The sequence below is a fragment of the Argopecten irradians genome, chromosome 5 (assembly GCF_041381155.1).
Source record: "Argopecten irradians isolate NY chromosome 5, Ai_NY, whole genome shotgun sequence".
Classification (NCBI taxonomy): Eukaryota; Metazoa; Mollusca; class Bivalvia; order Pectinida; family Pectinidae; genus Argopecten; species Argopecten irradians.
In genome coordinates, this window is record NC_091138.1 from 39,980,397 (window position 1) to 41,133,829 (window position 1,153,433).

The 1,153,433-nt window shown below is 34.8% G+C and overlaps 36 protein-coding genes, 3 long non-coding RNA genes, 2 other non-coding genes and 2 pseudogenes across 89 annotated transcripts; 19 read left to right on the forward strand and 24 right to left on the reverse strand.

Moving 5' to 3' along the window:
* Nucleotides 1-11,046: 11,046 nt before the first annotated feature.
* Nucleotides 11,047-111,039, reverse strand: LOC138323840 (RNA binding protein fox-1 homolog 3-like). Of its 19 annotated transcripts, XM_069268719.1 has the most exons (14): nt 110,627-110,765; nt 100,392-100,443; nt 38,615-38,854; nt 35,604-35,663; nt 32,833-32,982; nt 29,286-29,339; nt 25,706-25,798; nt 22,181-22,244; nt 19,079-19,114; nt 17,857-18,016; nt 16,354-16,405; nt 15,358-15,488; nt 15,017-15,086; nt 11,047-14,012 (listed from the first exon to the last, which is right to left on the reverse strand). In XM_069268719.1, exons 3-14 carry the CDS (start codon nt 38,849-38,851, stop codon nt 13,968-13,970), a joined length of 1,152 nt encoding a protein of 383 aa, XP_069124820.1. In that variant the 5' UTR covers nt 38,852-38,854; nt 100,392-100,443; nt 110,627-110,765; the 3' UTR covers nt 11,047-13,967. The 19 variants fall into 19 exon arrangements, with proteins under 19 accessions (XP_069124820.1, XP_069124803.1, XP_069124808.1 ...); XM_069268702.1 differs by lacking the exon at nt 100,392-100,443 and having other exon boundaries at nt 15,358-15,479; nt 110,627-111,039; XM_069268707.1 differs by lacking the exon at nt 100,392-100,443 and having other exon boundaries at nt 35,622-35,663; nt 38,639-38,854; nt 110,627-111,037.
* A 33,750-nt stretch (nt 111,040-144,789) lies between these two features.
* LOC138323842 (uncharacterized) lies at nt 144,790-217,405 on the forward strand. Of its 11 annotated transcripts, none has more exons than XM_069268722.1 (25): nt 144,790-145,149; nt 147,590-147,694; nt 173,542-173,622; nt 181,746-181,811; nt 183,730-183,881; nt 184,226-184,328; nt 184,610-185,422; nt 197,937-198,041; nt 198,287-198,340; nt 199,933-200,094; nt 200,595-201,425; nt 201,861-201,974; nt 203,543-203,662; nt 205,166-205,249; nt 206,394-210,647; nt 211,052-211,168; nt 211,617-211,739; nt 212,187-212,289; nt 212,461-212,581; nt 212,965-213,108; nt 213,368-213,491; nt 213,648-213,734; nt 214,072-214,204; nt 214,614-214,721; nt 215,029-217,405. In XM_069268722.1, the coding sequence occupies exons 1-25, from the start codon at nt 145,039-145,041 to the stop codon at nt 215,154-215,156; spliced, it is 8,343 nt and encodes a 2,780-aa protein (XP_069124823.1). In that variant the 5' UTR covers nt 144,790-145,038; the 3' UTR covers nt 215,157-217,405. The 11 variants fall into 11 exon arrangements, with proteins under 11 accessions (XP_069124823.1, XP_069124829.1, XP_069124826.1 ...); XM_069268728.1 differs by having other exon boundaries at nt 184,610-184,900; XM_069268725.1 differs by lacking the exon at nt 211,617-211,739.
* Nucleotides 156,020-157,595, reverse strand: LOC138324569 (uncharacterized). Its single transcript, XR_011208644.1, has 2 exons — nt 157,520-157,595; nt 156,020-157,238 (listed from the first exon to the last, which is right to left on the reverse strand). It is a non-coding gene; the product is annotated as an uncharacterized lncRNA (long non-coding RNA).
* A 1,203-nt stretch (nt 217,406-218,608) lies between the features above and the next one.
* Nucleotides 218,609-223,393, reverse strand: LOC138323856 (mitochondrial import receptor subunit TOM22 homolog). The gene is made up of 3 exons (XM_069268755.1): nt 223,226-223,393; nt 220,652-220,891; nt 218,609-220,350 (listed from the first exon to the last, which is right to left on the reverse strand). The coding sequence occupies exons 1-3, from the start codon at nt 223,292-223,294 to the stop codon at nt 220,261-220,263; spliced, it is 399 nt and encodes a 132-aa protein (XP_069124856.1). The 5' UTR covers nt 223,295-223,393; the 3' UTR covers nt 218,609-220,260.
* A 96-nt stretch (nt 223,394-223,489) lies between these two features.
* Nucleotides 223,490-827,297, forward strand: LOC138323854 (exportin-6-like). Of its 3 annotated transcripts, XR_011208599.1 has the most exons (25): nt 223,490-223,658; nt 224,995-225,085; nt 227,062-227,174; nt 228,033-228,230; nt 228,907-229,066; nt 229,278-229,409; nt 230,670-231,108; nt 231,795-231,921; nt 232,323-232,432; nt 233,330-233,438; nt 233,750-233,842; nt 238,661-238,890; nt 239,331-239,423; nt 241,101-241,251; nt 241,449-241,595; nt 241,980-242,172; nt 242,610-242,765; nt 243,137-243,251; nt 243,444-243,503; nt 245,171-245,282; nt 246,520-246,675; nt 248,170-248,268; nt 248,769-248,999; nt 249,349-251,972; nt 826,724-827,297. XR_011208599.1 is itself a non-coding variant. In XM_069268752.1 (24 exons), exons 1-24 carry the CDS (start codon nt 223,656-223,658, stop codon nt 249,448-249,450), a joined length of 3,420 nt encoding a protein of 1,139 aa, XP_069124853.1. In that variant the 5' UTR covers nt 223,490-223,655; the 3' UTR covers nt 249,451-252,147. The 3 variants fall into 3 exon arrangements, 2 of the variants coding, with proteins under 2 accessions (XP_069124853.1, XP_069124854.1); XM_069268752.1 differs by lacking the exon at nt 826,724-827,297 and having other exon boundaries at nt 249,349-252,147; XM_069268753.1 differs by lacking the exons at nt 223,490-223,658; nt 224,995-225,085; nt 227,062-227,174; nt 826,724-827,297 and adding an exon at nt 227,532-227,587 and having other exon boundaries at nt 249,349-252,147.
* LOC138323844 (uncharacterized) lies at nt 288,915-291,870 on the reverse strand. The gene is made up of 4 exons (XR_011208597.1): nt 291,611-291,870; nt 290,395-290,461; nt 289,538-289,760; nt 288,915-289,370 (listed from the first exon to the last, which is right to left on the reverse strand). It is a non-coding gene; the product is annotated as an uncharacterized lncRNA (long non-coding RNA).
* LOC138323846 (J domain-containing protein-like) lies at nt 351,817-359,948 on the reverse strand. Its single transcript, XM_069268736.1, has 5 exons — nt 359,842-359,948; nt 358,908-358,986; nt 356,614-356,753; nt 355,537-355,651; nt 351,817-355,022 (listed from the first exon to the last, which is right to left on the reverse strand). Exons 1-5 carry the CDS (start codon nt 359,917-359,919, stop codon nt 354,940-354,942), a joined length of 495 nt encoding a protein of 164 aa, XP_069124837.1. The 5' UTR covers nt 359,920-359,948; the 3' UTR covers nt 351,817-354,939.
* LOC138323845 (NAD-dependent protein deacetylase sirtuin-1-like) lies at nt 360,162-374,329 on the forward strand. Of its 2 annotated transcripts, none has more exons than XM_069268733.1 (10): nt 360,162-360,358; nt 361,758-361,840; nt 362,290-362,389; nt 363,603-363,847; nt 364,221-364,373; nt 364,799-364,946; nt 365,918-365,997; nt 366,334-366,520; nt 367,297-368,118; nt 368,401-374,329. In XM_069268733.1, exons 1-10 carry the CDS (start codon nt 360,184-360,186, stop codon nt 368,685-368,687), a joined length of 2,280 nt encoding a protein of 759 aa, XP_069124834.1. In that variant the 5' UTR covers nt 360,162-360,183; the 3' UTR covers nt 368,688-374,329. The 2 variants fall into 2 exon arrangements, with proteins under 2 accessions (XP_069124834.1, XP_069124835.1); XM_069268734.1 differs by having other exon boundaries at nt 363,603-363,730.
* On the forward strand, nt 387,626-390,221 carry LOC138324570 (ras-related protein Rap-2c pseudogene; annotated as a pseudogene).
* LOC138324417 (uncharacterized) lies at nt 399,169-400,328 on the reverse strand. Its single transcript, XM_069269483.1, has 2 exons — nt 399,931-400,328; nt 399,169-399,742 (listed from the first exon to the last, which is right to left on the reverse strand). The coding sequence occupies exons 1-2, from the start codon at nt 400,326-400,328 to the stop codon at nt 399,169-399,171; spliced, it is 972 nt and encodes a 323-aa protein (XP_069125584.1).
* On the reverse strand, nt 420,427-422,828 carry LOC138324571 (uncharacterized). The gene is made up of 2 exons (XM_069269619.1): nt 422,693-422,828; nt 420,427-421,356 (listed from the first exon to the last, which is right to left on the reverse strand). Exons 1-2 carry the CDS (start codon nt 422,787-422,789, stop codon nt 420,632-420,634), a joined length of 822 nt encoding a protein of 273 aa, XP_069125720.1. The 5' UTR covers nt 422,790-422,828; the 3' UTR covers nt 420,427-420,631.
* On the reverse strand, nt 509,915-531,680 carry LOC138323848 (equilibrative nucleobase transporter 1-like). The gene is made up of 10 exons (XM_069268741.1): nt 531,170-531,680; nt 526,936-526,982; nt 526,369-526,445; nt 525,028-525,120; nt 523,819-524,005; nt 522,576-522,782; nt 514,413-514,514; nt 511,428-511,617; nt 510,670-510,790; nt 509,915-510,036 (listed from the first exon to the last, which is right to left on the reverse strand). The coding sequence occupies exons 1-10, from the start codon at nt 531,577-531,579 to the stop codon at nt 509,932-509,934; spliced, it is 1,539 nt and encodes a 512-aa protein (XP_069124842.1). The 5' UTR covers nt 531,580-531,680; the 3' UTR covers nt 509,915-509,931.
* LOC138323847 (equilibrative nucleobase transporter 1-like) lies at nt 533,110-551,164 on the reverse strand. Of its 4 annotated transcripts, none has more exons than XM_069268740.1 (11): nt 550,977-551,164; nt 542,856-543,350; nt 542,524-542,570; nt 541,870-541,946; nt 541,495-541,587; nt 540,986-541,193; nt 539,010-539,210; nt 538,709-538,810; nt 538,003-538,192; nt 537,228-537,348; nt 533,110-536,811 (listed from the first exon to the last, which is right to left on the reverse strand). In XM_069268740.1, exons 2-11 carry the CDS (start codon nt 543,260-543,262, stop codon nt 536,716-536,718), a joined length of 1,542 nt encoding a protein of 513 aa, XP_069124841.1. In that variant the 5' UTR covers nt 543,263-543,350; nt 550,977-551,164; the 3' UTR covers nt 533,110-536,715. The 4 variants fall into 4 exon arrangements, with proteins under 4 accessions (XP_069124841.1, XP_069124839.1, XP_069124838.1 ...); XM_069268738.1 differs by lacking the exon at nt 550,977-551,164 and adding an exon at nt 547,728-547,830; XM_069268737.1 differs by lacking the exon at nt 550,977-551,164 and adding an exon at nt 547,381-547,799.
* LOC138323849 (NAD-dependent protein deacetylase Sirt6-like) lies at nt 555,746-563,369 on the forward strand. Of its 3 annotated transcripts, none has more exons than XM_069268742.1 (7): nt 555,746-555,884; nt 557,246-557,411; nt 557,916-558,233; nt 559,594-559,674; nt 560,256-560,584; nt 562,091-562,284; nt 562,628-563,363. In XM_069268742.1, exons 1-7 carry the CDS (start codon nt 555,849-555,851, stop codon nt 562,842-562,844), a joined length of 1,341 nt encoding a protein of 446 aa, XP_069124843.1. In that variant the 5' UTR covers nt 555,746-555,848; the 3' UTR covers nt 562,845-563,363. The 3 variants fall into 3 exon arrangements, with proteins under 3 accessions (XP_069124843.1, XP_069124845.1, XP_069124844.1); XM_069268743.1 differs by having other exon boundaries at nt 555,878-556,021; nt 562,628-563,361; XM_069268744.1 differs by lacking the exon at nt 559,594-559,674 and having other exon boundaries at nt 562,628-563,369.
* On the forward strand, nt 565,195-569,056 carry LOC138324418 (microtubule-associated protein 1A-like). Its single transcript, XM_069269484.1, has 4 exons — nt 565,195-565,212; nt 565,957-566,277; nt 567,978-568,322; nt 568,412-569,056. Exons 1-4 carry the CDS (start codon nt 565,195-565,197, stop codon nt 569,054-569,056), a joined length of 1,329 nt encoding a protein of 442 aa, XP_069125585.1.
* On the reverse strand, nt 572,252-573,723 carry LOC138324572 (small ribosomal subunit protein mS34-like). The gene is made up of 2 exons (XM_069269621.1): nt 573,430-573,723; nt 572,252-572,690 (listed from the first exon to the last, which is right to left on the reverse strand). Exons 1-2 carry the CDS (start codon nt 573,607-573,609, stop codon nt 572,400-572,402), a joined length of 471 nt encoding a protein of 156 aa, XP_069125722.1. The 5' UTR covers nt 573,610-573,723; the 3' UTR covers nt 572,252-572,399.
* Trnal-aag (transfer RNA leucine (anticodon AAG)) lies at nt 579,202-579,283 on the forward strand. Its single transcript has one exon. It is a non-coding gene; the product is annotated as a tRNA-Leu (tRNA).
* On the reverse strand, nt 581,617-585,914 carry LOC138323851 (ADP-ribosylation factor-like protein 4C). The gene has a single exon (XM_069268745.1). It carries the CDS (start codon nt 585,375-585,377, stop codon nt 584,829-584,831), a length of 549 nt encoding a protein of 182 aa, XP_069124846.1. The 5' UTR covers nt 585,378-585,914; the 3' UTR covers nt 581,617-584,828.
* Trnal-aag (transfer RNA leucine (anticodon AAG)) lies at nt 586,162-586,243 on the forward strand. The gene has a single exon. It is a non-coding gene; the product is annotated as a tRNA-Leu (tRNA).
* LOC138323852 (calcium-dependent protein kinase C-like) lies at nt 588,524-744,523 on the reverse strand. 5 transcript variants are annotated; one of them, XR_011208598.1, is made up of 18 exons: nt 744,295-744,523; nt 744,083-744,114; nt 702,662-702,744; nt 700,533-700,550; nt 674,740-674,848; nt 658,435-658,563; nt 651,948-652,107; nt 647,663-647,894; nt 641,255-641,380; nt 639,083-639,256; nt 634,317-634,408; nt 632,589-632,651; nt 631,811-631,949; nt 631,515-631,595; nt 630,863-630,970; nt 630,310-630,450; nt 595,932-596,355; nt 588,524-595,751 (listed from the first exon to the last, which is right to left on the reverse strand). XR_011208598.1 is itself a non-coding variant. In XM_069268746.1 (17 exons), exons 1-17 carry the CDS (start codon nt 744,432-744,434, stop codon nt 596,203-596,205), a joined length of 1,980 nt encoding a protein of 659 aa, XP_069124847.1. In that variant the 5' UTR covers nt 744,435-744,523; the 3' UTR covers nt 588,524-596,202. The 5 variants fall into 5 exon arrangements, 4 of the variants coding, with proteins under 4 accessions (XP_069124847.1, XP_069124850.1, XP_069124849.1 ...); XM_069268746.1 differs by having other exon boundaries at nt 588,524-596,355; XM_069268748.1 differs by lacking the exons at nt 588,524-595,751; nt 595,932-596,355 and adding an exon at nt 619,156-620,070.
* On the forward strand, nt 778,694-784,846 carry LOC138324419 (methylthioribose kinase-like). Its single transcript, XM_069269485.1, has 8 exons — nt 778,694-778,699; nt 779,251-779,382; nt 779,680-779,809; nt 780,598-780,769; nt 781,428-781,665; nt 783,155-783,302; nt 783,884-783,992; nt 784,351-784,846. The coding sequence occupies exons 1-8, from the start codon at nt 778,694-778,696 to the stop codon at nt 784,496-784,498; spliced, it is 1,083 nt and encodes a 360-aa protein (XP_069125586.1). The 3' UTR covers nt 784,499-784,846.
* LOC138323853 (protein ecdysoneless homolog) lies at nt 790,437-819,809 on the reverse strand. Its single transcript, XM_069268751.1, has 14 exons — nt 819,599-819,809; nt 806,120-806,237; nt 805,298-805,385; nt 804,500-804,678; nt 803,478-803,619; nt 803,008-803,058; nt 802,599-802,727; nt 802,059-802,196; nt 794,615-794,700; nt 793,008-793,117; nt 792,659-792,839; nt 792,401-792,477; nt 791,380-791,609; nt 790,437-790,819 (listed from the first exon to the last, which is right to left on the reverse strand). The coding sequence occupies exons 1-14, from the start codon at nt 819,795-819,797 to the stop codon at nt 790,589-790,591; spliced, it is 1,959 nt and encodes a 652-aa protein (XP_069124852.1). The 5' UTR covers nt 819,798-819,809; the 3' UTR covers nt 790,437-790,588.
* Nucleotides 819,866-829,573, forward strand: LOC138323858 (ragulator complex protein LAMTOR2-like). The gene is made up of 4 exons (XM_069268756.1): nt 819,866-820,013; nt 822,050-822,212; nt 827,305-827,394; nt 828,795-829,573. The coding sequence occupies exons 1-4, from the start codon at nt 819,946-819,948 to the stop codon at nt 828,849-828,851; spliced, it is 378 nt and encodes a 125-aa protein (XP_069124857.1). The 5' UTR covers nt 819,866-819,945; the 3' UTR covers nt 828,852-829,573.
* On the forward strand, nt 824,097-826,202 carry LOC138323855 (uncharacterized). The gene has a single exon (XM_069268754.1). The coding sequence runs from the start codon at nt 824,142-824,144 to the stop codon at nt 826,041-826,043; it is 1,902 nt and encodes a 633-aa protein (XP_069124855.1). The 5' UTR covers nt 824,097-824,141; the 3' UTR covers nt 826,044-826,202.
* A 2,813-nt stretch (nt 829,574-832,386) lies between the features above and the next one.
* Nucleotides 832,387-843,623, reverse strand: LOC138324420 (NK-tumor recognition protein-like). Its single transcript, XM_069269486.1, has 9 exons — nt 843,477-843,623; nt 841,812-841,962; nt 837,757-837,804; nt 837,214-837,286; nt 836,815-836,876; nt 835,140-836,466; nt 834,817-834,924; nt 833,173-833,248; nt 832,387-832,392 (listed from the first exon to the last, which is right to left on the reverse strand). The coding sequence occupies exons 1-9, from the start codon at nt 843,483-843,485 to the stop codon at nt 832,387-832,389; spliced, it is 1,860 nt and encodes a 619-aa protein (XP_069125587.1). The 5' UTR covers nt 843,486-843,623.
* A 2,540-nt stretch (nt 843,624-846,163) lies between these two features.
* Nucleotides 846,164-855,782, forward strand: LOC138323860 (uncharacterized protein C6orf163 homolog). The gene is made up of 4 exons (XM_069268758.1): nt 846,164-846,824; nt 847,254-847,456; nt 850,889-851,091; nt 852,863-855,782. Exons 1-4 carry the CDS (start codon nt 846,662-846,664, stop codon nt 853,290-853,292), a joined length of 999 nt encoding a protein of 332 aa, XP_069124859.1. The 5' UTR covers nt 846,164-846,661; the 3' UTR covers nt 853,293-855,782.
* Nucleotides 855,783-857,032: 1,250 nt separating this feature from the next.
* Nucleotides 857,033-864,339, reverse strand: LOC138323859 (probable endonuclease 4). The gene is made up of 8 exons (XM_069268757.1): nt 864,323-864,339; nt 863,218-863,973; nt 861,793-861,929; nt 860,956-861,115; nt 860,350-860,445; nt 859,210-859,341; nt 858,510-858,614; nt 857,033-857,832 (listed from the first exon to the last, which is right to left on the reverse strand). Exons 2-8 carry the CDS (start codon nt 863,966-863,968, stop codon nt 857,642-857,644), a joined length of 1,572 nt encoding a protein of 523 aa, XP_069124858.1. The 5' UTR covers nt 863,969-863,973; nt 864,323-864,339; the 3' UTR covers nt 857,033-857,641.
* Nucleotides 864,340-869,502: 5,163 nt separating this feature from the next.
* LOC138323861 (uncharacterized) lies at nt 869,503-888,388 on the reverse strand. Its single transcript, XM_069268760.1, has 7 exons — nt 887,983-888,388; nt 882,801-883,154; nt 879,471-879,857; nt 878,849-878,980; nt 878,049-878,141; nt 877,624-877,723; nt 869,503-876,367 (listed from the first exon to the last, which is right to left on the reverse strand). The coding sequence occupies exons 1-7, from the start codon at nt 888,062-888,064 to the stop codon at nt 875,461-875,463; spliced, it is 2,055 nt and encodes a 684-aa protein (XP_069124861.1). The 5' UTR covers nt 888,065-888,388; the 3' UTR covers nt 869,503-875,460.
* A 41,263-nt stretch (nt 888,389-929,651) lies between these two features.
* Nucleotides 929,652-932,028, reverse strand: LOC138323862 (actin, plasmodial isoform-like). The gene is made up of 2 exons (XM_069268761.1): nt 931,730-932,028; nt 929,652-930,850 (listed from the first exon to the last, which is right to left on the reverse strand). Exons 1-2 carry the CDS (start codon nt 931,838-931,840, stop codon nt 929,960-929,962), a joined length of 1,002 nt encoding a protein of 333 aa, XP_069124862.1. The 5' UTR covers nt 931,841-932,028; the 3' UTR covers nt 929,652-929,959.
* Nucleotides 932,029-938,952: 6,924 nt separating this feature from the next.
* On the forward strand, nt 938,953-941,414 carry LOC138323863 (uncharacterized). The gene is made up of 2 exons (XM_069268762.1): nt 938,953-939,198; nt 940,237-941,414. The coding sequence occupies exons 1-2, from the start codon at nt 939,091-939,093 to the stop codon at nt 941,125-941,127; spliced, it is 999 nt and encodes a 332-aa protein (XP_069124863.1). The 5' UTR covers nt 938,953-939,090; the 3' UTR covers nt 941,128-941,414.
* A 1,355-nt stretch (nt 941,415-942,769) lies between these two features.
* Nucleotides 942,770-945,060, reverse strand: LOC138323864 (inositol oxygenase pseudogene; annotated as a pseudogene).
* Nucleotides 945,061-950,506: 5,446 nt separating this feature from the next.
* LOC138323865 (uncharacterized) lies at nt 950,507-971,495 on the forward strand. The gene is made up of 15 exons (XM_069268763.1): nt 950,507-950,857; nt 952,536-952,858; nt 953,310-953,464; nt 954,198-954,337; nt 955,001-955,151; nt 955,672-956,146; nt 956,933-957,161; nt 957,724-957,896; nt 959,456-959,690; nt 960,979-961,151; nt 961,515-962,199; nt 963,435-963,527; nt 964,744-964,864; nt 967,157-967,371; nt 968,358-971,495. The coding sequence occupies exons 1-15, from the start codon at nt 950,578-950,580 to the stop codon at nt 969,083-969,085; spliced, it is 4,176 nt and encodes a 1,391-aa protein (XP_069124864.1). The 5' UTR covers nt 950,507-950,577; the 3' UTR covers nt 969,086-971,495.
* A 3,202-nt stretch (nt 971,496-974,697) lies between these two features.
* LOC138323866 (uncharacterized) lies at nt 974,698-987,497 on the reverse strand. 2 transcript variants are annotated; one of them, XM_069268764.1, is made up of 8 exons: nt 987,385-987,497; nt 982,975-983,086; nt 980,680-981,583; nt 978,442-978,533; nt 977,562-977,841; nt 976,605-976,735; nt 976,083-976,188; nt 974,698-975,387 (listed from the first exon to the last, which is right to left on the reverse strand). In XM_069268764.1, exons 1-8 carry the CDS (start codon nt 987,396-987,398, stop codon nt 975,203-975,205), a joined length of 1,824 nt encoding a protein of 607 aa, XP_069124865.1. In that variant the 5' UTR covers nt 987,399-987,497; the 3' UTR covers nt 974,698-975,202. The 2 variants fall into 2 exon arrangements, with proteins under 2 accessions (XP_069124865.1, XP_069124866.1); XM_069268765.1 differs by lacking the exon at nt 987,385-987,497 and adding an exon at nt 984,284-984,530.
* On the forward strand, nt 984,525-994,227 carry LOC138323868 (kinetochore protein Spc24-like). Of its 3 annotated transcripts, none has more exons than XM_069268766.1 (5): nt 984,525-984,663; nt 989,489-989,670; nt 990,280-990,526; nt 992,371-992,447; nt 993,902-994,227. In XM_069268766.1, the coding sequence occupies exons 1-5, from the start codon at nt 984,593-984,595 to the stop codon at nt 994,006-994,008; spliced, it is 684 nt and encodes a 227-aa protein (XP_069124867.1). In that variant the 5' UTR covers nt 984,525-984,592; the 3' UTR covers nt 994,009-994,227. The 3 variants fall into 3 exon arrangements, with proteins under 3 accessions (XP_069124867.1, XP_069124869.1, XP_069124868.1); XM_069268768.1 differs by having other exon boundaries at nt 984,561-984,696; XM_069268767.1 differs by lacking the exon at nt 984,525-984,663 and adding an exon at nt 987,474-987,663.
* A 4,906-nt stretch (nt 994,228-999,133) lies between these two features.
* LOC138323869 (long-chain-fatty-acid--CoA ligase 1-like) lies at nt 999,134-1,013,071 on the forward strand. Of its 2 annotated transcripts, none has more exons than XM_069268769.1 (22): nt 999,134-999,652; nt 1,000,259-1,000,443; nt 1,001,446-1,001,554; nt 1,002,593-1,002,660; nt 1,003,183-1,003,284; nt 1,003,805-1,003,904; nt 1,004,575-1,004,747; nt 1,005,316-1,005,348; nt 1,005,600-1,005,651; nt 1,006,369-1,006,442; nt 1,007,019-1,007,096; nt 1,007,500-1,007,634; nt 1,007,999-1,008,081; nt 1,008,292-1,008,442; nt 1,008,851-1,008,923; nt 1,009,086-1,009,174; nt 1,009,282-1,009,398; nt 1,009,734-1,009,787; nt 1,009,944-1,010,033; nt 1,010,307-1,010,408; nt 1,010,756-1,010,827; nt 1,011,106-1,013,071. In XM_069268769.1, the coding sequence occupies exons 2-22, from the start codon at nt 1,000,279-1,000,281 to the stop codon at nt 1,011,250-1,011,252; spliced, it is 2,067 nt and encodes a 688-aa protein (XP_069124870.1). In that variant the 5' UTR covers nt 999,134-999,652; nt 1,000,259-1,000,278; the 3' UTR covers nt 1,011,253-1,013,071. The 2 variants fall into 2 exon arrangements, with proteins under 2 accessions (XP_069124870.1, XP_069124872.1); XM_069268771.1 differs by lacking the exon at nt 999,134-999,652 and adding an exon at nt 999,768-1,000,010.
* LOC138323870 (meiotic recombination protein DMC1/LIM15 homolog) lies at nt 1,011,955-1,019,223 on the reverse strand. The gene is made up of 13 exons (XM_069268772.1): nt 1,019,085-1,019,223; nt 1,017,429-1,017,473; nt 1,017,047-1,017,097; nt 1,016,815-1,016,910; nt 1,015,893-1,015,975; nt 1,015,233-1,015,327; nt 1,014,653-1,014,725; nt 1,013,959-1,014,050; nt 1,013,608-1,013,681; nt 1,013,152-1,013,266; nt 1,012,784-1,012,844; nt 1,012,475-1,012,591; nt 1,011,955-1,012,092 (listed from the first exon to the last, which is right to left on the reverse strand). Exons 1-13 carry the CDS (start codon nt 1,019,136-1,019,138, stop codon nt 1,012,023-1,012,025), a joined length of 1,026 nt encoding a protein of 341 aa, XP_069124873.1. The 5' UTR covers nt 1,019,139-1,019,223; the 3' UTR covers nt 1,011,955-1,012,022.
* A 212-nt stretch (nt 1,019,224-1,019,435) lies between these two features.
* Nucleotides 1,019,436-1,029,593, forward strand: LOC138323871 (NHP2-like protein 1). The gene is made up of 5 exons (XM_069268773.1): nt 1,019,436-1,019,574; nt 1,027,792-1,027,912; nt 1,028,190-1,028,293; nt 1,028,788-1,028,821; nt 1,029,369-1,029,593. The coding sequence occupies exons 1-5, from the start codon at nt 1,019,572-1,019,574 to the stop codon at nt 1,029,491-1,029,493; spliced, it is 387 nt and encodes a 128-aa protein (XP_069124874.1). The 5' UTR covers nt 1,019,436-1,019,571; the 3' UTR covers nt 1,029,494-1,029,593.
* Nucleotides 1,029,594-1,035,228: 5,635 nt separating this feature from the next.
* On the forward strand, nt 1,035,229-1,052,000 carry LOC138323872 (sodium/calcium exchanger 3-like). 2 transcript variants are annotated; one of them, XM_069268774.1, is made up of 12 exons: nt 1,035,229-1,035,375; nt 1,041,501-1,042,247; nt 1,043,102-1,043,137; nt 1,044,346-1,044,407; nt 1,044,701-1,044,865; nt 1,045,451-1,045,635; nt 1,046,352-1,046,587; nt 1,046,985-1,047,217; nt 1,047,647-1,047,752; nt 1,048,310-1,048,488; nt 1,048,887-1,049,216; nt 1,049,727-1,052,000. In XM_069268774.1, exons 2-12 carry the CDS (start codon nt 1,041,569-1,041,571, stop codon nt 1,049,964-1,049,966), a joined length of 2,451 nt encoding a protein of 816 aa, XP_069124875.1. In that variant the 5' UTR covers nt 1,035,229-1,035,375; nt 1,041,501-1,041,568; the 3' UTR covers nt 1,049,967-1,052,000. The 2 variants fall into 2 exon arrangements, with proteins under 2 accessions (XP_069124875.1, XP_069124876.1); XM_069268775.1 differs by lacking the exon at nt 1,043,102-1,043,137.
* Nucleotides 1,052,001-1,070,217: 18,217 nt separating this feature from the next.
* On the forward strand, nt 1,070,218-1,115,993 carry LOC138323873 (sodium/calcium exchanger 3-like). Of its 3 annotated transcripts, none has more exons than XM_069268777.1 (11): nt 1,070,218-1,070,664; nt 1,093,884-1,094,597; nt 1,099,987-1,100,004; nt 1,105,036-1,105,283; nt 1,105,822-1,106,027; nt 1,106,911-1,107,143; nt 1,107,842-1,108,074; nt 1,109,077-1,109,182; nt 1,110,778-1,110,956; nt 1,112,009-1,112,341; nt 1,113,310-1,115,993. In XM_069268777.1, the coding sequence occupies exons 2-11, from the start codon at nt 1,093,913-1,093,915 to the stop codon at nt 1,113,550-1,113,552; spliced, it is 2,484 nt and encodes an 827-aa protein (XP_069124878.1). In that variant the 5' UTR covers nt 1,070,218-1,070,664; nt 1,093,884-1,093,912; the 3' UTR covers nt 1,113,553-1,115,993. The 3 variants fall into 3 exon arrangements, with proteins under 3 accessions (XP_069124878.1, XP_069124877.1, XP_069124879.1); XM_069268776.1 differs by lacking the exon at nt 1,070,218-1,070,664 and adding an exon at nt 1,082,486-1,082,947; XM_069268778.1 differs by lacking the exons at nt 1,070,218-1,070,664; nt 1,099,987-1,100,004 and adding an exon at nt 1,082,486-1,082,947.
* Nucleotides 1,115,994-1,122,465: 6,472 nt separating this feature from the next.
* Nucleotides 1,122,466-1,124,349, reverse strand: LOC138323874 (uncharacterized). The gene is made up of 2 exons (XR_011208600.1): nt 1,124,275-1,124,349; nt 1,122,466-1,123,177 (listed from the first exon to the last, which is right to left on the reverse strand). It is a non-coding gene; the product is annotated as an uncharacterized lncRNA (long non-coding RNA).
* Nucleotides 1,124,350-1,124,356: 7 nt separating this feature from the next.
* Nucleotides 1,124,357-1,130,484, reverse strand: LOC138323875 (uncharacterized). 2 transcript variants are annotated; one of them, XM_069268781.1, is made up of 5 exons: nt 1,130,356-1,130,484; nt 1,127,423-1,128,109; nt 1,126,235-1,127,125; nt 1,125,295-1,125,531; nt 1,124,357-1,124,853 (listed from the first exon to the last, which is right to left on the reverse strand). In XM_069268781.1, exons 2-5 carry the CDS (start codon nt 1,127,974-1,127,976, stop codon nt 1,124,523-1,124,525), a joined length of 2,013 nt encoding a protein of 670 aa, XP_069124882.1. In that variant the 5' UTR covers nt 1,127,977-1,128,109; nt 1,130,356-1,130,484; the 3' UTR covers nt 1,124,357-1,124,522. The 2 variants fall into 2 exon arrangements, with proteins under 2 accessions (XP_069124882.1, XP_069124881.1); XM_069268780.1 differs by having other exon boundaries at nt 1,125,295-1,125,576.
* Nucleotides 1,130,485-1,131,731: 1,247 nt separating this feature from the next.
* Nucleotides 1,131,732-1,131,998, reverse strand: LOC138324421 (uncharacterized). Its single transcript, XM_069269487.1, has one exon. It carries the CDS (start codon nt 1,131,996-1,131,998, stop codon nt 1,131,732-1,131,734), a length of 267 nt encoding a protein of 88 aa, XP_069125588.1.
* LOC138324422 (golgin subfamily A member 6-like protein 2) lies at nt 1,131,995-1,132,809 on the reverse strand. Its single transcript, XM_069269488.1, has 2 exons — nt 1,132,671-1,132,809; nt 1,131,995-1,132,617 (listed from the first exon to the last, which is right to left on the reverse strand). The coding sequence occupies exons 1-2, from the start codon at nt 1,132,807-1,132,809 to the stop codon at nt 1,131,995-1,131,997; spliced, it is 762 nt and encodes a 253-aa protein (XP_069125589.1).
* Between the last annotated feature and the right edge of the window lie 20,624 nt (nt 1,132,810-1,153,433).

Consider the following 1,153,433-nt stretch of genomic DNA (forward strand, 5'->3'; position numbering starts at 1 on the left):
ATACTTATAACGATCAATACACCCGGAAAAGAAATACAACTCAATATCAATACTTCGGAAATCACTCTCGCGGCAAAGATACTATCAAACCGGAAGTCACTAGCGCGAATAGATGATGTGTTCTAATCAAGCGAAAGTCAGTAGCACCATTGATATAACCTCTCAAGGTCAATCAAACCGGAAGTCATTGGCGCAAATAGCGATATATACACCAAAATCAAAGTTAGTTCATGTGCATCCATTAAACACCCGGACAGACATCGTTGGAGACCCTCAGTTGAAGTGCAGCATATTATATAGTGTCACTAACCGTTGTTCTCCAACAATGCCGGAAGGATGATCAATGCACATGGAATCTCTAAGGTCAAGAAATATACCAATAGTATTTACGCTTGACGGAACCATTCTTTATTATAGCCTCTACAACAGCAGCAGATGATAAATCACTTATTATAATTATGATACAACCGGAAGTCGGAAGCGCCGTATCCATAACCGATATGTCGCCTACCATATATGGTATAATTTTGCTAATGTTGACAAAAGTTAACACGATCATTACGATAGCTTCATTCTGAAGTCGCTAGCGCCAATGTCACTGGAAGTACATGGTTCCATATCATTTAGTAATCAGTCAGTTACCATAAATAGTATTTTGGTTGGATTTTAAAGATAGGATAAGAGAAAATGATACAATCTGTAATGATAAGAAATCAGGTTAAAATGCCCCTGGTGATGGACTAGATGTTTCACTAACATGACATCTATCACAGTAAAATTCTTCGTGTCAAAATTTTGGAAATGACTTTACATTTATCAGGTTCATTACGGAAATAACAGCAGGTGGCTGGTATACGCCAGGTTTTCAATCTGGACAAATTATGATACATTTGAACGTCGTAATATTGATTTATTACCCAATGACCTCATGTCACTAATTTTGATCTTTATAAGATACATGCGCTTTTCGGGTCATGTAGCGGTTCCGGTCGGACAAAATGAGACGAGTTTCCGGTGTTGTATCCGCGTGTTTTAATCCGATACTCACTTTTTCTACAAGGACCAATTGACATTATCAGAAACCAGCGATTGATTTTGGTTCATGACGAGACACCAATCTCTGGCAACTTGAATCCATCGCTGAAACTTTAGAGGTCAATTTCCCGGAGACGCTCTTTGAGGAATGGTCATAGCTTCTCCAGGCTATCGGTGTATTGATTGCGTGCGAGTGCGATTGAGAGAGTACGTTTTGTAACTGCGGGGCCGGATTATAATTAGGCAAACGTCTGAACAAGAAATGTGACGGTCTTTGTCTCCCAGCCCTTCGGCACAGCTGACAGTTTTCCAAGTGGGAAATAAACTTGGCAGCCTAGTAAATGGTCAGCTCCGTAACCATGAACGAGGCATAACTTCACCGGCAGGTTCGATTGGTCGGGCACTCGTCCGAGACACGGTGGTGTCAAATGCGGAGAATCAATTGGGATTGGGTGTCTGACTAGCGAGCTAACGACGAAGATCGAATCTTTCTTTTCCTGTTAGAAAAAAACTAATTATATAAACGTGTTAGAGGCGTTTATTGTTCCCAAGGGAAGGCGTATATATATGGAAATGTCTGCATATTCCCACGAGTGGTGATGTGTTATAAATATATGTAAGCAATCAGGGAATCGCCTCGATCAATGAACACAAAATTATCTAAAAAGAGATATTATATGTTCTTCATAATTGTGTTTTGACATACACTTAAAATGATCAATACTTACAAATATGGGGTAACTTTAATGGTTTTCTCGTCTAGAATTAATTTAGCTATGTACTTTTACTGCAAGTCGAATATATCGTTACATCGTGTTTTTTGTCAACGGTTCCAAAGTGGAAATATACACAACACTGCCATTAATCTGACTTTGAATTTCTCCATGACAACGACGATAATTTGTTTCAGCGTCTTTCTTTATATATGTACCTTTGAGCATATATTATAATGGTAGCTAACGCAAGGGTTAGAACATATCATATCTTGAAGTCTCTGTTCCCAAGTAGAAACGTACTTATGTGGCAATCGTGAATTTAACAGTTGACTTTTGCGCACACTTTCGATCCTCTCTGACATTAATTGCAGTTTACATCAAGGTTACTGGTCGTACGCGAATCGCCTGGAGAAAAATATATCTGCAATATTCAATCAAGCTTTAATCTAGGGAGCCCTAACCCCAATCCTCCTTTATCCTAGCTCTCTTGTCGTTAATTGAATCAGATGTTTGGATTCCCGGTAGAATATGTACCTATAGCAAAATCTGACGATCGATTCAGTTGAAAATTTAGAGGCCCTGCATGTGCAGATTAATCTATCACCACGCATGATCAGCAAACAAAACCCCGTATGTACCCTTCTAGTAATGTGTCTGCTGACGAAAACATGGTCAGGTTATGGGTTCTAAAACGCAACATGCATTGGCAGTCTGCGAATGTCTCTATGGAAATTAACAATGTCCAGTGTTTCCAATGCTTTAAAATGTCCGACAATGCATATTTTGTAGCGTTTACCAGTAAAGCAATAAATAAGTCAGCAGCTCTTACTCTTTCTAAAGTATTCTGTCTGGTTTGAGACGTTGTTCTGCATCTATGGCTTCCTTATACATTACGAGGTCAATTATTTCCAAGAGCTTGACGAATCAAACGTCTGATGGCGGAAAATTGGGTAGTAAACAACTGTATCAAATGGTTTATGTGAAGTTTTACAACCGTAACCAATAGTTTATGTAATGTTCACATTTTGACATATGTATTCAATGGTTAATATGAGTTTACAATTGATTTTTACCAGTTATTGTGAGGTTTTATTTATGTATTCAATGGTTTATGAATATATTCAATGGCTTATGTCATGTGTTTTCAATGGTTTATTTAGGTTTAATGTGTTTTCAATGGTTTATTTATAAATTCAATGAATAATGTGAGGTTTGCACATGTATCCAATAATTTATGCGAGGTTTACAGATGTAAAAATTTATGTGAGGCTTACATATGTATATAATAATTTATGTGAGGTTTACATATGTATGCAATAATTTATGTGAGGTTTACATATGTATGTAATAATTTATGTGAGGTTTACATATGTATGTCATAATTTATGTGAGGTTTACATGCGTATGCAATAATTTATGTGAGGTTTACATATGTATGTAATAATTTATGTGAGGTTTACATATGTATGCAATAATTTATGTGAGGCTTACATATGTATATAATAATTTATGCTAGGTTTACATATGTATGTAATATTTTATGTGATGTTTATGTGAGGTTTACATATGTATGCAATATTTTATGTGATGTTTATTTGAGGTTTACATATGTATGTAATAATTTATGTGAGGTTTACATATGTATGTAATATTTTATGTGAGGTTTACATATGTATGTAATATTTTATGTGATGTTTATGTGAGGTTTACATATGTATGTAATATTTTATGTGATGTTTATGTGAGGTTTACATATGTATGTAATAATTTATGTGAGGTTTACATATGTATGTAATAATTTATGTGAGGTTTACATATGTATGTAATAATTTATGTGAGGTTTACATATGTATGTAATAATTTATGTGAGGTTTACATATGTATGTCATAATTTATGTGAGGTTTACATGTGTATGCAATAATTTATGTGAGACTTACAACTGTATCAAAGAATTTTATGATAGGCTTACAGAATTTATGATAGGCTTACAACTGTATTTCATGGTTTTTGATGTTTACATAGGTTTATGTGATATTTTCAACTGTATTCAATTGTTTATCAAAGATTCACAACTGTATTCAATTGTTTATCATAGAGATTCACAACTGTATTCAATTTTTTATGAGAGATTCACAAATTTATTCAATTGTTTATCATTGAGATTCACAACTGTATTCAAATGTATATCATAGAGATTCACATAGGTATTCAATGGTTTATACAAGGTTTAAATGTATATTCAATGGTTCATGTGATGTTTACATAATTATGTATATAATGGTTCATGGAAAGTTTACGAGTATTCAATGTATGCATTGGTTCAGGTCAATTTGCTTTTGTAAGGAAGTTAATAGGTTGTAGATTCATTTACTGCTTAAAATACCAAAGTCAAATTATAAGATAGACTGTACTATCTCATCTATAATTGAAGTTTTAATAGTACCTACATACTCATTTAATTTTTCACTTATATATATGTCTACACTTAACTGCAAGTAACCAGGATTTAGTTTGCTTGACCAAAGGGTAATATAATATTACTGTGTAATTTCTTTGTACCTTACATTTTTTGTATTTTTTGTCATTTTGTATAATGTCTAATAGATTTAGAGGAAATACTATCACAGGTCACAAATCTGAACAAATCCCTGTAACCTTGCCAGGCACTGTAATTTTACTCTGCAGGATCGATGTCAATCATAATTCATAATCGATTCCTACAGGAGTTGGCAGAGGGCTCCTCTAATTAACCAGATCTATTATTATATGAGGTGGTAATACTGATTAATGTCTGATCCCGGGATGGCAGGTGCCCCATTAAGACTGATGATCAACAGACTTAGGATTATTATCTGTATATATATATGTAAGGTCAGTCTTCTGATGATGTACAGACTTACCATTATCATATATCAGTAATATATACACTTATTGTATAAGGCCAATCCCTAGTATATACCAGTTATGAATTATTGGTATCCCTGGTTATGAATTAAACCTATACCATTACACACATAGGTATTCAGTAACGTCCCTTGTTTCTTATTACCCACATAGCTATGATTTCCTATGGGATGAAGATCAGATTCCAAACAGTCAACAGTCTCATTCGTTACAATTATCATCATTAGCATCAAATTAATGTATCGTTTCGCGTTTATGCTGAATGTCACTACAAATGCATGTAATTGTTTAGGTGTAATATTCCTGATACAAACAAGAGGCCCAGAGGGCCTGTATCGCTCACCTGGTTTGTAATGCCTAGGAATGTTCTGAATACAAGTTCATTGTTTCTTTTCTGAAGGAATTTGAATATTTACCTCTAATTCCCCTATTGGGCCCCACTCTTTCTGCTCAAGGGTGTCAAAGCCAAAATTTATACAAATTCTGTTAACCCCAAGGATATATTTCTGGGCCAAATTTGGTTAAAATCCAAGCAGAACTATATGGCTATTAGTGATTTATCGGATTTACCTCTATTTCCCCTATTGGGCCCCGCCCCTCCTGCCCCCAGGGGGTCAGAGCCAAAATTTATACAATTTTCTGTTCTCCTTAGCCCAAGGATGCATTTCTAGCCAAATTTGGTTACAATCCATGCAGAACTCTAGGACAAGTAGCGATTTATAGGATTTACCTCTATTTCCCCTATTGGGCCCCATCCCTCTTGCCCTCAGGGGATCAGAGCCAAAATTTATACAAGTTCTGTTCCCCTTCCCCCAAGGATGTTTCTGGTCAAATTTGGTTACAATCCATGCAGAACTCTAGGATAAGTAGCGATTTATAAGATTACCTCTATTTTCCCTATTGGGCCCCGCCCGTCCTGCCCCCGGGGGAGTCAGAGCCAAAATTTATACAAGTTCTGTTCCCCTTCCCCCAAGGATGTTTGTGGCCAAATTTGGTTACAATCCATGCAGAACTCTAGGACAAGTAGCGATTTATAGGATTTACCTCTATTTCCCCTATTGGGCCCCGCCCCTCCTGCCCCCAGGGGGTCAGAGCAAAAATTTATACAAGTTCTGTTCCCCTTCCCCCAAGGATGTTTGTGGCCAAATTTGGTTACAATCCATGCAGAACTCTAGGACAAGTAGCGTTTTATAGGATTTACCTCTATTTCCCCTATTGGGCCCCCCCCCTCCTGCCCCAGGGGGTCAGAGCAAAAATTTATACAAGTTCTGTTCCCCTTTCCCCAAGGATGTTTGTGGCCAAATTTGGTTAAAATCCCTGCAGAACTCTAGGTCAAGTAGCGATTCATAGGATTTACCTCTATTTCCCCTATTGGGCCCCGCCCCTCCTGCCCCCAGGGGGTCAGAACCAAAATTTATACAAGTTCTGTTCCCCTTCCCCTAAGGATGTTTGTGGCCATATTTGGTTACAATCCATGCAGAACTGTAGGACAAGTAGCGATTCATAGGATTTACCTCTATTTCCCCTATTGGGCCCCGCCCCTCTTGCCCCCAGGGGGTCAGAGCCAAAATTTATACAAGTTCTGTTCCCCTTCCCCCAAGGATGTTTGTGGCCAAATGTGGTTACAATTCATGCAGAACTCTAGGACAAGTAGCGTTTTATAGGATTTACCTTTATTTTCCCTATTGGGCCCCGTCCCTCCTGCCCCTGGGGAGTCAGAGCCAAAATTTATACAAGTTCTGTTCCCCTTTCCCCAAGGATGTTTGTGGCCAAATTTGGTTACAATCTATGCAGAACTCTATGACTAGTAGCGATTTAAAGGAAATGTTGACGGACGGACGACGGACGACGGACGGACGGACGACGGACGACGGACGACGACGGACGACGGACGCCGCGCCATGACATAAGCTCACCGGCCCTTCGGGCCAGGTGAGCTAAAAACGATATCTAACTTCAAAGACTGTAATTTTATATCCTAAATTGTTTTTAGTTTTTGTAGTGTGCTTTTTCATAATTGATATTTCTCCGACTATTACAAATTCCCCATAATACAAACACTACGATTACTGAACATGGAAATTTGAGTAATTTGTTTGTTGAAGTTACCCTCTGTATTCCCATGAAGTTTAATGTAAAGGTATAGAAACTCACATTTGTGAAAAAGCATTTAATGGTAATTGTTTTATTTCACCTGTTTGCTATTCAGGGATCTACTGCCTTATGTAGGAATTTTCTTGGCAATTAATAGCTTTATTATTGCTGCCTTTTGGTTTTCACAATCAAATATTTCACTGCCTTCAGATATTAGATATTAGCTACAAAATAATCTTTGTTTTGATTTAAATATCATTTGGAAAATGAGAAATCCATTGGTTTTGAAATGTTAAGCGAGATGATGAATTTGTGCATCCACAATGGTGTAAGTCGACCAGTTTTGTATGTGTATAACATGTAGGTAAGTACCCTTTTTCTGTGTCAGATGTCTAATGTTTGAATCGCCAGATGAGGAGTCTATTACAGTATGACTTTGTTCTTGTACATTCCCAACTGCCGATAAAGTAAAATATGTCACTCTCGACCATCACAAAGTAATGCAATGTATCCAATTCACTTTCTCTGGAAACTGATATTCCATATGAAATCCTTCGCCACTTGCTCCCTGCAGGATTGAGTTATCCCTAGTGACCACAGTCAGTGATACATTAGTTACGATACATAGATATATATATAGGATTTGGTTACCACTAGGAACAACACAAGTCTGTTAATTCGCACACGCTAATATCATGCAAAGATTCTACACTAAAACACATTGGAACATTCCTGTATGGCAATTTTGTTTAAATCTGTGATCAATCCACATATTTCAATTTGGATGAAGGAACTGATGGAAAGTAGAATATTTTCACTACATAGTAATCTTGACAGGCTCATAGAATTCATACATATTTTGTATGGTTCAGAATACCTTTTCCTCTAAAACTAGAAGTCAAAAGAATTAAATTTGAAATTAGGTTAGTGTAGAATTTAAGTCAAGGGCTGTCACAAATTTTATGAATTTGTGCATATTCTGTAAAGTTCAAAATACTAATACTCGAGAACTTGAAGTCAAAAGAATTCAATTTAAATCAAATTGTGTAGAATTAATACAAAGGACTGTCAAGATCACTATTGCAGTAAAATACCGCGTGGCTGTCTTTTTAGGAACATTATCCTGACTTCAAGTGGAAGTTTTATTTGTGTATTTGTTTTTGATCAAGCTTCATATAAAATGCTCTGTAAAAGATTTCTTTGGTGTAAACTTTAACAGCATGATAACCTTTTAAACTGCACATGAACATTTTGAATAAAACATTAATTTTCCTTTTAATCAATTTAGAAACTCTTTAAATTACAATTAAAACTTATTTAAGACCAAAAATCAATAAATTGAAATAGCCATTAAATTATTAACAAAGTAATCTTTTACAGTTAACTTGTGTGTTGATTTTAAGAACCTGTAAACTGTCTGCTTAAATGTGATTGGCTAGCGACATTTCTCGAGTTAATAAAGTAATCTTTCATGTTTACTGCAGGAAACACTAATGTCTTTCAGGGAGTCACGTAAATGCTTCACCACAGGGAAATGTCCTTTTTGGCTATCTGTAGGTCTGAGAAACAATGCCTTGAATTCAATTTTGCATTGTCGTTTGTACATGAAGCCATTAATTCTAATGCTGTAGGATATGAGGTTGGCGTTGTGTCAGTTTTCCTCGGCGACTGACATTATTTTTCATTGTTAGCCATTATAATAACAAAGCCATCACCAAATGCAATTCAAATATAGCATGTAGGCATGCAATATTGCCACACCCGGCCCAAGATTCAAGTATGTGAGGGGTCAAAGGTCATTCTCAACACAAATTCTGTCCAACCAGCATGGTCTTACTTAATTCTTCAAACATGTAATACATTGAGACTTATTTACTTTTGTTGATGATATATTGTCATGCTTTATCTCATCAAAGTCAGAATCGTGTATATAACTGAATTCTACCTTTTTGAATTCAAAAATGATTATTTTTTTTAATCCAAAAATGAATTTTTTCTTATTTTTCCTTTTTTGATTTTGATTTATTTTTGATGGATTGATTCCAGTTTTAGTCAAATTATGTCAAAATATTTTGTCGAATTTAAATAGTTCAGTGAAGACTAGAAAAAGGTACACACAGCGGAGTGGTGCGATTGATCTACCCTTGGGAGCAGTTCAGCTTTGATGGTGCGGTTCCTGTGTATTTTTGTCTCCTAAAGAGTAGCTGCAGTAGTAGCACATACATAATCCAGATAATCAGAACCATGCAGAACACAAATAAAAATTGATTGATCAAAAGCTTAGAGATGCACCCAAGAGGACCGACTAGATGCTGGTTGAACTATAGATTTGTGTTGGTTATTTTTTCACTTTCTGTTTTTCAGAGTGAGAAAACAATCATTTGCAGGATTATCGAAGGCCAATGTTTGCATGCATATTTCATGAACAGCATTCTCAGGGGTCAAAGAGGTCATATGCAAATGTTTCCATCATGATGCTGCAGAATGACCTTGGTTTAATATCTGTTGCTATAAATAGTACATGACATGTTCTACATTCTGGAATAATACAAAAATGCAAGAAAACCATGCTTTAGCATTAAGGGCTGCAGTGAGAGTAATACAACTATATGGTATACACTGAACAACAGTTTATTGTATCTATGAGTTGCACACAAGTATTCAGACACATAAACTGTTCCAAAGTGCAGTCAGGTTATTTACATACAAGACACAAAATGATGTGCACAAAAGAAGCAATATTTTCATAATTTTTTTTTTGTATTTTTTTTTCATCTGATCTAAACCATTAATACCAGTACAACAACACTGTGTGGAATATGAGAAATTGTAAGCATGTGTTGATAATATCATTGGTTATAAACATAGGGAACATTAGCCCAGCGTATATAGTACTGGGAGGGGGTGTAGTATCCTCCTTCATGCAGGACTGATGCTATTAAATTATGTGATTATAAATAACACACTAAACAATTCCCAGATCTGTGAATAAAGAGGGGGTGAGAGAGAATCTACACCTAGCAACCAACTATTGCCAAGATATACATATTTATCTTATCAAAGTGTACAATTTCTAAAGTCTAAATATCAAAGTGCTAGAATATTATCAATAAATATTTTTTTTAGTTATACATCTGTACAAACAAAGAGATGAGGGCAGGAGATTGAGGGTCAAGAGTAAATATCTACACATAAGCTGGGGATACATAGTAATTATGACAAGAAAAACAAAACAAATTATTGACATATGACATTAGATACAAACTATGAAGAGAATTCCTACATCTGTAATATCACCCAATGTGACAGACTTAAAATACCAAGACACTGCAATACAGATCCAATACACAAGTTTTTATATTAACAGTAAATGCTACCTACGATATAAACCAGATCCAGTTATGCAGATCATACCTTAATCCAACAAATTATTCCAAAGATCACTGCACTTAGCATGTATCTCAGATCTTGGCTAATTAAATTAACACAAGAATTCATACTCCAAAAGAAAATTTCAAATAATGTTAATTTACAAATTCAAACAAAAAGAAAAAAAATCTTGGCAAGACATTTCTTACTCTATCTGGAAACCCCAAAAAGTGATAAAGTATTCCATTATCTCTATTTGGCAAATGTTGTTATCTGTTACCTAGTGTGACCTGAGGGGGTTGGGATGGGACCCTCCTAACCTGTGCCCGCGGGTGCTACTGTGTCCCGGGTGGGACCAAACTACAAGTCAACTAAGTACATTATACAAGCAATAGAGATGTTATCATAAAAAGGCATGCCAGAAATGTTGCTTAATGACCAAATCAGAGATCGGGGAAAGAAGCACATTCAACTTGTCAGAGACACACATGCTGTATTAATTGATCTCACCTCAGTATCAGTAGTTCATTCAAATCATGCGTGTATGACACATCCCATCATGCCCCTGACATGCCCAATTCTCTCTCCGAGGAAGCACTCGGGAATCTGCCAACTCGACGAACAACAGCTACACAAAAACTGTCGTCATCTTCCGTCGACATATTTGTAGTATATATATATACACAAACGCACAAATGTACATTCAGGCTACCATTCTACACAAACATTAGATGATTAATATGAAAACAGAATATTAAAAAAAGAGAAAAAGATGAGAAATTCACAAACAATAAATGTACATATCAATATTATTAACATTCTCGACCAACAGCAAGTACCCGTGCATGTTGCCATGCGGTACGCTATGTCCAACATTTCCCTAAGATGCACCATAAATCTCTAAATAACAACGTACCAACACAATCATGAGTGTTTTCACTGTAGCTTCAGCAAAAGATTTTACTCTTCTGCTCTGTTATCTGTTTTATTGCACCTTGAGATAATCACGACTCAACAATCCACATCTTTTAACAAAATCTTGTTGTATTTTTGACATCTGCTGAAAACTTTTGATTATCATATCATTTAAAAAAAAGATGGGACATTCATCTTTTCTTTTTTTTTTAACTTTGCAGTTTAAGTTGTGTGCAATAAGTTTTTTTTTACATATCAACATGTATAAAAATTTGACAACAAAAGTTGGAAGAATACAATATTCATAATATATAATAAAACCTGCTCTGCCCTTCAGAAACAGAAAATGAGATTGCGTTACTGTAAAACAGAATGTGAACAAAAAAAGGAGTCGTCATTTTAAATGTTAATAACAATCTTTCTCACAATAATGCTGACAGTATTTTTTTTAACATAATTAAGTCACAGTATCAGATTCATCAAATAAAACAAAAGATTAGCAATATTACAAGGAGTTTTCATTACTCAAAAGAATGAATTTATCGACGGAATAGAAAATAATGTAGTATTTTTTTAACAAATCTCTAAAATAAGGAGTGAAAAACTAAAGAAAAATTTAGCATAAAATGATGGGCAGATCAAACTTTTAAAAAAAAATATTGCGTAGCAATTTAAGCATACCTGTAATATTAACAATAGAACTGATTAATAAATCAGCCAGATAAACCGACAAAATACACCAAGGGCAAGAAATTTTCTTTTGGCAAGAATGTTCAAGTAACGAACATCTTTCAATAATAACATGTATGAAACTTACTTCTTAAATTATGAAAAGTAACATTGTAATATTATATATAACTATTTAAGAGTCGACTAGTAATCCAATTATATTTATCAGTATCAGTTCATTCAATCATTTTCACTTCTCAAAATAATTTCACACACTCGCCCACTCCTGGTACGAACCATGCGAACATGTTCTACTTCCTCCCAGCACCATGCTCTCATGCTTTCTGTACAAGCATACTGGAAGAAACTGTGGATGAACAATGAGTTGATGAAGAACATTTAAAAAAGAAAACAAAATGTATACATTGTAAAGAAAAAAATGTACTAACCACAATCTCTTTTATCATTTCTCAAACAGAACCAAAACATTAAGACACTGCTAAAATACCTCACCAAAATCATTTCAACTTTGACCTTTGCTTATATAAGGGTTCAGCATGACCTTGACTAGCATAAGGTTGAAGTAAGATTTCTTTTTCACTTTGACCGTGACCTTTCATGCTGACTTTTATTTGATTAGGTCTTGACTAGTGTACAAGTGACCTTTGCTGCAGAAGTTTATACGGTTCAATTGCGTACTCAAATGAACTTGCAGACAAGCATCTTATATGCTAAATGTCTGTTTTAAAAATGATTTTAAATGTTGGGTGTTTTAATTGCACATAAGAGTGATGAATAGTAAAGATGGAAAGCACCTTGTTGCTGAAGTACATAGCAAATCTTGAGAATAATTCTCAGCTTGGTCTACAGGCCCTGTCCCAACTCAATTTAATATTTAATCATTTCAAATAAATTCTAATTCAAAATTTTAGATTTTGCCAGAAATTTTATGAATAAGCAAAAAATAATAATTTAAAACACTGAGTTTTAAGTGATGTGTAGCTACAGTTTCAACAAAACGGAAATTGACCAGATAATAGCCTAAACACTTTTTTTGCCTCTTCTATTCCCTCCATGAAAATCCATGTCATTTATCAATTTGCTTGCATTATAAACCGTCTATTTTGGAATTTTGAAATTAATCTTACTTCTGTAAGTTTTATTTTGAAATATTAATGAATTAGTGACACTTGATTTAATATCCAATAATATATAAAGTTTAAATAATGTCGCTTTTTATTGGGAACATGACTCATAAGTTGGGCCCGAATCAGCAGCACAAGGCGCTCGCGAGTGTGACCATTACCAGTGCTCACATCTGATGATTCACCCCTTAACTGAAGTTGGCATGAGGTAAAACATTGTGAATTTGACTAGATGCATTTGTTCAAAATAAAGCTTACTGCATTATGAGTATTTAGTATGTACATTCATCATCATTATCATCAATAATAATAAGTATATATATTTAATCAATGTGACCCAGAACGGCCCACCATTCATTCTGTCACCAATAGCCATGCTCCATGGTCATGGTGTGGATAACACAATCAGTGATGCGTAACCATGGTTCAGCCCTTGAAATGCATGAGTGGTTTTTATAATATATATACACAGATGAATAAATAGGAGTGTTTGTATATAATAAATAATGACTTTGGGATGGTAATGGACAGTTATCTGCCCCTGTTCACCCCGACAACACACATAACTGATAGTACTGTAGGTTACTACCTACACCCCACTGGGGCCTAACCTACAACACAACTACATAACGTTAATAACAAACTTACATACGCATCCAATAGTGAAAGATTTTGATTTAATACTGACAGTTGCATGTGGATGCAGTAAAATTCCCTCAATATCCTCCAAAAAACAAATCCAACAAAACTGTTTCAGCACAATGGAAGAATTGAGGTATCTTTTCTATGATCTCAAGGGCATTTGCATTTCAAGGACTGGACCAATCAGAATGGAAGAATCTTAAAAATGGCAGCAAGTATTTCATAATCTTCAATCAGTGCTGATTTAAAAATAAAAACATACAATCAAATATTACAAAATAAAGTGAAAAAGCACCAATTCAGCACTGATGAGAACATTGCACTTGACAGTCTGCTTCGAGAGTTAAATAGAGCGAATACTGTTGTCGGCAGCTCCGCCTCCGCTCCACAGATCAGCATGACAACACTGTAGAGTATATCACATGACCGCTGCTTTGTTTTCTCTCCGATCCTCTCACAATGACCTCTTACACTACATCAGTAGGGTGTGAATCTTTGATAGGCCCCACGATACACTGTCGCCTGAAACATCACATAACTCACTGTCACAATCTATTCTTCTGTACAAACTTTCCCACACCAATAATTAAAGATATAGTGGCACAGTAAAAACAATTTTAATAGCCATCTCTCTGTATTAAGGATATCTGCTTTATAAGACCACTTTTTGGGTTCCTTAATGACATAAGTTCACCTGTGTATAAAGACCTCTGGATAAAAAAAACCCCTTTTTTTTCTTCTTTGTCCCTGGAGTGATTGTTGTTGACTGGTTTGATTATTATCAATAGTTCTTTTGAAATGGACAAATTTTGAGGATAGAATGACTTTTACTGTTGGCTAACTGTTCCTGAAGAAGAAGCAGAGGTGATGTCATTTGACTAGATCAAGTTACAAGAACAATCACCCTTGTATGGCAGTAATTCTAATGTCTTCCTGTGGGGTTAGGCATGTCCAACGCTGCCAGACAGTCAAATTAAATAACTACACGGCTAATACAGACGCCACCTAAATTTGTCTCCAAGGGTCTATAATCAGACCTGGACATATCACTAATCAAGAAATTTCCCCACATTAGGGACGTTGAATGCAATTCTTGCTCTCGCCTTTCCATTCTAAAAACTAAAATGGACAGATACTTAATTCCAGTAGCGTTAAAGGAAAATGACTTCTGACCATTGATGCTTGTACAAGTTTTTATAATGTGATTAATCTGATTCTATGCAATACATGTTGGTCTAGCATTTTCAAACAATATCACTCTACATTAGATAGCAGCAGGAAGAAATAGATTTTCCTTCTAGGCAAGCTTGCACTCACAAATATTCCTAAACTTTAAGAAATTTCTTAACTTAAAACTTCCCACAAAAAAGCATAACGGAAGTTAAGGAAAAAATCTTAAGTTATGGAGACTTCCTTAAAATCTGTAATGCTTTCCTATGAATATTGTTTAAGGCATTCATTAAACTTAAGGAATGTTTGTGAAACTGGGTCCTAAAACTTGAACAATTCAAAAGACAACTACTTACTCCATAACCGGCCACTGGCCCAATACTGTGTCCAAGGTAGGGGTCTGTCGCATATTCTCTTCCAGCATACCTGTGTAACAAAGAAACCTTCATCTTAATAAAGTACAACAATTATTCATCTTTTGATTTAGGATTTCTTTACTTCACCTGTAACAGCTAATTCAAAGAAATATGGTTTACTTTCTTGCTCACAAAAAAAAAAAAAAAAAAATTAAAAAATCTGTAAGTCTGAAGTTATTCCTGACAAATTGTATGATTTTAAGTATGAAGTTATTCCTGACAAATTGTATGATTATGGAAAGAAATGTGTGGTAATTATGATTATTGCTAGGTTTACTTACGGAATCGACCCTGCGGCAGCATATGTAGCTCCTGTGGCTGCCATAGCGGCAGGGATTGCGTAGCGTGTGGCAGCGGTAGCATAGCCTGCAGCCGCTGTAGGGTAGGGCTGTGTCGTCACCAACTGGGGGAGCAAAATACGGCAGAACACGTATATATACAGTCATCAAAACACGGCAGAAAACATATATATATTGTCACATAGATAAACATTAGAATATGTATACATATACATACATTGTCATCAAAACACAGCAGAACACATACATATACATTGTCATTATATCTATACATTAACTAGTCACACAACTTTAGAACATTTATCGCATTTTGAAAGAAATTACAACATAATACAACTTTTAGATATATGGTATCTCATGCCTTTCAAGACATACAATGCTACATATCATATTAAATCATCATCAGGTACACCTTCCTCAATAAATATTCCTTCATGATAAGAATGGTCATGCAGTGTTGCTTTGTGTTTTCTGTTTCTTACTTTTGCTTTCTGACATATTTTTTTTATTAACTACTTAATTTTTTCTACTTTCCTCGCACTCCCAAGTAATTATTTGACTAGTGCAGGCATATTGCCACATATCTTTATTTATCATAGAACATTATTTCAGATTTAGTTGGCATAAATTTATTTTTTATCTTGTGGAATTCATCTTTGGGAAAATAAGTTAGAAATGGATAAAACAAGTTTTCAACGAAATAATTTTGTTCCAATGGCTGTATATAAATAAACTGTTAATTTGAAGTGTTTTGTTTATCCCTAGCAAGCTTTGGTAAACTGAACTTTAAAAAATTCCTGTCAAATTCCAGTTCAAAATGTAATGAGCTATATTAAGCTTTAATGCATGTATTTTTTGAGTACTTGTTGATGTAGCAAATTCCATGGAATCTCTCCCTTCAAAAAAATATTTGCAGAATTCTGTTTTCTACACAGCTATATAGAATACGATACAAGAAGAGCATGCGAGGATTATTACCTGGTATCTTTCAGCGGCATATGTGGCAAGGAACGGGTCCTGGTACATGCCCCTGTAACATGCAAAACATCCAAATGTCATATGCATCATGACCTGTACGACCTCTGACAGCCATACATGTTATAACACAAGTATGACCTCTGCCACTGTCCACACTGGTAAACCAGGTTCATGGCTCATACACTCAAACATTACATCATGCATTTGGCAGAATCTACAAATTTCTTCATTGACAAAGTACACAGGATTCCAAAGATTTTTTGTTTTGTTTTTCAATGTACACAATCTTCATTTCCATTTGGCTCAGAAAGTTTTTGGTTTTATTAAGCTACGTAATTGTTATACTGATCTGCCAAATGTTTGCTAAATCAAACTCTGACCATGGTACAACAAGACATACCGGTACATGTATACATACAGATGGAGACAGCAAACCAAACATTGTCAAAGTATCAAGTTATATCACAAGAAGTACTATCAAGTCAATCAGATAGATTACATAGTGTTGTGGTGTGCTTGTTGTTGGGTTATTTCAACAGATCAGACAACTATATGATTAGTTTCAATGTGAAAAGAGATTATATAAGTAGGACTAATTTAAAACTGATATTCAATGACTAAAATACTAGAATCTCGTAAATTGGTTACGAATCCTGATTTGGATAACTAGATGCAACAAGACACAAGACTCAATAACAACTTAATATTGATATGTTCATACCAAATGTATATAAGCATATAGATTTAAATAGTGTATATATTGATTCTGTGATCTTAATGAAGGAATGTAAGTAACACAATATGTGTACTAGCAATATTTGCAACTGATAGCATTAGAAATAAAGATTTTTTTCAGATTGAAATCAAAGACTTCTATTCAAATGGGCATTTAAACTTAACATGCATTTTATGTTTGCCACTATCAGCTAGTTAAGATTTTCCAAGAATATATGCCAGGGGATAACATTGTGCTTGGTTTAAGGTCATACATGACCTTTTGAAGAAGTGCATTTCTGTTTTGGGAAATGAGGAGTTTGTTTTTATGTATAGCATAACAACTTGTTCATTATGCAACCTGACTACGGTATTTGCACTATTTCACAATCCTACCAGAGGTTTCTAGATCATTCCAAAGATAACAAACAGGAGACAAAGCAGTTACTAAAAGAAAAGACAAAGGACACGACAGTAAACTTAAACAATAGTACATATAAACCTTACAGTACAAAGTCATTTGCTGACAATGAAAAATCTTATTATCGCTTAGGTTAACACTGAAGGCATTTCCTCGAATGTCCCTCTGGTAGGAATTGTGATTTATGACTTCAGGGAGGCTCTGTGATTGGTTGATTATATTCCAGAGAACACTGTAATTGGTCAATGATACTTTGAATGTCAAGGAAGGACTGCGGCGTCATGACAACAGGATAGCAACCTTTCTTATTCATCAATGTACACATAACTTATTGGATAATGCAGGTTTCAACTGCCTTGTATACTTACGCTGTGTAAGGCAGTGCTGTTGCGGTGGCCGCTAAAGGTGTTGGGTGTCTAAACGCTGCAGCTGCAGCTGCCGCCGCGGCTACATTGGCGTATGTTCCTCGTGCGGCTACGGCAGCCGCCGCTCGTCCTCTCGTCAAGGCAACACCACGTAATGCTGCAGCTGAAATAACCAGTGTGCCGACATGAAGCAGGGAAGTTCCAAACAAAACACACACAAAACACAAGTACGGGGGCATTCATGCAATTCCATCATGGTTCAATGCAAAAATCAAATTTCAATAAAAATTGTAAATAAATTCATGTAATAATAATAATATAAATGCAAGATTGATGATAATACAACTAAGCAAGAGACCATCTATGATAACCAGGCAGAGTTCACATCAGGACACAAAACAGTCAAAATAACCATGATCATGATAATGCATTTTGCATAGTTTTAGGACAATTACAGACCAATCCATCCATCAATCGATAATAATGCAGCATTACAAGTTTAGATAACGATTAAAAAAAAATCAAATTAACATAATTTTGTGATTACTACTAACATTTCCATTCAAAGTTATATCAAGTAAACAACACTTGCAAATTTAACACTACAAAAAAGGATTCCAGTTCTTTCAAAAAGTAAATAATTCTTCATAAAATGAATAGGAAATATTGTATATGTGTATACATAAGGCATATATGGGGGAAAGGGAAGCTGCAATAGGCTGTCTATATAGGTCATCATTGCATAAATTAAAATAAAAACATTGTCACTTGTAAAGGGCACACAACTCCATGTCCAGAAGTTCTTTATGCTGATACTTATGCAGGATTCAATCCCAACAATTAGTACAAGAATGTCACATACATGATGCTCATTATGCGTCATTATCATGAAAATTATCTGGTTTGAGAATAATCAATAGTGTATAGCCATAAACATAAAGATTTCTGAGCTAAGCATTCTATTTGATTATAGATCAGGAATTTATTTTGATATTATTAGACCAACAAAATCTGTGACAAAAGCTTAGAACCTGATGATAAAATTTGAGAGTATATTACATGTTTGTAGGATTCATTTTGGAATACATTTGATAGTTCATGTTTGTCACAGACTCTGTTTAGTCTCTGACAGCCTGATGACTGAGCAATTGCTTGTGAAGGACAGAATCTATAAAAAAGATATTACAAAATACAACATTGACCCCCCAACTTGGTGACAACATACCAGCGCTTGGATTGCCGGCAACTGCTTGGGGAAATCCTACAATACAGAAACTTAATTACCACTCTGCCAGAACAGGTGCTCTTTAACTGCTAAGAACTTTTAAGCTAAAATTTAATGAAAAATCAATAATGGAAATTTATACATTTGTTAGCTATTTGACTGAAGATTCTTTTGTTACTCTTGGAATATACCCAACCCTATAATAAGATATCAAATTTTGAAGCAGTTCGTGTTCAGCATCCGAATCAGACAAGGGTTTACATAATCTCTGGCAATACACTGAAGGTTTTATATGCTGTGTTACATTACACAATATATAGATTTTGTAGGGAACCTACAGCATTTTTGTATATGACAAAGCTAAATGTTCAGTCATCAAGATACTGACATGTATTTTTTCCTTCTTCCTTTCCCTTGCTGTTTATCGACCATGCAGAGTAACTTTATAGGCATGTACAAATGATAATGACTTTCAAGGCAGCCAACCCCACTCCTCATTGTTTTTATTTTCCCAAATGTATCTGTATCCCGACAATGCCTATTCCATAATGTTCCTCTAATATCCAAATTCTAGAGACAACCAATCCTCGCTATTTTCCCCAAATGTATTTATCCCTACTTTTCCTTTTCTATATATCGGTGCTCTAACATCCATATTTTTCTATAGACTACAGTCATAAATGACTACGTGTGTTTTAACAGCACCCTGTAGTCCTGACTACAGTCTATATCAGTCTTGCCTTACTCTTATCTCTAACTCTTGTATACATATTTATTCCTTTGGAAACCCAAACCCTACCTTTGCTCTGCATTCAGGCTTTGCTATCTATCCCTAAATTTTTATTTCCCCCCCCCCCCCCCCAAAAAAAAAAGCCTATAGCATTGGCCCTTATTTAAAGCCTAACTTCTACAGCATATTTTCTCAGTTGCCCCCCCCCCCCCCCCCCCCCCCACCCCCCCCCGGCCAAAAAAATGCCTATATCATTGGCCCTTATTTAAAGCCTAACTTCCACAGCATATAACCTACTATATATATATGGCCTTCTTAAATCCTGAACTATATTAACAATCCCTTCTCAATTGAATCCTGAACTCTGATAAACCTTCCATGACTTAACCAGAGTTACCTCCCCTAATACCAATCCCTGAGTTTATCATTCCCCTTTTGAATAAGATAGGACCAAAACCCACCACTTCACTAGAGTTACCTCCCCTGATGTCAAGCCTAGATTTATCTCCATCCCCAATACTACTACAGCTGGACTAATTATAAATGCGGTAGTCTAGGTACTATAAATCATTGTCTACACATGTTGTGCTGGTTCTGTGCCCAGTATATGTTGATCTAAATGTACACAGGTATGACTAGCACATTCCCAGGATTCCTATTTACAAAGCTACAATCTCACTACTACACCAGCCGTGTGATAATGATCTCTGTCCATCCACTACATCACTTTCCCTATGCAGCCAATTATGAAGAATCTGTACCCCTGGCACCATTGATTATGTCCTAAGTCATAAATACATAACTGTCCAGCAGAGCCTGCATGTGTGATGTATTATCAGACAGACATGACAAATTCTTCAAAACTTTCCCCACAAATAACAAGAGTTTATCACTAGACTAAAAGCAATCCTATAAATTAACTTGATTCCATGACTGACTGCTCAAGGACGAGATAGTCTCTACTGCTGTTCATACATCACCCATATTATATAACATTCTTGTGCTTCTTTATTTTATAGCTTTTACTCAAACATAATCATACACAAAACATGACCAAAGCCATGACTTACAGCAAAATAATATATGTCTTCTATTTGCAATCCAAAACAGTTTCAAATGCTTTTATGCTCAGGGTTTCAAAGCAATCATTATACTACCACTAAAAACGTATGGGAAGTTGTGCCTAAAGTCTATCTTTCTACTTTTATCAATACCATCTTAATATAATACATATTTCAATAATCACAAACTGTATAAATGTCCCTTTTTTCCAGGACAATAAAAACGTTTGAATTGTTCCTGATTAATTTAAACATAAACAATTAACTGGACATACAACATGCAAGTTTTGAGCAAAGTGTCTACCCTTCCAAAAATCATACAGAGGAATTATTTAAACCATTAATTTCCCATCTATTACAATTGATGCAATGTTACTGTTAATTTCCAATGGACAATTTCAGTCACAAGATTCCATCAAAATTCCCACAAATAGTTTTCTTCATTTTTTTCATCAATCACATTTATCATGATGCAAGTATTCATCCAAAACAAACTTTTTTGGGTCCAAAATTCCAAAAATGTTATTTTTTCTAAAGTCTAATGACGTAGTTATTAGAAACAAGAAAAGGACTAAAAAGCCAGATTGTTCCATCCAAGGACACACACAAAGTCTAAGACCTTGACAGGCAGGTGGAATCAACATGATACCTCGTACAAGTTATTAATCTTTATTTTCCTCATTGCAATACCTCATTATCAGTTGCATCCGATCTTGCATGCTGCATGGTACCAGATTAACATTAGAACAAGTCAACAAGACCCTGATAGATGAAAATCCCAATAGCATGATGGCTATACACTCCTCTGTCTAATATTCATTGCATGCACAATGGGAGAGGACATAAAGTTGGTCCAAGGATATGTTAGAAGTGCTGCGTATAATTTTTATAGGAAAATTCAAGTGTTGCCAATAAATATGGAGGCTTCATTAAGCACTGAATAACTGACTTTTATACATCTTTCCAGATAAATAAATGCTGCATTATATGTCAAAAAGCTGCATCATATATCCCTTCTAATTTTCCATAGCCATAAGCACACCAATGACTATGATCAAATCACCATAGCAATAAGCACACCATTGACTATGATCAGATTACCATAGTCACAAGCATGCTGATGACTACGATCAAATTATCATAGCGATATATAAGCACACCATCAACTTTGATCATTACAAATATTTTAAAGAGTGATATCTAATAGAAGGACAGATCCATTCATACTAGACTTATCATCTAGCAGGGTCTAGCTTTAATTTTCTCAATGAACTTGTATTATGACATACACAATCAACATACGGATCTTACCATTTGGGATTGTGGGAGCAGCGACAGTTTTTTTGGTCATAACTCGGGCAGTGGCATTGTTAACCTAATTTGTAAAATTGCAACACTTTAGAAAGAAGCAGGAGTGTGGTGTCAACATAGCAATCATCCAGATACAACACAAGGAATCTTCTCAACTGGCCACAATTCTAACTTTAATTAAAATGTTCAACCAAAATAAAAATGTGTTCAATTTTGTTTTTATGGAAATCTACAACAATGCAATCAATATTTTTCACACTTAAAACCACTCAGAATTTTGCTGTTTTTCTACTAAAATCTTTTTGAAAGCATAAAGATTGCTTCAAAAACCTTTTTTTTATATATATATATATATATATTTCAAATTTCAATCTTAATTTTACTAGCCAGTTGTGAAGATGGCCTTAATATCTTGTTCTCTTAAAATGCCTATTGATAAGAACTTATTCTTTATTATATTGCCATACATGTATATATTTTTAACTTTCTTTTCAACTTTTATAACTTTTAGTTAAATGATGTATGATTCTTCACATTATTTGTTTTTGATTAGAAATTCTTTTTAAAAAATCTGTATTAGGAATCATTAGAAAAATTAACTTTTATTGATTCTGAGAACAAGAATTAGACTCACCCTTGTGGACATTGATTTTGTTTAGTATGGACAGCTTCAAATAATCGTTTTGAATAAATTTTCTTTTACAAACTTTGACAGCTATTTTAATTAACACATTGCTAAACTAGAAACACTTTTATGTTCTATTTTTTTATCAAATAAGGACTACAAGAAGCTGCCATAGCAAACACTGACATACATGTATTACTATTAAGGCTACAGTGAGTACAGCATTTCCTTTTTATCATCTTCTGAAACTGTTTTCATTAATCCTCTTAAGTTCCCCATCAATTTTAATCAATACCTCTTTGTTCAGGAAAAACAATTTGTAATGGAGTTTAAAACCATGATTATTTGGCAATTTTGTCAAGTTGAAATTAAAAATATTGAATGAATTTTTTTATAATCAATGGAAATGTCTCAATATAGCCTTGCAATTAGCCGTTTCTAATCAAGCTTTGTAGAAGAGAATGTGCTTGCTGCACAGATTTACTGGAAATTTCTTCAATCAAATTTTGTGTCATTTTCAATTATTGTTGTGAAAACCATTATGTAATTCTGAATTAAGGGCCTAATAAAACATTAATTGCATTTTATAGGCATTTCAAACTGTTCACAAAGCTTAATTAAATAACAGTATATAAATATATATATATTTATCATTTTCAAAAGTAAAGAAGCAAGTTTTATTATCATAATGATTTGTCAAAATTAATATATATAAAAAATCGATAATGAATTATAGTTGAGAAAAATTTAAAGTTACATCAATTTATCAAACCATGTCTTTTGAAAATTTTTTTGGCCAAAAAAATGAAAACAAGAACATTGCACCAGAATTTTTTTTTACCAAAAACATAGTAAGACTGGTTTAAATTTCAGGATAATTTTATGATTGGGTCAAGCAAAATAAATCCTTGTTAATAATTGGCTTAATCTAAAACTTGCTTTTTCACTTTCATTAAGTTTCATCATTTGGACAATTTTCTTTGTCTAACCAAAAGGACACTAAGATTGGGGGAACACCAGCCAGAAAATATCACCAGTACGCCGAGTAAAAAAAAAAGTACCAATAGTTCTCTTTTGCTCTTCAATTTTTGTATGATTTTAACCACCTTCCCTACTTCACATTGATGATTCGTTTCCTATTAAATAAGCTTGATTAAATGAATGCTACATGAACATTTAATCATGGGATTTATAGAGTCACATTGAGAAATTGTTAAATTTTTGGGTAGCTGAGAATTAGTTTAACTTCCTCAAGCTCTTTAACTTTAGAATTTTAGTATTAAGCCTTTTAATGTCTAAGAGGAAGCTATAATGTGGGTTACAGAAGGTGCATGAATGATCCTGATCCAAGTCTTATTCATAATCTGTTTCACTTTAAATAGCCTGTTAATATGAGATCGCTGTTGCCAGGGGTATAAAATGCATTGATAGGCCTGCCAACCATAAGTTTATGTAACAGTCACCAAATTTTCCTATCATCTATGCTACATGCAAATTTTTTTTTTCTCCAATAAACATATTCTTGACAACATTTAGTCATATTTAATATTTTACATGACCTTGAACTTCGATATTTAAAATAGACTATAACAAGTTCTTCGGTTATTTAACTTAAAGCAAGCAAGTAGGTTCATGCCTAAAATAACGGAACTAAAGACAAACAAGCACATTTGCTATCATCACCAACAAGAAACCAACAAGAATAGAAATTACACTGTCTTTGTTTGCCTTGTGATCTATCCTATGAGATGTATATATGTATGATCAACAATAACTTCCAATATATCTAATTTTAAAAAAGCCAAATAAAGTTTATTATTTCAAAGTTTATTATTTCAGTTATTTTCCTTAAATAACATCAAAATTCCTGACCTTTTCTGGGGAATTTTTCTGTTGAAATAGAAGATGCATCTTGAGAGAAAATACGAGTTTACTCATCAAGGTTGACAGGCTATATTTAATATTTCTATAATAAGTTTATAAAATCAAATGTGGAAGGAAGGAAGATGGTAACATCAAATATGGGACTTTTTTTGGTGTTTTGTCTCTAAACATTCGATGTTTTGAAATGGCGGTTCTACGATAGATAGCTGAAGGCACCTACCTACTGGTACAATACCAGAGCTGGCAAGTAGCGCCTATTTCAATCACTTTGTGGGAAAGTCTTAAGCCGTAAGTATGCTTCACTATCAAGAACGAAAATTTGTGGTGTTGAACCCTAGTTTGTCCAATGGTATCAATATCAACAAATAATCTACATATATAAACAACACAGCATCAAGAAATGCCAGACACGAACAAAAACGGGCGAAAAAAAAAATCCCCAAAAATGGGAGAAAAAAGGACAAATTGATGTAGTATAGTATTATAAGCTTTGAAGATTATACAGTTTATTTTTGGCCATACAGCACGATAACAGTTTTTGCTTGCAGTGTTGAACACAAAAGACACGAAAACTTGGCCACAAGGTATGGAACTACGAGCACTGAGATATGCTGAAGGTGAATTTCATGACACGACATCAAATGTAGTAGCTATTTGTCACATTTCAAAATTACCCACAATGCACCAAATATACATCGCTAGGGTGATGATATAATATCAAGAGAATAAACAATCAGAAAAGAGATGAAATAAACCAAAAAGTATATATCATAAATAAATAAAATTAAGGAGGAAAAATACAGAAATTAATCATGACCGAATGTGGTTTGGAAATTATTTTTCAAACTCCCTGCAGTAGCTCAAGACAGTTTTGGAACAAAACACATTGTATTATTTCTATTATGATAGTCAGACAAATGGTACAGGCATTTCTTAATACTGACAACAAGAAAACGGTAAAAGACTTAGCGTTTAGTGTTGTGCTACCACAAAATGGTAAATCATTGACCATGCACCTCAATCTTTCTTCCCTCAACCACAGTGCCGTTCATTTTCTCTCGTGCTCGGTCAGCCTCCGCGCTAGTTTCGAAAGTTACAAAACCAAATCCCTGCATGCATGAGGAAAATAAGGAACATGCTTTAAAATCGTGCAAAACAACATAATGATTATGGCATCAAAATGTAATAATTATATCATCAATTATTATTACAATCAGGATAATGATACTCATCATGCACTTCGTCCTGAAATTCTCACTTTTTTGTCTATGAATTTTATCTATATCAGTTGCACTTTCCCCTACAATGTGTAATGAAGATCTAATATGAGCCGAATATGATGACCATGATTCTAAAATATCTAAGATATTCCTTTACAATTTCCTGGCTACGAGATCAGGGAGGTCATGCTCATTTCTAGGAAGCAGCATGCTTTCATGCCGCTAAGCGGACAAATGGTACCGACAGATAACGGACATGTGATCTGACACATCAGACACCACAAAACAAAGGGGCATAATTACATACAGAGTTGTCTCCCATAGTAGTAAAAGACGCTATGATGTACATACTACAAGAGTATGGGCATGAGCAACAGCTAATTAGTTCTAAGTGCACAGTAAGACAATGACAGTCAATTTGAAAGACAATGTCAGTTACAGGATTTTGTACATAAACATGGATTCATAGGTTAACAGTGAGGCTGGCAGGTGTCAAAAGAGCTTTGCTAAACTTCCCTGAATTTATTACCCCCCTTTATTTTCCCCTATAAATACTGATCTTCCATCACTAGACTTTCTCATCAAGTGAATTGAACCATATTTCTTCCAAATTAATATACCCTCTAAAGAATTACCAAATAAACGGTGCTTCCAATACTATATATCCCCATAGGACTTTTACCCATAACAAATTCTGTATTTGTTCAATGCTGCTGTGAGTCAACAACAACAACTCCATTATTTTTCCAGCTTAGGAATCAATACCACTATTTAGCCTACTTAGTACTATATGATAACCGTGGCCTGGTTTGTGTCTACAGTAAACTAGTTCTGACGTTTACTATGAGACTGTTCTCAATAGGATACAACCCCATCTCTGCCGTACATAATCAATGATAGCTAATAAAATCAAATACATTTGCATCTTTTATCATCAGATTTTGGTTTATTACCTAGCACCGAAAACTTTATCTATCATTCTCGAAGAAGTGTCAAAAAATACATCAGGGCTTGTATTTCTCATAAATTCTGGAATATTTCTATGGCATATTGATTGAAATGCCTCTCCAAGTTATAATCAAATCAATCTTTCACCTATTCTTTATCTACTCAGGATTCCAGGAAGAGCTGTAATATCCACACTGAGCGGAGACAGCTGTTATTCTCTCCAATGATTTACAACCTTTATTATCCATTTTAATCTCAAATTTTACAAGTTCACATCATCATCATTTTTTGTGAGACAACAACAAGAAATATTTTTCAAGAGCTTAAGCAATTTGTCTTCTTTTGATGTATGTTCTGTGACTTTTTACAGGAAGATCATTTCAGGAATGATCTTCCCTCATGTTTTGTATTTTTAGCATGTAGTGTATATATCTGTGTCTGGGGATGAATTGACAGATTGGCTTGGCCTTGAGCCACCAATAAACCACTATTATGTAACCCAGTCCCTGTCCCTAAGGAATTTGCCCTTATCCACCAAAACAGATCTCTTGCTCTCGATAAGTTTACTTTCTAATCTTTTCTTACATGATTTCACAGGAAACCCTCTGTATATATACAATATGCTAGGGCTTCCACCTGTCTTCAAGTTCCCCAAAGAAAACATCTGTGGATGTATGAATCTACCATCCCCATTCCTCAGTTAATATCTTCATAATTTCCCTCAAACCCCCCCTCCCTAAGGGCCTGCTTATCAAGAAGCCTGTTCAAATAAACCCTGACACCCCTCCCCCCCCCCCATCTGGCCTTCTGTTTTCCCTACCATGAAGCCTACAAGTAAACAGTCCAAGTACACATACTATCACATCCTTCTAAGTGAATGTCTGTATTTCCCCCTGTAGCCCCTAGACCTTATCCCCATCCGACTTGTATTAGTTGAGTACAAGATAAGGAAGCTAGAAGATTTGACTCCCTGCCAGCCTCCCAACTTTACATCTTGGGATAGAACTCATTTGTAATAATAATGACATGTGAAGAGGAAACACACAGGAAGCCAAGGCGATGGCTGCTGTCACAGAAAGCCTTTCAAATGGCTGATAGGTTCCACACTACAGCAAGATATCGCCATCATCTAACCGATATTCTTTTTTTTCAATAATTTTGGAAAGCACTCCCAAGAGAAGATCGCCTACAGATAATTCTGCAGTTTTTAAATAGTTTCGCCATGTTTAAATATTTTTCATAAAAATAATTTCTGCATCAATACCTGATCTTCTCTGATAGGGTCTGAAATTACCCGGCTTGCTTATGGGATAGCTTGCAGAGATAGCTCTCACATGCTCTTATCGCTACTCTCAAATGTCTTGAACATATGCCAATTTAATAGAAATAAGTTTTTTTCTTGTCTAGTGAGCTGCCTGGGAAATATGAAATTCCAAAGCCATGGTGAATCCCGTTTATAAATCTCCACAGCTGCCCTTTTAGAATTTTCCCATTAAGATATGAACAACTGCCTATATCAGTGAATCTTCTATTTACCCACTGAGGTTTCATGTGTGTTTCATCTTCCATATAAACTTGGCATGAAAATGGAAAAAACTTTCAAATCTTGAATACAAATCTTAACCAATTTTCTAGGTTAGACTTCAAGGAAAACATCCAACTTGTTTTGACTTTACAACAAATAAAAACATCTTTCGTTCCTGTACTCATTAAATTTTGATAAAAAAATGTATTTTAAAATTAATCTTTTATGAGTCTAAGTTTAATTTTTGATTTTTTTTAATTCATTTTCAAATTCCTTGAAGTCTAATTTATGACATCTTAATATTACGCAAACAATTTCCATTTCTTTCACAAAAACACACATTTGAATGAACAGAGACTAAACTTGAATTTGAAGATTTTTTTCTTCTTTTTTTTTTAAATGTAAATGATCCATCAACTCGTTGCTAATCTACCAGAAACACAGTAATGGAAATTGATTGCAAATACATGTTTACTTCATGATTTACAAGATAATGAAATGCATCCTTGAAAATCAGGTTTGTGAAACATTGAAATATAGCCATCACACTTTCACTGATTAAAACAGAAACACATAAATGCATTTAGTTATAAAAATAGAGAGAACAATTTTAAATTAATATTTTTTATTTTTTTTTATTTTAGTTTCAAAGGATGCACTTCGATGAATGTATATTATAAATGAATGTGAATCATCATATATAAGTCTCATATAAAAGAATCTATTTATCAACAAATATCTTTATAATTCAAATTTATTTTGAAAATTTTAAAAATTATTTACATCTAATAATCACTTTAAAATAATGTATCATAATAATTGAAATGGACTTCATTTAAATCAAATGTTTTCCAATTAAATATAATATGATGATTCAGATATCTTTAAGAAATTTGGACTTACCTTTGATCCCCGTTCGTTGAAGATGATTTCAACATCTATGATTTTACCAAATTGCTGAAAGTTAAAAGCAAAATATCATAATTCTATCATTAATTCAAAATTGTGAAACGAAATCCATCATCATCACACTTTGCTTTATAAAAGAGTTTCACTCTGTTTATTACATTCTAATTTTTTAACAAAAATTACCAAGAAACCGAAATGTAGTTGAAGACAACAGATTTGTCAAAATTATGTTTAATTAAGAAAAAAAGTGTCATTTCTCGCACTGCCAGTATTCTCGCTCCTCAATCACTTTACACTTCATATTCTCAAACCACTAAAGCATCTCACATTCCTCAACATTAGATATCCCACTAAGCTTTGCTGTTAAGTTCGGGTTTTTTTGTTGAATGATTGGCAATTCGGAATTAGTGAACTAATGCACAAACAACTTTTAAATTCTTGGCTTAAAGACTTGTTAAGTTTTTCACTAACATCTTGAAAGAAATAGTTATAAGGTTGAAGGGGAAGAACACAAAAAGCCTTTTTTCAGAGAAAAGACTCTACGGTAATGGTTTGAAACCAAAGAACACTTGCACAAAAAAAGTGTGAATCCGATCACTTTCTAGTTTCTACGCGCTGTAACTTGACAACTTGAATTCTTGCAATTTGAGACAAAATTTTTTCTTGTCATGAATCTCATGCATTAAGGAGACAAGACAGGGTTTTAATTACACAGGGAAGTCGTTTCAATATCACTGGTACTAAAAGGACATCATTTTGCGTTGCAATAAGAACAGTCTCGGATTATTTTCAGGAGTTTTAATCAATATTACACCCCTTTTACATCTCTTGAAATATCAATTCTTTAAGGATTCCTGTAACTAGACAGATGAATGTGATATGTTTTGTACATTGACCATCCCTGGTAAACCAGAGCCTTAGAAGGACAGGCCCAGAGAAGAGATAAACCAGTTGACTGGTAGCATTTTATCTTATTTTCACTGAAGCTTGAATAAGAAATGTGAAAGGTCAGTCTGAGTTTATCTGAAGAATAATTTGTCTTTATCATGGAGCTGACAGAGCAATGTTGGTGGCTTTCCCTGTGGTGGGTTTCTTTTTGGTCAATAAATTCTAATTTAACATGCTCAATTAAAGCCGCCAACGTAAATAGTGCAACATTTCTAGTGAACAGATTTTGAATCACTAGATCTCTATCAAGACATATACTGAATGAATTCTGCTGACAATCCATGTATGACAGGGATGATTTGAAAAGTAAATACTTCATGTTTTCAGGTTATTCATAACTTGAATCCAAAGGGTTTTGGCTAGGGCAATGATTGCTGATCAATCAGGTTAGAAAGAAATTTCAGTTTTTATTAGAAATAAAAAGTTCATTTAACATTTTCCATGTCACATGAAAACATAAGATAATGAAAGTAAGGCATTTAAAATGAGTTAGTTTATATATCATAATGAATGTAAGGTTAGAGTTTGTCTATCAAATGAAAGACAAAGAGGCAACCTATCTGAATAGATATATATACAAAATATCTGTGAAAAGACTGAAAGCCAGAAAAAGCCCTGAATATCATGTGTAGCTATGAACATCGATCATGAGTTGGACATGGTCCAGTCACTACATTGATTAGTGTAGGTGTTACTAAGGAAATCAAACACACCTTACTCAAAAACCGCATTGAACTCTGATAATCATGTAATTTTTTTTGGCCATTGGCAATGATCAACAACCCCACACACAAGGCAGTAAAAAAGCCTTGCTCAGACGAACAGTACATGTGTCTAACTCGGTGCAAACACATTACATCCTTGTTAAAAAATTGAACTTATCTGCACGCGACTTCTTCGCACATCTCCGATATTGCACTCGTTAATAAAACATCTGTTATCAGCTGATGCACTGAGCATCATTTCTATGTTTGTATCCCCTATAGTCACTCGGGTCATTTCCGTCCGGAGAACTGAACATGGATTATATTGTAAATTGAAACCTATCCTTTCTAGATTACATTTGATATTTTAGAAATGTGCCATCATGACTATAGCTATGGAGTTCATCAACTTTTCACAGTTATGTTAAATCTGGAGAAAAACATTTGCAAGAAAAAACCCGAGTAATGGAGACAAGAACTTTACTAAATCACCCAGAATGATCACTGAATGATTACACGTATCAACAAAATGCCTTCATAGACTGCATGGCTATCAACTTGATTTTGAAAACATGAAAGGCTTTAGCAACCTTGTCTGCCAATATTATCTGACAACATTCAGGACTAGGAGACAGAGCACAGCGGTCATAAAGCTCCAGCCAAAACTGCATCATCGCAATTTGTAGCTGCTTTGTATCATCACCAAAGCCAGGACTAGAGTAGGAAGCCAAACCGTCCCTGGAGCCACATCCCAAAACCAATAATGAAGCAGCCTCCAACACAATAAAACCATTAATGTTGTTTTCTTCCTCAGTCTCATGTCAAATATTGGGCATGTTTGTAGCAGATCTCGAACGAACAGTCTGACGGGAATTTCATTTCAGAGATGAAAATCTAGTCACATTAGTGTTATATAATATTATTGAGTTAATTTTGCTCCATGGATATCATGTTGTCTTGATCATTTGTCTCAGTCACCTCAATATTACTCTTTTATACACCAATTTCATTGTGATTTAACTAACCAATATTTCTCCTGTTTTGTCTTTTAGTTTTATTTGTAAAACTAAAGTTCCATTGACAACTTTAGTTTTTAATGTAATAAGATGATCATAACCAGTTCTGAATACCAGGTACATAATTCATATTACCATCAATGATTGATAAATAAATATTTTTTGAATATTTCTTTAAAAAAACGGCTGAAAAATTTAATCAAACCACAGTCCTAATTGAGAAAGTTATTTGTTTAAGGGAAACATACGTCGACTGAATCAGACTTTAATGTCAACAGTGTTGCACAAAAACTTTCATTTTGGACGAAAAAATTTTCATAGGTTAGTTGGTGTAAAACGAAAAAGCTCTGATTGGTCCATGTTATATTACTCTGTTTAATCACGGTTGATGGTCTTGCTCAATCACACACAACGTAACATGACAGAGATTCAAGGGCACGATAACTGGCACTGTAAAATTACCATTGTCTTCCTTTGCTCATCGTTAATCACATTGATATGGCAGTTGCATACATACTTTCTACTCACTCACATGCAATTTACATGCACACACATCCTGCTTATTTCATCACATGTATTATTCATCCCTTGGAGAGTTACACAATCCCAAACGACAACAAATTACCTCGTGGTCCAACCCTTTCACGTACATGTTACTACATAATGAATGACCTGCTCTCTAATTACTGATCAGGCTTTCTACTGCTACCTAGATCTCGAAACACAATTACTCCCATGTCTAAATTCACCGACAATTTATTTTAGTCCTAAGTATATATTTATATTTAGACTTATAACCAAGCATACATTGAAGACTTGGGTAACAGAATGAAGCTCTGTGAAAATCCACATAATTTCAAACCAAACACTTACCCCTAATAAGTTTTTTAAATCTGCTTCTCTGAATCTGAATGGAATATTTGACACATGAAGACGTTTTGGCCCGATAGCGAGGTTCTGTGCTGCTGCTGCTGCTACAGTAGGTGAGACCTGTACTTGTGATCCTTCCTCTAGGTCTGTTTGCTGTAAAATCAAAGAAAACATAAATCATTGTAAAACTATCCGACTGAATGTGCATAAATAAAGTCTTTTTCAATCAATAAAAATAAAATCTAAATAAATATGAAAACATAGGAAGGAACTGTTGGTCAATTCAATAGTAAAGTGATCTCCATTTGAAAATCTAGTGGCCATTTTACATATATATCAATCTCATTTACCAATACCTCTTTGTATTATCGTAATATTATAAAATTATACATAATAAAAGCCTAACTTAGACAAAAGATTCAAATATTTTCATTATTGGTCATAATTCCCTTTGTTTTGGAATATAAAGAGAAGATTTTAGATTTACCAGGCACCTGTCAGGTTCCAATTTATACTTTGTGATTATGTGAACAGGTGTTAGCAACTATGGAAGAACACCTACAAATTACAGCTTCAACAATGGATATTTCACACTTATGCTGTATATTCATAAACTAATTTTCATTACTATAAAATATATTTTACTAACACAACATAATCTATTTTAACAATATAATATTTCATCACTATAATATAATCTATTTCATTCCTATAACATAGTTTAGGTTATTCCTGATTATGTCAACTGATTTACTCCTGATAATAGCATATGATTTACTCCCTGATAATAGCATCTTATTTACTCCTGATAAAATCAACTGATTTACTCCTGATAACATCAACTGTCCCTGTCTGTGGCTGTCCGCCCACATTAGAGATGGTATTTACAGATTATTAGTCGCCCCTCCTCCCCATTCCCTTCATCCCTGACTAAGGACCATTGTCAAGAACATGAGCTGTTGGATTAGCCCAGCAGTTGGCTAAATCCAGGAGATAGGGCTGCACACTGAGACAAAGAGGGCCACAATTACTGGGATCGATAATGCCTACTGTCATTACAGACTTGGTTTAATGGTAAATGAGATTGCAAATGTGTCTAAGGAAGGCCACTGCTACTCAAAAATCAATACTTTCTTTCAGACAAATAGCTGTTTAGTTGCTCAACTAAAAACAAACTCTAGTCCCCTTAAAATAGTAAACAAATGATTACATCTGTGCTGATGCCAATCTAGACGGAAATGAGACATGGCCATTTAATGATTGGATCACAAAAGTATAATGGTAAAACGCATTAGAAATAACATGAGGATCACTTGCTACTTTCCTCAGAAAGCGACCAATTGCCTCTCTTTAATGCACATTAATGGATGCTATCACACATAAAATGTAATGAAAATTAAACAGATCTTAATCATCTCCAAAATCATTGGTAAATTATGGAGAAAATGTTTACATTAAAATCAATACCAATTAAATCACTTAATTTGTTTGAAATGATTGTTGATTTAGGCAAGCGACAAAGTACATTTTATTTGACATTTCTTCTCTGAATATAATTCATACAATTCATTTTTCTGCAAAAGTCATATACTTAAAACCATCACATATATTGCAAGAATATCAGAAAATGCACAAGGTCATCTACCTAAAAGCCAAAATCAAAAGTATTTCAAATTTGACTTTTGCAAAAGAATCACAGGTAAACAAGTGTCTGAAATTCTTATGAAATATCTAAGGTTCTTGATTAAGCTAGATGATACAAGACATTTAATTAATTTGGGAAAGGACGTCACAACTACTGAAGGTGTTTATATATAAATTACAACATTTGTGAGAAAGGGTTGCTATGGAAACTTCATACATCATTCTGTAAAGTTTCAAGATTAGTACAGATATATCCAGACACCAGGTTAAATATAGAAAACATATGTGAATCATAAAATGCATTTTTTTGTTTCTAATAACATAACTTACAAGTGAACAATATGGTAATAACAGTGCCAACACCACAATTTTCCCCAACACAAAAGACCTAGAGCAGCTCTGGTTAGAGTATGATCAACACCCTCACAGTTTTTTGTAATTACATTGTGAATTGTACCCTAATGGTGCGTCAGTGCCACTACAGAAAAGTCTATACTCTTTTTTATCATCAGCCATCAGCAGTAAACATCACAAAGACAAAATGGTGCCATTCCACCATTATATCTAGACAGCCATCATTTTCTGGTTCAAAGTATCCAAATCAGACAATTTCTGTATGAATTATTGCAAAATGCCTCATATCCTGTCTTTCTGCTTTTGAAAGTTGGCTTCTTATGATGCCTCGTTGGTCAAAATTAGGTTGAGTGACATCAATAACTAGCACTGGCAATAGAATGTAGGTATATATCCTGCACTTCTAATAAACCTTACACTTTGAAGTTGAGATGTTACAATATAAACTTCTTCTGATTCCGTGTGTACAAATCACAATGTAATTTTGAAATAACTACTTGAGTACTGAGAGATGTTCCAACAAAAATTAATACAATAACTGGAATATTAGATATTTTTTCTGTGCCTCATCTGATTCATGTTCAACTTTTCAAACTAGAATTTTTTTTCTTTTGCAATAACTCTCTTCAGAAATAACAATTAGATCTCAAATGTGTTTCATTTTAAGACTTAGACAAATAATTTGTTAAACAAACAATGGATTGTGGCACAGAAAAAATAATGCAAGTAGGATGGTCAATTAGCAAAAAATTGGCATGCAAAATAGTGATTATAACCTCATCGATCTTTAATACCATTTGCTCATAAGCTATAGGCCTGGGGTGAAATGTTTGTCCCTACAACATAAAAGAGGATCAGGTCCTTTGTTAAAGAGTTGTAATGCACAGTCATGCATGCATTTGATTGAATTTATTTCTTCCAACTTTCTCTGCCTGTTTGCAGATGACAAAAGAGAACACGTCCACTGAGCACACGTTTTCAATGGAACCGATTATATCAGTTTTGTAACATGATAAAAGCACGACTTATATAGGCCTGACAAATGACATTTCCTAAAACAGATCATATCAAGTCAGGTTTTGCATTAAACAAGATTTAATACAATTTATACAAATTTAATTTTCAAACTCAAATACAAACAAATTTGCTCAAAGTCAATCAGGATTTATTCCTCAGGGGAAAAATACTAAACATCAATATTAATATATAGGCGGTCGTTTTAAGCTCAATCAGGAACTCTTCAAGGGAAAGATACAAAATCTAAGGTCAAACATATACAGGAGACAGATTTATATTATCTTTGAGTTACATTATCTTTGAGCGCATATCATTCTCCAGACAGTAAAGAAAAACCCTATCAGGTTATGTTATTTTATTTTGACTGATAAGTAGAGCACTGACCCTTAAAGCTTCTATCAGACATTGCTGTCATTTAAACTGTAACCAAATACATTCCCTAGAACAATACATAGAACAAAGGCAGTCCAAATTACAATAAGGTTCTACAATCTGGTGTCTGCTCAATGTTGAACAAAATTCAAATCAAAACACAATTTGGTGTCTGTAGAATGTTTTAGAAAATTCAAATCAAAATATTTGATCCCATTACTAAAGGGCCCCATTTTTTTTAAAATAAGCTAGAAATCATGTTTCAAGATAAGAAATATTTGTAGATAAATCCAGATTTTCTTTTTTGGAACATTTAAATCATTCGTCTTCCCCCTCCCCTTTGATTAATTTGATGGTTAAACATAAATATACATGTAATTACCTTATGATTCAAGGGTTTCATACGATAATCACAAATTATAATGGAATTTTGCTATGAAATTCTGGGCATAGAAAATTAATTCATAACCATGTCCATCCTTGCAGAAAATATGTGTATTGTGGTTTAAAATCACACAAGAAAATCCTTTGGATTTGAAATACTATTACATATACTGTATCAGAAAAATAAGTTGTGCGTTAATTTTCAGAACAGCATCACTATATAAATGCAGATAAGGTTCATATTAAGCATATCCTGTTGATCAAAAAGAGCAAGATGCATGCGAAACATCATTTCAGCAAACGATGTAGCATGTTGTGTGTGAATTATCTCAGAGACAAAGCCACAAATTTCTGATAATGTGCAAAATGGAGCCAGGAGAAAACTCCTATCACTGTCAACTTTATCTAATTTATAATTTTATCGTGTTATCAAATCAAAATTAAGATGCAAATTTGAAACATGACAGACAACAGAATCTTTTTTATGCTGGGATACAAGATCACAAACAAAAGCTGTATCGATCGTTTTACAAGATTACGAAGGTGGATTACTATGAGTAGAACTTGTCAATAGCTAAATAACACGGAAAGTTTGACACTCGTGGAAACATTCATCAGGTTTTCATTCCCGAGAAAACATGTCAACATGCATCTTCTGTCTGATTCATCAGTTTGACATCAATTGCATTATGCATTAGTCAGAAATGTATATCATACATAGTATGGAGCTAATTATGACTATTTCTGATGCAAATAAACAGATTGAAAATTAATCAGGCAGCAATTCAGATGCAATCTTTGCAGAAAAGGGGAGATATATGATTTTCTTTTCACAGGATTGTTACTTCAGGAAGAAGCCTGTCGTTTGATTTTAAAATGCATGCCACTTGTTCGAGATTTGATCAGGATTAAACAAGCGATCCAGCTTCATCCATGCAGTTAATCAATACATCAATCAGAGCATGATCAAATATTAAACTTCATTAAGGAATATCAATTATCTGTCGATCTACATATTTCATCATGCTTTTCTAATTATAAGGTCACATCTTTAACAATGATTCCTATCATACTGTCAATATTCATCATCATATTCATATCAATGATTCATATTTTTAATACTTGTTCAGAAATAATTCAAGTGATTTTGAATATATACAGTTCTTCTTCATATTCATACTAAAGATTCAGATTTTTGATATTTGTTGAGAAATTCAAGTAATTTGAATATACAGTTCATCAACGTTTTCAAACCAATGATTCATATTTTCATTACTTATTAAGAAACAATCCATATGATTTTGAAAGAAAAAGAAATATATATTTTGATCTAATAATGCAAATTTCGAAAAACAAAAATCAGAATAAACATATATCATTGCCTATTACAACAAAACATAGTTTTTAGTAATTTACTCATTAGGTTCATCCACAAGTCTTCTAGCACACAATCTTGCTCCAACACCATCAAACCTTGGACGTCATGCGCCAACCTCCAGTTGAGTCTGTTGTGAGTATGTAAACCGCACAACCATCCGATCAACATACAGACTTTGTCATTTCAAATCACAAACTTGTGAAGAGAATGCTCAGGGGACAAAGATTTACAACTTTTCATGTCAGTAGCATTAAAGTATCACAGGCCGACATTTACTTTGTACCGTTTTTTGATCCACAGAGTTTCATAAGCAAACTGGGACATTCACTTTTTCATGTTTTTTTTCATATCTATTTGTTATAGATAGAATTTGCTTCAATCAATAATGAACATACTTGATACATCTTTTAATAGCTTTTGACAACTCAGTATAAGTCACCAAAGCTAAGCAATTAACCACATCAACAACATTATACGCCAAATTTTCAGCTTAAAAATACAAAAAGACTCCAAAATGTGTATGCTGATCAGATCGCGGTATTACCAGGGGTTAAAACTCTGCATCTACAATGCTAAAACAAAACCCAAACCAGGCACTGACAAAGGTGCCATGCTTAGAGAGAGAAGTTAACGTACATTGATCTGTCTCGGCGGCCTTACCGTCTGCTGCTCCACGCCTCCGTTTGGAGTTACCGTGGTGACGGGGTAGGGCGTGTCCTGGGGTTTGAACTGTAAGGGTGGGGCTGCCTCAGCTGATACTACTGTGGTGGGTTGGCTTACTACGACCTGGGGATGACCTGTGTACTCCTCCAGGGCGGTAGGCGTAGGCGCCGCCGCATACTGATACGTCGGCGTCATCTGGTTCTGCACCATGTGCTGAAAAATACAAATAGCAACAAAATTAAGGAATCATTCATTAACTTCAATTTGTTCTCGAATATTTACCCAAAAGTTGAGAAATAAACCACAGCAACAATCTCCAATGAATTAAGATAATACAATTCTGAAAGTTCTGTAAGTTTCAAAACTAAATTAATACTTGTATAAAAGTAAGATACATCACTAGAACACTGAGAAAGTTCCTTCTCATCAAAAGAAAAATGTTTCCTCAATTTCTGATTATATTGTTATGAAAAAGAACACCAATCAGAGAGTTTAAAAGTTTCCAAAACTTCTTAAAACTGCAACAAGTATAAAGATCATGTAGATATCTAGACATCATGTCAAATACAAGTGTTACATTAATCAAAAAATTCAAATTAGAAAATATACTGGTACGTTCCATCAATATCTTGAATGTATTACTGTTACCCACAGTAGACACAGCAGGATACAAACTCGGAAGTACTGGTATATAGAATTATGTATGCATTACATCCATATAAAATACATATTATAGAAACACACTTTATCGTCTTCACAACAAGACAGACGGACAATTTGCAATTGTCAACAGCAGTTACAGGAATCAGTTTCAGAAGTATAAACTCCAATGGTACAGAATTCACTACGAGCCAGACTGCACATATACGTACCCACATCAGGAGGCTAGAAAATGTTATTACCAAGTAAAACAAGACAAGATCATGCCAAGTTTTCAAATTCTCTGCAGCCCCCAAAACAACTGTCAACACAATTATATACAGGAGAGGCCAGGCAGCAGAGGTACCATCTACTGCTTGGAGTTATTGGGCAACAACCAGGAGAACACAGAAGCCTTTGTGAGGTGCTGGTGAAGGTTATACCCTACTATCTAGGCTAATCTGGTCCCCATCACATCCCAAAGTGGGATCATTACACAGATGGTACAGAGGCTGGCTTCACCGCCTGGCTAGCTGCATCATCAGCGACCCCTACTTGATAGCACTGACATATCATTGCCAGCTACAAAAATACCAATTTGAATATCAAAGATAATTGCAGCATACTCTTGATTATTATCTCCGCTTCATTCCCCAGGGATTACTCACCAACCCTAAATGTTCTCCGTTACATATGAGAATTTACATAAAAGACTGCTATAAAAAATATTCAGGGTTAGAACATCGTAAGATTTTATGCTAACATTCTCTGTGTTTGGGTTGAAATAACTGATGTGAAAGGAAGTTTAATCACATTCCTAGGAGGGCAGAATTGATGGTAATTGCTTGATGTAAGTAGAAAATTAGATTTGATAATCATGAAATACTTATAAGGTTATGTTGGGAATTCATATTCCCTTTCACATTTGACTACATATTGCTAATATCATAATGAATATCTGAAATGTTGTTTGAATGTCTCGCTTTTGTTCCACTCTGTGAAAAATTGTGCTATATCAAACATCGTGTCTGGGGGACAGACAGACTGCAGAGACCATGAACTGAAACTTGACTGTAAATGTCAACATGAGAGACTAAACGTTTCTATGGCAACATGATAATGCCACAAACTATAGGTCAAATGGTCCTAATTTTCTCTACCATACTTACTACCATGAACGCTAATTGTGTAGAGAATAATAAGCAGAGGGTTCGTGAGCTCAGCTGTGTTGAACAATTTAGCTGTCAAAGACCTGATAACAGGATGAATTGGTAACAGTGCTCCCCATATGGCCACTTACCCAGTAATACATTCTCTCTTATTACTAAATTCCTGAAGAATTCAGCCATTCACAGTGAAACAGCAATACAGAATCATAGATCCTGTTCATTGATTCACATAGAAAATCCCATACAAAATCAAATTTTTATGAGAGAAACTTACAAATCATTAACAGTGTAAACATGTAAACACCAAACAACATGAACAAGTCAAAATTTACATTTTTTATCAACATAATCTCATTTCTAAATGGCATCCTCATTAAATAGCCAAAATTGCCAAGGACAAAATGAAGTAAGCCATGCTATAACATATGGTGTATAAGTTTTATTTCCTTGACAATGTCTACTGGGTATATATACTTTAGTTTTTATTATCACCCTGTCCAGTGTACTTTAAAAGTATTCTCCAAGATTTATGTAGTTTAAATTGATCCCAATAGGATTGGCTGAAAATGCCAGGTGTACCTAAGGAGCTTTCATTAAAATGACTTTATGAAGACACAAAACTGATTAAAAGTGTTAATATTTGGTCCTCTAACAGCTCCATGACCGTTAATTCAGGCCTCAATTTAGATTCTGGACACATTTATGTTCCATACTCATCTGGATAATGAGTCAGGCATGACAACAGCTACCTGAAAACATACTACTAACTTTCTCAGATTGAATAGACTTTTGGTTTTATCTATACATAATGAAAAACTGTCTCATCTTATACTCGGTTTCAGGAATTTTCTGCTTAGTCCTAGACACAACTAGTCAAGCTGGCAGTCAAGCAAGTACTCTGCCTAATTTATCAATACAGAGATTTATGGTATTGTCTTCATGCATTAGAAAATTCTCTTTTAAATATACATATATATATATACCAGCAGTTCAGGAATATTCTTCCTAGTCCAAGACAAAAGAAAATTAGTCTGAAGACATATGAACATCCCCTGGCTCAGTGTGGTGTCTTGAGGAACCCATCTGCCTAACAATTCTCTCTCTGTGGGGTTTGTGCATGCATAATTCATTACCAGTTTGGTGCTTATTGATCTCTTATTATCAAAACCTGCAGCATTCGATCACTCTAACCTGGTCTTACCATTGCCTCCATAAACAACTTCAGTACTACACTGCCACACTTTTTAAGTATTTAGAGACTACTAGTCAGAAAGACCATAAACTGTCTCACCATTCACATGGAACTGAATTAACAGCCACAATTCAAGTTAAACACAGAATTATGGAAAATTCAACAATGGTTGCCTATCTAATAAGATTTAATTATCCTTGGCCTATTACTAAGATCTTCATAAAATTATTAAAACTAAATTTTAACTATAAGCACAAGTTGTTGTACAACCTTAATCTAATTACATGCTTTGAGAAACCTTGAGCATATTTTGTTTTTGTTTAATTTTGCTTATTAAATCAATGAAATGTGTTGTACGAGATAATGACTTAATGAGTCCTTTTGTCACTTAATTATTAAAATAATTTGATCTTTACACCATATGTATTGCCATGTTGCAGGCAGTTCTCACAATCTGTTGATGCAGGCATAGAAACTTGGGTCTCTAACCTGATACAATTATGTTCAATTTCAAATGCAGGTCTAAGATTAAATTTAGATATATCACTACAAAATAAAAACATTAAATACCTCCATCACTGTGACTTTAAACTGAATTACAGTTCCCTCTTCATGTATGGCGCGGAACAACACTTACGCATTTTATCACCTACTAAAATTCTCAAATTAAATTATTGTACTTAATGATGACAAACTCTAAACTGCAGATATAAAACTGAAGTCATATTGCAAATGGCCAAAGTCTCTTTTTATATGATCAGATATAGAGCGACTACTGTAAACCGTCTATAATGAATGGTTTTTATGTGTAACAAATAGTTACTAACCGGTGTCATTCTGCTTTATGCACCAACATGACTTGAGCTAGCATATGACTTGTTAGAAACTGTGACAACACCCTATAAATTCTTTGTTTGCTAACTGTATGTTAATCACACCTCCCCTCACACTGACAAACAAGCCCTAGTAACGCCCTACTATAATCACTAATGACTCCAAATCCTGGAAAATTATCTACCGGCTTTATGAAGCCAATAAACACTAATGGAGGTTGTCTGTTCCATTGTAAAGTACAGCAACAAGCATTTCACACATCATTTCAATAAACTGTTTCTGATTTTGACAGATTCAGTATCACATATAAGCCCTTGTATTGGCTACAGACAAAACACTGAGGAGGAGTCTTAAAAATTCGCACAAAATCAATACAGATAGGAATAGATCTCCATCACTGAAGTCGGATCAAACATGATGGTTTTTTCATCCTGTTTCAAGTTACAAACCTGTTTCAAAGCTAAAGGACTCCTCAACACAGCTGTTCCAAGCACCATTTCAGGATTGTTTCACTAGCAGTGGAGAAGCTGTCTTCATTAACAATGCTATATGTTTCCCAAAATTACAATCTGGTAGGCATTAGAGAAACAATGCTAAACATTTGAAGGTTAAAATCCTCTCTCTTACAATTCCTTTCACTGTGCACTATTCATTGTTCCAATGTCATACAGAGGAAGTACAGTCCATCTGCTCATAAAGCATAACATCCAAGTAATATATATGGTGACCTAATGTATATGTGGGTCTACTGTGGTCATTTCCAAAACTGCCTGTGGTCAGTTGTAACACCCTGTCAATAATAACTGCCCACCACTGGTCAAAGACAGAATAATGGATCAATGACAATGGTCATTTAACAAGTGAATGGCTGGGCAGGTCTCTCATTTATACCATACTCCCAACAAATTTACACACAATTCTGTACAAAACATAAAGGAATTGATCCCCCTACCAATACACACACACAGGGGAGATAGATGGAAAGACTCCAGTTCTCTCTACACCATGGATGACCTCACTGGCAAATCGTCTTTCCCATTCCAATATTTGGAAATTACAGCTCGCTCAGCTGGGAACAATGGAGCTGGCATCCAATTGGTTTTCAGACTAGCTACAGTAATACCATTAGTAGCAGATGACCAACAAAGACTGCCAGTTCTTTCATTCATCACCATATGACCAAGAATTTCTCTTCCTATCAAAAACTGTCTCGATCTTAACAAAAGATATTCTCTGACTTGACTTTGTATCAATTTACAAAATGGTTCCAGAAAAGAATGGTTGTATTCTGTAAAGGCTGGTTTCAGCAAGTAAAGTTATGTATAGTGATAAAGAGAATACTGACATTAAATACAAAATATATTGAGAGTATAATCAACAAATTACTTTATTTACTTTTTCACATATAAATATTCAAAATTTATTTCTGATAAATAACCGTTTGCTTTATAAAAGTTTATACAATTTAAATAGGAACATATATATTCTGATGGTTGCATTTTATTTCATTCTAATTCATTTATCCCAAATCCATGAATATGTGTTGAAAGAATTTATAAATATTTATTTCCATCTTTAATTTTAAATATAGAGTTAACTAAGAAAATTTCAGATACTTATTTGCTAGAAATAAGTATCTTCAAAACAATTATAACCCTCTTGCTTAAAGATTCATTTTTATTATATGATCATATTGCGATTATAATTAATCTAAGAAATTAATAATTAAAACAATCTCTACTTCATGAGTCTGCATGACTTTCAAAAGATTTTTTTTTTAAACAATACTTTCCCCCCCCCCCCCCCCAACATTATGTAAGAGACACATATGTAATATGATTAATAGTTATAGCTTTATAACACAGTGACAGTGTACCCCAGGGAGCGGATCTCTATCTGGCCCACTTCCTTTGTCTCCCCTGTCCCCCAGAGTCTAAATCCACACCATACTGTCTAACACTTGGCCTGACATGCCCTTTTTGTGTTGAAAATCAATAAATCTGGGGTCATGTGAATCTTTAATGATTTATCTGCCTTAGGCTCTTAAATTGTTATCATAACAAAAAGCCCATCATTGACAATAATTTACTGTGCTAATGACATTTTTTTAATAACCACATTTTATAAATTAATTTTTACTTACTGTATTAATGACAGCACTATTTTCTTTTAAAACCTTATTTAAGAAATTTATTTTATTCTAAAATAATCTTTAAAAGCTCTATATTTTTGGACTGCTTACTAATTCAATAATTAGTAGAACTTTATTGTGTAATTTATTGTACTTTTATTCTTCCTTGATATATGAGCTATATCCCTGAAATAAAACTCCCCCAAATACTTATATACAGGGTTACAACTGTGGATGTCAGTGGACTTCCCAGCATCTAGCTGCTGGGGCTATGGTTCTGACTAAGCCCTAAGTTTTTCACACAAAGGAGAACCCTGCTGGGTATGGCTAGGGCCAGACTGTGGGGCCCTAGAGGGGGGTTCCCAGTTTGTCTTGGGTCAAATAGTGTCACTCCCCTGTGTCAACAACAACCATACACTCACAGGAAGTGACTATCAACAGCAATTAGGAGATTTACAAACAGATTTCATGTTGACACTTTCACACTTAACCAACATGGGCATTAAGGCATATAGCAGTTAATACTGTAATTCATTAATTTTATCATGTGTTAAAATATAAAGCTTAACTATATAGAAGTATTATAAACCAATGAAGAGGGCAGCATAACACTATTTTTTTTTGAAGAATTATATTCATATGCTGATCACGGATTTACGATTAACACACAAACGGATTTACGATTAACACACAAACTATTATTCAACCGGTCAATTCTATTAAATATCATAAGTTTTATCATATTTCTAATTATGGTACATTCTATTGGAAATTCTAAGATGAGAGAAACAAATGTGATCAACTTTTCTAAAATCCTAATCAAAACAAGTGTAAATTAATAACAAGAAATTTGAAACTTCTCTCAGTATAATGTTAGAAAAGTTCTGCCAGAATGTGATCAAGTTACAATTCATTAAAGTTGCATTTTACCACCTACATTTATCTAAGAAATACTCTAAACTTACAGCAACATTTTACACTTTTTAAATTAATTGAAAAACATCACCCATTTGAATTCAGAATACTTACAAGTGCTGCTTGTGGCTCTTGAGGTTGGTACATCATTTGCATTTTGGTGCCTTGAAATACAGTGGTGCCTTGAAATACAGTATCAGGGGTGTTTGGTAAAATTTATACTATCTAAATGATGTTTATGGCAGAAGTCTCCTGGGATGAAATGTCTGGTATCTGAGATGTAAACTCAACCCTTCAGTAGCTTATCTTACACTGACTAAAACCAGCTGATCCCTAACTGGGGTGTGCCAAATTTGGAGCTCCCCACCTACATCCTAGGGAGATTCTGACACTTCCCCCACATCAACCAATGAGGAGCTGGAACCCAATACCCTGCCGAGCTAACACCCTCAGGGGTATCTGACCCACCCACCCGGGGTCTAACTGTGTAGTGTGTGAATGGATGGGTTGTAAAACAAAAGAAGCTTGAAGGCAGTGGATCACTCAATGATAGGTTTGATTAATTAACTCATGCAGTAGTAATTGAAATAATTGTCCCATCCACACAAATCACAACTCTGCCCTGTCATAAACTTCTGTATCTGTCAAGGATGTCCACAGCTAATTATCCAACAGGAAATTACATAACACAGCTAACTTTTCAAACAATTGAAGAACTCTTATGGATTTTTTAAGAACACAAGTACTTTAATGGAGTTTAATTTGAAAGATATAAGGAGACTTTGGTTTCTATTTAGGAATATCTCAAAATAGAGTTTGAATTACATTTTCAACAAAATATAGATTTTTATTCATATGTTTTAAATAGATTTTCTTTATCAGTTATTGGCTAAATGAATCAAAATTACTTCAGTTATTTTTATTGCCAAACAAAAAATGAATGTTTAAATTATACTATTAAAATATTTGACAAAATAAATCATATTGAGAGATTTTTTAGGGGGTTGACTGGGTGTTTGTTGCATATTTTGTTAAAATGCTAAAAGTATTTGGAACCTCCCATATCCATTTTATACAGTTTCCCCTTTGTATGTCAATGCTAGTGCATATCTTATTTCCCAATACTAAAATCTTCACTTTTCGGTGCCACAGATGCTAGAAAAGTATCTCATTTGAAAGCTCCCATTTCTTATTTTGAATACTACAGATACTGAAGTCATAAACTCTTCACTCTTGTGTGCCAAGAATGACTCATGTGGAAAGGCATGAAGATAAAATCTGTTCAGCTTTTAGAGATATAATGCTCCAGAAATGTAAACATAAATCCAAAAATGCACATATTTCGGACACTGTTTCTATGACAACTGCAAACTGTGCTTACCACTTGCAAACATATTTTGTATGTGTTAAAAGACATCAGCCATATTTTTATCTTAAAATTGTAATAAAGTGAAGAAAATAAGTTATCAAATAGTGGTATCATGGAACTTGTACACATTTTAAAGTATGCAGCTAAAATTACTTTTTCTTTTGTTTCTAATTAAAAAATAAGTAAATAAAGCAGGTTCTTAACGACAAAATCGATGGAATGAGAATCTTTCACAACAAAGACTTGACATGAAGAGCTATCTTGTTAAAAAGACTTTAAATTGCAGTGATTTTCCTCCCAAAAAATGGTAATATCATACGACCTTCCTGATAATGAACTTTCAGCAACGATTTTATACTAAAGTGATTCACCCATGCAGATTTCCCCTGGGCAATGTTAGCCTGCATTATAAGAACATCTTATTAACTCCAGGAGCATATATGATAAAGCTAACACAATACTAGGGATGGAAACTGGATGCTTGGATGCTGGTATCACAGCAATCAGAATGGTACTTAAACAATCTTCAGCAATTTATTATACATTTTTAATCTTGATAGAAAATTAAATCCAAGTTCTGAAGTGAGAAGTGTAGGAGCAGATGCCATGGGAAACTTTAATTAGCCTATAGAAGTTATTTTACAAGTCAAAATATGGGTCATCACAACCTATACTTATATGAGATAAAAACTTACTTTTCTTGAAATCTACCTAAAGCTACGGAACACAAGTAAAGAAAAAGTCTATGAATTTACAAGAAATATTTTTGTCTGAAGATCAACAAAAAACCAAGGTGAAAGGTTAAAAATTGTCACTTTTTTTTTTACAGAATTAAATAAAACATCACATATTCCAGACATTCTGATATGAACTAGTAGAGTAAATAATTGCCTTGGGATTTGCTTTTGTTTGAATAAATAGCAAATACATAACATGAATGTAGATATCAAGCCATTTAGGGTGAAAGGTGAAGATATAGGCTGCAGTGACCTATTTCTTCAACTTCAAACGTGGATAAACACTAGATGCCCCCATTTCATGGCAAAGGAATCAAAAGAAAACTTACAAAAATGTCATGGATCATATTAAACATCATGAATGAAATGTATATATTCTTTTTACAATAAATTTGTTTATATATTGTTCCTCGAGACCTTGTCTTAATGCGAATGTCAATATGTTACCGTCTGGCCAAACATTCCAATTATTTAGGGAAACCAAATTTAGCATCCTGGATACACACGTCATTTTCGAATATCTACTGTCTAGATCCCCCAAAGGTTTTCTGGTTAACTTGATTGGATTCATAATCTAATATAAAACTAAGACCATTTACAGACAGTCTGGGAATTGTTAAAAGCTATCTAATTTGTTGGCATCCAACAACAGACAGATGGCCAACCATAATACTGTTCTTCCTACTGGCACATGCAGGGGTGTGCAAATATATTTATCAATTAACTAATGTTGTTTTTATGTGTTTGCTATATATCACACAGGCCAGATGACACAGGAGACGCTATCAACCCCCACAATACCAGGAGCAGTAGGGCTGTCATCTTAGCTACCACATGTATAACACATCTTAATCCTAATTACTTCTACCACAAAATCCTAATTAATTTTCTCTATGGGAACAATAGAAAATTAATATTCATGCAATTTTTGTTTTAATTCCAATAAATGCATAAGCAAATTAATATGACTCATCAATATTTTATCACAAATCATTCAGCTCTGTAATGCTGTTTTCCTATGTAATTTTGATCACTAAAATATATATTCAGTATAATCAATAAAACAGTTATCATCTGAATTCTTTTAGTTCTTTCAGATTTAAGTAATCATAAAATGAGCTGCTTTTAAAGGGAGAGATCTAAGCTGTCATTAATATTTATCACATTGCCAAGGGAAGTAATTTGTACCATGCGTTAAGAAATGAAAACCATAATTCTAAAACTCCCCCTTTTGCAATAAAATCCTACGTGTCCTTTTAAAATTGGATAAAAAGTTTTAAGAAGGTGACAACTAAAATTTATCCAAAACAGTCATATATATAAATATCATGACAAGTTTTTCTACTTTTCTCTAAAGGGAGGTAACTCTAATTAAAATCATGTTAAGTTGGTAAACAGAACAATAAAGAACCACACTGTCAACAGCTTGTACCAGAATCTTTTGAAACAATGAAAACATATTGGATATACACTACTTATATATGTTGGAATTTTTTTTTAAAAACATTGGATATTAGTATGACTATAATTGGATCCCAAACTCTGAATGGAATTTGTAAACAAGTATGTGTGAAATTGGACTTAATTTACTTATGTACATGAGTTTTCAAAATTACAGACTTGAGCTAGGATATCAAGCAAAAATAATGACAATGATGTAAGGATGACATGACAAATGACACTGCTTTAATGAATAATTTCCACTAATATTGATTCATTAATTAAAATTTTCACTGTTTACATGGCCTACATATTCACTGTCTGTATACAGTTTTGTCCTTGATCGTCTTTACATTTACATGGAATGACAGGAATCATGTACTATTACCTGCTACCATGGTAATAATTTACACCATTTTCTAATCAGTCTGGCACATTATAATCCCCTGGGACCATACCCATGAAAACAGTGGGAGCTGTGTGATGCTGCCGATAATACATACTGATGTAAACAGCACCATCGACAGATAACTAGAAAAGCCTTAATTGTCTAAACTACCCTTACAAACATAATATACATATACGATACCTGCCATTAAAGCCATGTGCAGTGTTAGAATTATAAACAATATTTGTTAGAGACTAACAATCTGGCTGACAGGCTGCAGACTAGCGGCCATGTTTACAGAAGCTACTAACCTGTATAGGGTGATGGTGGTGCTGTACAGAACCATTGAGGTTGGACAGATGAGATGGCAAGTTTACATGCAGTTTCTTGGATTGAGATGATAGTAGAGCTACATACATGTTAATCAAGCTGGCTGCCATCACAATAAAGACATATTTCCCCTTCTCGCTCAGATGTATAGTTCTCCACACTATCCACAACACACTGATCACAGCAAAGGCTGATTTTTGTCAGTTGCCATGGTAACCATCACTCACTGTGAGAATCTGTAGGTGACTCAATTTTCTGCCTTTGCAGGCTATCTCAGTCTGGAAGTATGCTTGTTATGGAATATGTAGACTTATCTATATAGACAAAGAGATTTCTAAAGCCATATTTTTTTCACTTTGTTTCACTATAGTATGAAGCTTTCTGTACATCTACCACTGCTGAACTAACTGTTGTCATGAGGACAGTAACCTGATAGTACAGCTAATGAAAATATGACCATTAGCCTTCATCAGTAGCAGTGTGGTTCCTGTCACAGCCATTCCACCTGTCAAAGCTTAAATGTAACTTGGTTTGATTTTTTCTCAGCATGTCCCCATACTATACCAACATTCAAACCAATCATCCAATAGTCAAAATGGGAAGCTACAGCTGATAGCCATACTTCTCTCATTAAGGCTGCAAAAAGATCGGGTTGTCATAATTTACTTCTTCATATTTGAGAGATGTATTGGATTGCCTCGGAATGGAATGAGGTATATATCAAATTTATTTTCCTATTTTGTAGCTAAAGTAGTTGTGACATTTTTATGAACATCCCTTATGGCTATATTAGATAAATTTTCTCCAAATTTCATTATTATCAGCCCTGCTACTGAAGTGAACAGTCTGATCAATACATTTAGCTAACCATATAGCCAATAGATTCCCTTAGGTCTTTTTTTTTTTAACAATGTTTAAGTATTGCTAACTTTACACATAACAGTCGGGTATTTCAACAGAAATATCTGTCTCGGTGCCATTTCATTGGGGTTTTTTTGTTCACATAGTTCATTACAAAATATACAAAAAATCTTGAAAGGCACCACCAAAAAATTGTACGTTTTACCATCTCTATGTCTACAATTTAAAATTAAGCCTTTTTACCATCTCTATGTCTACAATTAAAAATTAAGCAACCTTTAAAATCATATTATCCAGATTTTAATATACCACCATAACACTGTGCTGTTTAATTGAACATTCAATGTATGTTGTTATAGTTGTACTTGAAAAGTTGAAAAGCCATTGTGAAATCAATTTCAGACATAGTTACCGTTTTCTATATTATCGATAATTGTATTTCTTTATTTCCTTGCTTCATCCATTTTAAAATTGTAAATCTCAAAAAATATTGAATTAATTTTCTAATCAATTTTCTAAATATCTTAATTTCCCTACAGTGAGTGTCATGTAATGACAATTGAATTCTGTTTCACATGACAAATAGTATTTAAACACAAAAGATAGTTTAGAGGTTAGAATGCCATGGTAAATGAATGTGTCCCACGCACAGACACATGACATTATTCATGAAACCCAATTACTAATGAGGAAGAATACTGCATAATTTCTGTTGCTATGCGGCAAACTATGGCAACTAAAAACATTGATCAAGGTCTGAAAATACAGTTCCTGAACAGTTCACAATAATTTCCACCCTGAATCTATTTGAAATGAATATAAACAATGTTTTTATGTCCTTGAAAAATAACCAGAGGTTGGGTATAAACTGGACAGTCAGACATGCTTTTGTGGGTTTTTTTTTAAGAAACTGCCAGCTGGATCCAATTACTAGATTATCTCCCCCTAGTTTTGAAACTTCAGCTTGAATTATAAAGTTTAATTTTATCTATAATTTAATAATGTAGAGATGGTAATGGCATGATTTATATTGGATAGATTACTGAAGGGTGTATTTTGATTATAAATAAGAAATGACAAATATTGATGGCAGACAGTATATTGAAGTGACCAAGTATGCTGTCTGAGATGTTGGTTGACAGGCAATCAGTCTTGGGAGGCCATTAGACTTCCCACCTTATAGGGCTCTAATTTCTTATGTCAATATCACTAAAGCAACCCCTGTATCATGATACCAAACAGCACTGCTTCAAGATATTTGTGATTTATCTTGTTATCTATAACTTATGGCTAACACTTATAGGACTTTTTAATTTCAGGGAAATACTAATCTCACAGGCAAAACATACAAATGCAAGGAATGCTTTCTTGTTTGGTGAAAATATCTGCATTAATTAAATATGGAAGCCATTAGAAATGAAATAATGTGAAGAAAATATATGATCATAATAGAGTGCAAAGCATATGCACTTAATAATGCATTATTATTTTTCTATATAAAATATCTATAGAGCTGTGATCAATTTAAAGTTTATAAAGCCATGATAAAATTGGCAAGAAAACATCATGGCAAACTTACAAACTATTTTTAATTATTTCCCTTTAACTCAATGTTTCTGTTTTTCTACAGATGTATCAACTGACTGAAACAGAAGCCATTCAGCATCAGTTCCACTCCATAAATAACATTAATCAGTCAATCCCACAGGCTTCACAATGACTACAGTACATTCCCAATAGTATATTGAAGGGCAAAACCAAATTACAGCAATAAATATCATCTACTTAGGGTTCCACAAAACTATTTTTCATCACTTCATTGATTATTTTTCTAAAATACAGACAAAGAATGTTAAAATGAATCGCTAATACACCATTACATCCCTTCCACGTGACAGCAACAACAGCTGTACCTATAAATTTTAGACGTTAAATGCTGTTTTGAAGAGCAATACAAGTATGTTCATGCAATATAAATATGACATTTGGAATATTTGTTCAAAGTTGTAAAACTTTACCAAAGGTTTCGCTGCTATAGGTGCTGCTTGCCACATCAGTGGATTCATCTCAAGAAAGCCAAAGGAAAAGAATCAAACAAAATGGCGTACTGGAGTTGCCTACACTCTGCATCTGGTCTAAATTAAGCCCATCTTGTCTTGTAATGGGTCATATGATCTGCCTTACATCCAATGGGGAGGTGCAAAATCCAACTTGGAAATGGACTGCACCCATAGGGGTAATGCTGAGCATGGAAAAGTTAAAGTCAGTTCTCAAAGTTTATAAAGTTTACATGAACTAACCAGAAGATAAAAACTTGGTTACCTCTTGCTACAGTTTGTCTAGAACAATCAACTGCTATATAAATTGTATGTAGGGGTAATATTTAGGTCAGATGGTGTAGCTGTATCACCCTGTGGTTAGATAGTGCTAGAGCATGTAGATCAGAAAATCGGTTCTGTCATGACCCCTGTTGATTTTTCACAGAAATTTGATAGCTTGGCCAGCTAATCTTTCGGTATAGGATCATATTTCTGTTTAAGGGGATTTGTTTCAAGTCATGATAAAACTTTATCCTAAATGGTATAAATAATAATTTTTCAAAATCATGTTTATATATTATTTCCACAGTGGAGTGTGTTTTTAAAAACCCAATCAAAGATCAATATCAATGAATATTGCTCTTCAGATTCAACACATACCCTTATTTCTCTGTCAAGTGCTTCCCAGTCATTACCACTATTGGTAAATACTTTCTGACCAGCTTCAAATATTGGATACATAACCTTTCATCACAATATTTTTTCTCTTCTTCTTGTTTTTGTCACCATATAAAACAGAAATACTATCTCTGAGCAGACGACATTTTCTTCAGTGTAGTCACAGTTGAAATGGACATCATGTCAATCATGTCTTCACTTGATGACAGACATGAAATGTACATTTCATTTCTTTCAGAATCAATAAAATTGAGAATCTTTCTTGTTCTCAAAACAATACTTGGTTACTTGGCTGTCTTTTTAATGATTTTTCTTTACTAAAGTGTGAAATTTTTTAATTGATAACATATACTGATAAGGAAGGAAATAAGATATTTTAACATTTAGAATTTTTTTCTCTAAAAATAAGGTCTTTCAAACAATGAATGCAACTCAAAATGATGCTTTGTCATAATATACACTAGTATGTTTGTGATAGGATTCAATTCATTTATTTGCATTTTTACATCCACAAACAAGGATCAAGAGCAAATTACAAAGATAACATTACATGTATAACACAATAATAAAACAAGAACAGCTTATGCATTCAGCAAGCCCGCTTTCCTTCGTTCAAATGCCTTTTTAATGAAGAGGCCCAAATCCTGCAGAAGTTTTGGTTCAGTACATATTGCCTTTATATTTTGTTGCAGGGGAGATAACTCTTTCAATTTAACATAATTAAAACATCACTAATGAGTTAAGAACAGGCTAAATTAATTCATTTTTAAGGAAAATATTACATTGGTAATCATAAGCATTAGCTATTTATGACTATAAGTATAAACTTGAAGTGTAATCATCTATTTTTTATTATACTAATTCCAGTAAAATATAAAATTCTACAAACCTCTTCTTTTGTGTATTTATATATGCGTATCCAACGACAATTCCAATTATTTTCTAAGTGCAGTATAAATGTCCTCACCACTACCCTTCTAAAGCAAAGGACTGTTTGAACAAAGTTAACTGTGTTGATAGTATAGTTAGTCACAAAAAGTACTGAACTGTAGACATCCATTCGGTGACAGATGGGCAGGTTAATTAAATTAGCAAAACATGCCGACAAAGGGGGTTGAATATAAGTGTTTACATTTTCCCTATCAAAAATATTTTATTGCTTAAAACTGTATGAAGAGAAAAAACTGTTGAAAGAAATGAAACACAGAACTGAGGTTGTTTAAAATTTTAACAACTTGGATGCAGTAGAAACCCTATGTAGAATAGAAGTGATGTCACTTATATGTCAATCCAGGACTCTTATTGAACCCCATTTTACTGTCCATATCCACAGCATGTCAAAGATAATTACTTCTCAGGAAAAAACAAGGTAAAACAGAAATTGCTTTCACTTGTTTTGTTACAGCTGTCATTTGTTATATTGTATGACAGCTACACTCTGTGAAGCTTCGCGTATCAAACAGAGAAAATAATCCTTGTTCAATTCCAATCTTATGGATTGAAATTGGAATTATACTCAGACTTTATCTTACTCAAGAGGATTGTCTCAGTTGACAAGCTGACAACGAAAAAGACAATGAAAACTCGAATAGTGAACAATTAGATTTGTCTCGTATAATGGACATATTATGGTATGAAATAGTAAAGGTACAAGTATTTTCATCTCTTGAGTGTTTAATATAATACCAGACTTTTTCAAGAAAGTATGGATTCAATTATCATTATTCTTTTTTAAGAAACTGAAATCAAATATTGATATTGAAACTCATCTATAAAAAAAATGTCTTTTCTTAAACCTGTCTCATAATGCTTTCTGGGAAATATTCCAAGGCCAGATTTAACATGTCGACACACACGCTTGTTACTATAACAAGCTTACGGCCAGTAAAATATTCACAAATGAGTTCTCTAATGTTGATAATCCTATTCCACATAGATTCCATGTTCAATAACAAAGAACACATGTGCACCCTCTAGGGGTATACCTCATTACTGGGGGAGCCTTTATAGCAAAAATCATGTCGGAAACTAACATATTAATGTCAAAAGAAAATTTAAAAAAATCAAAAACAAAAGTTACCTTATACCCATGGTGTCACAAGTAAAAAATGAATTTTCAAAAACGACCTTGACCTGCAGACCTGAAAAGCCATCCCACGCAAGCAGTGTTGGTATAAAATGTATGTATAATATATAACCGACCTTGACACGCACAAGAATGAAGCTACAGATATTGCCTGCATTTCACAACTTTAATAGTGACCAGTGCTGTATAATGACCATCTACTTTAAGACCATTTTAGTTGAGCCATAAATAGCCAAATTAAACACATTTTGACCTGTGTATGTATATTGGGTTATGCTATAAAGACCATTTCTCCTCATCCCATTTGTGGTCTTTATAGATAGGTTTAACTGTATCTAAGATTATTTTGCACCAGCCTAGAATCCATTCACCTGTCATGTTTATCTCGACTAAAAATCATCCGGTGATATTAAGGTGATTTATTGGACTGTATCCCTGTAGATATCTGACTGAGTATGAATATTACTACCCATATCCCTCCATTGATGTCTCCAGCCAACAAAAAAATCAATACCAATAGGAGACAGACTCAGTATATTGATCTCGCCCAGTCCAAGGGAAATATTTACCACAAATATAATGCACTTCAATATCATCGCACCAGGCATGTAATTTGAACAATTTTCGCATAGAATAAAATGAATTTACAGGAAAGACACTCCACAGAGAAACAAGGGATCAATTTGATACTCTTATTCTGACAGGAGAGAGCACAACACAACAGTTTAGATCTGAGTTTACTGGTGTGATAAATGAGTTACCCCCCTTGCATTGATTACTTTCACTGATGCCGATATATTGTAGATGTATGTAAGTACATAAGAATCCATCATTGTAGAAAATAATATGTTTAACATGACTTTATCTTAAAGTCTAAAAGTGAAATATGAGATATTTTAACATTACATCGTGTGAAATGAAAACCTGAAGCCCCTGAGAGTGAGGATATTATAGTTGTACTATTTTTTGTCTGCCATCTCCACATCTTTAGGTAAAATAACTTTAACTGTTATAGCATTCAAACTGTAAAGTTTTTTCTGGGTCCTGAAAACATTAAACCCTTGTGTATTTCTCAATTTCATTTCTTAATAAAACGTCTTTAGCTTAACGTCTCTTTACAAGGAAGAGTACTGTCCAAGATCAATATATACATGGTTATTTAGTTTAAACTTTATTTTGATATATGCATATATTATTCAACGAATATAAAATCAATTGGAAATAGGAACAAGTGTCCCAGACACTTATGTAAACCTATCACACATGGTTATTTGCTTCCTATTGGAATCTCAGGTAAGAATTAAAACGTCGGATAAAATGAAACTTTTTTTTAAAAAAATTCTGTCATACGTAGTAAAGTGACAATGTACTTACCACAACCATTGCAAGAAATTAAATTAGTTGTTATTTTTAAGATGTATTCATTTTCGAATTCCCAATTTCTATCCAGGTACAAAACTTACCACAAGTAACTACACGAGAAACTTATGCTGATATATATCTGTCACCGTCGGACTGACTCATGAGTCGCACTTCACATATGTGTACTTGTAACGTGACATCTAGATTAATACATTATAGCATTAAACCAGTATTATGCTCCTATTCACTTATTAGTGAACTCCCTGACTTTTCCCCTTGAATCAATTATAGAGAGAATATTAATGGAGTGTACGTACCTATAGATAATATTGGATGTGAAGTCGATAGGTAGTTGATTGATCTCATTAAATTATTTACCTGTCAATCAATCGTGTGTATCGGAAGATGTATGACAACCTTTACACCTACAGTAAAAAAGACTATTTAAACCCAGGGTTAACTCACTTCCTATGAATTGAAAAGGCTCAATATTTTCACACAAAAAAATGTTACTCTCGTAGTACATAACAGACTATTATGATAAACATTGATTTCCTAATGACATGAAAGGCCAGGATAGTCAAACACGCATCAATTACACTTACACAGTGACGTTAAACATTTAAAACACCATTTGAAATGAACTGTTAGTGTAATTATTACTAGTATGATTGTCTGTTGTATAGTGTTTTGTAGGGGGCTGGTAATTGGCATTAGGTCAACAGGTGCTCTCAGTGAGCTGGCAGAGTAGGCTACACAGGTCAGAAGTAAGTCAATATTTCTGCTGTGATTTTCTACAATAGTAGACAAGGAAATCAATAAACAAATACAAAAGGAGAGATGGTATCGTACAACTAGCATTGTAGTGTGTTACTAATTCTACCGGCATTGTGTAACACAACTGACATTCCTGTTACATCTGAAAGTCTGACCAATGGCACACCAAATGTCAGCCCACGGAACTAATGTCACTGAGATCAGAGTCAGGAACCAAGACCAATGGCACACTAAATGTCAGCCCACGGAACCAATGTCTCTGAGATCAGAGTCAGGAACCAAGACCAATGGCACACCAAATGTCAGCCAACAGAACCAATGTGATACCAAGGCTTCAGAACCAATTTCACACAGATAATCGATCAGCAACCAACCGACATAAAGAATTGGCGATCAGGACCAAAATTACAACTGAAAGTTTTACAATGACCTTACACAGACAGTTATCAAGACCAATGTCATCACTTATCGACAAGAACCAATGTCACTTTGGTATTTAGCCACGAAGACCAATGTCACATTTAGATTTAGTCACATCAAGAGTCAGTCACCTGAAAATGAATGCCAATTTAAGTCAGCCAAAATTAACTAAACACAAAATCTTTGTCAGCTTCACATTGCAGTCAAAAGTAAACCAATAGACTTTTGTTCTTTTCAGTCAGCCACTAGTAGAAAGATTTACTACTTGAAGGTTTTTTTCCTGACCTTGTAGAAGACAAACGACGTTGCTATCCAGAAGACAGATATACCTTGCCATGTCCTGCTATACTTCAGACAGATTTTTCATGCTGTCATCAACAGCTTCCTGTAGAGGTCTGAGAGAGCTTCCAAGTTTTTCTCTACCACAGACAAAGCCTTCCGTCATGTCATTGATAAGTTCTGAGAAATGGTCTTTACACTGGTGTGCTAAAAGGAATAGCTGACCAGGGACTCCAGAATACTAAATATTATATTGTGTTATTGGGCATGAGAGTGCTTTAATTTTATTTGTTATAGTAAACATGCACTATGCTTCCTGACATTACTCTTTACAGTCTTGGAGGTTGCTTCCTGACATTACTCTTTACGGTCTTGGAGGTAGCCATCATTGCAAGCTACAGAAACAGAGTCTCTGATGGGCCCTCCATCTCTCGGTTGTGAGTTTGATAACCAACATGGACCAGCTTTCAGGCATTGACCATAGGTCAGTGTTTTGATCCAGGTACTCTAACTTTCCCTCCATTTCCTAAACTTGAAACATCATTTAATGTTCCTGGTTGTTTTTTTACGCCATAACCAAAAATAAACCTAAACCCAATCTACAAGGCCTTACCTCAAAATCAGGGCCATTTTAGATTATCTTTATCTATTTTATTAGACAGATATTTGTTCTGACTCTGCATCGAAGACAAAGACTAACAACATCTTTTTTTACCATCTTATCTATCTAATATTGTAACAGCTTAATAGTATGGAAGTAAACCATCCTGAAATCTCCAATAAATGTTCAAATAGCATTTTTAATACCTGTAGGAATATAGAGGAATAGGCTACATCTAAGTGTATATGGTGTATGGCGTCAGTCCACTTCTTTTGATGATCTTCAATGGATTAAATTAAGATGAAGCCCTAATCAGTAGACACCAAGGAGAGATGTTATTGAGGAAGAGACTATTGATTGTACTTAAAGCCAATACATGATCCACATTGTACTGAAAGAGTAGACCGATTCCTGATAGAATCAGTATCAACAGTGACAGTTAAGCACTTTCTGTTGAATTTGTTTATACTCAAGATGAATTATAAATGAACAATTTGAACTATATTTGACAATGCCGATTTTCAATCAATTGTAAATAAATACGGTTGAATCATATTATCTCTGGAATGAAGTGTTTTGATCATTCAAAACATTTTCATTGATTTTCAAGTATAGTTAACTTGAACACTCTGTTAACTTGAGGTGTTAACATATAATTAAGTCTGAGATCTCAACACTTCTTGTTTTAAACAAGGTTTGGCTCTAAATCTTAATGTCACTGTATGTAGAGCCTTTTACAGTCGGTGTTCTACAGCAAATGTCCCAAAATCTAATCAAATATCAAATTCAGGTCCCCATTACCCAACTCCAGACTTTAATAAAAACATTTTACAAATGTGTATTAGAGGACATTAACTACACCTGACAAGTGTTAATTAGTGTACCATACCATACTAATGGCTAGGCTTTCTACTCCATCGGCCTGGAGCTGTCTAGTACACAAGGTATTGATCAGTACTGTTAGGGTACACAGATGGCACAATTCATCCACCAGGAGCACAAAAACTTTCAAAACTGAACATGTGTTACATTTTTCCACCATACATACACTGATGCAGAAATCAATATATAATGAAAGTGTGCGGGGAACGTCACTGAATGCACAACAGAGCATAGAACATGTATTAAAACATTAAACATATCCATCAGATACTCCAGTCAAATTGGAAACAAGGACAGAAAATGAATTAATCAAATCAACTTCAGACTTTTCTTTGTTTGATCTTCTTGCTTTCACTGCATTTGTGATTCCCCAAATTAAGGTTGATGCAATATGGGCTCTGAGCTTGTCTGTAGAGATCAATACAAAGTCTAGAGCTGAGGTCTATATAGTTACTGAAGCACAACAGATAAATCGCCTACAAATATGTGAGAAGGGATATACACTACTGATGACATATTTACATATTTCTTTTTAAAATGCTGTCACTAATTTTCATCAGTCAGTCATAAACACCTTTGGCTGTGAACATTTTAGTTCAGTTGTGTTCATTGTATGATTTCTTCGTTTGTATACTAAAACGATAAAGGAGTAAGGTTCTAAATGTTTCGAAATTCCTTTTATCTTTTTAAAACACTGAACAGATCCTTTTGTGATAAATGTTCCATGACCTAAGAAGTTAAAAAAATAGTACAATTTAAACACAGGCATACAAAAATGCTAATTTTCTGGTGCTAAAACCTGGGGACCCTGTACACCTGTGTAATTCTACCCACAGCCATGCCACCAGGAATTCTCAGCTGTAGTGAATCATTTACAGGATGGCTCTTTATTTGGGTCGACAAATGACACAAGACTCCAGTTTTCATGGTTCAGAGCCCCAAACAAGATAACCAAATTATTCTAAAAATGTCACCCAATACTAAGGGTATGAGAGAGGGAGCTGCGGATCTCGTGGTGTAGGGTAACGTGTAAGACAAGGCCTCACAGGTATATAGCTGTACTGAAGTGTGGTAGGCCAGAAATGAATATATACCTCAAAACACAGTACTTTGTAGGTAAAAAATTCATACACATTCACCAGGTACTTTATATATATAGTCAAAGTTCAGAGTAAACTCAAACCCATTGACACTTCGTCATCGCTGGTCAGGACAGTTTATCAATATCTGATCTCTGATCCTCTCATTTATCCTTTTGATGTACAGATCAGGAAAATGCCATCCATAATATATGTAAATCATTTTGTTAAATACGGTAACCACTGAAGGCAGACATCTTCGTCAGGTTCAATGTTAAATAGATGCCTTTCCTTCCTATAGATCACATTGATGATTAAGACATCTAATAGTGTTTGGGGTCGTACTAAAACTGTGTAGCCTTTAAAGAAAAAGTTTCTAAACAACGGATATAACGTAGACTAAATCTTGTACAGTCGATCATATCTATATACATGTTAAATGTTAAATCTGATGTCATCCCTCCTAACAGTTAGGAACAACGCTTCAGGCCACCGTATAAACACACGTTAAATTTCCTATCGTTTCACCTCGGACGAGCTATACGCAGAGAAAGTGTCTTAAGTACAAGAAAATTACACAGGTAGAAAACTGCAGGTAACTTTGTGACCTCGGGGAACATCACCTGTGTACAGGTGTGGAAGAGACTCAGGTGTTTTGAAGGCAAATATAGGTAAACAACTGGTGTGTCTGTGTCGTTTAACGGAATATGTTATTAGCATCTCCCCTGATTGAGCTATAAACCTTGTGTTTATATCACATCCTGGTGTAAAACCTAACCTAATTACCCATAATAAGCCTATCTGATTACATCCCTAATGTGTACATGACTTATAGGAAAGGTCATCTTGTGGCCAATTCTGGCTGGCTGTTGATAACACATGAAACTTGTGGAAATTTTTAATACATACAAATCTATATGTCATTATCAACCTTAGAGCCACTCACTTCGATGAGATATCAGTCTTCCATGCTTAATGAGTTGTCTTCTTAGTGACCCCCAAATGATGATACTAATTATGCATGGGGAGGAAAGTATTCACTTTCTTTGCTCAGTATTTCCTGCACCACTTCATGTTTTCACATTTCAATGAAAAAAATCTAAAAGTAAATGTATCAATAAAGCGCGGAATGACCCTGATGACCATGAACTTTATGACCTTTACAGAAAGGGTTTCTTATCTTGTTCTGTAAGATTATCACATATTTGGGTCTCAAACTACATAACCACAGCACATATGATCATATCATAAAGCCTGTAGTTGGTTCTTTGTGATTTGGCACAATGCCTTTATACACACAAACATTTCTCCTAATATATGTAGATTTATGACTTTAAACATAAACAAATATTGCTTAGTACACCCTGGTCACTATTTATGGTACAAGTTCTGGAGACACACATCATATGATACAACTTCCTCTGCTAAAGTTCAAAGCTTTCGTTTCCTAATTGGGATTATCAACCTTTTAACAGCAAAATGCCATATTTAGATTTGGGCGGAGAAGAGAGGAAGGGAGGGGGCTTAATCTTTGGTATAGCCTGCATGTGACTACCCCACTTGATAGTGCAGACTATCCTGAGCAATAATGTTCTAAGGCCTTACCAAAGAACACATTTACTTCAGCTCAGACTGGTGCATTTCTCAACCTTGATGACCTTTTCTATTTCAATCCATGTAAAGGGTAAATGTTGTGTATAATGTATGAGATTTGGACATCATTTAAATACCTGGGTCTGTGTATATAATCTATGACTTTAGCAGTAACCGGAGGCTATTTATCTACCAGTATACAGGACCATGTGGCTGAGGTCATTAATTGCTGGATCTAGTAGGACCTTTATAGATGGTCACCATCGGTGTCATTCATCTGCTGTCAGACCTATACAACGCCACAGGCAAAAAGTTTCCTGTGGTAGATGTTATACACGCCACCATGAAATATTACCTGACTAAAACAGGTCTAAAGGGATGTCACTTCCTCCTGTACAGATACATGTAATATACTCCTCTAATAACATCTATCCATCGTCACTCTCGTCTAATATCTTCTAATATCATCTAATATCATCTACAGACATTGCAACACTCGTCTGATTTTACCTCAGGTCGTCTACAGATATCGGCACATTCATCTTAAATCTTCAACATAAATTGGCTTGTTCATATAATATCCTCTACAAGCAATTTGCAAGACTCATCTAATATCGTGTAAAAATATTGTTATCTACCTCTCTTATATCTTCCATATCTACGAAAAAATGCCACAAACTCATTGAATATCGTCTACGAGCAATGCCATACTCATCTGATACTTTGCCAAATTCATCTATAATATCAATAAAATGCCACAAACTCATTGAATATCGTCTACGAGCAATGCCATACTCATCTGATACTTTGCCAAATTCATCTATAATATCAATAAACATTACCACAAATTAATTAAATATTGTCTACAAGCAATATGCCACACTCATCCAATATTCGTCTACATCTAATATATTGATGAAATCCATAATCTCGGAATACAATCTCCCCTAAAGGTTAAAACAACTGTATATCTAATTAACATTCTGATTTTCATATCGAATCTATCATTCATTAATTAAGGATTTTTAATTATTTATTCATAATGTATTTCCTGTCATTTGGATGAGTATGACGTAAATGAGATCATGAAAGGACTTAGATTATGTCAACACCTCAAGGTTACTGGAAGATGGAGGGGGAGGAGGGGGAAGGAGAGAGTTGTGGGTTTTAAGCATTGATAGAAGGCAAGGGAGCATTTGAAATATAGAATTGGAGACTTGAATATATTTAATTATATTACGACACAATGTTTTCTGGCCTATTAGGTTAAGATCCAACCACCTGGCAGTCTATGTATATATCTACCATCTACATTTAGAGATTATCGTGGATAGGGCCTGACCCGAAACTATCTTCTAATGTTATAAGTCCGATAAGGATGACAGAAAAAAGCCCTTCAATGATTTAAAGATCTGTATGTACACAAACAAACCAACGAGTCAGTGACGCATAGACGTCCATTGTTGTGTCACACGCTTGTATCAATATTCATTGTAAAGGCGGTTTTAATTAAACATCTTGGACGTATACACATATCTCCAGCATTGTTTACCAAAGTGATTACCGTGTATACCAAAATCTTCGTAACTTTACAAACAATTAATGAAAATATTTACTTTCAATTCTTTGATACCTGGCTTTGATTTTTCGTTCATAATCTATATAAGAAGCAATAGTATTTAACACATTCAAATCCTTCAGATAACCCATTCACCTAATGTTAGGTTCCTACGAAACCCTAGTGATTACACCAGGACATCATAAGGTCCTACAATGCATTAATGGGTGTTTGAATATCTGTACTTAGGATAAGTGCATCAACATTAAACTTTAACTTATCCTGGAAATCTATAGTTCTTTAGGCTGAAACTGAAGAGCAAAAACAAACCCTGACTGATATGGTAAACTTACCGTGGGGTACATCTGTGTGAGCAACATTTGTGTAGGGTAAATGAAATCTCTGTTTTTATCCACAAATTCCTGATTTCATTACTCCGTATTGTCACACTATAGCTCACAGTGAAATAACAAGGCGACTATGCCATAGATGGCGGATGGGCCAGCATGGTATAAAAAATTTCCTGATCAGCAAACCAAAGTGTCCTTTGATAGATGTGGAATGGTCTGAAGCAATAAATGTTCTAAATTACACTAAACCCTTGTACACAGTGTAGTATATCTGATAATGTCCCGACGACGCACTATAACACACACACATCCATATACAGTCCTAATATCCGTTGTACACAAAAGGTCATATCACTGCTAAGTCTTCTGTAATAGCATCCACATCTTGTGTTAAATACAGGGGAAATAATCCAAAATTGTTTCTAGTGAGAGTTGTCCCAGGTAATGTTCTGACACAATTTATTTCCAGGTGTGACACAATGGTTAGTATTCCATGGTAGAAACTAGACACCGAGGCCCAGACTCACCATCACCACAACCCCACAGGTAAGGGCTGACACACTGTCAAGGTGCTAACACACGTACACATTGCCCTGGCCTTCGTTACCACAGGTACACATATATTTATATCCTGTCAGAGAACACCGCATCACATTCGATTTGTATCCTCTTACTATGATAAGTTGTTCACTACACATTCACCGATACAATGGTCTCGTTACTCTCACAGTCAGGTAAAGCTATAAAATTAAAACGGAGGTCTCAGCCAGGTAGGCTTTGATACAGGTAAAACACAGATTGTCACTAGTACAGTTCTCAGCAGTCCGCAGTGTAGCTAAATATACACAGTACATCCACAGAAATAGCCGCAGGGCATCAGGAAAACATTACATTAATTACCTCCAATGTATGATATCATTCCTTATATGACAGTCGCACACACACGCACACATCCAATGAGGCAGCCTGTGTTTAAGGCAGATGGCTGAAAAGATAGGTGAAAAGCAAACAGCTCTTGAGCCCTTCCCAAACAAAGGCTATGTTTAACAATGGGCGAGTGTCTGTTGGGCTGGGGCTATCAGACAATACACAGGTAAACTGGTCAGATAGCTGGTCAGAAAATGTCCAGGTAACACGCACTAACCTACAGCCCTAGCGTTAAACCACTCAAATTATGGAACTGTTACAATCCAAATTACCTTTCTTACCTCCAGGTATATAGAACATTATAAAACCACTATAATTGTGTCAAATCGTGTCCTGAGAATCTGAGTAGACTTTATATGTTTCTCGATCGGAAAGTAGGAGTTAGAGAATTGATTATATTATATAAATAATGTAAGTGATTGAAGTGCAGGGGATGTTTGTTTCCGATGTGGAATATTTTATATACACAATGCATACATTATGTATTCACGACCACACCAGCATTTTAAATGTATATACATGGCCGATCACGCTAATGAAAGGACCAATGCCGCATGATTAACAATAAACAATTTAACCTTGTTTCTCCACCAACACGTTCAATCAAAGTTAATTCTGTCCGCGGACAATGGCTCGACTTTTAAAAACGGAAATAACGGAAACCCATTGATCCAATCAGTTGGTCAATTATTACTGCCCAAAAGTCGACAACGCGATAACTTAAAGGGATAAGAAGACTTACCTAGCAGTAGATCCAATTTAAAGCTTTCCTAAATCCTTACGCTTCTGTAATTTGTGAAAATATTTTCTTAACTGTAGTAATCCCTTCTCAGTTAGGCTATAGAGGATATATTATAGGATAAGTTGGGAAGTGTCGATAGCTATAGAGCCTCCATTGACCCCTAACAAATGATGTTTGATGGCGTTTTGGACACAGCACGGACTCAGCAGTCGCCTCAGTGTTTGTTTAATATGTAGAAGTGTTTGACAGTTGAGTGATAAACGTCAAACAAATCATTTTTCGCCACGTTTTCCAGCCCCTATTAAATAAACATTATTCTGATTCTAAACGGTTGACATTCATCGTCTCTCATCATGTACAAAAGTCACAGTTACATTAATAACAGCTATCTAAATATTATTTTGGTTGTTTTTTTATTGAGTTTCCTGAATAAATAAATTCAAAATGTTTCAACATTCACGTTTACTATATTTAGAATTATGTATATAATCTACATATCTTAATTTAGCAGAAATATCCATATCTCATGAGGGCAAGTACAGTTCAGGGTTATGAAAAGCTATTAATAGTTATTAATAGAAGATTTACTTTAATTCATATCTATATTTATGTAATATTGATACAATTTATGATTGAAAAGTTTCAATAGATCAGTGCCAGATGTCTGAAAATGTGTTTTTTTACTAAATTTTGAAGCATTTTCATTGGATAAGTTCACATCATGTGACCATCCAAATTTACCTCAATCTCAGCAATAGACATGTTAATTTTTTTACATGACTATATGTACTATTGAAGCACGTGCAGTTGACACATAATATAGGAGCCCTATTAGGCTATATAATATGGTTCACACTCCAGCAGTACAGAAACCTGTTAACTTATCACTCAACACAATCAGCCATTGATCACATTTATCTTTGTTGCCTACAATGTATGGCCCCTAATTCCTGTGTGAATACACAATCAGATGTAATCATCGCCTAGCCTTCATCTACTTTACACATAACAATTCAATTACACACCTACAGGTACAAGTGTGATCGACTCTATTATTGTACAATTCTATTTTGGAAACAGTACTGTTAAGTACAGATAACTTGCTTCTCATCCCAGAACATTTCTATCGTCACCTGTATACATGATACCAGATTACTAAATGCTGCAATGGGATCAGGAACTTTTCATTCTAGCCTGAAGCTTTTATTCAAAATCCATTGAAAGTTGTCTGAACAATATGTCCCTTGGGACAAACTTCTCTGCTCAGTCGATACATGTATTTTATAGTTATAATTACAGGTAAATATTGGCCACTATTATGTATCATTATATATGTTGCCAGGGATACATTAAACTGGACATTTTTATGTGTTTTGTGGTAGATTGGATGGAGTTTTATATCTCTGTAACAATGTGTCCAGCTATGATTGGGAGGGGAGGACACTGAGCGGCCATTTTAACGACATCAACAGGACAACAAGACAGTCCCTTTTACAGAAAACCACATATTGGAAACCTCTAATTGATAGTGTTGATTCCATCAAATTAATATCAACTGAATCATGTATATGGATGACTTATTGAGGGCATTTTGGTCACGATCTGAAGAAAGTTGATATATGGCTGAATGTATCGAAGCAATATAGTAAACTCTACATGTCACACAATCATACCATTACAAGTTAACTGCTACAACCAAAAGGAACCATTCATTGTTTGGCTTTAATAAGTTAGATTTATTGTCTATATTAACTAAAAGATGATGGTTTACTCGATCTCACTATATGTGGAGTATGTAGTGAAAATTGTATTATATAACCATTATATATGTACTCTTAGCTTTGCGATTTGGCACCAAATGCTGGTCCAAATATTTCAGAACATGGTGGCCTTTACAATTTAAGGTTTACACGACAGTTTAACAAGTGAGAAAAGCTCTGGAGAATATAAGAGAAATGAGCTGACGTGTTGAGTGACAATCACGTTGGTGGTAATATAACGAGTTATCGTGTGAACCGCCCAAATGAAACAAGTACACATCCATGTTTCTTCCTTAACACAAATGTTGCCCAACCTGGCACCTTAACACAGATTTAATGAAATCTCTTCAAGTCTAAATTGGGTTTAAAACGCATCTCCACACTATAGTACCACCAGCATTACTGTTATAATGAACAGGACAGCACAACTACTTGTAACAACTCTACAATTCAGATTTAATCATCTTACAAAATAGGAGAAAAAATAAGATAAGTAGATTTCAATGTAAGTACCATTTTTAGCTGAAGATGCATCAAGATACTCTGGCCCCAGGATCATAAAACAGTCTTAGATTAAGCTTTTGCTTAGCCAATTAAAAATGATGTACCTTTTTGTAAGGTCTTCTGTGATTGGCCAAGACTAAACTTAAGACTGTCTTAGACTTAAGCTTGTGTCATGATCTTGGAGCTGGGTTTAAATTCAGGAGTGAATTCTCAATTCAAGGAAAATCACCAGTCAGCAGAGCTGTTGATCCTCGCCCGAATTTAAATATCAATTATAGTATGAGGTCACTACTTTTGTAGCTGACAAACTAGAATGGTATTGCCATGACACTACTTCTAGTTTAATGATTTCTGACACAACGACATCATTTCTATTTGTATTATTTGTGACAACTGAGAACACAGTTCATTTTCTGTCCTTGGAAAGCCAAACAATAAATAACTGGAGGTGCACAACAACTTCCGTGCTCTTGATTTCCATCCTCCATTCACTATATTATTCAGTGCCGCTTCACCCTTGGGGCCTACACACAATAGATGGTTGTATTTAGGGCCGCTACAGTACAGGACCCCTATATTGGTGAGACTGTTTCCATCGTGGCCATCAAAAACAATACAAATGGTAATTTATCACTGTCATATTAGCCAGACTATCAATTATACAAGCCCATATTATGCTGTCCAACATATCTGGTAGATGTTGTTGCGGCTAATCTTCCTAATCCTCCGCGTAAAGTCATTATAAGTTTCTATTACCGTAGGTTTCCATTATTGATGTTACTGTGAGGGAGTGACCCTTATCATGCAACAGGCTCTTCTATTAACAATGTTAGTAGTTTAGACGATGGTCCTTGGTTCCAATCATTACCTCATTCTATTTTGGTCAAGTCTGTATTGTATTGTATATGTTTGAAATGCCTCCATATGAAATGGGAAAATGGTTGTGAAATGACGGTGATACTGGTGAGGCAGGACGGGACAGGACAGGAAAGAAGGAACCCACTTGGATAATACTTTATTACTCACTCCCCCATATTCCATTAGGGCGCAGAAAACAATGTCAATTTTGTGGACTCCCTACATCAATTTTTTTATACATTAATCCAGACTCTGATCTTCCTCTGACATTCAGGCCCTTGAAGCTAGACCTTCAGGAACTCCTACACCTCCTCTGACCTCCTGATCTCCAAGCCTTCTCTGACTTCTTGACCTCCAGCTTCCTCTGACAACCTTACCTCAAAGCCTCCAACCTCCTAATCCTAATCTACAGCCATCTCTGACCTCCTGACCTCTAGCTTCCTCTGACCTAGTGACCTCAAACTCTCCTCTAACCTCCTACTTCCTCGAACCTTAAGCCTTACTAAACTACCCTTCAGGACCCCAACCTCCCTGATCCAGAAATCCACATGTGTAAGACCTAATTCCATTACAGACATTGAGTGTCCTGTGTAATCAATTTGTACATCATGTGGTGCTGGCCTAACAAAGTCAGGTCTGTTTGATGGTTACATTATTAATTAGTATTCCTCACTAAGGTCTGTGTGGGTTAGGTAACCTCATAATCAATACCTCATACATATATCAAACGCATCAATCACCATTTTACTGTCACCCAAACTCATGTAATTCTATAATTAATCCACATCATAGAGTGCCTTTACTGGAACAGACCTCTACTATCAATGGCAGAAATGATCAAACTTGTAGCATACACTGTCTCTATACTTCGATCTACAAACAGCAATTTATAGGCCATCTCAAATCAATCAATTAATTAAATTTGATAATGATCGACATCCACCCACTTGTGGGTTGAACTGGAAATATTATGGGGGTTATATTTGAATGTAAAAAATACTCATGTAGATATTTATAGAATCAGACAAACTAAAGACTATTTTCTAAATGATCAAAAGGCTTTAAAGCTAGAGAACAATATCAAGCAATAGTTGCAGATCAGATACCAATAGTGTAAACAAACTGATTTATTTCACACCAAAATCATGAACAGCATTCAAAGACTTTAAAATAAATCAGTATCAGGGACGGATTTTGAATATTAATGAAGAAATTTCAGTGATGAATGGCCCAGTTTTCGCCTGTAATGGTCAAGGTGTGACCGACAATATCCCCAGCTATAGGCGGTACACAGTGATGACATCGGCTTTGTACTAAAGCCAACTGGTAAACATGGCCACATCTGGCAGTCCTGTCCAACACCAGATCGAACTGGAATAATGGTCAATCCCATCCACTTGGGATTATGGTCAATTCTAGCAACTACTTGGGCCTCATTACAAGGCCAGCAATCAATAGTCTACACCCAACAGATCGGGATGGATGCTGGCCAAACAGGCTCTCTAGTGTCCTGCTTCCTACTGCAGAATATCAAGGTGACTCCAGACACGAACAATCAATTTCCTCTTCACATTACTAATGCTGCTATTTAACAGTTAGCCCACAACCTATACTTGTCATTCAGTTAGCCCACAACCTATCCTTGTCATACAGTTAGCCCACAACCTATCCTTGTCATACAGTTAGCCCACAACCTATCCTTGTCATACAGTTAGCCCACAACCTATCCTTGTCATACAGTTAGCCCACAACCTATCCTTGTCATACAGTTAGCCCACAACCTATCCTTGTCATACAGTTAGCCCACAACCTATCCTTGTCATACAGTTAGCCCACAACCTATCCTTGTCATACAGTTAGCCCACAACCTATCCTTGTCATAGCCCACAACCTATCCTTGTCATACAGTTAGCCCACAACCTATCCTTGTCATACAGTTAGCCCACAACCTATCCTTGTCATACAGTTAGCCCACAACCTATCCTTGTCATACAGTTAGCCCACAACCTATCCTTGTCATACAGTTAGCCCACAACCTATCCTTGTCATACAGTTAGCCCACAACCTATCCTTGTCATACAGTTAGCCCACAACCTATCCTTGTCATACAGTTAGCCCACAACCTATCCTTGTCATACAGTTAGCCCACAACCTATCTTTGTCGTACAGTTAGCCCACAACCTATCCTTGTCATACAGTGAGTCCACAACCTTTCCTTGTCATATTGTTAGCCCACAACCTATCCTTGTCATACAGTTAGCCCACAACCTATCCTTGTCATACAGTTAGCCCACAACCTATCCTTGTCATACAGTTAGCCCACAACCTATCCTTGTCATACAGTTAGCCCACAACCTATCCTTGTCATACAGTTAGCCCACAACCTATCCTTGTCATACAGTTAGCCCACAACCTATCCTTGTCATACAGTTAGCCCACAACCTATCCTTGTCATACAGTTAGCCCACAACCTATCCTTGTCATACAGTTAGCCCACAACCTATCCTTGTCATACAGTTAGCCCACAACCTATCCTTGTCATACAGTTAGCCCACAACTATCTTTGTCATATCCAACATTCTATATGATGACTGTGGTATTAATATCCTTATCATACACCGATGTAAAACTTTCTACACACTTCTGATACAGCCATTCTATCATTGATGTTCAATTATTATCCCAATTTTATATGACAGAATACCCCAAACACATTTTTTAATCATATTATGTAATTTGTTTGATTGCAATATATCTTACTTAAGAGACCAATGATGTCTCACTTATTGAAATGCTAACAACATTTACTTCTGATTACCGGTATATATCATCCAAGCTTCAATTACAAAAGTTCAAATTATTGATAGCAAACATGCTGCATCACTTACAAAATTTCTATATCTAAGATTTAGGTTGATAAGAAATCTCAATTCCCTCATAAATAACTAAACATAAAAAAGCTCCAATGTGTACACTATAGACATATAAAACTTGTTATATAGAAAGTTTAAATATCTTCACATCCCACACAAAGGTTATAAGATTAACGTACATATGTAGAAACAGGAAGTTAGCTATGGCACGCATCGATATGTTAACAGGAAGTTACGACTTACCATCGTCATCCTGTAACAGCTAGCTCTGTTAATCCTGATTAATGTGTATCTTGGTTGATCTTATAACAGAAATCCTTCCTTGATTGTCTTATTAGAACATCCACAACTCATAAAACACAATAATTCAATAATACTTCTATCATCCACTGATAAAATAACTTTATAACTGTTTACTCCTGAGAATGAATTTCTTAACGTAAAAAAAGAAACTGTTCATGTATATGTATAGATACATCCACTGAATCACACGGCATATAATATGAGTTAATGATGGACAGCCCTCTTCACATGTTATGCCATCATAATCCAGCAAAATTCACAAGTGTCCAATATCACATGTCTGACGTGAGTACTCGGCCTTTGACGATGTATCAATGTATAGGAAGAGCAACACAAACACACCAGAACAAGTCACCACAGTTACCACCCTCCACTTAAAGTGATGACCTGTCACCAACAGAGCAGCCTAGACCCTTTCTTACAGAACTCCCAAACCCGGGGCCAAGCACATGCAAGTCTGACGCAAAAAATGGCTTGAGGGTTTTTGTGCCTGTCAGAGTCAAAAAGATCATGTGACAGACATCTATCTTGAGGGTGGGCAAAGGAACAGTTCGCTAGCCTCTGGTCACATGTGTAGGACCGACTTAGGGTCTGAGTAATGAGTGGACATGACACAATCCCTAAAATATGTCTTGTACAAGTGTCCCCAAATTTTGTCCAGGCCCTTCACTGGCTGGTTGTGTAAGGCCGAGGCTCCACAAAATGCATGCTGATATTGGCCACTTGTGGAGTATAATGGTCCAGTATTAATTGCCAACTATAATCCTATTTCTATGCACATATCTGATATACAGACATGAGCTCTGCTGACAGAACACTTGACTCATTGTTTTTAAGGAGAAGATGAGGAGACATACTTTCTCACAATTGAAAGCAATAAACCAAGGTTCAAGTTTTCTGTCTCAGCCCTGACAGCTGTAGTTGTGTCAGAAACTCAACAATTAGAAATGTGAATAAATTTAATCTGAAAATTACAACCAGTTTCATTCTTCAATATTAATTACTGAAGTACTTTGTATAAATTTGACCTTCAAATACTAACACTAGTAATTGCCACTGCATTGATCATATTCCTATTCACCGCCTTGCTTCCCATGACCATTTCCAACATCAGCATCATGACAAAATGTTTCTATTGTATTCAACTACTCTGATAACTTAAAGCCTTTTCATGGTCCAACTTGATTTAATGAGGTTTAACTCTTCATTTATTAGTATAAGTTTTATAGGAATAGCAGTCCCTGTATATCTATGTTTACCAGTGTTTTAAATGCATCATCGAAGATAATTGTAGAGTGTCTACATCAATTGTCTCCCTTCCTGCCAGGTAAAAACTGTACCTGTCCACATCTATTGTCTTTATTCCTGCCAGGTAAGAGTCAGGTACAATAGACAGTCTGGTAATGTATGGTGTAGAGTTCAAGGGCAGACAATCCCTGTTGACATGTGCAGCGGTTGTTTATGACCTTCACTTAGTCAATGACCTCTACACTTGGTAGTAGCTATATATTGAGATAGACATTCATCAGTAGACCATGGCAACAGTTCAAGACATCTTTAAATTGTTTTGTCAGCATAAGTATCAGTCAGGTAAAAAGTGTCCTCAAAAAGAAAATTAAAATGATAGTATTATAGGTTTTACCTGATAATATCGTACTTAAGATTTTCTTGAGAGCATCTGTTACCCAACTGAATGTTAATGTTAATTAATCAATTAAAAATGTCCTGTCAAAAGTATATTACTTTTGATATCTTCTCATATCAAACAAAACATGAACTGACAATATTCTTCAAACATAACTTCATCAATATTTTGCTGTTCTGTAACTCTGTTTAAAGCTGCATATTCTTATCATTATAGCACCGAGCTGAGACACTTCCTAGGAAATAACACTAGACACGTGTATCCCTTTGTTTAATGAAACTCAGGTGTTCCACCGAGGTATATAATATATAGCTTGTCTTCTGAGCCAGGAACAACGGTGTGTATAATTTATTTCATATCAAGTTCTAACCTCTAACCTGATACTGTAGGTGACCTTTACCCTTTGACCTGTCGTATCCAATATGTTAAGATTAATAGGTGTGGCTAAGTATCAAGTGACAACCTCTCTCTCTCATACCTGAACTGGTTACTTTCAATTTTCTCCCTCACACAGCTTAAAGGGTCACTTGTACACAACTTGTTAGATTTATCATCAACAAGTTCCAACACATTATATCCCTCCAACCCAGGTACCCAATAAACCACTCCAGAAAATTGAATTTAGACAATGACATCAAATGCATTTTGGACTTTGCAGCAGCTGTTTTTGCAATTTTTATGTTGAAAAATACTGTATTTAATCAAGTAGGGCCAGCACTCTTATGGAGGTCAATTAAGTGCTTAATTGATCAAATCAAAAGGAATAGGGGATTTATTGGGTTGGATATGCTACTGTACATTTACAGTATTCCTCAGGTATGATTTTCAACTTGTGAATAAAGTTTACTATGTTGCTCTAAACTTTACTCTGCTCATTACATTTTCCTCCTAATATATGCCCTTCAAAGATGCTTTTAGTGGGACACAAAAGTAACAGCTCAATTGATGATAATCTACCTTAAATGGATTCCCAATCAAGCAAACATTTAAATAATTCATGTCCGAGTTATTTTCGCTAGCTGTATTGATGTGTTGCACTTTGATGTATATAACTATATAAGTATATTGCTCTTTGTCAACTTTTTATTTATTTATGTCAATGCTATTATCTTTATGTATTTATGTGTCATGCGTTCATTATTCCATTAGAAAACACTCTTTCCTTTTGTAAATAAATAGTCAAAACTGAAGCTTTCCTGCCTGATGACAGAATTAACTCATACTAAATCATATCTTGGCTTTCTATAATTTTTTCATCTATATATGTTGTTATTACACTTATTTGAGTCAAAGAAATGTTCTTAATTTTCCTTAGAATTGTTTAGTGCAATAGACATAATGTTAAGAGCAATATACCAGCATGAAATCCAAATTCCAAAATTTCTTACACAGCTGTTTTTTTGTTATACAAGAGATCCTAGAGGAACCTTAGCTCAAAAATAATTATCTATGTCTGACATATGACAGAGGGATCTTTTCTCTGCTTTTCAAACTTTAACTGTCAAAATCAAAGATGGCGGCTGGTTGGCCATCTTGTTGACCAATCAGTAGCAAAATGCAATATGCACAATTAGGGTCCTTGTGGAACCTACAGATGAAATTTGAGAAAGATTCTTTCAGAACTTTCTGAGAAATAGCGGCAATTAACTTCAACAACCAAAATCCAAGATGGCTGCCACAAAAATAAGTGGCCACCAATATTTCATGTTATACAGTATCAGTACACAATCACACCCTAAAGTGGGGTTTTGTTTGCAACCACATTTGGAGAAGGAGTCATCAGGTAAAGTGTTGATTCCTTTACATCATAAAGTGTTGAACCACTCAAAAACCCTAAAACATCAGAAATTTGCATCACCTGTAAATGTTTCACCTGTATAAATGTAAAATCAAAGCGTAGCACTCAGCAATATTTTTATTAGATATATTATAGTCATATAACTCATAAAATCTTGATGCATCAGTTTATGTCAAAAATGCAAGCTAAGGATGTTAGATAAATATTTCATGTTTTCACAAAAAATCAGAAAGGCTATATGTTATGCCTATTAAAGTCTGTTACAGTCACAAAACACCATTACATTTAATGGGGAGAAAAACTCTCCAGCGCTGAAGATGAGTATCAGCTCAGCACGAGATGTTGTAGATAACCGCATCACATTAACACAACATTATATTACCGTTACCTGTACAAAAACCCATTTAAGGTATAGAATAGGTAAACATTATTATATAAGGCCTGATACAGAAATGTTCAGGTAAGTTAGGATTCTTTAATGATGTACTATACAAAGGACTGTTCCATACAAGTATTTCTGAGGTATATTGTGTTCATTTTTCATAATACGACAGTTGTTGCATCAACCCTTCATAAAATTTCAGAGAAATTTGAAACTAAAATTAATTAATAAAATGGTCAAATAGCTTTTGAGACAAAATGTTCTACAGAAATAAGATGATGATAGAGATATACCTTTAGTTACAGTGTTGTGACAAGATACGTCAATATTATAACACAACGACATTTGTTTTTACTTTTTACACCCTACATTACATTTTCCCTTTTCACTTATGTCTACTAAACTCAAGTTATTATTGTTCAGAGTTGAAGATTAGCCAAACTACCTACCATGGGGAAATACAGCAGACAATTCAAGAAAGAGCAGGGCAATGAAACAGCTGTCAATAACAATAAAACAACCACTTCTTACGATACTGTATCACCTAAAGTATTGATCGTCATCATAATGCCACTCAACGCACTCAATACTCAACATCATTTTCTCAGAAAAAACGTAGAATGTCAAAGATGAAAATCATCATACAACTGACCAATTTTGAGTTTTACATGTCATTTGATATCTTTATGAAATATCATTTAAATGACTTTATTTTTAAAACTAGGCATGTTTGATATTGCAAAGAGATTGTAAAAAAGAACATCTAGATTACATTGTAAGTGGAAGGGTTCACTGGTTCAATACGACTTATTTTTAACTACAATTGTCGACAGTGAAAGTAACAGCTGTTCCATATTGTAATAAATTTGAATATCTCATCATGCATAAACTGACAGGCTTGTTTATGTTGGTGTATAGAATTGTAGGCATGTCCTGATAGAGTTAGTACTTACACTAGCAACACACATAAACTACCATCATTACTCTGATAAATTCTATTCCGTCTTTGCATATTACAGAGTTAGCTCCCTTGCGGGTAGGCATCCATTGTTACGTTATTATTTTGTGAGCGCAATTCACGTCGTTTTCTCCAAAATGTATGACATTATGATCGCAAACACATGACGTCACAATCAATACCTACCCGCAAGTGCAGATAACTCGGTAATATGCAAATTTGGAATATCTGTTTGGCTACAACATATCTAGCACCTTTATTCCGATAAACACAACTTTAGATCAGATCCAAATTTCTAAAAACAGAAACCACAGACTGAAGTCATGATATAGTCACCTCTCTATGTAACTTAGCCAGTCAATTCTTTTACTACAATCCAATTTTATTGAAATTTTTTTTCCAGAAATAAGGGTAAAATTGGACACTGTCTAAAAATCTCATCAGCAAATATTATTAATAACACAAAATATTGATGGGGTCTTTCTTACATAGTTTGGAGTTTTCAAATCATTTTGTTGGTGAAACTGTTTATGGTTAGCCAATGTCACAATTGAATACAATGATACATGAATCGAAATTCATACTTTTAAATTTTGCTATTCTGTGGCGACCACAAAATACAAAGTTTCTAAACTACAAAAATTTCATGTTATGTAGTACAATGTCGTTGTTTAACTCTGGAAGATATGTTGTGTGTGTGTCTTAAGTAGAAAACCTCATCATGAAATAATATTATACACCTATATACACAATATTTTAGTTGAATCAATGTATAAGAGTAAATTTTATAAATATTCAATCATTGGCAAATTGTATACCAATTCCTCTGGCTGTTGAAATAATCATAACATCTTTGTTTTATGAAACCTGATATTCTACTTCACACCGGATTTAACATCACTGTTGAACTGCATACTTTGTACATTATACACAAAGATTACATTTTTCTTTTTTTTTCTATCCAGGATAGGAAATAAGAGAAATGGAAAGTATATCATTTTCAATATATACATTATTAATCCTCTGTATTGTCTAGTTATGGTAATATCTATCGACTGTGGATAGTAAATATGAATCGTCCAAATGTAACATTAACTCATTCAACCCTGAAATTTCATAATGGACTGGTCTATTTTTTTTATTCAGAAGAGTCTAAATGTGTCTTCAGGGTGGAATGAGTTAACACTGTGACAGGAAACTGGTACAAAATAATGGAATTAATTCTGATGATATTGGAATACGAACATTATATAGATAATACTGAATGCGTAGCCTTTCTCAAATCTTCTGCATCATAGTTGCCATCTTTTCTGAATTCCCATAGGGGTATTGAATTTCATGTTTTCAAACTTAGAACCTAAATATAAACTACCTATGTACTCCCCCCCTATCACCAAAATAACAGTTGATTTTGGCCTCTTTTTTGCGTTGATCTTTCTAATGGAGGAATCAGATTTAAAAATTTTGAATATTAAAGGAATCGGATATGTTGAAAAGTCCTAAAAGTGGGCACGATATTGGGAGTCTTCCTCCAAAATCGTGTATGTTGCCAAGTATGCAGCATTACATAGGAATATCAGGTTTACTCAACTATATCAGTGTAACACTATACCATAGGTATTTTCAGAATATGTTTTAAACATTTTGAATTAAATTCTCTTGATGGAAAATAAAGACAACTTTAGCATAATTGACGATACAAAAAAATTAAAAGTGTGCTTGAAACCATTTTAAGTGAACATAAAAATGATTTTAAAAATTTGTACAAATATGAGCCTGCCTCCAATTACACCATTATAATCATATCCTCACTATCACTGCCATATATCATACCTGATGTTATATTTCAACCTACTCTAAATCAGCATTCATCTCAAGTCATCAGATAACCGTTTACATTCGCCTCTCGTGTCTAGTCTTACGTATAGAGGACATGAACATATTATATACACGTTACCAGTCGATGACATAGTCAAAGTGTAAATATTATACATAGTTCTCATTCTTCTGTGGTATGCATACAAAATAAGCTTTACATCAGTGATGCATGTCAGTTTGTTTCTAAACACTGTACCCACCCTTATTGCCTCATCACCTAAATGTGCACAGTGCATATCTAATCCCATCATACATATGTAATGCTCTGGGAAAGTTTCTCTGTATCTCACGACAGAACTGATTTTTCTCATTTGAGGTCTTCTTTCCATATTGTGTCCAGACAACAACTTTGGAAGACAAAACTTGCTTTAAACTTGCATCATCTAAAGCAGATGTGCCATGCATTGCCAATGAATCACCAAGACCTAAACATCAAAGTTTGAATAAGTGTGAATGCATTCAAAAGTTCTTGCATGGTCAATAAACCATGTAAGAAAATAAAGTGATAGACTATATTGTATACCTGAACCACCCTCAGATGATGTGCAGTGCTATGGACATTTATTTGTCCTTTTAAGGCATTTACCAAATGTTTACTATGCATATTTTCAAAATTGGGAGTGGTATAGTATACATTGTATACATTATATTTTCTCCCATATCATTCTAATATCACATTGATTTCGTTTGGTTTCTTATGTAGTAAGCGGATAAGAAGACTTCTCTTCAATGACAGTCAATAAATTTTAAGGAAACTCATCATTATCCCTTTTTGCCATCCTTTTTGACAGCTCCCTAGGTATCCATCCTTCCTGACAGCCCCCTAGGTACCCAGAACTACATCTCTGTTATTCTCCTCTCCTATTCCTCCCTACACTGACCTCCCCACTGTATGAACTCCTGAAACACTCTCTCTCGGAGGTGCCCTAAGCTGTCTGGTGCCTTGTGACTGTAGCCAATAACAGTGCAGATTATTGATTGTTCTGGTTGTTTGCTTCAGAGAAAGACATCCTAACTGATATCTTCTGTTACAAAAAGAACAAATGTTGAGAAATATAAGCTTGTTACTCGTTTTCACAGAGGATATATCTCCATAGAAACTAAAATTAATCTTCTCAATCATATCTATAAAGTATAATACCTATTGCATAAACAAATTTTGCTCTTAATTGTCCATTAATTCAAATTTTAAAGATATCCAAAATTTGTATGTTGCTTAAAAAAAGGGGGTTACAGTGGTGATAAACTACGGTAAATATTATTTGCCTATTTCCTGATCGGTATAGAGATAAATAAAACCTTTCATTGTGTCTCTGATTTCTAGGCCCATACAACGCTAGGATCGTATGTCCCCAACCATCCTATAGGTAAAGAGAACATGATGTGGTCGACTGTAAGTAATTGGTTTGTTATCTGAGATGGTTTTCTAAATGTACAATGAACATTCCTTTCAGAAATAACTGAAAGTTATCATCCACACGAGTGGCTTCCGTTACATGTTATTTCTTTGTTACCCAGAATTTTGCTACATTTTCAATAACAGTCAGGTTTTGCATTGGAAAAAATACAAGTCATACAGAGTCAGCTCCCTTCCTCTTCATCAATTCCAGCATCTGGAGCAACGATGTTACTTCTTTTGTCCTGATATAGCAAATGAAAATAGATCTCATATATGGTAAAATTTTACATGGTTTGCTTCGTGTATGATTTCATTTCAATCTCTAAAGCTGAATTACTAAAACCTTAGCTTGATCAAGATTAAATTTGTAGCATTAGTAAATATTAAGTCACTATTCATTAAGATTTGTATGCTGCAACCCCACAACTTAAATGTAGTTTCTGGGATGGTTGTTTGACAACTAAAAAGATGTGCATTTGACCGAGTGACTCCAATTTGTAGTGTGTAATATTAGTCAGAGGAAGTCAACAATACCATAGCCACTTAGAAATACGAAACCTCTGGCATGAAACAACCGATCCCTAAGTGTCAAGCCAATTGTTCACATAGGAAGTTTGAAACAAACCTCTTAATAATATACTTTCGTTGTAGGAAAATATCTGTATCAAACTTCAATCCTATAATAACTCAACACAAAATATGAATTTCCTTCCACTCTTTTCATTATGAGTCATTTTAAGTAAGAAAATGTCAAAACCCTAACAGGGTGTTTCCAGGCCTTGGAAGTTAAGTCCAAGGGCCACTCAAATCCTTGTTTGATGGCGATAAGTCTGCATGTAAGTATCAGAATCCTTATCAGACAGGGTCAATCTCTTGTTCTCCCCAGAGTCCGACCAGAGCGTGTGTTGTATAAGTTTGATCCTGTTCAATATGACTTGGCTTTTAAACTGAGCCAGCCGTGCTTAACATATGTTTTATTACCCTCACATATAGAGAGTGTGTACGTCTTTTTTACGTTATAGAAAATGTCTTAAACATTGTGTTCACCTGTATCTCACAACCTGACAACCTGAAACTTCTACCTGTAATATATTTAACGAAAGTGTGATTTTCTTTTGTAGATGACTTCTGAATATTTATTCTTTTAATTCCACAAAAAGTAACATCTAGCGACAATAAACTGCCTGACCAACCGATTTCACAATCAGGTATTCTATCTGAAGTATTTGTGGCTATACACCAGCCTACAATCCACGCCTTTGTAAACAAACACTTTACCTAAAACAAATACACCATTGACTCAACACCACTGATATTAACAACTCGGGGTACATAAACAAACGAAGCCTTCACCAAACTCACTACACTAAATACCTAGCTATATCAACATATCATGGACAATGAAACAATACAACACTGTAATAACGCGACTTTCAAATGAAAACAAATCTGGACTTGAAATCACCAAGTTTGGCGTTGGTGATACTGTTGTTTAGACTAGTTCCCGTCACCTATGACTTAATATACAAATGTACAGGTCATAGGCCTAGACAACAATGCCAAGTTTAGTTTTCAGAATCAAATGGTACTTTGTCCCAAATTTCGAAATAAACAACTTTCTATTGGCTAAAAAATTGATACTTATTTCCATACCAAGATTATAAAAGCAAGCCCAAGCTTTTATTTATTGCATATGAACATGCAAATTTATTTCATCTGTAAAAAAATGTGAATAATTTTCCTTATGAAAATGAGCACCAAACAATAAAATTACCCATTTATTGTGAGTTTGAGTAAATGAATTTTGTCCCCAGGAACTTTGAATTAAACCACAGACCATTGGAGATGTTAATTACTACATTTTAATTCCAGAACAGCTTTTCCCAACTTCTCTAATGGCTACAGGCACAATGTGACGATGTCTATTGGTAGCTAATCAGGGGCTACAGTATGAGTAAACTGCTAATGTATTAAATAGTTTTTAATAGACCTAATATTGCTCCAGTTTACTGGACTGATGGTAGCTGACAGCAATAACCCCAAAGTACATGAGTCTGAAGGTAAGGGAATAATGTCATATACCATCTTTAAATCTCAAGAAAAACACCAATAACTGTCCCAGAAAGCTTTTATATGATGTTTCGTTATCACCAATAATGGTTAAATTTAAATTTCCTTTCAAATTAATGAAGCCTTTTAAAAGTTCAGCCCATCAAATTTGTACTATTTCAATTAAAGTCTCATCAGATACAAATTAACAAAGTCATCTGCAATCAATTCAGACATCAAGTTTAGTATTTTATGTCAGTTGCTAAAAACAGCAATTGCCGTAAATTTGAACTTACGAAAATATCTTTTACTTGTAATTAACTCTCCATATTAAAATTATAGTTTTATATGATTTATTTTGCATGATGATGCTAGATATACAGGTATATAAACATTATAGAAGAACTGTGTCTCGATATTTTCCATTAAAATCAATTTATTCACAATCATTATGTCATTTCTACAGTTGTCCCCAATGAAAACCACTTGCTTGTTAATTTGAGGCCTGCAATTTATTCAGTAAAAAGTTTTTAAAACGTTCAAAATTAGAAAATTCTATATTCATAACCAGCTTAGTCATCACTCATAATGAAAGACTACTTACAAAAACACATGTTTCAAAATTAAATCTTTAGATAATCAAAAGAAATTAAACTTGGTGACTGTCTGGATAAAAATCCAGAATCTTTAATATACCAGGTATGTGTGACAGATCTGATCTGAGAGAGTGCACTCATGCACTGTGGGTAGGGAGTAGATATTGTCTATGTATTATTCAATCCTTTCATACCATCCAGTGTTGTATGCACACATGGGGGGTCCTGATAACATCTGTTATGTTTCAAATGATTTGAAACTTAATCCAAGTATCCAGGGATCAAGCATATATTAAAGTTCCCAGCCGATAGAAATCTATACACTTAAGTATATTTTATTTTTTGTTTCAGAAGATATAATCATCCTACTCATACATATATCAACAATAAATCAAATTAAAAATCTGTCAGAATGCTGTGCTAGACCAGTTACACAGATGCTGAGAGAGCATCACAAGGGGAACAACTCTAATTCAAACTCTGGACTTTTCTCCTCAGCCTCTCACTTCAGCATGTATACCTAGTATCAAGATAAAACCCCCAGAAATTTGCTTTTCTGTTACAGTCTTCTGATATGAAAAAAATCACAAATAGATAAACAAGAAATATCAAACCTCCAACAAATGTTCTTAAAATAGTACGTAGCTATCAATTTGTCCAAAACTTGAAACTAGAACAGAACTTCCCCTCATTTTCTTAAATGTCCAAAACCACATATCCTAGCAAACTGTGTAAGATTAGAATCTAAATAAATTAAAAAAAAAATCATGAATTATTGAGTCTAGTAAGCTTTATAAATCAAATAGATATTGAGGAATTTAACTGTTTTCATGGCAATGAATAAATGTATATGAATTGCCGCCTAGTAAGCATCAAAACAATCACATGTTTTGTATCTTCTGTGAAATATCACATCAGTTCATCTTGAACTGTTCAACACATATGGACACATGTAATACACATGTAGTGATACTAATACATACTGAAGGCCATACACTATATGTGACCTTTCTCCACCAATACAGTCCCTACAAATCACCGTCCATGTTGATTGGCAAGTCAGGTGTATTTTTAAAATGACATGAATTCCAAATCATAATTCAAACTTGCTATTTGGTCTTTGTGATCTTTCATTTCCATACAAATCATATTTCTGTAAACAAATTTACAAACTAAGGAAGATCAAGCACTCATAATTACATATTCATCTGTAAGATAGAACTGATTGTTGCTAGGATATTAGAGGAAAAAAAGATGAAATGTAACGATAAGACATTGATGTCATGTTAATTATTGAGCGCTCATTAGATTGGCACTTCAAAATATTGATACTCGTAGATTGGCATTTTACTTGCTCTTTTCCATATTCATTATCGTTAATGAAAATTTCACTTTAAGTGAAAATTCATAAAATATGCATGGTGCAAGATTGTACCAATCATCTGTAGACATGTTAGAGCAGATAAAATAGACGACCATCCATAAGTTCTTTAAAAGTTTACACAAAATCTTATATTCATAAAGGGTGGTAATAAAACTCTTCCTGATTTCAACTCTGTTTCATATTTTTATTTTTAACTACAAATACTCCAGCTATCTACCACCTCATAAGCCTAGAACGTCCTTACATGACACCAATGATAACAAGACGTATAAACAAACCTACAAATACTGGGAAGTCTTTTAGAATCCTTTAAATGTGCAAGTCCAAGCCATTTCTTTTATCTGGAAGCAACATTGCATTTTATCCTTTTTTATTAACAACGTAATAGCTCTTAGCTTATCATATCTTGCATTTAGTAGCAACATTATTTTTTTGCGTTGGGCTTTGTTATCCATTTTTATTAACAATATAAAGGCTGTTAGATTAATGTATCTTGAACTCCACATTTTTCATACCTCACTATCTGCATTAAACCTGCATTAACGTTGGACTGAAAAACAGGTAAATATTTGAATTTAGATAGCCTTCTGATCCCCGATAAGAAAGGCAGTGTATATTGCATCTTAACCTGTGAACGTTACTTGTAGGACTCATTCTAAACAGATTTAGATAAGTTGCTCACTGTCACACTACAAGGCCAAGATAAGGCAGGAAAGTTGGTCCTTTCCTTCCAAGTACCCCAACACACCGATCAAGGCGCTCTCAAGGCGCTCGTGTACCTGTACTCCACGTAGGCTACAGTGGAAGTTAACAATCATCAGGTGTCAAATCTTCAGATTTATGGCTAACAAGAAACTCAAGTGGATCTGTCAACAAGATGAATATAAAAGATATCTTCACAGCTATTATCACACTAAAATGGACAGTAAAATATAACTTGATTTGAGGCTCATTGCAGAATTGTGCTGAAATTCAAAAGTTGAGCAACAAATTTTTTACTTCCAAGAAAAGTTTGATGCAAAATATCAGCATCCAATACAATTATATCCCTACAGTAATGGGCTTCAGGCTAACTTCATGGAACTCCAATCCTTGACCAAACTGGAATGAAGAATGGAAATGTTTCTTGACCACTTAACTGGACCGAAAGTAGAAATTAGGATGTAGCTACCAAACACTCCGATGTTATCAATGGAAACTCTCCTTCCTCCATGATCCGTTAGTCTATGAGATAATCAATACACGGGTGATCAGGCCCACAGTGATCGAGGATGATGGTGGAGACGTTTTGTTGATTGGTATATAATGAAGGTACATCACTACAAACAGGATATTATCTATCATTATAGCATTTCATCGCTAAATACAATACAATTTTACAAAATTATGCATTAGTCGCCTACACAATCAAGTCAAGCTAATTATGTACCACTGATATTCCAGCAGAAAAAGAGACTACAATTTGGTCAGTATAATTTGGAACTATGTAAACTTGGATCAAAATCAAATGAACGATCTGTCTGTTCACGGTCGTATTTGATTTTCAGACCAATGAGAAATGTACTAGTTAAAGCTGTTGTTGCTTGGTTCTCTAAAAAGCCAATGTAACCTTGACTAAACTTTATACACCTACAATTAAATGAGGTTGATAATTTTGTAGAGTCGTAGTAATTCTTCTTTAGTTTGTCACCAACCGTCAATAGTGACGATTATAGGTGAGGTGATACAGCTCAGTGGCGTGGGGAAGGGGGTTATATACAGTAAGTTATTTATCTTATGTTTAATTATACCACATTCATCATCACTTCCTGGACATTACTTTTAAAAATAAATAAAACCTTCATTTCCATTCCCAAAAAATCAGGTTGTCTTAGGTTTCCTGGTGTTGTATTAATTACCATGCAGCAGCTGACTATCACTGTGCTGCACTGTAACTCAGTCAAAGGAACCTAGATCTACACAGGGAATAATGTAATTGTTTGGTGTTGTAACTTCATCTTAGGCCATCAATATAGATTTTGTGAAGCTAACATTGTTATTAACAGGTAAGTTTAAATGTTTGAAGGTATTTCATCATCTGCCTGGCCCACAATGAACCTTTTATATTGGATTTGTTTTTAACATTCAAAAGTGTAATGTGTTCCGATTAGTGGATAATCAAATACCAACAGAAAGCACATGTACAAAACATTTATCTTTGGAGATATATAAATGTCAACAAAATGAATACTTAATGGATACCAGCAAATCGCCAAACATTTCGTAAATATAGGTCATTTATGGAAACGGGGCAGCTAAACTCTAATCTAATAACGATTAACTTGTGTATTGAAATATTCATGGGCATGCCCTTTCATGATTGACCGGTATGGGCCTGGACTTCTGGCCGCTCTACCCTGCTAGGACCGTTAGAGGCCTTCTAATATCTGTCAGGGGTTTAGGCTTTATATATTATTGATATTCTATATCGATCATATAAACAGACACAGGAACCCCAAACAATAAGGAAGTCTGTAGTACAAGATTCGACCAGGATATAAGTGTTGCCACAAGGCTTTACTACATCCAGAACTTGGGAAATGATTTTATGTTATCCACAATTCGGGCATTATTTAGATTTGACAGTAATTTGTTTTCCTATCAATATGAAGATATCTTTAAATGACCAATCATAAATATTTCTGTCATATGTCCAGCCATTTTTTGTTTTACACATACATGCTGGTACATGTGTTGAAAAGCTACACCCATTTATTATTTAATTGTTTTTAGACAAAATGTCAAGTTTATATTGCTACCTTATACAACTCATTAAAATTAATGGTTGTATTCATGCAATGTCATCTAATAGAATACTTAAATGTTACTATAACCATATTTATGTGATCATCCTTCAAACACTATGTTATGTAAAACTACCCATTTTAATAGAGAGTCATTATATTTCTTTAGTCATACATATTGCCTAATTAGAACATGTACCACTGAAACAAATATCTCCGACCAAAACCCCGAGTGGATGTACTTAAGATGACCCTCATGGCTACTTAACACAACCTAGATTCAGGGGGTTATTTCCTTAAATTGTGAGTTTTACCAGTGTCAAGTAAAAGTAGGACTTTGTAACTAATGTAATCCCCAGTCAGGAACCTTTCTACTGAAAATCCGTTTGGATTTGTTTCACATCCTAATACCTGCAACAATCAGGGTCATATAAGGGCACACCAAGTTAGGAATCGATATCTGAGCCCTGAAGGAAAAACACCTTTTTTTTTAATTCCTGACAATAATACCATATTAGGTCTTGAACTCGTCATCCAGGTGTAATGTTGATGGTCGGATACATTAATCATTCAGCAACCACAACACAAATATGACTAGTCATTGATAGAATATCAGGTACCATAACCACATTCAGCCACTGTGGAATAGAGGTGGAAGGCTAGTTGTAGAATGTTAGAATGTTAAATAAATAACAAAAGAAGCTAGGCAAAAATACAAGAATGAATCCCAGGGAGATAATCCTATCACAAGGAGACATAATACGGATGTAAAATAGACATCAGGAAAGATGAAAAAATGGCCGGACATTCCGACCGGCAAGAACTGTGAGTAAGCCGGAATGCCAGACTGAACAAAATTTTGCTGGACCAAACATTAATGTGAATTTTTGAAGTAAACATAATTTCCAGCTATTAAGACTCCAGGCAGCTATTTTCATGATTATCTAATGCAGTTTATATTTTTGCCAGGTTTGACACCTGCATAATACTTCAGACGCCATTTCTATCGACTTCTGGTACTCAATAATTGCCTGAAGGTTGGTCCGGATTGGATGTTAAAAAAGGCAGTCCAAGTCAGTCGGGCCGGCAAATTTTGTGATGTCTGGTACAACAGGGGAGATAATCCTATCACAAGGAGACATAATGAGAGTGTAAAACAGGGGAGATAATCCTATCACAAGGAGACATAATGAGAGTGTAAAACAGAGGAGATAATCCTATCACAAGGAGACATAATAAGGATGTACAACAGGGGAGATAATCCTATTAAAAGGAGACATAATGATGTACAACAGGGGAGATAATCCTACCACAAAGAGACAAAAAATGTACAACAGGGGAGATAATTCTATTACAAAAAGACAAAAGAATGTCAAACAGGGGAGATAATCTTATCACAAGGAGACGCAAGAATGTACAAGGAGACACTATACTATTATACTCTATGCAGATGACAAGCAGCTAGAAGATATCAATATGTTCAAATATTTGTTTTGTTATAAATGATGGGTGCATAGTAATACTTAAAAGGATGAAAGTTAAATATATATTATCTTTATCTTTAATGAGGCAACATTGTAGTGATGGAGCCATTGGATTTGTGACAATGTGGATGGGTTACAACCTATCTTCAACAATTAGGTGATAAAAGGTCTATAATAATTTAATGATTTGTTAATCGTAGACGATAAGATGTGATAGCGTAAACAGGATATGTTTACATCAACATGTGGTCACATGATCAGGATGTATGTACTCAGAATTCTTCACATATGTTTATATCCTACACCTGTTTTATACTCAGAACCCTACATACGTATATCCTACACCTGTTTTATACTCAGACCCCTATATACATATATCATACACTTGTTTTATACTCAGAACCCTACATACATATATCCTACACCTGTTTTATATACTCCGAACCCTACAGACATATATCCTACACCTGTTTTATACTCAGAACCCTACACCTGTTTTTATACATAACATACAGACATATATCCTACACATGTTTTATACTCAGAACCCTACATACATATATCCTACACCTGTTTTATACTACAGAACCTACATACATATACACTGAACCCTACATACATATATACATATATCCTACTACACCTGTTTTATACTCAGATAACCCTACAACATATATCCTACATACATGTTTTATACTCAGAACCCTACATAGACATATACACCATTACATGTGTTTATACTCAGAAACCCTACATACATATATATCCTACATGTTTTTATACTCAGAACCCTTACATATACATATATCCTACACCTGTTTTATACTCAGAACCCTACATAACATATATCCTAGAACCTACATACATTGTTTATATACTCAGAACCCTACATACATATATCCTACACCTGTTTTATACTCAGAACCCTACATACATATATGTTTTATACTCAGAACCCTACATATATATCCTACACTGTTTTATACTCAGAACCCTACATACATATATCCTACACCTGTTTTATACTCAGAAGAATACATATATCCTACACCTGTTTTATACTCAGAATATATCCATACACCTGTTTTATACATACATCCTACCTGTTTTATACTCAGAACCCTACATACATATATCCTACACCTGTTTTATACTCAGAACCCTACATACATATATATCCTACACCTGTTTTTTTCAGAAACCTACATACATTATCCACTCAGAACCCTACATACATATATCCTATATGTTTTATACTCAGAATCCCTATATATACATACAAATATCTACACACTGTTTTATACTCAGAACCCTACATACATATATCCTACACCTGTTTTATACTCAGAACCCTACATACATATATCCTACACATGTTTTATACTCAGAACCCTACATACATATATCCTACACCTGTTTTATACTCAGAACCCTACATACATATATCATACACCTGTTTTATACTCAGAACCCTACATACATATATCCTACACCTGTTTTATACTCAGAACCCTACATACATATATCCTACAACCTGTTTTATACTCAACATACCTACACTGTTTTATACTCAGACCCTATATACATATATCATACACCTGTTTTATACTCAGAACCCTACATACATATATCCTACACACTGTTTTATACTCAGAACCCTACATACATATATCCTACACCTGTTTTATACTCAGAACCCTACATACATTATATCCTACACTGTTTTATACTCAGAACCCTACATACATATATCCTACACCATGTTTTATACTCAGAACCCTACATACATATATCCTACACCTGTTTTATACTCAGAACCCTACATACATACATATATCCTACACTGTTTTATACTCAGAACCCTACATACATATATCCTACACCTGTTTTATACTCAGAACCCTACATACATATATCCTACACCTGTTTTATACTCAGAACCCTACAGACATATATCCCTACACCTGTTTTATACTCAGAACCCTACATACATATATCCTACACCTGTTTTATACTCAGAACCCTACATACATATATCCTACACCTGTTTTATACTCAGAACCCTACATACATATATCCTACACATGTTTTATACTCAGAACCCTACATACATATATCCTACACATGTTTTATACTCAGAACCCTACATACATATATCCTACATGTTTTATACTCAGAACCCTACATACATATATCCTACACCTGTTTTATACTCAGAACCCTACATACATATATCCTACACCTGTTTTATACTCAGAACCCTACATACATATATCCTACACTGTTTTATACTCAGAACCCTACATACATATATCCTACACCTGTTTTTATACTCAGAACCCTACATATACATATATCCTACACCTGTTTTATACTCAGAACCCTACATACATATATCCTACACCTGTTTTATACTCAGAACCCTACATACATATATCCTACACCTGTTTTATACTCAGAACCCTACATACATATATCCTACACCTGTTTTATACTCAGAACCCTACATACATATATCCTACACCTGTTTTATACTCAGAACCCTACATACATATATCCTACACCTGTTTTATACTCAGAAACCCTACATACATATATCCTACACCTGTTTTATACTCAGAACCCTACATACATATATCCTACACCTGTTTTATACTCAGAACCCTACATACATATATCCTACACCTGTTTTATACTCAGAACCCTACATACATATATCCTACACCTGTTTTATACTCAGAACCCTACATACATATATCCTACACCTGTTTTATACTCAACCCTACATATATCCTACACCTGTTTTATACTCAGAACCCTACATACATATATCCTACACCTGTTTTATACTCAGAACCCTACATACATATATCCTACACCTGTTTTATACTCAGAACCCTACATACATATATCCTACACTGTTTTATACTCAGAACCTACATACATATATCCTACACCTGTTTTATACTCAGAAACCTACATACATATATCCTACACTGTTTTATACTCAGAACCCTACATACATATATCCTACACCTGTTTTATACTCAGAACCCTACATACATATATCCTACACCTGTTTTATACTCAGAACCCTACATACATATATCCTACACCTGTTTTATACTCAGAACCCTACATACATATATCCTACACATGTTTTATACTCAGAACCCTACATACATATATCCTACACCTGTTTTATACTCAGAACCCTACATACATATATCCTACACCTGTTTTATACTCAGAACCTATACATATATCCTACACCTGTTTTATACTCAGAACCCTACATACATATATCCTACACCTGTTTTATACTCAGAACCCTACATACATATATCCTACACCTGTTTTATACTCAGAACCCTACATACATATATCCTACACCTGTTTTTATACTCAGAACCCTACATACATATATCCTACACCTGTTTTATTCAGAACCCTACATACATATATCCCTGTTTATATCAGAACCCTACATACATATATCCTACACCTGTTTTATACTCAGAACCCTACATACATATATCCTACACCTGTTTTATACTCAGAACCCTACATACATATATCCTACACCTGTTTTATACTCAGAACCCTACATACATATATCCTACACCTGTTTTATACTCAGAACCCTACATACATATATCCTACACCTGTTTTATACTCAGAACCCTACATACATATATCCTACACCTGTTTTATACTCAGAACCCTACATACATATATCCTACACCTGTTTTATACTCAGAACCCTACATACATATATCCTACACCTGTTTTATACTCAGAAACCCTACATACATATATCCTACACCTGTTTTATACTCAGAACCCTACATACATATATCCTACACCTGTTTTATACTCAGAACCCTACATACATATATCCTACACCTGTTTTATACTCAGAACCCTACATACATATATCCTACACCTGTTTTTTATACTCAGAACCCTACATACATATATCCTACACCTGTTTTATACTCAGAACCCTACATACATATATCCTACACCTGTTTTATACTCAGAACCCTACATACATATATCCTACACCTGTTTTATACTCAGAACCCTACATACATATATCCTACACCTGTTTTATACTCAGAACCCTACATACATATATCCTACACCTGTTTTATACTCAGAACCCTACATACATATATCCTACACCTGTTTTATACTCAGAACCCTACATACATATATCCTACACCTGTTTTATACTCAGAACCCTACATACATATATCCTACACCTGTTTTATACTCAGAACCCTACATACATATATCCTACACCTGTTTTATACTCAGAACCCTACATACATATATCCTACACCTGTTTTATACTCAGAACCCTACATACATATATCCTACACCTGTTTTATACTCAGAACCCTACATACATATATCCTACACCTGTTTTATACTCAGAACCCTACATACATATATCCTACACCTGTTTTATACTCAGAACCCTACATACATATATCCTACACCTGTTTTATACTCAGAACCCTACATACATATATCCTACACCTGTTTTATACTCAGAACCCTACATACATATATCCTACACATGTTTTATACTCAGAACCCTACATACATATATCCTACACCTGTTTTATACTCAGAACCCTACATACATATATCCTACACCTGTTTTATACTCAGAACCCTACATACATATATCCTACACTGTTTTATACTCAGAACCCTACATACATATATCCTACACATGTTTTATACTCAGAACCCTACATACATATATCCTACACCTGTTTTATACTCAGAACCCTACATACATATATCCTACACCTGTTTTATACTCAGAACCCTACATACATATATATCCTACACCTGTTTTATACTCAGAACCCTACATACATATATCCTACACCTGTTTTATACTCAGAACCCTACATACATATATCCTACACCTGTTTTATACTCAGAACCCTACATACATATATCCTACACCTGTTTTATACTCAGAACCCTACATACATATATCCTACACCTGTTTTATACTCAGAACCCTACATACATATATCCTACACCTGTTTTATACTCAGAACCCTACATACATATATCCTACACCTGTTTTATACTCAGAACCCTACATACATATATCCTACACATGTTTTATACTCAGAACCCTACATACATATATCCTACACCTGTTTTATACTCAGAACCCTACATACATATATCCTACACCTGTTTTATACTCAGAACCCTACATACATATATCCTACACCTGTTTTATACTCAGAACCCTACATACATATATCCTACACCTGTTTTATACTCAGAACCCTACATACATATATCCTACACATGTTTTATACTCAGAACCCTACATACATATATCCTACACCTGTTTTATACTCAGAACCCTACATACATATATCCTACACCTGTTTTATACTCAGAACCCTACATACATATATCCTACACCTGTTTTATACTCAGAACCCTACATACATATATCCTACACCTGTTTTATACTCAGAACCCTACATACATATATCCTACACCTGTTTTATACTCAGAACCCTACATACATATATCCTACACCTGTTTTATACTCAGAACCCTACATACATATATCCTACACCTGTTTTATACTCAGAACCCTACATACATATATCCTACACATGTTTTATACTCAGAACCCTACATACATATATCCTACACCTGTTTTATACTCAGAACCCTACATACATATATCCTACACATGTTTTATACTCAGAACCCTACATACATATATCCTACACCTGTTTTATACTCAGAACCCTACATACATATATCCTACACATGTTTTATACTCAGAACCCTACATACATATATCCTACACCTGTTTTATACTCAGAACCCTACATACATATATCCTACAATATGTTTTATACTCAGAACCCTACATACATATATCCTACACCTGTTTTATACTCAGAACCCTACATACATATATCCTACACCTGTTTTATACTCAGAACCCTACATACATATATCCTACACATGTTTTATACTCAGAACCCTACATACATATATCCTACACCTGTTTTATACTCAGAACCCTACATACATATATCCTACACCTGTTTTATACTCAGAACCCTACATACATATATCCTACACATGTTTTATACTCAGAACCCTACATACATATATCCTACACCTGTTTTATACTCAGAACCCTACATACATATATCCTACACCTGTTTTATACTCAGAACCCTACATACATATATCCTACACATGTTTTATACTCAGAACCCTACATACATATATCCTACACCTGTTTTATACTCAGAACCCTACATACATATATCCTACACCTGTTTTATACTCAGAACCCTACATACATATATCCTACACCTGTTTTATACTCAGAACCCTACATACATATATCCTACACCTGTTTTATACTCAGAACCCTACATACATATATCCTACACCTGTTTTATACTCAGAACCCTACATACATATATCCTACACCTGTTTTATACTCAGAACCCTACATACATATATCCTACACCTGTTTTATACTCAGAACCCTACATACATATATCCTACATGTTTTATACTCAGAACCCTACATACATACATATATCCTACACTGTTTTATCCTAAACTATCCTAAGTTTTATACTCAGAACCCTACATACATATATCCTACACCTGTTTTATACTCAGAACCCTACATACATATATCCTACACATGTTTTATACTCAGAACCCTACATACATATATCCTCCTACACCTGTTTTATACTCAGAACCCTACATACATATATCCTACATGTTCTATACTCAGAACCCTACAGACATATATCCTACACCTGTTGCTGTACACCAGTTACTCTCTATTGACCAGGTACTATCCAGTAATCAGCCAATCACATTTATACCCCTCACCTATTGCAGTAATAATATCGTCCTGTCAAGGTTTTATAGCATACTGATGATAGTAAGTTTGACAGCTGGTTAAAATGTCTAAAATGGATAGAAATTGCTTTTAATGTGTCTTTTGACAATTAAATTTCAATTTGTATAGATTAAAAAACAGGTGAATAAGTTGTTTTTTTATATTTTATTTTTTTATTGATATCTCTTTCTATGAAGCATTATTTTGGCCATACTACCAGGTATATGTAGCTACTGGACCAGCAAAATTTAAAATCAAAAAGAAATTTTGAACAATGAAGTCATTGATTTTTCAGTCTTTTGCCATCTTTGGAGTCGTCTGCCCTTACCTGAACTTTAGACAACATCAAAACAATCCCTAATGTTCGTTTACACAAATGAGGATCAGTAATTAGTTGAAATTAAATCAGTTTAAATTTCAGTCCTGTCCTCAATAGTTGAAATGTCTATCAATATAGAGTAAAAAAATCAATGAAACTCCACCAAAAGCTTGGTTTATTACATTATCGTGGGAGAATTCCGAAGGGAAGCCTCTGTCCTCAGTGAAATGGTATGGAGTAGTGTTTAGGGCCGACTTTGGATGGGTGAGGGTGATTTTGATTACATTTTAGCGGTAATGGACTAGCAAACCATCAGCTAATACCCAGAGTACTAAAGTACTGAAATATGCAGCAGGCTAATCTCATTGTAGGTATACAATGCTTGTTGTGTCTTGCCAGCTCTACCGAAGACTACCGTTGGAAGTTCACTTAATGTGAGGCTGAAGATAATCCAGCCGTATAAAAACACTAAACTGTCCGATAATACAACAGGAATAATTGAAACTAAGGTAAAATATGTTCTTATGAGTCGTATCGGTAGTCTAGTAATCATAAAAGGTTATAATGTCCTGTACATAACAATGGGCAGTAGATCAAATTTGTCACGTCTACAAGACAAATGGTGAAGTCTGATCTCGCCGACCACTATCCAATTGCTTGTTCTGTTCAGTGAGACTGTGGTTACGAACCACCATCTGTAATATAATCGCAATGAGCTACCGACAAATAAAGGTAGAAATGGCCATGAATAATAGATCTACACATTCAGAAATGCGATCTAAATCCCTAAGGATTCCAGCGTTGTCGTCCTGGCTACCGTCAAATGTTGGGAATCGTAAAGCAAAGCCATACAATAGTACAATATGAAAATGGTACTAAACGTAAACAATCGTGTTTAAATGTTCGGGGCTGGGAATGGGAACTTTTTTCCCCTCATTGATATTTTCTATACTTATCATTGGCAGGTTAAGTCTGAGAGGAAGATTGGGGTTTAATTTGTAATGCATATAAAATGTTTAACCGAAGCTCTGAATGAATTGATTTAATATCAGGCACCAATAGATCAGGATTGTATTGTTTCCATTGTAAGATGAGACAAATTCAAAGTTGCATGTCTTAGCCACTTCAACATGACTTCTACAGGACTATCAGACTTCCACGGGACAATAGGGTCGCGTAAGATGAAACCTTTGTCTGTTATGGCATTAATTAGACTATAAATCGACACAGGCGGGTGAGCATGTGCCATCTGTGTTTTAAATTCCTAGTGTGCACATATCACAGGTGTATACCTAACCTCGACTGTTAATTTAGTTTTTACCTACTGAGCCATCAAATCTAATTATTTTGTTTCCAATTATATTGGAAAAACTATAGATTTGACCGGTATTGAATTCCCATAAAATCCACTCTAACTGTTTAAAGCTAAATGTCTTCATGTTTGTATAATGAACATATTACATACATGTACAGACAGACTTTAATTTTTTCACTTTGTTTAGGATAAAAATATTTTTCAGTAACAACATTTTATGTTTTCTTAAAGTGAACAGTCGGGCAAGGATGGCTAAAGTCGGTAAAAATGGTGTGAATGTATCCAGTATAATTTCTTATGAAATAGAAAAATAAAATCTCTCGCAAAAATCTGTTTGCGTACGAAGAAATTAATTTAGAGTATGGGAATCCTAAAACGTCCTCCCGGCTCACTATGTCCGTGGTTACATTTACACGCAGCCTCGCTTTCAATGCTTTCAATTTTCCTTTACTTTAATGGTCAGAACTGGGAAACGTAAGCAGAACTTGGCCGTCGTATTAATATGTGAGAACTTTTGGAAGGCCAATGAACGCATTTAGACTGGTTTTCTTTGCCCGACTATTCACTTTAAATATTTGCCATGCGACATACCAGAATTTTTTTAAAATACATCAAAAATGTAATGGTGGTGCACTAACAGTTGATCTGGTTTGCAACATTTAAATATTAACATAATTATTCTGCGACAAATCAATGTTTCACTTAACACTGAACATGATATTCTTTATAAAAGCAGCGTTCTGAAAAATAAAAGTAATTATGCATGTCCTTATGATGAATGTACACAAGAAATTAAATCCTGTTTTTCTGTATCTATTGAACATAGGTACAACCTAGCACAACCTAAACCTGATTTATCATCACTTATGTACAAACACAGTTTTATAATTGTCATTATATAATGAGATGTTTTTTCATAGCACAACAAACTAACATATTCCTGACAAATATATGTTGACTTATGAAGCTGAAGAAATTCAAACGATTCGTTACATAATGTTACCAAATCACATGAATATCATTAATCCTATTAAAGTTATCATATACTAAAACAATTTCCATTTCCATAATCTTCAGTCCAACAGCAAAATTATAAATAAAATATGTCACAATAAATACATATCAAAAATGATTGAAACAAGAAGCATGCTTCTGAACTCTCGTAAAGTAATAAATGATAAAAATCCAAGCACATGCAGTTAAAACAGTCACTGATCTCCATCCTCTGTTAGACGTTCTACCATTCTACACCTTGTAACATACTCAGGTAATATACCTTGTACAACTAGTGGGAAATAAAATTAGAGAAAGTGCAATACAATTCACATAATCTTTTTATTCTTTTCTATCAAAGTTAAAGATAATATCTACAGTATTGATGTATGATCACTATATTTTATAATTGTCTGTTTTCAAAGCAATCACAAATGCCAAAACTGCATTTTATAGTTTTGGTCTTCTATTCCTCTCGATGTTGTTATCTAAACTAAGAGATAAATATTAATCATGAGAAATTCTATGTAAGCTAGTAATTTATCAAATGAAAGAAACCAAAAAATAGTGTAGCTATTAATATGTTCATCCTTAAATCATAATAATAAGGACAAATAAGAATCACTGATCAAGCAAAAAGTTTTATAAAAGTACTTAATAATTTACACGATAAATACTGTTGTGAAATTAATATTTTGTCAATTAGATTTCAGCTCTTTCTATATATGATAAACAATATTCTGAGTTAATTAGAAATAATTAATTTGGATTTGTTCGTTCATGCAGAGTTGATAAATATGTATATGAAAATCTAGTGCGATTCATTATAGCTCCTAGTTAATACTGGTGTTTGTTAGAAACCCAAGCATGCATGTGACAATAAAATATAACCTACACGGAAAGTTACTGCTGAGCAAAAAAAAAATCAATTAAAAAATTCATTGATACAGTTTTATCATGAGAAATTAAAACATAAATTTGATTTATATTGTCACACAGAATGGACAAAGGCTGAAACTCTGTGCATTTCCCCATGGAGATAAAAACAACAATTAATGGACCAGTGTGAGCCGATTCATGGCATCCTTTCCTATATTTGGATATAAAACAACTTTCCTTCGTGTCATAAAAATGATATCACAAAGGTAGTATACGTCCCTCCCAATCAGTCCTACGTCGATAATCAAAGAATTTTACTGTATTTTATGAAAATCCATATTCTCTTCAAATAAGTACCTTGCTACACCATCTACATAACAAGGCTATTCTACCTACAAGACTCTATCTATGTCTACTATATTTGCCATGATAAGCGCCCCTCACCCAGTAAGCACCCTTCAATCCCCTATTCTGGAGAAGAAGTTTAAGTTATGTAAACCCCCCCCCCTCCCCAAGCCATGGATTTAACAATTTCTTGGCATTGTATCCCATATACCAAGAACTTGCCAGTCTTTCCCATGTGAATCACAGCGTAATAATGCATCTCAATATCCCGGATGTATGTTTACTGTGACAGATAAACCTGCCATGAGTACAGGAAAAATTAAAATATGGCTGACTTTTCTGGGTTTTTGTTCCACAACTTACATTTTGATTCCCTAGTAAGCGCCCCTACTTTGATATAATTTTTAAGCACCCTGGGAACAAATTACGGTGACTACGGTATACCACCTATATGACTCTTAAGGCTAAGGATTGTACTTTACTCAATCTTACAGGACCCCATATAAAGGTTCCCCCAATACAAATTTAAACGTTTCCAATTTTTTTTTTTTTTTGCTTTAAGTCTAAATTTATAAATTAAAGCTTTTATTATTGCAAAAGAAGCTTAAAAGACCTAGAAATCTATATTTTCTTTATTCATTGATTTTTAGAATGTTACAGGACTTAAGAATATTTTTACTGCAGTACTGTATATGATTACACCATCTGTTGATTTCTACACTGATATATTCAAATGTATTTCAAACTGAACAATAAATTATTTGTATGCTAAAAAGACTGTGCGTTAATACTATATAATGTTGCTAACACTAGTGTTATACATGGAGACCTGTGAACCAACATTGAGACAGCATGCATGTACCACGGGCCATCAACATAGTTCACAAACGGGCGTAAACACGACTTCACCAAAATGCAGTCTCTTACCTACGATTAAACACATGTGTTCTCATCAACTATGCTGTGAGTACGAACAATCCTGAAAATTTCCACAAAACAACATTAAATGATTTATCTATAAATAAAAACACAAATATTACAAATAGGAACATAAATGAGAAGTGCCAATTAAACTTAAAATGACTACATAATTGTTTTAGAATTGTAAAATTTACATTCTCAACGGTCGCATGAACTATAAAGAAATATTCCGCCTTTGCATATTACAGAGTTAACTCCCTTGTGGGAAGGTATCCATTGTGATGTCATTATTTTGTGAGCACAATTCACGTCATTTTCTCCAGAAAATATGACGTTACGCTTGCAAACACATGATGTCGCAATCAATATCTACCCGCAAGGGCAGATAACTCTGTAATATGCAAACACAGAATAGTAATAATATAGGGGTTTTCGAACAATAAAATGACATGTTATGAGTACAAAGTCCCACCTTCTGGCGACGTAAAAATTTTGGCAGGATATTATGATGTCACAAACAAGTAGGTGGGACTTATATAATAAACAAACATCATTTTACTATCTTGAAACTTTCATATTCATACAACCATACATGCAATTTACGCCATTAGCAGAGTACTTCAAATTGAATATTAATTCATTCACCCCTGAAAAAACATTTGAACCCTTCTAATTCAAAGGCTGGGACAGTCCATTATGAATTTTCAGGGGTGAATGAGTAATAAATCTATTATCCTCAGGTTAGGATGGATTGGTTTGTTTAGTTTTACATCCTATTAACATCCACAGTCATGAAAGGATGTGCCAGATTTAACAGTTGAGGAAAAACCAGAGTACTTGGAGAAAAATATCTGACCAGCAGTCAGTACCTGGCAACTGTGCATACCCCACATGGGATTTGACCTCCCGACCCAGAGTTGGAAGGCTTAATGGGTTAATATGTTGGAACACATCTTAACCACTTTGCCACTGTGGCCCCATATCTATGTCCCTATAATCATCCTAGATTTAAGACTGAAAAACAGACAATTTGTGAAAAAGAACACCAGAAAAACTTATTGTCATAATAATGATAATTCAACCAATAATAATTAACTTCAAATTAGTGTGTGCTTCAATTTGTATTTGTGGCACAGGTCAACAGCAAAATAGGGCTTGAATAATTTGAACAACGGACCCGGGTGGAATGTCTCTGGTCGTCTTAACTAATTAATTAGTATTTCTATGATGAGCTTTACAGATACTTAACTGTAGCAAGGACATACATGTCTTTATTGGGTAAAACATAAAAAGCTCATTTCAAGGTGTCATGTACAAATAAACTGTTCCTCCGGAGGAAACTACTGAAACTGTAGTCCTGTAATTGCTGGTAATGTACCTTTTTTTGTTTAATTATAGAACAATGGGATGGTAGCTTTATAGGTTCTGACAAATGTACCGTTTAGTACTGACTACAAAACGAAGCCAATCTGGTAACAAGGCTAATCAGTATTACATTATACACAATAAGGATAGTTTTAAGGAACAATGGCAAGGTATATTGATAATGTTATTGGACTCGTGTTCTAAATGAAGACATCGCCCAAGGCCAGTATAGAATATTAGGGTCAGATGGGCCATATAATAACTAATTGATTTTTCTAGTTCTAACCATCGGCAACATCTCAAGATATTTACCTGTTTCAATCATAATTCTGACATTCTTCTTATCTAACATCAAAATAAAGGACAAACAATTTCTCCAGAACTTAAAAAGTATACCTGCAATGAGCTACAAATTGGAAGAATCTTATACTGACAATACAGAGAGAAACCTATATAGAGAGACCACAGATTACATATGACTGCGCTCTCTAGTAACAAACCAGTCAACCAAAAATTTTCTTCTTTTTTTTTTTATTTTATTTTTACATTCTTATAACAGCCAGTGTCATTTATTTAAGGATGTGCCAGGTTTGATAGTGAAGGAAAGCTGGAGTACACAGAGAAAAATCACAAACCAGCGGTCAGTACATGGCAACCAAGGGATTCAAACACGGAGCCCAGACGTAGGCTAGTGGTAATATGTCGCGACCCTATCTTCTATGTCGCGACCCTATCTTCTACACCTAACAAAACTTATTTTGGAAGGGCTACACGGTTACCAAGGTTTTGACGCTAATAATGTTTGTATGACCTCCGTTTCAAAATACAATGAAACCAAAATACGATGAAACCACTCTTGTCTATGTGTCTCCAAGTAAACTACAAGAACATTAACTCAGTGGTCTATTTATCAGACATGAAACCATCATCAACATGCAGATTTATAAAAGTAAACAAATTTGAGTCTGTAGGATCACGAAGTAATGAAATCAATTGATTCGCACTATCAAGATCACTGATAATACATTGTTTATACCTAGTTATACTGTCTGTACGTGTACATTTAGTGCACATTTTTATCTAATTTTTTTTCCAGACATGACCTATATAGAACATCAAATGTCAAAACAGACACCGACAGATTGATATCACAAACAATACCTACCAACTCTCCCATGTCCACCTGCCTATGTTTTTTTTCTATCAAACATCATTTTAAATGTCACTACTGCTTCCAATAACACTACATTTTTTATCCAGTTGCTAATTATATTATGATATTTTACGGAATACCATACTTCATATTGGTTACCTGTGCTCACTCTATGGATAGCATTTTGGGCATTTTGCTAATGGAAGACACTAATTGCTAAAATAAAAATAATCGTTTTAGCATTTATTGCTAAGCCTTTTTGTTTTGCTGAATAAGAAAATGAATTTGTAATTTCATTTCTTTTTTCATTCTAAATACCTGAGCTATCAAATCCATATGATTTAAGATGGAATTCAAGTTCCTAAACATTTTTCATTCCAAGTGTTACACTGAAAAAATAATGGCCTGGTTATGGCCTTGAAGAATAGGGAGGAATAAGTGGAACAGTATGAAAATATCATGTTCTTTTACTATTTTCTTAGTTTACTTTCAGCAATTAAAAGCATTGCAAATGTTGCCCTATGCGCTATTGTAGATATCATAATTTTTAAAAAGACAAGTTTCTTTGTTGGGCACTAAGTATGTTCTGCTTAAAAACATTTCTTTTTTGCTAAAGAAAAAAGAAAGGTTTTAGCAACTTTTGCTAAGGCATTTTTTTATCTAGAGTTACCAGAGGTTACATATAGTACTGTATTATTTATCTTGTATTTATCTTCAGTTTTTCACTTTATATATTTCACATATCTAGCTCTAGAGTCAGTCCAGAATGCTGGTCAACTGCAAAAAACCTTTTTTGCACTCTAAATTCTACATGAATTATAACCATCTGTGGAACAATTTAAGCTGAACTGTCGGAATCTACCATCAGATTCAGAATCCCTGGTAGATTCAAGTAACCCAGAGAGAACTTGCAGAACCAGACAAGACCTTGTTAACACCAAACACCACCATCTTGATCTTCTCAAGAATTGGCATTGATCTCTGCTAGAAAGACAGGGTGTCAGGAAATCAAATTAATACAAGATGCACTTTGTGAAAAGGCAAAGAGAACATAGGAACCTTACACAATCAGTCTTTGTGGTCTACAACAGGTCCGGAACCGATCCTTGTTAATAAGATAATATGTGATTACAAATTAACAACTTATGTACATGTCTTGAAGCTCCTAATGTCTCATATCCAGACTAAATGTGATATATATAAAGAACACTGTTTCATAGCCCCTTTTCTATTGAAATTCTATTTGATGTAGATAAAGAACTCTTAAATTTGATAAAAATGATAAACTTTTTAATTTGATGTAAATGAAGAACTCTTTAATTTGAGTAAACGAAGAACTCTCTAATTTGATGTAAACCATGAACTCTTAATATTTGATGTAAACGAAGAACTCTCTTAATTTGATGTAAAATAATGAACTCTTTAATTTGATTAAAAATTTTAATTTGATGTAACCAAGAACTCTTTAATTTGATGTAAACCATGAACTCTTTAAATTTGATGTAAACGAGAACTCTTTAATTTGATGTAAACAAAACTCTTTAATTTGATGTAATCAATGAACTCTTTAATTTGATGTAAAAAACTCTTTAATTTGATGTAAAAAAACTCTTTAATGATGTAAAAAACTCTTTAAATGATGTAAGATTACCTCTTAATTTGATGTAAGCAATTAACTTTAATTTGATGTAAACGATAAACTCTTTAATTTTATGTTAATGAGGAACTTTTTAATTTGATGTAAACAAAAAACTCCTTAATTTGATGTAACTCTTAAATTTCAATTATTGTTGTTTATTGTGTAGCATGATCTTTAACATACTGAAACAGACATGTTGTTGATTACAAAGAGAGTAATTACTCCAGCTGTAGTGACGACACAACAATACCTGTTATCTGTGCTCATCGTTTTCTCCTTAATAGGTTGTCAACCCCAGTCTGCATGATCATAAACTTATTTGTTTCCTTGACATGGCATTTTTTAGATCAGATTTAAATGGATTTCATGTTTTCGTACCATTACAAATTTCATGCGGTCACCATGATAACATCATATAACATTTTACCTGTGTGTCTGCTTACAGGTAGATACACGCAACAGAACAGCCAATTAGTAAAGGCCTGATTTCTATATAATTGCCTATACCATCAAATCAATACCGCCCTCCTTCTTCAGCTAGAAAAGATTAATTGGCTCAAATCATCTTTCATCATGTCCAGAATCGTTCAATCTGAACGCATGTCTCTGGGACAACCTAAGGGTTGGGCGGCTCCAAAGTCGCTTCTGCTCATATCCCAATCTTCCGTACTTTTGAATCATGGGTAATTGCAAGTAATATGAAGTCTACAAATATACACATGGGGGCATGCGAGTGACTTTATGGATTATTGTACTGAGATCAAAACGTTAGAGCTAGACAACACGAAGGAAGATATTGACAATAGGACATCATCTAAATAAATATTAGTTCATAGTAAACATGGTTCTTCTAACCTGTACTTAATGCTTATGAATAAACTATGCTTCTAGGTCACTGAGAACAAAAGGATAGTTCAAAGTCATAAAAGAATAATTGAATGTTCTTAGGAGAATTCATGAACTTCTAACCACACATATATATATATTACATAAGGGGACTCAAGGAACTCCAATATGTACCAAAAGACTTGATAGGCTACTTCTTCCTGCACGAAAAATGGCGTCACTTGGGTAATATTCCTCAAAGGTGGTTAAGGATAGATTGCTTCTTGGAGTTGCTTTGTTCTGGTGAAAAGTCATGTTGATAAGAATAAATTCAATCTCAACATTCAATATATCCCTGGAAGAATATCTGCAAGTTGATATATATGTTCAGCACAGAGAAAGAGTGACAATATACTAAAACTGTCAAAACCAAGGTTTTTTCCTCTCAGGTGCTCAATGTTTCCAGTCAAGTCTAAAAAATTGGTATGATCAAATCTTTAGCAAGGGAAACCTAAATTTCTGTATTTCTAAAGAATACTCGTAAGGAATATTAACAGATTAACAGAGGGTTGATAACAGATGACATTACTGGTTTAGCCAATTAACAAAAAGATATCGGTCAGTATAGGATGGGTGCAAATACTATAATTTAGTAAATAAACATAATGTAACAAAATGGCCCAATACAGGTCTACATATTAGGTGATCTCCCTATATCTGGTCACTATTGATACCAGTATACATACCAGTATACTTAGTGTCAGGGTTTGTATCATGGGTAAATAGGCTTAGAACACTTCCTCCTGTCAGTGGATGTTATTAGTCAGATCTACCAGTCGGACAAAGGTCTTTACAAACATCGGCAACAATGACTGGGGCCCCAACGCAATCAATAACAGACATAATCCATTAAATATTAACTTTTAATTCCCTTCTCTCAACTTTGTACTATCCACACACAAACTACTAATTTGACTGCCCAAATAACATATTCCTATATTCATGTACAGTCATAAATCTTACATTAGGAAAACACAATCTCTTTATACCAGTTTGTCGGAGTTGTATATGTAGGGTCCTACAAACTCCTATATGGTCATTTAATGCTTGTATTATCATGCTATACATGATCTACAATTGACATTTCTCTGCAATATTCAAAAGGCTGGTTGGTAGATTATACTTAATATTCTACAACAGCTACTATCCAGTTGTATACAATATGTTGCACATGGTGCTTGCTTATGTGTTTAGAGAGACTACAATAAGCTGAAAATCTCAAGCTTGCCCATTTTATGGTGATATCACACTGAAACACACTGTTAAAGACATTGAACAGCACACCCAATTTGCTTCCATATAATATACTGACAACAGTCACACCAGTCCTTGCACTGTATTTTACCATCAGTACCAATTTTTAAGACTATGGTGTACTAGTAGTTGGTTCTACAAAGACATAATTTCATAATAATACTATATAGAGGATCTTACATGTGTGGCTATGTGATATGAAATTTAACAAACGAGTTCAATAATTTGTTATGCCAATAGGCGAATGGCATATCAAATTATTTACCGAGTTTTATAAATTTCATATTACATATTCACTAGTGTGAGAATCTATCTATTACATAACTTTTATTAGAAATATAAGTGAAACTTTTTAATTTTGTCTCTTTATAAAATTACTGTAGAAATCAGGCTTAGATGTGATTTTTCCGTCTACTGAGACAATAATGCGACATCTTATCAAGATTATGATGTCAAAACTACCTGTGACGTCACAATAGTGTTATCACAAATGTTTCTTACGATATTTATGACATGGTCGTATCATATTGCTAGTCAGGCCAGTTATGTGATAAATAATGCAATTGCATACCATCTCATTGGATAACAATTGTGATGCAATTACAAAAGACCTCTTTGCTTTGATTTTCTATCAAAGCAAAGAGGTCTTTTGCTATTAAACTATTGTACTAAAAGGACAACAAACCTGTTGGATAAAACAGCACTTAAAGACACCAGCAATCCACCATTGTGAACATATATGTTATGTACAAAATATTCACTTTCTTTTTTGGCAATATCTGTGTCTAAAACATATTTTGGTCCAAATTAAATAATCTTAGCTATGTCTAGAATGGGACAGTCATCTAATTAATCATAAGCAGTGTCCAAAATCCAGCATCTCACTACCACTCGTGAAATTTCATGATTGTAAAAATCGATCATAATATATTTATATCAAGGTAAGGAAATCTTCGTAAGACAATTCTATTGCCAATGTGACACACCAGTGATAATGACATCACCTCCTGGATGAAGCATGTACATCACATGTGTCCATTAGGACACCAGAAAAAAAGTATACCAACATGTACCCAGTATATTGAATCCGAGACATTTTAGTCAGAACTTCTGGATAGGTTTCCTATCCCTTGGGAATGAACTTCTTAAATCCTGCAAAAAGCCCTATGGTCAACACTTTGGCTGGGATACCACAATCAAACCATGGGTTTTTTATGCTAAGCTCCTGGAGATGGGTTTTTCTTTGTTTGATGGGCTTCTATTTAATGGTTTGAACTGTAAATTCTATAAATGAGTCACCGCCATACTTAGTACAACTGATGTGTGAGAAGTAAGAACAGCTACTGAGGTCAAGGTTAAGGCTATATACTGTCAAAATGTCACGGTCAATTGATTAGTTGGTTCTTTGAATCAATTAAAAGTATCTAATTAGGATGATAATGTTTAGCATGGAGGATAAGGCTTCAGACCATTATTCTAAGTTATACATATAATTTTTTGTCGTTTTATTTCATTTTTGAGAAAAATTTTCTCAAAATATTAAAACTGATTACGTACACAGTTGAATGTGTAATTATTTCCCAGGACATGAAATGAAGTTATCTTATGCCGAACATGCAGTGGCTTCCCTAGCCTCTACACATGGCCACTTATTACTCTCTAGGGGGGGGGGGGGGTCTTATTTTCGGTCGAATACGGTATATTTCTACAATCTATAATACACAACAGAAAGTCTCCCGACATTTTTTGCTTGATGCAGGAAGTCCTTGATGTCCTTGCTAATCTTTCTACAACACATTTACAGCGGAAGCTGGTCATAGTTATGGTTATGTCTCTATAAGTAAAGAATAACATGTTTACATAATGAACGCTATAAAGTTATATTCACTTTTCTTCTTTCCTTTATAAGGAGAATGATATTATTTAGCCCTGCAAAATGGTGATAATTATCAAGTAATTATGAGATAAACAATGGCCAATTTAAACAAATGAATGATGAAACATTCTTGAACTTCTATTGCTTTTTCTTGATGACTAAAACACTTTTTGCCGAACATATGATCTAGCAAATATTGATAGTTCAACAAAACTGTTCAAATGAATGTTTTCAGTCCTTCTCAACAACATAAAAACCTGTATAAATTCGGGGGGGGGGGGGGGGGGTTCAGCGTGAATTGGGGCCAATGTTCAGTCCCATTCCCCATTGCAAAAGCCTTTAAATTTTTCCCAATTCAAGCCTTAAATTTCCCAAAATCAAAGTTTCTTGGTTTTGTTGATTATTTTCCCCGAATTCAAAGCCACAGAACCCATTCTGAAAGCAATGAGAAAATGTCCTGAAAATTGTGCACCAGTGTAATTTGCACAGGCACTTTTGGGGTTTGAAAAGGCTAAAAAAATCATGAACCACAAGTGGGTCACAGTGACCTACCTTTTAATCTTTAACCAACAATACATGTACCTATAGTCACTGTGTGCCATATAATGACCTTTGACCTGCATAAAGGTAGAGTTGCAATATGGCTCCATCCCTATCAGAATATTATATGTCATTTGAACCTCATACCTGTGTCATAATGATTTGACAATGTCATCATTAACGAAAGATAGGTTATGCAGGTCAAAGGTCAAGAGAAAGGTCAAAGTGATCACTTTGACCTTTATTTTGACCTTTGACATGCAAAAAAGAGAAAATCTTGTACATTCTCTTTCTTTTCTCCAAATTGTCCTTATTAGACGGTAACTATCCAAATGAACTTATTATTACAGTTCAATTTTCTTTATTATTGAATTCAAAACCATATTTTTCTAGACTCTAGCTGATGCACTGGTCCTTCCTAAGAGGTGTCTGCCAGATTTTTTTTCTAAACATGAAGGATTTACCTGTTGACTGTCCATGTGTTTGAACATTTTTATTGACAGCAGCTTCACAAGTGTTACCAAAGAATAACCTTATTTCAAATAAGTGAACCGAAGGATTATTTTATAAGCATATCATTACAAATGCTGTATGTTGCAAGCATTTTATTTTTTTAAGAGTTCTTTCAGTCAGAACCGGAAACAATTTTATACAAACCAGAAGATGCAGGGCAGCAAGCCAGCATCGTAATAAGTGTCCACGTTATGTGTGTGACATTTTGTATAAAAAATACATGTAACTTGTAGCATAGACCTTAGTAATCAGATTGCAATTGATTTGAACATAGGGGCTTATAGCTAATAGAACTGCTGGAAGTAGATGTCAGTCGAATGGACTTAAGTAGAATCCCATGCAGTCAGCCTATTAACAAAGTACAGGTTTTAGACGAGGGTGAAAAATCAATGGGACATCATTTGTTGATAAAATCCCATCTTTAAACAGGTATAACCTTGAGCATATTTGCTCTAGCCCATCTGTTCTCATGTACACATTGAGCCACCTATAAGCTCAGTTTAAAATTGACATAAATCAGTTCACCTTTGTGCATTTTATTCTCAAAAATTTGTTTTTGAAATATAACACAAATTATTTAGACATTTCATGGTAAGTGAATATTGTGAAATGCCTCATTTAGATCTACAATGTTTTAAAAAAAAACTTTTGCCAATGTTTTTTTTTAAATTTATTCTGTTAAACTTGAAAAAATAACAACAGCGACTAAGCACTGGCTATCAGATTTATCACAAGAGTTTGTGAACAAAACAAAATCTGCACACCAGTTTACTGTTACAGGTAAAATACATGCCTTTTGTACAGGCAGGTCAGAGAATGATTTGACGCAACATGGTAAATAATCCAGAAAAAATAAGAGAATCATGTGTAAACAAAAAAACTGTAAATATTGCTGTATAAAATGAAACGTTTGAGATAAATGAACAACTGTTTACATTAGAAACAGAAGACGTTTAGCCCAGTACACACGATAAGGGATGACATGTTTCACGGGTCAATCGGCACAGAAAACTTACCTCTCGACTACCTTCATTTTCTTTGTTCTCCTCGAATCTATCTCGACAGCCGTTTAAAATAGTCTGTGTCATAGCAGGCTCCATTTTTGAGTGAAAGTCACGTCTATAGTCAGTTATGAACATTTTTACTGAGCTGTCATCCGGTTTCATAGACAGTCCATTCTCGGAAACTTGTGTGGCGATTTCCGCCATGTTGCTTGAATGCTTGAATCACGCTTTATTCAAAGCGGCCCGAGTTGACACTCGTAGTAACTGGAGCTTCACTGTGTAAACTAAAGCGCATTTACGATAGAGCTCATAGTATATAAGACCTTATTTCCGGCTGACATCCGATGTAAACGTTTGAAATTCACTTGCTTGATAGACGCTTCAGCATCCAATCCTCCCGTTTAGGTTGTGAACTGTGAAACAAACCCCGGATGTCATCTGCTTGTTGCATATTGTTTCTGATACACCGATCGCAATGCCACCTTTCGGTGATGAAGTAACTTAATTACAGATTGATAAAAATCGATTCAGTTTATGGATTTTTCCGCTTCGTTCTTTCTCGTCAGGTGAATGGTGGATTATTTTTCTCCGTGGGGCACCAAGGAGTGATTGAATTAGCTCATGATGGATTTTTACTTTTCAGCCTGAAATAGATTTCGTGTAGAAATAGATCTAACTATCGAACAATGGATTGAACCCCACGTCAATTATCACACTCGGCTTTTTTTCTATTTACTTTTCCGAATCAAATTCCGCGTTCGTGTGACCTTAGTTGTATAGGTGTTAAGTTCAACTTTTAAAGTCACAGAGGATCAAATACATATATGTAAATAGGCAATTAAAATGGCAGTACTTTTACAAGTATATTTCATGTGAATGGTGGCGCGGATCTATCAATTAAACATTAATTAAACTCTTTATTGGATAGAGTTTTAATGGTCTCCTAATGTTTGTGCCCAGTATGGAGTAAATGCTACAAATAGATTCATAATTTTAAACCATGTCACAGAGCCATGAAAAAATAGGTATGGCCAAGTGACATATACGTACATGTATGTATGTACCAAGGACATGTATCATATAGACTGTCCCTTGATTAAAAAAACACGCTAGCAAAATGTTATAAAATAAGGATAAAAAAAATAAAAGAAAGACTGGAAAGGGGAATTATATTTACTACATGTCCCTGATTTTCGAATGCACGTGCGCGCGTGATGCAACATTTACAAAGTATTGCCATAAGTACTATTTGGACAGTATGGCGCGAATAAATTGGCCGTAATTAATTCTGAATTTCAATAGTTTAAAGTGTACCTCGAAAGAAACTTCCAAAATCTGTCGATCTAGTTTTTATCTAAATTCGCAAAACTCGGATTTTTTTCTCTGTAGTTTTCTCGGTCACACACGAATTTCCTATAATTTAACGCAAAAAGGATTCATATACAAATGTAGTTCCTATCCGTTAAGCAGTAACCCAGAAACTTTCAACATAGCACACTTTCCCATCATAAATCGTGGAACGTCATATTAACAGCCGGAGCCAAAAGAGGTTGTTTCATTGGTGATAAATATTTGGAGTACGAGATGAAAAGCCATCGACCTACTGTCAGTACCTTGCAAATGCAAACGTGGCTTTCTAACCCCTACGCAGAATACTAGAATTATGTTCACTGTGGTAGCATAACGGGACATCTCAACCACAGGCGTTTTGCTCTATAGACATGTTTCTCTCTATGTATATGTAATACACAGTGTTACAAAACTATTGAGTCAAACGCCTGTGTCTCATCAACTTGAGTACGTTGTCATTTTAACAAAACGAAAAATAGATTTGATTGGAAATCAATTTTTATTCCAAATGTTAAGAGAAAACATACCACGAACCACACTTCACGAGGTTTCGGGGCTCTAAGTTTCTGCTATCGTTATGATTCTATAGATATTTCCTAAGACTTGTGCTGCTGTGGGCATGTACGCTCAACATTTGGATTATGAATAATTAATTATTTTCTAGCGTCGGATCTTGGTAATTAAGTTTCCATGGTGATCCGGGGCTTACCAATCTAATTTCCGACAGTAAACTCTTATTCTTTGCCCTGCAAACACTCCACATCTCAGCTCCAGTTTATACATACGCCTATCGCATTAAAATACGACTTCCTTCCGTTTTAAACCATTTCCTGCTGAAAGGTTTTAATACATCAGGGAAATTGGCCGATTGTACTCTGAATAAAACAAAACACTTTGATTTAAATTCTCTTGTCTTTCCCGTCATAATCAGTATTGAAGACCCAAACAGTTACCATGGAATTATTTAAATATGCGTCGATTGGACTGTGTGTTTATTATTATCATTTTGTAGTAAAACATTTACAACAATATATTTTCACATGCAGCAATCTAATATGTCTATATTTTAAGATGTCACGCGTTCGCACAGACGTCTTGTTGTTAAGAGTGTGTCATTTGAAAATAAATTCTGAAGTGCTGTAATCCGTTCAAATCTTTAGTGCACGGCTTCTAACGGAAATATGTGTAATTTCCCAGCACTGGACCCAGATATCAATGGTCCTCGATAATCCCCAGAGAGAAAACTAAAGATTAGGGACAATGGTTGATGTAAGGTAAATCATTAAATAAAACAAGTTGTTTGTTTATAAATCATCGTGTCATGATTTACTTATTTTCGTTAATCTCGAATAACATGCAAAAAATGATAACTAAAACGAAACTTGTTATGAGCAAACAGCTTATTTCATCAACTTTCGCAAAAGTCCATTGTACAAAACTTGATAACGGAAGTTACCCATTATGAGAATTTTCTTTATGATGTACAAAGTATAATCACTCTCACAAAAATGGATATTGAATTACTTAAATGATGTATGAGTAATGTATAATGAGTTATATGCCAGATAGCTAATTAAAACTTTATAGGATGAGTCAAAAGTTTTCAGCATGGAAAGGGCAATAACTCAAGCAAAAATCATGTATACGGATCCGAAGTTGATTTGCCAAAGAAAGAATAAAAGTGCAGAAATAGTTAGTAATAAAGCAAAATAAAATTTTAATGAATATACTATAGTAACTCCAGAAAAAATGGAACATTAATGCATGGATTAAAGATAATTCTTATATCCATAAGATGAGATTCACTAGTAAGAAATTAATGTTCATTAATTTAATCGGCACCGGTTTAAAACTTTCCTAACATTGGAGCATGCCTCATAGCCCAAAATACCAATGCCGCAATATTTTGTTTCAAACATCTAACCTACCAGTTTTATTTTTATGTTACCATTCTCTTTGAAAATAAAAAGACTTAACACGACATTAAATTCAGTTTTAGCAAAAGCCAGGTAATTTCATATTTCTTAAGCCGAACAATACAGTCATATATAACTCGGAAAAATTAGGACGTTTTATTGGATTTCGACTGAATCGACGGTAGCAAATAACATTGACGACAAGAAGACATTTAGAGAAAATGCATTTTTGCGCAAATGGTCTCGGATTGTAAATTCGATTAAGAAAATACGGGATGACGGAACCCCCATAAAATTTTCTTCATCGACAAAAAAATAAATAAATTGGTAGCCATAATTTCCTGTTTTGTCGTTTCAACTCATCAAATTCCCTTTTACATTATACGCCAACATGTGGGTGCTGGGTGTATACTAACATACACAATGCGAAAGACAACTGCAAGACCGTTCACGTCAGTATTACCGAGCCTATGGCATAACAATGAGGGCTAAATGACTCTGTATGCTTTATTTACGGGAGTTAACCCAACTACAATGTACACGTGACTTTATTGCATGTTCAATTCTCATAAAATGTAAGTTTAAAATTACACGTAAACAAACAATTTATTGTACTGTATTTGATGTCGCCGGTAAATAATCCGTATATATGCCTTTTTATGTACATGTACATTTGTAGGTTTGTATGAAAAATAACCGATCTAAACCAATTTAATCATTTAAACGCATTTAAAAAATACAAATAAGGTTCTACCTAAGATTGCCTCCACGGTAACTGTACAGAACGGTTCGTGGATCTCGGCCCATCGACTACCAAAGTACAATATATAGAGATTATACATAACCATTTTGACATGTATATTCTGTCCTTGAGTCCAGATAGCAGCTCTCGGCTGTCATTATATTAATAAAAAAAAAAAACATAAAAAATACAGATAAGTAAGTACAATCATACTAGAATTAATATAAAATAATATGGCAGGAATTACTACCGGTAATAATTTAACTCGAAAGAGCGGAGGTTGGCAAGGTGGAGTTGTTTTCCTTTCTTAATTCTGACGTCGTTGACGTCATGGATTTTGCATTCCTTAGCAGTCAACGCCTTGTAACATCTGTTGACATTGAAATTTGTTTCTATATGTTCACTAGGAGTAGAGGAAATAATATTGGCCGAAATGTTGGAAATGTTGCAACTTTAAAGTTATACCTCTGTTATAACCAAATGCATACCTGACTGAATCCAAACTATCCTAACTCCATTCATTTAAAGGACTTTAAAGGGTTTTTTTTATCTGATAATATCACGAATTCGTGAGTCATTGATGAGTTCGGGTGATAGTGAATGACGATCTGATGAATACCCTAATAGCGATTTATACTCCCGATTACATCGATTAATCATCGATTTTTAAATATCACATAGAATTCTAATACATCCCTCTATCAGATCCGGTTTAGATTTTAAACGTTTTACCTTTGTATCATCCCCTTTGTAAGTGACTTTTTAAAATAAATCTAAAGTTTTGAAAAATGACACACATCAAAATTGCACGGAATGACTCTCGTAAAATACTCCTCTGTAAATAAGATTAATGTTACTCTTATAGCTTAGTTACACTCTACAATAAATATTTAGGCTATCGACGTGAATATGTAGTAAAACCGATGTATATGTAATTTAAGTGAATTATAATAGTACATGACATTTGTATCTGTTGTATCTGTCCCCTTCATATCTGGTTTGGTGTTATATAACTCTGGTGAATTTACTCTCACATGTAAATATGATCAACTACATTTTAAAAGCGCAGTGCTTAAAAGAAACCGTCCCAAACAGCCATACTCATATTATTATGATTGAAACTCTTTGCAAATGGCCTTGGCCTTTGGTATTTCCTTGACCTTTCCTTATGTGTCCTACTCTGCTCGCGTTTCCTTGACAACCGTCCCCGTAAACAAAAATATATCAACATACATTAAGCATGTGCTTTCAAAGGGACGCACAAACCAGGGTCATATGAGGACGGTTTTCAAGGAGACAATGACGGCTAAATGGTTCTTATGAGGACGGTTGTCAAGGACACAATAACGGTCAGGGTCATATGAGGACGGTTGTCAAGGAAACATCAACGACCAGGCTGATATAGGGACAAATGTGAAGGAGATATCAACGGCATAGTCTCTTTAATAAGTCATTAACAATGGTGATAACTCGTCCTTATTTGCCATGGGAAATAGTGAATGCTATGAGAAAGATTTAGTTGTTTGAAGAAGACGAATGGAAAATTTTATGATTGTCAACAACATTTCTCCTTTAGAAGTGTTTGTGATATGCTCCGTAGTTTTTTTATTACCACCCAAACATCATGTATACATGTTAATCTGGATTACTAGTACCGTTCATAACTGCATGTCGCGGTGGACGACGCTTTATCTTCCGGGGACATATGATACTGTCTGCCTTGTAGTTTCATTGATTACAGAGTTGATTTCCTTTTGCATTCAGATAATAACATTTTGCTCTCTCATATGTCAACATTTTGCTGTCCTTGACACGTCAACATTTATCATCTTAAAAGATATATTGAGCAAAACTTGTTGGACATTTTGGGATGCCTCTTACCTCGCTGAACAGATAGAGTATTGGATTGGACAAACGATCTACTTTTACTGGCAATTCTAAACTGTATTATTTGACTTCCTGTTGTCAGCGTCGCTGCCAAATAAGCAACCCGACGCTTGTATTCTTAATACGAGAAATGTTGTTTTCGCTTGTAGAACGTTACATATGGAGAGACACATTTAATTCATAAAACTTGGCCTCTCTTTACGTGTTTGTATGTGCCAACTAACGGATATTTGATCAACTCTTCCATGTCATTTTACGGAACTATAATTGATAAGTCTATTTCAGTAACGACGTGATACCTTTGTAGAATCTGTAGGTAGTTATAGACCCCAACAGATAGTATAGAAATATATATAAAGATCCACACACCTTCCTATCGGGGAGGTGAAAGAAAAACATGACCTCTGTGATATGGCATTTAAATTTCTGAATTACAACAATATCGGCATGTAAAGTCAAGAAAATGTGCCATGTTTGAGTACCATTCAACTCCAAAATAGATATATGTAATTGTATTGACGGTAGCCCAGAACTAGCGCCATTGAGAGTCAGGGTTTCTTCAAACGATAAGTTTAGTGTGCATATTTCGTTACAGTGTAATGACATTTCAATTTACCTATTCAGCTTAAATTCTCACTTTTTTATAAACTTTAAAATCAATATCCATTTTAATCTTGCTGAGGTTCTGATATTGTCATATAAAGTACACAATTGGTATACCTTCGTTTACATTGCTGTAATAGAAAACGCACCTGTTGAACTTTTTTTACTATTGGAAATAATTGATGAGGATAAACAGGCCTTTTTGAACGAGTGATGTGATAGTTGCTAATGCAGATGTTGTTTAAAGATTAACAGCAGCTGTGCAATTAAAGGTCCACTACCTTTCCGAAACGGCGTTTATTGTTTTATAATTGGAATTCAAAACGAAATTGAAAATTTTGAAGTGTCGCAAAATTTATAAACTTGCCGTAAATACTATCATAATATTCTGAACAATTCAATTAAAGGCCCACTACCTTTCCGAAACGGCTTTAAATTTTTAAAATGGGAAAGTTAAACAAGAACGATAATTTTGTAGAGTCGCAAATATTATTAACTACCGTTAATACTACATTTATCATCACCTTCTGAACGATTTAATTAAAATAAATAAAATGTTTATTTTCATAACGCGGTTCGTATTATGTTTCCCGCCGTCGACCTAAATACCGGGCGGTAGTTGACTATCACTGCGACAGACGGCAAAACAGCGAATTGACTCTCCACTGTTTTCATATATTACGCAGGAAATCTTGCATATGTTTGGTGTCGTAACTTTATTTTAGGTCATCGGTACGCATTTTCTGATGTTATTAATGTTTTTTTAAGAAACCTTTATATTTTGCTCCGGAAAGGTAATGGGCCTTTAAACAAATTCAATGTGAATTTTCATAACACGGGTCGCTTTATAATTCACGCCGGCCTCCTAATTACCGCACGTTATTTGACTTTAGACGGCAAATTAACGAAATGAATCTTCACTGTTAACATAGATTAATAGGCAGGGAATTTTTGCATCTGTTTGGTGTTGTTACCTCATCTAACGTCATCCATATATATTTTGTTATGCCATTTTGTTTTTAAGAAACTTTTTAAACTATTGTTTCGGAAAGGTAGTGTGCATCTAAATGGACAAGTTATTCTAAAAACGCGCAATGTGAATTTGGTTTATATTGGAAATAGGCTGCTTTTTGTATAGGTTGGAGTACTTGAAAATGAAAGTTAATGGACGTTTGTCGTTGAATGTTTAATACATGTGTATCTCCTCAGTTATGAAGATATATCAATGATTGAAATATAATTGTAGTGACATAGTAGAAACACTAGATATCTCTGTGACTTTGTTCTCTGATGAATAAGTGAAACACTTTAAACTAAATGCGTATACACTTTATTGACAAACCCAACTCCGGGGAATGCTTTTACATAAACCACAAAAAACTACGCTAATAAATTATTCACGCTGCTATAGTAACTGGTATATTTGAATATCCCAAAATAGGACAACTTCCTTACGGCAAATTGGCCTCAGCGCGCGGCGCCGAAATATTTCTTCCATCATATTTCTGAGAAAATCGAAGAAAACATTAAAAAGGTATATAGCGGTTATCAGCAATAACATCCCACACATTAGAAGGAAATCCACTGCTCGCTATAAATGTCCACAGCAATAATACACGTCTCTGATTGGGTCGTATGCTCAGCAGTGAATAGAAACAAAATGGATCGCCTTTTTGTGTGGGTAATAAGGTAGAAACGATGGCAATAAACCGATGATTGAATAATGTACATGTGTTTACAGACACATGATGATACCGAAAATAAACAGAAATCTATAAGGACTTAAACTTATCCAGGAATATATAACAAGTATATTTCTGTCTGCCGTGACGTCACAGAATATGACGTCAGGCAGGTGCTATTCAAATAACATTTATATCAATATGGACAATGGCACAAATCGATTGCATTTTAGAAACTGATAAATTGTCAACGAGTATTTTACATATGTTTGCACGATGTATGATCTCTCATAAATCATATATAGCGTTGACACAAAGCTTTGGGACTGGGGAAATGTACCATTTATAGGTACAGCATTATAAGTTAACCTGACCCGTGTGGATATTCTTGTAATTCTTGTAGCTGTCATCTTTATATTCATTGAATATATCTAAGACAAGAAAGTAAAACTGGTGTCCATAACCACGTTAGATCAAAGCTAGAACGAGTATACGTACTTGACTCACCATGCTTTCCTCTAAAGACGACACAATTGTATATCTCAGGAAGTCTTGTAAGCTACATTATTGCAGATGGATCATACTCACAATCATATAAATTGTTAGGAACATTCCTATTACCCTTAAGTTAGAATCGAACTATTTTCGAAAGAAATGACACAATTCTGTGTGTTTTATTACAGAATAATTCTAGATGTCGCCCATGTGGACTAGTTGCAAGGCCGATGACGATGCAATTGTCTTGACCCTATGTGTACAAGATCAAAATTCATTTCTACACTGCTAATTCAATACTTCACATCAAAGTTTTGAGAGTTATAAATAACCACACACACCAGTATGGGTTATACACTATCCGCCATGTACCCCGCACCAGACATTACCGGTGCCGTTGAGGACCCGGGTACCTTGTCGTAGATCTGTTGACTTTTTATGTTGACTCTGTCAACAGACGACACATTCCGGTTTTAATTAGACGTAAGACAACCTGGTGAGACTACATACAATCACTGTAAACCTCGAGAGACTTAACAAATTGTCGATGGGTATGACAACATTTGCACTTTTAAACCAACAGATCCGACAAAAAATAGTCAAATGGTAAAGTTAAAGAGTCGAAACATATCTAAGTCGTGCAAATATTTGACTGTGCACGAACTTGCATGTGAGACAGTATAGATGGCGAACCAAAAGTCATTTTATAAAATAATGGCGATACTTTCATAACCCTGCAATCTCAGTGCGTAATGTGGCAGGGCGTCGAGATAGCAATCAGCCTTAAAGATGCTCCACCGCTGACAGATGGTATTTTTCTCTTTAAAAACAGCTGTAGACGAATTAGTATTTTTACACCATTACCACCATTGAAAAGTTTGAGTTTTAGTTCAAGATAAAAATATCAAAAATAATTGTATCCCGAAAAAATTCCACGGCACTTTGTCATATATGAAATAAAGCACGGATTGTGCATGCACCAAAAGCAATATTAATTATTTCATGATATTTTTTGTGTTAATTAGACACATATATACACGATTAAACACCAATTATTGTTCAAATGATGAGTATTGTTAATGCTTTCTCGGCGGTGGAGCATCTTTGAAATAAAAAAGGAATTACAATGTGATGTTCAATTCATTCAACTTTTATTGTATATATTGTAACAACAGTTACTATACGGACACTAGAGACAGGAATTGCACCAGACGAAGAACGAGATAATGAATGTCAAAGTACACATGATGTTTCGGTCATATTGGTTCCCGATATCCTTACCCGAGAAGTTCCGAACAATCTCCATTGAATATAAAATCGTCATTTGAATGCGGGGGTAATTGTCTGTAGAAAAGCTGTATTTGATGAAGTAATTCACTTATTCAAAACCGAAACATTTATCAAATGACGTCATGGAAGTTGAGCGTGTTATTACTGGCATCTGAATGGGTATGGTTCCAATAAAATTTAGGTAATGTCATAGCAGTGAGAAAAGATCGACATACAACCAATTACAATCACTGGTACTTGTTACTTATACCTATTTTTAGGTAGAACTATTCGGATAATATATCGAGGATCATTGGACCAGATGGAGAGACTGGTCAATATTTCTAAAAATGGATGCTAGTGGACGAAATGAACCGAACCACCGCCAAGAGAATGGGAGTGGTTTGAGCTGCAATCGACCCTACGTCCAAATTACGTACAACATAAACTCCGACTAACTCCCAATTCTGTTATTTGAAATTGTAAAGTCAAAAATAGTCCTTAGTAACTACGATGAGATGAACGTAACACACAGTAGCCAGCCATACACTCATGTATATAGCAAAATGTATACAAGTCCGTCATTGAATACTAATAAAACGAAACCGAATTCAAAATTCAAAGCCATGAAATTGGAATCAAAGACATGAACATTGAATAATCGAAAAGTTTTACCAAAGCAATGATAATGCGTGTATTGCAACAGCACAGTCATGGCGTTCGCACGTGCGCTGAAGATGAGAGAAAGGGGGTAATGAATAACGCACGTCTCGCACTTTTTATCACTGAGTAATCCTAACTTCTCTTTGGTTACCTTTGCTATCTCTTTCAATACCCACAAACATATTTTCAAGAGTTCAGCACACACAGCATACGTATTCGCCCATTCCCTCTGCTAAGCCTGCAACTTTTACCTTTGTCGGAATATATTGAAATCTGCATCCGGTCGCGGTCTAAGGTTCGGTTCTTTTTCTGTATAGTGGCTGATTACAGCCATCTCGTGCTTTTGGCGTCAACACAACATGCAAAATAAGCTAATTAGCGCGTTATAACGACGTTTTGGCGCTTTGACGCCAACATGAGATGTCCACAAAAGGTCAATATACCAAAGCAACGAGACAACAGCACGCCAAAGTGACAAAGCGCCACAAAAACATGACAGTCATAGGCTACCAAGTCTTTGTTTGAGGTTGCCGCTAGTTTTATAGATGAAAATTATATTAAGACATATTACGTCAAATAGTTAATACGTCTAAATCCTACCTGAGGCATTGGACTGGACTGGGAGCACGTGCTTGTTGCTGGAGAAGACATCTTGGCCGGTGCTACCGAACGCGTGGTGAATACTAGCAAAGATCATTGCATGGTCAGCCAAAATAGGTCCTAATAAAACAGTTAATGAGTGAGGATACTGACAGGAATGAGAAAGGTAAAGTGATGAGATCTCCGGACAGCATCATAGGAAAAAATCTACAGGATGAAATATTTATAATCAAAGTGCCTGTGTATATTATAGAGGATAGCTCCAGTGATGGTTCTATTCCGGCTACAGACTAATTTCGTTACGTTTATTAGTTAAAGGTAATAATGTAATCGGTCTGGAAAATGCAATATAATTCTGTGTTTGGCGAGGATCATGTCTGTTGTAGCACTGGTCACTGTGTAGGTGTGATATAGCCAAGAACATCTGACTGGAGGTCAAACTGGTGTATATTGACGTTATCAAATACCATTACAGGATACAATCAAAGTTAGAGGCGTGTATCGATTTAGAAAGTTATCCCATCCCAGTACTTAGTAGGATATTGACCCCTGAACTGACCGGACATGATTCTATGACACCTTAATGATGCAGATATCTTTGTGATTGGATTAATATTGCATGACCTCCGTAACGTAGATCTCGTTGTAAGTGGTGAAACAAATCCCTGGAACAATTAGTGGTCATATCGACAGCTCGAGTTTCCTATTTTTTAATGGACAGTAATTACCAAATAGACCCAAAGCAGACCCACGACAACACGCGATGGAGCAGTCTCCTGGTCTCCATCTTACCGAACTAATTTTGGCATTAAGGGCCGAGAAAGATATCTAATTCCCAGCAGACCTGTATGTAGACTTGTACAATGGTTTACCATCGAGATTATCTTTTTTTATTGTTTATGAATTCCATATCACGTCAAATGAAATAACATGATTGTACATATTGGTAAATATACCATGCAATGTTGGATGCGGTATCCTAGACAGAGAAAACATTAGGTTTCAAATTGTATTCTTTGAAGACATGGCAAATGGCGTACCAAAATCGTCAAATTCCTACACAGATTTTTCGATTGTAAATGTATATCATATTTGTGATCAAATTAAATTTTTATCCAAAATTACCAAGAAGTTAGTAGGCATCGTTCGTCACTGCTACATTGTATAATTTCAGAATTAAGTACTCAGTCCTTGTATAGAAATGCCATAGAATTTCAGTAGTCCTGTCACCGACCCTGACCATCGGAGCGCGCACACGATACACACATCTCGCGCTTCATTAGAAAGACAAATCTCTCGAGATTCTTCATTTTCAAACTGATTAATTCCTGGTGCCATGTTATATACCATAAGTCGTAGATTCTAGATGAACAAAATTAAGTATTTATAATGCTGGTGGTAATGTGTACGATGACTCCCGAGGGGCATGTAACATTTGGAACACTCCTGAAATGCAGATGAGTAATGCCTACCAACGCCGTATACTACGACCAACCGTATATACTCCCGTTATGATCGATTCGCATTTCGTCATTTTATTAGAATTCTGAAATTTGATATTTTCTCATAAATATTTTATTCGTTTGGAATTTCCTAAGGGACCCCGTCTGATTACCGTTGGACACATTAAGCACCGTAATTGAACATAATCCATATGTCCATACATGGTAAGTAGGATCAGGAGATAGTCGGACACTTCTCTTTCTGATTGTGGGGACCAATGATCATGGGACGAGGTCAATAGGAGGTGACATATCACGAAACACGATATAGACACGAAAGTCACAAACACGGAACACAACTAATCAAAACTGTACAGCCAGTAATATAATAGTGTTTAGTGATTCTTTTGATGCATGTACCTCACAAGAGCAAACTACCTGTCCGTCTGTTGTTCAGGACAGGCCGTCGTTATTGCTATGACATAGTCCAGTGGTGGAGGATATCATGGCAGTGATAGTAACCCCTGGAGTATCGAGGATGTGTCTAAACACTATGGTAATACGTCATTAAAGGCCCACTACCTTTCCGGAGCAAAATTTAAAGGTTTCTTAAAAACATTAATAACAAAAGAAAATATATATCGATGGCTTAAGATGAGGTTACAACACCAAACATATGCAAGATTTCCTGTCTAATGTACGATAACAGTGAAGATTCATTTCGCTGTTTTGCCGTCTGGCGCAGTGATAGTCAACTACCGCACGGCATTTAGGACGACGGCGGGAAACATAAAACGACCCGCGTTATGAAAATTAACATTTTATTTATTCTAATTAAACAGTTCTGAAGGTGATGATAAGTGTGCTAGTAAACGTATAGTTAATAACTTCTGCGACTCTACAAAATTATTGATCTCGTTTTACATTCCTATTTTAAAAATTAAAAGCCGTTTCGGAAAGGTAGTGGCCCTTTAAAGAAAATTATTATAATACTAATATAAAATTATCAGGTTAAGAATCGTCCTCCTTCCGGTTTCCGGGACCAACATCCACTTCAATCCTCCTGCCTTGTTTGTTTCTTATTCAATTTTATTGCAATTATCATCTAAATAAAATATTTAATGTCTTGACAGAACTTAAAAGGAAATAACAAACCAACATTTAAGATACATGTGTATGTAGTTAAGAAGATTGGGTACTTTACAAGCTTTAATTCCTCCTTTCAGAAGACTATTAATAAATAAGCGTAAATCATCAAAGTAGCATTGCCGCCAAATTAGGGAGGCGAATTCAATCCGCATGCGTGCTTTAACCATGTATAATGCATAAAGTTGAGACGTTCTACATATTCTATGATAACAGCACGTAAACATAGAATTATAGTCCTAAATGATGATTGTTACTGGACACGAAACATAACAAAAAGAGTATCACCGCAATTGACAGTACATACCAGACAAAAACACCACTCAAACAATCATGGCTCTCAGAATTGCATTTTTAACAAGGTTTTGAAGTCAAGCAATTAGATGGATACGTTGTTCTCGGGAGAAAACTAAGCAATCTACTACAAATGGGAAGAGAATGTTATTCTAAACTCATTTTCACAAAACATTTTTACCTTGACTGCTAAACTAGACCTTGAAGCGATTTTCAAATAATTATTGGTTTGCTTGTTTGCTTAGCAGTTCCAACATTGTGCTTCATAATGAATTGAAGACAATTCTGAACATTTTGATTCATATACTTGCACAGTTTTTTTGCGACAATTGAGGTTCTTGCAATTAGTAATGTATTGTCAGAAATTATTTACGAATTCAAACTAATACAGGAGCATGCTAACAATGCTAAATAAACCAAATAGAAAATGAAAGTGGAAAACAAGCGTGAAATTCCTCACGGTTTGTGAACATCAGCAGCCAATTTAACATTTTGCCGACTTTGCATTATCTGAATGTTGCTTCTAATTTCCTGTGAGCTATATTGATAATAGGATGTATGAATTAGAATGATTTGGAACAATATATATATTATACATGTAACTGAATTTTCCGGTTAAATAAAATTATAAACCTTTTTGCAGATCTTGGGAATTTCTTTGTATTAGTAGTATTGAGTATTACTTTATATATATTAGTACTGGGTATTTCTTTATATTAGTAGTATTGGGTATTTCTTTATATTACATTGTAGCAGTATTGGGTATTTCTTTATATTAGTAGTATTGGGTAATTCTTTATATTAGTAGTATTGGGTATTTCTTTATTTAGTAGTACTGAGTATTTTATCACATTGTATTAGTATTGGGCATTTCTTTATTGAGTAGTATTGGGCATTTCTTTATATTGGTTGTATTGGGTATCTCTTTATATTGGTTGTTTTGGGTATTTCTTTATTTAGTAGTATTGGGTATTTTTTTTTTAAATTTTAGTAGTACTGGGTATTTTTTTTATTTTAGTAGAATTGGATATTTCTTTATTTTGTAGTACTGGGTATTTTATTTATTTTTATTTTAGTAGTATTGGATATTTCTTTTTATTTCAGTAGTACTGGGTATTTCTTTATATTATAAGTATTGGGTATTTCTTTATTTAGAAGTATTGGGTATTTTTTATTTTATTTTAGTAGTATTGAGTTGGTAAATACATAAAAAGACTAACCAAACACCAAAACCATGTTAACTAAGCACTATAAACGGAAGTAAATAAGTAAGATAAAAGTTTCGTACATATATTGGATACCTGAAAATGTTGTTATGCTGTTTGTCAGAACACAGACCACCGCTGGGGTTATCTTTTATACATAAAAAGAACAGGATGGCGAACTCGTCCTTTATTGTGCTTTGCTAAATATTATTATGGTTACCGCAATGCTGACAAAGTTAGTGAAACTCCATTTCGACAAATATAATATCAGCGATATTCTCACAGGCACAGAGGCCATAACGTCATTGGCGAAAGCATTGTCTCCATTGATATTACATTACCGGGATAAGGTGTTTTGGTGTGGTACAGAAAAGTCAGTGTTGTCTCAGAAAGGTCACGCGATGTCCTTGAAACGTCACAGTTAAAGGAAGCATTTAAATAGAAGTAATTCTGGTTGAAATGACGATTGATGATCCAGAAGACAAAATTCTGTTTAAAGTTCTGTTATTTTACCATTTGCTAAGGTCAACATTCATCAGAATTCATTTGTTTTACATTTGTATTTGTTTTCTTTTGACGTATAAAAGGAGACTCGTATTTCTTGAGTTCTGTTATAGCAATATTGATTTCAGATATAGTGTAAACCGAGAAATAGCTAAATGACGAACAAAAGAATTCAGTCGTGTAAAGATATCGTTTTTATTTTATTTTGTTTCAAGACTTTTAGGCAAGTGTATAATTAAAACAAATATATTCTTTTACAAGTATATAAAATATTGACGGTCGAAGTAGCAGTTAACTTGTGGTTTTGTCCTAATACAGTTTTACAATGGTGATCTGTGATTTATCCAATCAAACGTGATTTTTCAGAAGAGCCATCAAAGATGCATATCACTTGTAGACATCAAATGGAATATTACAAAAACAATTTTGGTGTGTTTGATATTTAGGGAAGTAATCTTGTCCAGGTGACGCCATATAATACAACTAAAGAGATTTAGTTGATTTCTGTGTCTTACAATTTCTACTGACACACGGAACAACTAGTCTAATAACATGGTCACGTGGGAATGTACGTGATTATGCATCTGATACCGAGGCTCTCTCTAATAGTATATCTGAAAGCTTTCTACCGTGATTAAATCAAACTGCATGTCGAGAGATAAGTCCCTATACAATATACATGTCATATATCAGTGATTTTAATAAATATTTAACGAGCACATCCTATCTTCTTGGGTAGTATGGTGTCAAGACAAGTGCTTGTGGCTCTGTATTAGATGTTGTTCTTGAAATCAAAGAGTTATGAAATGAGATCAACAACACTATTAAAATGTATTCTCGATCTTCTCTACAAAATGTCGACAAGGAATGCAAGAATACAGAAAACCATGGCTTTGTATAAAACAAGTTACCAATCTTATTTTTTCCCCTTGATAACATAACCAATAGACTGACCATAACCTCCACCAGCAAGAAGGATCGGCTCGAAGCTAAATACTATTTTCGTTGTCAATCTAATTGTATCAATAGTGTATTTCTTATTTCCCTTGCGATGATTTCTTTACTAGTATGTTCGAGACTTTGGTATCATAGTTAACGCCAGACGAAGGGCTGCACCTTGTTTGTTACAACCACGATGACAAGACTACATGACGTTTGTCGACGTTGCAATTGCGTCACATGCATGGTTACTGACTCCAAGATTTGTTACAGGGACGGTTCTTGGAAGTTACTTCGCTTATAATCGTGCATTTTGTAATAATACTCTATTTATGTTAAAGTGTTCCAATGGATGCATATGAAACTCAATGTCAACTTGTCGTCTTCGAAAGACGGTTTCTGCTCGTACTTTGTCGAGTTACACCAGACACAGGGATCTGGCACGAAAAATTTTAACCAATAGTATACATAATATCCCCTTGATACTATAATATATATATATATGTATACTGTTAGTTTAAAAAAATCGTGCCAGGTCCCTGTGACACCAGAGGCCCAACCCAGCCAATCTGATACTACTTTCTTGGCATCATAAAACAACATAACATTTCGCATGCCTGATACAGGCCATGATGCGACATTTCAGACGCTGCCGGAAGTGGCTATTCCCGATGGAAATCTGACGGAAGCGTGTCCTGAGTTTACACCAGTCTCTCTCGGACAGCCAAAATGTCGTCCATTATTGATGAGGAACTGTCAGGGTAACAGATGGTCCTACCACTGCCGTTTACACCAGCGCCATGTATCCACACAGATATCATGGCAACCATTTACCACATTACCGCCATCTCAAGCAATCCATTTTCATTATCCATACAGTTCAGTAATGCAACAAGCATGTGACAACACCTAAGGAATGTTCATTGCATACTATATGTATGTACATATAGTTCGTTCTGGAGCGCGTGCAAACATAGACCGTGACTTTCAAAATCACTTGTAATACTCTATCTCAGGACGTGATCATTAAAAGTAGATGTTGATATTGATGCTTGCAAATTGTTAATATTTGATCTTGAATGAATTTGAGGGATTTTGGAAATTCAATGCTACATAGTTACCCAAATCCATATTTCAATGTAGAATGTGTCAAAAGGTCGTGTGACAGTATTTGGTGTCTGTTAAATATACCTAAGTGTCAAAGAATTCTAAAGCGTTTGAATTCAGATTTGCCCCCTTAATTATATTAATCTTCATGCAGTTTTGATTAATGCTTTGTTTGTGTGGGTTAAATGGTAGCCATTGAAACGTGTCAGGTTTGGCCATGAACAGTTCAGTAACTTGACTGGTACTCAAGATGGAGCATATCTTAAAACCGCTCTGATCTATCAGAGTTACTTCCCTTTGTTTCACTCCGTCAGTACTGACGGATAGTACGTTACTCTGATAGGATCAGAATGCTAAAACCAGCCACGCTACCACTGAACTCCAGGGATTACTTTCACTGTCGTTATATCTACTCCCATCCTCGATACTCCAGGGGTTCCGATCACTTACGATCTCTACACCCCTGGACTATCTCATAGTAAAACTGGAGGCAACAGAATAGAACAGGTAATTTAGTCAGACGATGTACATCAAAAGAGCCGTATAACGGTACACTGTGGTTGACTGTGTGGCTTTGATGTTAGGCGTCGCTCTCTCTGTAGTCTTCAAAGGAAATCTTTGCTAGCCTGTGATTGGTCAAATGTTTTTTGCTGAGCTGCCTTCAATTTCACTATGATATAGTCCAGAGGTGTAGAGATCGTAAGTGAACGGAACCCCTGGAGTATCGAGGATGATCTACTCCTGGACTATCTCGTTGTAAAACCGAAGGCAGTCCAGGAGAAAACAACTGATCAATCACAGGCTAGCAGAAACTTCTAAGGTGACCCCGAACTTCAAAGTCACAAAATCACCCGCGGTGTACCTTAATAGATTCTTTAGATGTATCTCAAAGGACCAGAGCTGTCAGATATGCTATATATATTCCAGGACAGTGATAAAAACCCTTGGATGTCGAGGATGACAACGAACACCCCCAAAAAAGTGATGCTTTCATATCGGGACTATAGGTTTAGATCTAATCACAGGGATCTGAGAATAAGTTACAGTTTATATAAATATCATAGACCATTTTAGACGATTTAGGGGTAGATAAAAATTCGGTTAAAATATTAGTATTATACATGTATATCTAGAACCCTAAAACGTTTCAAAATGACCTATGGACCCTCTGATGGGTCCATATTTATATAAACTGATTTTCAGATCACTGTGATCTAATGAAGAATATTTGTTATCAAACGATGGTGGCATATTTCTGCCATCGAGTTGCCGATTTACGACTTAATGATATCGACATAATTAAGGCATTATGTTGACATGATTTAGGAAGATGTCGACATAAACAGAAGAATATGTCGACTTACCATATGTACCTGCCCACATAATGATTCCAAGATAATTATGTAGAAAGTCGGTAACTCGGCGATTGATCGTGTTTATGCTCGGGTGTGACACCGACTTGTCAGTTATTGATGTCGACATCTAAACTAAAAGATGTCGACATCTGGTCTTGAAAGTGGAAATCAAAGGCCAGCCTTTCATAAAGCACTGTGTGTATGCACCAAGGCACCATACAGCAGAGATCGACGTTGATTTTGTTAATTCAGGTTTTTATTTATTTGATTTCAAAGTTAAAAATTGTGATCCTGCACATCCCGGCCATGCAGCTGTAGCCTGCGCGTACGTAGTTGTTAGTCCGAGCTGAGGAAGTTAGACTCTGCTTTGTATCCTCTTGGCCATAATAATTTATTAATATATATAAACGGGGGGAAATTCGTTTAAAAGCTGTGTGTGTATTTTGTGGATTATCATTCGTACCAAGTCCATGTGGTACATACCGTACTATACTATATTACAATGATTTTTTCATGTTTTATTTTCTTGCGAATCATGAAAAATACCAGTTACGTAATATAAAAGCCATAAAGGTCACAGTACAAGTACACAATGCACATTGGGAAACCAGCTTTACTTGTTAGCTTGTCCTGTCCATATATACAAACATAAATATTTCCATCCCTCGATACACTTATATAAAGACACAACGAATTTTTGTTACGGTCTTAATGGCCAGATTCAACATTTGAGCTAAAAATCCTCCCGGGACGCGGTTTTAGCTCCAAACTCGTGATAAATCTGCATTTATTTTTTGTAGTAAAAACGTAGTGAAAAAAAAGTCACGTGCTTATACCTCATTCATGCCATTGGTCGGAATATACAATTGTATTATGGTTACTAGTGATCACGTGATTGTGTGTTTACTTCCAAATATGGTGATAGTTTGTTTGCCATTTCTTCGGAAAAAATTATTTATTTCAAAATATTTGAACTCCAAAATGTTATTAATATTGCATGCATATCATTTTGACTTGCACATATGTACTGTTTTACTATAAATAATGAACTGAAATGAGTTATAAAACTGCCATTTCCTCGTTTTGTAAATAAAGGATATAATGCGAATTGACCAATTCAATAGGTCTAACCGTCTAATCTAGGATCAGCGAAGATCGGCTACTCCCGGCTAAATTCGTAGAATTATTATTGATATATTTATAATTACCTGCTTTAGGTTTCAGAATAGATACATATAACACAGAGAAAATAACATCTTCGTCAAAAGGCCAAATTATATATACTAAATACCAGGTCAGAGAAATCACTCTATTTGGAAGTAAACACACACTCATGTGATCACTAGTTACCCATAATACAATTCATTTCGGCTAATGGCATGAATGAGGTATAAGCACGTGACTTGTTTTACTACGTTCGACTACAAAGAACGCGTGTTTTGTACCATTATTGGGAAAATCCCCAATCGTGGTTTCATTTCCACCATTTGAAATTGCTAAGCAATACTATCATATCATAGTTTAATTTCCAAATTCTTTCCAAACAAATGGTTAAGCTTCCGCGTAGCCCAATTAGCTTTTTGGGAACCTAATGTTATACATGTACTTGTACACATACTAAGGAAAATGATGTGCCTGTACGGGCTTATGTGCTAAATTGGGACCTACATATATATATGAAGGACCTAACTCATTATGCTTCGGTAGGTTCCGTACGAAAATGCCTAGATACTACTGGTTATTACTATATAATTCAATTTTGCTTGCTACGAGCATTTTCATTGGCTTAAAAATTTACTTTATCAGCCCATAAAGGAAAAAATGGCGTCGCCGTTTATAACGTTGCTTCTGATTGGCTGAGATGACGGCGTAATGATTTCATAGACAAAATAGTCCCAAAATGAATCTTGAATATTGAAGTGATTATCTTTAGTGAATTGAATTATAAGGATTAATTTGAATAGATTTTTTTATGTTATGGAGATATAACACAAAAATCTGAGTGTACTCTCATCACGGTTTATTTAGAGTACGCTCAGATTTTTGTGTTATATCTCCATAACATAAAAAATCTATTCAAGTTAATCCTTTAATCATTTTGTTCGCCAGAATTGCTCTTCATAGATTGAAAGGTCTCGAGGCCCTCTACCAAAATTGTGAATTTCATGACCCTGGGGTCTCGGAATTTTCCCCAGAGATAGGGTCTTTACCATAGTTTATATAGGGAAACACATTTACGAGCATTATTTGCTCAATTTTCATAGGAAATGTAACAGGTGTAATGGAATCAAAATGGTGGCAACAGAATTGTCCGCCTAACTGTGTTTTGAGCTACACAAGGGCATGGGAGCAGTAGACAGGTAAGTCTAATAGTCAGACTAAATTGAATTTTTACAGATAAACACTTTGTTGATAGATCAATAATATGAGAGCCATTAAAATTTAATCTGTTGAAAAAGATTTGGTTACATTGTAAATACTGGATCACCGATGCTAGGAGATGTGCACGTCAGTAATGAGTTTATTTTTATTTCAAATTCTTTAAAGCATTGTTGGTTTTTCCTAAGAAGGACATTGAAATGGTGGAAGAAGGTTATTTTTTCATGTCCTTGGCATTGCAGTCCTAAATTCCTATATAATCTACAAAGAAATGAGTCAACGCCCAGTTCTTCAAAGGGTATTAAGGTGATGAAATACAAGTAAAAACACATAACGTCAGCTGATGAAGCATATGTAGTATGGAAAAGAAAATATATGTTTTAACTCTTAAGGATTCAATAATTTGGGCTTTGAAGTTGCATTTTACTGTTAAATATTTTTTTTTTTAATCAAGAATCCGGAACTTTGATTAAGTACATATGAATGTTTTAAAGATGCTCCACTGCCGATAGAACATAAATGATACACATCATTTGAACAATAATTGGTGTTTAATCGTGTGTATATATGTCTTATTAACACAAAAACAAACAACAGTCTAAATTTTGGTTGAATAATGCATGGAAAGTGAATTATAATCTGAACTTTTCCACTTTGTGGAAAATCATTCAAAACGGATTATCTCCCTTGTTTGAAACGTGAAGGTTTTTTTTTTCGTTTTTTTTTTAATAAAAAAAATGAATGCAGATTAAATATATTGATCAAATATGTGTATTAATTTAGTTTGAAACATGTTTGTTTTGCTGAAAGACTTTGATTGTGAAACATTGATAAATTGAAGATCACATGTTATGCCATGGCAGATGTCATAGTTCATGTATATATACTTGACAATTACTTGAAACATCTAATTGATGTTGATTAGGAAATGTACCAGTATAAATTTTGGTTGAATAATGCATGGAAAGTGAATTATAATCTTAACTTTTCCACTTTGTGGAAAATCCTTCAAAACGGATTATCTCCCTTGATTGAAATGACAAACCATGTACATTTGCTATGATATGAAGGTTTTTTTTATTTGCTGTAAAGTGAGAAAAACCATGTTGTGGAGAAGAAGTTTGCTATAATTAGAATTGTTTACAAATGGATGAGAGTTGAGAATGAGCAGAAGGCAATAAGGATATATATGTCTATCTTCAAGTAAAATTAGAAGCTCAAACTTTTCAATGGTGGTAATGTTGTAAAATCAGTAACTTTTGTAACTGAAAAAAAATTCTAGGACGTCTGCTTTTGTTTTTGATAGAGAAAAAAAATACCATTTGTCAGCGGTGGATCATCTTTAAAGATGCTCCACCGCCGACAAATGGTATTTTTTCACTATCAAAAACAGGAGAAGACGATTCTCCAGTGTAAACAGTGCTGTGTTCCATTCTGCTCAATCCCACTGGTCAAACTTGAGAAGAAGTTCAAAATGTGTTTTCAAGATGGCGGCTGTGGCGGCCATCTTGGATTTCAGATCGACCCGAAAAATAACAACACTTTGTCGGGACCATGGCAGGATAATTTCATGCAAGTTTCAGCCAAATCGCACCGGTAGAACTTGAGACGAAGTTCAAAATGTGTTTTCAAGATGGCGGCTGTGGCGGCCATCTTGGATTTTGGATCGACCTGGGTGTGTGTTGTTGTGTTGTTGTTCCGTGTTTGTGTAATGTGTTGTTACGTGATGTTTTTGTGATGTGTTGTTGCGTTATTGTTGTGTGATGTTGTGTTGTTGTCGGGTGTTGTGTTGTTAGGTGGTGTTGTATTATTGTTGTGTTGTAGTGTGGTTTTGTTGTGTGTTGTTGAGGTGTGATGTTTTGTTGTGTGATTTTGTGATGTGTTATGTTGTGTGATGTTGTCGTGTGTTGTGATGTTGTGTGTTATTGTTTTTGGATGGTGTTGTATTGTTGTTGCGTGGTTGTGTGTTGTGGTTGTGTTGTGTGATGTTTTGTTGTTATGTTGTGTTGTGTTGTGAGGTGTGTTGTGTTGTGAGGTGTGTTGTGTTTTTGTGGTGTTGTGTGGTGTTGTTGTTGGGTGTTGTTGTGTTGTTGTTGGGTGTTTGTGTGTTGTGTATTTGTGTTATGTTGTGCGATGTGCTGTTGTGTTGTGTGATGTTGTGTTGTGTAGTGTTGTTGAGTGTTGTTGTGTTGTTGTTGGATGCTGTTGTATTGTTGTTGCGTGGTTGTGTTGTGGTGTTGTGTGATGTTTTGTTGTGATGTTGTGTCGTGTTGTGTGGTTGTGTGATGTTGTGTTTAGAGTGATACGTTGTTGTGTTGCGTGATGTTATTTTGTGTGATGTTGTGTTGTGTGATGTTGTGTTATTTTGTTGTGTTTTGTTGTGTGGTGTGATGTGTTGTTGTGTGGTGTTGTGCTGTGTAGTGTTGTTGTGTTGTTGGTGTGTCGATGTGCTGTGTTATTCCGTGTGGTTTCGTGTTGTTGTGGTGTCGTGTTGTGTTGTTGTGTAATAACGAGTTCTTATGGGGTCACTTTTCAACGGGGTCTATTTTCAACGGGTCGGTGTAAAAAGTGCGCTTAAAGTTCAGTTTTCAACGGTTTTCGGGGTCATTTTTCAACGTTGAAAAATGACCCGAGGTCAGTTGATGATTTTGCGAGCGACGAATGCGCGAGATTTTGGTGTTTTGGGGGTCCGGAGGTCTCCCCCGGGAAAAATATTACGATTTAGAATGGCCAAGATGAGTTTTGAGGATTTTAAAGCGACTTAAATTTAAATGCATTTAGAAACTATAATTGTGAATGTCGTCATATCATTATGCAACCCTGCTCGATCTGAACATACCGGCTTCACACCATCAGCACATTGTTGTTTAACTCAAAAAATAACGAATTTATTTAATTGTCTTGCTTAGACATATAAACAAATTAATATTTTAGAAACTTTTTTGAAATAGTAGAATCCCTTGATGGACATTTTTAGTCTAGTTCATGTGTATTGAATTTTTATTATTAAAGGTTTGAACATGCCCTTCAAAACGACAAAAATTTCTCAAAAGTTTCTAAAGTACGAAAATGTGCAGGAGGACCCTTTTCTTCCTACGCCCCTGCAGTTGCACATTAAAGTTTAATGAACTTGGTACCCACTACTGACTGATGTAAATCATGCCAATAAAAGATCTTTTTCTATTTCTGTAATTCTTTACCTTTTTCTTTCCTCTTGGAAATGTTTTATAACATCGGAAAACTGAAAGTGAAGTCTATTTTTTTTTTAATAGAATTAATTAAAATTTTTCCTGATTGGTCACCTGAGTTCGGATACAGAATGAAACAAAGACATACACTGTATATAAGCACCATATATTGGCCTATCAGGCCCATGAAATCAGTCAGTGATGATATCAATTTAACTTTTTAATCTATGAAGGGTATTTGATTCCATTACACCTGTTACATTTCCTATGAAAATTGAGCAAATAATGCCCATAAATGTGTTTCCCTATATAAACTATGGTAAAGACCCTATCCCTGGGGAAAATTCCGAGACCCCAGGGCCATGTATGAAGAGTATTTCTGACAAACAAAGTGATACATAATGAGTTAGGTCCTAGGTCCCAATTTACCAGGCGGGAAGCTGCCATCATGTAAGCACATAAGCCCGTGCATGCACATCATTGTCCTTAGTATGTGTACACATGTATTAGATTCCCAAAAAGCAGAGTGCACTATGCGGAAGCTTAACCATTTGTTTGGAAAGAATATGGAAAATAAACAATTATATGATAGAATTGCTTAGCAATTTCAAATGGTGGAAATGAAACCACGATCCGCGGGGGATTTTCCCAATAATAATACAAAACACGCGTTCTTTGTAGTCAAACGTAGTAAAACAGGTCACGTGCTAATACCTCATTCATAAATATGGAATTGTATTATGGGTAACTAGTGATCACATGAGTGTGTGTTTACTTCCAAATAGAGTGATTTCTCTGACCTGGTATATATTTAGTATATATGATTTGGTCTTTTGACGAAGATCTTATTTTCTCTGTGTTATATGTATCTGTTCTGAAACCTAAAGCAGGTAATTATATATATCAATAATAATTCTACGAATTTAGCCGGGAGTAGCCGATCTTCGCTGATCCTAGATTAGACGGTTAGACCTATTGAATTGGTCAATTCGCATTAAATCCTTTATTTACAAAACGAGGAAATGGCAGTTTTATAACTCATTTCAGTTCATTATTTATTGTAAAACAGTACATATATGCAAGTCAAAATGATATGCATGCAATATTAATAACATTTTGGAGTTCAAATATTTTGAAATAGATCATTTTTTCCGAAGAAATGGCAAGCAAACTATCACCATATTTGGAAGTAAACACACAATCACGTGATCACTAGTAACCATACAATTGTATATTCCGACCAATGGCATGAATGAGGTATAAGCACGTGACTTTTTTTTCACTACGTTTTTACTACAAAAAATAAATGCAGATTTATCACGAGTTTGGAGCTAAAACCGCGTCCCGGGAGGATTTTTTAGCCCATAATACAATTGAAGTATAAGCACGTGACTTTTTTACTACGCTTGACTACAAAGAACGCGTGTTTTTACTACAAAAAAATATATTCAGATGTATCCTGAGTTTGGTTTTAAATCCGCGTCCCGGGAGGATTTTGGGCTAACAAAAACTCGTTGTGCCTTTATATAAGTGTATCGAGGGATGTAAATATTTATGTATATATACATGTATATGGACAGGGCAAGCTAACAATTAAAGCCGGTTTCCCAATATGTATTGTGTACCTGTACTGTGACCTTTATAGCTTTTAAATTACGTAACTGGTATTTTTCGTGATTCGCAAGAAAATAAAACATGAAAAAATCATTGTTTTTTATTTTTATTTTTTATTTTTCATTCATTCTTTTAATATAGTAAAGTACGGTATGTACTACATGGACTTGGTACGAATGCTAATCCACAAAACACACACACAGTTTTCAAACGAATTTTCAACCCACGGTTATACCCCTATATTAATAAATGATTATGACCAAGAGGATGGAAATTCGTTGTACAAAGCAGAGTCCTTTTGCACTCTAACTTCCTCAGCTCGGACTAACAGCTACGTACACGCAGGCTACAGCTGCATGGCCGGGGATGTGTAGGATCACAATTTTAAATTTTGAAATCAAATAAATAAAAACCTGAATTAACAAAATCAACGTCGATCTCTGCTGTATGGTACCTTGCTGCATGTTGCATATACACAGTGCGTCATGAAAGAGCGGCCTTTGATTTCCACTTTCAAGACCAGATGTCGACATGTTTTAGTTTAGATGTCGACATCAATAACTGACAAGTCGGTGTAACACCCGAGCATAAACACGATTAATCGCCGAGTTACCGAATTTCTACGTAATTATCTTGGAATCATTATGTGGCCAGGTACATGTGGTAAGTCGACATACTCTTCTGTTTATGTCGACATCTTCCTTTATGATGTCGACATAATGCCTTAATTATGTCGATATCATTAAGTCGTAAGTCGGCAACTCGATGGCAGAAATATGCCAACAAACGTCACAAACAACAACTATCGGTTGTGTTTAGTATCCGTCTAGATCACCAGGACATGGCACGAATCAACGGTATATGTATTATACCCGGTAATACATTAAGTATTATAAAATATAAAATATTGACCGTTGGTTGGAAATTCGTGCCAAGTCCCTGTGGTCTAGATATCTATTTTTACCAATAAAATTGTCGCTTTTCGGTACTCTTTGTTTATTCGTTCTTTTGCTTTTTTGTTTGTTTCATTGTTTCTTTCTTTCTCTTTCTTTCTTTGTGAATGTTTATAAAAAATTACAACGTTGCCTACACCACTATACACTTACTATGTAAGGGGAGATAAATCGTAATTTACAACTTAGCAAAATCCTGTGATTGTACTAGCTCAAATTAAAAACACCTCCTCTCTAAGGTATGATTAAATGATGGTAAAGTATTATCTGAGTGGACTTGATAAATTTCTATGGTGATTATTTTTTCATAATAATGTACCGAAATGTTTCCGTTGCTGTTGGACATATCTCCATGGGAGACAGACACTGCTAGTACAAGAAATCGCGAGTGTCCCACCATAAACGTGATTTCGAGTGATCAACCGAGGTGAATAGATGTTAGTATCCCAAAATGGTGGGAAATTCGCTTATAATTAATCAGTTCTAAGTTGTTCCGGTTATGCTCGATCGGTAAAAGTGGATATCAAGGTAGATATTCAGTAGGTGATTGTAATTAAGTAGTGTCCATAATTTCTAAATCTGGTCGTTATAGAGGTTCAGACGTCCTCGATACTCAAGGGGTTACTTTCACTCTCTTGATATCCACCCTGGACTAACTCTTAGGAAAACTGAAGAAAGTTCAGGAGAAAATAATTTGACCAATCACAGTCCTCTAAAGAATCGAATAACGATACACTGTGGTGAACTGTATATTGCTTTGAAATTGAGTGTCGCTCTCCTGTAATCTTCAAAGGAAATCTCTACAGGCCAGTGATTGGTCAGTTTTTTTCTTCTGAACTATCTTCAATTTTACTATGCGATAGTCCAGAGGTGGATATAACGGCAGTGAAAGTTAACCCCTGGAGTATCGAGGATGATTCCCAGATAGATTAATGCCAACATTCTTTGAGCAAAATTGAAAGATTTTGGTATAGATGACGTGTTCTGGAATAGTGTATATATATGTGTGTCGAAATGTATGATTTATTTGCGTATAAGCAAACAACTCCTGATCAGGTGGTGTAAGGGACGCAACTCTTACAGACATTTCTGAGTACTCGCACGATAGCTATATTATGAACATGATATGTGATGTCTGCGAAAGCGATATTAGAGACAGTTAATAGCATGTATAGCAAGCACCAAATAGCTAAAAAAATTGATAATGTCCAAATTCCGAAGTGGGTATTGTTAATGTAGGAAAATATTTTTTGTGGTAAATGCATTAAAGAGGTTTATTTTGAGATAAAAATACAATGTTTAATGCAGTGTGTATCTAAAGTGTTTATGTTCGATAAATATTCCCGTTTACGTGAACGCTAGACTAACTTTTTTTCTGTCTGGAAGACAAGAATATTGATCTTCACATAGTGCCAACTTCGTCCTTCTTGTAACCATTTTTGCTCATGCGATGAAGCGATAACATGTACAAAATATATGTGTATATAAATACTCAGGAAAGATGTCTGTCTGCCACAAAGTCTGTTTCCTTGTGTTTATAGGACGGATAGTGTACTTTCCGACAAGATCATCGATTCTCACCAAAAGTTGGAGATATAAAACTGGCTACATGTATCATCGTTAATGTCTTTCCCTTGGCCCGTGTTTTATCTGTGGTAACAGACAAACAACAATAGCATCCCAACGCTGTTTCTCTTATCATTTTCATCCCTTAGCCACGTGCATTTTCCATCGTTCATCGGTCATGACCATCTCAATTTAAACTAATATCATCAGCATGCAATGTTGAAGTTTTTTGGCCTTTGTACTTGATTAAGTACTATTTCAGTTTAATAGTGTTGATTTCTGATCGGTTTCTCAATGCGACAAAACTTAAAACCAGTTTCTTGAAAAAAATTAAGATGGCAGAAAAAAAATCATTATAACAGTTGTTGTCAAAAGACAAGAAAATGAAAGATAATTAAATACGAACATTGGTACCAGTATGTAAATAATCCTTACTTGACCTGAGTTACACAGGGATTTGTAATATATATCATATACCATATATCATATATATATGGAACTTAGTTACACGGGGATTTGTTATATATATCATATACCATATATCATATATATGGACCTTAGTTACACAGGTATTTGTAATATATATCATATACCATATAACAATATATATGGACCTTAGTCACACAGGGATTTGTAATATATATCATATATCATATATATAGACCTTAGTTTTGCAGCTAATATGGTATATGATATATATTACAAATCCCTGTGTAACTCAAAAGACATTTTGACAGAAAATAGTGTCGTCTTTAGAGCTACAATAGGTGCCTATTACTGCTAATGGAGCAAAGTAATGATTATGCAAACCATTATAAAATGTTTGTTTGCATTTTTATCGTACTTGTTAGATATCGCTTACCTACTAGGCAATATAACTGAACCACATAAAATATCAAATTCTCATCGAGGCAATATTTTTTTTTTACATAATACATATGAAGGTCTTTCTGAAGGGAATTTATACGGCAAGTCCACAAATTGTGAATTTGACGTCTTGTGAGCGGTAGGGTAGATATTAAGAATTCTCAGATCCCTGTGGTCAGTTGATGAATTACGATATGACGAGTTTTACAAGAGAGACAACTCGTCCTTTCTTACTATGATAATCATATGGTATAATGTATAGGAGTTACCTCCCCTACTTCAACTCTGTACATAGTGTATGTTGAGAAATATTTCTTTCTTTTCGTTAATTTTGAAATATTAGTTTCCCTAACTTTATGCTCTTTTAGGATTGCCAGAAGTCACAACTCCTTGAGAGTTATGTATTTTTTTGTCTTTGATTAATGTCATATCTTCTCCTAAGTAATGTTTCTCTCTCCTTTTGTTAGTAATATTATGTTAGTCCCCATAATGTTGCCCCTCCATATCATCTCAAAAATCCATATGTAATATCCCATGCGGATATCAATATGTGATTTTTTAATTGTACTCTTATATTCGACATATGGTGGCCCTCCATATTGTGTTGCCGTTGGCTCTTCATATGTAATGTCTTGTGGTACCTTTATAGGTGATATCTTGATTGAACACTGATACCAGTCGGCCTTGTAAGCCATTCCCCGAATGACCCTCCGTAAGTAATTCATTAGAATTGCCTTCCATATGTAAAGCCCATGTCCCACTCCATATACCAATTTACTGTTCTGTATCTTAGGAATCACTCCATTTGTAATATCTCAGATCGTCATCTATATATGATATCTTTAGAACCCTTACATACGTAATATAACAGATCGTCATCCATATATTATATCTTGTGAATCCCTCCATATGTAATATCTCAGATCGTCATCCATATATTATATCTTAGGAATCCCTCCATATGTAATATCATAGATCGTCATCCATATATTATATCTTAGGAATCCCTCCATATGTAATATCATAGATCGCCATACATATACTTTGTATAGTATATTGGGAACCCCTCCATATGTAATATTCCAGATCGCCATCCATATTTATTTATATTGGGAATTCCTTCATATTTAATATCCCAGATCTCCATCTATATATAACAACTTGGGAACCCCCCATATGTAACATCAGATCGTCACCCATAAATATTATATTAGGAATCCCTCCATATCTCAGATCGCCATCCATTTATAATATCGGTGAACCTCTCCATATGGAATATCTCAGATCGCCATCCGTATATCATATCTTGGAAATCCCTCCATATGTAATATCCAAGATCGCCATCCATATAACATATTGGAAACCCCTCCATATACAATATCCCAGATAGCCATCCATATATATTATCTTGGGAATCCCTCCATACGTATACGTAATATCCCAGATCGCCATCCATTTATAATATCTCCAGGAACAAATCTCCATATATGTAATTTCCAAGATCGTCATTCGTATATATCTTGGGAATCCCTCCATATGTAATATCCCAGATTATCATCCATATATAATATCTTGATAATCTCTCCATGTCATCATGTAATATCTCAGATCGTCATCCATTTATTATATGTTAGGAATCCCTTTATATGTAATATCATAGATAGCCATCCATATATAACATTTTGGGAACCCATCCATATGTAATATCTCAGATCGCCATCCATATATAATATCTTGGGAACGTCTTCATATGCAATACTCCAGATCGCCATCCATATATGATATCTTGTGAATCCCTCCATATGTAATATCCCAGATCGTCATCCATATATGATATCTTGGGAATCCCTCCATATGTAATATCCCAGATCGTCATCCATATGATATATCTTGGGAACCCCTCCATATGTAATATCACAGATCGTCATCCATATATGATATCTTGTGAATCCCTCCATATGCAATATCCCAGATCGTCATCCATATATGATATCTTGTGAATCCCTCCATATGTAATATCCCAGATCGTCATCCATATATGATATCTTGGGAACCCCTCCATATGTAATATCATAGATCGTCATCCATATGATATATCTTGGGAACCCCTCCATATGTATACGTAATATCCCAGATCGCCATCCATTTATTATATTTCCAGGAACAAATCTCCATATATGTAATTTCCAAGATCGTCATTCGTATATGTCTTGGGAATCCCTCCATATGTAATATCCCAGATCATCATCCATATATAATATCTTGAGAATCTCTCCATGTCATCATGTAATATCTCAGATCGTCATCCATTTATTATATGTTAGGAATCCCTTTATATGTAATATCATAGATCGCCACCCATATATAACATTTTGGGAACCCATCCATATGTAATATCTCAGATCGCCATCCATATATAATATCTTGGGAACGTCTTCATATGCAATACTCCAGATCGCCATCCATATATTATATCTTGTGAATCCCTCCATATGTAATATCTCAGATCGTCATCCATATATTATATCTTAGGAATCCCTCCATATGTAATATCATAGATCGCCATACATGTATAGTATATTGGGAACCCCTCCATATGTAATATCCCAGATCGTCATCCATATATAACATCTTGGGAATCCCTCCATATGTAATATCCAAGATCGTCATCTATATATATCTTGGGAATCCATCCATATGTAATATCCCAGATCGTCATCTATATATATCTTGGGAATCCCTCGATATGTAATATATCAGATCGTCATCCATATATAACATCTTGGGAATCCCTCCATATGTAATATCCAAGATCGTCATCTATATATTATATCTTGGGAATCCATCCATATGTAATATCCCAGATCGTCATCTATATATATCTTGGGAATCCCTCGATATGTAATATATCAGATCGCCATCCATATATAACATCTTTGGAACCCCTCCATATGTATACGGTAATATCCCAGATCGCCATCCATTTTTTGATATCTCCGGGAACAAATCTCAATATGTAATTTCCAAGATCGTTATTCATATATATATTGGGGACCCCTTCGTATGTAATATCCTAGACAATTCTCCATATATATTATGTAATATCCCGGGCCGGTGACCCTCCATATGTAAGACTCCAGCTTGGCTTGGATGTGGCCCTCCATACCCGCCGTGATTTGGTGGGGGATATTGAAACAGGTACTTGTATTTGTTACCAGGAACATGTATTACACTATATGTATATATAGTTTCTGTTTGTTACCGCTTGCTTGTTTGTTTGTTTGATTAAATAACGTCCTATTAACAGCTATGGTCATGTAAGGACGGCCTCCCATGCATGCAGTGTGTAGCATGTTACCGATTGCATGTCTGTACAATTGTTATAGTGAATTTAGGATTTAGTTTCAGCGATGGTTTAATTATACGCTAATGATGTATGGATAAAACACGTCTGTATAAAGGTTTTTTTCGGACGTAACGTGATCTTCCCGAATCAGTGTATGTTATACTATCGATATTATCTATATTTATATATAGGTTACGTGACGTGTGTCGAAAAGTATCTCAACCAGGGTATAATGTATTAATTACATACATGTATATCGCGCTGTTTTTCTTGTTTACAAATTAACAGAGGTTTAATTAACAGAGGTTTAATTTGCTTCTTTCGGGAACGGTTTGTAAAAACAGAAACATGTATTCGACTATGACTATGTATAGATATGTTTCGTTTTAAAATAATCATAAAAATCTTTCTATCCCGATCGATATCTTATAAGAGATTTTTCCAAAAAGTTTTCTTAATGGTATTCTTCAAATTATACAGATTACATGAGGGAGTAACGAATGTCACTAACACCGAAAATACATGTATTCAGTATATAAAAAATTAAACTCAAGAACTCCTTATTTAGTCAGTTAATAAGAGATTTATGAAACTAAAAAATTTCAATGGTAGCCCGAAAGAGCTACAGTATAATTCCCATTTAGATTTAATTCTGTGAAAAAGAAGTGTCCAGTATTTCAGCTAAATAATTATTGAGGTTAAGATACGGGAAAAAACAACAGTATGGGATGGGAACTGCACACCTCATCGAGGTTAAAATCTATTTAATAAAGAAAATTTACACTCCTCAGAATGTACATTGTATATACGCCTACCTCTGTTAGAGATTTATTACTATTCAAATCTCTGCCCCTGTATACCCACGTAATCTTACATAAATCTACATAATATATGATAGCATACAGTTTACATTCATTTAATTATTCATTTGAATAGATGCTTTTTCTAAGAAATCGTAATTCAGCTGTAGGTGGCGAACCAACGAAGTGTCCTACTGTCAGCTGGACAGCCTAATTACGTATACATACTTCGTACTGCGCAGACCGTATCACAGAACTACTTATCTTCATATTCATGCGCGCGCACCTATGTGAGGGAATTGGAAACATGAACCGGTTCGTGGACGATCTTCCGATGTAAACTACGAGCTAGTGACAAAATGGACCCTTAGCAGTCATGTTTTTGTGATTTACGAACTGTGATATATCAGATCTATTAGTGTTTTGGATTTATTAGACTATTTTAAGTGTGTCTACCTGTAGAAGCAGGCAGTCCGTCCGTAAGGGACTCGCCGTTGTTTTCGTAAACAAACATGGCTTCGAAGTGTCAGAAATTTCAGCCGAACATTTTTAACAAGCTGAAATGTCAGAGCTGCTTCGGAGCAAAAGATATCCATTCTGCAGAGGCGCTGGAAAACAACAAGGTAAGTAACATGTCGTATGTTTACCTTTTTAACATGGGCGCAAAGGTCAGCCATCGTGACCCGTACCTGTAGGTTTTACCTGTGGGAGTGGTCAGTCTACTAGTTATACTCCTGTAAGTTCAGGTCAAGGTTTTGACCAGCTGGCCGAATTCAGTCCCTAAATATTGACTCCCTGGGGTTTCACCAGTTTGTAGATTTGTGGAATGTTAAGGAATACACTGATTGTAATGATACCGAAAAAGAAAAGTCCCACCTTAATTCATGCCCCTTAATCTACTGTATATTTGTAACATGTGTATTCTCATTTTATAGTATCTGTAGATCTATAGATATATGTTTAGGATTTGTCAGTTATTTTACCAAGTCAACTGAAACAAAATGACAGATTTGCAACAAAGTATAACAAGGTATAACATAGAAACATCTTTGTCAATCGTTGGTAAATATACTATACATTAAAATACAATAAAGGATTTTTTAATTAAAATTTATTAAACAGTGGCAAGTATGGAAATGACTAAGTGTGTGGTTGATAAAATGTACATTACATGAGGTAAGACTTCAACTGATAATACAATAGATGATTTTGTGTATACTATGGTAAGTTATATAAATAATATAAGTCCCTCTTGACATAGTTTTAGGATGACTGTGACACAGTCTTTTGTATATGCACAGTAAATGAATGTGTTCCTATTAATTGTTGTGGAATATACAATGATGGGAGAAATGTCAACATTCCGCGACCACCCCCATATATAGAACACCCACTGATGATTATGTCCCAGGTAAACTTTTGACAGGTAACCTTCACACCTGTCGTTGATCACCTGTAAATATTTGACCATAGGTAGCACATTCCAGGTATGTCTAATTACCAAGTATTTGTGGAAATCGTCAGTGTGCCTAGAAATAACTTTTTACCCTGCCTCGAGCAATATTACAACCGATAGGTGTTTATCTAAGCATCTGTCACCTTCTCGACTCGGTTTCATGCAGTCACCATTCCTGAAAACGATGTTACTTGACAAGACCTGGTAGCACTATAATATACACCTGACTCATACGATATGAAATTTATCATTTACATTTTGCAAACCACATTTTGCGACAATTTCAAGTAAAGAGTTTCATGTTTTAAACTCCCAATGGAAGGTTATCTTACAAGTGCTACTTTTCTTTCGTTCACTTTGCTCATAAGCGTCAATACAATAAATTTAATAATGAAGGTTATTGATACAATGTAAAACAAAAATAAACCCATATTTGTTACCAATATTAACAGAAACATATATATCGGATACATATGATAAAATATATACGGTATGTTTCTGATATTATTGTTAGATAATGCTGTACCTGATCCTGTACTTCATAATCATAGATTGATGTTATCCAGGTTTAGGTATCTCCTAAAGAGGTGTATATATTTTAACAATTACACAAGTTTTACACCCAGATGGTTTTATACCTTTCGAGGAAAGAAAATGAAAGCATATCTTTCTGAAATATATGAAGCAATTTTAGCCTATAATTTCTTTCGGACACAAACACCCTAAATATTGAATTTTAGGATGAATATATAATTGTTGTACATGTGTATAGAAGTTCAGTTTGTTAGATAGATATACAGGTATCCTAATCAGGTAACATATATATGTGTATATGATGGCCTTGTGGCCTACTCCCAGATTATTATGGCTAGAATGGACCCATCAGGATCAGGACACAGCATACCCTACATCATTAGTACCTGGACTGATAGGCCACACAGATTAATCGACATGCGGTGGATTATAATCCCTGTTCCTCATTAGTGCCATGCCTATGGGGAAACCGACATTCCAGCATTGTATAGATATCTATATAGAATAATGTATACAGGGACATCCCAGATAAAGCACATTCTGTAACTGATCGCAAGCTGGTTCTGAGCTTTGTAACAATTTGTATAGATAATAAATTGTACATGTTTTAAACTTTACCTCTATAGACCATATATGTCAGATCTCTTCAAGTTCTTACCACTGTCTGTCAAAAAAAAATAAATATGATAACCCTTTCAAATCGGTTTTGAATGACTGTATTCTGTATTTGCATATTACAGAGTTATTTGCCCTTGCGGGTAGGTATTGATTGTGATGTCATCTGTTTGCGAGCGTAACGTCATAGTTTTTGGAGAAAATGACATAAATTGTGCGCACAAAATAATGACGTAACAATCGATACCTATCCGCAAGGGAGCTAACTCTGTAATATGCAAAGACGGAATAGTGTCTTTTTTATTAAATATAAACAATAGTGACAGATGTGTTTTGCAGATATACTGAAAATGATTTCAATTTTTTTAAAATCCTTGGCATATACAAATATTTAAATGAAATTATAAGATAACTATAAACAGGAATTGTGATTTGTCAGGCTATGGTTTGGTTTTTAGGAAGTCAGTAACATGGAGGAGGGTAGTACAGGCGGCCATGTTGGTTGGGTCGACCAGATCTGCTCCCTAGTTCTGGACCCTTTCAGCAGTACCACTCAGTCGGTGGTAAGTTGGTTGCATCGGAATGAGACATGCAGCCAACACCATATCTATATATCCATCCCCAGCTGGCATTATATAGCACCCCTACCTAGCATTAGGCAGATGTGTTGGACCATATTTATTGCATTCAATGACAGTTTGGTTTATTTCATTGCATCTTTTCAGATCTTAATTGACAACATTATTGAGAATTTTTTGTTTCTTACCTTAGATTAAATCTAGTATTAAATATATATATCTGAGTTTGAATTTTGTTTTGATTTGAATATTTTACATTATACACCCTAATTGGTACTACATGCTTGCAGGTTTTTAATAAATAATAAAGATTTTTTGTATTATCCTTTTAAAAAGAGTTTTATTTACATGCATGTGTTTGAGTGTGATCCTAGAATTTGCACAAAACCAAATTTGAACTAAAGTCGTCCTTAATTTACATTTCAAAATGTTTTCATTTAAGTATATCTTATAATTGTATTGAGACAAAAAACTAATCCCATTTTATTCAACCCATATATCTATTCCCTTAATTACTTCAACACCAATAGAGTGACATACAGACTAATTAATTTTGTTACAATATTGTACGGTATATTTGTACTTGGTTCTCATCAGTTGAGACCATCCAAGGGTTTGAATTTAACATCATTGCGAGATATTTTAAGTACTAGCTGGAAAAAGCTTATTTTTGGTGTCATGATTATTTTACATCTTTTACCCTCGTTATTTGCCATAAAAGATTTTTTCTCAATTGACATTATAATACAGACATAATTGATATTTTTAGAATGCATGTTTCTTATTAGGATTAAAGAAAACAGAATGATTGGTCAGATTAGGGATTTGATGAAATTAGTGTGACATGCATTACAATTTGTGCATTTTACGCATAATAGTTGATAATTAATTTCACAGGTTTTCTCTCTCGTTATGTCGCAGCATTAAACTACAATTAAGATCATAAAGATTTTCATCAGTGTGTGATGATACATTCTAGTGATGATCATATCGTGAAGGAAAAAGAGCACCTTGCAATTGCAAATAAAGCTTAAAGTACACTGAACTTTTATAATTAGTGAATATGTAAATCAGGACCTTAGGCTTGCATGGTTTAATTGGTAGGTCTCTGATCATAGTCTCTTTGTTGATACTTTCAAAATGGCCTTTTGTCTAATTATTATGTACAATTAGTTGTCAAATAACTGTCAATCTACAGTTCACACAAGTCCACAAAGAGAGGTCAAGCGATCGTAAGCTAGTTTTTGTAGGTCATTTCAAACCCGCTTTGTGTCAATAAATGAAAGTACTCTTTGTTCTGAGTGTATATATAGAATTGTAGGAAAACAACTAGAAAGTTAATCCCTTTGCTCTGGCTTTTTACTTGTCGACCAGAACCAGATTGGATTTGTGACTGTGTACAGTTTCCTGATTGGACCATGCATTATGTTATCTGGGTGGATGTCATTACCTGGTATTGGGTATGGCTAGTGTATGTACCCCATCAGGCAGAAACATTAGTTCAATCACCAGATATAACAAAGGCTTTGGTCATACAATATGGCCCGCAGTATACCAGTAAATGGCTACATTGAACATATTACGACCATATATTACCAGTCGAAGATCTTTTTTTAAAAAACCTTCTTTTTTGTTATATTTTGCAAAAATTTCCTGTATTTTGTTATATTTTTGAAAACATATCAACAATGTGCGAAACTTTGACAGTTTCATGAAAGTAATGCATGTACATGGTATAAATACGATTCATACAATATTTACACTGTATAGAGATTTTTAGGAGTACATATTTTTGTTCATTGGTATTGTTATAAAGAAGTTGGTATAATTATTTTCGGGTTGTTTTTACATGATTAATGTAGAAGAAAAGTTTGAGTTCTGGAATGCTTGGGTGGTATTTGTTATTGAACAATTGTTGGGTTAAAATCCTCGGTTTTGTGGTAAGGAAATTTAAATGTTCTGTATAGGTTTTTCTTTTCCTCTGAGAGATCTGGCTATGAACTGAAGAAATACTACTGACACACAGATCACCTTGCAATCAGAAGCATGTTGCGCCCTTCAAAGTGTTTGACTGCGATTTTCACAAATTTTATATTCGTTACGTTTTTTTCCATCTTGTAGAAGTCTCAAGGTTAAAGACTTCAGAGTTTTAGATTTCTGAGATCTGCTTTCTGATGATTCAACCCCAAGAACTTTAGTGGAATGCTCTACAATTAGAATTTCAAATATATACATGAATATGTAGTGTAAATCTGATGCCTGGCGTTTATCTCCAGGTTAATAAGATTTGATGAGTGGATCCCCATTATCTGGTGAGCAATACATGCACATGGAGTTACTCATAACAAATTATACATATTTGTATCTATATTCAGTGAGAACACTCTATCTTTTTAATTACTATCTACCCAAAGGCTAAATAGACATTGGATCTAGGTCGGATAGATTGCATGAGTAAGAGTACAGACAGCCAGAGATATGTATCAGGACCCTGGGGCTTAGCACTTTATGGCGGACATGATGGGCCTGCGACAAGGTGTTAACAATCTAGCTTTGTGGTGCACAAGATGGTACTATCGTTACAAGGACCTGTGACAAGGTATTAACACTCTAGCTCTGGGTGCACAAATAGGTACTATTGTTACAAGGACCTGTGACAAGGTCTTAACACTCTAGCTCTGGGTGCGCAAAGAGGTACTTTTGTTACAAGGACCTGTGACAAGGTATTAACTCTCTAGTTCTGTGGTGCATTTGATGGTACTATCATAACAAGGGCCTGTGACAAGGTATTAGCACTCTAGCTCTGTGGTGTATATGATGGTACGATTGTTACAAGGACCTGTGACAAGGTATTAACACTCTAGCTCTGTGGTGCATTTGATGGTACGATTGTTACAAGGACCTGTGACAAGTTAGGCTATAGCACTTTGTGTTATACATGATGGCATCATTACAAGGGCTTGTGACAAGGTATTAGCACTCTAGCCCTGTGGTGTATATGATGCTACTATCGTTACAAGGACCTGTGACAAGTTATTAGGCTATAGCACTTTGTGTTGCACATGATGGCATCATTACAAGGGCCTGTGACAAGGTCTTAGTACATTGTACTGGTGCAGGATATTATGATGTCTAATAGTAATAAAGGCCAATGTTAGTATACACTGAGGTACAATGGTGTTTGATTTACAAGAGCCTGTGACAAAGTCTTCCAACAGAGATTAAAGTTAATCACTTAGATACATGGTTGCATATTTACAATGAAGACTCGATCTAGAGTAAAAGTTAAATCTAAATTGTTTGATTTGATCCTCAGGATCTATGGATTGTTTGATTCTTTGATTATTTGTTTCTTAAATTTATAATGTCATCTAAACTGTTTTTTGATTGGTCTGGTTTAACAAAGTCAAGACATCTGTTCTTTGATTGGTCAGATTATTCTCACAACATGACATTCTGGTTCTTCACCATCTCTGACCTTCTGGTAAAACTGATTGGATAGAAAAAGATGTTAACCTAATTCAATACAGAAATGAGATCTGATCTATAGAGCAAATTTATGTCAAGGGTAATTGGGACAGATGTCAGAAGTCTGGTGATCATGATCCCAGCTCTCAGCTTCTGTAACGCCATTTTGGTATGGAACCATGCACTATCACTGGGCACATGGAGATCAAGAGGTTTTAAAGTGCACAGAGAATTTGTGATGATTGATATATGTGTCAAATCCTTTTAAGTAAGCTTTAACTCTTAGTTTTTAGCTGTATTCTGTTCAAAACATTTTTAAATAAAGAAAATACTTTATTTAAGTTACATATGTACTGTGTACAAACTAAGATAGAGATAACATTGGAAAAAAAAACATGGTTTTAATTAATTGTTCGTCAAGTCATGAACAGTGATTTATGGGACTCACCTAGACGAGTCCTGGACTCCCGATTTTCCTGTGGGACTCACCAAAATTTTGAGAACCCTCTATATTTCTTTGTACTGGGACTCATCAAAATGTGAAAATTAGTCTTATGGACTCGCCTTAAAAAATCCTACATAAATTGCTGCATAAATTTGTCAAACTAAAATCATATAAATTTAGGTAAAAATATGAAGTGATATATGAATCAATTATTGGGTAAAAACGTATAGCGCAAATAAGAAATTCCCCAGAATAGAATCACGGGTTGGGTATGTTAATTTGAATTTCCTGACCACCGAGTGGCTGGTCATGATCAGAGTACTGGGTGTACTCGCTGATACAATATACAGTAATCAACTCGATAGATTACTACCGGCTCTATGGTACAAGTGAGTACTGTACATAATGTAAACATTCATCGATATTCGATAAAGACTTTATGGATGTTAATATCTGAGAATTTGATAGCTAAGCTGAATTTGCGCAATAAAGCAAAATTATTAAAAATAAAAAAAATAAAAATGCTACAAACTTATCTTGCACATCTTTAATATGATAAACAGATGAAACATATTTCTTAATATTTTACTTATTTGCTTGAACTTTCAAAAATGTTCAACTAAAAATGCTTTGATTTTATTTTTGATCAAAGTAAGGAAGGAAGCACATCCTCTTAAAAATCTTTTATTGAGGAAAAATGACACAATTTATGCAAAAGAACAATACAATGTCTGTTCATTACACTTCATTTCAATACGTTTTTGCCACGGTACTCGAAAATGAAAATCCGTACATGGAAGCTGAATTGTGCTACATCATGATAAGGATGTACTATTTTTATGACACACGTGAGGTAGGTGTAATATCATACCGAGGAAATGGACATGCATCATGAACTGCTGACACAAGGATAATTACAAAAACACTTGAGGTAGTTCGTAGTCATCACTGTGATGTCATTATAACGATGAATACTTGTGGTATTGGTCCAGGATGCTGGACGCTTATTAATATATCACAATTTCCCCATTTATCACCTATGTGTCACGGATTGGTATGCTTGTGATATTTACATCACCCTATTGTTTCATTTATATAATTGCCAATAGACTGTCTAAGTTTTTGAGGATTTTCTCTAAAGGGGAGTTAACCCATACATTTGGAAGATAACTCCCACTTATGACCGGATTGAAGGTTAATACAATATGATACCTGCTTTGAAAAAACACACAAATGTATACATGTTACAAATTTATAACAAGAATTGGCTATGACAAGTTTATTATATGTGTGGAATTCATAGTAAATTATATCATGAATAAGCAACTATGTTTTTGACCCCTTTCCTTATATAGTGTGCATGCTGTCATGATTGTACTTAACCTATAAAGGTATACTCTTTAAAAGTTCTAGATCTGAACATCACATTGGAATTGATTCATAATGAGTTTTCAGAATATCTTGTTGACTTTTTAATGAAATTGGCATCTGTTTTATTTGAGTCATGATTATTGTGATCATGAGATGCCTTTAATTTGAGAAGAAGCTTCCATATCAAGTGACTATTTCACCTGTATATGTGTAATTTAGATAGTACTTGATGTAGATTGTATCGAATCGTGTCTGAAGCCATAACAGCTGTGACCTGCTGTATATAGATTGACAATATTATACATTATGTACAGGTATATTCTGGACAGGTATAGAATGTTATTGTAATTAAACAAAAAAGATTTTATTGAGTAAGGCCATTAATTTCTTAGTTTGATGATTATTTTTAGCTCGCCTATTTGAAGAATAGGGGGAGCTAATGTTGTCACCCCGGCGTCGGCGTCAGCGTTGGCGTCCCATTTCACGTTAAAGTTTTTGAGCAAGTTTCTGTTTCGTCAATTGTTTAAGCTTAAGTCATCATAAATGTTTATGATTTTATTTTCCTAATGTGTATGGATGCTGAACGTGATAATACAACCAATTTGGGGCCCTTTAGGGTGTTTTTGAGTCTGTTAATTTGTCATATTTCCATGTTCAAATAGTAAATACTTGAATTCGAACATCAACTTCTTCTGAATAGGAGAGCTTTGCTGTTCTCCAACAGCTCTTGTTTGTTTTAGAGTAACACTTGCCTATCTTCGAATCTACTTAATTGATCTTGTGTAAGTGTATGAACTAACTAAGTTTGTCTAAGTTTGCCAGCTGTTACATATAGATTTAGAATTGAAGATATATAACATGACTACATCAAATCACGTTATGTCTAAGTAAATCAATAAGTTTTTCAAGCTTATGTGAGTCACATTTGATCCCATCTGACTCCCAGATGTCTGAGCTTAGGGGCAGAGACAAAGGGGTCAAAATGACTAAAATGGAGTAAATTACCAAGGTTCAAATATTCATAATTTCAGATTTTATAGTTAGATATTTCACTGAGCAGAAGTTTATATAAAATTTTAAACATGTCATAATATTCTCATTGTCAGAACCTCTTAGCTTGGATCTTGCTTTAGAAATGACCAGTTGTCAGTACAGTATGCTAGCACTTTAAAAATTTGAAATGGTTTTAAAATGGTTTGAGTAGGGTTGCTGGACAATTATCATGTCAGAGTGTTTATTATATTATTATTTTGCTAATTATTTCATTTTTTCTTTAGTGTAATTATATATTTTTTAGTCTATTATGAGATTGCCGAACCTGTAGATTGTCTCAGGTTGTTGACCTGAAATCAAGAGGTATCTTGTGTAGTACCATAAACATGTCTTGATTTACTAATTTAATTCATGCAGCATCCAATATTTGTGCCGGAGGTTTATGACAGGTGATGTGTACAGGTATGACACTCACAGTCGTACAGGTAGTCCTTTAGGGACCTATATAAGTGAAGTATCATGTCTCCTATCTAGCGCTGTTGACTGTCAGATAACCTCGAGACCTCCAAATATTGTTCTTCCTCTCATGTAGCTATTATCTTTGAATCCTGTCCAACTGTCCAAAGTCAATATCATGTAGCAATGTGAAAAACTAATTTTTAAAGCAAAATTAATTCTTATTGACTGAATTTAATAAACTCGTACAGACTCTGATGAAATGATTTTTAAGCAGATGGTTTTGTGTTAAGGAGAAAAAAAACCCAGTATTTATGCAGGTTTTGAAATATGCCTTATGAAAATATTCATTTGAAAAGCAGAGATTTGAATGGACATTTGAACGAGAGGTTCCAGGTGTAAAGGGTTCCAAATACCCATTATCTATAAAAGTGGGCCAAAATAGGGTGTCACTTACATGGTACAGAATACACTACAAAGAGATTATGTCAGCTTTTATCTCTCAGGAATATTCATTTCTCCAGGCCAGGATATTGTAAATTCAACAAGTACATGATATGTATAGTGTATCTGTGTACCATTTCAAAAAAAGAAAAGATATTTGAAATTAAGTTGTTTTGTCTGAAAATTATGAATAGTCTCATTCAATGTTTATCATTTTAAAATATGATGTAAACATGATTTTCTTAGACACTTTGGAGGAGGAAGTTCGATTATAATGGTCTTAAAAGATTTCAAGCTGATTTCAGTCGCAAATATGGGCAAATAAGAGTGCAGGTGTTTATAGGCTGGGTAAAGTCACCTTGAATATTATATAATGTTAACATAAGGACAATGTTTTGTTAAATTTTATTATTCAGAGTTGAGTTTTAGATAGGTGTTGATTTTAGATTTGGTCACCAGATATTGTATATGTTGGTCGTTAACAACATCATGCATTTCTATCAATTATGGTCTAAAAGAAATGCATTTGCTCTTCAAAACACAACCATTTCAACCTTGAAATATATAAATGCTTATATATACTAATGATGGGTTATGATGTATTCAATGCAGATAATCATCTTGAACTATATGCTACTGGGTACTTCATTTCACCAAAAAAATAACAAGTTATCTCCCTTTATCAAATAATAATTTTATAAGCTGTAGAATTTTTAGCGTGGAACTTTTAGAAAGATTTCATCATAATTTTAGATTGATGATCTATGCTTACTGTCAATATTTGTAGGCCCACATAAAAATATAAAGACACTAAATGAACGTACCAGCAGCAAACATAAATAGCAAAGGGAAGTAATCCATTATGAAAGTTTTCATTTGAAAAAGTATATTTGATTTATTTTGAAAACTGCATACAAGGGATAGGTTCATCATCCTTTTAAATTGTATCATTTTTAACATGAACTCTGCGAACTTTTATTTTATTGATGTTGAAATGCTCAAAGAATTGGAGTTCTTTAATGGCATAATCTGTCATCATAGCACCCCGGATATTAATGTCCAATTTTGCTTGACAGATGATTATAGAAAACGACTTAAACGATGTAAAAATAAAAATAAAACGTACCAATGGCCATGGTCCTACAATACAACTATTTATGATTTATTGTCGCGAGGTTTAAAAGCTCAACATGATGAGAAAATTGGGATAGAAGAACTTCCTCACCTCCTGTAAAATCCAATTTTGGCAGCCGCCATACCAAACATTATCCTGACCAAGATGCATGACAAGGACATTGTCACTAGATTTCAAGTTTATGACGAGTCATAAAAACATTGATGTGAACTGCCTCTGTGTGTCAGTCTGGTTAGCTTCCGACTTCACCTGTATGCTTGGTAATTCTTATGAGCAGGTACTCTGGGAGAAACAAAATAACTGATATATCTAAATACCTAAAAATTTAGAGGTAATAAAGTAAACAGGACTACTTATTCCAGTCGAAATTAAATTTGATGATATAAAATATTCAGATAAAATAAATTACGATTTACGAAGATTTCTGAACAAGGACAAAGAATGTTGATTTTATATAGATCACTTCAGAATTGTTACTTTTTTCATCTGTCTTTCTGTTAGCTTTGCTATTTTGATAAAACATTACTCATACATCCAAAATGTAAACTAATGCCCTTCATTGGGCCTTGAATCTAATAAATAAAGATTTGAATCATGAATAGCACTTACAAGTGGATGGGTAATGACTTTATATCATGCATGCTTTTGTTAAGTGCGTCTTTTTTACCCTATCCTATTTTCTGTTGTACAGTATCTGATCCTTTAATAGTTATGATATAATTAAGGTTACTGGTGTGTGTGAAATGTCACCTCTCTCAATTTCAACGTTTTAAATTTTTGAATGATTCTAATCAAACATTTGCAGTAAAATTGTTCAGTGTTCTATAAATATTGAATACTATTCCCCCCCATATCCCGTCAGGTTTTATAGCCTAGAAAACTTCAATATAATAGAATCCAAAAAGACTGGTTTGGCTAGTGTTGTATTGTAAGACTGCAATTAGTTTTACAATAGGAATGTTGCAGTATACAAAAAGTAGACAGACATATCACTGATTAAAATGCATGCATTCCAGGTATGGCTTAGAGTCTACCGTTTAAGATTTACATATCAGGGACATTATTGTTGAGGCCGTCCTCCACAGTGAGCCATGGGTTAGTCTCCGGGGTCCCATCTATCTTGTAGGACGAGGATGTATGCAGTGTCGCCCTAATAAGGTTTTACAGATTTGTCCTCTAGATAAATCCTATACAAACGAGAATGCACCGGAGATCCCCTGTTCACGGAGATAGGAAATGCTTATACAATATTAGCCAGTATCAAAAGGAGGTCAAATGTCTTGTCAATTTGTAAAGTTAAAATCCAAAGTTGTCCTTTTCATAGTTTTGTTGTAATTTACATTGACGTTTTGTAGTAAAATAAGATAATTTGACTTTCACATGATTGATATACCTGTAATTATCATATAATTGCTTCAGGTGTAACTAACGACTGCAGATTATAATTAAAATTTATAATACGCTGTTTTTCCCCTTATTATATGGTATATATACCTACCGCCAACCTGTTTGGAACGAGCTACCTGGGGAAGTAATAACTAGAATGTCTATAGGCCTATAACTATCAGTGGTGGAGAGCTAGGACCCCTCACACTAATTGGTAGGCTGTTTACAATCAGTACATAGCTGGCTAATAGGTACCACATGTTTCTGTGGAGTACCTAGGAGCCGTTAGTGGGGACTTGAAGTCAAAGCTCTAGATGTGCATTTCTGTCGTGTAAGAGCGATGCACTCTCCTAAGTACATTTAACAAATGGACGACACCAATATTTATATGTGTATATAAGTTCCATGAGGCTTGATTTCCAAAGACAGCTTTTGCAGTATAGTAAATAGCGATGGACAGTCACCAATTTTATATAACTCATAGGACATATCTATATGAAGGCTGAAGGGAACAGATTTGACACTGAAAAGCACCATTTCTATATAGAAATAATAATAATAAGCGTGAATAATGAGAATATCATTACATAAAAGTCAACAACATACTTGGTATTCTTGCAAAGAAGTTATCGTTACTTTGACTTAATCCATTTCAAACAACAATTACAAAGAAAGAGCCCTGTTAGGAACAAAGAGTACAATCATAATGTAAAAGATGCCTGTTTCTTTGGCCATTGACAAAACACTTTTGTGTGTTTCAATTGATGTTAAGAGATGTTCATTCAATTGAAGAGAGATGTTCTTGTTATTAAACAATGTTAATTCTGAAGTTAGGATGTTTTTCTAGTGCAACCCTGTTGAAACTATTTTTATTCTCACCCATGCATGCTGTCAATAATTCAAAATACAAAATGTATCAGATTATGCCATAAAATTATAATTTTATGGTAGTATATATATAATTTGAATGTATCAATATACATATGTACTTGGTATAGATGTAGGTTATCTGAAAACAGATGGACTTTTATAGAGAGATCTATCTTTATTACCAGGCCCAGTATATATAACTCTGTCATTCACTAAAGTACTGGAGTACAGTATTATAAATCATACCTCACCTTACTGATAATGTTATGTACATTTCAGTTTTATTGTAAGTCATCAGATTTGAACTTTTAGTTCGGGGCCTCAGGCCAATGATGACATGTGGTTACTTATCTGTGGTTTTAACACCAACCAAACTCCCGGTGTTGACAACCAAATACCGATCAACCAACCATACGAAAATGGAAATTGAAAACGGGCAGTTCTCTTTTCTCTATAAAACATTGACCTTATTTGACCTCTATGACTGTCAGGGTTTATGGATCCAGAGAGATGCTTATCTTTTGAAGATATTACTGACCCCAGGGATCCGGGCTATAGGGTCTACTTGTCTGTGTAGAGTAAATGACCCCAGTATAAGTACAGGGGATCTGACCACAGGGGCCTAATACACTATAGCTATAGTCTGTCAACAGCCATGGTCCGAGTGTTGTACTTAGTGACCTTTAGCTCCTAGTGCCACTGTTGCCCATGGGCCAGTCCATCAGCTGAGTTAATGTAGAGGTTCATCAGTACACGCACAACGGGATATAGCCAATACATTTTGTTTTAAAGTGTTTTACAATAACACTATTTAAGAAATAAGACCACATTTTGTGAGTGGAAGTTCTTGCAAAGCTATAGCTATCAAGACAGTTGAGTATGTATATATACGTATGTAACTGTAAAAACTTCAAGGGCGAAACTTCAAGGACAAGTTGAAGGCTAATATAAGTTTTAGTTTTGACATCAGTCAATGTATGTTTTCTTTATCTTGTGTAATGTTGTTATCTATGACATCTGTACCATTTCTGGTACTACCGGTGCCCTGGTATCAGAACAAGCCCCTCCCTTCTTATCTCACTCAGCCAAAACTCAGGACAGAGTCTAAACATTTCGCCAGACCTGGCTAGTCCAGCTGCTGTTGCTGATGATGACAAAACCATCTGGTCCAGGCTGCCATAGACTTTCCACTACCAGTGTCCTGATCTTTTAAGCTCTTATTCAGATGTGTTTTCTCATATATCATTGCTGTGTTCAGACACACAGACTGGCATGTAACTAGGGGGCTACGACTAAGAAGATCCATTTTGATTAATCTTGGTTTTTCATCTTCTCAAGGCAGAAATGTTCAAGTGAATTATACATACCAGTGTTTGAAATGTAAAGATAAAAACGTAGTGCTGTCTTTAATGGAATTTTGTGTGAGATTTGATGTTGATGCTTTGGTTCCTGTTGTAAATGGTTGCTACAGGATTCTGAACGTTTTTGAAGTTTATGTATGTAGAGAGTTGTTAAAACATACTGAATACTGTTTCCTGAAATCTGTTGTTCATTTAAGGCGAAATACAAGACATTGTTATGGTGGAATGGCTAAGATAAAGTTGCAAAGCAGCACTTTCTTTTGACTGGAGGAAAACAAACATGTCAAAGTTCTCCATTGTTCTTGAGAAGTTCCCCCAATGTTTATAGTAAGTGTGTGGTGTAGTACATGGGGTGTTGACATGTAACATCCCACACCCTGTCTGAGGTAGCTAGTAAGGCTTGACCTCCTCTCAACATCTGGACCATCTCAGCTCCCCCTCACTCCCTCCCTGGTGTAATGTGGGGAGGGGGTTCTCTATTTCCTGGTCCTACAGCACTCTATAAACCCAGGGCCACACATTATCAGCTATCATAACACATCATGTACCATCATGTAAGGTTACTTTCATAAACATAGCACTGCTTGGTTTTCAAAATTGTGGATTTGCCTAAATAATACATGTTTATAACACACAGTATATGTTATTAGTTACCGTAGATCCATTCTTGAGAAATTTTAGTTTTCAGTTTGAATTAAAAAAATTTCTTTCTGAAAGGTGACTTTGATCTTATAATACTGCTTTATTCACTCAGGAATTGTTTTTTAGGGTAAGAGTTTTTTGAAATTCTTAAAATTGAAATTTTCACAGTATTGAGAATATTTGAACTGTTGAAATGACAAGATAAGGAATTCTGAGGTAGATCATTCAGGTGAGTCGAGCTGTCACACCTGATTTATCCCGAGGTGTCCATCATGCTTCACTGATAATGACATAATTAGGACACGATTTGGATAACTGGGCAATGAGACTGTGAACCGAAACCTATGTGAATTGAAGTTTTACTGTTCACTTAGGACTTGCGGAGGTGAGAGGCCGTGACCCAGAGAAATCTGTGTGAGATATATGACTTGGGAGCTCTCTTTGCATACCAAGTATCTTACACATGTTTGAATTGTGGCAGATAAAGAAACAGGTGGACTTAATCTAACGGTTTTGTGTTTGTTTAACCTCGAATGTTAAGCATAGTTATCAATGGAGGCAAGTTCACATTTCTAGAGCGGTGGAAATTCTTCTGTAGATGTTGATCAACACGGTGGGGTGTTCTGCACTCTGTGTGATCAGTAAGGGTGGTCTGATTGTAGTAGCTGGTGGCTAAGTCAATTAATATAATAATGTGTTGACCAGGTTCCGTGTAATACTATATCATAAATCAGCAAAATTTATGTAGGATTTTTTAAGACAAGTCCATAATGAGTCCCATATACAAGAAATATAGAGGTTGTCAAAAGTTTGGTGAGTCTCACAAGAATATCATGAGTCCATGACTCGTCTAGGCTAGTCCTGTAAATCACTGTTACTCAATTTGTAACTGCTGGAGAGCAGTAGTATGAAACCCAACCCCAGGGAACTTGGAAGTCCAAGATACTCTAATGGTCATGGATGATAAGTCCAATCCTGATACACTCTTCCATCATTTAATCTCTCCAAGTCTATGTCTATACCACAGTGTTTGCCCTCAAAGAAACACAAGACTCTTTAGCTATACCACCACTGTGGATATTTAGTTGAGTGTTGATAATCTGTATTGGAAGAGAAAATGTAGTGGCCAAACAGGACTTGAACCTAGGACCTTCAAACACTAGCCAGATTGGTATATCCTTTACTGAATGAGCTATACGTATACCTTCTGGTCAACGTTAGTAGACCCAGTCTAATTCTGTCACAATGTCATCCTTCAACTCTTCTTATTCTAAAACTTGAGTGGAAGAGTTGTCTAGTCTGTTGAAATAATTTTGACCTCTCTAGTACTATTAGGTCTGGGATGATGTAAAAACCTTCTATGTTATGTAGCCTAGGTACGACACACAGGGGGTAGGAATATTAAAGTTGTCATTATATTATGATTACAATATTGCCAATATTACGCATATGTTAGATTCATGTAACATACAAATAAAGCTGTTTTCTCAACGGGTGGTGCTAAATGATGAAAAAGGCAAATATGTACCATCATTTATTATATTGTACTCTAGCATTTTCACCATCTGGTCAGGTCCTTCCGTGATAGTAAAACTAAATGAATTCATTTCCCTGTTCTACCAATATGATGCTCATGCCCTTCATATATCCTTTGAACTATATAATATTATTTTTTGTATTTTCATATGTTTGGCTATCAACATTCATTATACGTTAGTCACCAGGACCAGTGTGAATGTATTATAAAAATAGTAATAAAATGTTAGCCATTCTTATATCCGTATATTATTTCCAAGTTCCACTCTAGACTGGTGCTAATAGACAGATATCTTGTTCAATTAGCTGTCATACAGCAAATGATTCTGTTAACGTTTCTGACAGGGGAATGTTCTCATTAATTTTGTGAGGTATTCCTTTATGAAAGGGACGTTCAAAGACACACTGAACTGAGATTTTTGGGTTTCCTGTCCATGATGAAAATCTTAGACATTGAGCCATATTATTGATACTGTGTATGGATTCCTGTGTTGTTATGTCTCCCCCAGGGAATTGGGGGGGGGGGGAAAGGGGGGGGGGCCGGGGGGCATGTAGAGTATATATACTGTACATGTACTTCAAGTCTGTCCTGTCTTGCCTGGTATTGTCCTATATCCATCCTGTCATGTCCTGTCGGAGTTGGGGGTGGGGGGTGGGGGGTGGGGGGGGGGACATTTATGTATTAAGATCATTTCTAGTTATATTATATCAGTTTATGAAAACATAAGTCACCACACTGAAGTACCTATTCATCCAAGACAAATTTTGGCATATAAATATGGCGGAATGTCACCAATGTGTATGTCAGCCTGGGTAGATATGATCATTGGGTTCCTGCTAAGTTGTATTGATACAGTGTCTGTCATCACCTACAAAAACACCATCAACGTATGATTGTTGATATAAACAATACAAATTCCCCACACAAACATTTGGCAGGCCTATTGTTTATCTGGGTACAATGACATACAGATGCACGTTTGTTTATGTTCTTCACAGCAGTATCCACAGTCTGACATGTCATACACCTCATGATATTGAATATTTTTTATTAAAAAAACAGTGGTTTTTGAGGTTAACATGAAACCACAAAAGGGATCTTTAAGTTGAAGCATGGCTGTTTATAGCTAAGTTGCGGTTAGAGTTGGGTGCACCTATTAAGTATGTCTCCATGCAAGTGGTTACATAATATTGGATTCTGAGAAAAGGGCTGGTCTTTGTTGTTGTTGTGATTTCCTTGAGGACAATAAACAGTTAACTTTTGTTACTGTTAGGACATGAGATCTGCTCCTAACTTGATCTTGTTTGATATTCAGTGAGGCATTCATCAGAAACTATGAGAAGTAAATATGTAACATTTTAATTATAACTGGAGTATATATATATATACCAAATAACCACTTTATATATAGGCTATAGTTTAGATTCTGTTAACACTTAGGCAAAGTGTGATAAAATGTCTTTCTCCTTGATTGTGTGTGTATACCATGGGGACATGTGGTAACACTCTGGTGCTATGCACTATGTACAACTTAAATCTGCTACAGTGGCAGCAGTTGTGGTGCGGGTCCATCCATTGACAGTGGCAGGTTTGGGGTTATCATGGAGTCTTCTACGCAGGTATTGTGATCAGTAGGTCCAGACCCTGATTATCCCCCTTCCATGTTGTATGAGACCCCTTACAGTGGATAATAATTACCATGTCTGAGACCCCTGCAAGTCCCCCCCCTCCCCCAACCAAAATAGATACTGATCGTCTGAAACCCCTGCAGTGCATATGATAACCCCATTTGTCTGATCAGACCCCTGCAGACTATACCCCCTAGGCCTTTCACAACATAATGTCTGTCTGAAGCCCCTACAGTGTAATGATAACATACGACTGCCCCTATTTTCCCTTTTGACCCCCACCCTTTCTGCATGCCTTACAGAGGGATAACTCACTAGAAAGACAGTATACCTGTTAGCTGTGTTATACCTCTCTCCATCCATCCTGTACCCTGGAAATGTCCCTGACCTAAAACATTGTACCTGTCTGTTACATAACCTAACATATGTATCTGGCCTAACACTAGATCTAAAATTCACACTTGTAAAATATTGGCTCCAAGGACATTTGTCAGACTGACTGTAGGAAAAAACACCAACATCCAAACACTTGACATGTATATCTGTGCAGTGATTGCTAAAGCTGAAAAAGTTTAAATGGTGTGTGAGAAAGTTAAGTGTCCTGAAAGCCACATGTCGTAATTAAATGTTTCATTTAGGCCGTTGCTCTCCTTTTTCAGTAAAATTTCTTCTGTTTTGTACAGATCACTGTCACTTATATAAATATAAGTGCAAGATGATCTTAGTTTGTATACATTAATCAAACCATGCTGTAAGAGGATGAACCAGGCAGTTCCAAGATAATTAAAATATGTTTTCTCTCTCTTATCCTACATTATGAGTATGAAATTTGCAGTTTAAAAAAAGAAACATTCAGATGCATTACTATAGCTTTCTTTCGTGTGCAATTTATTTTTCGCAAATTTCAAGTTAAACTCACAAAAGTTTTTCTGCACATATAAATACCTCTAAAATTATGTTGAAAGGGGATTCTTTTAGATTTAATATCCGCAAAATTTACAAAACTTAGTCTACATGAATATGCTTTGAAATGGAAATCATGAAATTTAAGTAGCTGTGACAGAAATTTGGTTTATAGTGCATGCAGATATGCTTGATTTTTTTTCCATAGGATCTACATGTTACCTTGAATCTTATACATCATTTATGACAACAAATATACCTTAGAGTTGTGGAGTATATATATAAGATAAGTAAATTATATGTACCAGAATGTACACACTATTACAGTGGTCCTATAGGCTTTTATATAGTATTACCACCATTACAGTGGTCCTGTATCTAGGGTTTTATACCATAGTATTACCACCATTTCAGTGTTCCTATAGGCTTATATACCATGGTATTACCACACTTCAGATGCTTTTGATCAGGGGCATCCCGCCAGATATTTGTTAATGGTTATTGGGAGTCGGGCTTACTGCTTAATTACAGAACAACAGAGCCTCATGATCAATCTCGCACATTTTGACATGCAGAGGAGATTAAACTGACAAGTCCATAATCTGGAGATTCTTGTCCTGTGTGTGATGGATATACTGCTAACAGGTGCTCCTTATGTTATAGGATAATGTTCGCATTAACGAGTTGGCAGAATTTACATGTTACATCCTGTAGAATAAAGCAGAAAACACCAGGTTATGTTGTACAAGAGATTAACTATATCGCAGGTAAAACATTTATGAAGGCTGAAACACAGAGGATGATACAGAAGATAACAGATGGTATATGCTGATGTAATTGGTATATTACACACAGTTAGTGTTTACTCATGACCTAACACAATCTTATGTCAAACAAATATAATTCTCCCATCGGGCCTTATTGAAGTATCCTTCCTGATATTTGTCAGTTACTGCAATAACACGTCTGATTTGCCCTGTTGTTAGTATAATGTGACTTCTGCAGCATGTTTCAGTAATGTAGCACTATAAAAAAGGGCTACAGTTCCAATGTACAAGAAGACACAAAACAAATACTGTTGTATACCAATATACCATAGTCTCCCAGAACACGAACCTCGCACTTCATACATTTGTCACTACACACCACACACATGTTAGGCTGTCCTTAGATGACCCTGGCTGTTAATTAAAATAGGACTTTAGTTAATCAAACAAACTTTTAGGGGAACAATATTCACAAAAGACAATTGTAAATTTTCATAATTTGTATTGGACATACTTAGTGATTTGTTGATGAATGCATATAGATTTGGATTAAGAAAGAGTCTTTTTGAAGCTCTGCTACTATTGTCTTAGACATGTTGAAGTTTGAGTTGGGATAATTGTCATGCATGTCCATATTGCCTAAAGCTGGCCATGATCAGCTGGGCATTGGTCAGTGTAGATCTTAGAGAATTTGTTCTGTCCATATTGCCTAAAGCTGGCCATGATCAGCTGTTGGTCAGTGTGTATCTGGTTAGTGTGACATTTGATCCTGACAGCTAGCCTCTGATAGGTTTGACCAGTGTAGTAAAGTTAGAGGCTCCAGGCCATCCTACAGTAATATCTGTACTCTATAGGATAATGACCAGAATCTGCTGTCTGTCCTGTGTTATTATCTGTAATTATGATGACATAAGCAAGACTACCTGTACTGTCTATTGTACTGTTATAAACTCAGAGTACATCGTCTCCTGAGCTTAGCCCGGCCAATAGATAGGGTCTTTTTGTACAGAGTTACTCCCCTTTGTTTTCCTCCTTTAGCAATAAACTCTAGCTTTCCAGACAATAGGGCAGAAAAAACGACTTGAAAAACAATCACTTACAACATTAATTTTGACATTTGAACTATAATGAAAATCCTAACATTACATTTTCGTTTAGTTGGCTTGATCATTATGATCACTTTTGTCCATGAGGTTGACAATCGGTACAGGATTGCTTCAGATTCTATGGAATGGTTAGGCAGATGTACTTCTGAAGAGAATTGAAATATTATTGAATGCAGGGTAGTTATAGGAATTATTTCGATACTAAAATTGCTTTACTGGATTTCTTTTACCACAAATAGTAGTGGGGAAATACATGTAGATATATAGTAAAGTACAAGACACAAGACATCTGCGTGTCCTTGCCAGGAAAGTGATACCAAGAGTATGTAAAGGACAATGCTATCTTGTGAGGTACTTGCTGTAGGTATATATGGCCATATCTTTCTTCCTCATCTTAATTTAGGCAGGAAATATTAAATATGACATGAAGTTTTCTGATAAATATGAAAGATAGGTGTAGTGCAGCAATAAAAAACATGTATGTATTTGCATAATATTGTGAGGTGTTACTAAGGTATGGAGTTTGTACTTACAACTTTTCCTGTATAAGTTGTTGATTACAAAGAAAGATAAGATCAGGATCATATAAGTGCTTAAAAAAGATAGGATCAGGATCATAAAAGTGCTTGTAAATCTTGCTATTTTATCCTCCTGGTGCGGGAATATATACTACCATAAACCTTAAAATTCACTCTAAACCATAACTGATCGTACTAGAACCATTGGCTCCTTACATTTGTAATTTATCAGTAGCCATCCAATCTTGGTCTTTCTTCTTTTCAAGTCTTTCAATGTCTTTTCACACCTTTTCTAAGACAGTTGACCTTGAAAATGGTATTGGATACAAAAGTAAATGTCTCAATGTATAGATCACAATCTACTTTAGGGTGAAAGTTAAACTGCATTTATATGGAGAGTAAAACGTCTCCTAGCTATTACTGTAACTTATAAAAGCTACCATCTGAGAAGGTGTCATCTTCAGAAAGTTTCAAAAGGTTTTTCAGTCTGCACTGACGTTTAATTGGACAGGTAACCTTTGTTTGACCTCAAACTGACCGTTACCAGGTACAGTACAATTAAAGTCTTTGTGTCCAGTGGTCATCCTGACAAGGCCTGGGACTCCATTGTCAGTTTTGGCAACATATCCAGGACATACATTAGGTGACCACACATGAGGTCATAAGCTTGTTATAGTACCATGATAGTTGGAATTACTGTTTTTATGGCCGTAGAGGTCATAGGTCATCTTGCAGACGACAACTAGGCCTCAGTACATGTAGTTCAAATTGGCTTGGTGACGCTGGGTATATATTGAATAGGAAGAAATATTAAATAGTCATATAGAAGTACGTACCGGGATATTAAAAATTCTTACACTGCCGTTTGAAATATAAAAAAATGTTTGATTTTGTTCATTTTGTTTGATGCCCTATTACATAACAGCGAGTTTAGTTTAAGAACATTCTAGAATTTGAAAGTGGATGAAAATGGATTACCTATTGCAAGAAACTATAAACATGATCAGTGATAGACAACTGCTCGATCTGGATTTCAAACTTGTAATAATCCACAGATTGGAGGGCTAGTAGTAATTTGTCAGGACACTTAAATCACTCTGTCACTGTAGCCCCTGTGTCAAAACTTATTTCATATATATGAGGACACTAGAGAAAGTATATTGTACTACCATATAGACACCTGTGTGTTGTTTACAAGCGCCCAATCATCAGTGGCAGTAAGAAGGACCTGACAGGTAAAACATGACGTCTTCTTGTTACAGTCAAATATAGAAACGACTTTCTATCTCCTGTGCCTTTCAGAAAAACAGGGCCTTAGATTTACAGGTGTAAAATTTTACAGGAAACTAATGATCTTCAGTGTTAAATTTCATGTAGAGGAAATGATTTTAAACCCCTATATAAAGCTTTTTGACATCGTTTAGAGTTTACCCCACGTATTGGTGTTTATTCGTTTGTATTGACAGATGACACCCTAGCCGCAGAAATTACCCTTAGATGTGTTTCTGAATATACTCCGGCGTAATTCTATATTGGCAGAGGTAGAATTTCATCTATTGTGTCGTCTGTAATATCATCTTGTGTATCATCTGTCGGTATTAAATGATATATTAGGGTCTGTAGGACGTACAGAAAAGAGCTGTTTCACTTTGAAAGGTCACCCTGACCCAAAAATTAATTCTAAAGGACAAAATGTAAAATTCCTAAGAATTATATTCAAATTAAAGTATGTCAGATTTGTGTGAGCTGATCATAGAGAATACATTACGGATACCTGACTCTTCGCCTTTCAGGAGCCACCAGGCTAGCTATTAGTGAACCTAATACAAACGGAGATGTTGCTTAACATCCGATTATCACCTAAGGTCATTAAGTACAGACTCCACTGTTAAAATGTATGTCATTTGTTACGTGTGGTTAGTGTGTGTTTTGGGAAGCTGCAGTATGTTTGTGTTAGGCAACATCCTACAGGTACCATGGAACTCTTCTCCGTTTACAGAGAAAATCTCTTTCTGAAAAATGGTGGAAAAATAATTCAGATCCAATAAATGCTGAAACTACTTGTATTTAACATAAAATGCTCCCAGCTCTAATTTGGAGCAAATAGCTGGTGACCTCTGTTAATTGTATTCCCTGTATATTATAATATGCATGTTGAGTTTAAATGAAAGGCTTCGTTTAAATTTGCAGCTCTTGAAGTCTTCAGTACAGAATAAGTACTACATCGGATCTTGAGCAGGTTTTTTGTCTTTGACCTAAAGCAGCTGTACACATAAATTTTCTTTATCATTTATGATCCAAATTTTGATGAGAACTGTTTTAAGCATATTTCACTATAGAATTCATGATTATATAGTTGTCAAACCAACTTACTTCCTCTTCACAAGATGCATTGAGTCAATAGAGTAAGGAATGTCATTGTTTTTGCCGAGTTTGCAGATATTTTAAAAATGTTATCGTAAAAACGACGATATGTTAACCTGTTAGTGTGTATGTAGGTCTGAGGCGATGTTCCGAGCCACATGTACATACTATACAGCCTATAGGTATACAGATAGTATTATGTGGACGGTGTGTATAGGCTGGGTGGTTTACTGGGTTGCGTGACCTGATGTTGTTTTGTGGGGACAGATAGATAATCACACCATTATGTACCTGTATACCCACAATCTCCAAGGGTAATGGGGCGCAAGCTTTGTTTTTCGTTGTGTTACTTCATTTTCGTTTTGTATGGAAAAAATAAACAGCTTTGGATCAGGTGCCACTGTGTATAAGCCTGTGGCTACTGGTACCTGATCGGGGACCTTTTATAGTCACAGTTTGAGACATTGTACAAGGTCAACAAAGTTTAGGAGAGCAATCTTTGAGCTCACAGGAGATTCATGATGCTTGGACATTGCTGATGTTATAACTGCCCTTTATACCCATAGTTCTGCAAGGCAGCAAACTTGGCCTACAATAAGCCAAAAATAAGGTTTCCTAAATTGCAAGCATAATATAAGCTAGCTAGGCATGACACTCCCTTTGATTGCAATGCTAAATATAGGCGGTTACAGATGAAAGCATATATTGACTGATACAAACATTTTGACTACAATTATGTTTACCCTTCACTTTGAAATGCTTGATAACGACGATTCAATCCAGGCCAAAACCTGTACATTTTCAATGAAAAGTTGTGGTGTTTAATTAATTTGATAGATTTAATTATTGATATAAAAAAACTGGGTTTTTTTTTTTTTTAGAAAAAACTAGATTGCAGTAGTTATAGGTATATTTTAAGGTAAATGGAGAGTGACGTCCCCCACGGTGATGGGTGGCCCACACAGTATGTAAAGTGAGTGTTCCAGATGAGAGGCAGCTGACACTCTGCTGAGGTGATTGTGTTTTAGGGACGAAAATTTTATGCATTGTAGGACGGCAAATAAAGACACACATATGGCTAGTATTTGTGTTGTTGATTTCCATGAGAATGGGGTCAGGTAGATCGATCACCCAAGACGAGCTCCAAATCTGAAACTGTGAAAATTGTCCGATCATTTCCTGTAGCTATTGCTTTACCCATACGTTTGACACTAAAATGGATGGGGCACCTGTTCTAAGGGGCACCTGTTGATCAAAATAGCTTTTGTGGATATTGATACTTACTTAATTTATAGGTTCAAACTCTCATAGAAAATATAGATGTATATTCCTGTCACTTACAACCCTGATGGCGATTGATAGGGAAAAGTAGGAGGTATATATTGGTTACCGCTAAACTTACTGTTGAAAACTGAAATTGTAAAACACTTGAATATCATATCATGTCACTGCATTCTATAGGAAAGGTCTTTGGTATTCACTCTTAGTCAATCATTTTTCTTTGGCTTGTACATTAGATTGACTATAATACAAAGTTCTATATGCTGTTTTGTATGTTTAGCAAATATGCTCTTGAGTTGGCAGTTTAAATAAGCTTCAAGTTTGCACATATGCTCTAAAAATCAGCAAATAAGTTTCCAAGTCTTCACATATGCTCTAAAAATTAGCAATTGCAAATAAGCTTCAAAGTTTGCATATATGCTCTAAAAATCAGCAATTGCAAATAAGCTTTCAAGTTTGCACATATGCTGAAGTCAACATATATGAGCTCTCCCTGTTAAGTTGAGAAGTATATACTCGAGGTGCAGAAGGAAATCATGGTTTCCATGGTTACTGTGATTTGGAGTAAAAGTCACTGCAAATGTTGTTTGCTTTGCTGAAATAAGTCGTCCATGGTCGAACCAAATTTTGGTCCAAAATCCTTTAAGAGATGTGCAAATCGACAGTGATTGTCAAAATCTAGGTCAGTTTATGATATAAAAACTTCAATGGAGAGCGTTTAAATAGATGTGACATTATTAATGTACCAAAGGCTTACATACTTACATATTTGTTAAGTTTATAAATTGATCTCATAGTTAATTACATGTTGATTATAGGATTTGCTTTCAATACTTTATACCTTACATCAGAATCCATCTGTACATTGAATAGCCGAGTCTTGTTCTTATGTTAACAACATTCACTCCATTTATGCATAAAAAGATTGCGGTTAAGAAATTGGCATGTTAATAAAATTCATGGCTTGAATTTTAAGATGATAAATTATGTTTCTTTTTTATGTAAATTAGGTGTTTTAATTCTTGCTAAGTATATTCATGATATAGAAAGCCATTGCTGTCACTTTTATATGAGACCGTTTAAACAACATGCGTGTTGTGTATGTAAATATAATAACTTATCAATAAGGACCAGTTTACTACAGTTTTACTGGACGATATCCAGGGCAGACTTCTCAGTTCTGTCTTTATGAATGAATGCTGTCACAATAGTTCAACTTCACACATCGACTAGTGAATGGCGTCACTTATATTTTACAAACAGACGGTCTTTTTATCCTTTTTATTGTCGTTAATTTCTACCATTCAGATTTATACAAAGGTGTATCAAAAGCTCAGCGGTCAGCCTAACTCCTGTCTATCAGAACGTTTAATTTTGTATGCGTAATCAACATAATTAACGGGTTAGGTGAATAGAACCTGTTTTCAATCTATTAATCCGCTATTTTTGGTTCTATGTACTTTTGGAATATGGTAGTTCGGAGATACAATCTGCCTATTAGCTTAATTGAGATTTTAGATAAGGCTTTTTGTGAGACTCGTGGTGTTCAAGGTATATTGTCAGCTAACTAGTTCGGAGTTACCTATAGGTACTACAGAAATAACAACGTCTTGTGTAGTTTAATTTGAACGAAAATTGTTGGCAAAGTATATTACTTGGTCCATTTTACTTTAATTTGATGCACTCGTAGTCGAAAAAAATTGTTTTTGCAAATAATTTCAGTCAACATTAAGTAAATTTCTTTAACAAGCAAATGTGTTTTGATGGGACAGTTTTTGTACATTTCGATTTCCATATTTTATAAATTTATATCAAATAAATCGGTGTCACTTTGGGACAGGATGGGTGTATTTTGTACCACCCTGTGGTCGCTCATACTATCATCGATATTCGGAAACTGCACTCGATCATTCATTGTAATTAAAAGAAATTTTAATTAATTCATTAAAATTTAAAAAGCTGCATTTCACTATCTTTAAAGTCTTTTTTCATCATCTAAAGATATACCCTAGAACAGCTGCCCTTAAATGTCAAAAACATTTAAAAAACTTTGAAATGGACTTGTGGTATTGAGATCACTTTTAACTGCCTGCCTTTGAAGTGGTATATGTAATGTTTTGTGATCCCTCGTATAGTTTATATCAACATACATATACTGTAGCATGAATTTTAAAATCAGGGTCATGACATACATTTAGAGTTAAGATCTTTCAGCTGTTTGAGCTTTTATAACTAAGACCGGAGAAAGATATAAATATCGACAACCTATATATATGTCTGACAATAAGTTGACAACATAAGCCATTCACCGGGGCTCGGTGACAGGCGATCAGCCATTGGACAGACAGAGATTCAATATCGGGGTTCTACAAATAGTCTTTAAAACATGAATGTAGTTTAAAAACCAGATAAGGAGACAATTACACATTAAAAATGGTCAATGCCTGCCGTACAGTAACGGCCATTTGTAATATAATAATAAAGATAAATTTGTCTTTGTGTTGGAATTATGTTTACTCCTGTATTTAATGTCAGATTTGTATTTTTAAAACTTGTGATTTGACATTATAACGTTTGAATTTATTCCCATGACCTTTTGTACAAAGTTTCATTTAAAGGTCTTTGAATTGGTACATGTCTGTTAATCATTAGTGTTGTTAGCAATGTTATGTAATGTGTAAAGTGACACTGTCATAAAAATATTGGGAAGTCTTTCTCTCACACTGGTGATGCCCCCCTTCCAAATACCTCTGCCCTCATTCTACATTCCCGTTACCATGGAAATGCATGTCCTGACTGCACAGAACAGGGATGATGTTTGCTTCAGAAGTCTGAGTTTTATATTTTGTTGAAGGTTTTACTTAAAGAATATGATAATGCTTGATTAACATGAAAGAAAAAGTGATAAATTTCATTTGTATGAAGAATTGTGTACCTAGCTAGCTAGTCATGATCAATTAGAGCTTTATCATATTTGTGGAAATGGGAAATTATTTTGGGGGAAATTTCTGAAAATCATCTTGTTGTATGAGATATGATTTTGATGTAGAAATGAAATTAGGATACTAATCATTAAGATAATTAGGACAGAATGTCTGATGTTGATTACAGTGTCTCTATATAGCTATAGCTAACAATGTCTCTTTCTCCATTACAGGCGACCCGGAAAATTTCAAAGTGTGGATATTTATTTGTGTCACCAGATTTCGACTTCAGCAATCCTGTTGATAGGAGCAAGGTCAGTATTAGAAATATACCCTTGTCAAGGTCATTCGTGACCTTTCAAGGTCATTCATGACTAGATTTGCTAATGGTTTGATATTGTTCTAACTCTAAGTCAGACACCATTGTAATTAACGTTCTGGCAACCAAACCCTTGTGGGACCTCTGTTTGGTCCAAGTCTTGTAGAAATTATTCCTATACTTTGATTGGTAACAATTCTCTAGATCCATATTCTTTGGTCTGTTAGTAGAAAAGTCTGTTCTGAAAATGTTCTCTTTTCCTATTTCATCCTCAAAATAAGGAGCATGAATCATACTCTAACTTTTTGCTGTATTTCCCCCCACTTATTGAAAATACCTCTTTTTTTGGTAACACTTAAATTCTATTTCAGTGTTTGGCTACAGTTACAATTGTTTACAAATTGGAAAATTTGAAGGTTGGGATACGTCCAACCATCTTCTGACATGTTTGTAAATAATAAACCTTATCTCTGCCAATCGTAAACAATGAAAACTGAACCTTAAAGTCTGGCAAATTGTATGCTTTCACAGCTTCAAAAGCGGAACATGGTCTGATAAGCAAAAACGCTTAAAGGTTTTGTAAGAGATAACTTCAAAAAAAGGTTCATAATTTTATCTGTGTCAGGATTTAGGAACTACAAAAACAGGTGTGTGAGTTTATCCAATTTCTGAATTTCATCCCGATTTCCAATCACAAGTTTGTATTAAATGTCTGTTTTGTTGGCTGCTGTGTAATGAATGAGATAAGAAACTTTAAAAATACAGGTATATGGCCCTTCATCACACTGCTAGTCAGTTCTGGTATACAGATAGTTGTATCATCAGCATTTCAAGTGTTGACTTATCATTCCACACCACTGTGCAGGATACTAACTGCACACAATATATAATAGCTCTTACCACTGCATAGAATTGGGTCCATGGTGGTAAAAAGTCAAAACATCAGGAGTACTTGTCATCAGGGCTTTTCACACAATTACTGTATAATCATGTAGTTGTTTTATTTTGTGGAGAGAGTGTTTTGTGATTTTCTCATTGATGCTTAATATTTATGTGCATAAATGTTCGCGGGTACTGAAGTTTGATGAAATTCCCCACTAATGAAAACACCTATACAGTGACTTAAGCAATTCTGTATTTGCATATTCCGTCTTTGCATATTACAGAGTTAGCTCCCTTGCGGGTAGGTATCGATAGTTACATCATTATTTTGTGAGCGCAATTCACGTCATTTTCTCCGAAAAGTATGACGTTACGCTCACAAAAACATGACGTCACAACCAATACCTATCTGCAAGTGCAGATAACTCTGTAATATGCAAATCTGGAATAAGAGACTTGTCTACATTGAAGGTAGGTTTTGTTTGTTACATCATGTGTTTATGAGAGTGACATGATTATTTTTCTGAGAAAACATCCTAATTATTTTTCTGAGAAAACATCCTAATTCTTGCTTACAAAATAATAACATGCCAATCAATCTCTTGACACTAAGGTGGCTGATGGTTAATTATTATATAAGATGTCCCTGGCAGCTGCTAGATACTGACTGTTGGTTGGAGATTTTTCTCCGCTACTTCCACCATCTGATCATGAACACAGCATATGTGCAACATTTATATCTTTAAATGACCTTGGCTGTGAAAATAGGATGTTAAAGTAATTAAATCAAACTAAAATCAATCTCTACCCACAAGAGCAGATAACTATGTAACAAGACATTACTACAAGTTATTAGAGAATTTTGGGCCACCGCGGCCCCTGGCTGCAAGACAAGGTTATATATATCCTGTATGTGTTTGATATAATGATGTAAGAGTACATACACCCTTACATAGGAACACAGGATTATCAGGATTAGTTGTTGTAATTACACAGTGTTACATGAATCTGCCAGGGATTATCTCCATAAAGTACTCTCTAATCTCAGACAGATTGTAGAGAGCTAGGGTAGTATGTATGGATATATGTGGATCTGTGAAAGTATCGAGAGTTTCTTACGCCAAGGGACTGAACACATGCTCAAAACATATATCATTTGGTCAAGTACTCTTGTTTTAGAATGTTTATTTTATGTATCTTGCCTAACATTTAAGGAATGTGTCATTTTAGTGACTTTGAATAAACATTTGTCAGTTCACTTGGTGTATATAACATATCTCTACTGCTGTTAGTGTATATGTAGGTATCAGACATGCCCAAGTGTTATTTTAAACAGACATTTAACCAGTGCTCTGCCTTCAAGGATGGGAGCATCTTCAATGAAGAAGAAATTTCCCTAATTCTCTCTGATTATCCAGACACTGTATTGGAGGTGACTAGCCTAGAGCTGTTTGACCTACCACGTAAAACTTTCCAAAATCTTCAACCGTATTAAGAAGAGTGAGGATTTCACGCGGCGTAATGGGCACAATAGGGTGGTGATCAAAACCAACGAAAAAAAAACCTGAAAAAATAAAACAAATAGGAAATAAGATGAGTTGTAGATTTTCTCTGTCCTATAATTGTAGTGTTATTTATCAGTTTGACATGTGATCTACTTCTCTGTGCATTATATCATCTGCAGCAGTTGTTTACACCTGTTTTACCTGTAAATGTCCACACCTGTCGTCCGTTTCATCTTGAACTTGAAGTGTACCTCGTTTCAACATCAAATACCTTGAAATTTTGCCAAGACAAATGTCCAGAAACGATTGCCTCGAGACTGATCACTCGAGACTGAAACTTATGATCACGTTACTCTGTGAAATGTATAGGTTTCATATAGGTGAAGGGCACACAAGGACAAAATATGTTTTATTTCTCTTTTTTTTTCTTTTTTTTTCTCTTCACATTTTATTATGAATAATATTGAATAAAAGTGTTTTGGCTTGCACATCTAAAACCAAAATGGAAATTTATTGAAACAACATATCCATGGCAACGTTTCCATTTGTGAAGGTCGCAGAACAAGATACTATTACAATTTTATCTTCTTATTAGATATATAAGTACTGAAGTTGTTTATTTTGCTCAAATTAATATGGAAATTAAATGAATTTTATTGTGACATGATAAAAATGTGTACTAGGTAGATTTCTTTATCATGTAGACCTCTTCCCTTTTGGTGTGTATGTGTGTACCTCAAGCTCTTCTAGAAGTAAAGTTTGTTTTACTAAACCATTTTATGTCGTTTTAATTTGAAAATTTTATTGCTAGTCCATTACCATTTCAGTCTCGCTCGTAATGTACTTATTTTGATGTTATTTTTCATGTGTATGTGAAGTTTTTTTTTTTGTGTTTTTTATTATTATTTGCCAATTTACTTTAACAGTCAAACATAAGACACACCATTTTTTGAATGCTTTCTTTTATTCATGATCCGTCCTAACTTTTTACAGTCCCCCTTGCGTTCCAGGGCCACACATCAAAAACGTTTTGATGTGCCCCACCCCCCATCATTTTATGTATATAAACAACAGCTGTGTGTAATGTTAGATAATAATAGCATCAGTAGAAAGGAAAAAAATATACGAGAAAGGACTTAAAAAAGAGAAGTGCTGTAAGTCCTTTTGAAGTGCACTTGAGAGAGGTCCTACATGTTAAGGAGAGGAATGCACATCCCCACTGATGTACACAAAGTTTCTCAACACATATAAAGGGAGACGTGTAGATCTTGTGTAACAAGTGTAATTTTTCAATAAAAAGGATGATTTTTTTTTCTGTGATAAGTTTCAATTTAAATAAACAGATGAAAGTGAAATAGAGAGATGAAAGATATATAAAAACCCAACCCTACAATGACATTCACAAGAAAATAATTTTAATTTTGTTAACAGCTCATATCAAGGTCATTTTAAAGGGTGCCAAACCTTACCATGTACACAGCAAGAATGTGATAGCAGTAACTCCTGCCATATTTGTTTAAGGACCTGGTGGTGTCCCCTTGTGATAGCAATAACTCCTGCCAAGTTTGTTTAGGGATCTGATGGTGTCCCTTGTGTGATAGCAGTAACTCCTGTCATATTTGTTTAGGGACCTGGTTGTGTCCATTTGTGATAGCAATAACTCCTGCCAACTTTATGGTGCTACCACACAGAAGCATATTTCCAAAGGCACTGAACACTTTATAGACTTCTGGGTGTCTAGATAAGGGGACATAACCCAATTCCTTTCCCACTCCTTACTCATGGCCAAAAATGAGGAGGTTTTAATATAAGGGAGTCACGTTCACCAGGACCTTTTCATTATAGTAAATTACAATCATGCAGTGAGGACAGAACGACCAATTCTTTTATTAGTTTCTTGTATATGGTATTACAAGAGCAAGCAATTTTGCATACCAAAAGTCTCCAATTTAGTGCAGGTTTTCCATACCAGCTGTTCAAACTACCAATTTTAAACTTAAATACATTTGAGTTCAGGCTGATCGTGTTTAAAAGCTTGGTATATATCCTACCAGTATAAGTAGCTATAATGGTGTCCCCATTTATCTAATCTCAATCCTTATCACCAATTCTATTGTGATCCAGAAGATTGAGGTCATACCCACGATATATTATTACTACCATCAATATTAGTATTTCTCATGATGACCACATAAAGTACTCTCTGTATAAGATATCATAAGAAAGGACAGTTTTTGTAAAGAAACCTTTCAGACTAGGATTAAACCAGTCATTACCCTGATAGCTTTTTTTTTCTCAATGAACTAAAGCTTCGTATTTCTCTAATGTATATAAGTAGTACATATACTTATGACCATGATATGTATATGGCCATCATATACTAAAGGAATATGTTACATCGAGTTGTGCGTTGGCATGTAGTTGGATGTTCAGACTTTGAATTTGCAACTTTTGATTTGTAAATATGCAATTTTTGTGTTTTCTATCAGTAGTATATAAAATGTAATTAGAAGTTCAATAATTTGATGACCAACCTTGTTGCAAGTGTCCAATGAAAATAGTGTCAAAAATACTATGTTTTAAACTCAGTCTATATACCTAGACACTTTTACATATGTAGATAGATAATTTTTCAACATTATGCAGATTCATGATGGCATTTTGAAGCATTTATTACGTCATTATAGTCGTGCATGTATAATACATGACATATCATATATATGTTCTTCAAATATAGAAGACATTGCAAAACAGGTCAGTTATATACTATGTAGCAGATAAGAAATTTTCACATTGATTCAGTAAAATTGATATATCGATATAAGGCTAGTTGTAATTGTCGTAACTAAAGGCCTATGCCAGGGTACAAAATACACCCCAGGTATATAAATACATCCCTACAGGTATATATACAAAAACATCCCCTCAGGTATACAGCTATAGCCCCTGTATTTGTATTATTGCTGTATATAAATACACCCCAGGTATAAAGTTATGGCCCTTGTAATTGTAATATTGTCGTATATAAATACGTCACCCAAAGTATACAGTTATAGCCCCTGTATTTGTATTATTGTCGTATATAAATACGTCACCCAAAGTATACAGTTATAGCCCCTGTATTTGTATTATTGTCGTATATAAATACACCCCAGGTATAAAGTTATGATCCTGATGTCATTATAAACATGGAAATGCTCCTTACTGTGAGGGGAAGTCCAAATCTGAAAAGGTATAACTGTTTCGGCTGGTTCACGACATTCTTTACTATAGTAGACAACAAACACTTGTGTGTAGTAATGTGGTGTACGACTGAGGATTAGGTACGATATTGTCATCACATAAATATGTCAACTCCTCTTTGTATGTATATCACGCTGGTTCATTTTCATGTGAATGGATATTTGTGTAAAAATTAAAAAAAAAAATAAAAAATTGAGGAATTCAAAATAAAAAATATTGTGAGGAATTTAAGAAAAATCACTTAAAATATTGTGAGGAATTCTTTTAAAAAAATATAAGGAATTCATATCTGACCAAAAGTTTGTTCATTTCCTTTTCGTTTTGTACCTTAGAACCTAGTATCACCCCCATTCAGGTTTCAGGACTTTATATATAAGTTTAGTGTAATTGATATTCAATACATGATTTGCCTTCCAAATAATTTTTGTACATTCTATGTTCATGTATCTGCACCTTCTTTCAGTAGAGTAACATGTGAAGGTTGTTGATGTAAAAATTCCATATAAATTAATATTTAAAGTGAAGGTCGTTCAACAAGAAAGGAATCAGTATTCTATGATGGGATATTATCAACTGTAACATTCTTGTCTAAAAGTTCTTTTCAAATCTTTATCAAGATACTGGGTGTGTAGCCCACATTTGTAATAGGTGTCAGAAAGTTGTGTTTATTTTCTGAAAGGAAAGACCTTTTTAAGGCTATTGTACAGAGGTTTATCAAGGAGTATTTTGTTTAAATTTTTATTTATTGATTATTCTAAACAAGTTATTTTGCTTTGAGATTTAATAACGATTTATCTAAAATAATTGTTTCCGAGGACATCGCCTTGTACAAACACAATTTTATGCCATTTATCATCATCTGAAAATTCACAGGCAAGTCCAAATTCAATAATAATTAACCCAAACCCAGTATCTCACAATTTGCATTCAGTATTGTTTTTTACTTAGTGAATATACGTCATTCATGACCTTGACATTCAAGAATTATTTATGAGGTTGTATAGCATGTATGTTATATATTCAATTAAGTCTTTACCACATAAAACAGAAAAAAAGACTTAAGGTGTCCTGGTTTACTTTATTTAAATAGCCTAATGGTGATTACTGTTAAGTCTTTACTATACCTGAATAACACATGTTAAGTATTCATTGTGTAATTTACATACAGGGTTGTACTAAATATCCCCCAGGCCGGATAAAAATTAAAGAGAATGTCCTTAAACTGAAACAAGATTCTGTGATGTCATTTTATACAATTCATAAACAAATCTGATATCATTGATCCTTTCTCATTTCTTATAACACAAAGCCAGCTGGTAACAGATATTTCATGAGTCAAGTTTTTCACAATAGAAATTATTTACGTATATAGCCTGGAAGTGTTTCATTCTTTTGATGAAGCATTAGTTTAGAAGGGATAAATTTGAGACTGGGAGAGATTTATTGTTATTTACAGAGTTATTGCCCTTTGTATATTTTGGCCCATTGAATGTTGTGAACATGATGTGTTTGATTGATAGTAAACATGAAAATGTATAGCTTATATAATTATGGCGTTATATATATAAATAGGGTTGAAAGGCTGTACTGTATGATAGCTATCCTGGTTTATGTGTTGTTAATCCGATGGTCAGATTTGGATTTCTTGTCAAAATTGTACTCTCTTGGTGTCCTTATGGGTCTTAATATATTACTTAAAACTGCATATTATTCAAATATGTTGTGTTGTTGTGATTCCTTGTTTATAAGGTAATAAGAAATGGGATGGAGGGTACCAGGCGTTGAGGGAGGAGGCAGGGTTGGATGTGTTGATGTGTTGTATAGGTATTAAAGTAAGGTGTTGGTGTTGATAGTTAATAATGGTATCGGGGACATGCTGTAAACAAGCTGATGTATGAAGGTTTGTTTATAGAGAAACGTGACATCACATTCATCATAATCACCAAGCAGATTAGGAGCAGGCAGGTCAATGATCTGTACTATACTGACACATAGGAGGGTTGTCAAGTCCTCGTAACCACCTCAGAAACAGCTATATATATACACCACCAACAGTGTACACCTGTCTGTTCCACACCTGTGCAATGTTAATGATTTTTGATGTGTGCTTAATGCAGAAAAATGAATTAAATTCCTCGGTGTTAAAGTGATAAGGCAGTATGTGTATTGATCAAATCATTGATAAATATATAGGTGTCATGTACAACTATAACATACACCTTGTACAACTATAACATACACCTTACCTCCCTTTGGTATATATTGTACAGTTATCTCCCTTCATGATTCTGTGTTGAAATTGTCTCCACTTTGTGATGTCAATGTTTGATTGTCTTCTTTATCTGATGTCTGTATTGTAATTAAAACTCTTATTGATGAAATTTATGCTACAATAATTCCAACTCACTATGATGAGGAAACTTTACTGACCTTGTAACATGTTAGTTGTATTATCAATTTCTATTTTTCTTTTCTTTTACATTTATAGCGGTGGCAGAGGCGCTTCTTTCGACTGTTTGATGATGGAGAGCTTAACTTTTCCGTGGATGAAGATGTAAGTACAAATATTCCAGATGAATATTTATATAAGATATCGCATGTAAAGTTTAATGTAAAAAAGCTACATTTTATGGTAATTAAATGGTATCTTAATTAGTAAACATTAGGGTTATTGTCAAATATTGCATTAATTTTGAGGGTAACAGCATATTCATGGATTGTGAGTGCTACTAAAAATATATATATTTATATAGGAGTGAGAGCTAACGAAAACCCTTAGATTGTGCCTATGGATATTATAGGCTTCTTTAGGATTAGACTTAATGGAGAAAACAATTCTTAAAGATGCTCCACTTTTGACAGAGCATAAAGGATACTCATCATTTGAACAATGATTGGTGTTTAATCATGTATATATATGTCTAATTGCCACAAAAGTAATAATAGAAGTAATTTATCTTCCTTTTGTTTCATGCACAATCAGTACTTAATGGGACTCATTCACGTACCACGTGATACCCGATAACGTTTGTGTGGGACTATTGTTTCTATTGGTGATGGAATGACGTCAAATGACGTTATCGCGTGATAACGTCATTTCAGGGGAATATTACAAAGAAACACGTCATTCCATCACCACTGGAGATACTAGTCACGCACAAACGTTATCGGGTATCATGTGGTACGTGAATTAGTCCCATTCCATATAGGACATATATAGTGCCACATAATTTTTGCGAGATGCAAGTGATCATATTTAATATTTTTATCTTGAAGTAAGATTAAAAGCTCAAACTTTTCAATGTTGGTAATGGTGTAATTAAGTAACTTTTGTAACTGAAGAAAAAAACAAATTTGTCTGCTCTTGTTTTTTTACTGAGAAAAAAATACTATTTGTCAGCGGTGGAGCATCTTTAATGAATTAAACTCTCCATGTTTATGTGTAATAGTACAGTGTATGACCATAGAAGGGAAGTGTGGTGTGTTATTGTGATGATGGTACTGATTAGTATTGATATAAAACAGACTGATATATACACATGGAAAGGATTAAAACATCTAGATAATTGTTTACAGCTGAGGAAAAACAATAATATACAGGAAGTACATCAACTAGACACTGAAACTGTCATTGCTACAAGATGTAAATCAGTTCTGTAACCATCAATGAAACTCGTTAGGAAGTATGATTTCCTCTACAGAAGTCTGAGTTTTATTTCCCGTAAAAGTAACACTTCCTGTGAAAATTCTATTCATAAATTTACAGGAAACTTGAAAAATGACAAATCTGTCCCCAGGAATATAATTGTAATATTGACTTGGAAATGATAATCTATAGAAAATTTAATACTGTAAAAGACATTGAGAAAAAAAAATTCCCAAAAATAATCTGAAATATTTATAATTATTGTTTGAAACTGTTTTATTGTTTGAAAGTGTAAAAATATGAAATGGGATTTGAAAAATAGGAAAATTACCAAAAAAGAAATTACCATGAAAATTAAATAATCCCTTTTCAGCTTTTATGTTATATACAATTGTTATTTTTTCTTCATGTCCAATTATATTAAGGTGTTTTAAGAGATGACCAGTTACGGAAAATAGTTCTTAAAACTTTGTTTGCAATGTATAGGCTAAACATCATATAAGTGCCCAAGACCACAAGAGTTACTTCCCTTCGGTGATAAATAGAAATATCCAGAACACTCAATACTTTTTCTAATATTTTTTATTTTTAAGGTAAAATTGATCATGTTGTTTTATAGCCATAACATTTATTACCTTCTTTCAGTGCTTCGTAATTCATTCAGCCAGATGAAACAGTAAAAGCAATTTGTGTAGTCATTGTGAAATGAAGAAAACTAAATGAACACCTGACATTAGTTGGTAGGAAGGTGACATCATATATAACAACAGATTTTTCTAAAAGTAGATTTTATTCATGAATTTATTTTTCATTTCTCTGACTTCAGCCTGACACAGTTCCACAAGGTGCGGTGGACATGAATAAATGTACAGAAGTGGGGGATGCTGAGAAAAAGACGACCCACACCAACTCTCTGTATATCATCACCCCTAACAAGACGTACTACATCAAGGCTGGGTCCAAGGAGGAGATCATGTGGTAAGTCTTACTCTATAGGCTTTATAATTCTGGTCATGTGGGCCATTAAAGGGAATAAGGATAGTGACACTTGAAATTCAGAGAGAACAGTTGGATATTTGTATATAATAATAGGGGAAGGAGGAAAAAACGGAAAATTGAGAGAAAATTAATATTAATAAGTATTATACACTGTAAAACTAAAGCATTATAAAACAATATTATTTCAATCAGTTACAGGTATGTTTTAAACACGATTAATTCATAATGTCATGTTATAGTCTTTCTTCTACAGTAGATAACTTGCTTGGAGAATTTCAATTTTTTATACTTTGATTATTATCATTTTCATGTTTTTTCTCCAGGTGGCAAGAAGTACTTTCTGTGTTTCCAAGGTCATTACCGAAACCCAAAAATCGACGCTTCACCATGCCCATATTTAGCAATAAAGACAAAGAGAATGTTCAGGTTGGTAGAAAACTGATGCAAGGGAGGTAATCCTTATGAAAAAAAATAAGAAACTAAGAAAGAACTAGTGAAGAAATTAACAAGGGGAGTAACTCAGCATTGCTTGAAAATTAAGACTCATTTGATATATAAAGAAATTGTAAACATTTAGGAGGATATTGTTTATTTTATTGCTTTCTAGTTCTTTAACATTTGTATTTGTGTTGGCCAATGTTGAAACTGTTCAGACAGATGACTTTCAGTTGACTATCTTATGATAAAATGTTTGTTTGCTGTTTTAGCCATTGACAACAGACTCCCACAGAAAGTTGCCGAGTGTGAGTAGCCTCACGGACGGGGACATTCCAGCAGTCAACAATCGTTTCGAGGTTGAAAAGGTCAAGGTTAAGGAGCAGGCCTTCTCAACCTATCGAGGTGTTCGTAACATGAAACACAGAACAGACAAACACTACCAAGAAGGGTTACGTAAGAGCAGCAGTCTACATGACCTTTCTTCCGAAGATGCCAAAGATGTCGGTATGGGACTTGCATCTTCCAAGTTCCTTAGTCGTTCTGGTGATAGACTTAATTATGTAAGTTCAGGTTCACATCCCGGTATAGAGAATGCTGCCCGCGTGCTAGCAGATTCCAACTACAACAACCCTTACTGCACTGTCCCGCGCAGGACATGGCAGACGCTGGCCGCCAACACCACTTCCCCGCCATCCTCTAACACGCCTAGCTCTGCATCTGCCAACAACCCTTCCTCCTCCCCATCCTCTCATCCTTCTGTGAACGCCAACTCCAGCCACATCCCCATTATTCGTCGTAAAAGCACCGCTGATACTCAACCCTCCGCTGCCACAACCAGCACCAAACCTAAGAGTGCCAGTGAGCGGGCCCGCCTCCACAGGGAACGCTCAACAAGCATGAAGGACTTTCCGACCCAGTTCTCCTTGCCCAAGCCGGATGGTACCCGCATGTCCATGTCCAGTCTTGACCGCCTGTCTTCCTCTACCAGCCATTCGGATGGTCAGCCCTCCAATAGACCGTCTGGGCGTCGTGATTTGTATGAAGTTCCTACTAACAACTTGAATCAGACGGATGAACTCAAGGTAAGTGAAAAAAGATGTTATGACAATTTTCAACATATTTTGTAGGCTTCTGATGTTCAGAATGGCCAAAGCTTATCTGCTTGTGTGTGCTATATAAAAAATCCAGGATAGCTCTGAACGTTTGCTGGTAAGCTGCATTATCCTAGGATGGAATTTTGGAGGGCATGGATGTGGTCTAGGTTACTTGTCAAAGAACTAATCTGTTTATTGTAGGCGTACAGTCGATGATTGGAACCTATATAACTGAGAGAGCCTTGGTCCAAGCCAAACTTATGCTTAAAATTTCAACTTATATTTGATCTTGATATGATAACAGAATAGTTTAAAGTTTTCCTTGTTTTCTGATACACTCAAGGGACAAAGATGATCATTTAACCAAGTGGTCTTTATACAAAGATCAAATTGTGTTGGCCACTTGGGACACCAAGAAAGTGGTCGTTATACAGAGACGGTTGTAATACAGAGGTGGTTGTTATACAAAGGTTGTCACTGGGGCTGGTTTAAATGTGTTTTATACTTATGATAGCTATATATATCCCCTACATTGGACTGGGAAATTGATTGTTTGTAATTGGTTAGCTTAATTTACTAAAGGCCATTTGTCTTTAGACCCAAGTTTTAATGTTGATCCTATGGTCAGACCTTTTTAACTACAATATGTGTAAACTCATATACAAAGATACAGTGTTCACATTTTGAAGTTGGTGTTCAGTTTGATTTCACATTGTACAAGACTTTCCTAAGATGCATGACGAACGATATGTATGCATTCCTAGGATCAATAAATTTTCAGGAGCTTTTAATTAATTCTTGTTATGCAAACATATTCATTGCTTAATTCATGGATTTGCATTTGATTTTTTTCTTCCTACAATTAACTATTGTATGTTACTATATTTTGATAACTTGTTACTAAATATAAACTTTATTTTGACGGGACCTTTCGTTTGATGGCCTAACCTGGTAACCTTGACCTTTCTGTCTACATCGGCATCAGCACTGCCTAAAATATATCGTAGGTCAGCCCTCACCAGACACTTCAAAGGCCACCTACATAATACCGAGCACAAACGAGAATTAATTATTATCTGAGTTAATAAAGCATGTGTCACCAAACACACTTTTCATTTCCTGAGTGGTGTTCGGTGTGTAAGTATTCCTCAAGTTGTCTTATGGTTTACATTGCAACCTATCGTGATCTGGGATACTGTAGTGAAGATGGGTAACATTTGTCTCATTGTACTGTAGTTGAATTTCATTTTGGAGAAAATTTTAGCATCATTTGGTGAATTTGAAATGCTTTCTGATAGAAAAGACCAATTCTATCATAGGATAAAGTTTTTGGGCTATCTTGCTGAATTTTCAGTGTTTTCTGCAGCGTTTCATTGATGAATTGTAATTCTTTCTCTTTAATTAATTGCAGGTAAAATATGCAAGATATTATACCTTTGGGGACTTTTATTGATCAAAATGTCATGATAAAGATTTTAAGTTTTAAAACAGTTTAATTAATTGTAGACATACATAGTTTAATGTTAAGCTGATTTAAATGTTTCAAACCAAGGAGAAATAATCTAGAAATTTTCTGAAAAAATCTTGTCACAAGATGGGCGTGTGGCCACTGTGGTATTTTAGTTGGAATGTTGACAGAGGAATCTAAACATACACAGTTTTAACTAGATCTGGGAGTTTCTGGTTCGAGATATCCTCCTTACATAAAGATTTAAACAATATTATATTGTAGGACATGTATAAGTGTCGTGTTTTGATGTGTGTATTGTAAGAAATATTAAATTGATAACCTAAAAAGCCTTTTTATTACACAGAATAAAACTGTTGTCTGAAAATTCTTTATAGTTGGTTTGGAGGATTTAATACAAAATGAAATCCATAACTCATTGTGGTTTTATTGCTACGAGTTTATAGTGACAGCAATACCAGAAATTTAAAATAAGTTTAAAGATGCTCCACCGCTGACAAATGGTATTTTTTCACAATCAAAAACAGAAGCAGACGATTTAGTATTTTTCTTCAGTCGCTACTAGTCATAGAGTTCTGCATGGATTGGAACCAAATTGGCCACAAACATCCTTGGGGGAAGGGGAACAGAACTTGTATAAATTTTGGCTCTGACCCCCCCGGGGGCAGGAGGGGCGGGGCCCAATAGGGGAAATAGAGGTAAATCCTTTAAATCGCTACTAGTCATAGAGTTCTGCAGGAATTGGAACCAAATTTGGCCACAAACATCCTTGGGGGAAGGGGAACAGAACTTGTATAAACTTTGGCTCTGATCCCCCGGGGACAGGAGGGGCGGGGCCCAATAGGGGAAATAGAGGTAAATCCTTTAAATCGCTACTTGTCCTAGAGTTTTGCATGGAATGTAACCAAAATCAGCCACAAACATCCTTGGGGGAAGGGGAACAGTACTTGTATAAATTTTGGCTCTGATCACCCAGGGGCAGGAGGGGCGGGGCCCAATAGGGGAAATAGAGGTAAATCCTTTAAATCGCTACTAGTCATAGAGTTGTGAATGGAATGTACCCAAATTTGGCCACAAACATCCTTTGGGGAAGGGGAACAGAACTTGTATAAATTTTGGCTCTGGCCCCCCCGGGGGCAGGAGGGGCGGGGCCCAATAGGGGAAATAGAGGTAAATCCTTTAAATCGCTACTAGTCATAGAGTTCTGCATGGATTGGAACCAAATTTGGCCACAAACATCCTTGGGGGAAGGGGAACAGAACTTGTATAAATTTTGGCTCTGACCCCCCCGGGGGCAGGAGGGGCGGGGCCCAATAGGGGAAATAGAGGTAAATCCTTTAAAGCGCTACTAGTCATAGAGTTCTGCAGGAATTGGAACCAAATTTGGCCACAAACATCCTTGGGGGAAGGGGAACAGAACTTGTATAAATTTTGGCTCTGGCCCCCCGGGGGCTGGAGGGGCGGAGCCTAATAGGGGAAATAGAGGTAAATCCTTTAAATCGCTACTAGTCACAGAGTTCCGCATGGAATGTAACCAAATTTGGCCAGAAATATCCTTGGGAGAATAAGAACTGAGTTTGTATAAATTTTGGCTCTGGTCCCGGGGGGCAGGAGGGGCGGGGCCCAATAGGGGAAATAGAGGTAAATTCTTTAAATCGCTACTAGTCATAGAGTTCTGTATGGATTGTAACCAAATTTGGCCACAAACATCCTTGGGGGAAGGGGAACAGAACTTGTAAAAGTTTTGGCTCTGGCCCCCCAGGGGCAGGACGGGTGGGGCCCAATAGGGGAAATAGAGGTAAATCCTATAAATTGCTAAAATAAATTGTCCTAGAGTTTTGCTTGGATTGTGACCAAATTTGGCCGCAAACATCCTTGGGGAAGGGGAACAGAACTTGTATAAATTTTGGCTCTGACCCCTGGGGGCAGGAGGGGTGGGGCCTAATAGGGGATTTAGAGGTTAATATCAAAATTCCTTCAGAAAAGAAACAATGAACCTGTATTCAGAACATTACTTGGCATTACAAACCAGGTGAGCGATACAGGCCCTCTGGGCCTCTTGTTCTTCAGTTACAAAAGTTACTTACTTTACACCATTACTACCATTGAAAAGTTTGAGCTTCTAATTTTACTTCAAGTTAAAAATATGAAAAATAATTAATTGCATCCCGAAAAAATTCCGTGACACTATATCCTATATGGATTAAAGTATTGATTGCGCATTCACCATAGACGAAATAAATTATTTTATATTATTTTTTGTGTTAATTAGACATATATATGTATATACGATTAAACACCAATTATTGTTCAAATAATAAACAAACAAAATGCTCTGTCGGCGTGGAGCATCTTTAAAGTTCAGGTTATCTGTGATCCTATAGGGATATTCCATGTCCTAACCGCTATAAATCTCTACAGATAGATTTGTTACCTACTTACAATTGTCAGCCCATGCTGCAAATAAGTTAATGACACGTTAATGTGGTGTTAAAAAGCGTATTTCAGAATGTAGCTATTGTGCTTTGATTTAAGTCCTCTTTTTTAATGAATATTGTTTTTCTGTAATGCTCTTTAGGGGAGGATTCGATGCACTTTTCTAAAATCTTTTAATGAATAACGATTATGTGAATTTACATAATTATTGGTTACCTGTATAATATCAGTCTGTTTTTACAATCTAACATTGATGTTTGGGCGTAATTGGTTTTAGATTCAGCTGTATGTTGTAAACATATCATTTTAACCCCGGTGGTGAATACCTGAGGTTATCTCTTTACATTTAGTAATTTTCAAAATATTGACTTTAAATCAAACCCAGTGATTATACAGACAGGTGTATGGTTAATTACAATCACCGTGGCTGTAGGCTAGTATCAGTTACCCATTAGTGATCATCTTCTACAGTTAGCGACTGAACAGAAAAACTTCAGGGCATATCTAATTTAAATGTTGTACCTAGGCCTTTGTTTTACTGATAACTAGAACATTACAGATATCTTTACATTTACTGATGGGCAGGCATTGTATATATTGTCCGAGTGGCGCGTGGATGTTTGGCACAGTTACCTCCATGTATAATAGAAAATCCAGCCTTGTTTTGAGTCCAGGAATTCAATTTGTATGGAAACATTTCACGGGTTGGAAGCTTGACAGATCTCTGAATATACATTTAGTGTTGAAATTTCAATGATAGCAAGTCAACACTCTATCAGGCTACGGATATATGGTTACATATAGGCGTTTGTATAGATGAGAATAAAGAGCTGGTTAGTGTCATAACTGTACAAATGATACAGGCCATTCACGATCAGCGTAATTAAGTTATGTACATTACAAATTATAAGGTTAAGGTATTAGCAAATGAACCTTGTCTTAAATCAATAACGAATATTGATTGACATACGTGGAAAACATTTCAAGTAGATGCCAATGTATGCATTAGCTTCTGTTCTATGCTTTGGTCAAAATTTCGAAAGTTCTTGTTTGGAAAGTGGTGGTAATCTTTGCTTGTATATTCTAATATAATCAAATCTCGATGTGTGTACATATAGACTTTGAAAGGATTTTTGACAGCCTTGGCTTGAGGTGGTCTAGGGACGGCCAGATTAGCTGTGATGTTTGTATGACAAGTGGTACCAGTGGAAATGGTGCCCACCAATGACCAAATACAATCTGCGTAATTGGTTGATTCTGTCGATTACTACAGCCGATCTCTTACCTTGCTGTTGATACAAGCTACGGAACAAACGACAGGATCTTAAGGCCGAGCCAGTAAACTGGACATCGGGAATCAATAGATCGCTTTTCAAGTGATGTGATTTGTATAGGTATTTTACACAGGTAGATATGACTAGGCCCTCCTTATCAGTTAAAGTGCTATAGGTACAGTCTCCACCAGCGGAGTGAAAACAAGGAATTTTTACTTTTCTCCGGAGACTACATTTATGTAAATAATTTTGATATTTGAATTTTAAATTTTAATGGCTTTTAGTTAACATCAGGAGGTAATGAAAACTTTTTGAAAGGGATATAAAAATAATCCATGTACAGTAAATGGATATTTTGGAGAGGGAGTTTACCATCTCTTACCAGTTTTATAGGAGAATGGGACATTTGACAGTGTTATCATTGGAAATGGAATTTGACTTGTCCACTGAAGTCGAATACAGCCCGAGGAATAATACATTAAAGAAAACACTGGTGTATTCATATCCTGGATATAAGTATGAATAACGGGGAATGAATGATATTGTGTAACTCACTCTGATACTGTGACACGTACAAACAAATCGTAGACGCGCAAGTGTCTTATGCAAAAGGTAGAGCAGTGAAAAATTACTACCTTGCTGTCAGCAATGAATGGGCAGAAAAAGATTTTCTATTGAAATTTTTAATTTTCAATTCTGCAGTGCAATAATGCTCTATTTTCATGACAAAGACATAACGGATATTGTCTGATTTATTGACAAAATCTTTTTACCAAAGTTTGACACCGAGTACCGTGTTGACTCTGAATCGTGCACACAGCATTCATGTAGACAATTTTCAAATGACTTAAAAAGGCGAGTCAAATTTCTCTCTTAGTTCTGTGGGAATTAGTGTACCAAGTTTTTGGTGACGTTGAAAGTGAATTATTGAGAGAAAATTATCACCAGAAACAGCATGGCTTATGAATCAGAAAGTGTCGACATGAAGGACTATATGTACTTGATTAACCACCTGGAGCTCTATGTTGACTTGTACATATGGAAAAATCAGAAGCTGCGGCAGGTGAGACATATTCCAAGATGTGTTTGTAATGATGATTTATACAAGTAGGTTTCTCTCTGGCCATTCCTGACAAAGTGAGAAATGTCCAAAATGTACCTGATATGTGTGTTATAATTGCCTATTCCTACTTGCTAGTCAAATACTCTTTTGGTACAGGATATATATATATAAGTAATGCACTTATTTGTTGTATTTTTGTTCTGAAATATTTTGTATTCATATCAAATAGCCGAGGCATCATTTGATATAAAATTGGTATACTCTAGATTTCATAGTTCATTTTCGCTGATACATATAAATGTACTATATTTGTCTTCAGACAATTCGGAATATGGTTGAAAATCTTTTGAAAAGTTTTAACCTGAGCTCCATATTTTAGCCTTCTAAGTAATGCTGACATAGGTCGAATGAATCGGAACCTTTATTTTCCCGTTTAAATGATTATATTAATTTGTAGTGATAATATTGAACAAAGCCTGTATGGATATGACTCGAAGGCATGCATGTCTAATATGTAAGATTTTTAGATGAGCTGTCGACACAAAGACAAAATGTCGCGGGCGAGTCAAGATCTCACCCGTTAACATTATACACCGATTCTAACCTCAAATGTTATCAAAATGTTAGTACTACCTGATGTATGGCGATTTCAATCTGTCTATTTAACATGCTTTAGTAGGTCTTTTTTTTTTACGTCAATATCTGCCCCGGCCATATTTGTGTTAACGGTCGACTTAGCATGTCATTAGAGCACATGGTAACACAGAAAAGTTTTCCTCCTGAATATGAGACCCGTGTCTGACTTTTGAAGAATACTTAAAAAGCATTAGATTGCTTCTATTGAAAGTTGTCATTCATTATAAATTGAGCCAAGGTCGGAATCGACAAGTTGTTGACTTTTCACATTTTCTGTTCATATTTAAAGAGTCAGGTTAAATGTTTACTGTGGGAGGGTATAAGGTTACAAAATAACTTGAGCTCAATCCAGCAGAATATGATTAAAGGAATTAGAAACCATTGAAATTAAAATCGGAATATAAATATGATTAAAAATCATAAACCATTAAAATCACTTACAAATTCTGTTACTTTGGGATTGAGACCATTAAAATTGCTTCTAGAATCAGTTATTACTTTGGGATCGTCTCGGTCATGACCCATCCTAGAATTGTTTAAAAATGTTTGTGACATTAATAGCTGACATAGAATATTATGAAGTACTTTGTATATCTATAACAGACTGAGGCCGTCGGGAGCTGTGAATGGCTTTACTTATCTTGGTAAATACTGGTAACATGTCAGTGTGTGCCCAGGGCTCAAGTTTGTCGTAAGGTCCTCTATTTATTGGTGTATACTGAAAATATTGGCTGATTAAGATTCCAATTATATTAAACTAATCTGAACTTAAAGTCACTACCGATACCATACCATTTATTGAAGAAAGAAGTTTTATCTATCTCTCTCTGACATTCTCTGTTTATTTGTAAAAATTTTTAGCTATATAGCATGAAAGTAAAAGATTGTTGTAGAAGAATTAATTACAATAAACATAATAACACCATATTTGCCTTAATTAAGCAATATAGCCATTGTGCTTTGACCTCTGACTCAATACTCTCTTTGTCCTCATATTGGAGACCATATCTGTATCCATGGAGATTTGTCCCTTGTGATCAACCAATTAAAATAAAGCCCTAAGATCATGGATCATTCGAGTCTACAAACTTTTACTTCCGGAATCAAAGATGGTTGCATAAAAGATTTCGGCCTTTTTGAATAGGCTTGATTGTTTCATGACCTTTGAACCTGTAGGTAGTTTTATGTAGATGGGTGTTTTGATGCCTTTCCTCGGGTGATGGAAATCCTTGTTATACTGAGCTCTTGATGACAGGATTGTAAACTATACTTATTGAGAATGTATTAGTGTGTGTTTTGAAACTATTATGGCTTACGTATCAACTTTCACATTTTGTTGTCTTTCAAAGCATATCTCCTTTCCAATATGATAGCTTGAATACCAGAGGTAAAATAGGTGTTTCTCTAAAAGTACATGTTATTATAACATTAGTGAAGGGGAAGGTGTACTTTTTGAGATAAAATGAAACTTAATTCACACATCAGAAATGGTGCGCCGGATTTTCAAAAATTTCTGACCGTGAAAGTGCTATCTTACTGGAACTACCAAGTCATTAAGTTTTGTTGTTTTTACTGTATGAGACAAAAGAAACCAACCTTAATCATTATTTGGTATTTTGGCAAGTGTTTTGAAATAAGAACTTTTTTGCACCAATGGAAAGTAGTCTTTAGTTAAGAGATTTTGAACGTTATATGGATGTTTATGTATAAATATAAATTTATGAAACTCTTGGCATTAGAAAATTTAGGATTCAATCTCCTAAGAAATCTTTTTACAAGATAAAAGCATGACTACAGATGTTGGAAAAATACTGTATAAAGTTTGAAGTTTTCAAATGACCATTTGATGGCAGTTTTAGTCGTTATAGACAGGTAAGATCTCGTCAGTACAGGTGTGGATGACATACCTGTCGCCCTACTTCACCACAACAACACAAACTCTCTCTCCACCACAGGTCACAACACACTCGGTAAATTACCTTGCCTAACCCACTCTTTATCTTATAAACAGTCGAATTTCACTCAGTTTCCCCTAAAATTTCATCATTGACATGAAACTTTCTCCAGACTTACTGACCCATTTAGCCAGCAAAGACACTAGATGTCTTAATTATACACAGGTAATTGTATATACAGCTCACTATAGTAATGAACATCTGCAAAAAATGCTAAATCTTAAGGACAGATTAAGGATGCTGTCTTCCCTAAAGTCAATAATAGAATGTCCCATCTGTATATCTGAAGGATGAGTTCATTGCTATGGTAAGGGATGATTGGAATGACATGTGAACTGGGATATTGGTATGAGGATGAGGCACTTTGCTGATAAAGTCGGTTTAAGTGACAGACAGCTATATGTATACATGAGGTGGGGTGACCTGTGGTGTGTCACCCTAGTAGACCAGGCTACATTGCTAGGTATGTGTCGTCCTCATATAGACCTGAACTGTCCTTCTAAGTCTGAGATTAAGGATTTATAGGACCTTTAGGACCATCCTAGACCAGGCTGGAACATCAGGAATGTGTCATACTAAGATATATAGCGGTGTGTATATGGTGTATTGTCCTTCTTAGCCTGAGCTTTAGGATGTATAGGACCTTTAGGACGTTCTAGACCAGGCTACATCAGCAGGTATGTCTCATCCTGATATAGACTTTTATTGTCCATCTAAGCCTGAGATTTAAGACTTATAGGATCTTAAGGACCATCCTGTCTTATCCTGATATAGATTTGTATTGTCCTTCTAAGCTTGAGATTTAGGACTTATAGGATCTTTAAAGGACTATCCTAGACCAGGCTACAACCTACGGTATATCTCATCCTCAGTTATATATATTGGTATAGATTTGTGTTATCCTTCTCAGCCTGAGAATTAGGACTTACAGAATATTACATTGTCCTGAACACTTATAATCATACAGGACAAAAAGTGTATGTGGCATCCTAAAGTTCGCAAAAACATCAGTTATGTATAAAGGACTAAATGTGTTGTATCCTCGGGGAACTGATCGGACATCTTGGACCAAAGGAGTTGTGTCTATAGACCAAAACTGTAGCATCGTGAGAGTAGCCATTGATGTGACAAGACAGTATATATGGAAAGAAGGTGGTGTGTCAATATCAAGTGACGTTAGGTCTGAATATATATTGCATCAGTGGCCGAGTGGTTGAGAAGTCACAACATATTTCCACAAGCCCTCTACCTTAGGGTCGTGAGTTTGATTCCTGTGTAGAGAAATTTTTTTCTGGGTTCTCCGGTTTTCCTTCACCACATAAACTTGGCACCTCCTTATATAGAATTAGATATATAATTATATAAAAATGTTGCTTCCTTATAGCATTGTGTAATTGGACTAAGTGTGATATAAAATAAATACTTAGATAAATGACTAGAAGGTGGAGATTTGTACTGAAATTTGTAGTTAAGTTCTGGCATTATGCACATCTTGTGTATGCATGTGTAAGTTAACAGAAGGACGGGAACAGCTAAATGGATTATACTGCTGTACTGTATGTAAATTAATTCTGAATTATACACAAGTTTTGTAGATACTTAGAAAGCGTTTTACAGAGAATATATTCAACAAGTTGTCATTCTAGACAAATTCATTCAATATGACACAATGATTATACACAGATGTGAGAGAATATTAAAGACGGAAAAAAACTTAAATTGAAAGGAAAATAGGTGTGTTGTTTGACAGCTGCTACAGGTATCTCAATTATACTGGATTTAATGTTATATAAATGAGGCTTTTAACACAAGTTATAAAATATTTGTTGTTTGGTCTTACTATGTGTTATTTCCTATATACACATATATAGCATACATAAAATCTTTGAAAATTGAGGAGTTTGATTTAGGGCTTGTCTTATCAATCCTCCTCATAAAATTGTCTTATATTGATTTAAGAAGAAATAACATTAAAATAATGACGTAAGAAATGTTGTTATTTAGTAAGGGTCAGTGCACTATTTGTGTGCACCTGTATCTTAACGAGTTTCCGTCAATGTTGTTATAGATATGTACAGGTGTCCTTGTACCTGGGATTTGGAATATGTCACAGTGTGTGTTAAAATACACAATGGCCAGGGTGTAAATTAAAGTTACAATACTGACAGGGGTCATACCTATAGGTGTCCAAATGTTTACACAAGTGTGTATACTTTGTTTGATTTGATACATAAATCAATGAAGAAGAATGAACTATGCAAGATAGAGTTTGTTCAGTGCAGTTTTATGGCTGCAAAGTAAATATTTTACCAGAAATAAATCTGAACAGGTTCTCTAGTGCCAAATTCAAATATGAATTCAGTACAAACACAAACCACTGTTTTCATCATGAATTTTGTTAACAATAAACTGTGGATACTTTGAGCTCGCATTCTCACTGCAATTAATACTGGGTGATTGACTTTCTGGTATAGGGCTTGTTTTCTCTTTTAACTAATTTTGCATGATTTTTTCTCAAAACAGAGTACCTTAAAGATCATTAGAGCGTTGACTATGAAACTTTTGAAAAACAACTGGAATATCTGTTGAGTAGCATCCTCAAGCTTGTTGTGGAATGGGAGAAATGAACTGGTCTGTGCTGTTGGAGATGTGTTCTTAGTAAAGGCATGCAGCCTATATAGCTGCTTTATATGGTTTGGCAGCCTTACTGTACTGTATGTTGTCCAGTGTAGATGTGCTGCGAGATAACCCTTACTTGTCTAATCCTAAAGTCCTTGGCTGTAAAATCATGTGAAACATGCCTTACTTTGAGTTAACATGTTATCAGGATGACGTAGTTGATGTTGACTATGAATGGTGAATTCATGGTGATATGGCCAGTTTCCTTGTCTCTCCAGAGGTGATGAATCATGATGGCTGGTTACATACCATCACAATAGGGATTTCAGGCCACCAAATGTAACATTACACTCCATTATCTGTCCGTACCTTTATAGTCATCTCAGGTCTCTGACTTTATTATCGTACATGTATGTTAACAGTCATCCCTACACATAAAACCTTGATTACAACGAGAAATTTAATTCTCTGTTCTGAATCTAGGTGCATTTTGGAGAATTGAGGTGAAAATGATACAGATATGTATGGGATGAGTCAAAACTAGTGTGCATTCATTTGATAATCATATTCCACTAGGTACAGCTTGGCTTTGTTTGTTTTAGGCCTCCTTCTCTGCTGTAGATGTTTGTGAGTTGTGTAAATCTCCATGGATTTGGCATTTCCATGATAATCTGTTTTAAAAGACTCCTTTCGGACATATGCTATCCAGTCAGGATTAGCTTTAAAACCTAAGTCCTGTGGAACGTTAGATATCTATGTTGTTATACACCTTGTAGAAAATGATATACAACTGGATTTAATCGTCTAACTCTATATTTGGTACTTTCAAACAAGAAAGAAATCTAAGGAATTTCTAGCAGTGAGGAAAATTCAATTTTTACACCCTACTTAAACAGAGGGAGGGTATGTTTACCCATGCCTGTTGTGTGACCAATTTCATATGGAAGCAGGATCTTTTAGACTTTTTGAGTTTTATAGACATTTTTAGTTTTGCTCAATTTGATTTATTTTTGAAATATTGGCTCACAATTTCTCTGTGTTTGTGTTGTAGATGGCCAAATCCACAGAGTTCCAGGCAGCAAGTAGAAGTAGGTCACAACCGTCCATTTCTGGCAGTTCTCCACAGAGCCAGGGTTCACCTTCCAATAAGTACGAGGTAAAGACTCCACTTACAAACTTTATTGTCATTTATTTGTTTGATTACTTCATGGAAAAATCATCTTTGAAAGACCAATTTGAGTGTTAAGTTATCAAAATTTAAATATTGGTCTGTCAGTTGAATCATTTAAAAAGCAAACCAGCAATTTTGGTTAGATGAAAATTTGTTTATAAATTTTTTTCAGAAGAATTAATCTTCTTTATGTGTCATTGGTATTAAATGCAACACAATTTATTTGGTAGGATCTGATGTACATGAAGAAAGGCTGGCTAATCAAACAAGGGTCTTCTGAGAAGGTAAGGCAGTGTAGCAATACACGAACTGGTCTGGTACGACGGTCTTTGGTCATACAATAATAATACCATGGGAAGGCAGTGTAGCAATACACGAACTGGTCTGGTACGACTGTCTTTGGTCATACAGTAATAATACCATGGGAAGGCAGTGTAGCAATACACGAACTGGTCTGGTACGACTGTCTTTGGTCATACAGTAATAATACCATGGGAAGGCAGTGTAGCAATACACGAACTGGTCTGGTACGATGGTCTTTGGTCATACAATAATAATACCATGGTAAGGCAGTGTAGCAATACACGAACTGGTCTGGTACGACTGTCTTTGGTCATACAATGATAATACCATGGGAAGGCAGTGTAGCAATACACGAACTGGTCTGGTACGATGGTCTTTGGTCATACAATAATAATACCATGGGAAGGCAGTGTAGCAATACACGAACTGGTCTGGTACGACTGTCTTTGGTCATACAGTAATAATACCATGGGAAGGCAGTGTAGCAATACACGAACTGGTCTGATACGACTGTCTTTGGTCATACAATAATAATACCATGGGAAGGCAGTGTAGCAATACACGAACTGGTCTGGTACGACTGTCTTTGGTCATACAATAATAATACCATGGGAAGGCAGTGTAGCAATACACGAACTGGTCTGGTACGACTGTCTTTGGTCATACAGTAATAATACCATGGGAAGGCAGTGTAGCAATACACGAACTGGTCTGGTACGACTGTCTTTGGTCATACAATAATAATACCATGGGAAGGCAGTGTAGCAATACACGAACTGGTCTGGTACGATGGTCTTTGGTCATACAATAATAATACCATGGGAAGGCAGTGTAGCAATACACGAACTGGTCTGGTACGACTGTCTTTGGTCATACAATAATAATACCATGGGAAGGCAGTGTAGCAATACACGAACTGGTCTAGTACGACTGTCTTTGGTCATACAATAATAATACCATGGGAAGGCAGTGTAGCAATACACGAACTGGTCTGGTACGACTGTCTTTGGTCATACAGTAATAATACCATGGGAAGGCAGTGTAGCAATACACGAACTGGTCTGGTACGACTGTCTTTGGTCATACAGTAATAATACCATGGTAAGGCAGTGTAGCAATACACGAAGTGGTCTGGTAAGACTGTCTTTGGTCATACAATAATAATACCATGGTAGAACAGTGAAATATTTCTTATTTAAAGTTCTAGGTATATGAAGTAATCTGTTCTAGAGGGTAGATGTTGATTGTTTTATCATTTGTGTTAGAGAAACTTTGTAATTCCTTACAAAAGCAAATAACTTACCAAGTAACTAAATACTTAGTCCTGTGAGAAAGCTAGGAATAATTAGTCCTGAGAGAAAATGATTTTGTTTAAGATAGATTCAATACAAAATAGTCTGTGGATAGCATACTATGATCCTCCCATTGATTGTTTGATGATGTTACCATCATCTATTACATTTCTAATTAATTCAAATTAAGCTATTTAATTATTGAATTAAAATTTTTAAAAATATTGATCATTAATTGCAGACAAAATGGTGTTAATTGATATTTATTATATTTTTTTCAGGACTGGAAGAAACACTGGTTTGTACTGACAGGAAACTCCTTACGGTATTATAAAGATGCTCAGGCAGAAGAAAGCAATACTCTAGATGGTCGTATCGACCTTTCTACGTGTTTCGACATATCCGAGGTGGATATTGGTCGTAACTTTGGCTTCCGGATCAAGGTTGGTTTGGCAGAAATGTCTACTTTGATGAAAATGAAAATCTGTCTAAATCGAAGGGTATTGCTTTTCTGATAAGTAACCTCCTGCCAGTTCATTTAAGGGGCATAATTTTGCTAACAAAGTCTTGAAAGATAAAAATATAAAAAAAAACCTTAAGTTCAAACTTAATTCCTTCATACTTGGAACATGTTTATTACAATCTGCTGTAAACAAATGATACAGTACCTAATAAAAGATTTTGTTACATCAGATAATTGTAATGAAGTTTTGAAAAAGTTGGATTCAGAACTCGTCTAATTAACAGAAAGAATTAGTTTATCTAATTAACAGAAAGAATTAGTTTATCAAATTTTTTAAAGCTATATATTATTGGCAGAAAATGTATACCCAATGAAGATATTTCTCTACATGCATATCAAGGCAGAGAAGATCACTGTTTCACTCTTTTAGTTTTTCTGGCCTAATATTATTTTGATTTAATGTTTCCTTTCTTTTTTCAGTCACGCAATGGGGAATATGTCCTGGCTGCTATGACCTCTGGGATTAGAAACAATTGGTTAAAAGCAATACGTCTTGTAATGGACTTACAAACCGGCACTAAATCTACCTCTTCTCTCTTATCAAACTCTGCCGACTCCTCACCTCGTACTGTGGACGACCTTGACCTTAGTGCTTCAGCCGACAGTAGTCGATTAAGTGGGTCAATAGACAGTCGATCATCATCAGAAAGTCCCAAAGAAATTCATAAACGTGCTACGACAAAAAACATGAGGCGACATTATTCCGATGTCAGTCCTGGAAATGTGAAATTTTCTGTGAAGGATTTATCTCCCCCTTTGTCTCGTATTTCGCAACCTCCGACCATTGTAGGTGTGGTGAGTGGAGGAAACACTCCCCCGGAGAAAAACTCCCTCGTGGGTCAGGGTGATCAAGTAGATTCAGCCAATAAGAATTTACTAAGTAGTTCTAAGTTTTCACCTGAGCCATCATCATCTTTAACATCTAGTAGGACAGAACCAATGAATAGGTACGTAGAAGGCAGTGATGGTTCTCCCCTCCCCTCATCTGTACCGTCTGCCTCAGTGGCAGGGGAAGACTTTAACTCACGGCGGGCTGTCAGCAGTGAAAGTAAGAAAGAGGAAGATGAAAAATCAAGACGGGCAAAATCACCGAGTGCTCGAGTGAAAGAAAAGTCACGCAGTAGTAAAGGGGGAAAGGTTCAGACACCACCACAACAGGCGTCTGATGACGAAGGTTACGGGTTGTCTGCTGCTGCTGAGGAGGAAACAGTTAGCTTACAAGTGATGGACCTTCATCAACATTTATCAGGGGTAAATACTGAAATCCATTAGACTTTTAGGATATCATGAAAGTTCGTATACTCAGAATTATCTGAATTGATTGGTGTTACAGGCAAAGGGAAATAACTCAAGATATAGTCTAATTAAAATGTTGTTGTCAAGTTTGCTGTAATTTGTTTGACTATTTTTGAGAAACAAAGTTGTAAATGGGAGAAACATTTTATATACATAATTCATGTACATATTGGTCTGTACAATATAAAGGAGCTTATCATTTTTGGTGGAACTGAAAATCTTATAATACCTTATGCATTATACATGATACAATCAGATGTCTGGCCCTCTGTAAAAACTGGTAGGCAACAAATATAATTAAGCATGAAAATAACAATTAATGAATATTACCTATGCAACATGTTTGTTTTTGCATTCTAACATGATATTACTTATTTGATTCCCTCACAGGAAAGTTACACGGAATCAGATAATCACTTTACAATATCCGAGGATACACCTGCTTCCACTGGTGATTCTTCAGCTGGTGGCGACGGTATGCTGGTGGAACTTTTAGAAACGGAGGTACAAAAATCTCTCTACTTTATTGTTTTCAATATCACAAGAGTTCTCTTGTATCTTGGAGGTTTGCAAGTATTTCTCCTCCAACTCAAGCTTGTTGTTCAGTAGACGTTTGTGAAGAAATATGCAAACTTTATTACCAATGTTAATCTACAGTCATTTTATTTCAATGACGATTCTTTTCTGAATTAAATTATTGACGAAAAAGTATTGATAAAATATTACAAATATCGATGAAAAATAATATAAACAACAAATTGATTAAAATATTATCCGATAGATTGCTGAACTACAACAAGCTTCATTTTCTATTTTATCGTTTGAATTAGATGCATGCATTTATGTTATTATTATCTTTCTCTTTTAATTTACTTTTATTTAGTTAATCCCGCTAACCATTAATTAATTACCATTCCATTATTATGAACTTCTAGGAAGCTAATCTGTTAATTATGTTAACAAGTGAAAACAAAACTTCAAGGTAGCAAGTTTTAGTGAACTTTTAACTGATATTCTGTATTTGCATATAATAGAGTTATCTGCCCATGTGAGTAGGTTTTGATTGTGATGTCAGGTGTTTGCGAGCGTTATATACTTTTCCGAGAAAATGATGTGAATTTCCCTTGCAACATCACAACTAATACCTAACTTCAAGGGAGGTAACAAGCAAGGACAGAATGATAAAGAGAAAATCAAGAAACCATATTTTTACTAATCCTACAGAAAATGTATAATTTACTGAAATATGTTATTACTCTTACCTCCAGTCAGATCAAACACGTGACTTTTTGAAAAAGAAAAAATTCTTTCACTTACAATTAATTTTTGCATTTTTCGTGATCAAAGTACATTCGTGAAAGTTTTAAGTCTTTGAATGTGATATCTACATCATTTATATAGATTAGGGTTTGCATTCAATTTTAATTTCAATCTTTGCTGAATTGTTTTGTTATGAAAACCACAAAAGTCATGAAAGAAAGTTGCTATACTAAATCAATCAGTGTCATTGTGTTTAGCTAATGATGGAAATAAAATATCTGATTTTATTAACTAATTATGTTAATTTTACATATGCATTTAAAGATAATTTTGACAGGCCATTGGTTGTCAAAATAAGTTAGCTGTGACTTTTTTGCAATTTAAATAGCATGCAAATCACTTTGCTGTGCATATGCAGATTTTGATGTACATTTAGTCACTCTTGCACTATTTTCTAGACAATATTTGGTAAACATCACAAGTTAGAACATCGTTTTTAAAATTTTGTTTGAACTGACTTGAGGGTTTCAATAATTTCTAGTATTAAAATGTTGTAGTGCATATATTTCAGGAATTGAAAAAAAAACCCAAAAAACAGTACGAGATTTAGGAAAGTTGAGAAGTTAACATTTATAATGTAATAGGGATGAAATATTAATTTTAGAAATTACTTTTTGTTTTGGCCGATTTATTTTATCATTTTATTTTGTTGGTAGCAGATCAATTAGAAAATTTGGGGTGAAAGGTTACCGTGAATTAAATTTATCAATTAAGCCAATTAGCGTGAGGGCCTAGATGGTTTCCATCCACAGGTGGATTCACTAAAGGAACAACTAGAAAACACACAAAAAGAAATGGCGAAAATGCATGAAACCAATATAGACCTGAAAACCCGACTACAAACCATCGTCAGGGAAAAGGATGTGTCACAGGTTGGTCATGTGATTAAAATGCTGTTTTCTGATTGGATAATATGTTTAAAGGGCGATTGGAAAATACTTATAATATAACTGCTTGCTGGTTAGGATTTCAGATGTTGTTTGGCTATGAGTGCTATTAATATTAATGTATTAGAGGCTAAAGGTTAGATAGGGTCTAGTCTAAATTATGGTGATGGGAGGATTGGGGAATAACAAAATGGTATTAAGTTGAAAATTAATAAAAAGATCCTCGGGAGAGAATATGAAATGATAAGGGTAGATTATGTGGAAGATGCTGATAGATGCCTTGTTTGAATATTGTTGCAGTTTAATCTAGCATTTGTTCTCTTTTTTTTAATATTCTTTTTCATTTATTTTTGAAATATACTCCAGTAATACAAAGTTTATCAAAATTTATAGCTATATAATTCTCTGCTGAAATATATATCTACATAAAATCAATATAGCTGACCTTTGCTAAATATATCATAGATATATACCATGTCTATAGTGTAATGACATTGTATCAAAATGTAGACCTGCTTCCCTGTAAACAATGATGTATTATGATGACTTAACATGTCTTCTTTATCTTCCCATCCTTTCCCGCCCAAATGACCTTGACCTCACCCCTTGACCTCAGTGAGGTCACCAGACACCCTTGCTACCCCATGGCTTGACCCTTGTCCCCCAATTTGCCTACAGCACAAAACACGTTTTACATAAAATGTGAGGTGATAATTGCCTTTACAACTAACTTGAATTAATTAAAAGTTTTTAATTTTGATAATTAGATGGTTTTTTTCCCCACACATGTTGAATTGCTGTGGACTCACAGTAGATTGTTAATTGTAGTGATTGCTAGTTTGGTGTATAGATTTGTAGAGGGGCTAGTAATTACTGATGATTTAGGTCTCTGCAGTTCTGTCTCCATGAATTATTTAATTTACAATCAGATTCAAAATTACATAAACTAGGCTTAACTAGATATATATATAGACAGTCGAATACCGAGTGAATTTCCACTTGATACTTTGTATAGTCTGATATATAATTTTTGTTGAGTTATATAATTAGTTTGAGGGACATTCTTTACTTGTTGAACTTTTAAAGTTAATTTTGAGATAAAGTTTGTACTAAATCTGATGATGATTACTGATTTATAACACATTGACATTACTGATATATAATTTGCTTCTTTTGGCTGATATGATGAGCTTAAAAATCATTTAATTACTGAATGCATGCAAGTTTGAAAATGTCTATAACAAAAAAAAAAAAAAATGGTTCTGCATGGAGAATGAACTGTCACTAATTTTGGTGAAAGTCTGTATAGGGTCCGGCCAATCAAATCAATATCATCTTTTAATTTCAAATTACTGATAGTGATTGGCTGTCTAGCTTATACCTGTATATACTCACACATTCCGGGGCGTACCTCACTTGGAATTTGTATAATTACCTGGCTGGCTTTATTAACTCGAGCTTTAGATATATGCTTGACCTATTTTACAGCCGGGTCAACCACAGCACGGGCTAGAAAGCCCAATAATGCGTAGCTTGTGGAATCAGCAAAACCAGCCCTCAGATAACTCACAGGTCGGTATTAATATGACTGTGACCGAGGGTCACATGCATGTATAATATAGCCATGACCTAGGGTCACATGCATATATAAATAGTTGTGACCTAGGCATATATAATCCTATATCTGTATATATATAGCTAATATATTTCACCAAATTGCTACCATTATTGATGGTGATTAGTTACGTGAGAGGCGGTGGTACTATGACTTCAGGTGTTACTGAGTGGTTAATGTTTTGATTTGTTTTAACAAGTAGCTAACATTGTATTAGAACTAATAGAAACGATGTAATTTTGTGTTGATGCTCTTCCTTTCACCTAACACTTCTGCACTTTTGTCCTTAAAATTCATAATTAACAATTTTACCGACAGCTAATTTTTCATATTGTCTTGAATGTTTGAATAAGATGTTTATAAATTACATGTGATGCATCCTCAACATCGTAGCTAGAGAAGTTCAGTTCTATACAGTATAACGAGAGGACATATATCCTACAGATATTAGAAAATTTGATCTGGAGATCATCATGTTAGATTTGATTTTAATATATAATTAATAATTTAGAACTTTTCTTTCATTATTCTTTAAGATTGAAGTTGGGAGACAACTTACCTGTTATCTTATCAGTTTGAAGACATGTCTCAACAAAGAAGTTTCTTCAAATCTTATTCAAAGTTTTCAATCATTGTAATATTCCTTTTCCAGAAGCAGATTTTTAATTTCAATATCTTACGAGCACACTGAGTTTTATTTCTTGTCTCATCACTATACTTCAGAGTGTCACATTGTAGGTCACTGCATCATATGTATTACAGAGTAGTTCACTGATTTATATGTGTCATGAAGTAGGTCACTGCATCATATGTATTACAAAGTAGGTCACTGTTTTATATGTGTCATGAAGTAGGTCACTGCAAAATATGTATTACAAAGTAGGTCACTGATTTATGTGTCATGAAGTATAGGTCACTGCATCATATGTATTACAAAGTAGGTCACTGATTTATATGTGGCATGAAGTAGGTCACTGCAAAATATGCATTACAAAGTAGGTCACTAATTTATATATGTGCAATGAAGTAGGTCATTTTGTACATGACTGACTTGTTTGATTTGGTGTAACTTTGTGTAATAATTGTCGTTGTTTGTTCTAGGTGACGACAATGCGACGCCAGGTGAAGGAGGCTAGAGACACCATACAGAAAAATAAGGTGGAAATGGAGAGTCTTCGCTCAAAACTGGACATGTCAACGTCCAAACTGACAGGCACTGAACGGGCCCTCTCAGAGGCCCTCAAGGAACTTAAGAATGAGAAGGATAAACTGATGAAAATGTCTAATGACTGGAATAAAAAGATCCGCAATTTAGAAGGACAATTAAAGGATACAACTCACAAAATGGAACGGCAAAAGGACAGCTTAACTGTAAAGGAAAATGATTGTAAGAGGTTAGAATCAGATTTAAAGTCTAGTCATCAAAAAGTGCGAGAACATGAACGCGAGATATTGAAGCTAAAGGCTGTGGAGCAGGATAATCGACAAATGAAAGAGCGGATGGACGATATGGAGAGGAAGATGGCTGCACTAAGGCTAGAACTGAAGGAGAAGGATATGCACTGTAAGAAAGTGGAGGGTGAATATGAACACCACATCACTGAATTAGAGCAGGAATTTGCACAGGAGAGGGATGACATGGAGCAACACTTAGAGGACATGAAAAAGAAATTCATGGAGGCCCAGACACATTCCAATACCAACAACATGGCCGCTCTTCTGCAGGAGAAGGATATGATCATTGCCCAGCTGGAGGATAAAATGATAGAGAACGACAAGAAGATGATAGACATGGCAGACGAGCTGCAGTCAGAATTAGATGAAAGTGTGATGCTGCAAAATAATCTAGAATCTGTGCAAAAAGATCATAGCATGCTAGAGAAAAAAGTTAAGGAACAGGAAAAGCTGTACACGAAAGCCGTCTCAGAAAAGCACAAGTGTGAGGAAGAAAATAGGTCACTTTCTCGCACGATGGAAGAATACAAGAAAGAAAGTCGTGAACTTGGATCTCTTCTTGATTCTGAGAAAAATGCTGCAATGAAATGGCAAAGGGAGAAAAAAGATCTGCTTTCAAAGATTCAAAATTTAGAAGGAAACATTGACACACTACAACATAAACTAGATAACAAAGGATCAAGGATGTCACACGACAGTAGCCACTCAGAGGAAGACCGGAGTAAAGTGTCGGATATACTCGGAAACTTTGTTGTAGTAGAAGCTGAAATGTCGGAAATCACTAAAACAATGATCAACCTGCAAAAGAACTACACTGATGTCTTATCAAAGCAGACAGATAAAAGCCAACTTGGAGGTATGGGACCTCTGATGACAGACATTGTACATCGCTGTTCACACCTACAAGACCTCCTACGTGAGGGCTCATCCGACCTTGGTACACCAAGGTCAACAAATCAGATAAGTCAAGCCGAGGACTTCAATGACATGAAGATGAAGTATGAGAACTTAGTGATTGAGGCTAACAAGTTACGGAAAGACCTGGAGGATAAGTCAAGTCAGTCGAAGGATAGTAAAGAGATGGATGTGAAATTGGCAAACCTGGAAGGTGCGTATAAACAGAAGGTCGAAGAGATGGCGTCCCGTGTGGAAGACCTGGCTGGGAGGGTGAAACATGCAGGGCCTAGTAAGGCCTCCAGTCCTCAGAAGCCAAGGAGACCAGAGGAGGCATCTACAGCCCTGTCAGCTGAGATAGAAACAGAACTGGGGCGACTGGAGGACCGCATCTCTTACATAGACCAGGTACTACGAACCCCTGACATCAGTATGTCGGGCGATGAGGAGGAGGATGATGACGATGAGGAGGAATCCGATAGCTTTATGAGTTCTGATGATGAAATGACCGAAGATGAGGAGGATGAAGATGAAGAAATTCGTGGTTATGAGAATAAACATCTTCTTGGAAAATTACGTGCAATGAGAAATCAACTGCAAGCAACAAACTGTAAGATTCAGGACCTGACAGATGAAATGATTGAGAAATCATACCTCAAAAATGATTCGGCATCAGAGAAGGAAGAAGGGCTAAGACAAACCCTTGTCAAGTGTAGTGACACTGTTGATTCTCTAACTGGCCGTCTTGTCGACAAGGTCAAGGCTGCTAAGATAGGTGGCGCCAGTCTAGAGGGTAGCTCTGCAGAGAATATGATTGCATTCCAAAACTGTGTTAAGGAAATGAGAGAAAAAGTGGTAGAGGTCAATAATATGGTAGCAGAGCATGAAGCTCTGGATGCAAAGTCTCTAAAAATGGTTCACGGAAAACTGATGAATTTGTTAGAATATCTAGGCCATCTTCAGAGATTCAAAAATCGGGACTTTGACATGTTGGGTAGGATCACACATCAGGATTTACAGGCAAAGGCTGTGATAAAACGACGCGAGAGTGGCATCAGGCGGAGTCGTCTCCATTTTGAGGAGAAAGTGCATCTTTACGCAGATAGGCTGTCTGTTGAGGCTATTATACTTGGACAGATGGCTTATCTTGTACAGCGTTACCAGATGGGGGATGTCTACAGAGACCTACTGCTGAAGGAGATTCAGGACGTTAACATGGTCATCCTCGATTTGGAACGTAAAATTGATGATGCCACAAAAACACACTGTGCATCAGAAAGTGGTGTTGACATTGTGTCTTCATATGCAGCCATTTTGGCTGAGAAAATCGTTTTAGAGGGACAGTTGGCATCTTGTGCAATGGCCGCAGACAATCAGACCACTGACGATACGGCAGTGTTGTCAGCACTTCAAATCACAGAAAACCCATCTATTCTTGCCATGGAGGTGTTCCTACGGTGTCAAGTCGACACATCTGTTCATCATAACCTCCATCAGGCTTCAGAACACATGGATTCTGTCACGGGTCATATCATCACAAGGTCGCTTGTGCAAGGGGAGATAAGTCATGCTCTATCAAAGTTGAAGTCTCGCTTCTCTCTGAAAGATGGTGTGCGAGATGTTACGGACCTTCTACGCCAAGAGCGTAAATTTTCACACGAACAATTGATATCTAAGTGTGAATCTGTGTGTAACGCGGCGGAAGTGTACCAGGCAATGGTAGGGTCTACTTTGCGCTGTCAGGCCTGTCTAGCACAGACACCTAACATCAAGGATACTTTGTATACAAAAATGTCACGATCATTCCAAAAACACATAGAAGAATTCCAGGAAAAACAAAGGACATCAGAAGCTCGAGAACAGAACAGGTGTCGGCACATAATAAGTGCGCTAGAAGTAGAATTAGATTTAGGTGTTAGAAATTTACGAGAACTTTTTGAACCAGGTTTATCAGAAACTGAGGAAGTCATGTCGGACATGACACCAGTGTCAGTAGAATCAACAGTGTTACAATTAGCAGATATTCTAATGTGTAGAGCAACAATCAAAGGGACAGTAGCTTACATTTCAGACATGGTCAGCTCAGGAAACTTCCCAGAACTTCCTGACACTTCCATATTCTCATCAGAACAAGCACTTGCAGGTGATCAGGATAGCGCCATGCAGTTACTCGCACGGTCACTTTCAAATGAAGCAACAAACAAGCAGTCATTGGCAGCAGAGTTAAAGAAATTCAATCCAGAAAATCCTTCAAGTTCAGAGGAGTGTTCAAGGATAGTAGACATTTTAGGAATCGTCCCAGACAGTGAGTTAAGTGGTAACCTAGGTACATATGGTGAGAATCTGTTACGTGAAGCTCTGCACCAGGCTCAGCTAACGTACATGTCCTACAAAATGAAATTACAACACGAGAGAAATATGCGTGAAATGAAGATGAAAATTGAGGCTGGTCAGAAAGTGGACCTTCCTTCAGACTCCAGTCGGGAAGCTGAAGGGGACATTCATGCCTCATTGTCTGTGTTTGAGGAAATCTTAGAGACAAAGTTCGAGGACGAATGTGAAGTGCTAAGTATTCTTGACAAGGAGATCAAACAGTTACACTCGGTGTCGACAGACGCTGCAGAAAAGGGCTATAGTCAACAGCTCAGTAACCTCATCTCTACATTTGAAAATGAACTCGCTGTCTCACAGGAACGACATGACATACACGTGGATGTACTACGCCAGGAGGTTGGGAACATCGTGATGCGTCTGGAGAAGATGACAGACGACTATGAGAAGGAAAGGGAGGTTCTGGTATCAGACTATGAGAGCAAAATCGGCAGTCTACAGGAGGAGTTAGAAACTATCCAGGTCGACCACGAGGAGGAGCTGGAACAAGTACGTCAGGACATCATGACAGCGGTCAGTGCTATTCGTGCCAATGAGGAGGAGGTAGATGGTCAGCTGTCCGACCAGGTCAAAGGTCTCAACCGACAAATTATCTCTCAGAAGGGAACCTTTAGTGTGAGTAGTTTGGGTTTCTCAAGGTTAAATCAGTTTATAAGTATTGAGGCCACTTGTAATAAGGTTTCATGATAACAACACTTTCCACTGCCCCTTTTCTTCATGTAGTACATTGTATGTTTGTATCATAATTAAATTGTTTTATATATTCAGAAGTAAAATCTGCCTTAGCTACTTCCTCTGCAGGTCTTGATGCCCAAGTGACCAATTTTAATTCTGTATAACTTGTATAAAAGAATTAATCTAAGACCATTTCCTTTGTTCATTGAATGGTCTTTATAGAAATGTTTAAATGTATTTGCATCCAAAGTTTCTAATCTTTAAGTATCAATAACTTTTTCTATAGCTAAGCTACCATCATCAATACTTTAGATAGCCTATTAATTTATTGACTTGTATTACAGGTGTTATTAACAGAACTACAGGAGAAGCTGACCGACGCTAGCCTCAGTCCCACCCTCTCGACACAGGTGCTAGATCTGGTGAATCAACTGCAGGAGGCACTCGACAGTACCGGCCCCGTAAGTCTGAGATCATGGTGTTGGCATGAAATGTTATATAGTATGCTGGCTATTTTCACTTGGAAAATATTGAAATATATTCAATGTTTCACTGTTACCTTGGTTGCAAAAACTTTTTATTTGTAAATGGAAATTTAGATTAGATACCAATAAACTAATTTCATAATTCTCAAACTTAGACATTATCATTTATATTAAGATTGTTTTTTGACCTGCGAAAATAACCAGCTAGTATATGTGATAATTGGTCTCTTGCTCAAGGTGTGTAGTTTTCCCTCCATGAATTCTAAAACTTAAATATTGAATTCTGTCATGATATCTGTCTGATGTTAATACATATTAACACCTATCCAGACTTGTGTGTGATTTCTGAGTTTTTTTACCCTAGTTTAACATTGCCTGTTTTGACTCCCCCCTGGTTATGAATGGCCTTGTTTGTTGATTACAGGAGAATGAGGACCCTCTGTCCCCGTTGCCCGTCTCCTCACCCCCTCCAATGCCTGTCGCGCCCCGGAAGTCGGAGTCACTCAGTGACGTTCCTGCCATGGACACACTCAACATGACCGATGATGTAAGATATCCCAGCATGCCTTGTCATCATTAACTTCATCTCTTTTCACGATCTTGGAAAGTTCATGCCAGATTGGCTATTGAGTGTGACTGGAATGTTTTGAAATGATTTTGCAAAGATTCACTTTTCTAATCATAGTCTCGTTACTTTTTAATATTTTGGTCAGGGCATTTTAATGTTAGCCTGTTTGCGAACCTATTTTGATATGATTTGTTACATAATTATGCCAAAATGATTATCAAAACATTGAAGAACAAAGGTCGCTGCAGATAATTAAAACAAATTTTTACTTAGATAAAAAAAATTAAGTTTACAAGTTCTATTGCAATCAGACTTGCCACAACTTTAATCATTTCTGAAAATGTGAAATTATTGAATGGTCCTTACTGGCCAGTCTATACCATGCTGTAAACTTGATAATGAGAATCTTTTAATTGTTGTTTGCAGTCATTCCAAACTTTGGATAAATCACAACATGACTATGAATTGGAACTACTGAAGCGGGAGAAGGAAGAAGCCCTGGCAGAGGAGGTGAAAACAACCAAAGCAGGTAAAGGATATAGATCTATTGGCCAGTATGATAGAGATCTATTGGCCAGTATGATAGCTATTTTGGTAGAGGTAGAATATTGTTATAAAGACAAAGATCTATCATATCACTCTTAAGATGCTATTTGATTATGAAAATTCAGTTCACAATATGTTGCTGTTGCTATTGTAGCCTTGGATGCCATGAGGAAGGCGTACGAGGACGACCTTGAGGAGGAGAAAGAGAGATACAGAATCGCCCTCAAGACCATGTATAACGATGACTACATACAGGAAATACGCAGACAACAAGGGTATGTAAATTACTGATACACTGATATTACTGAAACTGGTAACATTTCTACTATTACCTTTACATTAGGTTGCCTGACTGCCCTGATGGCAGATTAATTTACTCCTTTCTACTTCTACAATATTATATACAATATATCTGGTAATTCAGTTTTTAGCTCTTCTGCTGCTGGAAGATCTATCACATTTTTTTTGAAAAGCTCAAAAAGCCAGGAAGACTTCCCTTTTAAATAGAGTTAAATCAAGTTTACCTGTGTGTAAATTCAAAATCTCAATGTTCAATCAATTTCATGGGAAAAAAATACAACAACAGCAAACAAACACGTTATTTTAAGTTTTTATCACTGATGAGTGTCATTTATAGGATCCTGTTTTGATTTTACAGTGAAGAGCTGGAGAGAGTGAAGGAGGAGCTGAAGTCTACCAGCATGCACTACGAAAGTAAATGTGAGGATTACAACATCATGGAGGAGAAACTCAACAATGTCAAGACAGAATACGAGTCTCATATACAGCACCTGGTCAAGAGGTTAGTAGGTCAAGGACAGTAGGTGTAGTGTCAAGGTGATAAGTCAAATGTCAATTGTACTATCTGTCAAAATACAAAAGGCAGTTGTCTTGTCAAGGTCATCAGTAAGAGGAATGTTTTAATGTCCTGGCATGTACTGTCAAGGTCAAATATCAAAGGACAGGTGTCCTGGCAAGGTCATAAGTCAAAGGGCATCATGAACTATTAAGGTAAAAAGGTCAAAGTTTAATGTACTGACTAGTTCTTTTTCCTGTTTCAGTAATCAGCACCTTAATGAACTTGTGAATGAGGAGATCGGAAAACTTAAAGACTTTGTGGAGAACAGATCGATGGGACGTATCCCAGGCAACGCCACCCTAGAGGAAGAGCTTTATGATGCCCAGGTAAGATTTCAAACCTGTCAGATATGGTCATATTTCTTATATTGTTGTACAGAACATATGACATCAGACTAGAAAACTCATATCTGGTTGTGAAATGCTCTTCTTTGACTTGCATTAAAATAGTCATTCTTCATCATTGTGTATTCGATATTTCAGATCATGGTACGAATGAAAGATGCTGAACTACAGAAACTCAGGTCACAAGTGAAGAACTTGGAGAACAATCTGGAAAGAGTGACAGAGGTTTGTTAATCATTTACCGATACTTTGTGTGAGATAATGTTAAAATAATTTACTGCTTTCAAGAAAAGTCATGTTTGTATATCAAAAACATTTAGTGTATAATGTTATGGCAGCTTTATTTAGGTATTCAGATTAACTATATTAATTGATAGAAAAATTTTAGTGTATAAGAGAGATTGTTGATTTATCTCTCCGTACAAAATCTCATAAAACTGATCTGATAAAGGAAATTGAGTTTTAATTTCAACAAATAAAACTACAAAAGTATTAATTGTCAGACAAAACTTATATTGTCTCTGAAAGTTAAATGTTATTGTTCTATATATGAAACTAACAGGAGCAGAGAAACAGCATGACTCAGTATCTACAGATGTATAAGAAGGTCCAGGAACTGGAGGCCAAAAACAAGACCAAGAAACAGGAAGAACAGGATCATGATTCCCGGTCCAGTAACCGTTCCCTCCGACGGAGTAAGTTATACAACTCAAAAGTTATAGTAGGAGGGACCACTAGAACAAGAACAAACTAAATAGCTAATAACTTGACAGTACTTTCTCCCTGCATAAGATAATCATAAATTCATAACTCACACGTCCTAAGAATTACATTTATGAAGTTTCTTTATCAAATAAAAAAAATCTGAATTTATGAAACATCAGTCTTTATCTCCAGTTTAGGATGAAAAATAAAGTGTTTAAGAAATGTAACTTGAAAATGAGTTGGAAATTTAGCTAGACTTCAATATCAAAGGCCAATCACAACTGACAGTTCATATTGGAGTCTAGTACATTTGTGGAATTTTTCACCTGGTTGAGTTTTGAACAAATTTTGAATGTCATTTATTTACATTTGTTAATGTAACATCTTTACCAATTATAGCGCCATCATTTCATCACCGTGCACGGAGCCCTAGTCCACAGACAACTGGCAAAAAGGAAGAGCATCACAGCCGTGACTCACACCGCCGGCGACACCTAGACGCTAGGGGTAGGTTTAAATATGTTCATTTCAATAGATACACCACCATAAACTGCATTCAATTTATTTACAAAAAAACATCTGATATGTTATGATACACGCTATTTAAAAATTGTACATTGTAATTGAGATGAGGTCTGATTCCACCTCTCCACTTGTAGAAGTCTTGTAATGTGAAAATTATATAAGTATTCTAGTAGTATCTATATCAATACAGCATCAAGTTCCATTGGTTTACTAGCTGCATGATCTGGATGTGCATAGAATTTTTTGTGCATTTCTAAAGTGTATTATAATCTATTTATATTTCTTTCAGATTTGAAGAGATCAAAGAGTAGTCCAACCATTCCGTTTGTGTTCGGGGGAGGAAGACTACCCTCCGCCAGTAGTCTTGGCAAGTCATCCAGCTTCAAATCGTCAAAGGCAATGAAGTCATCAAAGTAACGGAGCAGAATCTTCGACCAAGTTATTGATACAGAAGGCTGACATGCTTAAAGACTTAATCTAGAAAGCCTCAAATTGTACAAAGATCTCCGCTACGATTTACTCTTTGCATGATATTTAACTTCATCGATCCATATCTAAACTATATGTCTTTCAGTCAGGAAATGTGGTATGGATATATAAGGTGATAAGAGTTATATTTCACGAAAGAGAATTATTTTATGAATAAAATTGAAAATCTTCGTCCCAGATATTTCAAAGGATATGTCTTTCATACGACATCAGGATTGTTAAAAAGTGATGGATTATATTAAATATGTAGATATAAGGATATTTATATAACACAATGCCTCATTAAACGCAATAGGGCAGAGTAAGATACCAGGTAGATAGGGTATACAAATATAGTGTTGTCTCACTGCCCTTACAACGATGATATTATTTATGTAAGCTAAGCAGAACACATGTGTACCATATATTGCTGCTATCACATGACTAAGAAACTGCAGGTATCCTTCAAATCTTATTTCTTGAATTCTACCAATTTAAGAAATTCTATCATGACTGCTGTTAATATTTTTTCTCTGTATGTTTTCATCATTTTGTAAATGAATGACATCTAACTATCGATACAGACATGTCGTCTGCTCGTATCAATTTCATTGGTTTATTTCAAACTCAAAACCATTATAATATGTTGACAAATTCATTGGAACTATCTCAGCTGTATCACACAATTGTTCACTTTGTGTTTTATTTGCTGGTTATGACTCCTGAAAGTTTTACGGTGCCTTTTTGTTTTAATCTTTTGTTTTTTTTAGCTGTATATGTCAAACAATAGAATCTTGTGTTACTGCTGGTTCTTATGCTAAACAAAAACTGCCAAATCTGTCTGTAATGTCTTAATTTCAAAATGTTTTATTTTGTTTTAAAAGTTTAATGTTTTTAATTGCAACAAAATGCTTCCAGATGTACAATCTTAATACCTGTATAGAAATCAGTTTTATGAGTAGTGAAAATCGATGTAAATAAGATTTAAATGAAAACACATGGTGTTCCCAGCTTGAACTGTGATAAAAAACAAAGATTATGGGAATTCACACTAGTTAAGTTTGTAACTATTTATAATGCATAATTATATTCAAGTCTTGCCAGAAACAGAGTAATCTCAATATTTCGCAAATATGTGAGGCTTTGTTGTTATACTTTAAACTACACAACACTGATATTTATTTATTGTACATTCGGACATCAAAATACACACATCTCAAAACCGCTGAGTTCACAAGCATCTCAGTACAAATGTATCGGACAATATTCATACATTACCTTTAAATTACAGCCAGATTTATTTTGAAGAGCAGAATGTTTCAACTTAACATGAAGAACAGAGTTTAAAACGATTTACTGATATTATATTTCATGAAAAGGGTTTAAATTAAAACATATCTCTTGGAAATGACTACACAAATAGAATTCTTTATGTTTTTTATCTTCAACACAATTCTTATATATTAATTGATATATGTGTATGTAAAAGTACTCAACATTTTTATGGTAGTTAGAAATTACAAATAACAATTAAATGGTACAATATTTATAAAGACATATGTTTTATAACAAAAATTAACCAAAGAGATGTATAAATGTAAACACATATAGACTTGAGGAGAATCAAAATATTTATGTCAAAGTAGGTTAGATTTACATCCTGAAGTCTCAGGAATGTTTATGAATAAACTTGTAGTCTTGAATCTTGTCTGTATTTAGACAGAATGCTTTGTCAGAAATAGGTTTGGTTTAGATTATGGCAGTAATGCTTTGTTTGATTAATTAACGTCTATGAAGTAATGGAAGAATGTAGAATGTATAAGAGCTGCTTACATTCACTTATACTAGAAAGGCCATGTTAGGGGAGACAACTGTGTTACACCAATTTCTGTTTGTACAACCTTCACTACTAATTGGAAAACGAGAACACTGCTGCACATTATTGGTATTTTTTTCCTGTTAGTTAACCGATTTTAAAGTGTTTCTAGTAACTTGTTAAGTTACGTTTTATGTTCAGACATTTGTGAAATATTTTAACATTTATTACAGGGCCTTTTTATAGCTGCTATTACCGTTTGTGCTTTTTTTTTTTTTACAAAGATCACTTCCTCAATTTTGTTATTTTTTTCTTGGAAACTGCAGCTTAGAAGTGACTATTTAGTTCAGGGAACTGAGGTTAAGTATCTGAGAAACTACTCTATAATAAAAATAGGTCAAAATCAATAACGGAAAGGAAAGGATTTATGTATATTATATTTATATGTATATTATTATAGGATTACACAGCATATATAGATCTATTCATGTTTTATTGTGAGAATGACAGTATTTGTATATACTGGTGTGATTGTATGTTTTTAATTAGGGAAGAAGGTCATTAATGTATAGGTGTATTATTTTGTAAACATTCACATTTACCACTAACAGTCATGACAAGCATCAAACATTACCTAATAAACAACTAATAAAGATCAAAATTGATATATATATAAATCGCTGCGTTTCTTGTCTGTTGAAACATTATATACTTCAGGCCCCAATTTCTCGAAACCAGTCAATTCAAATTTTTTTACACAAGTTGCAAAGGAGATAAATTCAAATTTTTCCTTGAGTCAGTGCTTTTTGGTTTGAGAAGTCGGGGAGATATGTGTTCTGAAGGGCTTAAATATGAATAGCATCTATCTACAGTTCTTTGGAGATATATTAGCATTTTGATATGTTAAAGCAGAAAATGAACTGGCGACCATTTTGAATACTGATTATATCATATTTCCTTCCATAAACCAAGCCTTGATTTATTAGAGATGTGCTACATTATGAAGTCTCGAAGCAAACAAAAGCAGGTTCTTTAATTTCCTTGGAATTCAACAGATAGTCTTGAATGAAATCTACACAACAGAGAACTGCAAATATATCTACTGATTTTCCATTGTCGGTTAGTCTTTAGTTCAAAAACCTCCAAAATCGGACATTTCCTCCTGGAGTCGGCCGAATAGAAATGCATACTGTATACAAACATATTTTTGTATGCTATTAAATTTTGTGTATTTTATGGGTGACAAACTTTGCCAAAAAAGGTTCAATTACAGATAGAGAAAAAGTACAGGCAAAATTTAATCTCATAGAATGTTTTTTTTCCAAAAAGTACATGAAAATGAACAGTATTTCACAGGAAAGAAATAAAGTTTTAAAATGTTGATTTGAATTTAAAGATCAGTCAATAAACCAGAATTGTCTATATACTTGTATGCATTACTGTTTGTTTATCATTGCACACTGACTTTCTGATTCTGTGAGTCCAGTATCAAGATCAATCAACAACTTATGACTTTATCTTTTGATGCTCGATGGTCGATACTCATATATTCAACAATAATATTAAAATAAGACCAACGCAAGTATTAAGATTTAAAATTTATTAATACACTCATTGAATAAACACGCATACAAAAATCACAACACCATTCACACAGTAACATGCAAATAATGTATCGACATTCTATCTTTAACATAGGCTGGCTTAACAAGCAACAACAACAAAACAGATGTCCTTGACCTCCGGCGGTTGACATAGATAGGGTCGAGGCTGATGTACTTGACCTCTGGCACCTCAACATTTATGAGGTCAAGACTGATGTCTGTAACCTTTGGCACCTGAACTTGGATGGGTTCAAGTATAGTGGCAGTGTACTTAAATATATTGATGCGATATTACTCCAGAAGTTTTAGCCATCCATTTTCCATTTTGGTCCCAGTCTTGGAGTTAATATAATGCCAGAGTAAATATACACTTTTATAGGGCTACTCTGAAGTTTAAATCTGTTTTATAAATGATTAATTTGTAGCAAGTCTGTTTGTTAGATCCACAAGTAATCTAAACTAGTTCTAAGAATATATCTCTGTCACAAAAAAATGTTAAGGTTTTTTCCATAATATATAGAAATTACAGCAAACGATATCAACAGATATTGACCAGACAACATTAGATGGGATATAGAAAAGAGAAAAAATGTCAAATTTAGTGAAAGGTTAAATTTCAAAAATTCAATGAATAAAACACATCACATGGATATGAACAGGAAAATCTACACCAAAAATTTCATCATCATCATCTGTCTCATGAAAGAAACACTCTGACCCAGATCTGCCACATTCCATAGAACTGTTACAATTCTGTCCTACACTTCAATGTTTGCATCGAGTACGCTTTTTATAAAACACAAGATCTTGCACTGAAGGTCACATTCAGTTTGAATATTCATTACAATGGATTGTTGAATACATTCAGCATGGAGTGGTTTGCGTGACTTTGCCCCCCGTGTCGATTTGGATTTCCCTGTGCCTATCTATGTAACTGTTATATGCTGTCCACACCATTCATGTTTGTACTAAGACAAAATTTCAATTAATGTCATGAAAAATCTAATCTAATAATGAAGAAAAATCTCTCAAACAGTAAAATACATTATAAAAGATGATAACAATTCTGTTACATAATTTTTACAGCATGACTATAATGGTACAGATATTCTCTGGGCAAGCGAGAATTTAATGACTCCTACAAATTAAGACTACAATGTATTTTTTAAGTTAAATTTGATACAAGCGTAACTTCAGATGTAAAACCCCACTGTGGTTAGGGCTAATTAACATTTAGATTAAAATATTTATATTAGAATGATATAATTACTGGAGGCTAAAACACATGTGTAATACCTCACTTGTATAATTATCAACGCTAATGTTTTCCATCTCAAAAATACCTCAAAAAATACATTTCAGAATTCTACAAAAAAAAATTCAGGAAGGTCTTATGTGTGAATGTATAAAATCTATGGCATATGAATCGCATCTTGACTTCATATTTCTGAAATATCACACCACTCCCACTAGAGGTGTCTAGGTGAATATAATTTAAATTGAAGATAAGAAGAGTGAATAAGAGAAAAAATGACAAGATAATGATAAAAAAAGATGCTATTGATCATCAATCCAGCCTGTAACAAACTTGCTACTCCTTCAACTTGACTTGGTGGACAGCTGACAGAGTTATCTAGGAGGCTCCAGGAGGGGGAGACATCTGGGGTACCATCCCTGGGTAGCCACCGGAGCCGGCCATGGCAGCATTGGGTCCAAGAAGTATCTAAACACATCATTGACATTTTAAGAATACTCTATATCTCTTTATCAGTCCTGGGACTAATCAAAATTTGAAAATTAATGTTCTTGACTTGTCTTAATATACTGCTGCAATTAACATTACATAATGAAATATCCTTGGTCTAATGAGTAGCAAGGTGATTTTCAACACAATAAAGAACAAATTGTGTAATAGATTGATTTCATTATGGACTGACAAATCAAATAGAATTATTTAGTGTTGGTTTAAGAAGGAAATCTAGGAGTATCATCAAACCTTGTATAAAATTTAAAGCAATTCTTACCTGTCTCTCTTGTTCACGTTGCATCTCTTGTTGTTGAGCTCGTTCTGATTCGAACACCACTGGCAGTGTAAGGATAGTGGCTGCTGAGGCTACGACCCAGAGTGCACTGCGAGTAAAACCATAACTAGCCTTGGAGGCCGCAACAGCAAAAGTAGCGGCATTCCCACACACAGTTCGCACATTTTCAGGGAACATTTCTGTGAGTCCCACCAATCTTTCTGTTAAAGTTTCATCAATGTCCTAGAAGGCAAAGTAAACATCTTTTTTGATATATCCAAGATCAAATCATTTTCAACTATGCATGCATGTATTTGTTATTTATATTTCATTCTGACCACTGTTTTAATTTTTCTGTTCTTTATTTTACAATGTTCACAATACATGTACAATATTTTACCAAATACTAGAACTATAACTATGGTAATAACAGGCTCTGTAACGTGTGACCTGAAGTCACCTTCAGTGCTTATCTTAGAAAGCTATGTTAAGGTTAACAAGAGGCCCAGAGGGCCTTTATCGCTCACCTGGTTTGTAATGCCAAGTAATGATCTGAATACAGGTTCATTAGTTTTATTTTTTTCTGAAGGAATTTAAATATTTGCCTCTTATTTCCCTATTGGGACCCAGTCATTCTGCTCCAGGGGGGTCAGAGCCAAAATTTATACAAACTCTGTTCCCTTTCCCCAAGGATGTTTCTGGCCAAATTTGGTTACATTCCATGCAGAACTCTATGACTAGTAGTGATTTAAATAAATGTTGACAGATGGACAACAGGTGAGCTAAAATAACTGCTGGAAACGCTAGATGACATAAAATAAAAGTATCATATTAAAAATAATCGAATCGAGAGGCATGTTTCATGATACATATCGTATCAGAGCACTGGTGTATAGTTGTAGCCCTATAAGACACATTATTATTTTGTGATTCACATGTAAAAAAATCGCAAGTTTGTGTAATATGAGATACAATGTTGATGTTAGAGGGATCACATGTTGTAAAACATTGTTTAAAATCTATGGCATTGAGGCATTTATACTTCAACTTGAACTTTACTCCGCAAAAGGGGAAGAGCACTTATAGGTGGAGGGGCGCTTATTATGGTGAATACAGTATTTCGAGTAATCTTGCAGAAATAAAGTTTACTGTGATGAAGCAGGAACCATTGAAATTGGAATCTTATCTGTTTCAAAGAAATCATCCTTGGCCAGTTTAAAGATGCTCCACCGCTGACAAATGGTATTTTTTCACTATCAAAAACAGGAGCAGACGAATGAGTATTTTTCTTCAGTTACAAAAGTTACTTACTTTACACCATTACCACCATTGAAAAGTTTGAGCTTCTAATTTTACTTCAAGTTAAAAATATGAAAAATAATTAATTGCATCCCGAAAAAATTCCGTGGCACTATATCCTATATGGAATGAAGTACTGATTGCGCATGCACCAAAGGCGAAATAAATTATTTTATATTATTTTTGTGTTAATTAGGCATATGAATACACGATTAAACACCAATTATTGTTCAAATGATGAATATCATTTATGCTCTGTCGCCGGTGGAGCATCTTTAAAGGCCCACTACCTTTCCGGAGCAAATTTCATAGGTTTCTTAAAAACATTAATAACGTAAGAAAATACATATCGATGGCCTAAGATGAGGGTACAACACCAAACATATGCAAGATTTCCTGCGTAATATATGAAACTGTTGATATTCATTTCGCTGTTTTGCCGTCTGGTGAATTAGTATTCAACTACCGCGCGGTAATTAGGACGATGGCGGGAAACATAAAGACGACCCGCGTTATGAAAATTAACATTCTATTATTTTAATTATTTTGTTCAGATGATGATGATGAGTGTAGTATTAACGGTAAGTTAATAACTTTTGCGACTCTACACAATTATCGATCTCGTTTTACATTCCCATTTTAAAAGTTAAAAGCTGTTTCGGAAAGGTAATGGCCGGCCTTTAAGTCCTTTATAGTATAAATGTTAAATAATAAATATTTTGATTTGCATGACCTCGTTAGTAGGTGAAGGTGCGTTTGTGTAACAAATAATTTGCTTTTAATTGACATCCCTTCATCTGGCATATGCTACCTGATAGTCTTGAATCAGGAATGTAGGTCAAGGTCATTCATTTGAACAAACTTAAAAATTTATATGCTTCAGACCCAGTATCATAACTTGGACAGTAGTGTCAGTCGGTTGTGAAGAATGGTACTGAACATATAAATGGTCAAATTGAAGGATACTTAGCTGACTAAATGAACTATTTATAGTCTAGCTAAACTCTAAATAAAAGGGCAGGATAAATCACTGCATACAGCATAGAGTTGTAGGTAAAAAGTGGAACAGTGAATGCATGCTCTAACATCATAATCAGAAACATATTATGTACATATTTTCTGTCATAATGAACTTCGTGGTTGCAGTCATTTTAAGACGACACAGAAAAGTAATATTCATTGCTCTGGTGGTTGTTATTTCCCATGTTTTCCTGACCGTGATTTTAATCCGAGTTTAATGTGGATTTTTATCTCGATTGCAGACAAATTATTATATACCTCATCGTCGTCTTCTTCAATGGCGAGTTGTCTCGGTCCTTCATCAGGGGGTAGTTCTGAGATTGACATTTTTTTTTTAAATAAAGTAGCAGAAACAAAAATTATTACTGATGAAATCCCAACGTGCTACCTTTCTGTCGGTGGAAGTCAATGTCACAGACGCTAATTATAATTTTGCGTTCTAAAAAAACGTTCAGTTGATGTTGATTAGGTCGGAAACTCATTCGGAACGTTTCGTTATTCAGTATCGAAGTTGTACCAAGAAATACTTGTGTACCGAATACAACCCATCATGGAGGAAGCTAGAGATGACACATGTGTCGGGTGATGACATGTTTGAAGAAAATTCAAGTTGTCGTTGACAGTTGATCTCCAACGGCATCGATTTTATGTGAGGACATAAGAGAACGGAAACTCCAAGATTCCCATAATGGTAAAATTAGTTTTATTTAGCCTTGGTTGTACGATAATCGCTATCAACCAACACCTGCAACAGGATGTGGGCTCTTGGCCAAACTGCAAGATCTAGATGTTTCATTGCCAATCAAAGACCCGGAGTCATATGTATAGTTACAGACACATATGCCAACTAAAGTCAACCATCATTATCATAAGAAATCAGGGGTTTATCTATTAGTCGATGCAGTTCAAATTAATCGGACCTGGCAAAATTTTATGGAGCCCGTTTTTGAATTCAATCAAGTATTATCTTTTTTTGGATCTTATTCATTTTAAAATACCGTGAAACTGTATGCCTTATAAGTAACCTATGAACTTTTTGTTTCTGCTCCACTTCTACGTCGAACCAAGGAAAATGGTTTTTTTTTGAGGAATTGATGTTTTGAAATAACAAGCGGCCTTGTAAATATAGGCCCCTTTATATGTGAAATAGTGCTTAGCATCTACCGGTATATGAAATTTCAAGTGAATATGAAATTTTGCACCCATTTACAAAATTTCATTTTGATATTCTAAATTCTAAGAATTATATTTTAGTGGTTGAACAATCCATGGATTTTTTTAAAGAAATGTTCAATGTTCAATGTATTGTTTGTAAGGAACATGAATTCGAATAGATTATTGAAATAATAATTCACTTACAATTTATAAAGTGTTGTTTCAAAGGCTATACAATTACTGAACAAAAATATGAAAGCTCATTTTTTGTCGAAACATGAATTTGTAGACTAGAAAATGGATAAAGAAGGATTCATTACTAAAACAGTGATTAAAAACTGATAATAACTCTCTGAACACAAACTTTCCTTTATTACATGGCCAAAAATCTTACATTTTGATAGGTATCATAATTGTGTTTGAAAGAAATGACAGACAAAAGTTTAATGCTTGCTGTATAGCCGTCTTGATCAGTTCTATTTCTTACATTACATATACTATTATAATAAAAGTTCTTATCATTATGACAAGCAGCACCAGGTTTTATTACTATTGTAATGTGTGAAATATTACATGTTCAATTCTGGATAAGGACAAGGTGCGTTGGATTTTGTAACATGTATATATTGCAATTTTAAATCTTAGAAATTATGCATTCTTGATAGCTGTTCTTAGATACATTATAACTACTCTGTATATAAGTGTTTAAATGAAAGCTGCAAAATGTGCAACATCACATGCATTTGATAGTCTTTTCCAGTTCATGCATTTCTTTTGGTCTATTAACGTTTCTAGACCAAATGTTGTTTGAGTCTTAAAAAATGTAGATGTTTGTTTGTCTGTTGCACAAATATTGATATATCCTGTTTCAGGCCTCAAGCAAGGATTCCCTTGGGGCTTTGGAGAGTCTGATGAATGAGTTTTTTGGGCCTGCTACTTCAAATGAAAGAAAGAGAGAAATAGGTAAGATCAGTATAGTGTTGGTGATCCCTTAAAATCATATAAATAAATTTTAATTGAAGAAAACCATGACAACCTACTATTATATATAGTGGACCCTCGATAATCCGGACACCTTCTTTCCCAGGCTAAATCATCCGGATTAAGAGTTTTCCGGATTGCCGAATTCCATGTTCTTAGTCAATTAAATTGTCATGTACCAGTTACTCCCCTTTACCTTGTAATCGATGATAGGCTTTTATGTAATATACGTGTATTATAATAAATACTTCTTTGTTATGTGTTTTTTTTATATTACTATGTTAAGAATATTAAATAAAATTATTTCTTTTTCAAAATACAAAACCGAAAGCCTTCGTTAATTGTGTACTATGTATGCATATAGCTACGTATCCCACTCTTGATCTGTCGTACGGCAAATTATGTTTCAAATTGCCTAACCAAGGATCAATATCATCTAAGTTCTTGGCATAAAAAAATATGATAACAAATAGTTGTGAACATTTTAAGAACTAATATAATTGTTGTTTTGTGTATTTGTGTGTTTTATTGACCATTTTCACAAGTCTTTGCTTTCTGACTAACAGACTTGTGTAGCAACCACGCGCTTGTTCACGTCTAACTTTGTGCACAATGTCACACATGTGTAAATGGCATGTGTCGTAGCCTTTATATCTTATACCATAGACGATAAATTCGAATAGATTCACATAGATTTTTAACTTATTAATTTTGTGAGTATTACCTCACTTTATTGTATTCGAAACGCAGAGGGATATATTCTGCATGCAAAACCAGTAAGGTATCTACAGCATACGTACCCTTATCCAAGCTCAAACTGCATGTTTAAAAGCGTGTGGTTAAAAGATATATTGCGTATCTCTATTACAACACTGAAGTTTGACCAATGAACCGTTACATGACTGCATGTACCCGTGTGAAAGGTGTTCAGGTAAACGCCCGTGGCTATGACCTGGCAGCCGTCGTTATGACAACACACACTAGTGTCAAATGAGTGTGTATTTTACACATGACTGTAGCTGGTCTTGGATTTTATCGGCACGTGGCGTCAACAAAATGTCTGGATTATTGCGGGAATTTATTAACGAAAATTATATTCCATTCCCAAAATGGAGTTCTGGATTGGGAATCTGAATTTCCGGACTAGTTAGTATAAATAATGTTACGGAAATCCGTTCCCTGACATTTCTGTCCGGATTGTGAGTTTTCCGGACTATCGGCGTCCGGATATTCGGGGGTCCACTGTAGTTATAGTCAATGGTTACGGTTTTGCTCACATTTCTCTAAATAGGAATTTCTATATATACCTCCTACTATATTGGTAGATTTACTGCACTATATATACATTTTATGTAGCATATAATATTAATACATAAGTGATTAAGAGTTAGTTGGCATATTTTTGAAAATATCTTTAAAGGTAGCTTCAGTTATTATTTACTTGGTATACTGGTGGATTTTTGTAGAACACAGTATTTTGTAATATTAAAATGTGGTTTATTTCCTCTTCAAAATTTGGTTAACAATTGTCTTTTAGATAACGAAAAATACATTAATTAACATCCATCATAGTATAGGCTCCAGTTAAAGGATATGCATACAATGTACACATGTCTATCAGTATATCATCAATACAGCTGTACTCTGTCCCAAATTTAGAGGAGAGATGGGGAATTTTGAGGTTAAAACATTTATCAATTGAGACTCTTGGTAATTTGAAAATCATGCTCTTTTAAACATCATATTCTCGATCTTAATATTAATAAACTTACTGGATTAATTTGAAACTTGATGATTTTTTATTATTATATATCTAAAGCTATATTGTTCAAACTCAAATTCGTACACATATGTGTTGGCAATATAATATTTGCTATTAGAGGAATTGTTGTTTTAGATTTAAACTTAGAATAAACTTTGGTAAAATGGAAAATATATGTTCATTGTCTGGTTTACAGAGGAAATCCTGAACAATTTCACTCAGACAAAGGATTCCTGGCAGCATTGTCTGTACTACCTTAGTAACACCACTAATGAGTATGTGATGATGTTCTGTCTGACTGCTCTTGAGGTAAGTTATAATTGATAAACCACTCACTTTCAGTACAAAACCAAATGCTGACTATATAATCAGAGAGACATAGCATGATGTTCTGTCTGACTGCTCTTGAGGTAAGTTCTAATTGATAAACCACTCACTTTCAGTACAAAACCAAATGCTGACTATATAATCAGAGAGACAATATGTGATGATGTTCTGTCTGACTGCTCTTGAGGTAAGTTATAATTGATAAACCACTCACTTTCAGTACAAAACCAAATGCTGACTATATAATCAGAGAGACAATATGTGATGATGTTCTGTCTGACTGCTCTTGAGGTAAGTTATAATTGATAAACCACTCACTTTCAGTACAAAACCAAATGCTGACTATATAATCAGAGAGACAATATGTGATGATGTTCTGTCTGACTGCTCTTGAGGTAAGTTATAATTGATAAACCACTCACTTTCAGTACAAAACCAAATGCTGACTATATAATCAGAGATAATTGATAAACCACTCACTTTCAGTACAAAACCAAATGCTGACTATATAATCAGAGAGACATAGCATAGCAATAAGCAGAGTGATGCAGGATGCAGGTCTGTCACTAAACAAGTTCCACTATACAATATTTGGTAACGTTGAAATGAATGAAAGACAAGTTTGTTTGGTTATAAAAAATGAAGATACAAACATTTAGTTAAAGTATCCTTATTTAGATTATGGTTCAAATTGACAATTTTTTCTTTGTTCTTTGTTAAGTTTTGATGTTTCTGCTTAGACATTAGTGAAAACAAATTGTTTTGATTAATATGCTTTTACAACACATTGAAGTTGGTGTCTTATGTATTTAAGACAAAGCTATTCGTTTCCTGTTTCAGAATCTAATTCATAAGCAATGGGTTGGTTTCCCTGGACAGTCGAAGCTCGAGATACGGACACGGTTGAACCAGTTTTTACTTGACCATCACAATCATTGCCCATCCTTTATTAAGTTTAAATTAGTCAAACTTGTGGTGGACATTGGTCGTATAGATTGGCCTCACTTCTACCCAGATTTCTTCACAAGTATTTTGGAGGTAAGTCATCATAAATCTGAAGATCCCATTGTTCTGTCTTCCCATTGTTATCTGCTCATGACTATAGTTATTGATTATTACATCATAAGTTTATGGGGAAAAAAATTCTTATCATTTTTATTGAATACACATGACATTCAATCAATAACTACCCAAAAGGGCAGATACTATACAGACAGAGAAATTTCTTTACCTAGTATAATCTACACATATAAATTATAAAAAGAAAAAACCAAAGAATACACATATAAATTTAAGTGTCGTTAAGCTTAGTTTAATTAAGTAAGGACATGGTGTCAGGTGAGTGCAGTAATCATTAACAGTCACTAAAAAGATTATTTTTTATTTTTCTTGAGTTTATTTGATAGGAAAACAACATAATACAGTACTCTATACTTCATATGATACTGTGTGAAAAGCTATTAAAAAAGCATTATTGAATTAGTATAGTAACAGGATTGGGACTGGGTCAATCATCAGTGACCAGGTAGCTAAATCATAGAGCATTTGGCTAGTGTTCAGAGGTCCCGGATTCGAATCCCGGTCTGGCCTCTACATTTGCTCCTCTCCTTTTACAGTATTAACTAACTCCTTAAAATGGAATGTCAAACAAAATTCTCTCCGAGATGAAAATATATCTAAATAAGTTTTTTACATAATGTTTTTTGACCAATAGTTGGTTCAGCGACCTGACACTACCATGCTGGGTATAGTCCTACTACACACAGCCTCAGAGGAGCTGGCCTCGCCTCGTGAGGATCTCAGCATGGATAGGAAACAGGAACTACAGCGCCTCCTACTGGTTCAAGTACCAACTATTCTAAGTATCCTCAACAGTAAGTAATCATTGTATTTTATTTATTCAGAGTCTGAGGTCAATATCAAGTCACAAGAATTAAGTTTGACTGGGTTAATGGTTGTAGTAGCCAATATTCATTGAGGTAAGATCAAAAATCAATTTTTGGTTTAAATGTAAATCTCTAGTGATATATTAAACACCACATCAATAATCATTTGCTGGTTTATCTGTAAATGACTACTTCACAGCTACCCTTGAGGCCATACTAGAGAAACATCAACACCTTGTGGCTGCCACGCCTCCCCCATCACCCACACAGGGCGGGGACGAGACTCCATCTCGTAAATCATCGTGGATGCTGTTCTCTTCCTCTCCCGCAGGTAAAGGTGTAACTGACTATACATCATATAGGTCTGATTACATATGTAACTGTTAGGTTCCATTTATCTTATAGAATGTATATGAGAATGCATGTATAAGCAAAAACTTGAGGTTTCATTTATCTTATAGTATGTATATGAGAATGCATGTATAAGCAAAAACTTTAGGTTCCATTAATCTTATAGTATGTATATGAGAATGCATGTATAAGCAAAAACTTGAGGTTCCATTTATCTTATAGTATGTATATGAGAATGCATGTATAAGCAAAAACTTGAGGTTCCATTTATCTTATAGTATGTATATGAGAATGCATGTATAAGCAAAAACTTGAGGTTACCATTTATCTTATAGAATGTATATGAGAATGCATGTATAAGCAAAAACTTGAGGTTCCATTTATCTTATAGAATGTATATGAGAATGCATGTATAAGCAAAAACTTGAGGTTCCATTTATCTTATAGAATGTATATGAGAATGCATGTATAAGCAAAAACTTGAGGTTCCATTTATCTTATAGAATGTATATGAGAATGCATGTATAAGCAAAAACTTGAGGTTCCATTTATCTTATAGAATGTATATGAGAATGCATGTATAAGCAAAAACTTTAGGTTCCATTTATCTTATAGTATGTATATGAGAATGCATGTATAAGCAAAAACTTGAGGTTTCATTTATCTTATAGTATGTATATGAGAATGCATGTATAAGCAAAAACTTTAGGTTCCATTAATCTTATAGAATGTATATGAGAATGCATGTATAAGCAAAAACTTGAGGTTCCATTTATCTTATAGAATGTATATGAGAATGCATGTATAAGCAAAAACTTGATTCTATGTAAGACAGGTGAAATATGGTTTGGATTTGATACTTCCATATACTGAAGGCAGTGGTTGTGTCGTGATGCAAAATCACATTTTAATTATGAATCATGTTTTGCTGTGCTGTCACAAATATGTTATTGGTATATATCTTTCTTATGATATTCATGACATAGTCATGTTACATGTGAGAATATGCCAGTTTTTTCAAATCAACCGTGCTGAGAGATCCCATGAGAAATGACAGGCGCAGGTCATGTGATTCAGTACATGTGGATATGCTGGTCTTCTGATTCGGGGCACGTCAATTTTCTTCACGAAATTTGCCTGTTAATTTCGACGCTCAATGCTATTCAGGAAAAATAATACTGTATAACTTTATGCATCAGTCTTAAATATGAGGTGTTATTTATTTTTCTTATATTTTCAGCTGACAGTCTCCTAAGTAACATGTTTAAGTCCCCGGGTAATCGTGTTCAGTTGGAGGCCTTACCTCCCTTAGATGACTCTTCAAAGGAAGTATGTAGTCTAGCTCTGCGGTGTCTGGCAGAGTACTTCAGCTGGATTCCTTTGTCATCAACCATTACACCATCATTACTTAGTACCATATTTCATTTCGCAGGATTTGGATGCGAAGCCAAAAAACTTCCTAATTCAAATCGGACGACAAACTTTAGCTCAGACACATCCTCGTTGGGGATCTGGGCAATGAACTGTATTAATGAGCTTTTATCAAAAAACTGTGTTCCCATGGAGTTTGAAGACTTTTTACTGCAGATGTTTAGACAGACATTTTATCTGTTACAAAAGCTTACCAAAGACAGTAGTACGAATGCCACTGGGAACAGACTGTCAGAAATTGATGAGAGGTACAAAATTTTCATTATGAATCCATTTATAAAATGATTGTGTTTGTTCTTTCATCATTTAGCTGGCTGATATGTATTTACATTGCCATGTTCTGTGTGTGTCTAAGGATATTTTAATTCCTACTTTTTTTTTTTAATTTTTTTTTGGGTGGGGGGGGGGTGTGTGTTTCTTCTCACTCGCAAAATTTGTGAAATTTAATTGCAGATGAGAAAAGTAAGTTTACAATAAACTGTTATTTTTATATAGTTAATTTTCTCTTTGTTTCTGGCTTTCTGATTGGCCTATTCATTTTTTTCATTCCATGATGAAAAAAAATCAGAGAATGGCACGGAAACCTGACGTTATCGTGACGTCACAATAGAAACATTGACGTTGCGTATCGATTTGGAAAAAATAATCCTTTGGGAAAAATCAATAGAATCATACGCGTAAACGTATTTCATTTTATAAAATAGCCTGGAAAATTAATTATAAGCATTGAAGTCACAATTTTTTAATTTCATCAGGGTATGAAATTAATTTTGTTTGCAAACTTTTGTGAGAATCCGCTACGCGGATTCACACAGTTTGCAAACAAAATTTCTTTCATACCCCGATGAAATTAAAAAATAGTGACTTCAATGCTTAATTGGTAAGAAAAAAGTATGTTATGAAAAATAAACTTCATTTCATCATTCGTTTACAGTTATACAGAGAAGTTTACAGATTTTTTGAAGTTGTTTGTGAGTGTCCACCTACAGAGATTCGAAGCTAACATACAGTTTCCTGTTTTGGAATTTTTAGCATTATTACTCAAGTACACCTTTAGACAGGTAAGTCGTTAGTTTACAGGTGTGCTTAATTATGAATTACCAAAATTATATCAATGCAGTAGAAGAATTTTATTATAGATTAAACCAAATCAAGGATAGAAAACTTACTTCATAATCTGTTTCGACAATAGAAATATGCAAGTTCGATTTTTGAATTATGTTTTTTCTTTTAACATTGGATAGTTTATAGTAACGTCCAGTGTTCATTTTTATCTTTAGGAAAGTTAAACTCCTTTATGAGCTCATATTTTGATATTATAACTGATGTTTCAATACAATGGTAATAGATGAACTTTAATTTATAACAAACTGTTAACTGTAATTCAGTCGATCTGTTTGATAATGGTAATATGTCTTTAATTGATTTGGCTATCAGAACTCTCTCTCTTTCTATTCTATAGACATCCTATGAGGGATATTTTCACTGCCTTGACACCTGGAATACATTCCTCGACTACCTACATACAAAGCTAAGGGAGCGAACCACTGACAGCAACTTACTTGTAGCCAGGTATAGCTCAATATATCTGATTATCTAGCTGTTACAGAAATTTATCATAGAGATATTCACATAGAATGAAAATCTCAGAATGGGACTAATTCAGGTACTACATAATATCTGATTTGTACTGGACTATTGTTTCAATTGGTGATGGAATGACGTTAAAAGATGGTGTCCTGCGCTGATGTAATTTCAGCAGGAAGATTACAAAGAGTCACGTTCGGGTATCACATGGTTTTTGAATTAGTCACAGTTACAAATTCTGTTATTTCTCATAAATGAAATTCTCTTTTATATTGATGTTCACATACCAGGAGTCACTGGTGCAAACACTGTGTTGTATTGATATACATATACATTCACCACATGAGGATTTTAGTTAATTTCACTTGAATTTAGAGTGAAAGGTTTGACTAGGACCTTCAAGATAAAGTAAGACACATTTATAACAAACACGCTTAAAATAAATTCATTGTTATGACATAGTCGGGGCTGCGTCGGGGCTGCGATGACGGTGTACTTGGTGAAGATGTCTCGACATATTAACACAAGTCCTCCACCTCTGGGTCACAAGTTCAAATCCCATGTGGGGCAGTTGCCAGGTACTGACCGCTGGCCAGTGGTTTTTCTCTGGGTACTCCGGCTTTTTCACCAACAAACCTGGCACATCCTTACATGATCCTGGCTGTTAATAGGACCTTAAACTAAAAAAAACCTGATTTTTTCATCAAGGTTCCTGTTAGCTGTCAGTAATATTTGTATAACAAACTATACTTATAACGTAGTGATTTGGTTAGTAAACAGATTCTTGAAGTCATAAAAGTTTGAATTAATATGGTTGGATTAAGACCATATTAATAGTGAATTATTAACAATGTTCAGCTGTATATATTTCTCTTTTTCCAGATACCAGGAGGCTCTGCTCTCTTTAGTGTCTCATATCCTACAGAAGTTACAGTTCCGCTTCAACCAGTCACAGCTCGAGGAACTTGATGATGAAATCCTAGATGATGATGTCAGTAATGTCTGTGTTTCATTAAGAATTGATTGTACACATACTAAATGTGTATTTGATAATCCTTAGATTGAAACGGTCTTAGAGATTTTAGCCACATAGTTAATATGAAGCTGATTTTCATTTGTCCATGTTTTTGAGAAAAAAAACCCACAAAGATTCCATAGTTCATTGTTATTATTACATATATAAGTAAGAAAATATCTTTGCAAATATCTTTATAACACATCTAAGTTTTGTGCTTGATACAAACTTTAAGTAAGTTGTTCATTCAGGAAAAATTAGAATTACCATGTTACCTCTCGTTTCAGTCTGAAACAGAATGGCAACACTTTCTACGGCAAAGTTTGGAGGTGGTGGCAAAAGTGGCTGAAATCCTCACAGCAGACATTTTCAGATTGCTTGTAAGTGGTTAAAGACGTATTTCAGCTTTAAAGTATTTTAAAATCAGAATACATAATATTAAGTTTCAAGATTTATTATATTTAGTTATACAATCAGTATACCATTTTCTGTAGATGATATTCAAAGATATTTTGTGTATTTATTCATCTGTGAAAGAAAAAAACTTTAATAAAAAGATTCACTAGTTGAAGTGAAATATCCCTGTGCAATTTAACAAATTGAAAATTAAAATATATGGTTTTCTGTTGTAATAAATAGCAGTAGATATAATATTATAAAGATATCCAATAAATAGCAGTAGATATAATGTTATAAAGATATCCAATAAATAGCAGTAGATATAATGTTATAAAGATATCCAATAAATAGCAGTAGATATAATGTTATAAAGATATCCAATAAATAGCAGTAGATATAATGTTATAAAGATATCCAATAAATAGCTGTAGATATAATGTTATAATGATATCCAATAAATAGCAGTAGATATAATGTTATAAAGATATCCAATAAATAGCAGTAGATATAATGCTATAAAGATATCCAATAAATAGCAGTAGATATAATGCTATAGAGATATCCAATAAATAGCAGTAGATATAATGTTATAAAGATATCCAATAAATAGCAGTAGATATAATATTATAAAGATATCCAATAAATAGCAGTAGATATAATGTTATAAAGATATCCAATAAATAGCAGAAGATATAATGTTATAAAGATATCCAATAAATAGCAGTAGATATAATGTTATAAAGATATCCAATAAATAGCAGTAGATATAACCATCAATAATAGCAGTAGATATAATGTTATAAAGATATCCAATAAATAGCAGTAGATATAATGTTATAAAGATATCCAATAAATAGCAGTAGATATAATGTTATAAAGATATCCAATAAATAGCAGTAGATATAATGTTATAAAGATAATCCAATAAATAGCAGTAGATATAATGTTATAAAGATATCCAATAAATAGCAGTAGATATAATGTTATAAAGATATCCAATAAATAGCAGTAGATATAATGTTATAAAGATATCCAATAAATAGCAGTAGATATAATGTTATAAAGATATCCAATAAATAGCAGTAGATATAATGTTATAAAGATATCCAATAAATAGCAGTAGATATAATGTTATAAAGATATCCAATAAATAGCAGTAGATATAATGTTATAAAGATATCCAATAAATAGCAGTAGATATAATGTTATAAAGATATCCAATAAATAGCAGTAGATATAATGTTATAAAGATATACCAATAAATAGCAGTAGATATAATATTAAAATATATGGTTTTCTGTTGTAATAAATAGCAGTAGATATAATGTTTTAAAGATATCCAATAAATAGCAGTAGATATAATGTTATAAAGATATCCAATAAATAGCAGTAGATATAATGTTATAAAGATATCCAATAAATAGCAGTAGATATAATGTTATAAAGATATCCAATAAATAGCAGTAGATATAATGTTATAAAGATATCCAATAAATAGCAGTAGATATAATGTTATAAAGATATCCAATAAATAGCAGTAGATATAATGTTATAAAGATATCCAATAAATAGCAGTAGATATAATGTTATAAAGATATCCAATAAATAGCAGTAGATATAATGTTATAAAGATATCCAATAAATAGCAGTAGATATAATGTTATAAAGATATCCAATAAATAGCAGTAGATATAATGTTATAAAGATATCCAATAAATAGCAGTAGATATAATGTTATAAAGATATCCAATAAATAGCAGTAGATATAATGTTATAAAGATATCCAATAAATAGCAGTAGATATAATGTTATAAAGATATCCAATAAATAGCAGTAGATATAATTATAAAGATATCCAATAAATAGCAGTAGATATAATGTTATAAAGATATCCAATAAATAGCAGTAGATATAATGTTATAAAGATATCCAATAAATAGCAGTAGATATAATGTTATAAAGATATCCAATAAATAGCAGTAGATATAATGTTATAAAGATATCCAATAAATAGCAGTAGATATAATGTTATAAAGATATCCAATAAATAGCAGTAGATATAATGTTATAAAGATATCCAATAAATAGCAGTAGATATAATGTTATAAAGATATCCAATAAATAGCAGTAGATATAATGTTATAAAGATATCCAATAAAGAGCAGTAGATATAATGTTATAAAGATATCCAATAAATAGCAGTAGATATAATGTTATAAAGATATCAATAAATAGCATAGTATAGATATCAATAAATAGCAGTAGATATAATGTTATAAAGATATCCAATAAATAGCAGTAGATATAATGTTATAAAGATATCCAATAAATAGCAGTAGATATAATGTTATAAAGATATCCAATAAATAGCAGTAGATATAATGTTATAAAGATATCCAATAAATAGCAGTAGATATAATGTTATAAAGATATCCAATAAATAGCAGTAGATATAATGTTATAAAGATATCCAATAAATAGCAGTAGATATAATGTTATAAAGATATCCAATAAATAGCAGTAGATATAATGTTATAAAGATATCCAATAAATAGCAGTAGATATAATGTTATAAAGATATCCAATAAATAGCAGTAGATATAATGTTATAAAGATATCCAATAAATAGCAGTAGATATAATGTTATAAAGATATCCAATAATAGAAATAATAAGGTGAAGAAAAAACTTATAAAAGATTCACTAGTTGAAGTGAATATCCCTGTGCAATTTAACAAATTGAAAATTAAAATATATGGTTTCTGTTAATAAATAGCAGTAGATATAATGTTATAAAGATATCCAATAAAATAGATATAATGTTAAAGAGATAAAAGCTAGATTGTTATAAAGATATCCAATAAATAGCAGTAGATATAATGTTATAAAGATATCCAATAAATAGCAGTAGATATAATGTTATAAAGATATCCAATAAATAGCAGTAGATATAATATTATAAAGATATCCAATAAATAGCAGTAGATATAATGTTATAAAGATATCCAATAAATAGCAGTAGATATAATGTTATAAAGATATCCAATAAATAGCAGTAGATATAATGTTATAAAGATATCCAATAAATAGCAGTAGATATAATGTTATAAAGATATCCAATAAATAGCAGTAGATATAATGTTATAAAGATATCCAATAAATAGCAGTAGATATAATGTTATAAAGATATCCAATAAATAGCAGTAGATATAATGTTATAAAGATATCCAATAAATAGCAGTAGATATAATGTTATAAAGATATCCAATAAATAGCAGTAGATATAATGTTATAAAGATATCCAATAAATAGCAGTAGATATAATGTTATAAAGATATCCAATAAATAGCAGTAGATATAATGTTATAAAGATATCCAATAAATAGCAGTAGATATAATGTTATAAATAAAGATATCCAATAAATAGCAGTAGATATAATGTTATAAAGATATCCAATAAATAGCAGTAGATATAATGTTATAAAGATATCCAATAAATAGCAGTAGATATAATGTTATAAAGATATCCAATAAATAGCAGTAGATATAATGTTATAAAGATATAAATATAAATAAGCAGTAGATATAATGTTATAAAGATATCCAATAAATAGCAGTAGATATAATGTTATAAAGATATCCAATAAATAGCAGTAGATATAATGTTATAAAGATATCCAATAAATAGCAGTAGATATAATGTTATAAAGATATCCAATAAATAGCAGTAGATATAATGTTATAAAGATATCCAATAAATAGCAGTAGATATAATGTTATAAAGATATCCAATAAATAGCAGTAGATATAATGTTATAAAGATATCCAATAAATAGCAGTAGATATAATGTTATAAAGATATCCAATAAATAGCAGTAGATATAATGTTATAAAGATATCCAATAAATAGCAGTAGATATAATGTTATAAAGATATCCAATAAATAGCAGTAGATATAATGTTATAAAGATATCCAATAAATAGCAGTAGATATAAAGTTATAAAGATATCCAATAAATAGATATAATGTTATAAAGATATCCAATAAATAGCAGTAGATATAATGTTATAAAGATATCCAATAAATAGCAGTAGATATAATGTTATAAAGATATCCAATAAATAGCAGTAGATATAATGTTATAAAGATATCCAATAAATAGCAGTAGATATAATGTTATAAAGATATCCAATAAATAGCAGTAGATATAATGTTATAAAGATATCCAATAAATAGCAGTAGATATAATGTTATAAAGATATCCAATAAATAGCAGTAGATATAATGTTATAAAGATATCCAATAAATAGCAGTAGATATAATGTTATAAAGATATCCAATAAATAGCAGTAGATATAATGTTATAAAGATATCCAATAAATAGCAGTAGATATAATGTTATAAAGATACCAATAAATAGCAGTAGATATAATGTTATAAAGATATCCAATAAATAGCAGTAGATATAATGTTATAAGATACCAATAATGTAGATATAAAATAAAGATATCCAATAAATAGCAGTAGATATAACCAATAAATAGCAGTAGATATAATGTTATAAAGATATCCAATAAATAGCAGTAGATATAATGTTATAAAGATATCCAATAAATAGCAGTAGATATAATGTTATAAAGATATCCAATAAATAGCAGTAGATATAATGTTATAAAGATATCCAATAAATAGCAGTAGATATAATGTTATAAAGATATCCAATAAATAGCAGTAGATATAATGTTATAAAGATATCCTTATATTTATCGCTATTATGTTAATGGAATGTGACTGTTTAGTATGAGCCATTCCAAGAACACCTGGAGATTTACCAGGGACTCGAGCGCTACCTGGTGAGTAGTGTACAGGGACGTCACCTGACGATAACAGCAGAGAATGAGTGTCGACGACTCCATTGCTCGTTACGAGACTTATCCTCCCTACTCCAAGCCCTGGGTAGGCTGGCGGAGCATTTCATTGGGGAAAAGTTTCCAGACAGATTTACAGACGGAACCATGCTTATATCCAGGTGTGTATTTATCTGTAGTGTTTTGGTGCACTTGGTCGTCTATTTATTTCCCCACCATTGAATGGAGGGATCATACAGTGTAAACCATGTTGGTCCCATCCTGTCCTATTCCTATTACCATATATGTAGGTCGGGCATTTATGTCTTACAAACTCTCTAGTTTCAAGTCTCCAGTAGAACTGAACAATACTGAGCTGGAAGTTTAAATAATTATTATTTACAAAGTGGTATACTAAGGTACATTTTCTGTAAAAGGTGACAGCCAATGTTCCAAGTATTTTAGATATCCATGCAGATTTTACACCTGATTATCATTAATATTATTCTCAGTTTCACACAGCTGTATATGGTACAAAGCTCATTTCCTTGTGTTAGGGTTCAACATTCAGAATATTCTCCATGCTGACTTTATCTGTGGTTATTTATATTATTATTCATAGGTTGATTCACACAGTCATATATGGTACAAAAACTCGTCTGTTTGAGGTGACCTCCAGCGTACAGAATGTTCTACATACAGATTTCATTGGAGTGTAAGTACATATACTTTTATTAGCTCGCCTATTCAAAGAATAGGAGGAGCTAATGTTGTCACCCCGGCGTCGGCGTCCGCGTTGGCGTCCCATTTCACGTTAAAGTTTTTGAGCAAGTTTCTGTTTCGTCAACTGTTTAAGCTTAAGTCATCATAAATGTTTATGATTTTATTTTCCTAATGTGTATGGATGCTGAGCGTGATAATACAACAAATTTGGGGCCATTTAGGGGGTTTTTGAGTCTGTTAATTTGTCATATTTCCATGTTAAAGTTTTTGAGCAAGTTTCTATTTTGTCAATTGTTTAAGCATAAGTCATCATAAATGTTTATGATTTTATTTTCCTAATGTGTATGGATGCTGAACGTGATAATACAACCAATTTGGGGCCCTTTAGGGGTTTTTTGAGTCTGTTAATTTGTCATATTTCCATGTTTAATAGTAAATACTTGAACATCAACTTCTTCTGAATAGGCGAGCTTTGCTGTTCTCCAACAGCTCTTGTTTTTATTCACTGTTTGTTTTTTATGAACTACCATGCTCTTCATTCTAGGCCACAGGGTAAAATTTGTGAAAAACTACACTTTGGAATATTTATTTCTCAATAACTGAAATTTCTAAAGAAACAGGTGTAAGATATGCAAGCTCATTAGGCCACTTATTTTTTTCCCCACATCATATATTTGAAAGTGCAAATGCTTTAATTAGATGTTTGAGTCAGTGATTATACTAAAGTAATGATCTACTGCTGCTGATGTAAATCGTAACAGCGTCGAATACCTTTGCAGATTCATGCATAAATATAACAAGCCATACGATAACGTTAATCTGTCACCATGATGATTTCTAGTAAAAGCGAAGTATCTTGAAACATATATCGGCGAATTTCACTAAAAATATATTGCAAAATTGAAAAATATTCTATTTTGTTTTTAGAATTTCCTAAATATTTTATTCAAATAACCGGAGGTCATGTAAAAGTCTATTCAAATACACAGAGTTGAAAAACAAAGATAAAGAAGGAAAAAATCAGGACCGCAGAATTTTTATACAAATAACGGTTATTCGATTATGTGGAGTCCTCCGTATATAAGTATCACATAACTGGCTTGTTCAGCCATGTCATACAACCATGTTATAATTATCGTAAGATACATATGTAATAAGTACTTATAACGCTATTGTGATGTCACAGGTAATAATGATGTCACAATCAAAATATCATCTTGCACAATTGCCATGATTGATGAAAACTTCAAATCTGAACCTTATTTTGTCACTTCTTTAAAGTTATGTCTGTATTTACATATACGCTTTGTAAATACAATAAAAAAAATGATAAAAAGAATCTTAGACTCATGGCTACATAATGTGAAATTTAGTAAACAAAAAAAGTTCCATATTTTGATATGTCATGAGCCTTTAAGTTAAATAGATTTCGTATGTGTAGGTTCATAGCTACTCGTGTAAGATCATCTATGTATCACATAATGAACTTGAACAATGCATGAATTTACATGCATTGTTCAAGTGTGCATTTTGCACACATAATAAGATGAGAAATGTCAGTATTTATACAAGAGTAATAAGAACATTTCATGTGGTAAAGAAAATATGAAGAGGTGGTACAAGAATATAGAAGTCATCATTTAGTCAAAATGTTATATATATTTTGCAGTCACGCCCAGGCGATAGCGTCAGTAAAGGCGTTCGCCCATTGGTTAGGACAGTATCACAGCGAGTCCCAGCGTGTACCAGAGGAGAAAGAGAAATTTGTTACACTTATCTCTTCATTACTGGATTCTCTTATACCACTTATCACTAAAGAGGTACGTCTCAATTTCTTATACAAGTTTTCTGTTACCAGACAATTTAACCTACATGTATCAGTTTAGAGGTTGTGGTAGCACACTAGCCTTTCTTTTCAGCTCCAGTTCTGTACACCAAACAGTTGTAAACTTGCCCAAACTTGTGTATTTAGATGATATAACTGTAAAATTGATGTTCTAACCTCGTCCTTATTCAGACCCCTGAGAAGATTATCCACTCCGCTGTCCATCTGGTGTTGTCAGTGTCCACTACAGTGCGGCCACGATTCCTACTACAACTGACCAGTATCCAGTCCATGTTCCAGATGGCTAGTCAGGGAGGCTATGACCACCTATCTTATGAGGTCAGTTATCCATCATATGTAACGACCCTCAATAAGTAGGAAATTGTAATGATGTCAAACTTTTACTACATTGTAGGATATATTGACTCTGAGAGCTGTCAAATCTTACTTCAGCTAATTAAACTCATTAATGGGTTGAATTCTTGACCTTTACATTCCTATTTAATTTTGTATGGCTTAATTAACTTGACATTTTTATTTAACCTTATTTGAGTTCTTTATCTTGACATCTGTGTTTAACACTGCATGACTGTGCCCATGACATAATTGTTTAAATGAATATATGACCTTGATATTCTGTTTAAATTATCAACCCTTATATTGCTGTCTAATCTTCTTTTGACCTTGACATTCCTGTTTAACCTGTATGACCTTGACCTTCAGGTTCAACTGTTACTGTACCGAGCCCTGAGTAACTGTCTACTATTGGCCTGGCCTAATCTACCTGATGGAGAACAGGAATGGGGAAGCCGTGCAGCACATCACGTCACCTTTGTGAGTCAGCTGTCACGGAACTTCATTCAGCTCAAACCAAGGGTATCAGCTCTTGCTGCTAACAAGCCCTTACAAGAGGAAGGTTAGTAGGTGAAAAATTTCTAGTCTGACATCAAATCTTACTCATTTACCCCTGATGACACATTTAGGCTAGTCAATTATGAAATTGCAGGAGTAAATAGAGTCAAGTTTTAGTGCAGTTTGTCAAAGTTGTCTCCCCTGACCCACTGATACTAGTAACATGAAGATGTAACTATTTGGGCTGTGATTGTGATGTGATAAAATATAATGTTTGCTTAATAAAAAATGGTTAGTTCCCTGTTGATGTCATGCTATTTTCCTGTCACAACTTATTTTTGATAAAGAATTTGCAAAATTCAAAAAAAATGTTTAACAAATGTTTAAAAAACCAGCCATGGTCATCTTCATCACTATATTGTTTCTACTCATTTGTGTGTTTCTTGTGTATACTACAGTGACTTCCATTTGTAATTGTTTGTAATGTGTTTTCGGTACCAGCAAAACCAATAATCAAGAAGACGTTGCGTATATTTGAGGACTGGATTGAGACAATAGCGGGGGAGGTGGTGAGAAGTAAACAACTGTGTTACCAGTCGCTACAGGAAGTCATACAGGTGGCGCTACTGGTATTTCCTGTCTACCTTCAACAATCAGGTCAGATCATCGATAGATTTTAATATCTTGTTGGCGAGATTATAAATGCTTTAAACACTCGACAATAAAGTTAAGTGAAGTTTTCAATCTGATGTTCATGATCTAGTGCTATCAAATGCATTTTGACCCAGCCCATATTCTTTTCCTTTGTCATGGGCCTTTGTCTCATTTTATCCTGAGTGCTTCGTTATTTACATTATCATCTTCCAGATATATTCTAGTTTAAAATTGAACATTGTCCAAAAAATCCTTCAACATGCTCAGTTTGCATTCCCAACCCTTTCAAATGTCGTCAACGTATGCTAAGCATCTGAACATCTATATAATGTCTATGTACCATTTTAACAACCCCAACTCATTGCCTGTTTCAGATGTTATTGATAACTTCATGAGCTTTTTTCTGGCACTATTCCAAGGATTGAGGGTCCAGATGGGAGTCCCATTTACAGAACAAACAATCCAAACCTTTATGGGGCTCTTCACCAGGTACTGAAGCCTTACATATCAATACAGATATCACCATAGATGATAGTATTGAAATACTAGTACTGCTGATAAAGATCAATATATTGTGAAGAAATTTAAATATGCGCCAAACAGTTTATGTTAAGTTTTCTATTTATGATTATATTCAAGTCATCTTAATGAAACCTTAAAGGATTCTTTCTTTGTTTTCAGACAACAGTTGGCAGAGACAATTAGCCAGGGTAGTGGTGCTGCACAGCGAGTTATAGAAAAGTAAGTTCATTATCAGTACCAAACAGATACAAACTAGACTCAGGTTCATAAATGTTCCTTAATATTAAGAAATTCCTAAACATAAAATGCACTATTGGAGAGCATGACAGAACTTAAGATAAATATCTTAAGTAAAGTGCTTTCCTTACTATCTGTAATGGTTTTCTATGGAGAATTCTTAAGTAAAGGGCTTTCCTTACCATCTGTAATGGTTTTCTATGGAGAATTCTTAAGTAAAGGGCTTTCCTTACCATCTGTAATGGTTTTCTATGGAGAATTCTTAAGTAAAGGGCTTTCCTTACCATCTGTAATGGTTTCCTATGGAGAATTCTTAAGTAAAGGGCTTTCCTTACCATCTGTAATGGTTTTCTATGGAGAATTCTTAAGTAAAGGGCTTTCCTTACCATCTGTAATGGTTTTCTATGGAGAATTCTTAAGTAAAGGGCTTTCCTTACCATCTGTAATGGTTTTCTATGGAGAATTCTTAAGTAAAGGGCTTTCCTTACCATCTGTAATGGTTTTCTATGGAGAATTCTTAAGTAAAGGGCTTTCCTTACCATCTGTAATGGTTTTCTATGGAGAATTCTTAAGTAAAGGGCTTTCCTTACCATCTGTAATGGTTTTCTATGGAGAATTCTTAAGTAAAGGGCTTTCCTTACCATCTGTAATGGTTTTCTATGGAGAATTCTTAAGTAAAGGGCTTTCCTTACCATCTGTAATGGTTTTCTATGGGAATTCTTAAGTAAAGGGCTTTCCTTACCATCTGTAATGGTTTTCTATGGAGAATTCTTAAGTAAAGGGCTTTCCTTACCATCTGTAATGGTTTTCTATGGAGAATTCTTAAGTAAAGGGCTTTCCTTAAGTAAAGGCTTTCCTTACCATCTGTAATGGTTTCTATGGAGAGAATTCTTAAGTAAGAGGGCTTTCCTTACCATCTGTAATGTTTTTTACGGAGAATTCTTAAGTAAAGGGCTTTCCTTACCATCTGTAATGGTTTTCTATGGAGAATTCTTAAGTAAAGGGCTTTCCTTACCATCTGTAATGGTTTTCTATAGAGAATTTTAAGTTAAGGAATTCTTTAAAGTTAAGGAATGTTGACAGAACAGGTAAATGTTATCTGCTGAAGTAGCTTTGTAATAGCACTGTGTTATGTTATTGTAATAGTTGTCACATAACTGATACGATAAAATTACTTCCATATTCATTAAAGCATTGATCTGCTCTCAGTTGGCAATTATGGAGGAATGAATGCCATATGGACCACAGAATTTTTTTTATAGCACTTCATGTAGAATTTTCCATCATCCAATTGGCATTCATCTTCCTATAGTTGTCAACTGAAAGCAGTGCAATGCTTATATTGGCATCTGCTGAATATAGATCATATCAAAGAGACTTTGCTCCTATAACCAATAAACCTGTCATGACTGTCAAGGACGGAACAACAATATCAAGAACCATTTATCATGTGACACAACAATTTTGATGTTTCTATGATAATGACGGCAAAATAATCAGCTTGCAGTCATGAAGTGAAAAGTACGTACTAACTGCCTTTGGTAAGCTTACATAGTTGTGTTGCAGTGTTATTGCAAACAAATATTTACAAATGCTAGTGTGAATTATGTTGCCATCTATGATCTTCAATGCCTTGATTTGTTTTGCAGATTTTTGAAGATCCTTGAGCTGATAGTACAGGAGCCAGGGGCAGCCTTCAAAGCTTTCCTTCCCAATGTTATATCTATATGTATGGATCATGTGTATCCCATCATAGCTCAGGTAAATCTTGTATTAAAGATGCTCCACTGCTGACAAATAGTATTTTTTCACAATCAAAAACTAGAGCTAATGATTTAGTATTTTTTCTTCAGTTACAAAAGTAACTTACTTCACACCATTACCACCATTGAAAAGTTTGAGCTTCCAATTTTACTTTAATAGGTTAAAAATAAAAAAAAAATTAATTGCAAATCGAAAAAATTCTGTGTCACTATATCCTATATGGGTTTACTATATGATATACTGATTGCTCATGCACTAAAAGCAAAATAAATTATTTTTATATATTTTTTGTGTTAGTTAGACATATGCATATACGATTAAACACCAATTATTGTTCAAATGATGAATATCATTTATGCTGTCGGCGGTGGAGCATCTTTAATGTTGACAATCTATATATCATGGGCCGTCTGATTGCGGATAGTTTTAATTTGTACTGAATAGTAATAAATTCTATTGAGCTTATTATCAGGCAAAGGTTTATTGTTCCATACCTAGGAGTGATTGTTTATTTTATTCTACTTTGTTTTAAAAAAAAATAATCTATAAACTTTATTTATTTTACATCGATTGGGAAGCAAGTTATGTAACTTCTAATGGTCAGGATAAAAGCACACAGGGGTATTAGAATAAAAGGAAATTGTAGTGCCTGGAGAAAACCCATATAATCAAGCAGGTGACCCCTAGATTTATCGCGTCCATCCCAAGGATCAAACCCTGGCCGGCTAGGTGAAAGTCAAATAGCTTACCAACTACCCAACAGAACCACTTAATGTCTTATAATAAACAGCTATTTAAGAGATACATAAGGTTTCGAAGGTGGAGGAAAACTGATCACATATTGACTTAATGTCAGTACCTAACGACTGTCCCATATTGATGTCTCACTTGTAACTAGTGCTGGAATGTTAGTTACCTTCACTTTGGTCACTTCAACACAAATGTAAAATGCCTACTAAACTGTACTATACCGCAGTACTACCTATACTGCAGTACTACCGTTTAAAAACACTACTAGACATAAAGTTCTGAGTTTGCCAAAACTTCCTTGCGGGAAAGGGAACAAAGTTTGTATAAAGCTTGGTGGATGACCGTCCCGCCCCTGGGGTATTTGTTCGCTTTCTCATAAATGTCCATCATACACAATAACCCTTATGGTACCGTAGCCGTGTGCATGTACTTTGTATATATGTAAAAGCAAACTTGATTAAGCTGGTTTGTTTGGTACCTCCAGCGTCCAACCCCAGACATCAAACATGCCCTGTATGAGCTGCTTCACACATTGTTGATGAATAACTGGAGACACTTCTTTAAAGGCTCTGTGTTAACGATGCTCCAGTCTAAAACTGAGGAAGTCGTGAACGCCGGCCAGTTCACACTTATCATGCAGGTAAGATGTGCTATCATAGTTCATTTACTTTGTTTCATGTCACTGATAACATGCATAGTTGCTTTAAGGACATGAAGGAAAGCCACTAAAAATCATCCACCTACGGTCAATTTCCACCATATAGTTTCTAAACTTAACACCATAGAGCGGAGTGCAAGTGATTATCATTAGCTATGTTGAAACACTTGGCCACCATAGCCTTTAGTTATCATTGAATTATATGTTTTCATTTATAGAATTTCCAAGGAAATAAAATATGTTTATAACAAACACAATAGATTCATGATTATAGTATAGTATATTTTTATTCCCCATCAATGTTACTATAATATATCTATAATATGTGTATAATGAACTGTGTTTATATATGTAACAAAGTGAATTTTGTGATTCCTTGAGGTTCGTTATAATCATATTTTACTGTATATCTTAGAAAGCAAAATCCACGAGAATTTTACCAAATTTTGCATGTCAATTTATCTACATTTTTTGTGCTTTCTATTTTGTTTCGTAGATCGATCAGGCTATTTATATAATTACCGGTTAGCATATTTATATATAATTCAGTTTTGCTTGTTACGAGCATTTTCAGTGGCTTAAAAATTTACTTTATCAACCCATAAAGGGAAAAATGGTGTCGCCATTTGTAACATTGCTTCTGATTGGCTGAGATGAAGGCGTAATGATTTCATAGACAAAAGAGTCCCAAAATGTATTTGAATATTGAAGAGATTATCTTAAGTAAATTGAATTATAAGGATTAATTTGAATAGAAGCGGTTTATGATGTTATGGAGATATAACACAAAAATCTGAGTGTACTCTCATCATAAACCGCTTTGCGGTTTATTTAGAGTACACTCAGATTTTTGTGTTATACCTCCATAACATAAAAAATCTATTCAAGTTAATTCTTAAAGGGACAATTCAGTCTAAGAGAATGTTGAAATTTGCATATATATCGGAAAAAAAACTAGTTCTAATGGAAATTAGATCAATGGATATCGGAAAAAAACTAGTTCTAATGGAAATTATATCAGTCGATTTTACTGTGATATGCCTGAAAAGCCCATGGTAGTGACATGTGTGTAGATGTTCAAACTCGCTCGCTGTCCGCCATTACACATTGTGGTCAAACTTCTAGTATGCCGAACCCTGTCCCTTATTAGGTGAATTGTCTTGCCTAAAAATCATTTTATCTTTGTTTAACATGCTTGACTTTGGCTCGGGTATTGGTACAGCGTCCATATTGTACCTGCTTAAGCGTATTGATCAACGATTTGATATTTCAACGATATTAATTAAAATACTAAACAATGACATGGAAATTGTCAATATTTTATGTTATATGTTTCATAAGAAATGTAGAACTATACATTTATGCCAAATTTTGCTTCTTGGTTATGTAAAAGAATTAGCCTGAGTGAATTGTCCCTTTAATTAAAAAAAAAGATTAACAATTGATGAAATTCAATTTAAACTTGGTTGATTGTAGTCCTATGGCCAATCCTTCCTACAGTCGGATATAGAGGTATTCAGACTTAACCTCAACTCTCTACAGCAGCTCAACTCTAAGTGGAAACTGTACCAAAAGGTAAATTTGACATATATATCTGTTTGTGGTTCATAATAATCAGTTGTCAAGGTCTATAAAATAATGTTGTTATAACGCCATATAGACCAAATGAAAGGTTCTTAATTTTTTTTTATTGGATATGATAATTGTTTCAAAAAATGCAACTTTATTTTAGATATTGAGGAATTGCATGAAGAATGATTTATCCTGGATAACTCAAGGTTGTATTTTGACATCACAATAGCAATATTGACTTGGGAGTGACGTCACAATATTTTAGTACATTTTTTAGTGGTTATCTTATTTTAAAGGTTTTTTTGCATCAGCAAACTAGTGCTTTAAAAATATGGTTGCCCAAAGCTATATTTTCTGCTGATATAGCAAGAATTGTGCTAAATCATGTTTAAAATCATCTGTGCACTAATTTTATTGTGCTAAAATAAGTAGGTTTACAGTGGTATATGGGTTTATTTTAAGGTTTGAATATTTTATCAGTTTATTTCGATGATTTATTGCAGCCCATATTCAAGGACGTCATGTTGTTCCAGTTTATAAGCGTGCTTCTCCAAGTCCTAGTCCATAAGTCACATGACCTTCTCCAGGAGGAGATCGTCATGACAATATATAACATGGCATCTGTAGACTTTGGGAAATTCTATGGAGAATTCTTGCCCCAGTTTGTTGGAGATTATGATGGACTGGACAATAACCAGAAGACTATACTTGGCCAGAACTTCAGGCTAGACCAGGTAGGGAATATTTTCATAGCTTTAATGTTAAATTTGAATGGTTCACATCCTCTTAGCAGATTTGATAATTTTGTAACAGAAGAGTAGAAAATATATAGCGTCCAGAATGAAGTTTGAACCCTGCAAACACTAGCTATATGCTCTACCAATTGAGTTGAAAAAGCACTGATTGATAGCTTATACCTGGTACCTACAAGCAGAGGGCTAGGTGACTACTTGGTCATGACCTTGGTTATGACCTTGTATAGATTGTACTAGATCTATACATATTTGATTTAATGTATTACATATGATCATTTGATGGACAGTCATACAAGTAATAAATCCATGTATCTCTGTTCTATTTTAGGATCTGCCATCATTTACACAGAGTGTTCAGCGCCTCGTGAATGATGTACGCTTTTATAGACTTGTCAACAGCAGTTTACCAGAAGGCTCTGTCAAGTTCTGAAGTGCTTAACATTTGAAAACCATAAACTGCTTCATATACCTGATACATACATGTATACTTTATACTTGCTATATTTCATGATTGAAAAATTTTGCAATGAACTGTGTTCATTTTCACTGAACACTGTTGTAAGATTTGACATCTGTGATATATAAAGCCAGTTTTTATCAATTTTGCAAGTTTTTAAGTTTCACAAATTTGGATAAATCTCCGAATTTCGTGAAATTAAAAACCCAGTGAATGTTACCAACTAGACAGTGTACAGTATTAGTGAAGTAATGTTGTGGATAACATGTTCCTTTAGTCTACTCAAGTCTGGTGTGGTTTAAAGTTAACTACAGCATCGGATCCAGTACAGACCTACATATGTATTGGCTTATACATTAGTTTCGAGATCCCAAAACGACGTGGGTTTAGAACAATTAACTGTCAATTAGTCCAACCTTCCGGGGATTGTCACATTATCTTCTGGCTTGAATGTTGTAACATCATACTCACCAGAAGGTGGGACTAATCGTCGGTAAATTGTACTTTACCCATGCCGTTTTTGGGATCTCGACACCCCTGTATTAGGGTTGTGTATAAAGTATGTGGTCTACCGGGTAATTTAATTTAAAAAAAAAAAAAAAATATGAAGATAATTACAGTTGCCGAGAGTACTATCAATTTGTATTTTTTGATTACAGTAAAACTTCCGTAAGACAACCCTGCTTGATATTTATACTTCTTTAAGAAGCATATTACGACTTTGTTTGTTATGAATTATATATTGATACAAAGAGATTTTGTGTTCCAGTCGAGTCAATATAAGTATTATGCTTTATTCAAATTTTTCAAACTTTTTGTTTTATGAAAGTGCTGAATATAGCCTTGTTTTAAAGTGAAATTTATGGCTAAAAAGGGGAATCGATGGATAGAAAATCCAATAGATCAAACAGCTATACATACAATTAATTGTTGATAATGGAAAATCTGCCAAAGAAGACGTTGTTGATGTTGGAATTTGCGAGTAAGTTAAGTGGCTATGTTTACAGGGTGCAATCAGCCAATGACTTTAATTTATTAATAGTTTAAGAATTTAAGTTGTAACAAATTATTTCTCCTGTTCAAACTGGATTCATTATACAAGGTCTTACTAAAATGAAGTTTTCTTTATGCCAATATAACGCATGCATTTATAAGAAGAACAAGGCATATTTTGGCTGCTTTCACAAACAAGCTATGAGACTATATATTATGTATTAATTTGATCATTTTCTAGATTCTGAAAAGTTATTAGCTTATTTACCATTAATACTACCTTTGTTTTCCCACCAATTGTTTGTGTTTGCTATATTTATAATGATTTCCCATGGATGTTTTTCTGCATATCAGTCATTCACCCCTGGAAACACATTTAGGCTCTTCTAAATCAAAGACTAGACCAGTCCATTATGAAAGTTCAGGGGTGAATGAGTTAAAATAGTGATGTGCTACAGTGTATGATTACTTTGATGTACATGTACCTGGTAAGAGGAGATTAAATATTTTCTGATGTCTGTGATTTCTATGCATGACAGTGCTCCTTTGCTAAGGGATTAAAGAATTAAAACCGATGATAATCAAACTGTTGTCAAAACAACAAGGTGCTGTTTGTTTGAGATATATCTACATTATTTTAATGAACTTACTTTGTAAATGTGAAGTAGGATTTGGGAAGTACATGTAGTATCAGAAGTGCTGTGCTTTAAGTTATTGAAAACATATCGTCCTTTCTATCTCTTGCTACAAATGTATGATTTATTAATGGTGCAAAAGAATTCTGTGGCTTGATTCTGAGGTCAAAACCACCAAAGTAAGTCCTTTAGTGATGTATGCTGCATGTGATAAAATACAATGGAGTAGATATAAAGAGTAATTCTACGAAAATTAGGAATTTAAATGAAAATCCTGGAAGACTTGCTGTGAAAATCAGCATTTAAATAAAATATTGTTGGGTTTAACAAAATTCAAGTGTTTTTGTAAGGTTAAGAATTTAATTTCATTGTTAAGGCGATAAATATTATAAGACTCTTTCATATGTGGATATGAATGATAGGGATATTCTACCCGAGGGTCACAAAATGTAGTAAAACCCGAGGCTTGCCGAGGGTTTTGCAACATTTTGTGATCCCGAGGGTAGAATATCCCTATCCTTTATATCCACATATGAAAGAGTATTTTTCTTTCATACCACGACGTTTTACTGCAATTTTACAACTATAATATCCCGCCATTTTGAAATAAATTCGAAGAAATCCACGACTGGAAGTCAATTTCCATACACGAAAAATTACCTGATATTTTCAACACAAATTCCGTTGCTTGCATCTTTTATAGTAAAACCAGTCAATTTTGTGAAAAAAATGTTAAAATTTTACCGAGGAAATACAGATTTTGTTGACGCCGTAACGTCACGAGGCTTTATTGCATGGGTAGCCATGCAATACAGCCTCAGGCGACATGAGTGTATTGCCCTAGACCAGCCAGTATTGCACGTGTAGGTATGAAAGAAAATATCTCTCTAAACCCATGTCAGAATCACTATAGAAGCCATTACTGATAGTTTTGTCTATGTGATGAGCATTTGTTTAATTGTATGTAAATGTTATGTATTTGGCGGTGCCACAGTTGTATAAAAGAAAAGTTACAAAAATCAAATAAATTGTTTTTGTTATTTTTAAGCTCACCTCCTTATATCTTGTGAATAAGTCTAGCTATGATAATCCAAAATCTACGATGAACTTGTTCTTGAAGCCAACTCTCAACCCAAATGGTCAGGTCATCATTGTACCCAATGACCAAGTGAAATGATTCTGCTGTCCCTTGTCCAATAACATTTCTATAAAACACTACGTATAGTCAAGATTATAAGACTCTTTCATACCTCGACGTTTTATTGGAATTTTACAACTAAAATATATCCCGCCATTTTGAAATAAATTCGATGAAATCCACGACTTGAAGTCAATTTTTCATACATGAAAAATAACGTGATATTTTCAACACAAATTCCGTTATTTGCATCTTTTATAGTAAAACCAGTCATATTTGTGAAAAAAATGTGAAAAATTTAACGAGGAAAAAGAGATTTTGTTGACGCCGTGACGTCACGAGGCTTTATTGCATGGGTAGCCATATCCATGCAATACAGCCGCAGGTATGGCAAGCCGTTTTGATATTTAATACATAATAGTTTAAGTTAAAAAGTTATTTAGCTTAAGTTAAAAAGATTTTAGCTTAAACTAAAAAGATTTCAACTTAAGTTAAACAGATTTCAACTTAAGTTAAAAAAACTTACATAATTAAAGTTTTTTTTACTTAAGTTGAAATCTTTTTAACTTAAGTGGAAATCTTTTCAGCTTAAGCTAAAATCTTTTTAACTTAAGTTAAATAACGTGATAATGCAAAATACTCTTTTCTAACTTAAGTTGAAAAGATAGTTGCACTATGATAATGCATAACACTTATTTTAACTTAAGTGTAAAAATATATATCGATCGCACTTCCATCGAAATTGTGATCATGCAAAAAATGTGAAGTCAACCGTGAAATCGCCTTTGGACTAGTCCAATATGCTCATTCAATGAAAACACTCCATACATAACAGCCAATCACAGTCGCCGTTTCGAAACTGCTTTGAGTGCGATGACAACTGCCTAACAAGATGGCGGCTCCCAATATTTGTATGCCGAATACCCATTGCACGTTGCATTTTTCTGTTAATTGTTAAGTCAAATGTTCATTTAGCACATTCTCCTGGTGCTCATCTAAAAAATTGCATTTGTTAAAAAGTCATATTAGACCAGCTACAATTAATCACAACCAAGCTGAAAAGTTTTTAAACCTTATAAGCTGAAAAGTTTTACTTAAGTAGAAAAGTTTATTTAACTTAAGCTGAAACTTAAGCTGAAAAGTTTTTTTTTAACTTAAGCTGAAAAGTTTTTTTTAACTTAAGTTGAAAAGTTTTTTTTTAACTTAAGTAGAAACGTTTTTTAACTTAAGCTGAAAAGATTTTAACTTAAGCTGAAAAGTTTTTTTAACTTAAGTTGAAAAGTTTTTTTAACTTAAGTAGAAAAGTTTTTTAACTTAAGCTGAAAAGTTTTTTTAACTTAAGTAGAAAAGTTTTTTAACTTAAGCTGAAAAGATTTTAACTTAAGCTGAAAAGTTTTTTTAACTTAAGTTGAAAAGTTTTTTTAACTTAAGTAGAAAAGTTTTTTAACTTAAGCTGAAAAGTTTTTTTAACTTAAGTAGAAAAGTTTTTTAACTTAAGCTGAAAAGTTTTTTTTAACTTAAGTAGAAACGTTTTTTTAACTTAAGCTGAAAAGATTTTAACTTAAGCGGAAAAGGTTTTTTTTAACTTAAGTTGAAAAGTTTTTTTAACTTAAGTAGAAAAGTTTTTTTTAACTTAAGCTGAAAAGTTTTTTCAACTTAAGCAAAACAGTTTTTTAACTAAAGCTGAAAAGTTTTTTTAACTTAAGTAGAAACGTTTTTTTAACTTAAGCTGAAAAGATTTAAATATATATATTCCTCAATATTTTGGATTATAATGGGTACATATACACAAAAAAGTGAAATCGTGTGCAAAAGTGTGGTTTTGAAAGTATATTTTTGGAACTTTTATTTTCGTGAAAGGTGTTGGGATTTGATAGATGCAACTATCACTAGATTTTGAGATAATTTGACAAGGAACACGCACATCCATTCCTCTGGATCCATCATTACGTTTTATGGTTGTATCAGTGCTCAGAAGTAGGCGTAAGTTGCGATTTTAAAATCGAAGCGTAACAATCATTGTAAACATGCGATTTTCGGACGTTTTGATGCTATATACCGAATGATTCATCACGTATCTCGCAAAATGGCGTTTCTACTTAATTCTGCAAAGCACAACTTATTTGGTCAACTTATTAATGAGTTATCGATGTTTAAACAATTTCGCATTGACATGGAGTGGACCCTGAAAATTTACGATCTTTTAATCACGGAGTGGACTCGAAATTTTGAGTACGGAGTATACTTTTTGGATACGGAGTGAACACATTTGGATACGGAGTGGACTGGGCAATTGTAATCTCAAGGGGCACATGGAGAGCCACTGACAGGAAGCATTAAAGTGTCCGAACTGTGACAAACATTTTACTAGGGCCGATAGCAGAGGCGTGTCCATCACTTTGTGAAATATCCATGTCGACACTGCAACAAGCAGTACAGGTGGGCCCCTGGACTTCGAAGACACGTTGCGTGAGAACATCCTAACCCATGATTAATATCTACAGTGTACATACATGTATTTAGTTGGAACATTTGCAGAACAGATGTTTTTGCTATTGAAATATAGCTAGTCCTTTACTTTTCTTTTTGACACAAGTTCACTTTGATGACTGTCTGTGCTTAAAAGACATATTTTTTGTTTTTATTTGATTTTCAGAATTTACGTAACCAGGAGTCAGAAATAAATTCATTTTTTTTCAGTGGAGCTCTCGCCGACTTTTGGTGTTTATTCTCACATTATATCATTTTGTATTATAATCATTGTTCATAATGTCATCACAATTAATAGTGAATCATAATGATATACTTTAGCATGGCTTTGAAATATTTTATTACTTCATAGTTTTACGAAATATTTAACAGAGTTTTTAATGACTCAAGAAGAGAAAGTTCTCTGATAAGTTTTTTTTTCGGTTAGGTGCTGTTGTGCAAAAATCATAATCATTCATGTTCATGTATGTTGATTTACTTGATAAAGAAACCAAGTTGTTTTACAAGTGAAATTGTTTTATTCTTTCATAGCATCGATCAACACTGATTATTGTTTTTCACAAAAAAGTATCGCTGTCTTTGCGATTTGGACCTAAATACACTCATTCACAGTCTTAAAAATTGAGTCCACGTCTAACATGTGAAAGGATTTTGGTGTCGTGGGCTCGGTGAAATTCCCTAACTAAAAAGCGGCTTTCGTGAAGGTTCATCTGGCTTGCTCACGTTTCCTTTTCTTCGTTACCTCGCACCTCTTGCCCTTTCTACTGCATCGAACTCATGGTCCCTACAAACATCAATTATTAATTAATACAATAATTGTTAAACGAAAGTAATTTAATGCAACTCATATGAATATCATACCGTACACATAAATGGGTGTAATTATTATCATTTATAATTGTCCACTCCGTATCCAAATGCGTCCACTCTGTATCCAAAAAGTATACTCCGTACCCAAAATTTTAGTCCACTCCGTGATTAAAAGATCGTAAATTTTCAGGGTCCACTCCATGTCAATGCGAAATTGTTTAAACATCGATAACTAATTAATAAGTTGACCAAATGAGTTGTGCTTTGGCAGAATTAAGTAGAAACGCCATTTTGTGATATATAAAACGTCCAAAAATCGCATGTTTACAATGATTGTTACGCTTCGATCTTAAAATCGCAACTTACGCCTACTTCTGAGCAGTGATACAACCATAAAACGTAATGATGGAACCGGAGGAATGGATGTGCGTGTTCCTTGTCAAATCCTCTCAAAATCTAGCAGTGCTATGGAAAAATCGGAACCATATTTCTGCAGAAACCTCACTTTGTAATCGACACCTACCTTTTTCGTTCTGAACCGGCCGCCATCTTGAAGTGTTTCCTCCAGATCGGGTACACTACAGTGCTATTGTCTGTTTTCAAGAAAAAAATATCCAGTAATTATAACTGCCAGATTTCTCCCTGTTATATGATCAAGTAACACAACAAAACATTCATATTTAACTCACCTGGCCCGAAATGCTGACGGTGGCGTCCATCATCCAACAACATTGCATTTACTGTCAGTAAACCACTACTAGTCATAAATTTTGGCATAGATTATAACTAAATTTGGCCATAATCATTCTTGGAGGAAGGGGAACACAATCTAGGCTCTAATCCATCTCCCAAGATAGAATAGGCCCCGCCCAATAGGGGAAAATCACTACTTGTCATAAAGTCCTGCATGGCTGGAAAGATCGTTTGGGGAAGGCTCTCGACACCCTCCATCCCCTGGAGTCTTCTTAGATTGCAACAAAGTTTGGCCCGAAATGTCGTTTTGGTGAAGTGGAATACAGTTTGTATTAACCTTGGTTATAACCTAATAGAGGTTAATAAAGTTACTGGTAATTCCTTTAATAATTTGCCTCTCGAATCTCCCTGGCGTTGTTTTGGAAATGACCAGGCTAACGGTTTGGTGCAGGTATTGAAATACTTTCATCCATAACAGCTGATATTGGATTCTACAATAATTTTGGATTATGTTTGTTTTGAGAGGTTATTATATCATATTCCAAATTAAGGATGTACTCCTCTGGGAGGTCAAAATTTTCTTGTATTTAACTTTTTTTCTCATATAGCTTTTTGGAAATAGGAGTTCATACCATAAAAGAAAATGGAAGAAAAAACATATGTCCGTGTGCTTGTTTTTTGAGCTTTTGTCACTCAAAGATACCCAGTTGACAAAATATTGGATTTTATGGGATCATTGCCAATTTGACCACATACACCAGAGATTAAAGCCATACTTTCCTAATGAGGTGTTTGATATGTATGGATGGTTGTAGAATTTATTTTCCAGTGGTCTTCTTTAAAAATATACCAGACATGATGAATGAGACTCATATTTTTCTCAGAATAACAACATATGCTACCCATATCCCTTAAAGATGCTCCACCGCTGACAAATGGTGTTTTTTACTATCTAAAACAGGAGCAGGCGATTTAGTATTTTTCTTCGGTTACAAAAAATACTTACTTTACACCATGTGCTTTAGAGTAAAAAATAAAAGTGCTCAAATTAATATTAAATGTAAAATTAAAGTGACAAAAGTGTATCATTTCACACATTATTGCTCAATATTTTAATTACCACGAATCTAGTAAAGATTTACAGCAAAAGTTTGAATAGTATAAAAACCTGTTTAAAGATTAAAAAAAAATCCCAGCAGATACTTAGTGAACAGATGATGCCATTAATTGAACATGACCTAATTTATGCAAGTGACCTAGCCAATGTAACACGAATATATATGTTATCATCTTAAGTAGGTGATGTTAAGATCCAAATGCAGTACTAATAACCAATCTTACCTATCGAAGTTTTCAGCAAAAAAAAAAAAAAAAAAAAAAAACTTTTAAAGCTATAGCAGAACAAATGCTTTACTTTGTCACGGTGACCTACTTTTTTAATTTTTCATCAGTTTTCTGAACTGAACTTCACAAACCCAATACCGGGAGTATTTGCACACCTTAACAGCAAAAAATATTATCTACGGTGGCTGATTTGTGCCATTTCGTCTTTTTCGTCCCGTTTTCAACGAACCTTAAATCGTCTTTTTGAAGGTGCTTTAATTGTCGTGTTTTAGGGGCGAAAAGACGACAATTAAGGTTCGTTAATTTTCGTCTTTTCGCCCCTAAAACACGACAATTAAAAAACCTTAATTTTCGTCTTTATGTGGCGAAAAGACGAAAAGACGAAAATTTAAGGTTCGATGAAAACGGGTCGAAAAGACAAAATGGCACAAATCAGCCACTGTAATTATCTCCATTCTAATATTTAATTGTAAAGGACTTAAACAATGGAAAGGTCCATTTTAACCCTTTGACCTCTGAAATTACCGTCAGCGCAGAAAAAATTGGATATTCTGAATGTAGTAAAGCGGCATAGGGAAAAAAAACATGCATTTCTTATACAAGCATGAAAATTCATGAAATATGTGTTGTCTTGGCTACTAACATGCGAAGTTTCATGTTTTGAATGAGATATGCAGCATACTATTTCATTACTTTGTTAATTTTTACCCACGAAAATGGCGGCCATCTTGAAACAAAAACGGAAGAAGGTACTTTTTGCAATGGCTCCCGGTTTAAATACTACTCGCAAGCCAAATCTGACGCCATTGATATGATAGATGCTTCTAAAGCAACCGGACCCCATATGATTCGTGGTAAATCGTTAAAAGAAGGTAAACGACAGTTATTAGGACCTCTTTGTAATCTTTTTAATAAACCGGTAAGTAATCAATGTTGTCCCAATAAATGGAAAAGGGCAAACGTAATCGCTATATTTGAAAAGGACGACCCCAGTACTGCCTCCAACTATCGTCCAATCTCACTAATAAGTATAATCACAGAGTAAGTTATCGAAAGGAACATTTTAAACATGTTCATAACTTTTTACGTGATTTCACTGAGCACCAATCAGGGTTTATAAGATAGTGGTGATTCTGCTGTTAATCAACTGTTAGATATCACGATATCGGTAGAGCATTAGATCGCGAAAAGGAGGTACACTTATTTTACTAGATATAGGTCAAGTTTGATCGCGTCTGGCTCAAGGGATTACTACATAAACTATACAATGCAAGCATTACGGAAAACATTCTGTTGTGTTTTAAGAGTTTTCTCTCTAGAAGTTAATGGAAAATTTTCAGATTACAGCACGATTAAATCTGGCGTTCCTCATGGCTCCATATAGTAGCACTTTTTTGTTTTTAAAATTTATTAATAATATAGTATTGGACATAAGCAGTATCATCAAATTATTCGCCGACAATACTATTCTTTATCTAGTGATATTGAAAGCTATTTGAAAATTCCTTTTTATGCTCTTCCTAACGATGTTTTACAACTGTAAGTTTTAGAACAGTACTCTTGTATACGGTGGTAAATTATGTCATCAAAATCTCCGCAAATCTCTGGGCAATAAAAGATTTCCAGTGGAATGACAAGCACGATTATGGCGGCCATCTTGAAACAAAAACGGAAGAAGGTACATTTTGCAATGGCTACCGGTTTAAATACTACTCGCATGCTAAATCTGACGCCATTGATATGATATATATTGTAAAAACATATTGTACAATCATAATTTATATACATGTATATGTGTCTTACACAAACATCACTACATAGACACATTTGGTACTTAGAATAACTTGTTAGACTACGTCTGAGTCAGTTAACAATTTAGCATACAGGTAACTGTTACATGCATTTTCACATCCTTTTTACTGGTACAAAGAAATACTAACCAGAGATGCAGGAATTAAAAGAATCGAGGATATTGGATACTGAATGCAGTACAAAAACATAAATTTCCCCTGTGCAATTTGAAACAATACCTAGCCTGGTATCATCAAACTTGTGATGGCGATGACTGTGTTCCATGAATGTGTTCCTTTGGCTTGTATTATATAAAATTGTTAGTCCATACTCCTGACAATATAGTACATTTAGTACATGTACATACAGAATATACTGTAATACTTTAATAGTGAGTGGAGTGAAGTGTAATTTGAATATGTACCATCACAGAATGATTTTGATATATAGGGTATTGGAGTGAATTTGATGTTTATTAATAAATTTGACACTAATTTAATGTTATCTTTCGTTTTATTATTCTATTACAGGCATCCGCGAAAGAAAGTTGATTTGCAGTATTTCATTGGAGAAGAATATATCATTGCATCTTTGCCCCTAGATTGTGAGAATGGCACATCAACCTTTGTGAACTATTGGCTAATTTTCTGCGGGTTTGAATGAGAAAGTCTTAGATTATTTGTAGCTGAATGCCTGTCTGGAATGGTCTGTTTAGTTTGCCAAGTACTAGTCCTCACATCCAGTTTGTCACTCCAGTCTCTACCTTCTGCAGATGATATTGAAGAAAATGTGACTGAATCTTGACTGAAGTTGAGATCATTTAAACTGTTGAGTTTCTCATTGGTGGCAGAATGCACTATCACTGCTTCAGCATTGTGAAAAGATTTGCCAGTTTTGAATGACTGAGATGCAGTTGTATCAAGTTCAGAAGTTTGACTATTCCTCATTCCTGAAGAATTATCTTCATTTCTTCCAGTACGTTGAATATTCGCTTCGGGTAAATCAATTTTACTCAAGATTTCAGCTTTCTCTGTCCATTCATCCTTCTCTCCAATTTCACAATCCACTAGTTCCTTATAATTTCCTCCTTTTGAATTATTAACGATAAATTGACTGTCAATCCCTTCAATCCTTACTTCCAATACTTTATCCTTCTGCTGTAACTGACTGCTCTCCAAAGCTTGTTTCTGATGTGACTTACAGTCTTCTGAAACTTTGTCCTCATGTAACTGAGGACCATCAGAGTTTTGTTCCTGATGTGACTCATAGTCCTCTGAACCTTTGTCCTCATATAGCTGAGGACCATAAAAGATTTGTCCCTGATGTGACAGACAGCCCTCGGATTTCTGTTCTTGATATTTCCAACTATAACCTAAAGCTTGATTAAGCTGTAACCCACTCATTATTAAAGTCTGATTTTGTTCTCTGAAGTAAAATCATAATTGTGAAAAGTGAATTGGACACTGATCTGAAAATGTTACACTGATCATACGTTCTGTTACTTACTCTAGTACCATGGGTCAAAACCTATGCCAAATTTTTAATTTTTGTTTTGTTTCTGATGAGTATACAGTACCTGTTGTATAAAAAAAACCCACAATATTGATACATTGTATTTAAAGGGACAATTCAGTCTGAGAGTACATTAAAATTTGCATATGAGTCATTCTAAGAAAAGTTTCAAATTGCTGTCTTCTCTATATATTGTCTTTTTAGAAATATTTTAACAGGGAAAGGTTATGTTTGAGGCTTAAAACTGACTATATTGAGCAAAGAAAGAAAATTTTAATGCACTTTGTTCTGAAAATAAGAATTATGTTCATTTTTTTTTTCAATTCAAAATAGGTCAACCACAGGAAATAGGCTTGTCACAGGAGAAATGACCCAAATTCATAAAAATATCGTCTCAATGTGATAAAATGTTAAGTTAGTATTTGTTTTGTAGGTAATCATCAAATATTTGAAAGTTTTAATAGTTTTTGTAAAAAAAAAAACCTTTTATTTGAAGAAATGTCTGTGGTGTTACTACAATCATATTTTGGTTCAAATGATGCATCACTGGGAAGGATAAGTACTATTATCCATAATTTATTAACATATCATCTACTCCCTACTTATTTGGCACATGGTGATTTAAGTCCAAGGGAGGGGATTTTTTTTAATTAGAACAACTCAATGACGAGTTTAGCTATCAGTCCATCAATGAACATTTCAGTGTCCATGGTGTTACCGATTATTTTGAACCATGATATGTATTTTCAATAAAACTCTCTGTTGTATTTTAAAGGAACTACTAGTTAGTTCAAATTAAGATGTTACAGTTTGTACTATGATGAAGTATAGAAATGAAAATCTTTGAAAAATGAAGAAAACGTCTGTGGTGTTACTGTCGTTGTTGTTACCAAATAGTGATAAAATAATAACACTACTGACAATTTTTGGTAACACCACAAACAAAAAAGATCCTTACAAGAAGAAATATAATTGTTATAATATTTGATGCATACATCTTTATAGATGAAATAAATTTCAAAATAATGAATCACAAATATAATCGGCAACAGTACCACAACATTTAGTCTTGGTAACACTATGGACAAACATGGTAACACCATAGACAAGGACAAAGAAATACTGCTTTTTTACTCCGCTTGTAACATAAGATATATTTGAAACTGTTTGATATCATAGTATTATTACTACCTAGTCCATCTTTAATGAATGGCATTATGATGATCAAGAACCTTACAAAACATTTCAATCTGGTAACACCATGGACAAGTGTCTGTTGTGTGTTAACTTATATAGTTAACAAACAAAAAGTTTTCAAATTATTGAAAGACAAAAATAATATCTTTGTCTCAAAAATAATCTTTTTGAGTCATTTTATATAATAAAATGAAAAGTATCTGTATGCTATAATTGACTGGTGAGATATATTATTAGTCAGCTGATTACGGAGTATTCAAGTCATATGATTTGATGTGAACTTGTACTTTGTTTGTTTGATTAATTAACGTCTATTAACAGCTATGGTCATGTAAGGACGGCCTCTAATGTATGCGGTGTGTTGCGTGTATGTTGTGCGAGGTGCGTGTTGTGGGAGACTGCGGTATATTCATGGTGTGTCTTCTTGTATAGTGGAACTGTTGCCCTTTTTATAGTGCTATATCACTGAAGCATGCCACCGAAGACAACAAGCAACACACCCCACCCGGTCACATTATACTGACAACGGGCAAACCAGTCGTCCCTTTCCCTGTTCGCTGAGCGCTATGCAGGAGCAGAAACTACTACTTTTATAGACTTTGGTGTGTCTCGGTCAGGGGACAGAACCCAGAGCCTTCCTCACATGGGCGAACGCTAAACACAAGGCCAAAAGTGAGGCGGTGTCAAGGGAGGCATTAGAAAATATAAAGTCTGTTAGGAAGAGAAAAGATAAGATCCTAAATTTAGTCGCCTTTTACGATCATGCAATAGGGGCAGCAGGTACAATTCTAACGCCCTACCTGCAGGGCAGACTTGTACTTTGACATAGGATATTATAGTATTTAAGTATGGTAACACCATGGACATTTGACCTTGACATGTGATCTTATGGTCGTCATAATAATTAATTGGGAGCTTATCAGGAATTACCATAATTAAGTAATTGGAAGCCGATACCACTTTTCAATAATATATATAAATTAGCATCAGGTGCAATTGCAGAACGATTCAAAAAGTAATCAGTAAATTAATTAGCAATAATCAAACTGGAATTATCCCTGGAATATATATAGGCGAAAATACAAGGTTGATATATGATGATATGCAATACACAGAGGAAAATAATATACCTGGACTTCTACTCTTAATAGACCTTGAAAAAGCTTTTGACTCGGTATCCTAGAACTCCATTGATGAAACTCTCCAGTACTATAATTTCGGTCCAACAATAATCAAATGGATAAACTCTTTGGAAATAATATACAGTCAACAGTAAATATTGGGGGAAATCTATCCAACTTTTTCCATATAGAGCGTGGCTATCGTCAAGGTGAGCCCTTCTCTTCATATATCTTTATTTATGTGCAGAAATTGTATCCATACTACTAAGAAATAATGAAAATATTAAAAGTATACTTATACGTGAAGATGAAATTCTATTATCACAATTTGCGGATGACATGTCTTACTTTAGATGGCTCTGAAAAATCTTTAGATCAAACTCTCAAATCACTAAATTTCTATGCTTAAATGATTCATCTAAAATCTTTTATAACGGCTATAAAAGTTTCTTGGATTAGACGAATTCATTGTAAAGTAGGAAACTGGGATAATATTTTAAGATCTCTAATTGACAAACAAAAATTAGCAAATACTGGAATTGAATACTAGAAAAAACAGTCTAAAAATTGCAAAAAATTGATTTGGAGAGATGTTCTAGAGGCTTGGTGTATGACTTTAAGTGCAAATAATATTTACAAAACAAATATTTTAGAAAACCCTATTTGGTTTAATAGTGAAATCAAAATAAATAATAAAGTTATTTTTAAGCAGTTATGGTATGAAAAGGGTGTACTTTTTATTTATAACATGTTGAAAGCAGACAAATCCATATATAGTCTAGAAGAATTTCGTGAAAAGTTCAAAATTCAGACCAATTTTCTAGAATATCAAGGAATCAAAAACGCCATTAACATTGTCATAGGAAACAATCAACAAAATTGTAACTTTGAAAAAAAATATAGCTCTTTCCAACACACCAATAAACCTCAAATTAATTGTAAATTGTGAAAAGGGTGTTCAAAAATTACATACTGTTCTGATTAAAAACGAAGTTAGACCTATTGCACAAAATAAATGGAATCAAGATTTTGAAATTTATCGAGATGAATGGGGGAAATATTTATAAACACCCTTTTATTGCTACTACTAGCTCCAAACTTCAATGGTTGCAATTCCGAATTAATTACAGAATACTAACTACAAAATAAATCGTTTTTATTAAAAATAAACAACAATCTATGTACTTTTTTAAAAACATATCCATAAATCACATATGATTTATAAGTCAAAAGTCGGCAAAGCAAAGTGATACATACAAACATGCAAGCAGCCATGTTATTCTTTCTAACAAGGAAATCGCAATATTTCTGTTGTTATTAAATTGAAAATGATAAGCCCTGGGTGAATAATACCAAGATTAAAAATGAGACAACGCAATAGAATACATAGAAAAGCTAAAATAATTACATTGTAATACCCCCCACTACTGGGAACGATTTCGTTATCTTAGGAATGAAACAATTGGCTTGTTTCGTGTGGCCAAAAAAAACTACATCAAAAAGATTGAAAATTGTCTAAATGAAAACTCGGTCCCTCCAGACAAATGGTGGAAGATAGCAAAAGCTATTACTAACTTCACTAATAAATCCCCTTCTATTCCACCTCTTGAATCTGATAACCTAATCATTAACCATCCTATTGATAAAGCAGAAATCTTGAATCTTCACCAAACCTTGAATTTCCTCAGTTAGCACAGCCCGATATACCTTACTCACTTACAAATATTCAAATCACTCAACAAGATGTATCTGACCAAATTAGTAATCTTGATGTAAATAAACCTCCTGGTCCAGACGGTATAGTTCCTAAAATAGTAAAACAATTGTGTAACTCACTTATTCTCCCTCTCAGTCTTCTATTTAATAAAACTCTGGATTCAGGAATAATTCCAAATAGTTGGAAACAATCAAATGTAAATGCTATATATTAAGGGAATGGATCATCTAATGATGTTCAAAATTATAGACCTATCTCGATAACCTCTTGTTTCAGTAAAATAATGGAAAAAAAATTGTATTCAAATATCTCTACAACTATCTTATCAGTCTGGCTTCATAGCAGGTGATTCCACTGTAAATCAACTATTGTTTATTAGGGATTTCCGTCAGGATGGAAATCCCTATTGTTATTGTTCTGTTTTTTCTTATTATTCTTATTATTTCCACGAAACCTTCTTAACACTTTTTCTCACGAACGGAAGAGGGTACGACGCTCAAATTTGGACACGTTATGTAGGTATACGAGTGCTTGAAACGTACGTTCGATTTTGTACGATAAAGGCCAAGGTCAAGGTCACAGACGTAAAAAACTACTTTTTTCGAACGAACTTTAAAAACTCATAACTTCATAACTATACGCTGTACATCGATCATGTTTAGTTATTCAGGTAGATCGCGATATTGAACGTTTTTTTTCTCATTACATATTATCAGAGATTATGTCTAGGTCATGAGTTCGCTAGAGGGTTAAATGAGGTCAAACAAAGGTCAATTATGAACTTTACCATAGAAATGTTTCGAAGGGCGCATATGACAGAGCATGTTCTCAGGTACATAAAATGACCAATTTCAAAGTCATATGATTCAAAATGGCGGAGATATTGGACATCAAAAATCGAATTTTTAGTTTATATTTGTCCCTGCGCGAGACGTTTCAGCGCCTTTAAACCTGTATGTACAGTCTTGATTTTTCGTACCTGTGTTGTAGGAACTTTTGTTCTTAAAAGTTATGAATTTTTTGGGGTTATATAGAAAAATAGAGGAAATATAGCTCTCCAAATATGTCAATTTGTTTCAGTTTCTTATTTTTTCCGTAATTTGTGAGCTCGTAGGGCCTTTATCATTTCATGTAGGATTTTGTTTTTTTGTAATTGTAGACTTGGGCCTATTGCCTGTACAAGTGTTTAATTTCGAAAACATAAATTTGAAAATGGCGGAAATATTGCCCTCCGAATATGGCGTTTCGTTCATTTTTAACGTAAATTTTACCGTAATTCATGAAAATTTAAAGAGAAATGCTTTGAAATGAGCATATGACAGATCATGCTCTCAGGAATATAAAATGACTAATTTCAAGGTCATATGATTCAAAATGGCGGAGATATTGGACATCAAAAATCGAATTTTTAGTTTAGATTTGTCCCTGCGCGAGACGTTTCGGCGACTTTAAACCTGCATGTACAGTCTTCAATTTTCGTACTTGTGTCGTAAGAACTTTTGTCTTCAAAAGTTATGAACTTCAATGGGTTATTAAGAAAAATGGCGAAAATATAGCTCTCCAATTAGGTCAATTTGTTCCATTTCCTTATTTTTCCCCGTTATTTGTGAGCTCGTAGGGCATTTATCATTTATTGTAAGGTGTTGATTTTTTTGAAAACTTAGACATTAGCATATTTTCTGGACAGGGTTTTAATTTCGAAATCAGGAATTGGAAAATGGCAGAAATACAGCCCTCCGAATCGGGCGTTTCGTTCACTTTTTTAACGTAAATTTTACCGTAATTGATGAAATTTCAAAGAGAAAGGTTTTGAATTGGATGTGAAAGAGCATGCTCTAAGACACATAAAATGACTAATTTCAAGGTCATATGATTCAAAATGGCGGAGATATAGGACATCAAAATCGAAATTTTAGTTCATATTTGTCCTTGCGGCACGCGTTTCAGCGCCTTTAAACCTGTATGTACAAGGTTGAATTTTTATACCTATGTTGTATAAACTTTTGTCTTCAAAAGTTATAAAATTTAAAGGGGTTATATAGACAAATGGCGGAAATATAGCTCTCCAAATATGTCAATTTGTTCCATTTCCTTATTTTTTCCCCGTAATTTGTGAGCTCGTAGGGCCTTTATCATTTAATTAAGGGTGTTGATTTTATGTAAATGTAGACATTGATATATTGTCATTTCAAAATCAGGAATTAGAAAATGGCGGATATACAGCCCTCCGAATATGGCGTTTCGTTCACTTTTTTAACGTAAATTTTACCGTAATTTAAGAAATTTCCGAGAGAAAGGTTTTGAAACAAATGTGAAAAGGGCACGCTCTCAGACACATATATTGACCAATTTTCAATGTCATATGATTCAAAATGGCGGAGGTATAGAACATCAATTGTCCTTTCAGCGATTTTGTAGTTTGAGATTACATGATGTGGCCTTTGGCCAAAGGGAGGTAATCCGTATCTAATACTAAAACTCTAATTGTACGAGTTATTCCGCATTGGTCCTTGATCTTTTTTTAAAAAACCTGAAATTCTAATGTTTTTACTTATTCATTATCAAAATTGATATTTTGAACCTAAATCTCAATCTGAATTTCCAAATTCATATCATGGTTATCAAGGAATAATTACCTGTCAGAAAACATTTTTACTTTTGAAATTCAAGATTAGCCAGCCAATCAGTGGCCAGGTTAACATTTTATCCTGGACTCAATCTCCTATCCACATGGGTCGTTTCGAGGGTCTTTTTAACATAGCGCTAGCGCATTTTTAAAAAACCTGAAATTCTAATGTTTTTACTTATTCATTATCAAAATTGATATTTTGAACCTAAATTCTCAATCTGAATTTCCAAATTCATATCATGGTTATCAAAAAAAAGGAATAAATTACCTGTCAGAAAAACATTTTTACTTTTGAAATTCAAGATATTAGCCAGCCAATCAGTGGCCAGGTTAACATTTCGTATACCTGAAAATAGTTCTGGCTCATTCCAGATTACAGGGGTCGTTTCGAGGGCTGCAATTTTCCACCTTAGGGATATATCCACAGAACAACAAAAAATGTAGATGTTTGCCGTAATTATCAGCGATCAAAACATACTATGGATTATGTACTATAGGACGTACATTGCGTAAAACACGTAATTTGTAGCTACAACCGCATTACATGGTAGGGCCGTCCTTACGTTGAACTGTTAACAAAACTAGATTTTAACTAGATTTAAATAGCGATCAAAACAAGGGATTTCATGCAGCAAAATTATCATGTTATCGATCAGACGATCACTTTAATACGTTTTCTCTTCGCATCTATTCGAAATATCTGTACAGACTTGTGATCCCCTAGATGAGTATTCATAAAAGTATATTTACATTTTGAGTGGTTCGTCTCTTTATGAATCAACCAACTGACGAAAACAAACATTTGCCTATGAAAACACTATGAATACAATGAATACAACGATTCTCGTGCATCGATCAGCTGATTTCAAACAATGCGCCAGTTTTATATAAATAAAAAAATAGTCCCCTACAGTATTTTAATGCAAAATATCTTATGTGTTGTTTCTTGATACAGAATCAACTAAGGTTTACTGTAATAAGTCAATCAAATCTTATTTTAACTACATTTCTTGTTTATCGTTTGTCATTTGCAAACCAAGGTCGACCGGAAGGCTAACGCGCTCCACGGGATTTGTAGATAGCTTGGAACTGTTATTCATAGCCGATATGAAAATTAGAAAAAATACATCCAATCCCTATATATATACATGCGTCCATTCGAACTCTTTTATTCAAGACTCCAATAATATACAAAACAAATTCAAATTCCGGAACTCCGGTAAATTCGTATAAACTAAAGTTAGAACCAATATGCGGAAAGTAGTAAACGTGAATTATCTCCCTTTTGACTATACACTCTGTGGAAAGTAGGAAATGTAAATTATCTCCTCTTTGACCATACACTCTGTATCCAAGTAAATATCATAAAAAGTGTACATGTACACCACAGACTGAACGAAAGGTCGAAAGAACGAACAAACGCACGCCCGAAAGAAAAAAAAGAAATAATAAATACCGAACGAAAAGAGCACACGAACAAAAAATAGAAATAGAACGAACGAAAAAAAATAATTATATATGCAATGTATCTAGTTGTATACGGGTTTCAACGTGCCCTTCCTTTCATCCGTCTTTATATCTGTCTATACACACGTCCTTACAGACAGAACACACTGCATTTGACACGAACATCAACATGTACTTCCAGATATGATCGAATTAACTCAGACAGACAGACAAACAAACAAACACACGAACAAATGACAGACGGACAGGTGGATGGAAACGCACGATATGATGATCACAATTTGCACACATAACGGATAACGATGAAATCAATATGCACATAAATAACACATAAATAAAATGGCATATTTTTTGTTTTGCCTGCTGTATAAAGCACATTAAAGTCTTAAGTAGTCGAAGTTGGAGGGACTATCTTAAAAAGTTCTACTCATCTGTACTTCGACGCATAAACTGTAGACAATGACCGACAAACTTTCTGTCGATTTAGCTACCTACTGGGTCTAGACAGTGACCATACTTGTGGTTTAGATGATGTTGTCACTTATTTTTTTTAGTTTAAAAAGATTGTTCAAATTACATTTTAATTAAACTGATGCAATAAAATCAACTAAATGTATCACTACTTGCCGTGTCTCTTGACTTTCAAACTCTATTATTGGTCTGTTTACAAAATACACTGTGTAGAAAAACATATTTACAACATTCAACAAATGCAAGATAGATGGGGGACAAATTATATAACTTTTTTGTGGAACATTCATGTGCATTGAACGGATCACTACCTAAGATGGGATATTAAAATATACTATATCTATAAATGAAATCTCAACATTTTGTGTGGTTTATGTGAAATGAAGCCGTCACTTTTGTATAAACAAGTTCTGTATATTTTATATGTGGTTATTAATATAACGCGTTATGTACACTGCGCGTCCAAGTGGCGGCCATATCTAACAGCATTCATAGAACGATGTATATGTTAATATTATGAAAACGTGGAAGCACATCTTTATTCAATTTTTTGTCCTTTTGCAGTCTCGTAAATGCATTCTACTATAGTATATCGGTGGTTTCTTAACTAGTAAGTGAGTTAAAGGGCCACTACCTTTCCGAAACGGCTTTTAATTTTTAAAATAGGAATGTAAAACGAGATCAATAATTTTGTAGAGTTGCAGAAGTTATTTACTATACGTTTACTAGCACACTTATCATCACCTTCATAACTGTTTAATTAGAATAAATAAAATGTTAATTTTCATAACGCGGGTCGTTTTATGTTTCCCGCCGTCGTCCTAATTGCCGCGCGGTAGTTGACTTTCACTGCGTCAGACGGCAAAACAGCGAAATGAATCTCCACTGTTATCATACATTAGACAGGAAATCATGCAGATGTTTGATGTTGTAACCTCATCTTAAGCCATCGATATATATTTTCTTTTGTTATTAATATAATTAAGAAACCTTTATATTTTGCCCAGGAAAGGTAGTGGGCCTTTAAATCATGGTCAAAAAGACGCAATCGAGATGATCTCGCCGACCGGTCGCGATCGTTATTTAACTTTGATGATCAAATTGCCAATTTCATGAGACAATATCTCTGCTATTTTGTATTATATGACCTTCAAACTCAAAACTTTTATATACATCATTCCATAGTATATACCTACATAAATGTGCGAAAAATGGTCATTAAACTTCGGTGGGATCCCGTGAAAATCATTCAAAGGCACGTACAAACATGTATGAAGCTTTATAGGCTTCCACACCCGTGATAACACAGCATTTATGCACCATATCAGTTCTTGTCTTTATGATTTATGTATGTGTTTAGATGAGAGCTTATATGAAAAAGGTGTGAAATGACCGACAAAATTGTCGATTTAGCTACCTACTGGGTCTAGACAGTACCCATACTTATGGTTTAGTTGATGTTGTCACTTAAAGATTTTTAAATTGACAAAGATTGTTTAAATTGTATTTTAATAGAACTGATAAAAATAAAATCAATTGAATGGATCACTACCTGTCTTGTCTCTGGACTTTCAAACTTCAAACTGTATTACTAGTCTCTTTACAAAATACACCGTGTAGAGAAACATATTAATTAACAACATTCAACAAAATTAATGCAACATAGATGGAAGCAAATTATATATCTTTTTGTGAAATATACATGTGCATTGAACGAATCACTGCCTAAGATGGGATATTAAGATATACTTTATCTATAAATGAAATCTCAAATTTTGTGCGATTTGTATGTAAATTTGTTTAATTTTTGTCTATACACAATACATATACCTATATTCATATATCTGTAACAAGCTTTCTGTTCTTGTGATTTATATTTTATACTGAATTTACCTTATGTTGTAATCAGGGCATCAATTGCAGACACATAGGGAAGAGGAGGGGGTGTCAGGGAATAGAGTTGGATGAGGGAGTCAGATAAGGCCTTTGTTTATTTATGGGAGTTTTGCAGGTCATTTCAATTGAGGTCAAGCAGTCAGGACTATTGTCATGATTTTGTTCTGAATATCTAAGGGAGGGTGTTTATGCATAGGGATGTTATTCAGCCTTGGGCTGTGATTAATTGCTTCAGGGTCTTGATAAGGAAGGGCAGTGATGTCAGAAAGGGAGTGGGGTCTTACACGTGGTGTGGGTGTGTGTACATAATTTAGGGTATTATAGTTTAGGGGATCTAGCTTTAACCAATCAGTAGAGGACACTTGTTTCGACAGCGTCCTAGTTAGTCTTGGGCTGATTAGTCACATGACTAAGACAGTCAATTATGATTGGGCAAATCTTATGTGGCAGGAATATTAGGTACTAGATAGCTGGGCTCTGGTAAATTTCATAATTCTTGGAACAGAGTCATTTGCTTGTTATTGTCCCAGATACTCCTAAAGTTTATGTTGTTTTGTTAATTACATAACTTTAATTATATTTTATTGTAATATGCTTTCTAAAGATACTTATCAACATATGTTAATATGTTTTGGAGTTACTCAACAAATTACAAACAACTGTTTGCAAACAACAATTTTTACCCCCAATTCAGATAATTGGTAGATCAATTAAAATAATTTTCTGAAATGAATAGGTACGCAGAGGATTTAAACTTGATACCGGTTGAGGTTGTACCCCTGGTAAATAAGGTTGTCCCTGAAATAAAAGTTATACCTATATATAAGATCTATCAATTGAACCAGAGGATTTAACTTGATACCGGCTGAGGTGCTATCCCTGGTAAATAAAGTTGTCCCTGGTAGAAAAAAATTCTTAACCTGATACCGGTGGGGACGCCCCCGGTAAATAAGGTCCCCGGTAGGAAAATTGACTTCAAACCAGATGGATCCGCCCCTGGTAAATAAGGCCACCCCTAAATGCATGGTAGAAGTCTACCTGCACTATTTCTAAAGTATAACCTGATACCAGATGGGTCATTCCTGGTAAAATTAAGGGTAGAAGTCTACCTATATAACAAGTATATTTGTAGTCATACGAGTAACTCCCAAGAAGCCACATGCTAGGTTATTTAGTCACAGTTTAGATTGTAGGGTTTTATTTGTAAATTTCATAGTATGATTTAATTGCTTTTGAATTAGATAGATGTATCAGTAATAAAACAATTGGAATATAATTTTGCCTCATTGTATTGTGTGTAAAGCGAAATAGAGTCACCGCTTTTGTATAAACAAGTTCTGTATATTTTACAGTATATTTAGTGATTAACACGTAACACTGTGCGCCTCAGTGGCGGCCTAATCTAACAGTATCCAAAGAACGATTATATATTAATATTTTCAAAACGTGAAAACACATCTTTATTCAAAATTTTTGTCCTTATGCAGTCTTGTAAATGCATTCTATACCTTTAGTTTCATGGCCAAAAGGACGCAATTCGAGTTGTCTTCGTGACCGGGCGCGATCGTGTATTTAACTTTGATGACAGTATTTTGATGGCAATATTTCTGCCATTTTGTATTATATGACCTTGCAACTCAAAACTGTTTTAGACATCGTTCCATAGTGTATACCTACATGATAACTTTGATGACAGTATTTTGATGGCAATATTTCTGCCATTTTGTATGATATGACCTTGAAACTCAAAACTGTTATAGACATCGTTCCATAGAATATACCTACATGAATGTGCGACAATTGGCCATTAAACAGCAAATTGTAAATTCGCTGAGATCACGTGAAAATCATTCAAAGGCACGGACAAACATGTATGAAGCTTTATAGGCAGCCGTAACAAGACATATTTATGTACCATATTAGTTCTTGTCTTTACGCTTTATGTATGTTAAGATGAGAGCCTTTGTGAAAAATGTGTAAAATGACCGAAAAACTTGTCGATTTAGCTACCTACTTTTTTTTGTCCTTATGCAATTCTATGCCTTTGGTTTCAGTAACTAGTAAGTAAGTTAAATGATGGTCAAAAAGACACAACTCGAGATGATCTTGGCGAACGGTCGCAATCGTATTTAACTTTGATGATCAAATTGCCAATTTCATGAGCCAATATCTCTGCCAATTTGTATGATATGACATTGAAACAAAAACTGTTCTAAACATCGTTCCATAGTACAGTATATACCTACATGTATGTGCAAAAAATGACCATTATACACCAAATTGTAAATGCGCTGAGATCCCGTGAAAATCATGAAGCTTTATAGGCACTCGTTACAACACAGCATTTATGCACCATATTAGTTCTTGTCTTTATGCTTTATGTATGTTTAGATGAGAGTATACGTGAAAAGGTCACTTTATAATTACTGATACCATTGTAAAAATGTAAAATAAAATAGCAGACCACAACTTAGCTCATGGTCGGACCGTGTGTATTTATTCTTCTGCACTGAAGTGGCAAATATCATCACTTTTAGGCAGTAAATATACCGCAAAAATTAATTTTGAACACTTATTTGACTTTGCAAAATTAAATCCTATGCATTGTAAATATTGCAATTCTCAAAATGATGGTAACTATTGGTGGTGAATAACATATTAAAAGCTCTTCTTGTTTCGTGAGTATGAAATTACGACACATATAACTTGAACTATGTTGTGCTCTTGGAGCAAGATTTGACCATTGTGACCTTGAATTCATGTCAACGTAATTCGATTGTAAGCGTATACATTTATACCATACATGAGCTCAGCTGATGTTTCAAAGGAATTGTGTTAATGTAAAATGATATTTCAGCATATAATTCAACATTTTACTACCGTGACCTTCAAGAATGATTAAGGTCACACAAAAAAAACTTATTTTGACATGCGGCAATCAGTCTTTGATGTAAAGATGTTCTACAACAATTGTACTGATGTAGCATATGTGACTTGTATGACGTTGACTATAATTTTAATTTCAATCTTAATTCATGCAGGCACACATGTATGCCATAGGTGTATGAAATATGAAATATGTATAATCGAGTTTGATGACGTAACATAGTCACAAAGTTTTGGCGTAAAACTGTTGTAGATATCTGTCCATGCTATGTCTATGCAAAATTCAGGCATGTATGTTAAGTATTAAAGGCGCTGAAATCTTGTGCATTTTTGGCGGGAAAACGGCAAAATCGCAGTTTTCCAAGGTCTATATCTCCGCCATTTTGGTTCCGATGAACTTTTCTGTGGCAATTTTCGCTTTTGACATTTGTTTGACACCGTAGCGAGCTCTTGACCTTGTGACCTTGACATAATCTCTGATAACATGTGATGAACAAAAATCGCGCTATGTCACGATCTACCTTAAAGACAAAACGGGGACAACGTACAGCGTACGGTTATGAAGTAAGGAACGTTTAAAATTTGGTCGAAAAAAAGTAGTTTTTTACGTTTGTGGCCTTGACCTTGAACATTTTTTACAAAAAAATCGAACGTACGTTTCAAGATCTCATGTACCTACATAATGTGTCAAAAGTTGAGCGTCGTACTGTGTTTCGTTCGTGAGATATCCTGCTAACAAGATTTGTGGAAATAAGGAAAAAAAGCAATAATAACTCGATTTGATCGCGATCAAAACACGGGATTTCCACCTATGTAATGATATAAGTAATGTTAGCGAACAGACGATTGCTTTAATACTCTTTTCCTTCGCTTCAGGTCGAATGAATAAACGAACGAACGATCTCACTCAATATTAATCAAAAAGCGTTTCTTACGAAACTAGGCTGGTCCAACCGTAAACAGATTAAGGGGCAGAAGATTTCATAGAGAGGTGAATATATCGGAGCCTGCTGATTGGATATATTAAAGGTACATCAGTTAATGGTTAATGTGTGGGTCGGGCAATACATGTAGATGTAAAATTTGTAAAGACTTTTGATGTGAATTTGTTTGGTTCTGTGGTTTCAAAACTGCCGGGTATTTTCCCCAACATAGCACCGGTTTTGCTTAAACATCCGGTGTCACAGGTGACAGCTCTGCCACACACATAAAAGGTTTTGAACCTGTCAGTTATTGGGTTTGTGCATTACCTTTGTTTGATTAAATGTACGTCCTATTAATAGCTAGGTTCACGTAAGGACGGCCTCCCATGCATGCGGTGTAGCTACACATGTACATGTACGTGTATTAACGCAAACATGGCGATTGTGTACATTGATCGTGTAGAACTTAAAACATCTCGAAATTAAAGTATTCACGTTGGGTATAGGTAACAACCAGCCAAATGAAAAAAAGACCTTCGAAACGGCCCGTGTGTAACGAAGATTGAGCCCAGGACAGAATTTTAACCCGGCCGCTGATTGGCTGGCTAATTATGAATTTCAAAATTAAAAATGTTTTCTGTTTTCATTTTGAATCACATGACGTTGAAATTAGTCATTTTCTGTGTTTGAGATCATTGCTCTTTAACATCCAATTCAAAACATTTCTCTTTGAAATTTCATAAATTACGGTAAAATTTACGTTAAAAAGTGAACGAAATGCCATATTCAGAGGGCTATATTTCCGCCATTTTCAAATTCATTTCTTTAAAATTAAAACGTTGTTCAGAGAATATGCCAATGTCTATATTTACAAACAATCAACACCTTACAATAAATGATAAAGGCGCTACGAGCTCAGAAATTACGGAAAAAAATAAGGAAATGAAACAAATTGCCATATTTGGAGAGCTATATTTCCGCCATTTTTCTATATAACCCCTTGCAATTCATAGCCTTTGAAAACAAAAGTTCCTACAACACAGGTACGAAAAATGAAGACTGTACATACAGGTTTAAAGACTCCGAAACGTCTCGCGCAGGGACAAATCTAAACTAAAAATTCGATTTTTGATGTCCTATATCTCCGCCATTTTGAATCTTATGACCTTGAAATTGGCCATTTTATGTGTCTGAGAGCATGCTCTTTCACATCCAATTCAAAACATTTCTCTTTGAATTTTCATGAATTTCGGTAAAATTTACGTTAATAAAATGAACGAAACGCCATATTTGGAGGGCTATATTTCCGCCATTTTCGAATTCATGATTTTGAAATTATCACCCTGTACAAACAATATGTCAAAGTCTACATATGCAAAAAATCAACACCCTACATTTAATGATAAAGGCCCTACGAGCTCACAAATTTCGGAAAAAAATAAGGAAATGGAACAAATTGACATATTTGGAGAGCTATATTTCCGCCATTTTTCTATATAACCCTTTAAAATCCATAACTTTTAAAGACAATTGTTCATACAACATAGGTTTGAAAAATCAACACTGTACATACAGGTTTAAAAGCGCTGAAACGTCTCGCGCAGGGACAAATATGAACTAAAATTTCGATTTTTTATGTTCAATATCTCCGCCATTTTGAATCATATGACTTTGAAATTGGTCATTTTATGTACCTGAGAACAAGCTCTTTCATATGCGCCCTTCGAAACTTTTCTATGGTAAAGTTCATATTTGACCTTTGTTTGACCTCATTTGACCCTCTATCGAACTCATGACCTAGACATAATCTCTGATAACATGTAATGAGAAGAAAACATTCAATATCGCGATCTACCTGAATAACTAAACATGGACGATGTATAGCGTATAGTTATGAAGTTATGAGCGTTTAAAGTTCGTTCGAAATTAGTAGTTTTTTACGTCTGTGACCTTGACCTTGACCTTTATCGTACAAAATCGAACGTACGTTTCAAGCACTCATGTACCTACATCATGTACGACGCTCAACTTTGGACACGTTATGAATGTACATAAGATCTTGAAATGTACGTTCGATTTTTTACAAAAATGTTCAAGGTCAAGGTCACAGACGTAAAAAAACAATTTTTTGGAACGAAGTTTAAACGCTCATAACTTCATTACCGTACAGTGTACATCGTTCACGTTTTGTTATTTAGACAGATCGTGACATTGCGCATGCTTTTCCCATGCCATTCTATCAGAGATTATGTCAAGGTCAAGAGTTCGCTACGGGGTCAAACAAAGGTCAAAAACGAAATTCACCACAGAAAAATTTTGAAAGTTGGATATGAAAGGGCATGCCCTCAGAAATATATAATGACAAGTTTTAAGGTCATGAGATCCAAAATGGCGGAGATATAGGCCTTTGAAAAAAGGCTATTTTGGCGTTTTCCCGCCAAAAATATTAAAGGTTTCAGCGCCTTTAATACTTAACATACATGCTTGAATTTTTGTATAGACATAGCATGGAGGAATGTCTACAGAACTTATGCTGTTTTATTGACCTTGACATTCATTCAAGGTCACAGGGTTCAAAAAGCTTTAAATCTTTAAACGACATCTTCGTAATAAATAAGAGGTGTAGAGCGCTGAAATTTGGAGACGTTATGTACGTACATGAGTTCTTAAAATGTACTCTCGATTTTGGAGGATAACGTTCAAGGTCAAGGTCACAGACGTAAAAAACTGCTTTTTTCGAACGAACTTTAAACGCTCATAATTTCATAACCGTACGCTACACAACATGTACCTTTCATTCTCCATGTAGATCACGATAATTCACGTTTTTTTTTCTCATTACATGTTATCAGAAATTATGTCAAGGTCACGAGTTCACTAGGGATTAAAAGAGGTCAAACAAAGGTCAAAAATGAACTTTACCATAGAAATGTTTCGAAGGGTGCATATGAAAGAGCATGTTCTCAGGCACATAAAATGACCAAATTGAAGGTCATATGATCCAAAATGGCGGAGATATAGGACATCAAAAATCGAAATTTTAATTTATATTTGCCCCTGCCCGAGACGTTTCAGCGCCTTAATACCTGTATGTACGGTGTTGATTTTTCATACCGCTGTTGTATGAACTTTTGTCTTCAAAAGTTATGGGTTTTAAAGGGATTATATAGAAAAATGGCGGAAATATAGCTCTCCAAATATGGCAATTTGTTCCATTTCCTTATTTTTCAACGTAATTTTGTGTGCTCGTAGCGCCTTCATAATTTAATGTAGGGTGTTGATTTTTTGCAAATGTAGACTTTAACATATTATCTGTATCGGGTTTCAATTTCAAAGACAAAGCACTGAAAATGGCGGAAATGTAGCCCTCCGAATATGGCGTTTCGTTCATTTTTTAAAGTAAATTTTACCGTTATTTATGAAAATTCAAAGTTGAAATGTTTTGAATTGGATGTGAAAGAGCATGCTCTCAGACACATAAAATGACTAATTTCAAGGTCATATGATTCAAAATGGCGGAGATATAGGACATCAAAAACCGAAATTTTAGTTTATATTTGTCCTTGCGACAGGCGTTTCAGCGCCTTTAAACCTGTATGTACAGTGTTGATTTTTCGTACCTGTGTTGTAAGAACTTTTGTTTTCAAAAGTTATGAATTTCAAGGGGTGATATAGAAAAATGGCGGAAATATAGCTCTCCAAATATGGTAATTTGTTTCATTTCCTGGTTTTTTTTCCCCGTAATTTGTGAGCTCGTAGCGCCTTTATCATTTAATGTAGGGTGTTGGTTTTTTGTAAATGTTGACTTTGACCTATTGTCTGTACAGGTCTTTAATTTCAAAGACATACATTTGAAAATGGCGGAAATATAGCCCTCCGAATATGGCGTTTCGTTCATTTTTTAACGTAAATTTTACCGTAATTCATGAAAATTTAAAGAAAAATGTTTTGAATTGGATGTGGAAGAGCATTCTCCCAGATACATAAAATGACCAATTTCAAGGTCATATGATTCAAAATGGCGGAGATATAGGACATCAAAAACAGAAATTTTAGTTTATTTTTGTCCTTGCGACAGGCATTTCAGCGCCTTTAAACCTGTATGTACAGTGTTGATTTTTCATACCTACGTTGTATGAACTTTGGTCTTCAAAAGTTATGAATTTCAAGGGGTGATATAGAAAAATGGCGGAAATATATAGCTCTCCAAATATGGTAATTTGTTTCATTTCCTGGTTTTTTTACGTAATTTCTGAGCTCTTAGCGGCTTTATCATTTATTGTAAGGTGTTGATTTTTTTGTAAATGTAGACATTGGCATATTCTCTGTACAGAGTTTTAATTTCAAAGTAATGAATTTGAAAATGGCGGAAATATAGCCCTCTGAATATGGCATTTCGTTTTTTAACGTAAATTTTACCGTAATTTATGAATTTCAAAGAGAAGTGTTTTGAATTGGATGTTAAAGAGCATTATCTGAGACACAGAAAATGACTAATTTCAAGGTCATGTGATTCAAAAATTATTTAGGTTGAATGCGATGTTGAACGTTTTTTTTCTTACTACATGTTATCAGAGATTATGTCTGGGTCAAGAATTCGCTAGAGGGTTCAATGAGGTCAAACAAAGGTCAAAAATGAACTTTACCATAGAAATGTTTTGAAGAGCGCATATGAAAGAACATGCTCTAAAGCACATAAAATGACTAATTTCAAAGCCATATTATTCAAAATGGCGGATATATAGGACATCAAAAATCGAAATTTTAATATCTATTTGTCCTTGCGGCAGACGTTTCAGCGCCTTTAAACCTGTATGTACAGTGTTGATTTTTCATATCTATGTTTTATGAACTTTTGTCTGCAAAATTTATGGATTTTAAAGGGGTCATATAGAAAAATGGCGGAAATATAGCTCTCCAAATATGGCAATTTGTTCCATTTCCTGATTTTTTGTAAATGGAGATATTGGCATATTGTCTGTACAGGGTTTTAATTTTAAAGTCATGCATTAGAAAATGAAGGAAATATAGCCCTCCGAATATGTCATTTCGTTCAATTTTTAACGTAAATTTTACCATTTTATGAGATTTACGATAAAAATGTTCTGAAGATTGTACATATGTATATGAAAGAGAATGTTCTTAGACATATATAATGATTAATTTCAAGGTCATATGATTCAAAATGGCGGAGATATAACACTTCAATGGTCATAATATCAACGTTATCAACGTTATTTATCAAAAGTTAGAGTTTTTGTCACTCACACATCACCGTGACACGCCGTGTACGGATACTGAAACATGTATTGCTGTGAGAAGGCAGCAAAATCTTAAAGTTCTATTTAAAACAAGACACTTTTCTCTACCTGTTTTCTTTCTTGTTTATTCTGCATCAAAGCTCTTTCTAATCTTAATCACGCATGGATAAAATTGTGTAAGCCCAATTTTATTTTATGTGAGGGCATGTTTTGTATGTATGAATGTGATAAGATTACATAATGTGGTCAAAGGGAGATAATTTTAACTCTAATTGTACCAGTTATTCCCCTTGGTCTTCATATAAAAAAGAGAATGAAAGTAGACTTGGAACCAAATAGATGTGTTTTTTGTTGTTGGTTTTTTTTCTGTTGTGAAGATTAAAGAAATGTAGACTGAGTTCTCCAACCCAACCTCACGTCCATGACACAGCTGTAATTTGGTAAAAGATTCGGAATACATTTAGAAGTTCAAAAGGTACATATAAGGCGGAGCCAAAGAGTCAAATTAAAATTCAGATTCAAAAAATCTTCTGAAGATCCAGATAGAGCCAGAAACCTATATACATTTACTGAAACATTATAAAAATCCCAGTATAAAAAAATCAGTAGTTTCTGTATGTTTGAAATATAGGATATGACAATATGAAAATATCAATACACATTTCCAAAACTTTTCAACTCAAATTCCACTAAAATAGGGAACTTGTTTTTCTCACCAGACTCCCGCTGATTGGCTCAGCATTTACTTGTCAGCACTGTTCGTACGTCCTTGTGTGCAAATTGTGATCGTTATCGTGCGTCAACTTCGCTAGCCAAGGGTAATACACTTGGCTAGCGAAGTTGATCGTGCGTGTCTACCTGTCCATCCCTCCATCCATCATTCGTTTGTTCGTGAATCGTGTGTTTGTTTGTTTGTCTGTATGACTTAATGAAATGTATCTCAAAGTATGCGCGTTCTGTACGCAGTGTGTGTCCTGTCATTTCGTGCCGGCAGACAGATGAAAATAGACTGTCTATTGAGAGGTAAACAAAATGCCAGCCACCTGAAGTTGTTATAGTGGAATCATTGTCAACATACACGACATTTTGTCAAATATATTCAAATTGAACACGAACATCGCTGGTAGCATACACGTGGCTACCATTTTCTTTACCTCTCAACTACACGTGGCTTCAAATTTACTCAACTAAATATGTAGTCGGCGGCCATTGCAAATGTGTGAAATAGAAGGGTCCAGAAGTATTTCATTGTGCAGAGTTGTTTAATTTCACAAATGAGATATAATATGGGGACAATGGGGGTACATATGATCCCGATGAATAGGTATCTGTACGTTTTCCCGGCATTGTATGGACGATGTATTAGAAATTTGCCGCTGACGTAGCGTAGGCCAAATCTTTCCTACGATTTCACGTTTTTAAAAGGTATCGCGAGCTGACTATATATTAGCCAAAAAACATTCTAAAAGCGTACTAAGACGCGCAGTGTTTGCTTGTTAATAACCACATAAAAACAAAATTTGTTTTAAGTGGCGGCTTCATTTCACATAAATCACACAAAAAGTTGAGATTTCATTTATAGATATATTATACTCTAATATCTCATCACAGGCAGTGATTCTTTCAATACACATGTATGTTTCACACGACAGGCAGCGATCCATTCAGTTGATTTTATTGCATCGGTTCCATTAAAATGTAATTTGAAAAAGAAAATTCAAAACTTAAAAACCTTGTAAGTGATAACATCAACTAAACGACTACTTGAGATTTTACTGTATCTTTACAGTACGCAAAAAATATGCCATTTTATTTATGTGTTATTTATGTGTATATTAATTTCATCGTAATGCGTTCTTACTTTCAACTTTTTCAGCGCTGTTTGTTAGTTTCATGTGTGTTAATTGTGAACATCATATCATGCGTGTCTGTCCTTCCATCTGTTCGTCAGTCTATCCATTAATTCATGTTTTCGCGTGTTTGTTTGTTTGTTTGTCTGACTTAATAAAATCATACCTGGAAGTATGTTCATGGTATATGAACATGATGAAGTGTGTCCTGTCTATGACCGGACGTGTGCACAGGCCGACGAAAAGACGGGTGGAAGGAAGGACACGTTGATACCCGTGTTCAACCAGATACATTGTGTATATAATCATTATATTCGTTCTTTCTTTCCCTTTTTGTTTGTTTGCTCTTTTCGTTCGATAGTTATTGTTTTCTTCCTTCTTTCGGGCTTGCGTTTGTTCGTTCTTTCGACCGTTTGTTCGTTCATTACAGATAGTTAGATTTTATACGAAGAGAAAAATATTATAGCGATCGTCTTTTCGCTAACATTACTTATATCATTACATAGGTGGAAATCCCGTGTTTTGATCGCGATCAAATCTAGTTATTATTATTCTTATTATTTCCACGAAACCTTCTTAACACTTTTTCTCACGAACGGAACAAGGTACGACGCTCAAATTTGGACACGTTATGTATGTACATGAGTGCTTGAAACGTAAGTTCGAGTTTGTACGATAAGGTTCAAGGTCAAGGTCACAGACGTAAAAAACAATTTTTTTGGAACGAAGTTTAAACGCTCATAACACCATTACCGTACGCTGTACATCGTTCACGTTTTGTTATTCAGATAGATCGTGACATTGCGCGTGCTTTTCCCATGCCATGTTATCAGAGATTATGTCAAGGTCAAGAGTTCGCTACGGGGTCAAACAAAGGTCAAAAACGAAATTCACCACAGAAAAGTTTTGAAAGTTGGATATGAAAGGGCATGCCCTCAGAAATATATAATGTCAAGTTTTAAGGTCATGAGATCCAAAATGGCGGAGATATAGGCCTTTGAAAAAAGGCTATTTTGGCGTTTTCCCCGCCAAAAATGTTAAAGGTTTCAGCGCCTTTAATACTTAACACACATGCTTGATTTTTTGTATAGACATAGCATGGACGAATGTCTACAGAACTTATGCTTTTTTATTGACCTTGTGCATTCATTCAAGGTCACAGGGTTCAAAAAGCTTAAAATCTTTAAACGACTTCTTCTTTATAAATAAGAGGCGTAGAGCGCTGAAATTTGGACACGTTATGAACGTACATCAGTGCTTGAAACGTTTGTTCGATTTTGGAGGATAACGTTCAAGGTCAAGGTCACAGACGTAAAAAACTACTTTTTTCGAACGAACTTTAAACGCTCCTAATTTCATAACCGTACGCTACACAACATGTATTTTTCGTTCTCCAGGTAAATCACGACAATTCACGTTGTTTTTCTCATTACATGTTATCAGAAATTATGTCAAGGTCACGAGTTCGCAAGGGGGTCAAATGAGGTCAAACAAAGGTCAAAAATGAACTTTAACATAGAAATGATTTGAAGGGCGCATATGAAAGAGCATGCTCTCAGGCACATAAAATGACTAATTTCAAGGTAATATGATTCAAAATGGCGGATATAAAGGACATCAAAAACCGAAATTTTAGTTTATATTTGTCCTTAAGACAGGCGTTTCAGCGCCTTTAAACCTGTATGTACAGTCTTGATTTTTAGTACCTGTGTTGTATGAACTTTTGTCTTCAAAACTTATGAATTTCAAAGGGTTATATAGAAAAATGGCGGAAATATAGCTCTCTGAATATGGCGATTTGTTTCATTTTCTTATTTTTTTCCGTAATTTGTGAGCTTGTAGGGTCTTTGTCATTTAATGTAGGGTGTTGATTTTTCGTAAATGTAGACTTTGGCATATTGTCTGTACAGGCTTGTAATTTCAAAGTCATAAATTTGAAAATGGTGGAAAAATAGCTCTCCGAATATTGCGTTTCGTTCATTTTTTTAACGTAAATTTTTACCGTAATTCATGAAATTTCAAAGAGAAATGTTTTGAATTGGATATGAAAGATCATACTCTCAGACACATTAAATGACTAATTTCAAGGTCATATTATTCAAAATGGCGGAGATATAGGACATCGAAAATCGAAATTTTAGTTTATATTTGTCCTTGCGCGAGACGTTTCAGCGCCTTTCAACCTGTATGTACAGTCTTATGTTTTTGTACCTGTGTTGTATAAACTTTTGTTTTAAAAACTAATGAATTTCAATGGGTTATATAGAAAAATGGCGGAAATTTAGCTCTCTGAATATGGCGATTTGTTTCATTTTCTTATTTCTTTACGTAATTTCTGAGCTCGTAGAGGCTTTATCATTTATTGTAAGGTGTTGATTTTTTTGTAAATGTAGACATTGGCATAATCTCTGTACAGAGTTTTAATTTCAAAGTAATGAATTTGAAAATGGTGGAAATATAGCCCTCTGAATATGGCATTTCGTTCACTTTTTAACGTAAATTTTACCGTAATTTATGTATTTCAAAGAGAGGTGTTTTGAATTGGATTCAGGTTAAAGATTCGGTCTAATTTCAGGTAATTATAAATGTCATTTCCGAAAAAGTATAAGTTAGTCTCAAAGGTTAGTGTGTATAAATATATATCATATTTTTTGTGACAACATTCGTAGTCGTGAGAAAGTATCGAAAATTTGACCTTGATTACATGCATACTGTGTTTTCCAAACAAACCTCCTCTAGCTTCGGCGATCGCTATTTTCGGAATTCATACAGTGGAATTCGACCACTGTTATTAGAGTAAGGTTATTCTCTCCTTTCCTTTAAATAACACAAATAAATACCTAACTAACACTAATTAATACAGAACTACTAGCCGCTTACAGCCGGAATTGTGACTTAAAAGGGTACCAATCTATAGCTACGTCATCATTTATGGAAAGGATGCCATTTTGTATGGTATCGACTATGACTGGGACTGATTAAAACCTGACGATGACGTTGACCTATTCTAATAGCGAAGGGGGATGGTAACCATCAGTAGGCTTCTATGTTTTCATGTCCACCAACCACAGGTTTACGACGCGCAAAAAAAAAAAAATACTAAAAATACTGAAAGATTGTTTACTTAGCCCTGTATCCCATTTCCAGAAAATGGGGTAATTAATTTTAAAATGCTCTGAACACCACAAACATCATCCGATCTGAATATATTTTTAGCTTACGTTGAAGACAATACCTTACTGGTCACTATGGTATATGATATGATGGGATTATGGGCGAATTTTATTTCATATCGAAAGTTGAATTACGAAGATTCGTGTAAAAATCGTTAGTCTGAAAAGTACACGCTACATCCCCAGGTCACGATTCCCTAATGAGCACAGACCGAATAAAATCGCCATCCATTCAACGAATGCATCCCTGCAGTGCAGATCCTCAATATAAACTCACTTACTTATAAAAATTACATATTGGTATCCCTTAGCGATCCCCACGCTCCATTTATTGTCATGCAGAACAGATGATCACCGATCTCGGCCATTTTTTGTCTGTCGTCTCCGATTTGATACAAGCTGATTGGTCCACTCGCTCCTAGGAGTCAATCAGAGACACTGTTGTCTTTACTGGCCACCGTAAGAGCAGCTCGGTTTTCCTGAGCAGTAGGCCTACGTCACGGACCGCCTGAATCACCCAAGCAGACGACTGTGACTGCCTTAGCCAGGACAAAATAGGATTTACAGACGTACATGCATAAGCGGTAAGTGTTTTGAGATAAACTTCTATAACTTTCGCCGTTTTTGTAAAAGTTCATAACCGCAAAGATTCTTCTGTTGTTTAAATTTCGTGTTTTGTTAGCACATTTTCTTTTTACGACCATGGAAATCATGATGTTGAAACACAAATAAGAGAGTTATAAATGATAAAATAACAATAATAATTTCTTTATTTAAATTTTATGTCCATTTTAAAGATTTTTTTTACTAGAATTCTTTTAAAAGAACACATAAATATCGATGTAGGGTGTTTCCCAAGAGTTGAAGACCATTGTTCATTCTAAAGTGTGCATTGTGATGTTTCATTACCGTAAATATGTATCAACATATAAATATTGAAAACACCGACAGCACACCATAAGTCAACTTTGTCACGGATTTACTTATGGACACCGCCTTCAGCCTACAATAGGTAGCGATCTGATAAGCGAAGTATATGTAGTGGATGGAGTTTGACACTGTAGTTTCTCATCTCCACTGAATAAATAACGGACGTTATAACCGTCAAAGCGAGAGATTAAAAAACAGCTTAGCGGGTACTGATATTCAATGTTTGTTTTAATCATTCTAGGGACTATATCTCATCAAAATCGATTCAGCGATTATTTATATATATTTTGCAACAGGTATAATTATATATATATATTTACAGTCAGTGGTGAATTGATAGTATAAACCCCGTTGATTTCAACCAAAGGCTACTCAACTTTATTTCTCGATAAATTGAGTATGTCACGCGCAATTTGGAGCCGCGCGGATGAATTTATGATGGTCCAAATCAGAAACTTTTGGTGTTTTCAGTAACCGAACGTACGTTCGATGAACATGTACATGTATCAAAATAGGTTTGAACACATATACATGTACGTGTGTAAATACAAATGTAGAAAAGTTACATTGTTTATGTTACTACCGTACCTCTTTGAGCAATGCTTCCGTGCGTATGATAAATAAACAATGTTGTACAATGTACAGTTTTGCACATTCCGATGACGTCGCAATGTTTACATGTTGTGTGTCTGTGAGTCTGTGTTGTTCTCTACAACATGTAGCCTAGATCTACATTATATTCGTATTTTTAACATCTTTGGTTGTACGCGAATGGATAAGATATGTCAGAATACGTCAGTATTTGAGTTGGATAAGTGTAACCAAAACGACCTAGCACGACAATGCATTTTTGTTCACCTCGGCGGACAGACAAGTCCTGTACGTTATCTAACTTAGAATCTACTGTGAATCGGCGAGAGTAGGACTTACATACACAATGTACGTTTGGGTGTTTCGAAATATCAATGAAACGGAATCCTTCAATTGTAGCTTTACAATACTTGTAATAGATACCTCTAATATTTATTGAAGTGTTTAAAACAACAATATAAATATAGCTAACATTTTGAGAGCGGTACAGTAAACGTTTACAGTAGTGGGCCTAAGGTCACAGTACCCAAATCGGATCAGTACCCAAATCGGATCACGGATTCGAGAAATTGCTCTTTTTATCGCATGCACATTTTACGTTTAAAATAAACGTACATATAGTCATAAAAAATGCATTTCCGCGATATTTAAACCAAATTTTGAAGCAGTGATCGATTTTATTATGCTTTAATGAAGACTTTGAAATCGGCAAGTTGGTGTTATTTTCGTCAATCTCCTACAATGTCACCGTGCGACGGTCTATTTTCTCATGTTTAACCCCATTACACTGCACTACATATCATCAAAACATAAAAGTATGTACCCAAAACAAGAACAGAGAAACATTTAGGGAGGTATTCGATGAACAGGGTAGTCCATACCTTTATTTAGGATGCCACTAGAAACGATTCATATTCTGCCGCCATCTTGGAACTATTACTCAATGATCTTTGCGCATGTCAAAAAGTCATTCTAAACGAACAGGTACTCACCGTACTTGTACTATGATTTTCCGGTTTTTTCAATGTTGTATAAGAGTTATTTCCCTTCTGTCATTGTTTCGATTTTTTTTGAGTTTTGCATATCTGTGATTATTAATATTTATAATAATTATTATCTTACTATAAGATGTTGCTATTATCAATTATAATGTAACATTATTTGTTTTCTCCAGCAACAAAGAATATCCAAAACACAACTACAGATATGAGAATGTGTTATTAAATAAAATGTTTAAAATATATAAATACAAATAGTGAAATACAGAAATGAATATTGCAAAATGTTCAAATTCATATTATTTGTATTATTGATTATGAAAAAATGTATTTTAGTACACAAGATGTTAACAAATTACCATAAAATATTTATATTATTTAAATACTGTTTTAAACAAAACAAATATAAGGAGATTATACAAATGCAATATTAGGTAATGATATGTAAACTGGTTTAAAAAATATCTTTCTGAACAGTAGTGTCTACAGATAAGAAGAGGTAGTTTGTTTCATATACAGAGCACTGTCAGTGAAGTTTTTTTCTATTTACAGGGAAAATAGTAAAAACCTTTAAATAGAAATATCTGGTGCCAGCATGGCAATATCAAGTACCTGGCCTTCTGACATTGGTAGAGATCATTCTTGAAGCAGAACAAACAAATTTCAGCGAGGAATACCAGAGTACATAAATCGTGTTACATCTATCAAATTAATTAGATTGGTTTTGAATTTGTATTATTCTAAATTTTTATATTTTCAGATCACTGCACTGCCATCCAAGTTTCTGATATTTCCTCCTCTTTTCTGTTTCATTTTTATTACACAATGTATATCATTTGACAATCTGATAATAAGTTGATTTTTAAGTGTATATTTTATCAATTCATCAATGATACTTGGGAAAGCAAAATACAACAAGAATTATTTATCAACACTTTATTTAATCTAGAGTGACATATCAATTTTACTGTGAGACCCTGCATTTCCAAGTGAATCAGCATGAGTGAAATATTCATTTGATATTAGTTACAATTATTGAAGTGGCTGCTATTTTAAAATCCAAGCATCAATTAAAGATAAGCATCAATTAAAGATATTGTACACTTCCATTTCAGACATAGGGTAAGTGCATCTATAATATGAATGAAACATGTTTGGTCAAGGAACATTCCTGTACAAAGTATGCCACCTTGATAGACAAGGGTTGTATACAAGGTCATTGGATCTCCGTGACAAACTCCCACACAACAGCAGCAGTATGTTTGTCCATGAAAAAGTCCTCTTGATAAATTGCCCATGAAAAAGTCCTTCTGACGTTTGTAATTTATGAAAAGTCATTTCCAAGTGCAGGCTACCTTGATGATAAGTCTACAAAACCTGAAATAAAAAAAGAATAACTGAGACATATGTAGCTGTAAAATATTGATAATTTCTGAGCAAATGTTTAAAGCCTTAAGATTTGGAAAAAAAATCTTAAAATTTCAAATGAAAATCCACAGCTTTACTAATAAAGTAATGTTTAATGTTATAGCTTATAGACATACCTCTACATAAAATCCTCCAGGTATCTTTTGAAGCGTCCATCAAAAGGAAGACTCCTGATGTTAATACTTTGGTTGGAAGGCCAGAGTGAACAGTGTGGAATATTTTTGTTTCCTTCCTCACTACTCATTTGCTACAGCCTTTTAGTGTAGCCTTGTTTCAGCTAATGAAGGCACTGACTTCATTTCAGAGCTGGCAATCAGTCATGGATACCTGAACAGTCACCTAGTTATAGAAGAAAAAAAAGGTTTAACTCTTGAAGTTTTTCATTTACAAAATATCTTGTACACATGTGATCAATAATAAACAACTAATAAGAAAAAAATACTGTCTGATCTTGTTAACTGTCTCCCTTCCATCAAGTTCATACCATACCTGTTGCTCTTCTGGACAACCTGTTATTGTACATGTAAGAAAAGTGACTATCAATATCGCCTCCCATGAACAGCTCTCAGACAACAAAACAGACTTGGCTCATTTACATATTATTAGCATGTTTATACTTAATACTGTGAATAAAGTTACTGAAGATAGAATGAATTATCCACATTTCTGTTAAATAGAAGTCAGAGGGTTTTGAGATCACATTTTAACTTGAACTGGATTATTTATTATTGCCTTGTACTTCGCCTTATCACTCTGTTCGAAACAAGGACAACATATATATAATAATTGTATTGAACTTAATAAGTACAGATCTACAATTTGAAGACTTTGAAATTTAAAATGAAAAAATAAATATGAGAATTGATTTTTGCTTCAAGGTTGCCCAAGTACTTGTGTTCCATTTTTCTGATGCATGCACACAGTGATTAAAGCAGTCATTCATTAATCAATAATAATTAAACAAAATACTAACCAATCATGTTTTGTATAATAACAAGCTGAATTAAGACACATTTTTCAGTTCTTCAGAAGGTTGGGGCCTGCAATAATGAAATAATATAGTATGTATTATACATCACAATAATATAGTAATAATACAAATTCATAGTTTGCCAGGTACAGTACTGTATCAGGGATCAAGCCTCTCTTGTGTAAACATACATATCCTACATGACGTACTTGAAAGTGAAGGGAATGGGTGGTTTTTTTTTCAAATAGTTATGACATGGTTGCGTACAATATGTAGATACAATGTATGTCAGTACACCTGAGATCCATATATATACATGTGTAGAAGAAAATAGAAAATGTATACGTAGCGGCCAGACAGGGATTCAAACTTAGAACCTCCCAACAATAGCTGACTGAGCAACTTGGTCACCGACTATCAATCCAGTCTTATCCTGCTACACATATGCAGTCACATGTGCCTGATCATTGTTGATGCTTATGAGATTTGTATAATGACTATAATTATGTATGTCTGCAGTTCAAATAGTTATAAGACAAAATTATCAAAAGTTCCCAATTCCCAGAAATCTCTTGCTTGTGTGAGATTTAATCTACTATTTTTTTTTCTATTAATTTCACAAATTAAATTTTAATTAATCACTAAAAGGCAGCAAGATTTACATTATAATTTAAAAAAAGAATTACCAATATATTTTATATGTAAATATAAATAAAAACAATAATTGATAGATATTCATTTGATGCATGATACATTTTAAAGAAAAAAATCTACCAAAGTGCACTGTATGTATTTCAGTTGTTGATGTTACATGTTGTCACACAATCTACTGATTGTGTTATGTGGAAGATCGACAGTAAATAAACTTGAGACCCCATCAGGATTCGAAAAAAAACTACGAAAATTTTGTTATACTTTGAGAGACATAGGGTAGAAATGGTTAATTTCTCAATTAAAGCATAAAATCATTTAATTGTTGCAGCTAAACAATAATAAATATCGACCAATTATCATTTTCGTCAATCTAACAATGCGCACCTGTTCGGTTTGTCAACCGGAAATTGAAACCGTCATGCGGTCGATCGTGTTATGAATTTGAAAGGCTCAATAAAACACTAAAAAATGACTGTGACGCACAAAATTACTGATCAATCTTGTCAATAGTGATTATATTTATCGTACATACCAATTATTTAACTATATAATGCATAAAATATACCTATTTTGGGTTATTTCTCTCGCTGATCCGATTTGGGTACTCTTCTGTTAAAAAACCGGAAGTTCATCTGTCAATGTTTGTGACGTCATAATTCACGCGCGCACGCGACTATGACAGTGTGGAGCTGTCTGAACTTCGTCAGGCATAGCCTTTTTATGAAAAAACACGATATGTAAAAGGTCAGTTGCAAAATTTGGTTTAGAAAGAAGAAAATGTTGTTTTGGTGATCCGATTTGGGTACTGTGACCTTACCTGTATTTGTACATGTTCCTCGAAACGACGTCCGATACATTTGAAAATCTCTAAAATCCGGAAAGAATGACATGGAACTATGTAAACATCCGTGTATTCAAGAAATTTCAAACGTGAACTGATTAAGTAGAACTCAAGTGATCACAAAATTGAAGAAACTCTCTGTTTGTCACACCTCCTTGACACAGGCGGTTTGAATCGGACGCCGCGTCACAACTACGTTAAATATCCTGCCACGTTATGAATTGTGTAAGCGTGTGAAATCATACGAAGCAAAATATTAAAACCAAACTGCTTTGCACCATGGTGTTTTTAACAACAGATAAATAAAATGATTTATAGTTCCATACCGGGAAAACCCCAGATATATGCTTCATCAGACGGAACTCATTTTATTGGTATGTTCATTGATAAATTGGCGGGAATTTCCGCCACTTCAAGTGGCTGTTCGAAATGCCTGTCGGAACCAAACGATATAATTCAATTTTAGTCTTATAAATGCCATAAACACTATTAAGGGTAAATTTTGAGCTATGAAAATAATAGTTAAGACTGTAAATATAAGGATTAAAGTCTCTTTCTGGTGGTTCTATCGAAGGATAAAGTTGAGTAGGGTATCGATATTTGTTTCATGGACCGCTTCGCGGTCCATTCCAAATATCGATACCCTACTCAACTTTATCCTTCGATAGAACCACCAGAAAGAGACTTTAATCCTTAAATATATATATTGATAACCACTTCATAATCGATCATAATCAACTATTAATCAACAATGCCAGCATTCGAACCGACCTAATTTCTGCAATTCTAACAAATTTGACGATTTTTTTTAATGATTCATAATTTATGATGAACACATTATATATGGAGATACAACCTAACAATGTATATGATTTTTTTTATTTAGAATGTCCACAATCATGTCTTTTATTCGGGGGCTACTGTATGGCTTGTTGCTGGTCATGACGGAATTGACTCTATAGTTCGTAGTGATTATACTGTCGATTCCTAGCGATTTGCTGTATGTATCTCTTCGAACTTTTCATCGTATTAGATACATATACCAGTGTTGTATATATTATATTAAGACACATTTGATTAATGACACTATGCAATTTAAATTCAACTTCAATTTAAATCTTAATCACACGTATAACGAATACAAAATAACAACAAACGTATACACGGGAACATATCTAGAGTCTTTACGACGTTATTGATAATTAATAATGTAAGATATGTCTCAAGGCACTACATAATGTGTATTAAGCCATATGTTCATCATTTCAATTCTAGTTTGTATGTAATTCAAAGTTTCTACATGTACATGTTAAAAGCTTAGAACTGTGGATTAATTGCAATGCCAGGGTGGTGGGTATAGTAAGTACATTGTAAGATATATTTGATTATAAAGTCAGAAATTTAAAACAAAATGCTACATTTCATCACATATGTACATATAAAATAAATTAAAATGTCCAGCCTAAAAAGACTTACACGAGATACTAATTTAAAAGGGTACATTAAATAAGACAATATGTTATTTCCAATATTACCATGAGCATCAGTATTATTGTAAAATGGAACCGTTAGTAAAATCTGGTTATTTATAATCCAATATTATCATGGGATCAAGTTTTAGAGTTATACTGTCCACAAATTCATAAAATAATGCGTGGCTGCGCCTGAACAAATTTACAATAACTGAAGATAAAAGTCGACAGATATAAGGCATCGTCGGTTCCCAAGTAATAAGCTTGCCCTGCATGTATACATGGTACTGTATGGCGTGTAGACAGGAAGTTATGGAGAGTTATACTGTCCACAAATTCATAAAATAATGCGTGGCTGCGCCTGAACAAATTTACAATAACTGAAGATAAAAGTCGACAGATATACGGCATCGTCGGTTCCCAAGTAATAAGCTTGCCCTGCATGTATACATGGTACTGTATGGCGTGTAGACAGGAAGTTATGGAGAGTTATACTGTCCACAAATTCATAAAATAATGCGTGGCTGCGCCTGAACAAATTTACAATAACTGAAGATAAAAGTCGACAGATATAAGGCATCGTCGGTTCCCAAGTAATTAGCTTGCCCTGCATGTATACATGGCGTTAGAATTGTCTTTGCTGTCCCTGTTACGTAATCGTAAAAGACGACTGAATTAAGGATATTTTCTTTTTACTTATTCCTAGCTTTCCGTCTTCCTAATGTCTAAAACCATGGGTTACTTGATACGATATGCGTCATTTTCCCGAAGAAAATTCTTCGAAAATTCCGACCAATCAGAATAGAGCTTTCATTTCGTTTTGGGAGAAGAAACATAATCAAGGTGTACATGTACTTTAATGTTGACACTTTCTTAAGAATCGAAACTATTTTGTTACAAAAATATACCGCATTAATATAGAAGGTAAATCTAAATTGTTAGTTGTTTTTACTGTAACGTTTCAGTTTCCATTTTAATTGAAACACATTGATAAAAACGGACAAAAAATAATTATCTGTTTGCGTGCATCGAACACCCGATCATAGGAAAATCGCTTTATCCACTACACTACTTCTATTGATATCAAATAACTAAGTCAATGGATATGGTCTTGTTGGGAATTTCCTTTTCAAATTCCCTGGATTCTGATTGGTCAACATTCAGATATTGTCTGTTTTCAGTGAAAATTGCATTGATACCTTTGGGGTTTTAGGGAAGACGAACCATGTATGTGTACATGAACACCACAGTTTTCATCATACGAGACTTTATGCTTTCCCTGGTGGCTTATTTCCTTTGGAATTATTTGAAAATCTTTTGTTTTTTCACTGCTCTTCCTACAGATGATTTTTTTTCAGTGCTCTTGTATACAGTGATCAATGATCTCATCAAAATCTTTACAACCCTCTAGGCAATAACTCCATTATCCTCGTTATCCATCAGTGTGAAAAAGTGTCTTAATTCACAGACAAAATACTTTATCCAACAATGCATACAGTCATATAAAACCAAAATCGCTATCAACATACAGTCTTCTCGCTACACGCCATACAGTACCGTGTCAAAGGGTGCTGTTTATAATCGATTTTTTAATTTGTTTTCTAAAATTCGAATGGTTTCTATGAGAATTACTTTGAATTAAAGCATAATCAAATGGAGGAAAAATCATAAACTGTAAGTGAAAGATGACCTACGAGTTAATCATTCAAACAATTTGCGAGACTATCGGCCACAGACAGTACTATTAGCACTGATTCGATCTATTTTCAGGTAATTATATGTTTCATTTCAGAAGAAGTACAAGTTAGTTCCAAAGATTAATGTATATATATATATATGTTATATTTTGCGACAACCTTCGTAATCGTGGGAAAGTATCGAAAACTCGACCTTGATCATATGCATACTGTGTTTTCAAAACAAATCTCTCGCATCGGCGGTCGCAACATCCAGTATTTATATAGTGAAGTTCGCCTACTGTGTCATTGTTACTGAATGTGCGCCTTTACCAACTCACGCGTTCGTAAATTAAACGAGCATTTAATAAATTTCAATATCATTATGATTAATCAAGATTTGTACAAATAATTAGCTTTTATAATATATGATAATAATAATTAAAATACTATTCAAGGTATCACACAAGTTCGAATTGTTCTGAAATCAGAATGAATTTTTAAAAGTTCCAGCAAAATTAATATATCGTAAATAACTTACTTTTGGAGATAATCAACTTTTTCTGTCCCTGTTTTTCCGATACAAATATTCACTGTCGCCATACTTGGAAGATCTTTATCACTTAGGTGTTTATTCCCGTTGAAAACAAGCGTTCTGACGCCCTCGGAGGGTTTACGAATTTAAAGTCAACAAAAGAAGCGGAACAACTTCAATAAACAATTCATTTTCTGCACTATTGATAATACCAACGAAATTGAATGACAAAATGACAATCCATTGCAAAGATAAGTTCTGTCAAATAATGTTTCTTTTCACGAGTAGTTTCAGTTGTGGGGGACTCTTTAAAATTTCAAAACACTCGTGTCAAATTGTAACTTTTTTATGTTTGTTTGTTGTTTTTTTTTGTTGTTGCTGTTATTTCATTTCATTTTTATATTCTTTTTTTTTTTTTGCAATTTGTCTTGAAAACAGAAAAGTTATTATTATGATTTTTTTTTTTCAATTTGATTTTGAAAAAGAAAAAAAACGTCGTCTGGTTCAATTGGATTACCTAACAGAAATATAACGACACTTTTTTTCAGATACCATGTTGTACTTCGCCAGACAAAAGATATTGCTTGGAGTCCTTCAGATATCGATGTTGATTTTAACTGCATATTTGTTAATATGTGTTCACGTAGACACCAAGCTCTATGAAAAAGGTATGACATTTCTGCAGTTTCAGACTTCCGATACTACTCATTACGACAAGCTCTTGTTGAGCAATATATCATTTGTTAACCGGGTTAGAAAAGTTGATAAGAAAAGAGTGAATAAAACTTTGCTTTTTTGGTCGCCACAAGGATGGGTGAACGACTGGATCGACAAGAAATGGGAGACGTCAAAACTATTTGATAATTGTCGAGTTCCTGATTGTATAGTTACAAAGCAACGTAAATTCGTGGATGAAGCAGACGTGGTTATTTTTAGAGCAAGTGATATTAAAAGCTGTAGACAAAAGACGAAGCCAAAACAAATATGGATAATGTTTGAGCACGAAGCTCCAACATCATTTGGTAGAAACATAAAGAAGTCAAATAAAACTTGTCACCGGAGTATGTTTAACTGGACCATGTCGTATCGCCGTGACTCGGATTTCACGTTTGTACACGGAGGGTTCTCGAAAAGGTCATCTCCTTACAATAACCGTTCATTAGAAAATATCATCAAATCCAAGAAAAAAACTGCTGTTGCATTTATCAGTCACTGCCGTACCCAGTCTCGTAGACTAGAATACATAAGGAAGCTCCGTAAGTACGGTATCGACATTGATGTATACGGATTATGTGGGAACCTCCGATGTCGATCTGGAAAAGGTGTATTTGGTTATTTCAAGGCAGTTTGGAATATGACACAATCTAAAACAGATAAAGACTGTTTTAACGTGCTGGATAGCATGTATAAATTCTATTTATCGTTTGAGAATGCCTTATGCCATGACTACGCCACAGAAAAGTCACTTCACCTTGTATTTCGTCACGACATTGTACCAATTATTAGGGATGCTTCGAATCATACTTTGTTCCATCCCCCGAATTCTTACCTGGATACAAAACACTTTAAAAATATTGAATCTCTTGCAGATCGAATAAAGAATATCAGTAGCGATGTTAAAGAATACAAGAAATTTTACGACTGGAAGATATACTACTCTCCTAAAACAGTGAATGAAGTGTTACAGTCGAATTTATGTGATATTTGTGAACGTGCACATAATGAACACAAGTACCACAGACTCTACAGGAATATCGAGGATTTTCTGATGTCACTCAAAAACAAAACAGATATTTGTTATAAACCAACTGATGTGTAAGGTTACGTTTTGATATATGGGATAATCCACTACTATCATTAACCCTATTCTGGTATTACTATTTTTTACCTTAGTCGAATATTTTTTGCGGTGATGGTATTTTCGCATTGCAGTGTTCGCGAAAATTTGATCCGAGAAACATTGATGAAATATTTCATTGATATATAGAGGATCTTACATGAATTTGAAAATATCAAATTATTTAACTCGTTTGATAAAGTTCATATCACATAGTCACGAGTGTAAAATTCATTCTATTTATCGCATATCTTTTATTAATAGAAATATAAGCAAAACTTTACGTTTCGTCTCTATATAAAATAGTAGAAATCAGGCTCGGATATCACGTTTCCGTCTACTGAAACAATAATTCAACGTCATATGTATATTATGACGTCAAAACTACATGTGACATCATAATAGTGTTATTACACATGTGTCTTACGATATTTATGACAGGGCTGGACGGGCCAGTAATGCGATAAATAGTCATACGGGGCGCCCAATGGGACACTTGAAATTTTGTACTGAAAATTCGAATTTTGTGTATACAAAAATGGTCATAACTAAAATTAACTTGGCCATAGAAAATATTTTATGAAATATAATTAATGCAATGAAAGATAATTTTGTAAAACAAAAAACGCTTATAGTGTGACAGAATTAATTTTTATGTACACAAAATTAATTTTGATCACAAAAAGATAAAGTCCCATTTGGCACCCCGTGTTATTTTACACTGCCTTATTATTATTATTTTCATTACTTGATATTGGCTTTACAGTACACGTGCCTAATGCATATGACCCCTGCTCGATTCGTCAAGAGCGGGCGGCCGCCGGCGACCCGGCGAGGCGGCTCGATTCGATTCACTCGATTCGATTCACTCGATTCAATGAAAGTGCGCCGGTTGCGCGACCGGCGTACGCCGGATCAGCCGGTTTTGTATCACCGGCTAATACCGGCGCAAGATGGCGGAATAAAGGTTAGATATTTGTATACGAAACTTTCTTTAAGCAAAACTCATTCCGTTCAGACATAAATTCTCCAAACATTATGATTTTCCTGTCGTATTCCTTAACGGACAGGAATTGAAACCTCTTTTGATACACACAGGTATGTAGATATACATTTATGAAGCGAATACATCGAGATGTGCAGTGATGTATAGACTTAGATATATATATATATATATATATAGCCCAGGTTTTGCTCTATAGATATTTTTCTCTATATAGTGTAATACGTACGGTGTCGCGGCATTTTATAGAACCAAATGCCTATGCATGTACATTCTATTAGTCTGATTATAATAAAATTTGTAAATCTAATGTATATAAAAATTAAATGTTTTATTCCAAGTACATGAAATTTCAATGACTTCTCTTGGACTGTTTATCAATAACAATAAAAACATATTTTTAAGGTTTATTCTGAGGTTTTACACTTTCGAAAACAACACATTTTAAAGTTGTAATGAATCGTTTTCGTCAAACACATGTAATTCAGAGTGTAACATAAGAAAATAGATTTATATGTACAGTATTATACCTACATGTACATTGTAAATACATAATTCAGAAAGAATGCTCAAAAGTGAATATGATTGTACGGGCATTGTTAATTCCTATGTCAAGACATGAGAAAAAGAATTCTACTGGTGACATGTAGTAAGAAATGAATGAATAAAATAGTTTACATAAAGTTACAACAATGCCACACCAAGGTATCAATTTAAACCCAGTTTATTAAGATAACTCATACTTTACTAATCGGTGCTTCAGCGATCTGTTGAATTTTAGTAAGAATAAATAATGATTGGCGTGTGGCCCAATGCAAGGAGCGACAGTGCTTGGAGCGACAAAAATGCCCTGCCGATAACACGCGACTGTGCGATAAAACAATCATGTCGCTCTGTCGCATTAGCGAGAAAATAAGATTTGTCGCACCGACAGTGTACTTTTGTAACGTTGCAGTGTCACTCCGCGCATTATCTCACTATTGCTTCGCGTATTGTCTTGTGATGTGTAATTAAATTCCAAGCTGTAATGCTAGAACATTATCTCATATTATATGTATGTAATTCTACAATATAAATTACAATGCACCATACATTACATCAAATGTGCATTACAACAGGAACGCGCGGAGCGATTTTGTGAACGACAATGCGACATGGCAGATATAGGCCACCATATGTATTTTCTATTTCATATAAGAAACTTCAACAAAAGAGATTAATGTAGTATGATGCAATTTCTTATATTTGTTCTTTTGGAATAAAACAGCTTACACGTGTATCATGCACGATGAAGAAAAATGAGAATGGAGGGGTTGTTCATTTTCCAAAAGGCGAAACAACAACATGACATTATCCAGTCACGGTATCCTATTGATTTTAAACTCTAATGATTTATGAATTTCTTAAAGTTCTTGGCCCGGAATTGAATAATACGAATATTCGAAAGCTATTTTTTATTGGCAATATCGCTTTTTTCCAAATACACATTCTATTATTAACTCTACCATTACTATCTGAAAAACAATCACTCATTTATTATGAAACAGAGACAACCACGCACATGCGTCGACTATTTAATCCATTTTAATTTGTCTAATGTAAAAGTTGTAAACGTACAAGTAGAAATATTTTTCTTACTCGTGCTAACGGTAATTTTAGCGTAATAAATGTTTACCATAACATAATATTAACCAAATTAGAATACCATGCTATCTATTTGATCAACTTAAATTCAGTCTTTGTATGTTTGATGCAAAAATCAAAATGTTACTAAAGCTCTGAAGAAATGTCCGTCATGATGGAATACGCCGGTTATGCTTGTTTTGCCAGATCGCCCAGTTGTCGCCCGGTCACGTGACCGGCGTACGCCGGTAGCCGCTTTTCAGAACGAATCGAGCAAGGGTATGGTCTTCTTATCACTCTCGTTGTCTATAGTCTTATTGATATTAATTCTCTATAATTGTTCGAATAATATAAATCTATGTAATAAAACATGTTTATAACAAACATGCATACAACGAATTCGTACTCATAACGTAATTATTTTTATTCCTCGTCAATGTTCCTATAACATGTCTCTAATATGTGTACAGCAAACAATGTTTATAACGAAATAATTTTGGTGGTCCGCAGAGGTTCGTTATATATCCGTAATTTACTGTAATTCAATAATGATTAGAAAGATAGACATTTTTTCATCACAAAAAAATATGACGTTTAAGTGGTAGTCTAACATTCCCCACAAAAAAATCCCGTTGTTCAATAGTTGTTCTATGAAGATGTTGTTAGGCATTTTCTGTCAAGGTTTTTAAGAAATTGGACCTGCCATTTTTTCGAAATCAATATTCAAATTAGTTATTTTTGAGTAGTTTCTATATATGGAAAACCATCATTTGTGGTAAATCTACCACGTAAATAAAAATCTTAAACAAAAATGTTCTGTGTTATGTATTGTTTAATTGATGTGATATATATCAATGCTTTACTTCTAGACATGATTAAATTTTGGTGATGATTTTTGGTGTAAATTACCTAATGCATTCTCAAAGATAAATGTCATGTTGGCTTGCCAATTTAAACTAATTTTCGAGACAGTGTTATGCTCGAAACGCGAAATTCGTTTTCTTGATTTTGTCGTCTTGGTCTTGTACAAAAAGAAAGTCAAAAAATAAATGTGCTGCGAACGTCTAGAATTTTGTCCTGTTTCCCTTAAAAGTTTTGACTTTACTTCAATGTTGCTGTCATGACGTCAAAACGTAATTCCTGCCCGGCATATCACCAAGGAAAATCCTTTCAGGTTTTTTACACTAGTGGAATATGCAAACCATTACCTGATATAATTGGATATCAGGCGGATTATGTGATAAATAATATGAATTAATACCGCCTACATGGATTGAGTTTTGTTTAAAACAGCCGTTTATATATATTCTGTTGTGTATCAATTACCCTTGATTAATTATCAGGCAATATACAGTCATTTCTACGATCGCCGATTTTACACTTTGTAAGATGTGTAATTTGTCATGACAATTTTCCAATATACTTCGGGCAGTTTACTCTATTTACTTTCACAAAAATAAATGCTGGGGGAGAGGTATTCAGAGGGGGTGGCCGATTTATATTGAGTGAGTATGTTATTATATAAGAATGCTTACCTGGCGGTATGGCAGGATAGATTCATTTGAAACACCTGTTGTGTTTTCTTCCTGATACACAAGCTCATTAATTTTTTTTTAACATTTTCAGTTCATAGAACATTAACGTTGTTATGTTATTTTGGCTCAATATTCAAAAAGATAAAAAAAAATCCAAATGTTTGTAAACGCACAGATTATGAACATCACATGTCTCACTGAACTTGAAATTACATATACTATATTAAGTTAATAAACGAATATTTTACGCATTACAGAAACTATATTTTTCAGCATATATTTTCTATAAAGGTGCAGTTTGAAAGAAAATAAGTGTAAAAGATTGGACATTAATTAGTTTTAAGACTGTATCAGTGCTGGTATGGGTATGCCAGCAGTAAGGGGTGGGTGCAGGTAAAAATGCGTTAGGTTAAACGACCCCCGCGAGATAATATCCTTGAGGTGTTGTCAGCTAATCTTAGTAGGAAATAAATGTCACAAACAGCATTTCATCTACCACACACGAGTACACCATTCCAGGCGTTGATTATAATATCGATCAATTACAGTGAGGTCAGCAGTTGTGGACATTGTATTTTCTTTTATAAGTGATAAATAGCCAAGAAAAAAAGTAGAACAATAATTGATAATTTTCAGTATTCAAGTAATATGAAGTATGCATTAAACAATAAAAACCTTTTATTCGCATAATTACATCATGTATATTGCCAATATTTTAGTGATATTGTTAGTACTAGTTCAGATCTATTTAGTTTATTGATAGCAACAAATTTAAAAGAAGCACAACATTTGAAAAAGTTCAAGGATGTCAAATACATCATGCACAATGATAACTTAAACAACAGTTATTTCTTGCGACTCATCAGTTGTTAAGCACTTTGATTTCTTTTCTGATACAAATACCATTTCATTAGATATTTAACTTACTTTATGATTTATTTTACATCTTTTTCTAATATATCTTAGTGTTATTTCATAACAGGATTAAAGTTATTAGGAAATGTATAGAATAAATGTCTTCAGAAGTAAAATTTGATGAGACTTTCATATTTTGTGGATTACCTTATGTTAAAATATTGAATATATAAAAAATGTTATCATCTCATCTCACTATGGCATGAGAACAGCAAGCCATTTTTCCTCGTCAAGCATTCTTCTCAGCTTACGTAATGTGATCCGCTACCCCCTCTGAATACCTCCCCAGGTTTTATTTTGTCAAAATAAATAGAGCAAACACTCTGACATAAACTGGTATATTGTCATGACAGTTTACGCATATTACAAAGTTTACAAGGTGACATTAAGTAAACTGGTAAGGTGCCTGGCATATACATTTCACAATTTAATATGTTTACCATTTAAACTTAAAACTACTTCAAGCAACAATATTTATTCAAGATATCGCATGACAAGTATATTCTGCTTGTTATACATCATTACTGTTTTTTTAGTATGTATTTGTTACAATTTTGCCTATTTTACATTTCGAAACGGCCCCCAAATTTCGGGTGTGGCTGTCCGTACTCCGTGTCGGGCAAAATGGGAGATGTCTAGTAGAAACCTAGGTGATGCAGTCACGAGGTATTGACTCTAGATACTATCAGGACCAAATAATCTAATATATGTAATGATTTGTGCACAGGAAAAAAAAAAAAATTTTAAGCTCAAAAATGGTGATTTTTCAGCAAATCTTTTTATTTGGCTTGAAGCAGCAAAAATGTTTCCCAACAACAAATTACTATTCGTAATCAGTTATTTGATCTCTTATCAATTAGTAAAAACAACAACAAAAACAAAAATATATAGAAATGTTAAAAACAAAATTGTTATACCCTCATTAGGTTTACAAAACATCACCGGGTGCGTATAGTGGGCATGTGCTATTTTTCGAACTACAAACCGCTAACACTAAAGTTTCCTTGTGTCTTACAATTTCCTTCATTATGTTGCATAACACAATTATAAAGTTAAGCATTATTTATACACAGTACAAGTTCTTATCCTTTTGGTTTGTAAAAGTTACAGGTTCGCTTTTTACGGCAGAAAATGAAAAAAGCGTCATTTTCTACTATAATCTTCACAAATCAAGATCATTTTCTGAAGGCTTTTGAAATTGGTACTAACTAAACATATATCATCTGCTTGTTTGGGAACATTAACATCTGTTCGCGGAACTCATAGGATACAATTCGGCTTGATATGTGGAATTTACGAGGATGGTCGCGTTCAGATGTAAGTGACAACCCAATTTGATTTTCAGAGAAAGAGTTTTAAAGCTTACGATTTCGATATATTCTGTTGTGCCGAAACATTCTGGAAAAGGAATGACTTTGCTAACATTAGCGGATATATGGCGGTTCCCCATCAAGTGACTGCTGTTTATCATGTTTATCAAACTCGAGTTATATAATTTTCAAATTTAGACACAAGTTTTAGCGAGTGTCTTTAAAAAATGAAATTTAAGTAACGAGAGTTTAGATAACCATGATAATTAAACAGCAGTCACGCGTTGGGGAACTTTTATTCCATAACTATAACTCTATGTTTATACGATAGTGATCATTTTCTTGTCTTCATTCAGGGGAACTTGCCACCGTACAATGTCTAGTGATATCTTTCCGCCATAAAATATAGTGCCTAAATAGAAAGTCAATATTCTACTCTTTAATACTTTGAATAAACAATTACCTTTAATGCAGTAAATAGAATGCTATTCAAAAGTAAATGCGCTATGAAAAGTAGCCTGAAGTTGAGAGCCAATCGGAATCAAGAGATCTTGGAGTTGACCAATCTGAGGCCCCGTAGGTGTTTACACAGTGGAGTGTGTAAACATAAATGATAACAAACTGTTAAGAAATTTATCACATGGGTTTTCCATTGTGAAACATGTATTGTATTGGGTTAAATTTAGATAAAAATTTCAGAAGAGGAAGCGGTGGGGTCTAGGTATTAAACAAAATGAGCTGTCCCATTCGTTTACACATGAAATATTAGACAAATCTACGGAGGGCATATTATGGATTAAATTTCATTCTACTGATCTAGTATTTTTAGTCTGTGTCCGTTATTTACCGCTAAAAGAGTCGACGAGACCTGTGGATTCTTCGTTATTCTTTTCCAATATACTGGATCAGGATTTTACCTTTTTACCATAGCCGATATTTATATTGTGGGCGATTTTACCGCACGACGCGGGAATCTATCCGATTTTGTTGAAGGTGTGGATACTATTAGAAACAGAGAAGTTATTGACACTATAGTAAATTCCAGTCCGACTCAAGTTTTGTGATGGTCAACGGAAGAAAGAGAAAATAAAATTTTACTTGTGTATCTTCGGTCTGTAGTGATTATTTTTTTTTGTTCCACAACAAAATTTAAACCCAGTGACAAACTTTTATATCTTTAAAATTTCGGAAGATTGTAATTCATTCAGAAGAAAATACGCCTGATCATTCGTTGATATCGTTTTCTATCAAAATAACTAGCACTATGCGGCACTAAGAAGAAGCGGTGACCGGACACAAACACACTACAGGACTTCATGTTAGATCATAAGGCTATGTTATCTATTTTATTGACTATAGACACTATTGAAGAAGCCATTGAACTCAGTCATGAACACATCATATAAAAGTTTTATAGACCTGATACATGGTGAAATGGAAAACAAACTTCCGAAAGTGCAATTAAATCATCACAGGTCAATCTTATTAGAGCGAACAATAATGTGGTCTGTAAAGTACAATTACCAGTCAGGGGCCAAAAGGTATGAACAGGTCCTTTGCAATCTAATTTTACATTTACAGATATTAGGTTCATTCTGTCTGAAAATAAGTGAAATGCAGTGGATCTCTGGTCGACTTTAAAATTATAATCTTTACATTAAAATCACCTAAGATCACTACTGGTCCCCTTTCGGAGTAAAACGAAAAAAAAGCCAGTTAAGAGGTTACATTGTCAAAAAATAGGGTCGGTAGGTCGGGATGTTTTTTTTAGTGTGTCTTTAACTTTAAAAATAATGGCCGGAACCGGAGTCTGAGGTGGACATGTCAACTTTTTAAAAACAATTTCCTAGTTAAGTGGGGGAAAATTTAGAGTCTGGGTTAAAAAATAGGGTCTGTCAGGTAATCCTAAACAGACATATTATTTTTTTGGCCTAAACAGAGATAAGCGAATTTAGTTGATCAAAATAGGCAAAATAGTTCAATTATACTCTCTCAACCAGTGTTATGAAATACCGCCTATTTAGGCAATTAAGAAGAGATGGCGTACCAGCCATTATCCCCTCGATATTCCAGCCCACCGTGTTTGGATTAATAAAGGCCGAGGACGACCTAGTTTAATATCCCACCGGACAGCAATTAAGGAGGGGGAGGAGGGAGGCGGGGCTTATCTGTAGCTGTGTTGCTAGGGCTGTAGTACACTTACCACATGGTCTACAGCTGAGATGTAAACAAATCCCAATACCAGTACCACTACACTGTGATGGCAGTTCTATGTGTGTAGATGTCAATTATATTTCATTTATTTCCAATCAGCTCATCAATATATTGTTAGTTAGTTATCCACAGTTAATAATTAAATAATGACTCCACAAACCGGTTCCAAATGTTTGTTCTATAGTAATACACAGGATCTGTGTAAACTTTTTTCTCCCTTGATGATCTCCGGGCATTGGGTACACGGGTATGTGAAGCAGAAGTAAATATCCTATCCACAATGTCATTCAAATGCAAACGGCTAAATTTGATCTCACCAAGGCACTGAAGCATATCCTTTTATCTTGAAATATATTCATAACATTGTTAAAACTTTCCACATAAAAAGTATCACGAACTAAAATGTAATCTTGTGGGTATTTAGAAGAACTGACTTTTTTTATCACACCAAACAGCAATTTCGCAGCAATAACCAGACATAACCTGTCTGGAAGGTTGATAGTTGCTATCTTTTTTGCACCTGCTGCTCCTGTGACATGCTGAGTAGTAATGGGCAACAACATTTTCCACACTGATCTTTAGTTGGTTAGGGTCACCTTCACTGTATTTTAGACACCAGTGGACATGAGTTGTGACAGGTTCTATTTCATCCTGGAGGAGAGGCGACCATGATTTCCCCTTTTTATATGCTGGACCAGTTGATATTGAACTCAGATCCCTTTTTAATGCTTTGAGTGCATGCCAAAGGTCATTTTGGTTTGTAACTCCAGAATCTTTCACCATTTTGTTGATTGATAAGTTTCTGTCGTGTGCATGAACATTGATTGATATATCCCTCTCTGTCAATTTTTCGTACAGTGAGTGCCTGTGTTCCAATTTTTTCATGTCTTTGCGATACCGGATCGTCTTTTGTGGTCCCATGTATGTGATTGCTACTACACTAGAGTCTTTAGCATTTTTACGCCAGCCATGTCTTGCATCAGTCATGATATCAATAGTATCATCGGTTTCCTCATAACTTAAACATTCTTCATCCAATGCATGGCTGATGCTCTCTTCATATTCTGCACAAACATGATCCTTGTAGATGTCTAAGTATTTTTTATCTTTTCCTTGGTTAATTGGCCAATACCAGCACCATTGGTAAATCTTTCATACTGAACTGGCAACATTCCACTGCATTCCATACCATGAAAGATTCTATAATTGACCAGAAACTCGTTGTCAGGTAAATATGGGGAGGATGACCAAAGTATTGAATGATGTTTGTCTTTGGTACACGAAAAGCGTATAGATGCTGCATGACCTTTCATTGTTACTTTTTTTTTGTCACGAGCTGTCCTTCACAGACTTTAGAATGGTCCCCTGCAACTTCACAAAGTCGTGTCACAGATGACTCTGCTGTGACAAACAATTTCTGGTTTACGTCTATTAAACAATAACATACGGTAATCTCTCACTTTCTGCATTCTGTCCAAAATTCTGGTCTTCACGGTTTCATCTCCAGGTATTTCTATCGTGAAATTAGGGGTCTTTTTTCTTCCTTTTTCCATTATGACACTCTTTTACCTTCAAGCTAATAAACCAGTCTTCATTCTGAAGAGTTCCGAACTATATATGGACTAAAACCACAATTACATACTTCCGGTTTCAGTACCCACGAATGAAGTTCCTTCAGAAATGTATGTATTTTATGAAAACATGCAGCATGCCCCTGTGAACTTGGTATTTGCCAACAAATTTAATGTAGATGTGTTGTGTATATGTCAAATTAACTGTTATAGTGTAAAATACTGAATTTTCGTATGTTTTTATTGATCCAGAATCTTGTGTAAAAAGTCCTGTTTTGACCCCAACCCATGACCCAGATGTATATAATTGGCACATGGTGACACTTGATGACAGATATCTTGAGAAAATCCGGTCATACTAGGTTGAAACTTTCAGAATTTGTTCCTCGGATATTGACCTTGACAAGGTCAGATGGAAACTTGTCAACGAAATTTTGGGAATTTATTATGAATTTTAACATTACAATGAAACATATAGCAGAGTTAATTGTGGTCTCGGTCCCGAGTATTCTAACTGGTCAATTCTAATGTGTGAATTAGCATAATTTACGAGGATGTTTCGAGGAGTTTGCCCACGGGTAATAAGTGTAGCGTAGTGTAATGCGATCACCCGCGGGTCTCCGACGATGAGTTTAACATGAATAAGATTGTAGTTATGTGTGGGCCTCGGTAGTCTTTTCTGTGGAAAATCCAAAGTATCTAATTACGAAGTTACGTGTACCTGTCTCGCAAGTACTGTACACATAACGCATCATGTTTGAAACTAATAGAAGGCATTCAATTGTGTGTGTGTGTTGGAGGGGGGGTTGTAGCGAGACATGTAAACCCTAGTTTTTACTACCTTAACGGTGATACCGAGAATTGCCGTAGTCATTTCTTACCCTCTACATGGACCACTATCTACCACCTCATTTCATACGTTGGAGTTTTATATTGATTGTGTTATAAATACTTTTTTGTTCTTACCAAAATATATACAGAAAATTAACATAATTTCAGCGAATGTCAAACACTGTTTTTGCTGACAAAAAGGAATCCTATAACATTAACTTTGACACTGATTACTATATTCAATAAATGTTACCAAAGATTATATTAACGAGATGTATTGTCAAAATCCAGGAAAAATAAAACCGTAGAATCCATTTTTCCCACATTAGAAGTGCAGACACTTCAACACGTCTTGATATGGAAGTACATCTCCGCTAAATGTTTTTCATCTTTAATTTTTTTTATTTTCATTTCACTTTATCGTTTTACTCGTCTCGACTTCTTGGTAACGTCTCCCTTGACACTGTCTCACTTTAAGGCTTCTGTCGAGCACTCTCTACTGTGAAGTATAGGCTCCGGGTTCTGTCCCCAAATGGTAGTTTTTGCTGATTAACGCTCAGCATAAAAGGAGTGGGACGACTGGTTTGCATGCTGTTAGTATAATATGACTGGGTAGGTGTTTTGTTCGGTGTCTTCAGTGGCATGCTTCAGTGAGATAGCACTGTAAAATGGCACTATTATAATGAGACACAACAAGAACATACCACAGCCTCCCAAAATAAAGACATTCACTCACGCAACACGTCGCATACTGGACAGACTTAAACGATTCTTGCTGTGAATAGAACGATGATTTAATAATCCAAACCAAACGTATGAAAACAAAAGTTATTTATATGTAGCTGTGTGGATGAACCAGACATTTTTCATGCGTTTGAAAGGTCACTGAATTTAATCATCAACGAATGGCAGGCCCCAAAGAAAACGGTATCTGGATCATTTCACTTTGAGCGCATCCTCGATACTCTATGGGTTATTATCGTTATTATTACATTCACCCATGCACTAGGTCATGATAGAAGCAAAGGCAGCTCAGTAGAAAAATCAAAGTGACCGATTACAAGCCTGCACACACTTCCTTAAGAGATTACATCAACAGTGACGCCCAACTTCAAAATCGCACAGTCAACTACAGTGTACCGTTATTTAATGCCTTTGATGTACATCAAAGAGCCTTCGGTTTTCTATGACTTATTCCAGGGGTGGATATGACGACAGTGATATTAAGCCCTGGAATATCTAGGATTTATATATACAAATTTATCACGGCATGTTTATGACCGCATTTTAGTTGCAGTTGTAGTTTAGTTGATATGCAGCGCCTGCCGCGTACGTAGGAAATTAACGTATTTAAATATAACCAAAGTATATACATGCACATTGAAATATTGCGTTCTCTGTTTTGTCCAAAAGGGATATGCCGAATTAAATATTTGATAGTATTACATAATAATATGTCGAGTTAACCTTTGTCTGTTTAATGTATCTTTTAGTTTGTTTTTAGGGTACTTGTAAATATAAGTACACCAGTTTTCTCTTATATAATTGAATGAAATCTCGTGGATATATAAGATATCTTATAAAAAATGAGATTTCGTAGCATTTAAAACCAGAAACTAATTTCCCCCTCGAGCATCATTCGGAGCACTTCGGAACACATCTTAGAATCGTTCGCAATGACAGAGATAGCACTAAAAGGGAGAATCAACCGCTGTTTGGTTGCATGCAACGATGTATTGAAAACAAAGAAGCAGTTAATCCCCATCACTCTAGTTGTCAATTCGAAATAATAGTGACTTTTCTATACATTCATAATTTTGTCTCGTTCGTACAGTCTCTATGACTTCCGGGTAGGGAGACTTCATTTCTGGGCCTTAGTTGAAATCTCGTTCCTTTATTAGTTTGTTTGTTTATTGTTTGTTTGTTTGAGTTTTACGGCCCATCGACAACTAAGGTCATTAAGGGCCAAACTACAAGTCATGCATTATTATCAGGATAAAAAATCAGGGTAAGAAAAGGCAAGTAAGGATTAAATAAAACACAGATTGTAAACGTTTATTTGATAAAAAAAAAGGTTTGCATGGGATAAAATAGTTTTGGCTAAAACACACGAGAAAACTCATGCAAAATGTTGATGAAACGATGAAATGTTGAGTTGATACGATGATATGATGAGAAAAACGTTCATATTTTATCTAAAATACCGATTTCTCTGAGATAATTAAAAATACGATTATGTCTCACGGCATGAAACAAAGTGTACATGTCGGAGACATCGTAGTGCTTATCTCGTATGTGCTTAAAATCAATACAGTGCACTAAGATATGCTCCACTGTGAGAGGAGAATCACATGCATGGCATGTGGGAGGATCCTCCCCTCTCAATAGATAGGAATGTGTAAAATATGTGTGTCCAGTTCGGAGCCGAGAGAGAACAACTTCCTCTCTGCGGTCTCTCCGACTGGACAGTTTAGGATTAAGTGTAGGTTGAATTTTAAACAGTTTGTTGTTTGTTTCGGTAGACCACCTTTGTTGCCAATGGTGTTTGATGGCTGAGTGAATTGAAGGTTTGATGTCGGTGTATGGTAGTTTCAAATCTGTTTGTGCTAGGCGAAGAGCAGTCTTAGCTGCTTTATCAGCCTGTTCATTCCCCTTTATACCCACATGACTAGGAATCCAGAGATAAGTAATTTGAGTTTTAGAAGACAATCGAAATGTTCGGATCAAAAGATTTTGGATTAATGTGTTTCTAGGGTTTCTTGATTTCAAAGCCTGAAGAACCGAAAGAGAGTCGTAACAGATAATTGCCTTTTCAATGCGGTGTTCTTCGATATGGTCAAGAGCCAGACCGATAGCACAAGATTCCACAGAGAAAATGGAGGCAACATCCGGGAGTCGGATAGAGGAGCAGTGATTAGATGTACAGCATGCTGCTGCTACATTATCACCATCTTTTGATCCGTCAGTGTAGATCTGAACATGGTCAGGGAAAGCCCTAATGCACTCCCGAAAGGAGGATTTGTGTTCTTCGGGTAATGCACTGGATTTTGCCCTCTCATGTAGAGATAAATTGATATCAGGTGTTTGAATGAGCCATGGTGGTACATCCGATATGGTGTACTCGTCAATGGTGTCGAAATTTATATTTAGTTCCAGCAACAATTTTGAAATTCTGATGCCAAATGTTGGTATGAGCTTTTGATTTTGTGTAAATATTTCTTGATGTTGTGGATTGAATACAAGGTTAAATGCGGGATTTTTGGGGTTGGATTTCAGTTGAGCAGCATACTGTAAGGATAATTTCTTTCGTCGATCGTCTAGAGATGGCTCATTAGCTTCCACATGGAGACTCTTCACAGGTGTTGTTCGAAAAGCTCCAAGTGCGAGACGCAGTCCCAGATTCTGTATGGGGTCAAGCATCTGTAGATAGGAGCTGCGAGCCGATCCATAGACAATAGAGCCGTAGTCAAGTTTTGATCTAATAAGTGCCCGATAGATACGTAGAAGCATTTCACGGTCTGCACCCCAATCAGAATGGGGAAAGAACTCGTAGAATGTTCAGCGCCTTCGAGCACTTATCCTTCAGATGTTTGATATGTGGAACAAAGGACAGTTTCGAATCAAATATTAGTCCAAGAAATTTAGTTTGTTCAACTACTGGAATTTTAATTCCATTGAGTGTGAGGTCAGGATCATTGTGTGGTTTTCGTTTTTGACAGAAGTGCATACAGACAGTTTTTGATCTTGAAAATCTAAAGCCATTTTCGTCAGCCCAATTTTGTAATTTGCCTAAACATTGTTGTAGTTGTCGTTCTATAGTGTGCATGTTTTTTGATCTGTAACAGATCAAGAAATCATCCACAAATAGAGACCCTTCCGTAGATTGGCCAAGACATTTAGTTATGCTGTTAATTTTTAATCAAAAAGTGTGACGGACAGGATGCCACCCTGAGGGACGCCCATCTCCTGTGTTTCTGTTTCTGAATAAGTTGAACCCGTTCGAACTTTGAAATGCCTGTCAGATATAAAATTTGAAATAAACTTTGGCAAATTACCACGTATACCGATATCATGGAGATCGTTCATGATTCCATATTGCCAAGTTGTGTCGTACGCCTTTTCAAGGTCAAAGAATACGGCCACAAGATGTTCTTTCTTGGCAAATGCTTCTCGTATAAATGTTTCTAGTCTAACTAAGTGGTCTACCGTTCCCCTGCGGTTTCTAAAGCCGCTTTGCAAAGGACTTAAAATATTGTTTGATTCCAGGAACCAAACTAATCTAGTATTTATCATACGTTCTAGAGTTTTACAAATACAACTCGTCAATGAAATAGGACGATAGTTATTGGCATCAGTAGCATCTTTCCCGGGCTTCGGAAGGGGTATAATAGTAGATTCCTTCCAAGACTCGGGAATTTTGCCAGAAGAGTAAACTTGATTAAATATAGTTAAAAGACATTTTAGTGAAGAGTCTGGTAATTGTTTTAAAAACATATATGGAATTTCGTCTGGTCCAGCTGCCGAGTCCTTTGATTTCTCAAGGGATTCGAGCAATTCTGGTATCTCGAAAGGCCTATTGTAACTTTCACTATTGGAGGATTTAAAATTAAGACGTCTCTTTTCCTTTTCTTTTTTAATTTTTTACATTTTTTTGGAATGATTTTTGACGGATGAATTTTTAGCAAAATTTTTGGCAAAGGCGTCAGCTATTTCGGATTTTGAAGAAAATATTTTATTTTTGTTAATGAGGTGGGAGGATGGTGTTGCTTTTCTTTTCCCACTGATTTTACCAATCATTTCCCAAACTTTCTTCGAAGATGTATTGGAATTAATTTTTGAGACGTACTCTTTCCAAGTACTTTTCTTGTCGGACTTAATAGACCTTCGAGCTTTAGCTCTCCATATTTTAAAATTGTTATAGTTTGAGACGGTTGGCGAAGCCAAGTACCGCCTCAGAGCTGCATTTCTACCAGATCTATTGATAAATGAATCATTTGACGGAAGGAACTTTGTAGGTTTTGGCACGGATTTTGGTATGGTTTTTGTAGCGATAGAAGTGAGCGCTTCTGTGAAAATTTTAATGGGGTCATCGAGGTTCAAAAAATTATCCTCGATGAGCTCCTCGGCGCATAAGGTTTTAAACTGAGCCCAATCCGCCTTATGTAAATTCCAACGAGGAATAGGCTCCTCAAGTTTTGGTGACCCTATATTTTTTAATATAATTGGAAAGTGATCGCTTCCACAAAGATCATCGTTGACCCTCCAATCATAATCCAGAAGAATTGATGGATGGCATAACGATAGATCAATGTGGGTAAGCGAGCCAGAGGCAGGGTGTAAATATGTTGGGACATTGGTGTTATAAAGGCATAAGCTGTTTTTATCAATAAACTCTTCGATACGTCTACCTCTATCGTCAGTGCCTGGGGAGCCCCAGAGGCTATTATGACCGTTAAAGTCACCCATGATAATATATGGCACTGGTAGTTGTGATACGATGTTACTCAGTTCATCACAACTAAATGGAGTATTTGGAGGTAAACATATAGAACAGATTGTTATTTTTCGGTGAAGAGTTGCACTTACGGCACCACCTGATGCCCGGCCGCCTGTTGTTGGAGTGTTGGTGTATAATGTAAATTGTCTGAGATTGATGGTGTCTTTCAGCATTATTCCTTGGAGGCAGAATATGGATGGGTTCTTTGCTTGTACAAGATTTTTCAGTTCTTCTATGTTCGCTTTAAATCCGCGTATGTTCCATTGTATGATTGTGTTTGTCATGGTGCTCCCTGAGGATAGTTTGTCGGACCGACAGGACTACTTGAAGTAGGTTGTTTGGCGATAGTAGATGTGCTGTCGCCAAACTCGCTGTCGTCCGAGAGAACATCATAGATGTTCCGACTATGAACAGGGTCATCTGATCCCTTACTGTGTTTATTTTGTATTGCTGGGAGCCTCGGCAACTTTACCTTGGTGGCCTTGGTCCGCCGTTGCTCCTGTGGTGGTGTTGTTGCTGGTCGCTTGGAGTTACCAGCAAGCTGTTTTAAGTCAATAGACGGTTGTGATAATGAACGTCTATGACGGGCCACGTTTCGAATAGCTTGTTTTGTTCGTGTTGGAGGTGCTGGGCCTGTTGGTTTGTTATCAGGCAGGGCAGGTTCAACTGGCGACGATGTGATACCAGTAGCAACCCTACCTGATTTGAACCGGGATGGTGATCCGAAAAGAATCTTGTCATTCTTTTCATCATACAATGGTGGTGCCTCCGAACAGAATGCTGGTTTGTCAAAGTATGCCTGTACTGTTGCATCGCTAACGGTTATGGTGCTGTGTTGCTTGGGTTTTGTTACAGATGCATAGGACAATGCTGTAGGGTCAATACTCTCGACTATCCTCCTGGAAAAAGGGAATGTTTCGGGTATATTTCACCCGAACAATCTCCCTCTCTTTCTTCCAGGAAGGACAATCGCGAGACGAAGCTGCATGAGTGCCCTTGCAATTAGCACAACGTTTGCCCACTATGTCACAATCGTCAGGATCGTTATGACCCTCACGTCCACAGTGCTCACAAACCTCCTTGCGCCTGCATCGATCCTCATGATGACCATATCTCTGGCAGTTACGACATCGTAGAGGATTTGGTATATATGGAGTGATGTTGCAGCGCAAGTACCCTACCATTACTGATGATGGGAGGTTGGGCACTGCGAACGTAAGTACAAAGGTGTTTGTTTTGACAGTTTGACGCTTTATCAGTATCCGTCTCACCTCCGAGACCGGGATATTCTCTGATTTGAAGAACTGCAAGATATCGGCATCGGTATCATTCTGCAAGGCAGGGCATCTGATTACCCCCTTGCAGAAATTAAGGGATTGGTGTGCCCTAACATGTACACCAACACCGAAGAAATCTTTTAACTTCAACAAGTTTTCCGATTGTGTCTTTCGGAAGACTCCTACAAGGAGGTCTCCCGATCTCAGGGACTTGACGGATTTTGCTATCCCAATGCAACCTTGGATGACATCTTTGATTACAATAGCTAATAGCGATGCAACTTTCCCCCCAGATTCTTTAGATGTTATCAGAAGAAACTGGGGAAAAGATGTGTCTATATTGGTACTGTTATCAGGGTTTGTTTGTTCTTTTTGTTTATTATTGGAAGCCATCTGTAGAGTTTGGTATTGTTCACTATCTGTGCCCCCACCCACCACGGAGTCCAACATGGGGACACTATTAATGACACGGATATCCAGTGTCAAAGTGCCAGGGATACACAAGATAGTATACTCGGGAGAATATTCCGAACTAAAATAATCAAAATCAAGCTCGCGGTGGTACTCTCACAAGAGTAATATTAAATACCACACCTGCGACAGTACAACCGCAAAACTGATCAAGATAAACTTGACTATTCAAATTAGACTCACGATTGACCCTAAGCCACCGCCTTCTTGGAAATCGGATACCAAGGGCTCGGCATGACCAGCCGATTGATAATACAGGGCCCATATTACCTCCCGTCTATCCGGAGTCTGAAGCCAAAGTGGTGTGTAGCAGTAAGAAAAGGAAGAAAAAAGAGCAAAACCTATTCAACCACCAGGACCTTCTTCCCCCGGATACGAGATGCAACCCACGGCAAACAGGTTGGCTCAAATTGGAGCTACTGGGAAAGCCTTCAGCTACACTTATATCACACGGACGCACATCACACACCCCCAAAAGTGATGTCCATCCGCAGGAGACCAGTGCACCCAGTCTCGGGACGTGGACCCAGCATTCATGGAGACCGGGAGGGAGAGAGATAGAGCGCTGTGAAAAGAGATGTATAGAGAAATAATGCGAGATTATAATTTTAGCACGAGTTACATCTAGTTTAGTTCACATAAAATCAAAATCTATCACTAGACCTTATAAATCTATGTACATAGTTGAAAATAATTATATTTTGGTCTACAGAAAGTTTAGGACTTCCAAATAAGAGTACTTGTAAACTATGAAATAAAACAGGACTTTGAGTTTCAAACTATTTACACTCAAAGATGATTGTCCTCTGTAAAGGTATCATCTTCATTATGGTTTCACCTCCGTGCATGCCCCGTGCACTTAACTTATATATTGTGAGAACTTTCGTCGTCATGTCGGCGACTCTTGTTTGTTCTTATGCAGCTATGGTTAAAGGGACATACTCGAGATGTCTATGCCGTAATAGATCTTTGATGTAAAGGTGTTCTACAACAATTGTATTGTTGTAGTATATGTGACCTAATTGAATATAATTTTAAAGTGAACAAAAAGGCATTTGCAGGAACACATGTATGTCATAAGTTTTTGAAATATGGAATCTATATGGGGTATAAGAGTCATAAAGTTTGGATGGGAAAATAAACTTGTTTTGATAATTATACCTGTGACCTTGAATGATAAGTCAATGTCGATGAAAAGCATAACTTTGGTAGACATCTCCCCATGCTATGTCTATGTAACCTTGTACATTTTTGGCGGGAAAACGACAAAATCGCCATTCTTTAAACGGCCGTATCTCTGCCATTTTGGATCAGATGACCTTGAAACTTTTCATTATATAAGGGGTTTAGTGGCCAAAGCTAACTGGACGTAATGCGCTACTACTGAGTTACCTGAATCCCCAATACTTCAGTGGTGACTACCACTGACGTTATATCTACCCCTTACAATTGTAAGAAATCTTTGTATTATTATGTAATACACGTATTATTATTCGTCATACCATTGTTACATAATAGCCCTCCCACTTTTTGGTTTTTATTTTTGATATTGTAGAAGTTGTATCAATTTGTTTCATGTCTTGGCACAAAAGGAAAGCAGATAAAAAAAACAATAAACAAATATTGATTTACTACTTTCACTTTTACAATCATTATATGCGAAGACTATATTTATTTGCATGGTAAAGATGTGCGAAAATTATTGATAACAAACTTATCAAGGTAATATTGATAAAAAAAAACCACTTTGATATGGAGCTATGCCACCCTGTATGACAAAACATGTCATTATATTACTCAGACCAAATTGTAAAGCTCTTCAACTTATAAAATCATGAACACAAAGGCTTAAGGACTGCAGTACTTACAGTACTTTGATTTGTTTTAATGTTACCAAAATTATATTAACAGGACGTATTGTCAACGTCTAGGAAAACAAAACCATAGAATCCATTTTTCCCACATAAGAAGTGCGGACACTTCAACACGTCTTGATATGAAATTGCATCCTCGCTAAATGTTTTTCATCAAAGATTTTTTAGTTCCATTTTCCTTTATCGTTTTACTCCTCTTAACTTCTTGGTAACGTCTCCTTTGACACTGTCTCACGTAAAGCCTTGAGTCGAGCTGCTGTGAGGCAGTCTCTGGGTTCTGCTTCCTACCCGATATACACACCATAATTTACACAAGTGATAAACCTGTGTTGATTAACAAGTGCTGATTAACACTCAAGGCGACTAAAGGGATTTTATTTTTTCCTCATCCTGTCTTCTTCATAATGTCTCCTTTGACACTGTCTCACTTTTAGCCTTGAGTCGAGCACTCTCTACAGTAAGGTACTCTCTGAGGTCTGTCCCCAGGCCGAGATACATATAAGGAGACTTTGTGTTCTTCTTCCTGTCGAGACACATCATTGTCTACACAAGTGGTAGATTTTGCTGATTAACGCTCAGTATTAAGGGAATGGCACGACTGATTTGCCTTGCTTGTATCAAGTGACTGACTAGGTTTGTAGTCCGCTAAACCTGCTTATATTATGAGACTTTTACATTTTTTGTCTAAGATATTTTTGGGGAAAAATGAATAAAAAAGCCTAATGATATAAGCAGGTTTACCGGACTAGTAAGTGTGTATTTCGGTGTCTTCGGTAGCATGCTTCAGTTTGATAGCACTATTAAAAGGCACAATTATAATGAGCTCAACAAGAACATACCACAGCCTCCCAAAATATAGACATTAACATACGCAACACATCGCATACTGGAAAGACTTATAATGTTAATGATCCTAATGAATAGAACGTTGATTTGATGAACCATACCAAACGTATGGAAAGTAAAGCTGCTAAAATGTAACGGTGTGGATAAAACGTATAAAACGTATTTTTATATACTTTTGAAAGGCCAGTCTCATTGGCTTTAATGATCATAGAGTGGCAGGCTCCAAAGAAACGGTATCAAGATCATTTTGATTTGAGCACATCCTCGATACTTCATGGGTTACCATCGCTGTCGTTATATCTACCACTGGACTATGTGAAAGTAGATTTAAAGGCAACACAGGAAAAAACCGTGACCCAAATACAGGTCTTTGAAGATAACAGTGACAGTGTCGCCGAATTTCAACGTCCCACAGTCAATTACAGTGTACCGTTCTTCATTGCTTTTAATGTATATCAAAAGACCAATCTAACTGCTCATCTGTTATCACACACCAAGTCTTCAGTTTATTCCAGGGCATCCTCAATACACCAGAAGTTACTATTACTGACGTTATATCCACCCCACTATGTCATAGTAAAGTAAAACTGGAGTTCAGGAGAAAACTACTGACCAATTAGAGGCCTGAAGTGACTTCCTTTAGATATTTGAGAAAAAGCGACGACCAGCTTCAAAGCAAAGAATCAAATTACCCGTGTCTCCAAAAATGCCGTTTACTGAGATAGTCCAGGGTTGGATATTACGTTAGTGATAGTAACCCCTGGAGTATCGAGGATGATTCCAGGGATGTATTTAGTGACAGTGATGCTATCGTCAATGATTATATCAAGTCATGTCAATGACCGAATATGATCATGATGTGTCAACAACTTGCTCTGTTTTGCCGACATTGTTTTTTCCAAATTCAATATCTTATAGCATTACCTAACCATTGTATTTCATCATTAGGGTACTTGTAAATATAAGTACACTAGTTTTCGTACTTTGTAAATAGATACATCAAAAGGCTAAATTACCTTTTCTGTTCTGATGCCTCCAGTTTTACTATGAGATATTCCACAGGTGTATATAACATCAGTTATTGTAACCTTGGAGTATCGAGGATGCATACTAGCGTGGATCATGGACTCTACTAAAAGGATGGCATCTGTATCCACCCCAAAATAGGTCAAGCGTATCTCGTTGACAATCTCTTTTGACCCCTAATTACTCTTCTGTCTCCATGACAACGTGTAGAAAACAGACCTTACATTACCCCACAATCTAGTTATCTGAGCCAGGGTTATAAACACGATACATCCATGTAGGCTGTTTATGGTCGTATCCTTTTTATTGTTTGCACAGTCCCATTTTTTATAACAGATGGGACGTTCCGTTTATATCAGACCATCAGACCGCAACCTAGTTTAGGCTGATTACGTAGCTATAAAATATAGGTAACCGACGATGGGTGGGAGCTATTATGAAAACCTAAAATAAGAAATGAATTTAAACAATTTTCTGTTTTACAAAAGAAACTAGGAAAAAATGGTAGAAATTAAATGAAATACAAAAAGTAAAATATATTAGTATTTTCGTGATGTTTTGATCTATATCAAGGATATTGTTGATGGCATTTTCGTGATGTTTTGATCTATATCAAGGATATTGTTGATGGCATGCTGAAGCGCTCATGTATATTTCCAAAGAATATAAATGAGACCTGCGAATTCTTAATGTTAACAATGAAAGTTTAGTTCATTCTTTGTCCACACAGATGGACATGGAAGTGCTAGGCATGTTTTGTGTTCGGTGTCATGGCGCAAATAATATCTGACTGTGACTTAAATATTGTTAACGTTGCCTAGTAGGTAAGAGATATAAAACTGGCGTAAAAAAGTGTAAATAACCTTTTTCATTTTCTTTTACTTTGCTGGACTAGCTGTAATAGACACCAATTGAAGCTGTGCCAACGACGCCAGTGTCTGTCAGTTGAGCTACAATATTGACGATATTACAGTTATTAGTATGGAAGCCCAGCCATACAATGCCTTAAGATGCTCCACCGCCGACAGAGGATAAATGACATCCATCATTTGAACAATAATTGGTGTTTGATCGTGTTTATATATGTCTAATTAACACAAAAAATATAATAAAATAATTCATTTTGCCTTTGGTGCATGCGCAATCAGTATTTTATTCCATATAGGATATAGTGACACGGAATTTTTTCGTGATGCAATTAATTATTTTTGTTATATTTTTAACTTAATGTAAAATTAAAAGCTCAAACTTTTCAGTGGTGGTGATGGTGTAAAGTAAGTAACTTCTGTAACTGAAGAAAAATATTAAATCGTTTGCTCCTGTTTTTGATAGTGAAAAAATAGCATTTGTCAGCGGTGGAGCATCTCTAAACAATGAAGAGCATAATAATATGATATTACGATGCATGTATACGGTAACTAGTAGTAGTCGGTAAGACATGTCGGGTATGGCCCCTAAAACACCATGGTATGATTTTTGTTTTGTTAAAACTATGCATATTTAAACAAAATGAACTAAAGATTGATCTGCCGCTGACCAAGGCAAGCTGTGGATGTGAGCTCCGCATTTAAAAGTGTAATTTGATCACATTGAAAGCAAGCAACAGGAAAACATAGTGGTAAGATCGATGTAAGACATTATCATTTGCTGTTATTTGACCGAAAAATCAAAAAAGCTATTGTGAAATCACCTAAAATGGCTGAAAACGAGTCGCTGGATTTGAGTAATATACCAAGTATAATGGCCGCGTTAACAGATTGGGTGAGCGAAATAACAACGAGTCACAGACCGTGACGAATTCAAGCACGGGTGTAAATGTGGACACGCACAATTATGCGCCAGAATATGGAGAAACCAAGCCGGTGTTTCTAAAGGAACATGATGTTTTCGGATATGGAAACTCATTTGAAAATAAACAATTTTTAAACCACACCGAGTTGTTTATCAGTTTAGGCGAGGTAATGCCCGCCGACCATTTAAACGGTTTACAGAAAACGGGAGGTATATGGCGCATATACCCGGACAACGCGAGTGACCGCCTAACGTTACTGACCCGTGCACGTGGTATCCGTGTCCGAGGCAAACATATAACGCTATTACCAGAAAATCCAAGAACACAGAAACATGATCCGGAAACTACCACTCGATTAAAAGTCTCCAATATACCATTGTCAGCTGACGATGGCGTAATAAAAAGAACCTTAGAAGGGAATGGATGTGAAGTTCTCGATATGTACAGAGAAAAGTTGCGAATCAATAACAAACTTCTGAACTGTGACAATGGTGATAGAGTGGTTTTTGTCAAAACGTTGAAAAATGATTTACCAAAATCATTACCAATGGGGCGCTACATTGGAATTATGACTACTTGTGAGAACGAATGGAAGTGTCTCAGTTGTGGGAGACAAGGTCATAAAAGGTCAGACTGTCCAGACATAAATGAGGATTTAGATGGAAACGGAAAACACAAACAAGAAAAAGCTGAACAACAGACACAACAACAACAACAGAACCCCGCAGAAGAAAAAAATGGAAAACAAAAAACAAATAATAAAAATGACGGAAAAACCGAAGTTCCAGTGAACACTCTACAAAAATACATGAAACTGGCTGCATTTAGTGTCTCAGTTGTGGGAGACAAGGTCATAAAAGGTCAGACTGTCCAGACATAAATGAGGATTTAGATGGAAACGGAAAACACAAACAAGAAAAAGCTGAACAACAGACACAACAACAACAACAGAACCCCGCAGAAGAAAAAAATGGAAAACAAAAAACAAATAATAAAAATGACGGAAAAACCGAAGTTCCAGTGAACACTCTACAAAAATACATGAAACTGGCTGCATTTAGTACTCCTGCTTGCGAACGAGGAAGAAGTCATTCTAAAAGCAGAACGCCTCCCTCCCCAGAAACAAGCGAAAGCAAAAAAGGCTAAAGAAAAACAACCAAAATGAAACAAATCCATGTAATTTCCCTAAATGCACAAGGACTGCGTGATAAAGGAACACGGATGAGATTATACGAATGGTTAAAACAACAAAATTTTGATATATGTCTACTACAGGAGACACATTACACCGAAGATATTATCGAAAAAGTAAACGATGAGGTACACGACTTTGCTGAATATATTCATAACTACGGGAGTAATAACAGTAGAGGAACATCATACTTAATTAAATTAACACTGCATGCAGAACATAACGATATTTACAAAGATAATGTTGGAAGATTTATATTAACTAATATACATATAGATCAGCATATATATACAATTTGTAATTGGTATGCACCCAACTTACGGATGCAAAGAAACGCCTTCTTAAAAAGTATATCAAACGAAATCAAAACCAGAGCGACTGGGGAGATTATTATAGGAGGAGATTTTAATGAAACATTACACGAGAAAGATAGGAAAACTATTACAAATAACAAAAGAAAGGAAAATATGTGTTATGGGTTAAAACACATAATAAAAAATCTGAAATTAAAAGATATATGGAGGGAGAAACATAAAGAAAAAATAAAATACTCACGGAGAAGGAATAAAAAGGGCAAAGCAAGTAGGATAGATTTGTTTTTAATAAGTAAGAATATTATTAGTGCAGTAAGATCTACTGACATCAGACCAGCGCAAATAAAAAGTACAGATCACCAAGCGATATCGCTTAAAGTCTATGTAGGTAAAAATAAAGGCCCTGGGATATGGAAGTTAAACAATAGTGTCTTAGATAACAAAGAGTACATAACTACAATAACAAAAGCGATTCCAAACTCCGTACGTCATTCAATTCAAATGAACTTTAATAAAAGGTAAACATGGGATAATTGCAAACTAATTATAAAACATGAAAGTATACAATTTTGTAAACAAATATCAAAAACAACAAAGACAAATGTTTATTATCACGAAAAGAGATTAAGAATACTAACTGAAAAAGAAAATATTAATGAAACTGAAAAGCAAGAAAAAGATGAACTAGAGACAACCCTACACAAATTTTATGAAGAAAAAGCGAAAGGATTCCAAATTCGTTCAAGAATCAAATGGGTAGAAGATAGTGAGAAGAATACAAAAAATTTTCTTGGACTTGAAAAATCAAGACAAACACAAAAAATAATACATGAAGTAGAAAATGAAAATGGTCAGGTTGTAAAAGAACCCATGGAAGTAGTGAATAGGATTAAAGAATTTTATGAAAATTTATATCGCAGCGAACATCCAGATATAAATAAGATAGATGAATATGTCAATGAAGTTCAAGTAAACACACTGACTGAAAAAGACATAAATTGTTGTGAAGGAATGCTTACATTAAAAGAATGCACAGAATCAATACATAAAATGAAAAGAAATAAAAGTCCAGGGATGGACGGCTTAACCGTGGAATTTTACATTAAATTTTGGGATAAAATAGGGTCGATTGTAACAGAATCTTTAAACGAGGCTCATTTGAAAGGGGGACTAAGCGAAACACAAAAAAATGGATTAATAACGTTGATTCATAAGAAAAACGAACACACCAAGTTAGAGAACTGGAGACCGATGACATTATTAAATGTAGACTATAAGATAGCGGCACATGCACTAGCCACATGGTTAAAACAAGTGATGCCAAAAATAATACACACGGACCAAAATGGGTATATAAAAATAGATTTATTGGCTTTAATATTAGACAAATTCAGGACATAATAGATTATACTGAAAAATTCAACCTCGACTCGTGCATATTATTTTTAGACTTCAAAAAAGCTTTCGACTCAATTGAATGGGATTTTATTTTTGCATGCTTAAAAAAAATTGGTTTCGGAAACTCTTTCTCTCGCTGGGTTTCAACTCTTTATACAAATATTAGGGGTGTCGTAAAAAACAGTAACTGGTTAACTGCCGATTATCCGATCTATAGAGGAGTAAGACAAGGATGTCCTTTATCCTGCCAACTCTTTGTTATAGCAGTCGAAATAATGGCGATCCAGATAAGAAATGAAAACAATATTAGCGGATTCAACATTAGAAACAAACACATTAAGATTGCCCAACTTGCGGACGACACTACACTCTTTTTAAAAACGAAACTGGATTAGTGAAATAACCCAAATAAAGAAAGCAATCCCAGCGGAATGGAAAATAAAATTAATCAGTGAAAACTCTGTAAAAACAGCGTCAAATCATCAAGCAAAATATACCCTGTTTCCAAAAAATACCCATGCCTCATCGAAATTTCAAGTCTAAAAAATAGAGAAATATATGAGATAGGCATTTCAAACAAATTCATTCTCCCTATAACTAATGAATTATGGAAAAGAGACTTTAATATTGAATATACACAACCACGTTTAGATCTTATGAAATTTATTTTCAGCCAATTAAAAGATAATCAACATAAGATATTTAGATGGAAACTATATCATAATATTATACCATCTAAAACACACTTAAAACAATGGAAAATTGAGGAAAGTAATCTTTGTAATGTATGTCACGTAGAAGAAAACTATGTTCACTATTTCATCGAATGCAAATACTTTGACGAATTTTGGAGTAATATAGAAGAATCAATTAATTCATTTGGATACACAGTAAATTTGAAGAAATTAAAATATATCATAACTGGATATAAAATTAATCAATCAGCCCACTACGAAACCAATACATGTATATTGTTAACATTAATAGGATACTCAATTGATAAGGCATTTCATACCAGTGATCAAAAACGTAAAAATGTTAATGTAAAAACAATATTTGAAAAACTAAGGTCTTAAGTCATACAAAAATCGCACGGAACGGATGCTTAAAAATGTTATATTGAGATTAAGAGTAGGGATTTAGTTATATTAATTTATTAGAGAATATTGTAATATAATATACCTATGAAGGGGATATTTGACCCTAGCTTCTACTGCATCAGGCCTTGATACATACATGTAGTGTTATATTTATTTATTACCTGACTCTCTATTTAATTGTATATTACGCATTTTGACTGTTTTATTGTAAATCGTTTACACGACCAAAACTTCGTAAACATCAGCCAGGGTGTAACAGTCGATTGTTGCACGTACTGTTACATGCGCGAAAGTATGCGCAGACATTTCCCCGTGCAGGACCCCAACTCAAGCGTTTTATCCAGATTAATTGTTGTCGTCTGCGGAAAATGGCATCAGTAATAAATCATTGTTTATTGGTATGAACACAAATTAATATGCCATGAGTTCCTAGAATGTTTGGGGAAGTGCAATCTGTCATGAGTAGAATGTTGGGGAGTGCAATCTGTCGGTAGGGGATCGTCCAATCACTCTTGCACTTCGCCCATCATTTTTACTGGATGATTTTCTTAACTCGTTAATCATACTTTTCATATCATATTAGCCGAATATGGCAAGATCCACCATTGGCTACATTGTACTAAAAGGTCACATAGAAATGAAATAAAAGAACGATGAAAAGCACAATGATGAAAAGTACGATGGGCCATATCAGCCGACATGGCAACTGCTTTACTAAACTGTAGTTGTACACACATTTGTGGTGATTGTCATGGCAACTGCTTTAGTAAAAAGTACTTGCCAACGTGTTTTGTCATTTTACTCGTTTGGCAACTAGAGTAACTGTTTTGTCATCATTACGCATGGCCCATATCAGCCGTATTGGCGAGTGTCTGACTTTTGAGACAATTAACATTCCACACCGATATCACGCCGAGTTTGACGCCGTACAGGTGTGGTGATTAAATGACATTTGAAACCAAAATTATATTTTACGACACTTTACCAAGCAAAGGCGATTACAGTTATATACAAATAATATAGCCATAGGTGCATGGTAACAAGTTATATTTTGGTAGATGTAATTACTGATACCAATAAAAAGTTTGAGTTAAATAGCTTATTAGATCTGAAAGTGACGGGAGAAGAGTCTTAATCATATGCAAAATGGGTGCGAATGACGGACGAGAGTAAATGTATTGGTGCTTAGGGTTTAGACAAATACGATGCTGACGACACTGAAAATGTCTGATGTCTCATCTCTGAGTGCTAAGGGAAAAAATGAACTAAAGATTAATTCATAAGAACCATCGGTATTTAGTTTGTAAAACATTCATAAAATATAATAGTACTTTAAGCAATAAATGGGCATGATTTAGCGTCATATAAACGTTCATACTTGGTTGTCAACTTTCATGTTAGATATTGTTAATTGTGTATATAACGTATAAAATAATCATAACTAATCGATAGTGTATAAATCAGAGTTTTCATTTCATTTTCCCTGTTGATCGAACGCATGGATCGTGACGACCGATCTTCACAATCACAGCATCACGGGGACATTTCTCTCCGGAAATTGACGGAAATAACGGGTATCACCTTTTGCCGTTTTACGGCCATTCAGTGATAAGCAAAATGTTTTGCATGAATATACATTAGAGTCAGCTTCGTATTGTATGCTATTCAGATTATCCGATTTTTTCTGTGCTCATGGTAACCTCAGAGGTCAAATGTCAAAGGGTGAAAATTCATATTTTCGTTGTTTAAGGCTAATTAATTAAATATTAGAATAGAGATAATATTTGTTGCAGGTTTTGCTGGTAAATATTGGATTTGTGAAGTTTAGCAAAGACAACCGATGAAAAAAATCAAAAAGTAGACCACAGTGACCTGGTTAAGCATGTATTCTATTTTAGCATTAAAACTTTAATATTTTTGCTGAAAACTAGGATTTCTTAAAGATGCTTCACCGCTGACAAATGGTATTTTTTCACTATAAAAAACTGGAGAAGACGATTTGGTATTTTTCTTCAGTTACAAAAGTTACTTACTTTACACCATTACCATCATTAAAAAATTTGAGATTCTAATTTTTACATCAAGTTAAAAATATTAAAAATAATTAATTGCATCCCGAAAAAATCCTTGGCATTATATCTTGAAGTACTGATTGCGCATGCACCAAAGGCAAAATAAATTATTTTACATTATTTTTTGTGTTGATTAGACATATGTACGATGGCCCATATCAGCCGACATGGCAACTGCTTTACTAAACTGTAGTTGTACACAAATTTGTGGTGATTGTCATGGCAACTGCTTTAGTAAAAAGCACTTGCCAACGTGTTTTGTCATTTTACTAGTTTGGCAACTGCTTTACTAGAGTAACTGTTTTGTCATCCTTACGCGTGGCCCATATCAGCCGTATTGGCGAGTGTCTGGCTTTTGAGACAATTGGCACATAAGCTGGTTTTCCCGTCTATACAGTTGTTACAACAGCTGTACCAGTGGAGACGACTTACTCCACCAAAATAAAACGATAAACATTTTCTCAAAGATGGCTGGTCTCCGGTATTTCGTGGTATGCGGTTAGCAGCGGACATCCCAATCATCAAAAACACCAGACAGAAGTTCGAAACCATCATTCAATCTGAAATGATGGTGTTTGAGAATTTTTGTCGGAAACTTGTAACAGGTTAGGTTTTATATCATCAGTAATTTTGTCGTGAATTTGTTTACACTCGTTACTATGCAGTGTAATTATGCAAAATAGGGTTAGAGGTCGTTACTTGTCAGCGTTTCAATATAGTGCCGTTGGGGCGTTCTCAACAGTCTTTTGTCATGTAATGTATATTATGAAATGTTATATCCGCACGGTATTGTTAGTTTTACCGCTATGTTAAGTTAAGTTTGTCAGCATGTTTCTTATTGCTAATTATCAATTCATAAATGACGTATAAAAGTCATTTTGCATCAATTTCATTGTGACAACGTACTTTGAACAGGTACAAAACAAATCCCGTCAAACTTGGGTTGGTCCGGTATATAAACCTACCGAGTGGTGCTACTAATGTGTAGCGGGGTACACCTGATTAAGTGACTTGTAGTCACACTGCATGGCCTTTTGTATCTAACAATGACAGAGCAGTATATACATTCCATACGCATACTGGCTGATCAATAGTACATGATTAACTAAATAACTAAATAATTAACATAAATAACTATAATGATGATTGAAGACAGCAAAGTTTACTTCTTGAGATTTGTTGATTTAATTCATGTGCCTTGTAATTAACCAATACATGTATGTTAAAGAGACAAGCCGAATACTGTAGTACATTGTATATGTGTGAGAGGTTACAGCAACGAGGCCCGTTAGTGCCGTGTGCTGTTCCCTCTCACACATATAGTACAGTTTGAGGCTTGTCTCTAAATTAAAACAGAGTTCCTTTTTTGTTAATAAAACCCTACTATACAAAGCATTCATCACTTATAAACCTAGTGGGTAGCATATGCTGAAAATAACAGCAATGTGCATCCATCCATATCATTAGCCCACCATCATCAGATGGTGGGCTATTCAAATCGCCCTGCGTCCGTGGTCCATGGTACGGCCGTAAACAATGCTTGTTATCATTATTTCTTAAAAACTACTTCAGGGATTTTGTTCAAACTTCACATGGAAGGTCCCCTTGGTCCATAGTTGTGCCATACAGATTTTGTGGCTGATCAGAAAAACAAGATGGCCGCCAGGCAGCCATCTTTGATTTTGACAGTTGAAGTTTGTTATCGATATTTCTTGAGAACTTTTTTGTGCATATTGTGTTTTGGTACCAATCGGTCCACAAGATGGCCACCAGGCAGCCATCTTGGATTTTGATAGTTGAAGTTTGTTACTGCTATTTCTCAAATAGTACTGAAGCGATCTGTCTCAAAGTTTATGTGTAGTATGTTTGCAAAAGTTTAAAAAGTAGAGAAAAGATCCATCTTTCCATTTTCAGACATAGATCATTCTTTGGTGGGCGCCAAGATCCCTCTGGGATCTCTTGTTCTATTCTTCACATGTCATGCCAGTAACAGGTAAAGCATGCACATTTTCACTCACGTGTTTATAAGTGCAGTCATATCAATGCATTTATCACATATGATCCTGGTGAACTTAAAATACCCATATTCATCCTTTAATAACGAATACTATTCATTTCTAAAATGTCTTCCGAGGATGCACATAGCCTTGCTCTATCAGGACAACATCTTTACTGGTGATTATATGATTAGTGATACAGTGTATATAGAAACTGAAAAGGATTTATAATGTATGATTAGGTGTTTTCTTGCATATCTTATAAAACAAAATGAAAAAAAATGCTCGAGCTATTGATAGGGTAAAACACACATTAGCTTTGCTTTACATGAAAGAAACAAGCCAAAAAAAGGATTAAAACAAACTGGGTGTTGAAACACGATATATCAATGTAGTGTGCCATGAATAAGATTTTTCGATACCATAAAAAATGGAAAAAAGTGCTAAAATATTGGGATATTACAAGAAATTCGATACGGGATATTTATTTGTGTGTTGGTAAAGTAAGCAACATGTAAAAGCTGATTTTGTGAATACGAGAATTATGTCCATTGAATTTACAGGAGCATACTCCAACTATTCTACCATTCTATTCTATTTCTGCTAGAAGCTTACATAATGTAAGAATGAATGTGGAAAAAATGTTGAAATCCAAATGGCCAAAGATCACCCAATGTTGTATATATGTACATGCAGCATGCAACACGCTCGTGTGCATGCTTTCCTGCAGAAAAAAATGACAGTGTACATTCAGCCCTAAAAGAATATTACCATCGAAAAACAGTGCAGGATTCATTTTAAAAAGTTTATTTTCAATAGTGGAATAAATACATTCAGCTTGACATTTTGAATATTGTCAATATTGTCTTTGAATGATATGTGTATGTTGTTCAAGACACAAACATGTATTTTCTTATAAAAGTGTTTTGAAACACTTCTGGAACTTCTTATGCCTTGACATTTCGAGCTGTGCTAAGGATTTATCAAACTGGTTTATAAGTGACTGTCCAAAAATGATCACAAATAAATCGGGCAGTGGTCCAAAAACCGGCTACAGGTCACTTATAGACCAGTTATGGGTACATCCTGTACAATTCATAACACATAACACAAAAAGAACAAAAGGATTTACGCTAACTGTGGTTTAATATAAAATATAGCAATGTCATATCATTACAGTACATTTCAGCTCATCCTCCTTTGAATCTTTGTGATAACGACACGACGTATCCCTATGTCCATACACTCTACCTTATATATCTGTATTGAATGTACTTTTTACTCAGATTCATCTTATATTTGATAATCACATTGTTAGAAGCGATGTAAACCTCTAAAACTAATAAAGAATATGCATAATGAAAATTAAATAGTACATGTATATACTTTAAAGGGACAATTCACTCAGACTAATTCTTTTCCATATCCAAGAAGCAAAATGTGGCATAAATGTGTTGTTCTATATTTCTTATGAAACATATAACTAAACATATTGACAAATTCCACGTCATTGTTTAGCATTTTAATTGATACCGTTGTAATTACAAATCGTTGATCAATACGATTCAGCAGGTACAATATATACGCTATACCCATACCCGAGCCTAAGTCACGCACATTAAACAAATGTGCTACATAAATACCGAGGAGGTGAAAAAAATGATTTTTAGGCCAGACAATTCACCTAAAAAGGTAAACACACTTCTGTCAGAGCGATTTGAGCAGTTTTAGACAAAAGTTGCTTTGCTCTACGAGCAAGGGACAGGGTTCGGCATACAAGTGTTCGACCACAATGTGTAAAGGCGGACAGCGAGCGAGTTTGAACATTTCACGCGCAGTTCACCATCATATAGACTTTTCTGGCATATCACAGTAAAACCGATTGATCTAATTTCCATTAAAACCGGGTTTTTCCGATATATGTACAAATTTTAATGTTCTCAAGACTGAATTGTCCCTTTAATTAAAGAGGCATGCAATATAGATTAAAATTCTACTTGAAACAAAATACAAAACATCCTCTACACTAGCGCCGTGGTCGTGAAATGCGAACTATCACATATGTATGTATGCATCCTGTTACAGCGTTAACTAATGATCAAACTTTAGTTAGTTAGATACTGGTTTATCGCCTACATAACTCCGCCTATTAGTAGGATTTGTCTCACCGATTAAAGTCAGTGTTCTGTCGGCGTTGACCAAACCTAACTAGATTCCGCCTTGGGGTTTCGCAGGCCTAAGTGTTTATGCGTTAGGTTTTATTTTAATACTTGTCTCCATTGTCTTTTTGTACTTTCTGTTGTCAATTCTATATTACGTATTTTATGTGTGTCTTGATAATGGTTGGATTGCATTGATAATATGTACATATCAATAATCAGAAAAGAAAATGTGACATTTTTGTTTTTTCGTGAAAGATAATTGAAATAATTTAAAGAAATGGTAAAAGTGACAAAGATGAATATTGCAAAGAAAAAAAAAAAAAAAAGAAAAACAAGAGAAGACGAAAAATCACATAATCGGAGAATGAAAAGTACTGCGTTACAACCATAAATACGTTGTAAGCGTGATTGTTTTAAATGTGCTTTATTGTACTTGTTTCATGTAAATTTATGTTTTATACAGTTATACTATGCGCCGTGAGCATACCAAATATAAACAGTCTATTTCATATCCGTCGATAATATTCTGTAATTGTATGTGCATCCCGAATATAAACATTCCGTCATAAAGGTCTCTGGATACATCTGGCGATAATAGTGGCCGACCACAAATTTTTTTACCCATAAGTGTGCTTTGTTTTTGCGACCATTTAATTTCACGATTCACAGTAATGTCTTAAGTCATGACATTGCCGATACTCATGTACTAAGGAATTCGAATGGTCTCTGTGGTTTTGTTTAATTGGTTCTCAAGGACAAGGGTATTACTGAAACTAAATTGTCAATGAATGTGGTACAATTAATGTGTCTGACTAATGATAATTACAAATAAATGTAAATGAAATAATTAGCGAATATTCATGATGATTATACATGTATTTCATTGATTACATGATTAATAGATAGTGACAGTGATCCACATGACATATACACATGATAATTCAAGAAAAAATCAAACAAAGCTCTCGAAAATTACAATTACCAGTTAATACATACACGATGCTATTTCTTCCACGCCATTTTATTTAAACACAGTATCACTGCCATCTACCAGTTCACTTACTGACTGCATCGTTAGTATGGTAAATCAACACATCAATGCAGAATTGAAATAATTATGTGCAAATATCAACATAACGTTTAACAAAATGTTGCAAGCAGTAAAGCTATTCATGGAACTTTATCTCAATCAATATTGGATAAGACACAGATGTATAAGCATCTAGAATATAAACCCTCGATTTTATCTTAGTCGATAGTTTTGTGTAATTGCATGTTCATACTGAATATACACACTCCATTATTATGGCGCTTGTCTCAGCAAACATCTGGTGATAATAGTGACCAGTGCCACTACAGCAAATACATGCTTAAGAGTGTATATAACCAATCCTGTTCCCTTCGAAACACTGGAGGAGTTAGAAGCACAACACCCGGTTTCGCCACAACAAGGGTCATTTTTCAGATGACCGCAATTTATCGGAAAGTTATCCTTGGTCTCTCCTGCATCACATACACCGTTACCACATTTCTTCTATCTTCCTTCACATTGCTTCTGAAAGCACAAAGAATAGGCCCAGCAAAATCCTGGAATTTCCTTCCACCATGATCTACATTTCTTATCCACCGTTGCCTGACCTTTACATCCACCACAGCTGAATTCTGCACCATTACCTCGACGCCAGACATTCCCTTTGCCGGTATCTCGGCCACATGTATCACAGTACAGCTCCTTGGAAGCCGAGTGATAAGTGTTAGCACATAGACTGGTTTTCCCGTCTATACAGTTGTTACAGCAGCTGTACCAGTGGAGACGACTTACTCCGCTAAAATAAAACGATAAACATTTCCCCAAAGATGGCTGGTCTGCGGTATTTCTCGGTAAGCGATTAGCAACGTACATCCCAATCATCAAAAACACCAGACAAATGTTCGACACCTTCATTAAAACTTATTTGTGTGTGTGTCCGTGCATGCACGAGCCTTTTCATCCAAATCTAGTTGCAGTTTAGGTTTTATGTCATTAGTTATTTTGTCGTGAATTTGATTACACTAGTTACTATGCAATCCTCTTGCGATATCTGGCATATTAATTATTACCTGGCATAATCAATCTAGGGCCTTAGGGCCATTCTCCAAAGTCATCCGTCCATCAATGTGTATCGTATTGTTAGTATTACCGTTATGTTAAGTATGTTTAGCAGCCACCATTGTTTCCTTAATGGCTCATAAATGGATAAAAGTCATTTAATATATAATACATACCCAGTAGTACTAGAAGTGTGGAGCGGGGTACACTTAATTAAATGATATCTCCACATGAACAGGGTGAACTGCTGTAGTCACACTGCACAGCCTTTTGTTTATAATAACAGCCTATTCATGCATCCTATTGGAAATATTAGAGTTGTATCTGCCGTGTATACAATATCTCTGTGATAGATAGAATGTACGTATAAAAGTACGTTGTCTTTGTGTAGATGGTCCATCCTCTTCCTACTTGTAGGAATCGCCTTTCTAGCGCTGATTAGAAAAACCTGATATTCTCGACCGATCCCTATGTCGATACTCTCTACCTCTGATATCTGAGATAACATCTTGAGATAAGAATAATAAAAAAATGTCTAATTATATGTATATGATTTATCAAATACGCACATTTTGTTTTTAACAAATGTACGAACATTAACTACACTAGCGCGGTGGTTGTAAAATGCGAACTATCACATATATGTAGGAATACATCTCTTTCTTTTGAACTTCTTGATCAAAATGTAGTTCTCTAGTTACTGATTTATCGCCTATACTTTGCTTCGTATCATCAACTCTGGGCCTTGACCAAACTTAACTAGATTCCGCCTTGGGCTTTCACTCGCCTAAGTGTTTATTGCGTTCGGAGACAAGGGAGATAAGTCTTAACATGCAGTCGTATTTCTTTTTTGGAGTCTTGATATAGGGATGAATTGCAATGACAATATATTTTGTTTACACGGTTATGATAATTCCCTTGCCCAATAAATACGCGTTTTATTGCTGACAAAACCTTGCAAAGAATGGAAGGTGTTGATCATAGGTTGTGTTTCGTTGTATGTTGCGTTCCGCTATTAGGTATTCTATCAGCCCGATCCGGAAGTTATCAGAACCATGTACCCAGAATGCTTGATGTTATTAAAAATGGTTACCTGTTAGTATGCCTCGTGGGTATCTTTGCCTCACAACAAATTGTCCTGTTAGACAATACTGCGAACCCACCAACATGGTGACAGCGGTGTGGAAAGCGTAAAGTTCACGACTGAAGTAAGGAGCGTGAAATTAGCAAGTAAACACGCCTGTGATTCAAGGTATTTTGAATTCTGATAATGGCTCAGTCGTCGGATCAAGCTCAACAACAGGCACTACCCCCTGCCCCTGCTCAGAGCATGTATAGTGCCTCGTTACGACTACCCTCACAACTTGATATAACATCGGGAAATATATCAGAAAACTTCAAAAGATGGAGGAGAGAAGTTCAGATTTATCTTGCCGCATCGGGCGCAGGCGAACGTAATAAAAACACACAGACCGCAATAATACTTAATTGCGCGGGCTCCCACGTGTTAGAAATGTATGATCAATTTACATGGGAGAATGAAGGGGATAAGGACGATCCCGAAAAAAGTACTCGATGAACTTGAATAATACTGTAACCCCAGGGACAATGAAGTGTTAGAATCCTATAGGTTTTGGAACATATCCTACCAAGAGCCGTTCGATAATTTTTTAACGGAATTGAAGACAAAGGCGTCTGCTTGTAACTTTCAAGAAAAAGATAGGATGATGCGAGATAAAATCGTGTTTAGCGTGACAGGCAAATTACAGGAACTATTATTGAGAGAGGACAAGCTTACTCTAGATAAGGCTGTCAAGGTTTGTAGAGCGTTTGAGCAGTCCAACAAACAGGTAAAGGAAATAAGGGACACAAACCCTCCAGCGAGGGTGAACAAAGTCGCAAGTTCACTGAAATCTAACCAGAAAGTTAGAAAACCAGCAGTCACAAAATTTTACACTCAACAGAAACCCCAGAAGCCCTCTCACAACTCTCAAAAGGGACCTGAGTGTCATTACTGTGGTTATCATCATGCTATGAAAAAGGAAAAGTGTCCAGCATGGGGAGAGACTTGCGATTTCTGTAAAAAGAGAAATCACTTCAAGGCAAAATGTAAAAAAAGTTCATGCAGTATCTGTAGGAAATGACAACATTAGTGGAAATTATGAGGAGGCGTGGCTCATGGCAGTTGACACAGGCAAACGGCGCATACATGCATCATAATGTGTTAATGACATTTTGGTGAAATTCCAACTTGATAGTGCTGCTGACGTGAACACAATTTGCCAAAAGCATGTGAGGGAGTCACAAGTCACACCCTGTAACCTGAAATTAAATATGTGGAACAAGACTTACTTAAAGCCTCTTGGTGAGTGCACCCTCAAGGTCACTAACCCTCGTAAAGGTACTGACTCTGAAGTTACTTTTATTGTTGTGCCTAACGGACTCACTAACTTATTAGGCCTAACAACCATTCACGAGCTGAAATTTGCAATGGTTAATGAGGATCGATTCATATTACAAGTCGCCAAAAATTCTCCGAAACTTGGTGACCTAGGGGAGGCTACCCTCCATACGGACGATAGTGTACAACCAAAGGTCTAACCCTGTAGGAAGGTACCGTTGGCCATTTAGTCAGCTGTCAAGCAGGAATTAAACCGTCTGGAGTACATGGGAGTACTTGTCCCTGTGACAGAGCCTACACAGTGGGTCAGCCAAATGGCTGCTGTACATAAAGCCAATGGGAAGCTACGGTTATGTATTGACCCCCAAACCCTAAACACTGCGTTGATGCGAGAGCATTACCGATTGCCTGCACTGGATGACATCTTACCAAAACTAAAGGACGCGAAGGTGTTCAGCAAGCTTGACATTAAGGAGGCCTACTGGCATGTGCGATTAGACGAACAGTCGAGCTTACTCACAACTACGATCACTCCATTCGGAAGGTACAGATGGACTAGACTTCCTTTTGGCCTGAAAGTGTCCAGCGAAATATTTCAGAGGAAAGTGGACGAGGCCCTGGACAACCTTGATGGTGTTTTCAGTGTTGTAGACGATATCATCATAGCAGCGTGTGGTCCAAACGTCGCATCTCCCCAACGCGACAATGAACGTAAGCTCGTGAACGTCCTGAGACGTTGTGAAGAAAGACACATTACATTTAATGAGGACAAGCAGGTAACTGGCCATGGCCTTGACGAGATACATTGGTCACCGGATCACAAGGGATGGTGTCAAAGTCGATGACGGGAAGGTAAAAGCCATTCGTGAAATGCCGTCACCCACTGATGTCTTGGGTGTAAAGCATATATGTGGCATGGCCCAGTACATGTCTAGATTTGTGCCAGACCTTGCCGAGACATTGGATCCGATCAGAGCACTTACACAAGGGTACACCATGGAATTGGTCCACTGGGTGCGAAGAGGCGTTCAAAATAATCAAACATAAACGTATGACAACGCCATGTCTAGCCTATTTCGACCAAAACAAAGAAGTTGTTTTACAAGTAGACAGTAGCAAGAGTGGAATTGGAGTTGTTCTACTACAGGAAGGGCGGTCTGTGGAATATGCTTCACGAGCATTAACTACTTCTGAGAGAAAATGGGCCCAGATAGAAAAAGAAGCCCTCTCTGTTCTCTATGGTCTTGAACGATTTGACCAGTACACCTACGGACGCAATGTGAAAGTCCAGAACGACCACAAGCCGTTAGCAGCCATACTTAAAAAACCTCTCAGCATGGCAACCAAACGACTTCAAGACATCATGATGAGATTCTATAGATATGATGTGGATTTTGAGTTCGTAAAGGATGTAAACCTTGTTATAGCCGACACTCTAAGTAGGGCGTACGTAGATACCACAGATGTAAACCACGACGAACGAGCCCGCATCCTAACTTTCATTGCTTTTGGTGACATCCCGGATGCCAGGATTTCGGAAGTTACGACAACAGAATCGCGAAAGGAGAGACATTGAACATTCCATCAAATGTAGTGCCAGGATCGCCAGCTACAGCTAGAGACGCTCGTCCTAAACGTGATCCTAAGCCACCTTCCTATCGGAAAGACTATGTCATTTAACTCTCATGTTAAGGTGCGGATCAGAGACTGTGTTCACTTTGTTTCAATAGAGTTATGTTGCATTGATTTTTAGTTAACTCAAGTGTTGAAATGATCAAGAGTTAAAAGACTGTTTTAATGCTGTTATTAAAAGTTTTGACTTCTTGAAGAAGTTAGATATTAAGCATAGGTGATGCTTGAATTTAAATCTGCTTATTTTATTGTAGAACATGGTTAAGTGTACATGAGTATCAAGTAAGAAATATGTTAAGCAGTATATTTGAAATTCGTTCAAATATTTGGAGAAGAAGGGATGGTGATGATAGGTTACGTTTCGCTATATGTTGCGTTCCGCTATTAGGTTTTCTATCAACCCGATCCGGAAGATATCAGAACCATGTACCCAGAATGCTTGTTGTTATTAAAAATGGCTACCTGTTAGTATGCCTCGTGGGTATCTTTGCCTCACAACAAATTGTCCTGTTAGACAATACTGCGAACCCATCAACAGAAGGTCAGATATTTCTGGGGTTCAAATATCTGTCAGTAGTGTTATAGTGATGAAAATCCTATCATTACTGTATTATCATCTGGCTACGTCTTTTATATATTTCAAAAGCTTAAGAACGATTTATATAATGATTGCAGCATTTTATTATGTACATGTCAATGATAAGAAAGGAAAATATGACATTTTTGTATTTTCAGGAAATGAATAATTTAAATAATGTAAATAAATGAATTTTTTGTCAGTTGATAGCTAAGTTAATATGGTTTGCAAGGATGGAACATTATGTATAAATGAAGAGGGTTTTATATCGTACTTAATTTCATGCAGTAGAGAAAGTTGCAACACCTGTAGTTCATGAAGAAGAGTTTCCGGCGTTAATGGACCGTGAACTTTTATGCTTTAGTGATCATTTATTGCTTTGATTAGGATACTAAACATGAAGACGAGACCTTCGCCGAGACCCTCACAGCAGACGATGGAGTTGTTCACAGTCTCAAAATTATATGATTTAATACATTCGTATCCGAACGATTTCTAATTGTGTCTTTATCGTTGAGTAGATATCAATTTTTACGATGTAAACAGTATAACCCGTTTTCATTGATTTTACAGTTAGACAGTAAGTTGTTATTTTGAATAACGAACAACTGTTCAAATATTTCGTTAATGGAAAATGCTCAGCAATCGTAAAAAACAATTCGAGTAAAAGTTCTTAGTCAATATTGTCTCTCCAAGTCAAGTGCTGAATGGGTAATTATATAAGTATGAATGTTTTTGTTCATTAAGATATATTGAATGGAAAGTACATCAATATTCACAATAATACATGTCATAATAAATTCCAATTACTATATTTACATTGCCATTGTTCATATGACAATTCATCTTTGAAGAAAGCTAATTTAAATGCTTTCGCTTTCAATGTAAAAGATAATCAACTTCATGAAAGGGCCACTAGGCTACCTTTCCGAAACAAAAAATAGAAGTTTTTAAAACAATCTATAACACAATATGGCCAAAGATGAGGTTACAACACCAAACAAGTTGAAGTTTTGCCGTCTGGCACATAAATAGTCAACTAACGCGTTGTAATTATGAAAACGTCGGGAAACATATTACGACCTGCGTTAGGAAAATTATCGTTTTGTTTACTTTAATAAAGTTGTTCAGAAGGTGCATGGGCCTTTACCTAATGCTAACAAGTTTTCCGTCTGATATAGCCTACACTGTACTGGTATATGTACATGTACTTGGACAAGTTGGTGTAATAACGTAACATACGCAAAGAAACAGGCATAAAATTTTGGTTAAAACTGCGCTGCATAGCGAATACAGTTCCACAAATAACCTTTTAAGCTTAAAGCCTAACTTTGTTTCAGCATCTCTCATGCACGGACAGTTTTTACAAGTAGGTCATGATCAACTAGTTAACAGTACTAGTTAGGCTATAGATAGATGTTCCACGCGCTCCCGTCAATGTAAACAAAACTAGTCAAATCAACGAATTTCTCCGAGGGGATCCGACTGCGGGCTTATATTCTATTCAGTACGTGTAGCGCCGCCTTGTGTGATTTCTGAGAATAATGTTCGACAACCAGAAAAAAAAACATTCGGACTTCTCTGGGTTTATCAAATGATAACCCACTGGTACCCCTTACAACCATGAAATCTTCAACAACAAGTAACTAATGAACACACGTAAATCGTTTTGGCCAGCCAATCAAAGTGAACAGACTATTTATAACCATGTGAAATCCCAACAACATGGCAGGCAAAGCGACCGATTATAAAAGCTACCATCCTGGGATGGTAGCAAAGGTAGCAAAAATCTTTTTAACGTGTACACGTTTAAAATAGCTCGGAAATATCCGAACTGATCCGATCTATTCTGATCTGTACTGGTATTGCGTCATATGAGCTATTGTTACTATTGATGAACTGGTTGTATCTGCTGTCTGGGGTAATTTGTCCCGCCACAGCTCTGCAACATTCAATATCTGTCAACTGAAACTCCAAATACTACCTGACCAACTTATACCACCATACGTGATACCACGTGCACGCTGAATATGATGAACTGGTTGTATCTGCTGTCTGTGGTAATTTGTCCCGCCACAGCTCTGCAACATTCAATATCTGTCAACTGAAACTCCAAATACTACCAGATCAACTTATACCACCATACGTGATACCATGAGCACGCTGAATATGACGAACTGGGTGTATCTGCTTCTGGGGTAATTTGTCCCGCCACAGCTCTGCATTATTCAATATCTGTCAACTGAAACTCCAAAAACTACCAGACCAACTTATACCACCATACGTGATACCACGTGCACGCTGAATATGGCGAACTGGTTGTATCTGTTGTCTTGGGGTAATTTGTCCCGCCACAGCTCTGCAACATTCAATATCTGTCAACTGAAACTCAAAATACTACCAGACCAACTCATACCATCATACGTGACACCACGCTGAATATGACGAACTGGTTGTATCTGCTGTCTGGGGTAATTTGTCCCGCCACATGTACAGCTCTGCAACAACTAATTCAGCACGAATAAACTTGGGATTACTGCCTTCCCTTTTAATGTGTTAAGCGACATTATGTCATATGTGAATATGTTCTTAAGATTGAGGAGAATGACAATTAAATTACGTTTGGCATGGAACCATGCAAGTCAAAATATATAAATGCTACCAGTACTTGTGTAAATAGGCTGTACAGTTTTTAATGCTATGCGCAACCGGAAGTGAAGTGACAGTTGAAACTGTAACCAGTAATTAAATGACCACGATGGATCTTCACAAGCTAGAACTAGCTTACAGCGATCCGACCACAGCGATTCAGCGATTGCCGATATTGAGCACGATGTCGGTCACGTGATGCAACTTGGTTTTCCGATATTACCCGAAAGTTTGAAACATGGCGTTGACTGTGGCGGTTCTTTCAAAACGTTTACCGCTATGTCAATAGTATATTGGTGTTTTCATGGATCTGAATCATCATATACATTTATAAGCATTCATATTCACACATTGTATGTTTTATGGGAGTTTGTGATGGTGAAATTTACAAGAAATACAACTTTAATAAGTACTTTGATTTTTGTTTTTGTTAATGTTTTGGAAAAGATAAGATAATTTCTGAAAGGGTCGTCTTTATAATGTTATTTGTTTTAATTGATAATATAGGTAAGTGTCTCCACAGCAAATGCATAATATTTACTTAAATAGACTATAAGGAATATTAACAATCTTTCGCCAGTTGCTGGTTCGGAGCAAGTGTACGCACATCCGGTTTCCCACCGCAAGCATCCTTTCCAATTTCATAGCAATCTATTGGATAATTATCCTCAATACTTCATGGGTTACTATCATTGTCGTTATATCCACCCATTGAATGTCATAGCAAAGCAGAAAGTAATTTAAGACACAGTTAATTTGATCCTTTGATACACATCAAAAGAATCGAGTAACAATGTTGTTAACTATTTGGCTTTAGAATTGGACGTCGCTCTCTCTATAAATTTCAAAGGAAGTATCTACATGCCTGCGTTTGATAATTTGTCTCCTAAACTGCCTTCAGTTTTACTATGTTACTATAAGATAGTCCAAGGGTGGATAGTACGTCAGTGACAGCAACCCCTTGATTATCGAGGATTTTGGACAAATGTCTTTTTTTCTATCTGGCATCATATCTTCGGGTCCCCCCCTTTCTGGAGTTTATCTTCACATTGAATTTCAAAAACATTACACGTACGTCAAGCAAAACGTTTAACTACATCTCAGTCATTTCCTACACTTACGATCCACGCTGATTTGACGATTACAGTGTCTCCGTCATCAAATAGGTATGTCGGGGCAATGGAAAGAAAAGATGAAATAATCACAAATGAGACAGACAAATGGTTATATAGCATATTGTAGGTGGTGGATTGAGATTAGAATGTTTTTATTGATAACGCACTGAAAGTTCTCTTCACATTTTTTATAAGTTAGATAGGATAAGTGTGACTCTTATAACAAGAGGCCCATGGGCCTCAACGGTCATCTGACTCATGGCACAAAACAACAAAGTCACAGTATAAAGTATTGGTTAACGATTAATATAAACAATACAAGGAACTCCTTAGTTGAATATGTAAGTTTCTGAAATAGGTAAATGTCATTTGTTGAACAAACTTGGTGGCCCTTCATTCATATATTGTTGTAACCCATTCAAGGATTAATATAAGGAGGAGTCAGATTTTAAAGCCAAATTTCAGCAAAGCTCCAATTTTGGACCTCTGCCATTCTATCCCCATGGGTCTTACCTCGGTCCTTTATAAAATATGATTGTCCTCACCTAATGTTTCCCATTCTGAATCAATTAAAACCCCTATAGACCAATTTTCATTGAGATCGGAGACTAAAACCTGAAAAAAGGAAGTGGGCCAGCGGCCATCTTGAAATACCAAAATCTTTACGAAAATGTTTGCATGTTGTTCGCCATCCCTTAAAACCCCTATAGACCTATTTTCATTGAGATCGGAGACTGAAACCTGAAAACAGGAAGTGGGCCAGCAGCCATCTTGGAATACCAAAATCTTTACGAAAATGTTTGTATGTTGTTCGGCATAAATAAAAACCCCTACAGACCAATTTTCATTGAGATCGGAGACCGAAACCTGAAAACAGGAAGTGGGCCAGCTAAAATTAAGAACATTTGTCCTTTTGGGGCCCCACCCCTCAACCCCTTAGGGTCGGACCAGGTTCATTGATATAAAATATGATTGTCCGTCCCCAATGATGTTTCACACCAAATATGGATGAAATCCATCTAATAATGAAGGAGGAGTAGGATTTTAAAGCTAAATTTAAGAAAATTTGCTCTTTTGGGGCCTCACCCCTCAGCCCCTAGGGGTGGGACCAGGCTCATTTATATAAGATATGATTGTCCTTCCCAAATGGTGTTTTACACCAAATATTGATGAAATCCATCCAAGGATGAAGGAGGAGTAGGATTTTAAAGCTTAATTTAAGAATTTTTCCCCATTTGAGGCCCCACCCCTCAGTCCCTAGATTTAGGACCAGGCTCATTTATATAAAATATGATTGTCCTTCTCCAATGATGTTTTACACCAAATATGGATGAAATCCATCCAAGGATGAAGGAGGAGTAGGATTTTAAAGCTAAAATTAAGAAAATTTGCACATTTGGGGCCCCACCCCTCAGCCCCTAAGGGTCTGACAAGGCTCATTTATATAAAATATGATTGTCCGTCCCCAATGATGTTTCACACCAAATATGGATGAAATCCATCCAAGGATGAAGGAGGAGTAGGATTTAAAAACTAAATTTAAGAAAATTTGCTCTTTTGGGGTCTCACCCCTCAGCCCCTAGGGGTGGGACCAGGCTCATTTATATAAGATATGATTGTCCTTCCCAAATGGTGTTTTACATCAAATATTGATGAAATCCATCCAAGGATGAAGGAGGAGTAGTATTTTAAAGCTTAATTTAAGAAAATTTCCCCTTTTGGGGCCCCGATCCTTTGCCTCTAGGGGTCGGACCTATCTTATTTATATAAAATATGATTGTCCTTCCCCAATGATGTTTCATACCAAATTTAGTTGCCATCCATTTAAGGATGAAGGGGGAGTAGGATTTTAAAGCTAAAAGTAAGAAAATTTGCCCTTTTGGGGCCCCAACCCTCAGCCCCTAGGAGTCGAACCTATAGCATTTATATAAAATATGATTGTCCTTCCCCAATGGTGTTTTACACCAAATATTGATGAAATCCATCCAAGGATGAAGGAGGAGTAGGATTTTAAAGCTTAATTTAAGAAAATTTCCCCTTTTGGGGCCCCGATCCTCTGCCTCTAGGGGTCGGACCTATCTTATTTATATAAAATATGATTGTCCTTCCCCAATGATGTTTCATACCAAATTTAGTTGCCATCCATTTAAGGATAAAGGGGGAGTAGGATTTTAAAGCTAAAAGTAAGAAAATTTGCCCTTTTGGGGCCCCACTCCTCAGCCCCTAGGAGTCAAACCAGGCTCATTTATATAAAAAATGATTGTCCTTCCCCAATGATGTTTCACACCAAATATGGATGAAATCCATCCAAGGATTAAGGAGGAGTAGGATTTTAAAGCTTAAATTAAGAAAATTTCCCCTTTTGGGGCCCCGCCCCTCTGCCCCTAGGAGTCGGACCTATCGCATTTATATAAAATATGATTGTCCTTCCCCAATAATGTTTCACACAAAATATTGCTGTAATTCACTCAAGGGTTAAGGAGGAGTAGGCTTTTGTATAAATAGTCTTACGTACGACGCACGGCGCAAGACGACGGACGAAACACGATGACAATAGGTCATCCTGACCTTCGGTCAGATGACCTAAAAATGTCAATTAAAGGAACAATCTGGTAATGCTTTTCTATATCTATTGTAACTAAGTCTTGTTTAATTTGGTATCCTAATCCGATTACGACTTTTTTTTTTTAATTACAAAATTCATTAGTAACCTATTTATTTTCTCGACCGTTTCATTTCACGATTCACGCTAATGTCTTAAAGTAGTCATGACATCGATATCGCCGATACTCGTTGACTAATGAATGGTCTCTGAGGCTTTGTTTATTAGGTTAGCAAGGACAAGGGTATTACTGAAACTAAATTGTCAATGAATGTGGTACAATTAATGTGTCTGACTAATGATAATTACAAATAATGGTAAATTAAATAAATAACGATTATTCATAAGCAATTTTAATGCTGATTATATTTCATTGATTAATAGCAAGTGACCGTGGACCACATAGTATGTGTACGCATGATAATTTAAGATATAAATTCACACATTGCTCTTTAAATTACTAGTGTATACGTGTACGATCATAAATAACAGATGTTTCTCCCACATCCTTTCATTTAAGTATGGTATCGTCGCCATCTACCAACGGACTGTATCGTTAGTATGGTAAAAGGAACAGAATACTGAAGTGATATAATTATATGCAAATACCAATACACATGTGTACATGTATAACGTTTAACAGAATTTATCAGTACAAATAACAGATGTTGATTTCAGTCGATATTAAAAATTGCGTAACTGTATGTGCATTATACACACTCCATTATCAGGGCGCTTATCTCTGCATACATCTGGAGATAATAGTGGCCAGTGCTACTACAACAAACACATGTTTAAGACTAGGAATGATCACTCTTGTTCCCTTCGAAACACTGGTGGAGTTGGAAGCACAACACCCGGGTTCGCCACAACAAGGGTCATTTTTCAGATCACAGCAATCTATCGGACAATTATCCTTGGTCTCTCCGGCATCACATACACGGTTACCACAGTTCTTGTATCTTCCCTCACATTGCTTCTTGAAGCACAAAGAATAAGCCCAGCAAAATCCCGGAATTCCCTTCCACCATGACCTACATTTCTTATCCACCGTTGCTTGCCCGTCACATCCGCCACAATTGAATTCCGTACCACTAGATCGCGGTCTTCCATTCCCTTTGTTGGTATCTCGACCACATGTATCACAATATAGTTCCTTAGAAGCCGACTGGTACGTACTAGGACACGAGCTATTTTCCCCGTTTCTACAATTATTGCAGCAATTGTACCAGTGGAGACGACTTAGTCCACCAAAGTTAAACGATAGACAGTTCCCCAAAGATGGCTGGTCTCCGGTTCTCCGTGGTACTCGGTTGGCGGAGGACATCCATATCATCAAAAACACAAGGCAAACACTCGACATCATAATTGACTTCAGGTTTTGATGCTTCTCCCACATCCTTTCATTTAAGTATGGTATCTATGTACTAGTATTTTATAACACGGGTCATTTTTCACTTCCGTAGTGTAAGTGCTAATGCAATCAAGTGTCATAAGTTACAGTGTAGGTTATGTACAGAAATGACCGAGCATTTCCTAATTTAAGTACTTGCTATAAAAGCGAATTCGATTACTATATAGAGTATCGGTGACCATAAAGGAAGTTTAAGCTGACAATAACTATAATCGATTCAAGATTACCGCATTTTAAGTTGTCTCGATGAAATCTGGAAAAGTTATCATTTACAAACCGAAAGGTTGATTGATGACAGATCAGAATAGATTATATAAATTACCAAACAATAATCTTACGAACATGATAAATCACAGTGAATGAACAACAAATTGTCTCAATCAGGGGGCAGAACCCAAAACCGTGTTCCTATGGGCAAACGGTTATTAACGTCTCTATGCCATAAGGGAAACGGTGTCAAGTTAGACGCAAGGAAAAATAAAGTTAGCAAACAAAGGGGAGAAAAGAAAAGATAAAAAAAGGGTTGATCATGCAAAGAGGATAGTAGGGACAATACTAACGTTATATATGTAGGACAGAAAAATGTACTTTCTATATCACTGTTTTCTACTATAGAAATAATTCGTACAGGTGGGATCCAAGCTTCAATGCTATAATTTCTCTACAATTCCCATTATTTCTTTAACCTGAATCCTTATATAAAAAGATCACAACATCAACTAGAATGTAAATCGCGCATTTCCTTTAAAAGACTACTACGTTTTGGAAAAGAAATTACGAAAAATAACTATAAAGTTAAAACATATATCAGTAACCAGAATTTGAGTCTCAAAGGTTACAGAGTCTCAACTTTATCACAATATACGTCCATTCCGAGAAACTGTGCCCAAATCTACGGATAATGATCATTTTTATCTTTACGAGTAACAGAATCGGTTAAAAAAACCACAGATTTTCACAGATAAACCATTGGGGTCTTGACTTAATATATCTTGTCGTTAAGTTGTTCTTAACACTAGTTTGAGTATACGAGTATCATAATTGCTCTGTATATCCTTTATCTTCATGTACAATTTGGCAGCTTTAAACACTCTTATATATACTATCATCATATATTATATACGTCGACTGAATCATTTTCGATGACCCCATTCACTCTTCAAATGACAAGTAACACACTTAACATAAAATGAAGTATGCATTACACACGTTGGAATACATTATGGTTGAATCAGCAAAGAAATATATAAAAAGAATCCAGCACTCGTACATTGGTTACACCGATAACGATACCAAGTGCAAGCTTAAGAGAGATTTCTGAAATAGCAATGTTGACATTCGAAACGGTCGACAATCCTTTCAATAACCCTATTTAGTAAATCACTGAGTGTTAATCATTGCAATTCAATAACTGTACATATGTTTCTCTAACTTATTTCTTATTTGCTTTTGAGCTGTACAAATATTCTTAACATGTTGGAGGAAGCAAAGATATTCATTCATTTATTCGGAATGAAGACGGATAAATAATAATTAATAGTGAATACGGGATAAAGGGAAACGTACTAAGCTGAACTAGTGACTTTCTAACAAAGAGTCTTTCTTAAAGGAGAACCATCAAACCGGTTAGACGTCACAAGTTGAATCACTCAAGGGAGTGTGATCGGCCCAATATTGTCTTGATTTTCATCAATGACCTCCCAGACTTTGTCACAATCGCAGTGAAACTCTTTGCGGATGATACTGTAAGTTATATTCCATTGTGAATAACGACACGGATAAGGACAAATGCAAACACATGCATCTGGATAGGCCGACAGACAACCCACAATATGATATGATACAGACTCCAATTTCAACAGTACTCGAAGAAAAAGATCCAGGTGTAACAATAGATAATTAACTAAAATTCAGTAGCCACATCAAAGCATCAGTAAAAGAGTCAACAAAATACTGGGCGTGAAAAAAGAACTTACAGGTACATTAGTAAAGATTCCTTCATACATTTGTACAAGACCTAAGTGACACCACACCTAGACTGCGCCTCTATGGCATGGTCAGTGAACACTATAAAGGACACAGTTGCCTTAGAAAACGTGTAAAGAAAAGTAACCAGGTTAATCAAATTCATCAGAAGCAAAAAGTTATACTGCATGACTGATTTACATCGGCTTACTATCACTAGTGTACAGAAGACAGAGGGCGGACGTCATCGAAGTGTTTATAATATTGTGCTAATATTGATAAATGTGAAAAGGATAAATTATTCAGCATTAACACAAACAATACAAGAGCCCACAGCAAAACACTATCAAAACAACAATTCAGACTGAATATTAGGAAAAACAGTTTCTCACAACGAGTTATCAACAAATGGAACTCGCTCCCTGAAAATGTGGTTCAATCAGAGACACTAAACCAATTTAAATCCCGCCTAAAATTGCCTGGAAAGGAAAGAAAAAAAAGTTCTCCCCAAGTTGCCACACTCTAACTCAGTTGCCCCTACCGGAAAGGACAAACCAAGTGATTGGTCAGAGAGGCCTCAGACCTACAAGTTAGACCTCGACGACAGGTAACAGGTGTTCATTACATACGTTATATACATTTGTAATATTGCACTATGCATTACATTAGTAATATAATATTGCACAATGCATTACATGCGTAACACAATATTGCAGAATGCATTACATAGTTACGTAACATAATATAAAAGTATGCATTACATACGTAACATAATAAGAAAGTATGCATTATATACGTAACATAATAAGAAAGTATGCATTACATACGTAACATAATAAGAAAGTATGCATTACATACGTAACATAATAAGAAAGTATGCATTACATACGTAACATAAAAGAAAAGATAAATATGCATACATACATATAGTAATATAGTAATATATATTCATTACACACATAATATATTGAAGCACATGTATGCAATTACACAGCAAAAAAGAGGGACCCAAAAATGTACATCGATATATCATTTAAGAAATGTCGATGAGAAGTCAAAATGCAGGGCATTGAAACAGGAAAAACATAGCAAAAACGTGTATATCACCAAGAAATTTACATTCAAATACTTAAAACTAGACATTTTGTTGATTACAAATAATATTATATGGTACATGTATACTCTAGGTAATAAAGTTATTCCGCGATGGATCAGTATATGATATAACATATACTTTAAACATTCCGCGCTCTCTTTACAACGGTAAATTATAAAAAAAAATGTATTTCCAGTATTGAAGCACCGAGTTACGATGATTTTAATCCGTGCTAATAAATTATCATTATATCTTTTATAGACTTTGCTAAATATTATCTTGAAATCAATGTTATTAAATCTAATACTTCATTTTAACAAATATGCTGCAATGAAAATATTCAATAGCTAAAGATGCTCCATCGCCGACAGAGCATAAATGATACTCATCATTTTATCAATAATTGGTATCTAATCATGTCAATAAATATATATATATATGTCTAATAAACACAAAAAATAACATAAAATGATTTATTTTGCTTTTGGCGCATGCGCTATCAGTACTTGATTATATATAGGACATAGTGCAAGGGAATTTTTTTCAGGGTGCAATTAATTATTTTAAATATTTTTTTTTGTCTTTTTGTAAAATCAGAAGCTCAAATTTTTCAATGGTGGTAATGGTGTAAAGAAAGTAACATTTGTAAATGAAGAAAAATACGAAATCGTCTGCTACAGTTTTTGATAGAGAAAAAATACCATTTTTCCAGCGGTGGAGCATCATTAAGCATTGATGTCACTATTGTTTTAATATAAGGGTAAGTGTTTGCACATAATGTCAATCCTTTACTAGCATGTGAGACATACGGGTTGTAATGAAAATAAATATTGATGAGAAATAGCAAATTATGGATAGATGATATTGATTACCGAAATGTGATTAATTAAATCAAATATGATAATCAAAGGGATCCTATTATATTATGTACATTGTAATTTTTATTTAATAGCATATCAGTAATTAGCGGATCTTTACTGTGCAATAAACATCCCCGGTGTTACACATAGTTCGGAACCTATATCTAGGGTTGACTTTTATAATGCTCACCTTCAATAGTCTACACCTTTACGATAGCGAATGGGATTCCTTACATAAACCTCGGTATAACTTTGTTATGGAATGTTATATACTGTCAGAAACTAATAAAACGTTCATGAATATATCTTTGTCGAACTAAATTACATATACAATTTTATGATTAGAAGCTTAGAGCGAGCATTTGGATATATCATTATAAGCCATTGTTCGGCAGTTGTTAAATGAGAAAGCGTGATCGACAACATTTATCTCATAAATACATGTATACCCGAAGGTTTGTCAAAGTTTGGAACATATTTCGGAACATACTACAGTCGTTCACACATAATGCATTAATCACAAACATAGACAGGTCGATGTGATTCGGTGTAATACTATTTAATACGATCACAGTAGCCAGTCCATCAGACAGCTGTAAAAATGTGCAGGATTTACAAGACTTAGGTGTGCTGTAGTAAAACGGGCCAAACAGTATAGTGATGTCTCATGTTCCAATGTCCAGACAGGCCAACAGAGCAAGTTTCTTGACGGGAAGCGAAAGACTGCTGCGGGTCCATCACAGAAATTCAGTATTTTCTCGGGATTTACAACAAAACTTAGAGAAGTTGGATATCACATGTCGAAAAAAACTCAGCAAATTTCAGCAAACAATATTTAACGTGTATCACAACGAATTTGTTCCAATTCGCGAGGAAGCTTGTGCATTGAGGCTCCCAAAGCTACCTCTTACTGTCCTCAATCTGAGAGCAGACGACATGAAAGGTGTCACGATAAGCGGACGAAAAAAGACGGGAATTGGAAGAAAGCATCGAAGTCTATGGCCTCTTTTGCGTTCAAAACCAGGAACCAATGAGCGACAGACCGAGTCACAAGCAGAGTCAAATTATGAACCTTTTGATGACAACGAATTGCCAATGCATAAATATACTTTAAAGGAAATATTAGATCTTCCACCCATGTTGCGTCAAAATGTCGGAAAACTTTGGAAGAATGAAATGAGCAAGCAAACTACGTCATTTCTCAGTGATTCAGACATTGAAGACAGTTCGGAGCTTGACAGTGACGTTTTTAAGAGAATAAAAAAGGCTATAGCATTAACGTCACAGCCGAGTAAACCGAAAAAATCCAAGAAGGACAAAATGCTACGAAGGAGTTTCCTTCTAAGCTTGCGGAGGACGAGCAAAACAGTTTGGCACAATGAAATGTTGCAGCGTGTCGGTGGCGATGATGGCATGTTCTCACCCTCGGATTCCGTATCACGAGAGGCAAAACTAGCAAAATTATTTATGTTGTCAACGTCACAGACATCATTTCAAAGTGGAGCTGAATCCACATCCAAAGACGGAGGAAGACAGTCTAACCATTCTCTACACAATGATAGATTCCAGTGGAGAGAAAATACGTGCGGGAGTGATTTTTCCTCGGATAATGATGCATGTCCGGAAAGTCCCGCTTATTTTAGCGAGATCTCGGAGGAGCCAAGTTTCCTGACCGATACGGAATCGGACACATCCTATTCCTCGTACTCGGACAGTGACGACTCGGATTCAGCATGAAGAGTTTGTCTTTGGACGTCCCTTATGACACGCGAATGTTTAAATTGTATATAATCACTTATAAATCGTTGTCCTAGCATGTTTCCGACATATTGGATTGCTGTTTTGTAAAGGAGCTTGGTACTTTTTATAAGAAACATTCATCCAATCAAGTGAATGTTTTTCACTGAGATATACTTACGTGTGTATATAATAGTCACCGAAATCCTCAAAGCGATTTCAGACACTACCAGTATTATAACAAATGATGGTTCCATATATATTACATGTATTTGTCAATGTGATTGTTTGATGAACAATGTAACCAAATACAATAGCTATTAAAGTGTTCATGCTGTCTTATGGTCATACGTTAATGATTTATTGAGAAGTATATATCCAAGAGCCTACAGAATATTATATTAAAACGTAGGTTGGAAAGAAGAAAGTGATTCCATCCCTACCGGGTGTATATAGGCATTGATTGTGTAATCAACCAAACAACCCACACTATATCACTATAGTCGCTCACAGAATTCCAGAATCGTGAGCATTTACTTTGATCTTATACGGTATTTGTAAAGCGAGATTTTTATCCTTAATTAATTACTGTGATGTACCGTTCCCGATCCAATACGCGCCCAGGGCGTTTAAAAAATGAAAAAAAGTGCTAACAAGACGAAATTATTGCTAATCTATACATTTGTGTAGCTTTGGTCTTTATTTATGGCAGGGCAATTGAAATCGATGCCTCAAATAAGGGAAGAGGCGCTTATAGGGACATTGGCGCTTATTGGGTCGAATACGGTAATTGGCATTGAATATCTATGTTCTAACATTGTAAGATTTGACGGGTTTAACTTTTTCTATATCTGCTAGTATCAAAACAGTAGCAGGGATCCATAAAATTTTGTTTACCACTTTAAGTACATAAAAACAATTCTAGTACATAGTAATAATAAATGTTACTATCAATCTACATCATGTTACTATAAGATATCATGCTTGATGTATAACTATAAACAGTTCATTTTCACGAGATGTACATACGTATGTATATAATAGTTACCAAAATCATCAAAGCGATTTCAGACACTACCAGTATAATAACAAATGATGGTTCCATATATATTACATGTATTTGTCAATGTGATTGTTTGATGAACAATGTACATATAATCAAATACAATCCACATCTTGTTACTATAAGATATCATGCTTGATGTATAACTATAAACAGTTCATTTTCACGAGATAAAAAATATCGTATTTTGCGAGACAACTGGAACGTGAATTAAAATATTGCTTGAAAATTTGTTTTAAATGTTACATTAATGTGCGATTGTTAGTTAGAACCTTTGATTCCATTTTTTATATTCATGCATATGTTGAAAAATAAGAAAGCTTCAAAATATTGAATACTATAAAGTAGTCTACAGTATCATAATAGGCCACATGGGCCTGCAACACTCGTGGAACATAGCCATTTTAGTCACCAATACCTAATTTTTTGACGATTTATTGATAAACATTGTTTGGTATTTTCACAGGCAAAAAAAGATTTCTTTAGCTTATTTCCAAAATATATTATTCTGATGTCAGAAAGAGGCCCCATTGAAGTGGTGTTATATTGATCTCCAGACATTATCAAGACTATAGCCATTTTGGTCACCAATACCTAATTTTTTGACGATTTATTGATAAGCATTGTTTGGTATTTTCACAGGCAAAAAAGATTTCTTTAGCTTATTTCCAAAATATATTATTCTGATGTCAGAAAGAGGCCCCATTGAAGTGGCGTTATTTTGATTTCCAGACCCTATCAAGACTATAATATTTCAGACACTCTGCATAATAATTTCAATCAAATCGAACGTTTTTTATTTTAACCATTTGGTTCCTTTGGTGGCCATCTAAACATCTCTGAAAAGAGGAAAAATTATTTCAAGACAAGCTTCTTTTGATTTTTGAAGAAATATTTGGAAACTGGAAACCAGTGTTGAAGATGAACAGAATGGGAAAAGTAATAATATATAGTGCGCCTACATTTCTGATAGCCCTGAGATGTAGGGTTTTCAATCTGATATGAATATACATCCTCTATCTCACTTTGTTCTATATGTAAGTGAGTATAAGGATAGGTATCTATACCAGAACTTCTACCTCCATTTCGAATCCCATGTGGGGAAATTGCCAGGAACTGCAACTGGTCAGCAGGTTTTTTTCTTGGTACTCCAGATTTTCTACATCACTTAGCCCTGGTTCATCCTTAAATGACCTTGGCTGCATCTTTTATGCATCAAACTAAACCACACAGATAAACTGAAAAATAGCATCCATAATGCTCAACAATTCATTCTGTTTATTACATAAACAAAAACATACATCTTATACATAGACATTATTAAATAATAAAAAACGAAAATAAACAAAAGAAAGCTAGATGTTACCTGAATTTAAATCTGTACAAGATTTAACAAAAACATACATCTTACCGGTATACATAGACATTAAATTAAAAAAAAAACAACAAACAAAAAAACGAAAATAAACGAAAGAAAGCTAGATGTTACCTGAATTTAAATCTGTACAAGATTTAATGTTGTCTAACGGATTAATCAACCAAAATAAAGTATAAACAAAGTATTATTTTGATGACCACAAATGAATCCTTCAAAAATCAATCATACAACACAAGTCACCTTAAAATAACGCATTTTGTAATTGTTACACTAGAACACTTTTCTGTATACATAACTACTCTATAATGTACAGATGTGTGACACAATTGAGTTCATAAAAGTTAATACCATTATATTATCTTATCATTTTAACTGTTTTTCAATAGCTTTTTGTGATTTTGTAAATATGAAAACTTTTGAATTATGCTTTTTTAAATACACTGAAGTAGGTTGAAATCTAAATAGAAGATAAGATAAGATACTTCATAGAAAAAAGTTGAAAATAGAAAGATTCAGATTTAGCATTGTTACATTCAATGACTATAATGGAATGCTTTGTTTAGGAAACTTGACCATGATCCAGATACAAAAAAATGAATTATCTCTATAAACTTCTATCTAATACTGATAATAAGGGATTACATCTTCCATACAATAGCCATGGTCTCTTCTTCTTATGGTTGCATGATTTTGTGATGATTAGGCCAAAAAAATAATATGTCTGTTTAGGGTTACCCGACCGACCCTAATTTTTTACCCCCGACCCAATTTTTTTCACTTTTCTACGAAAAAAAATAATTAAAAGCCGGGATTTCTATCTTAGACTCTGGTTCCGGCCATTATTTTAGAGTGAAAGACACTAAAAAAAAATCCGACCTATCAACCCTATTATTTTTTGCCTATGTAACCCTCAACATATTTTTTTTTTGTCTTAGTCAAATTTCATAGTTTCTAAATTTGGATAAAGTGACGGATGCAGCGTCCCGTTCCCAAGGAGCAGCGGACGGTTGTGTTTGGCCTGTAATGATAAAGGAAAATTAGAGACATAACTGTCTGCTTGCAAGTCAAATACAGTTTAACCAAATTAGTAATGTACACTGGACAAAAATCTACTTGTTTAAGGTTTTTATTGGTCCTAGCTAAAATATTCAAAGTTATTCAGCTCAAATACTCGGATGATTTTCAGATTTACTTTGGTACATCGATGCAGAATACAAGAGATATTTTTTGTTTCATTTTTCGGTTTTAGAAGTAAATGTGTGCATTTAAGCTTTTCCAAATCTGTTATTCTATATAACAACCAACTATATATGTCTCATATGTTATTGAACAAACAGCCTTCAGTTTTGCTATGACATAGTCTGGTGGTGTATATAATGACAGTGATAGTAACCCCTGGAATATCAAGGATACCTTACCAGTACAGCATTGGCATTATTCTACAGATACAATTGAATTGACTGATCCCCATGTAGTTGTACCTGGATAGTTTATACTCCTTATACATAGGATACAGACGAAAGACAACTTACTGAACTGGTATGTAGATTTGGTAGTATTTGTGGTAGTTTTTCGGCTTGGTCCAGCTTTCTCGTTATCAGGATGATCCAACATAGGTTGGGATTTTACAGATGCCCAGTGCATTGACTGTAATAAAAACATATATTTACAGTTTGCACTGACATGGACTCAATGACCATGCTTTCTAGTATTATTATTATCAGTGCATAATGATAATACAACAGTGCGGCGATTCTATTGTTACGGGAATAGTCGTTGGCGTAGCAACGTGGAGTCATGACCTCACTTTTGGTGGGAACAAACAAATGTCTCGATCGATTCCAATCTGCTGTTCAATTGAATTCGTTGACGATGAGGGCAGAGTAAAAAATATGGGTATTTTAATAAAAATTATACAACTGTCACGAGAATAAATAATATTCATTAACGTAAAAATCTGTAAATATATGGAATAGATTTTTATTTTGTTGAGGTTAAGAGGGTATAATGATAATGGAGCACGTGTAAATTATGTAACCCCGGCGAAGCCTTAAGTAATATCCCTGACAACTAGGTCTTGGATATATAAAATAATATGTACTGGTACAAGTGTAACTACTTAGTAGTTGTATGTACCTAAGTACGTACACTATGTTAATATTTGAGATCATGTAAAACATGTACATTATTGTACATGAGAAGCAATATATATGACGGATGTTAATTTCTTCTTTTCTATTACACTATGGAAATACACATATGTTCATTAGTATAAATTCAATTTAAAAACAATATTGCCGATATCTACCAAGGGGAGATAATTCATTACATGTATTTCAAATATGTGTTTGAAAAATCCACTCAGTCGTTCAAATATTTGACCAGCTTTTTTGCACACTAATCATGTGAAACTATGAATGTTACACGATTATGAGGTGTAAAAAAATGTATTTTCGTTTACCTGGATGTATTTCAAGAATACATTTATTTCTAGATGCGAATAATGACTATATCCAGTACTTTACCTATATGAATGACACTTATTGAATCAAGTAATATGCATACAGCTGTACAGGATAAAACAAAAGCAAACAAAGGAATTAACTTACAGGTTTGACAGAATCCCGTAAACCGCACCATTGGTCATATGACATTGCAATCCCAGAATTCTTCCACTGGTCATATTTTTTCCTCAACTCCGGATTACCCAACACCTCCTTTGCTCTTTGAATTCGTGCAAAGTTCTTAGCTTAAAATAAAAACCAACTTTTAAAAAAAAAATCTTGTTGAGGATCACTGGAAATGGTGGAAATGGTGTAAAAAATTATAAGAAGAATTCAGTGAACCCACGTATGGTAGATTTGAATATTGTCTATTCAACTGTTTCATAAATGACCATTAAAAAAAATCTTAATGAAATGCAATATGTATGTATAGTCAAGCCATCGTCGGTGACCCACAGTTGATTGCACTACTCTACGCTACACTTCTCACCCATGGGGCAGCTTGATCTCGGAGCACCGCTTCAATGATGTCGCTCTATAAATAGAAACCAATCAACATAACTCTTTTGAAAATGAGAACTCTTCAGGTTTGGAGGGAGAATATTTATAGATATCAATGTTGTTTATGTACAGCTTCTGTGAAGTGTATGTTACCTCCAATCTCATTGGTTAAAAAATTGGCAGGAAATCTGTCGGCGCCAATCAGATGGCACTTGATGAAAGCGTTGCTCTGAGATCGAGCTGTCCCACGGGTGACAAGTGCAGTGTAGTGTAGTGCAATCAACCTTGGTTCACCGACTATGCAGTCAAACCTATGTATATATAAACTATAAATACCACCCAGGGGACAAAGGACAAATGATCTTTATAGCCAGGTGGTCTTTATACACAGGTCAAATTGTGTTGAAATTCATAGATGATTTGGGATCCTTGAAAAATGGTCTTATTACGCAAGTGGTCTTTATACAGGGGTGGTATCTAAGGCAGGGTTTAAAATATAAACTTAAATTTATTTCACATCTAGTGCGAAACAAGTTATAAAACTTATAAATATAACTTTTAATGGCCCAGATGAAAGTGCGAGGAGTCTTAGATTGGGATGAAACTGGAGTGCCCTGAAAAAACCCATGTAATCGGGTAGGTGACTCCTGACACTTTCATGTCTGTGCTGGGAATCGAACCCCAGTCGGCTAGGTAAAAGGCGTGTGGCTTAACTCACCACTCAACCACAAGGTAGGATTTACTGTAATTAATCTCACCACCATCCGTCTCCGAAGCAAAGCAGGATAATTAATCAAAATATATAAGGTATGGACTATTATTACCGTATACAAATCACAATTTAATATCAAATTTAACCCAAGAAGCGCCCCTGTCCCTGTATGTGTCTTTCTTCCTTCTGAGGTTTAAGCATTACTTAATTAAATTGAATTTGAATTGTTGATATATGGATATATATAAGATTTTTTATTTTTTAATTATTATATCTGTTACAAATCGATGTATATGGTTCACTTTTTGCAATAGTTTTGTGAAATACTCAAAAAATGTCCTATATATTATGTGACCCCTTAATTTTCTAAATTAAAAAAAGTGTTTATAATCAGAAAATGTCTGTGACAGCATTTGTTAAAGATATAAATATTCTTTAATATTCTTTTACTTTGAATTTATAACTGCCTAATTAGATCTAGTTCTTCGGAATTTTATGTCAGGTGAATCATATACAATTGCATGCATACATTCTTTGAAATGATTTTATCATTAAAACATTGGGGCCACAATCCATCCTCGCTACTCCAGGGGCATCCTCGATACTCCAGGGGTTCCGATCACTTACGATCTCTACACCCCTGGACTATCTCATCATAAAACTGGAGGCAACAGAACAGAACAGGTAATTTAGTCCTTTGATGTACATCAAAAGAACCGTATAACGGTACACTGTGGTTGACTATGTGGCTTTGAAGTTGGGCGTCGCTCTCTCTGTAGTCTTCAAAGGAAATCTTTGCTGGTCTGTGATTGGTCAAATATTTTCAGCTGAGCTGCCTTCAATTTCACTATGAGATAGTCCAGGGGGATGTCAGGTGAATCATATACAATTGCATGCATACATTCTTTGAAATGATTTTATCATTAAAACATTGGGGCCACAATCCATCCTCCCTACTCCAGGGGTTCCGATCACTTACAATCTCTACACCCCTGGACTATCTCATAGTGAAATTGAAGGCAGTTCAATCGAACTATCAGGACTAAATTACCTGTTCTATTCTGTTGCCTCCAGTTTTACTATGAGATAGTCCAGGGGTGTAGAGATTGTAAGTGATTGAAACCCCTGGAATATCAAGGATGGTCACAATCTTGCTTAATTCAAGAAAAAAACTGAAAAATCTTACCTGCAGCACTGTCATTTGGATTTTTGTCAGGATGACATTCCAGTGCAAGAATCTTATATTCTGTATTTATTTGTTCAGTCTAAAATAAAAAATTATAATCTACAATAAATAAGTTGTTTCCTACATATGACATACATGCATATGTAGCTGTATTGAACAAGCAGAAGATGACATGTTTTTATTCACTACTGACATACTGTAAACATTGTAAAGCGTATACGTAGTGTATCATAAATACATACAATTATAAGCTTACATGTATATATGTATGTGTCAGTGTTAGGTACAAAACAGAAGCAGACCACTAATTGTAAATTCTAAATCTTCAGAAAGCGTGCACCTTAGAACTGCATTTAGAATTGTATATATACTTGCCTGTATGATTAGATACTCATTGAATTGCTACAAGGATACAACAAATACCACATTACCTACATCCATGATACACCAGAGGTAATACTATATCAATGACATTACATCCACCCTTGGACTATCTCATAGTACAACTGGAGGCAATAGAACAGAACCGGTGAATTAGTTCTTTGGTATACATCAAAATAATCGTATAACTGTACACTGTGTTGCTTTGTAGTTGGGTGTCACACTATCTGTTGTAAAAGTCTTCAAAGGAAATCTCTGCAGGCCTCACAGTGAGTGGCCATGGTCAGATATTTTTCCCTTGCACTGTCTTCAGTTTGAGGTTAGACACTTTGAGATAATCCAGGGGTAGATATAACGTTAGTGATAGTACCCCCTGGAGTATCGAGGATGCGTTACACCTGTTGTCATTCAGGTACATATTTTGACAGGTGTCGTCTACTTTCGGATTGATGATTCCCGTTTAACGTTACATTACAAACTTACTGAACAATATCAATCCATAACATATTGTGGTGAGGTTTAGAAAGAGTTATCGAAAATACGCATCACCTACCGATGAATGCTCCCCACAATTAAGAATTTTGTAGAAGTCATCCTCTTCTTTATTTTCGTGCTGCAAGATCGCCTCCATCACTGGGATCTCATTTGCATATAAAATGCTTTATTTTTAATAAGTTAGCAAACCTTTAGTTAGAGCTTTTCAAATGATGGAGATAAAAGAAATTTGTTCTTGAACTAAATTGATAGATATGAAATATTCTCATCTGCTGTAAGAAGTTTTCACACACGTGTAAAAACGATAAATATCTTATTTCGTGTATCAAGATAAATAATAATCGCTCCCCTGAAAAAATACCATGCTAGTGCGCATGCGCTAGTGCTTCCAAAGAAGAAAATGGCGGAAGACGTGAAGATTTTGGAAGAGGTCCCATCAAAACGTCAAAGAATAGAACCAGATAGCACTTCTGGCGATTGTGACATTTCATGTACATTTGATGTCGCCTCGCCAGCAGTAAGGAAAATACCAGAATCTGATACGAATCACAGCAATGTAAATTCTACAGACATAGGTAATCCCGGAATCTTGAAATTACGAGTTGTGTCCCTTTAGTAAAATAAATTTCTCATTTTTCCAATGCTTAACAACTTGATAAACGTATTTATATAGACTTATTTACCACTTACATGCCGATACGGAAATATGAGTAACATTTTAAATACAAAAAAATGGCTGAATCCTGTGTGTGCGGATCCGGCCGGATGTCATTTAAATTCTATGTCTGGAATTAGACTCTTTCAGTCTTTATAAATTAGGTCATGATGACCCTATTTTTTAAGTTGTGGTTAGAATGTTCATGAATGTTGCTGTCAGAATGTTGTTATATCATTTTTGAAACAAACAACGAGATGGGAAGCAGAAGATCGTTAGCGATTTCATTCAAACGAAATATCTGATGTTTTAACATCGATCACATTCTACTTTGTAAGTCAGCACTATGCATAATGCCAAAGATTACCTCCCCTTTCTTACAGATTGTGCACTCCAAACAAGATATAATTTTGGCTATTATTATTTTATTGTTAACATATAATTTAAAACTACATCCAACTACTTTGGAACAATGCAACTAGTAAGTATAGTTGTATGTATAATTTTATAGATTTTAACTTCAATTTGTCAATGCAACCTAAAATGTATCTGAAAAAAACCAATTACATACAAAATTAAATTAATGTAAATTTAAAAGTGCAATATAACAAACATGTTAAAATACTTGATGCCATGACAGCTTAATTAGCATATAGTATATGATTTATTGCTGTTATTGTCCCACCTTCCGATGAACGTGATGTACACAATGCAAGTCATGTCATCAAAATATGACATCACAGTCACCAGAAGATTGGACAAATCAATGATAATTAAATTGCAATATACCCATGTCGTTTTAAGTTCTTAAACCCCCCTGTATCTAGATAAAGAACCATCCTGAGCAGTTACTGTTTACAAACTTATTTATGCTATTTGGTATCACCGATAACTCTTGTATAAATCACAAAAGAAAAAAAAAGAAGAATGGAGTAAAATAAAGAGACATTATCATTCAGTGTCAAAACAGCTGAGCACTATTTGATTATCAATGTTTTTAAATGATATTGAAAATATTGATTGCCAATGACTTGTTGACCAGCAATTACACTTCTAAGTTATGTGAGTTATAAACTGTAAAGATGTTGAAATTGTTAAATTACATGGAACTCTAGATCTTAAGTGGTTTGCTGATCGAACTCTCATGCCTATATGCATATAATATAGAAAAAGGACATGTATACATGTACTTTATTATTGTCGAACCATCATGATAAGATTGTTCCATTTGGTATATAATATATCACCTCCTGTTATCAGTCACATTGGATTTTTATGATAATATTGACTTGTAAATAAACAAATTTTGCTGATTTTAGTGAATGGTACATATGATGGGGTTGAGAAGGAGACGTTAGCAGAGGAAACTGCTGACCAAGAACACCCTGAACAAAACAATATGGTAAGTATATACCTTAGTTTGACAACACTAAGGGAGCTGGACTGGTCCGGAACCTATAGGACTCAGAACTGGGGATGCATTTAGGTTTTTATCACCTTTTATTCATCCAGCAATATAACTTCCTACTTAGAAAAATAATGGTTTCTATTAGATCACAGATTTAACATATTAGATGGCAAGATATAGACCGAGAGAAAAACACGGGTCATCCAAACATTTGAATGAATGTCATAACTATTTTTAGTGATGTGTATCTGTTAAGTCAAAATGGTTTGGAGGTATCTATCCGATTTTTTGCACAGTTGTAGGTGGACGAAAGGTCTATGAAAGGGCAGATTTCATGTGCATATAACTACAAATGGCCAAAAGCATGGCTTATAATACTTTAATCAACCCAGTTTTGTTAATGTAAAGTACAATGTTATATCCATAAAAAATTTTTTTTAAAGGATGACGATAATGCTAACAAGGTGGATGATATGGATAACTTGAGTGATGTCAGTGACATGTCCGGCTTGAGTGAGGATGCCTGGCAAGCTACATCACCTGGTAAGTATATTAAAAATAACATACCAGATTTTAATGGTAATGTGTACTTGGAAAATGGGTTTGTGCTAAAATCTTATTAAGATATGAAAAACAGTATTGGTACACAAATCATTACGATGATGATAATAATTATTCCGTTTATTTAATCCAATTTAAATAGATGGAGGGTCGTTGCAGATAATATTTCTAATTCTGTAACTTTGTAAAAAAAAAAAAAAAAAAAAGAAAGTGAGGTTTCTTATTTCTCCCAATTCTGTAATTTTGGAAAGAAATAAAATAGGTGGAAGTTCTTATTTGCAGACAATTCTCCTTATTCTGTAATTTTGGATAAAGAGATAACAAAACAAAAAAAAAAAAAATAGGTGGGGGCTCTTATTTTCAAGAGGTGTCTTATTTAAAACACTGACACAAATCTGTAAGTGTATTGATTTTCTCGCAAAATTGATTTCATAATAATCGTTATACTCATATCATCATGTAGAAAATAGTATACGATTAGTGCTACCATATAATTTTAGTGTAAAATGTCGAGCATATATAAGATTATGATTATGTACGTTACTTTACAATAATTGCTATAAAGTTGTGATGTCTGTTGATATGACTGTAAAGGAGGAAACATACTCCTTGATATGACTGTAAAGGAGGAAACAAACTCCTGGTAATTATGGTTTACTGTCATGCTCACCTTACTATGAATGATTCATATAATGATCTTCTTAATTGTCATTCGCTTGATTTTTAATGCAGTGAGAAATTTTGTGCAGTGTATTGACACACTCTGCCGAAATCATGACTATCCTTGATACCAGCTTGTCGACAGACCATGTGAAAATGAAAGTAAAACTGTCCAACGGTGTCTTTTTTTCAAATCATAATGGTGGTTTGTTTACTTCCGATTTAGCGTGGTCTGTCAATAAGCTGATATCAACCAATCACAGATCATGTTTCAGCAAGCAGTCGGGAAACAGAGTACGTATCTGGCAAACTCAAATCTAAAAACAGTCACAGTGTCAGTAGAGTGTGTCATGATACACTGCATAGAATTTCTCGCTGCATTACAAATCAAAGGATTGAAGATAAGGAAGTTCTTATATGAATCATTTGAAGTTTGGTGAGCACGAGAGTAAAGATGTACTATTTTATCGATCTGATTTAATAGTCTCGTCAATATCTACAATACGTACTCTATCTGCATTTTATTGTTAACCAGGTTCTATGATGTGGGTTCAGGATCAAATGATGAGTGGCATCAACCCTCGTATCATTCTCAGTGACCTGATCATGTCTGATGTCCTCATCCCTGACGACATGGACGATTTCACATTGTGGAAAATCATCGTAAATATCATGTCAGAGCCGCCACGAAGAAAGAAACTGCTAAATTTTAATACATTAGAGGATGTCCTACATCTGATGAAGACTTGCAATAAGATAATGGTTTTAACGGGAGCTGGGGTAAGGAAAAAAGAAGGGGGAAAAACAACACCTATGTTAGAATTCGCTATAAATCAATGTGTAATTATAAAAAGGTTTGCTGCGCTGATATTTCTGGGTTCTCCGGGGAATGTAATAAAAGTTTATGTAAAGAAATTAGAACAGAAAATAGACATGTTTCTGGAGAATTAGAATTCTTTTTATCTTATCATAGATCTATGTAGACAATTCCTACATATGAATTATGCTTTATATACTTTTCTTTATCATTACTTTTCTCCAACAAAATAAGAAGCTATACTATTTTAATAGCAACAAGTTATGAAAATATTTAGTATGTCAATTATACGTGTACAGATTGATGTTGTATCTTATCTGGAGTTCTTTGTTCTAGGTGTCTGTATCCTGTGGTATTCCTGACTTCAGATCCAGAAATGGTATTTATGCACGACTCGCTGTAGACTTTCCTGATCTCCCAGATCCACAAGCAATGTTTGATATAAAATACTTCAGAGCTGACCCCAGACCATTCTTCAAATTTGCAAAGGTAATTGATCACTAAATTGCTGCAGAACCTATAGTCAGTTTCAATAGCATGAAATTATTAAAAGTATGGTGTATGACAAATAAGCCAGAAATACACAAAGAATTTTGCGTGTCCTTATTCTCAAATTGTAAACATTGGTTATAATATAATGCATTTTACATAGTAAAACTCATGTAGGTTACTACATTGCAACCTATTTTTAAGTGTAATTTTGACTTCAGGGATTCATTTGTCGGTCAAAACAATGGGAAGAGCATACCATAGTGAAAGTTGCCAAACAGTCTTGGATGAAAACAACTATAACAAATAAGATAAGGTCACTGCAACCTAGTTTTCTTGTCCAGTATATCCTCGTGAGCTTAAAGTTGGCTACTTTGCCCAGTCTATTAATTTCTTATGCTAATCGGTCTATAATCTACTTTTAGGAAATCTACCCAGGGCAGTTTGAACCGTCCAAATCTCACAAATTCATCAAACTGTTGGAAATGCAGGACAAACTTCTACGTAACTATACACAGAATATTGATACTTTGGAGCAAGTGGCAGGCATCTCCAGTGTCATCCAGTGTCATGGTGAGAAATTTTTGAAAATTCATTCTTCATACTGCATCTTTCCTTTAAATTTTTATTGTGCTCATGGTAATTTCTAAATGCTGCTTTTCAGGCCAGTATTTATATGACAATAAGGAATCACAAAAGTCTGTTTTATCTCATTACGATCTGAAGTAAATAGAATATTAATACAGTTGTTTAGCCAGTTACGAATAGGTTTCCATATGGGTTTTGCTTGAAATCGTTTCATAGTAGTGCAGGTTCAAGCACTATTTCATAGCCCAAACTAGACTAAATGTGAATGGATGTAGTAAAAATATGCCATAACTCTATAATAACACCAAAATTATTTTCCAATGACCGGAATTGCACTATATTAATTTCCAGCCAAAGACAATAGGGCTATTTTGCAATTTTTTAACAGATTTATGAGTTCCGAATAAGGGGGATAACTCTTCCATGCTTATTTGTTTATGCCACACATTTCATAAAAATGATATTCAAATAACTGCAGAAGTTAAAAGGACGTTGAATATTAAAAAAAAACAAAGCAGATACAATATTTGTTCAACAAACCGCTCTCAGCAGACAGTACTTTTGGCGATGTTGTTATAGAGCTATTCAGCGACCACGACTTACAGTAATGGCTTTCCAAAATGGGGTCAGGAAAATGTCATCTCTCACAGCGTAAAATATTCATAGAAAGAAAAAGATTACTTGAACTTTTAAGAGAATTATTCAAGGTACATGACAGATTCCTGGTATGAATGGAAAACCATACAGTTTTAATTATTCAGAACTGGCTAAAATTCCGATTGGCAAAACAACTGAATGGCATAATAAGTTGTATAAATAAGATTTTAGATCATGGATTATGAGGTATATACTGCAGAATACAATAATGTAAATATGTGAATAAAAATTATATCACTAATAATGGATCTCCTTCTTGATGATATTGACTGAATCTGGCATTGCCTTGATTTCTGTAGGGTCATTCGCCAATGCCACTTGCATGGTTTGCAAGCACAAGATGAAAGCAGATGACATCAAGGCAGATATATTCAAACAGGTGTGTTCAGATAATCAAATATAAATCATTATATGTATATTAAAACAGGTATATAATCAAATATGCTGACTTATTTAACTAACATGAACTTTTTCAGTGAAGGCAAATATATTGAAACAGGTATGCACAGAGTACTTTGTCGGGGGAGTCACTTTTTAATAATGATAAAAGTTTAAAATCTTTTGTTAAATGATTCCCAGTTACATTACAAGAAACATGTGCATAAACATTTGATATTCAGTTTCTATGATTTTTGTTATGAGATATAGATAAGTAATGACAATAAGTTGACGTGTAAATTGATATCCCTAAGTAATGGCTGGTAAATGTTTATAGGTGATCCCTCACTGCCCACTGTGTCCCTCAGACGACGCAACGGCAGTGATGAAGCCAGATATAGTATTCTTTGGTGAAAGCCTCCCTGAAGAGTTCCATCAACAAATGGCCGCTGATAAGGATATGTGTGATCTACTCATTGTCATCGGATCATCACTGAAAGTTCGCCCTGTTGCTCTCATTCCAAGTAAGATATGTTGTGGTTATATTCATTATGCATAAATTCGATCTGTAGATTATTTACCAGTTTCTTCTTATCATGGTTATTAAAGCACATATTCTAGTGATGCATATAATATTACAAATGTCTGCTAAGTCCTATCTTGTTTAAGTACATTGGGGCATTTTAATTTCCACTTTCTAAAGATATTCAGTAATGAATATATTGGGCCATTTTTGTTTATTCAGAACAACCAATTCAATTAAAGTCATTATTTCAAGTATAAATCCTAATGGACCAGTACTTAGTTTTTAATACAGGCTTGTGAGGGCTTTGTCACAGACATCGCGAAATTTACCAATCCGAAGGGCGTCTCTGAAGTATTATGCAGGTGCTGAACATGGCAAAAATATAAACTGCATAAGATAATCATGAAAACAGCTGCCTGGATACTAATAGCCAGAAGTTATATTTACTTCAAAAATTCACATTAATGTTAGGTCCAGCAAAATCTTGTACAGTCCGGCTTACTCACAGTCCTTGCTGGTCCGAATGTCCGTCCTTTTTATTTTTCAACTTTTATGATGTCTGTTGCCAAGGCTTGTCTGTCTGAAAACAATATGAAATCACGAGCTTGTATCTTTAATTCAAAAACGAAGAACAAGGTCCAATAAGTTAAAAAGTATAATAGAAAACAGTCTTTGTGATATGGTTTATTCAGATAGAAGCATCTTTTGAAACTGCAATCCTGTACCCTGCAATTACTTATTGGTGTAAATATTGTTTGTATTAATTTTGTACAGATTCTTTACCTCCTGATGTTCCACAAATATTGATAAACCGAGAACCACTCAAGAACATGAACTTTGATGTTGAACTACTTGGCAACTGTGATACCATAGTGAGTGAGTTGTGCAAGAGACTTCAGTGGGAGGGCATTTCTAGTCTGTCTGAGCCACACATGGTGGAAGTGACCAAAGGTCAGCTCAGGACACCACCTCCGTACCCGGTGACAGATGATGTGTTTTCTGCTGAGAGCACTACTGAAAAAACTAAACTGAATCAAACAACAGAGGATTTACAAACAACAGTTAAAGCACTCAATGCCAATCAAGTGATTACTGACTCTTTTGTTGGTCAAAGCTCAGAATGTGATCCAAACCAATCAGAAGATGGCCAGGGTCAAAGTTCAAATATCCAAAACAAGGGTGTTCTATCAGAGGACAAAGATAAGTGTTTACAGGAGAATGTGTACTGTTCCGTGTCTGGTACAGAACAGAACAATACTGAAAGTACACCAATTAATCCTCACGAGGGTAGTACAGAAAATGTTGTTGAACTAGACACATCTAATTCACAGCAAAAGGAAATACTTCCTACTGTAGCTACAGAATTAGAACAGACAAATACAGACTCGGAGATGCTTAAAGAAAAAGCTTCACCATCTGAGAATGTGATTTCAGGGGTTGTAACCTGTAGTTCTGATAAAGATCTGAATTCTGATTTGGAGACTAGTGCAGTTTATCAGCAGGGATCCAGTTCCTCCCAGGAGAAATCTGATTTAGAAATGATGAGAAGTATGTGGCAACCAAAACGCCATTCCAGTCTATCGAAACGATTAGATGGTAAGTCAATATCTCAGAACCAAGATGTAGAAGAGAGTTAATATCTCTGAAGAACCAAGATGTAGAAGAGAGTAAATATCTCTGAACCAAGATGTAGAAGAGAGTTAATATCTCATAACCAAGATGTAGAAGAGTTTTTTATATCGTGATCAATGATTTGAAAAGATTTCTTCTCTCACACCATTCACTGAATTGTAATCAGTTTTAGCTGTGTACGGTTTGATGCACGATATAGGAACAAAAATGATGATAAAATATTTATAAATGTTACACTTTTTTCAGAAAATCAATTTCTGTATCTTGCACCATGTCGGTATGTGTTTCCTGGAGCCGAGGTTTACGATAGTAGTGATGATGACGATGACGACGATGATGATGGGAAATCGTCATCATCAAGTTGCTGTTCTGTGGACTCTAGACTCGGTGATCAGGTAGAGAGCAATGAATGTGATACAGAGACTTGTGAAACGCCGTCAGAGCGTCCACAGTCAGGCAATGATGAGGTATCTACAACTCAGTCACCTTGTGTAGATAATGCCCCTCCTGAAGAACCTCAAGCTGTCGACTAACTCCATTCAAAGTTTCAGGAAGAAGCAAATATTATTTCTGTCGAAGCCATTTACTAGATCACCTCAGAATTTTAGAAAGTGTTTCTGTTGTGTCTTGAGTTTTAATGGAGACAATGCTTGCATGACAGTCATTTTATTATAAACTTGTTTTGAGGGAAGTTGACATCAGTGATCTAGAGGTAGAGAGTGCACTTTGGTAGATTCACCATGGTTTATCAGTAAGCCAAAATCAGAGAATATGCTACCACTCCTGTCAAGTTTATCTTGATCATCAGTCCAAAAATAGATGAAGATCATATGTCATGTCTACAGAGGTCATTACTGATTAAGAAATGGAGAAAGCACAAGTATCATGTCCATAGAGGTTGAGTATCAAATATAATAGATCTACAGAGAGCAGTCTTTATTCTTCAGATGTTGTCAGCAGCCCAAACACACAAATTAAAAGTATGGACTGATTAGCAGTTTTAAAACAGGAAAGCACATCTATCTAAGTCTAAGAGGTCGTCAATTGTCCATAATTGAGAAAGAACATGTATTGTGTGCAGTGGTCCAAAAGTAGTAAATGACACATTTACATGTATACAGATGTCGTTATCTTGAAATTTTATAAATATTCTGTTATCTTATTGTGGCACTTTGTCTTAACAAGAAATAGAAAACCTTTTGAAAACTATTTGATAAAAAAAAAAGAATTTGCTTCTGTAGGCATAGGTCATCCACTTATAGATACGTTTGTTTGAGGTATATTACATGATTCCAAACTTTGTGTTGGTTGTACATTTACACCCGGTCCACCCCAACTGCGAATGATAAATATTATGAAGTTCCTTACCGTCAATCGATTGATTTGTAACACAGCGAGAAATTCTGTACCGTGTAGCGATAAACGCTAACACTCTACCGACACAACGTGGCTATTTTTAGACTCGAGTACTGTCGCCAAATCCACAGGTAAATCGCGGGGCGCTCTGGCTACATCAGCTATACCAAACACAATCGTAAATGTTACAAATACCGTAAAATCTTGTGTTACTTACACACCAGTGTACTTTGCACATGTATTTTTTCTTATGGCTTTAAATACTGAAAAAAATCTACTATCGGTATATTTTGCGCATTCAAATTTTGGGGAAAACGATGTCCGGGGAACCACAAATTCAGTGTTATAAAGGTGGTAATTTCATTGCAAAACATTCACAATAAATGCTTGACAACTTGCACAAAAAGTGTTGTATTTAGAAGAAATAACATAATATAATTGCACTGTGCTTGTTTTCTTTTATTGCAGAACATGTCAAAAACATTGGCAGTCCGCCGTATTCGATCCGTACACATGTCAATGTCTGGAGATATTACACATGAATAGTTATCAGAACTATTTGAAAATATTATAATTTAGTTACTTTAATATTGCCACAATAAGTTTTAAGTGTGTTTGAGATCATTAACAAACTTTAAAGAGCATTCCGATAGCATTTACGTTGGCTTGCAATAATCACATCGTGAGTGAACTCACTATCTGTACGGCACCAGATCCAAGCTGATGGCTAATTATATATAACAGTACGGTTAAAATGCCACTAACCTTGTAGCTTGTCAGTTTTGCTGTAATAATATTACAAACCACTTATTGAAAATCCTAAATATAGGACAGTTTAGGACTCGTCTTATAAATCCCACGTGTGTTTTGACTTTTTGCACACGGCCTGCAGCCAGGACATGTTATGGCGGTTCCCTACGTAATGAGCATAGCTAGATCTATAAGGAGTTTCATATGCAGTTTTACTAGAAATATGAAGATTTGTTAAAATATCTAAAATAAAGAAATACTAGTCAAGTGAATTTTTATGCAATTTGAAGAATATTTGTTTTGTTTTTAAGTAGATACAGACGCATTGTTGATGATATATAGATCGGTTAAGCTAACTAGCCATTCAGTTTCGTTAAGCTGGATGAGAGGCCCGAGCGTAGCATCCAGTACCAGTTTACCTGTGGATTTGGCGACAGTACTCGAGTCTAAAAATAGCCACGTTGTGTCGGTAGAGTGTTAGCGTTTATCGCTACACGGTACAGAATTTCTCGCTGTGTTACAAATCAATCGATTGACGGTAAGGAACTTCATAATATTTATCATTCGCAGTTGGGGTGGACCGGGTGTAACCTATGGCAAACTTGTCCTGTAACAGAAACAACAATTAATGATCAATATTTAACTTTCCTACAAGCAGTAATTTAATTTGAGTTAAATCTTGGAACATTTATATGCAAGTTTTGTTTTATTCAAACCTTTGTTCATCATCATAGATCTATTAGGTAGCTATTTTTTACGTTTCTTTGTTGTTGGATGTTTTTCACCCCTCAGGTCAGTATAAACAAATCATAATCATATAACTTTGTCACAATGGCATTATTTGTTCTCGTTATTGTAAGTCAAGTTGCAATTGTGATACTTTTAATAGAGTTGGTACCCCTGAATATCGTTCATTCTTGGTTTGGGTTGTTGTATATAAAATTACTTGTTCAGATATTGTCTATTAATAGTTGTTTAATGATTTATTAAGATTTTAGGTTTAATAAGGTTATTTGTTTACAATATCATTTATTATGCACTTCCAAAGAAGAAGAAAATATTATTTTCTGGGATTAAATTTTCTTGAGGAATATGGATTACATATTGTCCATTACCAGCCTAACTTGTATCAAGTCATAGATTACTAATTTTCCAGAGTTGAATTATTGTAAATTTTGTAATTAGAGAACAAGAAAATCCTATTTTCCTGTCTTTTAGAAGATTTAATGGGCTAATTTGTGCTACCAAGTTATTACTGAATGTCAATTAAAAAATATAACCAACTTAGGTGTATGAATATTTGTAAAAAAAAATTGCATATTACATGTACTTTATAAATACATGTAGATGTACACGTACATTAAGTATTTTTGTATATAAATTGTACATACCTGTCATTTCACTGCCTACACCTGTACATTATTTATGAGTTTATGCTATAGATTTGTTGTGTCACTGAAACGGATACCATATAGGATCATTCTTAAATCATACAGCTTTTAAAGCTTTAATTTAGCTAAAAAGTTTCCAGGATAAATAATGATGATCATATATATACATATTATTCTTTATATTTCTCACAAAATATATAGTATTTTTATATGCCCTGAACTAGTTGCTAGATGGGATAGACAAATTGTATTAGAAATAGGTATACATATACATGTAAATTAAGTTTTTTTGTGTTTAAATGCAGTATATGTTGCACAACAGTCAGATCCTTGCATTTACAGTTGTTTTATTTCCTCTTCTAGTACTTAAACATTTTTTTCTAGTTTGCTGTTTCCATGACCAAAATTTTATTGTCTCTATTAGTAAATTCTTCTGAACAATTCATGATTTTTTTCATATGTTGATTTCCCCTGTTTATTCAATAACTGCATTATTTGTATATGTAGCATTATTTCACTTGCAATTTGCCATTATTGTAAAAAGCTATAAAATGTAAGAGGAGTTTTCAATTCTAGCCGATCGCGATGCAAGACTTAAAGTTTCTTGTTCATTTTATGTGAGTGTGTTCATCAGTGAAATTCATGGTTTTGGTGAATGTGGCCAGTAAGTTATAAAAATGGTGACCTGTCATGTAAGTTTTTCATATCAGTTTTCTAACTATGTCAGCATATTGATATATTATACATTTATATGTAAATGCTTTGTAAGAATACATAATATAGATGTCTATATACAGTATATTTCTTACAAAAGTCAAAATCAGAAGGTGCCGAAAATTCACTGTGAATATTCCATTTCTAAGTATCATAGATTTTGTAAAAATCATCAATCAATTAAAGTGACAATTATTTTTCTGTATATATATATATATAAGAAATAAAAACAATAACGACTGACTATAGTCAGTGCTTTCGCCCCATTCTCCAGAATGGGGCGAAAGTGCTCACTAGTCAGCCGTTATTGTTTTTATCTCATATAGATTTCGTCCGTAAGGATTTTGCTTCAAATTTATATATATACATAAGTAGTATGTAGTGTAGTGTACATATATGGTATCATTGTAGCCTCCATGTAGTATAGTAGAACTGATAGCCTTAGTGTGGTATGAGTGTATGATATATGTATACAAGATATATCTGGTGTTGCTGTATACATGCATATGTAGTCTTGTATGTATGTGTAGTATCACTGTAGACTTGTATGTTTGTATGGTATAACTGAAGTATTGTATGTGTGTGTATGGTATCGCTGTAGTCAGGTGTATGAATGGTATAATTGTAATTTGGTACATGTTTTTGATTTCATGCAGTCTTGTATGGATGCATACATGATGTTGCTTCAACTACAGTAGACACTTTTCACAGTGAATGTATGCTCTCCCATCAGTGTAGATATTTCGTACTTTTTTGTGTCTCTCCAGTATCTTTTGAAGTCTGCACTACAGACACAGTCAATGCTTCATCTTAGGCAAGGCATCATATTCTAGACCTGTTCGGTTAACTGCAGCCTTCATTTTGACCTTTGATCATCTACATCAAGGAAAAAGGTTGTGATTGATGGGCTCTCTATCTTCTATACTACTTGCCATTAGAACGCTATGCTCCGGTCATCTGACCACTGAGTGGAGATGCCATTTACAAAAAGTAGACATCTCACCTCTCTTCTAATATTTGAATAACAGGTAAAAAATAATGTTTTTCTAGACACCATTGCCAAGCACCATTATAAGTCCTTAACCAGTGCCAATTACAGGCTCAGTGCAGTTTGTCAACCCTTCCAATTCCGTCTTAAAATTGTATATTAAAGTTATAAGAGTTATCTGTCCTTGCGGATGTTAGTGACATAATTTTGTTTGCAAAATAATGATGTCAAAATATACTCTTCACACAAGGGAGATCATTCTGTAAAATAAATTCAATGCCAGAAATTGGGCTGGGGATGGAGGAGGTGTTGTTAGGAAATGAATTGCTTAAAGATAGATGGGGTATGAAGTTACCCATTATAATCTGTACGTTTAAAAGGTTGAATTTTCATAAATGCAAAACTCTAACAAAACTTGAAACAGGACTTTTTGCTTTGATTTATTTTAAGTAGTGATTTCGTTTTTTGTATAACCTTACTTAAGCAATGGACAACTCTCTTATGCTAATCATTTATATTATGTTTTGACAAAAAAACTTTACAAGTTTACAACAAACACAAAGGCATTTTGAAAAAGACGATAAATATCATATACATGTATGCCAAAAGAGTGTTCCTATGACTATTATGACTAATAGAAAATATAACTCAAGGCGTATTAGTACAAACAAAATGTAAGGTGAACAGCATAAAAAATATGAAAATGAGCTGACTGATAAAGTAAGTTATGGACTTGTCACAGGTGTATTATACAAGTTAATCAGAAAGAAGTTATATAGAAAAACACAGATTTTTGTTCAGTATTTTTATGATGATTTCAAAGTAGTTTTGATACATCACCCCAATGTAATTAATTTTCTATGAAAAAAATGAAGAGGAGTTTTATGGACTGCATTGTACACCTTCTCTATATGTAAAGAACTCATACTGTACACACACAATGTACATATAATGGTAAATAAAGCATTACCTAATACCGGCTGTGTTGATGTTGTACCAGATCATTTACAACTACCGCCTCCAAAACTTTGAGGCTCATTGTCCAGACATGAATCCTTTATCACCGCTATTGCCCGTGGGTTGTTTCACTAGGTAATTAAAGTTGCACATTTGGATGTGGGCTAAAGCTGAAATGTCTTCATTGACCTTGTTCTCAGCGCTGGTTATGTTGAACTTAAGATAACTCGAAGTATTTTCTGTCGAATAAAAACTAGTATGCTGTTGTTTGTACATATTAAGGAAAAAGACGTTGTTTCAGAATAGAGACAGCATGAAGAGATAAATTTCTATTCCATTTGTAGAAATCGATGTCTATTGTCAAGAGAGTCGTGATAAAGCAGGATAGGAATTAAACACCAACAGGTCAACCGAAAGGAGAGCTTCTGAAAACTCCCGTTACCAAATAACCCTGTTTAAGAGATGTTATCTTGTTAGTAGATAGTGTATTTGTGATAGACGATAAAAACCGTAAAACGGCAAAAAAAAAGTTGTATCATACACTGTAATGGCAATGTGGGACTTGATTCGAAATAGAATGTCGCCTAATAATCTTTATACCGAATTGATCTTCTAATCAGGACAGGATTTAAAGTTGTATTTCTTGTAATTTTTACCGAAACGATATGTCGTTTTAACATTTAATATTGGAACATGGACATGTATCTTGATGATTTAGCTCCCCAAAACCATATGTCAGCCTGTAAGAGAGCCGAAATCTAGGGATCATATATTCCTGGTTTTGAATAAAACGCCTTCAATCACCACCATGTTCAGTACCTTCGGGTTTTGTCGGAATTCCGAATCGTATCACGTGACTGACGTCCACACGTCCTGCACGTGGTGATCCAAGTAACTAGCGTAAGCGCACATGTGTTTGTTTACGTTTTCCTTCTGGGTAATATGAGCAAATCGTGCTGGTATATGTCCACAGAGCGAGCATTTGAAACATCTAATTCACACATTGCCATAATTCAATATTGTGTTTATCAAATATTGTTATGTGCGAGCATTATTTTCTTTGTAGATCCAGTCTGCTAAAGAGGTCGACCACATGTTTTGTTTACGAAAAATTGTTGACATTTCTCTTGGTTTCACAACCCTCGTGTTACTTCGAGATTGTCGCGACGATGTTCGGAAGAGTTCGGAATGATTCGGCCTCTTTCGAGCCTATTTTTCACGTGTACACGTTAAAAAGATTTTTTACTTTTATAATTTAAATACTTCCAGTACTGCAACTTTATAAAAAGTGGTAAAATTAGAAAGTTTAAAACTCAGACAAACGGACAAAAATATGTATAACACTTTAACAGTTTTCACTATGACAAAAAGAGCGAAAGTGATAGACCATACAACTTTAAAGATGCTCCACCGCTGACAAATGGTATGTTTTTACTATCAAAAATAGGAGCAGACGATTTAGTATTTTTCTTCAGTTACAAAAGTTACTTAGTTACACCATTACCACCATTGAGAATTTTGAGCTCCTAGTTTTACTGTATGTTAAACATATAAAAAAAATAATTAATTGCATCCCGAAAAAAATCTGTGATACTAAGTCTTATATCCTATATGGAATTAAGTACTGATTGTGCATGCACCAAAGGCATAATGCATTATTTTTTTGTGTTAATCAGACATATATATATATATACATGATAAAACACCAATTATTGTTCAAATGATGAATATCATTTATGCTCTATCGGCGGTTGAGCATCTTTAATCTTATCATGATAAACTAGAGCCCCAGATATCGGAAATTAGTTTGGTTGTGTAATACAAAGAAATTTACCTTCTATCAGAGAATTAAGGTTTAATTATATTATGAGATGATTGTGTAACATCGCCCTCTCTCCATCTCCTGGCGGAAAATCTCCGTTCTCGTTTCAGTATTTGAACTCGTGTCAGTTTTAGTGTATTTAACGCCGAGGGGTACCTTGCTTTGTAAACAAAGTTTTATTAGGTTCATAACATTATCACCGACCTCATAACAATAGTCCGGTGTGAAGGATGCTGGTACTGTGATATTGTCCGCCGCAGGTATAAGTATTAATTAAAAAGTCATAACAAGAGCATAATTACTGCGGCTTGTAAAGAGCCGAAAGGTTTATATGTACAGTCTGCCTTAGATGAATGTTTGTTTTCAATTTCTCGTCATCCCCAACAACAAAAACAACAATCACTCATTCAAGCGACGGTGTGATTTTCACTCGCGGCCGTTGTTAATAAGTGATGTGTACTTGAAACGTTAATTAAGGAATTGCATATGCATGGATCTTTTTTGCAAACATTCCAAAGGCTCATTAGATTTTCGCCGTCATCCTTTGGTCTATCAACACTATTTCTGAATTGTCAGTTTCCATATACAAACTAGTGTATATCCATATTGTAATGAATTGGCAGCACAGATTATTAAAGCAGACCTATGCAGGGATGGTTGAATACCAACGCATCGTTCCCCATTTTTGGAGACGAATTATATCTGTTGGATCAATGCTTGATCAATCAAGAGTCGAAGAAACTTTCCAAATTATTAACAGCCAATCGCGATATTCCAGGGGTTACTATTACTGACAATATTCACTGTAAACAAGCTTAATTTAACATATTTCTCTGGCAATTATAATAAGCGAAAATCAATCGCCGTGAAAAAAGTTCCAATAGTTGTTACAATTCAATTCTATGGCAATCAGATTGATTCTATGGCTGTACACCGCCAAAGTAAGACACTACAAAAGTAATTGACTTGCAGCAATGGGATCCTGCTGCCTTGTGTGGATTTCTACGGTAGCTAAAAGCAAACTACATTCCCTATGCCAAACATTTTTCCTTCAGAACTTAGCACAGAAATGTTAGGATGCTTGAAATGTGTCTAGTACTCTTTCATATGTGCAAGGATAGAGATACCCAAGGGTCACGTCACAAAAGGTAGTGAAACCCGAGGCTTGCCGATGGTTTTACAAATTTTGTGATCCCGAAGGTAGACTATTCTCTCATACCTCGACATGTTTATTACAACTTGACTATTACGATATCCCGTCATTTTAGAAACTACAGTAAAAATCGTAAAACTTTTCTGGTTTTTGAAAAGGACGTGTTTGAAGTCGGACTGAGATAACATCATTTTAGTGAACGCAGTGACTTCTGCATGCAGGTTGTATTGCATTGGTAGCCATAAAATACAGCTTCAGACGACATTCATATTGTATTGTACGCGAGGAACCTGTGCTACAATTAATTTTATACACATAGCTATTAAAGGGGAAAAAGACATTCTACCGAATGTAAAATCTTTTCATAATAAGAAAAGCAGCACTGGAGAACATGTCTGAACAATTAAAACCCCAAAGGCATAGCCAATATTACTATAACCTTCATCAAATCACGTCCTCAGCAAGGATGACCTTTTCAGAGAAGCTGCAACCGGTATTGTCCGAGAAGTAGATAGGCCTGTGCTAGCCTTGTCGACTGGCTACCCGCAGAGATACCATTGGTCACCGGTTTGTTTAGACTTGTATTTAAGCCTTGTTAGCTTTTGGACGTTTGTTGACGCGCGTCCATGTTTGCGATGTAAATGTGCTGTTGGTCTGATTGTCGCCCGTTGTTAGTATAATGTGAACGGGTGGGGGTATTCCATAGTGTCTTCGGCAGCATCAGCTTCGGTGATATATCACTATAAAAAGGGCAACAATTCCACTTATACAAGATGGCACGACACGAACATACCGCAGTCTCCGAAAACACTTACCTCGCACTACCCACACGCTGCACACCGCACACATCATGATGATACATGGAAGGCCGTCCTACAATCAAACACATAAACGTGTTTGTAGATGTTGCTGCGAGAATAATGGTGGTCTATTGCAGAAATATTGCTCTATATAATTTTGCATTCGAAATCGTGAAGTGTTATATTTTGAAACAGAAAAAATGTTACAATGCTACTTCATGTGCAACCATATAAAATAATGAAATGCATCTTAAAAAACTCAAGTCGACATCGACACAAAAGTTTTGAAATTGTACGTGACTTTATTCAGTGAAGTTGAGGTTAACATATTTTGCTTTTGATGTTACCTTTAAGATACATGTTATAATCTATAAAGTTATCAAAACTTTATTATCTTGTCAGTAATTTACTGAAGGCATCTGCACTTACGACTTACGAATGAATCACCCCTTCAGAGGATGATGTCGGACAATGTAAACATGTCAGGTATCCATTTAACTAGAAGTACATCACATTCCACGGGGTCATTCTACTAGATTTTTTGTTGATGCTAAAATTAATGGAAAGTAGCACCATTACGATACATTTTTGATAAACCCATTTCAAACTATTGATAAAATAATAGCAAAACAGTAATGACCAGACAGAAACAAGGATAGATACCATATCAAACTTAGAGTTTCACCAGAACACGCCCCAAGTGCCTGCTTGTTTTACCGACATTTACTTATTTTTCTGCATGACTTTGCAAAATATTCAAATCTTGTGTTTGGCTTTTGGTTAAATACTTAAATAATTGCATGGGTGGCCATGTAATACAACCTCGGGCAACATGAGTGTAGTCAGTATTACATCCGTAGGTATGAGAGAAAACTAGTAACATAGCCTGTAAATAAACACCCTTATTACATACGGGGCTTTGAGATTAACTGTTTCTGTTTATTACGTGATTATATACATTGTTACTGACTTCGATATTCTTCCGTGTTGAAGAATATGCTTAATCGCCAAACCTGTCAAAGTTGAAATGTGTATGTTGATTGGGCGTTTCCAAGGTTTCTTTCGCCGGATCCGATGAACTGATCCTCTATGATTTCGAAAACAAAGCGGTCGACACAGGAACACGGTTACTGCAAACTTACCTATCCTCGCGGTGATCCGATTCCGAATTCATGCCAAAAATGATTTTTTTCATGATGATGCAATTTTGTGATTAACTGTCACAAAAAGACAATTTACATGTGATTTCATGACGATTTTTTAGTGAGTTCTAATGTTTTACACTATAATCATATGCCTCTCGCTTGTCTGTTTTGTAATTTTCATGATTAAGGTGCCTTTCCCCTCGTCAAAACAGTTAGTAAATTCACAATATTTGGGATAGCGTTGACATGGTGGTTAAGGTATACTATATAGTTGTTTAATTTCGCGAAAGAGCATTTCGCGGTTTCCTTTCTGACACTTTTTTCGTCGAAATTCAATTTCAAATATTCATTAATAATGTCGTTCTTTTCATTGCATATGAAGCTACGTCATTGTTTTTAATTTCATGAAAAATTGCTTGACCGCCAATATAGAGAATTTAAAAGTAGGTTTCGCCTAATGAAATATAAAGACTACGAAATTGAAATTTATCCTATACATAGATATAATCTTCAGATCATTTTCAATGCATACAGCGAACGATATGGGTGGTCAGTTGCCTAGCTCTACCAGGAAAATATTCCTCTAAAAATAGAGCGAAGTCAAGCTTTACATAGAACATTACGTATTTTTTCCAAAACGAGGCCGCAGCAACAAACGGAAGCGTGCAACAAAATGTCAAATAGAAGTGACAGTCTTGCCACGGCATGTTTAGTTAAAAAACAACAACAAATCGAAGTGCGAGGGACTGTTTATACATATCATATAATCTAAAACACTTCATGTTACTTACATACGCTCGCTAACTTTGTACACCAAATATACATGTAGTTAGTCTGCGGTTGTTTGTGCGCTGGCATATGTGTTGAAATTTAACTCACCACGTGCAATGCCGTTACACGAGTCCCAACAGATCCCGGCAAGTTCCGCTTGAGATGTGGCTTCTGTTTCTTCTATTGCTACATGCCATCTCTGAATTCAATTCCCTTTAGATATCCTAGGGTGCTACCGAATCCATTATAATTTCCTCCACTTTGTTGCCGATTCAGATATATTTTTTTCATCTCACACACTTTCGTTCAGCCATTTTGTTTACTTAAGTGCGTGACAATGCGCATGCGCCAAACTTCGACAGACACAATCATCGCAGCTTCATTTGCATATTATTTTGTCTGACGGACACCGTAATAAATCAAGGATTTCCTTCAATTTTGGATTCAAGACACATTTGTTCAATCTCAAACACATAAAGAAATTAAATTGAGATATTTAATATGTTTTTTCATCTTTTCTTTCGCTTATCGAATTTCACAAAAAAATTTTATTTGGTTGGCGAAACCTACCTTTAATCACACCCTCCCACCGAAAAATAAAGATTTTCAAAACAAACATACAGTTGCACAGCCAACCAATTATGAATGCCACATTAGAGATACACTGTATTTCAACACAGCTAGAACCATAACTTTATTACATTTAGAATGACAGTAAGGCGTTCACATGATTAGCTGGAAAATTAATCTAACCAGCAAAGTTCGTAGCTGATAAGGATTCTTGTGATATTTCGCAATCAAGATCTGCATCAGAATTATTGGATATTATTCAGTCTTCCTGGTTGTCAAAAACTTGGGTAATCTGTAAATTATATCATAACATATCAGTTTCGTGGTATTCAGTGGAGTGACGTTTCCATGGTGACATGGCAGTATCTGCAATATTGGAAGCAGAACCATCTAAATAATCTATAGAGTCTCGATAAGATTATCTCGAATTATTCTCCGTTTTAGTTTTGTGTTCATTTGCAGACTTCTTGGTTGATCTTCTTCTTAGTATTCCATCTGTCAATTATTGGAGACTTTTAAGTCAGCGTTTTCATTATTGGCTTTTAAACTGAAATGCCAAAGCAGGAATCATTAAAGATTACCTTTTAAGTTCTTATCAAAATTTGATTTCGCTTTTTATTGAGATTAACGTCCTATTAACAGCTAGAATAATTTAGTGTGAATAGTCGAGCCAAAGAAGGCTAAAGTCGATTGTAATGGTGTAAATATATCCAGTATAATTTCTTATGAAATAGAAAACTAAAAAATCCCGTCAAAATCGCTTTGCATTCGAAGAAGTTACTTTCTATTACAGAAATCTTAAATGTCCTCAACCTGGCTTTCAAAGAGTTAGGCGAATTTATTGTTAGAACTGTGCTAAATTTGTACATGGCTTTTCCACAATTTCAATTTTCAAAACTAGCCTAGACAACGTAAGTAGAACCTGACCGGCATTTTGATATGAATAACTTTTGGAAGGCCAATGAACGCATTATATATTTAGACTGGTTTTCTTTGCCCGACTGTTCACTTTATGGACCGCCTCCCATGTATGCGGTGTGTTGGGTGAGTGAATTTCGTGCATGTTTTGGGAGACTGCGGTATGTTTGTGTTGCGTCTCTTTGTATAAGTGGAAATCTTGCCCTTTTATAGTAAAATTTTGCTGCCAGAGATACAGAACAAATATACCCTTTGATGCAAATCTTTTTAACGTAGTCCACAAAACATTTGGAGTCTTAAATGAACACTTTAGATATACTTCACACTGTATAAGATGTTCGTGTGGATATTGTTTTATCATCATCATTGGCTGGTAAAGGTGGAACATTCGCCTTTAAACAGCGTTAAAAAGTAGAAAATGAATGGATTTCCGTTCACTTCATGGATTTAATTGTATTTTTGTTATGACAAAATGATAACAGAGCAATGGTACATGTATATTTTTATATTATACTCAATTTGGAGTTCATTAGCTTTACTAGATTTTTCATTGATAAACATTAACTCTTCATTTGGTAAACAGATCGTTAGTTGACCTTTCATTATAAAAACATAAAAAAATCAGTTCCTTCACTGATATGGATGTTTTTCATGCATGTTTATAAGTACGCGTATTGATAAACATCTAATGCAAATTATCCTGAGGTTCATTAGGAAAGTTTAATACACTAAGTTCAAATCATAAACATGCTTTTAATAGTTCTTGTGATATTTTTGACCTTTTATAACCTTACATAAAATACTCACGTGCGTACACTCGTGTGGCTTTACAACGTGTGCTTTTGATTAGATGACCGATAACTATCAAAAACAGGAGCAGACGAATAAGTTTTTTCTTCAGTTACAAAAGTTACTCTACACCATTACCACCATTGAAATGTTTGAGCTTCTAATTTTACTTCAAGATAAAAGCATTAAAAATAATTAATTGCGTCCCGAAATAATTAGTGGCACAAAGTCGTATATGGAATGGAGTACTGTTTGCGCATGCACCAAATCCAAAATAATTTTTTTATATCATTTTCGACATATATATATATATAAATGTGTGTGATTAAAAAAACACAAATTATTGTTAAAATGATGAGTATCGTTTATGCTCTGTCGGCGGCGGAGCATCTTTTAGCGTATGTATAGTTATATCGCATAACCTTTGTCAATACTATTCACATAATATTTACATCACTGCATTTCATCTTTGTTCAGTTCTGTAAGTACAAACAAAGAAGGTTGCAAGACAAACCGATATGAACGAAATTTTGACTAAATTCTAAATTTGGCCAAAATGTTCTTGTTCCGATCGAGACGGAATGGTCCGTCCGATCAAGAGTATGGTCCGATCGAGAGTATGGACACTACTGTTTAACATAAAACAATGCGTTTTTGCCTTATTTTGCTTCGTGTTATGTAAGTATCGTTATTTTCTACGACCGCAGAGATAATAATGAAGATAGATGGAAACTCAGCTCTTCTTACTATGGACTAGGCGCTCTCAAGGTGATATTGAAGTATTTGATACATCAAGAACTCGCAATGGGGACTAGAAACAAGGAGAGGAAACCTGCTGAATATTTCTTATATTCCATGACCTCGTTTATAGTTTACTCGTACAGAGCCCCGGGAACGAACCTCGGCGTTGTTATTGCATTTTGCTCCCCATTTATATAGTATCCATCTCCGCTAATCAATTTTGGTGCTACACTCGAATTGCAATTAGCACTTGGTACAAGAGAGAGAGTCTAAGTCAAATGTTGAAGAAATAATGCCGATCGATTGTTATATGTATTATTATAGCGTTATTTTATCTCTACCTGTATTACTGTGCACAGCAGGATAACCACTCTACATTATTGGACGACAGTGCATTAAGGAGAAAACAGGGCTGTAAATCGCTGTCACAGATGTTTACTAGTACTAGATGTATTTAGTTTTTACCTGATAAAGGTCAAGTAGGGGTCGGGTGATCAAACAGACATTTCGTTAAAACATATCCTACATGTAATATGTCTGGGTGTTAGAGTTGTGGTCTGATCGTCGCCGCCGTCGTCTTCAGATTTTTATCGCGATATCATCGATGTTCTCGTCGTCTCGAGTGATGCTTTATGAATTTGGTTTAGGTGTAGAAGCAATTTTCCCATAAACAATGTCTTCGATGTTATCAAAATCGATAAATAAATGAACAATATTGAACAAATGAATGAATGAATGAATGAATGAATGAATGGACAAACAAATAAATAAATGACTATAATAATTAGATAAAATAAATGACTTATAATAACATGATAAAATAAATGCAGATCTATACACATGTACATTATAAACCAGTTTCCATTGAAGGTTGCCTTTTACACAGCATACTACATGTATATGGGCCAACTCAAAATACGTTATTACCTTTATGTACATTATATGAAACAGATAATTTCTTGGCGATCCCATTGTTGTCGTCTGCGTTGTGGCCTTCACTATGGAAAATAAATAACAAACTTAGGTTAAAGACATTCGTTATTTTATAGCGGACCATGTTATTGTCATTTACAATGTTATTGAGTTGTGTTGCAGCGGTTATTTGTTTCACATCCACCGTGTAACCATACCGAAAGGAACAAAATGACTGACTGGCAGTGATCACAAAGTCATCGCCAACATATAAAGATCTTTACTTGCGGTTTCAAGTTAACATAAAGCTGTAAATTACCTAAGAATATTATAAGCTGTGGGTCCATAAACTAAACCTACATGTCTTCATCACACGTGCAGTGGCCTGGTTGGCAGGTTGGTTTTGCTTGATGTCAAACACTAAGGTCATTTAATGATGGTCTCCCCTACTGGTGCGTAGTGCGTGTGAGTGTAATACCTAGAGAGTGAGGTACATGCTGTATATGTATGTTCCTGTTGTGATTTCTCGTAATGAAACGCACCATGATTTTTTCAACTGTCTGACTACTTCTGATATCATTTTACATAGGTGTGAGTATGGCTACCCCACCCCACCCCGCCAATATAATTAAAACTAAACTTGTAATTCTGTCAATGCTCTACGATATCTAGTGGAGTGGAATTACAAGTCTACGTGATCTTAATTAGAATATCCCCGCCAGTACCTAACAGTTTCTATTAACACCACCGCCTATTTTAGGCCTATAAGATGTAGAATCTGTTACCTGACTGAGACACACAATATTCTACAAGATAGTAGTTTTTTGTTCCTGATTAGCACTCAGTTGGTTTGTCTGGCTTCATTTTATAATGCGAGATGTTTGTCACACGTGTCCATAACATCATTCTGTTGTGAGATAAAACTGAAAATAGACAAGATGTTTTATAAAGAGACATAACAATAACATGTCACAATCTCCTAAATCACACATGTTAGAATATAATGGAGGTGTAATCGTTCTGAAATAATTGTTGGTGTTTAGCAATATCAAATAGTATACAAACCGTTAATAAACCTATAACTGGACGAACAATTTGACTTTAATAATATAAAAAAAACCATGAGGTATGATGAATTAAGTTAAGGAAATAATTCAGCCAAAATGTATGACGCCTTATAAAAAGAGCACATGTCATGAGTTTCCATTCATATAAGTTTTATGATAAGATTCAAGAATTTATTTTTTTTATTTAAAAAAAACTAATATGAAGGGAAACGAATGAAAGATTCTATTTATCATATGACTTATATTTTCCTTTGTTTCTTCCCGTTTTGATTTTCTCTCAGATGATCAATCAATCGATCAATTGAGATTCGGACCGTATCACTTAATACCAAAAGTCGACATTTTTTATTGTGACGTTTTCGTGACGTCACAGGTTGACGTTTGGCACGAAAACACATTCCCCAACAGTCATTCACGGTTGTCGTTATGCAGGACAGTCGGACGTCGTTCTTTCACCGCTTTGAACTTTTACTGTTTGACTCAGGATATTTGAAAGATGTTTTCATAAATTATTATGTTCAAATACCAGAAGTTGAGAATTGATACTGATTTTACGCACAGTTATGAATCTAAAGATTATTGTGGTGTCGTTGTTCAATTCAGCATTTCGTAGTAAAATATCGTATCAAAAAGAAGGTCGTTTCCCACGCGTAGAAATACGTACCATTCATCGGAATCAACCAATTATAATGCAGATAGGTTAGATTTCATGTGAGTAAACACGGAAGTCATATGATAAACAGTGTCAACAACATTAATAGTTTGCATTGTAAAATTATAGGTTTCATGCTCTTCTTATAAACGTATATTAGATATGCTCTGATTTTCAACTATTTTCATTGGCTAATACATGGTCACTTGACGTTGAATACATATATGTATATATAAGATAGTTTCTTGTAATTAATATACAGATTAGAAATTGTTTTTTACATTAGTTAAGGAAACGACATATCTAATATAAAAATAAGGAACTTTGTTTTGGTCAATATGGTGTTATATCGCCCTTGTAGAATTTAAAATATGACCTTGGGCTACGCTCACGGTCATTTATTTATTCTACTCGGGCTATATAACACCATATTGACCTCAATGAAAGTCCATAATTGATACATATTTAGATGGAAACACAGCCACCACTTTATTGATAACACTGTAACAATGTTAAAATGTAATTGTCGACTAAACACTGGCTTCATGGTTTGTGTACTAATTTTACTGTTAGATATTCAGCAATTCGAATAAAAAAGTCAGCAAAAAATATATGAACAGTTTCAGGAATTTGTCTCAATATAACAATTCATGTATAACTTTTTTTCCGGTATACCTAGTACCATATGAGAAGACTAGAATATTTCTTTATTTAGAATGTTTTGTCTTCAATGTAATGTGTAAGCATCTGACTAACATGAATATGATGGCATACATCAGGGCTTCAGTGATTGTCATTCTAACCCGAATAGGAAACGGTAAGGATGACCTTAACACAGAAGTGTAAGTAGCCGTTTGATCCAGTTACATAAGCATTATGTTCTATCAGTGGGGGGTCTTAATGGTATCACTACAATAATGAGTTGCATCTTAATGTTTTAAAAAGATTCATGATATTACAGAGTTATCTGCACTTTCGGGTAGGTATTGATTGTGACGTCATGTGTTTGCGAGCGTAACATCATACGTTTCGGAGAAAACGACGTAAATTGCGCTCACAAAATAATGACGTAACAATCGATACCTACCCACAAGGGAGCTAACTCTGTAATATGCAAAGACGGAATAGCACTGTAATGCCAGATACATTGCCCGGCATAACAAAATTTAAGTAATTTTCAAGCATACCTTTTCTACAACACGTGTAGTAAAGATCGATATACGTGATGTACAATCTACAGTGTCACCAACGCTTTAGAATATGAAAACTGATAGATAATGCTTATTACATCAATGTTGAGTCAAGGCAACATAAATAATTTGGTTTTGATTTTTTTTTAAATACATTTATTATGCATTAAAATTGTGTCTACAAATCTGATAAGACTTGGTATTTTGATATGTTATTTGTGTATATGATTAATGGATTTTAATAAATATTAAATGTATGACACTTTAACAAAATAAGTATTATCCATAATCCTATCTTACAAAATAAATGTCATTAAGATATTTAACCATGATCGAGATCCATAGAATAGCGTATATCTTTATTCGGTTTCATTTCACATGCAATTTTCATACTGCTTGAAGTCTATGTATACTTCCGAAAATATACCAAGACTGTTATGCTTAGGAAAGAATTTTACCAATAGTTTAAAATCAAATGATAAATACATGTAATACATATTGTATTTCCATTGATAAAGAAGAAATAATCTTCGTTCATACACATTTTATTTATCAGAATGTTTATGTCTAATTAGTATCGTTCATACAGAACACTTAAACAGTAGGCGCAGGTTCCAACGTTTGTAACAGTAATTATTAAAAGTGTACCCGCAACATTTCAATGCATCTACCGTACATTGACAGAATTTGTCAAGGCTTACCTTGGAAACTCTATAAAATCACCAGGTCCTTTTATTATTTCATAAATGAACAAAAAGGAATGACCAGTCCAGCCATACCAACGACAAATGACCCAGATTTGCAGTGCACATGTCGTCTGCTGTCAATCATGCAGAATGGGCGTGGCCTAGTGTCGCTCACATCCATATTAGCACGAGTCACACGAGACCGTGTTACATGCTCTTTAGCTCTACGATATAATGTTGCCCGATTGATCTCATCGACTGCCGTTCATTGAAGCTCACAGTAAGTAAAACGAACTTATATCAGTCTGGTAGAAAGTTATGTCAACTAAGATAATATAAAAATGATTTGTGAACATTTATATATGATTTTCTACGGTAAAAGACTGTCTTTGGAATACAGTACGATAAACACACGTGGTACATACATGGATGTTATAGACGAAAGTTTTAACGTGAATGGAATAGAGAACTTTGGCAACGAATTAGGGGTTCATCTTAAGTATTGCAATGGGTATAATATGTAAAATATGTATAATTATCACGTTGTGTATGACAGGTGGGCACAACCCTGCATATGGGTAACAGTTACCTATTTGAGTAACAGTTACCTGTTTGTAGTAATAAATAAGTTACCCAATTGAGGAATTCAGTGAAAGGGTATACTGTTACCAATATGCAGGGTTGTGCCCAACCTGCATGATGTAACATATATAATTGAATTCATGTCTAAGCACTGGTTTTCTAATGTACCAATATTTATTACTGTAACCAGTATTATGCATCATGCATGTGTTTTAGATCATTACTAATAATAGCACACGTGAAGTTTGACAGGTTGGCGAGTGTTTTACATTCATATTGCTGTTTATTGTAATTATAGTGACTAGTACTTGACAAATGTTCAACATGCGTTTTCTTAGGATTACAATTATAGGACTGGATATAAAACAGGATGGCGATTGTTTTACATGACGTGTTTGAATTTACTACTTTTGACTGTTATGTTGACGGTAATAAGCGTTTAACACGTGTTAAGGAATATTACTTTTGACATTTTTGGTGATATTTTAAATGTATTTAGAATTACTTATGAAAATACAGGTAGTTTTATTGACAGTGAGATGTGTTGTATAAGTTTCTAGGGACATTGATAATGATAGTAGGCTACTGGCGACTTATGACAGTGACATGAGTGGCTCAAATGTTTAAAATATTGCTAATGATATAATGATAGTACTGGTGGTTATTAACAGTGATGCGTGTTGTACATGTTGGAGGGGTGGTAGGGTATTACCCTCGAACGAATCTACGTACCCGGCCTACTATACCTTTCCATTTTCTGTCAAAAAGTCTTTTGAGCTACAATATTGCAGCTAGGTATTACCCATGTTTGTTGTATAGATGACGGGTTTTGTGTACTTGGATATATATGTAGTTAGATAATCGAACGTTCCTCGTTACGTTGTATGTACATAAAAATACATTTAGTGATATACTGGTATTGTGTCACTAATTACTAGTACACGATTCGTTACTTTGGATGACAGAGCTAATCATCACATACTCCCGAGTGCATGATGTCTTCGATATGTAAAAAAAATCCAACAAGTGGGTCATCTTGGATTATCAATTCTGATCGACTTGATGATTGTCCTATATAGCGTGCGTTTGCCATAAGATGCCTTCGTTAAAAGTTTGATCGATTGCGGGTTTCTCTTGAGTTTGTTTGTGACATCGAGGAGAGAGTATGAGTCAGCAATGTCTTGCATTTTCAAAAGCAGTTACTATTTTATGATATCACGTAGTCTGCGTGAGGCGCTCCACTGATGTACTATCTTTTTAATGTTTTCAGATTCCTGCGCTAATGATGTCAGGCGATGACACAATGATTTCCAAACGACTCCACAGCATCCAAATTGGCGGGAAAAAGAGCGAGGAGATTGAAGAACGCCATTTTCGCTTGTCGGTAATGGGGGCATCGTGCGTCGGAAAATCAGCGATTATATCTCAGTTCCTGTACGACACATTTTCGTCAGATTATCATGAAACCGTTGAAGACCTACACAGGAAAGTGCTTGATATTAACGGAAGTAAAGTAATTTTGGACATTTTAGACACAGCTGGGACTCATGAATTCCCTGCCATGCGCAAACTGGCCATAGCAACCAGTGACGCTTTCATATTAGTGTATTCTGTAGACAACGACGCCTCTTTCGAAGAAGTTAAGCTTCTCCGTGAACAGATCATTGACGAGCGAGATGATGCCAATGTGCCTATTGTAATAGTCGGGAACAAAGCAGACGTGAGCGAGCACGCGCGGATTATGGAACAGGAGACAGCCGAAACTATAGCATGCGTGGAATGGGGTTGTGGCTATGTAGAGGCTTCTGCGAAACAAAACATGAACATCGCACAGATTTTCGCAGAAATGTTAAGACTTAGTGATATTCCATGTCTGACGATTCAAGTGGGGCAAAGAACAAAGCGAAAAAGACTTCTGTCGGCGCCTTTACCGACAATTCACCACGCTATTGAAACACCAAAAGCTCCAAAGAGAAACAGTTGTGCAGTGTCATAGCTATAACTAAACAATTGTCATATAATATATTTATATGTATATAAATCTGCACTTAGTGAGTTGTGCTAATATGTTGTTATAATGTTCATGCGAATGGGAAATACATATTTTGTAATTAAGGATATTTAGTAATAAAACAAATCTAAATAATACAGGCTTTTAAGAAGTGCTTGAATATAATTAACGCTATTGTCTTATTAACCATGATATATATTTCATTGTGGCACCTCTGTTTTCATTTCGACATCATGTAGTTTCCTACAAGTAAATTTTGTACCATCCACGATACTCCAGGGTTCCGATCACTTACGATCTCTACACCCTCGGATTATTTCATAGTAAATCTGGAGGCAACAGAACACAACAGGTCCTTTGATGTACATCAAAAGAGCCGTATAACGGGTGCACTGTGGTTGACTGTGTGGCTTTGAAGTTGGGCGTCTCTCTCTTTGTGTAGTCTTCAAAGAACATTTTTGCATGCCTGTTATTGGTTCAGATTTGTTCCCCTGAGATGCCTACAGTTTTACCGAGATAATCCAGGGGTGTAGAGATCGTAAGTGATCTGAACCCACAGAGTATCGCGGATGGATTTGAACAGACCTTTTAAAGGTAGGTTTCGCCCAATGAAATATAAAGACTACGAAATTGAAATTTATCCTATACATAGATATAATCTTCAGATCATTTTCAATGCATACAGCGAACAATATGGGTGGTCAGTTGCCTAGCTTGACCAGGAAAATACTCCTCTAAAAATAGAGCGAAGTCAAGCTTTACATAGAACATGACGTATTTTTTCCAAAACGAGGCCGCAGCAACATACGGAAGCGTGCAACAAAATGTCAGATAGAAGTGACAGTCTTGCCACGGCATGTTTAGTTAAAAAACAACAACAACAAATCGAAGTGCGAGGGACTGTTTATACATATCATATAATCTAAAACACTCCATGTTACTTACATACGCTCGCTAACTTTGTACACCAAATATACATGTAGTTAGTCTGCGGCTGTTTGTGCGCTGGCATATGTGTTGAAATTTAACTCACCACGTGCAATGCCGTTACACGAGTCCCAACAGATCCCGGCAAGTTCCGCTTGAGATGTGGCTTCTGTTTCTTTTATTGCTACATGCCATTTCTGAATTTAATTCCCTATAGATATCCTAGGGTGCTACCGAATCCATTATAATTTCCTCCACTTTGTTGCCGATTCAGATATATTTTTTTCATCGCACACACTTTCGTTCAGCCATTTTGTTTACTTTTAGTGCGTGACAATGCGCATGCGCCAAACTTCGACAACACAATCCATCGCAGCTTCATTTGCATATTATTTTGTCTGACGGACACCGTAATAAATCAAGGATTTCCTTCAATTTTGTATTCAAGACACATTTGTTCAATCTCAAACACATAAAGAAATTAAATTGAGATATTTTGATATGTTTTTTTATCTTTTCTTCCGCTTATCGCATTTCACAAAAAAATATTTATTTGGTTGGGCGAAACCTACCTTTAATAATAGATAGTGTGACCACTAATGTCAACTATATAGTTATTTCTGGTAACACAGCTGTCGACTAAACCACTAATACTATTACAGATACATATCTTTGTCGCTGCACTTATATTTATATACAACCTGCTAATCCTTATTCTTCTCAAAATGCATTAGACCGGGAATACAACATGCTACTTAACAGTTGACATTATGAATAAAGAATATTACGCATTTTATACCTTAACAAAAAGGAAGTTAAAGTTCAGGTAGTTCATCCTGTTGTGGAAGAAGGGAGATCACATTGATATGACCACTTTGAAACGTTAATGCTTCAATTGGATCAAGTGGATAACAAGTCACCTTATAAGGGAGATCTGACTTTCTCACTGAATACGGACGATGAGACCATTTACTGAACAAAATACTATTGGGAAGAGGTATAAGGTAACTTGATATGCAAATTGGTAACCATTCTTGTTTAAAGCAACGAACACACACTGACAATAGCTATTGCAATATTGTATCTAGTAAGATAATACAGTTTCGCTGTATGGGAAAGCGATTCCTTGTAGAGCATTACTTTGTGCTTGTGTGTTTTGCACTGGAAATGTTTCTAAGGTTCTGGTATAACTGCGGTCGCTTCTTTGACATTGCTCGAAGGTTTACCATGAGAAGTCTCAGTATCGTGAGAATTGTACTAAATCGATTCGCACCAGAGACGACATTACGTATATTTTTGGTTGAAAAGATGACTACTCATCGTGGTCAGTAGGGTGACATAGTCACCGGTATCTGATGGATGCAGTAAGGTCAACCAAATGATAGGTACATTTCAACGCTTTCGTAACACTCACAGACCGATATTACCGTACAGTATTCATTTGAACTCGCTGATTCTAGGAATTGGATACTAATTATGTCACGCAGACGCCATCGGTGTCCTTTTCTGATAATGGTAAAATATTGCAAGATTTAAATAGCTAAAATAACAAACTGCTATTGTCTGTTGTAAAGTTGTACCGCTGATTACCGAAACAAGCAATAGGTGACCATAATTTTTATTTATATGTACGTACGCAACACCCAACCCTTCTGCCATAATTACAATAAAGTTTGAAACCATAATACATTCTATGTGATTTCCAATACTTAGTTTCCGATGGAACACTTTCTTGATGTCTAAAGTGTTAAACAAATGAACCACAAATAAGACGTCAAAATGCTTATGTTTATTGTGAGACTGGAGTAGCATACCTGCTTTACCATTGTTTGGAACAAATACAGACTGGCAATATGCCAAAGCAGACGACATCTCACATCTGATCAACCAAGAGGCGGTATTCTATACACATTTTAGCTAACCTTGACGTGTCATAATATCTCTGCATACCTGATCACACAAGAGTCAGCGAGCTACAAACATGTTGGTCTAACTTGACCTGTCTTCATACCTCAAATCTGATCACACAAGAGTCAGCGAGCTACAAACATGTTGGTCTAACTTGACCTGTCTTCATACCTCAAATCTGATCACACAAGAGTCAGCGAGCTACAAACATGTTGGTCTAACTTGACCTGTCTTCATACCTCAAATCTGAACACACAAGAGTCAGCGAGCTACAAACATGTTGGTCTAACTTGACCTGTCTTCATACATACCTCAAATCTGAACACACAAGAGTCAGCGAGCTACAAACATGTTGGTCTAACTTGACCTATCTTCATACCTCAAATCTGATCACACAAGAGTCAGCGAGCTACAAACATGTTGGTCTAACTTGACCTGTCTTCATACATACCTCAAATCTGAACACACAAGAGTCAGCGAGCTACAAACATGTTGGTCTAACTTGACCTGTCTTCATACCTCAAATCTGAACACACAAGAGTCAGCGAGCTACAAACATGTGGTCTAACTTGACCTGTCTTCATACCTCAATCTGACACACAAGAGTCAGCGAGCTACAAACATGTTGGTCTAACTTGACCTGTCTTCATACCTCAAATCTGATCACACAAGAGTCAGCGAGCTACAAACATGTTGGTCTAACTTGACCTGTCTTCATACCTCAAATCTGATCACACGAGAGTCAGCGAGCTACAAACATGTTGGTCTAACTTGACCTGTCTTCATACCTCAAATCTGATCACACAAGAGTCAGCGAGCTACAAACATGTTGGTCTAACTTGACCTGTCTTCATACCTCAAATCTGAACACACAAGAGTCAGCGAGCTACAAACATGTTGGTCTAACTTGACCTGTCTTCATACCTCAAATCTGAACACACAAGAGTCAGCGAGCTACAAACATGTTGGTCTAACTTACCTGTTCATACCTCAAATCTCACACAGATCAGCGAGCTACAAAAATACCTGTCTTCATACTCAATGATCACACGAGAGTCAGCGAGCTACAAACTTGTTGGTCTAACTTGACCTTCATACCTCAAATCTGAACACACAAGAGTCAGCGAGCTACAAACATGTTGGTCTAACTTGACCTGTCTTCATACCTCAAATCTGATCACACGAGAGTCAGCGAGCTACAAACATGTTGGTCTAACTTGACCTGTCTTCATACCTCAAATCTGATCACACAAGAGTCAGCGAGCTACAAACATGTTGGTCTAACTTGACCTGTCTTCATACCTCAAATCTGATCACTAAAGAGTCGGCATTCTACAAACTTGTTGGTCTAACTTGACCTGTCTTCATACCTCAAATCTGATCACACAAGAGTCAGCGAGCTACAAACATGTTGGTCTAACTTGACCTGTCTTCATACCTCAAATCTGATCACACAAGAGTCAGCGAGCTACAAACATGTTGGTCTAACTTGACCTGTCTTCATACCTCAAATCTGATCACTAAAGAGTCGGCATTCTGCAAAACTTTTAGTCTACCTTGACCTGTCTAAATATCTCTCATGTTATCACCCAAGAGTCGGCATTCTGCAAACCTTTTAGTCTACCTTGACCTGTATAAATATCTCTCAAGTTATCACCCAAGAGTCGGCATTCTGCAAAACTTTTAGTCTACCTTGACCTGTCTAAATATCTCTCATGTTATCACCCAAGAGTCGGCATTCTGCAAACATTTTTGTCTATCTTGACCTGTCTTAAAGTTGTATTTCTTGTAATTTTCACCATCACAAACTCTCATAAATCATACAATGTGTGAATATGGATGCTTATGTATGAGGGTTCAGATCCATGAAAGCAACAATATACTGTTGACATACTTGTAGCGGTAAATGTCCCATGAATTATCACACGTTTTGAAAGAACCGCCACTGTCCACGCCATGTTTCAAAATTTCGGATAATATCGGAAAACCGAGTTGCAATATGGAATCCAATCGGATACCCTCGGAGAAATTTTTGGTAATCTTCGGAAATATTACGAAGATTCACGGAAATTACTCCGAAGTGTCGCGATTGCATGTGATCGACATCGGCGATACCTGTATAGATTGGAACGTACCTTTCGAGCCGTATCACGTGGCCAATATCGATCGGAACAGTTAGGACACTTCCGAGCTATTTTAAACGTGTACACGTAAAAAATCAATATTTCCATTTAATTGTTTAATAGCTTTGCGAATATGAAGTCGGTAAATATCGAAAGTTTAAAATTTAGAGAAGCAGAGAGAAAAATAGAACGTTCGCTTTAAATATTTTTTGTGTGCCAAAAATACCACTGGTCACAGACCATACAACTTTAATATTTTCATAATCAAACATTGTTCTGTGACGGTATCCAGACCTTATTTTTCTCGTCGATTAGCTTGTTTTGTTTGGCTTTAGTGGGCCTAAGATAAAATAACTGTTTTTAAAGGGTTTATCTCCAGATAGACTAGGATAGCACGAATTAGTCACGGCACCAATTTCCATCGTGTTTAGTGACGGTTGTTAAACTTAATCAACGAAAACGAGGTTACATTTTCAGATTGCCAAACAACTTTTAAATGTCAGATTGTCTACAGCTTAACCGTGTAATTGATTTTGTCTCTCAGATTAAGATTGACCAAGCACTCTGAGGCAATGACCTTTTCTCCTAACCTAGTGTAGATGTGCTCGTTAGGTTTCTTCACTCACAGTCGAAGCCCTATTTGTACCGACGACTTGGCGGGTAGAGTCAGGAGACGGATTTTCCGATAACTAATGAACGCATATAGTCGATAAGGCTTCGCGTAATTGTTTTAGATGGATTTGTTTTATGTTTCAGAAGGGCTTTCTCAAAAGGGTGAGATGCACTGGTGCACTATGGTTAGACAATTAATTACACACGGAGATATACATTGCCGTCAGTTGGATGTAATTCAGGTATCTGGTGTAATTATTGAAGGGGTATGTTAATTCCTGATATGGGAATGACTGTATTTTATCTGGATCCATGGAGAATCCTCACAGAACTGGGTCAGTATGCATACTGAGTGCGAGAATATAATCTGAGATTCACGCTGGGGTAAGCATACAAACAGAGTCTCTCACACACATTCTCTCGATAATTTTCCCAATTATTGTATTAAAACATATATACGATATCCTGACGCACTGCTGTCATCGTTAACATTAGGTCACAGTTAGGTATGTCGTGGATTTCTTACCTTTTTGTGCCAATGGCAATTTAGGATTTTCGATATTAACGCAATATTCAGGCATTAATATTAGATATAAAAATGTATTTTATTGCATTGTTACACATCTTAAAATTAATAAAACATCCGATCTTATACAACGTCCATATAGCACACAGCCTTGATAGACTACAGTAACGGTACACCGTAGTCAAGTTTTAACTATTTGAAATATATTTCAAAGACTGATAATAATATTACGCGTTTTTTGAGGATGGAAATATTTGGGAATGTCCTCGCATTATATAGTATCCTTATTTTCATTTTTTGCATTTTCTGGAAACATGCTCAACCCCATGCTTTTTGATGGATACTTTACTAAGAATCAATGAAACAGTGTTCTTTTGACGGGTTGGACGGTAGGTCTGTCTTTAACATGAATACGCAGAAAACGAGATTTTAAAATCTTCATGCAAGCAACGGTAAGTAGAGTGTTTCAGGATTAGGAATTTGGTTTAATTTTGCATTTAAACAGTCGTTTAAAGACCGAAGTGGCAGTTCCCATAAGTAAAAGCTGTCTTTTGCAGTATTTAAGAAAAGAATTATATGGAAAGTATCCTCCCCTGAAGTCTTCATTATGTCGAACTATCTTAAAGTATAGAGTATTGAAAGTTAGTTCACTGCGAGTTGTCTTTAAAGATGCTCAACCGCCGACAGATCATTAACGATACTCTTCATTTGAACAATAATTGGTGTTTAATCGTTTATGTATATATCCAATAAACTCAAATAATAATATAAAATAATTTTATTTGATTTTTGTGCATGCGCAATGAGTGCTTCATAACGTATAGGACGTAGTATCACCGGTGGTGATGGTGTAAAGTAAGTAACTTTTGTAACTGGAGAAAAATACTAAATCGTCTGCTCTTGTTTTTGATTTGGAAAAAGTACTATTTGTCGCGGCGGAGCATCTTTAAGAAAGAAATCAGTGGTGTGCTTCTTATTTCTCATTTTATTGATATATGCATGTCCTTTAGTTTATAAGTGATTACTGCATTACTTCTGCCAATAGTTTCGTAATAACAACAGGTAAGGCTGATATACAAGGGACCTGCTGGGATGATGCACACACGTCAACCACATTTGTAAATTGCATTCATGTCTTTGATTCAATATTCCCTTAAACTGTAATCAGATTCTTCTTTTGTTTAAGAATATATGTTAAATTCAAATGCCTTTTCTCCCTTTTCTATGAATTCGAATCGAAAGCAGGGACGTTGCTAGGTACTGACCATATATCGGCAGTTTGTCTTCGAGTATATCGGGTTTTCTTCGTCTCATAAATCTGACCACGGGTTCTATACATTTATATATATAATATATATAACACAGTATCAAATATTTATTATATATAAATGTCTATAGAGCCAAATGCCTGTGATCTGACATGTCTTTACATGACCAATGTTGTTAAAAGGACATTAAACCCAAACAATAAAAACCCCTTTTGAATGATTTCAAATTGTTATAATATACATTTACGATGGCACTTGATGTAGATATACCGTATATGCACAGAACATGAAAGACCTTGGCGCTCACCAACCCACACACTTACTAGTTTTTATGAATGTTACAGACGACAAATGCGGATATTTGGCACTTTTGTCGAGGAATTCAGATCATGGAATATATAACCGATTAGGGCATTGTCCAGCCTAACGGTCACTGACTCGACTGGGGAATTATCTTTTATAGCCCACTTTACGTCATGGTATTGATGGCTGTACGGAACACTTGGGAATGTTTAACATTTACCCGTCACGTCAAAATGTCTTCACATCGCACTCGAAGATACGTCTAGAATGGCTTTAAGACATCAAAAGTGCATCAACAGGGAAAGGAAGCTGGCATGTTTTATGACATGATACAGACATATATATAGTGTTACTTTGGTGGGCGGAATGAAATGACATAAATCATAAAACAACTATATTCTTTTAATATCTTTAAGATTATATCATTTGGGATGGTCTGTACAGTATCAGGTTTAAGACAGCTTATCTATGTCAATGTCGCCGACATAATACCAATCCTTCGCCATTCTAAATCTTCATAGACCAAAAACATCTCAACAAGTTCAACAAACATACGGTTACGTCATCTGCATTCGAGTTTTAGTCCTGTAATTCTAAAGACCTTTGATAATATATGATCTCAGTAAGTTTGATTTCTAAATTATACAGCACCAGTTTCGTCTCTTTTGCAATCATTAATATATCTGACACCTCTTTCACGGGATTTGTAGGATAATTTTTAATTATTCGATCATTACGGTCAAAACATCAAATTTCACTCATAAATACACAGATTGTCAATAGCTCAAAAACGAGAATACGTTAATTTAATTCTTCAATTTGATGCTTTGATATGAACTCATCATTGAAATCCTACGATAGAAACATTTGACTCGTTTGATATTGTCATCCTTAATCCTTATCGTTGTACTATATTGATTGCATAGAAGAGGAGCCGTTTTCGATCAATTATCGATAGAGTACATTTGTTTACAATGAAGACATTGAATGTCTATCGGTAATCTGTTATTTCTGCGGTAACATTAAGACGCTGCCATCGTCGGTTTTTATTCGATTCCGTCGTCGCTATGTGACAACGATTCCAGGGATATTTAATTTGGAACAGATTTCCTGTCTAATCGGCCAGGTTTGTGTTGTAGACAGACTACTATCACAACAGTTGGGTCGTGTTCATTACTTCAAGACTAAAATTGATGTTACAACATTGAAACCTTCTTTTTAATTTTGATGGTCAAGTATGCAGCTTAATATTTACATACAGGTGTTGCATTCTCATGTTGCCTTGAGTAACTGTTAAAACGTTTCATTAAATGTTATCTTTGTAATTTTTTCGACATACTTCCTCCTCGCATCCTTCTCATTCTCCTAATCCTGACATGTCCTTATATAACCATGAGTGCTGTTGATAGGACGTTAAAATCTCCTCCTCCACCTTCTTCTTCCTTCTCTGACCAATGTAACTGTCTTCTTCCTTCACTGACCACTGTAACTGTCTTCTTCCTTCTCTGACCACTGCAACTGTCTTCTTCCTTCTCTGACCACTGCAACTGTCTCTTCTTCCTGCTCTGACCACTGCAACTGTCTTCTTCCTTCTCTGACCAATGCAACCTCTCTTCTTCCTTCTCTGACCAATGCAACCTTCTTCTTCCTTCTCTGACCAATGCAACTCTCTCTTCTTCTTCTCTGACCAATGCATTCTCTTCTCTGACACTTAACTTTTCTTCTCTTTGACCACTGCAACTGTCTTCTTCCTTCTCTGACCACTGCAACTGTCTTCTTCCTTCTCTGACCTCTGCAACTGTATTCTTCCTTCTCTGACCACTGTAACTGTCTTCTTCCTTCTTGACCACTGCAACTGTCTTCTTCCTTCTCTGACCACTGCAACTGTCTTCTTCCTTCTCTGACCACTGCAACTGTCTTCTTCCTTCTCTGACCACTGCAACTGTCTTCTTCCTTCTCTGACCAATGCAACCTCTCTCTTACTTCTTGCCATCTCTTCTTACTTCTCTGACCACTGCAGCTGTCTTCTTCCTGCTCTGACCACTGCAACTGTCTTCTTCTTCTCTGACAATGCAACGTCTTTTTCCTTCTCTGACCACTGCAACTGTCTTCTTCCTTCTCTGACCATCTTCTTCTCTTCTTACTTTCTCTGACCACTGCAACTTCTTCTCTTCTTCATGTTTCTCTCTGACACTGTAACTGTTTTTCTCTTCTTCCTTCTCTGACCACTCGTCTCTCTCTTCTTTTCTTCTCTGACCACTTTCCCCTTCTCTGACCACTGCAACTTCTTCTTCCTACCTGAACGTCTCTTCTTCTTGACTGCAACCTTTCTCTGACCACTGCAACTGTCTTCTTCCTTCTCTGACCACTGCAACTGTCTTCTTCCTTCTCTGACCACTGCAACTGTCTTCTTCATTCTCTGAACAATGCAACCGTCTTTTTCCTTCTCTGACCACTGCAACTGTCTTCCTTCTCTGACCAACCAATGCAACCTATCTTCTTCCTTCTCTGACCAACCAATATCATCACCACAAAGTCTCATCCTTATGACCATTACCGTAAACAATTTCCATAATGACAATTGGTCCTGACAATTACCATTCAGTATTAATGATCTTGTGCAATTGTGATACAAAAAACCCTCATCCTTGTCGATACACACTAGTGGAGTTGTCACTTACAATTGTAATGAATGGTGAACTGAATCAACATCGATGTTTTGATCATACCACGTATCCGCGGGTTTAATAGCAGAAAAACATAAATCAAATAATTCATTATAGTTATTGTCAAAATTTGAAGGGATGGACATTCTAGTCATATACAAACCCTTTGTAAAACATGTTGAACCAATTAACAGGTTTTATTATTACTCCCCTTAATATGCCACACTTACTGTTATTTTGTCACGTTTTTTATCAGCGTTACGTGGTATTAATAAAGTGATACGTCATAGCACGAGATTAACAACTAAATTTAGTGCTTTAATATAAAGGTCATTATGAGTGAAGGATACATGAATTAATATGACACACTTTCTGATTAGGGATGAGGTTTCAATTTGAATATTGAAACGTAATTTATAGCTTAGTACTCGTGATAAGTAAGGTATGACAACTTTCTACTAGGAGTCACGTAGAGATATTTACACCTGCTGATTGGTAGCTATATTGCTCGGTGTAAATGTAAATATGAATGGATAAATGATGAATACGCCATTGGGGTTTGATTCGTATCCAAATCTACGGTTCATACATTTATTATATTATCTTAATATGGAGCGTAGGTCGAAGCGTCTTGCCAACCACTGGTGTAGAAGTACATAATAATCTGTTTGAGTCATCAGTGGTATGGATAGAAATAAAAACATCACTTGACGACATGTCAGAAGAATAGAAAATATGGAGCCCAAGGAAATCTCCGTCTGCCACATGTCCATCCTCTATTTATGGAGAGTCCAGACAAACCAGGCATCACACGTCATGATCTGGTACTAGCGTCAGAGATCTGTGAATCAAAATATGACAAAATCACGCTACCGGGATTAGTTTGTGTGGATTAGCACTTCCGTACGTATAGCCATAGGGTGCAGAACGCGCGCACGTGCTTCGGAATCCATTAACAACAACACGTGATTATTTCAGCAACGTTATCGACTAGTGAAAATGTAATTGGTCTCTGAGAGCAAAACTAAAATCATCCAAAATTTAAAGAGCTTTTCGAAACATTGATTTAATATTGAAAATTCAATTAATAAAGCATGTAAATAAGAACCTAGGTGACATTAAAATGTGCATTGAAATGATATTACCAAAGACAAACATGAAACTAGAACTCCTCTGAAATACATGCCTGTTTAGATCAGTTGTTATATCTGTTATGATGTAACATGGCATTTATTAATTAATATTTAATAACGAATTTTAGTTAACAATAATCCATTCTCCCCGGAAATTTGATAGCTGCCACGAAATATGAAAATCCGATCACATTTTAAAGGCTTCTGCTTTGAAGTAGAGAGTGACTGATGTTTATTTTGAAATACCAACACAGGCAAGGTAGCCACTATGGAAACCTTTCATACTGCTGTAATTTTCAGAGAAACCCTTTCTCACGGAATTGCATTAATAGAATCAGAAAGAGCAAGCGTGCATTTACGTAACAAGGTTGAGAAACCATGCAACTTGGTATTATGTCGGATAAGTAGGTTGCCAGTGGAAAACTGGGTAAATGGATCACTAGATCAGCGCAATACCCAGAAGTAGGCTAGACACTCCAGAATGTCGTCTCTTTCTCTCCTTTCCGAGAGCACTCCAGCTATGCTATCGCGTCTAGCTTTGAAGACATATTTTGTTATTGTTATCCACATTCTCGTTCATCTTAAATGACCATTAATACAAGAAGCCGTTGTCGGTCCATTATCGTGTAATAAAGATTTTCCTATATTGATTTATCCCGGGCGACTATCGAACAGCTGGTCTATGCGATTCTATCATGCAGATCATTCAACGTAGACAGAGAGGCATATCAAACATAATGTCATGGGTCAAAATGTTTCTGACTAGTCACTAGGGACCGGCTAATTAAAACAAATTATTAAAATGTACCTAATGAAAGGTAAAATGTTTGATATTGAATTTGTTCTACTTGATGTTTTTCTGAAGATGCATGATGATGACTGATATAGACAGAGACAGAAAGACGAGTCGTACCAATCAGGAGGATGTAATTGACTGTCTGAGGATGAAAAATGAGTAATACAGCTTGATCTAAAGTTACATTCCAATATCTAGAGAACAATGGATGCTATCGAGACAATGTACTTTATTTCTATTTGCGACGATGTGCGGTTGGACTGCAACATGGTGGATTAATTCATCATCGAGTGACCTGTGACCTGAACTATTATATATCAACTGTATCAAAATATTAGACGGATGTCATCGATCAGACGTATATTCGTCTTGACCATTCGACCCCAAGATCACGAAACAATCCCAAAAGTGAAACTGTCTTAAAAGTAGACTAAGCCTATCACATCCGACTTCACATTAAGGCACGTCAATTTGGTTGACATTGCATAAACATATGACTAAGATACTGGAATCTACTTCATTGAATATTTTGTATATTTTATATTCATCTTGACCATGTGTTAGACGAACTGATAAGCTCAACATGTTATCAAGTTTAAGTAAATTCTATTATTATTACTATTATTATCATTATTACTTCTACGCCATCGGTTAGTGCTTCTGTGATGAAATTTTTTTTGTTAATGTTTTACTTTCCCCTGCTTCTTTTGATTAACATTACTTTTGTGTTACAGTAGTTACATTACAGTTCACACAAAGGGAAACGTCATATGTTTATTATTGTTAAGTAAATGATTCATAGCAAATTTCATTACTGTATTTTCTGTAAATGAACACTCAGTCTAAAAGTTTTTATACAAGCCTTAATATTTAATTAGAGACATGTAAGGTTATGACACATTTTTTTTTGTTGTTGCATTAATTATTTTGCAGCCACGAATTGTAATTATTCTCAATATACTTACAACAAGTGCCATCATCAGTGTAGAAACATTATTCTAAACCTTTCTACCACATGAAAGGACCATGCATATTCTTAAATACAGCCATACTATTATATGTAAGCCTTATGTATGTACTAGCGTACCTTGTGCTTGCCACCTGTCATGGGTTTGATATGCTCGAAGTATAAATAACGATGGACACTTTCTCTTAAGATGATACTCCAGTGCGACTGAAACTTGCTACCGAAAAAATAAAGTCTAGTATGAAACCTAGAAAATTCTGATCTCGGGTTAAACTACTCATGAAAACGCAAAAAGAAGCTTATATATTATAAATCATGTCTTGTTAATCGAAGAGCACAATGATTTTTTACATTCTTAAAATGTTTACTTATCATTGGAACGATAACGTTATTGTATCAGTCCCTTGTCACAATACGGATAGTTATCCAGAATCTTCTGAATACTACAAATGACCGAATTACTGATGAGCATTTGCTTTGTAACGTCATGAAATCATGACGTCATTAATAGTAACAATCTTTTTGACGTGTGATTCTAAGGTTATTTACATACGAACCTTGCAAAAGAGTGCAAGTATCAATCCGATTTAAGTTATTAATGTCGTAGTTTTCATACTCACGAATCAAGCAGAAATGTTACTATTTTATTCACCATCACAAATAACCAACATTAGCAGAATTACATGCACATGTTTTAAAGGGACAATTCACTCAGGCTAATACTGGCTAATTCTTTTACATAACCATGAAGCAAAATATGGCATAAATGTATTGTTCTACATTTCTTATGAAACATATGACATAAATTATTGACAAATTCCACGTCAATGTTTAGTATTTTAATTGATACCATTGTAATTACAAATCGTTGATCAACACGATTAAGCAGGTACAAGATGTACGCTGTACCCATATCCAAGCCAAAGTCACGCACGTTAAGACATAACGCACAATGTTCGGTCATTTTTACGTCACGCCGGAATTTCATTGGAAAAAGAGTTGAACAGTAAAATAATATAAGCGCAATACTTTTTTTTAATTGAAAAACAGAAAGAATATATTTATTCAATTATGGGAGGACTTTTATCAAAATATTTGTAACATTTATTTTTTTATTGGTATGTTTTTGTTGAGAAAATGACGTTTTTTGGCGCGACAGATGTAACACGCACCTGTATGCGGTATCAGTTAAAGTGTCACTGTGGTCATACTGAACACCACATGGCGGTAAAATTTGACAAGGAGATTCCCCCAAAATGAACTATCATGATGTCATTTCGTTATAATGAATTGTGACGTCATACTTCAAAATGGTGGACTTTGTTTGTAGACTTGCCGATCGACAGATCCGATGAGAAAAGATAAAAAAGTGAAAAAACACAAATACACACAGTACAAAACGGTACTAATACATGAGATAGATACATGAATTGTTAATATAAAAATACGTTGTTCTTCTATTTTAACAACATGTCAGAAAATATAGACTGCGACGTCATTCTACTTTTTTATCGAACAAAACCTTTGTCTTGCAGAAATGACACAAAATGAAATTTTTAGATTGACTGTTCTGTCACGCAAGTTCACGACGTTGAAAAATGACTTTATATTAGGAATTATGTTTTCTATTCAGAATAAAAAAATACGTTTTTGCTTAAATATACGTGTGCGAAATATCTACTGAAAATTCAAAAAATTATTCGAAAAATTGCGTTTTTTCTTTGTCTTGCAGGTTTGCCGAATGTCGGAAATGACATTAATTGCGCTCGTCATGTTATAAGATAATGACGTCTTTTACATTCAATAACGTTACATAAAAGTGACCGAACAATGTGCGCGACGTCTAAGCAAATGAACTACATAGCCACGTTTGAGGTGATAAAATGATTTTTAGGCAAGATAATTCACCTAATAAGGTAAACACACTACTGTCAGAGCGATTCGAGCAGTTCTAGACAAAAGTAGCATTACTCTACGAGCAAGGGACAGGGTTCGGCATACAAGATGTTTGACCACAATTAGAATGGCGGACAGCGAGCGAGTTTGCACATTTCACACGCATTTCACCACCATGGGCTTTTCTGGCATATCACAGTAAAACCGACTGATCTAATTTCCATTAGAACTGGATTTTTTCTAATATATGTACAAATTTTAATGTTCTCTTAGACTGAATTGTCCCTTTAATTTTACAAGTACAAATAAGAGCTGAAAATGATGGCAAAAATATATTTACATCTACAGTTGTTTTTTTTATCAATTTAAGGTCCTATTAACAGCCAGGGTCATATGAGGACAAGCCAGGTAATATGTCGAGACATCTTAACCACTCGGCCACCGCGGCCCCTACATCGGTCAGACCAAGAAGCCAAGTTGAGGTCTACAATTTCATTTCACAATTTTAAATTGTTATTTGTAATTGTAAACCGATTCCTGCATGTTTGTTTCCATTTAAACATATGTAAGGCATAAAAAGGAGAATATGTCCGTGCATACATTCTGTGCTGTTACAAGTGTTTATTAGACATCCTACATGTTTGTCAGTTTATTTGAATGATTTTCAGAGCTTAAGTCATCAACCCTATTGATTTTACTGATTACAGAAGAAAAAATAGCACGTCAAAATGTTTGCCCAGTTACGGCACAGAAAAAAACCAAAACAATTTCCAGAATTTTTTCATTATGATGTGGATTTTCAATCGTTTTTAGCCTTTCTTAAATGTTAAATGGCCGGAAGTCAACATTTAGGTACAGGTATAAAAATATTATTAAACTACATTAGATTAATAGCAGTATGAATATCACCTTCATTGCGACAAAATATTCCTTCAGTGGGCGTTTAGACAGCTAATAAACTGTAACAGGATTGAGTGTGATGCTTTGATTATAAGAGCGACGGCATCTTATCTTAAACAAATTACATTTCATTTTTCTCGTAACTTCCCCCTATTATTCCGGTATTCTATGATAATGACAATAAAAGACGTTGCCAGAGACCTCACAACGACATATCAACACCGATATTATACTGTAACAAACATATTTCATAGGTGACAGAATTGCATAATCTGTAACGCTTCATACCGATGCTCTATTATACAACAAATATATATCATTGAGAATTTGATATATATTATATATAACTAATGTATTTTTTTTATTCATCTCACGTTTGTATTCATACCCATTTGTGTTCTGTCTAACTGTTGAAAAGTCTATGCTTCAAAGTCAGGTAATTATCCTATTGGGTGTTGACCCATTTAATTAAAACGAGGATGAAACATTAACAATCTCGAGTCCCAAACAAATCAATACCAAAACTATATAAATTGTTACATAAATGACACGACCTTATAATTACATCAATGTGATATTTTACAATTCTACCTCTTCGAAGGCTTTATCGATTCTTACCGATAACAAGACCTTGTTAAAGAAATATAAGTAATATAATGGTTTAACAGGTGGGAATTACTAAACCCTTCGACTGGTTATGATAATCAAAATTACACAATAAAGGTTATATTTCTTGACAAAAATGGTTATTAGTTGGTCTAAACAAACCCTGCGTAACGCTGAATCGTCGACCGGAAGTAACGCTGAATCGGCAACCGGAAGTCGTTGGGTTTCACCACGTGCCATTTATCACCATCGTGTCTACGAATGTCTCTTTTTAATGGTGAAATATGATTTACCTTTGTCCATTATACAATTAGCTTTACCACAGGTGAAAAGGTAATTATCAAGATGTACGATTGACAAGGAAAAGAAAACCGTAATTACAGAGGTTAATTGGACAACCGAAGGACGACGGAAGCATTTCAAGAGTGACAAAGCAAATATCATATTTCTTCTCATTGCTATTAAATTAAAGACCAGTAGTTGTTTTTTTGTTTTCGTTCCATCGGCCAGATAGGGTTCACGTGTAGGTTAATCGTAAATTATTGTCCGTTAGATGACCTTGGTCCCGTGTCAAATGGATCCGTTGTGACGGCCAAAAGGTCCCATAATACACGTTACGTGCCTCAGAAGTGAAACGTTTACAGAGTTCCTCTCACTTCCTTATCAGGTTTGTTGATTCCCATTACAATATGGCCTTCCTGAGGGAAAGACGTGGAATTGTATTGATAACAATGTCACATATCATCCATGCTTCTTTCTTCGTACACATGAATCCATGCGGTCCCAAGAGCAATCAGATTGTCTAACAAAAATACATTCTATTGACTAGCTCCAAATGGAAATTAGTTTATACGCCCCTTGCCTTCATCGATTTACAACCGTAAACGTGTTTTTGTTTCGTTACAGGATAATGTCTTTGTAGGGCTACGGTTTGATTGGACTAATGAATTTATTTCAGAAATTTACAGACACATAAAATGCCTGATTAAACTAAGGCACTCAACAGGCATGAAATTAGAATTTATTTGTTTATGGATGAAACTTTAGATATATATAAAATAATAAAAACAAATAAAAAAACGAAAAAAAAAACAACGAAAAACGACATACATTTAAAAAAAATAAAAAAAAAAAGAACAAAAGAAATTAAAATAAAAAATGTAAAAAAAAAACATTTTTCATTGCCTCTGTTTGATTAACAATCATACTATTTTTATTTATGCTCTGATTACTATGGCATTTAAAACACTTTTAATTCTGTTTTGGTAATACCATGAACTTTATTTTGCACCGAAATGATATTTTAAACATGACATTGTCCTTAATGTGATCGATTGCTTATATTTAGGGATACGTACTTTAATTGATGATAACAAAAGTTGGCATTTTCTAAAAATGATATGACATATTGGGTAGCAATAAAAAATTGTAGCTGCTGTTCAAATGTGACTAGTCTGAGTAACGCAATATTACACACACAATTACTCTATATACATATTTACTTCAGATCGATTTTGTCAGCAGTTGTGAACCGGATTAAATAAAAAGTACATTAAATGTCCTTGAACTGTAGAAGGCAAAATCCTCTCTCAGTGGCTTTACATGGGTGGATGCTACTATGGAGTGAATATGTGGACGACGTAACACGACGAAATGTTTCAAAAGTGTCTCGTCGTGTCACCTCTACCATTGCTGGATTTGATGCGTACATTTGTTCAGCTTAGCGTAGTGACATAGATACCTACATTCGCAAGTTGGAATCCCATGTGGGGCGGTTGCCATGTACTGACCGATTGTCGGTATTTCCTCCACCATCAAGCCTGGCATGTCCATACATGACCATGACTGTTGATAGGACGTAAAACTAAACAGCCCAAGCCTACCTTTTCAATAACGCCTGATTCTTAAAACAATGTGCTTCATCTGATATAAGGAACTAATTCAGCTAATTAGTAAATATCGGTGGATAAGATAATAAATTTGCTGTTCTATTTGCATTACTGACACAAAAATAGTTCAACATGAAGTACATATTGGTACTTCTTCAAGACATAAAAGTACACGAAAATGTAACAATGAAGCAGCTTTTTTCTATGAATTACCTTTTTGTTCGATATTTGAGAATTGATACGTAATCTAGTAGAATTGGCAGTTTGCATGACTGTATTACCACGTGCGTCGCCCCAGTCCAAACATGACGAATACAAATGTATGTGGCACCGGTTAACAGTTTTTATGACGCCTGTGGCGATCGCATTACTGGAAAATATGTTTCCATAGAGACAAGTTATGGAATATTTGTCATACTTCAAATGCGAGATTCTTTGCAGGTTTCAGTTAAAGTTTCATTTCTCAAGTATGTTTGACACAATGCTGATAAGTACAGGGAGATATATCATTGTATGGTGTTCTGTAGGTATTCAGAGTAAAGCAAAATTCCCCTAGGGTGGTTTTATGTTCTTCCACATCCATAGTCAATTAGGGTATAGACAAGATAACACGATAGGATTTTTTGAGTTAAAAGTCGCCTTGATCACTTCTCAACTTTGTCATATCCTCTTTTTACATTATATGGATGCATTTCGTATTTGTATTGCGGAGTTTTTATTTTTAGTTCACAAAAGAATGCATTAGAAATAAAAATAACACTTTTGTAAATGATTACCCTAACGTTAAGACTAAATTTTCCTTTCTAATTCCAATGGTATGTTATACTTGTTTCAAAGTCTCTGAAATTGCTGTTTCTTTCTTGGTTAAAGTTCATCATAATATATGTGGGGTGACTAGTTTTATCATTCCCAAGATGACTTGTCTTTAGAGGACGACCCTATATACTTACATACTGTATAGCCGATTTTCACGGTTTAATTGAACCTGGTGCTGGTCACGATTTTTCTACAATTCACAGAAATTGGATGAATTTTGTAAATCTTTATAACGAGAGCCGTAACCTTTAAAACCGTTTAAATGTAATTATCTTGTTTTTAGTGGAAATCGGGAAATTTTTCGAAATAGCTGGCTGCACGATTTCTTATTCTCGTGCTTTTTGGCTTGACTTGGTTTGTTAGTTTAACGTCTTATTAACAGCTAGAGCGATTTAGAACGGTCTCTCCTTTATACATTGTATGCGTCTGAGAGTGTGTCTATGTTTTTGGGAGGCATCTCATCGGTAGAATGAAAATCACTCTACATGCAAAAATTGTTGGTTCTTAATATTCCTCTCGATATCTGTGTCTATGATCGCATTGAAAAATGTAAACAATTACCGTCGCACATTTTCTCGCTTCCCCCGTATCATGATCATAAAACATCAAAAATTTTAGAAAATGGATGAAGGTCAAAATATTAAACCTTATTTCCATTGTTTGGTTATTTTATTTACGTCCTAATGACAGCTAGGGTCATTTAAGGATGGCCTCTCCTGTTATGGCATGTAGATGTCTATGTTTTGTGATGCTGTGGTATATTCGTGTTCTGTCACCTTGTAATAGTATATCTGTTACCTTTTTATAATATTATCACACTACAGTATGCTGCCGAGGACACCCGACAAACACAGCCCTCTTGGCCACGATATCGCTGACAACGGGGAAACCAGTCGTCCACCTTCCTTTACGCTAAGCGCTAAGTAGGGAGGGAACTACCACTTTTATAGACTATGGCGTGTCTCAACCAGGGGACAGAAGTCAGAGCCTTCCTATCAGGGGCGGGCGCTTAACTGATAGTCAAACGTGAGGCGGTGTCAAAGCAGACACTAGGAAGATTAGGAAGAAGAGAAAAGATTAACTCGAAAACGAACAGAGGAAATTCTTGATTACATGTATAACAGTTAATCGTCTTACGCCTAATCTCCACTAAGTGTTAATGGTGTCTCAAATTTGTCATTGTTATAAATCTATATACCTCGGAGGATATTCCATGTTTCTTGATGAATACCAGCTATACTTCATCGAGTGAGGTGAAACGGTTGATATTTTTTACTGCGAAAAATGAAATAAAAAGATATACACAAATAAATAACATCATGTGGACCTATTTTTAAACCTTCCTATGTCCAGACATCAATAAATCTGGGATTAATTAAAGTGATCAGAATCTGTAGGGTTCATATTGTCTAGGACACAGAAGCCAATTAAGTTGGTGGTTAATAATATAAATCAGTTTATATCCAAGTGATTGTGTTCGATTTACATTTTCTTCAAACATATTCATTTTTTTTGTATTCAAAAGTAATTTAGAGTAAACATTATTTTAAGGTACATTCTGTATATATCTCTTTCTCCGATTTGTTTTCCAAACCGGTGTTAGATACAAACTGATTAAGTCCAAGTTAATAATCAATACTGTAATAAATTTGTAATGAAGCCATGAGTTTGACTGTGAAGTTTTATTACAACATCAAAATTTTAATCATCTATCTACATGTACAATATGCATTATACAAAATAAAACAATTGAGAAAAGAGACAGTGAAATCTTTACAAACACATATATAAAACGATCAGGATAGAACATTTTTTAAAGACGTTCCATCACCGACAAAGCATAAACAGTATTCGTCAGTTGGACACTAATTAATGATTAATCATGTATGTATATGCCAAATTAACACAAAAATATATGTATGTATATATACGATAATTTGTTGCTTTTGTTGTATGAACAATTAGTACCTCTTCCATATAGGGCAAAGTGCGATGGATGTTTTCGAAGTGCAATTAATTATTTCAATTACTTTTACTTTTTGAAAAATACTCCTATTTTTAATATCTAAAAACACCATTCACCTTTAAAAAGACTTTGGGTGCATCTTTTGATTGTCTGAAAGATTTGGTTATCAACATTAAAATCTGCACGAGTGATGGAATAACAATACACAACTTTTTTTTTTGAGATGAGCAGTTAAAGATTCAAGAGTTATTTCCCTTGATACATTTTAGTAACAAATTAAAGCTGGTCAACTTATTTTCAGACCATTCATATTGAATTGTACCTGAAAACTTTCAAAAAATATCAAAAACATATGTCTGGTATTATTAAACACATAAATAAAAGAAAAAAAAAAAAACAAAAAAAAAACAAAAAAACTAATTGTGTAACATTCTACATATGAATGCAATCTAAAACACTTTAATTGTATGTCTACCACCATTGAATTTCAATTATAAAATATCAGGTCGAGGTTAAACTTCGACATGGCTGTAACGTGTTCATCGCAGATGTTTTCAAACGTAATTTAGCAGACTTACCAGCTTATATGTATTCTTAGATAAATACTCGTTTGAAAATCAATTTAATTATGTTATTTTCCTGTGTGATATGTAAATTACTGTCGACATGTGCTTAGTTTTTAATTGTAGTCTAGATGATGTCATATAATTTTTTATTAAATGTCGACATATGCTGATGACAACGAAACAAACTATTAATTATTCAAGAAATATATAATTTAATATAATACCAATCGTTTTCCATAAAACCCAACTACCAAATGTATTAAACATACCAATTTGGAATTAAATTTAGAAAGTTCATTTCTGCCATTTTTTCATATTCTATAATCATATATTATGAAAATGTGTTAAGTTTAGTTTAGTTTATTTATAAGTTTACCATGTTTCTATGTTTTTTATGATCAAAGGAAATTGTACGCTACTTTATTTTTTTGAATAGAATAATTCTAGTTTTTGTTATTCATGTAAATATTTCATTACTTACTGTCATTTGTCAATGGATAATGAATATATTTACAACGAATAAGTGGTTATTAACGTTGTGATTTTCATTCAATGTCAAGACTCCTACAGGATGTCTGTAATATATGGATAACGAACTGTGTTTATAACGAAGTAGTTTTGTTGGTCCCCAGATGTTCGTTATAACCGTATTTTACTATATAACAATAGTGTGTGAACGAGGGTGCTTCTCAATTTTAAAACTTGTGCTCAATTTCATTTCAATGAACTAAAACATCGATAGGTTAAGAACTACTTTGACATTTTCTCTTTGAGTTGTTTCCCCTCGTATGTTGTCGACTAAAAAATGTCATCTTGATGATGCGATGGCCTACATTGTCTAAATGATGCTAACCTTTCAAGTCAAAGCTATATATTTATTATGGTTCATCATTATATAATTTTTTCTATTCCTTGTAGTATTTGTATTTATATTTTTTTCGATATTGTTCATTGTATATGAAAAGTAGTCATACTAAAATCTGTCATAATGATTTTGTGTACCATTTTTATGAGAAATAACAATTTGATAAAAGGTTGGATTTGGAATTACTCCGTTAATGATGTGATCGTAAAGAACACATGATGTAGATGTTACTTAACGCTACGTAAGAAAATAATAAAGTTGTACGTATAAATACGAAATACTTCTTACGTTTGGGATAAGAAACCATAAATTATATGACTATAATCTGGTTAGATAATTAGTTGCATAGTACAATACACTTATCGCACCTCGGACAGAAATGTCCTCAAATGATTGGCGGAGAGCCGTTCACGTGGTGACCCCCTATCACTTTATAGGGGGTCATTAAATTTTATTATGGTGCAATATGGCGGCTCTCGCCCTCGCTTCAAAATTTAAACACATTATCTTCAACTAAATATACCACTTCATTACCGTTAAAACTATATATTACTTGTTAATTTTTGTGTAAAAATAACCCTAATCGTTTTAATACTTCAAATCACATGAAATGCATTTTTTTAAATACGAGTTGCTTCCCCTACGCCAGTTTGAAAGTTGATGACGCGGCGAAAGTCAAACGTAACAATTCAAGCGTTTTCTAGGACTGTGATTATAAACAAATGGAGGTGTTCGTACCTACAGATCAATCTTCACTCTATAATCAATTTATCGGCATAACTTTTAAGTGATTATCTCAGCGAGAATGCACAGATGATCAAGGAGATTGTGTTTAAAATGTTAGATGGATGTTTGTGTCACTCTTGTTTGTGATGCTTTCAAAATATACAGACGGTCTGGTGTCGTATTGAGGTAGGCCTACTGTGCACATAGGAATGTCGAAATTATTGTTGATTTATGAATTCATTATTATTCTTAGGTTCCTTATACAGTATATTTGAAAATTCTTGAAAGAAATACATAGATAAATATTTAGCCTGGGCCAATTATTTTAAAAGTGGCGATTGTTTGTTATCATTCGTGACAGTATGATTTAAGTTTGATTTCAGATTCTTGACCAAACAAATAGGCAACAAAGAATTAATAAAACAAATAAATGGTCCTCGATGCGATAAATTCGTTATATAGTCAGTTACTAACCCCCTATAAAGGCATAGAGGGTCAGTAAGAAGTATAGGAGGCTCGGGCTACGTCCTCGCCCCCTATAAATCTTACTGACCCTCTATGCCTTTATAGGGGGTCAGTAACTGACTATATAACTAATATTATCGCACCTCGGACAGAAATGTCCCCAAATGATTGGCGGAGAGCCGTCACGTGGTGACCCCCTATCACTTTATAGGGGGTCAGTAAATTTTATTATGGTGCAATATGGCGGCTCTCGCCCTCGCTTCAAAATTTAAACACATTATCTTCAACTAAATATACCACTTCATTACCGTTAAACTATATATTACTTGTTAATTTTTGTGTAAAAATAACTGTAATCGTTTTAATACTTCAAATTACATGAAATGCATTTTTTTAAATACGAGTTGCTTCCCCTACGCCAGTTTGAAAGTTGATGACGCGGCGAAAGTCAAACGTAACAATTCAAGCGTTTTCTAGACTGTGATTATAAACAAATGGAGGTGTTCGTACCTACAGATCAATCTTCACTCTACAATCAATTTATCGGCATAACTTTTAAGTGGTTATCTCAGCGAGAATGCACAGATGATCAAGGAGATTGTGTTTATAATGTTAGATGGATGTTTGTGTCACTCTTGTTTGTGATGCTTTCAATATATACAGACGGTCTGGTGTCGTATTGAGGTAGGCCTACTGTGCACATAGGAATGTCGAAATTATTGTTGATTTATGAATATTCATTATTATTCTGCAGGTTCCTTATACAGTATATTTGAAAATTCTTGAAAGAAATACATAGATAAATATTTAGCCTAGGCCAATTATTTTAAAAGTGGCGATTGTTTGTTATCATTCGTGCCAGTATGATTTAAGTTTGATTTCAGATTCTTGACCAAACAAATAGGAAACAAAGAATTAATAAAACAAATAAATGGTCCTCGATGCGATAAATTCGTTATATAGTCAGTTACTGACCCCCTATAAAGGCATAGAGGGTCAGTAAGAAGTATAGGAGGCTCGGGCTACGCCCTCGCCCCCTATAAATCTTACTGACCCTCTATGCCTTTATAGGGGGTCAGTAACTGACTATATAACTAATAATATATGGCAGGATTCCAGATCATGCTTAGCACGATTCATTACGACCCCCTAGGGGGCGAGGTCAGTAAGATTTATAGGGGGCGAGGGCGTAGCCCGAGCCTCCTATACTTCTTACTGACCCTCTATGCCTTTATAGGGGGTCAGTAACTGACTATATAACGAATTTATCGCATCGAGGGCCATTTATTTGTTTTATTTAATTCTTTGTTTCTATTTGTTTGGTCAAGAATCTGAAATCAAACTTAAATCATACTTGTGCGAATGATAACAAACAATCGACACTTTTAAAATAATTGGCCTAGGCTACATATTTATCTATGTATTTCTTTCAAGAATTTTCAAATATACTATATAAGGAACCTGCAGAATAATAATGAATAATTCATAAATGAACAATAATTTCGACATTCCTATGTGCATAGTATGCCTAACTCAATACGACACCAGACCGTCTGTATATTGAAAGCATCACAAACAAATGTGACACAAACATCCATCTAACATTTTAAGCACAATCTCCTTGATCATCTGTGCATTCTCGCTGAGATAATCACTTAAAAGTTATGCCGATAAATTGATTGTAGAGTGAAGATTGATCTGTAGGTACGAACACCTCCATTTGTTTATAATCACAGTCTAGAAAACGCTTGAATTGTTACGTTTGACTTTCGCCGCGTCATCAACTTTCAAACTGGCGTAGGGGAAGCAACTCGTACTTAAAAAATGCATTTCATGTAATTTGAAGAATTAAAACGATTAAAGTTATTTTTACACAAAAAATAACAATAAATATATAGTTTTACGGTAATGAAGTGGTATATTTAGTTGAAGATAATGTGTTTAAATTTTGAAGCGAGGGCGAGAGCCGCCATATTGCACCATAATAAAATTTACTGACCCCCTATAAAGTGATAGGGGGTCACCACGTGACGGCTCTCCGCCAATCATTCGGGGACATTTCTGTCCGAGGTGCGATGATATTTTATAACATGACGAGCGCAATAGACGTCATTTCCGACATTCGGCAAACCTGCAAGACAAAGAAAAAACGCAATTTTTCGAATACTTTCTTTAAATTTTCAGTAGAGATTTTGCACACGTATATTTGAGCAAAAACGTATTTTTTAATCTGGATAGAAAACATAATTCCTAATATAAAGTCATTTTTCAACGTCGTGAACTTGCGTGACAGAACAGTCAATCTAAAAATTTCATTTTGTGTCATTTCTGCAAGACAAAGGTTTTGTTCGATAAAAAAGTAGAGCGACGTCACAGTCTATATTTTCTGACATGTTATTAAAATAGAAAAAAAAATGTATTTTTATATTAACAATTCATATCTCTATGTCATGAATAAGTACCGTTTTGTACTGTGTGTATTTGTGGTTTTTCACTTTTTTATCTTTTCTCTTCGGATCTGTCGATCGGCAAGTCTACAAACAAAGTCCACCATTTTGAAGTATGACGTCACAATTCATTATAACGAAATGACATCATGATAGTGAGTTTTCAGGGAATCTCTGTGTCAAATTTTACCGCCATGTGGTGTTCAGTATGACCACATTGACACTTTAACTGAAACAGCATACAGATGCGTGTTACATCTGTCGCGCCAAAAAACGTCATTTTCTCAACAAAAACGCATCAATAAAAAAAATGTATTTCAGACATTTTGATAAAAGTCCTCCCGTAATTGAATAAATATATCCTTTCTGTTTTTTAATTAAAAAAATAGTATTGCGCTTATATTATTTTGCTGTTCAACGCTTTTTCCAATGAAATTCCGGCGTGATGTAAAAGTGACCGAACGTTGTGCGTTATGTCACACGGAAAATTATATTCCCTTAAACAAACTAATTACATAAAATTCAGGTCACAAATTTTGTTTCATTTCTTTGAAGGAAGGCGTCCTTCTGATATACTGGGCTCCCAAGACAAGCAACTCTCATAACATTGTCATGCCCCTAATAAGTTGATCACTGTCGACAACATTTAAGATATTTCAGTTGCTTATTTCTATATTCATGCATTGGTGTCATACTTTTTAAAAAAATTATATAGGTATGAACAAAATTTTGTTTGGAAACTGTGAATTATCGTAGCTTATCATTCATATTTAAGCCTTTTTGTTGAAATAACGTTTTAATGAACAATTTCATTGATTAAGATTGTTTTTCCAAATCAATAAAACGTAACTATCACGATAACATCGCGATTCCGCGCCATTCTCGGAATACTTTGCGGGGGTACGAAGAAAAGAAAATATCGTCCAACCAGATTACAAACAAGAATGAATAATTTGATGACTACGAACTTTAAACAAATGCCTTTGAACATGACAGTAATGACAGTGGATATGGTTGTTGCTTATTTTTTTGAATATTGTGTATATACTGTGAAGAATAGTCAAATATTCAATTTGTTTAATCCCTTAACATTTATGTTTTATCAATTAGTTATACACTTAAGTTATTTGATCTTCCCAAACTTATGTTATAAATAGAGGTTACACAATGAGTGGTTGTTGAATATTGAATTTATTCCATACAAGTGAGTTATTTTTTAAAAGTTACAAAAGGCGCGAGCTTTAGCTCCGTATCAGACTCTGTATGTTAGTATTACCCTTAGAGCTTACTCCCATAATCCTTTGTACTTACGGAAGTTGACGCCGTTTATTTTGGTGCGATATTAAAGGGCCACTACCTTTCCGAAACGGCTTTTAATTTTTAAAATAGGAATGTAAAACGAGATCAATAATTTTGTAGAGTCGCAGAAGTTATTAACTATACGTTTACTAGCACACTTATCATCACCTTCAGAACTGTTTAATTAGAATAAATAAAATGTTAATTTTCATAACGCGGGTCGTTGTATGTTTCCCGCCGTCGTCCTAAATGCCGCGCGGTAGTTGAATATCACTGCGCCAGACGGCAAAACAGCGAAATGAATCTCCACTTTTATCGTACATTAGACAGGAAATCTTGCATATGTTTGGTGTTGTAACCTCATCTTAAGCCATCGATATATATTTTCTTTTGTTATTAATGTTTTTAAGAAACCTTTAAATTTTGCTCCAGAAAGGTAGTGGGCCTTTAAGGAAGGTCGAGACGACGAGAGTTTGACAGTTATCTCGACATATTCCGTGTAGAACACTAGTAATAAAATACGATTTTACCTTAGTTCATATTACTGTTAAGCACGTGTAGTTGTCTTGTCTAGCTGAATGAAAAAAAACTCGAAAGGGAAATAACTCTTGATAATCACAATAAGATTAAAAAAACAAGTACCATGTTCTACTGCATATTTGATAACCAATTTAATTGGTGATTCGATTAAAATTTTGCTTAAAATTTTCTTTAATTTAACAAATTCTGTACTTATAAAGTACAGAGAAAAAAGACATGATTAATGCATAATGAAATGTTTCTTTGTGTTTCTTTGATTATGTATTAGGTCTCATCAGTTTTCACTTAACAGATATATTCTGACGTATTGAATACTATTTTTGTTTTATATTTTCACGTTATTACTTGCGTTATCAGTATCGTGTAGGCTTAAAGATAAGAGTTATCAGTATAAAAACGTTTTTTTTTCGTAACTTTATTTCTAATGAGAAAACAGATTTTTATATGAGCGATATTACTCTAAATCTGATATAATGAAACAACCTATAATAAAATGTCCTCTTATCAAGATGTTTTATAAAAAAAAAAGATAGATTGTTTAGATAGAGTAATGAGAAATTAGTGTCCAATCAGAAGGTTCGGAAAATAAATTATATCGATGACAAAAATAATTTACGGCCATCTAATATCTGAAAGTACTAAGAGTTACCTCCCCTACAACAATGATTTGACTATTTTTGACCGTATATAAAACGTATACGTGGTGAAACCTAATGTGGAGTGGGGGCAAAGGTCCTCAATATTTTGTATCAATATAGAATGGCTGAGATGAGTTTTACGAGAGCCGAAGGCGTGAGATTTTGTGTTTGGGGTCCGGGGTCTCCCCCTTGAAAAAAATTTATGATTAATAATGGCTGAGATGAGTTTTACGATGAAAAAAAAGACATGTTTGCCCCCGTCCTAGGGAACGAACAAACCTTCCCCCCTCCCTACGCCCCTGAAAACGTGACCATTATGACGTCACGTAAAAATGACTGTTCCATCTTGTTGGTAAAATCGTCATTGATAAACGGTTTTCCTGGTATTGCTTAAACAATATTGATGAAGATACCCTAAAGTAAGTTGATAATGTAAATATAGCGCGCATTATAAAGATTGCCTGCAAAGCGCTGGCATCTATATAGACCACAGATGCCTTAGAAAAATAGTTTAATGCTTAAATAGATGCAAAATTCGTTGGTATGTCAACATAAAATTGTAACCAAATGTAAATGTAGCATTGAACGTCTTTCAGTTGGCATTCATAACCAAAATGAATGCCAACTGGACAGAGGCAAATGCAAATCCAGCATGAAGAGCTAAGCGCTTTATGGGCCAATCAAAGAGGTCCAAAATTTGGCTTTAAAATAACGGTCATTTGATCATGAGATCTGATACAGAATAAAACAATTTAACATTTACATTGTTGGCACTATTTTTACTAGCCCATTGTACCAATCGCGGAAGAAACCTTGGTTCTTTTGGTCACAAATCTTAACTTTTGTTATTGCCCTTTGATTAACGAAAAACGCCCTTTTCGTCTATTTTCGGCTGTTTCCGTTCAATTACTCTCGCAAATATTACCGGATTTTCTCGGAACTTGGTAAAGTGCTTAAATGTCTCATGGTCTTTGCCATTTTCGATTGGGACTTTGATTGAACCCTATTTGGCTGAGTTATTGCCCTTTGATTAACGAAAAACGTTATTTTCGTCTGTTTTTGTACAATGACTCTTGCAAATATTATCGGATTTTCTCGACACTTAATAACAGAGTTAAATGTCTCGGGGCCTTGGCCAAGTTCGATGGGCACCTTCATTGGACCCTATTTGGAGTTATGGGCCTTTGATTAACGAAAGCGGGGGATATAAATTCATCAAATCTGTTTGTTTTTATGAATGCTCAAATTATGATATGAATTACAACCAATATTATATATCATAATGTATAATTTGTAAATACTGTAATCATTATGCATTGTAAACTTGACCAGAATTGAGACGAGTTGTTTACTTATTTTGTAACCAAGATTTTATATAAATCACTTGTTGTTATTGTATTATTATCAACATTAAGAATTTAACGCAAAACATTTGATAGACATTAACCAAAAACACATGTTAAGTTTTCAGTTACAATTTTAATGAGTTGTGATATTTACAACGTGACAATAACGTTATAGTTGTCATTTGTAAGAACTCCATTTTGTTTAGCAAACACGTCGGACATTTATTATACATTTATATATGTGTTGCTAACATTTTTATAATTATTGTAATTATATATTAAAGTCAATACCTAGTTCTCACCAACCTTGGGGATCTTTTAACGGTAGGTTTGGCGGCCTTGTTCATTTTTCGTATCGGTGAAGATATATACACGAAGCTCATGTTCAGGTACAACTTTGATATCGCTTTCATCATTCCCATATTCCAATAGCATCGCGGGTGTACCAGTTTCTAGATTGTCCAATTCGCTTACTTCTTCATCCAAATGGACATCAGTTAATTGCAAATCGTGCTTACTCTTCAAATCATTGTGAAAACCTTTCTTCCCTGCGTCTGATTCAGAGTTATAACCTATGGTTTCAGGTGGACCTGTAGTGGACGATCCGGTACCAGTCACCCTCGTTCCATATTTCTCCTTTATATAATCTAACTCTACTTTCACGTTAGCCATCAAACCGTTTTTGGATCTATGTTGCCTTGGATATCTGCCACTGTCTACGAGTTTTCGGGGCACTAGCACATGTCCAAAATCCAGTAAAATTTCAACAACCTTCGGTAAAGTTTCAATATGCGATTTTCCAAGTTTTTCAGCGAGTTCCTCTGCAGAAAAACACAAGTTCTTATGGTAATCTTTCTGGCCTTCTTTCAATTTATTGTAGTCTGTTTCAGCTATCCTCTTCTTCACTTCCGGTTTCTCGTCAGACTTGAAATGATCGAATCTAACAACGCAGCCAGAGGTCATATGTCGAATGGCTTGCTGTACTTGTTTGCAACACCAAGGGCAGATAACTACGGGATGGCGATATGTTTTCTGTCTTGGTTCTAAACGAAAACAAATATGTACTTATATTCATGTATGTTTAAATGATGTGTTGCATTCGCCAGTATATCGTTAGTAAATCAAATAATACTATATCAAACTAAAATTATACAATATGAATAAGAGTAATGCAATATGAAAAAAAATATCATTTTATTTAACAACGTTTAACACTGTATAATAACTATCAAATTATACAAAATGAATAACAAATTATACAATATTAGTAACAATATATTTGAAACATATTATTTAAATAAGAAACGTATAACACGCATACATGAATAATAGTTATTTATATGTCACCAATATTGTATCCATATCGACTACGCCTATATACTGCATATCGACTATATACTACAATTTATGAACAGTTTATTGATTAAATTAGTCAATGATGAAAGGAACAAAGTTGTCATAGATTCTTTAAAAGCGAAGAGTAAAAAACTTATTTATTCATCAACGATGTTATTAGTTACACAGTTTGTTAGTGAGCTAATACGGAAAATATTGGGTCTAAGATAAACTTGTATCGGGCGAGGCGAAGCCGAGAATGATACATGTTTATTAGCTCATCTATGTAAAGAATTTATCCCGTCGAAGACTCTTTCAACGAAGTAATTGCAAAATGCATTTTGTACTGAGTATGGAAGCCAAAACGACTCAAAACTTAAAACAATTTTCACCCCATTGAAGACTCGAAAGCGTTGTCATCGCTGAATCGCTGAAATGACATCTTTGGTAAGCTGATGCTTTCTTCAACTGGTATAGTACTATACATGCGCGTACTATTTGTTTACAACTTCCTGTTGCGTTAAAATGTGTCTATATTTGACACTTGATAATCGTTAATTCCTGTAATATTGATTTTGTACATATACGGTACATCATGGTGACCCTATTGGGTGTTAAAAATAACCTCTCCATTTAAAATGTTAGTGGTTGTTTAACAGTTCATACTACCACTACACAGTTCAGTTGACTAACTCACTAGTAGAACGATGTCATGGTCCATTTCTGTTAAATAATCCTAAATAAGTGTTGCCGATTTCGGTTTGCTTTGAAAGTGCTATCATTCAAACATTTTGTCCCCATCAGTCGTTGAGTGCCGTCGTCGCGAAGCGTTACTTGGCCACCATCTTGTTGCTAATGACGTTAGGGGCAAAGAACGATAACTCTATCGTCCAAACCTGATACGATTTCTACTAACCTGATACGACTATATATTTGATATCACGTGACGTCATTTTAACCAATAGGAATGCAAGATTCTTGTCTGAGGCGGGATAATTCATTTGATTTCCTTTCTCATACAAAAGTAAACTCGTGTAATCTTACCTTTCTGTCCTTGGTCCGTATGTTTTTCACGCTGATTTGAACCTCGGGTATCAGTATCCTGTTCTATGCGTTCCTTTACCAATTCTCTGCAAGCCATGCTGTAATTCTGAAATACATAAACAATTCCTTTAGTATGTGAATTTCTGGAAAGCAATAAAGCAAACAACAGCATCGATATGAAAACTAGAAAATGTGAAAAAAGTAAAAATGAATTCACAAGAATAAGAAATTTGAAATTGATCTAAAATAGATAAAAGTCAATGCAGGGAAGTCCTTCGATTGAAACTGTCTAAGTACAGTATGTGTGATAGCTTTAGACGGTCAATGTAGACTGTGCTGCATTGTCTGGACTCACTTATACCGAAACGCCAATAAAACTTGTCATATGTATCTGGTGAGTACATGTCACTTGAGAAATATCTCACCTGACACCGGTATTAATATATAACACCCGAACACCCACAACGATGATGACCTCTCTCAAACCGTATTGGTGAAGACCAACTATTATTTTTAAAGAATAAATGCATAACAGGGCGAGAGTTGTGTGTCGCCATTCGGGCTCGAACCCGCGACCCCGGACTTACTGGTCCGCTGCTCTACCGACTAAGCTAAAGGGAAATCCCCCCTAGTGCTAAGTTAGAAGGTGACCGTACTATGAACAATTAAAACCTGCTACAGTTGAATATTACAAATTAAAAAAGCTTCATTAATTGTGTACTTTAATAAGAATAATTAACAACATAGTTTTTCCTCCTATATTTCTGAAACAGTGCCGTGTAAAGACTATTTGAACACTATATTTATTGTATATATCATTGTAAATATATTTCTCCATACATTTCAATGTGGAAAGAAAAATAAAATGAATTTGAATTGAGGGGATAGAGTACGTTATATCGTACAGGCAACTCCTGTCGGCTGTATACGGAACGCCTAAATTTTAAACGCATATACATTTGTACCAGCAAGTATGTTGTTATAACGATTAGGCAAAGAAAATATATGCATGTGTAGGGTTACCTGACCGATACTAATTTTTTTTCCCCAACCCTAATTTTTCTTCACTTTTCTACGAAAAAAAAAATGAAAGTCGGGATTTCGATCTCAGGCCTTGTAGTATGTATATATCATAAAGGTAAATTTACCCGTGTGAGAGATACCTGGATACCTCAACATATACAATACTTTACATTATTGGCGTTACATGAATAACAGTATCTACAGATATACGTATATTTATCTATTTTTCAGAGACGAAAAAAAATCACAAATGAAAACAAAATATTTTATCACCGATAATATCGGATATTTTTGGTCACACATGTACAGCATTGTATATTTTTTCATGAAACATATTCCTCTCTATTAATTTCAAATGAATTTCTAATATTACTATATCTAATATAAATTTTGGCTCTGACCCAACCCCCTCCCGGGGACAGGAGGGGCGGGGCCCAATAGGGGAATTAGAGGTAAATGTTCAAATTCCTTCAGAAAAGAAACAATTAACCTGTATTCACAACAGTACTTGGCATTACAAACCAGGTGAGCGATACAGGCCCTATGGGCCTCTTGTTATGGATGTATCATAACGTACAACTTGATGTTTTAAGTATTGTAAATGAGTGCGTATGCAAGTGTTTGTGTATTAGTGTCCATTTATATATACTGTGTAAAATGTTTGAAAATCCTACATTAAAAAACATATTTTTCGTGTCACTTCTGTGCCGCCGTAGAAAATTAAAAAAAAAACCAATTTATTGTAGTCTGTTTCAGCATACAATGTACACGACCATTAGAGACAAATATGATGTTTGTGCAGATAACCTTCATTCTGTACCATATTTTTAGAGAAAAAAACTATAAAAAAATCGAGATTTTGTAGCAAATAAAAGATGAAACAAGTGTTCTCATTGTCTAACCCCTGATGCATAGAACCGTGCAGGTTAAACGATTATTCAAAGTAGGCAAAAAGCTCGAAAATTAACGTACGGATTCCCTCTTACGAGGAAACATCTGATGAATTCGAACCAATTAATGTACTTCGTCTAAATACATATTCTAAATGTGAAAACATTTTCTCCTATAAAACATTACCTCTGACCCTGTTTGACCCTATTTTATCTTATTAATATTTGATTTGACTGAAATCATCACGTGACATTCCTAACTGAATAACTGAAAATGTCATAATAAATGTAAATGAATTTTCCGATCTATACAAGTATTGTCGATGTTGGTCACGTGATGTAACTCGGTTTTCCGACATTACAAAAGTGTGAAATATGGCGTTGACTGTTGTTCTTTCAAAACGTGTGATACAAATGTATTTTTCCTGCGACATTTACCACTATGTCAATAGTATATTGGTTCTTTTATGGATCTGAACCCTCATATATAAGCATCTATATTCACACATTGTATGTTTTATGACAGTTTGTGATTGTGAAAATTACAAGAAAAACAACTTTAACGAAACATTATGAAAAAAACGGTTATTTAGCAATAATTCAATTTTGCTAGTTACGAACATTTTCATTGGCTTAAAAATTAATTTATCAGCCCATAAAGGAAAATAATGTCGTCGCCGTTTGTAACGTTGATTCTGATTGACTGAGATGACGGCGTAATGATTTCATAGACAAAATAGTCCCAAAATGAATTTTGAATATTGAAGAGATTATCTTTAGTAAATTAAATTATAAGGACTAATTTGTATGATTTTTTATGCTAAGGAGATACATGTATAACACCAAAATCTGAGTGTACTCTCATCATAAACCGCTTCTATTCAAGTTAATCCTTAATTCTAATGACACCAATGGCATGACGTCACGACAACAGTATTATGGCGTCACGGTAATAGTATTATTACGTCACGACAACAATGGAATGACGTCACAAAGACGGCGAAGACGGCGACTCATTTAGGTCACGTCATCCTCGCTTGCATAAGGAACACCTTTATTAGAGACACAAAGTGGTGCACGGGATAAGAGAAAAAGAATCATTCATCCTCTATGAGGTGACACAGGGGATCTCAACCCTCGGGGTAAGATTCTTAAGCTGTCAAACACTCGGCACAGCCTCGTGTTTGACAACTTAAGAATCTTACCCATCGGGTTGTGATTATCCTGTCTCACCCCAAAGGGGGTGAAAGATTCTATTAATCACAACCAAGGGGTAAGATTCTTAAGTTGTCAAAGGGCACAGCCTGATGATTCAGTAGGCCAACCATTAATTTTGCAATGTTAAAAGTGAAAGGAAACGCTTATTAGAGAAGGCATTTTATTTCCGTAATAGATATTCCATTTTCGGTCAGCTGATTATATTGAAGGTAGTCTAAATAACTTGAACACTTTCAAATAAAGAGCGATACAAACTATGCAGCACTGAGCTTCCGCCGGATGAAGATTACGTTTGTCAGGTCATAAGAGCGTTTGAACCGCTTGATGATATAATGAGCGTACTTCAAAGCATCATATCCATGGTGATTACCCATGATTCCCCTCGCCATATGTATACAAGAATGGCGGCAGCAAACTGGAGCTTTCAGTATGTAGGATTGGATTTTTTGAAGATTGTATTTTTCTTGTATTTTCATGTATGTGTTACCTTAGAAGTGCTTCGCACTTCATGACCTTCGGACACGAAGGACTGATCCCTTATCACTGATTAACTTTTTATTCTTTTATTAATGACAAGTTATACAATAAATAGAGAGGAAGGGATTTCAGATGTATGCTCTTCTTCTTCTTCTTCTTTGTTTTTAAATATCAAACAGATATTGCCATATCTTCCTTACGATAACGAGGTTGTGAGATTACTTTTTCTATCGATGACTTGTTTAATCCGTTTCTGAAGAAGAAGTGAATTAAAATAATCAGTACAAAATATGAAAAAAAATGAATAACTTTTTATCTTTATTTTGTGAGAAAACAGATTGGCACATAAAGAATACTAATAACATTGCTCTTGAAGCTAATACGATGAATTCTAATCTGTGGTAGATTGACCTCTTACAAAATTGTTCTCTTATGTAAAAAGATACATATGGTCTTTACGAACTCCTTTAATTGTACACGATTGGGAAAAGTGGACATATATAATCGATGAAAAAGTCTAACTATCAAATAGTGTAACAGGCGATATTTTGATTTCCTAAATATTGTATAAAAAAGATCTGCTTCATTTTAGTATTGGAAATAAATAAACAAGGTTCGGAACGAAAGGAATTGACGGACACATTTTTGCTTAATTAAAGGGGACTTTGAGATCTCTGTAGTTGGACTCTTTGCTGTTGATTGAGAGCGCTTTTCAATTGGTCTCTTTGGAGAGACGTCTCGTGCCTTGACACGGCTTCATCGTTCTACAGTGTGGTTATTCGTAGACTAACTAACTAATAAAACGTGAAGATATTTCTTCGGCTAATAACGCGTTTATTGTTTTATCTAATAACAGGGGTGGTGGACCATAGTGTGGTGACTACAGAGGGCGTAGCTTTTATGGACAGAGGACCGAATTTGAGGGAGGGAGGGGGGGGGGGGTAGGAGGCATAGCTATCAGAGACGGACAACAGGCCAAGCAGCAGCTCCTCTTGAAAATGATAGCTTACAAAAATGTTTCAGCGAGAAAGAGGTGAAAGTCATAAATGAGAAGATTTTATTGTGCTTTTGGTAATGAATTTGAAAAAAAGTTTGAGAATTTGGTTTGTACCATCATTTCAAAGGCGAGACCACAGTTTGGTTCTGGACTCGTTTGAGAAAGATGATTTTTTCCACTTTAATTGATCTAAGGAATGTTTATTTCAGCATACCGATGGCAGAGGTTGGTTTCAAGTTTTTAAAGTTTGCATGGAAACTTCAAATACATTATTTTATTGCATTACCGTATGGCTTAACAAATTTTCCTAGATTCCGTACGAAAGTTCTGAAATCAGTTTTAGCTCGTATCCGCAGCAGTGGTGCTTGTTCATTCTATTACAATGTACATTAGCTATTCTTTGGTTAAGGCGGCTAAGAAGAAGAAATGCGAAAGAGATCATTTGGTGTTGGCTACAAAGGGCAGGGCTTTAGATCAATAGTGAGAAATCTTGTTTTGAAACAAACACAGTTATAAGTCGCCTGGATTCTAGGATTGAATCAATTTCCTGTATGACAAGATGAAACTTGTAGCCAAGATGATGTTCAAAGATAAAAAGTCATCTCTTCGATGTTTGGCAGGTTATGCAAACTTGTTCACGCCATCAGTTTGGTTGGGTTATCTAATATCTATTCAGAGCGTGGCATCTGCTGTGTCCTATGGTGATGTTGTAAGCCAGATAACAGCTCAATGGAAGATTCATTGGTGGGTTGCCAGTGTGGAAAGCATGGTCTGTTGATGGACTCTGATGTATCTTTAATAGAATGGTGTGCAAAGATCGAAGAGAAACAGACTAAAAGTTGCTGGTCTTCGGATGAAAGCTCATTTCATACCAATCTGTTAGAGTTCAGGGCTATATTTGATTTAAATTATTGTTACTATGTAGAACCATTAAATATGTACAGTATATATTCTTACCAAATCAAATATTTCTTGTTCAGTTTTATATATATCAATAACCCAGGCAGTGCTTTTCTACAGCTTAATAAGTGAGGAAAGGAAATTTGGAATTTGTAAAAGAAATATTTATATATCTGCTCATCACGTCTCAGGTAAAACCAGTATGTCTAGGTCTATAGAATGAGACTATATTTGGTAGGATATGTAAACACTTTAGCCCCGGTATTGATTTCGTTGATTTAATCAAAGCTACATACATTGGTTTGTGTTTTGGTATCGAGATCCTTTGGTTTAGGCACAATATGCCTTTTCTCTTTCATGGAAAAATCTCATAGTTTTTATGTTTTCTCTTTTCAGCCTGGTGGCGAGGGTGATAAAAAAACTAAATAACAATCAAGTAAGTGAAGGCAATGCTGATCATTCCTTTTCTGGAGAAATAAGATATGGTTACCTACCCTATTAAACATTGCCCCGCAAGGCTTCCAATGTAAAGAAAGTTCCGACATTCACCTCTGGGCAAGCTACATCCTTTGACCAGTTTGCGAAGGACTCTATACTACATGTGCGTATCGGCTAGGCGATCCCTGAAGATGCGGGGTTTATGGCATCCGCGATACTCCAGGGGTTACTATCAACTGACTTTATATCCACCCCTGGACTATTTCATAGTAAAACTGGAGGCAACGCAACAGAACAGGTAAAATAATGCTTAGGAATATATGATCCCTAGATTTCGGCTCTCTTATAGACCGACATGTCCATGCTCAAATATCAAATGTTTAAGCGACATATCGTTACAGTGAAATTAGCATGAAATAAAACTTGAAATAGTACTTAGTACCTAGCAATCGAATAAGTAAACAGGGAGTCGAATAAGTAACCAGGGTATCGAATAAGTAATGTGCCCTTAATGAGACATTAAAAGGTCAAATAGATCATTGTGATGCATTCTAATGTATTTTGAGCCATTTATCAAATCACTTAGTACCTCGGAATCAAATCAATAATTAAATAATTAGGGAATCGAATAAGTAATGGGCCCTTAATGAGTAATTAAGAGGTCAAACAGATCATTATGGTGTATAACTCATTCATTTTGAACCATTTATTATGTTATTTAGTAACTGGAAATCGAAAACGTAATCAGGGAATCGAGTAAGTAATCAGGGAATCGGATACGTAAAGGGCCCTTCATAAGGAATGGGATGGTTTAACAGTTCATTGTGATACATAATAATGCATTTTGAACCATTTGTTATGTGAATGAGTAACTCGGAAATAAATAAGTAATCAGGGAACCGATTAAGTAATGGAATAAGGAGCACCAAGACGATCATATAATGGTAACGTATACCAGGATGTATCCTTAAATTCTTGGGGAAAGCCCCTAGTTGATAGTCACGATCAGAGATTGCTTTTGATGCTTATTACGTAACAATCTTTCAAAACAAATTCTATTTTGATCTCAAATAATTATTCCATTAAAAACATCACATCTTTCCGTGTAATCTGTCAACCTTTGATGAAACTTTCACATTTTTACATTTCCTTGTTTACTTTTGCTCTTTGTTTCGAACAGATATTGTCTGCCCCCCCCCCCCTCCCCCCCCTGTATACTGATCATCTATAAGACGTTGCCAAAAAGACCGAAAACGTCTTTCACCATGAAATTTAAGCAAAATTGTTCAAAATAGTCTACTAAAGGTATTTTGATTACATGACGTAACATCTTATCGAAGCGTAAACTAGAAGCCGACCTGGCACTATGGTTGTATTTTTACGTCATTGCGATTACGCTAATTTGAAAGCAACTGCTCTTCCATTGGTTATATAGGGACACATACATACATTACTTATGGGAGTTAGGTGTGTGCATTTGATATCAGCCAGAATTATTCTGCTTTTGCATATTTCAGAGTTATCTGCCGTTGCGGGTATGTATTGATCGAGACATCTTCCGTTTGCTAGACTGATTCCCATCACTTAGTTCCGTCAGGCTGCGCTCCGCTCACTATGGACCGGTAGCGGCTATAATGATTTTCTGATTGGTCAATCTTCATTTCCGGTTTCACAGGAATCACTTATTTCATGGGAAACCCCTTTACACACGAAACGCCGTAAATAAGTATTTTGCGTATTATATTTGGAGAAGGGATAAAGAAACTAAATTAAGTTTCAATTTCAGGTTTTGTTCAAGTATTTCGTGTTACTAGAGCTTAGTGTGCATATGGAATAGTGTTAATGACGTTATTTTCCCCTTCACGGAAGTAAGCCGTCTCCATGATGACATATCATGCGCAAAAATGATGCGCACTCTGGAGTAGAAAATTCTTCTCAAGATGGGTGGTCGCTACCGGTCCTCAGTGAAGCGTGCGCAAGGGATATAACTTTTGTTAGAAAACATCATTTTTGAACCCTTATGCCCTTTTAAAAAGTACAAAATAGATAAAAAGCACATATGAAGTAGTAATATACCTAGAACTATAACACTGCAAAATTTGGAGAAAAAAATCGGAGCGTGGGCGGGTTTTGCAACCACAACTTTGGAATTTAAATTGTAAAAATCATATAACAAAAATCTCTTGTCAACTTTAAATGAGTCTCTTTATTACATAATAAAGGCAATATAACATACACAAGATGGCACAGATCAGCGGGAAGGAAGATTACAAATAGTTACCACTGGAAATACTAGTCCCGCACAAACGATATCGGGTGGTACGTGAATTATTTTCATTTGTTTTCTAGTCCTTGTTTCAGATAATTGATTTAAGTGTTCTAAAACATATTTTTTAGCATGATAAGGCTAGATTCATGTGCGTCCGTAATGGTTAGTTAGCGCAAACAGGAGAATGACTGTTTTACGTTTTATATTGGTTACGATTATCACCTACATTGTATTAGACTTCATATAAATATATTGATAGACTTGACATAAGAACGTCAGCGTTATCCATAATGTATACGAGCAAGTGTTACATCATCAGTCGTTATTCCACCGATAAATCTCTGCACTATATCAATATATTTACATTTTGTTTTCTCTTTGCTATATAACCTTACCAGGCGGGAAACCGTATGCACTTGTGTAAACGCACATGTTGTCGCGGAAGAATACGCACACCATAACAGTGACTTCCGCAAGTAGTGTGAATACGCATCCGATTAGGTCTATTTTTGTGAACCGCAGAGTAGATGACGTCAACGATGTGTGTGGACGCGGTTACGTGGCGCCCGCGAAGCGCTCTCTCTCTATCCTACTTCCAAACTGATAACACCTGTCTTTCTACAGTGAGCAAACTTGTGAAAAATAACATGTATTGTTGATTATTATTGACTATTATTGTATGCAGATATATAGATATTGTTGTAAACCACAATGTTTACAATACTATTGTATCGGTATTGACAAATCTTCAATATAATGAATGGTATGAAAATCTTAAATTAACAGGATATAAAATATTCAAGAAATATTGGATAAATGGAAAGAAAATAGATGAAGATATTGTGGAACTATATTTTGTGTACTCTCTGAACTTGAAACCTTTTCCGCCAAATAAAACTGTTCCGGGATTTTATCAATTGACCGGCTGATACCACAATCGTATAACGTTAAAGTTTTATTTTATCGGAAACATTAAATTTAAAAGAAATGGTCAGTCGAAATGTAAAAAAAAGAATGATTTTTATATTTTTGTTGTTTACTAGTGTGTAAACTGCATTTTTTTGTACAGATATTTCAATATGACGCGCTAATGCGCGTTATTATGCACACCAGTAAACAACAAAAAATAGGTACTGACTTTTGGGCGGTGGTTGTTCTCCAGGTACTTTGGTTTATCTCCGCCGTTAAACCTGACACCCCCTTTCTTGACCCTTGCTGTTAATAGAACGCAAAACTAACAAACAAAATCAAACCAAACACTGAAATAAGTCTGACACGGATACTCAAGCTGACAATCACGAAGAGGTCTACATGTAGGTCAAGTAATAGACGCTGCACCACAACAGAGGGCCTAGTCTAGAGAGAGAATAATGGCTGGGATTTGGAGTCTGAGGGATGTAAATATAGTTTGTTCATTCATATCAGGTCTGCTGAGGTTATTCACAGTCGTAATTGACCATAACAAAAACAGGTACTAGCAAATTGTGATGTATTTGTAGTTTTAACACCTTACGATATATGATTTACATGGCTCATTGCTGATGACCTACGTGTATGTTTTGGCCTCTTCATGAAAACGCCTATATAAAACCTCTTTACCCCATCGTTACAGAAAGTATTCATCATAAGAAATGATCCTTGAAGACTGGCTGTCATTTCAAAAATCACTAAAAGTACTTCAAACTTCGTCAGCACGGCAATGATCCCTAGAATCCAACTGAACCCCATAGTTGTAGCTATTTTAGCGTATATAACAAAATTAGATGTATTAGGCCCGTTAGCTTTCTCCATCGACGTCAACGAAATATGTCGTACGAGCAAACCAAATATAACGAGGTTACTACACAATATCACAGACACGGGAATCACAAAAGCAACAAGTAAAGCCATTGTGTTTGAAATAAAACAAACACTTCCACCATACCACTGTTCTCTTGGGTAAGCGTAAACATTCAACAATTTGGTACCAACTACGATGAATAAAGTTGACATGATACCAAAGAAACACAATTTTATTGATGTCGAAACGTTTTGCATGCTATCGGTTACATATGATTTCCGGAGGTCATAATTTAAGCGAAACGAACAAAGGAACATGAAAATAAAAGAACCTAGCCAAGCAAAATGATGGACCATGCCAAACCATTCACAAAAAATGTTTGTAAGCGAAATTTGATAAGTGATAAAAAGACAGATTTGGGCTAGTAAAATAAAACAGATAAGTACAATCATCAGGATTGATTTCTCATTCCTCATGAAAGGAATGACGCAATACTGAATGAGACAACATATCAAACATACGATAGACATAAAGACACAAGTTGTATTGAGGATCACTCTATAGTAAGACACTGAGTTGATCGTCTTCTCTTGGTAATTTGATAGAAAAGTTTCCACACAAATATAAAGATGTCCTTCGTGTTGTACTGTATCTTTTTCCTTGATGGGAACTCCACTGATGTGTAGATTTTTCTCACTAGACCCATTGTTGAGTATAGAATAGTTGTTACTTGTATTTAACTTTACTGCAGGACAGGGTAGATCAGCTTCTATTGAATCCATGTCGATGATATATCTTGGATTTACGACTGTTTCATTAGTCTTACATGACATATTGTCCACGTGAATTACGGGAAGAATCACACCAACATTTTTACTTCTTGTATAATACTGTAAAAAATTTGCAAACACTTCGGAAATTAAATGTTTGTACATTTCTAGCATTGTGCTATTAAATTTGCCTGTAGGTTGAAAAGGAACTCTAATTATTATAATTGAGCATTGATTTCCTGATACTTTATCAATCCCCATAACTAAATCGCTCGGTGGGGTATAGACCGTCATAGCAGGATGTCTATCGTGGTCCATTATTTCAAATGTTTCGCTAAGAAATTCTGCAAAGTGGAGAAAAATCCATGTGTCTGTTGTGATGTTAAGTTCAAATAACATATCCAGCATTAGTACCGGGTTTTGGTTAAACTTCAAGCATTCTCCGTGATACGGGTTAGTGTTGTATGGGCAGTACATCCGACGACAGCCAACCTATGAAATAGAAAATAATTTGGACGTAGCTTTACCACGTATTGTTTTGGAGTAAGCTCGCTCACTTGATCTACGCTCGGCTGAGTGAGCCAAATGTTTATGGACCTAGTTGAAGAAAGCACGCATGGCCACGTCTTCAGAAGAAAATATATACATTATATACATATGAGCAAAATAAAAGGTGTAAGTGTGCTATGATAACTATAATTATTATGTTAAAACCCTTTGATATAGTATATGGAACAATCAAGCAATGGTATTCTTTTCAAATTTCTCAACACCTTGTAAATCCCATCTGATTGTATTTCAATGATCACGACTGATGTGTCAGGGTTTTATATCATATAGGTTTTGCCGCAGATCTATTTGCTTAACTAGACTTTCTAGTAGGTTTATATTTGACTCATTTGTTCATGTATCAGTTCTATTTCAACATAATTGTCATCATACAGAGATAGAGTAGTGTAGTTTAGACATGTTTCTGGTAGTTTATGTAAGCATGTTTAAAATCTGACTGTCAGTGTACGTGGCCAGAGTGCAACAGATGTTTGTATGCACTTTGTTCATATATTTCCCTTTAACGTAGTTTAAATGTAAATCGTATAACATATGTAACCAGCAAAACTGCAAGCTCGCATTTTCTTGTTTTTGACAAATTAACTGTGTCACCTATACAAAATGATTTCATTTGACTGACAATGTGATTTATTTGTTCTGGCGTTATGTTAATTAAACCCAAAACAGAATCTGTACAAATGCTCTCGTTTTAGATGTCCATGTAAATGTGTTCAGCAAATGATTTGACAGATCAGATTGCTGTATATTCATCCATTTAAATCGAATTGTAATATCATTATTAAAAATATATATTTATAAGCCTTACATATTGAATTTGCATAGGATATTAACTACATTTTGATATTACATTATATGATTATCAGTGCATTATTTATAATTATTATAATTCTAAAAGAATATTTCTTATTTGTATCATAATTATTGAAAATATCGGTTGTTATTTTTACGTTGACATCATGTTTAAAATCAAAAAGAAAAATCATACTTTGATATCTTACATTAAAAATCTTATATTAATCAAAGTCACTTACCTCTTCATTGAGATATATGTCTGTTTTATCACACCGTTGTGTATTGCTTCTCTGATCAAACAAAGGAGAAACGTCGATGAGGCTGCTTATAGTACTGTATTTATATTTAGATGAAAGGATGTTCCTGTAAGTCAATAGGCAATACATAGACAAGGTATCTTTTATGTCAGTTTCTTCAAATGCACATGGCAAATTCCTATACAAAATCATTTTATTACGCCATTTTTTATACAGGACTAGTGGCGCCATTGATCGGTTCCCACAGGTGCTATTTATCATCTGTGTAAGAGACGACTTAATTTGATATTGAACCTGTGGCAGACAATATCGTACATTGTACCCATCGGGAGGGACAAAGCTGTAACTACAATGCGGAGACTTGATTTTTTCAGCAATCCACTTACTAAGAGAAAACTTTCTTACATTCAAATTGTAGTGATTGGGGGAACAATTAAAAGACAGTTTCCATGGAACGACATCACTGACATTGTTACATATTGCACAATTTTTATTTTTGAATGTAATGTTCGTTTTGACATCCAACACGGGAAGACTGTTGACCATATCATTATTTAACGTGGCCCCACATTTACGTTTTATTTCGTCTTCATTCCACAGTGAACCACACTTTGATACCATAAATACTCCAATGTTGAATGGCGTATCCTTGGAAAATTCTATGGATTCACACGTTGTACGCTCAAGAACTAAATAAGTATCATCCGGTATTTGCTGTCCTATAAGTTTATTGAATACATCATAGCAGCAGTCATCGTAATATTCACACATCGTATCACAATTACAGTAGACATTAACCGAATCACTGTCACATGAATAATGCATGGTCTTGCAATCTTCATACGATTTGAAAAATTTGTCCATGCAAAATGCAAAAGACACGCTAAACAAAAATATTCTAAAATACATACCGAAGGTAAAAAGGTGAAGTTAAAGTATTTTCCGTCAGTGATGTCGGAATAAACTCTCGGTATCGGAATTAACTATTTAAGATTGTGTCAACACAAGATCGTCTAGTAAAATGATTTATATTTGTAGTATTCCGACAACTTTAAAGGTTTTTTTCAAATAAAATCTTCTTACTTGGGTGGATGCATATAAAATTGTAATTTGAAACCAAGAACATTTAGAAAAAGAAACAAGAAACTAATATCCGTTCCCGATGTTATGATCTATAAGAAGAATATAATTTGATGTAATGTGGTACTGATGAGACTGTCACTAACATAACAAAATTATATAAAAAATCAAATTACCGTGTTACCGTGTCGCCTGGAACGCAAGGGCGACACTTAGTTATCACTAAGTCGGCATCGGCGCCGGCGTCTGCGGCATCCGGGAAATAGTTTCCGTGCGATATTAAACCTGAATAGAATAACTGAAATATAAAATGTTTTCGTGTGATGTCATGGAGAAAGGGGACTGGATTAAGCAGTCAGTCAACGGCGCTTTTCCTGAATGACTATTGTGTATTGATAAACATGACGGCAGTATAATTTTGACTGTGAATAACTCACGGAAAATGATTGTATCTGGCGTTCTTGTTGATTTTATTGTTCAAAGAAAATATTGTTAATATAAGGATTGACCCCTTATGAGATGATAAGTAATACAAAGTAAGAGGTTAATCCTTAAACGGTATATTTAACGTTTATTTTTTACATTGTGCCTTACTAAAAAGGAGATAATTGTTAGAAAACCGATTAAATATAGATACACATCAAACACAATCAAACATCAATAAATGTATCCTTATATACAAATGAAATGCAACTTCATTGCAGAAAAAATCACAACTTTTCCAAATAAAAACATGTTTAAAACATCTTTGCGTCATTTCATTTGATATTTTCTAACGACGGCATATTGAATCGCTTTCATGAGCGTGGACTTTGAAAAGTCAGTCGTGAAGAATTGCAAATGAAATCTTTCAGTGTCAGGTCTGATGTCAACTTAATTGCAATTTTACACCCTTAACAGTACAGTTATACCAGATAGTGAGTATGAAATTAGTAATTCCATTTGGTAACCGAGAGGCATTATCTCTTACGAAATATCTAGAACCATCAATTTTTATGTTTTGTTAGTGTTTCATAACACATCTATTATTTCATAGTCTCGCTCACGTTTGTTTGAAATACGCCTGTTTATGTCATAGATGTACAAACGTTGTGCTCAATTGTTTTTGAAAGTGTCAGTTTGAAATTCATTTAGTTGTACATCACGCTTTATTAAAGATTTTTTTATTGTTAGGTAATTAAAGTTTGCTTTTCATTGGTTAAAACATTATTTCATAAGCCAATAATTACCAAAACGTTGGTTTCTTAGGTAGTCAGGATAACCAAATATATAGTTCCGCTTGTTTACCATTATATCTGCCGTTCGATTTAAATGTCACAATGATCACTCTCAAGTGTTTTTATATTGCGTTTGACACAATTTGATCATATATCAATAATGTCAATTTCGTTAAGTATTGGAGATAACCAAAGCGGAATTACTAGCCATCACTGTCAGTGTAGTGATGCGGTCACAGGTGGAGCGAGCTGCTATATTTGATTTTTGATTGAGAAAGTGCGAGATATTGATGGTATGACCGTTTATGAAAGTTTTTGGACGCATCGCTGAGATGAGGAATATACATTAACGATACTAAAGTGTTGTTAAACTTTTTTGTGTATGTACAAACACAGAGAATAAAGTTCTAGATAATGCCTTTTTGTAGATTTCTTTTAAAATATAATGATACAACATCTTATTGAAGCGTGAACTAAAAGTAGTCCGGTCTCGCACTAGGTTTGTATATAATTGAATGCAACTTACATTGACTATATAGGGACGCATGTAAATATCTTTGTATACCTTTGCGTGATTTAGGTGTGAGAAATCGATATAAGACGTACACCGATCTTGAGTTATCAGGTCATTGATTTTTTTTATTTATTTGACATTTATGTGTAATTACTGAGGCATTTAAAAGATCCCCGCAATATTATTTGGTTGGGAAGTAGAACAATGTTTAACTGCAATCAAACAGAACATATTGCATTATGTCGATACACATTACAATCAAAAATCAAATTAACCGTTTCTGTGCGGTGTTCTGAAATATTAAGGTCAAAATAGGAAATATTGAGGTATGTAGTACATATATTATGCGGGATAGGGGTACGTTTGTGTACGGTATGATAGGGTTACAGATAGGGTAAGATGGGTCGGGAGGGGTCTTCATGTTTACATAAATGCACATGTAGCATATAGTCCCATTATTGTTTAATTTGGGCCATTTTCTTGTAAATTGATATTTCTTCTTGTTGATATAAACTTTTAAAGTCAATGTTTAGAGTTAATTTACGTTAAATTACAGACAAAAGTCGATCGCAACCCCCTCGAACCTGAGTTGACACGCACGGACACGATATCAAATGGCTTTTGACTTACTGAAGAGAATAACCAACTAAATAATTTTACATAGACCACAGTGTTAAACTTTGTTAAAGTTTTGTTATGTATTATTAAAACAAAGGAATATTAGTTAGCTATTGTGTTCTATAATTAAAGTCTATGTTCTCATACAACTCTATATAGAAAAAAACAGTTTGGGTCCTTCTGCTCAAACTCCAACCAGGGTAGCTATATTGAAATCAGGCGCATTTTTATACTAAAACATCCTAAAATTCTAATGTTTTTACCTATTCATTATCAAAATTGATATTTTGAACCATTTTGTAGTAGGACTGAACCTACGTCCGCCTCCTATACCCTCAATATGAGTTTCCAAATTCATATCATGGTTATCTAGGAATAATTACCTGTCAAAAAACATTTTTACTTTTGAAATTCATAACTTGCCAGCCAATCAGCGGCCGGGTTAAAATTCTATCCTGGGCTCAATTTTACATACACAGGGGTCATTTCGAAGGTCTTTTTTCATTAAGTTGGTTGTTCCCTGGACGTAACAATTTTATAGTCCAGAATATGTCGATAAGAAGGAGAAAACGATCGTTTTGCATGGTATGCCATACATTGTATATTGTATACGTATAAATTTCCATTTTCTAAAACATTTTTTCCTTTAACAGATCTGATTATAGTTATAGATTTTTCTTTATGACATATTTAATCAGTGTCTGAAGGAAAAATAAAATTAGTATTGTATTAGAATAATCAGTACAAAAAACATATAAAAATTATAATGACTTTTCAGCTTTATTTTGTGAGAAAACAGTTTGTTACATAAAGGACATTGTAATGAAATTGCTATAGAATCTAATAAGATGAATTATAATCTACAGTAAAATGACCTCTTATTAATAAAAAAAATCTGATTAATACAAATATCGATCTCTTATTGTAATTAGATACCTTACAGACTCATTTTATTGTACACGATTTGGAAAAATTGACATGAAAACGTTTTTTATCCAAAGAATGTAACAGACAACATTTCGTCTTTGAAAATATTGTACAAAATATGCTATATTAAGTCATTGGAAGAAGATAAACGAACAAACAAATACAACTAAAAATCTTTCTATGAAAAGACGCCTAATGCTTAGACAAAGTCATCATTATTTGTGCTTTACGAATTTGTCTATTACAGAGTGGCTCTTCGGAGACGAGACAATAGGATGAAAATTGCCTGCGTTCTGAATCGGTATCTAAGTATATCATGTGACATTGAATGAAATACGAACTGTGAACATGTGCTGATCATGAAGCCAGCTTGCGAAGCGGTGCCGGGCCGCCACACGTACCCGGTTATTTTTCACATGTAGAAATCCATGTTGTGAAAAGTTATGAATAGATTATTGATGTTATTGTGTCATGATTCTATTATACATGAAAAAGCTGTTCACAAAACTATTTAATATAACGAAATGTGGACCATATCTGGCCAGACCACGGCCCCTCGTGCATGGCTTCGCTGGTAGATCACCTCAGGCCAAAGCCCATAGTTGGGGAAATCAATAATATTGATACGTAATTACCAACACATATCTCAATAAGTACTTGTAAAAAGTTACATATTTCGTTCTTTACCGTGTATATCTTGTTTTAAATGAATGCTATAAACCATTGTGTTACACTTACATACAGATCTACATGTGTACGTACACGTATGGCTACCAATATCACGAAAAACAAAATGGTGCAATCTTTCAGTTTTCATGGTTTAGAGGTGGGTTTTTTTAAGTTTTAGTCGCTTTTATTCCATGGGCTGTTTTGCGAAGTCTCAAATTTAAGTGATGTTACTTTTAAGTAAATTAGATACATGTTAGATATCATAGACTACATTTAGATTTATGAATACAGATCGTAGTTCTGGAAATGCCTACCAGGACACATTGCGCGCGGCTTCGAGAATCCTAAAATTCTCATTATCTTTTTAAAATATGATAAAAAGTGACTAAAAAGTGACTAAACTGACTCATTTGTATGCCTTAAAATAAATTCTAAAGTTTCCGAAGAAAAAATTATCCAGAATACGTAATTTTGTAACTCTGAAAAAGGACGAAAATTTGGTATCTCAGCAGTACTGTACGTAATGCATATGGCTGCCGTGCGCTTGAGGTGAACTACGAAAGCAAATTTTAATTTGGTCATAATCACACATCGTAGGTGTTTTACCAAGTACGACGTTGAAAACAGAAATTGCTTACTAAAATGTCAGTGTGATATTTTGGGGGACTTAAATTTGTAATATCAAGTTGATTTTCGCAATATATCTGTCAACGTTGATACGTAATGGTGACCGTGTTCGCTCGTGGCGGTCGAAAATGGGGTATAAACAGAGTAAAATATATGAATACCATGTGTTTAAATCTATATATTATTGTAAATTATTTTTATTTACACTTTTTGAAATGCAATAGTTCTCGGAATGCAGTACTATTTGTGACAATAAAATGTAAACAAACGTCGCAAGCGACGGTGTGCCCACCATGTTAATGTGTACAGATATACGGAGTTGTACCTTTGAGCGCCCGGATGTACCTTTGTGTGACGCCATCGCCATCTTTTCTGAAATCTCCTATTTCTTTCTGGCGCTGCGAAAAGACGATGATTAGAGCTTTTGTGAGGCGAAAAAACGAAATAACGAAATGGCATATCAGCCATCATACTTTGAAGAATGCATCATGCAACCCGAAAGGCCTGAGCAGGTTGAATGAATGATACTAACTTCATTCTAGTATATCTGTACGATAGATTAGATGAATCCACTGACATAAAAGCCCGAAGACTGAATGGCTGAATACCCACTCTTCTCAGCACGGTTTTGCGCTCTTTATAGAAACTGCTGAGTGAAGTTGTTTCTTTCAATAATTATTTTTCAAAAATATATTCCTTAAACTATGGTCCCACATTACTTATAAACAACCCAACAAAATAGTTTTGAAAATATTCAGTTTATTGACTATTTCTTTATTTTCTTCTTGACATTATATTGATTTTCACCATACAGTATTACATTACAAACAAGAAATACAATACATATGAATACCTTTTGACAATGTGAATATAAGATAAATTTTAACTGATTATTACTCACTAAAGCTACATGGTAAGACAAACATGACAATGAAAGCTAACGTGTGTGTAAGTAAAATGTATAGAACAAATATATACAATTAAGATATAATACGATTAGTATATCTACCGTTTAAACATACACTACTACAAAATTAAACAAACATTGATGAAAAATAAATTTTCCTATATTCCTTAAAACATCGAAAGAGATAAAAAAAAAATGAAGTTCAATTGTTACAAATACATATTGACAAATATGTTTTATACTGTGAATTAGGAAAATTAAACCATGATTCATCTAGATAGAACTGTTTTAGATCCATAAACACATCTATATGCCATTGATCAGGACTCATATTTATTGTGTGACCATTTATATATTATAAATAAGCTTGATTTATTTTACATATTTATTATTTGTATACTTATTTTCGACATCTGCGGGTACTGTATACTTATTTTTGATGCGTTGGTTTTTTTCACGAGCATTAAGTTCGCGATTGCCATGGAAACACATTGTTTAATACATGTAACAAATATTACGTGTGGGGAAAATGTTCGCGTTAATGCGCCCTGCGCAGAATAAGCATAAATTTTCCCCTCGCATAAACTTCCATTTTTACAGTATATCTTAAACGTAAAAAGCACTATTACATTGATGTAGTCGTTGTTTTAAAAAACAAATACATTACTTTTTTCATAACATCGAACGGAATAAAGGTTCAACATGATATAGTCACAAGCAGGAAAAAACACGAGTCGTCTCTCTTACAATGAAATTATCATCTTCAATCGTAAACAATGTTTATGAGGAATCATACCATATACATGTAAGCATTTAATTGATATGCACAGCTTCACTAATCACAACTTATTGTTTTCTATAGATTATTGAAGAAGAATTCACATGCCGAAATTTTCGCCCAGCTACAACTGTACGACACATCCTTCGCACAACCTACGGTTACATAAAAATTCATTATAAAGCGAAATTAACAAAAACGGGAAAGGAAAGAAAACTAACCAAGCAAAGTGATGTATAATACTACACCATTCAAAATTAATCTGCAAGTGATATTTTTGTGCCATCAAGCGACAGTTTTGAGCTAGTAAAATGAAACATATATGACAGGATTAATTTAGCATTCCTCATAAAAGGAATGATGCAATTACTGAATGAGCCAACATACCAGCAAATGATAGACATACACACATTCTTATTTATCAGTTTGATATTCCCTGTGTGGTTTTTTAAGTCATTACAACCTTTACGGAAAATTACATAAAGAGTGTCAGCTATAAACGATGTTTTATTGTTTTAATAATATCCTTTCTAGTACTTCCAGTCAGATAATTGGACCGTGCAGAAGTAAGGAGGGTAACTACGTCTTAGATAGAGTGTCGTACACTTGCGTAATCTCGTTATTGTTGTAATGGGTATTGGATTTTTAAGGAAAATTAATTGTTAGCAAACCCATCTAATATAAATCAAATACACATAAAACATAAAAAATTGAAATGCATTGTCACCATGCAAAGGCAGCTTCATTACAGAAAAAAAATATTCGTTTATACACTTTCCAGTTTGATTCATAAGTATCAAAATGTGTAGGTTGTTATCTAATTCATGTCATCTACTTAAACAAATACGAACATTTCTTAAACATTATAATTTGAAATACTGTTACAGGCGATATGGCTCCTTATGATGATGTAAACTAACTTGTAACTCCAAACCCGTAACAGTACGGTTATTACTCATTTATGTTGGTATGTATCTATAAAATTAATTAAATTGGATAAATTACAGGATGGACTGTCATTAACAGATAATAATTATGGAATTAGAAATTTCAATTGGTGTCCGAAAGGAATTTCTAGATCATAATGTTATCTTTATATTTTGTTCTTTTTTTGTTTGTTACATTTTTAAAATTTACTTGCATAGTCCATCAAAGAAAACAAATGACGTCTCCATGTGTAACGTTGCTTCTGATATAAGGGTGAAATTATTTAATAAAAATGTCATAAAATTGCTTTGGATTTTTCAAGAGATGCTGGGTTTATGTAAATGGACAAAATCATAAAGCAAATTATTACATACAAATATTGTTCTACATTCCATATAAAAAAGAAAATTAAAAAAAAAAAAAAAAAAAAAGTCTAGTTTGTATTATGAATATGGAAATAATCCATAATTTTGGTCAGAATATTGTGTGCGGAATTCATACAACATGGCATGTCCAACAATGTGATTCAGCAGGATAATATCACAGGAAGCCAAAATCGAGTAACTATTGTGAATAAAGATCCACAAAACCTGTCACAAAAATGTTATAAAATGTGCCACCAAAGAAAATGGAATAACTTTCTTGTAAGTTTGAAAGGAACTCTAATTATTATTATGGAGCAGTGATTTCCTTGTACTTCATCGATTAATATATCCAGCATTTGTACCGAGATAATCTTCAACCATTCTCCGTGATAAACGTTACCGTTGTATGGACAGTTCACCCGACGGTAGCCAATCTATTAAATGAAAAATAGTTAGGTATGACAATATAATAACATATAAATTCATTGTGTGATTTACGAGTCCTGCTTAATTACAGCTGATTTATATTTCAGAATACTAATCAGGAAAGACAGTTGCCTATTTTCACTGACATATATTCATCGCCATAGCAACGACGTTTTATTTGCGATATGTCACTTCGCAAAAAGAATAGATAATGAGTTATAATTCGGTCAATATATACAACGTATGACCTATTAATACATCTAAAGTTGTATTTCATAGAATTTTCATTCACACTCATATGTAATGTTGTAAATGATACAATGTGTTTAAAAATAGCCTTTCAAACATTCGGGTAATATCGGAATGTTGCATGCGTGACCGACATAGACGATACCTGTATAGACTGGAACCTTCCGATTAGTATCACATGATCAACATCGGCAATACCATTATGAATCCGAGACTTCCGAGTTATTTTAATCGTGTACCCAATAAAATCAATATTTTAATTTAATTTATTTAATAACATTAAGAATAAGGACTTACCAAAGCAGATAATATAAAAAGTTGAAAAAACTTAGAGAGGCGGAAAAAATATGTAGCACTCTTTAAGTTAGCCATATATATAGTATGATACAGTTATGCCTTAAAAATCCCTTCATTTCATTTTCTTTAAAATTTGCCTACTGAATGATAAATTGATAAACTGTTTATATTTTATGCTTTTATTTGAAAATTGACAGAGCGGTTTCGAAAATATTCTACTCTCAATAACCTTACGTTACAGTGAGATTTTCTCAAAATACAATTTTACACACAATTTTTCAAAACTTGGTAATTTACTGAAATATTACAAACAATAAGTGATTTTTCCCTTTAATTAATAAGTTTATATTTAAGCAATGACCTTATTTTCCATTCTTATAAATACATTAATTGTGCTTTTTTACGGGAATGCGTATAAATGTGGCCTAAAAAGGCCAAAATTTCCATTTGAATTTTAACTTAATAATATACAATTTCAAAAAATAGAATTTTCCTTAAATAAAGCCATCATTTTGCCTGGAAATGATATTTGAAAAACAATTATTGAAGATACCTTGTAAAGATTCAACTTCATTGACCTTTTTGACAATAATAAATTATATAGCTTTAACGAAAAAGTATTTCATTGAGATTTATCTTTCTATCGTCAAGATAGCTTCAATAGTCGTTATAGCCAAATGTTCAAGCAGAAATTTTAATCTGCATATCTTATGCTTGTAGATACACAATGTATATGTTTACGATCCGAAGTAACGCAACCCAAAACATATTATTGACTCATCAAGATTACTTGTACTGTAACTAGGCATGTGCTCATATACGTCTAAGAAAAAAATCTTATTTTGAATCCTCGCAGCTGATTAGATACTAAATACAATCTCGATAAATACGCTGTTTATCTACTATACTATTCTGATTTTAATGTTAAAATGGCGGATATCGATAGGCAGATAATATGTAGATCGCTATTTTTCATAATCATAGTCACAAAAGTATTTCCATGTGAAGTTCCAAATATACTTATTGTCCCGATTAGGTCCGAGGGAACGGCGCAGTCGATCACTGTTCGGTACGTCATTGGTCTATCACTTTCGCTTTTTGTGTCATAGTGAAAACTGTATAAGTGTTATGCTGTCCGAGTTTTAAACTTTCTAATTTTACCACTTTTTATAATGTTTCAGCACTGGAAGTATTTTTGAGTATAAAAATAAAAAAATATTTTTAACGTGTACACGTCAAAAATAGGCTCGAAAGATGCCGAATCATTCCGAACTTTTCCGAACATCGTCGCGACAATCTATAAGTAACACGATAGTTGTAAAACCAAGAGAAAATGTCAACAATTTTGCGTAAACAAAACATGTGGTCGACCTCAGCAGACTGGGTCTACAAAGAAAATAATGCTCGCACATTACAATATTTGATACACACAATATTGAATTATGACATTGTGTAAATTAGATGTTTCAAATACACGTCAGTCACGTGATACGATTCCGAAGGTACTGAACATGACGGTGATTGTAGGCGTTTTATTCAAAACCAAGAATATATTATCTCTAGATAATGTTCAAATATAAAATGTTAAAGCGACATATCGTTACAATATATTTTTTTAAATATCATATAAAAACATGGGGTCCTCGATCAAAATTTCACAATTTTGTAAGCTTGAAGTTTGTAACTCACAACCCTACCCCCATTTCATCCAGTGCTAAGATGGGTCATATTTGACTATTTTTATAAAAAAACATGCCGCAAAAAACATTCCACATCAGTTCATATGTTTTGTGATAGTATATCTGGTTTATGTCTGTTTGTTTTTATAATTTTCTCCAAATTTTGTGTTTAAAGGAAATCCGTATGTGATTTTTTATAATTCCGGAATTTCGGTCCGGCCGGGTCCCCTCTTATCATTCATAGCGACGAACGGCACTTCCGGTGTTTGAAAATCCATTCCCATTTACGACTGGGAACGCAAAAACCTCAGAAATTGCATATGATTTTCATTTCACTGCTTCTATTTGATTTATTTAATGATTTTCAACATTCAATTTTATATGTAAACAATTTTCACATATTGAAAAAATATCCAAGTGGGATGTCCTGGCGTATCGGAAACCATTCTGGAATTCAAAACAACCTCCGCAACTTGCGGTATAGCGTCATATGAATTGGCGCGGTTTTCAAAAGTATGGACCTACCTTAAGTAAATCTATCCCTCTTATCATTCATAGCGACGAACGGCACTTCCGGTGTTTGAAAATCCATTCCCATTTACGACTGGGAACGCAAAAACCTCAGAAATTGCATATGATTTTCATTTCACTGCTTCTCTATTTGATTTATTTAATGATTTTCAACATTCAATTTTATATGTAAACAATTTTCACATATTGAAAAAATATCCAAGTGGGATGTCCTGGCGTATCGGAAACCATTCTGGAATTCAAAACAACCTCCGCAACTTGCGGTATAGCGTCATATGAATTGGCGCGGTTTTCAAAAGTATGGACCTACCTTAAGTAAATCAAACCAGCATTCAGTAGGTGGTAGAGTGCAACGGTTGTATTTGGGTATACATTATGTTGATATTTTTTATCTTTTAAGCTAAATGAGAAACTCACACCTCCCAAACATAATTGAAATGTCAATGATGTAACTTTTGTAAATCCTCAAACTTACTTATAACTTATCATAAAAGAAAACATGTAAACAATGTATGTAGCTTTAAACATGACAATCCTTACTCTCAAGTCTATATATAAATTTGGTAGTGTTGTTATGTGATCATATTCGTTTTTATACTTTTAAGCTATAGTTTGTGAAACTTTTCAGAATCTGAAACAATACATTGGTTTGAGTACGGTGTAGATGTTATCGGCATTTAATTTGAAAAATTCGATTGCTGTATATGAATGTTCACACGAATTGAATAGAAATATCATTATTTATAATGTATCTATAAGCCTTACATATATAATATGACCTACCTGAACGTTCGGGCTTCTTCGCAAAGACAGTTGCATAAAACCTCTTTATCCGATCATTGCAGAAAATATTCATCATAAGAAAAGATCCTTGAAGACTGGCAATCGTTTCAAAAAATACCAAAAGTATTTCAAACTTCGTCATCACAGCGATGATCCCTAGAATCCAACTGAACCCCATAGTTGTAGCTATTTTAGCGTATATTACAATGTTAGATGTAGTAGGCCGGTTAGCTTTCTCCATCGACGTCAACGAAATATGTCGTACGAGCAAACCAAATATAACGAGGTTACTGCACAATATTACAGACACGGGAACCACAAAAGCAACAAGTAAAGCCATTGTGTTTGAAATAAAACAAACACTTCCACCATACCATTGTTCTCTTGGGAAGGCGTAAACATTCAATAATTTGGTACCAACTACGATGAAAAGTGTTGACATGAAACCAAAGACACAAAATTTTATTGATATCGAAACATTTTGCATGCTATCAGTCACACATGATTTTCGAAGGTCGTAATTTAAGCGAAACGAACATAGAAACATGAAAATAAAAGAACCTAGCCAAGCAAAATGATGAACCATGCCAAACCATTCACAAAATGTATCTGCAAACGAAATTTGATACGTGATCAAAAGACAGATCTGAGCTAGTAAAATAAAACATATCAGAACAAGCATCAGGATCAATTTCTCATTCCTCATAAAAGGAATGACGCAATACTGAATGAGACAACATATCAAACATACGATAGACATAAAGACACAAGTCGTGTTGAGGATCACTCTATAGTAAGACACTGAGTTGATCGTCTTCTCTTGGTAATTTGATAGAAAAGTTTCCACACAAATATAAAGATGTCCTTCGTGTTGTACTGTATCTTTTTCCTTGATGGGAACTCCACTGATGTGTAGATTTTTCTCACTAGACCCATTGTTGAGTATAGAATAGCTGTCATTTGTATATACTTTTACTGCAGGACAGGATAGATCAGTTTCTATTGAATCCATGTCGATGATATATCTTGGATTTACGACTGTTTCATTAGTCTTACATGACATATTTTCCACGTGAATTACGGGAAGAATCACACCGACAGTTTTAATATTTTGTGAAAAGTTTGCACACAATTCAGAAATTAAATGTCTGTAAGTTTCTAACAATGTGGTTGTATATTTTTCTTTAGGTTGAAAAAGAACTCTAATCACTATGATTGAGCAACCGTTACCTGATACTTCATCGACCCCCATAAGTACATCGCTCGGCGGAGTGTTGATCGTCATAGCATTACGTCTGTCACTATTCATCATTTTAATGATCTCGCTAACAAAGTCCTCAAAATTTAAAAAAATCTTAAGCTTTCTATCTATCGTGCTGTTAACTTCAAATAGTATATCCAGCATTAGTACCGAGTTTTGGTTAATCTCTAAGCATTCTCCGTGATACGGGTTAGTGTTGTATGGGCAATACATCCGACGGCAGCCAATCTATGAAATAGAAAATAGTTTAGATATGACAATAGAATAAAATAACCTATTTTTATAATTCATGAGCCGTTCTTATTGGCAGCTTGTTTACCTTCACGAGTTCCTGCTAAGAGAAACCTACTCTTACTGACAAATAAATATCGCTTAAAAAAATTGCTATTATGAGTTAAAATTTTGTCAATATATGCTACGTATGGCCATTTAAGTAAACCAATACAATATTCAGTACGTGGTCAGAGTAAAACAGATGTTTGGGGGTATGCACTATGTTCATACTTTTACCTCTAAAGCTAATTGAGAAGCTCAAACTACCTAAACGTAGTTGAAATGCAAATACTGTATCATATGTAAATTGAACTTGATATGTTTAATGTACCCTCAAACGTTATTATAATAATCATATGAAACAGGCGTGAGAAAGCATGTCAAACACTTGTGTAGCTTTTAACATGACATTCCTTACAGTCTAATCTATTATTGAATTGGAAGCGTTGTTATATGATCCTATTATTCGTTTGATATTTAAAAAAGTAATTTCTGAAACGTTTCAGATTAAGTTAAAATATGTTCGTATTAAAAAAATGTAAAAACAAAAAAATAATTAAGATTGCTGCATATGATTTTTTTTTTTAAATTGAACTATGATATAACTATTGATAATATATGTATAAGCCTTTTAACGCGTTTTGATATTACATTACATGTATAAGATATAATGAACAAATTAATGGGTATTGTAATATTTGTTTTCTAATTTGGTTATTACAATTATAAGTGAAAGAAAAAATGGTAGTTCGTTGGAATCATGTTTTTGAATTTAAAAAAATAGAGATCGAATCCACACATTGATATCTTACACAAAAAGCTTAAATAATTCAAATTCACTTACCACTTCATTCAGATATATGTCTGTTTCATCACACGGTGATGGATTACTTCTCTGGTCAAACAAAGAAGAAACATCGATGAGGCTGCTTATTGTACTATGGTGGTATTTAAATGAAAAGCTGTTCATGTAATAGAAAACGCATTGCCAAAATATGCTATCTTTTATGTCAGTTTCTTCCAGTAGACATGGAAAATTCTTATACAAAATCATATCGTGCGATTTTCTATAAAGGACGAGTGGCGCCATTGATCGGTTTTCACATGAGCTATTTATTATCTGTGTAAGAGACGACTTGATTTGATATTGAATCATTGGCAGACAATATCGTACACTGTACCCATCGGGAGGGACAAAGCTGTAACTACAATGCGGAGACTTGATTTTGTCTGCAATCCACTTGCTAGGAGAAAAATCTTTGACATTCAAATTATAGTATTTTGGGTAGCAATAAAAAGACAGTTTCCATGGAACGACATCGCTGGCATTGTTACATTTTGCACAATTTTGGTTTTTAAATGTAGTATTTGTTTTTGCATCGAACACAGGAAGGCTGTTGATCATATCATGTTTAAATGTGGCTTCACATTTACGTTTTGATTCATCTTCTTTCCACCATGGCCCACACTTGGATACCATGAATGCCCCCATCTTGAATTCTGTATCAATAGAAAATTCGATGGACTCACACGTGGTACGCTCAAGAATTAAATACGGATTGTCCGACATTTCCTGTCCTATTACATCAGGGGGTACATCATAGCAGCAGTCATCGTAGTAATCACACATCGTATCACAATTACAGTAGACATTAGCTGAGCCACTGTCACAAGAATAATACATAGTCTTGCAACGTTCATATAATTCGAAAGGTTTGTCCGTGTTCATGCAAAATGCAAAAGATATACTCAATAAAAGCATATCAAAATACATATCGTCGCTAAAAAGTATGTTTTGCCTATGGAATAAACTGTCAGTATCGGAATTAACTATGCAAGGTTTTGTCAGCACAGGATTTTCTAGTAAAATAATTTATATCTGTAGTATCCCTTCAATTTTAAAGGCTTTTATTTCAAATAAAATCTTCCTTCTGTTGGATTGATATACATAAAATGTAACTTGAAACCAATGTCATTTAATTTAAACCAATATCCGTTACCAGTAATTAGTTTCTTAGAGAGAATATGATTGGATATAATATGTTACAGATGAAACTGACACTAACGAATACACAAATCAAATTAGACTGAAACTAGAATCATGTCAAATGGCAACAATTACCATCGAAATACAGGAGACCATATATACGCTTCCTTACAAAAATGATATTTACACCTTGCTAGTGGTTTACTTAAAGATGCTCCACCACTGACAAATGGTATTTTTCTCTATCAAAAACAGGAGCAGACGATATAGTATTTTTCTTCAGTTACGAAAGTCACCACCATTGAAAAGTTTGAGCTTCTAAGTTAAAAATATATATAAAAATTTTTTTATTGCATCCCGAAAATATTCCGTGGTACTATATCCTATATGGAATGAAGGACTTATTATAGAAATGCAAAAGAGAATTATTGTTACACCATCATTTGGTTTACAAAACATCACCGGGTGCGTATACAGGGTATATGATTGCTGTTTTTTCTAAACCGCTGACACAACAGTTTCCGGATGTCTTAGAATTTCCTGAAGATAACATTGGCAATTGACGATTCATATCTTGACACATTTGAATTTTAAGATGGCTTAATATCTTAGTGGGACTTGACAATTTCCGAACATAATCCATTTTCATGTTCTAAAGTTTGTAGACTAGTAGCGTCTCAAAATGAATTTTTACAGCACAACGCCAACTAATAGGATATCAAATTAAAACTGAAGAAAGCATCTGTTTCCGTTAATACCACGACACTTTCCGAAATTTGTTTCTTTTAGAAATAGCGCATCCACTGTTAACTTTATTTTTTCTGTGTATAACGTAAGGTAATGTCAGATGGTTACTGAGTATCACATATTTCTTTCAATAGTTCTTAATGTTCTACAGTGAAGTTCCTCTCTTTGCCAAGTCTGGAGAGCACTGTAGAAAACTTTTTCTTGAGAGTCTTCAATGGTGTATCCACGCATACACCAGATGCGACACAACCAGTACCTTCGGGACTAGGGAAAGTCTGACCAATGAAAAACATTTAACATTTATGACCTCATTAAAGACCTCGAGGATATCACCTGTGCCTTCTATAGTCGCACGAGTGTCCACAAGGTTGATGAATGGTACTTAAATCATTCCACCATTCGAAGAATCTGGATCTGGTGTAATTTCCTGAGAATTAAAGTGTGCAAACAGCATATATGATATGTTAGAATTTGAAGGAGATCCCACATCCCTGAACCTGTTGTTCCTGATATAAACTGTGGCCATGGATGGGTCATGAAAGATGACAGGCTAGAACACCACTGGTAATGTAGTTTCACATCAACTCATCGACATCGAAGACTACGCTCTGGCTTTCGACGAATTGGATACTTATATCTCGATTACTCTGATTCGGACTGCATGTACCAGCTACCAGACATGCCGAGTCAAGTCAGAGGATAGTGCAGTGAGGCGGGAAAGCACGCACAATGATAATGGTTATAATTGAGAACCAGTGAAAGAAATATGTGACATTGTGGTAACCATCTGAGATTTTGCTCATACTATGCATAGTATACTAACTTATAATACACCAGGAAACTGTAGTGTCAGCGGTTTGTAGTTAGAAAAATAGCATATACCCAGTATACGCACCCTGTGATGTTTTATAAACTTAATGATGATATAACAATAATTCTTTTTTGTATCTCTATATGTTTTATTGTTTTACTGAGTGATTAGAAGTCAAATAACTGTTTACGAATAATAGTTTGCTGTTGGTAAACATTTTTGCTACGTCAAGCCAAATATGAAAAATTTGCTTAAAAACTACCATTTTTGAGCTCAAAATCCGATTTTTTCATTTCCTGCGTAGAAATAACTACATATATTGGATTATATGGTCCTGATATGTATTTGATGTTCTATTGTGGTCATTTTGATGCCTCGTTTGTCTTCTTCGGTTGAAAAATGTCAATGTTATGACTATTTTTCAATCTTTAGTGAAATTCGAGATGGCGGCCATCTTGATGACGTCATAACCGGAAGTTCATCCCAGTTTATACAATGTTACCTCTCGATTTCGTTATCAGTGGGTCATAAGGCTTCAGAAAAAAAACATTGGTTCGTTAAGTTGTGGGGGGGGGGATGCACGTGGACACCCCCCCCCCCCCTAGATCCCGGCCTATTTGTTTAGAAGTTATATCCCTTGCTCTACGCTTGGCTGAGTGAGCCAAATGTTAAAGATGGTTTCCCGCATACTAAATGCTCAAATTCACTTATCGTAAAAGGAATTATTAGAAATATATTTGATATATTCGTCTTTCATTGTATGGGTGTGTTTGTGTGTGGGGGTGTGGGGGGTTCTTCTACATTATTGAGTAATGCTTCATTACTTGATACCATTTTTATTGTTTTTGCCTCTAATAAATCCACAAGAATTGCAAATGGTAATTAATTTTCAGGATTCATGGTGGAATAAAAAATCACTAATATACGCGGGAACCCATTTTTAATGGATTTAGTTGTTGAAAAACACGCAGAGCAGCGGCTTTCGAATGACGTCCAAGGTGTAAATGCGTTAATGTATGTTTTGCAGCAGACCTATTTACTTAGCTATATATTGTAGTAGGTTTATATTTGACTTATTTGTTCATGTATTAGTTCTCTTTAAACATTATTGATCTATCGGCAGTTGTAACATAGCCATTTCTCGACCCCGCAAAAAAACCGCGTACCTCTTCAATGTCGGAGCAAACATCGTAGCAAAAACAATACAAAATGCAAAGTCATGCGGGGTTTGATTGACAGATCGCGATCCGCCAATTGCATCATATAGAGATTGAGTGGTGAAGTATAGACATAGCAGCCATTTATTTTCAAAATGTTTCTGATAGTTTATATATGCATGTTTATAATCTGACTATTTTTATGTTAATGTCGATTTGTGAGTGAATATATATAATATTTTACCTTGATTTGTACATAAACATATTTAAACAATCAGCAAGTTTATTTACAAATTGTATTATAATTACAGATTTACTCCCCTCTTCCTCCTGCTGCTTATCAAAGTGGGAGTTTGTCTAGATGATGTCTGAATAAAGGCTCAATCACAGTACATTGGATAAGACAACAGAATAAAATAAAAATATTTTGTAATGTGTGAACCATGTTTGATGGTACCTGGTTCACTATCAGTGTACCAACCAAGGAAGCCAAGTTCCTACTCTCACTTCCGACTATATATCGCCATAGAAACAGACTTTTGTTTACAATATCATACATCGCAAACATAATGATATATAGCGTTATAATTTGGTCAATCTATGCTATATGTGTTACAGTTATTGTTACATTTACAAAACAAATACAACATTTAATACGTGGTCAGAGTGCAAAAATGGTATATTTATAAGCCTTACATACATTTGTATATAATTTGCATATTCTTTAACTACATTTCAATAATACATTATATGATCATGAACTTATTCTTTATTATTGCTATTTTGTTGGTTTAAAAAAATCTTATTCGTGCCATATTAAGTGAAAGAAAACAAAACTCACTTAAATTCACACTTTAATAATTATCTTACACTAAAACCTTAAATCAATCAAAGTCACTCACCCATTTACTGAGATATATGTCTGTCCTATTACGTCAGGTTGTACACTACAACTCGGGTAAAATAAAGAAGAAACGTCGATGCTTATGGTACTATATTTATATTTAGATGAAAGGGTGTTCATGTAAAACAAAATGCGACTGCAAGACATGCTACAATCTAAGTCAGTTTCTTCAAGTAGACATGGATAATTCCTATACAAATTATGTTCTCTATGACTGGCGCCATAGATCGGTTTCCACATGAGCTATTTAAGATTTGTGTCGGAGAAGTCTTAATTTGATATTGAATCTGTGGCAGACAATATCGTACACTGTCCCTATCGGGAGGTACAAAGCTGAAACTACAACGAAGAGAGTTGATTTTGTCAGCAATCCACTAACTAAGAGAAAAGTCTCTGACATTTAAATTGTAGTATTTGGGAGAACAATAAAAAGACGGTTTCCATGGAACGACATCGCTTACATCGTTACATATTGCACAATTCATATTTTTGAACGTTGTATTCGTTTTGACATCGAATACAGGAAGGCTGTTTATCATTTATCCTTTATTATGTCTTCTCTCCAAAATGGCCTACACTTGGATACCATAAATGCTCCCATTCTGACTGCTGCATCATTGGAAAATTCTATGAAATCACGCGTGGTACGCTCAAGATATAAATATGGATCGTCCGACATTTCCTGTCCTATTACGTCAGGGGGTACATCATAGCAGCAGTCATCGTAGTAATCACACATCGTATCACAATTACAGTAGACATTAGCTGAACCACTGTCACAGGAATAATGCATGGTCTAGCAAAGTTCATAGCTTCTGAAAGATCTATCCTTGCTCATGGAATATGCAAAAGATATACTTAAAAAATATTTCATTGTACATACTGATGGTAAAAATGTCCAATAAAAGTAGTTTTCGCCTGAGATGTCAAAAAAACCCACTTTGTAATATTTTGTCGGCATTAGCTATTCTAGTGAAATACCTCATACCCGTAGTTTCCCGACACCTTTAAAGGATTTTTTTATTCAAATGAAATATTCCTTCTGTAGGATTAATGCGTATAAAATTGTAATTTGAAACCAAGAACATTTACACTTATATTTGTTTATGATGTGTAGTTAAATCAGGAGAATATAATTGGATATAATGTAGTATTGATGAAAACTGCCAGATATATAAAAATAAAGTAAAAATTAAAATCAAATTAAAGTCAAATTAGAGCTATTCAAAATGGTCATTATAACCAATAAATTATATGGGAACATTATGTACCTTTCCTTACAATCCATTGATATTATAAGCCTTACTAGCTATTACATAATCAATACCCCCTTTTTATTGGGATTCTACAATCAATGTAAACAATATTTTTTGTAAAGAGTCTCAGTATATACATCGTATATCTATTTCTTTCATACCTACATGTGTAATACTGGCTAGTTAAGAGCAATACACTCATGTCGCCTGAGGTTGTATTGCATGGCTACCCACGTCACGGCGTCAACAAAATCTCTATTTCAAAGGTAAAAATTAATGTTTTTTTTTAACAAATGTGACTGGTTTTTATTTAAAACATGTAAACAACGGAATTTGTGTTGAAAATATCACATAATATGTAAAATTGACTTCCAGTCGTGGATTTCTTCGAATTTATTTCAAAATGGCGGGATAATATAGTTGTAAAATTGCAATAAAACGTCGAGGTATGAAAGAAAAATACTCTTTCATGTGTGGATATGAAGGATAGGGATATTCTACCCTCGGGATCACAAAATGTTGCAAAACCCTCTGCAAGCCTCGGGTTTTACTACATTTTGTGACCCACGGGTAGAATATCCCTATCCTTCATATCCACACTTGAAAGAGTTTTATATTAATATATCAAGTAGTATAGGTATCTTCTAATCTTCCCTTCCTCTGTTAGATATTGGAATTTTGAACTTGTAGAATTAACTAGAGCAGTGTAAGTCAATTTAATGCCTTTCAAAGATAACATTGTTTCATTCGTGATACACAGCAGCTTTAATACGCACATATATCAGGAAATAATGTTGTAATGGATAGAAGAATTGTTGGTTTTACTAAGATATGCAGGAATAGTCAATTGTAGTAAAATGTGTGTGAAAGCTCGATGTCCGCCATTACAAATTGTAAAATTACTTTTTTCTTATACATTATATCGCTATCAATCCAAATTAACTTTATTAGACATTTTCCTTTATATGTTATGTATTTATTTTCAATCATACTTTATTTCTTATGTTATAAACACCTCTTGTGTTAAAATATCGAGGTATTTTTTTCCCTTTTGTTTGGCTCAAACATTTCTCTAGTGAGTCAAGAATCTTTTTGGATATAAGAAACTCTTTGCCATATATTCTTAACATACTTTTGGATCGTTTTCAGTTAGCTGCGCTCTCATCAAGTATTACTATAGGACTCAATGTCACACATATTCAGTCCTCCTTGGTCAAATTACCTTACTAAAACTGTTCTTTCGATATTTTCTCTTTTTCCATACCATATGAAATCATATATAGAAGTGATTGAATACTTTTAACTTCACCGTTTTATTCATATTATATATTTGTATAATATAATAATTTATATGAAATTGTAGGAATGGTTAGAGATTTCATTATTTTCACTCTTCGCAATATGGTAAGGTAGGATTCTTCCATTTTACAAGTCTTTCTTTTATTCTGTTATCCATTTTCTCCCAAGTTATTTTATTATTACTAAAATATATACCCAAGCACTTTATGGGTTCATATGAAAAGTAAACCCTTCATACGAGTATCCAACCATATGCCTTCAGTTTTCTTCTGATTTGACATTAGTCCGAAATATTTCTGATATCAAATTGATGTCCACTTTTATCTCAAAATTTGATTTTAGGAATAATGTTGTGTCGACTACAAATTGGAATAGAAACTTGTATTTCATAATATTCTTTAAATATTGGAATTATTTTAATGTATTTATTGGTTTTTAAGCTAACTACCATTATTTCAACAACAAGCACAATGATCATAGCTGACAACTAACAGCCTTGAAGTATTCCACGACCAATTTTAAATTCATTTAAAAACTAATAATTATTTGATATCCAGCCGGTTATGTTTTTATTGAGAGTCCTAACACATCTGAAGAAAGAATCGTTGTATTTTTTTCCGGACCCTTTCTCACAAATGACTATTCCGGGGAGTCGAAGGCTTTCGAAAAATCTAAAAATAAAATTGGTCCATTAATATTTGTTAGCTGTGTTTTCCAGAAAAACATTGTATCTATTTTAATTCTTTAATTTCAACTTTACACGTGTCCTTACTAATTCGTGCTTCCATGTTGTGTTGTTCAATTTTTTTATGTTGTTTTAACAATATTTTTATCTAATTTTAATAGTTTTCATTGTTTAGGACACTACCTATTTTCTAATACCAACTGCCTTTGAAGGAATGAATGGTATAGTTGGTTTTTTTTTTATTTCTAGGGAAATCGCTTGATGTGATGTTGACTTTATTAATGCTGGTCTATTTTCGCTTGGTTTTGCGTAAGACATTCGTCGGCTAACTTTAGGTCTATGTGACAAGCATCACCATTATTATTCCTACGCTAGGTGTATTGAACTTTTTTTTCGATTTTCACCCTCCATAAATCTATTGATTTATTCATTTTTTTGAGAGAATTTAATTTTTTGACTCTCTTTCTCTTTCTTGTTTTAGCATTTCGGTTTGTTTTTCTCGATTGGTGTTAGTGTATCATTAAATTTTCTCCCATACTTGACAGGGACATCCCGCGGTTGCTGGGGAAAAGATTAATAGAATCTTACATGGGTCTGTGAAGTGGACAGGGATATCTCAACCCGAGTGAAAGATTTTGGCCGGTCAACCCGATGCTTGCCGTTCAAAATCTTTCATCCTCATGAACCCTTGGCAAATCTCGGATTTTAGATATCCCTGACCACCTGACAGACCCATGTAAGGGTATATTACTTCTCTCACTATTATCATACATGTTGTATTGTTATTTACATAGTTTTTTTTTAAATTCTTATTAAAAAGGCGTTACTCATCGTGGAATCTTTTTGATTATACATTTTCCTATAATAAAACCTTTATATACTTCAATATCTTTAAGTAAACGTCTGTCTTCTTTTCTTCTATCTACTTCTAAATCTATTAGTAAACATCTGCCTGTGTCCCTTCTTTCTACTTCACTCCTTAACGGCGTGAACGTCGTCAAGTCCCCGTATGCCGTCTTCGTATTGATAGTGATTCTTTTTCATGAGCCTGACTTTGGCGTGTTTGTCGTGACGAATATGCAAATGATATGGCTCAGTGTTAGATGTGATGTAAACCTAATTGTAATTTGAAACCAGTAACAGTGCAGTTAGTTATTGTTTATTCTCTATGTGATATTCCATAAACGTTTTAAATTTGATATTTTATCATAGTTCGAACTCTCCTAAACAAATAATAAGTATGAAATTAGAAGCTTCAATTTGGTATCCAACGGTCGTTATCTCTTAAAGAATGCATGTATCAAGAACCATCGAATCTTTAGATTTTGTTTGAATACGCCTCTTTTATGTTGTAGTTGTACAATCATTGGGCTCAATAATTTGTTTGAGAGTGTCAGTTTGAAAATTCGTCTCGTTGTCCATCATGCTTTTATAAAGACACTTTTTTTACCGGTTCATCGGCTGAAAAATGTACTTAATCAGAAAAGAAAATTTGACGTCGCCATTTAAAATTTCGCTTCTGATTGATTGAAATAAAGGCGTAATGAGTTAATAGGAAAACGAGATCCTAAATTAAATTGGGATTTTGAAAAAAAAATGCATTTTATTTAGAGAACTCCGATTGTTCTGTTGAATCTTCATACTAACATAAAATATATATTCAGGTTAATCCTAACATAAATGTATTATGAACTTCTGTTAGGTTATGAACTTATGAAAAACTGTTTGTGTGTAAACAATGTTTCTGATACAAAATGTATGGTACGTACGTAAACTTATATTTTGTATTAATAACTCTTGCCAATAAGACATTAGCATAATACGAAAGACACCACAAATAATATTAAAACGAGCAAGTCGTTCTACGCCCTGTGATATCATAGATTCTCTCATACGTTCAGGTGTAATACTGGTTTACCCGATGAAATACCTTACACCACCGCCTTGGTTTGTATTACATGACGCACTATGCCATGTATTTATGCCATCCTCATTTATATACAAGTATCAGAAAAGTGTATCAAGGACGTATAGGTGTTATATACGGTCCCTTTAGGCCTATTCTATTTGCCATTGTGTACAAATTCTAGTCTTTGGCACGGACACTATTCCATCCCTCGACAATATTATGAGGCAAAAATGCCCTCTAGACCAGAAAATAAAAAATCACTATTCCTGATTAACATTATATCGTTTATTAATGACAAGTTACAAAGTAGACAGGGAAGGATGGGAACAAAAATCTATTCACAATAAAATGTTTCCTTCCTAATTGTTTTTTAATATCAATCAGAAATTTGAAAAGCCATTATTTTGTTTACGATAAAAGGATTGTTTTCCTTTTAACAGATCCGATTGTAGTTACAAATTTTTCTTTATGATATTTAATCAGTGTCTGAAGGGAAAGTTAATAAGAATAATCAGTACAAAAAATATTTATAAAAAATGTAATGACTTTTCGTCTCTATTTTGTGAGAAAACATTTTGTCACATAAAGGACACTAAAATGAAATTGCTATAGAATCTAATAAGATGAATTATAATCCACAGTAAAATGACATCTTATTAATAACAAATCTGATTAATACAAATATCGATCTCTTATTGTAATTAGATACCTTACAGACTCATTTTATTGTACACGATTTGGAAAAATGGACATATGTAACAGACGAAAAAGACTGTAACAGACAACATTTCGTGTGTTTTTTAATATTTTACAAAATATGTGTCCGGAGAAAACCCACTAGATCGGGCAGGTGACTCCTAATCTTTTCACGTCCGTGTCGAGGATCGAACAGCAGTCGTCTAGGTGAAAGGCGAGTGACTTAACCACTACACCACCCGATCACTCATTTCTTTATTGAGATAATAGAGGCTATTGATTCATAATATCTCAAAATCAAGCACAGAACCATAGTATATTTATCCAAAAATCTATGTAAGACAAAGGTAAGGCACTGAAAGACTTTAACTTCTCACCAGTGACGAAATTCTTTGAAAGTTCTTTGCGTTCGATACCTCTCATCCAGCCTTTTCACCATTTTATTTTTTTTCTTGCTACGTCTCAATGTCTCATAATTAATATCATTGATTAAAGATGCTCCACCGCCGACAGAGCATAAATAATATTCATCCTTTGAATAGTAATTGGTGTTCAATCGTGTATATATATGTCTAATTAACACAAAAAATAATATAAGATAATTTATTTTGCCTTTGGCGCATGCACAATCAGTACTTCATTCCATATAGGATATAATGCCACCGAATTTATTTTATTGATGCAATTAATTATTTTTCATATTTTTAAATTAAATTAAAATTAGAAACTAAAACTTTTCAATGGTGGTAATGGTGTAAAGTAAGTAACTTTTGTAACTGAAGAAAAACACTAGAGCGTCTAGTCCAGTTTTTGATAGTGAAAAAATACCATTTGTCAGCGGTGGAGCATCTTTAATCTCTCCCGTACTATTGACCTGCTTTGCATCCTTTATAATCCCTTTTACTGATGTTAACGACAACAACCGGACATTTTATTTACATAACGAAAAACTGTTTTTACCAGCGCATGAAGGGACGATTGTTATCGCCTTTACAAAACAAATTTACAAAATGGCACGTATCATTCGGCAAACGAATTTTGTTTGTTGACTATTGTTGATTCCATGTAATAATACGTACTAAAACATGTCCACACGTAGATAACTTGACATATAATCTCACACCCTCAACCTCTGGGTCACATGTTCGAATCTTACATGGATCAATTGCCGGAAACTGGTCTGTGGCCGGTGATTTGTCTCCGAATACTCTGGCTTTCCTCCATTTATAATGATGGCACATCTTTAGATGATCCGTTGATGGGATCTGGACGATGACAAGTGTACTTGCTTTTGTCTGATATAGATCAGTAGAGGATTAAAATTATTAATCATTAATGTATATCAAAAATTAAACAAGCAATGCACACCGTAAGCTACTTTGTATGCATAGGTAATTTCTGAAGTATGCAAATTTCTAACGCTGTACATGTAAAATGTGTTTTGAATGTACACGCTGAGACGTACAAAACAAATTAATATCGCGGAGACAATAGAGAGTTGTTAGCTCTTGTATTGGAGTGTATCGTAAATCATCGAAGTGACACGGTGTTAAAGTTCTTATTTTAATTAGATTGAGTATAAAAGGCGCTTTCTCTCTTCATTCGACAGACTCTTGAAGACGCTAAAACCAACATGAATTAGACTGCTGTCCTGTTAGTCGTTAGCTGTGCCGTTGTCGCTACTCTCGGTAAGTCATGATTTAGACAACCATTTGTCTTTTGTAAATCAAAGTTATATATTTACATATGCCCCTATATAGTCAAAGGGAGGGGGAGTTGCGTTCAAATAATCCTAATTGCAATGACATGAATACAAACGCAGTGCAGGTTCGAAATACTTCTAGTTCACACTTCGATAAAATTTTGCGTCATAAGTTGAGTCTTGACGGATTTCAAAATAACAATAAGAGTTTCTATTTGATCAAGTTAAATAAATGTATATGACATCAAAACAAAAGATGTGTTCAAGCATATCTTGTAACGGTAATAAACAACAAAAATGAATCGCTGGTCGGGGCTTCAACCGAGGGGATTTCCTCGGGAATGTTCGGGGAAATTCCATACAGTAGTTACGTCAGTATGTGTGTACGGCCAGTCATCTCACCTAAATATACAGAAAATCTGATTGTCGGAGAACAATTCTGGGATCGTCTAAGGGAACAATAGGTTAACAGGTCATGTACAGGTTTCCAGAAGAACAAAAAACATTACAGGTAATACCCTATCCGAAACAGTATCATCAGCTTTACCCCCGTCTTTGCATTCAAAATAGGCCTACACACACCATGCAAACACTTGTCTATCCTCCGTACAACAAAATAAAAGTTATGACTATAAATAATGTAGTCTATATCGCGTTCTCAGACCGACACATACATGACAAACATTCAGCAGCTCAATGGTCATACCATCAATAGGCTATTTCACAGTAACTTTCCTCGGTTGAAAATCAAATATGGCCGCTCGCTCCACTTTAGACCGCATCACTACCCTGACAACGATACATACCGGTAGTCGTTCCGCCTCGGTTATCTTAATTTTTATTATTTATCCCATGTGAGATACTCACATATTCTACATGTAGCGCTGCGCTAAATTGAATATGTCTGTATACCATTGCGTTCATACCACCTTTAAACGCAATCAAAACACTGTCCCAATCTCTATTTTGTTTCGTAAATGGGCGGAAGTATACATTTGACAAATGCATGGACGTTTGTACTTGTTCCTCAGTTTGTATACCCTATAGTTTACAATCTATGTCTCGAAATTCCAATTCTTGAAAATGATTTGTCATGTGAAATGATTTGTCAACCATAACAATTAATTGAGCTGTTCAAATTTGAGATATTCAAAAATCGAACCCTGAATTTTTTTTTTATATACAAATATCGAACATATCAACTTATATGAAGTCGGCAAAATTGACAAATGGGATTCCTTATTTACAACACAAAAGGTTGATTTCTTGATTAAATGCAGTACATAATTAATTGACCATAAACTATTTTTGTAAATATGTTATGTGGGATGATTTTTTGTAATACGTGTATGCGAATACATATTTAAATCAAAAGCAATTAGAGGTTATTATTTATGTGTTTATATTGTACAGTATATATTCTTGACCAGCAAAAATATCTTAAATGTTATTTATAATTCTATAAAATGTATAATGAAATTGTAGACCTTATTTTGTTTTAGTTGTTTGGCTATATGTAGTCGAAACGAATTATGGTATTACTGCCAAGAACATTTTCAGTTTTTATTTGTACATGTTATACGCTCACCATGAAATATACGACACATGCTGTAACACTTCATAGGTTTATTGTCCTATCACAGTTCCACGTTTCGGGTTGCGTTCACTAAATCATCATCAATGTTCTGTCATAGGGATGGCAGAAAAGCCAGCAAAAATTGTCACCATGTTAATTCATTTTATCTGATAGAGAGTATTCTTCCTTTAATTTTATGACCTTTACAGTACACAGCTGTGGAGTTATTTGTGTCCGCTAAGTCAAAATCTTAAAGGACTATGAATAGTTTTGGGCCTTTTTGGCCTCCACATCCTTTGATTTATTTAGAATAAGAAATAGAATTGTTACATTTGACATAGTTAGTACATAAAAGATATCAAAATTTGCTGTTTTGCAGCATTAATTTGCCATGGTAACCATCCGAAATATACATAGCTTAGCTGAATTTGAAAATTTTATGATTTCCTGTTTTTGTCTAAGAAAAAATAGTGCCCAATCTTGTACAAACTTAACATTAATTCTGAATATTAAATACATCTTAAGGAGAAAAATAAAGTTTGTGGTTTCTAGATGCAAAACTTACCAAACCAATGACCAAAATTGACTAAATTTCAACATTTTCATATTTGTTTCCATATTTAGGATGATTATGATGGCACCTATAGCTGCAATGATACATAATTATCATACCTATTACATCAAAGATGTACTCGATATTTGATATTCAACAATTTAACCACTAAATAACAAATTGGAATTTGATGGTTTTTTGGAGCCAAAAAGCGGCCAAACCATACATAGTTCTTTCCACTGAATCCTATCACGTATAGCTTCTATAGCGCTCCTGAAATGATCCCTAGCTCTTGTTCTTATATAAAGTTCAACAATATTCAATGATGGTAGAATGATATACAGTAACAATTATCCAGATACATCACTAAATGATATCTGGCGTTCTATAATAGTTATTGATATTGAATCGTTATTTTCGCTCTTTCTTTACTTGCCTAAGAGTATGAAGCTTTATACAGTAATAATTATCCAAATAGTTATTGATATTGAATCGTTATTTTCGCTCTTTCTTTACTTGCCTAAGAGTATGAAGCTTTATACAGTAATAATTATCCAAATAGTTATTGATATTGAATAGTTATTTTCGCTCTTTCTTTACTTGCCCACAGGGGTAATATGTACGTTTTCCATGACAATAAAAGTGTCATCATCAATATATGTTTAGGAAAATTTTGATATCACACCATGGATATTCAAGGTTTGATCAACAGTTAAAGACAAGTTTGGCAGTTATGTTACAGACCACACACTCTTTTCGCTTAAAAATGCTCCACCGCTGACAAATGGTATTTTTTCACTATAAAACAGGAGCAGACGATTTAATATTTTTCTTCAGTTACAAAAGTGACCTACCTTACACCATTACCGTCATTGAAAAGTTTGAGCTTCTAATTTTACTTCAAGTTAAAAATATGAAAAATAATTAATTGCATCCCGAAAAAATTACGTGACACTATAACCTATATGGAATGAAGTACTGATTGCGCATGCACGAAAGGCGAAATTAATTATTTTATAATATTTTTTGTGTTAATTAGGCATATATATATACATGATTAAAGACAAATTATTGTTCAAATGATTAATATAATTTATGCTCTGTCGGCGGTGGAGCATCTTTAAACACAATATTTTAATCATGACATCAAGGATACATTACAACATACATATCATGAGAAGTTGGATTCAGAAAGTGCAATATACCTCTAATAATTCGTCTCCATTAATAGTTATATAGTCAGTTACTGATCCCCTATAAAGGCATAGAGGGTCAGTAAGATTTAAATTATATTGCGTTTCATTGAAGAAGAGCGATAACTCCTACGACTATAGCTTATTCTGGATTACAGTACGATCGTTTTCTGTATAGTTTGTTTGCAATAATAAACATGTATGTTGACTATACTAAGGATTTATCAAATAAAGAATCCCTAGATATAAAAAACGTATTTCTTGTTTAACTAAGCTTGTCTGTGCCATAGCCGAGAGAAACTTTGGTTTATGTTATGTTAAATCAAAGTACTAGAAAGTACTAAATGGCTCGGTCTCGATTATTGGAGGAATATATTTTTCTAAGGTCAACACTATTTTTGGACAATAAGAAATAACTTTTGCCGGTATTCCTTCCAGTTTTTTTCTTTTGAGGATTCCTTGGACACCAAGGTGTAAAATAAGAAACACATACAAAACTCTTATATTTCCTATGATGTTATATGCCAAATGATTTTATAGCATCTTTAACCTTTTCCTTGTTAATTTGATGTCAATGAAATTATCCATTCTGAATTGCTATTCTCATCAAGTTCCTGGGACCACAGTATCATTTAACAAGTATTGTTTTGCAGCAGAGACAGACAAGAGGCATATTTTTCTATGCCAAAATGTCTTAAATATATGATATGTCTGTCCTCTAGAAGACTTATCAATATAGTTATACCATTTCTGAATAACTTGGTCAATTAGTCTACTTTTAACAAGTTTTTGTAATTATTCTTTTGTAAAACAGCAAGTTGATTGATATATTCAAACATGATTTAAACTAGCTCTGGATAAAATATCTTAAACATATTACAGCCATTTAAAATCGCGTGGTCCATTTTCATGTAAAGTATACATTAATTTATAAATATTTACTTGATAATTTATTTGATGTTATAAAGTTATGTTTGTTTGTTTGATTAATTTTCATCCTATTAACAGCCAGGGTCATGTAAGGACGGCCTCCCATATATGCGGTGTGTTGCGTGTATGTTGTGCGAGGTGCGTGTTTTGAGAGACTGCGGTATATTCATGTCATGTCGTCTTGTATAGTTATTCCAAAACGTAATCATTCTACATTGTATTTCAATATCAATTGGGTATCTTGTTAGCTCGTCATAGACCATGAATTGTTTTTTACACTTTCTTAACTTAAGGAAATTACAAATGATTTTTTCTACAATATTTGTATTTTCAAATCCCCATACTTCTGATGAGTATAATAAAACTGGCATTACAAGGGACTAAAATATTTTCAGTTTAAAATCAACAGGAAGATTACATTCCTTAGTTTCTTAGCAAACACGGATTTAACTGTTTGTTCAGCAGGGTTTTTCCCCTTTTCTTTAAAAACGCTACCATCAATGTTAAAAATTATACCTAGATATGTGTACCCTTCTTATAAAGATAATTCTTTATCCGATAACGTAAGCTGGTGTTGTTGTGCCAGTTTACGTTTATCTTTTCTTTTATCTTTCTGATATTAGGTTATAATTTCCATGTAATTCAATATTGTTCAAATCCATTTAACATTTGCTGTAGGACACTGTCATCGGCATATAAAATGATAAAAAGTTTTGGATACATTTCAATATTATCTGTAAATAATTTGTCAATAGTTGTCAGACAATTTACATTCTTTTTCCGCCAGATAAGTTTCCAAGTCATAAAGGTAGATTGGAAATAGAAAAAGAGATATGAGTAAGGTACCATACTGTGCATGTATATGTTCAAGGTGAATAAACCATGTAATCTGATCTTGCAAAATTGCCTTACGGGGTTATAATGAATGCAGTATGTCTCATTGCATTGGATGTAATTGATTTAAGGGCAGTTCATGTGGTGACCGAAAAAAGGTAAAATCACCACTTTCAGAGTGATCAGAGAAGATTGATAGTCAAGGAGGGAAAACATAAGACGACCTGTGTTATGCAAATTAATATTTAATTTATTTTGAATAAATTGTTCCGAAGATGATGATAAGTGTATTATTAACGATAATCTAAATATGTTTTCTAAAAATATTAACAACTAATCTCATATTGTGTTATAAATTTAATCTTTTGATTTATTCTTTTCATCTCAAGCATGTACATGTCATAGAAAATAAACAAATACCAAGTATATGCTTAAATCATATTAGAGTAAAATTCACAAATCACAACACTAATGTGTATTGTATATATGGAATGAAGATGATGATGGTAATTATTTGGATCAAAAATGTTTACAACATTAAATGTATTATATATGTGGAATTTTAAGATCATGATAGTAATTATTTTCAAATCAAAAACTATTACAATATTAAGCTACCACAGTTGAAAATTATTTCTTTCATTTTGTTCACACAATTTTTCTCCTGCACTGGTTCCAATTGAAATGAAACTTGCATACAGACACTCTGTAAAACATAATGAAAAAATAAAAGTATTAACAGAGTAATTACGGAAAAGGCTAATATCATATTATTAAACATTTCTTTATAAATAGAAATACCAGTTTAGAGTAAATATTATTGAAATGTATTTCTTGTTGTTCTTTACTCCTCCTGTTCTTTAGAGCTTTATCCTTCATAAATTGATTGTAATATAGCAGTTGTTATATAATGTCTCTGATGATGTGCACAGAGAAGTATAAATATACGCATGCGTGCATGAGCAAGATGATAAGTTATTTAAAAAACTGGCGGATGCTGGATATGAAAGGCGTAAAGTTATTTTGGCGAGTAAAAAGTTCAAAGAACTAATATTGTTCATACCCAAAGATTTAATCGCACTTAAAACAGTGATCATGTACGCTTTTGTGTTATTGCATTTGTAAGACTGTGCCAGGTGGAAGAGATTAGTTCCGCTCGAGTGATCACACAATGCAAGTGAGAGTCGGGAATATGTTTATGTAAGTTTTAATTGCTATTCTCTGATGATTGTTGATAAAATAGAACTCAGGTTTATTGCTAAACGATTAACAGTTTTCTCCACGTTTGTTGTAGATTGAAACAGCTTTTTAAGTGCCGTTCTACAGTAGAATTATAAAAAAGAAATCGGCATTTTCATCAATCTACAAATGTAGTAGTCCAAAAAAATCTTACTTCGAGTTATACGAACATTTTATGTATGATTTTTGTCATTCGGACCAAAAATTTGCTTTGTATTACGTAGTTTAACGAATATGCTATATGTATTATCAGAACGTCAAGCTCCTGTAGGCCTACATGTGATGAAAGCGGCTAAAATGTTATAAGTTTTTAAAGTATGGTTTAGTGGCAACCTCTAAACGTGCTTTAATATGTAGATATAATCTGATAATGTAATAAATGTATACATGTGCTTATAAAATTATCGATATTATGGATGTGGTAAATATTCATATATTATGTTATTAACTGTCGTAAGTTGGAAGATTACTCCACCTTGGACACGAAGCCGTGATAAACAAATCTCCATTTCGTCCTGAAATTTCTTTGCTCTCGAACTAATATGATTCAAATTACAAAAATCATTATTGTAACAATTTTTATGTTTCAGGTGAAATATTGATTTCATTATTTCCGCTGCGGGATAAATGTCGCTATTAGGGACTAAACGTGTGGGGCGAAGCGAAGCATTTTCGGGACGAATCGTCTTCTTGCATTGTAACCAACATTTTCATTTTCAGGACGAAAAGTCTAGATACGTTGTAAACAATTCAAGTGAAAATTTTCAAACCTAAGATCATTTGGATAGTGTATATGGTAAGGATGTGAAAGCAGTAACTTGCTATTCCCATTTCAACATTACAAATACGCTTGTTTCAGTAATTTTCATATTCAAAATTTGCGATTTAAAATTCCCGGTAAAGTTGTTGAATACACTACCGTTAGGAGCGTTTGTATCTGCGAGCAAGTTCTTAGCCAATCATATTGAGGAAATTGACTGAAAGAGAATTTTGCAACCACGATCACAAAGGCGAGGTCATTAGCTCGCCAAAAAATACAACATCGGGTCTATTATTCCCGTTTAAGTTTCATGCTTACTGATTTGAGTTTTAAATTTTTATATTCGATTATTTTATTATATTTCGATCAATGATATTCAATTCAGAATCCACAAAAATATTAGATTTTTCCTCATTTAAGATATCTTCCTCGCGTAAGATTCGTTTATATTTCATCGGTATAGCAGACTTCAATCTTGATAACTCTGAAATGCAGTTTCTTTTATCTCTTAGTTTCCCATAAAATATCTTGATCACTTTTGAACTATTTCTGTGTGGAATCCCATACATCACCTATCGTATGTATTCCACTGCTTGAAAAGGAGTTAAAGAAAAGTGGTTTTCTGTTAAAGACAATCATATGATTGCCAAATAATTCTTGATTCAAAAGTTCCTGTATGTTTCTTGCATCATTAGCTCTTAAAATGTGTTGACCATGCTGATAATAAGTTTATGTAAAATTAAGAAAAAACGACTTCAGTCAGCGAATTAGTGTCCAAGCATTTATGCAGAAAGAAATTGCTTCCAAACTTGCTGTTATAATGATTACAGCCAGTACTGATCAATTGCATTCCATGAAGTAAAGGGAGTTTTTAATGATTTTATATAACAATTTTATTTGTTTACTCAATGTGGAAAACACTCACATCCATAACATCCATGCCTCCAATACACTTTGGAGCAAACGCATCACCTTTCTAGGAACCATATCCTTCCCATTCCACAAAAAAATTCCAAATGAGTGTGTTTAAATTCCTTCAAGTATTTATCAGGTATTCCACGAGCGTCTAATTCGTGGGCCAATCCTAGATATAATAAGTGATTTAATTATAGCATTTTTACCGAAGATAGACAGGTTTCTCTCTTTTCAAACGTGCATACAACTATTAATCTAATTTATTTTGTCTCTCCATATTGCGTCGTTATCTATTTTATGTCCATGGTGAAACCTAGTGTTTTGATTTTCGATCGTGGTCCAATTAATTGCTGTGAATCTAGGTAGTTTTTTGGTTTTTAGATTATTTTTCCATCTTCCAAGATATATTCCAGTAGTTTTTTGTAGGTTTACTTTTGAGTCTGATGCTTTTTCATATTACTCCTAAATTTTAAACGATTCCTTAATTGACTTTTCATCTCTAAGAAACAATTGCGTATCATCAGCAAACATGTTAATTTTTATTTTAATTTGACCAGGAAGTTTTAAGCCGTTTATACTATTGCTTTTTTGCGAATTGAGCATGTCAAAGGTTTCAAAGGTTTCTGCTTGAATAATGTACAAAATTGCGGTGCGATTGGACAGCCCTGCCTTGCAGATCTTGAAAATGCCAAAATATTCCGAGATAAAAACCATTTGTCTTAATACAGGTCTTCGCATCCACTAACAACATTTGTACCCACCCCCGTAAATAAATTCCAAAATTTAAATCGCACGAGACATTTGTCTATCCATCCCCATTCAACCCTATCGAACGCTTTTTGTTTATCTAGAAAGATAACAGACCCCCTCTTCATTCTCTAAATCAGTATATTCAAATACATCCTGTATCAATCTATTCGGGCCCCGCGTCAGCAATGTGTCTTCAGGAGGAACGAAACCTTTTTGATCTGGATGTATGATATCTTGAAGAACTTTCTTTATTCTGTTGGCCCAATATTTTTGCAATTATCTTATAGTCAACGTTTAGCATCGTTAGTTGGTCGCCAATTTTTAATATCTTCACGCTTGCCTTTTTTGTACAATAACGCTTTGAATTCCTTTTGTTTCGTGATTTTGAAATAACATATTAGTATTACATATTTCATAAACTAGTTCAATAATTCTTTTTTGAAGTTATGTGCCAGTAAATCTGATGAAAATTCTGATACAATCCCATCTTCACCCGGGGATTAAATTCTTTTTCATTTCACTGATACTCTTAAATTATTTTTCATCTTCGCTCATCTCTTTATCCATACTGTTCTTTGATCATACTGAAATTTTGTTCTCTACATTAAAACTAAAAAGAATATCCACAGCAATCTCTGTTCTATCCTTCCGATATGTTATGAGGTTGCTTATAAAATTTATGTTTCTTTTTGGATAGAATTTTATGTCATTATCATAACCTCCTTTCTGCGGTTTTAATTTATGCCAATGCTTTTCTTTAGCACGCTGTTTATCTAGGTTAAAAAGTATTTTGTTGATCTTTTCATGGCTTCTTCGAACTCTTGCCACTTCTCCGCTCTTACTCTAACCTGTTGCTTTTTTACTATAATGCTCTATCAGAATGTTAGTTAGCATGTTGATTTTTTTCATTATCTGGGTTAGTCTTTGTTAATAAACCCAGTTCTTTTTTCAATTTCATCAATGTACCTGTCGGTCTTATTCAGGCACTTTGCAACAGAAATTGTTATTTCTTTAATCTTAATTTTTGCTATGGCCCACCAGTCTTTCAAATTATCATATTTGTTCTTTTCTGTAACCCAATGAGTCCAAAAGGCTTGAAATATATTTTTGAACATATCGTTTTTTATTGTATTAACATTCATTTTCCACGTCCCTGGACCAATTGTCACCTCATCTGTATTGATTTTTAATGTAATCATATTATGGTCGCTATGAACACATGATGTAATATCTGTTTTGGCTATATCATTTTCAATGTCTTTGGTAACAAGAAACATGTCTATTCTTGATTTTGAAATTCCTCTTTTGAATGTGTATTCCGATTTTCTGTGGTTATGAAGTCTCCAAATATCCACAAGTTGAAATGATTCAATTAAATGTTTTAGACATGATGTTGTGGAGTCATCTGCATTTTTATGTGGGTATCTATCTATTTGATTGTTTAGCATACAATTAAAATCACCAGCATATATATAACTATTATCAAATATATATAGGTAATTGTTAATAATTTTTCTAATGAATTGGTTCCGTTCAGAGCTATTATTATGTGCATACAGGTTTACTATATTGCATATATTTCTTTCGTCATTTTTTAAAATACATGTTAATAACCGTCCATCTTTATCTCTGCTAAGTTCTTTCAATAACAATTTAGTTTTCCCATTTGTTAGAATTGCGACGCCTCTTGAGGCGGAGGTACCATTATTCCATAAACTATTGCCTCCCCCTAGATGTTTCCATTCTTTAGACCAAATGAAGATATCTTTGTCAGTACAGTGGGTTTCCTGTAACAATGTAACATCAATTTTCTTTTTGATTAACCAATAGAAAAAAAAATTCTTTTTTCCAACCATAAGTTAATATAAAGTGGTTAGAGTTTATGAATATTGCTTAAAGGTCTATGTTTAGAAGCCATACTTTTGGATTTTATTGTGTTGTCGTTCAGTTGATGGTGGTGTTGCTGAACTCATAAACCGTTTTCTATTTTTTTGGCGTGCCAAGCATTGGTCCTACAGTTGTTTGCATGAAGACTGATAATTTCTCTCTTAACTTGAACGCTCCTTGTTTATTTATATGTAAATGTACACATGAGGTGTCAAAACCGTCATATAGATGATCATTAACCGTTCCGTCGCTACGGAAAAGAAGCGGGATATCAATGTATTCTATATGGGATTTTGTTTTACACATTTTTTTTCAGTGAAACTATTGACACTTTCAGGTATCTCGTTCAGGAACGAAATTTTCTCGCTGTTTCCTTTTCGGGGTAGGATTCCACATATTCTAATGGGAACATTTGGGAATTGATTTTCAATTTCATTTATTGCTGAAGTTGGGTCAACAATGATTTGGTCAGAGTCGCCTTGGTTTCTTGACACGTCATTGGTACCCAGACAAACTGTGACATTTTTTATGTCAGTGTCTTCAGGTATGCAGGAGAGTGATTCCTCGTCGAATGGCTGATTTCCGCCAGTGATGCACCAGACACCGAGGCGTTAATAATATTTCTCGAGTTGAACTGGATGCGTTTCGCGTTAGACGCGCCAAGTAATAGAGATATCGGTTGATTTTCCTTTTTCTGTACGGAATCCCTATCTGAAGAATTATGTATTACGTTATCAGTTTTGTCATCTTCGTTTTTACGACCTTCTCTGATTTCTTCCGCATAACCGCGTAATTTTTTAAACGTTTTTATTTATATATCGATATATGAACGTACAAAATAGAATATTTGGGTACTGGGGATAATTCTTTAATTTGTTGAGCATTTGAATGTGTATCCCATTTCAGTAATTGTTAAAATACATTGCATCCGCATTGGAATTACTCTTATCAATGGTAATGTTGCTTAAAATGGTGAGGTAAAAGGTAAATGTGCGTTAATAAGGTAATTAAACACAACGCCGGTGTCCTATAAAATTTTGATCCCCATAGAATACTTACCCCGGATGAATATTTAATGCAGCATATAAAATATTGACCCGGGTCAATATTTTATGCATAAAATATTGACCCCCTATAAAATATTGACCCACCCTATCTATATCTCCTATATCTTATCTCTACCCATAAAATATTGACCCCCCTATAAAATATTGACCCAACCCTATCTATATCTCCTATATCTCTACCCATAAAATATTGACCCACCCTATTTATATCTCCTATATATACTACCCCATGAAAATATTGACCTACCTATCTATATCTCTATCCATAAAATATTGACCCACCCTTATTATATCTCCTATATCTCTATCCATGAAATATTGACCTACCCTATCTATATCTCTACCCATAAAATATTGACCCACCCTATTTATTTCTCCTATATCGTTATCTACCAATAAAATATTGACCCACTCTATCTATATCTCCAATATCTATTTCCATAAAATATTGAACCACCCTATCTATATCTTCTTTATCCCCACCCATAAAATATTGACACACCATACCTTTCTTCCAATATCTCTACCCATTAAATATTGACCCACCCTATCTATATCTTCTTTATCCCCAAACCTATAAAATATTGACCCACCTATCTATATCTCCTATATCTCTACCATGAAATATTGACCTACCCTATCTATATCTCTACTCCCATAAAATATTGACCCCACCCTATCTATATCTCCTATATCTCTATCCATGAATTATTGACCCACCCTATCTATATCTCCTATATCTCTACCATAAAATATTGACCCACCCTATCTATATCTCCTATATCTCTACCACAATTTTATATCTCCTAAACATTATGTATCTCAATCGACTTATAAAAATACTCATCTAGCTACTTGTTCTATTTGCTGTTTTTGTTGATTGTTTTCATGTTTAATGCCATTCTTTATGCATATATACTCTTCCAATTTTGGAAGAAATAAAGATAATATTACGTATATGTACTTATCTACCCCATATAAATACATGTATAGTAGTACATGTATACATGACATGTATGTTAAAAAAACTAACATTTTGTCATAATTTAATTATAATGTTTTTATATGAATTAACATGTATTTTTGTCTGTTTTCATTTAATTAACACCTTTATTTAATCTTTGTTTTTTCCTTTACTGTACATCCCAGTTATACAGAAAATGTATATTCGTTGTATATTATATCTACTGTATATATATAAATAACTTCATTTTAAAAACAACATAATAATTCAACAAAAAATGTATTAATAGTCCCATGATTATACTTATAATCAATCCATACATTTAACTTGTCACCTTTAATGATACATGGGGTAGGCCTATAGGGCATTCAGGCCATATATATAGGTATACACTTGTAGCCCCAGGGGGTCATCCCCACACTTACAGGTAAGTTTGACACCTGTGTGTATTACCTGAGCAAACCCATAGGTACTGATGATATTACTTCTCAGGACTACAATGTATATATTTAGGGTGCAGTATATCAATAATTATAGTGCATAAAGGGGGGATCAATATTTTATAGGGGGGGTCAATATTTTATGCATAACGTTCCATGGTGAATAACATATCTGAATCTCGGCTTGAATCGTAAGTTTGAAAATCACGGCACATTTATATTTTAAAGCTTATCTTTGTAGTGAGTTGAAAGTAGGTCACGACTGGCTAAGAGTGACAGCTGTTTGAGAAACCATGTTTTGATAACCTTAAAATCTAGGTTACTGACATCTTCGCTACTCGCTTCGCTCGAAGACAGGCCAATGATATAATAGACAATATTGACATACTGCGTAACTAGATGTCAATGGACCTGATAGAGTGAGACAGAGACCGGTTTACCTTATCTTCCAGATATTATAGTGTTTAATGTACAAACACGTTCAGCACATTGACTTTATGCAACAGCTAGATAAATACTGTATATAAAAAAGGTATTTAGTGTTCATTCCATATAACATTTTATGAAACCATTTTTTCAAGTCTTGGCAAGCATAATCACCACTATATATATATTTATATATATATATATTGCGTGATATGCATTATAAAATCTCATTTGAAAAATGAGCACAAGTTATCTGATGACTAAAACCTACATTTCAAGAAATTAACATTATTATGTCAAGGCGTCCTAGAATCCTGACTTAATGTCATTATTTACTGACGTCATATTATGACAGCCAATAAAAAAGTTTTCAAGTACAATAACATACCAGAATATTGATGTATTCGAAAATTCTGAAAAGTCTGAATATCAGGCGGATTACTGGGTATGTGATTTACTTAATGTCTGTGTCCCTATTGTAACGCACGAATACGCAGCTAAAGATGTGTATCTAATCCATTATCTGATAAACGACACTTGGTCTACTGTGTTGTGACTCCTACAGTGTGATCTAGATACAAGGCGATCACATACATTATACCACCGTGGATTGTATCAAATAGCATTCTGTTATTATTATTCAAGATCACGCCCGAGATTTGTTTTGATTTCGTCACAGTAAATATTTCATTACGGATTAAAAGTGCAAGGTGGGTATAAATTACAAATGAAGTCAATGGTGGATAGAAACGTGGTCAATTTACTCTGTATGCTTTATAAGTCTTCACTATCCTTACATAGGAATAAGGCTTTGTTCTGGTTCATTGATTAAGAACGATTTAGTTGGTTAGTTAAATCGGTTTAACGTCTTATTAACAGGTCATTTCATGTAAGAACAGTTTCCTCTGTATACCATGTACTGTGTGTATGAATGTCAGATGTCAGGCTGCAGTATATTCGTGTTTGCCTCCTTGTAATAGTTGAACTCTTCTTTTTATATTGCTATCTCACTGAAACATACCGACAAAGACACCGAACACCACACCCCACCCGGTCACATTATACTGACGACGGGCGATCTAGTCACCCTACTCCCTTCACGCTGAGTGCTAAGCAAGTGCAGAAATTACACTTTTATAGACTCTGGTGTACAAAAAGCATTTACATATGATATTCAATATTCATTATTTAAATCGTAATATTCATTTATAAACTTTGAACTTCTCTAATACTGTAAACCAAGTTATTTACAAGGGCTGCTAGATATAATGCACTCTCAAGGTGTTCATTGAAAAAAAAAAAGTTTACTCTCTCTGTCGATATGTATATATGCATTATATATATTTAGTTATTATGTGTTTTCACATATATATAATACTCGACTGGATTATATCAAATCTGAAAAGGAAAAAAAAATATTTGCCGTGTCGATAAAGTGGTTTACAGTACCAGGTATTCCCTATACAATATGATAGTAATTTTCTTGAGTTTTAATTGAACGATTAATGACAGAAATTTGCAAGTTGAACCCTTTTGGAAAAGCAAAAGAAGATATTAAGTAAAAAAGAAGAATAGTAGAAAGAACTGAGAGAAGGAAGAAGTGGCAATGGACTGACAAGGCTCATTATTCTCAATGAGATTTATAAAATCATATGTAAAAAGATAAGATACCACACCAAGATCATGCAAAAAAGAAATTAAAGTATATTAAGAGAAAAAGTTTAAAAAGTGACATTATTCTAAAAAACTTTCCCATTTTCTCCACTCATTGACAAATTTCATAATATGTGTTTCACCCTTGGTGGTTGCAATGTATTTTTCAGTCCTGTACATATCCTTCAAAAGATTTTTAAACGCATTCATTGATAAACCAATTTGGAGACATCTAGCACTATAAATATATTGCTTTAGTACTAAAATGACAACATTATCTGTAGAATTTAGAGAGTCCAAAAATGAAAGATTCCTTATTAAACGAAAATGGAATGAAAAGCATCTCTAATATGGATTCAAAATTTGATAGGAATAACTGAACATTTTCACAGTCCCATAATGTATAAAGTATAGTCTCAATTTCAGTTTTACACTGATGACAGTAAGGAGTGTCTACAATTCTAAACTGAAGCCACTGCAATTTTGTGCTTCTGGTACTGATAAAAGGAATAATGTATTTTTGTCTCCATTTTTGATTGTCAAAAACCAAAAATATCATCCCATTTTTTTCTTCCTGTAGCAACAGTAGTATTCTAGTATAAGTGCCTTATAAAAATCACTTGCTCCTTTTTTATGCTTAACAAATATTTCTAAGTTTTTTGGGATGAATGGGTAATTTAAAATCCTATTGGAAATTTCATCATGATGAGAAAGTTTTTTAATGGCATTGATTACACCTTGATATGTAAGAAAATCTGTATGCATATATTAAATTTCTGATTAAACTCATATAGACTGTAAAACACAACATTTTCACTATTTTTATCATATCATTCAGGACTACAACACCCTTCTGAAACCATTCTTTATAAAAAAACACTTTTATTATGAATTTTTATTGATTTATTATAGAGAGTATTTCACCATGGGAGCGAGAAACGTTCAACTAAAGGCGAAACAATATTAGGCCGTGTGCAAGAGTAGAAATTTAGTAAAGGAAAATACTGTCACCTTTGCAGAGTATTGTTTGCCTTTCGATATTACTACAACTGGACGACTGGGTAAGGTGCAACTTATCTACCGTCTCAATTGGTCCACCGTGCGACGATCTTATGACGTCTTATAATTGACGTGATTGTTCTGACGTCACAATCGCCAAAGGGTGTGGACTAATTAACGGATTAATTTCACTCTCTGGCCCACGCCACCCCGCGTATTTAAGTACTTCGAAAGTCCTATTATTGAAAGAGATTGATACGTACTTGGTTTGAAGAGAAGAATGCTTTCAAATGACATGTATTGATGAACAATACAAGGTAGTCTAGAAATCGTGTTAATCATGTTTCTCGGGACTGTTAGTCGTCGGTGTACGTCGACACTTGACCCGTTAGTGGTAGATCGTGAGTGTATCAGCGACGTTTTAGATATTGCTGTCAAGAACTAGTATCACAGAACACAGTCAGAACTCGAAAAATAGAAAATCACAATATAAATTCTCTGTTACACCTTTAATTCTTGGGAATTGATGCACATACATGTGCAGGTATTTGAAATGATTATAAACTACTTCACGCATACATCGAATATGTCCGTATGCCACCTTTATTTTCCATGAGGTTATAACACAGTAAATGCAAATAAATATAATATTCTAGATGCTGAAATAAGCACAGTTCAAAAATAGACAAAATATAAAATTATGTATCTTGAAATAACTTTTATATATTCCCGCATGTAAAACGTCATAGGACTATAGCGTAAGTAAAGGTAATGATTAATAAAGTGTGTTAGGTGGGAGATAGTTAAAAATTCCTCTTTGCGATATGTTTAAACATTTTGTGCCGTGTTCTATCGATTGTAGGCCGGTGTTTCTATTGTCGAACGCGCAACTTAATATTATAGTAGTTGAGAGTGTTCTGAAGACATTATTTGTGAAACTTTTTCATTTATCCTTTCTAATGCATAAATTTTTATAGAAACTGGAAACGTATGTAGTTTGTATAATTTGTGTTTGTACATAAGATATTGTGAATATGTACTTTGATGGGATGAGTTTAGATATACTATTCTTTTATAGATAAGATTTTGTAAAGATTATAACGGTGGTGGCCATTTTCAATTCATTTAACTTTCTTTGTTTTTCTGTTTGTGGAGTCGCGTGCAATAAATATCGTTTTCTGTTAAGATATGTACATTTGAGAATAGTTTACAAAATCTACTCACATGCAGTATGGCCCCGACTAGCTCTGTGACCAGGTGGAAACACAATGACTAAACTGGAGGACAGAGCACAAATATTCCCGAGTGTAATTATTGTTGATTCCATATAAACATCTCAAAGTACTCATACGGACAATCTGCAAGGAGAAAAAAAACACGAGAAATATCACAAGTAACTGAAGTATTTCAATTTCTCATATATTGTATATAGACAAAAAATAGTAATATACAAACACTGTTAAACCAGTTGGTTTAATTGTTTTCCTTGTTTTTTTATATTCCTAATTTTTTTTCGTTTTTTTTTTTTTTTTTTTAAATCGAAATCAATTTCTTTCACTCCATGTTATCTAAGGATATTCGCCATTACTTAATACAATCGACATTCAACAAACTGTGATGGATTTATATGTTTTGTATTACCGTATGTCCGGTTTATTTACTGTGGTCAATTTTTGTGATTTAAGTAAACAAAGAAATCAAATGTACGTTTTTAGTTTTTCGCAAAAGGCTTCATAAGGTCCAAATATCTAGCTTGCAAAGGCTGGGTATTGTATGAGAGCCAAAATTTTGTCACCTGGATCAAAACTTCTTGCACGGGCATCTTTATCATACCATGTTTTCATTTTGGTTTGAGTAACGGCCAAATTTTCTTTCGCCAGTTCACATGCCCTTGTCAACCTTTGCTTAAAGTTAGACACATACTCTAAGAGATTCACTTTAGAATCTTCGTCTAAAATTTTGTCTTTTTCAAAATTTTCAAAGGACCACGTACAGTATGTCCAAACACAAGTTCAAAGGGACTGAAGCCAAGAGATTCTTGTACAGATTCTCTAACGCCAAACAACAACATGTGTATACCTTCGTCCCAATCTCTTTTGTTTTCAAAACAATAAGATCTCATCATATTCTTCAATTTCTGATGAAAACGTTCTAAAGCACCCTGAGACTCTGGATGATAAGCACTAGACTTATACTGCTTGATCCGGAGCTGGTACATGACTTGTTTGAAAAATACCAGACATGAAATTCGAACCTTGGTCCGATTGGACAGCTTTTGGAAGACCAACCAATGTAAAGAATTTAACCAAAGCCTTGACTATAGTGTTAGGTGGGCCTTGATATTTCCTGAGAGTTGAATGGCTTCAGGAAAGCGTGTGGAAGCACACATAATAGTTAAAAGATACTCATTCCCAGACTTAGTATTTTGGGTAGAGGACCTACAGCAGTCTATAATGACTCTAGTCTTAATGGTTCCTCAAATGCTGGAATGGGGTGCAAAAAGGTGCTAACAGGGAATTCTGATTAGTTCCTACCCAACCTGACAAAGTATGACAAGACTACAAAATCTGCCACATATCCCCGTTTTCAATCTCCTTGCGTGCCATAAGAAGAGGATGCTAAGATCTGCGCTGTTATAATTCTGTCGGTTCACAAAACTACGATTGTCCCTGCTGCAATAGCGTTAAGATCAATCGAGACAAAACTAATAGATTAATCTTTGCATATCCCTCGGTGGGCACAACTTCTATGATTGCAGCAACCCTTCCAATCTTCCTAGGTGAGACACATCTGGTGGGCGACATTCCTAGCATGTTCGCATCTTAACGACCAACAAACCTTGAGAATTACGAAGTGATAGACGAAAACTCGGAGACATTGATATCAGCCTCTCGGCTCCCTCACAATCCAAGCCCAGAGATACCACAATAAGGAGATTTCAGGATCTTTCTCCTGTTCTACTATAAGCTCCTCTCTAGACAAGGATGATTTACTCATCATGTCAGACAAAGAAGTACCCTAGTTAGGAACAACTCCATCACTATCAAAGTCTACAGGATTGCTCAAAACGATCACACTTGCCCCGATATCCTCTATATCATGAGCCAAGAAAGTGTCACCTAACCCTGGACTATAATGATCCTCAACTACTGCAACATCAGAAACCTTCTTACTCATTGAACGAGTTACAGCACAAGAAGGGAAAATACCAGGAAATTCCTGTTGAATAGTCTCAGCATCATCTGTTTTATTAGGGATACTGGACACTAAGGGATCTACCCTAACTGTCTCTCCAGCCAAGTCATTGCCTAAAATGAGCGACACGCCCTCTATGGGAAGTTCCGGTCTAACACCAATGGTGACAGGCCCAGTAACCAAGTCTGACTTTAAATAAACAGAATGGAGAGGGCACATTAACAAAACCTAACTTTACACCATGAAGCAAAAACACTACTACCACATGAGGTCTCCTCAGACAAAGGCACTATGCCATCTAAATATCAAAGAATGAGAAGCCCCAGTATCTCGCAAAATCTTCACAGGTTTCAAGTTGGTAATATCACTTGTAAGTGAAACAAAACCTTCAGAAATGAAGGGAGAGTACTTCTCCAAGACACTATCATAGACTCTGAGCTCTCTTAATTTCAACAGACACTTTAGAATCTTCCACAATATCACTAAGTTTCTGACTATGGCTTTGACATAGCTAAACACAGAAGGAACTGACTGTTTACGCCTTTGCTCCTTACGCTGGAGAGAATAACATTCAGACATAACATGCCCTACTTTCTTGCAGTAATTACAAACAGAACCAGAAGGAGACCCCACACCTACCCTATCATCTGTTTTAGAAGCAGACTTATTTTTATCACCTAATTTAGGTTTGTCGTTGAAAGGGCCACTAAAGGTTGGGTTCCTAGGCTGACCAAATTTACTAGTACCTGTGGTACTGTTTTTGTCTTGAGAACTGTTTTTAAACAAAATGAGCCTTTGTGGGTGAGAGCGTTTAATCATCAGCCATTGTAGCTGCTTCACTAAGTGTTTCAACTTTTCTCTCATCTAAATGAGTTTTTATGTTTGTGTGGACACAACGTTTAAACTCCTCTATCAACAATAATTGCCTCAATTTACCGAAATCGTCATCAATTTCTTTAGAATCACACCACCTATTAAATAATTTGTTCTTTTTCTCTAGCAAATTCTACATGTGTTGTTTGTTCATCTCTCTTTCTCGAGTTTCGAAATTTCTGGCGGTAAGCCTCAGGAACTAACTAACTCATTAGCTTTCAAAATAGCTTTCTTGACTACTTGGTAATTTGAAATCTCATCTACAGATAAAGAAGAATAAATGTCTCTAGCTTTACCAATCAAGACACTCTGAAGAAGCATTGTAAGCTTATCTTCAGGCCATTTTATACTATCAGCGATTTTCTCAAAATGCAGAAAATACTTGTCAACTTCTTTCTCTTGAAAAGGAGGAACTAACCTAATGTTTCTACTGACATCAAAAACCTCTGTTTCCTTGTAAACCCCTAAAAGTTAATTTACTTGAACTGTCTTGAGAAGCTAGCTCTAATTCTTTCATTCTAAGTTCTGTTTCAGCTTGAATTTTCTGCTTCTCTAGCTCTAACATCTGATCTCTCTCAATCTCTTTTTCTCTTAACTCTCTTTCTTTGTCTATTTCTTTTTCTCTTAACTCTCTTTCTTTGTCTATTTCTTTTTCTCTTAACTCCTTTACTATCTCCTTCCTGCTTTCACTATTTCTTTCTCTTAACTTTATTTGTCCATTTTGCTCGTAGTTTCATTTCATTATTCACATTTCATTACCATTTGGTCTATTTTGAATTTATGAAACTGTGACTGTTATCCCTCCTATAATTATCTAAACCGCACTATAGGTAAAATGTTTGCATTGTCAAGCCAAATGATACTTATTATTACAGTCCCAAATTTCGAGCTTTCCCTTATCCACTTCCCACACCGTCAAAATTAGTTTTTGACTATTATGGCATAAAAGGTTACTCTAAATAAACAGTAATTCACTTATTACTCTAACATTGCTAAAAGCCCATCCAGTTTATGACGCTTTTAAAAAAAAAAATGGTTCTGCCCTCTCATAGAATTCAGTGTTTCTTAACTATAGCTGTTGTGTTTACAATATGCTATACTCCAATTTTGTAAACAAATATTTTGCACAATTTCCTTGAAATTAATCATTTTACCTAGTTAAGTTTTACACAACATCTAATAAAATATCAGTATCTCGTGCCGAGCGCGGCGGACCGCCGCCAATCTAGTAACTGTATACAGTGTGAACGTATAACAGCAAATGAGAAAGCAGCACGGGGATGCTAAATTACAAACAAAAATCCTAATTATATTTACACATATTATACAGAGATTGACGTTTAAAAATGTACTCAAAGTTAATTGGTGGTTGTACACACATAGAGTAAGTTAAGTTGTTGGGGAGGGGGGTAGGGGGAGGGGGGTAGGGGATTGTTTATTATAGGTATTGCGTACTTGATCCAGGAGGTTAAGGCGTACATCCTTGATTCCTTTTTACAGAGTCTTCAATTTAACAATAATCACAAATCCACAAGGAAATTGAATGTCCACCCACGATGATTTGTAAAGTTCCAGCCAATATGAATAAATCCACACAGAGTGTTGTAATAATCCACAGATAAAGTCACAATAGCTCTCCCAATAGAATCTTATATGGCGCTGTACAATTCTTGATATGTCTAATTACAGGTCTCATTACAGTTCTGATTAGCCTTGGGCAGCTGAAGTATATATAGCTTAACCCTAATTCAAGAATATTGGGAGAACCTTCTACTTCTAGAAATATCTAACTAAAAACAGTAAACAAGTAAACACACAGAAAATTCTGGAATAGATCATTCTAGATCTCTACTTATAATCAACATGTTTACAAACATATTTGTTTATACGATGATAAATAATCTAGAAAGTTTCTATAACACTAAATCCATTGAATATGACTTTTTATATGGATGTATTGTTATTTAAAAGCTATAGGAGTTAATCTCCCCAATTATTCTCATAACATACATTGTATTTAGTGTAATCCTAAGAAACATTAACAACAAACCACTTTACACTAAATTGCAAGATGTCATGCGGGTGCTTTGATTGACAGATCGGCGATCCGCACCAAAATTGCAATCATATAGAGATTGAGTGGTGTTGGAAGTATAGAACATGTGCAGCCAGTTATTTATTAAAATGTTATCTGATAGTTTTATGATGCATGTTTGTAATTATGAATATTTTTAAAGTTAATGTCTATTTATGTGTAAATATATAATATTTTTTACACCTTGGATTTGTGTAGCAAAAACATTTTTAAACAATCCAGCAAGTTTATTTACAAATTGTATTGTAATTACAGATTTACTCCCCTCTTCCTCCTGCTGCTTATCAAAGTGGGAGTTTGTCTAGATGATGTCTGAATAAAGGCTCAATCACAGTACATTGGATAAGACAACAGAATAAAATAAATATTTTGATGGTACCTGGTTCACTATCAGTGTACCAACCAAGGAAGCCAATTTCCTACTCTCACTTCCGACTATATATCGCCATAGAAACATACTTTTGTTTACAATATTATACATCGCAAACATAATGATATATAGCGTTATAATTTGGTCAATATATGCTATATGTGTTACATTTATTGTTACATTTACAAAACAAATACAACATTTAATACGTGGTCAGAGTGCAAAAATGGTATATATTTATAAGCCTTACATACATTTGTATATAATCTGCATATTCTTTAACTATATTTCAATAATACATTATATGATCATGAACTTATTCTTGATTATTGCCATTTTGTTGGTTTAAAAAAATCTTATTCGTGTCATATTAAGTGAAAGAAAACAAAACTCACTTCAATTCACACTTTAATAACTATCTTACACTAAAACCTTTTATCAATCAAAGTCACTCACCCGTTTACTGAGATATATGTCTGTTTCAAACGGTTGTAGAGAGCAAACCAACTAAATGATTTTACATAGACCACAGTGTTAAACTTTGTTAAAGTTTTTGTACTGTATTATTAAAACAAAGAAATATTAGTTAGGTATTGTGTTCTATAATTAAAGTCTAGGTTCTCATATAACACTAGATAGAAAAAAAAAGTTTGGGTCCTTCTGCTCAAACTCCAACCAGGGTAGCTTTATTGAAATCAGGCGCATTTTGCACTAAAATATCCGGAAATTCTAATGTTTTTACCTATTCATTATCAAAATTGATATTTTGAACCTAAATCTCAATATGAATTTCCAAATTGATATTATGGTTATCTAGGAATAATTACCTGTCAGAAAACATTTTTACTTTTGAAATTCATAATTAGCCAGCCAATCAGCGGCCGGCTTAAAATTCTATCCTGGGCTCAATCTTGTATACACAGGGGCCATTTCGAAGGTCTTTTTTTATTTAGTTGGTTGATCCCTATAGCAGAAATTAAAATTCTAATACTCACCTATGATGTAAAGTGTATTTCGGCTGTGTGTCAAATCTGTAATATGAACTTAATCAGTCAAGTGGTTTGTCCAGGACAGGGCTTCACCTTCGGACAGTCATGTGACCTGCGGAGTAATTCTGAAAACATGAAATGTTGAACTTACACACTGTGTTGATTAATTGCAAATTATGTATTAAATATTGAAATAGTATTAATGTTGTTTAAGTTAATTATTAGTTACATGATTAAACTTTCTGAATATAATGAAAAAATAGGAAAAGTCCCCAGCCAAGGGGAGATAATCCATTACATAATCAGGTAACCCCTATAATATAGAAAATGTCAAGATTTTGGAAGAAAACCAGATATACCAAACCTTTTACATATTCAAATTTACCAGGAACATGGTTCCAGAGCCTTTCTGTTTAAAATAAACAAATTAAACAAAGATCAAACCTGTAATGAGCACAAAAGATGCATGTCTTTTGTCCATGACTGGAATCTGTGCAACCAACACATATTTCCGGAAATCTTGAATGACCCTGAAACACCATTAATATGTTTCATTAAAGGAAAAAATATTCACAAAATGGTATTTTACATCATTATAACATAAAATGCATACTTTTAATAAACTAATTAGCCCTAATATTACAATTAATCAGTACAATTAGTTAAATTAGCTTACCTGAGATGACTCCCCCCCGCCACCCACCACCACCACACCCCCCCCCCCCTCCCACCAATGATACCTGGCAGGTCTAAATACCACACCCCAAACTAGACATTATGTAATACAATGTAATTGTCTCCCCTTAATGTTACCAATTTCAAATGTATAAGCTGTAACTTATGTTTTATACCTTTATGGCTCTCGGCACTCCAATATGGCAGAGATGACTGACCCCCCAATTTCTTGATTTGACCGCTAATTCCTGGTTCACCTAAACTGGAACATGCATACAGTTCTGTGAACTAAATTCTGACAACTGAGGAGACCATGCACCGCGCACCCATGTCATCGTACCCATCTGATGTTAAACGCACATGTCACACGTTTACAGCCGTGCTAATTACCTGAATCTACGTTATATGTACCATTAACATACTGGCCAATTCTAAATAAACTGCATGCATAGTCACAGTGACACATATTATTCTAAAACTTGGCGACTTACCTTTGTATCCATGGACTCACTCGGCTCCAGTGACTGACTCTTATACTTCCGGTTGCGTTCGCTATAGAGAGCAACCAACTAAATGATTTTACATAGACCACAGTGTTAAACTTTGTTAAAGTTTTGTACTGTATTATTAAAACAAAGAAATATTAGTTAGGTATTGTGTTCTATAATTAAAGTCTAGGTTCTCATATAACACTAGATAGAAAAAAAAGTTTGGGTCCTTCTGCTCAAACTCCAACCAGGGTAGCTTTATTGAAATCAGGCGCATTTTGCACTAAAATATCCGGAAATTCTAATGTTTTTACCTATTCATTATCAAAATTGATATTTTGAACCTAAATCTCAATATGAATTTCCAAATTGATATTATGGTTATCTAGGAATAATTACCTGTCAGAAAACATTTTTACTTTTGAAATTCATAATTAGCCAGCCAATCAGCGGCCGGCTTAAAATTCTATCCTGGGCTCAATCTTGTATACACAGGGGCCATTTCGAAGGTCTTTTTTTATTTAGTTGGTTGATCCCTTGTACACTACAACTCGGGTAAAATAAAGAAGAAACGTCGATGCTTATGGTACTATATTTATATTTAGATGAAAGGGTGTTCATGTAAAACAAAATGCAACTGCAAGACATGCTACTATCTAAGTCAGTTTCTTCAAGTAGACATGGATAATTCCTATACAAATTATGTTCTCTATGCATGATGACTGGCGCCATAGATCGGTTTCCACATGAGTTATTTAAGATTTGTGTCGGAGAAGTCTTAATTTGATATTGAATCTGTGGCAGACAATATCGTACACTGTCCCTATCGGGAGGTACAAAGCTGAAACTACAACGCAGAGAGTTGATTTTGTCAGCAATCCACTAACTAGAGAAAAAGACATTTAAATTGTAGTATTTGGGAGAACAATAAAAAGACGGTTTCCATGGAACGACATCGCTTACATCGTTACATATTGCACAATTCATATTTTTGAACGTTGTATTCGTTTTGACATCGAATACAGGAAGGCTGTTTATCATTTATCCTTAATTATGTCTTCTCTCCAAAATGGCCTACACTTGGATACCATAAATGCTCCCATTCTGACTGCTGCATCATTGGAAAATTCTATGAAATCACAAGTGGTACGCTCAAGAATTAAATATGGATCGTCCGACATTTCCTGTCCTATTACGTCAGGGGGTACATCATAACAGCAGTCATCGTAGTAATCACACATCGTATCACAATTACAGTAGACATTAGCTGAGCCACTGTCACAGCAAGAATGCATGGTCTTGCAACGTTCATAGCTTCTGAAAGATCTATCCTTGCTCATGGAATATGCAAAAGATATACTTAAAAAATATTTCATTGTACATACTGATGGTAAAAATGTCCAATAAAAGTAGTTAAAAGAGATGTAAAAAAAAAACCTTTGTAATCTTTTGTCGGCATTAGCTATTCTAGTGAAATACATCATACCCGTAGTTTCCCGACACATTTAAAGGATTTTTTTTTCAAATGAAATATTCCTTCTGTAGGATTCATGCGTATACAATTGTAATTTGAAACCAAGAACATTCACACTTATATTTGTTTATGATGTGTAGTTAAATCAGGAGAATATAATTGGATATAATGTAGTATTGATGAAAACTGCCAGATATATAAAAATAAAGTAAAAATTAAAATCAAATTAAAGTCAAATTAGAGCTATTCAAAATGGTCATTATAACCAATAAATTATATGGGAACATTATGTACCTTCCCTTACAATCCATTGATATTATAAACCTTACTAGCTATTACAAAATCTATACCCCCTTTTTATTAGGATTCTACAATCAATATAAACAATACTTGGTAAAGAGTCTCAGCTATATACATTGTATATATATTTCTTTCATACCTACGGGTGTTATACTGGTTGGTCTAGAGCAATATACTCATGTCGCCTGAGGCTATATTGCATGGCTACCCATGCAATAAAGCCTCGAGACGTCACGGCGTCAACAAAATCTCTACTTCAACGGTAAAAAATAACATTTTTTGAACAAATATGACTGGTTTTGATATAAAACATGTAAACAACGGAATTTGTGTTGAAAATATCACGTAATAATGAAAAATTGACTTCCAGTCGTGGATTTCTTCGAATTTGGCGGGATAATATAGTTGTAAAATAGCAATAAAACGTCGAGGTATGAAAGAAAAATACTCTTTCATGTGTGGATATGAAGGATAGGGATATTCTTCCCTCGCGAATCGGGATCACAAATGTTGCAAAACCCTCGACAAGCCTCGGGTTTTACTACATTTTGTGAACCTCGGGTAGAATATCCCTATCCTTCATATCCACATATGAAAGAGTCTTATATTGATATATCAAGTTTTATAGGTATCTTCTTATCTTCCCTTCCTCTGTTAGATATTGGAATTTTGAACTTGTAGAATTAACTAGGGTAGTGTAATTCAATTTAATGTCTTTCAAAGATAACATTGTGTCATTCGTGATACACAGCAGCTTTAATATGCACATATATCAGGAAATAATGTTGTGATGGATGTAAGAATTGTTGGTTTTACTAAGATATGCAGGAATAGTCAATTGTAGTAAAATGTGTTTGAAAGCTCGATGTCCGCCATTACAAATTGTAAAATTATTTTTTTCTTATACATTTTATCGCTATCAATCCAAATTAAGTTTATTAGACATTTTCCTTTGTATATTATGTATTTATTTTCAATCATACTTTATTCCTTATGTTATAAACACCTCTTATGTTGTTAAAATATCGAGGTAAACTTTTTTTCGTTTGTTTAACTCAAACATTTCTCTAGTGAGTCAAGAATCATTTTGGATATAAGAAACTCTTTGCCATATATTCTTAACATACTTTTGGATCATTTTCAGTTAGCTGCGCTCTCATCAAGTATTACTATAGGACTCAATGTCACACATATTCAGTCCTCCTTGGTCAAATTACCTTATTAAAACTGTTCTTTCGATATTTTCTCTTTTCCCATACCATATGAAATCATATATAGAAGTGATTGAATACTTTTAACTTCACCGTTTTATTCATATTATATATTTGTTAATTTATATGAAATGTAGGAATGGTTAGAGATTTCATTATTTTCACTCTTCGCAAGGTGGTAAGGTAGGATTCTTCCATTTTACAAGTCTTTCTTTTATTCTGTTATCCATTTTGTCCCAAGTTATTTTATTATTACTAAAATATATACCCAAGCACTTTATGGGTTCTCATGAAAAGTAAACCCTTCATACGAGTATCCAACCATATGCCTTCAGTTTTCTTCTGATTTGACATTAGTCCGAAATATTTCTGATATCAAATTGATGTCCACTTTTATCTCAAAATTTGATTTTAGGAATAATGTTGTGTCGACTACAAATTGGAATAGAAACTTGTATTTCATAATATTCTTTAAATATTGGAATTATTTTAATGTATTTATTGGTTTTTAAGCTAACTACCATTATTTCAACAACAAGCACAATGATCATAGCTGACAACTAACAGCCTTGAAGTATTCCACGACCAATTTTAAATTCATTTAAAAACTAATAATTATTTGATATCCAGCCGGTTATGTTTTTATTGAGAGTCCTAACACATCTGAAGAAAGAATCGTTGTATTTTTTTCCGGACCCTTTCTCACGAATGACTATTCCGGGGAGTCGAAGGCTTTCGAAAAATCTAAAAATAAAATTGATCCATTAATATTAGTTAGCTGTGTTTTCAAGAAAAACAATGTATCTATTTTAATTCTTTAATTTCAACTTTACACGTGTCCTTACTAATTCGTGCTTCCATGTTGTGTTGTTCAAATTTTTTATGTTGTTTTAACAATATTTTTATCTAATTTTAATAGTTTTCATTGTTTAGGACACTACCTATTTTCTAATACCAACTGCCTTTGAAGGAATGAATGGTATGGTTGTTTTTTATTTCTAGGGAAACCGTTTGGTGTGATGTTGACTCTATTAATGCTGGTCTATTTTCGCTTGGTTTTGCTTAAGACATTCGTCGGCTAACTTTAGGTCTATGTGACAAGCATCACCTTTATTATTCCTACGCTAGATGTATTGAACTTTTTTTTTCGATTTTCACCCTCCATAAATCTATCGATTTATTCATTTTTTGAGAGAATTTAATTTTTTGACTATCTTTCTCTTTTTTCGTTTTAGCATTTTGCATTAGCGGTTTGATTTTTTTCGATTGGTGTTAGTGTATCATTAAGTTTTCTCCCATACTTGACAGGGACATCCCGCGGTTGCTAGGGAAAAGATTAATAGAATCTTACATGGGTCTGTGAATTGGACAGGGATATCTCAACCAGAGTGAAAGATTTTGGCCGGTCAACCCGAGGCTTGACGTTCAAAATCTTTTACCCTCATGAACCCTTGGCAAATCTCGGGTTTTAGATATCCCTGACCACATGACAGACCCATGTAAGGTTCTATTACTCCTCTCACTATTATCATACATGTTGTATTGTTATTTACATAGTTTTTTAAAGTTCTTATCAAAAAGGCGTTACTCATCGTGGTATCTTTTTGATTATACATATTTCCTATTATATAACCTTTATATACTTCAATATCTTTAAGTAAACGTCTGTCTTCTTTTCTTCTATCTACTTCTAAATATATTAGTAAACATCTGCCTGTGTCCTTCTACTTCACTCCTTAACGGCGTGAACGTCGTCAAGTCCCTGTACGCCGTCTTCGTATTGATACTGATTCCTTTTCATGAGCCTGACTTTGGCGTGTTTGTCGTGACGAATATGCAAATGATAGGGCTCAGTGTTAGATGTGATGTAAACCTAATTGTAATTTGAAACCAGTAACAGTGCAGTTAGTTATTGTTTATTCTCTATGTGATATTCCATAAACGTTTTAAATTTGATATTTTATCATAGGACGAACTCTCCTAAACAAATAATAAGTATGAAATTAGAAGTTTCAATTTGGTATCCAACGGTCATTATCTCTTAAAGAATGCATGTATCAAGAACCATCGAATCTTTAGATTTTGTTTGAATACGCCTCTTTTATGTTGTAGTTGTACAATCATTGGGCTCAATAATTTGTTTGAGAGTGTCAGTTTGAAAATTCGTCTCGTTGTCCATCATGCTTTTATAAAGACACTTTTTTACCGGTTCATTGCCTGAAAAATTTACTTTATCAGAAAAGAAAATTTGACGTCGCCATTTAAAATTTCGCTTCTGATTGATTGAAATAAAGGCGTAATGAGTTAATAGGAAAACGAGATCCTAAATTAATTTGGGATTTTGAAAAAAAAATGCATTTTATTTAGAGAACTCCGATTGTTGTGTTGAATCTCCATACTAACATAAAATATACATTCAGGTTAATCCTAAAATAAATGTATTATGAACTTCTGTTAAGTTATGAACTTATGAAAAGCTGTTTGTGTGTAAACAATGTTTCTGATACAAAATTTATGGTACGTACGTAAACTTATATTTTGTATTAATAACTCTTGCCAATAAGAGGGGCCGCGGTGGCCGAGTGGATAAGATGTCCCGACATATTACCACAAGCCCTCCACCTCTGGGATGCGGGTTCGAATCCCATGTTGGGCAGTTGCCAGGTACTGACCGCTGGTCGGTGGTTTTTCTCCGGGTACTCCGGCTTTCCTCCACCAACAAACCTGGCACGTCCTTACATGACCCTGGCTGTTAATAGGACGTAAAAATAAAATAAACAAAATTGCCAATAAGACATTTGCATAATACGAAAGACACCACAAATAATATTAAAACGAGCAAGTCGTTCTACGCCCTGTGATATCATAGATTCTCTCATACGTTCAGGTTTAATACTGGTTTACCTGATGAAATACCTTATACCACCGCCTTGGTTTGTATTACATGACGCACTATGCCATGTATTTATGCCATCCTCATTTATATACAAGTATCAGAAAAGTGTATCAAGGACGTATAGGTGTTATATACGGTCCCTTTAGGCCTATTCTATTTGTCATTGTGTACAAATTCTAGTCTTTGGCACGGACACTATTCCATCCCTCGACAATATTATGAAAAAAATGCCCTCTAGACCAGACAATAATAAATCACTATTACTGATCAACATTATATCGTTTATTAATGACAAGTTACAAAATAGACAGGGAAGGATGGGAACAAAAATCTATTCACAATAAAATGTTTCCTTCCTAATTGTTTTTTTAATATCAATCAGAAATTTGAAAAGCCATTATTTTGTTTACGATAAAAGGATTGTTTTCCTTTTAACAGATCCGATTGTAGTTACAAATTTTTCTTTATGATATTTAATCAGTGTCTGAAGGGAAAGAAAATAAGAATAATCAGTACAAAAATTTTTTTTTTTTTAAATGTAATGACTTTTCGTCTCTATTTTGTGACAAAACAGTTTGTCACATAAAGGACACTATAATGATATTGCTATAGAATCTAATAAGATGAATTATAATCCACAGTAAAATGACCTCTTATTAATAAAAAATCTGATTAATACAAATATCGATCTCTTATTGTAATTAGATATCTTACAGTCTCATTTTATTGTACACGATTTGGAAAAATTGACATATGTAACAGACGAAAAAGACTGTAACAGACAACATTTCGTGTGTTTTTTTTAATATTTTACAAAATATGTGTCCGGAGAAAACCCACTAGATCGGGCTGGTGACTCCTAATCTTTTCACGTCCGTGTCGAGGATCGAACAACAGTTGTCTAGGTGAAAGGCGAGTGATTTAACCACTACACCACCCGATCACTCATTTCTTTATTGAGATAATAGAGGCTATTGATTCATAATATCTCAAAATCAAGCACACCACCATAGTATATTTATTCAACTTTGGTATGAACTTCTTTTTCCAAAAATCTATGTAAGACAAAGGTAAGGCACTGAAAGACTTTAACTTCTCACCAGCGACGAAATCCTTTGAAAGTTCTTTGTGTTCGATACCTCTCATCCAGCCTTTTCACCATTTTATTTTTTTCTTGCTACGTCTGAATATCTCATAATTAATATAATTGATTAATCTCTCCCGTACTATTGACCTGCTTTGCGTCCTTTATAATCCCTTTTACTGATGTCAACGACAACAAACCGGACATTTTATTGACATTTTGACCAGCGCATGAACGGACGATTGCTTTCGCCTTTACAATTCAAATTTACAAAATGGCACGTATCATTCGGCAAACGAATTTTATTTGTTGACTATTGCTGCACACGTAGATACCTTGACATATTACACCCTCAACCTCTGGATCACATGTACGAATCTTACATGGATCAATTGCCGGAAACTGGTCTGTGGCCGGTGATTTGTCTCCGAATACTCTGGCTTTCCTCCATTTATAATGATGGCACATCTTTAGATGATCCGTTGATGGGATCTGGACGATGACAAGTGTACTTGCTCTTGTCTGATATAGATCAGTAGAGGATTAAAATTATTAATCATTAATGTATATAAAAAAATAAACAACACAATGCACACCGTAAGCTACTTTGTATGCATAGGTAACATCTGAAGTATGCAAATTTCTAACGCTGTACATGTAAAATGTGTTTTGAATGTACACGCTGAGACGTACAAAACAAATTAATATCGCGGAGACAATAGAGAGTTGTAAGCTCTTGTATTGGAGTGTATCGTAAATCATGACACGGTGTTAAAAGGTCTTATTTTAATTAGATTGAGTATTCTATAAAAGGCGCTTTTCTCTCTTCATTCGACAGACTCTTGAAGACGCTAAAACCAACATGAATAAGATTGTTGTCCTGTTAGTCGTTAGCTGTGCCGTTATCGCTACTCTCGGTAAGTCATGTTTTAGACAACCATTTGTCTTTTGTAAATCAAAGTTATATCTTTACATATGCCCCTATATAGTCAATGGGAGGGGGAGTTACGTTCAAATAATCCTAATTGCAATGACATGAATACAAACGCAGTGCAGGTTCGAAATACTTCTAGTTCACACTTCGATAAAATTTTGCGTCATAAGTTGAGTCTTGACGGATTTCAAAATAACAATAAGAGTTTCTATTTGATCAAGTTAAATAAATGTATATGACATCAAAACAAAAGATATGTTCAAGTATATCTTGTAACGGTAATAAACAACAAAAATGAATCGCTGGTCGGGGCTTCAACCGAGGGGATTTCCTCGGGAATGTTCGGGGAAATTCCATACAGTAGTTACGTCAGTATGTGAGTACTCATTCATCTTACCTTAGTATACAGAACATCTAATTGTCGGAGAACAATTCTGGGATCATCTAAGGGAACAATAGGTTAACAGGTCATGTACAGGTTCCAGAAGAACAAAAGACATTACAGGTAATACCCTATCCGAAACAGTATCATCAGCTTTACCCCCGTCTTAGCATTCAAAATAGGCCTTCACACACCATGCAAAACACTTGTCTATCCTCCGTACAACAAAACAAAAGTTATGACTATAAATAATGTAGTCTATATCGCGTTCGTAGACCGACACATACATTTCAAACATTCAACAGCTCAATGGTCATACCATCAATAGGCTATTTCACAGTAACTTTCCTCGGTTGAAAATCATATATGGCGGCTCGCTCCACTTTAGACCGCATCACTACCCTGACAACGATACATACCGGTAGTCGTTCCGCCTCGGTTATCTTAATTTTTATTATTTATCCCATGGGATACTGACATATTCTACATGTAGCGCTGCGCTAAATTGAATATGTCTGTATACCATTGCGTTCATACCACCTTTAACGCAATCAAAACACTGTCCAATCTCTATTTGTTTCGTAAATGGGCGGAAGTTTTGACATGCTACTTGTTCCTCGTTTATCTATTGAAAAACATGAAATTTGTCAATCATTAATTGAGCTGTTCAAATTATTCAAATATACATACAAATATGTATGAAGTCTTACAAATATTATTTACAACACATTGATTAATGCAGTAAAACATCTAGTTTTTTTGTAATTTATGCATATTTAAATCAAAACATACCAGCAAAAATATCTTAAATGTTATTTATAATTCTATAAAATGTATAATGAAATTGTAAACCTTATTTTGTTTTAGTTGTTTGGCTATATGTAGTCGAAACGAATTATGGTATTACTGCCAAGAACATTTTCAGTTTTTATTTGTACATGTTATACACTCACCATGAAAAATACGACACATGTTGTAACACTTATAGGTTTATAAGTTAGGTTTATTGTCCTATCACAATTCCACGTTTCGGGTTGCGTTCACTAAATCATCATCAATGTTCTGTCATAGGAATGGCAGAAAGGACAACAAAAATTGTCACAATGTTAATTCATTTTATCTGATAGAGAGTATTCTTCCTTTAATTTTATGACCTTTACAGTACACAGCTGTGGAGTTATTTGTGTCCGCTGTGTCAAAATCTTAAAGGACTATAATAGTCTGGGGCCTTTTTGGCCTCCACATCATTTGATTTATTTAGAATAAGAAATAGAATTATTACATTTGACATAGTTAGTACACAAAAGTTATCAAAATTTGCTGTTTTGCAGCATTAATTTGCCATGGTAACCATCCGAAATATACATAGCTTAGCTGAATTTGAAAATTTTATGATTTCCTGTTTTTGTCTAAGAAAAATAGTGCCCAATCTTGTACAAACTTAACATTCATTCTGAATATGAAATACATCTCAAGGAGAAATATAAAGTTTGTGGTTTCTAGTTGCAAAACTTACCAAGAAATGGCCAAAATGGACTAAATTTCAACATTTTCATATTTTTTTCCATATTAAGGATGGTTATGATGGCACCTATAGCTGCAATGATACATAATTATCATACCTATTACATCAAAAATGAACTCGATATTTGATATTCAACAATTTTACCACTAAATAACAGATTTGAATTTGATGGTATTGGGAACCAAAAGGCGGCCAAATCAAACATAGTTCTTTCCACTGAATCCTATCACGTATAGCTTCTATAGCGCTCCTGAAATGATCCCTAGCTCTTGTTCTTATATAAAGTTCAACAATATTCAATGATGGTAGAATGATATACAGTAACAATTATCCATATACATCACTAAATGATATCTGGCGTTCTATAATAGTTATTGATATTGAATCGTTATTTTCGCTCTTTCTTTACTTGCCTAAGAGTATGAAGCTTTATACAGTAATAATTATCCAAATAGTTATTGATATTGAATCGTTATTTTCGCTCTTTCTTTACTTGCCCACAGGGGTAATATGTACGTTTTCCATGACAATAAAAGTGTCATCATCAATATATGTTTATGAAAATTTTAATATCACACCATGGATATTCAAGGTTTGATCAACAGTTAAAGACAAGTTTGGCAGTTATGTTACAGACCCCACACTCTTTTAGCTTAAAAATGTTCCACCGCTGACAAATGGTATTTTTTCACTATAAAACAGGAGCAGACGATTTAATATTTTTCTTCAGTTACAAAAGTGACTTACTTTACAAGATTACCGTCATTGAAAAGTTTGAGCTTCTAATTTTACTTCAAGTTAAAAATATGAAAAATAATTAATTGCATCCCGAAAAAATTCCGTGACACTATATCCTATATGGAATGAAGTACTGATTGCGCATGCACGAAAGGCGAAATTAATTATTTTATAATATTTTTTGTGTTAATTAGGCATATATATATATATACATGATTAAAGACAAATTATTGTTCAAATAATTAATATAATTTATGCTCTGTCGGCGGTGGAGCATCTTTAAACAATATTTTAATCATGACATCAAGGATACATTACAACATACATATCATGAGAAGTTGGATTCAGAAAGTGCAATATACCTCTAATAATTCGTCTCCATTATTAGTTATATAGTCAGTTACTGATCCCCTATAAAGGCATAGAGGGTCAGTAAGATTTAAATTATATTGCGTTTTATTGTAGAAGAGCGATAACTCCTACGACTATAGCTTATTCTGGATTACAGTACGATCGTTTTCTGTACAGTTTGTTTGTAATGAATAAGCATGTATGTTGACTATACTAAGGGTTTATCAAATAAAGAATCCCTAGATATAAAAAACGTATTTCTTGTTTAACTAAGCTTGTCTGTGCCATAGCCGAGAGAAACTTTGGTTTATGTTATGTTAAATCAAAGTACTGAAAGTACTAAATGGCTCGGTCTCGATTATTGGAGGAATATATTTTTCTAAGGTCAACACTATTTTTGGACAATAAGAAATAACTTTTGCCGGTATTCCTTCCAGTTTTTTTCTTTTGAGGATTCCTTGGACACCAAGGTGTAAAATAAGAAACACATACAAAACTCTTATATTTCCTATGATGTTATATGCCAAATGATTTTATAGCATCTTTAACCTTTTCCTTGTTAATTTGATGTCAATGAAATTATCCATTCTGAATTGCTATTCTCATCAAGTTCCTGGGACCACAGTATCATTTAACAAGTATTGTTTTGCAGCAGAGACAGACAAGAGGCATACTTATGATATGCCTGTCCTCTAGAAAACTTATCAATATAGTTATACCATTTCTGAATAAATTGGTCAATTAGTCTACTTTTAACAAGTTTTTGTAATTATTCTTTTGTAAAACAGCAAGTTGATTGATATATCCAAACATGATTTAAACTAGCTCTGGATAAAATATCTTAAACATATTACAGCCATTTAAAAATCGTGTGGTCCATTTTCACGTAAAGTATACATTAAAAATTTATAAATATTACTTGATAATTTATTTGATGTTATAAAGTTATTTTTGTTTGTTTGATTAATGTTCGTCCTATTAACAGCCAGGGTCATGTAAGGACGGCCTCCCATATATGCGGTGTGTCGCGTGTATGTTGTGCGAGGTGCGTGTTTTGAGAGACTTCGGTATATTCATGTTGTGTCTTCTTGTATAATGATGCCAAAAAGTAATCATTCTACATTGTATTTCAATATCAAATGGGTAACTTGTTAGCTCGTCATGGACCATGAATTGTTTTTTACACTTTCTTAACTTAAGGAAATTACAAATGATTTTTTCTACAATATTTGTATTTTCAAATCCCCATACTTCTGATGAGTATAATAAAACTGGCATTACAAGGGACTCAAATATTTTCAGTTTAAAATCAATAGGAAGAGAAACATTCCTTAGTTTCTTAGCAAACACGGATTTAACTGTTTGTTCAGCAGGGTTTTTTTCCTTTTTCTTTAAAAACGCTACCATCAATGTTAAAAATATACCTAGATATGTGTACCCTTCTTATCAAAATAATTCTTTATCCGATAACGTAAGCTGGTGTTGTTGGGCCAGTTTACGTTTTGAGAATATTACAACTTTTATCTTTCTGATATTAGGTTATAATTTCCATGTAATTCAATATTGTTCAAATCCATTTAACATTTGCTGTAGGACACTGTCATCGGCATATAAATTGATAAAAAGTTTTGGATACATTTCAATATTATCTGTAAATAATTTGTCAATAGTTGTCAGACAATTTACATTCTTTTTCCGCCAGATAAGTTTCCAAGTCATAAAGGTAGATTGGAAATAGAAAAGGAGATATGAGTAAGGTACCATACTGTGCATGTATATGTTCAAGGTGAATAAACCATGTAATCTGATCTTGCAAAATTGCCTTACGGGGTTATAATGAATGCAGTATGTCTCATTGCATTGGATGTAATTGATTTAAGGGCAGTTCATGTGGTGACCGAAAAAAGGTAAAATCACCACTTTCAGAGTGATCAGAGAAGATTGATAGTCAAGGAGGGAAAACATAAGACGACCTGTGTTATGCAAATTAATATTTAATTTATTTTGAATAAATTGTTCCGAAGATGATGATAAGTGTATTATTAACGATAATCTAAATATGTTTTCTAAAAATATTAACAACTAATCTCATATTGTGTTATAAATTTAATCTTTTGATTTATTCTTTTCATCTCAAGCATGTGCATGTCATAGAAAATAAACAAATACCAAGTATATGCTTCAATCATATTAGAGTAAAATTCACAAATCACAACACTAATGTGTATTGTATATATGGAATAAAGATGATGATGGTAATTATGGTAATTACAACATTAAATGTATTATATATATGGAATTTTAAGATGATGATAGTAATTATTTTCAAATCAAAAACTATTACAATATTAAGCTACCACAGTTATAAATTATTTCTTTCATTTTGTTCACACAATTTTTCTCCTGGACTGGTTCCAATTGAAATGAAACTTGCATACAGACACTCTGTAAAACATAATGAAAAAATAAAAGTATTAACAGAGTAATTACGGAAAAGGCTAATATCATATTATTAAACATTTCTTTATAAATAGAAATACCAGTTTAGAGTAAATATTATTGAAATGTATTTCTTGTTGTTCTTTACTCCTCCTGTTCTTTAGAGCTTTATCCTTCATAAATTGATTGTAATATAGCAGTTGTTATATAATGTCTCTGATGATGTGCACAAAGAAGTATAAATATACGCATGCGTGCATGAGCAAGATGATAAGTTATTTAAAAAACTGGCGGATGCTGGATATGAAAGGCGTAAAGTTATTTTGGCGAGTAAAAAGTTCAAAGAACTAATATTGTTCATACCCAAAGATTTAATCGCACTTAAAACAGTGATCATGTACGCTTTTGTGTTATTGCATTTGTAAGACTGTGCCAGGTGGAAGAGATTAGTTCCGCTCGAGTGATCACACAATGCAAGTGAGAGTCGGGAATACGTTTATGTAAGTTTTAATTGCTATTCTCTGATGATTGTTGATAAAATAGAACTCAGGTTTATTGCTAAACGATTAACAGTTTTCTCCACGTTTGTTGTAGATTGAAACAGCTTTTTAAGTGCCGTTCTACAGTAGAATTATAAAAAAGAAATCGGCATTTTCATCGATCTACAAATGTAGTAGTCCAAATAAATCTTACTTCGAGTTATACGAACATTTTATGTATGATTTTTGTCATTCGGACCAAAAATTTGCTTTGTATTACGTAGTTTAACGAATATGCTATATGTATTATCAGAACGTCAAGCTCCTGTAGGCCTACATGTGATGAAAGCGGCTAAAATGTTATTAGTTTTTAAAGTATGGTTTAGTGGCAACCTCTAAACGTGCTTTAATATGTAGATATAATCTGATAATGTAATAAATGTATACATGTGCTTATAAAATTATCGATATTATGGATGTGGTAAATATTCATACTTTGTTATTAACTGCCGTAAGTAGGAAGATTACGCCACCTTGGACACGCAGCCGTGATAAACAAATCTCCATTTCGTCCTGAAATTTATTTGCTCTCGAACTAATATGATTAAAATTACAAAAATCATTATTGTAACAATTTTGATGTTTCAGGTAAAATATTGATTTCATTATTTCCGCTGCGGGATAAATGTCGCTATTAGGGACTAAACGTGTGGGGCGAAGCGAAGCATTTTCGGGACGAATCGTCTTCTTGCATTGTAACCAACATTTTCATTTTCAGGACGAAAAGTCTAGATACGTTGTAAACAATTCAAGTGAAAATTTTCAAACCTAAGATCATTTGGATAGTGTATATGGAAAGGATGTGAAAGCAGTAACTTGCTATTCCCATTTCAACATTACAAATACGCTTGTTTCAGTAATTTTCATATTCAAAATTTGCGATTTAAAATTCCCGGTAAAATCAAAGTTGTTGAATACACTACCGTTAGGAGCGTTTGTATCTGCGAGCAAGTTCTTAGCCAATCATATTGAGGAAATTGACTGAAAGAGAATTTTGCAACCACGATCACAAAGGCGAGGTCATTAGCTCGCCAAAAATACAACATCGGGTCTATTATTCCCGTTAAGTTTCATGCTTACTGATTTGAGTTTAAAATTTTTATATTCGATTATTTTATTATTTCGATCAATGATATTCAATTCAGAATCCACAAAAATATTAGATTTTTCCTCATTTAAGATATCTTCCTCGCGTAAGATTCGTTTATATTTCATTGGTATAGCAGACTTCAATCTTGATAACTCTGAAATGCAGTTTCTTTTATCTCTTAGTTTTCCATAAATATCTTGATCACTTTTGAACTATTTCTGTGTGGAATCCCATACATCACCTATCGTATGTATTCCACTGCTTGAAAAGGAGTTAAAGAAAAGCGGTTTTCATAAATCATATGATTGCCAAATAATTCTCGATTCAAAAGTTCCTGTATGTTTCTTGCATCATAAGCTCTTAAAATGTGTGGACCATGCTGATAAGAAGTTTATGTAAAATTAAGAAGAACGACTTAAGTTCAGCGAATTAGTGTCCAAGCATTTCCTCAGAAAGAAATTGCTTCCAAACTTGCTGTATAATGATTGCAGCTAGTACTGACCAATTGCATTCCATGAAGTAATGGGAGTTTTAATGATTTTATATAACAATTTTATTTGTTTACTCAATGTGAAAACACTAACATCCATAACATCCATGCCTCCAATACACTTTGGAGAACGCATCACCTTTCTAGGAACCATATCCTTCCCATTCCACAAAAAAATCCGAATGAGTGTGTTTAATTCCTTCAAGTATTTATCAGGTATTCCACGAGCGTCTAATTCGTGGCCAATCTTAGATATAATAAGTGATTTAATAATAGCATTTTTACCGAAGATAGACAGGTTTCTCTCTTTCCAAACATGCATACAACTATTAATCTAATTTATTTTGTCACTCCATATTGCGTCGTTATCTATTTTATGTCCATGGTGAAAACCTAGTGTTTTGATTTTCGATCGTGTCCAATTAATTGCTGTGAATCTAGGTAGATTATTTTTCCATCTTCCAAGATATTTTCCAGTAGTTTTTTGTAGATTTACTTTTGAGCCTGATGCTTTTTCATATTGTCCTGAAATTTTAAACGATTCCTTTATTGACTTTTCATCTCTATGAAACAATTGCGTATAATCAGCAAACATGTTAATTTTTGTTTCAATTTGACCTGGAAGTTTTAAGCCGTTTATACTATTGTTTTTGCGAATTGAGCATGTCAAGGGTTCTGCTTGAATAATGTACAAAATTGGTGCGATTGGACAGCCCTGCCTTGCAGATCTTGAAATGCCAAAATATTCCGAGATAAAACCATTTGTCTTAATACAGGTCTTCGCATCCACTAACAACATTTGTACCCAACCCCGTAAATAAATTCCAAAATTAAATCGCACGAGACATTTGTCTATCCATCCCCATTCAACCCTATCGAACGCTTTTTGTTTATCTAGAAAGATAACAGACCCCTCTTCATTCTCTAAATCAGTATATTCATATACATCTTGTATCAATCTATTCGCGTCAGCAATGTGTCTTCCAGGAACGAAACCTTTTTGATCCGGATGTATGATATCTGGAAGAACTTTCTTTATTCTGTTGGCTAATATTTTTGCAATTATCTTATAGTCAACGTTTAGCATCGTTAGTGGTCGCCAATTTTTAATATCTTCACGCTCGCCTTTTTGTACAATAACGTTAGAATTCCTTTTGTTTGTGATATTGATAAAATATTAGTATTACATATTTCATAAACTAGTTCAATAAATTCTTTTTTAATTATGTGCCAGTAAATCTGATAAAATTCTGATACAATCCCATATTCACCCGGGGATTTATTCTTTTTCATTTCACTGATACTCGTAAATATTTCATCTACGCTCATCTCTTTATCCATACATGTTCTTTGATCATCTGAAATTTTGTTCTCTACATTAACTAAAAGAATATTCGCAGCATCTCTGTCCCATGATGAAAGAGTTGCTTATAAAATTTAATCTGTTCTTTTTGGATAGAATTTATATCATTATTATAATCTCCTTCTGCGGTTTTAATTTTATGCACAAACTTTTCTTTAGCACGTTGTTTTTCTAGGTTAAAAATATTTTGTTGATCTTTCATGCTCTTCGAACTCTTGCACTCTCGCTCTTACTCCCAACCCTGTTGCTTTATTACTATAATGCTCTCTCAGAATGTTAGTTAGCATGTTGATTTTTTTCATTATCTAGGTTAGTCTTTGTTAATACACCCAGTTTTTTTTTCAATTTCATCAAATGTACCTGTCGGTCTTATTCAGGCACTTTGCAACAGAAATTGTTATTTCTTTAATCTTAATTTTTGCTATGTCCCACCAGTCTTTCAAATTATCATATTTGTTCTTTTCTGTAACCCAATGAGTCCAAAAGGCTTGAAATATATTTTTGAACATATCGTTTTTTATTGTATTAACATTCATTTTCCACGTCCCTGAACCAATTGTCACCTCATCTGTATTGATTTTTAATGTAATCATATTATGGTCGCTATGAACACATGATGTAATATCTGTTTTGGCTATATCATTTTCAATGTCTTTGGTAACAAGAAACATGTCTCTTCTTGATTTTGAAATTCCTCTTTTGAATGTGTATTCCGATTTTCTGTCGTTACGAAGTCTCCAAATATCCACAAGTTGAAATGATTCAATTAAATTTTTTAGACATGATGTTGTGGAGTCATCTGCATTTTTATGTGGGTATCTATCTATTTGATTGTTTAGCATACAATTAAAATCACCAGCATATATATAACTATTATCAAATATATATAGGTAATTGTTAATAATTTTTCTAATGAATTGGTTCCGTTCAGAGCTATTATTATGTGCATACAGGTTTACTATATTGCATATATTTCTTTCGTCATTTTTTAAAATACATGTTAATAACCGTCCATCTTTATCTCTGCTAAGTTCTTTCAATAACAATTTAGTTTTCCCATTTGTTAGAATTGCGACGCCTCTTGAGGCGGAGGTACCATTATTCTATAAACTATTGCCTCCCCTTAGATGTTTCCATTCTTTAGACCAAATGAAGATATCTTTGTCAGTGCAGTGGGTTTCCTGTAACAATGTTACATCAATTTTCTTTTTGATTAGCCAATAGAAAAAAACATTTCTTTTTTCCAATCATACGTTAATATAAAGTGGTTAGAGTTTATGAATATTGCTTAAAGGTCTATGTTTAGAAGCCATACTTTTGGATTTTATTGTGTTGTCGTTCAGTTGATGGTGGTGTTGCCGAACTCATAAACCGTTTTCTATTTTTTGGCGTGCCCAGCATTGGTCCTACAGTTGTTTGCATGAAGACTGATAATGCCTCTCTTGACTCGAACGCTCCTTGTTTATTTTTATGTAAATGTACACATGAGGTGTCAAAACCGTCATATAGATGATCATTAACCGTTCCGTCGCTACGGAAAAGAAGCGGGATATCATATTCTATATGGGATTTTGTTTTACACATTTTTTTCAGTGAAACTATTGATACTTTCAGTTATCTCGTCCAGGAACGAAATTTTCTCGCTGTTACCTTTTCGGGGTAGGATTCCACATATTCTAATGGGAACATTTGGGAATGATTTTCAATTTCATTTATTGCTGAAGTTGGGTCAACAATGATTTGGTCAGAGTCGCCTTGGTTTCTTGACACGTCATTGGTACCCAGACAAACTGTGACATTTTTTATGTCAGTATCTTCAGGTATGCAGGAGAGTGATTCCTCGATCGAATGGCTGATTTCCGCCAGTGATGCACCAGACATCGAGGCGTTAATAATATTTCTCGAGTTGAACTGGATGCGTTTCGCGTTAGACGCGCCAAGTAATAGAGATATCGGTTGATTTTGCTTTTTCTGTACGGAATCCCTATCTGAAGAATTAGGTATTACGTTATCAGTTTTGTCATCTTCGTTTTTACGACCTTCTCTGATTTCTTCCGCATAACCCCGTAAATGTTTTAAACGTTTTTATTTATATATCGATATATGAACGTACAAAATAGAATATTTGGGTACTGGGGATAATTCTTTAATTTGTTGAGCATTTGAATGTGTATCCCATTTCAGTAATTTTTAAAATACATTGCATTCGCATTAGAATTACTCTTATCAATGGTAATGTTGCTTAAAATGGTGAGGTAAAAGGTAAATGTGCGTTAAAGGTAATTAAACACAACGCCGGGATATTTATGTCGAGAGGCAATATAGAAAATACTAGATTCTCCTAATAAATCTTATGAAAACCATAATGTTTGGCCCTCATTTAAATGGATATGCATCCTTTAAAAGTGTAAACTTTATTTATTTAACATCGATTGAAAACAGGTTATACAACTTATACAAGTCACTTTCGATGTAGACGTTTCACTGCGATGCAAATGTAAATATATAACTGCGTTTTACAGTACTTTTCAGCTCTTATTTACATTTGTAATATTAAAACCTATACACTGCAATGGTAAGTACTGTAATTCTGAATATTTTGGTAACGTTCCATGGTGAATAACATATCTGAATCTCGGCTTGAATCGTAAGTTTGAAAATCACGGCACATTTATATTTTAAAGCTTATATTATCTTGCAGTGAGTTGAAAGTAGGTCACGACTGGCTAAGAGTGACAGCTGTTTGAGAAACCATGTTTTGATAACCTTAAATCAAGGTTACTGACATCTTCGCTACTCGCTTCGCTCGAAGACAGGTCAATGATATAATAGACACTATTGACATATACTGCGTAACTAGATGTCAATGACCTGATAGAGTGAGACAGAGACCTGTTACCTTATCTTCCAGATATTATAGTGTTTAATGTACAAACACGTTCAGCACATTGACTTTATGCAACAGCTAGATAAATATATAAGGTTTTTAGTGTTCATTCCATATTATATTTTATGAAACCATTTTTTCAAGTCTTGGCAAGCATAATCACCACTATATATATATTTATATATATATATATTGCGTGATATGCATTATAAAATCTCATTTGAAATGAGCACAAGTTATCTGATAACTAAAACCTACATTTCAAGAAATTAACATTATTATGTGTTGTCCAGCTTTTTGTCATGGCGTCCTCGAATCCTGACTTAACGTCATTATTTACTGACGTCATATTATGACATCACAATGGATTTCCTGTATGCACAGCCAATAAAAAAATTTCAAGTACAATAACATACCAGAATATTGATGTTTTCGAAAATTCTGAAAAGTCTGAATATCAGGGGAATTACTGGGTATGTGATTTACTTAATGTCTGTGTCCCTATTGTAACGCACGAATACGCAGCTAAAGATGTGTATCTAATCCATTATCTGATAAACGACACTTGGTCTACTGTGTTGTGACTCCTACAGTGTGATCTAGATACAAGGCGATCACATACATTATACCACCGTGGATTGTATCAAATAGCATTCTGTTATTATCATTCACGATCACACCCGAGATTTGTTTTGATTTCGTCACAGCAAATATTTCATTATGGATTAAAAGTGCAAAGTGGGTATAAATTACAAATGAAGTCAATGGTGGATAGAAACGTGGCCAATTTACTCTGTATGCTTTATAAGTCTTCACTATCCTTACATAGGAATAAGGCTTTGTTCTGGTTCATTGATTTAGTACGATTTAGTTGGTTGGTTAAATCGGTTTAACGTCTTATTAACATGTCATTTCATGTAAGAACATTTTCCTCTGTATACCATATACTGTGTGTATGAATGTCAGATGTCAGGCTGCAGTATATTCGTGTTTGCCTCCTTGTAATAGTTGAACTCTTCTTTTTATATTGCTATCTCACTGAAACATACCGACAAAGACACCGAACACCACACCCCACCCGGTCACATTATACTGACGACGGGCGATCCAGTCACCCTACTCCCTTCACGCTGAGTGCTGAGCAAGTGCAGAAATTACACTTTTATAGACTTTGGTGTACAAAAAGCATTTACATATGTGATATTCAATATTCATTATTTAAATCGTAATATTCATTTATAAACTTTGAACTTCTCTAATACTGTAAACCAAGTTATTTACAAGGGCTGCTAGATATAATGCACTCTCAAGGTGTCCATTGAAAAACAAAGTTTACTCTCTCTGTCGATATGTATATATGCATTATATATATTTAGTTATTATGTGTTTGCACATATATATAATACTCGACTGGATTATATCAAATCTGAAAAGGGAAAAAAAATGTGCCGTGTAGACAAAGTGGTTTACAGTACCAGGTATTCCCTATACAATATGATAGTAATTTTCTTGGGTTTTAATTGAACGATTAATGACAGAAATTTGCAAGTTGCACCCTTTTGGAAAAGCAAAAGAAGATATTCAGTAAAAAAGAAGAATAGTAGAAAGAACTGAGAGAAGGAAGAAGTGGCAATGGACTGACAAGGCTCATTATTCTCAATGAGATTATAAAATCATATGTAAAAAGATTAGATACCACACCAAGATCATGGAAAAAAAGAAATTAAAGTATATTAAGAGAAAAAGTTTAAAAAGTGACATTATTCTAAAAAACTTTCCCATTTTCTTCACTCATTGACAAATTTCATAATGTGTTTCACCCTTGGTGGTTGCAATGTATTTTTCAGTCCTGTACATATCCTTCAAAAGATTTTTAAACGCATACATTGATAAACCAATTTGGAGACATCTAGCACTATAGATATATTGCTTTAGTACTAAAATGACAACATAATCTGTAGAATTTTTACAATTAGAGAGTCCAAAAATGAAAGATTCCTTATTAAACGAAAATGGAAGGAAAAGCATCTCTAATATGGATTCAAAATTTGATAAGAATAACTGAACATTTTCACAGTCCCATAATGTATGAACTATAGTCTCAATTTCAGTTTTACACTGATGACAGTAAGGAGTGTCTACAAGGCCTATTTTAAACAGATATGAATTTGTGGTTAAAATATACTGATTAATTCTAAACTGAAGCCACTGCAATTTTGTGCTTCTGGTACTGATAAAAGGAATAATGTATTTTTGTCTCCATTTTTGATTGTCAAAGCCAAAAATATCATCTCATTTTTTTCTTCCTGTAGCAACAGTAGTATTCTGGCAAAGTGCCTTATAAAAATCACTTGCTCCTTTTTTATGCTTAACAAATATTTCTAAGTTTTTTGGGATGAATGGGTAATTTAAAATCCTATTGGAAATTTCATCTGATGAGAAAGTTTTTTTAATGGCATTGATTACACCTTGATATGTAAGAAAATCTGTATGCATATTAAATTTCTGATTAAACTCATATAGACTGTAAAACACAACATTTTCACTATTTTTTTATCATATCATTCAGGACTACAACACCCTTCTGAAACCATTCTTTATAAAACAAAACTTTTTTATTGATTTATTATAGAGAGTCTTCACCATGGGAGCGAACGTTCAACTAAAGGCCAACAATTAGGCCGTGTCAAGAAAGAAATTTAGTAAGAAAATATTCCCATTGCAGATACGTTGCTTTCGAGATACCACAACGACGCTGGTAAGTGCAATATCTACCGTCAATTAGTCCCACCGTCACGATATTATGACGTCATATATTGACGTGATTTTCTGACGTCACAATCGCCAAAGGGTGTGACTAATTAACGATTGATTTCACTCGGCCCACGTCGTTTAAGTACTTCGAAACCCTCGTATTGAAAGAGATGAAACGTCTTGTTTGAGGAAAATACTTTCAAATGACCTGTAGTGATAACAATACAACGTATCTAGGAATCTATTTAATCAATGTTTCTCGGGACTGTAGTCGTCGATACGTCGACACTTGACCCAGTGGTAGATCGGATGTATCAGCGACGTTGCTGTCAAACATATACAGAACACATCAGACTGAAAAATAGAAAATCATAATAACATTCCCTGTACACTTTAATTCTTGAATTGATGCACATACATGTAGGTATTTGAAAATAGCATGGAATGTTTATTTATTACGTCACGCACTACATCGAATATGTCCGTATGCCATTGCGTTTATAACACCGTAAATGCAATAAAAATAATATTCAATGCTGACATAATACGTCAAAAATACAAAATATAAATTATGTAATTGAATAACTTTTATATATTCCCCTGTTAAGCATAGACTTTACCCGTAAAGGAACTGATAATAAGTGTTGGTGGGGAAGTTAAAAATTCCTCTTTGAGATATTTTTAACTTCGTGGCCGTGTTCTATCGATGTGGCCGTGTTCTATTAAACCCCAAACTTAATATTAATATTGAGATGTTCTGGAATATGTTATGTTTCATTATCCTTTTACATAATTTTATAAAACTGAATTATGTGTTAATTTGTTTGCATAATATTTATAAACTTTGATATGAATTTTATGATAAATTTGTCACCTTACAGTGGCCATTTTCAATTCATTTAACTCTTTGTTTTCTGTATGTGGAGTGTGCATAAAAGTCCTTTCTGTTAAGATATAAACATTTGAATAGTTTACAAATCTACTCACATGCAGTATGGCCCCGACATAGCTCTGAGACCAGGTGAACAATGCAAACTGGAGACAGCCAAATATTCCCGCTGTAATAATTGTTATTCCATATAACATCTCAAAGTACTCACTCGGAAATCTGCAGAGAAAAAAACACGAAGAAATATCACAAGTAACTGAAGTATTTCAATTTCCATATATTGTATAGACAAAAAATAGTAATATACAAACACTGTAAACAGCAACCCAGATTGGTTTAATTGTTTTCCTGTTTTTTTATTCCTATTTTTTTTCGCTTATTTTTTTTTTTAAATCGAAATCAATTTCTTTCACTCCATTATGTCTAAGGATATTCGCCATTACTTAATACAATCGACATTCAACAAACTATGATGGATTTATTTGTTTTGTATTACCGTATGTCCGGTTTATTTACTGGGGTCAATTTTTGCAATTTTAAGTAAACAAAGAAATTCAAGCGTTTTTAGATTTTCGCTATCAGGCTTCATGTGCAGGGGTGTGTATGATTCAACAATATATCAACATTTCGCGAATGAAATTGTATCAATATGCCGCTAAATCGCAAAAATGTTATCCCAACGAAATGAAAAAAGCTGGTTCATATGATAATTGAAATGTCGCTGTTCTCAATATTATTCATGCCTGACACAATATGTGCACGCAATTAATCTTAATAGGGCTGCATAACATAATTAAACAGCTGACGCCAACGCTTAATGTTATCAATAGAAATCAATCGATGTCAATATACTTACACGGTAGTGAGAAATGTAGTCCCAGAACTGTAGAGGAATGATCGGAGACACGTCATAACGATAAAGTCTATATACAACATATCTAGACTAGGGAGGAGCACCAGTAATGATAGTAGTATACCAAGACCACTCGCAATACTAATGGGCAATATGGACGGTAACAACTGGCGATGGATGTGCGACCGTCTCCCTAAAACAATAATTAATTATATAAATGACAAGCTTCTTAAATGAATACTTAATTTTAGGAATGGCAAGCTTCTTAAAATAATTCTTAATTATATAAATGACAAGATTTTCAAAACAAAGCATTATTTTAGGAATGACAAGCTTTTTAAAATAAAACATAATTATTTAAACAAATTAGAAACGTCCTTAAAAGATAGCTAATTACTTTTATAAACCTACAAACGACAAGCTTTCTAATTACCATTAATGACATATCATATAAATGCCACATATATCAGAAACAGGAAACATTTCGATCTCTGACATTTCCTGATATACGTATTGTCACCCGGCAATAGGATCATGAATTCATCTTACAATATCCCCACTTATAGATAAAACAAAAAAACACTGCTTCATGCAGAGTGATATCAAGCACCGGCTTCGCTTATTTGGAAATCTGAGTAAAATCGACAATGCGTTGATATGAAAATAGATAACTTCCATTATTATACCTCAAGTGAGAATCTTGCATTCTCATTGGTCGAGAGATATTTGGTATTTCATACTATCACACGGCAGCAAGCATTTTAACAATAGGAGACAATAGACACGTTCGTAGCAACGGGTGATAGTGTATTTTTGACAATATATAAATACTACCTGCATTAGAGGGTGACAGTGCCTAGTGTCACCCCGAGGATATCACTGTCACCCGAGACGAAGCCGAGGGTGACAGTGATATTCCGAGGGGTGACACTAGGCACTGTCACCTCTAATGCAGGTAGTATTTATTTTATTATACCAAAAGTCTAGAAACAAAACTAGTTTTCAGGTATTTGCAATATATTGAAACATTTTATCTGATTTTAGCAAAAGTCGAACAGTCACCGTCGGCAGTAGAATAGCATATCAGCTTCTACTCAGTAGCGCTAACTATCATTGCATTATAAAAAAGAATACTCACAATAAGCATTTGGTGAAAATTATTGTTGTCTTGTCTCCTGCGTTTGTTTAAATCTTAACGTTTTTGTAAATCTCAATGAATTTTGGTTTCGTCCCGTCATCTGTTAGGTAGCAAACCAGAGAAGAACAGCCTGGCCACGGTCTATATTTTTATTAAGTGGGGAGCCCATGTTTTGAGCCATGCATAAACAATTAAAAATAAAATATATTCTGAAATTGGTACATCCAATATGGAGGGTTTGATATAAGTTTCATTTTTTTCAAAAATAAACATAACAAAAATGGGTTAGAGATTACAATTCTGGGTTCCTCCGGAAGTGCGTCTTGACCGGAAATGCTAGCTTTACTTGAAGGAAAATCCATGGCGCGGGTTTAGGCAAAAATATTGAAAAATCCACCTAATCGACCTATGAAATAAATTGGCTTATTTTGCCATTGTGATAGAAGTGCTCGATTTAAGGTAGGTCTTAAGAAAAAAAATGAGTACAATTTTCTGCAATTTTGGGCTAAAAATCATGATATTTTGCAATTTTTCAGGTATTTTTTTGTTGTTACCATGGTATTCACATGCATGAATAAGCACAGAATATGGCCAAATCTGTGTCAAAATATCAAATTGTAATTGCAAAAGTTGTGCTGATTAATTATATATATACTTTTGTACAGGTATTTTTTACAGTTAAATGACTATATCTATATTTCTAAAGCATGCGCCTTAATTTCATAGATTGTCCAAATCTACTGTTTTCTGCTACATTAACAACATTAGCAACGTCATGAAGACGCTTGAAATCGCATGTCTTCCGTTCACCTAATCACCGACGGGTTCATAAAAACCAACATATAGCGCTTTGACGGTAAGCGAAAAGACGTGAGCGGACAGCTCCGTCCTTAATATGATATTTTCATTGATAAACAGACTAATTTGGCAAAACTATTACTAAACAGCTCCAGATAAATTTTGAAGCGTCGCTTCAAAACACAAAGATGGCGTCGAAATAAGAAACGAGTGCGCATCTTTTTCGGGCGGTTGATATTTTGCACTGTCAAAAATACACTATCACCCGTTGCTAGGGGGTTGCTACGAACGTGTCTATTGTTTCCTATTGTTCTAATGTTACCTGCCGTGTGATAGTGTAAAATACCAAATATCTCTCGACCAATCAGAATGCAGGATTCTCACTTGAGGTATAATAATGCAAAATATTAACCGCCTGACAAAGATGCGCACTCGTTTCTTTTTTGACGCCATATTTGTTTTTTGAAGCGACGCTTCGAAATTTATCTGGAGCTATTTAGTAATAGTTTTGTTAAATCAGCCTTTTTATCAATATCCTTTTTTTCACATTAAGTACGGAGAGTTCCGTTTAAAAATTTCGCTTATCGTCCAAGCGCATTATGTTAGGTTTATTAATCCCGCCGGTGATTAGGTGAACGGAAGACATGCGATTTCAAACGTCTTCGTGACGTTGCTAATGTTATAAACAGACGACGGGACGAAGCCAAAATTTGTTGAGATTACAAAAACGTTAAGATTTTTACAAACGCAGAAGACAAGACAACAAGAATATTTCACTGAATGTGTGTTGGGATTATTATTTTTATAGTACAACGGTAATAAGCGCTCCCGACTACAGTATGGAAGCTGATATGTTATTTTACTGACGTCGGTAAGTTTTCGTCTTTTGCCTCGGGTGACAGTGATATCCTCGGAGTGACACTAGGCACTGTCACCCTCTAATGCAGGTAGTATCTATATGATATATTTTCGTAACACGTCATCATGTTTTTATCCTTTGTATTTAAAATATATAGCCATGCTGAGAAAAACTGATACTAACTTGTACTTACCACTGTATATTTTCCGCTGCCAATCATAAACTAAACCCGTAAAAGGAGATGCTAAAGCCCCGCCAACCATTGTATACATCATTGTATTTGTAAACTGACTAACTGAAAAACAAAATATAAACATAACAACACATAGTCTGAAATATCCTGCCGTTTTATCGGGTTTTTGTTTTTGGTTTTTTTTTATATCGAGCCTATGACCCCAAGACATATATAGATGATAGAACGAACTAAGCAATACATATTATCTTGTCAACTCTAAAGTAATCCTTGATAATTAATAAACTGTAATCTTAATAATAATTTTAAAATCTAAAATAGTTTCTGAATTTCAAGCAAACATTGTTCTTAATAAACATGTATATAGCATAAAATAAACAGTACCAAAATACGACGTAAAGTTGTTGTTATGCAGTATGTATTATCAAATTTATACAAATACAAATTACAAGAAAATATTATTATGATGATCAGCACTAACCAAATGAAGTAACTCGTTACGTAACAATCGTTTGTTTCATTTTCATACAACGTAATGTACGGAAAACAACCAAATAATGTGAGATATAGAAAAATAAAAAAATCGTTTCTTGATTTTGATCCTTATTCTCTCCAAAACTGTCGAATAAGATCTATATGATGTTACAAAAATAGCTTCTTAATTGTCCTCAACAATTAGATGTGTCTTTGAAATTCTATTGTAAGGTGATTTCAAGCTATCTGAGGAAATCCTCATATTTGAGGAAGGAATGAAATCGTAGGACTTGGGTTGTGTTATAACAAGAGGTCAATGGCCTCGTAGAACGACGGTCCAGTTAATTAATGTTCATTGATCGATTTTGACTCATATTATTGATTAATACTTATATGCACTATTTAAACTAATAATTAATTAGGGCAATCCAAATGACCACTGGTATATGTCAACAATGTTTGGTATTAAAACTATCATACAATTCTTTCAAGACAGATGTTATTTATCAAATGTTAATTAAATATAGATAAACAGTTTTATTAAAAAAAAATGATTTTACAGAACAATTTTTCCGAGCAGAATTTTAGTGTGAACGTATGCAGAAGGTGCATCTTCTTAGTGTAAATAGTGTTGGGACCAATTCAAATAGCATCAACTTAACTTTAATATTAGCAAATTTTAAAGAAAATTCAGACATTTAACAATGCTGTTAATTCAAATTTATCAAAATATCTTAATGTGATAAAAATAATTGGGGAAACCTTTTCCAGTTTAATTGCTTATCGGTATCACACATGTACAACTATGCATACTCAATGTGTTAGTTTGTCTAGACTTTTAAAAGGATACCTGCTGAAGGAGGGCTTAATTCATTATAGGTTACAAAAAATATCACAGATATTTGGCTGTACTGGTTATAAGAGGTAAACTGAATTCGCTTCAATACGTTGAAATTAATTACTTATCTTTTATCTCATTTTCTTCGACACAATATACATTTCACAAATAAGATAAAAAAGTTATATTGGCTGGGTCTCGGCACAACGGAATGTGTACTACGAGACAGCAAATTGACATTGGAAGCTACAGGTGAGCCTTTCCCAGGGCCTTGTTAACAAAATATATTAATTAACTCTGAACCATTGTTTTTCCCTTTAACAGTGAATGGTATATATGTAACACATTTACACAGATAATTGTATCCGCGGTGAATCTATTTTTGGATGAACGATTTGATATCACAATGATCTGTTGCTATCATTTATCGTACATATGTTTCTAACAATCAAATGATTCTATAGAATAAACATTATATGTATACATGTATATATATTTAGATATTTCCATTCTACTTTCAGTTTCCCGTTTGATCTATGGTAAACCAGATGGGCAATATCTGGCTATGAACTCCAATCTGGTCAAGCGTATGAATGTTTGACGTTTCCGCAGTGTCACTGACAATGTATACACTGTATACTTACGCCTATACATAACGGTCAAATATTTTTAAAAGTGGTTTTAAAGTTGTGCGGTCTATGAAATCTAATGGTAATATCGTGTTGACAAAATAGCGTGTATTAAAAAATATTATCCCATTTGTTCGCTTGTTTCAAACCGTTTTGTGTTGAACTATATTCAGAAGCTGATGCTATGGCTGTTCTGTTTATTGAACTTGGTGACGTCAACACTTGCGCAAGCGGGGAATTCAAAAGATATATATGTATAGTTTTGAATTTGAATGATCGTAATGGAAATATAAGTAATAAACTGTTACCAGATTGGACATACAGTTGATATGAAGCCCATCCGTCCGAAAGATAAATATTCATGGCGCCCTAACGGGCGCCATTCTATTTATCTTCCTTCCGGATGGGCTTCATATAACTGTATGTCCAATCTGGTAACAGTTTATTGCTTAAATATATTTAAGGATTAACTTGAATAGATTTTTTTGTGTTATGGAGATATAACACCAAAATCTGAGTGTACTCTAAAGCGGTTTATGATGAGAGTACACTCAGATTTTTGTGTTATATCTCCATAACATAAAAAATCTATTCAAATTAATTCTTATAATTCAATTTACTAAAGATAATCTCTTCAATATTCAAAATTCATTTTGGGACTCTTTTGTCTATGAAATCATTACGCCGTCATCTCAGCCAATCAGAAGTATTGTAACAAACGACGACGCCATTTGTTCCTTTATGGTCTGATAAAGTAAATTTTTGAGCCAGTAAAAGTGCTCGTAACAAGCACAATTTAGATATATGGTTCATATTGGAATAGTGGATACAGAAAAGCAATATTAATTGCAGAATGTAATATACGACAAATACGAAAAGTATTATATATCAAACAGCCCATAACTGATATTGCCAGAAAAAGATATATTTCATTTAATAGTTGATAAATTATTAAAATATTCGCTGATATTGATATTACATCTTTGTTTTAAATAAGTAAAAGTTTCGTCGCAGGCAAAACGTCACATATGGTGAATATAAAGTAAGAGAGATAAGTACACGTATGCATACATGTATTACTTTCATGCACAACTGTTTCATATTTTTGTAAATGTTTACGATATGATGACACTGTAATGTAAATATATATGAATAAATAAGCAATCCTAAACATCTAAAATATACTATGAGGTACAGAACATAATGTTGCATTCCCTTACCTAATGATGCTTGGATCATGAATTTCGCATTAGTTCATTAATCGATATTCTTATCACTGAGATGTCATTATCAGTTTAAAAACTGGTTATATGTCACATCAATCACTTTTCCTGTATCATTTTTAACATTAACTTGTTTCGTATTGCAACTCCGGAAAAAAACCCACTAACTGCTCCATGTGGGTTCTAATGCGTTTAACAGTATTGGCGGTGTGGTTTTAATGTAGAGCACCTTTACTACCGAGCTACTGTGTCTCTAGCAACCAAACATAGCGCCGATAACACAGTTATGTCAATATCGATAAGAGACAATATCACTGAAACAGTTTGATTATACTTCGTTGTTATACTGAAATATAATACCTTATACTTTGTTATTTTCCTGAAATGTATTACCTAATACTTTGAAATGTATTACCTAATGCTTTGAAATGTATTACTTAATACTTTGAAATGTATTACCTAATACTTTGAAATGTATTACCTAATACTTTGAAATGTATTACCTAATACTTTGAAATGTATTACCTAATACTTTGAAATGTATTACTTGATACTATGAAATGTATTACCTAATACTTTGAAATGTATTACCTAATACTTTGAAATGTATTACCTAATACTTTGAAATGTATTACCAAATTCTTTGAAATGTATTACTTAATACTTTGAAATGTATTACCTAATACTTTGAAATGTATTACTTGATACTTTGTTATTTTCCTGAAATGTATTACCTAATACTTTGAAATGTATTACCTGATACTTTGAAATGTATTACCCAATACTTTGAAATGTATTACCTAATACTTTGAAATGTATTACCTAATACTTTGAAATGTATTACCTAATACTTTGAAATGTATTACCTAATACTTTGAAATGTATTACCTAATACTTTGAAATGTATTACCTAATACTTTGAAATGTATTACCTAATACTTTGAAATGTATTACCTAATACTTTGAAATGTATTACCTAATACTTTGAAATGTATTACTTGATACTTTGTTATTTTCCTGAAATGTATTACCTAATACTTTGAAATGTATTACTTGATACTTTGTTATTTTCCTGAAATGTATTACCTAATACTTTGAAATGTTTTACCTAATTCTTTGAAATGTATTACCCAATACTTTGAAATGTTTTACCTAATTCTTTGAAATGTATTACCCAATACTTTGAAATGTATTACCTAATACTTTGAAATGTATTACCTAATACTTTGAAATGTATTACCTAATACTTTGAAATGTATTACCTAATACTTTGAAATGTATTACCTAATACTTTGAAATGTATTACCTAATACTTTGAAATGTATTACCTAATACTTTGAAATGTATTACTTAATACTTTGAAATGTATTACCTAATACTTTGAAATGTATTACCTAATACTTTGAAATGTATTACCTAATACTTTGAAATGTATTACCTAATACTTTGAAATGTATTACCTAATACTTTGAAATGTATTACCTAACACTTTGAAATGTATTACCTAATACTTTGAAATGTATTACTTAATACTTTGAAATGTATTACTTAATACTTTGAAATGTATATACTTTGAATACTTTGAAATGTATTACCTAATACTTTGAAATGTATTACCTAATACTTTGAAATGTATTACCTAATACTTTGAAATGTATTACCTAATACTTTGAAATGTATTACCTAATACTTTGAAATGTATTACCTAATACTTTGAAATGTATTACCTAATACTTTGAAATGTATTACTTAATACTTTGAAATGTATTACCTGATACTTTGAAATGTATTACCTAATACTTTGAAATGTATTACCTAACACTTTGAAATGTATTACCTAACACTTTGAAATGTATTACCTAATACTTTGAAATGTATTACTACTTTGAAATGCTATACTTTGAAATGTATTAACTAATACTTTGAAATGTATTACCTAATACTTTGAAATGTATTACCTAATACTTTGAAATGTATTACCTAATACTTTGAAATGTATTACCTAATACTTTGAAATGTATTACCTAATACTTTGAAATGTATTACCTGATACTTTGAAATGTATTACCTAATACTTTGAAATGTATTACTTGATACTTTGAAATGTATTACCTAATACTTTGAAATGTATTACCTAATACTTTGAAATGTATTACCTAATACTTTGAAATGTATTACCTAATACTTTGAAATGTATTACCTGATACTTTGAAATGTATTACCTAATACTTTGAAATGTATTACCTAATACTTTGAAATGTATTACTTAATACTTTGAAATGTATTACCTAATACTTTGAAATGTATTACCTGATACTTTGAAATGTATTACCTAATACTTTGAAATGTATTACCTAATACTTTGAAATGTATTACCTAATACTTTGAAATGTATTACCTAATACTTTGAAATGTATTACCTAATACTTTGAAATGTATTACTTGATACTTTGTTATTTTCCTGAAATGTATTACCTAATACTTTGAAATGTATTACCTAATACTTTGAAATGTATTACCCAATACTTTGAAATGTATTACCTAATACTTTGAAATGTATTACCTAATACTTTGAAATGTATTACCTAATACTTTGAAATGTATTACCTAATACTTTGAAATGTATTACCTAATACTTTGAAATGTATTACCTAATACTTTGAAATGTATTACTTAATACTTTGAAATGTATTACCTGATACTTTGAAATGTATTACCTAATACTTTGAAATGTATTACCTAATACTTTGAAATGTATTACTTGATACTTTGTTATTTTCCTGAAATGTATTACCTAATACTTTGAAATGTTTTACCTAATTCTTTGAAATGTATTACCCAATACTTTGAAATGTATTACCTAATACTTTGAAATGTATTACCTGATACTTTGAAATGTATTACCTATATACTTTGAAATGTATTACCTAATACTTTGAAATGTATTACCTAATACTTTGAAATGTATTACTTAATACTTTGAAATGTATTACCTGATACTTTGAAATGTATTACTTAATACTTTGAAATGTATTACTTAATACTTTGAAATGTATTACCTGATACTTTGAAATGTATTACCTAATACTATGAAATGTATTACCTAACACTTTGAAATGTATTACCTAACACTTTGAAATGTATTACCTAATACTTTGAAATGTATTACTTGATACTATGAAATGTATTACCTAATACTTTGAAATGTATTACCTAATACTTTGAAATGTATTACATAATACTTTGAAATGTATTACCTAATACTTTGAAATGTATTACCTGATACTTTTAAATGTATTACTTGATACTTTGAAATGTATTAACTAATACTTATTTTGAAATGTATTACCTGATACTATGAAATGTATTACATAATACTTTGAAATGTATTACCTAATACTTTGAAATGTATTACCTAACACTTTGAAATGTATTACCTAATACTTTGAAATGTATTACTTAATACTTTGAAATGTATTACCTAATACTTTGAAATGTATTACCTAATACTTTGAAATGTATTACCTAATACTTTGAAATGTATTACCTAATACTTTGAAATGTATTACCTAATACTTTGAAATGTATTACTTGATACTTTGAAATGTATTACCTAATACTTTGAAATGTATTACCTAATACTTTGAAATGTATTACCTAATACTTTGAAATGTATTACCTAATACTTTGAAATGTATTACCTAATACTTTGAAATGTATTACCTAATACTTTGAAATGTATTACTTAATACTTTGAAATGTATTACTTAATATTTTGAAATGTATTACCTAATACTTTGAAATGTATTACTTAATACTTTGAAATGTATTACTTAATACTTTGAAATGTATTACCTAATACTTTGAAATGTATTACCTAATACTTTGAAATGTATTACCTAATACTTTGAAATGTATTACCTAATACTTTGAAATGTATTACTTGATACTATGAAATGTATTACCTAATACTTTGAAATGTATTACCTAATACTTTGAAATGTATTACCTAATACTTTGAAATGTATTACCTAATACTTTGAAATGTATTACCTGATACTTTGAAATGTATTACTTGATACTTTGAAATGTATTACTTGATACTTTGAAATGTATTAACTAATACTTATTTTGAAATGTATTACTTGTACTATGAAATGTATTACCTAATACTTTGAAATGTATTACCTAATACTTTGAAATGTATTACCTAATACTTTGAAATGTATTACCTAATACTTTGAAATGTATTACCTAATACTTTGAAATGTATTACTTGATACTTTGAAATGTATTAACTAATACTTTGAAATGTATTACCTAATACTTTGAAATGTATTACTTGATACTATGAAATGTATTACCTAATACTTTGAAATGTATTACCTAATACTTTGAAATGTATTACCTAATACTTTGAAATGTATTACCTGATACTTTGAAATGTATTACCTAATACTTTGAAAAATGTATTACTTGAAATGTATTACTTAATATTTTCCTGAAATGTATTACCTAATACTTTGAAATGTATTACCTAATACTTTGAAATGTATTACCTGATACTTTGAAATGTATTACCTAATACTATGAAATGTATTACCTAACACTTTGAAATGTATTACCTGATATTTTGAAATGTATTACCTGATATTTTGAAATGTATTACCTAATACTTTGAAATGTATTACTTGATACTTTGAAATGTATTACCTGATACTTTGAAATGTATTACTTAATACTTTGAAATGTATTACCTAATACTTTGAAATGTATTACCTAATACTTTGAAATGTATTACTTAATACTTTGAAATGTATTACCTGATACTTTGAAATGTATTACCTAATACTATGAAATGTATTACCTAACACTTTGAAATGTATTACCTAACACTTTGAAATGTATTACCTAATACTTTGAAATGTATTACCTAATACTTTGAAATGTATTACCTAATACTTTGAAATGTATTACCTAATACTTTGAAATGTATTACCTAATTCTTTGTTGTTATCTGTTATCCTGTTGAGGTAACTGTTCATGGAACCCAGGAAGTAGTAAAACCGTAGCTGAAGAATACTGACCCACAATACATGTATAATGTATGTATTGGACAATATACAACTCTTTAGAGAAGGTTGTTGGTTTTCAGACATGCGCAGTTCCCCATTTAATGGTTCCGTTGTCTTTGTATCTGATGTATCTGAATTAAAATAATGTTTATTGAACATATAAACAGTAACGTATTATATTGTTTGATCACATATTGTACAAGAGACAAAAATCATTACATCGTTTATTTGATCATGACCAGTTTTTCTATGATATATATGGTTACTTTGTTTGGGAGATGCTTTGAGAAGACTTGTTTCAATCTGATTAAAATGCATATCGTTATCCTCCTTATGCGTTCATAGAGGATATGACATCATTTCATTAGGGGGTCACATTAAATTTTCATCGTACATCGCTTCTAATGCTTTGTGGTCTAAAACGACATTCACAGCATGCATATACATGATGTGCATTTATCTATATTCGATTGAAAAATTGTGACGAAATGACTACAGATGTGAACATGATTATGCAATATCTATAATCTGTACAGTAAGCATTACTGAAAATTTTGATTGCACATCCCTTCAGAAATGACGTCAGATCCGGGTACCATTGTGTGATTGAGGACTTATTGTAATCAATTTTGCTCTCATTTGAATACAATGGCATCAAATGCGTTCCTCAAAAATCCATGTTGGGGTTTCTTAAAATGTCTCAAATTGCGACGGATGAAGGGTTTTTAACTTAAGTTGCACTCTTAAAGCATAACATATTTTATTCTGTAATAATTCAATTTTGCTTGTTACGAGCATTTTCATTGGTTTAAAAATTTACTTTATCAGCCCATAAAGGAAAAAATGGCGTCGCCGTTTGTGACGTTGCTTCTGATTGGCTGAGATGACGGCGTAATGATTTCATAGACAAAAGATCCCAGAATGAATTTTGAGTATTGAAGAGATCATCTTTAGTAATTTGAATTATAAGGATTAATTTGAATAGATTTTTTTATGTTATGGAGATATAACACAAAAATCTGAGTGTACTCTCATCATAAACCGCTTCGCGGTTTATTTAGAGTACACTCAGATTTTTGTGTTATATCTCCATAACATAAAAAATCTATTCAAGTTAATCCTTAAATATTATTTCCATCAATTGTATTCATTTTGAAATATATGTTACTTGAATATTGGGTTTTTCTGTAATGCATTTTTCAATCGTTTCTTCCTCGTCTGTAGGGTAGGCCTTTTCTTGTTTACGTATGCGATCTTTAGGCAGAAATACAAACGTACTTACTGCCACAATGACGTGTAACCCAGCTAGAATGCCGTACGAATACTGACTGTGGAATCCGGCCTCGTATGCAAGCTAAACAAAACCAGTATCACAAATTATTAATCTGACAAAATCACACAAACGCCATATAGGATACAATGTTTCGGCTTCCTTCTTTGTGCAATATAATGAAAGTTGACGGTACGGTGTAAGACGAAGAGGAACTTATCTATGAGAAAGGTCGAACCAAATGCAGAGGATGCAGACAAATCATACATGAATTACAAAACTCGTTTTGAATAAATCTTTATTATTTCCCTTTAAAACAATATTTTTTTTCAAAGTAAATTAACCTGTCAAAGTAAAGTTGCTGAGTCAATTTGTGATCCACAATTTGGTGCCTTTTTTACTACAAACTGTACTGAATATCTTCTAATTATGCATAATGAAAAAAATTAAAGATTTTCTGCAAATTATGTGTGGTTTTCTTGGTCATGTTTAGGAATTAATTTCTAGACAGTGGAACTTAAGTATGGCCACTAGGTAGAATACATAAATTTGTTTCTCCCATAGGACATTTCTTGAAATCTTGTGCAATTTTGTTCCGCTGGTTCCTCTATCTTGTAGCCCATTAGCCCTATAGGTATGAAAAAGTTACATGTTGAAGTCTTCTGTTATATACTTACAGCAGATCGTATATAGCGATCGTGAAGCGTTGGAATGCGTGCATACAGCAAATGCAAGGGAAAATGTGTTCAAATATTTATTGCAGATTATCTTATTTTTGCAAATATCTACACTGTAAAGAACACCCATCGGCAATTACACCTGTAAAACTAGGTTCACATTCTTTATACAGATAATTACACTTCACATTTTTATTTCCTGTTGGCTACATCCGGGTGGAAGAACACGTTTAATGTTGTAAGTCTGCCATTCCCAAGCTTTGCATCGGTGTATTATTTCCAAGATAGGACTCGGCTTTTGACTTTTTTAAATTACATTTAGTCATTATTTGCGAAATTATGAGATGAAACTGCGGATTAATGTATTTGCAAATAAGTCTGAAAAGCCGCGTTCGGGAAATTATGTACTAGTGAAACGTGTTAACTCACCTTGATTATAAGAAGTACTGATGACGATGCGTCATACGCACCGCAAAGGAGACCAATAAACGTAGATCTGCCCTTCACAAACAGGTTTGAGATCTGTTTGATAAAATAAGAAAGGGAACATATCATGGAAGATAAGGTATGCAATTTAAAAATGTCGTTACGTCGACTCGGTGATTACATTCCACATGGTTGTCGTCTTTTAGACGATGATTATCTTTATTGTGACAGATTTTTGTTTGTCCATGATGAATAAAATATATATTCTACTTATCACTCGTTTTATACAGGATCTGATAACATAACTTTTATGGTTTGCATTCGAATGACCTTTATATTCCCATGGACTTCAGTTCAAAGGCATCCAGATACAAAACTCAAAAGACATTTCGTTCCAGCAGACATATAAATGTAGCCATGTGGTGCTTGTTGGTCGAGATGACTACATACATGAAATGATTCTGACAGTTGATTTTACATCAGAATGTGACCCTAATGAGATGTTGTCAGATCCTCAATCACGAACTTGAACGTATCAGCCCATAATATAAAATGTACATATGTGTAAATATTAATTATTATAGTATTGAACGTTTCTAATTCTAGTATTTCCTTGAGCCAGATGTTACAGGTTTTGGATTGTGAAACCAGCTGATACATTATGGAAACAGTATATTTATATTACACTAAAAAACGCTTACAAATAATTCTATAATATGATCATTCACCTACAATATTATGACTAAAAATATCTGTACAGGCATAACAAAATCCTATGTCCCTATGCATTATCTTATTACGTTCTGTCCGGGAAGGAAATACAACAATACACTTTATTCATAATCAAAATATTGTTCAAAACAATCTAGTAATATCCAACAGTAATCAATAGATATCAAGGTTATATGTGGCATAATTGGACGGAAGTTTTGACGTGTAGTTTTTTTCTTCAGTAATTTATTCATTTATTTAGTTGTTTTTTTATGAATTAAGCTGTGAATATCATTTAAGGTCATGGACATACAGGTGACATCCTTAATTTACAACAATTCAAAATGTATTCACTGTAATACTTCTTAATTTAATGCTTGATGTATGTTGATACAAAAGCGCTTCTTTAGAAGACACTTAAAAATGACTAATGTCGCTCTTGAGCTCTTATTTAACTTTGTAAAATTAAAACCTATTAATTGTAAGATTTGTAATTCTCAAAATGTTGGTATTGTTTGTTGGTAAATAGCATATTAAAATCTCCTTTTGGTTCATAGCTATGGTAGTTATGGCATATAAAACTTTAAATGTTGAATTCTATGTGTATTGTTTAAAATATATATAAGTTATTACCTGTGCATTTGTAATCAGAACAGGTAAACCACCAACACCCATGACTGTTAGTCCCGGGAAAACCAACCACGGCTTCTCTACAATAGATATAGATAATATAACGGTCCTTATCCAATCCGGATCCTTGTCTATTCCAGCGTAATTGTAAGCCATTTTTCTTCTAAATTTAAAGCCAATTAAACCTTTGATTATGTGACCAGTATATAGCGGCCAAATATGCTGGTCCAGAAGACATCCGGCTTAGATAAGTTACACTGCATATATAAACCTTTGATTTACTGACTATTTTCAGCTTCGTTTATTTTTTAAATTGATATCATTTCAAACGGTTGAACTACTTCGGATAGGTGTCGTCTGTTTGCCAGTCTGTGGGAGTCGTATACCTAGACCAGTTTTACTTATTATTATACATTTGACAAAGCCTATTCGGAACTGTATAGGCAATAAATGTTATGGCTGAAAAATTGTATTTGAAGGCAGACCCTTAAAATCCGAATCGTTGCTTGGTTTGTCAAACTATCGCTATTTACAACATGATATTTAATTCAGTGTCTTATAAATTCATACCTTTGTCAACAAAAGCCAGCATGGTCGCTCCACCAAAAAACATCACCCTGTAAATAGGATCATTTGTGGGTTGTTAAGAGTGCTTGGCAATAAAACACCAGTTCAGGGTAAATCGTCAACTAGAGTATCATCTGTGTTCCGTTAGCTACCTGACGATCAGAATATCTAACCCAGCGTGTACTGGTGTCTTAACATTTATCTTTGAAAATGCAAAATTAAAAGATAAAATATAAGAGCTAAAATATCAATTTAATAACATTTAATAAGTATTGGTACAGGTACTTTAACCTCAAAAATGAAAGTATGTATTCAAATTGAACCTTCAAGAGATTATAGAAAAGAACAGTGACATACAGACAGTTATAAACATATTTTTGGAGGAAAGAAAAGGTAAATAGAGGTTACACAATGAGTGGTTGTTGAATTTTGAATTTAATCCACACGAGTGAGTTATTTTTTAAAAGTTAAAAAAGACATGAGCTTTAGCGAGTGTCTTTGTAACTTTTAAAAAATAACTTACGAGTGTGGAATAAATTCAATATTCAACAATCACGAGTAATGTGACCTGTTTCGAACACAATCATATTCGTTTTAGCCGATAGAAAAACGGCGGGGATACGATAACGTGTATTAACCGAAATATGCAAATAAGGTGTAGTAGTATTTTCATCAGCAAAAAGACACTAATTAGTATTCAAAAGTCGTCGTTTGGTAAAGAATCCAATCGAAATCACATTCTTTTAATTGGGAATATCTTTAGGGTTAAATAATACTCATTTATCGTCTTATTGAGGTCAAATTTCCATAGCTGCTTCCAGAAAATAAAACTCAATGTCGGACTACATGTAAAAGCATTCGCACAACACAGCATCGTCTTTTTCCCGCCAGATAATCATTAAGCTATTACCATTAAGATCAGGTTCATATCATACACGTTACATCTACGAAACCCATCATTGAAATTCTTGTCCGTCAATATTTATTATTAGTAATTATGGTCAATTTAACATGTATGAAAACGTCACGTATTTTGACACAACGACCACGACGCATAAGCTTTCCAATAGCAGTTTTGGACGTCAAGCGGCGATCACAACATAGAATGACGCCATTTGCTTATTGATGACGTTGACAATGATGACCTGACAGTTCACCGTGACAGCCAATCAGAATGCGTACAGAGTTTATACCACGTGTGGTATAAACACATTGTTAATTAACAGCTGCAGTGTTTATTAGATGCCCCGAGAGTTGAATAACACCGCCTATTGTGGAAGAAAGTTGTACAAAAACTGCTACGAATGTTCATAATATTTGATTAAAAGAATAACCGTTTTCATGATTATAGTCAGCTGAAATGATAAATCAATTAAAATTTAACGCTACAATTTATAATAAAATAATTAGGGAGGCTTGTTTATAGAGGTGTTTATTGTTGTCTGTTACAGGTTTTTTCTAGTTGTTGGCTCGGTATATACATGCATTCTTCGTTACCTAGGTCCGTATAGCTTATTGTGCGTGGAGAGTTGCCGTTGAAAGATGATTGATTCCGATGTTTTTGTTAACATTTTATTCTATTGTACTGCATATAATACATAAATTCATGGTTGATATTGTAACGTTGAAAATGGACCTCCGTTGAAAATTGACCTCGGGTCAGTTTTCAACGTTGAAAACGGACCCCGAATGCCGTTGAAAATTGAACATGCCGTTGAAAATTGACAGTGTCTAGGGTCAATTCTCAACGGCAGGTCTGTTGAAAAATGACCGTTGAAAAATGACCTTGGCAAACTATCAACGGATGGTCTTTTGAAAAATGACCCTAGTACATTCACATATATAGCTGTTGCACAAACATGATTCTCAAATTCTGTTATCGCCATTCCTAATATAAGCGACCCTTCTGTGCTGGTATTTAAATTACGTAATTACCGCGATTTGAATTGAAATTTGGTCTTGTTGTCATCGTAACAAATACCTCATTTAAATATTTTAGGTGCTTGTATGTTTATTATGGAGAATACGGCACTACAAAACTTTCATTTTTCTATAGTCATTTTGTCCGTCCGTGTAGATAATGCTAATGCTATATAACACTGAGGTAACGTAGTAAATAAAAAGGAATTGTTGTTATCAACTGCATGCAAAGTTATTACTATGTGGTGTTCACTTCCTAGGACCAGTGGATAGTGTTACAAAACTATAATTATAGGATATTATTAATTTGTTTCTTAATGATTTTTTATGATTATATTTTCGACGATCTTACGTTTGTCAGGTATTCAGTAATTGTTAATATATATTTATTCCCTGCAATACAAGAATACATGTATTATATATAGATCTGCGTATGGACCAGTTATGTTTTGTTCTGCGTATGATTGTGTTGTATTGTTGTGTTGTTTTGGGGTTGTGTGTTTTTGTGTTGTGTGTTGTTTGTTGTGTGGTGTTGTGTTGTTATGTTGTGTGCTGTTGTGTTGTTGTGTTATGGTGTTTTGTGTGGTTGTGTAATGTTGATTGTGTTTTGTGTTATTGTTGTGTTGTTGTGTTGTGTGTTGTTGTATGCTGTGTGGCTGTGTTTGTGTTGTGTTGTTGTGTGATTTTGTGTTGTGTTATGTTGTGTGCTGTTGTGTTGTGTTGTGTTGTTATGTGTGGTTGTCTAATGTTATTGTGTGGTGTGTTATTGATGTCTTGTTGTGTTGTGTGTTGTTGTATGCTGTGCGGCTGTGTTTTGTGTAGTGTTGTTGTTCCGTGTATGTGTAATGTGTTGTTGTGTGATGTTTTTGTGATGTGTTGTAGCGTTATGTTGTGTGATGTTGTGTTGTTGTTTGGTGTTGTGTTGTTGTTAGGTGTTGTGTTGTTGTTGTTAGGTGGTGTTGTATTGTTGTTGTGCTGTGTGTTGTGGTGTGGTTGTGTTGTGTGATGTGTTGTTGTGTGATATTTTGTTGTTGTGTTGTGAGTCGTGTTGTGTTTTTTTTTGTTGTTGTTGGGTAGTGTTGTGTTGTTGTTGCGTGTTTGTGTGATGTGTTGTTGTGTAATGTTGTGTGATGTGCTGTTGTGTGATGTTGTGTTGTGTGATGTTGTGTTGTGTGTTGTGTGATTTTGTGTTGTGTGCTGTGTGATGTTGTGTTGTGTAGTGTTATTGAGTGTTGTTGTTGGATTTTGTTGTATTGTTGTTGCTTGGTTGTGTGTTGTGGTGTGGTTGTATTGTGTGTTGTTGTGTTATGTTTTGTTTGATGTTGTGTATTGTTGTTGTGTAATGTTGTCTTGTGTTGTGTGGTTGTGTGTTGTGTGATGTTGTGTTTAGTGTGATGCGTTGTTTAGTTGTATAATGTTATATTGTGTGATGTTGTGTTATTTTGTTGTGTTTTGTTGTGTGGTGTGATGTGTTATTGTGTGGTGTTGTGTTGTGTTGTTGGTGTGTTGTTGGTGTGTTGATGTGCTGTGTGATGCTGTGTGGTTTCATGGTGTTGTGGTGTCGTGTTGTGTTGTTGTGTGAAAACGAGTTCTTAATGGGTCACTTTTCAACGGGGTCACTTTTCAACGGGTCGTTGTGAAAAGTGCGCTTAAAGTTCAGTTTTCAACGGTTTTCGGGGTCATTTTTCAACGTTGAAAAATGACCCGAGGTCAGTTTTCAACGGGGGTCCATTTTCAAAATTATGGTTGATATGAGGCCCAAAATGGGATCAAACACACGGTGTGTGATCAAGTATAGCTCCCTCTCTCTGGCTAGCCCTGTCTAGCTGTCCCCCTGATATTTCACTGGTCAGCTCTATTTATAATGGTTAGTACATTTATAATGGTTAGTACATACATCAGTATTTGGCCATGATATCTAATACCTGATATCTACTACCCCATAAGCCCACACAATGTGTCCATTCCGTGTTACACAAGGCTAATCACGGATTATGATATGACCATATGTGTGTAGATAACTGACAACTGACCACTGCATACATGTACATAAACGAGTAGCTGTAAGCCTGACCCTGGCCGAATAGCATATTCTCTAAATTCAAAATAAAACTTATTATACTCTAAAATGACACGATATTGTGTAGAATAAACAAACTGGTGATTATTAAAGAAAGTCGTGATGTTTGATGTAATAATTCATTTATTATGGAATTTATGCTATTCTGAATAATGACCAATGCAAGGTGTATTGAGGTTGTCGTAATAGAAATAATAATTTTAATATTAAACACAACATAGATATTTCTTTACTCACATTGCTATGGTCCGTGCAAGTCTTGTGCCGGTCCAGTAGGTTATTAATCCATAGGCAGCAGAACTTGCACAGAATATAGCAGATCCTATGGTAAATGCTAACGCAAATCGGTCATCTTGAGGGGGACATACCACTTCCTGACCACTCTCCTCCTCCGTGGTCGGCGCTGTACTGCTACTGCCCATCATCATTACATTGTATGTGCTTAACGTAACCGTGGCAGACGTACTATTACCATATCGAGGAAGGTGGGATATGTTTCTTTCGTGCGGACACAGGTCTGCATAAACTCCTTCCTGTTTAAATATCCATACCATGGGAGCCCATCCATACAGTAGACCAGCGAACAGAAAAGTTTCAACAATAGCCCAGCCAGCCACAAGATATTTACGCCAACCGTCGTACCTCATGGTTACACCTAGACTCTGATAAAACACAACTCCGTTCCCATAAGGATATGAACACCGGCGTTATCCGGTTATGACCTCTCTACGCCAATGTGTGTTACGTATCATTACCCTTTCACTATATATCAGTCTAAAAATAGCTTAAAGTTTATTTTAGTCATAAGTTAACCTTTGACAACCTTTTAATGAATTGGTAGCATAAAAAGCTCTTACATCATACGTTTGTGCATGTTAGAGAGAAAACATAATCAATATAATTATATGGATATATTATGTGGCCAAAAGGAATCCGACGCTTCTAGTGTATGGCTTCATGTAATAAATCTCCCATTTTATCTAGAACTCATCTAAACAAGTGAAATCAACTTCTTAAGAAATAGCTAGATACACTAAAATGTAGTTTTGGAAAGTAGCTAATGTATAAATACTTACACTCAACACACAAGTCTTCACACGAGTAACGCTGGACGTGTCATTAAATTGTAACTCGATAGATAAATCATATTACAGCTCATAAATGGAGAAACTTCAATCTAATAGAATCTAATTTAGTGTTAAAATACGTAATACCACGTACATTGTACTTGTATAGTCCAACAAATTGAGAACATGCACTATACATTTAACACAAGATTATATTACGATATCTTATTGTTGATGAGAACAGCTACGTGCATGTCTTGTCGGCAATAGAGAATTAGACAGTGAATCATCCGGGTCACCTTAAAGATAATTAGCATAATCACTCCGTCGGTGTTCATTTTTTCTCCCATTTGCTACAAAACTTGTGAATGTCTAAACATCTAATCTAATGTAAAGAGCAATACGAAAGGTTGTTAATATTTTATGAAGAAAGTCTTTCCTTGATTTATTATTATACAAGATAATTAAGTCTATTAATATTGCCTTCTCGCCTATTGTTCTGCAGGTTCTGACCTTCATCTATTCACAAGTATTTGGATGCTCCCAACACTTACACCTTAGTGAAGATGTGCCCGTGCCTAATTGTCCCGTTAGAGGACCATGTATTGGTTGCACCGAATGTAATGTCACTTAAAAGTAAATACATGTACCTAAACAACGCGCTTTTTTTAATGGAAAAGTTAATAGCTTACTGTTATATTACACTTAAAATGTTTGATCGCTTACTGAATAATTGAAAATATAACAATTCCTATAACGCGGGTCGCATTATGTTTCCGTCGTGGTCCTAATTACCAAATGTAACGCGAACAGGACTATCACTGCGCTACACAACAAAAAATGGAAAACATATGCATTGATAATTTCTATTCACAAAAGGAATAATGCATTTGTTTGGTTTTAAAACGTCATCTTAGACCATTAATATAAAGTACCGGCGATATTTTTTTTGTTTAAGTTGTCATTTAAGAATATCAGAACTTTAATATTCTCGAGCTCGTATTTCAACAGCCTGGGATGTAAGCATAATTTATCATAAACAACTTTTACGCCTTTTAATTTCCAATTAGTTGACTGTTTGGAGCGTGTCTATGAATACACAACTCTGTATGAGAATTAAGTATATTTAATTACATATATTAAACATAGAATTGAAGTGCATGACGAAACATAATACTGTAATGCCGATGAGTTTTCATGGGTCAAATTTCTCGCGGTATAAGTCAAGGAAATCCTATTTTAAAGGATTTGAATTGGGCGATCAAGTTTTTGTGATACACTAAATTTACCGGTAATAGACTCCATGACTTTGTCCTATATAGTGCATTCGTAAAGTAGTACAACGCTACTCATTTGTTTACATAGTATGTCTGAACGTTAGACGTCGTTACAAGGCTTACAACATCATATCGCGTTCATCGTTCTAATTAAAACTAGGTTTTTGTCTATATAACTTGATAAGTATAGAATTGCAATATCAATTTCCTAAAATAAATGTTGTACAAACAAAGCCGGGTAATATGAAGATTTGCTTGACAGAGTTGTCATATTTTGTCAAACATAACATAGATAAACACATAATACAAAATAACTTGCATTTATTCATTTTTTTTTGTCATTCAACGTTAATATTATGAACACACGTATGCGATATGTCACCATCATATACTTAGCAAATATATACTTACATGTATTGTCATTGAGGCATGTACATTTGTGTATAACATTGTGTTCATATCAACCACAAATACAGAACGTTCATCGTCAATAGTGCCATATGAAATATTTACAGTATACTGAAAAACATTTAGTCTGACTGAGGACATGAATAATATTTCAGAATAGATAGATATTGAAGATGCTGCTTGCTTTGTTAGTTAATATTTCAGATGAAACATGATTCACACTGAAAAAGATGTTTGTTAATTAAGCCATTACAATAAAACTAAATATTATACTTATATGTTATACATGGAAATATCAATTAATCATCCTCCTTTTCTATTCCAAAATTATTCTTTGTAGTATTCCAATAATAATTTAATATGTGCTGTTTGTATATTTATGTTAGCCTCAGGAATGAAAACACGACGATATCACTAGTTTTATCTGGCACTGGAATGATGTGGATACCCCTGAGGAAGCAGCTAAAAGAGGAATCAACAGCCATCATAATAAAAGATATAAGGTAATAATACATTAACTGGAACGTATCAAAAATCAGCACTGACATATGTATATGAAAAGAAGAATAAATGGGTAAACCATTTTATTTTTTAATGAGGAAGATAAAAAAACACACTGAAAAACTTTGGCCGTAAACAAAACATGAGTTTGATGCATAGGAATTCATAAAAAACACAACTATATTATAAATGTCGTATTTTTTATACGTGAATTATTTATCGAGCTCGAGCCAAGTAACAAACAAATGTTTAGTTTAAAGCAAAAAAAAAATGATTACCAAAAATAAACTTTTGATCTTTAGGATTATCGTCATGTGTTGATAATTGTAGCCGGAAATATAAAATCATGAACGTACATTTGAAAAAAGACAATCACCTGGATTGTTATATAATACAATGGCATGAGATGAAAATACAATAAAATTTCAAAGCGGAATTCATTACCATCACCAAAACTTATTTCCACGTAAGATAAATTTTCACATTTATCACGAACGATATGTATTCGCAAAAACAATTCACCACAAACATGATCCAAACATCAAATCCTAAATAAAATCATCACAAAATAACTTACAGCAATATAAATATTTGTAATGTTTTAGATTTAAGCATGTTGAAGCACTTTTTATTGAAGCACTGTATAGAATTTCGCATAGTATAGCACTTTTTCTCATTTCTTTTTTTCACTAAAGCAAAGTGATACAAGTTATACTTCTTAGTTAAGTATGTATAACTAATTAGTTTTTACGTCGTTCAGTTACTGTTTTATTTCTCCGTAACTGTAATGAACACCAGACTTAAAACTATAAAACGATCCAATCAACAAATATTTTTATCGAAACATTAATACATTCATTCGGAACAACCATAATAACGATCCATGAAAAACACTCAATCTTAAAAAAAAGAGAAAATAAATTTTTAAAGGAGGAAGGGATAAAAAATTAATACTTCATTATATGATTATGCTTAATTTGCAGAAATTCAGTATAAATGCAATAAACAGAATTAAAATGTCTTATTTGTTCGAATGCAAATCAATTAATTGGCTATTGTTCAAACCGAGAAAAATTTTTTAAAAAAATAGTCTAAAATACACAATAAATCATTAAAATTGTCATTGATCTTGAGAATTCAAGTTCATTGAATGACAAAATTAATCAGTTTTTAAACACGCATCTGTTGCACGGGCAATCACTCGGATTAACTTATAAATGAATGGATAAAATGGAAAGGAATGAAAAAACAAATTAAAGCGTCTTTGGTAGTATGACAAAAACAAATCTTATGTACAAGCATGTTCTTACTTTCTTTCTTACTTTTCCGTTCAAAGTTAACAAGTTATACTTGTTATACAATATCAATTATTATATTTTTTTCTTTAGTTTTTTTTTATTTCCTCCCAAAACGTCATAGAACTTGTTTTAATTAATGTACAGTAGATTTATCACTCAGTATGTGACGACGTATATATATGCTTTTCATCGATCTTTCATATCTGGTAAATGATAGGCTTTGCAAAAGGAATTTAAAAACCGTATATTTCGCATTGTATAGGGGCACAAAAGTCTTACAAAAACAGTCCTTTTTCATTCCTAACCTGAACTCAAATTTAATGAATCAATTCCCCTTTCATTCCTAACCTGAACTCAAATTTAATGAATCAATTCCTCATCAAGGTCGTTATCTCAAATGAAAATATTTAATTACATGTTTCAAACAATGTGCTAGAGTGATCATCAATATCTTCACATAAGGCCGATTTATATACAGTAATATATGAACATGTTAGTGACTTTTATACTAAGTTTGATAAACACGAATACGATTTTCGTTCGTAATTTAAATTTGTTGGTTGCACTCACGACCTCAATTTGATTCAAATAAATTCAATAAACATATATGCTTTGTATTTTATCAAAATGTCACCTCTTCATACACAAAATAGACCATATTGATCAATCATTCGCTGATTTGTTAATCTTTAACTAATCATTCCCCTCCAATTACCTTGTGAAACTAATCGTTGAACCATTAACAACGGGTATAATATCTTCATTCCATTCAACAACCGTATTTGTGAAAACAATAGCACCACACTTTTTTACACTTCAGTTAACTTTCTTTCAAATATAAAGTTATTGGATATATCGTCATTCAGTCTGGATAAAAGTAATGCTTCATGATAAAATATTGCGGCAAACGAAGCTATCTATATCACATAGATATCGATCTTCTTTTCTGTTGTTTCATGTGGAAAATGGTACGGCCCAGTGCGAACAAGAAAATTTGAAAATTCACATGGAATCAGAACACTTGAACTGTATTTTTCATGGTTCCATACGATCATGAGAGTTTGTAATTTACTAAGGTCCATGAAACCCAAGATTTGCTCTGTTCCACTTGACTTTGTGTGTTTTATTTTCACGGGACCACGTGACTTTAATCGTTTGTAATTACCAGATTTTCACACGGCAATGAATGTAATCGCATGACTATAATTATAATTTCTCATCGTATTATGTTACTATGAGAGTTTATACGTCTCCCTTCGGCAGGTCCACCACTGGTAAATCGGATGGATGAGAGAAAGCGTCACAAAACCAAGACAGAAGAGATTCGCCTGAAAAAAAGAGATGTAAATCCCTAGACTATGAAGTTAAATACTACACATATTTAAATAGATGACACAAAATCGATAATCTTTAGAAAGTTCAGGTAAGGAAAAAGTAACCTAAAAAGGGGATTTTACTTGAAACCAGAATTGTGTGTTGAATTATAGACTTCCGCTGATGATTAGATACTCTAGCATAACAATTTATTAAACAATATGTTTGTATTTCTAAATTACTCGGGACAGAAATATAAATAATAACTTCGGCCGAAACATTGACATATTTATATACAGGTATGGAAAATAGTTCTTTTTTTACCGCATGGGTCAATTTCACAAAATCAGACACAATTACGATATTAAGAATATTTCAGCAGCAGCATTAAATCCTATCAGAGGCTAAGAGGTACTATATGAATACGTACGTGGAGAGGTCCTTCTAGGTAGGACTGTGCCCAGGTGAAGAAGGCGATCTGTAGAAATCCTACCAGGCCCGCGACAATGATCCATATTCCATAGAGTAAGCCGAAATACTCGTTAGGAAACCTAGGCAAAACGTAATTATCAAAATATCTGGGAAATTAACATTTCATCTCGAAATGTCAGGGAAATTAACATTTCATCTCAAAATATCAGGGAAATTAACATTACATCTCAAAAGATCAGGGAAATGAACATTTTACATCAGTTCACACAGAAAAAGAAAAAAAAACAGCTTTGGGGATGTCGAAAAATATAGACAAATATTTCTTGTGCAATATTGAAAATCATAATTATGCTTTCAGAGGAATCCTTGAAACATAGTTTAACTTTTAGTTAAGTAAAATACATGTAATAAGAGAATTTAAAATTGCAATTTCTATTGAGCAAAGTAAAATTACGATTTTGGATTTAAGCAAAGTGTTACTTCTTATGCAGTCAGTAAAAAATGAAATGTGACAAATTCAAAATCTCTAGGTAATTGATATTTTCAAGTAACACAAATGATGCACTTTTAATCACTTCCAAAGACATACATTAGGATACGATATTTCGTTTAACTTGTTGTAAATGAGTTTATTTTAAAAGTGGTAAATATATCTATAACATTCAAACTAGTTCCGTCATCATGAGTTATAATCTTAAAAAAGGTAAATATTCTCTATAATATTCATGCTAATTCTGTCACTAATAAATACGAGAATACATGGCATTACTTACATAGCACTCAGGTAAGCGGCCCCGACACTGTATATAAATGACCTGTATAAGGTCATTACGATGAAAACGAAATAAAGGACCTCCTCGTATGGGATGAGAACCAGGATGGACAACAACATTCCTAAACCGCACGTGATCACTAAAGGCAAGATGGCGGGCATCAACTTCCGCTTTAGGGCATGTCGGCTATCTAAAGATTATAAGATTTGGGTAAGTACCAAACGAATCTCATTCATTGCATATCCCCAGCATGAACTGGATAGCATGCGCTGAAATCTACCCCAGGCTAAAAACGTCAGTTACACCGTAAAATAACTTTTTGTGATCGTTTATTTTTACCCCAAATAAATCACCTCAAAAATTTATGGGTACAACCAGGTCTTTACATTTGTAAATCGTGAGAAGGAATCAATGAAAAGGAAAACACGATAAAATCATTAGGAAAGAAAAGACCCTGAATTCAGTCATCGTGATATTACGGTTGAACTTTTAGTTCGGCCATTTGTTAATTGAACAAGAAGTCACCGAGTGGCTGATGTCCCATTTGAATTTCTAGTCTACCACGAAGAGACGGCTTGATACAGTCGATTTATTTGTCTCCCTATCCAGAGGATGGTCATATAGCTGAGAATTTGCATCAAAGACATAAGTATATTGATAACAATCTACTTTAAGCAAAAAGCCGTGAAATCCTTTCCAAAATTACCTTGAAACATTCGTCTCTGCCAGTCATATACCACTCCGGAGAACATCGATGAAAACAAGCCTCCAAGCATAGTGTACAACATCACATTTGTAAAATAGCTCACTGAAACAAACATAAAGAGAAGCTCACTGAAACAAACATAAAGAGAAGCTATCTTATTTATATTAATCTAGATTTTACGACTCCTTATTATTCTTTTGAGGATGTATAAGTATATATTCCGCAAATTTTTAAGCTGTAGTTATCAGCCAATGAAAAAGTTTGTTACAAACAATATCGAATTACAACACGATGAACCAACCTTTGTACTTGTCATCGTTGGTGATCCTATGGAGGTACGTGTTGACAGAGGATAGGAAAAAGTAGAAGCGGAGTTGCAGAAGACACAGCCAGAGGACATGAAGAAGAAAGGTTGCTGACGTCAGACAAGACTTTAAGGATGGTACCTCGGACGCCTTTTCATCGCTTACCTCGAACGTCGTCTTCTCGTAGACTTGTCCGTCTATAAAACAGTAATTTATCAGATGGCATTATCAAAAAAAACAATAATGTGACAACTTGTAAAGGATTTTAGAAACCCGTTGTTTTGAGTTCTTCACCAAACGGGTCACAAGTTCACCTCGATTTGAAGACTAATACTTGAAGAATCAAACTTCCGAACACTCGATTAGCAGATCTTCAGCTTATGAAAGCCTCTTCAGTTTAGTAATGAAAAGATCATCTGGGAAGTCATCTCTTCTAAAACGAGCACCAATCAAGTAAAGAGTTTGTCTTGACCTTGATTTGTAGCAGGGTTGACCTGAAAATGACCTAAACACGCTGGTATGTCTAATGTACGCGATGAAGCCACATTACTCCTTCGGGGAACCTAGATCTACGCTCCTTAATGAAACCAGATATTGTATTTACATTTTACACTCATTTCTAATTCACTCGAAATTAGATGCTGGTTTCAAAGCCAAATTTATGGAAGGCATGCGTTTTAGAGTTTTCCTAGTTTTGAGGATGTCAGAATAGCGATAAGATGTACATTTTAGTTGTGCTCATGTTTTGCATTGATATCACAAAAGCTTCGATACAAGTTTCGTATACACATATGTTTGACAGGTACTAATACTCACAAGTATATGTAATAGCAATGGCCCCAAACTTGTCCAGACTACAACTTCAAAATAAATCCACAGAAACTTTCACCGACATACAAACTGAATAACGGTTATGTGCTTGTCAACAGAAGCAGGCCAACTACTCGAGTTAATTTTTCTCACAAGAGAAGTGTTCCTAGGGAATCTCCCAACTATTTGACAGAGACAGAAGAGATTCCAGACACAGAATATCTACAAATTATGTTATCGGATGCTACATTCTAGAAAGAGTACGGAAAATGAGATGTGTTTAGAACTCGTATTATCACTAGTATAACATCAAGAGGGATAACTCTACATGTAACAGCACAAGCAGTTTTGTCAATTTTAAAGCAGCCATTACTTGGGAAAGTTCATATAAATATGAACTAAATTTAAAACATGCAAAATGAAAAACACTGTGGTATTAGGTAATATGCACCACTAAAGCGAATGTTTAAGTTGCATGGACTATGATTTGCTCTTTTTGTCATAGAAAAAGCATTTAAAGTGTTTTTACATATTTGCTCTTTAAGTTTTAAGCCTTCCATTGCCGACTTTTTCTCGTGTACACTTTCTAATAGAGTTCGGAAGTCTGCTCCGATCAATTCCGATCTGTACGTGAATTGCCGAAATTGGTCACGTGATACGACTCTGGAGATTCTGATCTATACGGGTATCGCCACGTCGGTCACTTGATGCAGCTCGGGTTTCTGATATTTCCCGAAAGTTTTTAAACATGACGTTGATCTGTTGCCGCTTTCATAATGCATGACTTTTCTTCCATCTATCTGAATGGCATGTGATGCTTTTGGGGATCTGAAGCATCATATTCCGTCTTTGCATATTACAGAATTAGCTCCCTTGCGGGTAGGTATCGATTTGTTTCGTCATTGTTTTGTGAGCGCAATTCACGTCGTTTTCTCCGAAAAGTATGACGTTACGCTTGCAAACACATGACGACACAATCAATACCTACCCGCAAGTGCAGATAACTCTGTAATATGCAAATTCGGAATATATGTATCCACATTCACACATTATATGTTTTACAACAATTTGTTAAGGTGCAAATTACAGGAAGTACAACTTTAAATAATTCCGCGATATGCAAATGCATAATAAAATTGGCCCCTGGAGGTGATAAACCTACTTTCGTTATTGGCGCTCTGATTCATCTTCTCGTTCTCTAGTAGATCAACCGCCTTGTCATCCTTGGCTACTTCAGATGTGGCGACTTCTGATGGACGGGGGATAAACATCTTCGGGAGGAAAACAAATGTGCTCACACCCACCATCAAGTGTAGGCCGGTAAGGAGGCCATAGGAATATTGGATTTTCACGCCAGCTTCATACGCTACCTGAGAAATAGAACATGTGATGTCTGAGTCAGTAAAGATCTCTGTAGTGCCATTTCCTGTAGTCGAAAATATTTCGGCACCTAAATATAGCATTTCGTTTGCCTTTATCCTAAACTGATTTGGTGTATTAATTTTATTAGTTTATCAGAAGCAAAGAATCGTGTGTCAATTACAAAATTACTTGCGTTGTTATGTATGTCATAATGATTGAAAAGGAAGGAAACCCTTGTATCCCCGCGGACAGTGTTCCCATTGGTAACGTTTCTCATTCAAAATCACGATATCTAATATCCATGCTTACTTTGACCAGGAGTTGGATCGCAGATGAACAGTCGAATCCGCCACACAGAAGCCCTATCCATGTCGAACTGCCTTTGGGGAACAAATTCCCAATCTACAATGTAACCAGGCATCCATTAAAGCATCATACAAAATATCTGAGTCAGAATCTATCAGATCATATTGTACAAATGATAACCCAGATATTAAATACTATTCAATATACATATTTTCCTTCTTCACGTTAGATAATTTCCTAAAATATGAATATGCCAATTGTATTTTCTCTATATCGTTTGTGTAGCAAGTATTACCATTGCGCAAGTTCATCACTGTGCGTCCAAATAGATAGTTTTGATTCACCATATATGTTCAGTTATCGTAGCCGCCACCTTACCTGGGCATTGGTGACCAAGAGAGGCAAGCCACCCATACCAATGAAGGATAGACCAGGATAGATCAACCAGGGCCTTTCTGTAAGTCAAATAAAATCGGTGGGTGCCTTAATTTGGTGTTAGCGATGTTCAGTTACAATAAACTATTGCAGTCTTTCATAAAACAAGTGCAGCATAGTCATCATGTTCAACGAATGCCTGAAGGTATTTCGTACAAGAATTAAGAGTTCTGACGCCAATCTCAATATATTAAGGTCATAGTAAGGGGTAACAAATCTGTTATTTTCATTTCTTATATTGTGAACCATCTTTCTTTCGCGTGCGATTTACTTCCATGAATTCCACGATCCACGTAAATTCATGAAAGTTTGTCTACTGGAATTAATATCTTTACCGTTCATACTGATAGGACTTTCCATCGAATTTTTCAATCCGCGAATATTCTTCGGGAACTTGGTAATGGAAATCGAGAAATTAAAAGGCAAGAAAGCATATTGGATTACGATATCAATACCTCTTGATCAACATCGTTTGGTTATCTTCACAATTTGACAAGCCGATCAAATTAGTCGTGGTTATCTACACAATTTGACAAGCCAATCAATTAGTCGTGGTTATCTACACAATTTGACAAGCCAATCAAATTAGTCGCTTACCTGTATCCACAAAAGCGAACATTACAGTTCCAGCCATGAAGATGACCCTGTCGAAAAATCATAAATGATTTGATCATAACTTGCAATCAATTAAACTACATATATGTAAATTAATAAAAAATATTTTCTGTCGTGGAGTACCGACGTCATCAAAACATAAAGTAGGTATTCAGATACAAAGTAATGTTGGTTGGTCTATCATTTACAAATTGCATTTTGATAGTTACATTCAATTCGGAACCAAAAATAAATGATATGAATAGAGTCATATAGTGGTATACTCGAAAAGTAAATGATAAACCAATGCCTTGAATATCTCATTTTATACTAACATAGAACAGATCCGAGTAATGCGGGTCCCAAATTTGTAGTTGATCTGTCCGAATAGGGCCGAACTAGCGCAAAACAGTGCCGAGCCAATCGTGAAGCATAGAGCAAATTTCTCGTCTTGTGGTTTACACGTGGATCTGTGTCTCACAGGTGGCGCTCCCTGTCCAACTTCAGTTCCATTATACGTCGTCGTAGCGTTGTCACCAAGGTCATAAAACACAACAACGTCACTTCCGTTTACACTCGCGTTCGTTTTGAAAGGTGTTTCGGGACACAAGTCAGCATAAACATTTTCCTGTTTGAGAATCCAGTTTACGGACGCCCAGCCATACAGCAGGCCAGCGAATAGAAATGTTTCCACAAAGGCCCAAACGGCCACCAGGTACTTTCGCCATCCGTGGTAGTCCATGGTAATGCTGGACTAGGTCTCGGACAAGTGGTTCAAGTCGCGCTTCAGTCACAGCTGTGTAAGGGACCTAGTGTTACCTCGCTATGCCCTGAAAGAAAATGGACAAAGATGTGTTAGTTTTCAATTTAAATACAGACGGCGACCAGAAGAGCAGTCCGTTGACTACAATGTCTAGATTATCAGAGGAACAAACGACAATAAACTTGACCGATATTTCAGAAGTGATTAATTCAGTTTAAGTAGGATAATATTTTTATAGATTGGTTTAGAATACTTTTAACAACTAGCTATCAATCAATCATTTATGGATGACTCCCCCTGTATGCAATGTGCTGTGTGTGTGGATGTGTTTCGGGAGTCAGTGGTATATTAGTATTATATCTCGTTGTTAAAGACATCCCATTCCTTTTAAACTGATCACTAACATAAGCAAAAGCGGTAACTAATAGTTTTTAGATTAAGGTTTGTCAGGAGCCTCCGAGGCGGTGTCAAGGGGGACGTTTCGAAGAAGACAAGAGATGATATCCCTTTAGTTGCTTTACATTCAACGCAATAAGCGCAACAGGTGCAAATTCTAACCCTCTTCTACCTTTAGGGCAAGTTTTAGTAGAAATGACGGCCTTTTGATCGACTGTCTCCGATGACATAATCTATTCCGATGACATAATCTATGAAATGTAAAAGGAGCGGGTCGGTGTGACTTGTACATAGTTTTAAATACGGTCTCTGTCACTCAGCTGACGGAGCATACTTCTTTGGCTCAGTCGGTAGAGTCGTAGATTTCCACGCCGGAGACCCGGGTTCGATTCCTGGTCGGGGCACTCGACAGGAATGTGTATTTTCCCTGTTCTTCTACAGAAATATGTAATTGTGGTTATTCGTATTTGTCGGAAAAAACGATAGCAAGCGTACAAACCCTCTAACATGACCGATTCATGTTCTTCATACATGTAATGCACTCTGACACTACAAAACAGATTTAAATACAGATCCGTTAAAGGCCCACTACCTTTCGAAACGGCTTTTAATTTTTACAAGAGGCCCAAAAATGGGAAAGTAAAACGAGATCGATATTTTTGTATAGTCGCTAAAGTTATTAACTTACCGTTAATGCTACACGTGTCATCACATTCTGAAAATTTTTATTAAAATAAATAAAATGTTAATTTTCATAACGCGGGTCGTCTTATGTTTCCCGCCGTCGTCCTTAATACCGCGCGGTAGTTGACTATCACTGCGTCAGACGACAAAACAGCGAAATAACTCTCCACTGTTATCAAACATTACGCAGGAAATCTTGCATATGTTTGGTGTTGTAACATCATCTTAGGCCATTGGTATATATTTTCTGATGTTATCAATGTTTTAACGAAACCTTGATGTTTTCTCCGGAAAGGTAGTGGGCTTTTAATACCATGACGCATAGAGGATCTGAAAACTCCCCACTAGGGGTCACGTTCTAGTGACCTTTACCATTTATGTACTGCGTTTCCAATCATGACACAAGTATCGGCTGCATATGTACATACAAATGTTTTATGTAACTTAGATATTCGTTTTGTAAATATTGATAAAATTACTTCATACACGAAACGAATGCATACTCTTCAAAAACGCTCATACCGCTTCAGTGTTTAGAAGACAATGATTTTACTAAGAATGGTCATTCGATGACCAAAATTGTGTAATTTCACAAAGTCAAAGTCACATGTTCAAGTATTACATATTACAGTGTACATGCGGTTCCACGATCTCGATACAGTTTCGTGCAGTGGTTACTCTCACTGTCGTTATATCCGCTGTTGGACCATTTTATGGCAAAATTAAAGGCAGTTCAAGAGAGAGAAAAAACTGACAAATTAGTGATTAATCGATTACCAATCAATGTATTACTTCTAATTACAAATATAATGATTTCGTCACTACCAATCACAGGCCAGCAGAAACTTCGTTTGAATATCAAAACCATAAAATCAATCACATTGTTCGGTTATTGGACTCATTTGATTTACATCAAAAATCCAACTGCTTAATTATCAGTTGTTGTTGCAGAGCAGAGCCTTTCGTTTTGTTATGACATTCCAGGGGTAGATATAACGACAGTGATAGTAACCCATGGAGTATTGACGATGCGGATACAACATATACATAGAATGAAAGTTTTCATATATACGTATTATATGTACTTCTTAATTTGTTAATGATATCGATTCATTTAGTTAATTGGAAAGGCATAAACCAGTAAGGAGTATGCCCTCAGAGAATACTCACAGTTCACAGGCCTTACTTTCCAGCCAGACTATGAGAATATGTGCATCTCGCATTACTTCAGTCATTGTCGGGATTATTAATGAGACTCCAACATGTAGCTTCTATATTAAGGGACACAAGCGCCTTTCGTACTAAATAATGTGAATGTATTATGTACAGAACATGACGTTAGTCGGAGAGTTTTGTACCTAAATATCACGTTTTTATGCTGTGCAGAAACTGCTTTTAGAGTGTCTTGTTACTTAAAACGTTGCGTATGTAAATACGAAGCGTTTTGTACCTAAATGTTACACAATTCAAAAGGACTTTAACCTAAAATGAGTTCTGTATATTCAGATGTCGATCGAAACACGCCATAAATATGTATTTTACTCAAACTTATAGATTTACTTAGGTTCATAAGTAAACAAAAAATAAAAAGGTCATATGTGAAGCTATTTTTGACAGTCCGCTTTCGGTCATATAGCATGTATAAATGAGTTTGTTAATGAACTAGTGGTTCTTTATGTTGGTCGTACGGAACACATTCACGTGTTAAATACGAAACATGTACTTAGAAAGGGCACCACTCACGTGTACATAAACTCATAAAGTCTGAAATGTCAGACACATGCACGAAGATCGAAATCACTTACGTAAAAGCGATTTCTGAATTCACCAATTACCAAATAAGTTTGTATAATCAATGATGGTATTATCAAAGATTTCTATTTGTTACATCTGTATGTTCTTTAAAACAATATATGCGCTTTGGGTTGTTTTTATGTGTGCACAGTTATGCACTACCTTTCCGAAACGGCTCTTTAATTTTTAAAAAGGGAAAGTAAAACGAGATCGATAATTTTGTAGAGTCGTAAAAGTAATTAACTTACCTTTAATACTACACGTATCATCACCTTCTGAATAATTTGAATAAAATAAATAAAATGTTAATTTTTATAACGTGGGTCGTCTTATGTTTCCCGCCGTCGTCCTAAATACCGCGCGGTAGTTGACTATCAAAGCGCCAAATAACATAACAGCGAAATAGCTCTCTACTGTTATCATATATCACGGAGGAAATCTAGCAGCATACGTGTGGTGTTGTAACCTCATCTTAGGTCATCGGTATACATTTTCTGATGTTATTGATGTTTTTTAAGAAACATGTATGTTTTGCTCCGGAAAGGTACATAATAGACCTTTAAATAATTACTTATCATGCTTGTAGGCAGAGTAAAACAAGAGTGTACATGAAGAAAACTAGCATTCCATAGTGTGCATATTTTGCAAAACAAAACAGGCGCATATAAAATTGCATGATTAATACATGTATCTGTAATGAAAGGTTGATGAATCAAATACAGTATATGTTACTAAAGCTTAAAGCTGATATATATAACAAATGACTTCTGAATTCAATAATTTTGCTACATGTCTCTTACCACTTCAAACTTCTCTATTTGCTAGCTGCAGCTGTGAAAACAAGGTTGTTTAGAAACCCATAATTGCTATAATTAGTCTAGTGTGTCTTCCAAAGAAGTTCATCGGAACGCATCTAAACTGTATAGTCCTTCCATGTCTTGCCGGTAGACCGATTTTAATGAATAAACTTCTGTGAAAACAGCGGGAAAATATCACCCCTCGCCGATATCACGGTACACAATGAAAATAGAATTACAAATTAACTGGGCCAGTCCTCGTTATCATGGGACCTATAGTGACATAGTTAAAATATCTTAGCAAGAAAATATGTATTTAGCATTAATTTAAACAGTATAATACATCAGAGAACTTATTATTTAACCTGAAACAATCGATAAATGATTTCCCCGTATGTGGGCCCCATACTGTATATGTATACTTACAGAACACGTGGGTTGACAAGCGTAAACAACACTGAATTTGGAGAAAGATTTTCTGATATTTCACGATATCAATGACCAGTGTATTGAACATTAACAACATAATCCACCATGGCGAACTCGTGAAAATAACGTTAATTCCCAAACACAAGACGAGATCGATCAGCTTAAAGCCTACTCTTGTGCAGGCCAAATTAAGCCTAAACCACTTCCTGTGAAATAGTCGATTCCAAATGGTCAGTATTTACACGGAATCATTCATATCGTGACAAGACCAGTTGACATAATGTTCGGGGTGAAAAATCCCCCTGACTCGTTACATTCACTGTCAACATTCAACCTTCTCTTACCGCGATCGAGTTCTTCCGTTCTCGTCTAGATTTACCGTGTGGGGCCCCACATGGGGGCACAAACACATGCCTGTGACGGAATCCCAATATCGGGCAGCTGTGCATTGAGTGCACTAGTGTAACAAATGTCTGCCAAATGTAAACAATAGAATACCACGTGCTCACAGAGATCAAAGGTCAGTCAGATTCCTAAAACATATATTTAGTTTGTGGATTTACACTGACGAGCTCTGTCAATGAAATTGTAAAATTGTACACATTTCACATGTAAGGCTAGATTTGTTTTAAATATGCATCGCATGATAATTACAATGTAAGTTCTGATCTTAAATCACTCCGATCAGCATATATTTTAGAACGACAATACTTTTTCTTTATTCATGTAAAATTAATAATTCTATGTATGCCTTAACACAAACTAAACGACTTCTGTATGTATGTAAACAACCCAGCAGTAGTAAACAAACCAGGCTTAACCGTGTAACCATAATATGATCAACAAATATTTGTCAAGAAAGACAGGGAGCATTTTAATTGTGTGTGGCACAGATATAAAGTCCACCGAAATGTTCAATCATTCGGACTAGTAATAACCATTTTGATCAACTTGGCTTAACTTGTTAAACCTAATTTCATTTATAAATCGATGAAGTTAAATGACGTTGATCGGGTATAACTTGACAACTAAACAGCTAGACCCTATATGTATATATACTACCAACGTTAATACATATTGCATGTTCTAGATATTCCAAACAGTAAAGACAAACAATACTTCTTTTTTTTAAAGATATCGAACCAACGGAAGTACTTATGTAAGTCAATTTGTCAATTGTTCACAAATCTCATCGCACCTGTATTATGTAATTGGATGAGTCAGTGCAGAAGATACCTGCAGCTATATCCGAGTGTGTTACTTTTTCTTTATTTCGCCGTGTGTACACACATGCATACCGCCGGTCCCGACCAAGAGCTATAATTTAAGTTTATGGTGCATTAAAGTCCACCTGTATTCCATTTAACAGAAAACAAGAACTTCCTAGGAAATTGTGTTATTCTCTGGCCGTCTTTGTCCCATATGCAAATTTAATACCACGATTATCATGTTTCGTAGCATGTAGTGTTTGGGCGGACGATTACGTATAAAACATCTGTATATGCGTAGATACTTAATACGTCTAAGTGGATGCAGAAAGTCTGTGCGTAATATTGAATATAATTTGCTGACTGTAATAAAAAAAATATATCGGCAAAGTGGTAACAACAGGGAATTCCTCATTGGAGAAGTTGCGCGACATCTCAACATGTTTATAAAAATAGAGCGTAGCCTTGAAACGGTCTTAAACCACATCAGTGTTGTAAACCAATTTTAATTAGACAGCGTTTTAAAGCCTAAATCATATATTTAGTCCAATAGCGGCGTCTTTTAGTCTTCCTCTAAATTCTAGTCAATTACTCGTCGACCTTACAGTTTCCTCGAACAATAAACTAAGTTAATATATAGTAACCGCGCATGAGTACATGGGAAAAAACTTTACCATAAAATCGATTTTTACAAACTTTCAGAACTATCTAATGACTACAATGGCCGTGTGACACTTTGTATCAGAGTTTTAAAAAAAATAAAAGAAGATTCGTCCTCTTCATAAAAGCTTACATTAATACACGAAATTGACAATTTACATCATATGAAGTATTAAATTTTAATTCAATCTTACGAATATTTTTTTCCTGTGAAATGTTTACAAATGTAAATGTATGCAAGGTCATTTACATTAGTGAAGACAACGGAGAGACGGGTTACGGTAAAAAAAAAAAACAACATCCGGAGATGTTCCGTCTGTGCAGTTGTCGCTGTATGTCACGTATTCACTAGTTCTGAAAATTATTGATGTATGAATCAATGACAGATCCATATAATTCATGTTTGAGGATTCATGTTTGAGGAAGAATTTTTGTTACATCCCATGCATTAGCTACATGTAGCATGAATTCCGTTTTGCTCACATCAGAAAATGAAACACAAACATGTATTTTTTTCTACAAATCAGATTCTGCAACGGAGTATTGTCTGTTTGAATTTGCTACATACACAACGTTTGAATTTGCTACATACACATGTACAGTACTATACCAACCTCTGAATCTCTTCCAATGTAAAATAAGCATGGAGCATTGTAATATATGTATGAATACTAAACCTGATGTTACGTGCTATAAATGTAGTAATGTATCATTTACCGACTCATTGTCAGAGGAAGATGACTTCATACACAAGTCATATAAAAAAAAGTGGATCAGAGAAGCAGACGACAGCGTCCCTCGTGCTGCAGTACACATCATTTTATTTCATCAGATCTTCAGTTGACGTAACATAAAATTTTAACATAGAAACTATAACATAACATTATTTTAAAATTTTCAACATAGAAACTATAACATAACATTATTTTAAGAACTACCCTCGTGGATTTTTAAATGATCTATGTCCTTGTTAAACTTCAATATTATTGATTTACTCTACAAAAATAACAGATCAATCGGGCATCTTCGGCACTTTCCGTTGTCGTGTACGGAAAGTGACGAATTCAAAGGATCATCCAAAACATTTTTGAAAAATTAGTGTGTTACAGGTCAGTTAAATAAAGTCCGATAAAAATATGCTGGTCGATACCCTCTAATATTATGGGAGTAACTAATTGAAATGTGAACCTACGCACAATAAATTGTCTGACATTTAATACAACACTCTATATGTGATATTGGAGAAATGATTTATGAATCACCGATATACATTTTTAAATTCTAAATCATTACCCAATACTATTAAAAAAATGTTTTCTTAAAAGGAATGGAATCCGAAAACACTACTGTTATTTTAATCGGAACCTCTCGGAGAAATTTCCGACAATCTGCGAATAATCATGTTTAATTTCCGAAGATTGCCCAGAATGTCGCGCAGATGTTGAAATATTGTTGTTTGCTACTTCTAATGAATATATTCAGGTGCGTGTGTTTAGTGTGCATGTAATGTATCCTAAATAGGTCAAATATTTTTAGGGTAAAATCTGAGAAGATTTTTAAAGAATCCTCATGATGACGATATTGTTCGTGGTAACTGATGCAAAAAAAAAGTCAGGTATATAATTATGCACGTATTTGATACAATGCAGTGTCAATTACATCACTGGAAGAAAAATACAATTATATACACCTTACAATATAAACGGCAGGGTAAATTGTACATACCCAGTAGAAGCATTCAGTCTTTCTCTGACTTATCTAGCTACCGTAGAATGTAGGGCAATGACCTTCAATTAGTTGTAGATTACACTGGTCAGTCCCCCGTCTGTGCCCTGGATTCAGATCAAGATAACGTGACTATCATTACACGTATACCAAGTCTGTTAGGCTTTCGTCATCCTCGCTACTCCAGGGGTTACTGTCACTGTCGTTATATCCATCCCTGGAATGTCTCATAATAAAACTGTCACTTCAGGAGAAACAAACTGACCAATTACAGGCATGCAGAGAGAATAATGATTTTTTTTCAAATTTTGAAAGACACAAGCTTGTGTCGTTCAAAATTAACTATACAAGAGTTTAGTTAAACATGATAATTAACATTCACGCGTTAATTGTTTATACCGTAGTAATTAGACGTTTCTCGTCTATTTCAAGGAATCTACCCACCACATACTGCGTCATAATATCTTTCCGACATAAAACATAGTGCATAAATAGAATGCTAATATTATAATATTTATACTATATATAAGGAAGTACCTGTTATAAATACAACTTAAAAGAAAATACGCTATTAAAGTTTGAGCGTTCGCCCCTGTGAGGAAGGCTCTGGGTTCTGTCCCCTGACCGAGAACACCAAAGTCTATAAAAGTGGTAGTTTCTGCCCCTGCTTAGCGCTCAGCGAACAGGGAGTCGGACGACTGGTTCGCCCGTTGTCAGTATAATGTGACCGGGTGGGGTGTGTTGCTTGGTGTCTTCGGCGGCACGCTTCAGTGATATAGAACTATAAAAAGGGCAACAGTTCAACTATACAAGAAGACACAACACGAACATACTGCAGTCTCCCAAAACACACACCTCTCACTTCACACGCATTACACACTGCATACATTGTGGGCCGTCCTAACTTGACATTAGCTGTTAATAGGAAGATATAATAATCAATCAGACAAACAAACAAGCTATTAAAATTTGTCCAAAGTTAAAAGTCAATCGGAATCATGTGAGGTTGGAGTTCACTAATGAGGGGCGACATACATAATGTAGGTGTTTACAAACCCCATTATGTAAACATAAACGATAACTAACTGCAATGAATGCTATGAAGACCGATCACATGACTTTTCTTCTGATACTCATAAAAATCACAAAGCCCCTCGTTCGGTAAATAAGTTTATTTATGAATTTGCCCGTCAGTCCGTTCGTTCGTTCAATTGTTCATTTGATTAATCGATTGATAATCAATGTTATTGACTTATCCAAACCATTGTTTGCCTCCACATTTTAAGAAACATTTTTTGTCAAAATGTACGTTTGTTTAAAAAAAATATCTCCCTATGTTTTCACTCCTAATATATCCGAAATATATCATGGACGGTAAAATAAAAAAACATTTGTTGCAACCAGAAAAATATGCATAATTAATAAAATTTTTGTCTAAAAAACTTAATGGGGAGAAATGATACACGTCTTGCATGTTGATAAATAAAAATAAAAATTGTGTTTCGGGGTTAAAGGTAGGTCATGAAATCGACATAAATAAAAACATGTGTGTTTCGGCATTAATTACTCATAAAATCGACATGTAACAGCTGATGGCATTTAATAAAACCAAGATGGTTACTATGGTTCCTAGAGAGGCCGACATTTTTCAAACCTACTATTACAATGAAAGTTCTGTGGGCACTGACTGTTTTGAAATGGCCTGGAAATATACGGACACTTTTGCAGGACCCTTACTAACAAACGCCTGGATTGGTCTAGTTTCACATATGTCATTTCTTTAACACGTCAGAAATATTTCGAAAGCTTGTCACTATTTACTGTTAAAATTAATGTTTTTAGTCTTTTTAGATATAAACGTCACTTTAACCATGTTATTTTATCGCTTATATTGAGAAAGTAATGTACCTATATCACTGTCGATGGACATGGTGAAATTAAATTTACAAATAGGAACTGCCCAACTTAAAAGCATTTTTCGTGCATTTATTCATATACGTGAATGCTGTTCATCACAAATAACACAGGCATGGTACTTCTATGTTGCAATTGACTATATTGGGTTTGTCATGGTTGAATGTACATGGGAAGAGTTACACTAGCTCATAGACAAAAGCAAAAAATCTGGCTTATATTAAAAAATAAGTGTTCTATATAAACACAACGAATTGCTATGTTCTAAGTTAGAGATCAGCCTCAAACTGTACAATAGATGGAAGTGAGAACATATGATGGGCCTCGCTTCAGTTCTCTCTCCCACATTTTGTACAGTTGGAGGCTAATCTCCATAACTTCATATTATGCTGCATAAACTTAGGGGTGATGGGGTTCCAACTCAAATTTGGTTACCATGGATTTTACAGACTTGAATAACCACAAAAAATTGAACACTGCGAAACAATTGCAAATGTTGTGTAGATTAAAATTGTATATACTTTTGTACAGGTTATATTTCAGGTTAGATAGCTAAGTTTATATAATTAAAGCATTCGCTTTATTTTGTTAAATTTTACAAATCTACTGTACACTAACCGTTTCTTCATTTCCGGTTCCGGTTCAAATACTAAATACCAAATGGAATGACCGTCACTGCCTGGCACTGGCTGTGTCATCCTAAATGCCGCTTGGATTGGATCTTTACTGCCCGGCAACTCAATGTCATCCTAAATACCGCCTGAATGGATCTCTACTGCCCGGCAACTCAATGTCATCCTAAATACCACCTGGAAGGATCGTCACTGCCCGGCAACTCAATGTCATCCTAAATACCACCTGGAAGGATCGTCACTGCCCGGCAACTCAATGTCATCCTAAATACCACCTGGATTGGATCTCTACTGAACGGCAACTCAATGTCATCCTAAATACAGCCTGGAGTGGACCGTCACTGCCCGGCAACTCAATGTCATCTTAAATACCACCTGGATTGGATCTTTACTGAACGTCAACTCAGTGTCATCCTAAATACCGCCTGAACTGGATCGTCACTGCCCGGCAAAACAATGTCATCCTATAGCTAAATACCGCCTGAACTGGATCTTTACTGCCCGGCAACTCAATGTCATCCTAAATAACGCCTGGAGTGGACCATTACTGCCCGGCATTGTCAATGTCATCCTAAATACCGCCTGGAGTGGACCGTCACTGCCAGACAACTCAATGTCATCCTAAATACCGCCTGGAGTGGACCGCCAATGCCCGGCATTATCAATGTCATCCTAAATACCGCCTGGAGTGGACCGTCACTGCCCGGCAACTCAATGTCATCCTAAATACCGCCTGGAGTGGACCGTCAGTGCCCGGCATTGTCCATGTCATCCTAAATACCGCCTGGAGTGGACCGTCACTGCCTGGCAACTCAATGTCACCCTTATTGATTCACCAAATATCGCAAATTCATAATGATATGTTTCGACTTAGATATTTTAAAGGTTCTGTCATCAATTCATATTGAAAGGTTACACTAGCTCATAGACAAAAGCAAAAAATCTGGCTTATATTAAAAAATAAATGTTCTATATTAACACAACGAATTGCTATACTCTAAGTTAGATATCAGCCTTAAACTGTACAATAGATGGAAGTGAGAACATATGATGTGCCTCGCTTCAGTTCCCTCCCCCACATATTGTACAGTTGGAGGCTAATCTCCATAACTTCATATCATGATGTAGTCCGCTAAACCTGCCTATATTATTGGGCTTTTTAAAGTAAAAAAATTAAAACCGTTAAATATTTTTGCGACTCTACAAAATTATCGATATTGTTTTACCATTTAAAAAATTTAAAACCGTTTCGGAAAGGTAGTGGGCCTTTAACCTCGCCATAAGACAAGATCAGCATAATCCGCCATCCCGTGAATAGATGTGCCCTAGCTCTATAGATTGTTATGATGGTGGATGCTCTAGATCTTAATGAACGCCTGGTCGGGCTTCCTGATATGTGCACTAAATCAAGGGCGCTATACGAAGCATCATCTTCATAAGTTTACATGCTTAGTATGTCCTTAACATTAGCATCTGTGGACGATGGTTTATACTTAGAAAGTTATCATTTCATTTCAATATTTCATTTATTATGAATGTAAATAAGCACTTATTATAATTTGCATATTACAGAGTTATCTGCACTTGCAGGTAGGTATTGATTGTGACTTCATATGTTTGCGAGCGTAACGTCATACGTTTAGGTGAAAACGACGTGAATTGCGCTCACAAGATATTCACGTAACAATCGATACCTACCCGCAAGGGAGCTAACTCTGTAATATGCAAAGACGGAATAACAGGCTAGGCTTATATGAATCATCCCCGTAATACTCGCGATACAATAAGCAGTTAATGGGAGTAAAAATAAAACTGCTGACATACATTATTTTTCAAAATTTATTATACCAGATAGTTTAGGATTTAATTTTCAATCCCAATTTACAACATTATGATTATTGAGCAAAATACGTTTCAGAAACAATAAATACGTCTTATTGTATGCCTTTCAAATATAAAGAATCAATGTCTGAACAGAATATCACCAAATTACGAAGACATCATACAGGGAAGTATATCAGATTTATTTTTACGATACTATAGAAAACATGAAGATGGTTATTTGTAAAGGTAAATAGTAGAACATCGTAGTTGATCGGAATTACAATTACATAAACTGAATTAGATTGGCATTATCTTAAACTATTTGTTTCGTACTGCTTTAAAGAATTGAATATCAATACATATCACAGTCCAGAGACGATAAAAAGTACTTACCAGCTTATCCCTGTTACTATAAATAGAATATATCGACTGTTGACAATACACAACGTGATTACTGCCTCATGTCTATTTTTAGAACTTGTCTATACCCACATGATGGTGTATGATTGGAGTGTTATTCAGAATCACATCGCTAAAGGTAAGGTATCACTCGTTTTACTTAACATCATTGTTTTGTAATAACATGCTATCTTGACTAGATCCAGGTGTGCAGTAACAGGCAGTAATAATTCATTATAAAGTTATACATCGAGAGTGAAGGATCCTGTATATTCGGTAAGTAAAATGTGTATTAAAACTAATTTCCTCATAGCCTACGATGTAAACATACCATGGAAGTAGATGTTTTTGGTTGTACATTATATGTACCTATTTCTTTAACGCTGTGCACTACCTGTTTTACATGTCTATATAAGTAATAATTGCTGCGATAAGCATGCACAGGTGTATTGGAGTCTGAAATACTTTCATATTGTAAACAAATTTATTATTAAAGCAACCTGATTTCATATTTTCATGCCGAATCCTCTCGTGGCGGTATAATTTTGAAATTGGCATTTAATAAACCTTTACTGTCAGGCGAACCTATATTGTCATGTTTGTTAATGCAAATCTCGAAATTTTATCGCTACAAGAGAATGTTTGGCATAGAAACCCCAAATAGTTGTTATTTGGGTGTTTTTTTTCGACGATTACTTTATGCTAATACAGAAAGTCCGACCTAAGTACGCTAAATTCAATAACACACGTAATAACAGTATTATTTTACAGTATTGTTTAGCTAAGGCTTTGTCAAAAAATGTAATTTCCTAGCTTTCTGGACATCGCAAGCATTCGGATTATGATACTAGTAAATGTATTATCAATTACGCTAAAGTTACATTGTTCTATTTCAACAGCTACTTCATTGCATTAATTTCATTGTTTTCCAGAATTGAATTGGAACCGTGTCATTTAATCCTCGATATGTTTTCATTACATGTTTTTATTTAAAGATTAATAAATTAAATTAAATTTTATGTGCATTTCTTATATTTCACATTTCTTATGGAGTTGTAAGCGACATTTTAACAGAAATGCGCTTTTACTATACATTACGATGATTTTTGTTTTGTATTTTATGTAATTTGTTTTGTAAGATTAACACCAAATCGCAAATAAAGCACAGGCATACCATCACTTACTTAAAGTCTTTTAGCTGTTATATGCGCTCATTTTTCATCTTGTTCTGAACGATGTCATCCATCTTCGTTGTTTCATTTTAATCAAGTGCAATACAGTATTTTTCTTCAACTGGGTCTCCGCTGGACCAATTACTTTCTACCCCTCGCTAGCTGCGATATGGTATTTGTTTCAGCTGTGCCTCTCTTTCGGGACCAACTGTGATAACTTTCACCCTTCATTATACATACTAAGAGCAACTAGTCTCGAAATCAATTTAAAATAAGTCTACAAATAGCCTGAGTCTGTACTAGAATTGACACAGTTTTCGTATTTCAGCAAACAACGATGGCGTCCGCTTCTGTGTTGGATAACAATTATTGTTGTCTGAGGACGTGTGTCAACAAATGTCTGAAGCCAAGCGATAATAAGGTCCATGTTAGGGCCCCATGTCAGTACAAGGAAAGTGGACTAGAGAACAAAGATGGACAGAACGACACAAAAGGTATATCAAAAGAACGGAGTTCTTCGGTGTTTTACGTTTAAGTAAAATAAAAAACAAAAACAACAAAAAACTTGTACACAAATTATTTATTTTATTTTATTAGTTCATTTCATTTACAAACCGTTGATTTTGATATATTAAGGACATAGCATGTACACTTCACAAATCAAATAAATGTACAGATTTTTATTACATGAATCATTACGTTTGATAAGAGGATCTGACAACAACCCATTAGAGATCACGTTCTGGTGACCTTTGGAAATGGCCAATCTTGAAAATTTGGACTACAAAAAGGTCATCCGTACATGACCCCACAAAGATAAATGTATTGTATCCATTTTCGAACGGAGCGGTTATAAGGATCTGTATTTTAGAACAGATTATTACATAGCCTTTCGTTTGCTGAAACATATTTTTGACATTGTAGTCTAGGCTTTGAGAGTCTCTAAACAGACACCGCAATGTTATTAATTTAATTAATTTATCTGAATTCTTTTTCAGCTGAAATGCTTGCGGAATGGGACGAAAATGGAGAGGCGAAATTTCACATGAAGTGTTGGAAGCTCCTTCGTGGAGTAGCGTGGCAAAAATCCGAAAATGTCAGCACAGCTAACAACAACCTTGTTAAAAACAACAATAGCAATTTGCCGTCAATGCACCAGGTCGGTGGCAACTTGAAGATATCAGAGCGTGAGAAACACCTCGTAGCTGAAGCATCTCTGACTGTGGAGTTTTACAGCTCGGATGTTATGTTAAAGCGAGAAGCCAAGAGGATAGCGTCCATGTTGAGGAAGTGTAAATACTCCATAGTATTTACAGGTAAGTAATAATAAAAATTATCATATCTTCTTATATATCAAAGGTGCATTAGGTAAAGGTTTATCAAAATGATATAACCTGTGAATGAATATTGACTTTGGGTACTCGAACTATGTCTTCGGTTGTTTTTTTCTTGTGTCGATAAATCCAGATACCATCTTCATACAAAGGCTGTAACTGTCTAATAGTACCTAGATTAAACTAGCTTGTAGGTCCCAATTTGTATATTTTCCCGTCGTCAGCACTTTATTTCCCTATAGGATTGTTTCTAGACTCTCATTGGTTTTAATTTACACGACTGCACAGTGTTGTCACCCCGGTGTCGGCGTCGGCGTCGGCGTCGGCGTCAGCGTTGGCGTCCCATTTCACGTTAAAGTTTTTGAGCAAGTTTCTGTTTCGTCAATTGTTTAAGCTTAAGTCAACCTAAATGTTTATGATTTTATTTTCCTAATGTGTATGGATGCTGAACGCGATAATACAACCAATTTGGGGCCCTTTAGGTTTTTTTTGAGTCTGTTAATTTGTCATATTTCCACGTTAAAGTTTTTGAGCAAGTTTCCATTTTGTCTATTGTTTAAGCTTAAGTCATCATAAATGTTTATGATTTTATTTTCCTAATGTGTATGGATGCAGAACGTAATAATACAACCAATTTGGGGCCCTTTAGGTGGTTTTTAAGTCTGTTAATTTGTCATATTTCCATGTTTAAATAGTAAATACTTGAACATCAACTTCTTCTGAATAGGCGAGCTTTGCTGTTCTCCAACAGCTCTTGTTTGAAGAGTCCTCACCGAAAAGCAACATTGTTTGATTTTTTCCTATGTTTCATCGATTCCAGTTTGTAAAATAGTTTATAAGTACGTTGATATTCTTTGGGGGATTTAGAAACATCACGATTTCTATTCAAATGAAAGGCAATCTTCTAAGCTGACATAGGCCACCTACACTCTTCTTTTCAAGGACATCAGACGGACAGATTGATTACCAGGACATTAGACGGACAGATTAATTTATCTCCTATCCATGTTTTCTTTTTTACTTCTTCTTCTCTTCTTCTTTTCTTCTTCTTCTTCTTCTTCTTCTTCTTCTTCTTCTTCTTCTTCTTCTTCTTTTCTATGGCAATGTTTTTGAAATCTGTGAATATTAATTGTATCGGGTCTGTAAAATCGATACATTGAAAGTTCCATTTTTGTCATTGTGCGCCTATTTTCGTTTACCTGTACTTGGTACCATAATTATCTTTACTCTAAACCATTCATTTATATAGTTTGTTCCAAGACAGCCAATGACGTAATTAACTCTTGGTCGTAAGGAAAACGTTAGTACTATCGATACTGCATCAAAATGGTTTTTTTTTCAGGAGCTGGTGTGTCAACAGCTACCGGTGTTGGGGATTACAGGGGAATAAATGGAAAATGGACAAACAAAGGGAAAAACAACGGTACGGTATTAGGTGACGTGTATTGGATAAAACATAGAGATGATGAAATCATATTCAACCCCTTCATCGTCCAATACCGTACATATATATATATATATAGAACCAAATAATTACGCTAAGACAAACCATTGATTGCTCATAAATATAATGCTACAATTTACCTAGATTTATAAGTCAGATATCGTACATAGAATAAAGAACGCTTCAGCTTTGTGAGCACCTGGATATGAACCCAGTTTCATGAACATTTCTTATTTTGATTGAATTACTTAACTTACAATTTTCGATGGGAAACCATTTTAGATTTAAGGGAAGGCTCCTTAACTTAAGATTTTCGCTAACTTATATAATGCTTTCCTATGTTGAATTTTAGGTTAAGAAATTCCTGAAAGATAAGCAATGTTCATGAAACTTGACCCTGTTATTCTGATACAATTTATTGGGGAGTTTTACAGGCATATAGATGTTTTATGTATATTTACTTTATTTGTCTTATTTTAAACGTTTCTTCGTGCATGCTTTCGAAATAGTCACCTTCAAATACATGCATCTGAGTGTTTATGTCTTCTTTAAACAAATAGGTACGAGCAATTCTAAACAACATGGTCCTCGCCTTGAAGACATCAGACCATCATACACACACGAAGCGTTGGTCAAGCTAGTGGATATGGGTCACGTGAAATATGTCATCAGTCAGAACACAGACGGACTACACCGTCTGTCAGGCATACCTGAGGACAGGTTGTCTGAGCTCCATGGCAACAGCTTCATAGAGAGGTGTGAAGTATGTGCCACAAAACGCGAACTACGTCACGGATATCGTAGAGGGCCAACGGATGCGTCAGTTCCGGAGTCTATTTGTGATATGTGCAAGTGTAATCACAGAACTGGCCGACGGTGTGCGGAGAAGGTAAACGTTATGTATATCATGCATTAAAAAGGATTCAACATTTAGTGGGTATTTTTTAAATCTATACCATTTATTGTGTCATTTGATATACGGATTATAAGGTTTAGGTGGTAGATGAAACCGGGAGAATCGGAGAAAAACATCCCAGAAGTCAAGAACTGATGGTAATTCTTTTTTCCACCGCGACCAATTGTTCAACCAATCATAGGTCAATGGTGTCGATCGAACATTCTGAAAATATTTCTGATTTTGGCTATTTTTGTTCTGAGAGCAATGTTCATTTGTTAGGGCAAACCGCTTTTTATTAGCTCACCATGGTCCGAAAGACCAAGGTGAGCTTATGCCATACCGTGACGACCGGTGTCCGTCGTCCGCCTGTCCGTCAACAATCGACTTCTTATCCATAACCGCTGGTGGGAATTCAACAAAATTTGACTGGTAGCATCCTTAGGGGTTACTGACTAAAAATTGTACAAATGATAGGGCTGACCCCCAGGGGCATGAGGACGGGGTCAAAAGGGGTCAATTTCGCTATTTCCATATAAACGACTTCTTCTCTGAAACTAAGCATGGTATAACACCAAAAATGATGGGGCTGACCCCCAGGGGCCTGAGGGGCGGGGTCAAAAGGGGTCAATTCGGCTATTTCCATCTAAACGACTTCTTTTCTGCAAGTAAGCATGGGATAGCACTCGTAATGCAATGGTAGCATCCTTATAGGATGAGGATTCAAAATTGTAAAAATGATAGGGCTGACCCACTTTGGGCCTTAGGCGTGGGGCCAAAATTAAATTAGGCTTCTATTTTCATATAAATTACTTCCTCTCCGAAAATATGTATTGGATAGCATATTCGTTTGGTATCTATAGCATCATTATATAGTTGGGATTCAAAATTACACAAAACATGGCGTCAATTTGGCTTTGTGATTTTTTGAATAACTAATTACTTAATTACAGAATCACTCAAAGAAAAAAAAACGAAAAAAAAAAAAAAAAAAAAAAACAGGTGAGCGATACAGGCCCTCTGGGCCTCTTGTTTAATGAAAAATAGATTGAAAATTCATTTCTGTGCTGACCAGTAATTTTCTAAGTTGAAATGCAAGGGCATAGAAATTCACTTAAAACAACAATGACTGTATATTTCATATCATGGTATTTTTCTGTTTAAAACATCATATTATGCTTCTTCATACAAGTTATCATTTTAGAATGGCTATCTACGGTGGAAAAGAAGGGATTAGAACACAAAGAAAATATTTGATGAGAGCATATGATTTTGTTTTGGAATATAAGTATTCTACCTGTAAACAGAACCCATTCTTATGCTGACGAAAGTTAATGTGTTTTATTTCTTCACTCAATACCGATTTTTTAAAGTTACAATTATTGCGCTCCCGTCCACTATTTTCTTTCCTTCCCGCGCAACCTCTTCAACTGTAGTTTGTAGTTACGCAATCAGGGATTGGTTGGTAAATACACGTATACGTAATGTTTCCCTTTCCAGGACTGCAATGGGTATATGCGAAATACAGTTGTAAACTTTGGTGACAAGCTGGAGGAAGAAGTTCTCAAAGATGCAGTTACACACGCAGAAATGGCTACGTTTGTTCTGGTCCTTGGTTCAAGTCTCAGTGTTTCGCCTGCAAACAGTCTAATAGAAATGGGCAAAGAACCACTACGACTAGCTATTTGTAACCGGTTAGTGGTTATAATTAATGTTGAATATTTTATATATGTAAGAGTAGATAATGAAATGTCATAATACTGTATTGATAAGCCAATTGCAAAATTCAAAAGGTTGTAAGCATTGACAGTTATGACAAAGGTTGGAAAATATCTTTATATGAAATTTGCCTATTTGACAAATGATTTGATAAATTCGTGTGTATTTCAACACTCTGTTAATTCAAATGAGAAAAAAAAATCATACCTCGGAGAAATTTCCGGCAATCTTCGTGATTAGTTCCGAAGATTTTCGAAAATTTCCCCTTTAATTTGCGGACTATAATGATTAACCTTATTGTTGTTATTTATATACTAGACAGGTGACAGGATTCGATGTGAAATGTTTCGAGTTAGATAGTTCCGGGAACCAGCTAGGGTCACGTGTTTTTGGCGACTGTGACGACCTCTTGCGGGAAGTAATGAAGTGTCTGATGGACGCGGACGAACAGCGACTCTGGGAGGACGCACGTGAGGACCGGATGAAGAAATATGACGCTCAAAGGACACTAAATGGACGCCAGAAGAAACTTTGATATATGAATCAGTAAACTTTGTTAAAAATGATGTGATTTAAATCAAAGGCAATTTAATTTCTGTTTAATTTAATGATTTAAGGCTACTTATTGGTAACGAATTCAACATGCACAGTCAATTCTGATATATCAGGGAGAGGGCATGTTGATGCATGTTGCATTATGTCGATTTCTCTTTGTCTTTAACATCTGACAATAAAATATTCTGAAACGAAATTATGATATTCTATGGACGTATTAATGCGTAATTATGCATTTTCTCCATTTCATACAGATATATGGTTTGTCTCAAACGATAGATGATCCCCCGGAGATATCAAAGACAGTAAAAGAAAATAGAGAGAAAGGGAAAGGAAGTGGAAAATAGCACATATTTTTAAAAAAAATCGAGTCCCACGCGCATGTTTCTGTTTCCCATGACCCGTGCGCGTTGGGGACTTCCTGTGAATGTTTTGCTTGTTTCCGCGAATACTGTTTGTTATAATCGTGAAAAGAGCATTAAACCGTAATGTAGATGCAAACTGCTTTAATAAATGGCATTTGTATAACCTAGATTAACTATCAAAATTGAGTCTGATTTAAATAGTGCCGGTGTAACGTTGAAAATGGACCTCCGTTGAAAATTGACCTCGGGTTATTTTTCAACGTTGAAAACGGACCCCGAATGCCGTTGAAAATTGAACATGCCGTTGAAATTGACAGTGTCTAGGGTCAATTCTCAACGGCAGGTCTGTTGAAAAATGACCGTTGAAAAATGACCTTGGCAAACTACAGTGTATCAACGGATGGTCTTTTGAAAAGTTTTTACTATGTGGAGTGTAACAAAACTAGAATTATGTGATATTAATTCGTTTCTTAATGATTTTTATGATTACATTGTATATATATTCGACGATTTTACGTTTGTCAGGTTCAGTGATGTGTTGTTGTGTGATTTTTTTGTTGTGTGATTTTGTGTGTTATATTTTGTTGTGTGATTGTTATGTTGTGTTCTGTGTATGTGTATTATTTGGGTGTGTTGTTTTTGGGTGGTGTTGTGTGATTTTGTTGCGTGTTGTGTGTGTGTTGTTGTGTGTGGTTTTGTTGTTGAGTTGTGTGATGTTTTGTTGTGATGTTTTGTTGTGTGTTGTGTAATGTTGTTGTGATTTTTGTGATGTTTGTGGTTATGTTGTGTGTTGTGTGTATGTGGTGTTATTGTGTTGTGTTGTTATAGGTTGTTGTTGTTGTGTTGTGTGTTGTTGGTTGTATGCTGTGTGGCTGTGTTTGTGTGTGTGTTTTTGTTGTTGTTCCGTGTTTGTGTAATGTGTTGTTGTGTGATGTTTTTGTGATGTGTTGTTGCGTTATGTTGTGTAATGTTGTGTTGTTTTCGGGTGTGTATTGTTGTGTTGTTGTGTTGTTGTTAGGTGTTGTTGTATTTTTGTTGTGTTGTGTGTTGTGGTGTGGTTGTGTTTATGTGTTGTGTGATGTTTTGTTGTGTAATTTTGTGTTGTTATGTTGTGTGATGTTGTGTTGTGTTGTTGTGTGTTGTGTTGTTGTGTTGTTATGTATGGTTCTGTAATGTTATTGTGTTGTGTGTCATTGGTGTGTAGTTGTGTTGTGTGTTGTTGTATGCTGGGTGTTGTGTTGTTACGTGTTTGTGTAATTTGTTGTTGTATGATGTGTTGTTGTGTTGTGTGATGTGTTGTTGTGTGATTTTTGTTGTTGTCTAATTTGTGTTGTGTTAAGTTGTGTTGTGTGATGTTGTCGTGTGTTGTGTTGTTGTGTATTATTTGGTTGTGTTGTTTTGGGTGGTGTTGTATTGTTGTTGCGTGGTTGTGTGTTGTGGTTTGGTTTTGTTGTTGTGTTGTGTGATGTTTTGTTGTGATGTTTTGTCGTGTTGTTGTGTAATGTTGTCTGTGTTGTGTGTTTGTGTTGTGTGATGTTGTGTTTAGTCTGATGCATGGTTGTGTTGTGTGATGTTATGTTGTGTTATGTGATGTTGTGTTATTTTGTTGTGTTGTGTGAAGTGTTGTTGTGTTGTGTAGTGTTGTTGTGTTGTTGGTGTGTTGACGTGCTGTGTGATGCTGTGTGGTTTCGTGTTGTTGTGGTGTCGTGTTGTGTTGTTGTGTAAAAACGAGTTCTTATGGGGTCACTTTTCAACGGGGTCTATTTTCAACGGGTCGGTGTAAAAAGTGCGCTTAAAGTTCAGTTTTCAACGGTTTTCGGGGTCATTTTTCAACGTTGAAAAATGACCCGAGGTCAGTTTTCAACGGGGGTGCATTTTCAACGTTACACCGGCCGTCGAAGTGTTTAACCAACAGTATACATATATATGTTATAGTATCAAAAAGCATTCTGAGATAAAGTGAACATGGCGTTGGTGGTTAAAGTTAGTGAGCACTATTATGTTTCAACGGTGTTTCTACAAAGTACGAGACATGACAAAAAGACACGTCTGGAACATACAATGGTTTCCTAAAACACACCAACAAGTACTACACGCGTCCTATCACATATAAGGGAGACCGTCCTTAAATTATCGTAGAAATTTGTTCAGCATAATCATTTAAACCAAATTAGCAAGGAAATATCCAACAAAAACCCGTTCTTCAACAGAACACATTTCTATTTACCTGAGGAACACATTAGTCACACGTGAACTTTTCTAACAAACAACACAATATAGCAATCAATGATTTAATAAAGTTAAACTTTAAAGATAAAGAAACTCATTTAGACGGTTTAGTTATCTCGTTAAAAGTGTCCTTCTTTACGGAATGGACTTGTATCTGCTTGAGCAGCCTCATCGAAAATTATGCCTTCCTGATTTCAAGTCTGACGTCATATTACCCTAGGGACCAGTATGGCGTCACACCACCCTAGTAACCAGCTGGGAGTCGTAACATCCCCATTTCTTCTGTCCGAACCGTCCTTTCCTCGCCCAACCAAAAGTTACTTCACCGTTCATGACCGTCAACTTCTGTTTAAAAGAACACACTGGAAACTATATTCTATATTTAGAATAAACCACATATGATTTAAATTTTTTCGAAGAGGTTGAAAAAAACTGGGTAATGTGGAAATGTATGTATTTATCAGGGTTTTTTATGTAATGAAACTAACTTCGATTAAGCTTCAGAAACTCCGTTCCTTGTGTGGTTTTGGTCCCCACCACTTTGAGGTAACAGCCGTTGTTGGTATTTCTGTCCAAGTCATCATTTGTCCCTGGATTAAGGAACAGATAGTAAGACACAGACAGACTCCTACCTACATCAAGGACCAGACAGTTAGACACAGACAGACTCCTATCTACATCAAGGACCAGACAGTTAGACACAGACAGACTCCTATCTACATCAAGGACCAGACAGTTAGACACAGACAGACTCCTATCTACATCAAGGACCAGACAGTTAGACACAGACAGACTCCTATCTACATCAAGGACCAGACAGTTAGACACAGACAGTTAGACACAGACAGTTAGACACAGACAGACTCCTATCTACATCAAGGACCAGACAGTTAGACACAGACAGACTCCTATCTACATCAAGGACCAGATAATTACACACAGACAGACTCCTATCTACATCAAGGACCAGACAGTTAGTCACAGACAGACTCCTATCTACATTAAGGACCAGACAGTTAGACACAAACAGACTCCTGTCTACATCAAGGACCACACAGTTAGACATAGAGAGACTCCTACCTACATCTAGAACCAGACAGACTCCTATCTACATCAAGGACAGACAGATAATTACACACAGACAGACAGTCCTAGACAAGACGAATATACTACACCCGGCCTACTATACAGTTTCACACGAATTGACTCCCTATGTGTCGTAAGTGGAGCAGACTGCCTCCGACAAATCACTCGGGCATAAGTTTTCTACATGTTAGACACAGTAGGTTCCTAATCTATCTCAAGCATATACAGTTAGACATCAACATCCTATTTTTGCCCAAAACAAACATAACTACCATTCTTAATATCTACCGTACCGCTCACAAGACGACAGACAGTTTGTGACACTTCAGAAGACCTTCATATGTATTATGTAAAAAAAATAATGCCTCGATAGGACCATTTGATATTTTAGATGTGGACAGACTCCTATCTACCTAGTAGGTAAGACAGATAGACACAGACAACTACGATACAAAAGCAAACAGACAGTTTTATACACAGACAGACTCCATAATCTACTACTTGGACCCATTAGCAGTAAGACAGACTCCAATTGTAGCTCTAAAGACGACACCTATTTACTGTCAAAAAGTCAGTTTGAGCTACAATATTGCAGCTAACAGACTCCTATCTACATCAAGGACCAGACAGTCCTAGACACAGACAGACTCCAGACTCTACACAAGGACCAGACAGTTAGACACAGACAGACTCCTATCTACATCAAGGACCAGACAGTTAGACACAGACAGTTAGACACAGACAGACTCCTATCTACATCAAGGACCAGACAGTTAGACACAGACAGACTCCTATCTACATCAAGGACCAGACAGTTAGACACAGACAGACTCCTATCTACATCAAGGACCAGACAGTTAGACACAGACAGTTAGAGACAGACTCCTATCTACATCAAGGACCAGACAGTTAGACACAGACAGACTCCTATCTACATCAAGGACACAGACAGTTAGACACAGACAGACTCCTATCTACATCAAGGACCAGACAGTTAGACACAGACAGTTAGACACAGACAGACTCCTATCTACATCAAGGACCAGACAGTTAGACACAGACAGACTCCTATCTACATCAAGGACCAGACAGTTAGACACAGACAGACTCCTATCTACATCAAGGACCAGACAGTTAGACACAGACAGACTCCTATCTACATCAAGGACCAGACAGTTAGACACAGACAGACTCCTATCTACATCAAGGACCAGACAGTTAGACACAGACAGTTAGACACAGACAGACTCCTATCTACATCAAGGACCAGACAGTTAGACACAGACAGACTCCTGTCTACATCAAGGACCAGACACAGACAGACTCCTATCTTCAGACCAGACAGTAATACACAGACAGACTCCTATCTACATCAAGGACCAGACAGTTAGACACAGACAGTTAGACACAGACAGACTCCTATCTACATCAAGGACCAGACAGTTAGACACAGACAGACTCCTATCTACATCAAGGACCAGACAGTTAGACACAGACAGACTCCTATCTACATCAAGGACCAGACAGTTAGACACAGACAGACTCCTATCTACATCAAGGACCAGACAGTTAGACACAGACAGACTCCTATCTACATCAAGGACCAGATAGTTAGACACAGACAGACTCCTATCTACATCAAGGACCAGACAGTTAGACACAGACAGACTCCTGTCTACATCAAGGACCAGACAGTTAGACACAGACAGACTCCTATCTACATCAAGGACCAGACAGTTAGACACAGACAGACTCCTATCTACATCAAGGACCAGACAGTTAGACACAGACAGTTAGACACAGACAGACTCCTATCTACATCAAGTACCAGACAGTAAGACACAGACAGACTCCTATCTACATCAAGGACCAGACAGTTAGACACAGACAGACTCCTATCTACATCAAGGACCAGACAGTTAGACACAGACAGACTCCTATCTACATCAAGGACCAGACAGTTAGACACAGACAGACTCCTATCTACATCAAGGACCAGACAGTTAGACACAGACAGACTCCTATCTACATCAAGGACCAGACAGTTAGACACAGACAGACTCCTATCTACATCAAGGACCAGACAGTTAGACACAGACAGACTCCTATCTACATCAAGGACCAGACAGTTAGACACAGACAGACTCCTATCTACATCAAGGACCAGACAGTTAGACACAGACAGACTCCTATCTACATCAAGGACCAGACAGTTAGACACAGACAGACTCCTATCTACATCAAGGACCAGACAGTTAGACACAGACAGACTCCTATCTACATCAAGGACCAGACAGTTAGACACAGACAGACTCCTATCTACATCAAGGACCAGACAGTTAGACACAGACAGTTAGACACTATCTACATCAAGGACCAGACAGTTAGACACAGACAGACTCCTATCTACATCAAGGACCAGACAGTTAGACACAGACAGACTCCTGTCTACACAAGGATCAGACAGTTAGACACAGACAGACTCCTATCTAGTTCAAGGACCAGACAGTAAGACACAGACAGACTCCTATCTACATCAAGGACCAGACAGTTAGACACAGACAGACTCCTGTCTACATCAAGGACCAGACAGTTAGACACAGACAGACTCGTATCTACATCAAGGACCAGACAGATAGACACAGACAGACTCCCATCTACATCAAGGACCAGACAGTTAGACACAGACAGACTCCTATCTACATCAAGGACCAGACAGTTAGACACAGATCGCGTATATTTATTAAGCCATGTTCACTAGGCCTATCATTAAGACAAATTATCATTTCCAAAACAGTTTCTTTCAAAAATGATTTGTTCCGTTCTTGTTCATCATTTCAGGTAAAACACTTTAAGGGAAATATAACTTTCTGTCAGTATGGTGTATACCTACTTTTGGGACCGATTGGTCTACAAGATGGCCGAACGGTCGCCATCTTGGATTTTGGTAGTTGAAGAGTGTTACCGCTATTTCTGTATAAGTGCTGAAGGAATCTTTCTCAAATTTCATATGTGTGTTCCCCTGGGGAACAGTTGTGAACATTGCATTTTGGGACCAATCGATGAACAAGACGGCCGCTAGACAGCCATCTTAGATTTTGGTAGTTGACATTTGTTACCGTTATTTCTTAAAAGGTGTATACTGAAGGGATCTTTCTCAAATTTCATATGTATATTCCCCTTTGGCCCTAGTTGTGCATGGTGCATTTTGGACCTACCAGTCAACAAAATGACCTGCCATGCCGGCATCTTGGATTTTGATAGTTGAAGTTTGACAAGCAGAGAAAAGAACCTTTTTTTTTTTTTATTTCCGGACATAGATCAATCTTTGGTGGATGCCAAGATCTCTCTTGGATCTCTTTATTCGCCACCAAAATTCCAACACATTGAGAATTTCAACACTTACAATCATATGTTTTCATTTTACAAATACATCTACAGTGCAGTGAAATGAGTACATACGGTCAGACCATGAAGCCAAGTTGTGGTCTACCATTTCATATCACATTCTCACTGTACAGATGTTATTAGAAATCGTTAAGTTATTTGAGCAAGGCCAATCTGATTAAAATACATATCCTTATAACCACTCCCTTCAATAGAAAATCTGATAACATCCCTTAAGGAGTCATGTTACCACGTGTACTTCTGATCAAATACATTTTCTACACATTGCTACGTCAATTGGTAATGCCATTTCGTCCGAGTATATACCTATATTAAGTTTTGTTGTGATCTTGGGGCGAGATGACTACGCAAACGAAAATAATTCGGACAGACTTTTCAAACTATTTCGTCCGCAGTCAAGATTCTGGCAGTGCCAATTTGATTGGCCATTTCCAAAGGTCATCCTGACGTGACCCCTAATGGGATGTTCTCAGATTCTCATATCAAACGTAGTGATAATAAGGATCTGTATTTTAATCAGATTGAAATAAGAACTTTACGATGCATGAATTCTGTCATACAGATTTGTCTGTCAAATTCGAATAATTTTAACAGCTAAATTCATCAAAATGCATAGTTTTCAATAGATTACTAAAGAAGAAATAACGCATCTAAATTTTCGCTCAGTTATGACAAATATGACTATAAAGCCGCTACCTTCTCGAAACAAAAAATAAAGGTTTCTTGAAAACAATAACATCAGAAAATGTATATTGATGGTCTATGACGAGATTACAACACCAAGCATGACCAAGTTTTCCTACGTAATCTATGTTTATGCAGATTCATTTCGCTATTGTGCCGTCTGGCGCAGTAAAGGTCAACTAAAGTGCGGTAATTAGGACGACGGCGGGAAATATAAGACAATGTGCATTATGAAAATTAACATATGTTTTAATTGAATTCTTTAGAAAGTGATGATACATCTAAGTACAGTGCAAGTATAACGTTTAGCTAATGACTTTTGTGAGCTTACAAAGTTATCAATCTTATTTTGTTTTGGTTTTTTTAAAGGCCCACTACCTTTCCGAAACGGCTTTTAATTTTTAAAATGGGAAAGTAAAACGAGATCAATATTTTTGTATAGTCGCTAAAGTTATTAACTTACTGTTAATACTACACGTGTCATCACATTCTGAACAATTTGATTAAAATAAATAAAATGTTAATTTTCATAACGCGGGTCGTCTTATGTTTCCCGCCGTCGTCCTAAATACCGCGCGGTAGTTGACTATCACTGCGCCAGACGGCAAAACAGCGAAATAACTCTCCACTGTTATCAAACATTACGCAGGAAATCTTGCATATGTTTGGTGTTGTAACCTCATCTTAGGCCATTGGTATATATTTTCTTGATGTTATTAATGTTTTTAAGAAACCTTTATGTTTTCCTCCAGAAAGGTAGTGGGCCTTTAAGGCCGTTTCAGAAAGAACTTTGGCCTTTAAAATCACTTACCGTATTCGACCCAATAAGTGTCCAGGGCGTTTAAAAAATTGAAAAGGTGCTAAAAACACACAATTATTGCAAATCTATACAGTTTTGTGTAGTTTTCCTCTTTATTTATGCCTTGGCAATTGATATCGAGGACTCAACAAGTGGGAGGGGCGCTTATAGGGACATGGGCAGTTATTGGGTCGAATACGGTAAAAGTGGGAGGGGCGCTTATTGGGTCGAATACGGTAACTCTCTTTTATTTCAAAGTACCATTATTGTGTGCATTAGTACCAATCTATAAATAACTAAAACTAACTTTTTTTGTGGCAGTAATTGATACTATTTCCATTTCAAGGCAAGTTTTTAAAGATTAATATTAATGAATTTACAAAATATGAATCAAACTTTCTATCAATATAAATGATGTAGATGCTCATTTACAGAGATAAACTTTCATGAATTTACTTTGATCAATTAGCAAAATTAAATTACTCATGAAAGAAAGTTGATTAACAGTATGAAATGTAGAATAAACATTAATCTTTTAAGTACATAAAACCTGGAATAGGTATTCAGGAGGTGGAGGAAACAGGAGTATTAGGAGAAAAAAACCATCGATCTACAGTCTGTACCTGGCAACAGCTCCAGGTAGGTGTTGACACAAGTACATAATAATGAAACATGTCCAACCCTAGACATTGTGTCCATGGTATTATATATATAGAGCTATCAAAGTCGGTCAGTTCAGTTCAATTCGCTTAACATTTGAATCTTGGTCTTCCAGTGATCTGTTAAATGAGTAATAATAAAAGATACACAAGAATATTGGATTTTCTATTAATTTAATCAAAACATAATCACATTTTCATTTACACACATACTTTCATGACTTTTCAAAGTAGTGACAACAAGTTCATTTGTTTTGTTTAAATATCATTCATTCATAGTTGAAAAAACGGAAGGCTATAAATTTCTAAAGTAATCTTTTTCCTTTCTTTTTGGGGTATTTCATAGGAATTTCCGTCAATTGCGACATCTCTGTTCCGAGGGATTTTAATTTGGCTGCCATCACAGGCGGGAGTGTCATTGTTGACGGACGTGTATCAACTACTTGGAACACTTTGTCAATTTTACAGAACTCTGCCTCCTCTGCTTTCGGTATGAGATGCCAGTCCTGTTTCATGCCACTGTTGATCTGGAAAAGTCTATCAAACTTGTGTCCTCTGAAAACTCGGTATCCTGTCACAGTGCCAGATTTAAAATCCTGAAAGAACAGAAAATATTCATCTAAAGTTAAAAATACATCTTGGCTAGGGCGTGCATCCACTTACTGTGTAGTGCATAGCTAAGCATTGTACGATGTATGTGGCTTGTTTTAATACCAGAACTGTCCAAAAGGCTTCAAAATTACTGGATAATAAGACTTTGTATGGGAAACTGATTTGTCATCCTCAGTACTTTAGGGGTTACTATCACTGACACTATATCCATCCCTAGACTATCTCATAGTAAAACTGAAGGTGGTTCAGGAGAAAATAATGAGCTCACCAATCACAAGCCTGCAGAGACTTTCCTTTAAGATTAATACAGAGAGAGTGACGCCTAACTTCAAAGCCACATAATTTCATGTAACATTATTCTATTCTTTTGATGTAATTAGTCTTATTACATCATCATTCATCAAAAGTATTGGTCTTTTCTTTTCAATTTCGTGGTAGTCTACTGTATGATATAATCTGTATTGTCAACATCTTTGAAAATTTAAAACAGCCAACACAAGAAAATGATTATTTGGTACAGTTTCTAAACAAGGCAGACTTTAAAGGCAAGGTTACTGTTACAAAATGACCTACCTGTAGTAGCTAGAGTTACTTCCCTTTGTATGCAACTGTTGGACATGTACAACCATTTCCATCTTTTACATCCGAATACCAATCATTACTTTACTATTACAAACTTTACAATAAGGAAATAAAACAATTCAACCACGAAAGTATATTTACCTCGTTAGAAAGATTAGGTTTCACATCTTCCAAGATGACAAATGTTTTCTCCGGATCTTTCAGAAATCCTTGTCTGTACACAACACGACCTTTACATGACTTTAGATTGGCTGCGATCTCAAAAAGAGTCTTTCCTTTAAAGTGACTTTCACGACCGACATATCTGATCACCTTCGCCATGCTTAAAATAGACTTAGCGCATGTAAATCAAAGTAAATCGACCAATATTAACCGAAAGCAGAAGAACTTTTCTCAAAATGTGCATCTATCAGCCATTTTGAATTTTATAATATGTAAAACGAATACCGGATTCGACTACGTCCGGATTTTTAAGTTTGCTTCACCGCCACAATTATTTTTTTATTTATATCAGTTACTCATTTGTCCCATAATAACAAAGTATAATTTTAAAACAATAATCCATATCAAATTGTATTAAATAATTTGTATATCAATTATTATACTTTTAACAATGCTAATTTATTCAAAGTTAATTTAGTTTTATCAACATCTTGTCGTTGTTTTATTTCCTATAGAAAATGCATTTCATTATTTTTTTTTTTCAATTTGTCTAATTCAATGACCACTGTTTCATACTTCTGAGAAAATTGTCTTTGTACAATACGGATATTGATTTGAAGTTGATACGTAGTGGTTCTGATACACTTAGTCCGAAAGATAATGAAAGCTTACGCCTGAGAATCCAAGAATATACTAATCGTTTTGTTTGATCCAATGATTTACATTCACGGGTTGCTAAATGATAATTGCTGGCATTTCATTATAAAAATTTGTTTCATGATTTTTTTTCTAAAGATCATTAATGCCAAAATGTATTTGTAAGATATTTATTGTAAAATCATTTATATATCATTTTAGATTCTTTAAAAAATTAATGTTAATATGGAATTAGTCACGCCATGAATGTCAAATGTTAAAACAATTTTACATGTAGTTATAAAACGTGGGTGCTGGTATGGCTAAACAAATCAAATGTGACTATCAATAATTGTTAATGTTTGTTTGTTTCTCTTTTCTATCTTTTAATATAATTTGATATACACTCATTAATGCTGCTATTGTATGTTTTATTATGTAACATCATATACATTTGTGTGGGGAGGATAATTCTAAGTTGTATAATTTGTGCCTAATTCCTTTGGCTTTGTTCAAATAAAATATATTTAACCTAAACAATGTGAACATTTAATAATTTGAGCAGTATTGAAACAAGTGATAGATTTTCTTTTAACATATATAAATTACACAGAAGTGTCATATTCATTATATAAATTTCCCAACATATGAGAATATATATCATGGTGTACAAAAAAAAAAAATATATATTAATTAATTAGAGCTCGTTGATTTAGTTTTATGGTGCAGAAATTTATATGTATTGCTGTATATTGGTTTCTGTGTTGTATTTACAGTGTCATACAAATAAATGTTCACTTCCACATGTAAATGTATTTGAATCTCTGGAAGTCATTTATCAGATGACATTAATATACGTACATTATACACATTCCTTTGAACTACCTTTGAATTAAATTTATAGGTCAAGAATTTGAAGTGTTTGGACGATTTAATTTAACAGTGTACCGAATCAACAATTTCGATCTGTTATAGTAAACAACTCATGCCTCTTGTCTCCGGGGGTAAGAAAGCTCAACATTCCTGAGAAACCCTTATAACGCGCCTAATGATATAGCATTACCTCTGATCTGATGACAGAGTTTTGTTTTGTTTTTTGAGGTCATGGAAGGCAAAATGATATAAAATATTTTGAATAATTTATGTAATGACTTTACTGTACAATGTACGATTTCACTTAAACGTTATAACATATACAAACATAGCCGTATTAGCCTGTAGCCAAAACACTTGGACTAGTCTACGTACCGTTTTACCTACATACTAATGTTGTATGATACACATGAGTGAAAAACAACCTTACGCCATAACGGAGGGATGTCAAAGAAATTAATGACCCGATATCGTAATTAAAGTTAATGATATTTCAAACTGAGAGGTATGAAACAATTGCAAGGACGTATACGCCACTTATAAATCTTTGATCAATTTTAATCATTTTGTCACTCAAATGCCGTTTTAGCATTTCCAAGTCCCGATTACTGAAAACTCTCGCGCATGGTATTGGGCATCGATATCGTTGGTGACTACAACTGACTGTGGGTTTCCGACGATGGATATTGGGATGATTATTTCGGCGATTTGATATCAAATTAGTAATTGATGTTAGACTAATTAACAACACCGACGAATATATATATTTATTTTGTAAAACAAAACAGGAATGAATCATGAACGTTTGGTAGTCATGTTGAAGTTGATTTAAAATTATATTTCTCTATTACCTGACTACTCCTGCCCGGACTCGCTCTTCCCACGGCCCAAACAAACTCCTTTTATTCTCAAAATAATTTATTCGTCAATGGTGGCTATCATGTTGGTAACATAGCTACTTTGTCTCAACTGTATGCAAGTTACACGTGGATTTGATGTAATCAGAAACCGAATGCAATATGAAATATTTAAAACGGAGATATAAATAGCCAGATATCTGTTAAAAAATTGTTAGTCTACTAGAGTAAGAAATACGAACACATTTTCAACACAAGGTTCTGAGAATTATTTAGATCTTATCGATTTGGACCCACCTGAGTGTCCATATAGACCATTTTAGAAGCTTAAGTGATGTAGATAAAAATCTCTAAAATTCGTATTATAAAATTTACTCTATTTTACCGAAAAAAATGGTCTTTGAGTACTCGGATGCATGGCCCCAAAATAGTAAAAACTGTAGCTAATTTTAGATCCAGATGTTTTTTTTTTTTTTTTTTTTTTTTGGTGTTGTATGTGTAGTGTTTTTAACACGAATCATAACATCTTTTCATTCCTTTGCATACGACAGAGGGGCCTCTGGTTTATAGGCATGTACATTGTACATTATATTACATGCACGAATTTCAGTTTGTTTACACAAATAGATCAATTTTTTAATGAACTTTAAAGAAACCAAGTCTCTAGTTGCTTTAAATGACACATCACTATTCATTGAATCATTTTGTAAAAAATAAGGAAGTATATATACAAACTATCACGTACATTGTATCTCAATTTCATGAAAATAAACAAACAAATGTGTAAACAGAGATTTAACTATTCAATCCCCTGGTGTAAACAACATTGTCCAGTCTCCATAAAATGGCTATGATTGTTATATACCTAGTACACCTGTGGCCACACAGGTAGATATTTGTATATTTTATTTGGAGGTAAGTACCGACTTCGACACGTTTTATATCTACTTTAGACCCCTGTGTCCGAACACTTCAGCCCATTGACGGTATGTGTTGACCACCAAGGCGAGTTCTGGTACCAAACTAAATGCGTAATTGTGTGTAGGTCGTCATAACTGTTAGGCGTTATGACTCGACGGATATTTCTTACGTCACATCACGCATGCTCATTGAAGCGTGTAATATAGTTCTCCTAGAACCACCAGGCAGACATCTGCCAACCTGCCCAAATAACAGCCCCGGGGCCCACGGGTGATAGGCGGTCCGGGCTGTCAACATTCCACGCCTATTACTGGCCAATGGTTCAATTAAGTTTACAAAGTGTGTTATTTCAACAGGACGACTAACTGAATTGACCATGCGCTACTGTGAATTGACCTTGACCCGAAACTAGAATATAATGTAGTTCAACACCAACCATCTGTAGCAGATTGAATTAACACTGTTAATTACATGAAATCGACAATTTTGATTGGCATGTCCCACATACAGCTAGGATACGTGCAAAATCTGAATCGTGGAAATAGCATCCTAGGAAAAAACCAGACACGTTCAAACACGTTCTATCAGAAGTGCGTCATTCCAAAAATATATAGCAATACTTATGTCTGATTCTTCAATCATAAAATCGCAAACCGCTCATCAAGTGCAAGCATGATACAGCCAGTGCTTGGTTCATCTAAAAATCGCCGAGTGTTAAAACAGATACAACTGTACATGTATACATGATTCTAATTCAAAGAACTAAATTAAGTTGAACTCCGACCTGTATGTTACAATGTAACTCTAGTCTTTGACCCCCAAATTAGGTTGAAATTCTAAATGGATTCGCTCGTCTATTAAACATATTGACATTCAAAGTTTGTAAACAAAAAAAATCACAGAAAGCTGTTCTAATTCCAAAGATTTAGATAGTATATATAAACTTTCTAAATATACACTGCTACATTGCAATTAGTAAAGAATATATTTTCCAAAAAAAACTTGAAATAGAAATAGCAGAAAACTTGATACGTGCGCATCACCAGGTTTTATTTCAGCCGTTCGTGATTTATGCCTATTTAATAGCAGTATACAATATATATAACCTGATCGCCACAGATGTCTCTAATCAATTTCACGGTTATAGTATGAAGTATATACATACATAAAACGGAGCTGTTTATGTCCTCACTGAAAATCTGTCATCGATCATAACCCGCCACGTGACAGCGAACTACAGCTGTCTAAATCAATTGTTCTGTGGTGGTATGTAAGTGAAATATATCCGGACATGTGTTTGATCTACGTCTTACTTACACGTGAATTATATCCGACATACATGGTTTTTACATACTCTTCCTTGTCGCATAATCATCATCACGATCATTATAATGATCGTCATCGTCATGGTCAGCATCATGATCATTACCATCATCATCATCATCATCACAATCATCATCATCATCATCATCATCATCATCATCATCATCATCATCATCATCATCATCATCATCATCATCATCATCATCATTCATTACATCATCATCATCATCATCATCATCATCATCATCATCATCATCATCATCATCATCATTCATTACATCGTCATCATCATCATCATCATCATCATCACATTATCCTCGTCGTCATCATCATCATCATCATCATCATCATCATCACATCGTCATCATTACCATCACATCATCACCACCACCGTCGGCCTCATCATCATCATCATCAGGATCATCATCAGCCATCCTTCAGTGACTTCCCCCGACACTACCTCTATAGATATAGCTGTGACACACAAAAACTATCTATCATCAACGCATCATTGTCTTTTTGTCTCATTAGTCGTTTCGTTGATGGATACATGGACGCACAGGGCCTGATATACCTCGACCCACAAAATGTCTGTATATATCATATACGAAAAGGATAAGAAAATGTAATTTGATTTTGGCAATAACACCTGACATTGACTATTAAAACATCATTACGAGATATTACAACACTTGATATAAACGAGGCTTGCAAGAACTATATTTTATATACATACAGACAGTACTGCATTAATGAAGAGAGAACTTTATATTATTCGATGGATGCGTTGGTTCTTACTGGTGTTCGTAAAAAAATGAGTTTCTGTATTTATATGACAAGAAACATAACATGATACTTATATATGTCGTGAATTTTACTTTACATGTTATCTTATAGATGATTCAAAGAAGCGGAAAAGATATTACCTTCAGATTAACTTTTCAGAAGATCATATCTTCTCCGCTACAACAGTAGAGCAATTACTTGCGTTTTTCCCCCTCACGTGGTCTCTTTGTGATATGCTAGCTAGCACATTATATAGCTTCTTGTAATTACAGAAAATCAGAAAATATATTTGTAAATTGATATCATTCATAAATGCTATAGAACTTTCGTAATGGAACCTATAATTTATCATGGCGGTAGCGTGGCCGAGCGGTCTAAGACGCTGGTTTAAGGCACCAGTCTCTTCGGAGGCGTGGGTTCGAATCCCACCGCTGCCAGGATATTTTTTAATTGGATATATGTTGAGCCACATGATAAAAAAAATTCAGTTATGAATACAATTCAATTCTTTTGTTTCATTGAACCTTACGGTTCACCAGAAAAAAAGTTATAAAATATTTTAAGTAGATCTTTATTTATACTTATCAATTTTATTTCTAGAACAATTCCCACTACCTCAATCCTGGCATTGACAAATAATGTCAGACGTCGTCTGCTGTAAGACGGAGCTAAGGCCTGTTATGTCGTTTTGTCAAGATCATGTTGGTATCGTTATTGCACATTAGTACGGTTTTATTGATCTGAACATGTAACACGAGTTTCCCCTTACCCTGGCCCCATACTTCTACACACTCTAACACCAAACATCTGCCTGTCAGACCTACTGTCAATGTCTGAACATGGTGTACAGGACCAGACGAAAAAGTGTTTTTGATCTAGAGATGTTCACGCCAACAAATATTGCGAGTGTGAGTGAGCGAGTACAAAATCCTTAAAAAATGTAAATAACAAATACTTTTTAGTGTTAAAATGGCCTTGACATTATGCTTCAATTATTATTTATTACAAATACCTTGTCCTACATAATTACCATAGTTTATGACGTAACAACTGCCGCATAAATCACGCGCAACAAGACAAACATGTCAATCATTGTAAGTGATACATACACAGATATTTGAATCTGACATTATCTTCATTCAATAGAGGAGTTTGTATATGACGACATATATATGGCCGGGAGGTTCCGAGATAAAAAGAAAACCAACATGATTTTTGAATTACCGGGAGCTGTATAAGTTATCCATCGTACATAAATCCTTTAACCATTCACGTGAACACTTCAAGGTTTAACTCATGATTCACCAGAAAGAGTACGTGGTGTCGATCCGCAATCGATATCAACATGTTGTGAGACACTCTATAATTTGGATAGAGACCCAAGGGTATATAGTTGTATGTTATGAAAATCGTTGTCACTTTCAAAATCTTGTATCCATTTCCATGATATCAATTACAATGTACTTATCATGTCTGTTTCCGATTACGTCATGAAACATAACCGTGTTCCATTACATTCATCGCTATGGTAACATATAGATAGAAACTGTACAACATCTTCCTTGTAATTGCCTGGTTTTAGATATTGGAGAAATGGACATATCAAGTCTGTATATTATGTACACATTTGCTTTATATACAAACGATTTGTCTGTCTATAAACAGAGATTTAAATATAATTACACTATTTAAATCTCTGCTATAAAGCAGATATTGTAGTTCGATGGCACGTATATAGAACTAATGTACTCACAGGGATCTGAGAATTAGTAACCATGTAGAATTATATGATTTTACCAATTCCTGATCTAGACCCAAAAAAACGACTAAAATAGTGTTCGGGAAATCTGGTGGTGTTCCCATTTTTAAGATCGCTGTGATGCATTCTGTGATGAAAGTTATGAATATCACTAGATAATCATGATCAGATATTATAGATTGGTTACGGTATTCTGGTGGCAATAACAGAAACATATATTTATTAGAGAGATTATGGTATACATGTTTCTGGTAATAAATTTCAAGTTTTGTCAAGCTTATTTTCATTACAATATAAATCTTGAACAAAGTACAGAAATTCAATCCATATCTCATTATTCTCATCTAGATTGTTGTATGCATATATACAAATTTTGGGTTTTCGTTATTTTTTCGCCATCGATATTCCAGTACTCAAATTGCACTGCAATGAAATATCGCTCCAATCACCGATGATTTAATCAACCCTGGCCAAAAAACAGTCTAGACAAATAAATTTTGTGAAGTATAGGAACTCTCAACACTAGCGGTAATTAATTAGTCCATGGCCACGTGCTGGTACTGTTCTGTTGATTACAGAGCGATATCTCTCCACGGGTCAAATCTGTCCTTATAGAGATAGAGTTGACGCCGACCCGTGCCCCCGGGGATAGCGCCGACTGTGAAGAGATACCTAGGCATGATAAAGAATCACTACTCCTACGTGTATACGTATTTAGCGTCTCCACGCAGCATTCACCATCCCATAACGACTTCTAACCTCTGTATCAATTGATGCGTGTCGAAATCGTCTTAAGATTTAACTGTCTCGAGATTGTCTCGTTTCTCCGAACATACAACGGCTAACCGCCAAAATGGAGGCATAAAACCAATAAGTGTCATCAGAAACATATATATATACATGTTATATGCTTCTGGTGTTACCCTGTGTGATCAAGGATTTATAGATCTGAAATAATCCTGGTTAGGATTTTTACATTATCATTTCAGAATGAAAACAAAAATAAAACTGTACTGTCAGTATTTTACTTTCAATTAATAGTTTAACATGATTAAATAATAACAATACATTTCAAAATTTCAAATGAGGTTAGCTACACACATGTAGTAACTTCAAAATCCAGGGGGTTCATCACTGCAACTTTTATAGGTATAATTACAACAGCTCTGTGACAAAATATACCAGAGTTACTTCCCTTCGTTTCACTCTGTCAGTACCGAGTTACTTCCCTTCTTGTCACCTAAATGTGAATTAGGAGTAAAATGAAGTATATCTCTGATAGATCTGAATGCTCTGTCAGTGGTCAGCACTGACGGAGGAAAACAATGGGAAATTACTTTGATTGATATGAATTAAAGGCAAACAAGAGTAAACACTTCTGGTTTAGTTCATTTAGTTAACATTCTAGAGCCACTTTAAAAAGTCTTTGGTTTTGGTAGAATGTGGAGAGATATAGCTATAGAGAAAAAAACATAGGACACAGAGCAAAGACATTGATCATTATTAGAATAAAAAAAATAAATTGAAACCCCTGGATATTAAAGACACACATACCGTTCAGCATCTATTTCGCTAGTGAAAACATCACTAATAATTGAACTAAAGAAGGTTGAGTATAATATTATAGTTGTATATATGCAGCCAAGCATTGTAATCAAATCACAATAAATGTTTTTATCCATGACAACTACAAGATCTTTTTACATGAGGTATTGCAGATCCTTATTTCAATAATTCAACCTTGAGGAATTCCTTATCGGAAGACATACATTTTATTGTATTTTATCTTTTGTTTCCATAAAGAATTTAAAGTTTAAAATGCAAAAAAGAAAAAAAAAACTTTTTCTTACTCATGATCAGACACTTTCACTCGCACAAATGTAAATCTTTATGTAATTCATAACATTCATCAGCATTGTAAAGTTTAAATTTCAATAATGGATATCTAATTGTGTCACAGGATATACATCAACTTCAAGTCCAACACAAAAAAATTAACTTCCTCATTCCCAAAAATCTATAATCATTACATGTGTATACAACGTATATAGAAAGTAAAAACCAAGACTGATCATTAATTAAATCATGTTAATGATTAAGATATGATCAAATCATAAGCAGTATTAATTAAAAATTCATTCAAAACGGAACAAAAACCAAATGTATATTATCAATTAAAATAATTCCACTCAAAAATGTTTTTTGAATAGTTGTTAATATTATATATTTAAATTATATATTGTCACATTCTATGTATACACTATAAATTTACTAAAATTGGTTTAACATGAAGCATGATGTATATATTAAACAATTATATAATGCACACAGGACCTAACTTTGAACAAATTATTATGGATTTATGATAACTAAAAGATCATAATTAGTTCATTCAATTTACAGAATGTAAGCTAAAAATGTGCAGTACAAAGTATGTAATGTATATATACTGGCCCTGTGCGAGTTGATCATGTTGTTTACATGACAGAAGTTACATGATAGAAGTAATTTAAATAATTTAAGTTGAAGTTTATGATCTGTGTTAGTGTATAATTATTTTCTTTTACAAAATTTACAATAATTTCAAACAATTGTTCAACAGTCAGTCATATATGCATTCAGATGTACATTTTACTACAAAAAAAAACATACTAAATTTTCAGTAAACAGGACCTATACTTATTTTTAAAGTAGTGGTTTCCTGAGCTGTTCGTAATCTTTATGCAGCACTATATCTGAAGTCCCTGGTATGTTATCTGCATCCTCAGCTGGAACAGTTACGTTTCAGATTCAGTAGCACAAATCACCCATTGTCAAAAACATATAGACTTGTTCAAGTCTATATAGGCTGAAAACTTTAAAAACAGATATTGATCAATTCCTATACTGTTGCCTTGGTTTTAATGTCTATTAGTCAGGATTCATGAGACGTGCATGACTTAATTGAAATCTCTGCCCATCAGGGAAATTGAAACAATGCATGTATTATTCCATTAAAACATCAATATATGATGTCCATTAAATTTTCTTGATTGCATTCCATTTGACTGATGACCACGTATATATTACATGCTCATATTTTATGCCGCAGGATTTTATGTAGAAACAAAAAAGTACAGATCCATTTCTGGTTACCATTTCATTAATTATAGTAATATCTATTATAATTTGCTTTCGTTTGAGCGGTTTCACTACTTTTTGGGTTATCTCATAAGTTTGCCAATTACAAACCAGAAAGCTACATCTTTTATTCATACATTTTTTTTTTACAATTCCTTTTAGAACCAGGTATAAAAATGTATTATATATCTATATATGTTGCATGAGCAACACTAAAAGAATATGTGTATATCTTTGTATACAACAAATAATTTTTTTTCTGGAAATTTGTTTCTGCCAAATAAAACAAAATGAAATACTGAAATTTATTATAAATACAACCATTTCATTGAAATATATAGGATATTGAAATATTAGTGCCAAACTTGAATCAAAATTGGATGTAAAAGACATATACCTATATATGTCATGGACAAAATAATTGATTTAGCATAGGATCATGAGTCAACAGTAAATTTGTTGATCATGATATCGATGTACACATGCATATGACAGATAGACTTATCTTTACACATGATGTTTCAAAGATGATCATATCTATGGAGAATGAGTATTGTATAATCATGATGCAATTTCAGAGTTTGAGAAATATCTATTAGAGCATTAATTACACTACTTGATTTATAGTTAAAAAAAAAAAGATATTGGTTTTCATCAAAAACTGGATCATGATGCCAACAAATCTAAAATGACCCTTTTTTGATCAATGATATTACAAATTATACAATTTGTATGACTGTAGATGTTTAGTGCAATCATATATCATGCAAATACAAAAATTGAAAATTTTGGGACTTAAAACATGATACATACATGTATATACATGTAATATTATTTACAAATATGTGTCTTGCATATTTGTAAGAATTTAATCTATAAGTGTGTGACTTCTGATAATTTGTTTGTAAAGTAAGATGTTTATTATTGAATTAATTCAAATTTTTGTGACATTCTAAAAAAGGTCAGGTCATAGAATTGCATTGGTTCATCACTGGTAAGAGAAATTAATAGCACATACAATGATACACCGACTTGACAATCTCAACAATCTTATGTATATATATATATATATAATTAAAAATATGCATTAAAAGCAATTTAAACTATTTTTTCTTTTTACTCTTTTTTCTTTTTTCTATAAGTTCATACATGGAGTCCATACATTCGTCTAATCCTTCCCCTGTGACTGCACATGCTGGTTGGGAGGCCCAAAGCTGACTTGGGGATAGTTCATGTAAACCAAGGTATTTTTCAACCTCTGCTAAGTCTAGTGACCCTGGCATGTCTTGCTTATTAGCAACAACCAATATGGGTAAACCTGGATTTTCTGAGCTTTTCAATAGTTTAATTAACTCCAACTTTGCTTCTTCAAGTCGTTCTTTATCGACACTGTCAACCACAAATATAATTCCCTCAGAAGAGCGCATATAGGATCTCCAAAGTGGACGGGTCCTATCTTGACCACCTACATCCCAAATGGTGAAGTTTATTCCTTTTGTCTTTCCTGTTTTTCCTTTTATTTTTTCACAATTGAATCCAATCGTTGGGTTGGAATTCATGTACTGGTCAAATTTCAGTCTGTATAACAATGTAGTTTTGCCCGACAGGTCCAGGCCCAACATAACGAGCTGTACAGAGGTCGAGCCTCCCATATCCTTATGGGGGCTGTTCTTGGCCCCAAAACAAATCAGGTGTCAACGTGACACGGCTAAGCTGGGATCATTCACATTTGCTCACATACCTGTCAAATTACCAAATACCGATTCATCACATTAAATCCAGACAGCAAACCGTCCACAGATTTCACAAAGACATTTGAAATTCACAATAAGAATCACACGAAAATATATCCAGTATAATTCCAGAGTTGTTATTTGTAGACTTATTTACTCTCATTTTGTGAGAAATGTTAGGATTGTCGCTGACAGTGACACAAAATGTAAACGGATATGTCCGGTTGAGGTCTATCTGCATAATAATCCACAGAACTGGGTCAGACGTCTGCTAACATTATAACCGCTTCTCTGCGATTCTTCCGGTTGTTTAACACTATCTTACTTGGTATGTGATTATGTCGTCATAATCGCCGATCCTCCCCAGTTTCACAATGCCGATATGTCATTGTCAGCGATATCACAGGTAATATGTTGTACGGGTTCGGGTACTTCCGTTGTAAATTATAACACACACTGTGCTGCCACCTATGGACAGGTGCGCGTTAAGGAAGCGAAGGTCGATAGCTTTTGGTGGGAATATTAGTAATAATAGTGATAATATGAAGGATAATTATCACAAAAAGCATCTTGTTAAAAAACATAAATGAGATGTAACAAAAAACAAATAAATCCTGTTGTTTATCTAATCAATTATGATAAAAACTGAGTCCTGAATGTTGTTCAGAAATTTGAAGAATATTTTTGCCGCGGCTGGTATGAAGGTAGCGTGGCCGAGCGGTCTAAGGCGCTGGTTTAAGGCACCAGTCTCTTCGGAGGCGTGGGTTCGAATCCCACCGCTGCCACTTCTATTTTTTTTTCTTTACCTTTATCATGAACAAGGTTATTAAACTAACCAGAGGTCCATAAAATGTCTATTAATAATTAATCTAAATGATTTGAATTTATTTTAATTCTCAGTTATAAGTAGGCATTTTCATTCACTTTGAGTCTGAATAGATCTACAGTATATACAAAATTCATTATTTTTTATTTTTATGATTGCTGTCATTTTTTTCACAAATAAACACCACACGTACTTTTATCAGTAATAATGATTTTTTTTCCAGATCATGAAAACTTTTTACATCAACTCTAGTCATTTCGATTGGTTTCGTGTTAATTATCCGTCATTCAGACCATGTTAAAGGGCCACTACCTTTCCGAAACGGCTTTTAATTTTTAAAATAGGTATGTAAAACGAGATCAATAATTTTGTAGAGTCGCAGAAGTTATTAACTATACGTTTACTAGCACACTTATCATCACCTTCAGAACTGTTTAATTAGAATAAATTAAATGTTAATTTTCATAACGCGGGTCGTTTTATGTTTCCCGCCGTCGTCCTAAATGCCGCGCGGTAGTTGACTATCACTGCGCCAGACGGCAAAACAGCGAAATGAATCTCCACTGTTATCGTACATTAGACAGGAAATCTTGCATATGTTTGGTGTTGTAACCTCATCTTAAGCCATCAATATATATTTTCTTTTGTTATTAATGTTTTTAAGAAACCTATCAATTTTGCTCCGGAAAGGTAGTGGGCCTTTAAAACTTTGTGTTAACAGTGATTTTTTAATTTCCATCGGAGATTTAGAATTTAGATTCAGTTTTATGTTATAATGTATTAAGAAGATCTTACATGGCTGACTATGTAATATGAAATTTATCAAACGAGTTCAACAATTTGATATGCCACGAGCCTCAAGTTTAGGCGAGTGGTATATCAAATTATTTAACGAGTTTGATAAATTTCGTATCACATAGTCACTAGTGTAATATTCTATTTATCACATAATTTTCATCAATAGAAATATAAGTAAAACGTCTCTATATAAAAACAGAAGAATCCGGCTCGGATGTGACGTTTCATGCGACGTCATATTATATGTGCATTATGACGTCAAGAGTGTCTTACGATATGAATGACATGGCCGCATTAACGCATGGTCATGTGATAAAATAATATTAAAAGATGTACAATACACTGGTTATGTATCTAATATAAAGCACCTACACACGCAACGATATTTCTTCACACGAAATTCCACGTGAAATGGGAGAAAAATGAATATCAAGTGAAGAAATATTGCCGGTATATAAAAAAAAACTTAAGAAAAAGAAGGAAATTAATTTATGCAAGAATTTATAAGTGAGCATATACGTCCTTGATTTATGGAACACATTATTTTATTCAGAACAACCAACCGTTAAATATATTTCCTTAAAGTATAAATCCTGACACAGGCTCGTCTGTAAACAATATAAAATCACCAGGTCCGTCTTTTATTAATAAACGAACAACTAGGTCCAACCAAGGACGTATATGAGACTCACTTATAAATCCTTTGTCCAACCAGTCAAACCGTATAATCGAAAACGGCCCAAGTCTCAGTTTTATGCCATGCAAACGCGTACGTGCCGGAAATATTTACCGATCCCCGTTTTCGGTTTTACACAACCCTACAAAACTTCCGGCGACTTTGACGAAAACACATGAGAAGAAAAACGTCTAAATTACACTATGTTTAGTCGCTGTATACGACTTGCTTTGAATGCAAATCATTCACATACACTTAAAGAAATAACCCATACACAAATTTCGAGAATTAACGGTTACAAGAGTAAAGTGAGTCTAGAAAAGCTGTATCCTGGGAGCGCATATAGTTCTATGTTTGAAGTGAAAAGGGTACAGGTAAGTTCATACGAGATTAACTTAGGCTATATCAGGCTAATTGCTAAATGTATGAATTACTGAGAAATATTATGTATGGGACTAAAAGCTACTTGCATATATGTTGGTCATATATCAACTCGTTAATAAAAACCTAGTGCTTTAACCATAAAATATAATGCATTTAACTTTACCCACAAAATAAAAATAAAAATACTACTAATATGAATTTAAGGCAATGCCTCAGAAGAGCGCAGCTTCTTATAAAAAATGTAAAAATAGTTAGGATTATAACCTCAGAATGAGATTAAAACTGTTTTTAACTCGATCATTGATTTTTGATAAATGCTATTATTCAATATTTGTGTCTAGCACTAGCAGTCATCATATAAGGTCAGAAAGAAATATTGCAACGGTTAGTTATCAGAATCAAGAGGATTTACAGTAATTATCCTGAAATGAAACTTGCATTTAGATGATATATGGAAAGTAATTCTAATACATTGATATTTTATTGTCTATAAATAAAGATGATTACAAACAACCCAGTGCAAGGCTGGTCTGGGTAAAATGTGAGCTTCATAGACTTAAATCTATCGTGCTTTTAGTACACACATAATCATTACACAAAATACTTAAAAAATAACCTCGGGATTTAAAGGTTCATGGCATTGTTACAATTCATCAATATTTGATGTAATACACACAAAATTATGGTGTTATACACATCAATTTGTGATGTAATGTACACAAAATCATGATGTCATACACATCAATATGTGATGCAATACACACAAAATCATGATGTAATACACATCAAAATGGATGCAATACACACAAAATCATGATGTTGTACACATCAATATGTGATGTCATGGCAAACATTTTAATACAATTTCTTAAAAAGAATAACATTATTTACAAGGTGTTTGAATGTTAGTTTTATACATGTACAGGCAAATGACAAACATCCTAAAAAGGATACAGGAAATTGAAATAAGATTATCAGTACAATTTGTTTAAATAAAGTATATATTAGCAAAAACTGAAAGTATAGACAAATTTTCTCATTTTACCATTCACATGCTTCAAACAATTCTAATAAAAGAATAGTGGAGACTATGAAACACTTGGAACTCATTTGAAAAATGAACACATCTCAACATCATTCTTAATTTCTCTGACTTAATGTTACTGAAGCTTGATGGGAATTCATACACAGATTCAAAATATTTATTGATTAAATAAAATATGTATGAATATTGACAACATTAATGGATTTAGATTTATTAAACAGATGTACAGGACTGGGTAGCTATGATAAGTATCTCTGTACAAAGATGGGGTCTCCACTATAAGACTTTATTCAGTTGTCATCAGAACGATTAATGTATACTATAACAGCTGTCAAATTTCTCCCTTTCCGTGCAGCTATATAAATAATTCTGTATTTGCATAATTCAGAGTTATCTGCCCTTGCTGGTAGATATTGAATTGTTACATTACTATGTATTTCATATTTTTCAGAGAAAACAAAGTAATTTTACACTCTCAAACTTAAATGACAGGTCAAAAATTGCAGATATTATTTACACGGAATCATCCATAGAAAAAGCTGCTGAATGGAGATACAAGGGCAGATCTAAAGAGCATTGTCTAAACTTTAATTTGAACATCATTCTTTATCTCTCTTGTTGAAATTGTGTTTTTCTTCCCAATGAAACAATATTTAGAATAATGCATGTATTTATATGAAATTATGAATAAATCACTCCAAATATATTTCAAAACAAAGAAATATACACATGATAGTTACAATATTTTTCTAATGTATACATATACATGTAACATTAAAAATATTAAAATAATTATCTGATGTCTTTCATAAGCATTATCATTCATTCCGACAAACATTTGACATTTCTTTAGTATGATTGACCTTGAACTCTTAATAATGACCTCTCTGCTGTAGAATGACCTTGAACCTAGTTTTATGACCTTAATTTAATTATTGGGAACTTGAAACAACATAAGCATGCCTTTCTAAGGGCACTACACAATGGGGTGTCAAGCAAGCAAGAATAACTAGAACAAAGACGTACGTAGATTTAGATCGATCTTATTGTCTTTATAAAACATGGAGCCATGTTAGATTCTTTGAGGCTTTCTTTGTCATTGAATCAACATTGCAGAATTACCTTCATCGTCGGTGAATGATCTTGGCCTGTCATTGATTCTGTATGTTATTGTATTTGTAGGAACATATTTTTCAATGCACCATGGTCATGAATGTAATGTCACATTTTTCAGGAAAATAATATAATTTTTGCACACAAGTTTGTAACATAATCTTACCTATCAGGAACAGATAACTCCGTCCCATGTTAACTATGATGTAATGTACACAATAAAAACCTTGAACTTGCGACCAAGGGGTAGAGGACCAGTAGTAGAATTCCTAAACCACATAGCCATTCGGCCAAATATAAAAATATTCTTATTTCTGGTAACAACCTTTAAAATGAATGGTCAGTAAAAAGGATTTTTTTTTTTTTTTTGATATTTTTTCTTCTTCATCCCAGTTTCTTGCAGTGAAAAACTAAAACCATGGATTTGAATCCCAAGGTATCATCAGAATGTGTAAAAAAAAAAAAAAAAAAAAAAAAAAAAAAAAAATTGTGCAAAACTGCCCAAAATAAGGTTATTTGTTTGCTGGGAGGCAAAACTGAGAAAAAGTTTTTGAATAGGCACTGATTTTATAGGGTCGGTCGGGTTACCGGAAACAAATATTTTTTGTATGGCCTTAATGGCAGATATATACTTAAAAATACCTTTATAATAGAAAAGCTGATGACAATATTCACTTTTTGGGGGAGATCCATAACTCGGAATAAAATTTTTTGAACACAACACAAATAATGTTTATTTACAAATTTTCACTGATAAACAGTCTGATTTTGTAATAAATTATCCTCATTTTTTTTTTCAAATTTTAATTAATCATTTCAAGTTCTTTTATGTATTAAAATTTTACATTTCTCAGACATGCTAATGTTCATTATGGCTCGATGATCAATAATAAATGAAATATACCACAATAGCTACAAAGTTTTCCATTCCATTCTTCATGCAATGAAATGATGATTTCGGACAATTCTGACACAATGGAAACCAAACAGGCGATAAATCATACATAAAATTAAAACTTTGGTTAATTAATAAAGAGATTGTGATGGACTTTTAATTAAAAACTAATTAAGGAGACTGTTAATTGTGATGCATTAGTTAAAGGTCATTGGTCTAACAAGGCAAAGTTTGATAATATTTATTATGATGATAATTATTATGATGATATTATTATTACAACATGCTATATACAAGAGGGCCATGGACCTTAACAGTCATCTGAATATCTCCACAAATTATAACAAGAGGGAGGGGGTTTTGGGTTGTGGTGGTGGGGTCAGAGCCACCATTTATACAAAATCTGTTCACATTCCCCCAAAGATGTTTCTGACCAAATTTGGTCAAAATCCAATAAGAACTTTATGACTAGTAGCGTTTTGAAGGAATTTTCCTCTATTTCCCCTCTTGGGCCCCGCCCCTTCTGCCCCTCGAGGGTCAGAGTAACCATTTATACAAAATCTGTTTCTCTTCCCCTAAGAATGTTTCTGGCCAAATTTGGTTAAAATCTGTTGAAAAGCTTTTGACTAGTAGGGTTTTAAAGAATTACCAAAATGTCCCCAATTGAGCCCCGCCCCTCAGGCCCCAGGGGGGTCAGATCACCATTTATACAAAATCTGTTCCCCTTCCCCTAAGAATGTTTACTATAAACCAATTAAGTTTCCTGTGTGATTAGATTTTGGGTATTTTACGGGCAACTAAAAATTGTGAAAATAAATTGCTATAATACAAATATGAGGCATATAGATACAGCATGTACCTGTTCAATTAATTAAACCTTTGATACATGGCTCTAATTTGTGAAATTATATCGCCACGGCAGTAGTTAGGTACACAAAAATAAGTTGAAAACATGTCTCTAAGTCCTATACATCACATGAGCAGAATACCCGAGGAAAAGAAATTGAGGTACAAAACAACTAACTCTTAATCTGAGGAAAAGACATTGAGGTAATTAAAACAACAAACACGCTGAGATATTGGTAAGAAGAGTTTGATTCAACTTAACCTGTAGAGATCATTTTTGTAAACTTCATTTTGTTAAAGATGCTACACCGCTGACAAATGGTATTTTTTCACTATCAAAAACAGGAGCAGACAAATTAGTATTTTTCTTTGGCTACAAAAGTTACTTACTTTACACAATTACCACCATTGAAAAATTTGAGCTTCTAATTTTACTTCATAATAAAAATATTTAATATAATTAATTGCATCCCGAAAAAATTCAATGGCATTATATGTTCTATATGGAATGAAATAGTGATTGTGCTTATATCAAAAGCAAAATAAATTATCTCATATTATTTTTTGTCGTATTTAGACATATTTATTCATGATCAATCACCAATTATGCTCTGTCGGCTGTGGAGCATGTTTAATTAAAAAATTAAAAGCTGAGACCATGATGAAAAATACCTGAAATTCCAAACCTGATGATGCCACCATTATAACAGTTAAGATTGTAGTATAATGACATATGCTGTAAATAACACATAATTTGGACTAAGGTGTGGGGAGTTCAAAATACATAAACAAATGTTACATGTATACAGTACTAATAAAATTCTACAAGAGTTATTTCCCTTCCTGTAAAAATTTCAACAAAAGCGATACATGATGATATATTACTGAGAATTAAGTGATTAATGATCGTTTAAATTATTATCTTTAATTTTCTAGTGGATTGGTTGTTCCTTAGTACCCTCCAACTCTTGGTCGCAAGTTCGAAACCCACTCACAGGGAGCAACTGACATATGTAGTTCAGTGGTTTAATTATGGCACTCTGGGTGTTCTCTGCTACCTTAATACATGAGTTCACTATAAAATTCAACAAAACAAACAATTTTTTTTGAAAATTCATTTATAACTTGAATCCCAAAGAGGCCAAAACTAGGAGAGTTCAAATGTGTGTTCAGAGATCTGTATATTTATCGTATTCGACCCAATAATTGCCCTTTCCCCTATTTAGGCCTCAAAGTTGATAGATTTGAATATGATTTCATCTAATTAGCATCTTTTCATTATTTTTTTTTTCAATTTTTCAAACGCCCTGGGCGCTTATTTGGTCGTATATGGAATACACTTATATATCTATTATGGTAAGCAATTTTGCTTTTGCTTTTCCAACTTAGAAGCACTCCTATGTTAACTTAAGTGTCTAAATAAAAAAAAAAATATCTCAGCTATTTTACTATAACAGACAGCACATTTTTGTGATTTTAGGATAAATCCAGCATCGCAGACTGACAATCCTCGGCACTTTGAACAAATAGTGCGGAGCCTCGTTGGTCATTACTTTGATGTTACCAATGTATCACAGTTAATGCTATTGGTCAGTTTGCAAAATTAATCCTGCAAAATGTGTTTAGATTTACACTTCACAAAGCAAACATCAACTACAGTGCTCAAACCATCTAAGTATACCACTGAACTTAAATTTAGATAAGATTCTCTACTGATGAGAGGTGAGTCTTTGTATACATGTACTATCATGCGAATAGGTATCGTTTGTGACATCATCATTCTTTTACCGAAAATTACGTCATTTCCCTGAAAAATATGATGTCATGCTTATAAAAACTTGATGTAACAATCGATACCTATACTTGCAAGGGCAGATAACTCTGTATTATGTAAAGCAGAATACTGTGATGGGACTTTGGGTTAAAGGTCATTTTAAGATCAAAACTTCATTGATATTGTAAAAAACCATTCATGATTTTTCTTCATCATGATCAATTTGATTTTAATTTGCAGTTCGACAGTTTATTGCTAGATTATCCGTTCGTGATTACATGTTTACCAAATTAATAAAATCTTTATCGAATTGATTTTCCAGATGTCAAATCTAATTATTTTGTAATTTTTTTCAACACAGATAACAATAACTTACTCACCCCTGAAAACACAGTTGGATTCTTCCACTTCAAGAATAGGAAAAGTCCATAGTAAAATTTCAGGGGTGACATGGGATAGAGGTAAAATATCTTATTTGAATGATTCCATGACTGTATCTATAAGTGTTATTAATGTTAACGTTATCCAAGCCACGACTTACATAGAATTCACTATCACTGAAACAACACAAGACACTGGGAACACTTATTAAGAACAATTAGTACATTTAAAAACATCAAATTTTCAAAAGTATACAAAGAAAGATATATAATATATATATTTATAACTTTAATAAATTGTTTCAAAGTCCAAAATGCTACGCTGTGTAAAGTTATGATATTCATAACCGTCTTTCTTACTGTACATCATAAATTATTTAAATGATAAGTACATTCTCACATGAGATACATAAATGAATCTAATTTCAAAATACATTATTTTCAGTATTTCAGGAATGATGAGATATGCAGTTTGCATGTATATAACTTCCGTCACATATGTGGGGCAGAAACAGTCTAAGATTGCAAAAAAGCTTAGAAAAACATTCTAATGTCATACTGTCATTACATATATATGCATAAAGGCATTCTTGTTGTCTTTTGACGGAAGTGAGCCGCATTTTCCATACATTACATGATATAAAGCCGGTGTAAAAGATCATCTCGCAGCTGGCCTGCCAGTGTTCATGATCTCAAGTACGTAAAAAAGTGGTCAAAACAAATAGGTGATGAAACTAAGATTTCACTTAACAGATTCCTAATGTACAGACCTGTAGAAAGGTTTGATAGAGCCCTCAAACATCTTAGGCCAATAACGGATATATATGAAGCCTTTATTGAAGGTCAACCCTAAGGAGCTTCAACAGTCTATTTAAGATCTAACCTTGGGAGCCTCAACAGTCTATTAAAAGTTCACCCTCGGGAACCGCAACAGTCCATTGAAGGTCCACCCTCTGGAGCCTCACCTGTCTATTTAAGATCTACCCTAAGGAGCCATAAATACATTGAAAGTTCACCCTTGGGAGCCTCAACAGTCTACATGTATTTAAAATTTTACCCATGGGAGCCTGAACAGTCTATTAAAGGTCCGTCCTCTGGAGTCTCAACAGTCTACTGAAAGTTCATCCTCAGGAGCCTCAACATTTTATTTAAGGGTGACCCTCAAGAGCCTCAACAGTCTATTGAAGACCCACTCTCTGGAACCTCAACAGTCTATTTATAAAAGGTCTACCCCAGGCCAGCCTGACAAGCTATTTCCCTTAAAGTGCCCTCCAACCCATTGTCAGGAAATCAGAATCAAATTGCAAGGCACCAGAGAAAGCTAAAAATTTTCTCAATGAAGGTTTCTGTTCAACAATGCAAGCCCTGACTGGAGCTCTCCATGCTTTAAGCTCCAAAGTGAGACGAAAATATTAAACCCCTTCATCTGATTTACCAGAAGTTCTTTGGCATGTCTGTAATAGAATATGCCCCAAATAAAGAACTTTTTCCTTCTCGATTTTATAACAAATAAGGCTCTCTTTGTCAGATCCAATAAAGAAAAGATTTGATAAGACCTCAAGGAATTACCTTTTTGGCTGATCTAATAAAGAAAAGATTTGATATGACCCCAGGTAAGGCCCCTTTTGACAGATTTAATAAAGAAAAGATTTGATAAGATCCCAAGGAAAGCCCCCTTTGTCAGATCTAATAAAGAAAAGATTTGATAAAACCCCAAGGAAGGCCCCCTTTGAGACCCCAAGGAAGGCCCCCTTTGTCAGATTTAATATAGAAAAGATCTGATAACACCCCAAGGAAGGCCCTCTTTGGCAGATCTACTAGACCCCAGACCCCAATGAATTTGACTGATTTGACTTGATTTGTATTTTCTACAAGACAGTTACTTTAACACCAACGAAGGCCTCATTAGTCAGACCCAGAAGAGGACAGACCCCATAGAATTCCGTATAGAGTAGACCTCCAGAAAGGCTCCACTTTGGCAGATCTTGTGGACCCTCAGTATCCCACTCACACTGTGACTATGTACTCTGGGTTAACGAAAGAGAAGCCGGTGAATTCAGTTTGGTCCAAATTCATAATGAACAGCTTGTCTGTAGGGGTCATCTTGAGAGCCTCGCTGGTAAATTCACGGTCAAAATTACTGACATCCTTCTTTGTTTTCTGAAAATTAAAAAAAGAGCAAAACATATGAGAATAGGGCTTACAAATACTGAGAAAGTGTTACAGTAGTTAAACAACATTTTTCTTCTGTTACACAAACATTAGAATTTAACTTACCATTTCCAGAAAAAATCTATATTTATCATAACTGTTTAATTTTCTAATTGGTTTTTGTGAAAAAAGAAATTTGTAATGTCAGAAAAAACAAGTAAAATAATGATCATGATAATAATGTGAAAATGATCTGGAACAAACTTTTATTTCCAAATATATAAAACAAATATTGGTGTTTTTTTTGTTTTTGTTTTTTTTTGTAAAATGTGTACAGGTGGTAAAGCAAGCCAAAATGTACATGTAGACATCACCAACTGACAAAAAAATAATTTATTTTATTATACATTTAAGGCTATAGAATATTCCCAACACAAAAACGAATCAGCTTTAGCTGTATCCACAGAGTTTATATGTTGAAACATTGATACCTTGCATAAAAATACATTTTGTATTCATAATTCTCCACTTTTGATATTATAGAGTTATCTACCCTTGCAGGCAGGTATATTGATTGTGATGTGTGTTACAACATCATAATTTTCAGAGAAAACAGTGACAGTTTTTACTTAAAAAAATAATCTCTATCTATCAGCATGGGCAGATAACTCTTTACTAAGCAAAAAAAAGAATATTTTTCTTTCACAATAAGCAAACCATTAAGAAGTCAAAATATGGTACTATTCTACACCTAACAGCAGGCAGGTTGCAATAGGACTATCACCATCCATTTGTATGATGGGTAGAGATAGTAGTTTTCCTGAGTCTTATGTGATCACAGGATAATCAGTTTTGAAATATTTGAACAAAACACTAATATATAAAATGTTTACATAGACTCAATTCCATATGTAAGTTGGTTGATTTCAGTCAAAAACCTAAAACCTCCATGAAATATGATTATGATATCACAATGATTAAGTGGAGCGTTGCTGACTAGACATAGACGTCCATAAGGTATATCATGTCATCATTCTGTTGTTGACCGGTCAGACTTAAGACTGATCCCCAGACAAAATGGTGTCGCATTCCCTCATTACTTCAACCCTGTCTTTATATTGTCTGGTTTATAGGATGATTTTCTCTAATCATCTGTTTCTCTAGCTCGTCAAAAGTCACCAGATATAAACATATCAGTTGTGTGTATAATAACAATTGGTTTCACTTTCCATACCCGTAGGATAAGCTGGAGATCTAACAACATCTCATACAAAACTAACACCAAAGTTTACTGGTATCAAGTGGAATCTGAGGACTAGCAAATAGGAAGGGTGGGTTAATGGGTCAGAGGGATAGTGGGTCAATGTGTCAGAGGGACGGTTGGTCGATGTGCTAGATGGATGGTGGGTCAATGCGTCAGAGGGATGGTAGGTCAATGTGTCAGAGGGATGGTAGGTCAATGTGCCAGAGGGATGGTGAGTCGATGTGTCAGAGACGGTGGGTCAATGTGCCAGAGTGATGGTGAGTTATTGGTGTCAGAGGGATGGTGGGTCAATGTGTCAGATGGATGGTGGGTCAATGTGTCAGAGGGACGGTTGGTCGATGTGCCAGATGGACAGTGGGTCAATGCGTCAGAGGGATGGTGGGTCAATGTGTCAGAGGGATGGTAGGTCAATGTGCCAGAGGGATGGTGAGTCGATGTGTCAGAGACGGTGGGTCAATGTGTCAGAGTGATGGTGAGTTATTGGTGTCAGAGGGATGGTGGGTCAATGTGTCAGAGTGATGGTGGGTCAATGTGCCAGAGGAATGGTGGGTTAAAGTGTCAGAGGGATGGTGGGTCAATGTGTTAGAGGGATGGTGAGTCAATGTGTCAGAGGGATAGTGGGTCAATGTGTCAGAGAGATGGTGGGTCAATGTGTCAGAGGGATGGTGCGTCAATGTGTCAGATGGATGATGAATCAATGTGTCAGAGGGATGGTGGGTCAATGGGTCAGAGGGATGGTGGGTCATTGTGTCAGAGGAACGGTGGGTCAATGTGTCAGAGGGATGGTTGTCAATTTGTCAGAGGGATGGTGGGTCAATTTGTCAGAGGGATTGTGAGTCGATGTGTCAGAGGAATGGTGGGTCAATTGGTCAGAGGGATGGTAGGTCAATGTGTGGGCGGGATGGTGAGTTGATGTGTCAGAGGGATGGTGGGTCAATGTGTCAGAAGGATGGTGAGTCAATGTGTCAGAGGAATGGTGGGTCAATGTGTCAGAGGGATGGTGGGTCAATGTGTCAGAGGGATGGTGGGTCAATTTGTCAGAGGGATTGTGAGTCAATGTGTCAGAGGAATGGTAGGTCAATGTGTGTGCCGGATTGTGAGTCAATGTGTCAGAGTGTCAGAGGGATGGTGAGTCAATGTGTCAGAGGGATGGTGGGTCAATGTGTCAGCGGGATGGTGAGTGATGTGTCAGAGGGAATGGTGGGTCAATTTGTCAGAGGGATTGTGAGTCAATGTGTCAGAGGAATGGTAGGTCAATGTGTGTGCCGGATTGTGAGTCAATGTGTCAGAGGGAGGATGAGTCAATGTGTCAGAAGGATAGTTAGTCTATGTGTCAGAGGGATGGTGAGTTGATGTGTCAGAGGGATGGCGGGTCAATGGGTCAGAGGGATGGTAAGTCAATGTGTCAGAGGGATGGTAAGTCAATGTGTCAGAGGGATGGTGGGTCAATATGTAAGAGTGATGGTAGGTCAATATGTCAGAGGGATGGTGGGTCAATATGTCAGAAGGGTGATGGGTCAATGTGTCAGAGGGATGGTTTGTCAATGTGTCAGAGGGATGGTGGGTCAATGACTAGAGGGATCTATGGAAACCATTACCAGTTAATCTCCAAAATACTTTATCAATACCCAATCATTCCCGGCATTATTAAAAATTCTCTCTCCTTGAATCCAGTAGTGTTGAGTGTGATATATAATTTCCTTGTGAAAGAAATGCTATCTGTGTGAATGTCAATATGATATTATCGTTATAAACAATGATAAGTAATTTTCTGTAATCAATATATAGGCAGCTATTACTGTAGTACTGTAGAGAATTCATCATTACACTTACTTCGATTGAAAAATGAATTAATAATCAAATTTGATTGTGCTAAAATTTGTCCATTTATAGTCATACAATCAACAACTACTGTCAAGAGGAGATAACTCTACAAAATAGAATGATTTATTATGGATGTCAAAACACTGATCCCAAGCAAGTACCTTGTTGTTTGGATGTTTGTCACTCAGCTGGAGAATGGCAACAAAAACAAACATTTTGATGAATCAGATGGAAACAAAAAATTTAATCTTAAAATTGAATTTTGATGTATTAAGAGTAAAAATTCTGTAGTTGGTCTACAGAAATTATTTTGAAAAGCCTCTGACAACATGACTGATTAAGACTTCCATTTTACTGAAATTCTCCCGCTGATAGCCAGCATGTATCGCTGATGATAGAACCTTTTATCAATCAAAATGTATTTACCATTCAATGAAGAATAAATTATATTTCCCATGTGACCGCTGTTGTTAATTGGTTATTGATACTTTCTACATTTTTTTTGAGACAAGAGTTAGGGTAAGATTGCAGGCCTGACACTGACGAACTTGAGACTCTGGTTTATCCATGTATCACATCGTCTGATTCATGTGAAATTGTCACGTCTAATGCTGGTGTATCATGTCTAAGCTCGACTTATCTAAACCCGACTTATCTTCATCCGTATTCATCTGTTTTTATGGAATAAAAATAGCCTCTGCGTGCAGCACTCATCTAACATTCAAGTTTTATCAGACAGAATAAATGTTCTTTTAATTCAGATATCAACATCTTCATTAATACCTACATTGATTTTTATTCTTTTTATATTGTTGATATATATGACATATTATTTAACACATAATCTGTCCGATATCCAGTAAATCTGACTTCAACCTGCACAACAGTGCGATAAGGCCATCGGACACAAGGAAGAGTAGATAGCAGAAGAAATTTCTACAAAGTAAACCATAAGTCAATTTGCAAAAGAAAACAGTAAGGAAACTAACACAGTTTTAATATTTTGCAGTCTGCATTTAATTCAAAGTAAGTGAAATTGAATCCTATAAAAGGGGCACTTATAGGGAAGGAGGAGCTAACTGGGTCAAATATGGTAGATATTTCTGGTAACACCCTTTGTAGAAGATATGGTCGGAGGGCCAGTTGCTAAGTACTAGTGGTGGATTGGTTGTTTTTCTCAGGGAACTACAGCTACACTTGTCACATCCTCCTTTAATTAACCACATCTGTATAAAGACCACCTGCTTAATAAGACCATTTTCTAAGGGTCGCAAAGGGTCAATTTCAGATCAATTTGACATGTGTATGAAGAGCATTTTGCTAAAAAGACCGTTTTTGCTTTGCCCCATTGGGTGGTCTTTATAGACAGGTTTTTTAACAGTTAATTTGTTCATAGGGTGAAAAAAAGAGAAAAAAACCAACAAAATCTTATTTCAAGGCCTGGAAACTGATTAGTAATTGTGATATTTCTAATTAACTTGATCTCCTAATGTACCTGGTAAAGTCATTATTATATTTAATGCACACATCTACATTGTCCAGGTTACAGAGAAGGTTTGTCAATCTGTTATCGAGTCAGATACGTCTTGATCGGAGTTGGATTAGTTACACTAGTGTCAATACCCGGACATGGATTCAATGTATTCTGTTGATTCTTCGGATTGGATTGAAGGACAAGGATTGGTGCTGACCCCACTGGACAAGTAATAACCATTCCAGGCCGGCGCTAACATATATTCTGAGTAAACATATGTGACAAGTTTGGAGTACTGGCTACAATCTTCTGATTGGCTTGGCAGTTATTCTCTCTGGCTACATCATTACTATTATGAAAAGTGTAAAATCCCTTTCATTCCACTATAACTGTGAAATGTAACATTGTTCAGAAATTTCAGTCCCCTTGTTAGTTTTATACAATCATTTATTGCTTTATATATATAATATTATTAGACAATTATTATTTTAAAAAAACTGTATATATATATAGAGAGAGAGGTATTCAATAAATGAAACAATGCTATAAATTTTGTTACTGAATTAGTTGGTTTGTCAATGCTAACTGAAATCTAATGGTCATTGCAATGATTTTCTTAGATGATTAGGACAATGCTACCACAATATATGTGGTTTAGATTATATCTTTCATTTCAGAATAAAATAAAACTAAAGGTCTTTCTACAAATTCTTGTCATAAACCAATGTGTGTACCTATCCTTGTATTCTAATTGTTACAGTGCTTTAAGTGAACTTCTAATCCTAGCTTTGTGAACAGCTATGTTTTTATTTTAGTAGCTGTAGAGATGATCGTCCTGACAACTAATACCATATTCACCCCAATTAGCACCCCTAAAAGCACCCCCACCTATTCTGAAGAAGTTGAAGTTAAAGAAATGAAAGCTCCCCCCTCCGGATCCTGTGGATGTAACGATGATTTACAACTGTGTGATGCCAATAACATTGGCTTTGTGTCCCAATATTACATGAACTTTATTCATTCGCATGTTACAAATAATGTGTCACAAAGGAAGTTAATTAAACTGATTAATTAATTTCCTTTACACATTTCTACTTCAAATGACCTATCAATTAAAGAAAACAGAGACTTATACATATTGATAATATATGTGGTTTTATTCAGTGTTAATATTGGTAATGTGGAGAGGACATTAATAGTAACTGACTGAGGACAATATCCTGTTATATCGACCTTTCCCAGTCTCTCGAGTATAAACATATAGAATTCTTCGCCAATCATCACATACACCCAAGGCATGAAACCTTAGATGTTTCAACAAAGACACATATTATGTTAGCACTATACCTATAAATGCTTTCTCGACCATAGGTATCTCCATTCACTCACATAATATATATAGATAAATATTAACTTAGATAAAACAATATCAATTTATGAACATAATAATTAATGGCATATATTCAAATGCTGTAATTGTTCAATTTGAATATAGAGAAATTCTGAGTTCTAACCATGTGATCAGGTTTGTGACCTTTTAATACATCAATTTGTCGCTCTATATACACAGGAGATACACATTTTTTTACAATCCCATCCCTTATGCATACAAACCACAGTGTCAAGCTAGGTAACAATGCTAACAACATATTGTTTCCATGGTAACAGACCCTTTTGAACAACGGTGGAGACAAACACTTTCTTAAACCTTAATACACATATTATATATCTAGAAAACTCTACCATATAAACATGGGAAAACTACTACAAAATATTTCTGTATGAAAATATAAAAAAAAATGTTCATCATAAGTGCATGGCACAAAACAAATACGTTTTCATTCGCCATATTATCATAGCAAACATCACATCATCACTTGAGTAAGGGAGATAATTTCATCCATGAATAGGGGAAGTAACTCTTAGTAAGGGAGATAAGCTCATCCATGGATAAGGGAAGTAACTCTTAGTAAGGGAGATAAGTTCATCCATGGATAAGGGAAGTAACTCCTTGACATCCCCCCCCCCTTTCAGATTGATTTTTTAATAATGGATATGGGTATAAAAAACGATAATATTTATTCATCAGAATTTAGATAGCATATTTAATATGTGTAAATCAATATGTGATTAATCAATAAGTGATTCTTACGAAGTTATTTAGTCATATTTCATTAACAAATAATGTTTTCTCTATACATCAAAAGTAATTGAAAGTCAGTTATTCAAGTGGTACCATGTAAGATCATTGAATAATTTAGAATGTTCCAAAAATTAATTACCATACCTTATAGTAAAATCAATTTGGTGGGACCAGTTGAATGAGTGAACCTATTTTGTGAAAAACTATATAGAAATGCTGCTGATTTATGCATACAAACTTGATAAAGCTATGCTAAAGAAACAAATGAAGATAGGTATATACAGAGCTGCAAGTACTGTGGTAGAAATCTATTTATCAAAGGTCTTTCAGACAAAAGTTCCCTCAAGACCTTCACATGCAATAACGGACAGGTTTACTCCAGACCCATTTGGATATATAAGATTATTAAATGCACCCTTGACATGCAATTAAGCTTGTTAGTTACCGATATAACTTGTAAGTGTACAAATAATTAATTAATAAACAATAAATTGAAATCAAATCCATCCATCATACTTTCAGTTTTATTGTATTAACAAAAGTTTTCATTACAGTTCTTGCAAATGTATCATTTGAGCATTCAAACGGTACATGCCATTTTATTTCTTAACAAACTTTCAATTATTGACAAATAATATTCATATTCTTCATTCATAAATGTTTTTAGAAGCAAAATATATATAATATATAAAGTTTCTTAATCTTTTAGCAATTTAGAGTTATCCACCTTGTGAAACACATAGTAGATGCATGTGAAAATGACATCACTTTCTCATGAAATCAAACCTACTTACATACTTACAAGAGAAGACAACTCAGTTTAATAAAAAGTTTAGTGATTATTTATTGAAACAAATTTTAGCACCGCCATTGACCATATATTAAAAGGCAGAAATCTGCCAGTATCTGAGACTACAAATCATTAAATACAACAAAACAATTGTTCTTATTCTCCTTCAACATGCACTTAAATTAACTATCACCATTTTAGGACATGAACTGTCACCATATAAGGGCAGAAACAATTATAATAATTTGAGCATTGATACTAGGCTGAGTCATTTTTGACTTCCACCAATATCCCATATTAGGGCATATGTATACATCACAGGCACCGATCACTTGGATTAAATCACATGTCATACGAAAAAACAAACCCACATATTTACTTACAAAACACTTGTTCTAAATACTATATGCCATGGAAGTGTATATTCCACTACAGGTGAAATTCCTCTCAGGCGCTGGCTTATAAGAACCACACCATGGCCAAATTGAAATGCACAATTGCAAAACGAGAATAAGGTTTCCCTACGGGGTTTGGTCACAGACAGAAGTTGCATGCTGCCTCCGAGTATACAATATATATATAATAATAATTTACATTTAACACGTGTAAATATTATAATCCTTTCACTCCCATTTAGATAATGAGCCATTCAAGCTTTTTAATGCAGAGACTTCAATTTCAATTTTAGGCTCAGCAATATTTTATGGCTATAGAGAAGAAGTAATTGAAGGTAATTATGATATAAAAATAATTCTCAGTTATCTTATATTTTCCAGATATCAGTAGACTATGTACAAAATTATATACAATTGTCAAACACATTACAATATTTTAAACTTTAACTTCGAAATTGACCAATTCTTCTATTTTCCTACTTATATACATCTATAAACAAACACATTTCTATATATTATTTACGATGTAATTTGCTGTTCTATTATCTTTAATTCTACCCCTGTATTTCCTAACGATGTAATTTGCTGTTCTTTTATCTTTTATTCCACCCTTTTATTTGCTAACGATGTAATTTGCTGTTCTTTTAACTTTTATTCCATCCTTGAATTTGCTAATAATGTAATTTACTGTTCTTTTATCTTTTATTCTACCCTTGTATATACTGACGGTGTAATTTGCTATTCTATTATCTTTTATTCCACCCCTGTATTTGCTATTGATGTAATTTGCTGTTCTTTTATTTTTTCATTCCACCTCTGTATTTACTGACAATGTAATTTGCTGTTCTATTATCTTTTTTTCCACCTTTGTATTATTCTCTTAACATTTCACTCTAGCGTACATTGACCAACACGCATTATCATACCACACAAGATGTCCAATCCCATTTCTCAGAACAAATTCAATAAGGCAATCTTATGATTTTTAATTTTCTTGAAAGACATTTCCAAATGCAAGATCATTATCAAAGAAATTACAAATTTCCCTTACAGACACCCTTTTGGCAATGCTAGGAATAATCTACACAAATATATATACATTTTTACCTGAAAGTAACATATTTAAAGACTCTTAAATAGTCACATGCAAAAATAATATCTCTAAGCAATGATTTGCACCCTTAATGCTACAATACAGATATATATATGCTAAATATGACAGCACTATAAACTTTAATAAAGTCATCAAAAACTGTAATTAGAAACTATATATATATATATTCTAGTGAGCTAACCAATCTATCATTTTGATAGCCTGGCTAATTTATTCACCTCTGAAATTTCATAATGAACCCTTCCATAAGAGTTCACTTGTGTATTTAGCTGAACGTATGAGCTAAACTCTCCATAGTACACTAAAATTTTAGTCTGGTTGGAAAAGCTGTATTTTCTGCACCAAACAATCAATTCTGTTTTATTGGAAAATTGATGTTTAGAGAAACTAATGGTAAATAAATAAATATGTGGGTTTTGAGATCCCAAAACAACAGAGGTAAAGTACTTTTTACCGTCGATTAGTCCCACCTTCCGGTAATTATGACGTCACAAAAATCACGTCAAATGACGACGTCATAATCACCAGAAGGTGGGACTAATCGACGGTAAAAAATACTTTACCCACGTAGTTTTGGGAACTCGAAACCTTCGTATTATTTTTTCCAACAATAGGAAATCTGATATAAAGTTTAGATATTGTCTAAAATAATTGAACGCACTTAAATGGAAAACTGACTCCTAATTACCAAATAAAGTCAAATAAAGTTGAAACAATTCACAAAGGGACCAGATATACTTTTTCTATTATGTCCTAGATATCAGATTTCACAGTACCATATTGCAGCCTATAAGTGACAGATCACCAGGTATAACATAGCCATGCCTTGTGCCCGCAAACGCACGTGTACCTATTCAATGCCCGCGCAAAAATCGTAGCATACACAATACAAAATGCAAAGTCACGTGCAGTTTGATTGACAGGTGGTGATCGGTCAATTTATAAATCATGGTTTATTTTCAAAGCATTGGAATAGTGTGTAGGTGGAAAAGTTCCTACGATATATATGTTAATTTACTCCAGTCATTGTACTTGCCGAATCAACAGAAACATTTAAATAAACGAATATCTCTCCCGATATCATAAATCATGGTAACTCATTAACAAAAGGCCTTTTACTGGACATTGGAACTAAATTTATGATTATACACTTCATTGAAAACAAATCTTCCAGGAATAAGCTTTGGAATTACACATCTGTTGTGCTGTTAGATCTTTTCCATATGTGGGGCAAACACCTCCACATGTGGAGCTGAGGGAGAGCTGAGGGAGCTGTTGGGTGGGTAACATGAAAAGGATTATACGGCCCCAGATGGACCATCAGATCACTCACACATTATGGGCTAAGTAATTATAGGTATTTGGCCCGCCATTTTGGTATGATAACTGTCTTGGGAAAGCAGACTGATACAGAATGGGCCGTAAAAGTAACACGTGATTTCTATTCAACTGAATAAATGTTTAACTTAGCCTTTATGGTCCTCGAAATTGTTCATGGTTGAATCCCTCCTTAATATGGCCATTCAACTGTTATTTACAATCTTTCATGGTGATTCTGTATATGGCATCCCTTGAGACATATTTTACAATATGGTCTCCCTTGTCATGGTTGTATTCTTATATGGCTGTTAAACTTAATTACCCCTGAATGTTTAAAATGAACTGCTCTTCAAGTGGTTAACCACGTTGAACCTTATAAACAGCCCACATTAAATGTCACAACAAATTAAGAGATCTACAGCCTTCTTTCTTTCATAAATAGTTTTATAGAAATTTGGATCCCTTTCTATCTTCAAATTAGTCTAGTAATTTGACCTATCCAAACTCAGAATTATTCTAGAATTAGCCTTAATATCTCTCCAGAATTTGCTTTCTATCTCTCCCTGTCTAGTAATAAGCTCTCTTTCTGTCTAGTAATAATCTCTCCCTCTGTCTAGTAATATGGTCTCCCTCTGTCTATAATAATCTCTCCCTCTGTCTAGTAATATGGTCTCCCCTCTGTCTATAATAATCTCTCCCTCTGTCTAGTAATATGGTCTCCCTCTGTCTAATAATAAATCTTCCTCTGTCTAGTAATATGGTCTCCCTCTGTCTAGTAATAAGCTCTCCCTCTATTCAAGTAATATGGTTCTCCCTCTTGTCTATTAATAATCTCTCCCTCTGTCTAGTAATAGGTCTCCCTCTGTCTATAATAATCTCTCCCTCTGTCTAGTTAATATGGTCTCCCTCTGTCTATAAGATAATCTCTCCCTCTGTCTAGTATGGTCTCCCTCTGTCTATAATAATCTCTCCCTCTGTCTAGTAATATGGTCTCCCTCTGTCTATAATAATCTCTCCCTCTGTCTAGTAATATGGTCTCCCTCTGTCTATAATAATCTCTCCCTCTATCTAGTAATATGGTCTCCCTCTGTCTATAATAATCTCTCCCTCTATCTAGTAATATGGGTCTCCCTCTGTCTATAATAATCTCTCCCTCTGTCTAGTAATATGGTCTCCCTCTGTCTATAATAATAATAATCTCTCCCTCTGTCTAGTAATATGGTCTCCCTCTGTCTATAATAATCTCTCCCTCTGTCTAGTAATATGGTCTCCCTCTGTCTATAATAATCTCTCCCTCTGTCTAGTAATATGGTCTCCCTCTGTCTATAATAAGCTCTCCCTCTGTCTAGTAATATGGTCTCCCTCTGTCTATAATAATCTCTCCCTCTGTCTAGTAATATGGTCTCCCTCTGTCTATAATAATCTCTCCCTCTGTCTATAATAATCTCTCCCTCTGTCTATAATAATCTCTCCCTCTGTCTAGTAATATGGTCTCCCTCTGTCTATAATAATCTCTCCCTCTGTCTAGTAATATGGTCTCCCTCTGTCTATAATAATCTCTCCCTCTGTCTAGTAATATGGTCTCCCTCTGTCTATAATAATCTCTCCCTCTGTCTAGTAATATGGTCTCCCTCTGTTCTATAATAAGCTCTCCCTCTGTCTAGTAATATGGGTCTCCCTCTGTCTATAATAATCTCTCCCTCTGTCTAGTAATATGGTCTCCCTCTGTCTATAATAATCTCTCCCTCTGTCTAGTAATATGGTCTCCCTCTGTCTAGTAATATGGTCTCCCTCTGTCTATAATAATCTCTCCCTCTGTCTAGTAATATGGTCTCCCTCTGTCTATAATAATCTCTCCCTCTGTCTAGTAATATGGTCTCCCTCTGTCTATAATAATCTCTCCCTCTGTCTAGTAATATGGTCTCCCTCTGTCTATAATAATCTCTCCCTCTGTCTAGTAATATGGTCTCCCTCTGTCTATAATAATCTCTCCCTCTGTCTAGTAATATGGTCTCCCTCTGTCTATAATAAGCTCTCCCTCTATCTCCCGCCTGTCTATAATAATCTCTCCCGCTGTCCTAGTAATATGGTCTCCCTCTGTCTATAATAATGGCACTCCCTCTGTCTAGTAATATGGTCTCCCTCTGTCTATTTATATGGTCTCTCTCCCTCTGTCTATAAGTAATATGGTCTCCCTCCTGTCTAGTAATATGGTCTCTCTCCCTCTGTCCCCTCTCTAGTAATATGGTCTCCCTCTGTCTATAATAATCTCTCCCTCTGTCTAGTAATATGGTCTCCCTCTGTCTATAATATCTAGTAATATGTCTCTCTGTCTAAAATAAATCTCTCCTCTGTCTAGTAATATGGTCTCCCTTCTGTCTATAATAATCTCTCCCTCTGTCTAGTAATATGGTCTCCCTCTGTCTATAATAACTCTCTCCCTCTGTCTAGTAATATGGGTCACATGGCCCTCTGTCTATAATAAGCTCTCCCTCTGTCTAGTAATATGGTCTCCCTCTGTCTATAATAATCTCTCCCTCTGTCTAGTAATATGGGTCTCCCTCTGTCTATAATATCTCTCCCCTGTCAAGTATATGGTCTCCCTCCGTCTATAATAATCTCTCCCTCTGTCTAGTAATATGGTCTCCCTCTGTCTATAATAATCTCTCCCTCTGTCTAGTAATATGGTCTCCCTCTGTCTATAATAATCACTCTCCCTCTGTCTAGTAATATGGTCTCTCTCTATAATAAGCCTCTGTCTAGTAATAATCTCTCCCTCTGTCTAGTAATATGGTCTCCCTCTGTCTATAATAATCTCTCCCTCTGTCTAGTAATATGGTCTCCCTCTGTCTATAATAATCTCTCCCTCTGTCTAGTAATATGGTCTCCCTCTGTCTATAATAATCTCTCCCTCTGTCTAGTAATATGGTCTCCCTCTGTCTATAATAATCTCTCCCTCTGTCTAGTAATATGGTCTCCCTCTGTCTATAATAATCTCTCCCTCTGTCTAGTAATATGGTCTCCCTCTGTCTATAATAATCTCTCCCGCTGTCTAGTAATATGGTCTCCCTCTGTCTATAATAATCTCTCCCTCTGTCTAGTAATATGGTCTCCCTCTGTCTATAATAATCTCTCCCTCTGTCTAGTAATATGGTCTCCCTCTGTCTATAATAATCTCTCCCTCTGTCTAGTAATATGGTCTCCCTCTGTCTATAATAATCTCTCCCTCTGTCTAGTAATATGGTCTCCCTCTGTCTATAATAATCTCTCCCCTCTATCTAGTAATATGGTCTCCCTCTGTCTATAATAATCTCTCCCTCTGTCTAGTAATATGGTCTCCCTCTGTCTATAATAATCTCTCCCTCTGTCTAGTAATAATGGTCTCCCTCTGTCTATAATAAATCTCTCCCTCTGTCTAGTAATATGGTCTCCCTCTGTCTAGGAATAATCTCTCCCTCTGTCTAGTAATATGGTCTCCCTCTGTCTAGTAATATGGTCTCCCGCTGTCTATAATAATCTCTCCCTCCTAGTCTAGTAATATGGTCTCCCTCTGTCTATAATAATCTCTCCCTCTGTCTAGTAATATGGTCTCCCTCTGTCTATAATAATCTCTCCCTCTGTCTATAATAATCTCTCCCTCTGTCTAGTAATATGGTCTCCCTCTGTCTATAATAATCTCTCCCTCAGCTAGTAATATGGTCCCCTCTGTCTATAAATAATCTCTCCCTCTGTCTAGTAATATGGTCTCCCCTCTGTCTATAATAATCTCTCTCCCTCTGTCTAGTAATATGGTCTCCTCTGTCTATAATAATCTCTCCCTCTTATCTAGTAATATGGTCTCCCTCTGTCTATAATAATCTCTCCCTCTGTCTAGTAATATGGTCTCACTCTGTCTATAATAATCTCTCCCTCTATCTAGTAATATGGTCTCCCTCTGTCTATAATAATCTCTCCCTCTGTCTATAACATGGGCTCCCTCTGTCTATAATAAAGCTCTCCCACTGTAATATGGTCTCCCTCTGTCTATAATAATCTCTCCCTCTATCTAGTAATATGGTCTCCCTCTGTCTATAATAATCTCTCCCTCTGTCTATAATAATCTCTCCCTCTGTCTAGTAATAATCTCTCCCTCTGTCTAGTAATATGGTCTCCCTCTGTCTATAATAATCTCTCCCTCTGTCTAGTAATATGGTCTCCCTCTGTCTATAATAATCTCTCCCTCTGTCTAGTAATATGGTCTCCCTCTGTCTATAATAATCTCTCCCTCTGTCTATAATAATCTCTCCCTCTGTCTAGTAATATGGTCTCCCTCTGTCCCCTATAAAAAATCTCTCCCTCTGTCTAGTAATATGGTCTCACCCTCTGTCTATAATAATCTCTCCCTCTGTCTAGTAATATGGTCTCCCTCTGTCTATAATAATCTCTCCCTCTGTCTAGTAATATGGTCTCCCTCTGTCTATAATAATCTCTCCCTCTGTCTAGTAATATGGTCTCCCTCTGTCTATAATAATCTCTCCCTCTGTCTATAATAATCTCTCCCTCTGTCTATAATAATCTCTCCCTCTGTCTAGTAATATGGTCTCCCTCTGTCTATAATAATCTCTCCCTCTGTCTAGTAATATGGTCTCCCCTCTGTCTATAATAATCTCTCCCTCTGTCTAGTAATATGGTCTCCCTCTGTCTATAATAATCTCTCCCTCTGTCTAGTAATATGGTCTCCCTCTGTCTATAATAATCTCTCCCTCTATCTAGTAATATGGTCTCCCTCTGTCTATAATAATCTCTCCCTCTGTCTAGTAATATGGTCTCCCTCTGTCTAGTAATAATCTCTCCCTCTGTCTAGTAATATGGTCTCCCTCTGTCTATAATAATCTCTCCCTCTGTCTAGTAATATGGTCTCCCTCTGTCTATAATAATCTCTCCCTCTGTCTAGTAATATGGTCTCCCTCTGTCTATAATAAATAATATGCTCCCTCTGTCTATAATAATCTCTCCCTCTGTCTAGTAATATGGTCTCCCTCTGTCTATAATAATCTCTCCCTCTGTCTAGTAATATGGTCTCCCTCTGTCTATAATAATCTCTCCCTCTGTCTAGTAATATGGTCTCCCCTCTGTCTATAAATAATCTCTCCCTCTGTCTAGTAATATGGTCTCCCTCTGTCTATAATAATCTCTCCCTCTGTCTAGTAATATGGTCTCCCTCTGTCTATAATAATCTCTCCCTCTGTCTAGTAATATGGTCTCCCTCTGTCTATAATAATCTCTCCCTCTCTAGTAATATGGTCTCCCTCTGTCTATAATAATCTCTCCCTCTGTCTAGTAATATGGTCTCCCTCTGTCTATAATAATCTCTCCCTCTGTCTAGTAATATGGTCTCCCTCTGTCTATAATAATCTCTCCCTCTGTCTAGTAATATGGTCTCCCTCTGTCTATAATAATCTCTCCCTCTGTCTAGTAATATGGTCTCCCTCTGTCTATAATAATCTCTCCCTCTGTCTAGTAATATGGTCTCCCTCTGTCTATAATAATCTCTCCCTCTGTCTATAATAATCTCTCCCTCTGTCTAGTAATAAGCTCTCCCTCTGTCTAGTAATATGGTCTCCCTCTGTCTATAATAATCTCTCCCTCTGTCTAGTAATATGGTCTCCCTCTGTCTATAATATCCTCTCCCTCTGTCTAGTAATAATTGGTCCCTCTGTCTATAATAATCTCTCCCTCTATCTAGTAATATCGTCCTCCCTCTGTCTATAAAAAGCTCTCTAGTAATATGTCTCCCTCTGTCTAATAATAAGCTCTCCCTCTGTCTAGTAATAATGGTCTCCGCCTCTGTCTATAATAATCTCTCCCTCTGTCTAGTAATATGGTCCTCCCTCTGTCTATAATAATCTCTCCCTCTGTCCTAGTAATAATCTCTCCCTCTGTCCTATCAGTAATAATCTCTCCCTCTGTCTAGTAATAAATGGTCTCCCCTCTGTCTTAAATGTAATAATCCTCTCCCTCTGTCTAGTAATAGGTCTCCCTCTGTCTATAATATCTCTCCCTCTGTTCTTAGTAAATGTCTCTCCACCCTTATCTATACCATACTAGTATCTGGCTCACTCTGTCTAGTATATAAATCTTCTCCCTCAGTCCAGTAATATGGTCTCCCGATGTCTATAAATGTATCTCTAACCTCTGTCATACAAATAAGGTCCCCCCCCCCCACCCAATCCCCCCCCCCTCCCCCCATTCCCCTTTTCGCCTTTACAATAAGTCATTACAGAATCCTATACTGTACAATATGGCCATCTCCTTTTGTCCATACTGTACAATATTGTCCCATGCCCTTATCCCTTACTGTACAATAAGCCAATCCCTAACTGTACAATATGTGCATCCCTACTGTACAATAAGCCCATCCCTTACTGTATAATAAGCCAATCCCTATCTGTACAATAAGGCCATCCCTTACTGTACAATAAGCCCATCCCTATACTGTACAATAAGCCAATACCTTACTGTACAATAAGCCATCCCTTACTGTACAATAAGCCAATACCTTTACTGTACAATAAGGCCATCCCTTACTGTACTAATAAGGCCAATCCCTTACTGTACAATAATCGGCCATCCCTTACTGTACAATAAGGCCATCCCCTTACTGTACAATATAAGCCCATCCCTTACTGTACAATAAGGCCCATCCCTTACTGTACAATAAGGCCATCCCTTACTGGTACAATAAGCCATCCCTTACTGTACAATAAGCCCATCCCTTACTGTACAATAAGCCCAATCCCTTACTGTACAATAAGCCCATCCCTTACTGTACAATAAGCCCATCCCTTACTGTACAATAAGCCCATCCCTTACTGTACAATAAGCCCATCCCTTACTGTACAATAAGCCAATCCCTTACTGTACAATAAGGCCATCCCTTACTGTACAATAAGGCCATCCCTTACTGTACAATAAGCCCATCCCTTACTGTACAATAAGCCCATCCCTTACTGTACAATAAGCCAATCCCTTACTGTACAATAAGGCCATCCCTTACTGTACAATAAGCCAATCCCTTACTGTACAATAAGGCCATCCCTTACTGTACAATAAGGCCATCCCTTACTGTACAATAAGGCCATCCCTTACTGTACAATAAGCCCATCCCTTACTGTACAATAAGGCCATCCCTTACTGTACAGTAAGCCCATCCCTTACTGTACAATAAGCCCATCCCTTACTGTACAATAAGGCCATCCCTTACTGTACAATAAGCCAATACCTTACTGTACAATAAGCCCATCCCTTACTGTACAATAAGGCCATCCCTTACTGTACAATAAGGCAATCCCTTACTGTACAATAAGGCCATCCCTTACTGTACAATAAGGCCATCCCTTACTGTACAATAAGGCCATCCCTTACTGTACAATAAGCCCATCCCTTACTGTACAATAAGGCCATCCCTTACTGTACAATAAGCCCATCCCTTACTGTACAATAAGGCCATCCCTTACTGTACAATAAGAACATCCCTTACTGTACAATAAGAACATCCCTTACTGTACAATAAGAACATCCCTTACTGTACAATAAGAACATCCCTTACTGTACAATAAGGCCATCCCTTACTGTACAATAAGGCCATCCCTTACTGTACAATAAGGCCATCCCTTACTGTACAATAAGCCCATCCCTTACTGTACAATAAGGCCATCCCTTACTGTACAATAAGCCCATCCCTTACTGTACAATAAGCCCATCCCTTACTGTACAATAAGCCCATCCCTTACTGTACAATAATAACATCCCTTACTGTACAATAAGGCCATCCCTTACTGTACAATAAGCCCATCCCTTACTGTACAATAAGCCCATCCCTTACTGTACAATAAGCCCATCCCTTACTGTACAATAAGCCATCCCTAACTGTACAATAAGGCCAATCCCTACTGTACAATAAGGCCATCCCATACTGTACAATAAGCCCATCCCTAACTGTACAAATAAGCCAATCCCTAACTGTACAATAAGGCCATCCCATACTGTACAATAAGCCAATCCCTTACTGTACAATAAGGCCATCCCTTACTGTACAATAAGGCCATCCCTTACTGTACAATAAGGCCATCCCTTACTGTACAATAAGGCCATCCCTTACTGTACAATAAGGCCATCCCTTACTGTACAATAAGGCCATCCCTTACTGTACAATAAGGCCATCCCTTACTGTACAATAAGGCCATCCCTTACTGTACAATAAGGCCATCCCTTACTGTACAATAAGGCCATCCCTTACTGTACAATAAGCCCATCCCTTATTGTAAGATCTCTATTTTATTAATATTTAGAGTACAGAAATGATATTCAAATATCAATCATTTCACTTTTAAATTTACAGTCAATCTTCTTAACAAATAGATGATGATACTAATTTAAATTACATGGTTCCAAGTATGAGTTTAAAACCAAAGTGTTTCACTAAATTTTCCAATGTTAAATTGTAAAAGGATAACTCAAAGCTTTCAGGATTTAAATTCTATTATAAATAAATCTAAGTTACATTTTTTTAGAAGTAGTATATATTTGAAACTTCTTAGTCAGTTGTCATTGGATTTTTTTTTTTAAAAGTTTTGCTTGAGTTATTAAGTCTTCTCTATATCTATGATTTTCATATTCATGTTTGAAATATTCAGAATAACTCATGTTAATGGTTCTTCTTTGTATCGCTGACAAATATCATGTAAGACAGAAATTGATTTATGGATAGATTTTTTTCCCTTTAGTTCTTCTTAAAGTAATTCTTTATTTGTTATTCTACCCCAAAAAGGCATGCAAATATATTGACAGGCCATGCGGTCAGCCTGAGACAAGAGTGCAAAGCATCCATAGGGAACAAGCGTAGGGCATGCAGAAATAAAAACATTTAGTGCCAGAACTTTTATACTACAGCAGAAAATCCTAAAAGAGCAAGTAGGCAATTTTAAACAAAATTTGATTAGATTCTAATATAATAATATCAAATACAGTAATATCAAACAGGAAGTAAAGTTTTCAAGTCAATATTTGTACAAAACTGGTACAGTCTGCCATGGACAGAGCATTATATACAACATATATAAATATGCAGCCATTTCATGAAATATTTCAACCCTACGTTTCTCAATCAAATAAAAAATATTTTACGATTATCTTCAGCTAAAATAAGCAGTATTCATTTTTAAAGTTTCACAGAAAAGTTAAAGAAAAACTTTTATCTCTCAACAGCTAGTCTGGCCTCATTGGCAAGATTCTAAATAGATAAATATATTACTATCAAAATTCATTTCAATACAAAATCTTTTACGATTATCTTCAGCTAAAATAAGCAGTACTCATTCAAAGTTTCACAGAAAAATTAAAGAAAAACTTTTATCTCTCAACAGCTAGTCTGGCCTCAATGGTAAAATTCTATATAGATAAATATGTTTCTATCAAAATTCATTTCAATACAAAATCTACAAAATTAACAATCCATAGAACTCTCTGATTAGAATACACACCACTGTACAAAATAGTCGAGGACAAAAATGAGAAAGAACACCAAAATTGAAAAGAAATAATCTAAATATCTAATCATAAACAATTTCATTTTCCAATTCCGAATTTGCATATAACAGAGTTATCTTCCATTGTGGGGTGGTATTGATTGTGTTTGCGAGTCTAACATAATATTTGTAAGAGAAAAGTTTTGTTCACAAAATAATGATGTCACAATGGATAACCGTGCCCACAAGGGAGATAACTCAGCAATATTGAAAGATGGAATAGGGGTTAGAGTTTACACAACAATGAATGTCTGGAAGCTCTTATGGAGCTTTGTTAGGAGGAAATTATTCATCACATCATTTTTATATAATTTACCTCAAATTGACGTCAATTACATTGTATTTACATCAATGACCAACTAAAGAACAGATAGTTTGATCAAATTGATATGATTGTTGACTGTTCCATGTAAAATCATTAATCTTACTTATCAAATGACAAACTAATGATCAGTAAGGCAAGGAAACCTGAAACTATTTCATTGTATTGTTCAGTAAACAATAAATAACTTTATCCTAGGGTAAATAATGGCTGCAGCAACACATTATCTTTTACTGTGGACTCCAAAATACTTCAGAAGTATACACAAATGTAAAGGTATGAAAATTAAAACAAAATTGATCTTACCACGTTTTTTTTTGATTAATTGGCCTTATACAATTAGTGTAAAACAATATATCAATAATAGATAGACATTCACAAAAAATAAATAAAAAGGTCAAAAACAAAAATGTGTATCAGAGAAAAAAACACACCTTTTAACAAATATTTTGGATTGAAAGTCACATAAAGTGCAAAGTTTCAATAATAAAAACCAAATAAAGAGAAATAAAGAGATCCGTTTTACATTTTTCACATTTTATACAATGCATACAGTCAGAACCTCAGTTACTTAAATCTGAAATGTCAATATGTTATGTAAGCTTCTTTCTGTGATGTCATTGTTTTATGAACTCATCTGAAAGAGATGTACCACACAACTTCTAATGATGTCACATATCTGTGAGCACATGAAGTTATGACAAAAGCTATTTATGGGTAATTCAGTCATGCATCACGGGCAAAGTAACTTTTTACAGTATAGTAAAAGTCTTTATTTTTTATTCATAGAATTTGAGATTCTACTAATGAAATGGAAGTAATGACTGACCAATTAAAATGTTTTCCATGAATACTTTTTTGTAATTGTTCAATGCTCATCTTTCTGTAGAAAAAAACAAAAACAGACAGAGATTGGGGAGTCATTCAATTACAAACATTCCCCATAGTTAAAGGTGTGAATGTTCAATTGAAAGTTGGGACTTCTAAGAAATGGTACCTAGTTAAAATAGCTAAAGTCTAATATAGAAACAAAGGCATCCAATCAAGTCCTCATTTCTTGTCGAAGTGTGGTTAATTAATCAATTCCATAAAAAAAAAATTGTGAAAATAATTCCAAGACAAGTAGCATGTTAATCCCATATGTCAGTTTGATTAGTTTTGATACCTAATTTTCTTTTCCTAAATTCAATCTACTTCTAAAAATAAAGAGGTATATTTGAAATATGTACTTTTGAAGTGATATGTGCAGTAACTGGGCAGAATTTTGACATGTTTATTTTTTTCTTCATTAATCTATTGAAAACCATAAAGTTTGATAAATTAAGCTGTAAAAATTATTCAAACGGCTTCAGATGTATTATAAAAGTTAGCTACAACACAGAAATTATGTATTGTAAAATTGTTGTTTTTTATGCCCTATGTATGTTTAGATGGAAACATTCCTGCAAAAATCACTTTGCAATTTCTAATAACACGTATGTCAAATGAAATTGGGGACCAGAATTTGGCTTCATGGTCTGACCATCGGTAATCGTTTCACTTCACATAATAGATGTAAATATAATGATTTTTGGCAGTACTGCTAAAATTATTTTCTTCTTTTATTTCAAGTACTTGAAAAATTAAAACCAATGCATTGAAAGTATTGTATTTTTCAAAATGTTGGTATTTTTTGGTGATAGATAACAAATTAAAAGCTCATCTTGATTCGCCAGTATGGCAAGTATGGCACATATAACTTGAAGGCATAAGTATGAATCATGTTTAAGCAATGAGCTGGCAGTCTCGTTTTTCTGCAGTAGTTAATCTCTGTTTTGATCTGTTAGGGATTTAGCTGACACAAATCAAAAGCATGTGAACATCAGTTAATCATTGGATTCAGGTTTGGTGCGCTACACCAATAACAGCATCCTATACGTTTCCTGAAAACATTATTTTTCAAAAAAGTGTAGTTTTTTCTTAGATACCATGGCTTGTCAGTTTTGATGTGTACATTTATTTATGAATGGGAATGCTTAAATTCTGAACAGTGATTTTCGAGAAGAAGTCAATTTTGTGAACATGGTATGGTATAATTAGACCTTGGAGCGTCTATAAGATTTGTATTACCAAGCACTAAAAGTTCAGACTGTAGGCACTTGTAATATTATAGAATAATTTGAAATCAGTTCAAGTAAGTCAACATAAATTCATATTTATATTCATACAGGTAAATTTCGTAGACTCAATCTGTAGTAGAATTCAAAGTCAGTTATAAAAACAATAAATTGTGGACTTAGGCTTTCACAGTAAACAGATCATCATTTGATAGAGGTCATGGAGCAGAATGTCAGAAAGTAAATTCACTTGATGCAGGTTGTCAGTGTATACAGGGTAACTAAAAAAAGTGTCAGAAAATAAACTGGTGGTCATTTTACACAGGTTGTCAGTGTATACAGGGTGACTAAAGAGAATGTCAGAAAGTAAATAAACTGGTGGTCATTTTACACAGGTTGTCAGTGTATACAGGGTGACTAAAGAGAATGTCAAAGCAAATAAACTAATTGTCATTTAACACAGGTTGTCAGCATATAACTGTTGTCAGCATATAACTGATGGTCATTTTACAAAGGTTGTTGGTGTATACAGGGTGACTAAAGAGAATAACAAAGTAAATAAACTGATGGTCATTTTACACAGGTTGTCAGTGTATGCAGGGTCTCTAAAGAGAATGTCAGAAAGTAAATTAACAGATGGTCATTTTACACAGGTTGTCAGTGTATACTGAAGGTCTGAAAGTAAACACAGGTCATTATGCTCAGAGTATCGGTAAACATACAGAAGGTCATAATACACCAGAGAGTCAGTTTATATAAAGCTGTTTTACACAAGATAGAATATACATGTACAAAGGTCAATTTGTCAAGGTCGTTGATATGGGAATGTCAGTTTGCGAAGCTGTCAATAAGTTTGTTGATAAGAGTGTATAACTGACATACTAGATAGTCATTATATCGTGTCAGTATAAACAGGGTGTCAGTATTAACAAGAGCCATTCAGTACTGATTACAGCAGGTTGGTGTTATAGCTTTTCAGTATTCAATAACGGTCGATGCACACATGCCTCCTACATACATGGGTTGTTATACACAACATGTCGGTATAGAGAGGTCTTTCAATGTTTAGTAATGAGTTGTTGTACATAGCGGTCACTGTATACAGATGTACAGTTAACAGAGGTTTGCCTCACTGAAGTTGATAATGTGAACAAATGTCAATATATAAAGGTTTCCTGTATAAAAACAACTGCTGTTATCAAGGCACAGTCTATATCCAAAACAATTTTTTTAGATAATGATATGTTAACACCAAACTTCTATTTAACATAAATGATTAAAAGTTGGGTTGACAAAAGAAAATTCCTTGAAAAGTTTTTCATCAATATTCATGATAACTACACTATCCGTTGGCGTCATTTTCAGTTTTGCGCTCGTGAATGACTTGTCGAAGTGCTCCGCCTGCCTTGGATTGTGCTGGAACAATCAAAGAAAATAAACAACAATCAAAATGAAAGAAAACAAAATTTAAAACAACAAGAAAAAACTAAAATACACAGAAGTGAAGGCAGTATGACTTAGCAAGCCTATCCAACTCCCTTAAATCTCAAAGGCTTTAAACCTATAAACAGTGATCTGTAGTTATCTCCTCTGAACTGGTCTCCCTTAAATCTCAAAGGTTGTATGCTATAAATAGTAATCTGTAGTTATCTCCCCTTAACAATTTCCCTTTAATTTCAAAGGTTGTAAGCTATAAATAGTAATCTAGTTATCTCCCATGATCTCCCTTAAATCTCAAAGGTTGTAAGCTATAAATAGTAATCTGTAGTTATCTCCCCTGAACTGGTTTTCTTTTATGTATTAAATATCAGCAAAAAAAGATTCTGTGAAAAGTAACACCTTTGAGTTCTTGCTATTTTTTATTTGTTTTCATTAAAACAGATTAAAGATTAAATACTTTTCATGGTAAAATTACTTTTAACAATCTACTGGAATCATAAGGAAAAAATATGATGAATTAATCAAAACAAATCACAGTTCACCATCTAGATGGTTTCTTGTCCTGTTTTTTATTCCCAGATTTATTTCTTGTTTCTGTTTCTAATTTTCTCCCACCCTGTTTGGCAACATATATTTAATTAAATTTGCAGACGATATAAAATCAAAGAACCAACTGATGCTAATGAATTCACATAAAAGTGACTAGTTGAAATGATGATATGGTCTTGATGAACATTAATTTACAAGAAATTTTAACATGCTTATACAAGTTACAGGAGCCGATGGGTTAGTTGGAGATTGGATAAGTGCCAGTCAAGAATACAAAATAAAGAATACAAAATAAATAAATAAACAAAAAGTGTGAGAAATTAAAATCATAATCAAAATTCAGAGAACAACACACAAGTGCAGGAGGATTGCAAGCAATTCAATAACAGTGGAAGCAGTTCATGCCTAAAAAAAACAGAACATTCTGGCAGGAGAAATAAAAATACCCGCATGTCGGCTGAAGAAGCAGAACTGAAAATCTCAGGGTAGTGTAAGATTGAGTATCAGTCTAATGCTTTAGGGCCCATCTACAGTCTATTAGGGAAGACTAGATCTAACTCCCTAAGGTACTAGACAGCAAGCACCCTTATACTACGGGTCAGTTTCACCATCAGCTATCAAATAAGGCATCTGTTTATTTTATATTTCCTTAGGATTCACTAGAAAAGACTATTATTGTGCAGTATTTTAAATAGCTGATATATTTTTTACATTTTAAATGGAAACCTTTAAGTTTAACGTTTATTATACAGGAGAGAAAAGATTATTTTAAAGTTTTCACTGAAAACATTTATGTATATATGATACTTTATTATTTGTTTCAACACTGATTTTATACACACTTTAACTGAAATATTATCACACATTATCAGTTTTGACTCTCATTTTTATATAAAAGCTGTTTGGGTGCAACTATTTAAAATAACGTGGTTTTTTTATTTATCTGTTCTTCATTTTTAGAAATAATAAAATAATATACCATTTTTAAAATAGAGGATTCCATTCGTTTGCAAAGAAAATAGAAAATATGCAAATAACTAGTTTTCAAATAGACAAATAGAGTTGGAACTCTGCTCTTTTCAACTCAAACAACAGGCAGGTAGACATTGCAGGTTAACTTTAAATTTTTTGTTTGTTTTTTTTTTCTTTCAAATTATGAAGTTGTTTCAATGATATTGCATTTTTAATTGATAATTATTAAGATTAATTCCTGCCAGGAAGAATTTGTTTATGTCACAATTATCATGACATGTAAATTGATTCGTGTAATTGAATGGGAAATACATGTTCAGTGTGAAAACATTTTCAATGACTAAAATTCAATAATCAGTTTATTTATAAAAAACACTAGGCCTCTTCAAACAAATCCAAATGCTTCATCGAAGATATACATCAGTTTTGTTGTTGTTTCTTTTACCAAAAGAAACTCACTTCACCATCAATTTCAGTCCGAGTAACTATACAGATAAAACAAAATGTATCATACTACACACTATAATATACACCACTAAAGCATATAATGTTCCAATGAAGTCCATTTCCCAGGCATGCATGCCATGGGGAGGTTTTCATGAAAATTAAATACAAGTCAAAGGATGAGCCATAATATCATGATATATATTGCCCATGCTATCATATCTTCTATGAAAACAACTTCGTAAAACACACAACCAAAATTTCTGAAGAAAAAGACCTGGGGGGAGGGAGGGGAGTGTAATCCTAGAGATGACAGCGAAGGTTTACAAGGAAGATTTGGAGTGTAATCCTAGAGCTGACAGGGAAGGTTTGGGGTGTAATCCTAGACAGGGAAGGTTTGGGGTTTAATCCTAGAAAGAGAAGGTTTGGAGTGTAATTCTAGAGCTGACAGGGAAGATTTGGGGTGTAATCCTAGACTGACAGGGAAGGTTTGGGGTGTAATCCTAAAGCTGACAGGAAAAGTTTGGGGTGTAATCCTAGACTGACAGGGAAGGTTTGGGTTGTAATCCTAGAAACAGGGAAGGTTTGGGGTGTAATCCTAGAGCTGACAGGGAAGATTTGGGGTGTAATCCTAGAGCTGACAGGGAAGATTTGGGGTGTAATCCTAGAGCTGACAGGGAAGATTTTTGGGGTGTAATCCTAGGACTGACAGGAAGTTTGGTGGGAAGGATTTGGGGTGTAATCCTAGAGCTGACAGGGAAGATTTGGGGTGTAATCCTAGACTGACAGGGAAGGTTTGGGGTGTAATCCTAGGACTGACAGGGAAGATTTGGGGTGTAATCCTAGAGCTGACAGGGAAGGTTTGGGGTGTAATCCTAGAGCTGACAGGGAAGGTTTGGGGTGTAATCCTAGAGCTGACAGGGAAGGTTTGGGGTGTAATCCTAGAGCTGACAGGGAAGGTTTGGGGTGTAATCCTAGAGCTGACAGGGAAGGTTTGGGGTGTAATCCTAGAGCTGACAGGGAAGGTTTGGGGTGTAATCCTAGAGCTGACAGGGAAGGTTTGGGGTGTAATCCTAGAGCTGACAGGGAAGATTTGGGGTGTAATCCTAGAGCTGACAGGGAAGGTTTGGGGTGTAATCCTAGGACTGACAGGGAAGGTTTGGGGTGTAATCCTAGAGCTGACAGGGAAGGTTTGGGGTGTAATCCTAGGACTGACAGGGAAGGTTTTGGGGTGTAATTACCTAGAGCTGACTAGGGAAGGATTTGGGGTGTAATCCTAGAGAACTGACAGGGAAGGTTTGGGGGTGTAATCCTAGAGCTGACAGGGAAGGTTTGGGGTGTAATCCTAGAGCTGACAGGGAAGGTTTGGGGTGTAATCCTAGAGCTGGACAGGGAAGGTTTGGGGTGTAATCCTAGACTGACAGGAAGGTTTGGGTTGGGGTGTAATCCTAGAGCTGACAGGGAAGGTTTGGGGTGTAATCCTAGAGCTGACAGGGAAGGTTTGGGGTGTAATTTCCTAGAGACTGACAGGGAAGGTTTGGGGTGTAATCCTAGAGCTGACAGGGAAGATTTGGGGTGTAATCCTAGAGCTGACAGGGAAGGTTTGGGGTGTAATCCTAGAGCTGACAGGGAAGGTTTGGGGTGTAATCCTAGGAGCTGACAGGGAAGTTTTTGTTTGGGGTGTAATTCTAGACTGACAGGAAAGGTTTGGGGTGTAATCCTAGAGCTGACAGGAAGGTTTGGGTGTATCCTAGAGCTGACAGGGAGGTTTGGTGTGTAATCCTAGGACTGACAGGGAAGGTTTGGGGTGTAATCCTTGACAGGGAAGATTTGGGGTGTAATCCTAGAGACTGACAGGGAAGATTTTGGGGTGTAATTCTAGAGCTGAACAGGAAAGGTTTGGGGCGGGAATCCTAGAGCTGACTGGGAAGGTTTGGGGTGTAATCCTAGAGCTGACAGGGACTGGTTTGGGGGTGTAATCCTAGAGGATGACTGGGATGTTTTTGGGGTGTAATCCTGGATGGGAAGGTTTTTTGGGGTGTAATCCTAGAGCTGACACGGGAAGGTTTTGGGGTGTACATACCCTAGAGCTGACAGGGAAGGTTTGGGGTGTAAATTCAGACTAGAAGACTGTAATCCTAGAGCTGACAGGAAGGTTTGGGGTGTTCATCACTAGGAGCTGACAGGGAAGGTTTTGGGGTGTAATCCTAGAGCTGACTCAGGGATTGGGTTTGGGGTGTAAAAATCTCAGAGGGCTGACAGGGAATGTTTGGAGTGTAATCCTAGGATAGCTGGATTCCAGAGGAAGGTTTGGCCCGTAATTCCAAAGGACTGCTGATCAGGGAAGGATTTGGTGTTGTAATACTAGGTCTAGACTGGGAAGCTTTTGGGGTGTGTAATCCTAGGAACCTGACAGGGAAGATTTGGGTTGAGGTAATCCTAGGCACTGACGGGAAGATTTTTGGGAATGTATTCCATAGAACTGACAGGGAAGATTTGGTGGGTTGTAATCCTAGGATGCTGACAGGGAAGATTTGGGGTGTAATCCTAGAGCTGACAGGGAAGGTTTGGGGTGTAATCCTATGGGAGCTGACAGGGAAGGTTTGGGGTGTAATCCTAAAGCTGACAGGGAAAGTTAGGGGTGTAATCCTAGAGCTGACAGGGGAAGGTTTGGGGTGTAATCCTAGAGCTGACAGGAAAGGTTTGGAGGGTGTAATCCCTAGAGCTGACAGGGAAGGTTTGGGGTGTAATCCTAGAGACTGGACAGGGAAAGGTTTGGGTTGTGTAATCCTAGGACTGACAGGGAAGGTTTGGGGTGTTAATCCTAGGACAGGACATTGGGAAGGTTTGGGGTGTAATCCTAGAGCTGACAGACAGGGAAGGTTTGGGGTGTAATCCTAGGACTGACAGGGAAGTTTGGGGTGTAATCCTAGGACTGACAGGGAAGGTTTGGTGTGTAATCCTAGGAGCTGACAGGGAAGGTTTGGGGTATGTTAATCCCTAGAACTGAAGGAAAGGTTTGGGGTGTAATCCTAGGGGAGCTGACTGAGGGAAGGTTTTGGGGTGTAATCCTAGAGCTGACAGGGGAAGGTTTGGGTGTAATCCTAGAATGGACAGGGAAAGTTTGGGGTGTAATCCTGGAGCTGACTAGGGAAGGTTTGGGGTGTAATCCTAGAGACTGACAGGGAAGGTTTGGGGGTGTAATCCTAGAGCTGACAGGGAAGGTTTGGGTGTAATCCTAGAGTGACAGGGAAGGTTTGGGGTGTAATCCTAGAGACTGACAGGGAAGGTTTGGGGTGTTTAAATCCTAGAGCTGACAGGGAAGGTTTGGGGTGTTAATCCTAGAGCTGACAGGGAAGAGTTTGGGGTGTAATCCTAGAGAATGACTGGGAAGGTTTGGGGTGTAATCCTAGAGTAGCTGACAGGGGAAGGTTTGGGGTTGTAATCCTAGAGACTGACAGGGAAGGTTTGGGGTGTAATCTAGAAGGATGACAGGGAAGGTTTGGGGTGTAATCCTAGAGACTGACAAGGGAAGGTTTGGGGGTGTAATCCTAGAGTCTGACAGGGAAGGTTTGGGGTGTAATCCTAGAGACTGACAGGGAAGGTTTGGGGTGTAATCCTAGGACATGACAGGGAGGTTTGGGGTGTATCCTTGACAGGGAAGGTTTGGGGTGTAATCCTAGAGCTGACAGGGAAGGTTTGGGGTTGTAATCCTAGAACTGACAGGGAAGGTTTGGGGTGTAATCCTAGAGCTGACAGGGAAGGTTTGGGGTGTAAATCCTAGAGCTGACAGGGAAGGTTTGGGGTTTAATCCTATGAGCTGACAGGGAAGGTTTTGGAGTGTAATCCTAGAGCTGACAGGGAAGATTTGGGGTGTAATCCTAGAGCTGACAGGGAAGGTTTGGGGTGTAATCCTAGAGCTGACAGGGAAGGTTTGGGGTGTAATCCAAGGACTGACAGGGAAGATTTGGGGTGTAATCCTAGGACTGACAGGGAAGATTTGGGGTGTAATCCTAGAGCTGACAGGGAAGATTTGGGGTGTAATCCAAGGACTGACAGGGAAGATTTGGGGTGTAATCCTAGGGGAGCTGACAGGGAAGGTTTGGGGTGTAATCCTAGAGCTGACAGGGAAGGATTTGGGGTGTAATCCTAGAGCTGACTGGGGAAGGTTTGGGGTGTAATCCTAGAGCTGACAGGGAAGGTTTGGGGTGTAATCCTGACTGGGAAGGTTTGGGGTGTAATCCTAGATGACAGGGAAGGTTTGGGGTGTAATCCTAGAGCTGACAGGGAAGGTTTGGAGTGTAATCCTAGGAGCTGACAGGGAAAGGTTTGGGGTGTAATCCTAGAGCTGACAGGGAAAAGGTTTGGGGTGTAATCCTAGAGACTGACAGGGAAGGTTTGGGGTGTAATCCTAGAGCTGACAGGGAAGGTTTGGGGTGTAATCCTAGGACTGGACAGGGAAGGTTTGGGGTGTAATCCTAGAGAATGACAGGGAAGATTTGGGGTGTAATCCAAGAGACTGACAGGGAAGATTTGGGGTGAATCCTAGAGACTGACAGGGAAGGTTTGGGGTGTAATCCTAGAGCTGACAGGGAAGGTTTGGGGTGTAATCCTAGAGCTGACAGGGAAGGTTTGGGGTGTAATCCTAGAGAAATGACAGGGAAGGTTTGGGGTGTAATCCTAGAGACTGACAGGGAAGATTTGGGGTGTAATCCTAGGAGCTGACAGGGAAGTTTGGGGTGTAATCCTAGGACTGACAGGGAAGGTTGGGGTGTAATCCTAGAAGGCTGACAGGGAAGGTTTGGGGTGTAATCCTAGGACTGACAGGGAAGATTTGGGGTGTAATCCTAGAGCTGACAGGGAAGGTTTGGGGTGTAATCCTAGAGCTGACAGGGAAGGTTTGGGTGTAATCCTTGACAGGGAAGGGGGTGTAATCCTAGAGCTGACAGGAAAGGTTTGGGGTGTAATCCTAGAGCTGACAGGGAAGGTTTAGGGTGTAATCCTAGAGCTGACAGGGAAGGTTTGGGGTGTAATCCTAGAGCTGACAGGGAAGGTTTGGGGTGTAATCCTAGAGCTGACAGGGAAGATTTGGGGTGTAATCCTAGAGCTGACAGGGAAGATTTGGGGTGTAATCCTAGACTGACAGGGAAGGTTTGGGGTGTAATCCTAGGACTGACAGGGAAGATTTGGGGTGTAATCCTAGAGCTGACAGGGAAGATTTGGGGTGTAATCCTAGAGACTGACAGGGAAGGTTTTGGGGTGTAATCCTAGGACTGACAGGGAAGGTTTGGGGGTGTAATCCTAGAGTGACTGACAGGGAAGGTTTGGGGTGTAATCCTAGAGCTGACAGGGAAGGTTTGGGGTGTAATCCTAGAGCTGACAGGGAAGGTTTGGGGTGTAATCCTAGAGCTGACAGGGAAGGTTTGGGGTGTAATCCTAGAGACTGACAGGGAAGATTTGGGGTGTAATCCTAGAGCTGACAGGGAAGGTTTGGGGTGTAATCCTAGAGAATGACAGGGAAGGTTTGGGGTGTAATCCAAGGAGCTGACAGGGAAGGTTTGGGGTGTAATCCTAGAGCTGACAGGGAAGGTTTGGGGTGTAATCCTAGAGCTGACAGGGAAGGTTTGGGGTGTAATCCTAGAGCTGACAGGGAAGGTTTGGGGTGTAATCCTAGAGAATGACAGGGAAGATTTGGGGTGTAATCCTAGAGCTGACAGGGAAGGTTTGGGGTGTAATCCTAGAGCTGACAGGGAAGGTTTGGGGTGTAATCCTAGGACTGACAGGGAAGATTTGGGGTGTAATCCTAGAGACTGACAGGGAAGGTTTGGGGTGTAATCCTAGGACTGACAGGGAAGGTTTGGGGTGTAATCCTAGAGCTGACAGGGAAGGTTTGGGGTGTAATCCTAGAGCTGACAGGGAAGGTTTGGGGTGTAATCCTAGAGCTGACAGGGAAGTTTGGGTGTAATCCTAGGACTGACAGGGAAGTTTGGGGTGTAATCCTAGAGCTGACAGGGAAGGATTTGGGGTGTAATCCTAGACTGACAGGGAAGATTTGGGGTGTAATCCTAGAGCTGACAGGGAAGGTTTGGGGTGTAATCCTATGACTGAGTGGGTTAAAGGTTTGACAGGGGATTTGGGGTGTAATCCTAGAGCTGACAGGGAAGGTTTGGGGTGTAATCCTAGAGCTGACAGGGAAGGTTTGGGGTGTAATCCTAGAGCTGACAGGGAAGGTTTGGGGTGTAATCCTAGAGCTGACAGGGAAGGTTTGGGGTGTAATCCTAGAGCTGACAGGGAAGTTTGGGGTGTAATCCTAGAGCTGACAGGGAAGGTTTGGGGTGTAATCCTAGAGCTGACAGGGAAGGTTTGGGGTGTAATCCTAGAGCTGACAGGGAAGGTTTGGGGTGTAATCCTAGAGCTGACAGGGAAGTTTGGGGTGTAATCCTAGAGCTGACAGGGAAGGTTTGGGGTGTAATCCTGAGTGACAGGGAAGGTTTGGGGTGTAATCCTAGAGCTGACAGGGAAGGTTTTGGGTGTAATCCTAGAGCTGACAGGGAAGGTTTGGGGTGTAATCCTAGAGCTGACAGGGAAGGTTTTGGGGTGTAATCCTAGAGCTGACAGGGAAGATTTGGGGTGTAATCCTAGAGCTGACAGGGAAGATTTGGGGTGTAATCCTAGGACTGACAGGGAAGATTTGGGGTGTAATCCTAGGACTGACAGGGAAGATTTGGGGTGTAATCCTAGAGCTGACAGGGAAGGTTTTGGGGTGTAATCCTAGAGCTGACAGGGAAGGTTTTGGGGTGTAATCCTAGAGCTGACAGGGAAGGTTTGGGGTGTAATCCTAGAGACTGACAGGGAAGATTTGGGGTGTAATCCCTGACAGGGAAGATTTGGGGTGTAATCCTAGGACTGACAGGGAAGATTTGGGGTGTAATCCTAGACTGACAGGGAAGATTTGGGGTGTAATCCTAGAGCTGACAGGGAAGATTTGGGGTGTAATCCTAAGACTGACAGGGAAGATTTGGGGTGTAATCCTAGAGCTGACAGGGAAGATTTGGGGTGTAATCCTAGAGCTGACAGGGAAGGTTTGGGGTGTAATCCTAGAGCTGACAGGGAAGATTTGGGGGTGTAATCCAAGGACTGACAGGGAAGATTTGGGGTGTAATCCTAGAGCTGACAGGGAAGATTTGGGGTGTAATCCTAGAGCTGACAGGGAAGTTTGGGGTGTAATCCTAGAGCTGACAGGGAAGATTTGGGGTGTAATTTGACAGGGAAGGTTTGTAATCCTAGACTGACAGGGAAGTTTGGGGTGTAATCCTAGAGCTGACAGGAAGGTTTGGGGTGTAATCCTAGAGCTGACAGGGAAGGTTTGGGGTGTAATCCTAGGAGCTGACAGGGAAGGTTGGGGTGTAATCCTAGAGCTGACAGGGAAGGTTGGGGTGTAATCCAAGAGCTGACAGGGAAGGTTTGGAGTGTAATCCAAGACTGACAGGGAAGATTTGGGGTGTAATCCTAGGACTGACAGGGAAGATTTGGGGTGTAATCCTAGGACTGACAGGGAAGATTTTGGGGTGTAATCCTAGACAGGGAAGATTTGGGGTGTAATCCGAGAGAGCTGACAGGGAAGGTTTGGGGTTTAATCCTAGAGCTGACAGGGAAGGTTTGGGGTGTAATCCTAGAGCTGACAGGGAAGGTGTGGGGTGTAATTCTAGGACTGACAGGGAAGGTCTTGGGTGTATTCCAAGAATTCATCCATCTTATATTTCACAGAAAATCAAATAAATCATAAAAATGAAGTGAATAAAGCTTTGTTAGTATGGTATTAGTTATGATTTTTCCAAGAGTAGCCCATAAGGTATTAACTACTAATTTCTTACTAGTTACATTATGCCTAGAAGTGTCTGAACCTATATATACACCCCTTAAAACTGAACACAAACTGTCCCAGCCTTTGAATAAGAGGAATTCAAATGTGTCTTTAGGGGTGAATGAATTAAATGGCTGCTAAATAACAACCAACAAACATTAATTCTTATCAGTCGGGATCTCACCCTGCTGGTTACTCAGGTAAAGGTCACACACTGTGGAGACTCGGATTTCGAGGGCAGGGGTTCAAAATCCACATACATCTGATTGAAAGAAGGGCGCACACAATTTTTATGGCAGTACTTTTGTGTTTTTTGATGAGATGAAGCCTAGTTGTTATGTATAACGTATCACCGTACAACACATATATATGACAACGTTACTCACAATTTTTGGCTTGTAAGGTGGTTGTACACTTCGACTCTGAATCTTGTCCCATACGACTCGTTTGAAGAAGGAGTGATCTTGTATGTCTCGTTCACCATTGGGCCCACAGCCTAGTCGCTTAGATGGGTTCTTTGTCAAAAGCTGTGGATAAAAGTAAATAGAGATGAGTTTGCTGAAAAGATTAACAACAGAATGCACTTTTTAGATCCTCAAAGATTAATATGAAATGGAAATATCTACATATATATATATATAAATGATTTTGTTTTATGTCTTTTGATAATGTATACATGTAGTAGCTGTTTACTAACACCTGGGTCAGGTTACAAGCATCCTCAATATTTCAGGGGTTACTATCACTGTGGTTATAGTCAACCCTGGAATATGTCAAAGCAATATTTAAGTGATGCAAGAAAAAAGATCTTTATAGACTAGTTAATTGAGATGAAATTGGTCATTTTGGACTCCAGTAAAGTGGTCTTATTAAGTAGGTGATCTTTATAAAGAGTTAGTCGCTAAGACATGCTTACATTATATGAAGATGGATACCTACCGCCTTACAGAGAGAGACAGCTTCCTTTGACATAGACTTGGGGTAGGATACATTGTGGTCAGTGATGGAAGTGAACAGTTCTTCTTCGTCTTCTCCATCAAATGGAGGCTGGAAATGGTGATGGTCACATGATCAGTTCATAAATAGATAAACTACAAAGTGTCAAAGATATTCCCCAAAATGACTGCAAGCATCTTCCGGGTAACCAGATATTTTGTCAATCTTAGGTTGTATATTGATTCATTTAAACTATAATTACATCAGTAGTAATTAAATAAGTCTCAAAGCGTAATTGTTTTCTAATCTGAACGAAAGTAGACTGCTCAGTTTCTCAACTGCCAAAGGCACATGATTACGACCATGCAAGCACAGAGCAAATTCAAAATGGACCCATTGATCTTACTATAATTGAACAGAGGTCATCTCCTTTGACATTTAGACTTTTCGAAATTACAACAAAGTCACTATTCTATCTACCTTACCATAAATGGCCAATCTAATTAAAATTAGACTTGTAATTCTGCCCCATAACGATGCTCTACCATATGCAGGGAGTTGCTAGATCTTTTATTGGAGTGAAACCTAGAGCATCATAGTGGAGCCGAATTACAATGTAATAATTTTAATTAGATTAAATAACTGGCCTACTTACCTGCCCCGCTAACATTTCATATAGAAGCACACCATACGCCCACCAGTCCACCGATTTACCATAGGGCTGATATAAAACTATCTGTAAAGCAAAGAGCAGACGATTGTTATTTTATCCCAAATAGAAGTTGCATATTTATTCTTACATATTTTTCACAGCCGTTTTTGATAAAAATTTTAAGAAAAAGGAAAAAACAAGAGAAAACAATGTGAGAAAACAATGTGAGAAAATCTTGTGACAAAAGAGCTTGTTATGAGAAGTGCCGTTTTTAGAGCGTCAACCAATCACTGGCTTACTTCTGGAGCAATGTAATCAGGTGTTCCGCAAAATGTTCGTGTGTTTTTGTCTCCCAAAATGTTTTCTTTGCACATTCCGAAATCGGCTATTTTAATGTGTCCATCTGCATCAAGCATGACGTTGTCTAATTTGAGATCCCTGTAATGAAAACATTAAAAGATCTAACGTCTGAAATCAGCAGATGATATTGTGTAAACCAACGTTTTACCATTCAATGAACACTTCTTTCAATTTTGCTGTAATTTATATATGTCAGAGCATTGTTCCTAAAAAAATTGCGAAAATCTCTTCACAATTATAACAACTGGCTAAAAAGTATATTAAAATATATTTAATTAGTATAAAATAGAATCATATTGGTTCGGAAAACTACATCATCTATATCCACTCCCAAGGGGGATAACTCCACAATACAAAAAGATCAGTGGAATGTACATAGAACATCGATCATTACCCATAATTCCAGTACATCATTACCCATAATTCTTCCAAAAACAAAGACAACTGATGTAAATTTTCCTTCCCAACAAATTTTTTTAAAAATATTTTAAAAACATTAAAATACTAATGATATAATACAGACTCATTTCTCATTTATGTTGTTTTTATATGAAAACTTCATTTAATCTTAAATGGCTTGAGTTATCATGAATTAGTGCACAATGGGTTATTTCAGACAAGCTAACATTTCTTATTCCTTAAAACTCTTGGGACAGTCCTATGGGACAAGGACAGATGAAAGTAAACTGGTCTGATAAGACCAAATATCTTTATTACCTGTATATAATTCCTTGCTTGTGTAAGTAGAACAGTCCAATAGCAATTTCCGCTGCATAGAACCTGGAACAAGGAAAATACCAATGAAACATTGATAAGTGTTTATTGTTCACTAAACAAATTAAGCAGCAAATAAATATGATAATCAATCGCGTCATTGAGTTGTGCCCCCACCTAATCTTAGTGTAACATGTCATTACCGCAACTGGCACCTCTATCCTCGTCTAATCAGTGAGCTAGGTCTAACAATAGCCAAGCAAATTACTTCTCTGATTACATTACCGATTGATACCTCATAGTCAACAGTAAGTTTGAATGATATGGAGCTGACAGCCACACAGAAAAGTAGAGCTCTGATACAAGGTCTGATGGGCCTTTATATGTAGCACACAAGGTCTGGTGGGCCTGTATATGTAGCACACAAGGTCTGATGGGCCTGTATATGTAGCACACAAGGTCTGATGGGCCTGTATATGTACACACAAGGTCCAATGGTCCTGTATATGTAGCATACAAGGTCCAATATTAATGGGCCTGTATATGTAGCATACAAAGTCTGATGGGCCTTTATATATAGCACACAAGGTCCAATGGTCTTGTATATGTAGCATACAAGGTTCAATATAAATGGGCCTGTATATGTAGCAACAAGGTCTGATGGGCCTTTATATGTAACTGTAGCACACAAGGTCCAATGGGCCTGTATATGTAGCATACAAGGTCCAATATTAATGGGCCTGTATATGTAACACACAAGGTCCAATGGGCCTGTTTATGTAGCATACAAGGTCTGATGGGCCTTTATATGTAACACACAAGGTCCAATGGTCCTGTATATGTAGCACACAAGGTCTGATGGGCCTGTATATGTAGCACACAAGGTCCAATGGGCCTGTATATGTAGCATACAAGGTCAAATGGGCCTGTATATGTAGCACACAAGGTCCAATGGGCCTGTATATGTAACATACAAGGTCAAATGGGCCTGTATATGTAACACACAAGGTCCAATGGGCCTGTATAGTTTGATGGGCCTGTATATGTAACATACAAGGTCAAATTGGCCTGTATATGTAATACATAAGGTCCAATGGGCCTGTATATGTAGCATACAAGGTCAAATGGGCCTGTATATGTAACACACAAGGTCCAATGGGCCTGTATATGTAACACACAAGGTCCAATGGGCCTGTATATGTAACACACAAGGTCCAATGGGCCTGTATATGTAACATACAAGGTCAAATGGGCCTGTATATGTAACACACAAGGTCTGATGGGCCTGTTTATGTAGCACACAAGGTCTGATGGGCCTTTATATGTAACATACAAGGTCAAATGCTGTATATGTAGCATACAAGGTCTGATGGGCCTTTATATGTAACACACAAGGTCCAATGGGCCTGTATATGTAACATACAAGGTCCAACGGGCCTGTATATTTAACATACAAGGTCTGATGGGCCTGTATATGTAACACACAAGGTCCAACGGGCCTGTATATGTAACACACAAGGTCCAATGGGCCTGTATATGTAACACACAAGGTCCAATGGACCTGTATAGAGCAAACATCTGGGAATTAAAGTGATTTGGTTTTATAAGTTTGAAGTCCAAATAACAGCCAGGTACATAAAAGGTCATACCAGGTTTGTTGGTGGAGGAAAGTCGGTGTAAATTGAAATTTAGTTGAAATCTACCATAAAAGTTCCAAGCATATATACATACACTGCTATGGGCTCCTTGAATTTGCCTTCTTGTTGAATTCTGTACATTAAATCTCCACCATTCACATACTCCATCACAAAATAGAGGCGGTCCTGTGTAAAAACAAAAAGTCCTTAAATACAAAGTTAGGATATTGGACATAATGTCACTCAACAACTGAATTGTGACCTCTAAATGTTTTATGTACCCAAACATCCACATGAACCAGACTTCCAGTAGATTTCGGTGTGCATTGATTTCAAGATACATAAAAATAGTGTAAGTGAAGTATGTTGTTATCGTCGACTTGTCTCACCATCCAGTGATTGTGATGTCCAAATTTAGGAAGCCACAATCACCGGAAAGTGGACTAATTGACGGTGAATCTTATTTTACCCACATAGCTTTTTGATATCTTGAAATCCCTGTTTTCAGAAACATAAATTTCTCTCATACCTATACGTGTAATACTGGCTGGTCTAGAGTAATACACTCATGCCACCTGAGGCTGTATTCCATGCTACCCATGCAATAAAGCTTCGTGTTAACACAATTACTATTTTTTGGTACAATTTTAACTTTTTACAGAAACTAGACTGGATTTACTTTTAAAGATACAAAGGAATTTCATGTATAGGAAATTGACTTGCACTCACATCTTGTTTCAAATTTATTTTTAAATGGCGGAAAATCAGTAGTAAAATTGCAATAAAATGTTGAGGTACGAGAGAAAAATACTCTTTTATACGTGGATATGAAGGATAGGGATATTCTACCCCTGGGATCACAAAATGTTGTAAAACCGAGGGTTTTTACCCTTCGGGTAGAAATTTCCCTATCCTTCATAAACACATATGAAAGAGACTTATATTCTATTACATATTTAATGCTATATCAGATTTACATATCAATACTTGATTGACAGCAATTCATTCTGAATAAGTCACCATTCACCGCATCAGAAGCTAGACACAGCCTAATTATAACACATGCATTTCTAATTAATTTTATTTTGACAGTGCTGACTCTTTACAGAAGATGAGGAACCTTTGTGAATGGTTTTGTGTAATTTTGTCCCTCAAATCCATCAATTTTTCAAAATCATTATTTATTGATTTAAATGTTATATTTGATATATTTAGTACATCTCTGATTCAACTGTAATTATGTTTTCCTAATTTCACAGCTGTAGTTGCCATGGTAATCAACCAAAATATGGATAAATTATGAAAATATGAAAAATTTGACAATTTAGGCCATTTTTTACGAAGTTTTTGTATAAGAAACCATAGAGCACATCTTTGAACAAACTTCATATTTCTCCTAAAGATGTATTGGAAGTTTAAGTTTAAGGATGCACTCTATGGTCTCTCAGGTAAAAATGTAGCAAAGAATGGACAAAATCGTCAAAATTTCCACATTTTCATAATTTATCCATATTTTAATTGGTTGGTAACCATGGCAACTGAAGCTGCAAAATTAGAAAATTTTCATTACAATTAAGTCATGGATGTATCACATAGTTTAAAAACAACAAACTAAACAAAATAATGACAGATTTGGGGGCCAAACCAGGCTTAAACCATACATAGTCCTTACTGAGTAATTGAATTGTGTCCATCTTGACTTTAGATTTATAAGATGCCAGAATCATGATGATACAGTATACAATGTCTGACAGTGCGATTTCTACAGCTCTACACATATCAATTGTCAAGATATCCTGCAATTTGCATCATTCCACATAACAAACGTAATAAACAAGAGCCGTTATCAAGTCTGTCTGTAATGTGATGTGACCAATGACCAAGCAAATCAGACACTTTAATGGTACAATGGTCTTCCCTGGAGTTTAAGACGTAGAAAATTAACTTACAGATTCATAAAACAGACCTACACAATTGACACAATTCTCTAGAGGCAAACTGGAGCTACTATGAAGATAGAAATATTACAGATTGTTGTGACCTTTGGCCTCTGACATCACACCTTTACTTTTGACATCACACTTAGCGTTCTTTTCAATTCAATGGCCTTTCACCTGCACTAGACAAACTTCAATTTGAATTGAATGAAAAACATAAAACAATTCAGCGTTTGAAAATGGGCTAGCCACAGGAGTGTCAGTCTAGGGAGTGAGTGTTGGTGACAGAACGACAGTCTCCCTAAGGCAGGCGAGGATTAAGTTCACTGAGGTCAAGATGTAATCGAAAGAAGCATATTTAGACTACAATCATCAAAACAACTCCATTTTTCCTTTCATGTTATTTTTGCAAAATTCTTTATTTGGAAAGGAAATGTATCGCCAATTTTGTTATATATGTCAATGAATTTTGCAGAAATGTTACAAAGTACACAAAATGTAGGATTCTTTCCCTAATGGGCAACACTGTATTTATCACATAACTGGCCCTTTCAGCCATCGTCATAACTACTACTGGAAGACACATGTGTGTAATAATACTATTGCGAAATCACAGGTAGTTTTGACATCATAATCTATCTGTATATGACGTTGCATGATTAATCTCCATAGGAAACGTAACATCAGAGCCTATTTCTATTAATAAAAGTTATGTGATAAATAGAATCTTATACTTGTGATATCCTATGTGATATGGAATTTATCAAACTTGTTATAAAATTAAATAAATTTCAAATCGCATAGCCATTCATCGAAGATCCTCTATTTATCTATTACTGTATACTGCATTCATATTGACCGTTACCATACCTACCATTTGAACAGTTTAATGCTTAAAGATGCTCCACCACCGACAGAGCAAAACGATACTCATCATTTGATTATTGGTGTTAAATCGTGTATACATGTATCTAATTAACAAAAAAAATTATAATTTTATATTTTTATTTTGCTTTTGGTACATGTGCAAGCAGTACTTCATTTCATATAGGATATAGTGCCAAGATTTTTTTCAGGATGCAATTCATTATTTTTTCATATTTTTATTCTGAATAAAATTAGAAGCTTAAAATTTTCAATGATGGTAATGGTGTAAAGTAAGTAACTTTTGTAACTGAAGGAAAATACTAAATTGTCTGCTTTTGTTTTTGACAGAGAAAAAATACCATTTGTCAGCGGTGGAGCAACTTTAACTAAATAAGATCGTTGATTCAATATTATTTCTTGCTTTTTTTGTGTATTTTACCAGTTATTCAGTTGTATTTAGAGGTATTCAAAATATATATCACATGAATTCCATTTTAAAAGAATAAAGTATGATAAAGATTCTGTATCTGAACCAGTATGAAAAGCTTGTCAAAGTGGGTGTAAAAACTTGTCAGTCAGTGAATGTGGTAACACTTCGCTGGTGTTTGATATCCATGAAGGCCTGACTCAGTTCTAACACAGTCTAGACAATCATCAGGTCAATTTCTACCACTCGGGAAATCACACTAACTGCACATGCCTTAAATTCAACATCTTCCTTGCCATATATGATTCGTGAGGCGATACATCTGCTAGGTCTGATCTGTCTGAAACTATTACTGGTAGAAGTTGATAGAATTTTGTTGGTTTTTATCGACATGAACAGCCAGGACCCGTTTGGGACATGGCTCCTCTTGAAGTTATAGAACCGATATAAAAACCTATCTGAAGAGTCATTGGGATAAAATGATTCTTCAATGTCAAAAACATAAGCAAGCTTAGTGCCTGATCATAGATACATTATTGTAGATCAAAAAGCCTGGACTGTCTGACATTGTACAGATGGATTTAAGCGACAGAATGCTCCTATGATCCATTGAAATGTAATATCTATTATTACACTGCTCATTTTCAATGCAACTCATCCTTTCTCTGTGTTTCAAATGAATTTTCTGAATAGACTGAAATCATTCATGATTCATCAAAAAAAAAAAGTTTTACGAGCTGATGAAAAAGGAAATGCTAACGACTTGTCAATAAGGACAAAAATGCTACTTCAACAAATAAGAAATCTACATATCAATTCGCATATCAACGGTGGAATAGACATATCATAACGATTCAGATATCTGTCATTTCTATATTTACATATGAAAGCTGCACAGCGTATAGCTTCCTCCCTGATTTACATATCAGAAACCAACACACCAGCAACATTTCCATACAGACAATATCTGTCAATTACAATCTATATCTCCTGTTCATACCCAATATCATGAAATCAACGTTTCTACAGCGCTGATTTCATCATAATTATACTCTTTATTAATATTCCTAAAGCCTTTCAGGCAGAAGATAGCCCGGACAGTAGACCTGTTGATTATAGTCCTTTGACTGGTTTGGTAAAAAGTCAATCTGATATGTAAAGAGTTATCATTAAGGTCTTTGTGTGGGCAGACAGATCTACCCAAAGCAAAATGAATAACACTCCACAATTATTTCCACTTCCTAGAAAATGTCAAACCACATCTAAGGACTCTTTAATTTGTCGGCAAAGACAATGTGCGTTAAAGGATGATTTGCCGTATTTTCTGGAGTATAAGTCACGACTCTTTTCCCTTAAAATCGGGGGCGCGACCTATACACCAGTGCGACTTATACAGAGACAAAAACCAAAATCAGACAATGTTTGCATTATACTAATTCATTGTGATTCAGTTTTACTCACCGGTTTAGCAAAGCTAATGTATAATATATATACATCTAAAAGGTATCAGTAAAAGTGTTTGAAAGAAAAATTACTGAAAATAATTACATACTATATATATGTTCAATCGTAAAAATTGTTTAATTCATGGAAAATCGGCCGACGGTAGCGTGGTTGTTTACTACTCACCATAGTCTGGAAACAGGAGTGTAGTTGTACTAGGAATGGTGGTTTATTTGGAAGTGCAAGGACTCGTTTTTCTATCATCGTACATTCAACGTCATCGTCCTGTATGATGACGTCTTTCTTCAGAATTTTTACTGCGTATAGTTCATCTGTACCCTTCCTCTCCGCTAACACCACCTGACAACAGCATGCAACAGAAACGTTAAAACATCAAGTTCTTTTCTTCACTATACCTAAATATATAGCAACAAAGAAACATATTCTTCTAGGTATCCAACCTGTTTCTGAATGTAAATTTTATTTTCGCTCAGATATAAATTTTTCGGGAACATTTACCACACAAGCAGATTTCCCAAGAGTCAACACGCCATTCATTTCAGTAGAAGAAATGGAGCCAATTTCAAAAGTCTCATTTTTTACGATCTATACTGCAACTATCAGAACAAAATCAATAGGTGTATAGCATTGCACCAAAACCCATTTTTTTAATTCATTAATTTGCTTTTGTTTTTTTATCTATGGGTTTTTAGCCTCTCAAATACCAGTAATGCATTTTGTAAAACAAGATTGTCTGTTTCATTTGAATTTTATATTTTTTATCACTTGTATATACATCATTTCAAACATTAAATAAACAAAAGATTAGTTAAGTAATTAATAAAATTGTAATTAGATGGAAACATTATAGATTGATTTTATCATTTGTTTCATTATATTTTTTTATTTAGCTTGTCTCATCCTTACTTGGGTAGCAGAAACAAAACTTGAGCTACAGTTCTGATATATTATTTCAAACACAATTTTGTGATAGATATTTGAAGAAACCTTATCTCGGGCTGAAACAATATCATATTGAAAATAACAAAGGTGAATCGTTTCTATCAGATTTGGCCTCAAGCTCAATGTTTCCTGAATCTGAAGCTCAAAATATGATACACTTCAATACTTTCTGTAAGAAGTCAGAGGAAAAGACAATTTTCAGACACAAACATCAAATCTTGTTAAAATCTTAATATGTAATAGGAGATCATTGCTATAGGGCATCTGACTTGTCTTACTGCCTTATTTGTATCAAATTGTCACTTTTTATCCAGTTAAGCATTGATATCACTTTTTTTCTAATTTCATTGTGGTATGAAAGAAATTTCGTTTGCAAACTATGTGAATCAGTTTACTGGTGTGTAAACTGCATTTTTCGTACAGTTATTTTAAATGACGAGCGTTAGGTTTACATTTCATTTAAATTAAGTGTTAAAAAAAAAATAATTTAACTCTGTTTTTTTCAATGTTATACGATTGTTGGAACAGCCGGTCAATTGATGGAATCCCGGAACAGCTGGCTTTAATCTGGCGGGAAATGCTGTCAAATTCAGAGAGTACACAAAATATAGTTCCACATTAACTTTATCTTTTTTCATCCCATTTACACATGTAATATTTGTTAATTTTTTATTTTATTATATATAAATTAAGACTTACATTACATTCATACATGCAATATATTGAAAAATTTTCATATAGATACAATGTCCTGCCTAACCGGATGCGCATTCACACTACTTGTGGAAGTCAGTGTTCTGGTGTGTTTATTCTTGCACGACAACCGCTGCGTTTATGCAAGTGTAAATGATTTCCCAGTTGGTAAGGTTATAGAGCAAAGAGAAAACGGAATGTAAATATTCACAAATGTTTGCAAACAACATTTCTCTTATAACACAATGAAATAAAACAAATAGTGGCATCAATGCTTATGATTAATTTTTCAGACTACTTGATAAAATATAATATATTGTTTAAATGTACGATTCCATTAATTTTCCAAGAGGCTATTTTTCAAAACCTACATGTAAGGTCAATGTTTCTATTGTAACGTCACAATAACGTCAGGGATATCCGCACCATTCTCAGATTTCTTTTCATAGTGGTTGGAAAAAAAATGAATCAGTAAATCCGAAACCCAGATGTAGTATGAAAACATAGCAAAATTAACTATTAACAAATATAATAACGCAAATATCTGACAGGAGGCTGTGAGGAACAAGTTATCAATCCTACATACAATAAGAGGCACAGGGGGCCTGTATCACTCACCTGGTTTATTTTGTAATTATCATAAAAAAATTTACAATTGAAAATAGCAAAAATGACAGCCAGGGCAGCCAGAACTACACTCACCTTCCCAAAACTGCCCTTCCCTAGTACCGTTAGGAAGTTGAAATCCGTCTGGCGTACTGTGTCATGCTTGCTCATATTTTTAGTAATATCCACGTGAGGCGAGACATCTTTGTCTAACAACGGTTTCTGTAAAATAGAATAAAATATTGATAAAGTCATTTATTCCTTAAACATACGATAAAACTGACTGTATCATGAAATAGGATTTCACAGGTAAATAGGTTTATAGTTTAATGTCTAAACTTTAAATCTGTAAGTCATATAGATAAATTGTAATCAAAATTGGACAATTACCATATTTGACCCAATAAGCGCCCATGTCCCTACAAGAGCCCCTCCCCCTTTTTGAGGCCTCAATTTCTATTGCCCAGGTATAAATAAAGACCCCCAAAAAAATAAACAAATATTGATTTCCAATAATTTCATCTCATTAGCACCTTTGCATTATTTCAATTTTTTAAATGCCCTGGGTGCTTATTGAGTCTAATACGGTACACTAAAAATGGTAATCAGAATTGGACAATTAATAAGAGCTTTATGTGCTATATCCATTTAGTTATCAACAAGAGATTCCAGAGTGATCTTGGCACCAGCACCATAGAATGATCTATGACAATCAATAGAAAGAGAAATCTATTCTCTGATTTTATTTCATTTTAAATTTTTGTTTGAAAATATTGAGTGCACATGGGGAATCTTTACACAAAGTCTGCAGAGTTGCATCACAATCCAATTATAAAATTGAATAAAATTGAATATGACCACTGTCTGCTGTGTTGTATTTGGATTTGTTCCTGAATGGTTATACATAACTCAGGACAAAGCAGATTATACAATTTTCTTTAATCAATCAAAATATTAAATTCCAAGATGGCTGCTCATTAGTTATGTTGTTTCCTGATCACTCACAAAAGGCAATCAGCTGAACTCTCGGGACCGATAACATAACTACAAAATTTCAAAAGAGCTCACATATCACTTGATTCCTTTTTGAGAAAAAGTGACGACAAATATCAATTGTCAAAATCCAAGATGGATGCCCATAAACCGTAACTTATTCACGCATTCATCCTAAATAGCAATATGCACAACTAGGGTCCTTAAGGAAAATCTACCTATGTAATTTGAGAAAGATCCCTGTGGTGCTTTGAGAAATATTGGTGACAAGAATTGTCTATAGCAACAGAGAAGGAAGGAAGATGGATGACAGATGCAGATGAAAGGCAATTTGAATAGCCCACCATCTGATGATGGTTGGATACAAATATTAATCAGATAAATTATGTTCCAAATTCATCAAATTACATGTGATATAATTTTGAAACATTCTGAGCTAACATTATTTATGGTAATACTTTGTCTATATTCTGAATCATTTGAAAGGTGTGCTGGTATCAAATTTTTTATCACATATTCATACATTCAGTTAAAAAATTTTCACATGATTTTAAAATATTAAAGATGCTCCACAGTGTAGTGACTAATTAACACAAAAAATAGTTATGACTAATTAACACAAAAAATGATATAAGATACGGTATAACCCCTCTAACTCGAACCCGGATTCCTCAAATATTCCCTATTCATCGAACTTGCTGTACAGTCCAGACCGTGTCCCTGTATAATCTATGTAACAAAACCCCGGATAGCTCAAACAGCTATTCGTCGAATACCCCTAATTCCTCGAACAGAAATGTGTCCCCGTTTCATCAAATACATAGTTTTTATCCATGTATTCATCGAACAGGTGTTCGGACCTTAAGATTTTTTTTTACCTTGGTCACACCTGACTGCACCGACTGACATGGATAATTGCTCACAATCTTGTGTTTATACAGGTGACGTATCAAGCCTTTAGGTAATTAAGGTATTACCTACTTACACGATCGCAGGTCGTTGTTTGATGCTTACTTTATTTTAACATTTCTGAAATGGCATTAAAACATTGATGTTTCTCGTAATAATCTTCGCTGTAAATGCGAAAATACGGAAATTGTTGATCCGTGTTAATAGAAAGTATGCATTGTGAAATGAAAAAAGAGGCGGAAGAAATTGCGGACGTCCGCCTAATTATATAAGTTTTTTTTTTTTTTTTTTTTTAATTTCTTTGTTTTTATCATTTGTCACGCTAACACAATGCTATTTATTGAAATATCTAAACGATATCAAACGATGTGCATTTTACATTTTATCAGTGCGTTCCGTATCTTTTGCAGTATATCGTATTTGTAACTTTACTTAACCTAACGCCTTTACAAAATAGACATCTAGACATCGTTACTTATGTCCGTAATTATGCTGGTTAATAACTTTATTGTGAGTATGTATTTTGTAAATGTTTTAAATAATCAGTGATAATTAAATAATAGAAAATGTACTACTTGTTGACTAATTTGGATTGTTTATATACCTATATGATGATCGCCTACTCTGCTGTGAATGACATTTGATTTATGGCTATCTCGTAAGCATTTTCAAACTCTCAATTTATGTTATAAATATTTTTTCAAATTGATATTGCTATAAATAAAACAATTGAATAAAGAAATCCAAAATGCTGAATGATAGGGTAATTAAAATGTCATTGCCGTGCATTGTTTGTCATAGTTTGAGCCCGGACATTTTGACTGTCGATCGTAACCAACCTCGGATGAGTCGAATACCCTGTATTCCTCGAACTATTGACCTGGTCCCCTGCTGTTTCAGTTATAGGGGTTTTACTGTAATTTATTTCGCTTTTGGTGCATGCAGAGTCAGTACTTCATTCCATATAGGGCATGGTGCCGTAGGTTTTTTTGGGGACGCAATTAATTATTTTTAATATTTCTATCTTGAAGAAAAATAAGACGCCAAGAATTTCGGGTGATGGTAAAAGTGTAAAGTAGGTAACTTTTGATACTGAAGAAATTTATGAAATCGTCTGGTTGTTTTTTTGAAAGAAAAATAATACAATTTGTCAGCAGTGGATCATCTTTCAATCTATACATTCAACTTAAAAATTTTAAACATGATTTCAAAACATAAAGCCATGTTCTGAAGTTGTAAAAACAATTGGTACTTGGTCTTTCAATTCTTAATTTAATGCTATTTTCCTTGATATAAAACTTCTGTTCAGCTGAAATAGAGTATTTCCCCAGAACAAATTGTTTTTTCCTTTCATCAAATTTGATTTCAAAAGGAAAATGGATCGATCAAACAGCTACCAGTGTCTATATATGGTACTGCTCCCAAGGCTTTTCTTTCATTTTCAAGAGGCTGGTTCTGAAACCAATATTTCTTATCGGCAAAAAATACTGCCAAGTTGAAACATTTAAATTCAATATCGGTCAATTCTGTTGGAACAACACCACCCTGACAAACGAAACAGTGAAATTAATTTACAAGCATTCATCGCTGCAAATGATTTTATAGTTCTACAATGTAAATTTACAGAGGCCATTTCCGAGCGGGCATAAACGAGCGTTTCGAGGCGGGTGTAAACGAGGTCAGTTACGATAAATGGCTGCTGTTATTGACAGTAAAATGGTATTATGCAATCAAACGATTTGATGGCAACCTGCATGTGCTACATTCATTTACAAGGATCCAGACTTTTCCAAGGGTCCATATAGCTACATGTGCTACAGTCATTTATGTGCAGACTTGTTCCCGAGCCCATATAGCTGTATGTGCTACAGTCATTTATGAACAGCCTTGTTCCCCAGCCCATATAGCTGTATGATGTGCTACAGTCATTTACATATAGACTTGTATGATGTGCTACAGTCATTTACATATAGACTTGTTCTCCAGCCCATATAGCTGTATGTGCTACAGTCATTTACATAGCTGTATGTGCTACAGTCATTTACATACAGACTTGTTCCCCAGCCCATATAGCTGTATGTGCTACAGTCATTTACGTACAGACTTGTTCCCCAGCCCATATAGCTGTATGTGCTACAGTCATTTACATACAGACTTGTTCCCCAGCCCATATAGCTACATGTGCTACAGTCATTTACATACAGACTTGTTCTCGAGCCCATATAGCTACATGTGCTACAGTCATTTACATACAGACTTTGTTCCCCAGCCCATATAGCTACATGTGCTACAGTCATTTACATACAGACTTGTTCCCCAGCCCATATAGCTACATGTGCTACAGTCATTTACGTACAGACTTGTTCCCCAGCCCATATAGCTGTATGTGCTACAGTCATTTACATACAGACTTGTTCCCCAGCCCATATAGCTACATGTGCTACAGTCATTTACGTACAGACTTGTTCCCAGGGCCCATATAGCTGTATGTGCTACAGTCATTTACATACAGACTTGTTCCCCAGCCAATATAGCTGCATGTGCTACAGTCATTTACATACAGACTTGTTCCCCAGCCAATATAGCTACATGTGCTACAGTCATTTAATATAGCTACATGTGCTAGTCATTTACATACAGACTTGTTCCTGAGCCAATACAACGCGCATGTGCTACAGTCATTTACATACGGACTTGTTTCCAGGGCCCATATAGCTGTATGTGCTACAGTCATTTACGTACGAACTTGTTCCCAAGCCCATATAGCTGCAAATGCTACAGTCATTTACGTACAGACTTGTTCCCCAGCCCATATAGCTGTATGTGCTACAGTCATTTAATATAGCTACATGTGCCAGTCATTTACATACAGACCTGTTCCCGAGCCAATATTGCTGCATGTGCTACAGTCATTTACATACAGACTTGTTCCCCAGCCCATATAGCTGTATGTGCTACAGTCATTTAATATAGCTACATGTGCTACAGTCATTTACATACAGACTTGTTCCCGAGCCCATATAGCTGTATGTGCTACAGTCATTTACATACAGACTTGTTCCCAAGCCCATATAGCTGCATGTGCTACAGTCATTTACATACAGACTTGTTCCCGAGCCCATATAGCTGCATGTGCTACAGTCATTTACATACAGACTTGTTCCCCAGCCCATAAAGCTGTGTGGTTGTCAGAAAATGGAAATTTGAATTCACATCATTTGTCTTGCTTGCACCTTTCCATTTAGACTAAGAAAGTAAGAATAATAAACAAATGTTGAATCCGGATCCCAGAGATGGCAGAATTGCTCATTATTAAACAAGCATAAAGAATATATCTCACCCCACATTCAAGGATAACATCCAACCGTTGACCTTTGGACCCTTATAAGATCTCCTACACAAAATTAACAGTAAATCCAATATTGAAAGACGACAATCAAACAAGAACAGCTGATGGACTTTTAATTGAATCGTTATGTTGACTTTTCTGTGTTGGACGACACTTATGACCAGTAATTTTGCCACGTTGTGTATGAGCAGTGATTCCTGAAGGTGAAGGTCAATAAAACGACCAAGTCTGATAGATGTGTTTATGATGGGGTCCATGTAATACGAGTAAAGACCGTTATATATATAGCGACCAAAGTAGAACTATAATAACACCCCCCAATAGATCAGGATTAATTTCGGATTCTCCATCACTATGCCATAGGTTTCCTGCGACAACACAGCAGACAACACAGCAGTCGCAACATGTAAATCATGCTCTTCTAATTTTCACTGAGTATTTTGACAGCAAACAAGACTGTGTCACGGAATATAGTCAAGTCTGAACCTCGCACAATCTCTCTGAAATCCCACATCGCATGTCCACGTCCATTATGTCGCATAAGAAATACATCAACTGCCATATTAGAGCTGTCGCAATGTCCGTGAGTTTTTCTCCAATATTGTGATGTACAGGGACAGTATGGTGCTCAAACAATTAATACAAAGTGCTGACGGAGGCTGATTGGAACCACGGAATACAATGTCCACGGTCTATAGAACCAAGGACACAATAGAATTCAGGGGTGTATGCTGAAATCTGTAGATGGTAAACTTTACAAACCAACTTCATGTTGGAAGCATTATAAACTGGTCAACATGTGTAAAAAGGCACTGACATTCCACAACTATAGCCCCCATATCTGCTTTACAGTGGCCTACATCTGATGGGTGGCTTTTGTAGGTTGATGGTTTTTTTCTTGGAACTCATTCTTTCATGATTCCATATATATATTTCCTTACATAAACAGAATTTAACAAAAATTTGGTTATCCATTAAATGGGTAGCCAATTTTTCCGAGGGCAAAATAAACAGAGGTAGTGGTAGGGAGATTAAAGTAGCTGATTTGTCTCCGCCCTTCCCCCCACCGCCTACCCTTGCCCTACCCACCATCCCCTTGCCCCTAAGGAAACTTTCAGTAAGGAAGATTTAGGATTTGGATATTACACCAGCCTCATGAAGTAGCTGAGTTCAGATGTACTTTCATAGTTGAATGGATCTTTACAATGTCCACTATAATTAGAAAGCTGTAAATTTTAGGAGACAGTCCTCACCTCCATTTTTTTGTTAATCTCAATCATGTCATTAACGACATCGTCTGTGACAGGAATGCCGTAGAATTCTCCCTCCTCCTGACTCAGTAACTTAAACCAGCCGTCAATCGGCTCCTTCAATAACTCGGAAATTCCGAACGACAGTGACCCCATAAAATCGTTCCTGGAAGTCCGATCCCAATCCCAGACCTCAAATGACAACCGCTTGGCATGGTCCTCCTGGAGAAGTTCACTGCAACAAACCAAAACGACATCAGTCAATGTGTTAAAATAGTGGATTATTCACAAACCAAAACGATATCGGTCAAAATGACATAAGTCAATGTGTAAACGAAGTGGATTATTCACAAACCAAAACGATATCAGTCAATGTGTTAAAATAGTGGATTATTCACAAACCAACGCGACATCAGTCAACATGTAAAAATAGTGGATTATGAAGTTTTAGAGTGAGAAAGGAATCAGACTCATCAGAAAATAGCCTAAGATATCTTTGTTTTTTCCATTTTGTGATCATTATGAAAGGAGTTTTCTGCAAATATAGATACAGAACAAAACGAAAGAGTTTAAGAAAAGCTGCACAGATATTAAAAGTAGGGAAATGCAGTCACAGAGACAAGGAATATTTCAACATGTAAATGGTAGCATTTTTTGGTCTTTCAAATCAGCAATAATTGTTAAAAAAAAAATTAATCCCCATTACATTAAATGATATTTCATATGTTTTCGATTAAAATACTGAATAGTTTTCAGATTATTAACTAAAATCATCAAATTATAATTATTTATTTTAACTACATTTAATGGAATCTGGTTTTGTGACAGTTCACAACTTTATCCCGTTCTCCCCTAAAATTTTATTATGGACTGCTCCAATACTTGAACCAGAAGAGTCCAAATGTGCCTTCAGGGGTGAATGAGTTTATATTTCCTAAGAGTTGTTTGTCACGATTTCACATTAGCAGTCGTGCACAATGCTGCTGCAGCTGCTGGAAAAACCATGATGTCAAAATGTCTCTATGTGCCATCAACTAAAAAGATCAACAGAATTCCAGCTAAAACTATAGCATTCCCGATCATCTTTAGGGGAAACAGGACCCATTAGGGGAAACAAGACACGAACATCAGCGAATGATTAAAATATCTTTCACAAACATTATCTGGCACAATTAAGGATGGACTTTGATTGCTATTGCCATCTTATTCTCTGTAAATCGATCATTAAAGTCAATAATACAGTCAAACAAAACTTTTTTCTTTAGTCTTAAAAAATTGAAGTAGATCCCAGAGGGATCTTGGCGCCCACCAAAGAATGATCTATGTCTGACAATGGAAAGAGGGATCTTTTCTCTGCTTTTCAAACTTTTGCAAACATACTATATATAAATTTGAGACAGATCGCTTCAGTACTGCCTGAGAAACAGCAGTAACAAACTTCAACTATCAAAATCCAAGATGGCTCCTTGGCAGCCATCTTGATGATTGATCGGTCCCAAATCGAAATATGCACAACTAGGGCCCTAGGGGAACCTATATATGAAATTTGAGACAGATTCATTCAATACTTTCTGAGAAATAGCGATAACAATCTTAACTATCAAAATCCAAGATGGCAGCCTGGCGGCCATTTTGTTGACTGATCGATCCAAAAACGCATTATGTACAACTAGAGCCCTAGGGGCACCTACATATGAAATTTGAGAAAGATCCCTTCAGTACTTTGTGAGATATAGCGATAACAATCTTTAACTATCAAAATCCAAGATGGCTGCCTGGCGGCCATCCTGTTGACCGATCGGTCCCAAAACGCAACATGCACAACTAGGACCCTAGGGGAACCTATATATAAAATTTGAGACAGATCCCTTCAGTACTTTCTGAGAAAATAGCGACAACAAACTTTAACTATCAAAATCCAAGATGGCTGCCTGGCGGCCATCTTGTTGACCGATTGGTCCCAAAACGCAACATGCACAACTAGGACCCTAGGGGAACCTATATATAAAATTTGAGACAGATCCCTTCAGTACTTTCTGAGAAATAGCGACAACAAACTTTAACTATCAAAATCCAAGATGGCTGCCTGGCGGCCATCTTGTTGACCGATTGGTCCCAAAATGCAATATGCACAACTAGGGCCCTAGGGGAACCTACATATGAAATTTGAGACAGATCCCTTCAGTACTTTCTGAGAAATAGCGATAACAAACTTTAAGTATCAAAATCCAAGATGGCTGCCTGGCGGCCATCTTGTTGACCGATTGGTCCCAAAATTCAATATGCACAACTAGGGCCCTAGGGGAACCTACATATGAAATACGAGACAGATCCCTTCAGTACTTTCTGAGAAATAGCGATAACAAGAATTGTTAACGGACGGACGGACGGACGGACGGAAGGACGGACGGACGGACGGACGGACGGACGGAAGGACGGACGGAAGGACGGACGACGGACCACGGACAAAAAGCGATTTGAATAGCCCACCATCTGATGATGGTGGGCTTAAAAACTTGAAGTTGATTTAATGTTTTACAATATCCCAATTAAACTTGAAAGCATCTTATGGGAAATTTGAGTTTTTTATGACAAAATGATCGTGTTCATGTTTCAGTATAGTTTGTGTCAGGCGGTTATTGCGTCAGTGATGTCCTTTCTGTTCTGAGGCACTGCAGGGAACACCGATATTGTACAACGTCTGACAACAAAACACATGGTAACTTACATAACAATACAGTATGTGAATTTGTGGGCTGTCACCATGACCAAATATGGAAGGTCAAGTCTAAAAAATTGCATAATAAGGAATGAAAGTGACACATTGATCCTATTAAATATGAAGAATGGTCTGATAAGACTTTGACCGTACACTGACAATTACCTTGACTGTACACTGACCATTACCTTGACCATACACTGACCATTACTTTGACAGTACACTGACCATTACATTGACAGTACAATAACCATTACCTTGACCGTACACTGACCATTACTTTGACAGTACAATGACCATTACCTTGACCATACACTGACCATTACTTTGACAGTACACTGACCATTACCTTGACCGTACACTGACCATTACTTTGATAGTACAATGACCATTACCTTGACCATACACTGACAATTACCTTGACCATACACTGACCATCACCTTGACTGTACACTGATAATTATTTTGACCGTACACTGACTATTACTTTGACTCACAGTACACTGACTATTACTTTGACTGTACAATGACCATTACCTTGACCATACACTGACCATTACCTTGACCATACACTGACCATTACTTTGACCGTACAATGACCATTACCAAAGAAGGGAGATAAATCCTCTTAATGGCTTTATAAGAAATGCAAGTGATACATTGACCAAACCATTCCTGTCAAACCTTAGAATGGCCTGAAAGTATGAAAGAGAAACCTAGCCCAAATAAATGGGTAAGATCTTAAAATGGCCTTACTATGCATGAATCTAATATCTGAGAAAATGGGGATAATACATAGAAAAAGTGGTTGCTTCGTGTAGCGAAACATATTGAATACTTGATTATACCGACTGTTTTTAGTATCCTAAAGTGTTATAATTTATTTGTGAAAACAAACAGCATTTTGTAGCTATTTTAAGACAGAATATCACAAAGTGTATTATTCCTAAAGCTATTCCAGGCAATTTTCTAGAATGATGGTTATATGACACGGAAACTTTTCTATATTTGACAGTTAGACATATAAAGAACGATAACTATCTGTTTGTCAAAGACTTGCAGACAGCGTGACCTACATGTAGATCAATATGTAAATTGTTTAGCTCCAGTAAAACTCTGTCAGTATATGAATATATATAGGTACCACATGTTTTAGTGTCCCCAAAATCAATCCCAAAACCACACCTGCTCTGGCAATAAATGCTCATATGAATCTTTATCTGGCAATAAATGCTCATACATCCCTAAAATTTCATATTGGACTGGTCTAGTCATTGATTTAGAAGAGTCTAATGTGTCTTTAGGGATGAATGAGGAATATTTTCTTGCCTTAAAAATCAATATTCCTTTAACTTGGGATTTGTCACAATAGGTAACAGTACCACATTTTTTTCAGTAACCATCTGCAAGGAAACTCAAAACCATAATTTGTTGACAAAATACAAAATGTAGCTAAAATCTCATTCAAAGGAAAATGTCAAAAACTTATATTAGTAAAACTTGTAAACATAACTCGTGCGTTCTGTGCTTTGTTTGTTTATTTTGTTTTTTTTTATGTTAATTACTCACATGTTAAAGGATTCGTTCCAGACTGGGTTGAGTGTGGCCTTCTGTGTTTTCGTCTTCTGCTTGTTTCCTTTTGAGGATTCCACTGGAATGACCTTGACCTTTACATAGGGATCGGCTAGGCCATTGGGGTCCATAGGTATCAAATTCCTTGCCTCTCTCACTGAAAGGTCATAAAAGTTAAAATTTCAGAGATGAGTTTGGTCAACATTTAAACTTGTTCTTTCTCTTCTTCTTCTAAAACTGAGACCTATCGCAGTAAATCTGTTCAAACAGAAATACTCTTTACTTTTAAACGAGTCTGAAGAAGCTTAGGTTACCATGGACAACATAGAAGCAAGTTACCTTAGTAACTATGGAAAAAATAACAAAGGGATAAAAAGACTGTTACTTGATGATACAAACTAAGGTAGTTTTAAACTATAGACACCAAATAAGAGGAGCAAATAGCAACATAAGAAAGTATTTATGTGCATTAATGTAGACAAAGCAAGTTCCATTGGAGAAAAACAAAACTACTCAGCTACTGAAGCTAGTTGTCAGCAAATGGGGACATAACTCTGTCATTAAACTTCATTAAAAGCCTTTGTGACCCAACAAACAGTTTCCAAAAACAATACAACTAGCACTTATTCCATACTGAGTTAATTCCTATTGCAGAGAAAAAATATACAAAAGACATCAACATGAAGAAAGAAAGGCTGAAGATAGATATGTCACATACATGCGACCGTCTGCCATAATGCATGTTTAACACATGATATTGTCTGAGATAGTCTCTTTGAAATATAAAGCCTTCATCAGAAAACTTTAATCACACCATACACCAAATCAATCAGAATTCCGGAGTATCCTTTAAACATGTATTGTGTACAAAATTGTTAGGATGACTGACAGATTTACTCTCATTAAGTTATCTCTCTTCATGTTTTTTTATTATTTAAAAAAAAAACATAACATTTTTCACATTAAAGTGTGGTACTAATATGTTTGATAACCATTACTGAAGCATTTGATGTGTCAAATCATAGACATCAATTAAAGTTTGAGTTATTGCCCATTTTACAAACCTATGTATATTGACCTACTTACCATGGGGGAGGGGGTGGGGGATGGCTATATGAAGCATTGTACTTTAATGTCTTTTTGTCTCTGTTCTAACCGTTCTTGTGACAGGAAAGACTCTTTATTTAGTGATTGGAACAAGCAATAGCCATTCAGTATGTAAACTATACATAAGAACTGTCTCCAGAGGGGATCGCTACAGTAATATCTTTTCTTGACCTTTGCTTAAATTGCTTTAAATGTATCAAATTAGGTATTCTCTAGTTGGTAACAATGTGATCCCAAATGACCTTGACCTGAAGCTTGAAATGCTACAGATGAAGTGTCTCACTGTGGCTCAATGGTAAAGGTCTCCGACATCCTTCAATATGACCTTTACCTTTAGTTTATAGTTTGCAACTCCTTTGAGTGTTATGAGATATTTATAGGTTTGAGACTCCTTTGGGTGTTATGAGATATTTATAGGTTTGAGACTCCTTTGAGTGTTACGAGATATTTATAGGTTTGAGACTCCTTTGGGTGTTATGAGATATTTATAGGTTTGAGACTCCTTTGGGTGTTATGAGATATTTATAGGTTTGAGACTCCTTTGAGTGTTACGAGATATTTATAGGTTTGAGACTCCTTTGGGTGTTATGAGATATTTATAGGTTTGAGACTCCTTTGGGTGTTATGAGATATTTATAGGTTTGAGACTCCTTTGAGTGTTACGAGATATTTATAGGTTTGAGACTCCTTTGGGTGTTATGAGATATTTATAGGTTTGAGACTCCTTTGAGTGTTACGAGATATTTATAGGTTTGAGACTCCTTTGGGTGTTATGAGATATTTATAGGTTTGAGACTCCTTTGGGTGTTATGAGATATTTATAGGTTTGAGACTCCTTTGAGTGTTACGAGATATTTATAGGTTTGAGACTCCTTTGGGTGTTATGAGATATTTATAGGTTTGAGACTCCTTTGAGTGTTACGAGATATTTATAGGTTTGAGACTCCTTTGGGTGTTATGAGATATTTATAGGTTTGAGACTCCTTTGAGTGTTACGAGATATTTTATCAGTTCTCTAAGGTTTATTCTCCATCAAAGACACTTCATATAACATTAGCCCTAAATAGGATATAAAATACAAACAAACCAATCGAAACCAAACCAAATTCTAGCTATTTGCAATTTGACCTTGACCTTTTACCTGATTTACCACAATATATAATATATATTTTGCCTAATTTAACGCTACAGATATTGTCCTGTTGACCATGATATTTAGCCTAATTTAACAAAGTAGATAATGTCTGTTTGACCTTGACATTAAGCCTAATTTAACAAAGTAGATAATGTCTCTTTGACCTTGACATTCAGCCTAATTTAACAAAGTAGATAATGTCTCTTTGACCTTGACATTCAGCCTAATTTAACAAAGTAGATAATGTCTCTTTGACCTTGACATTTAGCCTAATTTATCAAAGTAGACAATGTCTCTTTGACCATGACATTCAGCCTAATTTATCAAAGTAGATAATGTCTCTTTGACCTTGAAATTAAGCCTAATTTAACAAAGTAGATAATGTCTCTTTGACCTTGCCTAATTTAACACAGTAGTCATTTTGACCTTAATCTTTTGCCTAATTTGATACAGAAGATAATATCCCTTTGACCATGACATTTGCTTCATTTAACACAGAAGATAATGTTCTTTTGACCTTGACCTTGATCTTTTCCCTAATTTAACACATCCTTTTGACCTTGACCTCTTGCCTAATTTAACACAGTAGATAATAACATTTTGACCTTGACCTCTTGCCTAATTTAACACAACAGATAATGCACTTTACTTGCTGGTAATTAGGATCATGACAAACCTGTCAAATCAGTTACAGGGTTCTTAGCTTCTGGAACAACAAATACCAATAACTCGACTGATGTGGTAATTACAAGTGACATATGCATGGTGGCTCTACTTCTGTCTAATTTACTGGGATAATAGATTGACGTATGACTGCCGTATGCTACACTGGTATGGTGATGAACGGTCCCAAGGATTTAGATCTATACCTACACAACTACCAAGTAAGGAAATTGGAAATCGACAACAAACAATTGTAATACCTCACCTGTGTATATCTCCCATCCATCTTCCCTGTTCAAATCTCCCTATCTCCTCTTTTCATATATCTCTTACTTGTACATATTTCTCTATATTTCCCTGATCATATTTCCCTATACATCTTTCTATCTTTTTTGTTCATATCTCCCTAGCATTCTTGTGATATCCATCTTCTCCTCCATTCATATCCATCTCTCTTTCCTGTTACTTCACATCCCCCCCCCCCCTTTTCCTGTTCATATCCCACTAGTATCCCTGTCAATATCCTCCTACCTTTTCTGTCATATCTACCTACCTTCCCTCTTATGTACCCATCCCCTTGTTCATATTCATCTACCTTCCCTGTTCATATTCCCCTATCTTCCATGATTGTCTTAATTCATTGTTCATATCCCCCTAGTATCCCTGTCCATATCCTCCTACCTTTTCTGTCATATCTACCTACCTTCCCTCTTATGTACCCCATCCCCTTGTTCATATTCATCTACCTTCCCTGTTCATATCCTCCTATCAGCCATGATCCTCTGAATTCTCTATTCATATCCCCCTAACTACCATGATCATTTTAATTCTCTAATCATATCCCCTGAATGATTATAGCTTTAGTTAATGTGCCATTAGAATTTCTCTGGTAATTACAGCCATCAACAGTTAATTTCTCCCAAAAGTACATGCTCTACGTTCACCCAGACTTATTACATCAGTCAGTGTGTAGCTGTGTGGGTGAACTGGCTCTCTGAGTTATCTAAATGGCTACCAACACATGTACAACATGAACATCACCTGTTGATGAAAGCTGTTTTCACTCTTCCGAAATAGTTATAAAAATTTTCAGCATTATAGCTACATTTGTGTAATGTTTCCCCCAATGTAAAACATTTCGGTGATGCTGACTGTTGTAAAGGTCAGAAAGTATAACTTAGGCGTAGTAAACAAGTGTGCACTCGCTGACCTCTGTAATTGGTATCTCTGGCATATCCTGAGAGTGGGGTATAGACTGCCGATATAAGATACGACTGTTTAAGATACGACTGTTTACGTAATGCTCACTACCCCATTGTAAGTAAGATGTGTATAACTTATCTCCATGGCCTCCTCATTATAGTAAATACACTGAAGAGTTATTGCCTTGTTTTCCACAACCTTCGTCAACCTTACAATTCAGATTGTTCTGATCTGAGAAGAAAATGTCCAATAGTAGTTACACAAAGTGTTGCTCTCCTAACGACGCCTTGACTCCCACACACCAAATGTCACATATTCATGGACCTGTGCCATCAGGCATTTTACACTTGCCAAGAAAAGTCTGCCTTTCTGAATCACTAGGGAACTGTAACAAAGTCAATGCCATTTCTTTTTTGTGAAGAATTAAATAAATTTCTTATTGGAAAAGGGGCCAGTGTGGCTGAGTGGTTAAGTTGTCTTGACATATTACTACAAGCTCTACACCTCTGGGTCGCAAATTCAGACCCCATGTGGGGCAGTTGCCAGGTACTGACCGCTGGTTGATGGTTATTCACCGGCTACTTCGGCTTTCCTCCACCAACAATTCTAGCACATCCTTACATGATCCTGTCTGTAACTAGGATATATTATTTAAAACAATTCCAATTTCATCAAATAACAGAAGGAAAAATGCACAATATAGTGACCGGTTCAATTTTTCAGTATTGATTGTTTGCTCGGCAGTATGGAGCAGCTCTGTCCCAATAAGCGCCCTCTCCCACATTTTTAGGCCTAATTTTCACCTCACATTGATTAATTTAAAGCACATTCTACGAACTTGCAACAACTGACAGAGTGCATGCATAAGCTTGATCAACGCCAAGTATGCTTCTTAAAAGATGTCACAACAATTCTTCAGCTATAATCTTAAGTTTGATTAGTTTAATATCCTAAACACCCAAGGGCATTGCAGGACGTCCCAGGGTTAGGAGATGGAGGAGGCAAGCCAGATTACCCAGAGAAAACAGGTTCACTGACCTATAGTCAGTACTTGGCAACTTTCCAACATGGAATTCGAACTCATGACAACGAGGTGCCAAGGACATATAATGATACCCTTAATTCATAATAATAAGCCGTGCAGTTTTTATTCTTTTTTAGTAGGAAATCCCAGGCTTATTTTCGATTCAGGCATATTATCAAGATTTCAGGGTATGAAGGGTCAATCTTAACTCCATGAGATGTGTACAATGTTCAGACATATTATAAATATTTCTCTCAATATTTCTTGCATTTTTCGTAGGATACTTGATTCACTTGTCACAAGTTTTAACAGTGACTCATCACCATAACATGTCCAGGGTGGGAATTGTGCACCTTCTTGTGAAATTTCTCATTCCTATATAATTTATTGATTTTCAAACAGTCCTGACAGTGTTTCCAAGTCAAATCATCCATCTCACTATACACATAACCATCAACATTCCTAGCTGATAGACTCACTACAACTTCAACAAAATCATATTTGTAAATGTACTTATTTTAGTGCAAAATTTATATCACAGAGGGAATTCACACATTGTGCAATATCTAAACTTAAAAGATTTAAATTTCCTTACAGACAAAAAACTGTCAATCGGTGATGTAAATAATCAGAGGGCCTGTAATAGTTGGGTTAGAAGTGTAGCTGACTCAACCATGGGTGTACCACACCCCCCCCTTGCATGCAGAAAAACTGGCACACATTGGGCCCCGCCGTCTCCTGCCCCGGGATGGTAGAAAATAAGTTCCTGTTCCCTAATATTTGGCATCCTAATAACTTGCAATATGCATATCCCCTATATAGTTTAATCAACTTAGGACAAGTAGCGATGTTTATAGGATTTACCATATTCCCATATGGGAGGCCCAAGTCACCCCCGGGGGGGGAGATCTTTGTACCAAATGTTTTTGCCAATAATCTGACAAGTCATAGGATTTATAGTATTTTAGACCCCCGCCCCCTACCCCCGTGGGGTCAGAGTTCGCTGGACAGAAGTTGTGTCTACAGACAGATGCCCCCAAGATGTTTTGTGCCAAAATTAGGTACTAGCAAACCAGATTACAAGTATTTTACCTCCCCCTTAACTCTCTCTATTTGTGGGGACCGGTGGGGGGGGGGTTGGGGGGGGATGTGGGGGGGGAGGGGGGGGGGGGGGGGGGAGAACTTCTCCCAAGGAGGAGGAGAGTACGAAGATACCTACGCCCTTTTGTTAATTCGGGGGGATTAAGGATTTTAATTTTTCTATCTAAATAGTGATGAGCAATGTCTTTTTTGTGTGCATTTGTTATTTTTAATTATGTGTGCGATTACCCAATTGACCAATTGTCACCTACCTGTAGCCACCATCTTTGGACCATCCATGTGAACCTTAATGTTGATGCGACCCCTCCTCTCCGTATGGTCCATTCCGCACAACTTTGGCACATTCTTTTCACATCGTTTGTGGACGTTCATATCACATGCTGAAACATACACAAAACAAACCGCATGAAATGTTTGACACAGATACTGGTTTATATCACTTATTCAACTGGGTTTGTTTTTTTTAAATGGACAAAATGATTTAAGCTTAACCTTTCAATATTTGAGAGGTAAATATATATATTTTGGCAAAAAGTAAAACAGTTTAAACCCATTCACCCCTGAAGACACATTTAGACTCTCCTAAATCAAGGACTGGAACAGTCCATTGTGAAATTTCAGAGGTGAATTAGTTAAAACAGTGAAATGCCCACAATGACTTCATGTGATTCTGATAAATACTATTATATGATGTTAATTATCTTCATCATCGTCACATTAGGACTTAACAATCTTGTCTTTGACCTTAAATAATTTTAAATTAATATCTTTGCGCTGATTTTGTCACTTGAAATATTTTTTTCATATTGAAAGGCCAAATAATACAGATGAGCTTTGATATTAAACAAGAATGTTTAAGCCTTGCTGCTCAAACACATTCTCAATATTTATATCTACACTTCTATTAGATTCTCATTATGTGTCTCAAGATTTTTCACTTTAAACAATGATGGAAAAATTCATTGAAACGGCAAAACATCTGATCATGATTCAACAGTTTCCTTTATTGTGATCCTATTATCGTATGTCGAGCCTAAACAATTATCATATTTATTGACACTGGAAAACTCCAAACATGATTCCGATACTGGAACATGCAAATTCTTTAGTATTCTTATTATTACTTCTAGACAAATCCTGTGGGTGAAATCTCCCGAGCTTTTTACTATGCACACAATAAAGAGTTCAACTCCAACACTCTAGTGGCCCTAGATCAAGATTATGGTTCCCCCAGGGGTAGGGATATTGGGGTCTACCTAACTTTACAGCCGCCTAGCCCCAGATTTATATCACCCAACCTACATCTCTATGTGTATTGATTGGCTGAGCGAGATAAGCCGAGCCTGCTAATTCCCTGGTGATCTACTATAGGGCTAGGCTGTAACTTTATTGGGCTACAACACTTTCTGGTATCAATAACCAATTCACTTTTCAAAGTCTATGAGTACTCCAGCCAGAACACAAAGGGCAGATAAAAAGATTTGTTTCTTCTGAATAAAAACCTATAATGTCGCACGTATAATGTCTTAGAGGAATATGACTACTGATGGTAAAAGGATATGAAGAAATCTTGGGTGTACCTGTCAAATAACTATGAAAACAGCTTGGGGTTAGAAGGAACTCCCTTTTATCATCCACAGCCTCACAAAGTCCTAGGGGTCAGAGGGTGCTCCCATTTCCTAGGGGTCAAAGGGTGCTTCCATTTCCTAGGGGTCAAAGGGTGCTTCCATTTCCTAGGGGTCAAAGGGTGCTCCCATTTCCTAGGGGTCAAAGGGTGCTCCCATTTCCTAGGGGTCAAAGGGTGCTCCCATTTCCTAGGGGTCGAAGTGTGCTCCTATTTCCTAGGGTCGAAAGGTGCTTCCATTTCCTAGGGGTCACAGGGTGCTTCCATTTCCTAGGGGTCAAAGGGTGCTTCCTTTTCCTAGGGGTCATAGGGTGCTCCCATTTTCTAGGGGTCAAAGGGTGCTCCCATTTCCTAGGGGTCAAAAGGTGCTCCCATTTCCTAGGGGTAAAGGGTGCTTCCATTTCCTAGGGGTAATAGGGTGCTCCCATTTCCTAGGGGTCAAAGGGTGCTTCCATTTCTCTCCCCAGTATCGTCCTAATCCTGGGGGTTGTGCAGTGCTCCCTTTTATCATCCCACCGATTAGAAAATATTTCTCCAGGAAAATGAGTTGCTACATGCAGGATATTGTAATTGGACCGATGAGAAACAATTTATTGCCCTGTCAATATCAATCTTCCCAGTCATAATTGTTTTTGGAAGCACCTGGATGGGTCCCCTAATGTCAAATCTTAACAAATACACACGAGGCCTGTGTCTGACACTCCAATATATCAGAGACCCCCGCAGGACATCGCATGCTCGTCCAACGGGAAGACGCTACAATTCCGTTATAAATATCATACAATAGGTATTATTGAATAGGTCAGCAACGAAGCAAAAAATATCCTCTTCCATTTCTTTACGCTACAGTTGAGACAAAAAAACTCCAATACATTGCAGCTGGCAGTCTTAACAGGTTCAAAATGCTCTATACTTGTAATATTCTAACCTAAGTGAAATGATAGATAATAATGTCTTTTGCAATATAAATTAAACACTTCAAAGTGTAACCATGACAATCATAATTAATTTCAGCTGTTAATTCCAATATGAAAACATCTAAGATTTATACATGTTGAAGCTACAATATACATTTCCACTATTGTAATATAAGATTTCTTTAGATAGCTGTTTATACCTAAGTTCCAATCAAGATCAGCTGTAGGCTGAAAGTTTGTGTTTAACTTATCTATGATCACTTATGAACTTTGAACTTTGTTTTTGGTGTCAATTTCAACTCTTTGACCTAACATATAAGTTAGCATTGATAAAATTGATTAAATGTTCTGGTGTTCATTTCCCTGAAAAAACCTTTTGTTATTTCACCTCCACCTCTGTGTTGCAACTTTAAATCTCATGTGGGACAGGTACTGACCGCTAGTTGGTGGTTTTTCTCCAGGCACTCCAGCTTTTCTACACCAACAAACCTGGCACGTCCTTATATGACCCTAGCTGTTAATAGGATGTTTAACAAAACATTTTGTTTAAAAGTAAATGAATTTTCAGAAGAGAGACCAGTGAAATCGAGATGCGACTGTCTTCATGAAACTCTTCAAACGCAATGATCTGAAGGTAGAAATAGCCATACACTGAATCAATCCGAGGTCCTGCTTATCACCTGATGTCCATTTGGAATCACACAGCTCCATCTGCTTTGACAGACAGTTTTATACCGTAAATGAATCTTCAGCAAAGCTCTCCGGGTGACCTGGAGTGGGTCCGGAGTGTACACTAACAAAAAGAACATTTTAGGATTTTTTGTTCTTGTTAGTCCTAGGAAATCTTTGGACAATAGTGTCATATCAGGGGGAAATTTTCCAACCTCAACACCATCCGCTGCGAACCAGAGTTGGTTTGAATTGTCAGGCCAAACACAAAGTAATAATGGTCATTATAGATATACAGTGAATCATGCTTTAGTGACCACATCTGTACAAATATCTTCTGGTTATTTTAAAAGACCACTTTCTTAGAATCTCAAATGGCCATTTATAACACAATTTGATCTCTGAATAGAGACCTGACTATTCACTTGGGTGGTCCTTTATAGACAGGTTTGACTTTACATTGGGCGGTCTTTATAGACAGACAGGTCTTTATGACAGGTTTGACTGTATCTTGGGCAGTCTTTATAGACAGGTTTGACTGTCCCTTGGGTGGTCTTTATAGACAGGTTTGACTGTCCCTTGGGTGGTCTTTATAGACAGGTTTGACTGTCCCTTGGGTGGTCTTTATAGACAGTTTGCTTTACTTGGCGTCTTTATAGACAGTTTGACTGTATCTTGGGCGGTCTTTATAGACAGGTTTGACTGCCTCTTTGGTGGTCTTTGTAGACAGATTTGACTGTCCCTTGGGTGGTCTTTATAGACAGGTTTGTCTATGCCTTAGGTGGTCTTTATAGACATGTTTGACTGTCTCTTGGGCAGTCTTAATAGACAGTTTTGACTGTCCCTTAGGTGGTCTTTATAGACAGGTTAGACTGTATAAGTGTGCTCTATGATTCCCCTTAATGTACATCAGTAAAATTTTGTCCACTCAACATCAGTAAAATTTGTCCACTCAATTTACCTAACAAGCAAAAGAAGGAGGTAAAAAGCATTTACAGCAAAAAAGAATGTAATTGGCCCACCAATGAAATTAAATCATGCAGGACTAAAAATGCTGAAAAATTACTTCTATTGGAATATCATGATGAAGAAAAAAATAAATTGCAGCAATTTTTTTTCAAATACTGTGAAAGAAGAACTAAAGAGGTCTCAATCACAAAATTAAACTGTCCTGAAATTTATTATGCATGATACGCAGAATCATGTACCCACAAAAATCTGTTGCTTTACAGTTCTCACCATGAATATCATGGCAAATTCATAAGAATGAATTAAACACAACCAAAACTGTAAGGCGTCTGCCTCCATAATAATTATACAAATAAGTCATGAATCATTAGGGTTATGGAACCTCTAGCTGTCTACATTGTGTCACAGACACACAAAAAGTCTACATCTCCCTCATTCCATATAATGGTTTTGTAGACAATACGCAGAATGGTCATTTCAGCGAAAAACAAATCAAGCCTCTATGATGAGTTAATTATCGGACTTTCCCTTCCGACTAACTCCATCACTTCATTCTAACAGATGTTTGCTTAACTTGATGGTGCCCTATTGTCAAGGCCTACAGATTAAACAGGATAGAGAGACTGTATTGGCAAACACTATTAAACAGTGAGATTATTTCTCCAACCAATCGTCCTCCAGATTACTATTATTGTTGATATCAATATATATATACATATATACATTGTATATATAAAACCATTGTTTTTGTAGATTATGTTTTACCTAATGCTTTTCCAAGAATATTTCTGAATTTTTACCTACCATACAAAAAAAATCCTTCAGTTTGGTAAGATTTGATTAAATTTCAATAAACAGGAATAATGAATGAATGTCATGTCTGGAGAAAACCTAGACACTCCCTTATTAAGGTTATATGTTATTTAGAGGTAAGGGGCTATTGGTGTAACGTTCAATCATCTGCCATAACTTTATACCAATAAGATATTCATGTCTTGTCTAACAATAGATCCCAAAGGGATCTTGGTGCTTACCATAAAATTATCTATATCATTTCAAACTGCCGTTTGAATTGGTTCATGGTGTCAAAATTAACAAGATTTTGATTCATTCAAAGGTGTCAAAATTAACAATATTCAAATTATTCATGGTGTCCCAATTAATAAATTCGAATTCATTCATGGTGTCCAAATCAACAAATTCCAATTAGTTCATGGTATCCAAATTAACAAGTTTCCAATCCACTCATGGTATCCAAATTAACATGTCTCAAGTCACTCATGTGGTCCAAAATAACAAAGTTCCAATTCATTCAAGGTGTCCAAATGAACAAATGTCCAATTCAGTCACAATGTCCTAATTCACAAGTTTCAAATTCGCTCATGTTGTCCAAATCAACAAGTTTCCAATTCACTCACATTGTCCAAATTCAAAAGGTTCCAATTCACTCATGGTGTCCAAATTAACAAAATTACAATTCACTCATGGTGTTCATATCAACAAATTGCCAATTCACTCATGGTGGCCAAAGTCAATAATATTCAAATTCGCTCATGGTGTCAAAATTCACGAGTTTCTAATTCACTCATGGTGTCCAAATTAATAAGTTTCCAATTCACTCATGGTGGCCAAAGTCAATAATATTCCAATTCACTCATGGTGTCAAAATTCACAAGTTTCTAATTCACTCATGGTGTCCAAATTAATAAGTTTCAATTCACTCATGGTTGCCAAAGTCAATAATATTCCAATTCACTCATGGTGTCCAAATTAACAAGTTTCCAATTCACGCATGGTGCACAAATTAACAAATTTCAATTCATTCGTGGTGTCAAAATTAACAAGTTTCCAATTTACTAATGATGTCCCAAGTCACATTTATCTCTCTTTTACCATTCTACTGGTTATTTTTGCATGTGAAAAATTCAAGATTTTGACTCAAAATTGAAATATTATGTAAATTTCAGTAAACCAAATCTTAGTGATAAGGCTATGGGAGTCCATTTGATTAATTACCTGTTGTAAAACATTTTGTACAAAAACTTTTGCGACTTCACCATTTTCCTTGAAAATTGCGAAAACATAATCCCCATAGAATTACCAGCAGTAATTAGAGCTAGACAGATAGAGTAATTAGTACTAATGTTTTACTAATTAATGTTAGGAAGTAATACAAATAAAGCCATTCAAATGCTTAGAAGGCTCTAACATAGACTATAGGCAGCTGGATCAATTTTGAAATGTTTCAATAACAGTTTTAAGATAAATGTCACAGGGTTCCCTCGAGATAAGATAATACAATATGTAGTGGAACAAACTCAATGTTATTGCAATAGATAACCAATTAGCACGCATAGGAAGTGTTGTCATTTGTCAGTTCCTCAAAGCGTCTGTGCTGAATAGTCCTGGTGGGATTTCTTCTCTAAAACGTTATCAAATAACACCGAAATGGTTCTCCCTTAAATTTATCAGTACCACGATCAAGTCAGCCAGAAAACGTCTGTCCAGAGAGGACTCTCAACTAGGAAGGACAGCCATTAACAAAGGAGTAAGACAATATAGAAGGACAGCAAAATTAACCCTGAAATATATACTGCCTTACAAACAGTCCTATTTGGTTCATCGAAGTACAAAATATACCGATACACATCAATACAACAAAACCAAACATTATCATTCTGTTGGGGTGTGTTTCAATTACATTACAGTCATTTTCCTTAAAGAATTGAGCAAATTGAAAATATACCTTTTGTCCATACAATGTCTTACATTCTACTAATAGCTCTAAACCTCTGAATTAAGGCGTCTAGATTAAGTTGAAAGACATTCTTCAACTATTCTTCCATATCAAAGTTTATTTTTCTGACATTCTACCACTTCCCTTCCACATTTTGGTTTTTCTGACATTCTTCCTCTTGACCTCCACATTCAGGCTTGTCTGAATTTCTACCACTTGCCATTCACATTTATGGTTTTTCTGATTTTCTACCACTTGCCCCCCACATTTAGGGTTTTTTCTGACATTCTACCACTTGCCCCATCATTTAAGGTTTTTCTGACTTTCTAACACTTGCCCTCCATATTTAGGTTTGTCCGACATATCTACCGCTAGCCATTAAGCTCTGAATTTTGGTTTTGACATTGTTCCAAAACATGACATAAATTTGGTGGTCTGGATGATGTTTGGTGTTTTTTCCTTAAGAACTCGACCGGTATTCTGTCCACCTGCCAAAGCATTGCATGTTTTATAAAAATACTGATGTTATAAACAGCGCGGAAAACAAATTCAAACAAACAGATAATTACAAGCCTTAGAAATCTCCACAAAACAATAAATGTTTTTACAAATGACAACAGACAAGCAGATTTTAAAAACAAAATGTCCGTCACCCATACAATAGCTGTAGCTCAATCAGAGTTTGTTATACTCGTCATTTTGATGAATTCTATCGAGATAATCTGCCAAAGCCATTTGCAGCATTAACCCGACACACAAACAGACATTAACATGATTAAACATGATTAAAATCGATCCGCTAAATTCAATTTTGGCTGTTTAATAAGGGGCCTATTACATCATATCGCGATGTTTTCTAGCTCGCTCTCCTAGTCAGCATCACATTGAACCAGTCATTAGAGCACTAGTGAGGCAAACATTTCAGGTGAAATTTGGTTAATCATGAGGGCTTTAATGTAATACATTTTAATTAAGGGAAATATCAATTTTGCTCCTGGGTAAAAGTTTCCAAATCTTTTTCTTCTATTTTTTTTTTCTTTTTTTTTTTGAAGGTGCAAGAAGTGTTCTATAGTAACTAGAAGCTAATAACAAGAGGCCCAGAGAGCCTGTATCGCTCACATGGTTTGTAATGCCAAGTAATGTTCTGAAAACAGGTTCATTGTTTCTTTTCTGAAGGAATTTGAATATTTACTTCATTTTCCCTATTGGGCCCTGCCCCTCCTGCCCCTAAGGGGTCAGAGCCTAAATTTATACAAGTTCTGTTCCCCTTCCCCAAAGGATGTCTGGCCAAATTTGGTTGCAATCCATGCAGAACTCTAGGACAAGTAGTAATTTATAGGATTTACCTCTATTTCTCCTATTGGGCCCCGCCCCTCCTGCCCCTGGGTGGTAAGAGCCAAAATTTATACAAGTTCTGTTCCCTTTCCCCCAAGGATGTTTGTGGCAAAATTTGGTTACAATCCATGCAGAACTCTATGACTAGTATAGCAATTTACAGAAAATGTTGGCGGACGGACAGACGACACGCCAAGACATAAGCTCACTGGCCCTTCGGGCCAGGTGAGCTAAAAATTTTGCAAATAAACAGAAATTGTGAAAATATCTCCAGTTTTAGATCTTAGAATATCAAAACATACTTATTAATTAGTTAATTAGCATTAAGATGTTATAATCAATATTGAAACAGAAAATGTCTTTGATTTTAGAATCAATAGTTCACAAGAGAGAGATATCATATAGATTTGTCCATTCGCCGTAATTGGTGCCCCTTCCCCTACAAGTCCCCCCTCACCTTTCCTGGAGAAGGAGTTGAAGCTTCTAACATCAATATTGTATCCCATATTATATGAACTTGCAAGTCTTTTATATGAGAATCATGTTATAATAATATGTCTCAAAGACTAAAAGGCATATGCCTGTTAACTGTAACAGATAATGTGTCATGAGTACAGAAAGTGTTAAATTATGGCTGGCATTTTGCATCCAGAACTTACATGTTGGTTCACTTAATAAGCCCCCCACCCCCTTTTGTTACAACTTTTTAAGCGCCCTGGGAGCTAATTACAGCGAACATGGTATATTAATTTACAGGGATAACAAGATTTGTTAAAATGCTTCTAAATGCTATAATCAATAGCCCACAATATATTGACTATTAATGTAATATGGATTGTATCTTAGTGGGTAAATGCTTACTTAAATGTAGGGCAAATCAATGGTAAGCCATTGAATAATGACATACATAGCGTGATGCATCACAATCAATTCTTAATGTCTCCAAGAATATACCATTCAGTAGAATTAAGGACTTATGATGTCTTTGACTGATGGACTTTATAATAAAAAGTGTTGCTTTTTCTGTTAGAGATTCAATCGGATAAAACTGAGTCCACATTATCTTTAACGCAGTGGAAATAAGGGTTTGGGGAGAGTTGGCTGATCCGAGAATAACCACCATCGGAAGCTGGAATCATCCACACAGGAAGCGCGTACAGGACTTTTCAGCATTACGACAATATTTAACGCGGTTCAACTGGCTCTTTGAAAAGACGTGGAATATATACAGAAAAGTTCCATTACAGTGTACTTAACAAGCAGGGGAGAAATCTGTAGGCTCTAAAGTGAAGGAGACAAAGCTTCAAGTTGGTAGCGAGGAATGCAGCACCAGGGATGTGTGAATATATCCTTGTCACTGTAACTAGCAATCATGACATCAGCATGGTAAAAGCGGTCGATGTAAGAAAAGCTGTCTAACGCAACATTGATATGTTCCCGGGAGCATTAGAACCTAGAGTTAATCTGAACTGTATATCGAAATCATCTATGAGAGTTACTTTCATTCTCGTTGTCATCAACAGCTTGAAAGGCAGGACAATTTCTTTAGCATCCCCCGATGTGGTCGATCAACATTATGTAAAACAATATTGAGAACCACCTGAAACGCAACCCCGTGCATTACGTTGGTATTTGGAGACAGAAAAACAGTAAACATCTCGCTAAGTGTTTCATTTCGTTTTGCTTTCTACATTACAATAAACTTGGTCTTTGGGTCGGTTAAGAACTAAAAAACCACTTATGGTTTATGATTTTGATATGACAAAACATGACGCTGAAAGTGAATCGGTGAGGGACAATACCATTACCTATGCTTTGTCAATTAATTCTTCATAATTCATACACATCATTTACCATAAATACCAAGGTTGGCATAAGTGCAGGAAGCAAGTTACCAAAGATTTGAAAAACGAGCAAATGTAAGAATTTAAGCAATTGCAGTTTAGACATTAATCAAACTAAAATAGTTTAATTGAAAACATCTTTATTCCCTATACTTTAGATATATGACATACATACATGATTTCAAAATAAAAATATCTTGAAAGTTAAAGAAACTATAGCTTGTAAACAAACAAAAGCACAAAGAAGACAGTATGAAAAACAAGAAGGTTTAAGTTGTTTTATTTGTATAGGGTTCTGAAATGCGAAGAAAAAAAACAGTTATAGGGCCATCTTGGGGTCACTGATATTAGGGAACATCTGAACGCTAAAAGAATAGAAAGACAAAAAGAAAGAAGAAACCAATTCCAGATGTTAAGTCTTCAAATGAGTTGGATTAAGTAATCAATGAAGGTGTTTGAAGACGACTGCACTGAATCAGGCGAAATTGAATTAAGATTGGTTACAAATAAGAGAACCAAATTAGTGCAGGATGGTAGTGTTACGGAAGATTAATTGTCTCGAAGATAAAATTTTGCTGACAAAATCCATAGTCATGAAAGCCAATGAAAACTCAACTCTGTAAAAACTGTAAATATGAGCCTTTCAGTTTATTCCCATCGCTCTGCAGATCGCTGCCAAGCCTGGTAGTGGTGGTAATGAGAAATGTCACACCAGTAAAACGAACAGACATGAACTGCTGTAGGTGCTATTAAAAGTCTATGGACAGCCGTACTGTGATCATAGCAGTCTATGGTAGGTAATAAATACAGAGGAAAGTCCACCAGGATATCTTTTGTGTATAGGCAATAGATTAAAAGGCAATATCATATCTATTAGTATTGAAGAAGAAATATAACACCGACCTTTGACCTTTTGACAACCTTTTCCCCGACCACTTCCTACCCTTAACTACTCAGTAAAACCTTCAGTAGTCATACTTCACATATACTTCAAATCCCAATACTATTCAAAATCTATGAAACACAGAACTATCAAATCTTTCTTCAACAATCTTCTGGCGACAATTAAATTTTTAAAGAGTTTTGTGGATATATAAAGGAATATCAAATAAGGCCAATGAAAGCCGTTTATGTCTGCTGAAGGGGCTGTTTAAGGTTGGTGCGACTGTACCAGACACAAATTAAATGTCTGCTGACAAGACAATTAGTGTACACTATGACAAATTGAGTAATATGTCATTATTTCATGATGCCTACAAAAGTAACATTCGCTGACGGGCCTTTGTTGAAGGTTGGTGTGACTGAACCAGACACAATCTAAATATCTGCTGACAAGACAACTAGTGTGCACTATGACAAATTGTGTAATATGTCATCATTTCATGATGTCCACAATAGTCACATCATCATTTATAGTAATAAGATGCTGTGGTGGCCGAGTGGTCAAGATATTCCAATATGCAAATGCATTACCACAAGCCCTCTGAGTTTTGATTCCCAGGTGGGATAGTTGCTTGGCTGATCAATCGCTGGTTGGTGGTTTTTCCCTGAGTAATCTGGCTTTTCTTCACCTTCTAAATGTGGAATTTCCATAAATGACTCTGACTGTTAATAGAATATTACACCAATTAATCTAATCCTAAAGTAACATCCTATCTCCAATAAGGCTTTCCTGTAATTCAAATAGGATAATCAATTTTCTTTACTGTGCTGATAAGAAAAATAAAAAAAATAGCTGAAAAACTGAGAGCTTAATAGATATATTGATTTTCATTTTGAATTTTACTATATTTCTTTATTTCATCGATACCTCATCTGGCCCTAGTTTTGACTAGTGGATGTTATCAAGGTAATGAGCTTTCTCTTTCTACAATACATCTAGAACTTGTACTGGTCAGTCGACAATGACAGAATACCTAGATGTTTTACATAATGGACATATCCCTGGGTAATTTCTTCTCTCCGCATAGTAGTCAGGCGACTCGATTACTGGTAACGAGTATTTTCATCAATTACTCCTTCGAGTCTACGGCTGCCTTATGATCTGCAAGCCTCGTTTGGAGACACGGACAACAAAAGCAGTTTCTGCGAACAGGAAGTCTGCAGTAGTTAGTGATGGATTATACCTCAGGCTAAAATCAAACATTCAACAGAAATGTACTTCACATATCAGGTCAATGACCAAATAAATCCGGAGTCAGAACTTTTACCAGACACTATATATCCTTGCCTAGCTAACACACTTTGGTGGCAGATGTCCACGGCAGAGTGCACTAGCCCTTCCTCTCTCCTTGCCTAGCTAACACACTTTGGTGGCAGCAGTCCATGGCATAGTGCACTAGCCCTTCTCTCTCCTTGCCTAGCTAACACACTTTGGTGGCAGCGGTCCATGGCATAGTGCACTAGCCCTTCCTCTCTCCTTGACTAGCTAACACACTTTGGTGGCAGCGGTCCATGGCAAAATGCAACAGCCCTTCCTCTCTCCTTGCCTAGCTAACACACTTTGGTGGCAGAGGTCCATGGCATAGTGCACTAGCCCTTCCTCTCTCCTTGCCTAGCTAACACACTTTGGTGGCAGCGGTCCATGGCATAGTGCACTAGCCCTTCCTCTCTCCTTGCCTAGCTAACACACTTTGGTGGCTTTGCTGAGTGTTTGACAGCCTAGGAATCTTATCCCGAGGGTTGAGATCTCCTGTACGTCACACCCCGAAGAGGGTGAATGATTCTTTTTCTCTTACCCCGTGTACCACTTTGTGTCTCAAATAAACATGTCACTTATATAAGCGAGGATGACGTAACCTCAATTAGTACATCACGTGACGAAATACTGGATTCTGATTGGCTATACACATGGCTACTATTTGCAATAGTGCAAAAGATGGCGGACAGGCTGTTGTGTGCGGGGATGGAAGCAAATGTTGCTTTTCTACAAAAGACAGTTACTCATGTTCCTTTGGCTCGGGCACTATTCCATCCCTTGACAATACTATGAGGTAAAAGTGCCCTCTAACAACCAGGCCATAATAGATAATTAATCGTCGTCCTCGACGTCTTTTTGACGTTATTTCATTGTTGTGGTGACCTTATGATACTATTACCGTGACGTCATGATACTGTTGTCGTGACATTTTATAATTGTTCAGCATGTGCAAAGATCTTGTGTAGCTTGTCTTTACCCTAGGGTGAGATAGAAAAATCTCACACCGATAAAACTGTGGATATCCTTGTCTGGGGTTAGAGATAATTCCTTGTCTCGCTCTCAAGGGGGAATTCTATTAGACTTTGTACCTTGGGTGGGCTGTATTATTAAAACAGGTTTGATTGTACTCCATCTAACTATTTCACATTGATAAGATATTAAATTCTTTTTGCTTCCCATTTCTGGTTCATGAAGGAATCAAATAAATCTATATTGTAACTTTCTTAGCGGTGAAGTTGTCAAGTTTTGAATACATAAGCAATCAACTGAAATAAAATATTCAGTACACATCAAATTGAAATCTTGTTTAAATGGTTTAAAGAAGAACTTGTGAATTATAACAATAGAGAATAAATGTACTGGTCAGATATATCTCCAAATATTACATATCAAATATCAGTTTAAGCATTTCAATGATAGTGATACAGAACCAAACACTCACATGATCAGTCATTCTGTTTTTTTCAGAATTGGAACATTATTCTTCATAAAATGGTAACCTATTATATATATATATATAATATATTAACCTATTATATATATATATATATATATATTAGCGGTTAAATTTTGCAGGATGGTTATTTTTGCTTTATTTGCTGTTTTCCTGAAATCTATCAATTATAAACAATAGCAAAATATTACGAGTTTCACTCCTGTTATCAGCAGTAATATTGTAGCTAAAAGACTTTTCGACAGAAAATGCTGTCGTCTTTAGAGCTACAGTTGGTGTCTATTACTTCTAATGGAGCAAAGTAATTATCTAAATATTTGCATGCATTTTTTCGTACTTGTTTTATATCGCTAACCCACTAGGCAATCAAACTTAACCATATAAAATAACAAATTATCAGCGAGACATTTGGTTTTACATATGCACATATGAAGACCTTTCTGAAGAGAATTTATACCGCAAGTCTACAAAGTATGAATTTGACGTTTTGTGGGCGGTACGGTAGGTATTAAGAATTGCAGGTATGTTTGTTTTCGACAAAAATGATATTTAAATGCTTGTATACACACAAATTAATTGGAAACCTACAAAAAAGTATAGAAAATTGTGCCGGTGTGATTTTCGGAGGGCACTGCTCCAATAGGACACATAGGGACCAATTCGTACCCGGCCGAAAGGTATAGTAGGCCGGGTACGTATATTCGTTCTATACTGTTAGGCAAAAGTGCTAATATTGCATATAGAGAATTTCTGTGTACTGCAAAATCACAACCAAACGAATATGTTCCATTTATGAACCTGCGAAAAATTGCGCTTCATGAATTTAAAGCGTTATGCAGTATCATACCATATATGACACAATGTCTTTAAACATATCAAATGGGATAATCGTCTTTATGTTTTACCTGGAACGCATGTCAGAGGTATCGTCCTTGACGATGAAGCCACCATTTTGTAGTTAATTTTCCAAGAATTCAAGTTTCACTTGATCAGTTTTTGATACTGTGCGAGTTTCATGGAGTTTCGTTGCATATCCCTTCCGTGGTGGATCATACAGCTGTATAGGGCACAACTGACCACAAGATGACTGAAGTACTGTATATGTAGTATTACTTTAGGGGAGCATTAGTGACTATATAAAAATACTTGGAGCAACAAGTACCGAATCGGGAGCATAATCCTTTTGGATATCATTATCCGTGACTAGTTTATGGCACCTACATCAATCAGAAAGGGTATGTCTAGCCAGAAATGTGTTCTATACGGCGGAATTGGCTGCCTGGTCCTCAATCAGGTAGATATAAGTACCTGGTCGCTATTGGGTTCTGTATACCTCATCTATGTAATGTAATACTAATTAATTCTATTAATTACGGACCCTTTTAGGTAGTGAGAGTATCCGAGTTCACTTTACTTTTCCCAGGACATTCACAATAATTAATTTGCAATGCTACATTACACAATCTCTTGTCAACATTCCATGTCAATTCATAACGTTTTGCTTTGAATCAATAAATTTTTGTTTCATCTTCGAAATGCACGAATAATTAATATCAACACATAAATTTCCCATGGCACCGCACGTCAACAGTTTCTCCTGGACGGGCGATATTGCTGCTATTTTGTGCTGATTTCAGCACTTCTCCGAATCTCCTCGATGCATAAGAAAGTGCAAATTAAATTGAATTTGTTTTTGTTTTACACCCTATTAAAAGCCAGGGTAATTTAAGAAAGTGCCAAGTTTGGGAGGTGGAGGAAACTTGGAGTACCACAAGGGCAATTGGGGGTGGGGGAGGGGGGGGACCATCACTACATTTCACCAGTCAAGTATTAGGGTAGTTTTTCATTAGGGTTGTAGAAATGTGAAAATCATTTCATACAAATGGATTTTCATTCTGTTGGAATATAATATAGTAAACATCTAAAACCTAAGTTATCTCCCATCATACCGAGATATTACCCAACTGTTAACAATAACATTATCATCAAATTACTAAACATTTTAATTATTTACAAAAGGAAATGAATTCAATCGTCCATTTACCAATATTTATCTCTATCCAGTAATGGGAATTAAACACAGCTGCAAAGTTAATTTAAATTTACAACCCGATTATAATCCAAAACAAACATATCAGCACATCCGATGTTTTTTCTCCCACCATTCACTGATTTGTCCTAGTTTTAGCCATGAGAGATTAAATTGTTCATTCCTTGACAGACAATGTTTTTACATTGCAATATTTTGTTGTCAATTACTTTTACATAATTATTTTAAGTTTCAATTTCAGATTGCAAGAGATAGTTTTTAAACAACTCCATTTCTGCTTCAGCTGTTGATATTCTCCAGAATTTTTTTATAGAATGGCTTAGACAATTAATTAAAGTAAATTTTTTTCAAAAATACTGTAGGCAGAAAATCCTTTCTATGACAGCTTTCACATTTCCAGTGAATATTTACAATTTTTTGGTAAGATGACAAAAATGCTCTGAGACTCTCAGATATACAGGAATATCAAATGATTGACAGCCCAGGTCTAATACGGTAGTTAAGTTGCCATCAGCAGAGTAAAGTTCCCCCAGCCTAGACACCATTATTTTTCCATTTTTTAAACCTCGTGACATTACATGGACAACTGGTGTCTAGGAGAAATCACAAAAAGAAAAGCGACATTTTCTAGCTCTTGATTTCGTCTGTATTCACTTGAGATCGGAAGGTCCGCAATGACATGGTAAATTGAGATAAAGAAGACGTCCAGTAGACAATGGCCGCTGTCGTTATGGTAACGAGATAATTGATGTACTTACCATCACACTTAAGCCCCTGGTGAATAAGTCCGTAAAGAAGAGATCCACAATGGTCGCAGAACGTTGGACTGCCATAGGTGTGTAACTTAAACTTGTGCGAATTTGTTGACTGAAAAACAAAACAAGAAAATAGCATTAAAGATTCATTCTCAAGACAGATAAGCAGAAGCAAACTCTAAAAATGTTCGAAAAGAATTGAAAACTCTTAAACATAAATTGGTCACTAGGTAACAGTTAATATCCATTTCTACCACTGTGCATGTTATGGTCTAAAAGTATTTTGTATGTATATATTAGAAACAGGACTGTTCCATTTACAATCATACCATAGTAGATATAATACATCCGACAGAAAGTCATGACTTTCCCAACAATCCAAAAACATGATTGTATACAATATCATAGATTGTTTGAAGTTTTGAAATATATCCTATAAATAATTCCTATATCCATATCTTATCCCTGATCTCATCTAAATGGCTCAGTAAGAATATTAATGACAGCTTTTTGTGGTTAATTTTAACAGAGTCTACAATACTACCTTTTTGTTTCAGTTATTTGCTGTTATGACCAAATATTGACCGTATAGTAGCGCTGTTAGAGTGATAAAGCTCTAGTTTTTCACAGAACACATATTTACTTAGTAAATTTACTGATTTTTTTGTGTAATTCTTTCCACTTAACTAAAAATGGTAAAAATCAATTACAGTAAAATTGTGTCAAAAATATAGACACAGTATAGAGCCATAGGACCCTAAATTGCAAAATTAAAATGTTGCAAAAAACAAATAGGCACTAAAACAAGAAATAAAGTTGCTATGAAATTATGTTAAATTACAGTAGTTCTGCACAATTTAAATACTTGTTCATAAGAGCAGACAACTCCGCATTAAAAAAGATAGCATATAAATCTACGATAGTATTTTAAGTGCACGGCACACTTATACTCAGTAGGAGCGTCAAGGAGCTAGCTATATAAGCACACTCTCCAGATACATATGTTATAATGGTAGTACGAAAAGGACACACCAGAAAAATATGATTTAAATTGTTCAGAATTGAAAACTATAAAGCAAGCATATATTACAACAGATTTTTATACAAATTGTCGGAAGGGTTTTAAATCAAGAAATGAAAAGATTGAACTGCTTGGTATGGGATATAATCTGAAGTGTACGGGGGTCAGAATATAGATCGGTAATGACCTCAGGTTTGGTTACATCAGTAACATTACCTTCTGAAAGGAAGTGTTGGTATTTAGTATACATTATCACAGGTGATGTACATTCTAACTGAAATAATGACCAATTAGATATTTGTTGTGATTTGAAACTATAAATTCATAGACTTTAAAACAAAAACAAAAATACAAAAACATGAATACAATTAACAAAAATGATTATTTTCTGTACATGACTATATCACATCAATAATACTCTACTGGATCTAGAGATGAGTCCGTGCAGACATTCCATTTTCTCTAAAAAAATAAAAGTTGACTGATTATCTTTCTTACATTATCTTTTCTGTTAAAATTATCCAGTTTTTTTTTATATTATCTCAGGTTCAAAACAATTGGCTTGAATTGTTGCAATTATAATTAATCAACCCTTTTTACCACATTATATCTATATGGTTTAAACATTACCCTTGACCAAAATGATATATGCAGCAATTGTTGACCTTGACCTATTATTATCATCAATGACCTTGACCCAAATTATTATTTTATGATACAAAATATTATAATACTTCATTATATGTGTACTTATGACCTTGAAGCAAATGATGTGTTTGCAATAATGACCTTGAACCAAGTGAATAGTTAATTGATGTATAACCTTGACCCATATTATGACCTTGGCCCAAATGATGTCAACCGATGACCTTAACATATGTAGCTCATCATGCATTGATGACCTTGAACCACATAAAGCGTACATTTATGACATAACATGAGCTTAGCCTGTGTCACTACCTCCTACAAAGAAAAGGTAATTAATGATAATTAATGAGTTTGATGATGAGGTTTTGACGACAATAAGCCTCTTATATAATAAGCAGAAAAAAAGGGTCTAAGAAGCACATCTGTATTAAACAACAGAAAAAAGAAGCTATCATTTCAATGTAATAAACTTGCTTCCAGTCATAACGCTATGTTCAAATCCTACACACCTTTCATGTATTTTTCATTGTTATATCTGATTACATATTTGGAATAACAAATGCAAAACTAAAATTAAAAACAAAACTATGAATTACGAATGAGTGGACATGCCATGTTAAGGTAAAAGCCACCTGCACTTTTCATGACAGGTGAGCTGTCACGGAATGTGAACCGTGCACATGTAGATGTAGCTTATATACAATTCCCTTTGATGTCACTCAAATGATTAATGCAGGTAAGCTTTTTATGCTGATGTAGAAAAAATTATAAACATTGTAATTTCTGATGATGAAATTATTGAAACTGCAGGATAGACAAATGTCTGCCAGAATAAGTTTAAAGGGAAAATGACAACATGTTCTACCATTTCCTTATTTCAAATGAATGAAATTAAGTCGCAACCTTCAGTGTCTTATTCAGTCATAGACATGTAGAGTAAAAGAAAACTAGTGTATTAATTATTGCAATGAAAAAACACCATCCCTTTATGGAAAATAGAGAACAACATTATTTGGCCTATTCCGTCTTTGCAGATTACAGAGTTAGCTCCCTTGCTGGTATGTTTCGATTCTTACGTCATTATTTTGTGAGCGCAAGTTACGTCGTTTTCTCCGAAATGTATGACGTTACGCTCTCAAACACATGACGTCACAATCAATACCTACCCGTAAGGGCAGATAACTCTGTAATATGTTATTACAGTTAGTTATAAGTTAGTCCTATGTTGACATCCTTATTGTATGCCAAATGTTTCTATTTTGGTCTCTTCATTTTGTCTCTCATATTTTGTTTCATTTGTTCTCTCTTATTGGAATTATACATTGGCACATTTTTTAGATATATTTTTTCTTGGGTTTTGACACTGGTTCCTTATATTTTCTTTTAAGAGATTCTCTGTTGGTTTTCTTACATTGTCCTCGTTTCTTTTTTGTCTCCCGGCCTGTGTTGTTACAATATTTCTAGGTTAGCCCAAGTCTTATCACAATATACTCTAATCAAGCCTATATATAGACCCTGTATGGTAGACATAGTGTGGTCTCCAATCCCACCAATTCCTCCATACATCAGGACACAATGAAGTGTCTGCCACGGCCGAATTTAGAATTAATCTATTACAATAAAGTCTGCAGTGACGGATTCTACAGATTTAGTGTTGGCTTTGTAAGCGAGAAGTCAATCAATTAACCAGTCAAATCTTTCTTATCCTTAACTGGTGACAGGGAAACCATTTTATCTGTTAATGAGACCGTTAGTCTATCAGTTAAGTGTGACAAACGATTAATCAGTGGATGTAAGTAGGTCACAGTGACCTATATAAGTAAACATTTACAGGTTAACACCATCTATGTGTATATTAATCAGAGGATGTAAGTAGGTCACAGTGACCTATATAAGTAAACATTTACAGGTTGACACCATCTATGTGTATATTAATCAAAGGATGTAAGTAAGGTAAACTTTACAGTGACCTCTATCAAGGATAGTAGTCACAACCATTTACAGGTTTACAGGTTGACACCATCTATGTGTATATTAATCAGAGGATGTAAGTAGGTCACAGTGACCTATATAAGTAAACATTTACAGGTTGATACCATCTATGTGTATATTAATCAGAGGATGTAAGTAGGTCACAGTGACCTATATAAGTAAACGTTTACAGGTTAACACCATCTATGTATATTAATCAGTGGATGTAAGTAAGTCATAGTGACCTATATTACATCATCTATGCGTATCAAAGAACATTAAACACCACTGGTGTTTAGTTCAAGTCACTATAACAAACATAATCAAAACATGCAACTAAAATTAGGTCACTGTGACCCAATTTTACCTTAACTACACTAAATTCTTCCATATGTTCCAACTAAAAGCAAACTTTGATATTGAGTTACTTTGACTTATATACATGGCTAGGCCTGAAACATACCATGAGATACAGGGCTATAGGACTCAAACTGACCATGAGACGCAGGACTATAGGCCTCAAACTGACCATAAGATGCAGGACTATAGGCCTCAAACTGACCATGAGATGCAGGACTATAGGCCTCAAACTGACCATGAGATGCAGGACTATAGGCCTCAAACTGACCATAAGATGCAGGACTATAGGCCTCAAACTGACCATGAGATGGAGGGCTATAAAACTCAAACTGACCACGAGATGCAGGGCTATAGGCCTCAAACTGACCACGAGATGCAGGGCTAAAGGCCTCATACTGACCACGAGACCCAGGGTTATAGGCCTCAAATTGACCATGTGACACAGGGCTATAGGACTCAAACTGACCACGAGATGTAGGGCTATAGGCCTCGAACTGATCATGAGTCACAGGGCTATATCCTCAAACTGACCATGAAATGCAGGGCTATAGGCCTCAAACTGACCGCGAGACACAGGGATATAGGACTCAAACTGACCACAGATGCAGGACTATAGGCCTCAAACTGACCATGAGATGCACGGCTATTGGTCTCAAACTGACCACGAGATGCAGGGCTATAGGCCTCAAACTGACCATGAGATGTAGGGCTATAGGCTCAAACTGACCATGAGAGACAGGGCTATAGGCCTCGAACTGACCATGAGATGCAGGGCTATAGACCTCAAACTGACCATGAGATGCAGGGCTATAGCCTCAATGATCAGAAACGGGCTATATCTCAACTGACATGAGATGCGGTTATAGGCCTCAAAACTGACCATGAGACTGCAGGGCTATAGGCCTCAAACTGACCATGAGATGCAGTATAGCCTCAATATGACCATAGATGCGGCTATAGGTCTCAAACTGACCACGAGATGCAGGGCTATAGGCCTCAAACTGACCATGAGATGAGGCTATAGGCCTCAAACTGAAGAGAGCAGGGCATGAAGATGCAGGGCCTCAAACTGACATGAGATGCAGGGTATAGGCCTCAAACTGACCATGAGATGCAGGGCTATAGGCCTCAAACTGACCAACGAGATGCAGGGTATAGGCCTCAAACTGGAGATGCGGATATAGGCCTCAAACTGGCCATGAGATGCAGGCTATAGGCCTCAAACTGACAACGAGATGCAGGGTATAGGCCTCAAACTGGCCATGAGATGCGTTCTTGAATGTAAAATTCTCACAAAATGATGCATCTGGACAGAAACAGTTGCATACAGAATGCACTAAAAATGTGTCGAAAAATGTAATTGACCACTGCTCGTATAAATACAGTTCTTATCGATTTTAATTGCTTGAGGAGCCACTAGTCCAATCGGACTAGTTCATTACAATTGGCTCTAGTCCTGTCGTAAAATTACTAGTCATGGGCTTAAAGTCGCAGTCGATTGATGCTGGTTTCCATGGGCCTGCGCGGACCTTGATACTATATACGTATACAAAGTGGAATTCAATAAAGGACAGAATCACAGGAGTTAATGTTTTCACTGGATTTTTTTTCTCTACTGCTAGTAATTATTAAACATCTGAAACAGCTATAAATAGCCATACGTCTGAGATTTCATTATCAAAGGATGAAGCATTTTCTATCTAGTTACAAATTAAACGGCTCAGTAATATTTAAGGGATAAAGCAAATTGACACCCCCACGTCTGATTTCAGTCCGTCATGTTCAGGTAAAATTTCCTTTACATGTCATAAAACAATAAACTTTACATCTCTGAGCAAGATTAATTCTCCAATAATGTGGCATTTATATCTAAATCAGTAAAATATCTGAATATTCTTTGATAAAACTTGTTAATAGATACATGTAATAGTAAATCTACTCTCTCTTGTTGCTACTAACTGTCACAACTACCATTTTAAAATAAGATCGGAGATATTAAATTTCGCATAAGTTTAAAGAGATTATATTTCGCATACTGTATAGTTATAAAATTTCGTAGGTGTAGAATTTCACGATTTTCTGTTTGGAATTTATTCGCGGGAGATTATTTTCGAGAGTTATCGTTGCAGTCTTTGAAACCATCATTCATACAACAGGCTATGATATGTAAATTGATAAGTTTTCTCGGCGTGTTAAATTTCGCAAAATTGGATGGATCCGCGAATTTAGTGAAATTAAAGCTCCCACGACTATTACCAACTATTCAGTATTGACAAAGTAAATTTTTTAAAAATACCTTCCGACATAAATGACCTTGATTTTAGTCTAAGGAGGTAAAATTTGACCAACACACGTTCATGTTGAAAAATACTATAATTCACTGAAAATGATTAATTTACTGAAAGGGAAATCAACGACCTTATGTAGCTTTTTCTCACCTTCTAATCTGTATATCATTTGATGACTGATGAGTGGGTTTTTTTTTTAATTTTCAATTTGAATTTTATTTTGTTTGGTGGCAAGAAATCTTCAACACCATCAAAATGTAAATGATATCGTCTAACCAGTCGAATGGTCATAATAATTTCTTTTGGGGAAACAGTTTTCAATATTCATTTTGAAGGCAATTGATGTTGTCTTTTTTATCTCTTTTTCTTGCTTCTGTAAATGTCCTTTAATAAAACTTCAACCTAAAAGTCTCTTTGCTATTTAACATTGATCAAGAGAAATTGCAGAAATATTTCATCTACTCCAAGTTATTGTCAATAGATTTTTTTCACAAGCAATATGTTGGTGAAACACTGTGTCCCAAATACAAACATGAAAATTGATTTCCTTAAAAAGGAATGATAAATAGTGCTTCCCATATATAAGTCAAGCATTCTTCAAAGAATATGCCAATCCATGAAGAAATTGTGTGGAAACCCAGAACTTCCCAATGGACATTTTTTTTTTCCGTTTTAGAGTAATATATCAGATCATTCACAGCCTGTCCATATATCTCCTACAATACCCTTCGTTTGCTGAAAGTTACTGTCTAGACTCATTATAGTCTGTTTATTTTCTTACCTCACTAGATATACACGAGTATATAAGCTTTGCCGATGCAACTGTCTGTAATATTATCAATGGACAAAGGTCTTATACTTCTGAGTCCAGGGCCCAGTTTCATGAACATTCCTTTAATCTGAGGAATTCCTTTACTAAAAGTTCTTCACAGGAAAGAATTGCAGAATTTAAAAAAAAATCCTTATCACTTCTGTAATATTATCCTTTGAAAACTTTTAATTTAAGGAATTTCATGAAACTGTGTCTAGATTAAACAATATTTCACAATTTAAGTAAAGTTCCTTCATTTAGGATTTTTTTCCTTAAAGAGCTTCTGTAGTTCTTCCTATGGGAAATTGATGTTTGTGGGCTCTGGCTTACTTACTTAGCTATGTGACAAATTAGGTTAGGGGTTGGAATCCCAGTGGTAATGGCTACGTGATCATGACATTGTTCAGATTGAAGTAACTTGGTCACATTGTTCAATCAATGTAGGGCGAGAATCTTTTCTCTCAGACCTGACAGGGTTATCACGTGGAGAGAATCTCATAAGACAGCTCACGTACACTAATAGACAATGATGCGACTTCATCAATACATGTGGTGCCCACTGTCGATGACGTCATTAATTTTGACACATTACAACATCCTGTGTTGATGGCCCCATGAAAATGCTTCTAAACAACCAAAATTTCACCATAATTTTTACATTTTATATACAGTAAATGAAATATGCGTTAACATATCCCTGTCAATTTGACAGACCCCTGTAAGATTCTATTAAATAGCTACAGGGATCAATCTAGCTCTGATTTATTACCGTTTATCGGTAGATTTCCCCTCAAGGAATGAATTCCCCTCTGGCTTAAAATTCCCCCTGAAGATTTAAAAAAATTTTCGTCAAAATAAATATTATTTTGGACCAAAATAAGGAGATTCAAATTCCCCTATATTTCCCCATGCATTCCCCTATTTTGAAAAGGGGTTTTTAAGTTTCCCCCAAAACCTAGATTGATCCCTGAGCTAAATTCAACACACTCAACATGACAGGTCTACAAGTTTTAAGCTTAGAAGATAATAATAAAGTTATTGTAGAACAATGCCCAGATCCAAAGTCTATTTAGGGATAAACTTCACCACAATATAATTGCGGATCTATTGTAAAGTTTTTATTAGGTATAAAAGCTGTCAGATATTAAACGGTAACAGAATATCCGCCATACGTATAGCCATGGTGACAGTTTATTACAGAAAATGTATGCTATTTATAGTAACACTTGATTGTTTATTGGATGCTATATCAATGGTGTATATTTAGAACCACCGTATCATTCCAGCAACAAATTTAGATATTTAATCTGTGCTAATCCATCTATGCTTTCCCTGATTGAGAGCTTCAATCCACAATACAATTTACCTATACTAGACAATACTAGCAAGACAGGTGTAAAACTACTCTTTAAAACATACATACTAGATGGCAGCTAAAAGCTGTAGATCATTACAAATTCACCTTAGCAATGTGCTATTGAATTGAGGAACACAACACAGGCATCAATTACCTAGTCTTAAGAGCTTATGTGATGTAAAGAAAATGATCAGGTACCAATTCAGAGCTTACAAACTCAATAAAGACCCTGACTTAAGTATTGTGTATAGGTCAAGGGAAGTCTAGGGCATGGCTTTAAACAGAACTTCTATAGCCCATCACTTCCTGTTAGGGTAGTTATTAGTCGAAAAGAAATGGTCGTAACAATTGTGATAACTATATGCATAAAAGGTCTGAGAGAGAATGCGAGCGCAATAACGAATACTTTGCAATAGCAAGGTGAAATCTTACAAATACAGGAGATTCTGCTTATTTGCATTGGGTAATATTCAGAAGAAAATATGCAAATAACCAGAGTATTCAAATCAGCAAAGATGGCATTTTGCACCTCCGTTCGACCCTAACAAACATAGTTAGTATCTTATAATCCAATGTTTATTTTGGTGCGAGACTTGGGAAAGCCAAGATGACGAGGCTTTACCAAAACTACTGTTGCTCATATGTATGACGAACAAGCAGGGAGCATCCAAACTATGATTTCTACAACAGCAGTTTAAATATTTACATTAAGTGGAAGGGAAAATGAAGAATTTCTCTGTCAAACAAATTCAAGCTTTTATAACGCTGTCAGATGAATCCCGCCACTGGCTGGCTCGGTGGAGATAAAAGATTATACAAGGTTCCATGGGTTTAGATGTTCTGAAGCCAGCATTCACTTCAATGGAGTCCTTGTGTTAAGATCCCTGATTATCATCAGACAAGGCTTCAGGTCAGGTTTCAATAGCTTTATCAAGTTTATGTGAATTTGTGTAAACAGACTATCACTGCACACACACCCCTAACCATTGATCCTGTAGAAATGGTACACGTCATACAAAAACGTTCTGACAAAAGTTTCAAAAGCTATTTTACTGTTTAAATTCAGGAACTTATTTTTTACAATTCACTGAAAAATGAGAATTGTTTATTTTTTCACTTTTTCCTTTAATACTTTTTATTACTGATAAAATCAATAATTCCAAATGTTACAATTAGATCAGATATGGTCAATATTGAAATAGTAGACTGGCCATAATACCTTTTGAGCTGATTTATAATATAAGATTATCTCCCTTTAACTTGAATTCAGAATTAGGTATTTAGTTTGTTTCTGATCAAATTTGGTCAAAATCCAATGTGAACTTTATGACTGTAGTGTTTTGACGGAATTTTCCTCTATTTCCCCTATTGGGCCCCATCCCTCTTGCCCCTGGAGGGTCAGAGTAACCATGTATACAAAATCTGTTCCCCTTCCCATCAAGATATTTTAGACCAAATCTGGGGGGTCAGAGTCACCATTTATTCAAATTCTGTTCCCCTTCCACTAAGCATGTTTCTGGCCAAATTTTGTCAAAATCCAATAAAAACCTTATAACTAGTAGCGTTTTGAAGGAATTTTCCTCTATTTCCCCTATTTGACCCTGCCCCTCAAGCCCCAGGGGGGTCAATTCACCATTTATACAAAATCTTTTCCCCTTCCCCTAAGAATGATTCTGGCCAAATTTGGTTCAAATCCGTTGAAAACTTTTTGACTAGTAGTGTTTGGAAGGTATTTTGCTCTATTCCCCTTTTGGGCCCCGCCCCTCAAGCCCCAGGGGGTCCAGAGCCCCCATTTAAACAAAATCTTTTCTCTCTCTCCTTAAGGATGTTTCCGGCCAAATTTGATTAAAATCCATTGAAAACTTTTTGACAATTTTAGTAGCGTTTTAAAGAATTACCAAAATTTCCCTTATTGGTCCCCGCCCCTCTGAGGCCCCAGGGGGGGTCAGAGTCACCATTTATATAAAGTCTGTTTCCCTTCCCCTAAGGATGTTTCTGGCCAAATTTTTTAGTAGCAATTTAAAGGAAAAGTTTACACATGGCGCGCGGAACGGCGCACGACAACAGACAGTGCCCGATGACAATATGTCATCTTAACCCTTTGGGTCAAGAATATTCAAGAGACTCAAGTGGCAAGTCTATTAAAACCTATAACATGGTTCGTATAGATTTTCAAACCAAAATTCCAGCACTTTTCAAGCACTTTTCCAGCACCTTTTCTAGATTTTCAAGTACTACTTTTTTCTTCTACATTGGACTCGAAATCAGAATTTTCAGAAAACATGCCTACAATTTTGCAAGCAATTTGTTAGTACACTTTTGTCAGAGTAATAAGATTCAATTACACATTATTATCAAACAAAAAAGTCATTCCAAGTAATGTCTGATTACTGAAATTATGATAAATTGATTGACAACAAAGCTTTTGTCAGTGTTCTGGGAGCATGAAGTTTCAATTCCAGCACTTTTCAAGGATTTAAAGAAAAATTCCAGCACTTTTCCAGCACTGACCCAAAATTCAAGCACTTTTCCAGCACTGACCCCAAATTCCAGCACTTTTCATCTTCTGTACAAACCATGTATAAATCTCTTATTATTGGTAAGCAATAACGTATATTTGTATACATGTAAAAATAAAGTTATTTGATACCATTGATATACATCACCCTGCTTGCTCTGAGGCCAATATTTTTTTAAAGGATTTTTTTTTTTTTCATGCCAGGATGTAGCTGGTTATGATACAAGAAAAACAGAGTACTTTGAGGGAAAACCTGTAGTCGGTACCTAGCAACTGTCGTATACAGAAAGATAAAAAGATTCATATAGGATTCCTAGATGATACAGGGATATCTTTAAGCCAATAAGCTAAATGTTATGTAATAGAATTGGCCTCCATGCTAAGTAAGTTTTACAACCTTCAAGTGAAGAATATTCGTCTAATAAATGAGAAGTGACATCCCATATTATGAAACATTGTATTTATCACCTCCATTTCTCTGTCAGGTGCAGCTGAATAAATAAAATTAATTTCACAATGTTAAGTTGTTTCCCAGTTTAATGTGTTTTTGGTGTTCACTCCAACAAATTAAACATGATGGACGATTTATTTTCTGCTCATTTTATTCACAGATCAATTCATCAAAATAGATTTGTCTGCAATATTTCTACTTGGTCTGACAATATTAACTTATTATCGCATTTATCTACAAATAAGTAGCTGTCTACAATTGATGTAAATCTTTCAATTTGGCAAATTCATTATTTTGAAAAAGGGAAAGTTAATGAATGTGGCTAACAAATAACTCCAATCTATAACTCGAAATCTCAGGATTAAAATTTGTAAATTAGAAAAGAGCAAGACACTCATTTTTTTTATCATTTTTTTTCTCTCCATTTTTCATTTTTTTGCCAATTCATACCTGAATGATCTATTTTTGCCTTTTCTAATTCACAAAGTCAAAAGAACATAACATATGTCCCTGCAGGTATTGTAATCACAAGGTCTATATCTTCTATCTCGGTCAAAACATTCCCTCTTGGGGTAGCAGACGGCAGGATGAGCAGACGGTTGCTTCCTTGTATCATTGATGGATGGGTCTGGTACAAAGTCTGCAACATTGGCACAACAACTTACACTTCCACTGCAGTCTCAAGGCCAACATGCTAGGTCTGAAGTTGTAATTGTTTCTGGGTTTATAAAGACATGTACAGTAGTCAGTCAATACCCTTTGGCAGGTATTGTGGAGAGTTGCACTGATTGTCCACAACGATGTTATATCCTCAATCCAGCAGTTTTAAACTATTTCCGTAAAACGTTGAATGTGTTGTTTATTAATGACTAAGTAACCCTGGTATTTCTACGAAGTCTAGTCAGTCGTCCCCGTCAACTTCCTGCTTTAAAAATTCATAAGATGTCCACTGGCCAATCGACTAAACAATACAAGATACTGTAGTACTGTACACATGAATTTGTTTTAATAATCTATAGCGTTGTCAAATTCAATGAATATCATCTATACACATGTGCACTGACTGCACTGAGCATGACTTTGTATCCATAACAGAGTTATATCTCCTTTGAGAGATGGTTTTAATTGTCATGCTATTTTTGTGGGTGAAACTAAATAATTTTCTCTGAAAAATATGATGTTACGCCCGCAAAGACATGATATCATATCTAATAGCTACTTCCATACCGTATTGGACTCAATAAGCGCACATGTCCCTATAAGGGCCCTCCCTTTACTGAGTCCTTATTTCAATTGCCAGGCATGATAAGACCAAAACTATCAAAACTTATTGAGTCCTAATTTCAATTGCCAGGCATCATAAGACCAAAACTATCAAAACTTATTGAGTCCTAATTTCAATTGCCAGGCATCATAAGACCAAAACTATCAAAACTTATTGAGTCCTAATTTCAATTGCCAGGCATCATAAGACCAAAACTATCAAAACTTATTGAGTCCTAATTTCAATTGCCAGGCATCGATCATAAGACCAAAACTATCAAAACTTTATTGGATTGCAATAATTTTGTCTTATTAAGCACCTTTTCATTTTTGAAACATCCTGAGCGATTATTGGGTTGATATATCGGGATGAGGTAACTCTTCAATATGAAAAGATGGACTAGGACATAGACCACTTAAAGAAACCAGATTTCTCGAAACAAACTTAAGTCAAAAACTGACTTAAGTCAATTTTATTCACATAAGTTATATAAGGAGAAAAACTTAAGTTTTGACTTAAGTCTGTACTTTTGTTTCGAGAAATCGGAGCCAGAGACTTAATTGTGGATTGTTAAAACTTTATATATAAACAGATTACTAAGCAGTATGTAGGCCTGCTGTAAGTTGTTTAACTTTGTATATGTAACCATTTCCGGATACATAACCTTGAGTATTGTCGTCCAATAATCTGACATTGTATAACTTGTCTTACTGTGATACTTAACAACTAACTCACCACCATTTTACTTCACAGATTTGTTCTACTGCACATGTGTTTGAAACATTTGAGCAGCGATTCATCGTCACGACTTCTTATAACACGCGAAATATATGTAAAAAAAAATAGCATCCAAACAGTTGGTTTGTATAAAATAATTAAATGCATTCCCTGCAGTTTTTGACAGAATAAATTCTTGAAAGAGAAGGTAACACCAAAAACATTCCATGAAAAGAGTACGGAAATGAATAGCTATAGAAATGTTCTTTTTTAACATATCTAAATATAGAGAAGCTTTTGAAAACAAATCACGGATAAACATCAACACTTTGTAAGGAAGGGATACCAATTTGAGCTACAATAATAACGATCGGCACCGTCAGTGTATCACCCACGCAAATCCTCACTCCACCTATAACACTAGTAAAGTCCTCAGGTCTGTCATTCCTATCCAAATACAACAATACCGAGAACAGGATACAGCCTATACATGCATTTCAAACTATCAAACGACAGGATACAAAACCATAAACGCCAGCTTATTTTTATATTTCATTTAACACCCTATCAAAGCCTACCTACATCTTCTATTTATGTGTTTAGTACCAATGTATTACCGATATATATATCTTACCTTATAAAGCATACAGCTATATATGGGATTAATTGTAATCTCTATTGTATCTATGGGAAGGGAATCTACTCCATATGAACATTAAACTAGGAGATGGAGCTAAAAATGAGTGAAATATGAACCTAGGGGATGGAGCTAAAATAGTGAAATATGAACCTAAGGGATTGATCTAAAAAAAGAGTGAAATATGAACCAAGGGGATGGAGCTAAATGAGTGAAATATGAACCTAAGGGATTGATTCTAAAAAAAGAGTGAAAGTCCAACTTCCTTAATTTGTAGAAATAAAATAAAATAAAACTTTGAGGCATTCTTCCCTTCCTATACAAAAGCTAGACCCCCAGATCAAAAGAATATTGCTCTAGCAATCGTTTGAATACGAGTCCTATGTCCCATATTATTTTATAGTACCATAAGTATGGCAATATGGGTACCCCATAAAGTCAATTCACTTTAGATTGGAAAAAGTATCTTATAAAGCCTTTTATAAGAGTTTAAATCATCAATACGCACAGTACATAATTTGTCACAATATTACAAAGTAACACCTAATCAACAATGTAAGGAGAGATTCCCCTAATTGATTTGTGTATACATATTTCAATATAAATCCATGCAGGACTAGGACAAGTGAGCGATTTATATGGAAACCAGATTTCCCCTGTAGCTTGACCCCGAAACAAACTTGTAAAAAGGGGGTCAGAGTCAATTTACACCTGTTTGTTCTGACGCCCCAACAAACTAAGGTAAAACAACACTTAACCTGGTTTCTGACAACACAAACTTACAATTTTTTTCAGAAACCGATCTGTATTTCCCAGATTTAAGTAGATTAATTTATAGGACAAATTGACAGTCTGTTTATATTATAAACTCTGATGACCTTACAGATTAGCCCTATCAAGGACCACATCCCATCATTTACAATTAACTCCAATGTCATCCCCACCCATATAAAGGATGCTCTACCATATTGTGGGTACTATCATCATAATCTTAACAAGAAGTCCAAAAAGTCTTTTTATTGATTTAGCTTAATTTTCCCTGGGCCCCCGATCCATTAACCCCGGGGGGTCACCATTTCCAGTGACAAAATTACAAATGCCACTTACATTACTACCATTTGCAATTGGGTGCACCATTGAAAAAGCTTACAAATCGTCTCCTTTGCACAGCCAAATGAAAAATTTTAGCAAAGCGATTCATTGTCACAACTTCTTACAAACTCGCCAATTTGTAAAAAAAAAATAGCATCCAAACAGTTGGTTTTCCCATTGAAAATAATATGGACAAAATGCACCTTTGGCGGTTTTTGACAGCTAAATGCCCTTGAAAGAGATGGTAAGCTCAAAAAAATTCCATGAAAAGAGTACGGAAATGAAAAGCTATAGAAATGTTCTTTTTTTAACATATCTAAATATAGAGAAGCTTTTGAAAACAAATCACGGATAAACATCAACACTTTGTAAGGAAGGGATACCAATTTGAGCTACAATAATAACGATCGGCACCGTCAGTGTATCACCCACGCAAATCCTCACTCCACCTATAACACTAGTAAAGTCCTCAGGTCTGTCATTCCTATCCAAATACAACAATACCGAGAACAGGATACAGCCTATACATGCATTTCAAACTATCAAACGGCAGGATACGAAACCATAAACGCCAGCTTATTTTTATATTTCATTTAACACCCTATCAAAGCCTACCTACATCTTCTATTTATGTGTTTAGTACCAATGTATTACCGATATATATATCTTACCTTATAAAGCATACAGCTATATATGGGATTAATTGTAATCTCTATTGTATCTATGGGAAGGGAATCTACTCCATATGAACATTAAACTAGGAGATGGAGCTAAAAATGAGTGAAATATGAACCTAGGGGATGGAGCTAAAATGAGTGAAATATGAACCTAAGGGATTGATCTAAAAAAAGAGTGAAATATGAACCAAGGGGATGGAGCTAAAATGAGTGAAATATGAACCTAAGGGATTGATCTAAAAAAAGAGTGAAATATGAACCAAGGGGATGGAGCTAAAAATGAGTGAAATATGAACCTAAGGGATTGAGCTAAAAATTGTGAACATATGAACCTAAGGGGTTTAAGGCTTAAAACACAGCTATATAAGCCACTTCCTCTGGTCAAATTCCATAATTTTGGGAACGAAATTTAAATAATTAGTGATTTATTACACCATAAGGATGAATTTTGTGGCATTCCCATCATATTAATATACAAAAGAGCAGTGATAGAAAAAACACCAATGTTCATAGAAATTGCTCTAAAATTTATAGATAAGGATTGCAGAAAAAGTCATAAGAGCTAGGTTGGTGCACAATAGTCATAGGAGATGTAAAGTTAAAGTAATAATGAGCTATATAACATTCATTTAAGGGTGGTCTTCTATATATCCTATATATATATGAGAATTTAAAGAAAAATCCTACGGACGAAAATCTATAAAGAAATAAAAACAATATAACGACTGACTAGTGAACGCTTTCGCCCCATTCATAAGGGAGCTCATAACGTATGAATGTAGCTCCCTTGAATGGGGCGAATAAGCGCTCAATAGTGAGTGTGATTGTTTTCATTTCTCTATATATATATATATATATATACACAATGGGACTCTATCAGAATGGTGCAAATTATGGTACAACATTGACGTAATTTCACTTATGAATTTCTGCAGCATTATAATACAGAAATGTGTAAGGCAATGTGGAAGGCGCAGTTTAATATTTGTGTAGGTCCATCCAATACGTCCGAAACATGAAACACAATGTCGAGACCATGATTATCTGTTTTGGGTCACATATAACCAAGTTAACACCAGAATACACCTGTAGCATGTTCTGACACCCACACAAACTGAAGATTTTGTAAACAACACCAGACCTGTACCTGGTTGTGGTTGACGCCCACACAACTAAGAACTGAAAAACATCACCAGTCTGTACCAGGTTGGGTCCTGACACCCACACAAACTTACATCAATGTATTGTCAACAAGAAACTGATCTTGTATTTGGCAGATTTAAGTCAGATTAATGTATTGACAATATGTTGACAGTCCTGAGTGTAAGAGGTACATCTCCTGATGACAGCAGGTTACAGTTTAGGCCCTATCACCCAAGGACCATATTCCTTACATTTCACCAAATAACACCATATGTTCATAAAACTATCCACAAATGCTCCACAGAACTACATTACTATTGACAATACATACCAATAATCTTCTAATAATGAAGCATACAAAAAGTCTTTTCTCCATTGAACAAGCTTACAAATACTCTTTTCCATTTGACAAGAGATCCAGAGGGATCTGGCGCCCACAAGAATGATCTATCATTCTGACAAGCTTAGAAAGACGGATCTTTTCTCTTGCTTTTCAACTTTTTCCACCTACATATGAAAATATGAGAAAGATCCCTTCAGTACTTTGTGAGAATTAGCGATAACAAACTTTAACTATCAAATTCCAAGATGGCAGCCTGGCGGCCATTTTGTTGACGATCGATCCAAAAACGCATTATGCACAACAAGAGCCCTAGGGAAACCTACATATAAGAAATATGAGAAAGATCCCTTCAGTACTTTGTGAGAAATAGCGATATTAATCTTTAACTATCAAAATCCAAGATGTCTGCTGGTGGCCATTTTGTTGACCGATCGATCCAAAACGCATTATGCACTAAACTAGGGCCCTAGGGGAACCTACATATGAAAATTTGAGAAAGATCCCTTCAGTACTTTCTGAGAATTATAGCGATAACAAACTTTTAAGTATTAAAATCCAAGATGGCTGCCTGGCGGCCATCTTGTTAAACCGTTTGGTCCCAAAATGCAATATGCACAACTATGGCCCTAGGGGAACCTACATATGAAATTTGAGAAAGATCCCTTTAGTACTTTCTGAGAAATAGCGATAACAAACTTTAAGTATTAAAATCCAAGATGGCTGCCTGGCGGCCATCTTGTTAACCGATTGGTCCCAAAATGCAATATGCACAACTAGGGCCCTAGGGGAACCTACATATGAAATTTGAGAAAGATCCCTTCAGTACTTTCTGAGAAATAGCGATAACAAACTTTAAGTATCAAAATCCAAGATTGGCATTGCCTGGCGGCCATCTTGTTAACCGATTGGTCCCAAAATGCAATATGCACAACTAGGGCCCTAGGGGAAACCTACATATGAAATTTGAGAAAGATCTCTTCAGTACTTTCTGAGAAATAGCGATAACAAACTTTAAGTATCAAAATCCAAGATGGCTGCCTGGCGGCCATCTTGTTAATGCCGATTGGTCCAAAATTGCAATATGCACAAACTAGGGCCCTAGGGGAACCTACATATGAAATTTGAGAAAGATCCCCTTCAGTGCTTTCTGAGAAATTAGCGATAACAAGAATTGTTAACGGACGGACCGGACGGAAGGACGGACCGGAAGGACGGACGGACCACGGACAAAAAGCGATTTGAATAGCCCACCATCTGATGATGGTGGGCTAAAAATATGATTGTCCTTCCCGAATGGATGTTTCACACTAAATATGGATGAAATCCATCCAAGGATGAGGGAGGAAAGAGTAGGATTTTAAAAAGCTAAAATTAAGAAAATTTGCCCTTTTGGGGCCCCACCCCTCAGCCCCTTAGGGGTCGGACCAAGCTCATTTATATAAAATATGATTGTCCTTCCCAATGATGTTTCATCACCAAATATAGATGAAATCCATCCAAAGATGATGAAGGAGGAGTGAGGATTTTTTAAAGCTAAAAATGTAAGAAAATTTGCCCTTTTTGGGGCCCCACCCCTCAGCCCCTAGGGGTCGGACCAGGCTCATTTATATAAAATATGATTGTAGGTCCCCAATGATGTTTCACACTAAATATGGATGAAATCCACCAAGGATGAAGGAGGAGTATGATTTAAAAGCTTTAATTAAGAAAATTTGCCCCTTTGGGGCCCCGCCCCTCTGCCCCTAGGGGTCGGGACTTATCTCATTTATATAAAATATGATTTGTCCTTCCCAAGGATGTTTCACAAAGCTTAAAAATGCCCTTTTCTATTTAAAAAGCTTACAAATACCTTTTTCCATTGACAAAGCTTAGAAATGCCCTTCTCTATTGACAAAGCTTACAAATGCCCTTTTCTATTTAAAAAGCTTACAAATACCCTTTTCCATTGACAAAGCTTACAAATGCCCTTTTCTATTGATAAAGCTTACAAATACCCTTCTGTATTGGTGGTGAAACTTACAAATACCTTTCTCTACTAGTTACAAATGCCGTTCTTTCTCTTTTACAGAAGAAGTTGAATGATTAACTTAATTGTTTTATTTCATTTCAATTATTATATCATATTGGGACTGATCATACCCTAGCCTTAGTCAATATACATATATATACACACCCCACTTCCCAACAGTGACCTACTCAAACAGCAATCCATAGGGAGTCTACACACTATACACAAAACTCTCCAATGTCACTATTATACAATATAGTTGTTACCACGTCGGGATTTTAATGTGCTTTTTGTAAGGTCATGCATACACAATACAATTATCTAATTGGAATATGAATGTAATGGATGGTGAAATGAATGTAATATTTATTAATAAAATTTTCCATAATTGTCTGCTGGGACGTAACCATGTCGACTGGCGTCATTGTAACATACTGGTTCATGGAGATGTAATAATCACTTTGTTTTTTTATATGTAAAAAACAAAACATTATTACCTGTAAAATGCCACAGTGTAATTCAGAAAGGACATTTACTACAACTATTATGGACTTCCAGTTGAAGAACTTTCCATTGAGTATCTTTCCTGATAAACAAGATTTTTACCATCAACCAAAATTATACAGTATTTTGTCATTGTTTACCGTCAAACTTGTCAACAAAGGCCAAAGAATAAGATATATAATGGTATTTCTAGCCAAGGGTTCTTTATACATAGACAGACTGTAGAATTTGGATATTGGGGACCCTAGAAAGGCCAAATGTGTCAATGTGTTCTTTATACATAGACAGACTGTAGAAATTGGACATTGGACCCAAAAAGGCCATTGGGACTGCCAAGAAAGACCAAATTCTCTATGTGTTCTTTATACATAGACAGACTGTAGAAATTGGTCATGGGGACCCTAAAAATGCCAAATTGTCTGTGTGTTCTTTATACATAGACGGACTGTAGAAATTGGACATTGGGACTGCCAAGAAAGACCAAATTGTCCAAGTGTTCTTTACACATACGCAGACTGTAGAAATTGGTCATGGGGACCCAAGAAAGGCCAAATTGACCAAGTGTTCTCTACACATAGGCAGACTGTAGAAATTGGACATTGGGACCTCCAGGAAAGGCCAAATTGTCTTGTACCTTGCTTTATCAATACTGCTAAATCTGTCTGTGGGGCGTAGATAACGAGATCTCACACAGGGTGAAGAACCTCAAGGATCAATATGTCTCCTATTGGGTAAGGACATACAGCAGTTATACTCTTCGAACCTACTAACCAAAGCATTTCTTCATCATTTACCTTTACATTAACATTATACTAGAATTGTTTCATCATGAATCCTACTGCAATTAGTGTATCATTAGGTTTATATTAATGCAACTCTTTTCTTTCAAAATGGGTTGTAACCTGTACATCATGTTAACTCCAGGTTCAGGCCATCCAAATCTGTACTGTCTGAGGATCACTAAATTACCACTGAATGTCCATAATCTATTTTCACCTTTTGATAAATGAGACTCACCTTGGATAAGTGAGACTCACCATGAGATAAGGGATACTCATCTTTGGATAGACAAGACTCACCTTTGAATAATTGAGACTCACCTTTGGATAAGTGAAACTCATCTTTGGATAAGTGAGACTCATCTTTGGATAAGGAAGACTCATCTTTGGATAAGTGAGACTCATCTTTGGATAAGTGAGACTCATCTTTGAATAAATGATACAATCTTTTGAATGAAAATCATTCATTTTTCATCAACTTTTACAATACTGCAAATTTTAACCATTGTTTTTCCATAACATTTTTTAAATAATAATTATTCAAATAAGTTTTGATGAAAGGTTAAACTTTTAAACAACTCCTTTATCATTTACATAGTTGATGTTTATAATAATATGATGATCGAATGCCAAAAAAGTTTATAAATGAAGGATCGAGTAATAATAGTCTCAAATTGATACATTTCTCTAGGAATTGAACGAAACAGCTACCAGTATGATTTCTGTCACAAAAGTTTCTGATTTGATATTAGCTGCGTTCGAAAACAATATTAGAACAGCAGATCTGCGAGTCTTTTACTTCATGACTTAATCGATCATGTAAAAATAGCAGGAAAGTATAAAAGTTCAGATGACTAAGAACACACATTCAGATTGTTGACCTCTACACACTATAAACCGCAATGCCTTTACCTGGAATGGAAAGCAGACGGGCAAAGAAATCTCCAACTGATGTAATAATGACTTAATGGATTTATTCGAAGCAAAAACTCATGCCCTAAATTAACTCCACTGATTACCAATTCCATGGAAACCCTGAATTCAATTTTCTCCGTTAAACCCTTTGATGACTGCAGATTTACTATTAAAGAGACAAAAACCAGTGTCTTTAATTTATACACAACTTGTCAAGAATTTTCAGACTATAGAATTTGACTGAAATGTCAGATGTCACGATTTAGTATGCTCCCGTCACATAATAGTCAATCACAGAATCATGCAAATCAAATCTCTTTGAAGGACGTCATTTAGCTGTCAAAGATTTTAAGCTACATTTGCAGGATAAAATACTTTAATGTGAGGTTAAACAAAATCGAAGGAAAATCAATCGTGTCTAACTACTATGAATACCTTCCGACAACAATAAAAAAAAATTTGACTTTGTTACACAAGCGATGCATCCTTCAACGAAGGACAAGAAATTGTGGCTAATACATCGTTTGAGTCGATGGTCTTTTTTAAAACATTATCTAAATCAGTTTAATTGTTGTCAAGTAGTCATCCTTAAATGTATAACACTGCATATTAAGTATCGGCATAGCAATTTTAGCGCAATCCAAAAAATATGTTGTTTTCCTTGGGGAAAAAAATGTGTCAGTAATATAAACATCACGTAACAAAAATCTATAAACAAGAACTGATAACTCTGTAATATGCAAATAAAGAAAATAATGGAAATCTGGATGAGTTTTACAATGGTAATACATACGCAATTTCAAAGTGAGTGACAATTGCATTGATATAAATACAGATGGTTACCATGACAACATATACTCATTATCAGATACAGTGTCTGTAGGTGTTGTCATGTCTCTAGTCCACACTAGGGGAACCACTACATAGTCAAGCCAACCATGACCAATGTTGAAACCTCAACTCACCAAACTCGAACCTCGAAGACACCTTTGGACAACTCTGATTCAAAGATTGGAACAGTTCATTGTAAACTTTCGGGGGTGAAAAAGTTAAGCATCCGAAACAATTCCTGATTACCATGTCTGTCATTTTTATGCAATGTACAGGCTAAAAGCTGGCCAGAACACAAACACATATCATTTGACAATAAAGAAATAAACAATTTACTTTGGGGTTTTTTCACAAAATTTTTGTGATACCAAAAATAGCAGCACTTTGAAATTAATGAATAATTGTTGCGAGCTATGAAGGGCGGTCAACAGTCACGGCTTGCCCTAAAAAAAAAGCAATAGCTTATCTATAAATGTGAACTTGTCCCTTGTGACAGTCGAAACATACAACTGAATTAAATGATATCTGATGATTTCCAGACTAACTCATTTCTGATGACAATCTTTCACATGATTTTTATTTTTTACTACAGCAGTTCCAATCAAGAACCTGCTGATATTCCTAATGCATTATTGGAAAATAACAATGGCCTTCAGAATGTTGAATCAAATTTCTGCCAGAGTTTTCTGTTAAATCAACAAATAAATACTCAGAGTTTGTAATGGTTGCCATGAATATTTTAAGACAGTACATATTTAGACAGTTTGTACTGGTTGCCATGGATACTTTAAGACAGTTCATATTTTGAGAGTTTTTACTGGTTGCCATGGATACTGTACTTATTTAGAGAGTTTGTACTGGTTGCCATCATATTTAGAGAGCTTGTACTGGTTGCCATGGATACTGTACTTGTTTAGAGAGTTTGTACTGGTTGCCATGTATACTGTAATGCTACATGTCGTCTAGAGGTATGATTTCTGTCAGTGATGTAAAAATTGATGAGCTCAGCAGTTTTTAACAGAAATGTCAATTTTGCAACAAAGATTATGAAAACTAATTGCAGCCTACACTTATTATGTCAGGCTGTGCAGTTGTTCAAGACAACCTCATTTACATGTAAAACTATTTTGTGGTGCTTTCAGGAGACATATTGGGATGCTGTCATCATTTTTTCCAGTCTAATTTGCATTTCATGTCCACATTTACATGTTTGGGAGACAGGGAAACTCAATAGAAAGCCAGAGAAAGCCACAGAAAGCCTAAGGAACATCGTCTAAGTGGCCTGAGGTAGACCTTTACAGATTACTAATGTTTAGGTATTACAGAAACCTAAAATGAACAAAATGAAAACTTTAAAGGAACAAATCCTCTACATTGTACTTTGTGGGGACAGTATGTAATGTTAACATTAGGAACATTACCTTAGCCTACGAGGGATAATGTCCTGATCTACTGGGGACAATACCGAGACCACATAAAATATTTATCCTAGAATTTATTATACCAGTATTGATAACAGGATTTCGATAGTTTGCACCGACACAGTACTGGAATACACTTTCAAACTATGAAAATATGAACATGGGATGGGTTTAATGGGGACAAATTAAAGTGAACAGTCGGGCAAGGATGGCTAAACTCGGTAAAAATGGTGTGAATGTATCCAGTATAATTTCTTATGAAATGGAAAAATAAAATCTCTCGTCAAAATCTGTCTGCGTACGAAGAAATTAATTTAAAGTATGGGAATTCTAAATCGTCCTCCAAGCTCACTATGTCCTTGGTTACATTTCCACACAGCTTCGCTTTCAATGCTTTCAACTTTTCTTTACTTTAATGGTCAGAACTGGGAAACTAAGCAGAACTTGACCGTCGTATTAATATGCGAGAACTTTTGGAAGGCCAATGAACGCATTTAGACTGGTTTTCTTTGCCCGACTATTCACTTTAAGAACTAAAATATTTCAAATATTAATGAAATCATTTTCAAAACAATCATCTAATCATCCTATCACTAAACTCTGATCTCTTTAATGTCGTGTATTTAATGAGAATCCAAATTCTGGCAAACTTATCTTCATATTTTGTAAACTGAATAATACACATTCATTGATATGGTCTCAGATGACTTGACATTTTTTGTATGTAATTCTGTCTTTGCAGATCATAGAGTTATCTGCCCTTGCAGGTAGGTATCGATTGATTTGTGAGCCAAAATGACGTCCCTTTCTCTGAAAAATATGTCATTATTAGCTCATAATCACATGGCATAAAATCAATACCTGACCGCAAAACCAGATAACTACGTAATATGCAAATACAGGAATACACAATTCGATCATGACGTAATATGCAAATACAGGAATACACAATTCGATCATGACATAATATGCAAATACAGGAATACACAATTCGATCATGTTGATTATCGAATAAGGTGAATCCATGACACTTGTCTACACAGTCTAACCTACCCTAGCAATTTAAAGACCACCTGCTTAATAAGACCACTTTCTCAGGGTCCTAAATGGTTGTTGAACCTGTGTATAAGGACCACCTGGCTATAAAGACTATATTTTTCTTGGTCCTTTGAGTGGTCGGAATAGACAGGGTTGACCGTAGATTTTATTATTTCCTAACTGCGATTGCAGACACAGGTACAGAAATTTGGACAGTTAGCATTTATAGTGAATATATATATATACTTAATAAATATTTAACAACCAAAGACACAAAATAAATATATGTTTAGTCACATTCATTCAAACATAACGAAAACAGAATTATAATATGGCTTACGTATAAGTACAAAGAAAATAAAGAAATATATTTTAAGTAGAATAATAATTAGGTTTTTATTGTTATTGTAAAAGTTGAAGCAAACAAATATATGATACTGAAGAAGATTGAACTTTAATTATAGTGATTTGAAATTTTGTTTTATTATATCTGTTTAGAAGATAATGGGGGAAAAAATTGAGAAAACATAAAATTCCAATTGTTCCAAAAATATTTTTCATGCAAGAAAACATTTTCACAAATCTCGAAAAAAAAAAGATAATAATAATAACCAAAAAATTTAAAAACAAACAAGAAATAATATGCAAATTAATATTTTGATGTAGTTAAGCAAATACATTCTACTTGACATTGAACAACAAGGGTCAAGGTCGTTCTAGTGTGGGATGTGAAGTGCATCACACAAATTCAAATTCTTTAAAGTATCTTTTTTAACCTTTTGGTGTAACTGAACAGATATGAAATGTAGCAGTGATTATAATATCAACACATGACAAAGAAGGATTTGTGATATGACAGGCGAGGGGAGTTATTGCCCCTGGTGAACACACACAGCGGAGGCGTGCCTCAACACAATAACTACATAGAAGACATGAGTGAATGAAGACTTGTAAGAGAAGTACTGCCTGACAAACGGCAGGTCTATCTAGAAACAGTCTCACCTTCCTCTGTGAATTTCCCTTAGAGAAAATATGGCTACAGTTCAGCTTACATATCAATGAAATAATGTGACGACCTAAAATTACGCATGACATGCTCCAGTACTGTTGCTTATTTATTACATTTTCTGGAACTAGTCAACCTGACCTAATTAACCTTATTTCAATCAATGTGACCTACTTTTGTATTCGTTTGTTAACATCCCTTTACTTGTTTTTTAAGATCTATCAAAAAGGAAAATTTAGCTGGTAAGAAAAAAGAAAATTCTATCGTCTGTAAACCTGATATATATTGAGACCAACAGCACTATGGTATTAGCTACACTTATCACTCGTGGGTCAGCTCAGCCACGTCTCTCTTCAACAGATTTCACCTGATTGGTTCCGTCATATTTTCCAATCTTGTATTTAACCAATGAGATTGAAGCTATTATACACTTTATGGCAGGCACTTACAATTATCAACAACAATGGCATCGATAATTGCTGTGAACTCTGATGAATTTAATTGCAACATGTATGTTATTCCGATTTGGGTAATTTGTAACATCTATAACGCATTATCGTGTCGTTAAGTACAGTTCTCTCTCTCAATAAAACTACCGTCTTTGACCCAATAAGCATCCTGCATAAGCACCCAGGTAGGGCACTTAAAAAATGAAGCAAATAAGGGGGTCCTTAATAGAAACAAATTTGGATTAGCCTTTCATAAAGTTTTTCTATAAAGTAAGCCATAAATCAATTTGTAAAAGAAATCAATAAGGAAACAACACATTTTTCATATTTTCAATCTGCATTTGATTCAAAGTAAATCAAATTGAAGCGTAGAGAAGGGGGAGGAGCGCTTATAGGGATGAGGGCGCTTATTTGATTGAATACATTACATGATTTGATGTCAGCAATACCACTACTGCGACAAGTCTACACGGAGACAGCCATTTCATTGATAACTATCCCCCTCCAAACCTGAAGAGTTCTTACTTTACACAGTTTATTGGTTTGTTTCTATCTATAGAGTGACGTCATCAAAGCAAGATTTTTTGGCTTAGTTGACCTACGGGTGATAAGTGAAGCAAAGCGTAGTGCAATCAACCATGTGTCTTGACAATGTTAACCTGACTGTACATACATCAGCTGATAAAAGGTCAGTTTAGGAATGTTCTCAGTTTGTAGGTCAAGGTCAAGGAGACTCAAGGTCGAATGGTAAAGAAACGAAGTATCTACTGTACTTATATAATTACCAAACAGAGAATACATACTGGCTAATGAATGTTAAACCCCTATCACCAGTATACCGAAAAATTTACAAAATTCTTCTAAGTTTGGAAAGCACATAACATACACTAAATGATTAAAATAACTATTTTCGGTGTCCTTGGCCTCCACCCACATTATCTTACAATCTTTCCATCCAAAATACAGAAAAAAAAAGAAAAAAAATACAAAATTCTTCTTAAATTTGGAAAGCACATAACTTACACTAAAATAAAAATAAATGAACTATTTTTGGTGACCTTGACCTCCACCCACATTTATCCTACAAACTTTCCATCCGAAATATAGGGGGACGAAAAAAAAATTCTTAAGTTTGAAAAGCTCATAACTTACACTAGATAAATAAAATATAGAAAACAAAAATTGAAAAAATTCTTCACATTTTAAATATATGCCATCTCTAACCTCAAGTGATATTTTAAAATGTGATGTATATTTAAGCAATATTTCAAGACAATACAGGCATTTTCCATACATGATTTTAACGTTTATCCATCCTTTATTTTAAAGTTTAAACTACGCTAGGATTTCCTGCTGTGGTAGTAGAATGACCTTTAATTCATTGTAAATTTTCCATTTATCCTTTCTTAGAATGTAGGAAAAATATTTTCATAAAACTTTATGAAATACTTCTCAACATTCTTCTTTTAGTTCTCTTTTTTTTCCTGGAAAGATTTTTTTTCTTTTAATCAAATAGGGAATGAGTTCATCTCGGCTTGCAACATTACCCATATAAGAATCTGTACCAAAGGAAAAATCCTGCTATCTTTATGTGACATTAGTTAGGGAATCATGAGAACTAGAATGATCAATATAATCTAGTAACTAGCTAGTGTGGAGGAATACATGGTACTTACATCTGAGTCTGGACCAACGTCTGCTCCAGGGCATGTAAATGAAACAAACTCATGGCACCTCTTATGGACTACAAAACTGCACACTGAAAAATACAATTAATTATTGTAATTAATATTTCATCATCTAGTGAGAGCAAGCGGGGTGTGCTGTTCAGTGTCTTAAAATAAATTCAGAGAGACAGCACTATAAAGATGGAGAGAGTTAAACTATCACAAGGAGACACAAACAACTGCAGCCTCCCAAAACATACACAATTACACATTTTAGACCAGTACATTTCAGACACAAGCAAGAAGCTCTCAAATTAATCAAAAATTAGTCTCATCTGAAACATTTAGTCTAAGATGAAACAGTTAGTCTGGGCTGAAACATTTGTTCTGGACTGAAACATTTAGTCTGAGCGGAGACTTTTAGTCTGAAACATTTAAGTCTGATCTAAAATATTAAGTCTGAGCAAAAACATTTAGTCTGGGTCGGAAAACATTTAGTCTGGAGCTAAAACATTTAGTCTGAGTTGAAACACTAGTCTGCTAAAACATTTAGTCTGAGTTGAAACACTTAGCCTCAGTTGAAACATTTAGTCTGAGTTGAAACACTTAGCCTCAGTTGAAACATTTAGTCTGGGCTGAAACATTTAGCCTCTTCTGAAACATTTAGTCTGAGTGGAGACACTTAGCCTGAGCTGAAACATATCACATGAACTACATAGCTCTTTACAGAGTTTTAGTAATTTCCTGCTAAATAGTTGTTACGACTAGGTAAAACTATTTTTGTTTCATATCGGTGTAGTATCTATAAGAAATAGGTCAACTGATAAAAAAAAATAAACAATTGTTACATCAGACAACTAAACTAGAACATGGCACTACATAAAAACATGCAATGGTATATAGATTATCAGTAAAAACATCAGTAACTGAAGTGATCACTGCTGTTTTGACAACAGATGTAGAAATGATCCCAGTGGATGTGTAGAACCTAATCCATAAATATGGCCAGTATTGTATATCCTGGTTATGATACAAAGCCACCAGTCATATCCGCCAATTCATAAAGGGTACAGAAAGTACGTGGCATATTGGTTCAGGTGTCTGACATTGTTCAATTAGCCTGCAATCTATGGTGGCATATTGGTTCAGGTGTCTGACTTTTCTGATCTATTGTGCCTGCAACTTCTGATCTATGGTGGCATATTGGTTCAGGTGTCTGACTTTGTTCAATTAGCCTGCAACTTCTGATCTATGGTGGCATATTGGTTCAGGTGTCTGACATTGTTCAATTAGCCTGCAACTTCTGATCTATGGTGGCATATTGGTTCAGGTGTCTGACTTTGTTCAATTAGATCTATGGTGGCATATTGGTTCAGGTGTCTGACTTTGTTCAATTAGCCTGCAACTTCTGATCTATGGTAGCATATTCATTGGTCAGGGTGTCAACTTAGCCTGCAACTTCTGATCTATGGTAGCATATTGGTTCAGGTGTCTGACTTTGTTCACTTAGCCTGCAACTTCTGATCTATGGTGGCATATTGGTTCAGGTGTCTGACTTTGTTCAATTAGCCTGCAACTTCTGATCTATGGTGGCATATTGGTTCAGGTGTCTGACTTTGTTCACTTAGCCTGCAACTTCTGATCTATGGTGGCATATTGGTTCAGGTGTCTGTCTTTGTTCAATTAGCCTGCAACTTCTGATCTATGGTAGCATATTGGTTCAGGTGTCTGACTTTGTTTCACTTAGCCTGCAACTTCTGATCTATGGTGGCATATTGGTTCTGGTGTCTGTCTTTGTTCAATTAGCCTGCGACTTCTGATCTATGGTGGCATATTGGTTCAGGTGTCTGACTTTGTTCAATTAGCCTGATCTTCTGATCTATGGTGGCATATTGGTTCAGGTGTCTGACTTTGTTCAATTAGCCCGCAACTTCGAAAACAAACTCATGGCACCTCTTATGGACTACAAAACTGCACACTGAAAAATACAATTAATTATTGTAATTAATATTTCATCATCTAGTGGGAGCAAGCGAGGTGTGCTGTTCAGTGTCTTAAAATAAATTCAGAGAGACAGCACTATAAAGATGGAGTTCAATTAGGAGTTAAACTATCACAAGGAGACACAAACAACTGCAGCCTCCCAAAACATACATAATTACACATTTTAGACCAGTACATTTCAGACACAAGCAAGAAGCTCTCAAATTAATCAAAAATTAGTCTCATCTGAAACATTTAGTCTAAGATGAAACAGTTAGTCTTGGCTGAAACATTTGTTCTGGACTGAAACATTTAGTCTAAGCGGAGACTTTTAGTCTGAAACATTTAAGTCTGGTCTAAAACATTTAGTCTGAGCAAAAACATTTAGTCTGGGCTGAAACATCAAGTCTGGGCTAAAACATTTAGCCTCTTCTGAAACATTTAGTCTGAGTGGAGACACTTAGCCTGAGCTGAAACATATCACATGAACTATATAGCTCTTTACAGAGTTTTTAGTAATTTCCTGCTAAATAGTTTTTACGACTAGGTAAAACTATTTTGTTTCATATCGGTGTAGTATCTATAAGAAAATAGGTCAACTGATAAAAAAAAAATAAACAATTGTTACATCAGACAACTAAACTATAACATGGCACTACATAAAAACATGCAATGGTATATAGAGATTATCAGTAAAAAACATCAGTAACTGAAGTGATCGCTGCTGTTTTGACAACAGATGTAGAAATGATCCAGTGGTGATGTGTAGAACCTAATCCATAAATATGGCCAGTATTGTATATCCTGGTTATGATACAAAGCCAACAGTCATATCGGGCCGATTCATAAAGGGTACAGAAAGTACGTGGCATATTGGTTCAGGTGTCTGACATTGTTCAATTAGCCTGCGACTTCTGATCTATGGTGGCATATTGGTTCAGGTGTCTGACTTTGTTCAATTAGCCTGCGACTTCTGATCTATGGTGGCATATTGGTTCAGGTGTCTGACTTTGTTCAATTAGCCCGCAACTTCTGATCTATGGTGGCATATTGGTTCAGGTGTCTGTCTTTGTTCAATTAGCCTGCAACTTCTGATCAATGGTGGCATATTGGTTCAGGTGTCTGACTTTGTTCAATTAGCCTGCGACTTCTGATCTATGGTGGCATATTGGTTCAGGTGTCTGACTTTGTTCAATTAGCCTGCAACTTCTGATCTATGGTGGCATATTGGTTCAGGTGTCTGACTTTGTTCAATTAGCCCGCAACTTCTGATCTATGGTGGCATATTGGTTCAGGTGTCTGTCTAACTTTCAACCACAAGTTCTAAACACAATAACAATTACTACATCTCATATTCGTCCATAAGCCATTCTTATCGGGTTAATGTTGGCTACATTGTTTAGGTGTCCAACACTTTATAACTGGCTCTGTGAAAATTAAGAATTTAATATCTGATTCTTAGTTCTCTTAAAATCTGTTATAATTGGACATATTGACCTGGTATTTCTGGGTTGCAACCTTCTCTCAGAACCAGCCACCACCTACTACCAGAAAATTAGGACATAGAATAACTGTCGCTGATTGGACGAAAAATCAACCAATAGCTTCGTGAAATGAATACTATAGTCTGATAGTTAACAGGAGGATGTTATTGTTCAAGATGTCAACTTCTAGAAATGCAGAGAGAGTTTCAGTAGTTCAGCCATTCACCCCTGAAGACACATTTAGACTCTTCTAAATCAAAGAATAGACCAGTCCATTATGCAATATCAGGGGTGAATGAGTTCCCATCAGAAACAGGATACATGTATAGTGAGACATATCTGAACCACTCGATGCTGTTTCATCCTAACCCATCACTATCTTGTCATGTCATCCTAACCCATAACTATCTTGTCATTTACGTAAGTTAAAAGTATAAATAAATTTACAAAACCATACAATGTCAAGGACCACATCTTCCTTAGTTGAGAATACTTCACACAAAAATTGTGTGCATGCATCTCTTTTACTGCGAACATTTCCTGGTGTTGGAATATTTACATAGTAAAAACAATATTCTGCATTTTTGTTCTGATGTTTACACAGACGTAATTTTGTTATCATATCCAATGTCACAGACCACTTGAGACTCCTAAATTTACTGAGTTAATATATAGACTCTTAACACGTGGTGCCTCTATACAGTCACATTCCCCACCCTTCACACAAGTTCTCTTAACATAGGTATATGGCCTATATTGATACGTCTGATTTGATATAATAGGTTCTTTTCAATGAATAAATCATTTTAAATGTCATTTAATTTTACTTAATATTAGTCACAGATTGAGTTAAATATTTAGACTAAAGTTTTTTAAAAAGGCATAACTAATTCTGGTACAAAATTAAATAAATTTTTTCTATCTTTCATTATATGAACTCCATCCTCATTGAAGTACATAACCTGGAACTTTACTGGTATAGATAAAATACTATCGTTCCTTCCCTACAAATAACAGCTGGTAGCTTCAGGTTAAATTACCAAACACGTTGCCATGGAATTCTCGTTTCATCTAATCTCAGGGGACAACTTCCCGGAGAAAGCGTCTGCTCAGTAAAGAAATTGTCACCACATTCTTTAAACTTTGAGGAAAGTTTTGCAATATCTAAGAAATAAATCATGGTACATGTGTGATAAATTGGTGAATTATTGGCAGGCGTCTGGTCTCAGTGCTCTTGTTAAGTTCTGGTGTTGGATATTGCACAATAAATTATTTCTATGCAGCCATGCTCATAAACAGTACCCCACCATTACACTCTTAAATCATATGCAAAACAATGGAATACACGGAGCTAGACTTGGAACAGCTAGACTCAGAACTAGACTCAAGCCAAAACAATGAAACACACGAAGATAGACTTGGAACAGCTAGACTCAGAACTAGACTTAAGCTAAAACAATGAAACAAACGACTATAGACTTGGAACTATAAACTCAAGCTGAAACCAAAGAACATGTAACAGCTTAGTAAGATGATGAATGCCTTCCTGCAACAATAAGTTAAAACATCCTGTCATGTTTTGAAGATTACTTGTTGCATTGATTACAATTTGTGCGATACCATAGCACTTTATAGCAACTTTGTTGCAAATGAATTCTTGAGCAAAACAGGACTTGGTTGGTAGATTGTGATTAATGTCCTATTAACATTCAGAGTAAGTTTAGAATAGCCTCCCCTGAATGCAGTTTGTTGTGTGTGTAAAGGTCTGTTTGTTTTAGAGGCTGTTACATATTTGTGTTGTGTCTCCTTGTGATAGCATAACTTTTACCTTTTCTATAGTACTGTTTCACATAAGTATGCTACTGAAGACACCAAACAACACACTCAACTCAGTCACTTTATACAGACAACAGACAAACCAATAGTCCCACACCCTTCATGTTGAATGCCGTAAGTTAAGGAGCAACTAGAACTGTTGCCAGAGTGGCCGACTAATACCCTCGCTGCACAAATTCAATGATAACTCCTAGAATAGGGGACCCTATATAGTGTACTCAACTCTCCTTTATGTCAGGGTTCTTTGTACCAAATTTTATCAAAACCTATCATGCAGTTTAGGAGGAAGTTGCTGGACAAAGTTGTGTCTACAGACAGACTGACAGACAGACAACCCGATTACAGTATACAAGATATGAATACTTAAAACTCTTTTATAGACTAAGGCATGTCTCCGCCTTGGAACTGACCATAGGGGTGAAAATAAACTCCAAACCAAAAGTGATGCCGTGTCAATAGGGAGACATTAGAAAGAAGAATAGCAAGAAGAGAACAAATTAAAATCAAGGGAGATAAGTCATCCTAACCCTAGATCTCAACAGACCCCAGGCTAAAGACTATACATGATACAGCCAAAGTGCTCTAGGTCAGAATAGTTTAAAAGATCAAGACACAAATAGGTATATTACTTCCCTGGCTCACAGCAAATTTTCCTGATACATTATTTATCTTTCTTTTTGAAGCTATGTGCATTAAAAGTTCTTTGATTTTATAACAATGTGGAAAGGTCAGATTACTAGCCTTCCCTATTTATATAGCAGAAGTAAAAGATTTTCTCCGCCCAATGTTTTAGTGCGAGTTTAAAAGAGAGAATAGTACAGCATCTGTTGATAAGCGATATATAACTCACTCACGAGCTAATCTTGAGAGCACTGTTAGTAATTTGTGTTACTTAGATCAAGGTCGTGTACATTCACTGCTAACCACTACCACAATCACATCTGCATCTGTGTGCATAAGGCATTTGATTCCATCGTAAAACAATCGTGAACTAAACCACTCAACACAAAGTCGTACACATGCCCCAGTTTAGATCTAAAGATCGTAATTCACATCTCTCCATCACCCAAATAAATCCATAAACAAACTATGTAAGAGAATTGAGTCTTACATTTCACATGACCCTGAGTTTAGTTCTAAAGCTGTAATTCCCAGTCAAACATAATCAAACTATCATCGAAAAAATAAGAGATACAACTCCTGAGCCAGGTACTAAATGGTATATTCTAGGTTCATCTGGTGCTGCTGGTTGCCAAACTATGTAATCAAACTATTTAAGGATGTACACCTCTGAGAAGTCAAAATTTCTTGTATTAAACTTTTTTTCTCATATAGATTTTTGGAAAAAGGAGTTCATACCATAAAAGAAAATGGAAGAAAAAACATATGTTCGTGTGCTTGTTATTGAGCTATTGTCACTCAAAGATACCTAGTTGACAAAATATTGGATTTGATGGGAATTTTGCCGTTTTGACCATATCAGATAGAGATTAAAGCCATAATTTCCTAATGAGGTGTTTGATATGTATGAATGTTTGTAGAATTCATTTTCTAGTAGTCTTCTTTAAAAAATATATCAGTTTTGATCAAATAGACTAATATTTTTTCTCAGAATAACAACATATGCTACCCTACCCCTTAATTTTGAGCTAAAAAATGCACCATTTGCAGCCATTTTTGCCAAATTTAACCCTTTACAGAAAAAGTTCTGGTATTAAACTTTTGTTATTATTTTGCATATCAATAATAAGGAAACGGTTGTTCTTTCTAAATCAGGAAGAAAAATTGGGGGTCCGTGTGCTTACTTTTTTGCCCTATTTGAATTTTTGTTATTTTTCAATTTTAATTACTTTATAATAAAACAAGAGGCCCAGAGGGCCTGTATCGCTCACCTGGTTTTTTGTTAGTAATTATCACAAGACTCAGACAATTAGAAAAATAAGCAAAATTGACTCCCAAAGTTTAATTTTGAATCACAACCATACAATGATGCTATTGATACCATACAAATATGCTATCCAATACATAGGTTCAGAGACAAAGCAATTTATATGAAAAGAGTAGCCTAATTGACCTTTTGACCTCGCATCTATTGCCGTCTAAGGCCCCGGGGGTCAGCCCTATCATTTGTACAATTTCAAATCCCAACCCTATAAGGATGCTACCATTGCATTATAAGTGCTCTTCCATTCTTAGTTGCAGAGAAGAAGTCGTTTATATGGAAATAGCTAAATTGACCCCTTTTGACCCCACCCTTCAGGCCCCCGGGTGGTCAGCCCCATCATTTGCAAAATTTTGAATTCAAACCCTATAAGGATGTAACCATTGCATTATGAGCGTAATCCCATGTTAAGTTGCAGAGAAAAAGTTATTTATATAGAAATTGACCACTTTTGACCCCGCCCCTCAGGCCCCCGGGGGGTCAGCCCTATCATTTGCACAATTTTGAATTCCCACACTATAAGGATACTACCATTGTATTATGGGTGCTATAACGTGCTTAGTTTCAGAGAAGAAGTTGTTTATATGGAAATAGCCAAATTGGCCCCTTTTGACCCCGCCCCTCAGGCCCCCTGGGGGTCAGCCCCATCATTTGTACAATTTTGAATCCCCATCCTATAAGGATGCTACCATTGCATTATGGGTGCTATCCCATGCTTGGTTTCAGAGAAGAAGTCGTTTATATGGAAATAGCCAAATTGAACCCTTTTGACCCCGCCCCTCAGGCCCCCCGGGGGTCAGGCCACATCATTTGTACAATTTTGAATCCCCAACCTATAAAGATACTACCATTGCATTATGAGTGCTATCTCATGCTTAGTTTCAGAGAAGAAGTCGTTTATATGGAAATAGCCAAATTGACCCCATTTGACCCGCCCCTCAGGCCCCCGGGGGTCTGCCCCATCATTTGTACAAGTTTGAATCCCCACCCTATAAGGATGCTACCATTGCATTATGGGTGCTATCCCATGCTTGGTTTCAGAGAAGAAGTCGTTTATATGGAAATAGCCAAATTGACCCCTTTTGACCCCGCCCCTCAGGCCCCCGGGGGGTCAGCCACATCATTTGTACAATTTTTAATCCCTACCCTATAACGATACTACCATTGCATTATGAGTGCTATCTCATGCTTAGTTTCAGAGAAGAAGTCGTTTATATGGAAATAGCCAAATTGACCCCATTTGACCCCGCCCCTCAGGCCCCCGGGGGTCAGCCCCATCATTTGTACAATTTTGAATCCCCACCCTATAAGGATGCTACCATTGCATTATGGGTGCTATCCCATGCTTGGTTTCAGAGAAGATGTCGTTTATATGGAAATAGCCAAATGGACCCCATTTGACCCCGCCCCTCAGGCCCCCGGGGGGTCAGCCCCATCATTTGTACAATTTTGAATCCCCCACCCTATAGGGATGCTACCATTGCATTATGGGTGCTATCCCATGCTTGGTTTCAGAGAAGAAGTCGTTTATATGGAAATAGCCAAATGGACCCCATTTGACCCCGCCCCTCAGGCCCCCGGGGGGTCAGCCCCATCATTTGTACAATTTTGAATCCCCACCCTATAGGGATGCTACCATTGCATTATGGGTGCTATCCCATGCTTGGTTTCAGAGAAGAAGTCGTTTATATGGAAATAGCCAAATTGACCCCTTTTGGCCCCGCCCCTCAGGCCCCTGGGGGGTCAGCCCCATCATTTGTACAATTTTCAGTTAGTAGCCCATAAGGATGCTACCAGCCAAATTTTGTTGAAATCCGACCAGCGGTTATGGAGAAGAAGTCGATTGTTGACGGACGGACGGACGGACGGACGACGGACGACGGACGACGGACGACGGACGACGGACGACGGACGCGACGGACGCCACGGTATGGCATAAGCTCACCTTGGTCCTTCGGACCAGGTGAGCTAAAAAAATAAAAGTGCCAAAATTATCATTAAATGTAAAAAGAAAGTCACAAAAAGTGTATCATTTCACATATTAATGCTAAATATTTTAATTACTACTAAGCTAGTAACGATTTGCAGCAAAAATTAGTTAAATACAGCTAAAAATAATGGCGCAGTGATGATTTAAGTAAAAACAATTTCAGGAAAAAATGGTAAAACTGTGGCTCTACTTGAAGCGAAAAAAGACACAATTTCAAAATGGCCGCCAAATGGGCCATTTCTTAAAATCCCTGTATAAAATAATCTACTAAAAATAGAAATGTAATTTTTTGACAAAATTTGCATCTGGCAACTTGCTACATATACTGATAAATTATATTTGAAAATCTCATAACTTCTTTGGTCTATGTTGAAACGAGACTTCAACACGGGACTGAAACCTCAGAAGAATACATCCTTAAGAGAGGTTAGTCTTTCCTAACATACTATACAACCGTACTATTTCCACTATGAAATGGCCTATTGTGTCATGTCCTATCATAATCTACCATAAGCAAACCCTCATGGATCCAAAACCAATGTAAGACATTAACTGTAGGAGGATGGTTTTTCACCAGGAACTCTGGTTTATGTCCTTTTATGTCCCTAGATGTTATAAGTGTACAAACACCAACAAAACAGGACTTTCATCGGTCTACATCAAAGCATCTGAAAACCAACATATACAATAATTTAAAACACAAAGTGTAAAATAAATTCTTTAACTGAAATTCAAATATAGAACTTGATCTTTCAAACTTCATATAATATTACATTTTCCACGACAGTTCGTGGAAAATTCATGGACAAATTAATTTAGCTTGAAATCTCAGAGACGGGAATTTTACTTAACATTCAAATGGTTTGAATTTGATAAACTACTGCAGAGTTTGAATTTCATGAAACCATAACAAGATTTACAATGTAGTATTTCAAAATTACTGATATTTAATTTTACAGTTGTATCCCAGTAGGTGAGTTTGACATTTGATTTTATCAGTCTCAGTATTTAATTTACAAGTGATTATTCATCACTGTTGACGGATATATCTATTAGAAAACTATGATCGTTAAGTACAATGTACAAAATGTCTTCTTCCTGATATATGAAATCAACAATTTCCTGGTAAACATATACAGACAAGGATATGTACATTTGAACGTATAGATTGAAACAAAACTAGCTTTAAAAGCTGTGATAATACAAAATAATGTTTTTTATAATGATTTTTATGTATAATCAATTACATAAAAACCAAGTTGAATGCATGTTTATAGATCTTATTTAAACTTGATACATAAGACAAAGTTATAATTATCTGACGGCTTTTAATCTAGTCCACTACATCAACTGTAACATTTACCTGTAATAATTTTCTGAAAGTTAAAATTATTCTGGTATACACCTGTAAGTTCATTACACATTTTTGAAGTTTAAATTTAATAGGATAAGCTAAAAGTTAAACAGTTCATTACACATTCTTGAAATTTAAATTAAATAAGATAGGCTAAAAGTTTAAACAAATAGCCTACCAAATAAAATAATACACCTTATATTGTACTTTCTACCATGTATATAGAATTTGTTCATTAGCATTAAAATCTCGTTAATTACGTTGTTACATAATGCCACTGTTATTCCCATCAGCCAGAGACAGGTAAAATGACCATTATCGTGCCATTTTAGGGACAAGTGAGGTCAATAGAGGTCATCGCAGCTCAAGCATAACAGGAATAACATTTGTCGCGGATGATGGATCATTCCACGTGTTGGTTGATAGCCCGACTGGACAGAAACAATAAATGCCTAGTGATAATTAGGACATACCTGGTGAGGTTTGAAACGACGCTAACGACAGATATTACCTGTACATCACGTTACTTGTTCTACCTCAAGGCTGTCACACCTTGTCGTACTGAACAAATGACAACATAAAGACCTGATGCTATTTTTAGATTCTATAATAGAAATACATTGTAACAACAGAGTAATTATATGTAACTAGGGTTATATTATGACAGATGAAATTCATCATCAGAATATATATATAGTTTAAAAGGATAACAGGTGAAAGTTTAACAAAGATGTAGATTCGTTTTATTCTCTTTTATTTGGTGATATGTATAACTGCTAGATAGGATATAACATTATCATAAATAATGTCCAAATATAGTTAATTTGGTGTCAAGTTTCTAAGTTTCAACAAAATTGACATCAAGGATATTAATAGGCTGTTTAATTATTTTCATGGAAATGGATATGAAATGGATATGAATAGATAGGAAATTGTCAATAATGTGGTCGCTGTGATAACACCAACTTTTTATTTAGTAAAATATAAACCTCTTGAATTTTGAAGGATATCATTATGAATAATGAATTCCCGGTGATTTTGACTAATGTACATATCTATCACTTCCTATACGAGTTTTAGATACGTGAGTGAAGTGGTTTGCTTAGTCAATCATCGTTTATACAGAGAAAGTCGTTATCACCTTAACCATATATCTCACTGTGATCATATTCATGTAAGTAATTTGTTTCTGATAAACTACAGCCGTTGATCAATTTTCTGTCTATTTTGCACTGCACACATTGAAAGCCTGCCAAGCTAAATTCAAAATTTTTCCAATTTATCTGATATTGTTTCACCACTGATACACGGGTAATCAATTTCTACTTTCCAAACCATTTGCTGATTACGCCAAAGAGCTGTGGATGATATATTTTCCCTGTCAAATAGACATAGATAGGTATAGCATGTGATGGGTGTAGATATATACAATCTTCATAGTCCCATCAAACAGAGGGATTACAGATGCATAGATTTCAGTAATTACAGCATGTCATTGCTGTTACGTTGTATTTGTCATTGCTGTTACATTGTATTTATTATTGCTGTTACCATATATTTGTCTTTGCTGTTACCATGTATTTGTCTTTGCTGTTGTATTTGTCAGTGCTGTTACCATGTATTTGTCAGTGCTGTTACCATGTATTTGTCACTGCTGTTACCATGTATTTGTCATTACTGTTACAATGTATTTGTCATTGCTGTTACCATGTATTTGTCATTGCTGTTACCATGTATTTGTCATTGCTGTTACCATGTATTTGTCAGTGCTGTTACCATGTATTTGTCATTGCTGTTACAATGTATTTGTCATTGCTGTTACCATGTATTTGTCATTGCTGTTACCATGTATTTGTCATTGCTGTTACCATGTATTTGTCATTGCTGTTTCCATGTATTTGTCATTGATGTTACCATGCATTTGTCAGTGCTGTTACCATATATTTGTCATTGCTGTTACAATGTATTTGTCACTGCTGTTACCATGTATTTGTCATTGCTGTTACCATGTATTTGTCATTGCTGTTATCATGTATTTGTCATTGCTGTTACTATGTATTTGTCATTGCTGTTACCATGTATTTGTCATTGCTGTTACCATGTATTTGTCATTGCTGTTACCATGTATTTGTCATTGCTGTTACCTTGTATTTCTCATTGCTGTTACCATGTATTTGTCATTGCTGTTACCATGTATTTGTCATTGCTGTTACCATGTATTTGTCATTGCTGTTACCATGTATTTGTCATTGCTGTTACCATGTATTTGTCATTGCTGTTACCTTGTATTTGTCATTGCTGTTACCATGTATTTGTCATTGCTGTTACCATATATTTGTCATTGCTGTTACCTTGTATTTGTCATTGCTGTTACCATGTATTTATCATTGCTGCCATATTAGTACTTAAAACATTAATGGCAGATAAATATAGTCATCATAATTGTTCTGACATTTTGGGTCTTCATTTTCTGTAACAATCAAAATATCTCTAATTGGGGATTGCTATTTCTCCTTCTTGGCTAATCATAAACAGACCCCTCTACAACTGTCCAATGTTAGGATAACAGGTTTTTATTATGTCCGTTCTTCTTCATTAATATGACTTAAATCACCACCGCCTGTCAAAACTGCCTACATACTTAGTCTCTCTCAATCATGTTCTATTTAGCACAGCAGTAGCTTATCGGATCTCACATATTCACACATGCATATGTATACTTTGAACAGGAAAACAGCTACAGGAAAACAGTTACAAATCATTATTTGTAAATGACTATTATTAAGAGATGTAGGAAAATGACAAGTGTACATAACATTAGCTGATAAGTATGTTGTTCACCAGAGGTTTACCCAGAAATGTGTATTATATGTGCAGACTACACATTTACTGCATGTGTTATACACACATGAGCAGATTCATTATCAAGGCCAGCAGAAAGAGATTGGGATGGGGTGGGGATAGGACCAGAGACAAGGTACATGTATCTAGGGGGTGGGGTGGGAGAGGACCAGAGACAAGGTACATGTATCTAGGGTGTTGGGAGAGGACCAGAGACAAGGTACATGTATCTAGGGGGTGGGGTGGGGACAGGACCAGAGACAAGGTATATGTATCTAGGGTGTTGGGAGAGGACCAGAGACAAGGTACATGTATCTAGGGGGTGGGGTGGGGAACAGAGATTGGGATGGGGTGGGGAGAGGACCAGAGACAAGGTACATGTATCTAGGGGGTGGGGTGGGGAGAGGACCAGAGACAAGGTACATGTATCTAGGGTGTGGGGTGGGGACAGGACCAGAGACAAGGTACATGTATCTAGGGTGTGGGGTGGGGAGAGGACCAGAGACAAGGTACATGTATCTAGGGGGTGGGGTGGGGAGAGGACCAGAGACAAGGTACATGTATCTAGGGTGTGGGGTGGGGAGAGGACCAGAGACAATGTACATGTATCTAGGGGGTGGGGTGGGGAGAGGACCAGAGACAAGGTACATGTATCTAGGGGTGGGGTGGGGAGAGGACCAGAGACAAGGTACACGTATCTAGTGGTGGGGTGGGGAGATACCAGATATAAGGTATATGTATCTAGGGATTGGGATGGGGAGAGGACCAGAGACAAGGTACATGTATCTAGGGTGTGGGGTGGGGACAGGACCAGAGACAAGGTATATGTATCTAGGGTGTTGGGAGAGGACCAGGAGACAAGGTACATGTATCTAGGGTGTGGGGTGGGGAGAGGACCAGAGACAAGGTAAATGTATCTAGGGATTGGGATGGGGAGAGGACCAGTGACAAGGTACATGTATCTAGGGTGTGGGGTGGGGAGAGGACCAGAGACAAGGTAAATGTATCTAGGGGGTGGGTTAGGGTGGGAGAGGACCAGAGACAATGTACATGTATCTAGGGGGTGGGGTGGGGAGAGGACCAGAGACAAGGTACATGTATCTAGGGGGTGAGGTGGGGTGGGGAGAGGACCAGAGACAAGGTACATGTATCTAGGGGGTAGGGTGGGGTGGTTGGGGTGGGGACAGGACCAGAGACAAGGTACATGTATCTAGGGGGTGGGGTGGGGTGGGGAGAGGACCAGAGACAAGGTCAAAGTGGAGGAATAAGTGGAGAGCTATAAATATTTGTTTTGTGTTAAGTGTCAAGAACAATAACCGGGGAATACTATCAGTCTGCCAAGCTACTACAAACAGCCAGAGCACAGACTTGGTACCATAGAAATAAAACTGTGTTGGCCCGAGCAATGACTTGATATATAGGATACAGGACAGAAACATATCGTCAGTAGATATTATTGATAAATTGATATATTCCCATGTTACTCTGCAACAGGTGGGCTCTGACAGACCAGCTCTTTATTATTGACAAATCTTTTTTGTTTTCCATCTGCAGCGTACATCATATGGAATCATAGGAATATAATAGCATAGGCTACACATACCTACGTGGACATGTTAATTGGAATGTTCCATAACGTTTCTCTGTGTGATTTATTGTGTTTGCGACAGGTTTATAGATACTGCCGATCTATTGTGTATTGTTACAGGTATCGTACAGACCTGACCTTATACCTGCACTGTGTACCATACATGGTTATAACAGTTTGACATCTACTAATCTTATACTTATACAATATGCCTTGTTTTTCCAGTCCACCATTTGATTTCAGCGAACAAACAATATTTGATTTGTATGATCTCTTTATAAAACTGATGAGATCAAGTACACTTGATTGAATCTCATTTAACTCAAACATACAGGCCACTAAGACCCAGTTCAAAAAATAAAATCTTCATAGAATAATATCATAGTTTTTATATTTTATTTCTTTTACAATTGGATTTACAGCTTACTTCCTACGTGTAATGATTTTGTGAAAAGACTAAATCTGTCCCAATTTAAGGACACCTAGGTTATTATCAATTTGGAACCGTAGTTGCCGAGTGGCGAAGATGTCAGGACATATAACCACAAGCCCTTCACCTCTCACAAGTTTGATCCCCAGTGGGGCAGTCGTCGGGTACTGACTATAAGACTGTGGTTTATCTCCTGGTACTCTGGCTTTCCTCCACCTCCTAAACCTGGCTAATCCTGATAGATCACTCTGGTAGTTAATACGACATTAAAACCAATTTTATCTTTTGTTTTTTAAAGTTCTCTGATCATGTTATGGAGTGAAATAGATTGATATTGATTTAATAGGGTGCAGGATTTACAATAAATTTAATACCTGCCTCTGCCAGGGATTGAACTCGGGACCTCTGGATTATTAGTCTGACACTCAACCAATCGAGCTAAAGAGAAGTTCCCTCTAGCCGAGCGATACATGGCGGCTAGTATTGACCAGGGTTACATTACATGGTTATAAATTGATATCATATCCATGTCATTAGACGTTACCTATTCCTTCACACAACTACATACTTCCAAACTCTCAAAATGAGATTTTTTGATTACCTTCCTAGGATTGTTTTAAAATGCTACACCACTGATAAATGTTGGTTTTTTTCGCTATCAAAAACAGGAGCTGACAAATCAGTATTATTCTTCAGTTACAAAATTTATTATCACCATTGAAAAGTTTGAGCTTCTAATTTTACATCAAGATATAAATATTAAAAATAATTACTTGCAGCCTGAAAAAAAAACTATGGCACTATGTCCTATATGGAATGAAGTACTGATTGAGCATGTACAAAGAGCAAAATTAATTATTTCATATGAATTATTTTATTAATTAGACACATATATACACCATTAAACACAAGTTATTGTACAACTGATGAGTAATGATGAAAAAGTTCAGAATATAAATGTGATTAAAGGACACACAGACATAATTACATGTCAATAGGTCTGGTTGTAAATGTGACCTATAAAACAGTCTTATGGTCAACTTGTGTTTGTAGAATGAACTGTACGTCATCATGTGTTATAGCTAAAGATAAAACAATAGGATGAGAATTTAAACTCCTGATAAAAGCCTAACCATTCATTGACCCAGCTGACCATGCAAGAGGTCACTATTGATATTGCTGTCTGAAGTGACCGAGAGACTTGATGAAAAACACAAATCTATTTGATACTTCAGTGAACCTGACCGAGTACACTTCATCCCCCACACTGGCCAAATTGAAAACTTGTAGACAAAGGCCTCTTGTACTTTTGCAAAGATCTATAGCGTTTGACCATTGCTGTCTTATATAAATCTAGAGCTTGACCATTGCTGTCTAATTTAGATTTAAAGCTTTACCAATGCGGTTGGTCTTATATAGATCTAGAGCTTGACCAATGCTGTCTTATTTAAATTTAAAGCTTGACCAATGTTGTCTTATATAGATCTAGAGCTTGACCAATGCTATCTTGTATAGATCTAGAGCTTGACCAATGCTATCTTGTATAGATCTAGAGCTTGACCAAAGCTACAGACTTAACCAACAGCATTGATAGCCATAGACATTGACTTGACCAGTACCAGACTTGATCAACAGCATTGATCAGACCATAGACTTGACCATTACCAGATTTGACCAACAGTGCAGATCAGACCATTCTGTACCAAAATAGACCTAACAGACCAATTTGTCTCTAATAGTAGGGATTATTGCCTTATCAATGGAATCCTATGACAAAGTTCACAGCTTTAATCTTTAACAGACGGAGTATAAAATTACCAAACACGACATGTCTACATATAGCTATAGTCTTTATAAATCTCAACTTTATTTTTGTATTTAAAAATTCTGATCCATGAAAGATAGTTTTTTGGATTTCCCTTTTTTATCCTAATACCCTGGTAGTTATCAATTCAAAAGGGTGTTGCATATACATAACTAATTAGAGAATTGCTAAATTCAAAATTCTCCAAAATTATCTGTAAGCTTCTAATGTAGCATAAAATTTCAAAACATTTTCATTTTGAGTGGATACATAACATGTATAGATACAGCAGCCTTAATAAGGTTCAATAAAGATGCAAATTGAAGTTGAAGTATTCACACCAAAGCATTCCTCACATTAGGTGAATGCTGACAGCTCTCTGTGACATCGCTGCATATATGTATGGTTGTCTGGGAAAGTGGAATTTGAAATGGCACCATTGCATGCTTGCTAGTTAAATTGTGTTCATCAAAAATATCTATGCAAGTTCACAGGCACGTCAATTCCAAACCGAATAATCATAATTCTGTAACGGGATTGGACTGGGTCGATCATCGGTAACCAGGTAGCTCAGTCGGTAGAGCACTTGGCTAGTGTTCGGAGGGTCCCGGGGTCGAATCCCAGTCTTGCTGCTACATTTTCTCCTCTCCTGTTACAATTCAAACTTTAGTCTCCATTTATCAATTATTTTCCTGACTGTAACATGCACCTGTACCTATACATTAGGTATGATCAGTAATTACTAGGGGTCTGTGTTAGTACTGAACCATTGTAACCAAGTAACAAATCAGTGTGCATGTTGTCAGGGCTCACTAAATCATCCTCATGCCTTCCACACTGATTTATAAATCACGTTTAAACTGTGTAAATGACTTTGAGCACTTGTAGTAAAATCAATCATTTAATACACAATGCTGTGTTGACAGAGAAGGCTCTGGCTACCTTATCAATTATTTAATATCATAAATAGCATTAGCTGGTTCTGATGTGGGCATGATGGCATGATTGAAGCATAAACAAAGCTTTCACTCAGGTAGCCCTACAAAATAAATATGGCGTAGTGCAGAGATTTGAGCCATAGCATATCCCAATATGATCACAAACTTCAAACATCATGCAATCAACTTCATTTGGAGCCAGCTACAAGGTAGAAAGTCATTTCCTGAAACTTAACTCATCATGGATGTGAATTGTTTGCAGGGAAATGACATTTATTTACCCTACCTTCTGATTCTATAGCTTTGCACTACTTAATCAGGTTACAGATGAATGTCAGAACTCTATAATAGATACCTCTCCAATAGTCAGATCATGTCTGATATCAATCCCACCGACAGCACCGGTTATTACCAACCATGGTTTTCAATACAGGATTTGAATATCTAGAACTGTCATGAACACTTTTAGATCATGTAATTAAAAACTCTGATAGCTAGAGACTTTCCTAACATTAAACAAACAAAATCAAAGATTAATAAACTGACAGCCTTGTAGCTATCATAGAGTCAATTTACACCACAGATATATGTCCCATTATTTAAGTTCATGCAGACAGGGAAACACTTCGTCATATAGTCGATACAGCTAAAAATAAATAGGATTACCTGGATGGGTTTAATAAATAAGGTGATTAACTGATAGATGTAAATGGATGTATGTGGGAAATAGACAGCAGCCGTGTACTATTCCACTGCCAATATCTGGCCCCGATGATTTAGAAGTCTGGATTTTCAATAATTACACTGAATATGCTACAATGACACATATTAGATGATATATGGTATGGCATGTGTTAAATTATTCACCTTGGTAAAAGTTAGGACAGCTTTCTGGTAATGTGGACCAGAACTTACATTGCCATCAAATAAATAATGTATGGAACATCAAATTGATAACTTCCGAGACCATTGTTTATGTCTGGGGCCACTGATCTATACATCAATACATGTCTGGGGCCACTGTTCCATACATCAATACATGTCTGGGGCCACTGTTCTATACATCAAAACATGTCTGGGGCATCAATACATGTCTGTGGCCACTGTTCCATACATCAATACATGTCTGGGGCCACTGTTCTATACATCAATTCATGTCTGGAGCCACTGTTCTATACATCAATACATGTCTGGGGCCACTGTTCCATACATCAATACATGTCTGGGGCCACTGTTCCATACATCAATACATGTCTGGGGCCACTGTTCCATACATCAATACATCTATACATCAATACATGTCTGGGGCCACTGTTCTATACATCAATACATGTCTGGGGCTACTGTTCTATACATCAATACATGTCTGGGGCCACTGTTCTATACATCAATACATGTCTGGAGCCACTATTCTATACATCAATACATGTCTGGGGCCACTATTCTATACATCAAAACATGTCTGGGGCCACTATTCTAAACATCAATACATGTCTGTGGCCACTGTTCCATACATCAATACATGTCTGGGGCCACTGTTCTATACATCAATACATGTCTGGGGCCACTGTTCTATGCATCAATACATGTCTGTGGCCACTGTTCCATACATCAATACATGTCTGTGGCCACTGTTCTATACATCAATACATGTCTGGGGCTACTGTTCTATGCATCAATACATGTCTGTGGCCACTGTTCCATACATCAATACATGTCTGTGGCCACTGTTCTATACATCAATACATGTCTGTGGCCACTGTTCTATACATCAATACATGTCTGGGGCCACTGTTCTATACATCAATACATGTCTGTGGCCACTGTTCCATACACCAATACATGTCTGGAGCCACTGTTCTATACATCAATACATGTCTGGGGCCACTATTCTATACATCAATACATGTCTTATACATTAAGAAACTATTTTATGCATAATTGAATAGTTCTTTAATTTGTGAGGTTTTATTGTTTGAATTTTAAATTAACCAAATTTACCTCAGTATCATTATGTAAAGCGCCATTATATTCAATCAGCATCAATATGTACCATGTGAAATTGTAACAGTTTGATGGGAGTAAATGTAATTTTGTATTTTTTCAAATTTTGCTTTAATTAGAAAAACAGAACTTTCCACATGTCGTGACTTATAACAATTTCATCCAATCAAGCTGGGTTTTTTTGGAGAAGAAAATTCAAGTTGAACAGAAGCTCATCGCATTGGAATACACTCTGTCAACACGATATGAATCTTAATCAATCATGTCATGTCGGAACAAGGTATTGTACCATCAGGGAGCCAATAAAACTAATGGGAAAACTGTACAGGGTTTACATCGAGATGTTGTGTAATACAGCAGACAGCATGTGCTCGATGTTGTTTAATAAATTCTCGATGTCACTGTCCGCTACCCTTACAAGACAAACAGGTTACAATTACATGTACAAGCCATGATGGAGATGCAGTATATGGACAAACAATGAGTTATCTGAGAATGTCATCAGCAGGAATCGTGGATGATGTGGCAGCTTATCTGCCAAGTTGGCCGACGCGATGGTTACCAAAGAGGAAGCATTTAAAAGCCCATGTCAGCGATTCTTGCATCAAAATCAGCTAACTCCACTTCATTCCACGATTTTGAAGTTTAAAATTGATTTTTAAAATATCAGTAGGTGTTTTTTCCCCAACCCAAGCAAATGTAAAGCAGACAGCTGCTGGTGTTAATATCTTAAATCCCAATATCATTACGCATAATTTACAACGGCAAACTCATAAGACTGACTGAAGAGGTATTGCATCAGAGTGCAACCCTGAAAATTCATAATAAACTACTTTTGCTTTAGTAAAGGATGAGTTCAAAGGTTTCTATAGGGGTGATAGGGTTACAGTTAATGAATAGTGTGAAAATAAATCTCTAAAATCAAAGTTAGCAATGGTCAAGTAATCTATGGGCTTCCATCAGTTGTATGTCCAAGCATTCTACCACTTCTAAACCCTCAACCTGTGGGTCGCAAGTACGAAACCCAAAAACTAAATATAGGAAAAGGTTTTTTTCCAGGTACTCTGATCTCATCCATCTCCAAGCATTGGCCAACCATATCTTGATTCAGATTGTTTAATCGATGTAAAATAGAATTAAGATCACAACTTTATACCAACAACAGGTGAAACGACATAACTATGGTCAACTTCAGCAACATGTTGTAATAAAGCGTCGGCGTTTTAACACTAATGAGAATGGAATACCTATGGGCAGGAAATACCTAACTAATGATATGTCAACATGTGGCATTAAAGCCCAGTCTCACTTTAACTATTGATCTACTTAATAGCCTTAAATAGGCCAATTATCTGCCCTATAAGGACCGCGGTAGGTTTATTTCAAATCTCTCATCATTTCATCCAGCCAGATCTGCATTGACTAAAAGGAACAATTTATCCTGATCTTCAGGGGTATCATGTGACCTTATCTCGATTTACCAGCTGGGTTTCCATAGATCTTCGTATAACTTCAAAGTCATTCAAATCAATATACCTGTATAGGTAAATGACATCAAGAAATACAACTCCATCTGTAGCTCAGAGATAAACTATTAACTCAATCACCCCTACAACGGATATGAACTCTTCTTATTCTTTGACTGGAACAGCTCATTATGATTTAATTTGTAAGGGAAATTAATGAGCATATTCATGAAATTACTTCTTTGGAGTATTTTTATGTTGGGATGAGTTTGGGAAAATGTTCAGATGCTGAAACAACACAAGCATCGTCAGTCCCCATAAGTTTCTCTAGTAGTGGACAACGAGTTAGTTGATGACCATCCACGGCTATTGTCATTGTGTCTAATAGCAAATCAATTTATCCCAACTGTACTTCTGATAATGTATTTGCGTTGCCACTCAGCTAGCATTCTCTATACTGTTGATTTGCCTCTTCATTAAGTTTACACAGGTCAGCAGGCAAAGACACAGGTTACAGAATTAAAACTACTTTATTGTTTCTAGGGTTAATAAACTTGGAGCGGGTCAATATCGTAATTTCATTGAGAAATACTCAAGTTTCTTTCGATATTTCTAGGTACACTTCCTGGTATCCATGTTGATACTTAATCCTCGTCATATCTGGGTTGCCATTTCAAATACTCCTGTTGGTTGGTCGGTGGTTTTTTCTCCGGGAAGTTTGGCTTTACTCCATCATCTAAACCTGACAAATCCTTAAACGACCACGAGTTTAATGGACATTACACTAAGCAAACGAAGCCAAATGTATTATCAGAAACAGATTTCAATGTTATCAGTTTTAAGTTACTTCTAGATTCAATTTCTAATAATTTAAAATCATTAGATACAAGCTGGGCGATTGGCTACAGAAATCAATATTTTTTATGAGCTCTCTATAGTGCTTTAAGGTTACTATTGAAGTCATTGTGTCAGTATAACATAAATCTCCGAGCATTAGTATGAGTTCAGTGTGCTATGGGACAAGGATTGGATAAGGACAACACACATAGGTAATGTCCCCCACCAATACGTTATAAGGATCCTTCAGTATAGTCAATTCAACAAGAAATATCCTATTTGACCCAATAAGCTCCCAGGGCGTTTAAAAAAATGAAAAAAATGAAACAATCATTAATAAGACGAAATTATAGCAATCCTATACAAAGGAGTAGATATGATAGGACCAGTATTTGGTCTTAATTTTTCAGGCCGAAAAATATTAATTCTGATCCATATCAATTTCACATCAATAAATACTCTCATACTTGCCATTAATCAAAAAATAATTTTTATAACCATGTACACGATGTGCCCCACCTATGACGTCATCAAATTGATGATTTTCCTCTTCTCCCCAAATTCTGCTAGAAATTCATCATCTTTAGGTTAGAAAAGGCTTGAAATGGATTTGGCCGCCACCTTGGAGCAACATTATATTTTGCATGGATATGCGTAAATACACAATACACAACGTGTGAAAATCTCTTTCTGCTTCACGAAGGCAACCACATTCATTTTTAGAGAAAACCACACAAAAAGTAGGATTTTTCAAGGATTTTTGTGAAAACTGGAGGAAAACTGCATGTTGATGACGTCATAGGGAACATAATTGACACATGCGGGATATTTTCGGGATGTAATGTGTTAACAAATGTATTCAACTTTTATATGGCAAAATATGTTGTTCTTTACTGGAGAATTAATTTTGCGGCCATATTCAAGTCTTAACGTACCTTCTGCTTTGATAGTTTTGATCTTTTTGTATGCCATTGCAATTAAAATTGAGGCCTCAAATGTAGCAGGGGTGCTTATATATATATATATATATATAGCCTCAGATATTGTTGAGTTTGATACATGTGGGATAGTTACCATATACTGATCATAGATCGATGGTTTTTCTATGGGTACTCTGGCTTTACCTAACCTCCAATTTAACACGACACAGCCTTTAATGGACCTGGCCGATAGTTACATGGCTGTCTATCATTTCATGGGCACCATCTTGTTGCTGATGGTAAAGAATGAAAACTATCTTTTAGACCTAATATGAGATTTTACTACCCTAGTACAACTACATCTTCCAGACCTAATATGAGATTTTACTACCCTAGTACAACTACATCTTCCAGACCTAATATGAGATTTTACAACTCTAATAAGACTATAATACGACTATACCTTCCAGACCTAATATGAGATTTTACTACCCTAGTACAACTACATCTTCCAGACCTAATATGAGATTTTACAACCATAATACAACTACATCTTCCAGACCTAATATGAAATTTTACTACCATAATACAACTACATCTTCCAGACCTAATATGAGATTTTACTACCCTAATACGACTACATCTTCCAGACCTAATATGAGATTTTACTACCCTAATACGACTACATCTTCCAGACCTAATATGAGATTTTACAACCATAATACAACTACATCTTCCAGACCTAGTATGAGATTTTACTACCCTAATACGACTACATCTTCCAGACCTAATATGAAATTTTACTACCATTATACGACTATATCGTCCAGACCTAATTTGAGACTACCCTAATACAACTAAATCTCCAGATGAAGTAATTTTAACCAACAGGAATATTAGACTCTTGTCTGAGGTGGAATAAACTAATAGTCTGAGTATATTCTCCACTCTAGCTGGTGCATCTGGGAACAAGATGAAATAAGCACTAATTCCATGTATAAGGGACAATGACTGGAGAGATCACTCCATAATATTATTCCTTAACTTGAAAACCTAACATGTGGAGAGGTCTGCAACTATAGGTCAATGCCCGACAAACCGAATCTGCTGTGCAGCATGTTAAAACTCAAAGCTTATCTGGTCCCCAGACATCCAGTATTATTGTTTCCTGATATTTGCTAGCTTGACAGAAATGTTGTGAAATTTGTAGTTTTTGATCTTGGAGTTTACTCTACCCTAGCTGTGACAATAACATTTTGCACAGTAAAACCTTCCTTAGTGAATACCTCTGTATAAAGACCACTTGTGTCATTAGACCACTTTTCTAGGTCCCAAATGATCAATTTCAACACAATTTAACCTGTGTATAAAGACCATCTAGCTATAAAGGCCATTTTTTGTCCTTGGGTGATCTTTATAGACAGGTTTTTTAGTACAGTTAAAACATAATTTCAGCCAACTTGAATCGCAAACCTTCCTAAACATCTTCCTTGGTCATCATCCTTTAACCACTACCATTATTCCTTAGACATTCTAACTTCCAATCTTACAACCATCTCATATTGGGTGTTAAAAGCCACATCATTTCAAAATCATTTCAAACCTCTAACAATGCTTTGATTTAACAATCTCGGGACTCCCTTCTCCCTCTTTAGGTCTTCCGTCAGAACACTCAGAAGTAGCCAACCTTCTATCATCTTGACAGAGAAACTGCCCACACCAGTGTCCAGAAATCAATACCTTTACCTGTAGTGATCGGTCAATTACAATGGGAACCTCTCAATTTATACAAATACACACAGCCAAGCACTCAGCCCTGTCAGCTGTAATTGGGCTTACAGAACGGACAACCATCATTAGAAACACGTCTTCAACCCAAACATCAGAAACACGTCTTCAACCCAAACATCCAACCCAAACATCAGAAACACGTCTTCAACCCAAACATCAGAAACAAGTTTTAAACCCAAACATCAGAAAAGCGTCTTAAACCCAAACATAAGAAACGCGTCTTCAACCCAAACATGAGAAACACGTCTTCATCCCAAACATCCAACCAAAACATCAGAAACACGTCTTCAACCCAAACATCCAACTCAAACATCAGAAACACATCTTCAACCCAAAGATCCAACCCAAACATCAGAAACACATCTTCAACCCAAACACTCAACCCAAACATCAGAAACACATCTTCAACCAAATATCCAACTCAAACATCAGAAACATGTCTTCAAATCAAATATCAGAAACGTATTTTCCATCCAAACATCAGAAACACATCTTCAACCCAAACATCAGAAACACGTCTTCAACCCAAACATCAGATAGTAACAGGTCTCCAACCTGAACAAAAAACTCTCTCTATTTTGAGAATTTTTGGGACAACAGAATTCCTTGTCAATGATGAAATCAGTAATCTGACATTTCTGCAGGGATTGTGAGTTTTTCGGATATTCGGCGTCCAGATTATCACTGCTCCGCTGTACTAATTACAAAGCTAAGGTGTAAGGCACTTTGAAGTGGTTCATTATCGCCTCCAAGGAACGTTACAGAACAGGATTTCAGTAAATCCCATCTCGGTATTGGAGGTGTAGACAGAAACCACCAGTTATATGCCTCCTGATTTTAACTCCTCAACCTGCAGCTATATACCATAAATGACTAATCATAATACCGTAAATGACTAATTATCTCGGTCCGACGTATCGGTAGAATCCAGTTCTGACTGATATAAATAAATAACATTTATAATTAACTTCTGGATGCCAGATTTGTATGTCTGGGTAAAAATTAACTTAATATTAATATATTTTTTTCTGATAACTGGCATGATAGATATAAATAAAGAGATGAAGCCTTGGAACAGTTTACAGCAACACAACAACTTTTAAATTTCTAAAAGGTTTTTAAATCTTTTCACAAAATCTTGTGTATTGATTGATAAAATTTTCCATATCCAAAAACAAACTAAAGTATTTTCAAAGCTATTTTTCCCTACAAAAGAGCATAAAAGATCAAACCATATGTTTTTACAAAATATGGTGATTTGACTAACAAAATTGATCAAGATTTAATCAAGCATTTTGGACTACAAAATATGGTGATTTGACTAACAAAATTGATCAAGATTTAATCAAGCATTTTGGACAAGAAGAGTTTTATAGAACTGTATGAATAGCTGATGGACAGCTTTGAACCATTGTCTGGCATGCACATGTCAATAAGCTAAACATGAAAATAGATTTTCCAAGTTAAACAGAACTTTCTTTTGTAAGATGACATTAGTCAGCCGGGTGAACAGAAGCAGCAGACGACAGCGTGAACAGAAGTGGCTGACGACAAAGTGAACAGAAGAGGCAGACGACAACATACTATGCACCATAATTGGCACAGCTTATAGACTATGGAGAATTTCATTAAAAGGAGTGGTATATGAAAAGCAAGACTCCCAACAGCCGATTAGGGCATGCATAATTCATCGGGAAATCAAAGTCTCTGTGGCCGCGATTGATGTACGGGCCCAGGTAGGTCTGTGATCATGCCATATTAGTGCATATAGATAACTCTTAAATGGCCACAATGAGGCCTAGAGTGGCTCAGATAGGACCATCCAGGCAGGATATGTCATTGGCCGTCTGTTAATGCTAGTTCTAACAGACCAGTTATCCTGAGTACCTGTTCTATCTTCCTGTATAATGTTGTTACCACGCTACGGACATATTGAGTTAATTTTGCATTTTGTAAACATGTTTTGCATTTTGTAAACATGTTTAACCTTGGTGACCTGATTAAGGAAATTGTAGAGAATGGATCGAGAATGTTGTTTGTGTGTACAAGATATTGATACATCGCTGATAGTATACATTCTTCTTATTACCAAGTGCATTACAGTCTCAGATGTGTGTAGTAGAAAATTACAGGAATGATATATGAAGCATTATACATACAGCTACAATACACAGACAGCTGGACATTGGTCATCTTTATAGTGACCTGTGTGTACAGGCATAAGCTATTGATTAGTGCATTCTTGTGCATTACCTCTCTAACATGCCTGCTAGGTCATCAACACTTGGCTATATACATGAATTGAATCAAAACACAGTCAAACTCATACCATGTAGGAACTCTAGCGAGAAACCCCTTTCATGAATCTTGCTTGTCGAAGAACATTTTAATAAATTTTTTTTAAATCTTCATCCATTTTTTTCCGTGAAAAACTTTCCTTAAAACATCAAAACTGCCTCTCAGCATCCAAGCAGAATATGTCCGTTTCGAGGAATTAAAATGACAGCACAAGAGGACCCATGGTAGAAAAATATCAGACACCTTAGCCACTGTGCCACCAACCCATCCAGAAAGACGGGCAGAGATATCTCTGTACATTATGAGACAGTTGACCACCATGACCTCTGCAGACTAATTGATCTGATACAATTATATCAAGAGTTAACCAATTGTTAACCAATTTCACACCAGCAATTTGGAGAAACTAACTTTATAAACACATTTATATCTCAAACAAACAGATTACATTATTGTATAAAAGCACATTATACATGCCCATCAAAGCCAAACAGAAAAAGTACACTAACTTATACATCAATGTGCCTAGCCAGGAAATCATAGCCTTCCTGAAGACAGCCATAATCAAACTGTACTCCAGGATATTGTTTTTATCTATTGGAGGTTCGATGTGTACAATACCTCGGGACTACTAGCCGTCTACCTTTTCACTACCCTTGTCCTAGTCTCCTGTTGATAGCCGTTCATCTTCTTTGCAATTTTCTTCCCAAAATAGCTTAGCGCTGGAGTCTGATGAGAAACACAGAGTTTTGGTAAACAGAATAAATGATATTTCGCCCCATGTGTTTCTGTTTCCAAGTTTGTTACAATTTGTCACCAAGAATGCCGTATGTATGTATTTGTGAGAAATTTGTGAGAACAGCTTGCTGCATTTCTTAATTAAGGATAATGATCGCATTCTCGTTGTCTCGTTCCGTTCCTGAACTGGTGCTCTAGGTGTTGACTTTACACTTGTCAAATTCATCACAAACCGCCTCCTTAATAAGGAAATTTAATCAAAACTTTCAATTCAAGTTCTGTGAATTTTCAATCCAGAATAGTTTTATTTTTTCTAATTTTTTTATGTTGTAAAGTTCGGTTTTGAAACTAATCCATGAAAACTGACTATAAGTGTCAATTTAAACCCAGCCAATCTGTCTTAATGTTAATTTATACAGAACACAGCATCAGCTCCGACAGTTCATACAAATTCTGAGGCCCAAAGGGCCTGAACAGTCATCTAACTATTAAACTCAAGGCTTTGTAGTAGTGAAATGAATAAGGAATTAGGACAATTCAGGAAGATATAAAGGACAAAATTATTTAAGCAGGGTTGAGACAAATCTCTATGTATATATATATATATAGAAGCTTAAAGAAGACATTCAAAATCAATCTCAGTGAAACATGCTTCCACAGACATCGATCACCGACAATTGGCAAACCTATGATGAAAACTACAATGCTCAATTCAATGCCAAATAATAAGGTAGTCTCAAGAGAAAAACTAGGAAGAAGAAAGTCAGTTAAAAAGAAAATAATAGATCCAATATTTAGTCGCATTTACGATCATGCAATATTAGCAACACGTACATCTTGTACATTTTAACACCCAATCAAGGGCATTAACTACCAAAGACAAGATACAGAAATGTTTCAAAAGTTTTGCTTGCTTTATTAGTACAGTTGTGTGACCGCACAACATTCCAAGAACTGCTGTGTATGTACATGTATATGTGTATTTCAAACATGCTTTGAGACAATACTCAATGGGCTCCATTATACCCCAGCCCCACCCAAACCTACCTACAATATATATATATATATGTATTATAGGTATATATGTATATATGTGCTACTGAATGTGTCTGCTCTGACACTAATTCTGCCCTCTGACCATGAATTGTTTTACCTTCAATTTAACTAATGTCCTGGCTCAGGTATACATATACCGTATTTTCCCTATTAAGACCGCCTCCTCTAACAAGGGCGCCCCCACTTTTTTGGCTGAAAAAATCAACTAATTTCATACAATTTTTGTGCCAGATTGTGACGATTTGTCTTTGCAGATGCTAAAAAAATACTGTTTCACATCAATCTGATACTTAATACTTCTGGTGCATACATTTCTTCAAAATTATGTAATTTCAATACTTACTTGACTTCAAAACGTAAGTTGGTTATAGTAAGTTTCAGAAACAAGAGGCCCAAAGGGCCTTAACGGTCATCTGACTACCTTGGCAATAGTAAATCTAATTTCATATGGTGTCATTTGTCAGGACCATGTCAGGATCATTTTCAATTTCTTTCAACAAATTTTATTTCAAACAAGAGGCCAAAGGGCCTTAACATGTAGGAAATTAATTAGATATAGTGTCATGGTAGCCATCTTCGATTTGGGATCAACCAGAGATGTAACAACACTTTGTCGGGACCATGTCAGGATCATTTCATGCAAGTTTCAGCCAAACAGCACCGGTAGAACTTAAGAAGAAGTTCAAAATGTGTTTTCAAGATGGCGGCTGTGGCGGCCATCTTGAATTTCGGATCGACCCGAAAAGTTACAACACTTTGTCGGGACCATGTCAGGATCATTTCATGCCAGTTTCAGCCTAATCGCACCTGTAGAACTTGAGAAGAAGTTCAAAATGTGTTTTTCTAGATGGCGGCTGTGGCGGCCATCTTGGATTTCGGATCGACCCGAAAAATAACAACACTTTGTCGGGACCATGTCAGGATCATTTCATGCCAGTTTCAGCCTAATTGCACCTGTAGAACTTGAGAAGAAGTTCAAAATGTATTTTCAAGATGGCGGCTGTGGCGGCCATCTTGGATTTCGGATCGACCCGAAAAGTAACAACACTTTGTCGGGACCATGTCAGGATCATTTCATGCAAGTTTCAGCCTAATCGCACTGGTAGAACTTGAGAAGAAGTTCAAAATGTGTTTTCAAGATGGCGGCTGTGGCGGCCATCTTGGATTTCGGATCGACCCGAAAAGTAACAACACTTTGTCGGGACCATGTCAGGATCATTTCATGCAAGTTTCAGCCAAATCGCACCGGTAGAACTTGAGAAGAAGTTCAAAATGTGTTTTCAAGATGGCGGATGTGGCGGCCATCTTGGATTTCGGATCGACCCGAAAAATAACAACACTTTGTCGGGACCATGTCAGGATTGTTTCATGCAAGTATCAGCCAAATCGCACTGGTAGAACTTGAGAAGAAGTTCAAAATGTGTTTTCAAGATGGCGGCTGTGGCGGCCATCTTGAATTTCGGATTGACCCGAAAAATAACAACACTTTGTCGGGACCATGTCAGGGTCATTTTATGTAAGTTTCAGCAATATCGCACTGGTAGAACTTGAGAAGAAGTTCAAAATGTGAAAAGTTAACGCACGGCGGACGGCGCACGGCGGACGGCGCACGGCGCACAGCGGACGGCGGACGACGACGGACGAAACATGACGACTATAGGTCATCCTGACCCTTCGGGTCAGATGACCTAAAAATACGAAACTAAAAGCAAGATGACTATAGTCTGTTTCAGAAAAAAACATCTAAAAATAGTCTCGAATAACGGCGCCCCCTTTGGCCATTTACCCGCGCCCTGCGCCCTCATTAGGAAAAATATGGTATACATGTACTAGTCCAACACATCCAGTATAGAAAAGGATGTCAATACCTGGATGAATGTACGTAAAACCAGATAATTAGATATTAAGATACTATATAATTTCTGGTAACACCTATAATCTAGCTAGAATAAATGAAGCTACATGCATATGTACATGTACGTATATACACTGTACATGAATCTTTCAAACGATTTTGTGTATAGTTAATTTTATATCTAAATGTAATTTCTTAATGGGATCACATGATAATGGTTTTAATAAATAAAGCTGATTTGCTTTAAAATATTTTTGTTTTAGTTATATTTATATACAATCAAATTTTAAAGCTGAAATATTGTTAAGTTAACAATAGAAAACAAAAAAAGATTAAAGATGTTAAAAATCAACATTGTAAAGGTCTAATTAGCCAGTACATTAGACTGTTTAGCAGTTACAGCAGGTACGTAAATTGTCAAATAAACAAAACAAAACAAAATACATAGTTATTATTTAATGGCTATCCTTTATTTATCACATTTAGATTTGCCAATTCTTCAATGCAGTAGAAATAAAAATCCCATCATAATTTCGCTTGTTTACTCAATAAAATTGAATTCCTAAATTTATATCAACCACGTTAACTATCGCCCAGAACACAGTTCCTACCGCACAGAATGCACATCGTGCATACATCGTGCGCACATCAAGTAATGTTGTGCGGTTGTGCGGTCAAACAACTGTAGTAAACAGCGCCACTTATATGCTAACAGAAGATTGTTAATTAGATACGATCATAAAAGTAATAAAATAATTAACTAATTACACAGATTGTAAAACTTCATAAAATATTTATAACATTTACCTAAACCTATGTGTACAACCACCATTACAGGCGTGTAACTCAATCACGAGCCAGATATCTATGTAATTATGTATTCTATTTGAGGAAGATTTTTACTGCCAGAATTGTGTCGTCCATGCATATATAAATCCATTAATTGGGGGCAATTGTCACAAAGACCATTATTTCACAAAACAATCATGTCATCCATTAACCGATCATAGAACACGGCTCGAGGCAAAATCTGAACGACCTTCCAATGTTAAATTTATCACGAAGACGTTCATATTGCTTAGTACTGATAACGTCCTGACTTTGCTTTTCTGAGAAAGACTGTCAATATTCCACTGGCAGATCTATCTTTTTATTTGGGGGATGTTTACAACTTTTTGTGTACCTACAATATGAAAGGCAGCACTAGCATTATGTCACATATGGTTTAAAGGAAATAATTTTCCTCTGTAAGTTATTGAGTAAACAGATTTTTTGATAATCACTTGGGCTTTTTTAAGTTTGCTAATTAGTATTATATCCTGGATTTAACGAATTAGTTATAACTTTTTTAATTTAGAATTGCTATATACAAAAATGACAACATGTGAGGAAAAGCCCTACCACCAGACAGAATTACCCAATGTTTAACAGACGCCATGAGGTACAAGTCAAAAATGATGTAAAACATGGAGTGTACTTATGGTAGAATGTGTGTGTTGATGTGAAAGTACAGATATAACATTGATTTTAAATATAGAACAAAAACTAATGAACCAACACTAGTAATATACCCTACCCAAGTTATACACTAACAGAGAGAAAAGTCACCATTTCTCAAATTGCTGGATACTCCAATTCCATCCAAATCAAGGGCAATTTTTTTTTGGTTTTAAGACCATGCACGGCACGTCTTGGCTAAGACACAGTTTTCCTTACAACAGAAAATCCTCAAACACAGACGAGATATGAGAAAATATCTTGGTAGCAAGATTTACGGAGAATAACTAAGACAGAAACATCAAAGAATTGAATAGCGATATATTTTATTAACAGGAAAATAAGCATGACATATTATGATAGCTTAAAAGTGCTGGGGAATTTCCCTGATGAGAATATAAGCATTTTATGAAGATCACCTTCCACGAGTCAACTTTATTATTATTATATATATATACAGAGTGTATGTAATTCAGTAAAGGACATTTGTAAGTATAATTAAACTGCCAGCGACAATCTTTCATTTTAAATCTCTCTAGCTGTCAGAGAATACATACATAATTGTGGAGTGACTATTTATGGGGTCGGTCCAAACATGGCTAATAAAAATTTATCCTAACTACTAGGTATATATCACTGCAATCTTAAAATACAGTACAGAAAGTTTAAGGTCAAGGTCACACCAAACAAACCTTCAGGAAAGCCTCTCAAACATGAAGCACATGTATAAATTTGTGGTTATTTGTGCTTTGTATTGCAATAATGGAGATGTGAAGCTAGAGGAATCAGAGCAAAAACCATCAACTTGTGGCTAGTACCTGGCAACCAGTTGCCCCTTTTGACATTGAGTTTGAAATTGGGGCCCAAAGATAGAAATATCAGACACCTTAACCGCTAAGCCATGGTACCAGGTTTAGAGGAACGCTGGAGTAATACATAAATTACTGGGTGAGAGCAACGGCCGGATACCAATTAGTGAGCTATTTATCCAGTCAATGTGAAATCAAAACATAAAAATGCGGGGGAGTTTTACAACATTAAACAAGTTAAAAGGAAAGTAATAAAGATAAGTAAACAGGTTTTAGGAGCACTCGCTCACCTGCCTAGACTACTTAATGTGGTGTAAATTTGTTTGTGATGTTTGAGCCGATATCAAATCAAAACCAACCCTGTGTATATGAGGGAATCAACACAAAGTGTGGTCTAGAATCACCAATTTAACTGAAGTCAAAACTGTATACAAGTTAGGATTGATTACAATGTAAACTGCTCAAAGTACAAAGCAGTAGATTTTTTTTTATATTTTTGATACTTTACTAAATTACACAGTGCTGCATGCAAAGCTTCTTTACTACAAAGAATACGAAAAAAAGGATCGTGGATACAAAGGCATATACCACACAAATAAATAACTGATTATAGCGACCCTATACAGGAAGTGCTATGTCTGAATTAAGATGAAAAGATGTCTATAATCTAAAAGCCACAGAAGAGCCACATTTACATTAGTGGCAATGCTTACTACCGTGTGTGGTCGCTTGCAAGCCACATTAACTTTGGTGGCAAAGTTTGCCTACAGTTTGTGGTCGCTGACAAGCCACATTATCTTTGGTGGCTATGTTTGCCTACAGTGTGTAGCGGCTGTCAAGCCACATTACCATTGGTGGCAATGTTTGCCTACAATGTGTGGCTGCTGACAAGCCACATTACCGTTGGTGGCAATATTTGCCTACAGTGTGTAGCCGCTGTCAAGCCACATTACCATTGGTGGCAATGTTTGCCTACAGTGTGTAGCCGTTGACAAGCCACATTACTGTTGGTGGCAATGTTTTCCTACAATGTGTGGCCGCTGACAAGCCACATTATCGTTGGTGGCAATGTTTTCCTACAGTGTGTGGCTGCTGACAAGCCATATTACTGTTGGTGGCAATGTTTGCCTACAGTTTGTGGCCACTGACAAGCCACATTACAGTTGGTGGCAATGCTTGCCTACAGTGTGTGGCCGTTGACAAGCCACATTACCGTTAGTGGCAATGTTTGCTTACAGTGGCCATTGTTGACAAATCCAGTCACCACTTACAACATCAGGCACCACGTCCATCATCCGTAAACCAGATCGTAGACCAGATATTCATTAATCACGGTCTGTAGTTGGCACATTCATCAATGCCCCATATTGTTATAATACATATTTAACCAAGCCGAAAACAGAATGGATGATTTGAAAATCTTAAAAGACATTATATTCTTATGATATAATGATACAACAATATCATAATCAATTCATTAATATATTATCTATCTACTACCATTCACTTTCAAAAGTATCAATTTTCATGTTAATTCCAAAACAAGAGGTTCATGGGGCTTTAAAGCACATGAGGTTTTAGACAAAGTAACCAATGTGTATATTTTCAATGTTGTACAAAACTTTCTTATTTTCTTCTATCCAATACTTTGATACATTAACATTATATATTACAGCAATTTTCTTTATCTATATGATGTTGAGAAGAAGCTGCTTTAAATGTTTCAGAATATCTGATATCTGACTAAAGGTTAAGGTCAATATCTAAAAAAAATGATTGAAATATATTTGAAAAAGGAGTCCTTACATTCGGCATCAAATTCAACTATCAGTGACCTACAAGTAAAATGCTTCAAAATTGTATTTTTTTCCTAAATCATCATATCTGAAATTGTATAACTATAAGCTAAATATGTTTTTTGTCAAAATACAGAAATCGTGAAAAACAAATAGAGTATATTTGTTCTTTGGTCTAAACAATTTCAACGTTCCATGTTGAACGAAACCATATTTATCTGTAAAAACAAAATACATTAAAGAACTAATAGACGATTAAAGGGGCCCATAACACTCCAATGAAATTTTTGATGGGCTAACAAGAAAGCACAGGAAACAATGATCAACTGAGTATAGAGACTGTGGAAGGGAAAGTGGATGTTTGTGGGTCTAACTATAATCCAAGTCAGTGGATAGCCAGAGGTTTTGTCAGCTCCCCACATCAAACACAAAATTAGCTTACTTCTAAGGAGATTACAGATCTTTTGCTATCAGCAATATGGTAAATATCCTCAAATTCAGCAATACCGTAAATATTCTCAATTTCAGCATTACAGTAGATATTTCTCAACTCCAGCAACATGATAAATATTCTCAATCTGCAGTATTACCATAAATATTCTCAACCTCAGCAATACCGTAAATGTTCTCAACAAGCAGTATTTATTACCGTAAATATTCTACGACACAAAGAATAGCATCTTTACCATTCAATGATTCTGTGGATAGTTTGGTTGGTCAAACATCCTATTAACAGCCAGGGTCAGTTGTAAGAAAGCTAGAGTATCCCAAGAAAAACCACCAACCAACAGTCAGTACCAGCTGACAACTGCAAACCAGCAAACTAGAGGTTATGTCAGAACACCTTAACCAAATGACTACCACAGTGCTCTGTTGATGTCTAATGTTTCAACAATTCTCCGACTTTATCTTCTTGAAACTAGTATAGAATACAGTTAATACTATTTTCGAAGACAAGAGTGCAAATGTAATGGAACAAGAGTTTATGGGCTAAACAAAAACATGGACGGCTGAAAATTTTCCAGCAATCGCAATTAATGCAATATTGCTCCGACCAAATGACTGCTTCAATAAGCAATAGTTTCAGTTGACAAGTTTGTTTGTTGGAATATGATAGAGTTAGTGAGCCATAGAAATGAAAACATTCCTGATTGTGATGTTTTCTTTAGCGTCAACTACCAAGAGATTTAGATAGACAATTGATCGATAAATTTTACTATACTACAACACCATGAATACAGATAAATTTTGTACTATATACCATGCTTCCAGGTAAAGGCAATGACAATATCAAACCACAACGAGTGATTAATGGAGAAAAAAAAACACGAGCAATCTTTTTATCAGATGCTGCAGGAATCAAACAAGCTGTATGAAATATCCTCGATATAACCATTCTGCATACCGTGATCAAGCCAATAAGTGCCCATGCAGGGCGGTTAAAAACGGTGACAAATGAAAGGGCTAGGACCAAATTTGGACTAATCTTTCACAAAATCATTGTACTAAATTATGAGCCATTTATCAATTTATATATAAAATGAAATGGAGAAATTAACAAAGCAAGTGAAATTGAGGTCTCAAAAGAGGGGAGAGGTGCTTATTTGGTTGAATGCAGTATATGTCACTACCTTATAAGTGTAATATAACAATTTTAACATATTGATGAATATAAATGTCAGTGACTAAAGATTGAATAATCAAAATGACCTTTCCAAAATTCAAACAGATTTTGGCTTCCCAATCTGTCAAAGTGTTATTTCAGTAACTACCTGGTAAGACAATTAGTATAGCTTAATTAAACCCATTAAAACAAAGTTAAATGAAATGACAGCTAATTTTGAATTGAGACAAAATTATGGCATGAATAGCAATTAACCTCAAAGCTTATAGATCTAACAATAAGCTCATCATGATGCACCGTAGCTTAGAAACGCTGATGGAAAGATAATGCTGTTTTTGTTCTATTAATGATATCAATCCTTGACATTTTATGCCTGATATGCAGCACCTGGCCTAACATTATTAAACTTAATCAAAATTTCTCAAGATATTGTTTTTAGTGTTTATAAAGAATTATATTTTTTATTTTGTCGATTTTTACACAATTGCAATTTTTCTTATTCAAATGCTAGATGATATCTTTTACCATATTTGAGTATTTGACCCAATAAGTGCACCCATCCCTAAAAGTGCCCCTCCTCTTTTTTAGGCTTTAATTTCAGTTACTTCAAATTAAATGCAGGCTAAAAATATGAAATCTATGTTTTAATTTTAATCACCCTGAGCGGTTATTGTGTCAAATATGGTATGATGATTTTAAGCTGGCAATGAATCGAATAACTAAGAAGTGAAAAGTGCACTGCGAAACTGTGGTGTTTACTTCCTTACTGTAACCTGTACAATCGTGTAGCTCTTCAGAGATAACATTAACCTTAGTTTACACAAGATTAACCTTCAGCCCGTGATAATATCAGATTTATAAATATTGATAATGAGATCTGTCACATTCATCAAGACTATTTAGCATAAATCTATAACATTCTTAAATTTGATTGGACTATAATCAACTTAACTAGGCTCGTAATCAGAGCCATATTCAAACAATATATGGACTACCTAAATTAGCCAATGAACTCTTCCAGTTCAAAGCCTTGGAACAGTTCATTTCGATTTTCAGGGATAAATCAGCCAATAGTGTAATAATATCAATATTTAAAAAAGAAGAATCATTAATTAAGAATGTGTACAGATGATATTATATTGATAATCTGGAGGATTATAAGATAGCATAGTGGTTAATGTGTCTGACATTCATTAGCCCATTGCCTCTGGATTGAAAGTTTGTGGCCTTTATGATAAAGAATTACTTTAGCTATTAGCCATAAGTAAGTAGATTTTCTCTGCACAGAAGCTTTCTTTCTCCATAATTTGATTAGTAGCACCTTTTTTAAATGGCAGTGTAATTGTGAAAGAAATAGCATAACAAAACGAAACCCAACAAATATTTGTTTATATACCACAGTTATGTAGCCTACACTACACAAACAAAGTCTGATGGAAGACGTACAGTATACGTAGCTTCTATCCATTAGCCTACGCCATCTTGTTGTCATTTCCTTGGGAGAAAATGCTCCATGAAATATTAAAATCTAGCTTCATGATGAACACATGAAGGTGCGTTACAGTACCCCTGGGGACCATGTGGCAGTAAAGCTGGCAGTCATGTCTATCACAACGCCTCAGCTTCATAACTAGAGGTTAGTCGACGATCCTAAGTCGCACATCTAATGTCATTCTTATCATTCTCATAGCACCTGTATAAAACACTTTCAATATTTATAATGTCAACTATTTCCTGAAGGAGCCTCCCGTATATATAATCACAATTGTCAGAGTTGAGAGACAGAAATGAAAAGATTACCATATATATATTACGTGTTTTGAAGACCATGTGAGATCTCCGCGGCATTTCACCATCACGGCTTCAGTTAATACAATCACCATGGATGTAATTACGTAAGAAAGTTTTTAATCACAAATTAAAAAGTTAAGCAAGAACATTTATATGCAATGGTGTCAGCAAGAAATTCTTATACTTTATCATATCAAGTGAGCCTTCACATTTTCTAACATATTACTCATGCAGACACTTGATTTAGGAAAAACATTAATTCATTTAATTCAAATTTTATCTCATATGTTGAAAAAATTATAAATAGAATTTTAAACTTCAGAGTTTTAAGAAACATAAAAGACACATTTTTGTATTTATGTAAAAGAAAACAGAATGAGGCAATATACATTCGAATTTGATTATTGTATAATTTAGAAGAGATATACAGAAACTCCAAAATTACTGTGACCTATAGATAAGCTGATTGCCAGAAAAAAAAAACTATCTTGAAACTTTCACCTCTAATGGAAAACATATATATCAATATGCTATTATTGATTTATAGCAGTGTCCTATTTGTTCTAGATGGGTCAGATTTAAAAGAAACATGGAATTGACTAGCAGCTAGAAAATACATTAATCACCAAGCTGGTCAACATCATTAGTAAATGTATATAGCAGAATGATCAATCACTTGTTTTTAATGCTCACACATGGAATGTCTAAAATCAATAAAAAAACAATTTCCAACTTTTATAGCTTTTACAGAACCAAATCACGGCCCTAGACTCTCAAATTAGTCAGCATATTGAGTGACAATTGGTTTATAAATCAGAATACCGACAATGATTTTCCAGTCAGAGCATAAGTTTATATTGCCTTTTAAAGTATGGCATGTTTCTAACGAACAAGATCGATTGATTTGAGAAACTGTTTTGACAGACTAGAACATATATAACATATTTACGAAAAACCTTGTGTAGTAACAATACTCGTACTTTTAGTGTCGTGGATATACAGCTGTAGTTTATTGAATTTTTCAGTTAATTTAGTGCACCTAAAAATGTACGTATGATAGCTTCAGATACAATACTAGGTATACAAAATTAATTACTCGTGGTAAATTTTCTGTCTTAATTTACATAACTTCAATTTTTTATGTAGTACATTATTAACTTATTTTCCTCTTTAATGTCTATATATAGATCTGTTCCAAACATAGAAATGGGACAATTAACCTGCATGTTCACCCCTGAAGACACATTTAGACTCTTCTAAATGAAAGAATAGGCCAGTCCATTATAAAATTTCAGGGATGGATCAGTTAAACCTGAGTGTCATCCAAGGTGAACAATGAATGAATATTAAAATTTGGAATCCTGAAGAGTTATTCCCCTTGTATGAAATGATCGACACTAATATATAACATAAACACCATAAAAATTATTTTCTGAAATTCTTGCTTAATTACGCATTAAACCAGTTATTAAATTGAAATATTATTTTATGACACTTGATGGTAGCAACCGATATACAACAACAGGAATCCATGATTTTCAATTATCTTACCAAGGATCAAAGTGTTCCAACCCAGGACCCCCAACTCTATAACCAGATGCTGTACTAATTGACCTACCAGCTGCTCGTTTGACACTAATTAACCGATCCTGCACCATTATCTATACAAACATTTCACTGTACTAGAAAAAAAATTCGAAAAAATTTAATACTCTCCAAAATCCAGAAGGCAACTTTACTATAACTATTAAGGCTTTTTTTAACTATAAGCCCCCTCTCCTGTCCAAGCGCACACTATGAAAGGGTCTAAGAGTTATCTCCCTTCTCAATAGTTACATAATAAAGTACACAACTGGAAAATCAAGGTACACTTGATTTTATTCTTAAATACCATATTCTTACATTTTTTACTTTAAAACTGACATTGATAAGCTGACCCCTCTAACGTAATCATCCATTTTAAGATGTTACAGTCAATGGAGAAATTGAAAATGCGCTAACCCCAGAAAATCTGTACCATTTCTAATTTAGTTTTCAAGGACGAGTGACAAATTATATGTACTAACTCTGTCTCTCACAAATTGCATATATTTACAAGACTTAATTAACTGATATATAGAATTCCAGGAATGTCGATAAAACTAGTATAAAATGCATCGTGTTTGCAGAATTTCAACATTTTGTTTATAAACCTCACTTTTATTAAGACATTCAACTCCAGAGCATGTTTTGTGCATATTTGAAAACAAATTTCTAAAAGCCCATTAAACTAATTAAATTCGACCTTTTATAAGGAATTACTACGCTTTTCATTTTAATTAGTCAGTTGTTCTGTTCACCTTTCATGCATGCTGTTTCATGACTCATGTTTAAAATCAGATTACAGATAAAGTAAGAAAATCCGGCTTGAGTGTGGAAACGCCATTTAATCTGATGCTCAGCTTTGGCGTGACTAAAGTTTCTCTCATCCGCATCAAATTAATTTCCCAGAACAGTATGTTAAGCTAATTAATACATCCATTTTATATAATAATTAATAACTCCAGTATATAAATAAAATTAACCACTAAATGCTAAACAAATACACTAATGTCGCTGTGTGTATGAAATCAATAAATGTTTAGATGGACTGCCAAGAGCTGAAGTGACCGTGCAGTTTATCGCTTGTCAGATCGCTACAATCAGCATCTGCAACTATTTCACTTCCGGAACACACACACATACGCACGAATCAAAACAAAACTCAAATGTCTCTTACCTTTACACTGAAATCCTTGCTTTCCGAATCCCCTGAAAGTAAACAGAGGTACACACGAATTAAATACATATCCCCAGAAAGCATGACAACTTTATATTCGCATAAAACTAGACGCGTGTGGCGAATACATCAAAATACTACAAGCAAAACACACACGGATTCGCTGAGCTGAGATTGTAGCCCGCAAGTTTACACACGGAACATAAACCTACCAAATGAAATCTTTACAATGGCTACAGAACGTTGGCTGTTTAAAGAACCTCGGTACGAATTTGTGATCCTTAACTTCATGCACATTTTTCTGTCTTAACGCTCCTCTACGGTGAACTCCCTTCACCTTTTCGTCAGCCATTTTGACACAGAATGAGCGAACTGTATGTCGACGGCTGACAATACTCGATTCCGGGCCTATATATGTGATGCTCAGCGCTATTGCAGAAAGAGGAAACAACTCTGTCTGGAATCACAGCGTGGAATACACACTAACTGTCACGTTTACACTGTAGGGTATTCAATACACATCATCGTATATCTAATTCAAGAAAATTACATATAAGCATTATTAATTAATCTATTCGTCACGCTTGGCTAGCTACATAGCTTTAAGCGATTCATTTACCAGATAATCAAGCATCCCGGGAGGAAACTGTTCTAATTAGTATTCACTGTCGTTAAACAATGGCGTATTAATCACATTATATATGGTACATTTTTCGCATATATTTTATCCGGGTCAAATAGATTTCTCCATGAATTTTGTAAGTGATACTTGTTAAATAATCTTTGGATTTGGTAGCATGTGAAATTATAGTATATGATATTTATCTCAGAGTCTGTTTCTTTTTATTATTCGGTAATTTTAGGGACTAATTAAAGATACTCCACCGCCGACATATACATGTAGCATAAACGATACTCATCATTTGAACAGCAATAAAGATTACTCGTGTATATGCTCCTGGTCTAATTAACACAAAAGAAATAATTTAAAATGGTAAAAATGCATTTGTAACTTGTTTTGCTCTTGGTGGATGCGCAACAGTACTTCATTCCATATAGGGGATAGTTCTATGGACTTTTCCGGGACGCAATTAATTATCTTTTTTTTTATCTTGAAGTAAAATAAGAAGCTCAAACTTTTCAATGGTGATAATTTTGTAAAAGAACTAACTTTTGCAACAGAGGAAAAACACGAATTCTTCTGTTCCTGTTTTTGATAAAAAAAATCCATTCATCGGTTGAACGATTGTAGGAATTCAGAGTTCTTATGGAATAGTTCTTTTTATATATAAAATTATCATACCTGAAGCTACATTTTATATTCGTCAGATATCAGATTCATTTTTATGTCTCCCTAATTATTCCAATGGGTATCCAAACCGATGTCATTGATTTTTTTTATATTCTACTTGATTTATGTAGAAACAGAAATATAAATTTCTGGTAGAAATAGATCAAGCATCTTTAACGATAAGATAGGGAAACAAAAGTAGTTAGGTGTAAAAATGACCACATGTTTTTTATCCATAATGAATGAGTTCGGACAAACAGTGGACAATATATAGTATTCTTATAAATGTATGTGTAATATAATTTTGAGTTCACACCAAGATATCGCACAGGTGTGCCTTATTCGCAATACCCTGTGGGGAAACGTTTACGTACGTAAAGCTGAACAGCAACATGTAGGTTTGGACGTTTGTTTGCCATGCGCAATGGACAATATGGTCATGCAGCCTAAATATTTATCGGCGAGTGACATACATTTGATTGGTTCGTCTCTAATCTCATTATTTAGGGTATACAAGGTTTCCAAAGTGCAAGCAGCGTCAATAAGTAAAAGTAACATATATACATGTACTTAAAGATGCTCCACCGCCGACAGAGCATAAACGATACTCATGTAAATATATGTCTAATCTATATAAAAACAATCAAATCGCATGAAATAATTTTTTGTGGATTTTTTTTCGGGATGCAATTAATTATTTCTGATATTTTTTCAATGGTGTAAAGTAAGTAACTTTTGCAACAGAAGAAAAATACTAATTCGTCTGTTCCTGTTTTTGATAGAGAAAAAAAAAATTGTCCGCAGTGTAGCATCTTTAAGAAATTCTTTTGTAATCCGGGGTTGCGTTTTATTTTATTATTATTATTATTTTTTTTTTTTTTTTTGCTTTTTTTTTCGGGGGGGGGGGGGGGGGGGTGTCTTTTCTTTTTTTGCAATTTTGGAAACTGAGTTTCAGTCTCCTCAACAAACAACTGATGTTTGGTGGTTTTTTATCATATAAGCACTGTATATAATATTGTCCATTCGTTATTGTGAATTGTATAATAAACTGGACGCCAGTCTAGACGCAACGATTGCAGAATAAACATTGGAAACTTACACAGATTAGTTTAAACAGTATTTTATTCATATAATGATACATATGATACAGTAAATAAACACATTTCGGGATCGGAAAAGAAGCTTAAAGCTTATTTAATTCCTTTCCCTGAAATATTAAGCCAGTTCGGCACTGGAAACACCTTTTACAAGATATGTATAAAGAAAGTTTAACGCAGAAAAATATTAAATATAGAAAAATACGTGTACATAGAAACATGTGGTGAATACAAGATAAATACATACAATGAGCATACATGTGGTGATTACAATATAAGAAAATGGATTCATATTTCTATTAAAATTTGGTATAAAGTGTTATTAATAAAAAGCCAATATTAACCACATTAATGAAATTACACTTCAACAAAATCGTTTACTTAATTTGATATAGGTATAATCTGCTAGATATATTTCTTCGGTTTTTTTTGTATTGAATAGCTATCATCTCCCGAAAGTAAAGGGGTTTTTTTTCGGTAAGAATTATATCTAATTGATGTATAGTGTATTTTGTCTAGTTATAGTATAGTTAGAACATAATAATAAAAAATGATGATTAGTTTCGACTAAACCACAGGTACAAAGTCGACTATCTTCTAAGTTTCTTATATATAAATGTTGTTTGAGATTACTGCATTTAAGTCTTAAACGAGTGTGTAAAATTTGAAGATTTCTAACTCCTGAGTTAAAATATAATGGGGTTTATTTATACTTTTTTGCAAAAAGCGTTTAATTATGCCACTCGACGGATTTTCACGAATTTCTACTGGTAATGCATTCCATAGTTTAATTGAAGAATTTAAAAAAGAATCTTTATAAAATTGTGTTTTGCAATTTAATAGCTGTAAATTGTCTGAATGTCTAGTATTATACATATGACCTTCTGATACCTTATTTGGAATTATACGTGATAGATAATCTGGAGTTTTACCATGATACATTTTGTGGAACTGCAAACTTTTATGATTTTCTCTTCTTTTTGATAATTTTTTCCCAGTCTAAATCTTTATATAATGGACTTATACTAGATAATTTGTTACCACCTGTTACTATTCTTGCTGCCTCCAATTGTATATGTTTTCTAAATTTTTGGCATATATAATTTGGTAGGTTGTCCCACACAAAATCAGAATATTCTAGAATCGGTCTTATAATTGAAAAGTAGATAGTTTGGAGAGAGTTCCTATCTAGAGTATATCTTAAACTTCTTAAGACACCTATCCTTGGAGAAACTTTTTTTTAAATATAATCTATGTGATTTTTCCATGTACCATCTTCATTTAATACAACTCCTAAATGTTTGTGGGATTTTACATTTGATACATTAGTATTATTCATAGTTTTGGAGTCGTAGTGTCTATGTGTTGTTTTCCTAGCTATCATAATGATTCTGGGTTTTTTTCTGAATTAAAACGTACTAACCATTGGTTTGCCCATGCGTTTATCTTTAAAAGGTCATAATTAATGGTATCAACAGCAAATGTAGGATTATCAACTGTTATATACAAGGCAGTGTCATCAGCAAACAATTTGATTTTACAATTGATATATTTCACGATATCACTAACATAAACAAGAAAGAAGAGTGGACATAAAATTGAACCTTGAGGTACACCTGTCTTAATAGTATGTGTCTCAGAAGAAGTATCGTTAATTACAACTTTTTGATGTGTATCAGATAAATAGTTTTCACACCAAGATTTTTCAATTTAAATATTAAACCCCTAAGCCAAACTCGATCGAATGCTTTGCTTATATCACAGAATACAGCTATAATTTCCTTCCCGAATCTAAAGCCCTCCAAATTTTGTTTGTAATGTCTAATAATTGGTTAGTTGCAGAATCTCCAGGCGTAAAACCTGACTGACTTTTAGTGAAAAAATCTTTGTCCCTAAAAAAATGAAAATTTGTTTTAAAATGCACCTTTCCATTAATTTCCCAACAACACTTACCAAAGATATAGGTGTATAGTTCGAAACAGTACTTTTATTACCTTTTTTAAAAACTGGCGTAACATTAGTTGATTTTCAATGTATTATTGTAGTACCCTTCAGAACATACAGAAAATCGGTGATAATATTGATCGAGTGAAAAGCCCTTAATTTAGATAGGGAGGTGTTTTTTTAAATGTCAAAAGTATTTGACTTTTTTTTTCAATCAAGAATAACGACGGTCATAGAACGCCACCATGAAGAACACGACAACAATCGTTTCAAAAAGTGATATGAACACACGATCTCCGTTGACTGATTAATTTGCAAAGCCTCCTGATATTTTCTCTTTCTAAGATGAAGAATATGCCATAAGATATCTATTTTGAATTAGTATTTTTCTATAGAGTCGTTACAATCTGATTGTATACCGATATCATCCATGTAAAAGATGACATTTTTCTTCTTAGTCCATGTACATGGGTTGGCCTAAATTACCTCCCCTGAACCTGGCCGTGGCTTTATCAAGCTAATATATGGGGTGTGCTGTCGCGGTATGTTTCAGTAAGACTGTACTATAAAAGGGCAATAGTTACACAATGACAAAAACACACACCCCTTATATACCACAGCCTTCCAAAACATACATACATGTAATGAGACATTCACATACATATACATAATGCATTGCAAATAAAACAAAACACATTTGCTGTAAATATAGGCTGTAAAGCTTGATCAATCAACAACCGGATCATTCTGATATTTTATATTGAAATATAATCTTATGTAAACGGAATCGGTATAGTTGGCTACGGTCTATAGCGGAAGCCATTTTAATGTTTGGAATGCAATTTAAAGTTTAGAGGAACGCCGATTTTGATAATGTCACTACCGATAATTACTTTAAAACTACATAGCAGGAAATCAAAAGATATTTGATTAAACTGATTTCTTTACAATTCTTGAAGAGCAGAAGCTCTGGGAATATTGGACACAGATATACATACTGAATAAGGTCCTATAGGCTTAAACGTCAGTGCATACGTTATTACATGTACAAAATGTACATTGTTTTATCCCTATAAAATAGTTTCTGTATAAACTTTATTGACAAAAATGCCAATATACGAACTGTTCCGTCGAGCGGTCCAAAGAACTGTTAAAATCGAACGTTAAAAATGTGCTGTTTGACCGGAGTGACGTCACAATGGGGGTATAACAAAACAGTTATCGACTGGGTTTTCGGGCAACAGCTGATTTGTTGGACCCTCTCACAATTTCAAACTGTTGCCCTCGGCCTATGGCCTCGGGCGACAATTTGTCTTCGGGTCCAATAAATCATCTGTTGCCCTCAACCCCAGTAAATAACTGTATACATGTATATATGTTATCTTTCCGTGATCATTAGGACCTCAAAACGACTGGCCACACATGCCAACAAAACCGGAAGTACGTATGTCCAACATCAACAATTGAACTCTTCGACACAGAAGTGTGATGATTCGGTACAGTTTACATGTATTTAGAACTTAACCTAGCGCTCTTACATAATGTACATGTAAATGACTCGGACGCTTTAGGAGTATAATCGGCAAAAAACACAAACATCTGTGTAGTCAAAGTCGTAGAGAGTAAGCACCATGCAATATTCATAATATTAAAGATGCTCTACCGCTGACAAATGGTATTTTTTTTCTCTATCAAAAACAGGAGCAGGCGATTTAGTAGGTTTTTTCAGTTGCAAAAGTTACTTACTTAACACCATTATCACCATTGAAATGTTTGAGCTTGTTATTTTACTTCAAGTTAAAAAAATATGAAAAATAATTAATTGCATCCCGAAAAAATTCCGTGTCACTATATCCTATATGGAATGAAGTACTGATTGCGCATGCACCAATGGCGAAATAAATTATTTTATATTATTTATTGTGTTAATTAGACACATATATACACGATTAAACACCAATTATTGTTCAAATGATGAATATCATTTATGTTCTGTCTGCGGTGGAGCAGCTTTAACCTCTCTGCTCGAAAATGTCATATGTACAACGTTTATAAATGAAGGTGGCATCGTGTTAAAATGGCATTTAAAAAACCGAAATATCCTTATTTCTTCTTTAAAAAACTTTGTGGAAGTTATTTTTTAAAATGAATAACTAATATTTAGCGAGCTGTACGGATGTTACATGCTAGATCAATCAGAAGTGGAAATTGCTTCCTTTTCCATCAATTGCAACATATCGGGGAAATTTTCGGCAATATTTCCGAAGATTGCCGGAAACTTTTAAATAATAACAGCTATGGCGGCTGATTTTGGCCATGTCGCACTGTCGCTTTGGCGACTCTGTCATGCAAGCGACAAATGCTCGGGCATACTGTCGCTGTTCACATGGCGCACTGTCGTGAATTGTCGCTCTTCGGCATGACGAGGTCGCCAGTGCGACATTGCAACATAGCTGGACTCAGCCACCATAGTTAGGGATTTGGAATGGTATCGTTTGTATTTTGTTTAACGTCATATAAACAGCTAACGTAACCAATTCTACTGTGGCGTATAAGTTATATAGTTTCTTACATCTGCTACATCATCATTTGAATATATCTCAAATGATTGAGGAGGCCAAACCAAATTAAGTTTATTTGAAATTTTCCTTCTATTTCTACTACACAATATGAATTTACCAGTCTTTCAAATTATGATACGCATTTTTGACCATAATTGTGAAGATTTGTGAGTTATACCTTCCCTAACGACCACCTCTGTTTAATGATCACCTCTTAATCAGACCATTTTTATTTGTCCATTAGGTGGCCTTTAAAGACAGGTTTTACCGTATTTGCAAAACAAAAACTTTAATTACAAAAACAGTTTGTATTTGACAATGTGTATTTAGTTTTCATTTTAAAACCAGGAAAAATTATTTTTGAATCTCCAAATGTGAAAAGAAATTGTCTGCCTATACATCTATTAAATGTATATAAAAATTTGCTGGAAAATCTACTCACACAAAGAACGTATCCAAATAAGCCTTGTGGCCATACATCGAGACAGTCGATCTCATTTAAATAAAAAGAGCAGGAAGATTTTAAAAACTTTGTTTTGTGTTCGTCTAGACAGACAGCCACGTAAGAATTCTTAAAATTAGCAAAAAAGGAAACAAAACGGTTCCACTCCTTTAAAAATTAAAAACCGGAAATAGCATATTCAATGGATATTTTAACTATTTTAGTCTTTAACGTCACATGTTCGCTAATTTTGTATTCAGTACTTAGTGCGGGAAACACACACATTTAATATTTTTTTAAACTAGATAGTCAAGCTATCAAGTTTTTCATTTTCCTTATAAATAGATGAAAATAAATAAAACAGTCAACGAGGCATTAATATACTCAAAAAAATGAACACACACAAGTGTAAAGATAGAAATAAGTTGCTGTAGATTGTTCGTTTATAGCGAACCAGTAGTAGAGGTTTGACATTTGATAACTAACCCGGAAAAAATCGAAACGTGCAGTCCGCTGCACATATTATTCATCCGAAAAGTACATAACACACCGAACGTAACATTACCTACGACTGTGACAGCAACGCACTTTATTCACCCGAAACGCACTTTATCCATCCTCATACACTTTACACGTATGGCCTGCATCACATTTATGGGTGACCGCCTTATATCCCTACGACCCAATAGTCCGAAAGCCCATTAGTCCAAGGGCACGTTAGTCCGAAGCCCCATTAGTCCTAACGCCCACTAGTCCGAAATCAGATAATATAACTGGAATTTATATGCGAACAGTATTCGAAATGAAACAAACGTTTATTACGGTTTTCGATGCAAAATATTTGTTGTAAATTTTCTAAGGTATACTTACATGTATGTGACTCTATATCTTTGATATGGAAAATGATAATAAACAACGAAATGTTGCAAATTAAAAAAAAAACAAAAACAAAAAAAACATTTTATTTTGATGTAATTTTGACCTTGCAATGCTTCATGAAGAAATTACAACTTGCCGTCCATAGAAATTGTCAGATCAGAAGTGCAGGAAAATTTTTTCGTGAAAATACAATTGTACGTTAATTTTAACAACTATATAACTTGCAATATTTACTAATTTTCGGACAAACGGGCCTTCGAACTATTGGGCCTTCGGACGATTGGACCTTCGGACTAACGGGCCTTCGGACTATTAGGCTGTAGGGATATAAGGGTGTCACATGCTGGTGAAGCACAAAATACATTGACAAGTTGCGTTTGAATTGTGGACTGGTTTGTTGTAGAATACGATGCCAAGGACATCTGAACTAAATTACGAGATTGTGTACTGAATTCATTTGTCATGGAAACTCGTTCGATTTGACAATAAGACTCCAAGTGAACCGGAAGTTCAATGCCCGCGTTATGTGACGAAGTTTCGAGAAGAAGTAACGACTATCAATTTACACGCCATGAGTGTATTCTATAATTGACGAGGCGTGTGTAATTCCCTACACAGACCAATTAATTCACACTCCACAGGAACAAGCCATAATTTTGCCATATACACCTGCCGAATGTAGATGACCGATGAGTGGTTGCAGTGAATACATGTGAATATTGACTGGCTGATTAAGTTTTCAATAACGTCCTTCTCGTGTATATGCGGTGTGTTTCGTGTATGAATTGTGTATATGGTTTTGGGAGACTGTGGTTTGTGTTCGCGTTGTGACTCTTTGTAACGTCTGCCCATTTTATAGTGCAATCCCACTGAAGCAAAAATACATAGAATAGTACGTCCCATCCGGTCACATTATCAAGACTGACAACGGACGAACCAGTCGTTCCACTCCTACTTTTCCACCGCTGAGCGCTGGGCGCTGGGCGCTGAACAGGAACAGAAACTGCCGCTTTTATAGACTAAGGTGTGTACAATTTCTAGCGCCCCACCTACAGACAGAAACCTCTTCGGCCTTATCAGTTCTGGGTCGCAAGGCCTATAAGTGTTCATTTTGTTGAAGGCTTGCTAGCTGTTTTCTACTGGAATTTCCACAAAAAAAGCGCTTACGAAATACAACCAATGCAACTGAAACCTACATATTTATTTGTTAATTTCAATAATTTTTCATCGTTTTGTTATATACATGTACATGTATCTACAACATGACAAAGTATACACCCTATAGGCCTATATAATATGAAAATGTAATGAATGTTTGCATGAACTTGTCAGATTTACAATATATATAGATATATTTGAAATGACAGACAAACGCGTGCTTTATTACGATGATTGAATACCTTGGCTAAACATTTATCATCTTTAAGATATTGATACATATTATGCATTTGAGAAATAAACCTCAATTTATGGTATTGATATTTCTGCTTGTATGGGACAAAATCGTACAAGCTCACGATATTCAAATATACAACGGCCCTCAATGATAGGTAAATTGAGTTGACTCACGATATTTAGATAATATGTGAATGGGGGAGGGGTGCAGGGAGGCCCATTGTCACTATAACTATATTAGCTGCAATATTGTAGCTCAAAAGACTTTTGGACAGAAAATGATGTCGTCTTTAGAGCTACAATTGGTGCCTATTACTGCTAATGGAGCAAAGTAATGATTATGCAAACCATTATAAAACGTCTGTTTGCATTATATCGTACTTGTTTGATATTGCTTAACTACTCGGCAATATAACTGAACCACATAAAATATCAAATTCTCATTGAGGCATTATTTTTTTTTACAAAATACATATGAAGGTCTTTCTGAAGGGAATTTATACGGCAAGTCCACAAATTGTGAATTTAACGTCTTGTGAACGGTACGGTAGATATAAAGAATGGTAGTTATGTTTGGTTTGGACAAAAATAATATATAAATGCATGTATACGCATAAGATAATCGAAAACCGACAAAAAAGTATAGAAAACTGTGCCCGAGTGATTTTCGGAGGCAGTGCTCCACTACGACACACAGGGACCAATTCGTACCCGGCCGAAAGGTATAGTAGGCCGGGTACGTATATTCGTTCTATAACTATATTACAACAAATAATCGTCGTTCATATACATACATCACGTCTCGTACACCAAAACAACAATTCAATCATCTGATATTTTATTGTAACATTTCATTTTTTAAACTGAATTCCATCCTAAGGTTAATTCCTTATCTGGGAAATTGATATGACATTATTTTTTCACATATACCTACCATGTATATGATATCATGATCTTAATATCATATTTTCCGTTTCAATATTAGAGTCTACCCATCACGGTAAATATTCAAACAAAAGTGTTTTCTGGATGGCAAACATGTATAGTATCTAATATTAGCGGAAATATCGACTGTTGCTGGAGCGACCGTTAAAGTTCCACTACCTTTCCGAGACGGCTTTTATTTATTTTTTAAAATGGGAACTGCATGATGATCATTTTGTAGAGTCGCAATAATAACATGTAACTTACCGTTAATACACTTACATTCACCTGATAAACAATTAATTAAAATAGGTTACATGTTAAAACACGGGTCGTCTTATGTATTCCGTCGTCGTACTAATTACCGAGCGTTAGCGAGAATATGTATCCTGATGCCTGTGGAACAGACGTTTTTTTCTATCTCTCTTTTTAAAAACAACTATCACGTTTGACTTTGATAGTACAGTATATACCGTACCAAACGTATATTTTTTGTTTGTTTTATTCTTTTTAGTGCAATGAAACATTGATCGTTTATACACTTATATTAAAAGGCATTTTAACCTCACATCTTAAAGTTGCTCTACCGCTGACAAATGGTATTTTTTCACTATTAAAAACAGCAACAGACGATTTAGCATTTTTCTTTAGTTACAAAAGTTACTTACTTTACACCATTATCACCATTGAAAAGTTTGAGCTTCTAATTTTACTTCAAGTTGAAAATATGAAAAATAATTAATTGCATCCCGAAAAAAATCCGTGTCACTATATCCTTTATGGAATGATTTACTGATTGCGCATGCACCAAAGGCAAAATAACAAAAATATATTATTTTTTTGTGTTAATTAGACATACATATACACGATTGAACACCAATTATTGTTTAAATAATTAATAACATCTTTAATGAGTCGGAGTACTGCGTATACATTGACATCACCAGCCGAGTTCATCAGTCAATAGACTTTCAACAATAGTCCCTGAACGTCCTCGTGATGGTGGATGTCAACTTAGTATTTACATATGGCTGTCTTCTTAGTCCATTTCTTCCCGTCTGATCCACAGCCAGCAGTATGCACGTTCCACAGCCAGCAGTATGTACGTTCCACAGCCTTTGTAAGTCTGCGTACTGCCGTCTTCCGTGCCTTCCCGAGTACAAATAATCCCCTGCAGTGCGGCACCTTCGCTGTCTGCACTTTTCCATGAGGTCTGTATATATTTGTCCCCTTCCCTTCAATGGCCTTGTCAGGGATCAGTCAGTTCGACGGCAATGATCTGTCTGCCTGGATTCGGCGCATCAGGACGTAACGCGGTCTGTACCACGCGCGAGTATCAGCTTCCATGAACCAGCTCCTAGAATGCATTTGGTGCCTGTTGGGGTCCTAGCGAACCTCTCAGAAAGATGATTTGCCTTTCAAACATTTGCAGAAACAAACTATGGCGAATTCTTATAAATACAACAGATATACTTTCTTACCCTGAACTTAACGTGCGGGTTTTTAATTCAAGTCGACATCGGCACAAAGGACCTGTTACACCTACCATAGAATTTTTTAAAGGCATCTTACAGGTTCTCTGTCATATTACTACAAAATGCACCTGGGTTTTGCTAAATTGGTTCGTGGGCAAAATTCAATGGTAGGTGTAACAGGTCCTTTCTTGAAACCAGTAATATCTATATAAGTATTTCGTAATGGTAATCGAAATACATCGACCGAAAAACAGATGCTTCTTAATTTGAATTGTATTGACAAATGTGAACAAATTCATGTTCTCTACTCATAGCTCTATTATGTCAGAATTACTCAACTTGATATTTTTTGACCTCTCCCAAAAATGGATTCATTACTTTAAAATTTACGTTTAATAGATTATGTTCGAAAACAACATGATATATATTCATATAAATTATAAAAAAAATATGATAGATTATTGATAAAAAAGAAACCCATTCACATAAATGTCGTTCAAAGTGCGATCCACGATTACGTTATGTTCAGTTCGACGCCTAACGTTTATGGTTCACAATCAGGCTGTATTTAGTACGACATTGGAGTTGTCGAGCAGTGAAGTCCGTCTAGGCGGTTTTTATGATGACATTGGAGTTGCCCGTCAATGACTGCCATCTAGTCGGTATTTAGTATTAGAACCGGAACCGGAAATAAATATGTCAATGTCACCCTAAATACCGCCTGAATTGGAACTTCACTGCCCGGCAACTCCAATGTCATCCTAAATACCGCTTGGAATGGCCAGCCAATGCCCGGCAACTATAATATTATCTAAAATACCGTCTGCATGGACCGTCACTGCACGGCAACTCCAATGTCATCTTAAATATCGCCTGGAGTGGAGAATCAATGCCCAGCACCTCCAATATCATCCTAAATACTGCCAGGAGTTGAGAGTTACTTCCTGACAACTCCAATGACATCTTAAAAATAACCTGAAATGGACCTTCACTGCCCGACAACTCCATAATTATCCTAAGTACCGTTTGGAGTGGACAGTCACTGCCCGGCAACTCCAATGTCATCTTAAATACCGCCTGGAGTGGACAGTCACTTCCCGACTACTCCGATTTCATCCTAAATACCGCCTGGAGTGGACGGTAACTGCCCGGCAACTCCAATGTCATCTTAAATACCGCCTACATGGACCGTCACTGCCCGGCAACTCCAAAGTCATCTTTAATACCGCCTGAAATAATGCCATCCTAAATACCGCCTGAAAGGGACAGTCACTGACCGGCAACTCCAATGTCATCCTAAATACCGTCTGGATGGACCGTCACTGCCCGGCAACTAAAATGTCGTACAAGATACAGCCTGATTGTAAACCGTTAACGCCAGGCACTCCAAGACGTCTAAACAAACATATCCTGACCCTTTTTTGACATTGATATCAAAGTGTTTTCATACAAAATCTTCACACTTTTTTTTATAATTGATATAAATATGGTCTCTTCTCACATATTTTTAAACATGAAACATGAGAAAGCCTTGATGATGACAACATCACATGTACACAAGCTGTTTCATCATTCTATACACATTTGTAGGCTTCTTTGATAGTTTCTTATTCCCCATTGCTTGGTTTGGTTTATTTATTTTTACGTCCTATTTAACAGCCAGGGTCATGTAAGGACGTGCCAGGTTTGTTGGTGGAGGAAAGCCGGAGAACCCGGAGAAAAACCACCGACCAGCGGTCAGTACCTGGCAACTGCCCCACATGGGATTTGAACCCGCATCCCAGAGGTAGAGGGCTTGTGGTAATATGTCGGGACATCTTAACCACTCGGCCACCACGGCCCCCTTCCCCATTGCTATTTCATGTAACGTTTAGAATATGATTAAAATGTACCTTTCTACAAATGTACGTGTGTGATAATGAGGGAGCAGAATACAGTTAGAACCAGAACTCATGTTACATGCCAAACAAAATGTATCAAATATAGTGATAGCAACCCCTGGAATATCGAGGATGGACAAGATGGAAGATATCAGGATCAATATGGGCTGAAAACCAATGATGTGTAGACAAACGCCCACATATATCACACTCCTTTTAGAATTGGATACAATTATCAGCTTTCCCCATATCATGCATCAGTTTTCTCTGATTTAACTGTATGCACGGTAATATGCTTTCGTTTGTATCTGCGTGTGTGTTCATTTGTCCGGAACTGTAGTAAATCACCGGTTCCTATCACTTCGATTAGACGAGGAAGCAGCACATCCGGTCAGGCCATATACTAATGGAAGCACGAACTGACCAACTGCATCTTCCTTGAGTTAACTGTACAATTAGTCTGATTTAAAGGCTAGGCTAGGTCGTTTGTCTGTCCTAGCCTTTCTGTTCTCTCCTTGGCACACCGTGATGCCGCGTTTGTTGAGTAAGTGATCCATGGAGATTTCAGAAAAGATGGCGATGATGTCACACCAAGGTACATCCGGGCGTTTAAAGTACAAATACACATAAGTTGATGTACATGGTGGGATAACAACCGCATTCAATGATTGTTTATATTTATTTAGTACGTCTAGATTATTGGGGAAAATACATTAATAATTTATTTTGCATTCATAAGATCATAAACAAAAAAATATTTGTATATAGCTGTGTTTGTTGTCCATGGTGACGTATGTTTTACAACTTTACATAAGATGTGACGGAGATCAACATCATTGAGTCTGTTATCTCCTTTTACTGGTAACAATGATATATCAGGTATATGTACAGTTAAGAGATGTTTCGGCCTTCCTTTTCAATCCCATTTCGTGTGAAAACTAACGAGTGTTTACGTAAATTTTCCCGAAGCAAACAATAGATAGTTACTAATCATGGTAGTATATGAATGACTTTTCACCGGAAGCTTTACTTGTTTGTTTCCGAAATGCCGATAGGTCATCGACATCTTTTCACGGAGCTTCCCGATTGGTTTCCGACTAGCCGTTGTTACTTGTCGGAAGTGACAACCAGGAAAATGAACTTGTTCGCATTAGGAAGCCTTTAACCTTGTCATGTGCCATGTTATTATCATAGAGAAATTTTAGATGTTCTCTGTTGTTGTGTAACTATATGTAATTAAATTTAAAATCTGCCCTTAAGCATTATGGTCTTATTTTTGTGGAGTGACCGCCAATAATATTCACAAGTCAAAGTGTATATTACCTTCACGAGGCAATATTTATGCAGTGAGCTGTCTTCCTATGTCATCTATGGTAGATATAGATGCCAGAGCTTTGCAGGCAATCTTCATCATTCTTCGCGCATTATGAGATGATAGCGTATGCGTAGTGTAATGAAATCAACTATCTAGTGTAGCGTAGCGTATACGTAGTGTAATCAGTCATGGGTCTCGGCACAGACACTCGAAGAGTGACTTTTAAAACGTTCTATGTGCTGTCATTCAAGGATGTTTACTATCTCCTATTGAGATAAAAGCAGTCGGACAATGATCTATCAGAATTGTCTGCCTTAGTTTCACTTGGGACTGTAAGAGTTGCTTCCCTTCGTTACATTGGAAATCTTAAGAACTGACAGTTTTTATAGCATCATTCTTGAAGAAATATCTACAAAGAGTCAGCAGCCTTAGCTTATTGGCCGTCATTTTGTATTCATTGCGTCTTTTTTTTACATTTATAAAGGTCTTCATAAGATATTTAGATCTCTGTCTTCATCAAGGCGATGACAATGACTTGGTTCTCTTGAATAGTTGAAAGTGAAAACCTCACAGAAATATTTTTCCCACTAATGGATATCTTGTTTTAATTATGTACATCATAGTGTCAGGCGGACAACAAGAGGTGCAGATCAATGAGGAAAACTCTTATACATGCCTGTGTCCTTTGTATCACGGTATTGATTACGCTAATCCGGGCGGAAGGTCAGTGCGGGCCGATACATTACGTACCATAGCAGTGACATTAATGGCCACCTAAGATGACCACATGAGTTATCGGCAGGTTTCAGATAACGACCGACCCGGTTACCAGACGGTCAGTTAGATGACCACATGAGTTATCGGCAGGTTTCAGATAACGACCGACCCGGTTACCAGACGGTCAGTTAGATGACCACATGAGTTATCGGCAGGTTTCAGATAACGACCGACCCGGTTACCAGACGGTCAGTTAGATGACCACATGGGTATTCGGCAGGTTTTAGATAACGACCGACCCGGTTACCAAACGGTCAGTTAGATGACCACATGAGTTTTCGGCAGGTTTTAGATAACAGCCGACATGGTTACCAGACGGCCAGTTAATATGACCACACGTTAATTTGTTGTGATATTTGATATGGCTTGTTTGGGGACAGTTGGTATAAACCGTATAGTAATTATCACTGACGCTTTATAAAATCATATAGGTGATACTGATTTCGTTAGATTAGGTCTGATGTAGGTGTTAGAATAGTTCCAAGTGGGCAGAAAGGTCATCATATAGGCTGATGTATCAACTGTTAATTTTGTTGCACATGGTGCTAGCACCCACCAACTAATCCCCGGTATTCCAGGGGTTACTATCACTGTAGTTATATACATGTATCCACCTCTATACTCTATGGATCAGATTTGCTATAACATAGTCCAGGGGTGGATATTACGACAGTGATAGTAACCCCTGGAGTATCGATTATGTCACCAGTCTTAAAGATGCTCCACCGCTGACAAATGGTATCATTTCACTATCAAAACCAGTAGCAGACGATTTAGTATTTTTCTTCAGTTTCAAAAGTTATTTACTTTACACCATTACCACCATTGAAAAGTTTGAGCTTCTAATTTTACTTCAAGATAAAAATATGAAAAATAATTAATTGCATCCCGAAAAAATTCCGCAGCACTGTATCCTATATGGAACGAAGTACTGAATGCGCACGCACCAAAGGCGAAACAAACTATTTTATATTATTTTTGTGTTAATTAGGCATATATATATACGATTAAACACCAATTATTGTTCAAATGATGAATATGATTTATGTTCTGTCGGCGGTGGAGCATCTTTAAAGTTTGGTAAAATGATAAAAAATCTTTTGCCACTTATATAAAGATAATGACCAAAGTATCACTTTACAAAATAAGCACGTCTTTATTATTTTCTGACGTGGTCATTGACATTATTTTCTTGAATAGTCAGTAGTTGGTACTCCCGAACGCACTCGCTCCAAGGTTAAAACTACCAGATTCCTGGGAATGTTGAACTCCACTGGGATATTTTTTTCTTATTTAATTCGAAAATAAACGAACAAAGTTCACAAAAATCAATTCTATTTATTCAATTAGTTTCTCCTTTGGCATTGACCTATCTCAATCAAATTTTAACACGTGACTAGCGACTTGTCGTCAGCGAATACTACTGATACTAGTGCTGCTATCGACTTAAGGTGACTTCACTTTGTAAATTTGTTAAAGATTTTATTCTCTAATTCAATTCCTGTTAAACAGCATTTAGAGTAAAATTGTTACCATTTTGCTTTACCTATAGACCACTAAAACGTCTACAATATAGCTAATTCACAGATCTCTGTAAAAGGCATAACACCTTCAGTAGGTCAGGTAGATAAACTAACAAATATTTTGGTCCCTGTGGCCCCCGCTTTCAGTAGTAAGGCCGATAAACTAACTGATTATCAGGTCCCTGTGACCCCGCCTTCAATAGGAAAGGCCGATAAACTAAATGAGTCCGCAGGTCCCTGTAATCCTGCCTTCAATAGGAAAGGCCGATAAACTAATTGATTCTCAGGTCCCTGTAACCACCGCCTTCAGTAGGAAAGGCCGATAAACTATCTGATTCTCAGATCCCTGTAACCACCGCCTTCAGCAGGAAAGTTCGATAAACTATCTGATTCTCAGGTCCCTGTGACTCCGCCTTCAATAGGAAAGGTCGATACACTAACTGATTCTCAGAACCCTGTGTCCGCTTTTAATGGAAAAGGTCGATAAACTAACTGATTCTCAGATCCCTGTAACCACCGCCTTCAGTAGGAAAGGCCGATAAACTAACTGATTCTCAGATCCCTGTAACCATCGCCTTCAGTAGGAAAGGTCGATAAACTATCTGATTCTCAAGTCCCTGTAACCACCGCCTTCAGTAGGAAAGGCCGTTAAACTAACTGAGTCTCAGGTCCCTGTAATCCTGCCTTCAATAGGAAAGGCCGATAAACTAATTGATTCTCAGGTCCCTGTAACCACCGCCTTCAGTAGGAAAGGTCGATAAACTATCTGATTCTCAGATCCCTGTTCGCTAGGAGTACGGGTACCCCAACATATTCTGATTATCGGTATGGCGGTAAAACAATCGAATTGTTGACCAGCAATAGAATCATCAGATACTTATGTTCTAATGTGGGTCAGTATCATACTACTGGACAGCACGAGGACAGGACCATCAACTGACCAGTGGGGGCGATGACCATTTCTAATCAAATCCCTTTCTCGTATCTCGGGCCAGAATCAAATCAGTATATAAATGTACACAGTAAATTGATAACTGATGTTTCTTCGTTCCTTATAATTAAGTATGTATTAACATCAGTATGTACTTTTGGCGCCACATTCATTGACAAATGAAATATTTTCCCTCGAAACAAGATACTGTAAAAATGGTTATCTTGGTGGAATTAAATTTTAGCGCAAAACCTCAATAGCTTTATACAGGTAAAATAACTATAGTGATAGTGCAAACGTATTTTAGAGTATTAAAGCTGTCTAGAAAAGCACTAGAACAATATTACTGCTTTTATGTGCACGTGTACAGCTGTACATTACCTTAGGGGAACAAAACCAACTGCCGACCCTTTAAAGGTAGGTTACCCCAATGAAGTATATATATTACGAAATTGAAATTTATCCTGTGCATAGATATAATCTTCAGATCATTTTCGATGCATACAGCGAACAATATGGGTGGTCAGTTGCCTAGCTTGACCTGGAAAATGCTCCTCTTAAAATAGAGCGAAGTCAAGCTTTACATAGAACATGACGTATTTTTTTTCCAAAACGAGGCCGCATCAACAACAAAAACGATTTAAAGCACTACACGTTAGAGAAAGAGCAGAGTAGAAGGTACCGCACATTAGTAGAAAAAGTGTAGACGGTACTGCATGCTAGTAGCGAAACAATTGACGGCACGACACAAATATAGCAACGAAAAAACCACAGTACTGCACATCATTTAAGAAACAATAGACGGTACCGCACATCAATAGGGAAACAATAATCAGTACCGCACAAATATATAGTAATGAATCAAACCTAATACTACACATCAGTTCGGAAACAGTGGACGGTACCGCACATCAATAGATATATAGTAATGAATAAGAAACAGTGGACGGTACCGCACATCAATAGATATATAGTAATGAATAAGAAACAGTGGACGGTACCGCACATCAATAGATATATAATAATGAATAAGAAACAGTGGACGGTACCGCACATCAATAGATATATAATAATGAATAAGAAACAGTGGACGGTACCGCACATCTAATCAATAGATATATAGTAATGAATAAGAAACAGTGGACGTTACCGCACATCAATAGATATATAATAATGAATAAGAAACAGTGGACGGTACCGCACATCAATAGATATATAGTAATGAATAAGAAACAGTGGACGGTACCGCACATCAATAGATATATAATAATGAATAAGAAACAGTGGACGGTACCGCACATCAATAGATATATAATAATGAATAAGAAACAGTGGACGGTACCGCACATCAATAGATATATAGTAATGAGTAAGAAACAGTGGACGGTACCGCACATCAATAGATATATAGTAATGAGTAAGAAACAGTGGACGGTACCGCACATCAATAGATATATAGTAATAAGTAAGAAACAGTGGACGGTACCGCACATCAATAGATATATAGTAATGAGTAAGAAACAGTGGACGGTACCGCACATCAATAGATATATAGTAATGAGTAAGAAACAGTGGACGGTACCGCACATCAATAGATATATAGTAATGAGTAAGAAACAGTGGACGGTACCGCACATCAATAGATATATAGTAATGAGTAAGAAACAGTGGACGGTACCGCACATCAATAGATATATAGTAATGAATAAGAAACAATAGACGGTACCGCACATCAATCAAGTTTCAAGTTTTTTTATTTACTTTGAGTCTGCTGACTCATCAGTTGTATATACATACATACATTAATACATGGCATTCAAATGGATCACATAATACATATAGTACATAGATACAAGTAGACAGTACTACATTTGGAAGAGTATAACTTATTGATTGATAAAGATCGTTTTGTGTTCGCAGCTTTAAGGTATTTTGCTAAGTTCTGTATTTCTTTCACATCTGTTACATGAAAAAGTGTTGTAGTTTGTACTTGGTTTTTTTTTAAAACAGTTTTTCATGAATTTTTGACGGATATCAGAGTAACATGAACATTTCAAAACAAAATGAAATTCATCTTCAACATCATTTAAATTACTCAAAGTACATATTCTTAAAGTGAACAGTCGGGCAAGGATGACTAAAGTCGGTAAAATGGTGTGAATGTATCCAGGATAATTTCTTATGAAATGGAAAAATAAAATCTCTCGTCAAAATCCGTCTGCGTATGAAGAAATTAATTTAAAGTATGGAAATTCTAAAACGTCCTCCCGGCTCACTATGTCCGTGGTTACATTTCCACGCAGCCTCGCTTTCAATGCTTTCAACTTTTCTTTACTTTTATGATCAGAACTGGGAAACTAAGCTTGACCGTCGTATTAATATGTGAGAACTTTTGGAAGGCCAATGAACGCATTTAGACTGGTTTTCTTTGCCCGACTACTCACTTTAAATGTTGTGGTATATTTTGGTAGAGACCCTTTCCTACATTAAGACTGTGTGCAGAGATTCTTATTTTGGAAATTTCTTTGAGACAATCTTTTAAGATTGGTTTTCTTAAATAGTTTTGTAAACCAAAATCGTGGTCAAGACACAAGTAAAATAATCCTTTTGAATATGTTCTTATACTCTAGAGTTCACTAAAACACTAACATTGAGTCACATTCTGTATCATTCATGACAGCAGAAAAACACACTTCTACAATTGTAGAATTCCAGATGTAATAAAGCAGTAATTTCCTGTGTGCTGTCCCTCTGCTAGTGATGTCGAGGAAACATTCTCTCGTAAAAGTAAGTGTGACATTTTCACATGCCGATACCTGTAAACCGTTACACGTCACGTTAGTTCTAAACAGTTACTGGTATATTGTCGCTGGCAATTAAAGCTAGATAGATTTCTCATTTTAGCTTGACTACTTAGAATGGTTATTACTCAAACATTTAGCTTACCATTATTACCTTCCCTTGTCCCAAGATTGACGATCACGTGATTACAGACATTGCCTTACCGATAGGTCGTTACTAATAAACTTTATTTGCGTCCAAATATATCATTTCAAATTGAAGTGATTTGTCTGAGTTTTCTAGCTATTCAATAAAAGCTGAACTTTTGTACTTTCCCGTTCGTCATGGTGTTTAGCAATTTAGTTTTTTATTCTGGTCGCCTAGAAATACACCACAAATTTTGTTAAAGGTACACACTTAAAACGAAACGGGGTTTTAATTACGAAACTGGAAATTAAAAACGAGTTCAAGAATTTTAGAGAGTCAGGAAACTTATTAGCATACTATACTACACTTACTGGCATCTGAACCTCCTACCTCAAAAACTTAATATCTTAATGTTTTCCCCACAGTGCGGGTCGTATTATCTTTCCCGCCTTCATCATAATTACCGCACAGTAGATATATATAGTTGACTATCATGAAGTGAGTCGGGCAGCAGAGCAGCGACATGATACTGCTTTACACGGAAAGATCGCATTAATAGTTTGGTCATAGACTATCGATATAGATATTCTGGCACCCGATTCATTATTAATTTGTTTCAAATATACATGTATGTCACGGAAATGTAATATGCTTTTTAAGCACCTCTGACGAGACAGAACGCAGTATCGGTATAAGATTGTTTTTAAAGGATGTCTGAGACGTCTTTTTTTTTTTTTTTTTTTTTTTTTTTGTATTAAACTTTTTGTACCTATTAGATTTTTAGAAATAGGAGTTCAGACCATAAATGAAAATGGAAGAAAAAATAAGGAAAAGGTTGCTCTTTCTGAATCAGACAGAAAAAAAGGGGTGGGGGGGGTGGGTGATCGTGTGCGTTTACTTTTTTGTCCCATTTCAATATCTGTTATTTTTAAATATTTTAGAGTAAAAAAAAATGAAAGTGCTAAACTTAACAGGGATACAACATCAGGACAATCCAGGAATTGTTTAGTAATGATAGTTTACCAAAATTTCCTCCAAAACAATCGTTTTATGAATATATCTGCATTTCCGGTTTATCCCAGCTAGAAATTAACAGAAATCATCTTGTGTTGAGTGTGAATTTTCCTCAGTTAAGCCATGACCTATTCTTTACGTGTGCCAGCCAGTTTCACCTTGAAGCATTTCTATACAGGATTACAGAGTAGAAACATGCACTTTGATATTAAAAAAAACCCATCTATTTTAATATCTGTAATTCGTATATCTATTGTGGATAGCCTTGACAGGAAAAGCAATTTCACAGCGTATAAACAATTTTCAAAGTGACATGTCTGAAGGGAAAATATCAAATGTACTAAACACATATGCACAGCTTCTTTCCCTGAATGAGAAGCAACTTCCTGGTTTGCCAACACATTTGCTGTGTTGACTTCCTGAAGTTGTGCACATGGATTCACATTTCATTGTGACGTAAAAACATAAGTACTTGCCCTATTTAGGTTAATTACAATAACCATCGAGCTTGTGTACTGCCTCTATCCTTGTTTTTTATAACAACATACCGCATCAGCACTACCTATGCATGTTGTTCACGCAAAATCCACGAATAAAAGTGTTAAAAGACTCACTACCTTCCGAAACGGCTTTTATTTTTTAAAATGAGAATGTACAACGAGATATCGATAATTTAAAGAACAAAAGTTATTAACTTACCGTTAATACTTCATTTATCATCGCCTTCTGAACAACTAGTTTAATTCAAATAAATGATATGTTAATTTTTATAACGCGGGTCGTCTTATGTCCCCCCCCCCCCCCCCCCCCCCCCCGGTCGTTCTAAATACCGCGAGGTAGTTGAATGTCACTGCGCCAGAAGGCAAACAGAAATGAATCTTCACTGTTATCATATATTACGTAGGAAATCGTGCATATGTTTGGTGTTGTAACCTCATCTTAGGCCATCGCTATATATTTTCTTATGCTATTGATGTTTTTTAGAAACCTTTAAATTTTGCTCCGGAAAGGTAGAGAGCCTTTGATATAAAGATCATTGAAGTAAATTAAAACTAAAACAACAGACAGATATGGTATTTTAAGATAAATATTAGTGTTTCAGTAGTGTAGGAGTTCTCTCTCACCCAAAAATAGAAATTTCAAGTTGGGAATGTCCAGCTCCACGACTGTGTCTGTAAGACTCTCAACGTGTTAGAGACAGATAAATGATACGTAAATACAAAATGTAGACACTGCCTCTCCAGTGACCATATCGATCTTTACACACTACGGATTTTGTTTATCAAAAATGTTATTATATCAAATAAATGTCTTCATTTAACATGTACTATTAGGACACCGGTCTGATTATTTCTATAGTATTGCATGAGCTCGTGCACTCTGATGGAGCTAATTGGGTATTGACGGGTCGCTAGCTATCAATCAAATCATCCAGGTATCGCATACATATGACTTAAAATTTTGCTACGTCATTGAATAGGTACACGTGGGTGTAAGTGCACGAGTCGTGGATATAAACACCAAGTTCCATTTGGTAACGAAACTTGTAGAAAGGACACTCAATAATCATAAAACTTTAGACTGCATCTTATAATTGCTCTCCCGCTTTTCAACAGATCTATCAGAGTTACGCCCCTTCGTTTCACTACGAATCCGTAAGTAAAGTCCCATGGATCAGAGTTTGACACCCTTATATCTCTACGGCCTAATAATCCGAAGGCCCGTTAGTCCGAAGGCCAATTAGTCCGAAGGTCCACCATTAACGGTATTATACCATAAAGGGGCCTAAGGACTATTAGGCCCTAGGGACATATCATACGCAGGAAATCTTGCATATGTTTGGTGTTGTTACCTCATCTTAGGCCTTCGATATGTATTTTCTTATGTTATTAATGATTTTAAGAAACCTTTAGATATTACTCCTGAAAGGTAGTGGGCCTTTAAAGATGCTCCACCGCCGAGAGAGCATAAATGATATTCATCATTTGAACAATAATTAGTATTTAATCGTGTATACACAAGTCTAATTAACACAAAAAATGATATGAAATAATTTATTTTGCCTTTGGGTCATGCGCAATCATTTTTTTTATCCATATAGGATATAGTGCCACGGAACTTTTTCGGGATGCAATTAATTATTTTTTATAATTTTAACTTGAAGTAAAAGTTGAAGCTCAAACTTTGCAACGGCGGTAATGGTGTAAGGTAAGTAACTTTTGTAACTGAAGAAAAATAATAAATCGTCTACTGCTCTTTTTGATAGTGAAAAAATACCATTTATCGGTATAAGATTGTTTTTAAAGGATGTCTGAGACGTCTTTTTTTTTCTTTTTTTTTTTTTTTTTTTTATTAAACTTTTTGTACCTATTAGATTTTTAGAAATAGGAGTTCAGACCATAAATGAAAATGGAAGAAAAAATAAGGAAAAGGTTGCTCTTTCTGAATCAGACAGAAAAAAAGGGGTGGGGGGGTGGGTGATCGTGTGCGTTTACTTTTTTGTCCCATTTCAATATCTGTTATTTTTAAATATTTTAGAGTAAAAAAAAATGAAAGTGCTAAACTTAACAGGGATACAACATCAGGACAATCCAGGAATTGTTTAGTAATGATAGTTTACCAAAATTTCCTCCAAAACAATCGTTTTATGAATATATCTGCATTTCCGGTTTATCCCAGCTAGAAATTAACAGAAATCATCTTGTGTTGAGTGTGAATTTTCCTCAGTTAAGCCATGACCTATTCTTTACGTGTGCCAGCCAGTTTCACCTTGAAGCATTTCTATACAGGATTACAGAGTAGAAACATGCACTTTGATATTAAAAAAAACCCATCTATTTTAATATCTGTAATTCGTATATCTATTGTGGATAGCCTTGACAGGAAAAGCAATTTCACAGCGTATAAACAATTTTCAAAGTGACATGTCTGAAGGGAAAATATCAAATGTACTAAACACATATGCACAGCTTCTTTCCCTGAATGAGAAGCAACTTCCTGGTTTGCCAACACATTTGCTGTGTTGACTTCCTGAAGTTGTGCACATGGATTCACATTTCATTGTGACGTAAAAACATAAGTACTTGCCCTATTTAGGTTAATTACAATAACCATCGAGCTTGTGTACTGCCTCTATCCTTGTTTTTTATAACAACATACCGCATCAGCACTACCTATGCATGTTGTTCACGCAAAATCCACGAATAAAAGTGTTAAAAGACTCACTACCTTCCGAAACGGCTTTTATTTTTTAAAATGAGAATGTACAACGAGATATCGATAATTTAAAGAACAAAAGTTATTAACTTACCGTTAATACTTCATTTATCATCGCCTTCTGAACAACTAGTTTAATTCAAATAAATGATATGTTAATTTTTATAACGCGGGTCGTCTTATGTCCCCCCCCCCCCCCCCCCCCCCCCCCCCGGTCGTTCTAAATACCGCGAGGTAGTTGAATGTCACTGCGCCAGAAGGCAAACAGAAATGAATCTTCACTGTTATCATATATTACGTAGGAAATCGTGCATATGTTTGGTGTTGTAACCTCATCTTAGGCCATCGCTATATATTTTCTTATGCTATTGATGTTTTTTAGAAACCTTTAAATTTTGCTCCGGAAAGGTAGAGAGCCTTTGATATAAAGATCATTGAAGTAAATTAAAACTAAAACAACAGACAGATATGGTATTTTAAGATAAATATTAGTGTTTCAGTAGTGTAGGAGTTCTCTCTCACCCAAAAATAGAAATTTCAAGTTGGGAATGTCCAGCTCCACGACTGTGTCTGTAAGACTCTCAACGTGTTAGAGACAGATAAATGATACGTAAATACAAAATGTAGACACTGCCTCTCCAGTGACCATATCGATCTTTACACACTACGGATTTTGTTTATCAAAAATGTTATTATATCAAATAAATGTCTTCATTTAACATGTACTATTAGGACACCGGTCTGATTATTTCTATAGTATTGCATGAGCTCGTGCACTCTGATGGAGCTAATTGGGTATTGACGGGTCGCTAGCTATCAATCAAATCATCCAGGTATCGCATACATATGACTTAAAATTTTGCTACGTCATTGAATAGGTACACGTGGGTGTAAGTGCACGAGTCGTGGATATAAACACCAAGTTCCATTTGGTAACGAAACTTGTAGAAAGGACACTCAATAATCATAAAACTTTAGACTGCATCTTATAATTGCTCTCCCGCTTTTCAACAGATCTATCAGAGTTACGCCCCTTCGTTTCACTACGAATCCGTAAGTAAAGTCCCATGGATCAGAGTTTGACACCCTTATATCTCTACGGCCTAATAATCCGAAGGCCCGTTAGTCCGAAGGCCAATTAGTCCGAAGGTCCACCATTAACGGTATTATACCATAAAGGGGCCTAAGGACTATTAGGCCCTAGGGACATATCATACGCAGGAAATCTTGCATATGTTTGGTGTTGTTACCTCATCTTAGGCCTTCGATATGTATTTTCTTATGTTATTAATGATTTTAAGAAACCTTTAGATATTACTCCTGAAAGGTAGTGGGCCTTTAAAGATGCTCCACCGCCGAGAGAGCATAAATGATATTCATCATTTGAACAATAATTAGTATTTAATCGTGTATACACAAGTCTAATTAACACAAAAAATGATATGAAATAATTTATTTTGCCTTTGGGTCATGCGCAATCATTTTTTTTATCCATATAGGATATAGTGCCACGGAACTTTTTCGGGATGCAATTAATTATTTTTTATAATTTTAACTTGAAGTAAAAGTTGAAGCTCAAACTTTGCAACGGCGGTAATGGTGTAAGGTAAGTAACTTTTGTAACTGAAGAAAAATAATAAATCGTCTACTGCTCTTTTTGATAGTGAAAAAATACCATTTGTTAGTGGTGGAGCATCTTTAACATAAAAACTATTCGCATGGAATAATTATTGCGTTCGCACGCAATGCTAATATGTTCACACGTACGCAACAGTTATTCCGTTCGCGTTCGCATGCAGTATTGCGTTCGCAAAGAACTTTGTATCTATCATGTCCTAGTCCAGCCGAAGCAATAAAGGGTAACTGCATGGACGACAAAAAAAGCGAAGGATACCACACAATCGCAGATTTATGCATTTTCAGAACAAACTTTAAGGGTATAGGCAAAAATATCTTGAAAAATAGTATGGTGAGGTTGATACTTTGTATCGTTTTTTATGCATATGCTAAGGAATGGATCTTCAGATCAAAACGAGACAATTTTAAGGCATTTTTCACGAACAAATTGTCCAGATTTAGCTAAAAAAATTTACAATGTTTTGTTTTATTGCCGATTTAACTTTTTTTGTTATAGGTATGCATTTTATTGCTCATACTGAAGTTATGAACACGGTATGGGGATATTCGTTATATGTCAAAAGAATTTAAAGGAGGGAGATATCTAAACTCTTTAGTACATATGTTCAAACAACTTCAAGAAAATTGAACCTTGAAACATCCACTTTTCATTACACTAGTCATCAGACCCTATAAGTTATTGACAATACTTCCCGAGCAAAATTTTAATACCAGATGATCTAACCCTAAGGAATCAAAGACCAAAAATAATGAGATCGAAATTATGTTTTATTTGAAAAATATACTTGAAGTTGGATAATCCCAAGTGAAAACGATTGGATAAATTGAGAATTCTGTATTCAAGCTCAAAAAGTAAAATTATGGTAAGTTTGGAACGCGTGAGAAAATCTTGTTTTTCTTTTTCTATAAGCTGTGCCAATTCTTCATAATTTTTTTTTATTTTGGTAGAAGATTAAATTTGATGTTGAGTTACAAAAGTTTTGCGATCTTTACACCGTTGAAGTGCTTGGTTGATTTTCTGATCCCCTTTGTATCATCTCTTTAAACACCTTTAACTTAACTTCGCCAATTTCATGTGGTTTACACAGGTGATGTTGTCCATAGCTGTTGTCTTTTAGACATATCATACATATGCCTTTGTCACAAGAAACACAGAACAAGACAGTAATTTCACCAGGATGTACACCACACAGTGTCTCTGGATTCTTTGCTGCTATACCGTCTCTGATAAATAGACTGAAACAGAAGTAGTTCATTAGTTTAATGTCATATTAACAGTTATAGCCATGTAATGATGTGTCAGGTTTGTTGGTGGAGGAAAGACAGAGTATCCAGAGAAAAAGCATCGACCAGCTGTCTATTCGAACTAGCGACCTAGAGGTGGAGGACGTGTGGTGGTAATATATAGAGACATCTTAACCACTCGGCCACCGCGCGGTCCCTAAACAGAGAGGGAACATTCATAGAATTTGTGTCAATCTAAACCCATCTGCTATCAAGTAAGCAAAACTCTTTACATTTCTTCGAAATATCTAAGTAGCCTTGAGACAGGATGTCGTAAAGTCTGTGGTATGTTGAGATGGAGGGCTTAGTATGATGACATTGATATTATGAAACGAATACTTTCATTCCTTGGTTGATGGACTCAAAGACATGGCATAGACTAACTGGCCATTTCCGCGGTCATGTGAGTAAAGAAAAAGTCCAATGGGCCCTAACGGACTCTTAGATTACAATAACCTATTTGATCCGTCTGACCTTGAATGAAGGTCAAGGTCGAACTTTGTAGCCCTTTATTCTAGCATGTTACAGTCCCAATATCATGTCCTTGTGCACGTGTATCATTACTCATTAACGAGAACTTCTTTTAGGGTTTTAACCAATATAACCCCTTATGCCTTTAATGAAGGTCGAGGTCATTTAAGAATATAGTCTCATGGTAATGGAGACAGATCATGATATTTTCATGCAGATGCTTGAGTTATGACAGTGCCCCAAGCTCTTCAAGCATTTGAATGACCGAACTTTGATTAATATCCCATTTGCTGAAGTTTTAATTTATGAATAAATTATTTGATAAGTTTTAAAATTAACAACATTAATTATCACATCAACCTTATATTGCTATTTCATGGTAAATATATATTGATTAAATATCATTGTTCATTTTAAAACTAACAGTTTTGACATCTAGGCTATTTTGTAAAAGGAAAACTTACAATGAATGTATAAAAAGGATACATAATAAGCGAGATAACTCTATTGTGATTAACGTCATTTTCAATGAAAAAATGAATGTTTTATGGTGCTAAAAATGCTCTATCTTGAAAAATTATGGTTCAATTTTCTTGAAATTGACTTAATAAAAACAACTAGGTCACTTTTTAGTCTATTATTTTTCTATAAAAATTGAACTTAACGATTTTGATCTATTTTCATTATTGTGAGAATGTTTTAGGTAATTTACATGCATTTTTTTACCTAATTTCCACCAAAAATTATCACTCAAAATTAATTAAGACTAGAAGTAAAGCATTTTTCCTTGAAAAAGCATTGATATATATCACATCAATTTAACAATACATATATTATAGAACATTTCTGTTTACGGGGCCGATTTAGTGCAGAATAATGTTGTTTTTTCATACGTAGAAACTACTCAAAAAACGACAAATTTGAATATTGATTTAGAAAAAATGGATGGTTCAATTTCTTTGAAATTTTGACAGAAGATGCATAACAACACATTTACTTCATAAATCAAATATAAAAAATATTGAACACGGGAAAATTTTGGGGAATGTGAGACTACCACCATAAATGAACTTGGTAGCCCTTCATTTCAGCATGCTCTATGCCCAATATCAGGTCTCTATGGTATTTTTTATTGACAATTTGTCCATAATTTTGACTGTCATCTCATACTGGTAATTTTGATAACGTTTTATTCCTTGTCTAATGTTCTTTTCTCTATTTATATACGATTATAAAACGTGTACATCTCCCATGGAGAAAAGAAAACTGAAGGGTCGCGAAATCCACACTTTTTGTAGAGAACCTGAAGACCTCTTTAACTGTTATGTTATCATAATCAAGCTATCATGTAAGACCTTCATTCAATGTCTAAAATTCTGAGTCGCCCATTTTGCTATCATGGAAACGGGAAAGAAGACATGTTGTAAATGATTTTTTGTTATTGAGCATACTTCATAACCAATATATACATATATACTCCCTCCATAAATCTGACAATATCTAAATTTCAGCCAATCAGAGGCTTTCCATTTTCGTTACTATAGTAAACAATATATTCGAAAGTGTTAGCATTATATTCACCATCCTAAATTATTAATCGCCACTTTATTCAAACACCGGCACTGTCAGTTCAACAAAGGTGAAGGAGATGATTTTGGTGGAATATTTTCTGTTCTGTGACTGTATCTGTGAAATATGTGTATATTAATAGTAACGAGTCTGTAAAGACAAGAAAACGAATGGCTACTCGTTCATTCTGTCGCTTCTATTTTGTTTTGATTGTAAAAGAAAAAGTAGACGATTACATGGATGCAGAAATATATAATCTTATCAGCATTATGTCGTTAACGGCGAGACCCCTGCCTAATAAGTCAAATTTACTATTACAATGCTACATATATTTCAAAGTGAACAGTCGGGCAAGGATGGCTAAAGTCGGTAAAAATGGTGTGAATGTATCCAGTATAATTTCTTATGAAATGGAAAAATAAAAATCTCTCGTCAAAATCTGTCTGCGTACGAAGAAATTAATTTAAAGTATGGGAATTCTAAAACGTCCTCCCGGCACACTATGTCCGTGGTTACATTTCCACACAGCCTCGCTTTCAATGCTTTCGACTTTTCTTTACTTTAATGGTCAGAAATGGGAAACTAAGCAGAACTTGACAGTCGTATTAATATGTGAGAACTTTTGGAAGGCCAATGAACGCATTTAGACTGGTTTTCTTTGCCCGACTATTCACTTTAAGTATGCCGTGAATATATGCATTCATTGCATTATATACCAGAAAGAATGAATATTGGAACCTTAATTTTACATCTTAATTAAGTACACAGAGTAACACATACAACAGTTAAGCGACTGACGAGACACTAAATAAAATTCTTTGTATGTGGTTGGTCAGGTTTTTTTTTATCTCCTGAACTTCCTTCAGTTTTACTATGAGATAGAACAAGGGTGGATACCACAACAGTGAAAGTAACCCATCGAGTATCGAGGATGAATGGCTGGATATGTGAATACAGTGTGACATCCAATGCAATACAATATGGAATATACGAGAAACAACTATTTTTATATTTTTAAGCTAAAGTAAAATTAGAAGCTCAAACTTTTCGATGGTAGGTAATGGTTTAAAGTAAGTAACTTTTGTAACTTAAAAAAATACTAAATCGCTTGCTCCAGTTTTTGATAGTGAAAAAAATACTATTTGTCAGCGGAGGAGCATCTTTAATTGAAAATTATATTGTTTTGTGTAATTTGATTAACAAATAACGATTGACGAATAAGTTTCTCTCGAAATCTAAAAATTACCATTATACGACAGGTACTCCTAAATGCGCACGTTTACATCGGTTTAAACAGTATTTATTCATACTAATCAATTAATGACCTGTTTGAGGTCACATATGGTGTTATAACGCCTTGGTAAAATTTAAATAATGACTGATGTCATTATTTTAGATCCACCAATGTGTTATAACACCAAATATTTACACTTGCTATAGGCTTGTTTCACTATATGCAAATACTAGCCGATTTTGTTTACCATAACTGCATGGTAACATTGAACTTTGAACTTGCGTAACGTACCGCATAGAATATATTCTTAGAGGAATTGCTCCATACAAGCACGGTTAACATAAAAGCGAAATCCAATCCCTATATGGACCGAATCAAATGTCGTTAATTTTCTATATTAGATCAGACTATAAATTAGTATTTGATATAAGAGCGCGCCTTGAAGATGGCCACACAGAAACTTGGTACGAATTCCTAACCAGCAGTATTTATTAGGTCAATCATCTGACCCAAAGGGTCAGGATGACCTATAGTCATCATGCTTTGTCCGTCGACGTGCGCTGTGCGTCGTGCGTAAACTTTTACATTTAAAACGCTATTCCTCCTCAACCCTTGAGTGGATTACTTCCATATTTGGTGTGAAACATCATTTGGGAAAGACAATCATATTTTTTATAAATGAGCCTGGTCCGACCCCTAGGGGCTGAGGGGCGGGACCCCAAAAGGGCAAATTTTCATAATTTTAGCTTTAAAATCCTACTCCTCTTTCGTACTTGGATGGGTTTCATTTATATTTAGTATGAAACATCATTGGGGAAGGACAATCATATATTATATAAATGAGCCTGGTCCGACCCCTAGGGGCTGAGAGGTGGGGCACCCAAAGGGCTAGTTTTCTTAATTTTAGCTTTAAAATCCTACTCCCCCTTCATCCTTGGATGGATTTCATCCATATTTGGTGTGAAACATCATTGGGGAAGGGCAATCATATTTATATAAATGAAATTGGTCTGACCCCTAGGGGCTGACGGGTGGGGCCCCAAAAGGGCAAATTTTCTTAATTTTAGCTTTAAAATACTACTCCTCCTTCATCCTTGGATAGATATCATCCATATTTGGCGTGAAACATCATTGGGGACGGACAATCATATTTCATATAAATGAGCCTGGTCCGACCCCTAGGGGCTGAGGGGTGGGGCCCCAAAAGGGCAAATTTTCGTAATTTTAGCCTTAAATTACTACTTCCCCTTCATCCTTGGATGGATTTCATCCATATTTGATATGAAACATCAATGGGGAAGGATAATCATATATTACATAAATGAGCCTGGTCCGACCCCTAGGGACTGCGGGGCGGGGCCCCAAAAGGGCAAATTTTCTTAATTTTAGCTTTAAAATCCTACTCCTCCTTCAAAATTGGATGGATTTCATCCATAAATGGTGTGAAACATCATTTGGGAAGGACAATCATATATTATATAAATGAGCCTGGTCCAACCCCTAGGGTTGAGGGGTGGGCCCCAAAAGGGCAAATTGTCTTAATTTTAGCTGGCCCATTTCCTGTTTTCAGGTTTTGGTCTCCGATCTCAATGAAAATTGGTCTAAAGGGGTTTTAATTGATGCCGAACAACATGCAATCATTTTCGTAAAGATTTTGGTATTCCAATATGGCCGCTGGCCCACTTCCTGTTTTTATATTTTTGTTTCTGATTTCAATGTAAATTAGTATATAGGGGTATTAAGGGATGCTGATCAATATGATAAAATTTTTGAAAGAATGTCGCTGGGCCAACGTCCTGTTTTCAAATTTTTGTCTGCAATTCATTTAATATAAAAGTTCCTCAAAATTTCTTCCGAGATGTTCATACACTGTGCAACTGCATTCTTGATTTGTTGTAGGTGTGGGTAGGGAGGGGAAGGGAGAGGGTCGTTTAGGGGATTATGAAATGGTGTCTATTACAATGAGTACTCGTTTTAGCCTTAAAATCCCCTACTCCTCCTTAACCCTATAGAGTGGATTTCATCCATATTTTGTGTAAAACATCATAGGGGAAGGACTATCATATATTATACAAACTAGTTAGGCCCGAGCCTTTGGGACAGAGGAGCGGGGCTCAGAAGGAGGGAACTTTGATGAAATCTGGCTTTAAAAGCCTACCGCTCCTTAACCCTCGATTGGATTAATGGATCCATATTTTATGTGAAACATTACTGGGGAAGGACAATCAGATTTAATATAAACGAGTTAGGCCCGACCCTTGGGGATAGAGGGGCGGGGTTCAGAAGGGGGAACTTTAGGTGAGGACAACCATATTTTATAAAGGACCGAGGTGAGACCCATGGGGATAGTACGGCGGGGGTCGAAAATGGGAGCTTTGCTGAACTTTTGCATTAAAATCGGACTCCTCCTTAATCCTTGAATGGGTTACAACCATATATGGATGAAGTTCTACCAAGTTTGTTCAACAGATGACATTTACCTGTTTCAGAAACTTACATATTCAACTAAGGAGTTCCTTGTATTGTTTATAGTAATCGTTAACCACTATACATGTACGTTATAGTGTGACCTGACCGTTAAGGCCCATGGGCCTCTTGTATAAATTATAGTATCCATAATAAATATATATTAAATACTGTTGGTAGAAATTCATGCCAGGTCTCTGTGTTTCACCATACGACACATCAGTCGATATATGTGTTTTATTAAGTCATCTCATCGTTCGTCCTTCGTCATCCGCCTTTTGTAAACTTTTCATTCAAAAGCCGCCTTCTCAAAAACCAAAAGGCCCAAGGTACTCATAAATATATTGGGCATGTAGCATGCTGGTATGAAGAGCTACAAAGTTTCTTCAGATGAATGACATTGACCTTTATTGAATATCATAGGTATATGGTTTGTTTGTATTAAAAAAATATTCTTTTCTTAGAGGCCTAGAGAGATGATATTGGGTCTGTAGGCTACTGGGATGAAGGACTCTTTTGAATGACATTGACCTTTATTCAAGGTCCTATTGGTGACATTTACCAGAAACTTTATAACTTTTGGTTATTCTGCTACTCTGCAACTAATTAATCCACTATATAGACATAGTTTAGTATAATAAGTTTAGTACAGTTTACGAAACAAGTAAATATAAATCTTGCTTCCTATATATTGTGTGTATAGACGTAATAAGTCTTTATTCTATTTAATGAACATGAAAATGATGAGTACCGGAGTCTATGGTAGCTACGCGCCTGTTTTGCATATTGTTTAAACTCTGATTTAATAAAAAGATTAAGGATTCTCTATCGAAGAACGCAGAAGAAAAAAAAACAAAACACTTTTCAGAAAACCCATACGACATTGTAAAGTTCACAGAATTTTCACCTTTTAGTTTGTAAGAGATCCAGATAATGTGGAGATCGTAGCTGTTGGGGACGGCAACCTGAACGATGTGGCCAGACTGAGGGATAAACAGAACAGTAGCTCTAGTCTGATCGTCAAGTATGCTCCTCCGTTCATCAAGGTATGGTATTTTTCACGGCGAATTAATCTAATCTTTATTTTGACATGGAAACCTGTTCGGAGCGAAGTTCTACTCGCTTGCTTACTAGAATCCGCGCTCTAAAATAAGTTATTGTTTTTTTCTGGGGTGGTGGTGGGGGGGGGACTTCATACGTCATTTTTTATTCTCTAACTACTACGGCTTTCACATCTACAGACAAGCCGATGAGTGGTTTTAACATGTACAAACACCATTTATTTCAAGACGGATCAATAAGATTTGTAAGACAAGTATTAACTTCTTAATACGTTATTTTAGTGTTTGGGACCAGAATACCCTCTGACAGTTGAAAGAGGGAGCGTGGAGTATCAGGCCCTGGTCAAGTTCAACACTGCGTCCCCGGGGTGTTGTCCAAAGACTTATTTTTATGACACGGACTCAAGAATTAGTAAGTACATTATGTAGAAAGCTTCATAAATAAACAACAACATACAACTCTAATTTGTGTTGTTTTGGCATACGATGAACACAAGAAATGATATGTTAACGACTGAAAGAAGTATAAGGGAAATAGAACCAAATGCACAGGAATGAAGAGTGTCATCTACTTTTTGTACATTGACCGGTGCGCAAATCTATGGAATTTTATTTTTCAAATATTATTTTTACTGTAGATATTTTATATACTAGATATTCCTGATTTTTTCCCTTGTACTCATTAGCTAATATATGAGTTGTAACGTGATCAATCGACCCAGTTTTTCTATTTTAGAAACACAGGTACGGAGTTATTCTTATTAGTTTTGATGTCATATCCGTGTTTATCGCTTGCGAACTTACCGAAATGTTGAGTTCCACAGGGTGGTGTCCTATGGCCATCGTTCTTCTAGGAATCAACATGTCAAGTTAAATAAACTTCATCATAAATATGTTTTTAACAAACGTCGTATGTACATGTAATATATTTTCATTGTTATTATAAAATATTACAGGATCGAATGTCCATAACTGATAAGTCTGCACTGCCATGAAGTGTTGAAATACACGCAAAATGTGGGGGATTTAAGTGTTTCATTCAAGCAAGGGCGTTTAGCTCTTTTTCTCTCTGTTGATGTAATACTGACAAAATATTACATATAAATATATACAAAGAAAAATGTCTATAGAGCCAAACAATTTCATTTTTTTTTCTTTTTTAGATTATAATAATCATTATTGTTTCCACGACTGTTCCAGTCTGTATGGAGGATTTAAGATCCTACAAAGACCTACGCCGTGAAATGATACAGGGGGTCTGTAGTCATGAGGCAGTGAGATGTATAGCAAGACATATAGCTATCGTCCATAGAGAAAACCACGTGGCCAAGCTCAGTACTGCCGACATGGATGCTCTGCTCAAACAATTCGGGTAAAAAACATCAGATATCTATTTTAACGTTTCTTTGAATTGTTAGTCAAAGGTATTGCGTTATTTGCAAAAGTATTGCAAGCGTTTGTTCGCATTACTATTGCGTTTATTCGCAATATATTTTTTTTCATATCTAATTTTGTACCAATGGACTTCCATATGAAGGTGTGCACCTTATTTACATTGTACTTCAAGTTTTCAAAGTTTCAAGTGGGAAATGATTTAGTTTTGAAATTGATGGTAAATAAGCTTTTCCAATTTCCACTGTATAATTTGTCGCATTGCGATGCAAGCATCGATTGGGGAGCCGTAAATCTATGTGCAAGATCACTTTTTGGCGAGACCGATTTCAAATCACGGCGTCTGATTGGCCAAAATCTAGATGAATTGCCTGATTTCAGCGAAAATTGGTGTATTATGGTAATGAAATAGATACTTTTGATTGGCTAAAATTTAAGCATCCGTTTTCGATGAAAATTGGTATTTAGGTGTTTTGAGGGATGCAGAATGCAATAATCTGACTGCGGGGGCATTTTATAGGTGGGGGGACCCATTTTAGTATCACCTTGTTTAGCTTGGACACGACAAGTGAATGGAAGTTTTCATTAATCAAAGCAAAGTAAATATTTTTTTAAACGATTAACCTATTTTTATGTAGGTACACAGATCTGGTACAGCTTACAGAACAGTACGTATTTACGAAACCCTTTACAAAAGATGACCCCACCAATCATTCCTGCGAAGAGGTCAGCGCGCAGGTCAACCTTGTGTACGACAACCCACAAATTCTAGCAAATGCGGAAAAAATGAAAAAGATTTTCTTGGAAAAGAAAGAGTGCTTGATACATGGAGATCTCCATACTGGGTCCATAATGGTTTTAAACGATTCAGCCAAGGTAAGACGTCTTGTTATATATATTCTGCCTTATATCTTTTACAAAGTTTTGCATGAATTTCGGTGCACCCATTTCTTTTTCTTTTTATTTTAGGAATGCAATCTAAACTTATATCTTGAATTGATAAATAATGTATGAACAATAGAATGCAATCTAAACTTATATCTTGAATTAATAAATAATGTATAAACATATTATACTACCGTATATAGACGCCAATTTCACATTTCCGTTTTTAAAATTTGTAATTATAGCCGGTTATGTAAAAAATAGGCGTACATTCGGTTATAAGACCCCCCAAAAAACAAGAGAAAAAATTTACACCATTTATATCTAGGTTAGGACTATTGCAGGACGAATACGTTAATTACAACAACATGTATATGGAAATGGAAATTGTATACATGAACTCAAGCGTAAATTTACGTGTTAATGCTACATACTTATAACAAATAACATCAAGTGTTTTGAAGATGCACTACATAATGTTAATAGGTATAACTGGAATGGAAGTTAAACAAAAAGACAATGACTGTACCTATTCAGCAACTCCTTGACCAATTATACGGCTGAACACATTTTGATGCGAATTTTTAGGGGCGATATTTGAAATAAATATTTATTTAAAGATGCTCCATCGCCAACAGAGCATAAATGATACTGATAATTTGAACAATAATTGATGTTAAATCATGCACGTGTATGTCTAATTAACACAAAAAAAATAAATAATATAAAATAATTTATTTTGACCTAGGTGCATGAGCAATCAGTGCTTCTTTCCATATAGGATATATTGCCACAGATTTTTTTGGGATGCAATTAATTATTTTTCATATTCCTAACTTGAGGTAAAATTAGAAGCTTAAACTGTTCAATGGTGGTAATGATGTAAAGTAAGTAACTTTTGTAACTGAAGAAAAATACTAAATCGTCTGTTCCTGTTTTTGATAGTGAAAAAATACCATTTGTCAGCAGTGGAGCATCTTTAATATTAACTTAACGCTTATCTTTGACATGCGATTATAACTTTGTACAGTATGGAAATAATAATCAATATAAAATGAAATGTAACAGACTTTTAATGACTTATTAATCTTGGCTTCAATGGATCTTGTTTTTATGAAGAGCATCCTCGATACCCCAGGGGTTACTATCACTGATAATATAAGTGGATATAACGTCAGTGGTAGTTCCCTGGAACTAGAGTCAGTGGTAGTATCCTGGAGTCAGTGGTAGTACCCTGGAGTCAGTGGTAGTACCCTGAAGTCAGTGGTAGTACCCTGAAGTCAGTGGTAGTACCCTGGAGTCAGTGGTAGTACCCTGGAGTCAGTGGTAGTACCCCCTGGAGTCAGTGGTAGTACCCTGAAGTCAGTGGTAGTACCCTGGATTCAGTGGTAGTATCCTGGAGTCAGTGGTAGTACCCCCTGGAGTATCAAGGATGCATTAAGTGATGACTTTAATTTTCCCCACCTAATTGTTTCACCAGTTGATGGACATTGAGTTTGCGTTTGTGGGCCCGGGAGCATTCGATGTTGGATGTCTGATAGCCAACTATATCATGTCCTACTACCAACATATGTCAGAAGGCAACAGAAAATTCGCTTACCTGACTATAGACTTCTGTAAAATCACAGGTATTTAGCTTAATTAGCAATGACCAGCATGTTTTCTAGTATTAAAGCATAAAAACTTCTTCAGAGTTCAAAAAATATGGTTTTGTAATTTTGTTTCAGTAGTTAATTCAATAGTGACTATTAAACGATAGAAAGACTTCAGATGGAAGTATTACTCATTGGTGACGCTCATCTTTGCGGCACACCAGGTTCTTTGATTACTATCAATTTGAGACACTAAATATTTTTATTATGTCACATATGTGTCACTAATAGACAGGTTTGTTTGTATAATGAAGTATACTTGTATAAGCTATTGGTACATGTACTTCAGGAAATCATAGTTTCTTGAGGAAATCACCTTTGCTCTGAACTAGAGATACAGATGATGAGACTTACTTGGTCCATGATGTAAGTGGTTAGATATTAAACTGTGTTGTCTTTAAATAATGTCACTTATTCAACTTATTCACCCCTGAACTTTCATAATGGACTGGTCTAGTCTTTGATTCAGGAGAGTCTAAATGTGTCTTGAGGGGTGAATTCATCTGTAAACGTATCATTTTAAAATAACAATGTAGTACTTCCAACCTCTTCCACAGGTACGACATACTTTGAGAACATGACCAGTTACACGGGTGATATGGCTGAATACATCAAAACGTTTATGTCTGAAGTTGCCGGGTTTGCAGGTTGTGAAATAATTCGCAGGTAAAATATGTTTATTTAAGATTTTTATCCAAAGAAAAATTTACAGATATACATTATGTGTTGTTAAGCTAGTCCTATTGTTATGTAAAATAAAATTCTACAAGTAATGAAAGAGTGAATGAACTATTTAGTTAGCAGACTACAGCGCGACTGAGGTGCATCCATCTTGTTCTTGAAGCTGCTTGTAATGATTGTGTTTTTATCATATGCCAGATATTGATGTTAACAATGTGAGCGAAAAAGAAACGAGATGTTGATATTCTTAAGTAAAAAGTTCATACAATATATGATTTCAATATGTTGTCTACATGAAAAGAAATATATCATACTAAACAATAGTTTGTGTGTTTTATATCAGAATCCTCGGGGCTGCCCATGTAGAAGACCTAGAGGGGAGACCCTTGGCTGCTGTGGATGCTCTCGGGGCTGGTGTCCGTCTGCTCACGGCCCAGGACAGGATAGACACAATGGACAAATTAATGGTCATTGCTCATATGTTGACTTAAATCATACACCCCTGGAATTTCATAATGGACTGGTCTAGTCTTTGATTTGGAAGAGTCTAAATGTGTCTTCAGGGGTGAAGGAGTTAAACTTGCAGAGAGCATGAACATTCAAAATGCAGCAAAATAATGTTACCTTGTCCGATTTGTTTCTAAGAATGGAAATTTGATAAAGTTGAAAACCCCAAAACCTTGAAAATCATCAATGCTTCACAAATCTGTAAATTTGTAATGAAAAGCAACAACTTGTTTTGCTAGACAGATGTTTAATATTCTATTGACAATTTAAATGGATGAATAGTAATAATTACAGATAATTTGTACAATTAACAATAAAATCTCTGTAACCTGGTCATTGTTTTGTGAACGTCATGGTTACACGAAGGTTTTTCTGTTTATCATTAAATTGTTCTGCTGAGCAGAATTCACATTAAATAAAATAGTTTTACTTCTTTCTGAAAACGAAATTTGCTCACATATATTATTCATATATATAAAATTAATTGTCATTCATTTAGATGTATATAATACCAAAATTTCTGTACAATGCTTCAGAAATTACATTAGTTCTTTTATACATTATATATACAATGAATTTTTGAGCCAATATCCAAGGCATTACTCATATCTTAAGATAATACTCTCTACATTTAAAGAATCAGTTGACATAAATTATCTGTTCTAACAGAAATTAAACAGTTTATTATATCATAAACTACACTCCTTTGGGTGATTGAATGAATTCTTAAATAAGAAAAGCTCATTTATATTGTAGAGTATGGGATATGGCAAAACTTAACTATAGCAATCAAACTTCAATATCGCCTAGAAACTACTTTTCAACATCTTGATAGAAGTTTTGAAGATAATTGCTTTTGTAAAGACATTGATGCAAGGTAAAAATCATTTATTGATGAAATTAACAAAAAAAATTAAATTCTCTATAAAATTGTCTAAATGTTAATTATGTTTCATAAGAATTATGTAGAACATATATAAAGAGACTGCATATGAACCAATATGATAAGTTCACAACCTTACAGGGAACACTTTTGTCACAAGAACATTTCTGTCATAACAAAAACTGGTTGACTAGAGACCGGGGCCTATTGCGTTTAAAATTATGTTCACAAACACTACATAAGCAAGAAATAAGCTACACAACCTTACTTTTAAAGTTTTTAGAAAGGAACAAAACACACAAAAGGAAGAAAATCTTGAGATTTTGCTGACATACAAAATATAGAGATGAACATCATAGATGATGGTAAACAAACTAATGCAAATTCTGAAGCTTAAAGAAAATTTACGATTCCAGGTATTTTTGATACTTGCTGAAAAAATTTATTAACAAAATGTTTTGGTTTTGATTTAGTGATCTTTTTTTGTTTTTATTCAGAATTGTCTCCCTTTGATTAAGAGTAATCTCCCTTTAGTTCAGAGTAATCTCCCATTGTTTTTGAGAAATAATGACGACATAGAATTGATATGTTTAAGAAGAAATATTTAGGGGTGACAACTTAACATATAACAATGTCAGATATATATTTTATATTTTACATAGAATATTTATCTGACAGTTAAAGGTGCATTCTAACATATGAGGAAAGGAATGGTTATTGCTTGGGTAGCTGCAATAAACAGACAAGGAACACAACAGAAGATAAACTCATAACTTTGTATAAACAGCTATATATACATATAATATTTGATGTTTAAAACCATGAACACAGGTAAATGTCAAGTGTGCTGTAATCCAGCTTTCGCGCACAATTTATTTTGCAATCCAAAATTTCTGAACTTTTGCGAATTTTGCAATCCAAAATTAAAATTTGTGAAAATGTATCTCTGCGAATTACCATCTACAATACATTTATTGATATAAATTTCCATTCAATTTTTCAATCCGTGAATTTTTTAATCTTTCGGAACTTGTTTTGAAATGAACATCGTGAAATTTAACAACCGCAAAAGAATATTGGTTTACTGTATATCATGGATCTGGTAGGAGGTCAAGCTGCAATTACGTATGAATATAATGAAGCATAAAATACAAATTTCAATAAATCTGACAAACAGCAATAAAAGTAGCACTTCTCAATCATGAACACAGTCCTCAGTGAATAAATACTTCACAGCATTAACCGATAACCCCACTTCACTTCACACAAAACCCTTCATCATATATAATCCATAGTTTCTTGGACATATCATATCACTCCACATGTGCATTGGTAAGCATGATTTAAAATTATGTAAAAGTAATGGGAAATGCCTAGATTTGCGACAATGATAATTCATAGTTTGAGAAAGATGGCAGGTAGCACCAATGTCTATTTCTGAAAGGAATGTTGGTATCTAAGATTATTTAAATGGCATTATTAATGCTCTGACATTTATCTCAACAGCTGCAGTTATAGTTATGTTATGGTACAAATCCTGAAAGTACATATTTTGATGTAATCAAATTTTAGTTCAAAATTGATTTTGAAGAAGTCATTTAGTACAGTGATGAAATTTCACTTCCATAGTAATTGTTACTAACAACATATAACATGTTATAACAAAATGTCTGGTGCAAAAAACACTTCAATATTGTTTTTACTATAGTATGTACATTAAGTCATTTCCGAATATTTTGTGCCAAATTTTAATGACATGTTTGATTGAAATAAGTGAGATATGTGTGTTATATATAGCGTTAACTGGAAAAATAAATGAGCTCTTTTTTGAAAATATACAAACATATGAAAACAACTTCTCCAGTTTTTTTGCCATTTTTTGGAATAATTTTCAACAATATTGAATGCTTTAATATTATTCTTAACAAATTTTCATAAAATTTCAACAACAAACGTTATTTTCTTGAAATGTTTAGTAAAACAACAAACCAATTATTACCTCAACTTCATGAAAGTTACCGTAATAACAAACTTCGATTAGAATGCATCCATGAATGATTGTATCATTACATATTAAAAGTATAAAATTTTATATTCATCCTAATGTATTATGCGAACACGGATAAAGATCACAAGAAAAAATTGTTTAACAGAGCATGTTTAAATATAACGGTTTCAAGAGAGTCAAATAACACGGAGTACAAATACTTCCCCATTTTGTCATGTCATGCTGTCTGAACGAAATATCAATCAGGGGTCTAGCGACATCATTTTACTACGGAGACCGCCATATTGATTTGGTGTATTTGTCAACTGTAAAACCAACTTATTTTCACATGTGATTTAAAGTTCTCACATTTCGCGGGCGATAAAAAATTGCGAAAAATAAATTTTTGTGAATCTATTTCAAATAAAATGTAAAGTAGAACTCCAGAAGTCTAGGTAATGGAATTATATTTCCGCAAAACATCCTTTGGTATAAAAACAGGAAATAAATTTGCCATGAAAATAAGTTGAGCTACAGTATTCAATAGATGATTTAAATTAACATTTTGACAGAATGATTGACAGAAAAAAAGAAAATTAAATCAATTCTATCATTTGTAAATTGCGTAAATTATTATGCATCAACAAGGAGACAAAATATAAAAAAAAGAACGAAAAAAAGATTGTATTGCATACATAATAATACAACATAATGGCACAAAAAAAACAAGCATTCCTGGTTTTTCTCATTTAAAGGGTGGAAAAAACATTTATAAACTACCGTTAAAATGATCATATGTGGTGTACTGTTTGCAATTTTGTCATATGAATATTGTATTTTTTGTCGTTTGAATATTGCTATGCAAAACAAATAATGTGTGAATTACACAAGACGACAATACCGAAATTCCATTATTTTAAATGGTTCACAATTTTCTTTAAAAAATTCTAACATGGGAAAAAAGAAGAATTTGTTTAAGTTTTAATCTTTACATAAATCATTTCCAAATTATCTAGCAATAATGTATTTGATAGGTCTTTATTACATATTTACCCAAATATATATACATATCAGAATTTCAGTCACTAAAATTAATATTCAACAAAAAAAGCAAGATTTATGTCAAGCCAAAAGTCTGGTCTTCTTTCTACAAACATGTATAGCACAATATTTGTCCATTTAACTAATTTTGAACAGGTCAAATAACCTTACGGAAAATATTCAAAAACATTCATAGTATTTGTTAAGAATTAAGACTAATTGACCATAGTTTTTTTTGTGTATGAAATATTCTTCACCACAGCAACAGTACTTCTCACCATAGCAACACTAACTATGATTGTACCAAATAAGTTGAGTTTTCAGTGTCTAAATGTAAATATCCACTAATCAAATTAATCATTTTTATCAGTATTTTTACCAAAATACAAAACTTTAAAAGTTTCACAATACATAACTCAGACAAATAAAAACAAACAATAAAAAAAAAAAAAAAAAAAAAAACAAGTGAAGTTTTCATCAAATCACATAACTCAGAGGTAATTTTCCATGAGCAAATAAGGAATGAATAAATCAAACTCTTGTGATTGGCTATAATTTGACAAAAATGTTTTGGTACGGTACACATAATCTTTATTTTGGTTACATAGAGTTATCTATTCCTGAGCTTTGTTAAATTTTGTTTTAACAAGTTAACCCAGAAAAAAATAGATAAAATAGATGACTTTTTTTATAACAATCATATATCGGCTCACAAAGCTGATAATTCTGCAAATGATAATTACATGACTTGTATAATGTACCCAAATTTGGGTATTAAAAATCCTCAGTATATGTATTATTTTGGCATTTCATTTAATGAAACACAGTGTTAAAATTTGAAAACACTGACATTCTGAATGTATCTAGTGATGGATAAATTGAAACAATAAACATTTCTTAATATTGTAATACATTGTAAAATTGTATAGATAATATATAGATAATGCTTTTGATATTTTGAGCACTTTAACTGTGACTATTTTGACATGACATAATTCTCATTATTGATGTGACAGTACAAAGACAAAATAATAAAAGTCATGTTATCTAAATCTATACAATAATTCCCGATTCCTCCATTATTCAAAACAATAACTCATTCACCCCTGGAATTTCATAATGAACTGGTCTAGTATTAGATTAAGAAGAGCCTAAATGTGTCTTCAGGGGAAAATGAATTAATGGTTAGAAATAGACTGAGATGAATTGCATTAATGTGTGACTGATTAACAAAAAAAAAAAAAAAAAAAAATACAAACCTTGATGTTGATAATATTGTCTTGTATATTACAGAGTTACTTCCCTTCCAAGTAGGTATCCATAGTGATGTCATTATTTTGTGAGAGAAACTCACATTGTTTTCTCTGAAAAGAATGATTTTGGGCTCGCAAACACATGACGTCACAATCAATACCTACCCACAAGGGCAGATAACTCTGTAATATACAAATACTGTAATTAGTGTCTATAATTATCTAGACAATGTTTGATCACTGTTTTGTGATGAGACTGATGAGACTTTATATAATGAGCCCTATCAACACTGTTCACACAGGGTAGGAAGCATTCAACTCAACTGGTTTTATATGGTGTTCGAATCTGGGATCATAATCAATTTAACTTTTCAACCAATCAAAAGATTGTCACACTTTTGAACATCATCTGTGATTGGGTAGGTCAAAATCTTTAAACAGAAATTGTATCACAATCTCTGGATATGAACTTGAAGTCCTTTTAGGCATGTTTCGTGAAACAAAGGAAATCTTACACACAACCTCAACAATTTTTATGAGTAGAGCATAGTTGCAGAAAATCTGTAACTTCAATTTTTGTCACTGGAGATTTTGACTATACTTAAAAACATTTTAAAGGTTCTGTGAAATCTTGAAACTTTCAAATTCATTGGCTGGGTTCCACTCCAAACAAGTCTTTATGGACGATAACTATGGTATTTGACAATGACGTGGAATTCTGCAACAATTATCACCATATGAAAGTCAGGTCAATCAAACATTTGTCTCCTTTTTGACGGGAGTTGTATTATTGCTGCTTGACAGTGATATAGATGAGGGTATTGACCTTGAATTTGGCCTTTTGGCCGGGGTAGGTTTAGGGGTGCGTTTCCTCGGAGGAGGGACTGGGGCTTCGATTTGTTCCGAGTCCTCAGGATCTGGTGGGGGGACGTTGTTCCGAGTCCTCAGGATCTGGTGGGGGGACGTTGATTCCCATTGAGTTTAGGATGTTGGAGGCAGGACCAGCCAAGCCTTGCTGTGCCCCGATGGATTCCAGCATATTTTTCACTGTATTCACGTCGATGTTGACTGGCTGGAAATCGTCGTCTTCATCATCAATATCCCTGTTCATGTCCGTGGCTTTGTTTGATGGCTTTTTTGTCTGCAAAATAAACATAAATAAAGATTATGGGTGTGTCAGGAAAGTTTCAATACCCTATTAAAACTTATGTACTCAAATTTTTTTTAAATTATTTCATCTGAATAAAATTTTCTGGTTACTGTAAAGTTGCTATTATTCACATGGTTTTTACATTTCAAACTCTGTCAGTAAATGTTGCATTCAAAGGGCAGGCTACAAAAAAGAGTCGCAAAAATAATTCCCCACAAATAATTTCCTAACAGTAAATCACAATCATTTACACCCCCTAAAGTTTCTTACTACTATAAATTAGTATTTAAAATAGAAATAAATAGATTCAGCAGTATACAAACATATCTATGTGTTTATATTACATGATAACAGCCAGCAAAGCAAGAAAGTGCATGGAGACACATTGTGTAGTAAACTTGACTTCTGCTTCTGACTATACATGTATACTTTTGTGTTATACATAAAAAGAGTGAGTCCAACACGGTAGTTCTTCCAGTAACCTGAATATTTCAGTTAACTGAAGGGAGACATTCTACTTTTGTGTGTAATGTTTCTTTGACTATACATACTTTTGTGTTGTTAGTTTCCTGTGGTTCCCTCTCGAAGCTCTTTCCCACATTGGATGGAGCCAGCTCACGGTCCATCATGTCCATGTAATCCTTTACCGTGGGTACGGCAGGCTTAGGTTTATGTTTAGATGGTTTGCCACTCGGAGGCTGGTCATCAAAATCCTGGTCAGAGTCTTCCCAACCATACTCACTCATATCGGAGCTGGACACACTGTCATTGTCTTCAAATTCTGTAACAGAATAGGTACTGTAGTGATATTGTACTGATCCAGTAGTTATGTACCCTTGTCATATGTCTGCATATTACAGAGTTAGCTCCCTTACAGGTAGGTATCCATTGTGATGTCATTATTTTGTGAGCACAAATGCCGTTTTCTTGACATAAGGACCACAAACACTTGACGTCATAATCAATATTTACCCACAATGTCAGAAAACTCTAATATACAAATACAAAATTTAGTATCATAATTTTTATATTAACGAGAAAATGACAAAATTTTAACCCACAAACTCATGACATCACAATTGATATCTATCCCCAGGGCAGGCTGAAACTTTGCATATGTAATATGTATATTTTTTTAATATCGACTATTTTGTGATGGTAGAGACTTCTGTGTTATTACTCTATAGTATCTCAAACAATTGTATCACTAAATTGACACAATATATAATGATATGCACCGTAATTTACACCATATTTTATTTTTACTCCATACAAACTTTGAATAGGTTGCATACAACTGTATCAAAATTTATTGAAGATTCTCTACAAGATAGATAATAACATTAACTGTACATTTCAAACTACCCGGTAACTTTTGATTTTTGATAGATTTAATGTTAGACCATGGGCTCATCCGTATACTATATATTTATATGTCTACTGTACAATACTTAAACTTTTTCACCCCTTAAGATGCATATAGACTCCTCTAAATCAAAGACTAGACCAGTCCACTATGAAATTTCAGGGGTGAATGACTTATTCCTTTAATTAATCCAGTTAAAAACTTACCAAACATTTTTTGCATGGCTGATATAAACCCAGTACTGTCAAACTGGATATCATCTTCATCGTCCTCTTCACCCTCACTGAAAAAAATATAAGAATATAACGTCTAACTACCGTATCCAATAATCTTTGTGTATCTCGCTTGTTGGCACAAACATTTTAAGAAGGAAACCTGTCTATAGTGACTATTTAGCAAGTTCCAAAATCTGTGTGCCATTTCGTCTTGAAATGTTTTAGTTTCAAAATACATGGTATACTTACACAGGGATTTCTACTCCATCAACTCCAGATATTTTCTCTACGAAAGCCTTCATGCTGTCGGCGACCTTAGAAAGGTCAATGGGATCCTTTTCGTTAGAAGACTTTTCGGTGCCATTTGTACCCGCCTTCTTCCTCAAGATCTCATCAAGTGTCTCTGGTGTCAGGTTCAGCCATCCGTCATCTGTAACCATAGCAACACATATATAATCTTACAATTGTAAGTACAATTTCTTAGAAAAATTTAATTAATCACACAAGAAAATTTTTATCTATATATAAACTAACATTTTAATAATGTTGTGCATCATGATGCAGTTTATTTCTGATACAGATATCAAGTCAGACTTACCATCAGGGGGAAGTAAGTCTGTTTCAGCTTTCCTCATGGCTTCTATATCAAATTCCACAGTATCTAACAGTTTGAATATCTCGCCTCCTGTGTTTCTGCAACTGCCCTCACTGCAAAAATAAACAGTGAACAATAAGTGACACAGACATCATGTAGCGAAATGTGGTGGGTCATCCTCGATATCCCAGGGGTTACTATCACTGCTGTTATATCCATCCCTAGTCTATGCTAGTCCCTAGCAAAACTGAAGGCTCTGTGTGTGGCAACTGATGGGCAGGTAGATTGGTTGTTTGATGTACATCAAGAGAATCGAATAACAGTATGCTGTGGTTGACTGTGTGACTTTCCAGTTGGGCGTCACTCTCTTACTCTTGCTGCTAGCCTGTCTATGATCAGTGTTTTTGGCCTCCACTGCCTTCAGGTTTGTTATGGAGAATTCCAGGGGGTGGATATTATGTCAGTAATAGTAACCTCTGGAGTACCCCGGATGGTAATGGGCATGATCAACAAGAAATCATACATTACATTGCATACAAAGCTACAGAAATATTTTTAGTTACCTACACAATTTGTTAGTGACCTAAGATGGAAGAATATTGGGTCTAAATGTACCCATGTATTGGGCGAGGCAAAGTCAAGCCTAATACATGTTTTCTTAAGCCCGATATTCTTCTGTATTAGGTCACTAGCAAACTGTGTACCAAATTTATCATGTTGATTTATCACCATGACCTTTATTGTCACAATACAGTTATATAATACCAAAAGTTTTCTTTTTGTATTGAAAGTTTAATATCAGTAAACCTTTTCACTTGTAAAATTGACGCAGATTTTTCATTTATGAAATTAACAAAGACTTTTTGCTTATGACATCTACTAACTCAGTACTTACAATGTGTGCTGGCCCTGCAGGTAGGGCATTAGAATTGTACCTGCTGCCCCTATTGCATGATCGTAAAAGGCAACTAAATTTAGGATCTTATCTTTTCTTTTCTTCCTAACTGACTTTATCTTTCCTAATGCCTTCCTTGGCACTGCCTCACTTTTGGCCTTGCGTTGAGTATTCGCCCCTGTGAGGAAGGCTCTGGGTTCTGTCCCCTGGCCGAGACACACCAAAGTCTATAAAAGTGGTAGTTTCTGCTCCTGCTTAGCGTTCAGCAAAAAGGGAGTGGGACGACTGGTTCGCCCGTTGTCAGTATAATGTGACCGGGTGGGGTGTGTTGCTTGGCTTCTTCGGCGGCATGCTTCAGTGATATAGCACTATAAAAAGGGCAATAGTTCCACTATACAAGAAGACACAACATGAATTTACTGCAGTCTCCCAAAACATGCACCTCGCACAATATACACGCAACAAACCGCATACATGGGAGGCCGTCCTTACATGACCATAGCTGTTGATAGGACGTTAATTAAGCAAACAAACAAACAAACAAACTTACTATGTATCAATCTGATATGATTCAATGTTGATACAGTAAACCAATTTTCTGCCCCTGCTTCAACAACTTTGCTTTGATCGCAATTACCGCTAAAGTAAATCACGGGAAAAATACTCTAGATCTGTAAGGTGCAAATACCGAATTTCCTGAAGATGTATACTATACCTGAGGTCGGTCTGTAACTGATCTGTGTAGAACTGTTTTGCATCACTCAGTAACTGTTTGTAGAGCTTGGACCCCTCGATCTCACTCTGCAAATACATAATATCACATCGCATATAAATATACATTTATGACTGTGAAAACTTCTAAAACCAAGTTTAACCAAAGTTCTCCTTCAAACTCTCCCAACCCCAACCTGGACCCAATATACTGATACCAGTATTTACTCCCCTCTCCCCTTCCATGATCACCAAGCACTCAATCTACACATATTAAACTTCACTGTACATCCCAAATCCTGAGGTCAGTTCAGATCAAATCCGTAAGTATTAATATATAATCAGCCTTAGTCTTTTTCAAACTTAAGCTTGAAACCAAGAGATGGAAGCCAGCTAGAGTTAGTAGTAATATGTTGGAAGATTCTGTAAGTAACCACTAAGAAGCCTATTTCTTCCATGCAAAAAAAAAAAACAACACAAAAAACAAAAAACAAACAAACATTGACCATGAATATCTATAAAATATCTACTTTTGGCATAAAAGCTGTTGTTCTATCTTCAAGAAAAGGATTTTGTTATGGGATATTTCCCTCTGGGCTAAATATCAATATCTAATCAGCAGGTAATTAGAAAATACATATTGGCCACATAGACCTGTCAGTAGAAAAAAGTATCAGGTGTCTGGGAATCCATCACAATGTGTCAAGTATTGGTCAGCGCTGGACAAACAACAGCATCTAGATCTCAATAACTCTTAGTGGTACGACAGGGACACAATAACAGGAAATGAGGAAATCTACATTGTTTTCTGTCAGTAAACAATCAACATCTGGGTTCCACTCAGTTTATCTTTTTTTCCAACATATTACCACAAACCCTCCACCTCTGGGCCATGAGTTTGAATACTATGTGGGGCAGTTGCTACTGTAGGTTCTGACTGCTGGTCAGTGGTTTTTCTTCAGATACTCTGGCTTTCCTTCACCATCTAAACCTGACATTGTTTTCAAATGATCCTGGCTGTTAATAGGACATAATCAAACCAAAAATTCTGTTTTAATGTCTAATCCAGGTGTACAAGGTGAAGGAATATATAAGACTCTTTCATAAGTGGATATGAAGGATAGGGATATTCTACCCGGGGGCCACAAAATGTTGTAAAACCTGAGGTTTGCCTATAGTTAAATTATTGTTACCACAAAAACAGGAAATGATGAAAAACAGAAATAAATACCATGCAATAAAATAGAACGAATATAGTAATATAAAACTAATCAAGAAATTGGTTTTGATAATTCTAGATGTTGATTTTTGTATCACTGACCGAGTTGATCTGTTACACTCCTAGTTTTATGCTTGGATCTGTCTATATATACATAATAAATCAACCCGCTAATCATTGATTAACAATAATATTGTTATACAAAGCTAGTAATTCATGATTCCATCGGAAATTATTGAAAAAATAAATTAGGCTTGAAGCGATTATTGACGAGAATAGGATCTGGTCTGGCCTAGTAAACCCCATGGGACGGCCTGTAATGGACTGACTAGCTTTCTTACGACCATACACATAATTATATCTCGCATCACGCAAACGGATAAATCACACGGACAAATTTAAGGGAGATCAATATTGAGCTGTGAAACTAATAACACGTCAAAAAAATCACGATAGCGCCGAGTCAGCGATGTAGAAGGATATCAAAATCATTTATGTAAAGTTGTGATATAAACAATTGTGAAGGCCGAAGGTTTGTTAGGAATAGGACATCAATGTACAGTCAAACCTGTCTATAAAGACCACACAAGGGAAAGATGAAAAATGGTCTTTATAGCCAGGTGGTCTTTATAAAAAGATAATTGTGTTGAGTTGACCATTTGGGGCCCTAGAAAAGTGGTCTTGTTAAGCAGGTGGTTTTTATACAGAGGTGGTTGCTAAGTCAGGTTTTACTATATACAGTATAACTTGTCTAAACTAGATGTCATTGCGGCTAGTATATTTGGTCAGTACAGACAGGTTTCCTGATTATACAGGTTTAAAAAAAAACACAACCTATTATCAAGAAGCAATATGTCATACAATTATACAAAAATAAACAGAGGTCTGGATTAGACAAGTGCTGGTTTTAACAGGTTACACTGTACACAGTAAAACACTATAATACAGTCAAATCTGCTTAAACAACCACCTCTGTATTTGTTTGGGTCCCAAATAGGTAAGAACATTTTTCTTCACCCCTTGGTTGGTCCTTATGGACAGGTCTGACAGTATGTTTACCAATGTTTAACATTGCCTTTGTATAACCCTTTCCAATGGAGTTCATGGTAACATCACAAATATGATGGCTTTGTATCACAAACTAGTGCCAAGACTACATTGTTACAAAGCCATCATAATTGCCATGTAACCATGAGCTGTCCACCCCAGGTGATACATTTGAACTCTTCTTCAAGGACTGGAAGAGTTTATTATGAATTTTCAGGGGTCAATAAGGGGTCATTGAGGGGCCAATGAGTTAAACAGGAATGTGATGGATATATCGGTACCATTTTTGTTAAATCCTGAGAAACAAACAAATTACCTTTTTATCAAATTGCCCTCAGATTTAAGTGATAAGTGAAAGCTTTAATTTTCAATGCATGTACTTCAAAATTACATTTTGTTAATTTTTATACTACATACACTATGTCAGCATTCGACTTTGGACCAAATGACCATGAGAATGTTGGATGAACCTATCACACAGCTACATACAAAAGCAATTCACAACTTGCACCATAATACCTTAACTTAGGATGGTGCTGATGCCAGGGTGATTCCATAAGCCCCCCCAAGTCTGGTCTAGAGGGCACTATTGCCTCAAAGTATTGCCTCAAAGTATTGTCTCGTAATGGGATAGTGCCTTCAGCTTGGGTACTATTCCATTACCACGAAAATACTATTATTCTATTATGGCCCTTTCCAGAGTGAACTGTTCTGCTATAGCGTTGTCTGGTGAGTTATAGTCCCGTGAGTCGAAGACAAGGGGACTATACCTCGCCAGACAACACTATAGGAAAACTGGGTTCCCAAGGACAAGGGCCATAATAGATTTAGTACGTCACATGACATTCATTATGACGTCATATATTTGGTCACATGCTCATTCCCGGGTGAATATACTTTGGTATAGTTCCCGTAGTCAGGTATAGTCTCCCGTAGTCAAAAGGGACAGGGAACTGTCACAAAATAGACCATGGCTGGCATCCAATCGCATTCCTAGTAATTATTATGTGATGTACTAAAAGGAAATAGTGCCCCGTCAACCAGGCCATAATATATAAATGGTTACTACATCATGTGACAGAATATTGACTTCTGATTGGTTACACATGAGTACTACGCTGTAATAGTACCTGCGTCTAAGGACACTTTTGAAGTGGCGTGATTTTGAACATGAATCTAGCTATTCGGTATTGTGATGTCACTATTCTATTGTGCTGAACCAAAACATCAAAATGGCAGACAGGCTGTGATATACAGGGAAAAAGAAACCAATCGCTTTTCTGCAGAAGCCTGATAGCTAATTCTACTTTCAATAATAATGAACTTGGATCTCATATAAAGAAACACATTGGTTCATAATGATAGAGTTGTAACGTAATACCATAAATAATCCTCGCTCTAAGACTGTAGATAATAAAGAATAGTAACTTACCCTAAAGAAGCCCCGTTTTTTGAGAGACTGTAGATATCGTTACATAATAATACAGAATAGTAACTTACCCTAAAGAAGCCCCGTTCTTTGAGAGACTGTAGATATTGTTACATAATAATACAGAATTGTAACTTACCCTAAAGAAGCCCCGTTCTTTGAGAGACTGTAGATATCAGTTCATAATAATACAGAATAGTAACTTACCCTAAAGAAGCCCCGTTTTTTGAGAGACTGTAGATATCGGTTCATAATAATACAGAATAGTAACTTACCCTAAAGAAGCCCCGTTCTTTGAGAGACTGGAGACATCGGTTCATAATAATACAGAATTGTAACTTACCCTAAAGAAGCCCTGTTTTTTGAGAGACTGTAGATATCAGTTCATAATAATACAGGATTGTAACTTACCCTAAAGAAGCCCCGTTCTTTGAGAGACTGTAGATATCGGTTCATAATAATACAGAATAGTAACTTACCCTAAAGAAGCCCCGTTCTTTGAGAGACTGTAGATATCGGTTCATAATAATACAGGATTGTAACTTACCCTAAAGAAGCCCCGTTCTTTGAGAGACTGTAGATATCGGTTCATAATAATACAGAATTTTAACTTACCCTAAAGAAGCCCCGTTTTTTGAGAGACTGTAGATATCGGTTCATAATAATACAGGATTGTAACTTACCCTAAAGAAGCCCCGTTTTTTGAGGGACTGTAAATATCGGTTCATAATAATATAGAATAGTAACTTACCCTAAAGAAGCCCCGTTTTCTGAGAGACTGTAGATATCAGTTCATAATAATATAGAATAGTAACTTACCCTAAAGAAGCCCCGTTCTTTGAGAGACTGTAGATATCGGTTCATAATAATACAGAATTGTAACTTACCCTAAAGAAGCCCCGTTCTTTGAGAGACTGTAGATATCGGTTCATAATAATACAGAATTGTAACTTACCCTAAAGAAGCCCCGTTCTTTGAGAGACTGTAGATATCGGTTCATAATAATACAGAATTTTAACTTACCCTAAAGAAGCCCCGTTTTTTGAGAGACTGTAGATATCGGTTCATAATAATACAGAATAGTAACTTACCCTAAAGAAGCCCCGTTTTTTGAGAGACTGTAGATATCGGTTCATAATAATACAAAATTGTAACTTACCCTAAAGAAGCCCTGTTCTTTGAGAGACTGTAGATATCAGTTCATATTAATATAGAATAGTAACTTACCCTAAAGAAGCCCCGTTCTTTGAGAGACTGTAGATATCAGTTCATAATAATAAAGAATAGTAACTTACCCTAAAGAAGCCCCGTTCTTTGAGAGACTTTAGATATCGGTTCATAATAATACAGGATTGTAACTTACCCTAAAGAAGCCCCGTTCTTTGAGAGACTGTAGATATCAGTTCATAATAATATAGAATAGTATTTTACCCTAAAGAAGCCCCGTTCTTTGAGAGACTGTAGATATCGTTACATAATAATACAGAATTGTAACTTTGCCTAAAGAAGCCCCGTTCTTTGAGAGACTGTAGATATCGTTACATAATAATACAGAATTGTAACTTTCCCTAAAGAAGCCCCCTTCTTTGAGAGACTGTAGATATCGGTTCATAATAATACAGAATTGTAACTTACCCTAAAGAAGCCCCGTTCTTTGAGAGACTGTAGATATCGGTTCATAATAATACAGAATTGTAACTTACCCTAAAGAAGCCCCGTTTTTTGAGAGACTGTAGATATCAGTTCATAATAATACAGGATTGTAACTTACCCTAAAGAAGCCCCGTTCTTTGAGAGACTGTAGATATCGGTTCATAATAATACAGAATTGTAACTTACCCTAAAGAAGCCCCGTTCTTTGAGAGACTGTAGATATCGGTTCATAATAATACAGAATTGTAACTTACCCTAAAGAAGCCCCGTTCTTTGAGAGACTGTAGATATCGGTTCATAATAATACAGAATTGTAACTTACCCTAAAGAAGCCCCGTTCTTTGAGAGACTGTAGATATCGGTTCATAATAATACAGTAATAATAATACAGAATGATTAACTTACCCTAAAGAAGCCCCGTTTCTTTGAGAGACTGTAGATATCGGTTCATAATAATATAGAATAGTAACTTACCCTAAAGAAGCCCCGTTCTTTGAGAGACTGTAGATATCGGTTCATAATAATACAGAATTGTAACTTACCCTAAAGAAGCCCCGTTCTTTGAGAGACTGTAGATATCGGTTCATAATAATACAGAATTGTAACTTACCCTAAAGAAGCCCTGTTCTTTGAGAGACTGTAGATATCGGTTCATAATAATACAGAATTGTAACTTACCCTAAAGAAGCCCCGTTCTTTGAGAGACTGTAGATATCGGTTCATAATAATACAAAATTGTAACTTACCCTAAAGAAGCCCTGTTCTTTGAGAGACTGTAGATATCAGTTCATATTAATATAGAATAGTAACTTACCCTAAAGAAGCCCCGTTCTTTGAGAGACTGTAGATATCAGTTCATAATAATACAGAATAGTAACTTACCCTAAAGAAGCCCCGTTCTTTGAGAGACTGTAGATATCGGTTCATAATAATACAGGATTGTAACTTACCCTAAAGAAGCCCCGTTCTTTGAGAGACTGTAGATATCAGTTCATAATAATATAGAATAGTATTTTACCCTAAAGAAGCCCCGTTCTTTGAGAGACTGTAGATATCGTTACATAATAATACAGAATTGTAACTTTGCCTAAAGAAGCCCCGTTCTTTGAGAGACTGTAGATATCGTTACATAATAATACAGAATTGTAACTTTCCCTAAAGAAGCCCCCTTCTTTGAGAGACTGTAGATATCGGTTCATAATAATACAGAATTGTAACTTACCCTAAAGAAGCCCTGTTCTTTGAGAGACTGTAGATATCGGTTCATAATAATACAGGATTGTAACTTACCCTAAAGAAGCCCTGTTCTTTGAGAGATCGTAGATATCAGTTCATAATAATACAGGATTGTAACTTTCCCTAAAGAAGCCCTGTTCTTTGAGAGATCGTAGATATCAGTTCATAATAATATAGGATTGTAACTTACCCTAAAGAAGCCCCGTTCTTTGAGAGATTGTAGATATCAGTTCATAATAATACAGGATTGTAACTTACCCTAAAGAAGCCCTGTTCTCACATAGATAGCCATGTAAGATAGAGTTGTCCCATGAAAGACAGCTATGTAAGATAAATCTATCTTACATAGCTGTGACGTCACAATTGAAAAAACAATGAGATGACGTCATGTCAGCCAAAGTTGACGTCATTTTTCTTCTATTTCAATTAATTTGTCGGATTTATTTACCATTTCATTTGTTTAATTTGCATTTCAAACCATTTTACCTAAGATTTCTTGTTTATATTTTCAATATAAACCAAACTTTGATGAGCTCTTTCGAATGGCGTTCTTATTTTTAAAATCGATCGATTATTTAAGAAGTTAAGATTTTGTCACAAAATAGCTGCCTCACCTTTCGTGCAAGTAATTCGACAAGCAATGTGAGAAAATAACTCTTTCATATGTAAATTATGTAGGATAGAACTATTCCACCCTCGGGTACAGAATTTTGGGTCAGAAACCTCGGCAAGCCTCGGTTCTGACCCAAAATTCTGTACCCTCGGGTGGAATAGTTCTATCCTACATATGTACATATGAAAGAGTCATATATTCTTTGAGAGACTGTAGATATCGGTTCATAATAATACAGAATTTTAACTTACCCTAAAGAAGCCCCGTTCTTTGAGGGACTGTAAATATCGGTTCCATCGTACATCACTGTCCTGCGGGCTAACCTTGCCGTTACATTCTTTTGATCGGTTTGACGAACACCTCGCACACAGAATTTCAAAGCCATGGGCCTGAAATAACACAGAAATAGGTCACTAGTATCATAATTGTTTTACAGGCTAGTTTGTGATATTAACAACATCAATAACTGTAACATAGTCTCTATTATAAACACAACAAGAAAGTTTTAATTACAGTTGTGTAACCTCATACTGTATGTGTGGTTTATTTTACTATATTCGCATTTTCAATGATATTCACAAATTCTAAACATCAGCGAATTATTGAGAAATTCGTTAAAATATCTAAGAACAATAGCTAAAAGATTTCTAGAAATAGGTCAACCGCAAAATTCATCATCTACGAATTGATTCGAATAACAAACTGTGAAATATAGACCTTGCAATTCCGAATTTAAAGTGCTAAACAGTAATGAACAAATATGTCAGATTTAATAACGCAAAACTACGTACCAGTTTCATGCCTAAGTCATGGGCTTTGTACTTGGGATTAAGTGAGCTCGGTAAAACCCATCCACTGCGTTTGTCTGGCTGAAATTTCTGCTGCATCAGCTGCGCGTACAGACAGCGTGTGAACTTCACCTGCAAAAGCGTTAAAAACTAATTATACCCAATGTGAAAACTTATGTCACATTTTAACATTCTGCATACTAATATTTCACTTTTTCTATTATATTTGATACAGATAATTTTTCTTTTAGAGAATGAGCCCTAGTCAGTAGATTATTTCTAAATACTACAGAGTGTTATTGTCGATCGACAGCAAGTAAAATTGCAAAAGAGCTACTATACATGTACTTAAATTAGCATACTTAAGATATACAATAATACATTTTCATTCATAAAACAATTAAACACTCACCCTTGAGACAACCCTTGTCCCCGGTCGGAAGTATTGCATAGTTCGACATGACTGAAACAATCAGATGAAAAATATTCAACACAGAATCTTGCTCCAAGGTCACATAATGAAAATAAGTGTACTTTAAACTACTGCATTTTTACACCAATTTCATTTCACATTTCCATGCCTAAAATGTTTTTCACTGCAATTTAATGTCACAATTTAGACGCATGTGGTTCTATATAGTAAATGTGGTCGAAATGTATTTGCGGCAATTAATTTTTCACTTTCTCTAATTGGTAATACAGTTAATTCAATCAAATGCAAAAAAAAAAAAAAAAAAAAAAAAAAACAAAAAAAAAATACTGTATTTCGTTCTCACATCACTTGAATTTTATTCTGATGGTCCCAAAAAAATACACATACTTCATTTTTTTTCATGACCATTAGAAATATACAATTTCCTTCTCAACGCATTTTAATCTTACCCGGAGGTCAATAGGATCTCTGTAGTAGAAAGCCAACACCCCAGAAGACACCAAATGAGGCCTTTTTTCCAAGATGGCCGCTAGGTTAGCAGGGATGTAACAGTGTGCATAGTGAACATTTTCTTTGGCTTTAGCTGGAAACCTATCGACAAATATTGAAGAAAATATAAGTTGAAGAAAAAAAGAGTTAAAGGATATAGAATTTTAGGTTGATCTTGAAGTCCTACAAATTCTACAGCAAAACCATTAAATGTAGGTCAAGGTCAACCATTTGACCAGCCTTGATCATGTATGCTAATAGCACAAAATCATGACCCTTGGCCTCTTGGTTACATAGAAGATGTTTTTAGTAATTGAGTTTAACTTAGTTAGAACTTAATGTTATTGAGTGATCATCACATTGGATTTTGAATTCTTGGCTATTGAAATAATTTACCATAAAGTTGTTGCAAAATTTCTTCACACATTTGACTTGTGTGACCTTGAAAATGAGTACCTAATCATTTGACATAATATGACTGCCCTTTTCCCCCACCATTCTACATCCCGAACATCATTATTATTTTGACAAAAAATCAATAAACATAAATTGCTTATGATGCATGTCAGAAGCCAGACATTACACTTTACAACGTACACAAAATGTCAACTGAATCCATATTCCATGTAGCCTTATAAATATCTTGACATTCTCATACAGATTATTTTTGTCAATTTCTTGACATTCTAGCACTATCTGTATTCATATTTTCCTCATTCAGATTATTTTTGTTTATTTCTTGACATCCTCATACAGATAATTTTTGGAAATTTCAGCATAATTGACGTTCTTCCACTGATAATTTTTGTCTACCTTCTTGACATACTCATACAGATTATTTTTGACTATTTCTGAACATTCTACTACAGATATTTTTTGTCTATTTCAGCACTATCTGAATTAATATTAGTATCTGGCTAGACGTACAGGTTACAGACATAGATAAGCACCCTGCCTGACCCCAGATCAATGTATGACCTACTCATTGATCCGCGTCTGTATGGCCTGCTGTACACTGGCCGAGGCTACGGTGGCCGGGGATGATGACCGCACACACTGGACAGCATCGCTGATGGACGGCACTGCGCCGGGCAGACTTGTGATCTCAGCATGTGACTGGGGCAATGGGATAATGTGAAGCTGGCCATTGGAAATGTATACCTAGAGAGGCACAAACAGAAGGAAAATGGAGACATGTTATTACCAAAAGAGGAAGAAACAACAGGAAAATGTACATGCATTATTGCCAAGAGAAACATAAACAACACCTAGATATTTCCTAAAGAGGTAGAAATCATACAACCTCTATGAACCCGTGTTATACATTGCTGCTGAAACACTAACCAAATAAAAATGTTTCATTGCAAATTTTACATTTTTGTATAGTATTTATTAGTTTCAAACAATATTCATCCAGAGATAGAAAAATACATGAAAAATACAAGTTTAACAACGCAAAAGTCATTGTTACTACACCATCATATCAAGAAGTTCAAGCTGGATTTATTGTGGATTGCCAAGAGGCCGAAAATATGTAAGAGAAGAGATATTTGTAATGATTAAATTGCATTGTTTTATTTAGCTACTCAAACATAAAATTTAAACATTTTATTAATTTGTACCATATTTAAAAAAAAAAAAAAAATTTTGTTGGGTTTGATCACATTCACAAAAGATAATGTTTATCTTTATTTCCTGATCCATTCCTTAATGTTCTCGATTTTTAAAGCCTTCCAGAATTTTGACAGATAACCATGATGAACTTGATGTATAAACTCACCCTGTTTTCAACAGATTCAGGATCAATCCACTTGGGGAGAACTTCAGCAGCTTCAATCAACATAAACTCCTCATCATTATCTACAACTCTAAAACAGAAATTACATGCATCAATGTACAGGTTGTTAAATTTTTTAGATCACATAAAAACAAAATTATAATCTATTACACTACTGAACGGTCATTAAGCTTTCCACTTACCACTCAAATTACAAAATATTAGTAGATAAACATTTAATTTCCTTTAGCAAACATATCAAAACAGGCGTGCAAATGACTGAAATTTCTATAGATAATCGGTCATAAAATTCTACAATCAATATCTAATTTACTTTCACATGTGAAAAGAATGGTCTTAATTTCTTTCAAATCATTAAATGAATATTCAAAATTTCAAAATGAAGTCAAATTTGATAAAAGATCACTTGATAGTGTCCTAAATTCTTTTGATGATAGTACATTAAGCTACAACACAACCCACAAATCCCAATTCAAACAATTATATTAAATATCTCATAAAATATAAGGGGTGTTAAATTTTGCCACACAGTGTTTAAAACTTTGCACAGTACATTTTCAACAGCATTAAGTTTTGTTTTTATACTAGTCATGTCATTTTTGAAAAGGCAATTCCAAAAACATATTATTTTTTTTCTATAACTTAAATTTCTGGTTTATTGTGAGCTTATGAGATAAATATGTTTATGTACAATATTATATATAGAATTTTACAGATATTTACATACAACCGAGCAGATCAATAGTTTTGTTAACCTGATTGATGATATATTTATTGCCTTTACACACATTCAAATACACGTACCTGGCAATAAGGCCCGAGAACTGTTTTGTTAACTTGAACAGCAGGTAAACGATAAACCATTCGTCATCAATGTTATCTCCGAAACTCGTTCTTCCGTACAGGTGGGCAGGAAGATCACCTGTGACAAAACAGCATTATTATGTAATGTTTCACCTGTGGTAGGTCTGTGTGTGTGGGTTGTCTGCGACATAGGCACTTATACCATGCTGTGTACCCAGGAATGTACATGTACAAATATTTATTGCGGCCTTTGCAAACAAAACTGTAGTTTCGATTTTTTACCAAATCTTATTTCAAAAGAAAATGGATCATTAAACAATGAAAAAGCTTTTTAAAGTCATGTCTCATCAGAAAGTTAAATTTCCTTCATGAAATTTTATTTCATATTTGATGGGGTTCAAACTCTAAACTTTTAAGTGAAGACCAAGTGGGGGAATACATATAATGTCAATACCACCACTCAGAGCAATCAAAAATTGGCCAACATAGCACAATTGTCAGATTAGTAGCCACAGATTGGTGGTTAATCTCATGGAACTCCAACTTTTGTCTTTCATCACAACCTTGCAGTCGCCCTGGCTGTTCATGATCATATAAACATAAACAATGAAAATTTGATGAATTCTATTAACAGCCAGGGTCATTTAAGGACTTGCTAGGTTTAATTTAGATGGTGGAAGAAAGCCAGAGTACCAGAAGGAAAACTATTGACCAGTGGTAAATCCTTGGCAACTGCCCCAACATGAGATTTGGACTCATAACCCAGAGGTTGAGCACTTGCTGTAATATGTCAGGAAATATTGGCCAACGTGGTCCAAAACTATTGTACCTTGCTGTAATATGTCAGGAAATATCGGCCAACGTGGTCCAAAACTATTGTTACTTGCTGTAATATGTCAGGACATATTGGCCAACGTGGTCCAAAACTATTGTAAGGAACCAAGCAATATGTAGGTGAGTGTACTGTGGGCAGTCCATTAAGTTCAGACAAATAAATCATGAATTGACTATAAAGTGCAGGTTTTATAGTCTCCCTCTGAAACAAATTATTTCCCACAAATCACATTACATATCTATTGATGATAATTATTATAGTCTTGTAATGTTTCCAGACTTTCCCAGTACGTATTTGTGTTAAAATACTTGTCTCACCTCTACAGTCACACAGAGGTCAGTTAAATCAATGTCCCTTCGGCAATGCTTTAAAACTTTGTGACAAACCTTTCTGACACGGGATCAAACCATTTAGTTAACATGCACACCAAGTATTGATCGATATCGTGAGACACATCTGGCCACATCTGGCTACTAAAACTCAACATATCTTTTTTTTAATAAATCCAATTTAAAAGCTTTTGTAACTTTTATCTGCTTATACGAAGGGAAAATCAATGTAAAATTGCTCTGCTTCCATAAAATTGGAGGGCTGGTGTTGTATAATGGATTTCACAGGATACAAAAATTTGTTGAGAAAGAAAACCCTGATTGCGTGATGAAAGCCAGCTTGTTATATACAGTATATCATCTTGTAGTGGTTTGGGTATAAGTTATCAGTGAAATGTTAGGTTTGATCTTGTCAGTTTGTCTTCTGTTAACAGATTCAGACTTTAAAGGAAAGGAGAGAGGAAAAGACAGAGTTTCCAGATATAAAACAGCAACCAACATATGTGGCTAGCACCTGGCAAAACTGTATCATATGGAACATATGCTTAAACTCAGAACCTAAAGGTTGAAAGCGGGAGTGGAACAATGTCAGACACCTAATTAACAAACAAGCAAATTTGACGAAGTCCTCAACTTTGTGTGTGATAGAATCATATATTTTTTTAATTGAGGTCAAAGGTCCATATATAGGTCACAGTGACATAGTTTAAGTACACTACACTACATCTTAATTCAAAGGAAAGTTTGAGTACATAAAGTTACAAAGTACTATAGGAGCCCTGACAAGGACAAACAGGAAGGACACAAGACAAACCTATATCAGGTAGCTATATATAGTATCCCCTTGTTCCCATCGTGGGACTCCCAATAAGACATCTCGACCAAGCCTTAGGTACTAACGGGACTAATTCATGTACCATGTGATACCTGATAACGTTTATGCCAAACTAGTATCTCCAAAGTATATCTGAGATGACGTTAGCGTGGGATATCAGCGTTTACCATCATTCCATCACCAATAGAAACTAAAGTGGGGGAACAATAAATATTCTCAGGTATGTGTATCACGTGGTACGTGAATAAGTCCCATTGGAGGATGTTAGACACCTTAACCACTCAGCCACCATGATCTTGTGACAGGGGTGGAGTGCTGTGTTTCAGACATCTAATCACTCAGGAACTGGGTTTTGAATGAATTGACTAAAACAGAATTTATAAACATAGATTAAGAGTCATATTTTAAAATCTCATTTGGAGGGAACGAAACATATTTCCTAGAATGCACAGCAGGTTTTTATTTTGTTGTATGGAAATATTCCAAACTGTTAAACGCTAATGGTATCAAAATGATGTATACTAATACTGCAGAACATTGTTTTAAGATTAATGCCTGGATTATCTGTGTAGCTTTACCAGTAACACATCCAAATGTTTAAGCCACATATTACGCAAAACTAAACCATAAACCAACAAAACGACACGAAGGAGACGAAAGAAGTGTGAAAGTACAACATCATAGTGACCTGACAGACAAATGTAAATCAACTTCCTCTCATTATTGATCATTCCCTTGACAAAACATTTTCAGAACACTCAACAAAATCAAATGCCTGCTGACATAAAATAATGCCTACTGATGGGTAAACGCTTCTGTATAACAAATTCAGTTATTTTAAACTATGCACAAATGTATCAGGTCATGATCATTTCCCAAACTATTTTAACTAATTCATCCCTGGAACTTTATAATGGACTGTTCCAGATTTTGAATCAGAAGAGTTCAAATGTGTCTTAAGGGGTGAATGATTGGTAATATTAACAGCTAGGTTCATTTATGGATGGCCTCCCTTGTGGGCAATGAGTTGAGTGTGTGAGTATCTGTATGTTTTTGGAGGCTCAGTATATATATCTATGTTGTGTCTGCATGTATTTTTTGTAATTGTGAGATTCTTGCCCTTTTTAATAGTGCTATCTCACTGAAGCATACTGCCGGAGACACTGCACCAGCACACTCCATCCGATCACATTATACAGTACTGACAATGGGTGAACCAGTAACTGCAATATTATATTCCGTCTTTGCATATTACAGATTTAGCTCCCTTGTGGGTAGGTATTGTTTGTTTCGTCATTATTTAGTGAGCGCAATTAACGTCATTTTCTCCGAAAAGTATGATGTCATGCTTGCAAACACAATGATGTCACAATAGGAGATTTCAGAAAAAGAATACAAACAGATGGCGTGACGTCACAGAAAATTTACAATCCGGGTCCGGTAGATCACCTCGGGAACACCGATAGTTCATACCAACAATATATCAAAAGTAATAATATATATATATTTTTGTTTCAAATAACATTTTAAATGAATGTTATACCGTTACACATAAATGAAGATATACATGTTTGTGTACGTAGACGTACAGTATGGCTGCCGATATCTCGAACAACAATAAATATACCACTCCAATTTATGAGTTTATTTTTTATTTTTAACAACTTTTATTGCATGTGAGCAAAGAAGATTCAACAATTCCAGTACTGTACGTAAAGCAACCTCTTGAAAACACAAAAGAGTTCCAATCTTTGTAATTTGTAGCATTAGATCAGTCTAATGGCGGCCGTGTTTTTTTTTCGGTAGAAAATGGAGTATCTACCAGATGTTTTATCTAATATTATTGTTAAATATTTTCATTTACCCTTTTTATAATTAAAAAAAGAAGTAAAATTATAACAAACATCGCAATAAATTCACTTTAAAAAACTGATTACAAGAGAAAATCAAATGTTCCATCTTTGAGTAACATAGATCAATTTCTTTAGTAAAATATAAATTCACTTTAAAAACTGATTAACATTTCCAATTTATCTTGCCATGAAAGATTATTGATATAATCAAATTTCACATTAAGCCAGCTCTAAATCCCATTTCTCTGTAAAGTCTTTATTTTTTGTTTTCAGAGAAGCTGTAAGGTTTAAATGAGCTTCATATTTAATATTCATTTTACTGGATCATTTTTATCCCATTTTATTTTTACCCAGATTTTTTTTTTCAAAATTCAGAATCAGAAATTCTCATTTTTTACTCATTTTTTTCCCAGTACGTCATTTGTTTCAGAATTCCGAATAAGAATTTCTCATTTTTTATCAAATTTGTTTTCAACAATATTTTGCTTCAGAATGCACAATCAGTATTTCTCATTTTTACCCAGAATTTTTAACAACAAGTAATCTGCTTCAGAATTCAGAATCAATATTTCATAGCTATATAATCTAGCTAGCTACTGGAGTTATATCACAATGCAAATATTCAATGATAATTGTGCCTTGACCCAGTTACTTTTGACCTTTACTAACAGTTTCCCCGGGAAGTGCCAAACATAACTACTGTCCAGGGACAGGAGCAGAACAGAACTCCGGCCTTTATAAGGCACAATGAATCTGGCGACATCATCTAAACCCATAATAATGTAGTTTCATGACAGATTCAATATAACAGAACACTGGGTGCAGTAAGGTGACAAGTAACATGGGGACACATATATACACTAGTAATAAACTTGTTTTTTCACCTACTGGATTCACTGGCGTACAGTGTACTGAACTGTCAACTCCTGCTAGCTAATTAATATATAAGGCCACACATTTATTTTCTCCAAAATCTGGATTATTTCTACAGTATAAGCACCTTATTGATATGATTCAAACACAAGTAATTTAATTTATATAACTTTTAATCATGAATTGCATATCAAGTACCGATATTTCAAATTCTAACGTCCACTCCCTCAAGCTGAAATATGTCAACAACACTCTGATGTAAATAATCAGTTTGCTACAAGGAACCGCCATATTATTGAATGCACTTTTTTATGTAAGTATTTCACTGATAATTCCGACTCAATTTATGTAAGTATTTCACTGATAATTCCGACTCAATTTATGTAAGTATTTCACTGATAATTCCGACTCAATTTTTGTAAGTATTTCACTGATAATTCCGGCTCAATTAATGTAAGTAAAATATTTCACTGATAATTCCGACTCAGTTATGTAAGTATTTCACTGATAATTCCGACTCAATTTATGTAAGTATTTCACTTATAATTACGGCTCAATTAATGTAAGTATTTCATTGATAATTCCGACTCAGTTAAATTTCTTTTTAAACATTTGATCAAAGTGCTGATTAACAGAAGCAGATTCAAATCTCACATCATTATCATGTGCAATTTCTAGCAAAAATCAATGGAAACACTCTAAAATTTATTATGAGGAAATTAAAGTTAAGAGGAAAATTTATTTAAAAATTGAAAGTTATATAATATGAAAGAGTAATGATGACATTACCATGATGATCAATCTGATTAAAATTAGATTTTCAATATGCTTATGCATAACATATTTAGATTTGGTTTTAATCAGATTGCCATCATGATAAACATAAAATACACCTTGCAAATTATACTTTACAGCAAAATTTTGTAAGTGTATGAAGGGTTAAAAATAGAATACCACTGAAAATTGTGCAATTTACAGTAATGATAACCCTTATCTAGTAAATAGTAATTATAATTCTACAAGCCCTACAGCATTATAAAAAGAACAGAAATTGCCCATTGGGTATAAATATTCCATCTCTGCATATCAAAGAGTTATCTGCCTTGCAGGTTTGTATTGATTGTGACATCATGTGATTGCAAGCGCTTAATAAAATTTTCCAAAGAAATAAAGGATGTAAATTTCTCTCACAAAATAATGATGTCAGAATCAATGTCTTCCAACAAGGGAGATAATTTTGTGTAATATGCAAACATGGAACAAATTGATACATTATATAATTATGAGTAATCACAACTAAATGTACACACACATGTTGAAGGTATTTAAAAATACTGGAGGGCCATAAATCTAATTCTACTGTCACAGTACTTTGTTCCACATGCCATAAAACAATACATTCACATCCTTATTTTAGGTTAACCAGTGCAACACGACCATAAACAAAACTGAAAAATTTTTCTGTGCATTTGAAGAGAGACTGTGCAATACTAAAGATCATTAATTTCCTCAAGATACGAAAACTAAATTTGGGGAGAGGCTCGGTGCAATACTAAAGATCATAAATTTCCTTAATGATACGAAAACTAAATGTTCTCCTGAACATTGAAATTTCTATAGGCTTATTGCATTAAGATGATTTTAAACGACAAGATAAAATGCTTCGATGATTTGTTACAACTTAAGGATTGCTCTTCAGTGAAATTGATTATGAGCACGTACTACACATGGAATCCCTGCTATCAGCCCTATAGCTATGTTATATATAGTCCTGAACACATTTGAGCGAGATATCGAATGTCCCTTGCCACCTTATACAGATCTACTCATGCATTACTAAATCCACAGATTTTACTTTCCTCAGATTCAGAGCTTCTTGAGTCTCTTTTATCATTTGAAACCTCAATGTCACCTTGAGGAATGCGATGTTGAGGGCTTGTGGTAAATATTTAACATACAGCTATAATCCAATATCAAACTTGTCAGGTTTATTCGACTCAATGCTACTACAATGCAAGTCATTTTGTATAAGATTTTTTCAGTTTGTTTATGTTTACTTCCTTTATTAGTAAAAATAAACAAATAGTTTTGAAAGTGATATGATGTTGCATATCATATTGTATTATATACTGGGTAATACAGACATATTCTTTTCAACAATAAAATTTGTATATTAACCTAGTAACCATGGCAACCAAAAATTTGATACACAACTTCACATTGTCCCTAACATCTCTAATATCCTAAGTTTCATTAAAACTGGTTCTACAGGCAGGCAGATGGATGGATATACAGACGAAAGGACAGACAAGTTGATTCCAGTATATCCTCCTAGCTTTGTTGCAAGGGTGGAAATGGTATTGACAGAGAAAAATCACCGTCTTACAATAGGCACTTTGCAACTTCCCTATGAGAGGCCTCTTTCAGAGTTACACGGCTACCTATTATCAATTGGTCACCACAGCCTAGACTGCTTTTAAACTTGTAAAAGGAATCTAATAGAGTCTGGACATGTTAACACAACCAATACACAGCTCCAGGGACTTCACAGGCCAAAAATAGTAATGGAATACCTAAACAAAAGACAAAAGATGATACCAAATTGGCTGTAGTCTACAGCTACAGCCTTGGGTCAACCAACACCATGGTAAAATTCAGATTGACAATTCATTTGTCCTTAGCCATTAAATTAACAGATCCAATCAGACCACAATGGCCGAAGTGCTACCACCGGTCAGGGTACAATGGTTTAATTGGCTGCAACAAGTATAATTCATAAGTTACTATGGGCGGACTGGTATCCAAGGCTTTATCTCTACAAGACCAGTGTCCATCTGTAATCAATGACATCGTCCACCCTGATGAAGTTAATAGTGGATATTGTAAATGCAGCAGAAAAATATGTCAGGGAAAAAAATCAACAAACCACGGACCGGACCGTAGCAAAAGCTATTATTGATCTTATCCCAATTGATGAGGTGAAGGAAATGAAAGTGACAAAGTGTCTGTATAATTTCTCTCTCGGCTGTAGATCATGGCCTGATTGTCAGCTGGTATTAACAGTCATTTAGACATCTACAGTAAATATGACTACAGAACAACCTGGATATAACAAAATCGTCAAGACCAGGGAAACTTGTCATTAAACAGGTTTTACTCTATTTTTTCTGACTTTGTGTTTTCTAATAAAATTTTTTGCATTTGGATACCGTTATGTCTTGTTTTTTCTGTCTCTTTTTTGCAATTATCATTAAACAAGTAAAACATTTATGGTTTCATGAAATCAGCAATGAACTGCAAAGGGGTGATGTTAGCCAAGTGGTTAAGATGTTTAGAATTGAAACCCATGTGTGCCAGGTGCTGACTGCTGGTCGGTGGTTTTTCTCTGGGTACTCCAGCTTTCCCCCAATAAATAGAATATTAAAGCAAACAAACCAAACAAAGTTATGAATCCAATTATCCGTGGTGAATAAGCTTAGGTTATACATGTATGAATTTAGATAATTTTTATCAATGAGGCTTTTCTTTTTTAGATTAATCTGGTGAAGTAAAAGAGCCTTTTTTGTGACTGGTAATCTGTATAGAAGGTAAACCTGTTTATCTACTTAATATCCCATTTTTGTGACAAAAAAAAGTATAACAGTGTTTGGTTATGGAGGGTAAACATAAGATATTGATTTATGGTAGACCCCATACATATATAGACACTATTCGATCTACAGGCCGTCGACCATATTTACTCTGGAACATTAGGTAAAGCACTTCACCGTGAAAGCCTAATCTTGTTAAGAGATTAATTAGCTTACCTTGAATGGGATAGATATATTTCTGGTTTGTACAACATCAATGCAACATTCAGTAAACATTACATTGAAAGTGTCTCCAGACAGTTTTATAATCTGTTTGTGCTGGATTTTATACTACATATTAGTAAATTTGGAATAATCCATATAAAACGGGCACTGAACTTTTATTTCTTACGGAGAAAAGTTTCAGCTCTTAAATTCTAAATTATCTCCCCTTGTTTATGGATCAATCTAATACAGCTATAGTGTCTACATTTATTTGAACCATTAATTTTGAAAATAGCAATTTAAGTCAAATAAATGAAAAAAGTTTTCATGAAATATTCCATTACATTTACAACAAATATTAGATTTTTTCAATAAATATATATATCAACATGATTCCATTGATAAATAGATGTTTTGAATCCATCATACAGTATTTCATATATCGATTGGTAATGCATAAAATTAAAAAACAAAATAAAAATATAATGGTCTTTAATATTAGCTTAATTACAAGATCAGTGCCAAAAAAATTAAACCTTTTAAAATTCTTTTCATAATCTTGGTATTGTACATCACTGTAATTATTTCCCCTTAATTCCATCTTTTTTATTACATATATCTGGACCCTATAACATACAACTATATTTTATTCAAACAATATTTTTTATGATGAGTTTATATAGTCTATAGTTATTATAATGTACCACATGAAAGAAAATCCAATGAAATAGTCTACTAAAACAACTTTTAAAAATTTCTCAAAATAATGTCAAAATGATTCATATTACATTTGTATATCAAAGAGACGTTTTGAATCCATCATGTTTTTTTGTGTATATAGAAAAATGCATTGGTGGTATTCAAATAAATATGGTACAAGAGTACAGGATCAGGGCCATCAACAACACTGTGGAGAAGGTTAACGGAAACGGAATAAGGACATCTTCAATGATTATTATATTGGATCTCCACTACCGTGTAAGCTAGCCAATTCATACTTATGACTCTCTACAGGAAAGCTTCGCTCCTTCTTAATATAAGAACCGCAAATTACCAAGATCCGCAATTCAATAGCATTAGTGAAGGTGTTTTGTGAAGAAAATGAGAAAAGCAGGAAAGATTATTTTTTGTTTTGCTATAATGTACGGTTCTAATCAGCAGTTCTTCCACTGAATATTTTATCAGTGTGCACCCTTAATGATCTATAACACATTCGCATACCTGTATTGGTAATTAGTTAATAAGATGTCTGATTGATTTTCTTTGTGTCTGATATAGTCAATCTTTGATGCCAGAACCAGCATATCAAGACCACCTCTGGTACTACATACACATATATTCCTAACGTTGCATAATTTCATTTATTTTCCCTAACAATAATTGACTGGAATATTTGTATTAAAGATTACCAATAACAGCAACTTTCAGTTCATTGGTTTGTGTACAGGACCAATTCAGAGCTCCCATATAGCATGTAAACACAATTACGGAACTGTTACTGAGCCCATCTTCTGATTAATTCATACATTCTCAGGGATCCCAATCCTATCTAGTATTGGGACCAAGCATATTGTACTGTAACTCCAGTCGGTTTGGTAATGTAAATTCTGGTATGTAAATTTATTTATGTCCATGCAATGAAGGTTTCTTTAAACAGTAAATCTCCAGTTAAAAATGGGCAAGAACTACTAAAACTCTACAAGGTTGATCTATGGAATATGTCCAAAATAATGTACTGGTACATATGCATGTTCATTTTGGACACATTCCATAGATGTCCAAATGAAGAATATTTTTTCAGTATGTTCATTTTGGACACATTCCATAGATGTCCAAATGAAGAATATTTTTTCAGTATGTTCATTTTGGACACATTCCATAGATGTCCAAATGAAGAATACTTTTTTCTATAAAAGTGCAAACTTTAAAGTTCCTGTTCTACACTTGGACCTGAAAACTGCATATTAAAGGTCTCCTTGCTCAAATCTTATAAATACTTTTACTACACTACTAGCTCTTTGGGTGTAGTCAATTAATGTATCCATGCAAATAAACTGCATTTACAAACTGCAATTTACAGACATCTGGACAATAGTTCATATGCATTTAATCATATTACAGAAGATGATTTAAGCATATTTGATCAATCCTAAAAGATACTGAATGGAGATTAACATCATTCTTCCAACTCTTTTCTTTAAGCAACTTGGTGGACTCGGAGAAAGCCCTGTGTCCCAAGAAGTTGTCTGTCAAATAAGATTGGGGACAAGATTTATGGTTACATATACGCGCATTGAAACTTGGTTTATGAGTTTATTTGTTTAACATTGTTGTAACAGCCAGGGTCTTTTAGGAATAATGCCATCCACATGTATCAGTAAGTTTGAGGTTAACTAGCCAATCTACTGAAAATACACCAGTTCAACTTTTGGATTTGGAGGATATGCTGCTTAGTGTCTTTGACAGTATATTACAGTGAGACTGCACTTTAAATGGGCAAAAGTTCCAATATCACAAAGAGACTCAAACATTCTGCAGCCTTCCAAAAACATCAATTTCTAGTCCCTTACATGACCTTAGCTTTCATATGACATTAAGGATATTATGGACTGGACTGGTTGAAACAAACATACTGCAGAGTTCCAAAACATGAATGGATGTCAAATCATTAGTGTAAGATTATATTAACAGACATTGCGAAAGTTAAAAAAAAAATGGCCGAACATTGCAAGGAATGGGAGTAAGTAGGACCGAACAAAAAATTTGCTGGACCGAACATGAACAAAATTAAATAAATATTGATGGACCAGTTCGAATTATCCGAAATTAAGCTTCAGGAAAAAATCGTGAGTTCGAACTATCCGAGTTGAAATTGGTGAAAACCAGTTTTGTACCGATGTACCTGGCATAAGCAATGTAAGGGAGAAAATCTATAGGGAAAGTATTTAGTTTCCTGAAGATGTTATATTAAACCATTTTCTCGTAAACATTTAATTGGTGAATTTATAATTAATTGCGTAGCAGAAGCCGCATGCATATGTGCACGTGGACAAGGCCCCAAACAGCACCGTTCACGATCGCGGCCTATAATTTACATCGACGTCCGTTAACTGAGATAGAAACTTTATTTAAACCACAGAAAATCTAGTTAGATCTTTGTTATATTTCGTAACAAACATAAATTTATTTATTTATTTTTTTAGTTAAAGAAAATCCGGTTGCATTTACGAAACTGCTGTTGAAAATATTTGTTTACATTCATTTCGTAAAATTAGGTCACAAGCGCACTAGTACTGTGACTGTCAGATTGTCCAAAACCCGATTGCATATTGTCTGCTTCTAAAATTACGTAACTAGTTTTAACCTGATGAAAAGCTACGTATCTATTGTTCAATTACCCAACACGTGGATTGTTTTGGCTGGAGCTGAATATGTAATCACACTCACTTGCTGTGACCCAGCGGCTGGCTTTTGATGCTCGCTGTGACACCTCGTAACTGGCCTGTCCAAGCCAGCGTGAGGCACGTGTTTACAGGTAATTTAACACCTTGATTGGCTGATTAAAGATAGATTGAATGCATATTTTAATGTCGACTTAAACTGATATCCGTATCTAGATTGGACTTAACAAACATTGGCGATTTCTTCCACGTGTTTCCATCAGGTACAGCGAATTTAAATATACATTGTCGGGGCCTAAGATTAAACATTTGGCCTTGCTGCTTTGTATCGGCATAAATAATTTTTATTTATGGCTTAAAATGTTCATTACTTATCTGTCGTATGGTCATTATAATGATCATTTATACAATCTTTATTCCAAACATCAAAACTGTTGCAATATGCAAAATATATCGCCATTTTTAGGGACCCCATTGCGCCGGTATGCCGACAAAAATCTTACTTTTACGTTCATAATTTGACGTGTTCGAACTATCCGAAATAGGATTGATTATAAAAAGTCAGTGTTCGAACTATCACTAGCTAAAAAATTACCGTTTTTCTGGACAAAATTGTGTGTTCGAACTATCCAGCGGTTCGAAGTAACCGGAGGTTTACCGTAATGTGAATTTTTGAAGCAAACATGACTTCCTGCTTTTAGTATCCAGGCATCTTTTTTTATGATTATCTTATGCAGTTTACGTTTTTGCCAGGTTCGGCACCTGTATAATACTTCAGAGACGCAGAGACAACATTTCTACCGACTTTCGATACTCAATAATTGCCGGACGGTCAGCCCAGACAGGATTTTGAAATAAGCAGTCTGAGTCAAATTTTGCCGTACATGTCCGTCAGACCGGCAAATTTTGCGATGTCTGTATTAAGAGTCCAAGTGATTACAAGGATAACTTAGGATAAGGTTAGGACCAATAGATAAAGAAAGAAGAAGACGAAGAAGATAAAGTTTCATTTATCTTGAAAACTAAAACAATACAACCTTAAGATTTACAGTAATATTGAAGGTACACTGAATAATTTGCAAATGATGTTTAATTTTTATTGTTTACTGCTCCCGTTCAGATGACAGTCTGATCACAGCAGACGACAGATGGTATTTAATTTTGTCATTGGGACACATTAATTTTTAAAATACTGTTTTATGTTATAATCTAATGTAAAGTTTATGCATCATATTTCATTGTCGATAGTTAACTTGGTGTAAATGCCGAACACAAAGCATTGATTTAAGGAGAACAATGGAAATGTGACAGAGAATTAGACATGTCAGTTTCAAAAAAGTTAGGACGTAACTAAAACGTTAAAAGAAAACCACATCTACACATTTCAGTTAAATTGATTGAAACATATAAAATATCAATACAACAAAGAAACTACATTTAAGTTTGCCAGTATACTATATTAGTAATACACACTAAATGTCATGAAGACAAAGGGTACAAAAACAATGATGAGCTCAATGACAGTAGCTAAAACTATCTTGTGAGTCACAGTTACAAACCTTCTGCCGACACCACAAGCGAAAACGGGTCGTTCTGCCAAATATAATCGACGACCAGAGGGCTAACAAACGCCAGGTAAGAATCCAACAGTTCTTCCAAATATTTCTTAACGTCTGACTTATTCAGTGATTCCGGTAAAGTCGGGAAAAGGAAGTATTCCACAACATCCTCTGGTAAGTGTTTTCGTTTCTCAGCCATGCTTCTGCGGAAATGAAGATAAGGGTCATGACCTCATATTTCAGCCAATCAGCGACGTCGACATAAGTTTGGCCGCTGCTGTCACATGACCCGGAAGTGTAGCAGAAGAACTTTGGAAGAAGAAGGGGACGAAATAAGATTGTGAAGAATGTTAAAACCTAAGGCCTTAACACAAGTTTTAAGTCAGGCAAATTCAGGAGGAGTACAGAGCACACTGTAATCAAATTTTAATATGTCGACAAGATTGAATATGTCACAGTCACTGTCATCAGAAACTGATGAGCTGCAGAGTACATTTTGTATTTCTTTCATCAGTTCATGTCATGACACTTTTTATTGACTAATGCCAGTAATGAGTCCTCTCTCTAGGTGGTTGGATGTTTACTGTCATGGAGGATACTGTTGACCGGTTCAGAAAAGAAAATTATTTCGATATGGTATAATTTGAACGCAATGTTACAATTTTATATACATAGTGTAGCTGGATAACAAAGTCAGAGTTAGCCCCCTTTATACAATTATTTATTTATATTATTATTTAATTGAGCTATAGCTTATCTGGAACTTTGGAAACTCGACCCAATGGGCTACCAGCCTACCAGGTTACCAATGAATTGATACTCCAAGGGTCACACATAACTGTCGTAATTATATCCACACCTGGACTATGTTATGGTAAAACTAAAGGCATTTCAGGAGAACATACTGACCAAATGAATCACACCACAAAGTATACATTTGAAGATTATGTAGAGAGTGACTCCCAACTTCAAAGACATACAGTCGAACATGGTGTACTATTACATCAAAAGACCATACTACCTGTTTCATCTGTGGTCACACACCAGGGGCGTAGCTTAATTTGCTCTATAAAAAAAAGCCTGGGCTTGCACATAAAAAATCCTAGTATGAGTTATTCATTGTCTTGTAAAGTTAAAACATCTATGTAGATCCGTCAAAGTCTTGAATGTAATTTAAAATCAAAGTTACAATAACCTAAATATATAGATGATTTATCTAAAATTAATAATACTGAAATATACCCGTGCAGTTTTGGAAGTCCGGAAATGGAAAACTGAAGTCGTATCCGTTTATTACGATCAACCTACGGGTTCTCTCGGTGTTTAGTGCTTGTGTTGTTTGGTGAGTTAATATGAATCTTCTAAGACACAAAATGGCTATTTCAAGCTTAAAACGAAAGACACGCAAAGTCAAAGGACGACAGATGAAATATCGAAAAGTGACACCTCGCAAATTATAGTGACACAGAGTAGATTATACTTAGATAGTCCGCTAAAACCTGCCTATATTATTAAGCGTTTTATTTATTTTTTTAACAAATATAAAGTCTATATATTAGGCGAAAAAAAACCCACAAAAAAAGCTTATAATATAGGCAGGTTTAGCGGACTAGATTCTATTCAGTAATCTAAATAGGAAAAAGCCACTTAATCTAGATATGGGATTATTGTTCCAAAATCCCAACCCAGAGTAAATGTACAATCTACTGACACATACTCTTGTTGGAACGATATAGAGATATAAAACTTCCCGTCAAGATAGACTTTAAGAAGACAAAATACTTTTTCTATCAGTGCGACTTTTATGCCATATAATATGAGGCGCTGTTTTTATATTCATTCATTTTTTTCACATATATGTATAATTCGATTTTTACACATGAAAAAATTCCGTAACGTAAGAAAGTTCCGTCAATCTATCCTCAAATCAACTTAGAGTCAATCAAGATACATGTAGGACTTATCATGAGATTTTCATACACTTTGTACTAAACATTAACACATAATTATCAGGTACATGTACAGGTAGAAAACAGATCTATGCATTTGATTTTAATAAATCTAGTTAATCAGTGCAATACCAAGCATTATCAAACATCATTTTCGGGGCTAAACAATTCCTTAAAACCATTTTCCGTTTAGGGGCTTCGCCCCCCTGAACCCCCTAACCAGGGCGCTGCCCTGGACCAGTAAAAGACTCTAGCTACGCCCCTGCACACAGAGCCTTCAGTTTTGCTATGGTATATGTATAGTCCAGACTCTAGGGGTGTATATACGTATATAATGGCAATTAAAATAACCCCTTGTGTATGGTGGATGCCAACGAACAACTCAGTCCTCCTATGTAACATATATAGGGAGCTTTCCTAGTAAAGGAAATGCCCTTTCTTATTCACATAATACCAAATTCTTCCCAATCAAAATGAAATATTTCAAACTTTGATTTTCTAGACTACTCAACAATGAAGGGGCCTTATTAGCCTACTCTGGGTATGGAGACAAGGATGCGTCAGTGACAGCAGCAATAGCTTGTAATATCTGGACGTCCTATCAGAAGAGCGGAGCCCACGCCTTCAATGAAGACAAACTAGAATTTGTTTTGTTGGAATGTGAGGTATGAAGCAAAATTATAAACGACCTGTATGTCAAAAGTGGTTCCTTCTGTCAATTAAAAGTAATGAACGTATCCATGTAAGTTTTTTTTAGTTTAAAAAGCTAGCATCCCTCACATCCTTTCCATGGATGAATTTAAGCTTTAATAGTATAATAAACATCCCTGCAGAGCCCCAACTTATCATGGTACTTTAAAGTTATAGATTCTGGTTGCCATACTCTGTATAGATGTTGCAGCTATAACAAATAAACATTCATACTTTACTCAAGGATTTTGGAATCATTTAGTTCCAAGTATCTAATATATTGAAATCTTTTGGGGAAAAAAAAGCAGTAAATAAACAAGCATATATTGTGATACATTACATGTCTGTACACTATTGTTTATGCTGGCCACCAATCTCTAGAATATTGTAAACACCAATAATATCAGATGGTGGGCTATTCAAATTGCCTTACGTCCGTGGTCTGTGGTCCGTCCCCCCTTCTGTCCTTCCGTCCGTAAACAATTCTTGTTCCCAATATTTCTCAGAAAGTTCTAAAGGGATCTTTCTCAAATTTCATGTCTAGGTTCCTGTAGGACCCTAGTAATGTGTATATTGCATTTTGGGACTGATCAGTCAACAAGATGGCCGACTTACAACTATATCTTGGATTTTGATATTTGAAGTTTGTAACATCTATTTCTCAGAAAATACTGGAGGGATCTGTTTCAAATTTTATACATAGGTTGCCCTAGGGCCCTAGTTGTGCATATTGCATTTTAGAACCGATGGCCATCATTTTTATTTCTGTATATTGTTTAGATATAATTAGCCATTATTGATTACACAAATTGATCATAGTGCTAACATACACAAGATAGTTTTTCTGCTAAAAATTTGATTGTTGTCAAAATGTTTACGATACATTAAAAAACTTTCTTGTATGAGACATTACCAACTGTAACTTAAGGACTGATATCCAGTTGTTTTTCTTGTCAAGTACTTGTTTACATAGTGATAAAAGATGAAAACAAAATTGAAGAAGTGAATCTAACAATTTCCTTATATTACATATATCATCAAGGAAATATTTTCTTGTAACTAGTCTACTTTTAATTTGACATTTTGACCTTTATAACATGATTCAGAGATATATGTATAAACCCACGGGTTTAAAACTTCCATACAGAGATAAGTATTTGAAGTGATCACATGAAATTTTCTTTCAACAAAGAAAATATGGATTGAACTATACAGTCATTGCCTATGTTAAGTTTCTACAAATGCTAATTTAGCGTTAACTAGTTAGGATGCCTTAGTCTTAGAATAACAGCAGACGCAGTGTGTAGTCGGGAACATGCTGCAAGTTGCATTGGAACAGAGGATAAAGTCGAAACAGAGTAAAGCATCAATAACATAGCCAGGTTAGTGTTTTCATCAGATATAAAATATACATTTATATTCCAACAAAGAACTATACAACAAATACTAGTTCTATGGATTTATTGACTGTTGAAAAACATATGATATAAACAGTGAATGCTCATGGTCAACTTTAACAAATTGATTGATGAAGTTAATATTTACGAAAAAAAAAAATGTACACTGTAAGTTATCATATATACTAGTACTAGATCTATACGTTCACCCTCACTTCTCACAAAAAGGTACACCTGTATACATATAATGAAAGTGCCAATGCTTATGACTACAATTATCATAATATAGATCTATACATTCATACTCACCTCTCACAAAATAATTATTTTTACAGATCAATTATACCAGGAACCATGATGGACCATGCAGAGAGTGAACAAAGGTCTCTTCTCCTGTCAAAATACCTGGAGAGGAAGTTTGTTGGCACAGCAGAGAACTATTACATCAGGGGAAGGGTAGTTGTCTTAAATGACTGCATTCGGAGTTCTGATATTATTGATTCAATTATGACTGGAAGTCATGGAGAGGGATGCGAAGTAAAGGGTTCAGACTTAGATGTAATGGCCGTGGACAAGTCTGTAGCAGTTATGTACCCTGAGCAATGTATTCCTCCATACCTCGCAAACAAAACCATTCTGTACATTCAAGAGGCTGCCAACTGTCGACCTGGCTTTGTCCACTTAGAATTAGGTCAGCTGAAAGGCCAATTTGACCAATATTTTTACAATTCACTCGTTAGAATAGGAAATTCAGTGTTTATTTCCAGTGATATATACAGAGAGCAAATTATCAAACTTTATTCTATGTACTTTGGTGAATTGGAATCTAATGGACCTAGTGCAACAATGAAAGCAACTAGAAGTAGCGCCGACTTCGTTGATTGTTTTCCATGTTACACTTGGCCAAAAGAAGCAAGGGATTGGATTCAGCGTGCACGTCTTTGTGGATGGCCTCATCCAAATTTGATAGACAAGATTGTTGACCGTGGATGTCATCTTGTACCAGTCGGTGACAAGTGTTCAGAAGATACATTTTTACAATGGCGGATCTCATTTGCAGCAGCAGAAAGGTGCTTAGTTCACTGTTTTACCCACGTCCAGGTCAAAGTATACACACTGCTTAAATATTTCTTAAAACAAATAAAGCAGACATTGAAAGACACCATTGGTGATGACGACATTTTGTGCTCCTACTTTCTGAAAACAACCATGTTCTTTGCAATAGAGGACACAAGTGAAATGTTCTGGCAAGACAAAAACTTGTTTTATTGTTTTTGGTTTTGCTTCAACATAATTATTGCATGGGTCAGAGCAGGATTTTGTCCCAATTACTTTATCCAAGCGAACAACATGTTCCAGCGTAAAGTACACGGACAGCATCAATTAATGTTGCTGGATATTTTGGACAACTACCGTCGGATGAAATGGCTGTGCCTCTCAGTAGGGAATGTCTACAGACCCACAATATGGGAAGATCTGAGTGACACATTGAAAATGAGTAATTATGCACGGTCATTTACAACACAAGAAACCATTATATATCAGGATGGTCAAATTATTAATGCTTTACAAAATAGACATTTAAGTGGCAAAGAGATCATTGTCAAATTGCTTAACATGTTGTTTTCATCCAAGTCAGAATTTGAAGAAGTTTACCTATATTTTTGTGCCATTGATTGCCTCGGATGTCTTGCCTCAGAACTGATGCTTTACAATGGGTGTTATAATCAAGGGGCTGTTCTAGGCAACAAGGCGGGCTACAAGAAACTAAGGAAATGTAAATATTGGATGTCTCCCAATGCTCTAATGGGAACAAACATTTTACGTTTGGCAGCATTTTATTTCATGACTGGAAATTTCCATAAATGCCTGGAAATCAGCAGATCCACAAAGAAACTAGCTTCATGCCACAATCAAGGAATCATTATAGCTGAAAATATGTACCAATCTCCTTTTACGTGTAATTTATTAAGCAGACTCCAAAAAGTATTCCCAGACTCCATAAGGTTGGATCATACTGCTATAAATTTTTCTCCCCTTTTTCTAGAGCTGTCCAGGGAGTACAGAGGACTAAAACAAATATTAAACATCCCACCTCTTCCATTCATCCTATTCTTGGATTTTCTGTGTTGCAATGAGCTTAAAGACACCAGAGGGCGTGATGAAGCGTTAAACCAATTAATACAGGTCCAGTTTGATGGGCACCAGGGAGGGCAGGTGTACTGGATTGTCCACACACTCCTCGGGATCTGTTACCAAACACTCGGGGACTTTCACAATGCCATCAGGGCTTACTGGGCATCTACACAATCAAACGGTGATTTTCATAATTGGAATACTGCCATTGACAGAATAGCTGTTGTGTATTTATGTATGTATGCATCGCAGATTCATCCAAATGGAAAATAAACTGACAATACTTTTCATAGACTTTGCATCATACTAAGTGACTGGTCTCATTAGTGATACATTTATATGTATACGTGAGATTATGCTGGAACGACTCAAAATGTACCCACACAGAATGCCATGGGATTCAAATTGATTTTTTTATGTGTTTCTCACCAGCATTAAAAAAAAAAAAAAAAACCAGATGAGAGGTTGAAGGTGGGTTGTTTTTTTTAGCAGTTTCTGGTATACAAAATATCAGGGCAACTTTTTAGCCCACATACCATCTGATACTATAAGACTCTTTCATATGTGGATATGAAGGATAGGGATATTCTACCCGAGGGTCACAAAATGTAGTAAAACCCGAGGCTTGCCGAGGGTTTTGCAACATTTTGTGATCCCGAGGGTAGAATATCCCTATCCTTCATATCCACTTATGAAAGAGTATTTTTCTTTCATACCACGACGTTTTACTGCAATTTTACAACTATAATATCCCGCCATTTTGAAATAAATTCGAAGAAATCCACGACTGGAAGTCAATTTCCATACATGAAAAATTACGTGATATTTTCAACACAAATTTCCGTTGCTTGCATCTTTTATAGTAAAACCAGTCAATTTTGTGAAAAAAATGTTAAAATTTTACCGAGGAAATAGAGATTTTGTTGATAGACCAGCCAGTATTACACGTGTAGGTATGAAAGAAAAATCGCTTTTTGTCCGTGGTCCGTCGTCTGTTTGTCCCTCCATTAACAGTTCTTGTTACTATTTCTCAGAAAGCGTGAAAGGGATCTTTCTCACATTTCATATGTAGGTTCCCCTTGGGCCCAAGTTGTGCATATTGAATTTTAGTCGGTCAACAAGATGGCAGACCAGCTGGCATGTTGCATTTTGGTAATATCTCAGAAAGTACTGAAGGGATCTATCTCATATTTCATATGTTTAGGTTCCAGATAGGCCCTTGATTTGCATTATGCATTTTGGGACCAATTGGCTGCCATCTTGGATTTTGATAGGTGAAGTTTGAAAAGCAGAGGAAAATCCCTCTTTCAATTGTCATGCTGACATAGATCATTCTTTGGTGGGCTCCAAGATCTTTCTGGGATCTCTTGTCTGTGTCACATGTCTGATTCTAAGTTTCAAACTAGGGAGAGATAATCTAGCATTAGAATTCTGCTGAGATTATCTTATCAATAAATGGTGGCCAGTCTAACTATTGATTTACCTACCTGTAGGCTGTATGTATATATAGTCTCTGTGATTTTGGTTTTTACAGGAAGGTAAAGTGGCTATAACCAGAGTAGCAAACCTACTGTTGTGTATGTGTTCCAAGGAAATCGTCGAGTTTGGGTTGTTAAAAGCAAAGGTAAGACTTGTTTCATTATTCTTATGAGTAAAACACATGCATTATGTGATGAATTCTTTATGTAATATATTTTTTTGGACTGCCGAATTATGTCTACTTTGTCAATTTTGTTCCCTGGCATTGCTTATAATTAGCTTGTCTTTGAGTTTTTCTGACTATTAATGCAGTATTATTACAGAACAACTTTTAGGTCACCTGAGACGAAGTGACCTATTGTAATCGCCTTTTGTCCGTTGTCGTGTGTCATATGTCCATAAACAATTTACATTTTCGACTTCTTACCCAAAACTGCTGAAGCAATTTCAATGAAATTTTACAACAACCTTCTAAGACATAACACCGACCAAAATTGTAAATTATATGGTGCCCAACCCCCAGGGGACTGTGGGAGTTGCCAAAAGGGGTAAAATTGACTAAAATTTTAAACATCTTCTTCTCCACTCACAGATGTGGTAGAATCAAATACTCTTCATAGATAGAAAGGTCTTAAGGCCCTTTACAAAAATTGTGAATTATATGACCCTGAGGTCTCTCGTTTCCCTCTGGGGAGGGAGTAAAGTTTACTATAGTTTATAAAGGGAAAGCACATTTTTGAGCATTATTTGGTCATTTGTTATAGGAAATGAGTCAAATGTTGTCAGAATTATCAGTATGAAATGGCTATTGAAACCTATTGACAAATTTTCCATGACTGACCCTGGGGTCTAACGTTTCCCCCTGGGCAGGGGGTCAAGTTTACTAAAGTTTATATTTACTTAAAGTTTATTAGGGAAAACACATTTATGAGCAGTTTTTGCTCAATTTTCATAGGAAAGGAGTCAAACTTGGTGAGAATATAAGCCTGAGATAGCATTTTAATATCATAACCATATAATATTGGTCCATTGGCCAACCCCTCAGGGGCAGAGGGGCGGGGCCAAAAGGGGTCAAAATAGGCTAAAACTTCAAAATTCTTCTTAAATTCTGGAAATGGTAATATCAAACACTCTTAATAGATGGAAAGCTCTTTGTTTTTTATAAAAAATTGTGAATTATATACACTGTACCCTCGGGGTCTCAAATTTACCTCTGGGGAGGGGGTCAAGTTTACTTTTGTTTATATATGAAAAACACACTTATGTACATTACTTGGTCAGTTTTCATTGAAAATGAGTCAAACTTGATTAGAATTATTAGCCTGAGATATAGCATTTTAACATCCATATTGGTCCTCGCTGACCCCCTTCTTCTGAGTTCACAGGTTTGATGGAAGTAAATACTCTTCATGGATTAAAAAAGTCAAATTTATAAAATCACTAACTAACTTCAAGGGCCAGCTAAATGTTTATATGTCTTTGTTTCATTCTAAACGAACTCAGGTGACTGTTATGGCCCATTAGCCTCTTGTTTGTTTGTTTCAGATGGAAGCTTTAGCTACATACCTAGAAGAGCCTCTCTCACAAGTGGCCGCTTCCTGACACTCATCACACACGGAATCATAGGATCACGTTAGCCATGAAACTGTTCACAGAAAGAAACTGTACAAGCAACACCAGTCCAGTTTTATTTAACTACATGACACTATTCTAGGACTAGAAATGTGTCCTTTGTTTGTCTTGGCATATTGGTTGTATATGGATATACTTTGACGTTATGATATGTTGATAGTGACGACCTGAATTTAATTTGTGTGAGGATGAAAAAGAAATTGAATGCGTGATCAGTAAATGTAAACATACTTATTTTTGCAGTAGTTTCATTTTAGAATTTTTTGCGCCGTCTTTGAAGCGCTAAATTTTTTAAAGTGTTCAATCTGTTGAACCAACAAATTGTGCTAAAATAAGTACATTTACAATTATGTTATCTTCTGACATCTAAAATAAAACAAAGGAAAATCATGCATTTATGGGGTGCTATCTCTAAGTAAAATTATGGCGGAGTTACCTCCCTTGTAAAGAATATTTGTTACTTTTTCGCCCAACACTTGGATTTGAAATATCTGATTTAAACTTCACTGCTTAATTGGAATTACGTCATGTGAAAATGGTTATGAAAGGAGAGATTGAGAAGCATGAAAGAATGAAATGAAGATACCAAATGTGATATATATTATTGCTTGTACAATTGTTTCTACATGCATACTATTTAGTTTGCTTTACAACTTCAAAATATTCAAATAAAACAAGAATAAACTTTTCAACTACGGTTATTTATTTGAAAATAAATTTGATTAACTTTGCAACAAACAAGCTAAAGACAAGGATAATCTGATTAAAATACAGATCTTCCTTATACACAAGCTACACTCATAATGTGACTGAATCCCAGTCTGTAGCTCCTCAGTGACTACAGGTAGAGCTGAAGAAGGCGACCAGGTGGTTGCCGATAGTTATACATGACTTGACTTGTATGTTGAGAGACTATATAGCTAGCTGTGTGTTCCATTTGCGGATTTGTACCAGTTGTACTAAGAGTTAAAGCTATGCTTTTGACCTCGAAAGCTATCATTTGTACAATTTCAAATCCCAACCCTATAAGGATGCTACCATAAGTGCTCTTCCATTCTTAGTTGCAGAGAAGAAGTCGTTTATATGGAAATAGCTAAATTGACCCCTTTTGACCCCACCCTTGCCCCATCATTTGCAAAATTTTGAATCCAAACCCTATAAGGATGTAACCATTGCATTATGTTAAGTTGCAGAGAAAAAGTCATATATATATGGAAATTGACCACTTTTGACCCCGCCCCTCAGGCCCCCGGGGGGTCAGCCCTATCATTTGCACAATTTTGAATCCCCACACTATAAGGATACTACCATTGTATTATGGGTGCTATACCGTGCTTAGTTTCAGAGAAGAAGTCGTTTAAATGGAAATAGCCAAATTGGCCACTTTCGACCCCGCCCCTCAGGCCCCCTGGGGGTCAGCCCCATCATTTGCACAATTTTGAATCCCCACCCTATAAAGATGCCACCATTGCATTATGGGTGCTATACCATGCTTAGTTTCAGAGAAGAAGTCGTTTATATGGAAATAGCCAAATTGGCCCCTTTTGACCCCGCCCCTCAGGCCCCCCGGGGGTCAGCCCCATCATTTGTACAATTTTGAATCCCCAACCTATAAAGATACTACCATTGCATTATGAGTGCTATCTCATGCTTAGTTTCAGAGAAGAAGTCGTTTATATGGAAATAGCCAAATTGACCCCATTTGACCCCGCCCCTCAGGCCCCCGGGGGGTCAGCCCCATCATTTGTACAATTTTGAATCCCCACCCTATAAGGATGCTACCATTGCATTATGGGTGCTATCCCATGCTTGGTTTCAGAGAAGAAGTTGTTTATTATGGAAATAGCCAAATTGACCCCTTTTGACCCCGCCCCTCAGGCCCCCGGGGGGTCAGCCACATCATTTGTACAATTTTTAATCCCCACCCTATAACGATACTACCATTGCATTATGAGTGCTATCTCATGCTTAGTTTCAGAGAAGAAGTCGTTTATATGGAAATAGCCAAATTGACCCCATTTGACCCCGCCCCTCAGGCCCCCGGGGGGTCAGCCCCATCATTTGTACAATTTTGAATCCCCACCCTATAAGGATGCTACCATAGTAAATGTGTCGTCAAAACTGAAGCAAACGATAACGATGCATAGGCCTACCACAGGTGGTTCCCAAACGTAAATAACATTCTTCATCTAGGTGCATCAAACGTTTTGTTATGTAACCCCTTTTGGCCCCGCCCCTTGATGAAAGTTAAGCGCTTGGGTGACCCAGATGGCCATGTGTTTGCCGAGGTTGCTGACAGACAGGGAACGGGAAAATCTAGCTTTCTTGACTCTAGATAAGAATCAATTATGAAGTGACAGTTTTATTATCTAGCATCATTATCATTTTAGTGTTATAAATTTGAGTATATGGGGGTTGGATTCAAAAAGTACTACTGCTGTGAGATGGATAGCGAATCATTTTGAAGTGATTAAAATACACGGTAAAATGTTGTCATGTACACTTGCAGATACATAGGTATGCTTAGTTAACACAGTTGACACAAATAAACCCACTGAATGTTTTTCAAAATAACTTTAATAATGGTTTCATAATTATAGGTACAATATTTTTGCATATTTTCATCTATCTTTTGCATATTTTTATGATATGTTGAAAACTTGTAAATGAAAATCAGCAGTACTAATTAAAGGGACAATTCAGTCTAAGAGAACATCAAAATTTGTACATATATCGGAAAAAATCCTGCTCTAATGGAAATTAGATCAGTCGGTTATACTGTGATATGCCAGAAAAGCCCATTGTGGTGAAATTCGTGTGAAATATTCAAACTCGCTCGCTGTCCGCCATTACACATTGTGGTCGAAAATCTTGTATGCCGAACCCTGTCCCTTGCTCGTAGAGTAATGCTACTTTTGTCTAGAACAGCTCAAATCGCTCTGACTGAAGTGTGTTTACCTTATTATGTGATTGTCTTGCCTAAAAATCATTTTATCACCTCCACAGTGCTTATGTAGTTCATTTGTTTAATGTGCGTGACTTTGTCTCGGATATTGGTACAGCGTACATATTGTACCTGCTTAATCGTATTGATCAACGATTTGGATTTACAACGATATTAATTAAAATACTTAACAATGACGTGGAATTTGTCAATATTTTATGTTGTATGTTTCATAAGAAATGTAGAACAATACATTTATGCCGTATTTTACTTCTTGGTTATGTAAAAGAATCAGCCTGAGTGAAATGTCCCTTTAATAATCATTTACAAAATATTTCATAGTAAATTGTAAAATTGATTTTGTGTAGTTCTTGTAATAAATCTATATGAAATTGGCATTATTTGATTCAAATACGAATGTATCATGCAAATGTTACTAGATAAAGTTTTTTTTCAATGCTCAGAAAATTAGGGAAAATCGGTAAGTGTTCAGTAAAACAGTAATTTCAATTAAAGATTTTTTTACAGAATTTTCATGAACTGTACTATTTACTAAATTCATCATACCTATAAAATGAAAACAGCAGGTAATAAATACTGATTGTTCACTTTACATTTTCCTGCTAAGCTTTTAATATCAAAGTTAAACTTTAATAGATATATACTGATTATGTTTTCTTTCTACTGATAGTTTTAAAGGAAATATCTGAGTGAAATAAGAAGCATAATTTTAAATCTAAAGTATTTTGCATGTGATGGCATTGTTGCCTTGTCAATATTGACTCAAGAATGTTTTTACTAAATGAATACCTGGTACCTGTGAAGCAATCTGTGCGATATCTTTATTAGCAGAATGGTATTTAACACACTGTTAGACATGTACTTGTTCTGTACAGGTTTGTAAAAAATCCAGATCGAGTAAAATGCACATATAAAAACTAACAAAAAATAGGGCTAGTAGACTTCTGATCAGGGCTAGTGAAAAATTGATGCTACTAGCCCTTGGGCTAGTGCAAAATTTTCAGAATTGTACACCCCTGAAATAGATTTAATTTTTTGAAGTTGGATTGATGAAAAATCAGGAGGGGTATATTCTGAAGAGGAAATAAGTGATCAAGAAGTGCAAGTACTGGTGGTGATGGTTATCAACACAAGTTAATGCAAACCAAATATTTTCAAATACAATCAAGTTTTGCGAGTTATTAGTAACCGAAAAAATAAGTCACTGTGAAGACAATTGCACTGCAAAAGAATTAAATCCTTATTTCAGCTATAAATCCTAAAATAAATTGCCATGAAAGTAAGCTAATTTACAACACGAGTCAACAAAGATAAACATTAACATACCATCTGTTTGTTCTTCTCCTTGTTTCGGAGTTCCTTTTGCTCCATCCTTCGTTTTAGTTGAGAAGGACTTACACCTCTACAAATATGAAAACATTAAGTTTAGTATTAATCAAATAAAAAATATTTACAGCAAATCTTAGCACAACATGAAATTCCAGGAAAAGCTAAATACCCAGTTAAACTCATTTCTCTTGTCCAAGGATTAAAACATATGTAAAAACATTAAAAATTTTATGCATTGAAAAAATTGATGTACAGTGGACCCTCGATAATCCGGACACCTTCGTTCCCAGCCTAAACCGTCCGGATTACGAGTTTTCCGGACTGCCGAATTCCGTGTTCTTAGTCAATTAAATTGGCACGTACGAGTTACTCCCCTTGACCTTGTAATCGATGATAGGCTTTTATGTAATATACGTGTATCAGAATTAATACTTCGTTTGTTATGATTTATAGGTACTTTTTATATCATTACGTTGAAAATATTGAATAAACGTATTTCTTCTTCAAAATACGAAACCTAAAGCCATTGTTAATTGTGTACTATGTATGCATATAGCTACGTATCCCACTCTTGATCTATCGTACGGCAAATTGCCCAACAAAGGATCAATATCATCTACGTTCTTGGCATAAAAAAACTATGATAACAAATAGTTGTGAACATTTTATGAACTCATATAATTGTTATTTTGTATAATGTGTGTTTTTAATGACCATTTCTACAAGTCTTTGCTTTCTGACTTACAGACGTTTGTAACAACCACGCGCCCGTTCACGTCTAACTTCATGCACAATGTCACACACGTGTAAATGGCATTTGCCGTAGCCTTTATATCTTATACCATAGGCGGTGAATTCGAATAGATTCACATACATTTAAAAATCTTATTAATTTTGTGAGTATTATCTCACTTTATTGTATCCGATACTCATAGCGATAGCATACGTACCCGTACCCAAGCTCAAACTGCATGTTTAAAAGCGTGTGGCTAAACATATATTGCGTATCTCAATAACAACACTGAAGTTTGATCTCCTATAGAAAACCAATGAACCGTTACATGACTGCATGTACCCGTGTGAAAGGTGTTCAGGTAAACGCCCATGGCTATGATCTGGCAGTCGTCGTTATGACAACACACTCAGTGTCAAGTGATTGTGTGTATTGTACACATGACTGTAGCTGGCCTTGGATTTTCTCGGCATGTGGCGACAACAAATTGTTCGGATTATTGCGGGAATTTATTAACGAAAATGACATTCCGTTCCCAAAATGGAGTTCCGGATTCGGAATACGAATTTCCGGACTAGTGAGTATAAATAACGTTACGGAATTCCGTTCCCTGACATTTCCGTTCGGATTGTGAGTTTTCCGGACTACCGGCGTCCGGATTATCGCGGGTCCACTGTAATAAAGAAAAGCAGTGCCAATAAAATATGATGAATGCATCAAAAGTCTGAACAGAAGTTCTAGCCATCAACCAAAGCATCCAAGTCAGCTTTTTGTGTTACCATGACTACATGTAATATTGAGATAATAAAAGCATTACACTACAATTTGTAGCATCATAAACTTTTTTCTTCTTACTAATGGTCGGGTTTATTATGCTTAACATCCTAGTATCAAGCTTTACATCGTACCTGTGTGGTTCTCTGGAGTAAGACCTTGACCTTGATCGGTTGTATCGGGACCTAGATCTTGACCTTGATCTCGAGCTCCAAGAGCTTGAACGTGATCTAGAACGTGATCTGTAATCAAAGAAGTTCATTAGATATTTGTAAATCCAAAAATTCAGAAATTGACCATAATAATTGATATCAACAAAATTAAAAGTGACAATATTTGTAGTATTTAAGGTTATAACATAACAAAATCCTTGAACTCATTTACAGTTATATAATGTATGGAAATCTTTTGTTACAATAAGGTATGTACCTTTAAAACTATACTTGTATAAACTAACCTTGACCATGATCTTGATGGTGATGGAGACCTGGAACTTGAACCAGAATTGGATGAATATGAATAGCGTCTTTCTCTCCTCCAAGATCGCTTTTTGTCAGATCTAGCGGTCTCTCTTGACCTTGACCTTGAATATGACCTTGAGCGAGAACGGGAATGAGACCGAGATCTAGAGGAGGCCACTGAGGGTGACCTTGAACACCGACGAGAATCTATAACAAGTGATGGTGTCTGGCTACGACTAGAATAACCACTACTGCACATCTTTCTACTATCCTGAGAAGATTCCAAGTTATTTTCTTTGTCTACTCCAGTACCAGCTGTACCAGAAGTATTATCATACTTGGTACTGTTTGTAAAACAACTGTAGTAAGCTGGCAGCTTATTGTACAGGGATGGGTCTCGTTTAGGGGAAGGATTCCTCGCAAAGTAATCTTCAACAGTGATACCACGACGACCCGAGGCCGTCAATTTATATTTCACTTCCTTGGCCTGTTTGACAGGCTTATTAGGAATAGACAGAGCAGTGTAATAAGCAGGAATTTTGTCAAAATATTTTTCCTCTGTTGTCTCTTTACATTCCATACTAGTATTGTCCGTCACATCACTGGCATGTTTACGATAATTTCTCTTGCTGATCTTGGATTGTTTGAGTATTTCCACAAAAGCTGAACATTTCTTCCGTCGGGACTCGTTAGATGTTGATGTGTTATTATTCTTGAGATCATCTTCAACACCCTTCTCTAATAGTTCATCTATATCCTCCTCCATTTCCTCAACAACAGTAGTCCCCTCTACCACCTCCTCACATATCACCACCTCCTCAGCCACCACCGGCACTTCCTCCACATTAACCTCCTCCTCCACAACCTTTAATGGCACATTCACACAATAGTCATGATCAATAATTCCATCAAAGTAACCATTACTCACTTCAAATTTCTCTTCTTTTGTCCTCGTTATTTCTTTATTTGACTTCACCTCAACAGCACATTTTTCCTCGGTGGAATTATTATTAACCTTGTCTACCTGGCAGGTAGAGTTGTCTCCCTTATTTTTCACATCCTTTACATTTGCAGGGAGAAGGGACACACCCTTGAAGTTTGAGGTGTTGCCATGGCAGCCTTGTGAGGGTGGTGCGACTGAAGGCATGTTTACTATACGCTGTAACTTTAACGGAGCACAGTTAGCGGGCATTGGTGTGGCCTTCCCACGGCCTCGTTTGGAGGGCATACCCATTGGTAGCATAATGGTGGACTTTCTTTTGGTTCCAGCACGTATTTTATCAATAACATGCTTAGAAGGTGTAGTGTTCTCTTCATTTTCACCTGAAAGTAATGGATCACATGTGTCATTGAATATGAGTGATAGTTACTATTCTTTCCTCTATACCAGCTCGATTTCCTAATTACAAAATTACCATATTCAAACTTTAGATAAAACAGCATTACATGTGTGTCAGTGTCTATTGATTTCCTTAAAATCAACAAAATATCAATTTAATCTTATGAGATACCAGCAGTATGCTAAGTTGCTTATAAATATGTCAGACTGAAAGTATTAGCTTCATAAAACATAAGAATAAAATGACCATATTCTCACCAATATGAATTGGCCAAATGTTTGAAATATAAGCAGGTAATTAAACATCTAATCTCTATCTATGAAATACTCACTTGTGAAGAAATCCAAGCTATCTCCTGAGGAAGTATTGCTGACTGGTGGAGTTGGAGTCTTCCTGAAAATTGATTTAAATATTTTTCTCAAAACATTTTTTTTTTTTTTAAATTTGTATCAAACTGATATTATCAGAACTAGTTAGCCCTGAGTTCTGTGTAGCTTGATATGCTATTGGTGTTCACTTATTTTGGTGTTCACTTATTTTTTCAATCAAAGAACATCAATATTGAATTTAGGCTTCATTTTCCAATTAATGCCAAATTCTTTGACAATGAGCATATTTTATGGGTAATTGCTTTGATTTTCTTCTTATTCTTTAAAAAACTTCTTAACATTTTCCTCATCCTTAATTTGAAGAGATTTTGAGATAACATATCTTGATCCCTCTATCATACCTCGGTTGATTAAAGGATGGACTGGAGTTGAGACTTGGCTGCTCTGGGTCATTGTCCCCCAGGGATTGTGATGCTGGAATATAAAATAGTCTCTCTTCATTCAAAGGAATTCATTTTTCTTCTCTGTATTCACATTATACATTATATTCCAAATTTCTATCTTTAACCATTGGAGTATATGGGTCATGTGATTTATATCAACAATTAGGATTACAAACTATTACTAACTCTTCTTTAGTTCATCATTTAATTTTAAACAACCGTAGTGTAACTACATTAAAGCCAAACAATTTAGGTAGAGTACAATTTTCCATCGTTTACCCCCAACTTTCCAGTGATTGTAATGTCATCTTTTCACATATTTTTTGTGAAATCATAATCACTGGAAAGTAATAGTTATCAATGGGAAATTGCACTTGACCCACATCGTTTTGGGGTCTTGAAAACCCCCTGTATTCGTAAATAATCATAAAAGTTTATTTTATAGTTTATTTTATAGTTAATCATATAATTCATTGATAAGTTTTATTTGAATTCTCTTACCTTCTTCAAACTGTTTCAGCAAGCTTCCCATGTCGGTAGCTTCTATACCTACAAAGATAGGAGTCAATTTAATTCTGTGATCAAATACAGTTTATGCTTCTGTAGGTAAAGTCAAATTTATATTGTGGTTCTTAATCTTAAATGGTATTTCCAAATTTCTTCCATATTTTTATCCATGGGTAATTTCTATTCACATTGAATCCCTCCCCCATTGATTTAAAAAATGGAGAAATTTTATGAACTATGGTATACATTCACATTTTGAATAAATCCATTTACTCGCACATATACTGGTATACAGATACTTTTACTAACAATTACAAAACAAATGTAAGACAACTGCAGTAAAAGTTAGTTAAATACACATGTTGCATACCGTAAAAACTTGTATAATTTGCGCACCAGTGTAATTTGCGCAGGTACTTTTTAAGGCTGAAAATGCTGAAAAAAAATATACTATCAGTATATTTTGCGCATCAAGAATTTTGTGAAAAAACGATGTCCAGGGAGTCCCAAAATCGATGTATGAAGGTGACAATTTCAATGCAAAATATTCCCCTGAAATGCTTGACAACTTGCACAAAGAAGTGTTGTATTAAGAAGAAATAACATATTAAAACCGCATCGTGTTTGTTTTCTTTTATTGGCCACCTTAACCTGAAACTAAAATAAATATATCTTGCAGATGTCTAAAACATCGGCGGTCCGGTCCGCCGTACTCCGTGCACATGTCAATGCTTTGAGATATTACACATGAATAGTAATCAGGAACATTTAAAAAGATTGGATCTATTTGTTTAAAATTGTCACAATAAGTAATTAGTGTGTTTGAGATCATTAACAATCAACAGCAATCGGCTAGCGGATACGTATGTTAGCTTGCAACAATCACATTGCGAGTAAACTCACTACCTGTACGGTACCAGATCCAAGCTGATGGCTAATAATATTTATAAATACGGTTGAATATGTCACTAACCTTGTAGCTTGTTAATTCAGCAGTAATAAAATTATATAAAAGTCCTAAATATAGGTCAGTTTAGACATCTTATAAATCCCACGTGTGTTTTGACTTTTTGCACACGGCCTTCAGCTGGGCCCTACGTAAGGTATCATGTGCAAAGCTGATGGCTAATTATATTTATCAATACGGTTGAATATGTCACTAACCTTGTAGCTTGTTAATTCTGCAGTAATAAAATTGCAAACCACTTATTAAAAGTCCTAAATATAGGTCAGTTTAGGCATCTTATAAATCCCACGTGTGTTTTGACTTTTTGCACACGGCCTGCAGCTGGGGTATACGTATGTTTGTGTATACACACACACACTCTCTACAGACTTTCTCTACAGCCTCTCTCCCCTAAAAAAATACAGGTAAACTAGATTGACCCGGCCAAAGTCACTGATTGTGGCTGTCCCATTATACTAAGAGGTGCACAGGGTATACATCTCTTGCTGTCAGTAGAAGCCATGTTCTCAGTCAGTCGCCATTGAATTCTCAGGGCAAATGGAAACAAGACAATGTGATCATAACTTAACACTTTAATTAGCCTTAGATAATCCACTTTAATAGGTGAGGCATTGTTTTTACAATCTTTAATACCTTGTATCATATAAAATGGCTACCATACACAAAGCGGTACCTCAACATTCATAGATCGTCAGCCCCTCAGAATGGACAGATTTTTTCCCCGTAAAAATTTTTAAATCTCCTCTATCAATATAATTTGCGCAACCCCAACTTCAAATTTTATTTTTGCACAGAAAAAGTGCGCAAATTACACAAGTTTTTTACGGTATATAAAACAGAAACTACAGAGCTTGACAATAGTACTAGTATGTAAGCACCAGATGTCTCATATTGATCAAAATTCAACTTGTATCAATACCTGAATCAGTTAGTTATTCATAATTCTAAAAACTGGTCTATATTTCCCATTCATTCAGACAAATAATCCCAGTGCTAGTTATACAAAAGATAAAATAATTAGTTATTGGACCTCTTGAAGTTTGCCTCCAAAGCTTACCAGATAAATCGGTTCACAATGACGATAAAAAAAGATCATCAATACGCTTTCTTAATTTGCTTTCTTATTTTATTTTACACTGGAGATCATGCTTTTCAAAATACCCACTTTTAATCATGTTCCTTAACAAATAGACATATAGAAAGTTTGACAACTGGCGAGTGTATGTGCTAAGTTTTGCTTTCTGCATACATATTAACACTTTTGCATTTATCCTCGGTTGTACAAGTTGTGAGCTTCAGGTATCAACACCAAACTTTGCAAAGTAAATTCCATTAGGCCAAAAAAATATATATACAGTAATTACCCCTCTAACTCGAACTCACATTCCTCGAATACTCCCCATTCCTCGAACTGATCGCATGGTCTTGACCGTGCCCATATATAATTTATGTCATAAAACCCCGGACAGCTCGAACTGCTATTCGCGGAATACCACTCATTCCTCGAACAGAAATATATCCCGTTCCTATCAAATGCATAGTAAAGAAACCATCTATTCGTCGAACAGTGCTTCTATTGCATGTATGCGGTAGTTGTCAATTGGATTATTTAACAGAAATGAGGATTGTCCTAACGAGTCATGGCTCCGTATTCCGTTATGTTATCGGTATTCAATTTCCATCCTTTGCAGTTGCTAGTCTACTTAATGTTTTAGTTGAAGTTAAGGTTGAAAGGACAGAGCTCATCCATATGCAGCATATCAATGTTATTTTTAATCAATGCGTTCTGTATATTGTTTTTTAACGAATTGGGTCATTTAACTTTCCCGGTTTCTGTAAGCATCGTTTCCTCCTACATTAGTGCCTTTCAAATATGGTAATATTTTGATTAGCAATTTACAGTGCTTATGCATTATTTTTAAATCATTTAAATTCATCTGCGAATGGCGAATTTTAATCAATATACTGCACTGTACCTCTTGACCTTCATGTAGATAGCTAACTAGACATTTGCTCTGCCTAATTTACACTTCAAATTATCTCCAGTATTTCAAAATGTGCATTTTTATAAAATACACATTTTATTTAACATAACGATCGAAGCTCACCGTTATAAATATTTGAAATACTGGAAAAAATTACTTAAATCGTTATTGACATGCAAGCTTTGTCACAGACTGTGGCAATTTTCAGCATTTCACAATGTGCATTTTTATAAAATTCACATTTTATTAACATTACGATTGAAAATCACTGTTATGAATATTTTAGATGCTAGAAAACAATACTTACTACATTATCTACATGTACACAAGGTTTGTCACAGAATAGCAATTTTCAGCAATTCACAACGTTGAACGATTGAATATCGCCCTTATATGTATACAAATGTTTTAAATGCTGGAAAATAATACTTCAAACATTATTGACATGCAAGGTTCGTCACAGACTGTGGCCAGTACATATGCCTATTTTCGCATACCTCGGATGAGTCGAATACCCCATATTCCTCGAAATTATGAACCTGGTCCCCTGAAGTTTGAGTTAAAGGGGTTTTACTGTACATGTTTCAGGTTACATGATTGAAAAAAATAGGTTAGGTCGGTCAGGATGTTTTTTAAGTTTTTTTGTTTTTTTTTAGGAGGGGTGGGGGAGGGGTTGAGTTGCTTTATCACTACATTACAAAGTAATTTGACTTTCAGGCTTTAGGCTGCTAGAAGTCTTATTTCTCATTACCATAATTGAACTTTATCTGGATAAACTTAAAGCAAGCGTAAAAATCTAAGTTGAAAACTTCACACACTACAATTTTGTTTTGAAAAAGTGAGATAAAATAGCTAGGGTCGGAAGTAAAAACTAGGGTAGGTAGAGGTACCTGAAACATACATATTTTTTTTGGCCTTATAACTAATTAACAATAAACTATTTGATTTATTTTGAGTTTGAAATAATGTGAGAGATCTATATATCTTGCATAAACTTGTACTGTTACTCAATAAATTTGGTACTTATCACAAATGTCATAATTTGAACAACTATTTCAAGGAAACATATAAATAAGTGGGAACCATCTTAAAAGTACCTTTACCATTCATTCCAGGTATGTCCCCAATACTAGGTACATCCAGTAAACCGTCATGCTGGAATTGAGCCAGGCCTGCGATACCATCCAACCCAAAGGAATCGGGGTGAAACACATCATTTAAATCCATTGATTTGTTTTTTATCATAAACTGCAAAAAACAAAAGAAACATTTCAGGTTTAAAGCAAGTATTGATTGTAGAAATATATTATTATCATTATTATCAGTGGTTTCTGGTGGTGATATTATTTGTACACCTATACATGCACAGGCCTCAAAGTAGCACTTGGGAATGACTAGCCAATTGGCGAGTGACCTCTAAACTTTACTCGCCAAATGTTGTCAAGAGAAATTTATAAGATTCATATATTGATTTGATGTGTTAAGAGCTTTATTGAGACACCTTACACTATTGAGCAAGCAGATACACATGTACAAGTATTAAAAACATGAAAAACATAATTTTTGTGTTGGTCAAAACTCTTTTTATTCAACAACTGCAATGTCCCACTAAACAGCCTCTGTACTTCAGCTTCCTTTTTGTTTTAAACCATTTTTCAATCTGTTTAAATTTTATATACGGTAATATAAGTAATTTATATATAAATGTATAGTAATTATCAATATATCTCAAATTTATTCAGTTACTAATTCATATCGCGCCGATTAGGGTTATTATATTTTATTTAAAATTGAATAAATTGGGCCTAATATCTCAGGCAGTAATGTACAAGCTTCCAAGAGTCCGTTTTTTCGATGCATATGTCTACCAGCGGCTTGGAATTTAGTTGTGGCTTGGCGATTCTATACATGTATGCATTGACGAACTTTATGTGCATATCTTGCAATGTTTTTTGCAACACATTGTTTGCGTTGTTTGAAAGTTGTGTCCGACTGTACTTTCGTTTGAACTTGAAGCGATAACAATATCATGAATGTCTTACTGTCTTTCTGTGTCACACAAGCGTCTGTCTCTTTCGTAACAATCAGTAGTTGGACACAAAGTCTGTTTTGCCGGCCATTGATCAATTAATAACCTGTTTACACATCTTTCAGAACATCGTACCTTCGTCATGTCTTGGCCACAACATTCGTTCAGCCATGTCGAAGCGTTTGCTTCCTGTTGATGTATTGGCTTCAGTCCCTTTTTTCACATGAATCCAGAGTCAAAACTGCCATTGTTCTCTGTTTGTTTTGACTTTTTAAAGCCAAAACAAGTCAGGGGGATTTGCCCCGGCCTTTTTGCCGCCATATTGCTACTGATACATGAGGTAGGGTCATCAAGACGCTTTACAGCAGGCAGTGATTATGCTTTTAAGCGCTTTTCTTACACAGATTAGATATGTGTAACTATTAAAAGAACCGAACACATAAAATAAATCCGGAAATATTAAGGAATTTTTTACTCGCCGTTTGGCGATACATTGTTAATTTTAACTCGCCTTTGGGAATATTTACTCGCATATGCGAGTAAATTTCTCTCAACTTTGAGGCCTGATGCACATAAATACAAAGCAAATAAATGTCATATCTATATGACTCATACTGTTTAAGGAGAATTCCTTGAAATAGAAATACAATGCACATCATGTATTCAGTAAGTAAAATCCACAAGATTTTGCAGACTGCATGTACACCATTGGAAACATGTTTCATGACAATACCTTTTTCATACTTCTATTGCAAATAGTATAAACAATGATCCTAGACACTCTAGAAACCTGAACATTATGTTTGTAATTTGTCTGAACACCTGATCACTGGATTGGCAAGATCCTATCTCTACATCAGTTGTTAATCGACAGTTCTAACACCTGGCTTGCATCACGTAGTCAACAGCAGAATGTAAATGAGCTTATCAAGTGTCTGTATCTAGAACAAACAGTAGTATAACTTTAGCATTTGGCATTCATTTGCTGTCAACTGAGACAAGTATTTTGATTTTTTTTTCTATCAGTTGCATTCATGAAGTTCAAAATTTGAGGAAAAATGCAATTGCTGATGCAAACCTGTATTATTGAAATTAAACGGTATTATATTTATAATGAATATAACACAAAGCTGGCTCAGCTGAATAAAGGTAGTTTTGTTCAATATTTTTACATCATCATTGACATGAATATTTATGAGAGGAAATTTACACAACAATCTAATGTTGTGCTTTAAATCTATTACATCACTATTTGTAACTGCACATTTAGACTTCAGGATGATATCTTCATACGACACCTTAATATAGGTAATCTCAGATGCTATAGATATAGGGTGTACAAGCTCTGTCGTCTAGTCTGTGTTTACGTCATACCCATTGCCTTTATAAAGAAAATGAACTCCTTTTTTTCTACAAGTCTATGCATTTCAATTATAATTTAAGAGCATCCGGGACCGCCATTTTACCTGGGTAAAAACCCTATTATGTAACAGTCTGTGGAAACCCTGATAACATTATCATTTTAAGTGTTGAGTAATGCTATGTATAACTATAACAGAGAAGCCTGGGTCAAATGACCATTCTATATTAATAGTGTACATTATTAGACATGATTGAGCAAAGTTGAGACTGTCAGAAAATCATAACACAGGATTAGCTTATCTGGTAAAAAAATACAGAAATAATCCATGAAGCCAGATATTAAAATAAAGCCATCATACCAGTATAGACTAATATTAGAGTAACTGTTGCACTTTTTATATGTTTTCTTTACACTAGACTTGAAACTGAACCCATCCATTTTTGTTATCAGAATATCAAACATGACAGTCAATCCAGGCATCTATTTTCTGTATGTATTAAAACCGTATGTATTAAAACCCAATAAATACATATATGCACACTCACACAATATGTGCTCATACCCCACTCAAATACTTATTTGTGTTTAACCCAAGTCTGTGCCATAATCTTCAGTACATCTGTATATGTATCAGGTGACTGAACACCACTAAGCCTGTCCCCTGTCATTAGAGCTAAAGAAGCCTGCTAGATGGAAGGTGAAAGCTACCTATGAGTAGAAACTTTTTTGAGTGAACTTGTTTAAACTTTGGTATAAAACCTCTGTATATCGTAGGTGAGCACTAAGTAGAAAATCATCTGAAAACTTTCCAACTTATTCTGAAAAATTCCATGATGAAAGCACAAATTCCAATTATTATTTGGCTAGAGCACAGCTCAAAGACAAAAAATTTAATATATATATACAAGAGAAGAGATTATACACGTGTACATACATTTCGCCAACGACCATTAAAAAGTACCTATGATTACATCAATTTAACTGGCTTGAAATTTTAACTAAAATTGGACTTAATCACTGGCAAACTTAATGCATTTATGAGCAGATATATATCTGTACCTGGGTACTTTTTCTGTCTGAAACAAGAATATCTAAAACAATCTTCGTAAAAAAACATTTATTATTTTTAAACACTACGACTGAAAGTTTAAATTAAAAACAAAAACGTGAAATATTGGACATAGTTTACATAAATTACTCTTTGCGTCTGAACAGTACAACAACATTTTGAATTCATCATGGTTTTTCATAAACATGCAATACATATTGTCTGGAACACTAAATGAGAACATTTATGAAGAGTGGTTTGATGTACGATACAACGGACACCATCCATCCCACGTGTTCAGAATACAACAAGTCTAATAATAGTATACACTGTTGTATCACACAACTGACAGGTTTGATAAAAAATTACGATACACGGGTAATCATAATCCTACTTTGTGGGGAAAACAACATTGATGCCAACGTACAAATTCAAAAGAAAACAGTCTGCAGAAGACAATGTCTGTCCATGTCTCCATGAGTAATCTACTTTATCTTGCTCATAAAAAAGTACGTGTTCCTTTTACGTTTTATCCGTTTTCAAAGTACCCTGGGTCTGTACAGAAATAAAAAGCAGTTTTACAAAATGAAATATAATACCATTTTTAGCAGCAGTCACGGTCTCAACCATTCGTTGTCTATGATACCTTTGTAAATGACGCACGTGGCGAAGTGGCAACAATTGCTTTCCGTGCACCACGTGCGAAATACTAAAGCAACAAGGTTTAGCAAGTGCACGTGGTCGTAAAAAGATTTTGTCATTCCAATCAACAGAATAAAATGACACGAATCATAACGTTACAAATTATTCCATTTGGTATATAGCACGTTATTACCTTACAAAGAAAAGGTGATTCCTATTTTTCATGTCAACATCACAATTTTTAACACATGTACAACAGGCCTGTCCAGTTCTGACAATACACATCCACTTTCGACATCACTTCCGGCGATGACGAAATAGATCTCGTTCATTCTCGCCGAGTTGTCGCGAGATCAAAACTAGCCTAGCAACCACTGACGCTTTCGTTTTCAAACTGTATCAATCCGCATCATGATATTAAGCTTTAGATAACTCGTTTATCGTTTATAAAATTTCAAATAAGTGAAATAGTAAATTGCACTGTTCAACATATATAAAACGTATTCCAACTTGTTTCCAACGAATGTTATAGGCACTATTTGTTGGAGAATAACTACTTCCGGTCAGCTGAAGAGACATGATGTAGTTGCTGAAGTTAAAACTTCGACCTGTTTTAGACGTAAAGTGTTGTTGCTGTTGTGTGTATAAATGATGAATTAGACACCGAGACATTTAGTTTGATAGCTGTGATTATATACCGCGCATATAGATGCAGGTCTCGAGATAATCTGTTCTTCACAAAACATCAGTGGAACTGTCGAATGACAGAAAATTTTTATCAGCATGCAATCAAATTAGTGGTTTAGTTTTATGGAAATCTTATTTAATAATTCCTTTTGGACGCAGTAAAGATTGTTTTATCAGTATGTCGGCACATACAGAGCAGTCACGAAGAAGGAGCACAGAAAAGGGGAGCCAGAATTTATCTTTCAGTTTACCAGCCCTGGCAAGATACAATGGAGTACCAAAACGATACGAGGAGACACGACCGGTGCATATACAGGGTCACGCCCACAGGAGAATCCTCAGTATGTTCTTATATCATAGATGAGATTGATTATTATTAGGCGAAGAAGGAGGACTTTCTAGAAACCACTCACGTAATTTTCAAATCCTCTATCTGTAGTTTACTGAAATAATTTTTTCGTCGATTTCGAGATCCTAAAACGACGTGGATAAAAGACTGTAATCTGTTGATAAGTCCCACCTTCCGATTATTATGACATCAACATTTAATCATCGAAAGGTGGGACTAATCGACAGTAAAATGTTACTTTACTGACGTCGTTTTGGGATCTTGAAACCCCTGTATTGATCCCGACTGAAATCGTTTGAATTATGTAAAATTCCTGGGATAATCCTGTTTATCAATTATACAATAGTATATATGGTTACACTGGCAATGTTGAATTGAATGAGACTGAGTTCGCCATTGATGCAGAACAAATATATTTCAGATATTGGTCATGAACTGCATCGACAGACATTAGATATAGCTGAGCTTGAAAAGTTAAAGTCAATTCGAGATGCTGAAAAAGCACTGTGGGCCGAGGCTGAGCAGATCAAAGCTGCTGCTGTTACAAAGGCAAGAGAGGAGGCTGCCATAGAACAGGAGCGTGTCATTGAGAAGTTCAACAAAGTTCATCAAAAGGCCCTAAAGGTGTTTAAATATAAATTAATAATAAAGATATTACTGTATAAGATCCAATAAGCGCCCCCATTCTTATAAGCGCCCCTCCCCATTTCTTAGACCTCAGTTTTATATACTTACAACTGAAAATATGAAAACTGTACTGGGACCCAACCAGTAGTCGTGACGGAACAGTAGTCGTGATTGTGTGCTAATCTACTGTGCGTCAAGATTTCTGAATGTCTGGAGCTGCTGACGAATACTTCATGATGGTTTGCTTTGTTTATGTGGAAATAATGTTGTTTCATGAGATGCACAATTAAATATTAAAATTTTCCCAAATCAGGACTACTGTTCCTTCACGACCACTGATAGAGTCCCAGTGTATGTTTCTTTACTGATTTTCCTTTGTAATGTAAACTGATTTTTTTGTGTCCAAATTTGGTTCTATATAGCACCCTTTATTTGTTTCAATTTTAAGTACCCTCGGCACTTATTGGGTCAAATATACAGTAAAACATGTTTAAAACAAACTAGCTTACCGCAGATTCATGATTATAATGTAGTAATTTTAATTCCCCTTCAATGTTTCTATATGATGTATGTAATGATACTGTGTTTGGAACAATCTAGACTTATGACTAAGTGATTCTGTTGGTCCCCAGAGGTTCGTTATAACTATGGTTGTCTGTTATAGTTGTAGTAATCTATTTTATTGTTATTAGTATGGTTTGAACTACGATAGTAACACATTTGGGGAATATATAAAGAATTAAAAATAGGTCTGAGAGTGCTAAAAAACATTCATTCACAGATATCTTTTGAAGTTATTAATGAAAATAGTTAGGATTAAAATGGTCGGTGGTAAAGTTAAACAGTGTGATATGCAACATTATTCACATCATTAGAAAATTACGAAACAATTTTTAGGCAAAATATATTTCTATTTGGTATAAAGCCACTGTTACTTAATGTTTCTGCTGGTATCTTTATAGGTCGATCGACAGACATTAGAAAGGAAAGTCCATTTACCAGCAATAAACAAAACAAATACGGTGTTGAAATAAAGAAAATACAAATAGTTACCTTCATAAATGGATCCACCCATTGAGAAAATTCCTTTGATATGGTACTTATTTGTAATAGACATAAAGAGGAAATTCAACATGGAGACCATGACCTATCTAGGATATGATGGTGTTATAAAATGGCCATTATGGCATAACAGAAATTAAATACAACTCAATACAAACACATGTATTTGTACCGTCAGTTCTGTGACTGGGTCACATTCCATTTGATTCAACATTTGCTCTATCATGTCTCTCAAAGTCGATCTTGAACTTTTGTTGAACCCTGGATAATTATGCAAACTTTGGTAGGGATTCTTCCATTGATCTTGGTTCACAGTGTCGGCTGACATACATTGATAGTGATCGCAGCATGATGACATCACTGTTCACTGTCACTATCAGTAGGTATGTACAAATGGGGACTATTGCGCATGACACATGTATGATGATTATAACTAATGGTATAATTCTTACTTGGTATGTGAAATAAATACATGTATAATCAAATTTCAAAACAGAAAATATTCAATCATATTTTTTTTTTCGTTCTGCCATCTTAGATCACTATTAAGGGATAATTAATTAATAAATGGAGAATATTTTTCTTTAGATTTTTCTCCAATTATTCTACCTATTATTTTTTTAAATATATATTAAGTAGAAGGTTTTGTGCAATTAAAGATGTCTTAAGAAAAAGTATCAATATATTTTGGTAATTACCATACTGTAGTTGAAAATATTTGTACATATATACTGTACAATGAAATTAATTATTTTCGTTTCAATTTATTGGTTATAATAGATGAAGAATGATTTAAAATCTTAGGAATTGTCAGGGAGAACTAGCTAGAATTATATAAATATAAAACAAGAATGCAAATACTGTAATAATTAATTATATTTGAAACATTTTAATGATAATTTTTTTAATAACTATAGGGTTATTGTTTTCTATGCACTCTTTCAATCATGTTGCTATAACTAGCGATATTTTTGTTAATAATATGGTTGACTGACTTGATTATTTAGATGAGAATATTTTGACATCTTACAACTGTGCCCATTGGTTTAAAATTTTCCAGTCATCTGGATCACTTATATAACACGCCTTTAAAGTCCCACGGGGTCGGCTGATTATAGACAAGGGTTAGTGTCCTTCAGTGCCTCACTGAATTCTCTGTATGTATGCGTGTCAGCTGATAACAGCAGATGGTAGTTGTACTTTGTCACTAGATTAAGTCACTCCCTATATTAGTACAGTACTATTAGGCCTATTTATCAGATAACCCCATACCTATATCTCCTGTAGAAGGATTACCGCATACTATGTAATAATTACAAGTCAGTAAACTAAAACCATCCTTATAGTTACATAACATTCCTAATTTATTTTATGACATTTTTTGTCAATAATATTAAATTTAAAAAGATAATGATTATTTTATTTATTTTCCCTTAGGTCATCAGAGTTAATTTTGCCTGGACAGTAAATCTTCGACACTATACCCATGCAAGGTGTCAATTTGGAGGTGGGGGACATAACAACTCTCCCCCTCATTCTTTTTGAAGGATTATCTTTTTCTAAGGCCATTTAAATTTGTTTCAAGAGTTGACAAAGCTCATTTCTGACAGTACAAAATTAATTTTGCCCCCTCTTTCAACTTGCTGAGCAAACCCTGTGTGCCAGTCTTTGGCTTTAAACTTGATCAATTCATATAGGAATTCTTTAGGTATTTGTTATTGGGGAAAAAAAGATCATTTAGTTGAAGAGCTCTCTATGTAGTATTGTTAATTTATCCCAGCATTCATAATGACCAAATATTGAACAGACTACAGTACATGTAGAGCTAGAATCTTTTAGCACATTTTAACCGTTTAGCCTTAAATGACCCTATAGCTGTGTATCTGTGGTAAATTAAAAAAAAACAACAAAAAAACAATTTTAATGTACATTAAATACATGTTGTTTATATTCTAATGAAAATTTAAATTTGAAAATAAGACTCATATTTCAAGTTTGACTTATACCACATGTATTATAATAACAAATGATATGTATCAGTACTTCAATAGAGATAAGTAGTACAGAGTGGTGCCCCTCAGTTCAGTTGTATTATATGTATTTTACATCATAACACAGCTGGCCAAATGATTAAGATGTTCCGACATATTACACAAGTCCTTCATCTCTGGGTCGCAAGTTTGAATCCAATATGGGGCAGTTCCTAGGTACTGACCTCTGGTCGATAGTTTTTCTCTGGGTACTCCGGCTTTCCTCCACTAGTAAACCAGGCATGCCCTTAAATGTCACTGCATGTTGCTGTGAATGGGAAGTTAAACTAAGAAAAAGAACACGTGTATCTAGACAGAATCCCCTATGTTGTTACAGGAAGAGGCACTGCGTGTGGAGATGGCCATGCAGAAACTCGCCATAGAACAGGTGAAACAGGCACGTGTGGAGGGCGAAGAACGTCTACGTGAAGCTGTCCTAACTGCTGAGGAAAAGGGGCGTGCCGAGTTAAAGGTTGCTGTAGAGACTGCCAGGAAGGAGGAGAAAGAAATTGCTGCTAATGAGGTGGCACGTATCATCAGGTAAAAATATAGTAACACAGTTCTCTTAGACTACCAAGAAATGATATGGGCTTCCTTTGATTTTTACATATGGTGTATTGGCACAGTCCAAACTTGGTTAACATCAAATAAGGATTGAATTAGGGTTTACCAGTTATTTGAATGAGTTGAAGTCTCTCACTGTACGTGTCATAAGTTTGTATGTATTTCCCTTGTCTATGTGAACTTGTACAATACAAAGGATGATTTTTTAAGTGTCATAATAATGGACAGTAGGCCTGTGCATGCTTTCTTGAACTGAAGTCAAAGGTCAATATATAGGAAACAGTGACCTGATTTTGATATGATTCATACTGTTTCATACACTAGATGGATGAATATACAAGTATGAATCACCATAACCTTAAAGTATAGGAGGTAAAGTTTTTTATTAGATTAAGACCAAAGGTCAAAATATAGGTCATAGTAACATTCTTTGTTAACACTGTCTCACTAACTAGGTAGGTGGATTGATATACCAAGAATGAAGCTCCATTGCCTTAATACATGTATATGATAGTACAGGAGATAGAGTCCATACAAACTTTTCTTTAAAGGTCAAGATATAGGTCACAGTGTCCTGGTTTTGATATGTGACACATCGTCTCACATAGATGGACTTATATACCAAGTATGAAGTTACATTGCCATAAAGCATAGGAAATGGTAGCTGCAATATTGTAGCTCAAAAGACTTTTAGACAGAAAATGGTGTCGTCTTTAGAGCTACAATTGGTGCCTATTACTGCTAATAGAGCAAAGTAATGATTATGCAATTTGAACCACATAGATTATGACATTCCCACCGAAGCATTATTTTTTTACGTAATACATATGAAGGTCTTTCTGAAGGGGATTTTTACGGCAAGTTCAGAAATTGTGAATATGACGTCGTGTGAGCGGTACGGTAGATATTAAGAATGGTAGTTATGTTTGTTTTGGAGAAAAATGATATGTAAATGCATGAATACGTATAAAATAATTGGAAACCTACAAAAAAGTATAGAAAACTGTGCCCAAGTGATTTTTCGGAGGCAGTGCTCCACTACGACACATAGGGACCAATTCGTACCCGGCTGAAAGGTATAGTCGGCCGGGTACGTATATTCGTTCTAAGGAAATGGAGCCTGGACAATATGTCGAACAGATCAACAGACACAAATTAAACCTATAGTTCCCTCAATTCCCAGTGGAGTAAGACAAGGAAGGTGGCTACTATATAGCTGATATTGGATAAATCTATGTAGTTGTTATCATGATTAATAATTAATTATTTCTGACATGATGTCACATCATCAAACCTTCAGGTCAAATAAACATGTAGATCAAGTAACCTGTATTTCAAGTCTTCTCTTCACCCACAACATTTACTTCCTTGACAACATTGTAGTTGGTTTATACTCCTAATTATTAGCTAACAGTATTTATTTCTTACTGTCAAGGAATTGTGAAATGCTTACTTTAAAGTGTAATAATATACCAAAGCTTAGACATGCAGGATTGCACTTGGAAACCACAGTGCCTTGACTTCCCTACGCTCCATTTATATAAGACCGCAATATAGTGTGGGCCTATTACATTTGTATGTGGGTAACCAATGATAGGACTGGATAAAGAAACAGAATTTGTTTCTCATTTGAATCTATTTTGGAAGATCATGCAACTGTAATATACAGTGCAGGCTAGTCAACATATTGTTGTTGTGGAATGACCCATATGAAAATATCACTAGACTATCAAAATGACTTTTTCAGAATCCATGAAGACAAATTCAAAGCTGCAGCAGTTAAAGCCAAAGAGGAGAAAAGGGTTGCTCTTATAGATTTGGAAAAGGCAAAGGACAGCGAGCGAGTGAAGGCTGTAGCTGAAGTTGAGCAACGTGAACGGAGCATCGCAGCAGAGAAAATCAAAGAACTTACCAAGGACTTTCAACAGAAAATTGTATTACTTGGACAGGAAATACAGGCAAAACTTGAGGAAATCAAAAAACGAGAGAAACTTATCCTAGAAGTTGAAGAAGAAAAGAAAAAAGTTGAAATTGTATTGGGGGAAACCCAGAGAGATTTTCAGGACTTTATTGATCGTATTCAACACTTTGAGGATAGGACCGGTCAGGCTGACTACATGGTCAGACCTGTCTATTTAGACGAAATAGCCAAAATTAAAACATTGAAAGCCACATAAAGTAATTGACAAATGAATTCACCATTTGGTAAATATTATTCATTACACATTTGATTGTGATTTTACACATTTGATTGTGATTTTCTGGAAATTATTTCATTCTGAAATGCTGTAGTATTTCTACAACACTCATCATTTTTTTTACGTCATTCTTTGTAAAGTCCAAAATAAAGCTGTAAATCTTGTTATTTTGCTTTTTCAAACATAATTGATATATGTATAATAGAATACCAGGCATTAAAGATCAATATTGGTTCCTGATATGTGTTTTGATAGAACAAAATGATCTTTCATGGAGTTTCATGATGTGTTAACAAAGATATCTTTTCATGACACTTTGAGATCATATATGCCAAAAATAAAATCAGAATATTGGTAGAACATATGTGTTGTTACATAATTTTATAATTGGCAAAACTCGGCAGTTGATATTTAGCTACATTGACCAATCAGTTATTTTTAAATTAAAAAAAAAATGTATAGATAATGTACATATATCTGTGATAACTATCAGGATTTCATCAGCATTATATTTATCATATACCCTTCTGTGATAACTGAACTGCACAATAGCTCTGCTAGCCTCGCTGTAGTTTTAGTCAACTGCTTCAACATTCCTATAGTTTAACTGGTATATATATTATATGTTTCGCTTTAATTAACACCAAAAAGAAATTGTTCAACCTATCTTATACTGGTACCACTCCAAAATGACTTGTTGATAATGAGGTTCTACGGTTTGCCTTATTTCTGTTTGTTTTTACATGATATATTAGATCACATGTGTGCCTTTGTTGACTATGTTGGCCGAGTTGTTGATGTTTTACACACTCGTTGACTGTTTTAAATACTACTATCACTGGTGTTGGATGACTGTTTATCTTGGTGATGGATAATGATTCGGGTTTGAAAAGCTAATCGTATCCTATTTCAACATAAAAGTTGAAATCAGAATTATTGAATGGTGTTGAATGACTGTTTATTTTGATGATGAAATATTTGTTTGTTTGAAAAGCTAATTGTGTCTTTCTGTCATATCCATTTTGAATAAAAAGGTTTGAATACCACTTTTTGTAAGGATAGTTTGTCTGAATAATCGTAAAAGTCATTAAGTTTTATTTTCTTGTTATATTTGAACTATCTGTTAATATAACTACAAGGGGAAGTAATGTTTTATTCTATATAATTCTAATAGCTAGCCTCATTCAATCACATATTTACTGAAACTTCATGCTACCATATACTAGTCGGGAAATCACAGATTTACTGAAACTTCATGCTACCATTTACTAGTCAGGATATCACAGATTTACAAGAAATTTTACAAAGTTATTCATATATTTTTTAACCTTTTTGTTGTTTATTTCAACAGTATTATCAACTAGTAAATAATTATGTGTACATAAATATATTTGGGTTATCCATTTTCAGTAGCTAGTAAACCACCACGAGCCATATTTTTCTATGTGAAAGCTGTCAGGTCCGATTACATAAGGACATAATAATGTGATCTTCAGGTTGTAAATGCATTACTTAATACAAGTACCTGAGATATTATAATACCCGTCTGAACTTATCTTTCATCAGCGATTGATTATCTGATCATGATTTCAAGGGGACATAACTGCATTTGAAACTTATGTTTTTAAAATTAAACTATACCGGTATGTATCTTTACATAAATGCTACATGTATCTATACACTTCCTTTAATATCCCAAAGTCTAGACAACATTACAATGCCGGCACATAATCTTGTTCCTTTCCTGTATACTGACCAGAATTGTACTAAATGTTATAACTGTTATATGTTTATTGTTAACCAATAATAATTTACTGCGCTATATAGGTAATAATTTTCTTCATATTAACATATTGCTATATAATATTTTATAGTTTTCCAACTGACCCTGACCCAAAAGATTCTATTATTAACAGATGTTATAACATGTATGATAAACACTCCTCATATTTTTATGTTTATAGAACGTCAAATACAGATTTACCTGATATCTAAATGCAGAAATATCTCTTTTCGCTATTTCCTTGGTATTATTGCTAGAACTAACCTAATAGTATGTTTTAAAATGTTCATGATTATAATGTTAAGTTTTCAGTATTTATAATGCATGTATGATTATGCAAGAGTACAATATACTTGTTACTAATTCCAAAGATATAGAATTGTATATTTACTTACACATTAATATATATATTCATATAATGAAGTACATTATTGTGTATTGCAGAGTGTTTATTTTAAAACATTATTATATAACATCCATGCTACATGTAACATGGATGTAATGGGATGATATTTTGTGGAGTCTTGTGACAATATTTTGGAGGGAAAAACAATCTCATCTAATCAACGATTAACCTGCTGTTTCTACTACACGTCTGTGAGTGTGGTGTGTTCACAGTCTCCAACATTGTCTGTATTTTGTATTTGGCGCCATTTACTCATTAAAACAACTAATTATGTTTCCAATGATTTTTGTTTAGTTATTTTATAATCTAGATTATATACATTCTGAATGCACAGCAAACAAAAACTCAGTCGGAGAAGTGCATGGAGTTTGAGGATTACATGAAGGATGCTTCAAACCTGTGGCTCTTTGTTTTAAGCTTGGGTCCCTCTATAGTGCTTTGATCATATCTTGAGGAATCTGGACAACATGCTCTAGGTCTCTTACATTGTACATCTTCTTCTGTCAAAAATAACACAAAGAAAGCCATTTTGCAGTAAATGAAAGAATCGGTAACATCTGGTGATATCCATGGAAATCAAACAAGACTTTATTTTAATGTCATGTACATATTGACATAAATTAAAGTCATAAAACTAAACTATATCTTTGAAGCTGCAGGATTATTTTAATTACTAAATGCCACACTGTTGTACTGATTATCATAGATCAATATCTGATCAGAATTATCTTTAATACTGCCACATATGTATTAATATAGTCTCACACTTAATTAGATATTTAGTTATTATATACAGTTTGATTCACAACAGATATGCAGGATAATAAGTATGGTATCCATATGAACTCTTTCTCTGTCTTCAATACTGGAACCTCTTTGAAGGCTGCCTTCATTTCATCCAGAGGAGGAAATCAGTGACATTTCCTCACAGACTCTCAAGATATAGAAGAACCAAGACAACTTTTTATCTCAAAAACAATGCTGTAAACACACTCCTTAAAGTGCCGTCAAATTTTTGCGCAGATGTGAAAAGAATGTATATGTAAATTGTATATATTTATTTAGTGCAAATATAAATAGTAAAATTAGGTGGTTTAAACCAAAATACTCTTTTACAAAATTTAGCATTGTACATGAATAAGTGCTTCAAAGGGAGTGAAAACAGCGCTAAAATAAAACTAATGCTTAAATAAGTATGAAAACAGTAATACATTATTATGAAAAAAATGATGTTGCTATTAATAGTATTAATGAGCCTTGACTTTGAATTAATTACCTTTGGACTAACATCTCTACTCGAGTAGTAGTTCTTAGATAGTTTGCATAACAAATCCAATTCATGGTTTAAATAACTTCGGAAACTCATGAATCAAATGCAAAAAAGTAAGCCTGTGTCCCTCACATGCATACTGTAGGTATTTTAAGAAAATATCGGGTATCGACAGCATAAATAATGTGAGCAATAATTAGAGTATGAATCTATAAGGAATTTAAAAAGACTTCAGAAAGACTTAGAAAATCTACATTTGTACCAGTTATACTAAATGTAAAACTATGCTTCGAATATGAAAGCTATGTATTTGTTGTGTTAACAATAAAAATGATATAGAAGTAATACCTAAATAATTTTGGCATTCATTGGAATAAACAATCAATGTTATTTTCTCGAATATAATATGCTCTCTGTCATTTCGAAGACAAATGAAAACCTCTAGTCTGCCATCTTGGATCCAATTTTTTCCAAATGCTAGTATGCTTCTGAAAATTAGCCACTTGCACCGGTACAGTTCTGCTTTTACTGCCCACTTCATTTGAGATACAGCAGATTTGTATCAATACAACTGCTACGAACCCGCAAATGGAATGCAGTAAGTTTCATTTATTGTGTAGTGTGTTATGTTTTATAACATATAGTATAGTAAAGATCTGTATTTTAATCAGACTGCAACGATATTAGGATTCAAATTTAGTTTGTAAGAATCAACAATACAATGTACTCATGTCGGCATTACGGATTAATATTCTACTGTAAAGTGTGGCGAGAGAATTAAGACATGGATGAATTTTAAGGATTGATTTCTCTCCAAATCAAAAGTTCACCGGCAACTTCTCACATACTATCACAAAGAAAGTCTCAAATCATTTCGTCTTACAAATGGAATGTAATAATTTGATCTCCTTTGTGTAAATGTCATCACTGGCGAATGGCGTTTCTAGAATCATAGGAATATGGTTAAACCTCCGATCACACATGACCCGTCTGAAACCTTCAATCCCAATATGTCCACGTCCGATATTCTCGTGGCGGTCAAGGTGACACCCCAATGCACCTATAAATAGAAATGGAGTCTGATGAGGCACACAAACTACTGTAATAGAGCACTGTAGTAAGTGACATTAACTAACATGACATTTACCAACATGACATTAACCAACATAAAATTAACCAATATGACATTAACCAGTGTGACATTGGTAACCAACATGACATTAACCAGCACGACATTAAAAGGCTTCCACTATATTAATGTAAATTTGAAACGTTACCTCCCCTAGAAAGATTGCCTGTGTAATATTTTTGCATATGTCTCTAGTGTAATATGACCTGGAGCGATTTTCATTGGCTGGACATTCATTGTGAACACTCATGTAAGATCCTTTATATATTATTTTCCAGGGTTAAACCATCCTTGGTTTCAGGTGTACGATAATTAAATATTTTTGAGCCCTGAAGGTCATTCATTTGAACAAACTTGGTAGTGCTTCATTCCAGCATGCTACAGATTCAATGTCAGGCCTGTGGGCTTCTTGAATTTTGAGGAGCAGTCGTTTACAATTGATACAACAGACACCAGGCCATTAGCTCACCTGCCTTTAGGGCAAGTGAGATAAAATTCATAAACTGTTTTCAAGAATCTCTAAAGTGTGCCTATTTAAGTTTTTTCATAAGACTGACTTTTATTCAAGCTTTTCAGGTGATTTGAACTTCATCAAACAACATTCATACCTTTGGAATCGTTCAGATGTAAAGCCTTCAGATATTTGAAGCCAACAACTTTCTCAAACTCCGCCATCATCTTTTCGAACCCAGACTGACTTGATAGATCATGACCTGAAATTTCAATAGAATTTGATTTCAATACCTTGTGAGTAACCAATTATTGCACTTCAGAGTTACGTGTACTCTTAATAACATCTGGATATGTTAATGTGAAATTAACATCTCAACTGATATAAGTATGGTACTCTCTTTTACTTTGACGTTAAAAGTGTACTTAAAGATGCTCCACCGCCGACAGAGCATAAATGATATTCATCATTTGAAAAATATTTGGTGTTTAATTGTGCAAATATATGTCTAATTAACACAAAAAATAATATAAAATGACTGATTTCGCCTTTGGTGCATGCGCAATCAGTACTTCATTCTATATAGGATATAGTGCCGTGGAATTTTTTCGGGATGCAATTAATTATTTTTCATATTTTTAACTTGAAGTCAAATTAAAAGCTCAAACTTTTCAATGGTGGTAATGGTGTAAAGTAAGTAACTTTTGTAACTTAAGAAAAATACTTATTAAACCCCATTTGTCAGCGGTGGAGCATCTTTAAATTAGTACAATCAAATGTCCACTTATAAGGGCAATCCTATTTTCACACAATCAACACTAAAATTAGTGATGAATACCAGGAACATTCAGGAATACCTGCAGCAAAGGCATGACACGTATCCAAACAAACTCCAATTCTCGACTTGTTCTTTACTTTGTCGATGATTGCTTTTAATTCCTCAAATTTTCCTCCAACAGTGCTGCCCTGACAACTCATATTTTCAATTACTGAAACAGAATAAAAAACAATCATCTCTAAATCTTATAATTTTCACGTTAACTTTAGTACATCGGTGATCAATTACCCACATAATCAGCCTACACTATGTTGCAGTCTTACCGTGGGTTACTGATACGATCTGTGTCGTTATCCTGATGAATGTACATGTTTCATCAGAAGTTTTGACCATTCAGAATGAAGCTTTCATTGCCTTTGGAAGAGACATAGTCAAAGTACCTACCAGTTGTTTAGTTCTCTTTACATTGCTATAAATAACGATAAAGGTATTAAAAGGGAAGTAACTCTACAGTAGCAGTACCATTTGGTTTGGTTTTATTAGTATAACATGTTATTACCAGCTAGGGTCAAGAATATCCCAGGAATGGAGGAAGCCGTACCGCGTTATTGATTTATTACATAACTATGATAACTATAATTGTTTTTCCTGCAACAATTAGGTGTGTTGATGTGAAAATGATGGCCTTTGGCAATATTTCAAGATTGTTTAGGATTAGACTTACACTTTTTGAAAAAAGTATAGTTTAGCATGACAAAGTTCTACAGCCTCTAAATCCCACACCTTGAAATAAATCCTGCAACAATTAGGTGTGTTGAGGTGATAATGATGTCCTTTAGCTATGATTAAAGTTTGGTTAGGATTGGATTTAAGTTTTTGAGAAACAGAGCTAAACGCAAAACTTTAAAGTCAAGTCTTATAAATAGTTTAGCATCCCTTAGTTTCACAGCCTCTGCATACCGTGGCCTGAAATGAATCCTGCAATAAATAGGTTGAGGTGATAATGATGTCTGAACTATCGTCGCGGGCGATACAAAAACCGCTGACCAGCTGTCAGTACCTAGCAACAGTGCATGCCCCACAAGGGATTTGAACTAGCAACCCAAAGGTGGAGTGCTTGTGGTAATATGTTGGGACATCTTAACCACTCGGTCATAGAACATAGAAAGTAAGCATATTAACAATATACCAGGGATTATTCCTGGGAACAGTTAGTTACCTGTTATAACAAATTTGGTCTTCGTGTGAGCCATGTTGATACTTTCAGCGATCAGTGACAATGATTGTTCAGTAGTAATGTCTCCACAGCTTGATCCTGAACAGAAAACAACATCTATAACAAGTATAACTTTCATATAGACAATGGTGTGGTCTAGATAATGTCAATCTGAGACAGTTTGGTTTGATTATTAGTATTAACAGTCAGGGTCATATCAGGAAGTGCCAGGAGAAAAACCACCTACCATCAGTCAGTATACCTATATGTTAACTTAAACCTGAAAACCCTGTTAACCTGGTAAGCTATTGTTGTCCTGAAAAAATTGCATTTTTGTTAAATTTTGCAAGTGTAAAAATTTTACTATTTACTGTTTGGAGCTTATTTTCCCCATTCATCTTTGCAGTCCTTAAACATGTTTATTAATATTCACACGACAGGCTATGTTAAACAGTACCAAAACCATGATTTTGATAAATTTTGAGTATATGTGAATATGGATGAATTTGCAAATTTAGTGAAATTTAAATCCCTGTAAATATATACTCGTCAAACATCAAACATCCAGATTACTATGACATAAAAGGGTTAGAATGTTTCGTAATTTACCAGGATGGAAGTTGTACAGAGTCAGTCCAAGCTTTTCACATCTCTGAAGTTCATCTACAAGAGTGTCTCGACTTTTCTGGAGAGTCTCTGGGTTTGCCGATCCACAATTCATCAGATAGGACCCATGAGGAAGGATGTCACCAGGGGAAAATCCAGCAGTCTGATGAAAATAAATAAACCTTCAATTCACGGTCCATTTTAGTCTTATCCATGCTTATACTGGCTTAATTTCACAATTTAACGTAAATAAAGCAAATTTTTTTCACCCTCAAAGTACATGAGCAGGGATCAATCTAGCTCTGATTTATTACCGTTTATGGGTAAATTTCCCCTCAAGGAATGAATTCCCCTCTGGCCTAAATTTCCCCTGAAGATTTAAAAATTCCCCATTTGAAGCTAAAAAATGACTGTTTTTGTAACACAATTTCCCCTGTGACTTATTTTTCATTAATTTGTTTCGACTTTTGTTTGTAAACTTGAATAAGGGTAGTTTTCCCCCAATAACTAGATTGATGCCTGATGAGATTAGTCCCTGATCACAGACAAGATTTAAAACAAGAATTCAGACTTATTCTGATCAGGTGTTGACTTACTTGTCAGAGGTCAAAGTCCTTTACCAGGGCAAAACAAAACTTTTTTACAGAACACAATATTAAAGCTTAAAGTGAAATCGAAAGTGACAGTTTTAGAAGAAACACATTTAATCTGTGTTTCTTCAACTAACTTAAGAGTTTCGTCAAACATTAACAGGTGTCATGCGACCAATATTCCATTCAATTTGTCTAAAAATTCCCATGTAAAATTTATATATCTTAGCATTTCCAGCAGCTTATTTACTCGATAGGCTTCTTTGAACTTTTCAGCATCCTTGTCCTCTAAAGGCTTGGCGTTCCACTGTCTTTGTGATTTCAGAAACATTCCAAAAGCAGTGGCTCCCTGAGAAACTGCAGCCTCCACAGCATGATACAGGCCCCCTATAGGAAATATATCATATCAATTACATTACTCTTTCACCCCTGAACTTTCATGATGAACTGGTCTTTGATTTAGAAGATTCTAAATGTGTCTCCTGGGGTGAAAGAGTGAACTTCATAACTTATAAAAATTTCGCACGCAAATTTGCTAGCTTTGTTATACATCTGTAATGCTTTATTTTGAAATAATTTCATACATTATACATGTATTTGACTTCTTTAAAATATGATGAAACATGAATACCAATGTTATGTATAATAATAATTCATACACAAAATTTACTAATAGCCAGAATTTACCATTGTTCTGAAAACAAGAGGCCCATGAGCCTTAACGGTCACCTGAGTTTGTTTAGAATGAAACAAAGACATATACATGTAAACAATAATATACTGGCCCTTGAAGTCGGCCAGTGATTTTATAAATTTGACTTTTTATTCTATGAAGAGCATTTGCTTCTATTAGACCTGTGAACTCAGAAGATTTTTTGAAATTTTAATTCATTTTGACTTTGTTTGACCCCACCCATCTGGTCCCACAAGGGGTCAGCGAGGACTGATATGAATGTTAAAATACTATATCTCAGGCTAATAATTCTAATCAAGTTTGATTCATTTCCTATGAAAATTGAGCAAATAATGTTCATAAATGTATATTTCATATATATAAACTAAGGTAAACTTGACCACTTCCCAAGGGGGAAAAGTGAGACCCCAGGGTCATATTTCATAAAACACCTTCGGACCTTTCCATCTATAAAGAATTTTATTCTACCATTTCCAGAATTAAAGATTTTTGAAGTTTTAGCATATTTGCCCGGTTCAGTCCCGCCCCTCTGCCCCCAGGGAGTCGGCATGGACCGATATGGATATGATATTAAAATGCTATATCAGGCTAATAATTATAACAAAGTTTGATTCATTTCCTACGAATATATAAACTACAGTAAACTTCAACCCCTCCCCAGGGTGGAAAAGCCCTCCCCAGGGTGGAAAAGCGAGACCCCAGGGTCATAAAATTCAGAGTTTTTATAAAGGACCTTATAATTATGACCTTTCCATCTATGAAGAGTAGACCTATATGATTCTACCATTTCCAGAATTTCAGAAGAAATTTTTGAAGTTTTAGCCTATTTGACCCCTTCTGACCCCACCCCTAAGGCCCCTGGGGGTCAGTCATGGAAAATTTGTTAATAGGATTCAATGGCATTCTCATACTGATAATTTTGACAATATTTGACTCATTTCCTATTTCAAATGACCAAATAATGCTGAAAAATGCAATTACCTGCAATCGAAACATGAGCTCCTACATGTTTTTCACATTTGTGTATTGCCAGATTAAAATTTGAAACAGCAGGCAATTTTCCACCAATGGGTTTGCTCTTCCCCTTCACAGGTGATTTGGCAGTTTGTTTTGATTTTTTTCCTTTCTTTTGTCTGTCTTCCTTCTCAACAACTTCACTTTCAGGCTCTGTTTTAACATTTTCTACTTTTCTTTTTGGTTTCTTGACAGCCGTTACACTGGTTGGTTCTTTTTCTATTCTTTTAAAATCTTTTATCACCTCTGTGCACTCTGTGTCATTTTTAACTTTATCAATTATTGGTTTTTTCCTTGGTGAAAATCTGCTTTTCTTTAGGCAAATTTCTTTGACAGTTACTTTGATGTCTGTTTCTACATCTACTTTTCTTTTTGGTTTCTTGACACCTGTTTCATCGGTTGTTTCTTTTTTGACAGTTACTGTTACATCAGTTTCTACTTCTACTTTTCTTTTGAGTGTTTTTACGCATTTGTAAATGGTTGGTTCTTTGACTATTCTTATATCTTGTTTCACTTCGTCATCAGTTATTGCTTTTTTCCTTGATGAAAGCCTGCTTTTCTTTACACAAATTTCTTCGGATTCTTCCTTTATTTTTACATTATCTGGTGGAGACTGTCTTTTCCTATCTGCTCTGGCTCCGCTTTTTTGCTTATTCACTGGCTCACTTTGTTCCAACTTCTGATTGACAACATCATTTTTCATCTTTCCTCTCACCATGGTGTCTAAAAAAATTAGTTCTACATTGTGTATTAAGTTTTCTTTTCAGAGTCCTGGTAAACTTTAAGTAAATTTACATGTAACAATATATTTAACTAAAAAGTATTTACACGTAAATCTATACATTGTATGTGCTCTAATAGGTCATTTTTACGAAACGTCAAATCAAGCGAGATAATCTGGTAATTGTGTCTTGATTTGTTGCAAGATATCTAGAGCTAGCATTATAAACAAACAGCACTATCTAAACAATTAATAACCTATCTGCAATCGGCAATCGGAGTGCTTTAGGAATATGATAAACACGCACCATATCAAAACGAAAGTCACTCACGTTAACGTTGTTTACATTACCCAATAATCTCCCGCCAAGATGTCACCTGCAAGAGAGCTTCAAACAAGGGGAGTTAATTCATGATTTCCTCCCTCTCCGACTGCGGTCAAGTACTAATAAAGTGTTAGAAGAGTTTGTAATTTAAATCAAATTACAAAGATAACATTACATGTATAACACAATAATTATAAAACAATAGCATATACCTACTGTATCGTGTTCCAAATTTCTCTTCGGGTAAACTTTATTTTGACAGGCATTATGTTTCTCATTTAATTGTACAGTATTGTGTGCCAATGAAACCGTTTTCATGTACAGAATAAGATGTAATGGGCATTAAAGTAAAAATATGCGTTATAGTTTTAAAATACTTTAGTCAGAAACATGATAGGGAAGTGTTCTGTTTAATACAAAATAACATGCAATTCATTTTGGCTTGAAATTGATATTATTTAATTACCTACTTATATCGGTACATGAGTTGTCCTAAAAAGGGTACGGAACTTCTCCTCATCAGCATGATAGATCATCGAAAGACAGCGCATTTATAAATGATACACATGATTTGAAATATTGTTGGTGGTTACAAATCTAATGTACACAAACTAATATAAAATAACTTGTTTTGCTTTTGGTAGATACATATACCTGTGTAATCAATACTTCATTTCATATAAAGCATATAGCGTCATCGATTTTTTTTCGGGACGCAATTAATATGATTTTACAATATTTTTTATCTTGAAGAAACTCAAACTTTTTTCATTGGTGGTAATGGTGTAAAGTAAGTAATTTATGTAACTGAAGAAAAATACTAATTCAGCTCCTGTTTTTGACAGAAAGAAAAAAAAACATTTGTCGGCGGTATAGCATCTTTAGAATATAAAAAAAAACAATGCAAAAACGGGGTCTTGAGTTAGGTTTAATTTGGAACTAGTTCCATTTTCAAATGTCTTTCACTGAACTATTTGTGATTAAAACTCTTTGTAATCAGGTAGAAAATATGTTTGAATAAGTGGCATTTTCAATATACATGTATGTTTTTCATCCCTTATTCAGCACAATTAGTACATGCATTAGTAATGTCAATATTCAAGTATAAAGTATTTCATTATCTAGGACAAGTAAAGTACATGTACACTGGAGTATGAACTACGTTTTGTGTTCCTGTAATCATTTAATGGAAACGCTGCAAACTGAAAGTATTCAAAATAGATTATATTTCAGTTTTGAATGACAAATGGCAATATGTGGAATCGTACTGTCGGTGCTCTGTTTCAATGTTTACCAGCCACTGTGAGATCTAAAGGGAAATGAAGGGGGTCAACGGTAGGGTTTGACATAGATCTAAAGGTCACTCAGTGCAGCCGTATATATCTATCTCACCACTGGTTTATTTACCACGGAAATTGGATCATTATGTATGTGAACTGTTGGAATCGTAGCTGTGTGAACCTATAGACTCCCTATGATCCTATAATTAATATAATTATCCGGATAGTGTGTCACAGGCTGGTCCTGTGATGTATGTAATTGTTATATCATAGAAATGTATAGATGTCAGGACTCGGATCCCTGTGGTTGGGTAACAAAGGTTTCATTATTTTTTCCTTTTGGACAAGTTGTAGTATCCACAGGGGCTTGACATTCCAACCAACAGTCAATATATTTATATATATTAACTGTTGGTTGTAAATTTGTGCCAAGACCCTGTGTGCTAGTATCTAAGTTATATTCATTGGACCTCATTCTATATATCTATTATCCATATGTTTTAAGTACTAGAACGACTTTGTATGGATACAAAATATGAAGAATCCTATTTAGTTGCATGAACAAAACTGATCAGTAAATCTAATGAAGTTTGCCAACAAGCTAAATTGGTTATATTTCTGTTGTATAAATATTAATGTTTTCTATTTCAACACAAGTTTTAAATCCTCTGAAGTTTATGTTTGACCTTTGAATCAAGATCACATTGACATATTTATACTGCATTGCATTTCGTCTATATGTGATTCTGAGAGAGAGCAAAATTATTCAAAGTTTAAAAGTCATGGCTAAACTGAAATGGCCTTTGACCTTGCAGTCAAGGTCACTGTGATTTAGCAGAAAGCACTGCACAGCAGCTATAGGTGATGCAAAAGATAATGCAAGTTTAGTCAAGACATCATGGACATGTTGAATACTTTGACCCCAATAAAAGCATTTAGAAGAGCCAAAATAACGCTTGTATTATGTAGGTCTTTGGTCATTTGAAGATTTTTCAAAATTCAAAATTATAGAGGCACTGCCATTGAAGCATCAAACTAGTGCGAGCTTCATGAACGCTTCTTAACTTTAAGAAATTCTTAAAATTCTCCATAGGTGGCCGAGTGGTTAAGATGTCCTTGAGCTCCACTTCTGGGTCGCAAGTCCGAACCCTATGTAGGGCAGTTGCCAGGTAATGACTGCTGGTCAGTGGACTGGTTTTTCTCCAGGTTCTCCGATTTTCCTTCACCATCAAATGGCCTTGCATGTCTCTGGCTGTTTATAGGACGTTAAACTAAACAAACAAAACCAAAACTCCATAGGAAAGCATTACATGAGTTAAGGACAATTCTTTAATAACTTAAAATTTTTCCTTTTCTGTAATGCTTTTCTATAAGAATTTTTAGTTCAGGTGTTCAGGCAACTGGCTCAGATTACATACCGTATTCGACCCAATAAGAGCCCAGGGCATTTAAAAAATTGAAAAAAAAAAATGAAAAGGCGCTAATAAGACAAAATTGTATTGCAAATCTTTACAGTTTTGTATAGTTTTGGTCTTTATTTATGCCTGGGCAATTAAAATTGAGGCCTCCAAAAGGGGGATGGGAGCTTATAGGGACATGGGCGCTTATTGGGTAGAATACGGTAACAGGGTTTTGAAATCCCTTTTACACCCACTTTAGTAAAGAACAACACATGAATTTCTATGTTGAAAGTCAATAAATCTGTAAGTATTGACCACATATTTAATATTGTACAGTATCGTTACATGTACACAACCATATCTATATATAGAAACCTGACACATTCTCAAAACATTTCTTTGAACATTTATTTATATATTTAATCCATCTACAAATACATAATTTCAACATCATTTCCATATACAACAAGAACGATATCTGTGAATCAGCTATCAGTATCAAGGACTCACATACATGTACATGTGTGTAATGAATATACTTATTATATGAGGGTGAGCACAAAACTAAATGTGAGTGAGCTCGGTGAGTTCATCAAGTCATTTACATATCATTCTGTTATATCTGGGTTCATTATGCTTTAATGAATGAATGACAGTTACTATTCTCATATGAAGAAATCAGTAATTATAACAAGCTGTGATAAACTAATTCACCCCTCAACACACATTTAAACTCTTCTAATTCACAGACAGGAATAGTTCATTATGAATTTTCAGGGGTGAATGAGTGAACTCCTTGTAGTGTGATTGTGATGTCACTACAAATGTTACTCCCATAACATGAGGGTCGACTTGTCAGCCGTTTTTTTATCGGACGTTATTTTGCTGACTGTCTGACAGAAAATTACTAATAATACTGCATAAAGAGGTAAATTATTCATGGTTATGAGATGACCATACAAACAAAATATTTTACTTAGTTACTTTTTTAATTGTAAGCTAGTGCACAATTACATTTGCATTAAGCGCTATCACCACTGTGTTCCGATAGTGAAACAAAACATACTGTGATCTGATTTTGATATCAGAGTTACTTCCCTTTGTTTCACTTTGTCAGTACTAACGAAGTGAAACGTCAATCCGTCATTACTGACAGATTGAAACAAGGGAAGTTACCCTGATGGATCAGAATGATATTTGAAAATTTATCCTGTTTTTGTGAACAGTCAACAGTGACATCATGACTTTATGTGAGAAAATAACACCAATTTTAATGACATATATCACACAAATCTATGATGTAACAATCAGTTCCTAATTGGGTGCAAGGGCAAATAACTCTGCATGACTAAAAAGCAGAACACCAAGACATTCGATAAATTTTCTTTTCAGATTTTAAATATTTTTGAAAATGATAATTATAATGCCCTATTTCACCTAACAAATAAAGGGAATTCCAGGAAATATGTGTCATAGTCCAACAATGTAATTAAATCAGTGCAGTGGTAAATAAAGGTGCTTTGAAAATACTAAGCAACGAAACCATAGTATACAAATAACTAGTTTTTTATAATCATTTTCTGCATACAAGGAAATCAATACTATTTAGAAATATATAGATTTTGAATAAAAAATTAACGAAATCGGACAAAAAAAAATCAGCTGTATATTGTTTTAGATATAAATATATGATTATTGTTTATTCTGGATAACAGTGATAAAATAATTAAATTGCAGGCACTTTTTCACAACAACAGAAATAATTACATTTGAACACAGTAAGCACTCTGATTTGAGTAAAGATGGGGTGAGAATAGGGGAGGGGGGTGGGGGGGAGGGGTCGGGAGGGTTGTAAATGGAATGTAGATGAATATTTAGGGGGTGAAAGGGGTAGTACATGTACATGGAATGCAGATGAATATCTATAGGCCTGACCTCTATCTTTGTACACAATAATCCACAAAACAGTTGGACTACATAGACATTGTCTATAATGATGCTGTTAAAAATAAACCTAACATTTAGCTGCATGACTTGCATGTAGGTGAATGTCAAAGGACTCAACTATGATAAAATATCCTGGTTTCAATTTATATCTCCAAATATTTTCTTGGCAAAAGATGTTAAATGCCAATAGGATTGGACATCAGCCATAGACTATCTCAGTACTCTCTGTTTGTGTCTGCTGTGGCTAAAATAAGCTACTATCTTTAATATCAACCAAGAAGGCTCACTCATGTGAGGTCAGCGAGCATAAATATACAACATCAATAAATATACAGTTCTTGATAATTTAACAAGTGAAGAAAACTAGAAAAGCACTGTTCTGATTTCCTATACAGTAAAGAGAGCTCTCTTCATAATTATCAAGTCTCCTTTATTATTGAAAATTCTCAGAGACCTTTTCTTGTCAATGACACCACAGGGACCTGGCACGAATTTTCAAAAACCAGTATATCTGCATGTATATGTATTTTAGTACATACATAATCATATATATACAATATATATACATTTACAGTATATATATATATATATATATACCATTGATTAAAATAATTGTGCCAGGTCCCTGTGAATGACAGCTGTTTTTTAAGTGTTCATGTTTGCTACGTGTAACTAAGCATACAAACAAGTGGATTTTTTTTTTTTTTTTTTTTTTTTTTTACATTATTTGAGCATAAAAGAGGGCATAACGGTCATGGAAGGTTACCATCTTTGGTAGCCCAATCTCCAGTTCACTTTAACTTATCAAAAAAACATATTTTTTACCTTACAGGCCTATTTTTCCAATTCCAGGTAATATGACAACACAAAACTAAAGGACTACATACATTCATACATTTTGATTAAAAAGCTTACCACACAGTCACATTCTCGATTAAATATTATCACAATATTACGCAACAAACTTAACAAACGCATCACACAACCTGTACAAAATCATTTCGACAGCTTAATAACCAATATTTATGGGTCTTTCTTATGCAGAATTATTTGCTCTCGTGATTTTTATTATTTATTCATTTTTTTATTTTCATTAAGCGAGAAATTATTCATTTTCTGAAAATCAATGGCTGTGACATATTGCTATAGCAAATAATCAATATCTGTATACTCATTCACCCTTGATGGCAAACTTGGATTCTTCCAATTCAAAGGATGGAGCAGTTCATTATATATTTTAGGGGATAGTTAACATTTAAGAGCAGATAAGAGCCCTAAAAGGCCTGTTTCAATCAATTTTCTGTGATAACTTTAATTTCTTAATGAACTGTTCCGGTCTTTGAATTAGAAGATTTGGGTCAGTTCAATTGGTATTCAGAGGTGTAATATGAGTGAGCTAAGAATAAATAAACAAGAGCAGATAACTTTGCATAACAAAAAGACAGAAAACTTGTATACAGTTAAAATTGAACAGTGAAATCTATATATCTACACATTTACATAATGGACACACTCCCTAACATTGTATTTATCTATGTGATTGTTTTGTTATATTTGGCCCCGCAGTAATTTCGTCCCTTAGAAATGGACGTCCAACAGATACACAAAATGTCAGTCATATATATACAAAATGGCAATGATACAAAAATAATATACAAGTTTGGTACAAATGATGTAAACAACCCAAAGTTTACTTGAAGCTGAATCTGTTGCATATATGCTATATGTGTTCTCCGAGTTTACGTAAGCATCACTGGACAGGGATGGGCATTGAATGGAGACAGTTGATGCCCCGAAACATTTATACAAACACGGAAGTAGCCTATCATATTTACAAAATATTCATAGAAAAACTAGCTGGGCAAAAACATCAAGGCATTGCAATGGGTTAGAAAAATACCAGCGACAAAAATAGAACAATGGAGAATGGTATATCTGAGGTTACGGATCTCGTACAACTCTGACCAAATGACATTTAGGTACATTTGCTTGTGAATTATTGTGAAATAAATAAACAACCCTTTCATTTCCGAAAGAAAAAAAAAATCACAACCACAGTTACAAGAGAGAACATAGAAGGCATATGTTACATGTATGTATATTAGTAAATAAAATGAAATTGAATGAATTCTGAATAACCAGTTATTAAAGCTTTATCAATACGTGTATTTAATCTAAAAGGTATTAAAATATCATGATTTTATTTGTGGGGATAAATAAAAGATATGAAATTTGAGGTCGATTTGTATACAGAAGTGAAAACTTGAATAAAAAAATTGTGTTTAAATATCTCTCTAAATGCGACTTTTTGGTGTTTATAATATTATAATTATTTTTTAAAAATATATATAGGTCAACATTTGAATCTACAAAATATGTATTCATTCCAGCTTTATGAAAAATTAGCCTATGTTGTATAATACATCTTGCTTTATAGTGTATCATGTATATGATAACCAGTCCTTCAAAGTCCAGTATCTTGATCATGAGATATTGTACGACTGTAGGTACATGGACATGTATATGCAAAATAGCTAGGGCTGTGTGGATTAACGAGGATTGTATTTAAATAAGGTATTGGATTACAGAATATATGGTAGATTATGAGCACCTATGAATTCTTAAACTTTACCAGTGATGAGGTACTGTACTGTCTAGATCCATTACTGTAAAGTTTACTCAAACTATCGCTGAGCTAATATAATCATGACAGCAATGTGATACTACCCCAAAAAAAATAAAAACTTAGTACGTAGTTCCATTTCCTGACATTTCATAAATTCATTACATATTTTGCTTCTAACAGATTCCAAGCCAATACAATAATATCAGTGTATAGTTGGACCAGACTTACATTAATTTAGTATTCAAGTGCGAGTGTAATTAAACTTCTGCTTTAAAGATATATATATGGTATATAATATTGTAATCTCTAAGGAATTTAATCCTAAAGTTATTGTGGTGATTTCTGTACATGGTTTGCTTTTCAAATTATCTCTATGTACTCTAAACAACAGAAAATAATATGTGAAGCAGAACTTTTTTTTACCATATGACCTAAAAAGGTGTAGATGTCACCCTTAGCTGCACGTAGTATCCAGAGAGAAATCATTGGCATACAGTTAGTACATATTCCGTCTTTGTATATTACAGAGTTAGCTCCCTTGCGGATAGGTATCGATCGTTACATCATTATTTTGTGAGCGCAATTCACATCATTTTCTCCTAAAAAGTATAACGTTACACTCGAAAACACATGACATCACAATCAATACCTACCCGTAAGGGCAGATAACTCTGTAATATGCAAATACGGAATAGTGCCCAGAAATTTATCTGCCCATTGAGTTTCAAACTAAGCTTGTTCATAATTAAATATAGCTAGAAGTAGAAGGCTTGTATCATTCAAGCATGATAACCTATATCACTTCATTATCATAAACTGTAATACTATATGTAGTATATTCACAACATTCATGTTAAAGCAAGGGCATGATTAATCATATTTCTAATTAAATTATACACTGAAAAGAAAATAAATATCACAACCATCAGGTTTTATAAACTAAGTTTATAAAATGTTTATGCCATATCAATTATAAAAGCTTCAAAAAATTGACTGTTATTGAAACAATAAACTGTATATTCTGATTTAGGAAACCATATACATGGGATTACTTTGTTTGTTTCCCAAATGGCCAATAGCCATGATCAAACTATTTGGAATTTTCATTTATATAAATCATTGTATATTTCATATGAACAAAACATCAAAAACAAAAATCTGTCTAGGACTTCCGTCTATTCGTTTAAAATCCTGTTAACAGCAAGGGTATATTTTTAATGTGCAAAGTTTAGGAAGTGGAGGAAAGTGGAGTACCCGGAGAAAAACTATCGACCAATGGTAAGTACCTTGCCCCACTCTTTTGTGGCTTTAATATATGTTAACGTTGTGACTAGAAACCCTAATTGTGACAGTGAAAACAGTGCATTGATAGACTTTAGACTAACTTTAAATTTAATAGGAATGCTGTGAACGTTTGTATGGAATGGGAAACAATAGATAAACTCTTTATCAGTAATTAAACAATAACCAAAACAGGAGTAAATTTTATATATCAGGAATGTTTACCAGTAACTCTTCAACAGAAACTGGAATAAAGAAATAATCAACATTATTAGGTCATAAATTGTTAAACTGGTAAACAGAAAGTGAACTAAATTATACTGCAAGATATATAGTACATGTGTAATTATATCTAAGTGATATTGATGTCTGATGCACTGGCTGGGCACTTGATCTTATATAAATCTACAATTCATAATACTGTAATTATAAATAGACATAATTAAAGTATATGTAATATACTGCTGAAATATTACACAATTTGTTTGCTAGCTTTAATTACATGTGATCTATACTAATCATTATAAACATTTGTATCTAATTGTATCTAAACCAGAAAGTTTGATGTTCAGAGTGTGAATGTCAACTGAAATCTATAGGTGTAAAATTATAAACTGAAGATGTACCAGGATTTAATTATTTGCTTATCAATGCATACTATATATAGAAATTACTGAAAAGATCTAAATCCAATAATAGAATTACATTGTGCTAAAAGACAATGCAAGCTGTATGTTATAAACATGTATATCATGGAATACAAGTTTTATCATAATGTAATAACAATTGGGTAAGTATATGTCATTCAATCTCCTGCACTGGGTCCTGAATCTGTGTGTACAAAATTAAAATTAAATTTGTTCTCTTATTAACCTTGATTCATTGTTTTCATTGTTTGTACCCAGAATAAAAATGATCGATACAGAAGTTGGACATCGCAGGATTCTGACAATGTTGTGTATGTATGTATAAAAACAATGATGATGAAAATCTATTCGTTATTGTTAATTTTAAGTTAATTACATTTTCACAAGGATGTTTTGACTAGATATGTTCACCTTAAGCTTGAGAACTGTTAGCTCAAAGGGGCTTATCACTCTTATACTAAAACACAGGAGCATATATTGAATAATTCACAGATCATTTTACATACCGGTACACTTTATGAGTTGAATGACTTCATTTTTTTGAGATACAAATTTTCGTGTAATTTCACAAACGAGCTCGCACATGAATTAAAATGTTCATGAATAGTTATACTGTACAATCTGCCTTAGCGGCCACCTCTGTATAAAGACCACCTGATTATTAAGTCCCAATTTTCTATGGCCCCAAATTGACTACACAATTCTACATGTGTATAAAGACCATTCTAATTGTCTTCATTTTCTTTGGTGGTCTTTATACACAAGTTTGCATGTATATGAATTCTAGATTGTCAATAAGAGCCACAAAATCCATGTATTCATGCATATGTTGAAAATAATGAAGCCACAAAATATAGTTTATACATTTGTATACCCAAAAATAATGTGGTTTACAGTACGGAATAGTCTATATAATGTATGGATGTACATATCAAAACATTTCTGTGACCTGGAATGATTTTGTGTTGTCCAAAATTAGGAACGCAAGTGGGTGAGTATGACTGAATGTGTATGCTGTACATGTTCACAGTAAAAGGAATGTATACCTGAATAAACAGACCCTTTCCATTTTTATTTTGAATCATTTGATTCTTAGAATAAGTCTTCCATAATGTTTTCAAAGCAATGTAATTTAGAAATATTACCTTTAGAAGTGTTCAGAATAGCTTGACATATTGGTAATAGTATATTATATATAAATTAAAGAAATGTTCTTGGAATTTCTATGAATCAATCTGGGGAGTTATTTTACATTCTTATACAATCTTCAGTTAAAGTTCTTTATTTGATAATCAACCATTAATTTACACCTTTTATACTGTATATACATTAAATGAATTTCTACTTATAAGTGAAGCTGTTTCTGTGGAAATTCACTTTCTTTTGTGGAATTTAACCATCACCAAAGAATGATTGCAAGAGAAAATGTTAGTTTTCTTTATAACTACCTATTTTAACTTTTAACTAAAATTATCTATTTTTAAAATCTGTCAGATTTTTTTATTTATATTATTTTTTATCCATGATAACTAATCTGTGGTTGTTAGTTACTTTGGCAGTATTCATTAATGATATCACATAGAAACTTGGCAATTTGGCATGTCTTGAATGATGTGCAATTAATGGAAAAAACTGAATGAGTGCATGATATTGTTCAACATTTTTCAACAATTAACATTAATATGAAACTATCACTTTCTTTAGAGCTAAATCATTACAAATAGCAGAAAATCATTTGTGTATCTAAATTATTCTAAAATCATCAACAGAAATTCAGATTTAACATCAATATGGTATTTTCAATACGGAGGGCAGAATATGTAGCAATGATGCCCGGATCACAACTTAATTGGCAAGAATGTTTAAAATTCATTGCAGGAAACATTGTGTATACAATATATAGGCATCAAATTCCTACACACACATACACACAAAAACAGAAGCAGACATTAGTGACTAAACAGCTTTTTGAGATGACACCATTCAAAACTTAGTGCTGGTTTCGTCGGGTTCTGCTTCAAACACGTCTGACTGACGTGGATTCGATTCCGTGTCGTCCTTTTGTAACGTGCCTGCTTTACTGCCATCAGACAGGGACGACTTGATTGAGCCAGGTATAAGGTAATCGTCCTCGGACACCATGACTTGGTCAGGACTTCCGACTGACCGGTACCCAGTGTCCTCACTTTCACAACAATTTTCATTTGACAATTCCTTTACCACATTCACTTTGTTCTTTCCTGGATTTTCATGCAATAAATTAGGTGTATCCTCATCCGATTCCACACGAATATCCTCGTAATTCCGCGGATTCACACTAGCACCGTGCTCGTCCTCAGAGCTATCCTGCTCCTCAGCTTGCCCCATGGGATTATTTGGGGTTTGCTTGATCTTATAATCATCTATGTGGATATAGAAATTAGGGTTTGGGACGACTTGTTCCTCGTCCTTAACCCCTTCATTGAGACAACGTCGATCCTGCTCCATGCGCTGTATCAATACTTGTATCTCATCACTTGTTGCATAAGCCAGATCTCGTTGTTCTGCTCTATTCACTGAAAAATTGCCGTTATCCCATGGCATATGGTAAGGATTTACCTCCATTTCAGGAGATTTTTTGCTTATTTTAGGAGTGGGAACTGGTGGCGGAACTTTCACTTCTGAAGGAAAGAATTGCCCACTATGCTTTTTACCCGGTGTAAAAGTTTCCATGATTTTACTGGGACTAATTATACTGCCCGTGTCACCAGCTGGTTTGCCGTTGGTAGCACCAACTGTTTCATAATAATTTCCTTCGTGGGGTTCGTATCTATCGGCTAGAGGAAGTGGCGGAGGGATATTTCCTGTCAACACTCGACGTGTCTCGTCATCGTGTTCCTTAGCTTTCCTCCTGAATTAAAGAAAAGATCAACATAATATAACTGATAATTGTAATCTCAGGGCTTTTTCTCATTGCTTTGGGAATGGGGCCTGTGGCTTTGAATTTGGGAAAATGTGTGACAAAACCAAGATTTGGGAAAAATAATGAAATATGAAATAACGCATAACAAATAAAATATTTTTATTTCCAGTGTAGTTTATATGTTCTTTTCTGAAGCCAATTCACAAATATCTAAAGCCATAGCCTTCTAAGTTCATACAATATTTTTGGATAGTTTGCAAGAAATTTTGATTTTGAGAAATTTAAGGCATGAATTGGGAAAATTCAGAGGCATTGCAACGGGGAATGGGGCCGAAAATCGGCCCCAAATCATGAAAAAAAAAAGCCATGAATCTTCATAGATGATAGAAATTGTAGGCAAAAGCATCCTTGATATCCAAGGAGTTACTATCACTGTCGCAATATCAAACCAATACTGTGTCATAAAACTGAAGGCTATATGTGGGACAACTGATGAGACTGGTAATTTGGTCTTTTGATGTACATCAACAGATCTTTTTTTCCTATGTTTGAATAATCCAGAATGAAGAGAAAATTGTTGACCAAAAGCAAAAGCTCTGTTAGCGTGCAGAATATTTAAATCAGTTGTTTCATCACAATCAAAGACTGCTTAATTGAGGACTATATTTTTACAAGTCAGGAAAAAAGAATATCTTTAAAAGTAAAGCTTTTCTTAAATTTAATGTATTTGTGTACTAAGACCTCTTTAAATGAGGTTTTGCACATAAACTTTACATGATTAAGATCCGAGACAGTATAAATATAGCATGAGTTATCTCCCATTTAATGATAGCCATAAGGTAAATCATAACCAATCAATGGGATTCCCTCACGTACCACATCATACCTGATAACGTTTGTGCGGGACTATTGTTTCAATTGATGAATGGTAATGGAATGACAAAAGATGATACCCTGGGCTAATGCCATCTCAGCGGGAAGATTACAAAGAAACATGTTCCAACACCACTGGAGATACTAGTACCGTACAAACATTATCAGGTATCACATGGTATATGAATTAGTCCCATTATCAATCAAGTAATTAATTATTAACATTGTCACTCTGTTGGTTGACAGGTATATTCTAAATAAAGTAATATCCAACTGTTATAGATATAACAAACAAATTTACTAAATACCAATGAAATTCTATATTACCGCTTCGTTTTGAATCAGACTTTGAAAATAACCCAGTGAATTACCTTTTTCTTGATTGTCGTCGTCGGATGATACAGATGAGGAGGATAAGAAGAAGGAGAACAATAGCACCTGCTGCAGCGCCCCCTATGATAGCTGGCCACTCTGGAGAAGAAGAGCAGAGAACTCTGTCAGGTTTATAACAAATATCTAACAATAAGCACAAAATGGATACTGAATAACTCACAATACTATTTATGTATCCATTTGATAAGTTCCAATATCCTGTTGCCTAAATGATAACCAATATGTTGGTTGGTTGTAGGTGCTCCCACGCAGGCCTCATCATAATCCTGAATTAAAAGCTGATGATAAGATCATTAGGCTGTCCATGTCAGACAATTTAACCACTTAACAACTTCTTTATAGTTAAGGTGCTACCACTGCTCTGGTCGTTAACCAGGTGTTTGTTTGTTGTTGCCATGGTTACCTGTTTGTTCCTTAGACCGAGCTCCACCCGTGTCGGCACCGTAACCTGGAATTGGACTTTCCGTAACTTCTCCATTCCCATCAAAAATATCGTCTGAAACACAAGACCATTGCTTCAGTTAATGGAGATCGTCATAAAAAACTAATACCTAGTGTTTTATATTTATAGACTCATTTGAAATTTGATCTGAAAATGAAGGCCACAGGGTCCTTCATAAAATAAACCAGTATAATGTTCAATATTGGTCAATAGATGTTAAATACAGGATGGTACATAAACAGTACCACTCAGTAATACAGACAAGCCTGATCGGCAGCAATAAAGAATCAACAACAAAGTTCATTCAATGATCAAAATGAAACCTTTTCAAATCCGACCATGGAATTTAACTCTGGCTATCTTGGTAACATGTGGGTGCCATCAGCAATTGCATCAACAGACCATCGGAATGTTTTTGCAAGGAAAAGTTAAATTTATCAGAAGATAAAGCATAAGGATTTACGTCATTCTGTTACTGAATGCAAAATTCCTGTACTTCACCTTTAATTTGATCTGTTCAGTTTTAAGTTCTATTACCAGCCAGGGTCATTTAAGGACATGCTAGGGTTTGATGGTGGAGGAAAACTGGAGAACCCGGAGAAAAACTACTGACCAGCAGTCAGTACCTAGCAACTGACCCACATGGGATTCAAACTTGCGACCCAGAGGTGAAGGGCTTGTGGTAATATGTCGCGGCATTTTAACCACTTGGCTGTCGCAGCTCTTAGTATACTTCACCTTCTTTCCTGTGATTACATTACCTTCAATAACTGTTGCCGAGGGATTATTTGTTTTGGGTGTTGTTGGTATCATCTCCACAGGACCACAGAAGCGTGGATTTTCAGCACTGTTCCTACCGCAGGATATCACCACCTTCTGGCCAGGCAGGGTCGCTGTAATACCAATAGGGATTCAGAGTTTTATCGCTGTAATACCAATAGGGATTCAAAGTTTTATCTTAAATTTTTAATTCATACACAGACCGAAACGAAAATCACAGTTCTCCTCCATAACTATACTATGTGTCTTACTTTGCTACCTGAGTGAGATACTTTATTTTGCTTAATTGTCTTAATGTCGTAATACATTAATGTACAGTAAAACTATCTTAGACCAACCAGCTTGATACAAATTTTTGCTTATTACGAAGTTAATTAAAATCCTCGGTTTTGGCTCCTCTTTATTTATACTTCTTTGAGAAACCTATTATGAATTTGTTTATAGCAAGTTATGTGTTGATACAAAGTGATTTCATGGTCCCATCAAGTCAATATTTGATTTATAACAAAGTTTAACAGAACTGTTTTCTGAAATTGTTGAAGTTAGTCGCGAACTTGAAAATAACACCAGTTTACACCTACAAATTTCGGACCATTATCTTACCTTTGACCTGTAGCCACACCTGAGCAGGGTACACACCAGGTTCGTAATACATAGACATTCGAGCATAGGACGATGAACTGTAGTAGATATCCATGAACTGACGGTAGAAATGGTTCGTCTGACATTTATAGTCACGCGGACCATTGGTGTCTGTAATAGTGAACTTGGCATGTGGATGACAATGCGAGATGTTGCTACCTTCATGAAGTCGGACGTCAACTGTACGAAAATGCAGCTTCGCGATAGAATTACAGTCCGACGTGGACAGGATACAGACACAGCGGTTGGACTGGCGATTCGACGTTTCCATGTGAGTGCCGTTAAATATCAAGTTAATGGTGTCTCCTTCCAGCGACTGGTTAGAACATATATCTAGGAAGGAGGCGTCTGGAAGGAAATAAAGATAATTAATAAAAAATATTTAACGAAGAGATAGTTATTAACAATATATACAGTTAAACAACTTCGTTAACCCACAGTTTGCAGGACCATGGTTTGAGTTGTTCAAGTTTTTGATACAAAGAAAATTGAATATGAATTAAATATACGATTGGGGCCATAAGAACAATTTGTTTTAAGTAGGGTCTTTCGTTAATTTGAATTTAGTTAACAAGGCTCAATTGTAATAAAAAAATTTATATCTAATGCAAGATGAAGATGCAATGTAAAGGTAATTAGCATGAAAGTGTATTTATATGGATTTAAACAGCCTCCCTGGAATAGGGAACCAGGTGTTTCATAAGAGTCAGCACACTGTGATTCAGTGAAGATATAAAGGTATATCAGCTACATTAGTAAAGATCTGGGCAAAATATGACATTATTCAAAATCTTAATGAGTTTCCATGTAGAATTTTTGCCAGTGCTATTCACATGATGCCAGAATCATGGAAATCATCCTCGACATTCAAAGGTTTTAATACTATATATCATTGTCGAAATATTTCCCCTTCGACTACGACATAGCAAAACTGAAGGCAGATCAGGAGACAAAAATTGACCAATTACAGGCCTACAGAGATCGAGACTTCCTTTGAAGATTAGAGAGATCAACACCGCCAAGCTTCAAAGCTATACAGTGTACCGTTATTTGATTTTTTTTTCTTTATGTACATACATATTAGGACCAAACTACCGGTGTCATCTGTTGTCTCACACAGAGCCTTATACTTACTAGTAAGTTTTACTATAACATAATTCAGGGGTGAATATAGAGAGAGCCAGCTGGAATATCAAGATGGGGAATTACAAGATACAAAAAAATATTAGTACAATGTATTCCTGTCGGATATTTTTGGTGTTGAAATTTGATCCACAATCAACATTCTTATTAAATATCAGAGTTCTTTTTCTTTTTTTGTGAAAAGGGCATGACAAACTCAGCATATTCTCATCAGCTTGTAGGAATCTTAATTCTACATTGTGTCAGATTTCTAGGGAAAATATAATTGAATTTTTCCTCTTGACTGCACTGAATTAATGTTCAAATCCCATGGGGGTATATAGCATATTATATCTGCATCATATCGATACTGATATTAAAGATTTTATGACAAACTCCATATAACTTCTTTAACAGCATAATGGATCAGATTCATTTCTTCTTTTAGGACGTTTGAGGATGGATTTGATTTATTTTGGCTTTACTAGGTGTAAATTATATTTTAAAGGACAGCTATAAAACTTGGCCAGATTTGGCAGAAGTAAGCTGAAACTCCATGAGAAAACCACAACAACATACTGGGTATAAATAAACACTTTTTCATTACAATAGATTTTCATACAGTTGAATTCCTCTGGAAAAACCAAATTAGTTTATGAATTTATATAATGACCATAATTTTCACAGTAAGGTCAGGAATGCATAACACCTGGTTTTTCCCATTTACGTCCTTATAGCTTAATTTATTTTTGACACTACAAAACTATATATATCACAAAGGAATACCCTTTAAAAAGGTTTTAAAAGATACTCCACCGCCGACAGAGCATGAATGATACCATTCATTTGAACAATAACACGAGTTTCATCGCATATATATCATATTTGTCTAATTAACACAAAAATACAAATAAAATAATTTATTTGTTTTTGGTGCATGCGTAATTAGTGCTTCATTCTATAAAGGGCATTGTACTAGTGCTGTGAACTTTTTTGGGACGCAATTATTTTTAATATTTTTATCTTCAGGAAAAATACAAGTTCAAACTTTTCAATGGTGGTAATGGTGTCTTGTAAATAATTTTTGTAACTGAAGAAAAATACGAATTCGTCTGCTCCTGTTTTTTATAGAGAAAAAAATACCACTCGTCAGCAGTTAAGCAACTTTAATATATATATATAAAAAAATTGTTTTTAAAAGTATTAATTGCTATGAAGCTATAGAGCTCCTTGTGTCTGATGTTATTATTGAGAGGAAGTTTTAAACCACAACCCAGTGATCAGATGAATCATATATCTATCCAGGATATACCTCGGTAAAATATTGTTAAAAGATTGTACTGTTCAATGACAGTGATTGAATGCAAATTACAGTGTAAGGTGAATGTGATTCAAACAAACTGTGTAAGGGTTGATTTTTATATTCATCATCAAAATTTTAGGACTGTTTCAGTTCTTCATTCCAGAGCCTAGCTGGTACGATACGATGTACATGTAAATTGATGAGATTTGCGAAAAGCAATACTTATATATATAATAACCTATAAGCAGACATCTTTTAGTTTACTATGGGTACTTAATAATTCACAGTAACAAAATATGTACTGAATTATTTACATACTACATATAAGATCGTCGTATGCCAGAAGTTTTTGAAAATATTTCTTAACTCAATCACCCCTGAAATTTCACAATGGACTAGTCTAGTCTTTGGTTTAGAAGAGTCTAAATGTGTCTTCACTGGCAAATGAGTTAACAATTGTGCAATTGTCCGGTTTTAACAGAGAAAACTCCATGGAAAAGTGATATTTAACTAGGTACTTGTAGTTACATGTTCTTTAGACCACCTGTCATATTTGCTGAGATAAGCAACTAAGGGCATATATTTTATTTAAAGTATTTCTTAGGATAGCAAATGATCAGATCTGAATACAAAGTGCTGCTTTTAAGTGGCTATTGTACACAAAGTTATTTATGATAAAAACAAATTTTAACACATGAAATTGATCTTTAACATGTTAACAGAACTTAACACAATTACATTCTGAATTTGACTATGTATTTGCATTTATTGAAGTGTCAATATCAAAAAGTTTTTCCTATTTATACACAATATATATAAATATTACATTAATCAAATGACTCATAGATAAGACTACATGGCCATACCATCAACACATTTGTAGGAGGCACGGACGTAGTTCGTATGATTTCTGTTGTTACAAGTGTAAGCTGCACTATCTGCCTGGAGCCAACCACAGCGCTGCATCCCGGAGCAACGCTTGTACACATCATACGCCTTCGACTCCGAAAATGGCATCCGGCAATCGTACGGGTCATATCTGCAACACTGATTAAGGTTCTGACAAGCTGAGCTGGGACATTGTGAACTCAGAGGCTTGGAGAAATACTGAAGGTCCTTGATGGCAATTTTCTGTTGGTAGGGACATTCTAGGGAGTATTTATCATTACATTCTCCAGCACAGGCCGTCTTCGTCCACACATCTCGGCCAGATAGGGACACTGTAACGACAAAATATCATATGAAAATCACATAAATTCATAAATACTCATTACCAGTAATTAATTTACATGGTAAAATGTACAAAAAATTAATAATAGATACATCAAACCTGTTTATATAGACCTGACCCAAGGGATATCAGAAAATGGTCCTTATCTAATATTATCCATATTCATGTATATACATGGATGTCTTGCTACAACCCTGATGTCAGATCCATGCAATGTGCCTCTAGGTAAAAGAACACCTAAGATGACATAAACACATTTGAACTCTGTGATTTTGGATGAAGGTATACCTGTACAGCTAGACCTATCGTTTGAATGAACATATCCCAGCATGCAACATACACATCTTGATCTGCACCTTTTAGTTGTTGAGAAGAAGTACCGTATTCAACCCAATAAGCGCTCAGGGCGCTTAAAAAATTGATGAAAATGAAAAGGTGCTAATAAGTCAAAATTATTGCAAATTTATACCGTTTTATGTAGTTTTGGTCCTTATTTATGCCTGGGCAATTGAAATTGAGGCCTCAAAAAGGGGGAGGGGCTCTTATAGGGACATGGGCGCTTATTTGGTCAAATACGGTATACATACAACAATTTCTATTGCTTATTCACACATCTGTAGAGCTCAAAGGGAGGTGCAAAATTCTGTCTCCGCCTATATAAATACTCCAGTTATGTGCATATTTTCTTTTAAAAAATCGCCTAATTAAGGAAATAAGTGGAATCCTCTATATATAGTTATTCAAAGTTTCAGCCTTTTTCCTATCTTAGCCTATATAGCAGGTCAAGGACATAAATTTGAACAATGTTTGGGTGTATTTTGTTAAATGTTTTAATATAAACAATGGATATAGCATCCAAAGGTTATTTGCAGTCAGAAAAGTCCAGAGTATCTAAAGAAAAACCACCAAACCAACACCCTGTGACATTGAAGGTCAAGAATAACGCTTTATAGCCATTCATCTCACACATAAGCTGTATAATTGGGAATTATATGTATACGTATACAGTAACAGTGAAATGCAAGGATAGAGTGTGACTCACACATCATAATATTTATATATGCATTAATCATTATGATAACCATATGGACTGTCATACATATATACTTTATTGCACCCATGAATTTAAACCATAAATTCGGAATGTTTGCCAATCATATCTCCTATTTGGATAATAGCATTATGACATTTTTATCCATGTCATGTCATAGAAATTACCATAGCTACAAACGAGGACAATGTCTCTGATGCCAATTTTAATATGAAGGAATTTGAAACATTGAGTCAGGATTTTCCGAAGCTAAAGTAATCTGTACAATGCAATGAGATTACTATAGCTATGGTTTCATATCTACACCATATTTAGAAATAATCAATATCGTCTAAAAGCAGACAATCTAATTAAATTTGAATATTAATCTACTGATGACAGTGTACATGTATAGCAATTTCCCATTTATTGTTATTGGACTAGAGCCAATTACCCTTCGCAATGTTAACTGCTTTATATATGTTTCTCAATAAAACAATTGTCAAAAGAGCGAGATTCGATAATGAACATGCTTCTCTGCAATGCCCTTAAGGCAGCCCATCAAGAATACCGGTGTCAACATGGAATTCAATCAATTTTAACCACTTAAGCAAAACCACAGTGAAAACTAATTAAAATGGTCGAATCATTTACACAAAAAGAAAACACCGCTTCGGTAAATGTTAGTTGTAATGGACGCGTGAGACGAATTAAACCTGAAAGTGTTTTTGCACATGGGGAGTAACAGTGCAAGCTGTTTAGCAAAATATCTTAACCTTGATGAATATAGAACGGTTTTATGGTAAAACTGTATGAATTATACATCATAACATGTCCATATTGTATGTAGGGCTACCTACACAACTGCATAATTTGGTTTGGTGATTTTTGTCCAGGCTAGTTTTGGATGTACATGTAACTTGTATCATGATCAGATTTAACGGAAAGATGGAACTCCTCGAGGAAAATCATTGACCAATTTCTAAATCAAAGACTCCAGGCAAGGGTTTGCACTGGGTGTATCAAAAATGGGTTAATTTTCAGATAAAATGAGGTACCTCTATATAATTTTGTTGAACTTTCAGAAAAAAAAGGTGTCATTATTTATTGTCTGTGATTAAAAAGGATATTGGGATGGCATAAAGATAACCCAAGTCTGGAGCCTATAGCTATTTGTGGGTCCCTGAACGTATAGACTCAGATCGAGGTGGATGGCTTGTGTCCTTAACCACTCTGCCACCATCACAGGGCAATGTGCAGAGCATTGTGAAGTACTACTGTTTTTTATACATCTATCATGGGTATACAAATTGATACAGGGTGATTCTAATCTATCAGGGAGAGACAGACAGTGGTATTACCAATCCGTCAGAGCAAATAGATACAAAATCAGATACCATTTTAGCTCTGACAGATTAGATTCTGAAATATCGCTGTATCCCCCTCTGATGGATTAGAATGAGCTTGTACGTTACTGCAATTTATGTTCCTCCAAAGGATTTCAAACCAGTTTTGCACCATGAAATACTCTGTGACTATTATATAGCCCTCTCAGCTACGATAATGATAGTGCAATTTCCAATATATTATGTCTATATGACACATATAAATAATATGGTGTAATGTCTATAGCTGTAAATTACGTACATACATGTTATGTATAATACACAGCACCAGATTTTGTACAACTATTCCATCAAATGATATAATATGACAGATACCATAACTATTAACAAATGCACTCACTGGTACTATGCATAACACATGAACAAAGTCAAAATTCAAGGTCAAGATGAAATCCTGAGTGAAGAAAAAGACTTTTAGTCAATATTTGGATTGCCATTTTACTTATATTATGTTTTCAAAGATATAATAAATTTAAATGGCTCTTGTGTGTTATTTTCCAGTTGAGGAAAACATGAGTGCAGAACTTGTATATGGGAGTGTCTCAATTTCTGAATTGCAAAATACAGAAGACTCTAGATCTGATCTGTAAATTAGTAGGTGCTTTAATTCTATATATCTTATAGCAATAAACAAGAGTTATTATAAGTGTAGTGATCATATGTACTAGATATGTATATACATGATATCATCACCACACCCTTTACAAAACAATAGATACACCCAATTCATGTCATCACTGATGTTGATATTCATATATTGCAGCTATCGCAGACACATCAAGTTTTCATACAAAAGATTGTGAAAGTATTCATTGTATTATAGAGCAAGTATTTGTAGCAATTGGACCATATATATAAGAACATGTCCCTCAAACCAGAATGCATGTGTATATCTGATGTATTATAATATATCAAATGAATCATTAAACTTAGTGGAGAGACCAACTGCAAGTACATTCTGTATGAATCATATGTGTTTTTGCACACTATTACTGCATACAAAATTGGTAAATTGCAATTTTGACAAAGTATTTACCTGGTAGCAAAATGTTTTTCAAATAATCTACTGATGTATGTTGAAAGATACACAACATTATCTATGAATAATGAAAAAATCGTTTTTTTTCAGGATATTTCAAGATGTACGACAACAGTCTGACAGTTAGATTCAATATTAATATATTATGTAGTCAGACATAAAACATAATTTCATCCTGTTGAAATCTAGACAAAATGTCTTAGATAGCTACTAGAAAAATGGATCATGCAATCACTGGAGTTTGAATTTTATCTGGCATAAAATTTTGCCTTTTTTACATGTCACGCTAAATGTGTTTTTTCATTTGGCAAGACTCACTATATAAATATAATGAGCTTATTTTTACATACTATATTGAATTTGACCCAATTAGCTCCCCCCCACCACTATTTAAGGTTTCAATTTCACTTACTTCGCATTAAATGCAGACTGAAAATATGAAAACTCTGTTGTCTTCCTTTCCAATTTCTTTTTCAAATTGATTTATCGCCTAATTTGTAGAACAATTTTATGAAAGGCTAGACCAACTTTGTTTCTGTTAAGCGTCCGCTTTTGCTTTAATTTTTAAAGCACCCTGGGCGCTTATTGGATCAAATACAGTAATTATGTATGAGAAAATGTTTTTGCTTCAGCTACTGCTTTGAACCTTTTTTGGAGGTTCATCCAGTTTCAGCAAAAGCTCTAAATTGGATACTGATACCTATATTAACAGGACCAAAAAAGAAACATTTATAGACCTTCATATGACATTTGTGTTTTACCCCAAAATACATATTCCCGTCATTGCCTCTCTATTTTCATACTAAATGTTATGTGACTATAAATGCCAGGGGTCAGCATGTGTAAATGTGCTGCAGTCGGAGACAAAACCGAAGCTTTGTGTTCCAATTACTACATCACTGTTATGTATAGCAACTTATTGTATGTGCCTATGCATATGCATGTACACCGAAAATTACCACAGCTAGCACACACATATACATTAAGACACATCACCGTTACACAAAATATCAAAATTGACTCATATATATCTTATAATGTTAGTGTAGACATTCAATGTAATTTCTTACCTTCCTTTCCAAATCACTGAAGTCAGTGGATATGACATCTACAGAGTTTTAATTAAATTAACTTCCACTAATTGAAAAATGTTGCAACGACAACTGACAAGTTGAAAGGCTACAAACAGACAAATAGATGCACCTTACACTTAACTTCCATGATAAAGGAACTGACTATTTTTGTGAGGACATCGATTACACGTGTGTACCGAAATACAATAACAGAGAAATGACTCACCCGACGTAAGTGTCCAGTGTATTGGGGTGTTTGTGATACATACCTACAGAACTTAACAGGTGTCCACACAGGAGACTACACAATGCCCAAGTTCGGGTCCAATGTCGCCCTGTTACACTGTGCATACTGCTTCGACACCATTACACATTCCCTGCATCGGTCTTAATCCAACAGCACAGCTTCCCTCGGTCGTTTGACAACTAAACAGACAGTTCGTTGGTCTGTGACCTTCCGGTTGTAGTATTGTTTACATTTGTCATTTACAACCGATTTACATGCCAGCCACATGAATATTTCTCCGTCTCACATATGAATGAAACATGGGAAGGCACTTATTAACCTAACACAACCACCGATTTTTATATATTCGCGTTTTCTGTGCCAGATATTGCTCCCTGTTGAACCTCCATGTCGCACCTGGAAAGGAACCGGAAATCACCACTCAAATGTGACAGGTGTTATTGTTCAGTTATGTGTCGGGGGGAATTTAGCACCCAAATAAAAAATGCCCGGGTACATTTTTACCGAAGAATGATTATTAGTATCAAAATTGGTTATATTAGCATGCAAGTAAAACTTGTTAAAACGCTTTTCACTTTTCGCCAGATTTAATTTTAATTGTGGATTTTGAGAAATACATGTATTTTATCCAAAGAGTTTTGTTTTATGATCTTCATAACTTTTTTTTTATCTGTCGATCGTATTAGATCGTTTTCATTGCATAATAAAAACAATACTGTTCAGCTGAAAAATAATACTCTAATTTGTTTCCAATATTTTGGCGTTTCCATTCTTTTGTCAGCGCCTTTGTATTAGTATGTTTGGCTCTTACTTAATGTAAATGAAAAACACATGATTTTATCAGAGATTTAAATATAATTTAAATCTCTGATTTTATATAAATAAAAATATCAATCTAAGAATAATTTTCAAACTTCGTTTTATAAGGCATTTTTTGAAACACAGTGACCTCACCTACAAGTCTAAAAGGATTGGGCAGACAAATAAAAGACAGGCCTGATGCATTAATGAACTACATATACACATACAGGAAGATTAAGTGATCGATGGTTTCTTTAGGGCAGAAATAAGAGCGAAGATCTTTAACCAATTTGAACACCAGTAAGACCATAAAGGTATTAAAGTGCCAATGTTGGATCACATAAGAAGGCAGCATAGAGGCAAAACATCTCAACAGCCCTGATTGGAATTCTGGCTCAAGACAGCTCTTGAAAGCCAATTTTAAGGAAGCAGCACCCCGTCAACACTGGGATCAACCAAAGGAATCAAATTCGAAGCGACTACTATAGGTCAAACAGAAATTTTAGCATCTTTCTTGTGGGGTTTCATGAATGAAAATAGCCTGAATCCACCAAAAGGAACAGCCGAAAATAAAGTCCTGAATTGCTGTCAGTTATACTCTCTATTTTTTCAAAATGTTGTCAAATTACTATGATTTTGCAGATATCCATGTAGGAGTGAAAGAAAACAGATATTCATGTATACTCATGTGTAAGATAGACAAGAGAACAATACACAGGAAGAAAATAGCCACAAAGCTTTTTGGGAACCCGAGATAATTAAGATTCGAGAAATGCCAACCGATACAGATTGTCTACTTTCGGGTTTTGACCCCAATGGGCCGTCTCATCCATAGGGAAGAAGGAGCAAATTATCTGAATGAACACGTTCTTCACAATGGAATACAATAGATAAAGTTCTACCTACATGAACATGACTCTGACTATATATTAAGCTATATGGATAGGATTTCGTCCGCCGGCCATTGATCTTTAGTTACTAATTAAGTGTCTGATAATCCCGTCCGTAGAGTGAGAGCTCTGTTGATTAAAACCGGAACAAGGACATTTGACGTCATCTATCAACCGAGCCACGTTAACATATAGTATGTAACCAAACGTTGAAGACATAAAGAGAGAGAAAAATGAATAACGAAAAAAAAGAGAACTGTTTTTAATTCTTAAGGTTTGCTTTAATTAGTTAAACGTCCTATTAGCCAGGGGTAATAAGGGCGTGCCAGGTTTAGATGTCGGAAGAAAGCCGTAGTACCCGGAGGAAAACTACCGATAGCGGTCAGTAGCTTGCTACTGCCTCACATGGGATTCGAACTCGCGACCCAGAGGTGGAGGGATTGTAGTACACAAGTATGTTGGATCCTCTTAACCACATGACCACCGATGAGACACAATAAATATAGGAACCTTTAAAGTTGGACTATACTATACAATTCTGTTGTAAATCGCCAAAAACATCGACCATCATCGGCCCAAAGTCTGGTATATATAGTCATATATTGAAATGAATACAAAGGGAAGTAACTATGATAGATAAGAATACCTGTTACCTGTCGTCGAGGTCTTTAAATATGCCGTAGGCAACTCTGACCCATTTGAATATTGTTAATATTGTTTGGCGGTTTGTGTTCTCATAGCAGGTAGGGTTGAACTTCTCTTGCTTGAATTTCCAATGGCTGTTTAGTCTGGTTTAAAGTTTCTGATGATATGACATTTTCAGGTAGAGAGTTGAGAGAATGATGCTGTTCTGCTTTTTGCAGATCTTCAGATGAAGCTAGAAAAAGACTACAACAATTCAAAGAAATAGAAACAATTTTGTTGTGCTGTTAGGTCAATGTTTTTTTTATCAAATATGATCATTAAATATGGGCCTGGTAGATAATAATTAATTTTAATGTATAGGTATAGAAATGGAGTTATATCTGTTAAGCTGAATCACTTTAGATTGTGTGTACTATAGCAATGTGATAGGTCAGTTTGACCTTTGTCCATAGGTTCACGGTAAAATAATATTCTTCTTTTTAAGTGGTCGAGGGTGTGGTTAAAGGTGACGTCATTGGTCAAGTGAGACATGATACGAATAATTCTGTTCAGAATTTGATATCAGTTTTTATTTTGGAATAGAAATAAAAGCAACAAAAAATAATTAATGAAAAAAATAATTAAAACAAAAACCACAAAAAACCCTCAATTATCTATATTTTGAGGAGTTTCGTGATACGAGTTCATTATTTTGTCGAGACGTTCAGGTTGAAACTACAGTATGCGTGCACTGTATGGAAACATCCAGTTGCAAATTTTTAATCTTGGAGATGCTCTGCTAATAAGACTATCCCAGTTATAATTGCACTAGACTGGACGACGTTCCTCTTAGAGTGAACTCTCAACATCCTCACGGAAGAGAAATTGCGTTTGGCAATATCATCTTCACATTTACACGGGATTTTAATTAGTAATTTGGTGTCTTATCTGTCCTGTACAGAATGTTGTCTCCTATATGTCTATTTTAGAATGTAACGACCAAACATTTTATCTCCAACCCAATGATTTAGTTATAAGGACCGTCCTCATTACAAGATTTAGGTACTAGTACCATGATGTCTCAGCTCGATCTACCTGTATGTAAAAATGCCATTACTCAGTCAATCAATGTTTAACACTTAACAGCGAAGTTTGAATATGTCTGAATTAACCCATCTCTCTTTTTAAATTTAGTAATAACAATGCGGGTTTCGGTTTTGCTATATTGCGAAAATTATATACTTGAGCTAGTATATATACATCGAGTGAATATGTCTGAATTAACCCATCTCTCTTTCTTAATTTAGCAATAACAATGCAGGTTTCGGGTTTGCTATTTTGCGAAAATTATTTACTTGAGCTAGTATATATCGAGTGATGGAAAAGCAAGTCGATTTCCTTCCAGGTAAAAGATGGATTCAATGTCAAGGTCTCAATCTCTGGAAACCAGTAAAAAAAGGGCACAGACACTCAACATTGCGATGTCATAAGTCTGTGGAAACGCTGGTCGTATTGATAATTGGATATTATACGTTGTGTCAAAAGAAAAGAGAAACTGTCAATCCATCTTGTCCTTGAGGGTTCACGCCTCCCAAAAATGACGAGGAAATCGTGAATATATGGCCACTAAAATGGCATTTACGTGTGACCAGACGGACTCAACGTGATTGGTCCGTGGTAATACAAAGGAATGATAGTAGGCCAATAAGTCATAACCGCCGATATATTTATAGTTCTACACAAAAACACCAGGCGCCAGACTCTTTCACCTTCTTCGATTTGGTGGATACGAAACTAACGCCAAATGTCAAAGGTTATGCCAACACAAGTGAGGAATTGGTAACAGAAATGTCAGGAACACAGATTACAAATGTTTTTTTATTATTATTATGATTCCAGGTCCACACAAGGGAATGCGCATGCGTTGTTATTGCTTCTCGTCGACTCTTTGTGCCACGATGGCCCATTGGCGAAGGTGTATGGAATTCAACTACTTGTCCCCCATCTCTGGGTCGACAGTTAGTGACCAATATTATATACCTGCTGGTTGCAGGTCGAATTCAGTGTATTGTTTTCTTCTGCAAAATTGACACGTTCTTGCGAACGGTCGAATGTAAAACAAGATCGATAATTTTGTAGAGTCTTAAAAATTATTTTGTTAATACTACTTTTCTCTCGATTTGAAAATGTTTATTTTCATAACGCGGGTGTATTATGTTTCCCGCCGTCGTCCTAAATACCGCGCGGTAGGCAGACGGCAAAACAGCGAATTAACTCGCCACTGTTTTCATATATTACGCATGAAAATATGTTTGGTGATTTTAGGTCATCGGTATGCATTTTCTGATGTTATATGTTTTTAAGAAACCTTAATATGAAAGGTAATGGGCCTTTAAATGACAATTAATAAGGCGCGGAATTCATTCACAATAGTGACGCTTGTGACTGAATTGTCCGTTGTCAGTATGATGTGACTAAGTAGGATGTTCAGTATCTTTGGTGGAATGCTTCAGTGAGATAGCACTATAAAATGAAAAGAGTTACGCTATTACAAAGAGACACAGCACGACCATACCGCAATCTCCCAAAAACACAAACTCACTTAATTCACGCATTCGACACATTGAATACTTGGGAGGAAAACATACCGCAGTCTCCCAAAACACATATGCAAATCACACATGCAACACATTGCATGCTTGGGAGGTAGTCGTTGAATAGCTAAGCAAGCAACCAACCAATCTTCACAGTAGAAACATGGCTCGTTGCTACTCTATTTTACCACAAAATGATCATCGCCAACAATGCAAACAGCAACAAAATGAAATACTTTTTTTCAAGTACATCATTAGTTAATTATTACCCCAAACACACCAAATTATATCCCCCAGAATCAGCTGACTATATTACACGAACACTGCTGTAGGTTTGCAATGAAAACAGCACCCGTGTTTGACCCTCTCTGATTTGATTGTTATATATAGTGGTCTGTAACATTTGTGTACATATGTTAAGTGCCCATTTCCGAACGGCTTTTCCTGAAGCCGAGGCTGATTTCAACCATAAATCCGTGCCGCCAGACTCCTATAAATGTTGGTTATCCAGAAACGATTGCGAAAATTCCGCCGTCCGTCGAAGTTGTATAGCACGTGTAGTTTTGTGTCGTCTGCCTAAATCTTATAATTGATTCTGTCATGGCTGTTAGAACATGGTGGATTCAGTTTGTCCTAGCATACAACTCTGGTAATTCTGAGATTTTGATGACAGCGAGCCTAGAACTACTACAAGCCAGTACACAGATAATACTTTGTTACGAGTGTCTAGCTGTAGTCTTAGGATTCTTAAGGAGATTATTCTAAGCAACGCACATCTGGAAAAAGTTAAACGCAATAAAGCAAAAGGATTAAACCACAAAGTTTGTGCATCAACTATAAAACTAAAAATAGTTAAAATATTTGATACACAACTGTAATAAAGATCTCTGACGTTATCACAAAATTGCACTTCAAACTCAAAACCGATTAAGGACAAAGTACACACAGATGCTTTTAAAGATCATTAATAAAATAGAACCAGGAGTTTCGGAAGTTGGACAACACTGACACTGTCATATAAATCTAGGTCATGGTATAGCCCGCCATACAAATCTAGGTCACAGCGACCCGTTAATAAAGGTAATCCCATATCAGATTGGGGTTGGATTGTTGATTGGGCTAGCAGCTAAAGACACGCAATCATTGGACAACCTCCTCCTTTACATGTAGTTTTTTGCTTTAGTGGGTATCTGCCACAGGGGGCCAACTCAATGAAAATGGATGTTGTCATACATTTTTTGTATTTGGTGGATGGACTGATGAGTATATATGACAGTCATGTGATATTTTTTTCGAAAAATACAAGATTTGAAAAATTATTTTAAAAATCGGGATATTTACTATGTTTTATAGTAAATATTAGTAAATATCCCGATTTTTTAAAAATAATTTTTCAAATCTCGTATTTTACAGATTATGCTAGCTTTATTTTCATAGAATTTTAAACCAAATACGAGATGGCCTTCATTACTGTATACAAGAAAAGAAAATGTATCGTTTCTGATAATGTTTGAAAGAATTGTGTTATATAAACCTGATAACCTATCAGCCTGATTAGCGATCAACCTGGTAATCGATCCGCTGTTAACTGATCTTACCGTGATATCACAATCAGTATATATCAATATTGTATACCGCCTCGTTATAACCCTGTTCCAGTAACCGTATTTTTCTCGCGTGTTGCGTTTAACGATGTCATAAAAATTTGTAAAGCTCACAACATTAATTACACGAATTAAAACAAAATGGACGAGTCGTTAAGTACAGTTTGCAAATTAATTAAGTCTGCTGATACTTTCTGTTTAAGAATACAATTGTCATGTTGAATATAAATAATGATATTATCCCACGTATAGTATACATAGCCGAATATTTACACTAAATGGAAAGTTACCTTGATAGGAAGAATGAAATATGTTCATCAAGAGAACATAATAAAATGTGTTCATTTTTTCATACACGTATTTTTGACACGAAATCAATGATATTAAGTTAGATTTGATCATTTACGTAATGACATTAAACTTAACAATATCGTTATTTACAGTTTACCCATCCTCGATATTCCAGGGGTTCTGATCACTTACGATCTCTACACCCCTGGACTATCTCATAGTGAAATTGAAGGCAGCTCAGCTGAAAAATATTTGACCAATCACAGACCAGCAAAGATTTCCTTTGAAGACTACAGAGAGAGCGACGCCCAACTTCAAAGCCACATAGTCAACCACAGTGTACCATTATACGGTTCTTTTGATGTACATCAAAGGACTAAATTACCTGTTCTGTTCTGTTGCCTCCAGTTTTACGATGAGATAGTCCAGGGGTGTAGAGATCGTAAGTGATCGGAACCCCTGGAGTATCGAGGATGCAGTTTACCTGTCTTCATGATGAAATGTGTTCATGAAGAGGAAGATATTCTCCCGTGAATGCGGCGTGTTGTTAGTGTTAAGTGCGTACGTGGTTTGGGTGACTTTGCAATAATAAAACACTTGTCCTGTTTCTACTACTATCTCATTGAAGCATGTCACAAATTAGTCGTTGCACCCCCCTTTATGCTGAGTGATAAGTAGAAGCAGAAACTACTTCTTTGGATGGAAATCAGCACTTTGAACACAAGTCGAGCGTTCAAGAGAGACGTTAGGAAGAAAAGATAAGATAAGATCCTAAATTTAGTTGGTCTTAACGATTAAGCAATAAGGGCAGCAGGTATAATTCCATACCAGGAACTTTATTAAGAGAAAAGATAGGATATATTCATTTTGATTTATTTTGATTTATGTAATATTTCTCGACATGAAATCATAGTTATCTCTAAGTTTTATGATTTATACATTTTCATAACTTTATCAATGCCTCTATATTAAAAAAATAACAAGAGAACAAGGAAAAAAAACCCATAAATGTGAAAAATTGATTAAGTTCAATTTTGTTTGAATTTTTAGTCGTTCACTTATAAGCTAAATGTCTCTTAGATTGGATTATTCTTGTCCTAAACCATGTCCAATGCGTATTTATACAGGACAACCATCATATCGCTGCTCGGGAGACAAAAAAGAACATGACGATGGATTGGATATAAAAGTTGAAAAAAAACAACCACCGCAAATTACAAGACCAGCGTCGATATGGACACCGTTAGGCAAAAGGAAGAGAAGAAGACAAAAGAAAAACACCTGGCAGTGGAGAGAGAAATGAAGGAAGCAGAATAGATGTGAGTACAAGTACAGCGCCCCAGAAAAGAAGCATTGCTGGTCTCTAGCAATGATCTTATGTGCTATACCATACGATGAAAGTGTTTGTGATAGGTAGAATGTGTTTGAAAGTCTCTTGAACTTAAAGTTAAAAAGTACATCAGTTATATATACAATGAAACTATTTTCCGATATTCCAGATTTCACCTCAGAATTCAACAATGTATGCTTATTTGTGATTCACCACGGATAAAAAAACATGTTTTGCAAAAAATGTAATTATATTCATGAAATTGTACTCTGTTTGTGTTTTTTGTAATTTGTATAATTATATTTCATGAAGTTATTCATTTTCAAGCTTTGTGTATACACAGGGATCACATAATATTATAAAAACTTGTGTCAAATATTATTTTCACACAATTTTCACACTCTTCATTTATCTATTTTTTCGCTGCTAAATCTACAAGATTTTGTGTCTATGATAAACTATAGTTTTAACATTGTTATTTGGTTTGATTAAATATTATAATTTATAAAACCTAAATTAGAGAAAAATTTGATTGGTATAGAAATAATGTAACTGTTCCGTGATAGATATGTCGCTAGACTGCACACCAGCCATACGATGTATTCCACCTATAGAATTAGGCTGATATTTAACTATTTTATTTTTGAATCACTCGTCAGAGATACTGAAGACCGAAAATGTTCATGTAAGAAGACAAAATCCATAATTTAGTGAGCCTATATTCCGCTAAAATGTCAAAACTGCTCGGATCGGACCTTATAAAAAACGACATAAACATACTGTTGGTTGTGAATCGAAAACTTTCTCTGAATATAAATCACTTTTTACTATTTATGTATGTTAAGTTTTTTATCAATAAAAACCATAAAAGTAAAATGTTTTGTTTTAAAGACATATGCTTCGGTCCATATCAGTTGGTGTGTAATACTTTTAATAATTTCTTGAATTATGTCAAATTTGTTTACCGATGAAACTACTATTGGTTTTTAGTTAGCGTTCTTAAAAACTTTTTCGTTTTATTTCAGTGTTATAATCAGGAACGAAAATGTATTGGACTTTATTTTCCCTGAGGCGTTATCTCCCTTTGGTAATTATATTGATAAGACAGAACAGATACTATCCATTATACGTATATCAGATAATCGATTATTTGAAGCGACTATTACTTTGATTAAATGTACGATGGTAATCCATGGCTAGTCGATTACACGTTTATTGAAAGTGATCATATATAATACCAATTTATATATTACCTATATATATCTACATAACACCTATCGCAAGTATCGATTTCCCTCGATAGCCTATCATATTGATTCATTTATCGAATCACAATGAGATAAAACAAATATTTGTTGATTTAATTTACCACGCGTTATATTTCAATTACGACACTTGATTGCATGGAGGACAAACAATGCGTTGGCTTAACGGTGCCCGCTCTACTTAACATGTGGACCGGAGATCTGAAACTCAAGTAAATGTATACATTGTAAACTTATTTATTGTTTAAAAGCTTAAACCGGGGCTTTATATAATAAATTCTATATGCAGTTCACTGTTACCTTTGATGTTTTCAGCTAAAGCCGTCATACCCCCAACCAGGGCGGCTATATATCCGTATAACACTAACAACTTGCTTTTGTGTCTATATAATTTCGAGATTCAGTTTGCTACTAACTATCTAAAAGCTCATTCAAAATATGATTAAAATCAGTTTTCCTTTGGTAAGCAAAAACTTTAGTCTGAAATTGTCACTATCCCGAAGTAATAACACAAATATTAGAGTTCTATTTTAGGGCGAAGATTAAAAGATTTCTTGTAGTGCAATACCGTTAAAAGTTTATAGGTGTTAATTACTCTAAAGCTTATTATCCATTGCCTATTTCTATTGATTTGACTTCAGTTCAAATGTCGATATCGTGATTTCTTTGAATGGAATGGAGTGTATTTTCAATTTAAAGAATAGAAATAGAAACATTATTTACAAATTCATGTTTTCAAAAAAAAAAAAAAAAAAAAAAAAACCCAAAAAATGTAGATGACACAACGACAATAACAAACAGTATTTAGATATGTACGGTGACGAGACCCCAGGCGTTCCGGAGTAGGAAGCGATCTCTGCTTCTCCGACAACGCCATAAAACAAACTAGGTTTGAGTTATAAAAGATGGTGCTGCAGGTAGGGAGTTAAATTTGTACCTGCACCCCTATTGTATGATCGTAAATGGCGACTAAATTAAGGATATTTTCTCTTTTGACAGCTGACAATTTCCCAAATGACGAATATGTGAAGTAAAACATCTGATAATGTGACCTCGAGTAAACTGACATGGTTTTTACCAAGATTTGCATGGCGGGTGTTAACGATGAAGCAGAGAACGTTAACTCTTCCGGAACATTTGGTTCTATCACAGCTTCATCATTATGGCGTGTTTGGAAATGATAATTGCCTCAATTTACGCAGGGTGTATTATCTGTAAAGCAAAAGATACAAAAACATCTGATAGAAAATTATGACCTTGCTTGAACTTATTTTCCTTTAGTTTTAGCTTTTCTTTCATTGGATATACACAACACCGTCGGATATGAAACAGTCCGTTTCATTGGGTTATCCGTTAATGAAAGCAGGTATTGTAATTGTTTGTTATATCATTATTTAAATATTATTCTTAAACATATCAAGGTAATGACGTAATATCAGATAACATGGTAAACGACACAATACTCAAAACTTTCTTGTGAGTTTTTATGCATGCATTATCTCGAGAAAACGAGGTGCGACTGGTTTTATTATTAATATTATTAGTTTATTTTGCCCTCGGTATTTGGTGTTTTCTCAGAATATGTGAACATCTATCTGTACTCGTCTGTTTTCTATCACCAGAAAGGCAGCATAAAATGAAGAGGTGATGAGAACGTCTACACAATCCGACTAATCATCGCGGAGAAATGCTGCGGGAGCCCCGAAGGTGAATTATAGAAATATTTTGCGCGTAACCTTTTGACCACAACGTTATGAGCCGTGTGCTTGAATGCGTTAAAGGATATTAAACGTCAAGGTGCGTCAAACCTTCTGAGATCGCATGGTCTTCAAAATTTCACTTCCACGATAAATGATATATAATACCAATCTGAATATAAATTCGATTTCATTATTCAAATATTTTATATTTCTCCTCTGAAATCATGCTAAATGAAGCCAAAAGTTAAATGATCATACACGGTAATATAATCTAGCGAGGTCCAGTATAGAAGAATGAAAAATAGATGAAGACTTAATATTTTAGATAAAATAATTTGCATCGCACTAATTCATTATTCAACGATTTGGAACTTACTGAAAATGTTCACTTTCTTAGACGTTTATTTGAGTGATTATGTGTTTATTACATTCTCCTAATATTGCTCTTTACAAGAACATTAAAATATTTTATTGAGATATTCTTTTAATTTTCATAAGCGAAGTAACGAATGTAGTCATAAGATTATGATATAACTTGGTAAATAAAGAACCATTCTTTGCGATATGTATTTAAAGGTGATAAAAACAGATTTTAAATATGCTGTATTTAATAGGACATACAAATGTTTCTAACGTATTATCTCATTTTCCATGTCTCTTCTGTTTTTATCACCTTTAAATTATACAAATGCTTCAGTATCGAGCTCAAAGTGATTGACATTTAACAATTGTAGATACTTTATAACCTTCTGTTTGAGACGCTTCATCAAAGTCTCCTGTTACATACATTTGTCAATGACCCAGTACTTTTTCACTAGCGGAAAAATATTGGTATACTGTGATACAATAAGTAAGTCATTTATGGATTAAAGTTCCACAGAAGAGTCGTATGTACATCAAAATATCTTTCTAACATTATCATTACGATTTTGTGACACTGACATTAATTTTTTAGATCGAAAAAGGAAGACACAAGATGAAGATAAGATTAGAATATCCTGAATTATGGGGTACACCCTCAGGGGACTGTAAGTTTCTCAATAGCTACGAAAAAATATTTCTATTTCCAGAGTACAACAATAACTCTATGCAGTTCTTAACTTTAAATAGCAGTTTGTTTTCTTATAAAGAATGGTACAGATCATTGAACTCGCAGAACATTACACAATTAATCATTCAGTGTTAATTGAATTACTGTTAAAAAAGAATATGAGAATTTTATATGCTATACTAAAAAAAACAATTACCATTAGGTTTAAACATGACTATTCCAGAAGACAAACTAATCTGATCATTAATGTCAAATTTAAAGTCATGTGGATATACGTTATTAAATATCATATAGTAGTATATCGTTTTAAACCGTAATTAAACAAAAGTGAATGTAAAAATTAAATGTTACGCCAATAATTTCGAACTTAAAAGTGCCATCCCATTGTGGTATGTACTGTACTCCATGGAGACTGTTTGCACCGATATGACGCCTCCAGGTTGTAAAATATTTACAAGGCAAATTACGGTTCAGTAAAACTAATGTAGGCATAGTGTTTATATGACACTGGTAGCTATAGCCCAGTAAATACACCCACATCTTCGTGCAACATTGATACGTTTACTGTCGACATTTCCAGATTTAGTTTTTGAATAGTTTTGATATTTTTTTCACCTTACATATCGTCCGAATAACATAATAAGTGCGAACAGCGTCTATGAAATTTACAGTTCGTGTAACTGAACGGTTCTTTTGATTGGGGGTCTAGATTAAAAAGAAGAGAATAATTAGCTTAGTTTCCTAAACAAATGCTAGCATTTGACACTCTGTTCTAGAGAGGCTCCGAATGTCACACGTGCAGGTGCGTGATTGCGCATATTCCGACTCTTCTGGCGCCAGTCTGCGCGCGCTATTGATCTCTCAACAGTATGTATTGGCGCCGTCTGTCTCTTCAGTATCTGTATTCCTGCACGGAAGCCAGCTTCTGCTAACACGACTTAAGTCTTTATTTTACCTTAAAAGCTTGTCTTGTCAACGCACAAAAGGTTTCACATAATAAAATTTGGACAAATGTCGCTGGTTGTTTTAGGTTTGAGGTATCTTCTCGGTTTTGAATTAAAAGCTATTTACCCAGAGCACGATTCCATTAAGATTAGCGCCAAAATTCCGCATGCTGACGTTCTATATCTAAATGGAAACGTCAGTGGTTTTCATAGTTTACAAGATTTTGAAATAATCCATGATCTATCTCACTCATGTATTTTATACACCGGTTATAAAGCATTTCATCCATGTTGAAAAAATGATAAAAGCTTTTATCAAACTCGCAAGCTCTTCATGTCGGCTTCATTGAATTTGCGCTAAGTCGTATTGACTTTTCGACTCATTTTCAAAAAGTTGTTCTCTTTTGTTAGCACTACTTGTATTCGTACAAGTTTTGCCAATTTCAATCCTAGTTAGTTTAGGTCGTTGATAACTTGTGTCCATTAGTCTGCATTATACTTTAATCACGTATGTACAGACATATATTTATTTTGTTGTGTTTAACAATGGGTTTTACATGGATCATTAAGGATTAGAAATAGTGTGGACGTTGTATATTCTTTATAAGAGTTAGGTAGACATAATCACCGACCCTTCATAAGATTATACCTTGTAGCGAAAGTTAGAATAGGGTTATAATACAATCTGCAGGTGAAAATACCACAGGTAAGATCTTAATGACAATATATGTCGGACGGGACCCTAGGAGATTTAGACAGGTTTAATCCAAATAACTTAGCGGAGAGAAAGGCATTATTTATACATGGTATAATTTCTTTATGAAATTAAACGTCTGTTTATATCGATACACATATAAATAAATCTGGCCCATTATTATCTACAGAAAGCCAGCTATGGTATACACTTAAATGTGAATGGTCACTTGGTCAGTGTATAGTGGTCTTATGCAGTGGTCAAATAAGTCGTTGTCCACACCCTCGCCAAAACTGTCACCACAATTTCGGAAGGAATTATCGAATAGAGGAACAACAACATCGAGAACAACATGGAGCTGTTGTTTTGTCAACAAACAGGTGAAAAGTTATTTATTACACCTGGCTCCGCGTGAGAGTATAATTTGGACGGGCGTATTGATATACTTTAGTTAGGACAATATCATAGCGCGATGATGGGGCTGTATTGACACAGCGCCGACCACACACCTGAAGAGATACACCTATATAGGGGCACAATGTCTATTGATCAGTTAAAAATATCGATAGTGGCGAAATCACTGTGTTTGCCAAGCACATCTAAATACGGAGACGTACACAGCGTATCTGACAAACCTGTCGGACTGTCACGACCGCTTGGATGTGTTCGAAAGAAGAACCAGATAAAACTCTTTAATTCGGAGAATTTCCGTGGTCCGGACAATGATGGTGTGAGGTTTATCGATACAGACTCGGTATTACTCCCGCGAAGCTGGTCCGGTAATTCGTGTAGGAGGTTAACAGAACTCATGGCAAACTCCACTCCCAGAAAGGATAGCCCTAATGCTTTCCAACGGTCCAAACGCCAAATCTTTGAAAACAGATACAGGCTAGCTAAAGCCAGAAGTCCAACAAGGGAAATGAAATCTCAATCTGCTAGTCAGTACAGTAAACGTGTTATATGTCTGCCAATGTTCAGCGTTAATCTAGAGAAGTGCACAGGCTGGGACGACAATGTTACTGTCGACTCTGCCAGACGATCACTGAAAGAAATAATGGATAAGGGAAAGAAACAAGCAGCAAATATAAAGAATTATCGGTTTGTGTCTCCAGGAAAAGAGTTCGGCGATGGGGAGGAGGATACGCCACGTCGACTCATCATTTCTAATCCAACCAAAAGTGCTAGTTCATCCAGACAGAGCAGTGCACGTGGTACTAGACCGGCACCAGTGAGCGTGACCGGAAGTACAGACACAGACCGAATGGACATTAAACTGGATTCGTTAGAACTGGCGTCTGTTGACGATACCACGTACTCCGAATTGGACACAGACTCGATGTCCCCCAAACAGGGAAGTTCCATCGATCAAACGATCCGGCGTATCCGGAAAGTCTCAGATAGTGCAAATTCGTACAAGTATAAACTTACACCAGACAATCAAGACAGTGATACGCAACCCGACAGCGAGGCTATGTGGCCGAGTTACGATGACATAAAACGTCTGAGGCAAAACATCAGACAGCGTAAAAGTGCTCATCGCGCGTCGCAAATGTCGGGCTCGCGACGGCTGACGTCGTCACAGTCCACACGAGTGTCTACAGATAAGAGACACATATCGTCAAAGAGTCCAATAAAGCCTATTGTTGTACCAACCGGAAGCGTCTGTCGACAGTGTAATCTTTACAATAACCTACCGCGAGATCCAACACCATGTCCACCAAATAGTCCTTCGTTGAACGAATCTCGCCCCATCACTTCCGTCAACGTTAAATTCAGCAGAGAGAACATATGGAGTGATGACGACGAGTACTATCCGGAACATAAAATAAATATCATGTCTCGTAAACGTTCAGATAACGTGAACTCGCCAAGGTCTCACAAATCGGCGATATCTGCAGCAACGCAGAGGAACGCTCCTGTCAAATACAGCCAGGAAGTGTTGAGGATGCCGAAGGTGACGGTGAAGATGCTTGAGACCAAGGAGGAGTTACAACGAGAAGCCAGTAAGCTACACAATGCCAAGGTCATCTCGTGACCTTGAACATAACCAAAAACTTTCTATCATTTCTCCGTGGGTGATTGGTCTTGATAAACGATAATTCTGACGCCTCCATGTTGTTGACAATGGCGATATTTCTGCAATGATTTTCTAGGTACGTACAATGCCTAAGTAGTTTATTACATAAAGGTGTATACGTGTACTGTGCCTTGGAGTATTAACGATAAAGCCAGAAGTATGTATTTAATGCTTAAATGCATAATAAATTTAATACGAAATATCATATGTGTAACTTTTGCACAATTATAGGAGAGCTATAGTGCTCGCTGGTAAAAGGTAACCATGCAAACAAGTATCGATTTAATGGACATTGAGACCCGTAACAAATATGGTAACCACAAGCTAATTTAATTGCAAAAAATATTTTTTTTGTACCCAAAACTTGCTGAATAAATACAGGTGTTTGAGTTGGTCACTGTACGTGTGCTACGAGACTCATTGCTCATGAAATCAGCACCTGTTTTGCAAGGTAACTTTCACCAGTGAATTCTGTAGCTCCAACTTAAAATACAATTTGAAACATTCAAGCCTATAGTGTCCCATTGTTTCCTGATTTTGGTTTGTCAATAGAGATTAGAAATTGCATAAAACAAATTGTAAGAAACGCGTTGAGTTTATAAGATCGCAGACTAATGTATTGATTTGTAACACACAGTTTAGAAACCTCAGGACATCACAAGGCTTTCATGATCAATGCCTTTTAAATGTGACTTAGGCAGATTAAAGTGTATCGAGACGTAGACTCGCCAGTGATTTCTAGCTATAAAATGGATTTCAAGGCAACAGTGTTGTGATTTAGACAAGAGATACAAAAAATCTGCTGTCGGCATTTGAAGCTAAAGTCTCGTATTTTGTTAAATTTCCGAGATTTCTGTTATCACAACAGTTGACAAGACCATTCCTTTTATGGCAAATGCGTACCATTTATGGTACTGACGTCACAAAGAGAAGAAACGCAGTCGAAAACAATAAAACAAAAGAATAATCTTGAGATTGGGTATATCTTAAACTAAATGACTTAATGTTGTTCATCTTGATTATCATTTTAATGTATACAATGCACAATAAGGCTATACATCTGCTGAAATATCTCGCATTGCGAATCCATAATAGAAAAGTTACAGTCAGATTACATACATTGATATGGTGTCTATCCTTTGGCAGGAACAAATGTTAATGAGATTTTAGTTTCGTATTAAGTAGATAATTTTGCTGTTGGTTCTCTTGAATTTAAATGTTCCCCTTTATACAATGCAATGTAATTTAATGATCATGTTTTTTTATGCGCGATTAAAGGGACAATTCAGTCTAAGAGAACATTAAAATTTGTACAAATATCGGAAAAAACTCAGTTCTAATGGAAATTAGATTAGTCAGTTTTACTGTGATATGCCTGAAAAGCCCATGGTGGTGACATGTGTGTAGATGTTCAAACTCGCTCGCAGTCCGCCATTACATATTGTGGTCGAACTTCTTGTATGCCGAACCCTGTCCCTTGCTCGCAGAGTAATGCAACTGTTGTCTAGAACTTCTCAAATCGCTGTGACAGTAGTATGTTTACCTTATTAGGTGAATTGTCTTGTCTAAAAATCATTTTATCACCTTCACAGTGGTTATGTAGTTTATTTTTTAACGTGCGTGACTTAGGCTCGGGTATGGGTACAGCGTCCATATTGTACCTGCTGAATCGTATTGATCAACGATTTGATATTTCAACGATATTAATTAAAATACTTAACGATGTCGTGGAATTTGTCAATGTTTTACGTTATATGTTTCATAAGAAATGTAGAGCAATACATTTATGCTATATTTTGCTTCTTGGTTATGTAAAAGAATTAGCCTGAGTGAATTGTCCCTTTAATATTTACGTATTTTCTGAGATGACTGAAAATAATAATAAGAAATGCACCAGCTGCCCCTATTGCATGATCACAAAAGGCGACTAAAGTTAGGATCGTATTTTCCTCTTCTTCCGAACTTTACTTTCTTCATAACATCGTCCTTGATATCACATCACATTTGGCCTTGAGATGAGCGCTCGTGCGTGTGAGAAGATATTGGTTGTGTCCACAGGCCGAGACGCACCATAGTCTAACAAATATGTAGTTTCTTCTCCTGCTGCGCGTTCACCATTAAAACAAAGGGAACTGGTTGCCTATTGTTAATTAGATGTGAACGGGAGTAAATGTGTTTTTGATGTCCATGATGGCATGTTTCAGTGACATAACGCTATAAGAACGGCAAGTTTCTCTATGACAAGGAGACACAATAAGACGCAACATGAGTATATCACAGCCCCCAAAATATGCAGATATTCAATCACGAAACACATTGTAAGCCGGGGATACCGTACTTAAATAAACAAAGCTATCATTATGACGTGAGTTCAAATCAACCAATACTGTATGTTTATAGCACAACCCAACATTTGTTAATAACATGTTATATAAAATTAATTTAAATAAAACGTCACAGATTATTGATTATGCATTTATAACCATTTGTTGCTGGGATATTTCCCCCTGATTTCTCATGGGATTTAAAAAAGACATGCACACATGGATATCTATCTTGAAATAGATACAGCATGTGCTATTACAGCGAGTTTTATCTACATAGCCACTAAAACAGCAATAAAATCCGTAATGACCTAGTTGGTGACCTTTAAATATTGAGTACCATTGGCTTGGGGTTGACTTAGACTAACCTATTATGTAAAACAATAATGAAGTTGGAGGTTAACATAAACAACTTGCAAAAATGAAAAAAAAAATGTTAAAAAAACTGATGACAATTAAGAAATATTGACTGGTGGTTACATTGCTGATATAGGGGTGGATAAAATCACTATTGGTTGGTTACTTTATTTACGTCGTTTTAACCGCAGAATCATTTCAAAAACAACCACTCCTGTAGGTAATGCTATTGTGTGAATGTCTTATATTTTGGGAGGCGTTGTTGTGAATGATATATATTTTGGGAGGCGTTATTGTGAATGATTTATATTTTGGGAGGCGTTGTTTGAAAGTCTTATATTTTGGGAGGCGTTCTTGTAAATGTCTTATATATTGGGATGCGTTGTTGTGAATGTCTTATATTTTGGGAAGCTGCGATATATTCGTTTTGTGTCTCTTTGCACTAGTGGAAACGCTTGCTCATTCTATAGTTCTATCTCTTTCATTAACAATTGCAGCACTACAACAACAGCCCATATATACAGAACCCCTACGGTATGCACAAAAACTCGTCTTATCATGTCTTATTTCATCGTAATACCTCACTGTACTTTAAAAAAAGATTTGAGATCGCTGTAAATGATTATTTTTATATCATAATGTTTGTGTTAAATGAAACTTTCTAATATTAAAAGGAAACACCCATATCATATTTGTATGACATTGAAATTGAAGAAGACAATATTGTTACAGTCAATGATAGGTTATACAAGAAAAATAACGTCTTGTACCTGCCCACATTAAAAAGGGATAAACAATGTATTTTCTTTATACTGGCAAACACTTGACAAAAAGGGATAGGCAGATATGTAGATCTCTTTTCTTTGTAATCTAATTATGCTTGCTATCTAAAATTCCGTCGTATGATCACATTTGGTAATCTGTTGATAAGTAATGCAATTTTAATGTCTCTTATCTATATGCTTGGTCATGTTTGCATATTGTCATTTTGATTTCCAGCTAGGCTTCCTTTGCTTGTATTTTGAAGCACAGAATGCCACTTCGACAATGTACACTGTAATTGTCTGTCTTATCTTCAATGATATATTTCACTTTTATTAGCGTCACTGAAATATTCATTACTTTAGAACCCATTGGACAGTTGACATTTATCTTGATAAAAACACAATGCATTGTGTAGAGTTCGGCAATACCTATCACATGGACAACAGACGGTGTCTACTGTAATAGGCACCCCTTGTTTTATGCATCCCTGTTTGACATTGATATTATTTGTTTTGCGGCTATATAAAACCACGTCTATTGAATCATTTGACAAGCGCGTGGCAGAACTCTAGTGACATGACCCACTGAGTGGTATCAGTATGCGCTAAATTGTCCTTGGTAGAATGAAACCAGAATGAATGTTCGCTCATTAAATCAAATGACTTATCTTCAAGGTATTGGTATTAAACTAGTTATTTAAACAACACTGTCATGTTCACTTTTGGTACCAATTGTCAACCAACACTGTCAAGAGGAGCAAGTGTTCCATATTGGTATCCATTGTTAAACGAACACTGTTCACATATTATTGCTATTAGGACATATCTTTCGTCGTCATTTGAAGGATACTGACAATTTTGTTATACTGCAAATGTCACAAATAACATACGAAACTGAAGGACGATCTGCATCACTGGGGTTTCACTGTAAAAATAGGTGTGTTTTTTTTCGTTTTTTTTCCTCTGAAAATGAAGATGCCAACAGAGGGTCCAACGTGTTTTGGTGATAAATTTATTTTAAGATGAGAAATAAAAGATGGCGTCAGGTGCTGTCTTCAGTAACAGAACTCCCTTTCTGTAGAAGAAATCTAGTATCTAATTTCAAATGCACGTACTTTCAATATTGAACTTTTTAACATCGTGCGTTCATTAATAGTAAACTTCAATCATATTCATGGTTCCTGTCATTCTTTTCAGTATTCAGACTTAAACGATTTTTTCACACCAAAAAGTCAATAAAATAGTACTAGTAGTTTCTGCTCTTGCTTAGCGCTCTGTTTTAAAGGAGTGTGATGACTGGTTCGTTCGTTGTCTGTATTATGTGATGGGGTGGGGTGTGTTGCTTGGTATCTTCGGTGGCATGCGTTAGTGATATAGCACTATAAAAGTGTGCAAGAGTTCAACTATACAAGGAGACTTAAAACGAATATACCGCAGTCTCCCAAAACACACACCACACACTTCATACACGCTACTCACCACATACATGGGAGGCCGTGCGTGGCTGTAAATAGGACATATGTAGTAAAATAAACCAAACCAAATCTCACAAATCAAACAATTAATTACAATTTATATCTCCTTTTTCATCAGAGTTAAAAAAAATATTTGACCCGTGGTGAATGTAGAAACAATTTTTCTTTTGGTGTTTCAATTTAATATTTTTGCTATTTAACCATTATTTACGATCTTTCTTGTCTGAGATGAGTATTCGGATCATAATCCTTGGTTAGCAAAGATGCCAATTATGGAGCAGAAAGCGCTCGCTCTTGTGCGACATCTGGTTCTCTGCTATTTCAATTTTCACGAGTCTTTATAAAAAGATCCTTTTAACGTTTTTTTTTTAAATTCCGTTCAAAGTTAGATGACGGTTTTGTGATTATTTTAGATCGCATTCTTTGTTACCTTTGGCACCGTAAAATCTCGCTTTTCTTACTGAAACTCTCTCATACAAGCTAGGAATGATTTACTACATATGGACCTCTTGGGAAATACTGTCACTGGCGGGTTTTTCAGAATACAGTCGACAAGCGTGCTAGGTGAGGCAACAATATATACACAAGTAAGTTTTATTCCAAGGATAAAACTGTATTACATCACCTAAGAACTACCGCCTGTGGTATAGGTAATATCTTTACGAGGATTTCAGGTGGTTTGGAGATGCTTTAAATGTCTTCTTGAGTTGCCGTATTCCAGCATGTCCTTGGGTAATTAGTCTTTCTGTTTCGGTGTAGAAATGAAAGCTATTTTAAGCGTTGTTATTACTCCTGCATCAAGAAATAACACCGCTTTTTGTATACGGCTTCACTTAGCATGTGGTCATGGAGTTTCCCTTGCGGTTGGGATATTTACTGTTACTAAGTACACAACTTCATGGCTAGCTCATCTGTCACAATAGCACATTGAATGGTATTCGTTGTATCCATATTCGTTGTTTTAGTGTCCCCGCAATAAATGTCAATGCATCTCGAATATTTCATGATGTAAAGTTTCAACTCAGTACAATCAGAAAAGACCGTTCCACATTTTAACGTTTGGATCATCAAAGCACTACGAATTATGTCTATAATTCATCACATATTGCTTTATCAATATCCCAAGGATTCGCTCAAGTAGCAACTTTGCTATTGCCATTATTGCTTTATAAACATTGCGTGAACATATTTGCACACATTGGCTTGTTTTAGCCCATTAAAACCAATATTTATTATTATTATTTTTAATATGTTATATATTTTAAAATTCATTTTATACGACTTTTTTAACACGTCTTGAAGGTTTGATAAAATACATTAATGAGTCAAATATGTGACGACAAAAGATATTTTTATGACCTCAAACTGTTGTTTTGGTCTGTGATTTATTTCTTATCATAAATTCAATTCACATGAAATCTTTTGTCACATTGTTGACCTTCTTATTTAAGCGACCTGTTGCCATGTCAGCAGTTTGATGTGCATAACATAGCATGATTTGTTGAAAAAAAGTAAAAGCAATCTTCAACACCTATTAAAAAGCTTACTCTCGAGCGAATATAGTTAATAATCAATTATAAGTATATAATGAGATGTAATCTTCACGACATAGGACTATGGAATGAGGAAGGAATTTAATATTGAATGATATTCTTTAGTTACCTATTTCGATTTCAAACACTGATCTTGATCTCACCTGTACAATAGGCTAGAGGCGATGACACCTGTAATCCCTTACACTACATTAACTACTCATAGGTATGTAGTAAGATGTGTGTATATATACATGTATGATACACAATAATTTATTATTCACAAGAACACTCAGTGCAAAGGTTTAATGCGTGCAGATTACATCTCGCGACACTTAGAAAGACATTTGAATTCAATTACTACACTTGTTAAATGAAAGGATTTTTATTTAAGTTTAACACCTTAGTAATAACACCATATCATGGAGCTATAGATACATCTGCTAGAACGAAACTGTTTAGAATCTGAATATCATCCTTTAGCTTGATATTTTCCTCTCTTTTTAAAAATCTGAATAATACTTTGTATATGATGACGCTATGGTGGCTATGTAAAACAAAGTTTATAAAGGAAATTGAAAAAAAGAGATATCTCGGAGTTAGAAGTAGTGTTTCTATGGAAACGTTAAAAGGGTGTTTACATGTTTGTTCTTTTGTTGTGTTCAACTGATTTGCCATTTCTGTGAATCATGAATCCGAATAACAACAATCGTTGTTGTCGATTGGACAGAAGAAGCTGTTCATTATAGAAGCTCTAGTCCGATTTCCACTGCTCATTTTCGATAGTCTGAAATGAAACTTATTTCTCCATTTTATCAACATTTCGTTTAAGTTGACATCGCTAGTACTAGCATGTATGCAAACCGCTTATCAAGCAATTACTATTACATAGAAGCTTTCGTCAACTTTCAAACTGCGAGCGATATGGCATTTTAATGTGTTATTCTATTGAACTTATTCAGAAATTTCAACCTTTGTTATATATAAAATGTTCATGCAAGTTAATGAATTCGCGAGAATGTAATAAAAGCGAACAATGCGACACTTTAACCTCGCCAATATTTCCAATTGTCACAGTACATATAGCCTATGTGAACTTCGATTTTTAAGACCTTCGAGTGCATGTATTTTTCTCCTTTTATTGACAATAAATGTCACTTATTCGCACTTTCCTCAGTCATTGTTGGGAGTACGTATTTTCTTACCACCTACACAGAATAGTGTACAGGATATGCCCATCATTATATTTCATGTAATTACCATGATGTGGTACGTTTACTGATATTACAACATTGATTATGTCTAGAATTGTTCTCACTAACGGCCATAATGGTTGATGCCATTCCCAATGGAATCCACACAAGTGTCGTATATCCTGGCGATATGATAAAGATAGTGTACTCCATGTCATGTAACATTTCGATAGCGTTCAATATGCTGATAATTTGACTGGCTTCTATGTGGAATTGTTTATTGTGGTAGTAAACAACTGAAATACGAAACTGTCATTCCAACGTAGAATATTAGTAATTTAAACAATGGTAAAAAGCGAATTATAGATTCGCAATAAGGCAAGTAAAAATAAGGATGACAAATGTGTTTAAACGTGAAATTGTCGTTTATGTATCGAAGACACCTGCCATATTGTTTTCAAAATATAATTAATAGTATGGTAAAGAAACTTTAGACATGTCAATTAGAGTTTCAAAGATAATTCACGTAAAGAAGTGAAACCATATTACGAAAGAAACAGAGCTATCATTGCGCTCTCAAAACTTTCTCTAGCGGGTAAAGATGTCCATACATTCTACCACATGCCCTCCACATTTGGGTTACGGTTTCCAATGCCAATGGGTGCAAATGTCCAGATAAGAGAGATGTTTCATTATTGAATTCCTCAGGCGTCAGGTTTATGTGATAATGCATATGTTAAAATTCTGTTTCCCTTAACAACAAGCACTATTTTCTGTCTTGATATAGGATTGTAAGTGTAGTTTTTTTTGTTATGGTCCATCATTTTCGGAGAGAAAAGCAGCAACAATTTTTGAAAATTCGAAATGCTCTAATTCACAAAAGAGGTCATTTGTTGAGGTCTTGTTAGTAAAGGCATGTAGGGCCCAGTTCCACGAGCATTTCTGAACTTTAAATAACTTTTTTCTTTCGCTAACCTAAAATTCTCCATAGGAAAGCATTATAGAAGTCAAGGAAAAATTGTAAGTTAGAGAACTTTCCTTAACATTTGTTTTGCTTGCCTCTGGATATTTCAAAGTGAAGGAATTCATTAAAGTTAATTAATGTTCCTGAAACTGTTTCCACAGCCCAGTTTTGCTGTTTTCAAACATTTCTTGTAATACATATGTAAGTTACAAATTGTCATGGATATAACCACATAATTCGTGGTCGTGAATACAGCTATGTAACGATTTATATAGTAAAGTAGTTTCTAATACACAGATACTTAGGTGTTACTTACCAGATTCGTGGGGAATAATGTTTGGCACTGGCCATGTGATTAAGTGATTAAACATCTAATATTGATTAGCATGGAGATCTGACAGTGAATACACATCCCCGAGTAAATACCACGGACATGCTAAAATCGTAAACATTATCAGTGTACAATACCAGTTTAATACAAACATTAATGCTCCATCGCAGTAATTACCGATACTCTAGAGTTAATATTGGATTATTCTCCATTATGCTGAGTGTAGAATTAGAATATACCACTTTATATAAAAACTTTGTGTTACTTCGTCAAACAGAAAATAAGTAGATTGTAAATATTGCTATACTGCAAACCAACTTTCATTCGTGGTCACTTAATTTCGCGAGTTCCATTTCACAAACAACTTTGCAAGTATTATGATATTCGCGGATGTTAAATTTAAAGGGAAATTCCTTTGATATATTATGCATTTTATTTGTGTAAATTAACTTTCGCGAAATTATTGGGCTTGCGAAATTAAATCTGATTTGAAGTATCTTAAAAAAAAAACCCGTAAAACATGTACTGGTGTAGTAAGTACCGCTTTTTTCAATAAGTGTAGAATTATAGGCCGGGGTGTGATCTGGTAACGCAATCACATTCCGTAAAGTGGAATTAGAATTATACCAGCTGTCCCTATTTCATTGGTTGCAAAGAATACGACTAAATCTGAATCCCCTCTTCTTAACCAAAAGCCAAGTTAAGGCAATTTGCATATCCTACCTATATGTCAGCATTGATTGCCATGCATGTAAGGCGTTAAAAAGGCATATTATTCCTCGATTGCAAGAGGCGACTAAATTTAGGATATTGTCCTTTCTTTCCTTCCTAACGTCGCCACGAGTTGAGAGTTCGGCCGTGTAAGGAAGGCTTTAGTTTATGTCCCAATGCCGAGACACACCGAAGTAATAGTAGTATCCTGTTAGTACTCAAACTCACAGGAAAGGGATGACTAGTTTGCCCCCGGTATCATTATAACTGGAGTCACTGGCATGCAGTACGGTTCAGTAGAATAGCACTTTAGGATAAACAATACACATATTATCACGTCCTCCCAGAACACACGTACACGCAACGCATGACATTTGAATACAGTCAGGGTAAGGACGGCCTCTAATGTATAAATCGGTATGTTTTAGGAGGATTTGGTATAGTCGTGTAATGATTTCTTCGAGTAGTTGTTTTTATAGTGCAATCTCACTGAAGCATGCCGCCGAAGGCACACCTCATCGGGTTACATTATACAATTGGCGAACCAGTCGTCCCATTCCTTTTGTGCTGAGCGCTAAGGTGAAACAAAAATACAACTTATAAAGACAACGGTGAGTCACGGTCAGGGTACAGAATCCAGAGCCTTTTTTCACAGGGGCGATGAACAACTTAAGGCCAATAGCGAGGTGATGTCAATGTCGACAATCGGAAGAAGAGATAAGATGAGTTCCCAAATTTAGTCGCCATATCGATCATGTAATATGGACAGCAGGTACAATTTTTGACGCCCCACCTGCCGGGCAAAATACCAACAACTGTAAAACACGGGTCAGTGGTACCATCTTATAATGTCTCATTGTTTGATCGTCAAAGGTTCCCTTCTATCTCATATTATGACCTCCTGCAAAATATTCTCGGAATTGCTTTGTCCTATGCATATCCGAGATATAACAATATCTTTAAAGGCAAATCTTTAATTTATTATTTCCAGCTAACATCTCCGGAATTTCAAAACCATACAGTTATTTGTCCTCGAAAACGTAGTTCCTGAAACATACATTATGTATTAGTATTAATTTTGCATTTCCGTTACCATGGAAACAGTTCATTCAAATTTGACCTCAATCATGTCATAAAAATTATCGATCAGTTTGCAACGGTATTATCAGTTTGTAAATCACATAATCAATTCGGTAAAGCTATTAGGGTAACGACGGATTGAAATGCCTTAACACTTCAACAGCGTTACAAAGCTAGAAATCTTTATTTTTACTGTTACTGCAATAATACATCGGAAGAGAGCAATGACACTGAGATGTTGGTGACATATTGCGTAACACATAAATGACGTCGTATTGACGGTCTTTTCTGACGTGTTATGATTAAAACGTATGTTTTACCGCTATCCAATATAAACATGTATCATTAATAAAAGAATAATACACTTTTATAAATAACGAACATTTACAGGCTAGACTATACATATAGGAGTGAATTTTCTCATGACTATATATGTTTACTATTTTCATTGAGGTTTACTGGAACTTACGGTGCCGCGATTGACGTTCATGTAATATCACCTCTGATTTCTGAGTTCGGTTCTCTTGTTTGTTTGTTTGTTTGATTAATTAACGTCCTATTAACAGCTATGGTCATGTAAGGACGGCCTCCCATGTATATGGTGTGTTGCGTGTATGTTGTGCGAGGTGCATGTTTTGGGAGACTGCGGTATATTCATGTTGTGTCTTCTTGTATAATGGGACTGTTGCCCTTTTTATAGTGCTATATCACTGAAGCATGCCGTCGAAGACACCAAGCAACACACCATTTCGGACACTAAATTGATGTATTTTAGTGTTTTTTCCTGATTCTCCGGTTTTACTCTTTCTCCTTTATTTGGCCAGCACGTTCTTATATGACCCTGCTGTTAAAAACTAGCACAAACAAAGTTCTTAAACGTTTCGTACAGAATATGATCATCATTAAAATCTCCGTGAAATTCTGTTTCAGTTTAGTTTCCTGTTCGGCATTTGAGGTTGGCTTATAATTTTAGATAAACAAATATCTTCACTTTGTAGGCTTGTGCTACTATAGGTTGACAAAGATGATAAACATATGCACGTGATTATTTTCCTAGATATCATCTACGTCTCGAGGGAAAGTGCATTTTTCTGTCCGAAGAAATTTTATCGTCGCGAATTTGACTATAAATATTAAAGCACTTTTCCAACGATCGAATTTGATAAATTCTCTTTCAATTTTAGTACAGATCGATTTCTAATCACACGTTTTAAATGGCGTGCATGAAGTACAGGGGTCTGAGAATTAGTATAGTGTATATCAATTTGGACCTAACAGAGTGCCCATATATTACTTTTAGACGTTTTATGGATCTAGATAAAAATCGGCAAAATTCGTATTCTACGTGTACACTGTACTTGTATAATATACCACGAAGAGAATGGAATTTCTTGATTTTTTTTTTATCTAGACGCCTACACTTCTAAAAAGCGCGTGTGGACACTCTGGTGTGTCTGAATATATATCTGTAATAACTGTAACTATATCTCATGTCCCTATGTTATGCATTGTACGCTAAAATACACTCTTTTTGTTCCCAGTCTTTCTCTAGAGTTTAACACATTTCTAATTTTCAACTCCAGGCACTCAGGTTTATCTTCTTCTCCAAGGCCACTTACATTCGGAAAATCGAAAATAATTTTACATTAAATTGAATATTTGTTTAAATGAGTATATTTTATGTTTATTACTTGGTAAACTACACCGTTAGGTTGCACCAGATATGCAGTCACAAGGACATTTCCCATCACGAGCGTGTCAGTTACATATATTCTAGATCTCTTTACAAGTGAAATGATTGTGTATAGAAGAAATATGTACTGGTATAACAACGCATATGTCTTCTACAAATCTAACAGTCTGGTTTCAAATATTAAGTAAATGAAATTTGACATGTTTCAAACTGACGTTACGTAACGCGCCGTCGTGACGTTTGGTCTTACGTCGTGAAGTGGACAATTTACGGAATTTTTAAAATACGCAGTTATTTTTTATTATTGATCGCACAATCAAAATAAAAAGCGTTATACAATTTTCAGTTGGGACACATTGCGAATATGATTTGACATCTATATTCAATATTTCTTAATATGCTAATAAATGTCACTAAAATCGCTATATTTGCAAAAAGCAATAGAAAATCACTTGGTGGACAAATTACGGAATTTTTAATTTTCTCTGTTTTAAGTGAAAGCGTCCTTATAGCTGGGCTATATCACATGTATGATAAATTCAATAATAACACATTTCGTACATTATTTCAAAATACTTGAAATAACGTATAATTAGTTTTATCTCAATATAACTATGAAATTGAACATCGTTTTCTCTGGGTTAAGCGTTACATTTTGGCAAAGGCGAATTATGACGGTTTTACCACATCGTAAATCATCTAACACCATTGAAAGATCATGAATGTCATTTGACATATCATACCGCATCTTTGAAGCATGTTCATTTATTTTTGCGTATGTTTAGTGCGATTTAAGAGCATTTTTAGAAACGAACACTCCGGTAAATGTTACGCGTTACATACCGTTATCTTGGTATTTTGGAGAAACTAAACGCGATTAAAATGTTTTTATGATTCGCTTTTCCGCCTATATTACCCATAACATCAAAGTACATTAAAAACCGTTTTCAATGATATATGATAATATGCAGGGATATGAAAAGAAAAGAAAACCACAACGCTTTAATCAAAGGATATGTGTATTTTGAGACGACGGCACCAATATCGCGCGCTACGTCTATAATGACATTGAGATCAAATTATTTCCTTTTCAAACAAAACGAGGTATCATTAAATTGTCATTTTTAAAGCAAGGTTTATGTAACAATATGAACTTATTTCACAGAATTTCAAGGAAATAATTCTGAACAAAATCTAAAACGACTTTCAACTACAGATTGACCTGATTGAATAGGTTGTATTGAATTCACGTGTATATTTGTCTGCATGAGTTACTAATCTACATTTTAAAAGTGTACCTGTGGTCTGGTGCATAATTCAGAAAAAAGGACTAGATGTTAAGATTTTTTATTTTCTAATTTTCTTTATGAAGTTCCTTCTTTCTAACGTATCCGTGACACTGTCCCTTTTATCTTGAATTTTAATTGCTGGGTTTTGTCCCTTAGCCTAGACATACCAAAGTCTAAATATGATCTCTCTTACTAATCACCCAGCATAATAGGAGCGGGAAGACAGTTTTGCCCGCTGTCAGTATAATGGGACCAGGTGGGTGTGCGGTTCCGTGTCTTTGATGGTATGCTTCAGTGAGATAGCACTATAAAATGAACCGGAATGTGGACACGCACTTACCAGTTTTGCCCGCTGTCAGTATAATGGGACCAGGTGGGTGTGCGGTTCCGTGTCTTTGATGGTATGCTTCAGTGAGATAGCACTATAAAATGAACCGGAATGTGGACACGCACTTACCACATACAACACAAAACATGTAAGAAAGTCTTCAAATGAACTTTCAATCGAAATTAACCAACCAATCAACAAATAGAGCCACTTACCGCGATTCATCGTGTTCTATCAGAAATACTTCCATTGTTTGTACTTCGTCAGTTCTGACGGAGTAAAACGAAGGGGGGTAACTCTGAAAGATCCCAATGCCCGCGAGGGTAACGAGGTCGGAGCTTACACCAACTAGACAGTCGCCGTATAATGAACTATCTTGTCCTTAATGACAATGGTTCTTAATAGGACGTATTATCAGAAAGAAAAAAAAACAAGACGGAAACCAGAGCATCTATTTTAAGAGTATCTGGTATAGCTCCACCAAGCAATTTATACTATATATATATTTTTACCGATGTGCGAGTGGCGAGAGACGAATTCCTGATCCTCCAATAAACACGTTAAGTAATGGCCGTGTTTGTGGCATTTCAAACAGACCTGCATGACTCACATATGTTATGTTATTGAAATGGAAGGCACCGAGTTTAATAATTAGTAATATATAAACTATAGTAATTGGTCGTAAAAACGACACAGACTCGTTGTTATGGTGGCACGTGATAAGAAACTGGGCATTTTAGGAGAAATGGCTTTTCTAATTCAATCGATAACGCGACGCGAGGGAAAGATCTTTATCAGTGACGTTACATAGATATGATACATGCTGACTTAATGTGTCAATTCATGTAATATTCCGGCCCCGCATACCCCAGGCTCACATTACATGGACAGGCGTGTAGAGTAATTCACAGCACTACAGAATATCTGGTTATATGTATGGCATGGACGACCCCAGACGAATTACAACGCAACCCATTCGTCATACCGCCGGACAAATTGCTGGAGTGAAGACTGGCTCTTTTCTTACTAATAGCGTATATTATATAGAATTGTGGAAATCGTTCCACGTTGAGAGACATGTTATGTAAAGATAAAACCTATCTGTTTTCCATCTGATATTATTCTGTGATTGTGCAACTCGATGGTGGACAATGGAACCGTCCATGTCCCTCCTATATGGTGACTCGACTCCGTCAAGAGCTTCCACTGGGCATTCGGAAATATTTTGTTGAAAAAAAGGAAACCAATAACACCTGTACTAGACAAAGCAAGAAAAATAAATTATGTCCCCTATTTACAACGTGATATGTCATCTTGGAGTCAATGCTTGATGCTCGTTTTTTCTTTATAAATACATAATGATGGCTCTCTCTACCAAGTAGATGAACTGTATATAGACAATATCCATGTTACGTTATGATTGTTCCGGTGTATTGTCCGAATTTCCATCATCCAATGTTGAATCGACACTTAACTCCTATTAACAGCCGAAATCATTTTAAAAACGGTTTCTCCTGTAGACATGTGATGTGTTGCGTGTTGTGAAAGCGTCTATAGTTTGGGAGACTAAGGTATATTTTCTTAATATATGATTTTAGTACATCAAATAATAATTACTAGGAATGCGATTGGATAACAGCCATGGTCTATTTTGCGACAGTTCCCCGTCCTCTTGACTACGGGAGATTATACTTGACTACGGGAACTATACCAAAGTATATTCCCCCGGGAATGAGCACGCGACCAAATAAATGACGTCATAATGAATGTCATGTGACATACTAAATCTATTATGGCCCTTTCCCTCGGGAACAGTTCTTCTATGGTGTTGTCTGGCGAGATTTAGTCCCCTTGTCTTCGACTCGGGGACTATACCTCGCCAGACAAAACTATATGGGGAGAGTTTTCATGTACTAAATAGAATAGTAATGTTGGAGCTCTTGTCCATTTGATAGTGCGATCTCACTGAAGAATGTTGCCAGAGACACAGTAAAGCATACCTCCATTTGTCATATACTGAGAACAGACAACCAGTCGTCCCTGAGTGGTAAGCAGTAGCGGAACATTTAGGCGTTTTTCGACCAGAGAATAGAGCTCTTTAAACTAAACCTATCTCACATTGGCAAACACTTACCTCAATGCCAAAATTGAAGGTAGTGCTATTAGAAATTGATTAGAATGTCATTTAGGCAAAATAGAAAAGATAAGTTCCCAGATTTAGTCGCCTGGCGCAATCACCTGCAGGTGACATTGTATCGCCCTTCCAACAGGACACTTTAATTGAAGCTAACATACCGGTATAGGTAAGGCGTACGAATTGTACCTCTGTCTCCATTGGATGATTTTAATCGTTGTAATCGTATGTTCGGCTTTTAAGACGTTCTTTTCCGTAATATTTCCTTGAAAATGCATAGTTTTGACATTTGAATGAGGAAGGTTCTTTGTTCAATTTCCGGAGCAAAATACAATATACCAGAATATATTTATAACTCTTTAAAATGCTTCCCTAAGGAGTGGGTATTCGCCTATGCTTCAGTATGTTAGCACTTTATCTCGTCATTTCCCGCTATTTGGAAGAAAGGTACGCGAATATGTCACTCTTAAACACATTCACGCTTAACTTACGAATTCCAACATACTATACATGGAAAGTTGTTTTAATTAATCTCGAAGCTAACGTCGATTATTGATGTCAAACTCGTTATATTCGAATGTTAAAAAAGAAGTTTACAAACTGGTTTCGTTTTGTAATACTGTGAAATCAGTTATTTTCGTTAGGCTCAATGAAATTGGATTTTAATTCATGAGGAGACATATATAGTATGTATGTGTTCGTATGTTCCCACTGTAACTTAAGCAACAAGTATGACTTGGATACAAATTATATAAAGCTTGCCTTCGATTAGGAATAGATTATTATGGCTGTTTTGAAAACCACTCTAATTCTGTAATTAGAGTTTCATAATGTCCCTTTAATCAAATCAGATTTCGTGTGCACATATATTCGTTGTTTGGGAAAACCCCCCACAAAAATCACTCAAATTAAACTCCCACGAAAAGTTAAAATTTCTCAGTAGCATGGACTTGTAACTGTAATTGTTGTAGTTTGAATCTGATGCCTTAGTGTGATTGATTGCAAGGAGACACAACACCAACATACCGCAGCCTCCAAAAATATACGAACATTCAGACATGTGCATCGCATACAGGAGAGGTCGTCCTTAAATGATCCTTGCTGTCAATAGGACAACAATTAACCAGCCAACCAACCAAAAAATACACAGACTTGTCGTTGTTGTAGTTTTTATCTGATTCCTTTGTGTGACTGTTAAACCATTGCATCATCTGCTGGGAAGTGTAGCGTATACATCAATGGTTCAGCATGGGTAACCGACGAACAGTTTATGAGTGAACATATCCTCTGAACCTGAACAGATTATTGATACAGGAACAAGTTGTTGACGAGATGTCCTTGAGATCCACGGTTTCAGAACAGAGCTTTAATTATAGCATAATCGATAACATCATCACAGCGAAACGCTCTTCAAAAATCCCAAATAACATCAACACTAAGAAATGAAAATTCAATAGGGGAATGTTTGTGTGTAACTTGAAAACACCCATTTCAACAACGATAAACAATGAAGAAAATATGAAATGATTACAGAAACCATTAAACGCTACATTCGTGGCCTTGAAGAAAAGAAAGGAAATGAAATAGACAAGATTAGTTAAAGGATAATACAGGTGCTAAAAGGTGACATGGTGGTACAGAATTCAAAGAAACATTTAAATTGCGTCTTAGCATAATGTATTGAATTGTTTTACATTTTGTATGAAATGTTTCAATCTATTAAGATAAAAAACAAAAATACCACAACATTACCACAAGAAGAAAACAGTATGCCTTCATCCGAAATTAAGGACACAAAATACCATAATTATATAATGATAACAGCAGTCATATATACCTCTGTCATTTGATGGCAATGATATACGTAAAAGGAGTTACTGAAACAAAATCAAAGACCTACGGTGAGTAACATGCTTCAGGCAAGAGGTAGATCTCGCCCCTTGTGACCCCAAAAAGGAAGACAACATGTAGAATGTCAAACATCTTAACAACGGTCATGGTTACCAAGAGAAGGGCACAAGACAGAATATCGGATACCTTTACTAGTCAGCCATTGCGACCCTAGTCATGCAGGTTGGGGATGAAAGACGACCTAATTTTAGATATAGTAGTTTCTATTCTTCCTTACAAACTTCCTTTTTCCTAACGTCTCTTGTGACGTTGTTGGTATTTGTTGAGTTGAGCGCTAGCTCCTGAGATCAAGACTATGTGGTCTCCCCCTGGCAGAGACGCGCCATGGGCTATACAACTGACGTTTCTGCTTAGCGATCATCATTAAAGTAAGTAGGGTGATTGACTTGCCTGTTGTCGGGTGGGGTGTGCTTTTCGGTATCTTTGGCAGCATGTTCCAGAAATATATATGGTATGGGCAGTAAGTGCACTATGCAGACACAAAACGAGTATGTACCACAGTCTCCCAAAACACGTTCATTGTTCACTCAAACAAGTTTATATAGGCAAGGCCGTCTTTAAATGACACTGACTGTTGATAGGATGTTATGTACAATCAACCAACCATTTCGACATAGAAATGAAGAACAAGTCTAGAATGTCAGAATCTTAACCAATCAACAATTGCAACGCAAAGGTAGAGCGCAAGTGTCGGGGTGTTATATAGAAGTAATACAGATAAACTAGTTCGAATAAGACAAAAGAACTAATAACGTTGGTGTATTTGCAATATGAACAAATATTTTGGATGACAAGGAACAAAATGAAATCCTAATTAGTTGTCATTCGAGTACTGCATCACTCATTGTATTCGTTCACACAACTGGGATGAATGTTTCTGTCATGAAAACACAAATTACAACTATCGTATCTACATATCCGTGTCGTTTTCGTTATGCTTGGTATCAATGCTTGAAGATATCTAATATTTGTGGTTTTCATTCAGTATGATATAAGGTAACAGATGTAGGATTGTCCTATTTACTTTGCTGGTGAAACGATGTGAACGTTAATCCGTTATATAATTTAGGCTATTTTGCTTAACGTTTTTACCCTTGTTTGGACTGTATGACTTTTTAACTATTCTCTAGAATACATTGTTTTGTTTTGTTTAAGGTGTTTGATGCCGCAGGGACTAGTAACATGATTGTGAGAATGTCTGCTGTGTACACATGTGTATATATACAGCAGACTTTCTCACAATCTATGTTACTAGTCCCTGTGCTTGATGCCCCCACACAATATGCCAGAGTTTTCAAGGAGACATCAACAACCAGTGTCGTATGACGACGAACGTGCAGGCCAGGGTCACACAAGGACGAACGTTAAATTGACATCGAAAACCAAAAGGACAATTCTATCGGAAAGCATATCAGTACCAGACATTAAAGTACAACACGTTATTTTGCCTGTTTTGATGTTCCTTACATAGATCGTTCCTAACAAATAAATCACAATTCCTCAGGAAACCAACCGTCTTTTATACATGAAACATACCATTGTCTCCTTTCAAAACTGATATATATATATATAGCTGTAAAACTTGTAAAGAAAGTATTGTTTTCACTGTTTTCAAAGAGGACTAGTGAGTCTTTGATGTTAACCTTGGTAGCGGTAGCACCTGCAGTATCAAATGAACTAATATACACTCTCCACATGTCACACAAAGGAATTACCAGTGAACTGTTTTCCAATGGGATAGTTGTATTATATACGTACAAATCTTCACGACAAAATTATTTGCGTTAAAATGATAAAGCGCTAATTGCAATTTGAGTCAGGGCAACAAGTTCATATTGTTCAATATCCATTTACGTTGGAATGTGAATACGTTTAAAGAGCATTTTTTTAGATGCTATGGAATTTTGCAGGCGATAAGAAATTACGGTATTATATCGCTGCGAAAATGTTTCAAATAGTTTTCGATCTTTGATAGGCGTCAGATAGAGCAGTTGCCAGATACTGACCGCTGGTCGGTGCTTTTTCTCCAGGTACTCCGACTTTCCTCTACCATCTAAACCTGACACTTACTTAAAAGTTTTAGTATGGAGTTCGAGATAACGAGATTCGATTTTTTGCACATTCGTTTTTTTCCGACCATGATGCAGACGTTTGAAGACGGTTACAATGTAGAAGACGATTCGTTAATTAGTTTCGTAATTTATAGACACGTTATGTGACGTCACCAGCGGGTACGTGTTGATAATTCCTTAGTGTGACGAGCCAGTGGTTGACGTGTCCTTGAGACAGTCATGGTTGTGGTCTAATTACCACACCATAATGATATTATCCCCAAACAATCCTATACACTCATCGATAGTATATGGTGGAAAATAATAAAGTTTGAACATTTAAATATGCAAGATTGCATGATGTCAAAAGTAAATAATAATTTTAGCGTTCTTGGCAATTTTGTATGAATCTGTGTTTTTCATGACGTCGAAGACTATAAAAAAAATTTCGGAGACAATGTAATTACAAAATGCCATCATAGCTATTCCAAGCGGATTCAAGAAAAAAAGAGATGTCGCCAAACGTTAAATTTTTCACAAAGAAAACTGATAAGAAGCGTGGGACTTAAACGGGGATGACAGAAGGAGAGCAAATACATTACTAATGCAGCCCGCTCGACCGCACCTCCCAGACCCCGCCAGACAGATAGGCTCGATGTCTAATACATTCATTTCTGCTTTAAACGTTTTCTACGATAATTGAAATTTTTCTTGCTTCTCTTGAGCAAACAGAGTGTCGTAAGTGATTTTCTCCAAGTGAAAGTGAATTAAGGTCGATCCCGAGTAATCATGTGTTACGTGATCGGTTGAGGTCTTTCTAGGATGAGGCAATTTGTCTTGCTTTTGGTTCAGAAAATATCCTAACACTGAATACGGGAGATTTATATATCAATTTGCAGTGTATTTCCTCTTGGCGACAATGATTTGATATTTTTTGTTTATCACAATGAGAAACAATCTGAGTTAATATAAAGTAATTGAGTTTTTCATACCTCGGTCACACAAAACTTCACGATTGGTTTCGTGATTAGGTCCACCATTAACATTAATTAGAGTGTTAGAACGGTAAGGTCTAATCTACAGTTCAGTCTATACAAACCTTTGTACAGTAGTGAATTTGGCAGGGATTTAAACGTAAGTAGATTATATTTGATGAAAAAAAAGTAATTGTGTGGCGTTCAAAGCCTTTAGTGCGGCTTATTCGTGATAAATTACAAAGTATTTTGTGCATTGAGCAGGTTACGGTCGGCTGGCCATCCCAATTATAACGGTGTTGTGTTAGCAAGGGAGAAATTGGTATTTTCTTTGTAAAGGATAGATAGTTATTATAAGGATATTTTGTATCTGTGAAGCCGTTACATACTGCCTGTATAGTATATGTGAAGCGATACACACTACACAACTACAGCTGTCCTATGGAGGAAGAACGTGTGGTGTTGTCAACACAGCTGGCACGTCACTTTATTCTATCAGTATGAATGAAGGATAGAAAGACGTATACAATATACGAGTGAAAATGTATTCTAAAACATGACTACGGAAGTTAGAAGACAATATCTGTCAACGGGACGATTGTCAGCTTTGTTGGAACGGATTATAATACCCAAATGAGTCGATCTGTGCCAAATTCGTCCGCATCTTACAGCGGAAAATCGGAGTTTGGGCGGCATAAGCGCGAAAAGGTAATTCAAAGTGTTCTAAAACGTAAGGAACTTCCAATATCTGTATATTACCGCGCGGAAGCATCCCGTAAGCGGAAAATGGGAGGCAAGCAATACAGGTCGTGGGATTTCTATGCTGATAATGACTTAAACAAAGTATATGAAGATATGAAGTCCACCAGCAGGTCAACAGAACTTCCTGATGTGTTTACTAGAGTGAATTCAGGAGGATATCCCATAAACTTAATACGAAGAGGAAAAAGAGTTGCATTTGATGTGATAGATGCTCCGTTTTACCCCGAAAGGCTTCCAAACATAACTCCGGTAACTCCTCGCTCAAGAGGTTCAACCCGGGAGAAAATGTCGGCCATGACGATATACGCTAAGGGATCACCACGTTCGTCTCCGCGTAAAGATTCAGATAAGGACATGTTTCCTAAAAACGTCAATGATATGTTTCGGGAATACTGGCAAGAGGATGGAGAAACGTACAAGATAAGTTTCCGTCAGGACACGCGTGGTAACTACGATCCGCACAGTGAACTGCACAGTGACTATTACAGTGTGAGTCGAGTTAATGATGAACCTGAAACAACAAAACCAAAGAAATTAAGCAAGAAGGACATCCGATTGACGAACAGGTCAAAGGCTGTAACGTTTCCAGCACCTGACTTCAAATTAAACGCCGTACTGGTAGGCACCTCTAAGACAATACATGAGAAACATCATCTAGATGACAGGTATTTCTCTCAGTCAATAGAGGAATTGGTTACGTCTAATCTTGCTTACCATCCGGCCTATACGTCCATCCCACTGCTACGCAAAACCCCAAGTTGGGTGTGACGTGGTGACTTTGTTTTGCGATTTTTCAAAGCTTTAAACCTGATTGCTATTCATTGTTTTCCAAAGTAAAATATTTTTGTTTATACTTCGTTATACTGTAACATGAAATATTTGTGAGGGCTTTCTGTCGTGGTGTGGAACTTTCAGAGTATTTTGTGAGTAGAAATATTCATAAATCATCTTAGTAACGATGGTTGTACGATTGTAAAAAACAAAATGGTTTTTTTATATTCATAGTTCCATAACAATTACAGACGAAAACAACGAAAGCTTGTGTACAATTACTATTTCAAAGTATGCAGCACTTTTGCTATTTTTTTTTCTTTTTTTTTACTTTTGTTATATCTTATACTGAAAAATAAGAGTGTTAACACGCATTTTTTAAACTGAATTAAAAATGCGTAATGCAAAAGTGCTCTTGTATTTAAAGGGAATAAGCTTGTTAATCTAAGAAGGCAGTAACGCATGTAAATAATCTGGAAAAAACGACCTCGTTCGCAAACGCAAGGAATTTGTTAATCTAAAACGACAATTAACAATGTGGAAATATATTGCCTTTTTGGATGTGGGTTTAAGCATTCATTTGTTCCGTAAACGATTGTGATTTAAAGTGTGATAAACCTAGAATAGATGTGGTGCCGTAATAGGAAAATAATTACATTTACACAAATTTGTTTTCAATACGATTTGTTCTTTCAGCCTGTGTTCGCTCCATTAGGTGAACGTAGGTCCGTAAATAACAGGCCTAATGTGTATATACATTCTGACTAATGGCCTAGAAGTAACAGTTGTACCAACATGGTGATTTTGAAAACACAATCTCAGACAACTTAACAATAGTGTTTAAGGCTAGCAGACAATGTATTCGTTTTCAAAATGATTGTGTTATTTCCTTTGGTCGTTTCGGTAGTGGCCACCGGCGAGTTGGCTCCAATTTGCCCTATACTGTGGGGGTGACACACTCTCGCACAAGATCATAGATAAAACTGAAAAATGTAATCAAATATATTAAATACCAATGTAGACTAAGTACATTCGAGGGATATCGTCGTTTATAGTTCATTCTTTTATGTTTAAACAAAAGTTTAAAAAATGTATTTTGATATTGATCATGGACATTTTAAGATGGGAAATTTGATTATTTTTATTTGCCATTGTTCCTGAAAGACAGTCTGGTATTACTTTCAACATGTTTTGTTGTACATTTAATTTCGGAATTTTTGAAATTGTATTATGGTTTCGTGGGCTGGTATAGGATTCTGATAAAGTTGAACATTAGTTACCTATTATGCTTATAGGATCAATCAGCTTTATTTGACCTAAGAGGCTTATCAGAGAAATTCAAGGTAGCGATGAGAAGATGATCATGCTTAGGTAAATATGTCAATGATATTTCTCATCTGTTACATTGCAATAAATATATTTACATCACTTTACACATTTTGTGCGTTTTGTCTATGACTAGTCTGAAAAATCCCCGACGACCGTCAGTACCTGGTTACTGCCTCATTTTGATATTTTTCATACACAAGGAGATGATGTGCTATTAATCACATGTCAACATAATTTGTCCACGTTAAACCTCCGACTCTTCACCTCAGGGCCGCGAGTGCTAATTCAATATGGGACAGTTGAAAAGTATTGACTGCTAATCTGTGGTTTTTCTCCGGGTTGTCTTAACCTGGCACGTCCTTAAATTACTATGGCTGTTAATAATACACATCGACATTTTGAAAACTTTATCAAGATATAATAAAATGAAATGTTATCAATATCCTTTTCAATAAACTTTGATTCAATTTGGATCTTTTCTATATTGGCTTTTAATATATATATATATAAACTTTTGCAAATCCTTAGATGAGACTTTAATATTTTTGCAAGCAAAGTAACAAAATGCTGTTTTCGTATTGTTACTGAGATCGTAAAATATTTCCATCAAAGCTTTTGCAAATGTTTTAGAGAAATGCATTCATTCTTATCAATGACTTAATATTACTGTTAATCAACTTATTTTCGTGTATGGTTTAATTTCGCGGATTTTGTGTACGATAAGCAACCGCGAAATTAAGCCTCCACGAAAATGAGTTGATTTACAGTATATGTTTTCCTCAGTTCTACTAATTTACACACTCTATTGAACCCAAAGATCTGATAACATTTAACTGATATGTCTGTAGTTGTATCGTTGTTCATTTCTAAAATTTGTTTTACTTGTCTAAATGTATGCCTAGTCGCTTAATGTAATTAGTGGTAAAGTGTATTTTTGAAAATCTGCTTTATTTTTCAAACTTGGACCATTGACGTCGTTACCGAGTAATATGTAATGGTAGATAACTCGTGCTAATTTCAACCACAAACTAAAATAACATAAAAGGTCTATTACTTGTCCCATGGACTTTGGCAATTATAAAAAATGGACTAGCTTAATAAGAAATATATTACAGTAAACCAATTATTTTTTTGCGCGTGATTAACTTTAGCGAAATTCGCGGTCACAGGTTTGCAGACTCCAAGAATTATATACACATTGCTTACATACGAATTAAATTAGCGAAAGGTAGTCTTTGCGAACTTTTGTTTAAAACAGAAATTGCAAAATTTAATACCCGCGAAATGAAGATGTATTCTGTTTTACAGTAACTGAAAAGGGTTGATGAACGTCGACATTTCTGATGAAAGAAAACATTTCATCACCTTTGAATTGGAACTGGTGGATTTTACATTGTCGAGTTGGTGTATTTTTTTTTTTGTAAAACTAACTTAACAAAACTTAATAAGATTCTTAAAAGAACTCCTTTCTTTATCAACCTGTCTATTTTAGAGAAGATATATAAATTTTGCTGATGAGAAATGAACATTTTGACAGCGTTGAATGCCGCAAACAGCAAAATGTTAGAAATAAGGACACTGCCATAGTTACAGATATAGTTTACGGATTATTAACAAATTTATTAATACATTTCATTTAACATGTCTTTACTTTTGACGATAAAATATGATGAGTTGAAACAAATATGATGGTGTTGATACAGTGAAATGATTGGTCATTATTCAAAAGTCAAAATCATTTTTTGAATTGAAAAATAAAATAAAAAAAAAAAAACATTACAGAATACAGAAAATGATTGATCACTAATGAAATGTCAAAGACATTGATGGAAGAATCTGGAGATAAGAGAACGTTGCTACTGTAGTTACAAATGTAGTTTGTCATTTTATTCATTCAATCCATCAGCACTAAAAACAATTCAACTCATTTCACGAACGAAAAAGGCAAGATATATCGGTTTCAAACACAAAGTTTTCAATTGGCGATATTAGTGGGCTGTGTTCAGCAAATTGATTAACTATATTACAATTCGCGAAGAAATGTATAGCAAAGTATGAATGGCATTTGATGATAAAAGTTCATAAATGTATAAATACAAAAGGTTTTTCGATGTTTAACATTTGTATCGATCTTTGCAAAGCTTTTTTGTAGAACTAAGTGTTAGAATTTGCCTTCAATGGCCTTTGTCCCTTCTGAATCGTACTGAGCTTTTGTTAAAAGAAGACTGTCGAAATTTTCATGACTGGCGAGGATAGATCCCCCGATCCATGCTGAGTGTGTTGCAGCCTTCGTCACCTGTATTCCATTTACACCCGCCATCTTGGATTGTATACTGCTTTGCACGCGGTCAGCCATGCCATCAAATTCAGTATTTCCTCCACTTATTACAATATTGCCATACAGTTCTTTTGCCCGATCCTCGCCGTGTTTGGCGCGGACTTTCTCGATACAGTCCACAATGGTTTGTGGAATACTTTTTGTGTCCATGTTTGCAAGAGAAGGATCCAATAAGATCCCAGGAGCTCTTTGTACATCTGTAACGACATTAACGGAGCTCCCATCAGGAAGTGTGTAGCTTTTGACCCCGGTAGCTGGGCCCAGACCAGTTTTTGTCTTCTTGATGTCATCAACAACTTCGAAATCAAGACCAGGTTTATTCAGTTTTTGTGAGATATACTTTGTTAGTTGTTTACCAGTCACGTCTGTGGACACAATGGAATCAAGCATGGCGTATCCTTGGTAAATAGACACACAGTTGGACACGTCTCCTCCAGATTCCATAACAACGCCGTTCAACTTGCCTGTACAATACAGAGACAAGACATTGGTCAGTCCAAGGAACACGGACGGGACATTGAACCTCTCAAACAGCATCTGGACAACCTTTTCTTTGTTGACTTTTGTATTAGTCATGGATTGAGTCAGGAGAACTGGTTGTTCCTCGGGTTTAACTCCCAGCTCCTTGAATGTGTTGCGGAGAAGCTGCTCGAAGTCCTCCCAGTTTGTCACGAGACCCTTCTCAATAGGATATTTCCCACCATCAAGGACAGCCTGTAAAACATATAAAATACAATATATATATATATTTAATTATATATCAATGCTACATTTATGATTTAGATGCTGTTATGAATATTAAAAGTAATCATGATTTCAAAACCTGCCTTTAGTCGAATAAGATAGCTTATACATAGTATGTAAGTAAACGTCTCTAGTGTTGTAAAAAGGCCTACACGTATCGTATCTATCATTTACTGAATGAGAGTTAATTTGCCCCCTCCAATAGTTTCTACATTTCATTCGCATTAAATGACATGTAATTGATGAAAGGGACTCTTGACTTTTACTGTGCATTTGATTATAACACTCAATTTTGCTTATTATGCCTCGTAAAAGAAAATGAAAAACCACCACATTAATATTCGTGATGTTTTAATCACTAGTTTGCTTAAAATTGGAGATGGTTCTATTGATACTAACTTTTCGAACAGTACTTTAGAATTAGATAAATATTGTAGACAACACAGAGCTGGATTGAATTGTTCGACATTTTTCAAATTATAAAAAATATAATTTTATTTGAATTACTTAGTACTTTGCATTACGAGAGACATCTTTTCTGCCGCTTTATTGCTCCAGTTCACTAGCCAAGTATATGGATAAACAAGTCACTTTTTTCTTGTATTAACACTGTATGTAATAGCGATATTTGTTATTGCTAAATGAAAATGTCAGAACCAATTTTGTTACTTTCTATCAAATGATATTCACTATAAGTTGTCTTTCTGTACGGTTGCTGTATACAAAAAAGATACGTATAATACTAGTAATAAATGCATCAAATGGTCGTGTATGCATCCTTTAAATTATTGTCTAGAAGGCTTTGTCCATGCTTAATGTTGCAAATCTAAAGAAATTTTGTTTACATACCTTCTGTTGTGTTTCTGTCCGAATACACTTATAAATAGGAGCATATTGTCCCTTCACACCGGCCTTTACACTCCAAGATCCCAGGTCTATAACAACTCCCTGTCCAGCCATTTCTCCTGTAAGGATTTCTTCTTCCTGATCTGGTTAAAGCTGTACTATGCCACAGGTCTGATATCTACATGTATTTATACTAGTTGAAATACCCACGATAAACATCGTGTAATCCATCTATTCCTTATATGGAAAGTACGACAATAAGCGATCATAATGTAGAACGTTACCTGAACTATGTGCAGTGTTCGTGAAGTATCAGACAGATATAAGCATTAACGATAAGTTAAATGCGTGATATCATTGAACATACCCAAAAGACTTAACCTGATGTATATATGGTTATCACATATACGTATCATATTATTATAGAATATGGAGGTATGTTAGAGGATTTAAAAATGGGAATCGTTCAGGATCAAAATTATAGATAATAACCTGAAGTATACTAGTTATCAACTGTAGCAGCACATGTCGATAGAGTTAAAGGCGTAATATCATTATGTTACTCTCATCAGCACAAGATTGAGAACGTCCTGGTGGTCATTAATAGTACAACTCCAGTACAGAGATACACCTAGAATAGATAACGTCCAATTACCAAGATACACAGCATTAAAGTGACTCAACTACTGATATCAACAAAAAACAAACCTACTAATAATCTGAATCATTGAATAAAAAACATCAAAAATACTGAGAAAACTGACACAAAATCATAGTAAACACTAAGTAACTAGTTAACGAAAATAATTACCTTACAGGCGGTTATTTCCATGGATCAAAACTTTCGCGATTTGATCCAAAACAAGAAAATCATGTGTTAGCAGTTTTAAATTTTCGCCATATGGATTTAAGGGTAGATATCGTTCAACAATTTTGCAATATTTCGTTGATCAAATTTTCACGATCATAGCAATGTGTCGCGAAATCGCAAAAATATCATCCCCGCGGAAATATCTGGCTATACGGTATAATACATATTTTCTATAAATTGTTATCATAACAGGGGATATATTTATATTTAGGTCAATAAATACGTAGTAGTTGATCTGCTAAATAATATATGATACCTTATTCGGCTAGTCAAAAAATGCAATCTCTGAAACATTTCAAATCACACATGACTTCTGTTTTGAATGTTGTTTTTATTGATATATGTTATTGCATGATGACTTCATCGTGGAATATTTCCATTAGCATCTTCACATTACATAATTGGTTAGTTCTAAAGAACAGGTTAGGAACTTAGGAGTGTTGATTAGTGTAAGTGGAAAATTTTTATGTTTCGGGAAACTTCATATTATCCTCCTTTAGTTACTGTAAATGGAAAATCTTTATGTTTCGGGAAACTTCATATTATCCTCATATCATTCCCCTTTAGTTATTGTAAATGGAAAATCTTTTGTTTCGGGAAACTTCCTATTATTCTCATATTATCCTCTTTAGTTATTGTAAATGGAAAATCTTTTGTTTGGAACTTCCTATTTCCCTTTAGTTATGTAAATGGAAATCTTTTGTTTCGGAACTTATATTTCCTCCTTTAGTTACTGTAAATGGAAAATCTTTCTGTTTCGGGAAACTTCATATTATCCTCCTTTAGTTATTGTAAATGGAAAATCTTTTGTTTCGGGAAACTTCATATTATCCTCTTTAACTTTATCCTCCTTTAGTTACTGTAAATGGAAAATCTTTCTGTTTCGGGAAACTTCTTTTCCTCCTTAGTTACTGTAAATGGAAAATCTTTGTTTCGGGAAACTTCATATTATCCTCTATTTCCTCCTTTAGTTATTGTAAATGGAAAATCTTTTGTTTCGGGAAACTTTATTATCCTCCTTTAGTTACTGTAAATGGAAAATCTTTTGTTTCGGGAAACTTCATATTATCCTCCTTTAGTTATGTAAATGGAAAATCTTTTGTTTGGAAACCTATTATTCCTTTAGTTACTGTAAATGGAAAATCTTTGTGTTTCGGGAAACTTCATATTATCCTCCTTTAGGTACTGTAAATGGAAAATCTTTATGTTTCGGGAAACTTCATATTATCCTCATATTATCCTCCTTTAGTTATTGTAAATGGAAAATCTTTCTGTTTCGGGAAACTTCATATTATCCTCCTTTAGTTACTGTAAATGGAAAATCTTTATGTTTCGGGAAACTTCATATTATCCTCCTTTAGTTACTGTAAATGGAAAATCTTTCTGTTTCGGGAAACTTCCTATTTTCCTCCTTTAGTTACTGTAAATGGAAAATCTTTCTGTTTCGGGAAACTTCATATTATCCTCCTTTAGTTACTGTAAATGGAAAATCTTTCTGTTTCGGGAAACTTCCTATTTTCCTCCTTTAGTTACTGTAAATGGAAAATCTTTCTGTTTCGGGAAACTTCCTATTTTCCTCCTTTAGTTACTGTAAATGGAAAATCTTTCTGTTTCGGGAAACTTCATATTATCCTCCTTTAGGTACTGTAAATGGAAAATCTTTATGTTTCGGGAAACTTCATATTATCCTCATATTATCCTCCTTTAGTTACTGTAAATGGAAAAAAATCTCTTTAGTTAGTAATGGATCTTTCTGTTTCGGAAATTCATATTATCCTCATATTTTCCTCCTTTAGTTATGTAAATGGAAATCTTTGTGTTTCGGGAAACTTCATAATCCTCCTTTAGTTACTGTAAATGGAAAATCTTTATGTTTCGGGAAACTTCTATTATCCTCCTTTAGTTACTGTAAATGGAAAATCTTTATGTTTCGGGAAACTTCATATTATCCTCATATATCCTTTAGTTATTGTAAATGGAAAATCTTTTGTTTCGGGAAACTTCATATTATCCTCCTTTAGTTACTGTAAATGGAAAATCTTTCTGTTTCGGGAAACTTCCTATTATCTTCATATTATCCTCCTTTAGTTATTGTAAATGGAAAATCTTTATGTTTCGGGAAACTTCATATTATCCTCCTTTAGTTACTGTAAATGGAAAATCTTTCTGTTTCGGGAAACTTAATATTATCCTCATATTATCCTCCTTTAGTTATTGTAAATGGAAAATCTTTGTGTTTCGGGAAACTTCATATTATCCTCCTTTAGTTACTGTAAATGGAAAATCTTTATGTTTCGGGAAACTTCATATTATCCTCATATTATCCCTTTAGTTACTGTAAATGGAAAATCTTTGTGTTTCGGGAAACTTCATATTATCCTCTTTAGTTATTGTAAATGGAAAATCTTTTGTTTCGGAAACTTCATATTATCTCATATTATCCTCCTTTAGTTACTGTAAATGGAAAATCTTTATGTTTCGGGAAACTTCATATTATCCTCATATTATCCTCCTTTAGTTACTGTAAATGGAAAATCTTTCTGTTTCGGGAAACTTCCTATTATCTTCATATTATCCTCCTTTAGTTATTGTAAATGGAAAATCTTTATGTTTCGGGAAACTTCATATTATCCTCCTTTAGTTACTGTAAATGGAAAATCTTTCTGTTTCGGGAAACTTCCTATTTTCCTCCTTTAGTTACTGTAAATGGAAAATCTTTCTGTTTCGGGAAACTTCCTATTTTCCTCCTTTAGTTACTGTAAATGGAAAATCTTTCTGTTTCGGGAAACTTCCTATTATCTTCATATTATCCTCCTTTAGTTATTGTAAATGGAAAATCTTTCTGTTTCGGGAAACTTCCTATTTTCCTCCTTTAGTTACTGTAAATGGAAAATCTTTATGTTTCGGGAAACTTAATATTATCCTCATATTATCCTCCTTTAGTTATTGTAAATGGAAAATCTTTATGTTTCGGGAAACTTCATATTATCCTCATATTATCCTCCTTTAGTTATGTAAATGGAAAATCTTTTGTTTCGGGAAACTTATTTTCCTAAACTTTTATCCTCCTTTAGTTACTGTAAATGGAAAATCTTTATGTTTCGGGAAACTTCTATCTTATCTCTATTATCCTTATTATGTAAGAAAATCTTTTGTTTGGGAAATTCATATTATCCTCCTTTAGTACTGTAAATGGAAAATCTTTTGTTTCGGGAAAATCTTTATTATTACTGATCATATTATCCATGGACTCATATTATCATTCCCTTTAGTTTGTAAATGGAAAATCTTTGTTTCGGGAAACTTCATATTATCCTCCTTTAGTATGTAAATGGAAAATCTTTATGTTTCGGAAACTTATTATCCTCATATTATCCTCCTTTAGGTACTGTAAATGGAAAATCTTTATGTTTCGGGAAACTTCATATTATCCTCATATCATTCCCCTTTAGTTATTGTAAATGGAAAATCTTTGTGTTTTGGGAAACTTCATATTATCCTCCTTTAGGTACTGTAAATGGAAAAGTCTTTATGTTTCGGGAAACTTCATATTATCCTCATATTATCCTCATATCATTCCCCTTTAGTTATTGTAAATGGAAAATCTTTGTGTTTCGGGAAACTTCATATTATCCTCCTTTAGGTACTGTAAATGGAAAATCTTTATGTTTCGGGAAACTTCATATTATCCTCATATTATCCTCCTTTAGTTATTGTAAATGGAAAATCTTTGTGTTTCGGGAAACTTCATATTATCCTCCTTTAGTTATTGTAAATGGAAAATCTTTATGTTTCGGGAAACTTCATATTATCCTCATATTATCCTTCTTTAGTTACTGTAAATGGAAAATCTTTATGTTTCGGGAAACTTCATATTATCCTCTTTTGGTTATTGTAAATGGAAAATCTTTATGTTTCGGGAAACTTCATATTATCCTCATATCATTCCCCTTTAGTTATTGTAAATGGAAAATCTTTGTGTTTCGGGAAACTTCATATTATCTTCATATCATTCCCCTTTAGTTATTGTAAATGGAAAATCTTTATGTTTCGGGAAACTTCATATTATCCTCATATTATCCTCCTTTAGTTACTGTAAATGGAAAATCTTTATGTTTCGGGAAACTTCATATTATCCTCATATCATTCCCCTTTAGTTATTGTAAATGGAAAATCTTTGTGTTTTGGGAAACTTCATATTATCCTCCTTTAGTTACTGTAAATGGAAAATCTTTATGTTTCGGGAAACTTCATATTATCCTCATATTATCCTCCTTTAGTTATTGTAAATGGAAAATCTTTATGTTTCGGGAAACTTCATATTATCCTCATATTATCCTCCTTTAGTTACTGTAAATGGAAAATCTTTATGTTTCGGGAAACTTCATATTATCCTCATATCATTCCCCTTTAGTTACTGTAAATGGAAAATCTTTATGTTTCGGGAAACTTCATATTATTCTCATATTATCCTCCTTTAGGTACTGTAAATGGAAAATCTTTATGTTTCGGGAAACTTCATATTATTCTCATATTATCCTCCTTTAGTTACTGTAAATGGAAAAATCTTTATGTTTCGGGAAACTTCATATTATTCTCATATTATCCTCCTTTAGGTACTGTAAATGGAAAATCTTTATGTTTCAGGAAAACTTCATATTTTCATCGCTTAGTTAATTTAATGGAAAAGTTTTATGTTTCGGTAAATTTCATATTGTTATTGCGTAGCTGTCTAAATGTAAATGCTTTATATTTCGAGTAAAATTGTCATCGCTTTGTAATTTTGTATACACCCATATAACATTCATACAACACACATACAGTTTTATAATATACACGTATGCCCAATACGTTAAAGTAAGAATGTTGAACTAGGTTCAAGGAAAATCCGATTATATTTTACGACCCCTTTCTGGAGAAATAGGCAAAATATACACGGATATGCATATTGATTTTGATGATAATTATGGATAATGTTCGAGTCATCACCACATAATGTATGGTAATCTTGATGAAGAAGTTTTAATTTTGACAAGTAAAATTGTCATAAGTTTGTGGTCTATCCATCTATATTGAAATATGTTATGTACATTTACACATAAAAAATGTGTTCCAAATAATTATTAGCGCCAATGATAACATTTTGTGTGACGAATCGAAAGCAAAGTTTATCCTTAAAGATGCTCCACCGCTGACACCGCTGGTATTTTTTCACAATAAAAAACAGGAGTAGACGATTTAGTTTTTTTTTCTTCAGTTATAAAAGTTACTTACTTTAAACCATTACCACCATTGAAAAGTTTGAGCTTCTAATTTTACTTCAAGTTAAAAAAATATGAAAAATAATTAATTGAATCCCGAAAAAATCCCATGACACTATATCATATGTGAAATGAAGTACTGATTGCGCATGCACCAAAGACGAAATAAATTATTTCATATTATTTTTGTTAATAAGGCATATATATATACACGATTAAACACCAATTAGTGTTCAAATGATTCATATCATTTATGCTCTGTCGGCGGTGGAGCATCTTTAATAGCTTTCAGGAACAAGAAAACAGATTAGTTATTTCAATCGTGCAGTATGATAATATGTTTACACGGTATACTCTTATTTACAGAAAACATTTTAGTGTCGTATATTGGTTATTCCATTTTATGTCAAAGGCAGCTCCATGGTGTATTTACGCTTAATATTAGTTTTATCACACTTTATTTCTGTTTTCCTCTTTATGAACTTATTTGTGATCATTGTATATTTTTAATTATGTGGTAACTCGGGGTGCGAGAATAGAAATAATTTTGTCGCTTTGCATACGATTTGATATCACTGACAGGGCTAGAAAACACCGTACCTATATTATGTTTGGAAGTTTAAAGACAATCACCAATCAATGACCAAAAAAGGAAGAATGTATATAAACTTATGGATATTTTCACGATTAAAGAAAATCTATTATTGGCGTCATGCGTACCATGCATTGTCTGTTTACTTCCTTATTTGGTTTACCTGCTTCTACCCGACTGCACGTTATAACCCAAATAGATTAAATCATGATTTATTTTACTTCCAAATATGGAACTATGTGATTGTAACTGAAGGTTGTATCCCATATTGATTCAATCATGACTTAATTTAGATTATGAATAGACAAACCCGATGATACAACGCATTTGACACAACTAGTCTTTAAAATAAAGAAACTATATAACTGCATGTAATCCAGGTAACGTTCAATACTAACGTATATAATGATATCACGCATTTGACTTAACTCTTAAATATGCTATATCTCAAACACTGTACATTCTTCAGGTTACGTGCTATATTTTGATCGCTAAATAGTGTAGCTTACCATATAAGGTATGGCTGATCGACGTACTGGTTGTCGCGGGGTTTTCAACTGGTATAAATACGGGTAGGTATGATACTTAGTTATTTTACGACTCTGTTTAGTGAGGAAACAGAAGAAATATTACAGTAAAAATGGCCGGGAAAGGAGTTGTGGTGATAGACCTGGGATCTGGGAGAGTTGCGGCTGGTATGAGTGGAGCGGAAAGTCCTAAGTGTGTACTGACACCAACACAACAAAAGGTTTGTCATTCATTTCTTGTACAGATCATTTATTGTGGGGTTGTATATAGGTAAATATGTAGGTTTTTGTTTGGATAAAAATGTTTAAGTAAGAATGCACGTTAAACAAGTTGATTTTACTTGATCATCATAAATGTAATATGTAAACCACAATAAAGTTAAATATATCCAAATTTGGCTTGTGTTAATTGTTGTTAAGTAATGACGTGAACAGTAAACTTGTTTACACACATTATCTGTAATACTGTATAAAAATTGAATTTTGGCTGGCGATATTTTTAAAAGTAACAATGTAAGTATATCTTGTTTTAATGTATTTAAGAGATAACAGGGAAAATGACAGACATCGATTATTTACAATATATATAGGCTTCGTTGTTTAATTTGTTGACAGGAACATTACTATCAGCGCCATACTCTATACTCTTACTAAAATTATTGATATGTAGCGCCAATCTTTATGAAACAGTGAATGGTAATACTCAAAAATGATGTTCCCAGAAAAAGCTTTTAAAGCCGTTATTGATGATAATTTAAACAAATACTGTCTACTCGAAAAAAAACCCAACAAAACTCTAAAATAGAGATATCATCCAAATGAAGATCATTCATATTTTGAGCATTGATGTATTCGTGTTCTTTTGAGTGTAGTTTTGGGTTTGTGTACTTCACAACTTTTAGATTTGGTTTTCCCCCACATGCTTTATGTGTCATCCTGTCAGCTAGAAGATAGCAATATTTTGTTTTCGAAATAGATACAGTACTATTTTCTTGTATCATAGAAGTCAATGGATAGCAATATAACTGAACCATAATCCACAATACGAAATTGATTTATCGAGTCCAGACAAAACAAAATCCGATTATTCATAGAATTGGTACCAAAAGCTTTGCTGACTTTTTCTTGATATATTTAAGTAGTTAAAATGTATTATCGCATTAAAGAAATTCTTCTAAAAGCAAAAACAGACTACACAATGTATTAAGATATAGCATTCAAATTGAATATCAAAGAATGTTTCTTTATATTTCGTACAGGAACGTCTTAGAGGAGGCATTTATCCCATTGAGAAGGGACTCGTTACCAACTGGGACAACTTTGAGCAGCTTCTCCTCAATACCTTCAAAGAACTAGGCGTCAAACCCGAAGAGCACTCAGTCCTCCTGACTCAATCCGTTACCAATACAAAACTCAACAGGGAGAAGGTTGTCCAGGTCCTGTTTGAGAGGTTTAATGTTCCGGCCGTCTGCTTCGTCTATACCAACGTCCTGTCTCTGTATTGTACTGGGAAGATGAACGGCGTTGTGATGGAATCTGGAGCAGACGTATCCAACTGTGTGGCTATTCACCAGGGAAACGTAATGTTAGATTCCATTGTGTCCACAGACTTGACAGGTAAACAACTTACAAAGTATATCACACAAAAGCTGAATACACCTGGTCTTGATTTCGAAACTGTCGACGAAATCAAGAAAACAACAACTGGTCTCGGTCCTGCTACCGAGGACAAAAGCTACACACTTCCAGATGGGAGTTCCCTCAATGTCATCCCAGCTGTACAAAAATCTCCCGAGATCTTATTGGATCCGTCCATTGCCAACCTGGACGCAAAAAGTATTCCACAAGCCATAGTGGACTGCATCGAGAAGGTCCGCACCGAACACGGCGAGGATCGGGCAAAAGAACTGTATGGCAATATTGTAATAAGTGGAGGAAACGCCGAATTTGATGGATTGGCTGACCGCGTGCAAAGCAGCATACAATCCAAGATGGCGGGTGTAAATGGAATACAGGTGACGAGGGCTGTACCGTACTCAGCTTGGATCGGAGGTTCGATCTTCGCCAGTCTGGAGGATTTCAAAAATCATGTTTTGACCAAAGCACAGTACGATAGGGAGGGAGCGAAGGCCATGGAGGGCAAATTCTGATTTGGATAATATTCACGGTACAGTTATGTCTGTGACTTATTCATTGGAGGTGTCACCAAAATAAACAATTGTCGTAAAACAATACCATGTGTATAATATGTTTACTGTCTAAATAGTGGCAACGATCATTGTAAAAACAGGGTTGACAATTGTCGATTTATTGACTTACATTAAGAATCATTTTAAGGGTTCTGGAACTGTATGCTTTATTAAACTTCTTTGATTTTTTTTTCATAATTCATATGCATTCTTCTTTTATGTAATAAACAATTGTATCTTTGACTTTCGATTGGTGCCTTGTTATTTAATGTTTTTTTATACTGACAATACGCTATGACTTGCATCATAGAAAACTCCAGGAGGTGAATGCATTCAGAGAACTAAAAAATTGAAATTCTTCAATTAGATACCCTTTTTTATTTTCTGTAAGACTAAGTGTTAAACCAAGCTGTACGTGAATAGACTACATTATACTTATTTCGGCTATACGTATAACATCTCTAGTCATGATAATAAATATCATGAATATTCAATATGCAATTTTGTCACTTAACAAAACTTCATCATTATTTGACTATTATAACATCCAAAAGATGTTTCGTTTCGCCTTAGGATCCGAACCTGCATGCAAAAATGCATGAACAATATTTTATCGATTCATTTCAATTATTGTTCATATATTTATTGTATATAACAGTTTTTTTTATCATGAAATTCTTCAAATGATTAACACCAGTTTGTAGTTTGTAATTAATCTTAAATGTAGAAGGCAATGCTCCATCCAAACTTTTACAGGTAACGGATAAACTAAAGAATTATTGATTTTATGAAAATAAAAATATGTGCGTATTAACTTAAAAAATAGTCCTTAATCAATTGTTCCAGCATATATCTATATAGTTAAAGGTGTAATATCATGTTAATCTCATCAGTACAAAGTGGACAAAGTGTGCGCCAGTCATGAAGGGAATTAAAACAACCCGATAGCTTTAGGACATCGAGACATAAGAATCTTAATGTATGCCTCATCACAAGTCTTGAAGCTTAAAACGAGGCCAACTACGTCAATCGGATCACCTCGGAGACATTTCCGGCAATTTCCGGAAATATTTTCGAAGATTGACGGAAATTTCTCAGAGATATTGCGAACATCAGTACGACCCAAGTAGGTACACGTGCAACTTATTAAATTTAATGTAGTTATTATGGCTAAATAATCACAATGTATTGAAACAAAACCATAGACAACATTTGTTTTTAAACATTTCAATAAAGTATATACTAAACTGAACTCAAACAAGTTTCCAATAATAGTGATAGGCTTCTAAATGGCCCAAAATGATAATCAGTTCCAGGAGGTATTTTCAGCGACATTTGAAGTATTTGTGGCTTCCATCTTAAAAGTTTTAATCTTATTTCAGCCTAGTTTAACAAGATTTTCCCCCTCAAAACTCTACTACTAGATCATGCGTACATGTAGTCAATTTACCATAAACATTTATTAAACAGAAAACATCTCTGAAGAAATACGTACTAAATTAATACAGTTTCCAAAAAACCACTACTTTTTCAAAACTCTACTAAATTCATGCAAATGCGTGCAAGGATTGTACCACGCTTGAAACACAACGAATATACTTGATGTGAAAAGACTGGTTTATTTGTATCCGTTTATATACATATGTATTACATCAGTAAATACAATCTACCAAGCATTAGGTAATCAAAAATGAAATGGTCATCAATTGTAATGTATGCATTGTATTAATTGGGGCAAATTTCAATTACTTATAATGGTAATTTCACAACATTGTAATTAATTACATAAATGCATGTAATGCTTAAATACTTTTCAATTACTTTTCAATTACAATCTACATACCTTTTCGGAACAGTTATAAGCTAATACTGAGGTATTCAAATAAAGTATGCTAGTTACGAAGTAATATGCGTCGTCCGGAATATAATATCCCAACAATTTCTACACAAGAGTACATAAGCACTTGATTATCGTTTGTTGTTGGAGTCCGTCTAAAACTTGACTTTGCCGGGAATGTATTTTTCCATGAGAGCGCTGTAGTAGGATTGCAGTTCCTCTACGTTAGGGGTCACGGCACTTTTGGTGTAGAGGTCAAACTTATTGAACTCGTTGATCCAGACCTTCATTTCATTGTCTTTGTTGTCACACAAGTAATCGTAGGCCCCACTGGTATGCCAGGGATAGAATGAATGGTACCGGATCATATAAAGACCCTCTTCCGGTATATTGCACGTGTTGAGGTCAGAGGTCAGCACGCGGTATAGATATTCATCATGGCCCCAAGACATATGCACCTTGTCCAATCCACAGTTTTCCTCATACATGCCGAGCCGGGTGTTGTATTTTTCGTTTTTCATGTCCGGGTTGTCTTTGAAGCTTTCCCGCCCAAAGACGATACTGTCGTCTGGAAGACAGCCGACAGGGAAAGTATCGCCCACAGTGGACCATTGCGGCTCACCCCAATGTGCCATGACTTTGCCGGCATCATGGATCAGGCCAACGACATGGAACCAATCTTTATCCGGATGTGCCTTTCGGATGGCCTCAGCAGTTTGATAGCCATGTAAGGAATTCGGAATATCAACATCAGGGTCACTTTCGTCCATAAACTCGTCAAGCGAGTTCAGTGCATCCATCATGGTCATTTCGGCATGATTAAATTTACAATAATGTTCAATCTTACCACGAACATATTCAACTGTCTGGAATGTGTGCATTTTCTTGTAGGTTTCTATGACCCGGGATGGCACGGTATGGATGTTAAAATCCCTGTAATCCGCTTTGTTTTTGTACTCTGGTCGGTATTCAGAGGGATCGGTCAGGACAATTCTTTTCTGCTCCGTGGAAGCCATCTTCGCTTCTCAACCCTCTTTGATAATACAGTAGCAGTGTTCGCTCCAAACTCGCAGACCGGTATAATTTTAAATGCCTAGTGTCCCACATAAATCTCTGGGTTGACCTCGTCCGAGCGTCATCGATGATAAACCAACCGCCAACCTTGTTTTGTCATTCAACTGTACAGACGTGTTTGTGATAAAACTGGGTAAACATTATCTTTAAAGCCATATATAGGATAGTTATATTTAGTTTACAGAGGTCCGCCTCGAATTCAGATGCACAAAGTAAATTTGCTCCCAGCCAATCTTGTGTACTTCATAGTCTAGCTAGACTACCCAGCAAATGACTGCATGAAGAGATCATGTATATAGGCGGATGAGTACAAATATTGTGCATTTTTGATAGAATTTAATACTTTGTATGCATATAGTACTTTATGTCCAGATTAATTCCCGATATAGTTCTAATAAAATTGAAGTTCATTTAAGCCGCCGTCTTAGATTTGAAAATGGCCGCAGTTCACATTTAAGAACATTCAAAATGCAATTATATACTTAAAAAATAAATGTCAGAAATTGGTGGCAAGATAGCCAACAATAAATGCAGGGATTACCAAGAATTAATCTAATGATGATTGAATAAACCTTGTTTTCCTGATGTAAAGAAATCAAAGACCTCCGCCATGGATTTTAGGTCATCTGACCCGAAGAATCAGGATGACCTCCGCCATTGTGCTTCGTCCGTCGTCCGCCGTTCGTATTTTTTTTCACATTTAGAGTTCTCTACTGCTACTAGTACGATTTAGCTGTTTGTCTGAAATGATCCTTATATGGTCACGACTGTTGTTATTTTTGGGTCGATCCGACAACCAAGATAGTCAACACTACTGCCACCATGAAAACATATTTTGAACTTCTTCTACAGTTCTGTCGACTTGCGATTTAGCTGTAGCTTACCTGATTTATCCCGACCCTGTTCCGACCAAGTGGTGATAATAATGATAATAACTAAATATGATACCACCTTGGTGGACCCATTTAGTACAATGTATGTTCACAAGCTAAATATTGTTGTGGTTATCAAAATAGCATTAACAGGTGCTTCCAATTTTGTTTTTAAACACCGAGTCGATTTATTAAATATGGAACTCCACGTGACCATGCATGATAATAGTGACACAGAAGATGATAGGGCATATGGCAGTTGTATTGTTTTGTCTCTATTATAAATCTTGATAATCGAAATATCGGTTATCATATAAATCTTATGTGTAGTGTACTGCGCTTTTAGGATCTTGATCCCAAAGTTAAGTCAAATATATGCGTGATGTTTCAGTATTATCGTTGTAGGAGATATTATGAAACTCGCTACCTATGTTGAAAAAAGGGTGATATCATCATTCTTTCACTTTTAGATCGTTTGGTATGAAATACTATTTTTGTTATCAAAAAGGAGTTTTGAAGTACATTGTATATGAAACAATTTACTTGTCATTCGAATTTAGAAGTTTTAGAATGTTATCGCTCGTGATTATCAAATAAAACGAGGCCATTGTCTCACGATATCTGTATAAATAGAGTCAAAATCAGGGTCGGCACTAGCGTGGGAAAAATGAATAAAAGATGTCGTTATAAGTGAAGTAAGGGAATATATAAGTCAAGCATATCATGGGAATTTTATGGGAGCAAAATTGTTATGATCAAACAAATATGTTTACACATATTTACATGAAGCAGTGCCTTGAAACCATGAAGCTAAGTTGTGATTTTCAGTTCCATTTCACATATTTACAGTATTATTAGTATTTGTATTTGTGATTTCTACAGATATGTTTCCATATAAGCACATATAAGGCATAAAAACCAATAATTTTGCAGAGCATAGATTCGATGTACTCTGTAGAATTGTTAGTGTAGAAATTACGGCACATATACCTTCAAAGTCATACTGCACGGTGTGCACTGACTACAAACACTGTTACACAACCTACCGACCTTCACCTTTGCTATTTTACAGATACGTCACCTTACATTAATGTCACAACAGAGGTATCCTCCCATACACGTGTTTGTGTTTCGATGATAAATGAATTAAAAGACAAATTTACTTTTTACTTTCTGAATCGTAGACTACAACTTGGCTTCCTGATCTGAACATATGCACCCATTCCGTTGCAATGTAGACGAAATATTGTTTTTGGGAGGACTGTCAGAATTCATTTTGAGTTATTATTTGCCTGTGTAAAAGGAAAACTTATTAATTGTAATTCTCAAAATGTTGGTAACATTTAGTAGTGAATAACATTGGAACACCTTTTCTTGATTCGTCAGTATGAACTTTACGGCACACACAACTTTAACATTTAATCTGCATATAGGGACAGGGGCGAAGTTACGCGTAGGTCTTGATTTTACAAGTACAAATAAAAGTGTACTGCCAATCGTCATTATAATTACATCTTCAATGCAGTAAAATGAGTACATACAGTAAGACAATGAAGCCAAGCTGTGGTCTACAGTCCCATTTCAAATTTTTACAGTTTTATTTAAGCATTGAAGTCGTTATTTTTTAATTTCATCGGGGTATGAAAGAAATTTTGTTTGCAAACTGTTTGAATCAGCGGATTCTCACAAAAGTTTGCAAACAAAATTTATTACATACCCCGATGAAATTAATTAAAAATAGTGACTTCAATGCTTATAATGAATTTTCCAGACTACTTTATAAAATGAAATACGTTTACACGTACGATTCCATTGATTTTTTCCAAGGGATTATTTTTTTCCAAATCGATACGCAACGTCAATGTTTCTATTATGACGTCACGATAACGTCGGGTTTCCGCGCCATTCTCGGATTTTTTTTCATCGTGGAATGAAAAAAAAATGAAAAGGCCAATCAGAAAGCCAGAAACATAGAGAAAATTTATTATAAGTAAATGCAAAGTGATTTCTGCAGGCATGTTTCGATCTAAACATATCTAAGGCATAACGAACAATAACTTTACAGTAAACTCGGCGTTGTAACGAATGTTTGTAAGGCATCATACATGTTTGTCTGTTCATTTGAACAACTTTCACATCTTTATTTAGCAAATCTTATAGTTTTCAATAGAATACTGACGAAAAATACAGAACTAGAATATAGATTTTTTTTTACTTTATCCCATACTGTTAACCGTATAGATCAATTGGTCAGACCATGAAGCTAAGTTGAGGTTTACAATTCCATTTAACATTTTCCAGTGCTATTAGTAATTTGAAAGTGACTTATTCAGATATGTTTTGATCAAATCATAACTCATGAAAAGCATAAAAATGACAAAATCTATGTTGTTACACATGTTTATAATGCACCATACATTTTAGTCTGTGGCTTTGAATTATTTTCATACCTTAATTCGTAAAACCTTATTATTTTGAATATTACCTATATACATCTTGCATGATACTGATGAATCATGTCCCATTACCAGGTGAATCCTCATTCCTTGGTTCTTTCGGCGCTGTCTACTACAATCTCCGGAGGTGCCTCAACTGGGGTGATCAGGGCCCAGTTTCATGAACATTCCATAAATTTAAGGAATTCCTTAACTTAAATTTCTCCATAGGAAAGCATTACATATTTTATTAAGGAAGGTTCCTTAACTTAAGATTTTTCCTTAACTTTTGTAATGCTTGTATTTGGGGAAATTTAAGTTAAGGGATTCGTTAAAATTAAGGAATCTTCATGAAAGTGGGCCCATGGTCCCAGCCCGAAACCACTCAATTGTCCGCTAGTATATTGCACCACTGTTGTGTTACCCTCTCCACTGTTCCTCTCTCTTCTTCCACAGCCACATTGATGCCACCTCAGCCTATCTGCAGAGCCGCCCTATCAATCCTCTTCTCTCTATGCCAGTGATGCCAATGATCTGCAGGGCCCTCCACATAGACTGCCCAACGAAACCACGACAACCAATATCTACAGGAAGACATCACATTATCCACCCTTGTTGCTGATAGTTTTATACCATATCTTGGTACTTGGCCTGTGTTCGCTCGTATGCATCGTTGATATGGTCCTCCCACGCACTGTCAGCTCCACCAGCATAGCCTGTTTAGACGATAAAGACCAAATAAACTATGTCTGGCCTTTGATTGGTTACTGCTATTTCTGGTGGAAACGTCATACGGACATTCGGATCTGCCCTCAACTGCCAATCTTCTGCTGTACCTAGCACTCCACTGCCTTCCACACTGAAATAACACTCTGTTCTCCGGCTTTGACGAAATTGATAAATAAAGCCGCCTTTGTCCCTCTTCGATCTCTTTCTGTTGCACTCAAGGGTGTCTGCAAGTACAGAAAGAACCTTGTCGTGACGCCGGGTGTACCGCCCATTCGGTATAGCCACTGAGCAAGACGAAAGGATATGCTCCATATTGGCTGGTTTGCCGCAGAGTTTACAATCTGGATCGTCTGTCACTGAACCCAAAAATACAGGTTGATTCGTGCGAGATATGTTTCGCATCAAGATTCAAACAGGTAAGTAATATCTCATTAACAGCATTTCATTAATTGATGGAAATGTAAGTGTCAGTAAGATGTCAAGCTTATACCCTCATTTCTTTTAAAGCTAGTTCATTTGAATCATATACAAAGCTTTTACGAAGTTTACTCATAATTGGACGTTAAAAGCGTACGAGATCACATATTCTTCAATTATTTCCTCATTTTCATGAGATTGCAAACTGAAAAAAGTGCATTGCAAAGTCAAATCGTGTCTTGTTTACTTATTATTCATATCTCAGTTGTTTGTTATATTTGTTACTGTCACTTGTACTAGAGCATTAATTTTTGCATACGTTTTCGGCATCAATTTTGAGACAGTATTTCACCATTTCTATCCAGTTTTTGTCCGGTAAATCGATATCTTGTGATCGTCTGCCAAGGATAAATTTTGTTTGATCAGTTTCACTGATGTTCGTAAATTTAACATCGTTATCAACGTGATGAAAATTAACACTAGTGTCCATGATAAGATCCCTCTCAGCAAACAGAATATGACATTCTGTCAGTATAGGTACTACTATATCAGTTACCGTTTTACCACATAATTTGCAAATAACAGGAACAGCCTCCCAGACATATGATATGTTTGTCAGGTCACTCATCTGCCATGTGTCCTTCACACTTAATTTAGAGATTAAAGGGCCTTAACATGTAGAAAATTAATTAGATATAGTGTTATGGTAGCCATCTTCGATTTCGGATCGACCCGAAAAATAACAACACTATGTCGGGACCATGTCAGGATCATTTCATGCAAGTTTCAGCCAAATCGCACCGGTAGAACTTGAGAAGAAGTTAAAAATGTATTTTCAAGATGGCGACTGTGGCGGCCATCTTGGATTTTGGATCGACCTGAAAAATAACAACACTTTGTTGGGACCATGTCAGGATCATTTCATGATCCTAGCGGCTGTGGCGGCCATCTTGGATTCCGGATCGACCCGAAAAATAACAACACTTGGTCGGGAACATGCAAGGATCATTTCATGCAAGTTCCAGCCAAATCGCATCGGTAGAACTTGGGAAGAAGTTCAAAATGTGGTTTCAAGATGGCGGCTGTGGTGCCATCTTGGATTTCGGATCGACCCGAAAAATAACAACACTTGGTCGGGACCATGTCAGGATCATTTCATGCAAGTTTCAGCCAAATCGCAGCGGTAGAACTTGAGAAGAAGTTCAAAATGTGTTTTCAAGATGGCGGCTGTGGCGGCCATCTTGGATTTCGGATCGACCCGAAAAATAACAACACTTTGTCGGGACCATGTCAGGATCATTTCATGCAAGTTTTAGCCAAATCGCACTGGTAGAACTTGAGAATAATTTCAAAATGTGAAAAGTTAACGCACGGCGCACGGCGCACGACGACAGACGAAACATGACGACTATAGGTCATCCTGACCCTTCGGGTCAGATAACATCAAAATTAAAACATGGATTTGAAAAAAAAATATATATATAGTATTTGTAGAAATGTATGCCATTAGGCCTACCTGACCCGTGTCATTTTCTTTGTGTGTTAGTTGAAGATTTATAGAATTATGAATTTAATAATTAATAAGGAAACAATATATTGCATTGTGATTTTTACATGAGTCTGCAGACACTTTATGAATTTCGTGAAAATCTTGATGGTTCGTTTTCTCTTTTGATTTGGCTTGATTTTTTTTGTGTCTTTGTTTGATATTTACAGTTCTCATCTAATATCAATTAATTGAAAAGTAGGTCCGAATATTTTGGACCAAATGGTATTATTTATTAATATCCGTCTATTTGTCAAATACTATCATGATTAAAATGTCACAATTTAATTTTAAAACATGCACAAAAGCAATCTTCTAAATCAGTCATCATGGATGCAAGGGAGGCAACTGTTGATTTGCGTTTCCATACGAAAATATTCAGAAAATTGTGTCAACCGACCTAGCAGAAAATATTATCCGGGTATTTTTCTCATAATGTTTCCGGAAATGGCGGTGTGAATGACAAATGAAGACAAGTTTTAATCTACCTTAGCAGAAATTATGAAAACTACAAAAAGAGCTAGTCGTGGCATATGCGACTTTGCCAATGTTATCGAATATATAAGACATGGAAGATACCCCTCCTTCGCTACTGACGGAGACAAACGAACCCTTCGGAAACGTTCCAAGAGCTTCAGACTCGATGGCGATAAACTTTATTATTTGTCGACGCAGTCAGAAAATTCGGACAACCCAGTCCCTGGAAAACCGGATCGCTTGGTTGTCCTTACCGATGAGGAACGCACGAAAGTAATCGCCGAAGCACATGTGGATTCATCAGGTATAAAATCACGGCGGACATATCTTATGTTTACATGGTCCATTTTTACCAGGGGTCCGAATTTACCATCTTCGGTGATAGCGGACAAAACTCACCCTTCCACGTTATACGGGGCCAACCGGGTCTTCTTGGCAATCACTAGACCTATGTCTCAGACTACCTTATAGAAATAAAAAAAAAAAAGTATTTTTCTGATAACTAAATGTTTTTTCGTGGCAGATCTTTTGTCTTTCTTATTATTTTCCGCCTAATGTTCTACAGTGGAGTTGGACGTTTTGTCAATAACATAGGCCTACAGTATATATAACTACTCCCATATGTAGAAGTATATGGGGAATATTTATATAGGCCTATATATATGCTAAGTATTATTGACAAAACGCCAAACTCCTCTACTGGAGGGAAGTTACAATTTCTAAACCTCAAAAGTTTATAATTAATGTTAATAATGATATTTATTTTAATATTAACATAGATCTAGATGATTTTGAAAATAAAAAAAATATCTGGCTTAAGTAGTAACTGCTATAAATATATGTTATATATTGCTTAGATACCCACTTTTACTGTAGCAAAAAAAATGTAGCGGGATTGGACGGGGTCAATCATCGCTGACCATACATGTAGCTAAGCGGTAGAGCATTCAGCTTAGTGTTTCAACATCACAAATATTAACAATAAAAACTTTATAAGTCATTAAAAAGAGTAATATTTTTTTTGCTGTACAACAGTGCCTTCAAACCACGATGTAAAAATTAAATGATGTCTTGTAACTGTAACAGGAGCAAGACGGGCCCAGTTTGGTAATAACTGCAAACTACACCCGGCTCCCTACCCTTGTGTTTCAACCCAGGTTCATAGGGTTTTGCTTGATTTTTTCCAGTGAAGGAAAACAAGACAAAGACTTTAAACACGTAACAATATTTATTTATAACGACATATATATTAAACGATGTATTACACAAGACGTAGCGCCCAACAACAATGAGACTAACACATATATTTACAAAATATCCTCCGAACAACACCTCCATACCCCACCTACAATCCAACCATTCTATACCTAGAAACATGCCCCTTCCTGCTTCCTATTACCCATCTCTATTTATATTATTATAAATATCGTATATTATATATGCGATTATAACAATACATGCATGATCGACCAATACGAAGACGGAACACAACACAGGCGTTCGATACCATGACATATTATACACGACAGCTACACGTGTACAAGCTGATACACATGCATTCTAGCTAGCACAGGACCACGACACGATATAAAACACAAACTATTTACAAGCTGTGCTACATAACTAATAACAGATTTCTGACAAATAAGAACCAATAAATTATTGATATATTATAATCTGATATTAAATGTTAATGGTATATATAGGTTTACTAATTTTATTTCGATTCACCAATCTGATCTATCACAGTACTCCCTTTGTTTCACTCCAGGAAAGTGAACTCTGATAGATCAAAATTAAAATAGGGTTATGTGATTCAGTGGAAAATATCTGTTTAAAACATGCCTATATAAAAATACTGGTTAGGTCATGATCACGAAGAATGAGTGTTTTCACGATTAGTGTTCTTTAGAATTTGTTTTAATGTTACATCTGATTATAATTCAACTGAAATATTAAAACAATTATTAATTCACTTACAGGTGTACATATTGGGCGAGAAAAAGCCACTGCACTTATCAACCAGAAGTACTACTGGGTGGGCGTGGCCAACATGGTACGAGAGTTTTCGAGATCATGTCAAGTTTGTCAAGCCAATAGAATGGCTCAGAGCCAGGCCTACGAACTGTACAGAGCAAGTATAACTAGTGCTCCTAAGCCCACTAAAGAGGAAGAAGACTTCCCAGATGTAGAGACATCATCTACAATGTCCTCATCATTCATGTCCACTGCATCTGATGTTGCTGAGGAATCGGTCAAAATGGAATTTCTAGGCCCATCAGAACCTGTGGCATTTGGTGAAGCGGTAAGACAATCAAAATTTTGGCATAAATAAAAAACACTAAAAAAATGCTTTTGAAAAACCCCCCTTAAAAAGTAATGTTAGCCTGACTGTATTCCGAATTTGCATATTACAGAGTTATCTGCACTTGCGGGTAGCTATTGATTGTCACGTCATGTGTTTAGGAGTGTTCCGTCATACGTATCCGAGAAAACGACGTGAATTGCGCTCACGAAATAATGACGTAACAATCAATACCTACCCGCAAGGGAGCTAACTCTGTAATATGCAAAGATGGAATAATATATACATGTATATGTATACCTGTATTATTAAACACCCAGGGGTAATGAAAAAAAAAAGAAATTGATGTATAGGGTGGGGGTTGGGTTAATATGAGTAGTTTAATATTATGCATATTCTGATAATGGCTAAGGGTTGATCTTTCATCAATGCTTATTTTTGTGTGATACAGGTGGAGATTTCTGTTTTGGGGCCTTACAAGTGTCAAGACAGTAGTCGGTTTGTGGTTGTATTTATGGATGTATTCTCTGGTTGGCCAGAAGCTCACATTTTGGACAGGGTGACACCTGCTGATGTGACCCACCTGGCTATCAAGTGGATTTGTAGGTGAGTTCTGAAGAATCCAAGGTCATGCTCATAACCCACTGGTTTAGGTCTTGGACTGGTAGATGTTGGGGTGTCATAATTAAGAATCTGAGGTCATGCTCATAACCCACTGGTCTTATGAGGTCTTTGACTGGTAGATGTTGGCATGTCATAATTATTACCACTGTGACACATTCTCATTAATGTGTGATGTAGCTGCAATAGATGTACAATCATACATGTATTTTTTTGTGTAGTTGTAAATACATGTAAGATTGACAATTTCTGATCGTCAGTGATGGTTAATTATTACATGTACTAGACATTTAGTGTCTTTGTAGAGTCGGGTCATATCTGTATGCTATACTATGTATTTATATTTCAATAATATAAAAAGATGGAAGAATGAATATTTGAAAATATGAATTTATTTTTTGAATTTATTTTTTGTCCATGTTTCAAATGGTTCAGTTTAATAGAAGCTCATGTGTATTTTGTTCAGGTTTGCTGTAATTCAGTTAATTAGAAGTTGTGACTAGTATTTCATTCAGGTTTGGCATAATTCAGTAAATTAAAAGTTGTGACTTGTATTTTGTTCAGGTCTCACGTAATTCAGTTAATTAGAAGTTGTGACTTGTATTTTGTTCAAGTTTGGCGTAATCCAGTTAATTAGAAGTTGTGACTTGTATTTTGTTCAGGTTTGGCGTAATTCAGAGATCTGTAATTAGAACTTATGACTTGTATTTTTGTTCAGGTTTGGCGTGATACAGAATCTGAGTGTGAAGAACTGTGGCAAGTGTACTGCCACACAATGTCAACCCTTGATGACAGTGTTAAATGGCCATGGACTTTTTGATGTAACTTTACTTCAAGGTTCAAATACTTGGAAGTCAGGTGAGGAAATATTAATTTACATTAATTTAATTTGGTAGGGTTGTCACCATTTTGGCTTGGCTATATAATAAGGCCCTTATTATAAGGGTATAGTTTGATCATCATGTATGACAGACAATATTTTTCAGAGTTACGTCCCTTTGATTGATGAAAAACATCAATTTCTGCTATTTCAGTGATATCAAAATTGTACCTAATTTAAACTGTAAACTTGCCATAAATTCTTGGCTAAGTTTGGTTGACACTTCAAATGAACATTTTTGGTGGAGTTATGTGCCCTTATTGACAAAAACATCATTTTCGACCATTACTGTTACAAAGTAATTGGTGTAGACCAATTTTCTTTGAACATGCTAACAAGATAAATGCATTATAGTGCAAGACAAAATTTGATCACCGTGCACGTTTGGTTGACAATACATTAATGAAGCAAGAAGATAAAATCATTTTATTTTAATATTACCATATTAAAAAACCTGAATATAATCATTAATAAAATCATAATTTTCCCATAATATTTTATCAACAATTCAAATATATATTGATGTAAATGGAAACTTTCTATCTTGTTCATGGAAACAAATCTTGTTTTGTACATTTACAATGGTTCATATTTATGATTTAGAATCTAAAAGTTTTTCTATACCTTTCCATGTATTTCAGCTACCAAATGGAGTGAAGTAGAAAGGAAACTTACCAGTTTCATAGAGAACAACAAATGTTGGGATAAGTGTTTAGAGTTTGCTCTGCTGCCTCTACGTATCTCTAGAGGCAGAGAATCAGAGTACACACCAAGCTATCTAACACTTGGAAGGTAATTCAGCTATTTAATGGGTTTCCATATCCTAAACTGACATAGGTAAAATACAATTTACTGTTGATTATAAATTCACTTAGGGGTATTAAATTGGGCTCCGTCCTTCTGAGATTCTTTCCCTAGATGTGCCTTTTGCTGTTGCGGACCTTCAATTTTTAAAAAAGATTCTGTTACTATCGAAACTCAGTCAAAGATACCACATTACACTTTCTTTTTGTTACCTGCTGTTATTTTTTCAGTTTTACAATACTCGCATAAATTTAAAGTTATACTTGAATAATTGTTACTTTGACCTTGATGTATTTGGTTTTTATATCAACTGCGGTGCACCGGGGATAACGCCACGCTTTGCAGCTCATTGTTCCTTCATAAAAATGAATACTTACTGATCACAAATATGAATTCTTATTGCTTTAAATTTGAATGAATAAGGTTCCCCCTATGAGTCAATTGTATTGATCACAGTACATTGGTGACAAATATGTAGTCTTAAGTGAATCATGTCTTAATACCACAGGGAGATAACCCTGCCTCAGTGCCTTTCTCATCGGAATGATGCCAGCCTCACTGTTAGTGCTTTGGACCCCCATTTGTCACTGGAACAGATGCAAGACTCCACAAACAGGCTTCTCCAGCTCTTCACAGAATATGCCAGTGATCTGGGAAAAGAATTCAAAGAACCAGTCACAGAGGTGGCGGTCAATAAAGAAAACTTTAAAGTGCCAGGCAGGTCCACGACGCCGGGGAAGAGACGTGGAAGGAGACGACGGTATCAGAGTGATGAGGAAGATGAAGACGACGATGATCAAAACGATACTCATTTCTCCATTGATAGTCTTGAGAGTAGTTCAGAGGCTCTTACATCGACACCCCTTCCGTCAGGATCAAGGAAACGTAAAGTAAGAGAGTCTCAGCAGCTCAAAGATGCCAAACAGATCAAAAAAGAGAAGGATGGGGAGACGGATATGGAACAGGATCAAGATATGTGCAAGGTAGTGTGGATAAGATTCTGTAGTGTATGTCATATTGGCCAGATGTAAGTTTACTTGTCATAGGTTAACTCATACACTCCTGATATTCCATAATGGACTAGTCTATTCTGTGTTTCAGAAGAGTCTAAATGTGTCATCGGGGGTGATTGAGTTAACCTATTACCAGTACCTTGAATCTGTTATTTTTCAAAGGTATTCAGCTTTCTGTCACAAGCAAAATGTTACCTAGTGTTTATGTCATACACAGTGCATATACATTTGCCAGCCTTTGTGGGAACTGACATCTGACTATCATCTTAGTATCTCAACCCATAGAAAATGAAAAGATTTTATTATCTAAAAGTGTTTCAAGTTAATGTATATTTGAATGTTAATACAATTAATTTAAAACAAGCTCATCAACTTCTGCTTTGTCTGCAGTTTTCTGAAAAATATATAGGAGTTATCTCCCTTCTATTGCTCTACTATGCATAATTCTAAGGGAGTTATCTCCCTTACACTGCTTTACTCTATAACAACATCATTTCGTTCAGTTTGTTTATATTTAGACCATATTTTTTGTTTGTATTTAAACTATATTTATTGTTTGTTTATATCTCTATCTAATATGTGTATAAGAGTATATCAGATCTTATACAGGCCTAGCCTTTTGTCCAATCCTTTTGATTTTCAATAAAATTTATTGCACTGAGAAATCATTTATGATGTTGATGGATTTTTGGTCATTTTGTGTAGATTCAGATTCATGTAGGTGACAAAATGTTGAACCTGATTGATTTGTTTCAGGATTCTTTGGAACTGTACTACAAAAGCATTCTGACCTACTTACAACAGCAGACTTACCCGTCAGGATGTGGTGAGCACATGAAACGGTCCGTAAGAAAAGCCTTTGGCAACTACTCTGTAGAGGATGGTAAACTTATGTACAATAATGGGTGGACCGGCAAAAGGCAGGTGATCACCAAGCTGAGGGATAGATTGGCACTGCTCAAGTCTGCACATATAGATGCTGAAGGTATTCTATTCTAAACCATTGGTTTGGCTCCATATGTTCCTCTTTAAGATAAGATGATGGTGTCATAAATTTAAAAACAAAGAACTATCTGATCTTATCTGGAGGAATATTTGTGACTGAGAATACTACAGTGTATTGTGAATGATGTGTTCTGGGTTCCTTACAAATAAAGTATTTCATATTTAATGCTTGTCCAGAAGAGCAGATAATCCTGTACTAAGAAATACTATAACCCAACTTTCTTTCATGTACAATTTACTTTTGCAATTTTTAAGATCACAGTAAATTTGTGAATGTTTATCCCCACGAATACATATAAACCTAGTTTAATTTGATACTCTTAATTTTCAAGTTTGTGGAAGTTAATCATCCAGCACCTATTTTAAAATAGAAATTGCAAAATTTGGTATCTGCAAAGGAAAGTTGGTTTACAGTATTGAAATTAAATTCTAAATACTGAATAAAATGATTAGATATAGATCCTTGAGAATATTTCATGCGTCAAACTTGATCACGAAAATTGGGACTTATATTTTTGATGATATTACAAATGATCTTATAGGTAATCACAAATCCGCACGAGAAATTACGAAGGCTTTATCCCAGTACTATTGGAGGAACATTATAACCGAGTGCCACGCATTCGTAGCTGGCTGTCCTACTTGTAATGTGAGCGTCTCGGAGAAAGGAACTGGTGCTACAAACCTAACCAGCATGTCCAAGATCAGGAGATATGTAAGTACATTGGCTTCATATACAACATGCTTTATTTTCTGTAGCTATATTTCTGTTAAATATTATATGTAAGGTGCCCTTACAGTTGAGGGATCCTTCCCTTCTGCTAGAGGTCATTACATTACCAAAACAAAGACAAAAGTGATCTGTTTCAAGCTTATTATATCATGGTAACTCTAGATCCAAAAGTTGATGCTAGCTGGTGACAATAAAAATGATCATCTAATGTATGGCATGTATATCAAAACTACACAGGATTTTCATGTTGGTTTCATTTTGTTTTGAGAATACATGTATTTCTTTTACATATGTCAGTTACTTTTTGTGAAACCAATCATGCTTGATTTGAATGTACAAATGATGGATTAAATGATTAAATTTGTTTACTGTGGTAATAAAACCGTTGGGACAGTTAAAAATCTAATTTTGTAGCACATACAGCGGAACTTGCTTGATACGAACTCGGATAAATCGACAACCCGGCTTAATACAAAGTACTTTGCCGGTTCCGGCCGAATTCCTTCTTTATCTTTGATTAACAAACCCCTAAAATTCAAATTGGGAAAACTCGAAAAACTTGGATATTTCGAAGTAATTCTTTGGTCCGAATGACCAAAATCATACATGAAATGTTGGTATAAATCAAATTGAGATGTTTTGGACACCGAGATCGCCGAATAAATGTCAATTTCTTTTTCATAAATATGCCTTAAAATGGCATTTCAAAAGCCGCTTACAACTACAAAAACATGAAAAAAACCTGTTTAATGTTTAGCAATGAACCTCAGTTATATTTTATCAACAATCATCAGCGATAATCAATTGTAAAGCTGCAGTACATGTTCATTACTTACATAAACATTACCCAGACTGAAATGGTGACATGATAAAAAGCAGGTGCTCTCGGCGGCCTGTCACATGTATGGTGTGATCACTCGAGCGGAACTAATCTCTAGCCACCTGGCACTGTGTTCCAAATGCAATCACAACTTGAGCCGTGCACGATCACTGTTTTTGTAGAGCGATGCTACAATTATTTAGGTGTGAATAATGTTAGTGCTTTGGACTTTTTACTCGGCAAAATAGACTTTACACCGTTCACAAGCCACCATCGTTTGATCATGAGTTGACATGCGCAGAATTACTTTCTACAGAACTTCCTATGAACACTTGTGTCTCAGTTAAGTTATGTCTGTTATTTCTATGTGCCTGAAAAAAAAATGTTGTGACTGCAGTTGATGAATCAATATTTTGGATTTATTTCGGTTTTATTGTTATAATTTTGCAACCACTATCGACGATTATGATATCTTTCTTGCTCATATGGATTTACGACAAGGAACAAGTAGATCTATTAACATGTAAAGAGATCGTCAGTAGACTTAATTGAGAACTCGCTTAATTCGAACACTCAGATAACTCAAAGTTTAATCTCAGTCCCTTCGAGTTTGTTTACTAACCGAGTTCCACTGTACATGTATCTGTTATTGGTTTTTTTAGAGTTTCATAAACCAACAAAATACTTCCTCAAGACTTTACAGTTCATTAATGCATTGTAGGAGAAGATGGCAGATGTTGCGGAGAAAAATTATGCCTTACTGATACGATATCTACAGAGGTCCAAGTTTCCACCTTCCACTGATGCCCAGGAAAAGGCTGCGGTTGAAAAGATAGCTGACCACTTCCGACTTGTAAAAGGCGTTCTGTATCTGATAGATAAGACATCCTCTATGTGTTTGGAAGTAGCTAGTCGGGCGCGTAAAATGGCCATCAAGTCTGTCCACGAAAGCATCGGTACATAATGGTTCAATCATGCAATTTGTAATAGTATAAACATGCCCTAGTCAGAGACTTATTACATGTACAAGCATTTAAAATTAAATTTGAATATCAGCATGTGACTGAAATTAGGCAGTTATTCTACGATAAAGCAATGATAAGAATGTACAGAAATTGTTGTTCAAACTTCCTGAATTTTTTTAAGCGGTAGAGGTTCTATACAGAAGCCTGTTAGGGTCACATTGAAAAAAATATTATGTCGTTATAATGACTTAGTATGTCGTAATAACAACATATAGTACCTCGTTATAAGGACATAGTATCTGGTAATAATGACATAGTATCTCGTAATAATGACTTAACTATGTCTTTATAACGACTTAGTATGTCGTAATAACAACTTAGCTATGTTGTTATAACGACTAAGCTATGTCTTAATAATGACATGGCTAAGTCGTTATTATGACATACAAATGTACTAAGCCGTTTTTTATAAGATAATAATAGCTAAGTTGTTATTACAAGATACTAGGTTGTCATTACGACATAAGTAAGTCGTTATAACGACATAGCTAAGTCGTTATAACGACATAGCTAAGTCGTTATTACAAGATACTATGTCATTATTACGACATACCTTGTCATTAGTACGACATACTAGGTCGTTATTATGACATAGGTCAGTTGTAATTACGTCATAGGTAAGTCTTTATTTTGACATACTAAGTCGTTATTACGATATAGTTTAGTTGTTATTACGAGATACTATGTTGTATTACGAGATACTATGTCGTTGTTACGAAATAACTAAGGCGTTTAATGAGATACTGTGTCGTTTTTACGACATAACTAAGTTGTTATAACGAGATACTATGTCGTTATTACGAGATTCTATGTCGTTATTACCACATAACTAAGCCGTTATGATAAGATACTGTGTCTTTATTACGACATAACTAAGTCATTATTACAAGATACGACATAACTAAGTCTTTATAACGAGATACTATGTCGTTATTACGACATAGCAAAGTCGTTATTGCGACATAACTAAGTCGTTATTACGACATTCTAAGTCTTTATAAGGACATTATATTTTTTTTCAATGTGACCCTAACAGGCTTCCGTACTTCTATATATATAAATATATTTATATATAGAGGTCAATTTTGACAATTGTTTTGTCCACCTAGTTACGAATTACTTCTTTGTCCCATATATAAATATATGGAGAAAAACTTTAGGAAATTTTTTTTTCTCTATGATCTTGGTTTTTGATAACTAGGAATGTCCTCTGTTTCAGGAACTAGCATCCCCAAAATACAGGAGCTATGTGGAGCAGTCAGTCAGAAGTATATATGGCACAGTCTGATCGAAGATGTATCTCACTATCTCAACTCTTTGTCTGCACAGGAATCTCCGTCATTACGAATATCACTTTTGGAAAAGAAGCAGCTGGAATTCCTTGAGTATTTTGTAAGTATATTTGTAATAAAAAAAAGAAATGACATCTCATTTAAAGCTTATGACACATACATTTGTATGTGAAATATTTTACAACAATGCACTCCAAATGCATGCATTGTATTTTAAAGGGAATCCAACTAAAGAACAAGTAAAGAATACTTGAATTTAAAGCTTTTTGAATAAATTGCCAGATAAAGATTTTCTGCACTCAAAAATACACACAATTCTAATCTTTAATAATTCTAGAATTGCTGAAAATCATTTTTCTTGGTTTTACTTATAATCGCAAAAAAAACCCAAAAACCGAAGGAAGTAATCAGATACATATACAGAATTTTTGCTGATATGTTTGCTTATTCCATTTATTTTAAGAATGACGAGAAGGCGTTCTTTGAGAAATATCAGTCGGTGGATGATTCCATTCATGATGAAGGAGAAGAAGAAGAGAGCATTAGTCTGACTCCAGAACCTGAACAGGATATGGACGTGTCTGAAGAACAGCAGGACGATGGTGAAGAACAACCAGTTGTAGAATCAAAAGTGCAGGATAAAGTAGAGAGTAGTGTGTGTGAAAAGCCAAGTACAGAAGTAGGACTGAGTAACTATGTTAGTAATACTTCAAATAAGGTGTTTGTTGTGTCAACAACCCGAAATCCAGCCCAAGCCGACTCAGAAATCACTGTACACATCACCGAGGAAACAAATACTCAAGGAAGCAAAGATCAGTCAACAATTGTAACAGAAAAAGAGGGGACTGTTGAGAAGAGATCTCAGATGAATGATTTTGGTGAAGGCGGGTTAGAGCAGTTAGCTAATGCTCTGGCCCTGGTGTCTGACCCGCTGACCGAGGCAGCTGTCCAGTCAATCATAGAGGGAGCAAATTCTTCACAGAAGGTCAAGGTCACCATTCCAGCCAAAGACGCGCTTCCTAAGACTTCCACACCAAACAAGACAACACAACAAATTGGGACACAGACCAAAGTTGCAGCTACAGGTGTTCAGTCCCAGCCTCAGATGGATCCTGCCAAACCACAAGTTCCAGCTGCAGAGGGGACAGGTAATATACAAAGCTGTATGTTTGGTACAAACAGTGACTCATTTCATAGGACAAAAATTCCAGTTTAATAATTCAAGACAAAATACTGATATTATAACCATTACATAGTGAAAAAGTTAATGCAGAAATAATGTAGAAAAACAAGAATCAATGTTTTTGGCATTCTTGCTAATTTGTTCGATGACATAGATATTTTTATTTTCCAAGTTTTGTATTTTACCAACAGAAAAACAATTGTGATTGTCGCCATGTTGTTTACATTGGTGATGACAATCACAACACATCATGGGAAATATTCAAGCAATCATGATTGCATGACAGAAAATGTGTACATTTTTCCTTTCAATTTTTTTCTTATAAACTGAAGAAGTAGTTTCTGCGCTTTTTTTTTCATGTAACTCGTATGTCGTCTACTGGACACAACTAATCATAAATCAGGTAACACCAAGTATCTTCTCTTCTATATACAACAACGGATATGAGACGTCATGTTTTTCTGTCGGAAAGAATAAAAGCAAATAGTCATTTCATAAAATTTAGAAAAAAGAGCCCATATTCTATATTTGCATAATATAGAGTTATCTAGATCTGCCCTTACGGGTAATGACATACGAATCGATACCTACCCGCAAGGAGCTAACTCCTCTGTAATATGCAAAAACGGAATAAGGACACCCCCCCCCCCCCACAATCCCCATCTGAATCCAATATGAATGCAAACTGGACAGAGGCAAATTCCATGAAGTGTGCTAGCATTTTCATGCTGAATTTGCCTCTGTTCAGTTGGCATTCATATAGGCTATGAATGCCAACTGAAAGACGTTCAATGCTTATATTTACATTTGGTTACAATTTTATGATGAAATCCCAAGGAATTTTGCATCTATAATGAAATAATAATTCGTTATCGTCATGGATGGAACAGCCATTTGAACAGCCGTCTTCCGTGATCGCTGGGATGACAATTATGACGTTACAATGATAATAAGGTCATAATAAGCGCTAGAAGTTCATTGTCCATATGACTACCAAATGCGTTTGGTAAGATTACATAGTGGGACTGCAGTGAAAATGTAAATATTAGGTCAAAAACGGTATTTGTTTTGCTTGGTGCTTCTCATATCCTACCACACTTTATTATGGTTTCAATCTGCACTTGGTATATGATGTTAACGAAATGTATGTGTATTTTGTCTATGGTTGTAGAAATAGTGTGTTTTACCGATTTTTTACAGGTGAAGAGAGTGGGGAGGGCAAGAAGAAGAAGACATGCTTGTTCACCTGTAATATATGTAACCAGACCATCCGTGGAAATGTCAAGTTTAAAAGTAAGTAATTGAGCTCATCTGTTCCATCTTCACTTAATATTACAGAGTTACCTACCTTGCGGATAGTTATCCATTGTGACATCATTATATTGTGAGTGAAACTCGCATCATTTTCTCTGAAAAGTGTGATGTAACACTCACAATCACATGTCACAATCAATACCTACCGGCAATGGCCGATAACTGTAATCTGCAAATAAAGAGTAAGTCTATGAAGTTGTGTGTAGTTATCTGCATTAAGCTTTTAAGTTTTAAACATATCCTCCTTGTCCAATTTCAATATATATTCCATTTCTTTCCTAAGTATCAGTGGTTAAAAATCGTAGTACCCTTAATTATACAATCACCATACATGAGTTTCATATAAAGAACCTTTAGCTTTTAATAGGAAGCTGAAGCCAAATTCTGTCAGGTCATGATGAATAGGTTTTAGTTTATGAATTGGGTTAAGTGTCAAAATGAACTGTCATTAGACAACAGCTTTGTTAGAATATGTGGATTGAAACTTAGAATTTTAAAAGTTTTATAAATTCATACCTTTAAAGGCCCACTACCTTTCCGAAACGGCTTTTAATCTTTAGAATGGGAATGTAAAACAAGATCGATAATTTTGTAGAGTCTTAAAAATTATTAACTTACCGTTAATACTACATTTATCATCACCTTCTGAACGAATTGTTTAAAATAAATAAAATGTTTATTTTCATAACGCGGGTCGTATTATGTTTCCTGTCGTCGTCCTAATTACCGCGCGGTAGTTGACTATCACTGCGCCAGACGGCAAAACAGCGAATTGACTGTCCACTGTTCTCATATGTTACGCAGGAAATCTTGCATATGTTTGGTGTCGTAACCTTATTTTAGGTCATTGGTATGCCTTTTCTGATGTTATTAATGTTTTTTTAAGAAACCTTTATATTTTGCTCCGGAAAGGTTATGGGCCTTTAAACAGGACAGTGTTATTATCTCCATGTGAACACAATAAACAAACAGTGCTACCTGAATAATACAGTGTATGTATTTAACTATAGATACCATACATGCCGTGATGGATCTTGATAAAAAATTTTAAACACAGTCAATAAAATCATTAAAATTTGTAGCCTGAATTGAAATTCTAACAGTTAACTAACTTATTTTCATGTAGGAAAGCAATTGCCACAAAAATTTTATATTTCCACAATCAGTATGATATTATTTTGTTCCTTATTAACAGTTCATCTGGCTAAACACAATGGCCAGAAGCCATTCCACTGCGAAGTGTGTAACAAGCGATTCAACAACATCAAGTCGAGGAAACTACACATGAGAAAACACTCGGGAATAACACCATATCTGTAAGTTAGTCAGGGCCAGATAATTAATATGTTGTTATACTCACAGTTACTCATCATCTTCAAAATAGACTCAACATCTGGAAGTTAGTCAGGGCCAGGTAATTAATGTGTTGTTATACTCACAGTTACTCATCATCTTCAACATAGACTCAACATCTGGAAGTTAGTCAGGGCCAGGTAATTAATGTGTTGTTATACTCACAGTTACTCATCATCTTCAACATAGACTCAACATCTGTAAGTTAGCCAGGACCAGATAATTAATGTCTTGTTAGGCTCACAGATACTCAACATCTTCAACATAGACTCAACATCTGGAAGTTAGTCAGGGCCAGATAATTAATGTGTTGTTATACTCACAGTTACTCATCATCTTCAACATAGACTCAACATCTGTAAGTTAGTCAGGACCAGATAATTAATGTGTTTTTAGACTCACAGTTACTCATCATCTTCAACATAGACTCAACATCTGGAAGTTAGTCAGGGCCAGATAATTAATGTGTTGTTATACTCACAGTTGCTCAACATCTTCAACATAGACTCAACATCTGGAAGTTAGCCAGGACCAGATAATTAATGTGTTGTTAGGCTCACAGTTACTCAACATCTTCAACATAGACTCAACATCTGGAAGTTAGTCAGGACCAGATAATTAATGTCTTGTTAGGCTCACAGTTACTCAACATTTTCAACATAGACTCAACATCTGGAAGTTAGCCAGGACCAGATAATTAATGTGTTTTTAGACTCACAGTTACTCATCATCTTCAACATAGACTCAACATCTGGAAGTTAGCCAGGACCAGATAATTAATGTGTTTTTAGACTCACAGTTACTCATCATCTTCAACATAGACTCAACATCTGGAAGTTAGTCAGGGCCAGATAATTAATGTCTTGTTAGGCTCACAGTTACTCAACATCTTCAACATAGACTCAACATCTGGAAGTTAGTCAGGACCAGATAATTAATGTTTTGTTAGACTTGCAGTTACTCAACATCTTCAACATAGACTCAACATCTGGAAGTTAGTCAGGACCAGATAATTAATGTGATGTTAGGCTCACAGTTACTCAACATTTTCAACATAGACTCGACATCTGGAAGTTAGCCAGGACCAGATAATTAATGTGTTTTTAGACTCACAGTTACTCATCATCTTCAACATAGACTCAACATCTGGAAGTTAGCCAGGACCAGATAATTAATGTGTTTTTAGACTCACAGTTACTCATCATCTTCAACATAGACTCAATATCTGTAAGTTAGTCAGGGCCAGATAATTAATATGTTGTTAGGCTCACAGTTACTCAACATTTTCAACATAGACTCAACATCTGGAAGTTAGCCAGGACCAGATAATTAATGTGTTTTTAGACTCACAGTTACTCATCATCTTCAACATAGACTCAACATCTGGAAGATAGTCAGGACCAGATAATTAATGTTTTGTTAGACTCACAGATACTCAACATCTTCAACATAGACTCAACATCTGGAAGTTAGTCAGGGTCAGATAATTAATGTGTTGTTATACTCACAGTTACTCAACATCTTCAACATAGACTCAACATCTGGAAGTTAGCCAGGACCAGATAATTAATGTGTTGTTAGGCTCACAGTTACTCAACACCTTCAACATAGACTCAACATCTGTAAGTTAGTCAGGACCAGATAATTAATGTGTTGTTAGACTCACAGTTACTCAACATCTTCAACATAGACTCAACTTCTGGAAGACTGAATTTCTTGTCTAGGATTTCATTAATGGGTTGGTTGCCAGCTGTCAATCAACCATCCGGGCACCGCACATGGCATTTTGTATTGTGTATTACATTTTATACAATATCTGGTGATCAGCCAATTACTTATTTATAAGAGATAATCAATATTCTTCATAGCAGCAGGTTTAATTTACTCTAAATATCTCTTTGAACAAAACGTTTTACTCAATATTGTAGGTAAATAAATATGGAGATAAATATTGAAATTACTATTAACAGTACAATAGGATCTTATGATAAGTTTAGTTTACTGTTAACCAACCCTATTCTGTGCCTACTAAATTTCACGATTCTTGTGTCAAAACAAGTTAGCAAAGATTTACTTTTGCAGGTTTAAAAATTGGATGGAATTATCTTTCACTCTAAGTAAGGTATATACATATACATTCGCGATTTGATGATTTGTCAGTTGGCATATCTTGAACAAATGGCCACATTAATTTTGTTTTATATTGGACATAAAATCAAACCAATTTTAACATTGATGTTCGTTTTGTGTTTTAGATGTAATCTCTGTGGTAAGAAGTTTACACTAATTGGCAGCCTTAAAGCCCACATCAGAATCCACGAGAAAGGTGGTAATGTTAAAATAGCCTGTAAGATCTGTGACCGGGTGTTTGCTAGCAAAAACCGCTACGACAGACACATGCAGTTCAAACATCCGAGCACTCCGCCAGTCTTCAAGTGTGACGAATGTAGCAAGGTCTTCACAACCTCAAGTGAGTGTCAGCATGAAAATACTGTAGGCTAACTTTCTTGGACTTGCAATTTGCGTTTGTGGATTTCCCGATCCAAATTAATTCATGAAGGTTTATCTCCATGAATAAATAATTATTAAAACATTTGGAATATAAATTCTAATAAATTTTCCTTCCACGAAAATTTTTCTCTACAATTTTATTTTGAAACTGAAATTGCGAAATTTGATAGTGACATATGAAAGTTGATTTACTGTATGGTACAGTAGTCCTCTGTTGACTTTCTGCAGTATGCTATATTTTTTGTATATGATTGATTAAGATATACATATGTATTGTAAATATACTGGTGATGTCACATTGATAATGTTTTACAATTCAACTGAATTTAGCAAAATGATAAAATAATTCAAAATTTGCTTAAACATCTGCTATTAATATTGAAACTGCGTGATTGACTTCTGCAAACTTTCACATCTCTACTGACCCAGGTTCTTAAGGTATATTTAAACCCAACTTCTGCTCTGTTCCCAGAACTTTGCTCCGATCTAACATTTATAGAAGATCTTACATGAGTGACAATGTACATTGTAATATGAAATTTATGAAATGAATTCATTAATTTAATATGCCACAAGCCTTTAGTTGATAAGGCTCCTTGCTTATCAAATTATTGAATTTGTTTGATAAATTTCATATTATGCAGCCACAAATGTAAAATTATATACATCACATACATAGGTAACTTTTATTAATGGAAATATAGACGAAACTTTGAATTTCGTTTCTATATCAATGAGAAATGCAGAATTTGAGATGTGACACTTGTGTTTTGTGTGACATCATATTTTGATGATGACATCATTATTACCCGCTTTGTCATAATTATATAGTGTTATCACACATGTGTCTAAAAATATTTTTGATACCGCAATGTCACATGGCTGCATGGGCCAATTTTTGATAAATAATATTACCGTACAAACTTCATATTCATTTCTTAACAGGAAGCTTACGCCGACATACACTGTCATTCCATTTGAATGTGAAGTACCATCTCTGTGGGGTATGTGGCAAGAGTTTCTTCAGGAAAGAGTATCTCACGTCGCACCTGGCTCAACATCAGGGATTATCAGGTGTAAAGAAGAAACGAGAGCTTGCCAGAGTCGATGCTAAGAGTGAACTGATTCAGGTGAATATGGGCCCTCTTGTGGCACAGCGACCAGTACAGTCAACACCAGATACAGGGTTCATGGTTCATTCGTCAAACTTACAAGACATTCCTCATGCCGAGTTACAAACCTTGGATCAGTCTGCGGTGCAAAATTTAAGTTCCTCAGTGATACAACATGTTGGTCCATCAGATGCGACGCGATCATCACAAGAAGCCTTAGAGACTTATCGCGCCGCACATATTGTGGCTGGTGGGGATGTTGTAACAACTGACAATATTGTCCCCGTCACATTGTACTCAAATTCACCAGTGAATTACACAGAAACAGCGGGACAGGTGGAGAATACTTATTACGCCATAGAGACTCCGAGTCAGGACGACGAACAGCAGGTCGCCCACACAGTAGTGTACGGCTACCCTGCTGTCCAATACGAGGTCGAGTGTAGCTCTGGTGCCGACCAGCTAAACAGTGAGGACTTGTCGGCAATTAATCTCCTGGCTCAGGCCAGTGTGTGTCAGGGGAATGAGTCCATTACCTATGTGGCACATGAATATCAGTAATGCATGTCAGGGAACGAGTCCATTACCTATGTGGCACATGAATATCAGTAATGTATGTCAGGGAACGAATCCATGACCTATGTGGCACATGAATATCAGTAATGTATGTCAGGAGAACGAGTCCATTACCTACAGTGTATATGGTACATGAATATCTGTAATGCATGTCAGGGAACGAATCCATTACCTATGTGGCACATGAATATCAGTAATGTATGTCAGGAGAACGAGTCCATTACCTACAGTGTATATGGCACATGAATATCTGTAATGCATGTCAGGGAACAAATCCATTACCTACGTGGCACATGAATATCTGTGATGGATATGCCAGGACCATTGATCACATTGTTGTTTATGTCTCAGTATTTATTACTGTAAACCAACCTTTCATATGTGATTTACTTTTGTGTAAATTCGCCAAAGTTTTACCTCTGTGAATTTAATATCTACATCAATTATACTGGCAGGCGGCTAATTTTCACCAAGTACCCATTCTCACCATTGCATGTGCAAATTTTCGTAAATAAATTAATCTTCTAATAGAGGACACTTTTGATTTGATTTTAATTGATTTTTTAATTTGTAAATCTGCGAATGTTATTCCTCACAAACTTATTTTGAAATGAAAATCACAAAATTAATTTACTGCCAAAGAAAGTATATTACAAAAGACATTGATCTTAGTGAATATTTCTGTTTGAATCAGAGTATATGTATAACTTGGTGGTTTTGTGCAATAATCACTTTTAAGACTTTATAGAATGAATTAACTACTGTATGTTGATTGTATTTTTATAATTAAAAACACTTCTGCCCAGTTTACGTACAAAGCTATTTATTGGTATTGGCCAAGCAAAACTAAGGAATCGAAAATAAGCCTACAGCTATGAATTGTGTACCTAATGATGTCAGAAACTCTGATGTTCCAAAATGCAAATTTAGTCAGAATTTTTGGTATTAACAGAATTCAAAAGCATATAATATGCCATATGAGCATGTGAAGAAATATACAATTTCTGTAGTTTTCTTTTAACCTTGAGATACATAACCCAAATTCATGTGAAATTCACTTGAACTGTGGCAAAAAAGATTTATTTCACATTAAATGTGAAATTCACGTGAAGCAATATTGTTTGTGTATTTACTAAGTATATGTGTTTATTCTTAATAACAGGGCTACATTGACTAAAATTATATTCACTTTATGCCACTCCTCACATTCCTTTGAAATAAATGATTATTCAAGGAAGTATATCATATATACTTTCTTGATTTATATTGTCAGAGCTTTGTGCAAATGCCAAGTGAAAATTGATGTTTTTTACTAGTTAATAAATGATAGTACATTTCTGTTGTCCCCATACAAATGCAAGTAAAAACGTAAGTTTAGAAATGGCATTTTAATTTATACCTGCTGCAGGATATTTGTAGTGCTCTATTAAAAGTTCAAAGCTGTTGTTTTGCACCAAAGCATACACATGACATTTATTGCTATTGTTTGTTTCTAATTTATACTGTAGGTATAATGTTGAAATCTTAGTCCATCCGTTAAGATAGAAGTTTGCAGAAATTGAATTGTTCATAGTGATCTCTATATAATAATGGGTTGATCAGAAATAATAAAACACAAACTCTTGAATTTCGTTAAAAATATGGTATATCATTTATTTGTTACACATTATATATTGTACTTTGTTGTACAATAGACATATAAGATGTGACATGAGTGTGTGATTGAGGACTTCGTCACATAAAACCTGATAATGTATAGATTCGGTGAAAAAACATGTCAGAATGGTTTTAGAGATTTTTTCCATCATATCTAAAACAAAAGTATGAATACTGTGACACTAATAAATTAAATAGGAAACAATATATTTGTTGTTTTAATTCTGTAACAGAATTTATGCTGTAAAGGAAAAATATAAATCACTTTGTGCCATAAGCTTGGGGAAAAATTTCCATCCACCAGTAGATCAGTACAAAAACGATTAAGTAGCAGCAAAGCATCCTATCGTAGTGTATTATTATTCAAAAACCTCAACAACTATTTTGTTTAATTTGTACAGATTGAAGTTTTATTTTCTGCAGCAAAGTTTTCTGTACTTCCATATTTAAGAGTTATCTGCCCCTTGTGGGTAGTTATTGCAACATCATAAGTTATGTTGTGCATTATAGAATACTTTGTGAGTTAGCTCTCAAAATCACGATGTCACAATGGACACCCACTCGCAAGGGAGGTAACTCTTATATGCAAGAAAATAATTTGATATCGAGTGCTAACTTCATTAACAGGATTCAAATTGTGCTGACAATTGCGATTTTGAGAAAGGGTCTTTTCAAGACTTCTTTTATGTCTAATTTGCGACAGAATATATCTGTAAAAGACTGGAGTCGTTTGTAACAATAGACTAGAGAGACACCAAAAAGATCTTAAGATGACCTTGTGACATAACAAAGTATCGAAATGTATGTAGTTATTTGTGAGTTACATTCCCGATACAGTAATAAAACAGGATACTTCCAAGAACAATCAACAAATCTCAACAGTTCTTATTTACATAAAAAATAAAGACAATTCATGTATTAAGTTAATTTTGTATTGATGTCAATATTTTTAATTTCATTGGGGTATGTAGAAATTTTGTTTACAAATTGTGTGAGGCTGTGATGCAGATTCTCACAGAAGTATGCAAACAAAATTTATCTCATAACTCGATGAAATTGAAAAATAGTTACATCAATACTTGCAATTATTTTTTCACAATACTTGATATAAAAATAAAATATGTTTAAAAGTATGACTCCAAGGGATAATTTTTCCAAATCAATATGAAACATCAATGTCTCTATAGTGACTTAAGATCAAAGTCATTATTTGAACCAGTATGGTATTCCTGTATCTAGTTATGTTACTTGTTCAGTGTTATAAACATTTCTCTTGGTATTTACATCAAGCTGAAGAGAGCATACAGAAAGGAAACAATCCAAAATATAAATGATCAATCACATTAGTTAGACTTTGTCTAGTGCATATCATCAAATATCTAGTGGTAAGTAATTAATTCAATATACAGCACTTCAAAATGTTACAATTTGAATTTTATGCACCCATGAATGAGTATCAACAAGTGAACAGCTGTCACAGCAAAAAAAGGTTGCAATGAAATATGAATACAATGAAAGCTCTGGGTATATACCGGTAATGAAGAAAAAATGACATGTACATAAACACAGCTGATCTATAATAGAAACACAAATCCATAATGTTTATTAAAAAAAAATACAGACAATATACAGTGGGTTTTTTCAATGCAAATGCAATGCAACGGAAAATACCGGTAAGAGAATAAATTCTTTCAGATTTACAAGAGATGTCCCCAAAGGTTGCCAGCACGTTAGAATATGTTGTGATGTACGCCATGTATACCTCATTTGTCAACACAATGAAACATATCCAAACAAAAGACAAAAAATAATGTATAATAGAAAGTTTCTCTCCACTGCTTCACTAGAACATTAAAACTAATTAGAAATAAAACCTTAAAGCATCGTATTTGACCCAATAAGTGCCCAGATCTGTAAAAAAAAAAAAAAAATATGAAAAATGAAGGGGTGCTTGACAGAACCAGATTTGGTCAATCAATTTACAAAAGAAATCAAATAGAGAAACCTAGACGGTTTTCAAAATTTCAGTCTTTATCACATTAAGTCAACGTGAATGAAAATGAGGGAAAAAAACGGGGGAGGGGCGCTTATATCTGGGGGAGGGGCGCTTATATCTGGGGGAGGGGCGCTTATATCTGGGATGGGATGCTTATTGGGTCAAATATGGTACATGTATCAGTACTACTGTATCATTATGTTTCTTGGTAATTTAGGAACATTTGTTATTTTATACATTTTATAGGAATGTGCAAGTTTTATTACAGTCATAAAAACAACTTATGAAACATGTTTTGGATTTAAAAGCATCCATTAGGAAATCAGTATGCAAAAATATGTATCGTTATTCTTTGAAATAGTGTACACCTATGTTTATTTTTGTTTTTGGTGTAATAAAATAACTCAACATCTGCTCTTCCATAAAACAGAGATCATAAAAGCTGTATCATAAAACATAATTTTGTATGCAGCATTGGGTCTCTTTATGTATTATTTTTAAACAGCACTTCAAACATTGATTTCACATCATTTTTGTGAAAAAATATGTATATTTATGCTTCTCTGCATTTATGATCTACAATTATGTCATATAAAACTGAAGTTTCATAAATAACATTAATATATATGGGTACTGTTATCCAAAGTCTTAAACAACATTTGTCATCAGATTTATGAAATTGCACCTGAAAAGTGGGATGAAAATGTGAGAAAATAATTTATGCATGGCAGATATCATGTAAAATGAAACAAACTGAATAGATATGAGCAAGACTTAAGAAGATATACAAGCTGTGAAAAAGCTTTAGCTAACAGTATTTAAAGAACAATTTCCATACACTATCATCTGACATATTGGAGACAGATATAGAGTTGTAAAGAATGATCACCTCTAATAAGAGTAAAAACACATCAAAGATATGAAATGAAAGCAATAACATTTCCAGTCATATTGTCATATTATTAAGATACCAGAACTATGCTTTTTATTTGTGATCACATACCCTGAGTTCCGTATCATGGATTCTATATTATTGGGACCGATTGAGCCAGCTGTATGAGTGATTGTGACAATATTTGGGGAGTGGTTGTATTTTTGTACACTTTTTAGTGATGCAGAAGTATGTGCTAAAATTAACAGGTATTGAATATTACATCATTGGTTTGTCTGGGAAACTTCATATGACCATCCTCGATACTCCAGGGGTTCCAATCACATACGATCTCTACACCCCTGGACTATCTCATAGTAAAAACTGGAGGCAACAGAATAGAACAGGTAATTTAGTTATTTGATGTACATCAAAAGAGCCGTATAACGGTACAGTGTGGTTGACTGTGTGGCTTTGAAGTTGGACGTCGCTCTCTTTGTAGTCTTCAAAGGAAATCTTTGCAGGCCTGTGATTGGTCAGATATTTTCTTCTGAACTGCCTTCTGTTTTACTATGAGATAGTCCAGGGGTGGATATCACGTCAGTTATGGTAACCCCAGGAGTATCGAGGATGCATATGACAGGAAACTTCTGTAGGATATAAATGTCCTCCGCTTTCATATTCTGTATTTGCACTTTACAGAATTATCTGCCTTTGTGGGTATTGATTATGACATCGTGTGTTTGTGAGCGTTACATCACACTTTTCCAATAAACCTACATGAATTTCGTTCACAAAATAATGACGTCACAATTGATACCTATAATGACGTCACAATTGATACCTATAATGACGTCACAATTGATACCTATAATGACGTCACAATTGATACCTATAATGACGTCACAATTCATACCTACCAGAAAGGGAGGTAACTCTGTAATACTCAAAGACGGAATATACATACATGTATATATATAAACGAAGGACAGGCAGAGTTAAGACGGACATGGGTATCACTACATGTAACCCCCACCCCCCACCCCACTTAATGCTACAAACGTTTCTTTGGAATTTTTTTTTAATTTATAGGATTTTAATGGGAAGTTGGAGGAAACTGAGTACCTAGGAATAGACCACTTGGGTTTCGAACTCCCAACCAAGAGGTATTCCATCTTTACATATTACAGAATTACCTCCCTTGTAGTTAGGTATCCATCATGATGTTATTATTTTGTTAGTAAATTTTTTTCTCTGAAAATTATGACGTTATGCTCGTAAACACATGACGTCACAATCAATACCTACCCACAAGGGCAGATAACTTTGTTATGTGCAAATACAGAATAGGGCTAAAGATATGACCGTGTAACATGCGAGAACATCACTGCTGCCTCAATATTACATTTACATTTATACAAGTAAACTAATGATATAGCATTCAGTACCTGCTCTACATAAATACAAAGAATTTTAACACATTTACCCCTGAAGACATTTGAACCCTTCCTATTCAAAGACTCTCCCTATTCATTACAAAATTTCAAGGATGCATAAATTAACTGATGGCTTTGTGACATCATACTGATGTATTGCTAACAAGTTCTTTAACAACGTATATCAGACTTATAGTACTAGCACAACAGCCAAACACAATGATAAGGACGTCCTTTATAATCACGCCGTACGATAAATCACTGTGGCACAATTTCAAGTGGAATAAACATGGCAGTATGAAGGCTAACGCTGAGCTCCCAACGGCTCCTACAAAGCAAAGGTAGAATATCTTAATCAATATTGTATAGAATTCAAGATGGTTAAGCAAAAATTATTTTAATAGTCCTAAAAACACAACTACAAATTTTCCACATGTGACACTAAGCATATGTAATCTTGTTTATAAATCAGATTTATTATATAACTGGCTTGTTCAGCCATGTCATAAATATCGCTAGACACACATGTACTGGGTAATACCACTTTAGTGACATCATATTACATGTACTGTATCTCATCTGATTGCTTTGATAGATTGAAACGCCAATTTTAAGTTTTGTCTTTTTCATTAGTTTAGAGATAAATAGAATCTTATACTTGTAGCTACTCTATAAAATCAATGAAATCTGTTTTGGTAATAATTTCAGGTGTCAAGCAAATTTTTGATCTTGTTGTATTATAACTAAATTTCATGTTACATATGTAAGTTCCTATACATCTATTGTACATTGAATAATTAATGATTAGAATTACATGGTAACAGTCTTTTACAAATCAGGACAATTCACAGCAATGTGACTAGACATTAATAGCATAAAGCTTATGTAATAAGAGCAAAGTACTTTAGATTTAAAAAAATAAATTGATGGTGAGGGTATAACCATGTGCATTGGATAGGCGCAATGATTAATTCGACCCGACTGCTTTTGTCTTATATTGAAAAGTAACAATGTAAATTGTACCTGTAAAACCACCTATATACGCAAAGCTGGCCCTAAATATGACAGCGAGACCAACAGCTGCACCAACGACTAAAACACGAACAATGTTCCTCTTCCATGCAGGCACCTGGAAAAAACAAACTGTTGAGATTACATGTTTTCAGGAGATTCATTTTTACTGTAGAAGTTGATATCTCCTACTAGTCTTGCACCTCATGAGAATTGTTGTGATCAAAAAGGTTCATTCAATTTGTTACATTGGGGAGAAAAGTATAAGAATTTACATTTCAGAGTTTTGTTAGATCCACACTTTTTCCAAGATTTTATTTTGATGTAAACTATGCTAAACCGTTGATAAATACATGTACCTAGTACATGTGCATATTTCACATTTGAATCTGAACTTTTTTTTTCATATTTTTTTCTCGTCTGATTTTAGATTTTGTCCACATATAACAAGTCACACTGGATTATCAGTCACTGTCTTGATATCCAGGGGAAAGTGTAGCAGCTTATCAGGATTATAAGGTGTTGTATACTTACAGAATCAGGGATGTGTACAGCTACTGTCAATGGCAGTTTTTCTGATGCGTGTGGCAGTAATGATTCCTCTGAGTCGTCATCATCATTCTGTAACAGTCTGTCTTGTCTACGTTTAGGCCCACATATACTCCCTGGTAACATCACAAAGAATTTAAATCTGATGTGATAACAGTACAGATATGATGCAGTAATGAACTGTGGCCTATATAGTGATAAATATTAATGGTTTAATGATTTAAGCACCTGAAAATATTAGAATCAACATATTTTAAGCACTTGAAAATATTAGAATCAACATATCAAATGTATGGAAACTCTTTACTTCCCAAACATGTAGATATAGGTGGAGAGTTAAATTAAGTCTGAATTCACTCCTGGTATGATGCAACCATGTTTTTAAACAATTTTAAATGGTTGATGGCATTAAAAACAAAGACATTCAATAGAGTTCTGAATATTGTAAGAAAAAATTGAGCTTTCATTTAATATGGGGGTTTCGAGATCATAAAACAATGTGGGTTAAGCACAACTTACCGTCGATTAGTCCCACTTTCGGTGATTATGATGTCACGAAAAACACATCAAACTATTAAGTTAATCACCAATCATTGGTAAATTGTACTATACACACATTGTTTTGGGATCTCGAAACTTCTGTATTCATATACCAGGTATGGAAAGTACTTCATATATACTCCCATTAACCAATTATCTTTCAGGTACCATTTACTTTCATGAATTTCGCAATCCTAATTGGCAAAAGTTTATCACCCCGAATGAAAATTTATACTATTTATATTATAGAAAATTAAAATTTTTTTCTCTCATGAATGATAATCCTCTGCAAACATGTTATATTGTTTTGAAATGGATATCGCAAAATTTAATAGCTGCTAAAGGAGAACAGTTTACAGTATAATAACTTCAATGACTGGATATACTTGTAATGATACAGACCTTCACTAAACAGGATGATTTCTATAAGTTCAATGACTGGATAGATCTGAAGAGGAAACGTGAGAAGAACACCAACACACACGCCGACATTGACAGCGAAGGACACCCACTCCGTGGACGGGATGTTCAGATTGAGCATCTGTTGTACATCTTGGCCGAACATGATGTATCCCATAATACCAAACGTCCCGAGGATAAGGGTCAGGACCCCGACAGCCCCGTGGAGAAAGGCGTTAAAGTTGTGTCGGTTTCCTTCCATACTCGACTCCACTGGTATCACCTGTTTTCAGAAGATATGTTATTGTAACTTTGTGATGCAGTCAAACCTGTTTATAAAGATAACTCAAGGGACAGAAGAAAAATGGTCTTTATAACCAAGAGGTCTTCACACATAGGTTGAAATGTGTTGAGATCCAGAGAAAGTGGTCTTAATAAGTAGGTGATCTTGATACAGAGGTGGTCAATAAGGCAGGTTTTACTGTACATGTATTTCCTACTTTGTAATGCAAGTACATAGAGAACCTTTTTTGCTGTTTTTAATAAGAAATTATCATAATTATGTACTGTATAATTAATGTATTTAAATTAATGCACCAATTACATTTGATATCATAAAACCAAGCAAATAACTTAAATCAACAAATTCTATATAGAATTACAATCTAGGTTCAAAGTTTTTACTGGATGATGCACTTTTATATAAACTGGAAACTGTCGTGGATATTAAGATTAGAACTCCTTCAGACTCCAGAGTGCTTATACTCAAGCACTAATCAAGCAATGACCCTTCGATTCAGCCACTTTCGACCATGATCAATGACCCCTGCATTTGACCTCTGTAAAACATTGTACTACTTTCAATAAAAAAAGATGTACTCACAAGCCCTATGCCTTCAAATGCTGCTGTGACCATTCCAAAAAACACAGGTACCCCCGAGAAGTTTGCATACACAAATTTTCCCACACTGAAATCTGGAAAAAATAATAAGAAAAGTATTAAGTAATGAAGAAAACCCTTGACAGTTCTTGACTTCTGCACAATACATAATGTATGTTACAATACACAGGTGAAAGTTATCTCCTGTAGTTACGGAGATTGCTGATAGGATTACCAAGGTATAGTGTTCTGGTGATCATAAGAACCAAAGTAATTTTATAATGGAAGGTGTATACACGCCTCCATTCAAAAAAGTACAATGTATAATGATAATTATCATTAGCAGGGTTCTTACTATTTTTTGGACCTGAATTCAAGGTTTTTCAAGGTTTTTTCAAGGACAATAATTGAAATTCAAGTTATTTTTCCACACTTTCAGATGCCTTTCACAAGTTGTGTTCTTATTTTTTAACTTTTTTTTTCATCTTGAATGATACTTACTTGACCTATTCCAACATAAAACTACATTCGTTATGAAAGAAAACAATTAATAAACTATATGTTAACATTGGTTTGTTTGTGTAGCTTCCTTCATGCCTCTCATGTTAGCTTCCTTCATGCCTCTCATGTTAAAATAAGCTTATTGCTGATCAGACACAGTTAAATAAATTAAAGCAAGTAATAAAAATCAAGGCTTTATCAAGGTATTTCAACAAATTTTCCTTGTTTCTCAAGGTTTTCCCTGTCCTGATTTTTTATTTCAATTTTCCTGACTTTTTCCAGTTTTCAAGGTTGCTTGGGAACCTTGCATTAAATTGTGATGAATTTTCAATGAATGTGGAAAACCACGCGACCACTAAAAATGTCAACATTAACACAGATAATACCCAGTATGTGACATTTTCAAGATAATGAAAATTTGTCTCCAGATAAAACCATCCGTGATGTGTACACATGTACAGGGGTTTCATTATCAGGCGGTACCCGGTACTTTTTGCCAGTTAAACTTTGCTGTTGTACCGCCTGATTTACGCTAAATTACGTTAGATAGCATACAGATGGTATAGAAAAGTACCCCCTGAAATTATGATTGTACCGCCTCTCCTGAAAGATAATGAAACCCGTGCATGTACATAGTACATGAAGCATTAATATCATTAAACATTGCTCAAGACGATCAGTCAGGGCATAAGCAATACTTATATAAGAAGTTGAATGCTATGAACTTGGATGAAGGTCAAGGTCACAATTTGTTCTCTATGACCCATACAGTGATAAAATGATCTTGTAATGACCTTTATCAACAGAGTTATAAAAGCATGTCAGCTTTATAGTTACAGAAAACCTATACATGAAAATGACAATATAATGTATAACAGATAGTCTTGTTTACAATTAGTTAGTGGTAAAATTCATTCATTTAGAAGTTAACATTTAAAGCATTAATTCAATTTAATATCTTTACTTTAAAAATTAAGCAAACAACTATTATTCTAATCACTTTTGTTACTGAGATTTTTTTTAAATATCTGATAATAATAAGTACAAGGATATATAGTAATTGATCATATTATGATACTTAATCTGAAAGCCATACTGTACACCAACTTTCTTTAGCGTTCCATTTACTTTTGCGAAAATTCCCCATTTCAAGTGAATTTGTGAAAGTTTATCGCCACAAATTAAGATCTTTTATCATTAATACAGAGTAATGATAGAAATTCCCATTCAAATTTTTAATCTGCGAACGTTAACTTCTCGAACTAGTTTTGAAATGGAGATTACAAAATTTAGTAGCCACGAAAGGTTAATTATACAGTATAGAAATAAGCATGTTAGCCCAGACCTTTCTAGTACATATGTAACCAGGCAACCACTTTCTTTCGTGTGTCATTTATTTTGGCAAATTTCTCTAGATCAAAATTAATCTGGGAAAATTAATCTTCGCAAATAAATATCCACTTAAATATTTATATTGAAAGATAATTTCATTCAATTTTCATTTGAGAAGTTACATCTTCACAAAGTTATGAAACAAAACCATAAAAATTGAGTGGACATGAGAATAAAATCAGTTTATACCATTACAGTAATACAGAAATCTGTTCTGAGGGTTCAGTTGGCATCAAGGGAACACAATTAACTCATTCACCCCTGAAATTTCACAATGGACTGCCCTAGTCTTTGATGTAGAAGTACCTATATGTGTCTCCAGGGATGCTTATGAGTTAATATACTTACTGACAATCATGTAAAGAAATACAGCAACACATCCTCCAAGTATAGAAATATTGGCAGTGACACTAATCCAGCTTAAATTACGGATGCTGCGGATCAGAGCAAAGATGAGGAAGAGAGGCAGAGGGGTCAGTACCAGTAACTTGAGGTCGGGAGCAGTGCTGTTATGTTTACACTCTTCCTTCCACGGTTTCGTTGTATTTGCCATCGGCGTTGTCGTCGTCATGTTTTGCGGTGACAGAGTTGGTCCCAATGTGATGTTTGATGGTACAGTGGTTAAATTGGCTATTGTTGTATTACTATCTGGTATAGTAAACATTGTACTTGGTTCCAAAGTCGTTATATTTAAATCGTCTAAAACATCTCTACCGGCTCGTATGTGTGGGGTAGAGGCAAGCGTTGTGGTACGTATAGATACCGGATATGTCACTGTATTATTTGCTGTAACGTTATGGCAGTCTACAGAAATTGGAAACAGTTTATGGATGGTGTTTCCGATAAATATGAAGTAGGCCACACAAAAACAGAACTGTGTGGTGCCGATAAATAAATTAACAAGAAACAGGCCGGATTTCCCGAAACTAAGTCTACCAATATCACCATACGACATATGTTTCATCATGTGGCGTTCCAATATCTGTATTTCGTCCACTTCGATATCCACTGTGGGGACGTCCTTGTTGATTACGTTTGGTTCACTATCGCTGTCTGTGGTCTCTGAACCAAAGCTATAGCGGCTACAGTCTAGACGATTGCCGGCCTGGTACCGGTCAGAGCTTTGTGTGAGCTGTTTCTTGGCTTTAAACTGACTTAGTAATACCCTCATAGCATGGTACTTGGTTTTTACTATCAGGTGACAACAGTGGTCCGTTAGGCTGGCAATGATAATGAGGCAAACTATCCCAAGCTGTAACAGTAACAGTACAGTATATTAACTTGGTTTTTTATTCAAATGTTTTCCCTTACCATATTTGACCCAATAAGATATGACTGCACTACCATAACAGTATTTTAAGTACAGTCGAACTTGGTTGATATGAACTTGGATAATACGATAACCCGGCTTAATACGAAGTACCGTATTTGACCCAATAAGCGCCCAAGTCCCTATAAGCGCCCTCCCCCTTTTTGAGGCCTCGATTTCAATTGTCCACGCATAAATAAAGACCAAAACTACAAAATACTGTCTAGATTTGCAATAATTTCGTGTTATTAGCCTTGGGCGCTTGTTGGGTCGTATACGGTACTGTTATAGCCAGTCATTTTCAAGAAGATGATTATTTTCATAATTTCATGGAACATTAATGTGAAAAATTTCATCTGCAAAATAATCAGTTACATATAAATCCTATATACTCTTAAAGCCATATCGCAAAAATTGACTTTAAACTTATTCAATATATACTAACCTCTAAATACCTTTGAATAGATATATAGGTACATGTACAAATATAAATGTCAAACACTCATCCTTACTTTATAACTGCTTCAATATGATGAGTATATACAAAGCCATTGTTTACTAGAATATCTATACGACATGAATCTTTGATAACAATCTTATGTAGGCTTAATAGCATGATCTCCTGGTTTACATAAGATAATCAAAAGATAGTCATCAAAGCTATGTACATGTGTATTGTTGCTTTGTTTTTTTGTTGCATGAAACTTATTCTTTTGTTAGTCTGTATTTTATAAACTATCTACATGATATCAATTAAAAGGTACCTAAGCAATATTGAAAGAAATAAGGTCAAGAGTCCCAGAGGATAAACCACTGACCTATGGTCAGTGACCTTGAACCTCACAAACAACAGGTGGTAGAATGTAAGATTTAAAAATACTTGACCCTGTAAGCTTTATAAGTTAAAATAGTTCAACATAAAGGACGTCCTGGTTCATCAGTGTTTGAACCATGACCTTTATCTGTACCTGTATACCTATATATAGGTAAAAAAGATTACCTAAGTAACTCTGAATAGTTAAGTGGTGTTAAATAGTAGAGGACTGTGATTCTGAGACTTGAGACTACATTGTACATGCTTTCCTTTCTTTTTATACTTTTCTATATAATATGGAGAAGTTTTAGTTCAGCTTTAGCCACCAAAGTCCCTATGGAGACGGATGGCTTATGGAATTGACACTTCAATTATTTTTTTTCCACAGTAATGCCTACTAATATAACCCATTGCCAATGCATATCAGACATGCATGTGTCTCTCCTTCTCCCTCAAATTAATGTTATATAAAGAAGTTCAGCATTAAGTAATTGTTCTATTTCAGACCATTTCTACTTACTGCAAGCCCACTCTGTTTGAATGCATAGGCGACGCCTAGATAATTTGACCCAATAAATGCTTTCAGCATATTGGCGAAGTCTCCTAAATGCATCACCCATTTTGGACCAGTCCTGAAACAGGTAGAACATCAATATCATATAAATAATCTGTCATGAAGTGTGGGAGAGACCTTTAAAGTTGGGGTTACTACTTATATACAGGACTTCTGAAATTCAAGACAATTGCAGATAATGACCAATGCATTTCAAAATAAATGTTATGAAATACTTTACCTGAGTGATATTCCAAACATTTCCAACCTATACAATCTATCATATTTGGAAGAGTGTTGATGCAATACTGAGTGTAACGTCAGATTTTAATTTTTAGAAAACAATGTGACTTTCCACATACAATCTAATAATAGTGGCATGATAAGATAACAGCAGACAATTGTGCAGTAATGTGACAATTCTGCAATAATGTGACAATTCTGCAATAATGTGACAATTCTACAATAATGTGACAATTCTACAATAATGTGACAATTGTGCAATAATGTGACAATTCTACAATAATGTGACAATTCTGCAATAATAAGACAATTCTACAATAATGTGACAATTCTACAATAATGTGACAATTCTGCAATAATGTGACAATTCTACAATAAATTCTACAAAAATAATAACTTTGTACGTGTATGTTCAAATAATAATGCAATGTTGATGTTTTTTTCACTTTAAGCATGTTAAAGAATTGTAAAACATTACTATTATGAGTATATAAAATAGTTTATCAAACAAATGTATGTAAAATCATTTATTTTAACACTATTTTACAATATTTTCTATTATCAACTATTTTTGGTGTAATTTTAAATCATGAACTTTAAATACTTGTCGTTAATTAATATTTGAATACCTTGTATACATTCATGCATATGATAAACAAAATAAATAATTTATTTATTTAGCATGCGCACCAATTACTTGGCACCAATTAGGCGGTACAATCAAAACCATAAACAGACAAGTGAAAAGTAATTATAAAGTGGATTCTGTGTTAAAAAAACAATTTTTATTGCACTTTTAATTTCTGAATTCTGGTGCATTTTTTTTATTGCAAAAGTTTATACAGAATTGCAACAACTTGTACAAATTAGAGAAAATCTTTACAATACAGTCAGTTGAAAGATTCATCTATATATTTTTTAGAATGTATTAACTTTTTTCATGATGCTCAGTTATCTTTTTTATTATGAAAAAATGTTAAAAAACATTTTAAACCATGTATTTTTTCAGCAAAATACACTGAATTTAACTTACATTCTTTCTTGGTCCACAGAAAAGTATTATTTCCAAAGAATTAAGAAAAATTTACAATATGAATGAAACAGCTATCAGCAGTAGTGTCAGCGAGCCTTTCACTTAAGCTTGTGTACAACTGTTCTGATATACAAGTCCTATACGTGACAGGCTTTAGGCTGGTACACATAATAATACACCACAGTATAATCACGTACAAAACAAAGTCCAGTCCACTGATTGTAGTGTTTAACAAGCTGTAATGGAGAGTTTAAAACCTAAGTATTTCGGTATGATGACTGAACAGATGAGACCTGACTTCCTGTCTGCATGGTGACAACCACCCAAAGGTCAACATGTAACAGTAATTGTTCAAGACAATACTGGCTTATCTTTCCAAGGTCACTATCCTTCGTATAGACTTGGAGTAAACTGTATGTATCATATACTACATATACATGTATTTCAATTGCATTATAACCAAAGTTTTCAAGTTAACCGGTGGATTCTAGCTATCAATTGTGAATAACTAAATTATTACTTAATATTTATTTATAGAATCACTGTTACAATCCTATAGAAACTGTTCTTAATTTTTGATTATAGAATTGAAGAATTTTATTTTTATGAGTATGGATTTTCCAATTTTAAATGATATCATGCTAATTATAACTATACAGTCATTTAAAGAATCACAATAAACAATCCAATAGAAAATTTATGTTCCTAAATTTTGATAATAGAATAATGAATGTTATTTTACCGGTACAAATTTTGATAATAGAATAATGAATGTTATCTTATCAGTACAAATTTTGATTATAGAATAATGAATGTTATTTTACCGGCACAAATTTTGATTATAGAATAATAAATGTTATTTTACCGGCACAAATTTTGATTATAGAATAATAAATGTTATTTTACCGGCACACAACATCGTCCCATTATAAACTACATTATATCTAGCTTCAATACTGTACAGTAAATAGTTTTATACATAATAGCATGATTTCGAAAGAGTCTAAAAAGCTCTAAACTGGCATTTTGAAGTGGAATGTAGTTCTCTCGGTGATGACTCAACATTCACATTAAATCAACAATGTTTGATACACATGATCATGCAACCATGTGTATTGCACTAAATGACTCACACAGCATACCATGTCCTTATCTACTGTGATGTGCTTTTTATTTTAATTGTGTAAATATTCATAAGGCATTAAAATCTCTATATCAATGGAGACTTCATTTTTATGGTTGAATAAAAAAATCAATTTGAACTATTTTCATCTTATAGCAAGTTTCCATTGTACATTGCTCAGTTGGTAGAGTGGTCTGGTGGACTAGTAAGTCTGGGGTCGCGGGTTCAAGTCCGGATGGCCACACACTACTCTCGCCCTAATACATATAATTCTATAAATTATCATAGCATAAACTAATAGTAGTATAAGCCAATGAATAATTAATTATAAAGCTGCTACCCTTCATTTGAGACCAAATAGCAACCAATTTTTTTTTGAAAATGCAGCCAAACATGTTCACCACTGATTCTCACTTAAATTTTCGTATGTTCATTTTAACATTTCATGTAGTAACCATAGAAACCAAATGACATCTGATGTCTTGAAAACTATATATAATAACCATTAGGGATTTATATACATTCTCGGAGTTTAAGATGGATACAGTCAATTTACAGGATTCGAAAAACGAAATAACTATTGATACATTACCATTAATATAGCTATATATATATCTAATTATAAGATACTGTTTTCCTGCAATAGTTCATGATCACAGTCCATTCATCTTATACTTATTCCATCAACATCTAAATCTGTGGTGTTGATCAAACTATAAGCAGTTATAGCTTATAGTTCATAACTTAGCCAAGAATGGGAGAAGAATGTATTTTACGGTAATAAGAAATATCAAATGTCAATTCGGGGTTGACTATTAAACTATAAAGGAATGATATGATACAAACAGGAGTATATTAATCTACGAAACAAAATGTGGCAGAGTGGAAAGACAAAAGATTTTAAAAGGTATGGACTGAAGAATTATCAGCGTTTGGATGAAGGAATACAACCAATGCTGTTACAGGAGTGTTCCAGTACGGGGGTTTTGAGATCCCAAAACGATGTGGGTGAAGTACTATTTACCGTCGATTAGTCCCACCTTCCGGTGATTATGACGTCATGCCAAATGATGACATCATAATCAGCGGAAGGTGGGACTTATCGACGGTAAGTAGTACTTTACCCACGTCGTTTTGGGATCTCGAAAACCCCCTTATTAAGGGTTCATGGGAATTAATACAGCTACAGAGAAAAAGAATGTTTTACGTATTGTAAATCTTTTGTGATAGATTTAATAACCAATTGCATCCCACATATATTATTGGCATAACCAAAGAGGAGGCAAAACAGAATAAAATATCCTTTATCCCAAATGTGTTGAAGCGAAAAAGAAATAATCATCTAAAATATTATTCAGTTGAAAATATGTCATGTTTTCTTTTTTAATTGACAAACACTAACAAAATTAACTCTTCCCTGTATTCTCTGTAAATTGCATCCATGTATTTTGTTCATTAATTTAATATACTCATGTCTTTTACTGTATCGTGCGTATCATTCAATGTTTTAGGCGATGCCCTAGCTACTCTTGTAGCTTAAAAGATATCAACTTCTGATTGACTTTTCCGTCAATAGGTGATGTCTTCAGGGATGAATGAGTTAAATAGTGATTTTTAAATGCATCTTTCAAACCCACTAGTACACTAAAGCAAAGTAGGCGTATTACATTTGTTATACAATAAAATATATATAGCCATAAACACTTGAGTAGGTGTCTACGTCTGTATACGTAACCTGTAAAAATAACTTAATTACAAACAAGCAATTATCTTACAACTCACTGTTCATCAAGCAGGACGCAATAAAGATTGAACGAAAATGACTTTAATTACGTTATCGTTAACAACTGAACCGTTACGCTGTTACGACTTACGGAGTTTGATTTGTCAATTTAACAGTCTATTTTATATGGAGAAATAAACATACATGTATTATTTGAAATTGTTTACATTGTTAACAAAATCATCATGGTCTTACCGTTCTGTTGCCATTTTGAACGGGCAAGACTTTGTTAACTCATAAACAGCTGGCTAACTGGACACAAACAAATAGTTTTGACGTTCCCCACCAAACTCATAATTGGAACTCTTTTGAAAGGAGATACAAAGACGAAATGATTTCTGTCAACGATGTAACGAGTGATTTGATTGGTTGAAATGTGACGTTATACCGAATCAAAGTTCCTGTTTTATATTTGAGGCCATTTCTCTGCCGCGATTTTCGAATGTGAAGTTGGTACAGAGGTACTGTTAACAGGTAAACAGCCTGGTAAAATTATATCTCGCCAGTATTTACCCCCTTCCCTCGCTCATCACATCCACATGGTATCTGTACCCGATATCATATGTCTGTCTAGCTCTTCAATGCACGTTTCTAATTTAATTGGTTCAATTAACTATCAGCTGCTTGTTATGGCCCCAAGGCCAAGATCAGTTATTGTTTTGACAGATTATGAAATATGGTCTTATAAGTTAATGTTTTTATTTTAACAGATGGTTCTATAAAAATATATGTGAAAATTGTAACTGACATCTTATTGAAACGTGTTTTGTAATATATTTATTATTTTAATCATTAATGGAGAGAGTTTACCCACATTTGGCCAACTCGTATGGCGAATCCGTACCCAAGTTTGCGAACCCGTACCCATGAAATTTGGCAAATCTACCCACTAAAAGTTAAACTTCATGTATTTATTTTGATTTATATAAAACTTAAAATTGTGTTCGATCATGCTTCCTTCATAAAACGGTACGCAAGAGATTGTAGCCAAAATTTATTCATTTTCAATTAGTATTTTACATTTTCCCCTCTTGTGTATTTCCTGTAGCTTATTTTATAAGGAGGAGGCAGGGTATGATTATTCGTTCTACTGTACATAATCTACAAGTAAGTTACGTTAGAAAATGTATGCTCATATTCCCATAAAATATCTCAATATGTCGTTCTTATGGTTTGTTGTTCCATGCCGAAAAAAAGTCAAAACAAGTTTATTCAAGGATTTATAAGGCATTGGTTTGTATTTGACTTCTTCCTTTGATTAAAAACGACGATCTATTTTGCTTTTTTGTTTACAAGACAGATTATTACATGTAATTAAATTAAAAAAAACACGAAACTTGATGGGTACGGTTTAGCCAATCATGGGTACGAGCTCGCCAAATATTTTGGGTACGACTTCACCAATTTTTGGTATGGGTTGGTGGGTGCGAGTTGGAATGGGTACGGGTTAACTATACCCCCTCTAGGGGTTCCGATCATTTACAATCTCTACACCTCTGGACTATGTCACAGTAAAACTGAAGGCAGCTCAGGGGAAAACACCTAAACCAATTACGAGCCTGCATAGCTTTCCTTTGAAGACTGCAGATAGAGCGATACCAAGCTTCAAAGCCACAGAGCCAACAACAGGGCACCGTTACATGACTTTTGATGTGTACAACAGAGGGCTAAGTTACCTTTACTAAGAGATAGCCCTGGGAGTTTAGGGATAGTAATTATAAGTGATCAGAACCCCTAGAGTATCGAGGATGGGAAAATCTATTTGCATAAATTATAAAATTGGAAAAATACAGCAAAATTTCTTTAGGCGAATCGAAGGGACCTTTACTAAGGTTGTTTCTCCATAATTACATCTAATCGGCCCCAAAAGTACATGTAATTATAAACTTACCTAAAAATTCTATCACTATCAGTGATCTTCATGTATGTAAATACAAAAGCCTAATTGGTATTGCTGAAAATAATGAAGACACAAAATATTCTATGCATGAAAATGTAGTGACTTTAGATAATAATAAGCTATACTGGGACCCTACCAGTAGTCATGGAGGAACAGTTGTCGTAATTTGGGAAAAATTTAATAGTTCATATCTCATGAAACATTATTTCCACATAAACAAAACACCATCATGAAGTATTTATCAGCAGCTCCAGACATTTGGAAATCTGGACACATATAGTAGAATATGCACACAATCACGCGACTGCTGTTCTGTCACAACTGCTGGTTGGGTCCCAGTAGGTTTATCTGGACAAATGTCTTCAATTAATTATATTTGGATATCATTTTTTTTGCTAGGATGGAAGACACCGAAAACTTGACAAGCTTCAATAGATTCCTTAGTATACAAGATGAGATTAAAACTATTTTAAGCAACACTGACTGGAGAAGCTCACCTCTAGGACAACTTCATGCAGTGTGGAAAGAGATCAGACTTATCAGGGAATCACAACAAGATCAGATCAAACAACTTATCAAAGGTATTGTATATAGATTTTTAGGTCACCTGAGACGAATAGAATCGGAAAGTGTGCGACCCTTTCTCGGAAGAGTTTGGACAGATGTTACGTAGTTAAGGTAGTCACATGACGTTTTCAGCAATGACGTTACAGTGTCGGCTAACTTCGGCTTGTTTGACTAAATGGGACCCACATAGCGATGTTCAATATTTATTTGATTTTTTAAATAAAAAGTTTCCAAATCATTATTGCTCATCTTGACTTCAATTTAGTCCTGTCTTTACATAATTTACAACAGGATTTATTTTCAACATTCTTCTTAATAATGAAAAATATGACAGATACGGATATTGGATCTTTAATATTACTGCTCGAGACTGAAGTACCATATTTAACCCAACAAGTACCGAAGGTGTTAAAAAAGGTGGAGAACACTAAAGTAAACTTTCACAAAGTTAAATATAACCTAAAATTAATTTAATTAAAAAAAAATGATTAAAGAAACTTTATAGAATTCATTATAACCAAAAATCGATTTGCGAAAAACTAAAAAAAAAAAAAAATGAAGAAACTTTATAGAATTCATATTGATTGGGTTGCCATTTTAAACCATTCCCACTTTCACTTTAGCATGGCAAGACTATGAACATGATGAAGCATGTAAAACTACCTGTGGACAGGATGCTGCACAAGTGCTTTTAGAAGAGGAATCAGTTCAAGGGGAGGTAACCCAAGCGAAGCAGTCACTAATTAAATCCAAGGAAGAGTACGAAGAAATCCGGCAAAAATTAGAGGCCAGTAAGGCAGAAATGAACCAACTAATGAAGGAAAGAGAAGTTGTAGAGAAACAGACAACTCAGTCAATTCCTAAGGCCAGGTATAGTCTAGTTTCATGGGTTTGTCATTTCTTAAAGATGTTCCATTGCTGACCAAGCATAAACGATACTCATCATTGGAACAATAGCTGATGTTTAATCATATATATATATATTTCTAATTCACACAAAGAATAATATGAAATAATTTATTTTGCTTTTGGTGCATGTGCAATCAGTACTTTATTCCGCATACGACACCGTGTCACAGAATGTTTTTGGGACATAATTAATTATTTTCATATTTTTTTATCTTGGAAGCTCAAACTTTTTAGTGGTGGTAACAGGGCTTGGGATATGTACTCGTCCAGATGAGTGGATTTGGCCATTGGACGAGTAAATGCTGATATCACGCTTGTCGTCAGACGAGTAAAACATTCTAACACTGATATGATGTAGACCTTAATTATATTGTTTCTCGGTAAATTCATATAGGGCCTGACTTTTGTAACGATTTTTTAATAAATAAATACCACGAAGCAATCATAATTTTTCGCTTTTTGCATCATTCTTGGAAATCCCCTACTTTCATTTTCAATGCGCATGTGCATGTACAGCATTGTAATATGAATAAATCCGAGGTTTCTTGATGTTATGAAGAGGCTAGAGGTGTATCGAATAATAAGATGGCGCAGCAAAATCTGTTTCAATTTTTTTTTGCAACGTTTGCCTAAAAAAAAAACTAAAAAGAAGAAAATGGAGTTAAAAATAAAATACCTAACCTACTATATTAGAAAGTTAGTTAAAATATTGACCTTTTAGAAGATGTTTTTTTCAGAATGCATCAATTTGTTAGTCTCCATGTAAAACTGTCTGCTAGTTATGTTATCCTGAATCGGCATCAATACAATTCTAACAATCATCAGGATACATCTAAAACAGCTGTATGCTTATATATACAATCACATTGACTTACGGTATTTATCTGACAAATATTGCCGGCAAATGAAAATGTCATTCGGACAAGTCGATTTTTTTGAAGCACTTGTCCAACGGATGAGTACATTTCAAAGTTTTCCACAGCCCTGTGGTAATGGTGTAAAGTAAGTAACAGAAGAAAAATACAAATTTGTCTTCCCCTGATTTTGATAGAGAAAAAATTTCATTTGTCATCAGTGTAGCATCTTGAATATATTATCTGAAAATTTATCGCTGTGTATGTACGGTACACATTATAAAGTTATTTTCTTCAGGTACCAGGTTAGGAATAGTATGACCACCTTCCTTAGTTATTCTATTACTTGATAATTTATCAAAATACACTCACTTTCAAATGTCAGGTATAGTAGGGTAGTCTAATAGATTTATCATTCCTTATATATTTTTAAATTTTATCATTTGATTTTTAGCATGTACGATTTTCAATTACCAAGTGATTTTCTAGTACCAGGAGAAGGTCGTTCATGTCCACATTCCTAATTGTAATGCTTGATAATTTAGCAATATACAGTCACTTCCAAATACTAGGTTTAATGATATGAATATAATTATCAACCTATAATAACATCATTATCAAAAAAATTATCAATATATATAGAGACACTTCCAAAGGTTTAGGGAAGTTAAATGTGGATATCTTGCTGTATATTACAAATGAATATCACTGCGGTGCCTGATAGGAATTTCTCAATTGAATTTTAGATGTAGATTATCTCCCCCTGGATTGTAATTTCCTAAGAGAACTCCTATACATTGACAGGAAATAATTTTCAGTTTTCACCAATAAGATTATGAATTACAAACAAACCAAACCATACCAGAGCAGATACATTTACCTGCAATGTTTATATATTGACTTACAGTTTTAATGATAATTAATACTTAATGTTGATTGTTGATTTTGTAGATATGATGTAAACCTATACCTGAACATCACCAATATAAGATGGCAGTTTGACAGTGAACCCGAGGAGGTGAAAGGCTGTATCCTTTATAGAACCTTAAGTAGTTTATGGCTCTCTATGAAAATCCATATAGACATCAAAATGCTACTGACTTACAATATCATTCTAATATTTGTTGATTACCAGAAGTTATGGCAGGATAGAGAGACAAGCTACGTCATCTTCATTTACAATAACTAAGTGATGAGAATAATAACATTATGTAACATCTGACGATACTCAAGCAAGCTTCCCTATTTTGCTGTCGATATTGACCGTGATAATATAAACACTTTTGTTATTTGAAATTTAAACACTGGAGTATAGCTGCACTTGAGTATACCAAGGATAAGCCCAATTTCAAGGTAAAACAAGACAGTTTATACCCCGTGCAATAAGTATAACAATTGTAAACCAATTTTGTTCAAACTTAGTAACAAGGTTAAATGCCTTAAGGACTCAGCTAAGTTTGATCTTGACTTTCAACGGACCTTATTTAGCAGAGTTATGGCCCATAGCTTAAATTTTAAAAAAGTCAGTTTCTGCCACTTCCGTACAATAACTACAATAAATTTTAAACTGATTTTCTTCGTAACAAAGTTGAATGCCTTAAGTGCCTGGCCAGGTTCAATCAGCTCTTTCAGCAGATGTTATTTATCAGAGTTATGGCCCTTTAATTTACTACAAATGTCATTTTTCTGTAGTTTCTGTGTAATAACTAACAAATGTTAAAACTCATATTGTTAAAACTTGGTAGCAAAGTTAAATGCCTTAGGGGCTTAGCCAAGTTTGATCCCCACTTTTGGCAGATCTTAATTAGCAGAGTTATGGCCCTTTGATTTAATAAAAAAAAAAAAAAAAATCTGCCACTTCCGTACAATAAATGTAATAAATATTAAACAATTTTCTTCAAACTTGGTGACAAAGTTAAATGTCTTACTTCTGAATAAGACTTCAGTTTATTTTTTCATCTTTCAACCAAGGTTAAACCTAACCTCAATAAGCGGGGGATGGAAATTCCACGAATTTGCTTATTTAGCCCAATATACATGTAGTAAAATAATTGATTCAATAATGACATCTTGTAGCATCTTACAAGATACATACAAAAATATGCTGATCATGAATTTTTGGTATTGATTGTAATAACATCCAATCACATCCACTAGAAATTTTAAATTTTAATTACAGCACATTCACAGAATTGCTTTGTTTCACACATTCAGTTACTATAGTAGATTCTTAGTTCCAAAAAGGGACTTTACTCAATACTGGCACTAATTAAGCTAATGATATTAATGGACTGTGAAATGAAGGGAAGTAACTATGATAAATCAGTGGCAGAGTCCTGGATAATATATTGAGTCTTTGATTATGAACAATTCTTGACTTTTCATTTGGATACTGACTTGTATCTTATTTTTATGTTTTAGAAATACATGTGTACCCCGGTATTGTCATGTAATATACTATATTCCTTAACTCTTTTATCAGTCGTTTGCAACAAGAATGATGTCAAACCTTTCTCCCTGAACAGCACACAAGTGTCCAAGTTTTTCATCGCCAACTATCTGTGGGACTTGATAGAGGAAGACTGGTGAACATCAAAAATAATATGTTTTGGACTGTAAATCAGAGACAATGGTGACTAGGAACAGATTCATGCTCCCAGACTATCATCATGTTCAAATGACCTTGACCTCTAGGTCAATGGTGATTATTCTATTTGCTGTATCCAACGTTAACCATGCCAAGTCTTTTTAGGAGAACATGATGAATCTTGTGGTACAATGTATGCCTGAATCACACAGAGACTATGTGACTTGCATTACAGAAAGACCAAGTTGTTTTTGTTTGTTTTTGATTTTGTTCTCTTATTTATAAACAGTTCCTCTGTCATTTGTACTTCGTAAATTGATAGTTTTGAAAATTATTATTTTTTTTCATATACATTTATGGGGGTTTATTAGATATGTAACTTTAAGGGCCAAAGTTAAATAACTAACACATGTATTCAGATTTTCTTATCTTGTCTATTCTTTTTCCTTTCATTCCAATAAGAAATTAATTTAAATTATTGCCTCTTTCAAATGTTCTGTTTTGTCCTTTACATTTAATCTACCACATTATCTTTCTAATGCTTGGACTCAATTCCTATGGGCAGACTGAGGAAACTCTATCATTTGCTTTTTTATCTAATTATATGGAAACTTTGTTTTACACTTCTTGAGCACTACCTGGAGTTGCACCGACTAGTTCCTTTCGTTTGACAAGGGCCTCTCACTAGCTATTCTGCAATTCGGATACAACTCATTAAGTCTTGGTTGTCTTACACCTGTTCCTTTCTAGATTCGATAGAATTGGGCGAGGTGTTCCTTATACATTTGTCAAGCAATATGAAATGAATGTTAGATTTCTGGAGAAGACAAATGAACTCCTGTTAGGACATTCTGATACCAGATATTACTTCAGTCTGTATATCACTCTCCAACAGCTTTGTTTGCAAAACGTTAATGAGCTTTTAACTTGCATAATAGTTACTGTTAATTACTCTTTTCGCATACATGAACTTTAATATTTGATATCTACTTGATAACTGTTCTCATTTGATCTTAATTGAATAAGTAACCAACTCCTAAATCCAATCCTGAAAAACGACATTTAGAATTCTGTATATGTTGTGCTTCACTCACAGTTGGTCAAACATTTTATACTCTTCGCAGGAATGTCGTGGTGAGAGTGCTGATTTTCACTATTTACAAAATACGTTGTATAATAAAATTCTAATATTTTAACTTTATTTACACTTAACTTCTTATTTCATTATTACATTTATAATATAGGGTATTCGTTTTTTTATGTCATTCAATGTCAACAAGGACACGGCGGGGAAAAGAAAAAAAAACTTGGCCTATGGCCATATTTTCTTACTACCCAGTGGTAGAAGGACAAGACATATTAACCATTCGGTATAACTACAGCTAAGATGAAGATTTTGATTGGTTGGAACAGTCAAGGTTAAGCAGAACCACCTTTATGGTTTTAGAAGAGGTTGGTGGCTAGTGGACTGCACCCAAGCGGTTGAGGGCTAGTGGTAGATCACCTTAGCATTTATATAGTATATATTATATCTAAGTACCCTGTAAACGACGTGTCGACGATTAATTGCTATTTATGTAAAAACTACAGAGCCCTCATCGTCGGAGACCCACGGGTGATCGCACTACACTACGCTAAGTGTAGCGTAGTGTAGTGCGATCACCCGTGGGGCTCCGCATCTGGGGCTCCGACGATGCGGAGCCCTTAGTGCTGCCGTCTCGATTAGCCATGCAAGTAGGGCGTTAGAATTGTACATGCTGCCACTATTGCATGATCATAAGATGCGACTTAATTTAGGATCTTATCTTTCCTCTTCTTCCTAACTGACTTAACTTTCCTAATGCCTCCCTTGACGCCGTCTCTTTTTTGGCCCTCGGTTGAGCGCTCGCCCCTGTGAGGTAGGCTCTGGGTTCTGTCCCCTGGCCGAGACGCACACCAAAGTCTTTTAAAGTGGTACGTAACTTCTGCTCCTGCTTGGCGCTCAGCATACAAAGGACGACTGGTTTCGCCGTTGTTAGTATAATGTGTGGGCCGGGGTGGGGCCTGTTGCTTGGTGTCTTCGTAGGCATGCTTCAGTGATATAGCACTATAAACAAGGTCATAACAGTTCCTACTATTAAAGCAAGGGCGTAGGAAGCGGGGGGGGGGGTGTGGGGGGGCAACAGCCCCCGCTCAACTGTTCGCTTGTGACGGTCGACCCACAAACCGTTCCCCAGGGGAACGTGGGGGGGCAAACACTTTTTATGTAGACATACCCCCCGCACCCCCCACATTTTTCGGCCGACTGAGATTTTCTAAAAAATGCTTATGTGAAAGAAAAAAAGGGTCCGCCTGCATATTTTTTGTTACCTCATTCTAGGAAAATTTTCCGCCTGCGCCGGCCGCATTTCTTAAAACGTTCAAGAGCACATAAATGTATCAAACCTTAAATAAGTTAAAAATTCAATTCACACAAACTATGACTAAAATTGTCCAATCAAGGGATTCTATATACTTTTTTAAAAAAATTTTCTTAAAAGATCAATTAGTTTTAAATGTCTTAGGCGAGACAATTAATTTCATTTTTTTTTATGTTACACAAACAAAGTGCCGATGGCTCGTGTTGAAGACACCGGATATTCAGATACGAGTATAGAGTTGACAAAATGTGTTATGGACGACATAAATTTTATCAATTTCTAAATGCAGGGGTACGTCTCTTTTTTGGCCCTCGGTTGAGGGCTCGCCCCTGTGAGGTAGGCTCTGGGTTCTGTCCCCTGGCCGAGACGCACCAAAGTCTTTTAAAGTGGTACGTAACTTCTGCTCCTGCTTGGCGCTCAGTATACAAGGACGACTGGTTCGCCGTTGTCAGTATAATGTGACCGGGTGGGGTGTGTTGCTTGGTGTCTTCGTAGGCATGCTTCAGTGATATAGCACTATAAAAAGGGCAACAGTTCCACTATACAAGAAGACACAACACGAATATACCAGTCTCCCAAATTACACACCTCTCACGCAATCCACCGCATACATGGGAGGCCGTCCTTGCATGACCCTGGCTATTAATAGGAAGTTAATTAATATAATAAACAAACAAACAAACTAACAAACCGATCAGCGATAATTAAAGGGGACACATGTAGCTGTATAAGGCTTATGCAGATTTTAGCGTGCATAACTACATGTATGTACTAGCAGAATACATTTATATGTTTCTGGTAGTACGATTGAACCTTTCGTACAGTAAAGCACTATGTAAAACATACATTTGTCATTAGGCTCTAGAATATCGAGGATACAGATGATTTGATATGTAGAAGTTGTAATTAAAATACTTTTGGGTTATGATCGAAAAAGTTCTGTGAAGTCTTCAAGGAAATTAGCACTCGTGTCTAAGTTAGTACTGGCCATGAGGTATGGTATGGCTGATACCATCAACACGAACCTACTATCAGAGTACGGCTGTACCTACTTCAGACAGGCCTGGCCTGTCGACATGATATCTACTCCGGAGTGTTAAAGATTGATGATAGTGATAATTTACCGCTACATCAAAGTCGACCTAATCCCCCTGATAATCTACATCTATACCATAGCAGGGATATATAATTATAACATAACGAGTCGGATTCATTTGTTTCCATTTTCACATAATATTTGATACACGGAAGTGCGCCATACCGTATAGTCGGTTATTTTCGCGGGATAAGTAATTTAGCGATTTGGACCTAAAATAAGAAAAAAATAATTTTATTGAATAAAACTGTCGAGATTAGGCTTGAAGTATAAATATATATATATAGATATGATTAAGCCGATTCTTAAAATGTTTTACAGATCAAAAATTCTCAACCAATCTGATAGCCCGCGAAATCGCGAAAATATTAGATGTCCTACGAAAATATCATTCCCGGGAAGGTGACCGTCTTTACGATATTTTCAGTTCAACCAATTGATGCCGGTCTGGATGTATCGGTTAATGGAATATCTGGTTTCCAACATGTACAGTTTCCAACATTTACATGTACCATTTAGTCTTCGTCTACATGACTCCATCTATATTGCTAGGTTTTGTCCGACTGTTCAAAATATCGGTGTACCATCGACATGCCGTTTTTCTGTATTCGCGAGTAGTAAACGTCGCAAATATACCGGTTTGTGGTTTATCCAGTTTCTAAAATTTTCCAGTAAATGGAATGCAGTTTTCAACAAAAACCGATAATCGGAACATTTCAAATGTATCGTATTTCCAATCCGTCCCATTCCAGTGACCTTGTCACCAGACTTAGACAGTATGATTGACTGGTGCCTGATGTCAAGGTCAGAGAATACTCCGATAAGGCTTTTGTAACACGTGCTCAATGGTGCTCTTGGCGACAGGTACACGGGTATATAACAATATCCCAAAATATGTACCACGTGTTCACTACAAGGAGTTTCCTACCTTTAATGATATGGCTTTAAAATACGTTTTAAAGACCCCGTTTAAACTAGTATTTTCTGTATGCCTATATACCACTTCTTATGTGTACTTGAACATAACTGAGTTGATATAAAGTGTCTACGCATCTGTCCAAATGTATTAGATATCACTGTTGACTCGTAGATTGTCGTGTTGCTTGTAAATTTGAGCAAAATATGCAAACATTATACATTTTTTATTGCAAGACCACAGGGTTCAGTACATATCTATGTCACCCAATAACCATGCCATTATGTTTACTAGTGTTTATAGCATGCTGTAGGAGCGACGGTTTGACCGAATTAGGCTTGAAAAAAACACACATCGAGTCTTTAAAAGTCTAATATAAGTGCATTTTCCATAAATCTCCATGTTTTGCCCCAAATACAGCAGTTAAACATTTTTTTTCTCAAAACTAGTCTTTGTTTCATGTTCAGTGTTTCTAAAAGCAGAGACATAGATATCCCTAACATTCATATCCACATATGAAAGAACATTTTTCTCTCGTATTTCGACGTTTTATTGTAATTTCATTACTATGATTGATTATCCATCATTTAAAAATAAACTCGAAAAAATGTTACTGCAAGTCAATTCTCCATACATGAAAATTACGTGATATTTTCAACGCAGATTGCGTAACCTGTTGTTTGTATCTTTTACAGTAAACCTAGCCTGGTTTCTGGAAAAAAAGTTAAAATTGTACCGAGAAAATAGTAATTCGGTTGACGCTGTGACGTCACGAGGCTGTATTGCCTCAGGCGACATTTAAGTGTATTGCCATAGACCAGCCAGTATTACACCCGTAGGTACGGGAGAAAAAGCCATTGACAAATTTAGGTACGAGAGAAAAATGCCATTTACAATTTCAAGTCTGTCTCAATGGTTGAATAAAAACACCCTGATAATTTGACCTCCTCGGTAGCAGCCGGTTTTGTCTGATCGAGCTTCTTTTGTTGATTTACTGACGTAACTGAATGTCGTTAACACAGCCTGAATTTAACACTAGTGTCGAGAACAGCGATTGTGGGCAGAAGTAAGTTAGATAATGATTGAGATACGGGTGTACGGTAGTCGATATACTGTTTACTTATATGGTACACCCACCTGACCTTACACACAGAATCTATTATGACGGACGGACGGGGCAAAGTTCGAAGACTACATTCCTCGGACACACTGGCTTCCCTTAACAAACTGGATTGGTAAGTCACTCAAATATTCTACTAAATATTACCATTAATTATGTTAACTGTCAACTGTCATCGCCGTCAATGTTAAACTTTATAATACTAAGACATGGACACATTTATTATTGTTCCGTGTGTAGTGGGCCGTGCCTGATGTAGGATAGTGTGTCCTGATATCACACATGTCTAGTTTATATAACAGTACTGCAGTCTGCTAGACTTTAAACTGTATGGTTCCTAGTCTGTAGATAACATGTAATTCTATACAGCATAAAATTATCCCAAACGCTACCACAGTTTATTATAAATTGGAGTCAGAACATCGTTCATCGTTCATCGTTCAATGGTACAGGGATTCGATGTCAAAAAATAGGTACGTAACATTCTTTATTGTAATGAATGACATTTTATATAATCAACATTGATAACATATTTGCGTACTTCACATAGTTGTCTTTGTAGCAATAAGTCTCTTGTAATCTACAATGCAAAATAAGTTTTAAGCAAAACGAAGCAAAACTTATTATATCAAAAGCTAATATAATAAGTAATACTAGCTAACATTAATCTTCGCTGATCCAGGTTTTACCACGTATTATGATAAGCTAAATATGTTTGTAGCTGATGTGACAGCAGGTCTAATGCTCAAGAAGACGATGGATTGTGTTGGATACAGTGGAGGGGCTATGGTAGGTCTGGGAGCAGCCACTGCTGTCACAGCAGCGGCAGCGACCTACTATCTGGCTACCAGGGCAGAACCGATGGTCACTGCTGTGGACTTGAATAACCAGTCTGTTATACTGAAGGTACGTAGTGAAATAAAGTCTGAGGACATTAAAAACATGATAGGCACTCATTTGCCTCTTGTCATAGGCTAGAATGACCTTGATTGGAAGGGCGTATAATGTTTTGTTAGTGTATAAAAGCCAAAGTTCACGGGGAAAAATCTTTCATAGTATGGAAACTACCACATGTGAGTGGTCATACTTGGTGTGGTGGCTGACTTGTAGTGGAATGTCAAACATGGTCACCACTATGTCACCGCAATTCAAAGTTGGATGATTACTGTAATAGTCGGATGTAAGATAATGAATGACGATTTGGTCAGCGGAAACATTCTGAATTATTCCTGACAATCTGTTCACCTTTATTTGGTATCCCTTTTGTGTAGCATCTATTCTTTAACGCCCTTGCAAAACCTGGAGACATAGGAGGACAGTTGTCAATGAATGAACCAAAACCAGCAAGATGATTAAAGGGAACTTGTCAAAAAGACAATGTAATAAAACATCGGTTGGTTTGTTTGATTTCTTATTTTAAAATAGTCAAGGAAAGACTCACATGCCCTGCAACTAGGACGTACCAACTACCCCATTGCATGATCGTAAAAGGTGACTTTTGTGAGGTTATCTTTTCTCTTCTTGACTAACCATATTCTTTCTGACGTCTCCCTTGACACCGCTTCACTTCTAGTCTAAAGTCGAGCGCTCGCCCTTTTGAGGAATGCTTTGGGTTCTGTCCTTTAATTGAAGCACACCATAACTATGCACAATAAGTGCGGTAGTGCCTGCTCCTGCTTAACGTTCAGCTTCAAAAGAATGTGACGACTTGTTTATCTGTTGTCGTTATACTGTGATCGAATGGAGCGTGCTTTTCGATGTCATGCTTGTCTTGGCCAGACCATGAAATGGAACACGTAACGCTTGACAGTTAGTTTCGACAGGAATTGTCAAAAATATGTTTTTAGGTCATTGAAGTAGAATCATTAATCATTATATCATTAATTATGTTCTTATTTCTGTTTGTAGGACGGCTCAAGATGTTCACACTTCGTGAAAGATGGGAAACAAATGCAGTCCCTATATGACGACGTTAGAACTACATATGACTGTTTCCAAAGGGGATTGCGAGTGTCAAGTAAGCTAAACTGTAAAACTTCTGAATATCCATTATGCATGTGGAAAGGCAAACGTTCATTGTACCTCTCCATTAAGGTTTTAGACCTGTTTAAACTAGTGCTATTTTTACTTCTTAGGTACTTTAACATAACTATGTTGATAATAATATAAATAGTGTGTATGCATCAGGCCTAGGCCTAACGTTTAGTAATACTGTTGACTCGTAGATTGTTGTTTTGTTTGGCAAATGTGCAATACATGTAAATTATAGATAAGCAAGTCCACAGGGTTCGGTACATATTTCTGTCACCAAATAACCGTGTCATTATGTTTACTAGTGTTATAGCATTACCTACCAAGAGCGCTGGTTTGATCGGATTGGTCTTTAGAAAAGCATACACATCGAGTCCTTTTTGACCTTGTCATGCAAATGGCGGTTGTAGATTTATCATGTAGTTTAAACAGTGTCTAAAATCTTAATGCTTCTGGCATTTCCTGTCTGATGCCCTCATTATCAATACGTTTGTTTCTAAACATCACTAACAGGACATAAAAACTGACGGAACATATTTAAGGTACAGTCCAATTTTAAATGTTCACCCTTGTGACGTTGGTAAAATCTTTTCAGAGCATGGCTTACAAACTTTTCCAATAATTTTCATCGGCGGATACCCACAGCAGATAAATATGCATGCGAAACGGATCTGCAAATGGAATTCAGTTATAGACATTTGACGATTAGAAAGGATATCTAGGCCCATTTGCTCAAATGGTGAATGGCTGGTTACAATTTAAAGACACTTTTCAAATCAAGATAAATTTTCAGCTGAAATAACTTCGCCATTTGATTAAATTGCCCCGAAGTATTCCATTATTTACGTACTTGTCCCTTTTAGAGAAAACGTAACAACAGTTTTTATAGCAAATACAAAATGAAACGTTCTCTAATCATATTATTACGCTAATCATCTCTTGAACAACTGTGCCCCGGTGATTACCAAAGCGGGAACTGTCACAGATAATGTATTACGTTTTGTTTCATATTTGTGGTGAATAGATGATGGACCATGTTTGGGAGCGAGAACGGGACCGTCAAAGGAATACGAGTGGTTATCATATAGACAGGTTAGCATGACATCTTCCTCTGGCAAAAGTGAACTCTATAGGGTATTCTGGATAGCTGTATCAACGTCGAGTAGAGTACATTCGCTGACGTCTCTGTGATTATATGTTTGTAGCCGTATTTAGATGTCAAGGCCGGCTCATCTTTTACAGTATGGAATCTAACGAGTAACTGCCTATTTATCGATTTCAAAAGTTTAGTTATATCGAGATAGGTTACCCAAAGTAATAGGATATTACTAGGAACTTTTTATGAAGAATAAAAGAATTTATCAGATTCTTAATAGCATTTTCAATTTATAAATTTGCTAAGCAGAAATATTACTCAAGACAATGATTCGAATTTTGTTTGAGAAATATTGATAAGGTGTCGACATTCGCAAGAGGTGAGTAGAGAATCCCCAATCACCGTCTGTTACTTCTTGGAACCCATTTTATTGTGACACTTTGATAATTTTGCTAATATTGAAAACTGAAACATTATTTTCATGCTCAAAATTAAGAGGTATATTACTATAACCGCAGGTGTATGACCGAGCCATTGCATTCGGGTCGGGACTGTTAGATCTTGGATTAAAAGCAAGCAATGATGAATTTCTTGGGTTTTACAGCATGAACAGAATTGAGGTTTGTATGCCTGTTGAATGTATTCATATTTTGTGCTTCAAACCATAATGCATAATTAATAATTTGTTTGATAGCATTGTTGATTTTAACGTTTTTGCTCGAAAAATAACAAAGTGCTCATACATAGATGAAACCGGAAACATGCAATGTATTTCACGTTTTCTTGTCTAACCCTTTTACTAGAATTATAATGCTATTTATTCTATTAAAATATATATAAATCTATTATACTAATATGCGGTGTTTATTTAGCAATAAATTTGATAATATTGTTGGTTTTATCCTTTTTCTCGAAAAAATACCAAAGAAATCACGCATCAATGAAATCAGAGTTGTGGTGTAATTTATTTTTGGAATGAATTTAATGCAAATTATTTAATTATGAAATTATACAATCAAACCTCAAAATTTCAGCGAGAAATTCGATTCATGAGTGTTCGAATCATAGAGGCTTGACTGTACTAATCTAAGCTTATTATCAACATTTCTATAAAGCTCCATATCTCTTGTTTACCCGCAGTATGTGGTGGCTGAACAGGCCAGTATCATGTTCTCCATGGTCTCTGTCCCTCTATACGATACCTTAGGTACAACCGCCTGCAGCTTCATCATCAACCAGAGTAAGTCACCAAAGTCTTTTGATTGTTCTATATAGTTTCAACATTTTATTATATTTTTTATACATTTAGCTCAATATTACTGTAAATAATGTCAATACAAAGGGATGAGGTAACACTAAACATCATCAATACCTTTTGCTATCTTAAAGATACTCCATCGACGACAGAGCATAAATGATATTCATCAATTGAACGATAAATGGTGTTTAATCATGTATATATATGTCTAATTAACACAAAAAATATTATAAAATAATTTATTTTGTCTTTGGTGCATGAGCAATCAGTACTTCATTCCATATAGGATATAGTGCTACGGAATTTTTTCGGGATGCAATTAATTATTTTTTATATTTTCAACTTGAAGTAAAATTAGAAACTTTTCAATGACGGTAATCGTGTAAATTAAGTAACTTTTGTAACTGAAGAAAAATACTAAATCGTCTGCTCCTGTTTTTAATAGTGAAAAAATACCATTTATCAACGGTGGAACATCTTTAAGTTATTTTATGAAATTAAATTTTGTAAAAATGTCGATTTTTGTCAAAATCATGAAATATTACCTCCTTGAAAATATTTAGTTTTTGACTGGCATAGAGAATAATGATAACGTTCATTTTCAATACAAAACTGTGACTTTGTGAGTGAAGCACTATCTCTTTCGTTTTAGTTGGTATCACCCATGTGGTATGTGACAAAGTATCAAAGGCGAAGACACTGCTGGACAGTGTAGAGACGACACCGTCTCTTAAGTGTATCATTCTGATCGAGGAGGTGACGGACGAATTGAAAGAACTAGCTGCTGCTGCCAAGATAGACATCGAAGAGTTCAGTGTTGTAGAGGTAATATTTCTCTGATGCATCTTTGTTGTGTAGTACAGAGAACGGTAAACCAACTGATTTTCGCGGGACTTAATTTTGCGTTACCATGCCTATAAGAACCTTTTCACGGTGATTTTATTTCGCGATTTAGACTTTTATAGTCTATTTTCATACATTTGAAAGATTTTGACGGTAATTCTATTTTTTGCGCTTTTATAACGCCCTAAAATTTAAATCGCACACGAAAATAAGTTAGTTTCCAATAAGTGATGTAAAGGTAATTATTCCATTGCTATTACATGTAACGTTACATAACGTCACATATAATTTGAGATGTCTCGGTAAAGTTGATTTTCCCTTTTGCCCACTACATATATATAATATTGTAAGTCATATCTATTTGAAGTAAAATTTTCCTGGTATTTATACAGCATTATACATGTATTACTGCATGACACATATATTTCAAATGAATGTCGCTGAGAAAATCGTTGTGTCATTTTCATGGGTTATTTTGAATTTATATACGAGTATTAGATTTCCTGGATGCTTTATGAATTGATAAATTATCTTGTATTTATATTGACAGTCAAAAGGAAAGGCGAACCAAAGAGAACCGAAGGTAAGTGCTGTAATTTTGCTCAAGAGGTTACACTTCCTTTATGAGTTGTAAGATCAAATTGATCTGGACTTAATTTGAGATAATAAACATTTTTGGACAATGTTCATCGTTTTTTGAGACGTATGTATGATATGTTTATGTAATCGAATAAATCAAGAGGTCAAGATGGATGGAGAACAGTTTGCTCTATTTGGCGATAATTCCTTCCCATATCTGTAATCTATGTTATTATATACCATTGGATGTTACAGCCTCCGGTACCAACAGATTTGGCTACTATATGCTACACAAGTGGAACTACAGGTATTAAATAATATAATCTATTATCACGTCTATGGATATCGTTGGTTAAGATAAATTGCTAATTAAATAGCTACCACTTCGTGAAAAAAAAAGAAAAATATATCACCGTCGGCAGTTAGATTTCGTTTTAGTCATGCAAGCCTTCAAACTTCATAAATTAATGAAAACCGTATGAAATATTCATATTTGGCCTTAGCATTTACCCAAATTTTGTATCAAGCAGACCAAAAACTCCTGTTGTATGAAGGTGACGTACTGGATTGCCTTATTTTGTTTGTACGTAATAGGTAATAGGGTCCCGATTGACTTGTTTAATCACTCATGTACTGGTAATCGCTCTTAGTCACATTTGTCTCGAAGTGCGTGATTATGATTAAATCAGTGTGTTGTCTGACACTTACACACTGTTACTAAAATTGCAAAGGTTGATTACCCCAAATTGATGTTACGTTTTCAATGCATTCTAATGAGTTTTTTTTGTGATAATTTTTGTGGTAATTTACATCTGCAATATTTTGCGTTATCAGTGTAAATAATTTTTTATTGAAATAATTATTTTTGTGGGTGTTTTGGGAGTGAATTTTGTGTTTCCAATACACGATATTGTATTGTAGCGACGTTTTCTTTTTCATTTAAAGTCTATAATCCAGATATTTACCAAGTGTAACTGTAATTGAAACTAGTCTCATGATCCGTTACTCTTAATTGATTCTATAGGTGATCCTAAAGGAGTCATGCTTTCCCATCAAAACCTTATTAGCAACATGTCAGCTGTAGCATATACAGCACTGGTAAGTTTTCTTGGAATGCATTTAAAGATAGAATAAGAGGCCTATACTTTGGTTTCGAGACCCCAAAACGACGTGGATGAAGTACAATTTACCGTCGATTAGTCCCACCTTCCGGTGATTATGACGAAACTCACGTCAAATGATGACGTCATAATCACCGGATGGTGGGACTTATCGACGGTAAAATGTACTTTACTCACGTCGTTTTGGGATCTTAAAACCCCCGTATTGAACTTCTTAATAGGATCATAAATTAATTAGATTGGAGTTTATTGCCTTTTGGTGTACCAGAGCATACGTTGAAAAATAGTTCTAACTTTTACTTGAGTTTAAATATATGTTTTCGAAAAATTGCATCTCAAATTTGAAATTCGCTTACTCTTTAGCATTAAGTAAATTAGAAATTACAATTAAACCTATCTTTGCAGATCACCAAATGGATGAAATGGACTTTATAACCAGACTGTCTTTATACATAGGACGAAATGTGTTGATATCAACCATTTTGTGGTGCTAAGGCATGCATGTATACTAATAAACAGAGGTGCAAATTATTTAAACTTTCCTCCATTTCAGAAAGGTGTAACTGTCACACCGCAGGATGTTCATCTATCCTACCTTCCCATGGCGCATGTGTTCGAAAGAGGCATGCAGGTAACATTTTTGTATCAGGCATTTGCACGAATGATTAAGCGTTAAACCGTTACAATTAAGCAAATATCTTCAGACTTTGGATGCAACGGTTTACACAAATTGTTACGCATTCAGGTAATATGTATAATTTGGCTTCGAATTGCACATTGGAACTTAATTTGCATTATGCATTGTTGATGGTCATACTATCAAGCGAATTTTCTCAAGATTATTTCCAAGTGTGAATTTTATATGAAAATTCATATTGATATTTGTCTTAAAGGTTTTTTCGTTAGAGATAAAAAAATGTAACTTCTAAATCTCATTTTATGAACCTTATATGAAAACACTCGTGTAGTATTCTAAAATCATGAATGGTATAATGTGAATGAATACGTTTTGGAATATCCACTTCTAATTACAGATCGTGGCATTTATGCACGGAGCTCAAATCGGATTCTCGAGGGGTGACGTGAAGTTATTAACTGAGGACCTCCAAGCTCTGAAGCCCACAATATTCATAACAGTACCTCGTCTTCTAAACCGTATATACGACAAGGTAATTGCTAATTTGTTACTATATTGTATTCAAAAGGATAATTTCGCTGGTGTGAAAATAGTCGAGATAACTTTATAATTATAATAATTCATGGCAAGTTATGGCGTTGTGACCTGATGATTGCTGATGTGGGGAATACTTTTTAACCACTCGTCCATCGCGGCCCCAAGATGAGAACTAAATGCGATGAGATAAGGTGATATGTTCAAAGCCAGTTTTGTGTGCTCGGTTGTTCAATTGTTCAGGCCAGGTTTCATTGCACAACATAATCAATAGTTCACAATGTTGTCGATTACTTAGTATGTCAATATGTCAGACTTTCGAAACTACCTATGAAACTACCTACATCATCACTCTATTGCAGATACTGTCTAGTGTACAAGGGAGCAAGCTAAAATCAACGTTGCTGAATATGGCCCTGCATGCGAAAACGAATGAAGTGAAAAGGTACCGATTTTGGTTAGGATTAAGCTTGATTTACATATCTGTATATGCTTACCGGAACAAAGTATAATACTTATATGTCAAAAATTATACGAATAATTATATTACTTATGAGCATCTCGACATTATAGCCATCCAATTTCATGAATATGAATAAACTAAAATACACCTAAGAAGTTCATATTTTGTTCATAAAATGTTACGAAATTTTAGAGGTGTGGTGAGGAGAGACAGTATATGGGATCAGCTGGTGTTTAAAAAAGTGCAACAAACTGTAGGGGGCCGTGTAAAGATTATCATCACTGGCTCAGCTCCACTGGGAGGCAAGGTCTTAGACTTTGTCAGGGCGGCATTTGGATGTTTGGTAAATATCTTTCCTACCTTCTGTTGACATTTCAGCTTATCTATTCCTTAAAATTAGTGCAATTCAGTTGTTCAATACTGGAAATACTTTTAAAACAAATATTAGCGCTGTACATGATTGGTGCTTCAAAGACAGACAGCGCGAAAAGCGCTAAGATAAATCTACCGGTAAATTAAATACGTTAACGGTAGTTTCTTATTAGACAATGTCCTATGTCCATCTTTGAAAAGAAGTCCAAGTTAAATCATCAAATACAAAATGTGTATATCATTTTTCCTAACCAAATATCGGAGAAACTTAACAATATTGGTTTTACTATCATGATCAAAACTTCAAAGGAATGCAATGCTTCTTGCCACTGTTTTATTACTTAGTAAAATTTAGTTGTCATAATATAATGTGTTTAAGGTATTAGAAGGATACGGACAAACAGAGGCAGCGGCTGGAATAACGTTTAACGTACCAGGAGAGACCGAAGCCGGTGAGTGTTCGCCATAAAAAACCGATTAAAATATCATGAAGAAGTGAATTATAGTTGATATTGCATAAAAGGTTTTAATATTAATTTATTTACTCGATTATAATACTAACAGCAAGGACGTATATGAATCCTTGATTAAGAGTAACAACTCCTAAATTTCAGGTCATGTTGGATGTCCCTTGCCCTGTAACTTGGTCAAAGTAGTTGATGTTCCGGAGATGGACTATTACGCTACTGATGGAAAAGGAGAAGTAAGTTTTAATTACAAAAGAAAAAAACCATGATCTGTTTGTATTTCGTCGAAATATTGAATTAGCATTATTGTAGCAATTTCAGCAATATTTTCATCATTACTTAGATCTGTGCCAAAGGGGACAATGTATTTGTTGGCTATTACAAAAACCCAGAGAAGACAGCGGAAACAAAAGACGACGATGGATGGCTTCACACAGGGGACATTGGTGAATGGCTACCTGTGAGTAAAAATATCGTTTTTATGCAAACAAAATTTTACAACATAGCCTATACAATAATTTAAAAAAAAAATCAATAAAATGCAGTAAACAATTTTATTTCATATGAGAAAATATTTTAACATGTAAAGATTAACTAGGAATTGTTATTAGACAGACAAATTTAATTTGCATTTAAACATTATAACTAAAGCATGAAATTTAGTTGCTTTTTGGAGTATCGTAAAACACCAATTCGGCCTAGTTTTTATATGGTTTGAATTTATATTTTGCATATAAATTGTATAAATTACGATAAATTAAAAATTGATATATTCTTTATTGTTTTCGTCTACAGAATGGAGCTTTACGAATCATCGACAGAAAGAAAAACATATTTAAATTGGCACAGGTATTTTTCTTACATATGACGTCTTCAATCTGATATGAAGTATCACTTTTTCTCATAATGTTGATAAATATTTAAAATCAATTGAACTTCTTTTTCCTATTATATTAATAAATGTGGATTTTCTGGTTATTTAAGTCCTGATTTATACAATTACAGGGTGAATACGTGGCAGCAGAGAAGATAGAAAATGTCTACATGAGAAGCGAATTCGTGGCGCAAGCATTTGTCGAAGGAGACAGTTTAAAAGTGAGTTACCATGGTATCAAATCCACGAAATGCTATGCACAATACGTATTTGTAGTTCACACATAATTCGAGAACGGATATACAGAAATACAATACAAACACATTTTCGGAAAAAAAATCAAATCAGAAGTTATGATGTAAAAGCATATTACATAATGCCGCGTGATAATAATGTATTGTTTTTTGTTTGTTTTTTTTTTAGACGTAAAACGCTCTAGATTAAGTAAGATTAGGGTCAGCGTAATATCGTAACACAATTTTTGTCTGTTTAAGCCTTACCTCATGGGTGTGATGGTACCAGACATTGAGGTCGTGCCAGCTTGGGCAGAAAAAGAAGGACTACCTACGAAAATGGACGAGCTTTGTACCTGTCAGGTCGGTTTCTTTTCATTATCTTTAAGGTGTTCGCCCCCGTTTATACTAATGATATTCTGTGTGCCTATATGTCACTTTTTAGATAAACTTGAACATGACAGTGTACGCATCGGGCCTAACCTTAGGAATCACTGTTGACGCGTAGATTGTTGTGTTACTTGTAGACTTTGGCAAAATATGCTAAAAATTGTGCGTTTCAGTTTAAGTTTCCCACGACGAAAAAATGCTCAGTAGCTTTTATAAACATGCCTGGATGAAATTGTTTTGAATTATTTACAGATATAAAGAAGCAAATGCCTTACTGAAAACGAAGCGTCAAGTGTAGTGTTTTATTTATATTTTTTCAGAAACTAAAAGATGTAATACTCCAAGACATCATCAGTGTCGGTAAATCCATGGGATTGAAATCTTTTGAACAGGTAAATAAATTGAATCAAATGTTTGAACTTAACAGAATAGACAACATTTAATACAATTTCATTAAAAAACGTTGTTGAAGAGAGCATTCTGGTCGCTTGTTAATCCGTTGTTGCAAAATATGTTGCATATTTTAGAAATACAAGTCTATTTTCTTTGCTTAAAAGGACGAGGTCTACATTTTTCTGTCCTTTATGTAGTTAGTATAAAATGTCAAACAGAGTATGAAGGTTATAAAAATCAGAAGAAAAACTTAATAATTTGTTTGTATCTTCTTCAGGTTAAAGATATCCATCTTCACTCAGAACCATTTTCAATGGACAACAACCTATTGACGCCCACTTTCAAAAATAAGAGACCTAATTTGCGGAAATTTTTCAAACCCCACATCACAGAACTTTATGAGAAGCACGAAGCAACATCATGAAAACGTTCAATGTGCTACATAGGTGAATCAAATTGAAACCATTACTCTAGAAGGTGCTAAAACAATTTTTGGTTCGCGATTACATTGTGTTTATTGATTGTCAAGCATTATAAACATTTGCCATGTTATTTCATTTGATTCTATTTGTTCTTTATATAACAAATAATGTCATAACTGATTCCCACGTGAGATGAAAAGTTTTTACATATTTACATATTTACATATTTCCATAGCTAGAAGAAAAATGTTAAGAAATGCAGCTCACGATATATCATGTTACATTATTTTTTTTGTACCGAAAACGTCCAAATGTTAACGCTACTTATACGCTTTTTGGGCACAATAATCACTATGATAAATCTCCTTCATTGTTCAGCTGTATTTTGCGTCAAGATGTGAGTCCACGAAGTCAGTTACATGTATATTTATAGTTTGAATTATAGATGTCGGCAAATCCATATGGTTGATTTAATGATTTTGTTATCAATATATTATTGATAGCAATATGACATTGCTATTAAAAGGAGGCTGAAGATGATATTTACTTTTTGCTATAAACTTTTTTCTCAAGTTCTAGTGCGTAAGACTTAAGAAAACTAACACAAACAAAGTTCAACGATGTTTATTACATGAATATATTAATAACATGATTGAATATCAACTTGATTTCACAATAAAAACGATCAAATAAATAAGCGTCTACATTTTTGTCACATGAATAGAAAATATTGAATGTCTTTTGAACTTTAAACCAGTAAATATCACTATCATCATTCCTTTGCATCAGCGATACCTCCTGCAGTTATGGCATATGTTGCTTCATTTTCAGGCAGGTCGGGGCTAAAGAGAAATTACAAAACTCCATTAAAGTTCTTTCTCTTTTTTCAAGGACCAAGGTATATTTTTTCGATTTGTTTTCAGCTATGGACAGTTCAGAATATGCTCTATTTTGATAGACCAAGGCCTCAGAGAGAAAAAAACCTATGTTCAGTATTGGCCATTACGGAACTACCATACGTACGTCTTTTACACAAACTAGCATTGCGACACAAGAGGTGAAAGGCTAGTGGTAGCTGAATGTCAGGAACCTCAACTCAACAATCGAGGCTCTTACTTTATTTGCATTGGGTTGATTTCATTTTTTTTATTCCCAGGTCTTTGACAATTAATGAGATTTTTAAACGTGAAAATTAAGAAAGGAAAGCTTAATTAATTAATTTACCTGTCATATATTTTGGCTATTCTGTTTTCTCCTCTTCCTTTCCGTAGACTAAGTCTTGTAGTTGACGCATGCGCCAGTATGTTTCCACCAATTGGTTTCTTTGGATCAGCTTGGAAACTTATAAGATATAAAAAGTTTAACTTTATAAATATATTGTACACAGCGAAAATTGATAATCATATATATATCTTTTTACATTTTTCTGAACATTTTGACATTATCGTTAAAGGATTTCACAAGAACACTGTTATACGAGTACGTGTATCTAAATTTTCCAAAATTAAAATTCTTATGTAGAAGTATACGTACGACATGGTTGCTCCTGGATCAGCTGTCATCTGGTTTGTTACAAATACAGCTACATTGTACTCTGAAAATAATTTCAGTATCGAATATTAGTAAATTCAAAATTTAGAGATTAGATAGAGAAGTGTAAATAAGTGTGTTTTTATCTATGAATATAGATTCCATAGTTATGAAAATATCTTATTGTAATAATTTCTTTTTCAATTTTCCACAAGGTTGAGATTGTAACAATTAATGTGGCTTTAGAATAAGCCTTCAACTTCTTTCGAAGTAAAACTGGCAATGGATGTATATTTTACTTTTATTTATTTATTACGTTAAAACATAGTCATACTATCTGATGATCAGGCAGCAATATTTCTTTCATTTACCTTCAGATATTTTCTGTAGTCTCGACAGCATTTGGGCAAGTCTTTGTTGTCTATCAGCTAGCTCACCTCTACCACTGAAATCCACTCTAAAGAGAGCCATTATAGAATCGATGACCTGTAGAAATAGAGAGTCGAAATTAATAAGCATCAGAAATCAGACTAGGAAGCATCATTTCATTATTAAACAATATTTTTTGTAAATGTAAACTTTGCAGTAAATTTGAATCTTTATTCTCGTGAGTTCGATAGTAAGAACTCATCAAAAGCTAGGTGATACATGATCTCTTCTCATCATTACAGTTGCCTTTCCATCCACATCATCATTACCATGAGTAATGTTTGCGACCTATGTAAACTAATATCATTATAATATTATATAGTGATAGATTGCAAAGCGCCGTATTCCAACAAAATAAAAGGTACACCACAAAAAGTTAATCTTAAATATTTAGTCACCAGAAGTTTGAAGACACCTGGTTCCTCATAGAATTTCGCAGCAACAAAGTCTAGCAGTTCGAATTGGTGTTCACCTAAAAAGAAGACATATATATATTAATTAATTGACACGAATTATGTGGTATAGGTAACGTTAACTTCAATTTACTATAAAGCTGATAAGGTGTTTGTGAATAAAATGTCTAAGTTAAAATTAACGTAATGACATAGTGTTAGGGTTAATAATCATTCACTTATCTTACTCGACTGTTTCACAAGGACGTCTGAATTTATTTTAACAATATAGAAGATTCCCTATACCGTGTTTATTCATTCCTTTATTGATTCAATAACATTTAAATTTAAACTTACTTGTATATGCTCTGGCATAGAGAACGTTGTCCAAAACCGCACTTTGATCCAGATTGAATCGATCAGCGATTGTTCGTAATCTATCTGGACGGCTTTTTGAAATTAAGGATTTATAACAGTTGCGTGGCTGTGTATTCATTATTAACTTTTTGTAAAACAATATGTGTTAAAATGAAATGCCAAACAGTACGTCATCTGAATAATAAAACTGGCTCAAAGAAACACAGCAATCAGTAAACAAATCCATCTTAAACATGTATTATGATATGATTGTTAGTTTAATATTGTTTTCTGTAAGTGCTATGACATGATTTTAAGTTCAATGGTTTTCTGTGAAGTATCATTTTACTTATGAGTAGATTCTGGTGATTTTCCTTTATTGTAAGGATATGCCTTCGCATTTTCCGTGTTTTAATGTAAATATTTTCATTTCTTCATGTGTTTAACAAAGTATAAATAAATAGTAATGCAATAAAAATGTAACGCGTTCATTCTTTCTGTCATGGAAGACCACGAAACGACATGACAATACTACGAATTTACCCTATCTTTCTATGCGCGCATTGTTTTTGACAAAATCAGTAAAGTGTATCGGTAAAATATCAACTTTTGAATAATATAAGAAAATCAAGCCGTGTGAACTTAAATACTTTCTTAGTATGGTTTACCAATGATGCTTTACATAAAAGGATACAAAGTATTCTCTGTGTCAATAAACATTACTTTCCCTCCGGTGTAACCATTAGCTCCCGGCAGTTGGGTTGTAACTAAAATGACAAATACATATAGGCATTTACAGCAAGTTACAACGTTGTATTTATGACCAATAAACTATTTCATGTTTTGCATTTTGTAGAAACTAGAAGGCATGATTTTAAGAAATAGTATACGCGTAATGGTAGCGTATATCATATTCAGGTAAATACATATATGAAAATAAAGTAAATTAAAAAAAAACAACCAAAAAAAAAAAAAAAAAAACAAAAAAAAAAAAAAAAAACTGACATACTTCGTAGCAACTTAATTAGAGACTTTAGTATAATTGCAATACGACAATAGTATATACTTACCACATAATGTATGCAATATCTGTGTTTTTCCTGTGCGATAATTACAATACGACAACAGCATATGATTACCACACAAAGTATGCGATAACTGTTTTTCCTATGCTATAATTACAATACAATAGTATATGCTTACCACATAACGTATGCGATAGTTGTGTTTTTCCTGTGCGATAATTACAATATGACAATAGTATATATACTTACCACATAACGTATGCGATAGCTGCGTTTTTCCTGTGCGAAATTCTCCAAACGCTTCTGTTATAGACATGCTTTCCAGTCCGCCGCCAATAAGTTTGCTTTTGGTAATAAAGTGGAATTTTTGCAAAATATTACTACTAAAACCGCTTATTATAATATATATTAGCAAGAAAAATGTCGCTTGCTTGTTAATTTCAGAAATATTGAAAATTAAATTTATCCTGAACAAATTTATTTATCCCTTAAACGGCAATGAAAATGGCCAATATTTACATACCTATATAACGTTTCCAAAAGGATAGTCTTAACTATATATATATCAAAGGTGATCAAACAGATTTCAAATTTGTTATTTGTATTGGTATTTGCTTTCGAGTGTCTAGAATGATATATGGAATAAATTCTAACGCACTTTATTTATATTGTTATCACATGTAACAAAAAAAATACAATGTTATGCAATGATTTTCGAACAAAAGATTATTTAATCCTTGAACTTCGTCGTTATGAAACACTCACAGAAGTGAATAATTCCCCAACATCCTAACAGTGCCCTGATATTTCCTGACAAACCTATTTTACTTTTTATGTTTTGTGATACATTTTCTTCTCGGTAGAATCAACAATTGTTTTCAGTCGAATTTAAATGAAGAGCATATTTACTCAAATTCTTGACTGCCTGTCGAAATTCTGAAGACCTGCTTTCTTTTGTCGGAGTACTCGAGTGCAGTAAGAAATCCGGCATCCTAAAATAGAAGATGTTAAATCTGCAGTGAAATCGATGACCAATATGAAGATGGCTTAAAGCGCCTTTAATGTTTTGGGGCTGTTTATCAACCAAAGCAGTTTCACTGTTTTGTTACAGTGAAAGCAAATTTACTTCTAGTAACGGACAGTGTTGAAAAACTAGCTATTGCATCGACGGATACTACACAATACTGTTAATTATGGCCTCCATATGAAATGAAATGCATGTAGTGAGTGCAGGTATGTTAAGGGATATTGCGATATGTTTGTAATGCTATCTCACTGAACATACCACTACATACACCAACACACCCCACCCAGCCAAGACACATTGATAAGGGCATACCAGTCGTCCGCTATCGTTATGTTTAGACGCAGAGTGGAAGCTGAATCTATCATTTTTAAGACACTATTAATAGTATGGAGATTTGCAGAGCAGCCTTTCTCATATAGGAGCGGCAGCTCAACTGAAACGGTGTCGGTGAGGACGTTGAGAAGAAGAATGAACATTATCCGACAGTCGGGAGGATAGAACCACCATAACACTGATCGACGTTACATGACAGTTAAAAGTACAGAATTGACAGTATTTTAAGAGAGTGTATAACTCTGGAATACAAGGAGAAACACCACGGACACATGGTCATGATCAGTAACTGTCCCACATGGGTTCCAATTCAGAGGTCGCCAAACATTTTTGTCATGGTAACCTTTCTACTAGTACATCATTCAAATACTAATAATTCCATTGATTTTGATATGGTTGTGATTCCCTTCCTATGAACAGTTCATTTCAATTAATATTTGAAATATTTGAACATGTAACGAAACTACTAACACTGAGTTTTGCCGATGCTTCTTTTATCTTTTCCATCTTCGCTTCCGATATCCCTTTGATATTACAAAGCTTTTTCTTGGTTGTCATTTGAATCCCCTGCAAAGAGCAAAGTATAAACGAGAAAGATTAAGTACGGTGTCATGTTATCATTTTATTCCTGTGTGTACCTTTAAGCTTGAGCCCATGAGCAGTTTACTGAGCACAAGATTGACATTTTATTTGTAAAACTTACCTTGATAGTACATATCCCAGCTTGCTTTAACTTCTTGATGTCTGCAACATTCTTTAATAAGAATTAAACATATTCATATTATTATAATATTTATGTATATAAAATAACATAAAGATAGAATTATTCTTTTTATTCTAATAAGCATATATGGTGTTCATGTGGTAACCTAAAATGTAATTTATTTGTCTTCAAACCTTAATCATTAGACAATTTTGAAATTAAAAATTTTGTAAACCTTTGTTACTCAGCAAAGACAATGCTGGATAAAATCTCAATTTCATTACATCATTACCTGAATTATTTGCTTCAAGTCGTATACATACATGTAGATAAACATAAAGGTATATAGAAAATAAATATAACTTTATGAATAAAATCTTACAATTCCATGATTCTGGAGCATATCAATGTCTTGAAATAAGGATTCCTGAAAAACAAAATTACTGACATTTCATACCATTTTTTCATAGACAAGATCAATGCTATTTTTTCAAACTGAAAACTTCAACTTTAAAGTTATATGAATAATTGGGCGAAAAGTTTGATGTGCTATGTTTTCTTCAGTAATCTATTTAAAACCATAAGGTTTAATGAATAAAGCTATGAAAATCATTCAAACGGACAGTCAAACATATATGATACCATATATTACCTTAGTTAGAACACAGACGTTATGCACTGTGAAATTATTGTTTTTTATGTCTTATGTATGTTTAGATTACCTTCAGAAATCACTCTACATACTACAAGTAATACTATAAAATGTGAAATGAAATTGTAGACAACAATCTGACCATATGTTCTATTTCACTGCTCTGAAAATTACATTAATATAATGATTTTTGGCAGTACTGCCAAAAATTATTTTCAGCATATTTTTACCTGTAAAATTTGAAGCTATGCATTGGAAGTAATTTAATTCTCAAAATGTTGGTAACTTTTTGTGGTGAATAACATATCTAAAGGTCTTCTTGATTCGTGAGTATGAAAATTACAGCACATATAACTTCAATAAAGAAACACACTGGTAAAAGGCAGTGTTTTTCCATTTATAACTTGAAAAAATAGTTATAAATCATAATTAAAACGTGATTAAGATAATGAGGAGATTAAGAAGAGTCTGCAGTTCGGACAAACAAACCCCCAAAACATTGATACAACCAACATTCCGTTAAAAGCTGTGCTACAACGTATTTGTGTGCATAGTTTTGATGAGGGTGCTGGGGCTAAAATATTTACAGGGTATTCAGTAACAAATTTACCTAACATGACAAGCTCTTTCCAATCCTATAACATTGGTGATTGGAAAGTTTATTGACTGGTAAGAATTTCCGACATCAAGAATACTATAAATTGTTTATGGAAACGAGACAACGTTACTTTATACAAAGTGATGCCCTAGCAAAAGTTAAAATAGTTAATCTACAATCCGTTTCTAACGATCTTGCGATCACCTGTAGACCTCTACTGGCAGAGTGTCATATAGATCTACATGTACTACAAGAAACAAGATCTACAATTTTTTTTATTTAACGTCGCATATTGATTATCAAAACAACAATATGTCAACATTATATATGTAGAGCTATTATTGCGTATGATAATGTACGAATATTAAACCAATTTAAGCCCCCATCGGCTGATCTAGTCTATCTTCTACACATAAACTTCTTTTTGTGACATGTGATATTCTTCGTTTTACCCTCAACTAAACTAGATTCTAGGCATATTCAATAAAATGTGTCTTGTTGGGCATATGGGCCTATAGACTAGCTAAAGTCCAGAATTATTTAAAAGGAAAAATACTCTTACGTCCCTCTATACTCTATGTAGTTTATCTTTGCTACACTTTTATATGGTGTTTTTAAAGAAATGACTATATAAATGTCCTGTAGCCGAGTGATGTCTTTAAAACAAAGAACAAGCACAAAAACTCTTTTTGCACAACGACTGAATAAAATCAATGTCAAAATTAGGTCTACAAATCGTGAAAGGGCATTTATCTCTGTTTAAAGAACATAAAAATGAATATCCGTACGTCATCATCTTCATTTTCCAAAACTTCTTCGACGACTTGGTCTTCTGTTTCCATCTTGCTTGCTGTGGTGTAACCGTGTTTAGGCCTAGAGCTCGGTTTTGTCGTCTGCTATGACAGCCGGAAGTCAACTATCCAGTAGTTTAGTCGTGTTAGTGATACGAAACGAAACAATGCGTTCCTTATGAAAAAAAAATGTTAAAAGCTTATTGTGATTTTTTATGATAACTTTTGTGAAAAACATAGCATGATTTAATATTTGCATGTATGCATTCATTATTAAATCTGTATTTCCTTTCGCCGAATAATTCGGGAAAGTGTATTTTTCGATACTGCTTCCTGTTTGAAAGCGAGGCTGCATATTAGAGCACGTGTTGAAAACGTTTTCGTTGTTTACAGTCCTCCGTGAAGCGATTAGCAGAGAGGCACAAACATCACACTACTATAAGTTTTTCCCTTCAATATCTTTTGAAAAAGTTCAAGTAGTGAAATGGTAAGTATGTTCTTAGTTTAATACTAAAACAGGTCAGTCGGATCTCGGGTCTATCGAAGGTGTGAAGCACATGGTTCAGTTTGTTTAGCAGATCGGCCGATGGCAATGTTCTAACCACAGGGCCACCAGCATGTATAGTTTCTATATGAAAAAATTGCCAGAAATACATATAAAATAAAATATGTATTTCTGGCTATTTTTTTTCATATAGAAACTATACATGGCCCTGTGTTCTAACCGTTAGACACGACGTCATGTTTCAAAAGTATCACGTCGTGATAAACAGGTTGGGCACATGTAAATTTATTGCTATTATAGCGATATATAGCTATAATAGCTATTTATAGATATACAAAACTAGCGAAAAACAACATATCTGGAGATAAAAATGCTTGCGCTCAAAACCGACTCCTGAAACTTGCAGGGAATGTGTATAAGAATAATTTGAATACTATGCACCCACTTTTCGTTTGAAACAATAGAGCAATAATTAACTTAATTAGCTTAATTATACCTCATCAAAACTGCTTTCAATATGTTTGAATGATCGTTATAAACAACCACTGCAAGTTTCAGATACCTGATAAACTTCTAACATTGTTGGTTAGATTTAAGAGTAATCTTATCAAAATTCTACTAGGGGAAATAAGGAGGAATTGACTAGAATAACTATTTGTACAATTATTTACAAGTGGCAAGTTAGTTTAAGGGCTTCAGGAATCTCGCCAAAAAACATATATTTTCATTATTTAGACTTAGTACACTCTCGCGGAGCTCCCCCCCCCCCTTCAGACTTCAAGGTATTGTAATTTTTCTGGATCCGTCATAGTTTCTTGTCGAGCCATGATGTTAAGAATAGCCTACCATCCGATAATCTGAATTTTAAAAAATTGGTCTAATGTACAGTATTTTTCTGGATCCGTCATAGTTTCTTGTCCATCTACGACGTTAAAAATAGCCCAATATCCGATAATCTGAATTTTAAAAAATTTATCTAATTCACGTACCACGTTTAACGTTTTTTGCGGGACTATTATTAGCTCACCTGGCCCGAAGGGCCGGTGAGCTTATGTCATGGCGCGGCGTCCGTCGTCCGTCGTCCGTCCGTCGTCGTCCGTCTGTCCGTCAACATTTCCTTTAAATCGCTACTAGTCATAGAGTTCTGCATGGATTTTAACCAAATTTGGCCAGAAACATCCTTGGGGGGAGGGGAACAGAACTTGTATAAATTTTTGCTCTGACCCCCCGGGGACAGGAGGGGCGGGGCCCAATAGGGGAAATTGAGGTAAATCCTATAAATCGCTACTTGTCCTAGAGTTCTGCATGGATTGAAAACAAATTTGGCCAGAAACATCCTTGGGGGAAGGGGAATAGAACTTGTATAAATTTTGGCTCTGACCCCCCGGGGACAGGAGGGGCGGGGCCCAATAAGGGAAATTTAGGTAAATCCTATAAATCGCTACTTGTCCTAGAGTTCTGCATGGATTGTAACCAAATTTGGCCAGAAACATCCTTGGGGGAAGGGGATCAGAACTTGTTTAAATTTTTGCTCTGACCCCCCGAGGACAGGAGGGGCGGGGCCCAATAGGGGAAATTAAGGTAAATCCTATAAATCGCTACTTGTCCTAGAGTTCTGCATGGATTGTAACCAAATTTGGCCAGAAACATCCTTGGGGGAAGGGGAATAGAACTTGTATAAATTTTGGCTCTGACCCCCCCGGGGACAGGAGGGGCGGGGCCCAATAGGGGAAATTGAGGTAAATCCTTTAAATCGCTACTTGTCCTAGAGAGTTCTGCATGGATTGTAACCAAATTTGGCCAGAAACATCCTTGGGGGAAGGGGATCAGAACTTGTTTAAATTTTTGCTCTGACCCCCCGAGGACAGGAGGGGCGGGGCCCAATAGGGGAAATTAAGGTAAATCCTATAAATCGCTACTTGTCCTAGAGTTCTGCATGGATTGTAACCAAATTTGGCCAGAAACATCCTTGGGGGAAGGGGAATAGAACTTGTATAAATTTTGGCTCTGACCCCCCAGGGAACAGGAGGGGCGGGGCCCAATAGGGGAAATTGAGGTAAATCCTTTAAATCGCTACTTGTCCTAGAGTTCTGCATGGATTGTAACCAAATTTGGCCACAAACATCATTGGGGGAGGGGGAACAGAACTTGTATAAATTTTGGCTCTGACCCCCCGGGGACAGGAGGGGCGGGGCCCAATAAGGGAAATTTAGGTAAATCCTATAAATTGCTACTTGTTCTAGAGTTCTGCATGGATTGTAACCAAATTTGGCCAGAAACATCCTAGGGGGAAGGGGAACAGAACTTGTATAAATTTTGGCTCTGACCCCCTGGGGACAGGAGGGGCGGGGCCCAATAGGGGAAATAGAGGTAAATCCTATAAATCGCTACTTGTCCTAGAGTTCTGCATGGATTGTAACCAAATTTGGCCAGAAACATTCTTAGGGGAATAGGAACAGAACTTATATAAATTTTGGCTCTGACCCCCCGGGGGCAGGAGGGGTGGGCCCAATAGGGGAAATAGAGGTAAATCCTATAAATCGCTACTTGTCCTAGAGTTCTGCATGGATTGAAACCAAATTTGGCCAGAAACATCCTTGGGGGAAGGAGAATAGAACTTGTATAAATTTTGGCTCTGACCCCCTGGGGGCAGGAGGGGCGGGGCCCAATAGGGAAATTTAGGTAAATCCTATAAATCGCTACTAGTCTTAGAGTTCTGCTTGGAGTTTAACCAAATTTGGCCCAGAAACATCCTTGGGGTTAACAGAATTCCTATAATTTTTGGCTCTGACCCCCATGAGCAGAAAGAGTGGGGCCCAATAGGGGAATTAGAGGTAAATATTCAAATTCCTTCAGAAAAGAAACAATGAACCTTACTAGGCATTACAAACCAGGTGAGCGATACAGGCCCTCTGGGCCTCTTGTTTCTATAGGTGATGGATTGACGTTAAAATATGATATACCAAGCTAATGTCATTATATATATGTAAAATTTATTTATTTTACATTGATTGCAAAACAAGTTAAACAACTTGTACAATTCACTTTCATTGGTCTGGATGAAAGCCCGTAAGGGGTTTTAGAGTGGGAGGAAACCGTAGTGCCAGTAGATACTAGATAATCCACATGATCAGGTAGGTGACCCCTGAACTTTTCACCACTGCGCCAGGGATCGAACCTTGGCCAGCTAGCTATAAAGCAGGGTTCTCACTAGGGCTGAAACGATTAGTAATTTTTGTATTCGATTATTCGGTCACATGTAATCGATTACTAATCGATTAATCGTTTGAATTGAAGGCAACTATATTGTTTCACTACTGACTACTGGAAATATCCGCCATGTTTTGTTATCAACTAATAATAACACCTACTGTATAATATGACAAAGGGCATGCCTTATATAATATAAGCCTACCAACAAATAAGAATAGATTTATTGACAAAACAAACATATTTTATCCCAAATAAGCTCTGAATTCCGTTCCTGTATCGTCTTCCGTAACATCGTTTAAATCAAGTCTGCTAACCCGCTATTTTGACGTGACCTTCACACGTACGACTAATCAACCAAATCTGGATCGCCACGGAGCGACATGACCAAATTTTCGTCAATGAATTTTTTTATTTCCGTGATCAAAAAAATAAAATAAATCAACAACTCTTATCTTCAATTAGATTATGAACAAAAACATTCTTTTTATATGATAAACACATGCATTAGCAAAATTTAAATGTTTAAGATTACTGCTCCTTCCGCTCCCAAGCGTCCCGGCGGCGATTAGGCCTCCGTGACGTAACAACATGGAGTCGATCGCTAGTGAAAATTGGCGAACAGCGTGTTGCAAGCTTTCTCATGACATCAACTTTTTCATTGATTAATGACTTTAACTTCCACAGAGACGTAATTTAACAAGTATTTCACACATCATATATGCTTTGTTGAGTTCAAAACATGTACATAAAGAGATGAAACTCCAGTCGGAATGGCTTACTCAGAAATCCATGATCTGTCAACGTGTTTAGTCAGCTTACAATGCACTTTCTATGCATGTTACGATTAACGATTAATAAAATCGATTATCAGCGATTAGCTTCATTAATCTAATCGCCTCCGATTATTCGACTAATCGTTTCAGCCCTAGTTCTCACTAAGTTTTTAGCCCACCTGGCCCGAAGGGCCGGTGAGCTTATGTCATGGCGCGGCGTCCGTCGTCCGTCGTCCGTCCGTCCGTCCGTCCGTCCGTCGTCCGTCTGTCCGTCAACATTTCCTTTAAATCGCTACTAGTCATAGAGTTCTGCATGGATTGTAACTAAATTTGGCCACAAACATCCTTGGGGGAAGGGGAACAGAGCTTGTATAAATTTTGGCTCTGACCCCCCGGGGGCAGGAGGGGCGGGGCCCAATAGGGGAAATAGAGGTAAATCCTATAAATCGCTACTTGTCCTAGAGTTCTGCATGGATTGTAACCAAATTTGGCCACAAACATCCTTGGGGGAAGGGGAACAGAACTTGTATAAATTTTGGCTCTGATCCCCGGGGGCAGGAGGGGCGGGGCCCAATAGGGGAAATAGAGGTAAATCCTATAAATCGCTACTTGTCCTAGAGTTCTGCATGGATTGTAACCAAATTTGGCCACAAACATCCTTGGGGGAAGGGGAACAGAACTTGTATAAATTTTGGCTCTGACCCCCCGGGGGCAGGAGGGGCGGGGCGGGGCCCAATAGGGGAAATAGAGGTAAATTCTTTAAATCGCTACTAGTCATAGAGTTTTGAATGGAATGTAACCAAATTTGGCTACAAACATCCTTGGGGGAAGGGAAACAGAACTTCTATAAATTTTGGCTCTGGTCCCCGGGGGGCAGGAGGGGCGGGGCCCAATAGGGGAAATAGAGGTAAATCCTTTAAATCGCTACTTGTCATAGAGTTCTACACGAATTGTAACCAAATTTGGCCACAAACATCCTTGGGGGAGGGGAAACAGAACTTGTATAAATTTTGGCTCTGGCCCCCGGGGCTGGAGGGGCGGGGCCCAATAGGGATAATAGAGGTAAATTCTTTAAATCGCTACTAGTCATAGAGTTCTGAATGGAATGTAACCAAATTTGGCCACAAACATCCTTTGGGGAAGGGAAACAGAACTGTATAAATTTTGGCTCTGGCCCCCCGGGGGCTGGAGGGGCGGGGCCCAATAGGGGAAATAGAGGTAAATTCTTTAAATCGCTACTAGTCATAGAGTTCTACATGAATTGTAACCAAATTTGGCCACAAACATCCTTGGGGGAAGGGAAACAAAACTTGTATAAATTTTGGCTCTGAACCCCCGGGGGCAGGAGAGGCTTGGCCCAATAGGGGAAATAGAGGTAAATCCTTTAAATCGCTACTTGTCATAGAGTTCTTCATGGATTGTAACCAAAATTAGCCACAAACATCCTTGGGGGAATGGGAACAGAACTTGTATAAATTTTGGCCTCTTGCCCCCCGGGGGCTCGAGGGGCAGGGCCAAATAGGGATAATAGAGGTAAATTCTTTAAATCGCTACTAGTCATAGGGTTCTGAATGGAATGTAACCAAATTTAGCCACAAACATCCTTAGGGGAAGGGGAACAGAACTTGTATAAATTTTGGCTCTGGCCCCACGGGGGCTGGAGGGGCGGGGCCAAATAGGGATAATAGAGCTAAATCCTTTAAATCGCTATTTGTCCTAGAGTTCTGCATGGATTGTAACCAAAATTAGCCACAGACATCCTTGGGGGAAGGGGAACAGAACTTGTATAAATTTTGGTTCTGGTCCCCCGGGGGCAGGAGGAGGGGCGGGGCCCAATAAGGGAAATAGAGGTAAATCCTTTAAATTGCTACTAGTCATAGAGTTCTGAATGGAATGTAACCAAATGTAAACCACAAACATCCTTGGGGGAAGGGGAACAGAAGAACTTGTATAAATTTTGGCTCTGGTCCCCCCAGGGGCAGGAAGGGCAGGGCCTAATAGTAAAAAATAGAGGTAATTCCTTTGAATCGCTACTAGTCATAGAGTTCTACATGAATTGTAACCAAATTTGGCCACAAACATCCTTTGGGGAAGGGAAACAGAACCTGTATAAATTTTGGCTCTGACCACCCGGGGGCAGGAGGGGCGGGGCCCAATAGGGGAAATCCTTTAAATCGCTACTTGTCATAGAGTTCTACATGGATTGTAACCAAATTTGGCCACAAACATCCTTGGGAGAAGGGGAACAGAACTTTATAAATTTTGGCTCTGACACCCCCGGGCAGGACGGGTGGGGCCCAATACGGGAAATAGAGGTAAATCCTATAAATAGGGCCCAATAGGGGATTTAGAGGTTAATATTAAAATTCCTTCAGAAAAGAAACAATGAACCTGTATTCAGATCATTACTTGGCATAACAAACCAGGTGAGCGATACAGGCCCTCTGGGCCTCTTGTTTATTAGATGGTTGAAAATCAATAATAGGTGGTTGGGGTCCACAAGCTCCCCTGGTGGCCAATATTTATTTATGACAAAAATAGCCGGTTGTAAAGAAGGAAATAGATGGCTGTTTTTGCTGGCAACCGGCTTTTAAAGTGCATAGTCGGGCAATGAAAACCAGTATAAATGCGTTCATTGGCTTTCCAAAAGTCCTTACATATCAAAATGACGATCAAATTGAGCCTACTTTGTCCAGTTTAGACCATTGAAATTATGGAAAGCCCCATGTAAATTTACCACTGTTCTAAAAATAAATTCTGAAAGCGAGGCTGTGTGGGAATGTCAACACGGATATAGGTAGCCGGGAGGACGTTTTAGGATTCCTTTACTATAAATTAATTTCCTCGCGTGCAGAGCGATTTTGACAGGATATTTTATTTTTCTATTTCATAAGAAATTATACTGGATATATTAACACCATTTTAACCGACTTAAGCCTTCCTTTGCCCGACTATTCACTTTAACAAGAACCCTGTATAAAGGTGAAAGGCTTAACCACTACACTACCAGTTCACCCATAACATCATTTTAGCAGGAAGATACATTCCATCACCACTGGAGATACTAGTCCTGCATAAATCTTATGGGTTATCATATGTAGACTAGTACATAAATTAGTCCAATTGTTTGCAGCAGAAAACTTCAAATGTCCGAAAAATGTGTACCCAGGTATACATATACGTACCCGTCAAAAAAGGAGATATTCTGTCATGTCTGTGTATTATACAAGTCTGTGTATTATACACAAAACACTTTAGATTTACTATTTGAACTTTTAAGTTCCAAGCAGTACACAAATTGCAAACTTTTATACCTTTTAAATTTAACAACCATACAGCATACTATAAAATTAGGAGTATAATTTATTCACTTTTGCCAAGTGGCAATTCAAGTTAATAATTGGTAAGAGCATTCAGAGTGGTCGTCCTTAAATTTTACTAGCTGTCTATTCTGTGTTTGCATATTACAGAGTTATCTGCCCTTGCGGGTAGGTATTGATTGTGACGTCATGTGTTTGTGGGTAAATCATCATAATTTGCAGGAAAAAAACGATGTGAATTGCGAGTGCACTCACAAAATAATTTATGATATAATATTTATACCTACCCGCAAGAGAGCTAACTGTGTTATTTAAAGCTGCAGTATTGTAGCTCAAAAGACTTTTAGACAGAAAATGGTGTCGTCTTTAGAGCTACAATGGGTGCCTATTACTGCTAATGGAGCAAAGTAATGATTATGCAAACTGTTATAAAACGTTTATTTGCATTTCATCTTACTTGTTCGATATCGCTTGCTTACTAGGCAATAAATCACATAGATTATCAAATTCCCACCAAAGCCTTATTTTTTACGTAATGCAAATGAAGGTCTTTCTGAAGGGGATTTTTACGGCAAGTCCAGAAATTGTGAATATGACGTCGTTCGAGCTGTACGGTAGATAATAAGAATGGTAGTTATGTTTGTTTTGGACAAAAATGATATGTAAATGCATGTATACGCATATAATAATTGGAAACCTACAAAAAGTATAGAAAAATGTGCACTCCACTACGACACATAAGGACCAATTTGTACCCGGCCGAAAGGTATAGCAGGCCGGGTAATATATTCGTTCTATGTTATATACAATGACAGAATAGCTAATTCAAGTTCTTTGATAGTGTATTAAGTACCTGTATGCTATTTTCTAATATAACTTTCTTCTCTTCACAGGCAACTGATGAAGTCAACCCCAAGGCCTACCCATTGGCTGATCATGTGTTTACTACAACTATCTTGGAAATAATGCAGCAATGTGCAAACTCCAAGCAACTGAAGAAAGGGGCAAATGAAGGTGTGTATATCTGGAGCTAAAAGTGGACAGGTTAAAAAAAATTTAAATTACCGAGTCAAATAAATGAGAAGAAAGAGAAATTAACAGAATTGAGGTTGTGTAATGAAATTAATATATTAACATTATAATTTTACTGTAATTTTATTGCATTTATAATAACTGCATGGTTAATTTTGCAATCTTGTGAACAAAATCTGTTTCAGTTGTATAAATGAAAATGTATTGGCGTCCTATTACAGTGTCGAGTGTTAATATACTTGCTTTTTTCATTTTTCAGCCACGAAAACATTAAACAGGGGTATCGCTGAATTTATTGTGATGGCAGCAGATGCCGAACCGCTGGAAATTCTACTCCATCTTCCACTGTTGTGTGAGGATAAGGTAGGCAACGCCAATTACAATACCTGTTGTCTCTGATGTCAAAAATTAATTAAAAAGATGACCTCAAATAGCTGAACTTAGTGTAAAAATTGACTAAACCTTTAACAATATATAACATTTGTGCCCTGCATATTGTTTTATTAATCAATTAATTACTCTGTCTGATGGTTCTGGTTTCATCAGTGCTGTTGACTTCAGAATAGCATGGTATAAATGCTTAGCTTAAGAAATCATAATGTTCTTAAATTTAATGTTCAGTAATTTAATTGAAGTGGAATAGGATGTTCATTGCTTTGGATATTTTCTGTTTCAATACATCTAGAATTTACAGCAAAACTTATTTTGTCAGTTGCCTCCCTTCTCAATATTGTCATATCTAGATACTAATAAGAAGAAAAAACATGATTTCGCTGTAGAATTAAGGTTAATTACCTCCCTTTTACCTATTCATATATCAATATTATATGTACTTTATTTCACTTTTGTCTTTTCAGAACGTGCCCTATGTTTTTGTGAGATCTAAACAAGGTATGATTTATACATGTTACTATTTCATTTTTAATATGCTATAAATCAATAAACAAAAAAAAATAAAAAATTTTACTATATAATTAAATTTTCTAATTCTCACCAAGAAAACGATCCAGTTTTTTTCAGCAATGAGGCCTTTAAGTTAAAATTTGTTTCTTATACTTCTGCTTTTGACATGAAAGAGAGAAAGGGGGTTATAGTTAATATTCCGTCTTTGCATATTACAGAGTTAGCTCCCTTGCGGGTAGCTATCGATTATTACATCATTATTTTGTGAGCGCAATTCATGTCATTTTCTCCGAAAAGTATGACGTAACGTTCGCAAACACATGACGTCACAATCAATACCTACCCGCAAGTGCAGATAACTCTGTAATATGCAAATTTGGAATACCACTATTAGAATAATTACCATTATACCTATAGGTGGTCCAGTCTTATTTATACCTTAGGGATATTTTTGGGCTTTGTTTCTTTAACATTTAATCATTATTATTTTTTTCTGTCTGATACATTAATTATCAACTTTATTTTATGCTTACAGCTCTTGGTCGAGCCTGTGGAGTATCCCGACCTGTCATTGCCGCTTCTGTAATCGCCAATGAGGGATCCCAGTTGAAGACCCAGATTACCAATATTCAAACTAGCATTGAAAAGCTGCTGGTTTAGGACCATTGTCATCATCATAATCATCCAAATAGCTGCTGGCGTAGCGCTGTCATCATCATCATCATCACTTGCAATGTCAAGGATATTTGGGTTTTTTTTTTAGAAAAATGTCAAGAACTGTTCGTTGTAGAAACTTATGTTCACTTGAAATATAATGTTCACATGTCATTGTCTCATTAAGACTGATTGACAGTGAACATTTATGAGCTTTGTATCAGATATGGTACAGTTATCATGATTTTATTTGTTATATTTTTGAATAGAATATATACAATTTGTTTTAAACTGGAATAATGTCATTCCTGTATTTTGCAACATTGTCTTCACAAGTTATACATTGTATGTAATAAACAAAGTCAATTTCAAACGAAGAATGAATTGCTTTATCATTTGAGCTACTGATGTTTTCATGTGCATTTACAATATTTGTCCTTGACCTTTTGCACTTATAGATGATTACATTTCATCTTATGTTTTGATTGGTTCACTAACTGTTCATGGAATGCAAGCAAGGTTTGTTAGAGCAGTACAACACTTACATTGTATTTGTGTTTAGATCCATTTTTAGCTCACTTGTTCCACAGAACCAAGGTGAGCTGCTGTCATACCGTGGCGTCCATTGTCGATCTGTCATTAATTCACAAAATTGACTTCTTTTTGAAAACTACTGGTTGAAAATTAACCAAAATTTAGTGGTAACATCCTTATGGAGCGTGGATTTTTCCTCTTTTCAAATGATTTCCTCAGATTGGACAATATCTACGAAAAACAAATTATGTCCGATGTGATTTGAAACATCAAAAAAAGACCTTTTTTAACACTGGTGAGGGAGTTCTTCTAAATAGTTGAAAGCTCTCCTCCCTTTGCTGATTGCATCAATTACATCCCTGATATAGCTATGAATGGATATTGCGCTTATTTATCAATTTGATTTGCTCTAATATTTTTAGCTCACCTGAGTTTATGTCATGGCTCGGCATGCGTTGTCCGTCCATCCGTCAACATTACCTTTAAATCGTTACTAGTCACAGAGTTCTCCATGATTACTGACCATTTGGCCAGAAGCATTATTGGGGTAATGGGGACAGAGTTTGTATAAATTTTGTCTCTGACTCCCATGGGGCGGGAGGAAATAGAAGTATATGTAAATCCTTTTAATCACTACATGTTTTAAAGGTAAATTAAATTCAATCAGAAGAGAAACAATGAACCTGTATTCAGAACATTAGTTGGCATTACAAACCAGATGAGCGATACAGGCCCTATGGGCCTCTTGTTTTAATGGGACGAACATCTTCATGTTAGATAATACTTTAAGAAAGAATTTCACTAGTATTAAGAGTCGAGTCCTAACACTCTGGGCCTCGTACTTCTGAAATTATCTTGTATGATCCTAATTCATAACCAAACCTGTAAGAGTTAAAGGACATCACTATTACCTCAACATATGTCTACTGTACGCTTCTTTATTTAGGATTAAGAATTCAGCGGATGTGAAACAAATAATGCATGAATAAGATGTACGATCTTAACCAAATTTGGAAATCAAGTAACGCAGGCCCTAAAGATGTACGCGTCTAATCAAATTTAGAAAACAAGCAATGCATGTGTGTAATGGAGAACCTCCAATATGCACACATGGTGCGACTTATACGTGTACGAAAACGGAAAAATCGATGACATATTGGTTAAAAGTGGTAACGTAAACAAATATTTCAAACGATTACTGTGGAGATATTTACATCAGTAGCGTGTTGGTACATAAACGATCAATATTCATAGCAAACTAGGAACAAGTAGCTCTTTTAGCAATATATATATAAACAACACAAAGTCTATCTATTATTAAAATCATAACAAAATGTCGGTCAACGTAAGGTTATCATAGAGATGCATTTTCTCTCCTTTTTTTCATATAGTCTAGTTTTTTTCAATACTTGTATTTTCACTGCCTTTTTCAATATTTCACCTAGATTTAATATAGCATGGCAGAAAAAAACATGGAACGCGTTCTCTTCCATGACACGTATGGTAGTTCTAGTATCTTTTTACTTATTCAATGGTATCCTCACTGATCTACATATATGTATGTTTATCACACATTCAGCTATATTGTCAGTCCCTAGTATCACTGACAAGTCGATGATAAAACCCAGCTTTATTGTGCAGCTGAATGTGCGATCAAAATCTGATGTCTTTTGTAAAACACATTGATGCTAAACAGAAGCGGATTCCCCTCTGTGCTTTCTTTGTTTCTTAGTCCTTTACAAGAAACTTATGATAAATCAAGGTACATGGTGTTCTCATTTCAGCTGCGAAGATTTCACAAAATCTTTTCGACTCTATTTTCGACCATATATCAGACACCATAGAAATGTTGCGACAGATGGTAGAACCGTCTGTTTACATTCCGGGACAGTATCTCCTCTCCTGGGTGTAGTCAAACACACCTTAAGTATCTCTGTTCACTAGTCTTATTAAAGCAGAGCAATTATTGATAAATATTTAAAACTTGTGTATGTGTTGTTGAAAATATTATTAGTTATAATGGAATACAATGTATTTCGTCTTAAGTGTTTATGGCCATGTAAACGTATTATTTTTCAAAGTAACTTATCCTGTCAAAGAAAAATTGCTAAGTGAATTTGCGACCCGAATTCTGGTCCATTTCTTACTGCAAATTTAGCTGAATATCTTTTCATTATGCTTCATTATGTTTTTACTATATGTACTACATAACGATAATGAATCCCCCCAAACAAAAATGAAAGCACAATTTTTTATCTCAAATATAATTCTTTTTGGATATATAAAGTGTTAAGTGATTCTATCCAATTAATGAGGAAAGCTATACAGGAATCAGATATCTAAATGGACATTATTGACAAACACACTATCGAAAGTCATCTAAATGATGCAACAACTAAAACCGTTAGTCAAATCATACTTAGATATTGCATTTTTCAGACATAAACGCTGATTTACATCAAGAAAAACATATGAAAATATTAGAACAAAACGGGCAAATTAGACAGTAACTGTTACTAATGTCTGGCAGTGGTTAATGTCTCAAGATATTTATAAACAAATATGTATTATATTCTTGAAATGAGTCGAAATGTAAATTGCTCGATGGAAACATGTCTAAGGGTTTCACAGGTGTTTGATTCAAAGAATGATTTTAGACAATAGGAATGTGGATTGATGGTGGGTTTTTAAACATACTAGAAAAGTAGTATATCTGTCCTCCTTTTCTGTATTTTCTCAAGGTCTTCATACCTAATAATTGTGATCGTTATAGTTTTTTTCCCATTCTATTTATATTTCGAATAAAAATAACTAACTGCAATAGAATGTGGAAGGAATAGTTTGTAAATATCCCACAGGAAAAGGTAACTATTCGATATTAGACCATAGTTGTGTTTTTATTATTTTGTTGGTAACTTTAAGGTCCTAAATGTAAAAAAACAAAACAAAAAAACCCGTTTTAGTTGAGCAATAACTATATGTGCATCTGGGAAAGTAACGCTTCCGACCATCTCCACAGATGTGGAATTAAACTCCACAGATGTGAAATTAAAAAAAACAACACCTAAGCTCTTCTCTAATGTTCATCCATTGAAATAATTTATTTGTGTAGAAGAATGATCTTAATCTCTGTCAATTCTTATGTTTTAAGCTATACCTCTCTAGGGGAAATATTTTGTGTTTTTTGTGTATGTGAAAATACAACTACATAAGGCCTTATTGGTGATAATGGTAGTGTTTTCCCCAATTATATTTTATGCATGAACAATAGGCGACACCACAATCATGTATTAATATATTTTATTTCATGTCTATTCTTGGTTCAAGTTGAGCATTTTAATTATATCTTTTTTACGGGCCTGAATGTTGTCGATAGGTAGCCATCTTGCATTTTCTTTCATTATTATACTGCTAATCAAATGTTAAATTTAGATTACTTTAAATCAACATTCTTTCGCGGCTACTAAATTTCGCGATTTCCGTTTCAAAACATTTTCGAGGAGATTAAGTTTAGCAGATTTAAAACTGAAAGGAAATATTAAATAGTATAAATATCCCTTCCACAAACTTTCGAAAAATAATAAAGGAAATAGCTTTCATTTTAATAATGAAAGAATTATGAAAGATGTTAATTTGCGGAAATGAACTTTCGCGAATTTACTTTGAACACGAAATTGAAAAAAAAATCATAAGTAAAAGAAGGCCGGTTTAAAGCATATTTCTAATTATGGATTGATGTTTTCATTTGACACTCTCCTCTAAAATTGTTCTTTTGGTATACATAAATTTGATCTTGCACCTATTTGCATGTAAGGAAAGGATGGTGTAAACAGAATTACTATTACAAAATTTCGTACCTCAAATATAAAGTTCCCTATTGAAACTGGACGATGGCTCGGTATTCCAAAAGAAAATAGAATATGTAATTTATGTCAAGTTGATATCGGAGATGAATTTTACTATCTTTTCAAATGTCAAAAAAGGGAAATTAAAGCTATTAGAGAAACATATTTTGCTCAGTACTACACAAAATATCCTACTTTTTTTTAAAATTAGAGCGTCTATTGAATATCTGCAGTATCCAAGTTTTAAACAAATTCACAATTTTTCTAAGAAAGATAATGAAATTACTTTAAACACTATACGATTATAACTCTATGTATTTTTATATCTTGTACATGTATCTTTTGTATCCATTTTGTCTATGTATATCATTATGTCCTCATGTAACACATTTTCATGTTTCTGAGAGTAACAAATAAAATCTTGAAATCTTGTAAGCTTGATTTTGCGATTACGATGCTTGTCGAGGGTTGAGACAAGCTGATACGCCGTGTCTGGGGAAGGAGTATTTTTTTCTAGAATATGTTTCCACCATGTATGTATTCGTTTACAGAATGAGTCAATCGTAAGCTGAATGACCTTTTTCACGTTATAAATGTGTTCCAAGTTTAATTCGTTATAATTTATCAACTGTTGACACCTATATTCCCAAGTGAAACTTTTTTCTCCATGTTGTTGCGTTTGCAGATTTATTAAATTACAATGATGCTTTCCCCATTTTTAAAACAAATATGAATGGATTCAGTAAGAAGAATTTCAACTCATTTAAGACGTTTAATTTGGATATTGAATCCAGCTCTGGTTATTATTACAGAATAGAATATTATGTTTAGTGAATATACAATACAGTTAAACATTCAGGATTTCGGTTGGAACATTCTTTTATTGCGAACTATACATGTAAATTACATTGAATAAGGAATAAATTGGATCAGACACTTACGTAAAGCCATTTAAGTTTTGTAACTGCTTTTTATATACATCTTAACCTTGTAGGATAAGCCTGATCAAGATAAGATAACATCATAAATTATAAAAAAAAACTAATATATACGCTTTAGTGGCAACATCGATTTTATGATGAAGAATTTGATGTACACTATTGGTCGATTACATTTTTATGACCTGACATTCATGTATTTTAAAACATATTTTAGCAATGACTAGAATATCATTCTATTATGGCACCAGTTGTAATTTTCGTGTTCAATGTTGCTTCTATTACAGAAATATGAAAGGCCATATATAATCGAAATTTGTATTTGAAGTACATTAAGTTTGAAATAAGATTTACTTATCTTTGTGTGTATTGTACGCTGTATGGAGTTACGTCCCTTATCTGATTGTTGAGGCTTCATGGCTGAATGATCACTACTGCTGGAGTAACATAGGCTCGGCTGTTTTAGCAACCAACAAACAGCGCGGATCGTGTAATCTATGGCTACGCTATAGTCCATGTAGGGACGAGTCGTTCATACCAATAAATGGAGTGAACTTTTCATTACAGACAGGTAAGATTATTATCTTTTATTTTTAAGTGGATAATATCTTTTATGAAATTTAGTCCTTAATTGAAAATTTATTATAATTTGTCGTCAAGCTTTCAAAAATGGTACATTCGCTTGTTTACTGCTGTTCTGTTGCTCTCGGAAGGCGTTATATTGGTTTTAATTGTCATATAAACCCATTAACAAGATTCGATAGGTTTATTTCCATTTATTTATATTTTACATGTATTTATTGCTCGATTGGCACGTTTCAGAACATAAAATACACTGTGACAGATTATCACACACATGTTAAGACATAGATCTTGACGACTTGTTAAATTATTAACCGCAGCAATTATACACTGTTTACTCTAACATTAAACTGAGCAATACACAAGAACCGAGGACAATGTTATCACATGTCTCCCCCATAGGATGTCAATAATAGCACACTAATGAATCTTAAAGATGACCATGCTTTGTCTTCATTAGATATGGTGTGCACAGATCAATTTCTAGCATCAGTTTTTTTTCTGTGATCATGTATTCTATCGGGTAAATAATACAGTACTGTTAGGTTCTTCTGTAATTAGTCGACCTTGGTAACAAGACGTATCTTTTGATTGTTAGCCTATATCAAACAAATATTCCATTAAAACATTGCAGACGACTCGCAGCAATATCCATTATGGGACATCCTGTCTCTTACCAAAGCTATACTAATTAAATCCTCACTTTTCTTCACTTGAATACCAGAGTGACTGCTCCGTACGTTTTCACTAAGAAATGTATATCAGCCTTTCTGAGAGTCTACCCGGTATGTAGTATATATACAATGCATATACCCGTAGAGTTTATGTTGTTTCGATCGATAATCTGGCCATCGGTATGGTCAGAGACATACGACACCATGATAAGTGGTTTTCTTTTTCTGACATGATATAACCTAGCAAACTTTAATACGTGTGAAACCACGTTATCTCTGTTTACGTATAACTGTCACTGTGAATAGATCTTCATATTACAGTCATACTTTCGTTGTCATTATCAAATAAACATTGAAAGATTTGCAAGCATTTGTGATTTCATAAATAATATTGTAAATATACCGGAAGCATAACTAAGCACATGTGTTCTTTATAGTAAGATTTTCTTTATGGGATTTCGATTTTTAGATTTAGATTTATTGTGGAATTCTTAGCTTAAAAAAGGTATAATATTATATAGATTAAATAAAAGTCACACTCTCATGTACATGTATGTATATATATATAATTGTCTCAAGAATTTCTGGAAAATTTATCCATTGACATACATCTTGTTACTATATACTATTTATAACATTATTATCATTTTGTCGTTTTTGTTATTTTTCTTATGCTTTTTTTTACACTTTTGGAATAACATATTTGTTAACACCTATTAGACATTTTGACATTAATTTGGCACAAATAAGGAAAAAATAAAAAGAAGAAAAAAAAGATAAAAAGCAAAATTAAGAGTGATACAAAGGAATTTAAACGTTCAGTATTTAATCATGTTATTTTGTATCATATCGTCAGGTATGTATAAGATAAAGAATGTTTTAAAAACAGTTTATTTTTCATAATTGGTATGATAATAATAACAATTAAAATAGCCAAATTAACAGACGGGACTAGTATGAACGTTATTAAAGTTATGGATTTTAACCAGGTGATACAAATACTATAGTCCATAGTCTGGTGATTTTCTTTCGCATAGTAGTCGACCTATAGCTAGTAGCACTGTCATAATACTGTTTAAGCATGATAATTACATGTGAGCCGGTTATTGAATACTGACCATTCTCCTGCTGCCAATCATTGTGTATGGCCCGTTAGGCACAATAAAAGGCCAGTCTTAACTGACTGTGGTATTTCTATGTGTACACGCAGGCATTCACAACAACGCCAACAAATAGCACGGAACAATGTTCATATGTGTGTACCACTGAAAAGACCGAATTTTCTAACATTTAACTGGAATTGATTAGGAAATAGATCGTGAATGAAGTTCAGCAGTCAAAATTCATAATTATACTTAAAGAAAAGCTTTCAACATGGAAATATGATTCTTTTCTTTAACTTAAAGCCGGAGATATTTATGATAGGATATATTACATCATTATCTATTTTCAGCTTGTTAGCTATTTTTTTAAACTATGATTATGTCATTGAATAATAGTCATCCACAATCTCAGTTTAAACTATGTAATGGAAAATAACTTAGAAATATAATTCAGCATTTCTCCAGACTAGCTCCATGATAATTTATCTTCAATATATCACCAATATCTAGAGTGAAGGATATATATGGTATCCAAGATTTTTTTCCTACGAAGACAGACACGTCAGATTTATCCTTCACGAACAATATTGCATACCTGGATGGGATAACCTGTATTATGCCCTAGTAATAACGGAGCTTTCAGGCCCTTTATGACCATTATGATGTTGCTACGCCTGAAACACGCACATAATACCGTTTCATCAGCGAGGGACATACAGCCGTAATGTCTTTATGCCGAAGGAGATTGTATTAATGGAAATAGCAGAAAGGTCAAGCCTTCAAAAGCTATAAATAGAATGAAATATGTGTTTGCCCTTTCCATTATTGTCACAATCGAATAGACTCCACAACATGTTTTCCCATCCTTTTTGGACTCGCTCAGTAGAAATGAAAACCGAATAAATTCAATGTAAGCGAATAGAAATAACAATGATGGCTAAATGCTGATAAAAAGTTCAAGAATGTCTGTTAACTTGTTATTTTGCAAATATTAATTGCTGTCATAGCAATGAAAAATGCTTTCATTTTGAATATTTTTCTGTAAGACAAACATAAGGTAAATAAATTTAATTATATTTATATATTTGTTGACAGTTGTCGTTTTATTACCTAAGTCAAAACTATTATCATTAACATCATAAAAAACTATAATAATGATGTATACAAAACATATGAAGTATCACCAATCTAATTAAAAATCGATGTTCTCCATACTGAATTTACTGAACAGGTAACTAAAAATTCTAAATTACACGGAATCCAGTAAACCATTAAGTTTGTTTTTGACTCGCCAAAATCATATTATACTTTTGGTCTTGAAGCACATGTCTATTTATCAAAGAAATGATGATTTGACTTCTGAATCTGTAAGAAGGCTAGAGTCACGTGGATGCCATGAAATATCTTTGAATCTTGTATATAAATTTTTATATCTTTTTAATTAATGTATATAATGAATCATATTCTAAATTAAGCCTGAAATATGTGCACTCAGTCAAATATATCTTTTTATACCAGTTGTGAGTGTCATATCTTATAGTCCACAAACTTGATCATAATCTGATCAACACTTTTTAACTTTCACGCCATATATTCTAACGCGACTGTATTTAAAGCATTACCATAGGCATATGAAGTCAGACAAAAGCTAGCATACCGAGGTTCACTCTTTCAAATTTGTTGACGTAAAAGCTTAATGTAAATATTATGTCAACACCCAGCGAAACACCCTCCCACTACATAACCCGAGTGTACTCGATTGATTCCCTACCATATAAAGGTAACTCGAACGTCTGATGTCCATATGTGTGCAATGTTTGCATGCCTAGTAACGGAATAAGCAATTGCTTGATCATATTAAATGATATCATTTTATCTCAAATAGTAAAATTAAAATTGGATAGAACAAGCTAAATCAATACTTCTCGAGTAGACGAAGAGTATGAATACTTATATATTATGAATTTATATTATTAATGTCCATATCAACATAACATTACGTAAAAACAATATTTTTAATGTTCACTCCTATCACAAAGATTAATAATCTTGAATACAATATGACCCTGTGAAATGCGTGTTTTCAGTTCAGTTTACACCAAACAAAACCAGATTCATTTTTAATCGGCTACACGCTCTTCATTTCAACATTTGGATCGATGTATCGTGAAACATAATGTTTCATATATATTTAACAATGTGTAAAGTTCTTATGGATCTTTATTTTAAAGGTCATTAAGGTCAGCTGTCCTATAAATATAGCAAGCTAAATGCCAATTCATCAGAGTCTTCACGACGTGTTTATGTAGATTTCGAATTTAAATGTAGTCGTAATAAACAGTCGAACACAGGTGAATCGGTTGTGATATTGATTTTCGCACTCGAGGTCAGGAGAGCTGTATACAGAGGCATTACTGATTGAATTTACAGGATCACAGGGCAAGGACATCAGGATTACTTTTCATGTGGTAATTACACACATAAGATACACGCCCAACCTGTACACACACATACCAATTGCACATTTAGTACTGTACCTATAGTAGACATCAAACAATAATTACATATACACGCCTAGTCTGCCCACACATATGCCGACTAAACATTTGTAACAATTAGTGACAAAATTATCAGCTAGCAATTATCAATGATATAGTCAAACACTAAAAAATAAACACAGTAACCACCCCACCACCAAAAAATCCCTCTATGTTACATTATATATTATCAAATAGCAAGAACTTCAGACAACTATAATAACATTAGAAATACTTACAACAGAAACCCCTCTAACTACATAATGCTAAAATGTAAATATCATCGGTACTGAACAACGGCTAGCAACAGCTATACATGTCAACTAAAAATGATAGTTAAAACACCAGCAAAAATTATTTCATTAATTGCATTTTTTTTTTAAAGTTTATATTTTTCTGTAGAATCTGTCATTAATGATTATTGTGTGAAAAAAAATCAATTTTATTAAATCGAGTTGATTACGTTATTGTCCCCAAGAATGGAGTATAAATCAATATTTTCTAAAAATGTGAAGGTAACAACACAACATCATTGAGTTCATCGGTCTGGTAGTCTTAAACAAAACATACACTGATGCTTGTAAATAAGTTTGCTTACAAGACAACGGGGTTAGACCTTTGGGGCCCACGGCTTCCAGCTACGGACATGTCAGTCGATTTTCATCAATTATTCAACGCTCCAGTATAAACTTAATACAACATCAGACTATATCGAGTACTTTCCGTCAAAGAAGCCCGCGATATCTATTCTCCGCTCGATGACGTATGGTGATGATTATTATACGACGGAGTGACATTTTATAGTCTATAACACCTGAATGGACGTATTCTCAGGTGTGTTGTATGTTACTATGATACCACGCCATCCAAGGTCAGTGGCGTTACGCTCTAGTACCATGCTATACAATTCCATTACTAGCAGAACCATATGAGTCCATGTCTTACATGCCTCATACACAAGCTGTTCCATTGAATAGATCTTTCAAAGTGGTTCATAAAGTATATTTGTTATTGGTGTCATTTTTTCAGATATCTTAAAGGTTTACAACAGATAGGATTACGAATATCTAGAGAATCTCATTTTAGTTTGAGTCAGAATCAAGTACAATGTACTTACATTAATCCGTCTCCGTATATATAACACATACGCCATTGGACAGTACTGATTATATGTTCTAGAAGTTCTCAGTTTTAAGATGGTTTAGTAGGAAAAAGGAAGGTGTACAGGGATTGGGTAAAGGAAAATGGTGTTTATTTTCAACCATACAAAAGTAGAGATTTGTTGAGAAGTTTAATTTTATATTGTTCAAATTTTATTTTTGTATAAAAAGTAACACATCAAACGTAATTAATTGGCTGTATTACGCACAGAACATGACTTTCAAATCACTGACAACTAATGTTTTGTTTATCTTTTGAAGGAAAAAACTATTCTGAAAAGAAATAGAGCTACTTAGTTTTTTCAACCGTCTAGAAAAGAGATAATTCATGACGAATTCATACAAACAAATTAACCACATAAGGCCATTTAACAATTCAACACCAAAGCATATGAGTAGTGAAATTGTGTTAACAAAGTGAATATGTTTTAACGACAAAATATTTGATGTACAATGTACATCAATGCATACCTATAAAACTATTTGCCTATATGTCACAAAAGAGCAATAATATTTAAAAAAATGATCAATTGATTCATTATTAGAATATAGATTGATTAGACATATTTGATTATCTTTCTTCTTTGTTGTTCATAGTAATTGGTAAAATTAACACGTCTTGAATATATATTTTTTTCAGATTACAAGAGAACGGCGCAGTTGGTATAACCACTTTGGATTTTCGAGGTCACACACGCCTCTACCACCATGTCGTGTGACATATATAACTACAAGTGCTCAGACAAGGGCCTTATTTTGCCCCTCACAAACGAGTACACATGGACTATCGGCTTCAGGGCGTTCATCTACATTGTCGGTCTTCTCTACAGCTTCATGGGGGTGTCCATCATCGCAGACATCTTCATGCAGGCTATCGAGACCATCACAAGTCGCACGGCCAAAATCAAAATGCCGGACGCTTCAAACGATACCGGATATACTGAGGTTGAAGTGAAAACATGGAACGGCACCGTATCCAATCTTACTCTTATGGCGCTTGGTTCCAGCGCACCAGAAATCCTGTTATCCATCATTGAAATTGTTGGAAACGGGTTTCAGTCGGGAGCGTTGGGTCCTAGTACTATCGTGGGTTCTGCTGCTTTCAACTTGATGTGTATCACAGGGGTTTGTGTTCTCAGCATCCCTGAAGGTCTGAACAGACGTATTAAACACGTGAAGGTGTTCGCTGTAACGTCCATATTTAGTGTTTTTGCCTATGTTTGGCTCGCCATCATTTTGCTCGTTATTACGCCCGATTTCATCGACTTGTGGGAGGCAATCGTGACATTGCTGCTCTTCCCTATAATGGTCATCCTCGCATACATCGCCGATAAGGACTACTGTGGCAAAAAACCTATTGATGACGAGAGCAAATTTCTTGACACAGGTAGATTTATCTTTACAAATGTTTTTTTTGCGTAACAATGCACCAATTAACTATGCTAACATTTTATCGAAATAGTGATAAATCACAGTATCAAAATAGAGTTAATCATTTTATCTTATTTTTTTTTGTATACAACATTTCGCATTTTCTGTATTTTAAACATATTCGTGAATACACATTTTCGGGATCATGGGCTTATACTGATAATTTTGCATTCATATTTACATATCTCGCAAAAATAAAATGATAACACTGTTAAGTTATGTCATTTTGTTTGGAAAATAACTGTTCTAAATAAGCAAAATAATCTTTTAAAAAGTAATTTGTTTACTCTTTAAAAAAACCCCCATAGCAGCAGTTAGTTCTTTTCATATTTTATTGAATGAAAAAATCCTTGTTAATAATGCTAGCACTGACCGGATTGACCACCCAAAGTGATTATCGTTTTATCGTCTCATGGCTTCTTAAAAATCAGATTAGGACCGGAAACGAAACTACAAAAGTACCAATACACGACTTCATATTAACCGAATTAGAAAAGGAATAAAAACTGCAGTAGTAGGCTTTCAAAGTCTAGTAAACATGTTCGTAATCAAGATCCCTTTGTCTTTTTCCATATGGTAGATAACTAAGGATACGTTCATCAAACTATACGATGCTTCTTCTGTTATGAATGTACTGTCAATATGAGCTAAAATGAATTTGACTCGCACAAAAATAATTTCATATCAGACTAGGTATTCAAATGTTGAAGTTGTACATTGTATAATTTCATGTTTATATATAGTTTTTTTTTCTATATAATTAAAAAAAGTATGAACAGAAAGATGTAAATATTTTGATTGCTGTATCAGATTTCAGGGATGGAGGAGTTCACCTGAAAAGTTGTGGTTCGAATTACTTTCATATTGTTACAAACGTCTTGTCTTCTAGTTAGATATCCATGCATTAATAACAAATAGTTGACAGTAACCTTGTAAGAGCATCCATATTTAACACAATGTGAACGTGGAATATTTGCATTATATGGGGCCAAGTATTTGACACACTTGTATGCATGCATACATTTGTATGCTTGAAATAATACACTCACACTAAAAAGTGTACACTTGTACCCGTTTAAAAAAAAATATCCACATGGTGTCGATATTCCGCATGTAGTTTTTTTTCCACGTTTACATATTGTTTGAACAAACTTTGTAACTTAAGTAAGTCTTGTATCTGTATGTGTAAGTCGAGGAACAGAAAGAAGTGTGCAGATGTCGTGAGTAGCTCCGGGTTATCTCCATTTGTCTGTGATTATCTCTCTTTGTATTTGTTGTTTGACGCTCAATATTTCACTATCCCTTCCTATCAAGCCGCAGTTTCGATATTTATTTGCTCTCTTCATTTTGAATAAACTTATAGATTGTAATGATGACCACTTGCTTTTCCTACAAATTTAGGCTTTTATTAACATTTTATAATGCATATACCTTATTTGCTGATTCGCTCCATTTCTAATCACATCATAAATGATTCAAGCAACGTTGTATCTCTGGATAATTGATTCAGTAGTTGCTTAAGAAGGATTTTAGCACAAAAGATATCCTTATCATAACTGATACCCCAACTAGATCACAATAGAGTATTTTAGCTGCATGGCATTATGCATGGATTGACAAAAAAGTATGAATGTCGTACTACTGAAGTATTTAATAGAACTCCATAAACACATGGCACAAATCAATTTTAGTCTATTTTGTATATTTAGCATGCGAATTGTTTCTCATTAGTATCAAATGAAATTTAAAAAAATGCGTGTCATATCTGTTTCTTAGATACATTTATATAATTATTTATAAAAAAATATTAAGAACTATTTAGAATTATAAGATAATGACAAAAGCAATAAAGAAGACAATTTCTGAGGTCTATGGTAATATGAGACCATAGCGGATATTAATCATGCTAACCACATATTGTCACTTTGATGTCGATGTAGGTCGTTCACCCGTAGGAACTCTCTTTGATGCTAATCAACGCTTATGTTATGATTTTTATTTTTAATACACATCTAATGTTAAGGTATTTAAATTGTGTATTGTGTCTTTTTCAGAAGAGGAAAACTTACTAGATGGAGATCATGCTGACAAACATGTCATCATCGAAATTCTCAGGGTAAGCATTATCAATAGAGCTTGACGGATATAAGATTACATGCTCTTTTCAAGTTTTTTTTTTTTTCACGGAAAGAAGAAATAATTTATTAAATTCGAATTAAAAAAAATACAATAATCTTTAGGCGATACGTTTGTATTTTCAAGCTTTAATTTTAATATGGTATTGTTCATATATCACTATCCGTTATCTATATTTCCCTGCAAAAAAATGAAGCGAAATGTTTTGCGACATTATGTTTTGACAGTAACAAAGGGAACTATCATTGATGATTTTCCTGTATGTATTTCTAGAGACTAAAGAAACAGGATGCGTCTCCAGATGAAATGGCCAGACTAACATCTCACCTAATGGAACAGAACCAATCCCACGGCCGTGGCTGGTACAGGATCAACGCCATCAGAAACCTCTCCGGTGGGACGAAACTGACCACTCCGATGACCGAAAAGACAAGCGAGGTATGTTATCATTAGTTCATTATCTACAATTATGGTAAAATACCGATAATAGTACCTTGGATTACCATTTGAAAGGTTGATTCATATAAAAACATCTTATGTATGTATACAACGGATGTGGTATCAAAGTAAAAAAAAAAAAAACAAAAAAAACCAAACAAACAAACAAACAAAAAACCAGACATTTTCCTGTATTTTTTAATCATATAATCTACAATTATGGTAAATATCGATGAAAAAGCTCCAAACTGTAATCCGCTGATGTTAGTATACAATGTGATATAATCCAATAAAATGTAAAATTAAAAAAAAGTCTAAACAATGTTCTGTATACAACAAATGTGACATCAAACCTTGTTCGACTGATGTGATATCAAAGTTTGTTCATCAAAACAATGTAGATTAAAAAACCATGACATTTTTTACTTCAGCAAAGAGCTGACACTTTTTTTACTTATCTATAAATTTACTTTCTAATTGTTCGGTGGTATTTTAAGAGCCAAACTATAATGCATTAGCGATTTTACATCCACATTACCATAGTGCACTAAAAGTTGATAAACAAACTCCGTTGTTACCTTACAGCTCCTTGAGACGCTACTGATCGAGGATCAGATGGGATCCACTGCATCCTTCACCTCGCTGAGTGACGGCGGTGCTAAATCCATCGTCGAGTTTGCAGCACCATCTACAGCAGTGTTTGAGAAAGATGGCCATGCTCGTATAACTGTGATGCGACATGGCAATCTGAAAAGACGTGTATTGTTCAGGTAAGGTCAGATGACAATTATATCATTTTTGAAAAAAAATATGATATCAAAATAAAAAAAATAATGAATGAAATAAAATAAAATAAAATACTTTGTAAATAAATCAAAAATAAAAATACTATGTTACTTTTATTTCTGACTTTCTAACTTGTTAAAAATCCCAACTGATATCATATGAAAGATATATTGATCGAATGATATATACATGTTCCTTTGATTTGCTGAGAAATACAGTAAAAGACCTCTGTATCAATCGCTTAATAAATCCACTTTCTAAAGGTCCGATTTTGACCTGTGTATAAATATCACTTAATGATAAGACCTTATTTCTTTATCCTTTGAGTGATCTTTATAGACAGGTTTGACAGGATATGACTTGACAAGCCCTTAATGCTCATTCTCCATATAAACAATTTTTCGGAATACTATAGTCTATCATTTAGTGTTTCAAATAAGGATGCAAGCACAAAAAACAGCTCATTTTTGACCCACTTGTTTATTTTTTTAAAATTTAAAACCTGGAAATGGTAAGGACTAGCATTGGTCTTTGCTTTTGTCTTATGTAATTGTTGATACCAATTAACTTCTACTGTATCATGTATTTTTAAATATTGTATAATGTTTATTGACTATAAAAAAAATTGGAAAATGAAATTAAAACCTGACAAAAAATTGGAAATTGTAAGTATTCATGAGTGGTGGTCTGTTTGCGTTAGAGTGGAGACTATTGACGGTACCGCCGTAGAGGGAGAAGACTACATTTCCTATAAAGAGACACTGGTGTTTGAGCCCAACGAGACAGAGAAACACATCGACCTACAGATCATAGACGACAATATCTGGGAGCCTGATGAGGTGTTCTTTGGCAGGATTACCATTGAGTCTGACCAGCAGGCAACCGCAGTTGTTGGAAGAAGGGCGATAACTCAAATTGTTATTCTCAACGATGATGGTAAGTATTCTCTTCTCGTCTAAGATTTTTGGAAGGCATGCAATTCAGTTATACTGCATAGCCGGTTATTTTCATGGATCATATTTTCGCGATCATAGCCATGTCCGCGAAATCGCGAAAAATTCATCTCCCTGAACTTAACTAGTTATACGGTATTAATTGCTATAGTGGTATATCCATGGTTAGGTTATACAATTATAACTTCCTGATTAAATGAAATACGTGATTATCTGCATGTGATAGAGAATCAAACATTACATTGGAATGCTTCTTAATAAAATCGCATGTAGAATGGAGATGATCAACCAATTACAAAAATAATAACAACAAACAATCTCTAAATATGATGTATGATATACGCTTATGTTCGCCAATAACATGACTCCGTTCGCTTCAGATCCGGGAGTAATAGAGTTTGAGCACCCAAGTTTCCTGTTCAAGGAAAGTGTCGGCACAGCTCTTGTTCCGGTCACTAGGATAGATGGCGCTGATGGCAAGGTGTCAGTCAAATGGCGCACGAAAGACATGACGGCTATCCATGGACGAGACTACGAGAACACCGAAGGAACACTCACATTCGATCACGGCGAGAGGGCAAAGTTCATAGAAATCCAGATTAACGACGACAAGGTAACTGATGATTGATTTGATTTGATTAATTTCCTTAATCTGCGTCCGTACTTGGCAAATACCTCTGAAAAACAATCACGACTGTGTTATGGAAGTATATTGAAAATGACATTTTACATTTCTTTGTTTTTTGTTTGTTTGAGTGCCTACCAATTTGAAAAAAAGACTTTTCTATGGTTAAAATTAGTTGATTTTCAGATGGTTATATATAAAGAAAAATGCATCATGGGATTTTACTGATATATTTTGTAACAATTTAGGGATTTATCAAAGTTTTGGTGGAAATGAACTCCAAAATTACGAAAAAAACTCAACTAGCCAATGAACCTTACATAGTGATTTCAGTATTTATCCTTACAAGGGTCATGTTATTGTTATGAAACCGCAAGTGAAAACAATGACATGATTATTAAATATTTATCTTTTTAGGAATTCGAGAAAGATGAAAACTTCGAAATAAATCTGTCTGAAACAACGGGTGGAGCAAAATTGGGGAAGCTGAAGAGGACCGTGGTTACAATCGTAAATGACGATGGTACGATACTGTATAACTGTCTAACTTGCGTATTCATTGGTCGAATGCTAAGATAAGTAGTTCAGTTCAGTTTTAATAGACGTTAATTCGGATCAGATGGTAAAAACTAACGTTATCTAACTTCAGTGTAAACGTTTTATACTTATGGTACAATGGTATCAATTTGGTATTGAGATGTTGCGATACGTTCTAGCTTAATCCGCATTACCAAGGTAACTTCATTAACGAAAATGTCTCTGATGTCGATTAATTCCTCCTCTTGTCTTGATATATATTTGAATAACACACTTTCCCAGTATTATTGCCATTTCCACAAGAAGGCAATTTTTCTTAACAGAGTAGATCATTGATACACTCAGTCGAACCTGTCTCTAAAGATCACCATCCAAGGGACAATGCATAATTTGTCTCCATAGCCAAGTGGTTTATTAAAGGCCATTGAACACCCCAAGAAAGTTGTCTTAATAAGCAAGTGATCTTTATACAGGAGTAGTCGCTAAGGCAGGTTTTACTATCGACTCTGAACAGGTTTAATAGTTAATTTTGGTTGGATTCAGAATTCACTGGTCTTGTTAGTCGAATCACCAACCTGACCAATGCCAACTTGGATGCTCTTCGGCTGCAGAAACAAACCTGGGGCCAGCAGTTTGTTGAGGCCATGAACGTAAATGGCGGAGATCTGGAAACCGCAACAACATTCGACTATGTCATGCACTTTTTAACTTTTGGCTGGAAGGTAAAATATCAGTATAAACAAAAACAAAACATCAATTGATAAAAGATCAGGAAAATGCTTCAGAACATTATCGAACGAATATGAAGAAAACTTTCTAGAATGATAAATATTTGAACGAATTTTCTAGTTTCCAACAGTGAATTCGTAATTTGGAGAAACATGTAACAAAAAACCTTAGCTCAAACAATATGAAGAAAAGTGTCTTGCAATGATTTTTGTTTTAGTTTTCAATAAAGAACATTTGATTTCAAAAATGTTTATGCTTAAACTCTGATGGTAGCGACAGGTTATTTTGAGTGAATTTATCTTATTTTCAATAATTAATAATTTCGACGCTTTCCATATTGTAACTAACGGAGTAAGGATGGATTGGTAAAAACTGTTAATTTCCATTACAGCTTATTTTCGCCTGTGTGCCACCTGCCACAATCTGGGGAGGCTGGTTCTGCTTCGTCGTTGCGTTGATTATGATTGGAATTCTCACAGCTTTCATCGGAGATTTGGCCGCCATTTTTGGCTGTCTCATCGGCTTGGATGACAGCGTCGTCGCCATCACCTTCGTTGCCCTAGGAACGAGTTTACCCGATCTGTTCGCCAGTAGGACAGCTGCACTGAATGAGAAATATGCAGACACAGCCATTGGGAACGTGACCGGAAGTAATGGAGTGAACGTGTTCTTGGGTCTCGGTCTGCCTTGGTCAATGGCTGCTATTTACTGGGCAGCAAGGGTAAATAACGAATTTATTAATAACAAACTGCAAACCAACTTATTTTCACGATTCGTGTCTGAAAAGTTAAAAAACAATCGCGATTGATATCCCTGATTTTTAGCCGCGCTTTTCTTCTTTACATGTGCTTTACATGTTCGTGGTGATGAATTTTTGCGAACTAAGCTAAATTGTATCACACTCAAAAATAACTTAGCATACAGTTCTATAGAGTAAGGATTTAAGATTAGATAGAAAATGAGTGTTTCAATCTATTTTGAACTATTGGTATACATGTAAATAGTGAGAGTATGACAACCAAGAATATGATGATCAATGAATTTGTAATTCATCACAGTAACGACACGTTTTGCAAGTTTCCTCATTGGCTCAAAAAGTCCTGATCATTTCGTCGTAATCAACATCAACAGAGGGCCTATATAAACAGACGATAGAACGAACAACAAAATGATTCGGATTATGCCTCAACCCTTTCAACCAAAATTGACGAATGCATTTGATCTTTTGTAGGGGACGACGTTCGAGGTACCAGCTGGATCCCTAGGGTTCAGTGTGGTAGTTTTCACTATCTGTTCCCTGCTGACCATCTTCTTCTTATTAATACGACGCAACGTGGGCATATTTGGAAAGGCTGAACTCGGAGGTCCCAAAGTTCCCAAAATATTATCAGGGGTATATTTCATCGTCGTGTGGATCCTCTACGTACTGCTGGTATCATTAAACGTGTACGAATACATCCCAGGCTTTTAAAAGGGAAGACAATAGACAATAGAGAGACAATTAAGTGTTCCTTGCATTTGCAAAGGTGTAGAACAGAAAGTCAAATGTTAGTAGATCTAAACCTAGAATATAAAATTCTGTTTAATTGATTTTTTTGCGAGTCGAGGGCTTCAATGCATTCAACAGGAGTGTTAAGAGGGTAAATATTAAAACTGGAAGTACAGAACTGAAAATGTCTGGAAAAAACTAGAAACTTGACTATGGATTGTCCGAAATACAGTATAATAACTTATACAAATGTAAATGCTATGACATCGGCAAATCTATTTGGTACTTATAAGTACTCGCACATAATACGATTTTAGAGGTTGATAACAATTGTGATATACTATCGCCAAGGTAATTTGGAATCGAGACTGATATTGAATATTCGAGGACAATGATACAGTGGCCCGAGTTTCAACAATATTCTTTATTCTAAAGAATTAACTCAACTTCAAATCTTCTAAAGGAAAGACTTACAGAAATGAGGGAGGATTTAAGCTAAGGGAATTTTCCTGACGTCTGTTTTGCTTTCCTTTGAAGAATATAAAGGTAAAAAGGTTCCTTAAGTAAAGGAATGATAATTGTATGTGTTGACATGTAACTGCTCTCATGTGAAAGCGATGACAATATTTGGCAGTTATGCCCGAATATATTGTTTTTATTTTGTCGCGGACATACTGTGGTATGGTGAAAACGACAATTGCCTAAAATATCCGTCCATTGTTTTACTGATTAACGAAGCACAATTTATTAGATAGAAAAGTTACCAAAGAACTAATATGAATGTAGTTATAATTGAATTGTATCATGGAAAAATAGAAAAAAATAAAGGAGAAACAAAATGAATGAACGGGTATCCTTATGTGAATGATATCTTGTCAATAAAATATATATTAATGCCTTAGAAAAAAAATGAAGAAGTCAAGAAATTAAAATGACTAAAATGTTAAGATGCTCATTTCCATGATATGATTCGATTCGACCTGAAATGGCCATGATTTTGTTAGAATAAATTTCATTTTGTCTTTTATAGAATACATATCTTTATCTTTTGTTTTCGTTTTTATATGTTTGTTATATGTGGTTCCTACGAGTGCTTATTGAATCATATCGAAATTGCGCTATATTTTTTTAATATTGTTGAAAATACAAAATTATATAATACGGCTCTTTTATCACATGTGTTTGGCATAACAACGATGGTTTGGTAAATAAACAAAATGTTATGTTTATAGTATATACATAAAGTTAAAAACCTTGCCTTCATCATAAAGTCCTATTTTTTGTGTGTTAAATTACATCAGATCAAAACAAATTTTCAACACTCATACTCGACATAACAATATATCCTTTTGGTTTCACATTGTTTTCATTCCTATAAGGATTTAAGCCTGCTGGTGAGAATGAGTGATGTTACATGTATTTATAATTGATCAAATGGTAAAACTTGTATAATTAATAACGCTTGATTTAAACACTTTAATATTCGTTACATTTCAAACATTGAATCATTAATTAAATATGTTTTTTTTCTTAATATTGTAACAATATTAAGATAACATACTGATATTGGAATGAATATCTTTATTAAATTGATATTTTATACACTTAAAATACAGCAAAGGAAAATGATGCGAAATACAATTCCGTCCACGTTTAACACCGTCAATTAGCTTGATTGAGATCAAAGCTACTGGCTGTCGAATCATTTTCAGTTTTATCAACTCTATTTGCGTTGTACAATGTGTAGAGAAATTTCAAAATATTCTAGATCATGTAAATTTTTTGAATTCAACGTAAAATTTGAAATAATGCTATTCATTACATAAAATTTGCTCATTGATATTGTTTTCACATTTAGTACATTTTTTCATAGTGCTTCATGTTAATGTTTAAAAATCTGTGATAAACAATATATGTAACAGTATTTTAACAATTTATTTATATGAAATGAATGTTTGTACAATTTTGATATCTTACCTTGTAGCTAAATATTAAAATCCATGGCCAGGTTCTATATTAGCTTGTTTTATTTCTTTCAACACCAATATTTTCCCCTACTTCATAGAAATGTCTCGTGGTTGCTAGAGAAAATAAAAATTCTGTCTTATACTGGGGATGTAAGAAGGTCACACGCACTAGACAATTCTGTGACGTCATCAATACTATGCGGCGTAATTCCGACGTACATTGTCGATGATGTCATTATGCTTTTAAAACATATCGATGTTTCTGTGATGTTTGCTTCTTAATAACGAAGAAAGAATAATTATAATAGGGGTCTAGGATCGTATAAAATATAGTGCATATCATATAAGTGTCATAATATTTTTGTTTTATAGTTTTATAAGACAATAATCAATAAGGCATAGTTAATTGTAGCTTGTCTAAATTTGATTTGTAATGTGACTTAGTGATTTTTTTTTTCAAATGAGAAAAATAATATTAAAAAATCTAAAATGGATCTGTCAAGTTGTCAGTGATATCCCCAGCCCTCCTGTAATAATTTGGCAAGCCTTGTGTTGGTCAGTATAAATCTACTCTCTGTTTGAGATATCCCAGTTCACCTGTAAGACCCAAGTAAGATTCTGTCAGCTATGTATACCGTGTAGCATGAAATATGTAGGTGGAATGGGACAACGTCACCTATTTTATAAATCATTGCAATTACTATCAAACGGCCCACTACCTTTCCGGAGAAAAACATAAAGTCAATATTTTAATCAAATTGTTCAGAAGGTGATGATAAATGTAAATTAAACAGTAAGTTACCAACTTTTGCGACGCTACAAAATTATCGATCTCGTTTTACATTCCCATTTTTAAAATTAAAAGTCGTTTCAGAAAGGTAGCGAGCCTTTAATTGACTAACCATAGATATTTCTACACAAGGATAGCTTTATCGGCTCTTAACTATAAACATAAATACAATACCCACGATTTGCTTACCAAAACATAGAGTTACGTCATCCCTAACAACCACTGGCTCATCAAATGAAATAGAACTGTCGAGGGCTAGGATAGCTCTTATTATAGGTGGATTTTATATATGTCAATATTGAACATGCCCTTCAGGATGTGTTGATTTATTTCCGACTATTCCTACCACACCCTGTATGTAACTGCGCTAATGCGATGCATGTAAACATAAGAGAAATAAAAAATTGCTTGATTTGACCTGTTAAAATTAATAAGACATATACATGTAGTGTTAACCAACTTTCTTTAGCGAATTTCTTTTTGCGAATTTCGGGATCCAAATAAATTCGCGAAGGTTTATCTCAGAATGTCAATCTTTGTAAACTTGTTTTGAAATGGAAATTGCAAAATCAAGTAGCCATGAAAGAAAATAGGTTTACAGAACACGTAAATCGATCAAGTGTCAAAAAAGTGAAGAAAGATCAACATTCAAAATGTTATAGTAAAATGATATTTTAGTTATCTGTTACAAATGCACCATATATCAATCAACGGTGCTGGTCTCCCTCGCCTAGTTCAGAATATGTTTTAAGACCAGTAGGCTATACTTCAGTCGAATGATCAAACGGTTCGACTATTTTTGTACTAATAGTAATATTCCGGATCAGTTATAACAATACAGTTTAAAAGTTCATTAACAATGATCTTAAATCGCGACATTGTGTACATGTAAATGTAAAGCTATTAGTAGACTTATTGATTCAATAGTAACTTTCTATTGCAACTTGTGTTTTGTAATCTTTTAATACAAAAATACGGCTTTTATAGCCAGTAAGAGTTATTCCCCCTTTCTCATATGCGTAAGAAAAATGTGTTGTTTTTCTTTTAACGAAATCCAACTCCGAAGTTAAAAATCCGGAATTTAACAATAACTTATTAAAAACTGTGGAGCGGAATTACAGGTCTAATTTTGATTACATTGCTTTTCCATTTAAATAAACACATTATAAACATAATAAACATTTCCATAACGTTTCGGCTCTATAACCATAATTGAGGTGTCTGGTCTTATACAATATGGTATAATAGCAATATGGGTATCAAGGGAAATTTATAGCAATAGGTATCCAGGGAAATATAGCAATGTATGGGTACCTAGCGTATCCAAGGCAAATTATAGCAATATGAGTATCCCAGGGCAAACCTAGAGCAATATTGGTATCCCAGTGCAAATAAGTAATAAATCAATTTATATTGATTTGATTCATAAATCATAGATATAAGAAAACAAAATATGTTGTGAACTAGGCACTTGTATATATAGATGGTTATCCATGTCATGTTTTCAGATATACTCATGTGGCAATTATTGTTTATTGTGGAGACACCAGTTTGCATGGTCATATGTGAACGGTTGTTACGGAGACATCAGTTGGTATTGTCGACGTCATACATCAACATTTGTCAAGAAGATAACAACCTGTAGTCATATGATATGAGAACGAGGGTGAATAAAACATTTAGAGCCATGACCATATCAGGACTGTTGTTAAGGGAAACCACATCTACCAAGATTAATCGAATTACAATAAGCATATAAAAATAGGAAATTGAGGAAAACATGATATTTATGATTATTTTGAAGTGCTTAGAGATTTAGCACAAGTTGTTATAGCATTACAAACGACGTATTTCACATTATTTTTACATTTCATTGGTTTCCTTTGTATAAATTCAATAACAAATGTCTGTGTGCCTCCACCTTTCTGACTATGACGTAATTGGAACAATTGGAACAACTTGTTGTGATAGATATACATAAATTGTTATAGATATACATAAATTGTTATAGATATACATTAAAGTCCAATTGATTTGCTATTTATTGTAAAATATATGTATCAATCATAATAAGATAATGTTGTTGTTTGAACAACAATTATATAAGTACACTCAATATGAAAAAGCAACGGAAATTGTTTTAATCACAATGAAATAATGTTAAAAAGTAAAAGATTGTTGGATTAGCAATTATATACGTACACGCAATATGCAAAAGCAACGGTAAATTATTTATAACTAGGATTTATTTATACATTTTTGTAACTTTCTGATCTGGAAATGGTACTTAGTACACAATAATACCCATATCCGTTGTACAATAAGCATAAATAATTTAGTTAATCAATAAAGTTATTTTCTTTGATACGCACGGCCAGTTTAATGTCTTTGCATACTTGATTATAAAATAAAATAATAATTGTAACCAATAGCAACAAAAAACAATAATATATATATAAATTAACAATGTAGGTTGTTAAAACAAGATGCGGGTATTTACGGAAAAAAATCAATACACAGACAGGCAGGAAGAGCTGTACCTACCATCTGTTGCTTTTTGTCAATTTATGAGATAATTACAATAATTACTTTAATTTTGCATTTGTATTTAAAGCTAAAATAAATGAATTGTATTAAGTTTGGATAATACCTGATGAATTATTTGGACTTAAAAATTAAAATAAGATAAAAGTGGAAAATGTACCGACGTTGTTTGTTCTATTCATCAGTCATATGGACATCATCATAAAAGAAGAAAAATAAGAAAACATAAGAAAAAATATATAAAACTAAAATTATCGTCTATTCACCTAATTGCTTAAATCAGACGTATTACGTCGGTAAAGTTGTCCAGATGTTGTAACAGTATGAAAAAAATTACAAAGATAGGCCTCTCGGGTCAAATCAACATATCCCATACTAATTATGTTACCGAGTTTCTAGGATACTATTGCATTGTTTGTTGGGCTGCCTATTGTTGATGATGTGCAGTCGTCGGGTTGTTACATGTAAATGACTCCCTTCCGGCACGTCACAACATCTGTCAGCCTGTCTCGGATCGATTGGAGAAGAAAAACTTAGACCTAACTATAATAGTTGTGTCGTTCTTACGTTACTTAACCTGTGTTTCCTTTAAAAGATGCGTTTCCTACGAAGAATTAATGTTGTGGTGTAAATGGCATTCGAGACATTTGCTATAACAGTGAACAACAAAGTATATTTGTTTTAATATATTATGGTGTTGACCACCCAACATTTATAGCCCAAATCCTTCTTGGTCTTCATTTCATAAACATTTCTTAGCTTCTCCATAACACTAAATCATTTAAGGTATAAGTTAAGAAAATGCCATTTTTACTTTTTTTGTGAAATTTTGATTCAAGTGTGTCCTGTACTTAAGGCATATTGATGAAGCTAATTCAAATTGAAACATGAGTAATATGAATAGATAGAAAATTACATGAACATATTTACTTTATTTATTTATTTAATTATTACGATACTATACTCAATATTAGCGTTCAATTAGTATAAGAGTTTTATGCCTACAATCCTGCTCATCTAAAATAAAAGCGTTTTATCGATGTGACTGTTGCCTTCGGGATGATACCTCAATTATCTGATGGAAGAGTGTGAACTATAACAACACAGAATGGTTTTCCCGTTGTCAGTATATTAATGTACGGGCGGGGTGTGTTGCTCGGTGCCTTTGAGAGTATATAGAGCATCATACTAAAACGACAGTTACCAGATACTGATCTCTGGCGGGTTTTTTCTCCGGGTACTCCGAGTTTCTCTCCACCATCAAACCTGACACGTCTTTACATGACCCTCGCTGTTAATGGGAATAAAACGAAAGAAATCAAAGTATACTATAAAGATAAGCCATACTTACGTGGTATTATCTGTGAATTGGATGTTAGCAAAATAAAAACACTTCAAACCAAAGTATGATTTTAAATTCCTTCTTGCCGCACACGTCAAGAGTTACGGTTTATAAATGATTGGCTCCTACTTCACTAACATTTTAAGCCGGTTAATTCCAAATACATCACATGCTTATTGCTTATAAATATTGTAGTTTATTGATAAAGATGAAATAAAACAGAAACACAAATACAACATTGCTGTAATCTCGCTATTATCTGTTATCGACAAACAAGTATAAATAGCACGTATGTTGCTATTTCTAATGCTTTTGTCAGATTTCGTTTGGGATAAGCTGGTATCAGAACCATCTGTAGTCGTCATCACGTTCATGTCGTTAATTCGAATTCATATTGGGACAAAACAGGATCCTTGTATCAGATATGCTAATCGATATCATGCTGGGTCATTAGCTTTGATCCTTTGTATGTAATGTTACACACAAGAAGTGATACCTTAATTATTCCAGTTTATAAGAACACAGGGACATCCATATAAAGTAGTCACAGCGTACGGATGTGCATGTTCTTAATGGATACCTGTAATAGAAGAAATTCTGGATACCTAATAAAGACCACTGGTTTTAGCTTCATCAACGTTTCTAAGGTTAAGGAAATGTAGACTCCTCAAAGTAATGCATGACAGAATTAACACAACCCCCCCCCCCCCCAAAAAAAAAAAAATAAATAAAAAATAAATAAAAAAAATGAAAATAAAAAATAGAAATAAAAATATTAAACCATAAAATATAAACAATAAACAAACATACAAAACAACTCCTCTAGTGATTTAGTTTTTATTTGTAAATTGACAAAAATAATTTCTAGTGTAATATTGATTTCTTATGAGATTATTCTAATCAGGTGAGTTTAGACTTTTTTTCTTGTCCGTTGGTTTGACGCTACTTCTTCGTGAAGAATGTTCAGAAAAAAACCTTTCCTGACTTCTTCTATGCTCTCTCAAAATCAATTTTGAATGTTAATATTTACTTATGCAATATTGCTTTCACATGCGGTAACATGGCGAATTAGCAAAGTTCTCTCTTTTCTTGTCTGCTGACTTGATGCAACTTCTTTATGAAGACTATAAAAATTTCTGTTCATGTAATTTATAGGACAAGAAGGTTTTCCATCCTTGTTTCAATTGTTGTGATGGAACATATTTATGCCGTGACTTGTTTTAAATTACTGATCTAGATAATGTTGTCTTGAGAATGCTTCCTTGCATTTCACTATTGTACCCTGTTATTTCTTTCTTATAACTCTAACATCTCTTAAATGTCAAAATGTCACCGTTTACAGAAAACTTTTATCTCCTAACAAGGTACCATTAGACAGAATAGGTCGTTTAAGTGTTGAGTTGTTAATTTTACCAGTGGGGCCAAACTGCAATCACTGCTTCAATTGACAGGCTTACATGAACGCTCCCACTGGATGTTAAAGGGAAGTTCGCAGCTGTCAGAGTAAACACGAGAGACCAATAGAGTAAATCGATCGCACCTATAACTATACTCTCCAACTCCATTAGTATATCTATATTTGGTTTATTGTCACCGTCGGTTTACCTACGTACGTCGGCTCATTTGTTTCTATAGTATTTCAACCGTGTGTATTTAAGGCATGTAAACAAAGAAGGCGACGAATTAAAATATCAGCGTTAATGAGTAAATATTGCTTTAATTGTGTACGTGACTTTGGTTAGAGACTTAACTATTGGTTATTTCTTAGTCTGTGCTAAGGTTATCCTCGATATTCCAGGGGTTCCGCTCACTTACGATCCCTGCACCCCAGGACTATCTCATAATGAAATTGAAGGCAGGTCAGCGGAAAACAGTTGACCAATCACAGGCTAGCAAAGATTTCCTTTGAAGACTACAGAAAGAGCGACGTCTAACATCAAAGCCACACAGTCAACCACATTGTACCGTTATACGCCACTTTTGATGTACATCAAATGACTAAATAAGCTGTTCTATTCTGTTGCCTCCAGTTTTACTATGAGATAGTCCAGGGGTATAGAGATAGTAAGTTATAGGAACCCCTGGAGTATCGAGGATGTGCTAAGGTGTACAGTGTGGCTAGTTGATAAGGAAATAAACTTCTCCACAGCAAATATAGATTGATTTACCAATCTGCAAGATGCGATTCTTTTTCTTTGACCAAAATGAGAAACCTGATATAATATGTATCATTACATCAGATATATTTCTAGTGAGATATTTACAAAACTAAGAGACATGCTTGTTATAGGTGAACATACAAGTCATTTTTACGATGCATTTAACATAACAATTGCTATTGCTATTTCAGCTAACGGCATGGAAACGCCTCAATACACGTCGACATACTACAACGTACTTTGTTAACTGGAAGTAGATGAAATTTGCGAAGACATCGAGTTATCAAAGTAGTGTATTTTGGATATGAAAATGATATTTTTAAGGCCAACATAAACTTTGAATGACAAATGAACTCGAGTTCGAGTAAATCAATTGTATAGCTTTCCACCAAAGTCTGCACATCGAACAAAGACATTTATTTCAGATTGCACGGATTTTCCTCCGCTAAAAGCATTGACCTTGGAAATTGAATGGCTGTTGGGAATTACAGCACTCAAGTATGATATAAGCGGGTATTAAGATTAAGAAAAATATTCTTTAGGGATTTCCATTAATGCAACTAAATTGTGTGAGAGGCATTTCCGAGGCAAATTAAGTCGTATTCGATTTTTGAAAAAAAAAACCCGAAATATTTACAATTTTATATAGAACCAAACAACTTGGGTTTTTCAGATATAGTAAGATTAATTAGAATTAAGCGTGAAAAAATAATTTGATTTGAAGTCAGATAATTGTTTAGTAATTAAGACCTTTACAACACAAACAGAGCTGGAGCTGGGTGTTTATCCCTGTCTTAGAACACTAGGATGCATATTTAAAGCAGGAGTGAGCGCTCACCTCTACTAGAAAGGTTTTGAGTTCTCTAATCTTAGCGACACATTGATGTTCCTGTAATGTGATCAGGCGTTGGAGAGTGAGACGACTGGTTAGTCCGTTCCTATTGCATTTTGCACACCTATAAGTCCTGGGATATATCAATTTTTTAGCATGTGGTATGATTATGTCTTGTCGTTGAGATTTTGTACTTTCATTGGCTTCTAGATTTCGGGATAGCAATTCTTACATCATACCCATGCAGCAATATGATGGAGTGTATGGTGGGAAAGGGAAAGGAAGAAATAAATAACTAGAAATGCATACAAAATATAGCTTAATGTCGATTGCAAACTGTAAGAGAAATGATAATCAGATGTTACCCTTCCTTTTTATAAATATATATATATATTTGGAGTTCTGGAATGAACAAGTAAAAGGATGGACAAAAATACAAAAAGACAACATCCAGCTAAACAAATCGGGAAACGGTAATGAGAGGACATTTATACTTTTCATGCAACAGGGTTTGGGGTGTGCTCGGTGACAAACGGGCCACAGTGTGAAATTTAGACATTAAAACATTCACTTCGTTTACACCACTAGTTTCATTTCCTTTAATTGTTTCATACTTTTATAAACGTTAAATACTTTTTTGCTTTGGAACAAGAATTAGGATTTCATACCCAATAGGTCTAGGCCTACCAAATCCTTTGCTTGCTTTGAAATATTTATTTTCCCATGACATCGTGATCAAATGCGTTGAAGAGGAATAACATTGTAAACGGTATACATCTAACTTTGATAAACTCTATCAGCAGTTCGGTGTCCAATCAAGCTATTGCGTGAACACTAATTGGAAGAGAGACGCTATGTCTAATCAAATTTTTATTTCCTCGGTTGCAATTGGCGCTGGATTTTCATACCCAGTTTAATAAATGAGGCTGGCATGAAATCGAAAAGATGACATAATTTGAGAATGAATTACCAATTACCGACACACTTCCTCTTAAATGGTGCAATACAACGTCTAGATTTGTTGCCTTTTCGTTTTGCTCTTGTAATAGCTTCGAGAAACTAAACAAACCGAAAATGTCTGCAACAACAAATGTAAAAGAAATAGACACATACACACTTTGTATCTACACTTGATGATAAGGCCAATCGTAGAATTGGAAATGCCAATTCTGTCTGCCTATAGATTCTCGATGTTGAAGAAAATGTAATTTCGCAGCTTTAACAACTTGTAAGATGATCTGTCGATAGACAAATGCTCCACTAGATGTCCCTATCCTGTGTTATCACGCAACGTCTCCATCAATACACAGACAGAGATTTCTTATGTAACGTATTAGTCTAGAACTGGTCTAAAGAATCTAATGTAATCACGATGTCTCTGTTCTCTCCCGAACAAAAGACATTTAAAGTGCTTCTCACTAAAGACAAAGCTGTCAGTTTTATTTTGATAGATGCTACTGTAAACCAACTTATCTTCGTGTGAGATTTATTTAAGCGGCTTAATAGAATTCTCGAAAATAAAACGCCACATAAAATATTCAATTAAAACGAGTATTGGAATACCTGTAAATAGCAAGAATGTATCACCGTGAAAATTTCGTTGGCCACGAAAACGCGAAATTAAAACACCGCAAAAAATATGTCGTTTTACAGTACTCGTGTTTCCATTGACGATCATGAAACATAATTTACTTGCTATGGCAGCGATTAATCGTTCATGCTATCTATCAATGTTAAATGCATTTAAAACATACGTGTATACAAAAATGACCTATTTCCAAAACTTTCGGCTACATAGCCTTTGTATATCACGTACACGTATTATACAGTATGCTCCCTTTAGAGAAGATTGACAAGTTATTTTTGTACATGGTTCTGAAGGCTATTCTTCTTTAATAAAAATAAAGACATACATTATAACTTTTGGTTTGATGTCATTCTATTACATGTATTTTGATTGTCCAAGATGACACGTCAATCGTACTTACAAACTACATTTTTCTTTTCTCGGCCTGTTTTTCCATAGAACCGCACACGTGAACTCGATGACATATGATTTATAATTGATGCCAAAAATGTTTTTAGCTAGATATATGTAAATGATATGCAGAAGAAACAACTGTCTAATAATAATACGTATCTAAGTTATGAATAATTTGTAGCATATACCTGGAAAAGATATACAATGATCGTGATGTTAGGAAATAAATAGTATCAGAATGCATAGCTTCTCCAGAACAAAGCCAAATCAGGCTGTATATGTACCACATGGTAACAGCATATAAACATTATTGACTGTTGAGTAATAATTCATAGAGAACTACAATTCATTAAACAATGCAATAAATAACAGCCATGAATAAATACTATATTCCAGTTGCCAATCCTGTGACATTTTTATCAAACGAAATGTCATTTGTGACTATTCCGCACATGCGTAAAACCTGGATTCGCTTGGTAGAATATATCACAAGGAGTTTTTGCTTTATGCTAAAAGGAAAGTATGCATGCTTCATAAATGGCAAGAGAACAAAATATCCTTTTTTCATGCTTCATAAATGGCAAGAGAACAAAATATCCTTTTTTCTCAGGCTATTCATCCCTTCAGGATAAAATATTACATTTGTATTTTAGATCTTTGTTTCATGTACCTTTCACCTTTGGTTCAGTTTGTTTTAATATTTTTGTGCCCTTTTAAAATTTTAGTTATTGAATAATGTTACAATTTTAACACTCAATCGATATTTTTTTTAAATCACGTGCTCTCATATAGTGATGTCCAAAATATGGAAAATCTACCGGAGTCGAAATCATAATTAACCATTGTGTAGACACATTTTATGAAATAAAATAGGTTTCTAGCCGATTTTGAGTTTTTCTGTACATGAAAATCCATATTTCACTAAATGTATGTTTTTTATATCCGGTTGACACTACAAGGTTTTCAGATATTATTAAATTCTAGAAAAAAAATCTTTAAATCATATATTCAATTGTTTTACTTTCGAGTTTTAAAGACAAATATCTGTTTACAATTAGGGAATACTACTTACATTTTAAGTCAAAAGATCTCAAAACTTTTGTGATGATAAAAAATTACTCATTCTAAAATGATTTTTACAGACTTGCCGCCAAGGATTCAAACACGAAACCCAGATGGCTGGCATTTGAAAGCAACGGACAAGATTGTTTCAACAATGGCAAAAGGTGGTGGTTGATATGTAAAGCATGATGTATATACTGTAGCTACCCAGGAGAGTTGAAAAGTCGCAACAGAATACTGGTGATTACCTTCCGCCGATACAACCTTCCAGTGGGAAACATCCGTATCATCTCCAGTCATCTGGGACTTTTAAAGCCCATACAGTTCTACAGCAGACGTACACAATGGCGATTTATCTAGGAAAGTAAAAACAATCAATAAAAACAATACAAAACATACACTGTAATACCAAGACGTAGAATATTGCATCACTTAAAACAATTTCCAAAAACAGACATGTGAAAATGTGCATGATCACTAAACAGGGTACGATAATATATATATAAGGTCTGCAAAAGAATTCAATAATTGGTAAAAATAATCATAAGATAGAAAGTTATGCAAAGTTGGCTGAATATTCGACATTTTACAGTTTGTACATATCACTGGCTAATGATTATACCTTTGTGAATTCTGGGCAGCTCTGCATTCTGCCCATGTCATTCATATTTTGACTGTTGTGCATCTCGACTTATAACAGTCATGATATGAATGTCGTTTTAGCTCGACATACGAAATATGACGTTTACGTTTTCAATGTTGTGCACTTTGATATTCGTCATTTAACATTCAAGACATGACCGTCCTTTCTATAGTCTAACTTTGAAATGTGATGTAGCGTGTCTTACGTTATTCAGTATTCCTTAACTGAAAAGGTTACATTGGCTATGTAATATATCTAATTGTATTTTAGTACTGTGATCATGGAATAGACGTATCAAGTTTTCAAGAAAGAAAAAAAAACCTGGGGTACCAGAAGAAAATGCATCGACCTATTTTGTTTGATGTTACAATAAGAAGACAAACAATTTTCATGCATGTCAAATAAAAGATTGGGGAATAGCTATTGCATTAAAACTGATTGTGTAGTACTGTATAAACATTAAATATGCCTTTCCCATGCTCTTTTAAGTGTGATATTTGATTATGTGTACATTTCATGGCAAACTCAGATACTTTTAGAGTTTCATTTGCAATGTCAATATTTCACTAATCCTGTGAAAATGCCAAATATCAATAGTTGTTATCTTAAATAAATAGTAATATATGATAGCAGACCAAAAGTGCAACACCTAAAATAATCAATTCATGCAAGCACGTCATAGTGCAAACACATAGGGATAACAATAGCTTTTACAATTGACAATCCTCATACCAAGAACAAATAAAGAAATGTGCTATAATTGAATGAAAAAGGTTGATTTCCTCTCATGTTGTATATGCCATTTCAGTCTTGCGTGGATGATCACGATTTGTGGAGACATTCGTAGTAAATTCAAATTGCTTTGAATTAAAACGTGAAAATTACTTGTAAAATGGTAAACCTAAGATGGTAAACATCACCTGTAATGGAGTACGAAAAAAAATCGAAATAGAAAACACAATATAAAGCTAACCTAATTAGTGATATTTTATTTTTATATATCACTTCTTAGTTATACTTCAACATAGCTAACCTTAGGTATTACTGTTGAATCGTAGATTTTTGTGTTAATCATTGATGTCATCATACTGGTATGCAAAAAAATATTGGTCAATCAGTAAGCCAGATTTGGTATGAAAACAAAGACAAATGAATTATTTGCTTGTAATTTTTTGTGAATTGTATAAACAAAAAATGTACATTTGAGTCCACATGGTTTGGTACATATTTCTGTTACCAAATAATCACGTATTTATGTTTTCTAGTGCCTATATCAATAGAAGGAGCGACGTTTGTGCATATTCGACTTTACAAAAGCATGCATCAAGTACACCTAATTAAGGAATAATGTTTATTTTGTTGAGGTTATGAGGGTATATTGATAATGGAGCACGTGTAAATTATGTAACCACGGCGAAATTTACACGGGCTCCATTATCATTATACCCTCATAACATCAACAAAATAAACATCTATTCATTATATTTACAGTTTTTCAAGTAAATGAATATTTTTTTTTAAAATATCCATATTTTTTTTCTCTCCCGTCATCGTCAACGAATTCGATTGAACAGCTGATTGGAATCGAGTCATCCATATGTTCCCGCCAAAAGTGGGGTCATGACCCCACGTTGCTACGCCATCGACTATTCGAATTCCCGTCACAATAGAATCGCCGCGCGTGGTGTGCTAACACTATATATTGATAATGATAATATTAGAAAGCATTGCTATGGAGTCCATGTCAGTGTAAACTGTAAATATAAAGTGATATATAGGCATACAAAACGTTACTAGTGTAAACAAAGACTAATATCTTAAATATGAACATGTTTTTACTTGTAAAGTAAACACAGACACTTAGCCGTAAGTCTAAGTAAGACATTTGTACTTTAAAATTGAAATCCTTTTAAATTGGATAATCTGATTTGATTTATTGTTCGTTTGCGGCTGTTCTATTTTTGATCCATCGGAACTCCTTGGATGTTATCGTGGTACATTGACCTCGGATGTAACATTGCCACCGAGGACACAACCCCTCGAAACGTGTCAGTTCATCGATAATGTGTGTTGTCCGTCTCGAAAAAGAATTTGTTACATTCAATTTCTTAAAATACAACTGTATACAAAGAAGTTCAACACTTCAATAACTGGTAATTTTCTTGTGCGCAGTTTGGGCGTAACTAGGTTTTCCGGCGAAGAAAATGTTTTATTTTCTTACTTATTCCTACGCCTATCACATCCGAGGACATGTTTTAATAACAGATTCCACGCTGAACACGTGGTTTAGATGACCTAATATACGAATGTACATCATATTATAATGGTATCTACTTGAGGCAGTAATCAGGTTTTTTCTCCGGATACTCCGGCTTTTCTCTGCCTCTAAAACATCTCATGTCCTTAAATTACCATAGATGATACACAATCCAAATAAGAGCCAATACACAATCCAAATAAGAGCCAATGTCATTCACAGACATACCAGCGCTTGGTTGTAAAATAAAGCCAGAGTACATAAAAAAAATCCGTCGATTCACGACCGGTACCTGGTGTTTGTCGAACGTGGGAAAGGTGGGTAGTCAAGAACGTAGACACTAAAATATTGACGTCAATATTGCGTAAATTCTAAAATAAAAAATGGCTTTGACTTTGTAAATGTTAAAAAAATAGATAATCGTTAATATTTTTGTTGCGATTAGCTGGCTGCAATCAGACCAATTAGATTTTGATACTGAACAATCCTATATCAATTTCCCGTTACAGAAAATCTATATAAACGCACTGCTGGTGTTGCGGCTGAAAATATTGACTGGACACTATGGAAACGTTTGCACTATATATCCTTGTTCCTTGGTAATTAATGAAATATTGAACAGTTTATTTAGTGCTACAAAAATATGCATCCCATGTAAATTTATGAATTTTAAATATTAAACATCCCAACGCGGCATTGTTTTACAAAATTATTGTGAAACTGACACGCCATAGCGTTGTAGTAGTTGACAGTTGAAAAAACAACATTTCGACGTGAGCTGCGTCTGAGTTGAAACTGTTAACGTGCAATAAACGATATCGCCAGGGAACAGGATTATATAGCTGTTGTGTGTAATTGGATTTGCCAATACAGTTTTGACTCAACGTCAATACATCAAAATATTATGATTTGACACATCCTAAAAAAGATGTATAGTTACCGTATAGTCGGTTTTTTTCGCGGACCAAAATTATCGCGGGTTTAATCATAAAAGAGGAGATTAAAAAGTTTTTTTTTAAGTTTTCTCGATCTGGCTTTTAGACAATATTATAAGATTCAGCCATTTTTCAATATTTTGGGGATTAATTTTTCGCGATCATAGCAATGTCCTGCGAAATCGCGAAAATATCATCCCCGCAAAAATAACCGGTTTTTTGGTATTATGTGGAGCTGGATCCGGAGTAGCTTTGTCCCAAACGCATCTCTGAGCTTTTAGCACTTTAATGATTTCATGTTCATGATTAAATAAGATATCATACAGTAGATACTTACATGTCAGCGTAGTATTACCGGTACTGTAGCACTTCGCCAGCCACAAAAGTGTTATGTATTACATGTGTAGTATGCTTACTGCTTTGGTTGGTGTCTGTCGTTCATATAATAATTATTGTAAATGCGCAAATTTGGGATGAAATGAGTTTGCGTAAAAGTAAGTACTTTTTCAGTATGTAATTTAATGTTAATGCGAATGTAGACGATACAAACAAATAAACAGTGGAAAGTTATCAGACGCAACGAATCTCTTTCACTTTGCAGATTAAGAATAGAAAATACGGATCTATAGCACCAGATAAATTAAAATGAGTATAAAATGTCGCACAAAATGTCACAAAATTTACACCATACTTTATTGAAATACTGTAAAATACGGATTTTGATAAGTTACTGCAAGTATTAATTCATGTATTCACTAAAATGCTTTAGGAAAGAATCAACGACTCTAAAAAAATGGAATAAGCGCAATTATAATTTCATGCAAAATTTCTAGTATCCAAATCGGATAACTGTTTATAATATTTTTGTTTTGTTTTGATTCAGGTTTCATCAACACCGGGTTGCTAGTTATAAAACAATGATACTATGAAGGTAAAGAAATGTCATTTGAAACTAATTAGTACTAGATCGACAAGATAACCAAATTATGCAAAGCATGCTTATTCACACAGACTTCCAATTCTCTCTAGGGAACCGTATATTCAAACGCTACGACTGCTGACTACACCAGATAAAACAATAGCCGTATATCATAATGTAAAAAAACAATAGAAACGTGACGTTATAATTCACAAACATTTATCATAATACTGTCTCCATGGTAACTAAACATAAAATATTCATGAACTATCTATCAAAATGAGTTCACGGGTTTATGAAGGTACAATGATTATTGAGGACTATGTTTTATTCAGCTAATTATAAAAGTTTAATGTATTTAGACGTGGCAATTAGTAAAATGCAATTTAGACAATAAAAACTTTGTTTATTTGAATACTTAGTTCTATCGGCCTCCTTTCTTCAAGGCTGACCGGAATTTTCTCTTGCGTCAATAAGTTCCCGTGCAAAATCATCGCCGTACGGTCAGTAGCTGAGTAACTGTCCTACCTAGGTCTCACAATAGTCATACAAGATCAGGACAAGTGCTTGAATGATAGAAACCATAAACAGTCCTTCATCATGTTAAGTAACCTGTTACAAGTTTATATATTAGTAATTGTTTCGTATGAAAAAATAAACAAAAGTGTAAAGTTGTATACTTGGGTATAATCTATTGCTAATATTGTGAATCTCGTTGCTATTTGGCATTTTACTTACGTCACAGTGACGTACATAATTGTATTTATATTTACACTGTATATAATAACCTCCCAATTAAGTCAATTATCCTAATTGGTAAATGTGTTTCAAGTGGTGTCGTCAAGCAGTATGCTATCAACCAATTTGAACGCATAAACTGTGAGTACGTCGCCAGTATCCATGGATGTCAAATGTTGATGTTGAAATGAAATGGGACAGTCGTTTCCTACATGTCTGCATTATTCAAGAGAATGGCATGTCTATAGTAAGTTACGAACTCAGTCGTTCTGGGAGAAATATAATATGCAGGATTTGGAGTATTGATTTTGTAATATATGTGAAATCTTACGTCTGTTCTATAGTTTTGTCCGTTCAGTTATAGTAGAATGTCACAAGAACGACGTTATGAAATCAAATTTATTATGTTATCTTTAATAATGTATATACCATTAGAACTGAATTTCAAAATAATTTGATGAAGAAATATCCAAAGTCTTCCATGCAATGTGCCGTGGTTTGGTGTCCTGAAGCATGACAGGGGCTTTTGCCTTTATCAAACAGCACTATCTATGAAGTTTTGTTTAAAAACAATATAGTGGAAGATCATAAAATAAACTATATGATAATGTACCAAAAGTTGTTCTAGTGTAAAATTGCATCCTATCATTCTAACTCTTTTTCCTCTTTTGTGGAATTAGCAGTTTGTAAAACAAAGGACGTATTTGTTATATAGTTGCTCCCTTTACAATTCCTTCATCAGTAACTTAGTCCCATAGATACCATACATGCATCTAAAGGTTACCTTTAGTTCGGTTCAACATACTTCGGAATTACAAACACTTGATTTATGTCCACAGAGTTTAAGTCTAATCAACATCATATGGTTCAATAATACAATGAGTATCTGAATGTGACATGCTCCGCTCATCTCTCTCGTCTCAGTATTACCGCTCATCTCTCTCATCTCAGTATTACAGCAGCATTATTTCTCACTGGAATATACTTTCCGCCAAAAATAAAATAGGCAATTTCCACTATCGCAAAGAGACACAACACGAATATACCGCGGCCTCCTAAACACTGGGGGCTGTCATTTAACTATCCTGGCTGTTAATATGGCGCAAAGACCAACCAACCAGCATTCATTCCTTCTCAAAGGAATGTTTACCCGTGCATGACATGTGTTTTGACTTCTATTTCTGTAATAATATTCTCACGTGTGTTGTCTTTTGTCTACCAGCCGGACGTCTGTTCTCCGCTGAAACCTCAAACATAGCGTGTTGTACATCTAGATGTCAATAAAATCGTATCCCTAAGTAATGATATCGATAGAGATACAATTACCACATAAATACGGGTTATTTAAATATGAGGACACGAAACGCCACAAATGATATAAAGTACCTGTCTTGAAGCCTTTGACGGATTCAAAAATATCCAATCTGATCAAGGGTTTTATGTTGCAGTTCATGACAATGTTTTTAAAACTGCAGCAGTAGTATTCCTTCAGTGAACGTAACCGGTATTATTGGGTTGAATTCCATAAATATCTGCCGAACAAGAATAGGCGCCACGTTATAGATTAAATTGTCTCATTTGGGAGCGACGTCGGGAGCTAAAGGTTTCATTAATACCTCATTTATTTACTTACCTAAATGTCAGCGTTCTATATTATATATGGAAATAATTTTGATGGCGAACAATTGAGTCGTTTACAACTATCGAGTATGTAAAACAAGTACGAAATATGTCTTGATCACAGACACCTTATGTGTTTTTATAATCTAATCGTTAGGTATAGTTGTATCGCAGTATGAAAAATTTACCGTAATCCTTTGCCAGGCTGTAACAAACGTTCTAAATAATGTGAACGTTCCGGTCAAGTAGGCCAAGAGAATGGATTTGACCGACAGTGTTACAGTGACGTAAATCTTGTCGTTCTCAAAATCATAATGCTCTTATGGCATTGTGAAAGAGGGTGGGAGATTTAATTAGGTCCATTACTTCTGTATATACATATACATGGGTGTTACGCTCGATATAGTATATATCAACTGTACTGGTATGATGATAGGTGTCTATCAACGGAGCGTATTAATGCGGTAAGAATTGATTGATGTTGTCCAATGTCTCCCAGTTCTCCACGAACGTCCCGTGTAAAAGTCGCGGCGCGCAACAGTCCGACTCGTGATGTAGCAGACGATAGCCATATCAGCCCGAAAACTATAAGGGTTACTCAAAACTTACTAATATACCCTTAGTGACAAACCGGTTTTATATTCTTTCGACTGATACGGCCTATTCAAAGTGGTTATATATTTTTCACGACTTTGTGCCATCGCCCGAAACGTCAGTGAAATGGAACTACTAACTTAGAACAGCATCATATGGTTCAGATACCTGCCAATGTGTATATATAGTGCTTGACATCGTTCTCCTGTGGAAGGTATTGGGTGGATTTCAGATCTTGTGAGTTTAAAGCTATATAACAAGGCGACCTGATTTGGAATCGATTTCGGATACATCAAGGTAGGTGTTTGTAAAGATACTGGCATATATTTACATCTCCGTGAATATATATGATTTGACGTTACATACTGTTTTTATATGGAATCCTCGAGTCCCATTTACAGTGACAGAACAAAAGAATTGACAGAGTGGTTTCAGATCAGTATATTGTGCCAGATTCCCACATATTGCTTTTGTGAAACTAATGCAATTTTATTGATTGTAAGAACAAATATTTAACGCTTTTAACGAAATTCGATTTTTTAGTAAATCTAATTGCATTTATTGTAGGACTGACTTTTATGCGTTGGTATACAACAATTTATATTTTTATTGAGAAAATTAATAATACGTATTAAATACAAAGAATAATCTTTTATTCTTTAAAAGATGAAAGAGAAAAGGCTTTAAACAAATTGTTACCACGAGACAGTTAGTCAAATATTCCGTCTTTGCATATTATAGAGTTAGCTCCTTTGCGGGTAGGTATCAATTGTTACGTCATTATTTTGTAAGCACAATTCACGTCGTTTTCTCCGCAAAACTATGACGTTACGCTCGCTAACACATGACATCACAAACAATACTTACCCGCAAGGCAGATAGCGTTATTTATAAACATGATACGTCCTTACATGACCCTGGTTGTTAATAGGACGTTAAACTAATAAAAACCAATTAAACCATTATTTTTAACATTTAAGAAAAGAACTAGTAGCTTCCTTGGATGTTTATTTTGTGTTAATCATTCCCTTTCGGGATGTCTTGTCTAGGTCACACAGATAAACAAGGAATGTTACTTGGATACAATCAATTATTCATCCACCCATACGCAAAAGCTTTCTGTTTAGGAAAGGTGAGAACATCCCATGTTAAGAATGTAAATAGTTCAGACGAGAATTAGTGAATAAAAAACGTAAATGTAAAACCAAATTGATTCATAAAAGGTATTTTATGTTTTATTAATGGATTGGCAACGTTAATGAAAACCAAATTAATTCATAAAAAGGCTAATACAGTACGTGTTTATCAATGGATAGCCAAAATACCTAAATAAACATGTAAATTATATATAGGTCAAGGAAGCAATTCAAACCATGTACACGAAATAGATTATCGAATTTTCAAGGCAGTTTCAACACATATACAATTAACACCGTCACGTGGAATTAAAGAAACAATAGTAAATACATGAGACAAAGCAAACAAATATTACAATAACGTTTAACGCAAAAAATATGATATATTCATTATTAGTAAAATGTATATAACGTTCTTAATTTTGTTATAAGCATCACAGAAAATACAATTACAATGTAAATGTTGTGGCTCCAATGAAGACACCATATTTGAGGAGCGAATCCTTAGTATCGGAATAAACGGACGTGATCCGAAAGATTTCCAAGTTCTTTTTACGTTCTATCGAGAATTGGAACAAGTGGTATGTTGTAAGATGTATCATGCATATGGAATAATCGTATGAGTGAAGTGTAACTGAATGGTAAATTCCGCTTCATAGGAAAGGAACCAACTTTATCCCATAACCCTACATGTTTCACATTGGAAAAACCATGTGATAAATTCCATAGCAGTTGGTTATCATTTATGTTTACACACTCCAGTGGTTGGTCAATGCCAAGATCTCTTGATTCCGATTGGCTTTCAACTTAAGGCTATTTTTCACAGCGCATTTTCTTTAAAATAGCATTGCTATTTACTGTATAACAGGTAGATGCTTATTCAAAGTTTTAAACAATAGAATATTAGTTCACTATTAAGGCACTATATTTTATGGCGGATAGATATCATTACACATTGTATGGTGGTACGTTTCCCTGAATGAAGACGAGAAAGTGGTCACCACGGTATAAATATAGAGTTAAAGTTATGGGATAAATAAGTTCCCCAACGCGTGACTGTTGTTTATCAGGTCTATCTAAACTCTCGTTAGTCAATTTTCAAATTTTCAAAAGACACTCGCTAAGACTCGTGTCTTTTAAAAAATTGAAAATTAACTAATTCGAGTTTGATAAACATGATAAACAACAGTCACTTGTTGGAAAACCTCTATTTGTATGGATTCCCCTGCAGTGTCAAGTGTGTATTCCATTTAATAGCCCAAAAATTCATAGCACCCTAATCGAGGCCAATTCGGTGATGTGAAACCTTGGGAATTCTTCCGTGTCTTCTAACATCCACTCATCGACATCATCCTAGCTACAATACCCGGATATCTTATTTTGTCAGATGACATCTATCGTTCCCCGCGTACCATATTCCTGACACTGATAGTAGATGGCGCTATGATATATCCCCTTTTAGCACTTCCTGTAATATTTCCTTGATATGCGTACTGACATAAGGAGATTACTTTCAAATAAATCTAGATAGGGTCATAGTGATTGAAATCAGTTGCATGAAAGTATTCAATATAACTATTCAAAATATTTTTTTAAAAACAAATGCAATTCTATTAGAATGATTTTTAGAATGATAACGTGCATAAATTGTTTTTTTATGTAATATATGTTGGAGAAGAAAAATGTCACTTACATAACAAATTGTTTTGTGCTCATGTAATTAGGACAGATGGTTTAAGTTTCATTAGTTTAACGTCCTATTAACGGCCAGAGTCATTTAAGGACGTGCAAGATTTGTTGATGGAGGAAAGCCGGAGTACTCCGAGAAAAAACCCACCGACTAGCGGTCAATAGCTGGCAACTGCCCCCAATGGGATTCGAACTTGCGACCCAGAGGTGGGAAGATTGTGGTAATATTTTTAGACATCTTGACCACTCGGCCACCGCGGCTACAATTTTTGTTTATGACTTAACCTGCGAATTTATGCTATGAAATTACAGTGTTGATCCCAGCAATTTTGACAAAGAACATTTAAACAGTGCATGAGATCAATATTATCTACGGTCATTGCTCCGACAATAACGTATGCCTAAGCTAAAATGAAATATGTTTACTAATAAAGATGACGCAAAATCTTTAATTATGTTTAAATTTAATAGAAAGTTAATCCCCGAGAGTATGAAAGCATATTGCTAATCTAATGGTGTACGGTGGATTATTAACCTGCCTGCTTCTCTCCAGACACAAGTCAAATTATGATATAATAAAAATATGAAAAATTATATTTTTATAATTAAGGAATAAAGTAATGTAGTAATGACAATAAATATGGCATATCAATATATATTTTTTTCGCAAAATACAATAAAAATAAAATACAGTTTAAATAACAAAATAAATGCTTACTTTTCTTATGACATATCTGATAATAAATACTGTGACATAACCTTGACAAAAATAGCTGTTTCAATTAACATTCTTAAAATAAACCTATCTATAAATAACATGCTAATCCATTTTGTATAATAATAATTATCATGGCGACTCGTGGTGTCCGGTTGTGTAATAGAGCTGGATTACATGTGATTATAGTCTCCACTATTAACTATAGACATATGTATTATAATCAGTACAGCCCAACAGTCCTCTAACGCAAACACAAAGTTCTCGTAAATCATAGATTTTATGCTATAAGTTTGTTTTTACGTTTATTTGCAATGAGGTTTTATTTAAAATTCTATTCCTTACGAATTTCACGATATTCATGTGTGAGTCATTTTATAAAGGTTATGTCACTGTTCTCTTGAAACTAATGTCATTTTAAGATAGGATTTTACAGAAATATGTGTCCGAAAATTATTTTAGAATAAAAAGTCTAGAAAAAATATTTTCTTAATTTAGCTGATTAAAGCACCTTTTGACATCTCTTTGCGATGCCCTTTGATATAACTATATGATTCAAGTTGATGTTTTCGCAATTTCAACTTAAAACAAGAAAAATCAATTTTAGCAATTGAAATCCACGATCTTACGAGCAGGATACGTATTATTTATCAATGACTATTAATTTTGCGGATCAGATTTTCGCGTCTATACAAATTGTCCCATAATTCCGCGAAAATATCATCCTTGCGAAAATGACCGGCTGTGGTTACTCCCACTGATTTATAATACTATGATAGAATCGTGGCATGGTGTATTCAGACTATATACCGTGTCTCTAGTAGTAAATGTACAGATTATAGACTACTAAAACTACGAAAATATCCTCCTCGCGAAAATTACGGGCTATCCAGGATCGCGTACAGTCGAAGCGTGTGGTAACAATGCTATGTTAGAATTATTGCGTGGTGTATTCAGAGTATATAGCGTGTCCCTAGAAGTTATCTAACAGATTACAGACGATTAGTGTCATATATATCATATATACGCTGTAATAATACTATCGATATGTATAAACCAATATAAAGTATTAAGGACGATGATAGGATTGAGAAAAGAATATTACCATGATATTATTCGGTTGCAGAATGCACATTCCTTTGTGGTTGTACATATGTCGTCAGGATGTAACCGTATGCTGAAAGGGTAATCTAAACAATCCAATTATATTTTACAGCAAAAGACATTGATATTTTATAAATAAACCATAAAATTGTACGGAATGTAAATTCCTTCAGCATTTTACTATTGTGTTTTGGGATGATAGCATCATTTGGTGCAATGGTGTTTCTATTAGTAAAGTAGGCCATATAAACTATGCAGATAAACTTAAATGCAAGGAGCATTTACGTTTTTTTTAATGCAGGATTTTAAATCACAAAAATTGCAGAGAAAGTAGTTATAAAATAAACAATTACATCTCAATACATGTGATCCATTTACCGACGAACACATTCATTCGTTTGGTAAACACTTTGAATCCGTGCATTTATAAACATTATAAGGCCGCATTTTTAGTAACAATTTAAATCTCTGCGTTGATAAATACATTATATCATGTTTCCGTTTTATAGGCTTTAATGTAATCCTTATATAACTTCGTAGACGAGGGCAATGTCTTGCATTACTATAATCCATTTGTTGTCGCCAAGTGACATTATACCACTGGAACTCACCCTATACTCACACAATGAAGGTCATGTAGGATCCGTTGTCAAAACTCGACGTTGACCGGTCATTTTGATCCAGGTACTCCGACCTTTCTCGTTATTTGGCTAGCATATCCTTTAATGTGACCGATTGCAATACAAACATTCACATATAAAGGAAATGTCCCAATGCTTTGCTGCACCATGCTGCTAAACACAACTTTTTTTGATGTCTAATGCAGATGTTTATTGATAAAATATTTGTAGACAAGAGAGCATCATCGATTATTGTATCCTTGGAAATAAATACTAGAGTTGCAGGTCCGTTTTCTCTCACAAAAATAAAGGCAATAAAACGTGATACTAAAACATTATGCCGGGGTTTATCTTAGAGACATCATAAAAAATGCCTATCGTTGGTCTTGTCATTCTGACCTAATTCCAGTAATATCTTTATATGCACTTGTTCAATCTGTTTTGCTTTACATGTAGGACTAGGGCAAATAGGAAAATAAGAATGAATGGGGATGGAGACGAGTTGTCGTGCTATGTTAGTGGAGACATAGATTATTCATCAGATATCACTTAACAGGGTTTGGGATTGATTAAAGTACATTACTGTCTTCCGTTTGTTGTTGATGTTTTTACGTTCACATCTCAAGAGAATTTACTCAAGATCGTTTGAAAACATATTTGAAAAGTTAATTGCAACACACAGCAGTTTCTTCCACTAGTAATTCAAGACGAAAATAATTGAAATTTGAAATATGTATTGATTAAGACAATGTGTCTATAGTTATGATAAAAATAGCACTCGAACTACAGAAAAAATTAATTTTGCATTTTATGAAATTTAATATTTGTGACAGAGAAATTCGTTTATATTGAAAGCCTTTATCTTTCAATTAAAAAAAAAACGGAAGAAAACTGCATTTGTTACTTACAATGCATGAATTTGCTTTCTCTTGCACAGAAATATTATCATTAATTTTATTATGCTACATAGCCATCGGAATTAGCTATGTGGGTAAAACCCAAGATGAAAAAAAAAAAAACACTAAAAAGTGTGCCTAAGATATGTATTTCACGAAATCCACGATATTGTTTTTAAACCATACTGAAAATCAACTAATATTCGCGCGTAAGATTGAATTTCGATTAAAACTTTCCTCCCTTAAACATAAATTATTATCAATGAGCTATCAACCTTGACCTTAAGAATAAATAGAAATATAGGTTATCGATGGCCAATGATTTAAAGTTGTGTGAATGTTCATCTTATGCATTTTACATGCTGGATGTTGTTGAATCAAAAATCACCTGACAGCGGCATTATCTTCACGAAATACGAAATTTGAAAAGGCAGCTCAACGAATAGAATTACTGAATTGTGCGATAATTCAAAATTGACATTCTCAAGAACAAACCCGAATTTGCATTTCAATGAATAATCATCATGTCAGATAGTCCAGGCAAATTAGTTTCTATCCATTACGACTGGCAGGTTTGTAATCAAATGTAAAATTAAATTGCAATTTTTGTTTGTAAAGACTGAATTTTAAATCGTTTTGTCAGTTGTCGATAAAAGAAATCGGTTTTCTTTAAATAATGGAAACCTTCTGAATAATATGATTTCGTCTAGCTTGAAGCATGCATTGGAGCCGAGGTCGAGTGGGGAAGATGTCCAGACATATAATCACAAGCCTTTCATTTCTTTGCTTCGTATATGGGGTAGTTATAAGGTACTGACCTCTGGTCGATGGTTTTTCTCCGTGTACTCCGGATTTTCCTCACCTCCTTCAACGTGACACGTGCTTAAACAACACTGGTGGTAAATTAGGTCAGGATTGTACAAACTCTTGTCGTGTAAAGTAGCATAGTTTATGGTAGTAGTTTGGTATCAGAGGACCTTCTGTAATTACTTAAAGGTCATCCTTGTTATAATACGTGCGATGGTGATGATAACTAACTCCCACCTTCATCCACATGACAATGGCGAGCTGTTAATATCCTCTCATTTATAAGTTAACAGCTGTCAAACCGTATAGCTCGCCAATTAGCATTGTACGATAATCAATGCGTCAATATGTTGTTGTTCTAGTTTAAACAATGTATATTCAGTAATGATGTGTTCACTCATTTACCACAAATTTACATCACATCATTGTATGCAGTAAAATATGGTTATATAACAAACCGCTAAGGAGCAGGAAATTCATAATGATGTAAGCATAATTCGTATATATACACATGGTGAATGGTTCGAAAATAAGACGGCTACGTAATTAAGCCTAACTTACGTTACAGGATACATAACTTCAAAAATAAGACGGACTTAAAAATAGTCCGGTCCTGAAAATAAGCCTGGGATTTCCTACCAAAAAAGAATATAAGCCACGGCTTTTTATCGAATTTTAGGGGATTGCACTCATCTTTTAGGATCATTAACGGGGAATGCAAATTACTAAAACTAGCTTATACGCATCGATATACACACATTACAAACATCTTATTGTCCATTAACAGGGGCCTCGGTGGCCAAGCGGTTAAGATCTCTCGACATAATACCACAAGCCCTCCTCCTCTGTGTCGTGAGCTCGAATCTCAAGTGTGGCAGTTGCTAGGTACTGACCGCTGGTCGGTGGTTTTTCTCCGGGTACTCGAGTTTCCTCCACCAACAAACCTGGTACGTCCTAACATTACCCTGACTGTTTATAGGTTAGCAAACTAATAGAACCCATTTATAAGGAATGAAACTATAACGTTATAACCACGGATCCGTTGTTAGGATAATTTTCTGTATATCAATACTCCAAGCATTTTAGAATCCAGCTAGAATCACGAATACGACGGTTTTGTTTTACCTATCAGAAATTACCTTTCTACCTGTAACGTCATCTTTGAATGGTGCAGTCTAAAATTTCGATAAATTTAGGAAATGGCTACTGTTTTATTGTATTTCTGGATCAGAACTTGAGTGGAAAGTTGCTTCGAGTGCTATGAGAGAGTCAGAAAAGTAAGCATAGCAATTGTCCTTATCACAACTGCCATCGCGTACTGGTTTACCGCGGAATGCCTGGGGACCAGACATTGACAAGGCAAGTTGATGAAGGTCTGGTGATGTTTATCATAGCAGTGAGCAACCCGGTGTTTATCGGGCTTAACAACTCAAACATGGTCTGATCATCTCTACAAATAGACTCGGGCAATCGATGCGTGACAACTTCTGTTCCGTGACTGTTACCAATATCAGGTTCAACCCAGGTTCATATTGATAAAGGTAATAAAGGTGGCATTTCACTGCGCCACAAGACACGTTCTGGCTCCCAATAGGTAACAATCTGCATTTAAAAGATATTCAGATGAGTTTGGAACATATTTAAAAAAAAAAGTATTGATATGACATCTATGGTCGATATAGATTCCACATTTTAACATAGTAGACATTTTTCATAGCGTTCGTTGATTTGTATATAGTGGTAATGATAAGTGAATGCAAATATTCGTATGTATTATAAACAAAATATAACATCAATAATATTCTCAAAATGGATGATCCAGGTTCCGTTATGCTCCTTAGTTATAACTAGCATATTTGTCCCATCATTGTAGATAAAAACAATGAATTAAATCACTATTGTCATTTATTAAAAAAAAAAATAAATGGCTTACTATATGTTTAATACAATTTAGAACTGTTCGAAAGAAGTTCATCATATGTTTAAAGCATTCATCCATCTATCTGTCGTAGTAAGGAAGGTATACCTCCTATATGAACGTCTATCAATGTTTTATTGATTTCAATATATCTGTTGTATATGTGTATACGTTTCGATAGCTGCATACGTAGTTGTTTGATGTTAAATAAATTCATAGTTTGCATCCTTATGAACCATAACACGAATGTAACAGAGCGCATTAGGTTATATATAGATTTAATCGCTACCTCCGCTATGGGTCGAACTCGGGACCTCTAGCTTACGACTAATATTCACCAGGGATATACAGAGAATATATTACACTCTCACAACTACTTACAACAGCATTTTTTTCTGCCTCCAACTGCTTTTCAAGGATGAAAAGAAACAGTGTAATTTTTTATACGTTTATGGTAAACAAAGACATAGAGAAGCTATCCAACAGCTGCTATCGCTTCTTGGAATCTAAACGTGAGGGAGTGTCAGGAGAGACATTAGAAAGGATGAAGGTTATAAATACAGAGAAGAAACATTTAAAATCCAAATTTGTAAAGACAATTTAATGGTGTTAGCAGGCACAGACAACATTTAATGCTAGACAGCTTGTTTTTGTTGTAAAGAGAAAATTAGATACGACGTTTCCGAACACATTCAGTGAGCATATCTATTTTTATAGTCACACTATATGTAACTAACTGCAATAACTTAAGTTAGATTCAACTCCTATATTGTTGATTTTTGTAGACAAGCTATATCAAGACTGTTTATAATGATTCCCAGGAACTTAACTACAGTAGTTGTTGAAAGTTAATGGTTGTAGACATTCCGTCTTTTTAAAACTGGTCATCATAAAAGTTAAGGTATTTGAATGTCCATCGCAGCATCACAAAACTTTCGCTTCTTTCACTTGATCGCTTAAATTTCATGTCTCATTCATACAAATATCTATTAATTTAACTACAATAGATTATTTTGCACGGATGCATGTAACATTGTATAACGTCATAACACACATCGCCTTTATTTCTTTAATGTCTTTCTTTGTACAGCGTTATATTTTTCATATGATATAGCTTTATCACTAAAACCGGGCTTTGACCGCATTTCTTGTCAGTCGAGAAGAAACTTTAAATTGCACTCCGCAGACAAACGAGTAAGCTTATGGTATGTCGGCCTGGCGACTTTCAGCAGCATTTTCTACTGCTTCACCAGCGATGCCATTTAGATGCGTGATATATGTAGTCACGGGAACCTTCGGACAAGATTGATGTTTTACCAGCCAAATGTCTTGTCCGAGACAACTTTATTCTCTCCTGACAGACGACAATGTAACGGTGAAGTATTCAGCACAGCACAAGGTGTATGGCAAAAGTCGAGCACACTTCCCCGACGTTCGTTGATGTAGCTGTTTTAGAAAAGTTGATGGATGATAGGGATTCCTGTGTTGGCCTTTTGTGTCCATTCCGTTGTCACATCATGAATACGATGAATATTCTTTGTCCCTAAACACAAAGTGTGATGTTCAATTACAAAAGTTCGTTTTTTCCGATGACCGAGTTCTGACATACTGTGAAAACATTATATTTCGTGGGTTTTCAATTTTCATGTTTTTTTTACATGAAGCAATTAAGTCAAAGTTATTTTAATTGCTTTTTTATCCAAAGTCATAGTTCAAGCCTAAATAACAGTGACAACTCGCGAATATTAAAACACTGTGTAAATGTCTCCACCAAGAATTTAAATCCAAAAGAAACTGTAAAATGTTGTCTCTCTCGAAAATTGGCCAAAACAAAAATAAATGATTTTTACAGAATGTCACCTGTTCTGGTTGTCAAAATGATTTAAGTGCTGCTTTGTGATGGTACAAATATGCTGTAATTCTTTTATTTCATATGTTTACATTTGAATAACATTACATTTCCAGTGTCAACAAATTTACAGAATATCTAACGTTCTCATTAGCAAAGGGAAACCTGTCTTCTCATTATCAAAGGGAAACAAATGGCGCTGAACGCATGATTGTAATTTTAGCCGACAAATGTAACACTATTGTCATCATATATTACTTTAAACACTACTACTTTTGACTTGACATTGCCATGCTTCTTGACTTTGCCATGCTAATTTCTTTGATTCATTGTTGACATATTATCTCGCAGTGAATATATCTGTTTGTAATTTAAAGTTAATTACCTGCACTGGTCTAACCAGGTATGATACTTAAATATCCAATAATAATTGACACGCTAGTTAGGGTACCTATCTGAGTACCGACCACTAGGATTACAATTGTAAGTGTCGGTTTTTCATCTTTTGTATTGATTCTTGATTTAAGCTATAGTTTATGCTTTGTAAAATATAAGGCAACTATCACCGAATGGACCACACAGCACTATTTTGGAATGCCTCCCTGTTGTAGATTTCTCAGGTTTTCCGGCATTCACCCATATTTTAAACATGACTTGTCCTTAAATATTCTCATATGTTAATAGAACATAAAAAACGTTCTAGTCTTATAGAGTTTGATTTCACAGCTTGGTATGCTGTATATACTGAAACGGACAAAGGCGACATTTGATAGTGTCTGTTTTAGTTATATAAACAGTAAACATATTTGTAAATGATGAATATATGAATCTCGTCCAAACGCATGTTGTTCATCAGTCATGCTAATAAGTGTTGACCATGCTTTCTATTTGATATACACTATTCACATATTTTGCAATACTTTCTATTAGGTACTAGGATTTTGAAGTATGCTTAAATACGACGGTTAACATTCAAAAAAGAATACTTTTGAACATTAAAAAATAAGAATATTGCTTGCGCGCTATTCAAACGATGAAAAGGATATCGCTCACTCTTCCGGGTCGCCTGGGTTTGTCATCCGTGGACGTTTACAGGTATTAACACTATCTTTTGTGTATTTGACCTATTCTATCTTTTAGGTTTGGATTGTGGTATTGTTGTAAGGTCAGCATACGTTACTCATTTACAATTCAATAGATCCACTAAACAGACAAAGTTTGCTTTCATTTCATAATAAACATTTTGATTTGTCACCAACGCAGCAACTTATACCTTAGTTATTAGTCAATTTAAATGTTAACAGAAACGCAGAGGTATTGAATTTATATCATCGCTATTCAGGGAAGCCGGGCGCTTTAGTGTGGATGGCGGAGAGTTGCCGTGGCGTTCCATCGATTGGATGCTCTCACAGCTCCCGAGTTGCTGCTTCAACCATGCGTGCCGCGCTAGTACCAGACTTTAGGAGTTCGCGAGAAACTTGTTTGCGCTGAGTTTGTGACTAGTCCTACATACCTACATAAGACCAGGTGTTGTCATTGATCTGGGATGTTTTATCAGGTGTGCGGGACTTTAGTCTCCGCTGAATCTTCCTGATCTATCCTACCAGCGCCCTACAACAAATAGACAATTCACAGATCATTTTCTCTAATTTAGACGCTTATTGTGTATATCATATTTTGTTTTAACACTTGGATTATTATTTGGTAACTCGGTTTTAGCGTTTTAGCCAATTTGTGGTGACTTGAGTATTTTGGCACATAGAGATGTGCTATTTTAGTGACAACCGAACGTTTGATAACGGAATACAAAGGGATATTAACGTTACCTTAGGATACTGTTTATGTGGTAAGTGTGTATCAGAGCTCGGTTTTACAATTTATATAGGTAAACTGAGTCTTATAACATTCAATGCTGTATAACTAATCCTATTTTATATTTTTTCCTCACGCTTTAAGTATCTGGACTTTAATTTTATTCATTTGTATCTACGAATTTTGTTTCACGATTCCCCTTCCCTTTGTACTTTCCAGATTCTCGTTTACCTAACACGACGTTAGCACATAAGCTTTCAGACCATAATTCCTCTTGTGAAGCGGTTAGCTCTGCAGCGTTCTGTGGCAATAATTCGTTTTACCATTGACACAAATATAATGAAAACTCGGTTAATTACAGGTAATAAAATGCAGAGCGATGCGGAACAATATCAAGATTACGTTACAAATTACAGTGTAATCATATAAAGCCATAAATCGGTCACAGTTACGAAAGTATTTTCGAACAAACAAGTGATTTAAAGGAGGATATTTTTCGCCATTTGCTTAATATCTTATCTTTTTGTGACTTTATATTCACATATAATACCGTGATTTTTAGTGTTATTGATGTTTATTTGTTGAGAATGTCTGTTAAAAGCGTCAGGCTTTAGAAGTGAAACAGATCGTTACATCATGGACGAATACCGGCGACTATTGGCCAGTTTCTGGAAAATCTCCTAATCAGGGTATTGCTCTCGTGACCAAAATATGGAGGAATATTATAACTGATGAAATATTTCTTGAAGTATAACCTTTGTTTAAAGTGATTTATGGAATCTATTGTTTTTCAAATACTTATATAAGGTATAATAGTCGTTTTGACATAATATTGGAGGTCTCAGATTTAATCCTATTTTGATATAGTGGATGGCAGTGATAATGTATATAGTAACCACAATATTACAGAGATATCTTCAAACTTGGATTTTCAAATATTTACATTAACATATGTTGTCGATAAAGCAGAGAATGTAAAGAAAATAGTACCACAATTATATCAAATTTGAATTTTGTATATAAATGATATCAACATTTGCATGTCGGGAGTTGTCGATGAGATAGAGAACACTAACTCTTCCAGAACACCAGGGTTTTTTTCGGTTTTTTTTTCTTTTATTTTTTTTAATTATCATACAACATTATATCTCGTTTATAACTACCGATGCTTCATTAGATTTATATTTTAAAACGTTTACTAGGTTATTGTTCATTTCAAGTTTTAATGGTTTGTTTTTTTCCTGTGCTTATTAAATTTTATGAAAGGAAAAGGAAGTATAATGGTAAGTTAATTTGTCCTCACGTGATTGCGATGGATTTTGTTAAAGAAGAAATTACTTCATTCACAGCTGATAAGATTAAAACGTATTTAAACTTTTACTATTATTAGTAATGGAGCGAAATAAAACAACACTAGTTAATTCCTAAGATATTATCTATGACGATAATCCATAACTTGATAGGGTACTTATATATTTAGCCATACCCCAAAACTATCCTTCACACCATCCCATAGCTTTACACATCCGGGTTCTCAGCTGAATGACACATTGACTTCTATCACGCAGCTTTGCAGAAAGTAAACCGACTTACCGATTTAAATGCGGCATCATATTATGTCGATCGGAAGTCAATAAAGCATGCGAAAGACATTTGATATTTGTCCTAGATTCTTTTAACTTCCGTACCAAATTACAACGATACACAATGGGTTCATAAATTACTTGGTCCTCGCGGAGCGGATCCCTAATTGGACATGCTGAGGAATAAATCCTTACTTTAGGGAGATCCATGCTGAGTGTATCATCCTAAATCTTTATTCCCCTAGTTTAAACAAAGTATAACCAAGACAAATTGGGAGCTTTTTTTTTCGTTTTGTTAGAATTTGGATTAGACAATCATTGGTGGAATATCTGGTTTGTGCATTGCTGTTAAGCATACAGAATGGCAATTCTGTAAACATCAGAAAAAATTATGCGTTTTATTTTAAATCATTAAGGTACATTGTACTTGCCTTTTAAAGGGAATAGTTAAATGGCAGTGGTCAAACCATGTTTAAACATAAGTTATATAACATTAGAATAGGAGGCAACTAATTTCTTTAATAGAAATTACATGATCAACTGATGTATACCATAACCAATGTTTGAAAAGCATTAAGCATATCATCATTTCCTTTTTGTAATTCTTGGAAACCACAGATGGTAGTCAATGCTGCTGGAGTTTTCGGTCCCAGATATATATTGAAACTTGCTTAGTATTATTTTCTTCGTCTTGATTTATTCCATCAGCGCAAAAGTATCATTTGAAATTTATTACTCATTTCTGTGGATGATGGGATATGGTATTTAATTTACTTAAAGTTTCGAATAAAATTATTTCTATCGACAAATACTTCGTATGTTACCAGAGAAATAAAACAGATATAAATGAATAAATCTTAACAATGCACTCTTAGGCTCTACATACATTGTAATTAGTAAATTTTGTTATATATTTGTATCCTATGGATCCTTACTTAGAAAAACGTTTATGTTCATTCACGAATGAAATCGCTCTTAATCGTGTCAAAATTTAAGTGCATTCTTGACTTGTCATGCCAGTACAGTATTAAGGATATTAAAATTAATAACCCTAATCTAAATCCAATCACTTTAATCAACACGATTAGGCTAAATGACGCAAATCAAAGAGCGCATGATACATATATAAATATATATATACACTAATCCCTGTCCCGAACCGAGTCCATAGTTTGGGTGTGCATGGAAGCTTAAACGCCGAAGTGTATAATTTTACACTATGTATTATTTCATTTTGTTGACTGTGTTCCCTAATCACCGATAGGCACGCTTAATTTGCCTGTGATCAAAGAATACAGTAGAGTCATGCCTATCTACGGGACTATTCGAGGACACTTTATTAAGTTTATTGCTATTTTGCCATGTTTTTGTATCGATCTTTTTATCCTGTCCTACACTTTACCTTCCAACCTCACTATTTCATGCTCAGCCGTGCTCACTGACCGTGATATTGGCATTCATAGAAATATTGAATGGTAGAAACATTGTTGTTTGCAAATGTTCATAGAATTGGCTTTACTGCTATGATGTAATTTGACCATTCTCACAAGTACCAACTGAGCTGCTGACTAATATATTGTCCTTCATCTCATATTTGTATTTTATGCACATAGCGTGCGGTGCCATGAAGATTTGGCACTAGATAATTTTATCATGACATTTTACAAGGTACCTCAATCCTATTTGTCACGAGCTTGTCACGAGCAGACGTAATAAATACCTCATAACTCCCCGAATGTTATGTTCCGCCCAGCTTTCTTTTGGTCTAGGAAAAACCTTTCACTGAGGCATATCACAAACATTAAAAGACAAAAGTAACATTATATTCTATACGATCATTATTTTATTTAAAGCTAATTATAAATATCTTGATATATTATGCATTATTTGCTTATAATTCTCTTAATTCCGATGATGCATTAAGTAAATGTCCAAAAAATGTTTCACTTGAGGTTAGCTCTAACTTTTCAAACTTCAATTGAAACCCTTATAAACTGCATTTTGTCACATATAAATGTCGAAAAAAGTACAGTATAATAACAATGATTTGGAACAGCTTTGGCATCTTCAGCATACCAATACTACAGGCTCATTTGCAATGCTTTCAAAGTTCTATTTCCAAACTTCCTATTTTCAGGACGAACAAGTATCATATTTCATTTAAATGACTTAACCTTTTTTTCTCGTTTCCAGTTTTATTTATGTCCTGGTATTGTCAAAATGTTGTCGAGACATTTCTTTGATTGCAAACGCGATATGGGTATAGCCCTCCGCATTTTGTGTATTAAATGATACATAAAGATAGATGTATAAGGATTGAGTTATGAGATCAGTCTGTGTCTTGTTGAGACTTCTGGGACGTGGGAAGATAATCTCTAATTCTTTTGGACATTCTTGTTATGACTTTTGGAATGTGTATAGATAATCTTTGATCCGTGGGGATATTCTTGTAGACATGTTATCTTCAAGTAATAATTCGGTCTGTTTACTTGGACTCGACCAGCACCAGCCTAAGACGATTGACGATTTCATCCATAAGCAGGATTCGGTAATGATACATGAAGGTTTCTGAACTGTTTTGATGACGAATAACAAAGTGATTTTCCAAAAAAGCAAAATAAAATACAAAACAACCAATAACAAACGAAATTCTCTCAATTCTGATGCTGCATTAGGTACATGTAAATATCCAAAAATGTTTCACTTAAAGTAAGCTCTAACTTTTCAAAATTCAATTGAAACCCTTAGAAACTGCGAATTTCGAAAAATAGCAAAACGAAATACAAAACACCCCAATACAAACACCAAAACCAAACACAAACATGCTATTGTAATTGAATACACGAATAAAAGAACACATGCGATGACACAGCTTGGAATGTTTGGAGACGATTGGTAACTAACATTGTCTATATTAATTAATATCAAAACATTGTCTTAAATGAATACTGTGTATGTTCAAAAACCCGGCGAAATAAATCAGATCTACTTGATGTTTAATCATGATAAATATCCAATTAATATATCTAACCTTTATATTTTTCTATTTTTCGATCGTTCCCTAGGGTGTGGGTTTGTTTGTTGTTTTGTTGTTTTTGTTATTGTTTTTTTTTCAAACTAGCTTTGATGATAAAAAATGACTTCTACTAACGGATCCCTGTCATATTTTATAAAAGGAATTACCAGTGAAGCTCATGGCCGTATATTAAAGGTTAAAAAATAAGACACTTTGACAGACAAAGTACAAGACCCTTCAATAACATGACAGGTCTATAGGGCAACACTATAATCTTATTTACATTAAGGCGGTACACAAATATATCAAGTTTACTTTGATAGTCTACGAAGCTTTTCATAGAGGATTCGACGCTCGGAGGATCCGGCCAAATATCGATCCTCGGCACGGAAGACTTGTTTTAAACGATAGCTGCATGTGTTTGCATAGGGAAGACGTTCATCCCTCAACATGCTTTTAAAATAAACTTCAATACATGTGAAGCAACGAAATGCCGTGGAACAGCTCAGATGTTTACCTTGTTTAAAACCTGATGCTGATCATGGTCATTTAGTTTAGTGGAGGTCGAAACAGTTATACTATTATTCTTACAACTCTTGGTTTTCAGGTTCTAGGTTCATTTGTCAGACAAAACTTTTACGGCAATATTTCCCCTGGGAACTTGTTCCTTGATAACGTGAACTGTTAACAGGACGGTATTAAACGCCAAACAAATCATAAGATGACACTGAAAGAAACATTTACAAGATATCACGGATACTTCTTCGTCGCAATCAATGTATGTGAAGAAAAAAGACATATAATGCTCAGCATTTTGGTAACCTTTCTTTCGACTGATAATTTTACAGCATCCATAAGTAAAATAGTTTCCAGGCATTTAGATAGGATATTCCTAACGTGTAATTATGTCGTGGCATATACTGAATTAGTTGGGCGTTGTTTGAAATGTTTTACAGGTTACTTAGCATTAAGTGTTGAAGACATATCCGCATCTTTTGACATTAAATGAGAGATACAAGAAACGAAAAAGACATTAACTTATAGATTTTGCCATTTTCTGGTTTCAGTATTTCATTTTTCAGTAGCATTTCTGGCTAACATGATCGAAAGAAAGGCATGCTTTTTATAGACGCAATATCATAGTAAATATTGATCTGAATTTTACTATAATGCATTGTCTGTGAATCAAGTTATGTCTGGAAAGCAAGGTGCCCTCTTATCTTTGTTACTGTATTGCTTTTGTTTCGGAAATGCATTTTAATTACAACTGTTCTTATCTCTCATCGTAAAAATGAATCCTCTTATTAGAATGATGAACATTGCACACATGGCTCTTCCAGAAAAGGTTTGCAGTAGCCTCCTATTTATTATATGTTTTTTCGTTATACCAGTAGTCTATAGAAAATGCTCGCAGTTAGTTTTCTTTAGAGAAAGAGCCATATTAGTCATCTGGTACGTCGTTTGGTTTCAGATCGTATAGCACATTGTTAAGAATTTGGTTATATCTTCTGCCAATGGGTTGCCTTTTTCGCTCTTAGTTTTCTTGAAGATTTTTGTTATGTTTGTAAAACTGTTCTTCCTACAAGAAGTTTTTCGTCAAAACAGCAAATAAATGTGGGTTGTTGTGAGATGGTTGTTTAGATTTACGCCCTATCAACAGTCAGGGTCATGTAAGGACGTGCCAGGTTTGATTGTGGAGGAAAACCGGAGTAACCGGAGAAAAACCACCGACAATTCAATGACTATCAAACAAATTATCATTTTTTTAAGAATAAGTTTTCAGACAAAAGGACAAAAGAAATCGCCGTTCTGTTTGAACTTTACGTCCACTATATGCATTTGAATTTAGTATGGGTTGTAAATGTTACTTTAACCAATCGACATCTTTGACCCAGTAATGACGGACTAGCTCTGTATTGTTGAACACTTCCATTAGTCAGTCATCGATCTCTCAATATCGGTATTTTTTGTTGTATTTGAAATTGATATTGCTTAATGATCCGTAATGTGATGATATTTATAGAAATCTATTCATGCTAAATATATTATCAAAGTATTCTTGAATTATCCGGTTTGAAACCTATTGTTCTTGATATGTTTGTGCATATTTAATACTATAGCTGCTATAACTACAGGACTTGGTTGGCTTAATGGGAAACAATAACGTTGTACTGACAGCGGATACCATATCACTGAAGGTAAAGCAGACCAATGAAAACTGAGGTGGGGTTAAAACAAAGTCATTGTATACCTATCACGAAGCGGATAATGAATAATTAAAATGTGGTTGATATTTCACTGTTTGTTTTGGTGAAATAAGGCATGGCGATGACACATGTTATTCGGTCTGTGACATTTCTTATTGGACATACCTCGGAATAAATGATTGGTTTTGATGAGAGTGATTAGGGATATTACAGGTTTATCATTGCTGGAATACAACCAAACAATGACGCATTGACGTGACTATTGCCAAATATATATATTCATGTTACACATTGTTTTCAAAGTACAATGCAACTATCTCTATCTTAAAGAATCAAGCGTGCGTTTCTAGCTGTAATATTTTTATGGCTGATTTTTTTTAAAAGCAAACGACATATTAGTAAGTCCCCATGAAATTCATAAGAAATAAAACCAATAATGATATTTACAACCTCTGAAATATTTTCTGTGGCATTCTGCAGTTAATACTTGGTAAATTAACTGAAGACAATGTTACTATCGTCAAATTGCAGTAATGAAGATGAAAAATATAATTGCATAATTGGATATACAAGTCACTGACATCTAATGAACCCAAAATAAGAAACAAGGACAAAATTTCTTCTTGTGGCCGCGATGTCTGAGATATTACAATATCCAAACATATTACCAAAAGTCCTTCACTTCTGCGATGTGAGTTCGAAACCCACTTAGGATTTATGGAAGGAAGTGGCCGCAGGTCGATGGTTTGTTCCTCATGATACTCTGGTTTTCTCCATCTCCTAAACCCTGGCAGTCCTTTAATGACTTTAGATCTTAATACACACCACACAGGACAGAAACTCCATGTTGACAACTAGTAGTACTAAATCTGTACATAGGTGACCCAGCTGGTAAGCTGACCTACTGGTAGCACTTCTGGAAGTCCACCAAACAAATTACACACAATTATTTTTAGGAAATAAATTATTGAAAACTTACAAAACCAGAAGAAACTATCATCGCGATATTGATTCCATAAAGATTGAGCCACGACAATCAAAGAATGACGTAAAATGTTAAGTACGCCCAGTTTGTGTGTGCTGGATTAACTTGCAGTGTATTTTTCTCGTTTGTTTACGAGTCTTAGCTGTTATCGATAAATCAATTGTAAAAAATAGCTGTGATCAATGTATTGTTTTTAAAATATCATTCCTCGCCAGCCAGCCTCCCGCGCGCGCCATGACGGTGTGGACGAGGTGTTGATTCGTTTAGATTCATTGCAGTGCAGTGATCGTCTGCTGATTTGTAGCAGGAGAAAACAGCACGTCGTTCATTGAAATGTGAACCCAATGGTCTAGCTTGTCACGTTGGTGATCTGTGTTACAGAAAACATCACACAGTGTCACACCAACTTGTGATTTGCATGCAGAAATTTTACATAGCTATGACGGTGTCGGTGATTGATTGGTCCCAGAATATTTCCCATTGTTCTATGCTTTATTACCATTTGAATCAATATGGATTAATCATTTGCGTGGAGAGGTCAGGATTAAAATTGATTATGGACCACAGTCGGATGTTGTCTCAATTTTATGCAGAAATATATGTGTTAAAACTCAAGGTCAACCAGGAATTAAAATAATAATCATTGCTTCCCTGAAATTTGTGTGACTATTTATATATGTTAGAGATCAATAAACGGTCTGCGAATCTGGGTCAGTGGCACAGACCCATGTATTGCTGCTCCTCTAAACGACCTTCACCATAGCCGGGTATCCTATCATGCTTTGTTTGTTTTACTTTTAAGTATTGGATGCAGCCTATCTATTTGATATCGTATATCAGTTTGCATAATTTTCATTTATCTGTATAATAAAATTTACATTTTGATATTATATACTATTGGATACAGAAGATTTATTTGATATCTATATATCAGTTTACATTTTGTTTTTTTTTATCTGTAAAATAAAATTTACAGTTTGATATGAGTAAAGATGATAGATAGGCTCTTCACAATCTCCAAAATCATTCGTTATATAATTGTGTGATGTAACTGATACTAGTGCTTTTTACTTTCTACTCCCTACGTGGGTAGAAGGCAGGGTTTATAGGGTAGATGGTAGGATTAGGGGTAGGTAGGATATAGGGTAGAGGGTACTAGAATCAGTTACATAATTGTGTGTTTCTAAATTAAGCGTTCATATGATAAAATGAAGGTTCGATTGTCCCTTAATAGTCGGCCATTGCTTTCCCTGACTTGATTACATCTACTATTTAAATGTTTACCCATGTGATATGTATTTAATTAGGATGTGCGAATGAAAGTTTCCGGAATATCAACATCCGCAATATGCACCGCTCCCTATTATGATGTAAGTCCCTTTATCAGACGATAAAAGATTGCTCCCACAGGCGGTTGTATCTATCGATTAGCACCTATGTTACCTGTGGTCTGTGTATCATAATCTTCATAAGTCCAGTCAGGGATGGCCAGATGTTGTCTGAACTGATTAGATGTGGTCTGGTGACTATTTTGTTCTAGTTACGTGATAATTGGTAGTTTGCGGGAAGAATGAAATATTCATTCAAGCCGAGAAGGGAAGTGCTTCCGCCGCCATGATAGAACAATAATTAATATATACATATCGGATAAACACAACAGATAAAAATGCAAATACCAATCCTCTGGAGATCGGTTTGGGCGAGGCTGAAATGCACGCAATGAATTCAATCGTATTTAACTATTCGCTTTTACAAAAAAATATATCCATAGGGAATGAATATGCAACCATTGCAATTTTAGTCGAGTCATTTGTCCTTGTACTTCACGTGACAGCAGTATCACGTGACTTCACATTTAGACATGTGCAGGTTGATTCAAGTTTAAAGTTTATTTATACTTATATTGCAAATGTTGCTACGAAACTGGACAAAATCAGTAGTTAGATATTTTCAAATTGATACAACATACACATACACGATACTGTCTCTCTACCCAAACATTCTTTAGCTATTTTGATTGCTGGTTTTCAATTTTATGTTATTTTATCAACTTCTTCAATCTAGCTTGTCCAAAATTGCCCCTGTCTGTTCAAAGTAGTTCAACACAAATCAAACCGAAACCCGTTATTGTGTATGATTGTAAAATAAGTTAACTGGTGAAATTGATCTTTTTCGACTTCTCATTTGCATATCTCTGCTTTATCAGTACCGAAGAGTGCGGGATATGTATAGTTTTACAAATATATTTGAAATGGATACATTCACACGCAGTAGTTAAGCCTAGAATAAATTCCTGGATTCCTCATCAGAATATATAATGTAACTGTATAGTTACTAATATTCGCGGGGTTATAATTTCGCTAAATTCGCCGATTTATAAAAAATTGCGAAATTTAATACCTCGCGAAATTTATCAAATTGGTGGTTTTACATGTTACGGTCTGTCCTATGAATGACGTTTTCAATTGCTACATAGAAAATTCGCAAAAATAAATCCCCGCAAAGATGTTTCTAACAGTTAACCACGAAATTGTACACCCACGAAATTAAACATCAATACAATAAACGAAAGAAAAATTTAAATAAACACGTTAACGGAATATTTTTCACTCTGTGTTCAATATTTTGACACGTAACTATTGTTGAATTTCCATAAAATAAATCATAGTTCACTTGCAACACTCTAACAGATGTTTCCCCGTCGTATATCATGGTATTATTGTTATTATATAGATTATAGTTTATGATAGCTTTGATTGCCCCATCGCTTGTTGCCTTGGTTACATCAAGCTAAACAAAAGTTAATGGTATCGAGGGATTTCTGTTTTCATAATTCATGTGAAAATGGAATGACTCTGGCATGTTTCAATTTGGCCAACATTTAGCATAATCCAACCACTTTCCCGATTCCTTGGATACAAATAATCTAAGAAGAACGTCGTAATAATGTCCAATGAATTATTATCTCCGAATGTCTTTGAGAAAATGCAGAGAATACCACAACAATATCAAACAAAAGTCGTTTTTGTATGACTAGAAAAAATGTCAATAATACGTATATTTCAAAGGGAACGTCATGGACGTCTGCTTTGTAAATGGCGCCTTTTAACTGAGCTGAATATATATTCTTTTTATCATAATAGTAATCATAACGATATCCATCAATTTATTTTTTTCAGATATGACAGAGAAATAGACAACAGATAAGATGAACTCTACAATCGACTTAAATACTTACGCGTGTTCTGACGAAGGACTACTTCTTCCGGCCATCAACGAATACACATGGAGCATTGGTGCACGTGCTTTTCTTTACCTTATCGGTATGTTATGGTGTTTTCTAGGAATTGCCATAGTAGCAGATACCTTCATGTGTGGCATAGAAAAGATTACCAGTAAAACCCGGATAATCCAAATCCCTGACCCCGACAGCAAAGGAGGTGTTCGGGAGGTGGAAGTGAAAGTTTGGAATGACACTGTAGCCAACCTTAGTTTGATGGCGTTCGGGACAAGTGCGCCGGAAATTCTTCTCTCCGTGATAGAGATTTGTGGTAAGGGGTTCAAGTCGGGGGAACTTGGTCCCGGAACCATAGTAGGATCTGCTGCTTTTAATCTCTTCGCTATAACAGCCGTGTGTTTAGTGGGTATACCGACAGGACAAGTTCGTAGGATAAGCAACATTGGAGTATACGCTGTCACCACGTGTTTTAGCATGTTTGCCTATGTTTGGATGATTGTGGTTCTCATTCTCATCTCACCTGGCGAGGTCGAGCTGTGGGAAGCTATTCTCACCTTTCTCATGTTTCCCACTCTCATCCTTGTCTCATTTGCTGTCGATAAAGGCTGCTGGTGCAGGAAGAACAAAACGTCCTCGGAGGTGGAGATTGGTATAGGTAAGTGAGTTGTTTTTTTCTCCACAAAATCTTCTTTTTATTTTTTTCATAACTATTGTGTTTTTCTAGATATGCTTCTTTCAATGCGCAGAGCTAATGCGCGAAGGTCAATATACTCTATTAAAACACACAGTAACATCTATTAGTTGTCAACTTACACGAAATATAGTGATCCGAATCATTAATATTTTAACGCTTAAACAATGACTATTGAAATCACAAGGGCCCAGTTTTACCAACGTTCCTTGACTTCAAATAAATCCTTAATTCAAAGTTCTTCATATGAAAGCATTACAGATTTTATCATAGGCTACTTAATTTAAGATGCACCCATTAACTTCTGTAATGCTTTCCTATGGGATATTTTAAGTTAAATTATTTATTAAAGTTCAAATGTTCATAAAACTTTGCCATGGTGTTATAATATCAAATGAAACAGTTAAATGTCAAATAAAAAGTGTAGGAGTTGACTAACCGAACAAAAGGAGCAGTCTATCGTGACGATTGGCAGTTTCATAACTCGAATTTTATAACGAACCATCAGTGAAGGTTGCATGAAAGCCAACGTCAATCTGTAACGATACCCTGTATGTCCCTCGACGCAAAATAATTTGCTTCATTTTTCTTATTTATATTCATAACAATGAAAACGACGTCATTTTGTCGTGTCTTAGACCATTAAGTAAGCATGACATGCAAATGAAGAGTAACATTTGTAAAACAATTAGCAATAACAAAGTTGAGTTCATTCAAAGTATAAAAAGTAGCAAATATCTAATGTTTGTTAAAAACTATTTTATGTTTGCGATTCATATGATACTGGTTTAAAAAGTTAAAAATGTCCATAGACTAGGACCGCTGTGCTTTCAGAATTATATTGTGTGAATTCGGTATTATATCGAATAGAAGCTCTTGTTGAAAAGCAAAGTTCTAATGTGAAAGTTTTCAAAAGACTTAAAAAATATTTTAATTATTATTTTAAGAGATTGAAGAAAAAACCTCTAAATGGAACGATACTTCATTATCTTCTTACAAACTAGATATTAATTGTACTAGAAATACTTTCAAACGTCAGGCGCGTGTGTTCAGAAGGTGACAATGTATTAAACACTATTATACAATGTAGAATACAGAAATGTTATTCATGATGAAGACGTTCGGTGTAAAAAGGTAAAACAAAACTGCTAATTAAACTCAATGACACTTAAAACATTGCGCGAAAACAGAATGCCTCAAGAAACACTGTTCAAAGAGAATAGCAACAACTTCTAACAAAATTTGAATTCACTGGTCGCACAGTGTTTTTATAAAGTATTTTTTTCTAAAGTTATATTAAATTAAATTGTCGTCAGTTAACTAGTCAGTTAACTATACGGGCTCTATGTCTCTCTGGGTCGAACTATAAGATTCTGGTTGACTGTTGCAAAGATACGTAGACGCGTTGTTTCATTGGGAACAATGCATCAGCTATATGCTAGACACTGTTTTTCATCGGAACAAAACACTCCCACCAGGGGATCTGTACCTCAGAAAGAAAGTCCGTTTACGGTTCATGGACGTGCGTCTCAGGACAAGTCTTTGAAATTCCTCTAGGCATACGATCTACCGATAATGCTGTCAGATATATCAAGGTATGACAATATAAGAATCTCATGAGATTTTATTGACCGTTATTGGGTTTTATATATAGCTTTTCATACACTCGCGGGATACGTAATAAATGTTGCAATGTTACGCATGACGCAATCTCTGTTATAGAATGTGGATCAATTCTAATTAAAGTGCATGCCGTGACAATAATGAAACTCATGCATGTATAAACAATACAACTGACACATATAACATGTACTTTTCAATAGATTGACCTATTTGTACTCATCGGGCGTCATATCAAGATCGCTTTCAGAGATAATGTTTACACCGAAACGAGATGTTCGATACCGAGCCAAAGATTTTTTTTTCTTTTCTTCTAACAAGGTAGACGTAAGGCTATTCCCGTGTCTAATCATTACCAAATGTTGCTGAGTCTGTAAAACTATTCTGGAACAATGCCGGGTACATGTACGCCAACCAGCCATCGATCGTTGTCTCTCGTTATGGGTACTTTACCGAGGTGTCGATAAGGATTTATAATTAATTAAATGGAAGGCTCTCTTCAGACTCTCTCACTTCTGTGTCTATCACTTCTTAAATAGACAGTAATTATCAGATAAGGGAAGTGTCTGCAAATGACAAGTCAACTTTAAATGCAGACAACGCTGTTCTGTTAAATTGCCGAATTGCAGAATGTTAGCGTTCATAGCGACATAGTACAAATCGACAATATGACACCGTGAATCTACTTGAACTTTGAAAATAGGTCTTTATTGCATAGCTTATTTTCAAAAGGTATAATGATAAAATGCATAGTGTTCGGATTAAAATGCTTCCTATAAGTATTCCACACAAGTATTCCGCATATAAAAATAGATCAAGCATTTAGTAAAGGAATTTTATAACTAGAACTGATGAAAACAATCATTGATTTTTTTACGTAAAACATGATCAGCCATGCTTTAGATATATGTAATGGTTGAAAAAAGAAAAACCGGCATTTGTTTTTTGACCGAGGGAGCTAGCAAGGATACATTAAGTTAAACCTAAAAACAACCACAACAATTTGACAAATAGACAAAAGAGTAAAATTATGAAACACAAAAAAAAAAAAAAAAAAAAAAAAACAATATATATATTTCAATCATTTGTTCTATCATGTTCCTATAAGTGTGTAAGGCAATAATCGCACAGACAAAACATGTTTGTTGCATTTACTATTTTCTGATATCTTTATTTCTGTGTTCTTTGCTGCTTAGACAGGTCCAAAATGTAATTCATGCGATCATATTTATTTTCATTTATATATCTCTAAGGTAAAGAGTAATATAAAAATATCATCAAATCATGACATAATTGGGGTAATATTAATTACTTGGAATTTGAAAAAAAAAATTCTCGCTGACTAATCTAATTTCCATAACACAATGTTGAAACAAATAACTAAAAACAAACCAGAAATTCAGCTCTTGGTATCAACCGTACTACAGGAATTTACATTTAACATTTCTCTTGCAAACTAAACAGTTGTCAATATAAAAATGAAATATGATATTTCCCAATAGTTAATCTGATAGTTCGTTCCCTAGGGAGCTATTCTCTGCGCATGCTTGATATGTGTGTCTGAACGACAGCCTTTGTAGTCTACACGCAACTCTCTTACTCAACTGTTACCGAGATATACACCTAATTAATACAGAGCCATTCGGAATAAAAGACTGATTACGATATTAGGTAATCTTATTCAGCTTCCATTCATTGTACGTAAAGCCAATTTACCAACCATAAAAGCCTATTTTGTCTGTCAGTTTTCATTAATGTTATTGTGGTTGCCTTATGGAGCTATATAGTCTACCAATATCTAGACAATAACGTATCCCCACGGGACGTCTAAACTTCTTAGACTAGAAGACAAATACTGTATAGTTACTTATTGTTGCGGAGATGATATTTTCGCGATATCGCGGCACGGAACATTGTATGATCGCGAAAGTTTGTTTCGATTCGAGTTACATATTAGCTGTACTGTCTTTCTATTGATGATTATGTAAAATTATTCTTGTGTTATGAATTAACAACATGATTGAGTCTCTATGTATTGTAGTCAACTTGATACCATACATCAAGAACGTATATATGTATATTACCAGTAAATTATAATATTATCTTGAGGAATAAAAGAAATGATGATGATGATGAAAGTGATTCCATTCGGAATAACAATATTATTGATAATACATTTAGCCATAACTTAAAACATTGCTGTGATGTCATCTATTGGTATAGCTTGAGGTATAGTCGGAGCAAATGTCTACTATTATCATCTACTACTGTGGAATAGTTACCTTTTTCTGTGGAATAGTTTTTGAACTATTCCACGGGAAAAGGTAACTATTCCACGGTTGACGGTGAATGTAGTGACTCAAGTGAACAGCGCTTAGCATGTAATCAGAAATACATCCTCAGTCATTACGGGCCTCGAACAATTCATTATCTTGACTATTCCACAGTTTGAGGTGTTTCTCCTATACATATATATAGACTAACAAGGTAATTGAAATCCTATTTTAGTGAACATTTTTCCACTACTAATCATCTTTTCGCGAAAATATGATTCCGAAAAATTACCAAAATTACTCGATTCCGCAAAATTACCAGATACACGGTATTAATCCCTCAAAGCATTACGACTTGGTTTAAAGTCTTCTGTGTTATTGCATGTCAATTAACTATGAAAGACGGGAACCTGTATATACAGAAAATACAACAGAGAATAAACGAAGAGAATGTAACTAAATTATATCGTCTACTCGGGTTAGATAGAAAAATCAATTGGACATAAAAGAAATTGTTTTCGGTAAAATCCTGGTATCTCTGACGATATCTAAAGCTTAATATATATTATTTATAACTGTCATGTAGTGCAATGGGCCTAAAATGTATTAATTATAAGGTATATCTATTCCAAGCAGTGTATAAAAAAAATAACATCTAGAAGGATTCGGGTACCCGTACACCCATTCTACTTATTTTGCATTTTGATAATCCGATTAGCCACCTCAGCTATGACTCCGTTTGATTCTTTGCGCCTAACATTATTGTGGTATTTTAAGTTTAAACATGACGTCAATTGAACCACACCAATAGTTTTCTGTAAGTTTAAAAAAGCAGATTCGATTGCAGCTTAAAATAGAATGAAATGAATTTGATATCAAAATTTGATACTATTATACGTATTGGCGCCATACTTATTACACGGTTAATGACCTTACGTATATAATGCTACCAACAACATGTCTACCTTATATTACAATAAATGTAACATCGACTCCGTGAAATAAACATCAAACTCTAAACTAAATATTCCTTAATGATTTCTGTTAATTATGATAAATATCTCAAATTTAAGCTAGATGTGAAAGATACAATAAAAAGCAACAAAACAAACAATAAAACCAGAAAAAAACCCAAAACAAACAAACAAATATAATAGGTATAATAAAAATATTTAATACTGATTAACACGCAGATAAATATTTGATTTAGAAAATTAGATAATGAGCTATCAGTGTAAAATAAAAAGAAATAAAAAAAATCACCAAGGAATCATATTTGGCTTCAAAAAGCCACATATCCGAACAAAAACTGAAAACATGAATGAGATCAAGGATTTAGGAAAGATAGGGAACACCGTCTGCGACAAACACCTTTAATCGGTATTTTGTTGTGACCTGGATGTAAATGGTTGTTGTATTTCATGCATGTTTTATTAGTGTTTTTCTGGATCTTTTTACAGGCTATAAGGAAAACAGAGGTAAGCTGCTGTAGATCCCCGCTTTGTGTGTTCTATCCCTCGCATTGATCTGTTAATAGCCCACGAGGACAGCATCCTCTGTGCCTATTGATATTAGATGTTCATTTCAGTTGTGTTATGACAACAAGACGTCACCATATAGGTAGAGCTCCACATGTAGGTATAGCGATGTGGCTGGCCTCACATGCCGGTTATAGGTATCGGGTTTTTTCACTGATCATTCAAGAAACAAATGTGTCGTTATATTTGAGCAATCGCCATCAGAGTGATTTCGCCAGTATGTGTTTACACTGGTTGAGTCAACAAGTCCACACAATTAACAGACAAAATAAGAAAGCATACCACAGGGAATAGTAATGACTCCCCAAACTACACTATTGGAAAGTTTCTCATCAGAATCCGTTAATGACGAACAACTCCATTCATGGGGCGTTATTCGGAGAAATGTACATTTCTAAACCCCATAAACAAACCATAAAGAAAATTACTTTTCAACTCCTGATGAACCTTAGTTTTACGCTACAGAAAACAACACTGAATGTATTGAAAACAAAATACTGGAAAATGTGGCTTATTAAAATCAAAGTCATTCAAATGATGTTTTTAATTATAATATTTCAACATATAAAGTATTTGTTTTCCACACAATACCTTAAGTTGAACTTCTTTGATATTTTTCTTCTCCCTCTTCTATGTTTCGAGTGCAATCTGATTGGATTTGTAGGTTTGCCGTCTAGTTTAAATAGTGTTCGGAGTTGTAGTTTAGTACTTATGTAGGTTTTATCCTCGAGTTTGAGTGTGTGTGTGTTCTGCTGCTATTGCTCTGAAGATTATTTCACTTTAAAAATGGGGTGCATATAGCGAAAATGGTCAAAGAAACTTACGAACGAGGTAGTCAAAAATACTTAAAAGGTAACACTTGAAATATTTTCTTATCTTCAGTAATGGTCGTACTGTAATCTCGAATGGTCATGACCCTTGTAGCTGAGATTAGTTCTTGCTCGAACCACCTATGTTTAATCCCTCTGTACTCTAGCACTAGACTATGGTCGATTTGTATTTGATCCCTCTATACTCTAGGACTAGTACTTTTTAAACATGATATGTTATGAGTAAATGTATTTTTGGAAGAACGATAACATTTGAATCCATATTTTATTAGACTTCTTCCGAACTGTAAACGAATATCGCTTTATTTTCTCCTTTCCACCTCATATACATACAATGTATTTCAGTAATCAATTATTGTAAATACTTATATTACATAATTATAACGTATTTTATATAACGCACTTGTTTCTTACCAATGACCCTTGCTGATTACCTCTTTTATTTCTTCTTCATACTTCTATCGACTGTGTGCATTCTTGATGCTCGGAATTATTCTATAAAAGTTTCAAATTATTTCACTTGCTCTAATTCTTTATATTCTTTTCTGAAAAAAGAATACTTTCGAATTCTTTTGAAACTTTCTTTTCTATCACTGAATGCGAATCCTGGTTTGAATGAGATATAATTTCCTTTCACTTCTAAAATATACGTATGACATATAATCGTCCTGTTTTCAGTTTTAGTTCCTCCAACATCTCCTGATCACTTTTCCCCGTCCTTGACCTTCCAATGTCTCGCTCTGTTGGACCAAGTCACTATTCCACTCTTTCCCGATAATTACCAGCGAACGAGTGACAGCCATAACTGGAAGCCTTCTAACGCCAACGGGGTTTCTTCACCAATCTTCAAAACCCCTTCAACTTGTAATTGGCTACTCGTTGCATCGTGAGCTATTGCTTTTAAAACCATGCATGCCTAAAAATCTCATCTTTTAAAGATTTCAATGGAGAAATAACGTGAAAATCCCCCTTTGTCTTTCCATGAAATACATCTTTGTAAAATTCGAATGTTGAAACTATGCGATACTAAATTATACCGATTCGATCTGCTATGAGAATAATGAAAATAAAATGTGACACATTGGCATCATGCGGGGACTCATTACTGAAATGTAACTGTTGCAACTGATTCTTGTCGGCTGATACTAAGGATCATTGTGTAATAGTCGTTTAGACACGCACTCCCAACAATTCTTCGTCAGCTCATTTCCGTTCTTGGCCTTTCAAGTAATGTAATACATACAATGTCCAAAGTATCTGATTTCGTTAATTTCATGGCGTTAGGTTAAGTATATTATTATGATGATACAAACCGACGCTTGGACATTACCATGGTCATTATGACTGATTTATCAGTTACAGTTACACGGATATCATTAATATATCGGTACTACTCAAATAAAGATATCAGCTAATGCAGATTACTACGCCTTCTGGTGACATCATACAAGATTACGACGTTTTTTGGTGACGTCATACACTTGTCATCCTGTCATGGATGCCTTGTTTTTGCAAGCATCTGTCTGTAATCTATTCCAAAATAAAGGCTTAATCCTTTATACCAACAAAATAAGAATAACAAATTTACGGGGCGCTATATTTAGGAGTCTGATAGATCTACAGTAAAGTTATCCAAATGCTTCAAGGCAAGGATAAATGTCTGTGTCTGTATCGGTTCTACACAGAATATTTTAGATAAATGCAAAACAAAATCGTTTCGGCTTACTCTAATTGTTGTTTAAACCAATACCAAATGTTTGATAGTGAATCTCGAACTATTTTAATTAGACATCAATAAATCACATATTAATTCACGTCAGGTCACTAGTGCTCTTAATGTGATTTGTGTAGATTTATGTAATTAACATAACAAATTCTATTGTTATTTGAATACATTATACGCCGAACAGGTCATTTGCCAGTTCTGAAAATAGATATGATTCTTTTTCCCGAATTCACTTACTAGATATATAAAGCATTACCAGTGATTACATCGCTAGCATCACTGTCCAATAACCTAGATGAGTTCACGTGGGAACAACCAATTACCGTTTTTATATTACATGCTTCCTGAAGCATATTTTATTATGTCATAGAAACGACAAGGCTGCCATTTTGTTTCAAATTACAATGTACTTGATACCTTAGCACAAATGTACTGGATAGGTAATTTGTGTTTTTATTTCAAGAGCCTTTGTGTTATTTACTTCAATTATCATTAAGACAAACTTTATGCCCCGCCTTAATGACGTCCGTCCGATTTATTCCTCCCCAGTAAGTATTTTGAGTAGTCGTGGCGTATCTAGTAATTTCTGCGCGTGCGCACGTGATACACGAGCGTGTCTTAATCTACTAATTACTGGATCACACAAACAAAGGGTGACGTGTACGAGGATGATGAAGGACACATCTTGTCTCTCTAATTACCTCTTCTTGTCCTTACTTGTCACAATATTGTTTGTTCAAATTTACTACAACCTTCTAAATTAAACAATTATTAATTAAATCGATAATCAGCGTTGTGCTGTATCCACAACATACTATTACTTCCATGCTTAACAACTAAGCCGATGTTTGTAGCATTCGACCACGGTTGTCAAGCTTTTAATATAATTTATTCAAACATGCAGTCATGAAATAGGTTTTGATGGAATCGAGAGATAAAATTCTTTTGTTTTGACAACGTTCTAGCGCACAAGACAAGTGACACTCTACAGACAATAATTACAAAGGTAATGGCAAACGTCGCGAAGCGATGTGAAACCTTGGGAGCGGTGAATTTTAAACGCGTAACTGAGTGCTATATGGTAATATAATTCCTCCATTGTTAATGTAACACATAGCAACACTCAATAACACAATTAATATTCCTAGTTGATTATCATTAGCATTAAATGGTGTTATTACAACAAAGGTAAATATTAGGTATCTCATGTTATTACTGAAAAGTACGAAATGATCACAAAGCGAGATTAATGCCATACCGGGGGAGAGCATAAGCAAGATTAAAACCACGTATCTGCCGCAATGGTATGATAATGGATCAGATTCCAATTAAAGTAATTTGCCTTTTAATCGCACTGTCACATTAGCAGTTATTTAAGTATTGTCCATAGTTCTGTGGTTTTTTGGGATTATAACCTTAATTTTTCTCCCAAAAATCGCTCATGGTAAATTGTAAACAAACGAAACCAATTTCCCTGAAACCAGGGTGACACTTTAATCATGGTATGCACCATTTGTTAAAATATTTTCGTTGAAATTGTGCAATTGCATGCTGGGATGCCTCACGCTGCGATTATATCGAGAATGGTTTCCGTTCGTATAACATTCAGCGCATGCTCACCACTGAAGGCAACAATACAAGCAATCCCTATCTCTTTCACCTTCATTGTGTGTATACAAGACAAACACAAGCATTACACCATAGATATCAAAATGTATTAAGATCTTACCAAGTGTTATTGCAAGTATGTTTTATATTCAGGGTTTGATATTTCTGAAAAAGGAACAGAAATAAAGATTACATGCCCTATTTTGTTATTGTTCTATTAGTTTTATATAAATATGCAACATGTTGACTATTTTTCACAACACGTGCATTGTACGATCGACGTATATCTTCGTGTATACATATGTGATGATATCGATTTGTTCTGTTAAAATGATGTTAGCATATATTAATTAAATATTAATCCAACACGCATCGGTGAAGCGCAGCAGTTAATGAACAAAATAGTCAGTAACTCCTGTATCGATCTATCTTTCATCATGAGAAGTCATGCATGCAATTATGCACTAACTGAACATCATTGTTTTCATTACGAAAATATATTTGACTTTCGAGGATTTTAAATTTGAAGCGGCAATTTGTTTTCTTTCAGTTTACAATACAATTGATTTGCTAATTAAATTACAGAAATAATCAACAATCTTAACAAATCCAGATTTTAAATTCATATGAATGTCATTGGCCTATATTGAAGCATATGTCGTGAGAATGTTGTTTAATATTCTATTCTTCGCGTGAAATTGGTAGGTTTTATTAAGTGTAATAAAAATATTTCTACCTCGATGCGCAACTCACTTTCATCTTCACCTTGTTGACAAGTATTTCATAAACATTTCCCCTTTATTGCAGATTTTAATAATACCGATGACAAAACACGAGGCGACGACGACGGCGGAAGTGGAACTGCCGACATTATACACATTGCACGTGAGCTGGGGCGGAATAAAGACCTGAGTGAAGAAGACGCTGCGAGACTAGCAGCGGCAAAACTGGCAGAAAATCAACACCACAGTTCTCTTTGGTACCGAATCCATGCCACAAGGAACATCACAGGCGGCCACAAACTGGTGCCACAGATCAACAAGGCGCTACAAGAAGTGAGTTACCATGTGTAGTAACATAAATATTACTATGCATTCACTATAGTGAAATTTGAGTTAACTATCACCCCTGTATAAATACCATCCATTTAAAAAAGAACACATTCCTGGTTTTGAATGGTCAATTTCTGCAAAATTTCACCTGCGTATAAAGACACCATATTTCAAAACTCTCGTGTTCTTTATCCAATTGTTTGTCATAATAGAATTAATACTATGTAGTTTAAAAGTAAGTCATATAGAGCAAACAATTCATGACAATTGATTTGTGAATAAGATTGCATGTATAATTATCCAATGAACCAACCAAATGAAGCAAAGTCGGTGGATACTAACAAAGTACTAAATACAACATTAAGGTTATATTGAACGTGGAGATATGGAATGGGGACATTATATTCAATAATATTCACAATAACGTCGCGAAAACTACAAAATGAAGTTACATCAAATTTTAACGCATACAAATTGTAAACAATTTTCTTTTAACAATGACATTGATTTGAACCTTTACATGTTTTTTTTCATTCATAAGCTTTACGAACAGTCTCAGGATAAAATAACCCGTCAAACCAACGAGATGGGCTCTCACCAAAGTCTGTCCATGATTGATTTGACAGAGGGCGGGAACAAGGCCGTTGTGGAGTTTACAGCGCCCTCGTGTGCCGTTCTGGAGAACGAAGGACGCGTTCGTATAGGAATACGCAGATACGGGTGTTGTAAACATCCCGTCAGTGTATGGTAAGCGCATGCACATGATAATATATATATTAACAGTTTTAACCCAGACCATCATCTTTGGTTTTCGAAATCTATAATTCTCGGCAGAAGTACTCCCAACAAAAAATCAAATTGTTCTCCGCAATATATTGCAACTGGTTCGTAAATGGCAGAAAGTACAACACGTATGGCATTTTTTTATTTGAATTTGATTATCATACATAAAAACTGTCGTTTAGTTTATTGTTTCTACGGGATGACCAAGTAACTGAAAATCGACATGAAGGAAGTCACTTCATATCACATTATCCTCGTTTAGGTTAAAGGCATGCTGAATTATTTTAATGAGGATTCTTAACTTTCTATACAAGTCATTGAGTCAATTGACGCAAAAGCACCCTTTCAGACTGGAGGTTGTGGAAGTTTCATGTGCCATAACTGGATGAAACTTTTCATATGCTATTTTTTTCTTCCGTAATGTATTAAAAGCCATCAGGTTTGATGTATTGGGTTGTGAAAACCATTCAAAAGTACAGACAAACATGTTTATTGCTTAGTTGGAACATAGAAGTTATGCACTGTAAACAATCTTGTTTTATGTTACGAGTGTTTCAATGAAATCATATAGGCAGAAGTCACTTTACAATCACTAATAACATCATGTGAAAATGTGAAATGATATGATATGTGCTTGTTTCACTCTACTGTAGACGTAAATATAATATAATGATTTTTAACAATTTAGAATCCATTAACATTATTAACAGACTGAATGTGGAATATTTTCACTAATAAAAATATAAAATAACATAAACTCAATTTTACAGTAAATAAGACGAATGTAGATTGCATTACACTACGGCACTTAGTTTCTGTATATAATACTTTATTTTTGATTTTACAGGGTAGAAACCATAGATGGCACAGCTGAAGCCGGAAGTGATTACAAACCTATAAAAGAAAAAGTTCATTTCAAGGAAAATGAAACTCTAACCAATGTGCACGTTACAATCGTCGATGATGATGTATGGGAGCCGGACGAGATATTTTTCGTCAAGCTGTGGGTAGAAGAGTCTGAGAAAGATATAGTACTTGGAAAAACAGCGATCAATCAGGTCACCATCATCAATGATGACGGTGAGGTTATTGACATTGCGAATTCCATGTTTTCACTTGTAATCGAAATTTCCTTATTTGTTGAAAACAAGACGCAATATATTTTATGTTCGTTGAAATTTGATTTATTTCCATTTCATAATTTCATTTTTAAACAAGCTTACATCACTTTGAAACCTTTTTAGACTTGTTTTTATTTCTAAAGACAGAAAAAAAAACTTTTTCGATTCGAAGCGTATCTTTTATATGGATGCCATAATATCGGAAAAAGCCAAACGCTTTCAATCAGTCGGTGCCGCATCAATTCATTAAAACTGGCACCAACCTGCAAATGGAACGCATGGGGAATGCTTCTTGTTTTTAACAACATATGTGATAATGATGTTATTTTATAACGGCATTTTGTTTGTTGGTCAATGACCAATATCATATTGAATACTCGATAAAGTCGCTTTACTAAAATAGGGTACAAATGATAAAAATGTTATAAAATTGGTTTTTAGCGTCATGTGTATTAAGAATAGATTCTTTTTACCACGAATTACCTTTACACATTTTGACTTTTGTACATTACTTAAAAAAAAGCTAAGCATTTGAGTGCTTTGTACAATTCTTTATACAAGGTTTCTGTAAAATTTGCAAAAAGCACGTACCTCAAGCAAAATTATAAGGATACATAAACAAACTTATTCCAAATGTCTTTGTCCTTTTTTCATTAGAACCGGGAAAATTTGAATTTTCGAAGCCGAGCTATATCGTTAACGAGACGTCAGGAAAGGCACAGTTGTTTGTAAACCGCGTGAATGGTGCGGATGGCAATGTGGCGGTGTCATGGCGGACACGGGACCTGACGGCTGTCAACGCAAAGGATTATATTGGAGGGGAGGGCACACTGAATTTCGAACATGGCGAGACTAGCAAGGTTCTAGTGCTTACCATCTTAGACTCAGGGGTAAGTTATATATTCAAAAGGAAATATTTACATATTTCATTTATAATCTCTTTTCGACTTTGTGCCAGAAAAATATTTGCACGATATATAATGTCAATGTCACAAGAACTAGTAAAACATTATACAGCGAAAATATATTCGATGTATGTGCATAATGAAAATTTAACGCTTAATGTATTATATGACATGAGATTTTCGTTGTATGGAATTTTTTTATTGTATTCGCAGTTGCTATGGAAACCACAAATAAGAAAATAAAGAACATGTCTTATATATCATTGATATCGTTGTTTATGGATTAACAAGGATAAAAGTTCCAAACCAAAAAATAAGTTTCCCACGAATAATTCATGTTATACAGTAACCAAATTAAAAAAAACCCTTTGTTATTAATGTACTCTTTGCATTCAAAATGCCAATATGTTTGTTACATTAAGTTATTAACTGTATTAAACTCCATCAAATGCAATTGAATTTGACACAGACAAACCAGTAAAATAAGATTTCAACAAATCTATGATCGCTTAGAGAACTACCAGTTCGATATTTTATTGACTGTTACGAACATGTTTTAAATCTCGATACCTGTATATAATGGTGATATGTTGCCGCCATTGTTGACATTTTTACTGACGTCATTATATCAGTTGCTTACACTCCCAGCGAGAGTCTTGATGTTTTATAATTACAGGAACTAAAATTTAAACAGCCACTACAACATAAAAACGGTTGACGTGTTATAGTTGTATTAATCATTCCACAGAATTTCACGTTACTCTTGTCTGCTTTAAACCTTTAATGGTCCAAGTGAGGTTTGAGTTCGGCTAAATGATGATGGAAATTAGACAGGTTTAATGTATAAAGCATTACCTCAGTCGTCACAATGTAATACTTTACACGACGCAACAGTGTTTAAGCTCTAAAGTAATTGAAATATTATGCTAATTCACACAAAAGAATGAATGTGTCGAATTTAAGATTTCATTGTTTTTTCCCACTCAGCTTGTCGAGAGAGAACACAGTTTCCAGGTCGAGTTACTTTCGCCGACAGGAGGCGCTGAGATTGGCAGAATTGGAAAAGCCATTGTTACACTCGTGAATGATGAAGGTAACAATTTGTAGTTATTGATTGCCAATCGTTGTTCATTACACGAGTACTTATTTGATAAAATTTGGTCTTCATTGCCAATTGTAAAGTAAATGTGCCTGGTACTAATACAACAGACTGGTTCTCTTTCCTTAGTTCTCTACCCTCCGTCAGGATTCTGTAAGTGAGGTAACTGATGTGGGAATCAGTTTACTAATATAAGTCCTCCCCTACCCACCTATCTTTGTCACACAAAATCGAGGCCTACATTGATCAGTTGCCAGGTCATGGTTGAAGGTTTAACTCAAGAAATTCTTGACTTCTTCTTCATTTTGTACCATCATCAGTCAGTGTAAGTCAAGTTTGTGGGAGTTCGCTTCCTGAAGATATTAAAAAACGGTGTTGTCCTCGATATGTTAAAGACGCTCCACCGCTGACAAAAGGTATTTTTTCACTACGCTGTATCAAAAACAGGAGTAAACGATTAATTACTTTTCTTCAGTTACAAAAGTTACTTATTTTACACCATTACCACCTTTGAAAAGTTTATGCTTTAAATTTTACTTCAAGCTAAAAATATGAAAAATATGAAAAATAATTAATTTCATCCCGAAAAAAATCTGCGGCACTATATCCTGTGTGGAATGAAGCACTGATTGCGCATTCACCAAAGTAAAATAAATAATTTTATATTATTTTTTGTGTTTATTAGATCAAACACAAATTATTGTTCAAAAGATGAATATCATTTATGCTCTGTCGGCGGTGGAGCTTCTTTAATTACAAGGTATGATTTTTAAATGATGAAAATGCTTTCAATTATAGTTTTTGTGGAGCTTTATTTTTACTTATTGCGCAAACGTAAAAAAATCAATAAGTTGTTACAAAATATTAGTTTAACTTGTAATGAAGGCCGATTGAGGATATTGTAAACTTTCTGCCATCGATTAGAACTAGGTGACTTTGTTGTACCAAGTCCTGATCGTTCTACATACCATCTGCTGTCGAACATTGGTATGCTCTAACGCAATCATACATTCCACATGTCGTGTTCATGTCACATCTCTTTACAGCGATCTCCTCTTTGCGTTTCATAGTAAATCACCTTTGATATTCATCGATACATGAATAACTATGTCAGCCTGAATACTTGGCGTGAATTTTATGTTTGAATATCCTGTCAATAGCTATGATACACTAGCGTGATTCAATTGAATATTCAAAACAATGTTTACATTTAGATACTTTTCCTGTTCCTTATGCTTACTACATGATCACTAAGAGGTCAATAATTGGCACTACATATATCGACTCGGTGTTTTTTTTTAAAAGAAACGCGAGTCGAAATGAAAAAAAAAACTATTGTGACGTCACAATACCTCGACGTGGAATTCTACATGGTCCTTGGGTCATCGATGTTATATAATCTACATGTATTGATTAAAAAAATATAAGAACTTTTTTTCCGGAGAATATGGGGTTTTAGCAATAACTCCATATTAACCTCACCGAAGGTCCATAATTGAAAATTTTATAAAGCTTGACTCAAAAGTAAAAACATGTCAGTGGCGTCATGGTTGATCTGATGTTATGATATCGGTCCGTTTCCATTGTAGAGTTTGAGGGACTCGTGTCTCGGATAGCCAACCAGACCATGAAAAACTTAGACGGTCTAAGACTTGACTCATCGTCATGGGGAGAACAATTCCACGATGCCATGAATGTGAATGGTGGAGACGCAGAAAACGCCACAGTTATTGATTACGTCATGCATTTCTGCACATTCTTCTGGAAGGTAATGGAAGCATTGAGTAATTGCGTCATTCATTTTTGTATATCATTTTGGAAATTATTGGAACATATTAAATAATTACGTCATACATTTCTGAACATTCTTTTGGAAGGTAAAGGAATACATTGAATAATTACGTCATGCATTTCTGTTTCTGTACATTCTGCTGGAAGACATTAAACGATTACGTCATGTATTTTGGTGCTGTTTTCTTCTGGAAAGTACTAAAACATTTCTGACATCTTAATGTTTGGCAAGTAATGTGATATACGAAAAGGTAAACGTTATTCAAATCGGTACACTACGTAATCTGATTTATTTAAGGATTAACTTGAATAGATTTTGTTATGTTATGGTGATATTATACAAAAATTTGAGTGTACTCTAAATATACCGCGAAGCGGTTTATGATGAAAGTACACTCATATTTTGTGTTATATCTCCATAACATAAAAAGTCTATTCAAAATAATCCTGATAATTCAATTTACTAAAATTAATTATCTTCAATATTCAAAATTCATTTTGTCACTTTTGTCTATGAAATCTTTTCGCTGTCATCTCAGCCAATCAGAAGCAATTTTACAAACGCCATTTTTACCTTTATGGGCTGATAAAGTAAATTTTAAGCCAATTAAAATGCAAAATTGAATTATACTCGAATCTTGTCAATGACAAGAGTACGAAACATCGTAATGAGATTTTTCAAGGTCAGTATCACCTTTAAACAGAAAGTTAACAAAGGATTACAACAAATTCAAGTTTATGGTTGAAATTGTAATAAAACTGCATCCTATTGGATATCCTAATCGGCTTATTGACGTGAATAAAACTGCATCCTATTGGATATCCTAATCGGCTTATTGACGTGAGCCATAAATTTGGGATGATAACAAGATGTCAGCGACTTACATGTCACAGCAGACGGGTCAAATAAGGTTAAAATGTCAAACATGTACGGTTACATATATTGCCACATATCTTTTTTATTGTATACATGTCACCTACGTTATCAACCCCACGAGCTAGATATAACTTTCATATTCTGTTTCCCAGGTGATGTTCGCCACATTGATCCCTCCAACTTCTATTGGAGGAGGATGGCTCACCTTCTCGTGTTCATTGTTAGTCATCGGTTTCCTGACCGCTGTCGTCGGGGACCTGGCCTCTATATTTGGATGTCTCATAGGACTGAAGAAAACTGTGACCGCCATTACATTGGTGGCACTTGGTACTAGCATGCCAGATCTGTTCGCAAGTAAACAGGCTGCAGTAGGGGAGAAGACAGCCGACAGTTCTGTTGGCAATATCAACGGAAGCAATGCCGTCAATGTGTTCCTCGGTCTAGGGCTACCGTGGCTCATAGCAACCATCTACTGGAGAATTCAGGTAGGTAACTGTTGTTCATAGTAACCATCAGGTAGGTAACTGTTGTTCATAGCAACCATCAGGTAGGTAACTGTTGTTCATAGCAACCATCAGGTAGGTAACTGTTGTTCATAGCAACCATCAGGTAGGTAACTGTTGTTCATAACAACCATCAGGTAGGTAACTTGTTCATAGCAACCATCCGGTAGGTAACTGTTGTTCATAGCAACCATCTAGGGTGGACGCGCACACAGACACGGGTTGTGTCATAGCTTGGACACTTTTCCGACGCATGTCCACTGGTGGACATAGCGTGAGCATCCGTGGTGGGTGGGTGGATTTTGTAATGTCCACTTAAGTTGAACTTTTGTTCATTGCAACTATCTACTGGACGATTCGGGTTGGTATCTGTTGTTCATAGTAACCATCTACAGGAAAATTCGAGTAGGTAATTGTTGTTCATAGCGTTCATAGCAACCATCTACTGGGCAATTCATTTAGGTAACTGTTGTTCATAGCAACCATCCACTAGACAATTCAGGTTGATGTATGTTGTTCATAGCAAACATCTACAGGGAAATTAAAGTAGGTAACTGTTGTCCATAGCAACCAGATACTGGACAATTCATGTAGGTAACTCATGTCCATAGCAGGTAACTAGGTAACTGATGTCCATAGCAACCATCTACTAGACAATTCAGGTCGGCGTCTTCTGCTCATAACAACTATATATTGAACAATTCTTGTAGGTATCTGTCGTTCATAGCAACCATCTATTTGACAATTTATGTAGGTACTAGTAATTGAGATTTATATTTTTTCAACGTTCTTTGCACAATTTTGTCTTGATGTCTCTTAAAACAATAACACCTGTTCGATGCATTATTGTAAATCAAAACATCAATTTCCACGCATTTTTATTTTCATTTTTGTTATGACATAAAAGAAATGTGGAAAAATTTCTTACATTAAAAATTTTTGTCTTCCAGGATAAGAAGTTCGAAGTATCATCCGACGCCCTAGGATTCACTGTTGTTCTGTACACCGCATGCGCAATCATCACTCTAATAGTGCTCATGGTCCGGAGGAACTTGTCCACGTTCGGTCGGGCGGAACTGGGAGGGCCAGTTGGACCCAAAATTTGCACTGCAATTATCATTCTGTCTCTTTGGTTTATCTACGTAATTTTATCCTCACTGAGTGCGTATAACATCATCAGTGTGTCATTCTAAACTTAGGAGATACGATATTAAAGTACACGAGATTCCATATGATATTGGAAGTAATAATTCAGCATTTCGGAATCCTCTTAATTTATTACTAGTTTGTTGCCATTTGGATGTTATAAATTACCACTTCGTCTTTCGGAATCCTCTTGATATTGCTTTGTTACTGGGATGGATTATAGATTTCTTCTTCTGCTCTGTGCAAGGTCTCATATTCAAAAATAAAGCAGTTTGCTTCCTGCCTCAGTTACTTACTCTGGTACAATCACTCCCATGGTTAATTGCGGTCCCAGCATTCCGTGCAATCCGCACGGGGATTGCAATGACCCTGTGAGAAATTGACTTTGCGTGACGATACATTTAGAACAATCGGAACACCTCGCCTCGTCTGCGAAGCATTCTTCGTAGAAAAAGAATAGGAGATTCGATTGCATGTAGAGAGAAAAGCATATCATGGCAGTAGACTGGATTGCCTGCCGTAGTTTTTCTACTCTCCGCTAGGCTTCGCTACGAAAATAAAATAGTATTTATGTGCGCAGTCTAGCGGAGAAAATTGATACTAAGGCAGGTAATCCAGCCTGAGCGTGGCAGAAAAAAAGAAGAGATCAGCGGTAGAGAACCAAACTGAAATCGGAGAGAAAAGGGAAGTAATCGATTTTTACTAGTTGCTTGGCAATTCTCATCACTTTGTGCTCGTGAATTTACTCAGCTCACAATTAGGATTCTGAATACCATGAATTAAAAGTTCAAAGTTGAAGTTTATCAGTATTGAATGTTAAAAAAACGATGACTGCCCATTTGGAATGCAAAATGAATTTCACATCAGAATATCTTTTGTATACGTTTTACTTTAAAAACATATTGTCTCTAATACTTATTTATTAAGTTTCTTTGTTATGTAATTTACATACGTGGATACTACTCAAGCGGAACATGTTTTCCAGGTTTAAATTCACTGTGTTTAGTTTGAGGTTTAATAGTAAAGCATTGTCATGCGTAGAAAAATATACATTGTTCGCTTGCTTCACAACTCATACTACTCATATGTTATCTTTACGGCGGTTTATCTAGCAAGGCGCGTTCTCCCTAACCGAGGAATTAAACTCCTTAAAATACAACTTGTGTATTGGAGCTTCCAAAATAAACATGGAAGTAATATTCTGAACGATAAACTGTACTTTGTACTTTAATATTGAATAATCACGTGTAAATCATTAAAGAAAAAAAGATTTTCTTATAAGGAAGATTTTTAAATTCTAAAGTGATATTACAAAAGTATTTAAGAGAAAGGGGTTTGTGTATTGTTCTGAAAACGACTCCCGAAATACTGTTACTTGTACCCATGTTTAAGCCATGGTGGAAATTGAAGATTTTTCTTTGTGGAATTCATTATCTTTTATTGCTAGACGGACACTCAGTGTTTCATTAAAAAGTGTGAAAATTTAATGTTATGAATAAAATTGAGATGACACTGCTGACGATATTATTGTAACGACAGCGCCGAGCACGTGACTAGTAAAGGGCTGTTTTGATTGGTCTGTGATATAGGCGTCGTCACGTAATGTAATTGTTCTTATATTGTATAGTTCATTTAGATATAATGTCATTTTTTTCAATATGTCATTGTGTGTGTATGTGTGTGTGTGTGTTATGAAATAGTTATTAGCATTTGCATGCAAAAAAATCAGGGTGGGTGTTGTTTATTTATTATTTATTTATTCTTTAATTGTTATAATATTATCTCAAATATTTTTGAGGAAACTTTTGTCTTGAATGAAGACATGTATGTATTTAATTATGAATATACTATACAGCATACAATTTACAGCGTTAAACTGACTCATGTAAACAAATCTTTTATCAGAGATCGGTATGGCCATAATATTTTTTTTTTTTTGTAAAATGCAGAGAAATTACCTGTTCTTGTGAGCTGACTTTGAGTGTTACGTCTTTCACGATATTTGATTTTGATAATATTAAGTCATTAGAGAAAAATGACTTGATAACCTGCCCTAGTACCAGTTCTCTCCGCTAGGTTGCGCTTACTGTGGTTTTTTTCGAAGCGAAGCCTAGCGAAGAGTAGAAAATTACGACAGACAATCTAGTCTAAGACACGACGTGCTTTTCTCACATAAAGTAATGACGAGGTCGTCAAAATATGTTCCCAAAGTTAGATAACTCTGATTATCCTCCCGAAATATTACATGAGTGTTATTTTTGGTTTTTTTATTTGAATACATTTTATAATTTTTGTTTGATATTCGAGATTAAAATAAAGTGTATTATTTTTTACATGGCTACATACGCATTTTAAAAGGTTGATTTTTGCTCTAACGAACCACTGCCCAGTGTCGCACTATTTACTGTAGAATGATAAACTCGTCATTAGAACATGATAATCGGTCTTTAACATGGAAATCAATTACAATTACATGTAAGACATTGAATGAGTGAGTTACGTTATTGTGTCTAAATAACTGTTCCTTGACATTAAAGACAAATTGGGGTTTGAACACTGTGAATCGACTAATTTTCGCGAGAAATTGAATTTCGCACATTTCACATGAATCATAATTCACGAAAATGAATCTCAACGAAAATATTAAAATCCATCAGTACAACACAATGGGCCATTTTAATTGTGAACCGTGAAATAAAATCACCGTCTGAAAAAGTCGTCAGGCATGAAAACATGATAATATATATGCTGCAAATATAATTTGATTTGCAGTATGCAGTGCGCTGTTAAAAATCGTTTTCATACATTTCATATGGTTTCAGTCTATCTTTATGAATATTGCAAAACTAGAGTTACAAATGTTGAAGAAGTGTTATTTAAAAAAAAAAATTTTAATCGAATATATTCCGAGAGCTGTATATAGCAATCGCAACATCTCGGAGTAATTTCCGCCAATCTACGGAAATGTAATAATTCCGAAGATTGCCGGAAATTTCTCCGATATGATCCGATTGAGCTGTATAGCTACATAAAAAGAATGTCATCATGCAAAAATAAACGTAAAATAGTCTAAAGGGGTTGTGAAGCTTATGAAGTTATGTGTGGATTCACGTCTACGTGTTATACTTACTGTACAGTCTATTACTGACAATAAAATCTATTCGTCTTTTAAAAACAGTAATGAATGAACATTTTATCTTAAATATGTAATTATCTGTTTCGTAACTACTTTTTTAAATCATGTTTGTACTTTTAAAGTACGAATCTTATACATCAATAAAAACTGATAGATGGGTATAACGTGAGTTTGTTTTCATCATTCTATGGTCTTTGGTTATGTCTTGTCTTTTGTAAAACATGCATCCCATTTATAATTGAAATATTTTGACTGCCTTATTAGAAAATCATAAAATTGTTCCGGTGAAATATCTAATTTCCTCACACGTTTGCTAACGGTAATCCAACTACTGGTTGGTAAGTTTCATATTTCTTCCCGTCCTAGCAACAGTTAAAGTCATATGTGGACGGTTCCTCTGTATGACACGTGGTCAACGAAGTTTTCACATTCTAAAGCTAGTGTATGAGGGAAATTTATCCCATAACTATGCATGTTTCACAATGGAAAAACCATGTGATAAATTCCATAACAGTTGGTTATCATTTATGAATACACACTCTAGTGTGTAAACACCTACGGCGCCTCTGATTGGTCAATTCCAAGATATCTTGATTCCGATTGGCTCTCAACTTCGGGCTACTTTTCATAGCATGTTTTCTTTTAAGTAGAATTGCATTTACTGTATGACAGGTAATTGCTTATTCAAAGTATCAAACAATAGAATATTGGTTCTCTATTTAGGCACTATATTTTATGGCGGAAAGATATCACTACACAATGTATGGTGGTAAGTGTCCCTAAATGAGAATGAAGACGAGAAAATGGTCACCACTGTATAAATATAGAGCTAAAGTTATTGAATAAATAAGTTCCCCAACGCATGACTGTTGTTTATCATGTTTATTTAAAGTCTCGTTAGTTAATTTCAAATTTTCAAAAGACACTCGCGAAAGCTCGTGTCTTTTCAAAATTTGAAAATTAACTAACTCGAGTTTGATAAACATGATAAACAACAGTCACTTGTTAGGGAACCTCTATATCTCCTCTGTGCAAAGTGATAATCCAAAGATAAGATTTTCTTTGCACTTATTTATCATAGTCGGGTGCAGATTGGACACCTAGCTATCCAACTCTACACTTCCAAACCTATATGCCTAAAAGTGAACATACAAGTAACACAAATGAAATATACAAAACATTTAGTCTAAACTTGATACACAATAGTCGCTTATTTACTTATCGAAGAGTTACAAGCATTGAGAAGTGCTTGTATAGTAAGGTTTTATTAAATAAAAACAGGCAGAGATACAAATATGTGATACATGTAAAAAATGTACGTGAAAGTGATAGGCCACTATATAGAAAGCCTCCGATAAGCCCTTATTTTTTTTCTAAAATAATGTTTACCTATTAACTTAGTATCTTTAATATGTCAGAGTATAAGTTCGAATATTAAATACAAATATGAGTTTGTTATGAACAGCATGAAATAGTAACAAAATGCGAATTTTCGGGGACTTTTGTATGTTCTTGTATGTGAAACTTCCGATCTCTATATACATAATAATGTAGTGTACAATGTCAATTTCAATAATATTTTATTGACATTATATACATCAAAAGGATCGGACATTAGGCTACGCCCATTTAAGTCCTCTTTCATAATTTAAGTAAACATAACTCATACTGCATTCATCAATGCACACACACATATATATATATATAAGTTACAGTATAGCAAAAAAGTAATTACTATTTAAAGGGGGATAACTCCAATTTTATTTTCAATAGAAAATGTTTTGATACAAGTTTAATTATTTTTAAAACATTTACGATTCCATATATAGCGAGTGAGCTGATAATCTCAACCTAGTAAGAACAATCTTATTACCCTTAGAAATATATTTATGAAAATAAAACTGTAATGATAATCCATCAACTAAATCTTACAAAATATGAGACACGGAATTAAATATACAATCGATACAATGGATAACTCGATTAAGACTGGTCAGAACTCGGACAGGTGAGATAATTAGCTCATGTTTTGTTCGTGTCGTAAGTGTCAAAGTACTAGTAAAACCAGTTTAGATAAGTAACTTCAAATGAGTTATAAAGACACAATGAATAAATTACAATTAACCATGGGTCATATCTAGAGTAATTAACTGAAACAGGTGTGAATGAACTGTAGATACAACTATAGCTTTACATTTTATCATGTCACAAGACGAAAATAAAGTTACGGAAGTTTGTGGAAACCAAAATAAATACCGAATTTAAATATTAAGCAATGTTCACAAAATACCTAATATAGCACTTTCATCAAAAAATTCTTCTTGGTGGTAACCCACGGATTGTCGAGGATGTAATCAGACATAGTAAGCAACAGATGATGTGCATCAAATTGATCAAGGATGAGTAACTCTGGACTATTGAGGATGACGTAAATTTTGAAAGCGGAGACTTACCTCTAACAGACATTTCTCTTTCAGTAATTTTTCTTACTATTCAAAGGTACATTGTTAGTAATACCAGAGTGAAAAGAAGGGAAGTAACCCTGGTAGATCAGTATGAGTAAATCAGAAAACTTTTTATATTGTAACGAAACCATTTGCTATGTTATAAATTTAATCATGGACTACTGCAATGTAAGTCAGATGGAACAAATACTATCTGAACAAGAAAGCAATCAATTAAAGAAAATATTACCAATGAAAAATATAATATAATAATACACATGTACGTATAGAAGCCCCCCCACCCCACCAAAAAAAACCAAAATGCCTGTTTAGGGTTACCCGACCGACCTTAATTTTTTACCCCCGACCCTAATTTTTTCCACTTTTCTAAGGTAAAAAAATAGAAGTCGGAATTTTGATCTCAGACTTCGGTTGTGACCATTACTTTAGAGTGAAAGACACTAAAAAAAAAAATATCCCGACTTACCGACCCTAATTTTTTTGTCATTGTAACCCTAAACAGACATATTTTTTGGCGTAATGTAATGAAGACACATTATTATTTTGCAAGACGCATTTTTCCCCCCTCTCATTTTTTTTTTTTTTTGCATAGAATCCACTTTTTCCTTAGTAACAATTTTTCCCAGGGTTCATTGCGGTCCCCACATTACCATCGAGTATTTGTTCACTAAATGTTATTGACAACAAAATTCAAATCCCGATGACATCATCACAAGTCCTTTGGCATGTGTCGATGTTGGCATGCTTCGCATCATTTTTTATTTCAGACAAAGTTCCGGGAATAGCTATCATTCAATACATTTACAAAATATATATGAATGACACAAGTGACCATATTTACTGAGTTCCATTTGTTACACACATTCACACTTAATACATACTAATTCTTTGGTATTGCTATATTGCCATTGGTACAACGCCAGGAAAAATAATACCGTCGGCAACACAAAACGCAGACTAAGTTATTAAACATGCATATACATATATTTATATATATATGACTTCAAGAAACCTCGTTCATAACGGAACAAATATTAAATATACAGCATGCATAACTTAAAACGATTTAACAAATTACAGATTTGCTCGTTTTGATATTCAGCGTTACAAGTCGATAATGTTGTGCTCATTTTCTACCAAACTTACCGCGTCTGATGATACTGTTCAATATTACTGTAACCCCATTCCAAACATTTATGTTTTTTTTCCCATGACTGTGTAGCTGGTACTATTTGGCTTTAATATTACATTATTACAATATATCATGTGCGTCGCTATAACTTGTACTGTGGCTTTGTATACTAAGTTTCTTTTATTAATAGACCAAAAATACAGCCGATCTTTAGCCAATATCACACTAGTACAAACAACATACGTTTCACCGCGTGAAAATTTTAAACAGAACAGTTCGGATGTACTGGCTGGTCCTCTGATCCATCACATCTACACGACCACTAGGCCCAAAACATAACAACATATGACCTCTCCTGTCAAAGCAAGCATCGTTTATATTACAATAATATTCTAATGGTTCAATTTTTTGTTTTAACTCTAATGAACTATCATGAATCAGAACGAAGTCCATGTATAAGAGAGCAATGTCACGTGTATACGAGCACTCTCGAATGATATATGTAAATGCATAAATATATTTGTCTATATCCACATCAGTAGATTGGACAACGTTACCATTGTAAGTGTACAGCGTCAGTAAGCCTTTAGATTTATCGCCTCCTCTATTTGTGTACCGTTGAAATATAAGTGCACGTCCGGTAATAGTTAGAGAGACAGCTGTTATGTAATATTTGGTTGAGAAAATGAGTTCGTCCTCTGCAGTATTGACAATTCGTCTGACCTCACGCTGATTTCCTATAGGTGTATTCCAAACAGATTGGTCAAGAGATGATACACCTATTTCATCCAAATATCTATCTGTATTGATAATATGATATAGTTGTCCTTTCTTTGATAAATGAAGGGAACCTCTATTACTGCTAAATGTCAATGAATTGCTTCGCAAACGGACCACCAGAGGGTATATACCTATAACTGATGGCAATATAATCAGACTGTATCTAATGTACTGCGTTCCCCTGTAGTTCCAGTTGTTTGTCTATGTTTTGTTACCTGACGATATAAATTATCACATACCGTCCGGCGATGTTCAGAAATATCATGTGGCAGTCTATATGTTTTCCGTACGATTAGACCGTGATCACAGCTGATATATGATACTTCGTCTGGTTTCTCATCAGGGTCACGATTGAAAGTATTATCAGAAATGTCATCTGTTTGCATCGTAACCTGCAGGTGGCGGTCGGTGGCATTGTGTGATGGACCAGCTCTGTTTGTGATAGTTTTGTATTGTTCCACTTTCTCTTCGTCAAAACTGTTTGAAGCATCAGAATAATAATCATCGTCACTAGAAAATAACAAATCATCGTCGAAATCCCTAGTCATCGTCAAGAATCCATTGAACAAATCCGTCTCATGGTGACTTGATAATGATACGATTACCTATTTACCTATTGCCTGTATGGATTTATCCGGAAGCTTACTTCCATTGTCATTTCCCAACCATTTGTGTAGGCAATTGTTTGTAACTGTCGATTCTCCACAGCAATTTCGTTCAGTTTGTGCAAACTCATTTGCTGCAGTTTTGCTGCTGTTTTCGTCGCCCATTTCGGTAATGGTGTCCAAATGTTCTAGGATATTGAAAGGTTCTGTTGAGAATATCATTTTTTGTGTTCGAGGGCAAATATCCGTCAACATCGTTTGCTCCGAATCTTCACGAAGTGCAAACACTCTTTGTGATATTGCAAAGATCTTAAAATACGAACTTTGCGCTTTGCAGTATTTTTAAATTTGACAATAAAAGAGTCTACTTTACTCTGTATGTCTTTAACCCTCGTGTTAACCAATCCCCAATCGGAGCTAAGCTCCGCCCACTTTCCCGCAGCATGGTTACTGTTGCTAGGTCAGACAAACACTGCGGAAAGATGGCGGATGCTGCGATAATCCGTGCAGCAACTGTGAAGGATCTTCAGCACGACTGTTTTTTTTAACTATTCAAAAGAATCAATTCAATGGAGTTTCAAATATTTTATCAAGGGTATCTGGGAAAGTTACACAAACAAAACCAGCATCGATGAATTGTCAGTTTTCGCTAGGTGCTTCCGGAGCCAACGAAACAAATGACTAGCCGCATCTGCTTCATCTCGACATAAATACAGTGAGAGTATCTTTATCTATTTGTCCATGTTTTGCAGGCTTAGTGGAAAAAAACTGCAGTCTTACATTGTAGTCTTAGCGACAGTGCCCATACATCTCATGATCAAATAAAAACAATGAAACAACTCTTTATATTAATACATCATAAATTGCTTTATTTTGTAGCCTTAAACTTTTCTTGAAATCATGCAATAGAGAATATAGAATGTCCAATAATGGTGTAATATTTCATATAATACATCAGTTAAAGATGCTCCACCGCCGACAGAGCATAAATGATGTTCATTATTGGAACAGTAATTGGTGTTTAATCGTGTATATATATGTCTAATAAACACAAAAATTCATATAAAATATTTTATTTTGCCTTTGGTGCAAGCGCAATCAGTACTTCATTCCATATAGGATATAATGGCACGGAATTTTTTGGGATGCAATTAAATATTTTTCATATTTTGAACTTGATGTAAAATTAGAAGCTCAAACTGTTGAATGGTTGTAATGGTGTAAAGTAAGTAACTTTTGTAACTGAAGAAAAATACTAAATCGTCTGCTCCTGTTTTTAATAGTGAAAAATTACTATTTGTCAGCGGTGGAGCATCTTTAAATAATACTTCTAATTATAATCTGTGATGATGAGAAGATATGTGTTTAGATTTTAAAAGAAACGTTTTGAAAATCTGTACAACATCAGTGTTAAGAATTTTCAGTTTAGATTGTTAAGAAATTACAGATACAGTATTATTTCAACATATATACAGTTTATACTGTGATGTAATTTTTAAATTATTTTCATAAATATGATTTTAAGTAAAAGCATCATGAGGATGTGACTGTGACCTGCAAAAAATGATTTCATTTAATGTCTTCGTACAGCGGGGAAAATGGCATGTCATCATTGTTATTCCTTTTCTACATTAACTTTTAATATCAAAATTTTACGTGTACATAAAATGAACAAAATTATACCAATTTTTTAACGAATTTCAGAAAGAATATACTTGAAATTACACTCCTCAATCTCCGAATGAATGTTAAATCCTTTGTCGGCCATGATGCCATCCCTATCATGTAGGTATCTCTCCATAACAAGTTTTTTTTCATCATTTCCCGACACACCGATTGCTTTAATATTTCCTTGTTAGACATAGATCCAGCAAATAAAACAGGTATAAAAATAATTGTACCTTTTGGATCACATATCACAAGATAAGTTCAATGCGTTTGTAGACTTATAATCCGAGTGGGTTTGGGAATGCGCAGACACTGATGGTGGTTTAGAAATCTTTATTTTTGTGCAATCAAACACAGCACAAATGGTTGGAAACTCTAGCTGATGAACTTTGGGCATGTGTTAATATATAACATCTCTTGGAGGCCAGATAGAAACTTCTCCACATGATAAATAAAATTCTGTTTCTGTGACTTGGTCAATGTTTCGTGAAATCAGGGCCAGGTCACCTTAATATACCTATAGCCCCTAAATAAATATAAAATACATGCGCTGTGTATTGTCTGAATTCACATGTCCCTGTGTCAAGTAATGTCATGTAGCCTTTAGTGAAGTGAATGTTACTGTTATGACGTGATAGGTTAGCTAAGGGACGTGATAGCAAGTACGTTTCTGCTAAAAGATACTCTTGTAAAATCCCTGTTGATAATTTTTTCACGGGGAAGTAAACATAAATGTGATCATTGATTGCTGAACTTCTCTATATCTTGAAATCGCACGTAGGCCACTACTGTTGATTGATCTGCACATGAAGGCTTCCGTACGCCTACTCACTGATCAAGCTAACTGTCGTCTGCTCGTTCACCGACTGGTCACGTTTTGCATTGATTCTCTAAGTATAGATCTTTTCGTACATATATCTAAATAAGCTTTATCACTGTTCTTTTTCTAACTTCGAATCATTAAAAAACTTGCGAAAACGTACCTTTGAACAAAATTTGTTTGTCGATTGTGTCACCATCCAGCTAATCGTGGAGACTGTTGCATCTCAACATTGATTCCATCTTGCACACGCTCTGGACACCAACTGTCAAAGTTACATAGACCAAATGTGCATCCTTTCACAATTATAGTAGTCCGACCTAATAGCGGGGCGTGCCGACAGGACCGGGCTGAAGGGGTGAATTATTTTCATTGGTCAAAAAATGAAAAAGGGGCGGAGTCGGGCTAGGGTCAATTGACAATGTCTGTTTGGTTCCGCGTCCACGTATCTATTTGTTGTTTATAAAAGGTTTCCATATCTTTGATTTTTCTTTTAATCTGTTGCAAATCATCTTCTAGAGCTCTTTTTCGTTGATTTGCATCACGCAACAATTTTTCATGTGCTGAAGTAATTTCCCTTAAATACCTCTCTTCCTTATTTACAACACGTACTTTAAAGTCAGTCAAGTCGTGACGTCGGTGTGTCTGTAAATGGCATTTATAGCAGATCGGAAGGTCATTGCATGTGCTGCACAAGTAAAGGAGTTCTTCCGTAGGATGTAACGAACACATATCTCCTTGTCTGACAAAAGTAAAAGAACACTATATAAAATATCAGTGCCGCTTATGTGCAAAGATATTTTTGTTTTCTTTTTGGATTTTTTTTCACGAAAGATTTATAAAGTAACTTACAATTGACGTCGTCAACTTATGTGTTATTTATTGTAGTTATTGAGGTCTAGAATTAATATATCTTGTTATAACTTATCTTGTGATTTACTTTATACATTTGGTAATAAGTCACGCAATTCTCATATAATAATTATATTGGAGAATACAAAGACACAATACAATAATACAAATAATTTAACAAAATAAGTCTGAATACATAAAAACAGTTTTTAATCACTTTAACCAATTACTTTGTTTAATATAATCTTATATGAGGCCTATTATTAAACATTTATTCATATTTCATTCATTCTACTTCTGATCAATAACTGATATTTCACTCAATTCTTACCTTCGTTTCACTTCAAAAGTTTCATCAGCAGAATCAAATCTTTCCTTCTTATCCTGTCGAAGAGAATTGTCCTCTTCACAGCAGTCTGCCATACCTTGTCCATCCCCATCCGTTACATGAACTGTTGAACTTTCTAGTTCGGCATAACGAAGTAATGCAGAAGTTGGACTATCGACATTCATGTCCATTTGAACTATTCTAGAGACGCCATCCGAAATTCCTTCCTGTGTATGTGACCTGCAAGTACCCGATCTGATTGAAATCTCGACGTAGAAACAAAAACTAAAAGATAAATGAAGAATATCATCCAATCTATGTTCGTGATAGAAATCTCGACGTAGAAACAAAAACTAAAAGATAAATGAAGAATATCATCCAATCTATGTTCGTGATAGAAATAATTTATAAGAAATACAAACAACATGATAATGGATGTTCAATAGTCCTCATTGTGTATGTAGATTATATATTGTTTACCTTCACTCCAGCCTCTGTTAGCCTCGTTTTCGATATCTCATTAATATTCATGAGCATCTCATTAAGAACAGTCTATAGTCCTCATTGTGTATGTAGATTATATATTGTTTACCACAATCTTTTCCTCTTTCTTGAAACCTGTTATCCTTCACATCATAAGTATTTGATCAAATGTCATCAGATAATTCTTCATAAATCTACAATTTGTCAGAAGTTTTCGTTAATCAGATTATCTTTCTCACAAAAACTTTTTATTTCCTAATCCGACTCGAAGTAGCGAGTAAACAACCAAACGCATAAATTATGTTCAGAACATATCTGTTTTAGTAAAAGATATAGCAGGCTATTTTTCAGACTTATTAGTATGATAAGTATTCAATGGATTGTATTATTTTAAGTCAATTAACATCTCATGATACCATGATAACGTGATCATGTTATTGATAAGATAAAAGTCACCCACCCATGTTGATGTGTATCTATCTGCATTTCCATCGTTTGATTTTCTGATCCAGCATCATCTAATCCGTAACTAGATGGAACGGCGTCCTGTGTCGGCAGAACGGCTACGAAGTGATTCGGAGTCCAGGTAATAGGACTATTCCGCTTTCCCTGGGTGCTGGTCCACATGATATGAATTGTTCTGTTGTTGTGACGCAAGATCCGAGGCATGACTTGCCGATGGAGATGGTCTCTCACATTAAAACCGCCATAAGATGGGTAGATTGAATTTATCTGTACACCAAGAATGCTCGCTAGCGCGAATATACTCCATATGCTATTAAAACTGTTGGTCTTCAGAATATTTTTCACATACTGTCTATAGGTAAACCGACATTTCTCTTTTTCTAGTGGATCAAATACGCCTGAATACGAGGCATAAGCTAATGCAATTTTGTCTGATTGTACACTCATACCTCTATTCAGGAAAGAATTATCTACGTACGTATCTTCAAACCGGCATAACTCCATGAAGATTCTTACCCTTATTTCCACATGGTGCTCTTCAGTTCCAAATGCGAACAAACTTCCCACCCTTGGAAGGCAATTGCCGTCACCAACTGTTTGTATTGGAACGTGACTGCATGGTGCGTCGCCATGCGGGTACAAGCTTATGGCATCGTGATCTGTTAGGTATTTACTTCCGTCGAGTACAGGAAGGTCCTCAATCGGATATGTCTTATCAATATGTTTCGAATATGAACTGCAGTGACTTTTAATGGAATCGAAGTCTTCAATCCGCAACAGTGCCGTTTGTAGAGCTTGAAAGTAAGCTTTTCGTCTATTAGCCTTCTGATCTCTGATGGAAGTTTCTTCTGCTGTTATACTTAAAGTGTTTTCTTCCATAGATGGTCTATAAATCAAAATTATCAATATGATTATTACGGAAAAGGAGTACAGAATAAGTACATTTTAATATCAAGTCTGATTTGATAAATATGTTTTAAAACAGTAGCACATTATTTATAATTATATTAATAAACAACGATTTGTAAAACGATGTGCGACCGATTATCTATCCTACATTTGTGGAATAATTTGAATCAGTATATACAATTTACTGTTTTGTATGTATACCATCGAAGTTATAATTAAAATGGAATTCATATAAACGAGTTCACGATATTCAATAATTTAATTAAACATTAACCCGTTAGTGTTTACGTTCTGTAGAATGGCGTGACAATCGTCGTCGTCCATTTTACTCCAGATACTTCTTTCCGGAAAGGCATTGATATCCTTGTTGTTAGATATGGGGAATGAATCGAATTCTCTTTTATTGGACTCAGAAACTTGCACTGGGGTTACATTATCCGGACGAGTTGACATATTCCCTGTGACATCAACATTGCCAATGACTTGGATATCTTCATTTGTGTCACTACTTTCAGTGAAAGGAATTTCTTCAATATTTACGTTGTCAATGTACACTACATCATTTCCGGCGTCAACGTTGATACTGTTTTCATTTGCTTCGTCTACGTTCTCTATCAAGTCACTTTCTTTAGACAGTGCTTTCTTCTTTGCATTTTTCCTAAATTTTCGTTGTCTGCTTTTTCCTAGTGTTCTGTCGTGTTGTTTTTCCTCAGCTGTCCGTTTTCGTCTCGCATCCCGCTTTCTTTGCCGCTCACGTTCCCGATATTCTGCATCATTCCTCCGCTTTGCACGCCATAGTTTACAACGTTCAGCACTTTTTGAAGCCATCTACTTCCCTTATGAATAAAAAAGTTCTAAAACCTGCTAGGTTATATCCATTTTCCTTCACGTACAATGAGTTATTAAGTTATAACTATTGGGTATGACGGACGTCCAGAATCACTTGTGAATGTTGCAGTACCTAGAACAAAGTGAAATAGGAAATATGACGGTTGAATGCTTATAGTTTATCTTATCATTTTTTATTTAGACAAAATAATGTTTTGTATATTTTTGAATTATTTTATTGCATTCAAAAATTCAGAAAAAAAAATTGATTCGGAGTATAACCATCGAGATATGTGATAAAAGCAGTTATAACATTACATAATAATTTAACTTTTGAGAGTCCGTTTTGTAAACAAATCAGTAAAAGTTGAAAATAAAGCTTTAACTACAGTAACTCTCATTGTTTGTGGACTTTAACTCATCGCTGATGATTGTTATTTTTCTTCTATCAAAAACAGGATCAAACAAATTAGTTTGTAATTCTTAATTTTCATCAGTTACAAAAGTTGCTTAATTTGACACCATTACCCACCATTGACAAGTTAAAGATTCTAATTTTACTTCAAGATAAAAATATCAGAAATGATTATTTGCGTCCCAAAAAAGATCCTTGACACTATGCTCTATATGGGATGAAATACTGATTCAGCATTGATCAAAAACGATTTGAATTATTCTTTTATATAATGGTATAGTTAATATCATTATAATCTCCCAGACTTAATGTCCGGTATTTGAGACTACACTGTTGCGTCTCTAGGGCAAATGTCTACTTGTGTGTCAGTTGTGAGCGACGTAACAGTCAGGTGTAAAGATAAGTTCTTCGTTGTTATATAATTTTATGTTGTACTAACATGAATTACCTGTCATTTGTACATGTATGCAATATCTAACCAGTATATATACTGTACTAGTATATTAGCTGGCTATATGGTGATATACAAATATACAGAGTAGAGGGACGGATAGCGGACACACTCTGTGTCTGGTCTCATTTTGGGCCCAACTGCAACATTACTCTGTGTACATTGTAAAAAAATACTGACTTTGTAAATAGAGGAAGTTTAAATGTAAGTATGCAGACCGAAATAAAACGTTAACTAATTATATAACTAAATTAAATAACTTAGAAAAAAGTCACAAAAATAAATATTCATTGAAGTTTGAAGCATAAAGTAAATACTAAAATAGTAACAATGCCACCGATATTAGTAATGTTTTAGGGCTTTAATTTGTGGAAAATTGTGAAAGAAAGACATTTTGAAAATCTTCCATATTCAGTCTATTTAAAATTCAGCGTATAGAGAGCTTTATCACTTACTCTAACCCTGTCCAAAGATCTTTTACATGTTTATCACTTGATAACATTCAGAATAAACAAACAGCTAAGAGATTTTACGTAAAAACGTAACAATAAATATCGCCTGTGTATTTAAAAAAAATACGTTTCTTAGCACCTACCGAGTTCTTATAAACATACATGTACACATGTGCTTTTATTAGTACTGATACCAAGGCGATATATTTATATTTAACACCAAGTAATGGAATATCCCAGACTATTTATATACTGCTTACATGAATGACATGTATTCTTAAAATAGACATAAATTTTAAAAGAAGCCATGAAATTCTCCTACAATCATGTAGTCGATCCACTATTCATATTGAGAATTTGGCACTTTTTCTAGAAAGGGTAATGTTATCGCTTTAAAACACTATAGAAAAAAATCACATTCTATAATTTTGTTTTAATTTTACACTGAGTATCCGTCTTGGCATGCCTTATTCTTTGTATACCATATTGCTGTCATCATTAAACCCGTTTTCATGTATCTGAGGGAATCAATAAAATGTGTGTATGCTAAACGTTGTGGGTAAGATTGAAATAAAACAAACATTTATATGCAAATTATATCTATTTAGCTTTATCTAATTGATATGTGAATCAACAAATGAAAAAAATATTCGTACTGAAAAATCGATATCTATACATACAATTCAAATTTTACATCATCCTATATTTTAAACATCGGCATAATTATTCTTAAAATCAAGGCAGAAAACAAGGATGAAAACACGATATGTTTTCCTAAAAACATTAATTTTATCATTGGCGCTGTGTTATAATTTATCTTACTTAATCTCTGAATATAACATATTACACGTGTAATGCCACTCATACAGGATCCTACTCGCAGTGTTTTGAAGTATTGTAATGCTCAGTACAATTTAATCTTAACCTTCCGTAGATGATTTTAACAAAAGCTGTTTCTGTTCATAAATCAAGGACGTATATCTACATCATAATATTTAAGGGTAATGTTTAATGTACAACTATGTAAACTTCTATAAGGCCGACAAATGTCTTTAACTCACCTAAATGATTCTGACTAAGGCTTCTCTCTTCCAGAACAGAACAACGTCATTGGTACCTCGCTGCACAAATCACTTAGGCTAACTCTTCAGTTATCTAAGATAACACGTCAGTCTTTATATAAATAGTTGGGGGAATTTCCTTGTTTTTTATTATGCTATATATACACATTCTATTTATATAACCAAAACATAATTTTCACCGTTTCATGATCATTATCTAAAAGATCTTAATGGTGGCCAGTCTAGGTAGACACTATAGTTATATTTTTTCAGAAGCTATGTAAAATTAGACTTGAATATGAAATTATACTCAGTTTGTTCATGTATAAATATATGACGCATATTTATCAGAAAACAGATATAAATAGGCCTGTGTTTTACCGATCGCGTGATACACAGCCATGCATGTGTCACATGTACCACACCATCGTTAGTAACGATAGTAAGTGAAAAGGTTAGGGGTCACCTACCCGATTACGTGGGTTTTCTCCGGGCACTCCGGTTTCTTCCCACACTAAGACCCCTCGCGCGCTAACATCCGGGCCATCGAGAGTGATTTACATAAGTTGTATAACTTGTTTCTCAATCGATGTGAAATAAATAAAGTTTATATTTATATATCGTTAGTAACCTGGAATGTAATGGAGTTTTCAGGCATAACCTGTTTTAATTTTTTAATGCCAATTTTATGTCAGTTATCAATCAGTTCAATTATAAGTAGAAGATTAGAACGCTTCACGATAAACTTATCTCTTGACTTACATAAGATTGGTATCATATCGTATGCGATATTTATATGATATGCTTTGTGTGATATATATTTTTAGAATACTGTTTAGGACTCCTCGCATAAAAGGAATAATAATAAAAATAAATACACTGAAGTAGAAACATGTCTGTTCTGTCGACACCATATACATATATATATATGCAAACAGAACGAAAGAAATAGATCTTACAAGGGCGAATCATCAAAAAGAAAGGAAAATGACATAATTGATTGACGGGCGATATGTATAAATCTCAGCAATTTAAAAAAAGAAAAACATTCAAATGTGACAAGTGGGCATTACTTCTGGAAAGAGAAGGAACAATCTTGTACTAATAGAGCTGTACTAGCTGGTGGTAGTTTTAATCGAACAAGTGATTCTTATGATCTTTGGTACAGATGTTTACTTGTCCTAAACACAGGCAGGATGCAAGTGAATTATTATTTGTCATTTCATTTTCATGTACATAGAACAATGATAATTTGATTCATCATACTTACAACAACAATCCTCATTATACACTTCATTAGTAATTTTCTCCTTGTCATCCTGTTCCTCCTCCTCCTCGTCCAACTCCTCCTCCTCCCCTCCTCCTCCTCCCATCTTCTACTCCCCTCCTCCTCCTCCCCATCTTCTACTCCCCTCCCCTCCTCCTCCACCTCCTCCTCCTCCACCTTCTCCTCCTCCTCCACCTCCTCCACTTTCTCCTCCTCCTCTACCTCCTCCTTCTCCTCCTCCTCCTCCTCCTCCTCTTCCAACTCCTCCTCCTCCCCCTCCCCAATCTCCTACTCCTCCTCCTCCTCCTCCTCCTCCTTCTCCATCTCCTCCTCCACCTCCTCCTCCACCTTCTCCTCCACCTTTTCTCTCCCTCATCCACCTCCTCCTCCCTCTCCTCCTCCTCCATCATCTCCACCTCCTCCTCCTCCTTCTCCTCCTCCTCCTCCTCCTCTTCCAACTCCTTCTCCTCCACCTCCTACACCTTCTTCTCCTCCTCCACCTCCTACACCTTCTTCTCCTCCTCCACCTCCTACACCTTCTTCTCCTCCACCTCCTCCTCCTCCTCCTCCTCCCTCCTCCTCCATCTCCACCTCTACCTTCTCCGCCTCCTCCACCTTCTCCTCCACCTCTACCTCCTCCTCCTCCTCCATCTCCTCCTCCTCCTCCTCCTTCTCCATCTCCACCTCTACCTTCTCCGCCTCCTCCACCTTCTCCTCCTCCACCTCTACGTCCTCCTCCTCCTCTTCCTTCTCCTCTACTACTTCTCCACCTCCTCCTCCTCCTCCACCTCTACCTCCTCCTACTCTACTCTCCTCCTCCTTCTCCTCCACTCCCTCCTTTCTCCACCTCTTTCTCCTCCTCCTCCTCCTCCTCCTCCCCTCCCCTTCCTCCTCCTTCACCACCTCCTCCTCCTCCTCTCCTCCCACCTCCTCACCTCCTCCTCCTACTCCTCCTCCTCCTACTCCTCTCCTTCCCCCTTCTCCCCCTCCCCCTCCTTTTATTCTCCCCACTCCTCCTCCTCATCTCTCTCCTCCTCCCTTCTTCTACTCCCTTTTTCTCCTCCCTTCTTATCCTTCTTCTCCTCCCCCTCCTCTCCTCCTCCTTTCCTCTTCTTCCTCCTCCTCCCCCTCCTTTCCTTCTCCTCTCCTCTCCTTTTCCTCCTCCTCCTCCACCTCACATCCACCATCATCACACTGCCACCACTATCATCAACAATACAATTGTTTCTGTCACACTTACCATTGTCCTTTATTCCTACCGCAGTTTTTTCATCTTAACATATCTATTATCATATATATTATAACATTGTCCACCTATCCAACACTATTGATTTCTCTTACATATACATACATCATCAATTTTACCATCTACTATTCATTTAGTGTAAACTTTTATTCTTTCAGTTATATGTAATATGTTAAAATCGATTATGTGACAGTTAAAGCAGTTTTAATCCAATAGGCAGTAATAGCTGATCAGATTTTGTAAATACATGAAGCATTAGGCTGTGATCACTTTAAAAAAAAACAACAACGATTTGTTACACATTTGAACATAGCGAATAACACTTCCACAATCACTAAAAGTGTGTTGGTGTGTAACTCTCCTTTTTATTTGGCAGTGCAATAACGTTTTCCGATAATTAGCAAACAGCTATTTGAAAATATTGTAGGGTTCGGAATGATATCTATATATTCATAACTATACTATTCTTCCAAAGATAAATGCATTCAAATGTATTTTTTTAATTTTGGAAATCTAATAAAAAAGTGGTGAGATAAAACAAGAAAAACAGGTACAGATCTAATGCATATGGATTCTTTTCATAACGTTGTTGTGATACAGTTTATTTCACGCATATGCTTTTTTGATAAGATATTAAAAATTAAGACATCTAGAAACACTTAAATGAAGGTATTGCGATAGAGGATGTATACAAATGTATCTCACCGATTTTAAGCAATTATTCTCACAATATCATTGACGTATCATTGCTTTGGAAATTCGAGATGATGTAACAGTATGCCTTAATAGTATTACTTTTAAGGAAAATGAAAGGATTTTAAAGATATAAAAGCCCAAGGTATGGATAATGAAGACAAAAAACCAGCATTATCCGTCCGCTTGAAGACATTTGAAAGGTATTTCCTGTACTTCAGTGGGCGTTTAAATGCACATAACACCCATCATAATGTATGTTTATGTTAACATGATTACGGTTTTCTTTTTTCCTTTTACACTTGATTTGTATGAAATGGGTTTGCTACCAACGGAGATGGAATTAAGGTGTAAAATATAGAAACCATAAAGTTCTAGTTATAATACTGATAAGACATAGGGGTAATAAATCCTCTCCGAAGCGAAATATTTCCACATAAACATGTCACAATGTATTTAGTATAGATTTATAATCTCAACATCAAATACAGTTTGGACTGTGATTGACGGCAACAATAGAAAATGGCGACATTCTTTCAACTCAGAAATGATGACGAGTAGTGATCAATAGATAGAGCACATTCAAACTTGTCTATAATGATCATATACCTAGTATAAGAGTTTGACTGGCCAGATCAATAGATAGAGCATATACCTAGTATAAGAGTTTGACTGGCCAGATCAATAGATAGAGCACATTCGAACTTGTCTATAATGATCATATACCTAGTATAAGAGTTTGACTGGCCAGCACAAGGCTAGTCAAAAGTTCAACGAGAACCTCATCTATGCCCTGTCAACAGACCCTTGTTTACCCATTTAATGATGTTTCTTCAATACTTAGTGGAATAATGAAACTTAAGCTTCCATCTTTTCCATGCATCATCACACTAATGTCGTTATGTGTCAAAATTCGAAAAAGCACGCTGCAGTTACGCCATATATTTTAATGACATAAGTTTTTGATACAGGCCTGTGAGAACAATTTCAAGGATTGTCAAAAAACAATATGAAATCGCCAATTTCATCTTTAATTCACAAACGAACAACTAGGTCCAACCAGTCAAGCCGAAAACGGCCTAGAACAATTACGGATATCCCTTCCAGGATCAGAGAAAAATTAAGGTAAGATACAAGAGAATTGAAAAAAAATCAGTACAGAAATATTTCATCATCACTTGGATATTTAAAATCAGGAGTTCCGCAAGGATCGATACTTAGTCTTTAATTATTGAAAATTTATGTTAATGATACGCAGCTTTATGTGAAGAGGACAGTTCTCAGCATTTTGTATGATGTTGGAGCAAAAGTATTCAGGTTGCATCATCCTTGCTTGCATTACTGACAAGTCATTATTAGAGACACAAAATGTTCACATGGTAAGAGCTAAGGAAGCATTCACCCTCTCACAAGCGATCTTAACTATAGGAATTCTTAAGCCATGAAACACTCGAATTTGACAACTTACAAATCATACACCTCGGGTTGAGATTACTTCTCCTGTCTCACTCCAAAGGGGTGAAGGATTCTATTAATTATGTCCTTAACAAAGACGGGATATCCTGGTGAATATGCGAGAACAATATCTTTAAAGCTAAGTGATTCAAGTCATATTGTGGTGAATTTGGCTATACAGTCAAAATTGCCTTAGCGAGACCTTCTGATAGATTCAGCGTAGACCTTTCTGTCTTAAACGACCTAAATTATTCCTCCCAGCGAAATTTACTTGATAACGCGTATCTGTGACTATCTGTATTAAACGACTCGGTTGCTGTCTTGTATTCGACAAGGCGACCATACTTTTAGGATCTCATAAACGACACTCGATGTACTGTTATATAACGACCCAAATCATAACATGCATTGTCTTCTAATTCATATATAAAGCCAAGGCCAGTTAACTATCCTGTAGGGGCTTCCAACCCAGCCCCATTAAGCAAGACAAAAGAGCTATTCCAATATAACAGCTTGGTTATATGACGACAAGGTGATGTCAGTTTGACAAAAATTTAGCACGTATTCATGCATTAAGTCTCTCCGGCTTCGTTACCGATGGCCGAAGCCGTCTGCATGTCTGAGCTGGATATTGCAAGGAAAATGTGCTATTTATTCACGATGTTTGTGATAAAAATCAAGAATAATCACTTCCAAAACCAACTAAAATAATGATGAACAATGATTTACTCACATAAGAACGACATGAATGTAGAAATATGGTACTGAAAATGTATCGGTGTAGCTAAGCATGATGGCAGCCATTTTGGGAGATAGTAACAGAGGAGTCGGAAATAGCTGATTTCCGGATTTTTTTTAAATTATTTTTTTTTCACACTATTTTTTTTTCCATTTTTTATCTATAAAATAAATGAATAAAATGATGAAAGAAAAATTAAAAAAAACATTAAAAATTATTTCTATTTTTTTCTGCTTTTAAATACATTGTAATTTTGTAGCTAATTATGATATATAAGTGGTAGGCCTAAACAAATATTTGTTTTAGAAATTTTTAATCTTATTCATGAATAAAAACAGAAAGATAAATAAAAAATAAATAGATAATTGAAAAATAAAAGTGCCTAAAATTAAATACATAATTAAAAGATGTATTAGATTATGTGATATATCATATATTTAATAATTTCCTATTATTTTGACTGTTTTTAATACAACAAAACTGTCAAAACATGTCCCACAATATACATTGATACATGTATTTAATTGTTTCGAAAGGGGTGATTCAATTAAAAGACCAACTGTCATATGTGACCTATTTTTCAATCTCCTTTGGAAGGTCTCTTAAAACAATTTTGACTGTATAGGTTTAACTTTAAGCATTCATATTATTGAAATAACAATTAAATTCAAATTTGGAAGGCAGGACCAAAACAAATGTGCATAGAACTTGTATAAATAGTTCCTCGAAATGATTCATGTGCAGAAGATATAGCTTCCGGTACGATTATGAATTTCAAAAGTATAAATGTTTCTTAAAGATTATCCCTAGGTAATAAATTATATCAATTTGGAAATCGAGAAATATTTTAATTTGATATTGAATCTATAAAACCATTAAAATTCCGGGATTTTTCATTGAAAAATGGGCCTTATTGCAAAATGACTACAATTTTGACAGTTTGAGCTGAAGAACCACGTTTTTTTCTATCTTGTGTTATATGCTAACCTGGTCTTCAGTTATTGAAGACGATAACTGTTAATTCAGCAATCATGATTGTATATTACAAAGCTTTTATACTGAAGTCTATGGGAATTCATTTAGTTGTTTGTTTTCTGTTAGACGCCAAGGTTAGTTTAATAAGATCTTGCATATATGGATGCAAATTCAACATACTTTTTAATAAAAAGTTTACAGTTGAAGAGTTAGCTCCTTTGTTACATTATAATAGGTAAGACGTCATAATGGAAATCCTTCCCAAGGCATCCAATGGAAAAACTCCAAATTACACCAAACGAAAACGCTAAATGTCACGAGGACTACGTGCGCTAAATGTCATCGAATTTCACATTGATAATGACTTTAATGAGTAATGGAAAATGCATCCAAATTTGTATTAATCCATTGATGTGAACTAAGAATTACGTATCGCTATTTAAAGCATCAGAGACGTCATATATAAGTAAGTTTACCAGAGCATCTTGTGTAGACAAGGACTTACCCAGGTAACGCACATAACAGTTTAGATAACTAACGCAATCTGTGCACATGTTAACAAGCTATCCTATCACTAGCCTACAAGTCCACCCCAGAAGACTCATTTAGTATCTTCTAAATCAAATACTAGACCAGTTCATTTTAAAATTTCATGGGTGGATAGGTAACCATAATGATTTACGCCATGAGTTTCGTAGTGTTACCGATATATATGTGTGTATCAATAGCATTCGGTATCAACACGGACAGATTTTATGAACATTGTAAGAATATGTATTATTCTTGTGACAGTGGCTCGGCTAATATCTACTGTAATTGTGATACGATGTGTGACTACTACGATGACTGCTGCTATGATGTTACTGATGAAGTGACAGGACAGGAAATTTCGGACGATAAATATGCAATGCTTAACAAAACCACATGCGAGTATATAGACTTTTCAGGTGCTAAAGTCAACCTTGGAGCATTCATGGTATCCAAGTGTGTGTCAATGTGGAAAGGTGAGGAGATAAATCACAAATGTGGAGCCATATTAAGCGATGATATATTCAACAGCCTTCCCGTATTCGATGTCAACACTAATACAACATTCAAAAATAAACATTGTGCACTATGTAACAATGTCAGCGACGTTGTTCCATGGAACTTGATTTCTCTACTGCTCTCCTCAATATTACAGTTTAGATGTCAGAGATTTTTCTCTCAGCATGGCGATTACTGACAAAATCAAGTCTCCGCATTGTAGTTACAGCTTTGTCCCTCCCGATGGGTACAGTGTACGTTATTGTCTACCACAGGTTCAATATCAAATTAAGTCGTCTCCGACACAAACCATAAATAGCTCATGTGAAAGCCGATCAATGGCGCCAATCTCCGTGTACAGAAAATCAGAAACCAGTAGATTATATTTCTACAGAAATTTCCAATGTTTTCAAGCGGAAGAAGTTTATTTAGAAGAAATCATATCTTGGAGCTGCGTTATATTTTTTTCTTCAAGTATTTCCTGTCAGAAATAACATTGGTTATGCTGGTACTTTAAGCAGTCTCATAGATGTTTCATCTTTGTTTATCCAGAAAATTAATACACCAAAGTGTAGTGAAACTGAAATCTCCCTGAATGAAGAGGTGAGTGACTTTGTTTTATACATAAATGGTTTTTGGTGTAAGATAGAAACATATATATCAAAGAGTGAATCAATACGTAAATCAAAACGTGTTTCCGAAAAACGTGTTTCCGACGTGAAATTAAGCTACTGTAAATATGGAAACAATTTGTGTACAAAGCCGATACACCGCTAATGATGATAAGATCTATTATCAAAAATAGCAGCAGTATTTGTCCTAAGTAACAATAGTTACTTATATAATTACTTAACACCATCAATATCATTGAAAAGATTCTTAATCTGTTTCAAAATAAAAGTATATAAAATAATCAATTACATCCAGAAAATTCCAATAACACTATGTCTTATACGAAATGAAATACTGACTGTATTTATTTTTGTGTTAATTTGTCATATATGTACACAATTTAATATATATCATCTTTCAAATGGTAATCATTGTTTATGCGCTGTCAGCTGTGGTTCATCTTTAATGAAAATGCTTAGCACATTGATAAGGCTTTGCGATTTAGATACATTTATTTCAAGTACTTTAGTTCTATACATATAAAAGAGTATTCTTTTATGGCAATCTAAACATGCCCACTGTTCAATTTTGTTAAAATTTGGCATATCAATGTAGCTTCTGATTACCACTCAAAAATAACACTTTGTCTACTTTTTTTTATTTTAAAAAAGCCAAAATGGTCTGAAAACTTAGTGTTCATTTTCATTAAAACTACATGCAAAAACTGCCAAAAATTTTCAGTACATCTTATACTTAATACTTTAGGCATTGGTTTAAGTTTTTTTTAACGAAATAGATTTGTTTGAAATAATCAGTTTTCTTAAAAAAATGCTGTTTGTATTCTTATTTGGCCTTGTTAAAAGGTATGTACACAACTAATTGTATCCTTTGAAGACCCTTTCAGCATTTTTGTTTCTTTTTATGTATTACTTAAAGATGCTCCACCGCTGACAAATGGTATTTTTTTCACTATCAAAAACAGGAGCAGACGGTTTAGTATTTTTCTTCAGTTACAAAAGTTACTTACTTTACACCATTACCATCGTTGAAAAGTTTGAGCTTCTAATTTTACTTCAAGTTAAAAATATGAAAAGTAATTAATTGCATCTCGAAAAAAAATCCGTGACACTACATCCTTTATGGAATGATGTACTGATTGCGCATGCACCAAAGGGGAATAAATTATTTTTTTGTGTTAATTAGACATATATAGACGATTAAACACCAATTATTGTTCAAATGATGAATATCAGTTATGCTCTGTCGGCGGTGGAGCATCTTTAATATCGAAATGATAATACTGTTAATGATATCAGCTTTGGAGCATTTTTAAAATCGCGTATAACTAGGATGTCCAGTGTCCCTAATACTGGAATATGCAGATCCCATCGATTTATATATAGAAAATACGTGGTCTGTATCTTACAATATAAGGTTGATTTTAAACTTTGTTAAGCCTAGATCTCATCTTTCCGTGTTAATTACCAAAATAAAACATTGTATTATGAGATACTAACCGTATATAATGTTTATCCTGCAACATTGACTTATAAATGACATTCAAAATGAAAGCAAATTTCAGGGTTATTCACTTGATTTGGTTTGATGAGAGACGCTACTTTGTTGCGCTGGAAAAAAACTTTTCAATAGAAAAGAATTAGAGTGTACTCCATTTTACTACTGTGGGAAATATAAAAGCGACTTCGTAAAATATTACATAGACAGTTATGTAAGATTCTCAATTTATAATATGACCGGGTGGGGTGTGTTGCTTGGTGTCTTCGGCAGCATGCTTCAGTGATATTGCACTATAAAAAAGGCAACAGTTCCATTCTACAAGAAGACACCACACGAACATACCGCAGTCTCCCAAAATACGCACCCGCATTTCATACACGCTACACATCGCATTCATGGGAGGCCGTCCTTACATCACCCTGGCTGTTATTAGGGCGTTAAACAATGCTATTGCAATGCATGTCTTTGTCATGGGTTAATAAAAGAACTATACTCTAAAGCGGGGTTTTTGATATCGTAAAAATGACGACGTCATTCCGGTGAATATGACATCACGTTTTGGCGGGATTGAATGCTATAATCACTGAAGGTTAAAGTTTGGGGTAAAATAAGAAAAAAACACCCAATGTCGAATAAATGCACACGAATCACATTGATGGATAAAGGATTCCGTATTGACGGATAAAACACAAGTTAATCCGGAAGTATTTATTGATCAGTACGTGCGGCAGTTTTTGCAAGATAAATATGGATAAAAGGTATGACGTCACCGTTATGTTTTACAACAAAACAAATAATATATGTTTAGATCAATTAAAGATGCTCCACCGCCAATAGAGCATAAACGACACTCATCATTTGAACAATAATTGATTATCGTGTACATAGATGTCTTATTATCACAAAAAATAATATAAAATTATTTATTTTGCTTTTGGTGCATGCACAATCAGTACTTGATTCCATATAGGACATAGTGCCACGGATTTTTATCTGGATGCAATTAATTATTTTTTAACGTTGTTTTTTTTTTATCTTGAAGTAAATTTTGAAGCTCAAACTTTTTAATGCTGGTAATGGTATAAAGAAGTTATCTTTAAATTTGCAACTGATAAAACTACTAAATCGTCTGTTCCTGTTTTTGAAAGAGAAAAATACCATTTATCAGCGAAGGAGCATATCTTTATTTTTTCCAGTCCATTCTTTCCAAAAAAGTATGTTCACAACTTTTTTTTCTGTTTTCTAGTTTGACTGTCATCCCCTTTTCTGTCCACACAATACAAAGCCGTATTATGGGGATTGTTTGGAGATTAACAAGAATACAATATTAATCCTGGATATGTTATTTGAACTGAACATAACGACAAACAATAAGATTCTTTTCAACTTTGCGGAATTCATTGGCGATATCTTTAAAATGATTGATAGTGACAGACGTAATGCTATAACGATCTACACCCCTCCGAGCGATGTGCTTATGGGGGTCGATGAAGTATCAGGAAACCACTGCTCAATAATAGTAATTAGACTCCCTTTCCAATCTACGAAACAAATTAATAACACAGTGTTAGAAACTTATAGACATTTAATTTCTGAATTGTGTGCAAACTTTTCACAAAGTATTAAAACTGTCGGTGTGATTCTTCCCGTAATTCACGTGGAAAATATGTCATGTAAGACTAATGAAACAGTCGTAAATCCAAGATATCTCATCGACATCGATTCATTAGAAACTGATCTACCCTGTCCTGCAGTAAAGTTAAATACAAATAACAACTATTCTATACTCAACAATGGGTCTAGTGAGAAAAATCTACACATCAGTGGAGTTCCCATCAAGGAAAAAGATACAGTACAACACGAAGGACATCTTTATATTTGTGTGGAAACTTTTCTATCAAATTACCAAGAGAAGACGATCAACTCAGTGTCTTACTATAGAGTGATCCTCAATACGACTTGTGTCTTTATGTCTATCGTATGTTTGATATGTTGTCTCATTCAGTATTGCGTCATTCCTTTTATGAGGAATGAGAAATCAATCCTGATGATTGTACTGATATGTTTCATTTTACTAGCCCAGATCTGTCTTTTGATCACTTATCAAATTTCTTTTGCGAATACATTTTGTGAATGGTTTGGCATGATTCATCATTTTGCGTGGCTAGGTTCTTTTATTTTCATGTTCCTTTGTTCGTTTCGCTTAAATTACGACCTTCGAAAATCATATGTGACCGGTAGCATGCAAAATATGTCGACAAGTATAAAATTCTGTTTCACTGGTTTCATGTCAACAATGTTCATCGTAGTTGGTACCAAATTGTTGAATGTTTACGCCTTCCCAAGAGAACAATGGTATGGTGGAAGTGTTTGTTTTATTTCAAACACAATGGCTTTACTTGTTGCTTTTGTGGTTCCTGTATCTGTGATATTGTGTAGTAACCTCGTCATATTTGGTTTACTCATACGACATATTTCGTTGACGTCGATGGAGAAAGCTAACAGAATTAAAACATCTAACATTGTTATATACGCTAAAATAGCTACAACTATGGGGTTCAGCTGGATTCTAGGGATCATCGCTGTGATGACGAAGTTTGAAATACTTTTGGTCATTTTTGAAATTACGGCCAGTCTTCAAGGATTTTTTCTTATGATGAATATTTTCTGTAACGATCGGGTAAAGAGATTTTATAGAGGTGTTTTTATAAAGAACCCAGAACATACAGGTAGATCATCAGCAGTGACCCAGGTAAGTCATATATCGTAAGGTGTAAAAACTACAAATACATCACAATTTCCAGTACTTGTTTTTAATTTGTGACGGTCAATTACAACTGTAAATTATCTGAAGCATACCTGATATAAATGTACAAACCATATTTACATGGCAGTGATGTTACCGAGAAGGTAACGTCTAAACCGTGTTTAATAAACGGTCATTTTTGTAAGAAATGAGTTCCCCTCCGACCCAAAATCATCCAAGTTTATCTAGACAATGTTCTCCGTCCTGTGTTCTGTTAATTATCCTTCCTGTCGCCGATTTTTTTACCGTCGCGGATTTATGGTACTGTAAATCTCCAAGGATTGCAGAAAAAGTAGTCATGACGTGCTGACGCCCGTTATTCTTTTTTTTCTGCAATCCTGGGAGAATAATAGGACCATAAATCCCCAAGAAGGCAATTTAAGTAATCTAATGAATAGCCATTTTGCTGTTTAAGGCTAATAACAGTTATGACCATATTTAGCCAAACAAGGCTAAAGAACACACAATCAAATATCTTTCAAGGGCTATAATAAAAATGGGCTCAGCTTAAACTTCTGATACTTTGAAGTTTGTCGCTTCCTTTTGGTTTGATTTTATTGCATACCAAAATGCTGAAATTATGATTATTAAACAGATCAACAGTACATGCAGCTGTTTTAAAATGTATATAAATATCCATGATGACGACCTTGATTTAAATGCAGGAAACTTTTGTTCCTATGACAACTCTGCGCCATCTTGTATAATATTACTTTTATTTGTCTTATTTAAAAGACGATTTTCAAGTTGAAAAAGAATTGGGGTTTTTTTTCTGATCAATATTTATTATATTAATACCAATTGTTTTGTAAATGAGACTTTATATACAACAGTAGGTATTCTTGTAACGGATGAGAATAAAATATGAATACGGACTATTTACATATATAAAGGTTTCCATGTGATTCTATATTCATTGTAATAGGCCCTAGATTAGGAAGAGATGGCAAATAATGACCATGACCCTATTTAGCATGATTAATGAGGCTAGGATATCGCGTGATTGAAAGTACATAGTAACGAGCGTCCATCAAATTCACGACAAAATTAATTTATGACATAAAACCCAACCTGCAACAAGATTTGGACGAAAAGGCTCGTGCATGCAGCACAGACACACACATTCAAATAAGTTTTAATTAAGGTAGGTTTCGCCCAACCAAATAAATATTTTTTGTAAAACCGATAAACGGAAGAAAAGATGAAAAAACATATTGAAAATATCTCAATTTAATTTCTTTATGCGTTTGAGATTGAACAAATGTGTCTTGAATACAAAATTGAAGGAAATCCTTGATTTATTACGGTGTCCATCAGACAAAATAGTATGCAAATGAATTCGAAGCTGAGATGGATTTGTGTTGTCGAAGTTTCGCGCATGCGCATTGTTACGCACTAAAAGTAAACAAAATGGCTGAACGAAAGTGTGTGAGATACAAAACAAAATATCTGAATCGGCAAAAAGTGGATGAAATTATAATGGGATCCGTAGCACCCTAGGATATCTACAGCGAATTAAATTCAAAGATGGCATGTAGCAATAGAAAAAAACAGAAGCCACATCTCAAGGGGAACTTGTTGGGACTCGTGTAACGGCGTTGCACGTGGTGAGTTAAATTTCAACACATATATATGCCAGCGCACATACAGCCGCAGACTTACTACATTTATGTCTTGTGTTCTAAGCTAGCGAGCGTATGTAAGTAACATGAAGTGTTAGATGATATGATATGTATAAACAGTCCATCATACTTCGATTTGTTGTTGTTGTTTTTTTTAACTAAACATGCCGTGGCAAACTGTAACTGCCATCTGACTTGCTGCGGCTCTCGTTTTGGAAAAAAATACGTCATGTTCTATGTAAAGCTTGACTTCGCTCTATTTTTAGTATTTTCCTGGTCAAGCTAGGCAACTGGCCATCCATATTGTTTACTGTATGCATTGAATTGATTATATCTTTGTACAGGATAAATTTCAATTTCGTAGTCTTTATATCTCATTGGGCGAAACCTACCTTTAATGATGGTGTCGAACATTTGTCTGGTGTTTTTGATAATTGGGATGTCCGCTGCTAATCACTTACCGAGAAATACCGGAGAACAGCCATCTTTGGGAAAATGATTAGCGTTTCATTTTAGTGTAGTAAGTCGTCTCCACTGGTACAGCTGTTGAAATAACTGTATAGACGGGGAAACCAGTCTATGTGCTAACACTTATCCACTCGGCTTCCAAGGAGCGTGTACTGCGATACATGTGGCCGAGATACCAGCATAGGGAATGGCTGGCGTTCGCGGTAAAGGGGTGCAGAATTCAGCTGTGGTGGATGTAAAGGGCAAGCCAACAGTGGAAAAGAAATGCAGATATTGGTGGAGGAATTCCATGATTTTGCTTGGACTATTCTTTGTGCTTTCGGAAGCAATGTGAAGGAAGATAGAAGAAATGTAGTAACGGTGTGTATGTGATGCCGGAGAGACCAAGGATAACTGTCCGATAGATTGTTGTGGTCTGAAAAAAATGACCTTTGTTATGGCGAACCCGGATGTTGTGCTTCTAACTCCTCCAGTGTTTCGAAGGGAACAGGATTGGTTATATATAACCTTAAGCACGTGTTTGCTGTAGTGACACTGGTCACTATTATTACCAGATGGTTGCGGAGACAAGCGCCATAATAATGGAGTGTGTATATTCAATATGCACGTGCAATTACACAAAATTATCGACTAAGATGAAATCGAGTGTTTATATTCTAGATGCTCATACAACTACGTCATATGTTGTATTGATTGAGATAAAGTTCCATAAAATCGTTTTTACTGCATGCAACATTTTGTTAAACGTTTTATTGATATTTTCATATAATTATTTCAATTTTGCAATGATGTGTTGATTTACCATTCTAACGATGCAGTCAGTAAGTGAACTGGTAGATTGCAGTGATACTGTTTAAATGAAATGGCGTAAATATGATTGTGTATGTATTTACTGGTAATTGTAATTTTAGAGAGCTTTGTTTGATTTTTTCTTGAATTATCATACATGTATGTGTATATGTCATGTGGTTTACGGTCACTATCTATTAATCAATGAAATATAATCATCATGAATATTCGCTATTTATTTCATTTACATTTACTTGTAATTATCATTAGTTAGATACATTAATTGTACAACATTCATTGATTTGACAATTTGGTTTCAGTAATACCCTTGTCCTTGAAAACCAATTAAACAAAGCCACAGAGAACATTCCTTGGTTTATTAGTATCGGCGATGTCATGACTTAAGACATTACTGTGAATCGTGAAAATAAATGGTCGCAAAAACAAAGCACACTCATTGGTAAAACTTTTTGTGGTTGGCTACTATTATCGCTAGATGTATCCAGAGACCCTAATGATGGAATGTTTATATTTGGGATGCACATACAATTACAGGATATTATTGACGGAGATGAATTAGACTGTTTATATTCTGTATGCTCACAGCGCATAGTATAACTGTATAAAAACATAAATTTACATGAAACAAGTACAATAAAGCACATTTAAAACAATCACGCTTACAACGTATTTATGGTTGTAACGCAGACTTTTCTTTCCCCGATGATGTGATTTTTCGTTTTCTTTTGTTTTTCTTTTCTTTTTTTTTCGTTGCAATATTCATCTTTGTCACTTTTCCCATTTCTTTAATTTATTTCAATTATCTTTCACGAAAAAAAAAAAAAAATGTCCCATTTTCTTTTTCTGATTATTGATATGTACATAATAACATGTTGTAATCGTACTATACCAAGTGTATAAACGGCTCTTAATTTTTAAAATATTTATAAGACGTAGGCAGATGACAATATAGTAAAGATGGGATGTCTGTCACCATAACACTACTGCCAGATACTTGAACCCTATCTGCAATATTTTAGCTCAAAAGACTTTTAGACAGAAAATGGTATCGTCTTCCGAAAGGTATAGTAGGCACCGGGTAAGAATATTCGTTATAATTTGATCCCCCGAACTTTCTGGCCTTCATTTCTTTGCAAAGTTTTTTTTAGACACAAAATGCATATTAATTGGGCAATGAAGAAATCCTAACCGTGTAAGTAAAATATATTGTAAATGCAAACAAACCATTATCAAGACAAAAATAATATAAACACGGCCACGTGATATAGAATTAACAACAGAAAGTACAAAAAGACAATGGAGACAAGTATTAAGATAAAACTTAACACATAAACACTTAGGCCAGCGAAACCCCAAGGCGGAATCTAGTAAGGTTTGGTCAACGCCGACAGAACACTGACTTTAGTCGGTGAGACAAAGCCTACTAATAGGCGGAGTTATGTAGGCGATAAAACCAGTATCTAACTAACTAAAATTTGATCATTAGTTAACGCCGTAACAAGATGCAGACATACATATGTGATAATTCGCATTTTACGACTACGGCGCTAGTGTAGAGGATGTTTTATATTTGTTTCAAGAAGAATTTTAATCTATATTGCACGCCTCTTTGATTAAAGCATATACATGTACCATTTAATGTTCATTATGCATATTATTTATTAGTTTTATCTCCAGAGGTTTACATTGCTTCTAACAATGGGATTATCAAATATAAGATGAATCTCAGTAAAAAGTACATACAATACAGAGATATGGTAGAGAGTATCGCCGTAGGGATACGTCGTGTCGTTATCACAATGATTTAAAGGAGGAAATTGTTATATTCAAAGTTAAAACCCAGCTAGTAAAGTTTCCTTTGTTGTATATGACCATTATATTACATAATGGACACCTAGGAGTCCATTATGTAACTCACTGTCCATTATTATAGGGCCCCTGTCCATTATTCTCCAAAATAATGGACAGTCTATTTTGAACAAAGGAAAAAAAACGCTGCTGTATGGAAAACTAAACATGTTTATTTGACTATCCAAAATTTTACATTTAAGTTCACTCCTCCATCGAAAATATCACTTCCCCTTCCTAGCTGTTACTGTTCTGAAAATAAAAAAAAAACATAATTAGATTCTTGCATTATTATTTGTTACATCTTTTTAAAACTTGTAATCAGTATTGCCAACCTCTGACGAGGTCAAATCGGGTGATCACCCATGAAAAAAACGGGTGAAAGGGTCAAAACAAGGGTCATATGCGAAACAACATTTTAGTGTAATTTTTAACACTTTTTCAAAGCCTTAAATATGCATATATTTATTATTTTCATTTTGTTATTCAATAATATTTATGATGATTTTTTTGTAATAACATAATTAATATCTGATAATTAATAAAAATATTGTATCAAAAAATCTTTTAAAATAATATTTGATAAAATCCGGATTTTTTGTTCTACACGTGTCCGGTTTCATTATTATCTTTGACTAAACAAAATGGCGGCCATTATAATTGGCTTGCCTGCCTACTGCAACAGGACACCGTTCACGTTTACTATGTTTTACATGTATTCATGTGAGTAAATCTTTGTCTGAAATCACAAGTGTTTGTGCTTTTGAAGAATTTTGAAGAGATTAGATCTGATTTTGAACAGTATTAATTAATATTGGCCCTGTCTAATTTTCCTAGCTGGCTCTGGCTAAAAACGATCATAGACATCGTGATGCATGACTGAATAGAATAATTGCTACAATTTCACACCTTTATTAAAGTTTGTTTATGCAAGGGCCTGATATGAGTCTTAAGCCCTGATATATAATTAAAATTGCGCTAATGGCTATATCTGACATACTTTTTGTGAGCTTTTTGACACTTTGGTCCCAGTGCTGAAAATCGGGTTATTTGGTGACCCGCCGGGTCAAGCATTCTAAAATGTCTAAAAAACGGGTCAACCCGGAAAAATCGGGTGAGTTGGCAATACTGTGTAATTGACGAGGAATAGGAACTCTAGATTCTTGACTGAGGTGGGATAATATGCAGTCTTTTAGATCAGATATCTCACAACCCTTATAACATATAATCTGATGATTATGGTTAAACATAATATACTTAAGAGCGAAACCTGTCTAATCTGACACCTGCTTTCCCTATCCTATCTGTAACTGTTCCGTATTCAACAATAGCAACAATAGTATACAACAGTATCTGACTTTCCTACACCCTGAATAATCTGACCAAACACCCACGTGGTGTCGGATTAGACAGGTTTCATTGTATTCCAGTGCAATGCTATCATAGCAATCAGATATGTTTTTTTTATCATATCTATAACATGCGTATGGTAGATTTTTTTAGGGAAAAACAGTTATGTTTAAATTGTAGCGAAAACTCACCTTGCTTGTATGTATTTGATGTAAAGTTAGACAATGCACCTGTCCTTGTGCGAATAAATAGGTCACTTCAAACAGGCAAACAATCTGAATCACAGCTGCGTACATCCCTACATGTAAATGATGGCCGAGTAAGGAAAATATCACTATCCGACATGTTCAAAAACACTGTTGTACCTCCAAAGGTGTAAAACTAAATGACTGTGCATGCATCTCAACATTGTTAGTCCATTATTTGTCACAGGTGAGTGAACACCCTGTGCAATTCCTGAAATGGGATGTCCCATTTCTCAAACAGGGTACGCAAGGTAGTGAGTAGTGGTATGATGGGTTTTAAGTAGGATAAATTCCTCAAACTGTCCATTATTAGAGAGAATGGATTGTACCTCGCCCTGCGGGCTCGGTACTATCCATTCTCTCTAATAATGGACAGGTTTTCGGAAATTATCCATTACAGATCCAATGAGCTAAAATGTACTGTAATGATATGACATTGCTTTATCTTATATTGAACAATAGTTAGCGTAAATCCTTTTTGTTCTTTTTGTGTTATATGTTATGAATTGTACAGGATGTACCCATAACTGGTCTTTAAGTGACCTGTAGCCGGTTTATATTGAGATTTTGGACCACTGCCCGATTTATTTGTGATCATTTTTTTGGACAGTCACTTATAAACCAGTTTGATAAATCCTGAGTACAGCTCGAAATGTCAAGACATAAGTAGTTCCAGAAGAGTTTCAAAACACCTTTATGAGAAAATAAATGTTTGCGTCTTGAACAACATATATCTTCATAGACAATATTGACAATATTCAGAATGTCAAGCTGAATGTATTAATTTCACTATTAAAAATAAACTTTTTAAAAATGAATCCTGCACTATTTTTCGATGGTAATATTCTTTTAGGGCTGAATGTACACTGCCATTTTTTTGCAGGAATGCATGCACACGAGCATGTTGCATGCTGCATGTACATATATACAATATTGAGTGATCTTTGGCCATTTGGATTTCAACATTTTTTTCCACATTCATTCTTACATTATATGTAAGCTCCTAGCAGAAATAGAATAGCATGTTAGAATAGTTGGAGTATATTCCTGTAAATTAAATGGACATAATGCTCGTATTCATAAAATCTGTTGAGAGTAATCAGCTTTCTCATGTGGCTTACTTTACCAGCACAAAAATAAATATCCGGTGTCGAATTTCTTGTAACATCAAAATATTTTATTATCATTTTTTCCAATTTTTTAAGGTATCGAAAATTCTAATGCATGGCACACTATATTGATATATCGTAGTTCAACATAAAGTTTGTTTTTAATCCTTAATATTGGCTTGTTTCTTTCATGTAAAGCTTATTTTTGTTTTCCCCTATCAATTTCTCGAGCATTTTTTTTTCATTTAGTTTTATAAGATATGCAAGAAAACACCTAATCATATATTATAAATCCTTTACATTTTCTATATACAATGTATCACTAATCATATAATCACCAGTAAAGACGTCGCCCTGGTAGAGCAAGGCTACATTTGTATGTGCATCCTCGGAAGACATTGAGAAATGAATCATATTCGTTATTTAAGGAATGATTTTTATTTTTTGTTGTTTACTGGTGTGTAAACTGCATTTTTGTTTAGATATTTGACGCGCGTCATGTTGAAATATCTGTACAAAAATGCAGTTCACACACCAGTAAACAACAAAAAATTAAAAACATTCCTTTATTTACATTTCGACCGACCATTTCATTTAAATTAAGTGTTCCGGTGAAATAAACATTCGTTTTTTCAACGTTATATGATTGGTGGAACAGCTGAGTAATCGATGGAATCGCGAAACAGCTGGCTCCAATTTGGCGGGAAAATGTGTCAAGTTCCGGGAGTAAATAAAATATAGTTCCACAATAACTTTATCGTTTTTAATCCATTTTTTTCATATGTTTTAATTCTTTTAATATTAACACAATGCTTTCCATTGCATTCAAAGTGATGTTGATATGGAACCTTTGTAATGGCATATATTTTAGCCTAACCGGATGCGCATACACATAAGGGCGGAAGTCAGTGTTTCGGTTTGTGTTATTGCGCAACAGCCCCTCTGCGTTTACGCAAGTGTAAACGATTGCCCAGTTAGTAAGGTTATATAGGAAAGTGAAAACGGAAATGTAAATATTAAAGGATGAGTATGGATATTTTAGGTTCACCAGGTTTATATATGATAAAATGGATTGATATGACTGCACTTATAAACACGTGAGTGAAAATGTGCATTGTTTTTTATTTGTATGACATGTGATGAATAGAATGATATGGATGGATGCACATTGTTGTTATTTTCAGCATATGCTATCCACCTGGTTTATAAGTGACGAATGCTTTGTATAGTAGGGGTTTTATTAACACAAAAGGAACTGTGTTTTAAGTTAAGAGATAATCTCTCAAACTGTAGCTATAATGAGTGCAGGAGGGAACATCTACACGGCTCTAACGGGCCTTCGTTGCCTGTCACCCTCTCACACATATACAATGTTACAACAGTTTTTTCTGGCTTATCTTCTTTCTTACATATTTGGTTAATTACAAGTCACATGAAATTAAATACAACAATACTCCAGAAGTAAGCTTTTGGGCTGTTCTTCAATCATCATATATCAGTTTTTTAAAAGAGTTACTTTCCCCTTCATTTCCCTGGCACCCCTCGGTGGTTTTTATATCACAAGATCCGCTAGAACCTGCCCTCATAATTATTAGTCTTTTTTTGCCTAATATATATTCAACTCGCGGTAACGCAACTAAAAAAATGTGAATATCGTAGGGCAGACTTTATAAACGGTATGCGACGTTGAATGGCTTCCCGAAGTTTTGCTCCTACTAAAAGTGTATACTGACAGGCCATTACAAATGTGTGGAAATAGAAGGGTCTCGGAAGTATTTCATTGTGCAGAGTTGTTTTAATTTCATAAATGTGATGTAACATGGGGGCTGTGGAGTACATAAGATACCAATATATAGATATGTGTACGTTTTCCCGGCATTGCATGGACGATATTAGAAATATGCCGCTGACGTATATATAGCGTAGGCAAAATCTGTCCTACGATTTCACATTTTTAAGAGGTACCGCGGACTGATTATATATTAGGCAAAAAAATAATAAATTGAAAAAGCCAAATAATATAGGCAGGTTTAGCGGACTATTTATATACCGGACCAACCCAAGTTTGACGGGATTTGTTTTGTACCTGTTTCCAAGTACGTTGTCACAATTAAATTGATGCAAAATGACTTTTATACGGCATATATGAATTGATAACCAGCAATAAGAAACATGCTGACAAACTTAACTTAACATAGCGGTAAAACTAACAATACAGTGCGGATAAAACATTTCATAATATACATTATAAGACAAAATACTTTTGAGAACGCCCCAACGGCACTAGATTCAAACGCTGACAATTAACGACCATTAACCCTATTTTACATAAGTATACTGCATAGTAACGGATGTAAACCAATTCACGACAAAATTACTGATGGTATAAAACCTAACCTGTTACAAGTTTCCGACGAAAATTCCCAACCACAGAATCATTTCAGATTGAATGATGGTTTCGAACTTCTGTCTGGTGTTTTTAGTGAATGGGATGTCCGCTGCTAACCGCTTACCACAAAATACCGGAGACCAGCCATCTTTGAGTAAAGATTTATCGTTTTACTTTGGTGGAGTCAGGCGTCTCCACTGGTACAGCTGCTGTAACAACTATAGACGTGAAAACCAGCTTATGTGCCAGCACTTACCACTCGGCTTCCAAGGAGCTTTACTGCGATACATGTGGCCGAGATGCCAGCAAAGGGAATGGCTGGCGTCGAGGTAATGGTGCAGAATTCAGCTGTGGTGGGTGTGACAGTACTGTATGGGAGGATGGCTAGAAATGACACAACTCGCATTCACTGCGCAACGCGTTAGCGCACCGCACGTGCTACTCTAGCTACACGTGACGAACCAGACAAATTATTCCCGCTATACTAGCAAAACGCGAAAATATTTTAATAAGTTAGAAATCTATCTTCAAAAGAACGATATTTTATCTACATAGATTGTACATATGTTTATATTATGCATTTATGGCCCGTAAACCTACATTGTAGATCAACGATTTTTATAATTGATATTATTATTTTTCTGATTTTTTGTCACTTCTCATTGGTCAAAAACACGCCACATGATCACTGATAAAAAACTATATTGCACGATTTTTCCGGAAGTAGTTTATAGAAAAAGTATAGTGCACGGTTATTTTTAGATAACGTTATTGTCTACGTTACCAAAACGCTTCGTGTTCCTGGCGCTTTGAAACAAACGCTGTGATGACCTGAGTTTGAAGCGTAACCACAAAATGTGGCATACGACGTCGACTGTTTCGGTTTCTAGCAAAAATGAT

What these genes read in the sequence shown, in the direction of transcription:
- LOC138324418 (XM_069269484.1), top strand. An exon ending in TCTACATCAAGGACCAGACA is followed by an intron (nt 566,278 to 567,977) that starts GTTAGACACAGA and finishes ATCTACATCAAG; the next exon opens with GACCAGACAGTTAGACACAG. An exon ending in TCTACATCAAGGACCAGACA is followed by an intron (nt 568,323 to 568,411) that starts GTTAGACACAGA and finishes ATCTACATCAAG; the next exon opens with GACCAGACAGTTAGACACAG.
- LOC138324420 (XM_069269486.1), bottom strand. An exon ending in CCATCCTTTAATCAACCGAG is followed by an intron (nt 836,877 to 837,213) that starts GTATGATAGAGG and finishes ATCAATTTTCAG; the next exon opens with GAAGACTCCAACTCCACCAG. An exon ending in CCATCAAGATCATGGTCAAG is followed by an intron (nt 834,925 to 835,139) that starts GTTAGTTTATAC and finishes CTTTGATTACAG; the next exon opens with ATCACGTTCTAGATCACGTT.
- LOC138323854 (XM_069268752.1), top strand. An exon ending in TCTTCACAAGTATTTTGGAG is followed by an intron (nt 228,231 to 228,906) that starts GTAAGTCATCAT and finishes TTTGACCAATAG; the next exon opens with TTGGTTCAGCGACCTGACAC. An exon ending in GCACAGCGAGTTATAGAAAA is followed by an intron (nt 243,504 to 245,170) that starts GTAAGTTCATTA and finishes TTTGTTTTGCAG; the next exon opens with ATTTTTGAAGATCCTTGAGC.
- LOC138324421 (XM_069269487.1), bottom strand. Translation starts at nt 1,131,998, where the DNA reads ATGAGGGAGAGAAAAGGTGGAGGAGAAGGTGGAGGAGGAGGTGGAGGA.
- LOC138323866 (XM_069268764.1), bottom strand. An exon ending in TCAAACAGAGTGGGCTTGCA is followed by an intron (nt 981,584 to 982,974) that starts GTAAGTAGAAAT and finishes TTACTGTTACAG; the next exon opens with CTTGGGATAGTTTGCCTCAT. An exon ending in AATCATCCTGTTTAGTGAAG is followed by an intron (nt 976,736 to 977,561) that starts GTCTGTATCATT and finishes TGATGTTACCAG; the next exon opens with GGAGTATATGTGGGCCTAAA.
- LOC138324419 (XM_069269485.1), top strand. An exon ending in ATGCTCCTCCGTTCATCAAG is followed by an intron (nt 779,383 to 779,679) that starts GTATGGTATTTT and finishes ACGTTATTTTAG; the next exon opens with TGTTTGGGACCAGAATACCC. An exon ending in GCTCTGCTCAAACAATTCGG is followed by an intron (nt 780,770 to 781,427) that starts GTAAAAAACATC and finishes ATTTTTATGTAG; the next exon opens with GTACACAGATCTGGTACAGC.
- LOC138324572 (XM_069269621.1), bottom strand. Translation starts at nt 573,609, where the DNA reads ATGGCGAAGGTGATCAGATATGTCGGTCGTGAAAGTCACTTTAAAGGA. An exon ending in AACCTAATCTTTCTAACGAG is followed by an intron (nt 572,691 to 573,429) that starts GTAAATATACTT and finishes CTGTTCTTTCAG; the next exon opens with GATTTTAAATCTGGCACTGT.
- LOC138323873 (XM_069268777.1), top strand. Translation starts at nt 1,093,913, where the DNA reads ATGAACTCTACAATCGACTTAAATACTTACGCGTGTTCTGACGAAGGA. An exon ending in TCAACAAGGCGCTACAAGAA is followed by an intron (nt 1,105,284 to 1,105,821) that starts GTGAGTTACCAT and finishes TTCATTCATAAG; the next exon opens with CTTTACGAACAGTCTCAGGA. An exon ending in TTACCATCTTAGACTCAGGG is followed by an intron (nt 1,108,075 to 1,109,076) that starts GTAAGTTATATA and finishes TTTCCCACTCAG; the next exon opens with CTTGTCGAGAGAGAACACAG.
- LOC138323858 (XM_069268756.1), top strand. Translation starts at nt 819,946, where the DNA reads ATGTTAAAACCTAAGGCCTTAACACAAGTTTTAAGTCAGGCAAATTCA. An exon ending in TTGTTTTGTTGGAATGTGAG is followed by an intron (nt 822,213 to 827,304) that starts GTATGAAGCAAA and finishes TGGTTTTTACAG; the next exon opens with GAAGGTAAAGTGGCTATAAC. An exon ending in TTGGGTTGTTAAAAGCAAAG is followed by an intron (nt 827,395 to 828,794) that starts GTAAGACTTGTT and finishes TGTTTGTTTCAG; the next exon opens with ATGGAAGCTTTAGCTACATA.
- LOC138323846 (XM_069268736.1), bottom strand. Translation starts at nt 359,919, where the DNA reads ATGGAGGCGATCTTGCAGCACGAAAATAAAGAAGAGGATGACTTCTAC. An exon ending in ATTGTGGGGAGCATTCATCG is followed by an intron (nt 358,987 to 359,841) that starts GTAGGTGATGCG and finishes TTTTTATTTTAG; the next exon opens with ACTGAACAAATAAATACAGA. An exon ending in CAAATCTACATACCAGTTCA is followed by an intron (nt 355,023 to 355,536) that starts GTAAGTTGTCTT and finishes TTATCATTACAG; the next exon opens with GCCAAACACAACCGTCCGCT.
- LOC138323851 (XM_069268745.1), bottom strand. Translation starts at nt 585,377, where the DNA reads ATGGGAGGCTCGACCTCTGTACAGCTCGTTATGTTGGGCCTGGACCTG.
- LOC138323852 (XM_069268746.1), bottom strand. Translation starts at nt 744,434, where the DNA reads ATGGCTGACGAAAAGGTGAAGGGAGTTCACCGTAGAGGAGCGTTAAGA. An exon ending in ACTCCTGTTTCCAGACTATG is followed by an intron (nt 634,409 to 639,082) that starts GTGAGTAGTAAA and finishes GTTTTTACACAG; the next exon opens with GACCGCCTCTATTTTGTGAT. An exon ending in ATGAAATGTTAGCGGGGCAG is followed by an intron (nt 630,971 to 631,514) that starts GTAAGTAGGCCA and finishes CACCATTTCCAG; the next exon opens with CCTCCATTTGATGGAGAAGA.
- LOC138323861 (XM_069268760.1), bottom strand. Translation starts at nt 888,064, where the DNA reads ATGCACAGTGTAACAGGGCGACATTGGACCCGAACTTGGGCATTGTGT. An exon ending in CTCCTACAAATGTGTTGATG is followed by an intron (nt 879,858 to 882,800) that starts GTATGGCCATGT and finishes ATTTCCTTCCAG; the next exon opens with ACGCCTCCTTCCTAGATATA. An exon ending in GGTGTGGCTACAGGTCAAAG is followed by an intron (nt 878,981 to 879,470) that starts GTAAGATAATGG and finishes TTGGTATTACAG; the next exon opens with CGACCCTGCCTGGCCAGAAG.
- LOC138323865 (XM_069268763.1), top strand. Translation starts at nt 950,578, where the DNA reads ATGAAAACTACAAAAAGAGCTAGTCGTGGCATATGCGACTTTGCCAAT. An exon ending in TGCACATATAGATGCTGAAG is followed by an intron (nt 957,162 to 957,723) that starts GTATTCTATTCT and finishes ATGATCTTATAG; the next exon opens with GTAATCACAAATCCGCACGA. An exon ending in GTCTGTCCACGAAAGCATCG is followed by an intron (nt 959,691 to 960,978) that starts GTACATAATGGT and finishes CCTCTGTTTCAG; the next exon opens with GAACTAGCATCCCCAAAATA.
- LOC138323872 (XM_069268774.1), top strand. Translation starts at nt 1,041,569, where the DNA reads ATGTCGTGTGACATATATAACTACAAGTGCTCAGACAAGGGCCTTATT. An exon ending in AAAAGACGTGTATTGTTCAG is followed by an intron (nt 1,045,636 to 1,046,351) that starts GTAAGGTCAGAT and finishes TGTTTGCGTTAG; the next exon opens with AGTGGAGACTATTGACGGTA. An exon ending in TGTTATTCTCAACGATGATG is followed by an intron (nt 1,046,588 to 1,046,984) that starts GTAAGTATTCTC and finishes CGTTCGCTTCAG; the next exon opens with ATCCGGGAGTAATAGAGTTT.
- LOC138324571 (XM_069269619.1), bottom strand. Translation starts at nt 422,789, where the DNA reads ATGGCTTGCAGAGAATTGGTAAAGGAACGCATAGAACAGGATACTGAT. An exon ending in TACGGACCAAGGACAGAAAG is followed by an intron (nt 421,357 to 422,692) that starts GTAAGATTACAC and finishes GTTTTCGTTTAG; the next exon opens with AACCAAGACAGAAAACATAT.
- LOC138323860 (XM_069268758.1), top strand. Translation starts at nt 846,662, where the DNA reads ATGTCGGCACATACAGAGCAGTCACGAAGAAGGAGCACAGAAAAGGGG. An exon ending in CGCCCACAGGAGAATCCTCA is followed by an intron (nt 846,825 to 847,253) that starts GTATGTTCTTAT and finishes AATATATTTCAG; the next exon opens with ATATTGGTCATGAACTGCAT. An exon ending in TTCATCAAAAGGCCCTAAAG is followed by an intron (nt 847,457 to 850,888) that starts GTGTTTAAATAT and finishes ATGTTGTTACAG; the next exon opens with GAAGAGGCACTGCGTGTGGA.
- LOC138323869 (XM_069268769.1), top strand. Translation starts at nt 1,000,279, where the DNA reads ATGCTCAAGAAGACGATGGATTGTGTTGGATACAGTGGAGGGGCTATG. An exon ending in AAGAGTTCAGTGTTGTAGAG is followed by an intron (nt 1,004,748 to 1,005,315) that starts GTAATATTTCTC and finishes TTATATTGACAG; the next exon opens with TCAAAAGGAAAGGCGAACCA. An exon ending in GGGCGGCATTTGGATGTTTG is followed by an intron (nt 1,008,443 to 1,008,850) that starts GTAAATATCTTT and finishes AATGTGTTTAAG; the next exon opens with GTATTAGAAGGATACGGACA.
- LOC138323848 (XM_069268741.1), bottom strand. Translation starts at nt 531,579, where the DNA reads ATGAGGTACGACGGTTGGCGTAAATATCTTGTGGCTGGCTGGGCTATT. An exon ending in GCTGGCTTTTGTTGACAAAG is followed by an intron (nt 526,446 to 526,935) that starts GTATGAATTTAT and finishes TATCTATTGTAG; the next exon opens with AGAAGCCGTGGTTGGTTTTC. An exon ending in CAGTACTTCTTATAATCAAG is followed by an intron (nt 524,006 to 525,027) that starts GTGAGTTAACAC and finishes GGTTTTGTTTAG; the next exon opens with CTTGCATACGAGGCCGGATT.
- LOC138323871 (XM_069268773.1), top strand. An exon ending in GAAGAAAGGGGCAAATGAAG is followed by an intron (nt 1,027,913 to 1,028,189) that starts GTGTGTATATCT and finishes TTCATTTTTCAG; the next exon opens with CCACGAAAACATTAAACAGG. An exon ending in CACTGTTGTGTGAGGATAAG is followed by an intron (nt 1,028,294 to 1,028,787) that starts GTAGGCAACGCC and finishes TTGTCTTTTCAG; the next exon opens with AACGTGCCCTATGTTTTTGT.
- LOC138323845 (XM_069268733.1), top strand. Translation starts at nt 360,184, where the DNA reads ATGGCGGAAGACGTGAAGATTTTGGAAGAGGTCCCATCAAAACGTCAA. An exon ending in AGGCAGATATATTCAAACAG is followed by an intron (nt 365,998 to 366,333) that starts GTGTGTTCAGAT and finishes AAATGTTTATAG; the next exon opens with GTGATCCCTCACTGCCCACT. An exon ending in TCTATCGAAACGATTAGATG is followed by an intron (nt 368,119 to 368,400) that starts GTAAGTCAATAT and finishes CACTTTTTTCAG; the next exon opens with AAAATCAATTTCTGTATCTT.
- LOC138323849 (XM_069268742.1), top strand. Translation starts at nt 555,849, where the DNA reads ATGATTGGAGTGTTATTCAGAATCACATCGCTAAAG. An exon ending in TGGACAGAACGACACAAAAG is followed by an intron (nt 557,412 to 557,915) that starts GTATATCAAAAG and finishes ATTCTTTTTCAG; the next exon opens with CTGAAATGCTTGCGGAATGG. An exon ending in CGACTAGCTATTTGTAACCG is followed by an intron (nt 562,285 to 562,627) that starts GTTAGTGGTTAT and finishes TTTATATACTAG; the next exon opens with ACAGGTGACAGGATTCGATG.
- LOC138323855 (XM_069268754.1), top strand. Translation starts at nt 824,142, where the DNA reads ATGACTGGAAGTCATGGAGAGGGATGCGAAGTAAAGGGTTCAGACTTA.
- LOC138324417 (XM_069269483.1), bottom strand. Translation starts at nt 400,328, where the DNA reads ATGAGACTTTGTGGTGATGATATTGGTTGGTCAGAGAAGGAAGAAGAT. An exon ending in AGTTGCAGTGGTCAGAGAAA is followed by an intron (nt 399,743 to 399,930) that starts GTAAGAAGAGAA and finishes CATTGGTCAGAG; the next exon opens with AAGGAAGAAGACAGTTGCAG.
- LOC138323868 (XM_069268766.1), top strand. Translation starts at nt 984,593, where the DNA reads ATGGTGACAACCACCCAAAGGTCAACATGTAACAGTAATTGTTCAAGA. An exon ending in TACTGGCTTATCTTTCCAAG is followed by an intron (nt 984,664 to 989,488) that starts GTCACTATCCTT and finishes TTTTTTTGCTAG; the next exon opens with GATGGAAGACACCGAAAACT. An exon ending in ACCCGAGGAGGTGAAAGGCT is followed by an intron (nt 992,448 to 993,901) that starts GTATCCTTTATA and finishes CTCTTTTATCAG; the next exon opens with TCGTTTGCAACAAGAATGAT.
- LOC138323856 (XM_069268755.1), bottom strand. Translation starts at nt 223,294, where the DNA reads ATGTCAATCTCAGAACTACCCCCTGATGAAGGACCGAGACAACTCGCC. An exon ending in TTGAAGAAGACGACGATGAG is followed by an intron (nt 220,892 to 223,225) that starts GTATATAATAAT and finishes TTTGCCTTCTAG; the next exon opens with GACATTGATGAAACTTTAAC. An exon ending in AACGTGAACAAGAGAGACAG is followed by an intron (nt 220,351 to 220,651) that starts GTAAGAATTGCT and finishes TGATGTGTTTAG; the next exon opens with ATACTTCTTGGACCCAATGC.
- LOC138323840 (XM_069268701.1), bottom strand. Translation starts at nt 110,818, where the DNA reads ATGGCGGAAATCGCCACACAAGTTTCCGAGAATGGACTGTCTATGAAA. An exon ending in TGCTCCCACAATCCCAAATG is followed by an intron (nt 19,115 to 22,180) that starts GTAAGATCCGTA and finishes TCTGTATTGTAG; the next exon opens with GATTTCCCCAAGCAGTTGCC. An exon ending in GCTGCCGCAGGGTCGATTCC is followed by an intron (nt 15,087 to 15,357) that starts GTAAGTAAACCT and finishes TTTGTTACACAG; the next exon opens with GTATGCTGGAAGAGAATATG.
- LOC138323853 (XM_069268751.1), bottom strand. Translation starts at nt 819,797, where the DNA reads ATGGCTGAGAAACGAAAACACTTACCAGAGGATGTTGTGGAATACTTC. An exon ending in AAGAACGGGGCTTCTTTAGG is followed by an intron (nt 794,701 to 802,058) that starts GTAAGTTAAAAT and finishes ATGTATTTGCAG; the next exon opens with AGTGAGATCGAGGGGTCCAA. An exon ending in AGGAAACTAACAACACAAAA is followed by an intron (nt 790,820 to 791,379) that starts GTATGTATAGTC and finishes TTTATTTTGCAG; the next exon opens with ACAAAAAAGCCATCAAACAA.
- LOC138323847 (XM_069268740.1), bottom strand. Translation starts at nt 543,262, where the DNA reads ATGGACTACCACGGATGGCGAAAGTACCTGGTGGCCGTTTGGGCCTTT. An exon ending in GTTCGCTTTTGTGGATACAG is followed by an intron (nt 541,947 to 542,523) that starts GTAAGCGACTAA and finishes TTTGACTTACAG; the next exon opens with AAAGGCCCTGGTTGATCTAT. An exon ending in CGATCCAACTCCTGGTCAAA is followed by an intron (nt 541,194 to 541,494) that starts GTAAGCATGGAT and finishes TCTATTTCTCAG; the next exon opens with GTAGCGTATGAAGCTGGCGT.
- LOC138323875 (XM_069268780.1), bottom strand. Translation starts at nt 1,127,976, where the DNA reads ATGGCTTCAAAAAGTGCTGAACGTTGTAAACTATGGCGTGCAAAGCGG. An exon ending in CAGAACGTAAACACTAACGG is followed by an intron (nt 1,127,126 to 1,127,422) that starts GTTAATGTTTAA and finishes TTTGATTTATAG; the next exon opens with ACCATCTATGGAAGAAAACA. An exon ending in ATAGATACACATCAACATGG is followed by an intron (nt 1,125,577 to 1,126,234) that starts GTGGGTGACTTT and finishes TTTATCTTTTAG; the next exon opens with TTTTTGTTTCTACGTCGAGA.
- LOC138323863 (XM_069268762.1), top strand. Translation starts at nt 939,091, where the DNA reads ATGGCCGGGAAAGGAGTTGTGGTGATAGACCTGGGATCTGGGAGAGTT. An exon ending in TGACACCAACACAACAAAAG is followed by an intron (nt 939,199 to 940,236) that starts GTTTGTCATTCA and finishes TATTTCGTACAG; the next exon opens with GAACGTCTTAGAGGAGGCAT.
- LOC138323862 (XM_069268761.1), bottom strand. Translation starts at nt 931,840, where the DNA reads ATGGCTGGACAGGGAGTTGTTATAGACCTGGGATCTTGGAGTGTAAAG. An exon ending in GGACAGAAACACAACAGAAG is followed by an intron (nt 930,851 to 931,729) that starts GTATGTAAACAA and finishes TATGTTTTACAG; the next exon opens with GCTGTCCTTGATGGTGGGAA.
- LOC138323842 (XM_069268722.1), top strand. Translation starts at nt 145,039, where the DNA reads ATGGCTTCGAAGTGTCAGAAATTTCAGCCGAACATTTTTAACAAGCTG. An exon ending in AAGACAAAGAGAATGTTCAG is followed by an intron (nt 184,329 to 184,609) that starts GTTGGTAGAAAA and finishes TTGCTGTTTTAG; the next exon opens with CCATTGACAACAGACTCCCA. An exon ending in ATACAGCACCTGGTCAAGAG is followed by an intron (nt 213,109 to 213,367) that starts GTTAGTAGGTCA and finishes TTCCTGTTTCAG; the next exon opens with TAATCAGCACCTTAATGAAC.
- LOC138323870 (XM_069268772.1), bottom strand. Translation starts at nt 1,019,138, where the DNA reads ATGGAAACAGAAGACCAAGTCGTCGAAGAAGTTTTGGAAAATGAAGAT. An exon ending in ACAGGCAGTCAAGAATTTGA is followed by an intron (nt 1,015,328 to 1,015,892) that starts GTAAATATGCTC and finishes TATTACCAAAAG; the next exon opens with CAAACTTATTGGCGGCGGAC. An exon ending in GCTATCGCATACGTTATGTG is followed by an intron (nt 1,014,726 to 1,015,232) that starts GTAAGTATATAT and finishes TTGTCATTTTAG; the next exon opens with TTACAACCCAACTGCCGGGA.
- LOC138323859 (XM_069268757.1), bottom strand. Translation starts at nt 863,968, where the DNA reads ATGGTGAGAGGAAAGATGAAAAATGATGTTGTCAATCAGAAGTTGGAA. An exon ending in AGCTCATGTTTCGATTGCAG is followed by an intron (nt 861,930 to 863,217) that starts GTAATTGCATTT and finishes TATTTCCTATAG; the next exon opens with GGGGCCTGTATCATGCTGTG. An exon ending in AGTTCAAAGAAGCCTATCGA is followed by an intron (nt 861,116 to 861,792) that starts GTAAATAAGCTG and finishes TATTTTCATCAG; the next exon opens with ACTGCTGGATTTTCCCCTGG.
- LOC138324422 (XM_069269488.1), bottom strand. Translation starts at nt 1,132,809, where the DNA reads ATGGTGGATGTGAGGTGGAGGAGGAGGAGGAAAAGGAGAGGAGAGGAG. An exon ending in GAAGGGAGGAGAAAAAGGGA is followed by an intron (nt 1,132,618 to 1,132,670) that starts GTAGAAGAAGGG and finishes GGAGAATAAAAG; the next exon opens with GAGGGGGAGGGGGAGAAGGG.